Source organism: Prionailurus viverrinus, chromosome D2 (assembly GCF_022837055.1).
Source record: "Prionailurus viverrinus isolate Anna chromosome D2, UM_Priviv_1.0, whole genome shotgun sequence".
NCBI lineage: Eukaryota > Metazoa > Chordata > Mammalia > Carnivora > Felidae > Prionailurus > Prionailurus viverrinus.
The window spans coordinates 44,238,657-45,392,089 of record NC_062571.1 but is presented as its reverse complement, the minus strand read 5'-3'; the positions used below and the strand labels follow the sequence as shown (position 1 = coordinate 45,392,089).

The 1,153,433-nt window shown below is 43.4% G+C and overlaps 3 protein-coding genes, 1 long non-coding RNA gene and 1 pseudogene across 12 annotated transcripts; 4 read left to right on the top strand and 1 right to left on the bottom strand.

Moving 5' to 3' along the window:
• Positions 1-22,616: 22,616 nt before the first annotated feature.
• LOC125147598 (uncharacterized) lies at positions 22,617-29,049 on the bottom strand. The gene is made up of 5 exons (XM_047824675.1): positions 28,976-29,049; positions 26,675-26,916; positions 25,911-26,049; positions 23,717-23,817; positions 22,617-22,977 (listed from the first exon to the last, which is right to left on the bottom strand). Exons 1-5 carry the CDS (start codon positions 29,047-29,049, stop codon positions 22,778-22,780), a joined length of 756 nt encoding a protein of 251 aa, XP_047680631.1. The 3' UTR covers positions 22,617-22,777.
• On the top strand, positions 26,706-117,030 carry WAPL (WAPL cohesin release factor). Of its 2 annotated transcripts, none has more exons than XM_047824922.1 (19): positions 26,706-26,838; positions 29,578-30,098; positions 55,430-56,473; positions 58,818-58,918; positions 88,765-88,860; positions 90,144-90,296; positions 90,545-90,681; positions 91,384-91,495; positions 93,384-93,611; positions 97,121-97,232; positions 98,242-98,339; positions 99,277-99,353; positions 103,844-104,019; positions 104,541-104,656; positions 105,076-105,240; positions 108,127-108,334; positions 110,771-110,859; positions 115,019-115,114; positions 115,436-117,030. In XM_047824922.1, exons 2-19 carry the CDS (start codon positions 29,600-29,602, stop codon positions 115,499-115,501), a joined length of 3,573 nt encoding a protein of 1,190 aa, XP_047680878.1. In that variant the 5' UTR covers positions 26,706-26,838; positions 29,578-29,599; the 3' UTR covers positions 115,502-117,030. The 2 variants fall into 2 exon arrangements, with proteins under 2 accessions (XP_047680878.1, XP_047680877.1); XM_047824921.1 differs by having other exon boundaries at positions 58,800-58,918.
• An 83,807-nt stretch (positions 117,031-200,837) lies between these two features.
• Positions 200,838-891,958, top strand: GRID1 (glutamate ionotropic receptor delta type subunit 1). 2 transcript variants are annotated; one of them, XM_047826481.1, is made up of 17 exons: positions 200,838-201,038; positions 203,184-203,339; positions 353,008-353,292; positions 422,905-423,110; positions 633,341-633,394; positions 665,993-666,163; positions 679,445-679,606; positions 681,104-681,223; positions 773,202-773,303; positions 774,754-774,951; positions 778,457-778,781; positions 779,982-780,120; positions 851,333-851,528; positions 875,829-875,995; positions 881,204-881,444; positions 881,705-881,795; positions 891,474-891,605. In XM_047826481.1, exons 1-16 carry the CDS (start codon positions 200,960-200,962, stop codon positions 881,792-881,794), a joined length of 2,691 nt encoding a protein of 896 aa, XP_047682437.1. In that variant the 5' UTR covers positions 200,838-200,959; the 3' UTR covers position 881,795; positions 891,474-891,605. The 2 variants fall into 2 exon arrangements, with proteins under 2 accessions (XP_047682437.1, XP_047682436.1); XM_047826480.1 differs by lacking the exon at positions 881,705-881,795 and having other exon boundaries at positions 891,474-891,958.
• Positions 806,160-806,313, top strand: LOC125148477 (uncharacterized; annotated as a pseudogene).
• A 7,437-nt stretch (positions 891,959-899,395) lies between the features above and the next one.
• Positions 899,396-1,153,074, top strand: LOC125148363 (uncharacterized). 7 transcript variants are annotated; one of them, XR_007145513.1, is made up of 13 exons: positions 899,396-899,566; positions 965,453-965,506; positions 965,823-965,921; positions 1,061,105-1,061,202; positions 1,074,765-1,074,843; positions 1,116,539-1,116,676; positions 1,117,329-1,117,447; positions 1,117,663-1,117,740; positions 1,138,898-1,139,009; positions 1,147,568-1,147,669; positions 1,148,626-1,149,037; positions 1,150,951-1,151,455; positions 1,152,852-1,153,074. It is a non-coding gene; the product is annotated as an uncharacterized LOC125148363 (long non-coding RNA). The 7 variants fall into 7 exon arrangements; XR_007145516.1 differs by having other exon boundaries at positions 1,061,110-1,061,202; positions 1,150,951-1,153,074; XR_007145517.1 differs by having other exon boundaries at positions 1,117,341-1,117,447; positions 1,150,951-1,153,074.
• Positions 1,153,075-1,153,433: the final 359 nt, after the last annotated feature.

The following is a 1,153,433-nucleotide window of genomic DNA, read 5'->3' as shown; positions in this document are numbered from 1 at the left end:
TTCATCATTCTAAACAACCCACGGTGCACTAACCCCACATTCTTCCCTCCCTCCAAACCTGGTACCTCTGTTCTATTTTCTGTCTCTATAATTTTGCTTATTCTACAGCCCTCATATAAGTGGAGTCATATTTCGGTTTTTAAAATCTGGCTTATTTCACTTGACATAATGTTTTCAAAGCTTCATCCATGTTATAGCATGTATCAGAATCTCTTCTTTAAGGCTGAATAATATTTCATTGTACATCCATCACTACTGGTTAACCTGTTTGTCTGTTGACGGACACTTGGGTTGGTTCCACTTTTTGGCTGTTGTGAAGAATGCTGCTGTGAGTGTTGGGGTACAGATATCTGTTCGAGTTCCTGCTTTCAGTTCTTTTGGGTACACGCCCAGAAGTGGGATTGCCGGATCATATGGTAATTCTATATTTAACTTTTGGAGGAACCACGTACTGTTTTCCACAGCAACTGCATCTTTTTTTGTATTCCTACCAGTAACATACAAGTGTTCCACATTCTCCACATCCCCACCAGTACTTATCTTTCATTTTTTAATAATAGTCATCCCAAAGGGTATGAAGTGGTATCTCGTTGTGGTATAATGACTTTTCTTTCTTTTTTAAAAAGTTTATTTGTTTTGAGACAGAAAGAACCAGTGGGGGAGGGCGGAGATTGAGGGAGAGAGAGAATCCCATGCAGGCTTCACACTGTCAGGAGAGGGCCTGATGGGGGCTCAAACTCATGAACCGTGAGATCATGACCTGAGCCCAAATCAAGAGTCAGAAGCTTTGCTGACTGAGCTACCCAGGTGCCCTCGTTGTGGCCTAATTACTTTTAATGCATAACCTCACTAAACAAGGGATGCATAGCCAAGCCTGTCCAATCTGAGTTTTTTACTCCACATTCTGACCCTTCTGAGACCCAAGCACATTTGTTTTAACAAAGCAGAATATGTGGCTCCTGGGAGACTCAATTAAGCATCTGACTCTGGATTTCAGCTCAGGTCATGATCTCAGTTTATGACTTTGAGGCCCACGTCGGGCTCTGCACTGACAGTGCACAGACTGCTTGGGATTCTCTCTCTCCCTCTCTCTCTGCCCCTTCCCCGCTTGTGTGCACATGCACTCACCTCTCTCTCTTAGAAAATGTCTTTTAAATTAAAAAAAAATTTTTTTAAGAAAGGAGCTGAGGATGGAGAATGGGAGAGATATTGCTTACGGGTACATGCTTGCAATAGTAGGTAAGTGTTTCCTGGAGGTCTAAGACACAGTACAGTGATTACAGACAACGAAACTGTATCACATATTGTAAACATTAAACTTGCTAAGAGGTTAGATCCTAATTGTTCCCATCAGTAGAAGAAACGATAATTGTGTGGCATGACAGAGATACTAACACTACAGTGACAGTCATGTTGCAATATAAATGCATCAAATCAATATGTTGTACAGCTTAAACTTACACCACGTTACATGTCAACTATATCTCAATTAAAAAAATGAGAATTAGGCAAACCATAAGAGACTCTTAAGTACAGAGAACAAACTAAGGGTTGCTGGAGGGGAAATGGGTGGGGCAATGAGCTAAATGGAATTTAGTGCAGAACCCAACATGGGGCTCGATCCCACGACCCTGGGATGATGACCTGAGCCTAAACCAAGGGTCAACAGACTGAGCCACCCAGGTAACTCAGCCCCTGTCTTTTTGACTTTGTTTGTTTTAGATTCTACATATGAGAGATCTCATACAAGATTTGTCTTCCTCTGTCTGACTTATCTTACTTGGTATACTGTTGCCAAGTTTCATCCATATCGTCACAAATGGCAGGATTTCCTTCTTTCTTCTGCCAGAAAAATATTCCGTCATATGATCTACCATATCTTCTTTATCCATTCTCCCATTCAGCGATGCTTAGGTTTCCATAACTTGGCTGTTGTGCAATGAACATGGGAGTGGAGAGGTCTCTTCTCCATCAGTTTTTATTTATTTATTCTTTGTTTATTTTTAATGTTTATTTTTTGAGAGAGAGAGAGAGTGGGGGAGGGTCAGAGAGAGAGGGAGACACAGAATCTGAAGCAGGCTCCAGGCTCTGAGCTGTCAACACAGAGCCCAATGCAGGGCTCCAACTCATGAACCATGAGATCCTGACCTGAGCCAAACGGTCCTGAGTCAGACGCTTAACCAACTAAGCCACCCAGGAGCCCCCATCAGTTTTTATTTTTGTCAGGCAGCACATCTCACTATGATTATGAAATTTATTCTGAATCTTCTGCCAGTGCTTTTTGCCTGGTTACATCTTTAGATGGGTTCCAAGGAAGTTTTGATTTAAACTGTGGTGTCCAAATTCTGGGAAGCCTGAATAATTCATGAAATTTGGATGGAAACTATTATTGAGGTTTGTAATGGCTTGATAGGGATATCCTGAATCCTACATTTTTCCATGCATTAAACCACCACTAGATGCTGCTAAAGGCTGTGATATGCCTCAAGCAGGCTATGTTTGCCTTTCCTCCTTATGGGGAAACAACCAACATTCATTTATTTAAATGCTTTGTGTTAGGACACACTCATATGGATTTTTAATTTTTTTTTTAATTTGAGAGAGAGAGAGAGAGAGAGAGCGCGCGCGCTTGTGAGCTCAAGCAGGGAAGAGGCAGAGGGAGAATTCCAAGCAGGCTCGGTATGCAGAGCCTGATTAAGGGGCTTGAACTCACAAACCGTGAGATCACGACCTGAGCCTAAATCAAGAGTCAGACACTCAACCGACTGAGCCACCCAGGCACCCCAACACAAATGCATTTTAATGCAAGGTAGAACCCGGTGAATTGGAAACGCCACCTTTTCTACATCTTTTGAACAGAGTATTGGAACTTAGGGCTACAGAGTGTCTTCTCTGGGCCAGTTTTCATTCATTTTTCCATTTAATCTCTGTGACTGGCATCTTCTATTTGCCCCTCCAGATCAGCTTCCCACCCCTCTCCAACCATTGTGTGCCCCAGAGGCTGAGCTGTCAAGACAGAATTAGCCAGCGCACAACTCCTGGGGCTTCCCCTTGGGTTTGGCCAGTTGGGTGCACCTGCAGGAGGCACTACACAGGAGAGAGAGCACGTGACAAGTTTGTTCCCAGTTCCCACTGCAGAACTCCCACTGGCTGGCTTTGTCCTGCCACCCATGGTTCCACTGCCTGTAGGGTAGCCCTCCACACAGCCTCTCTGTCTCCAGGTTTTGTCCTTCAGGCCCAGGGGAGGTGACAGACAGCCCTATTGTTCCTAGTCCCTAGTCCCCAGTCAGAGAGTACTGCACAATCCCCCAGTGGTTACTCTACACCTTATTCACACCTTTGTAAACAGTCTTTTTATTAAACTCTCCTCAGATTACTCAGTTGAGTGTGTCATCTGTTTTCTGCTAGGACTCTGGCTGATATAACCCCTACAGATAGGGGGTAGCTTATCCAAGTTTGAGAGATAGTAGCAGCATAACTGGGCTGGGAAACAGGTCTGTCTGAGTCCTTTGCCAGGTCAGACTTCACTGCCCAGGAAGGGGCCTACTTGAGTAATGGGCAAATCAGGCACCCGGGATGAGGTCCAGTGCTGGGCACAGCAGATGGACTTCTTCTGCTCTGTGCCCTACACCACTGCATGTCCAGGGCCCATCACCACTTCTGTGTCTCCTGAAGTTGGTGTGTGCCCTCCCCATCATTCAGCTGCCATTGTGTTTGCCCAGGAAGCCTTTGCTTGCAGAGCCCAGAGCAGTCTCCTTTAATGACTCTTGTGGTGGTTTTTAAAATATGTCCACAAATTCTTGAAGATTCTCTCCATCAGGAATGGAGTCTAATTCCCCTTCCCATGAATACAGGCTGCCCCTAGTAATTTGCTTTCAACCAGTAGAATAGAGAAGTGATGTGCCATGAGTTTCAAGGCTGGGTCATAAAAGCAGATCAGCTTCTGTCTGCCTGTCTCCTCTTAGGACATTCATGAGACGAAATCCAGATGCCAGGCAACAGACAGGTGAGCCAGCTGAAACGCTCGCTGAGGTTCCAGCCATGAGAAAGACTCAGGCCCCAGCCATGGTTTGACTACAACTACACGAGAGATGCCATTGGGAATTGCCTGCTGAACCCCGTCAACAGGCACAGGGAGAGATAATAATAAAATTGTTGCCATCATTTTAAGTCACTAAGTTTTGAGATAATGTGCGACATAGCAGAGAAAACCAATAAAGTTCCTTCTGCATAGAAGGGGTAGAACCCTCAATACTGATTCTCTTTGGGCTGTCCAATGTGTTCTGGGATATTATTTAATTCTCTTTAAAAATTTTCCAAGTTTGGAGCACCTGGCTGGCTCAGTTGGTAAAGCATTCAACTCTTGATCTCAGGGTTATGAGTTTTTGAACTCATATAAAAAAACAAACAAACAAAAAACCCCAAAACTCCAAATTTGAAGTGCCTGGCTGGCTCAGTTGCTGGAGCACGATCTCAGGGTCATGATTCAAGCACCGTTGGGTGTGGAGTCTACTTTATTATTATTATTATTATTATTATTATCATTTTTTATTTTAGAGAGAGAGAGCAAGCACAAGCAAGGCAGAGGGGCAGAGGTCAAGAGGGAGAGAATCTTAAGCAGGCTCCATGCTCAGCGCTGAGCCCTGTGTGGGGCTCAATTCCATGACTCTGATCCTGGGATCATGACCTGAGCAGAAATCAAGGGTCAGTGGCTCGGTCAACTGAGCCACCCAGATGCCCCTGTGAAGCCTACTTTAAAAATAAAATAAAATAAAAATGTCCAAGTTTTATTTTTTCCCCATTATGGTGTTGTGCTGGATTTTGTTCCTGGATACTTGAAAAGTTGATAACTTCTTGGAATTAAATGTAACTGAATTTTTGTTCAGAACAGGTTCATGTTCTAGAATTTGCTTTTCTCACTTAGTAATGTATTGTTGACAATTTTCCAAATGAGCAAATATAGATATCCTGCTTTTCAAACAATGGCTTCATAGTATTAAGCTCCAGTTTTTAGGAGCACCTGGGTGGCTCAGTCAATTAAGTCCCACTTCGGCTCAGGTTATGATCTCACGGTTCGTGGATTGGAGCCCTGCATTGGGTTCTGTGCTGACAGCTCAGAGCCTGGAGCCTGCTTCAGATTCTGTGTTTCCCTCTCCCTCTGCCCCTCCCCTACTCACACTCTGCCTCTGTCTCTCAAAAATAAATAAACATAAATAAAAAACTTTAAGATTGTTCCCAAAGCTCCTCCCCTCCTGTATTTAAGCTAGTGTATGATCCAGATCTAGTGACTTGCTTCTAACAAATAGAATATGCAAAAGTGATGGGATGATTAAGTTACAAAAGACTGTGACTGTGACATCCATCTTGCCCCATGACCTTCTATTTTTGCATGCTTTAATGAAGCAAGCTGTCGTGTTAGAGAGGTCCAAATGGCAAGGAACTAATCAACAGTTCATAAGGAACTGAATCCTGTCTGCAACCAGGTAAGAGACCTTGAACATAGATCCTTCTTGAGTCAACTTTCAGATAATCCCACAGCCTTGACTGATACCTTGATTGCCACCTTGAGAGAGACACTGACATAGAAGATACAGATAAACTGTGCCCAGATGCTGACCCACAGACACTGTGAGATAATAAGTATGTGTTGTTTCGATACCTTAAATTGTAGAGTAATTTGTTATGCACCAATAGATAACTAACAGTAATTATTTAGGGATGGGAACTTGCAGGTTCTGTCATGCGGTGATGAAATCACTGACTTAACTATTGCATAGGGTCACCTGTAATGAAATATCCACTGAGGCAAGGCTCTGGGGCTCCTAGTGACTGACATCAGAAAACATCATAGAGGAAAGAAGGAATTCAAGGACTGCGGGTGATGCCATTGGTTTGGACTCTGCTGGACAGTTGAAGGAAGGTGATTGAGAAGCACAAGGTCATAACTTTTTATACCTCTTCTACTTCTATTTATTTTTACTCTTCTCTTCTCTTCTCTTCTCTTCTCATCTCATCTCTTCCCTTACATTGCTGGAAAATTCAATCCTAAAGGCATGAGGTAGGACAGAGGAAGGAAGACATTTGTACCTGGAGTGGAAGGAGTGTTGGTGGCACAGAGTGGGGTACTGGTGACTGAATGGATAAGGAGAGCATTTGTGGAGGAGGGTGGCCTGGCATAGGTGTCAGAGACTGAGAAGGGTGAGAAGGACAGCACTGCAGATGGGTAGCTCAGTGAGGATGTCACAACCTGAGCAGGGTAATGAAGCGTACTCTCTCCTGCTGCATTGGAAATTACCCTCAAACCTAGTAGGTTAGAACAATCATCATTTACTATCTCACAGGTTCTGTGAGTTGAGAATTCAGACTTGAATTCTCTGGCTTGTCTCTGTTCCGCAATGTCTAGGGCCTAGCCTGGCAGAATTGACAGCTGAGGGCTAAAATAATCTGAAGTCCTGGCTGAGGCTTGAGGATCTGCTTCTATGGTGGCTCACTTCATGCCTGAAAGTCAACGCTAACAAGCTGATTTCTTTCTATGTGGCCTATCCACACATGACTCCCTCCGCAGGACTATTGAGTAGCTTTACAAAATGGATGGCAACCGGCTTCCCTGAGAGCCAGTGATCCCAGAGAGTGAGCCAGGAAGAAGAGATCTTTTAAAAAATGAACTAGCTTAGACAGTCATATGGCATCAGTTAAGCATTTGACTCTTTAAAAAAATTTTTTTTAATGTATATTTATTTTTGAGAGTGGGGGAAAGGGCAAAGAGAGAGGGAGACAAAGAATCTGAAGCAGGTTCCAGGCTCTGAGCTATCAACACAGAGCCTGACACAGGGAACTTCAAGATAATGACTTGAACCAAAGTCGGATGCTCAACCAGTTGAACCACCCAGGTGCCCGAGCATCTGACTCTTGATTTGGCTCAGGTCATGATCTCACATCTCCTGGGTTCGAGCCCCACATTGGGCTCCATGCTGACAGTGGTGTGGAGCCTGCTTGGGATTCTCTCCCTCTCTATCTGCCCCTTCCCACATGTGCTGTCTTTCTCCCTCCTTCTCTCTATCAATAAATAAATTAACATTCAAAAAAAAAAAAAAGTGAGTTGCTAAATCCAACCCATAGTCAAGGAAGGGGTAAATAGGTTACACCTTCTGAAGGGAGAATATCAAAGAATTTGCAGATCTATTTTAAATTTACAAAAGATATGGAGGGACAGCTTGGTTGTGGTGTCCCAGACCCTGAGCAGAGTGAGGAGGGCATATACATACAAGGGAAGAGTGGCATGGGTTTTCAGAGCCTGAGCAGGATGAAGAAGGCATCCATGTGGGAAAGACAGACTGGCGTGGGGGAGTTGGAGTCCAAGTGTATTTGAGGAAGGCATCTGTGCTCATGTGGGGGTGGGAGTAGTGCTGGAAGATGGTTTGCATACAGGGGATTGATCACATAAGTAAATATATTAAGGATAATTGGAGCCAGGCTTCTCACTGTCAGAAGAGTGAGTTACAAATAGGGAAAGAAAAAAATAACATAAATCCTGTGACGTTGGATTGGGAACTGTAGGTATGAGTGTGAACTCACAGCTCTCAAGATGAAAAGATGGGGGTGCCTGGGTGACTCAGTTGGTTAACCGACCGGCTCTTGATTTAGGTTCAGGTCATTATCTCACGGTTCGTGGGTGTCTGCTTCCCACTGTAAAGCACTGTTTTCCCTTTGAAATTAATAAGTATTTGGTGGATATTTTGAAATTCTGTAAGTACCCCGTTCCTCATCAATTTACTCATTTATCAATGCATATCGTATAGACTTGTGCTTTCCTATTTTATTTCAATGGGATATATTTTCTTAATGTGATTTTTTATTTTGACTGGCTCAAATTGTCCCAGATTTGATCACTGGAGCCCCTTCATACTGGCTCATAGGTCTGTTTGACATGTTCCCAACATTCTTGATCAAGTCTTTGCTTTCTGGTTTACAAAGATGTTTTGGGAGGTTCCTGAGAGGCTGTTGGTTAAGTGTCCGACTTTGGCTCAGGTCATGATCTCACAGTTCGTGGGTTTAAGCCCCACATCAGGCTCTGTTCAGAGCCTGGAGCCCACTACAGATTCCGTGTCTCCCTCTCTTTGCCTTTCCCCCACTTTCTCTCTCTTTCTCTCAAAAATAAACATTAAAAAATTTTAAAAAATGTTTTGGGCTCATCTTGTATGTTTCCTGCTCTAAGCCTGGAATCTGCCATTTCTCTATAGAACACTGGATCCTTTTAGGGGAAGTGGTATTTCTGGGTGCTATGTGTGCTCATTGCTATTAGGACTCTGCTCTTCCAGGCTCCTTGGATAGCAGTAGGAAACACACACACACACACACACACACACACACACACACACACCCTGTCTCTCTGTATGTCTATCTATCTACCCATCTTTCCATCATTTTTTTTTCTTCCAAAGTTTATTTCGAGAGAGAGCGAGAGAGTGGGGGAGGGGCAGAGAGTGAATCTCAAGCAGGCTCTGTGGGTCAGCACAGAGCCCAATGTGGGGCTCGAACTCACGAACTGTGAGATTGGAGCCAAAAATCAAGAGTCACGCACTTAACTGAGTGAGCCATCCAAGCGCTCCCACATTTAATTTTCTATGAGAGAAGTAAGCCCTAGTATCTGAAGGCATTCCAAATATAATATGCATTAACTCTCTCCTTAGCATAATGCTGCTAATCGTATAACATCCGTGGGAGAACTGGAATAGTCACTCAAATCATTTTCTCCTCTTCTGTCATCCAGCTGAGGAACCCTGGTTGAGAGAGCCTGAATTCTAGTATTATAGGATGATCATGTCAGCAACTTATTCTCAAATGGTTCTGGAAAAGAAACAAACAAAAAAGAAGTCTGAGATTGTGTCAAGGTTAAAAAGAAAGAGAAAGAAGGAAAATGCTGTAAATTCTTAATCTAAGGAACAACCCAGGGACTTTCTATGATTGTGCTAAAATAATCGCTAACCTCTTGTAGTCACAGGATGAGGGAGACAAAAAGCAGACCCAATGTTTGAACAGTAATTTGATAAAATTACAGTATCAGTTGAATTCATAGGCTTACCATTTCTTGGGTGCAAGTTAAGGCAGTGATGAGAGAACAGGATTCTTACAAGTTCAGTAAGGTTTACAGTACTCCTAACCACACTCAGCCTGGTATGTCTGAGGAGTCACCTCATGCCTGAAGACCCCTTCAGAGACCCTGGAGCCAGTCACCTGCAAAAGGAGGCCAATCTCACTGGTACTGGCTCCAGGCCTACCCCTGGAACTGTGGCTGTCAACCTTGGTTGCACATTGGAACCACCTGGGGAATCTTAAAACCTACTGGATCTCTGGATTGCAGGCCCAGATCTTTTGTTAATTTTAATTTTAATTTTTTTTAATTTTTTTTAACGTTTATTTATTTTTGAGACAGAGAGAGACAGAGCATGAATGGGGGAGGGTCAGCGAGAGGGAGACACAGAATCTGAAACAGGCTCCAGGCTCCGAGCTGTCAGCACAGAGCCCGACGCGGGACTCGAACTCACGGACCGTGAGATCATGACCTGAGCTGAAGTCGGCCGCTTAACCGACTGAGCCACCCAGGCGCCCCTAATTTTAATTTTTTTAAATAACTTATTTATTTTTTAATTTACATCCAAGTTAGTTAGCATATAGTGCAACAATGATTTCAGGAGTAGATTCCTTAATGCCCCTTGCCCATTTAGCCCATACCCCCTCCTTCAACGCATCCAGCAACCCTCTGTTTGTTCTCCATATTTAAGAGTCTTTTCTGTTTTGTGCCCTTCCCTGTTTTTATATTATTTTTGCTTCCCTTCCCTTATGTTCATCTGTTTTGTATCTTAAATTTCTCATACGAATGAAGTCATATATTTGTCTTTCTCTGACTGGCTAATTCTGCTTAGTATGATACCCTCTAGTTCCATCCACGTAGTTGCAAATGGCAAGATTTCAATCTTTTTCATGGCCGAGTAATACTTCATTATATATATATATACGTATATACTTCATTATATACTGAATTGAATATAATATATTAGTATTAGTATTAGTATAATATATTAGTATTAGTATTAGTATAATATATATAATAGTATATAATTGAATTATATACTGAATACTTCATTATATATATATATACGTATATATATATATATATATATATATACGTATATATATATACGTATATATATATATACGTATGTGTGTATATATATATATATATATATATATATATATACCACATCTTCTTTATCCATTCATCCATCGATGGACATTTGGCCATGCCAAATATATATATATATATATATATATATATATATATATATATATACGTATATATATATACGTATATATATATATACGTATGTGTGTATATATATATATATATATATATATATACCACATCTTCTTTATCCATTCATCCATCGATGGACATTTGGCCATGCCCAGAATTTTTTACTTAATTGGTCTGTGGTGCAATTTAATTTGGGTCTTAGCAGCTCCCAAAGAGGTTCTAACTTGCAGCCAAGACTGAGAACTACACACCGAACTAGAGATAAAACCCAGCATGTCCAAAGGTCAGATTACAGCTGAAACCCAGGAGCAGCATTGCACAGAAAAATAATTGCAAGATTTATCCTACTCATACCAGCAACATACATTATTTGGAATTCTTCTGCATGGAAGATTTGTCTCTTCTTTTCCATGTATTTATTTTTTCAATTGTTTATATCAGCATGACTCATGGATATTTATTTTATATTTTGGGTTATATATAATCCAGCGCTATTCATATCACTCGGGTTCCTCCAGTTTTAGCCATCAGGAGCTCTTTCAGTTGGCGTCTGTGTCCCTCGGACACGTCCAGCATTGGTGGGGTTTTGTTCATTTTTCAGTACTTCCTTTCTGGCACTAGGGGATACTCCAGGCTTACTGTCACCAGCTAGACCCCAAGACCTGACCTGCACTGTCCACCTGCTTGTCCTCACTGACCTTTGTCCCACATTTTCCCTTAAACTCTTCTTTCTGGCTTTCCTCTTAACTCAGGCAAATGGAAAGCAAACTGCCCTCTGAGTCACAGCGACTGCCCTGACAAGACCTCCAGCCAGCCCAAACCACCCAGACCAATTTGAACTTAACCCTTGGCTCATACCTGTGTAGATGGACCGTAGAGTGACCTGCAGAATGACTGACAATTACCTTTATCTCATTATAGTGCTAAAATCTCTGCCCAAAGAGCAACATTTACATAACGTACAAGGTGTATAGGCAAGTTTCCTTAAGGCGCATGTGCAACCCCTATGCCTGCCTTTACCCTATGACAAGGCTTCCCTGTCTAAATATTCATCCTAACCCTAAATAAAAGGAACTTACCCACCCTTGCTCAAGCAGTGTCAGCTTTGGAAGCCATTCCCTGTGATCTTAATTGCTGCAAATAAAAGTTTTCTGGGGCACCAGCGTGCCTCAGTCAGTTGAGTGTCCAACTTCAGCTCAAGTCATGATCTTGCGGTTTGGGAGTTACAGCTACGTGTTGGGCCCTCTGGTGTCAGAGCGGAGCCTGTGTCGGATCTTCTGTTCCCCTCTTTCTCTGCCCCCCTCCTCAAAAATAAACATTAAAAAAAAGTTTTCTTTGTGCAACAACTCAACCTGGTGTGATTTCAGACTCACCCAGGAATGAACTCACATTGGTTCAGTTACACAGTCTTACACATTTCTTGCCCCAGTCCTGCAATCAGCCATTTCTCCAGGAGTCTCTGGTTCCTTTTATTGCAGAATGGTATTTGAAACCAAGGTCTGAGAGCTAGGTATAATTTTTATATCCTGCTACACCAAAAACAAACAAACAAACAAACAAACAAACAAAACCAAATTTAAAAACACATGTTAGAGTCCCCAGGGCCAACCACCCCAGATCGACCAGTGCCTAGCTTTGGAATCCTGTCTCTTTCCTTGATGTCTTTTGAGAGTCAGGGTGGGAGGCTATCCTGACCATCACCTGTTTGGTGGCCTTCCGTTAGGTGGGTACCAGTCTGGCTCTTGTGAGTCCTGATAAAACTAACAAATGATGGGAATGCAAGCTGGTGCAGCCACTCTGGAAAACAGTATGGAGGTTCCTCACAAAACTAAAAATAGAACTACCCTACAACCCAGCAATTGCACTACTGGGCATTTATCCAAGGGATACAGGGGTGCTGTTTCAAAGGGACACATGCACCCCCATGTTTATAGCAGCACTATCAACAACAGCCAAAGTATGGAAAGAGCCCAAACGTCCATCAATGGATGAATGCATAAAGAAGATGTGGTATATATATATATATATATATACACACACACACACACACACACACACACACACAATGGAGTATTACTCGGCAATCAAAAAGAATGAAATCTTGCCATTTGCAACTATGTGTATGAAACTGGAGGGTATTATGCGAAGTGAAACTAGTCAGAGAAAGACAAATATATGACTTCATTCATATGAGGACTTTAAGAGACAAAACAGATGAACGTAAGGGAAGGGAAACAAAAATCATATAAAAACAGGGAGGGAAAAAACAGAAGAGACTCATAAATATGGAGAACAAACTGAGGGTTACTGGAGGGGTTGTGGGAGGGGGGATGGGTTAAATGGGTAAGGGGCGTTAAGGAATCTACTCCTGAAATCATTGTTGCACTATATGCTAAATAATTTGGATGTAAATTTTAAAAAATTAAAATTAAAATTAAAAAAATTTTTTAAAGAAAAAAAAAGTGTGCTAGGGGCTAGGAATACCAAATTGAAGAACTCAGATCAATATCAACCAGAATAAAAAGAAACACACATAGAACATAAGAAAAAACAAAAAAACAAAAAAACTAACAGACGATAGTGGAGTAAGTGCCCCAAGGAGGAAAGTAAAGGTTCATAGAGGAAGGAGAAACTAATTCAGTGGGGAGAGAAGCTCAAGAACTGCTGCTTGAGAGCAGACAGTATGGCTGACATCTTCTAGACCACAGGCTCTTTATACCTCTATCACTCCACCTGTTGCCTGGCCCGCAGTAGTCCTCCATCAACACCTATTGGTGGTTTTACTCCACTGAGCTCAGAGCAGCCCACAGAATATTAGCAGAGACCTCAATTTGGGACACCCCAAATAGTTCTCCAACCCTGCTGCTTGTTGTAGGCAAAAGAATCCTGCAGAGTTTCTGGTGCTTAAGAATTTATTCTGGGTGGCTCAGGTCACGATGTCACTGCTTATGAATTTGAGCTCCACATCAGGCTCTGTGCTGACAGTGCAGTGACTGCTTGGTATTCTGTCTCCCTCTCTCTCTGCCCCCCTCCCCACCTTGTGTGTGTGTGTGTTTGTGTGTGTGTGTGTGTGCGCGCGCGCACACATGCACGTGAGCAAACGCTTCTCTCTCTCTCTCTCTCTCAAAATAAATAAAAATAAACTTAAAAGAATGGGGGTAGGTACCTGGGTGGTTCAGGTGGTTAAGTGTCTGACTTTTGATTTTGGCTCAGGTCATGATCTCATGGTTCTTGAGTTCGAGCCCCCCATCAGGCTCTGAGCTGACAGCGCAGAGCCTGCTTGGGATTCTCTCTCTCCCTCTCTCTCTGCCCCTCCCACCCTCTCTCTCCCTCCCTCGAATGAATAAACTTAAAAAAAAAGGGGGGATTTATTCTGTGTGCTTTCTGGAGATTTCTGAACCATCCTTGGTGGCACCAAAGCAGCATTAGGGAGATTATCTTGGAGGTGAAGTCATCAAATGGGTCCTAGACCCTTCAGATGTGTATCAGTGGGCCATATGCTTGGAGTATAATTGCCAACATACATCTTGCCAGATAGAGATAAAGGAAGCTTCCAAAGGAATTTTTATATGTTTAAAGTAGACTCATAGGATTCTGGGGGGTCAGGCTAAGATTGCCCTTTGCCCTTAGCAAAGTGTCAACATGGAGGCAGCTGATTTCTTGGAGGAAGGTCACTCTGCTTATTTCAAGGACTTGTCAATGGGCTGTAAGTAGTAAGGAAATTTATTTTCCTTTTGCCTTTGTTCCCCGTATCACAGATTACTAAAAAAAAAAAATAAACTTAAAAAAAAAAAGAACTTATTCTGTGTGTCTTCTGGCAAGTTCTGAACCATCCTTGGCACTTGGGAGATTATCTTGAAGGTCAAGTCATCAAATGGGTCCAAAAGTCACCAGTGCAACCTGATAAACTCTGAGAGTGGGCTGGACTAAAGGGGTGGAGAGGGGACACAGAAGAGGGAAGTCAAGGCCCTGTCCCAAGTGGTGTCAGTCATGGGGACTGAGACAAACCCAATGAAGACAAAGGCTAGGAGGCAGTAGGCTGCAGGTAGAAGGTTCAACCAGTCCTGTAGCAGTTGAGGGGTGATGACCCCTGGCTGCAGGGGAGAGTGTGGGGAAAGAACTTCAAGTGGGGGCATTCCTGTAGGCAGCTGACTGCTATACAAAAACATGGAAGCTGCATGGCCCAGACACCTGCTGGAGAATAACAGGTAAGCCAGCTTGGCAGGAGAAAGGAGGATTAATAAGTGGAGCCTGGGAAGGTTCTGGAACAGGATTCTTAAACCTGGACCTGGACAAATTTCATGGCCTGGAGCCTGAAGCCAGGTGCGAAATTGGGAGACCACGTGTATTTTTCAGGGCACCGAGTTAACAGAGCACATCCTTTCCTCAAAGTTTGAGACTACTGTGGAGTCTCTGCAATGTCAGGAGACCCACTGCAGTTTCTGGGCAGAGCGAAATAAAACTCAAAAGCCGGCTGGGATAGGACCTTGCAATTTATCAACAGAGCCTGAAGTCGGTGGCCACTAACTCAGAGCTTCCTCCTAAAACCCTTGGCGGGGGGTGAGGGGGGACTGGTATAAATTGCCCTCAATTTACCAAAACTGGCACCTCATTCCCTTTCCATAATCCCAGGGGTCCTCTGGGAAGTATCTCTGTGATTCTGGAGGAGAGGATGCACAGCCTGAGGTGAGTACGGGAGACCCCGCATGCAAACATTCATTCTCTGGAGGAGACCCCGGACCCTGTCGCGAGGGAAGCCAAGGCCTGGGGAGGCCAAGGGCGCACAGCTAATTATAAATGTAACCACAATTTCAAGGAGCTCTCTGTTAGGGGTCGCTAAGGGTTTTGAGGGCAGAGAAGACTCCGGGCCCCGAGGCATCCGGTTTGTTGTGTACATCAGCTTCAGCGGGACGGAGGAAGCAACGCAGAAGTGACCGCTGGAGACCTGAGTGCGGCAAAATGTTCAGGAATCATGTACCTGGATGTAAAGGCCCGGATGGCGCGAAGCGTAGCTGGATGGGCATGGCAGCTCGTGACGCGCCGCCAGGCGGCCTTGGGCGCCCAGGGCCAGCTCCCGACCGCGGGTTCGCACCCACGCTTCCTTCCTGGAGGGTCATAGGCCGCACCGCGATGGGACTCAGTGGGCAGGAGGAACGGCGGTGCCGGGTGACAGGAGCAGTTCTAGCTAAGCCAGAAACCTCGGGTGAAGAGATCAAAGCCCAGGTGGAGGTGGACGGGCCAATCCCGCCGCCGCTAGGTAGTCCCCCAACCGCTCCCAAGCACCGCGCGGGACAGCAAAGCCGGTGCGCTCGGGCGAAAGCGTCCCCGACGCGGTCTCCGGCCCCGTGCAGCTCCTGGATGGGCCTTTGCTCATCACACCACATCCGCTCCCCGGGCCGCGGCCGGACAGCCCGCTTAGCCCCCCCAGGCCATCGATCAGTCTTGGAAGTGCCCGCGAGGTCATCCGCACAACAAAGGCGGCCCCAAGCGGCGCCTTCTGTCTTGTAAATATAGGGTCCCGCCCCCAGGCAAAGTGGAGCCCCTGGTACCAGCAGCCGAGGCACCAGCCCCCACTCCGCACCCCTCCCCCACAACTCCGGAGCGCTTTCATTTGAAATGTTAATGTTTCGAAGCTTCCTTCTAGGCCCGGATCTGTGTCTTTGAAAACCGGCTGAAACCTCTGGGATTAATAAACAAACCGGCATTCGGCCTGGGTGGGAACAGGGTAAACATTTGTAGGTCTAAAAGAGAGAGGCAGGAGTGCGTAGACAAACGCGGTAAATTATTACACAGCCCTGGCCACTCGCTTTAAAAAGACTGCTTTGTGCACCGATACCAGGATTTGGAGTTTTCCCAATCAAGAGACCCTTATTTGCACGCTCCAGGATGAGGACCCCGGCGGCGCTGCCTTCCGCCCCCTCCTGGCACTGAGGAATCCAGGTCACAGGTGGAGCACCGGCTGGGCCGCGCTCGGGCGGAGCCAAGCCCAGGCCCCGCCCAGGTCCTCCTAGGCTGGAACCCGGCCCGCAGCTCCTTACCCAGGCGGCCGCTAGGGCTCAGGTGTCCTGGGGTAGCCCTGACCACCGCGAGGCTGGGTTTCTCTGGCCAGGCGGCCTTAGCGTAACTCGCTCGGCTACTGCGCCTGCGGAGGACACAAAAGGGTGTCACAGCGGGTGCTTTTCAAAAGCCTTGGCGTGAGTTTCCCTGTACACATTCGATAGTTGGTCAGGGTTAGTGCCAAAATCTTATCAAGTCGGGTTCCTTGCCCAGCCCAGCTGCTAACGATGATAATGGTGCCCGCGGTCACTTTGGGAGGAGGGCTGACATTCTGCCATGCACTGTTCGAAGCCCTGCGCATGGAGTAACCTGTGATGAGATGACACAAGCCATCAACTTGCTTCTTTCTAGAATGGGAACATCACGTACTCTCCACTCATCCTTGCAGGGAGAGAGCAAATTGGGGCATGTGCCCCCGCTGGATATGGGGTCCCAATTGTGCAGGTATGACTCCACGTGCCCGGGGAATCATGTGTGCTGGGGAGGGGCTGTGGAGGTGACCAGGGCACCACTGTGGTCCTGGAACGCAGCCAGGTCCCCACAATTCCCCAACTTCAGAATTCTTTAATCCACTAAATCCTCCCAGGCACAGCCTGGCCTTCCAAAAGCTTTTGCCTGGAGCTGGGAAAACCCAATAAAGGAATGATCATTTTTCAACCATGGGAGTCAGTAACACTCATATAATGAAGCAAGTCACACAAAGGAAAGAATTCTTTCCCATTCTCCTGGGAGAGGCCCCTCAGCCCAGGCAATCTTCAGAGCTGCCCAACTGCCCAGACTATGGGCTCGGGGGGTGGGGGAGTATACAGAGGGGTGAGGGTTCACTGAGGAGATCTCCTACCCACCCAAACGCTGGAGTTGTCACTTGAAGAAATGCCAGCCCAGGTTATTCATAAGCATTTCTTACAGATCCCAATTCCTGCGTTTTCTCTGCCCCAAGTGTCAGTTGTGGATTCCCTGGATCAGCTGAGTGACAGAGAGAAGGGAGGACAAACAGCTTATGGTAGAGGACCCCCCACCTCCATCCTAGTAATAACATCTGGATGTTGTCAGAGGACCTGATGGACGGGGTGGAAAGAGACTGTATATCACCTGGTTAAGACAAAGTGCTTTGGCCTCCTATTGGTAAATTAGCCTGGCCTTGTAGACACTCATCTGCCCCTCTACCCTCAGTGGTCACAGATACATTATCTCCCAGGTTTGTTAAACCTTCCCACAGGCACAAGACTATTCTGACTCCAACCTGGTCTCTTCCTCTAAACACCCCTGAGGTCTTAACCAGATCCTTACTCCTCCAGGGGGCATGGACCTCTGGCTGGAAAGGACAGCAAAAGAATAGGGTTCCTCTACCCGGTGTGATGTTAACAACCTAGGGTAGCATATGCTTTATGTCCATGACCTTTGGAGAAAAACAGACACCTGTCAAGTAGCTGAGTGATCTTGGGTAAGTCATTTATCTTTGCTCGGTATTCCTTAAGTTTCCCACTGGCAAAGTGGTCAGAAATTAGAACATTCCTGAAAAGGAGGAGAGGTGGGGAAATCTGCATTGTAAACAGCACCTGGAAGCCTGCTCACTTCCTGCACACTTCACGCACGTTCTCACGCGTTCTCCTGAGGCCCCACTATATGGTGGTAGAAAGGGAAATGCCACTGCCACACTGTCATTTGCTCTGGAAGTGAAATACCTGAAACTCAATCGCCCTGGTATCCTGGCATGGGTGAGCAGCAGTCAGAGACAGATTGGCTTTCAGAGCAGGTGACAGCCCAGTGGCTTGTCTCCTATCACGGGAGGCAGGCGGTCAGCTAACACCACCTCACTGTTGGGATGGATCTTGCTCCCAGCACAGTATCCCACTGACTCCTTCCTGGGAGATGAGCCCCAGCAGATCTTCACTGACATTAAATAGCCTTGTTCTGCTTCCACTGTTTCCATCTCAAGGATATTAATCCCTAGCCTGCCTGTGGCTATCAGACTTCTTTTTCAACATTTCCATATCCATTTTCCAAACTTACTTAGAAAGAGGCACAAAGCTCCAATATGACCAAACCTTCATATGCACATTTTTCTGTATCTACTTTTCATTTAGAATTTATAGAAACAAGGAATAGAGTATGTTCGATTTATATGGGTGGGTGTATGACTCATTGGGTTCCACAAGTAGAGAGGAAGAAGGACTTTCCAGGTCATGGGGGCTGCAAGGGTCAGGCAGTGGGTGAACTTATTCTAGTAGACAATGGGGAGTCACCAAACTTGTTCTAAAAGAGGGAAGTGGGGGGGCACCTGGGTGGCTCAGTCGGTTGAGCGTCCGACTTCAGCTCAGGTCACGATCTCACGGTCCATGAGTTCGAGCCCCGCGTCGGGCTCTGGGCTGATGGCTCAGAGCCTGGAGCTTGCTTCCGATTCTGTGTCTCCCTCTCTCTCTGACCCTCCCCTGTCCATGCTCCGTCTCTCTGTCTCAAAAATAAATAAATGTTAAAAATTTAAAAAAAAAATAAAAGAGGGAAGTGGTTAAATTTTTGTTTTATTTGGTAGCTGTGCAAGGGTGAATTTTTTTTTTTTTTTTTTTTTTTTTAGTTTATTTATTTGAGAGGGATCAAAAGCATGGGAGGGGCAGAGAGAGAGAGGGAGAGAGAGAGAGAATCCCAAGCAGGCAGAGCCTGATGTGGGGCCAGAACTCACAAACCGTGACATCATGACCTGTGCTGAAAACAAGTCTTGTACGGTTAACCAACTGAGCCACCCAGGTGCCCTGGGTGAATTCATTTTTTGAAAGCTTTAAAAAAATTTTTTACAGTTTTAGGTTCACAGAAAAATTGAGGGTATATTAGAGCTCCCACATACTTCCATCCCTGCCCTCATAGTTTATTTTTATTATCTTGAATTAGTGTGGTATATTTGCTACAATCAATGAACCAATATGATGCATTAACTAGAGTCCATAGTTTACATAAGGTTCAGTCTTTGTCTTGTACACTTCTATGGGTTTTGACAAATGCATAATAGCATGTACCCACCATTCCAGTATCATACAAAATCGTTTCATCGCGCTAAAAACTCCCCCACACGTCACCTATTCATTATTCCCAGCTTCCTCCTTGTAAACCCTTGGCAACCACCAACTGCTACAGTGTTGTCTTTTCCCAAACATCATATGCTACATGGACTTTTCAGACTGATTCCTGTCTGTTAGTAATATGTATTTAAGGTTTTTATGTCTTTTTGTGGCTTAATTTCTCATTTCTTTCAGTAAGCCTTTAACAAATATTTTTCTTCCATAAACATTTACTGAACTTCTGTATCAGTACAGTCCAATAGAAATATAATACAGGTCACAAATTTGTTTTTTCTAGTAGTCACCTTAACAAAGGTAAAAAGAGGGGCACCTGGGTGGTTCAGTTGGTTAAGTGCCCAACTTTGGCTTGGGTCATGATCTCGCCGCTCATGGGTTTGAGGCCGGTATAAGGCTCTCTGCTATGGGTGCAGAGCCTGCTTTGGATCCTCTGTCCCCCTCTCTCTTTGCCCCTCCCCCCTCTCAAAAATAAATATTTTTAAAAAAAGGTAAAAAGAAACAGATGAGAGTAATTTTTAGTAAGACATTCTACTTTATATATTTAAAATATTATCATTTAAACATTTAATCACTGTAGAAATTATTTGGATACTTTATATCCTTTTGTTTTGGGCCCTAAGCTTTTGGAATCCAGTGTGTATTTCAGATTTTCAGCACATCTTAACTTGGACTAGCCACATTTCCAGCGTCCAGTGGACACACGCAGCAGGACAGAGCAGTACCACGCAGGGTGCAGAGGACAGAGCAGGGAACAAAACGGACAAGGTCTCTGTCCTCACATAGGTGACTCTAGTATGGGAGACAGAGAAAAACGAAGTAAACAAATCATTTTGGAGAGTGAGGTGTTACTGAGAAAATAATACATGGTATTATAGACTGGGAGGCTGATTTAGTTTGTTTGGGTAGTCAGGAAAGCATTTCTGAGGCTGAGAACCAAATGAGGAGGCATTAACCATCAATTCTCTGTTGCCACGATAATGCTGTGTAACAAACCAGTCCAAAATGCAGACACTTAACATAGAACTATTTGTTATTGTTCATGAGCCTAAAGTCGGCTGGGCAGTTCACCTGGCCCCAGGTGGGCTCACACACACATCTGTGGGCAGCTGCAGGTCAGGTAGGTGGCCATGCTAATCCTGGCTTGGCTTGCGTGTTTGGGGTCTGCTGGCTGTTGACTGGCATGGATGACCTCAGCTTTTTTCCACGTGGCGTCTCAGCCTTCAGCAGGCTAGCCCAGGCCTGTTCTTATGGCAGAGGCGGAGGTCCACGAAAGAATGTGGGCGCGTTCAAGTTTCCTTAAGACTCAAGCTCAGAACTCTATCACTTCTGCCATGCTCTTTGGGCCAACCCAAGTTACAAGGCCAGCCCAGATTCTGGGAGGAGCTGCAAAGTCACTTTACAAAAGGTGTGCATACAGGGAAGGATGGAAAATTCAGGCGATTTTTGTGATTAATCTCCCAAAGCACTTAAAAGGCTTTCAATTCCACCAGGATGTTATAAAAAAAATTCTAAGTTTGCGTGTGCCCAATAAAATATCCTCAAAGTATAAAAACAAAAATAGAACCCCAGGGAGAAATTGACACAATTACTCTTATACTGGGAGGTTTCAGTGTACCTTTTACTCTTATTGATAGGTCAAGTACACACAAAAACTAGTGGAGATATAGAAAAGTTGAACACAATTTATGAGCTATTCAGTCAACATTTATAGCCTACTTTCTGTTTGTGAGGTCCTATTCTAAGTGTGCTAGGTGCATGGCAGTGAACAAGTCAACAATCCCTGTCCTCATAGAGTTTATACTCTAGCGGAAGGAAACAAATAATAAACAAGTTAATAAGTAAAGCAAACATGAAGTCTGCCACGAAGAAAAATGACAGGGAAAGAAGAGAGAGAGTGCTGGGCTGGCAGGGTGAGGGATTTAACTTAAATAGCACCTCAGGGTAGGCACTACTGAGGAGACACCTGAGCGGAGGCCTAAAAGAGGTGAGGGAGTGAGTCATGTGCTTATCTCCAGGACTAGTGGAGGGAACAGCAGCAGAGAGGCCTGAAGCAGGAGCAGGTTTGGCAGGTTCTAGTAGACAGAGGCAGGATTGGTAAGATGGAGAGGGATAAGGAGTAGTCAGGGGCCAGATCACCCATGGCTTTACAGGCCATAAGATGGGTTTTGGATTTTAGTCTTGGCGATGGGAAGCCCCAGGAGGGTTTTTGTTGGGGAGGAGGAATATCATAGAACATTAGGGGTGAGGACACTGGGGAGTAGATGGCTGTTTGGAGACAAGGGTCAGGTAGCCAGACAGACCTTTAGAGGTTGCTGGGTACCAATCCTTGTCAGGCAACATGTCCCCAGGGAATTTTCCTTGTTTTGCTTTTCAACTACCAAGACAGCAGTTTATTCCCCAAAGGATGTCACCATCTCAGGAGAACATATTCCAATTATACTGGAAAACAAGACAATTGTGATTATAGTAGTATTCATCTTCTCAATTCTCAGGATGAAAACCTATCCAAAGCAAGAACAGGTTAGTCCAGAAAGCACTCCTCTCTCCCTTGGGAAAACCCAGTCAACTACTACTGACAGTTTCAAGTCACTTTCCTTTCAAGACACAATCTAACATGAAAGGAAGCAAATGGGGGGCAGGCAATTAAATATTTATTGAGCACCTACTATTGCTACACACTCTTTCATGAGGTAGGGATATACAAGAGGAGACAAAGATCCCTTCCCTCATAGGGAAGATACGTATGTAACATAAACACACAAAAAAATTAGATATGTTAGATGAGATAAATGCCCTGAAGAAAAATAAAGTAGAAATAGCATTTGGGAGTGGGGTGTTACAATTTAAAATAGGTTCGGGCACCTGGGTGGCTCAGTTGGTCAAGTGTCTGACTCTTGATTTTGGCTTAGGTCATGATCTCATGGTTTGGGAGTCTGAGCCCCACCTTGGGCTCTGTGCCAACGGCACGGAGCCTGCTTGGGATTCTCTGTCAAAAATAAACAAACATTAAAAAATAAATAAATAAAACAGGCTGGTCCATGGGAGATTGATTGAAAAGTTCCTTTTCCATACTGGGCAGAACAGAAAGGTTTGGGGAGTGTCAGGGAGGTAAGGGCAGGGCCTGGCCCTCATTTTGTAGGGCACTGTAATACAATCACCACAACGTGCAAGTGTATGATTTATAATTTTTATTATAAATTCTGATTCCCCATCCTAAAACAAGGAAACATTTCCTGTAACCAGTGTGGACATTTCTGACTTCAAGCTCTCTGAAGTGAATTTTGAAAGTTGTGATACATTGTACTACACATTATCAGAAAAAGATTACACAGTTCTACTTAGCAATTCCAGTTCTGACAGTTCTCATGTCCTGGCTGCAACAGAGACCCAACAATGGCACAACAGATTCTTCTATTAGTTTTCCTGGCAGGATTTTCTTTCTTCCACTGAAGCAAAGGATGAGTCCACCTGAGTGGATGGAGCTCAAGGTAGTGGAGATTCTACCCTCCTCCAGGCAGCACGCAGGAGGGCAGCCTGTAGCATCAAAGGGTACAAGTGTGGTTCAGATCTATGATTTTAGTCTCTGCCATAAACATAATTTAATGGGGGAGAAAAATCAGACATCAGACACGGAGGCATTCTAGCAAACAAAAAAGCCCTTATTTGCTACCTAATAATATGTGCGTGAAGCAGATTTGAATGAAGTGAAGTGAACCAATGGGGGGGGGGGGGTGCAGGGAGAGAGGGTGGGGGATGGGGATAGGCAGGTGGCAGAGTATAAGTTGAGGGAACTAAGAAAACCAAAGGAAAACCACCAACAACATCCAAAAAGCTGCTTTCCCACGTGTTATTCATACTGGAGTCCACATTGCTCACTCTGGTGTGGGACTCAGGGCCACGACACTGGAATGGAGTGGGGCTTTCAGGGTATTCACTTGCCTCACTGGAATCAGGGAGGTAAAAGGTAAAGGGAGTGGTGTGGCCTGAAGGCCCAGAGACCGAACTGTCTCCAGAAGGGGCCCTGGCGTAGGCAGTCATTAGTGTGAGGCACAGGAGAGCAGAGAGTCGCAGCACAGCTCTCTTCAGTATTAATATACTAAGCTTCCACAGACTAAACACACACACACACACTTTCCTACTCTTCAAATCACGTACCATTTTCTACCAGATTCAACAATGTCTATAATAACGGATATCCAATGTTCAAGAAAAAGTTTGATTTCTTTATTAGTTACCATACGTTGAGCAAATGCCAACCTCTCAATTTCCTCACCTGTAAAACAGGGATAACAGGCAGGGATGCAAATGAAGAGGCTGGCATCGTAGCTGATGTATAATAGGTTCTTAATGTTTTCTCTTCCTCCTTTCCCCCATCTTAACAAAAAAGATTAGACTTCTGTCAAAGGCTATAGGTGTACTTCAAAAATCAGGGCCCGTTGACCTTTAACGTGTGGGCCAGTTACCCGGTGAATCATGTTAAAAATGCAGATTCTGATTCAGTGGAGTTGGGGACAGGGATTCCACATTTCCACTAAGCTTCCAGGGTATGCCATGCTGCTGACTAGGGATCACTCTTTGAGCAGCAAAAATTTAACTCCACTAAGCTCCAATAACACAACTACTGCACAAGAAGCCCCTAAATGGGCTCCACGGATTATCTCTTTCTATAAAAAATTAACTCTTCTATTTAAGCTTCATGTGGAGTCACTGACCCAGCAAAGTAACCAGGCTAGGTCATAAAAAATGCATCCTTTGGTCCAGGAGGGTTCACAGCACTCTTCCACAGGAAGATCTTGCAATGGTCTCATCTCTGCACCACTTTCGGCTTTTTGATCTTAGCCTTTGCCTCTGATGATAATGACCCCTTAATTAGCACCCAGTACTCTGTCATCTAAATAATTATAGTAAGTGCAGCTTGCACCTCTGCTTACAATCTCTGAAGAAACTGATAAAATAAGATCCTATGCTGATTTTTTTAAGAAGACAAAAGTGGGGGGCGCCTGGGAGGCTCAGTTGGTTAAGCGTCTGACTTTGGCTCTTGCTGTTCATGGGTTCAAGCGCCACATAGGGCTTCTGTGCTGACAGCTCAGAGACTGGAGCCTGCTTCAGATTGTCTCCCTCTTTCTCTCAAAAATAAACAAGCAAAAAAAAAAAAAAAAAGACAAAACTGAGATGCCTAGGTGGCTCAGCCGGTTAAGTGTCCACCTCTTGGTTTCCGCTCAGGTCATCATCTCATGGTTGGTGAGTTCCAACCCCCTAGTCAGGCTCTGAACAGATAGGTCAGAGCCTGCTTGGGATACTCTCTCTGTCCCTCTACCCCTCCCCCACTCACGCTTGCTGGCTCTCTCAACATAAATCCTTTAAAAAAATAAAAAAAATGAAAAGACAAAACTGACCCAAATACAAGCCATGCACATACTGCCCACAGTGGAATGCACAGACCTGTTATAACTTCCAGTCACATAAGCTATCAAAAGTTGATTTATCAAGAAAAAGTACTGTTACAATATTTGGGAAACTTTAAATGTCAGAATATACATTTTGTAAACAGTAGGGCAAAAGTAAAACAGTTCAGCCATGCTAAAATCCACCTTAAATTTCTAGTGCGAAGGGCTGCAGGATATCTTAACTATTTTTTCTTGACTCAGAGTTTCCTGAATATACTTGGAGGAACCCGGTTAACTTCTGGGTGCATTCAAGGCAAATCATCCATTTGCGGAAGAAGGGGAGGGTTTTTCACTAGAAGCAATTAGTTTCCTAATTTCCCAGGTGTATCTCCATTAACCACCCACCAAACAGCTGGGCCGTCCAAGCCAGATGAATCATGCACCTCTCAGCACGAAACGATTGTGCTACTTTTTAGAACGCTGTTTTCCCACGGCAGCCTTAAAAAAAAAAAAAAAAATCCCCCCCATCCAAATTTCCAACTTTGATAATCAATACATTGACCCGAAGAAAACAAAACCAAAACCCAAAGACCACAAAGGAGCGTAGTGTAAAATTAACTCTTTTCTCCCATCAATCTCCCACCTCCCTGTCCTCCCCAGAGGCAATCACTGGTTCAATTCTCGAAATTTTTCATTTATGGAAAATTTCAGAAACGTTAGTGAGACTGGAATAATCAGCCCTTGTGTACGCATCACACAACAATGGAAAAACACCCTACTGGCTTTATTCTCCCTCGGTCGGTTATTTTCAAGTAAATCCCAGAGTCATAATCCTTTTACCCGTCAAAACTTCAGACTTTTTAAAAAAATTCTTACATAACCACGTTAGCGTTATTACACACAACAAAGTTAACGATAATACTATCCAGTATTCTTGGGGTCTCTCTTAACGCGTGCAGGGCAGACCGGAGAACTATGAAAGTATGAGCGGAGGGGTCGCGGGAGCATTCAAGCGCCGAAGCCGACATCGCGGCGTTAGGTGCCCAGTGCCCCGGGCTTCCCAGTTCCCGCAGCCGTTACCTGCGTCGGGTCAGCACTCGCCAGGCCGGGTAGAGGGCGGTTTCCAGCCGCGAACTCCGCGCCTCCGCGCTCCCAGGCCGCGGCCCCAGCAGGCCTGGCGCAGCTGCACAACCCACCGTCCCTAGACACGGGCGAGTCCCTGGAGGGGAAACGATTGACACAGCTGCCTGCACTGCGCCCCCGGCCCTCCCTGGCGGCACCTGCGTCTCCCGGCGTGGTCAGGAGCTGCAACGGGCTCCCGAGCCCGGGCGGGGAAAGCCCGCCACAACCGCTCCTCCCGCCGCCGGCTCCCGCGCCTAGCCGCGAGTATAGCGCCCTCGCGGACCCGGACTACAACTCCCGTCGGGCGCTGCGGCCGGGCCAATGGCGGGCGCCGGAGCATGCGGGGAGCAGCGCCTGCGCGGCGGTTTGAGTAAGCGGCCGCGCGATTGGCTGCGGGGTCGGACGGCCGCGCGGGGCCTGTGGGAAGCGGAGTGACGGAGCGAGCGGCTGTTGGAGGAAGGAGGTGGGGGCCGGGAGCGCAAATGGCGTTGAGATGGTTCAGGGCCCTGTTCAAACTCCAGCGCTGACCATTCACCGGCGGAAGCGGCGGCGCAGGAGGCGGCGGCGGCCTAGCGGGGGCACGTAGCGGGCTCCGGTACCTGCTCTGGCGGCGGCGGCCAGGGAGGCCTAGGCCCGGGCCCGGCCGGCGGCGCTCAAGGCGGGGAGGGAAGTTGCGGTGCCGCCGCTCCCCCCCCCCTCCCTCCACCGGGTTTCCTATTTACCCAGAGCGGAGTCGCGGGTTCTGACGGTGGCGGAGCCCCTTGCCTCTCTTCGCACACAAGCCGGCCCTGTTCTCTCGCGCGGGGCTCCCGCGCCCGTCCGTGGGCCGTTGGGAGCAGGAGAGGCGGAGGCGGCCCGAGGCCAAAGCACCCGCCAGGCGCCGAGGGTAAGTGAGGTCTCGGGCGGCTGCCTAGGCCCGGAGGGAGCCAGGGAGGGTGGGGGAGGCAGGGGTCTGGAAGTCTCGCTATTTCACCCACACAGCCTCTGAGGAAGTTGGGCAGGGGAACGACCTGGAGAACTCTCTTTTCCCTCTTTTATTTTTCCTTTTTCTGAGTTCCTTTCGGGCGGCCACTAATTTGCCTCCCTCCCCAAGCGCGGTCAAGTGCGTTGGTTTCAGCCCTGAATCCTTTGCCGTCTTTCCTCCACCCCTGGCCGCCACTAAGGCCTTACACTGCCCTGGGGATTCAGTGGCAGAGGCTTCCGGGGCGTCGGAAGCTACATCCCGTTCCTGGCGGTGGGGGTGGGGAGGAGAAAAGTTGCGTGAGCTTCCAGCGGGAGGGGACCGCGTCTCCCGCCCCCCCCCGGTGCACCGACCGCCCCCAGGTGAGAATCTCTAGGTGGTTAGCTTCATCCTTTCCGGCTTTCACTCCTGGGTGGAAGCCCCTAAGCCCCTGGGGGTCCTAAAGAAGCTACACTTGGTTGAGGGTTAAGTGTGAGGACTTTTTAATCCCAGCGCACGTTCCTGAAAATTCGACCTGGTTTTGGGCAGAGAGACAAGGGCCCAACGACTGTAAAGACTTAGTTGTGAATCATTCTTTCCTTTTCAGTTAGGAAAGTCTTTGGAGTTTGAAGCCTGACTGAGCAAGATAGCTTGTGTACTTGAGATATACTTAAAGTGTGTCAACTGTGTCCGCACTCTTTCACTAATTTGTACGTGCTTTACATTCTAGGCATTAATAATGTTATCGCGATAGTATGTCTAGTGACTTTACAAAACAGACATGGAAAACTATAAAATAAATCAAAAGTAGGGGATATTACATAATGAATTCCCATGTATTTGCCGCTCAGATACAACAGTTCTTAATTCTTAACCGAGTTTTTCATCTACACACTTTCCATTCCACAGCTAGAGAATTGCTGACATTATTTCATCAGTATTTTAGTACATAATTGTAAAAGACATGGACACTTAAAAAACAAGCATGATTTTCTTATCGCTTAAAATAGTTAACACCTTCATATCAAGTGTTCATCTGCAGACTTTCAACTTGCAACAGTGAATGCTTTGTGGTTCCAAGACCATTTTACTGCAAGACCACCAGTTTTTCTCCTGCGGGCCCAAAGCTCAAGTCTAAATTTTTGGTGTGTCATTTAGTCAGCATTTTTAGGTGGTTACCTTGTGAGTGTATACAAAATGTTCCAGCTTTGTTGGTGTACATGTAAATGTAGGTCTGTAGATGAGGGCTTTAAATTCTTGAAGGAATGAAATGACTTTTTTCTTTTGTTCTTGCAGCTGCTAAATATACTTAGTTTTGTTTAGACTGGACCTAACAGGAAAGCCAAAGATTCTTTAGTGTCAATCTACAGTAGATCTCAGGAAAAAGTTTTGTGACATTTTAAAAGGTCTTCACACTATTTTTTCTTAATGCAGATCTGTATGATGACTAAGTTATTACTTTGTCAAATTAGAATTGGTTTCTAGCCAAACACGAGAGAGGAAAATCATTATTGAATATACATAAAACTAAGTTTATAGTGACATAAGTTGTAAGAGTTTAAGTTAGTAAAGGAAAAATATGTTTAAAGTATAGACCAAAACGTATTCAAGAGTAGAAGTCAAATATTATTCTACTTGTCATATTTTAAATTTCAAATTATGAAGCTTTTTTCCCCCAAATCTAGACAGTGATCTTTTTTGGGTATATTTAATAAATTGACATTTAAACTTTAGGAGGTCAAAGTGTAGGAAATGATAAGAATTGATAGTGTTTAAGAAGTACTATTACTTTAAAAAGTGTTTTATTCTTTTGATTTACTATTTTGAATTTTTTTTGTATAGTACTTGTTATTATTATGTAGATACAACAGATGAGTCCACTTATCCTTTATAAAGCAAAGAGGAAAATTTACAGGTTTCTGTTGCTTCATTTAATAATCAGCAGACTGGTGTAATATGCTGGAATTCACCAGCTTCAGAAAACGTAACTCTGCAGATGAAGACAAAGAAGATAGAATACGTTTTTTTGTGATTAGGGAGATGACCGACTAGAGAATATTTTTCAAGTCACAGTTTAAACTACATTAGACCAAGGATCAGGGTCTTTAAGATTGTATGAAAGGCTGCAGGTTCTAATACATAAGAAAGTAGCACCATTTTCCCGACTTTTTCCCCCCTCCTATGAATAAATGCTTTGACATTTCAAGATCTAATTGAGTCAATTATTTGATAATTCTGAGATACTGAAAAAAATTAACATTTTGTGCATAAGATTTTATAGGAGTAATGACCCTATTCAGATTATTTTCTTAAGGTGAAAGTGATATTTATGAGAATAGTACATAGATTCATTTGAAATTTCAAAAAAAAATGGATATTCCACTCGTAAGTTGGTTTTGTGGATAAGTTGATTAATCCTTATGCTTGCTTACTTTGTAAGTGTATGACTATGTACTCATTATAAAAAAAAAAATTAGATACGGAAGTATGTAGAATAAAAAAATGAGCCCCTCTCTTTATACACCTTCCCTGTATGTATTCAGCCATTTTTAAAGTTTGTATCTTGACTATTGAAAAGCCCCCATGGGGGACAATCCCTGGGTTATTTTTATATTCAGTGTTAACGCTTGTTAAGTGTTTGGTGATTGTATATTTTCTTTTCTTCCCCCCCCCCCCCCCCCCCAGAGAATATGAAACAGGTGTCAAAATGACATCCAGATTTGGGAAAACCTACAGTAGGAAAGGAGGAAATGGCAGTTCAAAATTTGATGAAGTCTTTTCCAACAAACGGACCACCCTTAGCACAAAATGGGGAGAGACAACATTTATGGCTAAATTAGGGCAGAAGAGGCCCAATTTCAAACCAGATATCCAAGAAATTCCGAAGAAACCTAAGGTGGAAGAAGAAAATACTGGAGATCCTTTTGGATTTGATAGTGATGATGAGTCTCTACCAGTTTCTTCAAAGAATTTAGCCCAGGGTAAGGGTTCCTCTCATTCAGAATCTAGTGAAGCTGCTCAGCTGGAAGATGTCACTTCTGTACTTGAAGCTAATAGCAAAATTAGTCATGCAGTTGGTGAAGACAGTGTTGGGTCTGATAAATGCTTACATTTGGAAGAAACTTTGGTTGGGAAAGAAAAGAGCACAAACCGAATCTTAGAAGATGATGCAAGCAAAAGTAGCTGTGCTAAATTAATGACTTCAGGTAAGTTTTTAATTCCTTCCTTTCTTTCTCTCTCTCTCTCTCTTCTCTTTTTTTTTTTTTTTTTTTTTTAGTTAAGTGATCTCTATACCCAACTTGACTCATGGGGCTTGAACTCATGACCCTGAGATCAAGAGTTGGATGCTCTTCTGACAGAGCCAGCCAGGCACCCCATGAATTTCTTTATTCTGAGCCAGGAGACCTTTGTGTATGCCATTTAGTTATTAAATGCTTTAAATTCTAAAATATCCTGCTGCTTGGGTTTTCTTCCTGCATTTGTGATTAATGGGGGCTTTAGATAATTTGTAGAAGAGACTTAAAAACTTTAAAGAAACCAATTGGGGGTTGAAATTTTACTTAAGCAGCTTGGATATTAATGTTTCCATACTGTTACTTGTGGTGCATTTTGGGAACAGTTTTTCCTTCCTCCCCAACTCCATTTCTAGTAAGAAACATGTCTTTTTGTTGTGTTAGGATGACACAGTATCTTACATTAGTGGGGAAGATTTGTATTGTTACTGATAATGAAAATGAGATGAGCATTTACAATGAGGATTAGGTTTAGGAGTGTTAGACTTTTTTTCAGAACTAGTTTAGAAAGATTAAGGAGGTATTGTGGAAACATTGAGGAATTGAACTTCATTGCAATTTGAGATTTGTGGAGTCTGGTGCCAGTAGCAACTTGTATTAATAGATTTTAATCCACAAAACCAGTTGTATTTTTAAAGTGTTAATTTGTAAATCTGGCATCTAGGGTTCATTCGAAAAATAACATTTTATCCGTTTTACCTCTACTCCCTTCGTAAAGGATTTGAGACTTCGGGTAAACGGTAAAAGTGCAATTAACTGAAACACTAAAGAACTAAGCTTGGAGGTAGCAGGAGAGACCGTGTGCTTGCTTTATTAGCAATAGGACAAGGATGGCACTGTAGTTAAAAACAGACCTTAGTTTCCGACTTCTTGGCAAAGTTTGGTGATATGAAAGGTTATATAGATCTCATATTTTGAAAGGAAGTAAAGACAAAACTTTCCTAGTACTGAATTCTCAAGAGGAGTTTGTCCTCGAGGCTTAATGTAAGTGCCTCAAACAATATAATAAAAGACTTTGCCTTGCATAGTTTTACTAAAAGTGCTGGACATTTTTCACTCTTTCTCACCCTTGGATGAGAGGATGAGCCAGCTGTTATTGTCATTCCCTTGATCCTCTTGGTTAATTCTGATTTGGCTGTCCTTATGCTTTGCCCACATTTCTCTTGACACATTGTTCAAAACTTAAGGTTAGGTTAATCTTTCACTAAAAAAAAAAAAAAAAAACCAGCTTAGGGGCTCCTGCGTGGCTCAGTCGGTTAAGTGTCTGACTTCAGCTCAGGTCATGATCTCTCAGTTTGTGAGTTCAAGCCCACATCAGGCTCTGTGCTGACAGCTTGGATCCTGTGGCCTGATTCAGATTCTGTGTCTCCCTCTGTCTCTGCCCCTCCCTTGCTTGCACTCACTCTCTCTGTCAAAAATAAATAAACATTAAAAAAAATAAAAAACAGCTTAAAAACTTTCCCAATTCAGCTTCTAAGCATGTATTACAAGTCACAGGACTGTTGAACCAAAATAAACTAACTCAGTTCTCCTTACTGTACAGATGAGGCTCAAAGAGGTCAAGTGACTGTCCAAGGTTGGCTAGTGGCAGATTTGGAATGATATTCATTTATTGATTTTCAACATATTGAGCACATACTACATTACCTCCACTGTGATAGGCTATGAGAGTGCTGTTCCACTTGTGTTATCCAGTATTCTTACTGCTGTCTTGTCCTCTGATAGTTAATCCACAGTGGGGGCAGATAGGCTGGAGGAAGGAACGTGAGGCTGAGGAAGTGGCGAAACTGGTTAAGAAGGCAGACACAGCTTCCCCAAGTGCTAACTTTTGGAGAACTGGGCATCACTAGCAGGCAAAGTGTTTAGGTAGAGGGACAATAGAAACTTGGAAATTAAATCTACATAGATAGAAGTTGCTTATATTGCATATACATCTGTGTATGTCCAAACTGCCATTTGAAGTTGTTTGGTGGGAATTGGAAACAGTTTTCTGTAGAAATGAGATATTAGCTTCCCAGTCTGATAAAGCTAAATTGTAGTTCTAATGCTGATACTGTGGACTTAAGGAATCCAAACTGCATGGTAATGGTTTTATGAGTAGAAAACGGGTACTAAAATACAGATAGATGTTCAGGAACATCTTATCCCTCTTCCTCCTTCACAGGTCATCCTTAGTGTAAAGGGAATGGGGTAGCACTATGAACATTTTTTTCTCCTTTCCCTTGGCCACCTAGAGCTGCAGCAACCCTAGCAGCCCCCTGTAGGATAAGAAGGGAACTTTGAAGGAGTGCTTTTAGTTCTCATGGTAGTTGTAGTTCTGAGGTCTTAAAAACCATTTATAGGTTTTTATAAGTTGGTTATAGTTTTGGAAATATTTTTACATGGTATGACCTTGCTTTTCATTCCCCCTCCCCTCTAACATTTGGGCATTTCCCTATATCTAGACTCTTGCATTACTGTCTTATTGTTACTGCCGTTACTCTCATTCAGAAAGAAGCCTTCTGGTTGTAATTGAAGTTTAGAAATAGAAGTTAGAAACTTAAATTTGTGAAAAAAAAATTGTGTTTAATGTTTATTTATTTGGTGGGGGGGGGGGGGGGGACAGAGAGAGAGAATCCCAAGCACATTCCACGTTGTGAGCACAGAGCCCAATGAGCACAGAGCCCAATGCAGTCCTCCATCACACAAGCCGTGAGATTGTGACCTGAGCCAAAAGGATACTTAAGCGACTTGAGCCACCCAGGCACCCTACTAAACTTAAATTTTTGATAAAGGGGGTCTTTTTGGATTAAAGGTTCTTCTAGAATGATAATGTTTTGGACTTAAGATGAAACTGCTTGTACATGTAATGTCTCAGAAAACCCTTGCAGGTCGTTTTTACACACTTTATTCAAGAAAGAGCCTTTGAGAAATTTTATTGTAGTTTGTTCATAGTGTAGTAGCTAAGTTCCATTGTATCCTTCCTGTGGGAAGTGCCTGCTCCTTCAGATCATTTTCACTGTAAAATTATATTATTTCGGTGAAAAGGGCTTATCCAAGCTCAAATTTACTGTAAAAATTTCTCCTGGCATCAAGTTTTAAAGTGCATCTCTTTCTCTACAGGGGAATATGTGGTTAATTTTTAGCTACTTTTAAAATTATAGGTAAAATATTTTATACCAGGTATTACTTTTAAAAACTGTGGCTCATTTGAAGAGGAAACACAGAATAAGGTTATGATAAAATGTATTATGGTTGCCATTTTCCAGATAGATTTTTGATGGGTATGAGAACCAGAATCTAGATTATAAACTGTGAATGAGAACTGCAGAGAAGGATTGAGTTGCTAAAATGTCCTAACTCTTGGGGCGCCTGGGTGGCTCAGTCATTTGGTTAAGCGTCTGACTTTGGCCCAGGTCATGATCTCACACACAGTTCGTTGAGTTTGAGCCCTGCATCAGGCTCTGTGCTGACAGCTTGGAGCCTGGAGCCTGCTTTGGATTCTGTGTCACCCTCTCTCTGTTCCTCCCTGCTTGACACTCTGTCTCTCCCCACCCCCCCGCAAAAATAGAGATTAAAAAAATTTTTTTAATGTCCTAACTCTTGATTTAAAAAATAAAAAACTTATATCAGCTTCAATAGTTGTCAATATATGGCAAACCTTATTTTATCTACTCTACACACTACTCTTTCCACTTCCTATTCTCTAATCCCTGGATTATTTTAATGCAGATTCTTATTTTATGTGCAAATACTTTAGTTGTAATTGCTTTTAAGTTGAGTTCTCAAACAGCTTTACCACTTAAAAATGACTGTTAGCAGTACCTAAAGTTTTGTCCTTTTAAGAGATCTTGGAATATTCTGTAAAGTGTGGTATCCAGGGCTGTGTGCATTAAGGATGAAAGGTTTCTCTTGCCTTTTATATGAGGCTACTTCCATTTTCTATCTTTGTGCTTTCTGCTACAGGTTTTTAATCTGGACTCTAGAATAAAGTATGCAAAGACTTATATTTCCACTTGGCACACTTTCCTTGCCAGCCAGCTGGGATTCAGTCTACACATCTTGCCAAATATTGAGATAACTACTGCATAGGCTCTTAATTTGCATGACTGGTTTTGTAGCCAGTGCATTTTTTCCATTTGCTTAAAGCTGTACTAAGTGTTTGTGTGTTAGGGATATTATTGTCAGGAATTTAAGAACTTTGATTTAGAACTGAAGATGATTATTATTTTTTGAATGTTTATTTTTGAGAGAGGGAGAGGGGGAGAGAGAACGAGTGGGGGAGGGGCAGGGAGAGGGAGACACAGAATCCGAAGTAGTCTCCAGGCTCTGAGCTGTCAGAGCCTGTCACAAGGCTCGAACTCAGAAATCGTGAGATCATGGCCTAGCCTAAGTCAGACCTTTAACTGACTGAGCCACCCCTGAAGATGATTTTAGGAAAGGGAAATAAATTGTTCTATTCCTGAAAACTTAAAGTAGCCCAGGAACTTGTGAGGTGAGATGAGATTTTCATCTGCGCATTGGATAAAGTACAGATGATTAATGAGGGTGTTTTGTTTTTTTTTTAATTTTTAATGTCTATTTATTTTTGAGAGAGAGATCGAGTGAGCGAGCAGGGAAAGGGCAGCGAGAGAGGGAGACACAGAATCTGAAGCAGGCTGCAGACTCTGAGCTGTCAGCACAAAGCCCGACACGGGGCTCAAACTCACTAACTGTGAGATCATGACCTGAACCAAAGTCAGACACTGAACCAACGGAGCCACTCAGGTACCACTAATGAGAATTAGTAAAGAATTCTGAAAGTGTAGCATCATCAAGAGCTCCTAACCCTCATTTAGGTATTGGACATATTTGTTGTTTAGAATGTATATGTCAGACCTAAAATTCTTTTAAGGGAAGTCATGAGACCGATTATTTATGTAGTTCCTACTTTTGTGTTGAGCTCTTATATCTTATATATCAATTGATTCTTAATCAGAACTATGTAAGTCAGGCTTTGTTTCCATTTTATAGAGGGTAAATCACAGTTCAGTGAATAACTTAGATTACTAGTAGAAGATTCAAGAAACAAAGTGTTCTCTTCTGTATTCTGATGTGAATGGACTTAATTTTATCATATTTAGAGGTTTACATTTAAAATAACAGTGTCACCTGTTGGTGGGAATGCAAACTGGTGCAGCCACTCTGGAAAACAGTGTGGAGGTTCCTCAAAAAATTAAAAATAGACCTACCCTATGACCCAGCAGTAGCACTGCTAGGAATTTACCCAAGGGATACAGGAGTACTGATGCATAGGGGCACTTGTACCCCAATGTTTATAGCAGCACTCTCAGCAATAGCCAAATTGTGGAAAGAGCCTAAATGTCCGTCAACTGATGAATGGATAAAGAAATTGTGGTTTATATACACAATGGAATACTACGTGGCAATGAGAAAGAATGAAATATGGCCCTTTGTAGCAACGTGGATGGAACTGGAGAGTGTGATGCTAAGTGAAATAAGCCATACAGAGAAAGACACATACCATATGCTTTCACTCTTATGTGGATCCTGAGAAACTTAACAGAAACCCATGGGGGAAGGGAAGGGAAAAAAAAAAAAAACAAAAACAAAGAGGTTAGAGTGGGAGAGAGCCAAAGCATAAGAGACTCTTAAAAACTGAGAACAAACTGAGGGCTGATAGGGGGTGGGAGGGAGGGAAGGGTAGGTGATGGGTATTGAAGAGGGCATCTTTTGGGATGAGCACTGGGTGTTGTATGGAAACCAATTTGACAATAAATTTCGTATATTAAAAAATAGTGTCACTGTACAGTTTTAGTTTTACCTTGGAGTTGGAGATAATTAATAGGAACACATTCGATTCCCTCTTGCCTCTATTTAAATAATTTTCTTTTTTAAAAAAATATTTATCTTGAGAGGAGAGCACACTTATGAGCAAGCAGGGGAGGGGAAAGAGAATCCCAAGCACCTTTTGACCTAAGCCGAAATCAAGAGTCAGTCGTTCAGCCAACTGAACCACCAGGTGACCCTGAATAATTTTCTTTTCAATAAAAATTGTGGCCTGGGGTGCCTGGGTGGCTCAGTCCTTTAAGTGTCTGACTCTTGATTTCGGCTCAAGTCATGATCTCATAGTTTATGAGATTGAGCCCTGTGTGGGGCTGTATGCTGACAGCTCAGATTCTGCTTGAGAGTCTCTCTCCCTCCCTCCCTTTCTGCCCCTCCCCTGCTTTTGCTCTTTCTAAATAAATAAATAAACAAACTTAAAAGAAATGTGGCCTAAGTAATTATAATACTTAGCAAATAAAACTGATCTTATTTTTACAAGTAATAAGTATTTACTTTTTTCATTTTTTGCGATATGTATTATAAAAATGGAAATTTAGTATGCAAATTCTGAAAGACACTAATTTTAAATTTTGTTTATGAGTGGAATTTTAATTTCTTTTAAAGTTTATTTTTTTTTTAGTAATCTCTACACCCATCATAGGACTTGAACTCACAACCCTGAGATTGAGGCACATGCTTTTCTGACTGAGCCAGCCATGTGCCCCAGAACTTTAATTTCTTGTAAAATATTTTCTTAGTAAAAGGATTATTTTCTTTTTAGGACAATTTTTTTTTTTTAACATTTACTTATTTTTGAGAGACAAAGTATGAGCAAGGGAGGGGCAGAGAGAGAGAGGGAGACACAGAATCGGAAGCAGACTTCAGGCTCCGAGCTGTCAGCACGGAGCCTGACGTGGGGCTCGAACTCATGAACCACGAGATCATGACCTGATCATGAACTGAGCCACCCAGGCGCCCAAAAGGAGGATTATTTTCAAGGTCTGAGCAATAACAAAAGTGCACGTGACCACTGACAAGTTTCTTCTCGGATCCAGGTTGAATACCAGCCATAGGAGGTAGTATGTAGAAACTGTAAGCATAGTCCATGCCCTCTGGGAATGGAGTTACTGATTTCTGCTGGTAATAACTGCTTTTAAAACAGTGACAACACATTTGTACAACACTTGATGCTTTTCAGAGATTTTCCATATGCATTCCATATTTTTAGAATTTAGAGCCAGGTGATTCACACATTTTTCTTGCCCAATCTTTGACTCCAGGAAACAGTCCTCAACTTTCCCAGAGCGCTGATGGTAGAGGAGGATGAATTTGTTCATAGGGAAGTCTGGGGGTTGCTTTCCTTCCAGCCATTCAGCTATTATTTTAGTGTCCTGTGTATGCTGAATGCTCATGTATGTCAATGAACGAGATTTTGCCTTATTCACATTCTAGTGGGCAAGACAGAGATTGAATAGAGAAGAAGTGTGCTGAAAATTACAGAAAAATATAGGATCTGGGGTGCCTGGCTGGTCCAGTCGGAAGAGCATGGGACTCTTGATCTCAGGGCTGTGAGTTTAAGCCCCAAATTGGGTGTAGAGATTACATAAATAAACTTTAAAAAAAAGAAAAGAAAAATGTGGGGTCCTTTAAGAGTGTATGGTCTGAGTGAGGGATAGGGGCAAAGCTGACTTCTTGAAAATTTTGTAACAGTGTTTCAACTTTTTTTTCAAGTTTACTCGTTTTTTTTGAGAGAGAGTGAGAGTGGGTGAGGAGCAGAGAGAGGGAAAGAGAATTTCAAGCAGGCTCTATGCTGTCGGCACAGAGCCTGACATGGGGCTCTATCTTATTAACCGTGAGACCTGACCCGAGCCAAGATCAAGAGTCAGATGCTTAACCAACGGAGCCCCCCAGGTCCCCCAAAGCTGACCCTTAAGTTGGGACCTACTGCTACACTGAGCAAGCATGAAAGTAGCAGAGCTTAGTGGCGTGGACAGTGAGGAAGAAGGAGACATTAAGAATGTCTCTCAGTTATCTAATGTGAACATGTGAGCAGATGGTGGTATTGAGATAAGGGGACTTACTTTTTTAATGTTTATTATTTTTGAGAGAGAGAGAGAGAGACAGAGTGCGAATGGGGGAGGGGCAGAGGGGGGGGTGGGAAACAGAATCTGAAGCAGGTTCCAGGCTCCGAGCTGTCAGCACAGAACCAGACACGGGGCTCAGACTCAGCAACTGTGAGATCATGACCGGAGCCGAAGTCAGACCTTAACTGACTGAGCCACCCAGGTGCCCCAAGATAAGGGGATGTTTTGAGGTCAGGTTCATCAGTGTAGGTTTGGGCACATTGGATTTGAGACATTTGTGAGGCATAGGGTATGCCGGTATGAACGTAGATAAGACTTGGTTGGAGATGATAAATTTGAGATTCAGCATGTAAATATTACTTGAAATTATAGGATTAGGTGAAGTCATTAAGGAGAATATAAGAGGAGAAAGCACTGAACTATGAAGAACTTGTTATACTTAATTGATGGAGAGAAGAAGAAAAAAAAACTAGATTAGAAAATTGAATAGAGGCAGCTAGAGCACCAGTAGGAAAATTGAGCCAGTGGTATTTTATAGAAGCCAGTAGAAAGGTGTTCATGAAGGATCAACTGAATTGGAATGCTACTTGCAAAATCAACAAGAATGAGGACTGCAGAATTGGCATTGGAGTGTGCAGCTTGGGTTGGAACAGTCTGAGTAGTGAGTACACAGGATATGGGAGTAGCAAGTGTACATAACTTATTAAAGATATTTGAAGGGGAGAAGAGAGGTTCTGAAAAGTTATGAGGTGATGAGGGTTTCTGGAAGGTTTGATTGCAAAGTAGAGCCTTAGAGCATAGGATTCAAAGCACAAGGTGGGGAGATTGGTCTTGGAAGAAGGGAACCATGTTTGCTGGGTAGGAGGAAAGATGGATGAGAATGTGAGCTTAGTGAAAGGATGGAAGATAGAGTGGTTTTATGGATGAAGACATTATTTTCCCCCATGAAATGATAGAAGAGATTATCCCTGAAAGGAAGATAAGGGCAAGGAAATGTGGGGGCTAGAGTGGAGGGATAAAGTGTTCAAACAGGTGTTGCAGAAAATGGAAGCAGGAGCTGTATAGAGAGAATTTCTGGACGTCAATGAAGCCTTAATGAAGTCTGTATCATTAAAAACTTACGGTCACTTACCTCACTGTGAGTGCAAACACACCCCCCCCCCCCCCCCCCCCCGCTGCTTTAGTAGGCCCTGTTAGCCAGAACCTGCACAGAATGTAGAATATTAGATAGGAAAATTAGAATTTTCCTGGATTGTCATTTTTGTCTGACAAGATGTGGTGTGAACAGGTAGAGAAGAAAGAATTTAGGGTATTGTCCAGAGTGAGTGAAATGATTGTGAAATTTAAAACGTTTAGGAGTTGGACAAGGCTGGTGGATAGGAGAAAGGAAAGAAGAGAGGTCAGTATACTGAGTCTTATTATTTTTTTTTTTTAATTCTTTCCAACATTTATTTATTTTTGAGAGAGACAGAGCACAAGCAGGGGAGGAGCAGAGAGACAGGGAGACACAGAATCCAAAGCAGGCTCCAGGCTCCCAGCTGCCAGCACAGAGCCCGACGCAGGGCTCGAACTCATGGACTGTGAGATCATGACCTGAGCTGAAGTTGGCCACTCAACCAACTGAGCCACCCAGGCGCCCCCTGAGAGTCTTGTTAAATAAAAGTCAGGAATGGGGTTACTGGAACAGGTTGGATAGTTGGTAGGTTGTGATTGAGAAGTGAGTTACTAGATTTTAATATTTAAGAGGTGAAGCCTTCTAGGACATGACAAGTTTCTGGGTGAAACAGAACTGGTGGCTGAGCTGGAATGTAGAAGACTGTCTTTGGGAGAAGCTTAAAGAACTGTGAGGTCAGGGGATTGGGATTTGATGGAATTCAGGATGCTAGCAAGACTGGCATGAGGGATAGGTTATAAATCCTATGTAAAACCCTTAAATGAAGAATAAGAGGTTGTTAAATGACGAGTTTGGGGAAGATTAGAGGGTAACTAGCTAAGTGACACAAGCCTCAAAAGGATGGGCTTTTATAAGAGGGTGGAGTAGGAATAGTTTTATAAAAAGTCTCTGGAGAGTCAGCATACTAGTGACCCCAAAGCATCCTACTCTCAGATACTGAAAGGGGCTGCAGGGTAAGAGGCATATGTATGTAGTCAGGGTTCAGCTAGGGCCCGGAAGTGGTAGAGGGAATGAACCCCCAGGTATATGTGAGTGTGCTGATCACTGAGTCCTGCGTGATTTAGACTTAAGGGTTTGGGTGGTGATGGCAGTTGGTTGTTGGATTTTGAGATTGGAAAGAAGTACAGATACGTTTTGAGTATTAAAGTGTTTGGGAGAAGGTAGATGACAAGATGAGTTTACATTTTGGATCATGACCCAGAGAAACAGATGAGAAGCATGGTGTCTTTAGAACCAAATTTTCTGATGGCAGTTTTCAAACCTTCTTTGTTCATTCACTCATTGTCTGAAAAGTGTTTGAAAACTGTCCCTGCTTCATATATCCCCTATATATTTTTTTAAGTTTGAGTCTTAGTCAAGATCCCAGCTGGAAATAGGCGGCATGCCCCAATTAGGCTAATACCAAGAAAGTGTATTTATAAAGGGACAATTTACAAAGTTGTGGGGAAAATGTTAAGGAAATCACAAGGTGCCCTAGCCTTGGTTAGCAAGCAGAGAAGCTATTAACAACCATTTTCACAGGGACAGGGGGATTATCTGAGCTGTATAGAGGAAGCCACCTTAAGGGAGCAGTATCCTTTTGTTGAGAGGCCTAATAAGGAAAGTGCTGGTGGGAGGGAGGGGGGATGGGGGTGGAGAGGTGGGGGGGTGGGGCGGGGTGGTATACCTGAACCTAAAGCTCCTCCATTCATCCTGCTGGGGCTCCTAATGGGTAAAACCCAGTGGAAGAAGGAAGGAAACTTTTTGATATAGATCAGCCTCCTGGGGCTGAGATTAGGATGGTGAGTGGATCTGGAAGGACAAGTGGAATATACCTGGTGTAGTATTTTAAAAACAAACCCATATAGTTCTATGAAAATGTGTGTAATTAATTACTATCAAGATATAGAATATTTCTGTTATCTCAAAAGTTCCTTCATGCTCCTTTTTGGTCAGTCTCTTGTCTCACCTCCAACCCCTGGCATCCACTGATCTCTTTTCTGTCCCTGTAGTTTTTATCTTTTCCAAAATGTCATACACCTGGGATCATGTAGTATGTAGTCTAATCAGTCTGGCTTCTTTCATTTAGCATAATGCTTTTAAGAGTATTCCATGTAACAGTAGTTCATTCCTTTTTAATTGCTGAGTAATATTCCATTCTATATATGCCCAAATTCTTTCTTTAGTTGAAGGACATTTGGTTTTCAGTTTTGGGCAATTATGAATGAAGCTGCCATAAACATTCACATTTAGATTTTTGTTAGACCTATTTCCTCATTTCTCTTGGGTAAGTACCTAGGTTATGAAAATATTGATCTCAAATTTAAATGCTTGCAAAAGATATAATTTCCTGTAAAAAAAAATTTCCTATGAATATTGATGTTTTAAAATAAAACATTTAAGTATCTGTGATTTTTTGACCGTTTTATTATAAAAACACAGATACAGAAAACCATACAATACAATGTATAGAAATACCTGTTTGGTTTAATAAATTATTTATAAGAGCAACATGCTTATAACCTCCACCCACATTAAGAAATAGAATTTTGGCAACCACTCTAGAATCTCTTCCATCTGTCCCTTCCTTCACCCCCAGAATGACTGCTCTCCTGTCTTTTATCATAATCGCCTTCTTACTTGGAAATGTTGTAATTATTCGCTGTTCACTTTCAAATATTAAAAAACAAGTTCTTTCACAGCCAGAAGATTTACAGTGTCCCTTTATCTTTTTGAAATTGTATTTTTTTTTTTTTAACTTTATTTACTTATTTTGAGAGAGCATCCACGTGGCAGGGGCTGGTGAGGGGAACAGAGGGAGAGAGAATCCTAAGTAGGCTCCATACTGTCAGCATAGAGCCTGACGCGGGGCTTGATCCCATGAACCCTGAGATCATGACCTGAGCTGAAATCAGGAGTCGGATGCTTGTATTTCTATTCCACTTGCCTTCAGAATTTTATCCTAATTCACGTATTTATGTTTATTTAATAATTCATCCTTTTCATAATTCTTTGTACAGGAATATGTATATATGTTTAAATTTAAAAATTCTTCTAGATTGTTATGAGCACAGTTATTAGTGCATGGTTGGTCAACTATGAATACTATACATTTTAAAGGCAAAATTTATTGAAATTTTGGAATTTATTGGAAATGTACATCTTGGTGGGCAGGACTTTTTCCAATTAGTGCATGTGTATGAATGCCATTGCTTAGATAATAAAAAGCTTTGGTATCAATCTATTCTTGTTTCTTAATACATGTAAATATTGAGAAAGCATAGTGACAAAAGTAAGGGGAAGAGTTGTTACAGCAGTTTCTATCTGAAAGCAATAATTGGAAACTGCCTGACATGCAAAGGATGTTACCCATACATTAGAGTTACTCACGTAGTAAGCACAGAAGCCGGTAATCTATCATATTATTTTTTTATAGGTTATGCCAGAATTGGAGCAATATATCACAGTAAGATTAGGAATGGGTGAGCAATATGCCATTATTTATAATGTGGGAGAATGATTAAATCCCAGGTGGGTTGGCACTTCAGATTTTGGACCAGAGTACATGTGGAATTGAGGATTTAGAAATGAATTTTCTTTCTTTCTTTTTTTTTTTTTAAACGTTTATTTTTGAGAGAGAGAGAGAGAGAGAGTGTGTGTGTGTGTGTGTGTGTGTGTGTGTGTGTGTGTGTGTATTTGTGTGTGTGTGCATGCACGGCAAGGGTGGGGAAGTGGCAGAGGGGAACAGAGGATCCAAAGCAGGATTATGCTGTCAGCAGAGAGCTGGATATGGGGCTTGAACCCATGAATATCAAGATCATGACCTGAGCTGAAGTTGGATGCTCAACCAACTGACCTACCCAGGCGCCCCTGAAATGAATATCTTTAAACCTCAATTGTGCCTATATATGTTTTGAAAGGTTTTAGCGTAGTTCTGGGTGTCTCTGTATTAATTTGAAGAGTTAATTGCCACTTGGAAGGTAGGTGCACTGGTCGAGGAGTGACTGGGGTATGTTTCCTGTCTCCTGGTAGGTAGGCAGAGATGGGCATCTTGAGCAGGAGCCATGGGAGCAGGGGCATCTGGTTGGCTCAGTCAGTTAAGCGTCAGACTTCAGCTCAGGTCATGATCTCACTGCTTGTGGGTTTGATTTCTGCAGTCAGACTCTGTGCTGACAGCGCAGAGCCTGGAGCCTGCTTCAGATTCCCTCTCCTCCTCCCTCTCCCCCTGTCTGTGTCTCTCTGTGTCTCTCTCTCTCTCTCTCTCTCTCTCTCTCTCTCTCTCTCTGTTGCTCCCCCGCTGGAGCTCTGTCTCTGTCTGTCTGAAAAATAAACAAACATTAAAAAAAAAAAAAAAAGCCACTGGAGTGAACAAGCTCCTTACTTGCTGGTAGGTTGTCATAGTTAAGGCTTTCCGTAGGTAATGTTGATGGGGCATGTGGGAAGGTTAAATTGACCAGTACTGCTCTGTGATTTGGACTATCTGTGTAGTGGGCCCAGCTGAGTAGCACTTTTGAAAGCTGTTTGATATTTACTGTTTTATCTTTTTTTTTTTTTTTTATGGCTTTATCTTTTAAATTACATGTAACTTTGGTTTTTTGGTATACTTTATAAAATATAAAGATGTCTTTTTCTTGTTTTTTTAAAAACTATTTTTATTATTTTTAAATTTATTTATTTTTTAATTTACATCCAAGTTAGCATATAGTGCTATAATGATTTCAGGAGTAGATTCCAGTGATTCATCCCCTATGTACAACACCCAGTGCTCATCCCAACAAGTGTCCTCCCCAGTGCCCCTTACCCATTTAGTCCATTCCCCACCCGTAACCCCTCCAGCAAGCCTCAGTTCTCTGTATTTAAGAGTCTCTTATGTTCTGCCCCCCTCCTTGTTTTAATATTACTTCTGCTTCCCTTCCCTTATGTTCATCTGTTTTGTATCCTAAATTCCTCATATGAGTGAAGTCATATGATACTTGTCTTTCTCTGACTGGCTAATTTCGCTTAGTATGATACCCTCTAGTTCCATCCACGTAGTTGCAAATGGCAAGATTTCATTCTTTTTGGTTGTTGAGTAATACTCCATTGTAGACATATACCATATCTTCTTTATCCGTTCATCCGTTGATGGATGTTTGGGCTCTTTCCATACTTTGGCTATTGTCAGCTGCTATGAACATTGGGGTGCATGTGCTCATTTGAAACAGCACACCTGTATTCCTTGGATAAATACCTAGTAGTGTAATTGCTGGGTCGTAGGGTAGTTCTATTTTTAATTTTTTGAGGGATCTCTATACTGTTTTCCAGAGTGGCTGCACCAGTTTGTGTTTCCACCAGCAGTGCAAAAGAGATCTTTCTCTGCATCCTCACCAACATCTGTTGTTGCCTGTGTTGTTTATTTTAGCCATTCTGACTGGTGTGAAGTGGTATCTCATTGTGGTTTTAATTTGTATTTCCCTGATGATGAGTGATGTTGAGCGTTTTTTCATGTGTTGGTTGGCCATGTCTTTGGAGAAGTGTCTATTCATGTCTTTTGCCCATGTCTTCACTGAAGTGTTTTTTGGATATTGAGTTTGATTTTTTCTATAGATTTTGTATACTAACCCTTTATCTGATATGTCATTTGCAAATACCTTATCCCATTCTGTTGGTTGCCTTTTAGTTTTGCTGATTGTTCCCTTTGTTGTGCAGAAGCTTTTTATTTTGATGAGGTGCCCCAGTAGTGCATTTTTGGTTTCCCTTCCCAAAATATAAAGATGTCTTAAATTACCAGTTAAAGCGCTTTTTTTTTTTTTAATGCCTTTTACCATTCAGATCTTTAAGTAAAATTGATCCACTGAAGATGTGCCATTTTTCCTTTGGCTTTTTAGATACCTCTGATAAATAGCCACATATTTTTATTGACTGATGGTGAAAAAAATACATTCCCTTCCACAGAAGCAAATGCTGTTGACAATTTCTTATATAGCGTTTCACAATCTTCAGTATGCTTAGCATATGAATCAGTGTTTCTTAAACATGCAGGCACACACAAATGGGAGCATGATACATATATATAAATACATGTATACATATTATACGTATATATACATATATATATGGAGAGAGAGTGTGTACGTGTATACACACTCTCTATATATAGTGTATCGTGCCTTGCAGAACACTTAAGGGAAAATCTCTCAGATGTACACTTATCAATACTTACAGATTTACTTGTTCTTTTGTAGCAGTTCCATGTTTCCCATTGTATGAGTGTACTATACTTTAAAATTAGCCTGTTAGGGACACTTTGACTATTTCTAGTTCTTCGCTATTACAAATAATTGCTATATTGAACATCTCCCTACTTGTGTGTTGTTTTTTTTTTTAATTTTTTTTTCAACGTTTTTATTTATTTTTGGGACAGAGAGAGACAGAGCATGAACGGGGGAGGGGCAGAGAGAGATGGAGACACAGAATCGGAAACAGGCTCCAGGCTCTGAGCCATCAGCCCAGAGCCCGACGCGGGGCTCAAACTCACAGACCGCGGGATCGTGACCTGGCTGAAGTCGGACGCTTAACCGACTGTGCCACCCAGGCGCCCCTCCCTACTTGTGTTTTTGAGCATAATGTCTCAGTATAGTGGTAGAAGATGTTGTATACATTAAAAGAAATTTTTTTAATGTTTATTTTTGAAAGAGACCATGAATTGGTGAGGGGCAGAGAGAGAGGGAGACAGAATCTGAAGCAGGCTCTGCACTGTCAGCACAAAGCCCAGCGTGGGGCTTGAACCCATGAACTGTGAGATCATGACCTGTGCTGAAGTCAGACATTCAACCGACTGAGCAACCCAGGTGCCCCAGGGTGTATACATTCAGATTTTCAGTTGATGTCAAATTTCCAAGTAGATGTGTGGCGCCTTTTTTTTTTTGCCTTATCCTTCTATAAAACTCTGGGCTTTTTGCCTAGCTGAACGAATGCCATTTATTTGGAGAGTTTAATTTTTTCATTTTAGAATTTGTACATCTTTTTAAAAATTTCAAATCAAAATTTATTTGTGCATGGTAATGGTTGAAAGGTTCCCAGCCCTTTTCCCCAGTCACCCCAGTTCTCCCTGGAGTGACCATTTATTTTTTGTTTCGATCCTTCTGACAAATACTGTGCACATAGAATCAGTAAAAGTAGTTATGGGTGTGTGTATTTAAATTCACAAATGTTAACATGCCATTTTGTACCTTGCTCTTTCTCTTAATATATTTTGGGGCTAATTCTGTGGCAGTATATAAAAATGTTCTTTCTGGCCTCCCTCCCTTTTTATTTTATTTTTTTAAGTTTATTTATTTTGCGAGAGAGAAAGCATGCACACATGCAGGGACTAGGTATTCAGAGAATGAGAGAGAGAGAATCCCAAGCAGGCTCCACACTTAGTGCAGACTGATGTGGGGCTTGAAAATGCAAACCACAGGACCATGACCTGAGCGGAAACCAAGTCGGATGCTTAACCAACTGAACCACCCAGGTGCCCCCCCTTTTTAATTTAAAATGCTGCTGCATGGTCATGTCCATTTCTGTATGTGCTATAAATTCCTTAAATGGTTTCTGTTGATGTGAGACTTTTGGGTTGCTTCCGGTATTTTTGTTTTCTTTTTAAGTTGCTTTATTTTTCAAATACCACTTAATAACTGTGTGACTGTTAGACAGTAACTTATGTCTGTTATCCTTTATCTGCAGAATGGGATGCAGGTTCACATTTCTTTATCTGAAACCTTTGGGACCAGATTTGTTTTGGAATTCAGGATTAATTTGGCAAACAGAAAGTGTGTATATTTTACATCAATACCCCATCAGAGTCTGAGGCAGCATTCTAATCAGTGTTGGTTCAGAAAAAGAAAATACATTTCTAAGTAGGATACTCTAAATAGCCTCACTTAGGTGAGGTCAGGTTTTGCTTCAGAATGTATTATGAAAAAATTTAGTTTTCAGAGCTTTCTGGGTGTTGAAATTGTGATAAAAGCATATGAACTGGTAGTAGTACCTACCTCAAAAGGTTACTGTGAAATCAAATGAATTAAGATGGCAGAAAGTATTTATAACAGTACCAGGCACATACTGAGGGCTAAGTAAGTATAGGTATAGTTCAGCCTGGTTTTATTTCGTTCCCCTCCCCCCCATCAGCTTTATTGAGAAATAATGAACATATAACATTGGGTACTTTTTTAGTTTTTGATTTTTAAAAATTTATTATTTTTTAAGTAATCCATACATCCAATGTGGGGTTCGAACTCACAACCCTGAGATTGAGTTGTATGCTCCACTGACTGAGCCAGCCAGGCACCCTGTACTTTGATTATTTGTGTGTGTGTGTGTGTGTGTGTGTGTGTGTGTGTGTGTGTGTATATGTATATATATTTTGGGGGGGAGTGCAGGCAGGGAAGGAGTGGGGCAGGGTGGGGGGCGGAGGGGACAGAGAATCCAGAGGTGGGCTCTGCACTGACAACCTGACAGAGAGCCCAGTGTGGGGCTGGAACTCATGAACTGGGAGATCATGACCTGAGCTGAAGTCAGATGGTCAACTGACTGAACCACCCATGTGCCCCTTTTTTGTACTTTGATTTTTAATTGTGTATGAAATAAAGTATCTTTTCATAAGTTATTAATTCCTTTCTGTTTCTTTTTCTATAAATTGTCTATGTCTCCAGCTTTTTTGTGTTTGTGTGAGATGTTGGACTTACTAATGTGTACGAATTTATTTTAATTAAAGAAAAATTTTTAAGTTTACTTTGAGAGAGAGTGCATGAGCGTGGTGGAGGCAGAGAGAGAGGGGAGAGAGAATCCCAAGCAGGGCCCAATGTGGGGCTTGGACTCATGAACTGAGGTCATGCATCATGACCTGGGCTGAAATCAAGAGTCAGGCACTTAACCAACTGAGCCACTCAGGCACCCAAGAATTTTTAATATATTAAGGAAATTATTAGCTTTTTGCATTTCCCTAATGACTAATGATGAGCATTTTTCATGTGCTTATTTGATGTCAGTATAGTTTCTTGGCAGATACCTGTTCACATTTTTTTGCTCATTTTTAATTGGATTGCTTATTTTCTCATTGAACTTTAAGAGCTCTTTATATATTTTATATAAAGGTCTTTTATCAAGTCTATTTATTGCAGACGTTTTCTCTTGAGTCTGTGGCTTGTCTTTGCATTGTTTTAACAGTGTTTTCTGCAGAGCAGAAGTTAACTGATTTTAATCAAGTCCCATTTTATCAAATACTTCTTTTATGGCAAGGGAGTACACTCTCTTCTTCCCTAGGTATTCCGTTGTTGGACAGTTCTAATTGATCTTTAGTATTTTTGCTCATTAGTCCTTATAGTTTCAGTGAATTGAATGATTTTTACGCACTGAATACGTTTGTTCCCTCTTCTCATGACAACCACTCTGATATTTAAAGGCAGCTTGCATATGATGGAGGTACCCCTTACTGCCCAAATTAACTTTTCTAGTTACCTCACCTGTATTTAAAAGTCAGTAATCGTCTCCAAAGCCTCTTTATCTGTACAGTCGTCTTTGTCAAAAGTCAAAGGTTTTGTTTAAATTTAACCTTCAGCAAATCATGTGATACACATTTGTCCAAAACATTAGATGTTTAACTTCTTTATCTGGATCTCTTCTATTAATGTGGATTATGATGGTTTATCTGCTTTAGTATTTCAATTTTTAGCTGCTACCAAAGATAATAAAATGTAATAGAACTCAGGGTGGATCTTTTTATGGGGTGTTTTGGCCATTTGTTTAATTGGTAACTGTTCATGTCATGAGCCTCGCTGGGCCTGTTTTTCCTCATCTGTGTTGATGGCTTTGGTGAAAGTGAAAGGAAATATATTCACTTTTTTACAAGGGTGAAAGAAGTATATATGTTGTTAGTACGTATATACATACTATACGTACTAGCATACAGTTACACAGATGTGTATATCTGTATGTACCTAGCTTCAGTAAACATTAATTCATGGTCAGTCTTGTTTTATTTTTATTCTTATATACTCTTTTTTTTTTTTAATGTTTATTTAATTTTGAGAGAGACAGAGTGCCAGGAGGGGAGGGCCAGAGAGAGAGGGAGACACAGAATCTGAAGCAGGCTCCAGCCTCTGAGTTGTCAGCAGAGCCTAATGAGGGACTCGAACTCATGAACCAAAGACCATGACTTGAGCCAAAGTTGGATGCTTAACTGCTGAGCCACTCGTGCGCTCCTATCTACTCTCCTTTTTAAAGTCTCCCTTATTTTGAAACAAATTCCAGACATTGTATTTCATACATAGATAGAATTCTTTAAAAGATAAGGATTCCAAAAAAGGTAACTGCAATACCATTGTTACTCTTTAAGGTACTTAATATGTATCTTTGGCAGTTTTTATTATGTTTTAAGCGTATGAACAGACTATTCTCAGACTGTAGGCAATTCAAGAGATAGGAAAGTCTTGTCCCTCATCCCATCCTTAACAATGACCTTATCTCTACATAACACAGATCTGCCTCATTCTTTCTAAATAGGTACATAGTATTTAGATATGTGGCTGTATGATACTTTAAGTTGTTCTTTATTGGTAGGTGTTCATATTGTGTATGAAAGCAAAAACCAGGAAACAAAGTTGTGAGTTTCCTTGTTACTTATGTTAATTTCATACTTATTTTAGAGTAAATGCATGTAAATAAAACTGCTTGCTTCAAGGGTAAGTCTATTTGACATGTACATTTTTGAAAATATTTATTTTGAGAGAGAGCTTGTGTGCACAAGCTGGGGAGAGAGAGAGAGAGAGAGAGAGAGAGAGAGAGAGAGAGAGAGAGAGAGAGAGAGAGAGAAAATATCCCGTGCAGGCTCTGTGTTGTCAGCACAGAGCCTGATGCAGGGCTCGATCTCACAAACCCTGAGATCATGACCTGAGCTGAAATCAAGAGTCAGAGGGTTAACTAACTGAGTCACCCTGTTGCCCTAGAAATGTAGTTTGGTTTTTACTACTCTGTAGAATTTCTTTGTATGAGCAGACCACTTTATTGACTGTCCTGTTAATGAATATTTAGATCTCATTGTTTTAGAATGATGTTGCTATGGGCATAGTTCTGTTATGCTGAACCATGTGGAATTGCTATTAGTTGATTATTTTTAAAACGGAGATTTCATATGGTTCAGCTGAATACATCTTTTGGTGTATGTTTGCACGAGTATCTATTTGGTAAGTACTTTGAAATGAAATTGTTGTGTCATAAGTGTTCTGTTTAGTTTTTATAGATAATGCCAAAGTTCAGTTTCCTCTACCACCAGTTGAAGCTGCTTTACCTTCCCCACAATACTTGATATTGTGAATTTTAGCTCTTTTGATGGTTGTGTTGTGGTATCTTATTATGGTTTTAATTTGCTAATGAATTAGGCATCTTTTAATGTATTTTATATGTTTATTGAATATCCTTTCTTTTTGAGTGAGTTGTCAAGTCTCTTGATCATGTTTTAATTAGGTATCTTTTTATTCGTTATATGCATTCTTTATATAGACTCAATACCTTCCACTCTAGTTTGGTAGTTCTTTTTAAAAAATTTTTTTTTTCAACGTTTATTTATTTTTGGGACAGAGAGAGACAGAGCATGAACGGGGGAGGGGCAGAGAGAGAGGGAGACACAGAATCCGAAACAGGTTCCAGGCTCTGAGCCATCAGCCCAGAGCCTGACGTGGGGCTCGAACTCACGGACTGCGAGATCGTGACCTGGCTGAAGTCGGATGCTTAACCGACTGCGCCACCCAGGCGCCCCTGTAGTTCTTAAATAGTATTGTTTTATGGACAGATTTAATTTTGGTGAAATTTCTTTCTTTTCCTTTATGGTTAGTGCTTTTTGTATCTGGTTTAAAAAAACTTAACCCACCTGAGGTCCTAAAGATTCACTTCTGTATTCTAAAAACTTTGCATTTACCCCCATATGTACGTCTCTAATGCATCTGGATAGGTAAGAACTCTTGTTAAGTGAAGGAAATTTACCTCTTTTTTGGTAATACTAGTTGCAGTTAGGTTTTTCACATTTTATTGTTTCTTTTAACTTTAACATGCTGAAATTTTAGATTTTGTGTAAATTAATATGGATTATAGGCTTTGTATCTGAGAATTTCCCCATTCCAGTGTAATGTATTTTTTAAAATTCTCTTTTATAATATATGTATAGTTCCATTTTCTGTATGTAAGTCTTTGATTAATCCAGGATATATTTTAATACTTGAGGTAAAAATCCAACTTTATTTCCCTCAGATATTCCAGTACCTTTATTGAATAATCCATCTTTCCCATAGAGATTTGAAATTCCACAATCAATATACACTGATGTCCTGCATATATTTTGCTCCTTCTCTCTTTTAAGCCAGTAAAAATATTTTTTAGTTTGAAAATTTGCTGAAACTATGCATACTCTCCCTGAGAAATGTGTGCACATTTTCATACAGTTTCACAAAATGTGAAGAAACTGTGAAACCCATTCATAAATCTCTGATCAAACTTATCAATTTTTTAAATACTTCAAGGAGTATCCTTCATTCACAGAAGACTTGTTACCCCACCTATTTATTTTTCTTTACAAAACTATGTATACTCCTAGTATTTTAAGGACTGATAATGTTTGTGTTTCTGTTGCTAAGGGAATCATCCATTTCCTTTCAAAATTAAGAATCCTCAAGGGAATAGTGGGTATTTAATCTTTTATGTGCCATTGCTTTCTGTGTTTTAGATAAGCAGTATGAGGCCTAGAGAGATAATACGGCTTGCCAAACTTTTGCACATCTAGTTACTGGCTTAGCTATGTTGTTTAACATCATGCTTGTCATGTGTTTCCTTCATTATGATAAATTCCCTCTTTTATATGTTAGCTAATGTACTAAAGATTGAGTAACTAGTGATGCTAGAATCTAGTGATGTTGGGGCACCTGGCTGGCTCAGTCAGAAGAGTGTACAACTTTTGATCTTGGGTTTGTGAGTTCGAGCCCCATGGTGGGTTAGAGATTACTTAAATAAGAAAATGTTAAAATCAAGTGATGTTAAGAGACATTTAATAAGTATCTGATAGCGGATAGTGCTGGGCTAAGTTTTAAATTAAGAACTTTCTATACATCCAGTCTTCACACTTAGCTTGAGGAACAGTAGGGCTTAGAATGTAGTTTTGGATTCCTTGCATGAAGCTGGTAGACACAGGGCGCATAAAGGAGAATTGATGAACTTACAGGTTAGAGCCCACTAAGAAAAATCTTGCTAAAAGATTATTAAAAATACGTCCTGTATTATGGCAGAGTGGTAATAGCTATGTTAATTTGCATCTATGTGATGTTGTATAACCTATAAAATATACTTATCTGTTCAACCTGCCCTTCAGAAATATTTTGTTAATTTTTTGCTGAAGAAATAGCCTGAACTTCTTAAGGCCTCGTTTTAGCCAGAAAGTGGCAGAATTGGCACACGTTCATTGAACTCCTAAACCTGTCTTAGCTAGGAACATGTTTCTGTTTATATAGTCAATTTAGATTAAAACAGTAATGCATAGCTTCTCTGGAAGAAAATAACTGATATTTATTTACTTTTTTTTTTTAACACTTGATGTGTTAAGATACCAAATGAGTTTATGTGACAGAGAAGCTGGGATATTTGAGGGAGGAAAGCAGTTGGAAGTAATTGTTCTGCATTTTAGGATAAGATAGCCTTGCTCTCTCTTCTAAAGATATAGTTGTAAATACTTGTTGCAGAGCTAAATGATGAAGGGAAGGTGTTTATTTTATATATTAGAATACTCTTGTGGAGAACTTGGACAGCATTTATTATGCAGAACTCTGTTGGTAATGTATGTTTAGAAATTTAAAAATAGGTAATGTATTTTAATAATTCATCTGTAGGGTTGTTTTTGCTATACAATTGAATAGATGAGTTGATTATACTTGCTAATGTAACTTTTAGTTACAACTTTTAATGAGAATATTTTCTGTAGGGCTCTTTATTACTTTGTACTTAAAGTAGATTTATATAATAAGCACACAACAAAGTTAGACATAGGAAAGATGGCTTATTTATAAGAATAGTAACACAACATGACAACATGTATTTTCTCTGATTTTAGGAGAAATGGGAGTAATAAAAGTGAAACTTGAAGTAGTTTCTTTTTTAATTTTTAATGTTTTGATTATTTTTGAGAGAGAGAGAGAGACAGAGCATGAGCAGAGGAGGGGCAGAGAGAGAGGGAGACACAGAAGCAGGCTCCAGGCTCTGAGCTGTCAGTACAGAGACCAACATAGGGCTCAAACTCGAGATCATGACCTGAGCCGAAGTTGGATGCTTAACCTTAACTGACTGAACCACCCAGGTGCCCTGAAGTAGTAGTTTTCTTTCTTTCTTTCTTTTTTAATTTGTTTTATTTTATTTGTTTTAATGTTTGTTTATTTTGGGGGAGGGAGGGGCAGAGAGAGAGAGGGAGACAGAGGCTCGGAAGCAGGTTCTGTGCTGTCAGTACAGAGCCTGATGTGGGACTTGAACTTAGAAACTATGAGATCATGACCTGAGCCAAAGTCGTATGCTTAACTGACTGAGCCACCCAGGTGCTTCCCGAGGTAGTAGTTTTTACAAATAGGGATACTGACATTTATTGCTCATGTAAATGCTGTTCTTTGTTTTTTAGTCAGAAAGATATTTATTACATAAAACAATTAGAAACAGCCTACATAAAATTTGGCATTAAGATGGTAGAATGCTATGCAGTGGCAAAAGTGATGTGATAATACATTTAATGACATCTCACAGACCTTTGTGAAGCTAAACATACTAAGCACTCCCATAATGTATTCATTAGGAAATAATTCCTTCGGTAAGGCTGTAAAGTAGCCTAGGTCAGTGACTTCCCTTCTGAACAGATGAGGAAATTGAAGCCCTCAGGAAAACTCCTGAAGTTAGGGATCTTGCCTGAGCTCTGAAGAGCTCGTTTAACCAGGGCAAGTAAGTCTCCAGACTCAGCTACCCCTACTCTTTCCACTTGTTAGTAAAAGCTGTGGTGGTATTTCTTCTGGCTTGATTTAGACTTGACTTTGCTTGACTCAGATGTCAGAGTCACCTTTTAATTTTCAACTTTTCAGTATCTTAGGCTTAGTGATTGGTACTTCTGAGATTATGAAAACTATAGTTCCTTGCTTTCTGCTGGAAAATATCTAAGAATAAAACAGGTATTAGGTCCCTTCTAAAGGTAAGTAAATATTAATCTAACAAGTTAAATTAGATTTAAAGCCATTGGGTAGTATTAAAAATTGTGCATTGAATTCATGTAATCATCCCTTTGCCTATATTTGATGGTTTGTTAATTGGGATCTGTAATTTGGCTTTTCTTAAATGTAAGTGCACTTTTTAAGTATAAACAATAAGTTTGGCATAAACATTTTGCCGTTGTTTTTCTACTGCTAAGTTCTGGGAGAATTAATCATAATACCAGTTTGAGTCATATTTTCATCTTGTTTTTAGAAAGGCTAACAAAAAATGTTTATGATGATAGAAATTAAAGATAGTAAAAATGAATTGCCCAAGTACAAAATGAATAGTAACTGTAAGATTTACTACTTGCGGATATGCATAGATAGCCACTGTAGTCACTTAGGCACCAGAGCAGCTGTTAAGAAAAAAAATCTTTGAAGTTATATGGCTTTTAGGGTTAGGAGAAAGAATGGAAACAGAATTAGAGAAAGAAACCTGACCCTGAGATGGGTTTCTAGACAGAGCTGGCATACCTTATGGGCAGCCCTACACCAGAGAAATAAACTGCTGGAATGTTTTCATTTATTGTGTTACACTGTTTAGATTCTACTAAATAAATTTTAGTTTAAGCATTTTTATTTGAAAAACCCATAATAATCTCCAAGAAGGTTTGCTGAGTCCTTTAATTCTGAATTGATCTAGTTGCTTAACGCTGTTGAAATCTCTTGAATTAAGGATAACAATTTTAAGGGACTTGAATGACTAGGGAGAGGTCACTAAAAGGCATAAGAGCTCTATACTAAAAGGTGGAAGGGGAAATGTCAAATATGTAAACATTCATTAATTTCTTTACAGTTTAACCTTATTGCAGTTATTTCAAGACTGATTCTGTGCTCTTAGCCAGATATCATTATTTGTTAAATTTTACATTGATGTCACTTAAATTTTTATCCTTGACTTATTTTTAATTTTTATAGATAAAGTGGAGAATTTTAGTGAAGAATATGAAAAGAATAGTCACCATATTTACAAAAATGCTGAAGACAGTACTAAGAAATCGAATGCAGAAACAACAGTAGCTTCTGGATACAAAGCTGATGAAATCAAGGAAACAAATGATACTTGGAACTCCCAACTTGGAAAAAGGTCAGAATCTCCATCAGAAATATCTTCCATCAAGGGATCTGTAAGAACTGGTTTGTATGAATGGGATAATGATTTTGAAGATATCAGATCAGAAGATTGTATTTTAGGTTTGGATAGTGATCCTCTTTTGGAGATGAAGGATGAAGATTTTAAAAACCGGTTGGAAAATCTAAATGAAGCCATTGAAGAAGACATTGTGCAAAGTGTTCTTAGGCCAAGCAACTGTAGGACGTACTGTAGGGCGAATAAAGCAAAATCCTCACAAGGAGCATCAAATTTTGATAAGCTAATGGACGGCACCAGTCAGGCCTTAGCCAAAGCAAACAGTGAATCAAGTAAAGATGGCCTGAATCAGGCAAAGAAAGGCAGTGTAAGTTCTGGGACCAGTTTTCGAGGGACGGTTGGACGGACTAGAGATTACACTGTTTTACATCCATCTTGCTTGTCAGTTTGTAATGTTACCATACAGGATACTATGGAACGTAGCATGGATGAGTTCACTGCATCAACCCCTGCAGATTTGGGAGAAGCTGGCCGTCTAAGAAAAAAGGCAGATATTGCGACTTCTAAGACCACTACTAGATTTCGACCTAGTAATACTAAATCCAAAAAGGATGTTAAACTTGAATTTTTTGGTTTTGAAGATCATGATGAGACAGGAGGTGATGAAGGAGGTTCTGGGAGTTCTAATTACAAAATTAAGTATTTTGGCTTTGATGACCTTAGTGAAAGTGAAGATGATGATGAAGATGACTGTCAAGTGGAAAGAAAGACAAGCAAAAAAAGAACTAAAACAGCTCCATCACCCTCCTTGCAGCCTCCTCCTGAAAACAGTGATAATTCCCAGGACAGTCAGTCTAGTACTAATAATGCAGGTAAGACTTAAAAAAATTATTACAAGTAAATGCATTTTAAGTTTAAGTCAACAGCTACTGAGTTTCTGCTTAGGTACTTAATTTTAATTTGTTATGTTTAATTTTAATAGAAGTATTATTTAGAACCACAGATTGTACCTTATCCAGAGGTACAGTGTTTTAAATGTTCATAATCAAGTTCCACATTGTAAGGATCAAATTATAGATTGGGTCTTTTAATTTTGTGTTTTAATTTTGCCTTTAGCACTTGAGAATTTTAAAGTGTGTGTGTGTACAGGGATATTAGACATCTTGATGTTTCAACTTTGAAAATCCAAATGCAGTTGGGGACTTGGTAGATTTTGGACATTTAGAACTACATAGATAATAGATGGTTTGTAATGAGGGAAATATTAGAAAATTAAAATTGATTAAAAGCATTTGTAGTTGGCTCAAAATTAAACTAATGTTTTAAAACATTGTCAAGAAATTTTAAGTTTAAAGTTAAAAGGTAAATGTTAATCTTAAAAATCATCCTCTTGAGTTGATTTAATAAAATTGAAAAGTGCTAGTTAAGTATTTATTCACTCTTACCAGTGAAAATTTAATTTGTCTCTTAAGATAGTAGAGCCAGTAATGACTGGAGGCTCTCAAGGAGTTGATAGTTTCTACTGTGAGAGACCAACACAAGTAGGTTAGCTTCACTATAATTAAGTCACTACCTGACAAGGGCTTAGTGAAGTGGATTGATTGTTGAGTGAGGAAGAGTAAGCAAAAGCCTCTGGGATCCAGGGGCTATATTTATATATATTTAACCAAATACATAGTTTCTCTGTGTCACTTTACTTGTTAAATAATGTTTTTGTCTGTTAAGTCATATAAGAAGTGTCATTATGGTGAATTAGAATTCTAATAGTATTCTTACATATAGATTCTTGTGTACATTATAAGTCATACTTGAGACTACCTAATGTTTTGCTTTATTTGGCCTAAAAATAGTTTTGTTAGATTAGAGTCACTCTTTAAAACTAGAGGCATATAAGAATAGTCCCTAAGGGCTCACTCCTTACTCCTCTAACTGTAAAAATTAATAAATAAATAAGGGGGTTATCAATTCAGCCAGTGTTGTCTTGAATCTCTTCTGGAGAATTGAAGTTTGCAGCATCCTTGCTAGTCACATGAGATGACTGGGCAGAGAGCTTAGGGTTGCTTTGTCAGGAGGATGATAGTAATCATGCACAAAACCTGAACTCCTTTCTTCCTGCAATTTACTTAGCTCTTTCTTCTAACTTTGGTAGCAAGTTATTTTGATCAGCAATTGAAAAATCTCTGGCTGAAATTTACATTTTGGGGTAGTGTAACTTTTTAAGCTTTGAAATGTGAGATCATCAGGCTCCCTTTCAAAAACTTCTTTCATATTGCTACCAAATAAAATTAAAAAATTAGAGACCATTTGCTACATCCAGGGTCTTCAACTGATGTATGAAATAGCAAACATTTTTTAAAAAATTTTTTAATGTTTGTTTATTTTTGGAAGAGAAAGAGCATGAGCAGGGAAGGGGCAGAGAGAGGGGTACACAGAATCTGAAGCAGACGCCAGGCTCTGAGCTGCCAGCACAGAACCCAATGCGGGGCTCGAACTTACAAACGGTTGAGAGCATATCCTGAGCCGAAGTCGGATACTTACCTGACTGAGCCACCCAGGTGCCCCATGAAATAGCGAACATTTTTAATGGTTGGGCTAGTGATAGTGAAAAGTCTTCCTATTTTACTTTTTTGTTTAGGCTAGAAGAAATTTAACGGCTTAGGAATTTATCTAATTATTTGGTTATTTTTGTATGAAGACCCACAAATCATTGAGCTACATTGTACTAGGTCATTTTATATCTTTTGCCAAAAATAGCTGTCTTTTTTTTTTTTTTAATGTGACTTTTGTACGTGCAAGCAGACATTCTTTGAAGGCCAGCATGATTCAGTATACTTAAGCTCTAGAAAAATGTTAAAGGTAGATAACTGTGTGTATATTTAAACTAGAATGCCCAATGTCAGTGTCCCTAGATACCCAGCAGTTATTTTAGAAAAGAATCGGTTTTGCCATTTACAGAAAATAAAACTGAAGCACATACATACTAACTTGGTTTCTGATTTTCTTCTAAAGTTGGGGTCGGCAAGCAAGAGGGTGAGAATGGCAAAATGAGACTTATCGTTAGGGATGTTTTGTCAACTGAATGGTGCTTTTATTCCTGTATTCTTTTACCCTGCAAATGCCACTCCCCAAATGCTCATAGGTTGTTTGGTAGATAATTTGAAATATTGGAAAGCTAGCTAGTTTTGATTACCATTTCAGAAAACTTGGATTTTACAGAGGATTTGCCTGGTGTGCCTGAAAGTGTGAAGAAGCCCCCAAATAAACAAGGAGATAAATCAAAAGAAAACACCAGAAAGATTTTTAGTGGTCCCAAACGGGTAAGTAAAGCATTATCAGTGATTTGTATTATTTATATATTATTGGAGGACTCAGTTCTGGATTTTTTAATCTGAAAATTACTAACAAATTTTGGGTTCAAGGGATGTAAGTCAATTTTTAAAAAAATTGTAAGCATTTTTTTGAAGTGTGGTAAAATATATACTTAGCATAATTTTTATTATATGTACAATTCAGTAACCTTAAATACATTCACAGTGTTTTGTAACCATCCCGTTATCTATATCCAAAACATTTCATCATAGCAAAAACTCTACCCATTAAACAATAACTCCCCCTTTGTCCTCCCAGCCTGTGGTAAACACTATTCTACTTTTTGTCTGTATGAATTTGCCTATTCTAGTTATCTCGTATGAGTGGAATCTTACAATTCTTACCTATCTGTGTCTGGCTTATTTCACTAAGCATAATGTTGTTAGGGTCCATCCATATTGTAGCACATATCAGAATTTCAGTCCTTTTTTATGGTGGAAGAACATTCCATTGTATGTATATACTACATTTGTTGTTGTTTTTCAAGGGTATTTTATTGAAGAGAAGACCAGACTCTGCCATCCACTGGTACAACTCCTCTATTATGTGATATAAATATATTGAAGGTTACTGTTTGTATTAGTTTTAAGCCATAAACTGGCTGGCTTAAAACATGTTTATTCTGTCACAGTTCTGCATGCTAGAAATCCAAAATTAAGATGTTGGGAGGGTCTTGCTTTCTAAAAGACACTAAGGGGGTTATTTGTCCTTGCCTCTTCCAGCTTCTGGTGGCTCCAGGTGTTTCTTGGCTTGTGCTGCATAACTCCATTGTCTGTCTCCGTCACATGGCCTTCTCCCTCTTTCCCTGTCTTCTTTCTCTTAGAGGAACATTTCGTATTTATCACATTGTGTTTATTCATCTGTTGGTGGACACTAGGGTTGTTTTCACCTTTTGGCCATTTTGAGTCCCTGCTTTCAATACTTTTGGATAAACAGGAGTAGAATTTTTGAGTGAGTAGGTGTGTGTTTAGCTCACTGTTTTATACCTTGACTAAACCACTTTACATTCCCACCAGCAGAGGGTTCCATTTCCTCCATGTCTTCACCAACACTTATTTTCTGGGTTGTGTTGTGTTGTTTCATTTTGTTTTGAAGTAGGCTTCACGCCCAGTGCAGAGCCCAATGCGGGGCTTGAACTCACACCCTGAGATCAAGACCTGAGCTGAAATCAAGAGTCAGATGCCCAACCACCTGAGCCACCCATGTGCTCCCCCCTTTTTTCTGATAATAGCTATTTTTTCTTTCTTTCTTTTTTTTTTTTTATAATAGCTATTCTAACGGTGAGAAATGGTATCTAATGGTTTGATTTGCATTTCCCTGACTAGTGATGTTGAGCATCTTTTTGTGGCACTGAGTGGTCATTTGTATATCTTTTTTGGAGAAATATCTTTTCAAGTCCTTTGTGCATGTTTGATTTTTTTTTTTTTAATCTTACAAAATTGTTCATTAACATTTTTTAATGTTTTTATTTATTTTTGAGACAGAGAGAGACAGAGCATGAGCAGGGGAGGAGCAGAGAGAGGGGGAGACACAGAATCTGAAGCAGGCTCCAGGCTCTGAGCTGTCTGCATAGAGCCTGACGTGGGGCTCCCAACTCACGGAGTGTGAGATAATGACCTGAGCTGAAGTCAGACGCTTAACCAACTGAGGCACCCAGGAGCCCCTAACATTTTTTAAAATTTAAATCCAAATTAGTTAACATACAGTGCAGTAATAATTTCAGGAATAGAATTTAGTGATTCGTCACTTACATATAATAATACCCAGTGCTCATCCCAAGTATCCTCCTTAATGCCTCTCACCCCTGATTTTTTTCCTTAAATTTTTTTTTTTTTAATTTTTTTTTTTTTCAACGTTTATTTATTTTTGGGACAGAGAGAGACAGAGCATGAACAGGGGAGGGGCAGAGAGAGAAGGAGACACAGAATCGGAAACAGGCTCCAGGCTCTGAGCCATCAGCCCAGAGCCCGACGCGGGGCTCAAACTCACGACCGCGAGATCGTGACCTGGCTGAAGTCGGACGCTTAACCAACTGCGCCACCCAGGCGCCCCTCCTTAAATTTTTTTTTAATTAAACAATTTTTTTAAGTTTATTTATTCTGAGAGAGAGAGAGAGAGAGAGAGAGAGAGAGAGAGAAAGAGAGAAAGAAAGGGAGCATGTAGGGTAGGGGCAGAGAGAGAGAGGGAGAGAGACTTCCAAGCAGGCTCTGCAGTGACACATCAGAACTCAGGAACCGTGAGATCATGACCTGAGCTGAAATCAAGAGTTGGGTGCTTAACTGACTGAGCCACCCAGATGCTCCTTTGTGCATGTTTGAAGTGAGTTTTTTGTTGTTGTTGTTGTTAATAGTTCTTTATGTAGTCTAGATATTAATCTCAGATAAATAATTTGCACATAGATCCTTCATTCTGTGACTTGTCCCTTCATTCTCTTGATAGTGTGCTTTGATGCACAAGTTTTTAATTTCAGTAAAGTCCCAATTTGCTTTTTCTTTTGCTGCCAGAATGTCATTGCCAAATCAGATGCATGACTTTTCCTTTATGTTTTCTCCTAAGAATTTTATAGTTTTAGGTCTTCGATCCATTGTGAGTTAATTTTTGTATATGGTGTAAGTTAAGGGTCCAACTTCATTCTTTGGGTGTGGGGGGGTGTCCAACTTCATTCTTGTGCATTATGTAAGTCATTTAATATGGTCCAGCATGGGTATTCAGAATAATTTGCTTGACTTTACCTGTTCAATAAAAAATTCCTTATATAACTTGTTCTTTTGTTGTTGAAAGTTGCAAGTTGTCAACATCTTTTGCAGATTGAACTGCTTTTGAGCAGCTCAAGAATGAGTAAAGCCAAGTCTTACGGCCTCATTTTATTTTTATTCTTTTACCTCTGTAAAGAGCTAATTGGGAATCTTTTCAAAGTAATTATGCTATACTTTTGTACCCCTTCATGTGACCAACCCCTCACCAGAAAAAAAAAAGTGCTTGATGCTAATTTTTTTTAATTTAATTTTTTTTGAACTTGAGTTATTTCTTTAATCTTTTTAAATGTTTATTTTTATTTTTGAGACATTAAGAGACAGAGCACGAGTCGGGGAGGGGCAGAGAGAGAGGGAGACACAGAATCGGAAACAGGCTCCAGGCTCTGAGCTCTTAGCACAGAGCCCGATGCAGGGCTCGAACTCACAGACTGTAAGATCATGACCTGAACCCAAGTCGGACACTTAACCGACTGAGCCACCCAGGCGCCCCGGTGCTAATATCAATAAACTTAAAACTTCAGAGCTTTGCTCTGGGGCGAGAACCCAGGGGCCAGGGCAGTGTGGAATATAGTCTGTATGGAATATATAGACTATAGTCATTAATGCTTAGGTGCCGCTTTTGGTTTGTATGAAATTGTGCATGGCATGTGTTAATTCCAGAGCAATAGTTATCAACTTCTTTGGTCTCAGGATTACTTTATAATCTTAAAAAATTTACTGAGAATCACAAAGAACTTTTTTTTTTTTTAATGTTTTTTTTTTTCAACGTTTATTTATTTTTGGGACAGAGAGAGACAGAGCATGAACGGGGGAAGGGCAGAGAGAGAGGGAGACACAGAATCGGAAACAGGCTCCAGGCTCTGAGCCATCAGCCCAGAGCCCGACGCGGGGCTCGAACTCACGGACCGCAAGATCGTGACCTGGCTGAAGTCGGACACTTAACCGACTGCGCCACCCAGGCGCCCCAGAACTTTTTTTTTTTAAAAGACCTTTTGATTATATGTGCAGATCAGTATCAAATTATAAGTGAAAACATTTCAAAAATACATATTAATAATTCACTTAAAATGACAACCCATTACATGTTAGTATAACATTTTATGAAAATTACTTTCTCAAAGTGAGAAAAATAACATTGTTTTACATTTTTTGCAAATCTTTTTTAAAGTTTGGCTTAATGAAAGACAGCTGGATTCTCATAGCCCCTGCATTCAATATATTTCATTAATGCTTATTTGGTTGAAATATATGAAGAAAATCCAGCCTCACACAGATAAGTATTTTTAATAGCCTTTTCAGGTAATTGTGAATGTTGTTCTTCCATAAGATACCAAGACTCAACAAATAGGAGTTTCTTAAAGATTAGTTGCAGTTTGGAATTTAAAAGCATACCAATGAACCTTTCATATTGTTACATTGAAATCTGTCGGTCTTTCACTTTTCTTTTTGTCTTCTCTTTGAATGGAATTTTTACACGTACATACTTTGTAACATCATCCATTGGTCATTTGGAAAATACTGGTTACACTGATTTATGTGCAGATCTTTCAAATGGTGACACATCTCGTTATATGGTATCAAAATCACAGTATCACTGCCAAAGTCATCAGAAGTCTTAAGTATTGGGAAGCTATCAGTTTCATAGTGGTAGGTAAAAGGTCTAAAATTTTAGTTGCTTAAAAGTTGAAATTTTTTCATTGGCAGAAAATACTTCAGGGTGAATGACTGACAGTGATAGGTCCACTTTGTTCATATTTGAGAAAATGTGTGCCTAATACCAAGTCTGTATTACAGACCTGTAAGCATAGTTTGTCAATTAGTTTTTCAGATAGAGAATGGTGATCCAGAGGTGCCTGGGTGGCTCAGTTGGTTAAGTGTCCAACTCTTGATTTTGGCTCTGGTCATGATCTCAGGATTGTGAGATTGAGCCCATTATCGGGCTCTGCACTGAGTGTGGAGCCTGCTTGGCATTCTCTCTCTCCCTCACTTTATGCCCCTCCCCAACTCTAAAAAAGAATCCTTCATCAGAAGCTTTTTCTTATATGAAACTGCATTTTATTTTTAAACTACGAAGTATCTGGCAGTAAAGAATATGATTGCTTACACAGTTTGGAGCCCCTATCTAGATTCATGCTAAGACTCCAACAGCTTTACCTGTTGTTTACTATTGTTTTCGCACTGTCCTTATGAATGACTAGACAGTGAAAAAGGCAAATAACATCTTATTATTGTTGTGAAAGTGGTTGAGTTTTGTGGATGCCTAGCACATGTTTTGAGAACTGCTGATTTATAGCATTCTACTTTATTTTCCTCCCTCTAGACTTTTTATTATGAAAAGTCTAAATTTTTAGAAAATGTGAAAGCAGTGTGATGAATACCCACATCCTCTATCTAGATTGATTCCCAGTTAATATCTTGACTCAGTTGCATATACATGATCTCCTCCCCTACCGTATATAAATGTATGTGTAACTTTTTTCTGTCTTATTTGAAAGTTGTGGAGTTATAGATGGCATACATTTTTAAAGAAAAAGGACAATCTCATATTCAACTGTGGTGATATGATTACAGTACTTGAAAAAATTAGCAATTCTTTGCATTGCCTGGGTGGCTCAGTCTTTTAAGCATCCAACTCTCGATTTCAGCTGAGATCCTGATACTGTGGTTTGTGAATTCAAGGCCTGCTCTGCACGCTGACTGTGCAGAGCCTGGTTGGGATTGTCTCTCCCTCTCTCTGCTTGCACTTGCGTGTTCTATCTCTAATGAACTTTTTAAAAATTAGAAATTCTTTGATATTATCTGATATCTAGCCTGTATTTCATTTTCTCCAGCTATCTCCTGATTGTCTTTTAGTTTTTCTTTTTCCCTCAAACCATGATCTTTTAGTTGTTAATATTTCTTGAGTCTTAAACAGTCCCATCATCTTTTAAAAATTCTTGTGGCACTGATTTTATTTTAACGAATTCATGTTATTTTTCTTACAGAATGTTCCACATTCAGAATTTATATGATTTTTCCTCTGGTGATGTCTTCTAAGTCATTACTCCACTATATTAAAGTAGCATAGTTGCATAGACCACTGGAATTCTGTAAGTTTGATTAGGTTTGGGTTAAACATTTTGACAAGAATAAGTCAAAGTGATAATTGTGTATGCTGCTTTACGTCAGAAGCTACATAACACCTGGTTATTCTACTCTTAATATTGTTTGACCACCAAATGAAGGTTGTGATCACCAGCTCTCCAATAAAGGCATATTTTTCCTTTTATAATTTAGTAATAATTTAGAAGTAAGCTTCTAGGTGCCACCTTGGCACCATGCGAATATCCTGTTCCCCATTATGTTTCAGTTCATCATTTTAGCATCCACTGTTGCTTGCATCATTTATTACACTGATAGTTGCAGAATGGTGAGATTTCTAATTGCCGTTTCTTCCGCATTTAAAAACTGGAATTCTGTAAAGAATGTTCTTCCTCCTCTCCCTACTCCTTTGCTCTCATTCTCTTCTACCCTATAGGCTCAATACTTTTTTTAAATGTTTGTTTATTTTTGAGAGAGAGCGTGTGTGCATGCATGGTGGGGGAGGGCAGAGAGAGAGGGAGACTGAGGATCCAAAGTCGACTCTTCACTGAAAGCAGAGAGCCTGATGCAGGGCTTGAACTCACATTGTGCGAGATCGTGACCTGAGCCGAAGTTGGACGCTTAACTGATTAAACTGCCCACATGCCTCAAGACTCAGTAATTTAAAAAAAAATTTTTTTTTAACATTTATTTATTATTGAGAGACAGACTGTGAGCAGGGGAGGGCCAGAGAGAGAGGGAGACACAGAATCTGAAGCAGGCTCTAGGCTCTCAGCTGTCAGCACAGAGCCCGAGGTGGGGCTTGAACTCATGAACCGCGAGATCATGGCCTGAGCCGAAGTCGCACTTAACTGACTGAGCCACTCAGGCGCCCCTCAATTTTTTAAAAGAATTTTATTTATTTTTTTAATTGTTTATTTGTTTTTGAGAGTGAGTGAGCAAGCAGGGGAGGGGCAGAGAGAGAGGGAGACAGGATCCAAAGTGGGCTCTGTGCTGACAGCAGAGAAGACTCAATAACTTTTACTTATTAAATGTATTTACAATAGATTTGGCCAGTGTGAACCATTTCAAGGTATCTCTTGTGTCCTTTTGCTATAACCCCATCATCTTTTTATTTTATTTTATTTTTAAAAGTAACCTCTACACCTAATGTGAGGCTCAGTCTCACAACCTCAGCATCAAGAGTCGCATGCTCCACTGACTGAGCCAGCCAGGAGTCCCAACCCCATCATCTTTGAGTACTTCCCTTGCTTCCTGCACAAGAGATGACTTGAGATTCATCTTGGTTTTTTTTTTTTTTTTAAGTTTATGTATTTATTTTGCGAGAGTGCCGGAGGGGCAGAGAGAGAGAATCCCAAGCATCTGCACTAGAGGCACAGAGCCCGACACAGGCCTCAAACTCCTGAATCATGAAATTATGACCTGAGCCAAAGCCATGAGTTGGACACTCAACTGACTAAGCCACCCAGGCACCCCTGAGACTCCTCTTATATTTTACCTGTTTTAGTCACAGAATCACCCATTTATGCAGGGATCCTTGGTTCTTTTTGTATGGGTATAGTATTTAGAAACCCAGATCTGAATGCTGGCTGTATTTGTTTCTTATAGTTTCTTTTGTTGAATGGAGCTATGAAACATGTAGAAAAAATAAACTATGAGTTCATGTTGATAGTTTTCATTTCAAATGTAAGATTATGAAAGTTTGTACTTAGTTTACGTGCTTTATTCTTACAGTATATGTTATTTTTAAAATGGCGATACTAGTATTATTATGAAAAATAAGTACATTGAGTGAAGTTTAAGATTTTTCCAGTTCTTGTGGTCTTTAGATTATTTCACTAAGGATGAAATCATAGTAATGTGTTCCCAAATTTTGAAGTAATTTTATCTTGTGTGCTTTTGTTAATTTGATATTCATTTGCAATCATTTTTACTCATTTGTGTTCAGGTTTTTAACTTAGTTTTAATTTTAATATTGGAGTCATTTCTTTGCTACTAATGTGGCTTAGAAGGCAGCAGTGTATATGTACTTGACCCGATTATGAAGGAATCTGTCTGGCCTAAAGTAAATCGGGTCATATAACCTAGTAGGCTGAAGACCTATTTACTGTTGATGGATAGTATCTGAGAAAAATTCAGAAAGTGTTTGTTAATTTATAAAACCAAAAGAACTTATGAAATTGAACTCGTTTGAAAAATGTAATATTGGTGAAGCACACCTAAAAACAATAGTCCTAAATAACATTTTATTCCCTGAAGAGGCTTAACTTCAGTAAGTGTTTTGATTTCCTTTTTTAACAGCCTACTGAAATATTTGCTGAAACCCTCTTTATTTTAATTGGGATTGTGTCAGAATTTCTTCACATATATTAGTACTATTTAGGTGGAGCAGCAGTTTTCAAAAAGAAACTTTGATCATTACTGTACCTTAATAAAAATAATAAAAATGTTTTAGATCCCATGGAAGTTACGTACTCTTATGAAAATATCTAGGTAAAGGATTTAGAAGCTTACTTCAGGAAGAGAGCAACAAGAAGTTAAATGGTATAAAATAGCTCATAAGAAATAGGTCATCCATTTACCTTCAGGACACTAAAAGACTACTTCAGAGTTGTTAAAAAGGAGAGAGCCATTGAGAAACAGAAATAAGGGATATTTTACCTATAGAGTTTTGATGAGTATAAAGGAATAGAGGAAATAAGTGGATCAAAATTTTAAGCATTTAGTTAAAACATGTGTAAATTAATACAGTGGAAATGATAGGTGTTTTATATATAAAAATTAGGATTCATGTTGTCTGTGCAAAAAAAAAATAGATAAGCTCAATTCTCAAAGGAATTTTTATGTAGGTTACCCCAAATCTCCAGAGGAGAAGGAAGGGGGGGGGGGGGTAAGTAGCTGGGTGTAGAAAATGTTCTCAGCCGTTGTTCCCGTTTTCCAGTTCTCCATTATAATAGAAACACCTTCATGTAGCTGATAGGTCACTGGGAGTATCTGGGTCTTTTCTAATCTGATTAGATTTAAAGACACTAATGACCTCATTTCCAAGTGAAGAGTTGGCTTGTGGTGGCAAGCCTTCCTACCTATTGGGCTTTTCTTAGGCTTGGTACTGTGGATGTTTTGGACTCAATAAATCTTACTTGTGGTGTTGGCCCTAGTAAATCGGAGGATATTTAGTAACTGGCCTCTATCCATTAGATGCTAGTAGAACCTGCTTCCCATTCCAATCCTTCTCCCCACTGCCCAACCCACCACCAGTTGTTTCAACCAAAAATGTCTGCAGATATTGCTAAATGTCTTGTGGGGATCAAAGTGGGCTTCCCTCCCATTGGAGTGTGTGTGTGTGTCTTGAGAATAAGTTGCAGACTTGATGCCCATTATTCCTAAATCCCTTAGTCTGTACTTTTAAAACACAAGAGCACTCTCCTCTGTAGCTACAGCATTCCCATCAAAACCAGGAAGTTGGTTTGACATTGATACTGTAATACAGTCTAAGTCACAGATCCCATTCAGATTTTACCAATTGCCTCAATAATGGCTTTATGGCAAAATAAATGCCCTGCATTTCTCCCAAAGAGCCCGTAATCCAGTCCAGAATCACATGTTGTGTTTTGTTGTGACAAGTCTCTAGTCTCCTTCAATCTGGAACATCTTTCTTTCTTGGTCTTTTTATGGCTTTGACATCTTTGAAGGGTTAAGATCAGTTATTTGTAGAATGACCCTCAATTTGTGTTGTGATTTAGGTTATATGTATTTGGTAGAAATACCACAGAAGAGATGTTCTGTTCTCATTGCATCATATCAGGTGGCACACAGTTGTGTTTGTACCATTACTATTGATATTAACTGATCCCTTGGTGTTGGTCAGGTTCCTCAGCTTTCCTCATTAAACTTTGATCCACTAGTTTTAGCACTCATTCTTGCCCAGATCAGTTTTTTTACTGTGATGGTTGTTGAGTGATTTTTCCTAATTACATCATTCCTTCTACAGTTATTAGCAGTTGGCCTTTTCCTATAAGGTAGATCTTTTCCTCACATCCATGTATTTAAGAATATGTGTATGTATGTATTTATATATTCATTTCTTTATGTCAGTATGAACATGGATTCCTGTTTTATTTAATCATTTGTTACTGTTATTAAAAAAAATTTTTTTTTAACGTTTTATTTATTTTTGAGACAGGGAGAGACAGAGCATGAACAGGGGAGGGTAAGAGAGAGGGAGACACAGAATCTGAAACCGGCTCCAGGCTCTGAGCTGTCAGCACAGAGCCCGACGCAGGGCTCGAACTCACGGACCACGAGATCATGACCTGAGCCGAAGTCGGCCGCTTAACCGACTGAGCCACCCAGGCGCCCCTGTTACTGTTATTTAAATGATACTATCATTATTTCAACACTCAGATTGTTGTGGATTTGGCAGGTGGATGTTTCTTCAAACTGACTTGTGATGTGTCCAACTATTTTGCATTTCTTACTGACCTGCTGAGATGTTCAAAACTCATCATATACATTCCTAGCCCTGACATCACCCATTTATCTAAAGGCCCCTGTTTTGTTTCAGTGGAAAAGTGGAAAATGGTATTTAGAAATAAAAATCTGGTCATTAGGTATGGTTGTTTCTTCTGTGTTGTCATTCTAGGCCTTCTTTGAGTTGACAGAGCTGGGAAGCATGTAAATATATGCATCTCTTTCTCTCTCTCTCTCTCCACATGTAAATATATGCATCTCTTCCTTCCTTTCTCTCTCTCTCTCTCTCTCTCTCTCTCTCTCTCTCTCTCACACACACACACACACACACACACACACACACACTTTGTATCTATATTTAGAACCATGAGTTCACACTGATAACTCACATTTGAGTGTAACACCATGTTTTATTCTAGCCTTTCCACATTTTACTTCACTTTGCTGACAGAAATCTGGTTTCCATTATTGTCAACATATTCATATATTTTCTCAATCTTCATGTAATAACCAGTTTCCTGACAACACAGGCCATCTCCTCAGCTTTAGTGCCACTAGTCAAGAGGAGGTCCCTCTTCCCTCTCCCCATCTGCTCATGTTAGAAAACATTAACTTTTTTTAATTTCAATGTTTGTTTATTTTTGAGAGAGAGCATGAGCAGGGGAGGGGCAGAGAGAGAGGGAGACACAGAATCCGAAGCAAGCTCCACGCCCTGAGCTGTCAGCATAGAGCTGGATGTGGGGCTCAAACTCACGAGCGGTGAGATCATGACCTGAGCCGAAGTCGGATGCTTAACTGACTGAGCCACCCAGGCACCCTGAAAACATTTATGTTTTAAGTATGCTGCTGTGATGATCTTTCCCAGCACCTAACCAGGGATACAGAGAAGGGTTGTTCACAGGATTGAGGGCTGGGTAGGGGAACACATGTGGCAGAATGAAGATGAGCAGGGTGAGGAAAACTTCTGGTAAGAGTATAGTTGAGGGGCAACCTGGGTGGCTCAGTTGGTTAAGCGTCTGACTCTCGATTTTGGCTCATGTCGTCATCTCACGGTTTGTGGTGCCCCGAGTAGGACTCTGTGCTGACAGTGTGGAGCCTGCTTGGGATTCTCCCTCCTTCTCTCTCTGTCTCTCAAAATAAATAAATAAAGGGCGCCTGGGTGGCTCCGTCAGTTAAGCATCCAACTTCGTCTCAGGTCATGATCTCACGTTCATGAGTTCAAGCCCCACGTCGGGCTCTGTGCTGACAGCTCAGAGCCTGGAACCTGCTTTGGATTCCATGTCTTTCTGTCTGTCCCTGCCCCACTCACGCTCTGTCTCTTTCTCAAAAATAAACATACATACATAAACAAACTTTACCAGAAAAAAAAAAGAATAGTTGAAATGATTACCCAGAAAAGTTGTCACTTGCTAGGGAGGGAAAAAATGAGAGTTTGAGGAATTAGGTTGGAATGTATCTGTATTTAAGTGCCTGTTGTTTCTATATATGGTTTTATTGGTCATTTGTCAATTTTGATGCCTTTTTGTTTTGTTTTGTTTTGTTTTTAAAGTGCCATCCTGGGGGACCTGGGTGGCTCAGTTGGTTAAGTGTCAGACTTAGGCTCAGGTCATGATATCATGGTTCGTGTGTTTAAGCTCGGCATTGGGCTCTCTGCTGCCAGCATAGAGGCCACTTCGTATTCTCTGTCTCCCTCTTTCTCTGCCCCTCCCCTGCTTGTACTCTTTCTCTCTGTCTCTCTCAGAAATAAACATTAAAAGAAAAGTGCCGGGGCGCCTGGGTGGCGCAGTCGGTTAAGCGTCCGACTTCAGCCAGGTCACGATCTCGCGGTCCGTGAGTTCGAGCCCCGCGTCAGGCTCTGGGCTGATGGCTCAGAGCCTGGAGCCTGTTTCCGATTCTGTGTCTCCCTCTCTCTCTGCCCCTCCCCCGCTCATGCTCTGTCTCTCTCTGTCCCAAAAATAAATAAACGTTGGAAAAAAAAAAAAAAAAGTGCCATCCTATTTCTGATTGTTGGATATCGTTTTCCTGCATTCTGTTATTTGCGGTTGTCATATATGTGCTAATATACTTAATTTCTTTTGCTTTCCCTGCTTTTTGTTTGATTTCTAGCTTTCCATTCAGCTGCTGCCTTTCTGCCCTCTTTTCTTTCTGCCCCATTATCTGTGTGATCATCCTAACTAATCTTCAGTGCTTGGAGGGTTATATTTTACCTGGGAGTTTGGCCATCTTATTTTGCTAGTAAAGACTGCTGCTGGGTCACTGATGAAACTAATTGTATTTGTCAGTCTCTGTTTCAGTTCCCAAATACCCAGTATCTTCATTTTTATCATTTTCCTATAGTTTAGTGTTGGGCCCATCTGGTAGCATCCTTTATCTGACTCTCAAAGGAACTCTGTGGACTTTATTTTTTTCTTCCGTTCTGTCATTCAGTATGATACTGAATAGTGGGCTTCTGAGTAATTGAATTAAAATTTGATTATCTGGGGCTCCTGGGTTGAGGCAGTTGAGCATCTGACTTTAGCTTAGGTCATGATCTCATGGTTCATGGGTTTGAGCCCCATGTTGGGCTCTCTGCTGTCAGTGAGGAGCCCACTTCAGATCCTCTTGCCTGCCCCCCCCTCCCTGCGCTTTCTCACTTTCTTTCAAAAATAAACATTTAAAAAAAATAAAATAAAATTTGATTATCAGTGTAAATTGTGGCTATATATTATACTTGTTAAGATTACATAAAGCTGCAGTTTTAAAGTTAAGTGTAACTTTATAATTTTATAAGCCCATTTTTTTGTTTCATAAAATGAATTTATATAGGTTGTCAACTCTTACAACAGAAGAGATTTTTAAAGGACAAGTAGTTCCACCTCCCACCCAAGAGCAGATGTTCCTTCACAGTATCCTCCTTCAGCAGTTAAAATTCACTCTCATGAAGTAGCTTATTTTTCTATCAAATTGTTTTACCCGTGATTACCTTTGTTCTGTGCCTGGGGATTCACTGATCATCCTGGGATCCAGTCATCAAGGTGGTAGTGTGAAATTTACTATATTCTCATGGACTAGAAACCTGAGATATAAATGGGTGTGGTGCCTGGAAGAAAAAAAAGAGACTAGCCATCAGCTTGCTAATGGGGGTACTGGCCAAAGTGTACAAGTAAAAAGCCACAACTACCCATTTATAGCTCCTAGGTGGCTGATCCAAAGAGTTGTTGAAGCTGAGCATGTTCTGGCTGATCCAGGGTGTGAAAGAAGGTCAGTTTTAGTTGGCTTTTCTTTGTGATTGTTTTTATTATTAAACATATAATACTTGCTTTCACGGTGTTAGGTGCTGAGGATACAAAAAAGAATAAGTCTGTAAAAGGCTGTCTGAGGTAGAATGTTTTTCTCTCTATGAGAACTTTTGGTTAGTCTTAATATTTCATCATTGTGTTTGTTTCAAAGCAGAAGCAACTGTCACCTTTTTATATAGGTAGAATTTAGCTTAAATAGTAAATCAGGTACTTAAATTGTTGATCTGATTTACATAAAGACTTAGGAAAATACAAATTATTTTCTTGATTAATTCTTGTGGGGTTTTTTTCTTGTAATATTTTAGTCTGGAAGGATTTTAATAAAGAATAAAAGTACTATTAATCTTTTCATTTTCTATAGTTCAAGTGCCTTTAAAGTTTGAAAGTTCAAAATATTTTTCTGTAACTTATTTCCCGGAAAATGAAGTTTGAAATGAAAAAATAATAGCTGTAGGTTATCAAGAACCTGATAGCTTTGACATACATTTGACACTTAGCCAAAGAGTGTGTACATGCGTATTAGGGTGCTTATTTTTTGGAATTTGTCTTTCCAGTTTGTAATATATTTTATTTAGAGTTCATCGGATTCAGACATCCAGAAAACTCTTAGCTAGACTTTATTTTCTTGATGCTCTGATGACTTCATGCTAATGATGATCACAAGTTAACAAAAGATGTGTAATTTTTTGAGGATGGTGACCATATTTTTTTACCTTCACATTCTCAGTGTCTGAGCTACAGAACGAGTTCATAAATGTTTATTGCTGGGATTCATGGAAGTATATATATATATATATACACACACACACACACATATATATATATATATTTATTATTTCAAGATTGGTAAGCCTATCAGATTTGGAAAAATTTCAGCCAATATCCTTCAAATACTTTTTTCTTTATCCCCCTTTCAGAACTTGAGTTACACTAGTCCTACCTCAGTCAGCCAAAAATCAGCTGCTAAAACCTGTAGTCTGACAGAATGTTATTGACTTATGTCAATAAAGCATACTGCACACCAGAAGAATGATGGAGCATCTTACCAAAGAATAGTTTTTGTAGAATTTTGGGGGAACTGGGGAGTTTGGGTGAAACTTAAATGAAATGGTGTCTGAGAGGCTCACAGCAAAGTGGTGCTGTTTGTGAAGAGATCAATTTGAGGTTTGGGCTGCAAAGTGGACCCAGGGGTCCAGTTTACTTGGAAATTATGAAGTTAAAGTAATTGTGGGATGTTGTGTCCAGAAACTCTTCATTTAAAGCTGTGCATCTCTTCAAAGTAACTTAGGTCCTCCAAGCTAGAATGGGATATTTTCACCTTTTTCTTTTTTTTTAATGAATCAAAAATCTGTATTACTGTATTTTTAATTACCTATATAGCTAACAATACAGTGTTCTGTTAGTTCCCAGTAGTATAGGGATTCAGCAGTTCTGAACATTACTCAGTGCTCATTGTGATAAGTGTATCATTAATCCCCATCACCTATTTCACACATCCCCACCCACCCACCTCCGCATTGGTAGCCATCAGTTCTCTGTAGTTAAGAGTCTGTTTGTTGTCTGTTGTATTTTTGATTGTTTCTGCTATTGCATTTTGATGTTCTGTAGTGTGTAGCAGGTATTAATCCCAACCATTACAATTTTCATCTCTGAAAGTTTAGATCTGTTTTGTATTTTTATTGTCTATTTCACATATTCAGTATTTTCTTTATCTTAAGTATCTGGAATACAGTTATAATTATTTTTTAATGTTCTTGTCTACTGATTCTATCATCTGTATTGTTTCTGTGGATTGATTTTTCGTATTATGGGTCGTATTTTCCTACTTCTTTGCATGCCTGATAATCTTTGATTGAATCCTACTCATTTAGGCTTTTACTTTGTTGGACATTGGATATTTCCTTATATGATTTGACTTATTCTGAGATACATTTAAGTTATGTTTGATCCTTACAAGGCATTTAAATTTTAGATGGGTGAGCAGCCTTTAGGGTTCACCCTCCCCCCCCCCCCCCCAAAAAAAATATATCACCTGATTCCCCTGAATTACAAGGCTTTTCACTGTGGCTAGTGGGGACATGAACTTGCCCCATCTCTGAGAAAGAACAGCCTAGGAATTGTTTCCTTGCTTTTCTGAGGGAAGTTCTTTCCCTTAAGTATTTTCTTCACATATTTGCTCATCATTACTCAGCTACATATTCGGTGGGGCCCCTTTGTATATCCAGAGTTCTTTGAACAGCTCTCTTCTCTGGTACTGTGCTGTACAAACTAGCCACCTTCATCTCCCCGGGCTCCTGGTTCCATCTCCATAAGAGAGACTGCTACTGGTTGGACTGTGAATTCTTCCTTCCTGTGTCACTCCCTGGGAACTCAGGCAATTATAGGGCTTACCTTATATATTTGCCTTCTTAGGGATCATTGTGCTATATGCTATTTGATGTCCGTTGTCTGAAAACTGTTTCATAGATTTTGTTCAGTTTGTTATTTTCATGTGGCAAAGTGAATTTGGTCCCTGTTACAACATTGTGTCCAGAAATGTAAACTCTAGATTCATGTATGTGTTATTATGATAGTCATTATGTTCTATATCCTTGAAGTCTAAAAAATAAGGTTTTTTTCTCTTCATGAGGACTTAATAAAAGAATTGGGGCACCTGGTGGCTCAGTCAGTTAAGCATTTCTCTCTCTCTCTCTCTCTTTTTAACTTTTTTTAAATGCTTATTTATTTTAGAGAGAGAGAGAGAGCCAGAGTGGGAGTGGGGGAGGGGCAGAGAGAGAGGCAGGCATAGAATCTGAAGCAGGCTCCAGGCTCTGAGCTGTCAGCACAGAGTCCAGTGTCGGGCTCGAACCCACAAACCATGAGATCGTGACCCGAGCTGAAGCCTGACACTTAACTGACTGAGCCACCGGGGTTCCCCAAGCATCTGACTCTTGGTTCAGCTCAGGTCAAGATTCCATGGTTCCTGGGATCGAGCCTTGCATCAGGCTCCAGGTTCCAGAGCCTGCTTGGGATTCTCTCTCGCTCTCTCAAAATAAATAAGCATCAAAAAAAAAAAAAAAAAAGCATATAAGGATTACCTCCAAAACTAATGGTCCATTCTTGTTTCTGTCTCTTGTTTTTTCTGTTTTAGCCTTTTAATTTGACTTGATTTGAAATTTTATATTAAATTGAAATACAGTTGTATCTATTTATGCTTAATTATGATTTATATGTTGCCTATATAAAAAAACATTGGAGAAAATATACAGATAGAAGTTTGGTAGGACCAGGTTAAAAATAAATGAGGAAATTCTGTTAAGAAACAGTAAGGAATAGAATGAGGTAAAGACAAAATTCAAGCCTTTTGTCTTGGTAGATTTCCTAGGGCCTACCACAAATACAACTTCAAGCTTAGAAGCCAGGGCAGAGATGGTTGTTAGTGGCCCCTTTACTTTTTAGGAAGGACTATTAAAAATAGAAAACCCTTACCACCCTTGGGCCAAGTATGGGTTATATTTTGATTTTTTTCTGTATCTCAACCAAGTAAGGTATTGCTATTAAACTTGTTGGGGCACTTGGCTGGCTCAGTCGGAAGAGCATGTGACTCTCGATCTTGGGGTCATGAATTTGAGCCCCACATTGGGTGTAGAAATTATTGGAAAAAAAATTAGCCTAAAAAAACTTTCATTTGTTATTGGTAGGTTACTTAATTAACAGTATTTAATTTCAGGTTATTAGTGAAGGATATCTTTATCCCTTCCCACTTGTAAGATTGCCTGTTCTAAGGTTGTATTCATTTTTTTTATTACTCTTTGACTTCCTACTTTCTTTAATTTATCTGCATTTGATATAATTGCTTCATGGAAATTAAAATATTAACTGATACAATGGTAAAAGATTTCTACCTTGTTTTATTTTTAAAGTTAAAAATTTCTTTTAATTTAGTAAGAGAGAGAGAGAGAGAGCATGGGCAGGAGAGGGGCAGAGAGGGAGAGAGAACCCCACACAGGCTGCATGCTGTCAGTGTGAGATCATGACCTGAGCTGAAAATGAAGAGTTGGGCGCTTAGCCAGCTTAACCAGGTGCCCTAATTTCTACTTTCTCTATTTTACAGGTTTTCTAAGTTTACTTATTTTGAGAGAGAGAGAGAGAGAGTGCATGTTAGTGGAGGCATGCGTGTGAGCAAGCAGGATCTGGGGAGGGGCAGAGAGAGAGGGAGAGAGAGAGAATCCCAGCATTCATATTGCAGTCGGTGCAGAGCCTGATGAAGGGCTCAAACTCAAGAAGCACGACATCATGACCTGAGCTGAAATCAAGAGTTGACAATCAACCAACTGAGCTACCCAGGTGTCCCTAAGAGAACTTACATTTTTTTCAATTTGGAAAATAATTTAAATTAAAATTTTTTATTTGGAAATACTTCCCCCCCCCCTTTTTTTTAATGTGTTTATTTTTGAGAGAAAGAGATAGAATGTGAGTGGAGAAGGGGCAGAGATAGAGGGAGACACAGAATCTAAAGCAGGTTTCAGTCTCTGAGCTGTTAGCACAGAGCCTGATGTGGGGCTCGAACCCACGAACTGCAAGATCATGCCCTGAGTGGAAGTCAGATGCTTAACAGACTGAGCCACCCACGTGCCCCAGAAATATTTTCAAAACTACAGAAGAGTTGGAAAAATAAAATAGTACAAAGAACACTCCTTATCCTGACTAACTTAACACGTATGTTTTTCATTTGTTCTTTGTCTATATTTGTCTGTATACATCCATATACTTGCATACTTTTTTTTTTTTTTTTTTTTGGATATTTAGGTCACATATATCCTGGCCTTTTACCCTTAAATACAGTGTGCATTTCCTACTCAGTGCTAGGTCCACATCATAGTACTCAAACCAGTAAATTTAACATTGTTCCAATATTTTTACCTAAACTGTTGTTTCAATTTAGTTAGTTGACACAATAATGTCCTTTGTAGCATTTTCTTCTCTTCTGGTACAGGATCCAGTCTAGGGTGAGGTATTTCATTTAGCTGTTAAATCTCTTTAGTCTCTTCTAAAACTGGAGTATTTCCATAATCTTTATCTTTTATGACTCTGACACACCTGATCCCTTAAAGAAAAGGCATCTCATTTTGGTTTAGTCTCAAGCTTTATCTTGATTGGATTCAGGTTATTCATTCTAGATCCAGATACTGCATAAGTGATGGTGTATTCTTTTCAGTGTATCACATCTGGAGGATGTTCATTATGATCACCCACACAAGGGGTTGTCTATGCCTCTACTGTATATAACTGTTTTTTTTTTTCCCCTTGAAACTAAAAAGCAGTCTTTGAGGAGATACTTTAAGACTATTCAAATACCCTATCTTTCATTAGACTATACTCTTAGATTTAGTATACATGATGATTCTTTGATGATCCAGTGTTTATTACTATGCTGGTTACAAAATAATCCCCATCTCTCACACTCCCTCCACATTCTTCACTCTGCATGAGCCCATCTCCCTTTTTTTTTCTTTTATCAGTATAGACTTATGAATCTCTCTCTCTCTCTTTTAATGGTTTATAATTCATTACTTATTTTGGAGCTAAATTTGTCCTCTTTTGGCCTCTTAAAGCTGACTCTTTTGTGCCTGTAACATACCATCTTCTGTATGAGCACTTCTGTACTTTTTTGGCAGAACACAATATTCCAGGTTCATCTTGTACCTCTGCTTTAGCCCTGGAATCAGTTTCATTCTCTAATGAGTCCCTCTTCCCTATGGGCAGTGGTATTAGAGACTAGGATCTGGGTACTAGATGTGCTCATTGCTTCTTGGCCCTTTTAGCAGATGACAGTAGAAAACATGCATGTATATGTTCACCTGCATACATGTTTCTGCATATGCATATATCTGTTCTAAAAATCATGAATGCATACTATCTCCAATATTAATCTATCCCCATAGGGTTCTTTCTTGCCTTCTCTCTTAACCTTGACTCCCAGCAACATAAACACATTGACTCAATGCACCTACAATACAATATCTACAATACACCTAAAATAGAGAATTGCTTTGTCCATGTATTACAATAAGTCTAATGTACTCAGGATTTTTATTTTATTTTAATTTTTGCAATCCTGTATTTACCCCACCCAATGCTGCTACCCACTGAGGGTATTAAGTGAAATAGTATGTTTGTAAGTTGCTTTGATTAGTTCTGTCTGCCTGCCTCTTAGTCTGTCGTTCTGTTTTTTCTTCAGTGTATTTGGTATTCATTTGAATTATGAATACTTTTTTTTTTTTCTGGCTTGCTTCCAGTTTTAGTTTTTTTTTCCCCCTTCCGTTCTTATTGATTTGTTTTTTGAATATTTACAGTGGTAACATGCTTCCAAAAGTCACAAATACACAAAAAGGTAAGTTCAGTTAAGAGTCACGTCGTTGAGATATGTTTCAGCCCATCAGCTACCTTGTGTAGAGAACCAACTTCATTATTTTCTACTTTATCCTTTCTGTGTTTCCTATCTTATTCATTATTTAAAAGAAGGCTTCATGCCCAATATGGGGCTTGAACTCACAACCCCGAGATCAAGAGTTGCATGCTCTACCTACTGAGCCAGCCAGGCACCCCTGTGTTTCCTTTTTAAAAAATAAGCACAAATTATCTCATTTTTCTTCCTTCTTATATAAAAGGTAGCATCTGTATGTGCTGTTTTGTGCTTTTTTAAATTTGATAACTCTTGGAAATCACTCTGGGTTTATCCTCAGAGTATATATAGTTCTAATTTTTTTTATGTTGGGTTTAGATTGCATTTTTTCCTGGTTTTTTTTTTTTGTTTGTTTGTACATTCTCTTACATGTTTTCATCTCTTATTTATTTATTTTTTAACGTTTGTTTATTTTTGAGATAGAGAGTGAATGTGTGAGCAGGGGAGGGGCAGGGAAAGAGGAAGACAGAATCCCAAGCAAGCTGTGCACTGTTAATGCAGAGCCTGATGTGGGGTTGAACCCATGAGCTGTGAGATCATTACCTGAGCTGAAATCAAGAGTCAGACAGTTAACCAACTGAGCCACCCAGGCAGCAGGCATCCCTGTTTACATCTTTTAAATTGTAGTTACACATGTGTAGGTAATGTAGATACACAAATACAGTGTTGGTAAAATTTTGTATATTCAGTACATCACTATAATTATTTGGTCCTAATTTCAGCTGAAGATTATTCAGGTGTTTTAGGATTTAGTTTTGCTTACTATAAAAGACACTCCAAATAAATTTTTAAGTAGGTAGCTTACTTTTCTCAGTCCTTGGCTGTTTACCTGTGGACTATTTTCCAGTTGCTGTATTGTCAGAGTCGAGTTTCCTCTGTGATAGTGTTCTGTCATCTCTATACTATTAAAGCATATAGAAGGAATGGGAAGGTGTGAGCAGTGATCCATTCCTAGACCAGGACCCACAAGGTGTACTGTACTTCTGTTCACTCATCATTGACTTGGACTTAGTCATGTGCCACACAAGCAGCAAGAGAGGTTGGAAAATCAGGACAAGCATGTGTGCATGTGATCTCTCTCTCTCTCTCTCTCTCTCTCTCTCTCTCTCTCTCTCACACACACACACACACACACACACACACACACACACACACAGTTGTGTGTTGCAGCACTTGATTCTTTCAGAACTCATTTCGTTGTACAGCCTGCTGATTGAATTACTGGTTAGAGTGTGATTCTGTTCTCATGATATCCTTGTGTGGGTAAGGCTAGATGAATTCTAATCAGCTTACTATTTTTGTCCTCATTTAGTACATAGTCTTCTTTAAAACTCAGAAATAAATTTGGTACTGTTAAAAAAATTCATATGGCTTAAAAGCAATTATCCAATTTTTTTCCCTTTTGGGAGCCATCTCAGTGAAGGATAGCATAGTATTGTCATTTCTTCTTAGCTTTTGGTGAAGGAATTCTTTCCTCTGCTTTGTAATTATGATTCAATAAGCCAATCTGTTAAGCATGGCCTTGGCATTAAAATTGTAAAGACCCAATTTTTATCCATTGTTCTCATAGAAACTGGATTCTCTCTCATGGATAAATGCTCCCATAGGTCTGTTACTGGAATGTTTCCCCTTAGCTCTAATAGAGTGTTGTACTTAGGGTTCTTGTTTGTCATGCCCCTGGAGAGTTGAATAAAATAGTATGTGTTTAAGATTACTAAGATTGAAATATGTTAAAATGATTCCAGATCTTTAAAATGTTAGAGTATTCTTGGTCATCTGGGTGGCTCAGTCGGTTAAGAGTCTGACTCTTGGTTTTGGCTCAGGTCATGATCTCACGGTTTGTGAGCTTGAGCCTGCATCAGACTCTGTGTGGAGCCTGCTTGGAATTCTCTCTTTCTCCCTTTCTCTGTCCACTTCTGTTCACATTCTCTCTCTCTTTCAAAATAAATAAATGTAAAGAAATATAAGGGGCGCCTTGGTGGCTCAGGTGGTTAAGCCTCCGACTTCAGATCAGGTCACAATCTCATGGTTTGTGAGTTTGAGCCCCACATCAGGCTCTGTGCTGACAGCTCAGAGCCTGGAGCCTGCTTTGGATTCTGTCTCCCTCTCTCTCTGCCCCTTCCCCACTCACGTTCTGTCCCTGTCTAAAATAAATGAACATTTTAACTTAAAAAAATGTTACAGTGCTCCTTTTTTGTTGTTTGTTTTGAGAGAGAGAAAGGGGGGGAGAGAGAGAGAGAGAGAGAGAGAGAGAGAGAGAGAGAGAGAGAGAATCCCAAGCAGGCTCTGAGCCACAAACTGTGAGATCATAACCTTAGCTGAAACCAAGAGTCGGACATTTAATCGATTGAGCCACCTAGGCACCCCAAATGTTTGAGTATTCTTAAGGAGCTTTCTTACTTATTTTGTAATATTCTCCTTATTAGATTACAGAACGAACAGAACCCACAAATATTTTAACACAGCGAAAAGTTAAGGAATTTGTTTAATGTGATATGTCTGGTTTTTAAGCGAGAATAAAATTAACGAGATTGAAGGTAAGCCTAGTGTAGTGGTGCAGTCAGAATGACCTAGTTTAAACTTAGCTAGGTTGCTGAATGATAAGGATGATTTCATCTTCCATGAAAAGTCGATTCTTAAGTGGTATTTTTGCAGGTACTATACACAGTCACTTTCACTGAGTGAACTTAGCATGTGACATAGTATTTTTGTGTAGTCTCCATAAACAATGCACTTCAGTGCATGTGCAGTTGTCATACATCATTTTGGAATGATGTAAAGAGCTCAGAGTCTGTCAGTGTTGTCCTTACCCCCCAAACCATTGCCCCTTGTGTGTCCATGTGCATGCCACCTGCAGATTTTTTTATTTTAATTTTTAGATAATAGTATGTATCTTCATCTCCTCCTCCCTTTATTAAACCTATATTAATCACATAAAACTTTGAAATAATAGTTGAGGATCTAATTAGATCCACTTTCATTTAGTTAAGTACTAAAATGGTAAAAAGTCAAAACCTTTTTTTAAAGTTTATTTATTTTGAGAGCATGAGCCATGAGTGGGGGGAAGGGCAGAGAGAGAGAGAGAGAGAGAGAGAGAGAGAGAGAGAGAGAAGAATTCCAAGCAGATGTGGGACTTGATCCCACAAACCCTGAGATCATGACCTGAGCTGAAATCAAGAGGTGAATGCTTAACCAATGGAACAACCCAATCACCCTACAAAAACTTTTAAAATAACTGTATTACTGGGGTGCCTGGGTGGCTCTGTCAGTTAAGTGTCCGACTTCGGCTCAGGTCATGATCTCGTGATCTCATCTTTTCATGAGTTTGAGCCGCACATAGGGTTCTGTCCTGGCAGCTGTGAGCCTGCTTTGGATTTTCTGTCTCCCTCTCTCTCTCTGCCCCTTCCCCATGTGTGCCTCCATACCTGCTCGCTCGCTCTCTCTCTCATAAATAAATAAATAAATACATACATACACACATACATACATACATACATACATACATACATCTAAAAAATAAAATAACAGTATTACTAAATCTCTTTGTTCAACAGAGTAAATAGAAAGTTCCTTGAATATGTCCCTTTAATATCAGTTATTTGGTTATTCTGTATCCTGTTAGGCTTTAGGGGCTTTTCAAAAAGAATTTATTTTGGTAAACACAACATGGAATTTACCTCTTAGGAAATTTCTAAGTGTACAATACAGTATTATTGTTAACTATAGGCACAATGTTATATAACAGAACACTAGAACTTTTTCATTTTATATTATTTTTTTGTATGCAATGAATAGCAGCAGCCCCTTATTTCCCACCTCCCTTAAGGTCCTGGCTACTACTCTGCTTTCTTTTTGTATGAGTTTGACTACTTTACATACCTTACATAAGTGGAATCATGCAGTATTAGTCCTGTTAGGCTTACTTCATTTAGCATAACATCCTAAAGGTTCATCAGTATTGTAGCATATGATAGGATTTTCCTGTTTTATGGCTGATAATAGTCTATTGTATGGATATATCACATTCTCTGTATCCGTGGTTTTTTTCTTTTTAAAAATTTTATTTTTAAGCAATTTCTACACCTAACATAGGGCTCGAACTCACAACCCTGAGATCAAGTTGCATGCTCTACCAACTGAGCCATCCAGGTGCCCCTATCCATTCATCTTTTGATAGGTTTTCACCTCTTGGCTATTGTGAATAATGCTACAGTGACCATGAGAGTGAAAAATTTTCAAGATCTTGATTTGAATTTTTTTGATAATTGGTTCTATTTTTTTTCCTTTTTTTTTTTTTTTTTTTAATTTAAATTTTTTAGTTAACATACAGTGCAGTATTGGTTTCAGGGATAGAATTCAGTGATTCATTACTTAGATACAACACCCAGTGCGCATCACCAGTTTCCTCCCTAATAGCCATCACCCATCTAGCCCATCTCCCACCCACCTTCCTCTGTCAACCCATAGTTTGATTTCATTAAGAGTCTCTTGTGGTTTGTTTCCCTCTCTTCTCTCCCCCTTCCCATATGTTCATCTGGTTTTTTTTTAATTAAAAAATTTTTAATGTGTATTTATTTTTGAGAGAGAGAGAGAGAGAGAGAGAGAGAGACAGTGTGAACAGGGGAGGGGCAGAGAGAGAGAGAGGGAGACACAGAATCTGAAGCAGGCTCCAGGTCCTGAGCTGTCAGCACAGAGCTCAATGCAGGGCTTGAACCCATGAACCACGAGATCATGACCTGAGCTGAAGTTGGATGCTCAACTGACTGAGCCACCCAGCTAGCTGCCCCATCATCTGTTTTGTTTCTTAAATTCCACATGAGTGAAATCATATAGTATCTGCCTTTCTCTGATTTATTTCATTTAGCATTATACTCTCTAGCTCCATCCATGTTATTGCCAGTGGCAAGATTTCATTCTTTTTCATTCTTTTTGATGGCTGAGTAATATTCCATCGTGTGTGTGTGTGTGTGTGTGTGTGTGTGTGTGTGTGTGTGTGTACACATACGTACGTACACACTACATCTTTATCCATTCATAAATCAATGGACATTTGGATTCTCTCCATAGTTTGGCTATTGAGGGAAGTTCTATTTTTTGTTTTTTTAATTTTTTTTTTTTTCAATGTTTATTTTTATTTTTGGGACAGAGAGAGACAGAGCATGAACGGGGGAGGGGCAGAGAGAGAGGGAGACACAGAATCGGAAACAGGCTCCAGGCTCTGAGCCATCAGCCCAGAGCCCGACGCGGGGCTCGAACTCACGGACCGCGAGATCGTGACCTGGCTGAAGTCGGACGCTTAACCGACAGCGCCACCCAGGCGCCCCGAGGGAAGTTCTATTTTAACGTGTTTGAGGAATCTCCTGTTCCTCAATTGTTTTCCATAGTGGCTGCACCATTTAAATTCCCACCAGCCAGTGCACGTTTATTCCAGTTTTTCTCTGCATCCTTGCAACACTTGTTATTTTCTGGGGTTTTTTTTTTTATAATGGCCATTCTAATGGGTGTAAGGTGATATTTATTACGATTTTTACTTACATTTCACATGTGATTTGTGATGATGAACTTTTCAGAAACCTGTTGTTTCTTTCTCTTCTTTGGAGCGATTTCTGTTCAAGTCCTTTGCCTATTTCTTAAATCAGTTTTGATTTGGTTTTTTGTGAGATTGAATTGTAGGTATTCCCTATATATTTTGGATAGTGACCCCTTATTAAATATATGGTTTGCAAATATTTCTTCCATTTATAGGTTGCCTTTTTATTCTTTTGATTCCTCTGCTGTGTAGAAACCTTTCAGTTTGACGTAGTCCTGAGCCACAGCCGGATGCTCAACCAACTGAGCCACCCAGGTGCCCTTATAATGTGTTTTGGTACCAGGAAGTGTGAGGCCTTCAGTTTTTTTGTTCTTTGTGAAGATCGTTTGGGCAATTCAAGGTCTTTTGTGATTCCATATGAATTTTAAGTTTGTGTTTTATCTTTTCTGTAAAGAATACATTGGGATTTTGATAGGAATTGCATTGAACCTATAGATCCCTTTGGGTAGTATGGCCATTTTAACAATATTAAGCCTTACAATCCATGAACACAAGATGTCTTTCCATTTATTTGTGTCTTCCTTAATTTATTTCAGTAATGTTTTGTACCTGTCAGTGTGTACAGTCTTTTGCTTCCTTAGTTTATTCCTCAGGTTTCTTATTCTTTTTTCTTTCTTTCTTTCTTTTTTTAATGCTTTTGTAAATGGGGTTTTCTTCATTTCCTTTTTGGATTTGGATTGTTCTTTTGTAATTGTATAGAAATGCAACAGATTTTTGTATGTTGAGTTTGTATCATACAACTTAAGTGAATATATTAGTTCTAACAGTTTGGGGTTTTTTGGTGGAATCTTTTGAGTTTTCTTACACACAAGATTGTGTCATCTATTAACAGATAAAATTGTACTTCTTTTCCACTTTGGATATTTTTAATTTTTTTAAATTTTTTTTTATTTTTTCAATGTTTATTTATTTTTGGGACAGAGAGAGACAGAGCATGAACGGGGTAGGGGCAGAGAGAGAGGGAGACACAGAATCCGAAACAGGCTCCAGGCTCTGAGCCATCAGCCCAGAGCCCGACGTGGGGCTCGAACTCATGGACCGCGAGATCGTGACCTGGCTGAAGTCGGACGCTTAACCGACTGCGCCACCCAGGCGCCCCTATTTTTTATTTTTTTTATCTTGCCTGATTACTTTTTGGTATGTCTATGTTAAATAGAATTGGTGAGAATGGCCATTCTTGCCTTAATACTGATCTTGAAGGAAAACCTTTCAGTTTTTTACTGTTGAGTGTGTTAGTTTGGGGCTTTTAATATGTGACCTTTATTATATTTAGGTAATTTCCTTGTATTCCTAGTTTGTTGAGTGTTTTTGTCATGAAAGGCTGTTCAGTTTTGTCAAGTGCTTTTTTTTTTTTTTTGCACCAAATTGTGATGATGGACAGAATTTTGTCCATTCTGTTAGTTTGATTTATCACATTGGTTGATTTTCATATTTTGAATTATTCTTGCATTCCATTGATAATTTTTCTTGCATTCCACTGATAAATCCCACTTGGTCATGGTATATGATCCTTCTAGTGTGCTGTTGAATTCAGTTTTCTAGTATTCTGTTGAGAGTTTTTCCATCTGTATTCATCAATGATATTGTTCAAAGACTTTTGAGATGAGTTAGAATAGTGTATCCCAGTCTGATTTTTATAACAGTAATACTTGGTAAGATGTGTTTTCATGTCAGTTATTTCATTTCTTCATTGCAATTCTCTGTTAGATGAATAGACCACATACTCCCAATTTTCTTTTGGAGATGCTAGTGTCAGAATTACACATCATCACTTAGCAACTATTACCATTAATATTATTAATAATAGGTAATACTTAGCACATATTCTTTTCGGCACTCTTCTAAATGTTTTATATATTTTCATTTAATCCTCAGATAAGTAAAATGTTTAGTAACTAATAGTAGAGCTTACTGTTCATCTGGATTTTAATACAGACCATCTGGTTCCTAAGTCTGCTTAGGTATATCACCACTCACAGTTAACTGGAAGGTGGTCTATTTGATTTAGATCTGCCCTGCTGTTTTGTTACCTGTGAAACCAAATACCTTATTATTATCCAGAAGATTATTATTGGAGATCAGTGCTTTTTAAAAAGAAGTATAGTGATTGGGCTTTGAGGCATCTGTTCTTTCCAAATGTCCTTTAACTTCCTGGGCTCACGACTATGCTTTGGGTGTCAGAAGTTGCTTAAATGAAGAATCTAACAACTAGCAGGCATATGGATTATATAGCTGATGTTTGAGAGAAGAACAGTAAGAAATAGAGAGCTAGATTTTAAAATTTATGCTGGATCTTTTCTATGTGGTAGTACCTCAAGAGGCCTGATTAAATCATTGTTGGAGTGCATAAATTGCTTTAGATTACTGATGCATCCTCACTTTATGTAAGCCGGTATGTAAGAATAATGGGTTTATATACGTAGTATAGGTGAGAGACTATGCAAGTTTCAAAGTAGGATTCCTTTTAGTATTACGATTTTTCTGACACATTTAATATGCAAATCAACTTAAACTTTATCTTTCAATAAACTAGTTATTGTAGAGCTTACACTGTTACCTTGATGTCACAACATGGTTGTTTTAAAGATAGTATTTGGAAAAATATAACTTTGATGCTTGGTTCCTGTTATGTTTGTTTACTGCAGCTAGTAAGGGAGGAAGGTTATTTGTTATGTAAATTTTTGGCCTGTCTTAAAAGTATGTTTCCCAACTTGTACTTTTTTTTTTTTTAAGTTTGTATATTTATTTAGAGTGAGCAAGTGCCAGCAGGGGAGGGACAGAGAGAGAGGGAGAGAGAGAGAGAGAATCCCAGGCAGGCTCTGAACTATCAACGCAGAGCCTGACATGGGACTTGAACCCACAGAACCATGAGATCATGACTTGAACGCTAAAATCAAGTCAGGTGCTTAACCAACTGAGCCACCCAGGCACCTCCCAACTTGTACTTCTATTTTTTGTCTGTAGTACTGAAAGTGTGAGTTATTATACTCTTATAAACAGAAAATCTCTTAAGGAGATCAAACATTTGACGATTAAAGAACAAACTTGAACATAACTTTTGTAAAGAATGGCAAAAGTGTTCTCAGCTTTTGTTTAATCAGTCACCTTTTTTTTTTTAATTTTTTTTTTAATGTTTATTTTTGAGACAGAGAGAGACAGAGCATGAATGGGGGAGGGTCAGAGAGAGGGAGACACAGAATCTGAAACAGGTTCCAGGCTCTGAGCTGTCAGCACAGAGCCTGACGTGTGACTCGAACTCACGGACTGTGAGATCATGACCTGAGCTGAAGTCGGTCGCTTAACTGACTGAGCCACCCAGGCGCCCCAATCAGTCACCTTTTAAAAGTGAAGATTTTTGTGCTTTTCATACAGATTTAATTCTATGGATTGATTATAGGGGTTCATAGTTCTTTATTCTCAATTCTGAAATTGAGAATGTTAAAATTAAAAATTATTTTAAGTTTATATTAAATTAACTTGCCAGCACACTAACCTGGACTGAGGTGGAGCATGTTCATTTATATCTTTATCCCACTTCATGTGAATATGCAGACATTTTGCTGCAGAAATCATATATGTATTACATAGTACTGCTTTAGATTCCACTGTATATAATATATGTTACGTAATATATGGTAACTACTTTTTAAAATATATATATGTAACTACTTTTTAAAAATTTGTAACTACTAATTTACACTAATAGTTACTACTAATATTTAACTATTTAAATATATGTACTTTTTAAAAATTTGAAAACTTCTCAGTAATGGTACTCATCTGGCCCCCCATAGTTTCACTTACATATGAATATACGGAACTTTATTACTTTTCATAAGCTGCCTTATTTCCACCACTGGAAGAATATGGAGCATGAATCAGTAGTAGGAGGAATACAATATATGTTGAGTAGACTGTGTTGATAAGTAAGTTAGTACAAGATTGGTAATAGTTGCCCACAGCACTAATTGTTGATTTTGTGGCAGAATACCACAGTGATTCCATAGGCATGAGAGCACGGTGGTAATACAAGCTAGGTATTGTCTGTCCTGCTTTGTCTAGGATATATGTTTATGTATTTAAGTTATTCTTAGTGAATTTTTATTTATTAAATGAGTTACTTTTATAATGATGCAAAATAAGGAAACAGGTGGCCTTTTTCTCATCTCTCTAGTCTCCTACAAAAGCTGTATATAATGCCAGACATTGGAACCATCCAGACTCGGAAGAGCTGCCTGGGCCACCAATAGTAAAACCTCAGAGTGCCACAGTAAGTGAACTGTACATTTTATTTCATTTTTTGTTTAATAGATTATAAATTAAGCCATTGCTATCTTTATTCACAGTTTGAAAATCTTTGATTTCAACAGTGTATTTTGGACTTCCTCATTAAAATTGAGTGGCTTCAGTTTAATCATTGGAAAAGTGAGGATTATGGACAGGATAATGGAAAATCTGGTGCTACTAGTTTATAGATAAGAGCCTTAAAAAATATTGGACCACTTTTTACCCTTGACCCACATTTTCTGGAATTACTGTATTTAGTGTTTTAAGGGTAAATTATTCCATATTTGAATTTTGTAAGTAGCTACTAGAGCTATATTATAAATTACATCCTGCATAGATCTTAGAGTAGCTTTGAGTGGTTCATTTACTTTTCAGAGGAGAGCTTTATCCTTCATTCCAGTAATACCTTTCCGTTCAAAACACATTTGAAAAGGTTATCAAATTATTTTCTTCAGAATAACTGAAAGGACCATAGATTAATATTTCTAGGTTAATGGTAATACCTCAGTCATCTGGAGCTATCAAGTGATGAATTCAAAAGAGTTAAGAATAGAGATCTCTATATATACAGTTCCCTGTCTCCTTAAGTTGAGTATATTCAACTGTGTTTACTAGTATAGAATCATCATTGTGTCTATTAGTAATTATATACCAGCCTTTCATTATGACTATTTATACCCTAAATTGAAGATTCTTGTACCTTTTCTTTTTTTTAGTGTTTGTTTATTTTTGAGACAGAGAGAGACATTGTATGATTGGGGGAGGGGCAGAGAAAGGGGGGATACAGAATCTGAAGCAGGCTCCAGACTCTGAGCTGTTAGCACAGAGCCTGATGCGGGGCTTGAACTCACAAACCGCAAGATCATGACCTGAGCCGAAGTCGAATGCTTAACCTACTGAGCCACCCAAGCGCCCCCAGATTCTTGTACTTTAAAAGTTCTTTTGTGTATCTGTTGTAGTTTGATTGTCCCTTTCCTAGCTTTTCTCAGTGTTATGTATGTAATTGTGGTTCTTTATTCCTTCTAATGGTCCTGGAGACAAATAATTGATTGTCTGTGAAATCTGAGGTTAAAAAAGACCAGAAAGAATTCCCGAGTGGTTCTTTTGTTGAGTCTTACCTAGTAGTGCATGGAATTTCAAAGTAGCCCTTTATGACCTTTCAGAGGCTTTTCCCACTTTTTTTTAAGCCAAATTTACTAGGTAGATGAGTTATTACTATTTTTTTTATATTTATTTAGAACAATAATTTAATACCTTTATTAATAGGTGAGGCTGTCTTCAAAGGAACCAAATCAAAAAGATGATGGAGTTTTTAAGGCTCCTGCACCACCACCCAAAGTGATAAAAACTGTGACAATACCTACTCAGCCCTACCAAGATATAGTTACTGCACTGAAATGCAGAAAAGAAGACAAAGAAGTAAGCAGCTATATACAGTTTTACTGCACGTGGATAGATTTTTGTATGTAACATTTAGCCTTTTAATGTCTTGAACATTTATCCACGAACTTATCTTTTCCTAGTACTACCAATGATTTTAAAAACATTTCTTTTAGTTGCCATATATTGAACTGTTTTATACACTTTTAAATGAAGTACAGCAAGCCCGTAGATTTAAGTATGCTAGTTCGTGGTTATAAAAGAGGAGGACTTATTTTTCTTGGCAGTTATATACAGTTGTTCAGCATGTGAAGCACTTCAATGATGTGGTGGAATTTGGTGAAAATCAAGAGTTCACTGATGACATTGAGTACCTGTTAAGTGGCTTAAAGAGCACTCAGCCTCTAAACACACGTTGCCTTAGGTAAGATCTTATTTTTATATTTGATAATTATGTGCATGCTATATCTTATTAACACTTTCCAGCCGAGTAGAGCCAAACATTTGTGAGTTTATTATCATGAATGTATTTTATAGTCAGTGATAAGTTAGAATGTGATTGATTTCTCATGAGGAACTTGATTCTACATGGACAATGGAAAGTTGGATGATCATAGCCATTTAGTATAGTATAGTCTACAGATGCTTAAAAGAAGTGTTACATTAAAAAAATCATTAAAATTATTTTTCATCCCTAAATTTTAGACAAGTAATAAATTTAAGCATGTTTTGATTTGGATCATCTTTTGCATACTATAATAGATTGAATATCTTAGTTTGAATTATCCAGTCAATTGGAATATATCCAATCAAACATTGTCTATAGTCCTGATACAACAAAAGTGTTAGTTACAAAAAGTAGCTGAGACCTTTCGCTTTTAATGGTAGTAGTAATACACTAAAGACTACTGTGTGTTAGTTACATTTTTTAATATAGCATACCTAATCACTATGCATCAACAGGTTTTTAATAATTCATTTTGCCCATGTGTTTTATATTGTGATCTCAATGGGTAGTGCTTTGACACCCCTCACCTCTCCCCATTTGCTTGTTTTGGTATTGCACAACAAACAACTAATGCACTAGCTATTTTCAGTCCCCTTAACCTAGTCTGTTTTCTCCTAGTGTTATTAGCTTGGCTACTAAATGTGCCATGCCCAGTTTTCGAATGCACCTGAGAGCACATGGAATGGTAGCAATGGTTTTTAAAACCTTGGATGATTCCCAGCACCATCAGGTATTTTTAAGTTTCTGGGATTAGGAAGCATTATTTTAAAATTTTAGTCTATTTAGCTATTGAAAAATATCTTCATTGGTTATTCATAAATGAGTATTTCCTAATTTTGGGTTCAGTTAGTTTTATTTGCTGAATATGTAGAGCTTAATGCTAGAAGTTTTTTGCTTAATACATTATTTAAGGATGTTTTCTCATGACCCTGTTTTCTCTTAATTTGTTAATTTATACTATTAAAACGTCATTCTGATTTCATACCTAACATACTATACCATACTATACTGAATATTTAATTCTGTATGCATTGATTTCCTTTAATCATAAGATGCTGAAAAAAAATCTTTAATTCTATTGAAAGCATGAGAAAAGGTTTGAAATTTAAAAAAAATATTTAGACATTTTGTTTGGATGTTGAATCTAGTTCTAGCCCATTGTGAAAAGAAATCTCATTTTCATTATGGCTTTGACACTATCTCTTAAAAATCAAGCATATGTAATAAAAGTTGGGTTTAACATTTTTCAAATTGGGAAAAAATCATTTATCATTATCAGTAGTGGTGTTTTCAGATCATTTTATTATATTTTTGCTCAAGGAAATTACGTTTTAAATGCAGATTAGGTGGCACAGTTTGATAGTGAATATTCTGAAACTGAAAACAGTGTACTTAACCCTGAGTTGGGAGAACTCCATTGCCAAGTTGTAGCAGATACAGAACAATGAGAGGAAGAGAAAAGAACTAAGAATTAATTTGCTTTGTTACACAGTTAGGAGAGGACCAAGGCATTAGTGTGTGCTCTTGGGGGCAGTGGATTTCCCAAGGCCTATACTGTGACATCCTAATTTCTAAAAATGATTTGCTCTGTAAGCATTTAGTCACCTAGTCAAAAATTTTTCTACTTTGGGAGATTTAGAGTTTAAATCTTTAGATAATTATGTTTCTGTACATATGAAATAAGTGTAAGTACAAAATACTCCAAATGTTAGACTATCCCAACATAGACCATTTTGTTAATATTAATGGTTACCTAAAATATATTACCTCAGTACTCTGGCTTTTAGTATCTATTATAAGCAGAGTATGCTAATAACTGCCTGATCTCAATGATTTTGAGAGCACATTATATTAATGTGAAAACATTTTTTTTTTAATGTTTATTCACTTTTGAGAGAGAGAGAGAGACAGAGTGTGAGTGGAGGAGGGTGAGAGAGAGAGGGAGACACAGAAACTGAAGCACACTCCAGACTTTGAGCTTTTAGCACAGAGCCCGATGTGGGGCTTGAACCCATAAACTGCAAGATCATGACCTAAGCCCAGCATCAGACACTTACTGACTGAGCCAGCCAGGCACCTCCTGCTTGATTTATTTTAAAGAAATGAGTCTAAATATGTTTATTTGAGCATCTTAACTTTATAGTATTGACACAAACTCAGCTGTGTTTATTTTATAGAAAAAAAAATACCTAGTGGTACAGATTTTAAAACATGCTCTTGATTTAAAATCGAAATTCAACTTTATCAACTATAATATCCTAAAGTGAACTATTGTATAAAAACAGGGGTGTGTGTGCGTGTAGCTGGAAAAAATGTTTTATAAACTCTTAGCACAGAATGGCTAAGAAAATATGTAATTCCACTTAACATTTTTCTAGTTTGGGAGCATGCATATAGGGAGCACTGATAGAAAGGAAAATTTTAAGTACTGATAGAAAGGAAAATTTTAAGTAACAGACCTTTATTCATTTAATTCATATTTTCCTAGAGTATGCCCCTTAAGAGGGCAGTTTGCACTGAATATAACATTTTTAAGGCTTCCAACAAATCTCAAAACAGTCTCATAAATGAAATTGTCACCAGTTGTGTACATTAACTTTTATTTTTGTCTGTTGAAGAATCTGTCCCTTTGTACAGCAGCCCTCATGTACATATTGAGTAGAGATCGTTTGAACATGGATCTTGATAGAGCTAGCCTAGATCTAATGATTCGACTTCTGGAACTGGAACAAGATGCTTCTTCAGCTAAGCTACTGAATGAAAAAGACATGAACAAAATCAAAGAAAAAATTCGAAGACTCTGTGAAACTGTACACAACAAGCATCTTGATCTAGAAAATATAACGGTAGGTTTCTTCCTTCCGTCCTTTATAAAATGAAAATTACTTTCAGAAAGTTTTAAATTAGTCACAGCAGGTGTGTGACTTTGGACAGATCATTTAATCTCCTGGTCAACAATTGGGCAAGTTCTTCTAAGGCTTAGCTCTGAGCATGATTCTGTTCCCTGCCTAAACTAGCCCATCTATATTTAGATTTTTTGCCAGTAAATTTTCTGTTGTGTTCTGTCTGTCCTTTTGTCTTGCTTGGTTTTTTTTGTTTGTTTGTTTTTTGTTTGTTTTGTTTATTTTGTTTATTTTTATAGTGTATTAACTATATTTAGACTGTTAGGAATTTGAATTCTTATTCTCTGTAGGTTTCAGGAATAAAGATCCAGAGGATTTTCAGGGGCCGTTTAAATGAGCATTCACATATTCCAGAGTATCTCAAGGTGTCTGGTTAACTCCTCAAGGGCCCAAGGCTCTGAAAGAAGTTTCCTGCCAACAGCAATTGGGGTCATGGCCAGTAACCCTTAGGCTCAACACAACTCCCGAAGTTTAAGATGACTGTGTTGCTTCTGGTTGATTCTAGTTCTCCTTTCCTTTGGTGCTTTACTTGTAGAATCAGTAGTATCCCCACAGGTTACTAGGTCAGTAGAAGATAATTGGCCTTGTCATTTTGAAAAAAGGTTGTTTGTTTATATATAATCTGACTTTGAGATATTTCCAGTATCAAAACTGTATTAGCATTGTTTTTTCTACTGACTACTAATAAACTGAAGACTGCAGCATTTGCCTCAAAAATTATAGAATGCTTTGTAGTAATTAAATATGATTTAGGGATAGTGCTCTGTTTAATTAAGGTAGAGTCGGTGATTTGTATAAAGTGGGGTTTGAGGGGAAAGTAGGTTAACATTAAAAGACAAGATATAGAATTGAATGTATTCAGTACTTAGTAAAGTTGGGAAAATAGCTGTTATGCTCAGCTGGTGGATAAAGATCCCTGTACGTCACCACATTGTTTGTATACTACATTAAAATATATATGTAATTTTTATTTTCCTTTAACCTTTTGCAATGCGTACAAATTTTTTAATGATATGAAAATTTGAGATTTTTATTTTCTGCATCATTGAATAAATGTATCTTTTTTGTGGGGGTTTCCCATATTCAACATTTAAATTCTTTCCAAGCATTTGCTGTTAAATAGCATGATGATAAACTTGTTCCTTGAAATTTCTCTATGGTTTTTTGAATTCATTAGGGTGGCAAATAGCGGTATAATAACTTTCTTATGTTGTATTAAATAATTTACTTACATGGTTAAAATGAGAACACAGTTGCTAATTTTAGGATGCCTCTTTTTCCTCCCAACTTCAGCTATACTTGAATGTTGTATTTGTTTTAAATTGTACAGTAGACATTGTTTTGTACAGTGACTGTTCCCCTACACATTAGTTTTGGTTTTTTATTAACTGCTTAACTTCTTAAAAATACATTCCTATTCCTAATGCACCTTGGGAAGATAATTTAAAATATATTATGTTTTCAGGTATAATTCACATAACTGAGAGCTAACAATTGCTGGTTAGTATTCTGATTAATGATTTGATTGTGCTTTAACTCTTTAAGGACTATTCCAGTTTGCATATAAAATGTTTGATTTATAGGCTGTTTTTAATGAATATAGCTTAACATATCAAACCATCCTTTTTATGTGGATAGAGACAAACCAAGGCCCCTTTTAGCATAAAAACTTAATGATTGTTTGCTGTATATTGGCATCAAATTACTATTCCCTTTCGTCCTTAACAAAGAAAGCCTCATTAGGCTTCAGCTTTATTACTACTGTGACTCTTGAGCTAATATACCTGAACTGATCTCATTAAATTACTCTTTCAGGGACTTAGAATGAGAATTGGGCAAAACGGAATCTGTTTTTATAGTGACAATTTCTCATTCTATATATGTCACCTTGGACATCAACCTTGTTTTTTTAATGAATAGACTAAAATATTCTAGATCTCCTCTAAATCTGTAATACTAGTAAGATTTTTGCTGGTAAGCTCTGTTTTTTCCATTTCTAAATATTTATATTCAGTTCCAAACCAGGAGGACTTAATGTAAACTTGTATCTTTGAAAGGAAAGAAGCTTTGGAAAGAAAACCAGGTCTTATCAGCTTTGCTAATTTTGTTATGCTGAAGTTCCATATTGTTACAGGAACCAGATTGTTCTTTCTTGGGGGGGTGGCTGTATGCTTTTAAAAAGAAACATAATAAGAAAGAAAATGAATAATTAAAGGCAAATGAAGAGAAAGAAAAACTCTGGTCCGGTTGTAAATACTACTGACTTTACTGTCGTGACTTTACTATTCTGGGCTTACTGTAGTGATGGTCTTCAATCATTATTTACATATAATTTTGTCACGATAGACATATCATGTGTATCCAGGCTGCTAACACTGCATGTCAAGTTCAAGACTAGTGAATCTGAAACCCTAAAAGTAACAGCATTTTTATTCAGAAGAGATAAGAAAATATACAGAATTTAAAAACAAAACAAGCAAAAAATCCCAAGCAGCTTTGCAAGGAAAATAAAGAATTACTGACAGGGACTCAGAGTAGAAGAAATACAGTTAGCTTATAAATATGTGGAAAAAATGTACAAGTTTACTATAGTTCGAAAAATTCAAACCAAAGCAATAAGATATCATTTTTTATCCTTTGGCAAAAATTTAAAGTGATAGCTAGTGCTTTTGAGGATTCAAAAGCAAGGTGTACTGATAACACCTACACTTTGTTCCTAGAGTTAAATGTTACAACCTTTGTGGTAAATTATTCCAATATAGTGTATTACAGTTAATACATAGGCACTTTGATTCAGCAGTCCTATTTTTCTATCTTTGTGCCTCTGTTCTATAGAAAGAACAGTATCAGCATTTATTTTATTGAATTGACAAATGATAGACTTTTTTTTTTTTTTAAGTGAGCTCCGTGCCTGATGTGGGGCTCTAACCCACAACCCTAAGATTGAGAGCCACATGTTCTATGCCCTGAGCCAGCCAGGGGTCGATAGACTTCTTTCTTTTAAGCTTATTTATTTGTTTTGAGAGAGAGAGAGATCTCGAGCAGGGGAGGGGAAGAAAGAGGGAGACAGAGAATCCCAAGCAGTCTCCATGCTGTCAGTGCGGAACCCGATTCAGGGCTGCTCAAACCCATGAACTGCAGAATTATGACCTGAGCTGAAACCACAAGTTGGATCCTTAATGGACTGAGCCACCCAGCTGCTCCTAGATAGACTACTTTTAATAAGGGGTTTTCTCTGTAAAAACAAGCCAGTGGTTTAAAGTGTTTCTTCAACTTAGACTAGCCTGATAAAAATTAGTTCAGTTTTACTTATGAAAGCACTTACTGTTACAAAAAATACTATGGGCTGGTAGCATGCAGTGAACTTTTCTAAAGTAAAACAATCTGTAGAAGTGTTGCCTCAGAAATCTCACCAAGATTCAATATTCATTAATGATGCCTCTGATTTTTAGACTGGGCATTTAGCTATGGAGACCTTGCTGTCCCTTACTTCTAAACGAGCAGGAGACTGGTTTAAAGAAGAACTCCGGCTTTTGGGTGGTCTGGATCATATTGTAGATAAAGGTATGACATACACATGTATATAACATTTAAAAAAAAATTTTTTTTTTTCAACGTTTATTTATTTTTGGGACAGAGAGAGACAGAGCATGAACAGGGGAGGGGCAGAGAGAGAGGGAGACACAGAATCGGAAACAGGCTCCAGGCTCTGAGCCATCAGCCCAGAGCCTGACTCGGGGCTCGAACTCACGGACCGTGAGATCGTGACCTGGCTGAAGTCGGACGCTTAACCGACTGCACCACCCAGGCGCCCCAACATTTTTAATGTTACTTAAAGCCTGAAGAAAATAATCTATTTACATACTTCAAAAAAATAATGGCATCAATTTAAACATATTTTACTTTTTTTTTTTTTTTTAAGATATATATATATTTAAATGTTTATTTTGAGAGAGAGAGGGAGGAGAGAGAATCCCAAGTAGGCTCCGACACGGGGCTCGATCCCACAAAGGGATAAACCGTGAGATCATGACCTAAGCCGAAATCAAGAGTTGGATGCTTAACCAACTGAGCTACCCAGGCATCCCTGTTATTTTTTTTTTTTTTTTAATGTTTATTTGAGAGAGGGAGGGAGGGAACACGTGAATGTAACCGGGAGGGGGGGAGGGGGGGAGCAGAGAGCAAGGATAGAGAGAATCCTAAGCAGACTCTGCTCGTGGGGCTTGATCTCACAAACTGAGATCCTGACCTGATCCAAAATCAAGAATTGGATGCTCAACTTACTGATTACCCAGGTGCCCCAAGATCTGTTCTTTTAGCAGCATCTTGCAAATCTCTGACTTTTAAAGGAAAAGCCATTAGCACTCTGATATTGGGGAGTTATGGAAATAAAAGAGCAACAATAAGAGTCTCCTATATTTCAACATTTCAGTGTTCTATAAAACTCAGAATAAATTATATTCAGAGAGGTTCTGGCATGTTCGTGGGTGCAGATGGCGTTTAATGTTAGTTAAGGAGATAAATACTGAGGTGATGAGACATACTAATTTTGTATCCATTTTGTTTCTCCTAGTGAAAGAATGTGTGGATCATTTAAGTAGTGATGAAGATGAAGAGAAACTAGTAGCCTCATTATGGGGAGCAGAGAGATGTTTACGAGTTTTAGAAAGTGTGAGTATAAGTATGGACAACTATGTTGAGAAAATTGTGACTGAGTGGGTGAGAGACCGTCAGATATTTTTTATGAAGTATCCCAAAAGTTTACTTTGCTAATCCAAACTGAAATTATAATGCATTCGTTGAGCAGCCAGTGTTAATGAACAAGCTAAATAACCAGTTTGGTTTAAGAATGCATATTGTCACTCTTTAGGAAACCTTGCAGGTTAAGTTTGTTTTTATTATAAAATGTCCTTGTTCTTTCCTTAATGTGGAATTCTGCTTAAATATATTGTTTGTGGAAAATGGTAATTAAGAGCTGTCAGGTTTTTGTTTTGTTTTTTTAATCAGTAAGGATTTTCTTGATTTAGCTATTTGAGCCAGATCGTAATCACAGCTCTTAATAATATTTGACTTTGAAGAATGCTACTGTTGAACTGTGTATGCCATAAGTATATTTGTTCTTTGGCTTTTATGAATGATTAAACCTAGTTCGGTGTAGGTTATAATTTATGCTGGCAGTGCATTTCAGGATAATATAGAATTAAAAGTTCTTGGTGTAGACAAAATTGAAATTTTTCCTGCTCTTTTAGAGTGTTTCAGGTGCATTACATTAAACAGGTAGCATTTTTTTATTCTAAATTAATCCATTTAGGGACTTTAATAGTTTATAAGTTAGAGACTGCTCTTTTCTGACATTGAGAGTGATTGGTAATTCATTACAGTGAATGTGTAGTTCAGAATGTTACTTATGAGCAAACAGTTGTAAAAATGCTTTAATTTTATAACAGAGGAATAGCTCTATTATTCTAAATATGGAACATGTTGGTTATTCCCTTAGATGACAAGGGCTGATTCTTCCCTATCTTTGTCTTTACAAGGGATCGTATGTTGTATGTAAATGAATAAAAGCTGTGTATTGCCACAATTATTTCATATTTTTCCCTTTTAGGTAACAGTACATAACCCAGAGAATCAAAGCTACTTGATAGCATATAAAGATTCACAGCTCATTGTTTCTTCAGCTAAGTAAGTTTTTTTGAAATATCATGCTGTTTATTCAAAGCATTTGAGTTGAGGGGCGCCTGGGTGGCTCAGTTGGTTAAGCTTCCGACTTCGGCTCAGATCATGATCTCACAGTTCGTGAGTTTGAGCCCCACATCGGGCTCTGCACTGTCATCTCAGAGCCTGGAAGCCTGCCTTGGATTCTGTGTCTCCCTCTCTCTGCCCCTCCCCCACTTGCACTCTGTCTCTGTCTCTCTTTCTCAAAAATAAGCAAACATTAAAAACATTTTAAAAAGGGGGTGCCTGGGTGGCTCAGTCAATTGAGCATCCAACTTCAGCTCAGGTCATAATCTCGCATTCATGGGTTTGAGCCCTCTGTTGGGCTCTGTGCTGATAGCTTGGAACCTTGAGCCTGCTTTGGATTCTGTCTCCCTCTCTGCCCCTCCCCTACTTGCACTCTGTCTCTTCTTTGTCTCTCAAAAAAATAAAGTGTATATATAAAAAAAAAAAAAAAAGGCATTTGAGTAGACCATAAAGGAAGTATGATTGTATCACCTTCCTTCATAAAACACTTTTGTCAAGTTCTGTGAACAAGAGGTAGTACAGTGTAGTACAAAAGTTAGGAGTGCAGATTATGGAGCCAGAAAGACTGAGTATGGATCCCAGCTTCATAACTTTAGCCCTGTGACCTTGGGCAAGTCATTTACTTGCTACAAGTGCTTTAGAAGGGGGTAATAATTGCATCTACCTACCTAAGGTTGTTGTTACTAAAGATAATTTGTATATATGCTAATATATGTTATATATAACATTTTCAAAAATGTTTTAAATGGTATATTTGTAAAATATTAAAATATTTTAAATGATTTTTAAATGTCTTTCTTGTCTTTGAATGTCTTATTGTATACAATGTATATATTACGATGTTAATATATATGTGTATGCATAAATTAATTCTTAGATATGGTAAAAACTAAGTATTAGTCCTTATTTTTATTGTAAATGACCTTTTCTAACCCTCTCCTGTCCTTTATATGTGTTTTTCCAGATCTATATGTAGCTCTCTCTATTGTACTCTCTTTGCCCAACTTGCATGACATTAGGTTAATGCTGTCACCTCAGTTCACATAAAATTTCCAGTTATGTTTCCAGCCTTGGTTCAAGTTTAGTACAACAGCCTCTTCCTAATCTCCATCCTAGTTCTTGATATCTCGCCTTCAGCCTGTCCAGCCCAATACCACAGGGGCTTAACTTTCCCAAATCTCTGCTTTGTAAATATAATCCCCAATGCCAAATCTCTGGTTCCTTTTTTTTTTAATGATTTATTTATTTTTTAATTTCCATCCAAGTTAGCATATAGTGCAACAATGATTTCAGGAGTAGATTCCTTAGTGCTCCTTACCCATTTAGCCCATCCCCCCTCCCACAACTCCTCCAGCAACCCTGTTTGTTCTCCATATTTAAGAGTCTCTTATGTTTTGTCCCCCTCCCTGTTTTTATATTATTTTTGCTTCCCTTCCCTTATGTTCATCTGTTTTGTATCTTAAAGTTCTCATATGAGTCAAGTCATAGGATATTTGTCTTTCTCTAATTTCACTTAGCGTAATACCCTCTAGTTCCATCCACATAGTTGCAAATGGCCCAAATCTCTGGTTCCTTATTGGCCTTGGATGTGTGTTCATAGTCCTTGGAATGAAATCAAAAGCCCACTGTAGCCTGACTCGAGTTCATGTGTTTTTAATCCTTATTTTACTGCATTTCAAACACAGACAAAAATAGACAAAGTAGTATGATAAATCCTTTTTTTTTTTTTTTTTAAGTTTATTTATTTATTTTGAGAGAGAGTGCGAGCCGGGGAGGGGCCGAGAAAGAGGGAGAATCTTAAGCAGGCTCTGCGCTGTCAGCACAGAGCCCAGGCAGGGCTCGAACTCACAAAAACTGAAATCATGACTTGAGCTGAGATCACGAATCGGACACTTAACAGACTGAACCATCCAGGCGCCCCAGTAGTATGATAAATCTTGATGTATGTACCATTAAGCTTGGATAATCATCAACCATGGCCCGTCTTGTTTCCATTTGTAACCCTGTTGATAACTCTTCTGTATTAATTATTTTGAAGCAAATTACAGATTTCATTAATCCATTAAATACCTGAGTATATAAAGTCTCTTAAAAGAGGACTCTTTAAAAGATGTAACCACAGGGGTGCCTGGCTGGGTCAATCAGTGGAGCTTGCGACTGTTGATCTCAGGGTTGTGAGTTTGAGCCCCACGTTGGGTGTAAATATTACTTAAAATTTTTTAAAGTTAATTTCTTAGTTAAAATCATCTGGCAGTCTGGGCTGATAACACAGAGCCCGATGCAGGGCTTAAACTCAGGAACTGCAAGATCACGACCTGAGCCAAAGTCAGACACTTACCCGACTAAGCCACCCAGGCACTGGCCCCAAAATTCTAAACGAATGAATGAATGAATGAATGAATGAATGAATGAGTGGTGTAACCCCAATACCGTTTTCATACCCTATAAATTATTGACTTAATGTTATCATACATCCAGTCAGTATTCAAATTTCTGGTAGTCTTTAGTTTCCAGTAGATCTGTAGGTTTCCCCTGGGTCTTATTTTTTGGCCTTACATTTGTAAATTTTGTATCACATTTAGTACCTTTAAGGCTTGTGTTCTAGTTGTTATTATGTTTTATTCTCCCTTACCAAACAGTATTCCTGCAGGTTAAATCAGTTTCTTCCTTTAAAAACGTCCTATATATTTCATGACCCCTGTACACATGGTGTCTTTCAGGAGGTATTTAATATGACAGTTTTCATCTCTTTCATTGTGATTAGGAATTTTCTGTCAAAAATCTTAGAAGTAGCCGTAGGGGTCAGAATTGGATGTTTGTGGGGCGCCTGGGTGGCACAGTTGGTTAAGCGTCCGACTTCAGCCAGGTCACAATCTCGCGGTCTGTGAGTTCGAGCCCCGCGTCAGGCTCTGGGCTGATGGCTCGGAGCCTGGAGCCTGTTTCAGATTCTGTGTCTCCCTCTCTCTCTGCCCCTCCCCCGTTCATGCTCTGTCTCTCTCTGTCCCAAAAATAAATTTAAAAAAACGTTGAAAAAAAAATTAAAAAAAAAAAAAAAGTAAGTAGAAACAGATAAAATTATTAAAAAAAAAAAAAAAGAATTGGATGTTTGTGAAGTAACACTCCTCTGACTTTTTAAACTTTTCAGTAGGACCCTGATAAATGCAGGGATAGCATATTGAAAGATAAAATGATATACCTCTGATGTTTTCCCCTCATTTACCAATCAAAACCAAAACCATGTTTTAGCTCAGTACTACTGAAGGCAGTTAACAATAATAGCACAGTTAGTTCTGGCTCACATCCTCAAACATCTAAACAACAAATTTATTTTATTTTATTTTATTTTATTTTATTTTATTTTATTTTATTTTATTATTTTTATTTTATTTTTTATTTCATTTCATTTTATTTCATTTTATTTTAACTTTATGTTACGTTTGTTCATTTTTGAGAGAGAGAGAGTGTGTGTGAGCAGGGGAGAGGCAGAGAGAGAAGGATACACAGGACCTGAAGCTATCAGCACAGAGTCTGACGTGAGGCTTGAACCCACAAATTGCGAGATCGTGACCTGAGCTGAAGTTGGATGCTTAACTGAGTGAGCCATCCACAAGCCCAAGCAACAAATTATTTTAGATTAGACATGAGGAACACCTTCCTAATAATATAATGTGTTTTAACAGGAGAGGCTAGAGAAGGATGAGTTACAGTACAGTTTTCTTTAGGAGTTTTGTGTGGTGTATATATAATCAACTGAGAGAGCATGTACTTTTTTGAACTAATGGACTTGGTGATTTAAAGACAGTCTTCAGAAATACTAGGCTCACTTAAAGATTATATTTCCTTGTTATTTTGGATAGCATCTTGAAAATCCTTGGGATGTAACTGATAACCCTTATGGCTGCCAGGAGACATGTCAGTTAAATGACCTCATGTTAAAAAAATATGATGTACTCTAATGTTTATAAAGTATTTAATATCATCTATACAAGGTTATTTATTATGCATTATTAACATAAATAATATTCTTTACCTTCTCAGAGTTTGCATCCTAAATGAAAATCATCTAAATGAAATTCAGAAGTGTAGTTCTTAAATTATCTTGTTTAGGGAGATTGTGGTAGGTCTGTTTTGGAGAGATTGGTAAAGTGGGGACAACTGTAAGTAGTACAGATGTAAGCTTCTCCACTGAGTTTATAGTTTTAACTTAGAAAAATTTAAATTATCGAGTTTTCTCAAAATAAAATTTAGCACTTAGTGTGATATTAGACCTACTTGGTATATGATTAAATAGTTAATACATTATACCTCTATAATAGAGATTAATTTGGCAGCATTTATGACATTTAAAACATTAAGGTCCAAGTAAATAGAAATTCTTAGTATAACTAATTTTGTTTAGCATAATAGTCTACATTTTGTTTTCTCTTAAGAGCATTACAACATTGTGAAGGATTGATTCAGCAGTATAACCGTGCTGAGAACAGTATATGCTTACCTGACAGTAAGCCTCTGCCTCACCAGAATGTAACCAACCATGTGGGCAAAGCAGTGGAAGACTGTATGAGGGCCATCATTGGGGTATTGCTCAATTTAACTAATGACAATGGTAAGTTATATTTTCTACATGTATTCTCATTGAAAGATTGTATATTACATGTAAAAACAAGTTATTCCCCTTATTTCTTTCCTCGATGTAGTGATTTTTTAATTGCCATCATGTAACTCACTCATGTATAGATTTAACTACTTGTAGGTTTTTTTATTTTTTATTTTTTTAAGTTTACTTTTGAGAATGAGCAGGGGAGGGGCAGAGAGAGAGGGAGAGAGCGAGAATCCCAAGCAGGCTGTACTCTATCATCATGGAACTTCAAACTGCCAAACTGTGAGATCATGACATGGGCTGAAATCAAGAGTTTGATGCTTTACTGAGCCATTCAGGCACCCCAGTATTTTTAGGGTCAGCCTGGTAGCTTGGTTTGGAAATAGTATGGTCAAAAATATATTTTAATAAAGAAATAGTTATGTATTTCTAACTTTTTATATCAGTGTTAATGAATATTGGTTGGTAGTGTCCTAGAGAAGAATCCATAACAATTTTCATATTCCTAACATTCCTAACTCTTTCAGAGTGGGGCAGCACCAAAACGGGAGAACAGGATGGCTTGATTGGCACAGCAATGAACTGTGTGCTTCAGGTTCCAAAGTACCTACCTCAGGAGCAGAGATTTGATATCCGAGTGCTGGTGAGTTGGAGTGACTATTTCAGAAATTAGTATTTAATCTATTAAAATGATAAAAACTTCATCTTAGTTTTGGGTTTAAGAACCAGCTGTTCAATATATTGAGGGTTTCAGTGGATTACTTGTGAACACACCTCATATTATACAAAAGAGAGCCAGGAAGGGCTCTGTGCAAAAATAAAAAAAGTATTAAGTATGAAAACAATCTAAAAGTTAAAAAAAAAAAAACAAAAAAAACCTAAAGGTTGTGATTTTTAAAAAGCAGTGAAATCATTGTGAAGATCATTATCTTTCACACTGGTTTTAAACCATTTAGTGGATGGCAGAACACAGGTTTCTAGCTGCCAATAAAAGTTACATATACTGTGTTGATTTGCTTTTAATTCTCACCTGTGGTAATATGCATGTTTTAATTTTTGTAGGGTTTAGGTCTACTGATAAATCTAGTGGAGTATAGTGCTCGGAATCGGCACTGTCTTGTCAACATGGAAACATCATGTTCTTTTGATTCTTCCCTCTGTAGTGGAGAAGGAGATGATAGTTTAAGGATAGCTGGACAAATTCATGCCGTTCAGGCTTTAGTGCAGGTAAGCAACAACTTCAAAACAAGCTAACACCTTCAGTTTGTTGCATTGTCCAACTTCTTCATCATTTGCACCTTTCCCACCTCTCTCCCTCCACTTTTCTGTTGTGGGTGTGTATGGGTGTCTCTATCTAGCTCATCTTCGCCAGTTCACTGAAAGGTACACTGGGTTAGAATGTATACCCTTCCTTACTGCACTCCACTGACAGTTTAACTATAATAATCACTCCTTAGGCATTGTTAGTGAAAAGCAGAAACAGGGCGTATTTGTTTTATCAAAAGATTGCAGGTCAAGAATCCGTTTCCATCCCCAATCCCATCCAGTTCAAGTCCTCTAGCATTTACTTCTTCGTGTGATCCGTGTCTCGGACTTTTGTGTTTCTAAATATTGGGCCATACCTTTCCTGTTTTTGGAAGCGGGGGTGGGGTGCACACTTTTCAGAGTATGTCTGTGGAGTAATTTCCTGGCTTAGGAATTGTGTTAAGAATAACTATATTTAAAAATTAATGTCCCTGTGGGGCATCTGGCTGGCTCAGTTGGAGGAGCATGATCGTGGGGTTGGGAGTTTGAACCCCACATTGTGTGAAGAGATTAAATAAGTGAACTTAAAAATAAATAAATAAATAAATAAAAATTGATGTCCTCAATTCAGTGAATCCCGGTCACCAAACACACTCCCTGTCCTCAATTTATGCTTCTCCCAAAAAACTGCATGGCTGTGTTTCTTGAACAATAGTGGGCACTGTAGTTTTTCTTTTCCAGTCTAACAGGATAGGTTCCTAACTACCTTTTTCTTTCCTTAAATGACAATTTGCATGTTCAGAATTGATAATGAACTATCCTTTTCATTGTTTCCAAAACTTTTACTATCCTGTTAATCCTTTTGGCCTTTTTGAAAATACCTTTTTTTTTCTTTTAATGTTTATTTTACTTTTGAAATACAGAGACAGAGTGCAGGCAGGGGAGGGGCAGAGAGAGGGAGACACAGGATCCAAAGCAGGCTTCAGGCTCTGAGCTGTCAGCACAGAACCCCAACATGGGGCTTGAACTCACGAAGTGTGAGATCATGACCTGAGCCAAAGTCAGTGCTTAACCAGCTGAGCCACCCAGGCACCCCTGAAACTACCTTTTTAAAGAAGGTAATCAGTCCACAACAATTTGATCTTTTCCTGAGTCATAACTATGACCCCATCATTCTCTTATCAAATATTTTGATCCCAGGGGTTCTTTTATACTCTTAAAAATTATTGGAGACTTAAAAAGAATTTTTGGTTTGGGGTGCCCCGGTGGCTTAGTTGGTTAAGGGTCCGACTTCAGCTCAGGTCATGATCTCACGGTTCATGGTCGAGCCTTGCATCAGGCTCTGTGCTGATAGCTTGGAGCCTGGAGCCTGCTTCAGATTCTGTGTCTCCCTCTCTTTCTGCCCTTTCCCTGCTCATGCTCTCGCTCTCTCTCGCTCACTCACTTGCTCTCTCAAAAATAAAAATAAGCGGGCGCCTGGGTGGCGCAGTCGGTTAAGCGTCCGACTTCAGCCAGGTCATGATCTCGCGGTCCGTGAGTTCGAGCCCCGCGTCAGGCTCTGGGCTGATGGCTCGGAGCCTGGAGCCTGTTTCCGATTCTGTGTCTCCCTCTCTCTCTGCCCCTCCCCCGTTCATGCTCTGTCTCTCTCTGTCCCAAAAATAAATAAACGTTGAAAAAAAAAATTTTTTTTTTTAAATAAAAATAAAAATAAGCATTAAAAAAAATTATAAAAAGAATTTTTTGTTTGTGTGTTTGATCTGTTGATATTTACTGAATTTGAAATCAAAGCAGAAAATTATAAAACAGAGGCCTTCGTTCCCTTAGCCATGAAAGCATTAACATAATCACATGGTATGTAGATTCTGGAAAACACTGTACATTCATGAGAGAAAGAAAGAAGTCAGTTGACCTCTTATTGTTATGAATGTGATTTTTGACCTCACAGATTTTCTAAAGGGATTTTGGGGACTCCTAGAGATTCTTGAACCAATTTTAAGAAATACGGCTTTTGTATAAAGCTCAAATTTTATTTTCTTAAGGGTATTAAAAGTTTCTATACCACTCTTCTGTATACTCAGCAACTTTTTGAGATTTACTTGGCATTTGATTTTCAGGCAGTTGTTTTTAGTAACTTGGAGTTTTCCCCAGATTCTATCAGTAAATACTTTCTGTACATTCAGCACTAGCCCAGCACAAGGAAAATAAAGTACATGAAGGCAAGGAATTCAGTACGTTCCCTTTTGACTTAAGAGTTTTCCCTGTGTACTTCCACTGACAATTACATTTTCATTGTTAATAATATTAGTTGAGATTGATCCAGTTCTGAGTGTTTTCTCTGAGACCTTTTGCTTTTTATTTTTACTGGTGCTTGTTTATCTCTTTAGATTTCTTTTAAAGAAGCCATGTTGCTTTTCCCTAATATTATATAGGTGTGTGCACGCGTGTGTGTGTGTGTGTGTGTGTTAATGTTATATAATTTTATTTAGTGTCCTTTCTTAATTTTATCCCGTCTGCTCAGGCTTAAAAAAAAATTTTTTTTTTTTTAAATCAAGTTTGTATTTTTGCTTGAAATATCCTGTCATTATTATCCAATTTAAGGGCACATGTTGAGATTTGCATTCTTACAAACAGAATGCCTATAACATTAGTAGATACATTTAATTTACTTGATTGAATCCCAATAGCATTTATACTTTCTTTTTTGCCTTCAGGTGGATGTAGAACAAAGCCTTTTATCGTAACTTACCCTTTTTAACCAGACAGCATGCTTCTTAGGGTTAGTGATTTTGAAAGCAAACAGATCTTACATTTGGGTACATACATGTTGGTTGGTGTTCTTTTAATGATCTTCAAAAAAAATTTTATCAGCTGTTCCTTGAGCGAGAACGAGCAGCTCAGTTGGCAGAAAGTAAAACAGATGAATTGATCAAAGATGCTCCCACCACTCAGCATGATAAGAGTGGAGAGTGGCAAGAAACAAGTGGAGAAATACAGTGGGTATCAACTGAAAAGACCGATGGTACAGAAGAGAAACAGAAGAAGGAGGAGGACGATGAAGAACTTGACCTCAATAAAGGTACATTTATTTTAAGTCGTGTATTCAAATTGAAAATGTTTCCCTCTTAACACCTTTTTAATTCGTGTGTTGTCATAATCTTGCTATGATTGTTTGGCCTCTCTAGTTCAGTGCAGACAAGCTTTCATATTTCAGTGCTCACAGGAATTCTTCTTTGCTGGTTTCCTAGTGGTGAGGAAGGCACGTGTGCAGTGTACGAAAGGTCTGCCTTTCCCAGGCTGGGCTTTACTCAGTGAAAAGAGAGTGGTTGAACATTGGGACTCCTAAAGGTTTTTACAGTTTTGAGATTTTTTTATGGGTCTCACTTTATAAAGTGAGATCTGTTATCAAAATTACAGTAACAGTTCTCAAATGGTATTAGCTTGCAAGCACTGTAAGGAATAAACTGATGGAGTCATTACATTTATTAGCCACTGTTGTTAGCAGCTGATACTGGGTTTACTTTTTATGCACGTACTGCAAAATAGCCATTTGTAACTTCATGTCACTCTGGTTATGAAAGTAAATAATATGGTTAGCTTTACCAAGCTAGGAGGCAAGCCCCAGCAAGTGTCTTTTTCTGAGCTTAGTCTTTCTCTTATGTCCATGGTTCCACTAATGCCATTAGTTCTAATATTGTAAAAAATTGCTGTCCCATTCTCTAAATTTTTTAAAATTTAATGTTTATTTTTGAGAGAGAGAGAGAGACAGAGCATGAGCAGGGGAGGGGCAGAGAGAGGGAGACACAGAATCTGAAGCAGGCTCCAGGCTCTGAGCCATCAGCACAGTGCCCACCACGGGGCTTGAACTCCTGAATTGCGAGATCATAACCTGAGCCGAAGTTGGTCGCTTAACTGAGCCACCCAGGCGCCCCAGCTGTTCCGTTTTCTCAGTGTTCATGTTTCCTTTGGGATAATATTTTTGGTTGTGTAGCATTCTTTTTAAATAATAGCTTTATTGGCATAAGTGTTAGCTTGTGAGGACCTGCTGTAACTGTAGATGAGCAGCTTAAACAACAGAAGTTGATTCTGTCCCACTTCTGGGGGCTGTAGGTCCAAGAATCAAGGTGTCAGGGTTGGTCTCAGAGCTGATCTCTCCTTGGATTGTAGATGGCCATCTTCTCCCTGTCTTTTTACATGGTCTTCACTCGATGTATCTTTGTTCTCATTTCCTCTTACGAGGATAACAGACAGATGAGGACCCACCCCAGTGACCTCATTTAAACTAACTTCCTGTTTAAACACCCTATCCACCTCCTACCCTGAGGCACTGGGGGTTAGGAGCTTAGCATATTCAGGGGGTGGGGTAATAGTTCAGCCCACAACAAGATAAAATTCAGCCTTTTAAAGGAAACTTTGGAGTAGTTTTCACTGTATTCACAAGGTGCAACCATTACCACAGCCTAATTTCAGAACATGTCATCATCCCCAAAAGAAACCCTATGCCCATTTAGCAGCCACCACTCTCTGTTCTCCCCTCCCCTGCCAGTGGCAACCACTAATTCTGTCTCTGGATTTGCCTATTCTGGACATTTCCTGTAAATGGAATAATAACAGTGGCCCTTTGTGACTGGCTTCTTTCACTTAGCCCAATGTTTTCAATGTTTTTCATGTTATAACATGTTACCAGTACATAAGTTCCTTTTTATGGCCAAATAATATTCCATTGTTGGTATGTACCACACTTTAGTCTTCAATTGATGGACATTCAGGTTGGGTCCACCTGTGGCTCTTATGAATAATGCCGCCATGACATAACATTCACATACAAGTTTTTGTGTGAACATATATTTTCAGTTCTCTTGGGTATATACCTAAGAGTGGAAGGTGCTGGATTATTTGTTAACTCAATGTTTAGCATTTTAGGGAACTATCAAACTGTTTTCCAAAGTGACTGCCTCATTTTACATCCCTGCCAGCCACATAACAAGGGTTCTAGTTTCTCCAAATCCTTACGAATAGTTATTTGTCTTTTTCATTTTAGCCATCCTAGTGGGTGTGAAGGTATATGTTACTTGATTTGCAGTTCCCTGTTGAATAAATGGTGTTGAGCATGTTTTCACCTGCTTATTGCTCATTTACCTATCTATGTTGTCTTTTCACTTTCTTGATGGTGTCTTTTGAAATGCAAAAGTTTTGAGTTTGACGAAGTTTGGTTTATCTAATTTTGTCACTTGTGGATTTGGTGTGGTGGCTAAGAAGCCATTTCCTAACCCAAGGTCATAAAGATTTAGTCCTGTATTTTTGTCTAAGAGTTTTATGGTTTTCATGCTTATATTAAGGTCCCTCTTCTATTTGAGTTATTTTTTGTTAATTTGTGTGGATATCCCATTTTTCTAGTGGCATTTATCGATGTTTAAGCAGTTCTGAAGAAAAGATAACAGAATTGGTGGTTTTGTGGGGTGGTTTCTTGTTTGTTTTGATATACTGTTACAGTTTTTTGTTTCAACATTCTTAGCCCTTCAGCATGCTGGCAAACACATGGAAGATTGCATTGTGGCCTCGTACACAGCGCTGCTTCTCGGGTGTCTCTGCCAGGAGAGTCCAGTAAGTAATGGTTCAGTATTATGTGTCTTGAAAAGATTCCATTGTGACAACTTCATACCATTACCTAATTTACTTATGTATTACTTTATTTTCATCTTCATGTTAAAGCTTTCAAATATTTGATGACTTTTTTTAAAAAGCTTATTTATTTTGAAAGAGAGTGGGAGAAGGAGAGAGAGGATGTAGGACTCAAAACTCATGAACCATGAGATCATGACCTGAGCCCAAGTCAAGAATTGGGCACTTAACCAACTGAGCCACCCAGGCACCCTTATTTGGTGAACTTTTAAAAGTATTAATTATTTCTTACTCCAAAATAAGAGTACATTGGATTTAATGAGAAAGGTTTTTTTTGTTTGTTTTTTTAATGTTTGTTTTTGAGAGACAGAGACAGCATGAGCGGGAGAGGGCAGAGAGAGAGAGGGAGACCCAGAATATGGAGCAGGCTCCAGGCTCTGAGCTGTCAGCACAGAGCCCAATGCGGGGCTTGAACTCACGAGCCATGAGATCATGACCTGAGCCGAAGTCGGATGCTCAATTGACTAAGCCACCCACGCGCCCCAATGAGAAAGTTTTTGATGGATGGATGAATTTATTGAAATGGCTTTGGTTGAAGTAAAAGCATAATATAAAACCTGTGCTGAGCTGGCTTTAGTCTCAGGGGGGCTGGGGGAGTGGGGGGAAGGAAAAAATCTAGTCTCAGTGATATTATTATTAAGGACTCAGATAATGTGTCTTTAAACCCAACTGTCCTCTGCATGTTGTTTTGTCTTGTGCTTGGTCTCCTCCTGGCCCCATACTGGCTCTAGCTACCAGTCTCCTCTAGTTAAATAAGGTCCAATAGAAGAAGGTAGCCTTCCTCCTGTATATTTCTTCTTAAGAGCAGAGTTCCGCTCCCCATCCCTCCACACCCACTGCACCAGGTAGACGTCCTCTTATCTTGGCCAACTTTGGCTCACATGGCTTTTGTTTAAACAACTTACTTATTGGCAGGGAAAATGGGATTACTATGTAAGATTTAGATTATGATGGTTTAACTAGAAGTATTAGTGTCCAGATGGTAGGGCTGAGTCAGCGTGAGGGCAGACAGTTCTGGCTAATGGGACAGTCATTGGGAGGACTTTTTAAGGGGAAGGTCTAGTGAAGAGCCAAATTTTAAAATGAAAGGGAAGTTCTTTTCCTTAGGAGCCAAGGGCATTCAGGAGGCAAGAATGGAAGTCTATTCTATAGTGAAATTTTGGGTTAGCTTCTTGCTCTCTTTTTTTAATGTTTGAGAGAGAGAGCATGTACAAGCAGGGGAAGGGGCAGAGAGAGAGGAGACAGAATCCCAAGTTAGGCTCCATGTGGATCTCACAAATCCTGAGATAATGACCTGAGCCAAAATCAAGAGGTGGACGCTTGACTGACTGAGCCACCCAGGTGCCCCAAGTTTGCTTCTCTTTTGTGTTAAATGTTTTTTCTGATCCTTTCTTGTCCATCTCTTCCATATTTATATTCTAGTCAAGCTCTGATCTAAATGCAGACTAGCGTGCTCCGTTGTGGCCCTTCCTGGCACATGGCTTTCAAGATCAAGACCAAAGTTCTCATCATGGCTCTAAAGGCCCTGCAAGATTTTTTCAGCTCAGCCCTTTTGTTTCCTTAAATTCAGAGATTTAAAAAAGTTTTGTTTTTTTTTATGTTTAATTTTTGAGAGAGAGAGAGAGAGGGCAAGCAACCACAAGCAGAGGCAGAGAGAGGCAGACAGAATCCAAAGCAGGCTCTAGGCTCTAAGATGTCAGCACAGAGCCCAGTATGGGACTGGAACCCACCAACCCTGAGATCATGACCTGAGCTGAAGTCAGACGCTTAACCTACTAAGCCACCCAGGCGCGCCCTTGAATTCAGAGATTTTAAGGGCAGATGAGAAATGCTTATCAAGCAGAGGGGAAAGAGGAAGAGGCAGTTGTCAAAAACAGTGGGCATACTATTTAACAATTTTTAGGTATTCTGTTTTGCACACACTCTAGTTTCATTTATATTCTTTCTTAAATAACAGGTCTAGAAATTAATTTGTGGTATTACCACATATGATTCACCTTTGGCCATTTTTCTCATGTATAAATTTCTATTTATCTGTATCTCTTATCTCTAAAGAGGTCATAAGGCCTTAAATTGTAGGCAGTGTTGTGAATTCATAGAACCCTGGATGTCTTTATTGCCTTGGGGCATTATTATGATTAACCCCAGAAAGCTAGCTGATACATAAAACGTAATGGAAATTGGTTTGCTGAATGTGTAAGTAAAAGAGACACAAGAAAGCAGGTGGTTATATTATAGTAAAAGCTGCCTGTAGGAAAGGGCTGCATGCTTCGGAAGCCCAGGAGCTTAGGTCATTTTCCATTGCATACCATGTATCTAGTGCATTGTAATAGTCTCCTCACTCGTTTTTGTCTTTCCTGCTCTCTTGACTCCATTCCTGAAATCTTGGACACTGCACCATAGCTAGCTTTCTTAAGACCACCTTTCTTGTCTCCCAGTCATTTAGGGAATCATAACTTTGTTTATGGCTTCATGTAAAACTTGTTAAAACTGCCTTCTCCATTTTCCAAATCTGTTCTTCCCCTTGGGTACTTTTCTAAATTTCCCAAATAGGCCATGCCATTTCTCATTTTTTTCTTTTTATTTAAGTAATCTCTACAACCCAACATGAGGCTTAAACTCACGACCCCGAGATTGAGTCGCATGTTCTTCTGACAGAGCCCCTCTCATTTTTTTCTTTTTGTACTTGCTGCTCTCTGTTTAAAAGTAAATGCTGTGACTGTCCTTCCCACGCCCCAGCCACTATATGTTGCATTCTGTTTTGATGGAAAGGGATTTGATTATTGAGGCTTTCACTCAAAACCTTGGATCTAATCATTTATTCTGTGTCATAGAAATCGCTTTTCTACTGAGCAGTCTTCATAGCACCATAGCTACTGCTTTTGCCACCACTATGCTAGCACGCTGCTCTCCTAGAAATTGCTTAAAGACATTCTTAAATTAGCTTTCATTTAGCTCTATAGTTTCCATCATGATTGCCCTTATAACATTCATCACTTCAGTATATTTTTTAAGCATTTTGTAAAATCTGTTTTAGGTGCAAGATTAACTCCGGAGTAAATATGCACAGCTGGGGGCTTACGGTGGCTTTCAGTGGCTTTCGGTGGGGAGGTGGTTCACTTAGATTATGGGCGATTGATAGCACATAACTTAGCGTAGTTATTTTAGTAACATTTATTAGATCTTTTCTAAAACTGTATCCATACATTATTTTGTTTCTTTATAATTTCAAAAGTACCCTGACAGGAATTTTTTTTACAAAGGGAGAGAGGAGACTGCTGGCAAATGTCTTAAAAGCATAGCATGTAATCTCATTCCCTGCCCCCATCACGAAAATCTGAAGTTCAGCCCCCACCTTCTGGCCCCAAACTCAGGACAACATATTTTCTTTTGTGCTTTTTATTATAGGTGAACCTTCTTAAAAGAGCCTTTCCTTTTATTATGAACCTTTAAAACAGTTCAAAAATATATTGAAATAGAACAGGTTTTTTAAGCAAGTTATATATTTTCCTTGTAACAGATTGGTTATATATATATATAGTTTGGCTGCTTCTTGCTAACAGTGAAGGGAAACACCTTAATGTCCTTTCTTGGCATTGCTGACATTCTCTCTCTCATGAAACTAGATTATCTTTGGAAAGATCTAGTTAATTCGTAGCCTACATAGGAACATGAGGATTTTTTTTTTTTTTTTTTTTTTTTATTTCATAAGCACTTCTGAGGACATTTTCAACTTCCCTCTTGTCTTCTTGACGTGCCTGCCCCCCACCCTCCCGCCCTCAACAGTGCATTTTGTTATCTCAGGCATTTTTCTCTGTACCTTTACAAAAGTAAATAAGGACACAGTGTTTCATTGTAGCCTTTCCCAGTTTTACCTTTCTGAGGATGGGATGGAGTAGGTAATGGACACATATACCGGCAGATTTAGGAGGGTAGAAAAGGAAATTGCACATTAACCAAGGAGTTCAAGGACCTTGTGGAAGTTTCGAACAGGGTGTGTGCCAAAACCAACAACCCAGTGCCGGGGGCAGACTCCTGTTTTCTGCTGCCTGACCCATGTTTCTTTGATCTGTTTCCTCAGATCAATGTGACCACGGTGCGGGAATATCTGCCAGAGGGGGACTTTTCAATAATGACAGAGATGCTCAAAAAATTCCTGAGCTTCATGAATCTTACTGTAAGTAGCTTCTGTTGCAGCTTGTGTGGTCTTAAATATGATACTGTCATTAAACGGTAGGAATTAAAATGCTGTATGGCCATAGTGACTAGAAGCGAAAAGGGATTCTCTTTTAATGTGTTCTTTTTAAGATAATTGTTCATTATTATGGCCATATATATTGGCATTATGTTATCAAAGCCACAATTTAATCTTCATATGTTCTGATTCATAGTGTTCAGTTTAGTAAAGCAAAGATTCTAAGCTTTGATTTGATGCTTGATAAAATTGGTTAAATATTAACTGTTACTTCCTTTCTGCCCCTCCCCACCTTCCCTTCAGTGTGCTGTTGGAACCACAGGCCAGAAATCTATCTCTAGAGTGATTGAATACTTGGAACATTGCTAGCTGCTTTACCTTTGCTTCAGGTGCTCGGTAATGCTGGAGCTATTCTTAGACAAAGAAAAGTCATGAAAGAAGTCCTTGAAGATATACCAAGAACATTCATCAGTATCATTCATGTTTGGATTTTTAAGGCCACCTGATTTCTTCGTCATGCATTCTGCATTTGCTAAATGACAGTTACTACATCAATCTGCAACTATCAAAAATGAGGGAAAAGGTTCAGGCTGTTAACAATTCCATGCAGTATTTAAATACACTTAACTTTGGCAGAGTTTATACTCTCCCCTCTTCTCTTGCTTCATTCTGGGCAAGTTTTAAGGGGAAAATTTGTGCTGCTGTTAGTGCAACTGCTGTGTATGTTGAGCCACTGTTGTCATGCCAGCCAGGTGCAAAGGCAGCTTAGCTACTGAGGTATCGAATGTTTTGAGGACATTCTAGACAACAGCTTAGTTCCTTTTTCAGGCTCATTTGCTTTTGCTTTTTTGTTGAATGATTCCAATCGTAAATAAAGCTTTTAATAATTTTGTGAATTTTTTTTTGTTGTTGTTCCCTGAACTACTGTCTATATTTAAAATTAGATGGAATCCAAAGACACAAGGGATTAATAGTATATTTTTTTATTTTTGATTTGGTTTGGGTTGTTGAGCTGTTTTTCACTTTTGAGACCATGACCATATTATCATACCATAATGAGTCATAGCTATAGACACAAGAAAACAAACAACAGTTTGAGGGAATATTATGTAAGATGATGTGCCCTGTTAAAGGATGAAGCAAAATAGACAAACAAACCCAGGGTAGTTTACGCTTAATGCTAGAGGAGGCTCTTGAAACACTGTTTTGAGGGAGGGCTCTCTAGATATATTTTCTAATGTTCAGTACAATAAATATAAGGAAGCTAAAACACCAATGTGGAATTCATGTTTCCAGATAATGTGTATATTCTTCTACAGAGTGACAGGATCAAATGCATAAACGCAAAGCCTTAAATTGCTGGTTCAGAGAAGATCCTTTTTTTCATTCAAATTCTTAGTTCATAGAACAGTGTGTTTGGAAAACAGTCATGGAACACACAAAACACATTTTATATATTTAATTTCACAACATTGCAACTCTTTCTTATGTTAATTGTTCAGACCACTGGTTAAACTTTTTTTGTTGATTGGGCCTGAATACAGGCTTTCCAGAGATTTCTTTCATTAATACTTTTAAATACCTTTCAGGTAGTTATATCATGTTTCTTCATTGGATTTGTAAAACTTGAAGCCATAAAAATATATTAGTTTGGTGTGTATTGAGGAAAATAGCTAAAAGTCTAATTGTTATCCATTTAGACTTTGTTATTTCCTTGTATAAAGTGACAAATCGGGGCTCTTGTATCAGTGCCAGCTGTAATGTTTTTTAATGCAGTGGCTGCCTTCTATTGTCTTCCTATTTTTGATAATGCAGATTGTTGGGAAATCTATAAGGAAGTAACTGATTCCAGGCAAATTGTTTTCTTCCTCCTACCCACCCAACCCCCACCCATCACCTCTTAACAGCATAGTTCTAGTTATGCCAGTGTAACTTGGGAAGGACCGAGGTTTTATTTGCCCTGAGTATAAATGCTAGCGTAGTGACCTATTTTAAAAGTATATCAGTAAATGATATCCATAAAATTGAATTAGTTAGATATATTTTGTTTAATAATTTTAAAATGCATTGATATTAATCATTGGCTTTAGGAATTGAACAGATTTTTGGTTAAAAAACCTGACTTGTGGCAGATGGTAAAGAATCTTCTAAAATGTTTGGATGAGAAAAGTCAGGGCGAACTACATTTTTCTGTTACACTGGTAATCATTTGAGAATTGATTTACCTCCGTGTTTAACAGTTTTTTTTTTTTATTTTGTTTTGTTTTTTAAATAATAACTAATTGTCAAGCACTGATAGAGATGCAGATTGTGGTGGGGGTGGTGGGGGAGAAATCACCTCACCAACTGCAGTGCATTTGTGTGTTTTTAACCCTCAGAGAACTCTGCATTTTAGGGTACTTGAGGCTGACTTGCAAATTAAAGTTTTAAAGTAACCTTTTTTCCATTGTAAATATTTCTGTAAATACTACCAATTGGAAATTAGAACAGTAGAGTACTTTTCTGAATCCAATCCTATTTTTATTTTATACAGTATTTCTCAGCTGTGATCTTTGGAGCAAAAGCCAACGGCAGGAAAAAAATAGTTTGTACCAGTTTCATGAAGTATGTCTTTGGGTTTTTGTAAATAATTTTAACTCAAATAAAATTGCTACTTTCAATACACATGTTGTCTTTAACATAAATCTATTGAACTGTTTTGGAGGAAGAAAGCTCATGAACTTGATATAGCTAAGGGGAGATATGATGTGTTATGTGAATTTCCCTTTCAACATACACATAAACATTTAACCAGTTTTTGTTAAACGTTACATAACTTCTCCCTTCCTCATACTCATCCGAATGTCAACTCTTAACTTGGATTCGTTTAGGGATGGTGATTTTCTGCTTGTATGTAGTTAGGCCCGTGATTCATTTGTTAAGTTGCCTTAGTCTTTTTGCCCCTCTGAATATGACCCAAGACTTTGTTGATTTGTTTTACAGCTGCTTTTAGTTTTTCAGTTTTCTTAGATGTCAGATTCTAAGTTTCCTGCACAAGTGGATTCGTCAACCTGTCCTCACTGCTTTCAAAACTAGATTCGAAGGGGCCTCTCCCGTGAGCTCGCATCCACTCTCCCCTTTTGCACACATACACAACATGTATAACCGTGTGGAAGCGGGCAGGCTATGCATATAGAAAGACCTAAATCACACACGTACATTTGGAAAATAAGTGCTGATGTATGAGCAGTTTCCCAAACGACTTGTATCTTGCTTACTCAGACACAAATGGGGCTCTCCCTGACCTCAGGACCGTGAAGACTAAACGGAACCGTGCGTATGAAGCATTAGCACCCTGTTTCAAACCTAGGTCTTGGTAAATGGTAGCTTTCGCCAAACAATTCTGTTTCCACGGTCAGGAAATGAAAATGTTCTAAACAGAGTAGACTACTGTGACTCTGTCCACACCTGAGATAAGAGCTTTCCTATTGCTGAGGTCCTTGGGTTTGGGTCCCTTTAACTGCAAGTCTCTCAAATTATTTCTAAAGTAGTTAATACCTTGTTAGTGACTAAAGCAGGGAGAAAATGGAACAAACCAGTGTGATTATTAAAGTGTTTCAAACGTACCACTGGTATTTTGTTACATTAGAAGGAAGAACTGGAAGAGTTTGCATAATTCAGTGTCCATTAATCTGATATTGGATGCACAGATTAAAATTTTTCTAGATGAAGTTATTTTTTTTTTAGTGGTCTTCACACCCAACATGGGGCTTGAACTCACAACCCTGAAAACAAGGGTACCATGTCTTCCAACTGAGCCAGCCAGGCTCCCCTAGAAAAATCTTTGAACAAAGAAGAATATCAAGTGTGCTGGTCAAACGTCTCTTCCCTTAGCTTCTGTGCAATTTGAATACCCCAAAGGCCCTGTACTGGTGTGAGCAAAAATAGAAAACAGTATCTGTGTATTACCTAGTTTTCAATGGTCTGAAATGAACTGTTAGCCACAGTTGTATTACAGAGGGTGCGGGTAGGTGGAACTATGCTGTTGGAAGGTTCATAAATCTTAGTGTAGTTTAATAGTAGATTGTAATAAAGATGCATGTTCTAACCCCTACAGCCTCTAGTAAAAAACAATGTGAAAGCATATAGCCAGAGCTGCTTACAAGAATGAAAATGGAACACTGAAAAGTGAGTATACCAAAGGAAGACAGGGAAGAGTAAAAAAAACAAAAACCTATGAGAACAATAGAAAATACCAAGAGCAAATAGATTTAAGTAAAAGCAAAGAAATCCTTTTATAAGACAGGAAGAAGTCAAGAATATCCACTAAATCTAACAGTACCAATAATTCTAATGAATGTAAGTAACCAAATACTCCCCAATGACAAGGCAGAGATTGTCAGACTGAAAAGGAGATGTACTCTAGGGGTGTCTGGGGGGCTCCGTCAGTCAAGCATCTGCCTTCGGCTCAGGTCATGATCTCGCAGTTCTTGAATTCAAGCCCTGCAATTGGTCTCTGCACTGACAGTGCAGAGCCTGCTTAAGATCCTCTGTCTTCTCTCAGCCCCTCCTTCCCTTGTCTGTCTCTCTCTTAAAAATAAACATTAAAAAAATTCTTTGAAAAAGAGATGCTAAATACAAATAGTTTTTGAAGGAAAAAGGATGGGAAAAGATAGACCATGCGAGCACTAAGTTGGAGTGACTGTTTTAAGACAAAAGACAAGTATTGGGACTAAAAACATTTCATAATGATTAGGGGAGAGGGAAAATGTATCAGTAAGGAATAATTATGCACCTAGCAGAACTTTTAAAATACAGCAAAAACCAAAAGGTAGAAGTAGACAAGGTCACAACCATAGTTTGACATTTTAACACCCCTCAGGAATCGATAGGATATATTTTTTAAAATCGGTAGGAGCAGGTGATCTGAGTGATCAACTACCTTAACTGAAATTTATGGGACGCTACTCAGCAGTTCTTCTGATGCATGTGAAACTTTCACCAAGACAGACTACATGATGGGTCATAAAACAAATCTCAATATTTCAGATGACTGGACCCTGTGCAAGGAATTCTATCAGTCAATACAGTACAATATCTAGAAAATAACACTAAAAAGTCATATATACTTCTAAATAACCTATGAGTCAATCACAAAGGACATTAGAAAATAGTTGGAATTGAATAACAAAATACAAATAAAATCTATGGGATGCAGGTAAAATAGTGCTTGGAAAATTAGCTTAAAATGTTTAGGAAGAAGGCTTAACATCTAAATTTCTACCTGAAGAAACTAAAGGGATAAAATGAGCAATTTAAGCCCAAGTAAGCTGAAAGAAAGAAAGCAAACTAAGAGCAGAAAGCAATAAGAGACAACTAAAGAGAAATTTTACCTAAGCCAAAATTTGGTTCTTTGAAAAATTAACAAAATTGGTAGACACTTAGCAGGACCAATCAAGAAGAAAGAGAAGTCACAAATTACCAATGTCAGGAATGAAAAGTGGACTATCAGTTATAGACGCTACAGATCTTTAAAAGGATATTAACATTATGATTAAGTCATTAAGTTTTATAATTGGACAAATTCCTTGAAAAAAATTTAAGACGGACTCAAATTTATTTGCCCTGTATCTTAAAAAAGCAATTTATATTTTAAAAACCTCCTACAAATAAAAGTACTATCCCAGAAGATTAGTGGCACCTTGTAAAACATTTAAGAAAATACCAATCTTAAATAGACTTCTCGAGAAAGAATAGAAGGAGGTACTTTTCAAGTCGTGGTATGAGGCTCACCCATAATGCCCTAATATTAGAGGCAAAAGGAAAGAAAAAAAAAAAACAAAACAAAACAGACCATTTCATGACCATAGATGCGAAGTCTTTAATAATAAAATATTAGAAAATAAAATCCACCCGTATATAAGAAGCATAATACATCACAACCAAGGAGTTGTCAAAGGAGTCCAAAGTTGGTTTTACATTTGTAATCAACATAATGAACTATAGGGGCGCCTGGGTGGCTCAGTCGGTTAAGCGTCCGACTTCAGCTCAGGTCACGGTCTTGCGGTTCGTGAGTTCGAGCCCCGCGTCGGGCTCTGGGCTGATGGCTCAGAGCCTGGAACCTGTTTCAGATTCTGTGTTTCCCTCCCTCTACCCCTCCCCCGTTCATGCTCTGTCTCTCTCTGTCTCAAAAATAAATAAACGTTAAAAAAAAAATTAAAAAAAAGAAAGAAAAAAGAAACATAATGAACTATATCAACAAAGGACTAAAATCATATGATCCCCTCTGCACAGAGAAAAAGTATTTGACGATGCAATAACCACTTATGATCTTAAAAGCTCAGCAAACTAGTATACTGGAATTAAAATGAAAATTTAAAAGCCTCAGCAAACTGGAAATAGATGAGAATTACCTTAACCAGATAAAGAGCATATATAAAAAGTGCTGTTGTATAATACTTCACTCCTAAGGTCAAGAACAAGGCAGAGATGTTCAAGCTCAACACTTCTATTTTTATTTTTTCTTAAACTAGAATTTAGAAACTGACCTAAAATTCACATGGAAATGCAAAGGAGCTAAAGTTGTCAAAATAATCTTTTAATAACAAAACTGGAGGATATACACTACCGAACTTTGTTTCACTATAAAACTACAGTAGTCAAAACCATGTGGTATTACCTACCGCAGGGAGAAAAAATCAGTACAAAAAGAGCCTAGATGAACACCTACATGTAATGGTCAATTGATTTTTGGCAGAGGCACCAAAACTCTTTAATGTAGAAAGTATTTTTAACATGGTTCTGAAACATCTGGATATCCATTAAAATGAAACCAAAAAACCTTGACCCCCTACAACCTCATGCCAAACACAAAAATTAATACCATGTAGATCATATAGACCTAAGTGTAAAAGCTAAATCCATGAGGGTTTTACAAGAAAGCATGAAAGAACATATTCATGATTTGGGGATTGGCAAAGATTTTTTAGGATAACCAATAAAGGAGAAAATGGATTAGACTTCATCCAAATCAAGAACTTTTATCAAAAGACACCATTAAGAAAATGAAAAGGCAAGGGGCGCCTGGGTGGCTCAGTGGGTTAAGCATCGATTGATTTCAGCTCAGGTGATGATCTCGCAGTTTCTGAGTCGGAGCCCCACATCAGGCTTGGTGCTGACAGTGTGAAGCCTGCTTGGGATTCTCTCTCTCTCTCTCTCTCTCTCTCTCTCAAAATAAATAAACTTCAAAAGAAAATGAAAAGCCAGGTCTCAGATTGGGAGAAAATATCCACAAATCGTATGCTTGACAAAGGACTTGTGTCCAGAATATGTAAAGAACCACAACTCAATAATAAAAAGCAAACAATCCAGTTTTAAAATGGGCAAAAATCCTGAATAGGTACTTCATAAAGGATGAAAACATGAAAAATAAATACATGTAAAAGTGCTCAACATCATTAGTCATCATGGAAGTGCCAATTTAAATCACAAGATGGTACTTGTATTCAGTAGAACAGACAGAATTCAAAAGATGTTAATGCTGGCACAAGATTAAAACTTTCTTAATGTAGTTGGTGGGAATGTAAATTACCACCACTTTAGAAAAATTTTCCAAATTATAAATTCCTTGTAAAATTAAAAATACAACTGGTCTTTCAATCCATTTCCATTTTGTCCAGGAGACATTAAAACATTCAACAGAAAAACTTGGGGAGGGGTGCCTGGGTGGCTCAGTTGGTTAAGCGTACAACTTTGGCTCAGGTCATGATCTCACAATTCATGGGTTTGTGGGTTCGAGCCCCATATCAGGCTCTGTGCTGACAGCTCAGAGCCTGGAGTCTGCTTCAGATTCTGTGTCTCCCTCTCTCTCTGCCTGTCTCCTGATTGAGCGCTTGCTTGCTGTCTCCTCCCCCCGCCTCTCTCTCTCTCAAATAAACAAACATTAAAAAAAAAAACTTGCAGAAAAAATGTTGAATGCTATTATTAATGTAATAACACTAGAGGGGTGCCCAGCTGGCTCAGTCAGTAGAGTGTGTGATTCTTGGTCTTAAGGTCATGAGTTTGAGCCCCAAGTTGGGCATAGAGATTACTTAATAAAAAAGGAAAAAGCTATTGGGGCGCCTGAGTGGTTCAGTCAGTTAAGCATCTAACTCTTGATTTCGGCTCAGGTCGTGATCTCACAGTGAGTTCGAGCCCCCCCCCCCCCCCCATCAGGCTCACTGCTGTCTGTGCAGAGCCCACTTCAGATCCTGTCCCTGCTCCCCACCCCCATCCCCACTCTGCCCCTCCCCTGCTCACACTCTCTCTCTCAAAAATAGACATTAAAAAAAAAAAAGTTTCTGTATCTAATTTGAGAAAGAGCGGGGTAAGGGCAGAGAGCAATGGAGAGAGAGAATCCCAAGTGGGCTCCATGCTCAGCACGGAGCCCAACGTGGGGCTCAATCTCACAACCATGAGATCACGACTGGAGCCAATATCAAGTCAGATGCTCAACTGACTGAGCACTCAGGCACCCCAGAAATCGATTGCATTCTATACACAGAATATATTTCAAGTAGCAGAAAGAGAAATTAAGAAAGCAATTCCATTTACATGTACAGCAAGAATATTCAAATGCCTAGGAATAAATTTAACCAAGGTGGTAAAAGACCTGTACTCTGTAAGCTAAAAGATATTGATGAAAGACATTAAAGAGGACACAAATGGAAATATATTTCATGCTCATGGATTAGAAGATTAATATTGATAAAAAGTCCATACTACTCAAAGCAATCTACAGATTCAATGCAACTACTATCAAAATAACAACAGCATTTTGCACTTAACTAGAACAAAAATACTAAAGTTTGTATGGGGGTGCCTGAGTGGCTCAGTCGGTTGAGTCTGACTCTTGATTTCAGCTCAGGTCATGATCCCAGGGTCATGGGATCAAGCCCTGCATTGGGCTTTGCACTGACAGTGCTGACCCTACTTGGGATTCTCTTTCCCTCTCTCTCTCTGCCCTTCCCCTGCTGGCATTCTCTCTCTCTCTCATATAAATAAAATGGAAAAAAAATTAAAATAAAATTTGTATGGAACCAGAAAAGACCCAAGATATCTAAAGCAATCTTGAGGAAAAAACAACACAGCTGGAGATATCACAATTCCAGATTTCGAGATATATTACAAAGCTGCAATAATCCAAACAGTATGGTACTGGCACACAGACACTTAGATCAATGGAACAGAATAGACAGCCCAGAAAGAAACACATGCTTACATGGCCACTTAATGTATAACAAAGAAGGCAAAAATATCCAACAGGGAAAAGACAGTGTCTTCAATAAATGGTGAAGGGAAAACTGGACAGCTACATGCAAAAGAACGAAACAGGACCACTTTTTTACACCAAACACAAAAATAAATTCAAAATGGATTAAACACATAAACTTGAGCCCTAAAACATAAAACTAGAAGACTGTAATTTCTCTGACAGTGGCTATAACAACATTTTTCTAGACATGTCTCCTTGGGCAATTGAAAAAAGAGTAAAAATAAACTATTGAGCCTACAGTAAAATAAAAAGCTTTTGCATTGCAAAGGAAACCATTAACAAAATGAAAAGGCAACCTACTGAAGGGGAAAAGATACTTGCAAATGATATGTCCAATAAGGGGTTAATATCCAAAATATACAAATCAACACCAAAGAAACAAAGAATCTGATTTAAAAATGGGCAAAGGACCTGAATCATCATTCTTCCAGAGAAGATGTACAGCTGGCCAACAGACACATGAAAATATTCTCAACACTACTGATCACCAGGGAAAAGCAAATCAAAATCACAATGAGTTATTACCTGACAAAATAGCTAGAATCAAAATGCGAATCAAAATCACAATGAGATATTACCTGTCAGAATAGCTAGCATCAAAAGGACAAGAAATAACAAGTGTCAGTGAGGATGCGGAGGGGACAAAACCCTTTGCACTGTCAGTGGGAATGTGAATTGGTGCAGCCACCCCAGAAAACAAGGTGAAGGTTCCTCAAAAAAAATTAAAAAAAGAAACACCATAGGAGCCAGCAATTCTACTACTATTTACCCCCAGGAAATGAAAACGCTAATTCAAAAAGATACATGTACTCCTATATTTATCGCGGCATTACTTCCAATAGCCAAGACATAGAAGCAGCCTAAGTGTCCACTGACAGATGAATGGATAAGTCTATTGAATTGTGGGAAATACATACAATAAAATATTACACGGCCATAAAAAAAGAATGTGATCTTGTCATTTGTGACAACACGGATGGACTAGAAGGTATTATGCTAAGTGAAATAAGTCAGAGAAAGTCAAATGCCATCTGACCTCACTTATATGTAGAATCTAAAAAACAAAACAAAACCAGACCCTTAAATACAAATAACAAACTGATGGTTGCCAGAGAGAAGGTGGGTGGGTAGGGGATGAATAAACTAGATGAAGGGGATTAAGAGGTATAAACTTCCAGTTATAAAATAAAGAAGTCACGGAGATGAAAAGTATGGCACAGGGAATACAGTGAGTAATATTGTAATGATGTTGCCTGCTGACATGTGGAGACTGCCCTTACTGTGGTAATAAGTAATATACAGAATTGTTGAATCATTATGTTGCACACCTGAAGTGAATATAATATTGTATGTTAATCATACTTAAGCTAAGCAAACAAATGAATAATATTAGTGAGTCATATTTGGATAGACTGTAAATAAAGGGGCAATGAAGAAATTATAGGAGTTCCAGCTTCTACTCCTAAGTTGTTTCCAACTTTCACTGGCAATACTGATTTTCTGGTAAGACTGTTTAAACTGCAATCATTTCTGTCAATTATTTTAATGTTTACTTATTTTTGAGAGAGAGTGTGAGCAGGGGAGGGACAGAGAGTGAGGGAGACGGAGGATCTGTAGCAGGCTCTGTGTTGTCAGCGACGAGCCCAATGTGGGGCTCAAACTCACCAACCCTGAATTCATGACCTGAGCCAAAGTCGGTTGCTCAACTGACTGAGCCACCCAGGTGCCTCAAATTTCTTTTAATTGTTAAAATAAAACCAATATTTACTTTGCAACAGCTGAGTTATATAAATGTTGTTACTGTTTGATAGAGAGAGCACCAGCATGGAGAGGGAGAGGGAGAGAGAGAATCCCGAGTGAACTCTGCAGTGTCAGTGCAGAGCCCCACACGCGGCTCCATTCCATAACTCTGAGATAGCTGATCTGTGCCGATATCAACGGTTGGTTGCTTAACCCACTGAGCCACCCACGTGCCCCTATGCAAATATTTTTGAAGCACTTTCTGGAGCTATTCATTGCTCAGATATTGGCCAGAAACTGTGGCGAAGGAATTTGGTAGCTTCCTACTGAAAAGTCTTACTGGGGGGGGGGAGACATTAACTGAAGACTCGACTAAATATATGCTAATGAACTCAGTAACTTAAATGAAATGAATAAGTATATAGAAAAATAAAGTGAAAAAATTGACACCAAAAGAAATGGAAACAAGAGTTTTAAAACTTAAAAAAAATTTTTTTAATGTTTATTTTTGAAAGAGTAAGAGAGTGTGAGAGGGGGAGGGGCAGAGAGAGAGGGCGACACAGGATCCAAAGCAGGTTCCAGGCTCTGAGCTGTCAGCACAGAGACCAACGTGGGGCTTGAACTCATGAACGGGGAGATCGTGACCTGAGCCGAAGTCGGATGCTTAACTGAGCCACCCAGATGCCCGAGTTTTATAACTTCTAAAGAAATTGAATTAGCGTTAAAAAAAATTCTGTAACACATATAACAAAGTTAATGGTTTTGAAAGCTGTTACCACTAAATTTTCAGGAAGTAAATAATCTGAATCTTATGCAAATTATTCTGGAGCACTGAAAAAGAGAGAAACACCCTAAAAACTCAGTGAACTGTATACAACAAAATAAGGACAACAGGGAAAAAATAAATTGTAAGGTTATCCCACCCATAACCATAGACACTAAATTCCTTTAAAATATGCTAGCAAATTGAGTATGGCAATTTTAGAAAATATAGAAAAGATACAACATGTCCAAGTTGGATTTATCACAGGAATGCAACAGTAAGTGAACATCAGAAAAAAACAACTCATCACATTAACAGAGTAAAGGAAGAAAACCATGGGTTCTTCTAAGTGGATGCACAAAAATTAAACTCAAGTACTATTCGAAGATATATATTCAAAATAAATCAAAAGAGTAGCTAAAAGAAATATTTTATTTGAAGATTTGATATTAATAAATCAAATGCAAAGATAGATATCTGTGCTCATCGCAACAAGTGCACTCCTTAATCCCCATCACCTATTTAACTTATCTCCTCCACACCCAAAAGTGAAGATATTGAAAGAAAAAAAATCTTTTAACAAAGTAGGAATGGGACTTCCTTGAAACAATTGAAAGTATCCAATAAAAACCTACAGAAATTCATCTTAAGTAAGATCCTAAAAACATTTGCTTTAAATTCAGGAACAAAGCAAGGATTTTCAATGTTAGTACTTCTATTTAATATTATATTAAAGGTCTTATCTAGTGTGATAAGACAAATAGTTATAGATGCAAAAGTTTGAAAGGAATACATAAAGCCTGAAAGTATTTACAGATGATCTATGTAGATGTTGTCTACATAGAAAATCCAAATGTTCATAGATGATTTTTAGAAATAAAAAGATAGCTTAGCAATGTGGTAGGTGGAAATTCAAAAGACAAGCAGCCAACAGAATTCAGACCAACCATTCTGCTGAAGACAGTTAAAACACTGGAAAAAAATCAAAAGAAAAATCTTTTTACAGAAGAATTGATGAGGTTAACAGACTAGTAAGACATTATTTGGCCTCAGAAAAGGTGAGGAGGAAGAACCCAGCATTCACAATCACTTTTGCCCTGAGGGATTTGCCAGTCCAGAAGAAATAACCGTGAAACTTTAAAGCAAAAAGTACTACAAGTCATAAGCATTAGATTGTCATTTCCTAACGATAAAATGGTCAATTCACAAGGAAGATACAAAAATTAAAAATTATTTTTTACCTAATAATATGACCTCAAAATATATGAAGCAATAATTTTCAGAATTCCTTAAAATTTTTTTTAATGTTTATTATTTATTTTTGAGAGAGAGAGAGAGAGAGACAGAGCATGAGTGGGCGGAGGGGCAGAGAGAGAGGGAGACACTGAATCCGAAGCAGGCTCCAGGCTCTGAGCTGTCATCACAGAGCCTGACGCGGGGCTCAAACCCACGAACTGTGAGATCATGACCTGAGCTGAAATCAGATGCTTAACTGACTGAGTCACCCAAGCGCTCCAATTTTCAGAATTCTAATGATAAATTGATAATTTGGACTTTATCAAAATTAAGAACTTCTGTTCTTAGAAGGCCACTGCTCAGAGAGCCAACACATAAGCCACAGACTAGGAGAAAATATCTGCAAATCTCCTATCAGATAAGACTTGTACCAGAATATATAAAGAACCCTCAAAACTCAATAATAAGAAAACAACTCAATAACAAATGGGCAAGAGATTTCAATAAAATCTTTTAGTAAATACAATACACACATCAACAGTTATGTGGATTTGTAAGGGAAAGGAAGAGTAGGAGGGAGGGATTCCCAAGGAGCATGAAAAAACTTCTGGGGGTGATAAGAATACTCATTATTTTGACTGTGGTCATGGTTTCATGGGTTATACCTATGTCAAAATTTATCAAATTGTATACCTTAAATAAATGTAGTTTTTTATATATCAATTATACCTCAATGAATCTCTTAAAAAATAATAAATCTTCCTATAAAGAAAACACTAGGCCCATTTACCTTTACTGGTGCCTTTTCACCAGTTTTTTTGAATCTTTACTTATTTATTTTGAGAGAGAGAGAGAGGCAGAGAGAGGAAAGAGAAAATCCTAAGTGGCTCCACACTGATAGTGTGGAGCCTGATGTGGGGCTCAAACCCACGAACCATGAGATCATGACCTGAGCTGAAGTCAAGAGTCGGATGCTTAACCAACTGAGCCTCCCAGGCACCCTGACTTTTCACCATTTTAAGAAAAAAATAACAGTCTACACAAATGCTTTAAGGGAATTGGGGAAAAAAAGAAATACTTCCCAACCAAACCACTGTTTGCCCATGATATCAAAACCTGACAAGGACATTATAAGAAAAATTATAATCCAGTCTTCCATGTTTAGATGTGAAACACTAAATAAAATATTAGTGAGTTGATTCTAGCAAAATATAAAAATGTTAATACCTCACAAACAAGTTGAATTTACGTTAGGACAAACACCAATCAGGGTGCAGGTATAGAAGCTTCTTGAGCGCCCGTGATCTCCATTCATGGCCCTTGATTCTCCCTCACTCTTTGGTGGTCTTATACAAATTCATAGCTTTGAGTATTGTCTCTGTGTTGATGACTCCCAAATTGAGACCTTCAATCCAAACCTTTCCCTGAATGTATATATCCAGGTACCTATTCGCCCTTCCCACTGGATATCTCATACCTAAGGTCTATAGTGAACACTGGGTCCCTCCTCACCCCCAACTGTACTTAACCCATTCAACTTTCGTGTCTCTTTGCTTCCATTGAGCTCCTATGCTCCCAACTTGGAATAATTTTGACCCTCCCACTGGCTTTACATTGAATTTATCCATTATCCTCTCATCTCTATCTTCAAATATACCTGGAATCCAACTATTTCTCACCACCTTTTCTCATTGCCAGATATATTTTTATTATTCATCTGTTTCTCATCTCTCTCCCCTACTAGCATGCAAACTTCATGAAGGTGGGGCCTTGTCTTTTTCATTACTTCTAAATTCTAGTGTCCAGATGGCGACTGACACATAGTAGGCATCCAATCAATATTTTTACAATTAATGACCTACAGTAACTTCTCACACATCACAAAAACTTAAAAGATTGATATTACCAATTCTGTAAGGATGTAGGGCCATAGATCCACATTCATACACTGTGGGTCTGAGTATAAAATTTTTAGAGGTTAATTTAATGGGGTCGGTTGAAATTTTACAGATGTCTATCTTTGACCTGGAAATTTGATTTCTAGCAATCCACCAGAGAAAACACTTGCATTGTACACAAAGAGTGAATATGAATATGTTCTCTACAACACCAGAATAGTGAAAGATCAAAACTACCCGAATGTTCCCTAGAAGGGGAATCTCTGAAATATCATGCACTGTCCTTATACTGACAAGGACTCAACCTCATACTTTTGGCAGGGGGGTGGGGGGGGGAGTGTGGGGGGGAATTAAGTTGCGTAGTAATATGTACAGTATACAATAATCAGTTAAAGTATAGATAATGTGCATGTATGCTTGTGAGTGCATAGATAGAAAAGTTCTCGATGGCCACATAGCCAAGCGATAACAGTGATTATTTCAGGGGGAAGATGAGATGAGGGAGATATCAAGGTGAACTTTGTCTAAACTTTATTGACTTGGGGCACCTGGGTGGCTGTCAGGTAAGCGTCTGACTCTTGATTTTGGTTCAGGTCACCATCTCACCATTCGTGAGTTTCAGCCTCCTGTCAGGCTCTGTGCTGACACCATGGAACCTGTTTGGGATTCTCTGTCTCCCTCTCTCTCTGCCCCTGTGCTCTTTGTGCTCTCTCTCTCTCTCTCTCTCTCAAAAATAAACATTAAAAAAATCTTTAATGCTTTGATTTCTTTTTACTGAAAATATATTTGTTCATATGTATTGAAAATTAAAATTAGAAGGACAGAAAATCAAATGAACAGACAAAAAGTTGGTATTGTTGGCATTGCTACTTAGTAGTTGTCCGCAAAGGGTGCTAAGTATCGTGTATCGATCATAAATGATTTGGTTACATTCAAGAGTGTCCCAGCAAACCACACTTAATTTAATTAAAACTGTCCTAATAGGTCAGTGGAAACTTGACTTTTGTGGGAACAAATCATCACTTATTGCCATTGGCAAGTGGTAAATATTAACATGGTATCTGCAACTAAGAATTCTTGAGGGGCTAACATGCAATGTATATTTCAATGAGCATAATATTAATAGATAAATGCAACCTTGGAAATAATTCTTGTTCTTTTTGTGAATGTCTTGATCCTTTTAAGCTACCCTGGAAAGGGGCACCTGGGTGGCTCAGTCAGTTAAGCATCCGACTTTGGCTCAAGTCATGATCTCACGGTTCATGGGTTCGAGCCTTGTGTCGGGCTCTGTGCTGACAGCTCAGAGCCTGGAGCCTACTTCGGATTTCGTTTCTCCCTCTCTCTCTGCCCCTCCCCCACTCACACTCTGTCTGTCTCTCTCTCTCTCTCTCTCTCTCTCAAAAAAAAAACATTAAAAATTAAAAAAAAAAACTATCCTGGAAAAGAGCAAATACTACTGAAAACAGAGTCCATTTCCAAATAATTGAAAGTATATAACGTGTTTGAAAAACACCAGGAGCAAGGATGTAATTCAAAGTAACTCTATGCAAGGATATGATGAGAATGTGACAACTATTTGCTGACAACCAACGAAGACGTTGGGAGGAAAAGCAGGAGCATGAACAGCAGGAGCCTGACCCTCTGATGGAGAGCCAAGCTGAGCGAGGTGCCATAGGATCATCACACTGTTTTTGTTTTTTTTTAATGTTTATTTATTTTTTGAGACAGAGAGAGACAGAGCATGAACGGGGGAGGGTCAGAGAGAGAGGGAGACACAGAATCGGAAGCAGGCTCCAGGCTCCGAGCTGTCAGCACAGAGCCCGACGCGGGGCTCGAACTCACGGACCGTGAGATCATGACCTGAGCCGAAGTCGGACGCTCAACCGACTGAGCCACCCAGGCGCCCCTCATCACACTGTTAAAACCATCCCTTTAATTTCAAGTAATACTAATGGACGGTTGATTGAAAACATATATACTTCTTGCGGCTCCTGTCTGGCTCAGTCAGTAGAGCATGTAATTCCAGATCTTGGGGTCATGGGTTCGAGCCCCCTAGTGTGTGTAAAGATTGCTTAAAAATAAAAAATCTTTAGGGGCGCCTGGGTGGCTCAGTCAGTTGAGTGGCCAACTTCAGCACAGATCGTGATCTTATGGTTTGTGGGGTCGAGCCCGGCATTGGCCTCTGTGCTGACAGCTCAGAGCCTGGAGCCTGCTTTGGATTCTCTGTCTCCCTCTCTCTCTCTGCCCCTCCCCCACTCGTGCTCTGTCTCTCTCAAAAACAAACATTTAAAAAAATTATTAAAAAAAATTTAAAAACTTAAAAAAATGTATACTTCTCTTAGAATATGAAACATGAGAATTTTTACTGGGGGGATTTTTCTCACAACCACTGCAAGGAATTTCTGACACACAAAACTTGAGTCAAGCTCTGAAGTGGGCGTAAACTGAAATGAAGTCATTGCCTTCCAGTAACATTTGGCTTTTCTTTCCTTTTCTTTTACAAAACTGTAAAAGTGCAAGAAAATTTTATGGTGATTTTGGGAGGATGATGGCAGCATTCAATTAATATTGACATAAATCATAAGGTATGTAACCCTTGGATTCTATTTGGAGAGTCTTTCTGAGACTGCTGAGGTTGAAGGGCCATTTCAAGGGTCAGTTTGGTACCACGTGCTTTCATGTGTCTTTTCTCTGACATCACCTCTGCAACATCCTGGGAGGAAGAGTGGTACCCATTTCACAGAGAAATAAATCCAGGCTCTGGCAGGTTAAGTGGTTAACTGAGGTCCCAGAAGAGGCAGAATCAAGATTTAAACCCAGATCTGCCTGATTCCAAAGGCAGGGGCCTCAGTACCCCATGCTGTCCTCTCTGGGGTAACCTCTCATCGTATTTCCCTTGTCTGTAAGTATCCCTGCATCTTTCTGTTTCACGGCTTTCCTGGTCCAGACTGAGCTCGTTGAGAGCAGGAAGCAGGATTTATTCATGTTTGAATGCACAGGGTCCCGATGGAACTAGCTTAAAATAACTTTTTATTTTTATCTCCACCAATTTCTAAAATAAATTCTGATTTCTTACAGCAAGGAAGAAACCATTTAAGGTTCCAGGGATGAGACTAATTAGAAGCAGGACTCCAGGAAGGACAGACACAGTTAAGAAAAAGAAAAAAAAAAAAATTCGGCTGATAGGATAGCTCATTGGTTTGAATGTTTTGAGAAGTGATTTACATGTCATTTGGCAGTGTGGGATGAATCAGAGATACTTAGAAAAGAAAGTAAATTATTAATTTAGAGGTCAGAAAAAAGTTGCACAAGGAAAGAAGAAGTGTAATTGTGGTATGTATATATGGTTCGTCTGGGAGTAATATATGTGTATATGGTTGCAGTAATGAATATTAACCACTGATTTCCCCCAAACCTGTGATCTAGCTATTTGGGGAGAATAAGTATGTGGAGGCAAGGGACATAGGAGAGAGAAATCCTAATCTTCTAGGTCAGCCAATCCGTGGAAAAATCAAGAAATAGTATAAGCATATTGTCTAGAAATACAGAGGTGACTGACATGAGCTGAAGAAATAGCCAGAAGGGCCAGTGCTAGATGCTTCTGGGGAACAAGCTCAGCATGTATTGGAGGAGAGCCCAGAGAACTATTATTTTTCATTGTAAGCTATTTCACTGTAAAACTTTTTTTTTTAATATTTTATTTTTAAGCAATCTCTACACCCAACGTGGTGCTTGAACTCATGACCTTGAGATCAAGAGTCGCTTGCTCTACCGACTGATCCAACTGGGTGTCCCTCATTGTAAAAGTTTTGACTTTTTAAGGTGCATACACATACGCACACGCTTTGGGAGAGAGAAAATCTAAATTGTGAAAGTCAAGTGAGTGGCAGCTGAGCCTGGCTTCGGGGTGGAAACCACATCCTGAGTTGAACCTTCAGACCATGGAACAATTTCTAAAGCACTTGAGCATGAATGCTCACATGATTGGCCACGGGAAACATCAAATCGTTTTTGGTGGCTAAACTGAAATTTCAAAAAAGGCTCAGGGCTTCAGTACTGTCATCATCAGTACTCTCACGATACAGCATATCACGGAAAATAAAATAATGCAAAGCGGACGCTACTTAAGCACATGTGCCTGCTCCAAGATTTTCCTGTTTTCCGTGGCTGTTCTCCGAGGGGAAAATGAAAGCCTATCTTCATAAAAACGGCCCACCTGTACTGAACGTTCCCTCTATACATGCCAGACCCCTGTCAACCACATCCTGCCTTTGACCTTTGGATCACTGAACAGTTTCTGAACTGGTAAGCATGAGTGACTGCACAATCTAGCGTGTCCGTCCCGAAATAGCTTCGGTGGCCTAATATTAAATATGACATTTATTTTTAGGGTTTTAGGAGTAAGTGACATAGCAAAATCACATACATGAGAGACCAGAGTAAAGGAAGCCCATCTATTTAAAGTACCTGTTGTTTTTCCAACTACTACCTCATTCATCTTCCTTTCCAAACCTAGGGTGAGTTTTGGAGGATAATTTTTAGGATAAACTGCTAATGTTTATTGAGCCTCTAGGGTGTGCCTGGCACAGGTTTCAATTTTTAGATACTTCCAGAAGAAGCTGTTGTTTCAGTTCTGGGACTCCAGGTCCGTGCTGGAAGGGTTCATGAAATGTGCACAAGCTATCTTTTAACTAATTTTCAAGGCAATGTGAAGTTAAGAGAAAAAAGGAGGCGAGGGGGCCTGGTTGGCTTAGAGTAGAGCATGAAACTCTTGATCTCGGGGTTGTGAGTTCAAGCTCCATGGTGGGCATAGAGCTTACATTAAAAAAAAAAGAAGAAGAAAAAAAGAAAAAAAAGGGTTTTTTTGCGCCTTGCCTAGATGTTAACAAGTCATTTATGATGTGGCATACACATCTCTTCTGCCCATCAAAGTAATGCAGTGTTGTTTTAATCAAATCTACCTGGTAAAGTGACTTGATGGTGATGTACGTATTGCAGGTGGAGACGGGGAGCCACAGGCATGTACAGCCTCGTGCTGTAGGAAAATGAACCACTCCTTTGCAAAAAGCAGTGCTGAGTGCGGACAGCCCACGGCCTGGTTCCACTTTATCCTGGTTTGGTAAAGTGGGCAGACGTGGGCAGCTGTCTGGAGGGTGGGGCTGCTCCAGGTGTCCCGGTAGAAGCCAACGTTTACTGAACACCTATGAGGTGCTATGTTCAGTGCCGCGGGCTGTATGTGCCCCCTCTCATTCACGGTCACGCCAATGGTGTGGGGACTCTGGCCTAGAGAAGGCCAGGCTCACAGTTAGAAGGGAAGGGCTAAACTCAGGGCTGTGACCCAGTTCTCCAAGCCTGTCCTGTGACAGCAGGTGCTCCCTGAGTCTGCCAGCCGTGCAGGGCACAGGAACTTCCTGTCTGAGCTCCGTGGGTGTCTCCTGAAATAATCTGCTGGATCAGAAGGCTGATGGATGTATTTTATCTGTGCAGCTTTGACATTTATTTCTGTTTTGCTCCACCTCCATTTGTACTGATGCCTTGATTTTATGAAGATCTTATCTGAAGAGAAATTGAGGAAGAAGCTGGGTAAAGTGGGGAATACTCCCTTCAAGAGAAGGGAGTGACTTAATCATTCAGTATGGGGTTTACCCAAGATAAAATTTCTTCTTCTCCTTTTTTTTAATTTTAAAAGTGTTTGTTTTTGAGAGAGAAACGGGCACAGGTGTAAGGGGGAGGGGCAGACAGAGAGGGAGATTGAGGATCCTAAGGGGGCTCTGTGCTGACAGTAGAGAGCCTGACACGGGGCTCAAACTTGAACTGCAAGATCATGACCTGAGCCGACATTGACTCTTAACCCACTGAGCCCCTTAGGATCCTTGTCTCCCTCTCTCTCTGCCCCTCTAGCACGTGTTCTCTCTCTCTCAAAAATAAACATTAAAAAATTTAAAAAACAAGAAGGAAAGAAAATATTTTTAGACCAGCCTTAGTCTCTTAATCATAGAATGGACACTATCTCTGTGTGTTTCCTTACATTTTTTTTAACTTTATTTATTTTGGGGAGACAGAGAGACAGAATGCAAGCAGGGGAGGGGCAGAGAGAGAGGGAGACACAGAATCTGAAGCAGGCTCCAGGCTCTGAGCTATCAGCACAGAGCCCCATGTGGGGTTCGAACCCACAAAATGCAAGATCATGACTTGGGCCGAAGTCAGGCGCCCAACCTACTGAGCCACCCAGGCGCCCCTCTGTGTGTTTCCTTATGCATGGTTGTTTAGAAACACAGAGGACATCTGACATTTGTTTATGTTTGGGTTAGGGATTATCTGCAGGCATTATCTGCAAGTTTTGTAAGAGCTCAGTGGGCAAGGAGCTGATGTGTTCAAGTAATTCCTAATGAGTCAGCCTTGTTAAGAAGGGGGAAGCCCCAGCTGAGCCACCCAGATGACACCATGTGCAGGAGAAGCCACACCCACTGAGTCCTGCTCAAATCCCTGACCCCCAGCACCAGGGCTGACAAAAATGACTATGGTTTGAAGCTACTAAATTCTGGTGTACTTTGTTACACAGCTATAGCTAAGACAGACACTAACTAGGAAGAGCCTGAGCTGGGAAGATGCATAGATTCATCGGCCAAGGCTGAATTCAAGTAAGCTAAACTCATGAGATATACAAGGTGCACACAGAAGGGGGTGAAAAGGCGAGGGAGTGGAGGCAGGCACAGAGGGAGCAGAGTCACCACGAAGGGGAAGGAAGGTCAAGCCAGCTCTGTTGCTGAGGGGTGAATAAGGTGGCCTGATTCTTAGCAGAGAACTGTACGATGTGTGCACGTGGCAAAAGTTGAAGTCTTTGTCGAATAAACAAGTGAATTCAGGAGGCAGTCAGCTCTCCTGTTCTACCTATCTCCATTTCATCAGTGAAATACATTCCTCTCAATGGTGTCCTCTGGTTTCTTATTTATTTTGCAAGCCATTTTGTGCCCCCAGTGATACTGGGTTTCTTTGCTGTGCTTGCTCACTGTGACTGCAGTTTTCCTCAGACAAAATGTCAAGGGTTCCAGGATTCTTACACAGAGCATGCCGAGAGGAGAAACCTGGTTGGAAGGCAGTACTAGAGGACTTTTTTTTAAAAAAGATATCACCTATACATAATACACAAATCTTAATTGCTTACCTATGTATACACCATGTAACTACCACTCAGATCAAATCTAGAGAACATTTCCATTGTCCCGGAAGGTTCCCTTGTGCACTTCCGTCGGCACCACGAGGTAACCGTTATTCTGACTTCCATCTTCACAGATTAATTCACTTGGTCTTGAACTTCATATGTATGGAATTACACAGCATGTATGTGTTTCACTTCTTTTGCTCAACATAACGTCAGAGATTCATCCATGTTGTTGTATCAGTAATTTCTTTTTTATTGTATGAACGTGCCGCAATTTATTTACCTTGTTAATGAACGTGTACTTTGTTTCCAGTCTGGGGCTATTATGAATAAAGCTGTAATGGATATTCTCATGCATGTCTTTTATGGACATAATGCATTCAGTTCTCTTGGGCAAATATCTAGGAGTGAAATTGTCAGATCATAAGGCTGGGCATTGGTTTAACTTCAGTAGATAATGTCCAACAGTTTTCTGAACTGGGTAAACCAATTTATGCTCCCTCTATTTAAAAAAACAATGTTTATTTTGAGAGAGAGAGAGAGAGAGAGAAGAGAGAACGAGTGTGGGAGGGGCAGAGAGAGGGAGAGAGAGAATCACAAGCAGACTCCACGCTGTGAGCACAGAGCCCTATGTGGGGCTCGATCCCACGAATCATGAGATCATGACCTGAGCTGAAGTCAAGAGTTGGATGCTTAACCAACTGAGCCTCCCAGGCATCCCTTCCTGCCTGGGAATAATAGTCTATTAAAGACTATTTCTAGGTGCTATACTATCCTTGTCAGAACTTAATACTGTCAGTCTTTAAATGTTAGCTGCCCAGTTGGGTAGGTAGTGGTAACTCACTGAGGTTTTAATTTGCATTTTCCCCATGAGTGATGAGGTTGAACACTTTTTCATGTGCTTATTAGCCATCTGGATACCCTCTTTATGAAGTGCCTCTGGTCCTTTACCCGTTTTCTAATTGAGTTGTTTGTCCTCTTCTTGGTGATCCGTCGGTGCTCTTGTGTCAGACAAATGCATGGTGAATCTATTCTCTCAGTTGCTGGCTTTCCTATCAGTGATGTCTTTAGCTTAACATAAGTACTTAATTTTAATGAACCAGGACTTTAAGAATATATAATGTATATGTACGTTATGATAATAAAATGAATACTTGTAAAGCTATCCCAAAGTAGAACATGAGCCCTGCTTTGGGGTAGCATGCTCCTTCTTAAGTGAACTGCTCCCTTAGAGAGAACTACTGTTACATTCTCATGCTTTAAAAAACTGTCACCTAGTATGAGTCCATCTCTAAACAACAGGTTGCTCAGTTTTGCTTGTCATGGAGGTTAATAAAAATAGTGTCTTACACGGGGCGCCTGGGTGGCGCAGTCGGTTAAGTGTCCGACTTCAGCCAGGTCACGATCTCGCGGTCCGTGGGTTCGAGCCCCGCGTCAGGCTCTGGGCTGATGGCTCAGAGCCTGGAGCCTGTTTCCGATTCTGTGTCTCCCTCTCTCTCTGCCCCTCCCCCGTTCATGCTCTGTCTCTCTCTGTCCCAAAAATAAATAAACGTTGAAAAAAAAAAAAGTGTCTTACAGTGTTTTTGTTGTCTTCTGAGGCTTTCTTTTTTTCACTCATTGTTTGCTTCTAGGATTCATCTTTATTGCTGCAGATAGGTGTAGGTCCATTCCCACAGCTGGATAATATTCTATTGCATGGAGTTTTCACACTTGTGCTTTCGCACATCCATGGAAATAAGGCTTGTTCTCAGTATTTTTTTTTTCTCAAAGAATGCTATTGTGGTCCATCTTGCAAATATCTCCTTGTTCACCTGTGCAAGAGTTTCTCTACAGTGCATCCCTAGGAGTGGACTCTCCTGATCATGGGATGTGCACATACTGGGTTTTACAAAATACCGAATTTTCCAGAGTGGTTTTCCAAATGCCTTTGAATGTTTTCCAACATGGTTTTACCAATTTATACTTCCACCTGCAGTTAAAGTTGCCCCCATTGTCCCATGTTTTCCCCAACACTTCGAATGATCTGATTTTAAATGTTTTTCTAATTTTGTGCATATAAAATGTCATTTCTTCATCTTTCTGAAAAAATCTCTGGTTTTATTTAAAATTTTTTTTCTTAAATAAGCTCTATGCCCTATATATATATATATATATATATATATATATATATATACACACACACACACACACACTCCCAGTTTGGGGCTGGACTTTCACTTTCTTTACAGTGTTTTCTAATAGAAGTTCTTAATTTTGATGTAGTTGCATTTATTATGATTAGAACTATTTTATATTGTTTAATACAGGCATACTTTGGAGATATTGAGAGTTCAGTTCTAGACCACCACAATAAAGTGGGTCAAATGAAGTTTTTGGGTTCCCAACGCATGTAAAATATATATTTATACTATACCATAGTCTCTTAAGTGTGCAATAGCATTAAATCTTAAAAATGTACACCCCTTAATTAATACTTTAGACTTGCTTTCAGCATATCATAATTTTTTTGCTGGTAGAGGGTCCTGTCTCCATGTTGATGGCTGCTGACTGACCAGGGTGCTGGTTGCTGAAGCCTGGGTGACTGTGGCAATTTCTTAAAATAAGACAACAGTAAAATTTGTTGCATTTATTGACTCTTCCTTTCACAATTTCTCTGTAGCAGGTGATGCCTGTTTGATAGCATTTTACCCGCAGTCTGACTCTTTTCAAAATTGGAGTCAGTTCTCCCAAAACTTGCTGCTGCTTTATCAACTAAGTTTATGGAATATTCTAAATCTTTTATCATCATTTCAACAATCCTCACAGCAACTTCCCCAGGAGGAGATTCCATCTCAAGAAACCACCTGCTCTGCTCATCCATGAGGAGCGACTCCATATTTGTTGGAGTTCCGTCATGAGGTTGCAACCATTCAGTCCCATCTTCAGGCTCCACTTCTGATTCCAGTTCTCTTGCTATTTCCACCACCTCTGCAGTTACTTCCTCCACAGAAGTCTTGACCATGAGGGCTGGAATACACGTCTTCCAAGTCCCGTGAATGTTGATATTTCGACAGTTTCCCATGAATCACGAATATTTTTAATGGCATCTGAAATGGTGACTCCTTTCCAGAAGGTTTTCAATTTACTCTGCCCAGATCTATTGGAGGAGTCACTATGGATGGCAGCTACAGCCTTACAAAATACATTTCTTAAATAATAAGACCTGAAAGTTGAAATTACTCCTTTGTCCATGGGCTGCAGAATGGATGCTGTATTAGCAGGCACAAAAACATTAATCTCAGCATACATCATCAGAGCCCTTGGGTGACCTGGTGCATTGTCACTGAGCAGTAATATTTTTTAAGGAATCCCTTTTTCTGAGCAATAGGTCTCAACAGTGGGCTTAAAACATTCAGGAAAGCCTCTTGTAAACAGATGTGCTGTCACCAGGCTTTGTTCTTTCATTTACAGAGCACAAACAGAGTAGATTTAACATACTTCTTAAGCGCCCTAGGGTTTTCAGAAAGGCAAATGAGCATTGGCTTCAACTCAAAGTCAGCAGATGCATTAATGTCTATGAAAAGAGTCAGCCTGTTCTTTGAAGATTTGAAGCCAGGCATTGACTTCTCCCTAGCTCTGAAAGTCCTAGAAGGCATCTTCTTCCAATATAAGGCTGTTTCCTCTACAGGAAAACCTGTTGTTGAGTGTAGCCGTCTTTATTATCTTACCGAGATCGTCTGGAGAACTTGCTCCAGCTCGTGCATCAGTACTGGCTGCTTCACTTTGCACTTTTATGCTATGCAGATGGCCTCTTTCCTTAAACATCATGAACCAACCTCTGCTGGCTTCCAACTTTCCTTCTGCAGCTTCTTCACCTTTCTCAGTCCTCACAGAATTGAGGTGAGTTGGGGCCTTGCTCTGGATTAGGCTTTGGCTTAGGGGAATGTTGTGACTGGTTTGATCTTCTACCTAGACCACTAAAACTTTCTCCATGGCAGAAATAAGCCTGTTTGGCTTTCTTATCATTTATGTATTCACTGCAGTAGCACTTTTAATTTCCTTCGCAAATTTTCCCTTTTTATTCACAACCTGGCTAACTATTTGGTGCAAGAGGCCTAGCTTTCAGCCTATCTCAGCTTTCGACATGCCTTCCTTGCTAAGCTGAATCATTTCTAGCTTTGGATTTAAAGTGAGAGACGGGGACTCTTCCTTTCACTTGGACACTTAGAGGCCATAGTAGAGTTATTAATTGGGATAATTTATTTTTGTTTTTCTCTTTTTTTTTTTTTTTTTGAGAGAGAGAGAGAGAGAGAAAATCTTAAGCAGGCCCCATGTGGAGCGTGATGCAGGGCTCGATCGAACAACTCTGGGATCATGACCTGAGCCAAAATCAAGAGTTGGATGCTCAAGCCACCCAGCTGCCCCTAATGGCCTAATTTCAATATTGCTGTGTCTCAAGGAATAGGAACCTGGGGCAGAGGGAGGGGGTGGAATAGCTAGTAGAGCAGTCAGAAAATACACATCTATGATTTAAACTTGCCCTTAGATGGACACAGTTGTGGCACCCCCAAATGATTATAATAACATCAAAGATCATTGATCACAGATCATCATAACATGATAATGAAAAAATGTGAAATATGGTGAGAATTACTAAAATGTGACACAGACACAAAGTAAGAAAATGCTGCTGGGAAAATGGTTCCAATAGACTTGCTGGATGCAGGGGTGCCACAACGTTTCAAGTTGCAAAAAAAAAACCTCAATTTCTGCGAAGTGCAATAAAACAAGGCACACCCTATGATGAGGTATGTCTGTAAATCCTTCTCTACCTAAGTTGATAAAGACATTCTTATGTATTTTAAAAATATTGAACTTTCCTTTTCACATGTAAGTGCATGATCTATTTGGAATTGATTTTATGTTAAAAATATCAATTTCATTTTTCCCATGTGAACAACCAATTATCCCAGCACCATTTCTGACCCTTCTCTGTCAGTCTTTGTGATAAGCTGAATAATGGTTCCTCAGAGATGTCCACTTCCTAGTCCTTGGAACTTGCAAATGTTCTTTTATATGGCAGAAGGAAATAGGCAGCTATGATTAAGGATCTTGAGAAGGGGAGGTGATCTTGGATTGTGTCTGTGAGCCTGATGTAGTCAGAAGGGTCCTCATAAGAGTGAGGCGTAGACTTAGTAGACATTGATGATGCACTTTGAAGAAAGAGGAAAGGAGCATGAGCCATGGGATTGCAATGTGGTAGCCTCTAGAAGCTAGAAAAGGCATAACAACACATTCTGCCCTAGAGCCTCCAAAAGGAACACAGCCTTGTGGACATATTTAGAATTCTGGCCTCCAGAAGTGACAATGAATTTGTGTTGCTTTAAGCCACTAAATGTGTGGCAAATGGTTGCAGCAGCAACAGGAAACTAATATAGTCTTCAACATCACCTTTGTCATATGTAAAGGTTTCATGCTCTTCTGAGGCTGTTTCTGGGCTATCTGTTCCATTATTCTTCTGCCCACACCACACTGTTTTAGTTATAGTAACTTTATAATAAATGTTGATACCTGGTAAAGCAGATCCTTCATTCACCTTCTACCTATGTCTTGGCTACTTGACTCTTCTTAGGCTTTTGCATTTCCAGATACATTTCAGAATCCACTTGTCAAGTTCCTCAAAAAAGACACTTTTGGAATTCTACTTAGAATTACATTGACTCTATAGTCAATTTGGGGAAAACGGACCTCATTCTTTTAATGTTTATTTATTTGAGAGAGTGAGAGAGAGCATGCAACTGGGGGAGGGGCAGAGAGAGAAGGAGACAGAGAATCCCAAGCAGGCTCCATGCTATCAGTGCAGAGCCCCACACGGGGCTGGATCGCACGATCCTTGGATCATGACCTGAGCCCAAATCAAGAGTCCGGTGCTTAACCAATTGAGCCACCTAGGTGCCCCTTAAGATTATGTTTTCTAACTGCTGTTGGTATATAGAAATGTAATTAAATTTTTTTTCATATAATCTCTTACTACAATAATTTGTCTATAGATTATTTTTGGTTTTCTATTAGACAATATCACCTGTGTAATGAAAGTTTGATTTCACTGTTTTTTTATACATTTTTTAAATACATTTTTTCTTCTCTTACTGCATTGGCTAGCATCACCAATATAACATTGATAGAAGTGGTAATTGTGACAATCCTTTCTATATTTCTAGTTTTAAAGGAATTTTAACGTTTTCCCATGACAATAATATCTGGTATAGATTCTTTTTAAATTATGATCTGGTGTTGAACTTCATCAAATGGTCCTCCTCATGCTTTCCTTCCAGTGAAATACAGCAACATTTTCTAGTAAGAATGGACTGTCCCTGCTGTTGTCTTTGATTGCTTCTCTCTGGCATCTCTATGAGACATGTCATTCAACTTCTGACCTAATGTGCTTTGCCAAAGCTCAGGAAGGGGAGCCCTGGGTGATCTCAGCTAAGAGTAGACACATGACCCAATGCACATGTGGCTCGATGCTGGCCAAGTATTCCAACGTCAAGACCCTAACCTGTGTTCAAAAGTGTGGAGCCTGGGAGCTTCCAAGCCACAGAGATGAGGGGTCAGAATTGGTCATGGCAATGCTGGATCACTGCAAGATGAAGTCACAGGGAGCAGAAACCTGGAACCATGGAGCATAGGGCAGAGTCACAGGAAGGAGATATGTAGACTCCCCCGCTCCCCCTGCCCCCCCCCCACACATGCAAAGAGTTGCCTCTTTTGATCCTAATGATTCTCAGATCCCAACCTTGTTCTCATGAAGCCTCGCTCTGCTTCATTTCTGCTCTTACAGAAAATTTCTTTTCCTCTTACTAGTTGTCTCAGTGGGCTTCTCCACACGATTAACCAAGCCTGACCCATATCTCCTGCCACATCAGTTCCTATGATGCTGACCTCCACAGCATCTGTCACACTAACCCTTGCTTTCCCATCCCCAGAACCTCATTCAGGTCTTTTTCATGTCTCTGTAGAACTCTCATGCTGGTGGCAAACAAGTCTCTAGGCTGGCCCTTAGGCAATCACCTTCCCTGGCTTCCAGATGCATTAATCTACAGCCTAGCTCTGAAACTGCCTCTGCCCTAACCTAACTAACAACTGGCCATGGCTGTCCAGCCTTTCCGAAATCTGAACACATCACCTTGGCATTCAAGGATCCGCGGAGTTTGCTCTCATTACCTCTCAAACATTTTTTACCTCTCAGCTACAAGTGACCCACACTGCGACAAAACCATTATTTGCTTTGGGCGTCAGTGCGCTCACACTCTGCTCCCCAGGAGCCCTTGCTTCACCTGCAGGCCGATTCTCTTTAGGTCCTCTCAGGCTGCAAAGAACCACCACCCTCTCAGGTTCCTTAGAGATGGAGACGCTGGAAGTCAGGACACATCTCAGCAATGGTGACCAGCCCTCAGGAGCACATGTACACTGGTCCCCTGCCTGCAGTCCTGCTATTCCCATGACTCCTATGTTCTGCTATGGCTCCCCTGCTCCATCAACAAGCCCCTCTGTCCCTACTTCAGAGGCATTACCAACACCTGACTCTCAACCGCTGAAGCTGCCACTCACTAGGAAGGTTCTGCCCACATCGTTTCTTCAGAAGCACCTGCGGGTCCTAAAGATGCCCACAGTCCTCCGGGATTCCTCTCCAGGATAACTGCCTTTCTTTTCTTCTTTAGGTTTCCCTACTGGATACATATGCTTACTGTATTTTGAAATTAAAAAAAATTTTTTTTAAGGTTTATTTATTTTTGAGAAAGAGAGAGCAAGCGCTGGCATGAGCAGGGGAAGGGCAGAAAAATAGGAAGACAGAGAATCTGAAGCAAACTCTGCTCTGTTATCTCAGAGCCTGATGCAGGGCTCAAATTCAAGAACACAGACCATGACCTGAGTCAAAGTCTGGCACTTAACCGACTGAGCCACCCAGGCGTCCCTAAACTTAATTTTTAAAGTGAAAAAACCAAAACAGTGATAAAGCTGGAGTCCCACTGACTCACTCTTCTAATCTGGTTTCTCTTCTCTGAGGTACCCATTTGGGATGTCTTCTGGCCTTTTTTTTTTTTCATAAATTATATCCTATTTTATGTACAGATGACCCCCACAGCCTTATTTATTGTTGCTTATTTTGAAATACTTTCTCTTTAAAGAAGAAGAGAAATTTGGAAGGTTAAGAGATGTACATAGGCCAACATTCACCAGGTAGAAAAGGATAAGCAATGAAAAATCTCGGGTATCCCTGTCCCTTAGCAGAGGCCTTCTCCACCTAAGACACCTCGTCCCATCCCTCGCCTGGTTAACTTGTTTTCAAGGTCCTTGTTGCTAGCTGACACAGAAGTATACGCGCCAGTTTCTGTTGTCCCCAGCACTGATTGGAGGCCACCACAGAGAAGGGACCGAGTCTGTCTCGCCCAGAGCCTCTCCCAGCTCTTAGAACAGCGCCCCACGCCCAGTAGAAAGCAGATTGAGGAGTGGAAGGCGGATCTGGCAGTCTCGGGCAGTGACGGGGCGGGGGGGGGGGGGGGGGGGGGGGGGGGGGGGGGGGCTCTGGAAGGTGCGGTCCTGGGAGTGAGTGATGTCCTTTGAGGAAGGGCACAGAAAAGAGTTGAGGACAGAGGTTCAAGCGGAAGAAGGAGGGAAGGATGCGGGGTTGAAGGATGACCGGGGTATGGTGGGGACAACCCTGGGCACCGGGTCTGGTTGGTTCTGTTTCTCGGGTACTTCCCTGCTCAGGGCTACTGGTGTGTCCTCCCCTCCCATCGGCCCATCCCGAGGTGCAACCTCCTTGGAGACCGGCCGAGCTGGGCCGCCTTCTGTCCCCAAACCCAGCTCAAACCTGTCAAGGAGCAGCGGCGGCGAGGGTGTGAGTTGCCGCTGGTGGGCTCCGAGTCTAGCGCCTGTCCCCGGGCGCGGCTCTACGCAGGCTGGCCGGTGGAGAGAGCGCGGCGGGACCAGAAGCCCCGCTTAGCTCGCGTCCCGTGGTGCCATCGGAGGCCCCGGAAGGGCCTCACCGCCCCTCCCCCTCCCCCGGGGGGCTGCCTGGAGAGGAAGCTGGCGGGGGCTGGAGGGTGCGGAGCAAGGCCTCAGGTCCCGCGCCTGTCCTCTGTCCTTTTCGGTCCTGTCCTGGAGTCTTGCCAGCACCCTGGGGCGGCGCTGGGCCCGAGGTGGCGGGTGTCCCCTGCTCGGGGGAGTTATCGGGAGGGCGTGCAGTCTGTGGGCGTCCGACAGGGGAAACCGGGCCCAGCCACCTCTCCCGCTTCTTCCCCCGGGGCGGGGGTCATCAGCCCCCATCCCGCCCCCATCCGTCCCCGCACCACCAGCCCCGGCCTCCATCCTCCCCGGTGGCCTCCGCCCTCCCCGCCTGGAAGGTGTGGGTGTGGGGCCCCCAAGCGCCATACTGGGGAAATCCCCAAAGGTTTCTGGGGAGAAAAAAGTTGGGCCACCAAAGGATCGGTGGCTCGGGCAGCTGCATGGGGTGGACCGCCTGCTGCCTGCCGGGCTGGTTCTCCCGGCCTGCGCGCCCGACCCCGGCTCCCCGCCGGCCTCCTGGCTGCGCTCCCCGCGAGCCGGCCCCTCTCTTCCTCCCTCGCTCCGCTTCTGAGTTTTCTGACCACACCGGAGACTGCAGTCCCGGCCCGGGTCCCAGGTGCCTGCAGCGCCCCCTGCAGTGAGTCCCGAGACATACCCCAACCCAGCCATGAGTGGAGGCCCCCAGAGCCTTCCTCTCTTCTCCGCCTCTGTGGGCGGGTGGGTATTAGTTCTTAGTTTGAATCCAATGTCCAATATACAGGAAACGACACAAAACAAATGTGAAGCTTAGGAAATTATGATGAAATGAACAACCTTGCCATCACCAAGAAATAGTACTTTTCCAGCCTCTCCATATTACCCGCCCTAAGTCCCATCCCAATCTCACCCACTTGCCTCCTTCCAAAAGTACCCACCCAGTGCCCTGACTTTATAGTTGTTACTCCCCTTGAGGTTCTTTACAGTTTTTTAAAAAAAATTTTTTAACGTTTATTTATTTTTGAGACAGAGAAAGACAGAGCATGAACAGGGGAGGGACAGAGAGAGAGGGAGACACAGAATCTGAAACAGGCTCCAGGCTCTGAGCTGTCAGTACAGAGCCCGACGCGGAGCTCGAACTCATGGACCGTGAGATCATGACCTGAGCCTAAGTCGGAGGCTTAACCAACTGAGCCACCCAGGCACCCCAGTTCTTTACAGTTTTTATCATTCAGGTGCCTCTCTAGATGCTAGAGGTTAGCCTTGCTCATGTCTTTTAAACGTTTTAATCTGCAGGTTCCTTCTGCATCTCTCTTTTCATTACAATGTATCTGGGGAAGCAAGTGAGCCATTTCCCCTGTAGGGTTTTCCAGCCCGGATGTTGCAAATGGCCTTCTCAGTACAGTTCAGCACATCCCCTGGTCCCTAGAGCTCCTACAAATTGACCACTAGATCCAGAGGCTTGATCAGACTCAGGATCGAGATTTTTGATGATACTCTAGGTGTTGATGTGCTGTTTCATAGGGGAGCACATAATGTCTGCTTGTCTCTTTTTCCAAGATGTTGGCAGAGAGGATATTCAACTTTTCAAGGCTTACATTCATTAATTCATTGCGAAAAATGGAGAAATTCTAATTCCATCATTTCTTTTTCATTTAGGAGCTGGGTTGATTTTATAAGGACACCTCCCTTCATTTACTATTTGGTCACCCAAACAGTTCATAGAGGAAAGGCAGGATAGCTGATTCTTTTCATTTATTTGCCCATATTCAAGATAATGAACTGCTACACTGTCATCCTCCAAAGATGATAAATTAGTTTTTATTTTTATTTTTCAAATGTTTATGTATTTATTTTGAGAGAGAGAGAGAGAGAGAGAGAGAGAGAGAGACACGATGTGTGCATGAATGGGGGGGGAGGAGGGGGTTGGGCAGAGAGAGAGGGGGAGAGAGAATCTTAAGCAGGCTGCATGTTCAGCATGAGCCTGATACAGGGCTCTAGCTCACAACTGTGAGATCATGACCTGAGCCAAAATTAAGAGTTGGACCAACTGAACCACCCAGGCACCTCGATAAATTAGTTTTTAAGAATACCACAAGGAAGTTAAGGATTTAAACATATTTGATGGATTTCAGTACATTGCAGTTATTATCATCACTGATGTTCAAACTGTCCCATCTTTGGCCAGCGGGAACTTCTTCAGGTTAACTCTTAAGTCCTTCCTACATGACCCCATTAGGATGAGTGTTTCCTTGCTATCTGGTTTCCTTGCTATCCAGATGTTTCCAGCTCATCTTGTATTATTTCCTGCCCAAGACTAGAATCAGCCATTTCTCCAAGAAGCCCTGGTTTCTTTTAATGGGAAATAATAGTGAAGACCACGGCTGGGATGTTAGGGATCCTCCTCACTGCTGGGTTGCTCATAGAAAGGTCTTTTTGGTGAGAAAACCTAAAAATAGCATATATGATAAAATACTCATGCTTCTCCATCCAATTCCAACTGAGGACTTCAGGGTTCTTACTTAACCTTTTCTGTTACATCTATATTTCCCCTTCCACACAGGGAAACCTGGTTCTCAAGGACACAGTGAATAATTAAATTAGAATATCCAATTAGTCACTTATTTTTTATCTCAATTTATGTACACATGGGTTCAAAATAACAATCACAATACTACCACAAAAGACACTGATGAAAGAAATTCAAGATAGATAAGTGAAAATTTATTCCATGCTTTTGGGTTGGAAGAATATTGTTAAAATGTTCTTTCTACCCAGAGAAATCTACAGATTCCACGGAATCGCTATCAAAACTCCAATGGCATTTTCCCACAGAACAAATAATCCTAACATTTGTCTGGAATCACAAAAGACCCTGAATAGCCAAAGCAATCTTGAGAAAGAGGAACGAAGCTGGAGGCATCGCCCTCCCTACACTCAAACTATATTACAAAGCTATATCAGTCAATGCCATACTCATATAGCAGTATGTATTAGCATTAAAAGAGACACATAGATCAGTGGAACAGAATAGAGGGCCCAGAAATAAACCCATGCATATCTGGCCAGCTAAGTTACAACAAAGGTACCAAGAATATACAATGGAATGAACAGTCTCTTTTTTAAAAAGCTTTTTAACATTTATTTATTATTGAGAGGCAGAGAGACACAGAACATGAGCAGGGGAGGGGTAGAGAGAGGGGGAGACACAGAATCTGAAGTAGGCTCCAGGCTCCGAGCTGTCAGCACAAAGCCTGACACAGGGCTCGAACTCACAAACTGTGAGATCATGACCACCGCCGAAGTTGGATGCTCAACTGACTGAGTTGGATGCTCAACCGACTGAGTCTCTTTAATAAATGATGTTGTGGGAGGGCGCCTGGGTGGCTCAGTCAGTTAAGCACCTGAATCTTGGTTTTGGCTCAGGTCGTGATCTCATGGTTTGTGAGACTGAGCTCTGTGCTGACAGTGTGGACCCTGCTTGGGATTCTCTCTCTGCCCATCCCCTACTCGCACTCTTTCTCTCTCAAAATAAACAAACAAACTTAAAAAAGTAAATGACGTTGTGAAAACTGAATAGCCACGCATAAAAAAATGAAACTGGATCCCTATCTTATACCACACACAAACATTAACTCAAATAGATTAAAGACTTGAATGTAAGACCTGAAACCATGAAACTCTGAGAAGGCAATATAGGCAGTAAGCGCCATGACATCAGTCTTGGTGCAGATTTTTTTGGATCTGACTCCAAAAGCAAAGGAAATAAAAGCAAAAGCAAAAGCAAACAAGTGAGACTACATGAAACTAAAAAACTTTGGCCCAGCAAAACCAATGACAAAATGAGAATGCAACCTGCTGAATAGGAAAAGATACTTGCAAATGATGTATCTGCTACGTGGTTAATATCCATAGTATATAAAGAATTCATACAACTCAATACCAAAAAAAATCAATTAATAGGAAGAAGATCTGAATAGACATTTTCCCAAAGAAGACATACAGATGGCCAACAGATGCATGAAAAGATGCTCAACATCACTCATCATCAGAGAAATGCAAATGAAAACCACAGTGAGATATCACTTCATACCTGTTAGAATAGCTAGCATCAAAAAGACAAGAAATAGCCAATGTTGGGATGTGGAGAAAAGGGAACCGATGTGTGCAGTTGCCGGGAATGTAAATTGGTGCAGCCAATTACATTCAGAAGACAGTATGGAGGGTCCTCAAAAACTTAAAAATAGTAGTGTCATATGATCCAACAATTCTACTTCTGGGCATTTATTCTGAAGAAAACAAAAACACTAACTCAAAATGATATCTGCACCCCCATGTTCATTGTAGCATTATTTAAAATAACCAAGATATAGAAACCAGAGTGTCCACAGATGAATGAGTGGATTACAAAAATGGTGTGTACACACACACACACACACACACACTGGAATATTATTCAGCCATAAAAAGGACTGAAATCTTGCCATTTGCTATAACATAGATGGATCTTGAGGGCATTATACTAAGTGAAATAAGTCAGACAGAGAAAGACAAATACCACATGATCTCATTTATACGTGGAATTAAACAACAAAACACTCAGCTCGCAGATACAGAGAACAGACTAATGGTGCCACGGGTGGGGGCAGGGAGGAAATGGGTGAAGGTGAGGTACAAACTCCCATTTATAAAATAAATAAGTCCTGGGCATAGAATGTACAGCATGGTGACTACAGACAGTATTAATACTGTCTTGCATATTTGAAAGATGTTGAGAGTAGATATTAAAAGTTCTTATCACAAGATAAAAACATTTTTGTAACTGTATGGTAATGGATGTTAACTAGACTTACTGTAGTGATCATTTTGCAGCATATACAAATATCAAATCATTATGCTGTACACCTGAAACTAATATTCTATGTCAATTGTACCTCAATTAAAAAAACAAAAACTACTATATCCTAGGAAAAAATAGCAGAACTAGACTTCTGAAAACAGTTAAAACTCTTTCTGCATAATATTTAAATTCCACTTTCCATTTTTTGTTTGTACCATACCTACATTCTCAGGACGTAAAGCTGTTACATAGTATCATCTCTTTTTGACTCTCATGTAATCTTAATTCTACAAGTAACTATATGGATTTACTGCTCTCCACCACCTCTTACCATAATGTCTCTTTAGTTATTCTGGTTTGGAAGCTGATTATTCAGTGCATTCCTCAGGGGGCCTGGTGGATCACTCTTCTATAACAGCATAATAAAGGCAGGGTCAGTATTACTGATTTTCCCCTTTGACTCAGGCTCCGATCTGGCTCAGCACAGAACTGTTAATGATTCTCTCTTCATTTAAAAGTTGAGATTTTGCTCATCAAGGATTTTTTGGCATTAAATTTGCTTTTTAAAAAAGTATTGCATTAAAATCTCATTTACCTTGATTACTGAGTTGTTTGAGGCTCCCTAAAATTTTGCGCCTGAGGACAGCACCTTTCTGGCCTCACTCTGGTTCTAGCCCTAAGTTGGAGCTTTTCCTTTGTCTTTCCTCTTCCCATCCCACTTAATTTTGATTCCACTCCTGTCAGCTGCCGTCTATTGTCGGGTCCACTGCCAAGAGAGCTCAGGCAGCTTAGTGTGAGAATTCACAGACCTTCAGACCTTATTGTACAGCCTTACCTCGCCCGCCAGTGGGGTGAGCCACGCCCTCCCAGTCTCAGCTGCACATCCTCGCTCTGCCCCCCTACTGTGCCCAGGAGAGGCTCTCCTGCCAGGAGTGAGTGGGGGCTCATTCTGCTCTTATACTGAGAGTGTGCAGGGCCCTCAGGCCTCTAGTTACCCTATTGATTCCTTCTGCTTTCCCTAATACTCATCGTGATGTACTACAGGTCTCATGGCTCTCGTCCACCCAGTTCCATTTTGTGGTGATGGGGGATACACCATATCACCCAGTCCTGTAAAGACTGTCCATGGGTTTTGGTTTTAATATCTTACTGCTCTGTTTGTATTTGTGTGGGAATTTTGGAAGGCACAAAACTATGTTTCCACTACCACCGCCATCTTCCCAGAATTCTTATATTTTTAACAGGATACTTTAAAAGAAAACAATGGAGAGCCAGAATTATTTTTTCATGTACACAAAGCATTAAAAGAAAAAATGACTGCATAAAAAACAGACTGTTGTCTACTCAAGGCCTGGGTCTGTTCTCATTGTTAACAAGGGACATTGCAACTGCTAGGAATGTAACAGGTCCTGGTCCAGGCAAGACAGTCCAAACCCCCTTGTGCTACAAACACTCAGACATGTGACGGCCTAGACAAGCTCAGAAGAAAGGCAAAGTCCCCTTAGTGAAGAGGAAAGGGAAAATCCTGGGTTGCAAGACTATGATTCAATATTTCAGCTGCCAGGGTGGGGGTCCTGCTATGGGTCTACATTGCCAAGGTGACTAAGTTTCATTGCTTTCTGATGGGAGGCAGGGATTAGGGATGGGGATACACATACAATAGGCCAGGTCCCTGGGTGGTTTGTGCCCCTAATAGGAGGTTGACTTGAAAACATTCTGCTTGGAGCCCCTGGGTGGCTCAGTCAGTTGAGTATATGACTTTGGCTCAGGTCACATCTCCCGCTTTGTGAGTTCGAGCCCCACATTGGGCTCTCTGCTGTCTGCGGAGCCTGCTATCAATCCTCTGCCCCCCCCCCCGCACTTCCCCCGTTTATGCTCTCTCTCAAAAATAAATAATAAAACATGTTTAAAAACAAAAAAGAAAACATTCTACTCATCAAGGAAGCTTTATTGTCTGGGCTCTGGGGAAGGAAAAGACTCCCCTGAGGGGGAAAAATTCCTAAGCCTCTGCTATGGACTGAATGTTTATATCCACCCCCCCCCCCCCAGTTCATATGTTGGAATCCTACCCCTATGGTAGTGATATTAGAATGAGGGGTCTTCAGGAGGGCTTTGGCCTCAGGAATGGGATAAGTGTCCTTAACAGAGGCCTGGGAAAAGCCACCTTGCCCCTTCACCATGTGAATGCACAGTGAAAAGATGGTTGTCTATGAACCAGAAAATGGGCCTTCACCAGACACCAAATCTGCAGGCATCTTGATCTTGGATTTCCAAGCCTCTAAAACTGTGAGAAATAAATTTCTGTTGTTTATATGCCAATTTGTGGCAGTTTGTTACAGCAGCCCCAAAGGAATAAGGCAGACTGTGATTTGGACAGCTAGTGTCTGATAAGTCTTATGGATATAAATAAAATAGAGGAAGGAGGTGGGAACATTTTATTTTAACATTTTATTTTAAGTAAAGTCTTTGTCCAGGAGGAACATAAAGGAAATGATATGTAAGAAGAGAACTATATGTTCATCTCCCTGGGGCCTAAAAATGCATTTGAGAAGATTCAATATTCTTTTCTGATTGAAACCCACTTAATAAAGTGGTAATAGGGGGGATTAGAACCTCCAGAATTTTGGGAAAATTCGGGAAATAGAATAATCTGATAAAACTATACAACATGATTAAGTTACAAAATATAAATATAAAATTGGGTTAAAGACCTAAAAGACTTCATTGAAACCATAAGTGAATTAGAGAATATGAAAAACCAATGAAAAATGGAAAAACAAAAAAAATACATAAAAAGAATTTCTACAACCCTCCTCTCAAAAAGCCAGGGAAATGACCATGCCATTGGATGAATAAGGTAATAGATCTGTGACCTAGAAGACAGAGTAATTGAAAGCAATCAAGCTGAACAGGAGAAAATAAAAATAATGAAAAGTGAGAATAGATTACGGGAATTCAGCAATACTATTGAACATAACAACATTTGCATTACAGGAATCCCTGAAGGAGAAGAAAGCAAAAAGGGGACAGAAATAATAGCTGAAAACTTCCTGAACTTGGGGAAGGAAACAAAAATCCAGATCCACAAGGTACAGAGAGTCTCCAACAAAATAAACCCAAGGAGGTCCACACCAAGACACATAGTAATTAAAATGGCAAAAAAGTAGTGACAAAGAGAGAATTTTAAAAGCAGCAAGAGGAAAGAAAATAGTTACATACAAGGGAAACCCCACAAAGCTATCAGCTGATTTTTCAGCAGAAACTTTGCAAGCCAGAAGGGAGTGGCAGGATATATTCAAAGTGCCGAAAGAAAAAAAGGTACAACCAAGAATACTCTAGCCAGCAGGCTGTCATTCAGAATAGAAGGAGAAATAGAGTTTCTCACACAAACAAAAGTTAAAGGAATTCATGACCACTAAACCAGCCCTATAACAAATGTTAAAGGGGGGGCACTTGGGTGGCTCAGTTGGTTGAGCGTCCAACTTAAGCTCAGGTCATGATCTGACAGTTTGTGGGTTTGAGACTTGCGTTGGGCTCTGTGCTGAGAGCTCAGAGCCTGGAGTCTACTTTGGATTCTATGTCTCCCTTTCTCTACCCCTCCTCTGCTTGCACTGTCTCTCTTTCTCAAAAATAAATAAAAACGTTTTTTTAAAAAAGATGTTAAAGGAGACTGAGTGGAAAAGGAAAGAGCATAAGTGGGAGTAAGAAAAGCAGAAAGCACAAAGCAGTAAAATCAAGTATATCTGTAAAAATCAGTCAAGGTTTTCACAAAATAAAAGGATGTAGAGTATGATACCATAGACCTAAAATGCGGAGGGAGAGAGGAGTAACAATTTAGTGCCTTCAGTAACAAATTTAAGCGACCATCAACTTAGTGTAGATTGCTATATGCAGAAGATGTTATATATAAATCTAATGATAACCACGAATCAAAAACTGGTAATAGATACGCAAAAAATAGAGAAAGGAATCCAAGTCTATCACTAAAGAAAGCCAGCAAACCATGAAAGAAGAAAAGAAAGGAACAGAGAAGAATTCCAAAAACAATCATAAAACAAGTAATGACAACAAGTACATACCTATAAATAATTACTTTGAATATAAATGGACTAAACACTCCAAACAAAAGACATAGGGTGATAGAACAGATAAAAAAGCAAGACCCATCTATATTCTGTCTACAAGAGACTCATTTCAACCTAAAGACACATGCAGACTGAAAGTGAAGAGATAAAAACCCACTTATTATTCAAATGGAAGTGAAACAAAAGCTGGGGTAGCATTACATACATTGGAGAAGATAAACGTTATTATTAAAAAAAATTTTTTTATATTTTATTTATTTTTGATAGAGAGAGACAGAGCACAAGTGGGGGAGGGGCAGAGAGAGAAGGAGACACAGAATCCAAAGCAGGCTCCAGGCTCCAAGCTGTCAGCAGAGCCCAACGCAGGGCCTGAACTCACAAACTGAGAGATCATGACCTGAGCTGAAGACGGACGCTCAACCAACTGAGCTACCCAGGAGCCCCAGATAAAATAAACTTTAAAACAAAGAGTGTAACAAGAGACAAAGAAGTATACTATATAATCATAAAGGAAACAATCCAACAAGAAGATAGAACATTTATAAATATTTATGCACCCAACATGAAAGCACAGAAATATATAGAGCAGCTAATAACAAACTTAAAGGAGGTAATTGGTAGTAATATAATAACTGTAGGGGACTTTACCACCCCACTTACATCAATGGATAGATCATCTGAACAGAAAATCAATAAGGAAACAGTGGCTTTGAATTACACATTGAACCAGAAGGATCAAACAGATGTATTCAGAACATTATCAAGTATATCCTAAAACAGAATACACATTCTTTTCAGGTGCACATGGAACATTCCCCAAAACACATCACATATTAGGCCACAAAACAAGCCTCAACAAAATCAAAAAATATCAAAGTCATACCATACATCTTTTCTGACCACAATGCTATGAAACTAGAAATCAACCACAAGAAAAAATGTGAAAGGACACAAATACATGGAGATTAAATAACATGCTACTAAATAATGAATGAGTCAACCAGGAAATCAAAGAGGAAACAAACAAACAAACAAAATACATGGAAACAAATAGAAATGAAGACACAACGGTCCAAAAATCTTTGGGAAGTAACAAAAGCTGTGCTAAGAGGGAAGTTTACAGCAATATAGGCCTAAGAAAAATCTTAAACATCCTAACCTTATATTTAAAGGAGCTAGAAAAAGAACACATAAAACAGTAGAAGGAAGGAAATAATAAAGATTAGAGCAGAAAGGGGTGTCTGGGCGGCTCAGTCGGTTAAGCATCCGACTCTTGATCTTGGCTCAGGTCATGATCTCATGGTTCATGGGTTCAAGCCCTGCATCAGGTTCTGTGTGACAGTATGGAGCCTGCTTGGGATTCTCTGTCTCCCCCTCTCTCTGCCCTCATCCACTGGCATGTGCTTGCTCTCTCAAAATAGACAAACTTAAATTTTTTTTAAAAAAAAGATTAGAGCAGAAATAAAATAGAAACTAAAAAACCAATAGATCAATATAACCAGGAACTGGTTCCTTAAAAAGACCAGCAAAATTGGTAAGCCTTTAGCCAGACTCATCCAAAAATAAATAAAAAAAGAGAACTCAAAATCACAAATCAAGGTGGAGAAATAACAACTGATACCACAGAAACATGATCTTGTGGTTCATGAGTTCATGCCCCTCATCAGGCTCTATGCTCCCAGAGCAGAGCCTGCTTGGGATTCTCTCTCTCCCTTGTTCTCTGCCTCTCCCCTGCTCACACTGTCTCAAAATAAAGAATGAAACTTAAACAATTTTGAAAAGGACTATAAGAATATGAAAAACTTAGGCCAATTGGACAACCTAGAAGAAATGGATAAATTCCTAGAAACATATAACCTCTCAAAACAATTAGGCAGAAATAGAAAATTTGAACAGACTGATTACCAGCAAAGAAATTGAAAAACTAATCTAAAAACTCCCAACCAGACCAGATGACTTCACAGGCAACTTCTACCAAACATTTATTTAAAAAAAAAAAATTTTTTTTTAACGTTTTATTTATTTTTGAGACAGAGAGGGACAGAGCATGAATGGAGGAGGGGCAGAGAGAGAGGGAGACACAGAATCGGAAGCAGGCTCCAGGCTCTGAGCCATCAGCCCAGAGCCTGATGCAGGGCTCGAACTCACGGACCGTGAGATTGTGACCTGAGCTGAAGTCAGATGCCCAACCGACTGAGCCACCCAGGTGCCCCAAATATTTAAAGAAGAGTTAACACCTATACTTGTCAATTTATCCCCCAAAATACAAGAGGAAGGTAAGCTTCCAAATTCATTTTATGATGCCTACATTACCTTGATTCTAAAATCAGATAAAGACACTAAAAAAAAGTTCACTATAGGCCAATATCTCTGGTGAACACAGATGCAAAAGTCCTCAATAAAATATTAGCAAACAGAACTCAAAACAATACATTAAAAAAATGAGTCATCACAATCAAGTAGAATTTATTCTTGGGATGCAAGGGTGGTTCAATATTCACAAGTCAAAGAACGTGACACATCACATCAACAAAAGAAAGGATATGGGATGCTGGGTAGTTCAGTTGATTAAGCATCCGACTTCGGCTCAGGTTATGATCTTACAGCTTGTGAGTTCAAGCCCCACATTGGGCTCTGTGCTGACAGCTCAGAGCCTGGAGTTTCAGATTCTGTGTCCCTCTCTCTCTCTCTGCCCCTCTCCTGCTTGCACTCTACACACTATCTCTCTCTCAAAACTAAATAAACATTAAAAAAAAAACAAAAACAAAAACAAAAGAAAGGATACAAACCATATGACCATTCAATAAATGCAGAAAAAGCATTTTAAAAAGTACAACATCCATTCATGATAAAAACTCTCAACAAAGTATATTTGGAGGGAACATACCTCAACGTAATAAAGGCCATATATGAAAAACCCATAGCTAACATCATACATGATGGTGAAAAACTGCGAGATCAGGAACACGACAAGGATGCCCACTCTCACCACTTTTATATAACATAATACTGGAGGTCCTCACCATAGCAATCAGACAAGAAAAACCAATAAAAGCACCCAAATTGGTAAGGAAGGAGTAAAACTTTCACTATTTGCAGATGACACGATACTCTCTGTAGAAAACCCTAAAGATTAGCAAAAAACTACTAGAACTGATAAATGATTTCAGTAAGGTCCCAGGATACAAAATAAATGTATAGAAATTCATTACATTTCTATACACCAATAATGTAGTAGCAGAAAGAGAAATTTGGAAAACAATCCCATTTGCAATTACAGCAAGAACAATAAAATACCTAGGAATAAACTTAATCAAGGGAGTGAAAGACCTGTACTCTTAAAACTATAAAACATTGATGAAAAACATTGAAGATGACACAAACAAATGGAAAGATATTCTATGCTCATGGTTGGAAGAACAGATGTTATTAAAATGTTTATATTACCCAAAGCAATCTATAGATTTAATGCAATCCTTATCAAAATAACAAGAGCATTTTTCACAGAACTAGAACAAATAATCCTAAAATTTGCATGGAACCACAAAAAAGACCCCAATAGCCAAAGCAACCTTGAAAAAGAAGAATAAGAGTACCTGGGTGGCTCAGTCAGTTGAATGTCTGACTCTTGATTTCAGCTCAGGTCACGATCCCAGGATCATGAGATTGAGGTCCACGCCGGGCATGGAGCCTGCTTGGGATTGATTCTCAACCTCTCTCTCTCTGCCCCCTCCCCAACTCATGTGCTCTCTCTCTCTAAAACAAAAACAAAAACAAAACAAAAAATTTAAAAAAAGAATAAAACTGGAGATATCAGAATACTAGATTTCAAGTTATACTACCAACCTGTAGTAATCAAAGCAATGGAACAAACAGCTCAGAAATAGACCCACGATTTTATGGTGAATTAATCTTTGACAAAGGAGGTAAGAATATGCAACAGGAAAAAGATGGTCTCCTCAAAAGAAAGAAAGAAAGAAAGAAAGAAAGAAAGAAAGAAAGTCTTTTCAATAAATGGTGCTGGGAAAACTGGATAGCTACATGCAAAAGAATGAAATTGGACCACTTTCTCACACCATACACAAAAATAAATTCAAAATGTATTAAAGACCTAAATGTGAGGCCTGAAACCATAAAAATCCTAGAAAAGAGCATAAGCAGTAAGGTCTCTGACATCAGCCATAGCAACATTTTTCTAGATATGCCTATTGAGGGGACAAGGGAAACAAAAGCAAAAATAATCTGTTGGCAATATATCAAAATAAAAATCTTCTGCGCAGCAACAGAAATGATTAACAAAATGAAAAGGCAACCGACTGAAAGGGAGAAGATATTTACAAATGACATATCTGATATACATCCAAAATATGCAAAGAACTTATACAACTGAACACTCAAAATATAAATGATCCAATTAAAAATGAGAATACATGAACAGACATTTCTCTAACACAGATATACAGATGGCCAATAGACACACGAAAAGATGTTCAATATCACTCATCATCATAGAAATGCAAATCAAAACTATAATGAGATATCACCTCACAACTACCAGAATGGCTAAAACCAAAAACACAAGAAACCATAAGTGTTGGCAAGGATGTGGAAGAAAAATACCCCTCCTGCAGTGTTGGTGGGAATGAAAACTGTTATAGCCACTGTGGAAAACAGAATGGAGGTTCCTCAGAAAATTAAAAATAGAATTATCCTGTAATTCCACCGCTGGATATTTACCTGTAGAATTTAAAAACACTAATTTGAAAACATACATGCATCTCTATGTTTTGCAGAATTATTTCCAATAGCTAAATTATTGAAGCAATGTAAGTGTCTATTGATAGATGAACAGATAAAGAAAATGTTGTGTATTGGATGGAATATTATTCAGCCATAAAAATAATGATATCTTGCCATTTGCAACAATATGGGTGGATCCAGAGGGTATAATGTGAAGTGAAATAAGTCAGATAAAAACAAATACCATATGATTTTCCTCCTAAGTGGATTTAAGAAATAAAACAGGGGCACCAGGGTGACTCAGTCGGTTGAGCGTCTGACTCTTGATTTCAGCTCAGGTCACAATTCCAGAGTTGTGGGATCAAGCCCCACATCAGGCTCTGTGCTAGGTGTGAAGCTTGCTTAAAATTCCCTCTCTCTCCCCCCCTACACTTCTCCCCTGTTTGCGTGCCCTCTCTAAAATAATAATAATAATTATTATAATAATAACAATAATAATGATAATAATTTTGAAAAGAAATACAGAAAAAAAGAGACAAACCAAAAACAGACTCTTAACTATAGAGAAGAAACTGATGGTTACTAGAGGGGAGGTAGGTGTGGGGATGGGTGAAATAGGTAAAATAAGAATATACCCCTATTGCGCTGAGCAGTGAGTAATGTATAGAATTGTTGAATCACTATATTGTACACCTGAAACAATATAACACTATGTTAATTATACTGGAATTAAGATTTAAAAAAATTAATGTTTAAAATTCACTAAAGGGAATCCATGACAAATTAGAGAATGCATAAGAATGGAACATCAATCTGGAAGACAGGGTGGTGGAAATCATCCAAGCTAAGCAGCAAGAAGAATTTTTTACGATGAGGATAGGTTAGGAAACTCCTGGAACAGCATCAAGCACACTAACATTCACATTATAGGCATCCCCAAAGAAGAGTAAAGGGGGCAGAAAACTTATTTAAAGAAATAATAGCTGAAAACTTCCCCACCCTGGAAAGGTAAATAGACATCCACTTCTAGGAATAACAGAGAGCCCCAAAGAAGATAAACACCAAGAGGTCCACACAGAATAATTAAAAAGTAAAAAAATTAAAGAGAATCTTAAAACAACAAGAAAATAGCAATTAGTTATGCACAAGGGAATGCTCATACAGCTATCAGCTGATTTTTCAGCAAAAATTTTGCAGGTGAGAAGGGAGTGGCATGATGTATTCAAAGTGTTGAAGGGAAAAACCTACAACCAAGAAATACTCTATCCAGCAAGGTTAGTGTTGAAAATTGAAGGAGAGATAAAAAGTTTCCCAAACAAAAGTGAAAGGAGTCCAGCACCACTAAACCAACCTTTCTAGAAATGTTAAAGGGACTTCTTTAAGAAAAAAAAGGTCATAACTTGAAGAAAATTATAAAAAGGAAAAAATTTCGCTGGTAAAAACAAAGATAGTAATCTTTGTAAAACAAAGAGGTAGTAATCACTTATAAACCTACTATGAAGGTTAAAAAACAAAAGCAGTCAAATCAACTATATCTACAAAAATTGGTTAAGGGAGGGTGAATCTGCAAGATAGCAACATAGGAAAACCCTGAACACACCTCCTGTGTGAACCCACCAAATCTACACCTATATATAGAGTAATTTCTCCTGAAGATGAAATGAGGGCAGACTGAACAGCTTTTGCACAACAAGGGATGGAGGGATCACACGGAGAGTGGCAGGAGAGATGGAGACACAGGGACTCCACACTGATGCCGTGAACCACAGTGAGGAGGACAGTATGAGAAACCTGGAGCAGATCCCTCTGCCGGGAGCTATAGGGAGAAAGCCATGGTACAAAAGGGCAACCAGAATATGAAAGAATTTACTTTCAGTGGGGGACCTGCGAGATGCTTTCCAGGGTTGGAGGGGCTGGTGAGTGCCACTGTTTACATTCCCCCTCCACCTTGACAGTGCAGACAAAACAAGGAATGAGTGCTCTAGCCAACCTGCTGCTTCAGGGGGTTCTGGCCGCTAGTGCACATGAGCTCTGGCAGTGCTGGGGCACAAAACAAGAAGCCATGAGTTAAAAGGAAACTAGAATATAAAGGAACTAGCCCTAGAACTTCTGCCAAAAGATGGGGGAGCTGCTGGAATGCTCTCTGGTGTTGTAGGTGCTGGTGAGCATCAGTGTTTTCATTTTTCTTCCACCTTGAAAGCACAGACAGAAGCAGGACCTGGGCTGTCTACTTGGCCTGCCATCTCAGTGAGTCCCAGGCTACTATCCAATGCCAGCTCCAGCTGCTCCTCCAAGATGGCTCCCAATACCTGTGCCCACCAGAGCTCGGCTCTCCCACCACTGTGGTGACAGTGTGGTATACACTGAGAAATCACCAGAAAGCACCCATGATATATCAAGCCATCCCATCAAGGCTACACAGGTACAAATCATCCTGGGACATCCCAACCCACACTAGCTTCAGCTCCAGATGAATCATCAGAGCACCTCCTGTGTGGAGTTCCCCAGGAACTCCCAGGCTGCACTTGTGTCAGCCTCAGTTGTTTTGCTAGGACACTTCTGGCATGGAGTACCGTGAGATTACCTGGATTGTGTCCACCTCAGGTCCAACCATCTCACCAAGGTGCCTCCAACATGGGGCACTCTGGGATTGCTGGTCCAAGCATGCACTGGACCAGACATCCCACCAGGGCACCCCCTACAGAGAGCACCCTAGGACTCTCCCCTCCATGGCCTGCACCCACTTCAGTTCCGGTGACCCACCAGGATGCCTTCTGTACGGAGGGCCCTAGAACCACCAACCACACAAATGCTTTAGCTACAGCTATCCTGCCAGCTATCCTGCATCTTTTTCACAGAGCACCCTGGACGCAGTGGCCAGTGCTTGCTTCAGCTCCAGCCACGTCAACAGGGTGACCCCAATGCAGAGTGCCCTGTGACCCCAGCCTGCACTTGCTACAGCTCCAGCCAGCCAAAGAAGGTAGGTACATATAGTATACACAAGGGAAGTTCCTACACAAGGCCATTCTTTCAAAAGTAGGAGACTAGCTATTCTAATTCATAGAAACACAACAAATCAACAACATGAGATAAAAGGAATATGCAAAAAATGAAAGAACAAGACAAAACCTCAAAAAAGAACTAAATGAAACAGAGATAAGAAGTCTACCAGAAGAAATGTTCAATGTAATTGTCATAAAAACTCACCATAATGGAGAGAAGAACTCAGTGAAATTTTCAAAAAGAGAGACGGGGCGCCTGGGTGGCACAGTCGGTTAAGGGTCCGACTTCAGCCAGGTCATGATCTCGCGGTCCGTGAGTTCGAGCCGCGCGTCAGGCTCTGGGCTGATGGCTCAGAGCCTGGAGCCTGTTTCCGATTCTGTGTCTCCCTCTCTCTCTGCCCCTCCCCCGTTCATGCTCTGTCTCTCTCTGTCTCAAAAATAAATAAAAAACGTTGAAAAAGAAAAAAAATTTAAAAAAAAAAAGAGAGAAACTATGAAGAATCAAGGCTGAAGAATATAATAACTGAAATGAAAAATACACTGGAGGAAATCAAAAGTAGCATAGAAGATGCAAGAAAAAACAAGCAGTCTGGAAGACAAGGTAATGGAAAGCACCTAAGCTAAAAAGAAATAAGGAAAAAGAATTTAAAAAGATGATAGGTTAAGAGCCTTCTAGTATAACATCAAGTGTAATGGCATTTGCTTAAGAGACAGGAAGAGAGAAAAAAAGAGGTAGAAAATATATCTGAAGAAATAATAGCTGAAGAATTTACTACCCTGGAAAAGGAATGAGACATCCAGGTCCAGAAAGCACAAAAGGCCCCAACAAGATGAACGCAAGAAGGTCCACACCAAGACAAGTAAAAATTCAAACATCAAAAATTAAAGAGAATATTAAAAGCAGCAAGTGAAAAACAACTAGTTATGTACAAAGGAACCATAAAGCTATCAGTTGATTTTTTTTTCAGCAGAAACTTTGCAGGTGAGAAAGGCTGAAAGAAAAAAACCTACAACGAAGATTATCTATACAGCAAGTTATCATTCAAAACTGAAGAAGAAAGAGTTTCCAAGACAAAAGTTAAATAAGTTAATCACCACTAAATTTACTAGAAATGTTAAAGGTCTTTAGGCAGAAAAGAAAAGGCCATAACTAGAAAAAAATTATGAAAAGAAAAAAATTTCATGAGTAAAGCAAACATAAAATAAAGGAAATAGAGTAATCACTTATAAATCTGGTATGAAGGTCAAAAGACAAAAGAAGTATAAGCAATTATGTCTAAAAATTAGATAAGAGGGGTGCCTGGGTGGCTCAGTCAGTTAAGTGTCTGATTCTTGATTTCAGCTCAAGCCATGATCTCACACTTCGTGAGATCTCTGACAGTGCATAGCCTGCTTGGGATTCTGTCTCTCTATCTCTGCCCCTCCTCTGCTTACTTGCTCACATGCACGCCCTCTCTCTCTCAAAATAAATAAACATTAAAAAATTAGTTAAGAGGCTCATGAAATAAAACATAGAACATGACATCGTGAAAATAAAATGTAAAAGAAGGGGTGAAATTAAGTGTTTTTAGAATGTGTTTGAACCTAAGTGACCATCAACTGAAAGCAGACTGCTATATACAGTGTTATACGTGAACTTCACAGTAACACAACCTAAAAACCTATAAGAGATAGACACACGCGTGCACACGCGCACACAAAAAATCCAAGCATAACACAAAGGAAGTAATTAAATCATAAAGGAAGAGAACAAGAGAAGGGAAAAAGAACAATGAAGAACTACAAAACAATCTGAAAAGGATGAACAAAATGGTACATACTTACCAATAATTACTTTAAATGTAAATGGACTAAATGCTTCAATCAGAAGACAAAGGGTGACTAAATGGATTAAAGAGAAAGACTCATCTACTTGCTGCCTACAAGAGTCTCATTTTAAACCTAAAGACATACAGACCAAAAGTGAAGGAATAGAAAAAGATACCCCATGTAAATGGAAATGAAACAAAACCTGGGGTAGCAAAACTTACATCAAACCAAATAGACTTCAAAACAAAGACTGTAACAAGAAACAAAGAGGATAAAGGGGAATAACTTCAACAGGAGGCTATAGCAATTGTAATTATCTATGCATCCAACACAGGAACACAAAAATGCATAAAAGCAAATGTTAACAGACATAAAGGAAGAAATTGACAATAACACAATAATACTAGGGGACTTTTAACACCCTAATTCCATCAATGGATAATATCATCCAGACATAAAATCAATAATAAAACAGTGGCTTTAAATGACACATTAGACCACAAGGACTTAACTGATATACACAGAACATTCAATCCAAAAATAGCAGAATATACTTTTTTTTTTTTGAAGTGCACATGAAATATTTTCCAGCATAGATCATATGGTGGGTCACAAAACAATTCTCCCAAACTTTGAGAAGAATGAAAACATATCAAGCATCTTTCCCAACCACAGCAGTATGAAACCAGAATTACAAAAAACAAGACAAAACAAAACAAAACGTGGAGACAAATGAAAATGGAAACACAATGTCTCAAATCCTTGGGACACACCAAAAGCAGTTTTAAGTTTATAGTGACACAGGCCTATCTCAAGAAACAAGAAAAATCTCAAATGAACAGTCTTACATATCAAGAAACTAGAAAAAAGATGAACAAACAGAGCCCAATGTTAGTAGCAGGAAAAAAAATACCAAAGATCAGAAAGGAAATAAATGAAGACTAGAAAACAATACAAAACAAAAAACTATTACGAAGGATCAATGATACCAAGAGCTGGTTCTTTGAAAACATAAAAAAAAAAAAAAATTGATAAAACCTTTGACCAAGCTCCAAGAAAAAAAAAAGGAGAGAAGACTCAAATCAGAAATTAAAGAGAAGTGACTGACACCACAGAAATTCAAAGCATTAAAGAAAAGTACTATGAAACATTACATGCCAAAAATTGGATAACAAAGAAGCAATGAATGAATTCCTAGAAACATAGAATCTTCTAAAGTAGAATCAGGAAGAAATAGGAAATATAAACATATCGATTTCTAGTAATGAAATTTAATTGATAATCAAAAGATTCCTAAAAGTCCAAGACCAGATGGCTTCACAGGTGAAGTCTATCAAGCATTGAGAAGTATAGGCATTAATTGTTCTTTAAAACTATTAAAAAAAAACAGAAAGAAGAAAAATTTCCAAATTAACTCTTTAAGGCCAGCATTATCTTGAGACCAGAACCAGAGAAAAACACTACAAGAAAACTACAGGCCAATATCCCTCATGAACATAGTTGCAAAAATCCTTAACAAAATATTAGCAAACTGAATATAATACATTACATTATATTGTAATGAATCAACAATACATTAAAAGGATCATTCACCGGGGCGCCTGGGTGGCTCAGTTGGTTAAGCATCCGACTTCGGCTCAGGTCATGATCTTGCGGTCCGTGAGTTTGAGCCCCGTGTCGGGCTCTATGCTGACAGCTCAGAGCCTGGAGCCTGTTTCAGATTCTGTGTCTCCCTCTCTCTCTGACCCTCCCCCATTCATGCTGTCTCTCCCTGTCTCAAAAATAAATAAATGTTAAAAAAAAAAATTAAAAAAAAAAAAAGGATCATTCACCAAGGTCAAGTGGGACTTATTCTGTGTATGCAAGGATGGTTTGATACCTGCAAATCAATCAGCATGATATATCACATTAACAAAACAAAGGATAAAAACAATATGATCTCAATAGATGCAAACATAGCATTTGATAAAATTCAACATCTATTTATGATAAAACTTCTCATAGCAGTGGGTTTAGATGGGACATGTCTCAACACAAAACAGGCCATGCATGATGAATCCATAGTAATATCATACTCATTAGGGAAAAAACAAGAGCTTTCCCCTAAGATCAGGAACAAGACAAAGATGTCCAAAAGGGCTAGTATCCAAAATCTATAAAGGGCTCACCAAACTCCACACCTGAAAAACAAATAATCCAGTGAAGAAATGGGCAGAAAACATGAATAGACTCTTCTCTAAAGAAGACATCCAGATGGCCAACAGGCACATGAAAAGATGCTCAACGTCGCTCCTCATCAGGGAAATACAAATCAAAACCACACTCAGCTATCACCTCACACCAGTCAGAGTGGCCAAGATGAACAAATCAGGAGACTATAGATGCTGGAGAGGATGTGGAGAAACTGGAACCCTCTTGCACTGTTGGTGGGAATGCAAATTGGTGCAGCCACTCTGGAAAACAGTGTGGAGGTTCCTCAAAAAATTAAAAATAGACCTACCCTATGACCCAGCAGTAGCACTGCTAGGAATTTACCCAAGGGATACAGGAGTGCTGATGCATAGGGGCACTTGTACCCCAATGTTTATAGCAGCACTCTCAACAATAGCCAAATTATGGAAAGAGCCTAAATGTCCATCAACTGATGAATGGATAAAGAAATTGTGGTTTATATACACAATGGAATACTATGTGGCAATGAGAAAGAATGAAATATGGCCCTTTGTAGCAATGAGGATGGAACTGGAGAGTGTTGTGAAATAAGCCATACAGAGAAAGACAGATACCATATGTTTTCACTCTTATATGGATCCTGAGAAACTTAACAGGAACCCATGGGGAGGGGAAGGAAAAAAAAAAAAAAAAAGAGAGAGAGGTTAGAGTGGGAGAGAGCCGAAGCATAAGAGACTCTTAAAAACTGAGAACAAACTGAGGGTTGATGGGGGGTGGGAGAGGGGAGGGTGGGTGATGGGTATTGAAGCGGGCATCTTTTGGGATGAGCACTGGGTGTTGTATGGAAACCAATTTGACAATAAATTTCATATATTAAAAAAAATTAAAAAAAATACAAAGATGTCCACTCTCACTATTTTTATTCAACATAGTACTGGAAGTCCTTTCCACAGCAGTCAGACAAGAAAAAGAAATAAAAGACATCCAAATTGGTAAGGAAGAAGTTAAACTGTCACTATTTGCAGATGACATTACATACAGAAAGTCCTAAGGACTCCACCAAAGGCAAAAAAAATCTTTTTTTTTTTTTTTAATGTTCATTTTTGAGAGAGAGGGAGACACAGAATCCAGGCTCTGAGCTGTCTCGAGCCCATGGACCACAAGATCATGACCTTAGCTGAAGTTGGACGCTTAACCAACTGAGTCACCCATGTGCCGCACCCCCCCCAAAACCTATTAAAGGTGAAAAATGAATTCAGTAAAGTTGCAGGACACAAAGTTAATATATGGAAAAATGAAGCATTTTTATGAACTTATAGCAAAGGAGTACAAAGAGAAATTAAGAAAACAATGCCATTTACAATTGTACAAAGAATAATAAAACACCTATGAACAAAGTTAACGAAGGAAGTGAAAGGCCTGTACTCTAAAAACTAGAAGATACTGGTGAAAGAGATTGAAGGCTACATAAATAGAATAGTATAGCATGCTCATGGACTGGAAGAACTAATAGTTAAAATGTCTGTATTATCCAAAGCAATCTACAGATTCAATGCAATCCCCAAAATACCGATGGCATTTTTCACAGACTAGAACATGTAATCCTAAAGCTTGCATGGAACTACCAAAGACTCCAGATAACCAAAGCAATCTTGAGAATGAAGAACAAAGCTGGAGGTATCTCAATGCCAGATCTCAAGATACACTACATAGTAATCAAAAACAGTATGGTACTGACACAAAAACAGATACATAGATCAATGGAACAGAATAGAAAACACATGCTTATATGGTCACTTAATGTATGACAAAGGAGGTGAGAACATACAAGGGGAAAAGACTCTCTCCAATAAAAGGTGCAGGTAAAACTGGAGAGCTAGATGCAAAATAACAAAAGCGGGCCATTTTTTTTTTAATTTTTTAATGTTTATTTATTTTTGAGAGAGAGACACACAGAGTATGAGCAGGAGAGGGTCAGAGAGAGAGGGAGACACAGAATTCGAAGAAGGCGCCAGGCACCGAACTGTCAGCACAGAGCCTGGTGTGGGGCTCGAACTCCCAAACAGTGAGATAAGACCTGAGCCCAAGTCAGAAGCTTAACCAACTGAGCCACCCAGGCGCCCCTGGACCACTTTCTTGCATCAGACACAAAAAACAACTAAAAGTAAAGACCTAAATGTGAGACCTGAAACCATAAAACTCCTAGAAGAAAGTAAAGGCAGCAAACTTTTGACATTGGCCCTAGCAACATTTTTCAGGATATGTCTCCTTGGGCAAAGGAAACAGAAGCAAAAATAAACAACCACACCAAAATAAAAGCTTTTGTAAAGCAATGGAAACCACTGACAAATGAAAAGTCTACCTACTGAATGGGAGAAGACATTTGCCAATAGTGAATCTGATAAGGGGTTAATATTCAAAATATATAAAGAACTTACACAACTCAACACCAACTCCCAACCCCCCATACACACATATACAAAACAGAATCTGATTAAAAATGGGCAGAGGACCCAAATAGACATTTTTCCAAAGACGACGTGTAGATGGCCAACAGATACATGAAAAGTTGCTCAACATCACTCATCATTAGGGAAAAGTACATCAAAACCACAATGAGGTATCACTTCACACCAGCAGACTGGCTAGGATCCAAAAGACAACAAAAAACACAAGATGGCAAGGATGCAGAGAAAAATAGCCCTTGTGAACTATTGGTGGTGAAACTACCGTGGAAAAGAGTATGGTGGCTCCTCAAAGAATCAGAAATATCATCGAATCCAGTAATTCCACCCCTGAGTGTTTATCCAAAGAAAATGAAAACGCTAATTTGAAAAGATATATGCAGCCTTATGTTTATTGCGACATTATTTACTATAGACAAGAAGTAAAAGGAAGTAACCTAACTGTCCCTTGATGGATGAATGGATAAAGAAGATGTGCTGTTTATACATACAATGGAAATATACATACAATGGAATGGTAGCCATAATAAAGGATGAGAGCCTGTCACTGGGAACAGCATGGATGTACCTGGAGGGTAATGCCAAGTGGAGTCAGACAGAGAAAAAGAAATACCACATGTTTTCACTTAGACGTGAAATCTAAAAAACAGAACAAATGAACAAGAAAACCAAAACTAAATAGCTCCTCTTCCCCCCTCCCCCACCCCCCAAAACCTCCCAAATAAACTCATAAATACAGAGTGAAACTGGTGGTTGCTGGAGGGGAGACAGGTGGGGGAGGGGGAGGGATGGTGAAATAGTTGAAGGAGATTAAGAGATACCAACTTCCATTTATAAATTAAATAACTTATGGGATGAAAAGGGCAGCATATCATCAATGATACTGCATGAATGCTGTGTGATGACAGATGGTGGCAACACTTATGGTGATGAGCACTGAGTAATGAACAGAATTGCTGACTCACTAGTTGTGCATTTGAAAGGAATAGAACATTGTATGCAAGTATACTTATATTTATTTTATTAAGTTTATTTATTTATTTTGAGGGGGGCAGGGAAGAGGCAGAGACAAAGGGAGAGAGAGAGAATCCAAGGAGGCTCCATTCTCAGTGCAGAGCCCGACACAGGGCTCAAACTCACAAACTGTGAGATCATGACCTGAGAGGTGATCAAGAGTGCAACACTTTGGGCACCTGGGTGGCTCAGTGGGTTGAGCATCCGACTTCAGCTCGGATCATGAACTCGCAGTTCCTAGGAGGCTTGTGAGTTCGAGCCCCCCATCAGTCTTGCTGTGAGTCTGTCAGCGCAGAGCTGGCTTCAGATCCTCTGCCTCCCTCTCCCTGTCATCCCCCTGCTTGTGCTCTCCCAAAAATAAATAAATATTTAAAAAAAAGAATCCTAATCTAGGGGTCAAAAAATAAATAATAATAGATATTAGAAAAACATTTAAAACTAAACTATACTGAAAACACTGCATATCAAAACTAGTGGCATTAGCTAGTGTTTCCAGAGAAATTTCCAGATGGATTAAAAAATCTAACCATGAAATTGTAAAATGTTTTATAAGAAAATGTAGAAATATTTCTTATGGCATCAGAGGTAAGGAAGAGCAGGCTATAAGAAGCAAAACCTAAAAAATAAAATGATAAATTTGATATTAAATTTATAAAGAAATAATAAAAAGGCAAAATACAGACTAGAAGAAGGTACTTCCAGTGCATATAATTGACAATTAGCCTACATATGACAAATTCCTAGAAAATAGTAAGAAAAAGATAGGCAACCCTATCAAAAATATGTGAAGGATAAGAACGGGCATTTCCCTAAGGAGAAAAATATGATTGGTTTGAAGAATCTCCACCTTACTAATAACAGGGAAATGCTAATTTAAAAAACGAGATATATATTTTTACATACCCATAAATTTTGCAAAAAATTAAGACGCCTGATAATACACTGAGGTGGTAAGACTGATGGAATCAGAAGACTTATACTTTGCTTGTTGGAATATAAATGAGTGGACTTGGAGAGGAACTTGGCAGTTCTACTTAGGTCTGCAAACAACGATGGAGACATTTGTAAGTGTTTGCTCTAGAGAAGCCCTTTCCCATCTTCATTAGGACACGTGCACCAAGATGTTTACTGGGTCACTAGTGGTCATCCTAGAAATGTGGATGGAAATGACTCAACTCTACCTTGGTTGGGGAATGGGTAAGTGAACTATGGATTGCTGTAAAGCAGCAAAGCCAGAGAGAAAGAACTCCACCGGCAACACATTTAAATATCAAAAAAAAAACCCCAAAACAACCAAACATGCAAGGAAAGAGCAAGTGGCAACACGCTATGCATTCCATTATAATAATTTATGTAAAAAACACACTGAAACTGAAATATACATCATTAACAGAAACAGACATCTATCAAAGTGTAGAAAAGTCAACCAGGGCTTAGAGCGCAGTACTTAACCCAGTAACCGATACTACATACCAAAGCTACGGGGCCTTCCCACAGCACCTGCCCTCCTCTTCCGAGAAGGGCCCACAGTGCTCAGCCTCGCCCTCTCCTCCCGCGGGGACCTGCTCCCACGCCCCCGCCTTCCTTTCTCTTTCTCCTGGAGGATTCTCCCTGCACCCCGACATGGCCAGGAGGCCCCACCCTAGAAAGAAAACAAGTCTAACTTCCCTTGACTCCACAGGTCCCTCCAGCTACCGTCTGCTGCCTCCCCTTCTTTTTACGCCTACAGGCTTCTAAGAGGAATTGTCTACACTCGCCCTGCTGCTCACACCCTCCTCTGCCTATCTCCCTCAGTGCCTCTGCTTTCCGGTTTTGGCTCCTATCTGCACCCAGCGTCTTGTCTGCCAAGGTCCCCCGTGACCTCTGGGGGCCACGTCCAAGCCCTGCTGCCCCTGACTTCCGCAGCTCGAGCGCCTGCCTCTTCCCCAGTCCCCGCGGTGCTGCACGCTCCTGGAGCATGCTGCAAGCTCCCACGCTAGGGCCGGAGTCGCAGTCGTTCCCTCGCTCCTCCTCCTGAGCCCGCCGCTCACACAGCATCCCGCCCTCCTCCACCACCGCTTCTCTCCCTTCTGGACCTCTCTCGGCCAGAGCTTCTCAGCCCTAGCGGTGCACTACAATCGCCTGGGAAGCTCGCTAAATGCGGGAGCCCAGGCCTTTTGCATCGGAGCCCGCAGGGGAGGGGCGGGGTCGCTGAAGTCTTTTATCCCAGGTCTTTCTGACGCCCACTTTCCCTCCCTACCTGATTCCTCTGCGGAGCTCGGGCTGCCAGTGTGAGAGCTCCACCTGGCGGCTCTCTCAGGACGTACGGTGGGATGCAAAGAAACTTAACTTGTAAAATCTGGTGAGCTTATTAAAGAAATCTGTGGTTGCAGTTAGAGTAGGTCCAAGGGACTCGCTCCCCTCCCTCCCGCCCCCGTCACGGTTCTTCCTAATCAAATAGCAAACCCTCCACAATATACGGGGCACTGTTTTAAGTGCCTCCCTACAATCATATGACATGGATATAATTCCCATTTTACAGACAAGGAAACTGAGACACAAAAACTTGCCGGAGGCCATGCAGGTAGCAGGAACTGACATCACAAACCCAGACAGTCTGGCTCGGCTGTCCACACATAAGCATAGTGCTGGGGGCAGGAGGCTGCTGCCTTCACTGGGCACTGAGGATGGCAAGGTCGGCTTCTTTGACCGGGCACATAGTGTGGCACAGGGATAGGCAGGCAGATGACAGCCTGCCATCACCAGAAACATCTGGTGTTACAGCCAGCCTCAGTTTTGGGGAGAGGCAGTTACAGACAGAAATATAAAGGGAGCAGTAAATGAGATTGTCAGGTGTATCTGGGATGCTTAAAAGACAAATCTGATCCTGTCATTCTGCTAGCAAACAGTAAAATTATTAGTGGCTCTCTGAGAAAAAGCCCAAATCCTCGGCCAGACCTCGAGTTTCTCCTCCGCCTGGCAGCCCTCCTTGCTTTGCTCCCCTCAGTTGAGCCACACTAGCCTTGGCTGTTCTCCCTTGAACAGTCCCGTACCCAGTTTCAAACGCCCCAGACTCGAACACTTTACCCGGATAACGACTCACCCGTCAGGTTTAAGCTCAAATGCCGGAGTCCCTCCGCTTGGGACCCGCAGTTCCTCCCCCATGTCTCGGTCCAGAGCAGTCAGATGCGCCTGCTCGGCCCCAGCGCTCAGATGAGGAGGGGGCGGGAGGCTGCGGCTCTAGGCAAACTCAGGCGAGGAGCCCTGTGGCTCCCTTCGCCCCCTGCGCCCAGGTGCGCCCGCGTGCGCCCAGGTGTGCCCAGCGGGCTCTGTCGCCCCCTGGCGGCAGCAGCGGATCTACACGCTGGTCCTGCCAACCGGCCCTGAGAGGCCTGGCGCCGACCGCCAACCCAGGAGAAGAGGCGCCCCCTTGTTCCTCTGGCCCTGCCACTTAGCTGGCTTCCACTAGGAATTTAGGGAATTCCTGGAAAAAGCAAGGTCGGAACTGGAGGCGGGGCTTCCCGATACGGATCCCGCCCATCTCAGGCCCCGCCCCTTCAGTTTCCTAGGTGGTTAACCAGGTAGGTCTTCATCAGATCGCTGATGGATGCAAGTCCTCACTCCTGCAGCTTTACAGTAAGGGTTATGCAAATCACCTTTTTTCTTTTGATACATGGCGGCTGATCGTTTCTATGTGCCAGGGACTGGGAATGCTGCAGGGAATAAAACTGACAAAAAGCCTGCCTCTTGGAGCTTACAGTCTAGTGTGGAGAGGCTGATAATAAAATGCATAGGCTTTAAAAAGCATGGTATATTAACAAGTCCTTGGGGGAAAATGAAACAGGAAAAGAGGATAGGGACTTTGGGAAAGAGGGCTGCAAATTTAAGTCGGGCGATTTGGGAAGGCTTCCCTGACAGGGAGCGAGTGATTAAAACTTGAAGAGGTAGATATCTGGGCACAGAGCCTTCTGGTGGAGCAAACAGCAAATGCATAGATGTGTTCAAGGGATTCAAACAGGCCAAGGTGCTAGAGGCAGGGGTGGGCAGAGCACCTGGGATGAGGCCAGGGAGGAAACCCTCATGAGGAGGGGGACTTTTTCTCTAAAAGGAAAGGAGAAAGAGGAGGGGGGAAGGGCTCTCTACCCCGGAGGAACAGGATTGATACACAATAACTGAATCTCCGTGGTTGTTGCTATGGAGAACACACTGGAGACGAGTGGTGGGGCCAGTACCGGTGGTAGTGGTGGAGGGGTGAGGAGTGGCTGGATTTCAGATCTAAGTTGAAGCTAGAGAGGATACGATTTGCTGCTGGATTGGATGCGGGGTTTGAGGGAAAGTCACAAGTTTCTGAACTTCCGGAAGGATGCAATTATCTAGGATGAGGAAGGGTGTAGGAGAAGCAGGTTTGGGGACAGGGAGATGAGGAGCTCCCCTTGGACATGTCCAGTTAGAGCTGAGTTTTGACCTATCAGTGGTGATGCTGGTTAGATGCCGATTGGTTAAAGAGACGGGAATGCATGGGAGGGCAAGGCTGGAAATCAAGATTTGGGAGTCATGATATAGAGATGGTATTTAAAGACTTGGAACTGGATAACATCATCCAGAGAGTCAGTGTGGAAAGAAAAGAGCAAAGGCATGTGTGTGGGGGTGGAGGGGGAGCAGAGGAGACTGGACAGGAATAGTTGGGGTGGTGACAGAAAAACCAGGAAGGGGGAGCCCAAGAGCCAAGTGGAGAGAGTGTTTCACAGAGGAGGAGATGGTCAGCTGTAGCAAATGCTGATGGCACAAAACGAAGACTGCAAACTGACCACTGGATGTAACAACGTGGATGCCACTAGTGACCTTGGCAGAGCAGTCTGGGTGAATGGTGGGGGTAAAGCCTAACTGGAGTGGGTTCTAGAGAGAGCCAGGAGAGAGGAGTTGGAGGTGAGTCTAAACAAACCTCCGACAGTGTTTGCTTTAACATTTTTTAAAATGTTTATTTGTTTTAATGTTTATTTATTTTTGAGAGAGAGACGGAGCACGAGTGGGGGAGGGGGAGAGAGGAGACACAGAATCGGAAGCAGGCTCAGGGCTCTGAGCTGTCAGCATGGAGCCCGACGCCGGAAGGCACAAACCCACAAACTGTGAGATCATGACCTGCACCAAAGTCAGACGCTTCACCCACTGAGCCACCCAGGCACTCCTGATGGTGTCCGCTTTAAAGGGAAGGAGAGAGATGGGGTCATGACTAAAGGGGATGGGAGGCACCCAATTACAAGAGAGAGAGAAACATTGATGCGAGAGAGGCGAGAGCTGCTGACACAATATCCTATGTTGGAGCGCTTGATTTTCCAGGAGCGAGTACACTTTATTCATAGCAACCAGAGAGAGAACAGATATGTGTGCCAAGATGCAACTTGTGGAAGTTCTCCCTGCCCCCCCCCCCGATTTTTTTTTTAACTTGTGAAATGTATTTATAGAAAGGCACACAAAACACATGTGTACCATTTTATGAATAAAGTAAGTACTTATGTAACATCACCCAGGGCAAAAAAAAAAAAAAAAAAAAAGGACATTGTTAACACCCTAAAAAATCTTTCCAGTGATCCTCTCCAATCAGAATCCTTTCCTAGATGTAACCACCATTTGGTCTCACTGATAACAGTTTAAATATTAATTTTACCACCTAAATGTATGCCTAAATCATTTTGGGCTGCCGTTTAACTTCATTTGATTTTTAAAAACTTAATCCCCCCCAGCTTTATTGAAGTATAACTGACAAATAAAATTGTAAGATGTTTATTAATTTATCTATTTATGTATTTACTGAAGTACTCTTGACATGCAATGTTATGTTAGTTTCAGGTGTACAGCCCAGTGATTTGCTCATTCTAGACATTACTCAGTGCTCGTCTTGTGAGACATGTAAAGTGTACAATATTATGATACGATACATGTATACGCTGTGAAAGGTATCCCTTTGAGTTAACACATCCATCACCACATTTATTTATTTATTTATTTATTTATTTATTTATTTATTTAAATAATATTTATTTATCCACCATATATAATTATTATTAATTATTAATATATATATTAAATAAATAATATCCACCTAGTGTGGAGCCCAGTGTGGGGCTTGAACTTAGCGCCCTGAAATCAAGACATGAGCTGAGATCAAGAGTCAGATGCTCAACTGACTGAACCATCCAAGCGTTTTGTATTCACTTTTTTGTGTGTGTGAGAACACTGCATTTCTCCTCTTTCATCAAGCTTTAGTTACACAAAGCAGTGTGATCAGGTACAGTCACCATGTTACACAACAGCCTCAGATCTTACTCATCTTATAATTGAAAGTTTGTACCCTTTTGTCACCTCTCTTTCCCCCAGGCCCAGTCCCTGCCTGGCGACCAATTTTCTACTCTTTGTTTCTAGGATTTCGACTTCTTTTTTGTTTTGTTTTTCATTCCACATAGAAGTGAACCCATGCGATATTTGTCTTTCTCTGGCTTATTTAACTTCATTTTTTAAAATGTTTATTTATTTTTGAGAGAGACAGAGCACAAGCAGGAGAGGAGAAGTGAGAGAGAGGGAGACACAGAATCCGAAGCAGGCTCTAGGCTCTGAGCTGTCAGCACAGAGCCCGATGCGGGGCTCAAACTCTTGAACTGTGAGATCATGACCTGAGCCCAAGTCAGCTGCTTAACTAACTGAGCCACTTAGGCACCCCTAACTTCATTTTTTTAAAGTTTATTTTTATTTATTTTTGAGAGAGATATAGAGAGCAAGTGGGGGAGGGGCAGAGAGAGAGGGAGACAGAATCCCAAGCAGCCTCCATGCTGTCAGCACAAAGCCTGATGCAGGGCTTGAACTCACAAACAGGGAGATCATGACCTGAGCTGAGATCAAGAGTTGGGTGCTTAACTGCCAGGTGTCCCTTATTTAACTTCATTTGAATGGAGCCCTACTACATATAGTCTTTCTGTTTTGTTTTGTTTCCATTTCTTTTGTTCAACATTGTTTCTGAACATCATATCTTCTTTTTTTTCATGATCTGTGATTTTGTTTTTAATTATCTTAAGCTTTATCGTATAATTTACAAATTTGTGCTGATGATATATCTCCTCTACTTTAATCCTTCTAATGAGCTGGCAAAAGCACCATTACCAATCGTGCGTATGTGGTAATTCTGCAGTTGTGTTCCTGAACAGCTGTTTAGAAGACAATCCTGAATTGTAACTTAGTCTGACTTAGTAAAGAATTCAGAAGCCAAGTTTGCTACTATAACTTGCCACACTGAATTTTAAAAGCATCTTAGCTTATAGAGTATCTGTAAAATGTGAGAAGTAGTAAATATTCTTTATGTAATATTATACATAAACCATACTAAAATGCCTTTCATTAAGCAAAAGGCAACATTTTAGATGCAGGGAATTTTAATTAAATTGGCACAGTTAAGATCAAAAAGATAAAGTGGACATTGCCAGCCTATCTTCAGCCCTTACCTTTAACAGGCTAATGAACACAACCTGAAATACAGCTAAATCTTGCTGTTCTATGAGACAGTGAAAGGTTTCCTCAGTATTTAAATATATTAATATGACCAGTTACATAAATCTAAATATAAAACCAATCTCTGATAGGTTTAGAGATGGCATTTACCATCTCTATGAAAGGACGAATATTACTGATCAATTCCAATCCTTTTATTTATTTTTTTAAAGATTTTATTTTTAAGTAATCTCTGCACCCAACGTGGGGCTCGAACTTACAACCTGAGTCAAGAGTCGCCCACCAAGTGAGCTGGCCAGGCTCCCCTCCAATCGTATCTCTAGAAGGGGAAACCAGTGACAGCACTTGCTGACTCAGAATTACTATCAACGTTCAAAAAACTGATCACATGCATTTAACCATAAGCCAATCTTATTTAAATCAGGACTGTCCAAAAGAAATATTTTGCCAGCCATTCATGATCTGGATTCTGGTGTGTGAGATCAACTTAAATACGGTACACATAAAAGGAATCATGAGACATTTTTGTTTTGTAATAAATAAGGCAGTGGCCAACTTTACTCCTTAGCAGCTCCTGAGATAAGCTGTCAAATCTGCCCTCTCTCCTCTCTTCTTAATGCCAGTGAAGATGCCATTTTTGTTCCAGGGATGTACTTCTTGGGATTCTCCAATATTCCATCAGTGTCTCTTCTCCCAAGTAATGCCTTTGTTCTTCATGGCATCCAGGTAAGAAAATCCAGGGGCTTGAGGTGCCTGGCTGGCTCAGTCGGTTGAGTGTCTGACTCTTGATTTTGGCTCAGGTCATGATCTCACAGTCGTGGGATGGAGTCCCACATAGAAAAAAGAAAACCTAGGGGCCTGGACTGCCTTTTGTCCAAAGAAACCATGGAGACTTGGCCCAGTCTTGGGCTTGCTTCCCTTTTCCACAGTATGGCATTGGGCACACTTCTGAACAAAAAATTTGCCCTTCTCAACATCACCTGTTTTTAAATTGCTCTTTCTTCACGCATGAAACAAAGGTGGACATCCTGCTCTCTAAGCATTCATATTTTCTGTAGTTTTAGCTTATCTATGTGTCTATCGTTTGTGTACATGTGTGGAAGTGTCTCTAGGGGATAGTGGAATGGCTGGGCAAGGGCCTAGTGTATCCTCAGCTTGGATAGATGGTAGCAAACTGTTTCCAGAGTGGATATACAAATTTACACTCTGGTAGTTTGGTGGATGTCTGATGGTTTCTTGTTCCAGTTTTAATTTGCATTTCCCTCATCATTGACGGATTTCCTTTTTTGAAAAGTGCCTATTCAAATTTTTTGCCCCCTTTTCTATTGGGTTGCTATTTCAGTTCTTTATTGCTGCATGAAAAACCACTCCAAAACTTAATGATTTAAATAGCAGCAATAATTTACTTGGCTCATGGATCTTTAATTTGAGCAGGGTGCAGCCTCAGCTGGGGTGTTTCAACGGCTGCTCTTTGGACCGGCTGGAGAATAGCTTCCTCACAGCATCAAAGACTCAGGGCAATCAGACTTCTTACATTGTAGCCAGTTTCCCCCACAGCAAACATTGCAAGAGGTGTAGGTGGAAAATGCAAGGCTTCTTTTGATCTAGTCTTGCACAACCGAGCAGCAGCGTTCTATTTGTCAAATGCCGGGTGCCTGACTGGCTCAGTTGGTAGAGTGTGTGGCTCTTGATCTTGGTGCTGTGAATTCAAGCCCCACTTTGGGTGTAGGGTTTACTTAATATTTGTCAAACGAGTCACTAAGGCCAATCTAGATTCAAGGGAATGGGGAATTAGATGCCACCTTTCAATGAGAGGAACAGGAAGAATTTATAATCATTTTCATTTCCTGCAGTTGTAGAGCTTTTCTTATTGAAAAACTCCTTCCTACTAAGGAGTTCTGTATATATTTTGTATTAGTCCAATGTCAGTTACATGTTTTGGGATGAGCTCTTCCATCATGGCTTTCTTTTCACTCTTTTTATCCCCGCCCTGCTTTGTGGCTAATGCTTTTTGAATCTTGTTTAGGAAGTTTTTCTCTCCCTCTGAGTCGTGAAAATATTCTCTTAAAAACTTTCTAACTTTCTGGGGCACCTGGGTGGCTCAGTAGGTTAAGTAACCAACTTTGGCTCAGGTCGTGATCTCGAGGTTCACAAGTTGGAGCCCTGCACTAGGCTCTGTGCTCACAGCTGAGAGCCTGGAGCCTGCTTCTGATTCTGTGACTCCTTCTCCCTCTGCCACTCCCCTGCTGCCACTCTCTCAAAAAAATAAATAAACATTAAAAAAAAACCTTTCTAAACTTCTAAAAGCTTTCTAATTTTGTCTTGCTTATTTAGGTATTTAATTCACCCAGAATTTACTTTAGTGTGTGGTGGTGAAGTAGTAGTTTTTTTTCCCCCATATGTTTATTTAGTTTAAGTACCATCTATGAGGAAAAATAAAGTTTCCCCACTGCTCTGTGGTCCACTTTGCCAGATATCAGCTGTTTGTTTCTGTAAGTGTTCTTTCTGGGCCCTCCATTCTGTTCCACTCTATTTGTCCTTAGCTCGTGAATACCAATGAACTTCTTTTGCATTGTAATAGGTCTTACTATCTGGTGGAGTAAGTTTTCCCATCTTGTTCTTTAAGGGTGACTTAGCTGTGTTGGGCCTTTACACGTCCCACAAATTAAAAAAAAATTTTTTTTCTCAACGTTTATTTATTTTTGGGACAGAGAGAGACAGAGCATGAACGGGGGAGGGGCAGAGAGAGAGGGAGACACAGAATCGGAAACAGGCTCCAGGCTCTGAGCCATCAGCCCAGAGCCCGACGCGGGGCTCGAACTCCCGGACCGCGAGATCGTGACCTGGCTGAAGTCGGAGGCTTAACCGACTGCGCCACCCAGGCGCCCCTTCGCTTCCCACAAATTTTAGAATCACTTGACAAGCTCCACCAAAATATCTGCTGGGATTTTTTTAAAAATTTAATTTAATTTTTAAATTTACATCCAAGTTAGTTTGCATATAGTGCAACAATGATTTCAGGAGTAGATGCCTTAATGCCCCTTACCCATTTAGCCCATCCCCCCTCCCACAACCCCTCCAGTAATCCTCTGTTCTCCATATTTGAGTGTCTCTTATGTTTTGTCCCCCTCCCTGTTTTTATATTATTTTTGCTTCCCTTCCCTTGTGTTCATCTGTTCTGTGTCTTAAAGTCCTCATATGAGTGAACTCATGATATTTGTCTTTCTCTGAGTGACTAACTTCGCTTAGCATAATATTCTCTAGTTCCATTCGTGTAGTTGCGAATGGCAATATTGCATTCTTTTTGATTGCCGAGTAATACTGAATTGTATATATACACCACATCTTCTTTATGAATTCGTCCATTGATGGACATTTGGGCTCTTTCCATACTTTGGCTATTGTTGATAGTGCTGCTATAAACATGGGGGTGCATGTGTCCCTTCGAAACAGCATACCTGTATCCCATGGATAAATGCCTAGTAGTGCAATTGCTGGGTCATAGGGTAGTTCTATTTTTAGTTTTTTGAGGAAACTCCATACTGTTTTCCAGAGTGGCTCTACCAGTTTGCATTCCCACCTCTGCTAGGATTTTGATTGGCATTGACCCCTACTCCATACTTAGTCTTTCAATATTTATTGATCATATGTTTTTGCCATTATTTAGGTACTCCTTTATCCTTATAAATAGATTTCTACTTGCCCACTTTTTGTCTTCCCCCCCCCCCCCCCGCTTTCTTAATATTTATTCACTTTTGAGAGACAGACAGAGAGTGTGAGCAGCGGAGGGGCTGAGAGAGATGGAGACACAGAATCTGAAGCAGGCTCCAGGCTCTGAGCTGTCAGCACAGAACCTGACACAGGGCTCAAACTCACAAACCACAAGATCATGACCTGAATCAAAGTCAGACGTTCAACTAACTGAGCCACCCAGGCACTCCATTTTTTGTCCCATTTAATCCATACGTTTTTCATAGTTTTTGATATGACTATAAATGTTATCTCTTTTTTCTCTTTCAATCCGTTACAATGTGGTGAATATCACTAATTGATTTTCTAATGTTAAACCAACCGTCATTCCTAGAATAGACCGAATTTAGTCATAATGAATTATCCTCTTTGTATATTGTTGGATTTTATTGGCTAATGTTTTGTTTAGAATTTTTGTGTTTACTTTCATGAAAGTAATTGACTTGTAATTTTTATTTCTCTCTCTTTGTGAAGTTTTAGTATTAAAGTTAGACTGCCTTCATAAATAAGCTGGGCTATGTTTTCTTTTTCTTTTTTTTTTATTCTCTGGAAAAGTTTTTGTAATATTGACATTATTTCTTTCTTAAATGTTTGGCAGAATTCACCAATGAAGCTATTTGGGCCTGGAAGATTTACATTTCTTTTTTTTTTCCTTTTTTTTTTTTAAGTTTATTTATTTGAGAGAGAGAGGGAGACAGAGAGAGAGAGAGAGAGAACACAAGCTGGGGAGGGGGAGAGAGAAGGAGAGAACAGAATTCCAAGCGGGCTCCACAGCATTAGCGCAGAGCCTGATATAGGGCTTGAACCCCAAACCACGAGATCAGATCTGAGCTGGGATCAAGAGTTGGACACTCAACCTACATTTCTTTAATAATTATAGGACTATTCAGACTTTCCATTTCTTTTGGTATAAGTTTTGGTAATTTGTATTTTTCAATGAAATTTATCCATTTCATCTGAATTTTCAAATATGTGTTCATAATATTTCCTCATTATTTTTATTGTCTATAGGATCTTAAGTTTCTCTTCTTAGTCTTGGGTTATGTGTGTGTGTGTGTGTGTGTGTGTGTGTGTGTGTTCTTTCTCTCTCTGTCTCTCTCTCTCTTTCTCTCCCTTTTTGATCAGTCTTACCAGGGGTTTTCAACTTTATTAATAATTTCAGAGAACCAACTTTTGGCTTTTTTAAAAAAACATCTCTATTGTTCTATTGTATGTATTGTATGCTTGCTTTATATATTATTAATTTATACTCTATATTATTTACTTTTTTGAGTTTTTTACTTTTCTTTTTCTAATATTTGAAATGGATGCTTTCTCATTAATTTTCTGCCTTTCTCCATTCAAGACTATATAAATCTTTTTCTAAGTACCCTAAGGACTATTTTTGACAGAAGCACAAATTTTGATATGTAGTATTTTTGTTGTTATTCTGTTCTAAGTATTTCTAATTTCCATTTGTCGTTCCCTTTTTGTCCACTGGGTTGTTTAGGAGTAGATTTCTTAATTTTCAAATACATGGAGGCTTTCTAATTATCTTTTTGTTATCAGTTACCACGTTAATTGCATCATTTTCAGAAATTATGTTTAATACTATTTCAGGTAAGCATGATCTTTTTGTAAACGTTTTATGTGTGTTTGAAAAGAATGTGTAGTCTGCTCTCATTGGTGCAGAGTTCTATATGTGTCCATTAGATCAAATGTGTTAATAATAATATTATTCAAATTGCCTACTTCTTCACTGAATTTTAATGATTTTGACTGCTTTTTCTATTACTGAGAGACGTATGTTAAATTCTTTCATTATGATTTTGGATTTGTCTATGTGTGTTAAAAATTCTTTCATTATGATTTTGGATTTGTCTATTTCTTTTTGTAGATCTATAATTTTAGGTTTTTTATATTTTGAGACTCTGTTATTCAGTACATATAAACTTAAAATTGTTACATCTCTAGGGTGACAGAATAGATAAAAAGCCAAGACCCATCTATATGCTGCCTATAAGAGACTCATTTCAGACCTAAACACATATGCAGATTGCAAGTGAAGGGGTCGAGAAACATTTGTTATGCAAATGGTTGTGAAAAGAAAGCTAGAGTAGCAAAACTTATATTGGACAAAATAGACTTTATTTTTAAAAAAAAAATTTTTTTCAGCGTTTTTATTTATTTTTGGGACAGAGAGAGACAGAGCATGAACGGGGGAGGGGCAGAGAGAGAGGGAGACACAGAATCGGAAACAGGCTCCCAGCCATCAGCCCAGAGCCTGATGCGGGGCTCGAACTCACGGACTGCAAGATCATGACCTGGCTGAAGTCGGACACTTAACCGACTGTGCCACCCAGGCGTCCCTGGACAAAATAGACTTTAAAAGAAAGACTGTACTAAGAGACAAAGAAGGATGCTATATAATGATTAAGGGGATAATCCAACAAGAAGATATAACAATTGTAAATATTTATGCAGCTGACATTGGAGCACCCAGATACTTTTTTTTATATTAAATATAATTTATTGTCAAATTGGTTTCCATACAACACCCAGTGCTCATCCTAACAGATGCCCTCCTCAATACCCATCACCCACTTTCCCCTGGGAGCACCCACATACTTCAAGCAGTTAATAACAAGCATAAAGGAAGTAATTGATAGTAATACAATAATAGTAGGGGACTCTAACACCCCACTTACAACAATGGACAGATCACCCACCCAGAAAGGAAATAGTGGCTTTGAATGACACATTGGACCAGATGGATTTAACAGATATATTCAAAACATTTCATCCTAAGACAGCAGAATACACATTATTTTCAAGTGCCCACGTACATTCTTTAGAATAGATTGTGTATTAGCCCACAAAACAAGTGTCAACAAATTTAAAACAGTGGAAGTCATACCATGAATCTTTTCTGACCACAATGCTATGGAAGTAGAAGTCCACCAGAAGAAAAAATCTGGAGAGAGCACAGGTTAGTGCTGGAGAGAGTCAAGGTTAAATAGCATGCTACTAAACAATGAGTAGGTCGATGGAGAAATCAAAGAAGAAATAAAAAATTATATGGAAACAAATGAAAATGAAAATTCAACAGTCCAAAACTTTGAGATGGAATAAAAGCTGGTCTAAGAGGGAAGTTTATAGCAATACAAGCTACCTAAAGAAGCAAGAAAAATCTCAATCTAACCTTATACCTAACAGATCTAGAAAAAGAACAAACAAAACCTAAAACCAGTAGAAGGAAGGAAATAATAAAGATCAGAGCAGAAAGAAATGAAATAAAAAGTAAAAAAACAGTAGAACAAATCAATTACATCAGGAGCAGGTTCTTTGAAAATATCAATAAAATTGACAAACCCTTAGCCAGACTCAGTTTAAAAAGAGAGACAGAGAGAGAGAGACAGAGAGAGAGAGGACTGAAGTAAATGGAATCAGAAATTAAAGAAGAGAAATGACAACTGACACCACAGAAATACAAAGTATTATAAGATAATTTATGAAAAATTATGTGCCAACAAATTGAACAGCGGAGAAGAAATGGATAAATTCCTAGAAACATATAACCTCCCAAAATTGAATCAGGAAGAAATAGAAAATTTGAACAGACCAATTACCAGCAATGAAATTGAATCAACAATCCAAAACTCCAAACACACAAAAGCCCAGGACCAGGTGAATTCTACCAAACATTTAAAGAAGAGTTAATATCTATTCTTCTCAAATTATTCCAAAAAAATAGAAGAGGAAGGAGAACTTCCAAATTCATTTTATGAGGTCTGCATTATTCTGATACCAAAATCAGAATAAGATGTTACCAAAAAAAAAAAAAAAAAGGCATTACAGGCAAATATCTCTGATGAACAGAGATGCAAAAATCCTCAACAAAATATTAGCCAACAGAACAGAACCCAACAATACATTAAAAATCATTTACCACAATCAAGTGGTATTTATTCCTGGGATGCAAGGATGGTTCAATATTCACAAATCAATCAATGTGATACATCATATCAGTAAGAAAAAGGCTAAGAACTATAGGATCGTTTCAATAAACAAAGAAAAAGTATATGACAAAGTACAGCATCCACTCATGATAAAAACCCTCCACAAAGTATGGTTAGAGGGAAAATACCTCAATATAATAAAGGCCACATATAAAAACCCCACAGCTAACATCATCCTTAATGGGGAAAAACAGAGCTTTTCCCTTAGATCAGGAACAAAACAAGGATGTCCACTGTCACTACTTTTATTCAATATAGTACTGGAAGTCCTAGTGACAGCAATCAGACAAGAAAAAGGAATAAAAGCACCCAAATTGGTAAGAAAGTAAAACTTTCAGTATTTGCAGATGGCCTGCTCCTCTCTATAGACAACCTTAAAGACTCCAACAAAAAACTATTAGAACTGATAAATGAATCCATTAAAGTCACAAGATACAAAATCAGTGTACCAAAATCTGTTGCATTTCTATACTCTAATAATGAATCCACAGGAAGAGAAATTAGGAAAAGAATCCCATTTACAACTGCACTAAAAATAATAAACTACCTAGGAATAAACATAACCAAGGAGGTGAAAGGAGGTGAAAATTATGAAACACTGATGAAAAAAATTGAAGATGACCCAAACAAATGGAAAGATATTCCATGCTCATGGGTTAGAGGAACAAACATTGTTAAAATGTCTATACTACCCAAAGCAATTACAGATTTAATGCAATTCCTATCAAAATACCAATAGCATTTTTCACAGAACTAGAAAAAATAAACTTAAAATCTGGATGGAGCCACAGAAGACCCCAAATAGGAAAAACAATCTTGCAAAAGAAAAACAAAGAAGGAGGTATCACAATTCCAGATTTCAAGTTATACTACAAAGCTGTAGTAATCAAAACAGTATGATACAGGCACAAAAATAGACACATAGATTGATAGAACAGGATAAAAAGCCTAGAAACAAAGCCACAATTATATGGTCAATTAATCTTCAATACAGGAGGCAAGAACATTCAATGGGAAAAAGACATTCTCTTTAACAAATGGTGTTGGGAAAATTGGACTGCTACTTGCAAAAGAATGAAACTGGACCACTTTTTTACACCATACACTAAAATGGATTCAAAATGGATTAAAGACCTAAATGTGAGACCTGAACCCATAAAAATCCTAGAAAAGCACACAGGGAGTAGTTGATTCTTTGACATCAACTGTAGCAGCATTTTTCTAGATATGTCTCCTGAAGCAAGGAAGCAAAAGCAAAAATAATCTGTTGACACTACATTAAAGTAAAAAGTTCTGCAGCAATGGAAGCCATTAACAAAATGAAAAGGCAGCCTAGTGAAGGAAGAGATATTTGCCAATGGCATATCTGATAAAGGGTTAGTATCCAGAATATATAAAGAACTTACAGAACTCAACACCCCAAAACCCAAATAATCCAGTTAGAAATTGGGCAGAAAACATGAACAGACTTTTCTCCAAAGAAGACACACAGATGGCCAACCAACACATGAAAAGATGCTCAACATCACTCATTTATCAGGGAAATGCAAATCAGAACTACAATGAGATATCACCTCATGCCTGTCGGAATGGCTAAAACAAAACAAAACAAAACAAAACAAAACACAAGAACAAGTGTTGGGGCGGATGTGGAGGAAAAGGAACCCTCTTGCACTGTTGGTGGGAATGCAAAGTGGTGCAGCCAAGTTGGTGGAAAACAGTAAGGAGTTTGCTCAAAAAGTTAAAAATAGAACTACTCTATGATCCAGTAATTGCACACCTGGTATTTACCCTCCCTCCCCCAAATACAAAAAAATAAATTCAAAGGGATACATGCACCCTTATGTTTACTGCAGCATTATTTCCAATAGCCAAATTATGGAAGCAGCCCAAGTGTCCATTGATAGATGAATGGATAAAGAAGAAGTGGTAAATATACACAATGGAGTATTCTTCAGCCATAAAACACAATGAAATTTTGCCATTTGCAACAACATGGATAGAGGTAGAGAGTATAATACTAAGTGAAATAAGTTAGAGAAAGACAAATACCATATGATTTCACTCATATGAGGAATATAAGAAACAAAACAAATGGAGCTTTTAAAAAATAGAGCTATTATGTTTATTAGTGGCAAGAAATATAACTCATTTTAGCATGCTTTATCATTCACAACATTCATGGTACCTAAATACACTGGATTGAAATATTATTTGGACAATTCAGTTATGTGTTTCATACTTCCATACATTAAACAGCATTTTGTATGATTAAATAGAAAAAATTTCAACAAAATTAATTTTCAAATCAATTTTGAGTAAAACAGCCATCACAGAAATGCAGAACTGAACATTTATCCAGAACTTCTTGATCTTCCCAAACGGAAAATCTGTACCCATTAGACAACTCCCCCTCCTCCCTCCCCCCAGCTCCTGGCAATGACCAGCCTGCTTTCTGTTGTTATGAATTTGACTGCTCTAGGAAGCTCATTTAAGTGGTATTATACAGTGTTTGCCTTTTTGTGATTGGCTTATTCACTTCACATAATGAACATCATCCACAATTCTGATAAACATCATCAGAATTTCCTTCCGTTTTAAGGCTGAATAACATTCCATTATTCAGTATATGTATTATATATATTCAATAAATATATATAACACCTTTTGTTTATCTACGTATCTACCAAATGGACATTTGGGTTGCTTCCTCCTTTTGGCTATTGTGAAACTTTTTTTTAAATTTTTATTTTTGAGAGAGAGAGAGAGGGAGAGAGAGCGAGTACTCACAAGCTGGGGAGGGGCAGAGAGAGAGACAGAGAGAGAGGGAGACACGAATCTGAAGCAGGCTCCTGGCTCTGAGCTGTCAGCACAGAGCCCGACATGGGGCTCAAACTCACAAACTGCGAGATCATGACCTGAGCTGAGGTTGGCTGCTTAACCCACTGAGTCACCCAGGCGCCCCTGTCCTTCTGGCTATTGTGAATGCTATGAACATTGGTATACAAATATCCCTTTGAGATCCTGCTTTCAATTCTTTTGAGTATATACCCAGAAGTGGAATTGCTGGACCACATGGTAATCCTTTTTTTTTTTTTAAGTCTGTATTTTGCGAGGATTTTTTAAATTGAGATATAATTGACATACTAGTTTCAGGTGTGCAACTTAATGATTCAAAATAATCACAATAAGTCTAGTTAACATCCATCACCACACATAATTACAAAGTTCTTTTTCTTGTGTGGTGATTCTATTTTTAATTTTTGAGGAACTGCCATACTATTTTCCAAAGCGTTTGCACTTTTTTTACATTCCCACCAATGGTGCATAAAGATTCCATTTACTTCACATTCTTGCCAACATGTGTTATTGATTGATTGATTGATATTTTTTTGATCCTATGGGTGTGATGTGCTATCTCACTGTGGTTTTGATTTGCATTTCCCTCATGACAAAGCTGTTGAGCATCTTTCACATGCTTATTAGCCATTTATATATCTTCTTTGGGGGAATGTCTGTTTAATTCCTTTTCCCATTTTTTAAAATAAAAATAATTTTTTAATGTTTATTTTTGAGAGAGAGAGAGAGAGGCAGAGTGTGAGCAGGGAAGGGGCAGAGAGAGAAGGAGACCCAGAATCCGAAGCAGGCTCCAGGCTCTGAGCTGTCAGCACAAAGCCCGATGCGGGGCTTGAACTCACAGACTATGAGATCATGACCTGATTTGAAGTCGGAAGCTTAACCAACTGAGCCAGCCAGGCATCCCCCTTTTCCCATTTTTTAATTGGGTTGTTTGTTTTTTGTTGTTGAATTGTAGGAAAGGGTTTTAGGCAGGATGTCATAATTTGATCTGTGGTTTGGAGAGAACTGAACTTTTGCAGTAACCAGGTTGAGAGACTATGAGAGCCAGAGCCGCCAGCTGTGGAGGAAGAACACTACACACAGTGCTCTTCACAAAGGCTCACCTGCACCCCCTTCCTGCTCTGGATCTTGGGTGGCCTCAGATGAGAGCGACCCAGGCCATTTCCTTGGATTCTGGGGCAAGCTTAGATCCTAGCCTTTGGAAGCTCCCAGGAGAGGCTCGGAGTAGTCCCAGGTCCATAGGAAATCAAGGGTTTCAGTCCTTCCACGTGGCCAAGCAGAGGAGGGGTTTATAATTGGTGCTATAGGACACCTGTCTGCTGTTCTGCAGAGGTCGCCTGGCCTTGGGAGGAAATCGCAGAAAGTGACACTATGTTGGGACATAGAAAAGCAAACTCTCCCAGTCCCCTTTCTGACTAGCAAATGGTTCAAAGGGCTGTAGAGCCAGACTGCCTGAGTTCAAATCCTACTCTGCCACTTACTAGCTGGGCAAGTTACATAACCTTCTAGTACCTCAGTTTCCCCCTCTGCAAAATGGGAATAACTAGCATGCCTTCCTAATTAAGGACTGGGTGAAGATTAAATGAGTTAATGTGTGTAAAGTATTACCACTGTGCCTGGATCATAGTAAATGTTGGCTATTACTGTTATTTTCATTGAGACCAGGGTTGTCTGGCTTCTGACCAACAGCCCAGTTGCTCTCAGCTCTCCCAGGTGCTGTTCCCCCCTCTCTCCAGTGACCTCTTGCGTTTCGCAGCCGGGCCTGCTTCCCCAGCCGCCAGCAGGGGGCAGCATTGCACCATGGCTGCCTCTGGGCGGCGCAGTAGGTCCAGCCTCGGAAGCTGGGAGCTCCCTGGCACTGTCCCCTCTGTCCCGGCGGCGCCGTGAGCAAGAGCGCTCGGTGAGCGCGGTCTCTGCTGGACGCCGGGCTCCTCTCCTGGCCTGGCGTCTCTCCTTCACCTGTGCGAGGCTCTTGGCCCCCGTGACTTCCTTATTTCTCTGCCTCTGTGCAGCCCGGAGGAGCCCTCGCGTGCTCTGCTTCCCATGCACCATCTCCCCATCTGTGAAATGGGAGGAATGGCACAGTGTCCTAGGGCCTGGTTCAGGCCGGCTGCAGAGTGACGGGCAGGAAATGTTTTAACCTCCGCCACGGCTTTCCGTAGAAAGTAGGCTAGACAGGGCTGGCGTCAGGCTGGGGGTTATCTGGGCAAGTGCGACCAACTGAGGGAAAGTGTGGCCATGAGGGTGTACACACTGGCTTCTGGTCCAGTCTGTGGCTGGTTGTGTGGTCCTGAAGAGAGCGCTGATCTGGGCGTGAGCACATGCCATTCTTGAACCTGCTCAGCGCCTTTGCTTGTCCTTCCTGGAATGCTCCCCTGTTTGCTCTTCTAACCTACTCTATGCTCCTCAGAAGTTTTTTAACAGCCTCCTAGGTCTCCCAGGGCCTGGCATCAGCTTCCCTTTGCTCCAACATCAGTCCTGGCCCTGCCTGTGCCAGGCTCTGGGCCTCGCACCAGGACTCCTATCTGTCTCACGTGGCTCTTAGTAGTGGACCACAGGAGTGGCCTGGCATGAGTTAAAGAAGGTCTCAGGTCAGTGATCCCTGTCCTGGGGTCTCAAGGACTCTAGGGGTCTAGCCCTTGGCTGCCCTCCCTCATAGGTCCTGGAGGGGCTTGAACACTGGCCAAGGGGACCCCACTGTCACCATCTGTGGTCACACACCTCTAGCAGATGATGACAGATGCAGTTCACCTTCTTTAGGAACCTGGGACAGGAAAAGACCTGTCAAAGAGCCATGAACTGACAGAGAGCACTCAGTGACCCCAGTGAGCGGGAAATGCACATTAAAACAACTTTGAGACCCAACTTTTCACTTACCAAAATAAGCAAAACACAAGAAATTAACAATGCCTAGTGTTGTGAAGGTACAGAGAAACATTTTCATAAATCGGTCATGGAAATGTAAATTGGTTTTAAAAAACAGCTTTTGAGGGCAATTTTAGAAATACATATTAAGAGATTTAAATTATGCATAACCTTTCTAGGCATTTATCCTAAAAAAAGTAATTGCATAAAAGCTGAACATGCCTGTATAAGTACTTTTACAGGGGCATTGTTTATAATGGTATAAGTGGGAAAAAGCCATCCCACAGCAAGTGACTGGTTAAATAAAGTATGATAGGTCTGTGGACTAGAATTGCAATCTGTCATTAAAAATCATGTTTTCAGAAAACAATTTCATGGCGGGGGAAGTGCTCATATTAGAATGTTCATTCAGTTATTAATTAATTCATTGATTTCACTAACATTTATTTAACATCTAGACATACCAGACATTGTTCTAGATACAGAGAATACAATTATAAACAAGGTAGATACTATTCTTCTTCTCATGAGGCTTATCTTCTAGAGGGAGGAGACAGACAATAAACAAGCAAAAATTAAATAATTTCAGATAGTGGTACTTCTGTCTGCTTCTATTTAAAAAAAAATATCTGAATAGAAAAAAGCACAGAGGAAACACTCATAATGTCAACAGTGGCTATGTCTGGCTGGTGATATCAGTTAGGATTTGTATTACAAATAACTGAAAATTTACTGCAATACCTTAAATAGTCAAAGGCTTAACTGTCTCATGTGTCCAAAGCTGAAAAAGCCTACCATTTTCATCCGGTGGTTCTGCCATCCTGGGATGAGGCTGTCAGTCCCACGCTTGGCTTCTCAAGGTCACCAGATGGCAGCCTCTCTTCTGGATCTCCCATCCACATTCCAGGTTGGAGAGAAGAAGGGGGAGGAGCCAACTTTTTCCCCTTCGAGGCACTGCCTTTTTATTACCCAGGAGCAGAGCTTCAGCCAATGTCTCATTGGTCAGAAAGAGTCACATGGCTGCTTTTAGCTGAAGGAGGTTGCAGAAGAACATGGAAGTGGTGTGATGAGTGATTATAATTTTCTTCTCCATGTCTTCTGGCATTTTCTAAATCAAGCCAGACCCTAAAACAAGCTTTTGCATAGAGGATAAAAGGGCTTTTTGGGGTTTAAAAAAGGGGGTAGGGGTAGATTACTACATGGGACACAAGAGCAGAGCAAAGGCCACAGCAGCTGGACTGCTGGAGGTCTCTCCTGATGATTCCAGTCCCTCTTGGTGTGTGGACCACCTCAGGCTAGTGCTGCTCTGAGAACACGCAGTGAAGTGCAAGTCCATGGCTGCCCCATGAAGGCTCTTCCCTATGCGGGCTGCCTTGCCGGCCTGCCCTAGCTCTCTCTACTTGCTGGTCTGCAAGAGGGGTGGATGTGTGCTAATGCAAAGCTGGACCCACTGGCCATTGGGCCTCTGTCTGCAAACAAGCTGGAGTTTGTCCCCCTGCACAGGCCCCCAGGGGCTCATGCCAGACCCAACTGGCTTCGCATCCTGGCTTCCTTTTTGTGTTCATGTCCTATGGCTGCTGTATCAAATGATCACAAACTGGGTGCCTTAGTACAACAGAAATTTATTCTTTCATAGTTTTGGAGGCCAGAGGTCTGAAATCTGGTGGGGCCACGTTCCTTCCAGAAGCTCTAGGGGAGAATGTGTCCTTGCCTCTTCCAGGTCCTGGTGGTTGCTGACGGTCCCTGGGCTTATGGTTGCATCTCTCCAATCCCTGCCTCTGTGATCACGTCACCTTCTGTCTGTGTGTCTACCTCTGTCTCTCTCTTATAAGAGACACTTGTGATGGCATTTCGTGTCAACCCAGGTAATCCAGGACAATCTCCTCATCTTAATTCCTTAATTACATTGGCAAAGACATTTTTTTTTTTCCTGAATAAGGTCACATTTACAGATTCTGAGGATTAGGATGTGGATATCTTTTGAGGGGCCACCTTTCAGTATATCGTACCCATTAACTGTCCAGTGACTTTACTGTTTTGAGCCTCAGTGATCGTGTCTATAGATTGGGGATGAGAAGCCCATTCTCACAGCACCTTGTGGTGACCACCAACCTTATGAGCAGGAGGTCTGGGCCTCTCTGTGGTGGAGCCCTGTCCCTCCCCTCTGTTCTCATCTCCTAGGGCAGCGTCCCCCTCCTTCCCTTTTGTCATTGACCTGTTCTGATCCCGGAGACGGTTGAAGAGGAGCTGGGAGGCGTAGACTGTGAGGGCCTCCAGTCTGCAGACCCTTGTCCCCATCTCCACTGTTTCTCCTTCTTGCATTGTGGGCGCCCCCTCTCAGTGAGGTGTGTGTGGTGCCCAGGCATGGAATGTGGCAAGGGTTAGACACAGACAGGCTCCCTTCCTCCCCTGAGGGCCTCCTGCTGGGGCTTCTGCCCCCTCCTACCACCCCTGTTTTCCCACCAACACCCTGGGACTCTCTTTTCCGGAGCAGTCTCTGGGAAGTTAGGGACCTTGCCCAAGGTTGCACAGCCTATTAGCAGTGGCTCCAGGGCCTGTGTTGTCTCCCCACCTCATCTGAAGTCGACTGGGCAGCTCCTGCTCCAAGCCGAGGCCCTAGGAACATCCCTGGGAGGTAGAACGTTCGTCCTTTGGGTTTACAGGGTGCTAAATGCGTCATGACAACCAGACTGGAAAAAAATCAATCACAATTTCATTTCATCTCCAGATAAAAGAAGAGGTTTACAGGCCAGAAAACCTCCTTATGGAAATTGGTGTGTCCATGAGCAGGGTGATCTGATCTGTTAGGGCTTGTTTCTAGCAGGAGGCCTGGGTTTGGGGAAGAGGTTATCTGCCAGATGACCCAGGGCTCCAGGCAGATACAGTTTCCCTAATCCCCACTCTGATGGGAAAATGGGAGGGGCTAGCTTTGAGAGACTGCAGGTCCGGGTTGGTGCGAGCTGCTGGGCTGCACCTGGCTTAGGATGGGATGAGGTGGGAGGCGGTGGGCCTCTCACATTCAGTCAACAAAGTGGCCTGGGTCTCCACTGTGTAGCTCCCAGTCGGTGTGCGGGTTGACACCTGAGTACCCCATTACAGTTGTGCAGCAGGCCAGGACTGGGGTCTAGTGAGCCTCACCTCACCTGTGAACACCTGCAGCCCCATCCCTGCAGGGGGCAGAGGACATATGATTGGCACAGAGTGTTCTTGGCAGAGCCAGGGTTGGAGTCTCCTGTGAGCTTCCTGGTGGCCGGGGACAAGGGCCTCACCCCTCTATCGTGACTCTCCATTGCACACCAGTGGCCTTCTGGCTCCCTCCCCTAGGACACCCACTGAAGACACACAGTTGACACATTTCTGGCTGTGGAGACACCCGGGGTGCTGCTCTGTGTATGGGGACCAGTGAATCTAGCCTCAGCATCTCTCACCTGGGCTATTCTGGCAACTTCTGCCCAGGGCTTTCCACCAACTCTTCCTTCACATTCTCTCCCCTGTGCATTTCTTCATGTGCTTCTCCCTCCACTCTTTCCTCTTGCTGTTCTCTCTGCTTGAAATGTGTACCTTTCTCCTTAGTTCACAGTCTCAGCTCAACCTGCATGGAGCCCACTGTGGTGAAGGGCAGGGGCAGGAAGAGCCCTGGGCGGTGGTGGGAGGGACGGGGGCATCCGCGAAGCTCTGTGTCCTGGATCTGGAGCCCTGGACAGTGGCTGTTGAGGGTGTGGAGCCCTGAGTTTGGCTGTACGGATGGACAGACAGGCCAGGGTTCAGTTCCCTGCTACTTGGTCCTTCCTGGGGAATTGGGAGCTCCTCCGAATGCAAAAAAGCTAAGGCTCAGGGGCTGGGGAAAGAGGGAAAAGCCTCCCCAGGCCGTGTAACTGGGAAGCAGGGACTCCAACAGGCAACACGGGAGGGGTTTTGTGCTTAGGGAGAGACTCACTGGGGCTGTGATTTTTACACTTCAGACTCTCATCTGTGGAACGCTTTCCTCACAAGCAATGGACCCAGAATACCCACGTGCAAGACATAGGAAGTGGGGTGGGTCTAGAGCCCCAAAGTCCCTGAGCCTCCTCTGAAGACCTTCCAGATCCAGGCTGGGGAACACACACCTGGAGGATCACTGCTTTGGAGGAGGTTGGGACTCAGACTGCCCCAGGAGGCCTGGGACTAAGAATGACAGGCCACAGGGATCCCTCCTGGGAGCCTTCCTTCCTTCTTTCCGCTCTCCCTTGGCATGCGGTAATGCTTTTGTGCTCTTTGGCCTGCCTTGTCTGATCTTCAGAGGAGCCTATAGAAAGGATGGACCTTGCTGGACTCTCAGGAGGCCAAGGGGAACCTGGAAGTCAGTATGAGAGCCCCAGATGGGCCTGAGCTGGTATTTGGTTCTACCACCCACCCTGCCTAGAGAGCATGGGTCCAGGGGCCAGACGTCTGTGGTCCAGCTTGTTTTTTCGAAGGAAGTAACTTTTTATGCAGGGAACTGTTTAGACTACCTTGGTTTTTTTTTTTTTTTTTAATTTTTTTTTTCAACGTTTATTTATTTTTGGGACAGAGAGAGACAGAGCATGAACGGGGGAGGGGCAGAGAGAGAGGGAGACACAGAATTGGAAACAGGCTCCAGGCTCCGAGCCATTAGCCCAGAGCCCGACGCGGGGCTCAAACTCACGGACCGCGAGATCGTGACCTGGCTGAAGTCGGACGCTTAACCGACTGCGCCACCCAGGCGCCCCTAGACTACCTTGGTTTTAAGCAGACTGAGAGCCCTGTCCTGGGCCCTAGTTTCCTGACCATATAATGAGGATAAAGAAGGGGTCTCTACCCTGCAAAAATAAGGTGCTCTATCTAGGGAGGACACACTACTGTACAGTTTTCTTCCTCCTCACTGGGAATGGTTCCAGCAAGCAGAAGTCCTCCTCTACCTGGGCTGCCAGCCATGGGTGCCATACTGTGCCACTGGCAGTGCGGTGGAGAGGGTACCTGGAGAAGGTGCAGCACCTGAGTGTGGGCAGAGAATGGGGCATACCAGTGGGTCCTGCCCTGGTGACTCCACTCCCCCATCCCCAACCTCAGGAAAACCAAACGAATAGAAGGCTCAAATAGTAGAACGAGCGATGCAAAAGATTGCTGGCTTGGGAAATTGAAAGTAAAAGCCCATGAGGCTAACCAAGAGTAAAAGAAAATAAAAAAATATGGTAATATAAAAGAAGATCAAATAAAATAAATATAAGCTGAGAAACCATGAAAGTGAGATGAAAGAGGTTGGCAAGAAAGGGTAAGGAAGACAAAGTGGAGGTGGGCCATTTACATAGAACTGGAGAGCCAAAGGGGGAATAAGCGATAAATACAGCTTTTTGTTTTTTTGTTTTGTTTTGTTTTGTTTTGTTTTTGTTTTTGTTTTAAAGAAAAACCCAGTGGATTAAAAGGGGCAAGTGGCAGTGAAGTTTTCTGAGCTCAGAATCCTGGCAGAGGGTGGGTTTTCTGGAGCCCACGGGCCCAGCCTGGAACTCAGGCTGCAGGGCTCCAAGCCTGGCTCTTTCTAAGTTGCTGGCGGACCCCACCTTAGGGAGATGACCTCAGGACTTGGGTTGGCCTCCTCCTAGTGTACTTGGGAGACCGTGTCTTCTCTGTCAGAGCCTGCAGAGAATCCCCCCAGGCTGGGCTTTGGTCTTTCTTGCCAGCAGCAACCTTCACGTAGGGCCTGGGCTGAATTGTCTTAGAAGTTCCGGGTGGGCTCTATGCTGGGGAGGGAAGAGGAAGGCAGTTTTTCAGGGTACAGTATCATATCTCATTTGGGGGGTCTCTGGGAGGAAACATGATTGGGGAGGGGCACCTCTGCAGGGGTTGGGCAGACAGGATTCCAACTGGCCTTTCCGTAGCACAGTTATTGGCTGGGTTGAGAAAGGAGAGGTGTGCATTTCTGGAATGACAAAGCTTTAAGTTACAATGATCATGGCTTCCTAGCCAACCACCATGGCCTCTCACTTTGCCTTGAGGTTTGTCTGTAACTTCAGCAGTAAACTACTGGCTTCTAGCAGCCTTCCACTTGAGATTCCTGAGGGGCAATCGATCTTTTTACGGCCTTCTTTATTTCTTTGAATGCAAAATGGGAGCGCTACCTCACAGGTAAGATGTAGTGTACTGGGCACAATGCCCACCTGTGGTATATGCTAAATAAATGTAGTTACAATCAGTATAACTGAATATCTCTTTAGTAAAAGTAATCACCTGTATTGGCTGAACTCTGTGCAAAAGAAGGATTTATTGACTCACTTTTAATTTCTGTGAATACATCTTTGTGTAGTTAGGAGCAAATCAAGAAGACTGAGTCCTGGGTCTGCCAGCAACTGACCTGATGCGTCGGGTAAGTCACTCCTTTATCTGAGCTTCGGTTTTCCCTTCTGTGCAATGGGTAGGTAATATATGACCCAGAGTTTGCTAATCTATCTTCTTCAGCCAAGTTATTACAGTGGGGGTGATCTTGCTCGTCAGGTAGAACCGCTTCACCAAGAGCCTGGCTTTGGGGAGGCAGCTTTGTGGTCTCAGGGGGTTATTAGGGCTTAAAGGGACTATACTGGCTGGGATCAATAAGTAATTAAGGGTTTGATGAGCCTGATAAAGCCCCCAATAATAGCCAATGTCCTTGAAAGCTGGCAGTCCCAACCTCAGGTGGCAGAGAGGATTAACAGTCTTGCCTAGAGGTGGGTGTGCATAGGGAGGAGTGACCCTTGGGCCTGCCTCCCAGCTCCAGGAGAAATGTGACCTGTGCAGACTTCCCCTTGTGGCCAGGCAAGTGGAACCCAGGCCATTCCAGCCTGGCAGGGAAAGTCAGCCCGGCTGGGGAGTGGTAGGAGTATGAGCACTAGGAGATGAGCATCTGGGGATGGTGGAGGACCCCACTCTGTGGAAGGTAGAGGAGGAGAGGCTACCTAGGACAGGAGGGGAGGTTGCCCCAGGCCAACAGCTTCCCAGGGGGTTCCAACCCGAGTCACAACCCTCATGGCCCCAAACAGAGGGACCTCATCATCCAAACTAGAAACTGACAGAAGTCTCCTCAAAACTGTGTGTATTGATAGGTTGCTTTCTTAATATTTAGAAGGGAGGTCTTGAGGATTGTCCTGCTACAATCATGCTACCTCTACTTAGTGCTACTACATACATCAAGGAAACTTCTAACTGTGTTGGAAGTATCACATACTTTACTAACACACTGCAGAGGCCCAAACAAGTTGAGTTTGGGGATTTCTGACCCTGTGACTCTTGACCTCAGGTTTGAGCACCTACCGGACGACCACACCCACTATCTTTTCAAGGTGGACAGTCTCATAGGAACCAAATTGTTATATAATAAAGTCCATCCTTTATTTCTCTACTTTCTATAACTTTTTGGCCAGCAAATGGTGGAATTTTGAGAGAATAAGAATGGAGGCATGGGTGAGTGGGGGTTTGGAGAGGCTGGGTGGGGCATACTTTATAACTTAAGGCCCCAAAGATAGGTTTCTTGAGGAAGTGCATTTGTGTGGGCACCACACCCAGCCCCCAAGCCCAACCGCCTTCAGGCCTGGTCATTCCTCTCTTCTTGCCCATTGGCCCCTCATCCTGGAAGCTGTTTGCCTGCTGGTGTGGTTCCTTGCTATTTCTCTAACCCAGCTTTTACTCTCCACCAGGCTGCCCCCACCAGGCTGAGTCAGCCCCAGCAGCCACTGCAAGGGCTGCCTCATTGCTCTCCAAGCTTGTACTTGGCCCTCTCTGCACAGCCACCTCCCCCACCTTTCCAAAGTAACATTTGTCAATGACTCCTCCGTGGTTGGCAGCTTGAGAGACACACACCCATGCGCGTGCGCGCTCGCGCACACACACACACACACACACACACACGCACTTCTTTATCTTCCTGCCTTGGCTGGATAACCAGTGTTCAATGCCTGGAGGCCTCTCTTCCTTCTCCCTTGGTAACCTCCACTCAGCTTTTAGAACTGTCACCTCTTCCAGGAAGCCATCCCTGGCTCTTCTTCGCATGCTTGGCCACGTGTATACATGGCTCATTCAAGGTCCTCGTGACATCTTTTAATGATCTGTTTAGGTGTCCGCCTCTCCCACTGCACGGGGAGTTCCAGGCAAGGTCTGTTGTTAAGCCTCTCCAGGTCCCTTGCTTCCAGCGCAAGGCATGGCAGGTACCTTCTGGCTGACCGACTACAGGGCCAAGGGGCGCTCCTGGGTTTTCTCCAGCGGCCTCTTACACTAGGCTCTGCCAGGCGCGCCCAGACCGAGCTTCCGCTGAATTGGGGTCCAGGAAGTCTCAGCTGTCTCCGCGAAATCTTGGGTGTGCCACGTGGAGCCCAGTCTGGGACTTGGGGGTGGGGGAGCTGCGCATCAGGCTTGCCACCTCCTCCCAGGCTTTTGAGCCCAGACTGGTTAACCCTGCATCTGGTGGTGGCCCGCGGGAGGCATTCACCAGGCGGCAGAGAGAGCTGGTTCGGCGCGGGCCGCCAGGAGCGGGCTCTCAGCCCGGGCTCGCGCGTGAAGGCTCCGTGCAGAGTGGGGAGTCTGAGTACGCCGGCCGCTTGGAAGGCTCCTCACGTCCAGGCGCCGCGGTCACGGCTGCGCCGGTTTCCGGCCATGAATTAGGCTTCAGAGTCCGAGCCTTCTGCCTGACTCGCGGCTGAGCGCCGGGCCCGCGGGGCGGGGGATGGGCGAGGTCTGCGCCGCTAGCTAGGGTGCGAGCCTCGGCTCTGGCTCTGCTCCGCGACGCTCGGCCGCGTCGGGTCCCCTTTGGCTCCCCTTGCATCCCGGAGCCTGCCTCAGAGACCCGCCCCGTCTCTCTCTCCGCTACCCCTGGTGCTGCTCCGCTAGGGCTCTCTGTCCGGGGCGGGGGGCATGGCCCGAGACGCTCGGAGGCTGAGGTCGCGGGCGCTCCGGGATCCCCCGAGGGCAGGCTGTGGCCGACCCTTCTCCATCCTCCTGCCCCCAGCGAACGGTGGGCATAAGACCCAGGGCCGCCAAGTGTCTGCGCGCCGCGGACTCGGCCGGTCCCTGCAGCCATGCCGGCCCCCGAGTGTCCCCCGGACGAGGAGCGCGGAGCACCGGGCGCCCCCTCCGAGCCGCGAGCGGGCGAGCGCCGCGCGGCGAGGCTGAGGCTCCGCAGTCACGTGGCCGAGAGGAGGGCGGAGGGGAGGGAGGCGGGCAGGGAGGGGAGGGGGAGCGGAGCCGAAGGGGAGGGGGAGGGGAGGGGGCGTCCTCCGCAGTTCGCTCCTCGCCGGGGCTCAGACACACAGCGAGCCCGGAGCCGCCGCGCCGGCCCGGCCGCCGCCTCCGCCGCCTCCGAAGCCGCCCGAGCCGCGGGAAGCGCCGCCGCCGCCGCCGCGGGCCGCCCCCGCCTCGCCGGCCTCGGCTCGGGCTGCCAGCGCCGCCGCAGCCGCCACCGGAGCGGGAGCGGGAGCCGGAGCCCGACCGCGCTGGGCTGGGCTGGGCTGGGCTGGGGCGGGCGCAGGGCGCAGGGGCGGGCGCGCGGGAGAAGACGCACGGGCGGGCTCGGCTCTCCCGGGGAGCGGCCCGGGACTGCACCCGGACCGGCGCCTCCCCGCTCCGCGCTGCCCTCGGCCTCGCCCCGGGCCCGGGCGGATGAGCCGCGCGCCCGGGGGACATGGAAGCGCTGACGCTGTGGCTTCTCCCCTGGATATGCCAGTGCGTGTCGGTGCGGGCCGACTCCATCATCCACATCGGTGAGCGCGGCGGGCAGCTGGGGCCGAGGCTGGGCGGGGGCCCCAGCGGCGTGGGGGGTGCGCGGCGTCCAAACTTGGCGGTTCCCCGGGCCGAGGGGCTCGGCGGGCGGTGCTCCCCCGAAGGGCCGCGCCGCGCCGCCCCGCGGAGGAGCTGTGTATGGGCCGCGCCGCGCTCCCGCGGGCTCTTCGCCGCTCCCCGGGGCTCCAATCCCTGCGGCCTCTGCCGACACTTAGGGCCGCGGCTGCGGGGAGCCCGGGGCTGGACGCGCGTCCGGACCCGCGCCCATGGCTGGGCCGTCGGCGGGCTCCGAGCAGCGGGGGGCAGGGGGCGGGCACGGCCCCGGGTCTCGCCAAGTTGGCAGGGCAGGATCAAAGAGGCCCCGACCGGAACCGTGTGTGAATGTGGGTGGGTGGGTGTTGTCAGCGTGTATCGCTGTGTGTGCGCCTGGCACCGTGTTGGTGTCACTGCGAGAGGGCGTTGGGATGTGTGGGTCCATCTGAGCCAGCGTTGGTGCGTGCACGACTGTCAGCCTGTTAGAGTGGACACAGTGTCTGCCTGTTTCCCCGGTGTGTGTCTGTGTATCTCGCAGTATATGTGTGGGTGTTTGTGTTTCTGGTTGTGGCGACTGCAGCCCAATCCTGGACAGTTCCAGAGTTTCCCGTGGTCCAAGTCTTGGGGGCCGGCAGACGGTCCAGGTGGTGGGAGCCGGGGGAAGAAGCGTGGGCGGCTGGGGGTGGGGAGGAGTGTGTGTGTGTGCTGAGCGGGAAGAGATGGATGGAGGGATAGAACCAGGAGAGATGAGCTAGAGGAGAAGAGGAGGGGGCGCGTGGAAGGGGAGTGTGTGGGAGTTGGTGGCGACAGGGGAGGAATCCCAGGAAGTTGGGCCAGGTTGGGGGGCTGAGAGCGGTTGCTTTGGGGGAGCCCCTCTGCAGTCGCCTTTCCGGAAGTTGGGAAAGACCAGCGAGCACAGAGAAACTGGGGGTTGGGAGGTGTGAGAAGGCAGGGATGATGGGACGGGCAGGGCGTGGGGTGGGGGGTGGGGAGGAGTGGTGAGGGAGTAGGCCTCGGCTGGGTGAGCTGCAACGCCCCCCGCAGGGGCCCGGCGCCAAACCTGCTTCCCGCCCGGGGGGAGGGGGGCCTCGGGTCTCGCGGTCAGCATTGCGGCTCTGGGTGTAACGTGGAACCCGGGCCTCCCTCCTCCCGCCCAGTCCCCAGCTCCCGGGATCATCGGGCCCAGTCCTGGGACCGTGGGGACCCTCGGGGCCTGGCGAGGCTGGGGAGACTCCAGAGTTGCCCAGGCTGCAGGGCCAAGCTCTGGCGAATCGGACCGATCTCCGCTGGAAGCGCAGAGTCCGCCAAGGCGGTGCTAAGCGCGCAAAGGGCCAGCCCGAGGCTGCCCTGGAGATGTTCGCGGTTCTAGAAGGCCCTTTCAAGAGCAGTACCTTATGAGGGCCTCAGCTCTACTGGGTCTGAAGGGAAGGGGTCTAGGGTACAGTCCCCTCTCCTTCCACATACACGCAGGAATAAGCAAGGAGGGGTGGAGCCCAGGGAGCCAGGCTGGGTAGCCTTAAGTGGAACCAGGATGGGACTGACCTGCTGATCATCCAGGCCCCTGCATAAAGAAGCCCCCAGGTGCAGCAAACTCAATGTTGACCTGCTTACTCAGCTTCACTCAAAGGGGGATCTCAGGGCAGAAGGAAGTCATTCCATTTTGGGACTGGAGTCTGGGACGTTGCCCTGCAGGGGAAATTCCTGGCTCCTGCGATGGGATTCAAGGGGCCATATCAAGGCATTTAGGTGCTGCCTGAGGCCACTCCAGCTTGCCTCAGTCCGTGGGGCATGGTTGGGACACGAGGTGGCTTGGTTGTGAGACACATGTGTGACCTGGTGGCAGCATATGCAATGTGTAACTCGTGTCAACTGTGTGCACATGTACTCAGTGTGTGGGGGACGTCTTCCCGTGCTGGTTGACGAGGAGAGCCTTAAACTGTCCTGTCTAGCTGAAACCCCAGTCCGAGAAACTCCTCACCAGGCAACCAGCTGACCTGCGAGCATCATGACCCGAGGGCCAAGGCTAGGGTGGGGGTGGGGTGGGGAGGGAGAGCTCCTCTCTAGGCCAGGTCTTGACCCCTCCTCTCCTCTAGGTGCCATCTTCGAGGAGAACGCGGCCAAGGACGACAGGGTGTTCCAGCTGGCCGTATCAGACCTCAGCCTCAACGATGACATCCTGCAGAGCGAGAAGATCACCTACTCCATCAAGGTCATCGAGGCCAACAACCCGTTCCAGGCCGTTCAGGAAGGTGAGTGGCCGCGGCGCCCAGGGCTAACTAAACAGGGCCGCGGCCTGCCAGGCGGCGCAGCAGCGGAGACCCGCGGGGTTGGGACGGGCTTGGCCGCCCAAAGCCCCCTGTGCACCTGGGCAGACGCGCGGTGCCAAGCACGTTGCGCGCGCCCTCGCCAGCCCACCAAACGGTGGCGCGAGGAGTGCTCTGCGCCGGCGAGCTGGAGCCGGGAGCTTGTGAGCACAGCGAGCTGGGCTCTTTGCCGGGCGTGTTGCGGGATTGTGCGGTTCTTTTACAGCTGGGTGCGCGCGCGTGTGTGCGCCGAGCGCTGGCGGCGCAGGCGTATGTAGCTCAGGGCCGTCTTTGTTTCTTGAGTGTTTGTGGGTGGGCGTGTCTGCGTGCCGGGTACCTGTGTCGGTGCACCGCCCCTGACCTCCATGGGCAGGGGTCTTCCGCGTCTGGAAGCAAGGAGCGCCTGGCGCCGGAGCCCGCCGACTCCCCTCTACGCAGCGCAATCTGTTACGTACGGCTTGTTGTGCCCTGCGCCCACTGAGTGCCTCGGCCGGCGTTGTCTGTGCCGTGCTTCTCCTCCGGGTTTGGAGGAGCCGGTTTCTCTCTCGCTGTCCCTGCCGCGGGCGGAGGCGCCGTCGCCTGGGCCGGAGGTGGGCGCTGTTTGACCAGAAACGAAGCAGAGTTGGGCCGGCGGGTTGCGGGGAGGGAATCCTAGCCCTTGCCTGTACGGCCGGCCGCTGTGGCCTGCAGCCACTGCTTCGGTTTGGACCCGCCAGCAGGGGGTTAACGGGTGCGTGGCGGGGGCGTTCTCAACGGCGGCACCCTCTGTTTCCCCCTCCTCTCTCTTTCCTTTCCTTCTCACCTGGTTCAGGGCTGGGCTCTGGAGCCCTGTTCCTCCTCCATGTCACTAGCCACCTTCCTGATCAGGGCCTAGGGCTCCTTCCACCTCTGGCATCTGCCTAGCCTAGGTACCTTTTTCTATGCTCTGGCTTGCTCTCCGTATCCATGGGTTGACTCTGAGGCCCTTGCCCTGGAGTGTGAGGATAGGGGACACAGCTGTGGCACAGGATGCAGGGATTCCTCCCAGGAGGGACTGACAGGACAGCTGGTATAGGTAAGAGGTGGGCTGGTTGAGTGTTCCAGGCCAGCTCCTGCACCCCCCCCCCCCCCCCCCCCCCCAGCCCATCCCTCCAGTGGCTGGGCCCAGAGCCCTTCTGCTGCCTTGGGTTATATGTTGGCTGCTGGGCTCCTGGGTACCTGCACAGGTAGGGTGATTCAGTGAAGCCTCTGATCCGTGTCCAGAAGGTCAGAGCTGGTGCTGGAGAGAACTTTGTGCTAGAAGGAGGTCTTTGGGAGTCTCCTATTCTTGGGTGCAGCAGAGAAGGGGAAGGCTCAACTGTGAGTCCTGAAGGCCCAAGGATGCCTTAAAGTGGGTGTATAGGCCTGGAGTTTTGAGTGTGTTTTTGGAGTGGTGGCGAGTGGGGTGAAGCTGGCGTTGCCTATCGTGGGGACTGCTGCTTCCAGCCTTGGCAGATGTCTATTGTCTGATGTCCACTGAGGTACAGAAGGGGGAATCCCCATCCTTTGGTGTCTGTGTGGCCTACCACAGCCCCTGCCCTCACATGGCCCACCCCTGGACTTCCTTTCTGTGTGATCTCCTTACACCTCCTTGCAAGTGTCTGGTGTGAGCTCCAGCCAGGGAGGGTGGGGCCTCCTTAGCCAGGAATGACCCTAACTGGGGTGGGGATCCGGGGTGACACGGACTTATCCAGTCACATGCCATGATTTGTACAGTGCTTCTTGCTCCCTTGACACTGTTTCTACACATTTGTCTCTGTGGACAGTCATTCTCTGTGCTTGGGAGCTGAGGACACAGGTGGACATATGCATTTCTTGCACCCAGGGGCTCACAGTGTGGTGGTGATCCTGCCTGTGTTCCACATGCTGCTTTGGCTGTTCCACATTCTCTGTTGACATATTTTGCTTCTTTTGACTTCCCCTCTGCTGTTTGGAGTATTCCATGTTCATTCATTTTGCTCCTGAATGATGCCCATCCCCCCTCCCTCCAACAGCAGGTCTCCAGGGAATGAAGATGATGCTCTTGCCTAGGGTTACAGTCTTAGGCAGGTGACACACATAGGTGAACTAGGCAGCTGGACCCTGCAGGGCCTGTAGCGTGCAGTCTGGAGAGGTCATCTCTGTTAAAAGGAGCAGCTGTTATACAGCCTTAGCCGATTTTGCCATTTGGGAATGAAAATCCTAGTATAGTAGATGTGCCAATTTTTTTTTGTAAGGGGAGCCCCAAATCTGGACTTTAATTATAAAATCTGATTTCTAACTGTTGTTAACGAATCAAACCATTTAAACAATAAGCCAAACAAAACATACCTGTGGGCCATTCAACCTTCAAGCCCCAGGGCACCTTTGTCCTGGAGACCCAGGGTCTTGCTTTTCTGGATCTCAGTTTCTGTATTTTTATGATTGGAAGAATGTCTCAGGCTCCAGGGATACAGGCTGACAGTCTCAGAGGGGGTGAGGGGGAGCGTGTGTACCTGTCCAGAAGGAGGGAGTTGGATCCTCGTGACTGAGGGATGTCTGATGACATCCGGGTAGAAGCATACTGACCAGGTGCTACTGGGATGCCTGCTGCCCAGAGAGTGTGTGCTGGTTAAAGCTGGTATGTGCTTTCAACTGATGAGCCGTGTGGGCAGAAGTCCACATTGTTATCCCATGACCTTGCACAGACCTTGGATGTTGACAAGGGATAGGAAGAGCCAGCCCCTCAAGGGCCTCAGGGAGTGCAGAGCAGTGCTCAGAGGCTCCTTGTCCCTAGCCTGGGGCTCAGCTGGGCAGGCACTCAACTCTCTGCATGTCCTTCCTTCTGTGCTCTGGGCTGCTGTCCATCCTGTGGTGTGGTCCTGCTTGGTGGATATCTTCTCTCTTTCCTGGGCCTGGATGATCATTGCAGCAGGCCGTGGGTGGTAGATATAATTTGGGTGGGAAAGGAAAGGACTTCTTGGTGGAGAGTGGCCATGGACCGAGGGCAGAGGCACACCGGGGTTCAGTTTCCATCATGGGCTGGACAAGATCCCAGTGGACCCCCAGTACATTTGGGATTGAGGTGATCCTGTCCCCACTTTGCCTTCGAGGCAGCGCCATGCAAGGATAAGAGAGCTTGGTTGCTACAGCCCAAGAAACCGGGTTCAAATTTGTCTTACCTCATGTGCAAGATGGAGATGTCCTAGCCTTGCTCCGAGCTTCTGTTCCCATATCCGTTAAAAGGAACCAACCATACTACCTGGCTCATGGGATTATCATGCAGATGAAATGAGACAAGACATGTATAAATTGTCTGCAGAAGGCCTGTGGTAGGCGTTCAGTAAATACGAATTCCCTCTCTGTCCCCTGACCCAGCTGTGAATCCATCTCACTTTCTCTTGAGGCTGTTGATATTTTCAGCCACATCGTTTCTCAAGCTGGTGAATTCCTTGAGAGCACACTCTCACTGACCTTTCCATTTTCAGCATTTTGCTAAACTTTTTCCCCCCTGATTATAAAAGAAATGCATCGCTACAGTGAGCATGAATCAATTAAAAAATGTAGAAAAGGAAAAGGCCATGCATGTTCATTATATAAAACATGAAAGGGACAGGAAAGCCTCATGAGGCAGAACAGAATCGTTCAGAATCCTACCAGTTCCTTCCAGTCTTTTTTCACTCACTGTATTTTGTTAAGTGCTGAGCGAGAGCTCCCATTCTGTTCTGTTCAGCTGGATACCCTGTTTTTTTTTCTTCTTCCATGTAACATCTTATTGGCTCTTCCTGAAATTGCTACAACATACATGTAAACACTGCTTAGCGGCTGCATATATTTTTCAATATTCAAGACAATCAATTTTTTAAAAAATGAAGTCGTTTATATGCTAAGGTATGCTTAAGTATCACTGAAGAGAACAAGAAACTCTGCTTTGATTTGTTGGTACTAAGATTTATACCTACGATTTCTTCAGGCTGGTTTTGTACAAGCTCCTGACAAACTACCTTTCAAGACACCTGGTCAGTTGATGTAAAAGAATGGGTCGCATTTAATAAAATATGCGTTTGATGAGGATTTAAAGTTAGCAAATGGTAACACCGAAATGACATTTAAATCTTTATAATGTTGTGCCTGAGATTCAGTTGGCAAAGCCCATCTTCATAGTAAGTGAAAATTTGTCTTCTGGATACTAGAAGAAACACTAATTTGTCAAGTAAAAAAATTTCATATTGTTTTAAAGTGCTTGCTCAAAGAGAATATCATCTAAATGAGTAAATGCATAAAAGAACTGGCTGAGCAGGAGTCTTCTCTGTTCACAGTATTATCTTTTACTGTAAGTAAAAGATTTGAGTTATTGGTTATACTGTGGACATATCTATCATACAGTGGAAAGATAACAATTTAGGGAAGAGGAAGGAAAGAGGAATGTGTATGGGAGGCAATATTCCTTTTAGTTCCAATAAGCACAAAAGTGTTTTAGGAAGACAAGGTAAAAATTACCCAAGTATAGCTTGGTGTTCATAATAAAACAATGAGACAATGAAATAAAGTGAAAGTAAAACAGTGAGCATGTTGGTGCCTATCTGATGGCCTTGGTCATCATTCATTTTATATTGGTCTCTCCTAGATGGTCACCCTGCCTCCCGTGTGCCATGCAGGGATGTAGACGTTCTGCTAGAAGGTCTCCCGCCCTGAGCTTTGATGCCTCTGGCATCTTCCATGGCTTCCTTTCAGAAGGATAAGGCCAGTGAGGGCAAATCCATCTAGACCCTCTGGCCGACCCACTTGTCTCTGGGAGGGGCTTTATGGGTCCCTGCCCAGGAGATACCAGCAGGGGCTTTCTGAGTGTGATGTTGGTGATATCATAAAGATGTGTGTAGGCCCGCGGCCGTCATTCCCAGCCACTTGGCCGGAGTAATTTTCCCCAGGTGCTGAAACAAATTTTGCCATAAATTTAGTTGGTCAAAAGCAGGAATTTATCATCTACGATTCTGTATGTCAGAAGCCTGATACAAGTCTCACTGGACTGAAGTCCAGATGCTGATTCCCTCTGGAGGCTCTAGGAGAGTATCTGTCTCTTTGCCTTTGCAGCTTCAAAAGGCTGCCTGTCTTCCTGAGCTCTTGGACCCCTTCCACTGTCTTCTGCCAGCAATGGTGGGTGGGGTCCTTCTCAGAGAGTGACTCTGATCTCGCCTCTGTCCTCCTATCTCCTGTTGGCCTCTGACTCTTCTGCCTTCCCCTCCCTAGGACCCTGTGATTTCACTGGGCCGGCCAGGATAATCCAGGACAACTTCCCTGTCTTATAGTTGGCTGATTAATTAACCCTCCGCAACCTTAATTCTCTGACGTGAAGCCTCACGTGGTCACAGTTGTGGGGATTACGGTGTGGGGGTCTTTGCGGGCCATCACCCTCCTGCCATGTTGGCACACCTGTCAGTGCCCATCATAGCCAGTGCACGTTGTCCCCTCTTTCCTTTCTTCTGCACGGTTGACTGCTCTCCTGCTTGCTGGGGGGCATCTTCTGGTCTTAGCCAGACCTGCTAGAGGCACGTGGGACCTATGGCCGTGTTTCCATGTCTACCAAGCTTGCTCTGGAGGTGGCAGTAAGCCTGCAGGCCTCTATAGACTCACCTGTGCTCTCCAGTGATGCACTGACTTCCTTCCTTGGGCCTGGAAGCTGCTTGTGCCTAAGGAAGGTTCCAGGAGAATCTTCTTTTTGAAGAGCCAGACTGTAAGGCCCATCTACCACACAGGCCCATACCTCCTTTTCTCTCTGGGCAGGTGCTTCAAACCCTCCTTCCTCCCCCATGTGATCTACCATGCCCACCTAGAGCCCAAGGTGGGGGGCCTTAACTGAGTCCGTCTTACTTGGCTGCTGCTTGGAGCTCTTCCTGGTCCCATAGGGCCTGCTGCCAGCAAGACTTTTGGGCTGGAAGATGGTTGTGGCCGTGGCTTCAGGCAGTGATGGCTCCACGCTGGAGGGGGCCTGGGGACAGGGAACCATCTAGTCCCCTCTCTGGATTGCTCACCAGCTTGTGGTTGTGTAAAGGAGTGGTCCCCATCCCTCCCTCAGCTGAGTAACAGGGCTCCAGAATTCTCCTTCATTCTAGGGTCACTCCTGTGTGTGCAAACAGGCAGGCACACACATGCACACACACTCTTTCAGTTTATGGACACCTGCCTCACTCACATCCTCATAGTTTGGGTTCTAGAGGCTTCCTTTTAGTATCCCTTTTGCCAGATCCTTATCCCCAGTTTGGGAGTTTGGACCTAACTGGCAATTTGTGAATAGATGGTTATTAGTGCCAGGCATGTAGGCCAGGGGTATGTGGGTCTAGTGAGACACTTGTCCTCAGGCTGCCTCTGAGCTGCTGCTAGTCCCTTTCTTGGTGACAGGAGGAGTTTAACAACCATCCTGTCTGGAGCAGCTTGATGGGGCCATTTCTCCAGATTTCTTGTGGAGGACAACTAAGACTGGCCCTTAGCACCTGGAGCTGTATCTTATAAGGGCAGATAGACTCCTTCCAAATTCTTGTAGTTTCCAGGTCAAAAATCCCCTAGCTTTGTCCCCTCTAGCAGCCATATTCCCTCTTTACTTTGCCTTTTCATTACCAGAAAATGCTAAAAACTTGAAACATTTAGTCTGTATTGCCTATTCCTGAACCATTGATAACCCAGTGCGATCCTTGGATATGAATTTTTTCAGACTTGGCTACTGAGGTCCCTGCCCCCTGGTTTTCTTCTATGGTTCCGTTGTATCAGCTAGGAAGACTTAAGTTAAGCTGTAGCAACAAACAATCAACATTTCAGTGGCTTTACATAACAAAAATTTATCTCCTCATTCTACATGTCTGGCATTGGTCAGCGTGGAGTTTGGCTCATGATGGTCACTCAGCTTGAATATTGCCAGTTGCTGTGCCACATGGAAAGAGAGCTCTGGGGGTCTCAGCCCAAAGTGGGGGGGGGGGAGGGGGAAGGACATGTGTCACTTCTGGTTATAGCTTATTGGCCAAAACTACTCACATGGTTCCAGCTAGTCATAAGGCATCCAAGAAGCACAGTCCTACTGTGGGCCTGGAAGGAGGGACAACTGGAAATATTTGGTGAATGACACGAATACTTATTCATGGGGCGCCTGGCTGGCTCAGTTGGTTAAGCATCCAACTCTTGATTTCGGCTCAGGTCATGATCTCTGGGTTCATGAGTTCGAGCCCTGCATCAGGCTCTGTGCAGCACAGAGCCTGCTTAGGATTTTCTCTCTCTCCCTCTCTAACCCCTTCCCTGCTCACATGCTCTCTCTCTCAAAATAAATAAACTTTAAAAAACAAACAAACAGGGGCGCCTGGGTGTCTCAGTCGGTTAAGTGTCTGACTTTGGCGCAGGTCATGATCTCATGGGTCATCAGGCTCTGTACTGACAGCTCAGAGCCTGGGTCTTGCTTCAGATTCTGTCTCCCTCTCTCTGCCCCTCCCTTGCTCGCACTCGGTCTTGCTCTCAAAAATAAATGCTAAAATTTTTTTTTTAAATTAAAAAATTTTAACAAACAAACACAAAAAACCAAATACTTATTCATATCAAAACAGTCCTTCCATTTCCTTGGTGACTTATTAAAACAACAGAGAAACAACCCAAAACAGGCTTAGGTATTGGATCCCATCTGGGCCAAATCCATTGCTCCCATCACTTCCCCTTTGTCCACTCATTTACACGTCCCTCTGCTCCGGAAAACTCTGGGCTTTGGTGTTGGGGGAAGTCAGGAAGCCTGGGTTCTCAGCCCCCACTGGACTTTCAAAAGAGAGATAATCTTGGGGCACCTGGGTGACTCAGTCAGTTGAGCATCCGACTTTGGCTCAGGTCATGATCTCACAGTTCGTGAGGTTGAGCCCCATGTCGGACTCTGTGCTGAGTTTGGAGCCTAGAGCCTGCTTTGGATTCTGTGTCTCCCTCTCTCTCTGCCCCTTCACTGCTCATGCTCTGTTTCTCTCAAAAATAAATAAAATTTAGAGAGAGAGAGAGAGAGAGAGAGAGAGAGAGAGAGAGAATCTTGTGTCTACCAGCCTTGTCCTCTGTGAACTAGGGACCAGACAGGCACAGCTTCAGAAGGCTTGGGTTAGCTGCTTCCTAAGTGTTGAGGTGAAGATGGGGGTTAAGGCCTGGCCATCACTGAACTCAGCATCCGTGAGCCCCCGCAGCCAGACTTCAGCTGCCTGTGGCCTTGGCAGGGTTTCCTGTGGTCCTGTTCCTTTCACAGAATTCCCCTGCCCCAGGCCATCTTCACCCCTGCCTTCCCCACACAGCAGCAGCTGGGTCTCACTATAGCTTTGGGCCAGGGCAGAGACTCATCACTGCCATGGGCTGGCCAGTGACAGCTTCTCTGTCTGGGGTCTAGCCTTTCTGACAGGCATGGGGCCCAGGAAGGCATCTGGGTCCGTGTCCAATATCTCATCAGTTGGGTTCTCTAAAGACCTTCCTTCCAACCTATAAACAGCCAGTTTTGTGGCCAATGGCCATGGGGTGGGAAGAGAAAGACCCATGATTGTCCCTTCTGGGCCTAGAGCACAGGCAGGGTAGCTGTGCAGTGATTAGATGGCTTCCATTTATTTGTTTCTGGGTCCAGGCTGTGGGTGAGGTAGGCTCCCAAGGGGTGAAGCCAGGGACTGCCAGTTGGGGCCCCAGAGTGGTCCTCAGCCCAGGCTGCACCGCCCCCCCTCCAGCCAGATCTGGCATATGTGGCCTTGGCCAGTCCCGTCTACCCTGTTTGCTTCCCTCACATCAGTCCTTCGCTGGTCCCAGGCAGGGGCAGCCGGACGTTGCCTCTCCACCTCTGTTCTTCAGCCCGGCCCTCCTACTCCTCCACACGGGAGGATGTGGTGCCCAGAAGCCAAGGTGGGGGCAGAAGGAGCCCTGTGCTCTCACTCATAGACTGGGGTTCTCGTCCCTGCTCTGCTGTTTGACTCTGGGCAGGTTACCTCAGTGTCCTCAACTGGAAGATGGGAGTGACAACAGAGAGGACAGATAGCTCAGAGGGTCAGTTGAGGAAATTTAATAAAATGCCTGGCTAAAGGCCAAGCAAAGAGGTAGAAGAGGTAGAAGAGTGGTCCCAAGGAACTCTTGGCCCCCTTCCCCTTTGTGACCTGGGCTGGGCAGGCTCCCCCAGCCCCTGTAGCATTTAGGGCAGCTTAGAGTTGAGTCTGGCCTTTCTGGGTGTCCCAGAAGGGCAGGGAAGCAGGTTGCTGTTGATGACATGGCTCATATGGAAGCTACCTGGAGCCATCTGTGTGGGCCAGAGCTCAGGGACCCTGGAGACTGTCATTGCACACTGTTGCAATCTTGCTGCAGCCTTGCTGTTCTGAGTGCACGGAACAGCCAGAATCCAGCTTGCCTGGCCCGGCCTACTTGCTCTGTATGGGTAGAAAGGGCTCAGACAGGTCTGGAATCAAATCCCAGCTCTGTGAGTGATTAGCTGTATGGTCTTGAAAGGTCACTTGGCCTCTTTGAGCCTCAGTTTCAACATCTGTGAAGTGGGGCTACCTTGGTGTCGGGTTGATAGATCTAGACAGGTGAGGTATGCCTGGCAGGAAGGAGGCTTTCGTCAAGCGGTCGTCCTCGGAATGCCCAGCAGAGGATTGCTCAGCCTAGTGCTGGGGTTAAGTGTGTGGGTGGTGGCACATAGGACACTCCGTAGGCATTTGTTTTCCCGGTGTCCTGGCCACCATTTGTCCTGTCCTCCTGGGCCCCTGATAAGGGTACATGATACTCCTTGGTCTCTGGGCCTGCCTGGGTGCCACCAACTGCCTGGTTAGGGTAGAGACATGGGCCCTGCTGGGTGGACATGATCCTCACCCCACTGTGGCCGGTGCTCCTGGCTTAGCCTATGCATCTGCTCGCCCCGCATGGCCTGAGCCCCTGTGGACCTGACCTTGGCCTGGCTTTGCAGGCTGTCTGCTTCCCATGAGCTCCTCCTGCTCAGTCTTGAGGTCTTGCCTTGGCTCTGTCCCTGGACTGGGGCTGGGGGCTGTCTTCTGTCCTTTTGTTTGGGTACCCAGAGGCACAGTGAAAGAGAGAGAGGGGTCACTTTCTAGGCCCTGGTCTGAACTCCCTGCGTTTGTCTGTCTGGTGTCCATTTTAGAGGGCTGGGGCCAGGAGCTGAGGTGATCCTGACTTAGCTCAGAGCTAGGTCCTGCTGCCTTCCATTCCTGTCATGGCTGTGGACATCAAATGTTACTTTTCCTCAGTCCTGGTTGGCTCCCAGGGCACCTGCTCTCACTCGCCTCTCCCTGGGGCTCTGTGGTCCAAACAACTCCCTGGGCTGCCCCTGAGGCCTGTATGTAGGCTGCCAGCCTGAGGGTACGTCTCTCCCTGTCACTGAGCCCCCAGCTGGAGCCTCAGCTCAGGGCTGGCTCAGGGCTTCTCCTGTGTATCTGATAAAGGCTCTCGAGGGCTGACACAGGAAACTGCATGGCTCACGGTGCTGAACGGAGGCTGCACAGGGCACCTATGGCCAGTGTTCTTCCAGGGACAGGCAAGTACGGTGGCCACACCCCTGGGCAGTGCTGAGGAGGTCCTTGGGCATCCCATGGAATCGAGGCAGAGCACCTCTGCCCTGTGTGTGCATGTGTGTGTACAAGTGTGTGTGTATGGGGGTGTATGTGAGTGTATACATGTGTGTGCATGTGCATGTGCATGTGCACAAGTATGTGTGCTTGTGAGTATGTGTGCACGAGCGTGTGTGTGTGTGTGTGTGTGTGTGTGTGTGTGTCTGTGTGTTGTAGATACCCATGCTGTCTGGGCAAGTTCTGCAGAAAGAGCCAGCAGTTCCAGCCGCTGCTTGGAGCCTCTCTAGTACTGTCCCTCTTTGCCCTCCTCAGGTCTCAGTTCAGATGTGGCATCCCTGGGGAGCCCCCCATGCCCAGAGGAGGCTGGCCCTGCCCCGTGCCCCGATCCTCCTGTGTTTGGTGATGTCTCCTGGAGGCTGTGGGCTGTGGGAAGGGAGGGACTTGCTCTCTTTTGTGCCCTATTATGTCCTCAGCTCTGAGGGACATTCATGAGGAACGATCAATAAATATCATTTCCCCGTTCCCCCTGGGGCAGGCACATCCTTGGACCCAGATATGTGCTCCTGCCCCTGGGCCCCTTGGAGATCACTCCAATGGATGGTCATTGTGGTTGTGGAACTTGACTTGACTAAGCTCAGGAAGAGGCTGAGGGCCACAGCCTGGGCCCTTCCCTATTGTTGGCATCCATGGTGGCACTTTGGCATCATGTCAGTGGGGTGAGGGTGGGAGCCAGCCTGCCTGCACACCCCAGGGAGTGGCCCTCTGGGGGTCCCAGCCACATGGGTCAGCAGCCAGCACAGGGTTCTGGTATCCAGAGCTGGAGGAGGGCCTGCAAGCCAAGGCCAGCGAAGGTTTGGAAGTGCTGTGGACTGCATGGGTCCCCCCCAAATTCATATGTTGAAGCCTCAACTCCCAACGTGATGGTATTTGGAAGTGGGGTTTTGGGGAGGTGATTAGGTTGAGATGGGGCCTTGAGGGTAGGGCCCTTCATGGTGGGGTCAGGCATAAGAAGAGAACAGAGAACTTGCTGTCTCTGTACAACGAGAGACGTAGCTGCTATCCCTGCCACACTGGCCTCCGAGGAAGCAGGAGCTGGAGCCCTCCCAGTGTTCGGGAGCTGGAGGGGCTTTGAAGCTCTGTTGTTAATGATCAAAACCTCATCAGGAGACGCCTGCCTGAGCGCAGCTCAGGGGGTCTGACTGTGTCAGGCTGCTTAGCTCCTGTCAAGAAAATTAACTTCATTAAAAGGAGGACGGCAGGTTTGTGATGAGTATCAGCACCCATTGATCAGTCCTGGTGAGTGCTCCAGGGCAGCTTCTAGATGGTGGGGTGGGTGCAGCTAGATGGGGGCCACATGCCTGCTGTGCCCTGCCCTCACCTCCGGGACACTGTGTTTGTGCACAGACATCCAGGCACCTGCCGCCAGCGGGGAGGCTCCTGCCCCGCCTTGCCCCTCAGAGCTCACCAGGGCCTCTTCCTGATGCTCGTGTCTGGCCAGGCCCCCCTGCTCCTGACCTGCAGGATGATGTCTATGCTCAGCATTTGGGTCCTTGGGGTCCAGCCTTGTCCCTGCTGTATGCCCTGGTGCTCTTGCTGTGCCAGCAGAGAGGGCCTGGTTCTCCCCTGACTCTGTCCACCCACTTGCCCCTGTGCCCCAGTCTCCCCATCACTTTGCAGTCTTAGCTGGGGAGGTTCTTCAGGAGGCCTCCCCTGGCTGCTCTTCTCCGTTAGCTGGGGCTTCCTGTTTGCTGCCACACCGTCCTGTGTGTCTCCCATCATGTCCTAGTCACTGCCTGTGAGGTGTGTGAGTGCAGGCACCATGAGCTCTGCATCTCAGGACTCCTGGGCACATGCAGTACTGGGGCAACTGTTTGTTGAATGGCTATCTGACTGTCCCTCTGGCACTTACACGTGTGGGCCTGCAAATGCACACAGGAGTGTATACTTAGTGTCCCGTTGAACTCACAGACACACACCTGCACACTGGCTGAGACCCCAGTGGTGGGTGGGTCCAGGGATCATCTCCCCAGAGAACCCCTCCCTGGGAGAGCATGTCAGGTTGCTTGCTGAGAGTATGTTCTGAGGACCCCGCTGGGACTGTGGCAAGGTGGCTGACCCACAGTGCCCTAGAGGCTGTGGAGAGTTTCTGCCTCTCGTGGCCTGGGAGGAAGTTGTTGCCCCCATGCATTTGTGGGAATTCTAAGCTGGACCATCTGAAAAACCACATCCTAACCTCACATCAGGGAAACCTGCTGAGGGTCTGAAATCACCGTCTCTATTAGCTGTATTAATCATGTGGGAGTTAGAAACCCTTAGGTACTGGCCTAAGCAAAACAGGGCTATTTATCAGGCCATGTAATGGCAAAGGCCAGAGGTTGTGTAACTTCAGACATGGCTGGATCCAGGGGCTCAAGTGGTATCCCCAGGACTCTGCTTCCATCTCCACATCCTTGTGGAGCTTCCTTCCCAGGCAGCCCCATCCACTCAGTGCCCCCAGCCCCATGGTCCCTGCCCATGGGAAGAGGGGGGTTGTTTAAAAGGAGTCTCATAAGGGTCCCAGGACTGCCACTCATCGGTCTGGCATGGGGACGGGCTCCTCCCGGAATCAGTCCTGTGCTAGAGGAGTGGGATGTCCTGATGGGTCAGGCTTGTGCTGCCTCAGCCCCCCCGCTAAGACTGAAAGGGGTAGAGCATATGTGGTCGTGTCACTGGGAGAGGAGAGAGGATGCTGGGCCCACAGTAGCATGCCCTCACATTTTCTCTTTGCTGCCCTGAGCAGCTTTCTGCCCATGGGCCGCTGGGATTGGGATTGGACTGAAAGCCCTAGAGCCATACCCAGTGGACGCCAAGAGATCCCAGAGCATGCTGACTAGAAACCTCTCTTTGGGGCAGGGTTGAGAGAGGGAGGAGCCAGGGTTTGAGCTCTGGGTGGGTGGGGAAGGAGAGGAGGCTGGCGGCTGAGCCCTTCTGGAAGGTTTCCTTGGGGGAGGGGCACTTGTGCTGGCCTGAGGGCCAGGGGGCTTTGAGAGAGGCAGGTGACACTTGTTTCAGGGTGGGTTTAGGACAGTGAGGGAAGAGTCGGGACTAGACTGGTGGGGCCAGCGCTGGGGAGTGGGAAGATAGGAGGGGACCTGAGACCTGAGTCCCTTTCTCCCCAGTGTCCTAAGGGTCTCTGTGGGTGTGGTGTGACCCAGGCCTCCCTTAGCACCCCCACGTCCTGATAGGAGGCAGGGCCTTATTCTCAGGAGGTGTCACTCACCGCTCCCTGGGCTCTTGCAGCTCCTGGGTGACCTCGGTCCTCTCCCTTCCTCTGAGCTTGATGTGAACACCCTGTCTGCAGGAGAGAGCAGGGCACTGGGTTGTGGCCTTACACACTCGGCCCCCAGTTTTTACGTAGCCACAGACCTCTCCCTTGGACCCAGGCTCAGCCTCGCCTACCCAGTAGGTCTTTTCTATCCCCACACCGATTGTGGGCTGGGGTCTTTCCTCCCTTTTCCAAGTGGCCCATTTGTGGCTGCTCCCGAGAACTCCCTCCAAAGGAGGGAAGGAGCCCTGGGCTGGTAGCCAGAGACCTGGCCTTGCCCCTTGTCCTGGACTGGTTCTGCTCATCCTTCTGCATAGTGGGGACATTGCCCCCGGAGGCTGGGCCACCACGACAAACTAGGAGTTGCTGGCCCTATCGTCAAGGGCTCCCGCAGCCTCCTGGGCCATGTCTGCCCTGCTCTGAATGACTAATTGAATAGAAACCCTCCACACACCGTGAGGCAGAGCTCCGGCCCTGCCTAATCTCGTTAAGAGGTCCCCTGACAGTCTCATTAGGCGGCTGGCTGCGTGGAGAGGTTTATCTCTGCCACAGGGTGGTCAGGTCCCTGGAGGCTGGACCTGGGATCAGGCCCCCACCCCACTGCCCTCCAAATATGGGCCCAGGCAGACGTGAGGCTGTGCAGCTCAGCCGGCCACTGCCAGTCTGTACTTAATCGGTTTCGGTTTGCTGGACTTAATTACTTTCAAATTATTAACTTCAGCTGGAGAAAGCAGGTGGTGGGGGTCGAGGAAGAAATATGAACATCCTTATGAGGTGTGAGGTGGGCCAGGACTGAGAGGATGGTCTCCAGCCCCACCAAGACTATTCTCTGGGAGAGCCCTGGCGGGCTGTGTCCAGCAGTGAGGGCCAGGCCCTCCGGACTGACCATCCTGCACGCTGCGGCCACAGAGCTGGGAGTGGCAGGGATAGTCGAGTGGACTTGGAACGTGATCTGTGCTACAAGAGAATGAAGCCAGCCCAAGGAGACAATGATGTGGTGCCTAACCTAGCCGGGGCTTGGGAACAATCATGGGAGGCTTTCTGGAAGAAGTGACTCCTGAGTCAAGTCCTAAGTGAGGAATGGGGGGGTGGGGTGGGGTTGGTCAGGCAAAGAAAGGGAGGTAGGCATTCCAGGTGATGGAAGAGCTTGAGCAAAGGCTCAGAGGTGTGAAATGGCCCAATCAGTTTGCTGACCAGGGTGACTGGGCTTAAGTGGAGGAGGAGGGTACTGACAGCGTAGTAAGTTCTATGGGGGTCTTAGAGCTTCTGCTCTGTGGTCCTGGCAGAAGTGGCCCAGGCTTTGGGGATTGAGCCCCTAGGGCAGGCGAGGGGTGTAGGCTGTAGGCTTCGGGGCCCAGAGATGTATACCTAGATCTAGGCCTTGAGTCATAAGAGGAGAGACCCATGATGATGGGGAACACAAGGGGACAGTCAGTTCCCTCCACTCTACTCCCTCCCTTGTAGACCTCCATGCTCTGCTCCCAGGGGCTGAGGATAGAGGCTTGTCCTTGAAGATCCCAGATATAGAGTGAGTCATTATTGGAGATTTCAGGATTTCTGCGTAGTGTGGCCCTTCCTATATGTCTGGCTTCTGTTTCTCATGCCCACAACTGCCTGGTCATCCGTGGATGGGTCAGGTGGAGGGGAGAGGAGGGGCAGGTTGGTAGGCTCTTCTGGGAATGCCACCTGGCCCCACCTAGGCTGGGGGAGCAGGGCCCAGAGCCCCAAATTCCTGCTGGCAGGTGAGGTAACCCCAGGCTTTTCTGTTCCTGTCAACCCAAGGTGGGCCTTTCTTGGAGTCACCTGATGACATCTACTGCTAATGACAAGAGTACCTGCCTTTCACAGATATCAAAGCCGGAGGCCCCCCGCCCAAGCCCAAAGCAGAGCCTGAGACAAAGGCAGATGTGTAGCAGTATACTTTGGAATGTGTTCTAAAGGGGTAGGAAGTATGAACCAGGGAAGGAGAGAAAGCTAGTTGGAGCTAGTCCCAGCAGTGGGGCCCATCCCCATCAGGACCATGCAGACCAGCTCTTGGATTGCCCCCCTAGCAAAGGGACAGGAGAGTATTTGTCCACCAGCCAACTCCCCAGTGGTCTGGGTGGTCCAAGGGCATTCCCTCCCTGGCTGTTCCAGGTTTGCACAGCAGCTTGGCTGGGTGGGCCCCTGTATGCAGCTCACGTGGTGCCAGCAGAGGCAGGGAGCCCTGGTGCAGGGGAGGTGAGGCGCTGCTGCATTATACCTGCTCACAGCCAGTCACCATGGCAACAGTCCAAAGGGGACACATCACTAAGGGGATGTGACCTGGGCCATAAAAGTTGACTGATACTCAGATTCTGCCAGACTTCCTAGAATGACTTGATGGTGAAATTTCAGGCATCAGGGCAGGGACTTTCCTGAAATCATATCCTGCAAGTGTGCTTTGGCCCCCAAAGGGACTGGCATAGGAGGATTTGGTGCCTGGATCTATCCCCAGTGTCATCTATCTGATGACATCACTAGAGTTGGACAGCCTAGCAACTGAGTCTTGTTTGTCCCTGTTCCTCCACCAGCCTCTGGCCTAGCGTGGGGGCACATGAAGCCCCCTGGCCATTTCTGATGGACTGAGATGGGGAGGGGAGAAGCGTAATGGGAAGTTCCTGAATGGCCTTTGGCCCTGGCCAGTAACCTGGTTGGGTTTGAATTCTTCCTGTGCTTCTTGTTGGCTTGTGATCCATGGCACTTTCTCTGTTTCCTAGCTTCTATTTCCTCTTACGTAAAGTAGAGATACTGACATTTAGCTTGAAGAATGGTTATGAAATCCGAAGGAGTGGTATATAAAGAGGACATGCACACAGTAGGTGCCCATTCATTTCTTGCTTACATGTCTACCAAGGGCTAACCCTGTGCCCGCCACTGTGCTAGGGCTGTGTAAGCATAGCAGACCCAGTCCCCACCCACAGGGATCTCAGACAAGTGCCTGTGCCCAGGGCTCACCCCTGAGATTCTGATTTTACAAGCCCAGGTAGGGCCCAGGCACCAATATTCTCTAGGAGCTTCCTGGCTGATGCTTATATGCAGACAGGACCAGCCAATCAACACCGCCCTTGGTGATGGAGAGGTGGGATGCTGAGGGCTGGGCATCGCCCTCAGCCAGGAAAGCTGGACTCTTTCCTGGCTCATGGTAGGTGAGCTCATGGGGGTGCTTCTCACTGCCAGTTTCATTCATCACAAACCCCTCGTCCCTTGCTTTTCCCTCCCCCAGACACTGGGCTCTGGAGTTCAGCGTAGGGAGGACAGTGACAGCCAGACATCACTAATGCTGAGACTGGGGTCTTCAGAAAGGACCCATCCTCACACTGGCTGCGTGGAGACCATCTCCCTTCCTGACTCAGGCGTCTCACCTGCCAGATACTACATACACCCCACAGAGCTCTGAGCTGAAGATAGCTTATGTTCTCTGTAAGGAATATTTCTCTGCAAGGAGTATTTCACCTCATCTTATCAGTAACGTGAAACAGTAAAGCAGTGGTCTGTGCATGTTCTAATTCATAATTTTACAGTAATTTAAAAAAAACTCAAGATATTGGTTTTCTTTCCATTTAGTGAGATGGTGGCAGACAGTAAAGCCCACTGTGTTTTTATAATCGGATTTAAATTGTTTTTAATTATACAGCCCATATTCTCCCAGTAACATACCATCTCTGTGAGTTAATGGGCTTTGAAATCTCCCTTTGTTCCATACACTGTAGATACAGGTTTTTGTTAAGAGATTTATTTTATATATGGAAATTGAGAGAATTAGCGATGAGGTAGCTCCAGAGGAGTGTTGGGAGGTTCTATCACCTTAGGAGAAGGCAAATAAATGTCTGCAGAAAACTCAGCCCAAACCGTGGATAGAATTCGGAGAGTCTCCCCATCCCTGGAATAAGGTTTTGAGAGCACAAGTGATGCTCTGACCGCAGGAGAGACAACATTCACATAAATTTCTCTGTTGATCCTTCAGTGAAGGTATTAGAAAGGAAATATACAGTAATTCACTCATTCATGTCCTGAGTGCCTACTGTGGGCCTGGTCCTGAACTTGAGGATATGCAACAAGGAAAGCCGTGATCTTTATCCTTGAATATCTGGCACTTTCCAGAGAAACAAACACTTGTGTGTATGCCTCTCAAGTGAGACGTCTCCAATGGTCAGTGCTTCCTTGGGTTGGACTGCCCGACAGGACTCGCAGCACACAGGGCTACCCAGGGCTCGCTCTTTGCGGATGGTACAGACTGACGGGGGCTTACCGAGGTCTGACCCAGGCTGGAGTCCCTAGGGCTTCCTGGAGGGTGGGCTGGACCAGGCCACATCTCCTGTTCTGCAGACCCAGAATGTCCCTTAGCCCTGCCTTCCCTACTCTGTCTTGGGGGCCTGGCCCTGTCTCAGGACCTCTGTGGGTATTTACCAGGGCCCAGCCTTGGTTCAGGCCACCTTGTAACTGGGTGGGGCTGCCCCAGTCAGGCTAATCAGGTTGGAAGAAAAGGCTCCAGGTCCTCTTGGCCATTGGCTGGGGACCCAGTGAGATGTTGTGTGTGGGCATGTGTGTGCATTGTGGGGAGTGGGTTCAACCTCCTTGGTTATCCTGCCTAGGGCTGAGGCATTGGTGGGATCAGTATCTGGGATTAGCTAGAAGTGCTGTGTGGCCTTTGTGTATTGCTGCCCTCTCTGTTCCAGATGCTGGCTGTGGCAACTTGCTCAGTGGTGCCTCTCCTGAAATCTCAGGGAAGGGGGGTGTGCCTTTCACCATGAGGGCAGTGAGAATCCCTCCTTCTTCAGACCTTGCTTCTTGTCCCACCTCTTGGAATACAAGGGCACTGTGTTTGGGGTCCCATTGGTTAATGGTCTTTTAGCAGTGGTGTGGGGAAAAGGCCAGAATCTCCCCCAAGGGTTTAGGAGTGAGCAGAGGTGGGCAAGACTTGGGAGGCCCATCTGCCCCTCACCCACATCAACCCCTCCATTGGAAAAGCCCAGAGCAACTCCTTTTTATAAGCCCCTTCCCCCCAGCATAGAACTTCAAGCTCAGAAGCCCCTCCTGACCCATGCTAGAACTTCTAGAATTGGCACCCTTAACTGGATCCCTTTGCTAGACTAAGAAACCCCAGAATAGCAAGCTAAAAATCACCATGGCAAAACCTTAGGGTCCAAACCTCTATATCAGCTCCTCAGAGTAAGAGATGTAGATGCAGAACCGTCTAGCCTGGAGATGCAGTTTGGAAGCCACGCAGCCCAGATGCTCCAAGCCAAGGCTACAGAGTCCCACGACCATGCTCTTGAAGCCAGCCCCAGCCCAGAGCCCCAGCACAGCCCCCCACTCTTCTGGGCGGGCAGGCCTGGGGAAGAGGGGCACCTGATCACTGCATACACAGATGTAAATGCAGAGCCTACAGCTAGAGACCACGTGTTGTGAAATGTAACTGAGGTTTCACGACACACACGTGGTCTGCCATTTACAGCTGGCGACAAGTGGAGTAGCTCTGGAAAGTATAAGAAAGGGGATGCTCAGGCCGAAGTGGGGCTGGGGGCTCTGCAGGGAAGGACTGTCCACTCTCACTGGCTGCAGAAATGCCACCTTCCAGCTCTTTCAGGTGAAGTATTACCCTGAGCAGGCCTTTCTGGAAATGTGCTGAGGGGAGTGCAGTGTGAGTGCCCAGAGCCTCTGGCTGCAGAGGGGGTGTGGCTGACATGGGGCATTAGCCCCATCTTCTCTGCTGTCCTTCTGGCTAGTTTTGTGGGGCATGGAGGCCCTGGGGACCTGCCAGCATGCCCTCAGGATCTCTGTGTCAGCAGTAGGATTTTCTCTCTGTTCCTAGAGCATTGTGCTCCCTTTATTCTTGTGTTTTAGGGCTTACCTTGAAACATGGACCTGGGTGGGCTCTGGGAGGCAGAGAGCTCTGGCCTTTTCCTTCCTTCATGGGCACCCTCCATGCATTCCTCAGGCCACTTCCTCCAGGGGGCCTCTCTGGCCTCCAGTCTTCACCCCAGCCGCTCTGCTCTTTCTCCCCTGCAGGCTTTTGGCTGCCCTGGGAGCCCCAAGGAGCAGGGAGTTCTTGTCCACTCTTTGTCTTCCTCTCTCACTCATTTTTTTTTTAAATCAAAATTATACATGCAGGTAGTTTAAAGAGTTGACAATTTCCACAAAGTTTAGAAAAACAGCAGCTCCCTTCCCTGCATTGTCCCCGCCAGTGGCAGCACCTGTCTGTGAGTGGATGTTAGGTGTTTACCTGCGTAGATCCCGGGAACGGGCTTGGATTGCACCTGTGATTTTCTGGCACGGGCTTCTTGCTTCAGGGGAGGGATTCAATTCTCGGGCTCTGCCTCCCCCTGTACCCTCACTTCCCATCTCCTCCCAGCTGTGTCGCACCTTCTGGGATGCCGCCTTAGGCCTGTGCCATCACAGCTCAGCCCCGGCCCAGCGGGGGAAGCCTTTGCCTTTCTTGTATACATTTCGTTTCCCCTGGAGTTAATGACTGACTTTGTGGCCGTCTGGGGCTTCTCTTTCCATGCATTTCTTGCTAATTCATTCCCACACTCTCAGCTGGTGGGTCATCCGAATTCCCTCGTGCTCCGCTCATTTGCATCAGGGGTGGTTTCCATGCCACCTCTTGACCCATGACCCCTGGAGCCTTCTGACTGCTGCGTGGGTGGGGGGGGCACTCTCCCTTAAAATATCTGTGGGGCTCATTCTCATCTCTCCCTGGTCTATGCTCAGAATGTCCCCACCTCTGAGAGTTCTTTCCCGACACCCTCTTTAGATTTTCACTCTGTACCTGTCCCACTCCCTGGCACTTCCCACGTTGCCCTGTTTTTCTCTGTAGTGTGTCACGAGTGTCCTTGTAACAGGCCATTCATCTAGATGATTGACCTTCTTTTTGTTGGTTCACCCCCATCACCAGTGGAAGCTATGGGAGGGCAGGGATTGCTGTCTTTGGGTCCTCGTCTCTGGACAGCACCTGGCACACAGCAGGTGCCCAGTCAGGACTGAATACCTCTGAGCTGGTTGCCAGACCCCGGTGCAGAATGCTGTCCTGTGATCTCTCAGAGCGGCCTCTCTCCCCACCTGCTGGCTCCTTGGCACCTCCTTCCTCATGTTACTTCCCTCTTTTTTTTTTTTTTTTAAATTTTTCCCTATGTTTATTTATTTTTGAGGGAGAGGGAGAGACAAACAGAGACACAGTGCAAGTCAGGGAGGGGCAGAGAGAGAGGGAGTCACAGAATCCAAGGCAGGCTCCAGGCTCTGGGCTGTCAGCACTGAGCCCTATTTGGGGCTCGAACTCACAAACCGTGAGATCATGACCTGATCTGAAGTGGCTGCTCAACCGACTGAGCCACTCTGGCGCCCCAGGTTACTTCCCTCTAAAGGTGCCCCAGGTTACTTCCCTCTTAAGGTCGCCTGGGGTCTGCTGCTGACTCCCAGCCTTCCTCCTCTCCTCTCTCCCTCTTTTGTTTTCTTGGGCTCTTTAGGTAGGTGTGGTCAGCCTAATCCCTGCTCTTCAGGGTGCTCAGTGTGACCATCCCTGAGGGCTCCAGGACCTTCTCCTCAGCAGGAGAACTTCCCCGCCCCCCTCCGTACAGCCCCTGGCTCAGCCTCAGAGTGCAGTGGGAACTACCCCACCTCTGGGAGCAGCAGGTTCATTCATGTGGCTACAGCTAGCACTGGGTAATCACTGAGTCCATCCCAAGGGCAGCGTGTGCCTGCCCCAGTTCTCACTCATCCCAGCTTGGCCCACCCCATCCTCCTGCATGGGGCTCTGAGGTGCTCTGGCCTGGCCCTTGCCAGCCTTGGAGGCTTCTCCTGTCTCATCCTTTGCCTTCTTTCCTGCCTTCCCTTGCAGCTCCTCCCAGGGGGCTTTTCTCTGGAGGGCAGGACCCCTGGGAGGCTGCTGGGAGATGCCCAGGTGCAGTCTTGCTGGGTGTGTGTGGGGGGGAGGGGGGCACCTTCAGTTCTGTAGGTGCTTCCTGGTGTCTGGTCTGGCCAGGCACTGTATTGGGTGTTGGGACGGGCAGTGGACATGGCAGGTGCATGGATGGACCTCATTGTCTAATGGAAAGAGTGGGTGAGAGATAGCACTTTGAAGGCGGGCCAGCTAGGTCTGAACCCCAGCTCTTCCAGCTTTTGACCTTGAGTAACTTATTTAAGCTCCCTGAGCTTCACTTTCCTTATCTATAAAATGGGGATAAACATAGCACCTGGCACTTGGGGTATTTGTGCTCACTGAAGGTGGCCCCATCCCCATCCCAACACATATTAGGGCAGCTAGCACAAGCCAGGCACCTGCTGTGTGCTAGGTGCTGTGAGGAATGCAGAGGTGACTGACCTGGCCTTACAGTTTTAGGAACTCGTGACAGAGGGAAGGAGTGTGTGTGTGTGTGTTTGGGGGGGGGGGGTGAGAGCTGTGCGAGGCAAAGTTACAGAGGAGTAGGACAGAGTTGAAAGTTCAACCCCCAGTGGTCATGGGGTCAGCCAGGATCTCCAGGGTCCCTGACAGGGAGGCCTGTGCTGCTGGACATTAAGGATTAGGCTGAACTTGGAATAGAACAGGGGAGGCACCGTGTAGGTGTTGGGTGGGCATCATAATGGGGTTCTGATGGCAGGTAGACTCCTGAGATGGGAAGGAGCAACAAGTTTCCTAAATGAATACTGATCAGAGCTCCTTCACTTACAGGAGACAAGAATCCAGCTCACCCTGGCATTTGCCAAAAGGGGCTCAGGCAAGACTGGATCTTGGGCTCTGGAGTGCACTGTGTGGGTCTGTCTGACTTCATTTTTTTGCCAGGCTTTCTCCTTATTTGAAGGTCATTTTTCCTCCTTAGCAAAAATGCCAGAGGAAAGAGACCTATTCTCTCTCCACCCCAAGGGAAGAGGACCTCAGAAGATTTTGACTGGCTTGGCTGGGGTCATGAGCCCATCCATGAACCAGTCAGGTCTACTAGGGATGGGAGCATCCTGATTGGCTCAGCCTGAGTCATATGCCCATCCAGGAACCAGTGAGTGCACCAGGGATGTGGGTATCCTTTTTGATTAGCAGTGTGCCTCACTCCTCTCTGAGACTGCATGGAATTGGAAGAAAAAGTACCCAAAGGGCAAGAGAAGGGCTGTTGGCAGAATAATGTGAATGAATAAATGTGCTGGTCATTCCGAACTGTAACTGGTACAGCCACTACCAGAGGCCATTCCATGAGGATCAGTACTCCTCATGGGACTCTGTTGTCCTCACCATGCTGTTTTGAGGGCTGGCCTGGGCTTTCCCTACTGCTAAGGAGTTCCCTTAGGTCAGGACAGCACCTGTTACCTTTACAGCTCCAAGGGGTGTCTCAAAGGTGGATCAGTGTCTCCCCCCTAGACAGGGGATTCTGTGGTGTTGTAGCTGGGGCTCAGCTGTGATTGGAATTGCCTGTCCTTTACAGGACAACATCCTTGGAGGGATGTCCTGGGCACAGGCTCCTGGGCACACAGTTCAAAGATCAGAGGCGCCCAGCTCCTGCCATACCCTAAGGCAGCTTCTGGTCCTGCCCACACTTAGGTTGGAGGGGTGGTGGACTTGCTGGGGGCCTCTCTAGCTAGTGCTGGGCTGCATTCTTGGTGGCTGGGCTTGTGGTCAGTCTGTTTGTTGATTGATCAGTCAGTGAGATAGAGTGGGCCAGGCAGTCAGCTGTGGTGTGGGACAGGGTCATTCTAGAATGTGTACAGATGAATGGGCAATGCTCACATGAAATAAAACAACTGTCAAAAATAATTTGTAGCCATGTTCCCATGGAGCCAGGCCTGGTTATGACTTTGCATGTTGCCTCCTGGCAAATGAGTTTTGTCATCTGATCATTGCACTTTAGTACCTATTATGAAAGCCAGCCCTGCGGCTGGGCTGGGCAGGGGCACCACTGGGCTCCAGCACCCAGGGGATGGCGGCAGGGAGCCCATCCATGTCTGGGAAGGTGTGGAGCTGGTAGGGGTGTCAAGGAGCCCTCGTTGTCACAGCGGGGAGGCCAGGTGGTGGAGAGACTCCGACTTCTTCTTCGGCTGCCTGCTTGGGCTCTTCAGAAGAGCACGTGAACCAGTAGGCTTCACATGCTGTGATCCTGGCACATTGATGGTCCCAGAAGCCCTCACTCCAGTCTGATCTCCACTGGTGATTTCTAATGTGTGCACATGTACGCTTTATTGCAAGCACAATGAAACAAATCTCCTTCTAAGACATGGCATTGGATTAAGAAGTCCAATGATCTGGGGCGCCTGGGTGGCTCAGTCAGTTAAGCGTCTGACTTCGGCTCAGGTCATGATCTCATGGTCTGTGCCACGTCGGGCTCTGTGCTGACAGCTCAGAGCCTGGAGCCTGCTTTGGAGTGTCTTCCTCTCTCTCTGTCCCTCCCCCACTCACACTCTGTCTCTCAAAATTGAATAAATGTTAAAAAAATTAAAAAAAAAACCCCAGAAGTCCAATGATCGAATTCCTAGGAAGGCAACTTGAAGTGGTCTGTGGCCAGCACAGGCCCTTCCACCTTCCTGACTCCATTAGGGGTGACATTTGTGATCAACAGGTGTGATGTTCACATGACCACTGGGCTCCTGTCCCTTCCCTGGCTCCTGAGGACTCACGGAAACCATGCTCAGCCAAACCTGGGGTCTCCCAGACCCTCAGTCCCTTTCCACATCGGTGGCTGCAGGGACATCTTTTCCAGAACACAGGCCTGTTAAATCCGCAGCCATCCAGGGGGCCAGCTAGTGGCCCTGACAGGTAAATCCGTCAAGTGGCATATTCTGCTAAGAAGAACAGGAGTGTGGCTTGGGAGAAGCCAGCTGCTATCTGATGGTGCTATGCGGAGATTTTCCCAGCCAGGAGCTGTGCCCATCACCCAGCTCATGCTGCTGCAGTCCTGTTTTGGCATAGCATGGGGGAAATCACTCCTTGCCTTTTCAAAATTAAACTTACTTTGACTTTCATTGCTAACACCACTAAAATCTGAGTGTGACAGCTACTGGCAGCTGCACCACACTGATTTGTGGGCAGCTGAGGCCCTGCTTTGTCCCTCTGCCTTCTTCAGGACACCAAGGCAGAGAGAGACTCACGGTTATTGAGTGCCTCCCAGGTACAGGGTACTCCGTGGGGTATTACATATGCTGTCTTGGCGTTTCCAAAATGGGTTTTGTGAAGCAGTAATTATACAAGATTAAATGCCCTGCCAAAGAAAGTTCCACATTCAACTGAGCCTGCAAGAGTTCACAACTGAGCTGACAAAAGTTAACAGGCTTCTTTACTGCAGGACTTCTCAGAGCCTTAAGTATGCCAATGCACATGGTGATGTCTCTAAGAGAAGCATCTAGCTGGGTCACAATGTATGCAACCACAGAGACTGTTTCTCCCACAGCAGTTTGTAGAATTAGTTGTGCAGAACTCAATTTGGGACATGCTGCTATGTCATTTTATTCCTCACCAGCCCTAGAAAGTAGCTATGATTGTCTGCATCTTAAAAATAACAACACAGGCTCGTGAGGTCTCTCCTATTGACTGCTGTATCCCCAGCACCCAGCACAGGGACCCCACACGGTAGGCCCTTGACACACGCGTGGGAGTTGTGTGAAGAGATGCTTTGTGAATGGCACATGGGGGAGAGCAGGGACAGCCCTCCCAACTCCTTGCACGACCCATGGTCACCTCTCCAAAGATGTTGGGAGGGCCTCTCCTCTCCCTGCCCTCCACTGGGGGCCTGTGGAGATCCCTCCAGCCATGGGGAAGGATCAGGAAGACTCATTTTACTTCTCTGGAGCACGGGGACCATCATGGACAACAATGTATGTTCCTCAAAGTAGATAACACATCTTTCCCTGTTGTGTTCTCATAATCCAGCATGGGTGAAAATCAAAATTGGGTTTTCAAGGGTAAATAGGAGTTTCTAATACACACAAATGGGAGGAGGGCATTCTAGGCAGATAGCACTCCATGTACAAAGTCATGGAGGCCTGGACAATCTGACATGTGATATGAGCCATATGTAATGAGGTACAGGGAGTGTGTAAAGGCTGAGAAAGTGACAGAAAACACTTCTCACTCAGGTTGATAAGGGCAGCCTTGGGAATCTGCTTCTCATATGAGAAGAGACACTAGGAAGGGAAGCATGGTGTGTTCAGAGACCAGAGTGATTCCTGCCCCCACCCCACTCTGAAGAACGGGTTCACTTCATCCTGACAGCCAGCAGCAGCAATAAATGAGGGAGATGGAACGTGTTATTTTAATTATATACTTTCACCACCTAATTATAATTTTAATTGATATGTGAGCAGGTGCTGTGTTCTTCAAAGCAGTTTAAGGCAGGCACATTCCCTGGAAAAGGAACACAGGTTGTTCTATTCATTAGTCAAGCAGATGGATGGGCTAGAAGGGCTGGGAGGGAGCCAAGGGGGCAGGGGGCAAAAGGGAGGGGAAGCAGCCTTTGCCCTGAGTGATGTAGGAGGTGAGGGTCCTGCCCTGGACAGGCTGAGCACAACATGAGGAAAGAGTGGAGGCGAGGGAGGAGAGGGGAGGGAGAGGAAGGGGGAGGGGACAAGGAGATGGCTGGCGTCCAGTGCTAGAGTGGATTTATTCATTTATTCATTCAGTTATACTCTCAACATTCATTCATTCATTCATTCATTCATTCAGCAAATGTTTATTGAGAGCTTGCTGTAAAGGAGGCTCTGTGCTAAATGCAGGGGATTCCAGAATGACTCTGGTACATTTCTTCCCCTCAACACGCTCCCAGTCTGGTGGGGAAGAGTGGATCTATGTGGGAAAGAAATAATTACAGTTCATGGAATAAATGGAAAATTATCATAGAAGTGGCTTAGACTAGGGGAGAAGTTTTGCTTTTTAGTGATGTCAGGGAGGGCTTCCTGGGGGACACTGGAGTTGGGGTTTTGAGGTGTGAATAGGAGTTGGCTAAATTGTCTGAAGTTAAGGATAGGAGATGGTGGTGGGGGGATGGCATCTAAGCAGAGTTGGGGAGTTGTATGGGATGTGTAAGGAGTGCCTAGTGGTTTTTTGGGTCATTGCCATGAGGGAAGGTCTGGAAGGAGATGTGGCTGGAGATTTGAGTGGTAAATGGGTGTCCCAAGGATAGGAGCTGGATCTCAAAGAGGAGCTGGGTGAGATTTGAAGCTGGAGTTATTTGATGAGATTTGTGTTTCTGGGAGATCACCCTGGTGGAAGGTAGGACAGAGAGGCTGATGATGCAGCCAGGAGAAGTGAGGAGGGGCTTGTGAAGGTCAGGGAAAGAGCATGGAGGTTGGATTCTGGCCATTGGGGTAAGGGAAGGGGGGGTCAGGCTGAAGGCTGAGTCTGGGCTCAGGCCTGTAGAGGTTGCCATCCTTGAGATGAGGAGTTGGGGAGGAGCTGGGGAAGTTGATGAGTTGGGGCTGCCTGTGAGAGCTCCTGGCTGAGATGTCCCGGAGGCAGCACTTTGGAAAGCATTATTGGAAGGTGGGGAAAGGAATCCCCCACGGAGATGAGGCAGGGAGTTTGGAAAACAAGTTAAAACATTTTTTAAATGACTTAAAAATTTTATTTTATTGTGGTAAGCATGCTTAACATGAGCTCCCATCTTAACAGATTAAGTGCATGATACAGTTTTGTTAACTATAGGTACATGATTGATGGCATAAACCTAGAACCTATTCATCTGGCACAACTGAAACTTTATAGCTCTTGAACAGTGTCCCTCACCTCTCCTTTCCTTCCAGCCCTGGACAATCACCATTCCGTTCTGTTTCTATGACTTTGTCATTTATGCTTTATATAAGTGGAATCATGCAGTATTTGTCCTTCTATGATTGGCTTATTTCACTTAGTATGACATCTTCAAGGTTCATCCTGCTGTCATATCTTGCAGGATTTCCTTCTTTTTAAAGGCTGAATAGGGGCGCCTGGGTGGCGCAGTCGGTTGAGCGTCCGACTTCAGCCAGGTCACGATCTCGCGGTCCGGGAGTTCGAGCCCCACGTCAGGCTCTGGGCTGATGGCTCAGAGCCTGGAACCTGTTTCTGATTCTGTGTCTCCCTCTCTCTCTGCCCCTCCCCCGTTCATGCTCTGTCTCTCTCTGTCCCAAAAATAAATAAACGTTGAAAAAAAATTTTTAAAGGCTGAATAATATTTTACAGACACACCACATTCTCTTTATCCATTTATCCATTGATGGACACGTAGTTTGTTTCCACATCTTGGCTATTGTGAATAAAGCTGCAATGAACACGGGAGTGCAGATATCCCTTTGATATCCTGTTTTCATTTCCTTTGGATATATATATCCAGAAGTGGGATTGCTGGATCATGTGGTAGTTCTTTGTAAAATTTTTTTTTGAAGAACCTCCATACTGTTTTCAAAAGTGGGCTGGACCCACTAACAGTGCACAGGGCTCCAATTTCTCCATACCCTTTACTTTGTTGTTCTTCTTTGCTTGTTTGTTTGTGGTTGTGGCCTTCCTAGTGGGTGTGAAGTGATATCTCATGTGTAGGTTTTTTTTTTTGAGGTTTATTTATCTAACTAATCTCTACACCCAGTGTGGGGCTCGAACTCACAACCCCGAGATCAAGAGTTGCACGCTTCTCCAACTGGGCCAGTCAGGTGCCCCTCATTTGTAGTTTTGGTTTGCATTTCTGTGATGATGGTGTGAGCATCTTTTCATGTACCTGTTGGGCATTTGTTTGTCTTCTTTGGAGAAATGTCTGTTCAAGTACTCTGCCCATTTTTCATTGGGTTATTAGTGTCTTTGTTGTTGTCCTTGTTTGTTTGCTATTGAGACACGTAGATCAATGGAACAGTGTAGAGAGCCCAGAAATAAACCACATTTGTTTGGTCAACTGATTTTTGACAAGGGTGCCAATAATACACACGATGGGGAAAGGGTAGTCTGTTCAACCAGTAGTGTTGGGTAAACCGAATGTCCACATACAAGAGAATGAAATCAGATCCTTATACCATACACAAAAATCACCAAATCAACTCAAAATGGATGAAAGATTTAACTGTAAGACCTAAAACTGTAAAACTCCTAGAAGACAACACAGGGGGAAGCTTCATGATAGGTGTCTTGTCAATGATTTCATAGATAAGACACCAAAAGCACATGCAACAAAACCAAAAACAGACAAATGGAACTACTTAGAAACTTACAAACTTGCCCAGGAAAGGAAACAGTCAACAGGGGGCAATGGGAGAAAATATTTGCAAATCATATGTCTAACAAGGGGTTAATTTCCAAAATATATGTGGAGCTTGGCTTTTAAGGTTCTATTAGCAGGCACTCTTGGGGTCCACACCTGGGGAAGGAACGAAAGGGACAGAGTCCTGGGCAAGAGGCAAGAGAGGGGGTGAAGCCATCCCAGGGGAGGACACCTGGGGGGCTCTGAAGACAAGATGCAGTGACCCTACAGAGGCCTCCTGACTCAGGGACAGAGGGCTGGGCCTTCATGCCCCCTGCCACTCAGCCCTGGGGCGGCTGCCTCAGGAATGGGATGTGGCTTGGGCACAGGATTTCTCATCAGCTGGGGCGGTCCCCTTTGGAGGCTGTCGGCAAAGAGCATCAGAAAGCAGTGTTCCAGGAATCCTTAATTCCAGAAGAGACATCTGGGGTACAGTGTCCACCACACGTGGTGTTGAAGGAGACAGAAGGGGATCCCCAGCCCCCCTTCCCAGGTCCCCACTACCCCTTGCTTCTCCCACTTGCTGGCTTCTGTCTGTCTTGTTTTTTCCTCCTGGAATGTCTCCCTGTTCTCTCCATGGACTGTCTTCCCCATCCTTCACCCGAGTAGCCTTCCCTCCTCAGGCAGGAAGTCCATCTTGATTCTAGAGAGTAGGAGAAGACTGTGAGAGAGCCAGTCCACCCGAGAGGGTGGGGAAGGCCACGGCCAGCCATCTTCACGCCCCACCCTCCTACTGGCTGGCTGTGTGACCTCAGGGAAGTCGTATCACCCCTGGGATCCAGTTTTTCCATCTGGATGGAAGCTCTGAAGTGAATGGTCTGGACTCAGCATGTTTTCACATATGTAGGTGGCTGTGATGTTTCAGCCCCGGCTTGTGTCTGGTCTGTCCCCTACAGTCAATTCCTGCTCACTGTGACGTCCCCATCCGACAAGATGACCAGTGTCCGGGGCAGTGGGTCTGTATCTGATTCAGCTCTGCCTACCCCGCCATGTCCAGTGAGATCTAACAGTGACGGTGGGCTGGCTACCCATCTCTCTGGAGAGGATGAAGCAGCCCTGTTTTATCCGCTCTGTGCCAGGTGTGTTACAGGCACTAGTGTGTTTTTGCTCAGGACAGCCTGTGTACGTGTGAGGAAACTGAGAGACTCAGTGCCTGCCCCGGGGAACAGAGCTGGGGTAGAAATGACAGCTGAGTTGGGGACTCTGGTCTGATCACCCCAAAGTCTGGGCTCTTATTCTACCTGCTCCTGGGGTCCTAGGGTAACCCTGCGGGGAGCCTGGCAGTCTTTGTCCGCCTCCACCCCTGCGTGGCTGGGGCACTGGTGGGAATGTTCAGCAGTGTTGACTCCGGCTGTGAAGTTTCAAATGGTGCTGTGGGTGCCTGGTGGCGGGGGGGGGGGGGGGGGGGAGGGGGCACCGCCATGGCAACTGATCTTCTGAGCCACCCTCCTCGCTGTTCTTGGAGCTTCTCAGGCTCAGTCGTGTAGTGGCCAGGGTGGGAGACCCTGTCAGGGCAGCTCTGGGTGTGCTTCCTGCCCCACTCAGAGGTGCCCAGCCTGACCAGAATGGCCAGGGGGAATTGGGGAGGTGCTTACAGAAGTTGCAGTGCTCTGACAGCTGGAGACGTGACGGGTGGGGAGAAGTGGAGTTTGTAGCACATCCCACAAGGAGAAGCCACGCCTGCATCTTTGCACTGGTGACCGTGGTTGTCTCCTGGCCCTTGCCTGAATGCACTGGCCTGGCCACAGCCTCCCCCACTTGTCTACCCCTGCAGTCCTTCTGTGATGGGACATCCTTTCAGGAGGCCTGGGTTTGAGCCCAGCCCAGGACACACAGCCTGCCTTCCCTTCCTGCCACCCTGCTTTTCTTCTCTTCTTCCTTTGTGCTCACCACAGCGAGCAGGGTTATAGGCTGACAGGCTGCCTCCTGGGCGTTGCAATCTGCCCCTTTGCTGCATGGCCTTGAGCTGGTCCTCCAGCCTCACTTCCCATGCTGGGACGTGCTCGATGTTTAGTGGGCCTGCCTGTCATGAGGGAGGCGCCCCGTACTTGTGGGTCAACTCCCAGCCAGGCTTTCCTGGCTTCTGTTTTCCAGGAAACCCTGCACCTGGCCTCACCTGGACTTTGCCGTGTGCCACACCAGGATTAGTTTCCAGCCTTGCTTTCCGGCTACGTGGCCTTGCACGAACTATGAGGACTGTCTAGGCCTTCCTGTTGCTCGGCACTGTGGGGACCCTAACGGCCACTGCCTCATTCAGCTCAGTCAGGGCTGGGGAGTGGGTATGGTCGACCATGCTGTTACTGTGCAGTCTCCAAGGCTCTGCTCCCGTGCCCTCTCTTGAGCTCCAGGCTGTGGGTGAACTTGTGTAGGGGGAGATCTGCTCAGCCCTGGTGGCACTGCCAGCCTGCTGACCGGGGACCAAGCTTGTGGGGCAGGGCAGTGCCGCCTGCTCTTTGCCAGGGGTGTCCTGTGCCTGCCTGAAGATCTCCACTGGGCAGGATGGAGAGCTAGAGGAGGAAGGGAAGGGCTCCGGGAGGGAAGGGGTATGCATACAACTCCCCAGGATGGGAATGGTGAGTCTGGGGTCAGAGGGAAGCCCTGGGTGTCTGGTTCATTCATTGATATTTATTAAGCCTCTCCCTGGGGCTGGGGACTCAGAGGAAACAGATGAGGGCTTGTCCTGAGGGAGCTCACAGCCACATCCATGATACAGGCCCTGATGCCTGACTGCTCCAGGGACAGGGTGGGGGACTTCAGGGACAGGTAATGGGAAGGGAGGGCAAGGCCTGTTGGCCAGCTCAGTGTGTCGGGAAGGGGCGTCATGGAGGCAGCAGCATGGGGTCTGGACAGGAGCCGGGGAGGAGGCTGCAATGCTCAGGCTGTTGAACTGAATCTAAGGACAGTGAGGAGCCCTTGATGATGTGGCTGCTAAGCCCTGTTGTGGCTGATTTGGATTGGAGGAGGTTCCCTCCAACTTCTCCAGGAAGATCAAGGCTCTGGGTCCCTGGGGTTAAATCTGGAGCTGTCCAAAGTATGGGTGAGGAGGCTGGAACGTGGGGTCGAACAGCAAGACCCCACCAGGGCCCCGTCCCCTGGGATTTTGCCCCTGGGACATGCACGTACTGCCAGCTGCTGGTGACAGGGTCAGTGGCCTAGCGCAGGAGATGGGCCCAGAAGGTAGCATATACATGCTGAAGGTCATTTGGGCCATTCTCTCAGTGCCAGATGGGGTGATCCTCCCTCCCCTCACCTTCCCTGGGCCTGCTCTCATCCTCTGGCTGAAAGGCAGGGCGTCCCTTGCCCCAAGCTCTACCCAGGGAAGGCAGCCCACAGGCTCTGATTATGGACATAACTGTCTTCCTTCCTTGGTTTCATGGTGACATGTTAGGGTTCTTGTCCTCCAACCACATGGGCCATAGACCCCTGGCTCGTTAGGGGTTGGTGGTGCTCTGTAACCACAGCATGTTTACTTGCCTCAGAGGGTCCTTGAAATCCTGACACGGTCCTTAGGGATGTGGCAGGGCCACAGCGGGGGGCAGAGGCAGCCTGGTGGAGCCTGCCACAGGCAGCGTGTATGTGTGAGGCTGGCAGGGCTGGGGAGGGCAGGTGAGCCAGGCAGCCAGCTCATTATTTCACTTCAGGGGGTGGGAAGAGATTGCCGCGTCTATCCCCACATGTGGAAGAAGATGCTGGCAGATATTTGCTGAGGACTCCATGCCCATGCTTCTTTCCTCACTTGGTGCTTCTTGGCTTTGTTTACCCATGCCAGGGTGGCAACCTTGGGGGTGTGCAGTTCATTATCTGAATCTCAAGCCCTATTCTCTTAAAAGCGCTTGGCAGCACAGGGAAGTTCTGGGCTTATTGACAGGTAGAGGGCTGGGGGTGACCTCGAGGAGAGCCAGGGCCCTCATGGAGAGGGCCATAAACAGAGCTAAAGGGCCTCACTCAGTGAGTCCCCGAGTCCAGTGTCTCTTGGCCCACTGACATGGCAAGTCTGAGGGTGCCAGGACAGGTGCTGAGTCCTGGGGCTCTTGACCCCGAGTTAATTCTCAAAATGTGAGAGACTCTATAGGGAATTTCTCCCAGTGGGAGCAATGGGGCACCAGCCATTTGCATATGAACATGTTTCCTGAAATTTTCCGGTTGTAAAAGCAATACCTAGACTTCATAGAAAAATTAGGACCTAATGAAAAGCACAAGAAAATAGATAAATGTTGCCAGGACCACAACCATACAGAGAACTGCTGTTTACATCTTCTAGCCTCTGGTCTTTGCAGACTTCCTTCTCATATGGTTGAGCTCATTCTCTTCACTTGGATTTGTCTTAAAGCTTAGTCCTTCTGTTTCTTTAAATGTCACAAATAACACACAGATAAGTGTCACTGTAAAAGAGTTAAGGATAATGAAAAGAAAGAGAAGTGCCATTTCCCTCCTCAGAGGGAAAACTGAAATCAGTTTGCTGTATATCCTTCCAGAACTTTCTCTTGGTATTTACATTTATGTACATACAAAATGGAATACAGATAAGAGCATTCCTTTGAAACTTTTCATGGGCCAAAATGGTATAAAGCAAAGAGTATCCCCTACTTCCCAAAAGTTCAAATGACACCATTTTGCTTTTTATGAAAGACCTACATTAGTATCTGTTTTGCTAACCGAAAGAAACCCAAAGAGGATTTGCACTTTTATGAAAAAAAGCTGTTACTGTATTAATGTAGGTCTTTGGTGAAATTGAAGTGGCATCTTGAGAACTTTTGGAAAGCAGGGATAACTGCACAGAGTTTTGCTTTGTATATATAAATAATACCTAATAATAAGCAATAATAATAATGCTTCTGAATATATAAATAATGCTGACTACCCATATTATACTCTACCTTGCTAATTTTTATTCACTAATATGTCTTGGTGAGCTCATTGTGTTATTTCATATAAATCTATCACTTTTTAAAAATGTTTATTTTTGAGAGAGAGAGGGAGAGAGAGAGACAGACAGACAGACACGGAGTGTGAATGGGGGAGAGGCAGAGAGAGAGAGGGAGACACTGAAGCAGGGTCCAGGCTCTGAGCTGTCAGCACACAGCCTGATGTGGGTCTTGAACTCATAAACTATGAGATCATGACCAGAGCCAAAGTCGGATGCTTAACTGACTGAGCCACCCAAGCACCCATAAATCTATCACTTTTTAAAAAATCCCATAACATGTTTCCATGTTAAGAAATATTTAAGTTATTTCTGATTTTTCATAATTACAAACCATATTGTGATGAAAATTCTTACACATGCTGATGAGTATTCATCAGGGTAGATTCCAAGATGTGGAGCTGGTTGGCTGAATGGCAGGCACAATTAAATTTTTCAGTAGCTTCTGCCAAATTGTGCTCTAGAAAGCTAAATGAATCAATATGCGCTCCCACTTGACATTGTAAGAAGAACACCAGCTTTCTTACATTCTTGCCAACACTTGATATTATCAGCCTTTTGAGTTTTTTGCCCATCTGATAGCTGACAGGCCGTACTTCATTGTTATTTCAATTTGCATTTCCCTAATTGATGTGAGTCTTTTTATATTACATACATCATGTATGCCATTCTAGTAGGTCTTAATTGTTAATCAAAATGTTATCACATATTTATTGATCCAAATAGTTCATTGCAAACACAGTTAACAGAGGCACTGGCCTCAGTGCTCCGTGATGAAACTTTTATTTTCTATTTTTATTTATTTTATTTTATTTTTTTTAAGTTTATTTATTTATTTTGAGGGGGGAGGGGCAGAGAGAAAGAGGGAGAGAGAGAATCCCAACCAGGCTGCACACTGTCAGCTCAGAGCCTGACACAGGGCTCGATCTCACAAACTGTGAGATCATGACCTGAGCTGAAATCAAGAGTCGGATACTCAACCAACTGAGTCACCCAGGCGCCCCTCAATGATGAAACTTTTAAAAGGGCAGTATATGCTGCCCCAAGACTCAATACTGACGATGATGGGTTGATGGGGGCCCACTGACGTGGTGGGGTTGTTCTCATGTGGATTTGATGCACTTTCTTGCTGCTTGTATAAATTCTTTAAGATGCTGGTGTTGAAGCGTGTGGTCTCCAGCAGTAGGCAGAGTAAGTGGGTAGAGATAACTAGTGCATATCCAGAGTTACAGTGAGACCTGTGGAATCTCTGAGCCCTGGGGTTTTAGGCTGCTCTACCTTCATATTTAATTGAGAATAAAAACAGCACCAAACTGTAACATATATGCAATGATGTCCAAGAAAAGTATTAGGTTTTTTCAGGATGACTGTGAAACCAAATTATTTTTATTTTTTAAATTAAATGAAAATTTTTAAATGTTTATTTATTTTTGAGAGACAGAGAGACAGAGCATGAGTGGGGGAGGAACAGAAAGAGAGGGAGACACAGAATCCAAAGCAGGCTGCAGGCTCTGAGCTGTCAGCACAGAGGGGCTCAAACTCATGAACTATGAGATCATGACCTGAGCGAAAGTTGGATGCTGAACTGACTGAGCCACCCAGATGTCCTGAAACCAAATTATTTTTAAAATATATTCTTGTTTTGGGGCTTCCCACTTTGCTGGTTGCCTGCTGGGTAGTCTGGCACATGCTTGACCCTTGCCTTCAGTTTAACCTGTGAGGTGCCTGTAGCCATGGGGTGTACCTCCTATGTTATGTGTGTCTGTGGGGCTTTACGTTCGCTTCTAACCGGAGCCTGGTACTACCATTTGCTCGGGCCAGTAGTGCTCCATTACTTTTCTTCCAGTGGCCAATCATTCTTCTCTTTTATGCCCTTTGGTGTCATTGTGGTCTATTTGAATGGCTTTTCACGATTTCATTAATGTTCTCTGATTTCTCAGTTTTTGTTCGTGTGGTTCAGACCATCTTGTCCTTCTTAGAACTTTCAAACATTTGATTAACTAAATAAATGCTCAGAAAATGAATGTAGTTCTCATAAACAATCATCTACTTGTCACCCACTGGTTATAAATGAAATGGTGTGTCTGTCACTGAATGCTTTAAATATATAGGTTAATAAAGCAAGAGCTGTCATCTTGATACACTGATAGTTACCATCCAGAGGCATTGTGAGTCTCTCTATTTAGTTGGAAGTCTTTTTAATGATTTTAGTAAAGTTTTATGTTTTTCTTCTTATGGGTCTTGCACATTTCTTATTAGGTTTATCCCCAGGGATTTTATAGATTTTTTTTTTTTTCTGATATGAATGAACTTTCTTTTGGATTGCATTTTCTAATTGGGAGTGCTGGCATACATGAAAGCTATTGATTTTTGCCTATGGATTTTTTTTTTTTTAATCAGTGAGTTGAACTTTCATGTGAATTCCTAACAGTTTATTAGTTGATTATTTTGAAGCTTATAGTAGATGCTCATATTTTCTACAACTCATGCCAATTTTGTTTCCTTTTTCACGTTTATTCGTATTTCTTTTTCAGGTGTTATCACATTGTCTAGGACTGATAGTGGTAGAATATTCTAAAGTTTCACAATTAAGTATGATGCTTGCTGTGGGTTTCTAGGAGATGGCCTTTATTTGGTTAGGGTAGTTCTTTTTGATCCCTTCTTCATTAAGAGTTACCAAGGGTTTTACTGAGAGTATTATTTTGATCAAATACCACAGGTGACCTGATTCAAATTAATTTCTAAATACTTTGGAATTGTGTGTGTGCGTGTGTGATGAGTTCATAAGCGAGCAGTTATATATGTATATATATATATATATATACACATACATACACACACATATATATACATATACACACATATACACATATATACACACATGTATATGTGTATATATACACACACATATACACACATATATATGTGTATATATACACACACGTATATACATATATATATATATACATATACACACACATAAACAAAAGGTTTAAATTTTCTAAGTAGGTAGATGGGGGCAGTTTCTTTTTGTTGTTAATTCCAATCTTATTGCATTGGACTCAGTTAATGTATGATGGATTTCTGAATAGTTTTTTCTCTAGGATTTCACTGAGATTTCCACTGTTGGAGAGCTGGGTGGCATGGGAGAGATTGTGCTGTCTCTGTTGGGTCTTGTGAGTAAGCCCTTGTGAGTAAGAGTTGAGTTGAGAGCAGATTAGGGCAGACTTGGGTCCTAGCCTGCCTCCCACTGGCTGCATGATGGTGGGCAGGTGGTTGGGCATTAGTTTGATCATGAGTAGAATGGATATCATGTAGTGCCTACTTTGTTGCATTGTGGAAGGATTAAATTAGTTAATACATACAAAACTATAAAACAAAAGCTGGAACATAGTTGAAGTATTTAATAAATATATATTATTAGATAAACTTATAGGTGAGATATGCAAATCTTCCATATTATTGTTTTTTGCCTACTGAATCAGAAATAAAAATATTGAAGTCACTGTTATGATTGTGGGTTTGTCAGAATCCTCTTTAATTATTGTTAGTTTGGCTTTATTTTGCAGATGTGTTGTAAAGTTCATAAAATGCCACAGCTGTTCCATTTTTTTGGTGTGGCTTTTATCTTTTATCAATATGAAATTTCCCTGGCTATTCCTTTGAGTGCTTTCTACCTTGAATTCCATTTTGTCTGATAAACATCTTCTTTTTCTGGCTTATCTTTTGCTTAATATTGCCTTTCTCAACCTATTATTTTAAACCTTTCTGGGTGTTTGTATCTTTTGTAAAAATAATTTAAAAAATCTGATTCGTTTATTGAGGTTTTAGGCGAAGGTACCCTATTTACATTTGATGAGATTACTGCCACATTTGGACTCTTTTCTTGCCATCTTATTTTGTGTTTCTCACTTACTATGCTTTCTTGGGAAGTTTTCCCCCTTTCTTGCCTTTTGTTGGGTTGATTGGGTTTTCCTTGTCCCGGTTTTTTGTTCCTTAAAGCAATGTTCTCAATAGGAGCACTGCTATCATTTTGGAAAGACTGTCCTTTGGGATGTGATACTTTTGCCTTCTTGGAGGACATTTAATATTCTTGGCTCTGGACACCGAATTACAGTAGACCCCTGCCTGTCACTGTGACAATCCCAAATGCCCCTTCCCTTTGTTCCCAGTGGAGAGCCATCTGCTAAGGGTTCAAATAATACGTTATATTTTTGTTGTATGATGACATGTATTTTAAAGATCTATTTAGGCTCCCATTTGTCTCTCACCACATAATCAGTGTTTCCATTATCTTCCTGAACAAATCAAGAACTTTAATATGCCTTGACGCTTCCACACTTGAATTTTATCACCACTTAAAAGTTGAGACCCAACTGGGATTTTGTTCCAAATTTTAATAATAGTCAGTAAATGGTTTTAACAGTAAATTAGAAAAATTTTTCTCACTGCTGCTCTTGTATTCCACATCCTGTTCTCAGATTCATTTTTTTGTCATTAGAGCAAGATTCACATAATGTAAATCATGATTTTAAGAATTTTCAGGTGTACAATTCAGTGATTTCCGGTACACTTGCAGTGGTTGTGCAACCATCACCACTACCTAATCCAGAACATTTTCGTCACCCCCACAAGAAACCCCTTCCCCGTTAGCAGTCATTCTCCATTCCTCTCTCCCCCAGCGCCTGCCAACCAGTTGTCTAGTCTCTGTCTGGATTCATTTTTGTAGTTGCTGGAGTGTACCATTTGGTAATTCTTTCCAAGAGGGTTTGTGGGCAATGAGGTTTCTCACATGTCAGAAAATTCCTGTTTTCTTTCCAAAGGCTGAGTATTCAAGTTTTATGCCATTTCTCCCCTAAGCACGTCTTTTGAGATACTACTGTTTGATTGGCCTGTGTGTGTTGGATCACATAAATAGTAAGAGTTAGGTCTTACTTAGCCGGCACTCTGTGTCTGGGGTTTATGCATGTCAACCCATGTAACTCTGACATCAACGATGTGAGACTGTTGTAGGGACTGTTCCCCACACATGGGATGGGGAAAGTGAGGCAGAGTGAGGAGGGGCCCCGCATCAAAGAAAGAGGGGTACAGTGCACACCCTGCCGCCTGGTTCGCAAGAAGTTGACACCAGTCAGTAACTTCTGTTCTGCTGTAGGCAATGCAATCTGTGTTGTTTCTTCTTTGGAAGAATTTGGCATTTTTCCTTTTTCCCTTGAGTCTGAAATTTCTCCACTTTGTGCCTAAATAATTGTCTTTGTACAGAATCTGGCTTTGCATGTGGTGAGTACTTTCAATCTGAGGATTGTGTCCTTCTGTGGTTATTTATTTTACTAATTTCCTGTATTCTTTCAGATATCTCCTAAGAATTCCTTTTAGGTGGTGGTGAGAGTTTATCCCCCCCCCCCCCCCAAACCCCCATTCCCTTTTGTTTCCTTTCATCCTTTCTGTCACTGAGCTTTTGTACCACCATCTGGGAGAATTCCTGTCTCAGTCTCCAGGTCAGGAATTTGATCTTCAGCTGCTCTGTGTTGCTATTCAGCCTGTTTTTATACTTTGATAACGAAGTGTTTGGTTCCCAGATCTAGTTCATTCTTCTTCCTTTAGTGGATGCGACACCTCTCCCATCACTAAGAGTTTCCTTGTTCTAAAGTGTTATTCTGTCTGTCCTAATACCTCTATATCCTCAGGTGTTAGTTCTGGTAGTTGATGGATTTGACTTGCTTCTTTCAATGTGTAGCTTTTCTTAAATATTGGTGGTTGATTCTGGGTTGTGTTCTTCTCTTTGGGTTTGAAGTCCTGTTGGACTATCTGTGAGGCTAAACATAGCCCCAGCAATGGGGGGCTGGGTTGGGTACCTGGGTTGCTGCATTGGTGGTATCAGATTCTCATGTTTGGGGTGTGAGGATTCCACCAGGATTCCTGGGTGTTGGTGCCACCGTCAAGCTGCCTGCCCCCTGGAAATCAAGTACCTCCCACTTCTTGCTCCTGTGGGCAGTCACTTTTGTAGTCCGCTGCTTTGCACTGTGGGGTGCACCTGAATGCCTTTCCCAAGACCCTACCATTTCTACTCTCCTTTATTTATTTATTTATTTATTTATTTATTTATTTATTTATTAAAAAAAATTTTTTTTTTCAACGTTTATTTTTGGGACAGAGAGAGACAGAGCATGAACGGGGGAGGGGCAGAGAGAGAGGGAGACACAGAATCGGAAACAGGCTCCAGGCTCTGAGCCATCAGCCCAGAGCCCGACGCGGGGCTCGAACTCACGGACCGCGAGATTGTGACCTGGCTGAAGTCGGACGCTTAACCGACTGCACCACCGAGGCGCCCCTCCATTTTTTGTTTTTTTAACCACTCTCAAATTTGTTCAGAGCTTTCCTTTGTGCCACCATACCCTCAGCTTCCCAACTCAGAACTGCCACCTCATGGCAGCTATCTCTTGGGTGTCTTTGGGCTTTGGTGCCATTTCCAATATGAACCCATGAGCCTTCATCCTTTCAGAGATTCCTCATGATTAATGCCCTCTTAAGAGACCCATTCTTGTTTCCTATCACTGGTGCAGGTTTTAAAAAATTTATTTACCTTTAATGTTGTCATTTTAAGGCATTTGTGTTGGGAAGGAGAGGTCGAACATGTCCTTGGGCTGCCATTTTGATCCAATCTCTGTTCGTTTTTTTATGGATGACCTTGTACTAGAAGGGCCTCATGATGTTGCATACAGTTCCTTCCATCTAATTACTGTGATATGGCAATCATTTCCCAGGTCACTAAAAGTAATCACTATTTCAATGACTGCATAATATTTCTTTTAGTGGCAATACCTTAATTGGCTCATCCAGTTCCCTTTACTTCCCAACATTTTACTAGAATAAAAAAATGTAGCAGTGAACATCTTATACCTGAAACTTTGTGTACATTTGGGACTACACACAGTCCCTGAGTAGTAACGGTCTGACTTAACGAATTTTCAGTTTTACGATGGTGCAAAAGCAATAAACAGTCAGTACCACACTTTGAATTTTGATTTTTACTTGGGCTAATGGCATGCAGTATGATCCTCTCTTGTGACACTGGACAGTGGCAGCGAGCTGCAGCTCCCAATGAGCCACACGGTCACACAGGTAAATGACTGATCCACTGAGAACCATTCTGTTTTTCATTGTCAGTACACATTCAGTAAATTACAGAAGATACTCGACTTTATCACAAAATAGGCTTTGTGTTAGACAACTTTGGCCAACTGTAGGCTACTGTGAGCATTCTGAGCATGTTTCAAGTAGGCTAGGCTAAGCTATGATGTTTGGTAGGTTAGGTATATTAAATGCATTTTTAACTTATGATATTTTCCACTTAAAATGGGTTTATTGAGGGGTGTCTGGGTGGCTCATTTGGTTAAGTGTGTGACTCTCGGTTTTGACTCAGGTCATGAGATGGAGCCCCACGTAGGGCTCTGTGCTGAGCATGGAGCCTGCTTGGGATTCTCTCTTTCCCTCTCTCTCTCTGCCCCTCCCCTGCTCGCTCTCTATCTCTCTCAAAAATAAATAAATAAGCTTAAAAAATGGGTTTATTGCGATGAGGCCCTATCATATAAGTCCAGGAAGATCGGTGTTTTCCTAAGAGAATCCTTAGGGGATCCTTGTCATTTTCACACCCAATGAACAACTTCCCATTCCCTCTTTCTGCAGCCCGTGGTAACCACCACTCTACTTTCCATCTCTGATTTGGACTACCTTAGGTGCCTCTTAGGAGTGGAATCATACAGTATTTGTCCTTTTGTGATTACCTTATTCACTTACCATGTTTTCAAGGTTCATCCGTATTGTCACTGTGTGTTTTAAAGTGTCCACTCTGCCCCCGTCTACACCGAGAGCCCCCCACCCCCACTCCCCACCCCCAGCCCATGTTCGGGAATCAACAGTGCTCTCCCGGGAGGTGGCCTGGGTATCACTCTTCATTCGTGTGCAGAGAGAGGGCTTTTCCCGGAGACTCTGCCAGCCTCATTCGTTTAGTGATTCATCTCAGAGCCAGAGCCAAATGAAATGGAATTTCATTCCCAGCAGGGCTGGTCTGAAAGTTTGTGCTTATAAACTTGCTTTACAGTAATCTATACATTGAGTTTTATCATGGTGACTGCTCTGTTTCTCCTGCTTCTGCTAGATGTATTGCCACGTGGTCACAGGGCCCAGGTGTGAGGGACGGCCCTGGAATGCCCGGTGCCCAGGGGGTGGGTGGGGATAGTGATCGCGAGGGGTGCGGTTTAAAGATGTAATTGCATTTTTATCGCTTGATTATTGCTGCTTCTGTCGCTGAGGAAATGAGGGGGCTCCTGGTACAGCTGTTTCTCACTGCAGTTTATGCTTTAAGATCTGACTCTGCGAGGGAATTTGATAGAGTCCGGGGAAGGGGAGGGGAGGGCAGCACCTGTAGCATCCTGGGTACCAGGACCAGCAAGTGCTCCTGAAAGCCATCAGCATCTTTGCCACAGTCACTGTCCTCATCAGCAACTCTGCAGGCCCCAAGACTTCCCACCTCCCAGATTGTCTCAAGAATCCTCAGAGGGGGCCATTACCATGACCGTTTTATAGATGGGTAAACGGAGGCTCCTTGCTCAGAGTCATGGCTCAAGTTAGTGCCTCTTGGAAGGTTGGATGCTTTATTCTTGGGATTCATGAGGGCAGTCAAAGGTCCACAGGGACTTGGTGGAGGCAGAACAAGTGGTGGAGAGAGGGAGAACCATACACTCCCACTCTGCACCCCCTGGGCTCACCCAGAGCAGGCCTGGAAGGGACTGCAGAACTCAGCTAGTTCAGTCACTGCGTTATTTCCTGCCCAGTTCAGGGGCTGTCCCCAGGAATGTGCAGGGCTGGGCCAGCCACGTGGTGGTAGGCAGAGCCTTTGCAGGGTCCTGGAGACAACAAGCTGGAGACCCAGAATGGATTCCTGGCCCTCTGATTCTGGCTGAGTGATCTGGGGTCAGCTACTTAACCTCTCTGAGACTCGGCCCTGTTGTACTCCTCCCTGGTCTGTGCTGAGTTTTGGTGAGGCTGATCTGTCTGCCTGGTCTCTGGGCTTTTCTTCTCAGACTAGTTGTCATAGAGATGCTTTGAAAACAAAGGCAGATACAGAAACAGAATCATAACTGCAAAGAACAAAGAGGTGGTTGCCAGAGGGAAGAAGGGGGGGATGGGTGAACTAGGTAAAGGGGATCAAGAGCTACAAACTTCCAGTTATAGAATAAATGAGTCATGGGATGAAAAGTACAGCAGAGGGGATATAGTGAATAATATTGTAATAACTTCGTATGGTGACAGATGGTGACTATACTTTGTGGTGGGCATTGCATAGTGCAGAGAGTTGTTGAATCTGCATGTGGTATACCAGAAAATAGTATAACGTATGTCAACTATATGTCAATAAAGAAAAAAAAGTCATCCTCAAAACATATTGAGAATGGGATTGACATCAAACTCCTAATCAGCAATATTGAATGTCCTTATATTCAAGGAGAAAATTAGTTTTAAACTCAAATTCTTCTTCCAGCCATTACATACTAGTATTCAAGAATGTTACTTAAATAAAAATAAGATCAAACAACAACAACAACAACAACCCCAGAACAAACAAAAAACCCAAAAGCAGGTCACATCATTCTTCTGCTTATAACCTGCTAAGGCTCCCTCCATTTCTCTTGGAGTTCAAGCCCATGAGGCCCTCAGTATTTGGCCCTCTGTTGCCTCTTTTCACTGTGTGCTTTTCTTGCCAGCCACACTAGCCTTCTCCTTGCTCCTCAAGCACCCAGGCATGGTCCGGCCTCAGGGCCTTTGTACTCTCTGCTCCTGGTGTCTGGAGTGCTTTATTCAAGATCCTCACATGGCTTCTTTTTCCATCTTCTTGGAGTATTCTCTCAAATGTCACCTTCTCAGGGAAAGCTACCCTAACCTTCTATTTTAATTTTTTTTTTTTTTTCAACGTTTATTTATTTTTGGGACAGAGAGAGACAGAGCATGAACGGGGGAGGGGCAGAGAGAGAGGGAGACACAGAATCGGAAACAGGCTCCAGGCTCTGAGCCATCAGCCCAGAGCCCGACGCGGGGCTCGAACTCACGGACCGCGAGATCGTGACCTGGCTGAAGTCGGACGCTTAACCGACTGCGCCACCCAGGCGCCCCTAACCTTCTATTTTAAATTAAAGCTCACTCACCAGTCCCTATTTTCTTTTCCCTGATTTTTTCATCAAATGCTTATCACATATAACACACTATTCTAGATGTAGGTATTTGCTTATTTATTTTTCACACCCTCTTTCTTTTTTTTTTTTTCAATATATGAAGTTTATTGTCAAATTGATTTCCATACAACACCCAGTGCTCATCCCAAAAGGTGTTCTCCTCAATACCCATCACCCACCCTCCCCTCCCTCCCACCCCCCATCAACCCTCAGTTTGTTCTCAGTTTTTAACAGTCTCTTATGCTTTGGCTCTCTTCCACTCTAACCTCTTTTTTTTTTTTCCTTCCCCTCCCCCATGGGTTTCTGTTAAGTTTCTCAGGATCCACATAAGATTGAAACTATATGGTATCTGTCTTTCTCTGCATGGCTTATTTCACTTAGCATCACACTCTCCACTTCCATCCATGTTGCTACAAAGGGCCATATTTCATTCTTTCTCATTGCCACGTAATACTCCATTGTGTATATAAACCACAATTTCTTTATCCATTCATCAGTTGATGGACATTTAGGCTCTTTCCATAATTTGGCTATTGTTGAGAGTGCTGCTATAAACACTGGGGTACAAGTGCCCCTATGCATCAGCACTCCTGTATCCCTTGGGTAAATTCCTAGCAGTGCTACTGCTGGGTCATAGGGTAGGTCTATTTTTAATTTTTTGAGGAACCTCCACACTGTTTTCCAGAGTGGCTGCACCAATTTGCATTCCCACCAACAGTGCAAGAGGGTTCCCATTTCTCCACATCCTCTCCAGCATCTATAGTCTCCTGATTTCATTTTGGCCACTCTGACTGGCGTGAGGTGATATCTGAGTGTGGTTTTGATTTGTATTTCCCCGATGAGGAGCGATGTTGAGCATCTTTTCATGATTTCACACCCTCTTTCTGATAGAATACACACTCCATGAGGATAGGGTTCTAAATCTATTTGGTTCTCAGATGAATCCCAAGTGCTTGGTACACAGTAGGTGTTCAGTTGAATGAATGAATGAATGAATGAATGAATGAATGAATGAAGTGACTAGCAAGTGGTCCTGCTCATGATAGGGTCTCAGGAAGCGTTAGTTCTTTTCTCTCCCACACTCTCTGCTTCTGCCCATGACCTCAGACCCAGCTCCATGGCTTGGATGTGTCTCAGCAGGGGGTGGATGGGGAGGACGCTAGGCCTTGCTGGTTGTGTTCTCTGGGGACAGTCCCCAGAACATCCCTAGGATATTGGCAGTGGGATTTTCACAGCAGGAGGGGGCAACGGTGTGAACTTTACCTGCAGCTCACCAGCTTGGTGGCCGTGGGTGTGGCTGGCCCTGGCAGGTAGAGGGCAGGAGCCTTGGGGTAGCCATGGGAGCAGAGCACAGCACTTTGCTGAGGACAGAGGAGGCATTTTCCAGCCCTGGCATGGCTTCTGTGTGGCAGCTGTGGCCTTGACCAAGTTCAAGGTAAGTGAAATGTGTAGAATGAAAGCCAGAGTGAGACATAGTTTCTGGGGTCAACCTTGTTCCATAATGGAGAGGGACTCTGGTAGACAGCTCAGGAGCTGGCTGCTTAGCTCCAGTGTGTCCCTTGGCCCCAAAGTCCTTGCCCCTTGCCTCTTTCACCCTGAGGGTCCTACTGATGCCTGACTGTGCTGACTCTTAACAGGGGGCATGGCACTTTGGGAGGCACCAGCCTCGTATGCTTGCTCAGGAACAATGGGGACAGCTGGAAAGAGGGGTCAGAATCTATCGACAGAATAGTGAAAGGCTCGGTCCCTCATGATCTAAGAGAGAGGCTGGGGTATCTTTGCTGTAGGATAAGCTGGAAGGAGGCTAAGACCACCAGAAGGGCCTGGGGGGTGTTGGTTAAAGACACCTCTGCCCTTGGGTTCTTCACCCTTGCAGAGTGGGCACTGGGGTCCATAGCAGTAGGGGCCAAACAGCCACATGGTACCAGTACTCAGGTACTGAGTCAGTGCTAGTACCTGCCTATATTGAGGTGGGCTACATCCTTTTTCATGCTTCTGAAGAGCTGGCTGACAGCGGGGTGAAGTACCCTAAGCACCTGGGCCTTTTATTTCCACTTGGGAAGCCATTTCAGACTGTATAAGCTAAATGGACACAACCCAGGAGGTATCCCTTGGCCGCTCACTAAAGCAGAGCTCAGGAAGGGGGCCTACATGCTCTCATGGCCCAGCCAGGAGCACTGGCTAGATCACCACATACAGGGGCTCCTCATGCACCTGGGCTGCTCACCTCTCCTTGCTATCCCAGCAGAGGCAGGGTGTGAGAATGCCAGATGGGTGCCTCAAGAAAAATGGCAGTGTGGACAAACCATTTTTAGAAGGTGAGATGTAATTGTGGGTAATTGAAAACACTGTCAAGCTATTTGTCATAATTTTTACAAGTGCTTTCTCCTTAGGTTATTCATAACACTTGGAGAAACTCCCAGGCCCACAGAGCACACACTCACTGCATTCCTGTACTCTGCAGAGTCTATCTTGTTCAGAGTAGGTGCAGGGGGAAGAGGGGCTATCCATGCAGGTGGGAGCATGTAGGCCTGGATGGAGAAGGTTCTGGATTCAGGGGTCTGACCCTGTAGGACAAGGCACAGCTTGGTCTTAGCAGTGAGCTGCAAGCCCAGTGTTCAGAATCAGGAAATGAGGAAGTCAGAACAAAGGGGCAGCTTTCCATACTTGGGCTGAGTCCTGAGGCCCTGACCAAGGGCCCAGGGTGGGCTGGTGCAGAGGGTGGGGGGCTGAGTTGTGGAGGGAATGAGTGGGGGTCTGCCTTTTGCATGGAGGTGAGGGATGGGAACCAGACAGTTCTCTTCCGAGGGGATTTAAATGTGTAGTTCTTTATTTTTTCATTTATTTATTTTAATTGTATTTTTAATTGTATTTTTTAAGTTTATCTATTTTGAGAGAGAGAAAGAGAGCTCAGGGGTGCATGCATGGCAGAGGGAGGGGCAGAGAGAAAGGGAGAGAGAGAGAATCCCAAGCAGGTTCTGTGCTCTCAGTGTGGAGCCCAGTGCAGGGCTTGAGCTCACGAACCATGAGATCATGACCTGAGCTGAAATCAAGAGTTGGACACTTAACCTGCTGAGCCACCCAGGCACCCCTAGATGTTTAGTTCTTTAGTGAGTGGCCCAGGGGCCACTGGTGTCATGGAATCACCAAGGCTGGACTTTTATACAGTTTCCTGTGCCCACCAATCCTATCAAGTCTCTTGCAGAAGGGCCTGGGATTTTAGCCAAGGTGGTTCTTGTGATTCTGTACACACTCTAGTGTGAGGAGCACTGGCTTGGAGTAGGCTGTTCTGAACTTCAGCCTGTCCTTGCCTCAGCAAAAACTACACAAGACCAAGACAAGCCCCTTATTTGGAGGATGAACAGGGTAGTAGTTTAGGGATTATATGTTTGTGAGCAATGCCCATAAAGATGACCTTGGAGCAACAGATGGCCGGGGTCCAGGAGCACTCAGGTTTTACGCACTTATTGTTGAGTCATTCTAGGCTGGGCTCTGTGTACCTGTCTTCTGTAGGGTCTAGCCCTACCAAGCCTGAAGATCTTGCTTGTGCTGTTCTAACTTGGCTGGGGGCAGTTTTGAGGGGCCTTGGGGTTCAGTGTTAGGGAAAGGTTCTTTCATCTGGTTTCAGGAATGTGTAGAGCCTCAAGGGCCAGGCTGGACCGCCATATGTGGTCACACAGCTCTGGAGACTCTGGAGGGGGCAGTGACATATGATTTGACTTACTTGCAAGTCAGGGCTGTGAAGTCCTTGACATGAAGCAGGTGGCAGCCCTGGCTTATGGGAGTGTGCAGATAGGGTGCAGAGTGAGCCCAGTGTGATCCTTATAGAACATGCTGGAGGCGCAGAATTTGCCTGGGGGATCAGAGAAGACTTCCAAGAGTGTTGTGCCTAATGGTTGTGAGGGGTGTTGACTGAGTAGAGGTTCCCAGTATCAACCAGAGTGGAATAGGGTAGCCATGGGCTGGGTCCATGGCCATGCTAACCACCGCCCACCAATGTTGCATTCTATGACAGGTTTTCTCGGTCTTAGGAGAAGAGCAGGGGGAATGGAGGTTGGTTGGATGGTACAGGTGGGTGGATAATGGTGAATGGCTGGATGTGTAGATGGATAGATGGGTAGATGGGGGCTAGACGGATGAGTGGATAGAGTTGACAGATGGTGTTTAGGAAGACGGTAGATGTATGTATGCATGCATGGGTGGATGAATGGTTAATTGAGTTGATGGCCAGCTGGCTGGGTGGGTGGGTAGATGGAGGACTGATGGAGGATTGATTAGAGTTGGATGGGTGGATGGATGGATGGATGGATGGGATGGAGGTTGGGGATGGCTGGGTGGATGAGTGGATTGATGGAGTATAGATGGGAGTAGATGAATGGCTGGATGATTGGAGGGAGATATATAAGAGTGACTGAAGGAGAAGATGGATAGGTGGAGATATATGTGTGGGTGGGTGGGAAGCTGGGTGGATGAAGAGTAGGGCGAATGGATGAATGGATCTACAGGTGGATGGTTAGTGGGTGTGGAAGGATGGATTGCTGGGTAGGAGGCAGATCGGGTGGGTGATGAGACTAAATAATATAAAATTAAGCTACAGCCAGATATGCAAAAATCCAGCCCCATTGTGGGACTCGGAGAGGCTGTAGAGGTTCTGGGAGGAGTTGCCCAGCCTGAGACCCATGAAAAGAAGCAGCCCTGCACTGCTCCCTGGGCCACCTAGATCAGGTTCCTGCCCTGAAAGTCTCTCTCTTCCCTGTGGCCTCTGCCATCCTTCCTTGGTGAGTGTGGCTACCTGGAGTCTGAGAGTCCTGCCTGGGATATGGCTGTGCCTGGCCTGCATGACAAGATGAGAGCCATGACATGGGTCTGGAGGACAAAGGCTGAGGGGAAGCCATGACCTTCATCCTCATGACATCTGGGGAGGTGTCAGCCCCACAGAGGAGGAGATGGAGCTGAGGGAGGGTGGGTGGCTGGTCCAAGGTCATGCTGTTTGACAGGGGCAGGGCCTGGAGATCTGGCAGAGACTGGCGGCTCTGAACTAGAGACATCACAGTGAGATCAGATCAGCAATGGGTCTAGGGCAGGAGGTCAGTCCTGGGAGGACAGATTGTGTGGGGATCCCTGACTGCAGGCTAAGACAGAGGGGTGGTTCTTCAGGAGTGCTCCCTGTGGAGTGAACAGACATAGTGACTTGTTGGCTGAGACATGAGGCCCTGGGCCCTCTGTCTGGGCTCCATGCCCATGTAGCCTTTCTGATGCTCCTGCAGCGGGTCTTAGGGGACTGGGCAGGGCGATGGAAAGGCGGCACCATATTCCCGCAAAGCACAGAGGGTTGGGCAGCTGGCTTACCTGTGAGAGGTGCTGGGAGGAGAGACTGTGGGCCTAAGAATCAAAGCGGCTTCATAAGAGTGCTGCCTTTAGAGAGCTACCTACTCAGGGGTCTTCTGGTGATTAGCAGATGCTTCCTGCAGCCCCCTTACCCTTTCATTCCAAGGGCACTCTGTCAGGATTTCCCAGGCCTGGCGGGAAACATCCCCGGGACTCCTAAAGCTTCCTTGCCCCTGTCTCTGGGCCAGCTCAGGGTTTCCTCTGATATCTTCCCAGGCTAGGCCCAGTGGGCACAGCTGATCCTATCTTGAGGGGTTGGGGGAACAGATGGCCACTGGACATAGGTGCACAGGGATGGGAGGAGCCCTGGTCTCGGAGCCACTTCCATGCCACCCATGTTTCAGGCAGGGAAGTCCTCATCACTTAGACCCTGGTGCCCAGGGCTCTTGGTGGAGGAGCCCAAGGGGTGAGGAATGGAGCCTCAACAGAGAAGAGCAGCAAGCCCCGTCTTTGGGAGGAAGGAGAGAGGAAGCTGGACCTGAGCTAGCCTTAGCAAAGAAAGATAAAGTAGGAAAAAACAGAAAAGTAATTTTAGTGCATTAGGCTACAGATGTGAGAGTGTTTACGGATCATTTAGTTTACGGATGGTGATAGGTTAGCGGTTAGATTAGCAGGAAGCCAGTCAGCTTGAAAGGAGGGAATTAATTTATGAGATTGCAAAGGGGAAAATTGTTTGCAAGAAATACAGGGGTTTTGTTGTAATAGCATCAAGTTTAGCAGAAACAACAAGCACTGGCAGGCCCGGCTGTCTATCAGGGAGCCAGCCACCAGGACAGCAAGTCTATGGGCTGAGGATGTGGGGGCAGCAGGGTGCCCCAGCTGGGGGACAGCCCAGCTCTCACCTCCTCCCCAGCCAGGAGGAGGCTGTTCCTGTCCTGTGAATTTCCTGGGTTTTGGCACTGAGGTTCTGGAGCCTGGAACCTAGACTGGGGGGTCAGGATTGGTGGGGGCAAAGCCTGGGCAATGGGTAGGGATGGTCAGGGATGAGTGAGACCCAGGGTACAGCTCAGTCCTGGGATATCATGGCATCCTGTGCTAGGTCATGCTGCACTGCCGTGGAGACCTGGAGAAGGAGGCCTCCCAGGTGGCTCTTACTGATCCTGTGCACATTGAAAGATTGGGGCACAGAGGACCTGAGCTGAGAAGCCCAGAGGCCTGGAGAGTCCTCCATTCATCACGTAAACATCTCTATGCTCAGCTGAGGCCAAGAGATGGGCAAGGCAGGAGGGCCTGGGTTCCAATTCCGGCCCCACCACCTGGTGGCTGAGTAACTTGGGGGCAGTTGTGGAGCATCTCAGAACCTCTGTATCTTTATCTGTCAGCATCTCAGAGCTGTCATGAGGATGGCCTGAGAAGGTGTGTGTAAAAAGCCTGGCACAGTGCCTGGCACATAGTTAGTGCCGGGTAATGGCAGCTGTCAGGATAATCAATGTGTTATTAATGGCAGGAGAGTAAAAGAGAGCCTGCTATGTCCCAGGTCCTGGTGCCCTCCCCACACTGCCCACCCTCAGCCTTATTCCGTGCACAAGATGTGCCTCCTGCCTGGGCTGCTTCTCTTCCTGGGTCTGCCCTGTCTCTCAGTCTCTCCCTCAGGCCTGGAGCCCAGGAGCCCAGCCTGTGGCTCATCCTGTGGTACCATTGCCACAGTGCCTTGTAGTACTGGGGAAGGAGCCCCTGGGTTTGGTATCCTCTGTCTTGGTTTCCTGTCCTGGGGCACCAGTGTGGGTGTGTCACTGCTCATGTTGTCACTGGGATTTGTTTGCCACGCCTCCACTGCAGGGGGCACAACCCTGGGCACTGGTCACTGTGGTCACTGATCATGGTGCTTCCAGGGTGTGGCAGGTGGTAGCCCTGACTACACTTAACCATTTACAAAGAGCTCAGTCTCCCTATTCACCTTGTGAGATGTGACCAACTGTGACTTCCAGCGTCAGAAAAGGGGAGCATCTTGTCCAAGTTGCAGAGCTGGTAAGTGATAAAGCCAGGATTCGAACCTGCCTCCTGCATCCCTTCCCTTGCTCCAGCTCTTCCCATCTCCCTGCCTCAGGACTGAGCCTGGCCTTTGGGGTCTGAGGTCTGAGGTGACCCCCCCTTGTATGGTCTGTGGAGAGGCAGGACTGGCGGAGCAGCTGGGAAGGAAAGGAAAGCAGTCACTTCCCCTTGGCTGACTAAGAGAGGGTGCATCTACTCGTTGGGAGGGGCTGGTGGATGCTCTCATCCTGAGCTCCTGCAGAGAAAGGGACAGCGAGCTGAGGGCAGGGAGAGTCCACAGAGAAAGGGACAGAACTGAGGGCAGGGGGGTCCACAGAGAAAGGGACAGCGAGGTGAGGGCAGGGGAGGTCCATAGAGAAAGGGACAGCGAGGTGAGAGCAGGGGGGGTCCACAGAGAAAGGGACAGCGAGGTGAGGGTGGGGGGGGTCCACAGAGAAAGGGACAGCGAGGTGAGAGCAGGGGGGGTCCACAGAGAAAGGGACAGCGAGGTGAGAGCAGGGGGGGTCCACAGAGAAAGGGACAGCGAGGTGAGGGTGGGGGGGGTCCACAGAGAAAGGGACAGAGAACTGAGGGCAGGGGGGTCCACAGAGAAAGGGACAGCGAGGTGAGGGCAGGGGAGGTCCATAGAGAAAGGGACAGCGAGGTGAGAGCAGGGGGGGTCCACAGAGAAAGGGACAGCGAGGTGAGGGTGGGGGGGGGGTCCACAGAGAAAGGGACAGCGAGGTGAGGGTGGGGGGGGTCCACAGAGAAAGGGACAGAGAGGTGAGAGCGGGGGGGGTCCACAGAGAAAGGGACAGCGAGGTGAGGGTGGGGGGGGTCCACAGAGAAAGGGACAGAGAACTGAGGGCAGGGGGGGGTCCACAGAGAAAGGGACAATGAGCTGAGGGCAGGGGGAGTCCACAGAGAAACGACAGAGCACTGAGGGCAGGGGGAGTCCACAGAGAAAGGGACGGAGATCTGAGGGCAGGGGGGTGGGGGTCCGCAGAGAAGGGAACAGCAAGCTGAGGGCAAGGGGAGGGGTCCACAGAGTGCATTTCTTGCTTTCCCTTTTCAGCACTGCCATGGAAAGTCATTTCCCCGGGTTGAGGGAATTTCTGTTTTGAAAGTGAAATGACTCTGATGTCATCTGGGCTTGACGGAGCTAAACCACCTGGAAACATTTGGAAATAGCTTTGCTTTGTTTTCGCCCACATTTAACTTAACAGTAGCCAAGGCTGTCTGAACTTTACAAAAGTGCCCCTGTCAGCAGAAAGAGCCTGCACGGTGGCACTCAGCCAGGAGGCACTTTGCACAAATTACAAGTGCTGGGAAGCGGAGGCCAGCCCCAAGGGAGTCTCTGGGCTCCCCACTTCATCCATGTGGGGCAGGTACCCTGGACTGAGTCATTTGGGACCCTCAGAAATGTAGACCCGTGGGTTTTAAAACCTGCTCATCAAAACAGATAGTTGTGCTGCTGGTGGGTTTTTGACTTAGCTTCTGAACTTGAGCTCAAGTTGGAGGGACGGAGGGATGGGGGGTGGGGGAGGATGGAGAAGAATCATGGTGCATTTCTTCCCTCTGGTGGTCCAGTGTTCTCAGGAACTGGGAAGCCCCTGACATCTGTCTAGGGTTGGGTCAGAAAGGTGTGGTCTAGGTATTTGTCCTGCCTGGCTGGAGTGGGGAGGTCTGTGTGGGAATCAGTAACACCCTTACGCTTTGATGGAGCATTTTTTTGTGGAGGGGGGATCACACCCCATGTGTGATACAATGGAACATTATGGGAAAAAGGATGTGGGTGGCCCCCATCTGCTGTGACCAGCTCTTCCGGCTGCCCCAGGGTTTTCTCCCACTGCCATTTGAAAACTTCAGGGAAACCTAACAGACTCTTGGGGGTTTGAACAAGATAGCAATACATGATGTCTTAGCTCCCTGGCTGGCACAGGGTGGCACCTGAGAGGACGTTCTCAGAAAATATTAGCCTGTCCCTCCTAACCTTTTTCCTCCTTCTCTGCTGTTTCTCCTCGTCCTCTTCCCCACCTCCTTCTCTTGCTTCTCCTCCTCCCTCTTGACCCACGAGGCTCTTTCAGGATGGATTGGCTGGAAATCTATCATGCTCACCTTCCTATAGCCTCTACTGTCTGGGACGGAGAGATCTGGGCTCAGAGATAACAGGCTGTTACTGTGCAGACCATTGCACGGTATTAGCAAAGCTGGCCAAGTTGTGAATTCCTCTGACTTTGGCTTTTTGGAAGCTTCAAAAATAAAAGTGGGAACATTTCAGGCTCTAGCTGACTGGAGTGCATGTGGAGTCTCTGGGACAAGATGACGGAAGGGCAGTAGGTGTGTCTAGCTGGGGCCTGAGTGTGATCAACGGCGTCTTCTGGAATTTCTAGCCTCTTTGCAGACACCATAAACTAGTCAGTGGGAAACTTGGAGTCTGGACCTGTATGTACCCTTCTGCACATCACTTAGATACTGGGGTTCCTTGCAAGAGCAGGGCTGGCTGATGCATCAAACTGTGATTGGTGTCCTGGGGACTCAAGGCTCCTTGTTGGGGTCATGCACAGGCTGCAAGCTGATTGAGCCCTATTCCCACTACTGTGCCCCACCTGGGGCTGGAAAACACCTACTGCAGATGCTGGCCCTGATGAGAGTGCTTTGCAGGAGATACCAAGTCCAAGTGTATGGAGAAACCCCATGACTCTGTCCTGGGAAGCACCTTGGGGTCTAGTCCATTGAGAAGGGCATGGAAAGATTTGAGGCATCGGGCTGTGTCTGTTCATAGTGAGAATTCATTAGTGGCTGTGGGCCTGGTTAGAAGGATCTTGGCTTGGGGAAGGGGAAAGGAGGGTGTGAGGGCTGTCACTAAATTGCTCTGAGTCAGGGTGGAGCCATCAGGAGAGGAGGATGGTGGGGCACTGCCCTGTGCATTGGGTTCTGGCTTGGGTGACAATAGAAGCAACCTGAAGCAGTCCTGATGGTGGACCTGAGGCTATTACTCTGGCAGGTGGCTTCAGGCAAGCCAGCTGGGACCTAAGGGGGTGGTGGTGGGGTTGAACAGATCTGGCTGTGAGTTCTGAGAAGGTGGGGGTGGGGAAATAGAGTGGAGTTGGCTCAGTCCTGGGTTCGTGCATATTGCAGGCGTGGAGGGGTGGGCAGGGTTTTAGAGGCTGATCTCATTGAGGATTGGCTTCAAAGACACATGGAGAAGATGGTATCTCAAAGCAAGGGGGGTTTGTAGGAGGAACTTTAGTGCAACCTTTGTGTGCAAATTGCACAGGTATGTTTCAGAAGGAATTCTGTTGAAGGATGTTGATCCCACTCCACTTATTGGACTTCCATTGGGTGGGTTCTTTGTTGGTGTTAATTATGGAAACCAGAGGCTACACTGCTGGTAATTTAAGTCCTTCCTAAGAGCCTTCATGGGAACAAATGCTGTCCTCTCCTGTCCAGGATTCCTTCCAGGTGGGGGTGCTGTGGATAGAACAGATGATGCAGTGTGGACATCTCTGATTCTTTACCCTGGTCGAAACTGTGTCTGTAGGAGACATGACAGACAGGTACCATGCCCAGAACCCTCTAGAACACAGGTTCACTTGATTCCTTTATGTATCACCATGGTTCTCACCCTTATGCCCTCTCTTTGTTACTCAACACCTCCAGACTCCATCCTAGTATCTCCTCCAGGGTAGTTTTTAGAGGACCAAGTGCTGTTGGTTACTTCATTTACTATGCTTTGTTAATTATCATTCATTAGGATGAGGAGGAAGCCCATTTTTGGGCTGCAGGTTTCAGAGTCAGCTGCTCCACTTTTTCACTCTTTCAAAACCAGCTGTGTTTAGTGCTCACCTTACTTTTGTAGTCTCAAGAAAATTAATGTTCTGCAGCTTCCCATCCCTTATCTCTCCTATGAGAGTTCTAAGTTCTAAGACCAGTTCTCCTAAATCCACTAATTTACTATATCATCATCCTATTAACATAAAATAGGGGCTATTTCCAAACATAAGTAATGAAATAATTATATGTTTAGAATCCCTCTAGCCAAGAATATTCTATATACTTGCTATTGAACCTAATACCTTTTCCTTTTCCAGCACAACAGATTTCTCTTTTGATCAACACCACCATGTAGGAGGATTTATGACTTGAGGCTGGGTGTTTTGTGTTCTTATTCCACTAGTACATTTGGGCATAGACTCCCCAACTCATCAGAATGTATAGAAGCAATATAGCCCACTTGAACCAAATATTCACAAATTCTGGAAGTGGCTCTAGGGCCACAGCCAAGTGTTAGGGTCTCACTCCAAAGTATGGTGGACACTAGTTCAGGTCTGGGAGTGGAAGAACCCAGCTGGCCACTCAGATGTGGACTCAGTTCATGGGTCCATGAAGCTAAAGATAAGCTGCTTCTGGAGCAGAGTCCAGATGGAAAGTTAAGTGCCCGGGGAGAGCAGGCAAGAAGGATAGGTTTTCAGGAGGTGAGGACAGACCTGGCACCTGAATTCTGGACAGTAGAATTCACACCAAAGTGGCAGCAAGGTGTGGGGATAAAGAATGTTTCTTCCAATCCCTGTGCTCATCAAAGCACACTTCAGGAATGCAGGTCAGCACCTCGGATAGCGCCAGGGTAGCACCATTATCTCCAGTACTTCTGAGGTCAAACTATCTGCCTCCAGAGTCCAGACTGCCGAGGATGCTCTGCCCTCTCTCTGGGACTTTTATTGTTAGAAGAACTTGGAGCTTTTTATGTTGCATATCTTTAGGAGTTTGGATCTCTGTGTCAGGGGAGGTCCTTGTCTTCTGGCCTGGGAAATGTACCTCCTTCCTCCCTGTCCCCCTCTCTCCCTCCAACAACATCTAGACTAGTGTTTGATCAAACAGCTGGTTACCATGGCTTAACCAAGTTGACACACAAAATTAACCACCACAACTGGGGACAGTGTCATCCAGTGGCTTAAAAATGATCCTCTAGTCCATGTTTACATCCAAGAGGCTCAAATCTGAGAACGCCCCACATCCTGTCCATGGAAAGAGTGTGGCTTTTTCTTTCTCTTTTTTTCCCATTGCTTTGACCATTGGCTTTAGGGATCCAGACTTATGGCAAGAGACAGAATGGGGGGAATTGAGCCCAGACATAATGGGGTCTTACCATCTAGGAGATCCTTTCTTTGTCTTCTGAGCCCAGGTTGCCACAGGTATATGTTTGGGAGTTTCCAAATATTGCCTCTATCTTTCCCTGGGATTTGGAAGTCTTCTAGAAGCAGATAAGGGAATGCCAAATGTGATTAGGAGCTATTTTAAATCAGAGGACAGTGAGTGGGGAAGGTTACCCAAACAAAGAGCCTTCTCCATTGACCTTGGCTCAAGAGAGCCCTAGATAAGCTACCAGGGTCCATTAATACTTCCAGGTCTTGTGGGCTTCAGGGTCAAAGCAGGGGTCAGCTGGGGCCTGGGGCTGTAGCAGGAGAGGCCCCAAACTGGGCCAACTGGGTTGGATGACTCTTCTTTCAAGTTTTGGAGTAAAGGCTGGGATCCCATGTTTGCCTAAAGATTCACTGAGAAGTCTAGGTGGGATGATCCCTGAAGGCATTTCCTCTTCTCTACATTCACCTGTCAGGTGGAGTTAGCATTTTTCTTGACTGGAAGACATCTGAGGAAGGATAATTTAAAAATGTGGTCAAGGTAAATGTTGGGGCACTGATCATCCCCAAGTGTTGGTAGAAGGCTTTGGGCTGGAACATAGGACCATGCATTTGGAAGTCAAAACACCCATTTGTAAACCTGGCTTCCTACCATCTTGTTACAAGGTCTTTGGAAAGAGGGCTTGTGACAATTCTTGCTGAGGCCTGTTCCTCAAATGTATATTCAGGTTGAGGCTTGTTCCTCAGCTGTAAATGGGGACTGTGTTGCTTACTTTATAGAGTCATTGTGTAGAGACAAATTATAGAAAGTGCTCAGTGGGAGTCTCAGCTCTACCTTCCCAGGGCATTGAAGACATTGTCTGATCCTCCTTTCTGAAGTCTCCAGAGCAGTCACAGTGGTCTGACCTTGGAGGAAGACCTCACTGGAATTCCCAGCTCCCATAGTTTCTGGGAGCTGATTCCAGGACTAATAACCTCTACCCTCTTCTCTCCGTCCAGAGAGGCTGAATGGAGGAGCTTCTCTGTGCAGAGATGTTCTCAGCTCTGGTGGCACCACCCCTTGTGCTTCCACTCCTACAGCCTTTGGAGATTCTGATATAGATGTTAGATATTCTGTTGCTTCCAAGGGAAGGAGGGAATGAGGGATGGGGAGTGAGGTCTGAAAACCACATGGTTATAAACTAACAGTTCTTTTGAGTTTTACACAATCATAAAGCCAAGATCAATCCTTAGCCATGTCACTTTCCAGTCACTTTAAGAGAAATAAAGAAAGGTTTATAGGGCACACATCAGGGCAGGCACAGACCCTGCTTCTCTGCTTGTCTTTCAGCACCCTCATACTTCTGACCAGTAGCAGGATCTTGAGGGAGGGCTTTTTCTAGGAGGTGGTGTATTAGTCAGGGTTCTCCAGAGAAACACAGCCAATGGGAATGCATATTTCTCTCTCTTTCTTGTCTCCATCCATTGAGAGAGAGAGAGAGAGAGAGAGAAAGAGAGAGAGAGAGAGAGAGAGAGAGAAAGAGAGAAACAGGGATGGAGACAGAGAGACAAACAGGGAGAGAGAGCAAGGGAGAGTGGGAAAGAGATTAATTTTAAGGAATTGGTTCATGTGATTGTGGGTGCTGGCAAATCCAAAATATGCAGAGCAAGCCAGCAAGCCAGAGTCCCAGGGGAGAGAGCTGAAGTTGCAGTCTTGGATCTGAAAGCAGACTCAAGTCTGAAGCTCTGGAAAGACCTCAATCTTTTCTCTTAAGGCCTTCAACTGCTTAGATTAGGCCCACCCATATTATGGAGGATAATATGCTTTGCTCAAAGTCTGCTGATTTAAATGTTAATTTTAATCACATCTAAAAAATACCTTTACAGCAAGCAACATGTGGACTAGTGTGTTTGACAAAATAACTGGCCACTATAGCCTAGCAAGTCGACACACAAAAGCAGTCATCAAAGATGGGGACAATGGCATCCAGTGGTTTAAAAATGCTCCCGTAGTCCATGTTTAAATCTGAGAGTTTTAGATCTGCGGACACTTTACACCCTGACCACGGAGAGCATGTGGCTCTTGAGTCTTGAGCAGTATGGGCTCTGATGTCTGCTTCCCCACTTTCTTGGAAATCACAAGACACCTCACCCTTCTTTATTTCTCCTGTCTGCTAAATGAAGACAATAGCCTGTGTTTTACAGGAACGCTGGAGATTGAGATCACAGATACGGCAGAGTAGGCACAGTGTTAGCTTCCTCTGAATTTCTCTTCCTGTCTTTGGGGGGAACCTCTGCTTGAAGCTCTGGCACTTGTCATGCCCTTTGGGCTGGGAGAAGTAGACAGAGCTCTGTGGGGCTCAGCATGTTCCTGTTGGGTCCATATCTGGGGTCCAGGAGCAGGTGAGGCCCTCTGTGGGACTCTGGCAGCAGACCTGGGGGGTATAGAAATGAGAAGCCAAATGTGGCAGCTGAAGATGGTATACATGAAGCATGAGTTCAAGGGTAGGAAGGGGGTGAGGAATTCTTTCTGCTGATGTCTTCCTCATTGCAATCAGGTCCCTGCTCATGCCCTCCCTTTGTCTTCGTGCATTTTCAATATGCAGCTCCTGGGCTCCCCAGCATAGATCATGTGGTGTGCCAAGGGGCAGAGTGCATTTTGAAGCAGGTTATGGAGAAGTCGGGGCAGATCAGCAGTATGGAAAAGTGCAGTGGAGTGAGCTGGGGATGTGCCTCCTCTGAGTGAGGTGGAGAGCAGGGAGGGTCGCCACCAGGGTCAGGGGCCCTAACAGCCTGCTAGGGAGGTGGTTGAGAACACTTAAGATTATATCTTCACGTGGCACAGCCAATGGATACCCTGTGCGAGCATCCAGCCAGAGGAAAGGTTGGAGATTGAAAAGGGCAGTGCAAGAGGAAGTAATGATCTGAGACTAAAAGGAGAAAATTTGTTGGGTCTTTAAAAGGTCAGCAGCCGTGAGGTCAATTAGCCAGGAGACATGGTGCAGAGGCGGGACTAGGAGGCAGTGTCTGGAAAGACACCAGTGTAGGTAGGAACAGCTCACGATGAGCCTTGTTGCACGTCCTGCCAGCACTGTGGTGGCCAGAAGGGAGTTTGGGTGAGGCCTTTGAAATAGCTCCCTGTGGAGCCAGGCGGGCTGCTGGTATGCTGGAGGGGACAGGGGCTATCACCAAAAATCCTACCCTAGTCTCTAATAGCTGTGTGACGTGGGGTGATATGGTGTCTGGTAGGCAGCTCAGTGTCTCTATCTGTAAAATGGAGCTAATTAATTAGACCAACCTTGGGGCACCTGAGTGGCCCAGTCTGTTGAGCATCTGACTCTTGGTGTTGGCTCAGGTCATGATCCCAGAGTTGTGGGATTGCCCTGTGTCAGGCTCTGCTCTGAGCGTGGGGCCTGCCTGGGATTCATTGTCTCTCTCTCTCTCTCTCTCTCTCTCTCTCTCTCTCTCTCTCTCTCCACTCCCTGCCTCTGTTTCCCTCCCTCTGCCCCTCACCCCTGCTCATGCTCTCTCTCTTTCTTGAAAAAAAAAAAAGACTGACCTTGTGGGGTGATGTGAAGATAAATGAGGAAAACAAATACTAACTACTCTTGTGCCTAGGAGGTAGTAGGGGCTCAAGAAACACGTGTTCACCTGTTGCCTACACCCTCCGCACTCACTGCCTACCTGCTGAACCTAATCCCTGCCAAGAGGGGGACTCACCGGAGCAGGCTCCTACCTGAGCACTACTCTCTCTCTCTCTCTCTTTTGTTTAGAAGGATCTCTTTAATGAAGTAAAAGAACCCTTTATTTCTGATTATTATACAAATTTTTCATGCATACAGAGAAGTAGTAGAATAATATAATGGACACCCACATCCATCACCTAGATTTAACAGGTGTTACTATTTTGCTATGTTATGCTTCATCTATTTTTTTTGTTGTTATTTAAGTATTAAAATTTTTTAATTTTTATTTTTTGAGAGAGCAAGAGAGTGAGAGAGCGAGAGAGCGAGTGAGAGGGAGGGAGGAAGGAAGGGAGAGGAGCAGAGAGAGGGAGACACAGAATCTGAAGTGGGCCCCAGGCTCTGAGCTGTCAGCACAGAGCCCGACGCAGGGCTTGAACTCACGGGCTGCAAGATCATGACCTGAGCCAAAGTCGGATGCTTAACTGACTGAGCCGCCCAGGTGCCCTGTTACTGAAATATTCTAAAGTAAATTGCAGACATGACACTTATCCCTAAATACTCAAGTACGTATCCCTAAAAATTTAAGGACATTTTCCTATATAATCATAACACCATTATCATGCCTAGCAGAATAATCATAATTTCTTACTATAATCTAACATTCCATATTCAAATTTCCCCAGTTGCCCCCAAAGTATCTCTTACAGCTGATTGGCTTAAGTCAGTATTCAATCAAGGACTGTATGTTGCCATTTGTTGTTATTTCTTCTAAGTCTCTTCTTATTTAGACTAGTGCTTGTCAGACTTTCGTATGTATGTACAGGCACCTGGAGTTCTTGCTGAAATGCAGATTCTGATTCAGGGGGCTGGGGAGGGGCCCAAGCGTTTGCATTTCTAACAGACTCTTAAGTGATGCTGCAGGTGGTCCATGGATATACACTTTGAGTAGCAAAGGTCTAGAACAATCCCCCCTATTACTTTCCTATGACATTGGCTTGTAGGATGTGGGCCAGAGGTAATGAACCATGCCCTGAGTCAGAAGCCCATTTTTGGGGATGTAGGGGTCGCCTTGATGTCTTAAGAGGCTCCTTCAGGTACAGAACAACTGAAGATTTTAGAATGTGTTCTCTCTATTGAATCAGATCAGCTGTTCTCTTTAATAGTACTGGGGTCTCAAGAAGGGTGAAGAGCCTGATTGTGGAAGAGGATCCTGGGGTCGGTTACTAGTGATGATTGCCAACCCCTGGAACCCCTGGTGCCAGTGGTTCAGGCAAACACAGCTCAGAGGCAAGTTAAAGCAAGGGGCTAGTGTGCTGGCTCTCTCCTGCCCAGGTTTCTGTGGTCCCTGCTGCTCCTTTCCCTGGAAAAGTTGGGATACAGGTTAGAATGGTACTCTGTGTCTGAGGGCCCATCTGTTGGACCAGCGGGCCCCTTGAGAAATGGGTCTAAATCTGGGTGAGATTTGTGTCCACTCCCTTCTTGAAAGAATCAGCAGAGCTGGAGAGAAAAGCACATGTGCTCAGGCTCGGGGGAAAGATAATGCTGTATAATTTTATATCTTCTTTTATACTGTGGCTTAGCCACACACCATTAGCACAACAGGAAGGAAAATGAATGGAAATGAAGGGTGTCAGTGGCAGATATAGATAGATGGGGCTGATTGATTTTGGGTTTTTCTTCAGTGCAACCTGAAGCAGAAAGTCAATGAGCTGCCCTGAGCCAGAGTCGGCTAGGGCCCCAGCAGCACGGCCAGGCTGGGGCGTCGTGGCCTCTAGGTTGTAGGCCAGTGTACCTCTGAGCTTACCTGTGACCTGTGGTTTGGCCCCCATGGTGAACTAGCTCAGCTGCCTCTTTTTGGCTCTTGTGGAGGGTTTATTTCACTTTTCAAATAAGGATTTATTCCTTTTGCCTTCCTTGGAAGGAGGGAGGGAGGACCCTCCAGGTCCTGCACACATATTTTAGCTCTATGGAATGGACCAGCAGTAGAGGGGAACAGGAATGCCAGGCTCCCTACTCTCACATGATCCTCCATTTTCAGTGATTTCTTTAAGACCACCCAGCTGGTAAATGGTAGAGGTGGAATTTGAACTCAGTCTGCCTGCTTCCAAAGCTTCTGCCCTTCCTGTGCCCCATGATGCTGCGGGCCTGTCTTCTACCTTTTCCTCCTGGCCCAGGCTTCCTGGGCTCCATGCTGTGCTCAGGTAGAGGCAGGGAGGTTGGGGTGGGGAATGGTTGGCTCCACTGGGGTGGAACCCAGGCAAATGCTTTGCTTGGAGTCCCTGGGCCTCAGAGGCTCTACTCCAAATTACTGCAGCTTCATTTGTAAGCGTTTGATGACTCTAGTGGGACCTTGATTTGCCTGGTGGGTGGGCCTCAGGGCAGGACCTGGCCAGGTCCTGGAGCTCCCTATGAAGAAAGGCTGTTTCCAGGTTGCCTGGGACACTATCCTGTTCCATCTTCCCGGGGCTGCCGTATTTAACTACCATAAACTGGGTGACTTAAAACAACAGAAATTTATTTATCTCCCAGTGTTAGGAGGCTGGGAAGTCTCAAATCAATGTGTCAGCAAGGCCATGCTCTCTCTGAAGGCTTGTGGGAAGAATCCTTCCTTGCCTCTCTCTTCCTAGCTTCTGGTGGCTTCCAGCAGCCCTTGGCGTTCTGTGGCTGGTTGATGCATCATTCTGGTCTCTATGACCATTGTCACAAGACCTTCCCTCTCTGTGTTTCTGGGTGTGCTCTCCTCTTCTCATAAGGACCCTGGGCCATATAAGGATTTAGGGTCTACTCCAATCCAATATGACTTCATCTTAACTAATTATATCTGCAAACATCCTATTTCCAAAAATAGGTTGCATTCTGAGGTTCCCTGTAAATGTGACTTTTTTGGGGGAGACTACTAAACGCACTACATATCCTCTCTGTTTGGGTCCAGGCAGAAGCTTGGCCAACCCAGGGAGAGGCGAGTTAGCGGTGCCAGCATTTCTTGCCCTCAAGACCGTCTCCAGCTCGCAGGTCTGTCCCATCATCCAGTTGGGATGGCCATTGATGCTGTGAGTGTCAGTGAGAAGCAGAGTGTCTCTGCTGATACACTTTCTGTGCCTGGTGGGAGCTCAGTGCTGGACTTCCAAAGGCAGACTGGACAGAATCGCTGTCCTTAAGGAGCCCCTGAGGCTAAACAGGAACACAACACAGACGTGCTGGCAGCTCTGTGTCCAGAACAGCTGTTTGTGCTATGAAGTGGAGTTTGTATATGGTAGAGGGAGGTTGCTGAGGAAGCTTCATGGAGCGTGTTTCAGGATGAATCCTGAGGATAGACTATTTTAATTTGTCTATTAACTATTAACAATAGTTATCTTGTTCCCTTTCTACAAAGCTTTTATGTTGTTGATTGTTCCAGGATTGTTCCCAGGATTGTTCCAGGGAGGTAGGAAGAGTGTTTTGAACATCCTAGGAGAAGCAGAGCAGAGGTCCGGAGCTCTCAGAGAGCCCAGGCTGGCCAGACCTAATGGGCCCCAGGTCCTGACAGAATGGCCAGGGGGTGACATGACCCCTCAGCCTCAGGACACAGTTTCTCGAGCTCAGAGAGGAGTGTCAGGTGAGGCTGACCAAACAGCCAAAGAGATTCCTGTGTTTAAGTTTTTATGTAACACACAAAAATGCTATTCCATTGGAAGAGGAAGAATAGAACCAAGCCCCATGATTCTATTTTCATTGTCTCTATTCCCTTCCAGCCCTTGGTCCATAGGCATATTTTCAATCATAGCACAACTGCAGATTTGGTTACAGCTTTCTTTATTATCCTGTAAACATTTTTCACTGTAGCTACCGAGTTTTCCTAATTATCATTTCAATGGCTGCATAAATTGGCCATTAAAGTTGATGTTCTTTAATTTATTTAAATATGCCCCTTTGTTAGAGGTTTAGATTGCTGAGACTGTTTCTGGTTTCTGGGTATTCTACTTCATGCCATGTTGAACATCTTGAAGTAGCCTTTTCCTTCTAACTGTTTTCTCAGAAAAAGGGAGATTCTTGGGTCAGATTGTTTGGCCATGTTCATGGTACTTGAACCATAGTGAAGCCAAGTTGTTTTCCGAAAGGATCATTTCCCCATCAGCTGCATGAGAAGACCAGTTTTACTATAACTCAACAAGCACTTGGCACTGCGTTGACAAACCTTTGTTGTTCTTTAGTGCTATTTTAATAGACGTGAAGTGACTTCCCATTTGATTACCAGAGAGATGGAGCCCTTCTCCTTGTGTGTGTTTGCCTCGGCTATCTCCTCGTGTGGATTTCTGTTCCTTCCGCCCATTCATCTGTTGGCATCTTGAAGTTTTCATGCCAGTTTGTGTGAACTCTTTATATTATGGTGCTATCAACACTCAGCCTGACACGTTGCCACAAATATTCTCTTAGACTATTTTAATTTTAGTTATCTTGTTCCCTTTCTACAAAGCTTTTATGTTGTTGAATCTGTTATTTATTTTTTTCGTACGCCCTTTTATCAGTTTGAAACTTGAAAAGTTATCACTCCCTCCAGAGAACAGATAAATATTTCCTGCTAAGTTGTTCTTTCGTTTGACTTCCCCATTTGACTCTTTAATCCCTCCAGAGTTTGTTTTTTGGCGTGTGAGGTAAAGTGCGTTTCTGAATTAACTACTTTTCCTTGAAACTGCCAGTTGCCACAGCACAGTTTATTAATCAAGAATTCCTGTCTCCATTGTTTGGTGATGTCTACCTTGTAATACATGAAATTATCATGGGCAATTAGGTCTATTTCTGGATTTTTAAATTCAGATCCATATCTCTGTATTTGTGCCAGTTATATAGTACTTTAATTATTATTGCTGTATAACCTATTTTTATATCTAGTTTCCTCTCATTTTTTTCCTTTATGGAATTTTATTTAATATTCTCATCTGTTTATTTTCAAAATGATTTTATAATGATTTTATTTAATTCCTTTAGGAAACCCTTTTAAGATTTTGATTGGGATTGAATTAAATTTATAAATTAACTTTTGGGGAAAATTGACGTTTTCATAACACAGTCTTCCCAGCTGGGAATGGTTATTTTCTCTATTTAGTCAAATCATCTTTTATAACTCCCAATAAAGTTTGCTAGTTTTCTTTTATTTATTTATTTATTTATTTATTTATTTATTTATTTATTTTCTAAATGTTTGTTTATTTTTGAGAGAGAGTGTGAGACAGAGTATGAGTGGGGGAGGGCCAGAGAGAGGGAGACACAGAATCAGAAGCAGGCTCCAGGCTGTCAGCACAGAGCCTGATGCGGTGCTCGAACCAGGAACCATGAGAACATGACCTGAACCAAAGCCGGACGCCCAACTGACTGAGCCACCCAGGCGCCCCTGCTAGTTTTCTTTAGTAGGTCACGCACATCTCTAGTTAAGTTTATTTTTGTTAAAAAAAATTTTTTTTAACGTTTATTTATTTTTGAGACAGATAGAGACAGAGTATGAATGGGAGAGGGTCAGAAAGAGAGGGAGACACAGAATCTGAAACAGGGTCCAGGCTCTGAGCTGTCAGTGCAGAGCCCGACGCGGGGCATGAGATAATGACCTGGGCCAAAGTCGGTCGCCTAACCGACGGGGCCACCCAGGTGCCCCAAGTTTATTTTTAAATAATTATATTTTTTGTTGCCTCTGTGAATGGGATCTCCTTTCACTTTATTTTATATTTATGCCTGTCTAGAATATAGTAGTAGAATAACTCATTTTTAAAATATTATACTTTTTGGGGTGCCTGGGTGGCTCAGTTGGTTGAGCATCTAACTCTTGATTTTAGCTCAGGTTGTGATCCCAGGGTCATGGGATCGAGTCCTGCGTAGGGCTATGTGCTGAGTGTGGGGCCTGCTTGGGATTTTCCCCCTCTCTGTCTCTGTCTCCCTCCCTCTCTCTGCCCCTCCCCTGCTCACATGTGCTCTCTCTAAAATAAAAAAAAAATAATAAAAATTATATTTTGTATTTATTGTATAACCAAGAAGGTAATAACATTTTCAGAATTAAAAAAACAAACAAGGTAGTAACCCACAATCTCATCATTTTAACAGGCAAATGATTTCACTTTTTTTGTGGCTCCTTCTAGAACTTATCTGCAAACAGATGTACACAGCTATAACCGCAGTGGTGATCCATTTTACACCCTGTGGCTTCTCTTATATTATCTCAGAAGCATTTTCCCCTCTTGCTGCAGAGTTTTGCTAACGATCCCATTTAATGGTGAACCATGGGGACTGAATGTAGGTTCTCAGCCATCCTGAGGAGTGTGTGGGGCATGGGAGACTGGCTGTAGCTGCTGGCCATGGTGTGGAAGGCTCAGTGAATAACAGGAGGCTGGCAGAGTGGGCACGGGGGCGGCTGCCTGCTTCTCAGTAAGGCTTGCTAGGGAAAGGCCGATCCTAGCTTCAGGTACCTCCCTGGTGAAGGAGCCAGGAATCAGAAGTACAGTCTGCAGGAGAAGTGGGAGAGGTGACTTTGGAATCAACTGATTGAAATGGCCCTCCACAGCCTGGATGAACACTGTGATTTCCACATCTCTTTGGCTGTGGTGCCAGGTGGTCACGGTATATGTCTCATTGGTATAGCTCCCTCTCTGATTGTTCCTTCTCTCAAACATTTGTTGAGTACCTGTACAATTTTGATAGGTGCGGGAAATACAGATGAACAGGACAAGCTCAGATGTGATACCATCACTGGCCAAGCCCTAACCTGCTACTCCTGGTGGAGAAACAGGGACATCCACGTCGACCAGTCTCACTGGTGCCAACTTCAGGGGACACTTGTGCATGCTGGCTGCATCACAGTGCATTTCTCTAGTCTATTCACTCTGCTGTTGCTTTTGACTTTCTTTGTCTTCCCTCCAACACCTTTCCCTGAGCACGGGATGGTTCTATTTCTATTCCTCGGGCTTCTCTTTTCTCAGTGAAACATGTAGGAAGCAGGTCTTCTGCTAGCAGGGGATGGGCAGCGCACAGGAGAGGGAAGGTGTTGGAGGCTTCCTGCCTCAGCCAGTGTCTTCCTTGGTCCTACTCTGCCTTTATTACTGCCCCATGTCCCACCCCTTTACTGCTGATCTGCCCTCAACCTCCAGTGCCTTCCCTCCTGCTCGTTCCTGAATCTCTCAGTCACCTGACTGCCTGAATCTCTCAGTCACCTGACTGCCACACAGTGCAGTGTCCCAGGTCCTTCTCATCTCCCCGATAGCCACACATTGTGGTGTCCCACACCTCAGACCTTGGATATCTCTCTTCTCCACTTACACTCCCTTCCCTGGTAGTCTGGACCTTCTGATACCTTTAAATACTGCATACACACCAATGACTCCTAAGTGTGCCACTCCGGGGGCCTCTGTCCTCAACTCCAGACTCTTTTGTCACTTGGACGGCCAGGTTGCCTCCTTGGGTGGCTAATAGGCTTCTAAGATATGCAAGTCCCCAGCCAAGCCCTTTCTTTGGCTCAAGCAGGCTCCTGAATCCTTTTCATCTGCCCATCGTTCCCAGTGCTCAGGCCCAACCTCTTGGGGTCCCCCTCACTCTCCTCTTTTTCTCATGCCCCACGCACCCATCCTTCCTGCTGGTGACACTTCCCACCCCACAGGCTGGGGCTGTACTCTGAGCCACCACTATCTCTCACCCAGATTATCAGAATGGCCTCTGTCCTCACGCCTTCCATCTGTTTACAACACAGCAGCCGGAGTGATGCTGATACAAACAACTTGTATCTCCCCACCCCTCTGATCAAAGCCCCCAGTGGTTCCCCATATTACAGGGCAAAAGCTGAGGTTGTGACAGGGGTGGGGGATAAGGGGTGGGGGGGCAGATGGTGAGGTGGTGGGGTGGTGGTGGGCAGGCCCTTTGCAGCCCTGCCTCTCCACCCCTGCCCAGCTCCCACAGGCTGGGGGAACTTTACTGGCCCCCACCTTCTAACAAACCCGCATCCAAATAAAGCTTGCAGAGTAAAGACACTGCCCTTCAGAGGAGTGTCACCACCAGCCATGCAGAAGGTAGGCGACACCTGGGTAGGCAATGCAAGGACGCATTGCTCACTGCCTTCAGCCACGCTGGTCCTTGCTGCCTTCGAGCACGAGATATGCCTTCCATAAGGAGTTTGCCCCAGCGGCTCTTCCCAGAGCTCAGAAGGCTCCTCCCTTGTCCACTGGGCTTTGCTTAAGCATTCCCTAGAGGAGGGTCCCCAGCCTCCTTTCAGCGCCCCTCCATCTCCCACCCTTGGCTTGCAAGATCCCCTTCTCTGATTTAGTTTTACTCTCACTGGGATCACCAATGAATATGCTCTATAATCTACTTGGTATTGTCTGGACTAGAGTGTGAGTCTGAGACATCAGAGAGGTGTGTCTGGTGTGAATCGACTGCAACCAGCACGGCGCCTGGGCCAGACTGAGTGCCTGTGGTGTTTGTGGAATGAATGAGTGGTGAATGAATGAATGAATGCCTCCCACTCTACCTGCGTCCTTGCATTGCCTACCCAGGTGTCGCCTACCTTCTGCATGGCTGGTGGTGACACTCCTCTGAAGGGCAGTGTCTTTACTCTGCAAGCTTTATTTGGATGCGGGTTTGTTAGAAGGTGGGGGCCAGTAAAGTTCCCCCAGACTGAGAAGGTACTTTGGGGCCAGAAAACAAAGCAGGCCACTCCGTGCAGTTTACACAGAGTTTTGTTCAGGGTAACGTATTGACAGGGGGCATCAGGCAGCGGATGAGCCACAGCAGCTGGATGGTTCTCTCTCCACAAAATCCGGACCTTAGTCTGCAGTTTATAGAGCGAGGGGACACACAGAAGGGCACTGTAGTGAGATCAGAGGGCTCACATACACCTCAAAGGGCTTGTGTGCACCTGACAGCTAACCTTTAATGAGATCTTGTGGCATTCCCTGTGCATCAGGAAGGGGAAGGACTGTGTTATTCCTAACAGATTCTGGGGAAGCTAAAGCAAGCCTCCCCCCATCCCAGCCTTGCTGGGCATTTCTAAGGTTTGTATGTTAGTCTCCAAGGGGCCCAGAACATGTAGCCCCAAGAGAGGCCATTGAGCAAACATGAGCAAGACGGAGGGCCAAAGATGGAGTCAGTGTTGCCAGCCCTCCTACAAGGTGAATACTTGCTGTTCCCACTCCCAATGGTGCCACACCCCTGAGTTTGAGGCCTAGGGCTACGAACAACAGCTTGCTTTGTGGAAAATGCAAAAGGCTTTTGCTCCAGTACTGGTTTGAGGGTTTTGTTTGAAATGTAATATACAGAATAATAAAATAAAAGAAAAAAGTCTTTAACATGTAAATGGCTCTGTTTGTCAGAGCCAAGTAATCAAATCAAATGGCTCTTCTTTTATGCCCACCCTGATTCCCAGGGCGTTTGCTGGCTCTGAAAAGTTCCTGTGGGGCTTTGTGAGCAAGCTGGTGGGGGCGGCTGTGGGGCCAGGGCTGTGGGGCCTCAAGGGTGCCCACCTGTGAGGGGCCGGTTGGGGCAGGACACAGGGAGGGCAGGGACTGCTCCTTCTCCCCGCCTGCTGGTGTGTGTGTGAGCCCCCAGGGATCCTGTGGCAGCCCTGAAGGGGGCCCCGAGAGAAGAGAAGTGACTGTTTGTCTGTACAAAAGGCTGGGTATCTGGGAGAACCCGGGCATCATGGGACCTTCCCACAGCAACTATTGGACTTTGTTCCGGGCTGAGCACTGTGCCGGGGACAGGAGCGAATTCGAGGCCTGCCTCTGTAGTGGGGTGTTTCGTGGCCAGGCCACTGGGGCACTAAGGCCTGTGGTTTTCTTAGAGCCCAGGCCCTGTGTACTATCTTTCAGTAAGTCCGTTTGTCTGTCCCCATTTGCCTCTTATACACACTCATACTCAAACACTCACACTCATGCCTACTCACACACACCCATGCTCACTCTACACTCACACAACCATCTGCACTCACATGCTCACATACACTCTCTCACACACGTAAACATGCACACTCACATACTCACAGAAACACCTTGTCCCCTGAGGAAAGGCAGGAGGGAGCTGGTGAAGAGATGGCCCTGGGCCCAGGTAGGCTTCCTCTCAGCCCTGGGGCAGTGGGTTTCTGTTTCTCTCCAGGCGGCGAGGCGCAGAGAATGATGAGCCTATGGCCGACAATTACCCCTGAGCCGTCAACATGAGCTTACCAACAAATTCAGTAGGCTCTGCTTTCCTGAGAACATAGCCTTTCTTCCCACTGATGCTTCCCTGGGGCATGTGGCTGCAGGGCGACAGAGGAATCCATTTTTCATATCACTCTGTCACCCTGTGCATCTTGGCTGCCATCAGTCCTGACAGATCTTGAAATGGAGCTTGCAGATGAGCAGACAAAGAGCTCCCTGCAGCTTGGAGCCTGTGGATGGGCCACCATCCCCCAAGCAAGGCTGGTGGGCAGAATGGTGGGTGTGTACCCCTGAGTGTGCTGGGGTCAGCCTCCTTCCCCGGACAGGCCTGCAGTCTCTGCTTCCCCCGTGCCTGCCAGGGGATGAGGGGTGTCTGTGGAGGGGAAGCCTCTGGCTTCTCCTATGGTGTGTGGGCCCTGCAGCCCCCCTCTTTGCCCTGGTTTCCAGGGTTGGCAGCCCAGACTCCAGGTGATGATGACAACCAAGGGAAGGAGGAAGCTCTGGCCTGGGTTTGAGTCCTAGTTTTGGGGACCTGGTGGGGTCACGGCCCTTGTTTTTCTCTGTCAAATGGGCATGCTGACCCCTCCATCAGGGCCTGTGTGTTGGATCTCTGCCACCCACCCTCACCCGAAGGACCTTGGTATGTGCTGTGTCTGTACATGGCGAGGTCAGGGTGTGCTGTTGACATTTATTGAACAGCACTTCGCTCTGGGCGTGGGGATGAGCTGGATGCCATCTTTCTTCCCAGGAACGCTGTCTGGAGGGGTGATGGACATGAAAACAGAAACTCAGCACTTTGTTGATCTTCACAGCAGATGAGATGAGCACCGGGGCTGAGGGGCAAAATGGCAGCCGAGAGCAGCCCAGGAAGGAGTGTCAGGAGGGCTTCCTGGAGGATTATGGCCTACACCAAGGTCCAAAGGGTGTGTGGGGTTATTGCCCTGTGTCCCTGGGCTGAGGCAGGGCTGGTGATGAGCAGGCTGCTGCCTGGTGCTGCCTGAGGAGATGTGGTCCCTAACTCAGCCTGTCCCTTTTCTGAGGGACCCCTGCTTGCCTTGGGCTCCTCAGCTCCCCTTTCTCCCGCCAGCCTCCGATGCTGTCTCTGGGGTAAACGTTGGGCCAGGCCAAGGGCTGTAGAGTGTATGGGGCCCGGGGGTGGGGGCCTGGGTTCCCGGCTCCTTCCATTCTGACTTGCTTGTGTGGGTTGTGGACTTGGAGACTCCTGTGCATTGCTTCCCACCTCCCCTGCACCTGTGGTTTATCACTGAGCCTCATGTACATGGCCTGAAGTGGCCACACTCCTGGTGGGCTCTGGGCTGCTGGGAGCAGGGTGCTAGGACTCCTATGATCTTTCTGAGCTCTCCTGGTCCCGTGAGACTCTTGGAGACTGGCACCTTTGCTGTTCTTTCCTCTGCCTTGCTGGATTGGGAACTGGACTGTCAGGATCTCACTGCCCTCCCTGGGAGGGCTTTCTTTTCAGGGCTGCTTTCTCTCTGGATTGGGCCTCAGGGATGTAGTGTGGTCTGATGGCAACTTTTCTCTCTGTTGTCTTTGCAGTAAGATATGTGTGCTTCCCACAGTGACCCCATGCCTTGCCCCATGGTACTATTTCCTGTTTCCCTGACACATTGTGGCCTTTCATGCTTTGTCTTTGCTGTTCCCTCACCTGGAATGTCCTTTAAGAGACAACTTGGATGACACCCCATAGCTCTCAGACAGAGTATATACTCCCTCTTCAGTGCTCCCAAGAGCATTTGCGGTTTCCCTTTGTTGTATTAGCCTTCTAGTTCAGGATGATTACTTATTTATCTGTCATTGAGTCCACTTCCTTTTGGAGTCATGGTCCAAGCTGTATTCCTCAGGACTATTTTAGTTACAAGTGACAGAAATCCAAGTTAAACTGGTTTGAGAAGAAAAGAGAAGTTTTTGAAGCTTAAAGACTGGTTGGTTCAAGGGCATGTGTAGCTTCAGGCATGGCTGGATCCAGTGGTTAAATATTATCCTTGAGACTCTTGCTTTCTCTTTCTCGCTCCTTCTGTGTGTCTTGCTTCTCCTCTCAATTGTCTTCACTCTCAGGAATGCCCTTCCTATCTGGTGACAAAGCTGATCACCAGATGCACCAGATCATCTGGGCTTTGGTGTCCACAATCTCAACACGAGTGAGGGCTTCTGTTCTAAAAGCTCCAGACAGGCTCTGGGGATATTGTGAGGCCAAGCTTGGGTCACCAACCCATCCCTGAACCAATCAGTGAGGGTTGGCACTCTGGTTGGGGTGGGCCACCACTCTGTAGGGGAGTGGGGCCAGCCCCCCAGAAGTCTTGGACTAGGTAGAGGTGTGTGGCTCTGCGAAGACAATTGGGGATAGGAGACTGGGAAGGGGATGGCCCTGCAAGAGCCATCAGAGGTTGGTAAGCAAGGAACTGAGGAGATCAGAGCTGTCTCTAGAAGATTAAGCCAGCAACAATTAGGAGAGTGGGTTGGTCTGAGTGGGCCTGGGTCCACAGAGGGTGGAAGAGGCTGAGTTAAGAGAGCTTGATTTTGGTCTGCACTGAATCACTAAGGACACAACAGGAGAGTGAGGGGGATTGTAAATTATGGATGGTTCAGCTTGTTAATGTTTTGTTTATCAGGGATTCATATGTAAATGTTAATAACCATGGCAATGGTCTCATGAGACCTTCCTGTCTTCCTTAAGCAGCTGCATGCTTCAGGAGTTCTGTTTCTCATGGGCTGGGGCTGACGTTCATGGATACTGACTGATCTTTGTCAGACACTTTTCCCAGTCAGCATGGTGGGGTCTACTGGTCTCTGTCTGCTGAACTTGAATGACAGGGACTTAGGAATTCACCTGTCACACTTGTAGTTCTAGTGAAGGTAGGCCCTTGGGGCCCAGTGAGAGCAAAGGGGTGGGGCAGAGCACATTTTTGTTCACATCTAAGCTGGGGCAGACAGAAGGGAGGCGAGTGGTGTATAGGGCCAGGTCCTGCGGCTGAACGGGGTGGCGGGCTGAATTGGCTGTCTTGCGTCTACACTGCCTACACTGCCTGTTGTTCATGAGGCTGGCGCAGCCATTAGCGATGCTTAGAGAAAGGCCCTGGCAACGTTGCCTGGCAATTTGTGTGCTGCCGTCTTGGGGCTTGGGGTAGTAGTGGTTGCAGTGGGGTTTGAGAGGGAACCTGAAGACCAAGGTGCCGTTTTGAGGCGGCTATGATACAACCAAGACACTTTTCTCCAAAGGTACCTGAAGGGTCAGCATGGGTGCTCAGCAGGACTTCTGGGTCCTCATGAGGTTCTACCTTGTTTCCATTTTCTGAGGCAAGTAAGAGCAAGTTTCTAAAGTGAATGGTGATCATGTACTAGAATGACAGTGCCCCATAAAAGCCTCCCTCATGGGCATATTACCCATGTCTTGAGCTGAATGTTGCTAGAGAGAACGTCCTCCCTCAGATATGTAAATGAACACACACTCTCCAAGCCAAAGGCACCATTGTTATCCTTGTAAAGTCCTAACTGGAGACAATGGGCTCTCTCAACCTCCTTGAGCACGTTCTTGGCAGGCTGTGCCTGGTCCTTCCAGCTGAGGGGGTGATTATTCAGGAGACATTGAGGTCTCGGTGTTTGCTGCAGAGCACAGCTCTAGCGTGGCAGGGAACTGCATCCCTGGTGAGATTCTGACCGGGGATGAATGCAACCCCGTGGTCACAGTGAGAGCCCCATCCTCCCTCTGTGTGCACAGACTCTGGTCTCGCTAGGCATGGCATCTTCAGGCTGCCACAGGCACAGCCACGGGTGCCTGTTCCCCAGGAGGCAATGGTATGACTCAGCAATCAGCACCTCTGGTGGAGGCAGAACACAGCAGGGATGGAGCAGCCATGGTAGGGGGCCCCGGGTCTGCATGGGGCCTATGTTAGAGCTGGAGGATGTGACCCTGAAAGTCCGGGCCCTGCCTCAGTGAGGTACTGAGGAGAAATTTCCTGGAGTCTCCGTGCCTCCTCTATTGATCTGGATTGCAGCTGCCTTCTGACTTGGGTGTCTAGGTAATCTCAGAAAATCCCAGGGCAATGGAGTTCTGAGCTAAAAGCACATGGCTCAGAGGTGAGTTTGATCACATGAGCTGTCACCCAAACCTAGAAACTTCTGAAAGGGAAAGGTGGTGCTATTAATAACTATTCCAGACAACAAGTGCAGCTGGCCGTGCCAGGCGAACCAGGATGGGCGGTCATCCTGCTGGGGCGGGCTCTGCAGAGGGGGTTGGCCAGCTCTGTCCTGTGGTTTCTCTGATGGCCCAGCTGCTCATGGTCAGAGGCGGGGGGGTGGGGGGCAAGCCCCTGATGTGTGGCAGGCCTGCCTGAGCATTGTGTCCTCAGGATGAGCCTACTGCTGAGGCTGCCACTGTGTGGTCCTGGCACAGTCCATATAGCTCATTTGAACCACTGTGCAGTCATTCATGTGCATTTTTTTCTTTTTTGCAAAAAGCACTTGATAAAACAATAGCAGTAGCTCCCTTTAATTGAGCGATACATTACTTGGGCCGGGCACAGTGCTCTGGACTTGTCCTTAATTATCTCTTGCCTTGAGGATGGGCACCGGCTTGTCAGTTGGGTGTGAATTAGTGAATGACCTGATCCAACTCTTTAGGAATACTTTGGAGAATTTGGTGACCTTTTATAGTTCAGGCTTCTCGTGTGGCATACCTGCTTTCCATCTGGCTTTGTGTCCCCTCCACCCTGCCTCCTGTGCCCCAGGCGTTCCAGCTACTTCCATGTCTCCAGGCCTGTCCTGTGCATCCTTCTGGGTCCAAGCTTCTCCTCCTTGAGGCTCCTGCTCTGTGGAGACTTCCAGTTCCTGGGGAGGGTGGTTACTCTGTCCTGTTCCCCAGATCCCCACTGCACCAGAAAGAGTCATGTGTCTTGTGTCCACTTCCCCCACTGGCCTGAGGGGTTCCCGGGAACAGGGAGCATGGCCTATAGGAACCCAGTTTGACTCTGCAAACACACATGACCATGTCTGTGACTCAGGGCCTGGGACCTTGTAGGTGCCCAGGCAATGGTGGCCCAATCCCAGGGGCTTCTTGATCGGGGGGGTTCCCACAGGGCCCTAATTTCTCCCCCTCTGGTTCTCCACATGCTGGGACACCGATTGCTTCTCAGTAACCAGGAAAGCAGGCAACGCTGACGGAGCATTTGTGGGGCACCAGACCCTGAGCAGAGCTGTGTCGAGTCCATCATGTGGTATAGGTACTGCTGTCATCCCCACCGTACAGATGAGGAAGCGAGGTTAGAAGTCAGGTAACTCTCGGTCACATAGCTGATGCCTGGCAGGGCTGTGATTTCATCCTGTGTCTTTTGATCTGATTCCAGGATCTTAACCATATGCTGAGCTACTGAGAAGCATTCCCTCTTTGCCCTTTGTGGAGGGCATTCCTGCTGCAAATTCCCTCTCGGCAGCTGTGGCCTCACTTGTGGGCTGAAGCTGGCGCCCTGTGGAGCCCATGGTGGTTTCTCTGAACCTGGTGAAAAGGCAGGAGAGGGCAGGATATCTGGCCCAGGAATCTTCCCTGATGACAGAGTGGTGGTAGTGACTGCCTCCATCTGTCCCTTGGCTGTCCAGAGGTGGGGTTACACAGGCTGGTCCCCGAGGTGTCTTTCCTAGGTCCTTGATGAGGGCCAAACTCCCACAGTCACTGCTGGGTAGTGGTCCAGGCTCACTCCCAGCCTTGTTTCCTTATCTGTAAAGTGGTACAGTTGAATATCAGTCCTGTTACGGGTTTGTGGTGAGGATTAAGATTGAGCCTATATGCCTGCCTCCCTCTATATGCTTATCACCTATCTCTATAGCTACGTCTAATCTACGCCTTTATCTACGCTTATCCATATATCTGATCTATATCTATACCTATACCTGCACTCATCTACACCTGCATCTACACCTGCATCTGTATCTACTTATCTCAGAGCAGGGCTGGCGTGTGGTGACACTGTGCACACGTTAGCGGACTTAGGATTATTATTAACGGAAGGCCAAGTTCAGGGGTGCGGTGTTGGGTCTCTTTGAGGCCCTGGAAGCATGCTCACCCTGTACTGCCCACCCCATGCTGCCCTCTGTCTCCTCCTCATCCCGCACTGCCCCCAGGCCTGACCTGCAGGTCACCTGGCACAGGTTCCCTTCTTGCTGATGCGCTAAGCAGGGGCTCTGGGCTTGGGCATTTGAGCAGCAGGTTTGCTGAAGCCGCTCCCTTTGTTTCTGTGTCCGAAGTCTCCCTGGCTGCATCTCCTTTGGGGGTCATTAAGAATGTCACATTTGGTTTAGGCAAGCATGTCACCACGGGGTTTCTCTGTGAGCATCATGCACAGGGAAACCCTCTAGACACCATCCAGGAACTCCCCCTCTGGCAGCCCGAGACTGTGGATGATGCCTACGTGTCACCCTGATGGCAGCAGTGCCCTGCCTTGGGGGACACAAGGCCTCACCAGGTACTGGGGGGGTGGTGTTTACAGGAGCATCCTGGATCCTTCCCATGGCCTGGGATGGGCAGGGGGAAAGGTCCCTGACCACCAGAAGGGCCAGGTCCTGTCCCGACCTCACCACGGAAGGAGGGCTGTCAGCCCATGGGGCTGGGTACAAGCCTAGGCATGGCTTCTCTGCACCCTCCAGCAACTCCACTGCTATTGTCCCTGTTGTGTAGGTGCTGGCACTAAGACTGTGAGTGATAAAGCTGTCCCATGCCACCCTGTGGGTCTGATGGAACCAGACCCGAGTGACCCCTGTACCACTGTGCCCACCTGGCATCTGAGCTCACTCCTCTGCTGTGATGCTGCCCTTTCCTCAGACTCTGGCCTGGGATGTTGGTGCCTGACAGCAGACAGTATCCACGTCTGGTCTCCCCCATAGCATCCGCTTCTTCTTGGGGAGCTTGCTTGACCTTTCTGCCTGCCCCACCTGCCCCACTTGTCACCTGTTGAGCTATGCTACAGCATGGTCAGCATCACTCAGGCCTGCTCTGCCCGAGTGGCCCTGGTGTGTGATGGTGCTTGGTGGCCTTTTTACTACCCTGCCTTTTCCACTACCACCCCAGGAGCTGGCAGAAGTATTGGTTTATTCCAGCAGTGGATCGGGTGGCCTCAGCTTAGCAGTGGTGGAAGTGGGTGCTCTTATGCCAGCTGGTGCTCTGGATTTGTTCAAAGAGGAGCATTTGGAGTCCCTGGCTTGGAGACTGAACCTTGCAATTCCTGTGTGCTTCCGTGAAGTAGAACCTGATTAGGAGGCGGCTGAGCTGCTGGGAGGGGTCTCCATCTGTAACTGAAATGTAGTAGTTGTAAGAGAGGCACAGGCTGTGTGTCTGTGCACATAATGTGCAAGGGCAGGTGTATGTGTGCAGGTGTGCTGGTGTGTGTGCAGGCGTGTGTGTGTAGGTGTATGTGCCAGGGTGTGTGTGTGTGCGTGTGTGTGTGTGTGTGTGTGTGTGTGTGTGTGAGAGAGAGAGAGAGAGAGAGACAGAGAGAGAGAGAGAGAGACAGAGAGAGAGGGAGAGGCATGCTATACAACTACAGCTTGTTCTAACCGAGTGCCTGAGCCCAGCTCTCATTGTCCAACTAGGCCGGTTCCGTTAAAATTGGCTCAACTCTTCTGAAGTCTTCCCACAGGCCAGGCAGTGGGCTAGACTCTGTGTGCACCTGCCACCTGTAGTGAACTGAATGGAGTGAAAGTCCTGGGCTTGGTCTTGAGAGGGTCTGAGTCCTCCCCAGCTTTCTGAGGGTCTGAGTTCTCTCTTACTTTTGTCAACAGTAGCACAACTGCAGTGACAGCATAGGAACTGCTGCTTTTATATATTTATCTTCTATCTAGCAGTGTTGCTAAACTCAGTTTTAGGTGTGTGTGTGTGTGTGTGTGTGTGTGTGTGTGTGTGTGTGTATGTGTATGTGTATTCCATCCAATTTTCTACATAAATAATCACATTGTGAATAAAGACAGTTTTATTTCTCTCCATTCTTGATGTTATTTATTTCATTTTCTTGCCTTATTGAAATGATGGAACTTCTGGTGAAGTGTTAAATAAAAGTGATGAGAGTGAATATCCCTGTCTTCTTCCTGATCCTAGAGGGAAACCATTCAGTTTTTTGCCATTAAGTATGGTGTTACCTATAGGTTTTTTGTAGATGTCCTTTATCAAGTCGTTTCCTTCTCTGTCTTGTTTTCTGAGAGTTTTTATTAGGATGAATGTTTGAGTGTGTGTGTGTGTGTGTGTGTGTGTGTGTGTACATACACATATATATGTATTATAAATTATTTATATATTTAATTGTTAATATGGTTAATTACATCAGTTGATTTTCAAGTATTAAATTACTCTTGCATTCCTGGGATTAAATTTCACTTAATCATGATTTATTACCATTTTTATATACTGTTGGACTTGATTTGCTGAATTAAAAAAACAATTTGTATTCATGAGGGATATTGATATAATTCATTATTTTTCTTATAATATCTTTGGGATTGTCGGGATAACTTGTTATCAGGGTAATTTTGGCTTAGTAAAATGAATTGGGGAGTATTCACTCCTTTAAAATTTTCTGGAAGAGTCTATGTAGAATTGGTATCATTTCTTTCTGAAATGTTTGATAGAATTCACCAGTGAAGCCACAGAGGTCTAGAGTTTTCTTTGTTGGAAGTTTTTAAACTACAAATTCCATTTCTTCAGTAGGTATTAAGTCTGTTCAAGTTACCTGTTTCTTCTTGAGTGAGCTTTAGTGGTTTATATATTTCAAATTGGTTGATTTCATCTATGTTGCTGAATTTATTGTTGTTCATAACATGCCCTTATTATCCATTTAATATCTGTGGCTTCTGTAGTTATGTCGCTTCTCTCATTCCAGATATATTTTTTAAACGTTTATTTATTTATTTTGAGAGAGAGAGAGAGAGAGAGAGAGAGACAGAGAGAGAAAGTGCACATATGAGTGGGGGAGGGTCGGAAGGAGAGGGAGAGAGAGGATCCCAAACAAGCTGAAGCAGGACTTGATCCCATGAACTGTGAGATCACGACCTGAGCCGAAATCAAGAGTTGGGTGCTTAATTGACTGAGCCACTCAGGTGCCGCTCTCATTCCTGGTATTAGTAATTTGTATCTTCTGGTTTTTATCCTGATCAGTGTGGCTAGAGGTTTATCCATATTATTAATCTAAAAAATTTAGTTTTTCATTTTGTTGATTCTCCTATTGTTTTTCTGTTTTATTAGTTTTTGATCTGAACTTTATTATTTCCTTTTTTCTACTTACTTTGGATGTAATTTGCTCTTTGTTTTTAAAGACACTTTTTTTTAAAGCAATTTTAGGTTTACAAAAGAGTTGAGAGGGAGGTACAGAGAATTCCCATACACTTCTGCCTTCACATATGCATAACCTCTCCCATTATCAACATTACTCACCAGAATGCCAGAAGCATAGTTGTTTTTTTTTTTTTTAACTGAGGCTGAACCTATGCTGACGTGTTGTAACTACCCAAAGTCTGTAGTTTAACTTAGGGTTGTACATTATGTGGGTGTGGACAAATGTGTAATGACATATACAATCATTATGATGTGATATCAATTATTATAGTATACAGAGTGTTTTCACTGCCCTAAAAATCCTCTGTATTCTTTCTATTCATCTCTTCTTTCCCACCTTTGGCAAACACTAGTCTTTTTATTGTCTCTATCATTTTGTCTTTTTCAAAATGTCATATAGTTGGAATCATACAGTATGTAGCTTTTTCAGATTGGCTTCTTTCACTTAGTACTGGCATACTTTTATCATGCCTTGCTTTATTGAGCTTCACAGATAATACATTTTTTAAAAAATTGAAGGTTTGTGGCAACCCCGTGTCAAGCAAGTCTATTGGTGTTATTTTCCCAACAGCATTTGCTCATTTTGTGTCTCTGTGTCACATTTTGGTAATGATGAAAATATTTCAAACCTTTTCATTATTATCATATTTGAATTGCTGCAGTCTCATGATAAAACTTTAACAGATGAGAATTTGCTTCTTATGGTAGAGAAAAGAAAGCGGTGTATTGAGATGCAATCTGCTCCTGGTTAAGATGTGGTTAAAGATCGTTGAATGACAGCAAGGAATTTGGAATAGTACGTAAACGTAGTTGATAAAGCAGTGGCAGGGTTTGAGAAAATTGACTCCAGTTTTGAAAGAAGTTCAACTGTGGGCAAAATGGTAGCAAACAGCATCGCATCCTACAGAAAAATTGTTTGTGAAAGGAAGAGTCAGTTGATGTGCAAACTTCATCATTCTCTTATTTAAAGAAATTGCCAAAACCACCTCAACCTTCAGCAACCACCGCCCTAGTCAGTCAGCAGCCATCTGCACTGAGGCAAGGGTCTCCACCAGAAAAAGATTATGACTTGCTGAAAGCTCAGATGATGGTTAGTATTTTTTAGCACTAAAGTATCTTTAAATTAAGGTATGCACATTATTCTTTTTTTAGATATAATGCTATTGCACACTTAATAGACTATAATGTGTGTAAACATAATTTTTATGTGCACTGGGAAACCAAAAAGTTCATTTGATTTTCTTTATAGTGATATTCGCTTTTTGTGGTGGTATGGAACCAAACCCATAGATGTATTTAAGTTTCCTTTATATCCTTTTATGGCTTGATAGCTCATTTATTTTTAGCACTAAATAATATTCCGTTGTCTGGATGTACCACAGCTTATTTATCCATTCACCTACTGAAGGACATCTTGGTTGCTTCTAAGCGTTAGAAATTATGAATTAAGCTGCTGTTATAAACATCTTTGTTCAGATTTTTATGTGGATACAGTTTTTAACTCTGAGTAAATACCAAGGAGTATGATTGCTGGACTGCATGATAAGAGCATTTTTAGTTTTGTAAGAAACTTCCAAACTGTCTTCCAAAGTGGCTGGACCATTTTGCATTGCCACAGGCAATGCATGAGAGTTCCTGTTGTTCCACATCCTTGTCAGCATTTGCTATTGTCAGTGTTTCAGATTTTGGCTGTTCTAATAGGTATATGGTGGTATCTCATTTTAATTTGCATTTCTCCGATGTTATATAATGTGGAGCATCTTTTCATATACCTATTTGCCATCCGTGTATCTTTTTAAGTGAGGGTTCACCTAAGGTCTTTGGCCCATTTTTTAAATTGGGTTGCTTGTTTTTTTATTATTGAGTTTTAAGAGTTCTTTGCATACTTTATATAAGTGTCCTTTGTTAGATGTGTCTTTTGCAAATATTTTCTCCTACTCTGTAGCTTTTGCCTCTAATTCTCTTGATATTGTCTTTCACAGAACAGAAGATAAGCTGATGAAGTCCAGCTTATCAATTATTTCTTTCATGGATCATGTCTTTAGTGTTGTATCTAAAAAGGCATCACCATACCCAAGGTCATCTAGATTTTCTCCTATTTTATCTTCTAGGAATTTTATAGTTTTGTGTTTTACATTTAAGTCTATGATACATTTTGAGTTGATTTTTGTGAAGGCTGTTGATTTTTGTCTGTGTCTAGATTCAGTTTTTTGCATGTGGATTTCTAATTGTTCCAGCACCATTTGTTGAAGAGACAATCTTTGCTCCATTGGATAGCCTTTGCTTCTTTGTGAAAGATCAGTTGACTATATTTATATGTGAGTGTTTCTGAGATCTCCGTTCTGTTGATCTATCTGTCTTTTCTTTGGCCAGTACCACCCTGTCTTGATTACTATAAAACTTGATAGTTTTATAGTAAGTGGCATCAGAGTTCCAACTTTGTTTTTTTCCTTCAATGCTATGTTGGCTACTCTGCATCTTTCGCCTCTCCATGTAAACTTTAGAATCATTTTGTCAATATCCATAAAATAACTTGTTGGGATTTTGATTGGGGTTGCACTGAATCTTATAGAACAACTTGGGAAGAACTGATGTCTTAACAATACTGAGGTTTCCTATCCATGAACATGGAAAATCTCTCCATGGATTTAGTTCTTTGTTTTGTTCAGTTTTCCTCATATAGATCTTATACATATTTTGTTGTATTTATACCTAAGCATTTCTTTGGGTGTGAATATGAATGGTATTAGGTTTTTAAGTTCAAATTCTGATGCTCATTACTGGTATATAGGGAAGCAATGGACTTTTGTATATTAACCTCATATCTTGCAAACTTATTGGAATCATTTATTAGTTCCAGGAGTTTTTTGTCAGTTCTTTTGGAATTTCTACATAGATGATTGTATCATCTGTGAATTAAGAGTTTTAGGTCTTCTTTCCCAGTCTGTATACCTTTTTATATCCTTTAATTGCATTACTGAATTTTAGTAAGGGTTTCCACTATGATATTGAAAAGGAGTGATGAGAGAAGACATTATTGCCTTGTACCTGATCTTAGTGGGAAAGCTTTGAGTTTAATGTTAGCTGTAGGTTTTTTGTAGACAGTCTTTATCAAGTTAAGGAAGCTCCCTTCTAAGTTTGCTGAGACTTTTTTTTTTATTACAAAGGGGTGTTGAATATTGTCAGATGCTTTTTCTGCATCTGATGGTATGATTATGTGATTTTCTTCTTTAGTCTGTTGAGTTAGTGGATTGTGTTAATTGATTTTTTGAAGGTTGAACCAGCCTTGCATACCTTGGATAAGTCCCAGTTCATCATGGGGTATGATTCTTTGGATTTGATGTTCTGTTGTTGGGAATTTTTGCATCTATGTTCAGGAGACATATTGGTCTGTAGTTTTCTTTCCTCCTAAGGTCTTTGTCTGGTTTTGGTATCAGGGTAATGCTGCCCTCATAGAATGAATTAGGAAGTATTCCCTCTGCTTCTGTCTTCTGAAAGAGATTGTTGAGAACTGGTATAATTTTTTCTTTATGTGTTTGGTAGAATTTACCAGTGAACCTATCTGGGCTTGGTGATCTCTATTTTGGAAGGTTATTAATTATTGATTCAGTTTCCTTAATAGATAATAGGTCTAGTGAGATCATCTATCTTTCTTCCTGTGTGGGATTTGTCTTTTAAACAATTGGTCCTTTTCATCAGGGTTATAAAATTTGTGGGCATAGAGTTGTTCATTTAGTATCCTTTTAACTTCCATGGGGTCTATGGTGATATTCACTCTTTAATTTTTGGTATTAGTAATTTGTGTCTTGTCTCTTTTTTTCTAAATTAGCCTAGCTAGAGACTTTATAGATTTTATTTTATTTCTTATTTTCAAAGAACCATTTTGGTTTTGTTGATTTTTTTTCCTATTGATTTCCTGTTTTAAATTTCATTGATTTCAGCTCTAATCTTATCAATTATGTTTTTCTGCTTGGTTTAGATTTAATTTGCCCTTCTAGTTTCCTAAGGTGAGGCTTAGATTATTGATTTTAGGTGTTTCTTCTTTTTTAATTTATGCATTCAATGCTATAAATTTCCCTCTAAGCACTGTTTTCCCTGCATCTAACAAATTTTGATAAATTGTGCTTTCATTTTTATTTAGTTCAAAATATTTTAAATATTCTTGGACTCATGTATTATTTAGATGGATGTTGTTTAATTTATAGGTACTTGGGATTTTCCAGCTATCTTTTATTGGTTTCTAGTTTAATTCCATTATGGTCTCAGTAAAGACATTGTGTGATTTCTTTCCTTTTAAATGTGTTGAAGTGTGTTCTGTGGCTGAAAATGTGGTCTATCTTGAACATTCTATGTGAGCTTGAGAAAAATGTGTATTCTGCTGTTGTTGGATGAAGTAGTCTATAGATGTCAATTAAATCCAGTTGATTGATGGTGTTGTTGAGTCCAACTATATCCTTATTGATTTTCTGCCTGCTGGATCTGTCCATATCTGAGTGAGGGGTGTTGAAGTCTCCAACTATGATAGCGGATTCATCTATCTCTCCATACAGTTCTATCAGTTTTTGTTCACATAGTTTGATGCTGTATCATTAGGTACATACACATTAAAAACTGTTATGTGTTCTTGGAGAATTGACCCCTGTATCATTATGTAATACCTTTTATTATCCCTGATAGTTTTCCTTAGTTTCATGTCTGCTCTGTCTGAAATTAATAGTTACTTCTGCTTTCTCTTGATTAGTATTAGCATGGTATATTTTTCTCTAACCATTTTCTTTTAGTCTATACATGTCTTTATATTTAAAGTGGATTTCTTATAGACAGCATACAGTTGGGTCATGTTTTTTGATCCATTCTGACAATCTCTATTAATTGGTGCATTTAGACCATTGAGATTCAAAGTGATTATTATTATTATTATTATTATTTTCACAGTAGATCTCTCCATTTATTTAGGTCTTTTACTTTTTCAGCAGTATTTAATGACAACAGTCCTCAGTGACAGAGTGGTTTTGTTAATTCTGTATTCCGTAACCAAGAGTCAGTCCATTCAATTAAAATATTCCTCTAAATCCTTAGCTTGAAATTTATTTTATTTTTTTATTATTTTTTATTTTTAAAAATTTACATCTAAATTAGTTAGCAAGTAGTGCAACAATGATTTCAGGAGTAGATTCCTTAGTGCCCCTTACCCAGTTAGCCCATCCCCCCTCCCATAACCCCTCCAGTAACTCTCAGTTTGTTCTCCATATTTATGAGTCTCTTCTGTTTTGTCCCCCTCCCTGGTTTTATATTATTTTTGTTTCTCTTCCCTTATGTTCATCTGTTTTGTCTCTTAAAGTCCTCATATAAGTGAAGTCATATGATTTTTGTCTTTCTCTGACTAATTTCACTTAGCATAATACCCTCCAGTTCCATCCATGTAGTTACAAATAGCAAGATTTCATTCTTTTTGATTGCTGAGTAATACTCCATTGTATATATATACCACTTCTTTATCCATTCATCCATCGATGGACATTTGAGCTCTTTCCATACTTTGGCTATTGTTGATAGTGCTGCTATAAACATGGGGGTGCATGTGTCCCTTCGAAACAGCACACCTGTATCCCTTGGATAAATGCCTAGTAGTGCAATTGCTGGGTTGTAGGGTAGTTTTATTTTTAGTTTTTTGAGGAACCTCCATACTGTTTTCCAGAGTGGCTGCACCAGTTTGCATTCCCATCAAAGTGATTATTGAGGGGTGCCTGGGTGGCTCAGTGGCTCTGGCTTCAGCTCATAATCTCATGGTTCATGAGCAAAATTAAAAAAATTCAGAATTAAAAAAGACAAAGTAGTTATTGATATAGTTGGAATAATGTCTATCAAATTTGTTACTGTTTTCCGTTTGTTGCCCTTGTTCTTTGTTCCTGTTCTATCTTTTGCCTTTTGTGGTTTTAATTGAACATTTATTTACATTGCCTTCTATTGTGTCAATCACACTTAAGTTTTGAAAATTTGTATTACTTATAAATAGAGTCCAATACATTCCTGGGAGAATATTTATATTTACATTTTAACGTTTATTTTTGAGAGACAGAGAGAGACAGAGCATGATCAGGGGAGAGGCAGAGAGCGAGGGAGACAGAATCTGAAACAGATTTCAGGCTCCAAGCTGTCAGCGCAGAGCCCCATGTGGGGCTCGAACTCACAGACCATGAATTTCGTGACCAGAGCCGAAGTCGGACACTTAACCGACTGAACCACTGAGGCGCCCCTATATTTACATTTATATTTATAATTTTATTTTATTTTTTCAAAAACAAAACCAAAGCAGAATACATTATTATGATAATTAGGTACTTTAATGAACATCTTGCTTCTTTGGTGTCTCTAATTACTTAATATTTATTTTTATTTATTTTTTAAAAAAAATTTTTAATGTTTATTTTTGAGAGAGACAGACAGAGTGTGAGCAGGGAGGGGCAGAGAGAGAGGGAGAAACAGAATCCCAAATAGGCTCCAGGCTCTGAGCTGTCAGCACAGAGCCCGAAGTGGGGCTCGAACCCACGAACCGTGAGATGATGACCTGGGCCGAAGTCGGACGCTTAACTGACTGAGCCACCCAGGTGCCCCCTCTAATTACTTAATATTTAAATGAAGACTTGTGCCTTCCTCTTGGTTTTCAGCTAGAGCTGAGAAATTAGATTCTCCCCCTTTCCCAAATTCTAATATTTTTTAAATTATTGAAGGCTGAATAGTCTATTATTTAGTGATTTTTTTAAAACAATTTTTATTTCTATTTATTTATTTAAAAAAATGTTTGTTTGTTTGTTTATTTAGAGAGTGTCCACACGCAGGGCAGGGGTAGAAAGAGAGGGAGGGATAGAATCCCAAGCAGTCCCACACTGTTAATGCAGAGCCCAACGCTGGCCCCATCCCACAAACCGCAAGATCACAACCTGAGCTGAAATCAAGAGCCAGACCCTCAACCGACTGAGCCACTCAGGTGCCCCATCCAAACTATTTTTTTTAAATTTATTTTTAACTTTATTTTTACTTTTTTGAGAGAGTGGTGGAGGGAGCAGCAGACAGAGAGAGAGAATCTTAAGCAGGTTCCATGCCCAGCATGGAGCCCGAGATGGGGCTTGATCTCATGATAATGAGATCGTGACCTGAGTGGAAATCAAGTGTTGGATGGTTAACTAACTGAGCCACCCAGATGCCCTTCAAACTATTTTTTTTAAATTTTAATGTTTATTTATTTTTGAGAGAGAGAGAGAGACAGAGCATGAGCAGGGGAGTGGCAGGCAGAGAGAGGGGAAACAGAATCGGAGGAGGCTCCAGGCTCTGAGCGGTCAGCCCAGAGCCCAACATGGGGCTTGAACTCTCAAACTGCGAGATCATGACCTGAGCAGAAGTCAGATACTTAACTGACGGAACCACCCAGGCGCCCTCAAACTTTTTTTGAAAAGACTTTATGTTGTGCTTTATGGGGCGCCTGGGTGATTCCGTCAGTTAAGTGTCTGATTTTGGTTCAGGTCATGAACCAATGTGGGTTCAAGCCCCGCATTGGGCTTTGTGCTGACAGCTCAGAGCCTGGAGCCTGGTTCAGATTCTGTGTCTCCCTCTCTCTCTGTCCCTCCCTTGCTCACTCTCTGTCTCTCTCAAATATAAATAAGCATAAAAAAAAAAAAACCCAGAAAAGACTTTATACTGATGTCTCTGTTCCTTTAGCTTGTGCTCAGCTAATGGTTTGAGAGAGATTTCCTTGAACGCCAGGAGTTAAAAACAAAACAAATCAAAGAAAAATAACAACAGCAACAACAAAACAAACACAAGTAAAAATGAAAAACAAACAAACCCCAAACCCCAAACATTTCTCCCAGTTTTTGCAGATTGCCTCTCTGCTAGAGAACTCCTTGAGCACTTAGCCAGCCTTGCTCCGAGTCCGTGGATCAGCCTGAGGTGAAATCTTAGTGTCTTCTCAGGTCTCTTGTGGGCATGTATCTTTCCTTGGGTATGGTGTGGCTTTCCAAATTCCCTCCTATCAATGGGTACTTTTGAATGTCTTAATTTCCCAAAGAATCTCTTTCAGCTTTTCCTCCTGAGTCTCAAGTAGTTTCCCAACTGTATCTTTTGCCCCAGGTGTCTATGTGTGGGTTATTAGTTCATCTTGCAGTGTTCCAACCAATGCCTGTGAGTTTTGGTTTACATTCTGATTTGCAAAATATAGATGAGTGCCTTGCGTCAGTCCTTCGGGTAGCTCCCAGACATCTTATAATAGACATGCAGAATAATTTGTGAACATGCTCTGTTCTGCTTTCTGTGGAATCGGGGATTAAGGTTTTTAACTGGGAACATGGGCTGTGACCACTTCAAGACTGCTGTCATGCTGGAGATTGAGTGGAACAAAGGCGAGTACAAATGTCACAATGCTTTCCTGTTGTTTTCACGTTCCTTTTTTTTTTTTTTTTTTTGACGAACTATTCTCTTTGTTGCTATAAACCTTTGACTGTTTTCCAGAGTTCTGACAAAGTTGGTTTTAGCCATTTCTTTCTTTCTTTTTTTTAATATTTTACTTTTAAATAACCTCTACAACCAGTGTGGGGCTCAAACTTACAACCCTGAGATCAAGAGTTGCACATTCTACCGACTGAGACAGTCAGGGGCCTCAGTTCTGGCCATTTCTGTGTGTGTGTGTGTGTGTGTGTGTGTGTGTGTGTGTGTGTGTGTTTTCATGTTTCTTCATGGATATAAGAACTTAGAGTTGCTTACTCTGCTATTTGCTCTGTCTTTATTTTTTGAAAGATATTTTTGTTGGATATAAAAATCTAGGTTGAGGGGTACCTGGGTGACTCAGTTGGTTGAGCCTCTGACTCTTGATTTTGGCTCAGGTCGTGGTCTCATGGTCATGGGATTGAGCCCCACATTGGGCTCCATGCTGGTGTGGAGACTGCTTGGGATTCTCTTTCTTCTCTTCCACTACCCCTTCCCCACTTGCTTGTGCCCCTGCATACGTGCACACACACATGCTTTCTCAAAAAAAACTCTAGGTTTATAGTTTTCCTCTTTCAGCACCTTAAACATGTTGCTCCATTGTCTTCTCCTTTGCACTGTTTCTGATAATAAATTTGTTGTCATCTTTATCCTTGCTCTTTGTAATGTTTTCTTGTTTTTCTGGCTGCTTTTATGATTTCTCTGTATCCCAATTTTGAGCGTTTGATTATGATATGCCTTGATGTGGTTTTCTTCTTCATGTTTTTTTGTGCTTGAGATTTCTTAAGACTCTTACATCTGTGGGTGTATAGTTTTAATAAAACTTGGAAATTTTTCATGAATTATTTCTATAAATATATTTTCTTTTCCCTCTCCCCGTCCTCTTCTATGGGACTTGAATCACACATATGTTAGACCATCTGAAGTTGCCCCACAGCCCATTAATCTGCTTTTCTTTTCACTCCTTTCCCTTCCTTCCTTCCTTCCTTCCTTCCTTCCTTCCTTCCTTCCTCTTTCTGTTTTTCGTTTCTTCTCTCCCTCCTTCACTTTCTTTTTCCTCTTTTCTGTATTTCATTTTGGATACTTTCTTTTGTCATCTTTTTAAGTTCTTTTTTCCTGCTATATCTCATTTGGCACTAATCCAATCCAGTTTATTTTTTAATCTCATACATTTTAGTTTTTATCTCTAGAAGTCTAATTTGCATCTTGTTTTCAATCTTTCATGCCTCTGTTTAACTTTTGAACATATGGCACGTAGTAATAATGACTGTTTTAATACCGTGGTTTGCTAATTCTGACATCTTTGCCAGCTCTGGTTTGGTTTGGATTGATTGATTTTCTCTTCATATGGGTAGTGTAGTTGACCTTGAACAACATGGGTTTGTACTGTGTGGATCCACTTACTTATAGATTTTTAAAAATAAATATCAAATAGTTCTGTCCATGTATTTTCTGTTCCTTATGATTTTTAATAACATTTTCTCTAGCTTGCTTTATTGTAAGAATACAGCATGTAATGCATATTGTGTACAAAATATGGTAAATCAATTACTTATGTTATTGGTGAGGCTTCCAGTTGACAGTAAGCTATTAGTAGTTAAGTTTTGGGGGAACCAAGAGTTATACATGAATTTTTGCATAGGTGATTGGCACCACTAACTCCCATGTTGTCCAAAGGTCAACTGTGTTTTCCTACTTCTGTACATACCTCGTGAGTTTTGATGTGGTTACAAATATTGTGATGGATATTTTTGTATTCCTAGAAATATTCCTGAGCTTTATTCTGGGATGCAGTTAAATTACTTAGAAACAGTTTGATCCTTTTGAGTCTTGTTTTTACCATTTGTTGGGCAGGACCACAGCTATTACTGCTGAGGCAGGAGCTTTCTATGCACTCTACCCAATGTGAATCATGGGATTCTTATTGGAAATAGCATTGTTCGTGGCCCTGTGTGAAGTACTAGTCCCTCAAATCTTTTTGGTGATTCTTTTTCTGACCTTGGAAAAGATCAGCTCTGCTGAATATTTCAGTGGGGTCTTTTGGAAAATCCCCAGAATTCTCTCCCTGTGTACATCTCTCTTTGGTACTCCGTCTTGTGCCTCTGGTTGCCTCAGTCTCCCTGGATACTCAGATTCAAATAATCAACTCACGGCATCTCCTGGAATCTGCCTGTGCCCTCCCCCTCCTGTGTTGTTCTGGAAACTTAAGGTAGTAAGCTGAGGCCATTGTAGGGCTCACCTTGTTTTTTTTAGTCTCTCAAGGATCACTGTCCGTTGTTGCCTCATCGACAGTATCTTGAAAACCATTGTTTCATATATTTTACCCATTTTGGGGGGTTGTTTCAAGAAGGAAGGTAAATCTGGTCCCTGTTAATACATCTTGGTTAGAAGCAGAAGTCCGAGTTTTTTTTCTTTACTATTGATAATTTGAGTTTATTTAATGATGGAGGGAATGGAGAGGGTGAAGATGTGAGGGATGGTGGAGAGGAGGTAGGTGTTGGAATGAGAGGAGAAGGAAAAATTTGGTTTTTTAATCTGCTCTTGATCGATACTCTCTGCCAGGCTCCTGTGGGTATTGGGTAGAATAATTCATAGCCCCTGCCTTCAAGGAGCCCATGATCTAAAGGAGTGGGAGAAATGGTTTATAGTTGTTTTAATCAAGAGGTACAGTGGCTGAGACAAAGCAGATGTTTCGTGTTTCCAAACTATGAAGAATTAGATTCATTTAAAACATTTTACACTGAACGCAATTATAAATGCTGTTCCAGGAAAGCCTACAAATCAGGATAGATTCGTTCAGCCATTAAGGGAGGAGGATGGTTAATTGTGTGAGGTGGTTGTAGGAAGGAGCTTGAGACCCACATGTGAGCCTCCTTGGCCCTTCCCCTGCAGGAAGCCTTGGTGCCCTCGTGCACAGTAAAACGTGATAATGGCAGGCATCATGCAGGATTTTCGTGGGGTGAACACGTCAAGCACCCCTCAGCGTGCCTAACAGCTAGGCAGCTAGCTAGGAGGTGATCAGCAAATGTGGTTTCTGTGTCTGCATATGAGTCCTTGGTTTGTGTCTTTGCACAGTGTGATGCTCTGATGGGCATTTCTCATGAGTCCCAAGTCCCTGTGCCTGCCAGAGTTGGAGCCTCCACAGGCAGGAGCTATGGTGGCTTTGGTTTCTGCACTGCATTCTGAGAGATGCCATTTCTGGCTCCTGTGGGGCCCCTTGTTCATTAGGAATCATTCTCTCTTGGGGCTCCTGGGTGGCTCAGTCAGTTAAGCATCCGACTTTGGCTCAGGTCGTGGTCTCACGGCTCGTGGGTTCAAGTCCTGCAGTGGGGCTCTGTGCTGACAGCTCAGATCCCACTTTGGACCCTCTGTCTCCCTCTCTCTCTGCCCCTACCCCACTCATGCTCTCTCTCTCTCTTAAAAAAATTGAATACACATTAAAAGAAAAAATTTTAAAGGAATCACTCCCTCTTGTTCCACTTAATTAGACAAGTCTGAAAGCTTAGAACAGCAGGAAGCAACAGGATGTGTTCCTATCTTCACAACATTGCTGCCAACCTGCCTCTAAAGTGTTTTTTGTTCAGGAATTGAGCCTGAGAAAAGGGCCAGCTGTGGTCAGGGAGGAGGAGAGGAAGGACTAAGGACCAGAGCAGGCATGGGGATGAGGACGGGAGGACTACTAATGAACAAAGGGTCCATGCAGGCCAGGGCTCAGGTGCCCCAGAGGAGGCAGAGATGGGGTCTTTCAGAATACCACCATTTGTCTGTGTGCATGGGTGTGGGGGTGGGGGATATAACTTGGAGCACTGGCTTGATGATCTCAGCGAGTTGAGCACAGCAGGAGCCTGGGCCTCTCTATGCCAGGTGTAGGTGACAGGTGGCATCATCTCAGATACAGTCTGTCCTAAGTTGACTGGATGGAGTTACCCTGCTCCCCACCCCTCAGCATCTTGGAGCTAATGGGAGGGACTGGCAAGTATGGGCAATGGAAGATTGCCCAATGTCCTAGGCACTTTACGTGCAGTGTTTGTACTCCTCACATCTTAAGAATGCCCTGGGGGGTAGGTATTGATTGTATGATAAGAAAGCTGAGGTTCACAGAGGTGAAGAGACTTGCTTAAAGTCATGGATATGTCCTAGCTTGGATTTGAACTCAGATCTGCCTGCCTCCAAACCTCAATCTTTCTAACATGCCCCATCGGTTCTCTTCCTTTTTTAGAAATTTGTCATGGGGTCATCATAGCGCACTAGGCCTGCTTAGAAAGGCAGCCAGGGGCGTGTTAGTGGCATCCTGCAAAGTCCTGACACCTACGTTGTCCTGGGCAGGTGCAGGAGGCACATGCTTTCTCATTCCTTGCATTGCCCGGCCTGGCTAGCCTATGTGGCAGTGACAGCAGCCTCCAATCTCGGTGACTTATTTCTCACACACGCTACATGTCCATCATGGGCTGGTGTGGGGGCACTGCTGGCCCATTGCCATCTTCCTCCCTTCAGGAGCCAGGCTGAGAAGCAACCACCATCCAAAGTGCCTTTCACGATACGGGCAGAGAAGCAAGAATCAGCTCTGAGACTCAAAACTTCTGCTTGGAATGAATGCATCTGTCACAACTGCTTACGTTTCACTGGCCGGAGTAGGTCAGTCACCGGGCTTGACTGAGTGGTATACGAGAGTATGTCGGACAGTAACAGTCTACAGTGGATGCTCTGTGCCGTCCCCTCAGCACTGGCTTTCAGAGCTCCTGTGGGTGTTCCCTCACTCCATGCTGGAGTTGGGACTGCTCGGTGGAGAGGGGCCCTGCTCTCTGCCTCCGGGAGCTCACCATCTAGTGGAGGGACGCCCCAGCCCTAAGAAAGGGATGCCTCTGGGAGAGCGCAGGACTGTGGGGTACACAAGAACAGTGAGACATTTTGCTTATGGAGAATAACTGGGGGTGGGGAAGCGATGTCTGAGCCCTTGGTTCAACCATGAGAAATCCCCAGCAAGGGAGAAGAAAGCAAGGGGCTTTGCAGCCTGAGGGACAGGTGTGCAAAGGCGTGGAGCCAAGGGCAGGGTGCTGGGTGAGGGCCAGTGGGCTGCTCGTTTAGAGCTCTGGAGGCCTGTGGGATTATGGTGGAGAGGAAGAGTCCGGAGGGGTAGGAGGGTTGGGAGTGAGGCTTTCTTGGCTTGCCGTGGCTCCCTGCTGAGCCCTGGTTGTGGGGTGCTGGCCAGTGGATATGGAGGGCACTGGGAACGCTTGGTTTGGAAACCCGGCTAGGGCCCCTCCCTGCGTGCATCAGCTCAGCCTGGGTTGCTCCTGGCTGTAGCAGGGGTCTAGACCCCTCTCTGCTGCTGGCAGCCCCTGCTGTTCACCCTGGGTGGGGGTGGGGGGAGATGAATCAGCTTCATTCTTCAAGAACAAAAGCTCCTAGGTTGCCAGGGAGATGCCAGGGGCTGCCGCCTGCACTTCCTGGAGTTGTGGTTTGGTGTCAGGAAGAAACGAGTACTCAGAGTGCCTGGAGCAGAGTTCTGTCCTGAGCAGGGCAGCGCTGTGTTGAGCCGCCTCTCGATGGCATCCCTGTTGAATGGGGCTCTCTGTGGGTCGGAGCTGGGCAGAGGCTCTGGACTAGGAGAGACTTGTGTTGGAATGTGGCTCTGCCAGTCGACGGCCGTGTGAGTTTAGGGCCCCAGTCTGCGCTCTGTTTCCTCAAATTGGGGTAATAATACCCAGCCTGCAGGGTGGCTGAGGTATTTCGTGAGAGCATAGGTGGAAAGCCCTCCATCTGTTCGTTTATTCAGTAAATGCTTATTGCTGTCTGATGTGTGCCAAGCACTGTCCCAGGGCTGGGATCCATGCAGTGACGTGAGGCTGACGTGGCCCCATGATGAATAGACAGCCCGGCTGGAGCTGTGCTATTACACACAGGAGCACTCACTGAATGGTAGTTAGTATTGTTCTTGAGGTCAGGGGCTCTGCGGATGGGGGTGGGTTGCTAGGGTAGGAGTTCCTCTAAGAGTTTGAGTATTTTGGGAAGTGGAGGGATAGAGGGTGGTCCAGTCCCTGATGCCATTGCCCTGCTGGCAAGGGCCTGGGGGTCATTGGAAGACGCTTCCGTGAACATAAGCTTCCTTATGGCTGTGGGTCCCAGGGTTCAGGGGAGCCTGAGAGGGTTTTTTGAGCCAGGGAAAGCGGCTGCATTTGGCTTTGGGGCCCACTAGGGAGTCACAGTCCAGCGTGGAGTGGGCCTTTCCCTCATCTCTCTTAGCAGGTGCAGAGCTGCTGTGGCAAACTGGGTCGGGAGGCCCTGAGCTGAGCTGACAGCCCATCAGAGATTGGGGGTCAGGTGAATGGGGCAGACAGCTTTCCCCCGGGAAAGGATCTGTCCCATCTGCCCCTGCCACCCCCACACACAGATAGGGGAAGACTTGGGCCAGATGCAGGGGCTCCTCAGATGTGTGGAAATGCCAGGAATCTGTGAAGTGCATTTGGGGGGTCAGATGTGGTGGTTTTGATGTTGTTGATGACACTTGGAGGTAGTCAGGGGTGCCATGTATGTGAATGCTCTGTGATGGGGCCTGGGGGAGGGAGAAGGATGTACTTGGGGAACTTCCTGATAGAGTCATTGGTGCTGTGCCTTGGGGGTTGATGGCAGGTCCCGGGGTCACAGCTGGGGCCAGAGGTATGTTGCGGAGTCTGATGATGGGGTATTTGGAGAAGATCATTGATAGTGTGGTGGTGGGAGGGATCAGTGAGGATGAGGGAGCTCTCAGTGCCTGTCCCAGCTCTGCAGCGTCTGTGTCTGGTCTCAGTGCCCTGGGAGGACAGCTTGGGCTTGAGCCTTTTTGAGGGGTTCCTGGGCAGAGAGGTGTGTCTGTGGGCTGGGTCTTGGGGGCCAGGGAAAGGGGCAGGAGTGGGCAGTGGGCACAGAAGGAGAGGGAGGGTCTGAGCCAGGGCAGCCAGGAGCCAGGGGTGTGGGAGGCTGGGCTGCTGCTCCACGACTTTGCAGATGCTCAGGGGTCATTACTTGCCGTTGTCACCAGGGAAAGTTGCAAAATGAAAATTAACTGTCAGAGAAGATTGATTCATTTGATGTCTAACCAGGAACAGCCTTTTATTGCTGCAAAATGCTGATTTCCGTTTGCTGCCAATGACAGGTGAGTCTTAGTGGCCCTGAAGGAAGACAGACCCCCAGTCAGAACCCACAGAACATGTGGCCCACAGTGCCCAGCTCTCCTCCATCCTCTGTGGCTGTGGGAGTGAGACTCCACGTCTGATTTCATTCATGAGGCAAGAACAGGTCTGTGGGCAGGCTGGCTGCTGGCAGGGCTGGTGGTGAGACTTGGGGTTCTGGATTCAGACACATCTGGGTTTAAATTCAGACTGGACCACTTAGAGGCTTTGTGCCCTGGGTAAACCTGTGTCCTCATCTGTAAAATGGCAGGGGGGGGGGTACCTCGCTAAGTCTTAGATTTCAGAGCACTTGGCATAGTGCCTGGCACAGGTTATCAGGGGATGGGGCTGGGTCCTGCTGGTGACAGAAGCTGATGGGATTCAGGACTCTGCTCACTTTCCCAGGAGCAGCTATTGATCAGGGGTGAGCTTGAGGGTGGACGTGAGTCAAAAGAGAGGGAATAGTCAGGTAAGTGAAGTAGGAGACTAGAGAGGACAGTTAAGATGAGACTGTGTCAGGAGCATGTGCCTACTGGGGTCCAGGCAGGCCAGCTGCCCAGGAGTGATGAGCAGCCCCAGTCTCCCTGCAACCCCCCGCCCCCCTGGGGGGGGGGTTTCTTCTTGCGTGGAACACTTTTACTTGCTTAAATGTGGCTAGAAAGAAAAGGGCTGGCCTAGTTCAGCTAGCCCTGGCTGGTCCCAGGCCTCAGGGGATTTTCTGGAGATTAGCGGGCAGCCATCCTCCCCTGGGAGCTTCTGGTTGGCAAAGGGTACAGCTGGCTGCAGGTTGGAGGGGCTTCCTTATCTGTGGGGTCGGGGAAGAGGGGGCAAGTAGTGGCACAGCGAGCGAGTGGGAGGTTCTGTGTTGGGCGTCTGTCTGCCCGCATGCCTGCCTCTTTGTTGCTCTGAAGGAGGCAGGGGCTGGGCCTGCAGCTGCCTGGGCAGAGCGGCTCCTGCGTGGGACACAGCTCCTCTCTCTGGTCCAGACTCACCGCTTCGCTGTCCATTCACCTCAACAGTCTGCGTGGGGCGTCGGGCCGGCCTCTCCTGAGCAAGAAGACTGTGGAAATGACCTTCTCCAGGTGGAGCTGCCAGCCCTCTGGGAGGTGTTCAGGGAATGGGCCTGGCTGGGGACAGCCCCTGGAGGAGTGTAGTGAGCTCTGGCTGGGTGTGAGCTGGGCAGTGCTGCACCCAAGGGGCCTACATCCAAAGCTGTGTGGTGAGGGTGGGGGTGGGGCAACCGGGCCCAGGTATCACTCAGTGCTGGTCTCCGGTCTGTCAGGCAGGGCACAGGCAGCCATGGGGCTGAGGGTATAGGGTGTTAAGGGGCAGACAAGATGTAGAGAGGAAAGGTAGGTAGTTCCAGCAAGTTTCTAGGCCAAGGAGATGCTGCAGAGAAGCAGAGGATGAAAGGAAATAAATGAAGGACAAACGGGCAGGGCGTTGCCAGGCTCCTGACTGTGGATGTTAAAGTCTGGGGGTTACAGGATTTCACCTGCCATTGGGCTATGCTCCAGCTCTGGTGGGGGGGTGGTGGTGGTGCTGCAGCTGATGGGAGGGGAGGCCCAGCTGGACCTCGTCCTGGGTCATTCTGACCCGGCCTTGGGTACCTGGTGAGATCCTTACTGAAATTGAGGTGAATGGGCAGGAGGTCTAATGCTGCAGAACAAACAAACAAAAAAACAAACAAAACAACCCAAAACAAAAACTTGACCTTGGTCATAGAAGGCCTGGATTCTGCTTCTAGTTCTGTTGTGGACTTGCTGGGGGCTCTGGACAAGTCCCTTCCCCTCTCTGGCTTTCCATTTGCTCCTCTGTAAAATGCAAGCCATAGAGGGGAAAAAGGATTTCAAACATTTTCAAGCAGCAGAACCCTTTGTTCAAATGAAATATTCCATGAACCCTCCTAACCATGACCACTCTTAATTAACCAAGTGAAATAGTGGTGTGTGCGGGGGGGGGGGGGGGGGGGGGGGGAGTCAGTGCTCTACTCACTTTTCTTCTTAATTCAGGACACATTTAGGACCTAGTAGTCTAGCTCATCTCTAAAACCCTGCTTACAAATGCTTGTCGTGGATTTTAAACATTATATATATTTTAAACCAACTTTTATTGAACACTTACTATGTGCCAGGCACTGTTCTAAGCACTTAAACAAATATTAGCTCTTATTTCTCACAATAGCCCTAGGAAGCAGGTGGCAAAACTGAGAGGCACAGAAAGGTGGTGACATCTCAAGGTCACACAGCTCCTGAGTGGCACAGCCAGAATTCCAGCCCAAGCTGGGGGTCTAGATTTGAGGTTTCCCCCCACTTCCCTGCTGTCTGTAGGTGACAGCAGAAGGAGGTGGCTTGTCTCCTGGTAGAAGGACCATCCAGCAGGTAACTCAGTTCTGCAGGTGCAGACCGAGACAGTCTCTGGAGAACTGCCCCTTGGGCTCTGGATCTGGCGGAGCTGGGAGAGGCCTATCTTCCGCTGCTGGGACCGCGGAGGCCCCCAAGATGGCAAAGGCGAGTTTATAACAGCAACGTTGCACGCGTTGGCGCGTAGGAAATTGAATGCGGGAGTTTCTCCGCCAGGCACACACTCTAACCACCAAATTTATTTAAGCAGATAAAATGCAGGGGGTGTAATGTCAGATTAATGGATAAATAACCGTTCTGGTTTTTGGCAGGATGGCGGGGAGCGGCAGTGAGAAGCCTCATTATGTGCGGCTCTGCCTCGAAGAACAAGCCTCGCGCTGCAACCCCAGCACCCGGGCCCGCGAACAGAGCATTAAATTGTTGGGAATGGCTCCCCTTCACTCGCAGAACAAAGATGTTTTCTCCAGAATAAATTGACTCCCTCTCAGCGCGCTGAGTCCCTGTTTCCCACAAATGCAGCCTATGCTCCAGGCTCCGCTCGCCGGGGGAGGGGGCCAGTGCGGGCCTGGGAACGCCGCGAGGGGCGCTTCCTGCCCGGGGCGAGGGTACCGGCCTCAGGGGCTCTGGCTCCCGGGCTCTCCGTCGCCAGCCTCTGTGCTTTGGGGGGAAGGAGCCTGCAGTTGTGTGCACAATGCAGGAGTCTCATGAGGCATGCGGTTGCAACTTGGGCGCGTTGAAAGGCAGTGAGCTGCGTTGTGGTTAGGGCTTTGCGTTTTCACGTCCCTGGGTTTGCACGTCGGCTCACCAGCTGTGCGATCTTGGCAAGTTATTTAACTTCTCTGAGCTCTTGTTATCCTTGAAATAGGGCTGACGGCGTTTTGAACCTGGGGTGAGGAGGAATAATGAGATAACGCAGACGGGGAGTGCGGGAACCCTGGACAGCGCAGGCAGCCACAGCCAACCTTTGGGGGCGGAGCTGTGGGCGCAGCTCCGCCAAGGCGCCGCCTCCTGCTTCTGCAAGCTTGGTGTCCTAGCAGAGGGGAGGGTTGGGGACTCTGGGGTGGTGCGTGCTTCTGGACTTTGACCCCGTGGCACGGACCAGGGGTCTGGGCTGAAAGACCCAAGCTCCTCAAGGTGGCTGGGCCAACAAGGCCTTCCTCCTGGCTCACCAAGGTCAGCCCGGAGCCTGGCAGGCTCCTGGTTGGGTGGGACTAGAATCTCAGGGGAGACTTGGCTTTGGCCTGGGCTAAATAAAAAAAAAAAAAGAAAAAAAAAATTTTACATTTATTTATTTTTGAGAGACAGAGCACAAGTAGGGAAGGGGCAGAGAGAGAAGGAGACACAGAATCTGAAGCAGGCTCCAGGCTCTGAGCTGTCAGCACAGAGCCTGGCAGGGCTCGAACTCATGGTGAGATCATGACCTGAGCCAAAGTCGGACGCTTAACTGACTGAGCCACTCAGGCGCCCCTGGCCTGGGCTAAATTTAAGGCAGATTTCGAGCTGCTGCCCTGGCTGCCCTGGGCACAGTAAGAGCATGGCTCAGAGAAGCTGGTCAGGGGAGCATAACTGCTTTCTGTTCCAGAACAGCCCTTTTCTCCCTTTTCCTTCTCCTCCTTCTAGAAGCCATGTGTGGCAGTTGATAGAGCATGAGTGGAGGTCAGACTCTTTGCTGTCACCTTCTAGCTGTGTTACTCTGGGCAAATTGCTTCCTCTCTGAGCCTCAGTTTCACCACCCGCTTTCACTTTGCAAGACTGATTATGAAGAGGGAAGCTCCTGGAGCAGTGCCAGGCACATAGTAGGCTCTGGGCAGTAATGTTCTGCAACAATGTTTATGAAATGCCTAGGGTTGGTCTCTGGACATGTGATGGTGAGCAGGGCAGCCATGTTGTGGTTTCTGGGAGTTGGACTGGGGAGCAGGGCTGACCTGTGTGCTGGTGGCTACCTGGATGCACACATGTCCCTGTGAGCCACTTATGTGCACCTGCCCAGAGCCCTCAAAGTTGGGCTGCATGTGGCAGAATCTGGCCTTTGGGGCAGTGGGCTGCCTGTGTCTTGCTCTGCCTTCTTCCTCCTCTGTTGTGCCTTCTCCCCGCTCCTCACCTGCTGCCCCAGAGTTTCTGACTGATCCAGCCCAGAGGTTGGGAAAGGAAAGTCCAGAAAATGTCCTGGGGTTGGGTTTGGTGATATGAAGCCTGCTGCAGATCCATGGGGCACAGATCCCTAGTCGTTTCCCAGCAGGATCATCAGGCACCCTTTGGGCACTAGGGTCCCAGGTGGGCAGAGCAGATGAGGTCCCTGCCCTCAAGGAGCTTTCAGTCTTCTGAGTGGTGGCAATTACTGACCAGTTTCCCAGTGCCAGGCTTGGTGCTAGTGCTTTTCACATCTAATCCTCGCCACAAAATGGACAGTCTGTGGCCGATATTGAACCCCACTCCTTTCCCATGCTGGCGTGCCTTGTCTGACCTGCCTCTTTCCTAGGGTCCCGCAAGCCCTACCAAGATAGAGCTCTGGACTCCAACAGGGTGGGTTGGAATGTGGCTCTGTCCTCCTCTGATGTTGCAAGTCACATAATCCATGTGAGCCCGTCTCCTCATCCACAAGATTGGGGTAATACTCATACTGCCTCCCAGGGGTATGAGAGGGAAGCCATCATGCACAGAACTTGGACGGTCCTGGGGCTTGCCAAAGTGGCTGAGTGTTTTGTTCCCCAGGTAGTGTTTTGCTTCCCAGGACTGCAGCCATGTCCCCTGCAGCCCCAGCCCCTACTATTCCTCTGGTTTTGGAACCATGTTTGGGAGGCATGAAGGGGGCTCCCTGGGCAGCACTCCATCTCCCACCCACCTGGTCTTTGTTTAGCTTAGAATTAAAGCCGAGGCAGAAAACACAAAACATTTCCTGCATCGCAAGTGAAGGAACTGTCTGTCTTGTCAGCTCCAGAGCTGCCGGTGAGCTGCTGGTAATTGTGGAGTCTGGCTGTGGGGGCCTCCCCTGGGAGGCTTGCTTTCCATCACTGTCCATGTCTGTTATCATGGTTATCACATTCCCAAGCAGACTCTGGGGAAGCGGGGCTGACCGGTGATTTTCCATTTTCTGGAGGTGCAGCTCCCACCTCCTCTCACTCCCTTATTCCACTGGCCCAGCTCCTTATGGCCCTCTCAGGCCTCACCTCGAGGCTCCTGTGATGTCACCTGGTATTGGTGTAGTTCATTTCAGTGTGTCTGTCTGTGTCCCCACTGAGATCATGAACTCCTGAAGACCTTGCTGGGGTCCAGGCTGACGTGTGCTGCAGGGATCACTGAAAAGCTCTGATGAGGAGCACTCAGCAGGACACCTGTGGGGATCTCAGGTTTCAGAGACATATCTGGGTTCTAAATCTAGCTTTGTTACTTGCTTCATGACCTGGAGAAAGGTGCCTAACTGCTCTGAGCCTTGTTTTCTTCATTTCTAAAATGAGGGTGATACGGGTACCTGCTGGCTGTTAAGAGTTGGTATAAAGGTTATCATGAAGTTATATCCACGGTGCGTAGCTTAGTGCCTGGCACAGGGGTCAGTGCTTAGAAACGCTGGGTCAAAAGTGGCAAGAAGCCATGTAGGCAGTGTTTGAATTTCCCTGTGGGAAGTAGAGCAGAGAACGGGGCATAGGAGAGGAGGGTGGTTGTTGCCCAGACCACTCCATAGGTGGGGAGAGGGCAGGGGCAGACTCTTGGCTGTCTTAGGACTGGGCGGGAATGACTCCCACTGAAAAGCTCATGAGAGACTGATTTTTTGTTGAATACATGTCAGCGTGTTAATTCCCAGGGAGAAACCACTGCCTGGGTTCTCACATGCTCCCCCCAAAAGGTATTGTGGTGGGAAGTCCTATCTTAGCTAGCTTCTCCAGGAGCCAGGTCCTTCCTGCGTGCTTCCCACATCCATCTCTCCTGCAGGGGGGACCCTACTGGGTGGTTCCAAGGACCTTCTTGATCACCATTGGGAGCCTGCTCTGGACAGAGGTCAGGACACGGCCTCTAACCAGCCTCCTTGGCTTGCTCCATTCGTACTGGATTCTTCCCATCCTTCTCCTTCCTCTTACCTCTGCCTCCTTCTCCCTCTTTCGTCTGTCCCTCTTCTCCTACACATGCCCTGACACAGACGTGAACTGTTGGGGGTGCAGTTTTCCAGCGGGGCTGTCGGTTTGATTAAATTGGAAGTAATTTCACTCTTGTTCTGATTTGACACTTTCAGGTGTTTCCCGCCATGTTGGTGGTACCTGCATTTCCCCTGTTTTTCTTTATAATTTATGTGTTAATATCTTTATGTAATTTTATATATGATTATATACATGTGTATGGTTTAATCATTTTAATGGTTCAGAGACATTTTGTTTTTGCACGCAGATAGTTTGCAGATAAAACTTAGGAAGGACGGGCACTAGACTGTCCTCAGTGAATGTGGGCAGATCCAGATTTCTGAGTGACAGGAGAGCTGCTGAGGTTTGAGAGCAACCAGTCTGGTCTTTATACTTTTTGGGGGGTGGCCTGGTTCATCTGCCCGTGGGCAGGGGCTGAGCTCATGAAAGGAAGCAAGTCCATGTTCTTATGGGTTCTCTCGAGCCTTTTTTTTTCTTTTAAAGTTTATTTATTTTGAGAGAGAGAGCACGCATGCATGAGAGTAAGAGCAAGTGGGGGAGGGGCAGAGGGAGAGAGAGGGAGACAGAGAACCTACAGTGTTCTATTAGTTTCAGGTGTACAGCATATTGGTTCGACACTTCTATACGCTATTCACTGCTCATCACTGTAAGCGTAGTCGCCATCTGTCACTGTACATTATTACGATGTCATTGATTATATTCCCTGTGCTATAGTTTTCATCTCCGTGACTTATTTATTTTATAACTGGAAGTTTGTACCTCTTAATCTCCTTTATCTCTGTATTCACCCATTCCCCCACCCACCTTCCCTTCTGGCAACCACCGATTTATATAGAGATATTAATTTGTTTTGAACTCTATTATTCAATTGATGTAATGTATTTTTTGTTCTCATTGAAAACAACTGGTAGCATTTTTCCAAAATCTTCTTATGTGGGTCTGTTTTAGGGTTGATGATTGCTCTGAAATTGTCCTGCTCTCTTTTCTTTTCTTTTCTTTTCTTTTCTTTTCTTTTCTTTTTTCTTTTCTTTTCTCTTTTCTTCTTTTTTCTCTTTTCTCTTCTCTTCTCTTCTCTTCTCTTCTCTTCTCTTCTCTTCTCTTCCCTCTTTTCTCTTCTTGGACTGTAGAGATTTTACTTCCTTTACCTATTTATTCCTCTTTGTGTTTTCTTGGTTGTTCCTCCCTGCTTTGCTGTGGGATTTGGTGGCCTCCTCGGGGTGGAAAGCTAGGGGTTGTAAGCCTGGAGCGGAACACCCACCCAGCACCCTGGCTGGTGGGAGGAAGTGTGTGGTTTGAGGCTGGGCACGTTTTCAGCTTGTCACTGTGGGTGCTGCCGGTGCTCTTTTTTTCAGTGATTGCAGACGGTTTTAATTGGATCAGAGGGAGAAAGTCCTTGGCACTGCTCCCCTGTTTTTTATCTTCCTGGAGATAATCCCTTTAGGTGTCTGGAGCTGGCTCTCATGTCACCTTCTCACTTGGCTGGCCTCTTCCCAGGCTTTCTCTGGTCTCTTCAGCCACACCTCGTGATGAGTCTCTGTGTCCTGTACACCCGGCCTGGCTGTCGCCTTCCAAGCCTTCCCCATAGTACCACTGTCCCTGCTGCATTAGAGCCCAGACCAGAGTGGAACTCAGCTCTCAGCTGACATCTGGCCTGTTAAACTGGCCATGGCTGGGTGGGGGTGGGGGGTGGAGGCTCTCTCTCCTTATCCTGGCTGTCATACCATTAATTCACCCAGAAGTGGCCACATCAGTCTGTTGGCTCACACTCAGCTTCAAGGTGGCTGAACCCAAGTCTGTCCCCAAAGCTTTTCACTGAGTCTTTTTCTGTGCTTATGTCTTTGGCCTTCTAAACTTTTAAGTCTCTATCTATCTCTGAGTTATATTTTGCTGAATATGGCCCATTGTTTCAGACGGCCAAGATCTTTTTGGATACCAACACTGCCATTCAGTAAATTAACTCTCTGTGTGGTGGGATCAGTAGCAATCAGTGTCCTTTGCCAAGTCACTCATAAAAGTCGAATGGACAGATCTGAGGACAGAGCCCTGAGGCATGTCTCTAGAGACACTTTGCCGGTTGTTATGAATCATCCTGTTTTGGATATGGTTAATCTCTGAATCCACCTAATTATACTAGCACCCAGCCCACCTCAGAGAAGACTCTGGACTACTTTGCCGGAACCCAGCTCTAAACCTTAATGTGCAGGTTCTTCAGGTAAATTAGTGTTGGGCAAGAAACTGATCACACATTCCCAAGGATCACTGAACAGAGTTGAATGAAGAGGAACCAACCAGAGACAGGGAAACACTGAGGGACCAGCAGTCACAGGGAGCTGCACCATCTGTGGGCCTGAAGGGGTAGGGGAAGGGGCAGTGTTACGGAGCCTGCGAGAAGGATAGAAGGATGCAGAAGGCAAGAGGAAGTTGCCCGATGGGAGCCTTGGCCTCAGATGGGGGAACACGGCCATTGCAAATCTGGACCCAGCTCAGCTCTCTGTCTGCTGATGCCTCTTAGTGGCTGAAGCCAAGGAGGAGCCAGGGGAGCTGGGGAGCCTGGGAGTAGAGTCCCTGGAGGCCAGCCTCATGGGGCACTTACCGGGGTGGATCGTGAGGTGCAGGCAGAATAAGCAGCTTCCCAGGTCAGGCTCTGACTGCACATGCTTCTACAAAAGTGCTACCGAACCTCCGTGTGGTGCTACATGCAGTTACTTATTAAGGTCCCCCCAGATTCTGTGAATTAAATATTTGTTTGGGAGCTGGTTCCCGGAAATGGAGAGAGGGCTTCTTTTTCTGTTGTCACCTGTGGATTCTCTTGCCAGCGGGGTGACTTTAATTATGGTTGTGGGGATATGATGATACTTGGTTTTTACAAGTCAATGCTGTGGGAGCTAGCTGGCCCATTCCTGTGGGAGGAGAGCCCCCAGGAGGGGGAGGGTTTGATGGGTGCCCATGGAATTGCCCCTCTGCCTGACGCTGTCCGGAGCAAGACACATGGATAGAATTCAAGCAGACATACCTGTGGGGCTGGGGGACTTGATTAACTTCTGAAGAGCTGAGCAGTTTCTGTTCCAGGCTTGCTTCTGAAGGGATGGTTGGGTTGTGATCTGAATGATCCTGTTTCTCCAGGAGCTCTGGTGACTGGCTATGGTGTCCATCCTGGGGCAGGTGGTGTGGTGCTCAGGGCTGTGTGGGTTGCGGAGAGCTGAGATGGAGTGTGTTCTGGGCTGGGCAGCTGAGACGAGGGCCCTGGAACTCCTCTTGAGTTGTCTATCCACCTGCCGGCCCTGCCCAGCACAGGTGAGTGCACATGGCTAGTCTCCATAGCTGCCATATGCAGGGCCTCTACCTGACATACAAGGCTGAGGATATCCCAGGATTCCTAGGGAGAGCGTGGGACTCTTCTGCCGCCCAAGGCTGAGCACTGGGCAAGAGAGCTGGTGATGGCAGCAGGAGGAGGGCCTCCCAAGCTGTGGGTGCTCAGAGCCTAGCCATGTGTGCACCCAGATGCCAAGGGATCCCAAGGGTGGAGAGGCCAGAGAAGGTATCCCTGAAGGGGCCGGTGTGTGCATGTGTCTGTGTGTGTGTGTGCGCGTGTATGACATTGACCTAGGCCACAAAGTATAGAGAAAATCTGTTTTTGTTATTAATTTTAAAGTATAAATGTACTATAATATTTGTATGACAGAGTCTTTGAAAATGAAAGAAAGAAAAAAAAAACCCACTGCGTTGCAACCCAATCAGGGTTGCATTTTGGCTTGTTTTCTTCTAGGCCTTTCTCAAATAATCGTGATTTCTCAGGAAGCAGAGGGCAGGGATCACAGTGGGGTGACATTCAAGTGGTAGAGGGTCTACGGGGCTGGAGATTTGGTGGGGAGCATGAGGGAGAGATGTTGGCTACTGAGGGCAGGCCTGGTCTTGGGCTTCGGGTACAGGCCCAAGCAGGACTTGTCACGGTGGGTTCCCTCATGCAGCCCGCCCTGGGGGCCGGTCCTTAATCTGGGTCCTAGAGGCTTTCCCTTGTCAGTGCAGGCAGCTGTCAGTGAGGTGATGAGCAGTGCCTTGGCAGGCACAGCCAGCAGGATCCTTCTGCAGCTCAGGGACACCTGACTGGGTGCATGTGACAGGCGTGGGTCCCGGCAGTTCTGCTGCCGGCAACTCTGGTCCCCTGGGCATTTCTGTGGCCTAGAGGCAGCTGTTGGATATTGGACAGATGATGGCCAGCAGCACAGCTAGGAGCTGCCGGGCCCTATCTGCCATTGTGGAGAAGCATGCCGGTCCAGAGCTTGGCCCTCAGCTCCAGCTGCACATGGAACCACCTGGGAACTTGTAAAATCAGTGACTCTGGGCCCTCTATATTCTGGGGGTGCAACCAGCGTGTCAGGGTGTTTGAAAGCTCCCCAGGTGATTTTTAAAGAGCAGCCACCGTGGTTCTCAAATTTCATATGCATGAGAATCACCTGGAAATCTTGCTAGAAAACACAAATTGCAGGGCCCCACCTCCAAAGTTTCTGATTCATTAGGTGTGGGTGGGGCCTGAGACTTTACAAGAAATTGAATGCTGACAAGTTCCCAGGAGATGCTAATGCTATTGGTCTGGGGAATCACACTTTGAGAACCCCTGACCCAGAGGAAGGTGATTGGGGAAAATCCCGGTACTTCCAGGTGATGAGGGCAGGCAGGTGTCAGCTGTTCCTGGTGGTGAGGCCAGGTGTTGACTGTCACACAGGTGGTGAGAGATGTTTGTCAAAGTGGTAAGGGACGAGGTTGGCTGTCACAGCTGGTGAGGGAAGGTGCTGCTTGCCACCCAGTTGCAAGGAAGGGTGTTTACTGTCACACCCACAGGTGTTGGCTCACACAGGTAGTGGTAGAAGGTGTTGGCTTATATCAGGTAATGAGGAAAGCTCTTGGCTGTAGATGTAAGAGGCAAAGGAGGGTGCTGGCTGTGACAGGGGGCGAAGGAAAGTGTTAGTGTTAGTAGGTGCTGAGGAGAGCTGGTGGCTTTATGTGTGGCTGGAGAGGGAAGGTATTGGGCTACCAGCTGGTGAGGAAAGCTGTTGGCCGTCACACACATGAAATGAGAGAAGGGGGTGTCTTGTCACAGATCTGAGGGAAGGTGCTGGCAGTTACAGGTGAAGAAGGAAGGTGCCGGTCCGTCTGTTTGGCTAATAGGGTCTTTCCATCAGTCCATTTGCCATGGAGGCAGAAGTGACCTCTGGCTCCAAGTTGTGTGTCATGTCCTCTGTGTCCTGAAGCCTTCAGGTCCTGCCTGCAGCTCAGATGGGTCTAAGAAGGCCAGTGGAGACCTGAGGCCTCCTTTAGGTTGGGCATGTTTCTTGGTCTTGGAGGGAGGGGTGTTAAGGTCAGGCTGGGAAATGGCAGTGTGGGGCATTGTGGGGGAAGTGCTTTGCACAATAGCAGGCCGGCCATGAATAATGCATCTGCCACAGAAGGAGGGCCCCAGGAAGCGTAACTTCCCCGCACACATTCAGGAGGCACATTTCAATGCAGAAGCCACAGGAAGGGCATCTTTCCTCATCTCTGTCTTTTATCATCAGTTTCCAATTGAGAATCACAGCAGCCCGTGTCCTGGGGCTCCGGCCTGGTGCCTGTGGGGAAAACAATCCTTCCAAGAGCAGGCTGCTGAGATGCATGATTTGGAGCCTAGTCTTTGGAGATGACAACACGCAGATGAGCCGTTCTTTTGGGGGAAAAGACAGAGCTGTCAGCCGGCTGAGTCTGATGTCCCTTGTTTCTATAGCTACAGTAAATGTAATTACCAAAGAGTAACCCTTTGCGGATTTCATTGTAACCTCAGATAGCTAATGACATTTACTGGGTTTCTAGCAATCTGGGACAAAATGCTCATTTTGAATTTAACATGAGTAATGCCATTTTCCATCTTAGTTAAGTACTTTGTGTCATAAAAGAGTTATCTGCACAGAGCCCCTGGTCCTGTCAGTAAACATATTACAAATATTATCACCACTTATTTTCTGGATGAAAGATGTGGTGAAGGCCCAGAGAAACGCTCCTGCTTTACATTTATGACTCTGCTTGGAGACTCAGCAAATTCAGCATGAAATCATCGTGGAGGTAATTCAGACTGTGCACCAGTATCACACGCAGCTGGAGGCCCCCGGAGATGTAATGTTATTTCAGGGAGCACAAACTATGTAAATACATCCTTCCGCCACTCGTCCACGGTAGGCGTCAGACGGTGTCACTCAGCTACCATCACAGATGATAGATGCTGAGCATCTTTGGCCTAGGAAAATGGAAGTCTTTGGCTGTAGCTTGTTAGGGGAAGACGCATTTCCTGTCTGTTCCTAGATTCGTGAAGGATTTGCACACCAACGCAGAGTTGGTGCCAAACCACATATTCGTTTGTTCATCCATTTATTCATGCACCTTCCAGATCCAGTCGCATAGCCCCATCAATAATTAGTATGGTGCGCTGTCCCGGGTGTTCTGATGGAGAGGACCAGGGGTGCTGGGACAGGAGGAAGCATGGGGAGGACAGGCATGTGAGCTGCCTGGGGGAGTCCGAGGAGGCTCACTGGGTAGGTGCCACTCACCAGGGGTCTAAGTGGATGTGAGGGAGCTGGGCAGCCTGAGGCTGAAGGCAGGTCCTCCAGGTTGGGCATGATGGCAGAACTCTTCTTGGACCAAGTCCAGCATCTGGACGGAGAGAGGACTGGCATCACCTTGCCTCCCCTTGAGCCCATCACTGCTTCAGAGGTCTGCAGGACTGAGGGAGAGCCCCAGTGGGCCTGGGGGTCAGCACGACTTGGGCTCTACGCCTATCTCTGCCACTTAGTAGCAGGACCACTTCAGGTAGGCTCCATGCGTGTGTTTCCCCACGTATCAAATGGGGACCCTCATCCCACCTCCTAGAGTGGCAGTGAAGATGACGTGAGACAATGCATCAGGATGCGTGTGCTGCGAGAAGTCTTGCTGAAGGCACCTCGTTGAGGAACTGAGAGCGCCCATCAGGATGTTCCTGTAGGAGATTTGGCTCACAGAGCTTTCCAGGACAGCCCTTGGCTTAGCTGGACCTAGAGAAGCCTCAGCAGGTGCCTGACCCTGAGCTGTCACCTGCACACGCAGGTGGGTGGGCGGTATCCGTGTCTGGGCCAGGTGTCTGTGCTCCCTGATTTCCGGTGATCCTATTGAGTGACCGTTGAGGCAGCTGGGTAATTGCGGGCCTGTTTCACTCTGGCTGCCACCTCTTCCTGGCTCTGAATCTTGTTGGCAGTGATCGGCAGACAAATTCCAAAGTGTGAGGCCGTTGGAGGAGGCACTCCTGTGCTGCCCTTCCTGGTAGTGGATTGAGTGAAGTCTGGTGGCAGTGCTGACTCCAGCCCTGCAGGCCTCTCCTTCTGGGGTCTGGCATTATAGGAGCTGAACAGAAGGTCACAAATCTAGGATTTTCCAGGAAGAGCTTGGAGGTGGCCCTTCAAGGCTTGAGGGCACCAGCTCCTGGCAGAGGGGAGGGGCCTGTAGAAATAGGCTGTAGCCCCAAGACTGCATCCTTTGTTGTCATGTCACATTGCATGTCAAATACACACCATTTTAAAATAGCCCTTGGACAAGCCTGCTGAGTGTCCCTTTGCGGAGATGAGATCTGTAGAAACAGTTGGAGGCTTGGCATCCTGCTGCTTATTGGAAGCGCTTCCCTTTGCCCACTCCAGTGCTGAGGCCTCCCCATCTATCCCAGTCTGTGCACTGAGAAAGTGACCATGGAAATGAAGGAGCTGCTGGAAGTCGGCAGACGGGGAAAGCTTAATGTTAAGCGATGTTGGGAAGGTCACCTCGTCCAGCCCTCTGCTTCTGCATAGGGCTGCCCCGAATGCTCTGAAAAGAGGGAAATGTGCCATATTCACACTTTGGTGGAGCCCAATCTGCATGGAGGGAATCTTTGACCCTGGAATCCATGTCCATATTGGCTCCTGCCTTTGCATCTTATTCAGGTGGCATTCTTGTTTGACAGATTCATCCATCTTATGAAATCATTCATTCATCTCTTTGTGTAATCATTCATTCATCCCTTTTTCCATCCATCCATCCATCCAGTTATCCATAGCTATATCCACTCATCAAACATTGATGAGGCCCTCTATGTAACTAGGGATTAGAAATACAGACATACAAGCAAACTTGTGTAAGGGGGCCTGGAAGTGCAGTAGTTGGGTGGAAATTGGAGGTTTTGTCAAGGAGGGGTTGCTGGGCTGAGTCTGAAATTAAAGAAGGCATTGGCTCTATGGAGCCAATGGTGGTTGAAGGAAAGGGGTCCCAGGCAGTCCCCTCTGTCTACAGAGGTGTAGAGGCCTGGAACAGCTCTCTGCTTGTGGGGGAGGGGAGAGGGTGGAGAAAGGGAGGTGAGTCGGGATCAGTGGAGGACAAATGGAGGTGGAGAGTGGGAGAAGAGCTTGGACGGTAGACAAGACCCTCAGTGAGGAAATGAACTGTTTGACCTTTGGTTTGAGGGTCGAACAGGGGCACAGTCAGGTCCGTGTTCAGAGACTGGAGAGGGTAAAGTGGAGACATGGATGGGGAGAATATCTGGCTCTGCTCTGCAAGGGAGGACTGGTGGTCTGTGGTGGCCAAATGCTGGGTCCTTTCCTGCCCCCGAGTCCTCACCCCAGAGCACAGGCCCTGCTGTCAGGAAGGGGCACTCTGGGAGCCCTTCCATCTCCAAAGGAATATGGGACCCTCTTCCCATCTGAAGGGGAAAGTATTTGGGGATAGGAGGGTTTTCTGGGGACCCGCGTGTGCTGCTCTGCACCAGGGTACAGGCCTCCGTCCCCTTCTGGTCTTGGTTCCTCCTGTAGAGGGGCAGGTGCTGGCACCCACAGCGGGCCAGGGCACTGTGGCCTGATGTGCTTGCTCCAGCCTCTTCGATCCTGGTGGTAACTGGAAGGTGGGGATTGTCACACCCAGTTTACAGATGGGGGCTGAGGCCTAGAGTGATTGACTTATCCCAGGTTATATGACCAGAGCGGAAAGTAGAGATTTCTTCCAAATCTGCCAATTCTGAAACTCATGGTTATTTTTGGTTGATCCATACAATATTGTTGTTTCGACCCATCCAGGCAGCACCCCTCCCCAGCCCTCCTCCTCCTAGTTTGGTGCTGCAGGTGTGTGGAATATGCTCCCTTGCCCTGAGTGAGTGAGGCCTCTGTGCTCAGGCGGCCCCCAGCCTGCTGAGGTGGGGAGTGTCGGTGGGTGGAGGTGATTGCTGGCTGGCGGAAGCCATCTCATTATTATTGCCTTTGCCTTGGAAGCCACTCTTTCTGGGCCATCTCCATGCTTTGCTTGTGGGTTCTTGGGAAGGAGTGTAACAAGCAAGGATGGAAATTCTATACATTCCAGTGGAGGTGGGAGGCAATGGGAGGCATGGGCAGCCCCCTCTATTAGTGGTCCCTGAGTCTAAGACTCATTCCCTGGGCTCCAGAGAAGGGATACAGATGCAGGCCCAAACCCCTTGGCCTCCTGTTCTGCTCAAAGGAGGAGCCCTAGCTCTGTCCAGGACGTACCACCCGCTCCTCCCTGCCAGCCTAGTGCTAACTTCACCTGGGCCCTGGGACATGTCCCTCCACTGCCCAGCCATGCTGGGGCCTCCAGGGCTGGGACTTTTTTTAGAAAATTTTTTAGTGTTTATTTTTGAGAGAGAGAGAGAGAGAGAGAGAGACAGAGAGAGAGAGAGACAGAGAGAGAAAGAGACAGAGCCTGAGTGGGAGAGGGGCAGACAGAGAGGGAGACACAGAATCTGAAACAGACTCCAGGTCCTGAGCTGTCAGCACAGAGCCTGATGTGGATCTTGAATCCACAAACCGTGAGATCATGACCTGAGCTGAAGTCAGACGCCTTAACCTACTGAGCCACCTGGGCATCCCCAGAGCAGGGACTTCTTGATCACTTGTCTCTACAGAGGTTGTGCTGGCATTTGGCCTTTACAGTGGTGAGAAACATTCCAGTCTGGCCTGGAGGGCCTGGAGACAGGTAAACACAGCTACCAACTCATGCTAGGTGCTCAGAGGGCCTGGCATCGGGCCTATGCTGGCCCTTTCAGACTTTGCCAGGCCTGCTTGAGGGTGGAGTTCTGACCCAGCCCATTTCTCCAGCTCATGGTGTGATGCTCCTTGGGGCCTCCTGGGGCCTGGTCTGATCTGGTCTCTGCTGTACTTAGTGCTGCTGTTTCCCACACTCCTCTCATTTCCCCTTCTTGACTTTGGACTCTAGCTCCTGCCTCTCGCATCTTGGATCCCCCACTTTGGAGCGATCCTTAGAGGGCATAGCTGCCAGTCATGGCCCTTTGTTGGAGCCCCAGGGCCTCTCTTCCTGGCCTGCTGTCCTTGGAGACAGTCTACAGCCAACCCTTTGGCTTTGGGAGAGTGGTTGGGGTCTCTTTTTAGTGATTAGTTTGAGAGTCTGTGTGTCTATCTGTCTCTCTGTCTGTCCATCCCTCTATTCTTACATTCTTCCACCCACCCATCTGTCCATCTGTCCATCCATCCATCCATTCATCTATACATCCACCCACCCACTTATCTGTCCGTCTGTCTGTCCATCTGTCTTGTCTCTTCATCCAGCCAGCGAGTATTTGTTGATACTTACAGTGTTCCAGGCACAGTGCCAGGTACTGGGGACTCTAAAGTAGATGGGTCCTGTCTGCAGTTGGAGAGGAGAGCCCTTTCCTCATCTGTGCAGAGGGGCCATCAGTCACCCTCATGGGGCTGTTGTGAGTTATTACTTAGTGACCGGAAGCTGTCACAGGCATGGCGAGCTGCCTAAGGGCTCTGCATAGGTGGACTCATCATAATGGTATCTAGGTGAATGTGATGTGAGCAGGGTGGGCTGGAGGAGCGGGCAGGAGCCTACCCTGGCTGGGGGAGGCCCTGGGTGGGGTGTGGCTATGAATAGGTAACTGTGGTGAGGACACGGAGGCCTGGAGTAAGCTTTTAGGTGGTGTCAGGAAGATGAGGGGGTCTCTTGTGCAGGGTGCATGGGGTTGAAAGGGGCTCTGGGCAGTGGTGACCTGGGGAGACCTGGGCAGTAGCACCCCTGGGACAAAGGACAGGTGTGGAGGAGACAAGGCCAGTAGGCTGGAACAGGGGCACTGGGTGGGCAATGGGGGTGTCAGTGAGGGGAACCTCTGGGCTTTGTAGTCCCATGTGGTTGGACTGACCCTCAGCTCCTTCCAGGGTTATACTCCACTGCTCTGGGAGCTGGCCTCTGGGTGCCTGGGTTTGGGGTACTGAGAGCTGATGGAATCCTTATCAGGAACTCCCTTGCCTGTTTCTTCTGGTGGTGGTTGGAGTCTAGCCCCTACCTGGGCTTCTCTCAGGGCCCAGACACATGTCCCGGGCACCAGAGAGGCTAGGGGAGAGTGAGGAGAGATGCCCACAGCAGGCCCTCAGGTAACACAGGTGGGCTATGTGGCTTCCCAGGGGCCTTTGGCTTTGCCTGAGTGGCTCTGGTCAGAAAAGGCAGGAAGTGGCAGGGCCAGTGGAGAGAGGTGAGGGCAGAGTGTCCTCTGCTTCCCTAGCTGGCCCTGAGCCCAAGGCAGAGAGGCCTGGAGTGGGATGGTTCTGGCCAGGCCTGGTCCCCAGATTATAGTGCCTTAAACATCTGATGCATGTTGGCTGTAAGTAATAGAGTAAAGCTAATCATAATAGGAGATAACGATAATAATGCTAATGAACCTTGGGAATAGTTGACCATCTGAGGGGAGGAGTGGGCACTAGGATGGCCCACTAGGATGGGTGCGCAGCATCCTTATCTCCCAGGACACTAGGCCACGTTACGGGCCCTCTTGCCCTGAGGATTTCTGTGCCAACCCAGGATGGCGGGTGGGTAGTATCTCCTGCCTCCTTTCCCTGGGTGGAGCCAGTCCCCCAGAGCCTGGGAGAGGAACTTCCAAGTGAGGAGAGCTGGACACAGGCCCATTGGTCTGCAAGGAGCCTCAGGCCCTGCATTGGGCCACATTCCTGGTGCCAAAGTTACCCGCCATTGCCCTCGGAAGAGAAAAGAAGAAATGAAAATGCTGAATCAATGAGACAGGGGTCTAATTACTCTGGATAGCATCAAACCTCCAATTTTGGGCCCGGGTGCTCTCTTTAATTTGGGGTGTTTAAATATTTACCTGAAATGGAGGGGAAAAAATCTTTTGGGCTGCAAGGCTATTCTGGCAGCAATGCGCTGAGAAATTCATTAAACCGCAGTTAATTAGGGGATGAAAGATACATATATAGCTCATTAGTTCAACCCACATAATTTACATCTCAGAGGATATTCGAGTACTAGCTCAGCTCAGGCTCTCAGAAATGGTGTCTTCCAACGCAGCCTCTCATTGTGGCTGCCTCTCTGGGCCTGTGGGACTAGAGAGGGGGCCCTGGCTGCCCTCCATCTGTTTGTCCGTCCAGGAGAGGGGGAAGGTGGCCTGGGCCTCGCTGCCCCTCCTGTTTCCCACTGGAGTGGTGGTGGCCCGGCTGGCTGTGCTTCTGCTGCCAGGGATGATGAACGAGGCAGGCAGTGCAGCCCCCTCACGGCCGAGCTGCTTAGCATAATGGTGCGGCATCTGAGCAGATTTTAAGCTGCATCGAATCCGGTTCCTAGATGGGGGACATTATCCCTGATTTAATCTGTAGCAGTCAGAGAAATCAGGGCTCTAGCGTCAAATCCCCATGTCACTCTACCAAATTCTAGTTCTTGTTCTGCCACGTGCCTGGGCCTCTCAGGGGGCTGGGGGCTGCCTTGGCCCTGCTGAGCCCTGAGCCTGGCCTTGGATGCCTCGAAGAAGAGCCTGCCCCTCCCGGAGACCCCTTTTGCCAATTGGGGACTTTGATGGGATTACTGACATTGCCAGGGGTTCCCGTGTAGCCACTGTCTCCTCTGGGGGTAGCTGGGGAAGGTGGTGCTGGTGGGGAGTGGGGTTGCTTTAAAAAAATTCCAGTGTCCTCCTAGTTATGCCTCTGGTTTGGGAACAGAGACACAGAGAGGAAGGGAGGAGGTGTGTGGTGTGTGTGCACCTGTTCGTGCGTGTCTGTGTGTGCGTGCGTGGAAGGGGTGGCAGTGAGGGCTGGGGAGACCACATCAGACATCCTCAAGGATCGGGTGGCCCCTTCTCCACCCTGGAGCCTGAGCTTGTGCTGGGGGCTGTGAGTGACAGAAGGGTGGCCACCAGCAAGCCTGCGGGTGGGGATCCCACACCTGCCTGTGAGTACCTGTGCCACTTTGGGTAAGTAACCCTCATTTCCAAGCCTCGACTTCCCCATCTGCAAACTGGCAGCAACCATCCCTAGCTCAGAGGCTGTTTCTGAGAATTAAGGGAAAGATTGCAATTGAAGCTCTTTCTCCGGGACCTAGCATCGAGCAATTGCTCAACAAGTGTGAGCTCTTTTCATTCTCCTTTTGTTACTTTACCTCAGGTTCCTCATCTGTTAAATGGGGTGATGTTGCCTTGCTCATAGGGTGATGTGAGGAGCTGAGCCCCCTTTGGATCTTGGCACGCAGAACCTAGTTGGCCGGGTGGCTTGGGGGCCATGGGGATGAACGTGGAAGGGTGGTTGGAGGCTGGCAGTGTGGTTCGCAGGCCTGTGGTGGGGCTCGAGAGTGACTGAGCCCTCAAAGGCTTCATCTGAGGACACCTGACTCCTGTTCTGGCCTCCCCCATTGGAGACCTGCCCCACTGAGATCTGGTTTGTCAAGCTAGACTTCCTCCTCTTCCTTAGGGTTGGTGCCCATTCCTGATGGCACTACACCTGTGCCAGGATCCTTGCTACCAACCACAACGTCCACCATAGCAACAATGGCACCAAGAATGACTGTCGACATGCACTGTGCTTGTGCCATGTGCCAGGCGCTGTCCCTGGAATGACATCCTCATCCTCACCCTGGCAAGTGGGTGCCCTTATGACCCTTATTTTACAGATGAGGCACAGGGAGCTTGGTTCAGGTCTCAGGCTGTGCCAGAGGGGTGGGGTGTATGGGCAGGGCTGTGGGAGGGACCCGGTGAGGGGCTGGTGGAGAGGCTGTGTCCATCTGTTCATCCACCATCAGGGTCAGATCCTCACCCAGCCACTTGTCACTGTGACTGGGCGCAAGTCACCTTGCTGTGCCTGAGTTCCTTGTCTGTGACCTGCAGTGTCATCACATGGAGGGGTGCGTTCACCCATGTAAAGCAATTAGCCCCGTATCAGGCACATGGAAGGCTCTGATTGCTGGGGGGTGAGGGGTGGGGAGCATGTGTTCCTGGGGGTCCTCTGGGAAGAGGGGGTCTGGTGCTGGCACCAAGCTCTTGGGGCTGGCATGGACCACTTCCCTTACTGGGGGCTTCCGAGCTTGGGCCCCACACTGTCAGCTGTCTTACCCATATGGACTTGTAGGAGCCATCCAAGTGGGGCTGAGCCAGGGCCCGTCAGGAGGAAGCTTCCCATGGGGCATCGCACCTGGAGCAGGCAGCTCTGGAGGCTCCCACCCCAACTCTTTCCCCCACACCCCCTTTCCCTCCTGGAAGTGCAAGTGTGTCGGGCCCCCTGCCTGGTTGACCTTTGGCCTGGCTCCCCAAGGCTCTCTGTGACCAGCGCGGGGATGGGGAAGAAGTCTTGTCCTTCTATACCCTTCTTGGCATTGTATGGGCCCCCAATACTCCCTCTGGGATCTAAAAACCGACTGCATTTCCCTGGACCACATGGTCCTTCCGTTTCCAGGTCCTCGTACATCCTGTTCCTTCTGCCTGGGATGCCTGACCCTGTTCTTTACTTGGTAAACCCACCTCAGTCTTCAAAGCGGAGTCATGCTTTTAGAAACCCCCAACCTCTGCCAAGTGGGGTCATTGCCTCCATCAGACACCGCTGTGTCACCAAAACCTGGCGCATCGTAGATACTCAACAAAGATTTGTGTAACTGAATTAGCACCCATTATTTCCAGCTGTCTGTGCCATATCTCTGTGATCTTTAACATGTGAGCCCCTGAGGCAGGGCTGTCCCTGAGTGTCAGCTTGGTCCCTCGCCCAGGGGCCCAGTGTGGGTGTCAGCATGCAGGAGATGCCTCCTGAAGATCTGGTGAACTCCCTGGGCTCTGGCAGTTCGGGTTGGGGTATCTCTTGTCACTTCTCCGGGCAGGCTGGGCCATGTGTCCTCAAGCTTCGGGCAGGACATCTGTCTGCTGGTGCCGGCCTCCTGGGGGCAGCAGCCAGGAGTTTGTACATGCAGGACTTTGAGTAGGACCTTGTGCTTGTGCACTCATAACTAATTAATTATATTGTGGAACTGAAACTTATTCCCATTACGCACTGATGAGAAAATTAAAGATCTATTGATATTGCAATAATTAATTGAACGAAAAAGTGGAAAAAACTATGTAAAGTCTGGGATGAAGTCAGTGCTATTAACTCCCTGATGGTCAGATAGTGGTGAAGGAGTCCTGCTTGAGGGAAGTGTGTACTGGCCAAGACTTGGGGACTCTGGTTGCCCATTGGGAAGGGGGACAGGCTGATGGTGGTGCTCTGTCTTATTGGGGTGCTGCCCAGAGTGACTGTTGGGGGGGAACATAAGGATGCCACCTTTCTTTTCTTTCCTTTTTTAAAAAATTTATTTATTCATTTATTTATTTTTTAATTTACATCCAAGTTAGTTAGCATATAGTGCAATAATGATTTCAGGAGTAGATTCCAGTGATTCATCCCCCAGGTGTAACACCCAGCGCTCATCCCAACAAGTGTCTTCCTTAATGCCCCTGGCCCATTTAGCCCATCCCCCCTCCCACACCCTCTCCAGTAACCCTCTGTTTGTTCTCCATATTTATGAGTCTTTTAGGTTTTGTCCCCCTTCTTGTTTTTATATTAGTTTTGCTCCCCTTCCCTTAGGTTCATCTGTTTTGTATCTTAAAGTCCTCATATGAGTGAAGTCATGTGGTATTTGTCTTTCTCTGACTAATTTTGCTTAGCATAATACCCTCTAGTTCCATCCACATAGTTGCAAGTGGCAAGATTTCATTCTCTTTGATTGCTGAGTAATACTCCATTGTAGATATGTACCCCATCTTCTTTATCCGTTCATCCGCCGATGGACATTTGGGCTCTTTCCATACTTTGGCTATTGTTGATGGTGCTGCTGTAAACATTGGGGTGCATGTACCCACTTTGAAACAGCACACCTGTAAGGGATGCCTCCTTTCTAAGCTGCCTGGGATGAAGGGGTCCCTGTGGCCAGGGTCAGCGAGGAGTCAGAGCCTTTCTGTGGAAGGGTTGGGGTGGGGGCTGGAGTTACCACGAAGAGCCAGAGTAACCGCACATGGCTCAGAGGCCTGGAGCAGGTCGGGGGAGCAGGAAGCAGCCAGCCCAGGGCAGGTGGCTGAGCAGGATGGGAATGGTCGGAGAGTGAATGACCCTCATCTGGTGGGCGATGGGGGCAGCTTGAAGCATGAGTTTCGGATCCCTTCCAGGAGCATGGGTCACAGCCGCCCACTCAGCAGGATGGTGACCTCTCCCCAAAGCTCCATTGCCTGGACTTCAGCATCAGACTGTCTCCTCATGTGCTTCTATAAAGAGAGAGTGTCCACTCAGGCTGCAGCTCCTCAGGAGCCTGAGGCCCTTCTCAGGGGCTCAGACTCCACCTGGCAGGTGGTGTTTAGGGGTGCTCAGGGGAAGGAAGGGTGTCTTCTGTGCCTTTCTGTGTGTGTGGGGGGGTATGGCTTCGCCTGTGGCCCTCCTGCTGTTCTGTGCCTTGGGCTTTCTGAGGCTAGTTTGGGGTTCCCATCCTGTTTCTTCTGGAGGATGAAGGCCTGGAGACAGGCATAGGTGAGCCACTGCTTGGCCCTGGGCTTGATGCCATGGCTGGAATGCTGGAACATTCTGGCTGCTGTTCTTCTGTGTGCTGGCAGCTAGGGGAGCCCAAGCTGGTATTGCCCCAGAGGTGGAGGGGTCTGGAAAGCATCCCCTCAGCTTCCAGGCCTGTGTGTGGCCCCTCTGGGTGCTGTGGCTGCCCTGGCTCTCTACCATGGAGCACATCTCATGGGTCGGCAGTTGGTTTTTCCTCATCTGGAGCTAAAATCCACTTTTTGTGGGTCCTGGATATGCCCCTGGGGCCCCAGGGCATGGCCGGCTGCTCCCTCTGTGAAGAGGGAGGGCCCCAGGGCATGTCCTCACATAGTCCCTAAGGTCTTGCTGGGAGCCTGCTTCCCATCTGCTCACTGACCTGCCTCCCTCTCCACTCTCTCCTCCATGTGCCCCACCCCTCATGGTGCCCTGAGCCCATCTGTGTGCCCAGCACGGTCCCAGGCAAGGTTCCGTGTTCTAGTGGGGTGTGTGCTGGGGTGGCGTCGGGGGGACGGGATGGAGACCTAGGGCCTGAAGCCAGATGGCCCAGGCCGGCCTCTTCCCAGCTGTGGGCCTCAGGCATCCTGCCACCTTTTGAGCCCCCATTTCCTTATCTGGAAATGTATCAGTCTGCTCAGGCTGCTGTAGCAAAGTACCACAGACTGGGGGATTAGGTGACAGACATTTATTGTCTCATGGTCCTGGAGACTGGAAGACAGAGACCCAGGCGTTAGTGGGACTGGTTTCTTCTGAGGCCTCTCTCCCGGGATTGTGAGGGACCATCTTCTCATTGGGTCCTGATACGGTCTTCCCTCTCTGTGTGAATCTATGTCCTAATCCCCTCTTCTTATGAGGACACCAGTCATAGTGGGCTAGGACCAACCCTGATGACCTCATGTTAGATCAATGATCTCTTTAAAGGCCCTCTTTTCAAATATAGTCACATTCTAAGATGCTGTGGGTTAGGGCTTCAACATATGGATTTTGGGGGCACAGCTCTGCTCGTGACATGGGATAATGTCACCTCCTCTCATGACTATAGTGAAGGGATGATACAGTGTCCAGACACAGACCCTCGCACCGGGGGTTACCTTCTGGCTCTCCCTGGGCTGTGGACACCTTCTAGGGAGAGGGAGTGTAGAAGCAGGAGCAGAGGACTAAAGAATTAAAGATTCTTCACGAATGCATCTTGACGTGTCACAATCTCAGCGGAGATGCCCCAGGGGCTCCAGGATGGCTGGCTCTCCAGAGCACCCCTCACGCCCCTGGTGAGCCTGACCGTTGGGTCTGCCACACTCCCTGTCAGGTGTGCACCTCTGCTCTGGGTATCTAGAATGTGCTGTGCACCTTGTCGCTCTCTATGCTCTCTCCTCTGCCAGGATATCTTACCCTTCTACCCCTGCTAATATCCCATCACCCCTGAGATTGGGCTCCCTTCTCAGTGCTCACATGAGGTCCTGTCTGCTGCCCTGCACTTAGCTCTGCAAGGACCAGACTGGTCCTTAGCGCTGCAAGGACCAGCACCAGGACTGGTGCTGCTGAGGGTAGACGGGGGATCCTGGAGAGAATGTGCAGGAGGATACCAGCATGGCTGGGGACCAGATCTGGCTGAGGTCCTCCTCTGCACCAGGCCTCACACTGGGCACTTCAAGTCAAAGGTAAAGACCACATCTCCAGTTATTGAAAGGCTACTGTGTGGCAGGCCTCATGCCAGGCACTTGACACCATCATCTCTGCGTGGCAGGTTGTTATGATGAGCTTCATTTTGCCGATGAAGAAATAGGAGGAAATACTGCCTAAGAGAAAATATTTACAAGGCACATATCTGATCATGAATTTGTATCCAGGATATATAAAGAGCTCTTATAACTCAAGAACACAAACCACCCAGGACCAAATAGACAAAAGATTTGAATGAATACTTCACCGAAGAAGATATACAGATTGCAAGTAAACACATGAAAAGATGCTCAACACCAATAGTCCTTAGGGAAATGCAAATCAAAACACAGAAATGCCATTTCACACCTGCTAGGATGGCTGTAATAAAGACAGACAGTAACAAGTGTTGTAAGGATGTGGAGCAACCAGAATCTTCATCCGCTGCCGTTAAATGTAAAACACTATGACAGTTTCTTAAACAGAAAAACATATACTTAACTATATTATTCGGCAATTCCACTCCTAGGAACTCATGCGAGAGAAGTGGAAACATCTGTCCATACAAGGACTTGTATCAGAATGTTCCTAGCAGCATTATTTATGATAGCTCCAAACTGGAAACAACTCAAATGTCCATCTGGTGAACTGGTGAACAGGTAAACAAAACTGGGTATATCTATTCAGTGGAATACTACTCAGCAGTAAAATGGAATGAAACACTGAGACATACCGCAGCATGGATAAAACCTCACAAGCTTCATTCTGAGTGAAAAAAGCCAGGCACAGAAGACTACATGTTGTATATTCCATTTATGTGAAATTTCTCGAAAAGGCAAAACTGTGGAAGCGGAAAGCAGATTACTGGTTGCCTGGGGCTGAGGCTGGAAGCGAGGATTGACTGCAGATGGGCATGAAGGAGCTTCCTGGGGGTGATGGAAGTGTCTGAGGACTGGATAATCATGATGGTTGCACAACTGTATACATTTCCTAAAACTCAAAGAACTTCACACTTAAAATGGGTGAATGTCTTGGTATATAAATTATACCTCTAGAAAGTTATTAAACGAAATCTTACTGAAGACCATACAGCTTGGCAAATGGCCAAGGCGGAATGCAAACCAAGGCTCACCTCCTGCAGAGCCCTGGCCTCTGGCCCCCCAGTGCCAGGTAGAGATGGAGAGATGAGCCTGGACAGGAGTCGAGAGATGTCTGGTCTCTGCAGTGGAGGGACAGGTGAAGTTACGATTACGTCTGGCGGCTGGTGAAGGGCTGGGAAGTTGGGAAGTGCCATCTGGAAGTCCCAGATCTTCAGGGATGTGTGTGCATGTGGCAGGGATGTGTGAGGGTCTGGATTTAGGGGTGGGGAGCCTGGGGGTGCTGGCTTGGCAGCTCTCGGTCCTCTCTGCGAAGTCTGTTTTGCACGTCCGTTCTCCTCTCCACGGCACCTCCCTCCCTTCAAGGTGTCTTTAGTGCTATTGATTGGGCTGGTGGTTTGGCCATCAGTGCACCTGCAGGTTCATTAAGGAAGCCTGTGGCTCCCTGGGCCTCCAGAACGTCTGTTGTATTTTGCTGATGGGCCCTGGACTCCAGAAGCCGCTCTCTCACGCGCCCTGTTTCCATCATTAGCATTCCAAAGTGGAAAACAAGCCTGGTGCTTGCTGCCTAAATATTTATGGAATACTGCGGGGGTCAGAGGACAGAGCAGCAAATGAAATTAAAGATTTACACTGAAATACCAGCCAGGGGAGGGCTTGGGCTACGGCTTGCTTTCTGTGTTGCTTGGAGAAGAGGGTTTTCTTTTTTCCTTCCAAGAAACTTAGTTTTTATAGATTTTTGAAGCAAAATGCATGAAATTTTAATCCATTGCTTCACATTGCATCCTTGATAAGTTGTTAGTTACTAAGGAGCGGGTAAGCTGAGGGTTCAGGCACTTGCGTGTGTTTGGATGCACTGGGGATTTGGGGAAAATCAATTCCTTTGCTTGGCTTTCATTCTTATGGCCCCGTTGGGGAGGAGAGCCCATTATATAGTGCAGAGAGCTGTGCTCCGTGTAAGGTAAATTAGCCGGGAGCAGAAGTGGGGGGTTGGGGGAGTCTCCATAACCCTGAGAGCTGCGTGCTTCTCTTCCTGGGGCTACTTATGACGAAACTACCCATTTTACATTGAGAAGGCAAGGGAGGGCTGGAGCTTTGGTTTCATACCAGTCAAGGGCTGGCAGGAAAGGGAGCGTGTGCTCAAAGGGTAATCGGAGCTAGGTTAATGAACTGAGTGAGTCTCCACAAAAGTGCGGGCAAGGTTAAGGAGACCAACAGATTTGTTAAAGCACCTGGGGTCATGCTACGGGGCAGCTGTTCCCTTCCCTACTCCTTTGGGAGTGGGGGGGTGGTGGTGGGGACAGTTTCTAGGCACAGAGGCAGCTATTGCAAGGAGGGAGAGGGGAGAACCCCACCTCTCTCCTCTCACCCTGTCATTTCCTGCCTGGGTCCTCTTGGCCAGATTCCAAAGGAAGGCAGAAGACAAGAAGTCCTGATGATACTACTGTCCTTAGTGGTTTGCCTTCCAGAGCACATGCATGGCTCTGGAGGGAGGTCACGTCATCTCCACTCAGTCTCCCTGGTTGCAGAGCCTGGGACAGTGGTTGGGGGGTATGGTTTATTGAAAGAAGTAGGTTAGAGAAGGGGAAAGTGCCAAGCAAGGACATGGTGTCATGTAAGGGCAGCCTGACCCTGTTTGGGGACTCTGGGACATAGGGTTGTCCCCTCTAGGGGTGAAGCGGAGGAGGCTTCTCTCCTACCATGACTGTTGGCCACTGGGTGTGAGTTACCCTCAGGTGGGAAGTGAGGCCATCAACTCTGGGCAAGGCGGCTCCCTCAGGCGAGGACAATTTGCTGGGGAAGGGGCAGCTATGACCATCAGAGCCCCAACACTTGGAGCAGGCAGGAACGGGAGGATGGCCCTCTCGAGAATGACCGCCACACCACACTATGATTTGGGGGATGTTAGTGTCAATTAGCAGATGCCTCCAGATTATAGAAACCCAGTGCCTTGCTTCCCAGCCATCTCACATAGGTATTTCTGTTTTGAAGTTTATTTATTTTGAGACAGAGAGTGTGCAAGCAGGGGAGGGGGAGAGAGAGAGAGAGAGAGAGAGAGAGAGAGAGAGAGAGAGAGAGGATCCCAAGCAGGCTCTGCACCATTCACACAGAGCCTGACGTGGGGCTTGAACTCATGAATTCGTGAAATCATGACCTTAATGGGCTGAGCCACCCAGGTACCCCTCACACGGGTATTTAATCTGTCCAATCTTTTCATTAGCTGTGCTGAGCCAGGGTGGATTTGTGACAGCAGAGCCAGAGCCCCATCTGAGGCTGACACAGCTACCACCCGAACAAGGCTGCCTCACACTTAGCTGGTCTTGCTTCCTGTCCCCCTGCCACCAACAGACACCATGGTCTCTGCAAAGGTCTGGCTGAAGTGCTCCCTCTGGTTATCCTAAGAAATTATACAGAAGGGTTCCGGCAAGTGAAGAATTTTAGATGAGGATATTTATCAGAGCCGGGCATTAATAATAAATGCTGCATGATTTTTTTATTAGAGGAGCCACATAAATGTGGCTGCTTCAACTTTTTAACTCTCTGAACGCTTGAAGTTGGAGGCCACTCGGCTGTGGGAAAGTGTGGGGCTAATCAGTTCCCATTCATATGCAAAGCACTCCCTTAGCTGAGTTCATCAAAATTCAGTCGTTTCTTAAAAAAAAAAAATACTTATAGACTTCCCCTCCCTGCAAAGGACTGTGAGGAAGATGGATAGTAAAAAATACAAATTGTTAATACCCTGAAAAGGAAGCCTCACTCTGAGCCCTGCTAAGCATTCTTTATTCTTTGAGAAAAACTTAAAAATGGGCATTTGTACCATAGTGTTCTTCCCTCCACTAAACCCTCCTCCTTGCATTCCAACTGCTTCTCACTGTTTCTGTCCTTCAGAGGCTGGCCTGATTTGTCCCACTGGTGGTGTAGTGGTGGGGAGGGCAGGACATAGAGTAGGCGAGGAGGCTAGGCTGTACCAAGTCCCGCCTTGCCTCACCTCACCTGGTACTGTGCAGACTCCGGGCTTATGAAACATCATTGAGTCTTTACGTCAACTCTGTCCCCATTATAGAGACTGGAAAACCAAGGCTCAGAGAGATGCCAAAAGAGTGCCAGCTGGAGAATCCACAGTGTATCAGTTCCCAAAGGAGCAATGTTCCTGTGTTTGGAGGATAAGAGCTGCTCAGCCTTGTGTTTCTCATGGCCCCCATAGGATGGCTGTTCTGTTACTCCAGGCCCCTTTCTGGCCTTCCATTGCTGCATTCTTACAGAGGAGGGGAGTTAGGATTCGGGGTTCCCACGACTTCTTATTCTATCTTTTCTTCCCCTCTCTGATCTCCAAGTGCAGTGAGAACAGTGAGAACAGGGCCCCCCAGTCCTCAGGAGGGAGAAGAGCTGTCCGTGCAGGTGCACATGAGGGTTTGCAGTACGGGTTCAGCCCTCACTCTGTCTCCCACTCCGCAAGCACTTATTGAGTGCCTTCTGTGTGCTGCTCATGGGGAGTTGTGGTAACAGAGGCTCTGAGTGCCTGCTTTCTTGGGGAGGCAGACTGACAAATGTGGATTACTGTGGAGGATTTTGCTGGTGAGTCAGTGAACCGCAGGGGATAGGTACTGGATCGGCATTGGGTGGCTAATGACCCCTGGGGGTGGTTTGTAATAGCTGCTAGCCCTCTGCTGCCTCCCATGGTAGCAAATATGCTTTTGAGACAGAGTTGGAAGAGTTGAAAGGGTATTCTTCCCATTTGTCAGCTGGGAAAACCAAGGCCCTGAGAGACACCAAGACCCAACTATGCCGTTCATGCAAAACATCAAGTGTGGTCCTGTTTGGACACCTACTGTGAGGTGGTCTCTTTGTGGGTGCTTGCGGTGTGAGAGAATGGTTGAACAGTAGGACCCCTGTGCCTGCTGAGGCTCGGTCTGCTCCCAGCTCGAGGCACAAGGGTTTGCAGGGTGGGGCTGGAACAGGGTTATGGGTGGCCTGCTGGTTCAGGGGTCATTAGAGCTGGACTCTCTGTCCTGGGTGCAGGAGGTTAAGAAGTTGTCTCTGACTTTGCAGGAACTGGCATCAGACCCTCTGCCACCCTCCCAGGAGACACTCTCCTCAGATTTTCAGGCAAATTAATAGGGACTTCAGCAAACCAACCATTTCCATTTAGAATTTTAAATCGATCGTGGACAATTTTCTGACATGCATGTCTCCTGCCATTTGCAAAATGTGCATCACAAGCCCCTTCTGGAAGCCTGGCTAGGCAGGTAGCGTTTCCTCTGTCCCCAGCCATCACTACAGGTTTCCAGGCTTGCTGGAGCCAGAGTTGTGTTTAGAGACCTTGGAAAGAGCCCAGTGTTGAGAGACTCGGTCCTCAGGAAAGTCTCAGGGAATCTGGGATGGCAGCTTGGAGGGATGCAGGGCCACTTGGTGCCCATCACTGTCTACACTGCAGGACAGTGGTGAGTGTGCATCGTTCATGTACCCATCCATGGAAGGAGCCCGTCTGCCGAAGCTCCTTCCTGCCAGTCCTGGGCAGAGGATGAATAGATAGCTGGGACATGGCCCTGTCTGGAGCAGCTCACAGACCAGAGTGGGAGGCAGCTCTGGGAACACAGAGAAGGACCTAGGAGAAATCAGAGAATACTTCCTGGAGGAGGTGATAATTGAGCAAGTTCTTGAGGTATGAGTAGGAGTTTATAGTGGCCAGGGGAGAATTCCGAGGGTTGAAGTAATAGGGCATGCAAAATGACAAATCTTGAATGGTGAGGTGGTTCAGGTGTGGAGACAGAGGGGAGTGCATACTTCCTTGCTCTGGGCTTGGTGTTGATGGTGGCTCATCCAGAATTGATCAGGAAAAACCATAAGAGATCTGTCTGCTGCTCTTGCATTGTGTATCATGTAACCTGATGGCTTCTGGGGGAGGTGAGGATTTGGGGAGAGGTGGCACAGGGATTCCTCTTGTTCTTTTCCCCACTCAGAGACTCATTTCCTCATCTGTGAAATGGAGATCATGATGAAAACTCCCACCGGTGGCCGTGAGTATGACCAGAGAATAGTGGGGGCCAGTGGTGGCTCTGTCCCCTGTCACTCTTTTGGTGAGGCGAGCAGAGGCTCTGGGATGGGGCGGGAACTGTAGGGCCAGGCCAGGTGGAGTCTGGAGCCAGGTTGAGGAAGCGGGGGCAGGTTGGGCTGTGTGAAGAGGTGGGTGTGCCAGACAGATAGGAGGGCTGAGGCAGGGAGGAGGAGTGTCTTCCATTAACTGGGTCCCAGGAGCTTGGGATGCCCTGGAGGGAGTTGCTCCATAACTTACTAGCAGTCATTTTTCAGTCAACAAACACCCGTAGGGCCTGCTGTGGTGATTGCAAGGTGAACCAGACAGGTGTGTCCAGGTGCCGAGAGAGTGCTCTGAGAACAGGGCAGGGTGTATGGTGGCTACATCCTTACAGAGGACATAGCCTCAACTGGGGGCTGGGGCAGGTCAGGGAAGGCCCCTGGAGAAGAGGTGTCCAGGCCAGACTTGGTGAGGGGGAGGCTGTGGAGGAGCCTACGGCAGGTGCCAAGGCCAGAGTGGGAGGACTGGCCTGGCTATTCAGCCCCCTGGACTTTGCCTTGGCCATGCTTTCAGGGCAGCATTGGGGGTACAGTGCCTGCCTCTGCTGTCCTTTCCAGGAAGCCCTCCTGGAGGGTACAGGGGTTGGGGAATGGGTGGGATGCCTGAGAACTGCAGTCACTCAGCAGAGCATGACTTGAGCCTCACTGGGGCCCCCACAGTAGAGCAGAATCCAGGAAAATCCCATGACTTCCAGCAGCAGTAGACAGAGGTGTGAGACAGTTGTATAGTTGTGTGTTCCAGGCAGCGCTGGGCATGACAGACCTCCTTAGGCATTAAGCTTCCATGGGATGGAATGATAGGAGTCCACTTGCTCCCAGAAACGCCTCCACTGCCCCCTCCAGATCATAACAAAGTACATGGAGGACACCCTGAGGGTTAGGCTCTGTTCCTAGCCCATCATACTACAAATCTTTGACTTGTGACAGGGTTATGTCTTCATAAACCCATCGTAAGTTGAAAATATCTTAAGTTGAAAATGCAGTTAATACACTTAACCCTCCGAGCATCAGAGCTTAGGCTCGCCTACCTTAAATGTGCTCAGAACACTGACATTAGCTTGTAGATGGTCAAACTCGTCTAACACAAAGCCAATTTTATAACAACATGCTGAGTATCTCCTGTAATTTATTGAATGCTGTACTGAAAGTGAAAAACAGAATGGTTGTAAATGTGTTGCTTTTTTACCCTCGTGATTATGTGGCTGACCGGGAGCTGAGGCTCCAGGCCACTGCCAGCGTCACAAGAGAGTATCATACTATACACCGTTAGCCTGGGAAAAGATCAAAATTCAAATACAAAGTACACTTTCTATTGAATGCTTATTGCTTTCACACCATTGTAAAATTTAAAAATTGTTAAGTCCGATCACTGTAAATCGGGGACTATCAATATTTACTCACTTAGCCCTGTGAATGTGGGTCTACTATTAACCCATTTTGTTGGTGTGGAAATTAGGCACAGAGAAGTTATGTGTCTTGCCCAAGGTCACACAGCTCACGAAGGGGCAGAGCTTGGCTTTGAACTTGGCAGCCTGACTCCCTGTCCTTACTCAGAACCCTACCCCCTCTTTGAGTGGTCCCTGGTGTTTTGGGGGCCTCCCTTCTGCCCAAGGAGGTGGGGCACTGTCCATGCTGGCCCTGTGCACTTGCTGGGGCTGAGTGGCTGGGGTTATTGTGGGAGGCATGGAAGGTATATGACTGGAGAGACTGAGGGGTTAGGGGACCGGGAGGCATGGTTACAAAGTAAAAGTCCTAGAGGAGGTCACAAGGGGCCCCTTTCCTGAGTTTCACATAGTCCCTATTTTGAAGGCACAGAAGCCCCTTCTGGACCAAGGTGGCCCCTCCCCACTGGGGGTGCCAGTTGCCTCCATGCTGCCCACCCTTGTTTGGGGCACCCTTGGGCAAGTAGAGGATCTGGAGGGGATTACCCCTCTCCTTCATTCCCTTGCATTGTCGTTTTTTGGTGTTGAAGACACTCCATATTCCAATACCTGAAGCCCTTAAAAATCCCACCTCGAGGTACCAACTCTTTAAGGGCATGAATTGTGTTGGGAATATGAGAGGAGAGCGGCCGGGGCAGAAGGGGAACACGTTTGTTTCCTGAAGCTGACCTAGTTTCCTTGGGGGTATACGATCTCCTGAGGTCTCTGAGCTCGGCTGTGGGCTGCAGCTCATGAATACTGTTGTCCCTATAGGACACTGGGGACCCAGGAGGGTGACTTTGCTCTGGCCTTGGCTGAGCATATCCAGCCCCTGCGATCCTTCATATGGGGCCGACACCTGGCGGCTTCGAGTTTCCCGGCCAGGGTGTCAGGTGGAATTAACTGGCAGCGGGGACAGGTGGGTGTTGATTGAGGCTGATTGCTGGGAGGCAGCGTCTGCAGGCTGCACAGAGCTATTTCCAGCCGCTCCAATTGTATCAAGGAGGCTTAATCCTTCTAAGTGCCTTTGTGCTCTGGCAGTGTGGAGTGAGGGTGGGGGGCCAAGGCCGGAGCAAGGTCAGACTTCCCCTGGTTGTCTGCATTTGCCCTCCCTTTTATCCACCCATTTACCTGTCCACCAGTCCATCCATCCATCTACCTCCCATCCGTCCACCAATCCATCCATCCATCCATCCATCCATCCTTCTATTGTCATTCATTCCTTGCCTCCTTCAGTGTTCACTGAACTATATGCCAGGCACTGTGCTGGGACCCCAAATCCTAGGCCCTGCAGTGGCTCATGGTCTAGTGGTGGGGATGATCCACTGAGGCCCCGTGATGGAAGGGAGCACTGGCTTAGCTTGGGAGGTGGTCCACAGCTTGAGCTGTGTCTTGGGGACCACGCAGGGGCTTCATGGGTGGGACTTGGGCTGACAGCCCTCCCTGCAAAGGGCCAGCATGGATGAGGGCTCAGAGGTGGGAAGAAGGGCAGCAGAGAGCAGGAAGTCGCCTGTGTGATGCAGCATGAGGGTGGGGCAGGTGTTGGGGACAGGAGTGGAGAGCTGGATGAGGCTCAGTTTATGAGGGTGTTGGGCCAGGCCTTGGAGTGGCAGGTCCCATAGGGATGGGGATCCTTGAGGGTTTTAGAAGATTGCCTGGGTGAGGAATGTGCCAGAGGGACAAGGCTGGAGGCAGGAAGATGAAAGGACCATGAGTTCTGCTTCAGAGCCCTTCTCCCTGCCTTGTGCTGGGACCCTCTCTCTCTTCTCAAAGAGTGTAGGTTGAGCCACTGTCCAGCTAGCTCTGCGGGAGTTCTTAATGCTGGGCCTGTGCATTTCCTGAGGTACCTCAGGCCCACCCTCTGCCCCAGAAGGAGGGCCTCTTCAAATAGGATACCGCTGTCCTGTGACTTCTTTTTCTTGACCACACCTCCCACCGCTAGGTCCCTGCTGTCATTCCTCTCCCCACCAGGAGGTGGACCCGCTGCCACCACACTCAGCCCCACGGGCAGCCAGGGGAGGCACATCTTGGAGATGACCGCATTCTCCTGGCAGTTCTGTGTGTGTCGTGGGCTGTTTCTATGAGCTGCATAAACACAGCTCAGGGTGGCTCCTGCCCCAGGTGTCTGGTTACGCCGAGAAGGGTGAACTGTGGGCACCGGAGCCTGTGGGGGCGGGGCACGCAGCATCAAACCAGGGAAAATGGCAAGGCCAGGCATGGCGTTTCTCCACACTCATCTGTCCTGGTGACCTCTGGCCCTCAGTTTCCTAATTAGCACTGCAGGCTGGCTGGACTCAGGGTGGGCTGTGGGAGAGATGCGGTTGGGTCATCTATCTGCTGAGACCGCTCCTCCGAGCTTCTTCTGAAAGCCAGGAGAGAGGAGGTTGGCTCGGACTCTGGGGTTCCTGCCCAGGGGGGCCTCTTGTTGCTGCAAAGACTCCCACTCCTCTGGGCAGCACAGAGGGTGGGAGGGTTGGGTGGGCTCTGCCTATGGTTCTTCCAATAGTTTCACATATGTGTCAGTTCTGTGTGTGTGTGTGGGGGGGTATGTGTGTGCTATGGGTGTGTATGGTGCAGGCGTGTGTGTGTGTGTGTGTGTGTGTGTGCGCACGTGCATGCGTTGTGTATGTGTGTTATGTGTGGTGGCCAGGGTTGAGTGGGAAGGAGCAGAGTGTTCCCCTCTTTCCAGGTGTACGACCCTGGGAGTCTTCTGGGATGTCTTTGATGTGATTCTTCTCTTTTATTCATACCTTCTCCTTGTTCCTTGCGTTTTGATCTGGGCCCCGTCAGCCCAGCTGCCCAGTTGCAGGTCCGTAGAAAGGGGGTATGAATCTGCGAGTGCTCCCAGCCTGACCCTGGCACACACATACTGAAGGCTTATCTGCTCATTAGCAATGTTCTCAATCAATGGAAACTTACAGTACAAGTACCTCAGGTCGGAGCCATTTTTGAACTTTAAGAGATGGTCCTGTCACTCAAAGAGGTGTGGATTTCCATGCCGTGAAGGTAGATTCTTAGCAGATCTTCCCGTGTCTCTCTCTGACAACCTAGGGCCCCTCGGCTTTCTTGTCCCTGCTTCAGGCTAGGCCTAGGGTGGGGCTGGGGGCTAGGACAGCAACACCTCTTAAGGCACCTCCAGACACTGCTGTCTCCCAGCCACTGCCAGGTGTCAGGCCTCCTTCCTTGCAAAAAACGTGCTTCAAAGGAGAGTGCAAATTGTGGTGAGCAACGAGATAGTCCTTGTCTGAGTACAGATCTGCCTAAACACTATAAATATATGTAATTCTCAGCCTAGCACGGTGCTTCCCTTGGTGTTATATCCTCGTAAAAACCATTGAAGAAGTCACCCACTTAAGGCAAAAAGGTGTTGCATTTGCTCTGGGCATCCACCTTTGCTGATGCCTCAGCTGCAGAAATGCAGGGAGTGAGTGGAGGCGGTGAGCGCCGCTTGGATCTCAGGTCTGTGGTTTACCTGGGGCCCTAGCCAAGTCTCTGCGCACGTCCAGCTCACTTGCTGGCCTGTGGGAAGGACTGGGAAATGGCATCCCTCCTTCTTCCTCCCCCTGCTTCACACCAGGGCCCTCAGCTGGACAGCTTGAGCCACAGTTCTGTAGGGTAAAATCAATACGTGGTATGTGCTAGTCCTCAGCACCTCCGCTTGATCTAACTCAACAGTTTCATTCATTCCTTCAATAAACATTCCCTGGTCACCTGCGCCTTGGGGATCCTGTAGTGGCCTTAACAGTTTGGTGGCAGAGACAGAGGGCGATCATTCAGAATGACAGGGGCCAGACTGAGCTGAACTCTGTGTATGTGTGTGTGTATGTGTGTGTGGGGGGGTGGTTGAGAAGGTCCCGGGAAGCTTCATGGAGGGCACACTTGAGGTGAGCTTTGAAGGAGGAGGAGGAGAGGGACAGGGATCTTGGGTGTTGGTGTGACAATGGCCAGTGCTCTGGAAGGCTATGTTGAGGGAGTGCATCTTGGGTGTATTATGGATGTCAGCTGATTGTCTCCCCAGGTGAGGTCAGGGTCCATGGAGCATGATGGAGGTGCAGGGCTCAGGTGCTATCTGGGAGGAATGGGCTGGGTCTGACCTATTTGTGTGTCCCCCCTAATCCCATCATTCCCAGCCTCCATATGGCCCTCCAGAAGCTGCCATACTGGGAAGGCCCAGGCAAGGCTGGTAGGGTAGGGTAACTGTGGATCTGACCATGGCCAGGATAGGCAGCAGCAACCCAGCACCCACGTCTTCTTGTATCTCCTTCTGCACATTTCTAGGCTCTGAGCTTTAGGGATCATCTTCCTATTAATTGTGTGGGAGTGTGGGCAGCCGGGGTGGGGAGTGATACTCTTCTCTGGTAAGCCTCTGCCCAGACAGGTGCTGATGCATAGGCTCACTCAGCTGGTCGGCAGCACTTTCCTTCAACCAATAGTTTAAATAGGTGTAGGAAGTAGTTTTGTGAGTCTGTGTATGTTAGGAGTGTGGAGGGGGCATGAGTGGGTGGGAGTTCTGGGGGTTCGGTAGGATGTGGAGGCCAGTTAGTGGGGATATGTGCTTGGGATGAGAACAGGAAGGTTTTCCTTCTTTCATTTTTCCGGGGGACTTTGCACATCGATCTATTGCCTGTTGGTCCTTGATCTTCACCTGCTGCTTCTCGGTCTTCACCTGTACCACTTGGGAGTGTGGGAATGGCAGGATCTGCAAAATCAGACTTACTTGAGTTTGGACTCAGGCTCCATTGCCTTTTGCTATGTGACCTTAAACGAGTGACTTGGCTCTCTAAGCCTCAGTGTCTTCGTCTGAAAAATGGTGACAATAATCCTTACCTCAGAATTGTCAGGCAAGGGGCGCTTGGGTGGCTCAGTTGGTTAAGCATCTGACTCTTGACGTTGGCTCAGGTCATGATCTCACAGGTTCGTGAGTTTGAGCCTCACATCGGGCTAGGCACTGTCAGTGCTGATTCTCTCTCTCTCTCCCTCTCTCTCTCTCTCTCTCTCTCTCTCTGTCCCTCCCCTGCTCACGCATGCTATCTCTCTCTCAGAATAATAATAATAAAAAAAAAACAACTTAAAAAGATTGTAAGGCAAACCAAACAAGAAAAGGAAGGGGAGCTGCTGTGAACAGAGCAGTTTGCTCAGGAAGGTAGGTCTTTCCCTTGGCCCGTTTTGCCCACAGCATCACTGTGTCTCTGTGATGAGACACAGCACATGGTTGTCACTTGCTGCCCGTGCCACCTCAGCCACATGTTGGAGAGCAGTCTCCGGACCGCCTGAGGGGTGCCCACTTTTGTGGGCCTATGGAAGGGCTTGTCCGAAGGGCTGAGCTGGACTGCCCTTCCTTGGGGTGGAGGTCCCTGCAGAGGAGAGACAATGCTGAGGAGGCCGCAGAGTTCAGATATCTCCAGATCTGCCCAGAACCATCCCTGCCAAATCCTGGCAGGGGTCAGTGGGCTGGAGCATGAAGCTGCCCGCACCGCATGGGGAGTCTCAGTGCCACGTGGGTGTGTGTGTGCTCGCTGGTGTGTGGGGCGTGTCCTGCTGTGTGTGCTGGTGGCCGTGTCCTCCCACCCCTTTGCCTCCTTGTCTCTCTCCAGGGAGGGTGTCTGCGCAGAGGAGAGAGGGGCGCTGACTTTCATGGCCAGGGCAGGGCTGGAGCTGGGCTTCACTTCAACCTCTGGAGCTTTCTAGGCCTAGCCATCCAAGTGGAGCCTGCTTCATAGCAAGAAAATGCCCCGAGGGAGTGCAAATCACAACGAGTGCATATCGTGTTGGGATTCTGGGGGCAGGAGGGTGGTTCTCGTCGGTTTTCAGAGCCTCCCTGTTCTGGTTCAATGTGCCACAGCGCCCTCCAGAAGCAGGCCTGCAGCACGGAACAGGAGTCCCCAGGCTCCTCTTCTGGCCAGCGGAGATTCACACAGGAGGCTGGCGTGCCCCCACTGGTGATGGTGCTGTTCTGTGCACGTGCCCCTGGCACTGCCAGCTCCTGCCTGGATGATGGTGAGGAAGGGGCGCCCGCTCCCTTCCAGCTGGGCTCCAGGGAAAGGCTCACGTACCGACTGTGCCCACTGTGGCTTGGAGAGTTTCATGACGTGGCTCTGCCCACACTATACCCTCTGTCCCTGTCAGCGGTCTTACACGTGATCAGTCCCGGTGACAGACCCCCTGCACTTAGGGTCTTCCTTCCACTCTCATGCCCTGCGTGGCAGGCCGGCTCTCGTGGAGTGCATCTTTTAGAGGCCTCTCTACGCCATTCAGGAGGCGAGCCTGCCTACTGGGTGCCAGGTGTGCCTGTGTGTCTGCGTCCCTCAGGCTCAGCCCTGGACGTGAATGGCCTCCATAGGGTTTCCTTTAGGGGCAGAGGTGGGTGAGGGGCCCGCTTTTCCTTTCCAACCTCATCCACTCTCCTCCACTGGCTCCTTTCCTGACATACAGTTCTCTCTCTTAGAGCTCTCTCAAGCCTCTGGGGACATCACAGACGCTGACTGCGGGCTGAAGGGCTGGCCTTACTCCCCACAGGGCCGGAAGGCACCAGCTCCTATACTGCCCTGCCCCTTGGGCCCTCAGCCCAGGCTTGGGGTGGGCAGCTTGTGCCTCTTGGGAGGCCTGAGTTCTTGGCCTCATACTCACTGGCGGGAGGGGGGAGGTGGGTGGTCCACACCTGACAAGAGACCTCACATTGCCAAACCTCAGCTGTCCCCACTGTAGAGGGGAGGGATGGTGATGCCCTCCTAGGGTTGTGGAGGATGCCAGGCAATGGCATGTAAGGGTAGCGTGTGCCACTAAGCGACAGGTGCCTCACCCCTAGTCCTGCTGGCTTTGTGGGGGAGCCTGGCTCCTAGGTCTGCCTGACTGCCCGCCCCCCATTCTGTGCATCTAGCTGACTTTGTCCTCTGACCTGCAGTGGCCCTGACTGTCTTCCTTGCCTTCTGCCTCCATACTTCCTGGCCCAGGTCCTGCCAGGACAGGGAGCAGGAGGAGTCAGCTTAGGCCTTTAGTCTTCTTGCTGTGTCCTCACTGGGGCCATTTTTCCATAGGTAAGCTCTGAGCAGGCCTCGCCTGTGCTCAGGAACCCTCCAAGCCTCCTTCATGGGATCAAAACAAAGCCCCTCAGCTGAGCGGGCAAGACCTCCACTCTGAACCCACCTTCCTTGTTTCCCTCTCACCCCAGCATGAGTGGCTCCCTCCTGGCAGATCCCCAGATGCCATTCATGTGCATGCCTCGGCTCATGGCATGCTGCTAGCCTAGTTGCTCTCTTTCTCTTGGTTCCCTTTTTGTCTGTGTTCTGTCCCGGCATCAGCTGCCCTGTCCCCCGTGAAGCCCCCTTGCCATCCCAGGCCTCATGACTACCTACCCACACTCCTCTTGCCTGACATCCCTCCATGGATACGGGACCACAATGTCCCGGCCCATGCCCCAGCTCCCTCTCCAGATGGCGTTTCTAGGACCTGGGGCCATATTTGCATCCTCTGTGTTCCTGGCATGGATCCTGGCTCGGCACATAGTAGGTGCTTGGAGAGATTTATGGTGGCCTCTGGGGCTCTGGGTGGGGGGCAATTGAATTACCTAGTAGGGAGGACCTGGTTCCCAGTCAGTCTTCTCATGCCTGGAAAGGTGCCAATGGGAAAACAGCCCCACTGATCACGTTTCTCTTAAGTTCCTCTCTGGTTTGTGAATTTTGTTGTATTTTTCAATTTTCTCCAAGCATCTGCTACTGTGAAATTTTTCATTATCACTGGCAAGGATCCCCTCTCATCCCTGCTGGCTGCAGGAGATTTCTGATTTCTCTCCCTGTCTGCTCCAAAGCACCTGGGAGCCAAGGAAGGTAATGTCCCCAGGCCAGCTGGGCACGTTTTTGCACATCTCAGGAGTGAGCCTCCTCAGAGCTGGGCTCAGCAGGCCTGGCCTGAATGGCCAGGGTGGCATGGGCCATTGTCTGTGTCCTGAGGGCTTTGCTTCCTTTCCCTGGTGATGCGGGGAAAGCTGCCTTCGGGGGCTGGGCCAGTACCCACACCAACCCCGTTACTTGGGAGACTGTCAGGTGGTGGCTGCTGGGAGCTGAGGCAGCTGCCCCCTCTAGACTCATTCTCCAAAAGTGGCACTGTCTCTTCAGTTTTGGAGGCTGTGTGCTGTCATGATGGCTGTTAGGATGATAATGAGATCGGAGGTAGACATCAAGGCCATGTGGAGCCTTGGGGTGAATGAGAAAAGCAGCTGCAGGCTTTGGGAGGTAGAGGCCAGGCTGGGTGTTGCCCCACTTGTCCCTGGCCAGCAGAACTGCCGCTGCTGGGGAAATGCACAGGAGGGCCGAGGGTGGCCTTGGGCACTCACAGGCAGCCTGATTTTGAACCTGGCTGGGCTGCTTTCTTCTCTGGTCTTACTTAGTTCACTCCTTGTGCAGATGATCAGTTAGTTGTACTTCCTGGTGGGGGCTAACTCGTTTGAGTATTGTTAGTATCCTAGGAGGTAGGTGCTGTGGGTCTTGTTTGTGTGTTTGCTTTTGCTTGGTTAAATGCATTTATCTGATTTGGAATCACTGTGGTTAGCCTGTGTTCGAGGTGGGGCATGTTCAAGGAGAGGGTGTGACTTACCCAGAGCCACACGCAGCCTGAGGCACAGAGCAGGGATTGGGGTGCCCGGACAGTTCAGCTCTGGCACCCGTCATCTTACCACTGGGCTGTTCCATCTCTCTAAGAGGGAAAGAGTGCTTCGTTTCTTTCTGTTTCAGCCCCAGTGGGCTGGACAGCAGCCCGCCACCCTCCCCTTTGTGTCATTGGCTGTCCTCTGCAGCCGTGTGTGCCTAGTTTAAAAGAAGCTAGGAGGGAGGGTACTAAGTACCTGATAAGTGAATGAATGATGGATGAGCGAATGGATCCTTCCCAAGGGGGAAGGAATTAGCATCGTAGAATTGATTCAAGATGTACTTTGTGCCAGAGGCTTTGTTTTCATGTCTTGTGTGTAATGTAGGTGCTGTGACCCATTCCTCCTTGTCCTCCTACTTAAATTTTTTTTTTTAACGTTCATTTATTTTTGAGACAGAGAGAGACAGAGCATGAACAGGGGAGGGGCAGAGAGAGGGAGACACAGAATCTGAAACAGGCCCCAGGCTCTGAGCTGTCAGCACAGAGCCCGACGCGGGGCTCGAACCCACGGACCGTGAGATCATGACCTGAGCCGAAGTCGGACGCCTAACCGACTGAGCCACCCAGGCGCCCCTTGTCCTCCTACTTTAAAAGATAACACGCCACCGATATTCTGAAAAGGGACTGGCCCAGGCTCCTGGATGCTAAATGACAGGATAGGGCTTGGGCTTTGTAATTGCTGCCTCCTGAGAAGAGTAATGGGCTGAATGGAAAGAAGTTCATTTGTAAGACATGTCAGGAATTTGTGAAGCCCCCCCACCCCACAATGTTCTGTTCACAATCAGCTGTGGGTTTGGACCAGTAAGTGTGGACACCAGCCTGCTTGGACCGCTCCATGTAAGAAGCATGACAAAGATATGATGAACACAGCAGGGCCTTGGGGTATAAGCAGCCCCATCTGTCACAGCCACCTCTCTGGCTTCGCCCCAGCTCCCCACTCCTGCCCTTACCATGTAGGGTGCTGTGTGGCAGAGAGGTCAGGGAGGCATGAGGGGCTGCCTCTTGCTGTCTATTTTCCTGGATTTGGCTGCAAGGCATGGGGGCTTGATGGCAGCCAAGGTGGGGGGCATCTAGGCTGGGCAGAATGAGAGAAGGGGCTGAGCTGTGGAGGGGTGGTGCCTAAGGAGGGAGTCCAAACACCCTGTTTGAGGGACATTGTGCAGGTGGCAGGTGTTGAGCTCAAGACTCCCATCTGGAGGTCAGGCGTGGCCCTCCCAGTGGGAGAGTAAGGGAATGTGTCAGGATGGACTAGTGGCTTATCTGGGTCAGTAAAGCCAGAGGCTGGGGGCTCAGTGCTGGCATCCTCCCCTTGAGAGTAGGCTGTCCCTGCCCATCGGGATGGCTTCGGGCCAGTGCTTCAGTGCTGGTCTTCACCAGGTGACAGGCCACAGAGTAGCACAGAGGACTGGATCCATTCGTATCTGACCTGCACAGGCTGTTGAGGTGTGTGTGGGCATCCCTGTGGGCACTCACCCTAGAGACGGACCCACAGAGTGGTGACGACCTATTGCCATTAGGTTTGCCTGGTGAGAGCAGCCATCTTGGGCTGCCCCTGTGATGGCGGGTGGACCAGTGTCAGCAGCATGCCCATCCCCCATTGTCCTATTGTCCCTGCTGCTCCCCTGAGGCATCTGAGTGTCCAGCCCCAGACTTGGTGCTAGGGACAGAGAGATCCTTAGGGGTCAGTCCAGTATGTGACAGAGATCTACGAACAAACAATGATACTGTTTGAACTGCACTTGTGTGTAAAGCAGGGGGACAGTAGAGGCAGGGCCTCTGTTGTCCTGACTGGGTGAAGAAGGCCCCTGAAGAGGAAGAGCCACTTGACCTGGGTCTGGAATGGTGAGTTGCGTGCAGGGGAATGCAGGTAACAGAGATATGAATGTGACACAGGCAGGATAGCCTCCGAGTCCCTGCTTTGCACCTCAGAGCCTGGAGGTTGCCTCTTGTCTGTCCGTGGGGAGGCCAAGTACAGGATTAGTGCAAGATTTTGGAGCTAGAACTTAGAGCTGGAGCTTGGCAGGATGGGGACATTTCTGTGCCCTCCCAGTTTTTTTGGAAGGGGCTCAGGCTGAGAGGTGACACTTGTTCCTATGACACTAATCCTCTGTGGGTGGAGAGACTGGAGTGCTGAGGGCCTAGTAGCTGGGCATCCACGGGTCAACTTCCAAACACAGCACGGGGATTGGGAGCTGAAGCGTAGACATGGGGGGGTTGTGTCCCTCCAGGGCAGTCGGTCCTACTGGGGAGAGAGGGCATAGGCTGGTGGGGGAGAGAGATGCACATGCACACACACACACACACACACACACACACACACACACACATACACACACACATCACGTGTGCACTCTGAGGGAGAACTGAGGCTCAGCATGTGAGAAACAACAGCAGGGAGAATGAGAGAGTAAGCCAGAGAGAGCTAGAAAAGTCAGACATAGGTTGAGATGGGAAGGGAGATCCAGAAGCCTCACTGAGCTTCAATTCCCCGTCTCAGAGGGCTGTTTTGGGCCTGGAAGGAGCACAGGCCAGGGGGTGCCTGGTGACTGGATGGCCTTCACTTTTGGAAGAAAAATGCAGGTGGAGGAAGGGGAGAGGCACACATGGAACTGGCCTTGGGCAGCCCAGGGCTGTGGGCGGGGCTGAGGTCAGGCTTCGTGATCCGGCCTGTTGGGTACATCCATCCTTGGCCTCTAGCTCATCTATTCCTTGTGGTGGCCCTAGAGATGGGGCTGTTATTAGCCTGTTTATAAGTGAAGGCTGAGGCTCAGCCAGCTTAAGTGACTTGCCTGAGAACACACAGCTGTAGCAGTGGGCCTGCCTGTCTCCTGGGCCCCTGTGTTTAACTTTGGGGTGAGAGGCAGCTCAGGGTTTGAACCCAGGCTCCCCTGTGACTTCGAGCAACACCCTAACTGTGGGTCTCTGCCCCTGTCTAGAGTGAGGTAGTGGTACCCACTTCCCAGGGAGGCTATGGGTTCAGTGATTAGATGGATGGCACCTGGTGGCAATCTGTGGCCACGCTCCCATCTTCCCGTTCCACAGTCCAGCCCAGACACTGCCACAGTCTTTTCCTTCTCACTCTTGCTCTAGAGCTGAAAACACCTTCTTGGGTACTCTGAGGTATGGCCATGCAGGGGTGCCCCATGTCCCTTAGTGCGTGTCCTGGGAACACCGAGTTCTCCAGAGACCTCTCTGTGCTGCTAGCTGTCCATTGCTGTTCTCTCGGAGCCAGGCTGCCACCCGGGCTCAGGCCCCGAACTGTCCCTCCTCCGGGGCCCGTGGAACCGGTGCTCCTCGGATCTGGCTGTGTCTCTCCCTTGCCTCGTCGGCTCCAGAACAGTGCTGTTGCTTCCTCCAAGGTTCCAACTCTCCTCTTCCTCTAAGCAGTCCCTCCGTCTTGGGCAGGATTAGATGAAGTGAGTATCCCATGGCGCCCTGGCTCAGCCATGCAAGGATTGTATTCTGAGCCAAGTCCAGGAGGCCCCAGAGCCCACTCACTGTGCTGCCCAGAGCTGGCCCTGCTCTTTGACAAGGCAGACTTTTCCATTGCATCATTCCTGACATGTTTCCCATCCCACGGATTCTCTGGGTGACTCCTTTACCTTATAGCACTGACATTTCCAGCTTTTCACTCATTCTCTATGCATCTGTGCTTTCACTTACTCATGCCTTCCGTGAACATCCCCTGACCATCTCTTTATCAGGCCCTGAGCCTGGAGATACAGAAAGCCATGAAACTCAGTTTCTTTTCTTGGACCCTAGCAATTAAGCATGAAGTTAAATAATACATGCTTGATAGAAGTATGCTAGGGTGCAGTACTTTCCTTCAGGGAAAGGGATGATTAATTTTCCTTAGCAAGGGGAAGTCAAGGAAAGTTCCATAGAGAAAGAGGCATTTGGGGTAGGTCTTGGAGGAGAAGTAGGAGTTTGAAGGTCATAGTGGTGGAGGAAGGGCATTTCAAGCAAAAGGAATCTGCATGTGCAAAGTTAGAGTTTAGGGTGGGTGTGGTGACCAGCGGAGAGCACAGGGCTTGTGAAGGTTGGTCAACAGATGGGTGCCATGCTGGTGTGTGGAGTTGAGGGGTACTGGGGGATCTCACAAACTGGACTTTGACTGCTAGGCAGTGGGGAGCATGGCAGGTACTTTGGGGCATGCTTGGTTGCTGAGCTTTGGTCTGCAGAGTGGGTTGGAGAAAGAAATGCTGTGAGGCAGGGAGACAAGTAGGCTGATAAGAGATGTGAGCAAGTGTAGGGAGTGGCATTTGGAGGCAGGGTGAGGGGCATCCGGGAAGGGAGGTCTGGGCTTGGGGTGCAGAGAGAGCCACAGGAGGTTCCTGGGTGCTCGGCTGCTTTCGAGGTTCTCTCAGTCTCCCAGGACTTGTCACTGTCCTGATTTAACTTCCACAGTGTAGGCTTTGTGCGAATCTGGCCTGGGAGCCTGGCGTTCCATTGGCGGAGCAGTAAAAATCATTAACGAGGAGCTGGAGAGCTATAAATAAGCCAGCACGATCCCACCCAGTGTTCCCTGTGTTTCCAATCTGCGGGAGCAGGGAATCAGTTTTGATTCATTAATTGGCATAAGGATGAGGCCCCAGAGATCGGCATGGTGTTGCCAGCTCTACCCCACCCTCCTGGTTGTCTCTGTGCATCTTGCCTGCCCCAGCTGCCCACCTGCCTCAGGCTACGGTCCAAAATCCAGTGGGACCATTTGGGCATGCTGCTGTTGGGCCCCTCGCCTGGGCTGACCGTGAGGCCAGAGGGGTGTGGGATCTCCTACCCTGGGGGTGCTCCGGGGCCTCAGGCCCAGCCAACTTTTCTCCCACTGTCGTCTTGGCACCTTCTGAGCTTTTGGTGAATTAAGAAACTCCCCTTCTCCAAATTTTGGAACATGGCTACCCTTTTGGGAGGACATGAGTATCTGGGGACCTTGGTAGGTTTGAAAACTCTGTGTCACCAATGAAATATGGACCCCCATAGTGCTTCTCTTGTGGAGTTGTTAGGAGTATTAAATAGTTTGTTGCTCTGCTGTGCTGTGCCGGGCGCTGGGCCAGGGGCTCGGAGGGTAAGCGGTATGCAGGCTCTTTTGCTCATGGGCTCATGGTTCAGAGAAAGATGACTGGCGGCGGCTACTCAAAATAGTCCACAACTGCAAATGTTGGTGGGTGGTGTGCAGGCCAAGTACAGCAAGGGAAAATAAGGGTTGTGGAAAGTTCTCTTTGGGGAGTGACGGTTACCCACAAAAGCACAGAATGAGAGAGCTAGCAGGAGGAGCACTGTAAGCAGAGGGAGTTTGTAGAGACCCAGAAGCGGGAGAAGCAGTGTCTGAGTTACAGCACGACAGCCGCCTGCCTGGGACACAGGGCACGGGTGTGGGTTATGCAGGGCCTTGCAGGGCCTGTTTGGGGATGTTGATTTTATTTTAAGGCCAGTGGGAAGCTAATGTGGGTATTAATCAGGGACAATACAGTCTGCTTGGTGTTTCATGAAGGCCATTCCACTGGCATAGATGGTGTGTAGATCCCAGGGGGAGGTTGGATGCATGTGGGTCCAGTAGGGATGTCATAGTGGTTTGGACCAAGGTGGTGGAAGAAAGTTGACAGACCCAAGCATATTTTGGGGATAAAACATCCAGGACTTGATGATGGCTTGGATGCAGAGGGTCAGGGAGAGAGAAGGGTCAAGAACAAGTGGTGGAGAGGGGTGCCTCTTTTGAAGAGATTGGTGACCAGGAGGGACAAGGTCACACCCCAGGGACCTCAGTGTTGATACACCAAGTTTGAGTTGCCAGTGAACTCAGCAAGGGAGCCTCCCCTGGCTGGGGGTTGGCAGCCCAGGAGAGGGCTGTGGGCTGGAGCCACAGCTATGGAACCATCCACGTGGCTGAGGTTTAACTTGTAAAGGGACAGATCAAATACAAGGAAGGTTGATGATTTCGTAGAGGAGCGCGTGACTGATGGGTGAGTGATGGGTCTGGTCTGGGAGAAGGCAAGAGGTGGGAGCACCCAGAGCTCCTGGGCAGGGCCCGGCCTCTGACGGGAGAGGCTGTCTTCTTCAGCTTCTAACACAAATGCAGACAGATGTGAAAATGTGGTGGCAAGAAGTGGAGTGAGTTCCTTTTGATTGCGGCTTCCATTTATCCATGAAGAATGAAGCAAGGTCATCAGCTGAACTTGGGGGAGAAGTTGGGGAGGTCTGAGAGTGGGCAGAGAAGGTGGTGGAGAGGGTGTAAGGTGAATGGCAGGGTGAGGTAGGTGACACAGCTTTGCAAGGGTCACCACGTTGTCGGGCACGTGGGTCTTTCTGACTCTCCACTGTTTGCTCACAGACATGGGGAAGGGGGCTGACCCCGGGTTGGGATTTCACCAGCTGTGCCACGTAAGGAGAGAGAGGGGAGTGAGGTTGTCTGCAATGGAGTGGCTGTAGTGACAGATGGACAGACCCTGAACTGAGCAAGGAGATGGGAGTGAAGGCAGGAGGAAGCCACTGGGAGTGTTATTTAAGCAGGTCTGTAGGACAGGATGCGCAAGAGGGAGGAGGGTAAAGACCCTGGTGACTCTCCTCTTTGGGGGGGTGCCCTTTGATGGTAAGTGGCTAGGGAGGGTCGATGTACTATAGGGACCAGAGCTCTAGCACCTGCCTTTGTCTGGTACTGTCACCCATTTCCCCCCACCATTTGATGGTATTGTTTACCTTTTAAGTGTCTTAATAAAACATGAAAAAAAAATTTATTCTTCATAGATCAATAATTTACTATGAGTTATGACAATACTAAATTTGGTCAATTATTCATTGACTATAAAGTATTTATAAATGCTACCTTAATTTAAAGCATTAGCCATTAGAATTCAAATATTAATAAAGCAGTGCCAGCTTAAAGGAGGAAAGGAAGGGCACCAATAATGAGGGTGGCTCAGGGGAGGGTGAGTGCTCATGGCTGTTAAGATGATTACGATAACGAGCTGTCACTGGGAGCCCCACTTACGGGGCAGGCAGAGGTGCTAGAGCTCCTGGGGCTGGCCTGCTGGACCCCCACCCGAGAGAGAGACCGTTCCTTCTGTAGGGTAGGGCGAAGCCCTGGGCTGCCCAGAGCCTGGCTCTCCCATCTGCTGCCTGCTGAGATGAGCAGAGCCTTGGCAGGCTTCCCCGGGCACCTCTGCTCCTACCCAGGTGGAGTGCCCTCTCTCTTGCCTTGTCCATCTGGAAGAGTCTCGTGATTCTTGAAGGGGCTAGCCAGAGGCCAGTTGGCACGTGAGGTTGAGAGGCCCACGTGGGTGGATCTCACTTACGCCGGGCCACATCTGGTCTTTCGGGAGGAGCAGTGTGGATATGCCAGGGGCACCTGGTGGAGGGGAGGCCTGGGACAGCTGTGGCCATCATTTCTGAGTGGTGGCACCACAAATTGTCTCTTCTAGCCCAAGGCTTCTGGGGTATTGCTTCTCCCAACCAATTTTAGCCTGAGAATTTTCCAGGAATCCTGATGGGGATGGAGAAGACTGGACATGAAACGGGGTAGTACCTGGAGTGACCTCAATATCTGGGGATACTTCTCTTCTCAACAGTGTCCACCTGCAGGCACCGAATGACTTGATACGGCACGGATTTGCTGTCAGCAGAGAGAGAGGCCTTGTGCCTGCCGGCCAGCTCCTCCCCTGGGGCCTGCCCTGAGTGTGGAGCTGTCCTAGGCATTTCTGTCCAGGGAAGTGCTGGCTAGCATTAGCCACAGAATCCTGGGCTCTGTCCCCTGCTGGCCACTGTCTCTTCTGGGACTGGGTCTAGAGGCTCCTGGTGGTCTGCTTCTGATGATCTCTTTGCTCTGTGCTCTCTGGCTAGGTGGCCCTGGCTGACCGGCCAGCCCTCTCTGTGCTGCAGTGTTCTCCCCAGGAGATCAGAAAGCTCACACGGGGTGAGAGTTCTAGAGATCCTGTCTGTCCTGTGATGTAGCTGGTGCTGTGCCTGCCACGACTTACCCTCAGAGTCCTATGTCTGGAGAAGCCTGGATCAGCAGGATGCTGGCATCTCAGGGGACACTGGCAGGAACTTGATTGTGAGGCTGTCCCAGAATGCTGGCAGAGCCCATGGGTCCTCTTCATTTGGGCCCAAGCTTGAGCTCTGAGCACCCTCTTTCTCCCGATTCCTGGGATGCTGTTGGGCAGTGCATAGATCTTTGTAGAGACCCTCTGCTCTCCTAGGCCACCAGGCTTGGGGAGGGGGCTCGAAGCTGATCATCACATTCAACTCTGCTTCTTGCTTTCCCAGCTGATGAGCCACTCTCAGGGTGTCCTTATCAAGCCATCAAGCATGCATTGTTGCAATCAAGAGAGAGATCAGCTTTATGACCACATGATATTGGAGGCAAAGAATTATAACAAAGGCTCTTATCTTGTAGTGAGCTGCAGAAACACGTCTAAGCAGGAGAGGTAATAACAGTGGTGACTTCTGCATCCCTACTGCGTGCCAGGCGGTGTGAATGGCTCTTCACATACCAAGACCTTTCACGGAATGAGCACAACACCCCTGTGAAGTGGGCGCGATCATTGTTACATGACAGAAAACACAGAGGCCCAGAGAGGGCCGGCACTTTGCCCAAGGTCCCACAGCATGTTTGTGGCAGGGCCCAGACTCAGACTCAGGCCAGGGGACCCTGTCACTGGGGTTCAGCATCTCTCTCTGCACTGGGGGTATGTCCTGTCCCGGAATGAGCACACAACCTTGATTAAGCTAATAGCTGATTTGGCTTTGATCTGATGTATTTTGATCATATTATTTTTATGTTAGGAGCCTCTAAATAACCATCATTTCAACAGTGCCCCAATTAGCAGGCCATTCACAACGGATTGGAAATTGACTTGCATCGGGCCTCTCCATTAGTGCCTGGGAGAAGCTTCCAGCCTTAATTATCCACCCAGTTTCCGAGGCTGGCGGCTTGAGGAGTTTGCATGATGCTGCAGGTGGCTGTACGAGAGGTGGGGCAGTGGTGCCCACCTCTACGGCGAGGGCTGTCAGCAGCAGGAGTGAGGGCGCTCTCTGTCTTAACTACTGTTTCTTGGGATCCTGGGCAAGACTTGGGTGGGGACGTTGATGGGGGAGATGGGGATGCCCAAGAAGAGTGGCAGGAAACTGACTTCTGTTTAACCTCTTTCCTGTACACAGCAAGGGTTGGCACTTGCTGTCCATGTCCTAAGTCCATGTTCCCCTAGCTCTGCTGGGTAGAGATTCTTATCCTCATTTAGAAAATGGAGGCTCACAAAGGACCCATGGGCTCCGTCAGCATTCTGGGACAGTCTCACAATCACAATCCTGACAGTGTTCCCTGAAATGCCAGCATCCTGCTGATCCAGGCTTCTCCAGACCTGGGACTCTCAGGGTAGGATGTGCCAGGCACAGCACCGGCCACGTCATAGGACAGACGGGATCACTGGAGCTCTCACCCCATGTGACCAGAGGAGCCCAAACCAGAACCTTGGTTAGTGAGATTCTAGGGCTTCGTCTGCTGCCCTGGTGAGCCCAGGCCCAGCCAAGAAGTTGGTGTCCCTGGCTACCAGCAGGACTGGGGCAAAGTGACCAGTCAGGCAATTGTTCCCTGAGCATGTTCTTGCTGCCTGGCCCCTGTGTCTTTGTCATGCTGCATCCCTCTGTCATGCTGCATCCCTCTGTCATGCTGTTTTCCTTCATCTCAGCTGGTTTAAATCCTCTTTCTCTGAGACCCTGAGGTCACCCTTCTCTGGGTCCCAAGGAGCTTCATCTCTCCTTCCCCACAGGCTGAATCATGGGGTCTGCCTTCTTGGTGGATCCAAGCTTCTCAGAATTGGGGCTGGTGCCCTTTGCTCCCCCAGTGCCCAGTGCAGGGGTTTGCACACAGTAGGGGGCGCTGAGTATATGTATGAAACACACAGAGGGGAAGGAAGCAGTCTGCAGTGATGGTGGGATGCCTGCCCAGATGGGGAAACTGAGGTTCAGAGAGGTTCAGTGACTTCAGAACCGGTGTATATGGAATGGGCACAGGGTTTGCCATCAGAAGTCAGGTGATGACCTGGGAGGGAGTTGGATGGGGTGGGCAGTGGAGGGCCGGGAGTGAGTGATGGCAGCCAGGAGCACTCTTGTGGGTGTCCTGGGCTGGGTGTCTGGACAGCTTTCCATCCTTGTGATGTCCGGTTTATTTTGTATGATTACTTCTTAGAGTTAGAAATTCAGTGTATTGGCATTGAAGAAAGTATGTACCAGAGAATAAAGAGAAGTCAATTCAGCATCACCACACCTTGTTCTTTTCTTGCCTTTTGGTGTTTTCTCCTGCCTTTTCCATAAGCAAGCTTTTTATCTAGTTACAGTTCTGGGGTGTGTATAATTTCGTGCCCTGCTGTTGTCACTTAGCTGCCTCTCAGAAGTGTTTTTTAGATTGGATGGCATTTCAGTTCAGCACTGTCTCTTATTGGTTGTGTGGCCTCACAACTTGTTATCTGGAAAATGGACACAATGACACATACACAAAGTACTCAACACACACACACACACACACACACACACACACACACACACTCAACAGTATTTGGCACAGGGAAAATTCTCAGAAAATAGTCCCTCCTCCTATATAGCTTCACAACTTACCCATTATTGGAAGATTATTTTTCTTTTCTAAAAGAATGATCTGTTCATGACTCGAAATTTTGGCAAAATATGGTAAAGAAGGAAAATCAGTTCAGGCCTCTTGTAAAATGCACTTTTAGCGTTTTGCAATATTTTCTTCTGGTCTTTCATGTGTGTTGAGTTTTATTTAATCAATGTAATAAAAGACATACAATTTTGTATTATTTTAACATAACTTTTTTATGACAAGCACTTTCCCATGTTACCTTAGTATCTTCATCAATAATTTTAAAGGCAACATATGCTTTCAACAAATGGAGTGTTTTTCATAACCACTCATCTATCTGCATCTTTTAGATTGTGAGCAATATTTCAACAGCATGGATAAGTATCCTATGAATGTTTTGGGATCCAGAGCCACTCCCATAATTTTGATAGGTGCCTAAAGGGGAATTATTGACCAGAGGGCATGAAAATGTCCAGGCTTACTGCATTCTTGCACCAGTCTTTGCCGACTGCCATGTGCTGGACACGGTGTGTGTCTAGGGAAGGATGATGAACAGAACAGGCACATCACATGGCTCCCTGGAGTGTGTGGTCCTAGGAGAGACAGAGAATTACACAAGCCATGCATCATGCCCTGATAGGGGAAGTGTGGGTGTAGGGGGAGCTCAAGACAGGGGGTTGCTGGCCAGTCTGGGGATATAGAGTCTGAGTCTTGAGTATTCACTCAAGTTGAAAGTTGCAAGAGGGAACAGAAAATGTGGAGGGTTCCAGGGGCTCAAACGGGGCTGGTTGGCCTGGGCATAGTGGGCAGGGGCATGTGAAGAGCAGGAAGCTACAGGCATTGGGAAGCCTACAAGACTCTGTCCCCAAAGCTCTTGGGAGCCACTGAAGGCCTTAAACAGGAGCATGATGCAATTGGGTTTTTGTTTGGGAGAGAACTGCCATGTGAAGCTTGCATGGGAGTTGGTCAGAGCATTTGGATGGCTGTGTGACTCCAAGAGACATCAGAGGGTCTCATTTCACCATCCCTGCACCTGCCCCTGCATTATGTATGGGGGTTGAGGGTCCAGCAGGGAGCACTGTGGGCATTTGAGTCACTGTCCTGCTGATGCTCGTGAATGTGCCCAGTGAGCGCCCTTGCGTGGGGAGCAGCCGGCCTTTGGGGTTTGGAGGTATGGAGGGCCTCCCTCCTCCCTCACCTTCCCAGGCCCCCACTGCCTTCTCCTTGGGGTTGTTTCCTCTGCTCCTGGTCTCCTCTCAGCCTTGTCTGAGACGTTTACATAAACCCAAAGGCTCTCAACCGAAAGAACCGCATTGTCAAAGTTGCTCAAAAGTCTGCTGTCTGCGGCAGATGGCCTGCTGACATTCCCAGGCTGTGTTTTGAAGCTGCATCTGCTCTCCCACATCCCTCCATCACATAAGCATTATTAATAAATGTTTGCTTCAAAACCAGAGCAGTGGGTTGCAGTGTTGGGTGGTGCATGTTTCTATTAATTGGTCTGATGTCCCCCAAAGACGTAAGTCTGTGGCTAAAAGGGCACCCCTCACGGATACTGGATGACTTCAAAAGATGGGCTGCGAGGGCCTCAGCCCAAGAACAGGCTGCTGGCGGCTCCCTCCCTCCCTCTCCTCCTCCACCTAGGTGCCGTGCATCTTCCTTTGTTATTATCAACTGGCTTTTGAATAATCTTGGGCTTCTGGAACTGACTGCTTCATCTGGGGTTTGACCCAGTATTTTATGATATAAATTAGGTGGACTTGGCCAGAAGACCTAGGAGTGCTGTCTTTTTTTTTTTTTTTTTTTTTTTTTTTGCCTGAAACCTGAGTCCTCTGGGGTAAGTGTCTCCCTGACTTTCTGATGTAATCTATTCCCTTCAGCCTCAATCAGTTGGGTCTAGCCAACAATCATAGCGCACACGGTATATTCATGGCTTGTGTCTTGGCCTTGGAGGCACACAGATCCACAAAATGAGTTCTTGGCTCTTAAAAGGCTCACATCCCAGGTGGGAAACAGGATGGCTAATTTAGCAACCCTGATGGGTGTCTCAAGCAGATGTGGGTTGGATTCTCGTCCTACCGTCCCTCTTTGAGTAACCTTTGAGCAAATGATTTTGCCTCACCCAGCCTCCATTTCCTCATCTGCTGAATGGGTGTAGGAATATCTGGGTGGCAGGATCCCTGAAAGCATCAGTGGGACTCTGCATTTGAGAGCTCCTGGCCTGGCTCCAGGTAGTTCTGTCTCTGGAGGCAGGCAGCATTTCTTGGGGCCCCGGGCATGAGCTGCTAGGCATGGGCCATGTAGATCGAAGCCAGTGCAGCATTGTCCCCATGCTGACCCCTCCCTCTCTCTTCCCTCTCTTTCTAGCCTGTGACCTCATGACCCAGGGGATTTTGGCCTTGGTCACGTCCACTGGCTGTGCGTCTGCCAACGCCCTGCAGTCACTCACAGATGCGATGCATATCCCACACCTCTTTGTCCAGCGCAACCCAGGGGGGTCTCCGCGCACTGCCTGCCACCTGAACCCCAGCCCTGACGGTGAGGCCTACACGCTGGCCTCCAGACCGCCCGTGCGCCTCAATGACGTCATGCTCAGGCTGGTGACAGAGCTGCGCTGGCAGAAGTTTGTCATGTTCTACGACAGCGAGTATGGTGAGTTGGGGGCAGGGGTTACTCTGTGGCTCCTGGGAGGCATGTTGGGCATTGGGAGACCCGTGAGCCAGGCCATTGGCTGGTGGCTGAGTGCTTCAGAGTGGGCTGGGTGCACATGGTGGTTGGGGGTCTGAGCCGTATGGGTCTCGGGGTGCTAGGGCCTAACCTTGAGCTTTGCCAGTGGGGGAAGAGCTGCAAAAACAGATCTGTAGACAAGCACGAATGTTGCCTAGCAACGACACCTTATCATGACAGCTGAAGTTTGAATCATCTTAGAGTTTTCAATAAAATATTAATAAACTGCTGGCAGGGATCCGAAGGGCTGCATGTAGGTAGAGGCAGAGGCCGGCCAGCACGGTCCTCCCAGAAGACTCCTCTTCAAAGACTGTCCTTCACGCTGGACGGTCACCTGGCCCTCCCAGCCCCTTGCCTCCCTCTACCATGGTCTGCCCTGAGTTTCAGAGTCTGCCCTGAGTTCAGAGTTTCAGAGTCACTGCCCTGTGACTCTGAAACCTATGCCATCACCTATGCCTCCCCTGGGCCTAGGTCAGGGGAGGGGCACCCTAAGGGTCATGGGGCCAGGTAAGGTCATGTGGATGTTGCTAAATGTGGCTTTTTTGAAGACCTCCCATATGAAAAAGAAATCATACTTTGTTAAAAATGCACAAAAATGGGCTTTGGAGAAATAGTTTTAGGTTTTCTTATGGCTGCTCTGTGAAAACAGGCCAGTCCTACTCCCAAGATGAAACAGTTTCCGCATTATGTGTTTTTTTTAAAAAAGACTTAATTTTGAGATAACTGAGATTCACATGCAATTATGAGAAATAATACGGAGAGATCCCATGCACCCTTCACCCAGGTTCCCCATGGGCAACACATTGCATAACTCATATCATATCATAAGCAGCATTTGACATTGATGCAATCCAGAGACCTTTTTCATCCTTCTCCAGTTTATAGGCACTTGGGTGTCTGTATTCACTTCTGTGCAATTTTATCACCACTAGGTGACCACTAGGGTCAGGACATAGAGTAGTTCCCTCACAGGGATCCCTGTGTCACCCTTTTATAGCTGCTGCCACTCACATTACATGTCTTTAAAGGGTCTGGAGACTGGTAAGGGTCAGCAGTCCCATCGCTGGGGCCAGGTTGGAATGAATGGGCCCTCGAAAGTCCTGATTTGTCTCTTGGTGAAATAATTCCTTTGCCAAGAATGTAACTAAGAAGAGAAACCAGCATATGTTTGCATTTGCCTAAATACTCTGCTTCTCTAAGACTGGAATGTTGTCCCCAGCTCTTGAGCAAATATGCTGTTTAGAGTCTTCCAGGAGGAATTAGAAGAGCAAACAGTCACTGTGCTGAAGTGAAATGAGGTGGTGATGGAGACAAGGGTGACTCAAGGCTTCAAGCACTTGAACTAGACTGTGTCCAAGGCCTGACCTCTCCCTCCCACCTGCAGTCAATCTCTGGCCCTGGGTGGTGGTGGTGGAGGGCATTGGAGGTCATGGCATAGCCCCCCGGAGCCCACAGGGTGTCTCTCAGAGGCTCAGCCTTCCCTGAGAATGCTTCATACTGATGTTTCAACCCAGGCATCCAGTTTGCTCTGAGGCTGGGCTGTTGGGAGGTGTGGACACCGCCAGGGCTGGAGGATGCTGTGGGGTAGGGTCTGCAAGCCCCCTAGCCCCCCTTATTCCAACATCTTTGTTCCCTTTGTGCTGTAGCCTACAGGAACTTTTCAAGCCTTGGTTTTCCCCAAGGCCTGGGAGGTGGGAACTTCCAAAGAAAGGGACCCTGATCCCTACCTGTCTGAAGGCTCCTCTCTTTCCTATGGAGCTGGCTCCTTGGTTACATGTGTGAGGTACACATCTCACTCTCTTGGCCTGCTATTAGCTTGTCCTGACAAACTATTGAGGGTTAATTGTTGATGGACACTGACTCTCACACCAGGCTGTAAGCTCCGGGGGAGCAGGCCAGGTGCTATTCACTACTGTGTCCCTGCTGCTTAGTACCATGCCTGGCACAGAGTTGGCCCCAAGAAATTATCAGTGTGTGAATGAAGCATCTAATTTATGAGGACATGGATATTTCAAGCAATTTTCACAGAAGACAAAGGAAAAAATGGGGAGAAAGACAAGGCGCCAGGTAGTCTGACCTCTGAAGTGGGGAGGTGGGCTAGGATGTTTCATTCTGCAAACACACTTCCCTGCCCCTCACCTCTCCCCTCCTACCCAACACCTCCAATCAAGCCTAAAGAGGTGCCTCTTTTCCTGACTTGGATACTTTTGCTACCTTTGGTGAGGTTTGAAGTTAGTTTTCAACCAGACTGGCCTTTGTCAGTGATTCCATGAAGACAGGGTAAACCAATAGCTTTCCTCTAATAGACCAGCAACTGGTTGAGCCTTGAATGCTGTATTGGGAAGGATTCAGAAGGATTCTGAGGCTGTACGTGGGCTCACCATAGAAAATGCCATGACTGCTCCATGAGGTTTGCATGGTGCAGGGGAGGGACTGGCGGCAACCTGCTATGTTTGCTGATTCTGATCTGGATGGTGGGGGTGAATGCGATGTCTCAGTGAGGCCATACATTTGATTGTCGCTGTCCTGGGTGCTGATCTGTTTGGCTTTAGGCTTTCTGGAGACCAAAGCTCTTTCACTGGATTCTGTGCAACACCTCCTACCTTTGTGGACCTTGGACGTTGGTCCGCTGATTTGACAGCCTCTTAGGCCAGGTTTCTGCTCCAAAATATTCTCTGTAAACTGTAACCACTTTGACTTCCACTGCTTGTCCTGGCTGTGCTGCTCATACAACAGTCTAGTCTCTGGCCTGTTTTCCAACCCATGTGCTGTTTGATGCGGTATCTCCAGCCCATGAGTGCGGGTTGTGAGTGCTTTCTCAGCATGGCTGGCATTGGCCTGTCTGAGAGTATTAGGTGGGCTTACACTGCTGATATGCCCAAGACAAATGGTGCCTCCAGAGCTCTTTAGGTCCCCTCCTCCACCCCACCACTGCAGCACTAGCTGCAGATGAGCCCAATTAAAAAGCACATTGAGTGTAAAGACTGTTTTATTCCTTCCAAAGTCAAACAGAAGTGGTTTGGGGATATGGCAACTTTTTTTTTTAAATGCTGATCTGCAAGTATCTTTATGTATATTAAATGTATATTACATATATATATTTATGCCATTCAATAACTCTCTGAGGTGGGATTATTGTTGTGTTTTACAGATAAAGAACATGACACCCAGAGAGGTTCTTTTTGACCTTAATGCCCACGCCCTTAGCCAAGGCACCATCCTATTTATGTAATCTGGGGTTTGCTAGGCTCCAGCTTCCTTTTCGTGTCCCCAGCCGGGCAAGTTGATGCCAAGAAGGAAGGAAGAGTGATTTGGAATGGACTTGGCATTCCTAGGCTGGTGTGCTCAGGGCTTTAGTGAATGTCACACAGAAGCTCCCCCTGTTGCTTAAGGAGGCCTGATGCTTCCTCATTTGCCCCCTGGCCTCCCTTTAAGCCCAGGAATAACCTGCTCTGGGTGGAACCTTAGGACTGGGCATTTGAGTCAGGAGATGAGGGTCAAAGAAGCAAAATCACTGGGCCCTGAGACAGAACTTGGCAGAGGGGCGAGAAGAGGAGTGTGCATGTATATAGTTTACAAAATGTAAGATGTGCCATTTGGTAAAATTCCATTGAAAATACTTGTATGCTTGTTGTGACAGCGAAAGGAAAAATAGAAGAGAAGCTGACATTTGGGAGAGAAAATCTGTAACATTAAAATACCAAAAGTTTGGATCGAACAGAACAGAGAACTTTCTGATGTGCCACTTCAGATTCTGGGATATTCATTTGTGTGTGTGGGGAGGTGGGTGCTAGAAGCTGTAGCCACAATTTCCCCCTCAGGAATACATTTGGATGAGGGTGGTAGTTACGATGGAATCTTGGATGTCTTGACTCATTCATTCAACAAATATTCACCATGTCCCCACCACGGACAATGATTTTGCTAAGAACTCTTCACAGATAAAGAAACAGAGGAAGTTGGCTAAAGCTACACAGGGCTGGGATGTGAAGTCGGGACACCAGAGCTCTTTTCTCTATAGTGTCTCCAGTGTGCAGCAGCTTGCTCTTGGCCCCTGGACCAGCCTGCAGGCTGCGGGTGGGTCAGGATCTGCCTGAGTGCCCACTGTCTATTTGTGCTCTTATGTATTTATGTATATATATACATACATAAAGGTTATTTATTTATTTTGAGAGAGAGAGAGAGAGCGAGCGAGTGAGCACGTGCAAGTATGATCCGGGAAGGGGCAGAGAAAGAGAGAGGAAAGAGATTCTCAAGCAGGTTCTGTGCTGTCAGCTCAGAGCCCAACACGGGGCTTGATCTCACAGACTACGATATCATGAACTGAGCCGAAATCAAGAGTCAGACACTCAACCGACTGAGCCGCCCAGGCACCCCTTGTGGTAGTTTTTAAATTATTAAAAACAACTAAAAGTCATACATGGTAACAATGTATATGCCAAGTAACAAGAATGATAATAAATAAACTCCCATGAATCCATACCAGTTTAAAAAATGTAAAGGAACCATGTGCGTCCCTTTCCTATCATGTCCTCCTTTACTGAGGGGACATAACCACTAACCTGATAGTGTGCTAGCCAGTTCCCTGCTTTTCTTGATAGTTTATCATACAGGTATGGATCCTGAAATACATATTGCTTAGGTTTGGCCTGTTTGTGAACTTTAAATATATGGAATAGCACTTCTATACACTTTTGTGACTGCCTTTTTCACTCAAAATTAGGTTTTTGAGAGCCATTCATCTGATTCAGGTGTATTCAGTCATTTTCTATGGTTGCATAGTATCATCTGATTTATTATCCATTTTATTGTTATGGGCATTTGAGTTATTTCCAGGTTTTTGCTATTACATATAATGCTAATTAGAACATTCTTGTACTTTTGATGTTTGTGCAAGAGGCTTTTTTTTTTACTTATTCACATTTTAATTTATTTCTTAAAGTTTAAAGTTTTAAATATTCTCAATATTTCTTTTTTTAAAGTTTTTATTTTAATCAGCCAGTGCTCATCACAACAAATGCACTGCTTAATCCCCATCACCTATTTAACCCATCTGTCTACCCACCTCCCCTCTGATAACCCATCAGTTCATTCTGTACAGTTAAGAGTCTATTTCTTGGTTTGTCTCTCTCTTTTTTCCTCCGTTTGCTCATTTGTTTTGTTTATCAAATTCCACATAAGAGTGAAATCGTGTGGTATTTGTCTTTCTCTGACTTACTTGTTTCACTTAGCATAATACTCTGTAACTCCTTCTATGTCATTGCAAATGGCAAGATTTCATTCTTTTTTATGGCTGAGTAGTATTCCATTGTATAATATAGCAGATTTTCTTTATCCATTTATCAGTCAGTGGACACTTGGGCTGCTTCCATATCTAGGCTATTGTAATTAATGCTGCTTTAACATTGGGGTTCTTGTATCCCTCTGAATTAGTGTTTTTGTATTCTTTGGGTAAATACTCAGTAGTGTGATTATAGCATCGTAGGGTAGTTTCATTTTTAACTTTTTGAGGAACCTCCATACTGTTTTCTAGAGTGGCTGCACTAGTTTGTGAAAGAGTTTTTTGAGAGTCCATCCTGAGGAGCAGAATTGCTGGAGTATTTTATCCAGGCATGTTTCAATTTATTAGGTTATTTCACATTGTTTTGCAAAGCATCTCCACCTGTTTACACTGCTGTCTGCAAAGTTCCAGAATTCTCAAAGCTCCCCAACCTCACCGACACCTGGTATTCTTTTTACTTTTAAGATTTTCATGTGACATGGTATCTTAGTATGCTTTAAATTTACATTTTCTTGATAACAGATGAAATTGAGCATTTTTTCCTATCTTTATGAACTATTTTTGTTTTCTATGAAATGCCTGTTTACCATTTAAAATTTTTGCCCATTTCAAAACATTGAGACTTTTCTTTTTTAAGTATGGGAGATAACTTCTGTCAGTTAGTTGTCTTAATGCACAGAAGTTCTATATTATATTGTTGTTAGATTTATTCACCTTTTATACAGTTAGCTCTTTTTCTTCTCATTTAAGGAGTCCTTCCCTGCCCAAATGTCATATTCTCCTTTCAAAAACTCACTCTCTGCACTGAGGACAGATGTTGCCCTCCTGGCTGGGTACCCACAGTTAGGTCCCAGCATAAGACACATGTGGCTCCTGATGCTAGACTGCCTCTTTCCCTGAAGCCATGGCTTGAAATTCCTCCATGACTCTGCCATGGCCCAGGGCCAATCTTGTTCTTGGTGGTGATTGCACAGCCTGTGGCAAGGTGGTTAAGGAGAGCTTCCTGCAGGAGGTGACATGTAAGCAATGACTTAAGGACTGTTAGGAGTTGGGTAAACAAAGGGCTTGGGAGCAAAAGGGAGGAGAGTAGGAAGAGTGTCCCAGGAAGAGGGAAGAGCACACTGGAAGGCCTGGAAGCAGTGAAGAAGAGACAGATCATATGCCTGGATTGTGGTTAGTGGCCAGGGGTGAGGCTGGACTATAGTCCAGGCAGGCCTTAGAGGCTCACAGTGAGCTTAGGACCCCCAGAAATCCCTGGGAGCTGTACCTTGCTACCTCGGGTGGTGCCGTTGGGCCTATTTTTCATGCCCATTCAGAGGCCTGAGGGCAGATAGAGGACATGGGGGTCTTCATCTCTGGATGGCCCCAGTCCTTCAGCTCTTGTGTCCAGACTCACTGGCTGCTCATGAAAGAGAAGGAAGTAACGCATAGAGAGGGACTGTGATTAGACTGAGGACAAGCCCCAGGCCTGGAGTCCAAGCTGCAGGCAGGACCTGAATGCCCCAGCTGACTTAGGTGTCAGTGAGTAACAGCTCCTGTCTCTCCAGCCCTCGCTCTGCGCCAAGCACGATGCAGGCACTTTAACAGCGCCAGCTTACATCATTTCATGGCAACACTTCCAGGTGGGTTCGCACCATTCCTGTTTTACAGGGAAACTGAGGCTCAGAGAAGTAAAGAGGCTCACTCTAGGTCATACAGCTGAGGAACAGGGGGCTGGCCACGTCTGATTCCCAAAGCTGGGTATCACGGCTGTGCTCGCCGCCTCTGGGTCCGCATGGCAAACACTGCAGGTAGACTCTCTTCTTAACACAAAGATTTATTGTAGCGTTGTTAGTAACAGCAGAAATTGCCAACAACCTAAATGCTCATCTTCAGCAAATTGGTTAATCTATTAGGAGATATATATATATATATATATATATATATATATATATATATATAGTTGAATACTCGTTCTTTATGTACTGTGAGGCAAGAGTTCGAACACGTGACGCTGTTAGCTGACAATAGCCAAGTGAGAACAAAGGTGTGGAGGCTTGCTCGGTGTAAAAGCAAGCTTGTGTATATGTATTTGAGTACACACACCATCCGTGTGGTGAAATGTTGTTTTAGAGAGAGAAACACAATGACTTGGGACAGGCACGGGAGATCTGCTTTTCACAGCACTTAAAAAAATACCTTTTGAGTTTTGTACCAAGTACAAAAAATGAGTAAACAGAAAAAAAATGTGGCTTGCCACCCCTCCCTCCTTCTTACTGCCCATGGAGACCTTCTTGGAGCTTCAGTTTCCTCACCTCTGGAATGGGATGGGAATTCATAGGCTATGAGAGCAAGCACTCAGCGGAGTTTGTGGCACAAAGCAGGTGGTCTGTGTGATAATAGCAAACTGTGTGTGGGAACCGGGAGTGGAGGTACTTGGCGCTCTTCCATCGGAGGACTGGGTGTGGCGACAGGGCCTCTGCAGAGGGTTGCCGTGAGAGGTCCAGCTGTTTGCCCCTCCACTCTGGCTCAGGATTACCTTGAGTGTAGTGGTTAGGGGCATGGGCTCAAGAACAGTCTGGCGGGGTTGAATCCCAGTTCTGCTTCTATAGCTGTGACACTGGGCATAGTCTCTTTGTTTATAAAGTGGGGATAAAATAACGATCCCTGTTTATAGGGTCAGGGTGGGGATTAATTTAGTTAATACATGCAAAGGGCTCAGACCAGCGCCTGGCACATGCTGAAGTGCTCGGTCAGACTTAGTTACTCAGGAATTGTGGCCAGTGCGGGGCCCCATTGCTGCTTCTTTTCTCTTGGCCTCTGAGCTGGTGAATCTCTGCTGTGGCTTGTTCTGAGGCCTGGACCACATCTTGGTTGTGTTCTTGGTACATAGGGAGACAGAGTTTGGGGGTCAGGTGTCTTGCCTGCAGGGGACATTCACTACATGGTCACAGGTGGCTCTGGTGAGCCATCACACCTCCTCAGCAAGACAGCCTGACTGGTTCTCATAGCAAACATCTGTCAGCCATTGGACCTTACCCCTGAGTCTTCTTGAAGTGAAACTCCCCAGAAGAAAGAATCATTTGGGCTAAATGCTATTTTTTAAAAAAAAGTTTATTTATTTATTTTGAGAGAGAGTTGGGAGGAGGGAGAGAGAGAATCCCAAGCAGGCTCTGCAGTGTCAGCACACAGCCCAGTGTGGGGCTGGATCTGAAAAACTGTGAGATCATGACCTGAGCGGAAATCAAGACTCCAATGCTTAACTGACTGAGCCACCCAGACGCCCCAGACCAAATGCTGTTTTAATGCTCTGCACCAACAGCGTCTTCTTTCTGGCCCCTGGCAAAGCAGGCCAGACAACTGAGGATCTCATTAATAACACACATTGTATCATTATGGCATTAGTTTAAATTGAAGTAATAAATGCTTTTTCTAGATGAAATGAGTAAGTGAGTTTAATTGCTAGGAAACCTACCAAGAAGTTCGACAATAACTTTAGCAGGACGAGTGTTTTGGGTTTTGTTCTTCCATCTAATTACAAAGCAACTATACTTCAGGGCATGTTAATTGTAGCATTCCCTAGAAGATTAAAGTTCATTAAGTCTGAAGTTCCCTCACCCCTCTGCCAGATTCCAGAGTGCATCTGGGGATGGGAGGAAAGGCCTGATACAGGCATGGATAAAGAACGGGAAGACAAGCCTGCACTGGCCCCCACATATGCCCCCTTGTGCAGCTGGAGGCCACAGTAGCCGCCACAGCAAGAACTTGGCCAGACCTTCTGTGCTTTCCTCTTCTACACCATGCCAGAAAGTCCCCTTGGAAGACAGATATGGCCCCATTGTCAACCCTCTCCTGCTGGTCCTGATTGCTTTGATCCCATTGACCCCAGCACACAAGAGGAAATAGGTTTTGTTGTTAAATGCCAGAATTCCAGGAAGAGTACCATGTGATGTGGCCCCAACGTCTGGGAAGACCATTGGTTCAGATTGGTCTGTCCCCCGCCCCTCGGTGAAATGAAATACCGTGTCCTCTTCAAGGCCTCAGTTAAATCACCTCCTACCGTTCTGTCAGGGAAAGCATGGCTGTTTCCTAACAGGACCCAGCAATGTCACAAGAGCGCCTTCATTTTTTGTAATGAACTATATTGAGGTGTAACTGACATGCAATAAAATATACTCCTTAGGTGTGTGATATTTGATGGGTGTGACAAATGTATGCACCAGAGTAACTACCAGCCCAATGAGGGGGTAGAATATTGCTAGATATAGCAACATATGTTTTGAAGAAAGAAAATTGTAGGTCACCTGTTCTTGGCCCCAGTCACTTCAGCACTGGTTGGGTGGCCACAGGCCCTGTGCCTGGGGCCCATGTGCAGCCTCCCTGTAGCTGCCTTTCTGTTCCTAAAGAGGGTTCTTAGGGACCTAGAGTGTCAGTGTGGCTGGCCAGGAGAGAGGGAGTGGGACTGGGAGGTGTGGATGGCAGGGGAGGGGCAAGGGGAGACAGGGAAGCCCTTTGGCAACCGTGGCTGGCACTCAGGCCAAAGCTGTCTCCAGCCAGGATGAGAGCTCTGACATCTGGTCACTGGACAGAGAAGCCTTCTCATTGGGGTGTTGTGAACACAGGCTGTAGTGTCAGAAAGAACTAGGTTCAAGTCCCTGCTGCACTGTTTACTGCATCCTGGGGGAGCCATGTACCCTTTGAAGCCTTGGTTTTCCTGGTCTGTAAGATGCGTATCACAGCACTTCCTTCCTAGGCTGGTGGTGGAACCTGGCCTTTAGCATGTGCTTGGCACACAGTAGTGGGGTTGGGACCTTATGCTTTAAAAGTTTTCCTTTGCCTTTTGCAAGGGGATCTCAGCTGAGGCCTGGGAAGTGGGTTTCTCTTGCCTGGTGCTCAGCGCTGACCTGGTTGGCTGGAGGCTACAGCAGGGTTCTGTGGGAGGGCGGCTGGTGGGACTGGCTTGGCTTGCATCCAGACAGGATCTCTGAAACAGTTTTCGGAACATCCTTCCCTTTGGGAGTCTCAGGAGGCAGGAAGGTGCTGGGGCACCCGAAGGTGTGAAGGTGTAAAGTGTCTTGTGGGAACCTCGGATGTTAACCCAAATGTCCACTGTGGCCACTGGAGCTTTCCATTTTGTATGGGAGTAACAGCCACTGCCCTGCCTTCATGTCCTGCCCACTGTCATGGCCCCTTTCCCCCCAAATCCTATCTATTCCCCTCTAGTCCTTGCTGCTATGTGAACATACCAGGTGCAGTTTGGCCTCAGAACCTTTGTGCTGGCTGTTTCCTCTGCTGGGACACTCTTCCCACCAAGAAGTTAGATATCTTCAGGCTGTTTCCTCACCTTCAGGGCCTGGCTTTAATCCCATCTGCCTTCCCTCACTAACTCTTTTGAAGATGAACTCTTTTTCCTCTTGGCACCCCTTTCCCCTTCCTGCCTTATTTGTTTTCATTAAATCCACTGCCATTTATTTATTTTTTGATGTGTGTCTTACCCCAACTAGAATGTGAGTTCCGTACAGGCAGGGATTTGGTCTGTTTTGCTGAATGATGCTGCATAGCCAGCATTTAGAACAGCAGCTGGAACATAGTAGGTGCTCATTAAATATTCGATGAGCGAGTGAATGAAGGAATCTGTATTTTGGGACATTTCATTGCCCATTTATTCTTCTAGGAAGCATTTGTGTATTTGAGATTTAAAAAAAATTTTTAATGTTTATTTATTACTGAGAGAGAAGAGAGAGGGGGGGGGTGGGGAGGGACAGAGAGAGAGGGAGACAGAATCTGAAGCAAGCTCCAGGCTCCGAGCTGTCAGCACAGAGCCCGACGTGGGGCTCGAACTCATGAACGGTGAGATCATGACCTGAGCTGAAGTCAGATGCCAACCGACTGAGCCACCCAGGCACCCCATTTGAGATTTTTTAAAAAGATTTTTTAAGGTTTATTTTATTTATTTATTTTTGAGAGAGAGAGAGTGAGCGAGCAGGGGAGGGGAAGACAGAGAGGCAGAGAGAGAATCCCAAGCAGGCTCCACACTGTCAGCCCAGAGCCCCATGTGGGGCTCGAACTCATAAACCGTGAGATTATAATCTGAGATGAAATCAAGAGTCAGACACTTAACCGACTGAGCCAGCCAGGTGTCCCTATTTGAGATTTTTTTAAATTGAAGTATAGTTGACTCACAATGTTACATTAGTTTCAGGTACACCATAGTGTGATTGGACAAGGCTGTATGTTATGCTGTGTTCGCCACAAATGTAGCAGCATTCTGTCAAGGTATAACGTTATTACAAATTATACTCCTTGTGCTGTACCTTTCATTTCCTGATTTACTCATTCCATAACTGGAAGTCTGTCTAAAATTTCCAGTTACAACAGTGATACATAATTTCTATGGAGTCCAAAGATGTACAAAGCCGAAGACTCGCCCTCCTCCAGTTCCAGCAGTGAACCAGTGTGTTCAGCCCACTGAATTTCTGCCTATATTTTCCTCCTTTGGCAGGTATGTAGGGAGATTCTGTGTATCTGGAGGCCAGGGCCCGACGAGAGTTCAAACAGGCTCAGTTCACCTGAAAGTTCTCTCCACAGTTTCCCAGAGGAACAAATGTTCATATCACAATGAAGGCTGTAGTGTCTGCCTTGGTTTTGTGGGGAGCCTGCTGGAGGACTTGGGTGTCATTCCTGCCTCAGCCTTCTTCAGACTTATTTCTGGGCACGTGGACAAATCTTTTTCATCTTTAGTTTTCTCCCTTCGGTAATGGGGATAATAAAGATGCCTACCTCAGGGGTTCTGGGGAAGTCGAAATGAAATGCTGGGTCTGAAGGATGGAGCTCCCGGTGACCCCAGGCCACTTTTCACTGTTCCTGTTCCTCTTCAGTACCCAGGACAGCACCAGCTTATTGGCCTCTGAGCCTAGTGCTGAACAAACTGCCCAGGGAGATGGTGGAGTTTGAATTATAGCTGGGAGCAAGGAGGGTTTCGGGCAGAGGAGGGGCAAGGAAATCCCAGGAACAATCAGGATGTGAAATGGCGTGTTCAACAGGAGGGAGGTTTGGGGGGGCCGGCAGTTTACATGACCGAGTGCTGGGAAGTGAGGCATCCGTGGGAAGGGTGGGCAGGGCTGGGACATGCAGACTCAGGTGGCCTGGCCAGGGGTGACTTGTGTCCGTGGTCGGCTTTCTCCTCTTCTGATGTGAGATGTGTGCTGTGACACGGAGGCCTGCCCTCCTGTGGGAACTCTCCTGCCCAGCGGCAGTGCTTGAGAACGGAAGCCTGACCTCCTTGGTTGCCTCATCCTGGAATGTCAAAAAGCTGAAATTGCACGAAATTGCACAAAATTGCATTGTATGGCCATTCTCCATTGTAAGAAGAAGACTGGGAGTTTTGATTTTGGTGGCAGCTGTCCACCTCACTGGAGGCTCTGGGAGTGGTGACGAGCCCACTCAGAACCAGAAGCTAGGGTCACACCTGACACACTGCTTTCCCTGTGGGTTTCTGTTTATCCAATTCCTTGCTGGAAGTCATCTTCCAAGTGGCCTGATGTCGTGCCCGTGAGGACTTGCCTGCTGTCCTTACCTACCTCCTCACGTCGGCCTGGCATGCTGTCTTTTAATTTTTTGGTTTAATTGTTTTGGGTTGCCTTGTCTGCCTGTTGGCTTGTTTGTTTGTTTCTTTCCTGTGCACATCCGGAGAGGGTTTGCAGAGGCTTCTAATGAGGCTCACAGATGCTGAGGTTAAGAAAGTGGCAGTTAGAAAATTAAGACAGGGCCACCGTGGTTGTGCTGGCTGGGAGGGTGGCAGGGACCCCCGCAACCACCTTCTCTTGGCAGCAAGGAAGGGAGGCTTGCAGAGCTCTGAGTCTTCCGGAAGAAAGAAGCCGGGTGGCTGGCTCCTCAGAGGGACCAGGCTTCTGCAGCACTTCAAAGGATTCCCCCAGAGCAACCGGATCTCTGCCATAGGGACCGAGGACAGATGGGTGGTAGCTCTGGCTCACTTTATTTATTTATTTTTTTAGTTTTTATTTACTTATTTTGGGAGAGAGACAGGGAGAGTGAGTGGGGGAGGGGCAGAGAGACAGGGTGAGAGAGAGAGTCCTAAGCAGGCTCCACGCTGTCAGCATGAAGCCTGATGCAGGGCTCAAACTCACAAATCATGAGATCATGACCTGCGCTGAAACCAAGAGTTGGAGGCTTAACTGACTGAGCCACCCTGGTGCCCTGGCTCACTTTAAAGCATGTGCAGAGGTGGGCTTTGTTTGGCTGTTTCTCAGTCGAGTCTAGTTCGCTGACTGTTCAGAGTATAGCCCTCTCATGGTTTGGTGGGTCCCTAGCACGTCCCATTTTTGCAGGACCAGGAGAGCCCCAGAGGGCAGGGGCGGGACTGCCCTATGGAAGCTTCCTGCAGGCTGGCTTTGAAAGAGGTCATGGAATCTGTGGATGCCTGTTCTGGCGTTCTTGGTTGTCCAGAGCGGGGCCTTCTGTACCCAGTCAGTCTGGCTCCATCGGACAGATGCCCATTGAACTCCAGGTGCTGTGTGAGGCCCAGGTGCTGTGTGGAGAGCTGGAGGTGAGTGAGGCGGGTGTGGCCTTTGCCTCCTTGGCCCCAAGGGTAACTGCCATGAGTGGGGACAAGGCTTGTGATGGAGGTCAAGCGATGAGGGCCATCTGAGCTGTAGGGGGTGAGCTCTGCCCGCTTGGCAGAGCCTGGGGAGGCCTGCTGGAGCTGAGTTGAGTCCTGGTGGAGTGAGGAGGCCTGGGCAGGGGGTGGAGGGCAAGTGTGGGGCCCAGACTGAGAGAAAACAGAGATGTTCTGGGCTGGCCTAGGTTTATGCCTGGCTGGAGTCTAGTCTCTGGGATCAAGGACTGACATGGAGTGCCCAACCAGGTGGCTGAGGGGCTGTGTATCCTAAGGGTGGTGAGGAAACATGGAAAGGTAGACCACTCTGCTTTCTTTTCCTTGAAGATACTTTTAATTCTGTAAGTAACACAGGGAATGAATCTGTTCTTGTTGAAAAAACGCAAACGACATGGGCATCAAGGAAAACTATACGCCCTCCACGCTCCCTCTTCTCCCTCTCCCACATACCTGCTCTCCTCTTGAGAGGTAATTAGAGGACTTTCCTGGTCACGTCACACATACATGCAGACGTTCGCATTCATGCACGTGGCTCTTTTCAAAAGCAGGCTTCATGTATTGTTTTGTGTCAAGCTTTCCGCTTGGGGTGCTTTGGAGCTTTTCACTCCGTGCCGGCCCACTTGGCTCTCACTTGCTCTCGTCACCTGCCGCCCAGCATTCCTCAGGGTGGACTGTGGGCTTTATTGATCCGTTTCCTCATTTAGGTGGTTTCTAGTTACTGTGCACTTGCAGGCGGCTCTGTGTGGAACGTACAGCTTCGTGCACGTGTCTGCGTATTTCTGTGGGATGTATTGCTAGAAAGCAGGGTTGCCGAGTTCCAGGGGACTCTGTTTTCTAATTAGGAATCTAGAAGGATGGTGGTGAGCTGCCAGGTACCAAAATAAGGCACACAGGGAGAGAAGTGTTTTGGAGGAGAACAGACCTTGTCCTGGTCCCCGGCTTTTTGATGGCTTGGAGGAAGATAAATTCTTGGCTGCGATGTTACTGAGGAGAAATGTGATTAGGCAGAAGTTCAGGGCCAAAATCCAAAACCAGAGAACCAGATGAAATGGAGCAGGGGCCCTCTGAGGTCAGCCGCAGCTCTCGTGAGAAACGATTTGGGAATTTGGGTCGCTTGGTGGGGGAGGGCAGTGGCAGGGGGTGGTCCCTGTGTCTTGCTTTGAAGGGATCAAGCCTGTCTGGTGCTGATGAGTTCAGGCTGACATGAGCGGGTAGAGGAGGGACCCCAAGCTCTCAGGAGGAGTAGTGGATGGGCCTGGGGGCAGGGCTGATGTGAGTCGAGGAGTCCAGTCCACTCTAAGTTGCCCCAGGAGCAGGGCCTCTGGTCAGGAAAGGTGGTTCAGGAATTAGGAGCTGTCCACCAGTCAGAGCTGGTCTGGACTAGAAGGGACTTCTCCCATCTCTCAGAGTCCCCCAGGGGCACTGTGGCAGGAAAGGTCCTTGTTCCTAGTTCATCTCCGATGGGGGCAAGAGTCTTTGGGTGACAAGTCATAATCAAAGGCTTCCCCCTCTCCCAAGATCTTTGCATCATCTCTCAACACTGGGAACTTCCCACTTTGCTTTTTTTGCTTTTTTTTTTATTGTGGTAAAGCATATACAATATAAAAATTACCATTGGAGTAATTTTCAAGTGTGTAGCTCAGTGGCATTTAGTACATTCCCAGCGTTGAGCAGCCATCACCACCATCTATCTCCAGAACTCTTCACCTTGTAAAACCAGAACTGTGTGTCCCCCCCCCCCCCCCCGTGAACACTAGTGCCCCCTAGTGCCTGGCAGCCACCCCCTTTCTGTCCCTGTGAATTTGACTGCTCTAGGTACCTCACAGGTGGGATCCCACAGCATTTGTCTACCTGTTATTGGCTTATTTTACAGCCCCATGTCTTCAAGGTTCCTTCATGTCATAGTATGTGTGGGAATTTCCTTCATTTTTAAGGCCGAATAATGTTCCATGGTGTGTACAGACCACATTTTGTTTGGCCATTCTTCTGTCAGTAGACATTTGGGTTGTTTCCACCTTTGTCCACTTTGCTTTCTGAGGGTATTGGAGAAGAGTGTGGTCTCTTGGGAGCCTGTGTGCGTGTGTGTGCGCACGCGCACGTGTGTGTGTGTGTGTGTGTGTGTGTGTGTGTGTGGTGTGTATTCACATGTTGTACCTTTCGGAAGACATCCATTCATTCTTCACCCTGCCACCAAAAGTCACCTTCCTGAGTTCAGCGCTCTGCTTAGAGCCTGACAGTGGCACCCCTCCTCCTCAAGAATCGAGTTCAGATCCCTTCAGGTGGTCCTATGACCTTCAAGGTCTGTCCCTCACCTCCTTTCTCCAGCCGGTTCTCATTATTCCTTGAGACTCCTCGTGTCCTGGCTACTAGGCGGTGTGCAGTCAGGGAGACCCAGCCCACTCTGCGTCCTTCAGAGGGGGGAGTTTAACATGGCGAGCCACTGACACGTTTTGGCAGGGGTGATGTGGAAGCATCCCAGACTAACAACTGTAGGAAGGTACCAGGACACCCAGAGCTAGGAGACAAATGGGAGAGATGGTCCTGGAGCCAGGACTGCCGAGTGGGAGCGGAGACTTCCCAGAGGGACCACCCTAAGGGAGCTGGGAGCATGGAGGAGGTACTGAGCGAATGCTTATTTTATGAAATGGGTTAGATGTAACAGAAGTAAAAGGACCAGAGATCTGGAGGCTCATACACACACACACGCACGCACACACACACACACATGAGCATGCATGCACACATACATGCATCTCAGATGCCTGTGGTAATTAGAGTCATAGGTGCAGATGAATGTATTCCACGGCTATGAATCTTGCTAACAGTCACTGAGGAAGATCAATAAATTTCCCTCCTTCCACGTCGGCACAAGGTTTCCCTGGAGGGCACAGGGCAGCTCAAGGTGAAATTCTTCTGTGAACTTCCAGTTATCCTGGCTTGTTGTGGTGGGGGAAGATCAAAGTGAGTATGGGGTACCAGGTGGACCTGCAGGACAGGGCTGGTGTGCCAGGGACAGCCAGTACTGGGACAGGGGCTGTGGGAGCTTTCCACCCAGGGGGTCCACTTTGGAGCTGCGGTGACCAGAGGCCCTGGCCATAAAGCCAGGCTGTGGCCATGACACAGTGAGGCTTGGACCCCCACCTGTGTTGGGACAGGGGCAGTGAGGGGTGGAGGTCTGCATGGTCCCTTGGAACCCTATGCATGGGCTTACAAGGACCACTGGGCTGCCTCTTCTCAGTGACAGCACTTTGGTAGCAGAAATCGGCCATGTGTGAGTATTCACACCATGGAGATCAGCAGGTGCTACACACATCAGGGCTTTTTATTTTGGGGAGTCAGTTTAGTGCCACACCGCATGTCCCACTCTCCAGTATTTATTGTCTGCTTCGAGGTGGGGACGAAATGGTGACGCAGAGGATTATTAAGGGTATAGTGGATCCAGCCTGGGGCTGGATCACGAGGAAACCCACGCTGGATCCTGATGCTCAGGGAGGATTTGGGTGGATGGAGACAAGGAGGGGTCTCCCTGGGAGGAGACGGGCCTGAGTAAAGCATCAAATGTCTGAGTCTGGGGGTTGTGGCAGATAAAGTCAGGGAAGTTTTCAGGCAAAAATGAAGGGCCTGGAAGGTGACATCAGCTGAAAGCTCCCCCCTCACCCAGAGCACCAAAGCAAGGGCTCTCAGTGGCTCCCCAAAGTAAATAGGTTTCTCTGGTAATGAGAATATGTGAAGGGGTAAACACTGACCTGTACAAACTAAAAATCAAATTCCCTTTTGCACACCCTCCCCTTTGTGCACACCTTCCTGCCCTGAGGGCACCACTGACATTTTCTTGAGGTATCTATTGGTGGGACAGCCACAGCTTCCTTTTGTGTGTGTGTGTGTGTGTGTGTGTGTGTGTGTGTGTGGCCACACATGCTCACTCTAATATTCACTTTGTCCCATGTGTCACTTTGAGCATGTATGTGTCACTCATCAGTGCTCTTTTTTTTTTTAAATTTTTTTTTCAACGTTTATTTATTTTTGGGACAGAGAGAGACAGAGCATGAATGGGGGAGGGGCAGAGAGAGAGGGAGACACAGAATCGGAAGCAGGCTCCAGGCTCTGAGCCATCAGCCCAGAGCCTGACGCGGGGCTCGAACTCACGAACCGCGAGATCGTGACCTGGCTGAAGTCGGACGCTTAACCGACTGCGCCACCCAGGCGCCCCTCATCAGTGCTCTTTGAGGATCTGTCTCCTGGGCCTGCAAAAGATGGGCAGGACAGGGCAGGGCAAAAGCCTGGAGACCCTCGTCTCCACCCAGATCCACCATCACCAATCAGTGGACTGTGGGCAGATCTCTTCTTCTTAGTTCCCTACCACTAGTAGGACTGCGGTGGTTCCTATGGCTCTGGCATCTCTACTTGCACGTCTTAGGTAGCAGGTGCAGAGTAGAAGCTCTTAGAAATGGGTGGTGGGCGCTTCTTGAATTAATTCTCCCATGAAGCTGCCATATGGAAATGAATCAATAATAGTCAATTCCAGGTGCAAATCAGCTCGAGGCTCAGCTCAGCCCGAGCAGATGTGGTGCCTCCTGCAGTGTAAATATCTCCACTGGAACAAGAGCAGCCCCAAGAGTGGCCCCAGTGCATCTCCCCACCTGTGCAGCTGCTGCGAATGTCACCTGTTCTGCCTGTGGCTCCCCGGTCCTCTGGTTCCTCCCGGGATCTCACATTTCCTGGCCTTGTTCAGTGTTGGGCCCCTTGGATATGTTCATTAAATCTCACGAAACCCTGGGAGGATAGTGTAATTAGCAGCAGTGGATGGTGGTTTAGCACTTGGGCTCTGGTGCAGACTGTCTGAGGCCACCCTTTGTAGCGAATGCAAACTTGGGTAAGGTACTCCATCTATGTCTCGGATTTTGCCGGTGATGAAGTTGAGCCTCAGGAAGATTAAGTAACTAGTCTGAGGTCACAGATCCAGACCATATTTTCCCTACTACAATCCATAAAGATCTGTGCTCTCTGAGGATTGTTTTTAAAGTTTATTTATTCATTTTGAGAAGGGGGGAGGGGCAGACAGAGAAGGAGAGAGAGAGAATCCAAGCAAGCTTTGCACTGTCAGTGCAGAGCCCGATGCAGGGCTCGAACCCACTAACTGAGATCATGACCCGTGTCAAACTTGGAGGCTTACCCGACTGAACCACCCAGCCGCCCCTCTCTGAGGATTTTTAATTGAAGGTTTAAATGCTAAGGTGAGTTGAAAGGGCCTAGGGATACCTTTTCTTGGTTATTCTTTGGGATGCCCACAAAGCCCATTGGTGTCATGGAACGTTGTCTTTGGGTTTCTGGTTGCACCTCTAAAGTTAATCCACAGGAACAGGTGGTTCTGTTTGGGAGTTGGTTTCTGCACTCTCTGAATGAATAGATCAGGTCTGCTGGACTTTTGTGACTGCATCAATTTCTGTATCTGTGGCTGTGGGGTACTTATATGCCCTTAGGTGTCACCCAAGGAGGTGATGGGGATGATTGCTTGTGATAGGAAGGTAAGAAGCACATATTGAAGAATTACTGTGCTAGTATTGGATTTAAAATTTGGTCCTGGGTTTGAAATTTGATCTCAACGAATTCTCATAACAGCTTTAAATGGTACGTACTTTCGGGGCATCTGGGTAGCGCAGTCAGTTGAGTGTCTGACTTTGGCTCAGGTCATGATATCACGGTGTGAGTTCAAGCCTCACACTGAACTCTTTCCTGACAGTGCAGAGCCTGCTTGGGATTCTCTCTCTCCTTCTCCCTCTGCCCCTCCTCCACTTGTGCACACACTCTCTCTCAAAATAAATAAATAAACTTTAAAAAAAGGTAGGTACTTTTGCTCCCATTTCCAGATGATAAAACTGAAGTTCAGACATGTTATTTTAACTAGACTCAGGTCACGTAGCCAAAAAGTTACAAAAACTGATGTCTATGTGGCTTCAAGTTCTTTTGCCTCTTAGAAAGGCAGAAAGGTCTCAAATCAATGATCTCACCTTCCACTTAAGAAACTAGAAATAGAATAGCAAATGAAATTTGAATAAGTAGAAGAAAAAAAAAGATCAGAGTGGAAAGCAAAGAAATAGAAAACAGAAAAACAATAGAGAAAATATATGAAACCAAATGCTGGTTCTTCTTGAAGATAAAATTGATAAACCTCTAGACAGACTGATCAGGAAAAAAGAGAAAGCACAAATTACCAACATCAGGAATGAGAGAAGTGGCATTACTACAGATTCTACAGGCATTAAAAGAATAATAAGGGATTATTGTGAAAAACTTTACACCAACAGATTTGACAGGCAAGCTGAAATGAACTAATTTCTTGAAAGACACGAACTACTAAAACACCCTCAAGAAGAAATGGGAAATTTGAACAGTCCTATATCTGATAAAGAAATTGAATATATAGTTAAAAAATCTGTGAGAAGGAAAACTCCAGACCAGGCTGGATTCACTCTTGAATTCTGCCATATAGTTGAGGAATAAATATTATCAATTTTATGGTCCTCCAGAAAACTGAAGAGAAGGGAATGCTATGAGATTGGTATTACTCTGATACTAAAACTGACATTACCAAAAAACCAAACCATTATCTTTTATAAACACAGACCCATAAAAACCTCAACAAAATGTTATCAACAGCATATAAAAGGGATAATGTATTATGACCAAGTGGGGCTTACTTAGTCCAGTGATGCAAGCTTGCTTTAGCACTAAAAATTCAATTGATGTGATTCCCCCATGAGTACAGATTTAAAAAGAAAAACCATATGATTGTGCTTCAGAAAAAAAACAGTTGACAAAATCCAACATCTGGTTCTATTAAAACCCTCAGCAAACTAGGGATATATGGGAACTTCTCTATTTTATAAAGGGCATGTATGAACAACCTCCAACTAACCTCCTACTTAATGATGAGGACAGTACTTTCTCCTTAAGATCAGGAACAAAACAGAAAGGTTCACTCTCACCGTATCGGTTCAACATTGTATCTGAGGTTTTAGCCAGTGCAATTAGGCCAAAAACAAAACAAAACAAAACATCTAGATTAGGAAGGAAAAATTAAAACTTTTTATTTACAGATGACATGATCATCTAGGTGAAAAATTCAATGCGATCTATAAAAAAGCTACTAGAATTAACAAGTTTAGCAACATTACAATGTAAAAAATATCAATAAACAAAAATCAATTATATCTATATGCTAGGAATCGGTGACTACAGTCAAAAACAATACTATTTAAATGCTATTTATAATGGCATAAAATGTGAAATCCTTAGGGATCAATCTGACAAAAATCAGCAAGACCCATACACTGAGAACTATATAACATTACTGAAAGAAATGAAGATGTATATCAATGGAGAGATACACCATGTTTACAGATTGGAAGGCTCATTAGTATTGAAATATCAATTCTTCTCAAATTACTCTATGGATTCAATGCATCCCAATAAAGATCCCAGTGTGCTTTTGTGTGGAGTAGAAATTGACACACTGATTTTAATATTCATAAGGAAATGCAAAGTACCCCAAATAGCCAAAACCACTTTGAAAAGGAAGAATAAATTTGCAGAACTAACTTCATGACTTCAGAATATTAAAAAGCTACATTAATGAAGACAGTGTGTTTTTGCTGTAAACATAGACAGGTGGACCACTGGAACAGAATAGAGAACCCCAAAATAGACTCCCACATATATGGATGATTGATTTTCAACAGAGGCACAAAGGTAATTCAGTAGAGAAAGTATATTTTTTTCAACAAATGGTGCTTGAACAAGCAAATATCTTTGTGCAAAGAAAGAAACTTCAATCCCTACCTTGTACTATATATAAAAAATAAGTGAAGAATGGATCACAGATGTGAAAAGTCTGAAACTATAAAGCTTCTATGAGAAAGCACAATAGAAAATTGTCGTGGCCTTAGGTTAGGCAAAGATTTCTTAGATAAAACACCAAAAGCACAATCCTTAAAAAAAAATTGATAGGCTGGATTTCATGAAAATTAAGACCTCTTTAAGAATTAAGCTCTTTGAAGGGCACTGTTAAGAGAATAAAAAGACAAACCGCAGCCTGGGAGAAAATATTTACAAATCACATATCTGATAAAGGATTCACATATAGAAGGTAGAAAACTCTTAACATTCAGTGGTAACAAACACCATAATGAAGGATGAGCAAAATATTTGAATACAACTTTACAAACAAAGATATATGGATGGCAAATAGGCGCATGGAAAGATGCTTCCTAGTGATTAGGGAAATGCAAATTAAAACTGCACCTAAAGTAGCTCCCAGGTGGCTCAGTCAGTTAAGCATCTGACTCTTGATTTCGGCTCAGGTCATCATCTCACAGATTCCTGGGTTCCAGCCCTGTGTCGGGTTCCACTCTGACAGTGTGGAGCCTGCTTGGGGTTCCCACCCCCCCACCTCTCTCCCCACCCCCCATCCCTGCTCACGTACATGCACTTTCTCTCTCTCAAAATAAATAAATAAACTAAAAAAATTTGCAACTAAAAGCTACCACGTACCTATTAGAGTGGCTGAGATTAAAGAAGGAGGATAATACCAGGCATTAGTGAGGTTCAGAGCAACTGTAATTCTTATACACTGCTGATAGGAATATAAAATAGCACTGCCTCTTTGGAGAAGGGGCTTGATGTTTTTTTTTCTTTTCTTTATTTTTTTTTTCTTTCTTTCTTTTTTTTTTTTTTGAGAGAGAGAGAGAGAGCGAGCGAGCACGTGTGTGTGCGCGAAAGTGTGCGTAAACTGCGGAGGGGTAGAGGGAGAGAGAGAGAGAATCTCAAGCAGGCTCCATGCTCAGCACAGAGCCTGACATGGGGCTCAATCCTTCAACCCTGGGATCGTGACCTGAGCCAAAATCAAGAGTTGGATGCTCAACCAACTGAGCCACCCAGGCATTTCACAGTTCCTTAAATAGTTACCTATTATACAAGCCACACACCTGTCATATTAGTCATTCTATTTGTAGGAATGAAAGCCTATGCCCACACAAAAACTTCTTTAAAAAAAATTTAAAAATGTTTATTTATTTTTGAGAGAGAAAGAGAGAGAGAGAGAGCATTAGAGAGAGAGAGAGAGAGAGAGAGAGAGAGAGAGAGAGAGCATGAGCAGGGGAGGGGCAGGGAGAGGAGGAGACACAGAATCTGAAGCAGGCTCCAGTCTCTGAGCTGTCAGCACAGAGCCTGAGGCAGGGCTTGAACTCATGAACCGCGAGATCATGACCTGAGTCAAAGTCAGATGCTTAACTGACTGAGCCACCCAGCTGCCCCTGTCCACACAAAAACTTATATAGCAGCTGAATTTGTAATAGCCCCCAATAGGAAACAACTGAAGTGTTCATCAACAAGTGAATGGATAAATTGTGGTGCATCTGTGCAGTGGAATACTACTCAGCAATAAAATGGAGACAATTATTGGTAAAAGCAACAGCATGGATGAATTTAAAAACAATTAGACTAAGTGAAAGAAGACCAAAAAGAATATATACTGAATGGTTCCATTTATATTGAACTCTAGAATTATAGTGATAATTATAGTGATAATTCTATAGTGACAGAAGCAGATCAGTGTTTGCTTGGGGACAGGGTGTGTGTAGGAAGGAACAGAGAGGGGCATAAGGACAACTTGGGGGGGTCATGAATATGTTCACCATCCTGACTGTGGTGATACGTATGTGAAAAATATTTTAAATTGTACACTGTGGTATTTGTAATTTTTAAAAAATGTTTTTTTTAACGTTTATTTATTTTTGAGACAGAGAGAGACAGAGCATGAACGGGGGAGGGTCAGAGAGAGGGAGACACAGAATCTGAAACAGGCTCCAGGCTCTCAGAGGTCAGCACAGAGCCTGACGCGGGGCTCGAACTCACGGACCGCGAGATCATGACCTGAGCCGAAGTCGGACGCTCAACTGACTGAGCCACCCAGGCGCCCCTGTGGTATTTGTAATTTATTGCATATCAATTATACTTCCATAAAGCTGTTAAACAAATTCCAATTGCTTTTTCCAGATACCCTGCTGCCCATCACAGGGGTTGTGTTTCCATGCTAAGAAAATGATCATGCCTGAATTCGTTCAAACAATTGCATACCCTTTATGCTTTCCAAAGGTGTGTTAAGTTTGATAATCCACCTGTATAACATCCACCACACAATTGTGTCATGCTGGCTTGCTGGAATTCTGTCACACATGGGAAAGAAAGAGTGGAACAGCCAGGATTATATCTGGGGACCTGAATGCAATGAGCGATTTCAGCTAATAGTCCTTGAAATGCACTACAAAGGAAGCTAAGTGAATCACGATCTTCTAGGAGCTGACATCACGGTGTTTAATCTCAGGGTTATAATTTTCTTCCTTTCTCAACTGTCCACATTAGGGTTGATTAGTAGGTCCCCGGCCTGCTTGGAAGCCATCAGGTGGGGACAGATTAGTGTGTCGGTTATGGAACAGTGGTGGGGGAGGCTGATCAGATGTACTCAGACAGCGCAGTAATTAGCATGCCCGAGACACCAGCCTGCACGCTGGGGCGGCCTTGGCCAGTCTCACTGTGGAGCAGTTTGTTCCTTTCCACAAAGAAATTCATTAATGGATATCAATGGTGAGCAGTGTGGAACCCCCACCACTGCCTTGCAATACCAAGGCCCAGAGGCAGAGGTACACATGCTAGGCTCCAGGGCCAGTGGGCAGTGTCCTCAGGGCAAGTCTTCCAGGCAGCACCTGCAGACCCTGGAATTCTGCATGCCCTACCGTCTCAGCCTAGACTCCCAACGGGAAGGGCTAGTGCTTGGGGCCAGGGCTGTCTGCTTCTGAGGAGGCTGATGTGGAATTGATGCCAGGGTCTAGTTCTGGTGCCAGGGAGTCTGAAGTTGCCGAGTCCAGCTCATAAAGAAGTTCACATCTTTTCTGTGGTTAGCCCCACACCACTTTGGTGATTAATGAGAGCAAGGCCATAGCGGCTTCTGAGTGCGCAAGCGGAAAGTTCTAGATCTGTTTATTCAACCAGCAAGTATTTATTATGTGCCTTCTGTATGGCAAGTTCTGTTTTAGGTACTGGGGATTCAGAGAATGACAGAGTCCAGGTTTCTGCTCTCATGGAACTTATAGTCTAGCCTAGGAGACAGAAAATCAATAAGTAAGGAAGCAAAAAGTGATTAATAATACTTGTTCTTATTAATGCACAAAATACATCTGACGTCCTCTCTTCAGGGGCTGTCTTCTTGGGTTCATAGGCTCCAGAAGCTCCATGAGGTTGTTGGAAAAGCGTGCCTGTGTATGTGTGCGCAAGTATGTGTGTGCCCATGTGTTTTCTACTTTTTCTCTGGGAAAAGTCCATAGTCTTCACCAAATGCTTGAAGTGGCCACATTCCAAGGAAGAGGAAGCTTGTGGCTCTAGTTCACCAGCCGCCCTCATATCCATGGGCACAGGTGTGTCTATTCCTCACTGTCTCCTGGGCCCACCATGACCATTTCCTCCCTGTCTCTCTATCTCAGCTCACTCCCAGAGAGACCTGTGTTCGCTTCTCCTCATGGGGCTTTGAGCTTTGAGCTGTTGCCACCCTCTCCCGGTTCACATCGGTGTATGTTTGGAAGCTGCTTCTTATCTGGCTTCCTGAGGGACCGTGCCCAGGGCTCCACAGGCAGCCTGGTTGCCTGGCTCTGTAGGGTGCAGCATGGGGCCTCGAGTGCTGGCCATATAGGCAGGTGCAGGTAACGAAGCACATCTTGGGGGTCTGGGTGAGGGCTTCAAAAGTAAGCCCACCTGGCGCTGAGACTTGGGGCATATTAGGGAATGTGTTCTGCTCCTGCACCTCTGTTGGGAGATGACATGGACACTACGGGAATCATTCTAGGTGTCTTGTGGGTCATTTGAGCCCCATTCTGGGTGTTGCACACCAGCCTCTGGGGCTCTCTGCAGTTGCACCACCAGTGCCAGCCTCTCTCTCTTCTCCCTACCCACCTGGGCAGCCCGGGCAGAGAACTGTGCCATATGCAGAGGGCCAGGCCCTCAATGCTGAACCTCTTGCCAATGCCTGGCACACATTTCCCAGAGCTGCAGGGCAGATGTCTGTGACCATTAGTTCGTCACTCTTTGGTGGTGTTGGTTGTGGATGACCTTGATGTACTAGGCTCCTGTCTGCCTCCCCTGGAAGCCTCCCCAAATCTTCAGGCCCCCAAGTCCAGGGCACTTTTCACCTGTGTGGGTCACAGTCAGAATGTCTTTTGGCTGGAGGGTCCCAGGAAGCCATGGAATGTCTACTGCCATCTGGTGCTGAGCATTTCGGGACATCTGCTGTTGAACAAAATGGTCAGAAGACCTGAGAGATGATGAAGAACATTTTACTTAATTTAAATAGAGCACTGGTACTGGTTGGAGCCAGGGTGTGTAGGCCTGCAGGTGTCAATGGTCACCTGGGAGGGGGCAGGAAATGGGTCATGCTCAGAAACCTTTGCATTCCTGGGCTGGTCCAGTTCAACAAAGGCTGGTCAGGAGCCCCCTGGGCACCAAGTTTGAAAGATTGTCCTGGTCATGGCCCATGTGCCTGAGGGGGCCTCAAGTTCTGGGCCTTGCTGCCTTCCACATGGCTAACGTCCAAACAAGGACTCCCACCCTGCCTGCCCTTGGTCCCAGCGCCATCTTGGATCCTCCAGATTAGCCTGCCCTGAGCTCAACCAGGTCTCTGCCAGGGCCCATGGCCTCTCTGGTCTGGCCCCAATTTCCCTAGGCCCTTCTCAGGAGGATGCTGCATGCACCCTTGGGAGCACCAATTGTGATTCTCATTCTCAGTCTCAGAGGACTTTCACTGCCCAGTTTCAGGGCCTGTCCTTAGGCATTAGAGAAGGCTCTGATAGCTGCCTTACTCCTGCCTCTAGCCCAGAAGGAGATGGGGCCTTTTCTGGAGTATTCAGGGGAACACTTAGGAGTAGGTGCACTTGGGTTTTCTCCTGCAAGGCTTCCTGCTGCCTGTGCCTTTGCCCCAGCCCAGCTTGGAGCAGGGAGCACACGGTGTTAACACCATTGGTCCCTCAAATGGTCCTTGCCCTTGACCCTAGGACCTGACCTATGTGCTCAGCAGACCAGAGGTTCTGACTGTTGTTGGTATGTGGTCAGTATGAGGCACTCTGAGGACAACCTTTGGGATCTCAGAGTCACTTTCCCTACAGAGAGTATAAGGCCAAGCATACCCTGGGCAGCCATTTGATCACTGGGAGGCTCCATGCCATTTGTCAGTAAAATGGGGATAGGGATACCTGCTCATGTGGTTGAGGAGAGAAGTAATTGAGGTGATCCCTGCAAGACCCCTCACATGGTGCTGGCCATGTGTTCCCTGGATCTCCTTCCTAGGTACCAGCTGGAGCCTCCCTTTCACAGGCTTGCTGGCGGGTGACCTCACCTTTGGCCACCATCTGAGGCACCCTTCCTTTGTCTAGCCCTGCTCTTGCTGTGCCTTGCCCTTAGTGGGCCCCACACTGCTCTGCCTGTTTTGGGTTGATGGCACTCCATTTTATTAGTGATGCCCTAGGTCTCGAAGAGTGATATAGACCCTGCTGGGAGTCTTCCTGGATTCAGAGCCTGGGACTCTCCCATGTGCAGCAGAGCGATCTGGGCAGGGGTGGCTGATGAATAATGTGAGTCCCCTTCTCCTCTCCCTTTGTGGGAAGCTGGCTTTTTTAGGGGGAAGATGGGCTTCCTCATGATCCCCTGGAGAATTATATGGGGATGGTCATGTGGTGACTTTTTACTGTCAAATCTGTCTTGGTTAAGGTGGCTGAAATCCTAGCCAACATTTATTAAGACATGATTCACTGGTTTGGGCCAGCAGGGTCATCTGGGGCTGTTGATGATGGATGGGCCTGGGACAGGGCAGAGTTTATGTGAGCTATGGCTCCATGCTTCATAAAGATGTTCCCATAGATGGAAGGACACTGTCCCACGGCCAGTTGGAGCAGTGACTGGGGGAGCCAAGGCGAAGAAGGGGCTTTGGGGCTCCACAAAATACCATCATCTGTCAGGGAAAGTGAAATCCAAAACTACATTGTGGCTCTGTACCTGCCAATTGTGTGACCTCCAGCAAGGGAGGGATACTTTTTGAGCTGGTTTCCTCCCTTGAAAACTAAGCAGGGAAGTGACCTCCTGCTTGCGCTGTGGTAAGAATTAGAGGATGTAGCCTTGGTGAAGGTGCCTGGCACATCATCAGGGACAGCCTGAGTGAGTTTGAATGGCTAAGTGTTCCACTGGGTCCCAGGAGAGTGAGAAGGATGGAGGGGAAGGGGTCAGAGCTGCTGGAGACTGGTAGGCGCCCATCTCGATCTGATGACCTGAACCCTTGTGCTTTCCATTACTTTCTCTGCTCTGGCCAGGCTAGGCCCCTGGACTGGCCTGAGGAGAATGGGGCTGGAGTAAGGCCCGAGGATGAACTAGACCCTACAGCCTCTGCAGTGCCTGCCTGCCCAAAGTCAAAGCCCTCAGCTCAAAGCTGAAGACCTCCCCATCAGAAAACTTTTTGAGGCCTTCCTTGTCATGGCCCAGATTTTAAGGGTCTCTGGGATAGAAGATTCCACTCAGAATTAAGCTGGGATGCTGGGGAGAAGGTATCTGCTGCAAGGAAGGTGGGTTAGGGAGGGGAGAGAAAATAGTCTCTCAAAGTCAGAGAGGCCTGGGAAATGCCTGGTTGTGGCTCCCAGGCTCCAAAGCTGGATCGAGGGGCTGCTTCATTTAAGTACCTCTGGTTCACCATGTGCAGAAGGTGGTTCTGAGGAAGAAGTTACATGTTGGTCACCTGGAGGACGTCACGTGGGAGCGAGGTCTCTAATGGGTCTGTCCTCCGTGGCAGTTGTCTGAAACCCTTCCTGGGGCCCACCAGCTGCAGCCACACGGCCCATGGATGTGGATGGGCACGCCCTGGATGTTCTCACCAGTGGCCCTGCACCCATTTGCCAAAAGTCAGGCAATGTTCCCTTAGAGCCAGTCACTGAATAACCAGTTTGCTGAGAGCTTGAAGGTGTTTTTCAAATTTCGCTTTCACCTCAGCCCTTGCCTCTGCCTTGGATGTCTTCTTCCACCTGCCCCTCCCTCTCATCCTGGCTTATATACAAATGATGGGTGGGAGGGGGGGCAAGATGAGGATAAAACTTCTGGAAAAACCCTCACTACTGCCATTTGGCATTTGAGAGACAGGGGATGTTTGGCTTCTGGTGAGTTGGCTACTAAAACTAGTCGTTTGATCTTGTCATGTGGGGAACTGACTTTGGAGATTTGGTTTTTGTTGCGTTCACCTGATTTCTGAAGTGAAACGTCAGGAAAATTTACAGGAAGTCAGAGGCCTCCTACCTGGAAAACATACTCACATGTTGTGCCCCTCAAGGCTGAGACTCAGTCTCTTCCTGGAGGCAGCATGTTCCGCCCTGTATGGACTGAGGTCCTCCCTCTCTCTGTCTGTCTCTGTCTCTGTCTCTCTTTCACGCACACACACTTCTGCCTGAAGCCACCAGAGGAATAAGTTGGAGGCTGGGCAGGATTTTCCCAGGGGTGGCTCAGAAAACAGCCATAGTTGGAGGGAGTAGGGAAAAGACAATGCACTATAATTGGTCTAAATAACCCTTCTCACTGAGTGTTAAAAACAAATAAGTTCTCCAGGAGCAGACACAGCATTTTCCTTCCTTGGATTTTCTTACTATTTTGGAAGTGCTTGTTCCTGGAGGACTTGCTCCTCTCTCCCTGCTCAGGGTGGGTGGGGGAGAGAGGAGCTGTTGGTATTTCCTGCTTGTACGATCAGATCACCAGACAGTGACATGATAGAGGCCGTCCAGTATGTGCCTGGGGCTGTCTCACAGACGCAGTGTCTGAACTCACCGTTTCTGCTCCAGATCTGATCCCCCCCCTGGCTTGGCTGGTGGCACCACTGTCACCCAGGTGATACTCCTTGCTTTCCCTCGTGGCACTCTGCCGATTGATCCCCAGCTCTTTCTGAGCATTCTTGAATCTACCTATTCTCCTTCCCCACCATTGCAGACCGTCATCGTTTCTTACCTAGATTAGTGTGACAGTGACCTCAACTGGTATCTTTTCTTCCCTCCTCTTCCTCTTCCTCCTCCTCCTCCTCCTCCTCCTCTTCCTCCTCCTCCTCCTTGTTCTTCTTCTTCTTCTTCTTCTTCTTCTTCTTCTTCTTCTTCTTTTTTCTCAACCATATTTTCTTTCTGATCCACTCCTTTGACCAAGAGAGGGGAGTTGGGAACATAAATCTGATTGGTCAGATCTGAGCCTGAAAATCTTTGGTGGCTCTCCCTTGACTCAGGATCCAGTTCAGGTTTGCAGCATGACACCTGGGACCCTTCCTAACCCAGTTTTCCCTTCCTCCTTGATATTGTCTCTCCATACTCCCTATTTTTGCTGGTATTCTCCAGCAGCCTGCAGTGCTTGAGTTCTCAGAATACTTGTACACTGCTCCCTACTCATGCCTCCACCTTTCTATGTCTCAGTGCCTTTGCACATGCTCATCTTCCTGCCTAGGAAAGCCTTCCTTTCACTTTATAATCCAGTGAATTTAACAGCCCTTCAAGACCCAGCTCAAGGAACATCTCTGTTCTTCTTTTCTTCTTCCAACTTTTTTTTTGATAACTCCTACATTGCTTCTAACACTGTGCTATATTTAATTTGTTTCCATATTCTATCCTCTTACTCCCATCCCCCAGAGAGTGATGTTTGAAGGCAGGAACCATGCTATGTCTACTTCTGTATCCCCAGCATCTGGCCCAGGACTGGACACATGCTAGTCCTCAAGAATGGTGGTCCAGTCTCCCCGAATGAGCTCATTTCACAGATGTTTATCAAACATACGCCAGGCACAGGTCTAGGCACTGTGAATATGGTAACGAACATGACCTCATGGAGACTCTATTCTAGTGCAGAAAGGTGGATAGTAGACAAATAAACAGATAAAAGTGTGAGATGATGCCCCCAAAAATCAGTGAAGGGGACTGAGAAGAAGCAGCCAAGAAAGTTGGGAGGATAAAATCCTATGATATTTGTCTTTCTCTCACTGACTTATTTCACTTAGCATAATACACTCTAGTTCCATCCATGTTGTTGCAAATGGCAAGATTTCATTCTTTTTGATTGCCAAATAATATTCCATTATATATATCTGTAAATATACATATATATCTGTAAATATACATATATTTACATATACATATATTTACAGATATACATGTATGTTTACAGATATATATATACATACAGATATATATATACACACACACACATATATATATATATATACATATATATATAGTTCATCCATTTGTTCAGATGAATGAACATCCATTCGTTCATCCATTCATCAGATAAACACTGAACATAGGGGAAGGGAAGGCAAAATAAAATAAGAAAAATGTAGGGGGGCACCTGAGTGGCTCAGTCGGTTAAGCGTCTGACTTCGGCTCAGGTCATGATCTCACGGTTCGTGAGTTCGAGCCCCACGTCGCGCTCTGGGCTGACAGAGCCTGGAGCCTGCTTCAGATGCTGTGTCTCCCTCTGTCTGCCCCTCTGCTGCTTGCACTCTGTCTCTCGCATTGTCTCAAAAATAAATAAACATTAATAAAATAAGAAAAATGTAGAGGGAGGCAAACCATAAGAGACTCTTAAATATAGAGAGCAAACTGAGGGCTGCTGGAGGGAATGTGGTTGGGGGGATGGGCTAAATGGGTGATGGGCATTAAGGAGGGCACTTGTTGGGATGGCATTGGGTGCTATATATAAGTGATGAATCACTAAATTCTACTGCTGCAACCATCGCTACACTCTGTTAACTAATATGAATTTAAATTAAAAACCAAAGAAAGTAGGGGGATAACCAGGAGGAGAGGTCAAGAGGCATTTGGGGGAGAGTGGAATGAGCATCACCCAGTGGTCCAGATGGGTTGTGGAGGAAGATGCGTGAGTGTTGACTGTTGGATTTACAACAGAGTTGTCCTTGAGGTCCTTGGCAAGAGCTGTTGCGGGGTGGTGGTGGGATCAAAGCTGACAGGAGTGGGTTCTAGAGGGAATTGGAAGACAGGGAGTGGGGCCAGCAGGTGTAGACAACCTTTTGTAGACATCTCATTGTAAAGGGAGGCAAAATCTTGGAGGGGTGGTGGTGTCGGGGAGGGATGATTTTATAAAGACAGGAGGAATGACAGTGTGCCTGTGTGGTCTGGTGGAAGGCCTCTGCAGAGAGCATGCTGCCTACAAGAGAGAAGGGACAATTGGCTGTATGATGCCCTTAAGTTGGCTGCAGGGGATGAGATCTGGTACTCAAGATGCATAAGTCATAAGTGAGATGAGCCTTGTCTGGCCTCTCCTGGCACCATTAACCAGCTGGCCGCCAGTGAGCTCCGCACTGGAGAAATCTGCAGGGCTGTCCTTTCCCCACTGTCTGAGTGTCATGGTCATGACCACCAGGACTCCCAGCATGAGCAGGGGTGGAGCAGTGCTGGCTCCAGGGATGTGGCAGCGTAGCTCTGGTAACAGGACAGTCAGAGCAGGCAAGAAGGTGGATGAGCGGCACTGGAGGCAGGTTTGGCTGTGGTTCGCTTGAGAAGAAATGGTTTGCGTGGTGTCTGAGAGGTGGTTGCATTTGGAATGGGGTGCACCCATGTCCAGGCTGGTGGGGACACTAGAAGAGAGCAGTCCATAGGCTGAGACCAAGGCTACATTCAGGCTACCAACGGCTGTTGAAGAAGGTTGAAAGTAACTAGGGACAAGTCAGAGCCAAGTTCAGGAGCTAGTCAGCAGTGCATGGGCCAAGGTGGGAGCTAGGCAGAGCAAGGCAGGGTGGATGTCCTGTCATGGGAGGTGGGGGCAGTGTGGGGATCAGGGCAGAGCCCACTTAGCAGGGTTTCACACAATATCTATGCCAGATCAGCTGGGAAAGGGAGCTCACAACTATTAGTTTAATGTGCTGTGCTCTTGGGTAGATTATTTACCCATCCACCCATTCATTCAACAAGGATTTCTCGCATCTAGTCTGTTTTTCATTTAGGAAGGAATTATTGTACCCATATTACAGATGAACGAGGCTTAGCAGAATTATATAATGTTCCCAAGGTCCCAGCTATTTAATGGCAAAACATTCAGGCTTCTGTTATAGTATGATGCTCCATGCCAAGAAGACCTGATCCGGGGGCCCAGGTGGCTTGAGGGTCCTTGAATCCCCACAGGGTGGGTTCTTAGTCCTGCAAAGGTGTGTGTGTGTGTGTGTGTGTGTGTGTGTGTGTGTGTGTGTGTGTGTATGTGTGTTGGGGCGTCACATGGCTTCAGCCAGGGCACAGGAGGGGTGCAAAGGCTGGCAGCTAGGGAGGGTGTGAGCTAGTATCCCTATCTTGTATCTGGTCTTTGGTCATGCAGGTTGCACCAGGACCTCACCTGGCAGCCTGCTGCCTTTGTTGCTGATGGTCAGAGCTCAGGGTGCGGGGGCGGGGGGCAGGTTTGGGCTCCTGATGGCTGAAGCTCTTTGCTATATCTGAGGTTGCTTCTTCCTGGCATGACAGCTGGGGACGTCCCTGATGTATTTGACACAGCGCTGCTCTTCAGGAAACATTTATTGATCACCTACTCCGTGGAAAATACTGTGCCGGAAACCTTTCATTCTTCATCTGGTTTCATGCTCATGGCAATATCATCACCTGATTTTACAGTTGAGAAAACTGTGGCACAGGAGGGATGAGCAACTCGTCCAAGACCACATAATTCGTGCATGAGAGGCAGCTCTGGTGCAGGAAGCAGGTCTGCCTGACAACCCCAAATTTCCAGAACCTTCATTGTTGACCATTAAGCCATTAGCTCCTATTAGGGTTGGGATCGATGTGTCTAAATTCATTGGTGTGTTCATTTATGGACAAAGTAAAGACTGTTCTTGACAGTTTCAGGCAGTGTAGTGGGATGACAGCTAGTTGAAGAGGGGGGGAGGGTTTAGAAGGGCCCCCTGGAGTCTGAGGTGGAGAGGACAGGAGGCATGGTGAGGGGTGTTTGTGGCAGAGTGAACAGCATGAATCAAAGCCCAGAGTCATGCGGGTGGGGGTGGGTGCCCTGGACAGGAAGTGGCTCTAGGCACTCCCCTCCCCCCGCCCCACTGGGCCCAGGGTACTCAGCATCTGTGCCTCTAGTTCTTTTTGTATCTAGCAGCTAGTTTGTGCACGTGCATACATACATGTACATGAGTGCGTGTGTGGGCAGCAATCTGGAAAGTGTGCATCCTTCCGTCCGTCTGTATCTGTTGGTGTATTGATTTGTCCATCTATATCCACCATTTGCTTATCTCTGTATCTCCAGTGTTTGGCAGAGAAGGGTAGGTGCTTAATCAGTGTTTGTTCAGATGATGCCTGTCTCCATCTCCATGTCAGTTCATGCTCTTATGTTCTGTGTAATGGGGGCAATATGGCCACCACTGCCCCTGCTAATAGCTCCTGTCTACCTTGGGCAGGGCCTATGGCCCTCCTGGTCCCCCATTCCCAGACCCTTATCCTCTGGGGGGGCGGTCTCTCAAGTGTGCAGGATGGGGGCACCTGGGTGGCTCAGTTGGTTAAGTGTCTGACTTCGGCTCAGGTTATGATCTCACAGTTCATGGGTTTGAGCCCGCGTTGGGCTCTGTGCCAACAATTCAGAGCCTGGAGCCTGCTTCAGATTCAGTGTCTGCCTCTCTTTGCTTCTCTCCCACTTGCACTCTGTCTCTCCCTCTCTTTCAAAAATAAACATTAAAAAAAAGCGTGCAGGATGGCTGAAGGATGGGTGGCCTGTGGGTGGTAAACCAGCGGGGAGAGGGAAGCCTGGCTTTGTGGGCCTCTCCGAATCTCTTTCTCTCTCCTGGTCCCTCTTACCAAAAGTTTTCTCTGATCCTCTATTCCCCTCTTTCCAGTTGGCTTTTTTTAGTTGCATTTGGCATTTGCTTACTCTCTCCCAAGCTGGATCCATCTAGAATTTCAGAAGTGAGAAATGAAACACTAGCCCTGAATCTTCTCAAATTTAAGGGCAGCAATTTCCTTGAGATTCCCTCCCCCCCCCCCCCCCACTTCAGTGGGGATAGGGAAATGGAGGAAATGCCCCCTGGGAGTAAGGAAGTAAGAACAGGGGGAGAGAAAAACAGAGGGCATAACCAGATCAATATGCTGAGGCACTGTATCTGTATCTATATTTACATCTTTATCTACATATGTGCATCCATACACACATCCACGTGCACGTCTTTATAGAACTTCTCATGATTCTCAAAGGCCCCGGGGAACATTGGTGTGCTGCTCTAGGGGACAAAAGCAGACAGAGGAGGCAAAGTAGAGACTGAAGTGACCCAAGATACACGAGATACATGCACCAATTGGCCATATGTCATGGACTTTATCAAGATCCTGATTTGAAAAAAAACATACAAATACTGCTTATGGAAAGTCTGAATACTGACTGCATATTGGAACATGTTGAGGGGATTCTTCACTTTTTCAGGTGTCCTCATGGTATGGTGTTTATGTATTTTAAAGAAATCCCTTGTCTTTTAGAGATACAATTGAAATGTTTGCAAATGAAGGATATGGTGTTGGAGATTTCTTTGAATGTATACGTGGTAGGACTTGACACTGAGAGGTACCTGGGGGTTCCTTACACATTTTCAATGTTTGAAATTTTCTATAATATACAGTAAAATAAAAGCGTATGATAGCAATCCTTCTGTAGTTATGCAAAGAATATTGTTTGTCTTTATTTTAGGTTTTATGTCTTAACTTTCCTGGAATCTTAGGTGGTGTTATCACTTGCCTGCTAGAGAGGAGCAGATGGCAGGCAGGATGAATGGATAAGTAACGAACAACTATTAACGAGAACAGGAAACTATCAATCGGGTTTCCTAGACAGCTTGCTTTTATCTCTGGATACTTCTGCAAAATTACATGCATATAATATAGTCATATTATGTTTTGCAGGAAAATGAGTCATACTGTGGGCTTAAATAGGCCAGCACTTTATGGTGGGGGAGGGTCATGGTGGCTTAAGGGTAGGCTCTGGAGGCAGACTCCTGGCTGTGCACGTACTCATCCTCTGCCCTTGGGTAGCTCTGCATCTGCAAAGTGAGGGTTATGCTAGCAACCACTATATACACATACAGTGGAGCATTATTCAGCCACAATAAGGAATAAAGTACTGGAAAATGCTACAATGTGGATGAACCTCAAACACATTAAGTGAAAGAAGACGGTCATGAAAGACCACCTATTGGGTGATTCCATTTATACCAAATGCCCAAAATAGCAAAATCTATAGAGACAGAGAATGCTAGGGGCTGTGTGGGGATGAGGAGTATAAGGGGTATCCCAGTCAATTCAGGCCGCTATAAAAAAAGGTCATAGACTGGGTGGCTTATTAACAACAAACATTTACTTCTCACAGTTCTGGAAGTTGGCGGACCCAGGATCCTGGTGCCAGCAAATTCGTTGTCTGAAGGCTCTCTTCTGTTGGAGACTACCAACTTCTGGCTTTGTCCTCACGTGGTAGACAGGGGTATGGGGCTGTGTGGGGTCTCACCTCATAAGAGAGTTCTAGCCTCATGACTGAGGGACCTCCCAATACTGATCTTACGGGAAGGCACCACCCTAATGACCTAAACACCTCCCAATACCATCACATTAGGATTGTGTGGGGGAGGGGAGCACAGACGTTTAGATTATAGCAGGGGGTGGCTGCTAATGGACTTGAGGTTTCTTTTTAAGATGATGGGATGTTCTAAAATTAGATTGTGGTAATAGCTGCCCAACTCTGAATGAAATTAAAAAAAAATATTGACTTGTACACATATAATGGATGAGTTTTGTGGCATGTAAATTATATATCAATAAAGCTGTTTGAAAAAAAAAATGCACCCACATCATGGAATTAAGGGTGAAATAATATACCATGTGCAACGTGTTTAGAAGAGGGCCCAGCACATCATGCAGGGTTAATAATTGTAGGTGCTTTACTGAAATCACTGGGGGGGCATTTTCCTCCAGCATTTACTTTCTGAAGTGTTTAATACGTATCATGCTATGATTACTCTGGAAGTCAGTGGTTTAGGCAGAATTACCATCTCAGGGTTTTAATGATCATACTCTGGTCTGGAATTAAAAGCCTTCTAAGCAGGGGTGAGTGGGTGGCTCTGTCGGTTAAGTGTCCGATTTCAGCACAGGTCATGATCTTACAGTTTGTGAGTTCAAGCCCCGCATTGAGCCTCGCATCAGGCTTCAAACTGACAGTGTGGAGCCTGCTTGGGAATCTGTCTCCTTCTCCGCCTCTCTCTCTCAAAATAAATAAATAAATAAACTTAAAAAAAAGCCTACTAAGTATCCCTAAAATATATTGTTCATTTCTCCACAGTTTTGGTCTTTAAAAAAATGTCTCTTAAAGAAGCTTGAGAATTTTTTGGGCAGTATTTGGGCAGTGTGGTATTTTTTCGTATTGTTCTCCTTCATACCTTTGTCCTTAGACTGTCCTGTATTTCCCAGCAGTGGTTTTTAGGTCATAGAACTTAGGGGAACATCTGAATCTCAGTACAGCTTCACCCTTTAGATTCTCGCCTCCATTAACGGGTATAGAGCCAATAGTAATTAATCTAATTGATTCACCATCTCCTAATTTATCTCTCTCCCTTCAATAATTCCTTACTTGATTAAACTGTGGTGAGAGACAGAGAGAGACCTGACCTGCAGAATTGGCTTTGATGTTGGGGTTTCAGGCTTGCTGACCAAAGCCCTGGGCTCAGGGTGGAAGGTCTAAGCAGCTTCTGCTGCCCCAGGTCCCTTAGGCAAAGGAGTACTGTCCCTTCAGTATAAACTTTGGCTGCCCTGGCAGGGCCAAAGCCTGCTTCCAGTAGTGGTTGCATGTCAGAATCACTTGGGGGTTTTAAAAGAACACCGGGGGTGCCTGGGTGGCTCAGTTGGTTAAGCGTCCAACTTCAGCTCAGGCCATGATCTCGCAGTTTGTGAGTTTGAGCCCCGTATTGGGCTCTGTGCTGACTGCTTAGAGCCTGGAGCCTGCTTCGGATTCTGTGTCTCCCCCTCTCTCTGCCCCTCCCCTGCTCGTGTGCTCTCTCTCTCTCAAAAATAAATAAGCATTAAAAAAAAATTAAAAGACGTCAATGCCTGAGCCCTGCCTCTGGGTGCTCTGATGTAATTGGTACAGGGTACGGAGACTAGTGAAAGTTTCTGGGTGATTCAGATATGCCGCAGAGTTTGAGAACCACTGCCTCAGAGAGAAGACACGCCAAATGGGAGGTCTGAAGGCAGGGAAATCAAGAGCACTTAATTAGTAGGGGGCGGAAGGATGGAGAGTAAACATTTCTCCTGACTTGTGTGAAGAGCAAAACCTGTGAGTAAACATGCTGTTTATAACTGGCTTTCCACTGAAAATAGAAGGAAGCTCAGGTCCAGTAATCCATTCAGCTTTTAGAACATGGACAAAAATAGCTTCCCTTCTGCTCTGACACATCCTCGGGCAGGACTCTTCCTTCTTTGTCAACCAAACATGTCAGTGGGGTTGTCCTCTGGTGCTCGGAGCGTGTGCGCACGGAGGACAGTGGGAAGGTTTTGCTCAGCCCTGGGCCCTTTGCTGATTGCTTCTCTGTGCCTCCCTGGCCCTGGGGGAGCAGAGGCGTGTATCCTTCTGGAGAAGAGCTGCCCGCCAGGGAGGAGAGTGGGCCCATTCATCAAAGGGCAGGATGTGGGAGTCTCTTGAGGTAGGGACCTCTGGAGGCAGGCAGTGTGCTGCGTCACTCACACTCTGGAGAGGAGGGCTGTCATTTCCACATTATAGGGGAGTAAACTGAAACTGGGCGATGTGTGCAAGGACTTCCAGATCGTGGGTGGTAGAGCCCAGGTCAGAACCACACTCTCTGCGGGCAGCAGTGAGGTGGGGTGAGTGCTTGCGGAGCAGATGCCCACCGCTGCTCTGGCTGAGTTGGTGCAGGAGCCCAGTCGCGGGCACTGGGTGCTGGCTTGCACGTCACTGCCTGCTGGCTTCCCGATTCCCTTGAGTCCTAGCCTTGCCTGGGGACTTCCTGGCAGAGCCTTGGGAAATTTACTTTTCATTAAGGATGGTGGGAAAGGGGTGCCCGCCCAGAGCCCCAGCACTGCTCTCAGCAGCAGAGGGCCAGGTGGCTGCTCCGTGCATGGGCCCCTCCTCGCCTCTCTCCTCCCCTGCCAGCTCTCACCAACAGTGCCCTGAGCAAACAGGACAAGTGAGGTGACTGTACCCTGAAGAAGATGTGTTCTCAGAGCCCCAGGCTGGGTTGCATGGGTGGCCACTGGGCTATTTCTTTTGGGATGTGGCATCTGCACGATGTGGTGGCACTTTGACTCTAGAATGGGAGCCTTTCCTCAGTGTGGGAGGGGCTAGTTTCTGAAACCGCAGCCTGGATCTCTGCTGGGAAACTTTAGGAGGAATTTGGCTTTTCTCTGACTTGCTTGACTCACCAGGCCTTGCCAGCTGCTCTTTAGCGTCCCCTGGGGTCTCTCTGGTTTCCACTCCTGTTTTCTCCTTGGTGGCTTCCGTTCCGCACCTCTGAAATAGAACCAGGCACAAGCGGATACACCCCCCGGACGCCCCCACCAGGCAGGAGTGTGCAGGAAGTGGCTCCCACCAGCTGGCTTCCTAACTCTGTGCTTGGCGATGTCACTTTGGTAGCTTGAAATTGATCATAATAGAAGCATTTACACCAAGGAAGTCTGCAAACACTGCGAATCAAGGACTTGTTATCTATCAATCGATCGATCTATCGATCTATCAATCTATCAGCTATCTATCTTTTTATTCACTTGCAGAGAGCCCATGGTTAAACCTTCACCAGTTTACCACTGCCCCTGCTGCTTTCCCTGGGTTTGCTTGGGCTGCCTCGGGGCTGGAGTATGTGAGGAGGATGCCGCCTCAGCAGCTGTGTGAACAGTAGGCTCTTTGGGTGCTGGCAATTATCTAGGGACCAGTGGTGGGGTATCTCACTCCCAGGCTCAGATGCACCCTAGGGGAACACAGACTTCCGCTGAGGCAGGGCCTGCCCATCTCTACGTGATGGACAAAGGCAGGAACAACTTGCTTTACCGAGACTGCATTGTCTCACTGGCTCTGCACACCAGCCTGGTGAGGTACGTGTCATTGTGCCCATTTCTCGGAAGTGGAAACCGAGGCTTGGCGTAGTTCAGTTTCTGTCCAAAGTCACACAGCCCATAAATGCCAGGGGAAAGATTTGTCTTGGACTCGAGGGCCCATGTTCTTTTTCTCTAGTCACCACACTGCCTGAGGCAGCGACACCAAGGCCCAGCCACGTGCAGGCTGATCTTGCCCTTTGGTGCCTGTTGTGGAGTCTGGACCTCTTGGGCTGCACTCAAGCCTGTGAGGAATTGCAAACCACTGATGCCTATGTCTGCCTCTTTCAGGCAGCCTGCCCTGACTGCTCTCTTCTTCTCTTGCCCTCACCATACTCAGACAGCTCGTGCCCCTGAACGGTGTGCTCAGAAGCTATGGGGTCCATGTGGCTTCTTTTGCTGCTTCCTTCCCTGAAAACCCATACTTCCCTTTGGTCCCAGTGGTTCAGTCCTGAATCTTTCCTCCCCTTGAAGGTAGCGTCTTCTGTCTCACAGATGCCCCAGCTGCTCAGGCAGGATGCCCAGATTGTAGTTGGCCCAAACCATTGTTCAGTCAGCCCTCTTTTGTGTCCCAAAACCTCAGGCTGAGGAATAGATTGAGGAGGATTGACCCCACAGTGACTGTGAGGAGGAGAAGTTAGGACATCCTTAGCTTCCTTATCTGGAAAACAGGTACAATGCTGTGGAGCCTGCCTGGCCTTGGTGAGGACTAAATGGGATGGTCCAGGCCCAGCCTGTTGGTCAGAACTGAGGATGCTCTGGAGAAGCCCTCCCTTCTGCCACCCCTGTGGCAGTTCCTCTCTCTCCACAGGACCTTGGGTCCATTTGCCTGGTTCTGGTGTCCTTGGGGAGAGCCAGGGACAGGGGTGTGTGTGACCTATGGGAGCTATTCTCTGCATCTTGGGGAGAGGCATGGTTCTCTTCCAGAGGGGACAAGTACTCTTTGTGGGGCTGCCTTAGAGATTCCGAAGATATGAAGGCATGTAGGCTGCCTATGTGGCCCCCTCTCCACTGCCCATCCCCAGGAAAACAGAGCAGGGAGGGGGGAATCTCTCCAGATTCCAACTGGCTAGCAATCTGCCTCCACCCGTAGCTGGATTCACTCCTGGGGCCAGGTCCTCTGTTCTTCCTCACTGGAAGACCCATGTTGGTTCTCTGACCAACCAGCACTCAGACGGTGGAATGACTGTGGGCTGCCTGACAATATGGCTCTGGGGGTTGTGGGTAAGATTGCAGTGCTGTAATGGGGGAGGGGTCTTCTCCTTCTGCCCCACTTGCCTGGGCCTTTTCTGGGCTGGCAGGGGGTACTCTTCATTCAGCCTGCCTCCTTGCCAGCAGAACCCCAGCATCCTTCCTGCAGTAGGCAGGTGGAGGCACCCATAGGTTCCCAACACAAAGGCAGGTTGGGAGCCTGAGAACATAGGACTTTGGGTTTGAGGCATGGCTCAGACTTACCTGGGAAGTGAGGAGGTGCTGGGGGTAGGATCCAAGCAGACCTACTACCACAGACAACGTGGAAATAGAGACTTCCCAGCAAAAACTTTGCTATGGCTGTGGGGACAGATAGAAACTGCATTCTGGTCACACTTAACCTTCAGGGTTGACAAAGCAGAGATAACGTATTTGTTCTTACCTAAACTTTAAATGTCGGTCAAGCCAACTTCTTGGGCCAGCCATTGGCCATCCTTGCTGCAGGGCCTGCTTTGACACTTCCCAGCTGTGGGACTACACAAAGTGAGATATGCTCTCCAAACCTCAGGGTGCTCATCTGCAGAATGGGACAGTCATGTGGACCTTCCAGAGCTCTCGTGAGAACTAAGTGAAAAACTGTATGTAAAGTGCCAGCGGAGTTGGCCTCGGGGCTCAGTGAATGGTGCTACATGATGAGAGTGACAAAAAAGCACAGTTGAGAACGATACATCTCCCGTTATGGAGGCCAGTCCGGGGGTTGGAGGTTACTCCGTGGTTGGCTTGGGCATAATGAGCTCTGAAATGTTTTCTTGTGTCTTCAGCATTCTGGTATTTCCCTGGGCTCTGATGTCCAACAGTGTGACTCAGTGCCACAGTTCTGCCTCTTGGTCCTGCACAGCCCATGAGCTCTGTTTTTCTTCCTCCTTGGTGCAGCCTGGGCCTCTGTTCTTCACAGAGAACTAGAGCTCCTCAGGCATTTCCTTAACGAAGCTTGAGCATGAGTGACACAGCACGAGCTGCCCATGTGACACGATCGCTTCTCTTTACCTTGTTCCAGGGTTCGCGGCCCATCTTGGGGCCCCTCACCCCCAGGACGTAATAAAGGAGAGCAGGAAATGTGCACTGAGAGCAAACCTCTAGGACCATGCACAGCCATGCTTTACCACTGCCTACGTGGCCTCCCTGTACTGCTGATGTGCAAGGAGGAAGGCCGCACACCCACCTTTATCCTCTACCCCTTGGGGCCCCGGGGGAGTGGCTGGATAATGTGGATCCCGGGGGTTGGAGGAAGGGGCTTTTCTCGGGTCCTCGAGGAGACTGAGCTCACAGCCTCTGTTCTTACTCTTCTATCTGCCTGAATGCTGTTCCCTTGCATATCCCTCCTCCAAGCGTCATCTTAAAGTCATTTCTCTGGAAGCCTTCCCTGACCCTTCTGACCAGCAGACTTTGCTCTCGTTTGATAGTAGTTGTGCAGTTATCAGTTTCATTACATATCTTGTCTCTTCCGCTGTGCTGGGTGAGGGCAGGGACTGCCCTCTGTGCCTGTGTTGAGCGGGCTGCCTGGAACGCAGGTGCCACTCAGTACGTATTTGTCCCAAGCTGAGGGTCCAGGGCCGGGTCTCAGCACTGACTTTTCTATTTTCTGCTACAGGGGGCTGGTGGAGGTGGGCCCACCCAGGTTCTGGCAGCTTGGGAGTTCCTTCTCCTCCCAGTTCTAAGACTTTTTCCTCCTGGTTCCTGGGCTGCTGTTCCAGGTCGCTGGGCTGGAGCCTCCCCCAGATTTTGTCCTTTAAAACTCATTGATTTTTGTGCTGACTTTTACAGTACAAATGTCATCGTTAGATAAAATAATTGAAGCAGGTAATCTATTCGCTGAGCTCACACGGCCCCTCCCTCTCTGCCTGGCCTGGTGCGTCCACAAAAGTGCTGCTGGGGTTTGTCTCCAAAAAGGCCCCCACGGGGCTGGTGTGGTGGTGTAGGGGCCTCAGGCCGGAGACCCTTCCCTGCCACACCAGCACCCTCTGAGATGGACAGTGTGGTGACACTGAAGGCAGTCACTCAGCAGCTGCTTATCCCCTCTGCTCTTCATCCCCTCATCCCATGCAGCTGAGTTGATCGTACTTCCGCAGAAAGAAGATTAAATAAGAGACCACAGACGGGTGACCCCCGCAGTCCCTGCCACTGAGCAGGGATTCAGTGGGTGTGGCACCCACTTCGCCCTCTCCTGCTGAGTCCTCCAGGTGTGGACAGGACCAGGTAACCAGCAGCCAGCAGACTGCGTATCACTTGAAAACAAAGGGTAGTTGGATGCCCCCAGAGAAAAGAGCTGTAGCACACAAACGTAACCCTGCCAACTTTTTTTTGTTTTCAGGAGCTTACTTTAGGTAAGGCCTATGGTGGTGCAACCCCAGTTTCCATTCCCAGCTCTGCAAATCCAGTCTTTGGAAACAGAGGGATTCTTGTGCATGAGAAGGGTCTTGGGGACCATTTTTTCAAAAGCGTAAAGCCGTCGAGTGTTTGGACATGGAGCTGGGCATGTGTTGGTGGGTGGGCGAGGGTGTGGGGGGCTGTGGAGAAGTGAAGCGCCCCTGGGTCCTGGAGAGGGCGAGGATGGGTCTGGGTGATGGGGAAGGAAGGGCCTTTGCTCGGACGCTGTATTTTATGGGAAGGACCGATGACAGAAGAAAGCTGGTTTGGAGCTCTGGGTCCATGGGGCAGCACCCGGTTCTGCCTGCATGTCAGCAGGGAAGCTCTAAGGCAGCACCTGCCTGCCTGGTGTGACTTCAAATTCTGTCACACTCCAGGCTGAGGGGCAGGGGGCACACCACTTTACTGTTCTGAAACCACCTCCCCGGTCTTTGAAAGGTTGCCCACCTGTGGAGCAGTGCAGATTAAGAAGTATGGAGTAGGAAGGCTTGGGGCAAGGCAGGTGCTGGCTTGGGGCCCCCACCCGCCTAGCAGAGCATATGGGTTTCCTCGGTGCTGGGCTTCCTGGCAGAGCAGGGGCATGGTGGCCTTGGAGCCTGGGGGTGGGGAGGAGCAGATGAGATAAGGTTGACCCCTGGCAGGGAGAGGCGGCTGAGCCCCAAAGGCAGACTGAGCAGGTATGCTGGGAGAAGCATGGAGACCCTGCAAGCCAGAGCAGAGTTGTGGCTGTGGCTGGAAGAGCAGAATAGGACGTCCAGGGCCCCAAAGGAAGCTGTCAGGCCTGTGGGCTGAGATACCATGAGTGTATTGGGAAAGTGGGAATCTCTCCCTTGAGATGCAGAATCCACATTCCTCCTGATCTCAGTCCCCACCCTCCATTCACCCTGGGCAGCCTGGGGGGCCTGGGGAGGGCAGGCCTCAGACTTGGGGCAGTGGAGAGTGACCCCTTCTGCACCCCTGCCCCGCACGGAACAGCCTGGGCCTGTGTGGGAGCTCTGTGAGGTTTAGTCAGCCCTGGCCGGCCTGGGGCTTTCTGGCTATCCCTGCTGATGACCCTGTAGGACAGTTGAGAAGGAACATTGAGGGGGGGTGTGCTCGACACTGCCATCCTATCTCGCCTTGTAGACACTCCTGGTTTCATGGCTTCTTGAAGGGGCCGTGGCTGGAAACTGGCAGACTGGGCTCTTAGTCAGTTACCGGTTGCAGGTACATCAGTGCCTCCTCCTGGGTCCAGGAAAGGTAAGCGTTCCCGGGCCCTCTGCAGGGACACAGTGAAGACGGCCTGTTCTCGTGTCTCTGTTCCTGGGTCAGTCCCTCCCTGTGGTGGCCACACTCTCTTCCCTTTTATCTCCTTGGGCCTTGCTGCCCAGGACCCTGGGAGCCATCTGCATCAATTGCTAATACCAGCACCCTTGCGTTTATTTAACACTTAATTTCAATTAGAAGTGCTAATTGCACCCTCAAAAAACTCATCCAGGCCCAGCCCAACTGCTCATTCTATGTCTTGCCATCCTCAGAACAGGTCTGGTTTCAGCCAGCTGCCCTGAGTGCTGCCTGTGTGGCTACCAGCATTTTCCTTCTGTAAACAGAGTGTGACAATTGGACATTCGTAGAAAATAAAACACACTTGTTTTTCTGCCTTCTCTATTGATTTGGTTTTAGCAGGAAGGGGCTGGATGTAATTTCTGTTTCATTTTCCTCTTGGTTTCTGAGTGGATAGAGATGTTGTTATCAATCCCTCCCACCCCCAGCCCTTTCCGCAATTCGGTTCCTTCGTGACCACCAGGACCCGTTCACGAGCCTCTCCACTGAGAGGTCTGCGGTACATTTGGGAAGGTGAATTCTGGCCGATGCAGAGACAAACCCTCCTCGAGACCCCCTCAAGCACTTGTGCCCTAGAACGACCCTCCCTCAAGGTCCCAGCCTCAGCTGTAGAGGTTGTTTCCTGGCTCAGTGTACTGTCTCAGCCTCAGTGTTCTTGTGTGTGTGGTGTGATGGGCTTTAGGGCATTTCTCATGGGAACCAGGAGTGCTCAGTGGGTAAACACATGTCAACTACTTGCCCCCACACCTGGCAGAGAGTAAGTTTCACAAATGCCGTCCCTTCCTATAAGCTGCCTGTCCTGGCTCAAATTCTCAGACCGAGTCACTTCTCCAAGTGTTCCTACTCCCCTCTTCCAAGGGGCACATGTACCCCAACATTTATAGCAGCACTATCAACAATAGCCAAATTATGGAAATAGCCCAAATGTCCATTGACTGACGAATGGATAAAGGAGATGTGATACACACACACACACACACACACACACACACACACGCTGGAATACTGCTTGGCGATGAAAAAGAATGAAATCCTGCCATTTGCAACAATGTGGATTACACTAGAGTGTATTATGCTAAGTGAAATAAGTCAGAGAAAGACAAATATATGATTTCACTTATATGTGGAATTTGAGAAACACAACAGATGCGCATAGGGGAAGGGAAGGAAAAATAAGATAAAAACAGAGAGGGAGGTAAACCATAAGAGACTTTTAAATACAGAGAACAAACTGAGGGTTGCTGGAGGGGGAGTGGGGGATGGGCTAAATGAGTGATGGGTATTAAAGAGGGCACTTGTTGGGATGAGCTCTGGGTGTTATATGTAAGTGATGAATCACTAAATTCTACTCCTGAAACCGTTATTACATGATATGTTAACTAACTTGGATTTAAATTTTTAAAAATCTGATGGAAAAAAAAGAAATCTGAGCATAAAAATCTTCACATTTCCAGAGCCACCTGAATGTGGTAGGATCTCAGACTGTGGCCCAGAATTTGTTTTTCTCTCCTGACACTCCCTGGCATTAGCTTATTTTCTCATGCCATCTCTTACTGCAGGGGGCATGGCTCACACCAGGTTCTCTGGGTTACTAGTTCAGGTGGCCAGGGGAAGAGGGCTTTGTGTGGTTGTAGCTTTTTTCAGGTTTCATGCAGTCAGACTGTCTGTCGTTGCTGGTAGTGATAGCTGAGAAGTGGCAGGCCGGTGATGGAGGCACAGCTTTCCTGAGAGCCAGCTGGGCAAACACTTCTTAACGAGAACTCCCTGGATCTTGAGCATTGGGAAGAACTTCCAAACAGATGCTGAGAAATCGCTGAAGGCTTTGGCCTCTAAGAATAAGAGGCTTTGATTCTCAGTGTGTGAGTGTGTACTTCGACAATAGACTACACGATTCTAAGAGAAAAGCTTATGAGCTGGACTCCTCTAAATTCCATTCCTTGCTTTCTCACTTATGCCCTGTGTGAGCCTGGGCGAGTTACTTCACCTCTCTGAGCCTCAGGCTACTGATCTAAAAAATGAGGGTGCTTATTCCCACCTGGAAGGATTTTGTTTTGAAGGCTAAGTGGGTAGGGCATGGCTCCTGGCACATAGCAGGCCCTTAATACATGCAGATGGCTTTTTTCTCCCTGTAATACTGGGGGCTGCTACTGATGAGCTTCTCACTGCTCAGGATGTCTGGAGCAGAGCTTTGGGCAGGCGCTCAGGCTTGAGAGTGGTGACCATTAGCAGGTTGCTAGCTTCTGGCCACTCTGTTTTCACACGTTTTGTTGACTATGCCTTATTCTTTCCTTCCCTCTGAATGGCAGAAGGTACACATCAAACTTCCTTCCTCGTGGCATGGTTGTGTAAGCCGTTGATGTCAGCTTTCCCAAAGGGTAGCTGCAGAGTGGTAGTGCTAGGGTTGGCCTGCAGAAGGCATGGCAGCCGGGAGAGCAGGGGCAGAGTAGGTGATCTGGACCAAGCTGGGAATTCCACATGGTTGAGACAGAATGTATGCTTTGGAGAAGTTTGCTTAACAGGGATAGAGGATAGGCACACAGTGGCATATGCAGGGTACCTTTGCCCTCACTTGGGGACTGCAGCAAGAACTGGGCTTAGTATATACCTATGAATGGGCCCTCAGGATGGAAATCAGACCCAACCTGACCAATACCCTAGTTTAGAGATTGAAGTCCATATGGGATGGACAGGTGTGCTTTGGCACACATGGTGTGGGTGCTGGTGATGGTGGTGATGGTGGTGGTGATGGTGGTGATGGTGGTGATGATGATGGTGATGGTGGTGGTGATGGTGATAGCAGTGGTGATGGTGGTGATGATGATGGCCGTGATTATAGTGATAATTACGGTGGTGATGGTGATGATGGTAGTGATGGTAGAGATGATGGTGATGGTGTTGATGGTGATGGTGGTGATGGTGATGATAGTGATGGTAGTGGTGATGGTGATGGTAGTGGTGATGATGGTGATGATGGTGGTGATGGTGATGATGGTGGTGATGATGATGGTGGTGATTATAGTGATGATTACGGTGGTGATGATGATGGTGGTGGTAATGGTGATTGTGGTGATGGTGGTGGCGGCAAGGGTGATGGTGATGATAGTGGTGATGGTGGTCCTGGCAGTGGTGATGGTGATGGTGATGGTGATGGTGATGGTGATGGTGAGGATGGTGGTGATGCTGGTGATGTTGATGATGGGGATTGTGGTAGTGTTAATAGAGCCAGTTCAGGACTTAGGACATGCTAGTTACTTATCTGCTTGCTTTACATGGGTATTAATTCATTGAGTTCTTTTAAGAATCCTATGAGCTTACTATTTTATTATTTTCACTTCATAGTTGAAGAACAGAGGCAGAGAGAGATTCAGCGAAGTGTCTAATGTCAAGGGGTGGAGTGCGATATTGAACCCTGGCTGACTTAATTACTGTACCAGCCTGCCTCTCTTCCAAGCATGCCGACCAGTGATGCTGAGCAAGATAGTGTCCTGTGGGGCAGACAAGGCTCTGGCCTAAGGATGTCTGACAGAAATATAATGTGAACCACATGTATAATTTAAAATTTAAGAAGTAAGAAGATCCCGGTGAAATTTATTTAAGATATTTCATTTAGCTCAATGTATTAATTTAGTTCATTAACATTGCTCCAACATGTAATCAACAGAAAAAAGTATTAATGAAATCATTTATATTCTTTGTTTTGTACTAAGCCTTTGTAATTTGACGTCTGTTTTACACTTACAGCCGTTCTCAGTTGGATTAGCCATGGTTTAAGTGCTCAGTGGCCACTTGTGGCTTGTGGCTATCTATGGAACACCCATTCCCTGTCCTCTTGTGGCTCACAGCCTGACTGGGAGACAGATCCCCCTGATTTTTGCTTTGCATTTGATCGAATAGCTTCCCACCTTTGTTGTGTCTCTGAGCACTTCACATGCTCCTTTGTATCATTTCAGGAGGGGATGGAACTGAGTCCTGCAGCTCAGAGAGAATTTGGAAAGGGCAGGACTGGGGGTGCCTTTGAAGGCCAAAGCAGGCAGGGGCAAATCATACGTGTTGCTTTCTGGGGGGTCAGGAGGTGGGTGAGTCTGGGGCGGGGAATTTCTGGTGATGGTCATTGTAGCTGCCATTTGTACAACATCTTGGCATTTTCCACTTAATTTTTACAATAACCCCAGAGAGTAATTCGCTCTTTTATTGTAATCAGTGGATTTACTGGCAGGAAAACTGAGTCTCAGAGAGGTTAGAGGCACCTCAGCCACTGGATGGGGAAGCCAAGATTGAGGCCCAGGGCCGTCGGACTTCCAAGGCTAGGTCTTTCTTTGGTCAGCACACTCAGGCTCAGTTCAGGTCAAGGATTGGGGATTATTCTCGAAAGGAACCAGGGGGCCCTTGGGGCTTGTGAACGTATTTGCCCAGGGGACAAATATGGCAGAGGGAGGACTGGTAAGGCAGCATTTTCTTTAGCTCACTGGATAAATTGGGGGTGGCATGACATGACACAGTAAAAGTCCCAGGAACGCTCTCAGCTTGGATGGGCCCCTTGAAATAACTGTTAACTATTAGACTCTTGGGGTCCATGCTCCAGGGCTACAGTATCCCTCTGGGGGAGACACTCAGCCATCTTGTGGGTACAGCTGGGAGTCAGACAGAGACAGGCTGCCCTGATGGTCAGGATGCACCACCCCTGTGAGCCTGTCCACAGCGGGCAGTCCCCCTGATATTCACCACTGATACTGATGGAGAGGATGATGGACACCTTCACTGACTGCCTGCTATCAACTAGCGTTTATAAATTGGGCAGATTCCAGCTTTTCCCAGGGTAACCTCACTTTCAGTCCCTGCTTTTTTTGCTTGCTTTCTTCCATGGGGACGGCAGAAGTGGCCCAAGGACTTAAGTCACTGGCAAGTGTCCCCACTCTGAGCTGCCTTTGGGAGGAAGTCATGCAGGAGGAAAGCCACCAGTTGTGCTTTGAGGAGAAAAAGGCTGGGCATGGCAGGCCTTGGTCATCTCCCTGCCCCATGGCCTCTACACTGGGATACTGGGTTTCTTGAAGGACCTACCATGTGTCTGTGTTGTCTGACAGAGGGACCCTGCAGAGCATGGAGTCCTGCTCAGATCTGTGCTGAGTGCTTCCTCTTTAGGAGAGATTTCAGAGGCTCCAGGGCCCTGGGCCTCAGGGCAAACTTCCTTTTATTCCAGCTCAACTGGAGAGAAGGCAGAGGGTCTTAGGGCTTCTGTGTAGGCTTCTAGGTGTCCCAACAAGAAGGATACAGTATTTAGAATCTGCCCCATCCCCTCCTCGTTCCTTCCTGTATCAAGGTCCACAGCCTTGCTTCCTAGAGATGGGACCCTGATTAAGTCACTCAATGTCTCTGGGCTTCCATTTCCTTATCTACAACATTGGGGTGACTGTATATTCTTACAGGGTATGGTGAGGATTTGGAGCAGATTTATTGTTCCAGCATGTATTTCCATGCTGGGCTGCTTGTGAAGATTTTGGCTGTCACCCTGATGCAGTGGATAATGAGAGACCCCCCCCCCTCGCCCCCCGCCCCGGGCTCATCCTCTCTGCTCTGTTCAGGGGCCTTGCCGTCAGATCAGTTTCTCTGTTTCTTGTAATTTCAGTCTTTCCTTGTTTCAGTTCCTTCCTGTTCATTTCCTCCATCCACACAGGGCAAGGAGAAACCTAGCTCCTTTCTCTGCCATCCATCTTGCCTCTTCTCCAAGCTCCCATAGCCCCTCAGAGCCAGGTATCTTGAAAGTGTCATCAGTATTTACTGCCCTGACTGCCTCCTCAAAGATATTCTTCCTAACGCCTGCCGTGGTTGGTTTTATGAGTTAACTCGCTGAGGCAATAATACTCAGTTTCTCCGTCGAACTAATCTAGGTGTCTCTGGGAAGGTGTTTTGCAGGTGGACTTAACATCTACCATCAGTTGCCCTTAAATAAAGGAGATGATCTTTGATAGTCTGGGTGGGCCTCGTCCAATCAACTGCAAAGCCCTAAGACCAGAACTTTCCCTGAGGAAGAAGAAATTCTGCTTCAGTACTGCAGCCTTGCTGCTACATGAGGGTTTTCAGCCTGCAGTCTGCCCTACAGATTTCAGACTTGCAGCCCCCATGGTTACATAAGCCAGTTTTTTTTTTTTTTTTTTTTTTAGGTATGGTCAGGACTTTCTCCCCACCTTTGTTTCTCCATCGGCACGCTGGCAACTTCCCTCAGGCTTGCTCTCTCCATCTGGCGAGAAACATGGCAGCTCTCACCCCCTGAGCTCACATGGCGAGTGAGCTTTGTCGTGAGAGTGCTTATCCCTCTTTTCTTCGTTCCACTTAGAGAAAGTCGGGGACAGCTCTTTTGGCTTGGCCTGGATCATGTGCCTGCCGCTGAACCAGCATGTGGGACACAGGGGGCTCTGGATGGCAGCTCCCGTAGAACTGCAGGATTGGGGGATAGTAGGGAGACATTCCCCAGAATAAGGGCAAGAAAATGTTTCCAGAAGAAGAGGGATCTGTGTGGCAGACCACAAGCTGTGCACCGATGCCTTTCCCTTGCGGCAGACCTTCCGTAGAGGGGGGCGTTCCCTGGTGCTCACGCGGCTGCCACGTGTGCCTCCGATGTGGCTATTAATTTGGCCACGTGACACAGAATTTCCACATCTGGCTTCTCCCCCGGCCCACCGGCTGCTTGAGGGCAGCGTGCATGCGTATGCATCTCCATGGTTCCCCCCGGGCCAGCAGAGTGGACGCTGGTAGACGTACATGCCTTTCCTTTTTCCCTGCTCACCTGTCAGTTTTCCAATTTCCACTTTCACTTAGGTGTTTTCACATCTGCTGTTATTGGTATGAATAAAAATAGTGACTGTTGGCAAAGTTCATTCCAAACGCCTTACAACTTGCTATCTCATTTAATCCTGGCATCAACTCCTCCAGGTATTGTTATTCTCATTTTATAGATGAGAAAATTGCTGCTTTGAAAGGTTTGAAGTGATGTGTCCAAGGCCATGTGGCCAGGAGGCGCCGAGCTGAGCGGATTTCAAACCCGGAGCAGTCTATTTCCAAACATGGGCTCTTCCAACTGCAGCATGCTGCCCCTAGGTTTTACCTGGGCCTTTAGTTAACGTCCCCAAAGTGCCTGCTCTGTGCCAGGCACTGCTGTGGGTCCTGGGGACACAGTGGAAGATGACACGAGGACTGATCGATGAAGATGATCATTTTAGGGGATGAGAGGTGTTATGAGGAAGAGGGGCAGGGGTATGGCAGAGTCACAGGTAGGGGTGAGAGGGGCCAGCTGGCAGCTCAAGGAAGGTCCCTTTGAGGAAGCGACATGTGAATCAATACCGCGGTGCTTGGAAGGAGGCAGTAAGATAAAAACTGGGCAAGATAAAACTGTTCCCAGCTGAAGGAACAGTAGGTGCGAAATCCCTGAGGTGGCAACAAGCTCTCAGTGTTCAGAAAGGAAAGGGGTGGGGTGGTGCTGTGTGGCCGCAGGGCAGGAAAGGGGGTAGAGAAAGGAGAAGGAAGCTGGGTTGGAGATGAGGTCAGGGGCTGTGCCACGTGGAGCCTCTCAGGTCCTGGGTGAGGAGGTGGGGTTTCATCCTGAGCACGCTATCGGGCCACTGACGGGTTTTTGAGCAGAGCAGAGACATGTCTGCTTCATGCTTAGAGAAACCACTGTCTGGGTGTAGAGGCAGGGAGGCCGGGGAGGAGGCTGTCAGAATCGTCTCTGGGAGAGGTGCTGGCATGGACCAGCGAGGCAAGGCGAGGTTGGGTTTCAACTATCTTGTGGACTACAGGTGAGGAGTGAGGAAAGGGGAGGTCTCCAGGAAGACTCCCAGGCTTTTGGCCTGAGCAGCTGGGTGGGTGGTGATATTTATTGGGGTGGAGATTGAAAGTCAGGAGTTCATTCTGGGCTGGATTACATTTGTAATGCCTGTTCCCAAGTGAAGAGGTGAGTTTGGAAATCCTGGCAGAGTCCAGGGTAATGATACAAGTCAGGTGTGGATGGTGTTGGAAGCCATGGGACTGAATGGTATCATCTAGGGCAGAGGAGGGCTGGTCAGGACCCTGGAGAGAAGGTGACTTATGAATTTCAGTAAAACGCAGGCCCCTTGGGCAGCTTCTGTCCCCACTGCTGCAGGTGTTGTGGTTATAACCACATCACCTTAGAGCCCCTCTTTACCTTCTGGGATCCCATGCTGGTCCTGTCCTCTGAAAGCCAGAGGGTCTCTGTAAAGGAGTTAGTAGGCCAGCATATGCATGACATTCTATAGGTTTTGACCTCCTGGCTTTCAGGAGGAGCATGAGATCCAGAGCATGTGTCTGGGGGACTTGGTCCTAGCTTGGTCCTACCCATCAGCAGCTGTGGAAGCACTTGAAGGCCTTGAACTATCCTCATTCGCTGATTATTTCCCCATCTTCCCATCCTCCCCAGGCCAGCATTCTGTGCAGCAGAACCTCAGACCTGCCTCCAGGGCACATAGCAGAGCCCCACAGGAGACAAACGGCTCTCCTCCCTCCCGCAGTCTGCAGCCCCCTCCCACAAGAGACTCCTGGGCACTGTTAACCTGTCCCTCGCTTGTGCTGATGTATGTAGTCAGAGGGAAAGGGCAAGGAGTGCAGATGAGAAGGGGGAGCTTTGCAGGAGCTCTGTCACCTCTGACGGCCCCAGGAACCCATGCCAACCAACAGACAATTGGATCTCTCTTTTCTCCTGGTGACAGGGCTTGTGATAAACTGCAAATATTTCATTCCTAACAGGGTTTTATTGCTATTCCAGAATGCTAGGATTAATTCTAAATGCTTTCTGGGGTGCTCATTTCCTTCTAAACTGAAAATCACTATGATCGCAATGAAAACTCTGACTCAGAATCGGAATGTGCATTTCCAGTTGCCCTTGCAAGGTTGGTGGAAAGGCAGCTGTGGGCTGTGAAAGAGCCCATTTGGTGGAGGCTGCCTGGCCCCTGCTGCAGAGAATAGCAGACTGGCCGCCGACCTGGCCCGCTAGAGCCTGATAATGTGGGTGCTGAACCTTCAGCTCAGTCTCGGGGGGGGCCAGGTCCTAGGGCCACTGTAGGGCTGTCCCCAGCCTTCAGTGCACTGTACAGCCTGTGGTGCCGGCCTGGGATGAAGACACTGGGCAGAGTGTGGGTTTATTTTTGATTATTGGTTTTCCTGGAAGGCAAAGGAGGCTATCAATAACGGGGGGCTTTTGCATGGCAGAAGTGTCCCCATAAAGCCGAGGCTAAGGGCAGGCACTCTTTGGAATCATGGCTCTAGAACTTACCTCTCTTGAGTCTCAGTTTTGCAATCTGGAAAATGGGGATAATGATAGAACTGCCCTTCTGGGGTTGCTGGGTGGTCGATGTGATGGGGAGATGTCAGGACATCCTCCGTGGTTGCTGCTCCTGGAGATGATGCCATAGACAGCCTACAATGGCAACCCTGCCAGTCCTTCTGCATCGGCTTCACAACCCAGCCCCTGCATGGCTTCTGCTGCAATCCAGGGGGATCTTCTTGGGTCTAGCTTCCACCTCTGGACAGAGAATTGCCTTTTATTAGTTAATTCACACATTTTCCCCATGTGGCTTTATTGGGCTGCTCTTAGATGCCAGCACTGTGTGTGGTGCTCAGCATATGCAGTGGTGGATGAGACACTCAGAATCCTGGACCACTGGCCAGAGACACCTTCTGCTGCTGGGATGGACCCCCTTGGGTACTGAGGCCAGTTCACAGTCAGATGGGAGCCACAGGTCTTCCTGGAGAATGGGACTGTGGTCCCTGGGGATCCACGTTCTATTGTGTTTGCTCTCCTGGAGGCAGCAGGGTAGGGTGGAGTCAGATCTGCCTGGATCAGCCTCTATTACTCAAGTGACGGAAGCTCTCTGGGCTCCAGATTTCTCATCTGTAAAGAATAGAGCCTTCACAGGCTGGCTGTGAGGAGAGCACATGGGGATGCACGCGGAAGGCGCTTCTTAACTGGGACTTTGCTCCCCTCCTCTCCATCCAGCACTCCCAGTGGGGAGATATTTACCCTTGGGAAGAGGAGCAGAGTTGGCGTTGACCCTGGCAGTCGTGTTCCTGTCTCTGTGGCCTGTCCCACTGGCATTGATCATACTATTAGTCTAGTCGTCCCCATCCTCTTTGGAGCTCTCGAGCTGCCGTGGCATTTCCAGAGCCTTCTGGCAGCTGGTGATGGACGGCCCCACAGTCCAGCCCTTGCTTGTGGCCCCAGCGGGTGTGGATGTGTGATGGACCAGCCTGAGGTTGGTATTTTAGAAGGAAAGTTCAAATTATATTTCAGGATAATACCCTGCTTCCCCTGGCCCCCACCCTGAGTCCCATTTGTAATCTGGCCTGAGAGGCTCTGGTGGGAGTTAATGAGCTGGTGATGGATGGACCGGCAGTCCTATCAGGCCTGCGGATCCTGGCTCTTAATTAATATAGATGTGGGTTTAATTTTGGGATTTAGCAGGCATGTTTTGAAAGTGGAGTTGTGTGGGCTTGTTCCCAGAATGGCCTGGCTGCCTGGGTTGGGGTATCCAGCCATGCTATCCCTCCTTGCAGGGCTCCCAGCCTCCACTGGCCACCGATTATACCATCGACTTATTTGCAATTGCCAAAGTGAGGCACCAGAGTGGGACGCTGAGCCTCTGCTTGCCAGGCAGCCCGGGGAGGGGAGTTGGGTGGAGCACGGACACCTTCTGGGGGAGTCAGCTCCCGGGCCCCGAGGAGGCTGGGGGAGACCAGGGCCAGCAGGATGTGCCGCTCCGATCCTTCATCCCCAGAGCAGCCTCTGGTCTTTCGGGGGTGTGGGTGTGGTTTCCGACCTTCCGCGTGACATTAGGGGAGATGAAATGCTGGTGTGTGTGTAAGAGGGGGGAGTGCGTTGTGTGTGTGAATGTGTGCGCGTGCATGCGTGTGTATATGTGTGCTGAGTGCTGCCGTGGGGGTATGTGTTGGTGTGGGCATGAGTGTATGTGTGGATGGGTGAGTGTGGGTGCAGGTATGTGAGCACGTGTGCCATTGAGTGGGCAGTGACAGTGTGTGAGCTTGGGGAGCAGTGCTGTGCTGGTAGATGCTTAACAAGCAGCTCTCCGAGAAAACAGGAAACCCTGATTTACAGTTTTTGCTGGTTCCTGGGGTGTAAATACTCCCACAGTGGCTGAGTTGGAGCACCATGATGTCACCGGGTGTTGAGTTGGGAAGACGTGACGTGCCATTACGTGGTATTTCAGGCACAATGGACATTGATAACATAGATAAGAGTAAAATGCAGCAGAGAATTAGGAAGTGGTGAGCTTGGCGTATTTATCAGTTTGTTTCGTAATATCATTTGTTCAGTTATAAACTTGTATAATGTAATCGACAGGGGCAGTATTTAATACCTGGCTCACAAAATTGAGAATTTAACAACAGGCTCTCATGAGGTGGCACGAGCTGGTTCCAGCACACCACTGTGTGAGTGAAGGTGTGTGTGAGTGCATGAGTGTGCAAGTGAGCCTACGTGTGTGAGCAAGGGTATATGTGAAGGTGTGAGTGCGAACATGAGTGTCTCTGCTTGTGAGTGTGCACATATGTGTGTGTGTGTGTGTGTGTGTGTGTGTGTGTGTGTGTGTGTGGTGCAGGGTGAAGGAGGGGAGGCCCAGCAGGGGCCTGGGCTGTGTGTGGCTCTTTTGCCAGGGCTGAGCCTCCTGCCCCCTCCTCCCGCCTCCCTCCTTTCTGTCCTTTGTTCCCCATCCATAGGCCCTGTAGGCATAACCAACATCTGTCATCCCTTATTCCTTCTTGCCTTCCTTCTCTGCAGCCAAAGGCCCTGTTCTCCATTCTAGTGCTCCCATCCAGGTTTGGGCTCCACTGGGTCCTGCCTGCACTGTGGCCTTGGCTTTCTGTAACCTTTGGGCCTTTGCCCTCCAGGTCATACCCCCTCTTACAGAACTGCCAAATGAAGTTTTCAAACTCAAACCTTTTCTTCCACCCCATGGTGTGTTCCCACTACCCTTTGTGGCCTACCCTGCCCTGGAGTCTGGCCTCATTTGCATGACACCCTAGGACCCCACTCTCTCTACACCAAAGAGGGCCCTGGCAGTGCCATCTGTATACCTGCTGCCCCCTGACTCCAGCACAGCCTGATGCCCAGCTCGGCCCCTTCCCCGGAGCTCCCTGAGCAAAGGACTCCTGCCCTCCTTCTGCCTGGCACTGTCCACACTTCCCTCTGGGGCTGGCATAGACTTGTTTCTGGGACAGGTGTTTATGTGTCTCTCCTGCTTGCTTTGGGGGCAGCGATCCACCCCAACCCGGCATCCTTCTGGCATAGGGAGTGTGAGGCTCTGCATGGTGCCCATGCTTGGGCAGAGCTGGGTACTTCTGCAGAGGTGGCATTTGGAGGCTCCTGGGGAGGGATGATGGCATCCCCGGACCCCTTGCTGCAATTCACTCCTGGCTCTGGTTGGCACTGCTTCTTCAAAGGCAAGTTCCAAATGAAACAAATGAAATCTGAGTAAATATCAGAGAGTCATTATGTAAATTAAATACATAAGTAAAAGAACATTTGTCATGAGGTCAACAGAGAGCTGTGAAGACAGAGGCTTCCTATGCCAGGACCGGTGGGGAGCAGGAAGGGTGGGGTGGCAGTGTAGGTGGCAGTGTCCCTGGGAAGGTGAGCTCATCGTGTGCAGCCCTTCCCACACTTGGACTTTGTCTCAGGTGCTTTGTGTGTGTCATCTGCTTTGCTCCTTACAATAGTACTGCATCAGAGGCATCACTCTGCCCATTTTATGGAGCTGGCAACTGAGGCTCAGAGAGCAGAGGAGACCAGTCAAGGCAAGAGATGGCAACATGGCCGAGTCCATCTCTTGGTGTCAGACTCCAAAGCCCAAATCCTTCTCCCGTGTGGGAGCCACAGCCCTGTTTTGAAAAGGCCCCCACGTGAGGGGGCCAGCAGCTGCTCAGGCCGTGTGGCTTTGGCCATGAAGGGCACTCAGGTACACACTGGGGCTCTAGACTGACTCCAGAACATGGACTTCGCTCTCCCTTGGTCCTTTTTGTGCCTCAGAGACTTGGTGTGGAGTGGACAGGAGGGGTGGAGTTGGCATAGCTGGGGCCACGGGCCTTGGCCTCAGCTAGCCTATAGGCCACCCTGCTCCTCCTACTGTCCTGCTGCTTTCTGGCCAGTCCCAAGAGTGCCACCCTGGCCATCCTCCTTGGGGGCACAGCAGGCCACATGACTGTCAGGGCCAAACAGAGTCATCAGCAGGTCTCCTAGGTGGGCCGTTGGGTTCTGTGAGGTCTTTGCCTCTGTTGTCCTCTCTTCCCTCTCTTGTTGACACAGAAAAGACTGCCCCACCCTACAGCCCGCAGCCTCTGCGCCGAGCTCTCTGAAGGTTTTCTGGAGGCCTTAGCTCCTGCAGACGCTGTCTGGGCAAAGAGGCTCCTTCCTGGGTACCTCCCATGGGTCCTAGCACGTCTTTGAGCATCGCTCCTCTATTTCCATTGGGCTGCTTGTCTGTTCCATTTCTCTAGTCCCCACAATTGGCATGGCAAGGTGTGGGCACTAGATTCGAGCTTGGAGAAAGCCTGAGTGAGTGAGGTGCTTGTGAGGCCAGCCCTATAGCCCTTTCACTGGGCGGTGGGAGGCTGCTGCTGGTCCTGGGGCGGGCCATGAGTAGGGTCAGCAGGCCTCGTCCCTGGGCATCCCCTGAGCAGGTCTGCAGATGCGGAACCCAGCCCAGGGTTGCTCCCAAGTCAGACCGGTTGAGGCTGCTGTTTCCAGGAGTGTGGGCTTTTCCTCAGAGTGATAATTTACAGAATTAATGAAGATGCTGCAGTTCACTGTGTAATGTCAGTTATTAATACTGATTGCAAATTAACAGCTGGTACGGCATGCCATCACATTTTCATTTCTTGCCCTTCATAAAAGCTAGACTCTGGCACTTGACCACATGCTGTGTGGTCTCCCTGGAGCTTTATGTGGAGCTATTCTGTAAGCCTGGGCTGCGGTCAGGGGGAGGCTCTGGCCTCTACCAGTTTAGTCCCATGCCTTGATGAGGCACAGAGAGCAGAGCCTCTGGCGGTGGGTGAGTCTGGAGTTGAATCTCAGCTATGTTCTGAGCCTGGGATTTATCTGTGAAATGGGCATAATCTGGTAATTCCCTGGGGTGCTCCAGGCTCAGACGAACTGTGTGTCAGGCACCTAGCTCAGCATCTGCATGAGGTTGGGGGCACTGACCTGCCTCCTTCTCATCCCTTTCCAGGTGTCTTTGACTGCTTGGTGAATGTGGGGGAAGAGGTCTGGATTTGAACCCTAACTGGCTGGATGACTTTGACCAGACATCAGGGGGTCGTGGGGATCAAAAGAGACAATATATGCAAAATGCGTAGCGTCCTGCCCTGCACAAAGTTAGACCGTAATCAGCAAGTGCCATTAAGTATTTCATCATCCTTATTGTGTGTGGTGTCCATTCTGCCATGCCATGGGGGGAGGCCGTCTGTCTGTGGCATTAACAAAAAGAAACGTCCTTGGATTTGGGGCCCCTTAGAAATTCAAATGGGGCTCTTCTGGGTAAATACTTGGAAGCTACTTTTCTGGATTTGCTTTGGGATCCTACTTAACTTAGAGAAAAGTCCAGGAAAACACCTAGAACTTTCTCAAAGCATGAACATGGGTTGTTCCTCTTGCTGGACATGTGGTGTTGCTGGAGGGTCCCAACTTCCCTGGCTTCTGTTTTCTCGTCTGTGAAATGGGATGGTTATGCCTGCTGCACAGGGTATGGAGGAGAAACGACGTGAAGCATCTAAGCGTCCAATAGCTCTGGGAGAGGGAGTCTAGCTCTGGGCCAGTCTCGTAGGTCCTAAGGACCTGAAGGTGTGCAGTGGCCTGATGGGGCTGGCAGCCAGTCTCCTGAGGACCTTGTGCTCAGTCCCCTGTGGACATGTCCAGTGGTGTTTTGTTCACTTCCCAACGTGCCTGTTGGCCCTGGAAAGAAGCCTGTTGAGAAATACCATCCTGATACCTTATCCTGAAAAGCTGCAGGGGTTTGCAAACCAGTTCTAAAAATCTTGGAGTAGAAGTGCTAAAATCAATACCAAATACCTTGTAAGTAAAAGGTGTCAGGAACATCAAAATTTATTTGTGAAAATTCTAAGAATGATTAGCATATTACAGATTCTTTACGAATATGATCTCACTCGGTTGATGGAAGAGAATTGCAAATCAAAGGCACTATTTATTACAGTGGGGATAAGGGACCTGCCAGATTGAAAAAAAAAATATTGAAGTAGCCAGAGAGTTGAAACATGAAAGACAGTAGCAGATCAGCACCACGGAGTTTTATCCAAATACTGGAACCCAACTTGGAGCAGAAGTTGGTGAAGAATTATTTTATAAACCCATTTTCATCATAACATGTGTAAAATGCAAATTTTGATCATTATGCAAATTAGTTACTTGGTGTAATTTACTTAATTCAAAGCACTTAATGCAGCGTGGTATGTTTTTTCCAAAGTGCCAGAGTAGATGTTTATTTTAAATTGTTTTTAATCTCGATCTTCCAGCCTGATTATTTAAAATGTTTTTCCCTTATATTTGTTTTTCAAATGGAAAGGAACAGAGAAATGGCGAGAAATGAGCATATTCTCATCAGGTGATGCCTTCCATTCCCAGGGCCCAGGCAGGGGCGGTGGGTAGGGCTCACTCATGGATCCCTGTGTCTGAAATACCATGTGTGTGCACACGCCCTGTGAATGCCCTCATGAGGATTTATCCAGAACACTTCTTCCCCTTTGTGGAATCTCCTCTCGTATGGCCTCCTGGCTGGCTCTGAAACCTGTTTGAGCGGAAGTCTTGTGAATATTATGGGCCCCTATTATAGGCAGATATTCGATCTCTTTCTCAGAGAGTTTCCAATGACAGACCGTTTCCTTCAGCCACTTTACAGCTTTGGAATTTCCATTATCGCAGAATGGAGAAGTGACACTTTCTGTCTTCCATTGTGCCATCCGATTGTCAGGATGACACCTCCCTTCTTGATGAGCCTCTAGAACAAGAGAGATGATTTGTTCCTTTGGGAACCCTTTTTGGAGCGTTCCTGGTGCTGATGAGGAGATTGGAAGGCAGCTGACGGCCACTGAATATCTATTTTGCACTGTGCCAGCAGTAATGTCTGCCCCTCTCGGAAGGACCGTAGTGCTTCTGTGAGGAGGGTGGGCTTTGCTCTGTTTTACAGATGAAGAGATGGGCTCAGACGGGTGGTTGCCCAAGCTCATCTGGCTAGTGCGTGGTGGGATTTGAACCCACACCTGTGCTTATTCTGTGTCCCCCCACTGGGGGGCCGATGGGGCTGCTTCTATGCGCCTCTCCCCAAGCTCTATCCCAGGTCTCCAGGGGGGAGGGTATTTTGTTATCATTCAGGTATGGTGAGACCAACACATAGCATGACAGCCATTGCAAAGATAGTTTGTTACGGTTCCCAGGAGGAGGGGGCACGCCACGCCATGGGGGGCCACCAGGGGAAGCACATGGGCTGGTCAGGAGGCAGAGGGAGAAGGGGAACTGTGGGCAAGAGCCCTTAATGTGACCTCTGTGGGAAAGGAAGGGTGAGGTAGAGTAAGTGGGTTTAAGATGACCTAGTTTGAATAATTTCAGGAGGCCCGGGAGCACAGGGGTGTCCCCGATCACCTGGTTCTGGGGTGATTAGAGCACCCCAAGTGTGAGAGCACCCCAAGGTGGTTGTGTGTGGGCTGTGGAGGGGCTGGTTTGCACATGAAAGGGGTGCTCTGGAGTAGTCAGTTTCCTACTTCTAGAGATTGGCTAATCCTGTGAGGGGTGGTCCCTCTCGGGTCAGCAAGACCCCGGATGTCACAGCATCAGAATATAGAAAATAAAGTCATGGTTAATGCGTTTTGGGGGGTTGGGAATGAGATGTCACCCTGGAGGACTCCCAGTGTCAGGTCGGCTGTGGCTGTTGTCTGGGCAGCTGAGACTGTGACCAGGACAGATGGTTCTCCCTCCCAGACGAGACCCTAGGCAAGAAGACAGAGCAGTGGCACTATGCCGTGAGGACTGTGGGACACCACCTGACAGTCTTCCTGTTTTACCGAAACTGGCTGGATGTGCCACATCTCTTCCTCCCTTTGCTGAACTCTTGAGAGCCTGCTTTGTGCCCGCCTGACTCCCATAGAGATTTTTTTTTTAAATCACACCTACATAAATTGACTGCAATGAATTAATTCATCCATGAAATGCAGGCTGCAAACGGAACACATTCTGGCGCATAGGAGATGCTCAATACAAGGGGGAGGGGAGCCACTCTGCTTCAGGCTCAGTCTTACCTGCAGGACTGAGTGCTCCTTGAGGATGGGGCTGCAAAGTCTTAAAATGCTGCTGCTCTGGTGCCCAGCCTGTGGCCTGGCCCAGGACAGTGCTCAGGAAGTATTTGAGGAAGGAAGAAAGACGGGATGGAAGGAAGGATGCAGACAGGGAGGTAGGGTGGGAAGGGGGAGGGAGGAAGGAAAGAAGGAAAGAAGGGAGGATGCAAGGAAGCAAGGAAAGAAGGAAGGAAGAAGTAAAGCAGGAAACGCATAGGTGGGAAACTGAGGTGAGGCACACAATGGATTCTTAGCAAAGGGAAGGTTATTACTTTGATTGGAGCCACAGCGGGTAGGCCTTTGTGATCCTTTCTTTTGGAAATGGTGGATGCTTCCTCACTTGCGGACCCAGATTCCATCCACACCCATTTCTCTAGCTCTTCTGTGCCTGTGACAAAGATGCTGGCATTTTGGGTTGGTGGCGGGGAGAGGGGAGGGCAATGAAGGAGGAGAGGAGCCCGGGCAGGGGTCTTTGGAGTGAGCTTGGATTAAGATAAACTACATCTGGGAAAAATTGTGAAACCTATATTTGGGGGCCAGATAAGAAAGAAGTTTTTTTTTTCTTTTAATGTTTATTTATTTTTGAGAGAGAGAGGCAGAGCATGAGCAGGCAGGGGAAGAGAGAGACGGAGACACAGAATCTGAAGCAAGCTCCAGGCTCTGAGCTGTCAGCACAGAGCCCGATGCAGGGCTTGAACACACGAACTGTGGAATCATGACCTGAGCTGAAGTCTGATGCTTAACTGACTGAGCCACCCAGACGTCCCAAGAAAAAAGTTTAAAAAAAATGTCCATACAATCAAAGTTGTGTCTCAGCTTCTGGAAAATTTGCCAATAATCCCTAAGCAGTTGTAACTGAACTTCTCCAGGGTGTGAGGTGGTGGCCTTTATACATATATCTGTATATCACAGATGGTAAAATATTCTTCATAAGTACTCTCAATGCTTGGACCTTTCTCGAAGCTGAAAATAGTAGGAGAAGCAATTTGAAATGTGTTCTTTTGTTTCAATTACTTTCCAGAATGAAAATATTTAAAGTACCCGTGATTATCTGATTTTTTTTTCCAGAAGGAGTGGTGGGATAATCACAGCTACAACCTTAGATTTTGAAAAAAAAACTTTTGCCCAATTTCAATTCCTTGCCAATGGCTGGGCTTCTACCAAGTACATGACATTGCGTGGTTGCGGAAGGCATGCGGGGCTTCAGGCTGGTTCTTGCTCTGGGTCAGTTTGATTCCACAAACTTACACTGTCCCTGAGCCTGTGCTAGGCACTGAGCCCGGGGATGGGAGAGAGAAATGGGAAAGCCCTAGTTTCTGCTTCCCATGTCCGTGAGTTTTGAAACTCTGAGGGGAGTATGACTTTCACTAGGTTTTGACGGAGGGGTGGGGCTATGTCAATGTGCAATTGGGAGCACCCCAATTGGGAGCAGAGCGTATGCACTCATGAGTGGGGGTATGAGTGTGTGTGTGTGTGTGTGTGTGTGTGTGTGTGTGTGTGTGTGTTTATGGGGAATGTCCAGGGAAGGGCAAAGAGCTTCTTCTCCTGGAGTTTAGGTGCATGGTTTCTGGTGGTGGTGTTGGAAGTAGGTGTTGGTGATACAAAAGCAACACAGACAAAGCTGTTAGGGCCACAGAGTCTTTTATGCACAGGCTAAGGTGTATGGGGTTTCTTTATGTACAATAATAGAGTCTCTAGAAGGCTTTTTGTTTGTTTGTAATTGATTGATGCTTTTGAGGATGTTAATTTCCTGGCAACTTTAAAATAAACTTGTGTTATTCATGGGAAGTTTTAGAGGAGGGCTCTTTTGTGAGCAGATGTGAACTTAGAAGCCATCCTGGCATAAGGTATTGGAGGGGAAGACCCCAGGGTTGGGGGAACCTCTTAGGAGGCTGTGGCAGAAGTCCCAGGGGAGGTATTGATGGTACCCGAAACTGGAAAGGGGTTGTGGGGATGGATTGTGTGTCTGGTGTTGATGTTCTCCCACCTAGACTGACCAGTGGGTGATGCCAGAGGGAAGCCGAGGAGTATCTGGGAATGGGGACAGGAGTGTGTGTTGGGGGATGGGACTGGGGAACAGTGGGAGCAGAAGGAGCACATGGTGTCGGGAAGCCCAGGGAGGAGAGGCCTTCACAGACCAGTGCTCCAGGCTGGGCACTGTGGAATATGAAGAGAGAGGAGGATCCCTGTTTGCTGATGACATGGGCATGAACTTTAGAGCAGCATGGTGTGGGTGGCACTGGACAGAGAGGTGAGTGGTGGGGAAGTGCCAGAGGGCACATGGGCCTTCAGTTAGGAAACTGGTCTGTTGAGGGAGGAGGTCCAGGACTTGGGCGCTTGGGACCTGTGTCTCTCCCTTCTCCACTTGTGGGAGGTGCTCCCCAGTGCCCATGGACCCCAGCTTCCTTCCCTTGCAGCTCCACGATTCGGGTTTCTTGGTCCTCCCTATTCCTGGCCCCCATCATGAAGTGAGCAAGGCCCTCTTCCTGTAGTGTCGCAGATGCCTCATTCTGGAACTTTCCATATGCTGTTTCTTCTGTCTGCAGCGTTCTTCTCTGAGAGATTTCCAGAGCTGTCTCCTTTCACTGATGCTCCTTGCAGAGGCTTTTCCCACCCCCACCTCCTGCAGTTTCCTCCAGCCCAACATCTATTTTCTTCAGAGCTCTTACCACTGTTGGAAATTATCTATTTAGCATGGTGTTTATTTGTTCCGGTCTGTTCTCCAGCCCCTGAAATGTAAGTTCTTTGACAGCAGGAACACCGTGGGCTCATTCATTCTTGTTTCTCGGCACCTAGGAGAGGGACCAACATGGAGAAAGCTCTTAGTTAATATAGGAGAAAATAAGGGATGAATAAATTTCCACTGGATGGCTTGTTCAGTTTCAGATATTAGAAAGACTTGAGAACCCATAGGGCGGGCCAAGGAAGCTGAGGCCTGTGGTGGGGCACCGTCGTATCACATTCCTCATAGGAGTGCACTTGCCTATGCTCCCTATACTGTTTCTTTTCTCTGGGGAGCTGGATGCCTCTCCTGGGAGCCTCTCCCCATCCCCATGGGTGACCGATGCCCTCTTTCGTGGTTTATACCTCTCCTTGTGGTCTTGGACAACTGTGGGCCATTTGCCTTTTCCTGCCTTTTCTGGGCTGGGGCTGGGGCTGGGGATATCCCATCAGCTCCCTGCCCAGTGGGGGTGGGTCTGGTTGGAGGAGGTGCACTAGGAGTGGTGCCTGGGCTGGCCATTATGCACAGGGACCTTGCAGGGGAGGAACTGGGCCAAGGTCCAGGGGGGCCAAGGGGCTTCTGGGGTGCACACTCTGCTGCCCATGGGAGTAGCCCCAGCTCTGTCTCTAGTCTACCTTCTTGGAGAATTTCCCTTCCTGGGGAGCAGCAGTGGAGAGCTGGATTTCTTGAGGGGATGGGGGTAGGGGGCATTGCAAACCCGGTCTGTTGTAGGGAGAAAAGGACTTGTGTTGAAGAAGTGGGCTTCCTTGGCCCTGTTCCTGGGGAATGTCAGGAGGGCTGCAAAGTTAGCATAAGCTCTCACATGTTTCTCTGCTCCCAGCCCTCGCCATGTGCAGTTGAATAAGAGCTTCAGAGGCTGAGAGCTGACCTTTTCAGCCAAGTGGGAGCAGGCGGTTATAGCCAGGGGCTGTGGTCCCTGGGGAGTGTGCCTTCAGCCCTCATCGCTTGTTCCAGGGGTGAGGAGCCAGCTGCTGACAGGGAACTTAAATTCTCTGTGATGGCTCAGTCCCAGCCGGGGCTGCCTGGAACAGTAGGCAGAAGCAGAGCAGGTGAAGGTGTGCAGGAGCTCTGACGACTTGTGTTTTCCATGTGTGCATGTCCTTGTGTCTACTTAGGGGTCCCAAGACAGTTGCCTGCACACAGTGGCACCTCCTGTTCCCTAAGAAAGTGGAACAGTCCTATAGGTTGAGATGGTTTTAGGCAGGGGGACCTCAGGGAAGGGACCTCAGGGGACTTTGCGCCCAGTTTGGGAGGACTAGCCATGCTGGCATGACGTATGAGGTCCCTAGAGCCCTATTGGACTCATGGACACAAGGACATGGACACAGAGCCATGCTGGAGCCCTCATTGTGCATGTGCTCATGTACAGGTGCAGAAAGCATGCCTCTGCAGACATGGTTAGTCTCTGCCACTTAAAATTTTTTTTAAATGTTTATTCAGTTTTTGAGAGAGAGAGAGAGAGAGAGAGAGAGAGAGAGAGAGAGAGAGAGAATAGGGAAGGGGCAGAGCGAGAGAGGGGGACACAGAATCTGAAGCAGGCTCCAGGCTCTGAGCTGTCAGCACACAGCCCTATGTGAGGCTTGAACCCATGAACTGTGAGATCATGTCCTGAGCCAAAGTTGGATGCCCAACTGACTGAGCCACCCAGGTGCCCCTCTGCCACTTTAAAGACTTGTGATGGCCTTGCAAGGTGCAGAAGAGGAGTGGGAACTGGTAGATATGGGTCTGAGGGTGCCACCTTCATGCCTGTCCCAGTCAGCCCTCAGTGTCTTGTCAGCTGTGCTCACATCTGGGTCAGATTAAGCCATGGGGGCAGTGAGGCTGTTGGTGTCCAGGTGAAGGAATAGGGCCACAGAGGCTGTGACCTTGCCTGATCTGGCTCACGCTCAGCTCCACGTGGGCAGTGCCGTGGGAAAGCTGTGTGTGGAGTTACTTTTAAGACATAAGCCCTGTTCTTTCATTGAAGTTCTCATATGCTATATGAGATAAAGATGTCTGATCAACTCGTTCTGTCAGTATGCATTGCTGAGAAACACACTATCCCAAGATTTAGTGGCTTAGAACAAGTCATTCATTATTTGTTGTGCGTCTGTAGATCAACTGGACAGTTCTGCTCTAGGCTCGCTTGAGTAGCTGGATGCGGTTGACTTGTGACTGAGGGTGGCTGCCTGGGGGCCCACCTGAGTCTCCACGTGTGTCCGCATCCCTTCAGCAGTCCAGCCCCGGGTGTTCTCATGGTGGTGGCAGGCTCCAAGAGCGGAAGCAGAATGCACAAACGCTTATTCAGACCTCTGCTTACACCAAGTCACAGCTGTCTTATAGGTCAGAGCAGGTCGTGTGTCCCAGAGTAGAGGCTTGAAGGGTCTTCAGAGTGACAGGGCATGAGGCACAGGAAGAGGGAGGCCATTACCAGGGGCCTAAATCTCCCATATTTGGGAACATCATTTACACCATGCTGGTTACGAGATAGTTTCTCAGGCAGTACCATGCAATAGAACTTCTGCAGTGATCCATCATAGATGATGGCTATCTGTGGTGCCCGCTATGGTAGCCACCAGCCAGATGTGGTGGGTAAGTACCTAAAATGTGGCTAGTGTGACCGAGGAACTGAGGTATAATGTTATTTAATTTTAATGAATCTAAGTTTAAATTTAAACAGCCCCATGTAGCTAGTGGTTGCTCTATTGAACAGCCCAGATCCAGGGGGAGACCATCCTGGGCACAGAGAGAAGGCCGTTGCCTGCCTAGCATGGGAGCGGCTGCTGGACCTGGGTTTCTGCTTGGGCCGAGGTGTTCAAGCTTATTATTGGCAGGTGTGAGTTGTGATGTGCTCAGGAGAGGGGGTGGCTGGGGTTGACTGAGTTTTTTATCTGGGGGTCCCCTCCACCTGTTGCACCTCCACACCCTGAGCCATCTCTGCACCTCTGCCCTGTCATTCCCTCTGTTCGGTTAAGAGGACTTCTTAAAAACCTCTTTTAGCTTCTCTTTCAAGAGGCTTTGGGACTCCAGGTCTCTAAGGACCCAAGCAGGCTGTGAGGACTGCGTGGTCTCCCTGGGAATCTGAGGGGTGTCGATAGCCAGGGGCCTGTGTGTCGGGAGCCTCTGGCGCTGTGGCAGGATCTCTGTTACCTTTTCATACTTCATAGCTTTGGGGGAGGGGGCAAGGGCTTGATGAAGAGAGCCTGACCTGCTGCCTGGTGCCATTTTCCTGTGTGACTCAGTGGGCAGAGCAGCACTGGGACCCCCGTGCATTGCAGGCAAGCAGCTCTGGGTAAGTGTCTGTGCTTCAGGGGCCTGGTTGCCGTTGGGCAAAGCTGGCTGAGGTCATGGCTGGACTTGAATACAGGTGCCACAGGATTGAATATTAGTCCCACATTTGCCATCCCTAGAAAGGCTCTCAGGGCTCTTATTGGGGCACTGCTGTGCCCTCCCCGCGAACCATTAGGAGGTTGGTTCTCTGTGCCTCCTAGGTGCCGGCCCCTGAGACACAAACAACTGGGACCCTGAAGAATTGTGGTTCCTCATAGTCCTGTGAAAATGGAAGTCAGAAATTTACATCCCCAGTTTATAGATGAACAAATTGAGGCACAAAGTGGATGGAAGATTTGCCCATGTGTTTAAGGAACTATCCAAAATTCTAAGTGTCAGAGTCCATGGCAAGTTCCTAGAGCCTATTCCAGGGCTTCCCCCGTGGTGGGAAATTGGGGCCCCCTGCACATTTCCCCCCAGCACCCCAGTCATGACTTCCATGGCGCCCTGGTCTCCTCCCTGACACTGTGTCTGGTTTTCCATAACCACTCTTGTTACGTCTCGCTGGGACTAGACTTACTGGTGAGTCTGTCATCCTGGAAAGGTGGGCAGCTGAGGGTTCACTATAGCAGCTTGCATGGTGCCTGGCAAGCTCAAGAAGTTTGTGGAATGGGCATGAAGGGAAAGTCTGGGAGAGTAATGGGTTGGGAAAGGCGCTCTGGTTGAATTAATACTGTTTACTGTGAATTTGATTCTCGGGGAGTGGATGGGGCAGGGTGTGCCCATGGTGGCCCATGGGCATCCCAGGCTCCGGGAGAGAGCACCTTGTGTGACATGGGCAGGCCCAGAGCGTCCTGTGGAGGGGGCAGCTCAGGTGTGGAGGACAGAACTGCTAGAACTTTCGCTCCCATTGGGTGGAAGCAATAGGGAGAGAAAGGGAGGTCATCACAAAGGGTTTTCTGGCCACAGGACCTTTTGGATGGTGGGGCATGCTCCTCACGGTGGGAGACACCCTGGGGCCAAACAGATGTGTGGGTGTTTTCCATCTCTGTTCAGTGGTCACTGTGGCAGACGTGAGCCGTGGCTTGTGGCAGCGGCCTGTACCTGGCATGGAGCATTGGGGTTAGACCCTTCCTGCTTAAAGCTCATTCTTTCCTCCCCCTTCTCCACTGCTTAGATATCCGTGGGCTCCAAAGCTTTCTGGATCAGGCCTCGCGGCTGGGCCTTGACGTCTCTTTGCAAAAGGTGGACAAGAACATTAGCCACGTGTTCACCAGTCTCTTCACCACGATGAAGACAGAGGAGCTGAACCGCTATCGGGACACACTACGCCGAGCCATCCTTCTGCTCAGCCCACAGGGGGCCCACTCCTTCATCAATGAGGTAGGTGGTGGGGCCTGGGGCCGCAGGAGCCTCTCCCCGGGGTGCTGTGGGGTGGCCCAGGTGGCTGCCAGGCACAGCCTACTCGTGCAGGAGCAAACTGGACGTGGGGACTCCTGGGTGCTGGGCCCACAGCACATTCCAGAAAGAGACCCCGAGCACAACCTGGCTCCCGACTGATCCCCAGGAGGTGACCCAAGGCCTTCATGGACACTGAGAGGCTGGGGGCAGCTGGCGGGAAGCCTGTTTACAAGTCTCTGCCAGGGATACCTGAGGCCAAACCCAGGATGTGGTTTGTTTGTGGTGGTGGTGTTTTAATTTTCCTCTCTTTGTTGACAGGTGTAAGCCTCTAGGGATAAAATAAATTTCCAGCTTTCTGCAGAGGTGGGCAGCTCTGCCTTGGTATTTGTTAGCACCTGGAGGAGGTGTTGGTTGCATAATCTCAAATGATACTTGGTGTGCGTGCTTGTATTTTTGGTGCCTGGGCTAATCAGTGCATTTTTTTTAAACACCTCTATCAGGGGTTAGGGCCTTCTAATGAAGACAGGGCCCAGCAGCTTAACAAAGAATTTGGTATCTTGAGAATAGGCAACGAGAAATACTCTCTGAGTTGGCTCATGGTGCCAGCCCTGGCGGTCTGATGGCAGAAAGGTGACGAGCTGGACACGGCAGGTGCTTCTCTGGCCTGGGTTGGTTTCTGGGGGTGGGGGCTGTGCTGGGGGTGTGGTGTGCCTGGGAGGAGGGGTGGACCAGAGGGGTCGCCCGGTGCCCAAATGCTCCCTGCGATTTCCTTTCCAACCCCAGTCACCTGTTTGGCTCTCTCTGATTGAAAGGAAAATGAAGAGAAAGAATTATACTAATTCCAGTTGATGTACTTTGGTTGCTTATTCCGCTTTCCCCTCTAATTAATTATTACTCAGAATGCTACCTTACGCATCAGGAACCGGCACGGAGCCCACCGCCAGAGAACTTAAAATTCGGAACGCTTAATTTGGTGCAGTTGGCTGCCAGCCCTGCCGCTCTTGGCCTAATCAGTGCCCAGATCACGCTGGTGGTCAGCCAGGCTGTGATGTCCTGTCGGCGCCCGGCATTTTCTCGGGAACACGTTTCCCTGTAGGAAGTGATTCAGGCCAGTAATGGGCAGCCCGGGATCGGCTCTAATGCATCCAGGCTTTCTCAGAATGTTCCCAGCAGCGCATGTGTCGGTGTCTGCTCACAGGAAAGCTTTTGTCCTTGCTAAATTCCCCCGGCCGGAGTCTGCTCTGGTGATGGTGTCCACTAATTCTGTTGCTGGGCTTCTTCCTCTCTCTTCTTGCCCACATCTTGCCTCCTCTGCTTGCTTCCTTTCTGCCTTGTCACTGCTCTGCTGTTAAGCTTGGGAGTGGGAAGAGTATTGGCTTCGGAGTTCAGCAGATTTGGGGTCAAGTCCCAACTCCTCCACTTAGTATCGTTGTGACCTTGGGTGATTTGCCTCACCGGTGAGACCTCAGTTTCTTCATCTGTAAAGTAGGGATGAAGGAGACTAGAGCGATGGTAAAGCATTTGGTACATAGCTTTTTAGGAAACATCATATTCACTGTTTCCCTTCCAGATGAATTCAGCCCTTGCTCTGTTTCTAGGCCCTGCAGGGATTTAAGATGCAAACAAGACTGGCCTAAAGATATTATTTCCAAGTGGATAATTATGCAAACTTCTGCAGTGTTGGAAATACTTGGCTTGGCTTTGGCCTGTTGCCTTCTTGATCTCCCCCCCTTGCCCCCCCACACCCCGTGTTTGCAAAGTCTTTGCTTTGCTGGGTGCTGCAGAGCTGGGGACGCCCCAGGAGGGGCTACTCTGAATGCAGGGCAAGAGTGACAAGCCCCTGGGAGTGCTGGCCGGAGACCGTGGGGAAGGAGGGCACCTGGGCTTTGTTGCCTTCAGCTCCAGCTGGTCAGGGTCTTGGTTTTCGATCTCATATGCCTGGGGTGGGGGTGGGGAGGCTTCATTTCCTGGGTACCCACCATGGTCCTGGCCCTTTGTGTGCTTTCCCTAATTGTCATGGTCTGCAAATGGGGCAAGTGAAGCTGAGGAAGTTAAATGATTGGCTTTAGGTCACACAAGTAGCCACCGGGTAATTGGGCAGGAGTCAAATCCAGATTTGACCCACTCCAGGGTCCCCATTTGCCATGTTGTTGGGATGAGAGAATATTATAGTGTCGGTGGTAGGTCAGTGTGGCCATGCTCCCTTCATGCTGGGGATATGGCTCAACTGCCTCTGTCCAAGGTCTGGCAGAGGATTTTAGGGTGCTTATGCTCAAAGAATTTTAGGGCATCTACTAAACACAGTAAGAGAAGGAAGGTGAATGTGACATGTATGGCTGGGATCCTCTGGGAGATCCTCTGGGAGAGACCTGGGGAGGCCATCACTGCACAAAACCTTCATTCACTGCCTGGAGGCCTTGCTTGGGCTTTCTGAGCAGACTGAGCCCACCTCTTGTTTGTTATAATGAGGATAGAGGGTGTTCGCAAGGCTGATCCACTGACGGGACAGGTCCTGAATTTTAAGAAACTCAGAACACTGTTATGGGGCAGTAAATGGCCTGAGAGCCCCACAGCTATTGAAGACACGTGGATATTATACCCAGTCAGGACTGGTGTGTGCGAGCCACAGTAGTGGTGGGGTATGTCGCTCTCCTGACTGTAATTTCTCCCTTCCCCACTCAAAAAGCCCGGCTGATGGGAGGAGGGAGAAACATGGTTCTGCCTGAATCTTCTACATTTTGCTACATGTGAATCTGTTTGGAAGGCTGGCACTTTCACTATCGCTAGTGACAAATTCTGTATGATGTGGACTTGGCCGCCTGGGACTTGCCAGGCTGTCCACATGCTGTGTTTGGAGCTCTGTCTCTGTCCAGTGTCCAGGATACATGCATTCAATGTGGGGGGCTCAGCCTGGGGGCCCACGCACCACCGGCATCTCTGTGATCCCACTTTATGAGAAGCCATCTGGCTGGGAGCCGTGCGGGAGTCTGGCCTTGGTAGTGGGTGGGTGTCAGCAGAACAAGCAGGCCGAGGCCATGGGGGGAGGCACGTGGGCTCATATAACAGGCCCCACCTCAAGATCCCCTCACCTTCCATCACTCAGTCTTGAATCCACATTCCCTCCTCTGGGATCTTTTTATCACAGTCTACACAACCACCACACTAGTGCGTTGTTTTTAAAAGGCCCCCCTTGGGGAAACTGGGCTCAGGGGTGACAGCACTCTGGTCCCTTGGTCCCAGACCTGGAGCCCACTGTGGGGTGCCCTTGGGGACTGCTGAGGGCACAGGCCATAGAGAATCCTTCTTCCTGAAAGGCTTGTTTTGCTCTGGGATTGCCATTGGATCTCTGAGTAAGGGTAGGCAGCACTTTTTAATCACCCTAACTGGGAAGTGAGTTAGACTCATTCTATCCTCAGCTGGGCCTTGATATGTCTGTAGACCACTGACTGCTAAGTGGGGCTTCATTATGCAGTGATACCCACTATGCCACTGTCCCCGTATAGCCTGTCAGCCTGAACCACCCACTAGGGGTTTGGGGATGTGAGTGTCCTCTCCTCACTCCAGGGCCATGGGAGTCCTGAGAGGGGCTGAGGGCAGAGGCTTTGCTTGGGAATCCTGTCTGTGGCTGTTGGAACCTTCTTCCTTCTGTCTGTGGGTTCCATCTTTCATTTCTCTAGAATTTAATGAGCCTGAGTGCCATGTCAAGTTTTGTGCTGGGCACTGAGGCTGTTGTCCCTGCTCACATGGAGCTCCCAGTTTGGTGGGGAGGAGAGAGGTGTGAACAGACTCCTTCACCTGTCAGAGCAGAGGTGTGGACCAGGTTCTGTGAGAGTGCCAAGGATGAAGCAATGCCCTCTGGCCAGGGAGAGAGATGGGAGTGGCCAGACGCTCAGGGATGCTTCCTGGAGTAGGTGACACTGGGGCTGGGTCTACAGGAATGAACCTTCATTAACTCCATGGCCAAAGGGGATGATGGGGGACAGAAATCTGGAGAGCCCCAGTGTTTTCAGGGACTTGTGCGTCATGTGGTTTCAGCAATGGATGTACAGGGTGGAGAGTGGCTGAGGCTGAGTCTGGGGTCCCTGATCCAAGGTGGGGAGTCTAAACTTCAGGACCAGTTTGTTCTTGGTGTCCTTTTCGGAGTCTTTGAGGCTAACAGCTTACAGTGCACTCCATAACCACGGCCCCAGTGCTGAGAAGGGTATGTATGTCTTATTGTCCCTTCTTCTTGGGCCAGGTTTGATGGGGAGACCTCCAGTGCACACTCAGTTTTGGTCCTGGGCTTCATCTCATCTTCCTGGAGGTGATTCCATCCATCTGTCCATCATCTGTCCATGTGTCCATCTGTCCATGCATGCATGCATGCATGCGTGTATCCATCCATCCATCCATCCATCCATCCATCCATCCATCCATCCTTCCATCCATCTATCCATTCTCCTACCTAAACACCCAACCATTTAGTATAGATTGGATGCCTACTATGGACCAGGAGCCATATCAAGTACTGGCTGGGGACACAGAGGTGGTGTCTCCTCCTGGAAACCTACATGATGTTAAATATTGTGGCTACACCACCATGACCACAGTCGTGTTAGACATTCGCAGTGGCTGGCCTAGGTGGCACACCCCAGAGCTCTCATCCACTGAGGATTCCTCCGGAGGTGGGAGTGGGGTACTCCAGGACTTTGTTCTTTCAGCTCTTTTTTGTCATTTGTGTGCCCCTGCCTCTAGATGGACTTAGGCCTCCCTCTTTCCTATTGTATCCTCCTTGTTTCCTCCTCTCCCTTCCCTCCCTGTCTCTTTCGTTTTTCTAGAAAGAGTAAGAAACAAAGTATTTGAAACATTTGTGCACTCTTGGAGAAGAGTTGTCTAGTTCCTGAGGCAGACAGCAGCCAGTAGTTCCCGGCAGCTTGCACACCATCCAGCTCGGTGCGGCCTGTAGATATTGGGCACCCTGTCCCTCCCACAAGAAAGTGAGCCCCTCATGGACAAGGCTGGGTGGTGTCCACCTTTGTGTCTTTCAAGAGCAGCACAAGGCTAGCCCACAATGGCTGCTGAGGGAATAAATGCATGGATATTTTATATTTCTTACCTCTAATAGAAAGAGCTCGAAGCTAGGTTTTCTTGTGTGTACCTTCGTTGCCTTTTCAGCTTGTCTTCAAGTCCTGGGCCAGCCTGTCAGTAAGGGACTTGGTCTTAAAACTTCTGCTATTGGGAAGGGTGAAGTTTGCTTAAGAACCCTGCCTTAGGCCTGGGTGGGTCGGCAAATGGCAGTGGCTGCCCCTGTGGGTAGGACATTCCCAGGCCCAGCTTTGGCACGGGGTAGGGGGAGCAGTGTGCAGAGAGGTGAGTGTGTTGGAAGAGGACTGACGATAAGCAGCCATGCAGGCCAGTGTGGGAGACTAGACATGTGTGACACAGGCACAAACACACACACGCACATGCACACGCACATGCACACACACACAGACACAGGCTGATGCAATGATACGGCTAACCAGCCTCATAGCTGGTACAAGCAGACCCTCAGACGAGCACAGCCTAACAGACAGCCACTCAGCCCCCACACCTATACATAAATAGGTGCACACACACACACACACACACACACACACACACACACCCCAGGGTAAAGGCATTGCTGGTGGCAGAGCAGTCTGGGGAAGGCATTGCAATGTTGGGAGAGAAATGGTAAGTGATGGTTACAGCAGGTGGCCGTTAGCTTTTGCAGTTAGATATCGGTGATCTCTTTCTGTAGCCAGAAGGATGGGAGAGAAAAACAGTGAGAGGAGCGGCCTATTGGTAGGACAGCTCCCCAGTGCTTGGGACTGGGGGGGTCCCCTTTCACCCAGATTGTGAGGCACAGGTGAATAGAAGGGACAGAGGTGGAAAAGGCCACTCCCCAAATTTCTCCTCAACTCTGCTCAGACTGGCTTCCCGGGCAAGGAGTGTGGCTGGAGGCCAATTTAATCCTTACTAGAAGCACAGGCTGGGTTAACTCCTGGCTTTGAATCAATTGCTTCTCAGAGTTTGCTGCAGCAAGTGAGTTTGCTCCCACAATTTGAATATAAAGACTGTGTTTTTTTAATACGTTTATAGCAAAGGAAAATTAAGTAATCTCAGAGTTCTGTTGTCCCACATGATATATGCAAATATTTCTTACTCCAACATGGTAAAGCTTCAGCAGGCGACTTTATCACTCAGAGCTAGGATAATTCTGTGCCATTTAAGTATCATTTACCAGAATATTTTAAATTACTAATTAATTATAGAAGATTAATTTTTAAATGTGGCCCTGCATTTGCATTTAATTATATCCTACTGTTTACGGATTTTAAAGCCTTAGTACTTCAGCAAAAGTGCTATGAGTCTGAGAAATGCTTCCTCCCCCCCCCCCCCCGAAATTCTTAGAAATAAGCTTATGAGGAAAAGATACTGTGTTGAGTTTGTTCTGGTAGGTTTGGAGCTCAGGGATGCTCAAGGCAGCCAGAACTAGCGGCCTGGGGCTGAGATGGGGAAGAGAACAGAGACTCCACATGGCCGCTGTCCCCTTCTTTCTCTGTCCTCACTGCCCTTGATCCTTGTGGACCCCCATGCGTACTGGGGAAGCCATTGTGGGCTCCCTCCCTGTGGGACCTTCCACATTCCTAGCACACCTCTATCGCCTTTTGTCACCCGGGGGCTTCTGTGGTACCCACCACTCTTGCTGTGACTACTTGTCATTTGTACTTCCCTCCCCATGGGGCCTTGGAACGTGTGAGGTCAGGAGGTGGGACATGTTCATCTTTGTGAATCACCTTTTCAGAGCCTGTGGATGATGATTGGCACACGGGTGGATGAAGGGTGAAATCAATCCCAGGAGCTCTGACCTCGGCTGCACGCAAACATTCTCTAGAAGCTGGATTGCCTAGTGGGCAGACAAAACACATTCTTAATACTGTAGCTAAGCAGGGGCACCTGAGTAAGATAGTGTTTTGAAAGCATTTAATGTTTGAGTTTTTAATATTTTAAACAGGCGTCCAAGCTCTCATCAAGGGACAATGCTTGAATGTTTCTGGGTCTTCTGGTGTTTGTTTTCTGCTCAAGTGCTGTTTCTATTTTGAGTTGCATCTTGAATCATGCCATCCCATTCCTGGTGCTCAGGAAGGTCTTACTTGGCTGTCTGGGAGAACTTTCTGCCTCTTCCTGGGGTCAAAGAGTGAGATCATGAACCTGAAGTGCAGGTCTGGAGACACCTGGTGTTCTTTCCTTCTTTCTTTGTGGGCCATTAAATAGCCAGCAAACTGTCACTTCCTCCCTGTGGGCATCTCTCAGCCCCTTCTGGCTGGGGAGGCAGCAAACATGAGAAATAGGTATTTACAAAGGGAAACAGCCTGTAGCAGTGGAATGACTCAATTACCCTTTCTGCTCCTGGATCCCCAAGGGTGTTCCGCCTGGGGGGCCTCCCCTGAGGTGGTGAGTCAGCCCATTTGTTGATTGAAGGGCCGGGTGGGGAGCCCAGAAGGGAAGCAGCAGAATTTCCCCAGCGTTGCAGGAAGCCAGAGGAAGGCTGAGCTGTGTTAAGAGAGGCAGAGGTGAGGCCAGGTTATTCCAATTGCCTGGATTCATCTCAGAAAAGCTCTCTGTGCCGTGCAGCCCACAGAGAAACCCACAGAGAAGCTTTCTGTTGCCGTCTTCTGCATTGCTCCCAATGGTGCCTTTGCTTGGTGCCACGAAGAACTTGGCCTCAGACACCCGCCATCTATGTCCAAGCTGCCAGTCAGCTTGGAGGAGAGAAAGCCTCTGCATCAGTTAGCTGGTGCGGTATAACAAACCACCCCAAACTCAGTGTCATGAAACAATAAGCTTTTGTTGTTATTCCTAAGTCTGGCAGTCAGCAGACCTAGGGCAGCCATGCCTGATCTTGTCTGGGCTTGCTGATGCATCTGTGGTCAGCTGGCCATTCAGCTGGGCTGGCCAGTTAGGAGTGCAGTTGTTAGGGTGATGAGGTGACGAGGCCGTAGGTCTCTCATGGTACATGCTCGTCCACATTTACTCATGTGACAGCAGCAGAGTTCCAAGAGAGCAAATGCAAGTGCTCCAGGCTACTTGAGGCCCAGGCTCAGACCTGGTGCCTTATTGCTTTTGTACAATCTCTTGGCCAAAGCAAGCCAAGAGATCAGCCCAGATTTAAGGGGCAGAGGAGGGAGCCTCCCAGGACACTCCTCTTGGGGGAAGTGCAAAGTCACAATGCAAAGAGGGTAGTACACTAAAGGGTAGTGACTTGGGGGCATTTTGTAATCTGTCTTCCATGTCCCAGTGTGCAGATGAGCTTCCTAGGAGCAAGCAGGTGTCCTGCAGGTGTGTGGATGATGAGGACCAGGCACCTCCTTTCTCCTACTTTGTTTCAACCTGGCTCAACTTTGGGGTGAAAGTGGTGAGGAGGGGGATGTGGAACAGAGGGAGAGATGGAACCGGGCTTTATTTATCAAGATTGCTTATGTAGGACCCACTGATTCACCCAATCTCAGCAATGCTAGGTAGGAAGGGCTATCACAGAGCATTAGAAATTGGTGGTTGTGGGACCTGCTCATGCCCCCAGATTATGTGACAGAGCTGGGATATGAGCTCAGAACTCCTTGACTCACAGCCTAGCTCTGTTCTACTACGTGCTGTTGGGAGGAGGAGGAAACTTGTTCTTGACAGATCAAGGGGAAGCCCATTTTCCTCCAAGAACATGACAAAGGGTGGACTTGATGAACATCGCCATTGAGGATCAGGTGGGAAGGGGGAATGTGGACTGGGCACCTTTCAGAGATCATCTGGGGAATGCGGGACACCCCCCTGGATCCCATGGTCCTGTCTCTGCTAACACACCTGCAGGGAGTGTGAGGGGCTGGGCAGACTGCCTGTGCCTCCCTGCTTGGTAATTGGAAGAGCAACGTCCATAGGACCCCAAGGTCCCCTTAACCCTTCTGTGGTGTGGTCAATGGGGCAGAGTTCCAGACAGACCTGGTTCAGGTCCTGTGTCCTCACCATGAGGCTTTCTGAGCTTTGCTTCCCTCTCTGTACAGTGGCTTTAAAATGACACTTGACCTACAAGGTTACTGTAATAATTAAGCATGGGGAATATTCTGGGTTGCAGTTCTCTCCTTTTCCTCCCTCATAGGGCTGGGCCCCAGAGGGGCTGTCTAGCAGAGGGCTGGGCACCAGAAGGTACCCAGTGACTGCTGCTTAGACAGGGAAACGGATGAGTCTTAGCCAATGTAAGGATATGGGCCACACAGAGCATTGAGAAAAGTGAAAAATCTGCTTGACTCCAGGCAAGGTCAACATTCTGAATTTTGAAGTGCACTCATCGTTGACATTAGGGGTTCTTATGGTGACCTGCTGCTGGGTCAATTGACCAAAGGAGAGAAGTGGGCATGGTCGATGGCCTGTTAACAGGCATGTCTAATGCTCATTTCTCGGCTGTTTGCTGTGGCATCTCCCTCCTCATAGTGTGTTAGGAATCTTCAGTGTCTGTGTTGGTGAGTGATGTCAGGGAGAAAGCCAGGGACAGGGGCTGTGGTCCGTGGTTGGAGCCATGGAGATTGGGGAGAAAGGAGTTGCTGGGACAGACCCGTGTGACAGTATGAGAGAAGAGAACCAGCTGGAAGTAGGATGTCGAGGAAAATGTGCACCGGGAGAAACATGCATGTATCCCCCCAGCCCCTTATAGAAAGCCCTGGTATGCTGGCAGGTGTGGAGGGGAGGGGTTCAGCTCCTCCCGAATGGGAGAGGCAGGACAGGAATGACTTTAATTTCAGCAACAGGGGACAGGGCAGACCCCTGAGTGTGTCCCTTTTCTCTGCCTCCTCCTTCCGACACCCCACCTTTTCCCTTCTTTGCAGAAGACATCTGAGAATCTTTGATGCTTAGCTGGGGGCACGATGGTGCTTCCCCAGGGGTGAGGGCTGCTGGCAACACAGAGAGGAAGGGGCATTGCCTTTGGAACACATAGATGCACAGTCAGGTCCCAGCTCACTCTCAGTGCCATCTTTTTGGGCCCATTTACTGGTCTGTCAATTGGAATAGTATTACTTTCCCTGAGGGTTGCTGTGGGATCTGAAATGAGATAAAGCCCATGAGAAGGCCCAGGGCAGGGCTGGTGCTCTGTGAATGGTAGTTTTGTTATTGTGTCTGTAGAAAGTGTTTGGCTGGGATTGTAGAACCAATTGGGCTGCTGGGGTCAAGGGCACATGTGTTAGTGGCTCAGAGGAGCAGGGCTATGGCCAGTCTGGCAGGATGCCTCCTCACGCATTCTATGTCAGAAAGCACAGCTCCCGGAACCAGGTGAGGAAAACCAGGTGGTAAGGGATGGGATTAGCAAAAAGTGACAGAATGCTCACAGCCCTCAGCCGGTGCAGCTGGGATTGCAGACTGGCCTCTCATCTCAGTGCTCACCTGGAGAGATGTTAGAGTCCATGGGGGGATGGGGGAGGAGAGGGCATCTCAGCGCCCCCTCAGGCCCCTTGTGCTGGCTGGGCACCTGCAGTTGGTGCCCAGGAGCAGGTGGGAGCATTCAGGGAATCTCCTCCTGTCTGGGCTCTCCCTTGCCCGGCCAAGCAGGCACAGCTACTAGTAGCTTCTCAGAGCTGCTGCTTGCTGGGCTGATAGAAGGAGAAAGAGCTGCTGGTACTTTCTGCCTGCAGAATTACTTTGGGGATGAGAAGCCCTCCTTTAACAGCCTGTTGGGTGGCCAACCACCATCAACACAACGGGCCCCTTTCCCTGGACCCCTTGCACTGGATTCTTTGGTGGAGAAAGACAGGGGCCCTGCCCCTGAAGAGCTAGCAAGCTTAGCTGCTCGGGAAGAACCACAAGCAAGAGAAGTGGGTGCCCAAACTGTGAGCACCCAGTTGGAGACAGCCCCATGGCTAGCACAGCAGAGCGGGCAAGGGAGCTGTGTGTATGCTGTCCTCTTGCTGCTCGGTGGCAGTCAGGTGGGTCCACCCAGCCCAGGTAACCACATGAAGCACTCTTGGGCGCTCTGTAACATGGGGCTTTTGAAGACAAACAAAGGATTAGATAAGAATAGCTGCAGCCTCCCTTTGGAACACGAGCCAGGGACAACCAAGTCACAAATGCGAATGCCTGTGACCTCTAGGCAGGAATACTGAAGTGTAGAGCCAGGTGGGCTGTAAGAAGGGCCGAGATTGTACCAACCATGGGTGCCTGGAGGGCACAGCCTTCCCTGAAGGGGACAGTCAGGCTGCCCTTGAGATTCCCACGTGAAGGCCTGGTATAGCCAGTGCTTTCTGTGTCTCAAAAGGAGCCAGAAATCTGGACTTTACTGTGAAATCTCTTAATTTTTAAATGTTGGCAACTAATTACAAAACTTTTAAGCTCTCTGTTGGCCAGCTCTGCCTGTGGCAGGGCTGATAAGGCTTGCAGACCGCTGAGTGGCAACGTCTGATTTATGGCTTATATGCCATCAACGTAAGCATATTAAATACGGGAATGGCGTGAAGTAAGCCCCGTTCTCCTTTCTCAGGCCTTTCTCACTAAGCACCGGCAGTCATCCTTAGTGCACTGTTCCTGAGAATTCCTGCTTCTCCCCTGGATCCTCTAGGTACCACCCTTGTTTTCTGTGCATCCCATACTCTTCTTATCCTTGCTGGCTGGTGCCTGGGTGTTACTAAACTGCCTTAGGATCCTTCTTTGTATTTGCAAGAAGGTCTTGGTCTTTAAGCATGTGGAGGTCAGCTCTTTAGACAGAGGGTTATCATTGGGTTTTGGTTTGTGCCCCTAATAGTGCTCGACAGTGCTGGTGGTAGTTCCTTGACCCTGGCAGGTAGCTCTGTTCATGGGCGTTGTTATAGCTTTCCAGGGCTCTGGGAAGGCTACTGAGTATGATAAAGGGAACTGGACAATTTTTTAAAGGCCTGGCTGATGCATTTGGGATTTGCTGAGAATCTACTCTGCCTAGCCATTTCTGAGGACTGGGGAGGTACCTGAAAGGTGGGGGTTAGTCTCTTCTTGCAAGTGAGATGTGATTTAGAGAACAGGAAGTGAGCCTACAGTCCCAGGCAATAAATGTCTGAGCCAGCCCAGCCCAGATTTACCTGGGATGCTGCACCCTACAGACTAGCGCCTCTCCGGGTCTCAGTTTGCTGGTCTTCAAATGGATCAAAAAGTTCACTGAGCAGCTAACATGGATCAGGCCCTATTGTAGGTCCTATGGATACAGAGTGACTGAGACAGACAAGGTCCCTGACTTCAAAGGATTGACATTCCAGTGGAGGCAGAGGGTGGTCACTAAATAAATAAGTAAATGAATAAAGCCACAGTAATTCAGGTAGTGATAACCTCTATGAAGAAAGACAAAGCAAGGTAAGAAGAGAGTGGTTCTGCAGTGACATCGTTTTAGATGTGGTGATCAGGGATGGTGCTACCAGGGAGGAGGTGTTTGTGGAGGGACCAGAAGGGCGTGATGGAACATGTAAAGCAAGATCTGACCGCAGAACAATTTCAGCAGATGGAATGGCACATGCAAAGGTCCTGAGGTTGGAATGAGCTTGGCATGATGGAGGATCCGGGAGGAGGAGGGTATGCCTGGTGCTGGGTGAGTCAGACAAAGAGTGATGGGATGGGTCCAAGCCCAGAAGACTTCTCAGGTCACTGGAGGACTTTGAACTTGGTTTCAATCTAATGGGGAGTCACAGGAGGGTTGTGAGCAGGTCAGCAGCACAATCTGGAAAGGGACCAGGGTGCAGGTGTCCTCTCTGCCATTGTTCGACTCTATAGGAAGTAACTCAGGGACATGGGAAGTCTAAGGAGATAGTAGATCATAGTTGTCAGGCCACAGGGAGCCGATGTTTATGGAGCTGATTAGGGCTACTCTGGGGGAGGTGTTCCCTCTGCCCCCTCAGCTTGCTGGGGCCATGGGGATGGCACAGGGCTCTGGGTAGGTAGCCTCATTTGGGACTCCCTGCATGGGCTCTTGCTGCAGGAAATCACGCAGTTTCCTGCTTCTTGTGACAACCCAGCGACTTCTCGGGGTGAGCACAGCCTCCTGGCAGCCACCCATGGTGGCTTCCTGCGAGGAGCAAGCAATCAGCCTAAAGAGCTTTGCATCTTATTAATGTATGTGAAAATGGGACTGCTTTGCTGCTCCAAGGACTCTTTTTCTGGAAGGGCTGAGAGGACACACCCTTTGCAGAACAGCCTTTCCCCATTCTTTGCCAGGGATTTCAGGCAAGCAGCAACAAGAGCTAACCCAACCCACAGCTAACTTTCCGCTACCACTTAATGGGAGTCGGGTAGGACAGCCCCTGAGCCCAGTGCAGGCCTCGCCCCCTGTGGGCTTCCGTTTGTTTGCACTTGTGCCAATAGGTAAACAAATCTGTGCTGCCATTGTATGTTTGTGTGCATATGTTTGTATGATGAGGGAGAGTTTGCTCACATCTGCCCTTGTTGACCTGCTTCCACACTGACACTTTGGGGCCTGTGTGACACTCCCCGCCCCCATAGTGGGCCCACCAGTGTAGTGGGAGATAGTACTGTGGGATTCCCTTGCCATCCATCCCACCCATTGCTGCTCCCAACTGCACCCCACCCCCCTGCCAGCTCTCAGCATCACCCATAGGTTCTAGGCTGTGCCTGTGTGGCCACAGCTGTGACCTCTGCTCCTTGGGCTTGGGCTGCAGCATTCCCCTTAGGACAGGATAGACTTACATAGTGCCCCTTCTCATGCTGTGGATTCCAATCCTATTCTTGCCTCTCATTCCACGTCCCAGGGGACCTGGGCTATAGTCATGGCAGAGTGGGAAACCTCAGACATAAATTTTTTTCTGTGTAATAGGGAATGCTATTTGCACATTTCATTTAGTGGGCACTTATAAAAAATCATGACTTTTTCTTTCTATGAAGGGAGGTATCCTTTCAAATCTGGCAAGTTTCAGCTTCCAAAAGAAGGGAAGTTGCATAATAAGCTAGTTGGGCACTCAGATTGGGTTCTGGAGCCAGGAAGAGGTTGAGCAAGGACAATCTAGTCCAGGGCTGTGCGTCTGTCTCTCTTCCACTTGTCTGGGGTATCTTTCAATGAGAAAAGAGCCATGCCCAAAATGGTCACCTGCCCAGGAAATGCAAAGCAAATATATCCCTGACTCATTAATTGCTCTAAGTCAATGTGCAGAGAAAAACTCTGCTTCTCTGACAGGGTCAGATAGGGGATTTGGCATGTGGCACATGGGACCCATCCTCAAGGTGGAAGGACATTTGGGGCAACAGGAGTAAAGGCTTAGAAGTTATGCAGCTGGGCTTACTCTCTTTATCTGAGCGCACTGACAACATAGGGAAGCTTATCCCTACTTACCCCCGGGATTGTGGTGAAGTTAAATGAGACAATGTGTGGGGTGAATGCCCAGTGTTGTCTGACCCAGAGTAGGTCTTTCATAAATGACTTCACCCTGTTCCCTCCCATGGTATGGTGCCCCTCACTCTGGTCTGACACTCTGTCCAGAGCCAGGCTGTTGTCACCACTCCAGATGATGAGACTGAGGCACTGCAAGGTTGTATTTGGGGGCCTGGGGTCTCCACTGGAGTATTTCTAAAGAAACTCTGGGTGAAGAACCATGGAGTGGGCTTGAGGAGAGAGGAGCCAAGGAAAGTAAGATTGCACATGGTGTTTGGAGTTAGTGCATTTGAAGTTAGAATCCCAGCACTGGTCTTAAGGCTGGTGGCTGTGAGCAAATTAAAAACTGCTCCAATCCTTTGTTTTCTCATCTCTAAGGTGGGGATAGTAGCATATAGGGAGGACCACATCATGAGGATGTGATGAGAATTTGACAAGCTAGTATACTTGAAGTGCCTAGGTCAGTTTCCGGTACATAATGAGTACTCAGTACATGTCCCTGTATTACATGGCAGTGGTGGTGATGTTGATGATACTGATGGTTGTGGTGATGGCTGATGATGACAGTGATGCTGATGCTGGTAATGATGACAATGAGTATGATGATGATAGTAATGGTGATGATGATGGATATGGTAGTGGTAATGATGATGATGTTGGCAGTGATGGTGATGATGGTTATTATGGTGATGGTTATGATGATGTTAGTGATGGTGATGATGATGATGAGGGTGGTGGTGGTGATGATGATGGTGATGCTGATGTTGGTGGTGATGGTGATGGTAATGATGGCTGTGATGACTGTGATGGTGAGGCGGTGATGATGATGGTGATGATTATGATGGTGATGCTGGTGATGATGACAATGGGTATGATGATGACTGATTGTGATAGTGATAATGATGATCATGATGACGATAGTTATAATGGCGATGCTGGTGGTGGTGGCAGTGATGATGATGATGATGATGATGATGATGATGCAGCTTTGCTTCCCATCAGAACCACTGCCCTTGGAGGTGCCTGAGTTGCTCAGTCAGTTAAGCATCCGACTTTGGTTCAGGTCATGATCTCACAGTTCATGGGTTTGAGCCCTATGTCGGGCTCTGTGCTGACAGCTCAGAGCCTGGAGCCTGCTTCGGATTCTGTGTCTCCCTCTCTCTCTGCCCCTCCCCAACTCATGTGCCCTCTCTCTCTCTCTCTCTCTCTCTCTCTCTCTCTCTCAAAAGTGAATAAATGTTAAAAAAAAAAAAGAACCTCTGCCTTTGGCATTATCTTGATCTTACTTGGAGACACGAGTAACCCAGAGGTCTCAGCTCGATCATAGCATACTCAAAGGAAATTTTTATTTTGTTTCTGGATTGATGACTGAGATTGAGGTAGGGACAAGGAGTCCTTGCTATGTGGGGTTAAAGGGGCCTGGGGATCCCAGGCCCTGTGGTTGTGGGGTCTGAATGACTATTTCAGGGAGATGTTTGTTCCAGGAGCATCAGCGCACTGGGGAAAGACAGAGCATCTTTCTCTGTTCACAACAGGACTGGGGCTGTGTAGGAAGCTGAAGTCAAGTTTGGCTCATGCAAGAAGGATCTAAGGGCTGTTTGTTCACTACCATGGCTCTGATGTTGGTTGGACCTTTGTTCTGGTTATCTGCTGCTGTGTGATAAACCACCCCAAAACTTAGTGGCTTAAAACAAAAATCATTTTGTTATCTCACCTGTTTCCTTTGGATCGAAATTTTGGTAAGGACTCAGCTTGGTGGTTTTGGCTCAGAGGCTGTCATGAAGTTTCAGTCAGTCGTACAACCCCTGGATCAGGAAGAGTGAGGGATGGGAGAAGCCGGAAGCTGGATGGGCATCTCTCCCTCTTCATGTGGTCTGTCCGAATTTGCTATTTGAGCTTCCTCAAAGCAGGGTGGCCTTAGGGTGGCAGGATTTCTTACATAGTTGCCCACAGCTCTGGTATAAGCTAAGTGGAAGCTTGGACATATCTGTTCCATAATTCTGGCTAGAACCAGGGTGAGAGAGGGTGTCAAGTGGGATATTGCATCCTGTATTTCGCTTTTGTGGACATTCATAGTCCTACTATGTGAGAGTGGCCTCAAGGTGACTCACAGGAGGCAATATTTTTGTAAGGCACAGAATGAAATCATAGTCACTGTAAATTTGGAGCCCCAGCCAGGTGTGTGAGGTTGCTAAGGGAGAGGGCGTGCTAGAAGGATGGAATACCAAGGTGGGGCCTTCCTTTTCCACAGCAAGCTTAGCACACCCGGGACTTGGCTGTGCTGTCTCTGCCTTATCACAGCCTCTGAGAGCCCCTTACTCCTTGTGGTTGCTGTTACTTCTTGTTTTGGAGGGAAAAGGAGGTCATGAAGGCATATGTGACTCAGGGACCTCCCAATGGGCCTGGATGATCCCTTGAGAAATTCCTCTGCCTAAGGTCCTCAGTTCCGCCAGAGCAAGGCAAGGTTTGGTGCTCTGCACTGGAGGGTGTGAGAGATGGAGCTCATCACAGGGTCAGGGATGCCGGGAGCCCAACTTCGAGCCAGGAAGGAGATATGCTGCCTCGGGTCCAGTAGCAGCCTGCAAAACAGGTGTTCTACTTGGCATTGCTTCCCTCATGACAAGGTACTTCTCATCAAAAACTGGTGTTTCTAAGCCCGGTAATCACAGTTAGAGAATAGTTACACTGAAGCCAATATTTAATATTTATGTCCAAACGGGCAATATCTTGACATTAATTATCCTGTTATAATTAAATCTAGTAATCCGTTACATTGCCATATAATGGAATGTAGTTATATAGGACTCTAGTGAGAATAATGGAGTTCTAAAGAGTAGAATTTGTAATTTAATACCTAGGAACAAAAGGTCTGGATTGCTGGTTGTGATTTTTCACTGCATCTTTTTCCTCCAGTGATGTACTCATTATTAAAGAAGCATTTGGTGAGGATTGCACCAGAGATGCATGGTGAGAGCACTGTACCTGTCCTCACGGAAAGAAGGCAACCGTCAACAGTGGGGGATAGATGTAAGTGTAGGCATGATTAGGGTATCCACCAAAGCCAACACATCCATCCTGGAGTGAAGGAAGGCTTTCTGTAGAAAGCAGTGTCTGATCTGAATCTTGAAGGACAGGCACAAGCCAATCAGGGAAAACAGTGGAGAGAAGCCATCCTAGGTGATGGACTAGCAAATGTGGGAGCATGGGAGGGAAGCACAGGTGAGCTAGAGGATTAGTTTTTTGGAGAAAAAGCAATAGATACTTTGATATGATACCATCAAGAGAGGCATGTAAAAGCATAGCAAAGGAAACCATCAACAAAACAAAAAAAGGCAGTCTATCAAATGGGAGAAAATATTTGCAAAGGATAGATCTCATAAGGGATTTATATCCAAAACAAAAGAACTTATACAACTTAATACCAAAATCTCCCACAAATAGCCCAATTTAAAAATGGGCAGAGGTCCTGAAGAGGCATTTCCAAAGAAGACATCTTCCAGAGAAGACATACAGATGGCCAACAGACACGTGAAAAGATGCTCCACATCACTCATCATCAGGGAAATGCAAATCAAAACTACAATGAAATATCACTTCACACCTGTCAGAATGGCTAGAATCAAAAAGCCCAGAAATAACAAATGTTGGTAAAGATGTGGAGAAAAAGGAACTCTTGTGCATTGTTGATGGGAATGTAAACTGGCGCAGCCACTGTGGAAAATCGTATGGAGGTGCTTCAAAAAAAAAATTAGAGATAGAAATAATTCTACTACTGGGTATCTACCCAAGGAAAAGAAAAATAATTCAAAGAGATATAGGCACCCCATGCTTGTTGCAGCATTATTTACAATAGCCAAAATATGAAGCAACCAAAGTGTCCATCGATAGATGAATGGATAAAGAAGATGTGGGGTGCGTGTGTGTGTGTGGGGGGGGGCGCACACACACGAGTGCACGATTGCGGGATGGAATATTATTCAGCCATAAAGAAGAATGAAGTCCTGCCATTTGTAACAACATGGATGGACTTAGAGGGTATTTTATTAAGTGAAATAAGTCAAACAGAGAAAGACAAATACCATATGATTTCACTTATATGTGGAATCTAAAAGAGAAACAAAGAGCGGAAAAAGACCCCTAAATACAACTGATGGTTACCAGAGGGGAGGGTGGGTTAGGAGGCTGGGCAAAATGGTGAAAGGGAGTGGGAGATGCAGGTTTTGAGTTATGAATATAATCATGGGGATAAAAGCTACAGCATAGGGAATATAATTAATGGTATAATAGCATGGTATGGTGACAGATGGTAGCTGCACTTGTGATGAGCACAGCATAACGTATGGAGTTGTTGAATCACTGTGTTGTACACCTGAAACTAATGTAGCATTGTGTGTCAGCTATACCTCAGTTAAAAGAAAAACAATGCTAATAAAAAAAAGAGAGGGATGTCAAGGAAGAGTAGGGGCAAGGCTGTGAAAGAGTAGGGGCCCCAGATTCCATGCTGGGGATCAGATGCAATCCTGAAGACGGAGGGAGCCATTGCAACACAGGTGTACCTCATCACATCTGAGTTGTCAAAGCTCTGAGTGGCCTCCGGGAACCTGAGAGATTGGATGGGGGGGGGGGGCCTGGGGCCAGGGAGGAAGTGTGTTGCCAATATTTGGGTGAATGTTGACATAGCACTGAGGAAGTCAGAGATAACTGGGGAGAAGGAACACTTTTGAGGACTGTCTTGGAAGCATATTCTACAGAACTCAGGACGAGACTCCAATTCTTAAAAATAAACTTTTAATTTTAGAATAGTTTTTGGTGGCGCCTGGGTGGCGCAGTCGGTTAAGCGTCCGACTTCAGCCAGGTCACTATCTCGCGGTCCGTGAGTTCGAGCCCCGCGTCAGGCTCTGGGCTGATGGCTCGGAGCCTGGAGCCTGTTTCCGATTCTGTGTCTCCCTCTCTCTCTGCCCCTCCCCCGTTCATGCTCTGTCTCTCTCTGTCCCAAAAATAAATAAACGTTGAAAAAAAAATTTAGAATAGTTTTTGATTTACAGATAAATTGCAGAGACGGTACACAGAGTTCTCACATACCCCACGCCCAGTTTCTCCTATTATGAACATCTTATGTTAGTACGGTGCATTTGTCACCTTTAATGACGTTATTGATATATATTTTTGTTAACTGAAGTTCATGCTTTCAGATTTCTTTAGTTTTTACCTGCTGTGCTTTTTTGTCTCCAGGATTCCACCCAGGGTGTCACAATACATTAGTCATCCTGTCACCTTAGGCCCCTCTTGGTTGTGACAATTTCTCTGAATTTCCTTGCTTTTGATGACCTTAGCAGTTTTGAAGAGTCCTGGTCAGGTATTTTGTAGAATACCCCTCAATTGGGATTTATCTGATATTTTCTCATGATTAGACTGGGATTATAGGTTTGGGGGAGAAAGACCACGGAGGTAAATTGCCATTCTTATCACGTCATACCAAGTGTGCGTGTTATCAACATGACTGATCACTATTGGTGTTGACCTTGACCACCCGGCTGAGGTAGCGTTTGTCATGTTTCTCCGCTCTAAAGTTTCTCTTCGTTTCCCCTTTTCTGTACTCCTTGGAAAGATGTCCCTATGTGCAGCCCACACTTAAGGAGTAGGGGGTTATGTTCTACCTCCTTGAGGGTGCAATATCTACATACATTATTTGGAATTCGTTGGCACAGGAGATTCTAATTCTCTTTCTGATGGGAAAATTAGCTAGGTGTGGCCTGTGGGGTTGGTGGTAGACAGGGTAGTGGCAGAAGACTCAAAGTTTCCTTGATGACTCATGCCTTGGGCCAACCGTGCCCCTCCGGGCCTGCCTCCAAGGGACAGTCTGATTGCTGGTGGATGGATGACTTGAGCCACAGCCTGGGTCTCCCAGGTGGGCAAGTCTCAGCCTCCGCTCTGTGAGCCGTAGCCCCTGGCCATGTGGCCTGTTTGTGCTCTTCTCCCCACAAAGTAGAGACTTCGTTCCATTTAAGTCAAACCCACAAGCACTTTTACGTGTGTTGAAGTGCTTCTCCCTAAATGCCCTTTTGGGGACAAGGAAAGAGAGCAGCATTGTTGCTTTTGGGCATTTACATGATGGGTTCTGGGGGTGGAGGCATGGCAGACGTGCCTCAGCCTCAACATTCGAAGCTCCGTCCTTTCCATACTCCTATTTGTCATGTTATTTCACTGTGTTTCTAGGAAATAACAGTTTGTAAGCACTTACTGGTTATAGCCAAGCAGGGGATGGCTGCATTTGGTTGATTTTTCTGCTATGTATCCTGAAGCTGATAGAAGATATACACATATTTTGGCCTCCCAGGGTAATACCCTGCAGCCTTCTTCTTCCAGGAGTGGCTGGGATGGGACTGACCTTGTGTGGTGGGGTAGCTGGCTCTGTAAGGCGTTTTTGGCAAGCAAGTTGGATCTCTGCGCAGGTTAGTAGAGTTGTCTAAGCAAAGGAGTCTGGAGCCATCTTCCTGAGTTGGAATTCTGGCTCTACCCTTCACTAATGGTGGGACCTAAGGTCAGTGTCTCACCTGCAAATGCAGGTAATGTTATTACCTACCTCATAGATGGTTGTCAAGATTAAACGAGTTAATATATGCAAAAAGTTGCCTCACCTAGGGCAAACCCTTACCTAGGAAGTGTTAGCTGTGATCATTTCAAACATAGGCAGGAAAGACTGAAAACTTTGTGAGCTAAACAATGGATTTCAGGTTCTCATTCATGTGTTCATTTATTCATCTCTTTTGAATTTTTTTAACATGACCAAAACATTTTATTAAATGTATTTGCATATATTTGCAGATTCTTTCATAGTTGAGTACTAAAATAGACATTTATAGTTTCAGAATTTTTGCTCAAAGGATTTGTTTTTTAGCAGAGGGTGGCGTGGAGGCAATAGGCTCTTCCATGAGATGAAAAAAGAGCTAAGCTTTTTTGCGTGACGAATTCTAAATACATCCAGCACAGTAAGTCATAGGTACTTTCCCAGGAGATGGTGTTTCATTCCTTTGTAATCCAAATGAAACTATGGTGTCTCACATCCCAGTGTCAGTAAAGTCATATTAGGAGGAAAACCAGCAAAAGTAATGCTGTACCTAGCAATTCTTTTCTGGTATCTTTTGAAGACAGTCGGAGGATTCAATTCATAACTCACAGCAACAATGCTTAGAATCTGTGTTCTCTGTCTCTCTCTTCCCCCTTATCTCTTACTAGACAGGGGCTCCCCAAATCTCCAGATATGTCACATGGTCCACATGTGCTCTTGCTTCTGGTCCCCTCCCCTCCTTTCTGCCTCCCCCCCCGCTTTTTACCCCCACAAAAGTTCAGGAACCAGCCTAGGAAGCCCAAGGAGGTGGAGAAGACACAGGGGCCATTGTTGTGTCCTGTTCGTGGGCTGGGAGGGAGGATATTCCGATGTGCCTTTGTTCTGCCATGGTTATTTGGCACATCTGAGCTGAGCACGTCTGTGAGCACCTGTGCCAGGTGATGGGAAGGAGACTGTGGCACGTGCAGGAAGCTCTGCCTGCACATGGCTGGGAGGAGGCATTGTGGGAACACGCTCATTCAACCAGCTTCCTCTGAATGGGTCTGGGGTTGGATGATTGAACAGGGAGCTGAGTGCAGTTCAGACGGGCTCAACCTGGGGGGGTATTTGAGGGACCTCAGCTTCCCAGAAGATGGGGAGAGGAAAAGACGGAATGACTTGAGAATGTTTCCGAGGTTGGAAGGTCCGAGATTGGAAGCGAAGTGACTGATCTGGTGGGGGCCAAGTGGCAGGAATGCAGGTTGTGGCATCTGTCAGACCTGAGCTCAACTCCCAGCTCCCTGGATGCACTGTAGGACTTGGACAAGCTGCTTGACCTTTCTGAGCCTTGGTTTCATTGTCTGTGGTATGGAAGTCATGTCACCCCCTCATGGCGGCTGGCAGGAGGACCGATTAAGATAAGCAGTTGGAGTCCAGGTGTTGGCATTCGGTGACTGCCACCTCTTACACCTCCTTCCCTGTTCATTCTCGAGGCTTGTGTCCCTGTAGGAAGGTGGAGGCTCCAAGCTCATTTCTGTCAGCATGGTGCCCACCCCCACCCAGGGCCCCATGGAGTTGGCTCTGCCTAGAACCTCCTGGTTTCACTTTCAGAGAGTCAGACACATCTATTCCACTCTGTGTCTGATGGACGTGTGTGTTCCATCCATTAACATGACCCTGCCTGGTGCAAGGTCCTGTGGGGCCATGCCAGAGAGCAAATCTCTGCCATGCTCAGGGGATTGTGATCTGGCAGTGAGAATAAAAGACCAAGATGAAAGAAACCACAGTGGGTGTTGAGGATGATTCGTGGACTCAGGAACTTAGCAGGATGCTTATCTTTCCAGTACGTGGACTCCAGCAGTGGCCTATGCTTACATACTTCCAGAGATGGGGAACTCACTATCTACAAAGGAAACCTGTTGTGTCATTGGGCAGCTCAACAGTGAGACAACTTCTACTTGATGTTAGGAAGAATCTGTCTCGTGGCTTCTCCCTGTTAGTCCTGGATCAGTGTTTTGGGGCTACAGGGTAATTTTACTGTTCTTTCCCCATGTCAGCCCCTCAGTCATCTGAACATAACATGCATGTACCTTGTGGTCCTTTTGAAAAGCCATATCCCATCAGCTCCCTCACTGGTCTTGAGTTCCTCAATCCATATTGAGCACGTCCTGTGTGTCAGATACTCTGCAACCCTGTAAGGTGCTGAGGTAGTGGGCGGAGAATAAGACAGGTGAGGTCTTATTCCTCTGGAACATACTTTGTAAGTGCAATAGGAAGAAACAACAGCAAGATAATATAAAGCTGAAGAGTTCCCTAAGAACAGGACGAGGTGATAGGGGGTGACTGGAGCCACTTTTGACTTTGTGTGGCCATCCTCTCTGCCTTTTGAGTTGAGAACCTGGCTGGTGGAGTCAGGCCTGTGAAGTCCTTTGCTTTCATAAGGGAGACCTTTGCCATTGCCAGGGTCCCGAGGTGGTAATAAAGGCTGGCTGGTTGGAAGAACAGCAGAAAGAGTATGCCTGTGTGGCTGGAGCTTCGCGTGAGGTGGGGAGAGAGAGCTCACGAGGTGAGAGAGGTGGGCGAGGGTATGCCACCTGTGGTCTGCAACCCAGGTGAGGAGGTGCATTTTTAAATTGGCATCAGCCTTATATTTTATTTATTTTTGATAGAGAGAGACAGAGCACAAGTGGGGGAGGGGCAGAGAGAGAGGGAGACACAGAATCCGAAGCAGGCTCCAGGCTCTGAGCTGTCAGCACAGAGCCCGACCTGGGGCTCGAACCCACGAACCGTGAGATCATGACCTGAGCCGAAGTTGGACGCTCAACCGACTGAGCCACCCAGGCGCCCCGGAGCTGCATTTAATTTTAAGGGCAATGGAGAGTCATTAGAGGGTTTTTATAAGGCAGTGACATGACCTGTGTCCCATTTTGTGATTCCTCTGGCTGTTTTGTGGGGACGGGCCTATAAGAATGGGAGGAAAATACATATCACTGCAGACATTCCAGGCATCAATTCCCCTTCAAGACTTGATTTGATAAGTACTGGACAAACCAGAGGCTAAAGGTCTAGTCTCCCACGAGTCCTGGGGTCAATGAGAGCCTCTGAGTTGTTGTACCTCGAGTACTGAACTCTAGGGGCATTTTCGACTTGTGTAAAAATGTGAGTGTATTTTCCCCCTCCAATTCTGAGTAACCTGAGCCAATGTGAAGCTCGCACACCTCCGCCAAGGGCCTCAAGCTCTGAGCATGGTGGGGACAGAGAAGAATTCTCATGATACCTTCACATCAGCAGTCCCCGGAGGCACTTCCTTCTGATGATGCATCATTAGAAAACATATCAGTGGAAATTGGTCTTTCATCTCCATCAGCATCACTTTTATGTTGTGGAAAAGGCCCATCCTCATTAGGAGGCAAGGAGGAGGTGAGATTTGAAGCAGGAGCTCTGTGGCAGATCCCACCATCGCGTCCCCCACTCCCGCCCCAACCCAGCCACGGTTGTCATCAATCTGTATTTCACTCCTGCTTTCATCCTTCATTTGCTGTTTGTCATTTTTGGAGAAGGATCCTCTCTGTTAGCACATTTGGAAACCTATTTCATTGCAGAGGAGAAGGGAACAATACAGGTTTTCATCTCAGACTAATTATGCCTCCAATACACTGATGCTAAATAAAACCAAGGGGAAGGTAATTGGAAATTCTTGACGTGACATTCACAGCTTTGAGAAAAACAGATGTTCACTTGAGGAGCTGGGAAGAGAATACATATCCTTGCAACTGGCCAATGAGATTGGTTCCAGGAAGTTGTGAGTGGGAGCCGGGCCACCCCTCGTCCTGAGGACGTGCTTGAGGATTCTCTGCAAGCCCATCTGTTCTTTGTTGGCCTCGCCTGTGCTCTGTCCTCACCTGGGCTGACACGGACGACTCCTGAGTTGAGTCATCTACGGCATTTAGTGACAACTCAGGTCTTGCAACAGAAGGAGTCGCCCTGCAGCCTTGCCCCTGCCATTCACCAGCTGTGAGACTATTGGCATGGACTCTAGTCTCTATGATTGGCCATTTCCTTATCCATCACATGGAGCTAGCACCTCAGGGCACCTCATAGGGCTCTTGGGAGAATTTGATGAGATGACATCTATAACCTGCCCAGAGCATGGAAGGCCCTTTAGAATTTCTGTTTTCTTTCCAAAAGATGGTGCTTTCCTGTGGGTTAAGGCTGTGCCATATCATAAGTGCTTCTTCCCATCAGTTTGAATTTTTTGACCTCCTTAAGTGGCATGACTGATTGGACTAGTCTGGCTTTAGTTTCTCTTAGCCTGGGAAGCTACACACACCAGATCCACTTCCTTTTTCAAATAAATATGTTCACCAAATGCAAATAATAGGGGAGAATTGAGCAGTTGAGTGTGTCTTGGGCAAGTCCCTTTATCCCTCCGCGTTGCCTATTCTCCACATGTCAAACGGGGTGAGAATTGCTCAGTCTAATTTACAGAATGGCTGCAAAGGGGGAATGAGAACAGGGGACAGGTGTCCTTCAGACTAGAAAGGACTCCAGGTCCCAAATGACCCCAGTGATTGACCGCGTTAAATTATTCTTGATACATTGCATTCTCTGTGCAGGCCAGTAGGAACTCTTGAACAGCAGAGGCTAGGTGTGGCCAATTGAATGGTCAACCTCAGTAGTTCATCATACTCTTGCTGTGACCTCATGGTGGGTAGAGTATACTTCCCTGTGCCTTAGCTTTGGGTTTGGCCACGTGACTTGCTTTGTGGCAACAGCATGTAGCAGAGGTGACAATGTGTCCATTCTGAGCCTGGACCTTAAGAGTTATTGGATGTTTCCACCTCTCCTGAGTTTCTACCACAAAGAGAAAGAATAAGCCCTGGATAACCCACTGGTCCCAGGAGCATGAGAAATGCAAGAGTCAGAGCAGAGCCACTGAACTGACTGACCCACAAACTGGCAGTGAGAAACAGATCTTCCCCAGCCAACCCACATATCTGAGAGAGTAATTGATGGTTGTTTTAGCTACTGAGTTTTGGGTGGTTTGTTACACAGCATTATTTTGGCAATAGCTAACTGATACACTGAGTCATATTCATTTCTGTGTTCCTTACTCCAGCACTATGCCTGACACAGAAGAGGCTCTTATAACTGCTTACTGAATGAACAAATGAATGCATGGGTGAAGAATTTTATCTGGTTGTTAAACCCGATTATTGCATTGATCCTTTCTTTAAGTTGCCACATATATGGACACTCTGAGCCTGAGGGTCTGTTGGCTGCTATTGAGGTACCCACCCCATCTGGCTGACTCTTTCAGAGTTTCATTCAGATGGAAGGTATGAGGCCAGTTCTTTTCTCAAAGTCAGTTGGGGAAAGTGAGCAAGAGGTATGGACCATGAGAACCAACATGGAGTTCCAAGCCTGGTTCAGTTATGGCTGTCCCTTTGGGCCCCCTTAGGAGCATTGCAGTGAAACGTGGGCTTCTGGGTGGTAGAGACTGGAGGTCTAGTAGAAGTCACGGCTATTATTAAGGCTAGTGCTTAGCCTACCGCTTATCATGTCTAGGCAGCCTACCATTTATCCCTCCTTCCCAGTAGGTGGTTGCTGTAGTGGGGTGTTTCGAGAGCCCTGTGGCAGGTACTGTGACCCAAACCAACTTTCTCATTACCTGGAGCAGTCAGCTCAACCCCATAGATGGGCCCTGGAGGCCTTTCCATTCCATCTGAAAAGCCCTTTGCAGAGGCTGCACTGAATGGAGAGAGAATTGGACTTGGATGGGATGACCCGGGGTAAATTAAGAATGGTAATATTAAATAGTTATTCAATGCTTACTTTGTGCTAGGCTCTTTGTATGTATTTTCTTCATTACCTACCAGAAGTGCTGTTTTGATTCTCCTTTGGATAGCTGAGGATGCTGCAGCCTAGTGAGGCTGGTAACTTCCTGGAGATTGTTTGCGGAAATAGGGTTTGGATCCCATCCATCTGGATCCATAGTTCCAGATTTTGGAAGCCCAGTGGTCCCAGCCTATTCCACACATTAGAGGCATCTAGAGAGCTTTCGACAACACTGAGTCCCAGGCCTGAACATCAACCAAGTAAGAGGGAGCCCTAGGTCTGAGGCCAGTCCTGCCATGTCCTGGCCTTACTGCCTGTAGTGGCTTTAGGGCCTGTCTGGCATTGGGACACAAAGTAGTGAGTGTGGTTGTCCTTCTGTGGAGTTGTGTGTGAGAAGGAGCTGGGATGGGTGTGGAGAGAGCCTTGAACCTGTGTGGTCACTGTGACCTTGAGGGCAGCCATTGTCCCTGGGCTTGATGACAGAGACTTCTGGAGCAGGTTAATGAGGCATGGCATGTTGGGAGCCCGAGCTCTTTGCTGAGAGCTTTCTAAGCCATGCTCATGCCTGGCAGGGAGGGGTGAGAGCATCATCCCTGAACATGGAGTTTCTCTTTTTTTCCGCCCATCAATTTGCTCCTTCCTCCCTTCGGTCACCAGGTCCTGATAACTGCCAGGCAGAGGCCCTCACTGGAGTTAAGGGAATGGTTGTTTTGACTTACCGAGGAAGGAAGCCACTTGGAAGCAGGATAAATAGGAAGGAAAATACTTCTTGTGAAAGATATTCAATCTATGACTACAGTTGGAGAAATGTTTGCTTAGAAAAGGGTCAGGAGGAAAGCAGAAGAAAAGGACGAAAAGAGAAAGTGGAATCACCTTTTGGTCTTGAATGTGGGAGGCCATCCAGACTGGGCAGAGGAGGGAACCAGACAGTAGCGTGGAAGGAGGGAAGGGGCTCCAAGAGGTAGGTGGGCCAGGGTGGGGACGGGGGAAGGTGGCAGCTGCACCAAAACAACTCAGGGAAACCAAGTCATCACACAAAACCATGGCCGGACTCCCAGGCGCCGTGGCCCTCTGATGCGTGCGCCTTTTCCCAACAGTGCCGACTGGATTTTGAAAATGATCAGAGACCTCCCCTGTCAAGCACAGGATGGAGAAATCAAAGAATGTGGGAAATCAGAAGAGACTCTAAGTAAGACAGATAAGAAAATGTAAACAACCCGCTGAGTGGAAAAAAAGAGAGGGGTCTGGTGGGAATGCTGGAGAGTGAGCCTGGTGCCACTCCACCTTTGCACGTCCCTCCTCGGTGGCGAGAGCTAGGTCCTGTGCATGTGTGCATATTATGTATGCACACGTGTGTATTTGCATGCATGCCTGCATGTGTGTGTGTGTATGCATATTATCTATAAACGTGTGTGTGTGTGTGTGTGTGTGTGTGTGTGTGTGTGTGTATGTGTGTACCTCTTTGCTCATGGAAGTTTCTGGTCCCAGAGAGATAACAGGGTAATTTGGTGGATGAAGCTCTATTCCAAGCAGGCAGTGATAACAGCTCCTTCTTGCTGAGGCTTACCACAGGCCAGCTGCTTTCTGAACAGTTATTGTGTCTTGTCTCATTCAAGCCACTCAATTCCAGGAGGTAGGTTTTAAAATTTCTACCCATTTTATTTGGGGAGACTGAGACACAGAGAAGTTATGTAACCCGGCCAGAGTTTGGGGTCTCCATAGGCAGGTTAGACCCCAGCCACCAGAGGTGTCTGGGTTCTTTTGACCTGGAAACCTTCTCTTCTAGGAACCCACCCCTCTCCTTACCTTGTTGCCACCATCAGTTCATTTTCTCCTTCACCTCTAGGTGCCTTTACCTTTTTATTCATATCTCATATGAGCTGCCAACTCCTATGACCTCATCCTGGAAGCTCGCCCAGCCCCAGACCTGCTCTACCTCCTGACTCTGCCATTCAAACCTCTGTCCTGCTCCATTATATCCCTAGACATGCCCTTTGACCTCACAGAGACACCCCTGTGCTCATCTATCAATGAGCAGGAATGAGAAGTAGAAGACTTGGCCCAAGTGTGCTGCCCAGGAACAGAACTTTAACTTGAACTCATGTCTCTCTCCTCCCAACCCCCACCTGAAGGCAGGACCCTCCTTTACCCTCACTCTCTCAGGCAGGGTCCCTCCTCCCATCCTCACACCTGCAGGTGAGTCCCTCCTCCCATCCTCATACTTGCAGGCTGGTCCCCCCAACCCTACTCCTGCAGGCAGGTCCCTCCTCATACCCTAACTCCTGTTTTGCTTATTTAAAACCACTATGACAACATGAGGAAGAATTTCATAACCTCACTGCCTAGCCCAGTTGCTGTTTTCATTTTCTGTATTCTCTGGCCATATGCGCACCTATTTTAGATAGAGATACTCATAATCTAGATGCAATTTTGTGTTCTGCTTTTTTGACCCAACATCCTGGCATAAACATTTCCTGTGTTGTTGCAAAGCCTTCCTAATGATCATTTTTAATGATTGCATTGAGATGAAGAATTGATGTTCCATAACCCACCTAATGTTTCCTGTTATTGGACATCATGCTTGTTTCCAACTCTTCAGTCAATTTTCTTTTTCGGACAGTGTTTCAGTGACAATCTTTGTGTGTCACATTGTATTTTTCTCCTTGGATTATTGCTGGTGGGAAATTTCCAGGAGTGGGTCAGAAGGGTCAGGGTGCTGGGCTCCTGAACGGGCATCATCTTTGTCTTGATACCACACCCAGTGGTGGGTATCATCACCCTCCTTTTACAAATGAGAAAACGGGCCTTTCCAGAATCTTCTCACACTGCCTTCCTCTTCCTGGAGCAGCCCCCATTGCTCTGTGCCCCCTTTGCACACTTCCGTAACCCCAGTCAGTCATCCTTTCTCTCCCAGTCTGGTTGGCTGCTCCTCAGGGCAGCCTTTCCTGGGCATCCTGAGGAACCCAGGCTTGTTAGACATGCTTACGTCTCCCTGTGCTTTTCCTTGATTCCCTCTGCGATGATATATCAGTCAGATAATTATTTGACTAATGTCAGTCTTGCCCACAGGATTCTCATCTGCACTGGAGAAGGGAACTGTGGCTGCCTTTCTCCCCACAGTGCCAGTCTGGTGCCTGGCATACAGAAGGGTCTTATTAAGTGCTTGCCAAACAAGGAAGGAAGGCTCCATGTGCCCAGGACACCCCTGGCAAGGGGCAGCTGGCCACTTGTGCTCTGCTTTCCTTGAAGAAAAATAATCTAGATGTGTGCCTCCAAGGTTATGTCTCAAGTGTAAGGACTGGGAGGCATGGAAGGCAAGAATAGTGAGTGAATCCACGATGCTCTTGGGAGACAGCAAAGTATGATGAGACAAACAAGCCCTTTGTAGCAGAGATGTTCCCTCTGACCAACTCTGACTGTGGGACTTCAAGTAGAGCATTTAGTGCCCCGGGCCTCAGTTTTCTCACCTGGGCAATGGGCATACATTGTGGCCCTCTGGGCTTGGGATTGGCCTTCCTTCCCTCAGGGTCTTCTTGGGCATATTGAAGCTACCCCAGTGCCCATGTCATTCGGTTTTCTTGCAAGGTATTTGGGGTAACACTTTTTGTGCAAATATAGCCCATTGAATTGGAAGCACTCCTTCAACTTCCTGGGAAGGTGGTGATACCCTCATCTAGAAGTTCAGAGATCCTGTAAATCATAATTTTTTCCCAAAAACTTGGGTGTAATTATGTGAATAAATCATGAAGTCAGAAGTGGGCAGGATTGATTCGTCAGGTAAATTAATCTGAGCAGCAGGTGGAGGCGCATGGGGGCACGGGACCTGTCACAGCCCTGTCACCTGCTGTGGGTCTTGTTCACTTTCCAGCTCCGGCTTGCTGCCTTCTGCCCTCCTAGCCTCCCCACCCCCCAGCCTTCCAGTGTGCTGCCCGATGGTTGGCCACACAGAAAGGCCTGGTGCACTGTCTCGGGCTCTGGAGGGTCATGGAAGTAAGGTACTGGGGCTGAATTTCAGCTGAACCTGGTGTGAGCCTGGGTGGAGGCATGTGTCTGAGAGTGAAGGACCAAGATAGAGACTGTGGTCTGGGGGATATGGGATGGGAGTGGGGGTCCCACCGAAGAAGGCACAGAGAGGCATAGATAGCTCCTGGCTTTCAGTCTGGCGAGGGTTGCCTCTGATGTATGACATGAGCTGTTTTCTGGGCACAAATGAGCTGACCCTACCTATCTTGCCTGCTTGATTCCAGCTAGGGCTGGGCCTTGGGACTTTGGGACACATTGAGTGTGGAGGGCATGCCCCTGTCTGGGCTGTCCTTGTAGCAGAGACCTGCACCCTAGGAGAGGATGCCAGGCTGCCACCAAGCAAGTGGGTGTGAGCTGTGCCCCCCGTAGGTTAAATGATACAGGTGTGGAACTGTTATTGGGACCTCTCAGAAGAATCCAGGAGGCCCTGCACTGGCTGAGGCCTCGCCTTCTGAGCCGAGGTGGTTTGCAGGTGGAGGATGGACACAGATGCAGGTGTGCCCTAGGTTCCGAACTGGGCTGGCCAGCAGTTTTGCAAGAAGAGCAAGATCTTTCTATCCGCAGGGCATGTTTATACATGAGCACATTTATTTCTCGCGGCCCAAGAGAGACATCTTACAGGTGAGGAAGCCGAGGCTTGGGGGTTAGGTAACCTGCACAAAGTTACACAGCCAGCGAGTGGCAGGTTTGGGATTTGAATCCAGTTCATGTGTCTCCAAGTCTGCTTTACTCAAGCGTGATATTGAAGAGTCCATCAGACAGTGGGATCCTGCTTTATCCAGTGGAATGAGCTTGATCTACCCCTCTACAGACTGGAGTGTGTGTTTGTGGCCAGAACAGACTCTGAAGGCCACACCATAAGGCAGTGCTTACAAGGGAAGTATGGCAGAGGGGACCATCCTTCTGAGGCTCGGGATAAACAATGTGTGATAAATGTGTAGAGATGGAGGTGGGAATGCTGAGGGATGTGTCCAGCATCCATCATTGGATGACTAATTTATTTCCCAGTGTGCGGGGATCAACCCAACAGTGCTTAGTAATGATTTTCTTCCTCCCAATGACATGGTTGGGGTGTGGGGAGGTGCACAGTGTATCAGGGTGACTGTGCCCTCTGCTTTGCTACCCTTGGGGTGTAGGGCATACTCTTTCTGAAGAACTTTGGCTGAGAAGAATGTGAGGTGCTGTGAAATGAGGGGGGCCTGTCCCTTCCTGAATGGTGTTGCACGCTCAGCAGCAGAGTCATGTCTCTGCTGCATGTGTCACAGTGCCATTGTTCACCCACAGGAACTCCCAGCCCCCATGGCTGATGCTTGCATCTGGGAGCCTGGGCACCTGAGCCAGGATGATGGTCCTGGTTGGGAGTGCGGTAGAGTCTTCATAGATGGCAAATTGTGAACCTTGTTCCGGGCACTGAGCTGAGGCCCGCGGGCAGGTAGGGCTATACCCTGCATCACGGGCTCACATGGAACTACTGAGGGGTCCAGAATTCCCAGCTGGGCCCCAGAGGGATTTCAGGGCTAGCTCCAGCTTCTGTCCTCAGAAGGAGCCAGGCTGCTGTGGATGGCCTTGGGGGCAGAGTGGAGACTGGCTCTAACACTGCCTCTTTTCCTGGCCTTCCTCCCCTGCGATGCACACTGGTTCAGTAGACTGATGAGCATGGAGTGTGACCAGGGTGGCTAGCCCCTTCTGTCTGCCTGTCCTCACTTTGTACTCCTGTTCCCCTGCCCATCCCTGGGCATTGTATTCTGATAGTGAACAGTTGAGGGATAGGCCCAGCTCCCTCCCTGGGGGGAGGGAGGTCAGTTCTCCCATGAATGGTTAGCCCTGGACTGAGGTAGTTTTTGTGTGGTTGGGTGCATGTTAGGATTCCTCCCTATGTGTGATTTCTCCTTAGGAGGCCAGTTGCTTCTCTCATTGACATAGGCCAATGGTGTGGTGATGCCAAGCAGCTTGCTACTGGAACATGAGTTCTGGCTCTACCCCTTTGATGGGTGGCTGTGAGCAAATGTCTTCTCCTTTCTAAGCCTGGGGTGGTGGCCTTTTCTGTAAAATGGGCCAATCACCCTTTTTGTCAGTTGCTCAGGTAAAAAATCTTAGTGTTGTCTTTGATGCTTCTTTTTCTCATACGTCATAATTAGTCCATCAACAATTCTGGTGGCTCTGTCTTCAAGGTATCTGGAAGTGGATTACTCCGGGCCACTGGGGAGTCCAGCTCCCTGGTCTAGGCCACCGGTTTTCCAGCAATAGCTTTGTAGTTGGTCTTCCTGCTTCTGCCTTTGCCTCCTATAGCCAGAATGAACCCGCTACAATGTCAGCTGACCACGTCATTCCTCTGCTCAGAATCTTTCCATAGCTTCCCATCTCGCAGGGGTGACAGCCAGAGTCCCTGCCTTGACCCTCGTCAGGTGAAGGCAGACCCTCCCTGATCTGCCTGGGCTGCTCCCCATTTACACCTCTTGCCCCAGAATAATTACTCACTCTCAGCCTTGTTCTGGTTTACTGCATACAAATGCTTATAGTGACTTTATTCATAAAAGTCCCAAACTGGAAATAACCTATATGTCCTTTAGCCGGCGAATGGGTAGCAAATTGTGGTATATCCATACAATGGAGTATCATTCAGCACTGAAAAGGAACAAACTGCTGATACACACAATAACATGGGATGATTCTCAAAAGCATATGCCAAGTGGGAGAAGCCAGATCCAAAAGGTTTTTGTACTCCATGAGTCCATTTAATGATGTTTGGAAACAGGTGAAACTATATGGGCAGACACCTGCTCAGTGTTTTCCGGGGCTAGGGGCATTGACTGAAAGAGGCACAGGGAATTTTTGTGTTATATGTCTTCATTATGGTGCTGGTTACATGACTGTCTAAGTTTATCAAACAAATAGAATTGGACAAAAAGAATCTATTTTACTACATGCAAATTATACTTCAATTTTAAAAATGTGTTTTGGTTTGGATGATAAATTACCTGCTCGTCCAAGCAGGTAAAGTCTCGCTTGATCTAGCCATTTATCATCTCTTTGGCCTCATTTCCTACTGCCCTTCTCCTTAGTCTCTCCATTGCAGTCACGCAGGCCTCTTTCCTATCTCTTGAATATGCCAGCTGGGTCTCTACTCTTGCTTTCCTCAATTCCTAGAACAGTCTTCCTCTGGATAGTCACATAGCTGCTTTTCTCACTTCCTTAAGGTCTTTACTCAAAATTCCTCTGTCAGCAATGACTGCATAACGCTATGTAACAAATAACCCCAGATCTCACTGAGATCCAGCATCTCGTGCATCCCTGCCAGCTGGCTGGGCTGACTGATCCCAGTTGGACTTGGTAGGTTCTCTTTATACCTGTGGGTCTGCTTCCTGGCATCTCATCTGGAGCTAAATATGGAGGAACAGTAGCTACCCAAGGAATGCTCTCTTTTGGCCATGGCAGAAGCACAAGACGGCAAGTGCCTGCACAAAAATATCTTAAGCTTTTGCTTGTCTCATGTCTGTTAACATTCCATTTGCCAAAGTGGAGTTATGTAGTATATACCACCCACGTGGTGGAGGAGTGAATTTATCACCGATAACCCAAACTGTCACTGTCAGCTTCCCAGTGAGGCCTTCCCTGGCCAACCTTCTCAGACTTTAACCCCCAACTTGACATTGGCTATTTCTCTCCTCGGCACTCATGGCAGTATAGCTTACCATACATTTTGCTTATTTATCTTGTTTATTTTCTGTCTTTCTTACTGGAATGTATATTTCATCAGAGCAGGGACATTTGTCTGTTTCACTCACTACTGTATCTCCAGCACCTAGAAACATGCTCAATAAATATTTGGCTAAATGATTGAATGGGGTTATGCTAAGACATTATTAACATGATATATGAGATATGCTTAAACTACATTCCTGCACACAGGAAGTGCTCAGTAATTGGTGGCTCTTATTACTCTACAGTTTGAATGCTGTTGGGACAGTTGAGGCCTCAGTTATGTCCATGATTGCGATAATTTGCATAGTAGACCTTTGAAGCAAGATCTGTTTTTAGTTCTGGTTTCAGAGGTAAGGCATTGAGGCACAGAGAGACTGTCATTCGTTCTGAGTCACCTGGCCAGCCAGGATCTCTTTGATGGAGAACTCACCTGTTTTTCTAATGCTTTGCCGCCTCCATATCTCCCTTCATGCTAGTTACAGGGCTCTGGCCTCTTCCTGTGCATCAGAATGCCCTGTGAAGTCAGAATAAATGACCGGATCAGAGCCTAGTCCCTCAGTCATGTTGAAGGTTAGCTCCCTCCTGGCTCCCCAGGAGCCAGGTGCAGTGTGGGACTGAGACCCCCAGAGGGACAGCTCTCTGCAGACTCTGAAGCAGTCAGACCCTGAGAATGGGTGGCTGGGTCTCTGGGCAGAGAGAATCAGAGACGCATATTATCAGGCAAAATGTAGGCTCCTTCGGCTGAGAGCAGAGTCATGGAGGGAGGGCTTGATGGATGGGGCATGTAAAAATTTATGAGAGTCATTCTGTTTGGTCTGATGACCCCTCATGGATGACAATGGGCTGGAGGAGCCAGACTGCTCAAATGTGAAGCTTCAGAAGGATGAATTTGACCTTGAGTGATGGAGTCTGCCCTGCTGAGGGGACAGGGGGTCTGGGTTGTGCCCGCTCAGTGCCTTGTTCGTGCTTTTGTGAGGGCCCTGCCACGTGGATTGGCAGTTAGGACTATGTCTGTTTGTTTTCCCTGCCAGACTTCGAACTCCTGCTCATCATTGCATTCCCAGGGCCAAGCAGAGTGGCCCCCATGACATCAGCAACGGTGTGTGAAATGAATGATTTATAGAGCAGTGATGGTCAGCCAGGAACCGTGCTTGGCTTCACACGCCCATGATCTCATTTGGCCCTTTCACTTGCCCCTGGAGGAAATTGCTGCTGTTTTCCTGGGGCTTGGAGAGGTCTGTACTTGTCCGGGGTGGTGCAAGTGGTTAGAGCAGAGCTGGTATATAGACCTGGACTCATTACCCTGTGCTACGTTTTCTCCTGAAATTGAAGGGCACTTTCTGGTCCCAGCCCTGCCAGTTAGTGGCCATGTGATCTGGAGAAGCCAATGTAATCACTTCAGGCCTCTGCTTTCTGCTCTGTAAAATGGGGATTACAAATCCCATTCGTCCTACAAATAGGGCTGTTGTGCAAATCAGGCCAGAGTGCTTGTGTTGAGTGCCCCATAGATCTAAAATTTCACTCCTATTATTATTTGAAGTGGGCACCAATAGGAGTCAGGAAATAGGGGAGTCTTAGCGGAAGTGTGAGAAAGCAGACTCAGAGAAACTAAGATATGATACTGATCATCCTCAGTAGATAACTGTGCAAAGAACAGGATCCAGCAAATCACAGGAGAAAATGCAGCTTGTTAACAAACATATGGAAAACCACTAAAACCTCAGTTGTAATCAAAGCAAAGCAAATTAAGACAGGATGCCATTTTTCACCACTCAATTACAGAACACCCCGTGCTGGTGAGACTTTGGTGACACTTGTCTCTTCCGCTGCATACTGGGGAAGACTTTCTGGAAGACAATTTAGTAATGAATATCTGGAACTGTAAAGATGTTTATATTGTTTTTGACCTGGAAATCTCAGTTCTAGGAATCTCTCCTAAGGGATTATCCTAATTACACAGAAAGCTTACTGGATGACGTAGTTCAAAACAGCTGAATGAAAAAACTGGTGATAATCTGAAGAGCCAGCATTAGGAGAGTGGTTCCGGAAAGTATGGCATAGCCACGTGATGGAGTATCGTGCCTGCAGCATTCCATGAACATTTGCCAAGATGCAGGAGATGAGCATATTAGACTGGGAGGGAAAAAGCAAGCCACAAGATTGTATCATCTTACTACATACATATCATTTATTACAAATATGTAAGATACCCTAGGGATCCTTGCAGAGAACCAAATCTGGAAGTAAGTAAAATGAAGTAGGTAATGATGGTTGCCTCAGAGTAGAATGAATATGGGGATTTTAATTTTGTTTTTAATAGTAAGCATGCACCCCTTTCATATAGACCAACAGCTTAGGAGCTATTCATTTAGCTGTGTAAATGGAGACTTGGATGCTGCTGGAATAGAAGTGCCATGGTCACTAAAGTTGGGTCAAGAAACTGCCTTCTTATGTAGTGTTTTCATCTGGAATTCGTTCTGTTGAAAACCCAGGGGTGGTTTCTGATGATGAGCTGTGCTGGAGAATAATCACTTGGTTTCATTTTCTTCACATCTGGAATTTTTTAGTTTTGTTTTACATTTAATACCTTATCACTTTCTCTCTCTCTCTCTCTCTCTCTCTCTCTCTCTCTCTCTCTCTAAGTAACTTGAATATTTTTCTTCTCCTTATAGACTTAATAAAACAGTTTCATAAACTTCAATCATGATCACTCCCCATGCAACTGAAAGTGAACAAGGCTTGTCTCCCACCTTCACAGATAATCACCATCAAAAGTTGAGTATACATCTGTTCATCTTTCCCAACATATACAGTGTCATATAATTATAGTTTTTTTAAAGGTTGGATCATAGCATGCATTTGCTTGTTTTTTTTCCTTTCATTTAGCAACATATCTTTGACATTTTTCTATCTCAGTTATAGAGAAGTTGCAGGCAAATGTTCCCTTTAATACACTCTTGGTGAGTGTAAATTGGTATAAATATTTTGGATGGCAATTTAGCAATATCTATTGTAACGAAAAATTCTTCTGTTGACTCTTCTCCTGAGACTGTGTCTTTTATTTTTTATTTTATTAAAAATTGTAAAAAATGTTTATTTTTTTTGAGAGTGAGAGACAGAGTGAAAGTGGGAGAGGGGCAGAGAGGGGGAGACATGGAATTCGAAGCAGGCTCCAGGCTCTGAGCTGTCAGCACAGAGCCCGATGCCGGGCTCAAACTCATGAACCACGAGTTTGTGATCTGAGCCTAAGTCGGACGCCTAACTGACTGAGCCACCCAGGCGCCCTGAGACCGTGTCCTTTAGCAACACCCTGCTATGGATGGAATGTTTGTATGTTGAAGCCTTAACCCAAGCGTTACGGTATTGGAGGTGGGGCCTTTGGGAGTAATTAGGTTGAGATGTGGTCATGAGGATGGAGCCTTGACCATGGGATTAGTGTTGTTAGAAGAAGAGACTGGAGAGCTCCTTCTCTATGCCACATGAAGGTGTAACAGGAAGGCAACCATCTACACACCAGGAAGAGAGCTCTCACCAGGAACTGAATCTGTTGACACCTTGATCTTGCACTTCCCAGCCTCTAGAACAGTTTGAAATGAATGCCTATTGTTTAAGCCACCCAACTAAGCTATTTTGGTATAGCAGCCCAAGATGATTAAGACCTACTTCCACAAAGAGATAACTACTGGCATGTTCATTTCGCACTAATTATTATATCCCCAGACGGGCCCTTAGGTTTCTGGCAAATCAAGACAATGCTTTTGTGAGCCCCACATTGTGGGACAAGGCTAGGGTAGGTCGTTCCTGGGGGCAGTCATGGGAGGTTGCACAGAAGCTCAGTGGGGCTGAGGCACCATTAGCTGATGAGAGCCCTGGTGTTGTTGGAGTGAGCAGGGCACATCTGGGTACAATGTTTAAGTCCAGGCACTGCATTCTTAACAGGGCTTTGGAAAGTGAGAAGTGACAGAATGTTTCCACTGAGTATCCACTGTATGCTGGGTGTTTTGCATTCACTCTGTTGCAGAGCACAAACATTGGTGTTGGATGGTCTGTGTTCAGATTTCAGTGCAGCGACTTACCAGTATTGACAGTAACCTCAGGGAGCTCTTTACCATCTCCAAGTCTTGGCTTCCTTCTCTGACCATGGGAATGGCTGCCCTTAAGGTGGTGGAAACCATCAAGCACACTACTGGCCCATAATAAGTGATCAATAATAGTCGGTATGATCACGATTACTATTAGTGAATCCTCATAGCCACCACGTGAAGCAGGCATTATTAGCTCCAGTTTACAGATGAGGGAATAGAGCACTTACACCATTTGTCCAAGGCCCCGTAGCTCCTTCTTGTACCATAGTCAAATTCAGGTACACGATTATTTTTCTTCAGAGCCTTTGTTTTTTTAAGCCATGTCCACTGTCCTGTTCACTGGTGGAAGGATCTGCTTAGTGAGATGGAGCTCCTTACTGCCACATGTGTCCAAGCAGAGGCCAGTGACCATTCTTTTGGGTCACTTGAATTCAGTGGAAGGTAGGAATAGATCATCATTTTTCAAAGTGTGTTTTTTGTAATTAAAAAGGAAGTTGCATGGCAATAGACTTCTCTGACCAATCAAATTGTGAAAGGCTGGCTTGAACATACTTAAACTGATTCTTTATGGTAGGATTTCTATACTAAAGGTAGTGCCTTTAATATGCTAATTTACAGTATGAGTTGTCAGAATGGCACACAAAATACAATGGTTCCCAAACTAATTTGACCATTGAAACCTTTCCCCCAGAATATCTTGTAAACCTAGGGTTCCCCAGAAGGTACCTTGGACAGGAGACTTGCTGGGCAGCTTTTCAGCTTGGCATGTTTAGAGTCTATGGCTCAGCTGGAAGGTCTTTCCAGAGTTGCCCACTTCATAGTCATTATCTTGCTAGTGTATTCATGAGCTAGAGCTGTGCCCTGGGAGCTGGGTGATTCTGCCATCATTTCCCTCACAATCCCAGCCTCATGCCTTCCTCCTGTCAAGGCAGAGTGCTGTGATGGGCAGCAGAGGACAGTGGCCATGATGGGATGCCATGGAGTATATCCTCTGCCATCTGGGCACCTTGGAGAAGTGGTCTTCTGGGAGGACAATCCTGCTTTCATCATTCTCCCTTCTTTCAGTGCCATGAGCCACTTTTCAGTGCCATGAGACTCAGGAACTGGGTTACTTGTTTCTGCAGTTTCTGGTGGCTCATACAGGTGACCTTTAGGGATGCTTGACATCCTGGATTCTGGACTTTACCCTCAACTTTTTTTTTTATTGTACTTTTTGTTTTAAGGTAATTGTAGAGTCACATGCAGGTGTAAGAAATAATACAGAAAGGTCCATTGTACCTTTATCTAGTTTCTCCCAATGGTAACAGCTTGTAAAACTATGGTAAAGTATCACAGCTGGGATATTGACATCGATACAGTCCAGATACACAATATTCCTATGACAAGGATGCTGTGTTTTGCCATTTATGGCCACACACACTCCCCTTCCTAGCTCCATCCCTCCTTAATCCCTGGCAACTGCAAATATGTTCTCTATTTCTATAATTTTGTCATTTCAAGAATGTTGTATAAATGGAATTATTCAGCATGTAGCCAATGGAGTTAACTTTCATAACTCAGCACAATGCCCTGGGGATTGTCGCACACATCCATAATGCACACAGTTGTTGCCTGTACCCATAGTTCATTCCTTTTCAGACCTGAGTAGTATTCCATGGCCTGACGTACAAAGAAGTGCTTATTAACAAGGCACTCATTTAAAGACATTTTTCTGTTTTACCTGGTTTTCGGCTGTTACGAATAATGCTGTAAACACTCATGTGTAGCTTTCTGTGTGAACATATCTTCACTTCTCTGAGATAAATGCTCAGGAGTGCAGCCGCTAGGTCATGTAGTAGTTGCTTTTTTTTTTTTTTTTAAGAAACTGCCAAACTGTTTTCCACAGTGGCTGTGGCAATTTTTATTCCCACCAGCAATGTGTGAATGATCTAGTTTATCCTCATCCTCATGAGCATTTGATGTTGTCACTATTTTTTAAACCATTCTAATAGGTACCTGATGATAGATCACGGTGGTTTTAATTTACATCTCCCCAGTGGCTAATGATATTGAATATCTTTTCATGTGCTTATTTGCCATCTGTATAGGCTCTTCAGCGAAATGTCTCTTCATGTCTTTGGCCCATTTTCTAATTGGATTGTTTGGTTTTTTACTGTTGAGTTTTGGGAGTTCTTCATATTCCTTGTCAGATATATGATTTGCAGATACTTTCTCCCAGTCTAGTTTTTTTTAAGTTTATTTATGTTTTTTTTTGAGACAGAGAGAGAGAGGCAGAGCGCCAGTGGGGGAGGGGCAGAGAGAGAGGCAGACACAGAATCTGAAGCAGTCTCCAGGTCCTAAGCTGTCAGCACAGAGCCCAAAGTGGGGCTTGAACTCACGAACCGTGAGATCATGACCTGAGCCGAAGTCAGATGCTTAATTGACTGAGCCACCCAGGCGCCCCTAGTTTTGTTTTGTTTTGTTTTCTTCATCCTTTTGCAGCTTGAAAAGTCCCTCGATCTTTCAGGGACAGGAAGTTTTTCAATTTGATGAAGTCCAATTTATTAATTTTTAATTTCATGGATCATGTTTTAGTGTCAAGTCTAAGAATACTTTGCCTTGGCGTCCCTCCATCCTGAAGATTTTCTCATATTGTTTTCCTAAAACAATTTTATTGTTTTAGGTTTTACATTTAAGTCTATGATCCATTCGGAGTTAGTTTTTGTATACAGTATAAGACTTAGTTTGAGGTTAGTTTTTTAATTGTTTAGTTTTTTTTTTTTTTTTTTTTTGCTTGTGGATGTCCAGTTACTCCAGCAGTATTTGTTAAAAAGGCTGTTGTGCTGGGGCACCTGGGTGGTTCAGTTGGTTAAGTGTCCTACTCTTGATTTTGGCTCAGGTCACGATCTCACAATTTGTGAGATTCAGACCCATGTTGATGGCTTTGTGCTGACAGCAAAGAGCCTGCTTGGGATTCTCTCTCTCTCTCTCTCTCTCTCTGCTTTTCCCCCTCAAAATAAATAAGTAAACTTAAAAAGAAGGCTGTTCTTCCTGTGTTGAATTCTTTTGCACTTCTGCTAAAGATCTGTTTGGCACAGCTGTGTGGGACTATTTCTGGGTTGTATATTCTGTTCCATTGATCTGTGTGTTTCTCCTTCCACCAATACCACACAATCTTGATCACTGTAGCTCTATGATAAGTCTTGAAATTGAGGTGGCTGATTCTTCCCTGTCTATTCTTTTTATTTTTTCTTCACAATTGTTTTAGCTATTCGAGTTCTTTTGCTTTTTAGATTAATATTGTCTGCATCTAGGGAAAATCTTGTTGAGATTTTGATAGGAATTACTTAAACCTGTATATCAATATGGGTAGAATTGATATCTTGTATATCAATATGGGTAGAATTGATGTTGAGTCTTACAATCCATAAACATTCTATGTCTCTCCATTTATTTAAATCTCTCTCCTTTTATTTCTTTCAATAGCATCTTGTAGTTTTCAGCATACAAGTCCTATACATGTGTTGTTTAGATTTACACTTAGGTATTTCTTTTATTTCTTGCAATTGTAAATGGTATTGTGTTTTTAATTTCAGTGTCCATATATTCATTGCTAGTATATAAAAAGTAGATGGTTTTTATATGTGTATCTTGTATGATATGGCCTTGCTAAACTCATTTATTATTTCTAAAAGTTCTTTTCTAGATACCTTGTGATTTTCTTTACAATCATGTCATCTGCAAACAGGAGCAGTTTTATTTCTTCCCTTCCCATCTGTAGGCTTTTTATTTCCATTTTTTGCTTTATTGCACTGGTTGAAACCTCCAGTACTAAGTTGCATAGGAGGAGTAAGAACAGATATTCTTGCTTTTTGCCATATCAAATAAGGAGCAAACGAAAGAGGAAAGCATTCAGTTTTTTTTCCCACCATTGAATATGATATTAGCAGTAGGTCTTTTGGTAGATGCTCTTTGCCAAGTTGAGGAAGTCCCCTCTATTCCTTTTTGTGTGAGTTTTTATCATGAATGGATATTGAAATTTGTGAAATGCCCTGTTTTGATGGATATGATCACGTGACTTTTCTTCTTTTTGCCTGTTAATATGGTGGATGATTACACTGATTGGTTTTCAAATTTTGAAACATCCTTGTATTCCTGGAATAAGCCCTACTTTGTCATGTTGTCTAGTCCTTTTTGTATATTACCGGATTCCATTTGCTAATAGTTTGCTAAGGATTTATCCATCTGCATGCATGGGTGATATTGGCCTAATGTTTTCTTCTTTCCTATGGTCTTTGTCTGGTTTGATATCAGGGTGATGCTAGCTTCATAAAATGAATTGGGAAACATTTCCCCGTCTTCTATTTTTTGGAAGAGATTGTGTAGAATTAGCATTCATTTTTAAACATGTGATATAATTCTTCAGTGAAACCATCTAGGTCTGGAGATTTCTTTTTGGGGGGCGTTTAAGATTATGGTTTCACTTTCTTAATGGTTAGAAGATTCTCTATTCCATATTGGGTAAGTTGTATATTTTGTTGTTGTTGTTGTTGTTGTTGTTGCTGTTGTTTGTTTGTGTGTTTAGGAATTGGGCTATTTCATCTAAGATGCCAAATCTTGATGTGTAGAGTTGTTCACAATATTCCCTTCTCCTATGGTTGTCTGTGGGTTTAGATATTCCCTGTATCATTGCTGATATTGGTAATTTGTGTCTCTCTTTTTTCTTTGTCAGTCTTGCTAGAGGTTTGTCAATTTTATTGATCTTTTCAAAGAACTAACTCTTTTTTTGTTTTTTATCCTTTCTACGTTTTTCTGTTTTTGGTCTCATTGATTTTGGTTTTATCTTTATTATTTTCTTCCTTCTGCTTGTTTTGGGTTTATTTTGCTCTTTTTTTTTTTTTGAGACTCTTGTTGTGGGAGCTTAGTTTATTGATTTGAGGCTTTTCTTCTTTCCTAATGTGGGCTTTTAGCATTATACATGTTCCTCTCGTTATTACTTTAACTGTGCACCACAAATTTAGATAGGTTGTGTTTTCATTTTCATTCAGTTGACTGTATTTTTGGTTTTCCTTGAGACTTCCTCTCTGACCCATAGGCTGCTTTGTAGTGTGCTGTTTGTTTTCCAAGTATTTGGAGATTTTACTGTTATTTTTTGTTATTAATTTCTAGTTTGATTCAGTTGTGGTCAGAGAATGTACTCTATAAAGTTTCCATTCTTTCAAATTAGTTGGCATTTGTTTTAGGGTTCAGGATATGGTTTCTCTTGGTCTATGTTCTCTGGGCACTTGAAAAAAATGTGTATTTTGCTGTTGAATGGAGTGTTCTATAAATAAGGATATATACATATATGGTTGATGATGCTGTTAGGTAATTATCTGTTTTTGCTAATTTTCTGTCTAGTTCTACCAAATGTTGAGAGAGATGGGATGAAGCCTCCAACTATAATTGTGATATGAATACTTGTCCTTTTAGTTCTATCCGGTTTTCTTTACATATTTTACAGTTCTGTTATTTGGTGTATACACATTAAGGATTGCTGTATTTTCTTGGTGGACTGACCCTTTGAAAAAAATTTTTTTCATGTTTATTCATTTTTGAAGGAGAGAGACAGAACATGAGTGGGGGAGGGGCAGAGAGAGGGAGACACAGAATCCAAAGCAGGCTCCAGGCTCCAAGCTTCAGCCCAGAGACCGTTGCAGGGCTTGAACTCATGATCTATGAGATCATGACCTGAGTGATTATGACCAACCAACTGAGCCACCCAGGCGCCCCATGGATTGACCCTTTTATTATCATGTAATGTCCCTTATGTCTCTGGTAATTTTCTTTGTTCTGAAGTCTACTTTATCTGATATTAATGTTATCACTCGTGCCTTCTTTTGATTGCATACTATGTTTTTCTTCATCCTTTTACTTTCAACCTCTATATTGTTATATTGGAATGATGTTCCTACAACAAATGTTATAGGTAGCATATAGTTGCTTATAATTTTTAAAAATTTAAGAAAAAAGTTCATTTTTGAGAGAGAGAGAGACAGATTACGAGCAGGGGAGAGATGAAGAGAGAGGGAGTCACAGGATCTGAAGCAGGCTCCAGGCTCTGAGATGTCAGCACAGAGCCTGATGTGGGGCTCAAATCCATGAACTGTGAGATCATGACCTGAGCCGAAGTTGAACGCTTAACTGACTGAGCAACCCAGGTGCCCCAGTTGCTTATAAATTTTAATCTGTCTGCCAGTCTCTGTCTTTTAGTTGTTGTATTTAGATCATTTGCATTTAATGTCATAATTGATATATTTGAGTGCAAGTCTGCCATTTTATTTATTGTTTTGTTGTTTGTTTTGTTTGCTTCTCTGTTTCCTTTTTCTGGCCTCCCCTGGATTACTTCAATGTTTTTCAGGATTCCATTTTGATTAATCTATAGAGGTTTTAGGTGTTTCTCTTCGCCTAGTTGTGAAAGTGGTTGCTCTAAGTATCACTTTTTCTCTTCTCTCTCTCTCTCTCTCTCTCGTTACAATCTGCTGTTGACATTTTACCAGTTCAGGTGAAGTGCAGAAACCTTACCTCTTATTTTTTTTTTTACCTTTCCCATTTATAATATGTAATTATCTTATATTACATATTTACTCTTTGTACATTTATTAAAAATTTTTTTTTCCAACGTTTTTTATTTATTTTTGGGACAGAGAGAGACAGAGCATGAACAGGGGAGGGGTAGAGAGAGAGGGAGACACAGAATCGGAAACAGGCTCCAGGCTCTGAGCCATCAGCCCAGAGCCTGACGCGGGGCTCGAACTCACGGACCGCGAGATCGTGACCTGAGCTGAAGTCGGACGCTTAACTGACTGCGCCACCCAGGCGCCCCTCTTTGTACATTTAGAATCACATTAGACAGTGCTATAATTTTTATTCAACCTTCAAACATAATTTAGAAAGCTAAAGAGGGGAAGGAAAGTATACTGTATATACTCATATTTTTGCTTACCTCATTCTTTTATTTTTTGTGATATTCCAAGGTGTTTTGTTTTGTCATTTCCTTTCTATTCAGAGAACTTCCTTTAGACATTAGGGTAGGTATGCTGGCAACAAGTTCTCAAGTTTTTCACGTGAGAATACCCTTATTTTCCCATCATTCCTGAAGGATATTTTTACAGGATATAGTTTTTTTTTCAGCACTTGAAAAATGTTGTGTCACTTCCTAATGGCCTCTGTGGTTCTGATGAGAAATCTACTGTCATTTGAATTGCTTTTCCTCTGTAGATAAGGTACTTTTTGTCTCTTGCTGCTTTAAAGAATTTTTCTTTGTCTTTAATTTTTAGAAGTTTGATACTGATGTGTCTTGCTATGGATTTCTTTGTGTTTTTCCTGCTTGGAGTTCACTCATATTTTTGAATCTGTGGATTTATATCTTTTGCCCAATGTGAGAAGTTTTCAACCATTATTTCTTCAAGCACTTTTACAGCCCCACCCTCTTTCTTTTCTCCTTTTAGGACTCTGATGACTCAAATGTTAGATTTTTTTTTTCTAACAGTCCCTCAAGTCCCTGAAGCTGTGTTCACTTTTTTTTTCCAGTTTATTTTATCTCTGTTGTTTACAGTGGGTGGTTTCTATTATTGTATCTTTCAGTTCACTGATTATTTCCTTTATTCCCTCCATTCTGCTGTTTATCCCCTCCATTGAGCTTTATTTTCAGTTATTGTATTTTTTGGCTCAAAATTTCCATTTGGTTCTTCTTAATATCTTTTATTTCTTAGCTGAGACTTTTAATTTTTTCATTTGTTTCTAGTATATTTGCAATTGTCCATTGAAGCATTTGTATGATGGATGCTTTAAAATCTCTGCCAGATTGTTATTAACATTTCCATCATCTTACTGTTGGAATCTGTTGCTTGATTTTTTCCATTCAGTTTGAGTTCTGCCTGGTTCTTGGTATGAATAGTGATTTTCATTTGAATCCTGGACATTTTTGGGTACTATGTTATGAAGCTCTGGGTTTTACTTAAACCTTCTGTTTTCATTGGTTCCTTATGACACCACTCTGGGGTGGTGCTGTCATCTCATTACTGGTAAGGGAAGATAAAGTCCAGGACAGGATGCTTTCCTAGCCTCTGCTGACAGCGGAGGTGTGGGTTTCTTGCTTCTCCTCGGCAGAAAACTTGGGAATCTCAACTCCATCTTCCTGAGGTCCCATCTGGCCTCCACAGGGGGAGAGGAGGGTGGCCTTTTTATCCTTGGGTGGTGGTGAACATCCTGACTCACTGCTAAATCTCCTATGACATCATCTTGGTTGAGGAAAGGAAACTTGTTACAGCCTGCAAAGGTGGAAGTCTAAGGGGTCCACTGTGCCTTCACTGGTATGGGTGAGTGCAGGGGCAACACTGTGCTTTGTGGTGTTTGGCTGGGGTAGAGTGCTTATTGTCTGTTTCTGTCTTGCTAGGCTGTCCATTTCCTGGACCTTTGGCTAGAAATAGCAGTTTTTTTGTTTGTTTGTTTGTTTGTTTTGCTTATGCCTTTTGGTGTTTCTGGGTTGCCAACTCTTCAGCTCTGGGTCTAGAATATATGAAGTGAAAAGAAAACCTGGAGATCTAGTTCCCATGTTCTTCAGGTCCCATGGTCCCTAGCTGGTCTACCTTTACTCCTCTCCTCAGATTCATCTTAAATTATTTCTGTATGATGTTTGGTTTTTTTGTTTTTTTTTTTTTACTTGCACTTACTGGGAAGAATAAGGAAATGTACATTAACTCCATTTCCCTGAAGCAGAGTTTTGCATTCTGGCCTGCCCTCAATTAGTAAAACATCTTTTTGTTGAGTCCAGGTTTCCCCCAGCCTCACAAATTTGTCCTGGAGAGTCAGAGCAGAGTCCCTCCTTCAGAGCTGGAATTCTAGTGTTCCTGGGACATTTCTGCTGTTCTTTAAATGGGGAGATAGAAATTTAGTCAAAGTATAGCTGCTCATTTTTCAGACATGTTTAATGCTGGACATTTGCATGCTAAACAAGTATATCTGAACTCTAGGAAGGTATTTAAGGAATCTCAAGTGGAAGGTATTTGTTTAGTTCTGAATTAATAGTTGCAATCTTTCTCTTTTTTTCCTTTTTATTTGCTTTTTATCCCATTGTTGTCTTTTAATTAAACAATTCCTTCGCAGGATGTTCTTTCATTGAGAATTATTAAAGATGTCAGCCTTCCTTTATCAAACTGTGAGCTGTGTAATTGTATACACTTTACATTTGGCTCTGGGGAAATTTAAGAATTGTGGGAGAGAAGGTGCTTCATTAATTGGTTGAGCAAGATTGTGCCTTTAATGGATACAAAGCCACGGAAGCGTTTGTGGGGCTGGAATAGTCCGCGGTTGTTGGTGAGGACAGAGGCAGCCAGTGTTGGGGACTCTGCAGACAGTTCCTCCTTCTGCACTGACCGCAGGACGTGCCCTGCATGAGTGGATGGAGGGTATAGGGGGCGGGGAGCACTGGCCTCGCTGGTGATTGCACCACCAGCCAGAGCAGACCCTTGAGAACTTTTCAGGGGGGAGTATCAGCGGTCCAAGGGGGATGGAGGGAGCTGGGCCAAATGGGTGTGGGGTGGAGGAGTGGGGGCTGTCTCACTGTGACTCTGGGAAGCAGTGTGGACAGGGATCCAGGGGAAAGGCGAGCCCTGTGCTCATCTGCTAATTAACAAATTAATCAGTTGCACTTATTGGATACCCAGGAAGTGGCCAGTGATAGAAAACAGAGAAAGATCCCACCTGGTATCTCTCTTGTCAGGACTTTACAGTCTGGAGGGGGAGGCAGAATACATACACACTCATACACACACACACACACACACACACACACACAGATCTACATGTAGATTCATAGCCATAAATGGACCCAGCAATACATCACATGCAGGTCCACACACACACATGCACAGACACTCCCAGATTCACACACAAGACTCCACTCACCCAGACACACACACTCACGCAGATATACATTTCATCTTCCAATTCAAAGGTGACATAGTAGGCTGGATGGAGAGGCCCAGACAGGTTGTGTGTAGAGGCCTTGAAGAAACATCAGAGGACTGTGTTGGTTCCATGCTTCATGCTCTCCGTGTAAGCACATTCATTTTTTAACCCTAAACTGTTGCTAAGCTGGTTCCTAGAGGCTCACTGACTCCCCCCTGACATACATGCTGAAAAACAAAGGGACTTCAAACAATGAGAGCTCACATGTACACAGCTCTTGAGTAATAGTTCAGCAAACTGTTACTGAAGCTCAATTGAAAGTCCCGTGGAATGTTCTGGACTTAGAAGTATGAAAATGATGAGGTCTCTCTCTTCCAAGAGCTCCTGGGCCTTTGGGATAGAGCCAGGTCCAGGCCTAGGGGCACAGGCACAAACACAAACACACACACGTACGCACACATACACACACACACACACACACACACACACATGCTCACATACACACTCTTTCATTTGCTTCTTGTGTCCCCCTGGGCTCTGCAGGACCCTCAGACAGATGTGACTTTGGATCCCAGCCGTGCCACTGCTTTGCTGTATGACTGGCACTCGGTTTCCTGGGGCTCACTTTCCTCATCTATAAAGTGGAGACAGTAATTCCTATCTCAAAATGATTTCCTGATAGATCAAATGAGATGACAGGCACAAAAGTGCTGGGCAGATAATATTCATTTATTCATTTATTCTACAAATATTTCTGACTTCTGTGTGCCCAGTACTGAATCTGAATGCTTGGCCAAAAATGGCAGCCAAGACCCCAGCCATCATGGAACTATATGCTGTTAGAGGAGACAGAAAGTAAATGAGTGAGTGAATCAAGGGAGATAATGTAAGTGGGACAGATAATTAAGGAGAAGGATGAGCTCTGTAGAGGGAAGGAGCGGGGGATGTCAGAGAAAATAGCTGGGTGGTCAGGGAGGGCCTCTCAGAGGTGGTGACATTTCATGTATGTATGTATGTATGTGTGTATAGTCGAGACACATGTTACATTGTTGTGAGTATGCATCACAGTGATTCAACAGCTTTATATGTCACTATGCTCACAAGTGTAGGTACCATTTTTCAGTATATGATGCTATTATAACATCATTGACTGTGTTTCCTATGCTGTACCTTTCATTCCGGTGACTTACTCATTTTATAACTGGAAGCCTGTATCTCCTGCTCCCCTTATCTCATTTTGCACCCCCCCCATCCCCTTTCCTCTGGCAACCGTCAGTTTATTCTCTATATTTACAGGTCTAATTCTGCTTTTTGTTTTTTTGTTTATTCACTTGTTTTGTGTTTTGGATTCCACATGTGAATGAAATCCTGTGGTATTTGTCTTTCTCTGTCTGACTTATTTCACTTAGCAAAATACCTTCTAGATCCACCCTTATTGTCACAAATATCAAGATTTCATTCTTTTTTATGGCTGAGTAGTATTTCATTGTGTATACTACATTTTCTTTATCAGTTTATCTGATGATGGACATGCATGTTGCTTCCATACAAATATAAGGTTGCATATATCTTTTCAAGTTAGTGTTTTTTATTTTCTTTGGATCGCTCCCCAGTAGTGGAATTACTGGATTATATGGTGTTTCTGAGTTTGTGAGGAACTTCCCTAATGTTTGACAGTGGTTTCATACTGTTTTTGCACCAGTTTACATTCCCACCAGCAGTGCATGATGGTTCCGAAGATTCTGAATAGCCAAACAATCTTGAAAAAGAACGAAGCTGGAGGTATAACAATTCCAGATTGCAAGATATGCTACAAAGCTGTTGTAATGAAAACAGTGTGGACAGGGGCATTAAGAAAGACACTTGTTGGGATGAACACTGGATGTTATTTGTAGGGGCTGAATCACTGGATTCTACTCCTGAAATCATTATTGTACTATATGCTAGCTAATTTGGATATAAATTAAAAAATAAAAATTATGTAAAAAAATAAAATGGAAAAATACAAAGATCTCTAAGCAAAAAAAAAAAAAAAAAAGGAAAAGAAAAGAAAAAAGAAAGAAAGAAAAAGAAAAGAAAACAGTCTGGACAGGCACAAAAATAGACACATTAATCATAGAACAGACTAGAGAGCCCAGAAATAAACCCACACTTATATGGCCAATTAATCTACAACATAGGAGGCAAGAATATACAGTGGGGAAAAGACAGTCTCTTCAATAAATGCTTCTGGGAAAATTGGACAGCTACATGCAAAAGAATAAAACTGGACCACTTACTTACACCATACACAAAAATAAACACAAAATAGGTTAAAGACCTAAATGTCAGACCTGTAACCATAAAAATCCTAGAAGAGAGCACAGGCAGTAATTTCTCTGAGATCAGCTGTAGCAACATTTTTCTAGATATGTCTCCTCAGGCAAAAGCAAAAATAAACTGTTGGGACTACATCAAAATAAAAAGTGTTTGCACAGTGAAGGAAACCATCAATAAAACAAAAAGATGACCTACTGAATGGGAGAAGATACTTACAATGATATATCTGTTGAAGGGTTAATACCCAAAATATATAAAGAGCTTATACAGTTCAACACCAAAAATTGCAAAGAATCCAATTTGAAAAAGTGAGCAGAGGACCTGAATAGATACTTTTCCAAAGAAGACCTACAGATGGCCAACAGACTCATGAAAAGATATTCAGTGTCACTCATCATCAGGGAAATGCAAATCAAACCCACAATGAAATATAACCTCACACCTGGCAGAAGGGCTCCAATCAAAAGACACGATGTAACAAGTGTTGGTGAGGATGTAGAGAGAAAGGCACCCTCAGAGGCAGTGACATTTGAGCCAAGGCCTGAAGGACGAACACCAGCCAGCCCTGGGATCAGGAAGCAGCATTCCTGGTGGGGGAGACTCCTAAGAACAGAGGCTGTGAGGTTCCAAAGGGCTTGGCAAATTTGAGGCACAGAAAAGGACTGCAGCACAGACAGCTGGAGAGTCCATGGGTTGAGGAGAGGTCTGGGCTCTGAGCAGTGCCTGACGTGGGTGCCCTGATGGTGGTGGGGGAGGCCTGGGTTCTGCTCCAGGGCACTGTGCTCCGAGACAATCGGAAGCCTTCCCAATCCCCAGCCTGCACCCAGCTTAGTGCCACGGAATGTGTGGTCAGCAGGGCATGTGGGGCAGATGTCTTGTGCCTGGATGCTCTGTGCACTGTTGGGACCCACAAGGACACGAGGACTGCTGGGTGCGGTGACAGTGCCATTGGCCTTCCTGGTGGCCAAGCAATGAAGGAGACGTCGGACATTCTCTGTGATTCTGTTTGTTTTACGGGAAGACTCGACTCTATTGGCTTTGTCTACTCAGGGGGGTGGGTACGGGGTTCCCTTTAACTTCCGTGCTGACCCCAGCAACCTTCCTCTCCTGACTTTGGCCTAGGTGCAATTCTACTTTTCCTCTTAATTTCAGTGTTTTCTCACACCTACTTGCCCCTCTAGTCCCATTGTAACTTCTTATCCTTTGGTGGCACTGTGTCCTCCTCGGACTGGTGTGGTCGGGCCCATGCAATGGGCAGAGAAGGGCAGCTCTGAGGGCAGGCATATGTGGGTGGTCAGAGCACACTGCAGTGCGGGATGAGCCCCCAAACCCCAGGAGAACAAACTGAGGACCCCGACGGCTCACAGACAGCTGTCCCTGCAGGCTGCTCCTGCTGTCTCCAAGGACAGGTGTTCCTACTCTCCCAACTCTGAGTTTCTTAGATGCAGTGGGAGTGAGTTATCGCGGTGCCTCTTCCAGAAACGCTATCCCCTGGAGACTCCTTTTTGTTTTTTTATTACTTTAGTTTTTAAATTGCGGTAAAGTACACATAACATAAAATTTGCCGTTTTAACCATTTTTAAGCGTACAGTTCGGTGACATTAAGTACATTCACATGGCTGTGCGACCGTTGTCACCACCATCCATCTCCAGAGATTTTTCATCTTCCCCACTGTAACTCCATCCCCATTAAACACTGACTCCCTGTTCCCCCTTCCCCAGCCCCTGGCAGCCACCTTCCTCTCTTTCTTTTGTTGAAAAATATAACTTATTGTCAAGTTAGTAACATACAAGTGTATACAGTGTGCTCTTAGCTTCAGGAGTAGATTCCCATGGTTCATCGCTTACATACAACACCCAGTGCTCATCCCAACAAGTGCCCTCCTCAATGCCCATCACCCATTTTCCCCTCCCCCCTGGCCCCTCTCCCCATCAACCCCCAGTCTGTTCTCTGTATTTAAAAGTCTCTTATGGTTTGCCTCCTTCCCTCTCTGTTTGAAACTATTTTTCCCCTTCCCTTCCCCCATGGTCTTCTGTTAAGTTTTTCAAGTTGCACATAAGAGTGAAAACATATAATATCTGTCTTTCTCTGACTTATTTCACTTAACATAATACCTTCCACTTCCATCAATGTTGCTGCAATGGCATGATTTCATTCTTTCTCATTGCCAAATAGCATCCCATTGTATATATAAACCACACCTTCTTTATCCATTCATCAGTTGAAGGACATTTAGGCTCTTTCCATGATTTGGCTATTGTTGAAATTGCCACTATAAACATTGGGGTACTCGTGCCCCTATGTATCAGTACTCCTGTATCCTTTGGGTAAATTCCTAGTAGTGCTCTTGCCGGGTCGTAGGGTAGTTCTATTTTTAATTTTTTGAGGAAACTCCATACTGTTTTCCAGAGTGGCCTGGCAACCATCTTTCTATTTCCTCTCTCTGTGACTACTCTAGGTAGTCATATTCCACTCATATCTGGGGAATCACAGGGTATTTGTCTCTTGGTTGACTACCTTATTTCTTATTGTGACTGTGGACTGAGCATCACATCCTCAATGTTCATCCATGTTGTAACCTATGTCAGAATTTTCTTCCTTTTTTTTAAGTTGAATCTTCTTTTTAATGTTTCTTTACTTTTGAGAAAGAGAGAGAGTGTGAGCGGACAAGGGGCAGAGAGAGAGGGAGACACAGAATCCAAAGCAGGCTCCAGGCTCTGAGCTGTCAGCACAGAACCTGATCCGGGGCTTGAACTCACGAACTGCAAGATTATGACCTGAGCTGAAGTCGGAGGCTTAAATGACTGAGCTACCCAGGCGCCCTTGAATCTTCCTCATTTTTTAAAGGCTGAATAATATTCCACTGTATGTATGTACCACATTGTGTTTATCCATTCAACCACTGAGAGAAATTTGGGTTGCTTCCACCTTTTGGCTATGCTGAGTAATGCTGCTATAACCATGGGTGGATAGATATCTCTTTGAGACCCCGCTTTCAATCCTTTTAGACAGTGCCCAGATGTGGAAGTGCTGTAGCATATGGTAGTTCTTTTTTTTTTTCTTGATCATAAATTTTATTCCCCTGAGATCCAGACTTCATCTGGTAGCACCTCAGCTCACAAAACTAAAAACTAGTCACTTTGGATAGCAAAATTGTTATAAAGTCTGTAGTTCAATTAATGATGCTGTGTCAATGTTCTGGTTTTGATAATAGTGCAATGAACAATGAGGACACATTGGGTGAAGGATTTATCATATGGTAGTTCTATTTTTAATTTTCTGAAGGACCGCCACACTGTTTTCCATAGTGGCGGTACCATTTGACATTCCCACCAACAGGAAGGATTCTAATTTCTCTGCATCCTCACCAACACTTGTTATTTTCTGTTTTGTTTTGTTTTGTTTTGATAGTAGCCAACCTAGTGGGTATGAGGCCTCTTTACTTTTTAAGACACAGGTCAGCCATGACCTCTTCCAGGAAGTCTTCCCTGATGCTCTCAGCCTGCTCAGGCTCCTGTCTTCCATACTCCCTCAGTCCACTGTGCTTCCCTTGGTTATGTTTGTTTGTGTGTGTATTTCCTGCCTTGCTAGTCTGTAAGCTTCTAGAGGGAACATGCTGTGGACATCCAGCACTATTCTCCCTGTCATGTCCAGGCTTGACCCACAGGATATGCTCAGGCATTTTTGTGGATTGAATGCATAACACCTAGACCCAAGAGGGTCCCCAGGGTCTGATAACAGAGACTCTAGACTCAGGGAGAAGAGCCTGGTCTCCTCCCCTGGGGCTGCTGGACCTAGGACACCAGAAGAGCTTTTCATGGGTGCTGGCACAATCCTCGGAAGCACCTAATGCTGCCGCAGGGCCTTGCAGCTGAGAACACAGAAGCACAACTTGTGTGAGCTGCACCGGAGTTTGGCCTGCACGGAGGTGGGGTATTCAGGCAGACAGCTGCATGTGAGGTATGTGCTGAGTGGAGGTCATTGGCGGTGTTGGCCAAGGTGGCCCAATTCCTGAAGCTAATGGCGGCAGATTTATCATTCTTCTTCCCAGTGATGAAGACAATGACATAACTTATATTACTTGTGATTTAGTGGCAGCCCCTTCATATCTCAGAATGGCCAAGAGATCTGGATCTGAAGTTAGGATGGCCTTTTACTGTATCATGTGAAAAAGCAGTCTAAGTTAGAGCTATCTTTTATCACCTAGGGGAATGACTGCTCCTGAAACAAGATTGAAAGAGAAGACTTCTTGACAAGAATTTTCCCATTGCCTCGATGAAGGGAGTTAAATGGCAGTAATTAGGCGCCTACTGTGTGTCAGCACTGGTGAAATCTTCGGGGCACTTTATCTGGCCGTGGCCTCACAGCAGTGCGCGAGGCAGTGACAGAAACAGAACTCTTCTGGGCGTGCCACAGTAGCAATGGCTGCCAGAGCTCGCGGGCTGTGGCTTGCTCAGGGCCAAGCCCCACGTAGCCCCTGTGCCCTTCTCAGAGCTGGCAGCTGCCAGCAAGTGATGCTTCAGAAATCACTCCGTACGAGAATATAATGTTCAAGAGAGGAAGTAAATGCTGCTTTCAATGTCAGGTTTGGGTGGGAGCTGGGCCAGGTGGTATTTCCATCCTTTACCTTCACTCGGTCATTCCGCAAACTTTCCTGAGCCCCCACAATGTGTCTGGCTTTATGTTAGGTGTGGTGACAAGATGAATAATGTGATGTCTTCCACCCCCAGAAGCTCCTGGATTAGTGGAGCAGAAAGGCAGACAAGCCCTTCCGTTGCACCATCAGAGCTGCGGGAATAGAAACAGAAGCCCAGACTACTGCTGCCACAAGCCACCTGTGTCACTCTGTGGAGTGACCATGTGAGCCGGGTGTTGAGGATAAAGGCAAAGAAAGAGGTCAGGACAGGGTGGACAGAGGAGACAGTGTGTGCAAAAGCAGAGTCATGTGAGAAACTCTGCATGGCAAGAGCAGAGGGTATGGGGGAGAATGGGCAGATGAGGCAGACAGTCAGCTTAGACCAGGGTGGCTGACAGTTTTCTTGTGTGTCATGGAGGAAGGAGCCTGGTGTCTATCCTGTAAGGCAGCCGGGCACCAGCAGAGATTGTGAAGAGTGGAAGTGACCCTCTTGGTTGCATTTTCTTTGAAACTCCCTCTGGTAGGCATGTTGGGGATGGGTTGGAGTCTCAATGGAGAGGAACCAGGGAGAGGGTATCACAGATTACAGTGATGTAGGTGAGCAATGACGAGGATGGGAGGTTGGGGGCAAAGCACATCTGAAGAAGCCTGCTTGTCTAGGACAACCTGGTCCTGGTTAAACCCAGCTCCCTCCCTGCTGTGTACCTGCCGTTGTACCTCGCTGGGAAAAACACACAACCAGGCTGGAGCTGGTGTCTCTATGATCTGGCTGCCCACGTCCTGTAGACCCTTAATGCCTCCTGGCCATCCCACCACCCTCCCCAGGCCGCTCATTCTCCCACTCTCCTAGATGAATATTTCACATGTTCCCTCTCCTCAACTCTCCAAAACTTATTCTGTACTTATTCTTTGCTGTTTTTTTTCCTTTAAAAAAAAATTAATAGATGTTACTTCTTTGGATAGTTTTAGGTTTAAAGAAAATTTAGCAGAAAGTACAAAGTTCCATACGCCCCCTCACTCTCCTTCCCAACTTCCCCTATTAACACTTGCATTAGTGGGGTATATTTGTTACAGCTGACGAGCCAATAATGAAACGTTGTCATTAACCGAAGTCCATAGCTGACATCCGGGTTCACTCTTGGTGTTGCACATGTTCTGGATTTGGACAAATGTATCATGACATGTACCCACCATTGTATCATACAGAGTGGTGTCACTGCCCTAAAAATCCCCTGTGTTCAATTTATTCATCCCTTTCTCTCCCTAACCTCTGATAACCACTAATGTTTTTACAGTCTCTGTAGTCTTGCCTTTTCTAGGGTATCTATAGTTAGAGCCTTGCATTTTATAGCTTTTCAGATTGGCTTCTTAGTAACAGTGGGCTTAGTAATATGCATATACAGTTTCTCCATGTCTTTTCATGGCTTGAGAGCTCATTCCTTTTAGGCTGCATAATATCCCACTGTATGGATGTACTACAGTTTATCCATTTACCTACTAGAGAGCATTTTGGTTGCTTCCAAGTTTTGGCAATCATGAATGAAGCTGCTATAGCCCGAATTACCATACGTTTTAAATCTCTGAGCAAACAGGACGGATGAGGACGGAGGCTGATCTGTGTACCCTCTGCCATGCCCTCCGGCTTCCCTTGGTGGTACCCATGAGCTCCTGACGCTGTGCATGAACTCTGTGGGCCCAATAAAGTCATCCCTTCTCCTTGGATGCTCGAAGCCATTCCCTGTCACCTGCTCAAGGGTAGAACTCCCTCTCTGTTAATGTCTCCTTTCCAGGTGGACCATATCTACCAGCTCTCGAGCACGCTACAATGCTTTTCACCTTTGCACAGCCCTCTCTGCACCCCACATTTTCTCTTGCCCTGTTTCTCTGTTCCCCTTGAAGCAAAACTCTTCAAAGATAGTTATCTGTGCTTGCTCTTTGCACCTCATCTCCTCTTGTTCTCCTATGGAGTTCCTGTGTAGCAGGCGCTGGCCATGACTGGTCCACACCCTCCAGATCCTCCCATTTCCTACGGCTCTGCCTACGTCTGCCCCTCTGTGCCCAAGGGTTTTTGTTTTTTTTTCTGGAACATCAAAGGCCATGCTCTGCTTGCCCTCATAGCAGGCAGGAAGTACCGGGGAAGTAACACACCTGGGAGTTGCCCTCACCTGAAGAGTGGTTGGGAGTGGTATATAGATACTCCATCCCCTGTCCCACAGTGGCATAATCCCAAGGCCCACACTGCTTCTTGGGGATTCCCTGCAAGAGGAAGTGCTGGTCTCTATGTGGAAGCCTCCTAATAATCCCCATTTTTGGCTGTCTTCCCTTCCCTGTATCGCTTCCCTACTCCCTGATGATGTTTGTTGAGCCTCCCAGATTAACCCCTTGCACTTGAATCTTTATGTCAGAGTTTGCTTCTGGAGACCCAAACTCAGACACTTTCCAGTCAGGTGACGCTCGCCATCCCAGGCATTGCTCCTGTGTGGCCAACAGTGACCTCTATGGGCCCAAGCCTTCATCTGACTCCACCTCTCCACGGTCTTTGGTTCTGCCGGTTACCTTCTTGCACAGAGAACACTTCATTCACTTGGACTTTGGGACACTTCCACCCTTGGTTTACTTTACTGACTACCCACTGCCAGGGAGCTCAGCCAAAATATACAGAAAGGAGATAACGCCACTTCAAACAGAATGGCTGTTAATTTTCTCTGTGCCTGTTAGGTCGAGGGGGGGCAGTGGCCCCATTTATCGAGGGCCTGATGTGTGCCAGGCACTTTGCATTGTTAACTCATTTGATCCTGACAACCAGCCCATGGCGGAGATACTATTTATCACCAAATACACGGGAGGCAACAGAGGGTCAGACAGGTGGAATAGCTTGGTCAAGGGCATTCACTGGTAGTACTGGGATTCGGGCCTCAGGCTGTCCAACTCCTTCCTCCTGGTGGAGGGAGCTGCATCCTGAGACAGCTCTGCTGTCTGGACCCTGACTTCTTTCCCTTCTTCTTTCTCCCTCATTTCCTGGTCTGATGGATGCCTTACTCCCCCCAGCCCAGTGCTCCAACCCTTGATTTGGCTGAGCCGTGGAATAAGCCCCAGAGAAAAATGGATGATTAAATCATCAATAGTGCATCGCCCTGGCCACTTGCAGGCAGGCCTCACCCCCATCCGCCCGAAGCATTCCACCTCCATCAGGGAGAATGAGGCTGACTTCTGAAATTCCCTTTCCGAACTGTGTTCAAAGGGTAATCAGCCCCTATAGTCCAGGCCACTGCCGAAACAGGGCTGAGTAATTCACCCTGAGTAAGCTCACCCCAGACAGCCCCAGCGATTTGGCCTGAGCTGTGGAGGCTGGTAATGGGGCTTCCTGGAAGTGACAGGCCCACCTCCCCACCCTCACTTCTCTGAAACACACTCTGTGGCCCCGTGAAGGAGCACGAGGCCCCAGGAAGGGAAACCCCTTCATGTCCGTGAAGGGAACTGTAGCTGCTGGTCTGTCACTTAGGTCCCGGGCTGTGGCACTGCTGAGCACCTCTGCTCTGGAAGCTGCCTCTGCTTGTGCCTGCTGAGCCCTTCCAGAGGTGGATGCGAGTCCGTACGGGTCCTGACACGGGGTCTGCTCCAGGCAGGCTGCACAAGGAAAGGCTTGCTGGCTTCCCTCCCTGCCACTGGTGCCGGGAGAGGTGGGGGAAGGTGAGCACAGTCCCCAGGGGGTTTGCTGCAGTGCCCAGGGGAGGGGCTGGCCTCCTGGACAAGGCTGGGCTTGGACGCCTGCCTGCCTCTCCTGTGCTCTCGCACATGTCTCCTGTTGCCCAGCCGGCCCTGGCCCTGAGTCGTGCCCAGAGCTCTGTGAACAGTGGAATGGGATGGCATTGCAGGCAGAGCGGCATGCTCCCATATCGATCCCGTGTCTGATCTCTTGTTCAGGGGAGACAGAGGACATGAGGCAAGGCTTTCCAGAACATCATGGCTTTTGAGAGAGAAGGTGTGAAGCCTGATTTACATGACAGGGCGAAGAGGAGGGACTGAGAGGGAAGCAGAGCAAGGAGAGGGTGGCAGGTGGAGAGGCTGCTGCAGGCTCAGGGAACACGTGCTCCATCTCCTGACTGTGCCCGGGGCGACCAGCTGCTGACCATGACACGGGGACATTTCTGATTTACAGGGTTTACACTTAGGGGTTTTTGCAGTGAACAAGGCAGGAAACTAAAAGGAGGCACAAAGCCCAGGCAGGAAAGGATTGGTTGTGTTGCCCGTTCAATTCGTTCCAGGGCTTTGCTAAGCATATCCTTGGAGGTGTCACTGTCTCCTGGCCTTTGGGAAAGATAAGCTGTGTGGTCGCAGCCCTTTTCTAGTGATGGCGTTGAAAATCAAGCCCCGTGCATTTCCTTGGAGACGCCTGCGGGTGCTCTTGGTCAGGCCCTGCCAAGGGAGAGGTGAGTGCCAGCCCCAGCACAGCCAGATCCCTCTTTAACCCATGTATTGGAGAGCCCTTGAGCGCTAAAGCCACCAGGCTGGCTGTGGGTCGGGATTTGGCTCCTGCAAGCCCTTGGGGCAGCCTCAGAGGAATCTTCCGGATGAGCTTTGGAACTGGAGCTACCTGGGCTTGCTTGTAGGCCAGGCCAAGTGAGCCACTCTACTTTTCACTTAATGTCCAGGCCCTGTCTGGGCTCTGAAGCCAAGGTTTCTTCCCATCCATGATTTGTCTGCCTTCCAGCCATTTGTTCACCAGCCTCCCATCCTGATGTTTGTTTCCCAATATATGTCCCCAGAAGGCCACAAGGAGCTCCCAATCTACAAGTGGAGATGGCTCAGCCAGTGGTCACATGAGGGTGGGGACAGACCCCTCTTTCTTCTTCGAATGTATAAAAATCACCAATCAGTCACACAACGTGTGTTTTAATGCAGGTCTGTGCATATGGAGATGTAGAAAATAAAGACATGATTCTGTCTGCGGGGATCAGGGAATGCTTCATGGAGCAGTAGTCCCAGATAATGAGGGGCAGATGAGATAGAGTGAGAAGGTGGGAGGGCACTCCAGGGGCAAGATGTAAGGTGTGCAAGGATGTGGTGGCTGGGGATTATAGGGGGCACTCAGGCAGAGTATCATGGTTTAGAATGATTGGATCAGGAGCCTTCACATGAAAAAGTTGGTGGCCATCAAGTCAGGAAGACTTTGGAGACTATGGTGGGGAGTGGAAACTTATGCTGCAGGTGATTTGGAGGGAGGAGGAAGGTGTCAAAGAAAGGGCCTTTGAGTTGTGAATGCTAAAATCTGATCTATGGATCAGTTTTGGAGCGGACTAGGCTGGAAGTCAGGAGAGCAATGAGGGGGGTTGGCCTGGGGTCCAGGAATGAAGGTCACCGTCACTCTTCTCCAGTGTTGTGTTGGCCACTGATTAGACTGAGGTTGGGGGAACTATTCTGTGTTGGCCTTCAGTCCTCTCCATCAGCTCCTGGAACTTCCGTTCCCTAGGTGTGGTGGTTAGTTTTATGTCAGTTCGGCTGGGCCATGGTGCTCAGATATGCAAGCAAATAGTATTCTAGAAGTTTCTTTGTGGGTGTTTATGGATGAGACTTGAATAGAACAAAAGACTGACTTCCCTTGAGCAACAGGGAATTCTGCACGAGATGGCTGGCTTTTGACTTGAACTGCCACATTGGGTCCTTTCTGGGTCTGCAACCTGACAGCTTTCGGACATGAACTGTAGCATCACCTGTTCTCTGGATTTCCAGCCTGACCACCCACCCTAAAGATTTTGACTTGCCAGCCTCCATAATCATGTGAGCCAATTCCTTCAAGTACATCTCTTTCTTGCTCTCTCTAAATACACTTGCTGTTGGTTTTGTTTCTTTCGGAGAACCCTGATGGATACACCAGGTTTGGCCAGGCTATTGGCTGATAGCAGCAGCAGGCTCAAGCCCCAGTGATTCATGACTGACTTTCACAGTTTGCCATATCTTGTTCATTATGTACCATTTTTCTTCAAACCCATTCACTTCTTCAATGTTGCCTCATCTTCAGAAATAATTTCTGTGAAATCATGGATTTGATATAGTAGCAGTGAATAGTTTCCCAATGAAAACCAATTAAATATGTAACTATTAAAAATGTCTGCCTATATACCACCTAATGTCATCTCTCACTCACTTGTAGTGGTGGAGAACAACTTGAGAAATGTAGTGGGGCCTCCTCTGGGCACCAGGAGCAATTTTGGTTTAGTTTCCATGAGCCTTAACTTCTTGCTTCTGTCTGTTCTTCAAAACTTTACTGAGCACCTACTAAGTGCCAGTCCTGGAGCAGGAATTGGGGGTATGCATAACAGTCTTGGCTTTGACTGGCTGGGCTCTATGGGGAGAGTGAAGACTTCAGCAGTTACAACAGTACAGGGAGGGCTGGGGCAGAGTGGGCAGCAGGCCTCTTTCCAGCTGCCTAATGGCACTCCTCACATTCCAGTTCCTCTGAACATATTCCAAATACCTGGCCATGCTCACAGTCTGCAGTGTCTTCCTCCTTTGTGTATGAGTAGAGGGATCTGCTGTGTTTTCCCTAAGGAGCTGCCATGTGCCTGCCTCTTCCCTTGGACATCTGCTCTGAAACAAGCTGTCCACACTGCTGGTGTCATGGTGGCCATTAGTGCTTCCTGGTCCTGAGGGGAATCTCATCATGGCTGTGTATTTGTTGGCCAGGGCTGCCGTAACAATGTACCACAAGTAAGATGGCTTACACGACAGAAATTTATCATCTTACTGTCCTGGTGGCTGGAAGTCCAAGGTCAAGGTGTTGGAAGGGTTGATTCCTTCTGAGGGCTGTGAGGTACAATCTGCCCCATGCCTCCCCTGGCTTCTGATGGTTTGCTGGCAGTCTCTGGCCTTCCTTGGCTCATGGAAGCATTTCCGATCTCTGCCTTCATTGCATGGTATTCTCCCTGGGTGCATGTCTGTCTCCAAATTTTACTTTTTTATAAGGACAGCAGTCATATTCCAATCTTATCTTCCTAATGACCTCATTTTAACTTGAATACTTCTGTAAAGACTCTATTTCCAAATAAGGTCATATTCTGAGTCATTGGGGTTAGGATTCCAACATATACATTATTAGGGGGCACAATTCAACCCATTATAGGCTGCAAGCACTGTCACTGAGTCAAAGTGGCACTGTGGGGTGGTGGTGAGTGAGGAGCCTTTGGTGAGCACCATGGCGAGTGAGCTGAGCCAGGGCCCCTGCTTCTCATACCTCTCACTGTGGAAAGTTATGCTCAGGTTGAGGCTCATTCATTCATGTTATATATTTCAGTCATTCATTCAACATGCACATAATGCTCAGTTATTTATCCATTCAATTAATCATTCCTACTCTGGTTCACTCAGTCACTCATTCATTCATTCATTCATTCATTTATTCATCAACCACAATGATATTCACTCTTTACTCCTTCCCTCCAACATCCATACATGAACACTCATTCCATCTTTCATTCATTCAGTCCCCCATCAGAGGCATTGGAGCCCTCTCCTGCCCCATCCTTGTGCTAGGAGCTGAAGTCAGATTGTAATAACACCCATGCCCTTACCTAAAGACATTCCCCAGGATTCAGAAGGTAGGGAGGGGCTTGTTTTCTCTACTGTGTTTTGACAATTGAACCATTCAGCTATCTTTGTCTTCAAAGTGGTGTTCTTTTTCCAAGACTGAAAGAAAATAATGGTTTGGTGAAGAATGGGTCTACAGACTGCATGTACACTTGATTTTTTGGCCACTTCTGCTCAGAATAATGGGGATGTCTCCCAGGCAGGGATGGCAAGCTGTGTTCTGCTTTCCCATCACAGATTGCTGGTATACACTCCTTTGAAACCTGGTGCCTGTCAGCTGCTGCCCTGACGGTCCATGCTTCTCTGAGCAAGAGGAGAGTCTGGGCACTGACACTGGTCAGCCACGCAGCATGTGTATGTTCTTTCCTCCTATCCTTGCTTTTGTCCAGATCCTGAGTTTTGCTCTTGAGAGGATTACGGCCCAGTGACATTGGTTCTTGCTGTCTGGCCCAGCCTCAAGCAGGCATTTGAGTGGTGTCTATGTTGTGACCTGGAGTTCATTGGAGGCCTGGGAGTGTCCTTGGTTGTCCCTGGAGGAAAGATATGCACTCCAACTTCCTACTAGCAGGGCAGGATACCTGGCCCTCCTTTTTCCTCTGGTTCAGGAGGCAAGAAAACAGCCTCATTAGCAAACTCTGTTTCTAGGCTATATAACCGCATCCTTATGAACTCCACCAGACAAAGTTCTGTTGTTGGGTGAACAATGGGGACCACAGATGACACTTGGCAGGAGGCAGCGGCTCCTATCTGAGTGGCATCCACTGTCCCAGGACACGGAAAATACCTCCATCCACCCCGTTCCGGTGTGTAAGGGAAGTAAGCACTGGGTTTCCTGCTGCAAAGATCTGAATGAACAGGTTCCATCCTAAGGGTCACTCTGATGGATAGAAAGATGACACTATGAACATGTGTATTAATCTGCATAGATGCTAATCATTTTATTTAGAATTTGTTTTACTTGCTGAAATACCTGGGGGTGTAATGTGTTGTGTCTCCTCCTCAATCCCTTCAACAAGCAAAGATTTTTCCTTTACTAATAAGTTACCAGTAGGAAATGTAAATGGAGCTGTTGCTCTCTGTTTATTCCTGATTCTTAAGACTCACAAAGCCACACATCTGGAGAAGAAGGGAAAATTCTATCAGCTAGCTCTGTGTTTCCAAATATTGTGGCTTTGGCATTGGGTGGATGAGAAAATAGAATAAAAAAATTTCATGTCACCTGCATGCTGTGTAGACACAGTGTGTGCTATACAGGGATCTGTACATGTCACAAGCAGCCGTAGTATGGCTGAAGTGAGGGCAAGTGGGTTAGTTGTTTTCTTACACTAGCAAAGGGGTTAACATGTCTCCTTGGTGTAGAATGAGGTCTGAGACCATGAAAGAGTGTAGGATAGATTGATGAAAACACATGAACAAAGGCACATTAGAAAGATAAATTCACCATGCTGATCAGGATGGAACTGCTTTGTTTTAAGCATGGCTACTAATGTTGGCATGTGTTTGGATTTTAGTTCTTGGCTCAGCTTGAGAACTTACTTGTATTTGTCTTCCTAAAAGATATATTTGGTCTTATTTCTGATATTTTTTTATATTTTTGTTTTCTTGCTGTTTTTCTGGTTTTATATTTTGATATGTGATTTGAGATTCCATAGGTGATTTCTTTAGTAATTTGGAATGAATATTTTATTTTACTCCTACAATATGGTCTTTAATTACCTATGCTATTTAAAAAAGCATATCTATGTTTCCTGAAATGTGCTTGTATTTCTTTACTCAATAGAATGAAGAGAGAGAGAGAGAGTAGGCATTGATTCCTCTGGATAAGATGAAGAAATACCTGGTACTGTCTGGGAAAAAAAAATCTACTGGCCTGAAAAATTGCCAAGCAATGTCTTGTCCATGAGTCTTCTTTTAGCAACTTAGGTGTTACAAATTGCAGAAGTTTCTCCTGGCATCTGGCCCTCGGTTAGTGATAAATCTTAGTTTACCATTTTCATCTTGGTCTGAGTCGTCATAGATTTTTTTTGGAGGGAAGTTGGCTGACTTATGGATTGTTGCCAGACACCATCTTAAACTTGAAAGTCTAAAATATGAAACTTACCTTGTCACGCCTCTGCGTAAAACCCTTCTGTGGTTCTCCACTGCCCCAGAATAATGTCATGTTCCTTTATCCCTGATGGGGTCCTCAAAGAGCTGTCAACCCTTCTTCTGTCACTCCCCCCCCCCCCCCATTGTTCTTACCTTCCTCTTCTCTGTCATCAACACCAAGTGACCCAAGTCCTGTCCTCATCACCCTCTCCTCTCCTGGCCTCTGCTCCTGTGGTCCTTCTTCCTCCACTCTCTCTGGCCACCAGCTTGTAGTAACATTATGGGTTGTTTAGGGATATCTCTCTCTCTGAGTAGACCATGAACTCCTCAAGGGCAGCATCCTTGCTGCATCTCCCTCACACATGTAGCACACAACTCAACATATAATCGTGCTCAGAAAATGTTTGTCATAACCTGTAAAAAGAAAGATATCAATCTTCATTTGATCCAAAGGAAGCTGTGTACCTTTAATGGAAAGGGAGTAAAACTCACCATGAGAGGTTGGGCCAAGTAAAGGGGGTAGCCCATAAAGCCCAACTCTGCTCCCATCAGGGGTTCATGCTTTGGTTTCCTCTGCTCCTGGGGATGCTGGCAATGACCACTCCCAACCACACAATGCTGTCTTCTAAGCCTGCATTGCATGCTTGGTATTCCTCTGGTTAGACCAGCCAAGAAAGAATTGAACTTCAACTTTTCTGAACTTTGAAGGGAAATAATGAGGTAATCACAAGGTATGCATGAAATATACATAAAAATGCTGGCATTACTAAGGCTGATAAACTGGTTTCCGTTCCACATACCTTCTGAGAGATAGTTTCTCTGGCTCCAAAACTGAGAGCTGGCATGGCCACAACAACTTCTTACCTGGGCTCCTTCCTTTCCTTCTACAAGCTTGTTACCCTTGGCAGGCACCATATCAAGACCCACAATGACCCAGGAGTTTCCTCTTGGGTATCCCTCTCTCTCCATGGTCGAGAACAAGTGGCCTCACTCCCTTCACACACCCACCAGCCGCTTGGGCTTTCTGGGTTTTCTGCACCAGGAACAACCTCATCCCTCCATGGGACCCCGACTAAGGCATAGAGGAATATTCTGGCCAATGGGAAATGAAGACAGTGCTGGACTAGCTTGCCTTTGACTTCCTGGACATTTTCTACACTAAAAATGGAATTTGGCATTGTCTTGTTGATGAAGCTTCTTGGCTATTTGGGGCCTCTGTGAGGGAGGGTAGTGCTCTCAAATGCAGTGTTCTCAGGGCCTGGCTCTGTGTTCTGGAGTTCCTCAACCCCTGAGCTGGGACCTACTTAGAATTCTGCTCACATCTGGGGCCAAGTGCACCCGGCAGCCATCTCTGTGTCTGCAGCAGCAGGCGTGGCTGCAAACCTGGCCTGGGTGAGTGGAGCCCCCTCCTGCCTGCAGCTCTCATTAGGGATACATGAACATGTTTTATGCCTGTCCTGGGTTCCCCATGGCCCAGCCTTCCCCAACTGTCTGCACACACTCCCCCTGCCCTTGGATTTCCTGGGAAATTTTCAGGTCAAATCAAGCCAGAGGCAAAGGGACCGCAGACCCGATGGGAATTTCTGATTGTGGCAATGGGAACCAGGACTTGCCAGACACTGGGGGCAAGGTGTGTGGTTGCAGTGGTGAGACTTTGAGAAAGGGGCTTCCCACCCACCTCTTGACTCGTGCTCACGGCATTCTGCCTGTCAGCTAGCAGGTCCCTGGGACAGTAATTAATACCTACACAGAGGTGGCACATTTCACTGTTGGTTTGTTTGGACTGCAGTTAGCCTACCTGCCTTCTTAGTAGGAAGGATGGTATCCTTGGGTGACACCATCTGAGCAGGTTGTCTCTCCCGAGATGTGCATCGTGGAGCACGTTTTAATTAAGCTAGAATGTGTGACAGCATCAGAAGGCACTGTCGCTGACAGAAGTCTTCTTTACCTTTACGGAAACTATTAGCTCCTTTAGGCAGGAGCCCAAAGTGGAAACATTTGCTTCAGTCTATGGCCAGTGAAATATGCATGCTAAATTAAAATGTAGGATATGCTGTACCACTGAGAATCAGAGAGGTGGCAAGTGATTAGGTTCTTGCCAGGCAATATCCTTAGGTTCCACTGGGGGTGACAGGGAGCATACAGAATGATGATCTGAGCGCCTGCTTCAACTCAGTGTGGGAGGTTTTCTTTCTTCCTGCTGGTCTGCCAGCTCTTACCCTTATGTACCTTTTCAGATCTGTATCCTTATTATAAACTCCATCCTCTCTTCTTCTGATGTCACACAGCTCATAGAAAACATGGGGAACAATGTGGTGTCATGGAAACAGACTTGCTTTGACTTCAACATCAATCTTGCCTTTGCCATTTATGTACCGTGTGACCTTGGCTGAGTCACTTTCCCACTCAGAGCCTCCATTTCCTTTTCTATGGTTGGTGATGTTCTCCCATACCTCACAAGTTTACTGAGGAAGGCTCGTGAAGTTATGTATGGGAAATGTCTAACACGGTGCCAGTGCGTAAGAGTGCTCACAAATTAGTAGTTCTCATCTCTCTCCCTTCCTCTGGCTAAGTCTGGTCTCCTGGAAGCAGAGCCTGGCACCCCACAAGTGATGTGTTTGGGACAGCCCTCAGGTGAGAGCCTTCGGGGTACGAAGGAAGCGGGATGGAGCAGGGGAAGAAACTCTGCAAAGCCGGGAGGTCCTGGAGTAGGAATTGTACCACAAAGTTATCCCAACTCGAGGATGAAGGTCTGCACTTCTGGGTCCTATTGCAGTCATTCATTGGCTGCAGGCCACTCCCAGAAGGAGGAGGTAACCTGCTGGTGTTTCTGGGCAAGGCAGAGCCCGCACAAACAGCAGCTGGAGATGGGCACACCAGCTGGTAGAAGGGATCTGGGCACGGAACCAGCAGCATCCACTACACACCCCCCCCCCCACCCCCCCCCCCCGCCTATTCTGAAACTTCTTATCCTGAGAGTTTTCCATCAGCTATAAATGTAAGTCCGTTTGAGGAAGTTTTAACTATATTCCTGAATACCCAGTACCTCATGGTTACCTGGGGCGCGAGGGATGTGTGTCGATTTCTCTGGCATTTTGGGGTGGGGTTTGTGAGGCTCTCCTTGCTGACACTATCTGTCCCTTGGTGCAGAGTTCAGACTCCATGCCTTGGACCAGTCACAGGACTGCCAGACCTGTGGGGGCAGCCCTGGGGCGCTGGAAATGCTTTCTGCTGCCAACCGGGGATTAGTTCCAAATTGAGAAGCTCCCCAGCTTTCATTGCCAACCCTCCAGCACCTCTGTGCTGCTGGAGCCCCCTCTAATCAGCATTTGCTGAGGTTTATTAACACCTTATCAGTGCTTGGGACAACTCAGTGTGCACTCCCTCTTGAGAGGCATTATCTCACTCCGGGAAATCTGAAAACATTAGACCAGGAGCCATCCTGCATGTCTCATTAGCTGTTCAAAGCACGCATGGTTTGAAGGCCGGTGGGGCGTGGTGGTAATCCATCAGGCCACGTGATATTAAAGGAGGGGTGATTGATAGGTTAGCGCTGTCCAGTGGCTCTGTAAGCACCGGGGGCATCCAGGTTGTGTGACGACAGCCCACGAAAAGCCCCAGGCCCTGCCAGCACCTATGGTGCCTGACAGGTTCTGGGCTGTGGCTCAGGGTATTTGCCACCCGAGCCCATCGCCACTCTGCAGTCACACCAAGTGCATTTCCTTAAGAGGTGGGAGGAGGTGGCCCAGTGACAGAGCACACAGAGCCTCTCAAGTTAGCAAACTTGGGTTTGACCTCAGCTCTGCCATTTACATGCTCTGTGAACTTGAATGCCTTCCTCAGTCTTCTTATCTGGAAAATGGGGAAAAATCTTTCCCTTTTAGGGATAAGTGTGGGCCCCCACCCCACAGCACACACCCTATTGGAAAGCTCCTGGCACATATTAGCTGCTCAACTATTAGTAACAGTTTTTATTATTGCTCTTGGATTTCAATTCTCAGCTTGGGTTTGAGCTTGTGGGTGGCATGTGGTCCCTCTGGGCACATCCTTGGTCTTTGGATTGGAGCCACCCATGGAAGAATATCTCTGAATTCTCTCCTGGAAGGGGCTGTGGGATTGAGGAGTATGATGAATAACTTTTCTTCCAAATCTTACATTTCAGTCAACTTAGCCTCCTGCTGTGTGTGGGAAATTGCACCATCTTAATACCTCTCTCCCCCCTCTTCAATCTGTCTTTTCAGAGTGTTCTGTCAATTAGAAAATGCTTGTCAGCTAAGTGACTATTCGGAAAACAACCTACATGACTTCTCTAGCACTTGAAGAATTTGAAATAATGGAAGGGGATTAACTTGCCGGGGAAGGCATTGTTAGGAAGGAGGGCTGCTATTCAGAACTGCCTCCTAGTCTGTATGGTTTCATTAATAACACCTTTCATTCTATAGCCCCTCGAATCTAGAAGGATCTTGAGTGATTAACAGATGCTGTGAATAGGAATTACTTCATCTTCTGCTGAAATATCACTTCTCCTGGAGCTGCAAGCATTTGGTTCTCGATATCCTTGTCATGTCAGAGGAGGGCTGAGGCTGCCTCACGGTCACTCTTGCTTCAGTAATTAAGGGAACATAAATATCACCAAATGAGTTGATTGTGTTCTGGAGAAGACCCTCAGCTCCCACTGGGGGCCTGGCTCTGTGCTCGGTGCTGGGGAGGGAGGGATCAGGATAGCCTTCATCCAAAAGGAGTTCACAGGGTAGGAAGATGGACAGGTAAATGGCCGGTGGCCACAGGGCAGGTGAGTGTATGTGACAGAGGTGCAATGCATGTGGTCATTAGCTGACACAGGACCGAGCTGTGCTGTGACTGAGGATGGAAGATTGGAAGTCAGGGGTGGAGAAGGCTGGTGGGAGACACAGCTGGCCTCTTGCTTGGGTGAGACCCTACAGTGCCAGAGCAGGGATTCTCAGATTGGGGTGGTCATCAGAGTCCCCTGGGTCACTCGGTACAACATGGATTGCTGGACCCTGCCCCTGGAGTTTCTGATTCCGTAGGTCAAGAATTTGCATTTCTAGTAAGTTTCCAGGTGGTGCTGCTACTGCTGGGCACAGAGAGTCCTTGTGCCAGAGCACTTAATGCAGGGATTGTAGTCGTAAATAGATGTGGGCATGGGTGGGGTCCATGGCCGACTGAGAAGCACGCACCCTATCAAAAGAACAGCTGCTACTCAGCCACAGCCTATGGTTGCCATGTGGGAATGTGGGATGAGTGTTACTAGGTCTTTCATTTGGTCTGGGAAGACTGGGATTCTCAATTTTTTTTTTTTTTTTTTTTTTACATAAAATGCCCTGATTTTTACAATGCCATGCGAGTCTGAGAAAGCACATCTGTAGCTGCCATGCATTTTTAGTTTGTGACCTGTCTTTGGAAGAAAGAGTGGGAATTTGCCAAGTGGCCAGGGAGGGAAAGCACTTGTCCTGCAAAGGGAACCTTGTGTGCAAACACCACGAGTGGGGAAGTGCAGAGCCTTCTAATTGGCTGGAGCAGTGAGTGGATGCCTGGGGAGGGCTGGTGGGGAGGTGGAGCTGGAGGAGAAGGTGGGAGGTGGGCAGGAAAGAGCCCTGGAGCTCTGGGGAGGTTTAGATGTGGTCTCTGACCTCAGCATGGCCAGCTTTTCCTGCTGACCTCAGGGCTTCCGTGCTTGGGATAGAGGGAGCAGTTTGGTATCCACTATGGTGGTCCTGCCAGGCTGAGGTAGGCACTGTACACTCAGTGAGCCACATGCAGTGTTCTGAAGCCTCGAGAGAGGCTTAGCGAGATGCTTCCTATCAAGGCCAGTTTCTGGGAGGAGGGGCTCTGGGCTTATGGTGGTGATGCTTCTCAGACAGATGCACTTTGTCCCTGTCTTCTCAGGAGGGGAGCCTGGGGCCTTTCTTCCATTGTGGTCCTGTGAAGGTCTTTGGGTCAGACAGACCCAGATTGGGGTCTCACGTGTACTGCTTGCTGTGTGACTTTGGGCAAATTGCTAGACATTTCTCAAATCTGGTTCCTCGACTGTAAAATGGAGGAAAATCACTGTGAGCATTAGTGAAGTTATTTTTAATGTAAATATGCCAAGAAATTATTTTTTTAAGTTATGTGCTTTTTAGAAGATTACACATTATTGTAGTAGAAAAATAGAAATATGTATATGTATATAAATATATATAAATAAAAATATATAACTAACCATAAAGGAAAAAGCCCAAGAAAACCAAAATTACCTATCTTTCCTCTATCTTGCGATACACATCATTAACATTTTGATATTAACATTTGCTATCTATTCTTCTAAACCAGAGCTAGCAAACTCTTTCTTAAAGAACCTAAATATCACTGGTTGGAATGCCCTAAGGTCTCTGTTGTATCTCTTCAACTCTACCTTGTAGCCTGAAAGTAGCCACAGAAAATTCATAAAGGAAGGGTATGCATGTGTTCTAATATAACTTTATTATAACAACAGGTCCACAGTTGTAGTTTATCAGTACTGGGCCATCCTGGTGCCTCCCTCCTTCCTCCATCTCCTGAAGGTGGATGGCCTGGTACCAAAGAGCATGAGGCCACTAGAAGGAAGGTGCAGGCAACAGGGGGTGGGCGGGGGGGCCTGCCGAGGGCACGGCTGCTCTACTCCTTCCCTTGGGGACTTTGGGAAGGGCTTGGGAAAAGCCCATTGATCTGCTGGTGGCTGAGAGGTGAGAGCTCAGTTCACTCATCTTCTGACTCAGTTAGGATCAGCTATACACAGGACAGTGACCTCTGTAAAGGAGAGAGCCACCAGTGGATGGAGGACAGGTTCAAAAGTTAGCCCAAGAAGATCCAAGGAACCCGAGGGGCTTGCCACACATGGGGCAGTTGCCTGTGGCCTGGAGGCTATGTTTCTTGAGCTTGGATTGGGTGTCATATTCTCAGGAGAGACAGAGAAAACAGCTAGGGGTTTAGTCTCGAGCTCTGGAGCACTCTTCATGTGCCGAAATAGGAAGGTGGGTCACCAAGGCCAGGTCCTGCTGCGGGAAAGCAGCTAGGTGAAAGATTTCAGAGTGGAGCAGATTGGGCTAAAGTCCTGCTTTGCCCTCTGTGCCTGTGCCCTTGAGCAGGTCAGCTTCCAGGGCCTCTCTGGACCCAGTTCCTCATCAGTAAATGGGGGTTTGCTCCCTGCAAAATTTGGGTGCGCATATAGGGTGCTCTGGCTGGCAGGGCCATTTCCATCTGGTGTGTAGAACTGGATGAGCTTCCATTCCGTCCCCTGTCGCCAGTTCCCATAAATGCTGGAATAGAGAGCAGCTCCTTTCCTAATAGAAAGTGCTTTTTGCATTTTCGCAGTGGGGAGATCCTGTAGTTAGGGGAAAGGGTCAACTTGAAGTTGAACATGTAAACTCTTAGGGAGGTAGATCAAAGAGTCACATGTCTATCTGTAGCATTAGATTTATTAATTTAGCTACCCATACATATTTAAACTCACATGTTATATAAAATAGTGCACTAAGAAATACTGCTTTCTTCCTCTTGCATTTCATGGAGTAATTTTATTCAAAGCTTTCCCAGTCCTCTTGGGCAACAGTGCTGTCATTGCCAGAGCCACTGTATGGAGCGACTAACCCAGTTCTCCAGGCCGCAGAAATCTCCACTTCTGTTATAGTTGTTTGAGATCTGGCACCCTGTGGATCTGTGTAAAATTCTGTCACTGGAGATTTTATCCCAAGCCACCTGCACTTACCTGCACAACATTAGGAGAGTGTTTCCTTTTTAACCACTTCCTTCCACATTATTCTGTAGGTATGTTCATGGTCATGATCTCCACAATAAAACTTGCTTTTGAAAGTGATTTGTACTAAGACTTGTTTAGAACAATATCCCCAGTTTACAATTCTAAGGTCATACTCAGGAAAAATTATTAAGTAGGGTTAAATATCTTTGCCTCTTTCTGTAACGATTCTATCAGACAACCTCTTATAGGCATCCAAAACTAGCATTGATTGAGGTCATTTCAGGCTAATGTCTTTTCCCCAAACAGTACTTTGTTGTGGAAAATAAACTAAATGAGAGAACTGGCCTTTAATAGGAGAGAGTTTGTCAGGAATTTGAATATAAGTTCTCTCACTCTTTTTCTGAATGATGATTTTGGAAAAAAATTACCCTTGCCTTCTTCTTGGCCATTGAGTAAAGCAGTGGCTCAGTAGCTCTGGGTTGAATTGGATGAATGAATGAATCTAAGAATTTCATAAATTCTTGCATGTGGCACAGTGCCTGCCACATAGGAGGTGCTCCGGAAAGGCCAATTCTTTACCCACTTGCCCGGGTCCCATTGCACCTGTCCTGCCTCACCTTTGCCTACCTTCTCTCACATCTGAGGTTGGCAGGCCCCCCAGAAGCAGGGTTCTTTGATATCCTCCTGCACAATGGGACTCAAGACCTGAACTGGCCACACCTGCTTCCCCTGTCTGCCTTGTCTCAGATCACACCTGTCTTCATTGTCCACTTTGTCATGATTCTCCCATCAAAGGGCTTCGTACATACCATTTCCTCTGCTGTGCATGCTTTCCCCTCTCCTTCATCTTCCCATTAACACTTACGTCGATCTGGTGATGATCCATCCTCAGGGAGGCCTCCCTGGCCTCTAGATGAGGCTCCTTCCCCCCCCCCCACCAAGTGCTCTGCCCCATGCTATGCTCTTGTAGGTCTGAATACTTTCCTTCGACATGCATTTTGGTGGTTACATGTCCTCTCCCCTGGGTTAGAACCTCTTCAAGGACAGGGATTTGTTCTACCTTCACAGCTGTGCTACCGGTGCTCCATGTAGTGCCAGACACAGAGTAGGCATCCCAGACATTTGCTGGACATTTGGCTGAGCACATGGTGCTTGTGGATTAAGAAGTTTGATGGAGGAGGAATGCTATTCGTAAAATCTTGACCTGCTTCCTGGGTCCTGAACGCCCTCTGGCAGATGTTGGTTTCTGTCATTTTGCATAAATATGATAGGTTCAGGAAATAAAGGCACATGGACACCTGGAGTCTCACCTGTGTGGGTCATGGTCTCCTTATAAAGTACCACTTCTTCCTCTGGAGGGAATGAGTTGGATCTTTCAGTGCAATCAGCCAATTTTGGTATTCTGTGGAGCCGGGAATTGAGAGTTCTCTAAAAAGATTCCTGTACTGGACCACCTGAAATTGTGTGCTCATGGGGAACCAGTAGTAGAAACAGAGAGGTTGGACCTGATAACCTTTGTGTCAGTAAGCCTGGGTCTTGGGGCTGGAGTCACCAGAAATCAAGTAGAAAACCAAGCAGAAATGGGCAGATTTCTTCCTTTCTCCCACCTGACCTGTCATACACACAGCGGCTCCACCAGCCTCTTTCTCTCTTCCTCCCTTTTGCCCTAGCCCTCTAGTCCAGGAGTCCCGTTTATGCACCCTGGATCCAATCCCTTCCCTTCTGTTCCCTTCCCTTCCCTTCCCTTCCCTTCCCTTCCCTTCCCTTCCCTTTCCTTCCCTTCCCTCCCATTCCCCTAGCACTTCTTGGTTTCACTGCCCAAATAAGTTGACTTATACTCAAGGTTTTGTCATAGGCTCTGCTTTTGGAGACGTCCAACCTAAGACACAATGGATTCTCCATTCCCTGGAGCAGAACTCCCAGTTAGAATTCTTGCAGTGCTCATCCATTCACCCATTAATTCATCAGGTATTTGTTGAGTGTATACCATGTCCCTGGCACTGTGTTAGATACTGAGCCTACAAACGTAAGCAAAAGCAGATGTAATTCCTACTTTCATGAGGTTTACTGACTAGTGGGAAAGACAGACATTAACTGAAAAACTATGAGAGGGATATAACTTCAAGATGTATTAAAATACAGTGAAAGAAAGGGACATGGTTCTATGAGGGATTAAATCTGAGAAAGCTGACCCAAACTGGAGGGTCAGGGGAGACTCCCCTGTTGAAGTGACCCTTGTGCCGAGACTGAAGGGCAAGGGACACGTGTCAAATCCTGCAGGTGAGGATTCGGCTTGAGGAACTGAGGGAACACCACTGTGCCGGGAAACCCGAGAAGCAGGGTGAGACTGGACATAGTGGAGTGGGCAAAGGCCACACCTGCAGGCCCTTGGGACCATACTGAAGACTGTAACCTCATTTCAGATAAAAAGGAAAGCCATGGTATGGTTTTAAGCAACGTAGTGGCAGTAAGTAGAGTGGGAATCCAAGCCATTTTGTGGGTCATGGAAGGAAGAGGTGAGCCCAGGTGCTGGAGAGCCTGGCACATATAGGAGGCCAGCATTTGGGGAACACCGGAGACAGAGTTCTCATGTACATCATGCCTGACCTCAATCTTAGCTCCTGCGCAATCTCCAGAGACATGATGGCGGGAAAGATCTTGGACTCCCAGCCCAAAGGTCATGTCCTCTTTTTTTTTTTTTTCAAATTAAGTAGGCTCCATGCCCAACATGGGGCTTGAAGTCACCACCCTGAGATCAAAAGTCACATGCTTTACTAACTGAGCCAGACGGGTGTCCCCCCAAAACCTTCTGGAATGCCCTTCCTGTCCTTGCTCTCTCCAGACCAGAATTAGTTGCCGTGTGTGCATGCCCACAATTTTATGAACCTCTGTAGGACTCTCACTATTTGACTGGGGGCTTTTGAGGGCCAGAGTCATACCTCATTCATCAGAATGTCCCCAGAGCCCCAGAGCCCCAGGACTTTGCCTGTATGCTGAGTGAACTTCATCTTCTCTAAGAGTTCCACCACAGCCTAAAGGCTGGGGCAGTGCTCCAGCTCAGAGGGAAGCATACAATGTCCTCTGATGCTTCGTGGCATCTGAAATGAAGCTCTATCTTTGCACAGCAGATGGGCCCCAGGCCCTAGGGGCTCCTGATTGCTATGTGGTTTGCAAGCTCTTGGAAGTAGCTGCCAGGCTACCATATGCATGCAACAGCCAAACTGCCTACATAAGCTGCAGTCTCTGCTACCAGATCTTCTGCATGGCCTTGGAGAAGTAACCGAAGGGCTCTGTCTTTTATGTGGGCACAGGGTGCTGCTGCCTTTATGACGCTGGTAGGCCAAAGCAGTTTCATTCCCCTGGATGTCCAATAGGGAGCCAGGCCCTACCATCTGCCCATGCTATGTTGACTGCATGATTCAGCAGGCTGATTTGTGGAGAAGAGTTTGGGGAAGGGACTAGATTTGTTTGAAATTTATAAGTAGCTCATAGGAGTTCTGGCTGCTGGAGCTCAAGACTGGAACTGGGAGCAAGATGAGAATTCTTGAAGAATGATCTTTCTCATTTAAATTACTCCTGGAGAGACAGATGAGCCCAGTGTGGACAAGTGAGCACTTCCCTGGGGGCTCAGAGACCTTTACTTTAACCTTTTCTTTGCTTTTATATACAGTCTGACCTTGAACCATTCATTTGAATCACCTGGTCTTCTGCATCATCTACGTAGCCAGGCAGTTGGAGTTAATGCCCTCAAAGTCTGTTTCCAGCATTGAAATTCCATGTGCCTAAGACATTTGGGATTCCAGGATAGCTCAAGGCAGAGAGTTGCCCCAAGGGTGTGGCAGAAAAATTTCCTGGAAGTGGAGTCTTCCTGCTCTGTTCACTGCCCCAGGGCTGGGCAGGAAGCCTTGGACTCTTCATTAGGAGTGCAGGCTTTGGATCCTCACTCTGTCACCTACTAGCTGTGAGATCTGCCTAGGCTCCAGTAACAAAATCCCACAGGCTGGGTTGGGGGGGCTTAGACATCGAAATTTATTTCTCACAGTTCTGGAGGTTGAAGTCCAAGATCAGGGTGCAATGTGGTTGGGTCCTGGCGAGGGCCCTCTTCTTGCCTTGCAGATGGCTGCCTTCTTGCTCTCTGTTCTCATGATAGATGGAGGGAGTTAGAGGTGGGGAGAGACTGAGAGAGCGAGCGAGCACTAATTCTTGTTGTTTCTTCTTATAACGGCAATAATCCCATCAGACGGGCCCCACATTCAGGACCTCACTTAATGCTAACTCCCAAAGGCCCCGTCTGCAAATACCAACACACTGAGAATGAGGGCTTCATATATATGAATTTGGGGGGGTGGACACTGACATTCATTCCATAGCAGGAAAATTTCTCTTTTCTCGAGTTTGGCAGCACTGATGGTACTCACCTGTATCTAGGTATCTACTATCACAATAATACAGTTAAACAAACTGTCCCTGAACAGACCAATTATATATATTATTCCTCATGAATCTATAGGTCCACTGAGTAGGTCTGCTGATCTGGGCCCAGCCTGGCTGGTCTTGGATGGGTTCACCCATGTCTGTGGTCAGCTGACTGAGTTAGGGTGGCCTCGGCTGGGTCAGTTCCTTTCTACATGGTCTGTCATCATCCAGCAAGCTAGCCCAGGCTTGTTCTCATGGGATGTCAGGATCCCAAGGGAAGGAAATAGAGGTGAATGGAAGGTTACAATGGCTCTTGAGGCCTGGGCTTAGAATTGGCACTTCAGGGGCGCCTGGGTGGCTCAGTCAGTTAAGCATCAGACTCTTGGTTTTGGCTCAGGTCGTGATCTCATGGTCTGTGGGTTTGAGCCCCATGTCAGGCTTGCTACCGTCGGCATGGAGTCTGCTTGGGATTTTCTGTCCCCCTCTCTCTCTGCCCCTCCCCAACTTGTGCTTTCTCTCTCAAAAATAAACCTGGGGAAAAAAAAAAAAAAGAATTGGCACTTCATCAGGGTGTTAGACTCTTGGTTTCTGCTCAGGTCATGATCTCACAGTTCATGGAATCAAGCCCCACATCAGACTCTGTGCTGTCAGCAGGGAGCCTCCTTGGGATTCTCTCTTCCATCTCTCTCTGTCTCTGCCCACCCCGCTTCTCACACACACACACACACACACACACACACACACACACACACTCTGTCTCTGTCTCTCTTTAAATACATAACGTTAAAAAAAAAATGGCACTTCATCATGTCTGTGGCCATGAAAGTCACAATATCTGTCCAGAGTCAAGAGATGAAATATAGACCCCACCTTGTAATGGGAGGAGCTGCAAAGTCACATGACAAAGAGTAGAGATACAGGAAGTCCCAGAGAAGTGGGATCATTTTCACAGTGAGTCTTTACGATACCTCTTACCCTTGCTATTAGGCTTAAATAAAATTGTTGATGATATCGCAGTGCCTGACCAGTAGTGAAAACATGTTAGGTGATAGCTGCTATTATATTATTATTAGCTGGATGACGTTTCAGAATTAATACAGGGTCAGTCACTTTATCCAGCCAGTGACCAAAGTGAGAAGCACATCTGACCTCAGGTTGGCAGGACACACTAATGCCTCCTTTACACTCAGGAGGACAGAAGCTGTGGATAAACGTGGGGCCCTCCCCTAGAAGGGGAGTCAGCAGGATGCTGACTTTGACCTTCTTTTAGAGTTCGGGAAGGTCAGCCCGAGTCTGACTTTCCAGCACCAAGGCATCTCGTATGGGAGATGTGGCCAGCATATTCTCCAAGACTGACCCACATTGTGCTCCGGCTGAGAGAAGGGACTAGGCCTCTGCTTCAGTACTTCTCTGCTTCTCAGATGCCCACTGTGCTTTTGCCTGCCCCCCATTCTGCTCTCTTGTAGCCAGACAAGCCCACCCTCTTCTCCCAGTGAGTCCTGTTGAATCCCACCTCCGGGCCTTCGCTCGTGCTTTCATCCGCCCAGGATAAAAGCCCTTCAGACTCATTACTTCAGTTCCGAGAAGCCTTTTTCAGGGGTAATGAGAGTTAAGTGTTTTCTTGGTGCTCAGACATGGCATCCGGACAAAGCTTCCTGGGATAGTATGTGTGTTTTTTCATCTGCAGTCTCTTTTATTAAAGTTAAATCTTAGGCAGAACACCTCTTTATAAGACTTGAGAAAGTGGAGCTGCTCTGACTGAGTGTATGTGTTACTGTGGGTGTGTCTGTGTGCACGGGGGTGGGAGGGCCTGGGTGTGGAGCAGAGCTTCCTGCCTCCTTCCCTCTTGCCCTCTGCAGCCCCTGCGGAAAGCTTTTGCATTTCACCATGGCACAATTTTAAAAATATTGAAGCAGAGAATCTAGACAAGTGGTGGCCATTAGAGCCACTCTCTTGGATATCAATCAACTAAGCTGGGCTTTTCCTTTTTTTCCGTCTTTTAAATAACTTTTATTGTTTTTTTATTACACAAGTAATACATACTCATTGTAGAAAAATTAGAAAATATTAATATGCAGAAAGAATAAAAGTCATCCGTAAAAGACTCACAGAGATAACTGCGGCGAATATTTTAGTGTATATCTTTGCCAGCAGAGAGTAAACATCTTTCAGAATCACTAAATATTCTCTGGCATAAATTCGGTGCCTGCTTGGCATTCCATTGTGCAGGAGGGCATGATTTATTTAACGAGTCATTTATTGTTGAGCATCTGAGTGTGAGATACAGCTTTGTACCTAAGTCTTTGAGCACCTTCCTAATGATTTCCTTAAAAAAAGATTTCGAGATGTACAGTTGCTGGGGGCAGAGGGCATTCATTGCTCATTAAAATGCTCTGAATTATGAAATATATACAGATGCAGACACACATGTGAGTCTTATACAAAGTGTATGACTAGTTCAGAAACACCCAGGGTGTGTATTTCAATCTTTTTGTCTATTCAGTCTTTTCAATCTATTCCTAAATGGTGCCGAATATTTGCATTTGGCACTTCTGACTTTTTTGTCCTGCAGAGTGGGCTCTTTTCTCTTTTCTAATCTCCCCTCTTGCATGTTCTCTGTCTCTGCAGTTCTGGAGTGTCACTTTATTTTTGGGGACTCTGTGATCTGTTCCATTAGCATTTATTTTTCATTTGAAAACATAACTTTAACATGTTTATTTACTTTTTGAATAGATAATGCATTCCCGTGGTTCAAAAATTAACAGTTTTTGTAAAAGTCAGTTTTGTAGAGTCAGAATTCTCCTAAGCTCCATTTTGCTCTACCCCTTCCCAGTCCCTCAGATAAACACATTATTAATTTTGGGAAGGGGTCCTTCCAGAGTTTCACTATGAATTAGAAGCAGACGTGAATATAAATTCATACCCCCACCCAACATCCTGTGCAAATGGGGGAATGCTGCCTATACGTGTTCCACACTTCACTTTTGTACTCAGTAACCCACCTTAAACATATTTCCATATTAGTATATAAAGGACTTTCCTACTCTCTTTCCCGGCTGCACCGTACTTTATTGTATGGATGTGCCGTAGCCTTTTTAACCAGCTTCCTAATGCTAACATCTAGGTTCTATCCAGTCTTTTGCTGTGAAAACCAGTGCTGCAAAGAATAATCTTGTAATCAGGTCAGTTTGTATTTTTGCAAGTATCGGATAAAATCCTAAAAATGGAATTGCAGAGTAAAAGGATTTTTGCATTTGTAATTTTGATAGATATTGCAAAATTCCCTTCCAGAAGGGTTATGCCAATTTACACTCTCACCAGCAATGAATAAGCGTGCCTCTTTTCCCCATAGTTTTGTCAACAGAATGCGTTCTCAAACTTTTGGATTTTTGCCAAGTTGGTGGATTAAAAATAGTATGAGAGCAGAGTTTTAATTTGCATTTCTATTTTGAGTGAGATTAAGCATCTTCTCACATGCTCAGGAGTTATTTGTATTTCATTTTCTGTGAATCATATACTTTGCTTATTTTTCTATTGGTTTTGGGAAGCTCTTTATATGAGGGATTTTCTCCCCTGATCTTTGGCATGAGTTGGAAGTATTCTACCCAAGTCTGCTGTTGTTTTCACTTTGCTTTTTTTTCATGACAAAGTTTTCTTATTCATATAGTCAAATTTTCAATCGTTTTGTTTACGGCTTCTGAATTTTAGTTCATAGGAAAATATACCCCAATACAAAGTGATAAAGGATTTTCTCTATTTTTCTTACAAGTACTTCTGTGCTTGCATTTAAAACTCTTAAATCTGAGATCCATTTAGAAAATGTAGACTCTTGATACCATTTACTGAAAATTTTATCTTTTCTCATTGATTTGCCATAGCACCTTTATGATATACTCAAATCCTGCATATATTGTGTCTATTTCTGGAAATCCTTTTCTGTTTGACCACTCTTTCCTGTGATCTTTTGCATGTCTGTGCCTCACTATTTTATTTAGTGATGTTTTCTAATGTGTATATTTTCCTACCTGGTAGGATTATGTCTCCCTGAACCCCCTCCTATTATTATTACTATTATATTATTATTATTAGTTTTTTTTCAAAGTTTTTTTCTCGTTTGTTTTTTCTTTTGAGCTTCAAAATCAGCTTGTCTAGTGCCAGAAAAACAGCCCATGGCCATCAAATTGAAATTGCTTTCAATATGTAAACTAACTTAGGGACAATCCAAATCTTTGTGATGTTGAGTCCTACTCTCAAAAAATGACATGTGTTTCCATGTTCTTCAAGCCTTCTTTTGCATCCTTTGGTACTGTTTAAACATTTTCTTCATTTAGATTTACGCATTTCTAGTTCAGTGTATCCTAGGTATTTTCTTTTTTTTTTTTTAAAGTTCATTTATTTATTTTGAGAGAGAATGAGAGACAGAGGGAGAGAGAGAGAGAGTGCCCATGAGAGAGCATGGGTGGGTGGGTGGGAGGGAGGGAGAGAGAGAGAGAGAGAGAGAGAGAGAGAGAGAGAGAGGATCCCAAGCATGCTCCGTACTGTAAGTACCTGGCAAGAGGCTTGATCTCACAAACTGATGAGGTCCTGACCTGAGCTGAAATCGAGATTTGGGATTTTTTAACCAACTGAGCCACCCAGGTGCCCCAGTATTTCATTTTCTACCCTTGTTTGTGAATCTTCTTTTTTTATTCCTAAATGTTTATAATTAGTCATGTTTTGTAAAGATAAGAATTACTGACCTTTTTGGGTTGGTTTCATTTCCTGATATATTACTAAATTGTCTCCTTTTTTGCTTACCAGAAGTAGCTCAGCATTTTTTCATTTGTTTTCAGAATTCTTCTACAGGGTCAGCCATTTACCCATTAAAAATAAAAAAAAGTTCCCACCCATTTTTAAATAAATAAATGTTCAAAATGTATGAAATCACTTAATGACAAACTTTCAAGCATTGCATGGTCCAAATCAATTTTGCCAGTTGAGATATTCTGTGCTTCATTTAAAAAAACTGAATAATTGGAAACAGATATTTCTTATAAAGTGTCATTATAAACCTGTCACATGGTCACCCTCATGCATTTATTGATTTAATTCTCCAGAGATTCCTGGATGTGCCCTGTGAAATCACACCTGGCTGAGTCTTGTGGGGCTGTATCCAGATTTTTGTGTGCATAGATCCTGTCATTTCCCAACTGCCTGCCAGGTTTTGACAGGATTGTATAAGCAGACCATTTGAGGTTGAGCCCTGGCAAGTGCTTAATATGCAAGCATGACTCTCTGGGAAAGGTGAGAGAACTTCTCACCTTTTAAAACCAGCCATGTAAGGGCCAACATGGACATTCTGTGTAATGGGGGGATGTGGACATTCTGTGTAACATGAGGGACAATGTGGACATTCTTTGTAATGTAAGGACCAAGTTGGACGTTCTATGTAATGGAAGGAGTGATGTGGACATTCTGTTAAAGAATACCTGACAACAGTGTGACAGACTTGAGTGGCAACAAGAAGAAGGGGAAGGGTGGAGCTGCAGGCAGGGCCTGAATGTGTTTCAAGAAGAGTTTGAATTTCTTAAGGACTTGGACAATTAAGACTCCTAGGGTGGAACCTGGTCGCAGTGGTAGTCAAAGCCAAGCAATGCAGCCAGACCCACCAACAGGTCTGGTATGTTGGAAAATGCATGACATCTGGGATCACCCTGATTCTGGTGGGGTCCCTATTGCTACCTAATGGTTGAATTCTCTCAATGGTGGTGAGAAGCAGCCTCTGCCTAACCCAGGCACTACATATGTCTGTCCTTGGTTTATTTATTTTTTTTTTTATTTTTTTTTTATGAAATTTATTGACAAATTGGTTTCCATACAACACCCAGTGCTCATCCCAAAAGGTGCCCTCCTCAATACCCATCACCCACCCTCCCCTCCCTCCCACCCCTCATCAACCCTCAGTTTGTTCTCAGTTTTTAACAGTCTCTTATGCTTTGGCTCTCTCCCACTCTAACCTCTTTTTTTTTTTTTTCCTTCCCCTCCCCCATGGGTTTCTGTTAAGTTTCTCAGGATCCACATAAGCGTGAAACCATATGGTATCTGTCTTTCTCTGTATGGCTTATTTCACTTAGCATCACACTCTCCAGTTCCATCCACGTTGCTATGAAAGGCCATATTTCATTTTTTCTCATTGCCACGTAATATTCCATTGTGTATATAAACCACAATTTCTTTATCCATTCATCAGTTGATGGACATTTAGGCTCTTTCCATAATTTGGCTATTGTTGAGAGTGCTGCTATGAACATTGGGGTACAAGTGCCCCTATGCATCAGTGCTCCTGTATCCCTTGGATAAATTCCTAGCAGTGCTATTGCTGGGTCATAGGGTAGGTCTATTTTTAATTTTCTGAGGAACCTCCACACTGCTTTCCAGAGCGGCTGCACCAATTTGCATTCCCACCAACAGTGCAAGAGGGTTCCCGTTTCTCCACATCCTCTCCAGCATCTATAGTCTCCTGATTTGTTCATTTTGGCCACTCTGACTGGCGTGAGGTGATACCTGAGTGTGGTTTTGATTTGTATTTCCCTGATAAGGAGCGACACTGAACATCTTTTCATGTGCCTGTTGGCCATGTCCTTGGTTTATAATACCAGACTTGTTTCCTGCCTTCTGGCTTAGTCCCCACAACCTCACTATCAGGCCAGGCTTTTCTGGGCCACAGAATAGCCCCCTCAGAATAATGTCTTTAAGAAGGAAATCCTATCGGTCAAAAATATGCATGTTGCTAGCATGTTGGGTCAGATGTAACAGGATAAAATTTGGTTTGGATCAATGCAGTATGTAAGAGAGAACCGCCCCACCACCGTCCTGATCATCTGATTAAGCTGTTGGTGGGGGTGGGGGACAGCGAGGTCATGATGCTACACGAGAAGCTGCTGCAGGCCTGGCATTCACTCATTCACTTAGCATCATGTGGTGGTGATACACCCTAGAGCTGCTGTCGACACACCAAGTTCCCATCTCAGCTCTGCTGTTTTCTGAGTAATGGACCAAATTGCTTAACTTCTCTGAACATCAACTTCCATGCCACACTCATGGAATGACCAGAGTGAGATGACATATATAAGGTGACTGGCAAGAGGCTTGACATATACAGGACTCTTTTTTTTTTTTTCTATTTTCAATTCTTGCACTAATTCTGTGAGAAAGGTGAGTCACTGCTTCTGTTTCATAGAGGAAGAGACTGAGTCTCAGAACAGAGAAGGAATAACAGATGAGTCCCCAGGCCTGTAGGGCTCTATAGCTGGTACACTTTCCACATGTCCCACGGTGTCCCATAGCCACAGCAGTAGTATTTCTTGACATTACAAACAAGGTGAGTCTTCAGCGTGATGTGTCACGAATAAACTGCCAATGTGGCCTTAGGCCACATTCACAGATCTTCTTCCTCCTCTCCCAAATGGGGTTTCTACGCACAAGCACTCACTCAGATTCCTGGCTTGGGAGGGGAGAGGCCTTCTGGCAGCAAGTTGGAAGTTCTGCCATGGACCCTGTGCTCGGGGTCTTGAGCCCAGGCCACTGACCTGGCCCCACTGTTCCTTGAAATGGTTTTATTTCCAAGTCTTGTTGTGTGCTCCTGCCTCTTGTCCTGGAGGAGCCACTCTGGCCTACCCTACCAGTCTCTCTGACTTAGAATATTCACTTGCAGCTGTTGGGGTTTTAGTGCTTTTTCTCTTGGAGGCCCCTGTGAGGCTTTTCAAACCTCCAAGGAAAGGATTGTGTTAATAGACTCATAATCTCAGGCAGTGGCTGCCTGTCTGCCCTACTTTTGCCTAAGACTGGCACTCAAACGATCCTTCAGAGGTCAAAGAAGTCAGTGTCTCTATTAAAAAAAAAATATGGCGCTCTGCTTCATATGCCAATGAACTTGAAATGAAATGAATAGCAGTTAGAGCCCTTAACTGGTGACCTTTGATCCTGGGGCCCCAAAATAGTTTATCTTCTTCACTAGGCATTCAGAGTTTGCTTTCCAAAGTGAAGAAAACCTATACATGTGTTTATTTGTCTGCCCGAGTGATAAGGTTAAGGTCTGGGGCCAGGAGAGCAAAAAGCAGGAGCCGACAAAGGGAATGCAGCCACCAGCCACCGCATCGCCACATGGGGTGTTTCCAATGAGGACAAAGCAGCCATTATTTTCCTCCTGGGAAGTTCCGGTCAGTCAGAGAACGCAAATCCAAATGCTTTCATCAGCATAGTTTATGCCTAAGTTCTCGCTGGCTGCAGAGAACGGAAGCGCAGTATTACAGCGCATTCCCTTGCTTGTGGTTTTTGTGGCTGTGTCTCTCTAATTACACATGTAATTCCATTTCCCAGGCTTGATTAAAAGTCATTTTTCTCCCTGGAAACCACGTCTCCAGTGCTTCTGCTGTACTACTACGGAGGGCACGGGGTGTGGCTCAGAGGCCACCAGGAGTTGGCCAGCCCACGGTGACGACGAAAATCATCTCCGGCAATCATTGCGGGGTTCTAATTAGCCCAGAGCGGCTTGGCTTTTCCCAACCCTTAAAGTTTACTTCATCACAATGTAAAGGCAAGGAGAGGGGCAGGGTTAGGAACTCTGTTTAGGATGGGTAATGTAGCAGGGCTCCCCTCCACAAGTCCTAATTAACCATGAAATCGTACACTCTGCCCTGGTAGTAACCAGTCCCTTAACATCTCCATTCGCTGGGAGTAATCTCATCATTTCTCAGGGCTGCTGCCATGTGCAAGGAAAGGACTTGGCACTATTAATCACCTAATTCAGAATAAGTGATTTTCAGCCTATGTTTTAATAATGTGCGTGCAGCTCGGGTCCATGTACTTGGGGCTTGGCTCTGCTCCATGCTTGTGGATTAGTGTTCAGCCCCTTGCCACTCTCCCTTCTCCCACCAGGGCCCAGGTGGCTCGGGAGGCCTAGTTATTTAGACAAGTAGGTTTCCTGCTGAGGAGTTGTCTTTGATGGCAAATTCAGGTTTAGTAGTTTCAGTCACTGAGGGTGAGATTTCAGTGAGCTTAACTAAGATTAATTGGTTTTGAATATGAGCAGCTAATTAGTTTTGAGGCAGTCCTTTGTTCTGATGCTTGAGCTGTGGAGAAGTCTGCCACCAGTGTTCCAGTGGCCCATCTAGAGAGAAGTGTGAGTGGGGACAGGACGTGGCCTTTGCTGTCGAACAGACGGACCTGGATGGTATCCCCACTTGACTGCCTGCTACCCATGGGGCCTCAGCAAGGATTTCACCTCGCTGAGTCTCCATGTCTTCTATGTGAAATGGGCCTAAGCATTTGCAGCCTTATTGCAGGGATTCTTTGCATACGTTTAAATGCATACAAGTGATCAATAATTGGGAGTTTTATGGGGGTAGTTGTTCAGGGATGAGCAAATGGTATTTCCTTCTTTGTCAGTGTCACTTGTCAGGATAATTGGCCCTCTTTCCTCCTTTGTTGGCATGGGCAGACCAATCCAGATAGATCAAGATGAGTTTAGGGTTTAACTATTTAAAAAAAAAATTAATGTTTATTTATTTTTGACAGAGAGAGAGAGACAGAGCATGAGCAGGGGAGGGGCAGAGAGAGAGGGAGGCACAGAATCTGAAGCAGGCTCCAGGCTCTGAACTGACAGCACAGAGCCCGATGCGAGGCTGGAACTCAGGGACTGTGAGATCGTGACCTGAGCTGAAGTCGGACGCTCAACTGACTAAGCCACCCAGGCGCCCCTAGGGTTTAACTATTATGTATGATCTTTATCATACAACTCTTTGGGGAAATAAACTTTAAGAAGAGAACGAAGACAGAAATTCTTGACTGTCTCATCTGACATGGTCATGCTGGCTATAACCAAGAACACAGTCATGGGCCACTTTGTGTCTTGAGACCAAGGTGTCCAAGTCCATGGCCAGTGGTAGTCCAAAGCTCATCATATCACCATATAATCTGCTGGCCTCGGGGCGCCTGGGTGGCGCAGTCGGTTAAGCGTCCGACTTCAGCCAGGTCACGATCTCGCGGTCCGGGAGTTCGAGCCCCGCGTCGGGCTCTGGGCTGATGGCTCAGAGCCTGGAGCCTGTTTCCGATTCTGTGTCTCCCTCTCTCTCTGCCCCTCCCCCATTCATGCTCTGTCTCTCTCTGTCCCAAAAATAAATAAACGTTGAAAAAAAAAATTAAAAAAAAAAAAAAAATCTGCTGGCCTCTTTTCTCTCTGAGCCAAGGTTTCAGCAAGTACAGCCTCTGCCTGGCACCGTGCCTCTCCATTGGGAACCTTAGCCCTCCTCTGGTTCCAACAACAGACAGAACAATCCTCACACTAATCAGCCATGAGATTGGTAGACTTGCCTCAAGATTTACGGGTGGGGCATCCTGAGGAGGTCAGCCTCGCCTTCTTGCCTTCATCTTGCTCTCTCTTTCCCTCCCTCCATGTCTGTTCCTTATCCTGTGTCCCCCAGACTGTCCCAGGAAGTCCAAATTCTTCTCTATTTTACAAGCTTCTCAGAAGTGTGGGGCCAGTCAACATGCAGGCCTTATGCAGCTTATCTGTTGCCCTAAACAAATGTTAAATGTTGTCCTCAGTAGACAGTTCTCTCCCTGAGAAAAATCCCAGTCTAACCTGTCAGGATAATTTTCCCCACCTCATTACCTATTGACCACCTGTTGATCCCCACATTATATGTTCATTTTGCTCTGCAGTAACTGTTGGAGAACATATGGATGTGGTAACTCAGAACATGCAGACCTCTGCCCCATTAAACTGCTGTATTGATTATAAGTGAGGACTCCAGAGGCAAAAAGTCAGGCTTCCAATCCCAGCTCTGCCCTTAACTGTTGTGTGGCCTTGGGCAAGTTGCTTAGCTTTTTTGTGCCTCAGTTTCCTCGTGTGAAAAATGGAGATAATCACAGAATCAACCATATTGGGTTACTTGTGGATTAAATGAGTTAATACAAATAAAGCTCCAAGAACAGTATCTGGTACATGATAAGCATTCAGTAAGTGTTATCTGTGCTGAAATAATTTCCAGTAGGCTACAGGATCCATGAAAGCAGGGATTTGTAAATCATTATGTCCCATTGTTGTGAGGAGGGCCTGGCATATGGCAGTTTCCAGGTAAACATCCAGGGAACGAATGTGTGATGAATTTGCATGATTCTGTCTGACATTGACACAGGGCCCAAGGATGTCGAGCACTGGGCCAGGGTTCCCTGCTGCAACATCCAGTTCAGCAGTGTCGATGGAATGTATTTTTGACCTGTATGAGACAACTTGTTAAAATGACCTCCAAGTTCTACCCGAGAACGAAGAGTTTGGACTTCTTTTGCAGAGGAATGTGTGATTTCCATGAGGCTCCCTGAAAGTCTTGAAATCACTCACATTCCTCTCCTCCCTGTCCCATGTTACTTCTGCACATCCCAGGCAGTCCCTGGGGGACCCTGTGATGGCACCTTTGTGCTGTGATTAGTAGGCTTTTTTCCCCCCTTTGTGTGAGGTCTTCGATGGGAGGTGAGGTGTCGGGATCCTTGGGAAAACTGGGTGGTCTGTAATAGCTCTTGGTAGATCTGTAGTAGAGACAAGCCCGATGCAAGGACAGAGTTGCCTTTACAAACACCTAGTTCTTCTTTTCTAAGCAAATTGTGTATCCTCTGTAGATTAACAGTGTTTCAGGCCTTCCTGGCTCTGCAGAAGGACTGGCAATTAAAATATAATCAAAGTTAGAGTCACTCGCTGGCACGTCAGAAATGGTTAGGCCAATGCAGGTTTACAAGTTTATGTGCTGTGATTACTGAGTAGGGAAAGAAGGCAGGTTGTGTGGGTGTTTGCCTGGGATTTGAAAATTAAACACTTGATGCATTGGAATGCCATTAATTTCTTCACTCCTTCATTCAGCAAACATTGGCACTTACGTACCTGGCACTTGTTAGGCACTGGGTGTATAGATTTAACACAGCATAGTTCAGTTCTTAACCTTCACAATCCTACTATGTTGAGCTGTGTTTCCATATTGGAACCTGGTAAAACAACTGATGTTTCTTTTGTGGACTGTCGAAACAGATGTGAATCTGGTATAACATGAGAAGATATTACTCGCTTCCTTAATATTGAATACATGTTGTAGATGGTGTTTAGTAAGTCCTCAATTATCATATTAAAATATTTTTTCATTTTCTATTGCCATGCATTAATTCCCACTGAAGTGTAAAATCCCATAGGTGCATATCACATGGGATAACTCACCTTGCAGGTAAAGCTCTGGTTATTTAAGTTTCCAGAAAGTACAACTTTTTGTAGATTGGTGAAATTCGGTATGACAGCTGGTGTTTGGGAAACAGAAATTGGAGATGTAAGAAGAAATTGTTTTTGTGAGACTGGTCAAAAATCTGGTAGTCGGGTTATTTATGATGCAGTGTTCAGTTCTGGAGGGGGGTTTATTAAATTCAGTTGAGCTGCGAATTTGCTAGAGGTTGAATTGAAGCTCCAGCTGGATGCTGAACTGAGGTAGGTCACCTATAGCCTGCAGCCTGCCCACCTTTGCCCTTTCCTGTGCCTCCAGGCCCCATCCAGCCAGTAATGAGGGCAGGGGTCAGTGGGCTGCGGGCAAGGCCTTGCAAGGGAGCCTCAGGCCACATTCCCAGGGGAGGCTGCCTTGGGCTTCCTGATACCTTCAGTGTGTGCTCCCAACCCACTGGCTGGTCAGGAGGATCTTCTTTATGCTGATCTAATTCCATCAGGATTGAGAGGGAGCGCTTTTCTTGTTCTTGGTCCTCAGATTCTTTGTAGTCATCTGACGGAGCCAGAGAGGTGGAAGATCCAGGGTGTAGAGAGAAGAAAGAGTCACCCCGGGCTGAGTGCCTGGAACAGAGGCCCGGAGCTGCCAGAAGCTGTGTGGGCCATGAGTATGGTGTTTGGGAGCCCCAAGGCCAGGCTGCCAGGCCAGGCTGACTTCCTCTGGCTGAGGAGAGACTCCAAACACAGAGACAACCCTCCTGTCTAACTCAGTGGGGGTGGTGACAGTCTTCTGGATGGAAGGCTTAGGACTAGATGAACCTCTGTGCTCCCCACAGCACTTTATAGGATTGACTGAAGCCCTTCTAAGCCCCTTATGGCACCTACACAGTTTCCGCATTGCATGTGGTCCAGCCTGAGGGGCTGGTGGACCTGTTCCTATTTCAGGGTGGAGACTGCTTGGAGAGGCCGCCACTGGACAAGATGGTTGGCTTTGCTTGGTCTCCTTGGAGAGGTGCCCAGGATGAGGCTAGAACCAGAGGGGAGGGCCTACCAGATAGGAGGGCCTGGCAGGCTGTCCCTCAGTGACAGTGACAGGCTGCGTGAGGTGTTAACATCCCAGCTGAAAAGTGGTGGAACAGAAGTGGGACTTCATCAGGGTTCCAGCAGACAGCACAGCTCTTATACTCCCTTAAGATATCAAAGTGGATAACCCTGGGGTTTAATGAAATTTACATGTGTGCTCCCTATTAGATCTCTCAATGACTGTGAGTGACAGAGTAGGTTTTATAGATTAGGAAACTGAGTTTTGATGTGGTCAAGGGACTGGCCTAGGTTACCTGGATAGGATGAAAGAGAGCTGGGATTTGAACCCAGGAAGTGTGAATGCAGAGCCCATGCTCTCCGAGAAAGCCAGGCTGTCTCAGGTGGATTCCCCAACTGGCTTTACGAGGAATAGAAAACCATCAGCTACCTCTTTCTACCCTGTTTTATGTTGCCACTTCATAAATAGCACCAGCCAGGGAAGTTTCTAAATAAGATCAGCCTCTTCCCTGTGGGTCATGGACAGGCTTTGGCTCATGGACTTACACCTGTCTCTGAGCCCTTGTTGATGGTGATGGTAGAAGCAGGTGGATGGTCTCTTCTATTGCTGTGGTGTTTGCAAGACTTCAGTCCTTGAAGGAGGCTGTACAGGGGCTTGAGGCCTTGCAGAACTACTGACATTCTGGGTTGGTTTGTAGGAGCAGATTTTAGCAGATCTGCCCTAAAAACTGGTCTGAGGTATTCTGAGTTGTCTCTGTGTGGTTGAGTCGGTAGAACATGACTCATCTGCCTCTGAGATCCAGGTGTGGTTGACACCTAGCACCAAGGGGCAGCCACATCACAGATGTGCAGTGAGTGAGAGAGAGGCAGGGTGAGAAGAGACCAAGCAACAGAGGAGGTGGCAGAACCATGGAGAAAGTGGGCTGGGAGCCGCATCTGGATCCCTCCATGGCTGGTGCATCCCTGCCTTGCACTGCAGGAGGCCTGGGTCCTGCAGCCCAGAGATCATCTTAGCCCTGCTCTTCCTAAGCATTCAGGTCCTAGAATTGTTGATGTCCCACCTGAAAAGGGATGGGCACTCTGTGCTTCTAGAGTGCATTCCATTCAAAAAAGACTCAGTCCCTATCCTCCTAGGGCTCACTGTCCACTGGGGGAAACTGACAAATTAGCAGATAATCACTACTCTGAACCCAGATCTCTTCCTGACACACAAGTTCTGTGTTCTCGGGGTTAATTGTTCATACTTGACTCTTCAGTGAATTCTGGATCATTGAGGAACATACAGAAGAGACAGATAGGGATAAAATACACTGTTTTATTGTTGAATAAAAGACCTGTTTTAGAGCTGAGGTCAAAATGGACTTGCTGCTCTTTTCCCCTAAATGCATTCATTGGGCCCTCCATGTGGGGACAGTCTGTCTGTAGATCCAGCCTCCACTCAAGCAACTGTGGAGGCAACTGGCCTGGGCCTCGGGCCTCACTCTTCTCCTCACTCACTAGAGATAAGTGAGCCAGTGGGTGTCAAGCTCTTGCCCCCTTACCAAGCAGGTTAAACTACCTCCTTCCTTAAAAAAAATTTTTTTTTAATGTTTATTTATTCTTGAGAGAGGGACAGAGCATGAAGAGCAGAGAGAGACAGAGAGGGAGGGAGACACAGAATCCAAAGCAGACTCCAGGCTCTTACCTGTCAGCACAGAACCCGATGCAGGGCTCGAACTCATGAACTGTGAGATCATGACCTGAGCCATAGTTGGATGCTTAACTGACTGAGCCACCCAGGGACCCCTAAACCTCCCCCTTCCTAAGGGAAGGAGCTGGGAAAGGTGAAAGGAAGAACAGCAGCTTTTTCCTTAATATATTTAAAGGGGTGAAAGTCCTTCTTTAGATTTGAGGACAAAACATGGGTAGAGAGAGCAAGCTGTTTCTCGTAATGATTTATTACAATCAGAAAGGGTTTTTCTTTTTCTTTTTTAAGTTTATTTATTTATTTTGAGAAGGAGAGAGAGAGAGAGAGAGAGAGAGAGAGAGAGAGAGAGAGAGAATCCCAAGCAGGCTCCATACTGTCGGCACAGAGCCCAAAGGGGGGCTCGAACTTGCAACTGTGAGATCACGACCTGAGCCGAAACCAACAGTCAGACACTTAACTGACTGAACCACCCAGGCATGCCCAGAAAGGGGTTTTGAAGGGTGAAGAGGAATTGTCCAGGTGGTCCGGTTGGGGTGGGGAAGGGAACTTCAAGTGGAAGAAACTACACATGCAAAGACACAGAGTTGTAAGCTGTCATGGGGTCCAGCATGTAGTCCAGAACTACCAAAGTTGAGGGTAGGAGTTGGGGGGGAACAGAGAAATTACCTTAGAGAGCTTATAAGTGGGGGGTGTGTAACAAGGTCAGATTTCCATTTTGAATTCTTTTTCTAGTTGAGTAGAGGAGGGAAGGATGAGAAGAAGTGAGATTAAAGAAAGGTGATTAGCCAGGGGACCATTGAGTAGTCTCGGCAGAAGATGATGAAGGTCTAAGGGAAGGGAGTGTCAGTAGAGACGGAGTGTACCACTTAGAAAGCCAAATGATGGGACTTGCTAATAGCTTGGTTTGTCACCACAAGGATAACATTGGCTTTGAGTAGGATTCGGAGTTACAAAGCTAGCCGGTTGAAGAGAAGAGTAAGGGCTGTTGCAAGTGACTCCCCTACACCAAGAACGAGGAAAGAGGAGCAACAACCATCTTCTGAGAGTTACCACTTTAGCCAACACAAAATAGAGCTGCATGGACATGTGTGAGAGAGAGCAATGGCTTTGGTGTCAGGACAAAATGGGACCTTCAGAAGGATTGAGAAGTGGAGGTTGCCTCCTAGAGACGAAGGCAAAGGAGAGTTGCAGGGGCCAGTATTAGCTGCGTCCATTTAAACACCCTACAAGTGGGAAAGGGGGCACCCCTGGGCTTGCAGGAGCATGGTGGTGTCATCACCACTGTGGGCGCAGCGCCTGAAGCCAGTGGACTTCCAGGCTCTTCTGCAAGACCATCAGCTCTACAGAGAATTGTGCATTTGGCTAACTCCACTTACCCCATGACTCACCGGCTACCTCTGAGCAGCCGGGGAGTTCTGCTCCCTGCCCCCCGCCCCTCCCAGAAATGTGGCTTGTCTCGTGGATACAAGATTGCAACCCCAGGCTCAGTTTTAGCTGGTGGTGTACTGGACCAGCTCGTACCTGCTTGTGCGTGTTGATTGTGTGTATCTGTTCCCAGTTCTGCTGTGTTCAGTGACATCACACTGACAGCTCGGAATCGGTCATGGTGGGAGGATTTCTAGCCTGGCACATTTTCCAACTCAGGGCTTCCCCCTCACCTCCACCCCCACCACCTGAGAGTTGTTGCACATTTACCAGCACACCACTGGTTATCGCTCTCACTGCCACTTACTCACTTTTTGGTGTGTACATCCATTCGAGTGACTTGGTGTTTCCCCATAGAGAAGCAGTTTTTAAGTTTCTGAATTAATAAGGCTAAGAACAGGCCCTTGACTGTCCCTGGAGGAAAGGATGAGGCATCTAGGCCACCAGCCCATAAGGCTTCCCCTAAGACAACATGCTTTCAGTCTTCCAACGGAAGTGCATCATCGTCTTCTTATGGACCAGGCCCTGGTCTAAACACTTGGCATGAAGTAACACATCAGTCCTGACGGTAAGCCTACAAGGCAGCTATTATTATTACCATATCAATTTCTGGATGAGAAGCCTGCCTAACACCACACAGCTGACAGATGGCTGAGTCAGAATTCCAGCCCCAAAGCCTGATGCCCTCGATCATTAGCCTGCTCCCGAGGCTCAGCATTTCTCACTTTACATTGCCTCAAGTAACTAATTGTTATTAACTCTTTTCCAGAGGCCAGGTCTCGGTCCTTGACAGCCTTTGTTCCCCTTCCAGGAAAAAAAGCAAATCTTTGCAAACACCGTTGTGGTTGGAAGCTTGGATGGCGGGTTTGATGATATTTCTAGCTGCCTTGAACCCCTTGTTCTGTCCCAGAAAGTGGCACCAAAAGGGCACCTTTAGAATTCACTCTGATTGCATAAGTTCTTTTAATAATACATCTGTAATTTGAGACATATATTCTCTAAGCAAAATATAGTAAGCCATGCTTCAGGGAACACACTGTGCTGCTGTATTAATTAATTTGTCAAGTTGTGGCTAATTATAAAATGCAATGTTGCTTATTTTGATTTGTAATGTATCTTGCATTGTTTGAACCACTAAATGGGAAGTGGCAGGGTGTGGGGGAGTAGAACATTCCCTCCAGGTTACAGAAGCCCTGGGCCTGGTGTCTGGGCTACCTGTGTCATGAATGCGTATTGCAGCTCATGGTCACTGTGCCCTGTAAGGCCATAAGTCTGCCTGGACTCTGTGCTTCCCCAGGCTGCTCCTCTCACACTCAGTGGGCGGGGCAGGGCCCCTGCTTGTTGGCTGCTGGATGCTTCCACGTGGCTTGTAAAGTTCTGAGCCGGGGCTCATGGGGTGCGTCCAAAGCCCTTGGTTTCCAAGCCCACTGAGAACTGGGAGGCTGCACGGGGTTATTTCCTTGGGCCTCTGCTGGCCACAGTGGAGTGTCCTGGCTCTCCAGAAGCACTAGCTCTATACCTGGGCCTCCCTGGGGCCAGAGATGACAGGATCAAGGTGAACAGGGGTGTGGTCAGAGTGCCAGAGACTAGCTTTCAAGACTTCTAGGGAATGGCATTTTGGGGAAGATTCACCAGGGTGCAGGCTTAGGTCTTCCTTTTTTTTTTTTTTTTTTTTTTTTTAATGTTTATTTTATTTTATTTTTGAGAGAGAGAGAGAGAGAGCGAGCGAGCATGAGTGGGAGGGGCAGAGAGAGGGAGACACAGAATCTGAAGTAGGCTTCAGGCTCCCAGCTGTCAGCACAGAGCCTGATGCGTGGCTCCAACCCATGAACCGTGAGATCATGACCTGATCTGAAGTCTGACGCTTAACCAACTGAGCCACCCAGGCGCCCCCAGGCTTAGGTCTTTGGATTGAATTCTTAGAAGCTTGATTTTGTCTGCACATTTAGAGGAACTCCCTTCCCAGGATAAATGCCCAGCAAGGAAACCTCCAGCCAAGGAAACCCGTGTGTGACCCCAGGCCAGAATTCCTGGGACTGCAAAACCTGTCCCTTCTGCCCTTACCGAGAGCCCGGCCAGGGAGCCCTGTCTCACAGTGGGAGTGTTTCCTGTCTGAACCATCACCCAGGACCTGTGTGCCCCACATCTGGGGTCCTAGGTACCCTTTGTCTGGTAGCCCCCGAATGGGTGCTGCCAGCTTTTGTCCCTTTGAGCTTCCCTCCCCGGTTCCAAGCTGATTGCCTTCCCCTCTTTTCCCCCTAAACTGATTATAATACATTTAGCAAGATGCCCCCACAGTCCTGCCTTCTCAGGTCACACTCAGGGCCACTTGGTGTGAATGGCGGGAGGCTCTCCAAAGCTGCAGTCTCAGGCTCCAAGTGTCTGATGATGTCAGTTTTTTGAGATTTCCCTATATTTTGTCCCCCCTCCCCCCCGCCATGTTATTCTACCAAAGCACCTGCTACTTTCTTTGGGAATGTGTATCTCAGCTTATAAATATCTATTTATTAATATTTATGTATTTATGCTATATATATTAAATTATGAGCATATTTATTTATTTACTTTATTCTCATGGTTTGTCTGCCTCCTGGACCATGTATGCTTTGTTCACCAGGGCATACCTGGTGCTTAGCCCAAGGCCTGGCATCTAATAGGTGCTCACTAAAATGAATGTTGGATGCCCAAAAAATTCAGTCCTGAGAGAAGGGACCCAAGGAATACCTCATAAACCCACTCTGCACTGCCAGCTCTTGACTCTGGACCCTGTTCACTGTGATCGCCAGGCTGGTGCTTCCTCTTCTGAGACCTGCAGGCCCCCAGCTGGCATTGGATCCTGCATAGCGCACTCCCATTCTCAGTGCTTTCATAGTCAAGAGGACACTTGATGAAATTAAAAGCCTGCCAATTTAAAATAGACACGCGGGAACCCCCTTTTTGGCAACATGCAATTAAATCAACCTTTGGAACTCAATCCTGCAGGATAACATTGAGGCAAATAATTCAGCATGACTAAGGAGAGGATTAGAAACCTCTATGAATAAGAATAGCATCTATTAGCAGAAAGCTTCTTTGACCAGAGAAATCCATCCCTGGGCTATTAGGTAAAATCTCATCATCAGTTGTGATGGAGGGATAACAGGCCTATTAGAACAGAGTAGGTAAAATAAAGGGGGCTGATAAAGGGTGGCTATGGTCACTGCCCTTTGGCCAGGTAGAGAGGCCCTTGTCCAAGGTGGCCTGGCTCCCAAAAGGCTTCTGAACAAATAACCATGATCCCCAAAAGCTAGAACCCAGACCCACTTAGCCCCAGTGATTCCATATATCCGTCCACCCATCCATCTACTCAGCCATCCAGCCACCCATCTGGAGCCTTTTGGCTCCCAAAAGGCTTCTGAACAAATAACCATGATCCCCAAAAGCTAGAACCCAGACCCACTTAGCCCCAGTGATTCCATATATCCGTCCACCCATCCATCTACTCAGCCATCCAGCCACCCATCTGCTTATCTGTCTGTCTGCCCATGCATCTGTCCATCCATTCATCCATCCATCCATCCATCCATCCATCCATCCATCCATCCATCCTTCCCCTTGCCTGTCTATTTGCCCATCCACACAGGCACAGTTGGGAATACAAAAGTGAAAAGATAGACAAGGCCCTTGTTCTCAGAAACGTATGGTCTGGTAAAGGAGACCAATGAGAAAACAGACAGTTTAAATAGTACATGATTACAGGGAGCCTTCCAGATGCTGTGGGGGCTCAGGGGAGGGCCCCTTAGCAGGAAGTGAAGTTTCAGCTGGTTCCTGGGAGACAGTGTGGTATTGCGGAAAGAATGTTTGCTTTGGAACTAGTCAGAAATGGGCTTGAGTGACTGTGGGCAAGTTATGGAACCTTTCTGAGCCTTCATTTTCCTCACCTCTGAAATGGAGACAACGCCATCCAGCAGGGCTCTGGGAGGATTCAGTGAAGTCATGTCTGTGAAAAGTCTCAGCAGAATGTCTGCCATTAGTAGCTTGGGTTAGGGGGGAGTATCCTTCCTTCCCTTTCCCTGTCCTATGCTAAGCCTCCCTTTGGTTCATTTGTTTATAAAATACAGATCCTGTTTAAAGATTTACATATCCCATATTTTACACATACACACTTATACACATCCATAGAACTTAAAATTCTCAGTTCAGCATTAAAGCCCTCCCTTTCCCAGGCAACTCAGAAGGACATCTGTTACCTCAATGCCATTAGCTGTGTTAGCACACATATAAGTACCTCGTTAAAAAAAATCAAATATTAACACACATAGCAGGAGCCTTGGGCTTTCTGTTTGATTACTCTGAAGGGTAAGTTTGCTTAATATAAGCTAACTTGTAATTCTGAAGTTATAAACTTGAATAAACCTGTCTCCTGAAAACTTTTCCTGACGAAGCCAAGTCTAGAATAGATTCTGCATTTTCTGCAGGGGTGGCACCAGGGAAGATGGGGATGAGGTGATACTGGGTGATGCCTCTCTTAGGAAGTGTAGTCAGCACATCTTAACATTGGAGCTGATATTTGTGGGGATTTGGCACCTGTTGCTGCGACAGGGAGTGGTTACCATTTTCATTTGGTGGGACCCTCAATGGGCCATGCGTTCTCTGGGTGCAGTGGGAGAGAGCTGTCATTCTTGCTGTCCTGGTAGTTGGTCAGGGCTGGAGCTCCAGCCCCTAACTGAGAAGGCTTGGGTGATTCATCAGCTTGGGGCTGTGGTGGGAAAGAAGCAGTCTGTCTGCCTGGGTGCTCCTTGGGGCTGTCTTCCAGTCCTTGCTTCTGTAGGACAAGGGTGCTGTTCTCTTATAAGGGCTTCAGGAGGTTTTCTTGCAGGCCTAGATTGTTTTTTTAAAAATTAGTCCAATTTCCATCTTGTCTACACTTAATTCCCAGCCTTCTTTGACTCTGCTTTCTTCCCCAGCCCATGGGCAGTACAGAGGCTGAAGCATCATTCATATTAATGGGCCTCCCATTGTCTGCTGTTCTAGTTTTCTCTATCCCTCTGAGGAGCCTGCCAAGCAGGGCACCATGTGCTCATGGGCCCTTAATAAATGTTTGATGATGATAATTAGATCATGGGCAATTTGTTACCATAACATTTATTTTTCACATTTTTCCTGGAAATGTTATCTGTCTCCAGCCCTGCTTGACTCGGGATAGTGATTTCAATTTCTACAAAGAATGTTGCCCAGAGATGCAATTCATTGTTGGAGAAAGAGCACAGGTTTTAGAGCATCACAATCTAGGCTCACACTCTGGATTCTCTACTTTCTAGCTGGATGATTTTGGGTGAGCTTGCATTTACGGGCTTGAATATCCATGATTGGTGAAGATACCAGTATCAAAAGACAATTCTCATCATCTCTAAAACATTCCAGGGCAGTCAACAGATATTTATTTTGTTGGTAGGAAGATTGGGACCTGTTCAGTGGACTCGCTCACCAGAAGTCACACAGTAAATCAGGGCTGGGCTTCTACTCCTTTGTTTAGGATTCTGATTTCATAACCTTGCTGAGTCTATAAAATCCTCCTCCATCCCGTCCCCCCCCCCCCCCCCGCTCGCTGCCTCCCTTGTTCTCCCCTCCTATAAATATTTAATGAGCACTTACTAGATGCCAGCCAGTGAAATACTGCAGTGAACCAGACTAAGCCCCCCTTTATCATAGAATTTATATTCTGGTGAAGTGAGACAGATAATAACCAGATAACCATAAAAATATATAAGAGACATATAGTGAAGGAAAAAAGGAGAAAAGAAAGGGTCTGGGGCACCTGGCTGGTTCAGTTGGTTAAGCATGCAACTCTGGATTTCAGCTCAGGTCACGATCTCATGGTTTCTGAGATCAAGCCCCACATCAGGCTCTGTGCTCACAGTGTGGAGACTGCTTGGGATTCTCTCTCTCCCTCTCTTTGTGCCCCTCCCCTGTTCATGCTTGTGCACTCTCTCTCGCTCTCAAAATAAATAAATAAACTTAAAAAAAAGAGAAGGGGTGAGAGTCCTATTTTAGAGAGAAGGATAGGGGAGGTCCCTGATGTTGGGGCATTTGAGCATGGGTCCAAAGGAAATGGCAAGTGTGGAGACTGAATAGGGGTGTCTTTAGTATGTTCAAGAAACTGGAAGCAATTGGGTGTGGAACTGTGGTCAGAGAAGTAGGCTGGCAGCAGGTTGGGCAGGGCCTTGTGGGATTGGTAAGAAAATTGGATTTTACTCCAGGATGGAAGCTATTCTAGGGTTTTGAGTAGGTACACTGGGAAGGACAGACCTTACTGGGAGAGGGAGAGAGGAAGGCCTCTTAGGACACTACTGAGATAATCCAGGCAGAGGTGTTAGGGGGTTTGACTTGGGAGTGGGGGCCAGAGGTGGAAAACCTGGAAAATGGTCTGACTCTGGATGCATTTTGAAGGCAGATTGACAGACCTGCCAACAATGTGGATGTGAGTCTTGAGAAAAGAAGAGCCAAGGATGGCACATTGCTTTTGGGCCCTAGTGGCGAGAAGAATGCTGTGGCCATTCCTGATGAGGAAGACTGTACAGGAGCAGGTCTTAGGGGGACATGAAAACCAGAAGTTTGTTTTGAACATGCTATATTTGAGATGCACCCTAGACATCCATTCGGAGGCTTGGAGGAGGCAGTTAGATATACTGTGTTGGGGATCAAGGGGAGGTCAGGGCTGCAGATTCAACTTTGACACTTATCATCACACAGATGAAAAAAGCCAGGATACTAGGTGAGACGGACCTTGAGGGAAGGAGTGAAGGTCAAGAAGAGAAGAGGTCTGGGGACTGGTAGCAGAAGGGCTATTTTAAGAACTGAAGATAGGAGCCCAAAGCAGCCCACTTTCCTGCCTGTCACCCCTGAGAATTCATGGGAACATGTTGACTTTTGAATATCCCAATTTGGAAGTCTCCAGCTAGAAAACCTGGGACATTTTCTAAAAAGTATGGGTATTTGCCTCATGATGGTACAAACATTATTTAGTTAGTTACAAGGCTGCCATTTGAGATGGATAATATACCCTTTTCCATGGCTCCTGAATTCCTTCTACCAGATGGCCTCTCAGAGACAATGGATGTCCCAGGGCTCTGGGTGCTGGCTGAAGGGTGGTCCTAAGGGGAGCCCTGCTGTTCTGATTAGCTTGTCTCTGGTAAGTAAACATCCCACACTCCCCTTCTCTGGATTTAAGCTCAGGTCTTCCATGTGAATATGCACACAACTAGCTAAAGATACCAATATCTAGAGACAATTCCCACAGTTCCTAGGGCGTTAAAAGGGCAGACGGAAGCCCATTTTGCTGACAGGAAGATGAGGACCAGTTTGGTGGACTGGCTCCCCTCACGTCAGATGGTAACTAAGGATGCTGCAGAGACCTGGTCTTATCTTTTGGCCCAGGGCCCCAATTCCACCTTGCCTAGTATATAAAATTCCATTACCTTCTCAGAAGGAAGTGGGTAGAATTGCCCCCAAACCCAACATACAAAGACAGGAGCTTTGTTTATTCACGGAGATGCAGTGGTACTCAGTTTGACAGGGCGGAAAGCAAACAGGCACAATCAGAGAAGCAGGCTAAGACGGCCCGTTGTTAATAATTATTCCATCACGGAAGTATTGCGCTGTATTTCAAGGGCAGCTCTGGGGCCAAACACACCTGTGGGGCTGAATGCTCCCCTAGCATTTCATTAGCTGTGTAATTTGAGACAAGTCCCTTCATCTCTTTGAGTCTGAGTTTTCTCACTCATGTGACAGGGGATGTTAACTCCTCCCCCTCAGATAAAGGAGCCAGCACAGCACCTGGCACCAACTCAGCGCTCACCCAATGTTCCTTCTCTTTCCCCATCTGTATGCAGCCAATAAGAAATTCACGATGGTGATGGTTACAGGTTGATGATGAGCGGTTTCTGTAATGACTGTTATAGTGACGCGAGGGTGGATTTTATGTCAATAAATCAATTAGGAAGCCGGAACCGAGGAAACACAAGGTGGTGGCTGATGTGTAGGCAAAACAAAGACCGTGTTCGAATAGAAAAGCCATCAGCTGCTGGCTTCACCTGAAGAAGTCTTGGCCTTATAGGGACATTGGGAGGAGCAGCTCCAGACCCCACAAGGATGATAGGATGATGTGAGTTAAGGAACACAGCACCTGAAATTGAAGCAGTATTGGTCCCGGCCACTAAAACCAGAGAGGGTTTTATAGCAGCATTGTTCACAATAGCCCCAAAGTGAAAACAACTCAAATGGTTGGATAAATAGAATGTGGTATATCCATGCAATGAAATATTTTTCAGTCATAAAAAAGAATGAGTGTCGATCATGCTACAACTTGGATGAAATTTGAAAACATTATGCTAAGTGAAAGAAGCCAGACATAAAAGGGCAGATACCGTATGACTCCATTTATATGAAGCATCCAGAATAGGCAGCTCCATAGAGAGAAAGCAGGTTGGTGGTTGGCAGGGCTGGGGGGAAGGAGAAAGAGAGAGTGACAGCTAGTGGTCATGGGGTTTCCTTTGGGGATGAAGCACATATTCTGGAACAAGACACATGGCGTAGTTGCACAGCACTGTAAATGTACTAAATGCCATGAAATTGTACACTTTAGAGTGGCTATAATGGTGAAGTTTTTATTATGTCTATTTTCCAGCAGTTAAAAACCTAATGCTAGGAGATTCTCTGATAGGGCTCTTTTTCCTGCCTCCCTTGGTTCCTCCATGGGCCAGACACAGGGCAGTGCACTTTAGACATGTCATTTCTTCGGGCACCTGGGTGGCTCAGTCAGTTAAATGTGTGACTTCGGCTCAGGTCATGATCTCGTGGTTCGTGGGTTCGAGACCCACATCAGGCTCTGTGCTGGCAGCTCAGAGCCTGGAGCCTGCTTCAGATTCTGCGTCTCCCTCTATCTCTGGCTCTCCCCACCTAAAAAAAAAAATATTAAAAAAATTTTGTAAAAAGACATGTCATTTCTTAATCTTCATGCATGTCTATGAGTTTGGAGGCATTGGTCCCACTTTACAGACCAGGAAACGGAGGCCGAGAAAGGGGCATTCATTTTCTCAGGTGGCAGAGGCCACATGCACTGAGCTCGCAGTTAAGCCCTGCCTGTGTCCATCTCCACTTTAGGGCCAAACTTGCCACTGTAGACACATCACAGTCATTGCCAATCATTGAGCACCTAGTGCACCAGGTTCTGTCCGAGGTTTGTGTTGCCTCTCACCTCTGGGCTCGCCCTGGGATCCCTATGCCTAGTGCAGTGTCTGACCTCAGGCAGAGGCCAGAAACTGCATGTGCGTTTAATCAATAAATGACAGGGTTTTTTGTCATTGAGCTTATCGACTTGGCAGTTGATTGTGACCCGGACTGGGGGAATGGCTTTCTCTTTGGCAACCATTAGCATGAGCCATTTTCACAAAAGTGAACTTGACTCCTAAGTTCTCTGAGGTGAAGCTTTGTGAAGCCGTCATCCTCTTTTTCCCTGATACTTGGCGGCTCCAGCTCATCAAGCTGTTAAAAATTATTTACGTGTTCAGAGATGGACAATTCAGCATTGTAATAATTAAAAAGGAAAAAAAAACTGTTAAAGGATCAGTGCACTTCAAGTCATGGTAGAAAGCAAGCAAATTTCAGCTCTTGAAAGAGCAATGTGTGTGTGTATTTCAGATATTACCTATCAGATACAAGCATATGTCTACAGCCCGCCATCTATATGCAAATAGCTTGTTCTGGGTGCATATATCCCCCACAAACAGTGTGAAATGTATATAAATTATGCAATAATATAGATGTTGCACATATGTTATTTTGAGCTAATTGTCATCAAAACTCTGGGCTTAGATGGGTTTGTGTTGCATGTGTTGGCAACATAGTTGCGGGCCTGGGAGAAGTGCTGTGGACGGTCTCACTGCACCAGGGACCTGCGTCTAAATTGGCATGGGAGAGGGGCTGGCTGCCTGCTCTGGGGTGCAGAGGGGCTAGATCCTGATGCAGGAGGCTACGAAACAGGTTCCCCAGGCCAGGGGTTGGCTTTCAGTCTTGAGGGCTTGAAATTCAATTTTACCGGGGCCCTGGGGAGTGGATGGACCACATACACTGTTGCAGGTTGACGGGAGTGCCCAGACTGGGTTACTCTTAGTGAGGAGTCCAGTGTGTGCTGGGCTCACCCTGGCTGAGGAGCCTGGGCTCCCCTTGCTGACACAGTGCAGAGAACAGACCCTGATGTCTGTGCCCTGGGTTTCCAGTCCGGCCCTGCCACTTCCTGGTTGTGTGCATGACACTCGAAGGAAACACTTGCCCTGTCTAATTAGGTAAAATGAAGAGAGTCTGGGTCCTCTCTTAGGGCTGTGGTGGGGACCAAAGTGATACCATTTGAAAAGAACTTGGCATGTATAATGATGCCCACCCGGTGGGTCCTGTGACTATGACTGTAGGAGGCCTACCAGGGAGAAGTCACTTCTGTCACCAAGCAGAAGACTGCTTGGTCTGCTTACTGGAGCCAGGTGATGTCAAGCACACCATTGCTGAGTAGTTAGCAGGATGCAAACTTCTCTCCTGCCATCACACAGTCCCCACACAGGGGAACTGCCTGAATACCTGTTTTCAAGGACCCACTACGTGCCAGGTGCTGAGTGCACTATATGCATTTTATTTTCCCATCCCCCCAAATCAGAGAGGTGATATTGTTTCTATTCCTGGCCCAGAGCTGAGGAAGCTGCAGCTCAGGGAGTGGAGTGGCAGCTGTGTCCCCCAGTCACTGACTGATCCAGGATTTGAGTCCAGTCCTGTCGGACTCCAGGGAGGCTGCTCTGTGGCTCTCTCCTTCCATTGGGACATCCTCTTCCCAAAGATTGCTGGCCACTTGGGGACACATTTCTGTATTTGGAGCCCCTCTCATCATATGCTGTGTGTTTAAAGCAATTTCAGAACCTTGGTGCTGTTTCAGGTTTCTGCTCACTGGGACTGACATTGCAAACCCCCACCCCCCACCCCCTGCTCCCCAGGCCTGCTTTCTGGATTTAGTCTGGTGTAAAGACCCCTGAGCCTCGGATGATGTGTTTGGGTGTTTTCCTTGTTTACATCTTGGCAGATGGGACCGAGCACCTCTCCACCCCCCACCCCCACTGTCTCCCTGTGCTGGGGAGCCAGCAGCCTCCCCTATCCCCTGGATGAGCAATGAGTGATAAGACTGGGCTACGTGCTCAGAGAGGAGGCCTCCAGGGGCAGAGAGGAGAGGGTCACTGCAAGGCCACTGGGAAGAAGTGTGGTGGCCAGAGGGCGATCTGACTGCAGCCAGCCAGAGGAGCAAGGCTCAGAATTCAGGGGTGCTGTTTGCTGGCAGGAACCCTGCACCTTGTTCAGAACTACTCACCTTGCAGAACCCCAGCTCCCACCATGTTGTGCTGAGGTTTCTCACGCCTTCTTATAGAACACTGTGTACCATTTAGAGAATCACACAAGCAAATTTAGCCAAGCATATTTTGGGCCAATTGAAGTTGTAGGCATGCTGCCTGGGGAAAAAATAGATCTTTTCTTACTTGATGTGTGACAGATGAGAGCGACGGAGAGGCCTGTGCACTCTGTTCTGCACACACAGTGATCGCTGCCTGGGGGCCTGGGGCTGGCTACCTCATTATCCTGTTTCTTGCCATTACTTCGGACATGTTTAAATGGGTTGTTTTCACCCGACAGCTGGGGGGCAGTGGAAGAGGGGTAGCACAGAGAGAGCAGAGAGGTTACTCGGCAGGATGCTAATCAGGTAGAGCTGTCTCTGGTCGCCAGTCTGGGAACTGGGGTGAGGAGTCTCATCCCAGACTGACCATTCCGGCTATTGCTCCACTGGTCCATGGCTAGTGGGTTGGCAGAGTGTGGACACCCATCTCCTCCTCACCATCCTCTGAGGGAAGGTGGCGGCCCTTGACTGGGAAATCTGACAGCTCTTAGACCATCCGCAACCCCTGGAGACATAACTGGCTGGCCTTGGTTCACAGAGCTGTAGAGGATGGAATGAAGAGGAAGGCATTAATTCAGCACAATCAATGAGCACTTGATCACTGTGTACTTGGTATTCAGATGTGGTTGTGATTATCATTTTGTGTGTAAGTGTGTGCAGTTTGTTGTTGTTGTTGTTGTTGTTGTCTGTAACCTAAGTGAGAGCTGGGGAGGCCCCTTCTAATATGCAGCTAGAGGTAGGAAGGGGAACTAACTTGAGTCATGTGCACGGGGCACATGTAATTGACTTTGGTAGGAGACAGATGAGACAGAAGTCAGAGGCTTGGATGAGGCCTGGGTGCTTACCTGTGTGGCTGTGTGAATTGTACATGATTCGTGGAGAACAAGTAGTGAGGAGGAGGAAGGTGTTTGGCCAGGGGAAAATGGTGAGTCCAGCCTTGGGCCTTTTGAGCCTTCAGTGTTTGTGTGGGATACACGCGCAGGTAATTTTAGTAGGCAGATGGTGGTAAAGAAATGGTATTCAAGAGAGGGGTCTCCACCGGAGACTTGGGTGGTAGGAGCAGTGGATGTGGAACAGGTTGATCAGAGAGATAGTCTAAAAGGAAAAGGACTCAGGGACAGAGACAGGGAAGATGGGCTGGGCAAAGGCAGTGGAGGTGAAGGTTGCTCTGCAAAATGGGACCGTAATAGTGCTCAGCTTGGAGTTGTGAATATTCATTGAGGTAGTGCTCACCCTCCCCCTGCCTCAACCCAGGTGCTTGTAGCAGAGCACAGACCACCGTGAGTCTGCAGGCCAGCTTCACTGCTCTTGTGGATGGCAATGATTGTCCTGAATTGATTAGTTTCTCAGCCTTTTCTGGAGCACACATTTCACCTTTGGAGCAAGTCAGACATTAGTGGGGAGGGGAGCTGGGACTCTTGTGCATATTCCTCAGCTGGGCAGGGCAGATCCTGAGGACAGAGTGGGAGGTGGCAGTGCAAGGTTGCGGGGGAACCTCTGAGTGCCCAGGGCTGGACAGGAGGCCAGGAGAGCTGGAGTCGGTCTGCCCAGGAGGCAGGGGTTTAAAATCTCCTGTGGGCCTTCCCAACATGTGACCATGGTTTGGGCCTGGTCTCTGCTCGTCTTGAAAATGTCATCTACAGTACCATCCAGGCGCCTGGTAGTCTCATAGCCTTGAACTTGCCCCTCAATGAGACCATCAGAAAAGAAGAACTTCAGATCTGCTGTCATTTTCACACCTTTAATCAGCTTTGGGACCATGGAATAATGGCCACTGTGGGTGAAAGCCAGCATCCGCTGACTTGTGGGCCTCCCTTGGCCTTGCCCTGTCCGACACAGGAGCCACCAGCCACATGTGGCTGCTGAGTGCTTGAAGTGTGGCTAGTGCAACTGAGGACCTGAGTTTTTAAATAATATTTAATTTTAATTAATTTAAATTAAAAAAAATCATGTTCAACTTAAGCATTAGAAAAATTGTAAGTATGTTTGGAACAACCTGATTATGTGACTCTACTTTTCCAGGGCAAATTCTATGAAATCTAAAATTAGATCAAGTATTTCTGATGAAAATTTAGCATTTAGATTAAAACATGCTATAAGCATAAAATACACATTGGTTTAGAAGATTCAGTACAAGTGTATGATATCTTGTTAATAATTTTTATATTTATTACATGTGGACATGTTAATATTTTGGATATATTGGGGTGAAGAAAATATGTTACTGAAATTAATCTCTCCCATTTCTTTATGTCTTTTTAAGGTGGCTACTAGAAAATTAGAAAATTGAGGAGGCCTGGCTCAGTTTCAGGTCTGAGAAGCCTATGGCTTCACCTAGAGAATATTCTTTTGGGGTAAATAAGACAAATTTGTAGGTTTAAAACAGACACCAACCATAATGTAAATTACTGACTTTGGTGATAGTGATGTGTCAGCATAGCTTATCAGCTCTAACAAATAGACCATTCTAGTGGGGGAATATTGATAATGGGGGAGGGTGTGGGGGGGTAGGGGGCATAGGGGAACTCTATGTACCTCCCTCTCAATTTTGCTGTGAACCTAAAACTTTTCTAAAAAAATGAAGTCTATTCAAAAAACTTCAAGCAGAAGAGTAAGAAGAACAAACAACAAACATGCAAACAAAAAATTAAAAAAAAAAAATAACAGACATCTCAGAGTACCATCCATGTGTTTTGGGGGGAAGGAAATTTGCTCATTGAATCTCTGCTCATCAGGGCAGGCACCTGCTCCATCAAAGCCTCTTATCATCAGAGCATTCCCGAGGCCGCCCGGCACGCAGCACAGGGCTGAGCTGTGGGCAGCAGCCGCCTGCCATCAAGGAGTCTCTCCTGAGAGTCTCACCAAGAAACCCAGAGGGGTCCAGAAAGGAAAAGAATGCCTTTTCTTAATTTGACTGGCCTCCATTTTGGAGATCAAGGCCTTAAATCAAACCCCTCGATTACAAGTGGATTCGTCTCCAGCTTTGATCACGGATGCCGTCTTTGCATTGGAGATCCGCTTTCCGGCACTTTGATCCTCCTCCCAGGCAGGCTGGCCCAGGCTTGAGAATCAGAAAGGGTGGTAACACTTTGCAAAGTGGTCCCCAAGAGTTCTCGGGGGGCTGCTAATATCCAATTTCCTTATCGCTGTGTGTTCTCTTATAAAAATGCATCAGTCTTAGGATTTTTGCACTTTTCTGTTTGCATATTCAGTGGACATAGTCTATTTAACAGAAGGCCCCAAAGTTAGCTGCCATGGTGGCCAAACCCATTAGAAGCCAGGAGGATGCTGCTCCCAGGGGGTGCTATCCTACCTCCCCAGGGAGGCCTGGTAGTACTTGCTGGCTTTGCGTGCTGGCCCTGTGGTGCTGGCTGAAATGACATAGTGCTTTAGGATTTTGCAAATTGCAGGGATGGAATTAATGATGGTGGGCTACAAAGCACTTTCTACTTTTTCTCCCTTTCTGTTACTTCCTCTGATGTGCAGTCACGTTCACACACTTGACTTCCTTTTTTTTTGAGTGGGGGCGGGGTGGAGAGGGAGAGAGTGAGTGAGAGAGAGAGAGAGCAGGGGAGGGGGAGAGGGAGAGGGAGAGAGAGAATCCTAAGCAGGTTCCATGTCCAGTATAGAGCCCAACTTGGGGCTCAATCCTGCGCCCCACGGATCATGACCTGAGCTGAAATCAAGAGTCAGACGTTTAATTGACTGAGCCACCCAGGCTGCCCTTGACTTCATTTTATTTTTTTTTTAATTTTTTTTCAACGTTTTTTATTTATTTTTGGGACAGAGAGAGACAGAGCATGAACGGGGGAGGGGCAGAGAGAGAGGGAGACACAGAATCGGAAACAGGTTCCAGGCTCCCAGCCATCAGCCCAGAGCCTGACGCAGGGCTCGAACTCACAGACCTCGAGATCGTGACCTGGCTGAAGTCGGACGCTTAACTGACTGCGCCACCCAGGCGCCCCATCTTGACTTCATTTTAATAGGCTGGAAGGGGAGCCTTAGAGAAGCCAAGAAATGGCAACAAGGTCCCTGGGCAAAGACTTGAATTTAGTTCAGCTTGAGTCCCCTGGACCCTACAGGCTGTGCCTAGTGCCATGTCCATGATCACCGAGGCACCCGCAGGCTGGAACTGAGTGGGTGGGCTGCTCACCCTGCTCAGGCTGATCTGTCCATCTGTCAGTGGCCTGGAGCCATCCTGCCAATCATGGGAGGTGGGAATGGCCAGTGCAGCTTATGTTCCTGTCCTGTGCCAGGCTCCATCCTCGCTCCTGTTGGGCACGTTACAGATGTGGGAGGGGTCTCCCCCCTGCCATCTAAAGTCAACTAATTTTTTCTCCCACGTTGGAACAAGTTTGCTCGTAAGTGATCTGTCCCATCTCGCCTGTGCCAGTGCATTGCCAGCTCTTGGAGGTGAGTTTGCAGAATGCTAAATGAGCTCCTTTGATGTTACACCTGAGACATGTTTGTGTTATAAATGGGTACAAATTGAGTTTGGCTTTAGATGATGTATGAGGTCTGTCACGTTTCTCCCTGTGGTAGGACAATTAGAGGAGAGCTAATTTATTCTGGGTTAGGGCATTGCCAAGGCTTGGGTGTGTTGGGGACTGCTGTTTCCCATCTGTAAGCGCTGGGATGGAGCCAGCAGGGCCCTGGGCTGCCAATGGGCAGGTGCTCAGCTAGGGCGCCCCTACTGTCGGCATACCTGCCCAGGGTGCCCACCAGGATGCCCTGTGGCCCTGAGTAGATGTGTCTGCCTTCTTTTGGCTGGTGAAGACCTGGCTTAGAGTCAGACCTATGTTTGAATCCTATGCTACTTATTAGCTACCACACTACAGTGTGGCTCAAAGCAGGTCACATACCTGTTCTGCACCTGAATGCTAACTTGCACTGAGAGGCTTTTGGGAGGATCAGGTGGATAGTCTGACAAGGGCCTGGCAAGGATGTTCCATGCATGGGAACTGCTTTTCCTCACTGTCAATTCAGAGCACAGAGGCTGCCTGCTTACCCAGCCTGGTTGGAATTGAGCAGATTGGAGTGGGGTTGGGGTCATGGGCAGGAAAAGGGGACACATCCTAGGTCTTAAAGCCCCCCCCACCCAACAAGTTGCACAGGAACTCAAGGTTGCTGCCTCTTTCCTGACAGATGCAGTGACTATCCCATGAGAGCCTATAGCTGAGGCACTGGGGGGCCTGCTGTTGTGGTGCCTGTGGGAGCACCGTCATGTCAAGGGGGTGTCATGCAGAGGGCAGCTCGGGTGGAAGGAGCAGCTGTGAGGCAGGGCTCGCCATTGTCAGCACGGAGAGCAGGAGGTGTGCTGAGGTGCCTAGGCGGCTTTGTAGTGCAGAAGCCAAGCCTGGTCCAGATGTGTTCCCAAGTGGGTTCCAGAGAGCTGCCAGGCCCCTGGCTCGGGCTGCTCATGTCCACCCCATGCACTGTCACTGGAGAGAGAAAGCTCCGCCTTCATGAGGCACCTTCCTGTCTGATAAGAGCCACAGTGTCCTGGATTGTCCTCACAGTCTGGCATCCAGTATTAGGTCTCCTGACTATGCATCCTAATTTGGGGTTGCAAGCTCCTCAGTCCTTTTGGAGGAGGTCCTTTGTGGACTAGATGTGCATGCTCTCTGGGGGTTTTCCAAGTGTGGAAAAATATCTGGTTGCATCATGAGGAAGGAGGGGACGTATTTTGTCGATGGTGTCAGAACCCAAGATTTGTGGCTGGTGGCCACCATTGAACCCATGGCAGTCTTCTGCCATTCAGCCTCTGACAGGGCTGGGAGACAGGCCAGAGCCCCCATACAGCAAGTTTTGGGGGTGTGTCTGTAGTCCCAGCATTCTGGCTATCTGTGCAGAGCTGGTGGGCCTGTGGATGCTCCCTGGAAATTTGGAAGATACAGCTTCTGCAGCTCCAGAAGGCTGAGTCTGGGCCCAGCAGAAGACATGGGCACCTGTAGTCATGTGGGCTGTAGCAAGCCAGCTGTTTGCTTTTGGCCTTGGAGGCTTACTAAAGAACCAATGGCTTGCTGGAATGAGAGGCCTGCTGTCATGTGGTGCTAAGAAGGCTGCATGTAACTAGATACAGATTCCCCAGACACTCTGGCATGGGTTGCTGTCTGTCTTGTGGCATCTGCTGACTGCTTCACACAGGCCTGTCTTGTCTCACTCCACAGAGTTGTGGGGGCCAGAGAGTGGGTCACCGATTCACTTGCATCCACCACAGGTGGTCACAGAATTGTGACCAAGCTGAGGCAGTTTTAGTGTATTACAGGAAGAGGTTTCTGATGCTGGGGTTTGGTTATGGCTCATGGTGGAAAGGAGCTCATGAGGAGTCTGTATCCGCATGGCCAAGAGGGTGGCCCAGAGCCAGATCACCCCTGAATTGCCACATTGGGATCATTCTGCCTGGATGTGACCATTGCCCTAGACTGTTCCTCCTTTCCCAGAGATGTGAGGCAAGCAAACCATCTTGCAACTGGGGGTGAGGTACCTGGAAGAGTCTGTTTGAGCAGCATGGGTGCAGCAGGTCTATGCTGACATGGTGTGGCATCTGGGCCAAACACTGGGGGGTGTGCCAGTATCCTCCCTGTCCTTCCTCCTCTCTTGGTGGCTTTCCAAAGCATGCAAAGGACCAGCATCCTCCCCACCTCTTCCTTGTCTTGGAAGGAATCCCCATGGTAGCTTTTCTTGCTGCAGCATGCATAGCTGTCAAATCATTCTCAATTGTCAAGACTGGCTATATCTATTCAAATGGTTCAAACTTAAAAGGATGTTTGAGTTGTCAGCTGGACAGTATGGTTCTCCAGATTGGATGTGGACCCTTCATACCCATCCCTTGTCCTGGGGATACCAGGACCAACACAGCCAAATGGGCTGTGATGTTGGGCAGTGACCCAGGAGTGCCTGTTCAAGGGTTCCAGAGAAAGTGGCTGGTGAATCCTAGCTTCTGCAAATAAGGTTGGGGCAATGGGAAACCTATTCCTGCCTTCACAGACTGGTAACTGAGTCTGCAGCAAAAGGTGAGTCAGTGGTCAGGGCTGAGCCAAGGCTCACCAAAATCTGAAATAGGACCCTTCAGCCCAGCCTTCTCCAGCAATTCATATTTTGAGCACTTGCTGTATGCCCAGCCCCAAAGCAGTCTTAACGAGACATGCAAAGAAAGGGACAGGAGAGCAAGGAGAGGTGAGAGATGTCTCTTGATACTTACCCACATGCCAGGACTTTTAGATTTAGGTATCCTCACAGATAAATGAGGGGACTGAGCCTCAGATAGGTTTGGACATTTGCTTAATGTCTCCCTATAGCAAATAAGTGTTGGGGTAGAATTTGTACCCAGAAATACCTGTCAGCAAGTCCAATCTTTTTCTGCACCCTTTGATCTCCATGGTTATGTGCGCATGACCTCCTCTTGGGGTTTTAGACCTTTTTTAGCTCAGGGCCTAGCAGCATATGGCCAGGTGGTAGCACTCAGTAAAGGTTTATTGAATGAATGAATGAGTCAGTGCCAGACTTAAGACTGATAATTGCCCCTCATCAGAGCACCCTTGTCCTGTGGATGCTGAGTGTGAGAAATGATGTCTTGGCTCTCAAGTCTGTGGTCTCTCTGCCCAATGGTTCTGGTTTTGTGGAGAGACAAAATAGTACATATAAAAGAGGGAGGTGAGTTCAGAAATGGAAGCCAATGCTCTGAGAGAGAGAAAGGGACCAAGGTATATGGCCAGCTATTCTTTAGAGCCGCAGAAATAAACTATTACAGAAACAGGAAAGATATGAAATGGATGGAAGAGAAATTTAAGTTCATTCATTTATTTTATATTCCATAAATATTTATGCAAGACCTGCTCTGTGCCAGGCACTGTTCTAGGCCCCTGGGTGATAGGAGTGAACAAGGCAATCCTAGGAGAGAACTTGGGCAGTAATGTCTCTGACATGGGCCAAAGCAACATTTTTCTGGATATATCTCCTCAGGCAAGGGAAATGAAAGCAAAAATAAACTCTTGGGATGACATCAAAATAAAAAGCTTCTGCACAGCAAAGAAAAACAAAACTACACACATCCGATAAAGGGTTAGTATCCAAAATACATAAAGAAATTATACAATTCAACACTGAAAAAATGAGCAATCTAATTAAAAAATGGGCAGGAGACATGAACAGACATTTCTCCAAAGAAGATATTCTAATGGCCAACAGACATATGAAAAGATGCTCAACACCACTCACCATCAGGGAAATGCAGATCAACACTACAATGAGCTACCACTCCACACCTGTTAGAATGGCTAAAATTAACAACACAGGAAACAACAGATGTTGGCAAGGATGTGAAGAAAAGGGAACTCTCTTGCACTGTTGGTGGGAATGCAAACTGGTGTAGCCACTGTGGAAAACAGTATGGAGTTTCCTCAAAAACTTAGATCTACTCCACAATCTAGGAATCATACTACTGGGTATTTCCCCCCCCCCAAAAAACAAAAACACTAGTTCAAAGGAGTGCATGCACCCCTATGTTTATAGCAGCATTATTTACAATAGCTAAACTATGGAAGCAGCCTAAGTGTCCATCCACAGATGAATGGATAAAGAAAATGCGGTAGCTATATACAATGGAATATTATTAGGCCATAAAAAAGAATAACATTTTTCCACTTGCAAACGTGGATGGAGCTAAGGAGTATAATGCTAAGAGAAATAAGTCAATCAGAGAAAGACAAATACCATATGCTGTCACTCATACGTGGAATTTAAGAAATAAAACAAAGAAAAAAAGTGACAAATCAAGAAACAAACTCTTTAAATTTTTTTTTAATGCTTATTTACTTTTAAGAGAGAGAGACAGAGAGCCAAAACATGGGGGGCGGGGGGCAGGGAGAGAGGGAGACACAGAATCCGAAACAGGCTCCAGGCTCCAAGTTGTCAACACAGAGCCTGATGAGGGGCTCAAATCCACGAACCGTGAGATCATGACCTGAGCTGAAGTTGGATGCTTAACCAATAGAGCCACCCAGAGCCCCAAAACAAACTCTTAACTATAGAGAACAAACTGATGGTTACCAGAGAGGAGGTGGGTGGGGGGATGGGGGAAATGGTTGAAGGGGATTAAAGAGTACACTTATCATGATGAGCATTGGGTGATGTATAGAATTGTTGAATCACTACATTGTGCACTGGGAACCAATATAATACTATATGTTAACTGCTCTGAAATTTAAAAAAACCTAATTAAAAGATAAAAAAAATAAATAAAAAAATAACTAAACCATAAAAGTAGGGTGAACGAGACAAAAATTTGTATGCTCACATACGTGTACTTTAAAGAGAAGTTCTAGAGATGAACTCTTATTTATAACTTTTACTCATGTGGTTAAACATGAAGAAGGCTGGCTTCCTGTGACTCTTCAGCACATATGTGTTGTGCTAGGTCTGAGAGATTCAGGAATGGAGATCTCTGATACCCTTGTAAGATATGCTGCCTTGGGGGTCAATGTGATGACTTAAGACACTCACTGTTTACTTCCTCTCTTTTGTGTAAGGTTTTTGGCCCTGGATAACTGGATAACTATCTTCCTTTGCCAGCTCCAGTCCAGACATAATGCTGGGTGACTTCACTGACCGTGTGGTGACTCTTCAACTCTATGACCTTTTATTTCCTTGGCCTTATTTCCGGTGACCCTCCCCTCCACTGCCCCTCAGCTTCCTACCTTCATGGCCACCTTGGCCTTTAGCATCCTCTGAAACTATTTCATCCCAGCCCCTACTTTCTGACCATATCCTTGATCCTTCCCTCTCCCTCGCTTCCTGTACCTTTGGGGTTTTGCTTGCAAACAGCGCAAGTCAGCTCCCATAACCTAAATTGTGAGAATAGTGAAATGTTAGGATGTTGGACAGCTCACAGAATCAATGGGAAGTCTAGAAAATCTGATCAGGGAGATGGGCACCAACCAAGGGAGTGTGAGCCACAGAGGACACAGTGAAGTCACAGATTCAGTGACACCTTGGTTGAAGTGTCAGGGCCATTGCTGAACTCTGGCTACCAGTTCTACTCCGCCTCATCACTTCCACCATGGTGGCACTCTTGATTGCACTATGATGGTACCAATCTCTCCTAAACTTCTTTGTGTACTTTCCTCAGAGTTGAAGAGTTTGGCAAGATTATCCAATCCCCACTTTTCACTGTAGCTGCAAGGGTGCTGGGAGAGAAAATATCTGGCCCCATTCAACATCCTTAGTAAGAGGAATGACCTTTTCTTCTAGAAATACTAAAGCTATGGTTGAATTGTCCCCAAATTAGAAGGGAGTTCAGATGCTACAGAGCCAAAACAAAGCCAAATGGTCACTACATTATCCTCGTGTGGCTGCCCAATACCCACATACATTATGAGCACCTGCTATGTGAATGGCTCGGCTTTAGAGGCTTGGGGCAGTGAACAACCCAGGAGAATTTCTGCTCAGGTGAAATTCTGGGGAGATGGGCAATAAACAGAATAAATAAGGATATAGTATGTCATGTGATGACAAGTTGTATGGGAAAAATACAGGAAAAGGAGATGTAAACCATTAAGAGAGATTCAGTTTCAAATATGGTGGTAAGAGGAGGGACTACTAGGAAGTTGGAATTTGAACAAAGACGTAAAAGATGAAGAAGTGAGCTATGTGAATAATTGGGGAAAGGATATTTCCCAGTTGTGGATAGCAAATGAGAAGACCTTATTGTGGGGATGTGGATGCATGTGGAGGCATGCTGTACTTATGCGGGCTGCATGTAGCATCCTGAGTTACTGTAGCCACTTTGAATCCTGAGCTAGGAGAGGTGTCAGAGCTGTTTGCACTGCAGCCAGGACAAGGCAGAGAGCCCGTTCTTTTTTGGGGGCCCCATTCAAAGTTGTCAGAATTTCAACTCATCCAGTGAGTGGATAGGAACAGCTCACCTAAACATGGTATCTATTGCTTCCAAAATCCAAGGAGACCCATGCAGCATTGTGATTCTTTATTTATAATGTAGGATACAGGAGCAACATCTTAATCTTTATTTTGCAGTGCATATTCTGAAAGACCCCAGAGTACTGGGAGTCCAAAAACCTTAACCAAGTTTTCAAGTTCCTACACTTTCACTGAAGTTATTTTTGACCTTAATATATATATATATACACACACACACACTTGGTATCTGCTAATATATGCTCTCTACTTATTATCAGCATGAAGTTACCCATGTCTTGGACTAGGATGGTGTTCTGTTAGATGGTTGGACAGTCAAATTTGTGTGGACTGTGTGGTTTAGAGCCAGCAAGTTGATATGGCCCTCTGGTAGGACAGTGAAGTTTTATTGCTATATCTTCCTGGAGAAAGCTAACTGCTTATAGCAGTTTCTGTTTGTTGGGGTAGTGGAAAAATATATTGACAGATCAATAAGTGTGTACCAGTTGCTAAGGTCTGCATTGATTTGATCCAATAAGGAGACTATATCAGAAACAGCAGATCTAAATTGGAGTTACCATTGATTAAGTTCATGATAATCCACTGTTACTCCATATGACTCATATTTTGCATCTGCCAGCCTATAAAGTTATGTAGGGATGCAATTGGGATCTCTGCTTTGCACATTTCAAATATTTAGTAACGATGCTACATTCCCTGATTTCCCTTGGGATGGAGTAGTGCTTTGTTTTCTGATCTTAGCACAGAGAGGGAAATAAATGGCTTCCATTTGCCCTTTCTGCGTTATTAGCCCTTAGTCAATTTCCAGGGAGTCAATTAGGAAGTTTATCAGATTGCTGAAGATGTCTTTTTCACACATTCACTCTAGAAATGGGGAAACAACCATTGAGAAGGTCTGGGGTCCCTTGGACGTTCTATGAGGCTGACTTAGGTCAAAACTCGATTTTTCTTTTGACCTCCAATAGCCCCCACTCTGACGGATGCACCAGTGATGAGCCAGGTTTCTAGGAATCAGGATGAGCCAAGATACAAGATTCAATAATACCCAGTAGGTCATGGTTTTTCCTGTCTGCCAGTGCAAATTGATCCTGATAAGTAGTTTCACGTCCCTTTGAGAAAGGCTAAGAAGAATATTCACAATATTTGTGATACTCGCGGGAGAGTTCAGGGCTTCCTTTCATTTAAAAGGTTCAGGGTTATTGAAGAGATTTAGGATTTGGAGATTGTATGAAAACAGTCTGTGGTTTCATTTTTTATGGCTTAAACAAGGCCTCTTTTTCCCCTCAGTTATACAAATTAAGTAAGATCTTAGTAGGTCGCCTGAATTTACTTTTGTTTTTGGGACCTCAGGGTCAATTAACCACTGTCAGCAATCCCTGTGGGTGAGAACAATGGACCCCTCTGGTCCTGTTGCTTCCTGTAGGCACCCAGCACACTTTACCCCTGGGGTTTGGGTGCTTTCACTTGGCCTCTGCCCATCTCTGTTGAAATCAGGGACCTCAACTACAGTTGAACAAGCACTTTTTAGCCTATAGAGACCAGGCACTGAAGTATTTTCCCAAAATGCTGGTGGCTCTCCCACCATTTTATATATAAACAGTTGGGGAAGGGTGTGGCTTTTGGGAGTGTGTGTAGTTAAGGGTGAGTAGGGGGAGACAGCACGTGGTAAATTGGTGTCAGTATTCTGTGGTCTTTGGACTACTTCATCTCCATTATGTCAAGGAAGTTCTGGCATCTCAACTTCATTTAGAGCACATCACTGTTGAGTTTAGATTTCCATTAAATAGCTGAGCAAATTATGAGAACCACTCCAACTGCTTGAAGTAGGACACTGCATTTAGAAGTCTGGCAAGCCTCCATATCAGTGATTTCAGTCTGGTCTGAGATTATATTCCCCTGTCTTTGTTCTGGTCCCCTCAGGGCCCATTATATATATATTTCTGGTGTAAATTAGCTAAGACCTGCTATATTTTTGTATGAGTGAGCCTTCTTCTCCCAGGCTTAACTTTGTAATTGATCTTCCAGGAGATGCTGGGGTAATAATCTCATTACAGATATAGAGACAATGAAGTGTGTGTGTGTGTGTGTGTGTGTGTGTGTGTGTGTTATAGTTGGGAGTGAGTGGTGTTAGGGATGATGAAAATGAGTTTCTTGTTTCAAAGTAGAAGCCAAAATGAAGGGATGTTTGGGTCTTTAAGCGAAAAAGGACTATGCAATAGGGAAGGGAGGAGAGGCTGTTTCAGCTCATAATGGGGACTTGCAGGGTTGGGGTAGTGAGGCCATTCTTAGTCATTTTACATTCTCCCATTAATATCCATTTTAATTCTCAGCTCCCTCCTGGTTCCCAACCAGTGCTCCAACTTCACCATAAAAGACTTGGTGAAGTTGTGAATGCAGCTATATTATAATTCAGCTTCTACAGAGATCTGAGTTGTTTTTTTTTCTCCCATTTACACAGTATAGTCAGAGACTGTCACTATAACTCACTCCATCATCATTTATCTCTTCAAGCCTCTCATATTGCTTTCGGGGAGTGGAGCCTTAGTTGACCAAAGGCTTACCTTCAATTAGGATCCATCCATCCATCCATCCATCCATCCATCCATCCATCCACCCAACAACTATTTAACAAGTATCTATTGTTTAGTAGGTGTTATTCTAAGTGTTAGGATACAGCAGAGGTTAAAAAAAAAAGTAGCTGAGGAAAATCCCTGACCTCATGGAGTTCCAAGTCTAGCAGGCATTTTATTTCACATGATTACAGGTGATAATTAAGGAGTTATTTCATCATGGCAAAGTATTCATTTTCTGCTTCTTGTTCCCGAATCCCACTAAGATTTTCGTTACCATAACCCCCAGTGGGGCCCGAATATCAGTCCCAGATATCATCCATTATTTCTTATTGCAATAGACTATTAACTTACTCTCACATATTAACTATGACCACCTCAATTCTATTCAGAGTGATTTTTTCCAAAAGGCAAAATGCAGAAGTCATTTCCTGCGCCTACTGTCTCCTACCCCAAATTCCTTTTAAGGTTTCCATTGAATTTGAGTAAAGACCAGAATCTTTTTTTTTCACTCAAGTATAGGTAACTTACAGTGTTTTATTAGTTTCAGGCATGCAGTATGTACAGTGATTGAACAATTATATACATTTCCTGGTGTTCACCACGATAAGTGACTCTTAATCCCCTTCATCTATTTCACGCCCCCCCCCCCACCATGCACCTCCTTTCTGGATAACACCAGTTTGTTTTCTGTATTTAAGAGTCTGATTTATGTTTGACTCTTTTTTCTTGTTTGTTAATTTGCTATTTTGTTTCTTAAATTGCACTTATAAGTGAGCTCATATGGTATTTGTCTTTGACTGACTTATTTCACTTAACATGATACCCTCTAGATCCATCCATGTTGTTGCAAATAGCAAGATTTCATTGTTTTTTTTTATGGCTGAGTAATATTCTATTATATATAAATATATATGTGTATGTGTGTGATATATATCTATATGTATATCTATATGTATATCTATATGTATATCTATATGTATATCTATATCTATAGATATAGATATAGATACACCCCACATTTTCTGTATCCATTCAGCTCTCAGTGGACACTTGGGAATCTTGAAAATGTGGCCTTTATGGTCCATCTACTACCTAAATTTGCACTTATTTCCTCTGCCTTACTTGTTCCTCCACTAAACACACACACACACACACACACACACACACACACACGTACATTGTGTAAATACACATGCACACACCCCTTCAACAGATTACTTCTTTTTCATCATTCAAAAACAATTTAGACAATACTTCCTAACCTCACTCCCACTCCTGCCAGCAAGATCTGGTCCCTCATTGTCCTGCCTGCCCTTCATTGCCCTTAGTTTGATTTGTAATCATGATAGTATTATGACTATCTGATGAAGGGCTTTTCCTTTGCCAGCAAGTGGCCCCCAGACAGCAGGGGTCCTGTTTGTGTTCATTTTCTGCTGTATTCCCAGTTCTCAGTGCACTGACTGGCACAGAGTAATATTTAATGGTATTTGTCTAATGAATTAATAACATCATGATACTCATTCTAATGATTGCTCATTGTCTAAGTATCAAAGTATGCACAGTACTGATACTGTAGTCAGCCATTGGACAAGGCCCTTCAAAGGTTTTAGGGGCAATCAGGGATAGCTTCCTGGGGGAAGGGGGAAGAGTTTGAGCCAAGAAGTGAACTGAATTTGCTTCTGAATGGATGTTTGACAGTAGTGTGGATCTTTTTGTTCTGGATCCTAGTCTGTGCCTGATCAAAACTGGGTGAGGTAATTGTTGGTTTGAAATCACTGTCTGGAGTGCAGGAAGTGGAAAGAGATGGCACTTTTGTGACAGCCATTGGAGACCATTGAGACATGGGTTTTCACCCCTGTAAACCTCTCTGCTTATTTATCTCCTAATGATAGTGACCGAACTTTTGGGTTTATCCCCATTTTTGTCCATTCTGGTGCCTGATAGAGATAATTTAGGCAGTTTACACACCTCAGCTTAGGTTGGGTTGGGTAATGTGTCCATGATCCTGGTTCTCTGAAGTTGTTTAGGAAAGTGAGAAAGACTTTGCAGAGGAGGAGCATAAATAGTGCTTGGAAAACTGGAATCTAACAACAGCTTTTACCATTATTCCAGCTCTATTTACCTTCCTTCTTGGCAACAAGGTTACCTCTTTTATCACTGTTGTTTCATTTGTCCAATAAAGTCTCGATTATCCATCTTCAACAGCATGGCCTGGCTTTATCTCAGGCAATTGGTTCCATCAGACAGACTGATTAGAAGCCATTTCCTTCCCAAATTCTTTAGCCTGGTGTTCCTGTTAACCTTTACCATCAGGGTTGTAGTATCCTCTCTTCGCTCTGCCTGAATGCATGCATAAATAAAAATGGCTGCAGCTAAGCCCCCATCCTCTGCCATTTAAATCCCAATTTATCTCACTCTGGGATGCTGGCATAGAAATTTCATTTATGGTATTGGTTTGAGGAATGTCAGAAGGGACTTGCTGTTAAAAAATTCCCCTTCAATAAACACTTATGTCCCTTGCAAGGATGAGATCACAGCATTTGTCTGACCAGGGAAAGATAGGTGTCCTTTCAAAAAAATTTTTTCCTACGCCTTTTCATTCATATTGGAGACCTCAGATTTGGGTTAATCATAATCTCTGGTTTATGACACACTCTCATTATTACTGTATGTAGCCAGAGTTCATTACATAATATTCGAGTAGTGTACATTACAATGGGATACTATTGTGAATGGTGTTTTCTTTTAATCCATTCTCCTGTTGATGGGCATTAGGCATGATGCCAAGATTTTGCTATTATGAACTGTGCTGCTATGAACATTTTTGTGCATGTTTCCTGCTATACATGTCCAAGTTTCTCTTGGAGTGGCATTGTTGGATTGTCGGGGACAGAATGTTCAATTTTACAAGAAAATTACAAATTATTTTCTAAATTGACTGTATCAGTTTATGCTCCTACCAGCAACATATAGGAGATGGTCTTGTTCCATATACTCTGCAACACACAGAGGCTTCTTAATCTGTGTCTACAGAATTTGTGTAAAATGGTATTTTATTATGGTCTTTATTAGCATTTCTCTGATCACCAAAGAGAATACAGATCTTATATAGCTTTATTATTCACAGGTGTTTCCTTTTCTGTGAACTGCCTATTTATGTCTTTTGATCCTTTTTCTATTGGTTCAAAGATCCTTACTGATTTTTAGTTCTTTATATATTACTGATATTAATCCCTTATCAGTTATAATGTTAAATATTATTTTCCTATTTGCCTTTTTATTATCTTGAAAGTTTTCATTGATATATAGGAATTCTTAATTTGGATGTAGTCAAAATTTATCAACCATTTATTTTATGTAGTTTTTTTCTTTTTTTCTAAGAAGTCTTTTTTCATCCCCAGATCAGAAAGATATTTAGCTACATAAAACAGTGAAAGTTGACTTTTATCATTTAAGTTCTTCATCCAACTATAGTTAATTTTTATGGTTGGAGTGAGTTAGGAATTTAAGTTCACTTTTTTTTCCCAAGTGGACACCCGTATTTTCTGGCTCCATTCATTGACTGGCTCCTTATGTGTCCCATGATCTGATCTGCCACTTCTGTCATCTAGAAAATTTTCGTATAACTTTAGCATCTGTTTCAGGGCTTTGTATTCTATTCTGTTGGTTATTTTGTCTATTATTGCATTAGTACCACAATGTCTTAATCCCTAAGACTTAATAATTCTTGAGACCTAGTAAAAAACTCTCTCCTCAGCAGTCTTCTTTCTTAGAGGTGTATTGGCTCTTCATTGTTCTTTATTCTTCCATGTAAATTTCAGAATCAGCTTGTTAGGGCCCATGAAAATACTGTTAGAATATTGACTAGAGTTGAATTAAATATACAGATAAATTTGGGAAGAATTTATTCTACATAATTGTACATATTTCTATCCATGAGTATGGTATGTATCTTCATTTATTTCAGGTTTTCATAGATCAGACAGGACCTTGCATTGCAATATTTCTTTTGTCTGCTGCTATGAGTCCTCATATATTTCTGCATAGTCATCACAGGAACTATGCCCCATAATTAGACATTCCTGTATATTGTCTTAATTCAGTGTCTGCTCAATTACTCAAGGTTACTAGGTGGTTGTTGTTTTCTGACACTGAGGAGTGTGTGTATTGGAGCCATCACTGTGTCCCCATCAGGATTTTGACCGTGCTGTGAGATTCCTTGTCTGAACTTGGCAGTTAATTTTTTAAAAATGTTTATTTATTTTTGAGAGGGAGAGACAGAGAGACAGAGAGACAGAGACAGAGCATGAGTGGGGGAGGGGCAGAGAGAGAGGAAGACACAGAATCCGAAGGGGCTGCAGCCTCTTAGCTGTCAGCACAGAGCCCAATGTGGGGCTCAAACTCACAAACTGTAAGATCATGACCTGAGCCGAAGTCGGATGCTCAAATGACTGAGCCACCCAGGCACCCTGTGAACTTGGCAGTTAATTTAATAATGATTTCTGTAGATGTTTGCTTTCACTTCTCCTTGTGCTATTTTCTTGTAGTCTGGGTATCTTGTTCTTTGTTGTTAGATATTTCAATGAAACCACACTTTCTTCCATCTGCTACGTAGTCTACATGATTAACCAGTACACTCCCCAGCAGGATTTACCCTTGTCCTTGATTTCTCTTCTTACTGTTTTAAAGGAAGCCCCATATGAGGGAGGGGGTATCTATATGTTTTGCTTTATTTAACAAGTACATGTCCATTTAAAATGTACTTATTGAGTAGATTGCTGGAAAACATACAAAAATATTTGTCCTGGGGGAAGAGGGTGACCAGACTGTGGGCTAAGCATAGGATCTCTGTAGTGAAAAGCAAATTCACATCAGTGGCCCTAGTACCCAAACTGATCAACTCTTAGGATTCCTGGCATTTGTCTGATTTGGGTTTGATTGTTGGCAGAGTCAAGGTGCACCCACAGATAGCCCTTGCTGTATGCTTTAGGGAAATGTGCTTTGTTCCTTGCCTGATGGGAGAACTTGACAAGCTGTTTATCTCCTCAGTTTTCCTCCCTATAAGATGGGATTAGCAATAGCTACCTTGGAGTGTGATGTTCTGATAATTAATGGCTTCTTTAGGATTCTTTCTCTCAAGACTCCACAGACAGGAGGGAGTAGGAGCAACCCAGCCAGGCCTCTTTCCATCTGTCCTTTGACAGCTGTACTACATTCTTCTAGGCAAGAGCTGGAGGGGGGTGTATTAGTCAGGGTTCACCACAGAAACAGTACCAGTAGGATGTGCACATGTGTGTGTGTGCATGTGTGTGTATATATGCACATACATGTGTGTATGTATATATATGTATATATAATGTGTATCTCTCTCTATAGTATGTATGTATGTATGTATGTATGTATGTATGTATGTATCTATCTATCTATCTGGAGAGAGTGAGAGAGCTTGAAAGAATTGGCTCATGCAGTTATGGAGGCTGGCAAATCCAAATTCTGCAGAGTGGGTCTGCATGCTGGAGCCCCAGGAAGAGCTAATATCACTGATCACTTCTGAAGTCCATCTGCTGGAGAATTTCCTCTTGCTTGGCGGAAGTCAGCCTTTTGTTCTACTCAGACCTTTAAGTGATTAGATGGCTCACTCAAATTATGGAAGGCAATTTACTTTACCCGAAGTCCACTGATTTAAATGTAAGTATCATCCAAAAACATCCTCACAGCAACATCCAGAATCATATTTGACTAAATATCTGGCCACTGTGGTCCAGCCAACTTGACACATGAAGTTAACTGGGGGCTTTGGGAAGATCTTTCTTGTAGCACTTCTACATCTTCTTTGATTTTAATTAGGGAAATTTTCAAACCTATGTAAATGTCAGGTAGAATTGCAATATACCTCCATGTCCATTCCACAGAGTCAGGATCCCAGAGTGGTTAAGAGCAAAGATTTGGGGCCAGATGGCCTGGGTTTAAATCCTGGATGTGTAACTTCGGGCAAGTTACTTAGCCTCTCAGTGTCTCAGTTGCCCCATTTGTGAAATGGGGGTAAATAATACCTTCCCTCACAGCATTGTAGTGAGAGTTAAATGTTGTAGTGTATGTAAAGCATAAGTTAGTGCCTGTGACACATGGGTGTTTCTATCACTCAGCTCCAAAGGTTGATAAGTCCTACCATTATGATATGATGTGTTTGCTTCCAATTTTTTAAATAAAAAGTAATTTATAGTTGAAGCCTCCATTGTTTCTATCCTCAAACTCCTATACCTTTCTCCTTGTTCAAATGCAGCATTGTCCTAAACTTGGCATCTACTTTGGCATTTGTTTTTTCTACATTTTAACTACATATTCACTAACAAGATATAGCAGTGTTTTCTATTTCAAATGATAGAATGTGGTAGCATATTGGACATAATATTCTATAACTTGCTTTTTTTTCACATAGCAATATGTTTGGGGGAATCTAACAAACCTGAATAGACAGAGATTTGTTTCATTTTAACTGCTGATTGGATTCCTCTGGATGCATAGTTTACCTTCCTGTTCTTCTGCTAGATGCTGGGGAGTTTCTAATGTTTTGTTGTAATAGGCAGCACTATGATGAACACATCCTATGGCTTCCCTTGTGCCCTGTGTGATGGGCTGCCCTGTAGCTCATTCATGCTGGCAGATTCCCTGGGTATGGACAAAAAGCTCTCCAAGTTAGTTGTACTCTGTTTTTTACATCCTGGCAACTCTTGGTTGATGTTGCTGGAGTTTAAAGCTTTTTTTTTTTTTAATTTTTATTTGTTTTTGAGAGAGATAGAGAGACAGACAGACAGCATGAGCAGGGGAGGGGCAGAGAGAGAGAGTGACACAGAATCCAAAGCAAGCTCCAGTCTCTGAACTGTCAGCACAGAGCCCGACGTGGGGCTCAAACTCACAAACCATGAGATCATGACCTGAGCCGAAGTTGGACGCTCAACCGACTGAGCCACTCAGGCGCACCTGTCTTGCTGGACTTAAAATCCTTGTCTGTCAGATGGGTATAAGTGGTGCTTTGTTATAATGTATATCTCCCTATTTGCAGATGTTTGGACATCTGTTTGGGTACTCATTGGCCATTGGGTTCCAAAGCTTTATAGAAAGAGAGTCACTCTCATATTTGGGGTCTGCTATGGCAGCCTTCTCCATGTACTTGGGCCTGGTGGAGATTGGCAAAGTAGATACCAATCCCTTGGGCCTGGTGGAATGATCAGGTCCACCTGGGGCTGCATGAGCCAGCTTCCCCGAGTCCTGCTGGCTGCTGGTAGCCTTTGTACCTTTGACAAGCTGCCTGAACTCTCAGGAGTCTGGAACGGTTGGGTTCCCCTGATTAGTAACTGAAGTAATAATTCTAAGTGGGGCATAGGTGCCAGAGAATTAAAAATATTTCTTGTTTTTGAATAAGGTGACATGTTCTCAGGACAGCAGGGCTATATCTGGATGAGCAGCTGTTGGCTGCCTCGTGGGCTCTCCCAGCCAGCTGATGTGCCAAGGCCTCCCCATTCTCCCAGCTCCCTGACTTCCTAGGAGCCAGTCTGCGGTAGACAATGGCTCAGGAAGGACAGCTGCCCTGCCGTTCTCTTCTATCTCCACTGCTTGACACCATGGTTGGCATATTGCAGTTGTACACTTCCATTTTTTTAAGTGATCTCTGTGCCCACGGTGGAGCTTAAACTCATGACCCCAAGATCAAGAGTCATATTCTCCAACTACTGCCCCAGCCAGGTGCCTCTGTATACTTCTATTTGTTAAATGAATGCGTCAGGTGCCTCTGGTTGCCCTAGAGGTCCTGAGCTGGTCTGATTCTGGGTTGCTTTGGTGGGGGAGATATAAGGAGAGGAAGAATTTCTTGTCCTTATGGGTTTGCCATTGAATTGGTGACAAGAATTGAACTAGTTGGAGGACAGTCACACTTTACTCTCAGGAGGAGTTAGGAGCAGCACCAAAATCCTAAGATACCTTATGCTAATCCCGTGAAAACACTCAAAATACTGAATTTTCATCAGTGTTATGGCTTGTCCTATTTGTACCCCTAGTATGATATAGGGTGCAGAGCATCCTATGTTCTCAGTGAATGTTTACCAGGTGAATATAGAAACCAATGGAGGAAGGTCCAAAGATCTTCGCCAACCATAGTTTTGAAAAGTTATTTTTGTTTCAGTATATTAAAGATTTTTAATTCCATGTTTTCAGGTATGCATAGTTTGACATAGTAGCATAGTACCTTTAAACAAAAGAACACAGTGACAAATATGGCTCCTTCTTCCTAGAATACGTGGCTGAGTCTGGGGGGTTGTAAGGGGAGAGAGATTTGTTTATATCCCTCCCAGGCCCAGTAAGTACCATGATAATTTTGTGAAAAGGCCAAGTGGTTAAATAAAGATTTTGCTGAGACTTCAGAAATCGAAACATAGCAGAAGCAAGTGTAAAAAATCATTAAATTTTACATCAGTGAGGGCTGGTTCGAAAACTTTAAAAAGAGGTGCAGCCTGCATTATATAAAAACATACAACTCAAGGGAGGGTTTGTTTTTCCCAACAAGTTGAAAAGGCGATTTAGGATAAGGAGAGCAGAGACTCAATGCTTGTCAACCTCTTTAGAATCAATTGCTATCAGTACATTCAACAAATGAATGCCAGTACTGTTGGTTTACCTTTCATTTCCTATTTTCTATGAAATTTTGATGGTATAGGTTGAATTGTATAAAGTTATGTGGAAGTTCTGATTCCTTGTACCCGTGAATGTGACCTTATGTAGAAACAGAGCCCTTGCAGCTGTGATCAAATTAAAATGAGATCTAATTGAGGTGGGCCTTAGTCCAATATGACTGGTGTCCTCATAAGAAAAGAGAAATTCAGACACACAGAGAGGAGAATGTCATATGATGACACAGACACAGAGGGAAGACAGTCATGTGAAGATGGAGGCAGAAATTGAGAGTCATATGGCCACAAGCCAAGGAATGCCCGAGGTTACCAGAAACTGGAAGAGGCAAGGCAGGATCTTACCCCAGAGGCTTTGGAGAGACCATGATGCTGCCGACACCTTGATTTTGGACTTCTGGTTTCCAGAACTGTGAGAGAATATATTTCTTTGTTTTAAATTTATGGTACCTTGTTACAAAAGCCCTAGCAAACTAACAGGGCTGCTCTACCTGTCATTTCAACAATCCAGCTAATTGTAAGACATACATCCCGCAGATGATAAGGGAACTTTCTGGATCACTGGAAGCTACATTCTGTGGCTGTATCTCAGACACTACTGAAGCCACATCTCTGCATTTATAATAGATGCCCTTCTGTTGCAAGGCCAGATTCCTTTAGTTCAGACTCTGTATACAAACAAACTTGAGGACCAGTGCTCATAGGACTCACTGTGTTCAGGGAAATGTGGCTGAGCAGTGTTCTAGGCTTGGGAGGAGTAAGCTTGGATGTGAAGTCAGGGGACATCCTCAAGGGTCCACATCTGTGTCTTCAATGCTCTGTCAATCTACTTCTGTGTCTTCTGTGTCTTCTGGTTCAAATGCGTTTTTTGTCTTGTTTGTAAGTTTTTAACCTGAGAAGCTCTCGCACAAAGACTTGGAGGTTGATTGAGGTTTGCTACAGTGCCCTGTCCTATTTGTGTCATGTTTTTGTTGTGATTTTATTTCATTATTATTTTTTTATGGTTCTCTGAATCTCAACACATGTGGAGATACATGGAGTCACCACCCCAGTCAAGATACACAACAATTTCATCAGAAAGCTCCTTCATGCTATTCCTTTATGGCCTCAGAATTTCCTAACCCCTGATCTGTTCTCCTTCATGATAGTTTCATAATTTCAAGACTGTCATATAAATGGAATCAGACAGAGTGTAGACTTTTGAAACTGGCTTCTTTCACTCCGAATAATGCCTTTGAGATTCATCCATGTATGTGTCAATAGTTCACTCATCTTTTTGTAGAATAGTATTTTATTGGATCAACCATAGTGTGTTTATCCATCCACCTGCTGAAGGATGTTTGGGTTTGTTTCCAATTTTTGGTGACTATGAATAGTGATTCTAAAAACTCTCATGTTCATGTTTTTGTCTGACAACTTCATTCCTCTTGGATAAACACCCAAGAGTGGGTGTCCTGGATCATATGGTAAGTATATATTTAACTTTATTAAAACAGCCAGACTTTTCCAGAATGGATGATCCATTTTGAGTTAACTTTTGTATAAGTTGTGAGGCTGAATTCAATGTTTTTTTTGTTTGTTTTTGGATGTGTAGTTGTTCTTACACTATTTGTAGAAAAGACTATCCTTTCTGCATGGAATTGCTTTTGCAATGTTAAAATCAATTGGCCATATTTATGTGGTTCTATTTCTAGGCTCTTTACTCTGTTTCACTCATCTACTTGTCTATCTGTTCACTAATATCATGTTGTCTTGATTACTATAGCTCTATAGTAAGTCTTAAAATTGGATAGTGATTTTTTCAACTTCTTTTTCAAAATTGTTTTAGCTATTTTAATTCCATTCCTTTCCATATACATTTTAGAAACAACTTGTCTATATTTAAAAAATCCTTCTGGGATTTTAATCAGAATTGCTTTAAATCTATAGGCCAATTTGGGGAAAATTAACATCACTGCTATGTTGAGTCTTCCCATCTGCGAACGCAGTTTATCTTTCCATTTATTTAGGTCTTTGATTTCCTGTATTAGTGTTTTGTACAGATCCTTCATAAGTTATATTAGCTTTATAATTTATTTCATTTTGGGGAGCTATTGTAAATAGCATTATTTTTAAATTTTGTTTTTCAGTTCTACATTGCTGGCATATAGAAATACTATTGATATTTTGTGTGTTGACCTTGTATTCTCCAACTTTGATAATTTTTGATTCTAGGAATTGTTTTGTAGGTTAATTGAGGCTTTCTACATAGAAAATCTTATTGGTTGTGAATAGGTCAGTTTTATTTCTTCCTTTTATTAAAAATTTTTTTAAATGTTTTTTTATTTTTGAGAGAGAGACAAAGACAGAGCATGATTAGGGGAGGGGTAGAGAGAGAAGGAGACCCAGAATCCAAAGCAGGATCCAGGCTCCGAGCTGTCAGCACAGAGCCTGATGCAGGGCTCAAACTCACAAATCACAAGATCATGACCTGAGCCAAAGTTGGACGCTTAATCAACTGAGCCACCCAGGCACTCCTCTTCCTTTTCAATTCATGTGCTTTAATTTTTTGTTGTTGCTATTGAGGTAAAATTGGTACATGGCATTATATTAGTTTCAGTTGTACAACATAATGATTTAATATTTTATACACTGCAAAGTAATGATCACAATTAGTTTAGTTGCCATCCATCACCATACAGTTGACCCTTTTTGTCCTTTGCCCTTTTGTCCAACCCCTAACCACCAATCTGTTCTTGGTATCTGGGAGTTTTGTTTTGTTCTTTGGATTCCACATGTAAGTGAAATAATACTGTATTTGTATTTCTCTTTCTGAGAGAATACATAGCATACATAGCATAATAACTTCAAGGTCTATACATGTTCTTGCAAATGGTAATGTTTCCTTTTTTATGGCTGAGTAGTATTCCATTGTACAAACATGCCACATCTTTATCCATTCATCCCTCAATAAGACACTTAGGTTGTTTTCCACATATTGGCTATTATAAATAATGCTGCAATGAATGGAAAGGTGTGTATATCTTCTTGAATTAGTGTTTTCATTGTCTTCAAAAAAATACCTGGAAAGCAAATAGCTGGATCATATAGTAGATCTGTTTTTGATTTTTTCAGGAACCTGCATACTGTTTTCAATAGTGGATATACCAATTTACATTCCTATCAACAGCATATGTGGGTTCCCTTTTCTCAACATTCTCTTCGATACTTGTTATCTTTTGACTTTTTGATAATAGCTATTCTTGCAAGTGTGAGGTGATATCTCATTGTGGGTTTGATTTGCATTTCCCTGATAGTGATTTTGAACATCTTTTGATATGCCTGTTGCCCACCTTTATGTCTTTTTTTTGAAAAGTATTTATTTAGGAGCACCTGGGTGGCTCAGTTGGTTGAGCGACTTTGGCTTAGGTCATGATCTCACGATTCGTGGTTCAAGCCCTGTGTTGGGCTCTGTGCTGACAGCTTGGAGCCTGGAGCCTGCTTCTGATTCTGTGTCTCCCTCTCTCTCTGCCCCTCCCCTGCTCATGCTGTCTCTCTCTGTCTCTAAAAAATAAATAGATGTAAATTTTTTAAAAAGAAAAGTATTTATTTATATCTTTTCCTCATTTTCAAATCAGATTGTTTTTTTGCTGTTGAGTTGAGTACTTTCTGCCTCCCTCCCTCTCTCTCTCCCTCCCTCCCTTCCTTTCATTGCTTCTTTTCTTTTAATTCCAATATAGTTAGCATACAGTATTATATTAGTTTCGGGTGTTTGAATTCTTTGTATATTTTGGTTATTAACCCCTTATTAGATACATGATTTGAAGATATATTCTCTCATTCAGTAAGTTGATGTTCATTTTGTTGATGATTTCCTTTGCTGTGAAGAAGCTCTTTAGTTTGTTGTAGTTCCACTTATTTTTGCTTTTGTTACCTTTGCTTTTAGAGTCAGATTAAAAAAAAAAAAAGACCAATGTCAAAGAGCTTACATCCTGTGTTTTTTTTCTAGGAGTTTTATGGTTTCATGCTTTACATTCAAATATTTTTTGAGTTTATTTCTGTGTATGATTTAAGACAGTGGTCTAGTTCCATTCTTTTGCATATGGCTGCCAAATTTTTCCAACATCATTTGTTGAAGAGACTATCCTTTCTCCATTGTGTATTCTTGGCTTCTTTGTCATAAGTTTATTGTCCATATACATATTGATTTATTTCCAGGCTCTCTATTCTGTATCAATGTGTCTGTTATGTCAATACCATACAGTTTTGATTACTATAGTGTTGTAGGGTAGTTTGGAATCAGGAAGCGTGATATCACCAGCTCTTTTCCTCTTTTTCAATATTGCTTTGGCTTTTCATGTTTTTTTTTGTGGTTTCATACAAATTTGAGAACTATTCGTTCTAGTTCTATGAAAAATGTCATTGGAATTTTGATAGGGCTTGCATTGAGTCTGTAGATTGCTTTGGGTAGTATGGACATTTTGGCAATAGTAATTCTTCCTATCCATGAGCACAGACTATATTTCCATTTATTTGTGTATCTTCCATGTCTTTCATCAATGTCTTATAGTTTTCAGTGTATAAATATTTTACCTCCTTGGTTAAATTTATTCCTAGCTATTTAATTCTCTTTGATGCACTTGTAAATGGTATTCTTTTCTTAGTTTCTCTTTCTGATAGTTTGTTATTAGTGTATAGGAACATAATGGATATCTATATATTGATTTTGTGTCCTGCAACTTGACTGAATTCATTTATTAGTTCTAACAGGTTTTTTTTGTGTGGAGTCTTTAGGGTTTTCTGTATATAGTATTATGTGATCTGCAAATAGTGACAGTTTTACCTTTTCCTTTCCAAATTGGATGCGTTTTTTTTTGTTTTTTTGTTTTTTTGTTTTTTTTGCCTAAATGTCATGATGAGGATTTCTAATACTATGTTGAATAAAAGTGATGAGAGTGGGCATCCTTTCTTGTTCCTGATCTTAGAAGAAAAGCTTTGATATTTTTACCATTAAGTAGGATGTTAGCTATGGGTTTCTCATATATAGCTCTTATTGGTTGAGGTACCCACTTTGTTGAGTATTTTTTTTATCATAAATGGATGTTGAATTTTGTCAAATATTTTTTCTGTATCTACTGAGATCATCATATGTTTGTATTCTCATTTTGTTAATGTGGTGTTTCATGATTGATTTGTGGATGTTTAACCAACCTTGCATCCTGTCCTAAATCCCCCTTGGTGTTGGGACATGGTCCTTTTAGTGTATTGTTGAATTTGGTTTGCTAACATTTTGGTGAGAATTTTTGCATCTATGCTCATCAGGTATATTGGCTTGTAATTTTCTTTTTTTGTGGTGTTTTTTTTTGGTTTTGATATCAGGCTAATATAGGCCTTGTAAGGTGGGTTAGGATGCATTCTCATCTACTCAATTTTGGGGGAAAGAGTTTGAGAAGGATAGGTATTAAATTTTTGAATATTTGGTAGAATGCACCAGTGACCCTGTCTGGTCCTGGACTTTAAATTGTTGTGAGGTTGTTGATTATTTTTTTTCAATCTCTTTACTAGTAGTCTGTCTATTCAGATTTTCTATTTTTTTCATGATCAGTCTTGGAAGATTGTATATTTCCAGGAATTTATCTATTTTTTTCTGTTTTTCAGTTTGTTGGCATATAATTGTGCATAGTGATCATGATACTTTGTAGTTCTGTGGTATTAGTTGTAACTTCTCTTTCACTGTGATTTTGAGTCCTCTCTATTGTGTCCTTGCACTGTGGAAGACCACATCTCTGCTTTTCCTGTCTCAGTATAGTTCTTTTATCTTTTATTTTGAAGAGAGTTATTCAGCTAGTTTTCAGTATTTTTTGGTGAGTATTTTTCAATATGTAGCTATAGATTCTGTGTTTCTGTCAGATGAGGTGAGTTCAGGGTCTTTCTATGCTGCTATCTTGGAATACATATTTTATTTTTTTTTCTTACCTTATTGCACTGGCTATAACTTCTAATAAGATGTATAATAGGAATGGTGAGAGTAGAGATATTTGCCTTTTTCTTATTTTAGGAGAAAATCTTTCAGTCTTTCAATATTAAGTATAATATTAGCCGTGTGTGTGTGTGTGTGTGTGTGTGTGTGTGTGTGTGTGTGGTTGGTACCCTTTATCAAGTTGAGGAAGTTATCTTTTATTCTTAGTTTGCTGAGAGTTTTTATCATGAATCATGCTGAATTTTGCAAAATGAGTTTTCTGCATCTTTTGATGTAGTTTTTGTTTCTTAGACTGTTAAAATAGTGTAACATATTGCTTTATTTTTAAGGATTGAATTAGTCTTGTATTTCTGAGTTATAGATTAGATGGTCATAATATTCTTTTTATATGTTGCTAGATTCAATTTGTTTATATTTAATATTTTCTTGAAGATCTTTTTGTGTATGTTTTTTTAAAAAAGTTTTTATTACAATTCCAGTTAGTTAACATACAGTTTTATATTAGTTTCAGGTGTATGATATAGTGATTCAACAGTTCCATACATCTCCCAGTGCTCATCATGCCAAGTGCACTCCTTAATCCCCCTCACATATTTAACCTATCCCCTCACCTGCTCCCTGGTAACTATCAGTTTGTTCCTTATAATTAAGAAGGTTGCCCCTCTCTCTCTTTCTCTCTTTTTCCCTTTGCTTGTTTGCTTTGTTTCTAAATATCACATATGAGTGAAATCATATGGTATTGGTCTTTCTCTATTTTTGTCTATGTTATTGAGGAATATTGATCTGCAGTTTTCTGTTTTCTACTGTCTTTGATTTTTATAGCAGGGAATTCTGGCTTTGTAAAATAAGTAGGAAGTGTATCCTTTCTGTATTTTGGAAGAGATTGTGTAACATTGGTTTTATTTCTTCTTTAAACATTTGGTAGAATTTTCCAATAAGATCATCTATGACTGAAGATTTTGGGGAGGGAAGGCTTTCAATTATGCATTAAATTTATTTAGTACTTACACTAATATTCAGGTTATTTATTTTATCTTGGTTGAATTTTGGTTTTTTTGTTTTTCTGCAAATTACTCTGCATCATCTAAGTTGCTGAATTTATGGGTGTAGAGTTGTTCATTTTATTCCCTTATTTTCCTTTTAACATCTGTGGAGTCTGTAGTGATGTCTCCTTACATGTCTGACATTGGTAATTTGTGCCCTCCTTTTTTGTTAGTCTTTCAAGAGGTTTATCAATTTTGTTGATATTTTGAAAAAATCTGGTTTGTTTCATTTATTTTATGTGTTGTTTTTATGTTTTCAATGTCTTTGATTTCTGATGTTATCTTTATTTCCAGCCTCGTTCTTGCTTTGGGTTTAATATGTTCTTCCTTTTCTAGTCTCTTAATATGGAAGCTTAGATTATTGTTTTGAGTTCTTTCTTCTTTTTGATATACGTATTTCAGTGCTACAAATTTCTCTCTAAGCACTACTTTATTTGCATTTCACAAATTGTAAAATGTCAAATTTTAATTTTTGTTCAAAATATTTTTGAATTTTCTTTAGACTTTCTCTTTGATCTGTGGATTATTTATAAGTGTATTCAAGTGTTTAGACATTTCCTTTTTTATTTTTCTGTTACTCAACAATTCTTTTTAAAAAATTTTTTTTTAAATTATTTTTTTAACGTTTATTTATTTTTGAGACAGAGAGAGACAGAGCATGAATGGGGGAGGGTCAGAGAGAGGGAGACACAGAATCCGAAACAGGATCCAGGCTCTGAGCTGTCAGCACAGAGCCCGACGTGGGGCTCGAACTCACGGACCACGAGATCATGACCTGAGCCGAAGGCAGCCGCTTAACTGACTGAGCCACCCAGGCGCCCCTGTTACTCAACAATTCTAGTTTAATTCCATTATGGCCAGAAAGCCTTTTTATGATTTAATTGTTTTAAATTTTTAAAGATTTCTTTATAATATGAGATGTGGTCTTTCTTGACGAATGTTCCATGTGTATTTGGTAATAAATTGTATTTTGTTGTTGTTTGAAGTGTTCTATAAATGCCAATAAGATCTAGTAGGTTGATGGGACTGTCTAGTTCTTCTATATCTTTTTTGATTATCTGTCTGCTGATGCTATTACTGAGAAATTTGTATTGAGCTGATCCAATGAGTTTTTTATTTTTTCTAAGTTACTGTATATTTTAGCTTAACTTTTCTACTTGTTTTTTTTTATATCTTCTATTTCTTTGCTGAGACTTTTTATTTTCCCATTTGTTTTTAGAGTATTCACAATTGCTTGTTAGAAGATATTTTAAATATCTTTTTTTTAATGGTTTTTTTATTTTTTTATTTTTTAAATGTTTATTTTAATTTTTTATTTTTTTATTTTTTCATTTTTTTATGTTTATTTATTTTTTTTAAATGTTTATTTTAATTTTTGAGAGAGAGTTGGGGAGAGGTAGAGAGAGGGAGACAGATGATCTAAAGTGGGCTCCGTGCTGACAGCAGAAAGCCTGATGTGGGGCTCTAACTCACAAATGTGAGATCATGACCTGAGCCAAAGTTGAATGCTTAACCTACTGAGCCAATCAGGTGCCCCTTAAATGTCATTTTAAAGTCTTTGCTAGAACATCTCAACATCTTCTCTTAAAAAAAATTTTTTTTAATGTTACTTAATTTTGAGAGAGAGGGACACAGAGTGCAAGTGGGGGAGGGGCAAAGAGAGAGGGAAACAAATAATCTGAAGCAGGCTCCAGGCTCTGAACTGTCAGCACAGAGCCAGACACAGGACTCAAATTCATGAACTGTGAGATCATAACCTGAGCCAACGTCAGATGATTAACCGACTGAGCCACCCAGGCACCCCAATATCTCCTCTTGATGTTAATGTCTTTTTTTTAAAATATGAGTTGAGATTTTCCTGGTTCTTATTCTGAGAATTTTTGGATTTTATCTTGGCCATTTTGAATATTATGCTATGAAACTCTTGATCTCTTTGGATACTAATATTTTTGTTTTAGAAGGTTAGGTTAAGGCCACAAGTTCTAGCATGTTGCCTATGGACTGTTTCTAAAATCAGTTCAGTTTTCAAAGCACTTGCAGTGCTCTTTTGATATGTCCCATTTGTGTATCACCCAGTGACCAGTCTAGAATCTGGATGGTAACTTGTCTTTAAATTTTGTTTTCATAGGTTTTTTTTTTTTTTCCATCCTGTTTAGTATCTTATCCTTTTATGAGAAGCTCAGGGGTGTGTCCCAGAAGTTTATAAACAACTTGATGGAACTGCTTTCCCAAGCTCCTCCCTCTGTGTGATATCCCCAGTACTTTCCTGTTCTTATGGATCTCCTGTGATGGTCCTTCAGTCAGATAGCTGTGGCTTTTGTGATCTTGCCCTGCTGTACACTTTTGTGGCTGTACCTATCTCCAAGGCTGAGGAGCAAGGGGAACAGAAAATGAAAACTTGTTAAACTTCAATCCAGTTTAGTGGAACTTAAAATTATTGTCCTCTTCCCTTACCTGACTGCCACTATTTATTTTTCAGATTCCTCTAATACTGATCCATGCATTCTGTCTAGGTTTTATGGCTACATCCAGGGGAAGAATCATGGTGGGGTGTGATTACTCCAACATGCCATATCAATGCTTCTTAACCAGATGTGCATTTCTCAATCAGCTGCGGGATGTTTTTTCCCTTGAGTAGTTTGAATGGAGCCCTCTAAGTGAGATTTATAACCTTTCCTTGCCTCTGAGGTGGAGACCCTTGAATAGTGTAGCCATAGTGGTGAAGTCCCTGGAACTAAGACAGAGCCAACAGATGGAATGCAGAGGATCTAGCTGCTCACTAGTTGGGGACTGCTCCACTAGCCAGATGCTCTTAGAACATTTGGTCTACCCAGAAACAAAATATAGGATAGCTGATAGAGGGCACATCAAAGAGTTGGCTCATGATACCAGAGAACTACTTTGTTTCTGGATGATGCCTCTACATTGAGTTGTGTATGTGAAGCCTCAATATTCTGTGGGTGCAAAATTCTACTTTTGGAAAACAACTTTATAAGATAAAACCCCGAGTCTAACATGAAAATAAACAAAAAGAATATAAAACACAAAAATGTGCTTTTGAAACATTTATAGTAAGTTTATGAAACCAAACAGGGGATATCAAAGTTGGTTTTACATTTGCATCTGCTTCAGCCAAGTGTGGGCTGGCAGAAATGTTAAAAAGTATAAGCCCAATGGCATCTGGACTGAAGATACTGTGTTCTTATTAACACTCCCAATGTTTGTTGCTTTTCATTGCTTTAAGAACCTTATATTGCATTTAGAAGTAGGGAATTCTTGTCTGTAGAAGGTTCTCTCATTAAAACCAGAGGCCACCACTCCTAATCTTGCCTGGGCACCTGGAGATAAGGTTTCAGCATTATTCCCAGACCATTGGGGTGAACCTAGCATTCAGTCCATTTGCAGATGCATACTTGTGCTGAGCATCTAATACCTCACCAATTGATGAAGTGCAGGCATGATGCTCTGGCCATGAGATACCTCTATTTCTTCATCCCAGGGTCCACCAGTATCTCACTGTTGGTCAGTTTTAGGGTTACACAGAAGTTAACAGCTGGGGCTCTTGTGGTCCTCAGCTTCTGATTCCAGGTACACGACTTAAGGGCAGGGATGTTGGGTGTAGAAATTGCAGTTATTGGCAGATATCAGCTGGATTTCAGGCAACCTCAATCCTGCAATTTTCTTCCCAGGGAACCGCCCTGTTTTGCCACTGCCCACTCACAGGCACCGTCACTATGCGATCCTCTCAGCTTCCCCTGAGGGGCCAGGCTGCCTGACTGAGGGTCACTGAACAACATCTGTAAGCCCAGATGGAGGGTCTGTTTCTTGACTGGAAGAGCTATTTGGGGGCATTGGGTCGAGCCTCTTTCTGGATCTGGTATGATCATTTTTCTTTCCTGTTGTTTGTTGTGTTTGAAAAATTGAAACAGCTTGTAGCCCCTGGCCCAGGACATGTGTCTGATTAGCTGACTCATCATGGAGGATGGCTCAGCAGGCCAGAGTCCAATGAGGTTAAAAGATGTGGCGTCCATCTCTGTGGCAAGGGCACCTGCTCTATATTTAAACTGGTCTCTTGATGGGGCATTTCTCTGCATGAGTGGGGCTTAGAGCATGACTTTTGTGGGTAAAAGACATCATGTCCAACAAAGGATATGGACTTTGGACAGATCTCATTACTCTCTAAGTCATAATTATGCCATCTATGAAATGGGTATATAATGCAATTTAGTTTATTAGTTTCATCATGAGAATTAAATAAGACAGTGTGGGTAAAAGCAATTAGCCATGGCAGGCCTATGGCAGGAAGTTCTAAATAAATCTAAATAATACCCTTTTCATCATTTCCTTCTTCTTCTTCTTCTGTTACTTGCTAGTCGGGGCCCCTGGATGAGGTACCTATTTTCTCTGAACCTTGTTCTCATGTGTGAAGTGGAACGGTAATAATTTCTCTGTGTACTTATCAGAGGATTAAACAGACATAAATATAAATGTCCTGGGACCAGTAGTTTTTCAATATTAATTCCCTCCCTAGCCTTCTTTGATTAACATACATATTTGTCCTTTGAAAACATTGGCTACAATACAAAGAAAGGTGGCCCTTGTACAGAGAATCACCCAATTGAGGTAGTGTCCTGGGATTAACCACACCGTCAACCAGAGCACTAGAGATGTCGGCTCTAAAACTGTCCCATCTCTGCTATGCATATTTTTTTTTAACAATTATTCATTTTTGAGAGTGAGAGAGACAGAGCATGAGCAGGAGAGGAACAGAGAGAGAGGGAGACACAGAATCAGAAGCAAGCTCCAGGCTCTGGGCTGTCAGCACAGAGCCTGACACAGGGCTCGAACTTAAGGACAGTGAGATCATGACCTGAGCTGAAGTCGGACACTTTACCAACTGCTCTGCATCTTTTAATTTCCATCCTACTGTTCTGACTTCAGTCACAGCTTTCCCTGAGCCTACACAAACCTCCACCTGCTATCTGCTTCCCCACCCATCTTCTCTCCCTCGGCAGCTGCCACCCTGGAGCTGACAGACACCCTGACCTCCACCTCTTCTCTTCCCCTACTTACCTTAACTGACACCTGGTTATCCTCTGTGGACAGCCTGTCAAGTTGAAGGTGTTATTCCCCCTCGGGCTTGCTCTCTCCCCATCCCAGATCTGCCTCATTCCTGATGACTTTCACATTTTGGCCTTTCATTTCCATAACCTCTTCATCTCCAGTTGCACCTCCTCACTTACCTGAGCCTTTCAGCCTCGTGGAGTTCATATTCTAGACAAGCCCACTGGCGACAGCTACCCCGTATCCAAAATCACAAGCACAACCTACCGTTCTCCAACTACCCTCAGTTCTTCTGCTGGAACAGTGAAATCTTTAACCCCACATTCTTCACAAAACCCTTGTCTCCTGAGTTAAACATTATGATTTTGTTTCATTAATAATCCTTCCCTTGCCTGCCCAATTTCCCTGTTCACTTTTCTTTGTGATATTTATCAGGCAAAACTCCTGATGAACCTGGAGGCCAACTTGCACAGGTGCATGGTGTTCCATGAAGAGGAGAGCTGGGTGTCAGGTTTGACTCTTCAGCACTCACCTCTACAGCATTCACATGTCCCCCCGAAACCCCTGTGTTGTACTCTGTTTTCTTCTCTCAATCCCCAATCCACTTCCCTTCCCATTTCCCAGCCATGTCTCATCTCCAGGCTCCCAAGTTATAACCCCACCTGCATCTGCATCCTGTGGCTCATGACCCCATCCTGTTGTCCTGGAGGAAGTAGGTCTCCCTCCCCTTGCAAAGGCCACTTCCTGCCCTGGGCTCTGGATCCAAGCTTTTACCCTCCCTGGGATTTTGCCTTTCCCCCTTTTATACCTCTCTCCTGCATTCCACCTCTCCCACTTTCCTGCATCGCTGCCTAGAAACTTGTCTTAGAATCTTCCATCAGAAAAGCAAAACTGCAAACCCCTTACCCGTTTTTCCATTCCCCTCCAGCTACTGCCCTGTTTCTTACCTCTCCATGTCCTCTCCTTCTGTCCACCTTTCAACCCACCACAGTGTGGCTACTGATGTCACCCTCCCTTCCCTGAAACTACCTTTGTCAAAGCCAGCCATCTTTATATTTCCGCCCCAAGCTCCTTTCCCTCTTCGGTGCCCTTGCTGTGACATTTGACAAGGTTGAGCATGACCTCCATGATAGCCTCTTCTCTGGTTTTCACCATGTTGTCATTAGCTGCCAACTTTCTGCTTCACAGGCTCCCCCCAATGTCCTGCCCAAACTTGAACTTTTGACAGTCCCCAAGGGGCAGAGCTGTGCTACTTCTCCTTCCTCTGTTCTCCTTTCTTGGTGACTTCATCTATCCCAGGGGCTTGTCATCTCTACACATCAAACTACTCCAAATGCTGGTCTCTAGCCCAGACGTTTCCTCTGAGCCTTGACATCTGCAGGCATGTTTCCCACATACCTTGGCCTTAAGAGACTCCAGAGGGATTTCTCCAGCCTCCTCCTTTCCCAACATCCCACCTCACAAAATGTCTCCAACAACCATCTAGATACTTGAGCCTGAAACAGAAATCTCCCTGATCCTTCTTTTCCTCACTTTCCACATATCATGCAGTGGACCCCCCAACATAATAAGGAACTAGATCCAACCAGATGGAAGCCAGGGGCACCTCACCTCATATACAGGTGATCGGACACCTCAGACAACACTGGCCATGTTTCTATCCTTGCCCCCTGTTCCTGCAGGCCCTAGGAAGGGAGGCCTGAGGAGTAGGGAGGGATATGAAAAGAATCTCTTAGAAATCATGCTTCCTCCCCAGGACAAAGATTAGCCATGGCATGAGAGACAGTGGAGGAAGGCATGAAAGGGGGTGAAATAAGCTTGGACCTCTTGATAACTAAAAGTGACTTAAATTTTTGGGTGTCATTCTGGAACCAAGGTGAATGACTAAAGGAAAAGAAACTTTTAATATTTTTATTCTCTTGGGTTTTGGTTATTCAATAAGTCACTGACAATAAGTGTGACCTCATCACCTCCTGTGTAAGAATTTTCAAAGGTTTTCTATTAAACTTAAAATAAAACTCAAACTCCTCACAAGGGCCTCTGTACAGTCTGTGTTAGGTGCAGGGGATTCATTGGTGAACAAACTCAGCTTTTTACCTTCCTTCATGGAGTTTTCAGTGGGTAGGAGATGTAGACATCAGGCAAATAATTGCTGTGTCCCCCAAAACAGTATAAATCACGATGTCTGTGAAGGAAAAGTGAAGTGTGTTAAGATGGGTTGTGAGGGGTCTGTTCTGGATGCACATCTGAGAAGGTTCCTGAAGAAGTGTCACTTACAGTTGGATCTGAAGGGCTAGCTTGACTCTGGCAGTGATGGGGGAAGAGCATCCTGGATCCAGGTAGAAGGAATGGAGGCCTAGAGAGAGAAAGAACTGGGTAAGGTGAGGCTAGGAGCCTGAGGTGAGGCTAAGAGGAGGCAGGGAGGAAGCAGGGAGATGAGGGAGAGGGAGGTGAGGCTGTGAAGAGGGAAGTAAGGCTGGGAGGAAGTTGGTGAGACTGGGAGGAGACAGGGAGGCTGAGGAGGTGAGGAGGGAGGGGAGGCTGAGAAGAGAGAGGTGAGGCTGACAAGAGGGAGGTGACGCTGGGAGGAGGGATGTGAGACTAAGAGGAGGTAAGGAGGCTGGGAGAAAGCAGGGAGGCTGAGAGGAGAGAGGGGGGACTGGAGGAGGGAGATGAGGCCTTGTGTGAGTGAGGAAGAGGAAGAGAGAGGGTCTGATTTTCAATGAGTGAGCTTTTAGAAGGTGGGTGTGCAACCCCATCCAGGGTAGGTTTATAGAGACCACTCGGGCTGCTGGGATGGAAGGCTGGCAAGCTGGGAGCAACAAGGACTGGGCATCGAGTGACTGCTCTGGTGTCTGTTGTGGTGCACCCCTTCCTCCAGTGACTGGCCCTAGATGGATGGGGTTTTTAGGGTGTGGTGGGGAGGGAAGTTCTGAGCCATCCTGGAGCTCAGGCTGGTGGTCTTCCTTTAGAATCAGCACTCATAGCTGGGAGATGCAGACATGCCAGAATGGGGCTGGCTGCTCTGGGGCAGGGTGTGGAACAGGGGAATGGGAAGAATCCTAGCTCCATGAAATGAACAAATGGGCATCGTTATTTTTTCCCCCATTCACATGAGAGAAGGAAGCTTTATCTGCATTGCCCTTTGCTGTATCTTCAGTACCTAGAACAGTTCTCTGGATTTAGTGCTCAGCAAATGCTTGAGCACATGAATGAATATTGTACATGTGTTACACTCACATGCAAAGGCAGGCTGAGCTGACCAAGGAGCTGGGGAAAGTTTCAGGAGACCCCAGCATCCTTGCCCACTTCCTCACTCAGTGTGCAGGGTCCTGATATGCTTTCACCCCATCAGACAGTTCCCTTCCACCAGTGTGGGTGGCGGGTGGGGCAGGTTGTAGGCAGGCTTTGGCGGAGATGCTAATCTTCTCCATGCTGCTGCCTCCCCCAAGCTCTCCCCAGTTGTGCCCCCTTTCCCCACCCCCCATCAGTGCTGCCTCTGTGACTAATGCTATTTCCCCAAACAGAATGCGCACACAAGTGCTTTAGACAACAACCTGCATTATTATTTTTTCTCTTGGACTGACTGCTTCGGTGCCCACCAAGGGTTCTCCCAGGGCATCTCATTTGGAAATATTCTGGGCTAGCCATCTGCAGGCAATTGCCTTTAAGACAAAGGCAGTCTGAGACAACTTCATTACCTTTTCAGGTTTTTCTCCATTAAGTTTGCGATGCTTCAAGTATGAGGTGCTGCAAGTAGGAGGTATTCTTTGTCTGGAATATGAGGGCTCCTGGGTTTGCTGCTGACTGCGGACACTTCCCGCCCCCTTTCCTGGGCCTCAATTTCACTACCTTAATGTGATGTGTCTGATGGCTTCTGTGGGGCTGTCTGGCTCTGATACTTCTTCCCAGGGTCTGGCACATGCTGGGCTCTGACCAGCACCCAGGTTTTTGAGAGCTTTTCACAGGGGTCCTGCCTGCTGCCTTTCAGCTCCAGGTTCTGGACCAGGCCCATCACCTGCCTGTACTGTTGAGGAGAAGTCTCAGCAGTTGGGGGAGGGCTCTCCTCCCCAGGACCCCTCAGCATCTGGGCTTCATTATTAATAGGCATCAACAGTTTGTGCCTTGGTCCCAAGTGTTCAGATGGTGGATGGATTAGACCTCACCAGGTTTGGGCATAGGCTGGGTATGCTGAGTCTATAAGAAGGAGGGGTAACTTGTATTTTTTCCTTGTTCGATGTTGTCTGGTCCCAGGTCTTTTCTGAGGCCACCAGGCTGGGCAGTCAGGGGTAAAGGGAATCTGTTAAGAGCCTATGAAAAAGTTGCTAGCAATAAGCATAAAGATTAGCAGGGTAGGGAGGAGGCCAGGGGTGCATGCTAGGGCCTCCCTGTGTGGCCAGGAAGAGTGGAGACTGAAAGGTCAGGGGGGTTGGTGGTGGAGAGGAAGGCTGAGTTCAGGCAACTTTCCTGAAATCCAGCAGCCATGAAGATTGGCAGGGGGTGGAGGGGAGAGGCTGAAGACCAGGTATCTAGAGGAGACAGGGGAATGTAGGAGAAGGGACAGTTTGGTTATGTTGAGGTTGAGGAGTCCAGGGGCCACAGGAGAAAACAATATTGTGCCATGAAGAACAAAGAGAAGGAGCCCTTTTCTCTGTGCAGTCCCCCAAGGCCATGGCCTAGTGACAAGCCTTGATTCTCTCTCGCTTGATAGAGTTGTGGCAAGGGAAGGTCTCTGAGCAATGGAGCATGGCCTTGAGGAGGAGCCAGGCTCCACCTGGGAGACTCCCTGGATCTCCCTTGGCCCATCCACGGAGCCCAGAGGCTCATTCAGTCTGACAGCCCTGGATGTGACACACTGGCTGAGGAGAGGTTGGCAGCTAGGACTCCCAAATGGTCTCAGAAGGAGGTCCATTCTGTGCAAGTCTCCACAACCCCTTTCTGAAAATCAGTTCTCTCCCCTTTAAAATGGGATAATCCTTTATGTCCTACCCGTCTTGGGTGAAAATTAGAGTCTGTGAAAATTAACTAGGCTCATTTCTGAGGGGATATGCCACTATGAACTTAGGAGTTACTGCAGCGCATGGGGCACACAGCTCAGTCTCACCTGGTGAATTAGCACATGTGCCCTGCTCTGTCTTCTCTTCCCTGTCTTGTGCACATGGCTTCCCCAGATTTCCTGGTTGAGCTGGGTCCTAGCCTGTACCCAGGGCTGACCAGCATGTGGGAGAGACTCCATTGTCTCACTTATCGACTCAGCAGAGGCATACTCACTTAGGCAAGGTGGTGGGTACAGGAGTAGGGTTGCCCACCTGCTACCCTGGAGCCCTGTATCCAGCTCATGGTCAGCATCCACTCCCACTCAGGCAGTTCCTCCTTCTCTGGGGGCCACCAGCCTCTGGAGATCTATGTTGTTCCTGGCCTTCAAGTTGGCTAATTGGTTCAACCAGAGAGGGCCTTGAGAGAAAAATACCACGTGTGTTTCTTTTTTTTTTTTTAATTTTTTTTAACGTTTTATTTATTTTTGAGACAGAGAGACAGAGCATGAACAGAGGAGGGGCAGAGAGAGAGGGAGACACAGAATCGGAAGCAGGCACCAGGCTCTGAGCCATCAGCCCAGAGCCCAACGCGGGGCTCGAACTCACGGACCGCGAGATTGTGACCTGAGCTGAAGTCGGACGTTTAACTGACTGAGCCACCCAGGCACCCCACCACGTGTGTTTCTAAAGGGTTTTTAGGGAGCCATAAAAGTGCCAGGATTTCTTTTTTGTGATGGTTTTTAGGTCCTGATGTAAGAGATTCTTGAGTTTTCCTATGTTTGCCCATGAGTTGCTCTCACTAAAAAACTTACAGCCTCCTCGGAGGGAGTATTTTCCAGCTGCAACAGCCATGATGGGAAGGGATTCTGCTGGAAAGGTAGAGACACTAGTGGAGGCAGAAACACAGTCCTGATAGGAGCCCGGCACTATGCAAAGCTGGTTGCATATGTTATCTTGTTGTGTTCCTATTAGAAACTGAGGTCATAATTGGATTGTCCGAGGCAGAGAGCGGCTCCGAGAAACCACTGACTTGTCTGGAATCACATAGCTGCTAAGGTTAGGCTCCCCTCCTCCTTGTCAGCAATACTGTCTGTGACACCCTCAGCTCTCACTGACTGACTATGCCCACAGGAGTCCTCAAGGGTAGCTGCACTTCACCATTGAACTCTATAGGCAGTTTCCATAGAGCACCTGAACTGACCCTCTTAAATATAACCCAGATCATTTTTGCTCAAAATGCTTCCAGTGATGTCCACTCATACTCAGAAAAAGATCCAGAGTCCTTTTCATCACCTCCAATGCCCTCACAAAATGGCCACTACTCCCCCTGGTCTTGTGTCTGTCTGACTTCTATCCCTCCATGCTCCTCTGGTACCTCCTTTTCGGTCCTCATATATGCTAAGCAAGCTCCCACCTCAGGACCTTTGCACTGGATGTTCCCTCTAATTGGATCACTCTTTTCCCAGATGGCCTCAGGTTGATTTCATTACCTTGTCGGAACCTCTGTGCAATACTGCTTCCTAGAGAGGCTTTCCCTGACTGCCCTTCTTGTCCCTGTTCTCCTCTGGCCCTCGCCATGCTTTATTCCATAGTGTTTGTCATGACCCAATATTATATCATATGTTAGTTGAAAGGTCACTTGATTGTCTCTCTCCTACCAGGCTGCAATAAAAGGAACTATATCTTTCTTGCTCCTGTTGTATCCTCTATGTTGGTGATAGTGCTGACACACAGTTGGCACTCAAGGCATTTGGTGAAGGAACGACTCATTGAACGAACACCAGGATCAAGAAGTGATGGGTGGGGGATGGAATACAGTGACAGTAAAGGAAAGAGAAGGATCCAGATATGGACATCTGGGCATTAGGACTCAGGCCTATGGGACCCCAGGGCAAGAAGGCAGAGCTTGGAGGAACTTTGGCACCATTTGAACGAGACCGGCATAAAGTCCTTTGCCAAGGTTCCTAGTGGCTGCTGAGCACTGATCTAAAGCTGGACAGCCAATGAAGCCCTTGTGAAGTCAGCGGCCTTGGTAGCCAGACTTCCAGATTCCCTTTCACAAAGGCTGATACTCCATGAGGGTTTTTCCCCGGAGTGACTGGGGCTCATATCCCTTGCCTGCACATTTCAAGGCATAAAATGGAGCAAAAGCAAGCAGACCTTACCTTGCAGCTGCATGTCTGACCAAAGGTGTTGCTTGCAGAAGTGTGGGTTATTCCTGTCCAGGTGTGGAGAGGTATGTATCTTGTGATTGGCTACTGGTGGTCATTTCTTCCAGGGATTGAACTGGAACATGCAGCCTGTGGGTTAATTCTTGATTCTCTGCAGCCATCGGCTGCTGTTAAATGGTGGTTTGCTGAGATTTATCCCTGTCATTACCCCCTGAGATTTACAGCTGTCATTTCCTGTGTGCCCACGGTGGCTGGCATGTGCTCCCTAAAAACCTTGTATGAGGACACTATTCACCCTATAGTGATCCCATATAGTCACCTAAAGGCCTCATCTTATGTTTTTATTTTATTTTTGAGAAAGAGACAGAGTGTGAGCAAGGGAGGGGCAGAGAGGGGAGACAGAATCTGAAGCAGGCTCCAGGCTCTGAGCTGTCAGTGCTGAGCCCGATGCGGGGCTTGAACTCACAGAGTGCGAGGTCATAATCTGAGCCAAAGTCAGACACCCAACCAACTGAGCCACCGAGGTGCCCGCCCTAATGACCTCATCTTAACTTGATTATCTACACAGACGCTATTTCCAAATAAGGTCACATGCTTAGGTACTGGGGTTAGGACTCCAACAGATCTTTTTTGAGGGGACACAACTCAACCATAACCAAGGGCTAGGTGTTCATGGTGTCCTGAGTTCTCACTGAAATATTCTGTCACATTTTACAGAGAAGGAAAGTGGGATTCAGGGAAGCCATGTAACTTTCCCAAGTTCCTGTTCCATAAGTAGCAGAAGTAATACCTGATGCCTCATTTGGGGATTCCAGATCCAGGGCTCAATTCATGATGATGCCTTTAGGAGGCAGGTCCCCTTTTCCGTCCCACTTGGGACGCATCCAGCACTGTTGGCTGTATTATTATTCTCTTATCAGCCTTTTGCCTCAAGACCTCTGGATGGGAACACATGGGTGTTTTTCCATGGAGAAGGAGCAGAGGTTTGCCTGCTGCCCAAGAAACACCCAGAGATGAGCTACAGAAGGAGGAATCAGAGCTGTCCTGGATAACTCCCAGCTTTGTGAGAGCCAGTAGAGCCTTGTGGTTGAGAACTCAGGGTCTGGAGTCAGACGTGTTAGCTGTGTGACCTTGCACAGTCACCTGGTTCAGAAATTCAGTTTCTTCATCTATTACATGGAACTAAAGTTTGTTTTGATATCTAAGGCTCCTAGTGTGATGCCTTAGGCATAGTAAGTACTTAAACATTCACAGAAGAAGAGAAAGTAATCCAGGATAATACACTTAAATGCATCACTGCCATACTTTGTTTTCACTTGATAAATACTGAACACTGTCATTCTGGGCTTGGTTGTAGGTGCTGGGGATCCAGTGGGGAGCAAAACACCTTGATACTGTCAGGCTGGGGGCTGTGGTGTGGTACCAGACCCTTGGGGAGAAGACCTCTGAGCTGGGATCTGATGGGTGAGGAACCTAATTGTGACCCGATCTAGGTGAGTCCCAGGTGGGAGGGGAAGGAAGGGGAGAGCATTTCAGGACCTAGTACAACGTTTGAAACATAACGAGGATGGAGTGGCTTTGGTCTCTCCTGAGACTAATAGGCAGTCATTGAAGGCTTTGAAGCCATGACTGCTATTATGATATTTGTGTTTGATTGAAAAGTTCATTCTGGCTGCTATGTAGAGCTTGGATGGAGGTGACAGTTGTGGACTATTGAAGACCAGGTAGGAGGCTATTGAGGTTGTTTTGGCAATAGACAAAAGTGGCTTGGTTTAGGCCAGTGGATAGACCTGGAACCTGGCAGGAAGCCTGGCCTCCTGGCCGCTTCCTGATCCCTGTGGACTATCATCTGTCGCTGAGGATATCCATGCTGTAGCCCTTGGTTATGGTTGAGTTGTGTCCCCTCAAAAAAGATCTGTTGGAGTCCTAACCCCAGTACCTAAGCATGTGACCTTATTTGGAAATAGCGTCTGTGTAATCAAGTTAAGATGAGGTCATTAGGGCAGGCACCTTGGTGGCTCAGTTGGTTGGGTATCTGACTTTGGCTCAGATTATGACCTCGCACTCTGTGAGTTCAAGCCCCGCATCGGGCTCAGCACTGACAGCTCAGAGCCTGGAGCCTGCTTCAGATTCTGTCTCCTCTCTCTGCCCCTCCCTTGCTCACACTCTGTCTCTTTCTCAAAAATAAAATAAAAACATAAGATGAGGCCTTTAGGTGACTATATGGGATCACTATAGGGTGAATAGTGTCCTTATACAAGGAGAAATTTGTACACAGAGACACAGAGACACACAGAGGGAAGACGATGTGAAGACACCATTCACAGCTAAGGAGAGAGGACTGGAACAGATCTTACCTTCTAAGCCCTTGGAGGAAACCAACCCTACAGAAACCTTGATCTTGAACTTCTAGAATTGGGAGAGATGAATTTCTGCTGTCTAAGCCACTCAGGTCTGTGGTACTTTGTTACAGTAATCCTAACAAATGAATACCTGTTTGTCTCTTTATAGAGAAACCTGGAGACCTACAAAACATCAGCACCTGGGTCCCACTCTCGGAGATGCAGATGTGGTTGTGGGTGGGGTCTCTCTGGGTGGTGCTGATGAGTATCGGGGATGGGGAGGGTGGGTTGCAGAGCACAGGTCTCATGCAACCCTTCTTCTGTGCTTTTGCACCCTTAGTCCTCAGATCTATCCATGGAGCCAGTCTACTAGAAAGCTCTGAACTTGGCATTCATTATGCCCCTAGGGCCTTCAGAGTCCCCTATACAGTGGTAGCTTTTGTCATGGGTCCCACAAGAAAACAAGGTATGGAATTTGCCATAGTCTCTGTGTCTGGCACTGTTATTTATTTAGGTGTAGTGGGAGGAGGTTGGACACGGGAGTCAGAGAATGCAGCTCTGCCACTCACTGACTTGAACTTGGCCAAGATGCTTACTTACTCTTTCTGAGTCTCTCTCCTTTTTTAAAACCTGTGGAGTGCAGCCATGTCCTTGCAGGGTCCCTATAAGGATGCAGGGAGGATGTGCATAAACAAGGCTTCCTATACAGCTGGGCAGGCTGTGTTCTGCACAGGATGGCCAGGGGCTGAGTCAGAGCTGGACTTGGCTGGCACACTGGTCACCACCCCTTCCACACTGGTCATGTTCTCATAAGCTCCTACAGGCTGGGATGTCCCTGTATGTCATGGGTGTCATGGCATTCCCAGTATGTAGTTGATATTCCATGAGTATTTGCTTTTTCCCTTGAAGAAACTCTTCGTTACACAACTTGGAGGTGTGTCTTTCAGAACTTAGTGAATATCTGCTTCCTCCTCCCTGGCATCATGATCCAAGCAACTGAATGTATTTCCCTTTTTTGTTCTTACTATCAGGAAGATCAAGGCCATTAATTCTTATGTTGGTACAATTGTAGTTCCCTTTTCTCTTGTTCTAATTGATTATGCTTTATTTATGTTGTATCAGTTGATTAGATAAATTCTTTGTGTAAGCTACTCCAGTTCCGGGGATGCTGGATGGTCTGGAAAAATGTCCATCTCTCCACCATTTATTGATGGCTTTATTTCGTATAGCAAGCAAGAATTATAAGGATAACCCTCAGAGATGAGTGGAGTAGCCCTGGCAGCTACATGGTGTTGAGCCCGAACCCCAAGGATGTGGCTTTCGGGATATTTCTTTGATCACAGGGTGAGTTGGGGTGGGGGATGCTGGATGGTCTGGAAAAATGTCCATCTCTCCACCATTTATTGATGGCTTTATTTCGTATAGCAAGCAAGAATTATAAGGATAACCCCAGGTATTTGGGGAGCTCCAGAAGGTTAGCAAAATGCTTTTAGAGAGTTGGATAAGTTCCAGGGCCGCTTTGGCCTTCTGGTCCAACTTGAGCTGGTTCTCATGAGGGCCCTGCCATGGCCATCGGTTATCATATCTGCCATCATGCCCATCCTCCAGTGCATTGGATACTGAGGTCAGCCTTGCCAGTCTGTTTAAATAGTAGTTAGTATTTCACCTTCAGTGGAGGGACTTTAGCAGGTAGTGGGTTTTTGCGATGTATAGATTGGCCTGGTGTTTCCACATGGGATTTGAGGATTTGTAATCTAATCCAGGGAAGCAAAGGAGATAATCTCACAGCACTGTGTCCTGAGGGGTCAGCCTTGAGGGTGCATGTGCAAAAGTGAGAGCTTCTAGGCTTAGCAGGTTTGCATGGGGATCTTGCTTCGGCCTGCTCCCTTTATGTTGCTAGAAATGTTCCACAACTATTTGCATTTTCCAGATCTTTCTCTCTTCTGGAATTGAAACCTCACTGCCTGTGTGCTGAACTCAGCTCAGAGATGTGTTTGTGTGGCCTACACAGTGTTTTTCACCGTGTCTACTGGAGCCCTTTTAGATGGGGTGTGTACCCTTGGGTCAGGCCTGGCTATTAGCCCTCCTTGTGGGCTCTTCCCTGAAGCCTGTTCCCTCTCTCCTCACCATCTGATCTGCCTGGGGCAGAGTATGTGTGGCCTCTACCATCTGCATTTTCACCACAAGAGGCTGTGGAGTGGAAGAAAAACCTTTTCTAAGCATCTACTACACGTCACTCACTTCTCCAACCATTTTTACATCTCGAGTCTTCTTCCAACTGTAGTAACGCTACAACGTAGACATTCGTTGACATTCACAGAGGAGGGGCTGTCCCCCAAATCAAGTGTGTTAAGAATCCTTGGCTCCTACATAGGCTTTATGGGCTTCACTTCTCCCCTGGGAGCTGGGCTTTGCCAGGGAGAAGACTGCACTGGAATTCATGGGCCAGTGCTTGCTGCTTAGAAATAAGTCCTCCCTAAGTGCCTTCCATATGCGGCAGGAGGAGGAGAATGGTTCCTTTGATGATTTCAGATCACTTACGGTCCCACTGCTCACAGATCAGTTCCCATTATGGTTGGAGCAAACTGTTCCAATGTGGTATATTTTCCCGGGTACTGGGAAACTCTGGATTTTTGTTTTTGCCTGTTATCTGGGGCTTTTGAAGACTGTCAGGACTGAAGGCACAAATTTGCAGAGCATACACAGAAAGAAGGAGATGTGGCTATGGCTGACAGAGCAGCTGCTGTAGGGACACTGGGAGACAGGAGGGCTCTGTCTCCTGGGAATCAGCTTGGAATGTGAGCACCCCTCTGTTGGTGTACACGCAGGGCAGGGCAAGGGGTGACAAGGGGCAGGGAGGCTAGCTGGCTGGGTTAGGTTTTCTAAGACAAGGAGGCAGTAGCTCACTCTTCCATCTCTGAAGAGGACCAGGCATAGGTCTGATGAGCAATAGCTCTCACTGCCTTCCCTTGGTCTAGAGGAATCCCTACTTCTTGGGGCAGTGATTCCAAATCGTTTCATTGCTGGCCACTCTAGTAATTGTGCTGTATTGATGGAGCATGGTCCTGAGGCATGATTAATGTGGATCAAAGTGCTCAGCAGAACACGGCCTTACAGACAGATTAATCTCTGCAGGAAATGATCACAGTTTGATCGTTGGTCATTTTGTTTTTACTTGAAAACAGAACAAAAACTCAATAATCAAATTAGAGAAAATAAAGGCTTTTATATTAATGAGAAGAAAGGAAGAGAATAGCACAATCTTGTCCAGGTTCTGAGGAGGATGAGACATACAGTGCAGAGGCATTCATGTCTATTAGACGATGCTCACCAACCCAGCGGTTAGCTGGCGAGGTGAACAGAGAGAGAGAGGGCCCTTGCACCTTCGGTGAGCTCTCTCAGGGCTCCCCATACTCTCACCAATGGCACATCATTCAAGTGATAGATTTTGGAAGAGTAATAAAGGAAAAAGGCTTAAATAGGTTAAACTGTTCTTATAGGTGAAATATATATTACAAGAAAAAATCACTATCATCTTTTTGGGGGAGCACAAATGAACCTAGTTTTTGGGCAGATGGCCTATGTAAGAGCTTGGCCTTGAGCATTGACTTTCTTTTTTTATTAACTCCTTATTTTTTATTTTAGAGAGACCATGAGTTGGGGAGGGGAGCAGAGAGAGACAGAGAATCTTAAGCAGGCTCCATGCTCAGTGCTGAGCCTGATGTAGGTCTCGATCCCACAACTCTGGGATCATGACCTGTGCCGAAATAAAGAGTCAGATGCTCAGCTGACTGAGCCACCCAGGTGCCCTGAGCATTGACTTTCTTGATCATCTTCTCCATGGTCTCTTGCCTTATGGGAACTTGTTGAAGTAGGGCTACTTGGAGACTCACTGACCACAAGTCTGGACCAAGAAAAGCCAGTCCTTGGAATTTGGGGTTCCAGCCTAGCCTACTATAAACTGGCCCCAGCTCAATGTCCACAGGGAGGCCGGTTGGCTTCCCCTGTTTGAAAATTGTAGGATGACCCCTAAGCTGATCCCAGTCACAAACTAGCCATCTGCTAGGTCTCATCAAGCATCTTATAGCTTTTTGGCAATTTTATTTCCTATATGACAGACGATTTGATGAAGACAATTGCTATCTTGGCCCTAAGTGTGGACATTGTGGAGGAACCATTTGGTGAAGTGGAAGTGAGGGGAGCCTTGTGACAGATTTCCCAGATGACCTTTCAGTTTCTGAAGCCAGGAAGGGAAGGCTGGGCAAAAGATGCTCTCACCCTACAACTTGGTAAGGGGAATTGCAAAAGTCCCAAAGAAATCCCAATATTTTTGTCAAAATAAGGAAAGATGACTCTTTGGGCTGTAGAGGCTCTGAAATGAATGTGGGCACATAATCGTGAATACCTCTAGTGGAGATAGGGAATGTCTGAATAAACCAACAGAGCCATACAAGGAGATTTTGGAGAAATTCATACTCAGGACAAGAATATATAATAGGACTGGGGATGCCTATTCAGATTTGTATGAGGCCCTTCTAGAGGAAACAGGGAAGCATAGAATTTTAAGCAGGTCAATTAGGTTGATGTATAACTTTAAGCATATATCCAGAGGTTATTGATCCACTGATTGATGTCAATCAAAAGAGGACTTCAATATTGGCTCTGTCTCCTTCAACATGTCCACTGTCTGTGAAGAGCTGTGGCACAAAGATCAAACATTACGTGATGACAAGTCAGGAAGGATGGCTCTGTAATCAGTGCCACACAAGCCCACCGTGTAATATATAGGAGCCTAGGTAATATGGTGCTCTCAGAATTTGTTTATTTACTTGAGAGATGATGATTCCAAATATCTCTAATGACTGGCACAATGTGTCAGAGAACACAAGATAAAATCTAAAACATGCAAAACCTGAAAGGTTCGAAAGGCCAATTGCAGTGTTTGGCCTAGAATTAGAAAGAATAATAATACCTGACATTTACTGAGTTCTGCTACTCATCAGGCATGATGCTGAGTGATTTTCAGACATTATTCTATTTAGCCCTCATGGCAGCCCATGAGTTGGCAGGGTGATAATCTCTATTTTATTAAAAAAGAAAACTGAACCTTGGGTTTTAGGTAAACTTCCCTAGGTCATATGGTATAGTAGATGAAATTATTGTCCAGCAAGTATTCATTCCTATCCCTAAATATCCTCCAATCAGTTACTTCCATGCACTATTGATACTGGACCTGGCCATGAACTTGCTTTGACTCATGTTACGTGGGCAAAAGTGAATGCGAAAGTTCTGAGTCTAAGCTTTTAGGGGTGGGGAATGTTTCCCCTTGTTCCTCCATTTCTGACCACAACAAGAAGAGCCTGCCCCAGGTACTCAGTGTCCTCTCACCTGAGCCACAGGAATGAGAATGTAGAGCGGGGCCGCTCAGCTGACCCAAAGACCTGCCAGTGGGAGAAATATGTCCTCAATGTTGTATGCCACCAGGATTTTCTGGTCGTCACCTGGCAGCACTAACTGATACATAGCTCCAGTTTGTAGATGAGCTGACATTCAAACCCAGATAATCTACTCCAGAGTCCATACTCTTTGGCATTTCACCATATCTCACTAAAAAAAATAAAGAAGAATAATTGAGATGACTTACAATAGTCCCAGGTAGAGTCTTTCGGGTAAATATAAAAAAGTCTATTCTCAATTTATAATTGTAGTTCAATCTCTATCAAAATCCCAATCATTTTTTTAATTGGACTTTTACAAATTGATTAGAAAATTACACTGGCAAGGGGCACTTGCGTGGCTCAGTCAGCTGAGTGTTTAACTCTTGATTTCGGCTCAGGTCCATGATCCCAGGGTCATGGGATGGAGCCCCTGCTTAAGACGCTCTTTCTCTGTCCCTCTCCCCCAATTGCATTCTCTCTCTCTTAAAAAAATAAATAAAAAGAAAATTACACTGGCAAGGGAAACCTGGTCAATATAAAAATACTTAAAAAACGAGAAATAATGAAGGGGACAACTATTAACAGATTCTAGAACATATATACCAATAATTAAATCAGAGAGATAAAGAGATACTGTGCAAAACAAATTTATAGCAACAACAAAGTCTGTAGGAGATCCTATTACATAAAATAACTTAATAGAAGATAAAGGAGGAATCAAACACCATGGAGAAAGGAAGGATTGTTGACCAAATGATTTTGGCAGAATTTATTGTTATTTGGGGGAAAAAAAGCTACATACCTCATCGTGTGCCAAAAATAACTAACAGTTCTATTAAGGAATTAAGTAGGAAAAAAAATCCTGGAAAATAAGGAAAAGATAGGTCACAAGATTTTTCAGATAATTTTCGAAAATGTAAAGTGATAAAAAATATTACAAAGGCAAATACAGTTGACGCTTGAACAGAGTGGGGGTTCGCATGTGCAGTCAAAAACCTGCATTTAACTTTCGATTCCCCTAAAACTTGACTACCTCGCCTAATGTTGACTGGAAGCCTTACTGATAGCATATACAGTTGATTAACACATATGTTATATGTTACAGGTGTTATATATAGACTATATTCTTAGCATAAAGTAAGCTAGAGAAAAGAAAATGTTAAGAGAACCATAAAGAAGAGAAAGTACAGTACTGTGCTGTATTTGTCCAAAAAATCCACATATAAAATATAAGTGGACCCACACAGTTCAAACCTATGTTGTTCGAGGGTCTACTGCAGACACAACTTTAAAAAAATTTAGAACTAATTTTATAGAAAAAAAAAGAAGAAAGATAGTGGAGGGTAGAGTAACAAATGTTATATATATGACAAGTTGGAAGTACTTTGCCTCTTTCAAATCAGTGAGGCATATATTAGAGCTTAGATTTAAAAAATGGGCAAAAGGCATGAATGAACAACTGACATCCCCAAAAATAAAGTTAGTTCACTTCAAAAGACGTTTATCAAACTCCTTCTCTGTACCTGGCCCTGTGTCAGATACCAGCATTTCAAAAACAAACATGGCAAGATGGAGAACTACTCGAGTAATCACAGAATTACAAAATAAAATGGAATTTATGAAATAATTTTATGTCTATTGCCTGTGATTAAAAGTTATAATAATGCTGTCAAGGGTGTGGTAAAACTGTTTATTCATTGTGAGGGGCCAAGTCAATTAGGAAACCATTTTGCAAAACATACCTAAAATCATACCTTTTGACCCAATAATCTTGCTTCTAAGAATTTAGCCTAATGGTATAATTTAAATGAGAAATGCACAAATACATAAGCATTTCATTGCAGTGCTATCTATCATACTGAAAAATTGGAAATGACCTCAGTGTTCAGTGCAGGGAATAGCCAAGAAAATTATGGGTGTAGTTACCCTATAGACTTATTCTGCAGCCAATAAAAATGATAATTATAAAGACTATGGGAAATATTTATGATGTAACAGTATGTACATTTAAAAAAGAATAGCAGACTTGTATCTATGGGGTGATTATAAGTACATAAAAATTAAATATGTAAGTGGACAGAGACTGGAGGTCTCTGGAACTTGACAATTTGTGAGATGGCTGGCCTGGGGGAGAATTTCCTTTTCCCTTTGCATTTGATTTCCATTAGGGTTGTTACATCTTGCAGTAACAAGTAACAATAATAATAATATTAAAAATGTTTTAAAGTTGTAAAAGGACAGAATGAGGACAATGGGTCCTAACTGTGCATAGGGGAAAACATACTTGGACATTTTAGTTGACTAAGAGTTCACTATGAGCCATCAATATTTTGGGTCAGTAAAAAATGCGTAGGAAATCCTTGGCTGCTTTTATTGAGACACAGCCTGAGGCCCATGGGACATGGTGGAATAGACATGTGTGCTAGGTGCTGGGGCAGACCTAGGCTAGAATCCTGGATGCAGTTTTTTAAATAATTCATTTTGTTTGATGTTATTTAATATATTTTAATTTCATCTTTGATAATGTCATTTAAAAAACTTTTTAAATCCCAGTTTTGTAAAGTGCATAAAAACATTGATTTTTATTTTATTTTATTTTTTTAATTTTTTTTTTCAACGTTTATTTATTTTTGGGACAGAGAGAGACAGAGCATGAACGGGGGAGGGGCAGAGAGAGAGGGAGACACAGAATCGGAAACAGGCTCCAGGCTCCGAGCCATCAGCCCAGAGCCTGACGCGGGGCTCGAACTCACGGACCGCGAGATCGTGACCTGGCTGAAGTCGGACGCTTAACCAACTGTGCCACCCAGGCGCCCCAAAACATTGATTTTTAAATGTACAGCTTGATTCCGTTTTTACATATGTACACTCCTATGTAACTGGCACCTGGATCAAGATGTAGAACACCATGTATTCCGGAAGGTTCCATCATGTTCAGTTAGTCCATCAATTAGTCCATCAATTAGTCCATCAGTAGTCCAATTCTCATCTATTTCTCACCTGGTGATAACCATTAACTTCTTTCACTGTCAGTTTGTTTTGCCTTAACTTCATATAAATGGAATCATGCAGGCTGTACTTTTTATGTTTGACTTCTCTCGTGCAACATAATGTTTTGAGACTGCTCTGTATTGTTATGTCTATCTGGTATTTGTTGCTTTGTAGAATTCCATTATGTGAGTATACCACAATTCATTTATCCATTTCCTGGTTGATGGTCATTTGAGTTATTTCTAATTTTGTGATATTATGAATAAGTCTGTTGCTAATGTGTTTGTCCATGTCTTTGGTGGACATATGTTTATTTCTCTCAGATGTATATATAGGAATGGGATTGCAGTGTTATAAAATAGGCGTATGTTCAGCTTTAGAAGATGCTGCCCAACTTTGTTCCAAAATGGTTTCAGGAGTTCTTACTCCCACAAACAATGTGTGAACGTTTCAGCTACTCTACATTCTCACCAACACTTAGTGTTGTCAGTCTTTTTAATTTTAGGTCTTTGGAAGGCAGTATAGTGGTGTCTCACTGTGGTTTTAATTTCTATTTCCCTGATAACTAAAAATCATTATTTTATTATATATATATTTTATAGTTTTTAGCTCTGTTTTTTTATGGGGGTCCCTTAGGAATGCCTATATACAAGTTTTTATCATCTGCAAATAGAGATAGTTTTACTTCTTCCTTCCTACTTCTAGATGCCTTTTAATTTCTTTGCTTGTCTAATTGGCATGATTAGAATCTCCAATACAATGCTGAGTAGAAGTGATATCCAATGGTGGACATCCATCCTTGTCATGTTCATTATCTTAGAGGGAAAGCATTTAGTCTTTCATCATTAAGTGTGTTAGCTGTGGATTTTTCATAGATGTCCTTACAAAGGTTGAGAAAGTTTGCTCCTATTTCTAATTTGTTTAATATTTTTATTATGAAAGGGTGTTGGAGTTTTTCAGACGCTTTTTCTGCATCATTGGAGATAATCATGCGGTTTTTGTCCTTTATCTGTTAATATAGTGAGTTGACTGATTTCAGTCGTTAAACAAATCTTTTCATTCTTGGAATAAATGTCCTTGATCATTGTGTATAGTCCTTCTTATATGCTGCTAGATTTAGTTAACTATTATTTTATTGAAAACTTTTGTGTCTATCATGGGAATCTACCCCCAAAACCAACAGCACACTGTACACACTGTATGTTAGCCAATTTGACAATAAATTATATTAAAAAAAAAACTTTTGGGTCTATAGTCATAAGGGATGTTGGCCTGCATTTTTCCTTTCTTGTGATCTTGTTGCCTGATTTTAGTGTCAGGGTAATAATAGCCTCATAGAATGAGTTGGGAAGTGTTCCTTCCTTTTTGGGGGGATAGGCGGATGGGTGGGTGGAGGAAGGTTTGTGGAAGCTTGATATTAATTCTTCTTTAAATAAAAATTTGTCAGTGAAGACATCTGGGCCTTGGCTTTTCTTTGTGGGAAGGTTTTAAATTACTAATTCAATTTACTTACTTACTGAATAAACTTACAAGTTTGTTCAGACATTCTAGTTCTTCTTGAGACAGTTTCAATAGTTTGTGTCTTTCTAGGAATTTGTCCTTTCACCAAAGTCATATAATTTGTTACCCATACAGTTATTCATACAATTCTTTTATAATTATTTTTATTTTTGTAAGGTTGGTAATGGTGTCCTCTCTTTCCCGATCCTACTAATTTGAGTCTTCTGTACTTTTTCCCTGGTCAGTCTAGCTAAAGGTTTGTTGATTTTGTTGATCTCATCAAATAACTGACTTTTTTGTTTACTTATTTTCTCTATTGTTTTTCTATTTTCTATTTCATATATTTTTACTCCAAGCTTTATTATTTCTTCCCTTTTGCTTGTTTTGCATTTAGTTTTGTCTTAATTTTTTTAAAACAGTTACTTAAAGGGAAGGCTAGATTGCTTACTTGAGATCTTTCTTTTTTAAAAAAAGAAATCTCCCTCTAATCACTGCTTTCACTGCATGCCATGTTTTTCTTTTTTTCATTTATCTCAAAGTATCTTTAAATTTCCTTTGAGATTTCTTCTTTGAAATATTGGTATTGAAGAGTGTGTTGTATAATTTCCATACATTCATGGATTTTTAACATTTCTTTCTCTTTTAGATTCCTAATTTAATTTCACTAAGGCCAGATAATACACTTTATGTGATTTTAACCCTTTTCATTTCATTGAGGCTTGTTTAATGGTATAGTATATGATCTGTCTTGGAAGAATGTTCCATGTGTGCATGAGAAGTATATGCATTCTTCTCTTTTCATGTGGAGGGTCCTCAGAAGTCTTTTAGGTCCAGTTGGTTTATAATGTTGGTCAGGTCTGTTTCATGTTGACTTTCTGCCTAGTTGTTCTATCAATTATTGAAAATGAGGTATTACAGTTTCCAATTGTTATTGTTCAGTGATCATTTTCTACTTTCAATTCCATCAGTTTCTTTTTCATGTGTTTTGGGGGATCTGTTGTTACATGTGTATATCTCATATATAACATATTACATCTAGTTATATGATATATGTGTAATAAAATTAGAATTAAATAGAATTATATATGTAATGCAATTGGATATAATTATTATATCTTCCTGATGGATTGACAGCTTTATCATTATAAAGTATCTGTCTTTATCTATTCTAACACTTCATCTTAAAGTCTATTTTCTCTGATATTAGTCTCTTTTGGTTAATGTTCCCATGGTACATCTTTTCCCATCTTTTCCTTTTTACCTATTGTATCTTTGAATCTAAAGTGTGTTTCTTATTGACTGCATCTGGTTGGATTTTTTAAAAAAAATTCATAAATCCCAGTCTTTTCCTTTTGGAGTATTTTATTCATTTATAATTAATGTAATTACTGATGGAGTATCATTTGCATCTTCCATTTTGCCATTTGCATTCTGTACACCTTATATCATTGTTTCTCTATTCCTACATTACTGCCTTACTTTACATTAAGTAGATATTTTCTAGTGTAGCCTTTTAATTCTGTTTTTGTTTTTTATTATACATTTTTTGAGTTATTTTCTTAGTGGTTGCCCTGAGGATTACATTAGCATTTTAACTAAAAACAGTCTAGTTCAGATTAATAGTGGCTTAATTTTAATATTATATAAAAACTTTAATATAGCTGTTTGTAGTATTATTGCCATACAAATTAAGTGGAAAAGTGATGACCAGAGAAGTGATGACTAAGGCAGTGGCAGTGAACTAGGGCAGGAAGGGTTGGAGTGGAGAGAGAAATTCAGTAGTGGAATCCCTAGGGCCTGGGACCTGGTTGCATGTGGAGGAAAAAGTCAGAAGAATCATTTTGTGTCTGAAAAATGTAGCTTGTTCCACATGAAGAATTCCATGGAATCTATGCTTCAGCTGCCTTTAGCAACATGTCTCAGAATCCACAATACAGTTGTAGCAGCAGTGAATAAAAGATAAACAATACTTGTCTCAGGCATCAACAACACAGATCATTCTTCCAGACTCCCCTGACTGGGTTGGGCATCTTTTCTTAGGCTCACAGAGAATTATCTACCATGGAGCACTTAGCATAATATTTTAAACTATCTGCCCATGTGCCTATATTTCTCTATAAACTGTGAGTGCCTTAAGCATAGGAACTCATCATTGTGTTGTTAGCTTGTCCCAGAGTAGGGGCTTCACAATTGTGAAGTGTAGGTATTGAACTAAGTGTAGGTATAGTAGGTTGGGAGGAAAAGGGAATCTAGCAGGCTAGTACTGATTGATTCCATCAGTTCCTAAATCCCTCTGCCAGTTCAGGACCTCCCAAACCTGAGCAGTATGCTTAGTGTCTTCACCCCAAAGAGCTGAGAGTCCACAGATTATGGCCCTGATATCCAGTGATCAATGTGCCCAGAATAGGCAGCATCATGATTACATATTGAATAAGAAGCTTTAGCCTTCTGACTCAGGATGTCCCATTCCAACTTGTCCAGTGCCTAATTTGCATCTGCAGCCCTTGTTCTGTTCATCTGCTGAAGTCATGTGAGACTTTGGCCCCTTTTCCAGCCTCTATAGACACTTTCCCTCCAGGAGCTTGTGAGGTCTGCACTAACTTGGGAGGAAAGGCTTACTGAACTAGGGCTCCCATATTTGCTTCTGCATGCTTAGCAGGACTGTGGTCACCTTCTGGGACTGGGCCCTTGCATACTAGTTAGGTACGAGATTGTCATGGCCCTCCTCAGAGCTTGAGGCACCTAACCTCATTGGAGCAAGGGTGGCCCTTAAGGTATAGTGGTTTCTCCAGCTCCCTCATCTTGCTTTTCAGGATCCCTGCTGAGAGCTCTGAGAGTGCCTGGATACACTGTGATGGTGTATTCTTCCCTCCATCCTCATTTGGGGAGCTAGTCTGGTTGTAAGCAATATAGCTTCCCTGGACATCATTTTTAAATGTAGCTTTTGAACAGTCATGGGGTTTGCCAGGTACTTAGTAATGCCACTTAGTTGAGCAAGGACTTTTTCTGATTTGAGAGATAGGCAGCTACAGGTTGACTTCTTTTTTTTTTCTTTAATTAAAAAATATTTATTTATTTTTGAGAGAGAGAGAGAGACCACAAGCATAGGAGGGACAGAGAGAGAGGGAGACACAGAATCTAAGCAGGCTTCAGGCTTGGAGCTGTCAGCACAGAGCCCAATGTGGGGCTTGAACTCACGAACTGCGAGATCATGAGCCAAAGTCGGACACTCAACCAACTGAGCCACCCAGACTTGAGCATTGAGCATCTTACTTTGGCTCAGGTCACGATCTTGTGGTTTGTGAGTTTGAGCCCCACATCTGGCTCTGTGCTGACAGTTCGGAACCTGGAGTCTGCTCATGCTCTTTCTATCTCTCTCTCAAAAATAAACAAACATTAAAAAAATATTTAAATGGAGAAGCAAAGTGGAAACTGGAAGAGAAGGCTGTAGGGAGGACCACCCAGGCCCAGCCACCAGATATTAAGTATTTTTGTCGCCAAAAATGCAAATCTGCGGATGTTGGGAAAGAACACTGAGGAGGGAAGGAGGGAGGGAAGGAAGGAAGGAAGGAAGGAAGGAAGGAAGGAAGGAAGGAAGGAGAAGGATAGTGTAACCCATAGGTCCTGAGGTCTGAAGCCTTGGAGCATATGCTTCCTTTGGCTTCAGAGCCCCAGTGGTGGGAAACCACCTTAACTGGTCTCGGCCTGACAGTGCTCCTCATACAAGGTCACTGGTGGGTGCTGACAGTGAGTCTGTTCATAGCTTCTAGACTGACAGATACATGAGGATGTGTTCAGCACAGCTAATGAGCCTGGTGATACTGGTGGGCAGGCTGTGTGAGGAGAACCAAGTCCTGCATGATAATAGGCCTTACGTTTGGGGAGTAATTTAGTGTTTTTAAAGCACTTTCATATACATGATTTCATTCTAATCTCAGAGAAGTGCTGTGAATGTGTTATTTCCACTCTGTTCTTTCTGGAGGAGAAAACCTGGGCTTAGAATGGTCTTGCCACTCAACCAAGGTGGGGACCTCTCCTGAGATTCTTGAGGCCCAGCTCTGGAGCTCTTTACTCCCATGACCAGGACAACCATACAGGAGACCTGTTTTCCAGTGTGGAAGCAAAGACTGTGTGTGTGGAAAGAAAGGCTCCACCAGGGAGGCCTCCCTCTGGCAGTCCTTGGGTGAAGGCAGGGGTTAGTAGGGAATGCAGCAGAAGCCCCTCTCCCTCCCCGAGTGGTCAAGTCCACATCAGGTTTAGTGTTCTCCTCAGAAGACTGAAAGGAAGGTTTTCCCCAAGAGAGGTCAGTGCTCAAATCACACACCCAATTGGAGAAAGCAATGGTCCAACTGAGTGAGGCGGGCATAGAGATAGAAGTTATTAAAACAGACTTCATTCATTCATTCATTCATTCATTCAGGTATTCATCACACATGTACCAGAAAGTGGTAATGCCAGGCATGGTGCAAGATTGTCAGGGGTTGGGGGTCAGGAGGAGAGATACCCAGGTAAATAAAAACAGAGCCCTGTCCTTGAGCCCTTGGCTGGTAGAAACATACAGTGCTCTCCCTCCCCAGCATGGCCATTGCCATGTGGGTACATGTGGGTCACTGTGCACATGGAGGTACAGAGGAGAGCACAAAACTGAGGGCCAGGGAAGCCTTCAGCAAGGAGGGGGCTCCAGACCTGGCTGGGAAGGCCCACCATGCTGTGATACAGGCATAATGTCTTCTGGCTTGCATGCCCTGTAGGCCCGGCACGAGCACCTCTCCACCTGTCTCAGGGTTGGGGTGGGGGGCAGAGTGATACGAAAACTTTGCTCCTGGGAATGGAAGATAGGGTAATCACTTTGGTAAACAGTCTGACCATTGCTTATTAAGTTAAGCATAAACTTACCTTATGAGCCTACTATTCTGCATCTAAATATTTACTCAGAAGCAATGAAAACATAGGTTCACATGAAGACTTGGACATGAATGTTGAGAGAAGCTTTAATCATAACAGAAAAAAACTGGAAATATCCAAATGCCCATCAACAGGTGAATAGCTGAAGAAATGGTTATACATTCGGGTAACAGAAAACTACACAGTAATGAAAGGAAATAGCTTCTTGATACATATGGTGATAAGGATGAATCTCAAGAACATTATGTTGAGCAAAGGAAGCCAGATGTACCTATGATTTCATGTATGTGAAGCTCTAGAAAAGATTCATCTGATCTATGGTGATATAAAGCTGGTCACTGGTTTCCTGGGCTGAAGTTGGGTGGAGCTGACTACGCAGGGCACAGAGAACTTTCCAGGGTGATGATTATGGTGGTGGGTACATAGGTGTATCCATTTGTCAACACTGTGACCTGCACACCTCAAAGCTGGTGCTGGCAGAGCACTGGGCAATGTCCTGGAGACCCCCTGCTGTACCACGTCTCCCCTGCTTTGTCTGCTGGGTTAGAGGGAGGCCCAACGTTTCCTAGGAGAGGGTCCATAGTCACCAAATCAGTGGAGAGGTGTTACTGAGGAATGCTATATTAGGGTTCTCCAGAAACACAAAATCAATAGGGGGTGTGTATATATATATATATATATATATATATATATATATATATATGTTTATTATGAGGAATTGGCTCACACAGTTATGGCAGCTGAGAAGTCCCAAGCTCTGCAGTTAGCAAGCTGGAGACCCAGGAGAGCCAGTGATGTAATGCCAGCCTGAGGCCAAAGGCCTGGAACTCAAGGAGAGCCAGGGTACAAATTCCAGTCTGAAAGCCTACAGGCTGGAGACCCATAAAGACCTGATGTTTCAGTTTGAGTCCAAAGACTGGAAAAGAGCAATATCCCAGCTCAAACAGCCAGGCAGGAGGAGTTCCTTCTTGCTCAGCCTTCTAGTTCTATTTAGTGTTCTATTGATTGCATCAGGCCCGCCCACATTAGTGAGGTCAACTGATTTTACTCAGTCTATTGATTCAGATGTTAATCTCATCCAGAAACACCCTCACAGACACACCCAGAATAATGTTTGACCAAATGTCTGGGTATTCCGTGGCCTAGTCAAACTGACACCTAAAATTAACCATCACAGGGATCATCAAGGACCTTGGAGCAGCAGATGGGTATGGTATTTCATGTTGTGTGCACTCACTTTCAGTGTACCGGGCTACCTGTGGGGGAGGGAAGGTAGTTTGTAACAACCCCCTTCTCCAATAGAATCCGATTTCCCTGCACAGGCTCACCTGCTTTCCATCCCACACTCTCCCTTCAATCCACGTTTAGAATCTCTGCTGCCACACTATTCAAGAAAATCAGTATTTTCTATAGAACCTTGGCCACGTTGAGGTAGGAGTGATACACGAATAATGCAGCTGTGGGAAAACAAGCGAGTCAGGCTCCATGTGTTCATTCATTTATTCATTCATTGCCTAACTCAACACATTTACTAAGCACCTACTTATGTGTATCAGACGCTAAATGCTGGTGACAGTTGTGGGAGCAAAGACCAGACAGGGTCCCTGCCATTGAGGAGATTGTGCTCCAGCGAGAGGCTATCATCCATAAATAGTCACCCAAGGAATTCTAATTCAAACTGCAGACCTGTCCATGAAGGAGCCATGTGGGATCCAGGAGTGGGCCTGGCTGACCTGACCAGCAGGGTGTCAGTGGGGGCTGTCCTGAGCACGATGGCCCCAGGTCTGGGAAGTTTGCTTTTGTTGCTCACTCGCTGGATTCTGCCATCACTAACATGACTAGCAAGCGCATTTCCTGACCTCACATGTTCCATTTTCATTTTAATCAAAAGTTGTAATCCTCCTTTTGGGGGAAGGTCCCTGTTTCCAGCTGGTCTCACCATGGCAGGTGATTGCTGACTTTGCAAAGCTGCCTCTGAGTGGCAGTTTCATCTGATCAGACAGACAAAACATCCTAACCCTTACTGCCTTCCCATTAACCCCTGGTCTCTCCACCTCTGGGGAAGCGTTTGTTGTTGGGGAGAGTGTGGCTGACCTCTGAGATGGGTGCAGGGAGAGAGCATGGTGCACAGCAAACAACGTGGAGGCTTGTGAAGCCAACCCTGGCTGGGAGGTGGGGTGTCTGAGGCAGGTGCGCCCTGGGTGTTTGGGACATTCTTATCTTCATTTTCTCTGTGGGGCATATTTATCCTTTCCTCCTTCCCGCGGCTCTCGGATTTCCTTTTGGAGAACTGCCATTTACCCCTATGTATATTCTGGGGAGGGGGGGGGTGGGGTGGATTTTCGCATCTACAGATGCCAGAAGAGCCTGGATTTCGTCTCACTGACTGGGACAACCAGAGGGAGCACCAAGGCCTAACCTGACTGATCACACACTTTTTGTGGGGCTTGGAAAATTGGAGGGCGAAAGAACCAGCTAGAGTTCGTTCATCTGGGGGCATGGGTCTGGGAGCAGACTGGTTACCCCGTTCCTGGTCCAAAGTCCACTTCTGTAGTTTGTTCTTTGATCCTCTGGAACTGCCTTATATCCCAGCTTCATTCACCAGCCTTTGGCAGTGATTCTGCGAGTTCCCAGATTCTTTCCAATAATTCCCCAACTTTAATTAGAATTAATTTCTGTTGCTTACACTAAAAAACCCAGTGGTGATGGTAGCTTTCTGGACCCTTTTCAAATTGATGCTTCCCATTCCCCGCTTGTTCTGCACTGACCTCATCAACATGAGCAAGGGCATCTTCAATTTAGCTTGGTGGACCTCTTTGAATTAGATTTTGTAGAGTACCGGCCCATGTAGGGACGGTTTCTCTGATACTAGTGAATGTTTGGTCGGCTTATGGTGATCAGACCACATGCATGAGCACAGACAAGGCTAGGATGGTCTCTTGGGGTCAAAACTGGACTTAATCCCCCTATGCTCACATTTTAAAAGAGAAATCCGGAACATCTATTTTAAATTCTTAATACATGACATTCATAGAACGTATGGAAGTTGCAAACCTCTTCCTGAACTTTGAAAAGAGTGAGGATTAGCGTCTCATGAGTGTCCAGGGAAGAAGAGTATTAGGGAGGTTTGGGCTAGAAGGAGCTTGCTGGAATAGGAATTGTTTGGGAAAGGAGTTGGCACAGCCAAATAAAGGCTCAGGTGGTCAGTGGTGCCCAGTTGTAAGGACCTTGCTCTGGACTTCTAGAGTCCAGTATTTGTCTGGCAGGGACAGACCATTTGAGGCAGTAGCTTACAGTCTGACTCAGGAAGTTATTTTGGTTAAAATTAAAATGAGAAAAAAATATGTGTATAATGGAACGTGAGCATAACAGGTGTTGAAGGGAGAAAGGATGATATGTCTGGCTGGTAGTGAGACTGTCCAGTATATCAAGCATCATACATCCTGAGTAACCATGTCTGGACTTTAGCCCTTACATAGAGGTCCAGAATTGAGACTCAATTCTGCCAGGGTGTCTGGAGGCCACTCAAGCTGGTCAAGCTCACAAGAAACTGTTGTGCTTGTCAGATCCCAGTTTTCTTGTCATACTGAGAATTAGGAAGGGCCTGGGGGCCCATGATGGCTGGTAGCTGGCCAGCTGGCCCTCTTGTGAGCTGAGCTGGAGGAGCTCTCTGGGAGTCCAGCAGCATATGGGTACTGGGGGTGGGTGAGAAGGAGAGGACTGAGGGGCGGGTTGGCTGTACTGTGTGTGCTATGCCTTTGGCAGATAGGGGCAAAGTATCTGGCATGTAGGATGCCCAGTAAAGCTATTAACTAATGGATGGGCTGAATGAAGGAATTGGAGGCACAAAGCCTCCACCTGTCTGTCTACAGAGACCTTTCTGCCTCACTGGACCCTTTTGGTAGCTGGCTAGAGCTTTCTTTCTTTCTTTTTTTTTTTTTTTTTATACCAGGCAAAACTGGAGGCCTGGAAACACTTTTCTTTCCTTTGCCCTGCCCATGTCTTTTAGCAGAACAATCCCCTTAATGAGTTCATGTTCCCAGACTGCAGAGACCTTTCTAGGCAGAGGGCCAGGTATGGGGCTAGACCCTCCTTTACTGATTTCACCAGTTTTATTCCTGAAGGAGGCCCTTGCATGCAGGTTCTTGGTACTTCCATGCAATCTAGATGCATGTTCTGAGGGGCCTCTTGATTTCTGCATATGTTGCTTATTCATGGCTAGGGGTTTGTCATCTTGATACTACCACTAGTCCCTATGAGCTGGGATTCTGGGCCAAGGTCCTGGAAGCTTCTGTTGTCCTAGTTATTGATGGGTGAGCAAGTTCTTTCTGCACTATCCAAGGGACAGGTGGATGGATTCTCTCCTTTGACCCCCAGCAGCTCATCATCTGAAGCCATAAGTCACTGAGGGGGGTCAGTGGTCCTCCCCTCCCCACTCCAGCACGTGCATGCTTTGCCCAGGGGAAGGGGCCAAGTTTCCATAGTTACGTGTAGGAGCATTTAGTATACTTGTATCTGTAAACTCCAATCTTTTACACCTGTTTCAGAGTATATGCTAGAAAGAGAGAAAAACCTAACGTTCAGAGAGTGTCTGCAATGGGTTTGACACTTGATATCCAGGACCTCATTTGAATTTCACAACAACACCTTGGGGAATTGTGGCTCAGAGGGATTAAATGACTTATTGTAGATTGCACAATTAGTAAGTGTCTGAGTTCACACGACTTCAACACTCATCCATGTAATTTACTCCCTTGATCTTCATTTTTGGGGTTTAACACAGTTCAGCAAGATTGTGAGGACCTGGAAGGCTGATGTAGGGATGAACATCACCAGGTTTTGTTATTTTCTGGTCATATTAGAGTGCAGAATTTATCAGAGGAGCCACGTGGCATAGTGATGTTGTTGGTTTAGGGACAACTTTCTCAACTCTAGCAAGGGCCAACTATCTGTATTTGGTGAGTTAATCTCTTCTATAATAAAAAGGTATAAAGATATTTTTTTTTGCCTGCCAGGAGTGCTGATTAAAGGGTCATTGTATTTTCTGTATTTGTGACTTAATATTTTCATGTAGCCTTAATTTCTGAAGATTTACCCATTACCATCAGTCACTCTCCGTTTGTTAAATAGTTAGGACATGGGAAAGAGACGATGTTGATAATCACTTGGCATACTTTGATACAATGATTGGCATTTACTGATTTGCAGTGGAAGTGCAGTCCTTTCTCTTAAAGTTTATATTTAATTGAACATCCTGAGAGTACCACCCAATTATTATCTTCATGAATGGCATTTCATGGTGTGATTTTCTGGGGCCAGAGCTTCTGGCTGGCTCTCCTTCTTGCCTCCATTTTGTATACTTGTTAATTCTGGGTCAGTTTCACCTGCTCTCCGAAATTTGTGGAGCAGTCCTAGCCTCCCTTCTATCTGACTTGGTTGTGAAGTGCCAAATCCCAAGTTTAGAAGAATTTATTTGGAAATTATTTTTCCCTCTTTTGTAAATTAATTTCCTTTCCTGCAAAGGCAGCCAAAGCACTACAATGATTTTCTACCACAGAGAGGTAATGAGGCTTAGGGGAAAATGTTTAATAGGAAAACATTGTCCCACACTGAGAATTAGAAATTCTGGGTGGAGAAGAAGCTGATGAATATTAAAACCGGAGAGTGTGATGTTTCTGTATGAACATTTATGTGAGGGTGTGCATGTATTATGCTGGGAAGGAGTTATGTCTGTGCCTTCTTGCATATTATGGATGTACCTAAGTTAGAGACACTGTGAAATGGTTAAACACTTAAAAGCCCACAGGGGCTGAAGCAAGGGAGAAAGATACATGCTAAAAGTTTAATGTTGGGAAGCCAAGAGTACTCCAGAGTCCAGGGATTCTGCCCAGGGGGAAGCCTTTTTTGTTTTTTGTAGTCTGGGAGTTTCTTCTTACCAAATATTCTATAAACTATATAATTCTCTTAAGATGACAGCTCAGATCAGTGGGGGGAAATGCATACCAGAGAGCCCACAGCACCAAACTGTAGTTCAATGTGGGAGACCCCTTTCTGTTAATTAAAGTGGCAGAAGAGTTTATTTGGAGAGGGAGACAAGTATTGGAGGAAATCAAACCTCCTTAAAAAACAGGTTTCACACAGATACTGAAGGCATTGCCTCCATGTCACGCTTGATACAAGAGTGCCCATCTCATTACAGATGAACTGGGGGAATTCGGATACATTGGGAATTTACTTAAACTGGGGGATTTAGGAAACACTGAAAAGGATCAGTAAAAGAAAAGAAGAATTTCTAAAACAGCACACTTGTCTAGCTTTCCCTCTGGATAGAGCTTTTTAAAAGGCCATTTTTGTTGTTCTCTGAGTTGATTTGAAATTTCCGCCCTGTTCTGGAAGCTGGCTTCCTTGTGCTGTGTTTACAGGTTTGCACCATGCCTATCATCTACTCCTCCTCATTTACTCCAGACTGTTAACTCTGCTGAGTGCTCCCTCGTTCCTCATTCACACAGCCCCTCATGCTTGTGTCTCACAGTTCCAAGAACGCACTGCGCCACAAGGGATGGAAGGGGGTCAACATACAGCTTGTTTTTAAGAGATTTGTTAGGGGAGATGGGACATTACCTTAGACCTTATTCCTTATTTGCACAGCATGGCCTGCATGCAGATCAGTGAGCACTTTACTTCCTGGGGAAGCGAAACACTCAGAAGGAGGGAGGGGCGTGGCACGGAGGAAGGGGTGGGCCTACTCTAGAATGTGGATTCCAGAGAGACCCAGCTTGATCCCCTGGAGCAGGAGTGGTGCTTGGAGCATGCCTTGAGGTGTGATGGCCAGCTTTGGTTCTTCAGCCAATGCTCGCTGGGTTGTGGCCCTACAGGTAACTGACTCCCAGGTACCTCTGGGGTTCAGTTGTCCCTGGGGAAGGTTGTAGGTCTGAGCCTTTAGCCCAGCACCAGTACCCTCTGGGGCAGGCTTGTAGCAGCTGGCCCAGTAAAGTGGATCCTGGGGGACATCTAGGTGGGACACCAATGGCATCTGTTGCAGCTGTGGCAATAAAGAGCTTTAGATCAAGGTAGAAAATAATAAATGTTTACAGGTTTAAATAACATGCGATTGGAGTTTAAAAAACATACAGGGTACCTGGATGTGGGAGCATATGGGAAGACTGCATAAGAGACCTAGCAAATGAAAAATATCTGGAGAGCTTTGAGCTTTTGAGCATGGGGCGAGTGTTGGGGCAAGTCTTTTGATTGTATGTGACAGAAACCCATCTCAATTAGTGTGCACAGAAATGCGGAAATGGGATATGTAAGTGAACTTAATTTGGAGGTCTGAAAGGCACACGTTCAGGAATCTGTCTGTCCTATTATTTGCCTGCTGATCAAACTCAATTCTGTCTCATTCATTCATCCATTCATTCGACAAATAAGGGTGCACTGTGTGCCACACAGAACTCCCCTGCTCTTATGGGGCTCAGGGACCAGTTTTCCCCATGGTGGGTAGGATGGTGGCTGGTAGCCCCAGCCCATATTTTAATGACTTCTCATCCCAAGGAACATGGAGGGTGAATCTGTCCCTACGTTCATCTAGCACCTCTCTTAGAAAGGCTGGGCTTGGGGCGCCTGGGTGGCGCAGTCGGTTAAGCGTCCGACTTCAGCCAGGTCACGATCTCGCGGTCCGTGAGTTCGAGCCCCGTGTCGGGCTCTGGGCTGATGGCTCAGAGCCTGGAGCCTGTTTCCGATTCTGTGTCTCCCTCTCTCTCTGCCCCTCCCCCGTTCATGCTCTGTCTCTCTCTGTCCCAAAAATAAATAAATGTTGAAAAAAAAAAAAAAAGAAAGGCTGGGCTTGGTCTGACTTGGGTTATGTTCCTATGCTGTGAGCTGGTTACTGAGAAGAGGAGGTTGGGATCCTCTAGTGGCCAACTCTGGAGTGGTATCTTGTGAGTGCTGTTTGATTAGAACCAGATGAGGTCCTATAGGGACCATTTCCAGATGGAATGGGGGAGCTAGACAGGCCCCAAACTCTAGGTGTCCACCGTGTATATACTCCAGGCCAAGGTACAAGTCAGGATGGGACCAGATTTAGGATTCTGAATTCTAGGCCAGGACTTCACACTTTATTCTGTAAATCACAGAGGAATATAGGGCCTGGCATCATTAACAGTGAGTTTAGGAAGATCACTTCTGCTGGAGGTTTATACCAGGCATAAGGTTTATGGGATTTGAGAACTGATTAGAGGATGAATCAAAGTTGGTTGCAAGGCTGTGCATATTTTGTTATCTCATAGGCCTTTTGAGATATTCTCCCCTTTTATTCCTTGCCAGGACTATTTATTATAGTCTGGTCAGGTTTGGATTCTGGGAGCCTCCCACATCTGAAGCTGTATCATTTTTAAGAGTCTTAGTCTTGCTTTTCTCTGGGTGTTTTACAATCCCTCTGGCCAAAGTCTGGAATACATTTGTGATTATATAAAGCTTCACCCTCCCTGGCTAGTGCATGCTATTAAAATGACAGGGCCACTTTTTCTCAATGTTCTGGCCATTCCTATTCCCTGAACCACTTCTTAGATCCAGAAGAGTACCATCTTCTCTATCCCTTCCTCTACCTTCTGAGGTGGGCAACTGTCACCTCCAGGTGTCTTAACCACTGTTCTTGGTTTAATAGCTCTTCAAGCAGATACCTTTAGAGAATTTAAATTCCCTATTGCTTCTGCTCCCTATTTCTGTAAGTGGAAAAGGAAGGAACTTAAGTTTATTGATCATTGAAATTCCCCCCATGTCCTGTTAGTGAGGAATAACTCTTGTTAGGTTTCCTTACTTAACAGGTATCCATCTGTTGGTTGATCTCTCCATCCATTCATTCATCCATGCATCCATGCATCCATGCATCCATGCATCCATGCATCCATCCATCCATGCATCCATCCATCCATCCATCCATCCATCCATCCATGTGTTGGTCCACCCATTTTTATCTCTATATCCTTCCATGTCTGTTTCCGTCTGTCTGTCTCTCTTTCCTCTCTCCATCTATAGACACACACACACACACACACACACACACACACACACACGTACTAGGTAAACTACCAGGCATTTTTTTTTTCATTCAGTTTCACTCATTAACATAAACTCATTTAATTCACACAACCTCCCTGTAGAGGTAGACATTATCTCCAATTGAAGTGAGGGCATTAAGTTTCAAGGAGGTTAAATAATCTGTCTAAAAACACAGAGTTAGTTTTGGAAGTGCAAGGATGCTAGTTCAGAGGGCTTGATGTAAAGATTGTGCTCATTAGAGCACAAACAATGTGGCAGCATCATCTATAATAGCAAGAAACTGGAAGCACCGTAAATGAAAATCAATAGGAGAGTGGATGAATAATTTAAGGTTTATCCATAAAACGGAATACAATGCAGCTTCTCAAAAGAATAACTTAGACCTACATACACAAAGGGTGGAAAATGTCCATGATCTATTGTTTCATGAAAAAAAAAGCAAATTATACAATAGTGTATGTGTATGATTCCATTTCTGTTAATATTATATCTTTGTATATGCATAAAAAGGGTCTGGAAGGATGCCCAAAAGTGCAGTTACCAGCAGTTACTTCTGGGGAATGAGATTAGGGGAGAGAAAGGAATTTTTAATGAAGACTTGTTTGGAATTTTTATAAATATTATTATTTTAATAATAAGTTATTTTTTATTATAAAAATTTAAAAGCCTATTTCATGACTTTCTCACTCTGATACCAAGGGAAGGCTGACCTCTCCCCTCCCCACCCCACCGCCTCCTTCCTGGGCATCTCTTCTGTTTTCACAGCAAGAACTCTTCCTTTGTCCTCTCTGCCCAGAGTCAGCATTGTGTCCTCATGGATCCACTTGTCTGCCATCCTATGTGGGCTTGAAACTTCTTTTTTTTTGTATACCATTCTTGATCATAAAAAGTAGTATTTAATAATAAAAAATGTAAATTCAGGCAACAAGGCCTTATCACATTACCTTTCAGAATGTTCAAGTGATTGAGGAGGGGAGGTTATTACATATAAAAATTTTTTCCATGAAACACATGTTTTGATTTAAAAAATAACTTATATGCTTAGGAGCATTCAGAATCTCGAGACAGTTGCAACTTTTTTTTTTGTCAATTATAAACTTGTGTTCATTTCACAGAGCAATGATTTAATATAAGTTGTATCAGAAGCAAAACTGCCATCCCATATGTAATTTGTGTTATACACGGCCTGCTTTAAATTTCCATGCCAATTTACAGCCCTCAAATTGTATCATAGGAGGTTAATGGCTATTGCAAATCTTCCTGAAAGACAGGGTTATCTTAATGCTAGATTTAGTACTCTGCAAACAAATGATCTTTTATATCTTTGTTATTTCAGTAATATTTTGTAAAAATCATGGGAGATGTGCACATGAGTTCATTCCTTTGGAGAAAAGGAAAACTTGCATTAGAAACAACTAATCCATCAATTTATCTTTGGCTACCTCATCTTCCTCTTCTTTCTCTTCCTTTTGTTCTTTCTCTTCTCTTTTTAAAATGTGTATTTATTTTTGAGAGAGAGAGAGAGAGAGAGCATTAGCAGGGGGAGGGGCAGAGAGAGAGGGAGACAGGGGATCCAAAGCAGGCTCTGTGCTGACAGTAATAAGCCTGATGTGGGGCTGGAACTCACGAACCATGAGATCATGACCTGAGCTGAAATCTGACGGTAAACCAACTGAGCCACCCAGGCGCCCCCAACTTCTCTCACTCTCTTTTTTAAAAATACACTCTATTTTGGAATAAGTTTTGGTTATTGAACATAGTACACAGGGTTCTCCATCTCCCTTCACCTAGTTCCCCCTAATGTTAATGATCTGATCTCATCAATCTTATGTTACCCCACACGGTACATTTGTCAAAACTAAGAAACTGACTTTGGTGCATTACCATTAATCAAACCCCAGACTTTACTTGGATTTCACTAGTGTTTCCACTGATTTCCTTTTTCTGGCCCAGGATCCCATCTGGGGTACCACACTGCAGTTAGGACAGCTTCCTTTCTTCCTAGGCCAGAATCTCTTTGAACGCTGCAAAGCAATACTGTTTTCAGAATTTTCTTTAGGATTGCAGACTTATGATGAAGTTGCTTACCATCTGCAGAGTTGTTCAACATTCCCCCAGTAATTTTGCAACATCTCCGAGATGCTCTCCCGTGACGTCTGGGTGACGTGAAGAACGAAACAAGAACAAGGTCACAGGAGGCTATTCTCGTATACTTTTGTCGTGCGTCCAAGTTTTCCTCTTTCTTTAGTAGACATGGTGGTTTTCTCCTTATTAAGCATTTTGGAGAAAAATTCTGTGAAGTTGACTGAAGCATCTGGGTGCCTCTTCTGGCCATCTTCCTGTGGAACGACGGCCTGTAGAAACATCAACAGGCATCCCATGTGCAGTGTTGCTTGGTGGAGGCCTGGGGGCAAACCACAACTCCTCAGGGCATCTGCTGGGTCTTCTGGGGCAATCTGTGAACACAGCTTCACTCAAAAAACCAGCCAGCCTGTAGGGAAACACTCACATATATGTTTTTAAATTATATTTTATCTGAATGGCAAAGTTATAAATGGCCATCAGAACAAGTCAAACAATGTAAAGAAGCATGAATCAGTGATTCCATCCCCACCACATGCCACCCTCCAATCCCAGCCTGCTGAACTAGCCCCTGTTCCCAGCCTGGAGGATATCCTTGCACATCTCCATGTAGGTACAAATTTATAACATGCATAGTGCATATTAATCTCAAGCCACAAGTTCAGAAATGAAGACCATGTCACTTTCTGTGTCTATAGATGGCCTTAATTTTTACCTTGAGGGAAATTGTTACCCCTTCCTCTGTTCCTTCTAGAATTTGCTTGCTCTCGTCTCTCCTGCTATATTTTCATTTCCATGTCTTTAGTTGTGGACACTTCTGCTGTGACCTTCTCATCTGCATCTGTGATTGTTTTCATCCACAACTCCCAGGTCACCAGGCAGCTTTGGGTGCTACACTGGCAAGTGTGTGTGGCTTCTGTGGGCTGCTGCACATCTGCCTTCCTGGATGCCTGGGAGCACTAGGCTTCTTCCTATCATAGTCTCCCAGTGAAATCAAAGGCCAGGTCCCCTTTCCTTACAGCCACCCAAGACCGGGAAGTTCCCTCAACACTCCTCCACAGGGATGGCTTTGGATTGGGTGTCAGGACCCAGTGAGCTGGCACAGCACACCTTTCAGAGACCACATTGGACTCTGTTGTTCAAGTGCTTCATGCTCTCTCTTCTTGCCTTAGCAAGGTGTTTTTATCTCCTTGTGCCATAGAAAGTATTTTTCCAAATGGGTTATTTAGAGCAGTGATCTCCAGAGTGGGTTGTATGGTTGATTGTCTCGGGTATGAGAGAAAAATGTTAAAACTTCTAGGGTTTTAATCAAAAAAGAAAGGAACTAAACTTTCCAGTGATTTAATATGAGTTGGTAGTTGGGCTAAATGGAGTGGGCAGTGAGGAGCATTTGGAGTGGTGACCACACTGGTCTGTGTCTTCAGGGTCCTGCAGCACATCTCATTTGACCTGCTGTGGGATACCACTGGTTGATTGTTTTGCTAACAACAACACCTTTAAAGGGTAGCATTCTTTACAATACTTTGTAATGAAATGGGGAGAGATTTTGAAATCTCTCCCACGACCCAGAGCTTCAGTGAAGACCTCACGGCATAGTGTTTAAAAGACTTGCTGAAATTGATGTTAAGATATTTTTGTTTCACAAAAAGACAGATACTCAAGTTTACTGACCTATGTTTGAGATGCCAGTATTAGTCAAATGCTACTGGGCAGCTATTTTTGAAAAAATTAAATATATTCAATCTGTCCCTTCAATGGGACATCCTGTTTTAACAATGCATGAGAAATAATTGCTTTTTGAAAGAAACTCTCGCTCTTGAGCATTTTGAAAATGAATGTTTGGAAATATTTCTATTATCTCGCTGCTGCTGAAAACAACATATTTCATCCACAAATAATAATTTAAGAAACCCCTCTCATATCTGCAATTGGAAAAAAAGACACCTGGGAAACAGTATTTTCTAACCCATATATAAAAATCTTCCAGAGTGGAAAGTTTCAGTGTTTTGAAATGATTTCCTAAAAACATGAAATTTCAGTGTGTTCTGAAGCCTTTGCAAGAAGGAATGATTAACGCCTGGGAAGATGAAAATGTTTTAGCCAACTTTGAGCATCTTTTTTTGTGGCTGAGATTGAGCAAAGCAATACCACCAAAGATGAACTTCTTCCATTTGGACTTATGAAACTCTGTAATTTCCCACTTTCAGTTACAGTAACGATTAAAATGAAGTATTGAATTCAATTGAAGCTGGTATCAGGGCTTTGATTCACAAAGAGTGAAACCAAGATATTTTTTAAAAAGGAAAGCGTTTTCAATTACACTGCTCTAACTAAAAATTATTTATGATTGAGGATGTGTTTTTAGCAATAGCAAAAGCAATTTGGTACTATTAATGCATTATATAATATATTTTATTTAAAATAGTTTCCCTTTTTGGCTCTTTTTGAATATTCATAGTTTTGCATATGTTTTATACTATGTGGTAATTGATGTACCTAAGTTTTAAGTACTTTATACACATGTAATGGGGCACCTGCTTCAAAGGTCTTACTGGTATGTGTACACAGGTAGGATGTTTAGCAGTCATAGTTTAGATGAGGACCTCAATTTGAAACTCAAAAGCCATGAATTAACCTTTGTTTCTATAATACACTATGGCACGCATTATTTCCATTATTATGTCTTTAGGGGGCCACTGCATAAAAGGAATTGGTGAAATGAAAGCCTGTCAATAGTATTCTGCTAAAACATGTACACATATGTCATCTTTTTTTATTTTAGAAAAATAGAATTATATCCATTACATTGTAAATGGATTTAAAAATTCAACAGTAAATCAAATTTATTCCTCCAAATTAGTAGATGTAGTTCTAATTCATTCCTTTAATATTTATATGATAATCCATAATGGACATGCCCTGCCTTCACTCTCTTCTTTCCTTCTCCATCCCTTCCTTTCTTCTGTTCTTTCTGTGTTGATTCCCACCACCCCCACCCCTGCCAAATGCCAGCAGTGCTCCAATAAACATTCTTATACATCTTTTCCCTGAAAGATAAACCCCCCAAAGTGGCCAAAGGGTACATGTATTTTCAGTTTTAATCGGTATTGTCACATTACTTCTCAAACAAGTTTGCAACAATTTACACTCTTGTCAGCGATGAATGAAAATATTTATTTCTTCACATCCTTGCCTGAACTGAAGTGATCATTCTTCTTCATTTTTGTCAATTTGATGGGTAAAAAAAAAATGATGTTCTGCTTAAATTTGCTGGTTGTGAATTTGAACATTCTATTTATTAGCTGCTTTTGTTAGCTTTTGCTGCATAATAAACCACCCCAAAACTTGGTAGCCTGAAGCAACAGCTGTTTCTTTAGCTTATGATTCTGTGGGTCAACAATTGAGGCTGGGTTCAGCTGGGCACTTATACTACTGGCCTTGGCTCAGCCCCCTCAGGGGTCTGTGGTTAGCTGTGAGTCAGTTAAGCAGCTTTGGTGGTTGGCAGTTGCTAGTTGTTGGCTGGAGTGGGGGTGGGGGGCGATGAGTGGGCCATATGTCTCTCATCAGCCACCAGGATAGCTAGGGCCACAGGGTGACTGTGGCAGGGTTCTTCAGAGGAGCAACACAGGGCAAGCCTCAGCACCAAGTGCTTTTCTTTGCTTGCATTATATTTGTTAATTTCCCATTGACCAAGCAAGTCATGTGGCCGGTTGACTGGCGGTGAGAAGAGGGTTGCAGAAATAGACTCCATCTCTTGATGGGTGGGTGGAATCCTGTGGTTCTTGTTGGCCATCTCCCACATTAGTCTTTTTAAATTTCTTCTTCTCTGCATTGCTTTTTGCAATCTTTGCCCTTTTGTTTTCTTATTAATTCTGAGGGAGCTCTTTGTTTATGTTTTTAACCAGTTGCCTGTCATATACCCTATAAATATATTCCCTGACTTTCATGTACCACTTGGCTTTGTTTATGGTATCTTACTGTATCTTATAGGTATCGTACTAAAAATAATCTGGGGTAAGAAGTTCTTCTTTATTTTAAGGTGAGGTTATACTCTTGTTTCTGGTATTTTTTTCTCTTCATAGTTTAGCCATTTTATTATTTCCAGTTTAAAAAAAAATTTAATGTTTGTTCATTTTTTTGAGAGAGACTGAGACAGAGCATGAATGGGGGAGGAGCAGAAAGAGGGAAGACGTAGAATCCGTAGCAGGCTCCAGGCTCTCAGAACCCAACGCAGGGCTCGAACTCACAGACCTCAAAATCATGACCTGAGTTGAAGTCAGATGCTTACTGACTGGCCACCAGGCACTTCTATTATTTCCATTTTAATCTATCTGGCACATGGTTTTATTTTTTAATATGATATATATATACATACATCTTTGGTTTATTCTGATTCGTTCAGTCATTCTTTATTACATTGATTTATTAAATAAAATATCATTTTTTACATGGACTTGAATTTTTTAAACCTATAATATTCCCATATATATATTGTTGATGGGGGCTATTGAGCAATAGATATCCTTTGACATAACAATTGCACATCTAGGAGTTTATCCTGCAGAGACAGATGATCAAGTGAACAAGAGATAATGAACAAGAATGTTCATTGAAGCATTATAATAGTGACAAATTGGGGACTACTCTATTTTTGGAAAAGAGGATTAGATAACCAAACAGGACAATAGAATATTACTCAGCTGTTACAAAGAATTTATTTGCCCAATAATTTCCAGACATATTGTTCAGTGAAGAAAAGAACTCTGGAAAGTATGTGTGGTATGACTCCAGTGTTATACTACTGTTAAACTCTCAGGGTATTTATATTCCCATATCCAAAGGCACAAATAAAGTGAGTATTCTAAAATATTCACAGATTTGTTTTTCTGTTCTTTCTGTGCCAAGCCCCTCCCCCCTTGTAGCCCCCTCAAATTTGATCATTTCTTGGTCCTGCTGCAAGGAAGGGGTATAATGCCAGTGCAGAATACAAGACCACAGGACCAAAGTTAATTTTCAGCTTTGGAATTTCGAAACAAATTTTATACTCTGTGAAGCAAAGTATAAAAGTCTTGGCCAGAAGCAAAGACTTGTGTCGTCTCCAGGCTGAGTCAAAGGGCTCTCGACATCAGGTTCATGTCATACACCTCAGATACCCAAATTGGCTGTCTGACCCAGAGAGAGAAGATGAAGATCGCAGATCATACCTGCCTCAGAGAGGGGAGGATCTGAGCGGAGAGTGATCTTGGAGTGTAGTGGGGTGTTGGGGAGGACTTGTTGTCTTTGAGCCTCTCCCAGAGTGAAGAAGGGAAGTCTGGGTCACAGGTCCTAGATCACTGGTGATGTGAGTCAAAGAGACCCCACCAGAACTCAGTGACCTGGCAGACCTTGCAAACGTCTCCTGAGCAGAGTGAGGTGGCTATAGCTTCAGAAGAGTAGAAATTTCTTTTGGAGTCTGAGAGAGCCCGAGAAAGCACCTTTCAGGGATATATGGGAGAGCATGCAGAAGTTTTCCGTGTGAAATGGAGGTCCAAAGCTGCTCGACCAGAAGGGGGCTTCCAGTCAAGAAAGGGGTGTTCCAGAATATTTGACATGATTGCTAAGTAGATTTGGGAAACTTGAGGTCTCCCAGACCTGTCAGTTGGCATAGATTCTGCAGACCAAGGCCAGGCAAAAGGTATACCTCTGCTCGCTTTAGCAAAATCGGATCATGAGTCAGCACGAGACATCCCCACAAACCTGGCTACCATGTCAGCCCCCTTGGATGAAGATGCAAGTCCAGGCAGAAGTGGGGGGATTAAGTTAAATACACAGAGAAAACCCTTATTTGCCTGAGTGTACTTTCTATTACTTAAAATAATATTCTGCCACTAGGTGGATTGGAGGCTTGAGACAGAAAGGAAATTCAGTTATAGAAAACTAAAGCTGCCCTCTTTTGCACACCTGAATTTTTGGCCTGTGAAACTCATGCCCTCTACATATATATTTAGATATGCAGAGAAAAACATCTGCAAGAATTCATAACAAGCTGTTCCCAGTGGTAACAAAGTTTAATTTCCTATACTGAACATGGATCACTTTTGCAATAAAAATGCAAATCTAGAAAAATATTTCAAAGTATGTCATGTTCATTGTAGGCAATTTGGAAAATATGAAAAGTACATTTAAAAATTAAATCATCTGAATTCCCACCATGAAAATAAATACCGTTAATATTTTTATTTTCTTTCATATGTATACGTGCATATGTATTCAAAATATATAGATGGGCATCTATTCAAAGTGTATATATTCTTTCTACGAAATAAGAATTATATTGGTATTTGCCATCTACTTTTTTTCCCTGTTAATTTTGTCAAAGAACATTTTCCCATGCTATTAAATGTTTTTTGAAAACACCCTTTAAAAGATACATGCTCTGTGAGGTATATATTATACTTGATATATAATAATTTCTAAATACAGAATGGTAGTTTTTAAAAAAAATTTAATATTTATTTTTGAGAGAGAGACAGAGACAGAGACAGAGACAGACAGAGCATAAGCTGGGGAGGTGCAGAGAGGGAGGGAGACACAGAACTGGAAGCAGGCTCCAGGCTCTGAGCTGTCAACACAGAGCCCGATGCAGGGCTCAAACTCACGAACCATGAGATCATGACCAGAGCCGAAGTCGGACGCTTAACTGACTGAGCCACCGAGATGCCCCAGAATAGTAGTTTTTAAATACAGATGAGAAGACGGGGGTCAGAAAGGCTAACTAACTTACCCAAGGACACCCAGCTAACGTAAGTTACAGCTGAGATTTGAACCTATTCCTTCCTAACTGTTAAGACCAATCCTCCCGAGGTTGGAAGAATAAATGAATGTCACAGGTAGACATAAAGTACCTGACATGTGTGGGTGCTTAATAACTAAAATTCCTCTCCCTCATCCTGCCTTGCCTTTCCCAGGCAGGGCATTTCTTAGGTCCTACCAGGTTCTTCCTTCTGTGTTTTGGTTTATGACCACTCTTGCACAGAAGCTCTTGTCACTTGAGCTGCTCCTTCCAGAGCCTTGGGCACCAGAGCCTCTGCCTTGCTCTGCTCTCAGAGATTCTGGCTTACACCCTTCTCCATCCCAGCTCTGCCTCTGTCTCTGCTGCACTTCCCACCCCACTGGCGCCATGTTGTTACCATGGAACTGTAGTGCTTTGTGTTCAGATCATCCAGAAGTATAACAGAACCTTCCACAGAGGACAAGATTTAAACAGTTCGGGCAGCCAGAGTTCTCCCAGTGCCCCTTTAAATTTAAAGCGATCAATCCAATGAGTTATTGTGGAAGCAGTAACTGGGTTTCAGCTGGGAAAAGTCTAGGATCTATAAAATTCAGATAAATCATCCTGGAGATATATGTTTAGAGCTGTAAGTCACCCAGACATCGATGGAAACAAATGCTTCTCCAGTTTCTTTTTTGGAAGTCACATCAGCGCATGTGTATCCCAGAATCTACATTCATTATTCACTCCAGTAGCATTGGAGAGCCCTGAGGATGGCATGGTGCCAGGAGCTCTTGGGGTCCATTCACAAGATCACGCCTGTGAGCTTGGCTTCTTAAGAAAAGAGCCCCAAGCTAAGCAAGACTGGTCCTCCCTCTTGACGATTCAACTAAACCTGGGTTGGAAAACCCAAATGCCTCCTTGGTCCAGACAAATAAGATAAATGAGGGCAGGAGGCTGGGGAATTAGAGAGTGGTAGGAACTGGGCAAACTGGATGGGGCATGTCCCCATAGCAAGGCTTTCAAATTCAATTAAATTCTTGTGGGGGCCAAAGTTCTCTGACAGTTTGCTACCCATCTAAGAGGTGGTGTGGTAGGTAGAATACTGCCTCCCTGTCACCTTTTCTCCAAAGTCATGTCTTAACCCTTAGGACAGGTGAATATATTAGATTACATGGCAAAGGGGAGGTTGCAGATGGAATTGAGATTGCTAATCTTCTAACCGTAAAGTAGGGAGAGTATCCTGGAGTATTCAGGTGGGCCCAGTGTAATCACAAGGGTCCTGAAAAGTTGGAGAGGGAGCCAGAAGAGTCAGAGGAGAGTGTGACTACTGAAGAAAGGCACAGGAAGATGCAATGCTGCTGATTTTGAGGCTCCATAAGCCAAGGAATGAGAGTGGCTTCTGAAAGTTGGAAAGAGCAAGGAAATGGGTTCTATCCTAGAGCGCCCAGGAAAGAATACAGCCCTGCCAATACCCTGATTTTTAGCCAGGGAGACCCATATTGGCTTTGCAATTTCTAGAACCCCAAGATAATAAATTTGCGTTGTTTGAGCTTCTAAATCTTGCATAATTTGTTGCACCATTAATGGACAACTAAGATAGGTGACTTTCCTTTAAACCAGTAAGAACACCTCAGTCTGCACTGCAAGGCTTTCTTGCTTAGATAGAGTGAGATGGGAAGGAAATGAGTGGACTTAGCTGTTGACTCAGGTGAGAGGGAACGCTCCCACCCCCCACTCCACGCCTCCACAGTTTGGGTGAGCTGGCAGAGAGGGGATCCTACTGACAAAGCACCAGGTGAAACATGACCTGAGCAATGACCCATCTATAGAGGGTTGACCTCAGGACACAGTCCTTTAGCAAGGTCCAGTTTTCTAAGGGGCTACACCTATCATTGCCCATTCTTAAAATAGCCAGCCCTTGGCAGTTCTGAACAGTTATGCTCAAGTTTATTTGATTAATTTTTGTTACTTTTAGGAAATTAATTTTAAAAAGTAATACTACATAATGCATTTCTGTGTGACTACTTTGGGTTCAATATGAGAGATTTTTTTTTTTTATTGCTGGCATTAGCATGTTTAGGTTTTTTTTTTTTAATTTTTTAATGTTTATTTTTGAGAGAGAGAGAGAGGCAGAGCATGAGCAGGGGAGGTACAGGGAGGGAGGGAGGCACAGAATCGGAAGTTTCAGGCTCAGAGCTGTCAGGCTCCAGGCTCAGAGCTGTCAGCGCAGAGCCCTACGTGGGGATTGAATCCACGAACCAGGAATTCATGACCTGTGTCGGAAGTCAGACACTTAGCTGACTGAGCCACACAAGCGTCCCAGTATGTTTTAATCTTTTAAAACTTTTTGAGTCAAAGGTTAAGTGACTATCTCTGATTGTCCCACTCCACTGTTGTTACGTTGCTATAGGTGATGTCCCATAGAGGACTGGGTTGTTGACAACCGCTCAAACCTTCTAAATACTGTGGGTTATAACTGGAAAGGCTTTTGTACATTTTTAATGTATTTAGTCACTATCCCTGGAGTGAAATCCTGGTTGTTTTGTATTATGGCATATTATCATGTTTCTGAGCCTCATTTTTCTCATTTGTATAATAGACATAACCATAGAGACCACCCCATAGGGTTGCTGTGAGCATTCAAGGAGCTAAGCCACATAAAACATCACTTAGCATGTAGTAAGTGCTCAAATAAAAATAACAGTTTCTCTCCTTTTTTTTTCTAAATTTAGAATCTATAATATGAAAAATTGGAGAATACTTGCTGTATGGAGGGTCAGGGCAAGTGTAGAGGATAGAGTTTCATCCCAGCTGAGCATTTAGATGCTGGTGATCCAATAGGGGGTCATGAGTGTGACCAAAATCCCTCCCTCAGTATTGGACCCTATTTTTAGGTAAATGTATTCTTATATTTCCCTCTTTAATTCAGGTGGATATTCCTGGGGAACTGGCCCTAGGGAGCCAGTCTTTCCCATTCACATTTCCTCTGTCAAGAGCTTTGGGAGCATCTTTGGAATGGAGGCATTCAGATCTCCTGAAGGAACTCCGTTGGTTATGTATTAAGTTCAAAATGTTGTCAAATTGAGACCAGATGGCCAACAAATCTGGCATGAGGATTCTAGATGTTTATAGATCATGCTGGCCTTATCTGGATGATGGGTATGTATGGGAAGAAAAAATTCCTAATGGGAATATCTTTCTGGTATTTAGTGTCAGCTCTGTCAAGTGTTAGACTAAACTAGGGTTTCTCAACCTAGGTACTATTGACATTTTGGGCCAGATAATTTTTTGTGGTGGGGGACTGCCCTGTACATTGTAAGATGTCTAGCTGTGTGTCTGACTTCTACCTGATAGATGCCAGTAACACCTCCTTCCCCAAGTTGTGGCAACCACAAAATCTCCTGATATTCCCAAATGTTCCCTGGGATTGGGGGCCCAAAACTGCTCCTGGTTGAGGACCACTGGACTAGACATGGGGTTACAGAAACTTATCAGACTCCACCTTTGCCATCGAAAATCTCACAGTTTGGAGGGGAGACCCTCCTCCCCCACCACGAGCATTGGGCCATGAGAGTAACAGTCAGACTAACCACTGGGCTGAAGCCATAGGGGAGATCCTTATCTTTCTTAAGATCGAGATGGGCCGGGGGTGGCCAGTGCCTTCACTACAGCTGCTTTGCTGGATACAAAGGCAGAAGACTCATTTGTTCTAATTATAGGTCAGTGTTTTGAATATCAGCTTTGGTTTCCTGAAACTCACAGGGGCCAATCAGAGGGTGCTGTTTTTTTGTGCCTATAGCCAATGACCCCAGACTGCTCTACATTTTGACTTTCTACAGCTGTTTTTAGTGTGTGAGTGTGGGAGATTTTCACTTCCGATTGCCCCATAGTACCTTTCTAGCTTTCTTGCTCTTCTCTCAAAGTGCTAGTGCTTGGTCACACCCCACCCAGATTAATTAAGCCAGAAGAGGTGGAGTCTGGATGCAGATATTTTTTAAAGCTTGCTAGGCAAATCTGATGTACTTTAAGAGACTGAGGGAGGTTTTGGGCGAAGCAGGTGGGGATGATGGCTTACTGCATCTCTCAAAATCTGCTCTCCAGGGCTGGGCCGGTTCCCACCAGTAAAGTTGGGAAGTGGCCACTTCTAGGCAACCAAAGCATTGTTTTAATTTATAAAATTAAACTCCTTTGATTCAAAAAACAAATATGAATTAAAATTAACTTATTAAAGTACTCTTAAATCTTAGTACCAGAAGAGATTTTATTCATATCATTTTATTTATTTATTTTTTAAATGTTTTTTTTAACGTTTATTTATTTTTGAGACAGAGAGAGACAGAGCAGGAACAGGGGAGGGGCAGAGAGAGAGGGAGACACAGAACCAGAAGCAGGCTCCAGGCTCCAGGCCATCAGCCCAGAGCCCGGCACAGGGCTCGAACTCACGGACCGCGAGATTGTGACCTGAGCTGAAGTCGGATGCTTAACCGACTGAGCCACCCAGGCGCCCCTATTCATATCATTTTAAAGCACACTCTCTTTTAACTGTTTTTTAATTGAACCCCAAAATAGCTCACTAAAAATACTGAATGTAAGGTTTTTCTCTCAGACTAGAGCCAAGTTTTTCTCCTGAAAAGAGTTTATAAGCTAGTATTCAAAAGGTCCAGTTTTCATTAATATGAACTCAGAAATAAGGAGTGAACTATATCCACTCCAAATCAGTTCAGTTGTATTTTAGTTCCAGACGGTTCACTTGAGTTTAACAGAACTCCGTGGTGCCCACTATGTGCCCGGCACAGTCCTAGAAGTTGGGAGGCAGATGGGTTAAGAACAGCCTTTTGAGACTGTGTAAGATGCAAGGAACATACACTATGCCTTAGGACTGTTTATCCATCCATGTGTCCAGTGCCAGACCAGGAGGTATGTAAAATATACAAGGGAGCTGAACATTCCCAAATGTCTTCTGGGGAGGGGGGAAAACCACTGGGTTCAGAACTGCCCCAGAGAAGGATGAAATGTCCTTTGTACTGGGGCAGGACTATGTTATCAGTGGTCAAAGGGAAGACATGGCAGAAACTTAAGAGAAGTCTGAATGTCATGGGAGCCAGGTTAGCGAGGCAAGACCACCAGGTCCTCACCCAACCAGGGAACTGACCACCAAACTTGCCAATTAGACCATCATATGGGGTGAAGGAACAGACAGACTAGATCAGATGAGCTGGATGTTCCATTCCGAAGCCCTCCCTACCACTAGGTCATGAAAACCCATCATGGGAAGAAGGAACAGGGCCAAGGGGAAGCTGTCTAGAAGACATCCACTAGAGACAGCTGAACGCGAAGTGCCTGAGACACACATATAGACATATCTGCTTCTCTGGTGCTCAAGGGTGGGGATGGAGAATTGTGAAGAATGTTCTGGAAAATGGAGGCTATGTTATCTTTGCACATTGAGTAAAGGAGTAAATTTGCAACTCAGCTATATATCATGTCATCTGTTTAGATCTGTTGTTTGTTGTCATTGATTCATTCCAGCAATATTTATCAAGTGAGTATTGTGTTCTTAGCATGAGTATCTGTCTGGTGGCTTCTAAAGGCCAGGATCTGCTTTAGGCACTGGGGACTAAAACAGTCAGTAACAGTCCTCATCCTCCTGGAGACTGCAGTCTAGCATGGAGAGAGCAAATAAAGAGGTAATCGTTATTAAGTGCCAGCTGATGGCAGGTGCTTCATATGTATCGTCCTTGTAATGCTTCATAGCCACCTCATTTTGTGAATGGGGATAAAAGAAGCCTTGGTCATGCTAAGATGGAACACAAGAGTTAGGGGGGATTTGGGGAGACACAGACACACGCATGCATGAGCACACACATTGTGAAGCTAGCTACACAACCCTCTTTGCCAGAGTTATCTCAAATGCCTCTCAGCAGCTGGTGCTGATGCTTGGAGTTCTTGAAAAACCTGTCCTCAGAATTTTCTTGAAGCCCTGAAGGGGGTCATGCCTGCAGGGTTGTGATGTACAACTCTTTCTTCTCTTCCGAGAGGAGACCCCGCATCACAGATCCCACAGGCAGCAGCTGGGGGCCATTTTGGCTCGTGGGCCTTTCATATTTAACTGTAGATCTGGACCCATCCCTTCTGGTTATGAAGGGACACTCAGGGTTTGAAGAAAATAAATAATGGGATATTGTAGGTATCAGTGAGCTGGGGAGCAGCGTGGCCTTGAGTGTTAAGCCAGCCTGCTCAACTGTTTTCTATATGCTGCACTGTGCCACAGTAATAGTAATAAGTAGAGGCCTAGTTACAAAAAGACCTAAAACCTTAAATCCATTAAAATAAAGTTATGATGTTAAGAGCCAGATAATCAAGGGCAAAAGGGATATTTGTGCCAAAACACATAAGCTAAAGGAAGCTCCTAATATTGACCTCGGTTCTGAGCTTCCTGGTAGGCAGGACAATGATAGACCGGAGAGAATGCATAACCCTCAGTGCTTACTACAAAGAAGAATACCAATCCATTGGGAGAGAGGTTTCTATTTCTTTTTCTTTTTTCTCTTTCTTTTTTTTAGTTTAGTGCTTTGGGAGACATTTATCACATCAGTTTGTAGATAAGGGACATAGAACAACATAATGGATAGTGTCTTTGCTAGCAGTTTTACAAACAATGCAAATGTGATTCATATGACTGCTTCTTATATCAGCCCTGGCTGAAAGCCAAAGGCATAAACAATGTGATATTCTAGTTCAGTGAAAATTTTTCTGTGGAAAGTTGAAATGATATCATTCAGACTTGGAGCTTCCTAGGTATTTGACTTGGCACAAGGTAGAGCTTAAAAGCTTTAGAAGAATTAAAATGTGTTTCTTAGGTTGTCTTGCTGGCTAGCTTCTATTTCATTTTTAAGATCTAGCTCTAGCATGGTCTGCTCCAAGAAACTTTCCCTGACTCTTTGAGGTCAAGTTAGGTACCTTGCTATGCACTTCCCTAATGCCCTGTGTACCCCTCCCCTCCAGAGAGCTCCTGTCTCATAATACCTGTTTCTCTGTCTGTGTTAAAGGCAGTAAGATCCTGAATGGTAGGCGTGGCCATTGTCATATTTGTATTCCCAGCTCACACAGTGGTTTTGGATATTATAGGCCTTTGTGTGTATCAGTTAGGCATGTCAGAACTCGTACGTTCTTGGTATAGGGAGAGGTAGTACAGAGAATGGTTAGAATCTGGGCTTTTGCACCAGATTGCTGGATTCAAATTTGGGCCTCTACCACTATCTAGCTCTGCTACCTTGGATGAGTTCAAGAATTACTTTGTGCCACAGTTTGTTGCTCTGTAATATGGAGCTAATAACAGTACTCACCTTATAAGACTGCTGAGAGAATTAAGGGAATCAGCGTATGGAACACACTTAGTACAGTGCCTGGTGTATAGATATTGCTGTGAGTGTAATTAGCTATGATGACTGGCATCTTTGAAGTCCTAGCAGCTCTTTTACCAGGGTTAGTAGATAGATGGGCTGAGCTGTGGCCTACGCTGGGCCTGGCACACAGGCTTACTTGTGGTCACTCAAGAACAGCTCCTGTTCCTTGGGAACCAGGCTGACAGTCTGTGCTCACTGGCTCTCCAGGCTGCCTCTGTTTAGAGATTGGGCAACCCCATGTGTCCTTCTCAGAGCTCCCTGTCCAGTCACACAGAGGAAGGATATTGTGATTCCTAGGCTGGAGCTCCATCTCTGAGGCTTTCCAGCCTTCTTCAGGTAGTGTCTTACCCTGCCTCGGTTTCCCTCAGGAAGCAATTGAGGAATCTTTGGCTACCAGTACACTTGGGATCTTCTTCTGGCTCTCAGTCTCTTATTTCCTGTGTGAACTAGGGTGAGTAATGTAACATCTGCGGCCTCAACTGTCTTTTCTTTAATGATAGGGATGATGGTACGCCCTGAGGAGGTGGCTGTTGTGTGGATTCATGAAGGTCATCTATGTACAACACTTGGCTGGGACATGGCTTGTGGTTAGTGGACATTCAGTGTAAGAACCTATTCCTCTAGACTTTGTGAAACTCACTTCTCTGAAGTCTTCCTCTGGCATTTTCTTCTTGACATGGATTCACTTTAGAATTCATCTTTGTCAAAATAGCCAGGAAAACTCAAGAAGCTTAAAGTTCCAAGGTGGGTTTATCCCAACCAAGGTCCTTGGGGCTCAATTGTGGGTAGGGGTTAGTGCCCACCAAATTGAGCCTAGAGGTATAGGACCTCCCCGCACGCCCCCTCCCACAAGAACTTCCTACAGTAGGTAGGCTATCTGGCACTTGGGCTTGGGCCTGGCTGGTGACCTCAGCTGACCTTGCTGGCATCCCATCTACCAGAGTACGTTCAGGTCAGGAGAAGCTTTTCACTGCTTTGTTCATACTAACTGCATCTTCTGTTCTAAAAGACACACAGGTATTTTACTTGAAAGGATTAGGAAAAATTAAATTCTCATCATACTTGTACAGGAAATGATACATGAAGTAGTTTTGTTGAGGAAAATGTGATTTTGTTACTGTAGTTGTAGTGTATCATGTACTAGAGTCAAAGAAGAAGCCATATATTTAGGTTTTGCAAAGAAATCTTAGCCTTGGAGGGACACACTCCTGAATATGCATGGTGCTGGGGGCCATACATGAGAATTGAGTCTCTCAGAGGAATGGCTGAGACTCTAGCTCTGACCTGTCATTTTGGTTGAGCATGTTCTCAGTGAGCGGCAATCTCTGCTGTGGGTTTTTTGGAGTTTCCCATCTCTGCCACTAGGGGCACTTACAGCCACTATTTGGAGGCATACTGTAGGCACTTCGGATGCAGAGCAATTTGTATGTATACTTGTTATATTTGAGAGCGGGGGATGTTTTGGTCTCTTGCCTTCACAGTTTTACTCATCATCACTCTTCCTACCCAGGATTTTATTGACCTCCTTCTTCCTTCAAGTCTCTCCAAGCCTCCTCACCCTTCCAACCCAGCCTATCCATGAAGCCTTTCCTACCCCTCCAGTCTTCTCTCACTTCCCTGTCAGATGCCCTCCAGAGAGCTCGCCTGTCCACAAATAACATGTATTCTCTGTCCGTCATCCCTCTCCTCCTAACAACTGGGGAAAGAGACATCATGTATGGCTTCCCTTGTTGCCCTCAGGCTCACCCTTACCAAGGGCAGTATGCTTAAGAAACCCTCAGCCTGGATTTCTGTTGATGGAGCCCAGATCCTTGTATTCTGTAGATTTGTAAATCATTCATCCTTCTAGAGGAATGTGTTGATCAAAGTGAACCAGTATGTTTGAACTATTTCTTTGAACAAGCTATTATAAATCCCCAGACCTCATGCACATCCATTGATATAATGTCAATCTGAGGATACCGATGGATTTTCCCCTCACCTTACCTTGGGTTGCCTGTTTATTTAAATGGGCTGTGGAATGAAGTTGTCAGATAAGAATCTGACATCCTTCCCCTCTAGGAGTGATAAACAGAGCCTAAGCCTAAAATGGGCCGTGGGCTTGATCAAGAATTCTCTGTGAAATTGTACCTGTTCAGCTGCATGTTCTCCCAAAGAAGATGCTGCCCCAACAGCCTCCAGAGGCTGGAGATTAGAGCAGAGAAGGCAGCTGTCCCTCCCTCACCCCAAAGTTTGGGCACGCTGCCTCACCACCCCAAAGCTTTTGAAAATGCATTCTTTTTTTTTTCAAGTTTATTTATTCCAAGAGAGACAGACATTTGATTCTCTGTCATGAGCAGTGAAGGGGCAGAGAGAGAGGGAGAGGGAGAATCCCAAGCAGGTTCTGTGCTGTCAATGCAGAGCCCCACAAGGGGCTCGAACCCACAAACCATGAGATCATGACCTGAGCTGAAATCAGGAGTCAGACACTTACTTGACTGAGCCACCCAGGCACCCCATTTAGCACATTTTAAAATACATATATATGTACATATTCCACATCTTCCTTATCTGTTCATCAGTTGATGCACATTTGGGCTCTTTCCATACTTTGGCTGTTGTTGATAGTGCTGCCATAAACATGGGGGTGCATGTGCCCCTTCAAATCAGCATTTTTGTATCCTTTGGATAAATACCTAGTAGTGCAATTGCTGGGTCATAGGGTAGTTCTATTTTTTAATTTTTTTGAGGAACCTCCATACTGTTTTCCAGAGTGGCTACACTCTGGAATGCCTCACTTTAAATATAAATGGACAGCTCAGGATCACAGTGCATTTGAGGAATGAAAAAATATAAAACAAACATAAAAAGGAATCCAGGGCAAAACTTAGTTCATGGAACAGAAGGTCAAGCACCCTATCACTGATAATCTTAAAGAGCTAAAATAAATGTGTATCCTTAAGACATGACCAGGATACTATGAAAAAGAACAGAGAACACCAAATAGCAACTGAATTAACAAAGTGTGACAATTGAAATTGTAAAAATCCAGTTAAAGTATAAGACAAAATCGAGAAAGGTAAAACCAAGGGTAAAGTAGTAGTATAAGTTGAGAGAGAAAAGTTGACGAAAATGAGTGGCTTAATTCAGGAAGTTCAATATTCTTCTAAGAAAAATTCTGGAGAGAGAACTGAAAATAATGGAGAAAAGGCCAGTATCAAAGAAACAAACAAGAAAATGTCTCAGAACTAAAGGACATATGTCTCCAGACTAAATGCCCTATGGACCATTTAGCTCTTAGCCAAAATAAGTGAAAAGAACACCCATCTCAAGGCACTGCAATGGCAAGTTTCAGAGCATGAGGGAGAGAGAGAGGGAGACAGAGGCAGAGAGAAGAAAAGGAGGAGAAGGAGGAGGATGAAGAACAGGTGATGTAAAAGGAACAGGAACAAGAGAAATCAGAATGGCATTAGGATGCTAAAGAGTAACACCGGATGCTAGAAGATACTGGAGAAACTTTCTGTGGAAGAATTCAGATTACCGTGTCTAAGGGTACTAAGTGAATCAATCAATCAATCAATCAATCAATATAGCAACAACATTAAAAAAATTCCATATAGGCAAAGCCTAAAAAGTTTATGCCTCATGTACCATTTCTTAGGAAGATACTGTAGGATAGACTTCAGAAAAATAAAATGAAAGCCCAAAAAGATGAAAGTAGACAATAACAGATACAGAAATTCCAAGCAGAAGAGCAGAAAGGAAGGGGTCAGGTGATCTAACCGAAGACCAGACATCTGCGTAGGAGCAGGGGAGAGAGGGCTCCGACAGGCCATTTCTGAGATGTAAGGAAACTGGAAGACTGTTTCATATGGTTGAGCATTTGGGCACGTTTAATACAGCACGTGTGTAAATAAATACAAATCAAAGCACTTGTTGATGCAAGAAAAGCTGAAGTTGTATAAGCAGCTTCATTTTGAGAGAGAGAGAGTAGGGGATAGTATTTCATAGTCCTAATGAAGTCACCACTTTTGATTTTATTTAAAAATTGTGATACAAGTAAGTGGAGAATAGTAGGACAGAAAATGAAAGGATGAGGGGTTGTGTAGAAAGTTAAGTCCTCATCACCGTATCAGGAGGGTAATGGATAATGCTAATGTCTAAAATCGAGCAACCAAGTGTAGCAGTGTGAACATAAGATTGAAAAACATGGAAGTAAATCTCAAAGAAATAGCTAAAAGAGTTACAAATGTTTGCCTCTGGAGGGCAGGGCGAGGGGTAGGGGCAGGGCCAGGGATTGCCATCTGCCAAAGGAAGGCTTTTAATACCACTTCATTTTAAACTATGATTTTGTAAAGGATAATATGTGTATAAACTATGGTTTATGATTGTCTCATTGTGCTTTGCAATTACTCCATTTATTCTCCCTTAAAAATATTGATTATGTTCTTGTTCGGCACATTGGTCTTACTAGTGTTTGATATCCAGATTCTATTTATTTTTTTTTATTTTTAAAATAAATGTTTATTGCCCATTTGTATGTCTTTTGATAACTGCCTTTTCATGTTCTTTCCCCATTTTTTTAATATATGAAATTTATTGTCAAATTGGTTTCCATACAACACCCAGTGCTCATCCCAAAAGGTGCCCTCCTCAATACCCATCACCCACCCTCCCGTCCCTCCCACCCCCCATCAACCCTCAGTTTGTTCTCAGTTTTTAAGAGTCTCTTATGCTTTGGCTCTCTCCCACTCTAACCTCTTTTTTTTTTTCCTTCCGCTCCCCCATGGGTTTCTGTTAAGTTTCTCAGGATCCACATAAGAGTGAAAACATATGGTATCTGTCTTTCTCTGTATGGCTTATTTCACTTAGCATCACACTCTCCAGTTCCATCCACGTTGCCACAAAGGGCCATATTTCATTCTTTCTCATTGCCATGTAGTACTCCATTGTGTATATAAACCACAATTTCTTTATCCATTCATCAGTTGATGGACATTTAGGCTCTGAATACCTTCCTTTCATTTCCTATTAACTCTGTTTTAAAACTTTTTACAGGCAATAGAGAAAATAATACTTATTTTTAAAATTTGCCCCTGATGCATAGGGGCAGATTTTAAAAATAAGTATTATTTTCCTTATTGCCTGTAAAAAGTTTTAAAACAGAGTTAATAGGAAATGAAAGGAAGGTATTCAGATGATATTGGGCAGCTCACAAAGGTGGGCAGAAGGATGGGGAATCAGGGTTGGAACTTATGGAAGGCCAGATGGTGGGGAGATGGTCAAGGTCAGTTCTGAGCCCAGTCTGGATAAGACACCATCATTGGACTCATAACACTGCCCTCATCACTGGGATTAACTTTTCAATTAGATCATGTGTCACTTTCTCACAATTCAGGGGAATCTATTGTGCTAAGCTTAGGTTCTGTGCTGGCCTGTGTATGCTGGGAAGAGGGTCCTTCTCCCGTTGAAGCCCCTTACCTCTGGCCCAGACACATACAATGGGCATCTCTACAAATCAAGAGTTTTCTGGTATTGGGTGGCCAAGACCCTACAACTGGTTCTCATTCCCATATGGGACACTCTTTTCTTTTCTCCAAAACCACTCAGCTCCCCAAACCATCAGGGACCTTCCCACAGAATCTTAGAATATACTGAGAATGAAGAATCACTCTTGCCTATTCTCAGACTTTTCAGATGAAAAATATGATGCCCAGAGAAGTCTGATGATGTTGCAAAGCAGGAAGATGTTCCAAAGTGGTCTCAACAGTTTAGATAGAGTGGCAGAGTGATTCCAAAAGCATGAAATCTACAAGGATACTGTGAAGTATTCCAGTTAGGTTTAGAACCCTCTGGATCAGTACAGGGTATAGAAGGGAGGTAGGGGAGTACGTGTGTGTGTGCATGTGTGTGTAAACGCCTCATTAAAAAAAATACATTCTTGGGGGTTGAAAGTGATACAACTGGGTGTGTGCTGTGCAGTCTCCAGGAAGGTGCTGGCTTGACCTGCACCAGTAGAAGCAACAGTGGTACAAAGGTTAAGGTAAAGAAGTTCCTGTCCTCCTGGCATGCTTGTCTGGCTCCCAGCCTCCGCAGGTCACTGGTCCTACAACTGGAGCCACTTGAATGTGTCTGTAGATCAAGCTAGACACTGCTGGTGCTCACACTAGAAGATGGGGACTCTAGGTTAGCTTGATGCTTTGTCATCTGCCTTGTCCTATGCACCTTCACCTTTTGCCTGAGGTAAGCCCTTGCCTGATCCCTCTTCACTCCCGTGATCACTGATCTCTTCCAAACTTTTAGGACTTACTTATCTGACTTCCTGCTGTCCAGGAGGTTATGCCTGAATTAATGTTCTTCACTGAGCCTGATCCACCTTCTGTTTTTATGTGATTGCATCTAGTGTCATTTCTGATTTCCTTTTGTCCTTCACACCTCGCTCAATTTCCAACTGATGACCATATCCTGTTAATGTTTTTCTTTTAAACATTTCACACCCCATCCCTTCTGCTCCAGCCTGGTGACCTCACTCTGTTCTGGCCCTCACCACCAGCTTTCTAGACCACTGGGACTGCTTCCCAACTGATTCCCTACACTTCTCATGCTTGTGAACTTCCATGTGGCCAGTCTGGCCCATCTGGAATTCACATCGACCATATACTTCCCATCCAAATGTCCTCTCCCAGACCCGCAAGGCCTGGAGTACCATTTATCCCACCCCATACTATTGCAACCTTAGTATCCTGTGAAATACTGTATGTTCCTTGAACAAAGAAACTTAGTATTCCAGGGAGATGGGTTTGATAAACATGGGGTTCAGCCAAGTTCGATGATTTTCTGTGATATGAGGACTTTTCTGTTAGTGTGCTTTGTGGTTCTTCAAACTTTCTGATCACAATTTTTTTTCAAGACAACTTTTAGCATCAGTTTGCTAGGACTGCCGTAACGAAGTACCAAGTCGGGGTTGCTTAAACCACAAAAATATATTGTCCTATAGTTCTGGGGGCCAGAAGTCCAAGATCAAGGTGCCTGGTGGGTTGGTTTCTTTCGAGGCCTCCTTTCCTGCTTTGTAGATGGCTGTCATCTCCCCATGTCCTCACATGGTCTTTTCTCTGTGAGCATGTAACCCTGGCGTCTCTTACTCTTCTTATAAGGGCACCAGTCATATTGGATTAAGCCCACCCTAATGGCCTCATTTTACCTTAATCACTACCTTAAATACCTTATCTCCAAATACAGTTATGTTCTGAGGGACTGAGGATTGGGACTTGAACATATGAATGTTCTGGAGGGCCCACAACGTAGCCCTTAAAGTTCTAAGGATGTTTCTGTTAGTGTCCTTTGCGTTTCTTCAGGGTGCAGTATATCCCACACTTTCTGAGCATAGATTTTTTTTTCTTTTTCAATAGGAGAATTCTTGGCAACTCCTAAGCCTCTTCTCTTCCATAGGACACAATCTGGGGCTCCCATTTAACAGAGTAAAAGCCAGGCTCCACTGCATAGGCCCTGCTGTGTGGGACCTGGCAGTATTTCAGGTCAGAGCTCATGCCTCATGCCACTGATCCTCCCTCCTTTGATTTTCAGCCACAGAATAACCACTTGTGGGGATGCTTCATGTGCAGATTTAACTCTAGACAATAGGTACTTAGGCCAGACAATTCTCAATTGACCTCATCAATAGACAATGGACACAGTAGAGCTGGATACAGTAAAAGAAAGTGGTAGAAAGAATGCATGCATAGTCTCCAGGGCTTCTCCACATGGCCCATCTGAATGCAGATCTCCCATCTTCACTTGTAGGGTAGGAAGAGGTTCCAAAGCTGTCTGGTCCAATTGACTGGACAGAACAGCAATCTGACAGGACAGGATTGGGAGCATGGCTTTCGAGGGCTGGACAAGGGTCGAGGGTGATAGTTTAGTCGATACACTCAGGGAAGAAAATGAAGCTCTAATTGAGGGTGAGAAAGAAACGTTGATTAATAAAGGTGAGGGGAACGGATCCAGGATTCTTTACACAAATTATATTTTCTGTACTACACTTTATCCATGAGCTAAGAAGTCTTCGTGGCTAATTTTGATTATAATTGATTTTTGGCTTCCCTAATAATTTCAGAATCAAATTTTTATTCACAAGATGTGACTCAGCCACCATTCCCTAACCTAATGGCCCCTCTCACCTCCAGGCTTACACATGCTGTCAATTTAGACTGGGATAGCCATCTGCCCCGCTACTGCCTAGCCCCAGCATGGGGACTTCTACTCTCTAGGAGGAAGTTGGTATCTTGATCCTCATTAACTGAACATTCCCCGATCACTGCAATCTCTCCTTTTATCTAGTAGAATTTTCTCTCTGGATGGGTCGTCTCTCTAAATGGGTTGGATTCACTCAAAGATAAGGCCCAAGACTCCCTTACTTCCTTTTCCAGATTGATTATAGCACCTGGCCCCTCCTAGGAGCCCAGGTACATGGTTGTTAAATGGGTGGGTGGACCCTGCTGTTGTCTCTCTCATACCTGCTCATGGATTTTCTCAAGGTTGACACCTGCTTCTTTGACTTTTTAATCCCATGATTCCCCAAAGTGGATGAATCCAAAAAGCCTCTTTTTCACCTCTGGGCCTCCCTGAAGCCTTACTCTTTCTCTAGATAAGGCAGATTCCTCAGGAAGCTTATAGGGACTGGGTTCCTTTCTAGCCTGAGGCCTCTTGGCTTGTGCCAGTTGTCCTCCCCCTCCCCATCCCCCCAAGCCCTGAACTGCCAGACCAGCACTGGTTGGCACTTGGCCCTTCCCTTGGGCTATAGCCAACCTGGTACTAGGAAGTACAGAGTCAAGAAGCATCAAGTCTACACTGAATGACTGGAGGGGAGGGGCTGAGACCTCATGCATCTCCCCATCCTTGGTGTCTGGTGGGACACACAGCTACTCCAGATGTGCTCACAGGCTATCTCATGCTATCATTATTTGAGCTGTGCTCCTGAGTTCTCTACTCTGGGCAGAGATGATGCTCTTCCTGTCTGTGAACCCAAAGTGCTGGCTATTTGGACATTTATTATTTTGTAAGCTTCACCTTCTTCTTCTTTCAAAGGGGATCATAAATGGTCACCTTTCAGGATTTGTTGCAAGAAATAGTGCCGATATAGATAGAAAACTTACATTTTGGAATAAGCACCTTGGAGGCCATGTGGAACATTTGGTCACGAAAGCAAGAAAGACCAGTGTGAATCTGACGTAGGAATTTGGTAGGGATGCAATAATGCCTATCCTTGGCATTTTGTGCCTGTTGTTTCATTGATCTTTTTACTTGTGCCCCATTTTCCCCTATAAGGTGTATGAAATGGAATTGTTTGTGTGTGTGTGTGTGTGTGTGTGTGTGTGTGTGTGTGTGTTTGTATATGTGTGTGCGCACATGGATGGGAGTATTCGGAGAGTTCAAGGTTTAGAGTTGCCCTGGGGGTCAGATAGGATTGCCTCCTACTCTTATGCTTGTCACCAAGATCATCAAATTAGATGAAACCAGTGTAGTGCTTCAGATCTGCAGCTCTAAGGCAAGTGTAGGACATGGTTACGGTAAGTTTTCTCACTGCTTTTTCTACTCGAGATACTGAGCCTGGAAGCCCTGTGCCCAGAGTTTTATCTCCAAGCAATGCCTCATTCCTGGGTAGGGCCTTTCTAAGTGCTTTGTGCTATCCAAGGGGGTTGAGGGTGGGGTAGGTGGGCCACACCCCTCTGAGGACAAAGTTTATGTGTATTTGGCTTCTGTGTCTACCCCTTCCTGCAGCTGAATGTAGAGTTACATGGCTTTATTAATTTTTTTAATGTTTGTTTATTTTTGAGGAGCAAGAGAGAGACAGTGTGTGAGTGGAGGAGGGGCAGAGAGAGGGGGAGACGTAGAATCCAAAGCCAGCTCCAGACTCTGAGCTGTCAGCACAGAGCCTGATGTGGGGCTCCAGCTCACTAACCATGAGATCATGACCTGAGCTGAAGTCGGATGCTCAACCGACTGAGCCACCCAGGTACCCCAAGAGTTATGTGTCTTTATTGTTGGGCCCAGAGGATTTGGGGCTAAAATTAGGTTCCTGGCCATGTCCAGGTCTGGGACCCAACTGCACAGAGGCTTTGTACTTGGAGAGAAACTGTCTCAAAGGTTGTAGAATAGTTTATATTGTGGATTCTAAAGGAAATAGATCCTCCCCTTTCTCTTTTCAGTGAATTTGCAATATCCTCTCCTCCTTACTCCCCAGGACCTCACAGCCCCGCCCATGGCCTCTTAGAACCATTTTCACTAGGGCCAGAATGCCTGGGTAAGCTTTATGCTCCCTCTCCAATGCAGGGCACCTCCCTGGCTTTCCCATGTCACAAATCAGGGACTTGTTTCCTGACAATTCCTGAGCCAGAGAACTCCTCCCCGGCACTCTGAGGAAGAAGCAGCTCTTGTCTCCAGAACTGAAAAGAAGATATTTTTCTTTCTATTCCATTCTCCAAAAAGTCAGGCTCATAAAAAAGAATACAAATTACACCCAGCAGCTCTTATCAGCTTGGTAAAGAATTGCTACTTTCAACTTTATTGCCTTAAAAAGAATTCAAACGCTTCCATCTTTTAAAAACAATTTAGGTTGAGAAAAGGAATTAGATCCGTGTGCAGAAGCCGCTTGCCTGGCAGGATTTGAAGGGGTCACGGTATTAACCTTGAACGCTGATGCTTTAATTGAGCAGCCCGGGCAGTGTAGATATTCTCCCTGTGGGTCTGGTCTCTGGGGCTGACAGCCACACAGTGGGGCAGGTCTGTGGGGCCTTATGTGACCCAGTGGCCCTAGGAGGGAGTTTTCTGCCCCAGATGGTCCCCACCCCTTCCTTTCCTTTCATAGCCCCTCATGCTGCAGGTCCCTAGAGCCAGTCTTTGGATGCAGGCGGCACCTTCTCAAGCTCCAGCATGAACGTGTAAATACTCCTGGGAGGGAGAAGAAAACATTTTTAATCAGGTTTGGACCTTGCTTTGCTTATATCTGAAAATCACTTAAGCTAGAGCTGAACAGCAGGGCGTATGAGAAATGGCTCAGCGGAGCCACCTGCCACCCAAGAGCTGCGTCCCCTGGCCTCTGGGGGACCGCGTCACGAGATTGTTCACAGCCCGCTGCAGAGGCTGGCGGCTGTTCTCGCCAAACCGGAGTGTAAATAAGCTCAGAAGTGATTTGTTCTCTTGTACCTCTCCGTCCTCAAAAGGAATTGTGCGGTCGTGGCCATGCGGCCAATGGCGGGAATGCCCTTCTTCTCCGTGAGACAAGATCCGATAGAAAAGCCGACTCCCGTTGCCCTCCCAGCAGGACAAAGCCTGGGTGTCTGTGAGAGTCGAACACGGGAGGGTCTTATTTGGCGTCTGTGCCCTCCAGATGGCGGGGAAATTATGGACCATTTATTAAAATCCGAGTATCCATCAGTTGCTACTTATCGGCAGCGCCTGGCTTTACTTTCTCCAAGTTGCTCTTATTAAGCAGGTCGTGCCTGTGAGCAGACTCCATTTCATTTTTCTGCTGATATTAACGTTTCCTCATAAATTGTCCACATGTAGCATATTCTCACTTTTTATTACAGTAAATTGCACTTCCAGCACAGCCCTGGAACCTGTCTCTATTTCATCTGAAGGATCCACAAATGATCTGTAATGAATCTTCATCCCTGGAGGCTGTGAGCTGGCACTTCTGCCCTCCACACAGAGTGGGAAGGCGGTTTGAAAGAGCTGTTTATCTCAAACTTGGTAAACAGTGAAGATGAAGGCCAGGGAGGTCTAATGATCGACGAGAAATTGTCCAGATCTATCAGATTTTTACACGTGTTTAGTCAATTATGTTTGCTTGCTTGCTTTTTTTTTTTCAATAGCAACATAATAGTTTTTCTGAGATCAAAGCCAGTGTAAAAAACAAACAACAACAACAACAACGATACAAAAAAACCCAAAAAACCTAACAATGAGTATCCTTTCTTCAGTGTTACAGTGCTGTCTTTTAAAATGCCAGCTGATTGACCAAACTACATTACAGGGCTGTCTTTTAAAATGCCATTTGATTGACCGGACTACTCCAGAACTTACTATGTTGTTAAGCAGGATATAAGGGAGCTTACATCAGGAGTTCCAGCACTCAGCCCAAATGAAGAAACAGTTATATCCCCATACAGAACTCTAAAATGTGATCATGTTTCCAAAGGTCACCATGTCTTGTATTTATCCACCTTTCAAGTTCACTTTGTTTCATTTCACCTTCTCTCAGATGTGTAGGAAAAGGGTGCTATTTTCAAATACAGGCGGTACTTTTTTCACAGAACAGTGTTAATCAAAACTCAAGTGCATATCCAAACGGTGCAAAATGAGGACACAGGTCCTGGATGCATGGGTTTCTGTTAACACAGTACCATGCAAAGGAAAAAATACCTGTATGTCAGTACCCTTTCTGAGTACTGGGGGCTTCCTATTGATGTCCCTGGCTTTTGTCGTACTCAGCACCAGGGAAGTATTGCGGGAGTGTGAATCCACCCATTCATTGATTCCATGGACATCTTTCAAAGTTCATTGTCTGCCAGGTGCCATATTGGGAAGGGGCTGCATGGTATCTAGACCAGGCCTTAGCCCTTAGTGAGGGACTGGAGGCTCCTCCCCATGCACGTCCAGAGGACCACGTGACCCAGGAGTTTGGAGGATCACGGCATTGGCGGTGGCAGGAAACTGTAGAATCCAGGACCCAACTTTGCAGAAGTCTCTGTGGCTTCCCAGATTTCCTATCCGGGCCTCATCACTATCTGCATTGCCTTCCATCTCGACTCTTGCTTTTGTATGAAACATCCCCAAGAAGTGGCCAGAGTGAGTTTGTCCTCAAGTTGGCATGACACACTAGAAGGGCTGGTTGTGTGCCTCTGTGATGCTGACTTGCAGGGAGGCTTTGGGCAAGTTTCCCCATCTCTCTGTTCAGATCAGAAACCACTTTCAGTGGGCAGTTGTGAGGACTCATTGAAGTATTGTGTGCAGAGGGCTTCATTCAGGGTCTGGGTAGAGGGGGGTGTTCACAAAGTGCCAACAATTGCACCCAGTCTGCAGCCAGCACCTTCCCCAAACTCCCAATAGCAGGCTCAGATTTCCCTCAGCAAATGCCCTCTTAGTGTCCCCCAGAGTCGGGTTGGGAAGCCACACAGGCTTAATTCTGTCACACTTTCCCCAGATGGCCTTGTGTAGCCTGGTGCAATTGCCTTGTCTTCACCATCCTCCAGCAACCAACCTTCCCAACAACTCACACAGGCTAAGCTGCCTGTCTGTGTGCTCAGGTGGCTGTGTTTCCTGCTTCCACCAAGGGTGAGGGCCCTCAGCTTCAAGAAAGCTCTAGTAGAGTGATGGGTGAGGTGGGAACAGGTAACTCCTGCTTGGTCAAGAGGAGCTGTTTCCTGGGAAGAGACTGGGAGAAGAAACTAGAAAAGAAACCCACATACGGTCCAGGATTCCCCAGTAGGACCTAGGAGTAAGGATGGAGCCAGCAGTAAGAGCCATCGACTTGGGGAGAACATTAAGGCAGTTTTCCAGTAAGAGCAAGGCCCCAGGAAGTTCTGGAAACAAGGCTAGGGTAAACAGGAGAAGTAGCTGGGCCAGCATCTCGGGCCCTTTTCTTGAGGAGGCAAGTCTCTGGAAAGCCCAGAGTGACCAGAAGTAGTTCAGCAGTGGCTGCCCTTTATGGGTTTGCTCATGGTTCTGGGCATAGCTTCTGAAGTTGGGCCACATGGTGGCTGCTTTGCTGATTTCCTTATAAAGGGGCTCCTTGAATCATCCGTAGTCTTGTAGCCAGCTACTCCCCTTCTTTGCCGATGGGGGGCACCGCACTCCCTCATGCTCCGGAGGGGTGACATCGCACACAGAGAATTGTTCCTAAATAGCATGTTGTTGCAAAGGCAGCAGTGGGTCTTTAAAGTTAGCGCGCTATCTGTCCTTGGGAAAATGCCAGGCTGTGCGCTCCATGGAGGGAATGTTCTGAAATGTTACAAGTTGGGGTTTTAAAAAGATGCTAATTGTTGACAAGTTTTCATTATCTCAGGCTCCCAGTGTTGGGGGGTGCCTAGAGAAGAGTGGCCAACAATTAACACATACATAAATAATCGGTGGCATTTGCACTTTGTGAAATAAATCCTCAGCTATGCTGCTGGAAGGCTTCCATGTGGAGGTTTTTTTCCACTCCATTTACTATTCCTTTAGGCCAAGATAAAGTGAAACAGGCTCATACTTAAGAAATGCAAGTAGAATAATGGTCTCAGGCTTATGAGAACAAGTTAACCTGGAGAAGGAAGGCACTGCCGCTCCTAATGGCGTTTTCTCGGTTATGAGAAAAAAGATCATTTTGTCCCCATTGTTAGGGGCCAGGCACAGGCCCAAAGGCTCACATTCTTGCTCTGATAGCTATGTGGGCCTGTTGAGGAGCAGCGTGACTGATGGAAAAGAACTCAGGATTTGGAGACTGAGAGACCCGAGTTCAAATCCAGTCTCTGCCAGGTACTAGCCGAGGGACCTGTGTGAGCTACGAGACCAGATCTAGGTCCCGGCTCCCCGCCGCACAGATGGGGATGAGAACGCTGCCTGGCTCATTAGGGCGTGTGAGTAAAGGAAAGTGTGTGTGTTGTGAAGTGGGGGAGATGTAGTATCGAAGAGTCTGGTGGGGTGCTTGATCGGAGGAAATGGCCCTGACTTGGTCCTGTGTGAAAGGCTGCAGGCAGAGGCAGGGGACTGGACTGGAGGTGCTTCCTCCAGCCCCTCAGAACTGGTGTCTTCTCTGCCTCCTTAGAGGGATTTGGATATTAGAACTGATCTCCACCTGTATGTGGCCAAGACGGGCCACCCTGTATATACTATTCCCATTAGCACTAGGGACTGCTTTCTGTCCAGAGCTTTGGGGAGCTGGGAGCGGGGGTTTTGGTCTGTATCTACTTCTCTATGGAAACTGTGGAACCAAGTGGCTGAATAGCTAGGACAGGATTCCAATGTCCCCTGGCCTCCAGGAGGCCTGCAGGATGGCCTGTTGGTGTCCTGCATCACCTATACCAGAGCTCTGGTGATGCGATTGGAGCAAGGTTCAGACAGAGGCTGCTGCTCATGGACGAGGGGACACTTTCTCTTCTCTAGGTGTGGAAGGGACAGATGCCTTCCACTTCCCTAAGAGGCGTGTAGCTATGACAGTGTGCTTTTCTCTCAAGAAGGTGGTGTGTGGGTGTCAGGACAAGTGTAGACACCTGGCTCTGTCTCTATAGGTGATGCTCCTCACCGCTGGCTACCTGTGTCCACCATCCCAGCCCTTTCTATGAGCTACCTGCCATGGTAAGCTCCTTGGGTCTTCTATTTAAAAGGGACTCAGGGCACCTGGATGGCTCAGTTGGTCTAGCGTCTGACTCTTGATTTCGTCTCAGGTCATGACCTTGTGGTTGTAGGATCAAACCTTGCATTGGGCTCCATGCTGATAGCATGAAGCCTGCTTGGGATTCTCTCTCTCTCTCTCTCTCTCTCTCTCAAAATAAATGAATAAACATTTTAAAAGAATAAAAGGGGCTCAAACAGGAGTCAGCATGAGCCTTGGAAGGTTCCACCTCCTCAGCTCTTCTTCTGAAGTTCTGTGTTGGCCAATCTACTGATGGACCACAAGAGCTGGGAAGTCGGCCACTGATGGTTTGGCCAGGCCTTGTGGGACTCACAGCAGCAACTTAACCAGGGCTGCTGGTGCTGTGTCAAGGCATTGTGACACTGCAGGGACTCCTTGGGGTTACTGCGACCTCGTTCCTGCCTCCCACAGGGTCTAGGTGGAGCTCCTACTGTTGCGCAGGACTCTATTGCCTACCATTGTGTTATTTTGGGGGTTGCCCCACAGTCCTGGTGCTCAGCTCCTGCAGAGAAGCCCAGCTGTAGGAACGTAGCCTCCCTACTTGCTGGAGACAAGTGACCAGAACCCACCCAGAGCAGATAGCCCGCTCCACTCCCTTCCCCACCCACAGAATGAAGGGCTGCCCTTTGTTTGTCTAGTCAGCACAACACTTCTCTGCCCATGCCAATGGTGTTTCATAGCAATGGACTCACAGCGTTGCCGAGGTGAAGGGAGGCCCCACATTGTGCTGCCTTAAAGGGTCTGTGGATTCCTGGAGGAGAGGGCACATCACACTCGCCACATTGGTTTATTGTCGGTTGTCTTGGTACTGTTGGCTCCATGATGGCACAGACGAGGCTCCTGGCTCATACCCATATTCAGGAGAGTTAGGACAATAGCTGGTGTGTGGCAGGCACAGTGTGTTGAGTGAAGGAGGGAATAGATGAGAGACTATACATGTCTACACATTCAAGAAACCATTGAACAAAGACCAGGCTGGGGCCTTGAGTGGAAGGAATGGAGAACACCTTCATGTTCACTCATTATCTGTAGTGAGCAACTCTCTGGGCTGGAAGCTTCACATAATTTCATTGAATTCCCATGATAACCCCAGGGTGGGAGGTGTGTGTCTGAGGTTGGGTTCCCAGAAGCAGACTCTGGAGTGAGGATTTGTGTGACAATGATTTATTAAGAAGTGTTCCCAGGGGAATTAAAAAAAAAAAAAAAGAAAGAAAGAAAGACAGCAGGGGAGTGGGAATGTGGCAGGGAAATGAAGGAAGCCAGAGCTGGTGCGCTAGCAATGAGGCAGTTTGGGCTCAGTCCATGGAGAAATTCTGTAACCAGCAGAGCTCACACTTGAAGCAGTCCCCATCTGGGAACAGGGCATCTGGGACTTGTATATGTGACACTCTCTGTCCTTGGTGAGGGGTGTAAATTCCCAGGCACAGTGAGTGCTGTGCAGGGTTCCGGCAGCCTGAGCCACGGTGTCTGCCGTTGGGCGTGAATGCACACAGGGAGCCAGTGTGCTCAAAAACCCTAATGGGATTCAGGGGGAATGTGGGCAGAGCATCGATAGCACTGTTGGCATTCGAACGCCTTAAAGGCGTGGAGCTGCCGCTCAGGGAGGTGGAGTAGCTCAGCCAGCAACCTGCAACCAAGCATGCCAGAACTGGGATTCGAACATGCTCTGCCTGCCTGCTTCCCCCTTACCCTGCTGGCCCTGCCACGGAAGGGAGGACTCAGCTGCACCTGCTGCAGACATGGCTGAGGAGGAAGAGGAAAGGATAGCACTTAGACGGGGAATTAGTGGTGCTGCGAGGGGCACTGCCCACTGGGCTGTGAGCATTTAGGGCTCTTCCCACAGAGCTGGCAGCTCACCAGTAACTAGGGGGTAGGGGGGGAGGTGTTCTTTCCAAATCTGCAGTAGCTTCTCCTTCTTACAGTCTAGCTCAGCTTCTGGGTGAGTTGCATCCTCTGGAAAAGGCTACAGCCAAATGCTATTTATCTCTGTGTGGGGAAAAGAGGCTTAACAAATTAGCTGAGCTTAATTGATGAGGAAAGTAGGACAGAAAAGTTGGCCAGTTGTCCTGTGGGGTTTTCTGATCAATTCTCTCCATCAGTATATTTCATGTATGAGTCTGAGACCAGGTGGAAAAACTCCTGAGGGTAGCCAGGGTCCCACCTGTTCCCTGGGATGTCCTAGCAGCTGTGGCAGGTCCTCTGCACTGCTGGCTCTGTGGGTACACAGAGGACTGTTCTCCTGCACAGGTGCACCTGTACCTTCAGATTCACAGAACCAAACATTCTGGAGCAGTGTTCCCAGCTGCAGAGGCCAAGAGTCAGGGTCAGAGCTCTGAAATAACACAGGACTCAGGCATATCACCATTCCCAGTGAATTAGGATCCCAAGGAATTGGGCCCCAAAGTCTACATTTGTTAAAAATACATCTTTTTAAAAATTTTTAAAGGTTTTTATTTGAGAGAGAGAGAGAGAGAGAGAGAGAGAGAGCAAGCGGGGGAGGGGGAGAGAGCGAGGGAGACAGATTACCAAGTAGGCTCCATGCTGTCAGCTCAGAGCCCCATGCTGGGCTCGAACTCACAAACTGTGAGATCATGACCTGAGCCAAAATCAAGAGTCAGATGCTTAACCAAATGAGCCACCCAGGTACCCCTCAAGGTCTTCACTTTTAAAAGCTCCCTAGGAGATTCCTACATGCAGCCAGACTTGAAAATCATTGCTTTGGAATGTCAGTGTGTGATTAAGTCTTGCCTTTTGCCCATGGTCAGCTTCTATGCTGATACTTAAATACCTTTCAGGGACACGCTGTTCACCTTCCACTCAGGCACTTCCCCTGATGAGACCTCACTGCTCCTGAGGCAGCCCCATTCCATCTTGAACTACTTGGAAAATCAGAAAATTCTGTCTTACATAGTGTTGATACCTGCCTCCCAGATTACTGGAGACCTTGGTCCTAAATAAACTCTGACAGGCTGCAAAGAGCAATTCTAGTCTCTCTTGCCCATGACAGTTCTTCATGTGCCTAAAGACACCTATACTTTCACTGGCCTACTCTGTGACCAAGTCTAATTTGTGGTGTCCTCCATTAAGTGGTGTAGCCCAGTAGTCAACTCCCGGCCCCAGCAGTGTTTCTTCTGTCTCCTCTCCCCAGTTGCTCTTCTGTTCCTGGAAACCCAGAGCAGGGCTTTGAGTGCAGCCTTGTTAATCTACATCTCTTTAGATTCAGTTCAGTGTTCCAGTGTTCTGGAACCTATAAGTTCCCTGATAGTTACCTCCTCTGAGGATCTGAGGCTCCTCAGAGGGCAACTGGCCCTTAAGTCCTCATAGCTTCTAGGGAGAGGGCCTGGTTTGTGGAGTTTGTAGAATGGGGAGAAAGTATCTTTGGGACATGGCCCCACAGGAGTTTGGTATCTCTGGAGATTCTTTCTTTCAGGGGCAGAACAGAGAAGACTTGGAGCCTCCTTCCTGAGGTGGGGGATGGAGCAGCCTAGGAGGGGAGAGTTTTGTGGGGGCACGGCTCATAAGGAGGAGGACTTGTGTGGCTCCAGAAGACTTCTAGGTTCCAAGAATGTGATGGATCAAGGAATAAGGGTGGAACCTACAAAAGGTGGGGGATGGCCACTTCCCTTCTCTGCTTTGTGAAAAAGGCTTGGGATTTGTATGGACGCCATTTTGTGTTTGCTGCTTCTTGAGATTGAGGACTGAAGATATTGGCAGACAAGAGGAAGCAAGCATTATATATGTCTTATAGATGGACAAACTGAGACCAAAGGGGTTAAATGACAGCTGGTGGAGGCAGTCCTTTCCAGCCCAGTCCAGACTCCCATCCTAATTTGTCTTCACAGGGGCTGGCACCCTCTCCCTTCTAGGCTGGAGAAGGGGAGTTTGTGTCTTTAACCCCCAGATGGCCCAGAAAGACCCCTGTGCCCACCATTGGTGTCCTGTGGGAGCTTTCTGTAAAGGACTGGGATGCTAGAGCTGGGACACTCACACAGGCTCTATTTCCACATGCTTGTGCTGGCCAACAAACGTGTCCATTCTTTGTGTGGATGAAGTTTTAACAGAAGCCCGTGCACAGACAGTGCAATGATGTACCTCCCACATATAGCTGGGTTGCTGGTGCAGGCAGGCTCTTTAGCCCTCTATGCCTCATGGTTAAGGAGAAAGAGTCAGAGCTCTGTGTACTGATGAGGAAATATATTCTTGATATATTGATAAATAAAAAAATGATAGTTGTAACCTGATGCATATTTCATGATCTCATTTAAATAAAAACATCTGTCTGATATGGGTACATAGGTATGTACTTGCAGATGTGACCACAACCTTCTAGAAGGGGACACCTTAAACAATCTCTGGAGGATAAATGCGGAGGGGTAAATGGGACATTTCACCATTTAGCATATTTTATTTTATCTTTTAAAGTTTATTTTTTAAAGTTTGAGAGAGAGAGAGAAAGCGTGCGCATGTGAGGCAGGGGAGGGGCAGACAGAGCAGGAGAGAGAGAATCCTAAGCAAGCTCTGTGCTGCCAGCCTGGAGCCTAACATGGAGCTCAAACCCACGAGCCCTGAGATCATGACCTGAGTTGAAATCAAGAGTCGGACACTTATCCGACTGAACTACCCAAGCACCCCATTTAGCACATTTTTAAAAAGGGGGCAAGGTTATGGGATGATTTTGAACATTTTTACTTCTCTGTGTTTTTTTCAAATAAATAAGAGTAATAAAAATTACATCACAAAAATACACGCAAAAAAGTAAAAATAAAAGAGGACTACAATCTGATAGTTCTCTCCCACGTTCATAGGTGGCCTGGCACAGTGCCTGGTACTCAGCAAGTACTTGACACATGCTAACTGTGAGAGCTCTCACAGGACATGCTTGACAATGATCAGTTCCTTCTCTCCTTTCAATCTGATGGCTTTCCAGTTAAAGGAGGATAAAAGCACCCAGAAAACATATGAGAAACGAAATAAGGAACCCTTATTTTCACCCTCTTCCACTTCCTTCACGTATTCAACAGCAATATTCACTCATATATTGAACACTATGTGCCAATTAAAGGGTAAGGTTCTGGGATACCATGCAAGATGTGGTCCCTGTCGTCATGGAGACCCCAACTTGGTGAAAGAGATAGATACTACGAAATAAATAAGCCGCTAATATTCAAGCACAGAAATAGCACGTGCTATAAAGAAATAGAACAAATTGCTATAAGAGAGAATGATGGGAGTAGAGTCATTGCCCAGAAGCAAGAAAGAGCCAGTTCTATGGGTCCTTTATGGGTTCTTTAGAACTGAAGGCAGCTTAGAACCCCAGCTGTGAGCTGCTGTTCTCCCAGGTGTCATTCATTGCAGCTGGACAAGCTGCCATAAATCCCTCATTCCAGATTTCGGATTTTTAGCCTCTGGCAGTCATGAGAATCATCCCCCTAAGCTCCCCTTCAGAAAAGCATTCGCAGGTACTTTTTCGAGAGGGGAGAGGGAAGCCCTCACCTTTGGTGGCCCTGTGATGCCTGTAGGAACCAGAGCTTCGACCTTGCTGAGGGCTAGTGCATAAGAGCTTGGAAAACAGCAGGAAATCAGATATCTGTGTTCAAATGATGCGTCTTGTAGCTAAGGCAGCGAAAGCTCAGGGGATGGCATGTTTTGTTAAGAAAAAAATCTCCAAGAACAATGTTTATCAAACCCCGTCTCGGCAATCATCTTGCGTGTCTACCAGCTTCTGGCTTGCTTCTATTCATGTTTGTTTTCTTTTTCTTTCTGCAGGCCGTAGAGACCAATCTGGCTTCCAAGGACAGCCACTGGGTCTTTGTGAATGAGGTAAGAGCCCCAGAGTGGGAAGGGGTGCAGCCTGCACTGAGCCCCCAGCCCCTTGAGAAAGCTCAGTGGGAAGCTGTTGGGGCCAATTCTGACTTGGGATGCTGGAGTGAATTCCAGGACCCCACTGTGCAGCACAGGGTCTCAGAGAGTTGGACCTGACCTGCCAAGATGCTCAGGGGAGCAGGTGAGAACCAGGGAAAGAGTCAAGATTGGAGTACATGAAGTCAGAAGAGAAGTGGTTTCAGGCATTAGATGTGCAGAGTGAGGAGAGACAGCCGGTCAGGGGATGGGGGCTGGAGAGATTGGGGCAGGTTAGAAGATGGGATGGAGAGGGAGTGGGGCAGAGGAGTGAGGGGGGATGGAGGAGGCTGCATTTCATGCAGGAGTTTGCAGTTCTGTGTGTTACATGACTGTGAATGTGTGTATGTATGAGTGCCTGCATGTGGGAGTGTATGTGAAAACACGTATGTCAGCATATGTGACAGTGTAGATGTATATGTGTGTGAGTGTGTACGTGTGTGCACACGCCCCTGGACCTAGCAGGGGCACGAATCAGTGTAGCCATTTAAAGCGGGTAGATGAGAAGTCTCTCCCATGACAGGCCATCCCACTGCTTTGGGTGCTGGGAAGAAGGGGAACACCAAGTTTTCACTGTGGCCCAGTCCTCTCTTCGGCTGTTTTACCTGCCTGGCTCTGACCGCCTCCACACTGCAGACATTCCAAGTGAGTGGTTTTTAACCACATGCCCATTCAGGAAACACCACCAGGGCAGCCTGTGTGACCCCAGCATGCTGTTAACAGAGCTGATTCCGGAAGACGGTTCCTGGTGCATGCTTTCATCAGGGCTTTGGCCTTCAGCTTCTCCTAAATTAACTGATCAATTTCTAATGGCCTCATTCTAGAAGATGCAAGGTTTATTATAGAGGTAATTTATTCTTTTATGATGTGTGTTTCTTCATTAGCTCAGTGCTCTATGGCTGGAAGAGTTTTGGGTGGCTTATTTTAATAATTTTGCAGGTAGTATCAGATAGTAACTTTTGCAAGGCCCACTTTTCATGGCTTTCCTCCATAAATTCACATCTTATTAGCTCTACCCGGGCCTGTTGGACAATGCAAATTAACTGTCCATTTACGTCAGGTTGTGGCTGGTTGTGCTGCTAATTAGAAGGGACATGTTGGCCACCTCCCCGTTCTTCAGAGCCTGCTGGAGTCCTCCTTGGTCCTGGGAAGTTTTGATCCTCTGGGCTTTGTCATCTTCTCTATGGGTTCTTCAAAGTCTGGTTTTCTTTGTTCCAGAGAAGGGATGCATTTCATGTGCCTCTTAAGGCAAATGTCTGGTGCTGGCTTGAATATTTTGGTGACTCCTCCAAACTGAATCGTCAGTGTTCCTTTGTTGTCAGTCTTCAAAAAGCACTCTGATTTTGCATCTTTAACCTGTATGCTTTTTTCTCCTCTGCATCCTGACTCACCTCCAGGGTCCTCTGTCCCTCCTGAGCCCCTCTTCATGGCTAGGAGTGACTTCAGAATGGTTAGTGCTGAAGTGCCCACAAGGGCATTGCTGGGGCAGCTGGACCCCAGGACTTACTTAGGGTCACCAGGAGTAGTCAGGCTGACAGATGTCAGCCACACTAGAACAGCCTCATCCAAGAGGATAGCTATGCCCCACGACAGTCAGCAGCACATTGTGGGCTGGGACACACATCATGTGAATATCCCCGGGCTAAGTGTATCCTTCTCCAGAAGTGATCTCCTTTCTTGGCTTCCTTTTCTATAGGAGGCTATTCTTCTTGAGAATGAAAGGATAACACCTACCATTTCTTATTTATTTATTTTTATTTTTTTATGTTTTTTTTTTTTACTTTTATATTTGAGAGAGAGAGAGAGAGACAGACAGACACAGCATGAGTGCAGGAGGGGCAGAGAGAGAGGAAGACACAGAATCCGAAGCAGGCTCCAGGCTCTGAGCTGTCAGCATAGAGCCTGGTGTGGGGCTCGAAGTCACAAACCTTGAGATCGTGACCTGATCATGAGCTGAAGTTGGATGCTTAACCGACTGAGCTAGCAGGCACCCCTTACTTATTTAATTTTTAAAGTTTATTTATTTATTTGGAAGGAGAGAGAGAAAGCACACATAGGGGAGGGGCAGAGGGAAGGCTAGAGAGAGTATCCAAAGCAGGCTCTGCACTGTCAGCTTGGAGCCCGATGCAGGGCTCAATCTCATGACCGTGGGATCATGACCTGAGCTAAAATCAAGAGTCCGAAGTTTAACCAACTGAGCCACCCAGGCGCTCCAACACCTACCATTTCTTGATCACCTATTATATGCCAGGCACTTGTCAGAGTGTTTTATATTTGGAACCATCCTTAGGCCTCATCAACAACCCTATATGACAGTTATTATCATCCCCATTTTACAGTTGGGAAAGGGCAGGCCCAAGAGGTTAAATCACTTGCCCAAGGTCATACAATGATTAAATGGTGCATTTGGGATTCTGTATGAAGACTGACTACAAAGCCATTTCTACCAAATGACACCATTATGCATATGGCCCTGACAAAGATCCTTAAACTATGGTCAAGGTCTGATTCAGTGAGGCCAGTAGGTAGGACTCAGGTATGCATACTTATGGAGACACTCTTGGCTTTGGTGTCAGCTCATGTACATTCTTGAAGTCTGTGATCTGGAGGTATGTCGTCCTATAAAGCTTTGACCCTTAGGTCCCAGTGTGGCCTTTGGTTAATGAGCAAGCTGTTCTCTCAACTGTATGTAGATTTACCCTTAGGATCCAGCCATATTCAGAACTGCTGTTTCCTGTTACATAATGGCCCCACTGGAAACAAAAGTCCATTATTCTTATGATAGTTGTATCATTCTAGACTCTATCTAAATACAGAGCCACAGACAATGTTTATCGGTTGCTTTTCTGTTTGTCGTATGTGATGGATAGGATAAAATAAAGTGGGAAGAAGAGAAGCAGGGGAAGACATTTGGTGGTTCCGACATGGTCTCCAGAATTCAGCAACAGTATTGGGGCCCCATCTTCTCATTTCCTGAGCTGCTTCCTACTTCTTTAGAAGCAAGTTCAGTTTGTTTGACAAACTCAGGTTGGTGCCTCTTCCCCTCATGTCTTTCCCCCAAGGAGGCCTGCACTGTGGTCCCTAGTTCTGCCCCTGCTCCCTCATTCCTCACAGGCTGTGTCTTCTAGTTTCTCCCTCTATATCTGACTTCCTTAATGTATTTTCCTGGATTCAAGATAAACACTCAAAGGCACGTGATTTTGTTTTGTTTTGTTTTTTCCTTAATCTGGTGGTTTTCTTAATACATATACTCCTTCACTGGTGAATATTGGTGTTGTATACATGAGGTCTATGTCATTTGGAGAAGGGGTAATTGGATGCAGAGAAAGGCTTGTGAGCATGTGAGCCTCACTGATAGTTTTTAGATTTTGCAGGTCTCTGGGCTTGACTGTGGGAACACTGGCAAGCAGATGTACTTTTGGGTATAAACTATATTTTCATTGATTATTTAAATTATATGTTAGTTTGGAGGAGGGTGGGGGATTCGAAAAAACATGTGGAAAGCAAATTGAACCAGTTGTCAAGGTGGCCACTAGGTCATGAGTCCCTAGAAGACATGGTCAGAATTTAGCTAATCACTGAATCCTAGTGCCCTATGCAAAGAGTAGGTTCTTTTCTTTTTTAAGTTTATTTAATTATTTTGAGTGAGAGAGAGAGAGAGAGAGAGAATGATAGCACATGTATAGCTTGAGGGGAGGTTGGGTGAGGCAGAGAGAGAGAGAGAGAGAGAGAGAGAGAGAGAGAGAATCCCAAGCAGTCTCCCTGGTGTCAGCACAGAGCCCTACATGGGGCTTGAATTCATGAACTGTGAGATCATGACCTGAGCCGAAATCACGACTAGGACACTTAACCGACTGAGCCACCCAAACATTCCCCAAAGAGTAGGTTCCTAATAAGGTTTGGTTGAAGGCAGGTTGATATACTTAGGATAGAGCAAGTTCCTTTGAAGAACATTTCTCAGTAGGCCTTCGAGGAAAGACAAAGGCAACAATTAAACTCGAGGCTTAGGGATGGAGGGGACTACTCTGGGTCATTCACCAGAAGTTGCCAGTTGAGGACCAGTCACACATGGCTCTGGATGAGCTAGGTAGCTTCCAGAACCTCTTCACTAGCTGGTCTGGAGTGTCTCTTCTCCATATGGCTTTCAGCAGATCCCAGGTGAGCCAGTGTGCAGGACAGGTGTCCTCAATGCCAGGTAGAGTCTGAATGCAGAAGAGAATGCCCTTTCCATGAGGATCTGTCTTTTGGGAACTTTTTGGAGGAAATCCTTTTATGGAATATATATATATAATTTTCAGCATCTTCCGGAACTAAGTGTGATGGGACTTGGAGTGCTCTGTTTGTTGCTGAACAGCTCAGACTGTTAGAGTAGTTCTTCCAGACATGCACCCAAAGCATGTTTTGATGGAAATGGTTTAAGATGTTTAGAAAGCAGTTCAGAAGCTCATATATAACCCTTGTTCTTAGGTTTCTCAGTGAGTGAGGCTCTGGGCTGTGTAGGTGGAAGAGACAGAATTGGCAGGCACCCCTGCCACATTTCCAGCAGACATCAATGACCATCACATCCCATGCCCATTTCAGAACTTCTGTCTGAGCTCCAGACCCAGAGGTCCAGATGCCTTCTAGACTCAGCTGTTTGGAAGCCTTGTGACCACTTCCAGCTCAGTGCATCTCTCCCCAATGCTCCCTCACTCAGCGTTCCATTCCCAGGGGCCCATGTCTCCACCCCTCTGGTTGGCTTCCTACTCAGTGAAGAAAAGCCAACATCATGGGCCCTGCCTCAGAACCTGTCTAGGATGACCCTGACTGCACCTGTACACCTTCATGTACTTCTTACCCTTCTACTCACTCTCCCATGACCCATCCCTGCAAGCAGAGGAGTGACTTGTTTTCTCTATTTATTTTCCTTTCCTGGCTCTGCCTTTGCCAGGATCTCCCTTTATACCTGGCATGCTCTTCCTGAATGTCTGATTGCCAAGGTCTTACATTCCAGCAGGGGTCTGCTAAACATCTCCTTTGCCAAAAAGTCTTCCTGGATTTCCCCATTAGAGTTATTCATTGTCTTACTGTCGTACACTCCTTGCCCCAACTATGATGCTCTGTGCCTGATTCCCTGTGCATGCAACTATGATGCATGTGCCTGATTCCCTGAACAGCCTGTAAGTGGACCTCCTTTCTGTCAGGCTGCCTAGAGTTCCCAGCACAAGGGAGTCACACACAGAGAATTTGTGTGCATTAAGGCTCCTGCTGCTGGCTGGCCTCCTGCTTCCTCACCTTGACTCTGCTTGTCTAATTGCCTACATGTGGAAGAAGAGCATTTATAACTGTCCCTATCTTTCATGGACTCAGAAAGCTGTCATTTTGCTCTATGAGCTACAGCTGTCAGCACCCCCTGCTCTTGGCATCCCCTTTCCCTGCACTTATGAGTCCCATGGGGCACAAGCTCTTCCTCTGAGGCACAGGCATGCTCCCTTCAGCCCCAGTCCAAGCCATTAGCCGATGGCAGAGCAGCCAGGGAGAAGGGCAGGGGAAGTGCTGGCTGGGCTTCCTACAGCAGTCTCCAAATTGCATTTGGGAGCATATGTTCTGCTAATTTGTAGGTGCTTTGTGGAAAAAGGATTCTGTGATCAAAGAGGGTGGCTAAGTTAGAGTTAAAGAGTGAGAAATGGGTGTCTCCTACAGGCATCTTTGGTCTCTGAAGCCGGCTGTGCTTTCCAAGGATGGGGCCGTGCACACTGTCACGTGCATTTGTTCCAATTGCACTCGTGCATTTTCTCTCAGTGTGCTCCCCTCTGCTCTTGAATAGGTTGTTGGCAGGTGGTGGAGTGTCAGGACCCGGAGGCTAGAGTGCACATTCTTCCACATGACTCATGAGGTTGCTCATGTGCTGACCTCAGAGCCCTCTCTGGTCTTAGTTTCAACCACCTCTTATCTTACAGGGCTGCTCTGAGTGTATCCTAAGCGATCACCACCCCAAGCACAGGGTCATCCTAGGGTCTGGACCTCTTCAGCGAGCCTCTGCCCAGAATGCTGTTGTGTTGTGGCCCCTCAGGCCTCAGCCCCCACCTTAATACTTTCACTGGTTTGCCACCAACACATACTCTATGAGGATCCCTGGGTGCAGACGTCGGCTTGCCCCAGAGGGCATTTCTGACAGCAGTCCAGAAAAACGTTAGTCCAGACTTCCAAATCTTCCCCACCCACAAACACATACTGAGTTAAAATAAATGAAAATGAGATGAGGCTATACATGAATAATGAGGGGGAAAGAAATGCTAATACACTAATTGAAGAAAACAAGAGAAAGACCATGATATGAACGTGGAATCAAATAGCTTTAAGAAATCTCTATTTGGGACACAGAGAAAGGTCTGGAGAAGATTTAATTTTTTTCTTCCTTTCATTTTGAAGATTCCAATTCTGCTTGGATATGAAGTCCCTGTACCATTTACTGCCTACAAATTTAATTTAGGAACACTCAAAACCAATTATGTTTGTTGTAATTGGGTCGCTTGTTTCTCTCCTCAGCCCCACCGAGGAGCCCTTGAGGACAGGGGCCACATCCTAGCCACCTCTGAAGCCCCAGCGGATCTATCAGACATTACAGATGCAGGCACTTTTTTTTTTTCATGTTTATTTATTTTTGAGAGAGGGCGAGAGAGCGTGCACAGGGGATGGGCAGAGAGAGCGGGGGCAGAAAATCTGAAGCAGGCTCCGTGCTGAGAGTAGAGAGCCCGGTTCAGGGCTTGAACTCATGAACCATGAGATCATGACCTGAGCCCAAGTCGGTCACTTAACCAACTGAGCCACCCAAACGCCCAGCACTGTTGTTTTGAGCATTCCTTTCTTCATCCATTTTTTCACTTAAATTTTACAACTTTATTGAGGTTTAACTCATGTACAGTAAATGCATATATTTAAGTGTACAATTTACATTTGACATATGAGTCACCCATGAACTCTTACCACAATGAAGATAGTGAACATGTCCATGACCCACAAAGTGCCCCTTGGTAATCCCACCTCCAGCCCCACCTTCTCCCACTCCCCAAGCAATTACTGATCTGTTCCTGGCACTTACAGATTATTCCTACTTTCCAGGGTTTTATACAAATGGAATCACACAGTATGTACTCTTTTTCCTATTTTGCTATGGCTATTTCCATCCAGATAATTATTTTGAGATTCACCCATATTGCAATGTATACCAATAGTTCTTTTTTTAATTGAGGAGTATTCAAATGTATGAATTCATCACAATTTGAGTATCTGTTTGTTCATTGATGGAGATTTGGGTTGTTCTAGATTTTTTAGTGATTACAAATAAGGCTGTTGTGGATGTTCATGTACAAGCCTTTGTATGGACATATGCTTTCATTTTTCTTGGGTACATATTTACAAGTGGAATTGCTGGGCCATATGGTAGATGTATGTTTAACTTTTTAAGAATCTTTCAAGTGGTATGAGAATGCCAATTGCTTCACATTATGTTAAGTAGCTGGTTTGATCAGGTTTTTGATATTAGCCATTATAGTGGTATGTAATGGTACCTCATTATGATTGTAATTTTAATTTCCCTACTAACTAATGATACTGAGCATATTTTCATGTGTCTATTTGCCATCTATATCTGTATCTCTCTTGGGGGGGGGGAGCTGAGATCATTGACTTGAGGACTTTTTCTTTAGTGCTATAAACTTCCCCTCAAGTGACTTAATGGCATCCCCCAAAGTTTGCTATGTTGTGTTTTCATTGTTATTCAGTTTAAAATACATTCTACATTACCCTTTGATTTCTTCTTTGACTCATGGGTTGTTTAGAAGTGTGTTATTTAGTTTCCAAATATTTGGGGATTTTTAAAGGATTTTTCTCTTATTGATTTTTAATTCAGTTCCACTGTGGTCAAAGAATATAGTTTCTCATACTTACACCTTTTAAAATTTATTGAGACTTATTTGATAGTCCAGTACATTTTCTGTCTTGATAAATGTTTTGTGTGCACTTGAAAAAGATGTGTAATCTATTGTTGTTGTGTGGAATGTTCTATAAATGTCAATTAGGTCAATTTAGTTGATAGGGTTGTTTATGTCTTCTGTATCCTTGATGACTTTTTGTCTATTTGTTCTATCATTTATTGAGAGGGGAGTATCAAAATATTCAACTTTAATTGTGAGTTTGTTCTCCTTGTAGTTTTATCCGTTGTTGTTTAATGTATTTTTAAGCTTCGTTACAAGAGGCATAAATGTTTAGGATTTTATGTCCTGTTGATTAATTGATCTGTTATCATTACAAAATGACCTTCTTTAGCCTTCTGCTCTGAAATGTTCTCCACTCTGAAATATAATTTGATATTACTGCAGCTATTACAGATCTATTTTGACTAGTGTTAGCCTAATATATCTTTTTCCATTCTTTTACTTTTAACCCACTTGTTTCCTTGTGCTTAAAATATAGCATGTTTCTTGAAAGCCACTCATACTTTGATATTGCTATTTTATCTGTTGTAACACTTGGCCTTTTAATTGCAGTGCTTAGATGATTTAAATTTAATGTGAATATTAATATGATTAGTAACTATGGTTTCTTTACCTGGAAGTCAAATGAAAAAACCATTTCTGAGGGGAGGGAGAGAACATTGATGCCAAGTACTATTGTTATGAGGATGTGATGACCTGTGGGGTCAATGGTTGGAAAGAGTTGGAGGACCAAGTCCCCATGTACCTCAACTTTTATTATTCTATTTTACAGATAAGAAAACAGAGGCTCAGAGAGATGGACTGATTTTCAATGTCACTTAGGAAGTGGCAGTCAGGATTTTAACTTAGGTGTAGGTGACTCCAAATTTAAGAAATAAATAGCTATGCCACACTGCCCCTCTCTTACCTTTCCTCCTCATACTCAGTACTAACTAAACACTAAGTACGTGACTGAACCCCAACAATATTAGAATGTTTTTACCATTTGGAAGTGGTAATACAGTTCTCATTTACGGAAATTTGTTCTTATAAAACCTTTATTAGAGTTCTTCCCTTTATGTTACTTTACATGGTACCACATTTTTTTGTTTGTTTGTTTTAGATTTCCTGTGGAAATAATGAAAGAGCCCTGCAAAAGCCCATACAATTAAGCTAATACCTGTCACATGAGTAGTATCTGAAGGGAACAAACCACATTTGCTAAAAATGTACTTCCAGTCATTACTCAGAATGTACCTATTATCCTTCCTCAGCCAAAAGGAATCTATGAAATTTAACACTTATGGTTGTAGATACATGAGGAAATTGTCATTGTGTATAGCGTTAACATCATTCTCCAGCCCTTTTCAGAGCCCCATGGGAAGAGTACTTGGAGCTGTACAGATGAGTTGGGGGATAGTACTAAGAGAGTAGTGAATGTACCCTTGTGTTTTAGATCAATCTTTGGGAACACGCAATGGACACTTCCTTCCTTAAGCCTTATTTTCTTCATCTGCTCAATGGGGTTCATGATACTACCTCCTAGGAAAGTTGTGAAGATTAGGTGAGATAACTCACCAGAAGTGACCCATCACAGGGTCTGGCACACAGCAAGCACTCTTGAAGGAGCGTTCCTCTTATTAACCAATCACTAATATCCTGCAGGGAAGTTCATCTTTGGAACTTAAGGAAATACCCAGATTTGAGGAATTGATAACAGGTCAGTGCATATCTTCATGAGGAGTGCCAGGGGAAGGAGCCATGGCTTAACTCATCGTCTGGGTGACCTCGGATTGGAACATTTCTAACTGTGCTTGGGGCTTCCTGGGGCCCTGGTTCTTCCTTTCAGACTCCTATACATCCTTTAAAACTCCATCCGATTACCCTCCCCTCACTTTGCAACACCTATGAATTTCTTCCATAACCTTTCTTTTTTCCAACTCCCCCAGAGAACTCAGGCAGTGATTCTTCATTGGTCTTTAACTTCTTCCTCCATGTCCTGTCTCCCTACCAGGATCTGCAACTCTTGACAATCTATAATTCGTTTGTCATACGTGTACTGACCACCCCTGAAGCATTGGGATGCTCATGCACATTTGAGAGATATCCTCCTCACTCTCAGAGAGCTTATGGCATCATGGGTGAGAAACATGTGCTCTTCACAAATCTACAGCTAGGCAATGCTTGTAGGGGCCACTCCAGATCCTCTGCCTTTTGCAACCAAGTTCAAGCTTCCTGCAGACAGAACAGCTCAGCTAGATTCCTGTCATTGATGTGGAATCAATGTTTTAGATGTGAATCAATGTTTTAGATGTGAATCAATTGTCCCCAACAAGTACGTTATCCTTTTGCAGAGTTTTGACAGAAGGATGCTTGGGAAAGGGAGTACTGACACTTAGGGAGTTTTAAAAATAGCTTTAATCCCCATGTGCAGCAAATGCATCCGAAAACTAAGGGTTAGCGTCTACCTTTGTGCATTCCCATCCATCGCTCTTCTCACAAATGGGTTCTGATGGATTCCGATGAACTCACTGCTTATGCCAGAAAGATCCTATTATCTGTGCCTTCTAGTCTGTTATTACACCTCCTGTGCCAGGCTGGTTAATCACCGTGTACCACATGGAGAGGCGAGCAGCAAGCACATGCGCGCATGCTCATGCGCCATGCAGCTACCGCCTTTACGCAGCGTGGGGCGGGGGAGGGATAGGAGGCCCCTGGTGGGGTTCCCAAAGAGTGTGCTTTCAAAACTGGAACATAGAAGCGGAGGTGGAGGCAGGAGACAATTCAGACTACCAAAACTTTTTGTGAAGTGTCTTAAATAACGTTCAAGGGCTCATAAAGACAGTAGGCTTTGCTTTGGTTATTTTTTCCACTGTCTCAAACCAGAAGATGTTCTGTGCACTGGGGAAGACTGTCTCTTAAGCTGGTTGAAGAATCCCATATGAATATTGTCCAATTTCAGCAAGAGGAGGGAGGAAGCCCTTTACTTGTAGTTGATCAGTACTAGGCCGCAGTTTCCTGCAGCCCTGAAGACTGGCTTGCTGGCTGCCAAGGTGATGAGGGGATGAGGAGCCAAGTGCTCCTCCTGGCCAGCTGCAGAGTGGGGCTTCTGGTCAAGAATTGCTAAAGAGCCCACCTTGTGAGGCCAGTGGGGTCTGAATGGCCTCCTTTCTTACCCTCAGATCTCTGCTTATTTGCTGTGGGGTATTGCAGGAACAGTGAGCCAAGTGGTTGCTCCCTGAAGCAGGAAACTTACATTTGAGTACCTACTGTGTGCCAGGCCCTGCTTTGGATGCTTTGTAGACATTATTTCAAAACAAATTAAATTTATCCGTGAAATCCCATTTAAAGGGATGGCAAGAAATTTGAACCCATTACAACAGGATAGCTTCCTCCTTGTCCTCTTGAAGGTTGTGCAAAGGTCCCTGGATTTTGCACTGTCAAGATCAATCATAGAGAATCTGTCTAGATACTCAGGAAGTTTCAACCCACTTTGGGTCTCAAGCTTGGGCATGGTGTTTTTTTTTTTTTTTTCTTCTGAGCCTGAAGGACCCCAGGCATTGGGCTCAGGCTTCCTACAGGGTTACCAGCCACTCCTGTCTGATACCCCATCCTGGATTATCACTATCAGGGAATGGGAAGACTCACAGAACCCTCTACTGTCCCCTTTCTATCTTAACTGGAAGCTTCCCAGCTGAAGCCACTTTGACTACTCCCATTCTCTAAGCCACAGAAACTTCCCAGCCAATATCATTGTCAGTTCACATCTTTGTTGAAAGAAAATATCTTGGGAGAAAGAAGAGCACAAACTTTCTAGAGTCTGTAGTATTGCTTACTTCCATGTATATATGTGGGCACATGCATGGTAGGGAGGGAAGGACACGGGTAGAAGGAAAGCAGGGGGAAATTGCTCTATTCTTTTCTGAATCTTCTACAATAGTAAAACAAAATACAAATTAAGATGCTAATGAATTATCCTTTCCAATAGCCTTATATATGTAGTTTATTTTGCCAAATTGAGGTTTCTCTGTTATGTTCAGCTTTGTATCTTATTGTTTTCAATTAAGAATGTATCATTCACAATTTATCATGTCAGTAATTAGCATTCAGAATAATATTTAATGGTCTTGTAGTAGTCTGTCATTTGGAGGAATCATAATTTTTGCAAGCCTTCTCCACTTTCGGAAACTTAGGTTGGTTAATGCTGTTGTAAATAATGCTGCAGTCAACATACTTCAACCTAGATCTGACATGTCTGATTCCTAGTGATGGTAAAAATATTGTTTCAAAGTATGGGAGCCCTCAATGAGCCTAAGCTTCTTTTATCAGAGTGCCTGTCTCATCCCACTCTTGTGTTTTATGAACACGACTATCATTGTTTTTCATCTTTATCAATATTATAGATAAAAAGGCTCACTGCATTGTGTTAATTTGTATTTCTTTGCTTATTGGCCAAGCCAAACACTTTGGACATTTAATTTTTGATCATGCATGTTTCTAATTTTGTGACTTTAGTTGCTCATGTCTTTTGTGCAGAGATATTAGTCTTTTGTTATATGACTGACGCTTGCATCCACCTTCTGAGAGAGATGTTACTAACACTGGCATAAAGATTATAAACTTGAGGGTCAGAAAAGGCCTAAGGTCTCACAACTGTATAAAGACAAGCTGGAATTTTAAGCTCAAGTTGGTCTTGTTCAATGTGGTGCTGCCTTTGAGCCAGTCCAGTCCTACCTTAAATGGAGATGCATGTTCATTTATCTTATAAGGGACAAAATTTCTGCACTGAAGAAATAAATCTTCCAATTGTTATCTTGGATTAGATCAATTCCTGAATCAAAAGTTGGTTTTACAACTTAAAGTGGCATAGAATTTTCTTTTTTTTAAAAAGTTTATTTTTGGGATGAGCACTGGGTGTTGTATGGAAACCAATTTGACAATAAATTACATATTTAAAAAAAAGTTTATTTATTTATTTTGAGAGAGAGAGAGAGAGGGAGAGAGAAAGTGAGCAGGGGAGGGGCAGAAAGAGAAGGAGAGAGAGATTCCCAAGCAGGCTTTGCACTGTCAGCTCTGAGCCCAAGGCAGGGCTTAATCTCCGGAACGGTGAGATCATGACTTGCCAAAATCAAGAGTCTTGAGCTAAATCAAGACACTTAACTGACTGAGCCACCCAAGTACCCAGACATAGAATTTTATGTTAACCTTGGGGCACCTGGGTGGCTCAGCTGGTTAAGTGTCCAACTCTTGATTTTGGTCCAGGTCATAGTTTCACAGTTCATGTGTTCGAGCCCCACATGGGGCTCCACTCTGACAGTGCACAGCCTACTTGGGATTCTCTTTCTCTCCCACTCTTTCTTCCCTTCCCCTGCTCACTCGCTCTCTCTCTCTCTCTCTCTCTCTCTCTCTCTCTCTCTCTCTCTCAAAATAAATAAACTTAAAAAAAAATTTTCTATTAACCATGGTTAATACACAGAAAAGTCATGAAAATTTCTCTAATTTTTATCCAATAGAAGGGAATGAGCAGCATCAGTGGGCTAATAGAAGACACATAAAGTAGCTTTTATGATTAAACTCACAGTATTGTGCTTAAGGCCCTGGCTCTGTTTTGTGAGAGTCTTCAATGGCTCCAGTGAAGCTCCCCCAAGCAGACTTGCAGTGAGGAAGCAGGCACCCTCCTTCCTTTCATGAGGAGTGGAATCACATCCCTGTTCCCCTTTCCCCCTCAAGGAAACGTTCCTCACTAAATTCTCTTTCCCTCGATTTTGATTCTTCTGGTTTTTTAGTCAAGAAATTAATTCTCATTTTCCTTGGCGAATCTGCATGTGTGCCAGGCTCTTCACTATGGAATTTCATATCATTAAAGCTTGGTGCCTCCAAGGGAAATTCCAATTTAGCATAATGGTTTCGTTTAATATGAAATGCTGTTTCCTCTTCCAGATATTGGTTTCAGGAAGAAGGGATCTATTATCCATTAAGTTTTTGTACCTCTGCTCACATAACACAGCCCAGGGAAGGATGTGCCCCTCAGGTGAAAAGTAGTCACAGCAATGAGCTGTAGGCCTGGGCAGTGTGGTGAGCTTGAGGGATGAAATTATGGGTAGACATCTAACTGGGCAGTGGTTTGGAGTGCAGGGTGCTAATATGTGAGGAGGGGCACGAGGAGATTCTGCTGAATCTGCTCCTATAAGGATTTGGGCTTTTAACCTGAGTGAGCTGAGGTGCCACTGGAGCATTTTGAGCTGAGGAGTGATGCCATCTGAGTTATGGTTTGGAAGGACCACCCTAAATTCTGTGTTGAAAATACACTGTAGGCATTAGGGTGGGAAAGGACAGAAAAAAGGGAAAAAGAAAGCTTAAAAATTAGTGCCTTTAATTAGCGATGATGATGGCTTGGACCAGGATGAGATAAGTGAGCAGAGGTAGTAAGATGCACTCAGATTCTGAAAGTTTGAAGACAGGGCTGACAGACACTGCTGACCAAACTGATATACACAGAGGGCAAATGACTAGCCAAAGGGCAAGCACGTAGCAAGTGTTAAAGCTGAGGAAGGGAAAAGGAGGCTTTAGGGTGTTTGTGGGGGGGAGTGGTATTTTATGTAGGGTGTTCTGGATTTTAACCAGGCAGTATGACTCTAGTGCATACACTCTTATTATTTCAAAAACTTTTTGAAGTGTAACTGACATTAAAGATACTGCACAGTTTGATGAGTTATGTCTTGGAGTTTTGACATATACATTTGTGAAACTATCACAATAATCATGAAAATGCACCTTTCTGTTACCCACAAAAGTTTTCTCCCGTTCCCACGTAACCAGTTTCTCTCTCTCTCCACCCAATCCCAGGTAACCTCTGATCCATTTTCTGTCAGTGTAGATTACTTTGCATTTTCTAGGATTTTAGATCAATGGAATCATACAGTACATACTCTTTTTTGTCTAGCTTATTTCGCTCAGAATAATTTTGAAATGCATTCATGTTGTTATGTATATTTGTTGGTTAATTTTTGTATATGGTGTGAAGGGCTGAGATTAATTTTTATTTTCTTCTGATTTATTTTCTGCATTAATATTTAATTTTTCCAGTACCATTTGTTGAAAATAGTACTCTTTCCCCTTTGGATCATTCATTGAGTATCAATTGGCCTTCAATGTTTGGATCTATTCCTAGGGTCTCTCTTCTATTTCATTGACCTATATGTCTATCTTCACACTGGTACCATGCTGTCTTTATGCTTGTAGCTTTATAGTTAGTATTGAAATCAAATAGAGTAAGTTTTTCACCTTTTTCTTCTTTAAAAATGTGCTTTTACCCATCTACATCCTTCACATTTTCACAGGCCTGGGACTAGGATGAGGCAAGTGAGGCACCTAATGAGGCAAAAAATTTAAGGGGGAACTCACCCTCAAGTTTGTGCAAGTACCTCACCTTAGTTCTTGCCTTGCACTTCCATATACATTTTCTTTTTAAAAACTGTTTGTTTATTTTGAGATACACACACATGTGCCCGCGTGCATGCACGTGCACACACACACACACACACACACACACACACACAGGGCAGGGAAGGGACAGAGAGAGAGAGAGAGCAGTGAGAAAATTCCAAGCAGGCTCCATGCTGGTGCTGGAAGCACAGAGCCCAATGTGGGGCTTGACTCATGAACCGTTAGATCAGGACCTGAGCCAAAATCAAGAGTTGAATACTAACTGACTGAGCCACCCAGGTGCCCGGACCATATAAATTTTAGAATTAACTTGTCAGTTTGTAGAAAAGGACTGCTAAGATTTTAATTTCAATTGTATTGAGTCTAGAGATCATTTGAGGGAGAATTGAGAGCTTCACAACATTGAGTCTTCTGATCTATGAACAAGGTATATATTTTCATTTATGTATATCCTCAATTATTTTTAGCAATGTTCTGCAATGTTAAATGCACAGGTCTTGTTAAATTCATCCCTATATTTCTAATATTTTTGATATAATTGTAAATGGTGTTGCTTTTTCAATTTAAGTTTACAGTTGTTTCTAGCATGTAGAAAATACAAATGGCTTTTGAATATTGACCTTGCATCTGTGTCACAACCTTGCTAAACTTATACATTAGTTCTAGTGGCTTTATTTTGTAGATTTACAGTTGTCTACATAGACAATCATGTCATATGTGAATAAAGACAGTTCTACTTCTTCCTTTCAAATCCAGATCTTTTTTATTTCTTTTCTTGCCCTACTGCATTGGCTAGAACCTCCAGCACAATGTTGAATAGAACTATTAAGACTGCACATATTTGGGGATGCCTGGGTGGCTCAGTTGGTTAAGAGTCCAACTTCAGCTCAGGTCATTATCTCACAGTTCATGAGTTTGAGCCCTGCATTGGGCTCTGTGCTGACAGCTCAGAGCCTGGAGCCTGCTTTGGACTCTTTGTCTCCCTCTCTTTCTGCCCCTCCCCCACTCACTCCCTGTCTCTGTCTCTCTCAAAAGTAAATAAACATTAGAAAATTAAACAAAAAAAGACTGCACATCTTTACTTCTTTACTGATTTTAGGGCTATACATTTAGCTTTATACCATTAATTATGATGTTAGGTATAGGTTGATCATACATATGCTTGATAAGGTTGAAGAAGTTCTCTTTTATTATTAGTTTCCTGAAGGTTTTTAACAGAATTAGAAACTGGATTGTGCCAATTTTTTTATGTATCTATTGATATATTCACATGGTTTTTCTTTTTTTATTCTGTTGATATGGAGTACTAAATTAATTCGTTTTCAAATGTGAAACCAACCTTACAGCCTGGAGATAAACCCCACTTGCCCTCATCATGTTTCTGGGTTTTATTTTGTTTTGTTTTGAGTTGTTGGGTTACACTTACCTAAAATATTAGCAAAGATACTTTAAGGAAGTTTTGTATCTATGTTCATGAGGGATGTTCATCTGTAGTTTTCTTATCTTGTAAACCCTTTGTCTAGTTTTGTTATCAGGGTAGTACTAGCCTCCTGAAACAAGAATCTGTTTCATCTCTTCAGTTTTCTGAAAGAATTTGTGTAGAATTGATATGTAGAATTCACCAGTGAAGATACCTGGGCCTGGAAATTTCCCCACCTACCCACCTACCTCCACCATGGAAAGATTTTTAACAACAAGTCCAGCTTTATTAGTAGATATATTTAGGTTATACATTTTTTTTCTAAGTGAGGTTTGGTAGTTGCACCTTTCAAGGAAGTTGTCCATTGTATCTAAGTTTCTCATAGTTCTGATCTGCTTCTGATAAATTCTTCACCTTCTGTTTTTCATTCCTTAAAGGTGTCATTTTACTGACTTATGGTTCACCTTGTTTCTGATGAGAAATCAGCTATCATTCTTATCTTCATTTTTCTGTGCATATTGGATCTTTTTCCTCTGGTTGTTTTAAGATTTTTCTTTTTCTCTGATTGTGTGCTTAGGTGTGGATGTCATCAAATTTAGAAACTGTTTAACCATTATTTCTCCCAATATTTTTTCTGTCTTTCCCTTTCTCTCTTTTATTTCCTGGACTTAAATGACATGTATATTAGGTTGCTTAAAATTGTTCCATTGCTCACTAATGCTCTGTTGATTTTTCCCAGTCTTTTTTTTTTTTTCCCTCTGTGATTCATTTTGGGAGTTTTTGTTTTGGTACTTTCAGGTTCATTTATTTTTCTTCTAATCTGCTGTTGATTTCATCTAGAGTAATTTTCATTGCAGACATTGCATATTTTATTTGTAGAAATTCAATTTGCGTCTTTTATTTTTCTCCCTGTCACGTACATACTTTCCTCTATGTTCTTGAACATATGGTGTGTGTTTATACTATTTATAATATCTGTTTTAATGTCCTGTTCTACTAATTCTGCCATCTGTATTATTTCTGGGTCTGTTTCCACTGATTGATTTTTCTTCTCATTATGGAGAGTATTTTCCTATTTCTTTGCATGCCTGGTAATTTTAGATTAGATGCCAGACATTGCGAATTTTACATGGTTGGGTGCTTGATTCCTTTTCTTCTTTAAGTATGCCCCACCCCACCTCTATTCTTCCCCCAGGACAGGGTTAAGTTATTTTGGAACATTTTGATTTTTTTGAGAATTGCTTTGAAGCTTTGTTAGGTCAAAAACAGTTTTAGTCTGTTGCTGTTGCTAATGTGACCCATTATTACGGATTGTTAAACCTGATCCTTCCAGGTGGTTCTTTCCTTAGACTCAGGTAGTTACCTCACTCACATGCACTAACCAATACTCAGCTGAAGATTCAAAGGGAACTTTCGGTAGATTTCTGGAGGGCAATTTCTGTGTAGCTCTCGCTTCTCTGGAATTCTGCCTTATGAATTGCAATTGTTTTGGCTTCCTCAAAACCCAGACTCTCTCTTCAACTCATGGAGGCCATCAGGCTCTGCCTAGGTTTCCCTTTCCTTTACTGCAACCTGGAAAGTCTCTGTTAGCATGAAGTTCAGGCTCACTTCATTTGTTTCTTTTTTGGGGGGGGGTAACGCTTTTTAGTTATGCCTGTTGTCTAATGTCTGAAAACTGTCATTTCATGTTTTGTTTTTTATTTAAAGTGAATGGTAAGTTCGGTCCCTATGAGTCCATCATGGTCAGTTAAGTACCATGCTACATACCTCCTATTCTTCCAAATTTATATTCTCAGATCTTTACATTTAAATCTACACAATGGGCTCCAGTTCAGATGTGAGGGCTTTGATATGGTAAACATGGGGCTGTAAACTCGAGAGCCATCCAGTCCAGGGCTCTGAGTCATGAAGTCTTATTTTAATTTATATTTGGAAATTTTTTAAATAATATTTCAGGATTTTAAATTATAATGCAATTAACAATTATAATTTTCTATCAGCTCCTTGGGGATTAAAAAACCATGAAGTGGTAATGTGAAACATTTTCCTGGTGGTAGGGAGAGTTGTGCACAAATAAAAGCAGATTTAAATATTCTCCTGAGACAAACAAATAGGTATTGCAAACAAAATAATTGAAGTGGTTTGTAGCAAGCAAGCAAATGAGTGCCATGAAGGATCAGCGGCTATTATATTTATTTTTCTGTTTGAATATTTGCCTGGGGAGTAAGCTGAAAATTGAAACCCCGATCAGCTTTTAAAAATTTAACAACAGACTGAAGAGTGTTGGCTTTATGTTAGAGAATTACTTAGGTCAGAGTTTCAAATACTAAAATTTTTGAGGGTCACTTTTGCTTCCTTTCTCTCTTCCTCCCTCCTCTCCTTCCCTCCCTCCCTTCTTCTCCCTTTTCCTCCTTCGTTCCTTCCTCCTTCTCTTCCCTTCTTTCTTCCTAAGTGTTTACCAGGCCTGGTGCTCAGTATCAGAAAGACAACAGAATATGAGAGACATACACCTTGGCCTCAAGGAGCTGGTTTTAGTTCTGAGCCCAGTGTAGATGGAGCAATGGATTAGCACCTGCAGCTTCCTTCTGGTTCTGTGGGGAACACAGAATTCACAGTGCCTCCACATCTGAATCAGGGTTGTGGGTATACAATAAAGGGCCAGAGGCTCATTATGGATTTTGGATCTAAGTTAATGGAGTTGCCTTATTCAGCTCTTGACACCCTTTTTTCCAGGTGACGTCTGTAGTGTTCTCCTGGGGGCATATGGTTGCGTGAAGGATCACTTTTCTGCCTGTGACTGCCTGCCGGGTTTGTTACCTGGAGAACTCTTACTCAGACTCTGACCTGAGTTGTTGAACTGTGTAGACACTAGATTTGCTCCTCCCTCCAAATGGCAGACTAACTATTTTTAGCTTGTCCCTACAATTATTAGTGCTTTTAATACACGGGCCTAGACCTGCAGAAGAATAGGTTTCAGGCCCAATATAGAGCATATTTCAAGTATATCCCATCTGAAGAAATGAGGGTAAGGTTAGCAGTCAGCGAACCACTTCTGGGAATTGCTTTGACCTACCTCAGATGTTCTGAGTCCCTTGGAATTAAGGGAAACTGCCTGAGCAGAGGTGAGTGATACCAGTTGTGGGAATTCAGAACTTGCAAGGTTGCTGGGAGCAGGAAGACCCGAGAAGATGGGGGCAGGGCACAACAGGGAAGAAGGAAGAGTGAGATCCAGGAGAGGGAGTTGAAATGGAAAAGAAGAAAGTGGAAGTAAGAGACATGAAAGAAAAAAAAGGAGAGAGAGCAGGGGTAAATCTCACAGACAGCCCAGTCCAGCCCAGCTGTCATCCATAAATAACTTGCAGCCAGAAGCTTTACTGACTGTCTCCAGTAAATGTTGGGGACATGTGTGGGTCCCCTGGCTCATTGGAGGACAGATGTCCACCTTGTGTTCATGGTCAAATATAATAGAATAAAATGTGATGAAATAAAAACTCAATTAAATGAAATAGAACAAAAGAGCCACTAAAAATGCAAGACCCCAGGGGACTTTTTTGGTCTTCTCTGGGTGAGATTGCAGATTCTCTTGATAAGCTGGTAGGCCTGGGGAGAACCTGAGGGGACATCTGTTTCACCCTAGGGCCAAGGTTAGGGGCAGGTCTTTAGGAAACAGGGCGAGCTGCTCACTACTGGCCGTTCTGACTGGACCACTCAGGAAAATGGACCGTGATGGAGGTGGTGGGATGGGGGGAGAGCTCTGCCGCCTGTCTGGGCAGCCCTGGGTAAAAAGGGCAGGCAGAGTAGGATGCTGGCTTTCCTGTGAGCAGAACCCATTTGTGTCATTTATGAAAATAAAAGAAGCCATATGAATTTTCAATTAATGGGCCATTATATTTAGTGATAGGATGGCTGAGTTCTGATTTGATGTCTTGGCAGGAAGTCAAGTGAACCCCAGGATCTCTTGGAGATGAGGGACAGGAAAGAGCTCCGTATGTGCAGATTGGGGTGTTCTGCTATGGGCTCCCTTAGGGGTGTGCATGAGGCTGCATGGGGCCATGGAGTGGAAAGAGGGGCAGAAAGAGGGCTGGTCTGTCTTCTTTGAAGCCAGGCTGTGGCAGATGTTTTGCCAGCCTTCAAAGGCTGTACAGAGAGCTTTAGCTTCTGAGGTAGAAGGATAAGAAGTACTCACCGCAAGACTCTGTGCTAGACATGTTGGGTCCCATTGGATGAAAGTCTTTGAATTAAGGCAGAGCCCCTGGGGAAGTAGTTACCCCATTTCCAGATGACACTCAAAAGAATTAAGTTCCTTGTCCAAGTTCTACAACCAGGGAGAGGAGAAGCTAGGACTGGAGCCCATACACACTTGATTCCAGATTCGACACTCTTTTCACTTCACTGTATAATATAGACCAGTGTTTCTTAAATTTGAACATGCCTATGAGTCACCTGAGAATCTTGTCAAAATGCAGATTCTGGGTAGATAGGTCCAGCCTGGGGCCTGAGATTCTGCCTTCTTTTTTTTTTTTTTTTTAACAAACTCCCAGTTGATACCGATGCTGTTGGCTCTTGGACCACACTCTGGGGAGCAAGGGCATCCTCTATGGCAACTTTCCATATCCTGTGTAAAATAGGGAGACTGCTGCATACCCCATGAGTTTTTAAGGGATGATGAATGAGACAGGATGTCTCTGGTCAGAACCACCATGCAGAAAGTGCCCTCCTCCCATCTTCTCTGTCTTGGAAATGTAACCAGCACCAAGCTTCGGCAGCTTCCTCCCACCCTCTCCACCTCACCAGGATGTCCTAGTCTCTATGGAACCTTAGCTTGCCTTGCCTGAAGCACTCTGTGGGGATCTGAAAACAGCAGACATTCTAAAAAGCCTGTTGACTTCAGTGGGAGGAAATCTTTAATCACGACTTTATTGAATCTTCCTTCTGTTTTTCTCAACTTCTCTCAAGCCAGCTTTGTCTGTGAAGTTTTCCTTACTATCATCAACTTTAGATTACTGGCACTATGGTTGTTAGGAGGGAAACAAACTTTATTATTTCTCCAGCAATGGAATAATGCTGGTATCACACAGATGTTTGATAGATCTAGGCCTTTCTAAAGAATAAAAGGAAATGACTAATAATGTGATTACACAGCCCTATATAAGTTTAGAGCTCTATATAAATGTTTAATAATATTTTCCCCTGGTATCAGAGGGCTCAGAAATTTTACTGAAGTCTTAAAGATCAGACAGAAACTTATTTGTGCATGAGTTTTGCATCAGGTTTGCCAAAGCATGTATTTAGAAAAAGGAGATCCTTACCATTTTAATTGCTATTTTGAAGATTTCTCCTCATTATGAAAATTTATCCTCTTTGCTACTCAAGCAGACATGGAGTGAGGCTTCTTCAGTGATTCTCTCTGTTTTAAATACAAATTTCCAAGAGGTACAGGGCATGATATCTAAACACCTTGTCCATCATTCAAATGTTGCCATATTTGAGATCTCAATTTTTAAGAAGCTGACCATTTCAGATATAATTGTCTTTACACACATACATTAAGTCCCATTAAATTCTGTGTCAGTCAGCTTGTTTTTTTTTTTACCACAAGTAAGAGAAAAGTATGAAGCTAGTTTCGTTAAATGGTCTGAAGCTTTATCGTTTCACCTTAGAGGAGGCTCATAGGTAAGTCATGAGGTTACAGGGCAGGGTGATTCAGAAGCTAACTAGTTTCCTCAGGGGTCTGTTGTGTTCAGTGTGCTTGGCCCACCATCAAATGGAATTTCCCCATGAGTCAACCTCCAGAGGCTGAAAGGTGCTGTCTTTTCTTGGTGGTCATTTTAGGATTGAACAAACCATCTCAGAATCCTTCCAGGAGAACCCCCTTCACATCTGAACAGAAATAGAGTTGTGTCCCCTCTCCAAGGACTGCCTAAAGTAGTAGGACCATCCAGGTTGGCTCATAGCAAGCAGGATGCACCTGTGGTTGTGGGTGCAGTGGTCATGATGTCCCACCACCCCAAATCCCATGGTGGAGGGAAGGGCAGCTGTTCACCCTAGGGTTATGGCAGCATAGGGGAGGAGGGGCAAGACTGCAAGTGAGGCAGCAAATCAGTTTGCTATTCCACTCTATTTCCCCAATGGCAACCATTCTCTTGAAGCTGCCATGTGTCCTTCACATTTGTTTTTACTGCATTACACATATCTCTATTATAAATGTACCGTATTTGATGTATCATTCTGTAACTTGCTCTTCCTTTTTTTCCTTTCTGGTCTGTCTTCCTTAACTCTATTATCTGCATGGTGCAGGTGATACTGTAGTATTATGGGTTTACTCAGTGATTTTTATAGCTGCATCATAGTTCATCATGTAAATCCCATTGCCTCTGGTTTTTGTTATTACCTCAGAGGCCTGTGTGGAAGTGAGGAGGAAGCAGAGGAATCTGAAAGACATGAAAACTCCCAATTTTTCTGTTGATGTTTCCTCATCGTTTTTGTTCTTCCCATAGTTAGCAACAAGGGGCACTTTCAAAACCATTATTGGCTTTGGTATTGCCTGTTCCTCAGCTTTTTGGGGTCAAGGCCTCTTTGAAAATTGAATACAGCTCATGGGCTTTCTCCACAGGAAAATTCACACATACTTGTATGCTTAACATTTTTTTGGAATGGCAGCCCCCCCACCTCCGCCACCCCCAGCCCCAAGCAGCCAGAGGCCCTGGCTAGAGACACAGGTTGTCTCTGAATGGAGGCAATCAGGTCTCATTTGGTTCCTTATTGTGCCCTCTATGAAGGACAATTTTGCTTTCAATCAGTGAATTAAGTAATGCCTTCTGAGAGGATGTGAGGATTGGTTTTTCTTTCGAATTTGTCAGACTTTTCTTTAGTCTTACCTCTGTACAAGGAGATGTGTGGAGGTTTCCTGATAATTTACTTGCCTCCAAATGAAGATAGTCTAGGTTTCAGTGTGCATGTTCAGGACAAAATTAGAGGCAGTGAGTATTTTTATTATTCGGTCTCACATTTTATTGTGTTCATAGAAATCTTCCTTTAAGTATGCTACAAGGCATAAGAGTCTTTCTTCCCCACTGATAACTTGAAGAATGGGGTGTTCACTGGCAATTCTATCCCCGTTTTCTTCCTCTGCTTGTTTTAGCTGTTACAATGTTTTTGTTATCAAACTACAAATATTTCTTACATTGAAAAAAGATTCAGCGATCTTTGCCATCGCTCTCTTCCAACCCCATAGTCAGCATGTGCTCTAGCTTCAGCATTTCAGCTCTATCTAAAGATGGTCCATTTGCAACAACCCTAGTCCAAGATGCCATCATCTTTCACAGAGATGATCTCTTGAGTGAGCAATATTGATGAGAGACGATTTATGGGGGGAAGCTATTAGGTTGCAGGAGGGCAAGGTAACAGTAATTTAGGGAAATGTTTCTGGAGCAAGAGACAAAATATTAATTTTGGACCTGCAGAATATTTACCTTTTTGCATGCACAATGGGAGATGATTGAAGAATACAATTGGGATTTGAGCAAATGGAGAAGATTGCACGTGCTTCTCTTGGGTCCCTCAGATATGGCTCTCCTTCCAATATTAATGACAAAGAACTTAGAGAAAGGCAGTCAAATGAAGTAAATAGAAATTGTAGCATGATAACTGAGGTTTAGTTAATCATACAGCCAAAACATATGAGGAGTTTGGGAGGTGGGTGTGTGTCCCAGGAAAAGGGTGGAGTCATTCTTCTAAGAAAAGAAAATTCTGTATAAAAGGATTAGTAGTATTTAGCCTGAATGATGCCCCCAAATGGAAAAGAACTAGAAAAGCAGGGTATAATATACTTTAAAAGTATTTTGAAATGGATCGCTTAGCAGTCAAAAGTAATGTCCACAGAGGACTAATATGAGGTGAAAATTGAAACTTTGGGAAATACATGAGCTTCAAATTTAGTTTTGGCCTTGAATCTATTGGTCAAACTGCAGAAACCTTGAACGTTTATTTTTCTGGCTGTTTGGGGGCACAAAACACATGAGATCAGTGTAAGAACCAATCAGATGTGGGGCTAATGAGAGATTTCCTCATAAAGCTAGAAACTTAGATCCTTGGTATACAGGCTAACTAGAAATGAACTCACTGCACAGAAGGGAATAGCAAGGAAATGTTCTCTCTTGACTTTGGAGTTGCATGATGGGAATGAATTTTCTTGACAATTGATGAGTCCCATGTGAGTTTGTGACCCAAGTCATACCACCTGTGGTGCCTAATGAAGCTCTGAGGAAGGTTTAATAATAGATTCAATGGCTGTAGATCAGTAGTGCTCTAACCTTAGTAGATTAGGTTGTAGAAGTGAATGCAAATAAAGTAATGTGAATTCCAGTCAGACTTCAAGGAATTCATAAGGAAATTCTAAGGAAACTAAGAGTACACACAAAAGAAGGAAAGAAAGAAAAAAAGAAAAAGAGAGAGAAAGAGAGAAGGAAGGAAAGAGGAATATAGAGACAAAGGAAAGAAAGAAGGAAACAAACCACCATGAGTGAGAGCCAGGGAGGAGAAAAGGACAGTTTAATCAGATCTCAAATAACTTTAGATATTATAACTATCTGACATAGACTATTAAGTAAGAATGCTGAAATATGTTTAAAAATAGATGCTGGAAACATAAGCAAGGAATAAAAGCTATTTAAAAATGAGGCAGAATTGAAAAATAAACAGTTTCAGTAAATTAAAAAAACTAATAGTTGATGTTAAAAAATGTGAAGGATGAATTAACTATCAAAGTGGACACATACATAGAGAGAATTGGTGAACTGGAAAATGTGAAGACATTATTTAGAAGACATACCAGAGATACAAAGAGATGGAAAATATGAAAGGGAGATATAGACACATGGAAGATAGAATGATAATATTGGATTTCTAGAAGGAAATAGGAAATGATGGGGAAGAAATAATATGAAAGGATATTATGGTCAAGAATTCTCAGGAATTATTGACAGAAACTAAACCCCAGATCTAGGAATCCTAAGGATAAAAATAAAAGTAAAACATCCATGCCTAGAGACGTCATTAGACAGAAAAAAATCTAGAAAGCATCCAGAGAGAAAACACAGGTCTTCTTCAAAGAAATGGCAGTTTAAATGGATTCCTAATGTCTGGAGTTAGTGGGCTGAATAATGGCTCCCAAAGATATCCAGGGCCTAAATCCCTGGAAATTGTGTGTTACCTTACATGGCAGAAGAGATTTTGCAGAAGTGTTTAAATTAATGATCTTGAGGTAGAGAGATTATCTTGGATTATCTGAGTGGGTCCTAAATGCAATTTCAAATGTCCTTATAAAAGGAGGCATGGGGAGATTTAAGAATACAGAAGAGAAGGCAATTGGTCACAGAGGAAGAGGCTGGAGTGAGGTGGCCACAGGCCAAGCACTGCTGGAAGCCATTAGAAGCTGTGGAAGGCAGGGAACCATCTCTTGTAGAGCCTCTGGAAGGAGCACATCCCTGCCAACATCTGATTCCGGCCCAGTGAAACGGATTTTGGACTTCTAGCCTTCAGAACTGTGTAGAATAAAATTCTGTTGTTCTGAGCTGCTAAGTCTATGATAATTTGGTATTACAACCATAGGAAACAGACATAGTGGACAAAAATGGAAGGCAGATGATAGTGTCATATGAAATTCAGAGTGCTAAGAGAAACTAGTAATCAACTGTGATTTTTATCTTTCAAGAGTGAGATCACAAAAGGTATTTTCCAGCAAATAAAAACTAAGTTTATCACTAACAAACCGACATTAAAGGAAATTCTAAAACTAATGGGAAATTAATAGGAATTATATGTAATAGGAAGGCATAAAGAAAGAATTAAAATGCTGGATATTATTATCACATTAGTCAGGATGATGGTGATTGGAAAGAAATGTTGAAGAGAAGAGAATAAAAATACTGTTTAGCCTCATGCTTTGTTCAGTATGCATTTAAAAATATCTAAGATAACCAAGAAAAAAATAATATAGAGAACAAAACTTCCAAAAGAGGGTAAAATAATGAAAATAGGGGAAAAATCATTCTAAGGGGAAGTAAAAAAACACACAAAAAAGAAACAATAAGATGTAATGTAAATAATATGGTACAAATCAATGTAAATGTATAGATAATCATAGTCCAATACAAATGGATTGAGATTTCTACTAAAAAGTAAAAGATGGATGTAAAAAACATGTAGTATATTTTGTTTATAATAGTCTCCAACTTAAGTGTGAGACAGAGAAAGATGGATGATGGCAAAGAGGCGGAAGACGTTAGAGCAGGCAGCTCGTAACCAAAATAAAACTGGTGTCACTGTATTAATATTGGACACAATACAGTAGGAGGCAAGATGAATTACTAGAAATAAAGAGGATATCTAAATAATGATAAAAGATTCAATTCAGCAAGGAGTTATAGTTCTCCACTTATGCATAACTAATAAAACACTGAGAATATGTTTTTTGAATTTTTGAAAATATAGGCTGAATACAGAAAGAAATAGACTAATTCCTAGTCTAATGGACCTAAAAGTAGACCACAGAAACCAACAACAGCAGGACAGTTAATGCACATGAAACTTTCATGCAGACTGACCACGTGATAAGCCACAGAGCAAAAGTTCAATACATTTTAAAAGATTAGCTTCAAACAGTCCATGTTCTCAGGGCACAATGCATTTAAATTAGAAATCAATAGGATGATAGGAAAAAGAATACCCTAATGTTTGGAAAATTTTGAAAAATCCCTAGTAAATTACTTATGGGCCAAAAATATATCAAAATGGGATTTTAAAATGAGTGATACAATTTGTATGTATAATTTATGGGACACAGCTAAAGCAATGTTTGGATGTAGATTTATTGTCTTAACCACTTTATTAGAAAAGAAAAAAACGTGTAAGATTCCACAGCCGAGCTGCATACCTTAACAGTTGGAGAAATAACACCTAATAAATCCAAAGAAACTAGAAAAATAATAGAGTGGAAATTAATGAAACAGAAGACTAACACATAAAAAAGTATCAGTTAAGTCAAAACTTACCTTTTAAAAAGTATTTATAAAATAAACTTCTGTCATCAGAGGAAGAGAGGGCACAAATAAGTATTGTTAGCAATGGATGGGAGCACATGGCTTTGGATACATTAGAGAGTGAAGAAGTAGAGAGACATTGTGAACAACATATGCCAATCAACTGGAAAGTTTGGACAACATAGCTGAATTTTTAGAAGAAAACATGACTAAGGACAGAAGGAAAAATGAGCAAAATCCCTATATACAAAAGGAAAGTTAATGAGTAATAAAGCATCTTCCTACAAAGAACATCAGGTTAGATGAGTTTATAGGCCAATTCTACTAAACGTTCTAGAAACTGGAGAAGATAATTATAACATGTGACAAAGAATTATCTGGAATTAAAAAAAAAAAGTTCCCATGAATCCATATGCAAGAGACCCAACCCAATGGAAATTGGACAAAAACACAAATACAAGAAAAGAAACACAAATAATTCATAAACATATGAAAGATATTTAATATTATTAAGAATTAGGGAAGTAGAAATCAAAATCCAATGATGCACCAATTCATACTCACCAGGATGACAAATATTAGGAAGTCCTACAATAATGTCAGGTACAGGGAAGGGTGCAGGAAATCTCTTTACCAGACATGATTATAAATTGGTACAATAACTTTGGAGATTTGATATTACTACGTAAATTTGAACATATTTATGTTCTCCTATTGAAGAATTCTAATTTTAGGTATATAACCTAGAGAAATTCTCATACAAGTCACCAACACACGTGCACAAGGAAAACGTGCACAGAAGCTTTGTAGTAGCAAACGGACACAAATGTTCCAATGGTAAGCAACGCTCGGGTGGATTAATGGTGACAGAGGCATACAGGGCAGTAGGGTACAGCTAAGAAAACGATGAAACTAAGCTGTACCCATTGCCATGAACAGATTAGGAAAATGTTAAACCAGTGGGTTTTAAATGTTTGTTGAGTATTGGAATTATCTGGAGAGCTCACGGAGAAAACAGAAAACTTTGCTGGGTGAAGAATGGGACCTGCATTTTATCAAGTTCCTGAGGTGATGCAGATACACAACAAAGTTTGAGAACCAATTGTGTCAAAACACAATCACAGGGGACCTGCAGGTGGTTTAGTTTGCACAAAGCTAAACAAAAATGTATAAGACAAAGTTATACATTATTTGGGCTATACACAGAACTCATCGCATGACAAAGTTAGCTGCTGGTAAGGAGGAAGAGGTAAGCATTTGGGGGGAGGGATCCAAACAAGATGCAGGGTATACTTCATTTCTTAGTTTGGCAGAAGGCACACTGATCATTTGATTATTCATACTTAATATATGTAATGTTTGTGCCTAAGATATATTTCGCAGTGTAAACTTACAAAGTCATAAAACAAAAGCAAGATTTATTTTGAGCCTGTGCACCCCAGTAGGCATCTGGGTATGACACATTATTGCTGCTACTGCAGACTTGCTGACTTTAGTGAGGGTAGTGGAGGTCACACAGTATATATATATACACATTGTCTTTCTTCTGCGGCTCATCACCAGCACTCTCTGGAAGGAATGTTTAACTGGGACAAAGAGAAAGTTTGTTCTCCAGGTGGGTTGTATAAAGTGACTGTGTGGATAGCCTTCTGCATCCATAGGAAGGCCCAGAGGTTGGATGTCTTCACATGGGTCCAGAGGCTGGCCCACTGTGGAGGCTGGGTGCAGGGAGTGAGTGAACCCCTGTCTGTACTCTGTTGGTACACAGTGGTACCAACAGCACAGGAGAGAGCCTGACACAGAGCTCCTGGAATTGACAGATGGTGTAGGGTTGGAATTCTCCGAGGGGAGGGACACATCCTTGGGAGAAGAGGTGACTCTTTTCATTGCCCTCAAGGGACCTGAGGGAGTTGCTTCTGTTCTTGTTCTTTTACCTGCACTTCTTACATTCTGATGGCAACTATCTCTGTGTTGGACACTAAGAATAGGCCCAGAAGGATGGGGAGGCAGGGAGGAGTACACTGGAAGATGGTGTGTGTGCTTTGACCCAGAGGGGGTGGATGAGAACTGGGCCATAGAAGATGGGGTCTGCAGAGATCCTCATTGATGCAGCTAATGGGTTGGGCTGAACTGTGCCAAGTTTGTAAGGATTTCTGGGCAGGAAGAATGGAGAAAGAACAGTATAGAGACCACAGCAGCTGGGAGCAGGAGCAAAGTCCCCCACCCCATTATGTTGGGGCTGCCCTTGGCTCACTTATCCACTCACCCCTGATTCTGCCGCAGGTTGCCAGGGAAGATGATGGGCGCGCTTTCCAGAAAGGTATTGTGTACCCTGTAAGTCAGACTCCCTACAGAGTTGCAGGGTCCCGCTTGGGGTGCAGTGTCACTGACCTACCAGGAAGTTGAGAGTGCAGGAGAGGTTCAATAAAAGAGCCTCTACAATGGCTCTGCAATCAATGAGTATGTGAGAAAAACAAAAGGTATGTGACTCCCCGTTTCCTCTCCAAGGTGTGCAGGCTCTGATTAACCCTCTTATGCATAGTTCAAATTATGTTCTTCCTGACCTCATGGTTTTTTTAGTTAAAAACAATTTCCTCCCTCAATCTTCTGTATTCCTTCTCCAAGTAGAGCTAACTGGCCCATCGTTGCCCTTTCATACGGTCCTACATACTGTTCGATCAGAATGTGATTTCCCTCACCCCACTGTTGGATGCTCAGGGCAGGGGACCTGTTAGCAAGGCAGCTATGAGCAGAGTGCAAACATCCTGCTCAACTATAGTCTGTGTTCTGTTTCCTGAAGCCTCGCTGGTTCTGGGCCCATCTCACCTTTGCACTTTCCCCCACCTCTGGGCTGTTGGTCCCAATCCAACAAGATTATCTTCCCTGAAATAGTCTTTGGTCTGAAATACAAAGTTTAGTAGTTTAAACCCAGATTTACTTGAATTCTTTTGAGATTACTGCATTTCCACATCCTTGGGAACTATATCTATCGATCATTCTAAAAGGATATGACTCTCAATGTCTTACTTTCTCCCAGATCCAGCATGTTGTTTCAACTGGCCAGTCTTCATGCTTATGTCAGGTTCCTAAGAGAGTTCCTGGAACAGAGACTTTACCCCAGTTCACCCATCAACATTCTTGTTTAAGTGATTTGAACCCTCCCCATCACTAATTTCTAACCTTATTACCTCCACTTATACCAGTTCATTGCCTCAAAGCTAGAATGTGTCATCTGTAAGGAGGAAGATTTAAGACCTATTTTAAAACATGGATATTCACAGTTCAAATTTTGACTTGCAACCAACCACTGATTTAGCCATCCCTTTTGAGAGACAATAAACAAGAACTTTTCTTAACCTGACTCCACCTCTAAAACCCTTTATTAGTGTTAGTTTGTATTTTTTGTCATTCCTGTGTTGCTCCTAGCCTTGAAGCAGTTCTAATTCCTTCTTGTCTTATATCATTGTATGGCAAGCAGCCACAGGGTTTTGAAATGGAAATCTGAGTGTAGCTGCTTTGTACCTAAACTTTGCCAGAGCTCCTCACTGCCCTTAGCTGGGTCTACTCTCCCTTCCCCCACATCTGGCCCTGAACAGGAGCTTGAGGGTTGCATCTGACCACTGCACCTTTCTGCCCGAGGCACTCACATGCCCTGCTGCCTCTCCAGGAACCCGGTGCCACAGGGTGTCACCCGCTGCCTCTGTCTTCAGCAGCACTGCCACCGACTCAGCTCTGAACTGCCCCTTCCCTCTACATATACTTCTGAGCACTTTGCCTAACAAGTTCATCTTTCAGGTTCAGCTTCAGTGCTAATTCCTCATCGAAGCCTCGTTCTGGAAGGAGCTCCCTGTGGCCAGCTGCCTTTACTATTTCCATGCTTGAAAGTGCTCAGTGAAAATGGGATAGTAATAGGATGTACCTCCTAGAATTCCTGAAATTGTTGTGAGCACCAAATGAGATAATGTGTGTAAAGAGCTTAGCAGACATCTAACATGGAAGCACAATGGGTTTCCTGTGCCCCTAGATTTCTTTATTGCAGCACTCAGCCTATTTCATGCTACGAAAACCTTGAGCTTTACTGGGTGGGATTAGGCCTGACTCATTCAAGGCTGTGTCCCCAGTACTTAGTACAGAACAAACCACACAGGAGATGTTGGGCAGATTTTGTGCAATGAATGAGTGAATGAATGAGTGGATATATTTTCAAAATTTGTATGTGGATCTTAAAAAGCAAAGCTAATCATTAAAGAATTAAGGGAAACTCATGGCATTTTGGTCAGTTTTGTCTGAGAAAACCAGTTTTGTTTCTCTCAGGGAGATGACCCCCAACAGGAAGTTTAGCTTTTACTTCCAACTGATGCCTACCATGACATTGACAGCATGGGTTCTTCAGAGATGGACCCTATAGAAGCTAACGCACTGGTGGCTTGGCCACAGACATCTTTTTCTGGTCTTCAGGACAGCTGTTGAGTAATTCTGTGTGTATTTGAGGGTTAGCAAGTACTATTTTAAAATAACCTATTAATGAACTATGTGACGTGGGCCCAGTCCCTTGACCCCTTTGTCTATTTAGGCTGTTGGCCATTGATACCTCCTGATGGGCCTTTTGCAGGCGCAGTTTGTGAGTCTATGGTAAGCATGGGTCTGATTATCTTCCCAGGAAATCAGCGACCCAGAGATCCTGGATCTGGTGCACAGCGCCCTTGGCAGGATGACTGTGGTCCGGCAGATCTTCCCATCTGCAAAGGACAACCAGAGATGCATGAGGAACAACCACCGCATCTCCTCCCTGCTCTGTGACCCCCAGGAAGGCTACCTCCAGATGCTGCAGGTCAGTGCTCACCTGTCAAGCTCCCTCCAGAAGGGAGTCTCACTCATGCCCTTGGCCTGCCGCAGGTAACGGGCAAAGATGTGCCACAGCTTCAGCTGAGCACTGTTGCCCACCAACTTTAATTACTGGAACCCTGTCATTTGCTGAAATTGAAACCAGTCAACTGGGCAGTGCCTCTGAGCCGCATTAGCAGGCAATTATGCCTGTTGTCAGCAGACGGGCCATATGAGCTCACTGGGTGCCTCTTGTATTTAAAAGTTACATGTTCAGGGAGTAAAGACATTACTGTCTCTCAGGCTTCTGCGCTGACTACTTTGTGGGTGATGGGTTCGTCTGGCAGGATTGGAGATGGAGCCTTCCTGTGGGGAGTCAGCATTTTGAACCTGTTTTAGGGTCTTCCCTGTAGAAAGTCAGTAATACAGACATAGCTCTTGTGAAACAACTAGGGAGTGTCCCAGCTCATCTGCTGAGTGCTAAGGTGTAGGCCATCCAGGACATTCCTGGAGTCCCAGCTGAGTGGGGGGAGGCCCGAGGGCAGGACCATGACATGCCTAGCTCTTGTACTCCATCCAACACAACAGGTACAGAGTGCTTCCGGTTAGTGCTTCTACCACACCTGATGCCATACATGCAATCAGTGTTAGCTTCTCCTGGGGCCAGGGAGTAGGATGGCGAGTTGTGTACCTATTGTGAGAGGTCGTTTTCCCTCTGGATGTTTGAGGATAGCAATGAAACACAGTGGAGACTGCCCATTGGCAGCTCAGAATCCACTTCTCCATTAAGACTTCCATGCATAAGGAAACTTTCGCTTGATGCTTGGTGGGAGACACATAACAGAAGGAAATTTCTCCCAGTTGGGTTTGCAGAAATTACCCAGAAGTTTGTGCATGTGATATGCTTGCCATTCAGCATTTGAAACTAGTTATACCTTCTTTACCCAGCCAGGCATGACGAGTGGAAATCAGGTTTCAGGACAGAGATATGCTGTATTTACCACCTGAGTATCTGTTGCATCCCAGGACATTTTGGTATTAACCTTATCAGGAGGCACACATTTTGGGGAGGGGGATTATTAGAATCTCTGGAGTGGTCTGGGTACATGTGTAATTTGCCAAAGCGTCAAATCCATTCTATAATCTTATGTTTGGGGAGGGGGAAGGGAAACATGCCCTAAAAGATGGTAAACACTAGAAATATGTTCTTGGTGGAGGAGGGAATGTAGCAGACACAGATTTTAGCTGGAGTAATTCCCACTACCCCCATGTCCACTGCCCCCAGGAGCCACCACAACGTCTGGGGTCTTTCTAACATGGTGAAGGATTGATTGGCCAAGAGAGCGGACCAAGGCCCCTGCAGGGCTCATGGACCCGAGAGTCCTGGGCATGTGGGTCAGGGGTGGAAGATGCTTAATGCAAGATTTTATATGTTTAGATTCTGCTGGTCTGCTCTCCATTCTTCCTTTTTTGGACCTTGGAAGAAGAGGTCAGGACCAAGTAAGTCCCCTTCACTGGGCCTCTGCATTTATCTCCACACTCTCGACATGGATGGAAGCAGAGTGAGATGATTGACTCCAGTCAGTGTGTGCCCATCCCTGTATCCTCGCCTGGGGCAGGAGGGTGCGGGGACCCCGACCCTAGGAGGGTCTTACTCCCAGGCGTGGTCTCCCCTTGATGGGCTTCATCCCTCTCCAGCCTTGTCCCTGCTCCACGCCACTGCCGCATCAATTTTTCCCAGTTCTTGCCTGGTCACTGCACTCTTTCTACTTGAGGAGAGCAGGAGGGGCCCCTTTCCACTGCACAAGTATGTGTTGTATAGGTTGTGGGTGGTGGGAGAATGGAAGTTCTTCTTATTAAGGCCTATGATTGCCTATTTTTTCACGGACTAAAATGTGGGCTCTTTGGTGGCATACTAGATACTCTAGATGCAAAGCATGTGTCCAGGAGGACAGGAGAGAAAAGAAGACCGGCAGGCTGGATGAGGAATCTGGCGGAGAGCATACTAACATGGCCCACAGCTGTGAAGAGGGTAAACAAAGGCACAGCTCCGAGGTGTGTGTGTGGCTGGTTATCATCAAATATGGTAAATGCAATATCACACCTGGAACCCTGGCCACCCTACCTCCCTCTGTCTGTTCCTGCTGATACCCAGGCACTCCATCAAGAGCAAGATGGAAGAGTGACATCAGAGACATCTTGTGGTGGTGGAAGCGACAGCAGTGGTAGTAGCAGGAGTGGTGTTAGTAGTAGCAACAGTAGTAATAACAGCAGGAGTAGTAATAGCGGTGCAGTAACAATACTGGTAGTAATAGCAGTAGCAGCAATAATAGTAAGAGTAGCAGCAGCACAGCAGCAGCAGCTCAAGAGCCATACTGTGTGGGTTCAAATCCCAGGAACTCTAGTAACTAACGAAATATTTATTATTTACTTGTCATTTGTGCCTCCATTTCCTGTCCCGTAAATTGGAATGTAAAGTGTCTACCCCCTAGGGACATAATAAAAATTAAGTGAGGGAATGTATAGAAAGCATTTAGAATAAGACTGACCTATTCATGTCATTACAGAGGAGGTGGTCAGGTATGTTCGGGGTTTCCAGCAAACATGGTCTCATTTAAAAAAAGAAAATTTTTAATCTTTATTTATTTTGAGAGAGAGAGACAGAGCACGAGCGGGGGAGGGGCAGAGAGAGAGGGAGACACAGAATCCGAAGCAGGCTCCAGGCCCTGAGCTGTCAGCACAGAGCCCGACGCGGGGCTCAAACTCACAAACTGTGAGATCATGACCTGAGCCGAAGTCGGACACTTAAACGACTGAGCCACCCAGGCACCCCTCATTTTTTTTTAATTTTGTAAGGTATAATCCACTTGTCTTCCTGAGCATGCTCTTTAAAATTTATTTATTTATTTTGTTTTTTTTTAAAAAAAATTTTTTTTTTTCAACGTTTATTTATTTTTGGGACAGAGAGAGACAGAGCATGAACGGGGGAGGGGCAGAGAGAGAGGGAGACACAGAATCGGAAACAGGCTCCAGGCTCTGAGCTATCAGCCCAGAGCCTGACGCGGGGCTCGAACTCACGGACCGCGAGATCGTGACCTGGCTGAAGTCGGACGCTTTAACCGACTGCGCCACCCAGGCGCCCCTTATTTATTTATTTTGTGAGAGAGAGGGAGAGAGAGAGAACCCCTGGAGGTAGGGCAGAGAGAGAAGGGGACAGAGGCTCCAAAGCACTGATAGCAGAGAGACCGATGCGGCACTTGAACTCGTGAACCGCGAGATCATGACTAGAGGCTAAGTCAGAGCTTAACTGACTGAGCCACCCAGGCACCACCCCCCCCCCCCCCCCCCCCCCCCCCCGAGCATGCTCTGTAAGAGCAACACAGCAGGTAGGAGAGTGTTTCCTTTGGGTCTAGACCCATATCGCAGGCCTTGTGTACTGCTTTCTGTCCACACCACTCCTGCAGGCACTCAGGCAGAGCTGCCTTTTGTGGGAGAGGAGAGGCCATGTCTGGGGAGACCCATTGAGCCCTTTTTACAAGACTCTGCTCATTGGAGACCCTCAGTAAGGACTGATGGGGTGGATCTGTTAATAATGCAGATCTTAACACAAGTTAAATTGTCTCTAGAAGTCTCTTTATATATATTTATATAAATGAAAAACTTTATGAAAGGAATCTCCATCTCCATTTGTTGCCTCGGCCTCGAGAAGGGGTGTGGTGAGAGGAAAATACATGGATTTACTTTACTCACCCCACCCAACAACCATTTGGGCAGCTCCTAGATTCATCTCATTTATAAGCCATTCTCTTCGAGTTTCCCAAGTAGCTATTACCACTTCTTTATTTCTTAATGACAGTATAGAAGACAAACTAATTTCTACTAGCCTCTAGCTGTGAGATTTATCGAGAAGACTCTAACATGTTTAGAACAACTAACTCAAGAAAAAATAAAACATTTGTGTCATGGATTATTAACTTTGTCTTGATGAAATTAATGAAGATCCTTTGGGAAGTGGAGCTCTCAAGTCCATCTTTTAGTTCTTCCCCCGGACAGCTGCTCTTGGGATGATAATTCTGGGTTAGATGTTTTCAGGAGAACCATCAAGAATGGGGAGTTTTTACAAGATCGTCCATCTCTTGGCTTCTCCACTGCACTGGTCTCAGAAACTCCATCTTCTTCTATTAGTCCTGTGGTCAGAGCTTTCTGTGCTCCAGAGCCAACCAAGCACTATTATAGCAAATCAATTTGATTCCTATTTAGTACAAAGTCCCTTGGAGGAAAAATACCAAAATAAGTGACTTGTAGTAGCTCCAAAAGCTTTGCATTTGCCGGTGTGCTGTTGTTTATTTTCCCCTACAAAGCACTGTCTCATTTGGGTATTTCTCATTCTTGTTCTCTTGACAAGTTGGTTTAGAGCTTGTCTGACTCAGCCAGTAATAAAAGTGATAACCAGTCTGGAAGAACCTTGAGACTTTGCTAAGATTTCACGGGCAGCCTTGCTGAGAGGAGAATCTGTAAAGCACTCGGTCTTCAGAACTGCCCTGTCCAGTGACTTCAGGGCTGCAACAGACATATTGTCACATTGTCATGTCATTTCTATTCAAATGGGCTTCCAAAGGGGGACAGACAACTGATAGAAGTTGTGTTGTCTGGTCACCATGGAGCCTGATCCTTGAATTAAGCTGTGGGGGCTAATGTGGTATTATTATAAAATGCTCCCTCGGGTTGGAATTTCCCTCTTTGTGAATTTCTAAATTGTTGAATGGCTTGATAGATGGAATAATTCTTCCCTTGCTCAGTCTACTAAAACATGTGGAAACCCCCCCTTCCCACATGCCCCTATTTCGTTAGGGCTTTCTGTATTCTTCTCTGGCTACAAGTTGTTTGTCAGCCTGCCAGTAGAATCCTTTTCTCTGGAGTAGCAGCGGGCCACCCGCTATCTTGGACTTTATGTCACTTTCACTGGTTTCCTTTTTTACCCTAAACACCCTGGTGGAATATGTAGCAACAGTCATGAAGCATAACGGGAGCATGGCGGGGCACGATCCTCAATGCCTTTGTCAGAGACAATTGCGCAGGTGGTCTCTCTGGCTGCAGTCGGTTGCTGTTCTGGCCACAGATGTCCACATGCACATTTGGAGGCCAGAGAGCCTCAGGTACGGACAAATGCCCTTCCCCACTCTGCCTTCCATCCCCTTGGATTCACCAATGAGCAGAGAGCCCCAGCTCCTTTGCCCTCTGCCACCATCTGCTCCCTCGCCAGGCCTGGCTGTGGTGCCCTGTCTCAGGATGGGCAGGCTGGCAGCAGTTTGGCAGAAAGACCTCGCCTGGGGATGGATTTCTCAAGCTGCGACATCTGGGCGTCAGCTTGTCCTCCCAGCTGGACCCTCTGCCGGCTGTTTGTCTGACTTTGCTGGTTGACCAGAGCCTGTCTGAGGATCTGGTCGGAGGTCAGTTCCTGCTGTTTGCCCCTGTGAGGTCTCCCTGAACAGTCCACTTGGCTTGATTAATGATGGAGGGAAGAGAAAACTGGGCTCTTTAGAAGCCTGGAGGAAATGCAGACTTCCTTAATGAAAACATTTCTTATGTTTCTATCTTTGGTGTGGGGTGGATAATGGTCTGGTGTTGAGATGCAGCTGGCTCGCGTGGCTGTGACCCTGGCCTGCCATTCGTCTTCCTTTGCCTTCAAGCATGATTCTTCCCCTGATAATGTGGCTGCACAGCAAATACCCTGGGCCCTGGAGTATAATGGAGACACGGCTGGAGCACCCTCACACTTACTACAGGGAAACATGCACGGAGCACTGGGAAGCAGGCAGCTGGCTCCACGACGGGGCCATTGTCCTTTGGGGGCCTGTCTCTTCCAGTCTGATGGAGGTGGACACAAGTCTTGGCCTGCAGGGTCCAGATAGGATCTGAAGAGTATAGGTCTCCTTAGCATATTTCATGAGTGGGGTGGGGGGGGGGGGCTTATCTTTTCATTACTCCTGGTCCTAATGCTGCTTCTGGGGACTCATGTAAGTAAACAGATCATCCAGCCTTCTCATGGGGCTGCCTGCAAATTAGGGTTGACTCAGATGTGAAACCAGCACCTTTCCTGGCTTTGCCTACAAATCTAAGTCTTGAATATGCTGTCACATATGGTAAGAGTCAGGGTAGGGTATTGGCATTGCAGTGGCACAGACAGCCTGTGATGTCCTCAGTCCTTTCCTGCTGAGGAATGTTCTCTGCTTGTCCCCTCCCCCCGGGACCTCACACTCTCTTTCCTGCTGACTTTTCTATCCATCCTCTATTTTCTTCCTCTGGGTCTTGACTCCAAAGTAAATTCTCCTTATTTTTTCATGAAGATAAACGTAACAATCTTTCTGGTAGCCTTTGCCCCTGCTAACACAGGAATATAAAATATAACTATATAAAATATAATTACTGATGTAGTGGGGATTCTGGTGCCAACTCTTAAAAGAATAAAATCTGTTTTTCCATATCCAAGGTCCTCAGTTGGCTTCATGGGATTGGTCTTTGATCATTGGGCAGCCAAGAGGTCTACCTGGGTCTCTCAAGGGCTGCAAGCCCCAATCAAGGCCTCCTGGCCAAATTCTCTCCTCTACCTCTGAGAAATGTGTCCTCACCTTTCCCATTTCCCTTCCAAAGACCCACTTCCTGCACAGATTATTGGCTTTGGAAATACAAGTTTGCTAGGATACTTCCATCTCCTGGAAATGCAGACCGCAGATTCTGATTGGAGATGGACACTTCCCCACGGAATATATTGGTCCAGAGCTCCTATACCCTTTTCTCAGCATGGCCTGTATCCTCCATCAATGATATTCTTTTTTTTTTTTAATGTTTATTATTTTTGAGAGAGAGACAGAGAGACAGAGTGTGAGCAGGGGAGGGGCAGAGAGAGGAGAAGACAGAGAATTTGAAGCAGGCTCCTGGTTCTGAGCTGTCAGCACGAAGCCTGACTCCAGGCTCGAACTCACGGACTGTGAGATCATGATCTGAGCCAAAGTCAGATGCTTAACCAATTGAGCCACCCAGGTGCCCCCTCCATCAGTTGTATTCTGAGAAGCATTCTTTTTGCAAATACCTTGGTATATCTTTACTTTGGTGTTCTTTTTCCTAAAAACAGATTTAAATCTATTCATTCAGCATTCATTAATTCCACAAACCCTCATTATGCACTGATTATGTGACAGTTCCTATGTTAGACATTCAAAAATGCTCTCTCTCTTAATTCCCACAAGCTCTGCATAAATGGGGAAGTTTCATCTCTATTCCGTAGCAGGTACCAGTTAGGAAGAATGGCATATACAAAAGCCCAGGGGCCCAGGAGAACAGGGACAGAGTTCAGTGTGTCTGAGGCTAGAGGTGGGAGGTGGGAAATGTTGGGAATTCAGTCAGAAAGGGGGATAGCCGCCAGGGTGCCGAGGACCAGGGTGTGGCCTTTGGAGATGTGACAGGCAGGATGTGCATCCAGGAAAGACAACTCTGTGCAGGGGTGGGGGAGGGCCCAAGGCTGGGAGACAAGGTAACCAGTAGTTACTATTTCCTCAGGGAGAAATGAGGGCACTTGAACCACACTGTGGTTGTAGGAGATGACCACAGAGACAGGACATAAGGAAGCTTCCTTGGGATTGAAGCCCCTAAGCCTGGGCAAGGGACAGGTGACAGGGCAGAGTACAGAGCATGGTGCTTCCCACAGGGCTGGGCTGGAGCTTCCCCTGTTCTAGCCCTGCCTGCCTGCCTCCCTCTTTTTCCTGCACACCTGGGTGGTCTCCTGTGGTTGAGCCAGCCCTGCAGGACACATGTCAGACTTTCAACTGCAATGGGCCAAGCCACCTCCCTTTCAGGAGCCTGAGTCAGGCATAGTGAGGCCCCCACTCTGGGCCTTCCGATATTGGAACCTTTTACAGAACACCCCAGAGGCAGAGGAGTGGCTTTTCCCATAAAGGGATGCTCTGCAGCGCCTCAGCCCTTGCAGACCCGAAAGGTCTGGCTCAGGCCAGGGGGCTATGGCAGCTGTGACGGGGCTGCTGGGGCCAGGAGGAGACCAGGGACATGTGTCCAGGTGAGCAGTGTGCAGGCAGAACTGGGGATATAATGCTCAGGGGGATCTTTGCTCAGTCTTCCCAGCCACAAGCTACAAATCCAGATACAACTCCTGCTCCTCCTTGAAAAGCATTCAGGCCAAGGGGCATTGGGGAAGAGGGTGAGTGGTGTTGGCAGATACAAGTTCTTTTCCCAGTGGTTCTGAGGCTTTTGTGTCCCAGACTCATGCTGGGCTCAGAGATGGGGCACCTTGGAGGAGCTCTCAGACCATCCACATTGAAGTCAGGAGCCTGTGTAGGTCTTGTATTCCCCCTTCCATTTCTTCCTGTTTCTTCTCCCTCCTAAAATAAAGCTGCACACAAAGAAGTTAGGACAGTACTTGGCACGCATGAGTACTACCATCCCGCAGTTCTCAGGGGAATTATTCAGGGCCACCCCTCCAGGGTGCACCTCTCCAGGGCTGCTGATCACATTGTATTTTCTTGTCATCAAGGTGAGTCTTAAGCATTAAATGACTTGTTCAACATCACTCTGCATGAATGCAAGTGGAGATTCAATTCACTAATTCAATAAGCATTTATTGAGCACCTGCTGTCTCCATGCACTGGAGGAGGAATAGCAGTGAGCAGAGCTGGCCCAGGCTGGGATGAATCCAAAACTCTTGCTCATCCTGCAAGGCCACCCGGCTAAGCTGCACACTCAGTACAGTAAGAGTTGTGCTGTACGGCAGTGAAAGAGGGATCAGGCATACACCTCTAAGGTGGCTAACTGAACCAGCTGGGTTCCATTCTAGCTCTGTCCCCACTCAGAATGGAGGCTCCAGCCTCAGACCCCTTGCCTGGCTGTGGCTTTTGTCTGCCTCTGACTTTATATTGTCTGACCTGGTCCCAGGTCATTTGCTTTGCATCCAGGTCTTTATTCTGCCATGCCCTTGGCCTCAAACCTTGGTCTGTCTTCTTTTCAGGTCTACTTTCACCTGAAATGTCTTTTTTTTTTTTTTTGGTTCCTTGTCACTTTTGTGCTGCAATGTCCCTAGGCCAGCCAGAGGGGATGAGGGTTTAAATAGTGACAGTATCAGCTCTGCTTGTCTGTCTGCTCTGAATGAACTGTGCTGTGTCTTACCTGAGAAGTGAGGGAAAAGAGGCAAGCATTCCCTCAAACCAGGCCCCTTTTCTCTGCCCCTGTGGCCTGGGGCTCCCAGCTTGGGCTGTTAGCCCCTTGAACCTGACATTGAGTGAGTGTTCATACAGTTGGGAGCCTCTCTCCTTCCAGACCACTCTTGGCTCAGGGGCTGGTCGTGACCATGCCCTGATGCTGGTCTCCACCCACCCACCCTGAGAAAAGGCTTGCCTTATATTTATCAGGACCCAGACAGAGCCCCAAGCAGAGGCTGCCTTTCTACTATCTGCTCTTGATCTTTTCCCCTAAAGGTTCCGTCTCCAGTCTCCAGACAACCAGACTGTGAGGGTAGTGCTCTCCCTTTGCATCCCCACACATGTCTTCTCAGTGTGAGGATGCTGAAGTTGAACAGCAGAGATAGGGCCACAGATCAACACAGGGTGTTAGTGTCTGCCCACAGCAGGGAGAAGTACTGACGTAGCATCTTATCAGGAGAAGGGACAGGAGTGAGAGAAGGTGGAGCTCCAAGTGGGGATCGAGAAGACATTTTGAGCAGGCTGTAAATGAGAAGCAAGATGCTGTTTGAACAAAGGAGGTTCTCTGCCAAGTCAAAGTGGAGGTGCCCAATCTCTTCTTCCTACTGTTTTCTCTTTTGGGGAACCGAGATCAGTGTGTATCCTCTTAGCAGGAGATCCATCCATCCATCCATCCATCCACCCATCCATCTCCCCCTCTATCCTTCCATCCATCCATCCATCCATCCATCCATCCATCCATCCACCCACCCATCCACCCATCCATCTCCCCCTCTATCCTTCCATCCATCCACTCCTCCTCCCTTTCACCTACCTATCCTCATTCATCTATTCATTTAGCCTTCCATCCATCCATCCATCCATCCATCAAACATATATTAAACACCACCTGTATGCTTTTGTTGGTGCTGGATGCTGTGTTTAGAGATAGTAAGAAAAAAGTTGTATACATACATACATTATGTACACACACACACACACACACACGTTTCATTTATAAAAGTTATATACAAGTTATATATGAATATATACATATTTATATAAAAGTTGCATATATGCATGTTTGAGATATATATATATATGTGTGTGTATATATGTATATATATATATATATATATATATATATATATATATATATATATTTCCAGATACATATATCTATCTGGAAAAGAACATTGCTAAAGACTTTGAACTGAAAGCTTGTTCCTTTGAACTAAAATGTGTTCATCCTTCCCAGCAGACATACTTGTGGGAAGGCTGAGGGCTTCCTTTGGCCTTTCTGAGTCACATCCTGTTTTTGCTTCTTCATTGCCAGCCTCTTTGCATTCATTCATTTGTTAAGTACCTTAATTCCTTGTGAATAGAAGTGCTGGAGGCAAAAAGGGATTCCTTTGGGTGCTGGTCTGGGTCACAACTGGGGCTGTGCTGTTCCAAGTGGCCTAAAACAACATCTCCATTATGAGTTTGTATTCCAGAGGGGAGGTGGACTTGTCAAAAATAATTTTGCAGTGGTAGGGGCTCCTGAGGGTTGAGGATTTGACAAGCACAGAGAGTGGGTTAGTCCTTCTCAGGAGGGAAATGCTTGCTCAGGGCTTGAGCAGCGAGAGGTACGGTTCTACCCTGGTGTTGCCTATAGGGCAGGAGGTCAATTCTTCGTGATGGCAGTGACTTCTCTCTGCTGTCAGGTAAGCACACGTGTATTTCAGGGCCCCGGAAAATGTCACCAGGCACCAAAATACTTGGAGGCCTTGGTTAAGTCAGCGGTGCTCAGGTGTCCCAGGCACACTCCTGCCACATCTGCAACATTGCTGTCCATCCTCCACCCATTTCTTATGAAGGCCTTAGTGGCATACATCCCTGTGTCCACTGTAAGGACATGGGTTGAAGGTGGATAAGGCAGGGCTCTGTAGGAATGGGCAGGACACAGGGACACCCACAGAAGAAGTAGTCAGCTCTGCTTGACATGGTGTAGCAGAAATGCCCCTGAGGGTTGGTTAGCATGAGTTACTGGACAGTTGTGATGGAGCAGATGGTTTTGATGTCCAGTACCAGCTCTCTTAGCCCATCTCTGATTTCACTTGTAGAAAACGGTCCATGCTACCCAAGCTCTTGCCTGGGGCTGTGCTTTGGGAGCACCCAGTCCAAGACAGGTGAGGAAAGAAACTGCAGGTGGAGAATAAGGCACGTAGATACTGGGGTGTGAGGGCCATACTGGGGAGTGGTGAGGGGTAAGGTTGGAAGGCAGCAGGGGTTCTTCCTGCAGACCAAGGATCTTATTTGATTCTCCCAGGAGTCCTAAGAGGTTGACACATTTTCCTATTTATATCCAGTGATTTTGTTTTTCTGAAATATTTTTAGCAGACACCTTGCTGCTTAGGTGTGCAGAGAATCATCCCCTTGACCCACTTTGGCTGATGGTTGTTTGTGCACCTGTTACCCAGGAGGGACCACACACCTGAACAAGAGTGGACATTACCTCCTACCCACTCCCTCCCCTGACTCTCCTACCTTTGTGCTTCATGACACCTCCCTTGGAGGAGAGGGATAGTGTGCAGGTAACATCTGAGAACAGGGCTGCCTTCCACCCTACAGAGGACTCTTGATGGGCCCCTGAGAAGGCAGGTGCTGGTGTTCAGGTTCATCTGGATCAGGGTCTTGAACTGTAGTCAGAAGGATGAGCTGGACCTGTCCCATCCCTGGATACCAGGGCTCTTGTACAGCTCTCCTCACCAGTGTACCAGCTTTTCCCTTGCAATCATGCTCTCAAGAGCTCTGAGATGGGCTTTGTTTCTTCTATGAGCCATCTCTACTTAGCAGTTAAGCAGAGGGATAGTTCTCATATGTGCACAGTTGAAATTCCCAAACGTATCCCCTGGCTGGCAGTGATGCCGCTACAGAGCAGGCTCTGTGTCCTCAGATATTCTATAACCACAAGCTGCCAGTGTCACTCAGGCCATCATTGACCCCAGGCCTATCTGGGGATCAGAGCAGTCTTTCCAAGGCACATATCTGATTTCTGGGCACAGATCCCACCAATGGCATCCTTCTCCCTAAAGTCACCTATGTTGTTACTCCTTAGCATGGCCCATGAGGCTCAACATGGCTAGATCCCTGATCCCTACCTCCCCCTTGATCCCACTTCATCTCTACTGTACCCATTAATACAGATATTTGGCACTGTTTTCAATCCCTCTACCCCAAGGCTTGGCCAACTGTAGTCTTCAGCTCAATCCAGCTTACTGCCTATTTTTTAAAATAAAGATTTATTGGCACATCCTTTGTTACATACTGTCTTTGGTTGCTTTTCTGCAGTAAGAGCAGAGCTGAGCATTGCAAAAGAGACTATAAGGTCCACAAAGTCTAAAATCTTTCATATCTGATCACTGCTGGTGGACCCTGCCCTATCTGACCCCACTCCTTTGTACCTTCATGCCTTTGCATAATTCTGCCTCCCTGTAATGCTCTCTACCCTTTATCCTACTAATCCTTCTAGACCAAGCTTTCTGTCTATCCTTCCCTCCATCCTGTGTTATGTGAGCAGGATGCCCCATTCCAGTCTTGCACAAAGCCTGGGTGCAAGTCTCAACCATGGTGATGACCATGCTGGTTCTCATGATGTACAGATCCACTTCCCACTCTAGTTCCTGAATCAGGGCTAGTTCTTATTCTGCTTAAGACTCCAGTGCCTGGCCAGGTTTTTGTTTTTTTTGTTTAAAAAAATTTTTTTAACGTTTATTTATTTTTGAGACAGAGACAGAGTGTGAATGGGAGAGGGACAGAGAGAGAGGGAGACACAGAATCAGAAGCAGGCTCCAGGCTCTGAGCTGTCAGCACAGAGCCCGATGTAGGGCTTGAACTCACAAACTGCGAGATCATGACCTGAACCAAAGTTGGTCGCTTAACCAACTGAGCCACCCAGGTGCCTCAAGGTTTTAGAATGAACAACTAAAAGCTAGAGGATTGTGGTATAGATACTGGCACCACTTGTTAGTGTTGGCATCCTGGATCACCCAAGGCCTCTGCTGCTCCCCTTCTCTGAAAATGCATCAGTGGAAAGGGTTTCACCGCCTTTGTGTTTGCAGATCTCCAACCTCTACCTGTATGACAGTGTCCTGATGCTGGCCAATGCCTTCCACCGGAAGCTGGAGGACCGGAAGTGGCATAGCATGGCGAGCCTGAACTGTATACGCAAGTCCACCAAGCCATGGAATGGAGGAAGGTCCATGCTGGACACGATCAAAAAGGTGAGTGTAAGGGGACACCCATTGGGCTAAGGCTGAAGACAGGTCCTTCCTTGCATGCACATGTGTGCAGACACACACAGACACACAGACACACACACACACACACACACACACACACACACCCTTGAGCAGGTGGTCTGAAACTGAGCTCTTTGTGTGGTTGTCCCTGCAGGCCCCCCACAGACCTCCCTCCTTGCCACTCTTCCTTTCCCAGCATTTAGGGCTGGTGAGTTGGGCTTCATAGATTTATTATTATTGTTTTCTCTGTTTTCTACAAAAAGATTGGACTTTAGAGTTGCTTAAGCAACCAATGGAGGCAACTGCCCAGCTCCGGTGAGCCAGATACCCTACCATGCAGGTGGCCACTATTCACGAGGGGCTGTCTCAGTATGCAGTACACGTGCTGATCGCTAAGGCTTTAGCTTGTGTGTGTTCGTGTGTGTGCACATGTGTTCTGCATTATGACCTGTCGCACACACTCAGGCACGACACCAAGTTGGAAGGCTGAATTTGAAGTGAATTGGGTAATCCATAGAAGACTTGTTAGAGTGAATTGGCTTTCAGAGGCTTCAAAAGAGCATTTAGGGAAATCTATAGTGCTAGGAATTGTAGTCACAATAAATTGTGTGCACTGTCAATAGCAGTGAACGTATTCCGGTGTTGGTTGAATCTATTGCAGCCTGAGCCAGAGCTGGGGCCCCTCTTTGGCCAGCTCAGGATCTGGGACTCTCCCAGCTCATGGTCTATGGGAGAACAAGGCTGGATGGAACCGCCACCCTAGGGAGGGGGTGGGTTGAAGGGAGAGGGGGTTTGCCATAGGCTCCCTCAGCCCCTCTGCCACCTGCTTCTACAGAACCCACTGAATGGCCTGAGAAGGGGGCAGGGCTTGCACACCCACCACAGACAGTCTGTGCCAGACACTGTGCTTTGTACACATTTTATCCTTCGGCCCTTGCAGGCCCTGTGATGTGGATCTAATTAACTTCAGGCTGGAGATGATGGGAGATGGCTTGCCCAAGGTGACACAGGTGGCAAAGCCAGGACTTGAGCTGGTGTTGGCCTTTAGTGCTCATGCTTTGCTGCCCAAAGGCTCTGTTGACCTTTGACTTTTCTTTTGGCTCAGGCTAAGGTGACCCATGGAGCAGGATGCACGGGAAGACTGTGAGCTCCAGGAGGGTGGAGACAGAACTGTCACTTTTTGACCTTATAGCAAGCACGATATGTGGCACAGAGCATGTGCTCTAATCATACTGACCACCTGAATATCACGTGCAAGCCTTAGGGATTTCCCCTGTGAGCAGCAGTCTAGGAAGTGTCAATCTTGCTCTGCGGCTATAGGACTGCTAGCAGCCCGGTCCTCATTTTATAGCCTGTCTGGTGCTTCCTCAAGATCTTGATTGTCCCCTTCTTGGTGACTACTTCCTTCCCTTCTTTGTCTTTGGGACTCTATCCCTTCCATCCATATTTTCCTCAATGGGTTTTCCTTCTCTCCTGCAGGGCCACATCACTGGCCTCACAGGGGTGATGGAGTTTCGGGAGGACAGCTCGAATCCCTACGTCCAGTTTGAAATCCTCGGCACAACCTATAGTGAGACCTTTGGCAAAGACATGCGGAAGGTAAGCATCAGGGCACCCTTCTCCCTCTCCTCCTGTGGCTGGGTCACTGGCTCTGTGTTCTGAGCAGGTGTTAACCAGCACAAAAATCCCCTCTTCCTGTCTCTCTCTGATGCTGCTGCCATTGATGCTGGTGTTTATGGGGCACAGTGTGGAGAAGGCTAAGAGTAGTTTTCAGCCAGGAAGTTCTGCTAATACAGTCTCTGAGTACAGCAGGGCCCCTGGCACCACCTGGTCTCACTGCTTGGCCCTGGATGGCCAACCATGCAGGCCTAGGCTGAGGCTGGAAGGGATAATGTATTTTCCCCAGAGTGGCCAAAATTAGCCCAACCGGAGGGACAGGTGTAACTGTGGCTGAGGCAGGAGTCTGCTGTTACGGCCAGCTCCCCCCCAGATCTAAGAACAGAAAAATGAGCCACGAGGAGTGTAGGAAGCAGGGAGCAGTGGAGCCCAGTGGAGGGAGATGGGAGAGGCAGATAAGCTACATAGCTCAGGGTGGGGTTAGGCTACTTTATTTGGTGCTAATGCAAGTGTCTGGCCTGGGGTCTCTTTCTGGTGATACTTTGCCTTTTTCTCTCTCCTCCTGTGGGAGATTTTCAGGGCTGAAGACTCGGGGGTGAGGAAGGTAGCCTTTCCTCAGAGTTGGAACCCCAAAGTTAAGGGGAGGCTTGTGAAGTCAAGAGTCTGGTAGGTATTAGGACCAAGAAGTCAATGTAGCAAGAAAGGTATTGGAACAGTTATCCAAGAACTTCAGATGTGGTCATTGTGAGCCAGTGTGGGGCTGATGATGGGGTTGCAGGTAAAGGCCTGTGGCTGGCTGCCCAGGGCCAGGTCACCCAGCTGGCTTAGATGCACTCCTAGGAATGGTCCTCATAGAAGGCCCAGTGTTTGTTGGGCCATTAACTAGTTGGCATACACTCGGGCACAGGCTCATATAGTCACACACACATATATTTCTATACACTTGAAAGGAGGACATCTCTACTAATTAGTGCCCAAAAGATGAATAGGGCATAGTGAGCTCTCTTCAGGGCAGGATAAACCCTTGGCAATGAGCCCTCTAGCCTGGCCTCCAGCATTAGCTGGGGGTGGTGGAGGGGCAGGAAAGGCTAACGTGCTGTTGGGATATTGAGAATCTGGGTGAGGGGATTCTTTGGCTGTGCTCTTTGAGGAGCAGGTAGAAGGATGCATGTATGGAATGGTGGTGGGTGTAAGGGCTAGAGGACATGCTGGGGATGGTCATCACCACCAAGAGACTGGGATGGCTGGGGGTCCATATGTGATGTGGGAGTTGGGGGGTTTCAGCCCATCTTACGACAGAAAGTGGAGTCATAGGTTGGTCATTTAAATAATAAGAGGTTCGGGGCGCCTGGGTGGCGCAGTCGGTTAAGCGTCCGACTTCAGCCAGGTCACGATCTTGCGGTCCGTGAGTTCTAGCCCCGCGTCGGGCTCTGGGCTGATGGCTCAGAGCCTGGAGCCTGCTTCCGATTCTGTGTCTCCCTCTCTCTCTGCCCCTCCCGCGTTCATGCTCTGTCTCTCTCTGTCCCAAAAATAAATAAAAAACGTTGAAAAAAAAAAATTAAAAAAAAAAATAATAAGAGGTTCAATAATTGGTCATGGTGCAACAGTGACAAACATGGTTTGATGATATTTTTGAGCTCAGAGGTTTGTTTGTGCCATCGTAAAGTGAGTTGGCTACTATGGTGTGATAACCCTGGAGGACCAAGGTGTGATGTGCAATGTCAAGGGCATCAGGGGTGGCTTGTGATGTCTACTAGGGATGCCCAAAGCTGTGAGGCTTGGCTGGGGCCAGGGATGGGTGGTCAGCATTGGTCTGGGTCATTCATGATGGCAACAGAAGTTGGCTTGTGTTAGGACTTCCACCTGGTGAGGAGAAACCAGCATCGGGGAGCCCTTTTAGTCACTCTGTTACAACACGGTCTTGAAGAGTGTAGCTACCTGCTGAAGCGACTATTCACATCTGCTACCATACGTGCCTTCATCCCCGTGGTCCTGAGAGGCTGGAGACACTCAGGCCCTGCCTGCTGGCTCCCTTGCTGCCCCCATCACCCTTCTTTTAGCTTAGCTTCAACAAGGTCCCACAGTAGGTAGGAACATTGGCTGTGGGGGCCCCTGCCTCATAGGGCCACACTGGCAGCTCCAGGTGCCTGAGAGACCCAGAGGCACCCGTGTCCTCCACTTCCTGTTTCAGGTGTCTGGGCCTTCCATGTTGCCATGGCAACTCTCCTCCAATACCCCCGAAGCCAATGGGAGCTGGAATCTCTCAGTCTAAGGAGCTTCAGAGAGCAGGAGGCCTGAATGTAATTGAGTTGGAAGGGAAGCTGATTTTCAAGTGGGCTTTATTTTAAAACGTATCCTTTTGTCATTTTAAAATCTGACCTTAATTCTGCATATCCCAGTTGTTATCTGTCTGCCTGGCAGCTTATCTCTGCTAAGGAGAAGTTATCTGGAAAGCGGGGAATGGGATTTACCATAGCAAATGTTTGTTATTCAGGCCCAGGGTGCATTCAAACAAGGTCTGGGAGGTTTCAGGATGAAGCAAGGCAAGGGGACTGGGGCAGAGTGCTTAGGCTTAGGGCAGCATTTGAAGGCAGCTCTGGGCTATGGTTCCTGGTAGAAGACAGAGCTGTGAAGGGTAGGGCTGGGAAATTGGTGTGACCTAAAAGTAAAGTTTAGGGTGGAGAGCAGATTTGAGGGTTAGGGTCCTGAAACACACAAAGGCAGCGATCATTCATTCTAAGGAAGCAGGGGCACCTCTGAGGAGCCCCCCTCAACCGCATCTCTTTGGCCACACCCAATTCAGAATGGTTACAGGAGCCAATTGGGCTGACTGCTAGATGCTGTCATGTTAGAGCAGGGGTTTTCTGCAAAAATGGTGCTTATCTCAATATATGTATATATTCTATTCTCTCTCTTTACTTATATTTATATAAATTCTATATCTTATATATTCTGTAAGCTGTTATTATAATAAATATATCTTAATTATATATGTATACCTATATGTATATATGTATATACAAGTATATAGGTATATACAAATACGCATATGTCTATATAACTTTAAAAATAACTGTAGCAAACAAACAAACACGGGCACAAAAACAAAAACCAAGTAGCTTCTTTAAGATTTAAACCAAGAGGAATTGTTTAAATTAGGGAACAAATGAATGTTTTCTTAAGGTAAATACTCTGGAGGGAAATCTCAGGGAGGGTGAGTCACCCAGACGTTTTAGATTAAATGGCATCAAGAGACTGTGGATTACTCAGCCCCTTCAGAGGATGGAAGGGGTAGGTGATTGCCTTTCGCTGCAGGGTGCTGGACAAATACTAATTAAATTATCTCATCCAGGAAGTGCGTTCTTGTTGAGGGAGTGCTGGATGGCAAAATCAAAGGTGTATGTCACGAGCCTGCTGTGTAACTCCCAGCAAAATATCAATCATCTCTGTGTTCGGCTTGGAGCTGTCTGGCATGGGTGATCACCAAGCAACCTCATGGGGAGCAGGCTTTGCTGGAAAGTCACATCAGGCTCCCATAGGACTTGGCCTGGCATTTTACCTGGAGGTGCATGCTTGTTACTATCAGAGCTCCACAGTTTCTACTTGGCTTTCTCTTTGTTCAGACAGAAATCTGCAAAGGAGAGTCCCACAGGCTTACTCAGGCAAATGTCCTTAGCTTATGACATGAACTGGGTGGGATTGTGGGAAACCACCTGTCAGGAAGTTACCAAAGGTTGGGGTATGGAAAGTTGTTTAGCATAGGACAGGAGGGAGCAGAGCAGGGACCATTGAACACCTACTGTGAACATAGGTGCCTTACACATATGTTGTCTCACTGACTTGGGGGCCTTTGTGTCACTCCTGGATCTGCTTCTCCTGAGTTTTTGCAGCCACTTCCCTTCTCTGAACCTTCATTTTCTCAGATGGGAGGTGCAGATAATACAGGTCTCCTGGTCGAATCAGGGGGTCAGTTGGTGTAATGACCCTGTTGCAGCGCTGGGCAGTGAGTACTCTCCTGTGTGGCGTGGGCCATCAGCTTCTGGCAGGTGGGGCCACACCCCATCTCCGAGCATTCTATCCCAGACCCCAAAAGAGCAGACACTTCTAGGCAGGCTTAGAACATGGCCTTCCATGGGGCGCCTGGGTGGCTCAGTTGGCTAAGCGTCCGACTCTTGGTCTCAGTTTGGGTCATACTCCCACAGTTCATGGGATCAAGCCCCATGTTGGACTCTGTGCAGACAGTGTGGAGCCTGCTTGGCATCTCTCTTTCCCTCGCTCTCTGTCCCTCCCCCACTCATGTTGTCTCTGTCTCTCTCAAAATAAATGAACTTAAAAAAAAAAAAAAAGAACGTGGCCTTCCACCTTGAAGCTCCCTGGACTATACCCAAAGCCTGAGGCCAGAGACAGGAGGAGGGCTCTGTGTGACCGGCACTGACCGTTCCCCCTTCCATGCCTGGGACTAGATATCCACTCCTTATAGAAAGACCATGAGGGAGAGTGTTCAGGGAACTTGGCCTCTGATGAAATTTTGTTTTTAGAACTGTTTTGGTGTGATTAAAGGAAGAAGGAAAACGTGGGTGTCTTTTTTTCCCACAAGTATGACACAAGCTACAGCCTTGCAGAAACATTTTTCTGTGACATGATTGCTGAGGATCTCCACCCTTTTCCATCCCAATGATACTGATGTGGGAGACACATTTCCTTCCACTAACACAAGAGTCCCTGCTGCAGTGACACCCTAGGGAAACTGCCAGCTGCCCGAAGGCCCTTTGAACTTCATTTCCCATGGGCGCTATCCACCTGATTCACTGGCTTCATGGAGGCTGGCCTGTCTCCTTGGCCAGGAGGGTGGAAAGGTGGGCAGAAAGCATCAGGAAAGCCTATGAGTTTGCTCTATGTGTTGGCATTCCAGGACAAAGAATACTCTGGTGTGATGAGAGAGAACGGGCTGTTTCTGTTCCTTGTGACAGAGAGCCAAGAGACTGAGAAAGAATTTAGTCCAGTGTTTTCAGGCTTTACTTTAGTCCTAGAAAATCTGTTCCAGCAGAATCTTCTTGGAACCCAAATACATTAACTAGTTGTAGAAGCAGACATGGAGTGGTTGCCATAGATAGGGAATTGGGGTAGGGGACCCTGAGCTCCCCTGCACCATGTTTCCCATCCCCAGTATCTCTGTGGTTTTTTGAGCAGCTCCTCTTGGGAAACTGAGGCCCAGAGACTGGAAAGACTCAGTTATGTAGCACCAGCAATCATGTGACTGTGCTGGGGCTGGAGGGCAGATTACCTGAGGGTGATTGTAGCAGAGGACCTGGGGCATTTTTTCTGAACTCGGGACAATGCGGTTCCATGACCCCCTAACTTACTTTCCACCCCATCCTCCTGTCATCCCACCCTACCCACCACCTCCAGAGCCAGCATTAGGGCCTCAGAGCCGTTTCTTGTTGGTCTAGAGCCTGCTGAAGTTCCACCAATGCCTTTGGCTCAGCCTCCTCATTCCAGTAATTACCCGAGGAACTAGGAGGCCTTCATTCTCCTTTAACCAGTTTAAGATGCTTCTTCCGTTTTCTCTGTCAATTTCCATTCTTCATGAAAGCTGGCTTTGGACAGGAATCAAATGCCCTCCTTGATATCATGTCCCTGGGAGGGTCCGTGACTGCTGATAATGCAGAGTCATAATTGCTCATCATGTAGTGATCGCCATGCCTTAGGACCCCAGCCCTCCAGGGGTTTGAACATGCATCATTAACATTCTTGCCCAGGTCTGCCACACTGTGTTAACAAATCGTCCCACATTCTCAGGGTTCAGAAGTTCTAAGCAGTGAGGCCAGGTGGAAGAGGCAGCAGCCAGTAGACAGGATAGCTCTAGTGATGAAGTAGAGACTGCCTCTTAGAGCACAGGTGGAATCCTTTACCTGGCGGCTCCAGCAGCTGGTACCAGGAGCTACGTCGTAGATTGAGCAGTGAGGAAAGAGAGATGGGCAGTGGTGGGGCTGGGAGAATCCAGCCAGAGTATTGTGCAGTGTGTCTATGAAGCTGCTCTGATAGAGGCTCCCAGCTGTGCACAGTGAGTCACAGAAGAGAAATAAACTTCAGTCTCGTCATGGATTAGCATTCTTGCAGCATATTTCCCGAGTAAAATGTCAACCGTTCCGAACCCTTGTGCAGAACCACTTTTGATAGAGCTGAGAACCAAAACAAACCCTGCAGCTTGATCCGAGTAAAGGGATAAGGAAAAGATACAATTAACTATTTCATTTTAAGTACATGTATCACTTCATTTTGAAGATAGCATCAATACATGCTCATTTAGGGTAGAATGATTAGAAAATACAGATAAATGAAAAGAAGAATATAAAAGTCAGCCATGATCTCTGAATCGAGGAATAAATACTGTTAGCATTTCTGGTGCTTTTGCCTTCTTTTTTCTTTTTTTTTCTTTTTTTCCCTTGCTCTATTCATAGCGATAGAAAAAGTGATATGTATATTGATCAAATTGCTGTTTATTGTACATACATTTTATATCCTGACTTTCCCACTTCATGCTATATTGGAAGCATTTTCTCATTGCTTTCACTCTTCTTTACTATGATTTTTAATGGAAACACATTTCTCAGCTTACAAGGAGCCATCACTTATTTTGTCTTCCTATACGGTGAATGTTTAGGCATTTATATCATAATACTATGGAATAATGTTGGAATGGACTTCCAAAATATATGCAATTTTATTGCATCTATATTTATGTCCTTCTACTTCTTAAGGAGGGGAATTACCAAACCAAGGACAATAATTTTTTAAAGTTCTTTATATAGTTGATACCTATTTTCAAATTGATTATAGAAAGATTTAATAATTTTCACATCCACTAGTAGTATATGGAAGTTTCTGTTGGATCCTATGCTTAAAACATTGAGTGATATATTAAACATTTTTGCCAATTTGATAGCAGCATGTAAAAATAATGTTGATAAATTTCCATTTCTTGTGGAATTGTGCACTTAAAAATATAGTCATTGGTCAGTTGTATTTCAAATTTTGTAAATTACACCTTAGATCCTTTGTTCTTTTATATTGGGGATGACGTTTTTCTTCTCATTTCCTATAACCAGTCTTTCCGAAGGGAATTGATAGTTATTTGTGTCAAATATTTTCTTCCCATTAACTGTTTGCCTCTGAAGAAAGTAATTTCACATAGAGACACTTAACAGTTTATGTATTTGTATTTTTTAGAAAGTCATACCCAATTCAGAGAGTAGATACTATTCACCCATACTTTCTTCTAGTATTTTTACGGTTTGATTTTATTTCCGTGTAATCTGCCATCTACTTGGGATTGATTTGGGATAAATTGTGATGTGATGACCTAACTTTTACGTTATTCAGTATTGGTTCCTACTATTCAGGAATCCTTCCTTTCCCTATTGACTTGAACATCACATTTATCATATGCTCTAAGTTTGCCATATCTCACCATTGACTTTTAAAACATTCTTATACTCTTTTCTCCCTTTTTTCCCCTCTCAGGTTCAATATAATTAATCTTTGTATACTTTTAGAATGCACTTGTCTGCAGGTAACAGAATGCTCATCTCCTGTGGATTAAACAATAAGGAAGACTTATTATCTCACATAAAAAGAGGCCTGGTGCTAGGGTAGCTCCAGAGTTGGCCAAGGCAGACGTTCTGTGCCCAGATCAAAGGCTTGGGTCTTTTTCATCTTTCTACTTGCCTGTCCCCAGGGTGTAGTCTGAGCTCTCTTCATAATTTCAGGATGGCTGTGGTAGTTCCAGCTGTCATACCCAGAGAGACAGTAGCAAGTGGAAGAAGAGGGTCATTTTTTTGTGTGTGTTGTTTCCTTTTTATAAATGAGGAAACCTCTCCCAGGAGTTGAGCCTGGCTACCCATTTTTATACAGTGATGGTTTTGCTTTTTTGTTATTGCTGTTGAGATTTTCCACCTACATGGATATGTGACATTGACCTATAGTTTCTCTCTCAAATGCTTGTGTTCAACTTGTGTTAGGCTTGTACTCCCTGCATAACATGGGTAGAGAATCGTTCACTCTTTTGCACTTAGAGGGACAGAGCTCTGTAAAGTTGGAAAACATTTAACTCCTAAAGTTACCTGGGCTGGTTGTTGGTCTTAGAGCTATTACTCTGATGTTTTGGAAATTCTCTTTCCTGATTTCTACATTTCTTTGAGTAATTTTTAGTAGTCTACTTTACAGAAAATCTTGTATAACACTGGTGTTTTCAAATTCATTACTAAAACTCTGTATAATATTTGCAATAATTTAGAAAGTATCTATATGTTGAAATGTTTCTGTTTTCATTGCTACTGTTGTGTATTTGTGTTGTCTCCCTTTATTTCTTGGTTAGACTAGACAGAATTTCTTTATTGATCTTTTTCAAAGAACTAGGTCTAATTTGTTTAATCAATTTTGTTGTATTTTATGTTTCTCTAATTAATTGATTTGTTTTTCTTCGCGTCTCCCTGCTGCCTAGTGTTTGTCTTATTGTTGATTTTTGAACTTATTCCATGAGGTATCAGATAATTTGTTCTTTCCTGTTTTGGAATGCATTCTATTTTATTCTGAATATAATTGTGGCTGAATCTTAGTCATTTTCCTAATGTAAACTGACATGTAACACTCATATAGCAAAATGCCTAAATCATGAGTAAATCACAGTGTGTTTTCAAAAAGTGAACATGCTCGTGCATGTCTACATCCCCATCAAGAAACAGAACATCGTCAGTGACTACAGCATAACCCTTGTGCCTCTTTCTTGTCACTACACCCGCCAGCGGAAATACTATTGACATCTAATGCACACACTCCATACTCTTTTGTAACTGCCTTCTTTTGCTCAATGTCACGTTTGTGAGTTTCATTATTATTATTGTATGTACTTTTAGTTTATTCATTCTTACTGTATTTTAAAATGTAGGTTTTGGGGCACCTGAGTGGCTCAGTCGGTTAAATATCTGACTTCAGCTCAGGTCATGATCTCGCAGTTCATGAGTTCGAGCCCCGCATCAGGCTCTGTGCTGACAGCTCGGAGCCTGGAGCCTGCTTCAGATTCTGTGTCTCCCTCTCTCTCTGCCCCTCTCCCGTTCACACTCTGTCTCTGTCTCTTGAAAATAAATAAACATTAAAAAAAAATTTTAATGTAGGTTTTATTGTTAATCAAGTATGGTGAGGACACCAGATCAGGAGATGCCTACCGTTGAAACAATAGTTTGTTAACAGTTCCCTGGAGGTGGCCAAATGTCACACCATACAGGGCTACAAAGGGAAGTGCCAGAGTCAGTCAGGAGGCAAAGGCTGTGGGGGAAAATGTGGACAAGAGCCTTTATGGTGGTTTTTGCAGGAATAGTGAGACAGGGTAAGCAGAGTCAGTATTGGGTTTGAAATGACATTAGTTTCAACAGGCTCTGGGATGTAGGGGCTGCTCTGAGTTGTCTGATATTTCATCCTAGGATGAGGGCAAAGGAATAGTAGCCCAGAGTGAAAATGCTCCATAAAGCGGGTGGTCTGGGGTGGTGAGACAGGCTCTGGATTTGTTAGTTTGCATATGAAAGGCACCCCTGCAAGAGAGTCATTTACTGTCACTGGGAATTGGCTAGTCCTAGAAGGGGTGGTCTCTCTAAGGATTAGCAGGACCCTGGATAGCAAAGCATCAGAAACACAGAAAATAAAAAGACATAATTAATATATATTGATGTATAATATACCTTTTGTGACTATTTCATACTTTATTCTGTAGTTGAAGGCACTTGAGCTGTTTCCAGATTTTTCTATTACCAACATTCCCACTTTAAATATTCTTAGATGCATGTTTTTGGGGAACATACATTCTTAGGTGCATGGTTTTGTCTTTAGATGCATTATATATGTCTTTCTGTTAGGTATATATACCTGAGCATGGAATTACTAGGTCAGAAAGTATGTGTGTGATTAACAAATACTGCTAAACACTTTTCTAAAATGCCTGTTACCGGCTTACATACCTATGGGTTTTTCCTAAGAGCGTCATCTGTCCTTCACTCACCCTCAGTGAACTAACTTGGATTGTTAGTCCTTCACATGTTAGCCATTCTGCTGGGTAGGTAATGGTTTCTCACTGGGGTTACTTCATTTCCATGATGATTAATGATGTTGAGCTTCTTTTCAAGTGTTTATTGGTCATTTGGAGATCTCCTTTGTGAGATGCCTGTTCAGGTCTTTCATGCATTTTTTTTTAAAACTTGGTTTTCAGCCTTTTTCTTAGTGATTTGTAGGTGAACTAGATATGTTGTCCTTTATATGTATTGGAATTGTTTTCTCACATGCTGTGCCTTGCCTCTTTAATGCTCTTAATGACATCTTTTAATGAACAGAAATTCTGAATTTTAATGTGTTTTCATTTATCTAGTTGACTATTTTTTCCCCTATTTGTTTACTACATTTGGTGTGCTGTTTAAAAGATGTATACCTATTTAAGAACATGAAGCTGTCATCCTATATTTTCTTCTAAATGTTTTGTTTTACACTTCTCCTTTGTATCTCCATTACATCTGGAATCAGTCTCTGTGTATGGTGTGTTTTGGAGGCAAGATATATTAAAAAAATAATGTCAGCCTGATGCAGGGCTCAGTCTCATAAACCATAAGATCATGACGTGGGCCAAAGTCAAGAGTTGGATGCTCAGTCAACTGAGCCACCCAGGCACCCCACAAAAATCTGGGATTTTCAGTGAGATTGCAGGGACTCTGGATCACCTTAGAGAGTTACCATCTTACAAATACTGAGTGAGTGATCCAGTTCGTGAACATACTATACCCCTCAATTTATTTAGATTTTTAATTTCCCTCAGGAAAGTTTTGTAGTTTTGTACTATAGAGATCTTGAATAATTTTTGTTTGATCCCCACCCCATATTAATATTTGTGATTGTATTGTAGATAGTATATAATCAAACTTATTTTTCTACTTGTTTGTTGTGTGTATATAGAAATATTGGTTTTGTATATTAAACTTGCTTCTAGTGAAGTATTCACTGATTTATTCCAATAGTTTACTTATAGATTCTTAAGATTTTGTGTATACATAGTCACATCATATATGAAAAATGAGAATTTTATTTTTTCTTTCCCATTTTTATAGCTTTATTCCTTCCTGTTACCTTATCACACTACTTAGGGTCTTTAATTCAAGTTGAATAAATGTAGGGATAGTGGGCATTCTTATCCTGTTCTTGGTCTCAGAGGACAGCTTTTTATAATGCACAATTTTACATTATATTTGCTGCACATTTTTAGTAGGTGTTTGTTTTAAGATTGAGAAAATTCCCCTGAGTTTCTGGTTTGCTAACAGTTTTATCAAGAAAGGAGTATTAAGGGGCACCTGGTTGGCTCAGTTGGTTGGGCGCCCGACTTCAGCTCAGGTCATGATCTCACGGTCCATGAGTTCGAGCCCCGCGTCATGCTCTGTGCTGTCAGTTCGGAGCCTGGAGCCTGTTTCAGATTCTGTGTCTCCCTCTCTCTCTGCACCTCCGCCACTCACCTTCTGTCTCTCTCTGTGAAAAAATGAATAAACGTTAAAAAATTTAAAAAAAAAAGAAAGGGATATTAATTCAGTCAAAGGCTCTTTTACATCTACTAAGATAATTATAAAATTTATATTTTTCCTTTTTCCTGTAAATATAGTAAATCATATAGATTTTTTTCCCTTTTGGATGCTGTTTATGATTTTTCTTTTTCTATATCAATCCTATACCTTGCTGTTTGGGTTATTATTATTTTATAATATGTTCATATTTTATAATATGTTCCAGTATTTGGAAAGTTTGGTACCTTCTGATTTCTCATTCTTCTCAGAATATTCTTCTTTAAATTAAACTTTTATTTTGAGATTAACATAATTAGCATTCAATTATAAGAAATAATATAGAGAAATATAGAGATCAAGTGTACCCTTTATTAAGTTTCTCCCAGTGGTAACATCTTGTAATACTCATGTACAGCAAAGCAACCATGATATTGACATTGATACAGTTCATGAATCTGATTCAGTTTCAGACTTCCTCAGTTTCATTTGTACGTGTGTGCACGCGCGCATGTGACAGTCTACTCATATCAGCATTTTGTCATTTCAAGTGATGTCTGGAAATCTTCCTTTCATTTACATCCCTTCTCCCTTCTTCACTTTCAAATATCATTGTCTTGAGTAGCAGAGGGTGTTATAATTTATGTTTTAATCATCAAATATGGTTTATAAAACTTAGGAAGAGGACGGTCTGTGGTATGTATATACTCATTTCTGCTCTTTTTGCTCTTCTTTTTTGTATTTCTGATGCTCCAAGAATTATTTTATCCTTTCCTTTTTGTTTAATAAATGTCCTTTGGCAATCTTAAGGGTCTGCTAGCCGCACATTCTTTTAGTTTCCTTCATATGATCATGTCTTTATTTCTTCTTCATCCCTGAAGGATAGTTTTGCCAGATACAGAATTTGTGGTTGAGAGTTCTTATTTTTCATCTGGAGAAGTGATACGTGGAGAAGTGTTGTACCATTTTCTACTAGTCTCCATGGTTTCAGAGGAGAATGCACTGTCATTGAAATTGGTTTTCTTCTAGATAGTTTCTCTCTAGATGTTTTAAAGATTTTTTTTTTCATCTTTGATTTTCAGAAGTCTTCTTATGAGGTGTCTTGATGTGGATTTCTTTGAATTTATCCTGTTTGCATTCCTATGTTCTTGAGGCTGTAGGTTTATATGTCTTTCATGAAATTCAGGAAGTTGCTAACAATACTCTTTCTTTCTCTTTTTGTTTTTCTCCTTCCAGGATTTCAGTGGAATGAAGGTTAGGTCTTTTGTCCCTCAAGTCCCTAGCTGAGGTCCTATTCATCTCTTTTTCAGTCTATTTTCTCTCTGCCACTCATGTTGGATAAATTTCGTTGCTCTGTTCTCCAGTTGCCAATTCTATATCCTGCCATTTAAATTCTATGATTGATTCCACCCAGTGAGTTTTTAAATTTTTGTTATTGTATTTTTTCAGTTGCATGACTTCCATTTTGTTCTGTTTTATACTCCCTTTACTGAGATTTTCTACTTTTTTTCCCATTTGTTTCAAAAGACTTTGTAATTGCATGTTGCAACATTTTTATGGTGACCTTTAAAATCCTTATCAGATAATTCAAACATCTGATCATCTTGGTCTTAGCATTGGTTGATTGTCTTTTCTCATCCAAATTGATATTTGGCTGGTTCTTGGTATGATGGGTAATTTTTTTTTTTTTACTATATTCCGAACATTGTGGTAATTTTCTTAGGAGGCTGTGTTCTATTTAAATCTTTTATTTTAGTAGGGAGTTACCCTCTTTAGTTTTAGCACATAAGTCTGTCCTACTTTTGTCTGCTGTGTTTCCAATGACTACTTAATTTTAAGAGCTGATGTTATTTTGGTTGGCTTAGTTTATCTGGTGCTTCGGGGGTTTCTGTTCTTCCCTCTTCAGGCTTCCTGAGAGAGTGAATGCGTTTTCTCTAGGATGGGTCACTTGCTACCTCTTGTTAAAGGAAGGGAGTCTCTGGCCTATGAAGGTGAAGACCACTTCCCAAGCCTGGGCATTTGTGGTCAGATCACCCTTCCTCTGGGGAATAGAGGGCACTTCCCTGGCTGAGCCCTGATTATGGCAGGATTCACCCTGTTAATGCTACCTGGTGACTGTCAGTGAGATGGGGATTCTCAGACCTATGGAGACAATGAGGCCTAGTGGATTGGGCACTTGTAGTGGTGGAATCACCCCTGTTGGTGACTGCCCAACTGCCCAGGTGTCTCATGATGGGTCACCAGAGACTCAGGCTGATGTGGAAGGGAAGCATTTCATAGGCTGGGCCATTTGTTGCTGGAGAATCTCCTGAGGGATTTCCCAGGCCAGTGCTTCTGGGCTGGGCTGACTGGGGAAGAATTAGCCTCCTCGGGCTAGATTGGAAGTTCCCAATTCTAGTCCTGAGATGTTTTCTTCTGGTGATTGGGGACCATAAGACACTCTGCCACTGTGTGCTTCCAGTCCTAAGGTCCCTGACCCATTTGCTGTGCTTCCTACCTCTCAAAGGTCTCCTTTGGTTGCCTCTTACATAATGTCCAGGGCTTTTAGTTGTGTTTATTTTACTATGATTTGTTATTCTTTTCAATGGCTTCTTGATATGTTTGGTTACATAACTTAATTTTGTTTTTCTTCTTTTCTTTTAAAGCTATTAATCCCCTTCTCAGTACAGTACAATTCTCGACTTTTGATTGATGCTATTTTGTCTGTTTACATTCCAAGTAATGGCTAATCTGTTTGGGTTTATGGTCATCATTTTCTTATTCATTTTCTGTTTGATCCACATACTTCATATTCTTTGTTTTCTCTTCCTTTTTTGCCTTGAGTGGTTTATTTTTAAAATATTATTTTCTCTCTCATAACTGTTGATCTACATGTATTTTAAAACCCTACAAGCTATTACTATTCAGTTTGTACAACGAATATTTTTGTGTCATACACCCACAAGTGCTCCCTCCATTTTCTGGAAAAGATTGTATAAAGTAGCCATTATTTCTTCCTGAAGTGTTGGGTAGATTTCATCAATGAAATCATCTATGCCTGAAATTTTCTTTTTTGAAAGGTTTTTAATTATAAATTTTATGCATTTAATATATATTTGGGATATCCTGGTTATCTATTTCTTCATGAGGGATTATGATAGTTTATGTCTTTTAAGGAACTGGTCCTTAATCATATAAGTTGTTTAATTTATGAGCATATAATTATTTATAATATTTCCTTATTACTTATTTTATTTTATTTTATTTTATTTTATTTTATTTTATTTTATGTAACAAATTTTTAAATGTTTTATTTATTTTTGAGACAGAGACAGAGTGAATGGAAGAGGGACAGAGAGAAAGAAGGAGACACAGAATCCAAAGCAGGCTCCAGGCTCTGAGCTGTTGGCACAGAGCCCGACATGGGGCTTGAACTCATGAGCCGTGAGATCATGACCTGAAACAAAGTCAAATGCTCAACTGACTGAGCCACCCAAGCACCCCATATTTCCTTATCATTTTAAAGTCTGTAATGATGTCTCATTTTCACTGGGGATATTGGTGATTATTTCTTGGTCAGTCTTACTAGTTTTATCAGTCTTATTGATTTTTTCAAAAGCCAGCTTTTGATTTCATTGATTTTTCTCTGTTGTTCTTCTGTTTTCAAATTCAATGATTGCTTCTCTTAACTTTATTATTCCCCTTCTTTTTTGTTTTTTTGGGTTTAAATTTGCTCTTTTTTTTTCTCTAATTAAGGATGGAAACAGGTTACTAATTTTGTATCTTTAGTCTTTCTCTAATGTAAGCTACACATTTCCCCATAAGCAGTGCTTTGGCTACATTCCATAAAACTTAATAAGTTTTGCCATTATCCACCTATTTACTTTCAATCTGTCTAGCATTTATGTTTAAATTATGACTTCTATAGGGAGCTCATAGTAAGGTGCTCCTTTTTGTCCACCCTGTCAATATCTGCTCAGACCATTACCATCTTAGCTAATTATCGATAGAGTTGCATTTATGTCTACAATTTTGTTATTTGTTTTATTTTCTTTTTATGTTGGTATTTTGTGCCCCCTTTCTTGCTTTCTTTTGGATTACATATTTGAATATTCTTAATGTTCCATTTTAGTTTATTTATTTCATTTTGGGTCTTATCTCTTTGTACCAATAGTTAAGGGCCTTATTTAGGGATCTATCATTATATATCTATATGTCTGTATCTATATTTATCTGTATTTCACAGTTTACTTAGAGTTAATATTACACTATGTTACATAAAATGTAGAAACCTTGTAACATGTAGGTTCCTATAATTCTCTCAGCTTATCTCTAATTTATTATGTGTTATAGGAGTTATATATATCTACATACATTGGAAACCCAAGGTATACAATATAATGATTTTTTTTAAATTTCAGCAGTCATACTTGTTTAAAAGTACTTCCGGGGGGGGGGGAATCTTTAAATATTTACCATTTATTTTTTATTCATCTTTTACCCTGGGAGATCCACGTTTCCCTTTGAAATTGTTTTCCTTTAGCCTATAACAATTCCTTTAGCATTATTTGTAGTGCAGGTCTTCTAGCAAAAAATTCTCCTAGTTTCTCTTTTTCTGAGAAGATCTTAATTCTTTATTCTTGGAAGATATTTTAACTTGGTATAGAATTCTAAGTTGACAGATTTTTATCCTGACCTCTGTATTCTCTGCAAGACACCCACGGTCATCCCAAACCTGGTTCCCCTGTATGTAACGTGTTGTTTTCCTCAGCTGCAAAATTTTTTGCCTTTGGTTTTCAGCAACTTGATTAAGATGTATTGTGTATATGCTTTTGGGAGTTCATTGAATGTCTTGAATTCATAAATGTATAGCTTTTACCAATACTGGGAAAATTTCTGTAATTATTACTTTAAATGTCGTGTGTGTGCGTGTGTGTGTGTATGTATGTGTCTGTGTGAAAACCTTTGTCTTTTCTTCTGGGGTTCTAATGGTACATATATCAATATTAATATTGTCCAATAGGTTCTCAGGCTCTCTCATTCTCAACCTTTTCTGCCCCTATTTGTTTCTTCAGATTGGATAATTTTCGTTTGTTCTATGTTCAGGCTCACTGAATGTAGAGCAATGACAGGTTTCCATGCTACCTTTAGGTACCATTGCTACCACCAACACCACCATGTTGATCATAATAAGAGCCCCCTAAAGGGTAAAATGGAGCAAGAATGGGGAGTGGGGTTTATATGTGTATATATATTAGATATATATACATATATATATTATATATACATGCATATGCATATATGTGCAATTAAGTAATACATATATCTCTATCTGTGTCTAGTCCATCTCTTTGTGTCGAGAGAGAGAGAGAGGAAGCTCGTCTGCATGCAGTTTGCTTCTCTAACTTTGGATGCCCTTCCACATCCTGCCTACATTTTTTGTCACCTGTTAGAGTCCTCAAGTGATTGTTTTTTGCATTTTGCCCAGAAATTAGAGGTCCATCAAGCAGGAGCTACGGGCTAGAGTAGATTTATGCCAACATGGACTAGCTAGAACTCCAGTCATAGGTCTTTTAAATAAATTAAGAGAAGAAAATAACTAATAAAAGTGCTCATAATTTGCTATCTACAAGAGGGTTTCTGCAACCATTTTATTTCATGGCCATTATCCATGGCCATATCTCCAGGTATCAAAATCAGGTTTCCTGTTATTTTAAAAAATACTTTACAAATATAATTTCATTAGTCTTTTATCTACATAAATTTTATTTTGAAAAGTCAGTCACCATTCTTATTGTTGCACCTTTCCATGGAGTGTGTGTGTGTGTGTGTGTGTGTACAATTTTTTAAGCTGCTTTTAAGATTCTCTCCATCTTTGATTTTCAGAAGTTTGAGTATAATGTGTCTAGGAAGATATAGTGTTTTCCCCTTTATCCCGCTATATTCAATGGTTTGATTTATTTCATTAGATTTGAGAACTTCTCAGCTATTATTTCTTTAAATGTTGCTTATGACAGTTTCTCTCTTTTTTTCAGACAATTAAACATTTATTAGATATGTTTAACAGGAACTTATGTCTTTTGTACTGTATTTCCCCCTTTTTTTCCACTCTCTGAGCTTTATTTGAATATCAGGTATAAACATGTCTTTGAGTTAACTAGCCCCATCTTCTCTTGGGACCAGTTTTTACACTGATTCAGTGAATATCTAATTTTACATTTTTATTTTACAGTTCTTGACTGTCTTTATAATTCTTTTTTTATGGATTCAGATTACCTGTATAAAAATTACAACTAGCCAGACTCTTTCTCATTTCTTCTGTTTATCTTAACATATAGACATGACTTAGATGTACTATTTATGTTCAAATCTTGGTATGTTAGCTCCAGTATTCATCTACTAAAGATTTGGTTTTTTTTGATTATTGGTTACTCTTTTTTAAACACTTATAGTAGTAATTTTTGTTTTATCTTTGACAGTATGGGATTTATGTTGTAGGATCTGGCTTATATTGTGTTTCTCTGATGGTTATGAAATGCTGTACTTGAAGACATCTGAGTAACCAACATACTATCGTAATACAATTGAGATTAGTTTTAGAATTTGTTATAATGATTCTATTGTAGTCTTTCCCTCACTCTTAGAACTGGATTCTTAGACTTAGGACATGGCCTCTTGTGGTCTCAGTTGAAAGTGATTGGTATTCATCAAGATATTTAAACTCAAGTTTTTAGCCTATGGTTTAACATGTCTCTACTCTTCTGTGTCCTCGGAGGTATCTGCTCATTTCTCCATTCTCCCAGTGCATCAATCACATCCTCGTAGATTCTTTGCAAGCTGGATTCATACCTTAGGAGTCATCTACAAATGTGCATAATTTATACAGAGGTATTTTGTACTTTGTCACTTCAGCTTCTTCCCTTTCTTAACATCCTTCAGAATTTTTTTTCACCTCAGCACTACAAACTGTTCTCTTCACCTAGTGAGATTGCCATCCCATGCCCTTGTTTGATTTCCATGCAAAATGGATGGAAAAAAGTTCTTCAGGTAAGAATATCTAGTGTGAATATCAGGGTCGTCTCATGTTTTTTTGTTGTTGTTGTTGTTTTTTTTTCATTATCTCAAACGCAGTCTTGTATTGGTTGGTATATAAAGGCCTGAAAATGGTTATTTTATGCATTTGAATAAGTTTCATGGTAGTTTACTTTACTTATTTTTATGATTTTTCACATATTTATTTGTGCCCCGCACCCTAGCTTGATGCATTGTTTAAATAGTTTTGAACTTTCAAATAAGGGTATGATGTTATAATATTCTCTTGGTACTTAACTTTTAAATTAACATTATGTTAATGAAGTTTGTTACATGTAGACAAGTTGTTTAATGTTTACAGATGTATAATGTTTTATTTTCGGAGTATATGATTTATTTAATCTATTTGCCTGGAGATAGACACTTGATTTATTTCTAGTTGTTTTTTTTTCATTGTTATAAACCTTCTTGTTCTGAACATTATTTGGCATACATGTGGTTATGTACAAGAGTTTCCCTTGACTGTGTACAGACATGGAATTGCTGGGTTGTGAATAATTAACTAAAAAATCAACTTATGATAGTGGTTTGTTTTCCAAAGTGGCTGTATTAATTTACACTGCCAGCAGTATGTATGATACCCCATTGCCCTGCATCTTCTGAACCCTGACTATATCTTGGACTTCTTATTTTTGCCGGTCAAGACAGTATACAGCTGTTATCATGTTTCCATCTTGATCTGCATATTCCTGATCACCGTGAAGATTGAGTGTCTCTTCACATGTTTATTTAGTGCACATTTTTCCTGTTAATGTTCACTTCTCATTTTTTTCTGTTTATTATTGATTATTGGATTATTTCTGATTTTCTCAGTGGTTACTGGGAGTTCTTCAGGGTTCATCTGTTCCTGGAACTTATGCCTTTTTGGCTTTAAGTCATGCAGCTATCATCTGTCTTTAGTATTATGGGTTTTTTTTTCTTCCATATCTTTATGGTGTCTTTAAAATAATACATTCTTGGGGTGCCTGGGTGGCTCAGTCGGTTGAGCCTCCAACTTCAGCTTAGGTCACGATCTCATGGCTCACGGGTTCAAGACCCGCGACGACTCTGTGCTGGAGCCTGCTTCGGATTCTGTGTCTCCCTCTCTCTCTGCCCTTCCCCCACTTCCACTCTGTGTCTCTCTCTCTCTTTCTCTCTCAAAAATAAACGTTAAAAAATTGTTTTAAATAATTCATTCTTAAAAATAAATAAAATAAATTCTTAATAAAGCAAGGCTGATTTCTCTTTACTTTTAAAATTAGTAGTTTTTGTCTAAATCTCAGGTAAAAAGATGTTTTCTTATATTTTCTAGTAAAAGTTTGAAAATTTAAAAAAAAATTTTCAATGTTTATTTGAGAGAGAGTGAAAGAGTATGAGCACATGCACGCACACCTACGCATGTGAGCGGGGGAGGGGCAGAGAGAGAATCCCAAGCAGGCTCCATTCTGTCAGCACACAGCCCTACATGGGGCTCCATCCCATGAACCTTGAGAACATGACCCAGCCAATTACCATTCTGATATTTAACTGACTGAGCCACCCAGGCACCCCTCTAGTAAAAGCTTTTAAAATAAATTTTGTTGAGATATAATTTGCAGACAATAAAAGGTATGCATTTTAACTGCACACTTAGATGAGTAATAGTAAATGTGTTCATCTGGAGAATCACCACTCTATTTAAGGTGTAGAACATTTCCATACTCCTTTGAATTCAGTGCCCACCTACATTATACACAAGTGATGATCTCATATCTGTCATTACAGATTAGTTTTATCTATTTTTGGAATATGTAAGTAAAGTGCATAATCCTCTTTCCTATCAACTTTCTTTACTTAGCCTGATGTTTGTGAGTTTTTCTGCGTTGTTTTGTATATGAGTAGTTTGTTCCTTTTTATTGATGAATTGTATTCCATTACATGAATAGAAGCACAATTTTATGGACATTTGGATTCTTTTCAATTCTGGATCATGAATAAAGCCACTAAGAACATTCACATACAATTTGTGATGCGGATGTGAACGTAACGCTTTTATTTCTCTTGGGTAAATATCTAGGGGTATGGCACTTGTGTGTGTCTAGCTTTCTGAGAAACTACCAAACTGTTTTCCAGATTGACTATACCATTTTGCAATGTCACCAGCAATGTGTGAAAGATCTAGTTGTTCCAGATTCTGCCAAAACTTGGTATGGCTACTAAATTTGTATCATTTTTTATCATATAGGAGTTTTACAGTGGCATCTCTGTTTTCCAATCCCTCCCCTGTAATGACTAATGATTTTGAACATCATTTTATTTGCAGTTCCTAATGTCTTCTTTTCTGAAGTGTCTGTTCAAATCTTTTGCCCATTTAAAACATTGGGTTCCTTGTCTTCTTTTATTGAGTTGTATGGTTTCTTTAACATTCTGGATACCAGTCATTTTTAGATATATGTAATATTAATATTTTTCCCAGCCTATAGTTTGCCTTTTTATTTCCTTAATGGTGTTCTTTAAAGGGGGTAAGTGTTTAATGGTGATGCAATCCAATTTATATATATATATATATTTGCCTACCGAAAGCTATAAATGTTGTCCCCTACATTTTCTTCTAGAAAATTTGTAGTTTTAGGTCTTACTTTTCTGTCTGTTAACTATTTTGAATCATTGTTTTGCATATGGTGTGAAGTAGGCATCAAGGTCTTTAGGTTATTATTTATTTACATATGCTATCTAACAGTTGAAAAAGCTGCTCTAATGAATTGCTTGGGTATCTTCACTGAAAATCAATTGAGCATGTACATGTGTTTTTTTTTTCCTAGACTCTATTCTGTTTCATTTTTTTATACATCTGTCCTTATGCTAATACCACACTTTATTACTGAAACTTTATGGTAAACCTTGAAATTAGGTAATAAAAATTTTGTACTTTTGTTCTCCTCAGTAAAAACTATTTTATCTATTTTAGGTCCTTTACATTTTTATAATAATAAAATTTTTTTAGAATTTTAATGTCGGTTTCTCAAAATACCTGCTGGGATATTTTGGAGGATTGTCAAATCTTTTGATCAATACAGGGTTTATTAGACATCTTAATATTAAGTATTTCATCCATGAACATAGCAAATCTTTCCATAATTTAGGTTTTATTTCATTTCTCTCAACAATATTGTGTAGTTTTAAAAATTTTTTTTAATGTTTATTTATTTTTGAGACAGAGACAGAGCATGAACGAGGGAAGGCCAGAGAGAGGGTGACACAGAATCCGAAGCAGGCTATAGGCTCCGAGCTGTCAGCACAGAGCCCGACATTGGGCTCGAACTCACAGACTGTGAGATCATGACCTGAGCCGAAGTCAGACACCAACTGACTGAGCCACCCAGGCGCCCCAATATTGTGAAGTTTTTAACATATGGGTCTTACATATACTTTATTTAACTTATCTTTATGTATTTTATGTTTTGTACAGTTTCAAATGTTATTTAAATTTCACTTTTTAATTGGTAACTGCTGTTATGTAAAATACACTAGATTTTTACATATTGACATTATATCCAAAGATCTTGTTAAAATTATATGTCAGTTCTAGTAGTTTTTTCCTAGATTTCTACATAGATGACCAAAAAAGGCAGCCAACTTCTTTCCACCTCCCTTATTTCCTCCCTCCTCTCTTCTTTTCCCCACCTTTCCTTTTATATCCCTAATAAGATGTCAAAAAGATATGGTGAGGGGCGCCTGGGTGGCTCAGTTGGTTGAGCGTCCAACTTCGGCTCAGGTCATGATCTCACGGTTTGTGGGTTCGAGCCCCGCGTCAGGCTCTGTGCTGGCGGCTCAGAGCCTGGAGCCTGCTTCAGATTCTGTGTCTCCCTCTCTCTCTGCCCCTCCCCCACTCACACTCTGTCTCTCTCTCCTTCAAAAGTAAATAAACATTAAATAAAAAAAATTAAATAAAAAAGATATGGTGAGAGTTGATATTCTTTCCTTATCCTGTTCTTAATGGGGAAGTATTCAGACTGTTACCATTAAGTATGACGTGAAATGAAAGTTTTTTGAACATGCTCTTATCCAGTTCTGACTTTGCTGAGACTTTTATCGTAAATAAACTTTGAATGTAATCAAGTTTTTTTCTGAACTTATTGTGATTATCATGTTAATTTGTGGCTTTATTCTGTTAATGTGGTGAATTATATTGATTGATTTTTGAATGGTAAGACAACTTTGGACTTGTAGGATAAATGCCCTCATTATCATGATGTATCCTTTTTTATACATAGGTGGATTTAATTTAGTTTTATGAGGGATATGGATCTGTCATTTTTATTTCTTGTAAAGTCTTTATTATTAGAATGGGGATACTGCTGGCCCTATCAAACGAGTTAGAAAGTATCCTTCTGTTGTCTAAAATTATTTATGTGAGGGGCACCTGGGTAGCTCAGTTGGTTGAGCACCTGATTTTTGATTTTAGCTCAAGTCATGATCCCAGGGTCATGGGATTGAGCTCTGTGTTGGGCTCTGTGCTGAGCATTGGAGCCTGTCTGGGATTCTCTCTCTCTCTCTCTCTCTCTGTCTCTCTCTCTCTCTGTCTCTCTCTCTCTCTCTCTCTCTCTCTCTCTCTCTCTCCCTTGCCCTGCTTGTGCTCTCTCTCTCTCTCTCAAAAAAAAGCAAAAGTAAAAATTAAAAAAATTGTGTGAAATTGATACTTTTCTTCCTCAAAAGGAGTTTTATGTTTTCTTTGTCAGAAACTTTCAAATTATGAATTTAATTTCTTTAATAGTTATGATCTATTCAGAATTCCTATTTCTTCTAATGTCAGTTTTGGTCATTTTAATCTCAAATTGTTTTTTTCCACTTCATTTAGGCTTTCAAACTTATCAGCATATTTTATTTTTAGCATTTCTTCATTATTTCTATCTCTGTAGAATCTGTAGTGCTGTCCCCTCTTTTATTCCCTATATTGGTAATTTATACTTTCTTTCATTTTATTTCTCCCCTTGATGGGTCCAAAAGGGTTTTATCATTTTTTAATTGACATTTTCAAGAACCAATTTATGACTATATTTTTTTCCATTTCTTCAATTTCATATATTTCCCATGTTAATATTTTCTGAATTCTACCTACTCTGTTTTAATTTGCTCTTCTTTTTATCTCCTTAAAGAAAAGTTTGGGCTAGTGATTTCATGCCTTCTTCTTTTTAGAGCTGCCTAAGTATTTAGAACTATGTTTTTTTGCTAAGTACTGATTTAGGTATGTCCCACAAACTTTGCTATATCGGTTGTGCATTTTGTTTTGGTTTAAAATATTTCCTAATTTTCATTGTGATTTTTTGACCCATTGTTTATTTATACATATATTTGAACATTTTCATTATTTAGAGCTTTTAAAAAATATTTTGTTACTAATTTTTTAACTGATTTTTGTTGGTCACAGGATATTATCTGTATGATTTCAGTCCTTTTAAATTTATTGAGACTTGTTTGGTGGAAGAACAATAGTTTATCTGGGTGAGTAGACTTCATCTCCACTGTAGTTGTTAGATGGGGTGTCCATACATGCCTGTTAGGTCAAGTTTGTACAGAGTATTGCTTCAGTTTTCTGTGTAACTACTGATATTTTTAAAAATACCAATTGCTGAGAAAAGGATATTAGAATTTTCTGTCATTTTTCGGTCCTGTATTTCAATAGTTTTTTATCAGGTGCATACATAGATGCATCATTACTTTTATTACTATAAAAAGGCCTTGAACTCAGAGCCACAACTGGTGCTCATTCTCTCACCTCTTTTCTTTTAATGTAATTTATTTATTTTTTATTTTTTTAAGTATCATTTATTATCAAATTGGCTAACATACAGTGTGTAAAGTGTGCTCTTGGTTTTTTGGGGTAAATTCCCGTGGTTCATTGCTTACATACAACCCCCAGTGCTCATCCCAACAAGTGCCCTCCTCAATGCCTATCATCCATTTTCCCCTCTCCCGCACCCCCTCATCCACCCTCAGTTTGTTTTCTGTATTTAAGAGTCTCTTATGGTTTGCTTCCCTCCCTCACTTCTTGATCCACTCTAATTCTCTTTGCCCTTGTATATCATCTCTGCTGGGCTCCACAGTTTATCTAGTGGTATGAACTAAACCCTAACCCTAAGAAGTCTGAGCTCCTAGGAATAATACTTCTCAGGCTGGGTAGCTGTACTTTGTAATTCACAGTCATAATTGGTCAAGGCAGCACCAAGAGGCACCCAAATGGATCACAGGTTTCCTCTCTGCCCCCACCATGTAAATAGTGTTATACCACCTCCCCATAAGTGTGGTGTCTTCTCTTTTTGCTTGCTGGTCCTTGGACACAGAGAGTTAAAGAGAAAGAAAGTAAGCAAGAAAGGAAGGAAAAGGAAGAGATAGGGAGGGGAAGGTAGAAAAGAGGAGAGGAGAGGAGAGGAGAGGAGAGGAGAGGAGAGGAGAGGAGAGGAGAGGAGAGAGGCAGGAGGAGAGAGAAAAGAAAAGAAAAATCCGTATTTCTTGCTCTCCAGGGTACTGGATCAGATATTAATATAGCCACTACCCCCCACCCCTTTTATGGTTAGGGTTCGCATGGTATATCTTTTTTAATCTTTGTATTTTTAATGTTTCTTTCTTTCTTTATTTTAATATGAAATTTATTGTCAAATTGGTTTACATACAACACCCAATGCTCATCCCAACAGGTGCTCTCCTCAATATGTAAACACTTCTTTATTAGACAACATATTTGGCTTAAATTTATTCTAACAACCTTTACCTTTTATTTGTGTGTTTATTTTATTTGCATTTGCTGTAAGTATTTATATGGGTAGATCTAGGTCTAAACTTACTAGGTTTAGTAAGTTTAACTTACTAAATCTAAACTAAGCTAAGTCCAAACTTACAAGTTTGCTGTTTGTCTATCTGTATCATCTGGATTTTTTTTTGTTGTTTCTCTTTTACTATCTTCTTTTGCATTATGTCTAGTATTTCATTTTATCTCCTCTATTGGTTTATTAGATATATGTCTTTAATTTTTACATTTATTTTTAATGCTTGTTATAGGATTTATAATAATCTTCATTTTATCACCTTCTACCCTCAAATAATATTACACCAATTCATGTACAATGTAAGAACACTTGATATACTTCCAGTTTCCACCGTCCCATACTTGATTGTCAATTTTGTTTTTACTTACTTTTTAAAGCCACAGTTTACTGTTATTAATTTTGTTTTACACACTCAAGTGTCTTTTAAAAATGAAAAAAAATTAAAAATCACATATATGTATATATCATTTCCTTCACTCCTTATTGATCAGATAAATCAAAGATAAAATCTATTTATAGATCCACATTTCAATGTGATATGACTTTCCAGCAGCCTGAAAATTTTCCTGTAAAAGTTTTTGTTGGGAGTTTCATTGTTTGTAAATATGCTTTACTTTTTCTTATTTTTGGAGGGATATTATTTTTGCACATAGAGAATTCTACTTTGATAATTAAAAAATAAATTCGCCACTAACAATTTTGCTTTATTATCTTCTGGCCTGTACTGGGATTGGTGAAACGTCTGCAGTAGCATTTTCTTTTTTCTTTTTTTTTTTTTTAATGTTTATTTATTTTTGAGACAGAGAGAGACAGAGCATGAATGGGGGAGGGGCAGAGAGAGAGGGAGACACAGAATCCGAAGCAGGCTCCAGGCTCTGAGCCATCAGCTCAGAGCCTGACGCGGGGCTCGAACTCACGAACCGTGAGATCGTGACCTGAGCTGAAGTCGGATGCTCAACCGACTGAGCCACCCAGGCGCCCCTGCAGTAGCATTTTCATACGTTTTCCTATTCTAAATAGTATTTCTTTTTTCTATGGCTGATTTTTAAGATTTTCTCTTTCTTTTAGCGGTTGGATTAAAATGTGCTTGGTGGGACGTGTGTGTCTGTGTGTGTACGTGTGTGTGTGTGTGTGTGTGTGTGTGTGTGTTTACCCTGCTTGATTCTGTAAGGCTCTCCTCATCTGTCTCTTTCCTCTCAAGGAAAATAGTCCTTCACTGCCTCTTGTCTGATATCTGAAATAGGTGTTGCATATTATTTAGTGCAACTTTTTAGTTATTTGTGTTGGAAGGGTTAATATGGTACTGATTACTCTGTTATGACTGGGATTAAGAGTACTTCTTATTAAAGTTTAAATGTTTTCCTTTGAAACTTAAGGTCTGAATCTATCAGAAAGTGATTTTTGTGCATAGTACATCATGCCTCCTCTTCCCTCGTGACAAATTTCCATATATATGTGGATCTTTTTCTGGGCCTTCTATGCTGTTATGTTGGCCAGTTGGTCTATCCCTGTACTAATACTGAACTATCATAGTTTCTATGGCCTGATAATAAATCATATGAATTATACTATATTTTAAGTTGGGTCCTCTCCTTGAGTTCTTCAGAAATATCCTAGGCATTCTTAGCTCTTTATTCTTCTGAATTCCTTGGAAAATATTGCTTTTCTGGTTAGAATTTCTTTACCTATGTAGATCAACTTAGGGATAATTGATATCTTCAGCATATTATGTCTGTCTTTCCTTCATCATGGGTTAAATATTCACTTTCTCAGTTCTTTAATGATGTTCAGTGATTTTTTATAACTTTCTCCATATAGATCTTGTACATATTTTCATAGAATTATCTTGTAAGTGCTGTCCTTTAAATATATTTTTTCTTTTTTTTTTTCTTTTTTTTTTTTCCAACGTTTATTTATTTTTGAGACAGAGAGAGACAGAGCATGAACGGGGGAGGGGCAGAGAGAGAGGGAGACACAGAATCGGAAACAGGCTCCAGGCTCTGAGCCATCAGCCCAGAGCCCGACGCGGGGCTCGAACTCACGGACCGCGAGATCGTGACCTGGCTGAAGTCAGACGCTTAACCGACTGCGCCACCCAGGCGCCCCTAAATATATTTTTTTCTAATGGTTTGGTGCATAGACATGCAATTGACTTCAGATGGAATAGATTTTATAATCATTCTCCTTGCTAAATTCATCTGTTACAGCTAGCAATTTTTCTCAAGATTATTTTGTTTTATATATAAATGAATGTGTAGTCTAAAAATAATGACTCATTTCCTCATCAATAATACTTAAGTCTTTTTTTCTCTGTCTCTTATTGTATATTCTGTAATCTCTAGTATAATCTGGTAATAGTGAGCATCCTCTCATCCTTCTGATTTTAAAGTGATTGCTTTTCTGTTTTCCCATTAAAATTGTGTTTATTAAAGGTATTTTGCAGATAGCTTTTATCAGATTGAAGAACTTTTCTTAATGTATCCTGATTGTCATCATGAATAAGTATTGAGTATCATGGAAAGCTTTTTCTGCCTCTGTGAGGTGATGACATGGCTTTTTCCATCAGCTGTTCAGAATTTTGTTTCAGATATTTTTGTTTAGGTATTTTGCATCTGTGTTTATAAATGAGAAATGGCTTGGTGAAATTTTCTTGCACTATTTTTGTGTCTTTCGGGATCAGAATTATCTTGGATCAGAAGATGGGCTAGGTCTGTTCCCTCTTAGATGTTTTATAGAACATGTGCTTTATACTCTCAACAATTAGCCAAATTATGGAAAGAGCCTAAATGTCCATCAACTGATGAACGGATAAAGAAATTGTGGTTTATATACACAATGGAGTACTACGTGGCAATGAGAAAGAATGAAATATGGCCCTTTGTAGCAACGTGGATGGAACTGGAGAGTGTGATGCTAAGTGAAATAAGCCATACAGAGAGAGACACATACCATATGCTTTCACTCTTATGTGGATCCTGAGAAACTTAACAGAAACCCATGGGGGAGGGGAAGGGAAAAAAAAACAAAAAACAAAGAGGTTAGAGTGGGAGAGAGCCAAAGCATAAGAGACTCTTAAAAACTGAGAACAAACTGAGAGTTGATGGGGGGTGGGAGGGAGGGGAGGGTGGGTGATGGGCATTGAGGAGGGCACCTTTTGGGATGAGCACTGGGTGTTGTATGGAAACCAACTTGACAATAAATTTCATATATTGAAAAAAAAAGAACATGTGCTTTATAAATTTACTGTTAGTTGCCTATAAAACCGTCAAGAACTTATGTATGGGAAAAATTTTACTGCTTTAAAATTTCTGAAAAGAAAATTTCTGCAAGAGTTATAGAAACTTTCATGTATTATTTCTTCTTGGCTTATTTATGTGTTAGTTTTAACAAATGTTTTTTCAAAATTTTTAAGTTATTACCATAAAAGAGTTAATATTCTCATCTTTTTAATCTCTGCTATATTGGTAATTAGGTTACCCTTTCATTCATATTTTTTTAAGTTTATATATTTATTTTGAGAGAGAGAGAGAGAGAGAGAGCATCAGAGAGGGAGAGAGCGAATCCCAAGCAGGCTCCACACTCAGTGCAGAGTCTGACGCGGGGCTTCATCTCATGACCCTGAGATCATGACCTGAGCTGAAATCCAGTCAGACACTCAACAAACTGAGCCACCCTGGCATCCCCATAATATTTTTTATGTGTACCTTTTCTCCCTCTCTTTTTCTTTAAAAATCAATAATACAAGAAGTGTATCTATTTTGTTATTCTTCTTTTAAAAAAATAACTTTCATCCTTGATTTGATTCTTTCTATTTTAACAAAACAAATAGCCCAGACTTTGTAGTCACATTCTGGCTATAGCAATTATTAGCTGTGTGGTCTTGTGTAAATTAATTAAGCTCTCTGTGCTTCAGTTTCCACCTTTTCCTAAAGAATATAGTTGTTATGAGGATTAGATGAGTTACTAAAATGTAAGACACTTAAAACAGTGTGTGGCAAATAGTTCTATAAAAATAATTTTTTAGTAAATAAATACACATATTTTGTTTTTTTCTGTTCTTACCTTTATCTCCTTTCTTGAATGTTTTTGGGATTATTGTCATCTTCTTTCTAAATGTTCAGGTCTTTCTCTCTTTTAATATAAGAATTGGAAGCTATACATTTCCCTCATATTATCACTTGCTACATCCTATAAATTGTGTTATATGGTAGTGCTGGTGGTGATTATTTAGTGCTATATGGTTTTGAATTATCCACTGTGAGTTTTTTTTATGATCTATGAGTTATTTAGATGTACTTAACACACACACACACACATGCACAGGAATATCTTATTTATGTTTTTATTATTAACTTATACTCTTGGTCAAAAATAATTTGTTCATGTTTAGTATGCACTGGTTTTTAAAAATATACCATCATGTATCTGAGCAGAATGTATATTTTTAAATTTTCCAGTGCGTAATTATATGTTTATTAAATTTTGCTCTTCACATCTACATTTTTGGTAATTATTTGGTCTTCTTGACCAGTGATTGAAGCAGCTTCTTGGAAATTAATCACTATGTTGCTAGATTTTTACATTTCTCTTTGCAATTCTGTATGTGTTCCCTTTATACATTTTGAGGCTAATTATTAGGTATATGTTTGTTTAGACATATCATATATCTTCTTGATTAAACTCTTCAACATTTTGTAGTGACTCTCTGTATTCTTTATACTTTTTGCCTTAATGTTGGTTTAATTTTTTTTCTTAATTAGGACTGCTTGGTATATATTTTTTTCTCATCCTTTTTCTTTTAAGTTCTCTGTGTCCTTTAAAACACAATTTGTAAACAACCCACAGCAGATCCCCCCCCATCATTGTCTTTGAACTGAAAATAATATTTATTATGATTACTAAGAAATATGGATTTTTCTATTATTTGAAGGTTTGATTTAAATTATTGACTTTTTCTGCCTTTTAGCGGTACCTGGGTGGCTCAGTTGGTTAAGTGTCCAACTTCGACTCAGGTCATGATCTCACAGTTTGTGAGTTTAAACCCTGCGTTGGGCTCTGTGCTGACAGCTCAAAGCCTGGAGCCTGCTTCAGATTCTGTGTCTCCCTCTCTCTCTCTGCCCCTTCCCTGCTCGCACTTTTTCCCTCTCTCTCTCTCAAAAAAATAAATAAACATTAAAAAAATTAAAATGTCTTTTGCCTTTTCCCGAATGATAAATATGTAGCTACTTTGTACTATTAGCTTTTCCCATTGCCCACATCATCTTGCTATTTTCTAGAATTTTCATTTTGGTTTCTTATGGATCTACTTTGTCCTTTTCTTTTGGGGGTGCTCTTATCCTTTTGAAATACAAAAGACAATTTTACAGGTATTTCTCTCCCCTACTTTATGAATCTCTTACAACATCTTCTAGATTTGTTCCTTTTCTTATTTGAGTACTTTCTCACAGAGTCTTTTTAAAATGTGCTTTTGTGCGACAAACCTAATGAAGCTTTGTATGTCTGACGGTTATTTTATGGTATTTGAAAGGCAATTTGGCTGGATATAAAATTCAAGATTTAATGTCCCTTTGCTTCAAAGCCTTAAGAAATATTACTCTGTTGTCTTGTGAACCCAGTGTTGCTGCTGAGAAGTCTGATGTCGAATGGTTCTGATAGGTTATTTGCTCTTTCTTAGAGGAAACAGTTCAAATATTTTCCTTTGTTTTGGGTATCCTTAAATTTCATTACAATACCGATTCGTACGTTTTCTTATTTCCCTGTATCTTAACCATGTTGTGCTTTCAATCCAGGGCATTCAGGGTCTTTATTTAAGTCTTGAAAAATTTATCTCCAGACTTTCCTCATTATTTTCTCCTCCACCATGCCTCACCCCCTCACCCCTAGACTGCTTTTTTTTTTCCCCCGTTTCTTCCTTTGCTCTTCTCCTCTCCTTTCCTGTGGTGACCAGCATGGCCCAGGAATGCCTCTACTACCATCCTACCCCTTGCATTCCGGCCTTCCAAATGAGGGCACTTAATATTGGTTTTGGTTTTTTGTTGTTGTTGTTGTTTGTTTTTTGATATTCTACTTGCATGGGAGAAGAAAGAGGCAGATCGGCATATAATTATCGGAAAGGCAGAGATTAAGACATATAAACTATTTGCTTCAGTTATTTCAGTATTCAGTGTCATCGTTTTTCTACCATGATTTGCAAATCTTGATTTCTGGACTCTTGTTATCTCTTTCAGGTGGCTGGGTTATATGCTTGGAATTTTTCCAAGTATGTCACCTTTTGTTCATTTCTGAGCCTTTTATATCTGACAGTGCCCTCCTTAACCTATAATGTACTTCTTGTGTTCTTACACAAGCTGGAGACATTTACTTTTTTTTTGTTTGTAATGTAAAAAAGGGAAAATCTGAAATCAGATGCATTTTAGTCAACAGTATTTTTTTTTCTGTGAGAATTTATCGCAGCATATACTCTTTGTTCAATTAAAGTATTTTTTTTTACCAGAATGTGTCTAGATTTAATTGAAATGATTTCGTTTTGAGCCTTATAATCCTTTTGATTTACCATCGATTCGTTTAAAATTCAAAAAGCATTTCTTTGTGTCTTCCTTGGTTTTGTTAACGTTTGTGCATATTTGCTGGTTTGTGCATATATTCCCAAGAGTCTTCTGTAATTCTGGTGTTGCTCCTCATTCTCTATCTTCCCCCTGCTTTTCACCCTAGCCCTTGTCACCTGTCTGTCACGTTGCCAGGGAAAGGAGGTGTCACTGCACCCATTCTATAGCTTCTTTGTCAATTCCAGTGTAGACTTGAACACGGGGATTAGAGGTTTGGTTTTATTTGCAAGCCTTCCCTCTTTTAATTCACCAACTCCCCTCTTGAGCTCAGCTTTTATATTTGTGTCTTTTCCTGTGACTTTTTCTCTTAGCTCATTTTCTTCTTTTGGTTCTTTGTAACAGTTTCATAAAAAAATAAATGTCCTCGGAATAATTTGGCAGACATTGTTTACTATATTATACGTTGTTCTATCTATGGTCATTCTCCCTGGCACTTGACACAGGTTACTTGGTAATCACCACGGTGCCTGCTGTAAGATGTTAAGATTCTTTCTGAAAGTGTCTTGGCCAAATGAGCTTTGCTGGTGGGGACTACGTTTCTTGGGATACAGTGTATCCTTGCCTGTTCCCTTTCTTCTCCACTTCTTGCCCTGTAGTTCTCTGGAAATTGTTTTCCCTGAATGAATTTAGAGCGTTTTCTGAAAATATGTTTCAGGGAACAGTAGTTCTTCCGAATGTGTGTAGATGTTAAGTGGAAAGTAAAAATGCCATGAATTCAAATGCATCTAATAAATATTGAACAAAATATAAAAACAAGCAGGGGGACAAAACATAAGAGACTCTTAAAATACAGAGAAAATACAGAGAATAAACTGAGAGTTACTGGAGAGGTTTGGGTCAGGGAGTGGGCTAAATGGGTAAGGGGCATTAAGGAAGACACTTGTTGGGATGAGCGCTGGGTGTTGCACATAGGGGATGAATCACTGGAATCTATACCTGAAACCATTATTGTACTATGTGCTAACTAACTTGGATGTGAATCAAAAGGAAAAAAAGAAATCGAATGAAATAAACTCTAAAAGACTTTTTGGTGAATGGCTTCTGAGAGCCTTTGATGCCTCATTGGAATGGGGGCTAGATGAAGCTCTTTGAGATGCCCCTTGTAAGACTGATGTTCTACAGGACACTTTCTGGTTACCTTTGCTGTCACATGTTTGGGGAAATCTAGAAAATCATCTGGCCACCTAGGAGCAGGAAGCACACATGAAGGGAATTGATGTACACTATTCAAGTTAGTGTAGACCCTGGCTCCAATCTCAAGAGCAAGCAAAGAAGGGGAGGGTGATGTTAGAATATCCATTGATGATGTTTCAGAAAAGCGAGCCTGTCATGTCTTTTGCAGAAAAGTATAGGCAGTCCACTGATTGTATTTCTCAATCCTTATCCATCAACCTTCTATTCAATGGAAATTTCCCCAGTATTTACAATAAGATGAACTGACAGCATTGTCTTCATTTTTTTCTTTGAAGAATATTTTAATGTTTATTTTTGAGAGAGAGAGACAGAGTGCAAGCAAGGGAGGGGCAGAGAAAGAGGGAGACACAGAATCTGAAACAGGCTCCAGGCTCTGAGCTCTCTGCACAGAGCCCGAAGTGGGAGCTCGAACTCGTGAACCACGATATCATGACCTGAGCAGAAGTCAGATGCTCAACCGATTTTTTTAAAAATCATTTCTGTGTCTTCATAAATACTTTAGTTAGATTTTGGGGGAGAATGTGCCATCTGCCATTTTAAACCCAGAGACCTAGCTAAATAGTGCAAAAGGTTGGTAAATAATCCACACTGAACTTGTTATCTCTTTGGGGGCTGGGAAAGTAATCACTTGGAAGTGTGCCAGCTTCTGCTTCTCCATGAGTGCTTGACCTCAAGGGCACAGCTATGTGGCCTCATGATTACAGGAGGCAAATGCATGGTCTTATCTCTGGCTCAGCTGCTTTCAGAGCACATGGCTCTATTGGCACCCAGTGGTAAGTACTGGCTGCACCCCAGGTACTTGTTTAGAAGTAAAACCATGAACTTGTCACTACATCTGCCTCGGGGGGGGGGCGGTGGGGTGGGGGGAAGAACCGATACGGTTAGTAGATTACCTGAAAGCTCTTCACTGTATCAATCCTTTAGACATTCTAATGTTTATAATCTGGGGAAACGGACATAGAGCATGCCTCCTTTGTTGAGAGTCGCTTTCTTTCATGGACACCTATTTCGTGAAATATTTTTGGTGTGATGTCATTGGCTGTTGCTGAGGGACAGGGTTAGAAACATGCTTAAGAACTAAGGAAGTCAGGATTGACTTCTTTGTGCACATGAGCTTGAAAACTCTGTCTGACACACGTTTTCTCCGTAAACACTGACACACTGAGATTCCGCCTCCGGGATAGAAATAGCTATGCTTGTCTTTGTCCTATGATATTATAAATTGTGTAAATGATTAGATTACTGATCATGTTAAGTGGTTAAAATGATGGGTGACAGAGTTGATATTCAAATCATTATGGCAGACTGGTGGAGGCTTAACCAAATAACCTCAGCAGGGGAGAATCTACAGCCTTCGTTTGGGTAAAAACAATCCACTGAAACACCTGTCCTGACAGAGAGATTAATACAGCATTTCCAAGAGTATGTTCTGAGCAACAGCACTTCAAGAAGATGCTTCCCAAAGGAAGGGGGCTCTGGGGGAAGCTAAGTATGAGGAACGCTGTGTGTTCAATCTATCTTATGATGATTCACAGCACACATTAGCATATTAAAAGTTTGTAGTAAAGAAATCTGTTTAATTTTCATCATGACCATTTTTTTTTCTTCCAAAGTTTATTTATCACAGGACTTTCCTTGCTGTTGCTGCCGTTACTATCCCCCACGTAGGATCCGGTACTGTTTGAGGGGTGCTCTGTAGAGTGCACTTTAGAAAATGCTGGGTTAAATCATTCAACCTAAGACCTGTGGGTTTTTCCTCATGCCAGGGGCTGTCTCCTAGGATAATAATGCTCTTATGTTTCAATATACTCTTCCTTATCTTCCTGGAACTTTGTTTTCTTTGCAATAGTTGTAGCGGTTACCATCTATGGGGTGTCTAGGACATGTTACGCTTTGGGCAAAGATAATATCGATTAACTTTGATATTAAAGCAAAACAAGAAGCCTGGAAGACGGGGCCCTGCAGAGACCACCTTGTGCTGAGGTTGGAGAACAGCATGTGACAGCCAGCAGTCTAGAAGCAGGACTGGTTTCCTTCATGCACATCTTCATTGACCTTCCAGGCCTGTACTAGATTCTCTGAATAACGTTATGAATAAAAGGTAGGGGTGGACTCCAAGGGCTTCACATCTGGAGTGGGGACAGATACATGAACACACAAGGGCCTGCCATAACAGGGGCTGGGGCAGAAGGCTCCAGAAGAGGAAGTGATTATTCGAGGTTCAGGAAAAACTTGATTGAGGAGACCACGCCTGAGTTGCTGGGTGGACGAGAGCTGCCGGGTGGTAGAAGGCTAAGGATTCCCTGCAGAAGAAGCAGGGGCCATGGGTGTGCAGCTTGAAGCACACAGGTGTGTGTCAGAAAGTGCCATAGCTGCTGCTGCTGGGGGCAGTGGGTTCGGGGTGGCCAGACACAGAACCCTTGAGGAAAGGAAGATGGAAGATGGAAAATGGGCCTAAAGAGGCTGCTAAGGGCCATCTTCAGGTGCTGACCTACAACAGGTGGGGGTGCACCCACTTTGTGCAAGGAACACTGGAGCTGGGAGCTAACATCTGGCACTTGCCAGATGGTTAATCTTGAGAAGCTACTTAGAGATGTGGTAAAGACCTTTTTCTTCACTTATTAAATGGGGACTTTTAAAATAAGATGGTGGGCTTAGCCCAGCGCCTGTCATACTCTCTGAGTTCCATGCAGGTTACCTGTTACATAATATCTAGATTTCACTGTAGAAAGATCACTTTGTGTGGTGAGGGGTTGGGAGAAGAGAGCCTGGAGGCATGAGGGAGGATGTGGAGGCCGAAATAGTCTAGGAGAGAGACGTTCATCCACCAAGGCTCTGGCAGAGATGCTGGAAAGCATTGAAGGGTTTGACGGAATCCAAGAAAGGAGATGGTTCTTGAGACTGCCTGGGAGGACTAGGTGACCTTTGATAATTGAGGCCTTACCTCCTAAAAGCACACATATCCCTAGAAGTAGTCCTAGGACAGTATGTCTTAGAAACGAGGGGGAGTGTGCTCTGTGTTTTTCCAGAAGGAAGATATTATAGGAAGACAGATTTCAACTAAAGGAAGTTTCTAACAGAGCTGTCAGAAGATAGGGGGCTGCCCTATCGTGAAGTAGTGAGTGTCCCATCACTGAGGGTATTCAAGTAGAGTCCAGATGCTATGAGGGGATTTCTGTTGCCAGTGGGATTTTTGGCTATTGGCCTCCAAAAGTCCGTCCAATTCTAAGTTTCTGTAATTGTGAGCCTCTCCCAGATTCTGAGGTAGTCAGTGGTTCCTAAAACTAGTCATAAAGATGGAGACAGATTTAAGACCACACCGGACAAATAACAAGCAACACAGCATTTTCTTATCTGTCATGATGGAGGGTTCTGCATATTTGGATCCAGGCTGGGCAATCTCATATCCTTGATATTGGAAGCCTATTGGGAACCTATTAATACCCGTATCGGGCCATGTGGGTGCTTGGTGGCAGGATGAGGTACCTGCTCGCCATTTGTGGGATCGCAACCTCAGTGCGTGTTAGAGACCAGAGCCAGGTACGATGGGCTTTGCATACCATCTCCTTGATGCCCACATGGATGTCCTCCTTTGTGGAGTCTGAGCATCAGGCACACCATCCATCAACAGTTGTCTTGTTTGAAGGTGGTAAAAAGAAAGCGGCCATATCAACAGCTTTCAGCAGGACTTGGTGGTGCCAGGGCTCCCAGAGACCTGGACATCTTGACCCACAGGGAGCACCACTCTCCACAGGCAGCTCTCCTTCCTTCCTGCCGGGTGCCTGCCTTGAGTGGGAATGGGGTGGGGTGAGCATGTGGTAGAGCCCCCGAGAAGCCATCTGATTAAATCTGAGCTGATCTGCAGCAGGGCCACTGTTGTGTTTTTGTTGGGCAAGGACCTGAATCGCCCTCTGCTCTGCTGGCCCGCTCTCTCAGGAGCCCTGCACTCTTGTGTGGTTTTCTTGGAAGGGCATCAGACCCAAGTCACTGGTGGCTCCCCCTGCAAAACTCTGGGGTGTTATTTCTGTCATGCCCCGGGGGTGTCATGCGGGAGAGGCTTCCGCCTTCCACTGAGAAGGCCTGGGGTGGCCCTGCCTCGGAACCTGCCCCACGGATCTAGGTGCCCAGACAGAGCTGCAGCTGTCGCTCTATTTAGCCCATGCCAGGAGGAGGGCAGGGGGAGACTGGGGCCCGAGGCCTTCGGCAACTCTCAGCTTGGATCGTGAGCTGTATTCCAGAGTAATAAACCCTGCCTCCTGCCAGAGAACAAATCATTTCAGCAAGAAAGAGGATTCTGGCTTTCAGTGTCTGATGACTTATTATGAAGTACAGCCAAGAGGAAAAATCATTTAAAAAATATTGAAAGGCACCTCGCCAGGGCTCCCTCCACTGGTGGAAATATCAATACAAGATTTATTTGAGGCCCCGGGTCCTGTGGCATCATCCGGAGACAGGGACAACACTGTCTGCATTTCAGAACTGACAGCTACAGCTTGTTTCTCCTGCGGCAGCCTTCAGGAACTTTGCATGTCAAGATGGCTCTCCAGTGGCACTGACAGTGGGGACATCATCGTCATGATCATCCAGCAGGCTGGGCCACAGTTCCAGTGGGGGCCGAGGTCCCAGGCCTGAGGAAGGAGGGTTTGGGGAAAGGTGTGCTCTGTGACTTGGCTGGAAGTAGACAGAGAGCTTTAGTTACAGCCTAGCCCATAAATGCACCTTTCTGCTCTCTGCCCCGTGGCTGGGACCTCGCAGCTGCCCTCCCTCTGCAGCCCCTGCACTGGGGCCCAGGGTCTCCCAGGCTTCTCTTTCCAGAGCCCCACCATTTCCTTTCATCGTCTCTGTGGTTTTATAATCTCTCTTCCCTCTACTCTAGACTTCCAGATTTCCTTTCCCTTTCAGAGACTGTGTTGTCTACAACGTCTTTTAGACTGGAGAGAATATTTGTCTAAACTCTTTATCCTTGTATTTGTTTTTCCTCTCCCTGAGGGATAATCCCTAGTGATGGATTTTACATTTTTATCGTCTGCTCTTTGAGATGTTCCTTTCTTCCCCACACCTGCCCCTGCCTCCTCTGCCCATTTTGGGGGAAAATTCTGCTCATTTTTGATTCCTTCCTGGTTGTTGCCCCCCTTTGAGGGGCACCTGCTCCCTGTTAAGTGAGGGGAGGGATCAGGGTTGGGGTTGGGGGAGTTGGGGCAATGCTTGGGCTCCGTGGGAACTGGTGATGCCCTCTCACAGAGTTTGAGCTCACTTGGTGCAAGGTGTGTTTGTCTCCATAATTTTAAGCATTCAAAATTTGAAGGACTTTCAGAATATTGCCTTCAGATCTACGTTCTCCTTGTTATGACTTGAGCTCTTTGTCCTCGACTCCTTTGCTCCACCACATCTTAAAGCATGTCTCCTGGCTGGGACTGGGAGAGGCCATGCTGCGGCCGCAGCATGGCCTCTCCCCTGCCCAGCCCCCTGTTGTGCTGGGGTGGGGTGGGGGGGCCTGACCTGGCCTCTTAGGTGACATTGCTCGCTTCTTCCATGGGCTCCCTGCAACACTCATGTGGGACACCTGTGTTCTACTCTAGCGTCTGTCATTTCACCCGAGTGCCACTGCCCAGCAGGTGTGCTCGTTACCTTGGGGTGAGCGTCCCTCGTCGTCTCTGGGAAAGGCAGAGTTCGAAGGAGAGCAGATTATGGAGGCAATAGAGTGTGTCCCACCCCCACCCTCCACCAGGCCCACAGAAAGACCAGAGCCATAGGCGATGAGCCTCTCATCCCTGCTTGGAAAGTGCCGGAATGTGGCTAGCTGGCCTCTCAGAGGGCTTCTCTAACAGTAGAGTGAGAGCTGAGGGGCAGAAAACTCTGTGCAGGCCGTGATGAGGGCTTGGTCAGGGCAGTAGGTGGGAGGGAGGGAGGAGGGGTTTGAGGAGGAGGAATGACAAGCCAGAGATCCCTAGGACAACAAGGTGCCTGACTCTGTAAAAGCCTCATGTCTTTCAGCAGCCACCTCCATTGTCAGCCTCTGGATGTCTACTCATCGAGTAGGGTGGTGTCTATCCCCTTGTGGCCTGATCAAGCCAGAAGGCAGGTTGGACTAAGCACCTGGCCACTTCCTCCAAGGCATCTTCTGGTCTGACCCAGTGTGTGGACCCACTTAAGCCAGTGACTCCAATGTGTCCCTGTCCTCTTCCTGATGGGGCTTTAACCGTCTCCACCTTATCTCACCTGCTGCCCTCCCCTCTGCCCCACTAGCCCCATTCTCTATGACTGCTAACTTTTGGCCAGCTCCTAATCTCCCCTGTAATTTCTCTGTCCTGCTGTCCCCCCACAGACCTAGACCTTGTTTGTTTCTTGCCAGTTTTCCTTTGTCAGGGCCTGAAATGGCCCCTGAGTGTTGAACTAGGTCCCTTGAGGACAATTGCCTGGTGACAAAGTGCTGCTGCTTGGCGGAGTGTCATCTCATTTAATCATTCTGCTGCTCAATCTGTATTTATTGAGTTCCTGATATCTGCCAGTCATGGGGTTAGGTGCTAGGGAAATGGCAGGGGACAAAAGGAGACGTGGCCTTGCCCTCCCACATTTAGAGGCTGGTCCTTACCCCATCCGGTAGATGTTTCCTGTGATGCTTTGAGTACTGTGGCTGGGGGGTGAGGGGGGGGACAGGGTGCTACAGAACATATAACAGTGGTCCCAGCCCAGCTGGGGGGGGGGGGCAGGCATCAAGAAGAGCTTTTGGACAAAGTAACATCTAAGCCAGGAGTCCTGGAGCTGATCCAGGCAAGGTTGTGGAAGAGGGAGAGGCCTCCCTGCAGGTGGTGGAGCAGGTGTGACTGCCTGAGAGGCACGAGAAGGAGGGTTGCTGCCATCATGGAACCTGAGGCTCCTCAGGGTGGTTGGAGCAGGAGAGCAGCAGGCCCAAACCGCTTGGCCGCTTGTAAACCACACTTGTGCGCTTGGACTGTATTCCCAGGGTAGAGGGAGGCTTTGCATGTGAAGAGCTCCCTCTGCCACAGTGTGGGGATGTTGAGGACTGGCTGAGGCTGGGGCCTGGGCTGCTGCTGCTCCTCTGCTGTGAACCCCTGCCAGCTGGCTTGAGAGGCACCGAAATCGCGTGGTGCCTCCGTGACTGTCACCCCGTGGGCAGGTCTGAAGTCAGCTCAAACCTCCCTCTCTGTTGTGAAACTTGAGGGTGCTTGCTGCTTTAACCTTGGCAATGGAATCCATAAGGCCGTGCTTAGAGGTCATCACCTGAAACCAACCTGTGCAACCAGGTGAGGTATTGGATACCAGGTGCCACACTTCATCCTGGCCACTGCACCAGGAGCTGTGAAACCTTCTCTTCACCCTCAGAGACCGTCTTTGTCCCCAAGCCCCATTTTCCAGGCCAGGGAGAGATGTGACCCCCAATTATTCCTCTGGATTTGCTGTGCTGCCAGTCCCTGTGGGCTGCCCATCACTCTGGGCTGCATTGGCATCTTCCCCAGACCCTTGGGGCTGGTCTCAGCCTGCACACTAGTGGCAGGGCCCTGCTGAGTGTCAGCTTTGGCAGGTGTCTTGGTCCCAGAGCCAGCTCTGTGGCTCCTGCTTACATAGCCAGAATCCTGAAATTCGAAAATAGATCATAGACATGTGGATGACCTAAATCTGAGTGGAGTGGGGCACCCTGGGGGGAAGACAGAGCTTATTTATTTATTTATATTTATTTATTTATATCCTGCCTCATGCCAAAAACGGATTAGTGGCAGCTTACAGAAATATTCATGTACAACTGGAAGTTGTTTTTTCCCCCCATAATCAAGAAATGGGGGAAATCAGGGCAAAGAGAAATGAGGGCAGGGATGCGAGATGAAGCCAGCTGAAAACTTAGAATACAAAACGCATGCGCCCACTCTGCCTGCCACCTCCCACATTCTCTAGCCCAGTTGTATTTCCCAGGCAAGTCCTGACTTGAGCTGAAGCCTTTAAAGCTGCCCAAACCCTCTCAGATGGTGCAGTTATTAGAGGTCAGCTGCAGATACTTCTTATGTACCTGGGAGCCTGCTACTAACCACACTGAAGGAAACAAGTTCCAGTCAGAGTACCAGGGTGTTCTATGGCAAAAACAAATCAGGTACCCCAGGAGGTGATGAGCCTTCCCAGATAGTCGGGACTGAAGACATCTTCAACTGATGATTTATATTTAGAAACATTTAGTGTTTGCCTTCCATCAGAGAATAAATTCACGTGACCAGCCAGCAAATTGTCACTGACCCTCCTCTGGTCCGGCCACTGTGTCAGGTGCTGCAGAGAGGACATCAGGGAGACAGACCATAGCAAGAACACCCTAAACATAAGAATTAAAGGTCGTGATAAATGCTAAGAAGGAAACAGGAGGAGTTCTGATGGAGACAGAACTGATGGGACAGTTCTGATGGGGCAGGCTGTGCTCCCACCGGTGCTCTGCTGGGTTGTTTCTGAGGATGTAGTATACAAATGGAAGCCTAAACATTGAGTGGATGAAATCCACATAAAGAGGCTTGGGAACTATGTTGCTGGCAGAGGAAAGGAAGAGACAAAGGCACCAAGGTGTGACAAATCTTGGAGAGTTCTAGGGATTGATGGAAGTTGGATAGCTTCTATGATATCTTTGGCTTCGCAACTTCTGTTTCTATCCAAGGGCTCCAGGGACTTCTGCCTGAGAGCCTGACTTTGAGACTAGTCCAGTTGAGAGTCTGGGTCCTCTTGGAGGCATGAGGGGCTCAGGAGGATTCGATGGTTCTGCCTCTTAAAGCAGGGGGAGCTCATCTGGCTGGGTGGATGCCGGGGTACGGCAGCTATGTTTCAACAGAGTGACTTCATCTTCTCTGGTCATGAATGCTGCCCCCCCCTCTCTGCCTCATGAGAAGAGGATAGTACTGGCATAGGAGCCTGCATTCCTGAGGGGGCTCTTAAGGATTTGGGGATAAGGATTTGAGTAGAGAACCAAGGCCACGGGGGTCAAACTCAGCAGTATATTTAGGACATGGAGGAAAGTGACTGACCTTGCCTCGTTCCCCCTACTAGTGAGATCTGATCATGGGCATTACATGGTACAGAAGGACCCACATCAGACTTACCTTATCAGATATTAGCTTTGAGAGAGGCCAACAGGGACATCAGGAGAATGTGGAGGGCAACCAGAGAGGCTACCTTGGGTGGGGTCTGTTCCATGGGAGGCAGGGTTCCAAGATTTTCCACTATGCAGTTATCCTTCTGAGGCTCTATATCGTTGCGGATGCTCCTGGGTCAAGGTTAGTTGAATGTGTTGGAAATGCTAGCCTAAAGATGTGTGACAGTGGGAAATAGGGATGGGAGCTTGGTTGGTGAGGTGACGTGGCAGCATTGCCAATGCTCTCACTTCATGGCTATATCAGTACTTTGTTTTTCTATTCAGAGGGCAGGGGCCAACAGGCAAAACACCGAGCCTGAAAAACTGGCCTGGTAGTCACTTGCAGATTCTCAGAAAAGCGTTTAAATTGGATTCAAGTTTTCTTGGTGCACATAAGGAGTGGAGATGAGGAGCAACACAAGCCAAGCTGTACAAGCCCCATGTCAAGCCTGGGGTTTCCACCCTTACCGGGTAAGAGGAGGCCATATAGAATCTCAGACCTCCTAGTTTACTTACATTGACAAAGACTGTGTCTCCAGGCCTTATGATAAGCCTGATATAGCCAAGAGTTTCCAGTGCTTTCAGACTCCGTTCAAATGCATTATTTCTGCAGAGCGAATGGGAGTCATCCTCCTTCCTTCCTGACTTGCTGGGCCCAGTGCACCATATAGCACTGTACTCATATCACTGTCTGTCAGTGCACCGTATAGTCCTGCACTGAGCACTTTCTGCCTCTGGCCAGACTCACTGAGCCTCCCTACCCCTGACAGCATTCCATAAGGAAAGTTTCCCCCAACAGAGAAGAAGTAAATGAAGAAAGTTAAAGGCTGGGAAGATTCTAGACATTAATACTTTCTTATTTTTTTTTTCATTCATTCATCAACTCTTAATTGGAGTCTACCATGTGTCAGACACTCTGCTAAGTGGTAATTAAAAGGCAAAATAACGTTTTTTTTTGCATGAAGTTTATAGCCTTCTGAGGGTGACCGATGAGTAAGCAGATACTTATGATGTGATGAGCATTTTGCAGGCGTAGTTGGAGATGAGGGCAGAGAGCGTAACCAGTAGCAAACTCTGGGCAGTGATTTTGGAATGGATTCTGTGAGCCATAGGTCCCCTTCTCAGATCCAGGGACATAAATATCATGCATGGGAAGGAATTTGGGGGGGCCCTCAGCTGATGCATGTCAGAAGACAGAGCATCAGAAAGTGTTGGGCCTTGGGGCACCTGGGTGGCTCAATGGGTTAAGGGTCCAACTTTGGCTCAGCTCAGGTCATGATCTCACGGTTCACGAGTTTGACCCCTGTGTCGGACTCTGTGCTGACAGCTCGGAGCCTGGAGCCCACTTCAGATTCTGTGTCTCCCTCTCTGTCTGCCACTCCCCTGCTCACACTCTGGTTCTCTTTCTCTCTCAAAAATAAAACATTAAAAAAAATAAAGTGTTGGGCCTTGGCAGTAGACACACCTACTGAGGCTGGCCAAAGGATGGTCTGACCTGGGAGATGGCGGGGGTCCAGCAGGTGGGGCAGTACGCTTGGCTGGGCATATGCCTGTTTCAGACAAATGGGTGGCCCTGAGTGTCCAAGTAGTGGTAAGTGTCACTGAAGCTAGGCAGGCTCTGGGAAGAGAAATAGGGTTGGTTGGGTAGGAGATACCCATGACATCAGCTCCCAGTTATCCTGACCCAGGACTCAAAATAGGGCTGTAATTCCTATAGGAGAGATGAATGAGAGGGAACACTGGAGGCCAGCACCAAGGTGGATACCCAATCCATGAATAAGCCAGGAGCTGCTCAGGTGGTAGCCTCACCCACAGGACCTTTTATGAATGGGGTACAGGTGGACAGCAGAGCCGTTACTCAGAGGACAATGCAGATTTCATGGCCAAGGCAACCATTGGCTGTGTTCTTCCACCCAAGGTCAGCATTGTTCAGGTCAGGAGGCCAGGCTGGCCCTGAGGATGACAGTCCCAGTAGATTCAATGGGGACAGGAGTGGCTGGGACAGGGGAAGGAGCAGTCACATTTACCAGACCCTTCTCCTTGCTAGGCATAGTCTGTCCTAGACATTGTATTTCTGTGATCTCACTACAACGTTGCATGAATGGGAATGGTCTCTGCATCCACCAAGAAAGACAGCAAGGCTCAGAGAGAGTCTAAGTCACTTGATAGTATCTCAGTCATCCTTGGTAGGTCTTGTTCTCTAGACAGACCTCTGTAGCCCTGATGGGAGATGGCAGACTGGAGCTGGGAGGACTCAGTCCCCGATTGCACTAGATCATGGTGTGAGGCCTAGCCATGACTCTGCCCCTCACATGGACTGCGGGGTTGGCTACGTGTGACCCCTAGGCAGGCTGGCAAGAGGACTCATTCTCTAATGGCTCATTTATTTCCAGGTTAAAAGCTTCTCCCTCCCACTGCCCCTCCTCAGCCTCCCTGCCCTTTGCAGCCTGGGCCCTGGGAGGCTGTAGTGACATCCAACGCTCACAGCAGGTTTATCGCCCTCTGCACAAATCTGCTTCATATCAGCCGGGTCCTGGTGGGGGGTGGGCGTGCTAATCTAATCAGCCCTTTCCCCCTCTGTAATTACTGTAATCTATAACAATAATTACAGTCCATTTTATTTTAGTGCCACTTATCTAAATGTGGATGTGCACCACTGAGATTGCCAATAGAAATAAGCCCCTGGGTGAGGTGGGAGAGTGGGGAGGGATGAAGGGGAGAAGCCTGCCTCACAGCTCGTGGAGACTACCTTTGCCTTTTTGAGCTCCTTGCTACCTTCCCAGGACGCCCCCACTTTCTCCTGGAGTCCAGCGTACCTGCAGATGGGTGGCCCGATGAGCCATTGGGAAAGAGGCAGGACTGTCACATCAACTCTAGGCGTGACTCCCCAGGCGCAGGGTCCTTTTGGACGTGAAAGCCAGAGTTACCACTGGCTCCAGTTCCCAGGAGGTGGCCACTGTAGTCTGGTTGCGAAGTCCTCCGAGGATGGGGATGCCCTCCTCTACTCCCAGTTTCTCAAATGCCTAACGTGATGTCTGGCACATGGTAGGTGCCTAACGAGCACTTGGCAAATGATGTAAAAGCAGTATTAAACAAATGTTATGCCACTTAGTCTGGCCATTGATCCGGGCAGCTTTCTATCTGTGAGTTGGGATTCACTGCCTGTGCATTTTTGGAAAGATGATTGCTTGGTGGAAAAACTTATGAAAAACATTTCATTTTATCTAGCATTATGTAGTTGGGCCAGAAATTGTGTGTGTGTGTGTGTGTGTGTGTGTGTGTGTGTGTGTGAGCATGTGAGTATGGTGTGTTGTATGTGTATATGTGCACTTGTTTGATGTACCTTGGTGGCTATTTTTCCTTTTCCTCCCATTGAAAGGGAGCTAATGTTCTGTCTTCAATCTTATCCTGAGCCAGACAAATTTCCCAGGGCAATTCCAGGGTTTGGAAGTCTGGGGGATGGTGCTGGTCATGGTGGTAGAGTCGAGTGCCAACCATTTATTACTGGAGACTTTGCCGTTAAGTCCAATGGAGCTGCTTCTCTGGATGCACAGGCCACCAGAAACAGGGGAAAAGGAAGTCACCAGCTTTGTCCTCAAGGACTGGTGGAGACAGATTTCTTTCCACCTGCAAGCCTCAGACTCTGGAGGTCATGCTTCCATCAATATGTAAAAATGGCTGAGTCCTCATCCAGGCTGTGGTGTCAACCCCATCCCTCCCCCTGTCCACACCGGGAGCTCTGGGCCTCTCAGGGAAGCTTGCTTTGCTCCCCGTCACTGTCTTTCTCCTCTCTTCCCCACATCCGTGGATTCATCTCATGCTCATTCGATGTCCTACTGTGCATTTCTTTCCTTGGGGTTTCTCTGAACCACTGTGGAACCAGACTCTTCTCCTTTGAGGTACAGAAGTGACCCGAACACAGGGCTGTTACATTAGCAGAGTTTCAGTAAAGGTTTGGGGGTGTGCTGAGACCAGCATAGGGCATTGCCTACCTGAATATTTAGCCTTAGCATTTAAAAGCTTCTCCACCCTTGGGGTGCCTGGGTGGCTCAGTTAGTTAAGTGTCTGACTTCAGCTCAGGTCATAATCTCACTGTTTATGAGTTCGGGCCCCACGTCAGGCTCTGTGCTGACAGCTCAGAGCCTGGAGCCTGCTTTGGCTTCTGTGTCTCCCTCTCTCTCTCTGCCCCTCCCCTGCTCATGCTTTTTGTCTCTCTCTCTCTCTCTCTCAAAAATAAATAAACATTTAAAAAACTTAAAAATAAAAAATAAAAGCTTTTCCACCCTTGTCAAGTTTCTCATTTGTATAAAATCCACAATGGGTGTTCCTGATCACTATCGTGTGTATGTGTATACACGTGTGCTCTTGCATGTGAGTGTAGGAGACAGAATGTGACTGGCCCCAGACTGAACAGCTTGTCCCAATGCAATGCTTGCAGGGCAAGAGTGTCCTGTCTGCAGATGGGGGTGAGCACAAGAATCTCCGTGGAGAATTGTTGTCAGGCTTGGAAGTATTACCTGTCATATCTCACTGAGCAGAACTCAGTCACATGGCCATGCTAAAATGGAAGTGAGGCTGGAATGCAGTCCAACTGTGTGTTCAGAGAGAAAAGAATTTGGTAGTCAGTTACAACAGTGCCACAGTCCGCCCTTCTGGTCACCATATAATATTTCATCTTTCTTCCCTCTTAGAGCACGTATGCACTCCGTCATCAAAAATGACACTCAGGTCCCATCCAGTCTCTGGATCAGGTCCAAAGGACAGGGATTCTGGATTCCATTAGTTTATGATGAGGATCCTTGTGGTGCTGCACCTTAGGCACTAAAACAAGCCAGCCCGTACCTCTGATTGTCTGCAGCCCTCTCCCCCAAACCCTCATCCCTAGTCCTGGAATTGGGACAAGATGAATGTGATAAACACTCCCACTTAGGAGGAGGAAGAAAAGGAGGCATATAGCAGTCATTTGGAGCTACGCTGAGTCCCCAGGGCAGCCCCGTGAGTTCTTTTGCCCTGGCAGTAGACAAAGCTCCTCACTCAGAGTCCAGTTCTGCTCTCTGGGGGAACTTCCTGATTCATGTCCTCTGCGGCTCCTGACTCTCTCTCTCTAGAGGTTTGTCCTTTACCCGTCAACCTCCACGGCCACATCCAAGGTGGGTGCTGAGGAGTATGCGTGTATGATTAGGGGCTTGAGGATCAGTTTATATAAACCAATGATCAGAGCTTGTATTTGATTTATATACATATATTACTAGATAAGCTTGAACCCCGTTATTGAGACGAGAGTCAAACGTTCTTTAACATGGAGCTGACATGCTTTTAACATCTTGAACTGGGAGATTCCTGGTCGAGCAATAAGCCGTCCAAAAGAGTTCTTCTAAGACAAGGTCCACATTTCTTCAACTTCCCTAAAATCTACGTTTACTTTCTTTGCGACATGTTCCCCAGCTCTTTTTCATCTGTAGCAGATTTTAGTGAACGTTTGATATGATGGAGGGCAGTTACATCACAGACCCTACGCAGGAAACCACCCAGAAGTTAAACATTGCATCCTCTTGTCCTTAACAGGCCCACATCTACCCTGCCATGTCAGGGGCACCCCAATCTGAACTAGCCAACCTCTTCCACATAACGTGGTCTCCTCATGTGTTCTGGTCTGGCTATCCTTTCTCAAAGGCTGCACTTCTCTGGGTGCTCTTGTGGGGGGTTATTTTGGCTCAAGCAAGTGTCTGGTGATGATGACTCTATTTTTTCAGAGTAAAAGAATTCTGGTCATGTTAGATGAAATCAGTCCCTGATTGCCCAAGTGCCTGTGCACGGAAGCTGACTCCCAGTAGTTTCCCGAGGTGATTCCTGGTCCCACCAGAGATAATCCTTGGCTTGCCTCAGGGCACAGGTGAGACTGTCAGTTAGCACCCATGGTTTCTACAGAAGGATGTCATCTCTACCTGGCTGTATTTCCTGCTAAGGCTTTGAGGTCACTACTTGACCAGCAAGCAGAGATCTACACTCCCAGGGTTTGTGGGCAGTGCCTGGACAGTCCAAGGTCACCCTCGCTCTTTCTGTCCACAAATCAGCTGCAAACCCACCCCCCCCCCCCACTCAGGATTACATGAATAGCAGAGGTCTCTCTCCTCAATATTATAAAATAAATTCTTTTTTTCTAAAAATTTTTAATGTTTATTTATATTTGAGAGAGAGAAACAGAGTGTGAATGGGGGAGGGGAAGAGAGAGAGAGGGAGACACAGAATCTGAAGCAGGCTCCAGACTCTGAGCTGTCAGTGCAGAGCTCGATGTGGGACTCGAACCCATGAACTGTGAGATCATGACCTGAGCCGAAGTCGGACACTTAACCGACTGAGTCACCCAGGCGCCACTAAAATAAATTCTTAAGTCAGTTTGTGCATCTGAAGATGGTGCCCTTAAATGCCAGTCCTCCCTGCACACTTGGCAGAACTGGTTAGGGTGCCTTCTACTTTGCCACCTAAGAAACAGGATCTGGAAAGCTTTTCATTGCATTTCATTGCAAGGAGGCTGCGACTGCTATTGGCCACTTTTTTCACAGTCTGGGATTATGATCCCCAGGAAAGTCTTTCTGATTATCATGCCGAAAATAGTGATAATCCCCAGAGCTATTTGTTTGCATGTATCTTCTGGATATGAGGAACGTGGTGACTAACAGCATGCCCCTGTTCGTGCTGACTCCTAGGAGGTTGGGAGCAAAAGTGGGGCTCACCTGTTGGAGATGTGGAGACCATCTTTGATTTCTAGTCAGGGGCTGGCCCCAGTGTATTTTCATCCTTACTTTCTTTCTTTTGATCCCATGTCAATGTATGCAGCGTTATTGCAGTTAGCATTGTAAGTTGGCCTAAATCTCTCCTGGAAGAGGGTTTATACCTACCCAGATACACAGACATACACACAGGCTTGTACATGAATCTTGTCTAGGATGGGTCCCGAGACCATGGTGACTTGTCACCTCTGACCTCTTTAACACCACTACAGCTGCCCTGGCCTCCTTGTTGATCCTTACATCTATGAGGCACATACCTCCTCGGAGTTTTTGCACCTGCTGTTCCTTTAGCCTGGAATGGCTCTTCTTCCTGATATTCATTTGGCCTATTTCCTCAAATCCTTCAGGGTTTCACTTAAATGTCTCCTTTTCAATGAGTGCTTTTTTTGTTCACTTCACTTAAAATGTCAACACCTGAACATTCACCATCCTTCCCCTACAAGCATTTGTATTAGTCTGCTAGGTCCTCCAGAGAAACAGAACCAACAGGAGAAATAAATAAACAAACAAATAAATATTCTGTATATGATATATATGTTATTATTAAATATATTAAATAGGAATATATTATTAAATATATATAATTATACACATATTAAACACATATAATGTATATTATTAAGGAGGCTGACAAGTCCCAAAATATACAGGCTGTGTTGGCAAGCTGGAGACTCAGGAGACCTGAAGGTATACTTCCAGTCTGAAGGCTGGTGGACTCAAGACCCGGGAGAAGCTGATGTTTTAGTTTGAGTTCAAAGGCAGGAAAAAGCTGATGACCCAGTCTCAAGGCAGTCAGGCAGGGGAGGGTCAGCCCTTTTCATTCTATGCAAGCCTTCAACTGATTGAATGAGGCCCACCCTCACTGGGGAGAGCAATCTGCTTTACTCAGTCTATAGATATAAATGTGAACTTCATCCAGAAACACCCCTACATAAACAGAATAATGTTTCACCAAATATTTGGCCACCCTGTGGCCCAATCAAATTGACACATAAAACTAACCATTATACTCTGTAACACACTCTTTATTTTGACTTTTTTTGCTTTGCTCTTTGCTTAACTCCCTCCACTAGCCTATAGCATGCAGGAAAGATGTGATTTTTGCTTGTTTTGTTTAGGTTTTGAACAATGTCTGGTATGCTCAATCAACATTTTCCAAATGAAGAGATTCTGTTTTCAGGCTGTCAACAGGCAATAATACTGTCCATCCCACAGAGATCTCATGAAAGACATTGGTTGCTGACAATTCAAGCATTTCTTTAGCATAATGTTATGATATAGATTCAGACTACTGTGTGCAGACACCTTTCTAATCTGAAGGTTAATTGTTAATTGTTGTAATTAGTATTGTTGCTCTCATTTTCATTTTATGCTCACTCTAGTGGTTCTCAGACCTGGTTGGCTTTTTAACATAGGAATGTCATGAAACACTTAAAAGAATATTAATTTGGATTTACTATAATTAAACTTTTAATTTATGCCCTGAGGAAGATTAATTTTGCGACAAAAGACTAACAAAAATAGGTCAAACCAATGCTATTGAGAATTCCTGGCCTCCTGAACGATTAGCAAGTTCTGTCAGACCCTGTCAGGGCTTGGTGATTAAGATCATGGCTTCTGAGACCAGACATTTCCGGGTTCAAATCTAGGTCCAATCAGTCACTGACTGTGTGAAAACCTAGTCTGCACTATTTTTTTTTAATGCACAATCAATCCCTGTTTCTTTGCCGGAAAATGGAGACAGTGGCATTTACTTCACAGACTTATTGAATATGATTCTTTGTGTACAATGCCTACCACAGGGCCAGGCATGTAGTAAGTGTTCATTAAGTACAAGTTTTACTCAAGACTATTAGAGGAACAAGCTAGCATTTCCAGAGCCAAGCACTCCTGTTAGAACGTGTGCCTCAGTAAGATGCCTATTAACATCATATGAGCATTTTCTTATCTGAACTGTGTGTTTATTCTGGTCAACCACCACTAGATTGTAGCTTCTGTCATCAATAGTGCCACATTAAAAAAAAGCAAAGATTATTCATTTGTCAGAGACACTATTAAAAAAAAACAACTGTGGATTTTAGAGGACAAAGAATTCATTTCTGGTGGTACCAGAAGTGCTTATATAGTGTAGCGGGAGCGTGTGGAGGTTTCTCAATATTTGAAGGGAAATGTTCTTCTTCAAATGATATTAGGACTCAGAAGTCTGGGGCAATTAGCTTTTGTTTCTTTCTAGAAGAGGAAAAATTATCCTTGATTTGATACTGACTTTTTAAAATTGAGCTCTGCTGCCTTCACACTCAATCTGAGAGCAGAGATTCAAATGCCAGCTCTTAATCTTGGGAGCACCTACCTTTCCGTCTCCGCTTCTGGTTGGGGTGTTAAGAAGAAGCTCCTGGCACTCAGCAGGGATGGGAGGAAACATTTCCTGTGATACAGAGAATTATTTGCTTCCCTTGCCGCCTGAGTTTCTAAGCACATGTGTACCCATATGGAACCACCCTCTGGGCCAAGCAGGGTATCCTGGTCTCTCTCAACAAGACCACATACCCTGGAAGTCGTAATACAGCAGATCTTTATTAAGCCCTTACTATGTGCCAGAAATTCTTCGAAGCACTTTATATCTAATGGCTGATTGAGTCCTCATAATCCTTCTGTGACTTAGGAACTGATGTGGGCCTGAGGCACAGGGAGGTGTAGCTTGGCCAGGATCACACAGCTCAGAAAGGGGTGGAGACAGGGCTGGACCCAGATGGTCTGCCTCCAGATGGGGTGTTAAGGAAGTTGGCGTATGAGTGTCACTGATCCATCTAATCTCTTTTCGGGCCTGCTATGTTCCCAGCACCTCATACATATCACCTCTCAGTCCTGGCAGCTACCCCCTAGGAGGGATTATCATCCACATTTTACTGCTAGGGGGACTCAGGCAGACTGAGTTTAAGTGGTGTGCCCAAGATCACGTGGGCAGTGGCTGGGAGAGACAGGGCCTATAGCCGAGTGGGGAAGGATGAGAACCAGCCTCTTACTCTCCCTGTGACACAGGTTCTCAGTGGTTCTCCTCCAAGCACACTTGATTTCTGGGACTGAGGTGATCTGTTGGAAGTTGAAGGTCAGCATGTTCCAGACTTCCAGCTGTTGGTAGCCTTGGCTTTGAGTCCATTTGATCTGTGGTGCCCATGGGAGGTCTAGCAGACCCTCTTTTCCACTTAGCAGATGTGCCCTGAGACCCTGGGCTGGGGTTGGGCCTGTGACACTCTTCCCACTCTGTGCAGTGCCATGAGGTAGAGCTGCTTTGCTTCCTTTATTTCACCTTGTCTTGACCTGGCCCCACCTGAGTTGTGACAGAGCACCCGGTTGGGGCTCGTGCCTGTGGAAGGTAGATAAAATCAGAATCTGCCTCAGGCTGCAGCCTGCCCTTCCCAGGCAGGCATCTTTCCATCACCCCGCCAGGCTCCCGTGTGCAAAGCCAAGCAGGTCCCAATGCTTTGTCAACATGGTGGCATCATGGGAACCACCCATCATTTCGGCATTTAACTTTCCTTTTCCCTTTCCACCCTTGTCTCTGCAGCTGTGAGATTAGCTGATGTTGCCAACTTCTCACTCAGGGGCACACTGAGAGGGGAACATGCCTGGAAGGGGCAGTTAGGACCTCTTTAGATGGTGTGATTAACCTCATCACATTTCTGCTTGTAGAGCAGATAACGCTGTCAAACGTTGTCCAATCTTCCTGGTATTCAACATGTTTTAATTAAAACAGAAAAGCTCTTGCTGGGCAGGGAGTGGAGTGGCTGAGCCTGTCCTTTGGGATTTGCTGAGCAGTTTATGGTCCTGTTGGTCTCTGTCCTTCTGGAACATGGGAGTAGTGTCTGCTGGGGGTGCTGGGAGCCTGGCCTTGAGTCGGTGCTTAGTAAGCATCTGAGCCCAGTGGCGGGGATGAGACCCTGGCAGGAGAACTGCAAAGCTCTTACTGGGTAAGACAGTTTACACTTTCCCAAGGCAAGCTTTGGAGTCTTCTGAAAGAGTGAGGCAGGGAAACAAAAATCGAGCCTTGTTTCCATTTGATGTGTTTTGTGTGTCTTCCCTGGGAGCCTTCGTGAAGTGAGAGACACCAGCAAATGATACAAGGACAGGGGCTCGCGAGCTATGACATCTCCCTCACATGAAAGGTGTCGGAGCACCCTCACCCAACTTTTTCTCCAGCAGCAACTCGGGTGCATGAACAGCAGGAAGAAAGAAAGGCATCCTGCTTCGCCGAAAATATTTTGAAGGATGACAGCTTAAAAACATTTCTGTTTAAATAGTCGGCTCCTTGTCAGACTTTGGTGCTTTCTTCCTCTTCACACCCTTCCAAATATTGTTATGTCCCGGGGATATTGTATTGTTCCACACTCTTCCCAGTTCATGTCTGTCACGCCCTAGCTTTCAGGAGTTTTCATGTTTGTCTTCCAGCTCAGGACTCTTTCCAAAGGTCATTGCTGAGAGAGGTCTTTCTTTCTGCTTGGAATTCTTGGTTTCCTGTTGACTATGAGTTAAACCCCCAAAATGTCAGCACAGCATGTGAGGCATGCTTGTCCCCATGCCGTGAAATTATGTCTTATGGGTTTCTCTCATCCACTGGAAAGTGAGCTTCCTGAGGTCAGGAACTGTATCTTTTTTGCCCATCATAATGTCTCAAGGACCTACAGTGACTAGCTGTGACTAGAACTACCTGCATATATGTGTATTATGTACGTGTACATGTGTGGATATGCATGCACGTATGTATTGACAACGTGGACCTGTAGTCTCATTGCCAGGTGTCATCCACTGCCACCTCATCTTGGCTTCCCTTGCTGCCTGTGTCTTACCTCATCGAGCCATTGGCTCATCACCCCATCACTCCATGTCCCTGCTCCCCTGCGTGTGAGCCCCGCTGGGTTTCTCTCCTGCCTCAGAGGATGAAATGGTGGATAGGATGTGCCCATCCCAAGAGCCTGAGCTCACAGCTAGTCTCATGTCTCTGGGGCCCCTTCTACTGGAGCTGGGGCTCCCCATGGTCCTCAGAACCTCTTCCCTCCTCCGTGATCACCCTTATCCCATTGTATCCTGCTTTCATCCTCTGTGTACTCATCTCAGGCATTCCACAGAGGGCATGGCCTCATCTGTAGATCCTGTGGACAACATGAACCTGGTACTTAGATGCCCAAGAATTTGGTTGAGTGAATGTGTCTCGAGGTGGCCATGGACAGAAATACATTTGGGGTGTGGATTTGTTCTTTCCTCTATGTTTCCCATGATTTCAGGTATAAACTTTGTGTGTAAGTATATCTAATGATATTAAACATCTGTCTACTACTGCTGACTGATATCCTATCCTGTGCTACGGTGACCAACTTCCCCAGTTTGCCTGAAAGATGGGATTTGAAAAGTGATCAAACTTGCAGAGTCCTGGGGTCGTTTTGTCCTTCTATCCTGAGCTGTGGCCAATGAAGAATTCTCTTTGGTAGAAGAAAGTCAGGGTATTTGCTGTTATAATAATCTTTCCTCGTCCAGTAGTTTATAATCTCCATGAAGACAGATAATGACACCTTCAACGAAATAAAATTAGATAGCAATAGGATATGGGTTTCTGAGAGCTCTTAAAAATTCCAGTGTCCAGGTCCCACTCCATACCACTTGAATCTTAAGTCTGGGGGTGGGAGCCAGCCATTCATCTACTTTAAAGAATCCCAGGAGGTTCTCATGTTGAGCAGAGTTGGGACCGCTGTGATGTGGAATTGTGAGGACACATTTGTGAATGGGTTTGATGAGTGGACTATAGGTGGAAGGTGGGTAAAGCACCGGTAACAAAGTTACTGGCTGCCTGTGAGAAAGGAGGGGCCCAGGGCAGAGTGGACCCCTGGCCTCAGGCACTCTGATCACCACTAGTGCTTGCTTGTTTGTATAGGAGGATCCAGGTATGACAGCGTGAGTTGGGGCTTAGTAGATGCCCTCCATCTAGGAATCTCCAGCTTCCCTTTGTCTCCTTGGTACTGTAAGTACCAAGTTTCACAGGCCACACCAGCTCATGCCCATGCTTTGCGTAGGTGACCATCAGCTCTGCCCCAACCAAGATCCTGGACCTGTCTTGTAAAAGCGTGTTTCTATTTTTTCTCATAAGTGGAGAGAGTGGAAGAGTATTATTTATTTATTTGTTAATCTTTTATATTTTGTCTTCTATCAATTGTCTCCCCTGTCCTTTGTTGAGGAAATCATGAAGTTGATCTAAGCTTCACTTTTGTTATTTTAAAACAGAATTGTTTTGAAGGTAAGCTTCTACTTCATACACACATGTCAAGTGCTCGTTCTTGGTTGGCACTATCAGGAGCTGCTTGCTAAATCTTTATAGCCATCCCTCAGAGCAGCAAAGTCCTTACTTACCCACTGTCTCCTCCAGCATGTAAGGCCCAGGGGTGTTGAGTGGGTTGGCCCGGAACGAGGAAGGGTTTGTGCCAAGGTCAGGAGGCACACCTAAGTCTCTCAGTCCACAGCTTCCATCTAGCCACCTCACTAACACCACCACTAACGTAAAGTATTTGCCTGTATTTCTGATGGTGTAGAATTCAGGCAAATATTACTCTAAAAGTTCATCAGGTTAGAAATTTTTTAACTTGTGAATAGTTGATTGTGTAATAGATTTACGTGGCTCGAAAAATCTCTTTTTGAAAAGCGTGTAAAAGTGTAGAGTGAAAATTTCCCTCATATTAGCTCAGAAAGAACTTCTCAATTTCTATTTTTACAGGTGCGTTACTGCAGATTTTTTTTTTCTGTTTACTGCTGCAGTACTTGCCTGTGAGTGAATGGGCCATGATTTATTTTACCAGTACTCAATAGAGGGACATTTGGGCTGTTTCCAATCTTTTGCTACTGGAAACATCATTGAATGAACAACATTGAACATATATTAATTCAAAAGAGTGTGAGAATCACTTTAAGAGAAATACCTAGAAATAGAATTGCTGGTTAAAAGGATTATTTTGTGTGCAATTTTGCTAAATATTGCCAACTTGCCTTCCATAGGGGTCAAGTCATTTTCTACATCTACCAACAATGTATGGAGGCAGCAATTTCCCCACAGCCTTGTTAACACAGTGCATTACCAACCTGATATGTTTGCCAATGTGACAGATGAAAATTTGTAACATAGAATAATTGGACTTTGTATTTTTTATTATTCTTCAACAAGGCTCTATGTATCTGTCCAAGATATTTTAGAACCATTTTCTGTTAACTACTATTCATATACATTTCCATGTTAAAAATTGGGCTTTTGATGTGTCTCACTCTTATTCATTTGTCGGTGTTTTTACACTTAAGAGAGATTACCCATGGTGTTGTGCTTTGCTAATATTTTCTTCAGAATATTGGTAGTTTATTTGTTATCATTATTATTGTTGTTATTATTACCTTCTTACCACATGGAAGGTTTTTATGTGGTCCAATTACCGTTCTTTTCTCTTTATGGACTCCAGATTTAAATAATTTTCCATGTTTTCTCCCAGTATTTTTGGAGTTTTAATTTACTCCATTTAAAGCTTTGATCCTTTTGGAATTCACTGTGGTGTGTTGTGTGCCTAGTGTAAAGAATGGATCCCACTTAATATTTTTCCAGATGGCCACCTGGTTGTCCCAATACTGTTTATTGAATAATTCATATTTCCTGTACTTTCTTAGGGTTTGGTTAAGGGCAAAACATTCTCAACTTTCATTCTGCCTTAATGGATTTTAGCCTGGGATTTCCTAGGTAGGTGATAAATCTTTTTGTCAGGGCTTCTGGTGTTTGCATTTCCTGTTCTGTCCGGGATTACTCTGCACTCCTCAACTCCATCACCTGCTGGATTTCCAAGCCTTTGTGGTTGCCTGCCTGGGCCACAATATTCTTTTCATACAAACAAATCAACTTAAATGCTCCATGTGTCTAATGTGCCTTCATGGTGGCTACAGCACCAGTACCAGCTACAGCCATTTGCTAGCAGAGAGCTCTCGGCAAACGCCCCATGGCTTGTTGATTTCTACCAAGTGATTCTGTCTCAGGATAGGATGGGTGCCGCCAGCCCAAAGAAATATCCACAGGTGGAATAGAGGCTCCATTTGGAAAGTGAGAGCATAAAGGTGGAGGAAAATGTCAGCTGTCAAGCATATGAAAAGATAACAGAAGGAATGCCCAGTCCCTTCCCTGAATGCCACCTCGCCCTTATCCATCCCCTGGTCTAAAACTCTTGCTGATGGAATGATTAACAATGAGCGGAAAACTCCAGCAAAATGCAGATGACTCAGGACTTCTGGGTCCTGTTTGTCTATTTATGCATCTCTGTATAAAGTTTATTGCCCCTTGTAAAGATAAGTTTGCTTCTTGTATATAGATATGCTTTTTAACTTATGTGCACTTTTCATGAATCTGATTCACTAAAGAAGAGGAAGCAGCTAAAGAAAGTTAAAAAAAAGATAAAAGTAGCTGGTGGAATTAGAGCCAAGATCATGAAGGACAAAAGATTAATAAAGCTGGGGTGGGGGATGGTGGCGTGTGAGGAGGGTAGAGTCACAGAAATGTGGATTATACAAGTTCATTCACCTGCTACCTTGCACACAGATTTGGCTCTGGCAGGCAAAGCTAAAATGGAAATACTAGTTACAATCTTTACAATAAGATAAAGAACTGTGGGTGAGGAGTCCAGCTTGCCTTGATACCAAGGCCTGGGACCTAGTTCTCTCTCAGGTCCAAAAGCTCATTATAAAGGAATTCTAGAGCTCGGGATTGACAATCACGTATGTGGATTTGCTTACAGGAAATAGGAGGAGTGTAGATGTACCCTTACCCCGTGGAGGAAAGATTCTTCACTTCTAGTTAGCTTTGCAGGCCAGGGAGGTCCCCGTTTTGTGAGACATGAAGCGTATGCAACATCAAAGGATTGTTTTTTAAGGAAAAGGACATGAAATTGTGAATATAAAATCAGGTGTGAAATTGAATATTTATACACCGAGAATATAAATCATAACACAAATCATAAAAAACATGAAAAAATTGACAAATACAAGAAAATCACACACACACACACACACACACACACACACACACACACACACACACTGCCTGGTGCACAGTTCTATAATACTTTTTCCCCTTTCTTTTTTTGGCTAATGTTTGATCTTACCTTCATATGGTGATCTTTTTAAATTCATTTGTCCATAGCAAGGATAGAAAGATAATTAAATCTTTTCTCCATTACAGTTGATTGAAAGTTTTTTATGTTAGTATTTATTTAGAAAAGTTTTATTTAGCTTCCCATCATTGTTGCAGTTCTATAAATTTAAGATTACTGTCAAATTTGGGGTTTTTATATGTGAGTTGTAAGATCTGGAACATTTTTCCATTTTTCTGATTTCAAACCTAGTTTCTCCACCACTGCCACATACTTCTGGTGGCCAGGGCTGGACATGACCTCACTTGTGCACCTTGGTGTTACAAGGCCAGATGAGTCAGCACACAGCATGGCTAAAAGTAATTCTGGATTGCCACCCTGAGTCAGGTGGCAATAAGTTAATTCTGCACCGAAGTGACATTAGACCACACAAATATGTCCCACTAAACTCAAACCAAATGTACTGAAACTTGGCTTCCCCAAATTTTTATCATCTGCTCCACCAGCAGCAGATGTAAGAGCAAGTGACTAAAGAGAGTTGGAGAGAACAGTGGTCTTAATTGATTTCAGTTAAACATATTAACTTTTGCACATTTTATAAAACCAAAAGGGCAGGGGGGAACATAGCTGGCCCCCCTCCCCCTGCCCTCAGCAGTTGGTCAGGCCAGAACAACAGAAGAGCCATGGGCCCAAGTAATTCCCTTTAGTTAAATCTCCCTCCTCATGCAGAACTCCATGGGGGGTAGCCACGATCGCTTCCTGTGCACTCTGAGGGGTTTAACATAAGGGATTTGGAGGCAGACACCAGATCCCAATATGTTGCCTTGTGACCGTGGGGTAGTTATTTCACTTCCCTGGGCCTCAGTTCATCAGCTTAAAAATTGAGATCATCATAATCATATGAATGTATGAGGTTGAGGATTAAATGAGACATATGTCAGTTGCTTTGTGTAGCACATCATAAGCTCTAAATAAATACCATGTATGAAGATACACCAGGCATTTCGAAAGAGACCATTTAACCGTTACTACTTTGGCCTCCATGGGACCAAGAAAAATGCCTGGTGCATCTGTGCTTTATAGTCAAACTACCCTTTAATATTCTAGAACCATAGAGGTCTTGCCTTCAGACAAGTACATCCTGATTTTTGTTTTCACCTTTCCTCTTCTCTTTTCCTTGAATTGTGCCCATACTCTGGCCAACATCCAACGTTAACCAGAAGTGTAAGTTAAAATCAGAGCAAACTCTGGCTGCTTTCTGTGATTGGGGTGAAGGTACTAACGTAGTGCAGATGGACGAAGGCTAACTCAAGGACACAGGTTTACTAACTTAGAGTAGATTCAGAAATAAAGTCTTAAGTATGTTTTCAAGGGTTTGGAGCAACCCCGTTAGCACAGGCTGGGCATCCATCTGCCTCTTTCTACCCACCATATCCTGGATTCTAGTTTGCTCTGGACCCTACGGCACCTGTGGACTCCTACAGCAGCCCAGTGGCTGGGTTTCTCCATGCCATGAAGGCTGGCTCTTCAGGGGACCAGGGAAGCCTTTTCCTCCTGGGTTTGCTTTCTCTGTCCTTGTAGTGTCTCACTGAGGGTTTGTGAATACTGCCAAAAAGTGCCATGAGTTTCCAGGCAAAGGCCCTGCATTTATTTCAGGCCTGTAATGGGTTGATTTGCCAGATGTACCCCTACTAAAAATGGTGCACCTCACAGGGACTCTGCGCTGTCCTTGAGAACAATCACTTTGCAGGATAGCACCCAGCAGTGCAGAGAGACACTGGATCTCTCTGATTATTAAATGTGGCTGCCCCTTGGCCTGGGAAGGATTTACTGAGCATCTCAGATCACCTCTTGTCACTCTTCATGGAAAGTGTCATCATTTGAGAGGCTCATCATCCTTTTCCTGAACAAACTGGATTTCTGTGGGCAGAAAACATATTTATTTAACTTTTATTACGAACTAATGTGGGAGCATCCTGCAGTCTCCAGAGGTCTTCTCTGTGCCCTCCTCTGTAATTTATGTATTATTTAATCTTTAAATGCAGTCTCATAGAGACTTTGCCGTGTTTTCCTCATCTACCTTCTCACACAGAGACAAAATTATTCCCCAAGCGTCTTATATCACAAAATGGTACCTTTTGGAAATGAAAAGATAATACTGTTTATGTATGAGTATGAGAGAATTACTTTACTTGTCTGTAGTAACACTGATTAAATTGAAATGTCAGAGCTAATGTTACAGTTAATAAATGTTATACATATTCAAATCTGTCTAAATACTGAAGATTCTAACTAATGCAGAGGATGCTATTTAAAATTGCAGGAATACCCAAATCTCCTTGTGAGTGCCATTTGTGCTATCCATTTTCAGTGAATAAGGTACAAACGTGTATTATAAATGAGACCCGTGTTGGCGATATCTGCCTCTGATGTTTTGTCACTTTGGAGTCTTCTTAGCCAGATAAATTGGTACTGTTATGAAAAATCTACCTAGCATTTGGGAAATGCTTTGTGAGATAGGTTGTGTTGTGGAAACCAGAAGGTGGGAGGATAGTGATGTGTTGTCAGGTGTGATGGGAAAATGGAGAGTCAGACAACCCAATGCCAGGGGCCTTCCATGATAGGGCAAATGGGCCTCCCCAGGTCCTCCCCTCTCATAGCCTTGAGAAGAAGATCTATGGTTGTGTCTTTTCTTCGTACGGTCAGATGTAGCTAGCTACCGTCCCAGGGGGCCTCCTTGGGCAGAGGGCCATAGCATCCTTTCTGTGGAGTAGAGCACAGAGAACGTGAGGAGGAGGAAACCAGAAAGAATGGGGATTAGGGCTGTGGCCTGGGCAGCTGGCCCCGGGGGGTCACTGGCGAATGGAGAACAAGAGTCCGGGGCACTCTGCCTGTCCTCTGAAAGTCAAATCTCAAGTTCTGAAGAAGAGTGGCACCTCTTGCTCTGGCCACACCCAGAGCAGGAGGGGCCCCACCCAGCCCCTCTCCCAGATGCTCTGTGTTCTGCTGTGGCTTCCCGGTTTCCAGAAAGAGCATGAGATTTCTAGCCCCAGAGATATAGTTGCAAATTCTAGTCTGCCCCGTGGTAGGGGTGGTAGGGGTGTGGCTTTAGGTTAGGTTTTGACAGCGAGGCTGCTCGGGGCCTCCTGTGTGGGGGGGGGAGGGTGGGGGGAGACATAGCTGTCTCCTGGGATCACACTGCTTCATCAGTGAGCTAATGTGTATAAGGCATCTTGCAAATCACCTGTCTCATAACTGGCACTCACTCTTTGCACATGTTCCAACCTTACTATCAGGCGTTTTTATACCCTCAAGAGTGAGGATTCTCTTCTTCTCCCCTCTGCCCTCCCTGCATCCTGGCAAGCCCCAGTTAGCTTTTTCTGTCAGCAGGAAGGGAGCAAGCAGCCTGTTCTATTTCTTCCTGGCACGTGGAGTAGGCAGGGCTTAGGTAGAAAGGAAGAAGTGGATTGAGGCATAGTCCCTCCAGCAGGGCCGATCTGGGAGTGAAATGTCTGTGACAGAGTAGCTGGCATCCGTGGACAGGTACCTCATCACCCTAGGAGAATTCTAATTCAGCAGGATTTTACCAGCAAATGACTGTAACAAAGAAAGGATATATCAAAGTGTGCATTAGGGATTGTGGTTATTATAAATTCTTTGAAATCTCATTTAGATCCAGGAAACAGACTGCATTTGGAAGGCTCTGAGGATTAATCCTTTTGGAACAATGGAGTGTCAGTGATCATTTGGAAAAGTAATTATGCCAAATTTAATTATCATGCACGTGCATTTCATCAGCATCACCGTGCGCACCCAGAGGACGGTGGGGGAAAGACTGCCCCAGCAAGGGCCCTTGATTGAGGAACATGGTGCAAAATTATACATGTTGTAATTGAGTGTCGTGTAATATGAGGCTTGATGGATACAGAGGTTGTGGGTGGAGCGAATGGGAAGGGGAGCGTTTGGCCCACTCGGCAGATGTTTGAGATATTTGTAAAGGCTTTTCAATGTTTTCAACATACTGGAGAGCAGCAAACTACATTTCAAGTAGGCTGATAAAAATGTTTCCCTGTCTTAAGCATTTCTTTTGTCCTGTGTTCTTGTGGTATCCTCACCTCTTCCGAATTGCCAAATTCAGCTAGAAATAGTCAAGTGAGCTGCTAAACTGGAGGACAGATAGACCAGAGCAATGTGAATTCCAAGGTTTTCAGAGTTTATGTTATGGGGGGCTGACCTGCTGGGGATTCATGTCAGATTTATCTGTCCCCTGGCCTCCATCCCAATTTCCTCCCTGTGGCTGGCTAACACTTAACCTTAAGGACCTATTGTCACTGTCTCTTCTTTTAGAAGGCTTCCTTAATGACCTTGGGTTGGGTTGGTTGCCGTGCACTGACTCGCACAGCACAACAATACCACTGCTACTTTATATGCCTGTCTCTTCTGTTCACCATGGGACGTCTGTCTGCCATGAGAGAAGTGGCCACACCCTTTGCTCAGCGCGCTGGCTCCTCAGCTCCCAGCACCACCCCAGCATAAAAAGGGCTCAATAAGTATCTGTTTGAATGGATGATCAAAAACTGGAAGGAACAGGAGTCCATTCTTCCCTCTGTACTACATCCTTGTCCATGCAGAAGCCTTAACAAGCTGTCATCAAAAGCTGTGGTCTTCAGTTTGGGGGTGTGATCTATAAAACTTGAGGCAAAAACATTAGTGTTTTGAAACCTGGATCTTCCACTTGACGTGTGACAGGAGCTAATGGGTTAGCTTCTCTGGGGCTCAGTGAGGATTGTAAAGCTGGCTGCAGGCATCCTTAAGAGGACAAACCAAAATAGCATGTAGCAGGTGCTCTGGCCTTCCTGGGATATGCACGAAAAGTTACTTTTTATTTGCTCAGCTGAGCTCAGACTCTCTTTATCTTTTAAAGAGTTTACCAAAAATTTATTAGGGATCCAAAAGCCAGAACCTTTAACTTTGGGTTAAAAGCGTTATTAGTGGATCATCAGTGCCGTGAGGCTGAAGCCACATCTTGTGGATGTGAGTGGTGAGTGGGAAAATGTGTGGATATTGTAGCAAGACCTTCTGCCTCTGCTTTTGGCTGAATACCTCGTTGCCATAGGTGGGGTTCAGTGACCCTGCTGGGGTTTGGCATCCATGTGATACAGCTTTCCTGGCAAGGGTGTTTTACAAAGGTCCACGATCCTCAAATCACTATGGCCAAGCAGAATGGCTACCATACTGGGAACTGAGGTGTAACCCCTCCCTCATGGAGTTCTTAAGAGAGAGAAAATGGGAAAATTACATAGGTGGTGCTTGAGAAACCATGGAGAACATTGCAAATACATATTTTTGTCAACCTCTGTCTCACTAGCTAATACAATGAGTGTGACCATTTGCAATTGCTTTTCCAAGACATGGGCAGCCTTACCGGTAGAGGGGTGCAAGGTCCCTATGACTTGTGTGTAGTTAATTCAGTTTTCTTGGCAGCAAACGAATGGAGCCAACCCAAAATTGGCAAAGCGGGGGGATGAAATTGTTGGGAAATAGGCTGGTGTGTCAGGCAGAGTGCTCAGTACATTGTCTCACGTAATTTCATCTGATTCTCCAAACAACCTGAGAAGTAGGTGCTACTGTCTCAATTCACAGGTAAGTGGCCGAAATCATGCAGTTCGTAAGAATGAGAGTAAGAATAACATCTGAAATCTACTGAGCATTTCCCATATGTAGGTGTTTAGTAAAGCTGAACCCTATAAAATTGCCATGTGTGGTCAAAAACAGTTGCAGGTCAGCATTTTCATATTTCTCACGTGTGGCTGAACTAAGGGGTCAGGGAGGGCTGGTTGTCTCCAAGTTTTCTGTTATGACACCATCTCCCGAGGAGGTGAGCTACAGACCTCCTGACAGAACAGGATGTCAGCATTGCCATTTTACGTATTCATACTAACCACCATCGGTATTCTCAAGGCCCCCCACTCCCCGCCCGAGAAGACATGGGCCTGGGGATGGTAGGAGATGGTGGGGACATGGGACATGAGAGCACATCCCCAGGCACCATGCTTTAGGGACTCTTCCTTTCTTGTGCTAATTTTTCACCTGGCGTGGCAGGGTGCCCACAGAGGTGGAAGATGGTTTGCTGTATTAAGTTTAAAATGTCATCACTAATTAGCTAGGATTACAGGCTGGAGTGATACAGCACCAGGCCTGGGGACTTAACTTTATAGACACAGAATTGAAGGGAAAAATACATTTTGCAAACTCATTTTAAAAATAGTTTCCCTTGGAAATTAAAACCATTAAATGTACATCATTATGCAGATCAGTATTCATGCTTTAAAGAAACATAATTTTGCCTTCACTTAATTTGTTTCTCCTAGACCTAATTATGGATTGGATAAAAAATGTTATTTTTCTATCACTGAGCAAATCGCCTTTTACCACCCAGGAGGACAGTTCTCTCTGGTTTTCCAGAGGTTGTTTCCATGCTGTGATTAGTGAAAGAAAAGTCAGGGAGATGTATTTCTAGAGGGAGCTGCTTGCTCACGAAGAGGAGAAAACATAGCAAGTGTGCTCCTACTCAGGAAGACAGAGTTGGGGGGACCGGCTTGGGTGGGGCTCCCAGTCTTTCCCCAAGAACAGGTGCATTTAGCCATTTGCTGGGGTTGCAAGGATATAGCAGGCCGAGGGCTGGCCCGGGAGCCAGGAGCAAGTCCCATCAAACGGAACTGCCTGGCAGGGAGCACCAGGATGGAAGAGGGCAGGAAAAGCATTCAGCGACCTTGACTGATCTTCAGGGATGAGGCAGAAGACAATATCTCTGTGGAAGTCACTTTGCTTGGTGGGAAGTGCTGATGCTAGTGACTTCATCAAGGGGAAGACTCTGAGACTAGACTTAGCTTTGATTAGGATTATAATAACAGCAAGCACTTCTGTCTCGTGTGCTATGTGGCAGGCACTTTGTTGTTGTTAAACACTAATGCTTGTTCATTTTAGTGTTAACGTATGTGTTTTTTTATTTTTATTTATTTTTTAAATGTTTATTTTTGAGAGAGAGAGAGAGAGAGCACGCGCAGGGGAGGGGCAGAGAGAGAGGGAGAGAGAATCCCATGCAGGCTCTGTGTTGTCGGGACAGAGCCCGAAGCCAGGCTCGATCACACAAACCATGAGATCATGACCTGAGCTGAAATTGAGTCAGAGGCTTAACCAACTGAGCCACCCAGGCACCCCCCTTTTTTTATTTTTAAAGAGAGAAAGAGAGAACACAAGTCAGGGTGGGGGGAGAGGGACAGAGAGGGAGAGACAGAGAATCTTAAGCAGGCTCCATGCTCAGAGCAGAGCCCGATGTGGGGCTCAGTCCCATGACCTGGGCATCGTGACCTGAGCCAAAAGCAAGAGTTGAATGCTCAACCAACTGAGCCACCCAGGTTAACACTTTGCAAACACCCATTTACCGAATCCTCATAAGCAATTCTAGAAGCAAGTGCTGTTATGACCTATATGTTATAGATAAGGACTCTGGGGGGCATAGGGGTAACTAGATGTCGTGGGTCACATCACTGGTAAGTGGTGGGACTCTGGCAGTTTGGCTACATTCTACGGCTTTGGCTACTCCACTGTCCCCCCTCTCAGTATGAGCAGATCACTCACGATTTGTCAAGAGCCATACATTTAATCCTCTTGGTGAGGGAGATGGGACGATGGTCAGTGTTTCTCTGGTGGTCTTTGATGACTCACACCTCCTGGTATTTGGACCCTTTTTTGTCCCTTCCCTTTTGAACCTGGGCTGACCTATGACCTGCTTTAATCAATAGAATGTAGCAAAATGGACACTGTGGCACTGTGACAGTTCTGGGCCTCAGCCTTATGACACTTGTCAGCCTTTACTCCGTGCTCTGGCAGAAACCAGTTGCCCCATCAGAAGTCTGACGACCCACGAGGCCACTGTGCTCAGCAGTGAGGAGAAACTGTGTGGAGGTAAACTGAGGCCCTGGCCAGTGGCTCCTGCTGAGCTGTCAGCTGTAGCCCACCACCTTGCAGCCTGTGGAAGTGAGTCCACTTTGGAAGTGAATCCTGCCACCCCAGTGACCATTCTTGGCTGATGCCACATGAAGCAGAGACGAGCTATTGCCAGACTCTGTCCAAATTGCAAAAGCATGAGCAAATAAAAAACTGAACACGATTTTTGTCTTAAGTCACTAAGTTTTGCAATTGTTAAACAATGCAGCAAAAGGTAATTGAAACACCTATTAACTTCACTTTACAGATGAAAAATCTGAGGTATAAAAAGGCTATGGAACTTGCCCAAAATGACGTAGCTAAGAAGTGGCGGGTACAGAAATTGAATCAAGGAATTTGGGTGCAGAGATACCCTCTGACCATGATTCTCTACTCCCTCTGTTGGTGCCTCTTCAAGGATTTCCTCAGTGCCAAGGACAGTTGGTCTGTGTGAGGCTGTGCAGGGAGTACTCAGATGTGTGACCCCGGCCCTGCCTACTGGGCCTTCTTGGTCTGGCTGGAGCTTCCACTCCCCCTTAGAATACTTCCTGGCATAGAGGCATGTGTGGGCCTTACTGAACTCCAAGGATGTACTAGATACCTTTTAGTGCCCTCATCTTGTAATCTAAGAACAGATGAGATGATTGCTCCCACCTTGCAGGGAGGGAAACTGGGGCTTGGAGAGTTAAGAATTTGTTCAGGTTAGGGGCACCTGGGTTAGGCGGTTAGGCGTCCGACTTTGGCTCAGGTCATGATCTTGTGGTTTGTGAGTTCGGGCCCCACGTCAGGCTCTGTGCTGACAGCTCAGAGCCTGGAGCCTGCTTTGGATTCTGTCTCCTTCTCTCTCTGCCCCTCCCCACTTGTGCTCCGTCTCTCTGTCTCTCAAAAATAAATAAATGTAAAAAAATAATAATAATTTGTTCAGGTTAACACGGCATGTTTGGAGTGCAGCTAGAATTAGAACCTGGTTCAGCTCAACCTCTGTACATAGTACGTGCCCCCCCTCACCTCCTGTACCCACTCTCCAGTGTCCCCAGACAGGCTGTCACGCCATTGAAGCTGTTCCTGAACTGTGTCAAAATTCAGCTTCCTCCCCACTTCCTCCAGGACCATGGGCAGCTACTACCGGGAGATGCTTTGCAAGTTTGTTAAGACCACCTGGACTTGGAAACCTCTCCTCAACTCCCTGATCAGAGACTGCGGTGTCTGTTTTTTCCGTGCCTGCCAGCTCCCACAGAGGATAGATGGAGGGATTTCCTGCCCCGACCCTGCCCGTGTGCATCAGCTCCACTCAGCATTAACAGAGCTCAGCTGGGCTTTGTCAGGATGGAGTCCTGGCTGGGCCTCGAAGTCTTTACTTCTTACCCCCAGATAATGAACAGTGAGGTGCTCCTAGAGGAAGGGCTGATTCTTCCTAGGGAGGGAGCAGCAGAGCCCCCACAGGCATTACAGGCCTTCAGGCAGGGAGGAGGCCAGTGAAGGAGCAGCTGCAGACGGGGGATCCTGAGTTCCCAGGCCTGTTTCTAATGTGTTAGAGCCTGCTCTTAGTTCGGGACACAACCCAACAGCTCAACCCCTGGAGGGTCTCTGTGCAGGTAGTTGGCAGACCATGAGCACATCTTGATAAAAAAAAAAAAAAAAATACATGGGATCACCCGCCCCCCTTATGCTTGAAAATGACCCCCTGCCTCCGTCTCCCTACTGTACCTGGAGTCGGGAATGGTACCTACCTCCTTACGTTGTCATGAGGATTCTAGGGGTTTATATTTGTGCAGGGCTCAGCAGCTCCTGGGATAACCTATATATTTGGTGATTCAATCAACAGAGAAGAGGTGGATAGGCCGGTGTACAGGACAGATGGACAAATGGCCAGATGCCTTTGCACACGTGTAGCTGGGGGATGAGATAGAGAGAGAGAGAGAGGGATGGAGTGGGTGGGAGGGAGATCACAGTGAGGGAAGTTTCAAAGGTACGTCTGGTAGTATCCAGTTCATTGGGTGGGGCTCAGTGTGTCCTCGAAGAGGCATGGAAGGGCTCTGAGAAGTCTGGATGCCACTCCCTTGTTTTAAGGTAAGGGGACTGAGGTGGGGGGCCAGGAGAGAGGCCTATGTCATTTGGAGTAAAGTCATGTCAGACCTTTCCTGTCCAGGTCACCAAGATGCAGATCTCTGGAGGGAACTGGGCATCAGAGCCACCCTATCATGTGTGTTTTGGGGTTTGCTGTGCCTTGGGCCCCCTGCACAGGTGCCCATGTGTGCCTGAACACAGTGCCAAGTTAGAGCCCAAGGGTGAGAATGCCACTGTCCCCTGCTGTGTTAGGCTCTCTAAGGGTGGCAGGTTCCTCAGTTTAGCATGTGCACCCTTGGCGCTTGCTTTTTGCCTTCCTTTCCTTCCAGACGGGGAGTCTCTTGCTCTACCCCAGGAGACTAGGCTGGCCAGTGATTTGCTTTGACACGTGGGAAGTGGCAGAAGGGACACTGCGGAAGTTTCAGAGTCTCAGGAGGCCACTCAGCTTCTGCGTCGTGCACTAGGATGCTACCCTGAGTGAGCCACACCCAGAGGAGCCCAAGTTGGAACCACAGGAGAGCAGGGCCCTGTGACCCCAGCCCCCTACTGGTCCGCCAGCTGAATGCAGTCCCCCAGCGAGCCCCATTAACCCACTGACTTGTTAGAAATCATAAATTGTAGCTGCTTTAGGCCAGTAGGCTTTGGGTGGTTTGTGTTGCTGCAGTAGGTAACAGAAACACCTGCTCAGGTCAGACCAGGCTTGGAGTCCAGGGCCTTTTCTAGGTGCTCGTCTACCAACGTATGAAGTAATATTGGATTGTGTTTGGAAAGGGTCACCCTGAAACATGCCTCATGAGGAACAGTTGGAGGAGCTGGTGGGAAGAAAAGCCTGAAACCTCCCAGGTGCATGAGCAGGCTGCTTTGAGTGTACCAGGAGGGCTGTCACGTGTGAGAAAAACTAGACTGATTCAGAAACAGCCCAAGTAGTTGCAGAAAAACCATAACAATGATAAAAATATGTTTAGTATTTTCAGTACACCAGTCATTTTATATACAACTGACCCTAATCCTGTAAGTAACTCTTTTAGCTATTACTTTATTTTGCAGGTGAAGAAACAGAAAGAGAGAGGCTATGTTACTTTCCCAAGATCACGCAGTGTGCAAGTGGGGCAGGGAACTAGCATTTGAACCTGAGTTTGACTCCCAAGAATAACCTCCTCCCTCTATTATGCCTTGCAGTCTCCTTCTTGGTCCACAGGATGGAACTCAAGGAAAGGGGGACTTTTTTTTGGATGGAAGGAGGTGCTCTCAGCATGACCTGCTCTCTTTGACCTCCATGATGTTGTGTATGGTCTTCTTTAACTAGCAAGGACCTTTCTGCTGTTCGTTGCTTGGGGAAATCCTATTCACTCTTTAATATCATATCTCACTCCTTGTCATAACTTTCCCTAGTATTCGAGGCTTAGAGGATCATTCTTTCCTCAGACTTTCCACAATGCAATGGACAAACCCTCCTCTTATATGTACCCCATGATTTTAATTACTCTGCATTATTGTATCTTTCTCCCTTCCAGATCATAAATTTCCCTGGGACAGGGACTGTGCTTCATTCATCTTTGTGACCTGTGTCTGTCAGGTTCTGGCATGTGGCTGGCTTTAATAAATGTTTGTTTAGTTAATGAATATATTGAAGATTCAATAGAAGAAATAACTCTGTGAACCATTGCCCAGATTTGGAAAATGACGCCTGTGATAGAAGTGAGCTCCCTCCACCTCCACTCGTTGAGTGTCTAAGTAGTCACTGAGGCTGCTGTCGTGTGGATTCTGGTGTCATGTGCGGATTTCACAAGATCATGATCTCAGGAGCGAAATGGACCGTTGGGTGATAGAGGATAAAATTAGAACATTTCTTTATAGGTTTTTTTAATTTCCTAAAACCTGAGAAGGAAATGAAGCTTTACAGTATTTGCTATGTGCATGTCAGGGAATAGCTCTCCCATGATGCTCTCACATCCCTGCACATATCCAGACAGGCCACACAGGCAGAGGCTGTAACTGCAGCTAACGTATGTGTCGGTGGACTACTTTGTGACCTTCCTGGAACAGGAGAAGAAGGGACACCTGGGAAGAGTTGCTATAATAATCTCCCACCGCCCTCCCTATTTCTCCTGGGGGCTGCCCTGAGATGCTTTCTCATTGCTTCTCAGGCGGTGATGAGTTACAGGGCTTTCTGTGTACTGAGTATAGCTGAGGGGTATGAAACCGCTTAATTGAAGTCTAGAATTGGCTCTTTAGCAGCAGGGCACCTGCATGGTTCCTGATACAATCATGCAAGCCCTTTTGTTTCAGGGCCATCATTTTTGGTGTGTGGCAAAAAGACCCAGGATCTAGCACATTTGGCTACTCTTCCTATCTCTATCCATATAAGTAATGAACTGTCTGAATCTAAAGGTGGCTTGTATCTTTAGCAGCCCCGCCAATCTCGGCCTTGGCTCTGGCCTTGCCTGTGTGCCTGACTCTGCCCTCTGTCCACATATCCGACTGTCCACGTGTCATATGGCAGTGCTTCTCAGTTATCTGTAATAAAGGACTAATTATTATTATTCTTGATCTGCCACCAACCAACATTTTTATGAATCATAATAAAATGAATTTCCTGAAAAGATAAAATGAAATAAAAGACATGCAGGGCACTTGGGTGGCTCAGTCAGTTGAGCGTCCTACTTCGGTTCAGGTCATGATCTTGTGGTTTTTGGGTTCGAGCCCTGCATTGGGCTCTGTGTTGACAGCTGAAAGCCTGGAGCCTGCTTCAGATTCTGTGTCTCCCTCTCTCTCTCTCTCTCTCTTTTGGCTGGTCCCCTGCTCATGCTCTGTCTCTCAAAAATAAGCATTAAAAAAAAAAAGACATGCAATACACAGGCCCCTCCTACCTCTCTTAGTTAATAAATTAGTTCTCACAGTGTAACCTGTCAAAGTGTTAGGTGCTTATACACACTTTCTTCTGATTTCTCTGCTTATCTCATTGAGGACTAGAAACAGTTTGAGGGCTGGCACTGCTCCACGGATGACACTCTAAGCAGCACTGATGTGTGGAATGTGGGATACCCCAAGGGGAAAGTAGGGATTTCAGAACACAGATGGTTTGCCAGAGTGCCCAAGTTTTTATCTGATTTCAGTAAATTATAATATATTGTAATTCATATTTGTCCGTTAAGAATTTATGGATAATACTGAATTTATAACTACAATAATCGTTAAGAATGAGGAAAAAATAGCTTAAAAGTTACCTGTTAATAATTTACAGCTTAAAGATAATACTAATAAGGCAAACACAGCTAACAGTATGAAAATGGCAGAGTGGACATTGCTTCAGATCTAAAGCTGAGCTCACTGTCAACCATATAAGGAAGCAAAAACAATGATAATTTGTCCGGATATTACAGGAAGTTGGTTTAAAAAATTCCAAGTTATCGGGGCACCTAGGTGGCTCAGTCAGTTAGGCGGCCGGCTCTTGGTTTCGGCTCAGGTCAGGATCTCACAGTTCCAGGGTTTGAGCCCTGCGTCTGGCTCTGTGCTGACGGTGTGGAGCCTGCTTGGGATTATCTCTGTCACTCCCCTGCTTGCTCTCTCTCTCTCTCTCTCAAAATAAATAAATAAACTTTAAGAGCAAATTCCAAGTCATCAATAGAACTATTTATGATGACAAATTAAATTTATAGTAGTTAATAATGAACCTTGCCTTAAGCGTATATTGACTCTTGAACTATTCTCCAATAATCATATGATCTATCAAGTCCAACAAGACATTTAACAATAACTTATTGTACCTGTATCTCCACTTGTGAAATTCTACATTATATATCTTTTATAATATATATAATATATTTGTATATATGTATCTTATATATGATATAGTTACATATGACAGATAAGCATTCATATATTGTTTTGAGGCTTAACATTCTTTCACTGAAGGAGTAATATACAGGAAGTGTGGAGACCCTGGCACGAGGTCACCTTCAAAACCTTCCCAACCTTGGAGAAGGTGGTCAGACACATCTCAACCCCAATCTTGCAGGCCAAGATTTCTGTTCTTTCTCCAGTTGGAGGGTGTCTCCAAGAGCAGAGCTCAGTGCTGGCCCAGGATTGTGCTCCCCAACAATCCTAGCTCATAAAGGGCCTGAGTGCTGGGATTGTGTGTGCTTTGGTCTTGTACCAATTACAAGGATCATAAAGATACACTCATGGGGCACATCGACTCTTTCTACAGTTTGTCTATTCCAAGCTTCATTAAGGAATGTGGATTAAAGAAAGGCCTTTGGGGAACCTGATGTGGCTCTTCCCTGGCCAGAGTGGGCTGGCTAGCACAAATGTGGGGATGATGACTTTCAGCTGGTCACTGGCATGGCCTTATCCCTGGGCTTCTCTGCCAATGAACATTGAGCTTTCTTGCATAAAAGCATGGCCTAATTTAAAATTACAGTTTATTTTTCTCATTATAAAAGCAAGTCAAGATCATTATAGAACATTTAAAAAATGCATTGAATTCTAAAGAAAAATATTAAGGAATAATTTCATTACTTAAAGGAATAATTACTAACTTTTGTATCTATCAATCTTGGAAATATATATCCCCATATCACATACCATACATATATTATTAAATATATATGGATGTAATAAGAGCCTGTACTTATCATTTATGTTTTCTTTTTCTTTTGAAATCATGTAGTTTTGATTCCCCACCTTTACCTACAATGACCCCCAAAACCACTGAGAACAGTGAGCTGTCCCATTCTTTGGAGCTGAGGTATCTTCTCCATGTAACAAAAGACACCAGACTGAACAGGTGAGGTGTGTGGGCCCAGGCTGTGATGGGACCACCTTGGTGGGAGTGACAGCAGATCTGGTGTTCTCCAGCTTCGGGGTAGCAACCCCTTCACGTTCTGAATGTGCCATCGTCTCTTCTTAATGCCACCTTCTGTCTCCTGCACAGACCCTTCCCAGACTTCCTCAGACCTGCCCCAAGGCACAGCTTCCTAGGGCCAACTCTCTCTCTTCCCTAGTATCTGCCTGCTTCATTTGCATGTGATTTGGCCCATTTATAATGTCATTATCCAGAGAAGGAGGCCAGTAACCGGGGCAACCAGAAGAGGTGGTTTTGCAATTCAGACTTAACCAGACTTTCTGCTCCATTTAGTTGGATTCTGATCCACTCTTGGCTCCCTTCTTTCCTGAGACTGTAAGAATGTAAACACCCAGAATCTTCCTTCAATCTCCTGTCCTTTTCTCCCAGAGCTTCCCCTCAACCCACTGACAGAGCACATTCTATTCCTACTGACTAAACATTTCTTCAACAGTGACAAGATTTCCTTTCTCATTACTACCACCCAACATTTAGGGACATATTTTCTAATGTTATCACAATCTCTAATAATCATTTTTGATGCTGTATAATATACCTGGGGGTGGACCATAACTACTTAACAGTTCTCATATAATTGGGCATTAAAGTTTCATTTTTATTTATTTTCACCATTATATTTATTTCTCTGAGGATCATTTTTGGGGGTATTTTTTTTTTTTGGTCATTCATATATAGAACTCCTTCCCTATGAAAATCCCCTAGAATTGAAACGGCTGGTCAAGAGGTATATTTGTTAGGCTCTTAAGTACCCTCCACAGAGGGTCAATTTAGCCTGTATTATAATTGTGCTCATTTTACTGTGTCAGCACCAGGGATTTTACAATTTAAAAAATATTTTCGTAAGCAAGAGATAGCACATTACTACAACTTATTTTTTTCATGATATTAAGTTGAACATATTCCCATCCTTGTTAGATAATTGCATATTCTCTTTTGTGGATATATTTGGGTTTTTTTTTTCCCATAAAATTACTGGCTTCCTTTCATTTCAGTTTTTAAAACTGTTTTATGTTGTGGGCCATTCTGTCTGTGAGACCAGGTCATACGCCCTGTTTTTGACATAAGAGTATCACACCTTTCAAACAATCATGACAGGTAATCAGATGCCCAAATTTGATAGTGGGTCAGAAGAGTCATGTGCCTCTGAGCAGGGCTGAATCCTCTCTGAATTTTAGGTGAGGGAAGGCTCCATATGATCTTAAATTAGGATTCATCCAGACCCACACTCCAGTCACCTGTCTGCACTGGGATAGATGTTCCTGTTGGAATTCAGCTAACTATAAAAACAGGCATGCCTTTCTGCATTGTTTGTTTTAATGATGGTAATAATCATTAGTTTTTATTGAGTGCCTGCTCTGTGCTCTGCATTTTAATAAGTGCTGAGGGTCCAGCTGAGCATGGTTCAAAAGTATTCTGTCCTCATGTAGCTTGTATTCCAGTGAGGGGAGATACACTATACATTTATATACATTTTAGCAATTAAGTAATAAGTTGGATAATTTCATGTAGTCATCCATACTATTCAGAAATGAAATAGGAAAACAGGATAGAGAGGGAGTCTGCTTGGATAGAATTGGCAAGGAATCCCTTTGGAGAAAATGAGGACCGAATGATGCACGGAAGCCAACTCAGAATAATTCAGGGTAAAAACACTTCCAGAAGAACATGTACAAAGGATCTAAACTAGAAATAGTTTTGGAATGTTTGAGAAACAGAAAGAAGGCCAGTGTAGCTGTTTTACATAACTAGGAAGAAGTGATAGAATACTATGAGAGGATGAAACAGGGACCAGATCTTGGAGAATAGGTCATGTTTAGGCGCTTGGATCTTATTTTAATTGGGAGCTCAGGGAGCCTTTTAAATGAAGGAGTGATATGAAATCATTGATGCTTCTGAAATGTCACTCTGCCTGCTGTGTGAAGGATGCACTATGGTCAGGATAAGCTAGAGTGTGTTATTGTGAGAGGCTTGATATAATAAGTTTATTTCTTGGTCACACAAAGTTGGTTGCTTAAGCAAACTTCAGTCATCCTTAGTTTTCACCTCCTGCAGAAATCCATCCACTCGTCATGAGGCCCTGTGCCTGAGGTCAAACAAATGAGAATGTTTGCCAAGAGGATTCTTACTTTTGGTCCAGCACGTGTAAGAGTTTGTGTGCTTATTCTTTCATCTCTCCACTGATGTCATGGAAGTCGTATGTCGATAAGGTATAATCACAGGATAGATGTAGCATGGATCCCTGAGTCACTGCATGGAGAAGATATTCCCTAGAGGTAGCCCTAACCTCATTGAGGCTGAGAAGTTTAGGGGAACATATTGATATTTGATCAACTATAACTGCCTGTGACCACATGAGCCTGGCCATGAACAGAAGTAATAGTAGGGATTATTTATAAAGCAGTTTCAGTGGTCTAAATGATAATGGTGGCTGAGATTTGCAAGGCAGCAGTAGAGATGGTTTGGGGATGTATTTCAGAAGCAGAGTAAGAAGCAGATGGCTTGTATATGGGAGATAGAATCAAAGATGATGCTGCCATCTTTGGCTTAAGCCACTGGGCGGATGATGGTGCTTTAAATGAGACAAGGAAGAAAGCAAAAGAACAGCGCATCATGTATATTTGGGGAATTTGAGGATGAAAAATTACATTTTGGAGATTTTTCACTCTGCGTTATCTGTGAGGTACTCAAATGGAGATGTCAGTTTGGAATCTGAACATTGGAGTCTGGAGTCCAGGAAGGAAAGGTGATCTAGGAATATAAATTTGGAAGTGATCAGAGAGCATTGGTGGATTGTAAACTCATAAAAACCTGCTATCAGTGCTCTTATATCCCCTGCTTTAAAGAAGCAAAGCTTGAGGCTAAGAAAGGTTAAGCAGCTTGCTCATTATCTTAATTAGCATATGATTGAGGTAGGATTCAAATTCAAGTCCAAACTCATTCTGCAAAAGATAAACATTGCTTTAATATTATTAGTACAATATCAACTTTTTTTCCATTTTATAGCTCTCTTAACCTGCTTTTTCATACTTGGTTTCACTAGTACAGATGGTAGATATAAAAAATTCCTACCCCAATTTTCAAGTGATGGCAATGAGACACAGCATATTCAAGTTTATTGACCAAGGTCATATAGTATTTTCCAGGCAATCATACCCTTGATTTGCAAGTTTTTCAACCATACCACATTATACTCTACCATACTGCCTTTCAATAAGGAGTCATGTGAACATTCTGTGCCATTCTATTCATTTCCGTTCACTTGTAAATGTCCTTTTATGAAATGCCCTTACTGAGTATTCGATGTGAGTCCAGAGTCTCTAGAGGCCACCAAGAGGCACTCTTCGGTTTCCAACCTTCAGGTGCACACAGCCAAGATGGCCAGATGTCTTTTATTCCTGTGACTCATTTCCCTGCACACAGTCTTGAAGCTCATCAAATGCAGAGCACCCTCCAAATTTTACAGAGTTGAGTACTGATCATTTTCTGTTTTCACTCTTGTAGAAGCAAAGATGCTTTATTTGGCTACCTTCAGATCTGAGTTACATGTGTAATACAAATAAGAATCACTGGTACAGAAGCAAACATCATTTTACCTTCTGATTATGGACTGTGAAAGGGAAAATTAGAAATGGGAAGAGCTGTCTTTCTCCTCCCACACTGTCTCTGCTCTAGGCTTCCACTGTTCCACATAACATGAAATGTTTTCAAAATCTCCATCTCTTGACACCCATTTCCTAATATCAACTCCAGGTTATCTATACAAACCACTTTCAGGGATGGGTTTAGCTCTCTTATCGCCACCCTTATATACATTTTCTGGGTAAGAATAATTGAGTCTGGTGCTAAGGGAATAAGAGTCTGTTTGCCTTCTGTGCAGTTGGAGAGATCTCTAAAGTATGGGGCTAAAAGCAAGGGGCAGGAAGAAGGAGGTCTGAGGCCTGTGAGGTTTCCAAGTTATACTGGTGCAATGATCTGGCTCCCAGAAATCAAATAAAATTTGGGGAAAATGGGACCTGGCAAAATGCTGACCTCAGGGAGGTGCCTTCTTTCAATGCCTCATTAGTAACTCCAGAGTGTAGAGGAGATTCCATTACCGTCAAAATTGACATCTTGGGCCCATTCATTCTTTCTATCTTTGTGAAACGAGTAAATGTTCATGCAGACCCTACTGTGTGCCGAGGAAGCATTTTACAAGAGAAGTCCAGTGGACTTGGGTTCAGAAGTCCAGAGTTTACAGCCTCCTAAAACTATTTAATGGACACACAGCAAGTCATGTAACTTCTCTGAGCCTCGGTTTCTCCACTGGCAAAACTGAGGATAATAATTCCTGTTCTACTTCACTCACAAAGTGTTGGTGGCACTCGAATGAGATGTTATGTGTGGCAGTGCTTTGTAGTGCTTTGTAGTCCTTTGTAGGTTAACCTGTTGAGTGCCATCAGTCCACCTGTTAGGTGCTGTGAGAACACAGAGAGGAACGACCCAGGCATGCCTGTAAGATGGGCATGAGGACAAATGCTTGGCAAACTGTTATTACTGATGCATAGCAAACTACCCCTGAATTTAGTGGCTTCAAGCAACAGTATCTCACAGATTCTGCAGGTTAAGACTTTGAGTAGAGCCTGGCTGGGTGATTTTTTGCTCCTGGTGGCATTGACTGAGATCATTTAGTTGCACAGCCTGCTGATGGACCAGTCTGGAAAGTTTAAGAGGGCTTCACTCACATATCTGGCACTGTGGCAGAGAGGTTGGAAGGCTGAGCTCATCTAGAACTATCTTCCAGGGCACCTACATGTGGCCTCTTCAGTGTATGGTTGGATTTCTTACATGGTAGCTGGCTTTCCCCGGAGCAAGTGTCACAATAGAACCAAATAGATGTTGCATGGCCATTTAGAATGTAGCCTTAGAAATCACACGGTGTTTCTTCCACCATAATTTATAAATTACACATGAAACCAGTCAAGATTCAAGGGAGAGGAGAGGGGTTAGGCTTCACGTGTTGATGAGGACATGGTAAAGCCACATTCTAGAAGAGCATATGAGATAGATGATTTTGTTGCTACTCTTGTGAACACACAATCTGGAAGATTCACTCCTTCGTCCGACCACAATGATCCACACATACCCCTTTACATGAAAAATAATCTCATTCCTTCCCTCAAGAAGCCCAGAGCCTTGTTCCCTTGTGGTATTGGCTCAAAGTCTAGGATCTTGTCATCTAGATTAGGTCAAAGTAAAAATGAAGTTCCTTGGTTCAGATTCTTGGATGTAGCTTTCCAAGTGTAGTTCCCCTCAATCTGAAGACCTCAGTCTAAAGAGACAAGTTGTCTGACCTCTCCACATTCAATATATGTAACGATAAGACCACAGTAGTATTACTGCAATAAACATCCCCATTCATAAGAGAGGGAGGAGATAGGAGGCACATAGTGGTCACTGGTCCATAGTAATTCTCATATGCACCTGTGCTCATGTCATTAGCTCCTTAATTAGGGCCTGTTACTGCTTCCCACAAATGATTCTCTGTCTGATCTCCTTTGAGCTCTTGATTCTGCCTCCTAAGTTATCCCTACTTTTCCACAAAGTGTGTACTCTGTTTGCAGCTGTGTCATTTTCACAGCTGCTTCCTGCCTGTAGGAGCTTGGAGATCTGAAGTCTCTCTTCCTTTTTCATTCTCTCTGTCCCATTTAGTCTGACCTGGATATGCTTCTGTCATTATAATTCTGTTAAAAATTGTGTGGGTTTTTATTACGTGTGTTGTTTGTTCTCTATACCAGATGAAGACCATACCCACAGTTTTCTTGGAGTCGGGCTCATCTCCATCTGGAGCTCCCCAACAGGCTGTGATGGGGCACAGTAGCTCTGTTGTCTAACAGAGATGGTCTGAGACACACACCTTTCAGATTGTAGAGATTGGTCTCCCTAAAAGGTCTATCAGATGCTTTCCTGAGTATTTTCTAAAACCTTAAGAAAGGATTTTACAGTCGTACCCTTGATTTCATGGGACCACATTTTCTGGGTAGTATGTGGGATTTGTTCTTTGCATTGAGAACCTCTATTATTTTAGAATTTTTGGCTAGAAGAGACTGGGGTTGAGAAAGTTTCATTTTTGAATCCTACAAATCCTGGCTTCTATATATTTTCTCTAAATTTTGCTTGAAAACAAAATTCCTTCTGTACTTCACCTAGGAACCATTTATGCATCTGTGCTTACAAGATGATACGCAGCTAAGAGGAAGCAGAATACTATAAAATTCTGATTGATACTTTCTTAGCCAGATCCGTCAGCTTATTAAGTAGATGTTCCTTATTATTGCAGGTGATGGTTTTGTTAAATTTTCTGTCACTATATCACAATGGTACTGTTTCCTGCAGCTTCCAGTATTATTTTCTCGCTTTGCTTTAAACTCTCATAATCTGTGCCCTCGGGGTTTATTTTGCTTCTACTAAAAGTCTCCTCAAGGTCCTTCTAGGTTTTTCTGCTACATCGTCTCAAAGCCAATTCTACATACTTCATATATTTTTTATAGTGACACCACATTTCCAGGTACCAAATTCTGTTCAAGTTATTACTACTGCATAACAAATGTACCCAAATTTATTACTGTAAACAACAATTTCATCATATCTTATGTATTCTGCATGTCAGACATTTGGTTAAGGCTTGGCTTGACAATCTTTTAACAGTATCTGAGATCATTTGGTGCTACTTGTCCAGCTGATGGGCTGGTATTAAGGGTTCAAAATGCTTCACTCACATGTCTAGCACTTTGGCAGAGGTAGCAGGAAGACTGAACTCATCTGGAACTGTTACCCAGACTACCTACATGTGATTTTTCCGGTGTTTTTCCCATGTGGTTTCAGGGTGTTGAACTTTTTACATGGCAGCTGGGTTCTCCTAGATAAATGATTCTAAATGGGGGTCTATTATGTCCCCCAGGGGATATTTGACAATGTCTGGAGATATTTCTGGTTGTTATTCTGGTGGAGGGGATGCTACTGGCATATAGTAGAGGACAGGGATGCTGCTGAACATCCTACAATGCTCAGTACAGCACCCCCCCCCCCCGACTCCTGCCCCTCCAGCAAAGAACTGTCTGGCCCCAGATGTCAATGATGTCAAAGTTGAGAAGTCTTGTCCTAGAGCAAGTATCTCAAGAGTCGGGCAGAATCTTTAATGGCCTTTTTTAAAAACCTAGCCTCAAAGACAAGTAGCATCAGATTCAGACCAGATTTTAAGAGAGAGGAATTAAACTTCACTTCTTGATAGGGCGTGGTGAAGTCACATTATAGAAGAGCAGGTGGCGTGGGAAATATTGTCACAACATTCTTTAGCAAATACAGTTTGCTATGGGAACTGTCAAGGAAACCTGAATGTAATCAGTGCCATGAAAAAGGAGCAAGGGTAAGGCTTTAAGGATGTAGGAGGATCTGTCACTTTTGATTGGAGAGATAAAATGAGGCTTCTTGAAAGGATAACAATTAAACAATTTTTTTAATGATAAATTAAATCTTGAAAGAAGGATAATGTTTTGAAAGGTTCAGCTAGAGGGGAGAGCTCTCTAGACAGAGGAACAAGAGAAATAAAGGTGTCAATTATTAGAGACTAGTAAACTATAGCCTTTGGGCCAAATCCAGCCTGCCATTTATTTTGTTTATTGGAACCCAACAACACTCATTGGGTGGTTGACCACAGAGGCCATATTTCCCAAGAAGACTAAAGTATTTGCTCTAACCCTTTATGGAAAAGTTTGCTGACCCTTAGACTAGGTTACTCATTTATTTGTTTATTCATCAAAAACTTGTTAAGAGTCTGCTATATGCCAGGAATTGTATCAGATATTTAATGCATGGTGCTGAGCAAACCCAAGCAAAACACCCTCCTATCGTGGAGGGTGATATTAGAAATGATAACATTTGAGAGCTATAAAGAAAATAACTAAGTCTTGCGCTTGAGAATTTGGAAGAGTGACCTGGGAGGCTTTATCAGGAGGATAACTCATTGGGTAAGATCTGCCAGATGGGAAAGAGCCAACCATAGGATGTGAAGGATAGAGATAAGAGTTATCAGGGAAGCGAAGGGCACACACAGAGTTCCCAAGGCAGGAAAGACATTGGTTTGGAAGAGTAACTGAAAAGTGGCCAGCATCGGTGGATGCAGGTGGGACGTGTGGCATGAGATGAGGTTGAAGGGCAGGCATGGACCAGGGCTTGGAGACTTTTACGGGCTATGAAAATTATATATGCTTTTAATCTGATTTCACAGGGAGCCACTTGAGAATTTTAAAAAGGAGAGTGAAATAAAATAATTTTCAGTAAAAGAAGAAAAAGAAAGAAAACTCTGGCTTCTGTGTGGGGTTTCGATAAAAGGCAGTTAAGGGAGGCAGTGAGGAATAGGTAAAGCAACTTATAAAAAGATTCCAGGTAAGAAATAAAGATGGCACAATTTAGACACTGTGCTTCTCAAACTTCACCGTGCCTATGTGTGACCTGAGATTCTTGTTAAAATGCAGACACTGACTCAATAGACACAGAGTACAGTCAAGATTCTTGGATTTAAACAAGTTCCCAGGTGACCTGGCATAGACCACACATTGGGTAACGAGGGTCTGGAGGTAAAGACATAAAAAGTGGGTTTTAAGAAATGTCTTCTGAATCGTTCATTTTACTAACATTTTTTCATGACTCAGAGTCTTAAAGTAAATTGGCAAAACAAAACCAGGAAAAAGAGAAAATCCAGCCTGGGCACTTACAACCATCATAAATATATCAGTGCTGAGAAAGCCTTTTTGCAGAACTTGAGACATGGGACGTACCTGGAGGCTTGAGTTTCAGAAAAGTGTGAAATTCTGACCAGTTAATGAGGAAGTATGCAGGGGATGGTCAATTTCATTAATTTTTCTAATAAAATTTTATTGAGTGAGTTGAAATGAAGAACAGATAATCCCTGCCATACAAGAGACATAGTAGATTTGTGAATAGATAGACATGGAATTGAATGTATCATGAAAAGCATTTCCACCAGCATCAAATGCTATGGGATGGGGTTGCCAAAGGGAGACACTTACTCTTGGTATAAGGTGCAAGGAGTGATCTTTAAATGGTGACTAGGAGTCAGAGAACAAAGAAAGAGAAGAGTGTTTCAGGGAGAGGAGAGAGCCAAGAGTTTATAGCGAGTATGGTGAGAGACACATGCTGCCTTAACAATGCAAAGACGCCTAGTGCTGGCTGTTGGGAGGTACCTTGTCAGACTTCAGACTGATGTATAGTGTAGAGAGTGTGGATGGTGCCAGTGATTCTAGTGTGTTCAAATTGGCAAGAATTCTGTAAGCTGCTGGTATGGACCTGGGCATAGTAGAGACCTAAAAGCAAAGAGAGTATTGTCAATAACAATAACTAATGTCTATTAATAACTGATAATAGGTGAGGATATTTGATGCCAGAGAAAGCATATGACCAATTCAAGTAACTTGCCATAGGTGTCCAGCTTGGCTTGGCTCACTGCAAACACTGCCTTTGCTAGAACATACCATTTATTTAGAGAGACAAAACCAACACATCTAAAACATTTAGAGAGAGATACAAAATCAACATTACAGTTACAAGCTAGATTGCAGTGCAGTTTCAAAATGAAAATAGCTTTATTGCTTTTCTTCTGCTTATAAGAGCGATGCTTCCTGTCCATAAAACAATCCATACATCATGGGATAGTATAGTACAAGAGATAAACATTCCCATTGTCCTACCCAAGGCCAGAAATAGCCACTTAAAACTACCTTTTTGTCTTAGGCATGCATGTGAACTATCACCCAAAAGGAAATAAACATTTAAAAGGTGGATCATTCTACATACAATGTTATGAAATATGTTCTCCCCCACACACTGAGGAACTATTTGAAGGTAAAGCTGCATTCATGTTCTTCCTAAACCTTTATAAAGATACATTCAGTTCTTCTAGATTGATAGGTAATTTCTTGGCCACTTGATACTTATTTAACTTCAGCTAGTCCAAGAATGATGAACAAGTGTACTGACATCAGTCAGAATTAGTATCATATCATTATCCTTGCTTTAAAAGTCATCATCCGGGGCGCCTGGGTGGCTCAGTCGGTTAAGCGTCCGACTTCAGCTCAGGTCACGATCTCACGGTCCCTGAGTTCGAGCCCCGCGTCGGGCTCTGGGCTGATGGCCCAGAGCCTGGAGCCTGGTTCCGATTCTGTGTCTCCCTCTCTCTCTGCTCCTCCCCTGTTCATGCTCTGTCTCTCTCTGTCTCAAAAATAAATAAACGTTAAAAAAAAAGTCATCATCCTTGCCAAAAGGTCATAGGTGGGTCACTTGAGAGGTTACTGCCACTACTTCATCTCTCCAGCACATGGCTTCATCCCTTTCCAAATTACTAGCAGTGTGTGTGTGTGTGTGTGTGTGTGTGTGTGTATTTGTGTTTGTGTGCAATAAACTCACTACTTTAGGTATACACTCCTCAATCATCTCTGACAACTCCACATAGCCCTTCTTCCTCTTTGCATTCAATACCTTCCTCCAACTCCCGACCCCAGACAACCACTGATCTATTTTCAGGACCAACAATTATTGCCTTTTCAAGGACATCATGTAAATAGAGTCATAAAGCCTTTTGTGGCTGGCTTCATTCACTTGGTGTGATGCTTTTAAGCTTCATCTGTGCTATTGCACATGTCAGTAGCCTATTGCTTTTTATTGCTGAGTAGTATTCCATTGTATAAGTATGCCACATTTTGTCTGTCCATTCACTGGTGAGCATGATCAACATTTGGAATGTTTCCAGTTTTTTGCTATTATGAATAAAGTTTCTATGAACATCCATATACCGACCCCTGTGTGGACATACTTAATATGAAGTGTTTAACTTTCTAGGAAATTGCCGAACTATCTACCAGTGTGGCTGTACCTTTGCTTTCCAGATCCCCACCAACACTTGATAATGTCAGTCTTTAATTTTGGCCACTCTAAGGAGGTTAGTGATATGTCCTTGTAGTCTTGTTTTGCACTTCCCTGATGAATTATGATATTGAGCATATATAGTTTCATGTTCATATTATCCTTCCACATATTTCTTGGAAAAATGAGTCAATTATTTTTAAAAATTGCAATTTCTTCTTATAATTGAGTTATAAGATTTATTCATATATAGCAGATACAAGTCCTATAATATTATAGATACACATATATCTGATATTGTCCTACAACTTTTGGATGTTCTGTTCTGTTTTTCCTTCTTCCACTCCATTCCCTAAAGGCTTGGAGGAAAGAGCTGATGAATGGGTGTGGCCTCTGTTGTGTCTAGGCTCCCAGGGAGCCTCACTCTCATGCTAGCCCACACTTGGCCTTTAAAATTTTGGTAAAATTTCAGTCCTTTTCCTTCTTACCCACTGTTACATCTCTTGTTCCATACTCTGCCAAAGATGAAACATTTCTTGTGTCCTGTGACTCTTTGGAGGGGCTTCTCATCTTTTGAAATTCATGATGGTTGTGTGACCACAGGTCGCTTAGAAGCTAAATTTTTTTAAATATAGTTTTGTTGATTATCTGAATTTTTGTTTGTTTCAATGAATGCAACGTTGGCTGATTTCTACATCTTAGGCAGAGTGGAACTGCCTCTGTCCTTACTGTTAATGTGACAGAAAGACTCCATCACTGGCACCACTGGAGTTGGGTAGTCCTTCTATCCCTTTGTGGGCACAGTGAGTCCTGTGTGTCTGTCCTTTTAGATAATGGAGGCTAGCACTGGGGCATGTTCATGGTCTCCATCACGAATGACCTAGTTTCCAATATTGATGGCACTTCTGCTAGTTTTCCTGGTTCTCCTCTCCAGTACCATTGTGGAGTGGGGGAGGGAATATCTTTCTCTCATCCTTGCTAATGGTTTTTCATTAAGCCCCCATTTGTGATAGCTCTCTGGCCTATTTTATTCTTCTTTTCATTTTCTCATGGCTCTGTCCTCTGGATCTTTAACACAAATTCTGTAGGGATTTTGTTTTAAGAGTGTGTAACTTTCACCACATGTTCAATTCCCTGCATACAGGGTCCTGGGCTGAGACTTTAAGTTCTCCACTGTAAGTCTTTCACTCTCATGTGAGTCTCCTCTTCTCATTATAGTACATCTGGCGCTTCAAGAGTGGTCTAATGGGTACATCTGACCTGATGGTCATCTTCTATGGTTCATACTCTCCAAGGCCCATACCTTAGTGGCCCTGATATACTGGAATTCCCAAATGAACTTTTAAATTAGACCATACTTGAGAAACCCTGGCTACAAATTATATTCTATGCTCAGATTCTTACATTCTGTTTCCAAGATGCTCTTTTGTGTCTAAACATGTCCCTGCATTTAGAAGCTTAAAATGTGCAGTTGACTCTCTGAAATCATTGCTGGCTGAATGCACCAACTCAAGTTGATTCAAGATGTGGGTTCCCCCTTTACGCCAATCCCACCCAGGGCCATGATCCTTTCAAACATATACTGAACTCATCTATTCTCTAATAAAAATGGATGATGGAACAAAAGCTAATAGAGGGGTTATGGTTTTAGAAAAGTCCATGCACTGCCATGATTATAAACCCACTGTGGCTATCACTACTGATGCCCATATCCCAGCCAGGGCTGTGTGCTCAGCTGAAAGCAGTCACTGGCCAATGAGGGTATAGCTCAAATTGGATTCCAGCAATGGCTGTGAGGTATGACCAACATGGTCGTAAAAACTTCACTTCCTTCCTTCAGTGCTCTCTTGAGATAAGCTTACCACCGAAGTGGTTGGTCACTAGTTGTAAAATGTGAAATATAGGTTATTGATCTACTGTCTTGTTGGATATAGTTAAATATGAGATTTGAGATGAAGCAAACCTACTTTCTTTCCTTCCCTCACTCTCTCCCCAGGAATTGGTGAGGCTCTGTATATGGAACTGGTCATATCCTGTGTCTGGGCTGTGAAGCAGTTAGACTGCTTCTCCTCTCCTTCCCTCCTCCCCATGAGAAGAGATGGCACTTCAAGAGACCTCTGTAACTAGATTATAGACCACAAAGCCCAGTCTTCCAAAGGAGGCCTGTCCCATTTATGGTTAATAGCCCTGCATTTATTAAATACAGGACCACAGAGTCCCAAATCCCCACATCTCACAACTCAAATGCTAACGTGAAGAACACCCCGATTAACTCAGGAAATATATTTTCCTGAGACCAGTGGGTTATGAAATTTATTCTCCAATTGGCTGATCTCTTGAACAGTTGTTTGTCATAATCAGATTTTGAGACCATATATCTCCTCTCAAGGGATGATTGTGCTCTAACCTCTGGCTCCATCCATGCTTCTGGTCTGGGTAGAGCAGACCTCCTGGATGAATGAGAACCAGAGCTGTCTTATCAAATAGTGGCAGTTCTTGTATTGTTTAACAGTGCTGGAAATTAGTTTTTCAGGCACTGATCTTGACAGGTCAGCTGTCAAAAGTGGGTGTCTGTGGCCATAAAATTCATCGATCCCATAAACAAAATTCTGTCTGCAAAATACAAGGGGAAGTCAGAGTAGATGCACTTATGTACAAATGAAATGGTCTGCAGCTGTATGAGTAAGTGTCAGGACTTCTACAGGGGAAAGCTTTTTCTGGCTTCCCATTTATCAAGCCTATCAGCCTCATTTGGTTTCATTGACTTAAACTTTTTCCTCGGCATTCTGAGCCAAGAGAACCAGGCAGCCTCAGGAAGGAGGCAGAATACAGTCTCCTAATTTTGATCGGTGGCAAGCTTGGAAATCTATTTAAAGGCTTTATTTTATTTTTAAAAAATCCCCCTAGAGTCTTCTGTTTGGACCATGGTTTTTCTGGTCTTATATATCAAGTGTTCAGAGGGATGGCTCAAAAATGATGAAGGTTTGGGACGCCTGGGTGGCTCAGTCGGTTAAGCGTCCGACTTCAGCTCAGCTCATGATCTCACTGTTCCTCAGTTTGAGCCCCGCGTTGGGCTCTGTGCTGACAGCATGGAGCCTGGAGCCTGCTTTGAGTTCTGTGTCTCCTCTCTCTGCCCCTCCCCTACTCCTTTCTCTCTGTCTCTGTCTGTCTGTCTGTCTCTCTCTCTCTCTCTCTCTGTCTCATTAGAAATGGTGAAGGTTTACTGCTCTCATCTTAAGCTTCGGGTAAGCACACAAGGCTTTGTAGAAATGGGGGGATTCACTCAGCCTGGGGCACTCGGCTTCAGGCTGATGTGAGGGAATAATAAACTTCCCTGCCCAACTGAAGGATCTTGGATCCTGGAACATGGTTGTACTTTGATGTGTTTGAAGGCAGAATTTTGGTTTCACTTTGAAGTATCTTTTCTTTCTCTGTCAGAGTACAGGATGCCCTGAAGGCCAGGGAGAGAGAGGTCTACATTAAAAAACAAAAACACACAAAAATAAAAACCTTTAAGTCCTAAATACTTTCAGACAAAAAATAGGGGTAATTACAGGCTTGGAGGATTTTTTTTCTCTCTCATGTAGTTGAGCTTTGATTTAAATGGCTTTGCCTTAGGATTGCTGTATTTCTTTCTTGGTGGAGAAGGATTGTCTTCATGGAGCTAGACCTCAGCAGTAGCCACTTCCCCATCTCCAAACCCAGTAGGCTCATGGGGTCCACACCATCTTGGAGAGGTCATAGAATGGGAGATGTCATGCTGGATGAACCCACAGTTGCCTCTTCTAGGCATTAGGCACCCCTTGGCCACAGCTCCTGGCAGCCAAGGGGACTGATTTATTGGATTCTGACCCTCAGACTGGCCTTGACAAACAAGCAAATTATTTGACTTTGATCACTCCCCTCCATTCAGTCCTTGGTCATACAAATACATGTGACAGGATTTTGTCACATATACTAGTTATTTCAATCAACAGCTTATTTTCCTTCCTGTGTAAGTAGGTGAAAAACCTGTTGAAAACATATAACACTGTCAAGAAGTCGTAATGATTATTCATAATTCTACCACCTGGATATATAACCATATTACATTTTAACAAAGCTCCTCCCATTTTTACCACCACCCTTTTAAAGAAACATAATTAAGGTTTTATTGCACAGTTTTTATATCCTGATTCTTTACTTTGTCATTATTATTTTATAACAGATTATTTCAAAGCAACTGTTTCTTTTGAATAGCCCCTGAACATTTGGTAGGCAGGGAAGTTACTTTTATTTTACTTTTTATACAAGAAAATGGAATCTCAATGGAGTCATATTTATTTTAAAAATATTTGTAGACTGCCTTCTGTGTTTTAAGCACCACAGTAAAACATGCTGTCTGAGGTCGTTCAGGTAAGTGGTAGAAACAACCAGAATATCAGTCAGCTGACTACTGAACATATGCTGCTTTCATATCTCCAAGTTCCTATCTTCTTCCCCAAATCTTTACCATACAGAGTAAGTTGACATTTGAGAGAAAAACATGGCATTCAAAGCAAGGTTGGAAACTCTAAGATGAGAATAAGCAAGGTAAGGTCTAGTCCAATGGCCCAAATTTCTAGACAGTTTATGAAGACAAGGTTTTAAACCCAGTGGACAGGATAACAAACCCAAATAGCACAGTAGGATCACGGACTGAGGTCCAATATGGAAGACACTGGAGATGCTTTCTACTGCAGCTGTGTATAATTGGAAATTGGGCCAAACATTGCATTAGCTGTGAGGAATGTATGACACTAATGTAACATCTTAAATAGGGGAAACTGGGTGTAGGGTATATGGGCAGTCTCTAAACTGCCTCTACAACTTTTCTGTTTATCTAAAACTATTCTAAAGTGGAAACTTATTTTTAAAAAATATGAATAAGAATGTACCAGACCCAACCAAAGAGGGATGATATTACAGGCAGAAGGAACTACATGTAGGGTCAGGAAGAAGCATGCTGTGTGAGGTGCATGAGGAAGGTGCAGGGTTTGGTGGGGTTGGCATAGACTGTGCCTACGTAAACTGAAGTAAGCTGATGGTCAGGCTTGGATCTCAATGAGGAAGGCCTTTCTTTTAGGCCAAGCTTCAGAGTGTTTGAATATATTCTGTAGGAAATGGGAAGTTGTTCTAAAATTTTCATTGACACAGATCGTGTCTCAGTTTGTTTATTACAAGGATACATATCAGCATGATGGAGGAGGTTATAAGAGAGAGAGATTGGGGGTAACGAGATCAGTGAGGAGGCTGTGGCAATACTCTGGGGCAGAGGTGCTGCTGCCTTGAGCCAGGCAGGGGGCTAGAAAAAGAAGGTTGTATGGACAGGCATTGAGAGGCAGAGCCCTTCTCACAGCTGAGCTAAAACTCTGGAAGGACAGGGCTTCATTCCAACTGCTTTTTCCTGTGCCTCCGTTCTCCATTCCTATGACTGATTACAATCCCACTAGACAGCCAGGTAAAATTTCTTTGATCAAGGCCAAACAGGGCCCCAGTCCAGGTGCTTGCTCATCTAAGCCAGGGTAGCACAGAGTTCAGATGCCCCTTCACCTGTGCCAAGGGGGTTTGGCAGCACGTTAGGAATTCATGTCTTGCTGCAAGGCAGAATATCTTGTACTTGGAACTCACATGTTATCATTAGGACAAGATTGCCTTCATTATGACTCTCTCAGTCATTGAGGTGGTCCAAGGGACCTTCTTAACACCACCCAACTCAGTCGGTGCAGGTTACCCATCAGGGCTAAGCAGCTCCAATGCCTGATAGTTATGCGAATAAGATGCAAGCAGCCCAAATACACATCATGAGTCCCCTCGTCCATGTCAGAAGGTCCAAAGAATGTAGGGAATCAACACCTTGACTCTTTTTGTCTGGGTTTGTCTCTTCCCTTTGACCAGAATTTTGACCCAGATGCAGGAAGTGATTCTGGGTCCCAGTGCTATTTCCTGAGACCCAGTGGAGAAATAGCCATGAGCTTTCATTCTGATGATACCAGTTACCAGAGCATGGCATCTTTGCTATCCTTGAACAGGACTTTGGGTAGATTTTAACTTTGCTCTTTACTGCAGTGCCTCTGAAATTAATTAGTGGTGGCTGTGAGGAGCTCCTCAGAGCACATGGCCATGCTCTTAACTAAATGATTCATTCATCACCACTAGGTATCCTATTACTTAGGATGGAGTGAGTCTTAGTTGGCATTGTGTGCAAAGTGACAGCTGGAGTTTCCACGTTCCTTTTAAACCAGGTTACAACCATGTATCTCATTCTGATGTTCCTGCTTTAGGTCTTGGGGTTCTAGTATCTTCCAGGTGGAATGGTCCTACAGATTTTGCAACTGTGGCCTCACAGTCAGAGCTCAGTGTGCAGACCCTGCTGTAGACATCAAGGCTACAGGACATGCTGGGAAAATAGAAGTGTCCTTAGGTGGTACTACTGGTGGCTTCTTTAGGACACCTGGTGACATTTCTCCACAGATGAATAGTTCTTCTGTTCAGCCTAACTAGGGTACTTGTGGACTTTTTCTGATGAAGAGTAGATGCTGCCTACAGTGGTTTGATTATTTGATTATTTAACCCCTTGCTACTTAAATGGTGGCCATAGATCAGCAGCAGCAGTGTCACCTGGGAGCTTGTTAGACAGGAATAATCACAGGCTCCAGAATCAGAAAGTGCATATTAAATCCCTGGATAATTTGTGTGCATATTATAGTTTGAGGATCACTGCTTTAATCTATAGCAGTGGTTTACAATCCTGGCTGTGCATTAGAATCACCTGGGAAGCTAAAATATTCATATCTAGCCCACTACAGACCAATTAAATTTGAATCTCTGGGGGTGAGGCCCAGCCTTCAATATGTTTAAAAGCCTTCTTAAGAGAATCTAATATGTAGTGACCTAGAAGAACAGGGTTTCTCGATGAGGATTGCTGGGGAAGTATTAAAATCCCTCAGTGCTGGGATCCTGATTAAGTTCCCTTGAGATGGGGGCTGGTATCTGTATTTTGTTTACATTTCACCAATTAATGATTGAGAATCATTGATCAGACAAAAAAGTTCATCATGGTTGCCCGGACGCTACAGGGATGCAGAGAGGGGAAGCAGGTCCCAAGAACTTCTGTGTCTCCTATTGTTTCTGAGCCAGGATAGGGTATCCTTGACCACCTCAGGGTGCCTGTCAGAGATGCATCAGCCTATTGGATAAACTCTGCAAGCTCAGGAAAATATGGTGGATCAGAGTATGTGTATTCTTAGCCTATACCTGCATATCAAGCAAAATTATGAAATATGCATTACAGTGAAGACAGGCAGTGAGCTCTTGACCTTTGCACTAGGCATCAGGGTGCAAAACAAGCTGTACATGTGGGTCTTTGTTACCTGGTTCACTGCTGATTGTCATCCTGCCCTGGTGGCAGCGATGGCTGAACTCAAGGGCCCTCTGGCCCAGGCAAGTAAAGTTGTAATTAAGAAAGAAGACACTTTGTGGGAGACACAGTGACATGACCTCAGTGAACAGGCAGAATAAAATTATACAGAAATATTCATTCTAGAAACAAGTTCTTACCGATTGGTTTTATTTTAAAGACGTGGCAGGTCCTTGAGTTCCAGATGAGCTGATGGAAGAAGTGGAACTTTCTATCACACCTGTATTCTTTCTAAGGTTTGAAGATGGCTCTGAGTGTCTGGGAAATGGATTGGACTGCTGTCCACCTCTGTGCCTGACTCAAGATCCCAGTTTAGGAGACGAGTTCCTAGGTGCACACAGGTGCCCATTCTGTCCCTCACACTCCCTTTTTCCTTCACAGTTGGCGACGTGGGACTCAGAGAAAGGTCTGAATGGCAGCCTGCAAGAGAGGCCCATGGGCAGCCGCCTCCAAGGACTGACTCTCAAAGTGGTGACTGTCTTGGTAGGATCATGGGCATATTGGGGAGGTTCACCATTCAGGATTTTGAGCTAGAGGCTTCTCTCCATTTGGTTTAATACTGGGTTTGGAGAGAAGGGGATCTTGAGTAGTGGCTTGAGTGTTCATAAGGCCTCTTTGGCAAATAATTTTGCAAATAATGACGTAAGAGTAAGATCGGAGATTCTGCCCCAGGGCCTTCTATGGGAGGTGACTGGGCTGCTCTACAGAAAGATCACAAATCTGGATCCACTGCTGGCCCATCTCTACCTGCTCCTGGATGTAAACAGTATGTTGACCTACTCATGGTCCTTAAGAGAACTTTGCTGGTAGCCAGAGTCCCCAGAAACATGCTCGGAGGAGGACATTCTTCCAACACCCAATCCCGCTGATGACCCCCATGTGGCGCAGACTTTATAATGAAAACCATTTGTTGCAATTTTTCTGTATGGATGTCCTGGAATCATAGACTTTTAGATCTTTAAGAGATCTTAGAATCATCTTCTTTTCAATTTCTTCCTTCACCTTTCCAGAGCTGTAGGAGACATTTTAGATTTACTTCTTATCAGCTGGCCAGACATGGTTCAAATGTCCCCTCTGTTGCATCAGGCACTGACATCTCCTTGGGTCTAGAAGCCTTTGGCAGCAGTGTTCCTGCATTCCCTGAATGCACATCACATAATAGGCATTATACCCACCCCCCCACACACACACACACACTCCCAGTTAAATTAATGAGGTATGTTCTCTGAGGCTATTTGCCAAAAGTCCACTGTTGGTCAGTTTCACAGGATTGTGGCGGGGAAGGCTGAGGTGTTTTCCAGAGGACTGCATGCCCTACAGGAGCACACATGACAAAGCACAGAATGTGTGAATGTGGCTTTGGGCTCGGACACTGTGGGGTTTAATTCTGTCCTGTCCTTTGACTTATGGTATGACATTCTCCCATGAATCAGAATCCATTTTCTAGTACAATCTGATAGATGTAATTCTGTCTTCTCTCAATCAAATATCATAGAGCTTTTATTGTAGTTCTTTATCCTGGATGAGAAGTAACCACAGTTCTTATGTGGGTCCTGAAGAATTATGGCATTTCCTAAGGACGGAGTCCTGAATGTCACAAATGAAGGAATAAAAACAAATCATGTCATTCTGGCAATGGGGTTCTGGGCAGAAGTTGGGATGGCATCACACAGGACAAGTAAATCTCCATTCCTCCATCAATATGCTGGTTGCAGGGATCTTCCTATGTACTATGCTCTGAGTTTCCATAAACTGCTTTAAAAAAGGGCAGAGATGTTCAGACTCCAGCCCTAAATTGCGCATATACATGCCCATGTTGGGAAACATTCTAAAGCTATGATTCATCAGGTTGATCTTTCCAATAATACCCTGGAAATATATGTGTTAATGAACCTGTTATTTAATTGAAGAACATCCATTCTGTTGTCCTCAGGAAGAGCCTTTCGTGATGGTGGCTGAGAACATCCTTGGACAGCCCAAGCGCTACAAAGGGTTCTCCATAGATGTCCTGGATGCATTGGCCAAAGCTCTGGGCTTCAAATATGAGATTTACCAAGCCCCCGATGGCAGGTATGGTCACCAGCTCCATAACACCTCCTGGAACGGAATGATCGGGGAGCTCATCAGCAAGGTAGGTCCCAAAAGCAGGACCATGGGGAGGGGCACCCTAGTCTGCCTCTGGGGTGATATCTAAATTTGATCCATTAGGCAGTTAGAACCTTGGAACTAACTAAACAAACTACAGCCTACCACTCACTCTTCACTCACTAAGACTCTCTTTTCTTCAACCCACCCATTTCTGCTCTTTTATTTTTCTCATTTCCTGGCACTCTGTGTTTTCCTTCAGTGCTCATTGCTGTCTTTCCTTTTGAGCCTATCTGCTGAGCCTGCTTTATAATACACCTTCTTGAAACCTACCCCCATATTTGGGCTGAAATAAGAACTTAGTTCTCATGGGAAGTTAATGAATGCTTATTTTCTCCCTCATGACCCACAGGTGGGGTGTGTATATGCAAGTGTGTGTATGTGTGTGTGTATGTGTGAATGGGTGTGTGCATGTGTCTGTATTGTTGTGTGTAAGTGATACAGCATTCCCTACCTCCTCAAATTAGTTTCAAATAATTACTCTTCCTGTCTCCTATAGAGCCTGGATCCTCATTGAGACTCATGGTATGAGGCCAGTTCACTGTGTTCCCATCCAAGCCTCCTGTCCTCCCATGACCTCTGGGTCATTTCCTTACAATCATTTATGATGGTGGTATCTGCTAAAGCCTTCCCTCTCTAGTGTTGATGTTGCCACCAACTTTGATGTTTCTGACATCCCTATGGACAACCCTGGGCTCCCAGCGTTTTGACCGCCTCACCTCCAGTGACCTTTGTTTGTGCTCCACATCAGCACTGTACAGATGCATCTTGTTAGCGTCCTACATTGTACTGTCACTGTCTCACTCCATGACGACTGCCTGTTAACCTTCTGACTCTTTTGAACCTTTGCTCCTAAAACATTGGTCATTCGCTTTATAAACTCATAAAGGCAGACCAAATGTCTCCAATTTCCCCTAAGATTTTTTTTAAAAAACTTTGTTGAGGTATTAATTTATATATGAAATTCACCCATTTAGGATATACAATTCAATGATTTTTAGTGAATCTAATGAGTTCTGCAACCATCATCATAATCTAGTTTTAAATTTTTTAATGTTTATTTATTTTTGAGGAAGAGAGAGAGACAGAACATGAGTAGGGGAGGGGCAGAGAGAGAGAGGAAGACACAGAATCCAAAGGAGGCTCCAGGCTCTGAGCTGTCAGCACAGAGGCTAATGTGGGGCTCACACTCACAAGCCATGAGATCACGACCTGAGCCAAAGTCAGACGCTTAACCAACTGAGCCACCCAGGTGCCCCTTGTTTTAGAATAATTCCATCAACCCAGTGATATCCCTCATACTTATTTACAGTTAATCCCATTCCCAACCCCAGCCCTAGGCAACCATTGATCTATTTTCTATCTCTATAGAAATACTTTTGTGAACATTTAACATAAATGAAGTCATATGATATATGGTCTTTTGTATCTGCCCTGTTCCACTGAGGTTCATTCTTCTGTAAGAATTTTGTGCCCTTGTGATACTGCATCCTTCCCTGCCTGGTGTGCCCTCAGTGGTTGATCAGATAATGCTGTTCCCTTCATCTTTTGTGATTCTTTTTGTTCTGGGTTTCTTATTGTACTGAAACCCTGACTTGATTATATTATCTACCCGCTGACTCTGACATCCAAGTTGCTGCATGGAATTAGAGGAGAAAATCACAAATTTGCTCAGATGGGTATGTGAACAATGTGTGGTCTCTAACCTCAGCTAGGTCTTCAGGACAGCCCAAGTTCCTTACCTTGTCCTTTGTTGGGCCCTTCAGCGATATCCCATAGAGATTGTTTTCCTCATGTTACAAGCCATCCCTCTACCTGTGTCATAAGTCGATCCCTTGTACTTCTTCTGGACCTGGTTTAATTAATTACTTTTCCCTATTCCTATGTTTGTAAACCTATCCTGCTCCACTAGATCTCTTCTTAATCCTTAATTATGGTCTGAACTCTCTAAATCCTTAAAAATAAATCCCTGGATCTTGAGTTTTTGAAAAAAGAGGCAAGAACCAGAGATGCAAATGTAACAACTCTAAGAGGAAAGCTTCAGCAATGTTACCTCCAACATTTTTTCTCCTTGCTCTAGATATGTTGTTGGATTTCAGTTTTGTTTTGTTTTGTTTTGTTTTGTTTTGTTTTGTTTTATTTATTTATTTTTTTATATTATTTTTTGGATTTCATAGTTTTCAATATCAGTATATCTGCTGCCCCTCTAGCCCATATATTAGACCTGATAATTTTTTTTCTGATAAAATCTTTATCATGTTTTCCCAATTTACATATACAGGTATATGTTTTCCCAATTTACATATACAGGTTGAATTAGTTGTTAGAGCTGGTTATTCTAAAACCTAGTTTTATTTTTATTTTTATTTTTTGAGGAGATATTTTCTTTTCTTCTCTTCTTCTTTTATTATTTTTTTGAGAGAGAGAGTGTGTGTGTGTGTCTGTGCATGAGCGGGGGAGGGGCAGAGGGAGAGAAAGAATCTCAAGCAGGTTCCATGCCTAGTGCAGATATAGGGGTCAATCTCACAACCCTGAGATCATGACTAAGCTGAAATCAAGAATCGGATGCTCAACCGACTGAGCCACCTAAATGCCCCTAAAATAAACCTAGTTCTGTTGATGCCTCCCACTTAGAGGTCCAAGAGTCAAGATCAGGATGGTCATTATATATTTTAGTGCTCCAGTGGTTTAAGTGGGGACTCCAGGCCCATTATTGGCTGCCACCATCCATCTAGGCATAAGTATCCTAACCTCCACCAGTCTTGGCAGCTTTAATCTCACATCTAACTCCATCTTAATGGAGTCTTTGTCCATTTTAAAATTAATCCCATCTTGGAAAGCAGAAATCTTGCAAGTTGTTTTAGAGGTCACAGTACAGAGTGCCCAGAGAGTCTCTTTACAACGTGGCTTTACTATATGAAAAATCAACCCATATGTCTGAGAGGCCATGAATTAAGGGCAGTGGACAATCAAGAGAAGTAGATAACCCCTTTTTGCTTGGAGGACATTACTCTCTGGCATAGAGTCTACATACAAAACAACCAGGGACTGAGACATCGATGAGATATAAAGTAGTTGTACAACTCACCGTATAATTTCTGAAGATCCTCGGAAAAGGGAGACATCATGTGGGCTAATGGAAGTTTGGAGAGGCTTAATGGAGGTATAAGAAGGATGCAGATAAGCCTAGAAGAAGAGAGAAGGGACTTCTTGGTGGGGGGCAGGGATGGAGTAGAGAGAAATACCAGCAAAAGAAAGAAGATAGTGATAGTTTGTGAGAAGAACAAGAAAGTAAAGACAAACTACAATTCAAGCAGACAATTTAGTGCTGGATTGTTTTTTTTACAGTATTCAAGGTCACGGCGTGTCACCTCTTGAATCCATTTCCTCTGGACCGAGTAACCCAAAGGGCAGAGGGCGAGCCTTGACACAGGGTGGGACCCAGCAGGAAGCTGAGGACTGCTTTCTGATCAGATGATTTTGCCTTTCAGAGAGCAGACTTGGCCATCTCTGCCATCACGATCACCCCGGAGAGGGAGAGCGTTGTGGACTTCAGCAAGCGGTACATGGACTATTCAGTGGGGATCCTAATCAAGAAGCCCGAGGAGAAAATCAGCATCTTCTCTCTTTTTGCTCCATTTGATTTTGCTGTCTGGGCCTGCATTGCAGCCGCCATCCCTGTGGTGGGTGTGCTCATCTTTGTGCTGAATCGGATACAGGCCGTGAGGGCTCAAAGTGCTGCCCAGCCCCGACCATCCGCTTCGGCCACCTTGCACAGTGCCATCTGGATAGTCTACGGCGCCTTCGTACAGCAAGGTACTTTCCTGGTTTCCTGATGTTGCTGTAGCTCCACGGGCCTGGAAGAACTTGCCCATTGACAGATTCCTTAGATGCGTTTTGCCGAAGTCCTTTTAAATGCAGTTTTATTTAATCTCTAGAACGATACTGATATCATGCTGCACTCAGTTTCTCTGAGTTATATCAGATAGAAATTAAATGAAGTGACAAGGAACTCAACTTCAAAGCCTAATTCTGCACTTTAGATAAAATTGACTTTGGAGTTCTGCTTTGCACTTTTCTCCCCTCCCACATCAGATTGATTGTTATGCACATGGGGTATGTCAGATGAAACTGAATCTCACTTAAATTTGAAGTCTTAATAGGAAAAAAAAATCACAATTGTTTTGTAATCATCTAAGCAGCACTCCATCCATTCTTGAGATACAAAGTCCCCTTTCTTTGTGAAGTCTGGAGAGCACTTGGTGAGTTACAGGATTATGCAGTTTGGACCAAAACAACAAATTGCAAAGTTCCCTAATGTGAGTGTTGGCCTTATTTGCACCATGGCAAAGCCTGTAGCACCTGTTTGCAAGGTTACATAAGAACAGTCAGTGAGAAGCTTTCTTCTGCTACCACCTAAGGGACCAGGGAGAAATAATTGGCCTCAACGGGGCAGCTTCTGACTGCAAGTCACAGGCAATGATTTCTGAAAATCCCAGGGAAAAAAAAAAGTCGTCTAGTGAGGGCTGAATATTAATAAAAGTGATATCTCATTTCTGAGGTTTGAAAGAAAGCTGGGGAACCCTCCAGGTAGGAGGTAATTCTATATTTACAAAATTCCTGAGACTACTCTCTATGAATCTGAAATTCGAAAAGGATCTTACATCAGGTTGCAGCCCTGGAAACAACACAGGGAGGTAGAGTCTTCTAACTGGAAGATTTGATATTCAGAACTCTATCCTTGGCATTTTGACAAACACCACATCACTAAAAGGCGAATCCTACGTTTTTTTCGTGTCTGGTGGGCCTTCATTCCTTTCTGAGATTGGCGGGCTTTGGGTTTTTTCCCAGAATTGTCATTGTGGTCCCCCATAACCAGTCAGCAAATCACTCCCCTGTTCCCCAGCCCATCCCCAGTGGTGGTTCCCTAAGCTAGGCTTCAGGCTGGAGTACTTCTGTGGGGATGGGAGTGAGAGTGGAAGCCCAGGACCAATCCACTGTGCTGGCCCCCTGCAGGTGGCGAATCCTCAGTGAACTCCATGGCCATGCGCATCGTGATGGGCAGCTGGTGGCTCTTCACCCTCATCGTGTGCTCCTCCTACACGGCGAATCTTGCTGCATTCCTCACCGTGTCCAGGATGGACAACCCCATAAGGTAAGATCCAGTCATCCTTCTAGATTAGGACCACTCAGCTCCGAGAGGCTGTAAAGAGAGCATGTAGTCTTGTCCAGGGCAGCCTGGTGTCATGGAGGCAGATGACTTAGATCCCAGATCTGCAAGTTGATTATTATGATCTTTAGCCCATAAGGAACTTCACTCCTGTTGTATTTTATTTCATACACAATTAAATAAATGTATAAATGAATTAAATAATACTTCTCTGAACATTGAAATGCTGCTTGTAAGACTAAGAAATCAAAACATTAAAAATTAACAAATTAAATTTCCTCAGGCATTTAAGTGTTGATTACAAACTTATTTAATCAAAATTTTCTAAACATTAAATTAAAATTAATTAAGACCACAAGTGTAAGATGTTTCTTTCAAATCCTCAAACGCCTTAAAATTATTTTTAAAAACCTGTCATTATCACAGTGATTGGAAAACTTATTTCACATATATTTATAAAATTATAAAATTACTGAAACCAGGGAATGAGAACGTTTCTTTGTTTTATCAAAGTGGTAAAAATATGGCATAAAAGAATTAGTTCAACATGGTGAAATAAATTGGAAATGCCTCTGTTTTAGGAGATTTCCACATATTATGTAAATTGCAAATGAACTTGGGCAAAGTGAAGGGGTATTGGAAATGTGGGTGTTGAGGTGACCAAAGGCACAGATCTAGTCTGCATTTCCTTGGGTACAATGTTGGCTTCACTGTCATCTCTCACTTGATCCCTGATTAAGGTTTTCTGTGTCCCTGCCTTCAGTGATTTCTCCTTGAATTCATCACACTATCATTATATGGATTCTTTTGATCCATAGCCCTACTGGTCATCCACATTTAACCAGCTAATACAACTCCCAACTGCCTATTTAAAACACTTTGCATGCTGGGCAGGATTCAAAATTTAGTATGAAATTATCCAGTTTTATTTTTTGGTTTACAATGTTACTGAGATAATTACATATTCACATGCAGTTATAAGGAATAATGCAGAGAGATCTCATGATATTCTCTAACTGGTTTCAACCTGGTGGTGACATTTTGCAAAAACTATTGTATCATATCACAACCAGGGTATTGACATTCATACAATTGACTGATTCTATTCTGATTTCTCCTCTTGTACTCATTACTCTGTGCATGTGTGTGCACATTTGGTTCTACACAATCTTTTCACATGCGTATATTTGTGTATTCACCACCATAGTAAGGGTGCTAAAGAATTTTATTCCTGTAAGGATCCCTTGTGTTTTCACTTTATAACCACACCCATCTGCGTCACACTTCTTCCCCTCTAGTCTTGTTCTTAACCACTGGTGACCACTAATGTGTTCTCCTCTTCTAAAATGTTGACATTTCAGATATGTTATATAAATGGAATCGAACCTTTTGGATTGCGTTTTTCATTCGGCTTAATTCTCTGGAGATTCATCCGGGTTGGTGTGTGTATTACTAGTTCATTGCTTTTTGCCACTTAGTGGTATCCAGTGTACCACAGCTTGTTCACCAGCTCACACTTTGAAAGACATCTGGGTTGTTTCCAGTTCTGTGCAATTATGAATAAAGTCACTATGGATATTTGTGTGAAGAAATTTTCATTTGTTTGTGCTACATATCCAAGAGTGCAATTGCTGGATCATGTGGTAACTGCATGTTTTATAAGAAAGTATCAAGATGTATTCCAGAGTGACTGTGGAATATTATGTTACTACTAGTGATGTGGGAATGATCCAGTTTCTTTGCATCTTTGCCAGCATTTGGTATTTTCACTATTTTTTATTTTATCATTTTCATAGGCATGGATTGATAACTCATTCTGGTTTTAATTTGCATTTCCCTGATGAGTAGTTGTGGTGAACACCTTTTCATGTGCTCATTGCTATCAATATAGTATTATTCTCTTTGGTGAAATATCCATTTATGTATTTTTCCCATTTTCTATTGGATTGTTTGACTATTACTGTTGTGTTTTGAAAGTTCTTTATATATTTTAGATACTAGTTCTTCGTCAAACATGTTGTTTGTAAATATTTTCTCCACTCTGTACTTTCTCTTTTCAACCCTTAACAAGGTCTTTCACAAAGAAAAGTTCTGTAAAGTCCAATTTATAAATTTATTCTTTTGTGGACCATACCTTTGGTGTCAAGTATAACTCTTGCCTAGCCATAGACCATGAAGATAATCTCCTGTTTTCTGTGTTTTTCCTAAAAGCTTTGTAATTTTACATTTTGTATTTCAGTCCACAGTCAATTTTGAGTTAATTTTTTATAAACTGTATATGTGTATATATATATATATGTGTGTGTGTGTGTGTGTGTGTGTGTGTGTGTGAGTTTCTGAGTTTTCCATTTTTCCATTCAGTTCCATTGATGATGTGCCTATCCCTTTGCCAATACTACACTATCTTGATTACTATTGCTACAGAGTAAACCTTAATATATGGACAGAGTGACTCATCCTATTTTATTTTTCTTTGTTAAGATTGTTTTAACTATTCTAGGGCCTTCACCTTTCCACATAAATTTTAGAGTAAGCTTGTCTGTGTTTATAAAGAATTTTTCCATGGCTTTGATAGGAATTGCATTAATTATAGTTGAAATTGCATTAAACTGATAGATCTTAGCTTGCTGAGACTATTTATCATGAATGGGTATTGGATTTCTCAAATGCTTTTTTTTTTTGCATTGCTTGACATGACCATATGATTTTTCTTCTTTAGCTTATTAATACGATAGAGTACATTGATTGTTTTTCAAATGTTACGTACCTTGAATGAATCTCACCTGGTTATTATCTATGACTCTTTTCATATATTTTTGGATTCTGTTTGCTGATATTCTGATTGAGGATTTTTGCATCTACCTTCATGAGAAATAGAGGTTTGCACTTTATTTACTGTACTGTTTTTGTCTAGTTTTGGTTTCAGGGTGACACTGGCTTCATAAATAAAATGATTTAGGAAGTCTTCCCTTATCGTCTATTTTCTGGGAGAGATTATATAAAGTTGGTGTTAATTCATCCTTAAATGTTTGGTATAATTCTCCAGGGAAACCATCTAGAAGATTTCATATTCTTAGAGCTTTTAAATTAATAATTAAAATTTTCATAGCTATAGGGCAATTCATATTGTCTATTTCATCTTCAAGTCTAGTTGGTTTATAGTGCTGTTCATATTTTCCATTTACTTGCTGCTCTTCTGTTGTTGTTGTTTATCAATTATTGAAAGTGGGATATTAAACTCTCTGACCATTTTTTTCAGAACTGCCTATTTCTCCCTTCAATTTTATCAATTTTGATTCATATATGTTGAGACTCTATTGTTAGGTGTAGATTTGTGTCTAATTGGAATTTTTTAATACTCTTATCGAATGGCCCTTTTATCATTATATAACGTCCTTCTTTGTCTCTTATAAAAACTTTTCCCTTAAAGTTTACTTTGTCTGATATTAGTGTAGCCACTCCAGTTCTCTTTTGGTTATTCTTTGCACAAAATATATTTTTATTCTTTCATTTTCAAACTGTCTTGGAATCTAAAGTGAGTCATTTCTATACAACATGTAGTTCAATTATGTTTTTTAATCCATTCTACCAGTCTCTGTTTTAATTGGAGACTTTAATCCATTTACATATAATGTAATTAGTGATAAGGAAGAACTCACTTCTGCCATGTTGCTATTTGTTCTCTATGTCTTACACCTCTTTTGTTCCTCATTTCCTCCATTACTGCTTTCTTTTGTGTTAAATAGATATATTTTATATACCATTTTAATTCTCATGCTGTTTCTTTTACTATATATTTTTGGGTTATATTTTTAGTGGTTGCCCCAGGCATTTCAAATAACATCTTAATTCATAACAATTTAATTTGGAGTAAAGCAAACTTTAGTTTAATAGTATAAAAAAATGTTTCTCCTATGTCACTCTGTTCCACTCCACCCCAGCCACAACATCTCCTTTTTGAAGCTGTCTGATCCCTTACTTTTTAGGAAGGAATTAAACATTTTTTCCCCAATTTATTCAATGGAAAGTCTCCTGTATTTTTAATTTTTAAATTAATTTATTTTATTTTATTAATGTTTATTTATGAAAGACAGAGAGAGTGCAGGTGGGGAGGGGCAGAGAGAGAGGGGGACAGAGGATCCAAAGCAGGCTCTGTGCTGACACAGCAAGCCTGATGCAGATCTCAAACTCGTGAACCGTGAGATCATGACCCGAGCCAAAGTTGGATGCTCCACCGACTGAGCCACCCAGGTGCATGCCCCTAAATTATTATTTTTTATTGTTTTTAACTTAGTGGATAAACTTCACAATTTGTCTTAAGACACCTTTAGATATTAGAATAATTATTAAAATACATGTTTATAGTTTTTAATTTTAATTTCTAAATTGTGGTGATATTTACATAACAGAAATTTTATCATTTTAATCACTTTTAAGTGTATAGCTTAATGTCATTAAGTATGTTCACATTGTTCTACAAACATCACCACCATCCATCTCTAGAATACTTCATACTGCAAAACTGAAAGTCTATACAATACTCCCCATTCCCCACTTCCCTGACCCTGGAAACCATCGTTCTGTTTTCTGTCTCTATAAATTTGACTATTCTAGGTGCCTCATATTAGTGAAGTAATACAGTTTTTGTCCTTTTATGACTGGCTTATTTCACTGAGCATATATTAAAGTTTCATCCATGTTGTAGCATGTGTCAGAATTTCCTTCCTTTTTAAAGCTAAGAAACATTCCATAGTATGCTAATACCACGTTTGGTTTATCCGTTCATCTGTTGATAGACACCTGAGTTGCTTCCATCCTTTGGCTATTTAATAATGCTGCTCTAAATGTGGGTGTACAGATATATGTTCAGTATATCTTTTCAGTACTTTCAGGTATACAGTCAGAAGTGGAATTACTGGATCATCTGATAATTCTATGTTTAATTTTCTTTCTTTCTTTCTTTATTTCTTTTTCTTTCTTTCTTTCTTTCTTTCTTTCTTTCTTTCTTTCTTTCTTTCTTTCTTTCTTTCTTAGGAACTACTTTATCATATTCAACAGCAGTTCCACCATTTCACATTCCCACCAACAACTCACAAAATTTCTAGTTTCTTCACATCCTCACCCTCACTTGTTTTTCTGTTTTGTTTTTGTTTTCATAATAGCTGTCCTAATGGGTGTGAAGTGGTATCTCATTTTGGTTTTGACTGGCCATTTTCCTAATAATTAGTGATGTTGAGCAGCTTTTCATGTGTTTATTGTCCCTCTGCATATTTTCTTTGGAGAAATGTCTATTTAAATCTATTGCCCATTTTTAATCGGGTTGTTTGTTTTTGTTACTGAGTTGTAGTTTTGTATGTATATGCCAGGTATTACTCTCTCATCAGATATTGATTTGTAACTATCTTCTCCCATTTTATGGGTTGCCTTTTAATTCGGTTGGTAGTGTCCTTGGGTGCAGAGAAATTTTTAATTTTGGCAAAGTCCATATTATCTGTTCTTTATTATTGTTGTTGTTGCCTTTGCCTTTTTGTTATTTCTGAGAAATCATTGCCAGATCCAATGTCATGAAATTTTTCATACGTTTCCTTCTAGGAGTTATACAGTTTTAGGTTTTATTTTTAGGTCTCTGATCCATTTTGTTAATTTTTTAACATGAACTAAGGTAAGGGTCCTACTTCTTCTTTTGCATGAGGATACCCAGCTTTCCCAGCACCATTTGTTAAAAAGACCGTCCTTTTCTCATTGAATGGTTTTTACACCTTTGTTTGAAATCATTTGGCCATATAATGTGATAATATTTCTGGAGCTTTTACTTTATTCCATTGGTCTGTGTTCTGTCTTCTGCCAGTACCACACTGTTTTGATTACTATAGCTTTGTAATATGTTTTGAATTCAAGAAATTTGAGGTCTCCAACTTTGTTCTTTTTCAAAATTGTTTTGGCTATTTGAGGTCCCCTGTAGGGGGAGGGAATTTTAGAATGAAATTTTCTCTTTCTCCCTGAAACATCATTGGAATTCTGATAAAGGTTACATTGAATTTGTAGATTGCTTTAGGTAGTATTGACATCTTAGCAATATGAAGTCTTCCAGTCCATGAACACAGATGTCTTTCCATTTATTTGTGTCTTTAATTTCTTTCAGAAAAATTTTCTAGTTTTCACTATATGTGTTTTTGTTCTTTTTTTTTTTTTGGTTTTAAGTGTATCACTAGGTATTTTATACTTTTTGATATTATTTTACCTGGAATTGCTTTTGGATTCCCTTTCAGATTGTTCATTGTTAACGTATAGAAATGCAACTGATTTTGGTGCATTGATTTTGTATCCTACAACTTTGCTGATTCATTTATTAATTCTAATAGTTGTGTGTTTGGGTGTATGTCTGATTTTAAGGTTTTCTACATATCAGGTCATGTTGTCTGACAACGGAGATACTTCTACTTCTTTCTTTCCAATTTGAAAATCTTTTCTTTTCTTTTCTTTTCTTGCCTAATTGTCTAAGACTTCTAGTACTATGGTGAATGGAAGTGTTGAAAATGGACATTCTTGTTTTGTTCCTGACCTTAGAGGACAAGCATTGAGTATGATGATAGCTTTGAGTTTCTCATACATGGCCATTATTATATTAAGGTAGTTTCCTTTTCTTCCTGGTCTGTTGAGTTTTTATCATGAAATGGTATTGCATTTTGTCAAATGCTTTTCCTCCCCTAAGATGATGTGTTTTTTTTCCTTCATTCAGGTAACGTACTATTTTATACTGATAGATCTTTGTATGTTGAACCATCCTTGTATTCCAAGAATATATTGGTTAGTTCTGGTGCATAATTTTTTTTATTATGCTATTGAATTCAATTTCCTAGTACAGTAAAACCTTGGATTATGAGTAACTTGTTCTGCAAGTGTTCTGCAAAATGAGAAAACATTTCTAATAAATTTTAACTTGATAAATGAGCCATGTCTTGCAATATGAGTAGTATGTGACACCAAATGTCACATGATCACAAATGAGCCAATGGTTCTTGAAATTCGCTTTGATATACAAGTGCTTTGGATTATAAGCATGTTTCCAGAACAAACTGTGCTTGCAAACCAAGTTTACTGTATTTTGTTGGGGATTTTTGCATCAATATTACTCAAGAATATTGGTCTGTAGCTTTCTTTTCCCTTTTTTGGGATTTTGTAGCAGGATAATTCTGGCCTCATAGGATAAGTTAGGAAGTGTTCCCTTCTCTTGAATTTTTTGGGTAAAAACTTGAGGATGATTAGTGTTTATTATTATTTATTTTTTTAAGTTTATTAATTTATTTTGAGGGGGGAGGGGCAGAGAGAGAGTGAGAGAGAGAGAATCCCAAGCAGGCCCCATGCTCAGCACAGATCCCGATATGGGGCTCAATCCCCACGACTGTGAGATCATGACCTGAGCCAATATCAAGAGTCAGATGTTTAACCGACTGAGCCACCCAGGCATCCTGGTGTTCATTATTCTTTAGTGTAGACTGTGTGTTGCTGGGAATTTGTTCATTTCATTTAGGTTTTCCAATTTATTGGCATACAATTGACAGGTAGTATAATATAAATGTATTTAATCTTCTATCATTTCTACTTATACATTCTAAATTGTTTTTATGATGTTTAGCATTCTATTACCATTATTATTACTGTGGTTTCCCCACCCTCCACCACCACAACTGGAAAGTAAGCATCATCTTTTACTCTTTAGTGGTTTCCTTTATGCTTAATCTACATGCATTGCTATTTCTCTTTCAGAATCAAATGTGAAACCGTATATTTGTATCTCTTCCTATGTAAGATGATACTGGCATACTCTTTTCCCCTCCTCTCCTTCCACCTACTCAATCATGTTTTGGTATTATAATCTGAGTTTTTAGGCCCAGTTTACTATTGTTATTTCTTGTCTCCTCCTTCTCCACTTCATCCTCCTTCTTCTAATATATAATAGTTTCTCTAATATATATGTTTGACATTTTCATTCTTTCGTTTTATCCCATCTGCATTTATGGTCATTATTTGGACTGAAGCCTATGTTCCGGGGGTTTCAGTGATTGTTGAATCTCTCTATTCTGCAATTTAGCCATTGTTCATTTCTTTATTGATGACTTTTTGTTCAGCTAGAGTAGTTATTTGAGCAATAGATCTAGCAAGAGTGGTATATTTTCTTAGATAATATATATGACAATCGTTTTCTGTTGCATTTATGCATGAATTAAAACCTAGCTGGGTATAATATTCTTGTGTTACAACTTTTCCCTTAATATTGTATACAATTTGCTCTATTGTATGGATTCTATAGAATTTGCTCCATTGTTTTTCCTGTATGTAATGCTATACAGAAGCCTGAGAATACTCCATTCACCATCTTCTCCCCTCCTTTTTCTTTTCCTATCTTTCCTTCTCACTCTTTCCTCTGTTGTCTCCTCTTTTTTTCCATCTTCTTTTTCTCCCTCCTCTTCTCCTTCCTCCTTCTCTTCTCTCCTTCATACCCTTCTTGCTGCCTTTCCTCTTCCTCCCTCTACTTTAATCCTTCCTTCTCCTTCTCCTCTTCCCTCTTATTCCTTTCTCCACCTATCCCTTCTATTCGTCACTTTCTTCTTCCTTTTCCCTTTATCCTCCTTCTCCTTCCCTTTATCCTTCTCCCCCTCCTCTTCCTAACTATTCCCCCTTCTTCCTTCTTCTCTGTCTTCTTTCCATTATTTCCCACTTTTTCCTTATCTCCCTGCTTATCTTCTTCCTTCTCTCTTCTCTCTGTTTCTAATCCCTTTTCATTTTTCTCCCCTCCTTCTTCTTTTCTTCCTCCTTTACTTCTCCTCCTTTTCTATCCTTTCTTCCTTGTAATTAACCTTAATAACATCATTGAATTTAAACACTTCCATCAATATTTAATGAGTTGGCCTATATGCTATTAATTATGATTAGAATTCTGAGTTATTTTTACATGCAAAAACAACCTGATAACTTTAGCTCAATAATTTTGTTATCTATTAAATATTTCCTTGTGTATTACATTCTTTTCATTTGTTTTCATTTTGTTTCCAGGAAATTCAACTTTTCATATGTTGATGTTATGAGTCCTCCATGTCTGTTGTATTCTCTTTGATAATTTTCAATTCATCATCCTGTTACTTTTTATTCTGAGAGTTCTCCAGTTTGTCTTCCAAATTTTTGATTAGATTTTCTCCAGTGTTCATTTCCTTTTCAACAACATTAATGAGTATATAAATTCTCCTTTTATGTTTGTATTTATCCTTCATTTTCTCTCCCTATCACTCTGTTAGTACCTCTTTTTATGTCTCTGCCACTCTTTATGGAATTTTTAATTTTCTGTTGTAAGAGTTTTTACTATAGTGAATTATGCCTACAGAAAACCAAATATTTTTAAAACTATATTTTCTTTAACATATACTTTTCAAACAATATGTTTTTAGTGTCTTCAATGCAATATAATATAAAATATTTACATATTTTTTTTATTTCATACTAAATCCTTTCCTTGTACCTCCATTTTGTTGTTTTGATGTCTAGTTTGTTCTTCCTTGATTCTGGATAACTCGTTCCATAAACTGATATGTAAAGACTCTGTGAGCCTCCTAATAGTTAACCTGGCTGCAGGTAGAATCATCCCCTCAGATCGTAACCTGGACTGGTGAGTTTAACTAGAAACTGTGACATAAATTCCCATTACCAGTCCTGTGCCTTAATGGAAAATTTTCCTTTTTAGTGCTTTTGCCCTGATAAAGTTTCTGTTTCTAGAATCCTGACTGATGCAGTCTCTACAACAGTAAGAAAAGCCACAGTGTTTCTTAACCTTCTTTCTGGAAATGTTCTTCTCTGTGTCAGAGATAAATGCCAGTGAACTGGGATTTCTGAACACTGTATTCTGCAGAAGTTAGAGGAATTCCAGGGCCTTCCATTATTGCTACTTTCAACTGTTTTGTCCACATATATACAAAGGGAAATCCACTGAGATGATGCACTTTCAAAGCAAGATGAATTTGAATCTTGCATTGCTATCTCCCACTAATTTGCTTTCCCAAAATATCTGATAAGTGGGTAGCATCCTTCCCTAGGTTCATGATACATTATTTCCTATAGTCTAAAAAATTACACAGTCATTTTAGTAGGTATCTGGAAGGCTTAATGATGGGTATATGTCCTCTCTTTACTGATGAATCTTTCTTATTAATCTAAATGATCTCAGCCTATACATTTTCAAACTAATATAAAACCATTCAATAATGATTGTAATACCCCTTATAAATGTTCATAGTCACTGTCCATGTAAATGTCCTGGTCTTTAAAACCTATAAATTCCTTTAAAGACATAGGGAAGGCTGGTATCCAAGAGAGATTGAAATTTTTTGGAGAACAGATATATATATATATATATATATATATATATATATATATATATATATGAAACAGTTACCTTAAGCAATTTTTAGCTTTTTCGTTTGGAGTGTGTATGAGGCCCATTCAGGGATGAGGGACTATCTTACTCTTAGTTCACTAAACATGCCTCAAAATGTAATTACTTTCCTCTCCATTGCAATTACAGATTGATCTTCACCCGTTATGATGAAAGCAGACTCATTTGAAAACGGTAGCATGGGCAGGTGGTTTGGCAGTGCAGGCATCAATGCCCTGTATTTAGGAAATGCTTTGGTTAAAGTTCTAGGTGAGTAGAATTCAGAAGGATCACATTCAGAGGGATCCCATTTGGCCTGGATGCTCATGTTGGCAAGCAGAAGCACAGTGGCATTAGTAAGAGATGTACAGAGTGTGGTTGTAATGACATAGACACTAAAGCTTGATTGCCGGGGTTCAAATCTTTTCTCCCACTTACTAACTGTGTGATCTTGGGTAATTTACCTAATCTCTCTGTACTTCACTTTTCCACCTATACATAGGAGTAAGAATAGCATCTATCTCATAGGACTATTGAGGGGAGATTAACAAATATATGTTATAGTTTAGAATATAACCTGGCACATAGAAAAGACCATATAAGTCTAGATACAATTGTTGTTGCTGACAAGGATATTGGCAGTCAGAGTAATAACCCTGAGGTTTGGATTCCTGGATTGAGGAAAAGCAGCATGACTGGGAGAAGTGAGTGAGAAGATGATAGTCTAGGAAATAAACAACTCTGTTTTGGTATTGTCACCAGCTGTGTAGATGACATTAGTCACTTGTCCCTTCTCATTCTTAGTTTCTGTATCTATAAAACGGAGAGGTTGCTGTAGATGGCCTAGTCATGGTGTTTAAAATGTTTCTTCATCTTTTCATCGAATTTGGAAACATCAAATTTGTAAACTAAAATAAGCATATACTTCCTTCAGATAAATTCTTGTGCTAAGCTAGGGAAAGATAGGCAATCCATGATAAGAGCTTTGTCTTATGCCCACACATTCATACAATTTCAGAAAGGAAAATAAAAAGATTGAACACACTGACAATCTAATTTATTCCGATTGGTTTTCCTTCCAATCTTCCTGATGTAAAAAATGATCTTTATACACACAAAACTTGCTGTAAGCTTTTTATTTTAAATGTTTTTATAATTATTTGCAGTCTTGTGATAAACTGAAATCTAGATGACCTTGGGTGTGGTGATGATTTCTTAGCTACAACACCAAAAGCACAATCAATAAAAGAAAAATTGGTAAGTTGGACTTGATTAAAATTTAAAACTGTGACTAAGGTACTGGTAAGAGAATGAGAAGACAAGTCACAGACTGGGAGATAATCTTTGCAAATATATGTATCAAATAAAGGATTAGTATCTAAAATATATTAAGAACTTGGGGTGCCTGGGTGGCTCAGTCGGTTGGGCATCCAACTTCAGCTCAGGTCATGATCTCAGAGTTTGTGAGTTCAAGCCCCACGTTGGGCTCTGTGCTGACAGCTTGGAGCCTGGAACCTGCTTCGGATTCTGTGTCTCATTCTCTCTCTGTCCCTCCCCAACTTGTGCTCTGTGTCTCTATGTCTCTCAAAAAATACATAAGTGTAAAAAAAATTTTTTTTAATTAAAATATATAAAGAACTCTTAAAATTGAGCAATAAGAAAACAAACAACCCATTTTAAAAATGGGAAAAAAGATCTGAACAGATATCTCACCAAGAAGATAGGCAAATGGCAAAGAGCCATATGAAAAGATGTGTAATATGTATCATTAGGGAACTGAAAAATAAAATAACAATGAGATATTGCTACACACCTATGAGAGTGGTCACAATGTAAAACACTGACACCACCAAATACTGGTGAGGATGTGGAACAACAGGAACTCTCATTTCTGGTGGGAATGGAAAATGGTACAGCAGCTTCAGAAGAAAGTTTGACAGTTTCTTACAAAACTAAACCTACTCTTACTGTGTGATCCAGCAGTCACACTCCTTGGCATTGTACCCAAATGAACTGAAGACACATATCTACACAAAAACTTGCACATGAATTTTTATGACAGCTTTACTTGTAATTACCTAAATGTGGAAGCAAGAGGTGAATGGATAAATAAACTCAGGTACATCCAGTCAATGGAATATTATTCAGTACTAAAATTAAATGATCTATCAATGTATGAAAGACATGGAAGAACTTTATGTATTAATAAGTAAAAGGGTTATGAGAGATGAATAATTAAACATTTATATATTATTTATAATTATTATTTTATATTATTTATATGTAACTGTAAATATATATTTATGTTTATTTATATATTAGTAAGTTATTATTTATATTTAAAAATATATACAGAGAAAGAAAGAGAGAAATATATATATATATATATATGGGCTTTCCTAAGACCTATCTCGTTTTAAGATATATTTGTGGATAAAATGGGGAATAATATTAAGGATAGGGCTAGTTATCAATTAGGCCAAAAGAAGTCTATTTATCAGTTTTTTTTTATTGATCATGCTATTGGCGTTGTATCTAAGAAGTCACGGTCAAACGCAAGGTAGATCAATTGCTCTTTGAAGAATGAACTTAAAGACTATTTACACATGGCTTATTATTAATTTGGACATCAAGTGTTTATTTTTACAATTAATATATGGGTAAAGACATTGAATAGGAATTATAAACAGTTGGATATGATGTGAATTTACCTCACAAGGTTTGTTTGTTTGTTTTTAATTTGTAGATCATAGTGTTTTAAATATTTAAATTTGAATGACTGGTGGTGCTAGCACTCTTCTGGTTACATCTGGTCCTGCTAATCCTCTGTTTTTGTTTGTGTGTTTGTTTTTCGGGTTTTTGTGTGTGTGTGTGTGTGTTTTTTTTTTTACATCCGTTGGTTTCACACTCTCACATACCTACCTTCTACCATCAAGTCATTTAGGTTGGTAACCTTGCTGAGAAGACCCGAATGACTCTTTGCAAGTTAGCAAATCCTATACATTATTGCTATTCAAACCATGTTTCACAGACCAGTATTGCTGACATAGATTAGAATCTCAGGCCTCATTTTTGATCTCCCGATTTAAAATTTGTGTCTTACTAAGTCTCCAAGTGATTTTTATTTATATTAAAGTTTGGAAAGCAATGCCTCTGATGAAAAAAAAAGAAAGATCTATATAATTTCAATAGACTGAAGTGACTGGCTGCATCTAACAAATGCATTTTAACAGAGCTACACATCAGCTCCTTCCTTCGGGGCACCACAAACTGGAAAAGGAAGGTGGTGCATATAAATAGTACTCATAAAAAAGAATGCGGGAATTCCTGTACCTGCCATGATGGAGTAGCGGGTATCTGACTAAAACTTCCATCATTAACAACTATAAACAGGAAAAACTTCACTGTCTACAAGCGTTTTAAACTTAAAGGCACAGGTAGATTGAAAGGGAAGGGAAAAGATATGCCATGCAAACAAAAAGCATAAGAAAGTTGGTTAGGCTATCTCAGTAGTAAAGTACTTCACAATTGACCCTTGACCAAGGCAAGGGTTGGTGGTGTTGACTTCTGCACAACCAAAAATTTACATATACCTTTTGATTCCCCCAAATTTAATTGCTAATAGCCTACTGTTGACCGGAAGCATTACTGATAACATAGTCAATTAACACACATTTTATGTTATATGTATTATGTACTGTATTGTTACAATAAAGTAAGCTGGAGAAGAGAAGATGTTATTAAGAAAATCATAAGGAAGAGAAAATACATTTACAGCACTATACTGTATCCAAAAAAATCCAAGTGGACCCATGCAATTCAAACCTATGTTGTTCAAGGGTCATCTGTATACCACACAGTATTACAAGGGATAAAATAGGATATTGTGTGACAATAAAAGGAGCAATTTCATCAGAAAAACAGTTCTAAATATGTATTCACTTAATAAGGAGGCATCAAAGTATGCAGTAAAATTTGACAAATCTAATGGGAGAAACAGAAAAATCTAAAATAGTCCAAATTTTAACTTCATCCCATTATAAACTGACCTAGCAAGTAAAAAAAAGACCAGTAAGGCTGTAGAAGACCTAAACAACACTATAAACCAACTTGACATGGTTGACATTTATAGAACACTACACCCAATGATTGCAAAATAGACATTTCTTTCAAGTATACATGGAACATCCACCAAGACAGATGATTTCTTGGGCCATTAAAGTTACATTTCACCCAGTTTCAAAAAAGTAAAATCTTACAGAGTCTGTTCTATCAGTATAATTGAGTTAAATTAGAAAGCAATAAAAATAAATAATCTAGAAAATCCCCAGGCAAATTTAGGTAACATAATTCTAAACCTGTGGGTCAAAGAAAAAAAAAACAAAAGAAATATTAAAGAAATATTTCTTACCACGTGATAATGAAAACACAACATATCAAAATTTGTGTAATTCTGCTAAAATAGTGCTTAAAGAAAAGTTTTATAGTTTTCAATGCCTATTAAGAAGAAAACAAGGGGCAATGGGTGATTCAGTTCATTGAGCATCTGACGTCAGCTCAGCTTATGATCTCATGTTAGTGGGTTCGAGCACCACATCAGGCTCTGTGCTGACAGCTCAGAGCCTGGAGCCTGCTTCCAGTTCTGTGTCTCCCTCCCTCTCTGCCCCTCCCCTTCTCTTGCTCTGTCTCTCTCTGTCTCTCAAAAAATAAAATAAAATGTTAAAAAAAATTTTTTTTAAAGAAGCAGAAGAATGTTTAAGTTCATGATTCTTAGTTCCCCCTTTAAAAGATAGAGAAATAAGAATATGCTAAACTCAAACTAATTTTAAAGAAAGAAATGGAATGTGTGTGATAATAGAAGAGTAGCAAAGACAAAAGTTGGTTTTTTGATAAGTTTAAACTCCAAGTGGTAAACTCCAAGCAAGACTCATCAAGAAAAGCAAATTAAAAAACAGTAAAATAAATGAAAGAAAACTGAATTGCCAATATCAGAAATGAAAGAGGGGATTTTGCTTTAGATCCTTCAGACATTAAAAGGATAATAAGACAGGGGCGCTTAGGTGACTCAGTTGGTTAAGCATCCAACTCTTGATTTCAGCTCAGGTCATGATGTCACGGTTCATGAGTTCAAGCCCTGCGCTGGGCTCTTTGTTGGCAGCCAGAGCCTGCTTGGTATTCTCTCTTTCCCTCTCTGTTTACTCCTCCCCTACTCATGCTCACTGTCTCTCTCTCTCAAATAAATAAAAATTTTAAAAAAATTAACAAGATAATAAGACAATATTTTAAAAGTTATTTGACAACTTTATGCCAATAAATTAAACTTAGATGAAATGGATACATCTTTTTTTAAAACACAGCTTACAAAAATTGATTTAAAAAGAGATAGAAATCTGAATATCTGTGTGTTAAAGATAATGGATTGTGAGCCTTACCACAAATGAAATCGAGGCCAAATGGCTTTACTGTTGAGATCTAACCAACATTCAAAGAACTAAGACAAGTCATAAGCTCTTTCAGAACATAAAGAGGAAAAAATGTTTTTAAATTCATTTAATGAAACTGGCCTAACTCTGATACCCAAAGCTGAAAAAGATATTACAGGAAAAGAAAATTACTGGCCAGTATCCCCTGTGAACCTAGATGCAAACATCCTCAACAAAATAGTAGTGGTTATTTGAATCCAGCAATGTATAAACAGGATAATATGTCCTATTCAAGTGGAGTTTTTTCCCTGGGATACAAGCTTCTTTCAGTATTTCAGAACCAATCAATGTTACTACACATTAATAAAATCAAGGACAAAAATTGCATCATCATCTCAAATGTACAGAAAATCATCTGACAAAATTCTACAGCCATTCATTATTAAAAAATAAGTGAATTAAAGGAAACTTCCATACTGATAACAAGCATAGGGAACTGACTACTAACAATATACTCAATGATGACATCTTCACTGCGTTTCCACCAACATTGTTTTGTGTGTTCCTGCCTAACCAACAAGCAATAAAAGAAATAAAAGACTTGAAAGTAAGAAGTAACCCTTTCTTTCTTTTCTTTTTTTAAACAAAAATTTAATGTTTATTGGAGGGGGGGCGGTAGAGAGAGAGGGAGACAGAATCTGAAGCAGGCTCCAGACTTTGACCTCTCAACACGGAGCCCGCCACAGTGCTCAAACCCACAAACCGTGAGGTGGTGACCTGAGCCAAAGTCGGATGCTTAACTGAGTCACCCAGTCACCCCACCTTGTCTTTGTTTTCTGATGGCATAATAGTCTTTGAAGAACATCCTAATGATCTTCTAATAAAATTAAATTTAATAAATAAATCTTCATAGTTTACAAGAAACAAAGTCTCCATACAAATGTCAATTGTATTTTTATATACTAACAACCAATAAGTAGCAACAAAATTTTTTTAACTTTATTTTTTATTTTTTAAAATTTATACCCAAATTAGTTAGCATATAATGAAGCAGTGATTTCAGGAGTAGATTCCTTAATGCCTCTTACTCATTTAGCACATCCCCCCTCCCACAACCCCTCCAGCAACCCTCAGTTTGTTCTCCATATTTATGAGTCTCTTCTGTTTTGTCCCCCTCCCTTTTTTATATTATTTTTGTCTCCCTTCCCTTATGTTCATCTGTTTTGTCTCTTAAAGTCCTCATGTGAGTAAAGTCATATGATTTTTGTCTTTCTCTGACTTACTAATTTCACTTAGTATAATAGCCTCCAGTTCCATCCATGTAGTTGCAAATGGCAAGATTTCATTCTTTTTGATTGCCAAGTAATACTCCATTATATATATATATATATATATATATATATATATATATATATACACACACACACACATATATATATACCACATCTTCTTTATCCATTCATCCATCGATGGACATTTGGGCTCTTTCCATACTTTGGCAATTGTTGATAGTGCTGCTATAAACATGGGGTGCATGTGTCCCTTTGAAACAGCACACCTGTATCCCTTGGATAAATGCCCAGTAGTGCAATTGCTGGGTCGTAGAGTAGTTCTATTTTTAGTTTTTTGAGGAACCTCCATACTGTTTTCCAGAGTGGCTGTACCAGCTTGCATTCCCACCAACAATGCAAAAGAGACCCTCTTTCTCCGCATCCTCACCAACATCTGTTGTTGCCTGAGTTGTTAATGTTAGCCATTCTGACAGGTGTGAGATGGTATCTCATTGTGATTTTGATTTGTATTTCCCTGATGATGAGTGATGTTGAGCATTTTTTCATGTGTCGGTTGGCCATCTGGATGTCTTCTTTGAAGAAGTGTCTATTCATGTCTTTTGCCCATTTCTTCGCTGGATTATTTGTTTTTTGGGTGTTGAGTTTGATAAGTTCTTTGTAGATTTTGGATACTAACCCTTTATTTGACATGTCATTTGCAAACATCTTCTCCCATTCTGTCAGTTGCCTTTTAGTTTTTCTGATTGTTTCCTTCACTGTGCAGAAGCTTTTTATTTTGATGAGGTCCCGGTAGTTCATTTTTGCTTTTGTTTCCCTTGCCTCTGGAGATGTGTTGAGTAAGAAGTTGCTGCCACCAAGATCAAAGAGGTTTTTGCCTGCTTTCTCCTCGAAGATTTTGATGGCTTCCTGTCTTATGTTTAGGACTTTCATCCATTTTGAGTTTATTTTTGTGTATGGTATAAGAAAGTGGTCCAGGTTCATTCTTCTGCATGTCGCTGTCAGGGTTTCCCAGCACCACTTGCTGAAGAGACTGTCTTTATCCATTGGATATTCTTTACTGCTTTGTCAAGGATTAGTTGGCCATATGTTTGTGGGCCCATTTCTGGGTTCTCTATTCTGTGCCATTGATCCGAGTGTCTGTTCTTGTGCCAGTGTCTGTCTTGATGATTGCAGCTTTGTAGTATAGCTTGAAGTCTAGGATTGTGATGCCTCCTGCTTTGCTTTTCTTTTTCAAGATTGCTTGGGCTATTTGGGGTCTTTACTGGTCCATACAAATTTTAGGATTATTTGTTCTAGCTCTGTGAAGAATGCTGGTGTTATTTTGATAGGGATTGCATCGAATATGTAGATTGCTTTGGGTAGTATTGACATTTTAACAATATTTCTTCTTCCTATCGAGGAGCATGGAATCTTTTTCCATTTTTTTGTGTCTTCTTCAATTTCTTTCATAAGCTTTCTAAGTTTTCAGCGTATAGATTTTTCACCTCTTTGGTTAGATTTATTCCTAGGTATTTTATGGTTTTTCATGCCACTGTAAATGGGATCAATTCCTTGATTTCTCTTTTGGTGACTTCATTGTTGGTATATAGGAATGCAACCAATTTCTGGGCATTGATTTTATATCCTACAACTTTGCTGAATTCATGAATCAATTCTAGCAGTTTTGGAGTGGAATCTTTTGGGTTTTCCATATAGAGTATTATGTCATCTGTGAAGAGTGAAAGTTTGACCTCCTCCTGGCCAATTTGGATGCCTTTTATTTCTTTGTGTTGCCTTGTTGTAGAGGCTAAGGCTTCCAATGGTATGTTGAATAACAGTGACATGAGTGGATATTGCTATCTTGTTCCTGACCTTAGGGGGAAAGCTCTCAGTTTTTCCCCATCGAGGGTGATGTTAGCATTGGGTCCTTCATGTATGGCTTTTATGATCTCGAGGTATGCTTCTTCTATCCCTACTTTCTTGAGGGTTTTTATCAAGAAAGGACGCTGTATTTTGTCAAATGCTTTCTCTGCATCTATTAAGAAGATCCTATGGTTCTTGTCTTTTCTTTTATTGATGTGATGAATCACGTTAATTGTTTTGCAGATATTGAACCAGCCCGCATCCCAGGTATAAATCCCACTTGGTCATGGTGAATAATTTTTTGAATGTGTTGTTGGATCCGGTTAGGCTAATATCTTGCTGAGGAATTTTGCATCCATGTTCATCAGGGAAATTGGTCTATAGTTCTCCTTTTTAGTGGGGTATCTGATTTTGGAATCAAGGTAATGCTGGCTTCATAGAAAGAGTTTGGAAGTTTTCCTTCCATTTCTATTTTTTGGAACACCTTCAGGAGAATAGCTGTTAACTCTTCCTTAAATGTTTGGTAGAATTCCCCTGGAAAGCCATCTGGCCCTGGACTCTTGTTTTGTGGCAGATGTTTGATTACTAATTTGGTTTCCTTACTGGTGCTGGTTCTGTTCAAATTTTCTCTTTCTTCCTGTTTCAGTTTTGGTAGTGTATATGTTTCTAGGAATTTGTCCATTTCTTCCAGATTGCCCATTTTATTGGCATACAATTGCTGATAATATTCTCTTATTATTGTTTTTATTTCTGCTGTGTTGGTTGTGATCTCTCCTCTTTCATTCTTAATTTTATTTATTTGGGTCCTTTCCTTTTTCTTTTTGATCCAACTGGCTAGTGGTTTATCAATTTTGTTAATTCTTTCAAAGAACCAGCTTCTGGTTTCATCTGTTCTACTGGTTTTTTGGTTTTGATAGCATTAATTTCTGCTCTAATCTTTGTTATTTCCTATCATCTGCTGGTTTGGGGTTTTATTTGCTGTTCTTTTTCCAGCTCCTTAAGGCGTAAGGTTAGGTTGTGTATCTGAGAACTTTCTTCCTTCTTTAGGAAGGCCTGGATTGCTATATACTTTCCTCTTATGACCACCTTTGCTGCGTCCCAGAGGTTTTGGGTTGTGGTGTTATCATTGAAAGTAAAAATGAAGTTTTTCTCTTTCTGCATTCAAGAAAAAGAAAAGAAATGAAAAAGAGAAAAAAAGAAAAATAAAGAAAAAGGAAATCGTTTGAAAATTTGAAAAGGTGAATACCCCAAAGTAGGCTAAAATAAAATGATGGCAGTAAAATAGAATTTGAAAAAAATTGCAGAAAAGTAAAAATATAGTAATAAAAATTGCAGAAAAATATTTTGAATAAAAATTGAAAAAAATGAGTTTTTTTTCTCTTTCTGTATTGAAGAAAAAGAAAAGAAGTGTTAAAGAGAAAACAAAAAAAAAGAAAGAAAATTGAAAACATGGACCTGCTAACAGATTGAAGTAGGACTGAAATTATTTCATTTTCCCCTAGAAATCAGTCTGTGTAGCACTTTATGGTCCATAAACTAAGCCAGCGGTGAGATTTGTGTTCCTGAGAGCAAAGTTAGCCCACTGGGCAGGGCTCAGTGTAACGGCTCCTTTCTCCACTAGATGGCGCTGGTAACCTACTGGGGTGTGTTGTTGCTGCGCTCATAGGTGTGTATACGCATGCGTGAGAGTGATGAAAATGGTGCCACCCAGCTACCCAGTCTGTTCTCCCAGATCAGCAATTGCGTACCCGTCTTCAACTTTCGTCCACTCCCCACCTTTTCACTCTCTGTGACCAGGCCCCAGGTAGTACCTCTCTACCGGGTTTTGTCTCAGATGCGGCTGTTTTCCCTGGCCCCTTACTTCTAAAGGTTTGAGGCTTTGACCCGTTTTGCCCTCTCTGTCAGAGGTTCTCACCGAGCAATGGCTGAATGAGCAATAGCCGAATGTCGGCTGCACCCAGGAACACTTGCTGGACCCTGCTGCTGCCAGTGTCCCGAGACTATGGTCATGTGCCAGCCCGCCCCAGAAAAGGTTTGTGAGATAGTGTAGCTGCAGCTTTTCAGGGATTATGGAAAATCACAACACACATCTGGCACCAGGCTTCACCCTTAATGACCTTGTTCCAGCACCAGCAAATGTGGCCGTTCTCTGGGGTCTGCTGGGACCAGGTGGCCTCAACCGTCTCTACCAAATGTCCTTCCAACAGTGGAACCACTTTTCCCTGTGTGGTCCGAGAACCTCCCGGACCCCACTCTATTCCTGGGGATTCGCCCTTCCCACCAGAGCACCTCCAAGTATCAAGCTGCGGACTTGCAGCCTTTACACTCCCCTTGTTTACAGTCTTAATGGAATTTAAACCCTCTTCTTTCTCCTTTCTCCCTTTTTAGTTTAGTCCCTGTGGCTCTGTCCAATTTTCCACTTTCTCTCCAGCTGCTTTTGGAGAGGGGTGCTTTTCCCGTATTCTCCCCCCCACCCCCTGTATCCGTGCTCTCTCCACTCACAAAAGCACCTCCCTTCCTGCACCTTCTCGCTCCCCAAGTTCACTTCTCCATGCCACATACCTGCTGAATTCTGTGGTCCAGGTTGTGCAGATTGTTGTGTTAATCTTCAGTTTTCTAGGTGTGCAGGATGGTTTAGTATTGGCCTGGGTGTATTTCATGGATGCAAGACACACAAAAACTTCCATTCTGTTCTGCCATCTTGGCTCCTCCCAGGAATATATTTTTAAAAGATGTGAAGATGTAAAAGATTTTTCCTCAGTGAAAAAATTAGTGAAATATGTTTCTAAGAGAATTGAAAGATCTAAATAAATGTAGAGATATCCAATATCCATGGATTGGATTGGAATATTCAATATTGTTGAGATAGGAGACCTTCCTAACTGAGCTATAGATTTAATGCAACCACTGTCAAAATTCCAAAGACTGTGTGTGTATGTGAGAGAGAGAGAGGAGAGAGAGAGAGAGTCTATTCTGTAGACTATACATGTATATATACATACAGATGCACATACAAAGTGTCTAGTATGGGGGAAAGAATTTTGATAAAGAAGAACTAAGTTGGAAGACCAATACTACTTTATTTCAAGAGTTTCTGCAAAGCTGTAGGGGCATTCTGAATGCCCTCTCTAACTTAACCTGCTATAATTTCTCAATATTTTTGCTTCCCTGGCTCCTGTATGCTCATCAAAGGTCACAGGTAATTTCCTACTCTGTGGCTTTTACTTAAGCTAATTTATATTTTTGGAATACTTGTCTCTGTTTTTTTTACCTAGTCAATTCTGACCATCCTTTAAGCCTCTGCTCAAATGTCATCTCCTCCAGAATGGCCTTCCTGGATACACCTCAGTTTAAATCACCGTTTTCTGTTTTTCTCTTTATAGACTCCAGTACTTGTCTTTCTTAGAAGTTATCACATTGTGTAACAGTGTGTTTATGTGCATATTGTATGTATGCAATGAAAAAGAGTTGACTTTGGCATTTTTGTTTCTATTTTTATCTTGAGGACAAATGCATATGTTGTGTATACATATTGGTCTCCTACTGGGCAAAGTGTTGACAGGACACCTTTTTCTAAAGGCCAAATTGGAGATTTTCCACATCTTTTGATTTTTTTCATCCTTCTTATTCTTTTTTGCTCCTATATTCGTGGATCCATTAGAATAGTGTGAAATGCAGTTTGCTGTGTGTGTAGTGTTTCACATTTCAACCCTGAGATTCATGAATTGAAAAGCTCCAGATTTGATAGCTGTGCTAAGTCATCCATATGCACAAACTGGCTGTAGAATCGGTATTCGTGCTCAGGCTTATGAGTGCAAAAATCATATGATTCAAGGGAGCTGGGTTCGTAAGGGGCAGATGTATTGTGCAGCTCCTGTGATGGGGTGCATTCCCCATTCTCTCCTGTCACATCTACAGCTGCAGCATCATGTTGTGAAAAAATTTCAGAAGCATGGAGTCTAGCCCTCTGAGGCAGATGGTGGGTTCTCAAGGAAGTGGAAAGACAGGGCTTTCCCATACTTACTCTATGGACTATGCTCAAGAGATGACCCTCCTCAATGCTAACATAAAGTGCCATGCCCAGTTGTGCTGGGAGATCTCAAGTTGGTGCTTCTCGCACTTTGTATTTTGTTTTTTAATAGTAAACTATTTTCTTGAACAGTTTCAGGCTTATAGGAAAATTAAATGGGAAGTATGGAGAGTTCCTTTATACTCTCTCCCACAAATCTCCCTAATTTTTTTTTAAGTTTTATTTCTGAAAGAGAGAGAGAGAGAGAGAGAGAGAGGGAGAGAGAGAGACCATCAGTGGGATAGGGGCAGAGAGAGACAGAGACACACAGAATCCAAAGCAGTCTCCAGGCTCTGAGTTGTCAGCACAGAGCTCAATACGGGGCTCAAACTACCAAATTGTGAGATCATGACCTGAGCCAAGTTGGACCTTAACCAACTAAGCCACACAGGTACCCCCAACTTCCCTTTCATTAGCATTTTATGGTAGTGTTGTACATTTGATGAGCCAGCACAGATACAATGCTAACTAAATGTCATGGCTACCTAAGGGTCGTTCACTGTGTTATACATTACATAGATTTTGATAAATGTATAATGACATGTATCCATTATTATAGTGGCATACAGGGTAGTTTCACTGTACTGAAACTGTCCTCTGCTCCACCTATTCATTCAACTTCCTTTCTTCTCGAATATCATTTTTTAAAGTTTATTTATTTATTTTGAGAGAGAAAGTAGGAGTAAGGGATGAAGAGAGAGAGAGAGAGAGAGAGAGAGAGAGAGAGAGAGAGAGAGAATCCCAAGTAGGTTCCATGCTCAGCACAGAGCCTGACAGGGCTCGAACTCATGAACCATGAGATCATGACCTGAATTGAGATCAAGAGTTGGACACTTAGGGGCGCCTGGGTGGCGCAGTCGGTTAAGCGTCCGACTTCAGCCAGGTCACGATCTCGCGGTCCGTGAGTTCGAGCCCCGCGTCAGGCTCTGGGCTGATGGCTCGGAGCCTGGAGCCTGTCTCCGATTCTGTCTCCCTCTCTCTCTGCCCCTCCCCCATTCATGCTCTGTCTCTCTCTGTCCCCAAAAAAATAAATAAACGTTGAAAAAAAATTAAAAAAAAAAAGAGTTGGACATTTAATCAATAGAGTCACCCAGGTTCCCTGAATCTTATTTTTATTAATTAAGCATAAACTGGGATCATTCTAATTTTTTTAAATATTTATTTATTTTTCAGAGAGAGAGAGCGAGAGAGAGAGAGAGAGAGAGAGAGAGCGGGGGAGGGACAGACAGAGAGGAGACACAGAATCCAAAGCAAGCTGCAGGCTCTAAGCTGTCAGTACAGAGCCAACACAGGGCCCAAACTCATGAACTGTGAGATCATGACCTGAGCTGAAGTCGGATGCTTAACTGACTGAGTCACCCAGACACCCCTCAAACTGGGATGATTCTAAATACCTACCTGCTCTGTACTCTCTGGGATTACTCTGTCAATAGGTAATATTCATTCTACCTCCTAAATGTTTCAAATAGTTGTCATTTCTATAGTCTCTCTACCATGTCCAGGTCTCAATGACCACTTAGTTTATTACAACAGCCTTCAGACTTTCCTTTATCTCTACTCTTTTCACTTCTTCAACCCTTTCTCCATATTGCCAGCAGAAACACTTTTATAAAATAAGTTCTGATCAAGTCAGTACATGGTGTTTAAACCTCCAAGGACTCCACATACATTTCCGGTTAAAATTCATCTTCCTTAGCACAGCATCTTTGCTTGGCCTTGGCCACCTTTCCAGTTTTACTTTTATTTAACTACATGCATGTTCTGTGCTGCCTCGAATGCTAAGCCTTAGTGGGTACCTCATTTTATGTCCTGTACTTAGCTCATTTAAGAATTGTATTTTTCATGATGCAGTTTTGTTTTTTAGTTTTTTTTATCTTCTTTGGTTTTCTTATTTTTTTCCTATGGCAGCTTCTATATAGATCTTCTTAAATTCAGTTTTAACTTTCACTTATTTTTTCTCTTTGTGTTTCTATCATTGAACTTATTAAGTTGAATTATTACTATTCATTTATAGGTTATTCCCTTCATTAGACCACAAGCTCTTTGGGGGTGGAAACTATGTCACGTTCATTTTAGAATTCTCCATGGTAGGCAAAGGGCTTGACACTTAGCTAGAATTTAGTAGGGGTCAGGTAAATGCATGAATGAATAAATGAGGGAACTTGACAGACTCAGGTAACCTAGAGTCAATGAGAAAATAAGTAATAACAAAAATGAGCATTGAAAGTTGGAGGAAGAAATGGATGGATTTAGAGAGAAAGTAGCATAAATGGGGCTGCCAGTGAAATTAGGGACAATATTTTCTGCTGAGAACAAACTCCTCATTGGGCTTGTCCTGTGTGATGGGGGGCATTTGGGTGCCAGAGAGGCTGTCTCAAGAACCACTGAGAGGGACAACTTGAAGTGAGACCACCCAGTGTGCAATGGGACCCCGACTGTAGCATCCCCTAAATTGGAAACAAGTAGTTTAAATGAAGTGGTCACTGCTGTTGGTGTTCAGTGACTGTGGGACCATTTAATCTTCCTGCCAACCCAGGTGTTTTTGGCGTTCAGTGACTGTCTTCTAACAAGATGAGGTCAAGTATCTTGGAAAACAACCAAGATATTTGTGGCACATTTAAAACCATGTGAAGGTGTTCTCATTTTAATTATTATGAAAAGAAAATGATTTGCTGACAATGCAAGTAATGGGAAATTTGAAAGGAAAAGAAACTGCCTTATTGAAATTTTTTTGTAACAGACATGAAAGAGAAGGAAGAGCTAGGCATACTTGACTGTTATCTCAGATTACAGGAAATTTAAAAAGAAAGGCCTTTAAAGAATGAAATGGTAGTGGTCTAATCACAAATTATCCTAGTGAGGAAGAGAGAGGAGGATGTCCTGGGGCTCTCCCATGGAGTCAGATGGCCACAAGAAAACAAGAAGTTGAAAGGTAGTGCACAAAACAGGGGCATCCTGTTAAAACACATGCAGGTATCGCTTCTCGGCCTTTTGGCTAAGATCAAGTGTAGTAAAACACATGCAGGTAGGGCCAAGCTACTGAATTCACTTTAGGGAAAACTGCTGAGAAAACAAATGTAAAGTTTTGGCAGAATTAATTTCTAAGCCCTAATTTTGATTAAAAATGCGTCTCAAGGAAAGAGAAGGTGAGTACTTAAGGAATACCGCGTGCTATTGATGGATGGTTAAGTAGAATCATTGCTGCAATATAAAAATCAATGGATCCAAATGTTGTGCTAAGCATCATGGCGTGCTTTATGCATGATTTTAGGTGGTCACTTTATGGATCAGAGTCTTTGCTTTCTCAACTCCAAAATATACACAACCCTGCCAGTTCAGTGGTGTGCTATATCAGTTAATTAAAGGAAACTTTGTGAGATTCACCGTGATGTCGGCACTCAGCTGGCCCTCAATGAATAGATTCATTGTTCCTTTGATGCCTTTTAAAATCTTGCTTCTAGATGCAATTGGATAATTATCCCAAGACATTGGAAACTTACGGAAATATATGCAAGTATATTGCTCATAATATTTGAAAATGGGAATGGTGTCAGATTATTGGTGATGGTTAAATATTTGAAAAGCAGTTGAAATTTTGAATTTTTTATTTGATATGCCAATTTCACATGCAACCGTGGAAAAACTTATAAATGATGTATTTGAAAGGAGATTTGTGAATACTTAGGAAAGATTCCTAGGAGTAGTATCAATTCCCCAAGAAAAAATCATGTTGGGGTAGGCTAACATCTTCCTCTTTGTTTTTGCTTGTTTTTGATAGGCTTATTAGACCAGCAAATTAGGATAACTCTATAGACATAGTATATCTTGATTTCAGCAGCGCAATTGATGGGCATATGCAGTAATCTTCTGAATAAGGTGGAAAATGTGGTTTATTGTTACACAGATTTGCAATTGGTTAAAAGTGGTCCCAGAACATTAATAAAATAATACTTGGCTTAACTTTTCAAATGATTGCCTAGGAGAGTGGCCCAAAGTCCTGGAACCATAGCATTTAACAATCATCAAAGACTTCAATTAAGATACCAGAGACATGCTAATCAATTTCACAGATAATATAAAATTTAAGGATATATAAATGTTTAATACAAAGCTTGTTATTTAAAAGTAAATAACTTATTAAAGACAAATACACATATCAAGGCACAAAAAATACAAGACTGTGTATTTCAATGTGTAATTATTTTATTTCAGATTCAATTCATGGCCAATTCTAATAGGTATGAATTATTAAAATATTTCTCCTTAAGATAATTTTGATAAGTTGGGTGTAGCTCCTGCCAATAAGTTTTTTTTTTAATTTAGATATCATTCTATATACAGCTTTTCTGTAATAGGTTCTTACTGTCAATTTAACTTTTGATTGGTTGAAGTATGTTTTCAGTAGGTGTTTCAACAACAGAATATAGGTATTTTCTCTTCTAAACTCCTTGATTCCTGCATGTGTGTTTCATTTCTGGTTCTTTATAATATGAAGGATAACTGGCTGGATTTAAGTTTGTATCTCTACCATGTAGGACTCCACAGGGTGTGAATGACCAACTTTATTTTTCTTCCTTTGGCTCCTTACTCTCCTACCAAGTTTAAGCTTGAATTCCTGTCGTTCCTTATTAGTACACATATAAGTAGTGTATGTTTCTTTTCATTGAATTTCCATCAAATGTTGTGAATCTCTCGGTTGTCATGCTTTTATATTTTGTTGGTTTGTTGTATTTGAGGATATTTTTTCCCTTTAATTATAAATACAGTTATTTACTATCTTTGTAACTAATATATTCTGAGGGTCGTGTTCTGGTCTCTAGTCTTTGTAACTATTAGCATTTTATTTTCACTTGCCTTCCATTTCTTTGTTCTTTTATTCTGGATTCAGAGGCAACTTTTGACATGTGTTCTTCACCTTCATACCACCTATTCTGTTTTCTCTACCATCAGTACGAATTTCATTTGAGTAACTACAAATTTTCCCCCGGTAATTCATTTTATTAACCATTTTCCTTGACATTTCATCCTATTGACTTTTCACTTCTGGCTTTTATCTTCTACCAGTTCCAAAAATGTTTGTAAAAGAAGTGGCACATTTGCTATTTTCAAAGTTGTAATTATTGAGTGATTATGTGACTGTTTATTCCTATTATAGTTATTTTATAAGGAGGTTGAGAGAGTAGTGTGTGATAGTGAGAAACCATTTTAAAATGGAAGGTCTGGGATGGCTCATGTGTTGACTGGTAGAATCGAGACTCTAAATGATGTCAACAAGATGGAACAAAGTGCTGAAACCAACAAAATGGATAAATGTAATCTGACAGGCTACCTAAAAATAATCAGCCACTTAAGTATAGGACAGGCTGGAGGATGCCTGACATGGTAAATTTCCAGACTTACACATTCAGCTCACTGCTTAGCTCACTCTTCTTGGGCAATCTAATCTACTCTGAAGGCTTCAATTACCAGCAAATACTGAAGATGTGACATCTGTGGCCCTGGTCCAGGCCAGGCACCTAAACTCAACATGTTCAACACTGAGCTCATTAGCTTGACCCCCGAACCACTCCACCAACATTATTCATTAGGTGAAGAGCATCACCGTCCAACTGGTCACAGAGTCATCCCTAACCCAGCCTGTCCTCATTTCCCACAGGAAATCATTTGCCACCTTTAGATTTTTCGTATTTCTCAAAATCTTCGCTTCTTCACTGTACCTTGGGAACATGTGTTCATACACCTGGATGATTTCCTTCTGCCTTTGGATGTGTTGAAACCCATCTTCTCTGCTTTTCTTTTATCCAGTACCTTCCAAGTACCTTTTTAAAAGACAAATTTGATCATGTTATTTTCCAGCACCCAAGAAAAAGTCTGTTAGTGTTGCGCTACTGGAAGTCAAAACTCTTTCAGAAAGCACAGGAGGGAATACCCTTACAATCCTTACTACCTTTGAGCCCCCACCTTTCCCCAGTCCTCCTCACACATATTATAACTTCAAAAAGTTGTCTCTCTTTCCTGTGCTTTCTCATTTTTTTCCCATCTCAGAATACTTTAATCCTCTTGTCTTCTTGGAAACCTCTTAATTTTCCATTCAAGAATCTATTCCAGTGTTCCATTCTCTGTGAATTTTCTGTGATCTGCCAGACTCGGTGAACAATCCTCACTTTCCTAGCACTTTTCACATGCTGTATTAATGGCTAGCTTCTGCTATTGAAACTGTGTTTTTAATATACTATTATCCCTACACTTTTAAATGCAGGCATTTCACTGTGGGCAAACCAGTCATTTTCAGATTGCTATCCTCCACTTCCCACCACACATTCAATCCTCTGTTCTTTGTGGTATTTGAGCATTCCTCCAGGTCGGAGTAAAGACTGCTCTTCCTCAAATTGTTCTTGAACTTTTCCAATTGAGCTGATATTCCCCTCCTTAAAATTCCTCGTCACATACTGTTTCTTGCAGATTGCTTCTCATTCTCATTGCCTTATGAGTTAAAATAATGGATGTTTTTAAAATAAATATATATTTTAAATTTTTATTTATTTTTAAAAAATTTTAATGTTTATTATTGAGAGACAGAGATAGAGCATGAGCATGGCGGGGGTGTGTGTGTGTGGGGGGGGCAGAATCCAAAACAGGCTCCAGGCTCTGAGCGGTCAGTACAGAGCCCGATGTGGGGCTCGAACCCACAAACCGAGAGATCGTGACCTGAGCTGAAGTCGGACGCTTAACTGACTGAGCCACCCAGGCGCCCCATATTTTTTATTTTTACCATAAAAATTCAAATACAAAAAAATAATTATAAAAAAATTTCCACTTTGCCTTAGATACTTAATATTTTTATTTGCAGAAAATCATTTTAGATATCTGGCTCTGCATATTTATAGATGGATAGAAAGAGGCAATCTAGAAAAAAATGGGATCATATGATCAAATCTGTTTTCAGTAAAATGATTATAATTTATTTTAACTTTGAGGAAAAAATGAATGTAAGTAAAACTAAATGTATTGCTGAAATTTGATAGCTTTTTTTTTTATCATAGGAAAACATTAGTTTCTAAATTATTCTTCTGTGGCTATACAATTAAATCTGAAAAACTGAAGAAATTTACATGCATTTTAACTACAGGCTTCCATTATTTGAATCTGTACCAGGAAATTACCATACATAGGTCGCCTCCCATTTCCTAAGCATTACTTTTCATTTTTGCTAGTTATTATATTTACATTGTAAAAAAATTATGACATTTGCATCCCTTTTCTGTAACCACAGTAACCCAGAATTGCCAAATATTAGTTCTGTAAGTAAATTAATTCAGGACCTGCTCAATATTTGTGTTTTTATCACAGTTCACATCTCATTAGTTGTCTTGGATTTCACACAAAACATTTAAGTTGGGAGAAATATTTAAAAATAATATAGCAAACCCTTATGCCCCACCACCCACATAGAAGCAATGTTACTTAATCAATTTGCTTCAAATTATGCTTTTGAAAGAAAATCTTACAGAGTTGAACACACATTGAAACTTGTCCTGTTTTATTTTTTTTTTTCTATTCTATCCAGAGGCATTTATGGACATGAATTCAGAGTCTGCCAAGTTCACATATAACTGTATACATAAAATGGTACCATATATAATATGCATCTGTAAAACATTTTACTATATTTTAGTATCTTAATATATTTAATATCTATATCTTTAATATATTCAGTATATTTGAAATATGTAAATATATGTAATATATAATACACAATTTTAATATGTAAGTATATAATATATTTATATTTATATTACCTGTCTCCCTATTGACATTTGGGTTGTTTCCAATATTTTGCCAGAATTGACAGCACTGTGGAATGCATTTTTGTATGTGTCCTGTGAATGAACACATGGATGTTATTTCTTGGGATACGTACCTTGAAATAGAATTGCTGGCTCATTGATGTAGGCCTGTTTAATTTTATTAGATATTGCCAAATTGCTCTGTAATGTGGTTTTGGAAATTTACATTCTTAATAGCTGTGTAACAGGGTACGCTTTGTTTATCAACCTTGTGAATATTTGATGATTTCACACTTTTCACTTTTGAAAATCTGATGGGTATGACAAGATATCTTATGACTATATTAATTTGCAGTTTCCTGGTTACAAGTGAGGCTAAGCATTTTTTCATAAGTTTATTTTTACTTAGGTTTATCCTTCTGCACATCTTTTATTTATATTTTTTGCTTTTGTTCAAACTGGATTATTTGTTTTAATCTTATCAGTCATACATATATCTGTCACATGTACACAAATATTTTCTTCCTGTCTGTGGCTTATATTTTATTTTACTTACAGTGTCTTGTATTGCGAAGAAGATTTATTATTAATACAGTCAACTTTATCAGTTATCCCCATTCAGGTTTCTTCTATTCGTGTGTTACTTAACAAATATCGTCTCTAACTCCAGGTCACATAATTTGTTTTAAAAATTGTGTACTATTGATTTTTCACATAAATGTTTTTATCCATGTTGAATTTATTTTGGAGACTATCATTGAAGTCATATGAATAAACAATTTTTATGCACTGTTTATTGAAGACTTCAAGTTTTCCCCTCTGATGCTTTTAAGTAAATCTTTTTTTTATAATAATTTATATTTATGTAAAAACTGTATAACTAGTACAGAGAATTTTTGTGTACTCTTTACCTAGTTTCCCCTGTTGTTAACATCTTACATTATGATGGTATTTTGTCACACCTAAAATCCAACATTAGTATATTACTATTAACTAAATGCAATGGTGTATTTGGATTTCACCAGTTTGCCCCAGTGTCTTTCTTCTGTTCCAGGATCTCATCCAGGATAACATATTACATTTAATTGTTATGTCTCCTTTGTCTTTTGGGTCTCTTACGGTTTTTCAGACTTTGTTTTTCATGACCTTGGCAGTTTTGAGAAGTGTTGGTCAGATATTTTGTTGAATGTTTCTCAGGATTTTCCTGATTTCTTTTTTCCATGGGTTTTTCCTTCTCATCACATCATGTCAGGTTTACATTATATAGATGCTACTTATTACTGGTTCCGTTAGTTTTGTTCACCTGGCCAAAGTAGGGTTCTCCAGGTTTCTTCAGTGTTGAGTTACTTTTCCTTCTTTTCCATATTCTACCTTTTAGAAGCAAGTCATTAAGCACAACCTGCACTCAGGTATGAAGGGATATTAATTTCCACTCCCTGAAGGAGGGAGTATCTACAGAAGTTATTTGGAATTCTTTAAGGGAGAAGTATTCCTCTTGTCCACATTTATTTATTTATTCAGTATTAATTTGTTATTATGGACTCATGAATATTTTATCCTTAAGTTATAATATTCAAGTACTACTATATCTATTTTGTTTCTCAAATTATTTCACCTTTGGCCATTGAGAGCTCTTTTGGATGGGCTCCTGTGTCCCTTTTGCACACTCCCATTCTTGTGATTTCTGAGAACTTTTTTGTTTTCTGACATTACAGAGGTGCTCCACAATCATCTTATATATTCCATGCCCCAGTCCCAGGATCAGACATTTCTCCAAGGATCTTTATTTAAGAATGGTATTAGAATCTAACATATGGGCTCTATGTGTGCTCATTGCTACTGGGCATCACCACTTCTACACCCTCTCAGAAGTTAGAGTTAGGAAGTATCTGTATGTGTATAACTCATGTATCTATAATCGTTTCTTTATTTATTCATATGGACCTTGACTAAGCTAAACATGAACTCATACTATTGTCCCTGACTCTTATCTGGTACCACGTGTTTTATTCTGGTTTCTTCCCTTTGCTTCTCTGTAATTTCTCCCTCCAACAGTCAGAAACATCCATCTAACTATCCACCATTCATTTATTTATTTGTTGAACTCCAGTATATATGCACACCGGTTTCAGAATTATTAGCCCATACTCTCATGAGAGACAAATTTACCAATCAGGACACCATGTTTTGGATACTTCCTTTGTCTTGACCCTTACACTTCACGTAAAACACCATTTTCCATAGTTACTTGTGTTAGCTTATTCTTCCCCCAGCCTTTTGGAGGTTATGTCACACATTTGTGTTACAGTTAGATTACAATGTTGCAATTTCTATTCCATTCTGGATTCCTGCCAATTTTTAAAATTTGTATGCATTATTGTTCACTTTTTGTGCTATAAAATTTAAAAAAAAAATTTTTTTTTTCCAACGTTTATTTATTTTTGGGACAGAGAGAGACAGAGCATGAACGGGGGAGGGGCAGAGAGAGAGGGAGACACAGAATCGGAAACAGGCTCCAGGCTCTGAGCCATCAGCCCAGAGCCCGACGCGGGGCTCGAACTCCCGGACCGCGAGATCGTGACCTGGCTGAAGTCGGACGCTTAACCGACTGCGCCACCCAGGCGCCCCTGTGCTATAAAATTTTAAGGATTTTGATCAGCCCCCCTAGTTTCCAGTGCCTGTTCTATCACATAAGAAGTCTTTGTATGTCCCAGAGACTGTCACTGGGCTTTCTTTTTTTTTCTTCCAGTGATCTATTTGTAATACCTGTGTAATTGCCACACTCATCTTGGTTTTTCTTTTCCAGAACTGCCTTCATCATTCTTTAATATACATTTTAAAATCAGCTTCTTAGATTTCACAAAAACAAAAGATACACATATTTGCAGATAATTTTTGAGATAATTGGTCTAATTATGACATGAGTCATTCTACTCATGAACATAGTATATCTGTCTTTCCATTTTTTATTTATTGTATTTTTCTTCAGTATTGAATGTTCCAACCCATGTAAGGGCAATCTCTCCATTTGTTTAGGTATTTTCTTCCTCAGTTTAATTTCTGTCAATAATGATTTTGCCATAAAGACAGACAACTTTTGTTACATTTTATTACTTGGTACCTGAAATTTTCATGGCATTTTAAATGGTATCTTATAATTTCTAAATTTATTTTGAATATTTATGTTGCTGGTATATAGAAAAGCAATTTATTTGCGTAATGATTTTAAATCTAGTTACTTTTCAGGACAGTCTTATTAATGCTAATTTAACTCTAGATTTTCTTGGAATTTCTATGTGCATAATCATATGACTTGTGAAAAATGAGGATTTTGTTTATTTTTTCCATTTCTTAGAGTTTTATTCCCTCTTCCCCTTTAATGAACAAAACACGACTTCCAGCATAATCTTGAATAAAAGCAATGTTAGTTGCTGCTATAGGCTAAATTGTGTCTCCCCAAGATTCACAGGCTGAAGATCCCTAAGCTCCAATGTGACTATAGCTGAAGATAGGCTCTCTAGGAGGTAATTAAGGTTCAATGAGGTCATAAAGATGGGGCTCTAATCTGATAGTGTTGTGGCCTTATAAGAAGAGGAAGAGAGATCTCTCTCTTTCTCTATCTCTGACATGTGAGGACACAGTGAGAAGGTGGCCATCTGCAAACCAGAAGAGAGCCTTCAGCAGAACCTGGCCATGGTGACACCTTGATCTTGGACTTCCAGCTTCTAGAACTGTGAGAAAATAAATTCCTGTTTTTCAAGCCATTCAGTCTGGTACTTTATTATGGTAGTCTGAGCTAATAAAGTTGTTGGCACTGAGGAGTGGGGTGCTACTATAGTAAATACCTAAACGTGTAAAAGCAGCTTTGGAACTAGATCATGGTTAGAGGATGGAAGAATTTTAGGTGTATGCTAGAAATAGGGATGTTAAGGACAACTCTGGTGAGGTGTCAGATGAAAATAAGGAACGTTATTGGAAGCTGGAGGAAAGGCAGTTATAAAATGACAAAGAATTTGACTGAACTGTGTTCTGGTGTTTTGTAGAAGCTAAAACTTGTGAGCAATTAAATGAGGTATTTAGTTGAGATTCCTAACCAAAGTGTTGAAGGATCATCTTACTGCTTCCTGACTGGTGATGGTAAGACATGAAAGGAGAGATGAATTGAAGAATAAATTGTTAAGCAAAGAGGAATAAGAACTCACAGATTTGGGAAATTATCAGCCTATCCATATTGCCAAATATGAGAAAGCTTATTCTAAATAGAACACTAAGGACGTGGATGAACAACCATTTAATAAAAAGATCAGGAGTGTGACTCATGGACTTAATCAGCCATCTCAGCAGAAGCCAGGAATAGAGTGGGAATATACCAGCAAAAACATTTCCAGTTTGAACCAAAGGGTTCAGAGAACATTAGCTGGAATGAAGGAAGTCATCTTGGACTTCTTGTATCCTACAAGATTGAACCATAGAGCTATTTGGCTGTGAATATGCACTGTCCTTCAAGGAAAGAGAAAAATGAACCTGAAGGTGATTCAGAAATCATCAGGACTGCCATTTCCATTCTAGGCCCAGGGGGAAAAGATGTTTCCTGACTGGTTTCAAAGAATGGGGCTCATCTCTCTGGTTTCACAGGGTTAAGATGACCCTGCCCAGTGCTTTGAGAAGAGGGGCGCTGCACCCAGAGAACCTCAGGGGCAGGGCACTCATAACCAAAGGAGAAGGTTGGCCCTGCAGAGCTGGTGACAGGCAAAGTAACCAAAGAGGATAGTTCTTCAGCCTTAAGATCTAATGGAATTTACCTTGCTAGGTGTAGAACTTGTTTGCAACCCATCATTCTTCCTTCCTTCCTTCCTGCCTTCCTGCCTTCCTGCCTTCCTGCCTTCCTGCCTTCCTGCCTTCCAATTTTTTCCTTTAGAATGGGTATGCCTATCCTATGCCTGGCAGACCATTGTGTTTTGGAAGCACATCACTTGTCTGATTTCATAGGTTCACAATAAGAGGAATTTGGCCTCGGGATGAATCATACTACAAGTCTCACCCATATCTGATTTAGACAATATTTGGATGAGACTTTGGACTTTATATTTTAGAATTAATTCTGATATGAGTTAAGACTTTGGGGACTGTGGTAATGGAATACTGTCTTTGGAATGTAAAAAGGACATTAATTTTGGCAGGCCAGGGATAGAATTGTGTCCCCTCAGAACCCCTACCATGATCTCAGACCTCTAATCTCCAGGACTGTGAGATAATATATCTCTGATGTTTAAATCAGCCAACCTATGGTATTTTGTCATGGAAGCCCAAGCTGACTAATAGAGTGGGCCTATTCATCTTGCTTCTTGTCTCAGAGGGAAACTTTTCAGTATTTTGCCATTTAGAATGATGTGTGTTATGTTTTATAGATAAACATTAAGAATTTCCTTCATTCCTATGAAGCGGAGTTTTTGTTTTGTTTTTCTTAAGATGAATAGATATTGCATTTTATTAAATCCTTTTTCTACCTCTGTGAGGATGATCATAGAGTTTTCTTTTTCTGCTTTATGTATTAATGTAGTAAATTACATTGATATAACTAATGCTGTACCAACTTTGTATTCCTGAAAGAAACCAAATTAAGTTATAATGTTTATCTTTAAAAATATATTATTGTGTTTATTATCCTAGTATTTTGTTTAGGATGTTTGCATCTATATTTATGTTTGAGTTTGACCTATAAGTTTTCATTCGTTTCCATCTTTGTCAGATTTTGTTATCAAAGTTATGATAGTTTCATAAATTGTGTTGGAATATGTGTGTCTGTCAGGTTAGTCTGGGCTATATTGTGGTAATAACCACATGCCAAAATGTCTTAATACAATTCGTTCTGGCTTTCATTAGAGTCCAGTATAGTTCAGGTGACTCCCCACTGGCATAGGGATGACTAAGAGATCCATAATATATATATATATATTGCAAGACTCTCATATGTGTGGTTTCCGAGAATTATATAACATTCTGCCCATATGCCATTAATTTGTATCTAATCAGATGACCCCAACCTAACTGCCAGGAAGGGTGCAGGATGTAACGTACCCTTGTGTCCATTAAGAAGAAATAGGTTTAGGGGCGCCTGGGTGGCGCAGTCGGTTAAGTGTCAGACTTCAGCCAGGTCACGATCTCGCGGTCCGGGAGTTCGAGCCCCGCGTCGGGCTCTGGGCTGATGGCTCAGAGCCGGGAGCCTGTTTCCGATTCTGTGTCTCCCTCTCTCTCTGCCCCTCCCCCGTTCATGCTCTGTCTCTCTCTGTCGCAAAAATAAATTAAAAAAATGTTGAAAAAAAAAAGAAGAAATAGGTTTAATAAGCATTGAGCCACTGTTTATCACAGGAGAAAACCTTCATCGGCTATTATGTGCAGGAGTTTGTTGAAGACTAGAACTATTTAGTTCTTAAATACTTGGTAGAACACTACAGTGAAGCTGTCTGGGCCAAGAGTTTTCAATGTAAGAAGATTTCAAAGTATGGAATTCGTTTTTTGTTTTTGTTTTTTTTTTTAACTCTTTAAAAAATTTTTTTAACGTTTATTTATTTTTGAGACAGAGAGAGACAGAGCTTGAATGGGAGAGGGTCAGAGAGAGAGGGAGACACAGAATCTGAAACAGGCTCCAGGCTCCGAGTTGTCAGCACAGAGCCTGACGCAGGGCTCGAACTCACGGACTGCGAGATCATGACCTGAGCCGAAGTCGGACACCCAACCGACTGAGCCACCCAGGCGCCCCTGGAATTCGTTTTTTTTAATGCTTGTAGGACTATTCAAGTTTTCTTTTCTGATGCCAGATTTTACTAGAGGCAGTTTCTAGATTTTACTCTGAAGCATTTTCAAACATTTGTTCATGTATAGTGGCCATGAAAAATCCCTGAGGATTGTATGGCAAGTTTCTTCTCCCTCTAATGAGGAAAGAAGGAAATAGGTATACCTTAGAGTTGATTTCATGACCTTTGTGTGGTCCATAGCACCTCATCTTAGCTATCCAGTCCTCAGGATTTAATACGCCCATGTCAAGTTGTTACTAAGGGCTCTAAAACAATATTGTGAAGATACATTCATATTCTTAGATCAGAACTTTTAAAAATTCCTCTCTTAAGGTTTAGAGATTCTCTCTCCAATGGGATTTGTATATTGCCACTGAAAGAGAGTTGGTTTTCACCCTGTCTTAACACTCACACATCCCTCAAAACATGTGGCAGGAGATCATGTTCACTTTTGTCCAGTGAAATTTTGTTTTTTCTATTTTTTTCTGCATATCTACAACAACCTCTAGAACTTTCTGTAAAGTGATGTCTCTCTTGTTGAGTAGATTTCAGTTAGAGATAGGAGAAATATCTGTTGGAATTGTTGTTTATCTGGGAGTGGTGATAAGTCGGGTGTGTGAGAGCTACTAGCCCAACTTGTTGCCATGGAAACTGAGTGCCACTTAGGTACTGGTTGTAGAAAGAAGTTGCTTTACAAAACTGGCTGAAGCAAACTGAGAAACAAAGTAGAAATGAATCATGAGGAAAATGAAGGATTCATATCCTTGGAAATTGGGAAATTTCTGAAGAGCTGTCTAGCCATGAGCCATCTTCCTTGGGGGATGCCAGAAGGAGGCTTTTTTTGTGCCTTTAAAGAGAATTCGCATAACAGGCAGGCTTGTTGTTCTTTCCAAGCACCTATATTCCATGAGCATGGCCACACCCAGACACAGAGACTAATCCAGTCTGGTCTCTGGATTGCTGAGGCCATGCAGGTTGTTTGGTAGGAGACCTCAACCTCTGTTGGCAAGGGTGTCTCAGGTCTCAGTCTCCTATTCACACTCCACTGGGTATCATAGTTATTGTTTCCTATTCCATCTGGCAAAGAAATCTGTCTGTGTTTGTAGGAAGTGGAGGGAGTGGCAAATGGAATTAACATTGTGTGTGTGCGCGCGCGCACGCGCGTGCGCGCGCGCGCGCACACCATAAGCAATGGTGTGTTGGAGCTGACCAGTGATAGTTCTGTGGCATCATGTTGCTCACTTAAAATTGGCCATCGTAGGAGCATCTATACCATAGAAATTGGTGAATGCTACAATTCAGGACTTCTTATTTATTAACTCAGTAACTAATTTACTTTGATTTTTACTAATTTACCTTTAAGTTTACTTTTACTAATGGATTTTTGAGAGTTCATTGTTGAATATTCACCCTATCAACCATAGGATGTAATTGCTGCACACCTACTATGCATTAGACCCTCTAATTATGTCTTATAAACATAATCTCATATTATCATCTTAACTCTATGGGAGGAGTGTATCATATTATCCCTACTTCACTCAAAAGGAAAACAGAGGATCTAGGAGATTGAGAGACTTACTCACTGTTACCTGACAACTCATGGAAGCGCTGGGCCTGGGATTCATCCTGAGCTCTTGTTTGGAATCCTTGTCTCTTGCTGCAGAGAAGGCTATTGGTTCTGAGAGGGCAAGTCTGTCTTTCTAGCCATCATCATCCAGTACCTGTTTCTCTCTGCTGCTTCCCCACCTAAAGTAAACTGCATCCCATGATGAGAAAGAGAATGAGATGCTCTCCCCGTGCTTGCTAGTACATGACTCATGCAGGGATTTCACTGAGAGCATGAATTGCCTGAGGTACCCCAATGTTCATTCAACTCTGGTTAAGCATCAGCTCTGTGTAAACACTGTGCTGAGCATGTGTGAGGAGAGTAGAGCAACTACTGTCACCCTTGGAAAGGACCCTCCATCAGAGAGATTCTTGTTTGACATGGGAAGTAGTAAAGAAGCAGAAATTCCAGCAGAACAACCCAGAATGATGTGTCAGATGCACAGGTCAAAGGCAGTATGGAGGAAATAATTATTCTTGGCTGAGGTAGTAGGAAGGGAGATGGGCCATAAAGGAGATGTAAGATCTAGAAAGTGATGGTGAGTGGCAGGGCATTCCAGGTAGAGGCAATGCATTTTGGGTAATAGCAGAGGTGAGAATCCACAATGTATTCTGGGGAAGCATCATGTTGTACTGAAAGGAGAAAAGATGTGGAAACTGTCAGACAAAGGTCTGAGTCCCTGCCCTAGGAATTAATAAACCCTGTGAAACTAAACTTTTCTTATCTTATTTTTCATTTTTCTTTTTCCAGAGATAAATGAAAATGCTGATATCTGATTTATGAGGGTTGTTTGGATTGGGAAAAAAAAGCGAATGCATTTAAAAGTGTTGGATATAGTGCTGGACCCCAAGGAAGTGCCCAGAGAATCCATTCAGTGCTCCTTTTCTCTCTCTCTGGGTTCAGATTAGGTGGAGAATAGGGCTCGTAAGGGAGCTGGGGAAATAAATTTGAAATGAGGTTGGGCCATGTCCCTGGACAAAGAGCCTTGCATACAAGATCAAGGATTTCTACACTTAATGAGTAAGTGAATGAGGGTTTCAATCAGGAGTCAACCATGATCATGGCGGCACATGGCACATCTGGGAGATGAGTTTGTGTGAATAGGCTGCAGCAAGAGGCTGTGGGCTGGTGTAACCCCTCTAGGCTTACTTATCTTCACATGTACCCTTTATTATTATTGAAAGATCCAAGACTTCCCTGGAATGACCGAAGGAAAAGTCTTGGGCATAGCAAGGAAGAACAAGTCAGTGGTGTAGGTTACCATATAGTCTATTGTGGTCAAGGCTGTGGTGGATGCAGTAGAGATCAATCTGCCCTCCCAGTGCCACGTGACACTTTCCTAACCACCCACATTGACCCACTCCACTTCCCTAGGCCTTCATCATTGTTACCTGCTCACCACTCTCAGGCTATTCTTACACAGGGTTGGAACTGCCTCAGTGGTGGGGACTGGAGTGAATTAACATCACTGCAGTGACTCTTGCAGGTCATTTGCCATTGTGTCCTAAAATTAGTTTAGAGACACTTTTTGCCTTTGTTATATCACTACTGTTTTTGTTACTTTTCAGTAGCTGGGTAGCATTTTCTCTAGAACCATTTTGATCTCATATACTTCCCTACCCCTACCAGTAATACAATTTTGCCTAGCAGACCAAGGGATCTCTCGCTCTGTATCCCATGCTCTTCGCCCTTCTCCCTCTCCCTGGAAGGCCCTGCTGTCTTGCTTCTCCAGGGCACTGATATCTGATACCAGTTCAGTTGTTACCTTCTTTTTTTTTTTATTTTTTTTTATTTTTTTTTTTTAAAAATTTTTTTTTTTCAACGTTTATTTTTGGGACAGAGAGAGACAGAGCATGAATGGGGGAGGGGCAGAGAGAGAGGGAGACACAGAATCGGAAACAGGCTCCAGGCTCTGAGCCATCAGCCCAGAGCCTGATGCGGGGCTCGAACTCACGGGCCGCGAGATCGTGACCTGGCTGAAGTCGGACGCTTAACCGACTGCGCCACCCAGGCGCCCCAAGTTGTTACCTTCTTAAGAGGCCTTCCTATATCCCTCGAGAATGAATTGAGGAACAGCTAGAAATGTGCACCTGTTCATCTGGGAGAAGTAAGAACTGCTAAACCCAGAGCTTTCAGAGTCTTTCGCTAAGACCTCCACACATCATTATGAAAGTTAATAAATTTCAGGTGGAGATACTGTAGACTGTAAAGCAGTAGGGTTTGGATAGGACCTTGGGCAGCAGTAACATGTAAGGTGTGACTGAGGAAGAGGGGAGAGGTCTGTGGTTAGGGAGGTGGAGAAGAGGCCCAGGGAGCTGGATTGCTATGGTGTTCTAGGGAGCAGGCTTTGTGGGGATGCAGTAGGGGTAGGGGAGGCATTTGGTCTGGTGTTGATATCAGTTTCCCTTTGGGGTTTGCAGCTATGCTCCTCACCACCATGGGAACCATTGCCATGATAGTCAGGCCTTGCTGCCAACAGGAGGATATTCTATCCCTGGATCTGATGGGGCATGAGAAACTACAAAGAACACTGGATTAAATGCCATATGAAGTCATCAGCATTCTTTGAGAGCCTGTTTTCTCTTATGGCAGGTGTAGATTACCTATAATGAGGCATGTTAAGCAGCAGCGTGGGACTTGGCTGAGTGTAGCTCATTCTCCTTTATCCATTGAGAGAGAAATTTAGTTTCATGCTAAGGGTGTAATTTAAATTTCAAGGAGTATAAACCAAAGTTGAAGAAGTGAGGATATATCATTATTGAGACCTTAAATGGTGAGAGGCAAGGGAAAGGAGGCAGTAGCTTGCAGAGGTGGTGGCGGTGGGGTCGGAGGTGGGGGGAGGAGCTATCCAGGGAGATTTGAATGTTGTAGTTATGGATTTTAAATGAGGCAGACCTGAACATGCTTTTACATTGAGAGGGACCAGAGGTAAGAGAAAGAGGGGCTGATCAAGGGCAAAGTCTCTTAAAATGAGATTAACGGTAAGATTCAGATTGAGAAGGGAACCAGAGAATAGAGGTACAAAGACCACCTGAAGAGATGAGTCTTCTCCACAGGCCACAAGCTGCAGAAGAAGCCAAGCTTTAAGCCTGTCTCTGGGTATTGATCCTTCTAGAAGTCCACATTTATTATTTGTGCTCCTAGAGCTGATAAAGGACAGAAGGGAAGCCTGAGGTCATAACTGCCTTTGAATATGTTTAAAGAAGGCTGGAAGAGAAGTCAAATGAGTGTGTTATGTCCATCCTTTTTATCTTTTCCTTTAGGGCATCAACAATGATTCTCTGCTAAATCATTCCAATGAAGGTTTCTTCTTAAGGTGTATTGGCCAGTGGGAAGGTGGTCATTCCTTTTGGCACTCAGCAGGGCCCTGAGTCTCCTGCCCCACTGAGACTTCAATTGAAAGCTCATTAAAAATGACTCCATTCTTGCCAGGAAGCCTACCCCAGGCCTTGCCTTAGCTCTGGCCAACTTTAAGGTTGGATGCAGGAGCAGGGTAAGGAGTAATGGAGAAATGGGATTCTTTGGCGTCTGAGTGCCTGGTCACTGAAGAATGAGAAACAGCATCGTGCCTTCACATGTCCTAGTTAAATCCCTTCCACAGATTCCAGGGATTTTGTTTTTTGTTTTTTGTTTTTTGTTTTTGTGCATGTCTTTTTGTTTTTTTTTGTTTTGTTTTGTTTTGTTTGTTTTGTTTTCATGTCTGAGCATTCCCTGGCACCATCACCCTCTGCAGCATCTTGGTTTTTGTGTCTCAAGATGCAGCTTTATCAACTCACTTATCTAAATCTCAACAGTCTAAAGTTCATTGGGCCCTTTATCCCATCACTGTTTATGTTGTTCCTATTTTCTGATATGTTCTTTGTAGCATATGTACACCTAATATTCTACTTTTCATTCACAGCTCAGCTCGTAAGCACTACTTCCTAGGGAAGATTCAGGGTCAGACCCAAGACTCCATTCTCTCCAGAGAAGATCCCATCCTAGAAGTTCTAGGATTTCAGAAAAGAATTGAGTGTAGAGCTATGGTTGGTGAAAATCACCTTGACTAATATAGGCTTATCTTTTTGGCTTTGTTTCCTTGGACTCTTAGATAGAAATATGAATCCTTTCTCTATAAGGATGAAAACGTTAATAAAGACAACTATGTGAATGCATCTAGCACATGGTATGTCCTCTGTTAGGACTACTACTTCTCTGTTCTTTGCCTTTTCTTCAGTTCCCAGTTCTTGACACATCAGGAACTCATTGACCTCTGACCTTACTCTTCCTCCAACTCCCAAATCACAAGGGTGACTCAGACTGTGCCCTCTTCCTCCTGCTCACTGGCTACTTGGTACTGGGTGTGCTGGCCAAAAAGGGACTTGGTCTACAGCCATCACGCCTGCCCTAGTCCTACTTTATCTCTTGTCCTATCAAATGTTTTGGCTCTTGAGATTTTGCTTTAGAAATAGATTCCAGGCTTAACACTGAAGTCACCCTGGCTGTTTTGGGGATTAGGAATCCCTGCTCTGAGATTACCAGAGGAGACCTGTCACCCAGTCCTAAATCATCAGGAAAGTTTAGCATGTGCTAACATAGGGGCTAAAGAATCTGTTTCTCAACTTGTCTGTAAATAGCATCTACTGTGGAGCCAGGTTTTATCGTAGGCCTTATTTATTTCATCTTTTCCCCAAACAGAAAAATTATGGTTCTGATAACTCTGCCTGCCATTAACTAATGGCAAATTCAGTGACTAATTGTGCTTGAATCTGGTGAGCAAGTGAAATTAATTGTCCTCATAGATCCTGGGTCATGAGGACTTGGGAGAGAACAGAGATGCCAGCATGCAAACAGCCAACCATATGAAAATATGGAGTTTTATCAATTAAGTCAGACCTGTAGGATTTAATGGGTGCCTATGACATTGCTCAGTTCTGTGCCTCATAACTTGGAAATGTATGTCTTTCTAACTTCCATCTGCCATCCTGGGGCTCAGAGAAGCTCATTGGAGTCTGCATCTCCATTATGGTGTGTTTGACCCCATTGCTCCAGGCCTCTTGCCTCTCACTGGAACCTGAGCAAGCAGAGCCTGAGCCCAGGATTCTTGCCCATGTGGTTTAGGAGGGTGTGTGTGTGTGTGTGTGTGTGTGTGTGTGTGTGTGTGAAAGTAGAGTCTCAAGAGAAGCAGAATTAGGGAAATAGGGTAAGGCAGGGAAACCTTGCTAAACAAGGATGTGATATCAACTGAAAACTGGCTCCAGATTGATCCTACATGAGAGCTCTGGTGTGAGGGTAGCCCCACAGAGCACAGAGTTGGTCCTATCATCAGGCAAATGGGGCTGGCCTTTTACAGTTCCAGATCATTCAGTTGTTGGCTATGGGCTGCCCCTTGCAGAGGAGATGGGAGAGGGGGTCATTTCTAGGGGAGGCAGCAACCTCTATGGAGGGCAGTGCTCCAGGAGGGATGGATCCATCCTTGCAAAAAGGGATCCAGGAAGGATACAAACAGTGTCCTCTGCACATATGACTGTTCTTCATTCTATGAGCAGGGACTCAGAATATACCCATGTTCTTTGCTGCCACAAAAATCCTCCCATTGCAGCTGTCCCCTATGTGCTGCACAGGCTTCTTCGTGAAAACCACCTGGCCACAGACAGGGCAGGAGGGAGAACTTGACAACTGCCCTTTGACCAAGCTCAGAATTCTGAACTCAGGGCCTGATCTTGGAACTTCAGTTCTCCATCATGGCTTCCCCTGCGGGTCCCAGCCCTCACAGGATGCCTGGAATGCTCACTGTGCCTTCCTGTGGCCCCCTGACATTGACTCCACCCCTGGCCTCTGACTTCACCCTCACAGGTCAAGAACCAAGCCTGCCCTGCTCTTGCACACACACCTTCAGCAGACACCCCCAATTTTGTCTATACTTGTTAATGTCATACTAAGCTTTGCAGCATTTTTATACAGGGGCCCTGCTGGATGGTGAAGGGACATCATTCCTCTAATCCCTGAAGTTTGAATGCTGACTTCATTGTGTTTATCATCTCCCTCTGTTTGGGAGAGATAAAGATGGAAGAGAGGTAGGTGTTCCTTCTTCACCACATAAACGCATTTTAATTAACTTGCTTTGTCCTTCTCTCAGACATCTCCCTTAAGGATCTTGAGCCACAATCTACAGGACTGGATCAGGCAACCCCTCAAGTGACACGCATACAATGTCATTCCTCAAAGCAGCCTTCTCTCCAACTGGAATGTCAATCTCCTCCTGGAGTAATTTGCCTCAGGTCGAGTTCTTTACTACCCCCTAAACTGGGAGAAACTGGGTGAAGAGGAGGGCACTTGCATGCTAGACTGTCCATGCAGGGTCAGTTGCTAACCCTGCTGTATCTCATCATTCCCTCCCAGCCACGTCTCTTATGTGTGAGCCGCCCCAGGGTAGACGCTAACAGTAGCCTCCTTCTGGACGCTCTAATAGTGTGAATAATTTCTGGAAACTTTCTCTGAGATAGGTTTCTCTTTTTTTCTGGGCAATTTTCCTGAGAGGAAATGACACAAACCAGCAGCACTGAGCCTGATGGACGGTCTCTTATCTCCTCCGAAACAGCTGTAAAGCCATTGATAGAACATTGAACGTGAACCCAGAAATGAGCTCTAAAAAATAATTTTCAATAAACTCCAATGGAATATATCAGCAGTTAAGGCAGAATGATTCTCTCCATTCCTCACTTCCATACCTAGGATTTGTCCTACATATATCTCCTCCTAGGGTAAAAGACCTGGTGTGCATTTGGTTATGATTTGCATTAATAATGAATGAGCATCATATTAACATACACTGGGTGTGTCACTGGCAGGAAATCCATTTGTCTCTGCTATGGATGGATTTATGTAGCACCTAAAAAAATCTACAGTGTCCGCTCTTAACTTTTCTTGTGTTATTGGTATGACTAAAAGGACAGGTGATAGGGTTCCACAAAACACTAGCTCTGTGGTCCAGAATAACCCTTCACCTCTCAGAACCTTCATTTCCTCACCTTTCAAATGGGAATAATTAACTGCAGCTGATCTCATAGGATACTCCTCTTGATCAATCAATGTAATCTATGTGCTGATTCCTGGAATACTATAAAATGTCATGTGAGATATAAGCCTTTATCATTTATCTGTCTTCAAAATAGCACTTTTATAATTTGTATTTCCAGAGCTTTGAGTTGTGCAGCAGGATATGTTCAAGATGTTCTCCAAGTAGAGAAAGATGTAGACTTTTTCCTCTAGGTCATATAAAAGGAGAACAAACCAGTGCACAGCTTTTTAACTAATGAGCAAGTCATGGCACATGGGCCAGAGAAATGGCCCAGAGAAAAGGGCAAGCTCACACATTCAGTCTAGAAAAGTGGATGGAAAGGAGCAGAAAGGAAGTCACTTGTGAACTGGAACAGGTATGGCAAGTAGTACACATAGAGACACAGGAAGGTGGAGTCAACAATTTTTAATGTAAGCCAGATTAGAAAATTGGATCTTTTCAATGGGTGCCATGATTGTGTAAAGAGATGATGTCTGTAAAGTGCTCTTCACAGTGTCTGGCACATGGGGAGTCCTCAATAAACAGGAGATCTCCCTATCATACTCTCCCTCTACCCACCCCCTGCCCCACCTGAGATGGACTTAGTGGAGCCAGAAGAGAAGACAATGTCCTGAATTTGGGTTATGGCCATGAAATAGCCACTGACCACGGAAGTTGAGTCAATCTTGGTTAGCGCCTCATGCTTGTTCAAGCCTGGACCTGGGAATCCAGTGATTAGTCCTGTGTTAATCCTATGGGAATCAAGAGGATTCCTAACTTCGATAATACTTTCCAAACACCTGACTTTGCCGGCTGAAATCCACAGTGGCTGCCAACCTGGGTCACTTCTTTTCCCTCTGGCCTCCTGAGATCTGGGCCCCTTAGACCAAGTCCATTGTCATGACTTGGTTTCTGGACTCACAGAAGGGTCATGAGCTGTTGAGAACACAGTGACCAATGTGACTCTTTGATGTGCCACGTTGAGTGTGAATACTGGTGGCCTTCTTTTAGGAGCCTTCTCTTACTGCATTGCTAAAGCGTGGGATAAAGTCTACTTTTTAGCTTTGGTGGGTTCTGTTGCAACCCCTCAGACATTATACAAAGTCTCCTGAATAGGGGCGGGGAGTGCTGGCATCCTTACCAGCTGTGTGTCCTTGGAAAGGTGACTGTCCTTTTACAAGATTCCTGAAGTGTCCTCCCATACTGTAACAGTTTGTGAGCTTAACAACAACTTAGCTCTGACTTGGGTCTTACAAAATAGTTTCTGTAGAACTTCTCAAAATTGGCTTCTCTCAACTCAGCATACTAAGAAAACCAGGCCTCAGTCTAGGGTCAAGAATGGACACATTTCCTTCCCTCTGCTGCAGAGTTCCACAGCAAGAGGACACACATTAGCCCACACACACCCACTCAGAGGTGGACACACACACACACACACACACACACACACAATGTCATAACCACACACTCTGTTGCTCACACACAGAAACAAATTTAATCTCTGTGTATAGCCTTCTTTTATTCCCCTCTCTGATTTTGGCTGCAAAGGGCCGGGCTGGAGCTGAATTTGTCTGTTTAGGATTTCCCTTGGAGCCTCTGCATCAGAGCATTTCCTGTGTCTGACAGGCTCTGGGATGCATGTGTGTACCTGATGCCCTCACATGGCTAGTGTGCCTTATATCATAATAATGATGGTCAAAATACACAGCAGGTTGTCACAGGCTTTTCCTCTGAGCCTGGGGAGAACTCAGCTGCCAAGGTATATGTGATCTCTGCAGGGCTGGGCTTTGCCTGGGCATGGTGGGTGCTCTCCCATTGCAGACACTGGCTCAGGCTGAGTTGATGGAAAGGTGAGGAGGGAGAAGGTTTCATGTCTTGCAGGGAAGGGAAGCCGAGTCATGCAGCAGAGCCAGAAGGAAAGTCTTCCTGAACCATTGCAGGGTTTGTGTAATGACGTGAATTGCATTGGGGTAGGCTGGACTCATCTACTCATCCACTGACAATTCTATTGATCACCTACTGTGTGCCAGGCGGTTTTGGGGATGCAGTGGAGAAGAAGCCAGACCTGTCAAATATTTTCATGGAGCTTAAAGCACAGAAGAATGACTACAAGTACAGGCTGGGGAGCCAGGTTGCCTGACTTTATATCCTGGACCCAATGTTTAATGGAGGCATGACTTTGGGCAACTTAACCTTCTGGGACCCAGATTACTCTTTTGTAAATTGGGAAGAATAATAGATTTTACCTAAAAAGCTATTCTGTAAATATTGAGAACAGTGCCCTGTACCTAGTAAGCACTTACTAATAATCTTCTCTGATTTACCTTTCTTTTTTTTTTTTTAAGATAACAGCTTATTAGGGGATCAATCAAGCAAGTATGAGCCATATACTGTATATAAGACTTGGTTAAAGAAGAGTGTGCTACATATAAGGTCATCTTCCCCAACCTGGGGTCATAGAAGGATACTGGAGGGGTGAGATCTTCTCTACTTGTCTGTGTTAATGAGACTTATCACTCCTCTATCTGTCTGCTCCTCTCTGCTTCTGCTGGGCTCTCTTCTTCTTACAGCCCAATGAACATTTTCTGTATTTTCCTGAACTAGGGCAGTGGCATTGTTTGAGGAAGAGAGATCTGAGAGAGATGGACTTGGTCATGACTTTTTGGATGTGGCAGGTGGGAGAAAGGCTGAAGTGAAGGGGCAGGGCAGCCCAGGACTGGGGGGCTGGTGATGCCCATGGCTGTGGTGAGTATTAGGAGAAGAGCAGGGTTGGATGGGCACCACGAGGTCCAGTTGGAACTAGATGTTTTAGATGCTTATGGATGCTCAACAAGTGATGATGGTAAGGGAGCTCAGGATAAGCTGAGGTCAGATCTCTTATAGTTTTGGAAATCAGGGCACAGAGCACAGGGGGCTGTGAAAACTGATTCACTGACCACAATGAAATTGACCTGAATAAAACAATGCAAACATGAGAGTCTCTAAAATCATCCATCATCTCCTCATGAATCTTACACTTCTCCACCCAAGGCAGCTGGTACCTGTCCTTCCCTGTGGGGAAGGGCCTCCCTGGCTGGGATGTGAGTGTCCCAGTGCTGATGGGAGGGACAATAGCAGGTGATAGTTTTGTAGAGGGAAATTCCAACCCTGTTCCAGGACTGCTCCCCTGGATAAAACCTGTTCATTCTACCCTGGCCTCTTCTGCCTCCTATTTTAGTCAAATATGGTGTTGATATTTGGCCAAGACATTGAGTAACCATACTGGGCCTCAGTTTCCTCATCTATAAAATGGTACCACTCTATCTTTGTCAGTATATTGTGAAAATTAATTGAGTATATAACAACTATCCATTAAATATTAGCTACTCCACAGGTCATATAAGGGGATATTTACAAAAGTGATGGTCTGGTTTCTTACAAAAGAGGGGGCGTCTGGTTTAGAGAAGCAGTCACTGGAATCAGAGCTGTGACCTCCAGGGGTAAATTGTGCACACTCCTCTCCACCTTCCCCGTGGTGAAATTATGCTGATCTTGCCTGGCCACGTGCCTCCCTTCCCGAGACAGCCTGGAGATGCATATTTATGTATTTCCAGTCATCACCCCAAGAGCTCAGATTTTCCTGTCCTTGGTGTCACTTTAATTAATACACTCCCGTGTTCTGGGTGACAAAATTAGGTTGCAGGGGTGGCAGGCATTTATATCACGAAAGGAGAGAAAAAGGTGTTTTGCACCATTTTCCTTCTTAAGCTCCATTATTAATCTTTGCAATCAATACTCCTTTATTTTTGGCTCCAGGAGGTGGTGGGGTGGAATCAGACTGTCAGGCAATTTAAGGCCATATCTGCATAAGTAATAGAGATGGTTTGTTACTTTCACTCTAGGTGAGAACGTGTGTCCCGGGCCAGATGTGGCAGGGCTAGCCTCTGTGATTCTCATGCCAACTTTATGATATGTTTGATTTAGGTAAAGTGCCTGGAACCTGCTGGGACTAAGTTGTTATTAAACACCATCTGCGGTTTTCACTTTAATTAATATCATAAGAATTAGGATCTCATACTTTAATTACCATGGTAACTCTTTACAGTCACGGGAAGAAGGAGAGAAAAGTGGCAATGTGGACCAGAGTGGTGCTTTAGAGGCCTTTGGATCTATGTGCTGATGCCCCTTATCGTGAGCTCAGCCCAGAGCTTTGAATGCATGCTGTGGGCTGGCTGCTGCCCCAGCGTGGCCCTGAGAGCTGCTGGGGTTTGCTTATGTGGAAAGGGAACTGGAGTATGTGGCCCCTGTGGAGGAGTCTACTGAAATATCAGTCACACCCATTTACCTCAATGGGTATCATTTATTGAAGAATTACTATTATTTTACTATATTATCTGATATAATATGTGTTCTCTATATAGGTATGTACGTCATATATACACTGTGTTATACAATACAGTTATGTGCTACAAGTTGTCTAAGTGTTCTACATACATTCTATTATTTAATTTGTACTACATTGAGCTATTATTGCAGATAAGGAAACCAAGGCAGAGAACCAGTTCATACAGTTGGTATGTAGCAGAGCCTGGATTCAAATGGCTGCTTGTTTGAATCAAAGCCAGTGCTTTCACTGACATATGCCACTTAATAAAATATTCATGTTGAAAGTTGAAAGGAAATTCTCCAAGTAGAGAGGGGACCTATTTGGCCCTTTCGAGTTTCATTTTCTTTGATTCTAGTATTGCTGCCTCCACGACCTCCAAGGTACCCACAGCTGTGGCTTCAAGCTCCACTCTTCAGCAAAGAGAATGAGCTCATTGCTTGTGTTCCCCGAACACAGCTAAGGTTGGCGGGGACTTTGAAAATACTTCATCAGTCCATGTGGAATGATAAAACATGAACACATTCAGTCATTACAAGGGATGAAAAACTGAAAACCTATACTGTGAAATTGGAGATGGAAGTCTAGCCTCAAAGTAATCCTTCAGTTTCAAAGGAAGAGCATTTTGGAGTCATACACCACTGTGAAATCTTTGCTCATGTCCCCTATCCCATTTGTCTTGGCTTCCTCATAGGAAATTGGAAATGTTTATGCCTAGCTCCCTTGGGTTTCATGAGGATTTGACACAGTGTCTGACACATAGTAGGTGTTTTTTATTTTTTTGATGCTTATTTTTTTTTGAGAGAGAGAGAGAGAGAGAGCACAAGCAGGGGAGGGGCACAGAGAAAGAGGGAGACACAGAATCCGAAGCAGGCTGCAGGCTCTGAGCTGTCAGCATAGAGCCCAACACGGGGCTTGAACCCACAAACCGTGAGATCATGACCTGAGCTGAAGTCAGATGCTTAACCGACTGGGCCACGTAGGCACCCCTAGTAAGTGTTCTTTAAACAGCATAATTCCACTTGCTGAAGGCTTATGCATGTGGACTCTCATACTAACTGTGCAAGGGGCCATGATTTTTGCCTCCCAGTTAGGAGCTCTCTACTGGGAATCTCAACATCTCCGTGTTTCTGCTCTGCTACACACCAAGATCGAGTGAATATTCCATGTGGCTGGGTTCATCTCTAGGAGTGTGATGCCAGGAATGAACTCATCCTAGAAGGGACACTGTGATTTCTACATTCCAGGAGAGAGCCCAGGCCTCTTCACACATTCATTGATACAGTTATTCATTTATTCATTCGTCACACATTTATTGAGCATCACACGGTTATTGGGCTGGGCAGGAGTGAGGTAACAGTGCTCAAGTAATATTACCATGTGATTGACACAATGACCATAATATAAGAGTGGCCCATAACCAGAGATTGTCCTTCCATTTGTTAATTCACTCTCTCACTCATTCATTCACACCTTCCTACAGCAAAGAGATCCTTTGTTCCTGTTGTGCACCTGGCATTGTGTTAGGCTCCAGAGATAAAAATGTGAAAGAGAAAAACATCATCTCCACCTTCGTAGAATGGCACTTGCCGATTCAGAGAACCAGGTAAACCAGTGACTCAATATAGTGCAGTGAGGAAAGAGTGTGATGGAGGAAGTGTTGGTGATTGTCAGAGCACAAAGGTGTATACATTTCCTGGGGCTGCCATAACAGAGGACAGACACACCTCAGAGATATGGGGGTTCAGTTCCAGACCATCACAATAAAGCAAAAATCCCAATAAAGTGAATCAAATGAATTTTGGGGAACTCCCAGTACATATAAAAGTTATGTTTACACTACAGTGTAATCTATTAAGTGTACAATAATAGCATTATGCCTAAAAAACAATGTATATACCTTAATTTTTAAAAACTTTATTGTTAGAAAATGCTAACTACCATCTGAGCTTTCAGAGAGTCATAATCTAATGGAGGGTTGTGCCTCTATGTTAATGGCTGCTGAGTGATCAGGGTGGTGTTTGCTGGAGCTGGAGGCAGCTTTGGCAATTTCTTAAAACAAAGACAACAGTCAACTTTGCTGCACCAGTTGACTGTTTCATGAACAATATCTCTGTAGCATGCTTATGTCTGATAGCATTTTTCCCACAGCAGAACATTTTAAAATTGGAGCCAATCCTCTCAAACCCTGCTGCTGCTGCTGCTGCTGCTGCTGCTGCTGCTGCTGCTGCTGTTGCTGCTGCTGTTTTATCAACTAAGTTTGTGGAATATTCTGAAACTTTTGTTGTCATTTCAACAGTCTTCATAGCATCTTCACCAGGAGTAGATTCCATCCTGAGAAATCACTTGCTTTGCTCAGCAGTAAGAAGCAACTCCTCATCCATTAATGTTCTATCATGAGATGGCAGTAATTCTGTCTCATCTTCAGGCTCCACTTCTAATTCTAGTTCTCTTGCTATTTTCACTATATCTTCCGTTAACATCTTCCATGGAAGTCTTGAACCCCCAAAGTCATTTTTGAGGGTTGGAATCAACTTCATTCAAATCCAGTTAACATTGATTACATTTTGACCTCTATCCATGAATCCTGAATGTTCTTAATGGCATCTAGAATGGTGAATCCTTTCCAGAAGGTTTTCAGTTCACTTTGCCCAGATCTGTCAGAGGAATTCCTATCTATGGCAGTGATATATTGCAAAATGTAAGTCTTAATAAGACCTGAGAAGTTGAAATATTCCTTCATCCACAGGCTGCAAAATTGATGTTGTGTTAGCAAGCATGAAAACATTAATCTCATTTTACATCTCCATTAGAGCTCTTGAGTGACCAGGTGCATTGTCAGTGAGCAGTAATATTATGAAAGGAATTTGTTTTTCTGAGCAATAGGTCTCAACACTTGGCTTAAAATATTCAGTGAACTAAGTTGTAAACAGATGTGCAGTCATTCAGGTTTTGTTGTTCCATTTATTGAGCACAAGCAGAGTAGATTTAGCATAATTCTTAAGAGCCCTAGGATTTTTGGGAATGGTAAGTGAGCACCGGCTTCAACTTAGTCACCAGCTGCATTGGCCCCTAACAAGAGAGTCAGCCTATCCTTGGAGGCTTTGAAACCGGGCATTGACTTCTCTCTAGCTCTGAAAGTCCTAAATGGCATCTTCACCAATAGAAGGCTGTTTGTCCACATTGAAAATCTGTTGTTGAGTGTAGCCACCTTCATGAATTACCTTAGGCGGATACTCAAGATAACTTCCTGCAGCTTCTACATCTGTACTTGCTGCTTCATCTTGCACTTTTGTTTTTAAATTTTGTTTAATATTTATTTCGTTTTTTTTTTTTGAGAGGCTGAGACAGAGCATCAGTGGGGGAGGGGCAGAGAGAAAGGGAGACACAGAATCAGAAACAGGCTCCAGGCTCTGAGCTGTCAGCTCAGAGCCCGACGTGGGGTTTGAACTCACGAACCGTGAGACCATGACCCAAGCTGAAGTCGGATGTCCAACCGACTGAGCCACCCAGGCACCCTCATCTTGTACTTTCATGTTATGCAGATGGCCTCTTTCCTTAAATCTCATGAACCAACCTCTGCTAGCTTCCAACTTTCTTCTGCAGAGTCCTCATCACTCCCAGCCTTCATGGAATTGGAGAGAGTCAGGGCCTTGCTCTGGATTGGGCTTTAGCTTAAGGGAATGTTGTGGCTGGTTTGATCTTTTATCCAGACCACTAGAACTTTCTCTATATGAGCCATAAGGCTGTTACACTTTCTTATCATTTGTGTGTTCACTGGAGTAGCGCTTTTAATTTCCTTCAAGAACTTTTCCTTTACATTCATAGCTTGGCTAGCTGTTTGGCACAAAAAGCCTCACTTTTGGCCTTATCCCAGCTTTGACCTGCTCTCTCACTAAGCTGAATCATTTCTAGCTTTTGACTTAAAGTGAGAAACATGTGACTCTTTCACTTGGACACATAGAGGCCACTATAGGGTTATTAAATGGCCTAATTTCAGTATTGTGTCTCAGGAAATAGGGAAGCCCGAGGAGGGGGGGAGAGAGAGAGAGAGAGAGAGAGAGAGAGAGAGATGAAGGATGGCTGGTTAGTGGAATAGTCAGAACACACACATTTATCGATTAAGTTTGCCATCATCTATGGGTTTTGTTGTGGCACCCCAAAACAATTACAATAGTAACAACAAAGATTACCACACAGAACACTAATGAAAAAGTTTGAAATATCATGAGGATTACCAAAATGTGGCAGACACGAAGCGAGCAAATGCTGCTGGGAAAAATGGTGCTGATGGCCTTGCCCGAAACAGGGCCACCCCAAGCCTTCCATTTCTAAAGCACACAACATCTGCAAGTACAGTAGAGTGAAGCACCATAAAATGTGTGCCTGCACTGCAAACTAGGTTACTTCACAGAAATCCATTGCCTCCCAGCTTGGGCAGTCCGAGAACAAGGTGTTGGTGGGGTTGTTCCTTCCAAAATTGGTGAGGGAGAATCTGTTCCTTGTGTCTCTACTGGCTTCTGTAGGTTTGCTAGAAATCTTTGGAATTTCTTGACTTGTGGATGCATTCATTACCTCGATCTCAGCTTCATTTTCACATGGCATTCTCCCTGGGTATGTGACTGTGTCCAAATTTGCCTTTTATAAAGACACCAGTAGTTGGATTAGGACCTATTCTAATGACCTCATCTAAATTGGTTACCTCTGTAAAAACTCTGTCTCCAAATAAGATCACACTCTGAAGTACTGGGAGGTTACAACTCTTGACACATCTATTTTGGGGGACATGATTCAATCCATAATAGAGAGAATGTCTTAAACCAAATCCTGGAGGTAGTGATATGTAACCCAAGACCTAGAATATGAGGAGATACCTGTGTGTTTAGGAAGGAGAAGTGGCCCACATGGCATATGAGAAGGACCAGAGGTGAGAGGAAGCCCCCAGTAGGCTTATGGAACAGTGTGGTCAGGACAGAAAGTGTAGGGGTGCTGGCTGGAGGACCAGGTGGACACAAGTTGTGCAAGGCCTAGGGAGTTGTATTTAGGAGGGGCCCCTTTCTTCTGAAAAAAATGTGAAGCCATGGAGGTTGTCTAGACAAACATCATGGTCAGAACTCATCATAACCTCCCACTCAAAACATTGTCAAACCATGCAGCGGGGAACCACACCTCCTAAAACTCAGCATGCATCTCTGTTCTGGTCAGCCAAGTTCCCCTGCTAGGCCTTCCACCAGGAAAATGCTGCACATGGCTCATTCAGGCATGGGGGGAGGGAGCGATGTGGCCTCTTCCCTAAAGACAAGTACTGTGGTCTACAAGGAGCCTAGAGCCTGTCTCTGCTTGGCATTGGATGCACTGGGAGGGATCCCTTTACTTTTAACGCTCCCTTTACTTTTGCTTTGTCAAGCCTGGCTGGTCAAACCCATGATGGGTATTTTAAAAAATTCCTTTCTATAGAGATTTAAGCATCCTCTGTTTATTTATCTGACCAGAACATCCAGAATAGAAGAGAAGATGAGGAAACATGCATGAGGCAGCAGATATGTGTGGTTTATGCATCATTCATCCACTCAAACAAACTGTGCTGTTCACTGAGTGAATCTTGTGATCTGGACATAAACATCCAGATAGAGTTTGGTCCTGGTGCTCCAGGCTCTAAATCCTAGAGAATGAGAGGCAGCTTCTGTCCTGCCTGGTCCAATTCCCTGTGAATGTGGCAAGAGGGAGACATTTCAGGGAGACACAGCTCTCTGAAGGGACAAAGAAAGCACACTGACTTTGAATAACACAGTCCTTTGAGGGATCCCATGATAGGCTCTTGTCTCTTGAAGATTGCAGACAGCTTCCTCCTAATATTCACTATCAACTCTTCCTGCTGCAAGACCCTCTTGTCCTACTGAGGAAGGGATGGGCTCTTCTTTGGGCTTGTGGCTGTTTTTCATGCATTATCTTTCATCCCAAGGCACTATGGGGACAATATTATGTTGCTAAGAGTCAGGGAGGCCCACAGCAACCTTTGAAGGTAGTTAATTTGCTTTGCCCTGTTGGGTGTGGTGTGACTGTGGCCTTGACGTGACTTGAAGACAAGCCTCAGCAGCCCCTGCGTCTGGGGAGATGGCTGTAAATGCTCCTTAGGAGCAAAGCTCCTGGCGTCCAGACAAACTGAATTTTAATTGCTAAAGGCCTGTTCTTTGTGAACTCTTCCCTACAATAGCTCTGAGTCCCGACAGACACTTCAAAATGAGATTCCAGCTTTCAGAGAAAACAGCTATGTTTCAGAGAAAACAGTTTATGGTGCTGCTTTGTCAGAAGAGAGAATCCTAAATAAGATAAGGATTTAGTGCCAACCCAGGCCATAGAGTCGTGAAATATGGTGGGAAGACCTGAGATCTCATCTTGGCCAGGGGTTCCAATCACAAATGTTTACAGGGCCAGGCAAGAATGTCAGTGCGGGTTTAAGACCAAGGAGAGTTCTGGGGTTTGTGGTGACCCAGAAATCACATGCTCATATTAAAGGGATTCAAATTCAAAACAAACAAACCCTATGCTAGGCAAACCAGCTGTTTCTGAATCTGTCATGAAGATTGGCATTTTATAACTATAATGTGCAAATCTCTCATTGCATAATTGGGATCATGGATGTGACTATATACTAAGTGTCTTTCATGGGCCAGCACTGTCCTCAGTGCTTCCTGAATTCACTCAATCCGTGAAGATCCCTGTTGTATAGAAAGGAATGATGCAAAGAGAGACTGAGCTTGTCCAGGGCCACAGAGCTAGCAAGTGGTAGCATGAAATTCGCAACCAGGTCTGACTCCAGTGTCAAGGTTTTGGACTCCTGTCCTGTATGGTTGCCCCATTATGGATGCCCCTCAGAGCAAGAAAGTACCATGTACCCTGGGCAGAGCCCAGAACCCAGGCACCAGACTTGCAGTGTGATATTACTAAACTGGACCATGTTGCTCTTGCTTCTCAAGAGTATAACAGGTCAAGTAGAGCCAGGCTTTGTAGCCATAACAGACTGGTTTATATGCCTAACTCTAGTGCTAGCTGGATGTAGGGTCCTGGGTAGGTTGGTATGAGTCTCTAACTCTTGAGGAAGTTAGTTCATCTCTCAGGGTCCTAGGAATGAGGACTGTGATAGCTTCCTTCAGAGTTGTTAGAAGGATACAATAAAGAGGGAATAACATAAGGCATGGATATGTTTGGATGCCCCATAAATGTTGGTGTCTTTCTCTTTGTCTTATGGTCTGTGGAAGCCACAGCGTGCTTTTCCAACAAGTACCCCTTGGTGGTTGATCTAGTGTTCTGCACCTGGGTGTGTTGCTCCCATCATAGAGTTTACTGTTGGATACTGGCAGAGTTGTCCTGAGTGTCCTTCCCAAACCCTGGGAAGTTCATGGGATGGGTAGTTATTTTAAACTAAAAGCAGGATTGTGCTCAGTTCTTCCAGCATCCAGGTGCTGCAGTGTATGCCATGTTCCTCTGATCAAGGCACCCGTAGCTCCCAGTGGTGCCTGCCAGAGAGAATGCCAGGCTGAGGCTCATGGGGCCCCTGACGTGGTGTGTCTGGCACCTGGCATTGCTAATGGCATTTGAAGAGCTTTCATCCAAGAGAAAGCTAGCTATAGTGAATGGTCCATGGTCCATGGCATGGACACCATCCTTAGTTGGAGCTGGTGTGGGAAGATCCCTCAAGCATCTTAGAGAAAAACTCAACATCAGGCAGACCAGCAAGTTCAACCTGGTCCTGGCACAAAGTAGCCCTAAAAACCTCATAATTTCCTCATCTATAAGGTAGGATGAATAATTTATCACAAAGGTACAGTCTGAAGATGAAATGAGCCCTCCCTTATTACAGCACTTGGCACGAGGTAGGGCCCCTGCCATCCCTGCCCCCAAACAAGACTCATCAATAATAGAACATACCCTTCTCCTCCCAACTCCCTTCCCTAACCTTTCCATCAGTCTGTATCTTGTTTGAGCAATTTTTCTGCACACTGATTCAGAACAGCTAGCATCTTGTAGCTTCACATTTAATTACAGTTGGTTTTGTTTTGTTCAGTAACAGGCTCACATGTGCTAGTGTTTTCTTTCCAGCTTCCCCACATGGGGAGGGCTTGAGTCCCTGCTTTCTTGCACTGTGAGTGCTGACTACCCAGGTTCATAAACAAGCTCAGGTGGGCAGATGTCTCCTGTGCTGTGATCCCTGCACTCGCTGCATTGGTTGGTTTCTCTGTCACACAAATCTTCCTCCTACGTGGTCACCATTCCATGACTGAAGAGCCCCTAGCTGCTCCTTTATTTAAAACTCTGTCACAGTGCATGACATCTCTTAGTCTGAGTCTCCCAGCCCTCCAGCAATCCCCCCTTCCCTCTTTCCTTTCTTCTTCCTGCTCTGGGGTCCTTCCATGCACATTCATACATGCTCATGCCCAGGCCCTAAACACATGTGCCCATGCATGCATGCACACACATATAAGCATGTGGGTTCACCAGTACTCTTCAGTTTTGCGTTCTAAAGCACATGTGAGAGGGGCGCCTGGGTGGCTCAGTCAGTTGAGCATCCGACTTCAGCTCAGGTCATGATCTCTCAGTTGAGCTCGAGCCCCACGTTGGGCTCTGTGCTGACAGCTCAGATCCTGCAGCCTGCTTCCGATTCTGTGTCTCCCTCTCTCTCTCTGCCTCTCCCCCGCTCATGCTCTATCTCTGTCTGTCTCAAAAATAAAGATAAACATTAAAAAAATTTAGGGGTGCCTGAGTGGCTCAGTCGGTTGAGCCTCCGACTTCGGCTCAGGTCATGATCTCACGGTCTGTGAGTTCCAGGCCTGCGTTGGGCTCTGTGCTGACAGCTCAGAGCCTGCAGCCTGCTTCAGATTCTGTGTCTCCCTCTCTCTCTGACCCTCCCCCGTTCATTCTCTGTCTCTCTCTGTCTCAAAAATAAATAAACATTAAAAAAATTTTTTTTAATAAAATCAAAAATAAAAAAAAATTAAAGCACATGTGACAGCTTTCTGTGGTAACTTCCCCATTGCCCTGTGCATAGAATGTGCCCTCCTGCCCATCTCACACATTCTCGGATCCTGTGATCCGTACTTCATTTCCCATCATTTTTGAACTTCTATCCCATCATACTGCCCTCTTAGTATTCTATAAGTAATTATGCCCTTGGTCCTATCCTTAGTGCTTCTTAGTTATGTTACCATGTCTGCTCCCTTCTAGTAACCTGCTATAGTTCCCAGAGCTTTCATTCTCTCCAAACATCAGTGGTTTGAAAATACAGTCACCTTTGCTCAGGACATCTTTTATTCCTCTCCTCCATGTGTCAGTTTCTGCTTTCTCCTTAAGCCAAAACTTAAGCCTCACCTTTACTGCTAACCCTTGCTCCTCGTCCCCACCCCAGTCTCTCATCTGCTGAGCTTCAGTCAGGTCCACATCTTGTCCCAATAACTCTGAGCTTACTTCTAACAGTGTGTTTTTCATGATATTTTTGATTGTCTGTTTGCTCATTTATCCTGCATACTTGGGTGTGGGCTGCTTGACATTGCTATAGGATGACAATCAAGTGCATGGGTTTTGGGGTCAAGCAGTGCAGAGTGGAAAGACAGCTCTTCCTTCGACTTGCTGCTTCTGTAGCCTTCCATAAGTTACTTAATCTCCTTGAGCCTTGATTTCTTCATCTCTAAAATGGGGGGATAATAATAACTTTATGTGAGAGTATGGCCAAAGTTAATGAAGCAATACAAATGATGTATTAGCACAGTGTCTGGAAGTTAGCATTATTATAGCTTTCTTCTAGCATATCAAGTGACTGACTGCCTGGGAAGCTGACATAATTGAGGGGCTCAGTCAGACATCTGGAAAGGAGAAGAGGGAGGGAAGGACAGTGAAAACAAAAGCCAGCAGGGAGAGAAGAGGCTCAGACTGTTTCTCTGGAGCAGAGGGGGATGCAGGCTGTGCCAGGAGGCAATGAAGGCACCTTCACATCTTCCCGAAGGGCTACTGCCCTGATTTGCATTTCGGTCACATTCATGACAGCCTCATAATGGATTAAGAGCCCCAGCACTGATATATTAAAGGTTAATGGTGCATCCTGCTTTTGTATTGATTTGTGGCAGCAAATATTTGCGGGTGTTGAGAGCTGGGAGTCCGCCATATTCCTGGCATGGAGGTACGGCCGGCTGGCAGGGCTGTTTGTGCAGGGCTCCCACTGAGCCCAAGGGGCATAGGAGCTGGGTAAGCAGACAGCTGCTGCTTGCAGGGTTCAGGCTCAAGAGGATTCTCTCAGCCAATGCTGATTTCCATTAAATCCACAAAGAAACTGGATCTTGAAGCTTCAGTACCCTGAGGAGGAAGGCTGGGGAGTACCCGGCCCCATCCCTGAGCTCCTTGGTGATTGGTTCCTGGGATAGCTCTGACCACATAGCTCTGTGCTGTGTTTCCTGGCCCAAGGCTACAGTTCTTCTGTTTAAGTTCTCAAGCCATCATTATGTCTGTTTCTCTGCAGATGACTAGCCCACACCTGTCCTGAAAGGAGACTGGTCAACTCAAGAAAAAGACCTTTCCAATACAATATACAACCTACACATTTGGAAAGTGATAAAAATGAATTCACTAATATATTATTCATGCACATAATAACCCGTGTTTATTAGAGTGTCTACTAAGTGCCAGGCAGTATTGTAGGTAGGGAGGCAAATTATCCCAATTTGGCTGGAACTTACCTAGTTTTAGCACTGAAAGTCCTATGTCCCAGGAAATCTCTCTGCCCTGTGCAAACCAGGATGATGTGGTCATGCAGTTGTAGGCACTGGTGATATAGCAATAAACCAAACAACCAAGTCCCATTCCAGGGGGAGAACTGACATTCAAAAGCCTGTGATATATTTCTTTGCTTTTATCATATAATTTAAGATGGGTGGTATTTTATATAGGGTTGTCAGCAAAGGCCTCACAGAGAGAGTGACATTTGATCAGAGACACAAGACACTGAGAAAGTGAGCCAATTAAAGATGTGAGGGAAGTGTATATCAGGCTGAGGGGAAAACAGCTACAGAAATCCCAAGGCAGGAAGGCAGGAAAGCCATTGTGGTGAGAGAAGAGGTGTTGGGTTCTGACCATGTGGGACTTTTCAGACCTTGTGAGGATTTGGATGCTTCTTTGAGAGATAGGAAGCAATCGGAGGGTTATGGACGAAGAGGTGACATGATTTGACTTAGATATTGAAACGATCATTCCACCTATTCCCTTGAGGAATATTGTAGAGTTAAAGGTGGAGACAGGGAGACCATTAGGGAGATGATCTCAGTATCCACATAAGACACAGAGTGGTGCATGGTGAAGGTGATAAGAAAGTGTCTGCTTCTGGATCTCTCTTGATGATAGAAGAGAGCAAATATGCTAAGTTAATATGTGAGATATGCAAGGAAGAGAGGAACAGCAATGATTCCAAAGCTTTCGTCCACAGCATCTCAGAAAATAGTGTTTGTCTGAGATGGACAAAGTAGAGGAAGAACAGTTTGCTGGTAGATTTTGGGGTTCACAATTCAAGAGCTTGGGTTTGAACGTGTTCTGTCTAGGGACCTATTAGCCATCCAGATGGAGCTGTCAGGTGTGAGCAGTTGCCTAGAGTCAATGGGGTGGGTCAGGGCTGGGGTGGTCCACTGGAGGCATCAATGTATAGATGTATTTACAGCCAACTGACTTGACCAAATCATGGTGAAAGGGATGTCACTAGAGAAGAGAGGGAATCTATTGGCTGCATGTGGGACACCCCAAGATTCAGAGTGTGGGAAGAGAAGAAGTAGAAAGGAGAGGAATAAGGAGGAACTTGCAAGGTGAGAGAACTAAGAGTGGTGTCCAGAAGCCAAATGAGGGAATGTCTTCAGGAAGGACAGAGTGATCAAGTTTGTCAAATTCTGCTGGTTGGGGTAGAGTGTGGAGTGGGAAACGGCCACCATATTTGGGAGATCATCAATGACTTTGACAAAAACAGCTTCAGTTCAGTGCTGAAATGAAAACTTAACCAAGGTAGGTTCATGAAAAATGGGAACAGAGAAATGGAGACTCTTAACATAGATGACTCTCCAGAAGAACTGGAGAGTGGTTGGAGAAGGGTATGATTTCAAAGAACGAGGTTTTGTTTTTTGGGTTTTGTTTTGTTTTTTTTGTTTTTAAAGATAGAAGATGTATGTGTTTTCATGCCGATGGAAATGATCTGTAGAGAGAGGCAATTTCATGATGTTGGAGACAGAGGTGACAACTGGAAGGGCAATGTATTTGAGAAGGCAAGGAAGTGTGGGCTCCAGGAGACAGACACAGTATGACAGAAATAGGAGCAAGGACTGACCACCATTTTAAAAGTTGGGCCAGCAGGTATTCAGTGGTTTTAGGAAAGAAAGTTCTTTATAAAGAAGCAAAGTTCTCTACTGATTGCATCTACTGTCTTAAGAAATGGGAAGTGGGGTCATGGTCTGAGAGTCATCTAAGAGAGTGAGAGGATGAATTGGGCAGGGGAGTCTGGAAGCACACCAGGCTGCATGAGGGTCTACTTGAGGTTAGCAGTTGTGCTTCTAAAGTTAGACCCATCACTGTGCTGGTATCCAGCCTGGATTTTTTTTCTCCATCATATTCAGCTATAAGCACAGAGTTGTTTTAAACCAGAATTGATTCTTTCAGGAAACACAAAGTCAGCACCTGTTGTCTGTCAGACCATATGTGGAGTGACAGGGATCTGGACATGGACAGAGTCCAGCCCCAAGGGAGCTCACTGTTGAGGTGGGGAGCAGACATGTTGATGGACACATGAAGTCCAAAGGGGTAGATGCAAAGATAGGCTACTCTGGGAACACAAAAATGGGGCCTGGATCCAGGAGGATCTATTCTTCCTACTGGAGATGTCAGCTGAAATGATTCCTGGAGGGCGGGTGGGTTTTAGTCCAATGAGGAAGGCAGGGCACAGCATGATGGACAGATAATGAGCCCAGGGGAAGGCTTGGAGGCCTGAGAAGAGGCTAGAGATGATGGATCTGGAATGCAGGAGGCTTCGAGACTGAGCATCTTTTGCCAATGGTATTGCCCTGGTTTTGACTTAGTGGAGGATATGGACGTTCAGCCTCTGACACATGTCAGGGCCTCAGTTTGCTACCCGGCTCAGCAGCATCTGACCCAGGCTGAGGTGACACTCACAGCCCATCCCTCAGGACCTGTCACTGAGCCCTGCTCACTTACAGGGTCCAGACTGAGTTTCGCAAATCTGAAACACATGACCGCATATGCCTTCCTTTCAGAAACTTTGGCTGCCAGGGTACCAGACCTGAGCTCAATCCAGAAGATGCACCCATGAGGGAAATTTCAGACTGCCTTGGTGAGGGAGCCTCAGTCCTAATGGGCTCTGGATGCTCAGGATGGCTCAGGCCTTTCTGGGTTAGGTTGGGCATTTTCATCTTGTTCTGGGGACTGAAGATACAACTATCAGAGCCCCTTGGAGCCTGCTTCTCATAGCCAGAAGGGCAGGTATTTGATGAGGTAGGAGAGGAGCCCCTCTCCTCGAAGTGGATCTGGACCATGCTGGGAAGTTGGCAGAGGGGGTGGACATGGAGGACAAGGACAGCACACAGTTAAGCTCCCAAGGCCCAGAGCTGTCACTTAGGTAGCAGAAGGATTTTTAATTTTTAAGGATTTGCGTTCTGTTTACAATGTAATTAAAAAACGCAAATTTTATAGAAACACATTTGTAAAAAGTGGAAATCTCACAACTGTTCAGGGCTTATTCCCCCTGTGTTTATTCCTATATTTATTTACATTTATTAATGGTTACTTTTTACCAGAATGCAGATCGGCTGTATACAAATACATTTTTTTCCTAGCAGTTTAGTTTGGGCATCTTTTTATTTCCATAGCATTCAAAAACATGGAATATGGAAAGAAAGCGATGTGGAGGGAAGGTTGGGGAGGGAGAGGAGTGTGGCTCTGCTGGGTACTCAGTACATGCCAGGCCCTCTGTGGCTGGCCCCAGGGCTCACGTTTGAAGAAGGGCTTTGTGGCCTCCTGTATCCTATAAGTGCATGTCTTCCTGTCATGAGCTACACCGCCCTCATCCTGATGGGTCATTAAGTGTCCTCAGAGGGTTCCCCAGCTGGGATTCAGAACTGCAGTCACTCTCATGACTGACTGGATACAAAAGAGTGTGTGTGATGCCCCCGCCTCACCTTCCCCCAAGCTTCCATGATGGGCCCTGGCAAATGTTGAGGGTGCTGTTCCTGAGGAGAAGACAGATTTCCAGCCTGCCAGCCTCTGCTCTTGGAAGGCACAGCTTCTCCAGGTCTTGTCCCACCCACAAGGGCACCCTCAAAGTGCTGGAGAAGTACATGCCCTCAGTGTGAACTCCAATGGCTAAAACACCCCCTACACCCTCGATCTAATCTCATCCTCCATTATTTTCCATAATTCTTACTCTGCTTTATTAATTTTCATAGTACTTTTTTGATCACTGGATACATGACATTGGAAGTCTGCTGACTACGCCCCACAGGCCACATCAGCAGCCTACAAACTAACACTGTTTTTCTTTTTTGAAACATTTTTAAAGTGTCCTAACACACACACACACACACACACACACACACACACACACACACACAAACCCAAGGGATATGTGACAGATTGGTATGTGGCCCTTATTGCCCACATATGTAAAATTTGTCCCTTTCCAGAAAGCATGCTGACCCTGGCATTCCATCTGTTTTTGTTGTTGTTCATATGTTTGTTTCTGTCTCCCTACCTCTACCATATAATGCCCCAGAAGCGAGAACTTGGTGTCGTTCATGCTGTATCCCTCACCTAGAGCAGTGCTTGACACAAGCAGATGCTTAGAAAAGGTGTTTTGGGATGAATCAATGGAAACATGAAGACACCTGTGAAGCCTTTCAGAGCCCAAGGTTGAGAGGCATCTCAGAGTATGTCAGCCTTCTTCCGAGGTCCTGTCCACCTTAACAGCCCCAGGTGTGGGGGAGGAGAGACCAGGAAAGGTGGCAAAGCCTCGGGTAGGAGAACACTGCATGAGAGAGGAACCAGAGAGACTGGAGGCACAGGGGAAAGCCCTGGTGAAGAGACTGAGGAGGGGCAGAGAAATGGTGGAGAGTTGAGAGCACTGGTCCTGCAAGCAGCCTGTGGAAACCCAGCCAGGCCATCCCAAATGACTCAGGTAGCGTCATCTCCTGTAGAGTCAGACAAAAGCAGTAGAAAAAGGAGGCTGCTGGGATGATCGTCAAGGCATCTGTGGGCTTTAGTTCATGCAGCTTCACATTAGGATGAGCGTCCCCACCCTCCCATGCCTTTTGGGTCACTCCACTACTTTCTTTGCTTTTTTAAGGAAGAATAATAGGGCTTTGGGATTTAGATTTACCAGGACTGTGATTATGGCAAGCCCACAGTTGTTAAAATCTGTTTTACATATACTGTATATTGATTCTGCTCCTGTTACAAGTGTATTTATCTCCATTGCTAACATAAATATTTCTGTAACATGCAAAGATGTATTTATAAATTCTGTATTATTGATTTTTTTCATGTGGCAAACACATTTATCTCTTTGTTAATGAAAACGTATCTAGGAAATAGTAAGATTGATTTATGGAGAAAGGTATGGGGAGGGAGGTGGTGCCGAGCTGGGTAGACTGTCCTTGGCCACAGCTGAAGGAGATGTTGTGGGACTTCCAGAAAGTGTGTGTGCATGTTTATTTGGAGGAAACTGCTCTCAGAGACAAAGGATGTTTGCAAAGGCTTTCTGCAAGGCAGTCTGGTGTGTTTGTAGGAGTCAGCTATGCTTTCAGCTAGGGGAGACTCCCAAAATTAGCATCCGGGCCAGGAGATATAGAGAAGCATCTCCCATTGGTCTCAAACTCAGTTTCCATAGGGCACAACTGAGTGAAAGATACAGGCTCAAAAGTAGGCTTGGAGGAAAGGCTAGGCCTTGCCATGGAAGGATTCCAACACTACAGGTTGTTAAAAGATGAAAAAGTAAGGAGATAGGCAGTAGACTACAGGAAGCCAGGGGCAGCTGCAGAATGTGCATGCTTGCAATGTGACACTTCATTAGTGAATGCAAACCCAGACAGGGCAGCCTGGGGAAGATTCTTTTAAAGACTTCCTTCCATAATACAGGCAATGGTGTTATAAAAGCATATGGTGTCACGTGGTAGCTACACTTGTGGTGAGCATAGCCTAATGCATAGGGTTTTTGAATCACTATGTCATACACCTGAAACTAATGTAACATTGTGCATCAACTATACTTCAATAAAAATAAATAAATAAAGACATCCCACCCCAGAAGCTTCCCTCACCCAGGCACTTACTAATTTCTCGGGAAAAACCTCTGCTAGGCAGTTCCCATCATGGTTCACAAAAAAAAGGGTCCATATGGCCTGCCAAAGGAGTTTTGGTGTCTCCATGCTTACTCTGGATTCAGAATTCCTCAGGTTGTCACTCTAGGCATCCTGGGTACCTAAAATGTGTACTGCTCACAAGGCAACCCATTGGATGCTGATAAAGAGGCATTTGCATGTACCTTGGCAATAACATGGAAGCAAGAAACTCGACCACAGGCCTCTTACTAGGAAGGCAAATGGGCAGATGCCAAGACAGGCTTCGATCTCATGAACCTAGAAAAGTCTAAAAAAGCTGCCTGTCCTCGGTTGTTTCCATCCAGGTGTGACCATCCCAGTCCCAACCCTGATTAGTCCTTTATACTGTTCTCTGTTTTGACCATTTGAACTGCTTATTGACAGCCTAACAGAAGGGCCACCATTTTTAAACATTGACCATGCACCAGACCTATGTCTGTGATCCTTAATCTTCACCAAATTTGTGAGAAAAGTATGAGTGAATAAAACTAGGGTCTCAGTAGGTGATTCTGAAACCTGCACATGCACCACACTCACCTGGAGGGCTGCAAAAGTATATAGATTGCTGAGTACCACCCCTAAGTTTCTGATTCAGTAGTACTGGGGTAGGCCCAAGAACTTGCATTTCTTCAAGGGCCCTGGGTGATGCTGATGCTGTGACTCTGAGGACCATTCTTCGAGAACTACTGGTCTACCTCAAACAGCTAAGGTATCCACAGGCAGGATTCACACCCATATCTGTATGATTCCAACACTGCATTGTGTTAGCTGATATGAATTGCCCCATGGTGTGTGTTCCAGATGGACCACCAGGGCCTTCTCCAGTCATATCTTGTCTTAATGGAACACCTTACCCCTTGATTCTCCATCTAGCTACCTCTACCCATCTTTCATGGCTCAGTTAACATTTTCTCTTCTACGAAGCCTTTCCTTAGCTCTGGCCATAGCCAGATGCACCTCCCCTTTGCTTCCAGGGTCCCCCATGCAGAGCTCTATGTCAGCCCTCTCATGTTGTTTAGTGACTACTGTTGTACTCCTCTGACCATTCTCCCATCCCTCACTGTGAACCCCATGAGGATGCCTGCCATTCATTCCTTGCTGTGTGTGCCATGGTGCCTTACCAAGTGGCTATTCAGCAGCTGTTGGTGGGACAACTGCTTGAATGACTCTAACCAGTTGTCAGCATGCATGACTGAGGTTTATAGAGATAGCACCAGTGATGGGCAGATCTTCATCTCTCTGTGTTGAGGGTGCAGGGACACTTTCTAGAAGTCATTGCTGAAGAGACTACTTTGAGAAACATGCTAAATTAAGTGTGTTAGTGATGCCTTCTCCAAGCTAAGCATCCCTTGCTTGTTCAGATGGGTGTGCTATCTGATGTGCACATCTGTCTTTCCCTGACTGCCAGTGTTGGCTCGGAGCCTGGTTGGCCCATTGCTCCTATACTCTTTCATTCCTCCCCCTTTCAAAACTGATGAGAGGATGAGTGCCCCAAGGAAATGACGGCTTTGGTGTATGAAGAGTGGAGTCCTCCTGCCTAAACCTCTGAATGTTTTGATAGTGTTATTTACACAGAAGTATGGTAGAAGTACCTACTGTGTGCTGGGCATGTTAGTGAGCTTGGAAACTTTCCTTGAAAGAGCGTGTGTGCATCTGAGATAGGAGAGATCCCTCTGCATGGACTCATGGCTATGAAAGATGATATACGGAGGCCATGGGGCTGAGCCATGAGGCTGGCACAGCAAAAGGAGGTGGTGTTTGGGGGCGGGAGCAGTGAGGTCTTCTGGGACAGAAGTGGACATGAAGCCATAAACATTTGGGCTGCCTACTTGTCATCCAGAGATGATCCCCGAGCCTCTGGCCAGGGGTACCGTCATGAATAAATACTAAGAGGCGAGAGGAAATCTCCATTTCAAATGTGGGGATGGAACAGTAGTGCTGAGCTCCTTGGCAGTTACGCATTCATTCCATACTCATGGAAACTGCAGTAATTTAGAGCAGTTCAGTATTTAGACTCAACTGTGTAATTCATCTTGATGTTTCCCATTCATCAAAGCCTTGTGTTTGTTTGTATTACCATGAGAAAAATAAAAAACGTGGGAAAAAAGATCCCCCCTTCCTTTCATTACAGGCAAATTACGACAGAGTTACAACCCTTGGGGCCCTTCAAGCAAAGGAACATCTTGCTTCAATTAGATATAAATAATGAACAATAATTAGAAAGATTTCTTCATCGAATTTGTTATTTTGTGTTTCCTTTCATCTGTAATGTATTGAAACAAACACTGAGCTCTGTTTCTGGGCCATGTAGCAGGGCCTAAAGGAACTCCATGGAGTGCATCTCCAAAGCAGGAAGAAGCACCCATTTTTGGCTCCTCTGTGTGCATGTTGTGAAGACTGGTGTCAGCCCTGGATCCAGTGCCATGGATGTAAAAAGGAGGCTGCCTCAGCTCTAGTCCTCCAGATTCCTATAGTCTGCCATGCAGAATAATTGCTACTAGTTACCGGCCACTCAGTTTGCGTCAGGAGCTGCTTTACAAGCTAAACACACATTATTTCACTTAGTCTTAACAGTAGCCCTCTGCCACAAGCTCTACTTCTAGCCCTGTTTTAAGTGTTTCGGAAACTGAGGCACAGAGAGTTTAGCTAACCTGCCAGTCCTGTGGTATCAGTACTGGTGGAGCCAGGAGGTAAGGCAAGTGGTTGGACTCCAGAGATGTTGCTTCCTCTCACTCTGGGATGCTGTTCTCTCAAATCACAGTGATATTATGCAGCCATAGAAACCGTACAAGGTATAGAGATGGCACAGGGAGGTGATGGCTTCACATGGGGAAGGGAGGCACCCAGATCTTCAGGGTGTCTGCAGAAGAATATCTGGTGGATGAGTGAGATAAACGGGTTCCAGACTGAGGAAGCACCATGGTCTGGTGCCATAGATGGGGACTGTGTGGGATTTCTCGTTTCAGCATTGGCTGTGGAGTTGCATGGAGGCAGGGGCAACAGCTGGAGATGAGACCAGAAGATGGAGGGTTGGGTAGATCAGGTCGAGAAGATGGGATCTCCTCGTGGAAACGGTGACTCATGGAGAAGTGGGGATGATGATCCTTGTTGTTACAAAGGAGAAACGGATTTCCAGAAGAGAAATAAAGAGTGATTTAGTTGGAGCCTGGAGAGAGAGGCTGCCTCACCACAAAGCATTTGGGGATTTTTTTTGCCAGTTTATTCTATATGTGGCATTCTCTCAACACACTGAACCAGGTGATGCTCACTTAAGGCAAGTGAGAGCTTCATGCCAATTGGTCCTTCCTGGTCTGACTATTTTCCTACCCCCAAGAAAGCCTCTCCTTGACCCCTAGCTCAGACATCTGCTGGTGGGCCTTCCCGATGCACTCCCCGCCTCCAACATGCACCTGACTTGAACTACCTGCTTCTCCTTCATGTACAATAAACCCAAGGCTCTTGGAAATGCTTTGATTTATCTCCACCATCTTTCAATAATACTTAGCACCTAAAAATCAAGAGAATTCATATAAAAATCCAGTTTTCTTTCTTTATTAGAAGGCAAACTGAGGGGTAATGCTCAAAGTGCAACAATGGGTGGAACTCTAGAAGAGCCACAAGTTTTGGAGGGGACATGCATATTCACTGGCACCACCTGAGTGTGTGCCTCTGCCCACACCAGTTCTAAGTGTCAGGGACTAGTCATCATCATCCATGTTGCCAACATGTATTTCCTTCCTGTGCCGTAGACATTGGAGTTGGAGACCTTTAGTATCCAGCCTCCCGTGTTGCCCTGTCTCCTCTATTGTGATTGTCTGTCTATATATTTCTCTGGCTAGACTAGACGCTCCTTGAGGGCAGGGATGATGTCTTATTCATCCTTTTGTCCCTTGATCTCAGCACAGGACCTGGTTTTAGGTATTCAATAACCTTACTGAATCAATCTACACTAAAGAAACATAACTGTGGTAGAATTAGGCCCTGATAAGTCATGCTCTGGGCTGAGGAACTCGAGCTATTTGAAGTTGGAAGTGATGAATGTGGATAGTGGGCCACAGCTGGTCTCGGTCTTCAGGAGGACTTTACAGCCCATTTATATCCCTGCAGTGTGCAACATGTACACATGCCTCACTACCTTTTTGCATTTCAGGACATTCCAGGACCTCTCCAAACAAGTTGATATGTCTTACGGTACAGTCCGGGATTCTGCTGTGTATGAGTACTTCCGAGCCAAGGGCACCAACCCCCTGGAACAAGACAGCACATTTGCTGAACTCTGGAGGACCATCAGCAAGAACGGAGGGGCTGACAACTGTGTGTCCAGTCCTTCGGAAGGCATCAGGAAGGTAGGTGAGAGCTGGCCACCTAGCCACATGTGTGCTATGACTGGCTGTGGGCACCATCGTCTCCAAGGTAGGAGACACCTTCTCAGAGCAACTCCTTTGAGTAGCCCTGTCATCTACAGGGTGATTCATCTTCAGCCAGTTTGATAGAAATTTCTCACAGGCATCTGAGTGTCCATAGGAGATGCACACATTCTTTAGGTAGATGCCCATTCTTGGCAACAGAAGCAGAGGGGCTGCTCATTAAGTATATTCTAAGTTTCCAAAGGGTCAGTGAAGAGCAGGCAGAGTAAGCCCCCACATATGGATCTCCTTCCTCATGGGCCCATAGGATGGTAGCCCTGAGGAGCCTGCCCATCCCAAGCGAGAACACTCAGCAAAAGCAGAAGCTGAGGACCAGTTAAGAGGTGGAGGGACTTAAGGGACAAGGTTGAGGAGAGGGTGAGCACACTGTGGGCAGCCGGGGGTTAGAAAGGGGAAGACCACACCTAAGGGGCAGAAGGCCCAGAGCAAGGGCTGGCCAGTTGGGCCTGTCTGTGGAACTGTGCTTTGGAAAAGAGGTGTTCTTAGGGGATGGTGGTGAGGACAGCAAACCTAGGATGGAGGCCATAGTGGGGGAAACTGACAGAGAGCAGGGAGCGAGGAAGCCAGGGCCAGAGAGAAGAAGGACATAGTAGCAACCATCATTCTTCGGCAGTGGGTTAGACTCTGCTCATTTATTTCATTTAATTGCCCACAATGGCCTGAATTAATCATTGTTATCCCATTGTACAGGTGAGGATCAGAGATGTGGGGTCACACTCGTAGTTAGGTCCTGATGCCTGGGGTTCCAGGCTGTGTTTGGCATTTACCCACTGTATGCTGCAAAGCCCCTAGGGGTCAGTGAGGAGGAAGATGGTAGGATGAAGGCAGGTGTCCTCTAAGGATGCTACTGGTGGTAGTGTCCTGCTATCCAGTGACCCTCACATGCAATGCCTACTGTCCCGGAGGTCCCTAGTGAATGGTGTAAGAAAGACATGCACCTGTGGCTAGGACTCCTGCCTCTGAGCAGACGGGCATTCCACCCTGCCTCAACATCTCCTCTTCTCCCTTCTGTTCTCAATGGCTTCTCCTTGTCATTGAGCCACGTGAAACAATAGAAAGCGTCTGGGCTCTGAAGCCTGACACACTTGGGTGTGAATGCCAGCTCTGTACTAACCAACTATGTGAAGTGGAGCACACTGCTCTTCCTGTCTGGAACCTCTCAGAGTTGAGAGAGGCCCTTTGGAGGTCTCCTTAGAAAGGTAAAATATTCAGGGGTGCCTGGGTGGCTCAGTTAGTTAAGCATCTGACTTCAGCTCAGGTCATGATCTCACGGTTTGTGAGTTCGAGCCCCACGTCGGGCTCTGTGCTGACAGCTCGGAGCTTGGAGCCTGCTTCGGATTCTGTGTCTCCCTCTCTCTCTGCTCCTCCTCCACTTATGCTCTGTCTCTCTCTCCTTCAAAAATAAATAAAAACATTAAAAAATTTTTTTTAAAGGTAAAATTTTCAAAATTATATGTTATGGTAAATTTTGAATGTTTATGTTGAACCAAGTGATACCTTAACAAAAATAATAGGCTGCAATGTAAATATGCTATCCCCATGCTAACGAGATTTATTAAAATCTCTTTGTTTTTAGTGATTTACAAAGGATGGCACTCTAACCTCGAGCTGCCAGGTCTTCCTTCATCCCTAATAAGTGACTCTTTGTGGTTGTAGGTGACCTCATTTGGAAGTAATGAATACAAAGTTGACTTAAGGCTTTTTATGAATGTAGGCCTGGGCCAAATGGCCTTTGAGTTTCCGCTCTCTGCTTTCTTTGTCTCTCATAGACAGCCAATACTCCCATTCATATAGCATTTTTATGAAGATTCATTGCAACAGTGCTACAAAAAGTGCTTCTTAGAAAAGATGGCTACTTTTGACTTTATTAAACTTCCATTTGTCGTAAGACACTTTAAAGAAAATAAAAAGACAAGTCGCACACTGGGAGAGGATATTTACAACGTGTTATCACCAATGTAGGATTAATATCAAGATGAGAGGAAGAACTTTTATAAAAGTAAGAAAAATTCAAACAGTTTAACAGAAAAATGGGTATAAGACTTGCACAGGCCTTTCACAGAAGAGGGAATGCATATGGCCAGTAATTATAGGAGGAGATATTCAAAATCATTAGTGGTCTAGGATATGCAAATCAAGAACATAAAGGTATATCATTTTACACCAATTAGACCTGTATAAAATGAGAGGTGGTGGAGAGGACTGGAGTAACAGGTGGTTAATTGCTGGTGGGAGTGTACCCAGTACAACCACTTTGGAAATGAGTTTGTTATTCTCTTATAAAAGAGAACATCCACATACCCTATGACCCAGTGATACCACGCCTGTGTATCTACCCAAAGGAAACTCCTGCATGCACTTCAGAAGTGAGAAAGGTCAGGGTAACATTGCTTATAGTCAGAACCCTGGAAACCATCCAAATGAGCTTTACCAAGATAAAAAAAAATATGACCTGCAATGAAATGAATGGACTACAGCTTCATGTAATAGCATGGATGAATCTTAGCAGAATAACATTGAGTCAGAAAAAGCGTTCAAGGCATTTTCATATGGATCAATGAATAGAAAACAACATACGACTTAATACCCATGTAAAATGTATAAAACACACGCACACACACATCGAAAGTAATGATAAAATACAGAATTCATGATAGTGGTTCATATAGATGGGAGAGGCAGAGCAACAGGGAGGAGAAAAGCAAATGGTTGAATCGCAAGTCAAGGTCAGCGTTAGCTTTAGATTCACGGGGTTTTTTAATTTTTTTTTTCATTTCTCATTATAATAAATAACTAATGAGTTAATTAAAAAAGGGGTCATTCCTGGACAAAAGGATGGGTGTCCTGACCCAAGGGTTCAGGTGATTAATCCTAGTTTGTGCACCTCCCTTCCCTTCCAAATGAGTGAGTCCTGACCAAGCCAGGGAGAGTTTGGCTCCCACAGATGTCAGGCCCTTTTGTCTCTGCAAGCCTCCAAACCTGCCTAGTATTGTTCCTGGTGTACCATAAGACAGCAAACACCACCATAGAGCCCTCTGGAGGGTGATAAATCTGGAGATGGGTCATCAGGGAAATAGTTACTTGTCATCCTACTTACCCCTAGCCCATTGCTGGCACTTTGGAAATCATTCACCCTCTGGTAATATTTAGGGTCTTATCTCATGAATAAAACAATGTAAAAAAATGTGAGTAGTGGAAGATGCAAATAAAGGATTCCTTATAAATGCCTATAGCTTCGTGGCACAGAATCTAATCTTTTTCCAGTACATAGGATGTGTTACTTTTATGACACCTTCATTTTATAAACCCCAAACCAGCTTTGGGGTCACAAATCTCTCTCTTGCATTTGGATCTTTAAGAAAAAACTGAACTGCCAGCACTAGACAAATGTTAAGGGTTTTATAACTAGTGTCATAAAAGTAAGTTTATGGTATTGTCAGAAAATGGAGTGTGCTGCATTTTTTACTGGAAGGAGAGCTCAGATTTGCTCTCAGGTCCTCTTCATGTGCCTGTTTGGGGGGCTCCTGCACCTAAATGCTTGTCTGAAACTCTTCCCATCTCTTGCCCCTATGGAGCTGCCCCTCAAGCCCCACCCCCCCAACCCCAGGCTACAGCTTTGGAAACCTTGTGAATCCCACCCACCTGCTGCAGACCAGGCTAGGGATGACCATGCCCCAAGTGAGGTTCATGTCCTGAATTCAGGAGCTATAAGGAGAAATCCAGCCAAAGAGAGCCTGCTTCTGTGCAGCACAGGCAGCCTGGTAAAGGTGAGGAGGGGATGCCCCGAAGGGACATTGCCAGAAACTTCTTAAGCAAAGGGAGGATGACCTCACTTGTAATTTCCAGTTACTCTTTGGTGGCTCTGGCTCCATTTCTGGAGAGTACTTGGTGTGGAGTGATGTCTAATTACTACTAAAGTCAAGGAGCTTGGTGTGGAGGGTAACCTCAGAGAGCTGCGATTATTTTTTCCTTGGGAATGCTGCAGATTTTAATGACTTGAAACCAATTTAGGTGGGAAATTGCTTAGCAAGAGGTGATTACTTTTCCACAGTATCAGAACCAGGGAAAGGGATTATGTCATGGTTGCCCCACCTCTGTGACCCTTTCCTTCATGCTGGTGGCCACTCAGACAAGGAGGGGGCAGCCCTTTCCAGGCCCTGGTGAAGAGAACAGGAAGGAATTTGTAAGGGGAAGGAAGTTTTATTTATTTACTAAGAACCCACAGCATACAGTTTTTATAACAGACCTGCCTGGCACCCAGTGAGTCTCAATAAATACTGGGTTGCCCCTAAATGAGTCATCTGTTTACTGTTTGACTGAGCAGAAACACATAAATCTGAAATGTAGTTGGTGCCATCAGTACCATCAGTTGGTTACCCTCCATGGACTTCTCGATGGGAGGGGTAACGAAAATAACTCCAGGGTCCCTTTCAGGCTTGTCCCTTAATAGCCTTCTCTTAGGAAAGCAACCCTGCTGGTCCTCAAGAGGAAAGAAGCTGCCTTCATTTTTCTCAGCCACCTGCTCCTGTCAGACCTGAGCAAAGAGTAGACCAGATGTCAGCAACATTACAGTCCATGGGCTAAATCTTGCCCACTGCCTATTTTTGTAAATGAAGTTTTATTGGGACACAGACACGTTCTTTCATTTACAAACTATCTGTGGTGTCTTTCCTACTACTTCAACAGAGTTGAGTAGTTGTAACAGAGACCATATCGTCTCCAAAGCCTAAAATAGATATGATGTGGTCCTTTACAGAACAGGTTTGAGGACCCCTGGTCTAGAGTAACAGGTGTGCCAGGGATACCACCCCTAGGTCTATGTCATCTAAAAGCACATACACATATCCAGGTACTCATTATCTGGCTCTATATCATCTGAGAGTGCATGAGCACAGCAAGTAAGGAGACCATCTGTTAGCTGTCCATCATCTAACAGCCCATAGGCACATGCGGTAACACATCACCTAGCTCTAGGCCACCCAGTTGCACGTAGGCATATCTAGTAATATATCCTCTTATCTCTATACCATCTAGTGGTGTGTCGTCTGCCTACACACTGTCCTTTCTTATCCTCTTCAGGTCTAACTCTGGTGGCCCAGGGACTTCTCCCTCACTCCACCAGGACCCAGCTCTGCTCTTGGCCTGGCCTAGTCTCCCCCGGAAATCTGTTGAGCAGTCTCTGTGTTTCAGGCACTGTGCCAGAGGATCTACGTATACTATTCTTCTCGTCATAAACAGAACTTGATTATCATTATCTACATCGTGTAGAAATGGGACCTGAGAGATCCCCCTCACAGAGGGATGAAGTGGCTTGCTCAAAGTCACATGGACCTGAGTAAGCCATGGCACAATCCAAGCCAAGACTCACTCCAACCTTGCCTCTTCCCATGGGGTGACATTCCCATTTCTGTATCTCAGTGTGTCTCTTCCCCTTGCATACTCTTTACTCATGCTTTTATTTCCCTTCCTCTTTTACACTAAAGTAACAAGACGTTTACCTGACATTCATTTTTAAAAGCCTTACTGTCCTTCCAAGCCCTAGCAAAATTTTTCTAAGTCTCTGGATTTATCTTTTGATTTCCAAACTACTAAGAATATCAATTAGAGAAATTTTGAGATGCAGAATTGGGCTAACAAGTGGTTCAAATTTATATGGTAATAACTTTGTCACAAGAAATCAGACTTAAATGTTGTTAGTGGATTTTTTTTTCCTTTAGTTTGATCAACACTATCAAGTAACATCCAGCATAACCCAATTTCGGTGCAGAGCCAGGGCTGACCTGGACTGTCAATTTATTAAGCCTTTCCATAAATCAGACCTAATATTTAATAACACTGTCAAATAGAATACAGTGTTTATGGTTCAAATGTCAATCTTCACTGCTCATCGAGCTCTTTGAATAGATAGACAAGTAGCTTGTTTCAGACCCTGTGGCTAGAGATAGTATTTTTCAGAGGGAAGTAGCTTTTGAGTCCAGCAGTTGTAACAGAAGGTGGTTTTTTCCACTCAGTAAATATCGTTGAGGTCATAAAGTGTGAATGCAAATTCAGAAAGAAAACAGGCCCACAAATCTTATTTGTTTCCATGCTTATCTGATGCTTACCCTGGACCAGATTGGGTATCACCCATCAGCACCTGAATCTTATCCCTTCCCCTTGCTCACTGCTCTATGACAAGGGCTGCTCCCATTGCACATACTCCCTGCTCAATGTCAGGGACAGTACCCCATGGAAGAAAAGGACAGGGTCTGAGACCATACCCTGTGACAGGAAAGTCCTTCTTGAGGTCTCCAGAAAGACTGCAGCATTCCAGGGGAGGTCAAGGAACTTTGGTGGCCCACAGTGCTCTTCATTTGGAGGGAGCAAAGTGAGGAAGCATCCTGGTTCCATGGCATGCTGGAAGTTCCTACTGAGGAGGGAAAAGAAGCTTCTAAGGAATGATACTCCTTTGTATTTGGGAGATGCTAGGTGCAGTGATCAGGAAGTTTTGGTCAAGTTGATGAAAGGAACTCTCGATGCAGGTGTGACTCCTGGTAAAGGGATTGGTACAAACTAGGTAGCCCTGTGTAATGAAAGGAACAACATACTCTCCGCAGCAGCCGTGGGTCTTATAGGCATACTCTAAGACACATATTTTGTTCTTTCTCTGCTTCCGAGTCAAGGTAGGCCAAGGATTCTTTATGCCTCTTCCTTCTGAGACACTCACACTGGATAACTATTCATCTCTATAGCTTTTATACTTGCTCAAAAGGCACTATATCCGTTTTTCAAGTTGGGTAGTCTCTTTATTCATTCATTTATTCACTTATTCATCCATTCAAGAAATGTAGTTTGAATAGCTTCTGCCTAGAAGTTTGGAGAGGTGAATTTAAGTTCCACTTTTGACTTAATTGAATCTGTGGCTTGCCTTTGGTCAAGTGAATTCACCTCTCGGAGCTGTCTGTGAGACTGAGAAAAGCCTGCCCAGATTAGCTGTGAGCTTACCAATTCATACAGCAGAAAGTGTCTGTCATGGAAGCATAAGGTTGACATTCAGTAGACCTCAGCAAACTGTATGTTAGGAAAAAATGATAATAAAAATACAAAGACAAATAGAATGTAGTCTTCTAACAAGACATACAGTAAAATGCAGACATGCTAAGTGTTTGTTTCATGAGTTTAGACAATTGTATACAAGTGTGTAATCACCACCCATCACCTGGGGAAGTTTCCTCGTGTCACTTTCTGGATACTTCTCCCTACCCCCAGAAGCAACAACTTTCTGGTAACACAGATTAGATTTACCTGTTCTTGTAATTTACATAAATAGAATAATGTACAATGTGTGTATTTGTGTTCAGTTTCTTTCCGCAGTGAAGCAGCAGTGAGGTTTAACTGTGCAATTCCGGATACTTCTTTTTCTTTCTTCATTTTGAATAGTATTCCATTGTATGAACAAACCTCACTGTATTTGTTCATCCTTCAGCTGACATACATTGCCAATTTGGGGCTAATAGGAATGAGACTGTATGATCGTTTTTATACAGAGATTTTTTGTAGAGAAATGTTTCCATCTTTCTTTACCAAATACAAAAGAGTAGAATTCCTGGATCATGGAGCAGATGTGTGTTTACCTCTGTAAGGAACTGCCTAACCACCTCCAACGTGGTTATTCTATTTTCTAATCCCACTAGTAATACCTGACTTATATACTTGTAAGCTCCAGTGGCTGTACATCCTAACCAGGATTTAGTGTTGTAGCCTTTTTGACTGTAGACAATTTAGTAGGTGTGAAGGATGGTCTGAGGTAGTTCTGCTGCAGGCATCTGGCTGCAAGAATTTTCACTGCTAACATTTTGGCTGAATAACTAATTGGCCATCAGGCAATTTTGCCATAAAAGATAAAATAACCAGTTGACAGTCCTCTTTCATTTCTCCATTGAAAATTTTTCCATTTTTATATTATATAAATCTTAGCTAGTCCTCATAATGATCTATATAAATCTCAGCTAGCCCTCAAAGTGGTCTATGCAGTAACACATAGAGATGGTGGTCTTAAAATAGAGGCTGATGACAACTCTGTATGTTGACTTGATAGAAAGTAAAGTGATAAAACTTACTGGTAGTGTGAAATAAGAGAGTGGTAAAGCCAGATTGCACACTAGACTACACTAGAAAATGATGACAGATCAGTTAAAACAATGACAAAATTTAGTTACAAATGCATTACAGCATTGGCCTATCACATTTTCCATAGAAGTTTGGAGCATCTATCAGTGGACATGTGTCAATATGCCAAGAACAAACAACAGTGCAAAAGGCTCTCACAATACAATGCAAAGCTCAGTTGCAAATATGCACCCTAGTTTTTGGAAAATTGGGATCTGTTTAATAATTTTATTTTTTTCATGTTTCATTGCGTGCTTTTTAATGCCCCTCTTTTCTTTTTCATTCTTTTATCTTTTATGGCAAAAGTGACTCATGACCAACTAGTTATGTGGCAGAAATGCTTGCAACAAATATATCTATAGCAAAGATGCTTATGGCAAAAATATGGACTTGGTGAAGGGTATCCCATCCTTTAATTGGCATTCTTATGGTGGCTAATGGTATCTGGCACTCTTTCACGTGCTTATTGGCCATCCACATAGCTTCTTTCAGGGAGTGTATGCTCAAGTCTTTGTCAATTTTTACTGGGCACTGCATCTTTTCATTATAGATTTAGATGAGTTTTCAATATATTCTAGATGTAAGTCCTTGATCAAATACTAAGGATCAAATATCAAGTTCCAGTCTGTAACTTACCCATTCATTTTTTTAATGGTGTATTTTAAGGAATAGGATTTTTAAAAAATGTTTATTTATTTATTTATTTTGAGGGGAGCAGAGAGAGAGAGGGAGAGAGAGAAAATCCCAAGCAGTCCCCATGCTCAGCAGGGAGCCTGATGCAGGGCTCTATCTTACAAACCATGAGATCATAACCTGAGCCAAAATCAAGAGTTGGATGCTTAACTGACTGAGCCACCCAGGCACCCCAAGGAATAGAATTTTAAAATTTTGATAAAACCCCATAGAGCAGGGCTTTTTGTTTCATGGTTTAATGCTTCTTGTTTCTAGTCTGAGAAAGTTTCCTACCTTAAAGTTGCATGTTTTCTTCTAGTTTTTACATTTATGTCATATATTTGTGTTTTACATTTATGTTGCATCTCAAGGTAGTTTTTTGTGTGTGGAATAAAGAAGTGGTCCAGGTCCACTTTTCCTCCCCATATATGCGTCCCATTGACCTAGCATTTATTTAAAAGACAAAAACAAAGTGTGTGTTTACTTAACAAATAGATGTGTTGACTGAAAACCAACTGGCCATATATTTGTTCGCCTATTTCTGGATTCTTTATTCTGTTCCATTGATCTATATATCTATTCTTATGCTGATACAAAAATGTCTTGATTACAGTAGCTTTATAATAGTTCTAATAACTCCTTAAATCAGGTAGTATAAGTCCTGCAACCTTTTCTCTTACAAGAGTATTCATAGGTCCTTTCCATTTCCACTTAAACTTTAGAATCATCTTGTCAAATTTCTTCAAAAATGCCTGAGATTTTGATAGCTATGGCACTGAATCTATAGATCATTTGGAGGAAAATTGATATCTTCACAATATTGGCTCCTCTAATCCACAAACATAGTTTTTCCTTTCAAAACACCAACTTTTGACTTTATTGAATTTTCTCTGTTGTTATGGTTTATTGACTTCAGATTTTTTTTTAAGTTTTTTTTTTCTTCTAATGGTGCCTGAGTGACTCAGTCGGTTGAACGTCTGACTCTTGATTTTGGCTCAGGTCATGATCCCAGGGTTATAGGATCAAGCCCCACATTGGGCTCTGTGCTGAGTGTGGAGCCTGCTTAAGATTCTCTCTCACTCCCCTTCGGCCCCTCCCCTGCTTGTGCTCTCTCCCTCTCTCTCTAAAATAAAATTTTTTTTAATTAAAAAAAATTTTTTTCCTCTATTCACTTTGGTTTTAATTTGCTCTTACTTCTTTTTGCTTCTTGACGTTGAGACTTAGACCATTGAATTTTGCTCATTTTCTTTCCTAATATAAACATTTAGAACTATAAATTTGCCTCTGCCCACTGTTTTAGCTGCATCCCATGGTATTTATGTATTGCATTTTCATTAAGCTCAAAATATGAAGTGTGAGACTTTCAGTCTTTTTCTTTAAGGTATCCCTATTGAGTTCTGGAGGACAGCAAATGGCTGTGATTTAATGTGGGAAAGGCTATGGGGACAGAAAGCAGGGATGTATTCTGTTTAGTGAAGTTGAGGAAAGCTTCTTAAGGTAGTCCTGTTGTGAACACACATTTTGCAATCCAAACGCCTCAATTCCTTTTCAGTTTTGACAATACAAGTGTGAGACCATGAGAGAAAATTGGTTAGCAGAAAATTAAATACACGGAAAAAGAAGGAAAACCAGAGAGACAAAAAACAGTTAAATGCCATGTAAACGAAGTGCATTTTTATTTCTACTGAATGTATAGTTTCCTTGTAAGAGAATGAAGGCAGTGGTGTTTTCCCTGCTGAACAGTGGCTGTCTAAAGAACCCCCTTCTGGGGTCTCAGCCTTAGTCCTAACTGTCTTGGCCATGCAATATACCTGAGCCTTCTTCATTCACCTGCTTTAACTCTGTGGCCCAACCCAACTCCAAGTGCACTAAAGTTAAGTATCCTCCAATCCATGCCAACATTTAAAGTAATGAGGCTTTAAGAGGACATCTTATGTATAAATATACATTTATAATTTAAATGTAATATGTCACCATTAAGAAAAGCTTAGAATGTTTTTAAAAATAAGCAGAAAAGAACCAACCAAACTTTTCTCATCACCTAAATAAGGCTCCAGGAATTCTTGTGTACATTTCTGTCTCGTCTTTTTTGAATCTGTACAAAAATTGTATATAATTATGATGTTTTAGAAAATATATTTTATCCTGTTTTTCTAATATTGTTATAAAACTTTATAAAAATTATTTTAGTGGTAAATTAATATTTCATCAAATAGATGTAAAATAACTTATTAAACATTTTCTTCTTGATTGTCATTTGGGCCATTTCTAATTTTTCACAAATATAAATAGCATTATAATGAACACCTTCATGTAAAATGTTTTTTCAGTTACTACATTTATCCCTTCAGGTAAAATTCTCAAAAGTAAAATTACATTATTAAAAAGGGATATAAACATTGAAAGCTCTTGAAAAAAATATTGCTGAGTATTGCCAAAAATAAAACTTTGAATTACATTCTTATATTTGGAATCAAAAGAATACTCAGGTTTCACATTTTTTTCCCCCATCAAATCCTTGTGGATTTGTCTTTGGTAGGAAGAATCTTTTTACAAATTGGTATTTTTCTATTTTTCTCATGTTCTCTATTGTGATTTTTTCCACTTTCTTTTTATATAGGTACATATGTATTTTTGCTTTATTTTGCTTTATTATCTCTGGGAAGTCAAATGAAGAAGAAATCATTTCCTTTTCAACTCATTCCCCACACACACACCCTTGGTCCACATGAGGTATTGCCATCAATGATCCATATATTTTGGTGGGTTTGAGAAAATTAAGATCCTGTTTAGACTTAAGATCATGCTTAGACATCTACCTTTATTTAATAATCAGATTGATACACATATAAACCCCTTCCAAGATGTGTTATTTCTGCAACAATTTATTATTTGAAGTATTTTGTTTCTTATTCATTCATGCATTCTTTCATTCATACATTAACTCATTTACTATTGCTGAGTTTGGTTAATATATAAAAGTGGGCTTGATACTTTCCTCCTAAAATTGAGTTAGAATTGATGTAAGGTCAAAATGAAGGCAAAGGCTTATTTTGCACATATGTTATTTATAAAATAAAAGAGTTTTGTTTCCTTTCTTACTTTATCTAGGCATTTCCTTCCTAACATTGGGTCTGGGGTCAATGTTAATCCAGAGATTAATATAACCATGATGGCTACCATTAGAGAGACTTAGGATGACTCAGGTGTGGTGTTAAGTTTCTGCCACGCTTTAGCTCACTTGTTCTTCAACACAACCTGTTTATTAATGAGAAAACTAAAGTTTGACGAGGGCAAGGCACTTCCTGAAAATCAGTCTTGAGTCAGTTTGGGGCCCAGGATTTGAGCTCAGTATTTTTCTCACTCCAGCACCTGTATCATTATCTGTGGCATCTTGCAGAAATGGAAGGAGAAGCATGATCAGAGTAAAACTAGCTCCTGCCTTCCACTCACCTGGAAACCCGAGCACTTCCTGTCTCTCTCCCTTCCCTGGTACACCACCATGATACTTGATGCTTGGAACATCATTCCCTTTCTTGGCTGGCCAGGCTGATTCCTAGTTATTCCTCCAGCCTTAGCAGAAGCATTCACTCTTCCTGAGTCCCTAGCTTTCTACCCCACCCCCAGCTCCTCCTTCCTCCAGGCAGGGCCAGGGGCTTCCTTATCACATTGTGCATACTAGAGCACAGCTTCATCAGATGCCACCCCATCCTTAGTGCCCTGCTTTGTCATATCCCCCGCTAGACTCAGAGGCTCCTTAGAGTCAGAGCTGTCTCTTATTCATTCGTCTGTTCCCGGGGCCTAGAGCAGAGGTAGGCATAGCAGCAAAGCACATGGACATCCATAGCCTTTTATCCTTTTTAAATCAAACAAATGTTCGATGAGTAACAAATGAGAGTGTGCAGAAATGTAGGCATGTGCATCTTTCTTCAACATAAATGAGGAGGATTGCTGGTACCCAGTTGCAGAGAGGGCAGGAAGGGGGTGAGGAGGGGCACAGAGGGCAGCGGGACTTAGCCAGTCTCCTGGAGCAGGTTCCTATACAATTGACTAAGTTGGTCCCTTCATAACACCCTGCTGCTTAATTCTGTTTGGTGATGATTGGTTTGGGATAATACAGTCCAAAGATCAAGGAAAGCCCCCAGTGTGCCTCCCTTATTAAATTACTTTGCTTTGGGTTTTGAGCATTGCCAAGCAAATCTCGTTATGAATTCTTCAATTACTTTCTTTTGCAGTTTTAATAATTTGGTAGGGTAAGCTCTGGAATCAAACCAATATCTGTGCCATCATGCTAACTTTGATTATTTTCAAGCTCCTCATTAGAGGGTGGGAGGATGTTCACTCCCCTTAAATCTGATTTTATTTTTCAGATTTGCTCTGCCCCATAATTTGCTTTGTACCCAGGTCTGATGCACTTCACCTTCGTGCTGGCTGTAAATGTGGGCTGATTCCATTCTGTTTGTTCCGCTGAGTATTATTGCTCTGGGTTTTATGATTTAAGTTTTTTTTTTACATTTTGAATTGTTTTGTTATTTGATTCCAAATCAAGAAGCGATTGCTAATGAAAACAATTTTGATTTATTGCATCAGCCAGATCATTGGCAATTTTTGTTTAGCTTATTTTTATTTCCGCTCTGTTGGTATAATGTTGTTTGTGCAGAAACAAAGGGAGGAAGGGAGGAAAGAAAATAACAGTTATAAAGAAACTATTCCATGTGGCATGGTGCTTATGTACTCTGTCTTCACCATTGATGGCGTTTTGTGATATTTTCATTTTGCAAATGAGGAATGCAAAACACAAAAAAGGTTAAACAGTTTGTCAAGAGATTATCAGACTCTTTCTACCATCCACAAGTTCATTTTTGTTACTACTGTTATTACCACATCATCCCTAGCATCATCAATAATATAAAACCTATTTGGGTAGAAGTAGTGGTTTCCCCTGGGATGGATAGCTCTAATGAGGCGTCTCTTTACCTTCCAATATAAAGGTATTAAGATTGGCTTTGAACCTGACATTTTAAAATTTTAGTGTGTGAAAGAGAGAGCATACACACACAAACACAGAGATGGACAGAGAGAGAGTGATGAGGGGTAGATGACCTTAAATCAGGGACAGTAATGAGAGCAGTAAAAGCCCTGAAGATCATGCCTCTCAAGAATCAGATAAAGGAACCAGAAATGGTGTGGAGCCTGGTAAAGAAAACCCTGAGCTGTGAAATTGGCTATCTCTAGTATTTGAAGAATCCTCATATGGAAGAGGTCTTGGATTCATTCTGTACAGCCCATATCTCAGACCTCAGCTTAGTTATGCGAGAAGCGATGAGAAGTGATCACAGTGCTTTCTAGTAAGGGCTGGTTGTCCCTGGGCCATGTGGCAGGCTCCTATTCACCCAGTGGCCCTGCCAGTCCCCTCTGGTGGTGAATCTTTCTGATTCTTTGACTTTACAAAGCTGTACATCCTGCCAGGTAGAGCTCAGAGTTTGTTCTGTGAGAGATAGGACTCCATTTCAATCTTTTTGGTCAGAATGTGACCTCTTTCGTAGCTCCTCAAAGTGCTTTCAGACTATTGTGTGAGGTTTTTCTCTCAAGGCTGACATTTCAGCAAAGGCCATAAAGGAATACTTAAGCCGCAAATGGGGTTAGCAAATGAGACTCTTCAACATTAAACCCACAGAGATGGCCTCCCAACAGTTTCAGGGGTAGTCTTTAATATTAATTGTGATCACACACAATTTTACTACTTTTCTCTCCTTCTGGTACAGTCTGAGTTGCTAGTTCCCAACAACCTTTTATGGCTAAAGAAACAGAGAGGGGGGAAGTGGCCGCAGATGTCAAAGTCACCTTGGCCTCAGGGTGTGGTTTCATGGGTCTCGTTTGAACTTTGTCTCCAAGAAGTCAAGTGCTCAGTTAAAGCAGCATGAATGAGGCAAGGAGAGTGAGGGGTTTGAGTTAACAAAAACCGGGTTTGGTTCTTACATCCCTTTTGTGCCAGAGGCGAGACCTTCGCAAGATAATTCCCGGACAAAGTTACCTCCTCTGAAATAACAGGATTAATACTCCTGGGTCTTCCCAGAGTTATCATAAAGATTAGAGATGATGTAAGGGTTTGGCGCAGTGCCTTGTAGGGTGTCTTTTAACACTGTCATTCTCCAAGTGTGGTCCTTGGACCAGCAATGTCAGCATCATCTGGGACATGTTAGAAATGAAATCTTTGAGTCCTCCTTATACCCAGTAAATCAGAAGTTGAGAGAGGGAAGCAGGGTGGAGACTAGTTGTGTGTATTCTAACATTCCCTCCAGATGATTCTCATGCCCTCTTAAGTTTGAGAACATGCACTTGAACAAGTGGTGCTTATTGTTATGATTGTTGCTTTATTAGTATTAATATTTGATTTAGACCTGGATCTTAGAAAGTGACTCTTAGCCAGAGGCCCAGGGATGCCTTTTGATAGGCATTCCTGCCTTTGTCCAGGAAGGTCAGCCTGTGGAGGAGAGAACGGGATGGATAAGGGTGAAGGAGAAATCTGGAGGGGCGTTCAGGACATATCCAGCCCAGCTTGCTTTGATTCAAGACCCCAGGCTTCCCCATATCATTGCATTCATGCCTTCAGTTCTTCATTAGTCACTTTACACATATTTATTCAGCACCAACTGTATACCAGACATCATGCTAGGGCAATGAACAGGACACGCATGGCCATGGGGCTTACATTCCTTTGTGTGGGTGTGTGTGCGTGTGAATACATGTACTCATGCATGCGCGGGGAGTAGCTGCATGGCCCTATCCCTATGCTTCTTCAGAGAATGTTTGACCACATGGATGCCTGTCCTCTATGCTGCCTGAATTCATATATTCTTAAGTTGTTTCCCTTCCTCAGGATAACATTTTTCATTCTGTATTTTCTCTTTGTAATCTATTTTGTATCTAAGCAAACCAATTTACTCTTTCTTTTAGATCATTCTTAATCTTTCTCATGGAAGAACTCAGATTAGATTGTTGTTTATCATGGTCTTTGGACAATTTAAAGTTTTGACAAATCATTGAAAATCAATGTGTCCCTTTGCCCTGCTGGGAAGGTTGTTTATGGCCCCTGGTTTTGCTGATGGTGTGCAGTTTTAGACTTTGAGGAAGAAGCCATTGATTCTTCCAAGTTAGGACTTTTATCTTTCCTTTGTACTGAACCAGCTCCATCTCCCTTGGAGATGTGAGAAACCTCCTTCCACTAAGACAATACTTGATTCACTAAATAAGACTGTCTGTCCCAAAGTGTTAGAGGTGCAAAAAGGGAATGCAACCATAAAGCTTCCATAGAGTCAGGTGCTGGAGGCTGAACATCATTAACAAAAGCTTGGCAAGAATTTGGTAGCAGAAGAGAAAAAAAAATCAGTATGATACCAGAGACAGCTCCTCAGGGGGCTCTGTGTGACTCTTTGGGGCTACTTAGATGTTGAACTTTTGATATGGGAGAGTGGAAGGCCATTTGCAGTCCAGGAGACCTGGAGAGACATTCAATCTCTGTCAATAGCTGATTCTGTGGTCTTGGGCATAGTCCTTTTTGAGCCTTGATCCTCTTGGGAAATTGACACAGTCTGTGCTGTAGAAGTTTATTCTGAACTTTCTAAGAAGAGAATGTATGAGAAAGACCCAAGTAGAGCATTTTGCAGGAAGAAGATGTAAAATGTAACTTTCCTTTAGTGTTTATTTTCAATAGTCTTGGTCTCTCAACTCCATGACTTCTGCTCCTCCATTTAGTGCCCCAACCCGAGACCCTAGAGCCATTAATACTCTCCCCCTTTCTAGACCTGCTCTCAAGAGAGGGTCAGAAATTAATGGACATAAAGGTCTGTATTGTTGGATCTCTCAACTTGAGCACACATCAGCACCACCTAGAGAGATTATTAGATGGTTGAGCTCCACTCCCAGAGTCTCTTATTCAGTGGATCTGACATGAAGCCTGAGAATTTACATTTCTTATTAAGTTCTCCAGTGATGCTGATACTGCTGGTCCAGGGAACATACTCTGAGACCCACTGGTCTACATCATACACTTTGAGGATGTTAAAGCAGGAGAAGACCTGAAGGACCATCTGGGCTCATCTTCCATATTTACAAATCAGTAGTGAGTCGGTAACCGGGCCAAGACTGTGACCCAGGCTAACAGTCTTTCTAATTTACCAGGCTGATGGGGGTCCAAGCTTTAAGCTATAAGGATGATGCTGATGATGATTATCATGATCATGAGGACAGTGTCTTATTGTTTGAGTTCCTTCTATGCATCAGACAATTTCCATGCTGTCTCCTCCTGTGATGAGCCTGTGTGGGCTTGCTATTTCTACCTTCTAGATGAGGTTATGTAGGCTCAGATTTCAGGTGACTGGCCAAGAACACTAGAGGAAGGCCTGATCTGCCCGTGTCCAGACCTTTGCTATCATTGACATACCAGGCCTTTCTCTTTATGAAATGGAACTAAAAATTCTATAAAGGAAGTTAAAGAATCAAAGAAAAGACAATATAAGAGTAAGGGCATTAGTGGCTTGAGGAATTACTTGCCATTTTCTCTACCCCTTGGTGAGCTCCTTGCCACTGACTTTGTTACTCTAGGATACAAGAATACTAGGATGGGACAGGCAATCATTGCAGAAATCTTGCAGGCCTAATGCCTGGCCATCAGGAGCCATTTTCTGCTGCTGTAGCCTTATGACATTCCCCTTATCCCAGTCTTGTCCCTCAGGTAATGGGCAGCCTCACTGCGACCACCATGACAAACCTGCGTGTTTGCCCTCACACCTGCACTCATGTCCACAGACACACACACACTCAGGACATCCCCGTACCAGATGGCCTTGCTGCCCCTTTGATTGTGTCATCTCATTGTCCAGCTCCATCCTGTTCACTCTGGTCTGAAGCCAGGAGCCAAATTGACTTTGTGCCCCGTGGACACTTCAGAAGAGCAGCCATTGCACTAACTGTGGGAGTGTTATATTGCCATTTCCCCCTCTCATGGAGCCTTCCCTGGTTTTCCTGCTTTTCCTGTTCTAGGGGCTGGTCTAGGTAAATGGTCATTATCTCTCACTTCATGGGTGGCAGGTTTCCTTACAGCCACCTGAGATTAGCTTGTGAACACCTCTGAGAGTCCTGTTGATTGTCTGCCCTACATGTGCATGTCATTTTGGACGATCTGTCCATTGTTCTGAGAGACCAGGAGAGGTAGGCTCCTTACCTGCTGCTAGTCTGTTTATCTTAAACTCTTTGTGGTTCTCCAGGCACTTGGTACCTGAGTTTACTTCTCTCTTGCTTCCCTGGGGTCTGTGGTACTTATGCACACACACATGCACGCACACACACACATATATATTTGCATACATTTATGTACTCATACTTACACACACCCATACACACACCACAGACTCCCACAGAGCATGTTGCTGACTTGCTCAAGGTGGAGGAATGGATGTGGGGGGTGTGTGGGAAGATAGATGTTCCCATAACAGCTGACAGATCGGTCTCCTGAATCAAGCTGGGGACTGCAAAAGGGAAGAGAGAGAGCTTGAATCAAGCCCTCACTATTGCCAGGCACAGTGCATTGTGTCTTGTAATTTCACAGTCAGCATAGCTCTCTAGGAAACAATTATTGGTCCCCAAGATTGTTGGTTCCTTGAAGAGCTGGGGGTGTAGCCCTGCACTTGTCTTTGTCTACAACTCTTCTCTTTTCACTACGCTGTGCTCAGGAGGGGGGGCCGAATCACTAAAATTCCCCTCTGGGACAGTGCGGTCACAGGAGAGATGCTTGCCAAGCTGCAGAAAACATGGGCAACACAGTAGATTAAAAGAAGCCAACAGAAGTCACCCATGGTGGCATCACCCCAAGATGACCATGTTGGTATTTGGCGCTTGGTTTCCTTTCTTCATAAACATAAAAACATTATTTTTACATGATGATTTAAAAAGGATATCACAGTGCAAATACTCCAGTGTAACAGATTCTTTTTCACTAAACAGCATAATACTGGTTCTCATGTATTTAGCATCTACTATATGCCAGGCAAGATTCTAAGCATGTCACATTTATCGAGGGATTTAATCCTCATCAGAACTCTGTGAGCAATGGACCATTTTGCGTCCATGAGAACTGAGGCCCAGAGATGTTAAGCAACTTGCCTGCACTCACACAGTCAGAAAGCAGTGGAGCTGGGATTCAAATCCATACCGTTGGAGCCAGATCCAGGCTAGCCCTTGTTTGCCACAGACAATTGTTTCCCTTAGTGATCATTGCTCTCTTTAAGACTCCATGGTAATGGTAATATAATATTCCATCATTTAATACTGTCATTTACCCAGTTGATTCTTAAGTTTTGAACATTTAGATTATTTCCAATTGTTTCTAGTTTAAACAGTGTTACTATGAAAATCTTTGTACAAACATCTTTTCAGAAACTGAATAATTCCTTAGGATAGATCCCTAAGGGTGGAATTGCTGTATATGCACATTTTAAGAGCGTTTGAGTCTCCCCACCAAATTGCCATTCCAGAAATATCGTGCCAGCCCACATTCCTACCGACAGACTGTAAAATTGTCCTTTTCTCCACAGATGGTCTGGGGTTTCACTGTGCATCTTGTAATTTGGTGCAGGTGTCACTGTATCCAGGGTTCAGGCTGTGCATGGCAATGCATTGCCAGTTCATGAACATGACCATGGGAGCTAACACTTGGGACACCTGAGAGGGCCAAGCTCTACTTTGGGTGAAAGTGGACTCTGGGAGAGGCACTAGGTGTGCCTCCAGATGGCGAATGCACATGAGGATGCATCAAGTGTCCAAGGAGTCCCTGATATCCTAACAACCCCGTCTAAAGACAGTGTGGCCCGTGACCTCCATTTCACAGGGGTTCAGCAGTTCCACAAGCCACCACGTTTCCAAAGCTGGAGAAAGACAGTCATTGCCATCTCAGTGTGTTCTGTCACCAGCAGCACTGCCCTGGGAAGTGCTCAGAGGGCAAGGACACCAGGACCAACTTCCCCAGCCCTTCCTTCATGGGTCCAAGCAGGGCAGAGGGGACAGCACAGCCTTCTTTGGAGCCAGAGTGCTAGCTTACCTTAACCTGGCTCTGCCTTTCATGATCTGGGTCTGTTTGGAACAACTCACTTTGTTTCTCCTTCGTCTGTCAAAGGGGATGGATGTTCTGCCCTTTAGAATTATACCAGGGATGGCAAAGGAATCAGGGCTCTGAAAGTCCCGGCACCCAGCAGGTGCTCTGCACCTTCCCTGTAGCTGGCACTGTAGACACCTGATTTCCTTCAGCACTTTCTTTCCAATAACATTTGTGTTCGCTGTTTGCAGTCCCAGCATTCTTGTTTGGGGGAACAATGTGGTTGCTTGCCCCTTTCCAAAAGCAGTTAGAATTGAATAGAAGAGCATAATGAAGTTCTTGCCTCGAAGGCTGTTGTCTCTGAAAGTTTGTGCTCCAAGTGAGTTCTGCGAAGGGCAGAATCAGCTGTGCAATGAAAGGCAATGCAATCTCATTTTATTATTGGTGTGGAGCAATGGAGAGGGAGTCCTCCAATATCCCAGCTCACTCGTGGCTTTGTTTATTGTGCCCAACCTTCCTCCAGCCATAGAGGCTGATCACATTCCCCCAAATGTTAGGGAGGATACTCTAAATGCTGGGGCCAGGCACCCTCCTATCTCCATCCCTTTCCATTCATTGTACTCCAGCGTACATGTGGACTGGGCACAGAGTGGACTTCAGGGAAGGGCTTGGATCCTGTTTGCTAAGGTACTTACAGGGAGATATGTCAGGGGTGGCCTGCTACCTGCTGCTATCCTGACTTCCTGGGGATGGATGCTCAGATGCCTTTGACTTTGTCTAATATCAAAGCTGTTCTTTTCCTTCTATCCCTGAATCTTCACATCTTTTCATTTTTTATGTTTAAACCAATTGCCTTTTCTTTCCCTTTTAGGGAAAGGGGAGAATGAAACAAAGCAAAATGTTTAGATGCAGCCCAGGGAAATAAGGGCTGTATTTGGGTAATAGCCGGGAAATTGGAGAGCTCTGCCAGGCCTCTGTGTTGTATTGATGGGCAAGGGCACACAGGGGAATGGAGATCGGACTTGGTGCCTGTATAGTGTGTGATAACATAGATTGTGTAACAAGATTAAAGAAAAACCTTTAACCAGCTTGTCCTAAGAATCACTAATACCACTCCGTTGTGTAATAATCCTATCCATCTTTTGGCATATTACATTTCACATGTGTACAGAACAATAATAATACTGTATCTATCCTATTGTTTTATACTACTTTAATTTTGTGTATATATATGCTTATGCATATACGTATATTTCTGTGTACACACACACACACACACACACACACACACACACACCAAGATTTGTGGATAAGCAGCACAGATTGTGGTTTTCCACAAATTGTGGTTTTCCACAAACCATGGAAAGCTGGTTTGGGCCCTATTAAGGAGAAACATGTCTTCAAATTTGGGGCAGGTGTGTGTGTGGAGCTCATTCTTCATGGAGACAGGAACGTCTATATAAAGGGGACATAACCATGATGGGTAGTGTGTTTGGGCTTCTTATAGTTGGCATCTGAATATTCCTGAGAGCATGGCCAGGCCTAAGAAGACTTCTGTGTTACACAGGGTCTGTGACACACCAGGAAGATGGGGAGATATCTACAAGGTCCAGAAAATTTCCCTGGAGCCTAACAGACTTGGGAGGCATAGGGAGGGATCTGATGCTACATTTTACTCAGCATGGGGCTAAGAGGAGAACGTAGGAAGCTCTGGGATGCTGAGGAATTGGGGCAGAGATGTTGGGGATGGAGAGTATTTTCGTAAGGCTAGAGCCCAATGCATCTGGAGCCTCTGATGTGGTCCACAAACAAGATAGGGCACATCAGTCTCTCCAGGCCCCCCGTTCAGGCATTGTCAAGTATATTAGGGACTGGCCACATGCTCCTTGAAGCAGACATAAACATAATAGTAACTTTAGTGTCTGTTTAAAAATGGGAAGACTCGCCACTTCAAGAAAGAACTACTCCCCCCTCTTTTCTCGACAGCCTTCCTGGTTAAGGGATTTGCAGCTGAGACATTGTCAGCATCCTATCCATGTGTTTCCTGGCTTCTCAGCTTAGGCCAGCAAGACAATAAATGCTTCCTTCTTGCAGCTGCGCTCACCTGTCACTGAGCCCAAACCGGAACCACAAACACTTGTGGCTTGAAGGAAGCTAAGTACCCCCATAGAATGGCTGCACCAGGTTTTTGTCAGTCGGTTTCCACTCAATCTGAGCCAGTCTATTTCCTTTTCCTTCTTGGAACATCACTTGAAAGGTGGAAACAAACCTGATCTTAATTCTTCCTTCAACATGACATGCCCTTTTGAAATCGTCCAAATAACAATGTCTGATTGTCATGTTGAATTGCGAGCATGGATGTGAAATGCTCCAAAGTGAGACCAAAGCCAAATATTAGGTCATAAGTCAACATTTTGCTGAGAAACTTGGATACTAAGAGGTTGAAAATTTATATCTTTTCAAGAGAAAACTTGTTTGCCAGCAGGAAAAAATTTCAAAGACTGTTATCTTCCCATGTGGAAGGAGAGAAATGAGTGTAATTTTGCAACCTGGGTCAAAGTCCTTTAGGGACTTCTGAAATTGGCTTGGCCATGGAATGCAGCTTTGATGTAATATTTGGATTGCTCCCGGAGGTACAAGTCCATGGGTGGCACAGGTGCATGTGTCATTTCTTACAAGGTCTTTGGGAAAAATTGTTGAATGGCTAGGAGCAGCCTCTTCGTGCCGGGGGGCGCCATGCTCTGCTCACAAATCCTTTTGATGGAAAACTTCTGAAGAAAAAATGAGCCATTTTGGCCTATGGGCACTTTGGGTCCTAAAAGAAGTAAAATCTTGACTACCTTCATCTAAGTAACAATAGCACTCTTTGGAAAGTCTCAGTGGACATGAAGACTCACCTGAAGCAAGAGATCAGCACAATGCCCATGATGATGCCCCAAAACTTGTAGCGTGCCAGCTTGATCTCTTGTCTGTGATCTTTCAGGCCTGCCACCAAGCCCAGACTGAGGTCTTACAGCACCCAGTGTGAGTTGTGGTAAGAGGGAAGAAGTGGCAAAGAGACAACTGTGCGCTCACTCTAGAATAAAAACCAGGCACTTGGCTACATTAAGAACATTATGCTCTATTTTAAGCTGGCCAAGTGACAATGTCTAGTTTGCATCTCCTTCCAAAAAGCAGAGCAGCTCACATTTCCCCTGAGTGTCCAGGTTCCAGGCAAAGTCAGAGTTAAGGCTCAGGATATAACTGAAGGTCTGCTGTGGATGGGTGTGATGGGGTGGGACTTCAGCGTGGCCATGGGCAAATTCCTTATGAAATAATCTGCAACCACTGCATTGATATAGAAACCTCCTGTGTGTGTGTGGCTGTGCGTGTGTGTGTGCACTCTTGCTTGTGTGCCTGTGTGTCTGTGCATGTATGTATGTGTTTGCACATGTTTGTATGTGTGGGGACACTCTTGTGTGGGCAGTAGAAGGCACGTGGCAGAAACGCAACCTGGCACCATAATAATCAGGACCCTGACTTTATGGGTTCTTCCCTATGCATAGCAAGTTCAAGTTCATGACTTATATATAGATATTTTTTTATGACTTAGATATTAAGTCATAGCCACTCAGGGCACTAAATCTAGGGCTATCTTCCGCATTCACCCTAAGCAGGGCTCAGCCAGGTTCTAAGTAGAAATACTAACTGGGTACTATTACACTCCCCCTAAATCTCTGAACAGAAAATCTCAATTCCCTGGGTCAGACTTCCTGCACTTTTGAAGGTGAGCCTGCTAATCTGAGAAATAGGTCCCTGACATTGTGAGCAAATAGCTAGCCTTAGAGCTCACCTACCACTCACCTTTTCTTTTTTTTTTTTTTTTAATTTTTTTTTTCAACGTTTATTTATTTTTGGGACAGAGAGAGACAGAGCATGAATGGGGGAGGGGCAGAGAGAGAGGGAGACACAGAATCGGAAACAGGCTCCAGGCTCTGAGCCATCAGCCCAGAGCCCGACGCGGGGCTCGAACTCCCGGACCGCGAGATCGTGACCTGGCTGAAGTCGGACGCTTAACCGACTGCGCCACCCAGGCGCCCCCCACTCACCTTTTCTACTTCTCTGTGTGACGTGTGCTTTCCTGGAGCATACTGGAGACAGCATCACAGCCTTTTGTGTCTAAATACAGCGAGTGGCAAGCCAGTGGCTTGCTGTGCTGGCTTGTGGTCAGGGGATTGCATTGGAGGGCCCTGCAAATTTCATCACTGAGCTACTCGGTGCTCAAAACTGATACAGGCCTACCTGACTCCATGGTGATTTTGGTCTTTCAGGCAAAGAAGGGGAACTACGCCTTTTTATGGGATGTGGCAGTGGTGGAGTACGCAGCCCTAACAGATGATGACTGCTCTGTGACTGTCATTGGCAACAGCGTCAGCAGCAAGGGCTACGGGATCGCCCTGCAGCACGGCAGCCCCTACAGGGACCTCTTCTCCCAGAGGTAGGCACCGTCAGCCAAGGGGGGCTTAGAGGATAAACTTCTCTTAGGAGGCAAGAGCCAACACAAGCTTGGTTCTTCCTCACGTGAACTCAGCCCTGATTGTACACCAGCACATGCTCCTCCATCCACCCAACTAGTCCCATGCCAGCCGGGGACGAAGAAGAGGAAGTATATGGTCCCGTCTCATGAAGGTGCATAGTCTCGGTGGGAACTGTGATGCAGGCAGGCAATGCCAGCACAGGGAAGTAAGTGCAATGGAGAGGCTATTCTAGAAGTGGAGGAGGGCAGAGGAAAACAGCTGATCAGAACCGGGAGGCCAGGAGGGCACCTAAGGCCTGAAGGGTGAGTAGGAGGTAGCCAGATAGGCCCAGTAATTTAAAATTAAGTGAATAATTAATTGGATCTAAGAAGGGCCCAATACTTACTTATTATTATAAGTTTTAGGAAGTTCTAAAATTGGCTTTCAGTGGGAAAAGTCAGTGTGGGAAGAGTCAATGTGGTCTTGAAAAAAAGTGTGGTCAGAGAAGCAGATTGACTGCATATTCATGTGCACATGGGCTGAGGGGGCAGACGCTATCTGCTGGGGCAGGCAAGGGACCTGCCTCCTCCCCATCCTCCCCAGATCAGCCTCCTGGTAATTAATACTAGCAAATGGTAGGGGAGGGCGGGGGTAAGAGGGAAGGAGGGCTTTATAGGCCTGGGTATTCTAGCCTAAGCAAAGGCACATGGATACCCTCCACCAGAAGTGAAACCTTGTGTCTAGTTTGTGTTGGCCTATTAAGCTTCCTATGTAATTTGCTGGTGGGAGTCCATCCCTTCTTGAGCCTGGTCTACTCTAGACCCTTGGGCATGATCAAGTTTCCAAGTGCTCAATCTGGACACCTGGCCAGCTTCCTTGAGAAAAAAAGTCTGTCATCAACACCCTGCTTTTACTGCCAGAAAACTTATCTTAGTCTTTGACTAGAGGTCTTGGCCTTACCAGACAAGGTGAAAGTGAGGAGCATTGGTGAGCTCAGTGGCCTGCTCACTGGGGCTCCTATTCCTAAGGACATCTGTGCCTTGGGCCCATCACCCACACATGTCTGTGAGGTGACATCCTGGTGAGTGAAGAGGGCAGGACTAAGGAGCTTAGAGAGGAATCCCAAAGGACAGGCTATCTTGGTCCACCAAAATCCAAAATAGCAGATGTGTCCAAATGAAAAAGCTGGCATGGTACCCAGGCTTAGGGGCAACACCAGTTGACTGGTAAACACAGGCATCCCAGCACTGAGGATAATCCATTTGGAGGGGCGAGAGTTGTTAGAGGTCATTCATTTAACATCCTGAAGTTCAGAGAGGGTCACTCATCCAGCTCCTGGCAGAGTTGGGAGGAGAGTGCATATTAAGTCTCTGTGTTGCAGCCTCTCTTGGGCTGAAAGCATCCCCCCTCCCCTACCTGGGCAGATGGGTATCTACTTAGAAGGAACACTCTGACCTCAGGTCGTCAATGTACTACTGCCAGTGGTTCTTTGAGAGGCTCTCTGTTGTATGATGCCTACAGAACCATGAGCTGCCTCTAGTTGGGGCATGCCTGAGAGGAGGAAGGGGGCAGATCCAGGAAGCAATGCACTATGCCATTTACAGGAAAAAGAAGGCCTCATAGAAATCACAGATCCCGGTCTTATCTGGAACTGCTGTAACTTTCTTTCCCTTCATCCTGGAAACTAAGTTGTTTCCTTGAATATGGGTACACGCCCTTGCTTTGGCAGAGGACAGGTTCTATAGGCCGTGCCTTCTAAGTGTGTATGGCAGGGTTGAGTGCTGTAGCCTGTTTGTGGACCATGGCATGCATGGCAGGCATTCAATAAATGTTTAACAACCTAATAGCCATTTATAGAGCACCTACTGTGTAGCAGGCTCCCCAACTATTGACCAGAGGAAAGCACCTGCAATTATATCTCTCTGGAAAATAGAACAACTGGCTTCAGGAAGTGGCTATTATCGCTCCGGCTTACTCATAAGCAGGAGTATAGATTATTATGGTGTGCATTAGTTTAGCTTTGTTCTAGGACTCATTTTGTGCCCGTGACTTGTTTTATCTTTCCTCTGTTGCTTACATGTTTAAATTTTCCTTTTGATTTGTTTATTTTTACTTTATTCTATGTTTCCCTATAAATTGCCTTACATTCTTCCTGGAATAATATTTGGCATAAAAATGCATACAATTAAAAGGAGCAGGAAGAAGAGAAGCATCGGTAGAACTAAGCAGCCTGCTTGATGTTGCAGTCAGTGAGCGGAGGAGTAAAAATCAGACCCTACAGCTATGCTCTGGCCAGAGTTTTGTGGTCCCATAGACCAGAACCTAACTCTCAGAGAGCCTGCTGACTGCACTTAGCAGCCTGATTATCTGGAAAGAGCATGGCCTCCTGGGTCAGCACGCCCCAGCTCTGAAGAGTAATCTTGCCACTTTCTAATTGCAACCATGAACAAGTCATCTAGATGCCAAGCCTCAGGTCTTCAAGATGTAAAACTGATTCACTAAGAACTACTTTTCAGGCTGCTAGGAGGATTACAACAATGGGAAATGATCAGTCCCTACTATGTTCTCAATAAAAGGCAGTGCATGTCAGTACTGGACTGGATAGGGCTGCTGGTCAACATGGCCATCAGACTGTGCAAATTTTACCAGCTTTTATGGAGCTCTTATTACTTGCCATATCTTGAGCTGAGTGGTGCCCATGTGTCCCTTTTCCATTTTGTCACAGTCATGCTGTGGTAGGAGTTGTTATGATCTCAGATTTTAGTAATAAGGGCACTGAAATTGAGAGGTTGCATACCATGGCTAGTGTGATGGCACGGTCTGTGTTTGCATCATGTCCATCAGAGCAGAATCTGTGCTAAATACAAAGCTCTGCTGTCTCTCCTCAGCGAGCCATTAGTCTACCCACGAGTCTTCTCAAAGCCCTGAGGTCCTGCATATCCAGCCCTGGGGTTCCTATAACTGCCAGGAGGCCCAGCTTATTCAGACCTGCCAGCATAGACTTAAATAGTGGCCTTTCAGCATGAACCAGTGGCCAGCTTCCGTAACATGTCCAGTGCCATACAGAGGTATGGGACACTGAAGCTGCCCAGGTGATCATGGGATGTGCCATGTGAGATATCTGTGATGCTCAATGGCATACCGAGCACAAGCCCAAGGCGCACAGGTGCACATGTCAATCATGCATTTATCTCAATGACCAAGTCCCTACAGGCACAGCGGCATATTAAGTCTTTTGTGCTGACTTGTGTCCTTGGCTCTTAACAGACATTATCTCATTATCTCACCATGGCCATTTTAGTTTAGATTAGTTTTCATGATTCAATTAATATATTCATACACATATTGATGCAGCCAACATCCATTGATGGCCCAAGTTGTGCCGCCACTCTGCTTGCTCAGGAGAAACCATGGAGAGTAACACACAGCCCATCCTGAAGGATCTACTCACCTATTGGGGTCGTGGATCTATCTTGCAAAGATGAGCCAGCCAAGGTTAAGCAGGAGCAAGTCACTTGTTCCGTGATACCCAGCTGAGATCTGGTGCCTCCATCCCCTGCTTCTTGTACTGAGCCAAGCTATTCACAGCCTATGAAAGGCCATGCTATGCTGGGTCCATGATGGTGAAAGGTCAGAGGACCCCCTCTGGGCTGTCACCTTCCTTCTCCAATAGCCACAGCCCATGCATGCATGCACAGCCCATAGACCTCAGCCTCAGCTTATGGTCACAGGTGGCCTGCAATGCAGGTCCAGGGCAGAGACTGCTCAACTGGACAGTTGGAAGTGAGCTTCTCCTGGCTGTACAGAACCACTTCTCCTGAACTGTGTACACCCAGAGAGCTGAGAATATGGGCTCAGAGAGGTCACGGCAGGTGTTATCACCTGGATATATCACCACGCACCAGGCTGAAAGAGTCTCCCTCCCCACATGGAAAAGCTTGGGTATGAGGAGGCTGGGGACTACCAGATACTACTAGCTCACTGTTCAGACCACTGGATTACAGAGGGAGTCCATAAAATGCCACAAGAAGGAAAACCACCATCCAAACACCTGCATGGGGACTACAGGAGCCCAGGGGTTTGCCCCACCTTGGTGATCAGGATGGAATCCAGACTCCCTCTCATACCCTCTCAGAACCGACATTCTCAGCTCTTCCTGCTTTAGCTTCTTCTCCCACCATCTTCCTCCTCACCCATCACTCTCCAGCCTCAGTGGCCATATTTTAGCATCTCAGACATGCTGAGCACTTAGCCCAGACAAGACTTTCAAGCATGGCTGTAGTTTTTCCTTCTTGTTGAATGCCATCCCTGCCAACCACAAAGTGAATTTGGCAAGATATTTCACCTCTCTGTGCCTCCATTTCCTTCTGTATAAAAATAGGAGAATGGAAGGAACCATCTCAAAGGGTTGACATGACAATTAAACACTATCTGTCAAGCACTTAGCATATATCCTGGCACATAGAATATGCCAGACAAGTGTGAGCTATTTGATGACTAACCTTCCTTCCAGTGGCAGCTTACCTGTCACTTCCTTGATGAGGTCCTCCCTGTAACCCCCCTGGTCTGGACACCCACCCAGTGCACCATTTCTTAGCACCTGTGCTTTCACGTCATGGTATTGATCACCGCTTCGGTGTCTACACTGATTGCTCTAATTGTTTCAAGGTCCATGTATGTGTCTCTGGACTGCACCCTCAGCAGTGTTGAACATCACACATAGCGCAAGGCAGATACTCCTCAAATCGAATGAATGAATGAGTGATTTGGGGAATCCTGGTGGGAGAAACTTACAATGGATTGAAGGTTTAAAGAAAGCATTTTTGTAAGTCCACAGTCCAAATATTGCCTCGTCCAGTTCTATATTTTCCTATTTTATCCCCAGAGCTTGCCCCCAGTCCCATATGAAGGGTCCTTATGTGCTTGGTATTGAACTTTATCCATGGGCAGTGGTAGGAGGGGGCATCGAGACTTTTAAGGAGAAAGACAAACCTGATGTGTATTTTGGGAAGAGCACTCTGTCTCACAGTGGGAGAATGGATTGGGGAGGGAAAAATTGGGACAGAATAAGAGCCACCACGGTTCAGCGTGGTCTGTGGAAGGGCCAGCATGGTGGGGAAAGGGCCAAAGCCCCCATGACCACACTGATGAGGCCGGTGGCTGTGGCTCATGTGGATTGTATCTTGCAGGATCCTGGAGTTGCAGGACACTGGGGACCTGGACGTGCTCAAGCAAAAGTGGTGGCCTCATATGGGCCGCTGTGATCTCACCAGCCACGCCAGTGCCCAGGCCGACGGCAAATCCCTCAAGCTGCACAGCTTCGCTGGGGTCTTCTGCATCCTGGCCATCGGCCTCCTCCTGGCCTGCCTGGTGGCCGCCCTGGAGTTGTGGTGGAACAGCAACCGGTGCCACCAGGAGACCCCCAAAGAGGTCCGTGCCCTGAGTCCTGCTTCTCCTTTCTGCATCCTAGAGGCAGGAGAGTCATACTGGGCCACTCGGCGGGCGGTTTTCTTCCAGTTAGTATTTACCGAAGTCACTTGTCTAGAGGCGGCAGTGTTTTATTTGGGGGGATGGTATCATTGTTTTACTTTGATTTTAAAGCAAGAGAACAAATGTAGGGGATGTTTTTATGCTTGAACAAAGTGCTAAGGCACCAGCCATGGCCACTAAAGTCCTGTATTTATCTATAGAGCGGGTACAGCATGAGCAGCGCCAGAGAGCCCTTCCCCACCCTGCCCCGCCCATGTGCCTCCACCCTGACCTGGAGAGACCAACTGTAGGGTAAGAGAGGAGATCTCATTCCTTCTTGGTTCTCTTTGCCTTCACATCAAGGGCCACAGGGCTCTGCTCTTCCAGCATGCAAGTAGGGCCTGGCCCCTGCTTCCCCTCCCATCGCCCCTTCTCCCCTTCCCTTCCCCCTCCGTATAGGGCCCGGCCTTGCCCATGTTCCTCCAGGAACACCCAGCACAGGGAACTTTGTGGCTCTGTCCAGACTTCAAGTTCTGGCACAAAATCCCTCCTTATGTGTGCCAACCACAAGCTGATTCTTTCCACAACACTTCCTTCTGTTGGGGTTTTGTTCTTCTTTGAGTCCATTTTTTTATATGAAGCCTCCACCAAGGGACCCTGGAGCCAGTTCCCCTAAGGGAGGGTGGCAAGGAGTGCCATTTGGGGATGATCTGTGCCAGCGGAAACCTACACACAGGCAGGGAGACATAAGCCGAGCCACTGGATTGCAGGGCTGTCCCTCTGTGCTGCCTATACCTCAGCTTCTTCTGAATTCTAATCAACAGATTATGTTGCTACAAACAGGTGTAAATTTCAAACAAGATGCAGCAAAGTAACCAGCGCCAAATCCAGAAAGGCAGTGTCGCCATGGCCACCATCTCTGCAGCGTGGAGAGACTGGTTGGCCATACCCCATATCAGTCTGTAATGGAGCGCCTGGCAAGGTGGGGGTGAGGACAGACTTTCCATTCATACCAGGCAGCAAGCTCTCTGTCATCACACTTAGTTTTTGCTGGAAGGATCTTGCCATTTGATTCAGCATGTTGGAAATGTTCTGGGGACATCCATCTTCCTCATCTGCCTTCTGTGTGCTTCCCTGCAAGGAAGTGCAAAGTGGAAAAGGCCTGGGTCTCCCATGGCCTCAGTGCTTCTCTGGTCACCCCTGGGCCACGGGTGAGAAGGAAGGAGGAGACTTAAGGGAAAGCCACTGAAAGGAACAGTTAATGGTTCTGCTTGAACTTCTTTTGCTCCTGGAAATTTTTTTGTGAAGAAGTCATTGGGAGGGACTGTGAATTATTCCGATGAGTAGTTTTTAGGAAAGTCTGCATATACATCCCCTTACCAGCCTCAAGTCTATATGTACAGAAGGCTCAGCATGTAACCAGGGTAGGGTGGTCCTGGAGCCATCCCCAGTGGGACAAGGGAAGACAAGATCCCATTGCATTCATTCTCCATATTGTTTGGTTTGGGTTTGTTTTTTTTCCAGACCCAATCAGCCACAGCCTGACTTCTCAGTGCACATGCCCTTGGGTCAGGGGAGCAGGAGAGGCTCTCTGGGTGGGTGAGCATCTCCCTGTCATGGAAGTGCTGACCTGGGATGGCATGGGCAGAGTGGGTGCCCAGGAGAAACAGGCTCTGCCCTCCAGAATGTCCCGTATGGACTAGGTGCAGAGAGAGGCCATTCTTCCTTTGGACAGGACAGTCTCATCTGCTTCTGAGCATCATGTCCCTTCACATCCCCTAGTTTAGTGTTTAGTGACAAGCCTAGCCTGGGCAGCCAAAGTGAATGATTAGTGTGTGTGTGTGTGTGTGTGTGTGTGTGTGTGTGTGTGAGAGAGAGAGAGAGAGAGAGAGAGAGAGAGAGAGAGAGAGAGAGAGAGAAAGAGAAAGGGAGAGGGGAGAGAGAGAGAAGGAGAGGGGAGGGGATTGATTTTTGGAGAGATATAGAAGGCAGACGTGAAAGAGAGAAATACAGAGAAAAGACCAGGAGACCAAGAAATGACCCAGCTGTGAGGAACAGCTCTCTTCTTGTCAGCAAAGCATTCTGTCTTCTCCTCTGGCTTCTGCATAAGCCCAGGATCTGAGGCATAAGAGAGAATGAAATACATTGGTCCTGCCTAGAAAATCTGGAAGTTTCTGCACCTGCTCCCAACTTGCTTCCAGATAGGAATGAGGACCAGTGAAAAGACAGGTTGCAAAAGCATGGTAGCTGCCTTTCCTCCAGCCCCTTCTGGTGTTGCTAAGGGTTGCATGATAGAAGAGGAAAATATTCCCCATCTTTTTTCTGTTTTTATGAGTTTCTGATTTTCAAATGAAATTTCTCCCCCTCTCTTCTTCCTTTCATAAATATATGCCTGTGGGGGAACAGTCCATGTCCCCAGGGGGCTTACCTCTGCAGGAGCAGATGTGGCAGAGAGGTTGACCAAAGCAGCCTCCATTGATCAAGGCTATTCTCAAGTGAGCAGAGGGTACCATGGATGTACTGAGGGGCACCCAGCCCAGCCTGGGGTCATAGGGGGGCAGGGGTATCAGTTAGTGAAGAGTTCCTCCCAGTTAGTGAAGTGTTGAAGGGTTGGTACAGATCCTAGAGCTGGAGGTGAGATTGGAAGTTGCCTTTCGTGCAGGGTGAACAACATGGAGGTAAACAGTCATCACACCTCCTGGAGCTGTGGGGGCTGGAGTGTCGCCATCAGCAAGGGGATGCGAGTGGAGGACGCTGGATCAGGGAGCAGGGACTTGCTCTAAGGGACTTGGATGTCAGGCCAAGTGGTTGAGCCCTCATCATGGAGGGAATAAGAACCAGGAGGGGGTTGAAACAACAGGATATTAGAAGCATATCTTTCAAACCTTCCACAAATATTAACGGTATTTAATCCAGAACCACTTTGTGTTACTGGTTGGCTGTGTTTTATGGAGCAGCATTCTCAATTAGGTGAGAGTGTCTGCTTTACCTTAGAATGCTTCATTTTGGGGCACTGGCTGTATTTCTTAAGAGCCAGAAACCTGTCTTTGGGTGTAGTTCTAGTTGTGTTTAATGGCTTGTGCTAAGATGTCTTCAGACTTTAGACACCTACTTGAGGAAGAGTAGTAATGTGCGTTCAACCCCTTAATATTCATGTGGATTTGAGCTCGTATTTTTTCTAAGGAATCAGACTATTATGTAGTTACTCAGTGCAGGTGAGTGCAGCAGACTCTGTGGTTGCAGTAAAGAGCCACCCTCTAGATTTATGGGGGAAGTGGAGCCATTGCTCTAAGAATAAAATATTCATGAAATAAAGATGAGAACCGCACAAATGGGAGATGACATGAAGAGTGAGGGATGAATCATCTGTCACTGGGCTGGGAGCTTGGAATGTTTGTGCTTCCTGCCTTGCCTGCCCTCCCCACCCCGTCCCTGCTTCCGTCACAGACAGGAGCTGACAGAGGCCAGGGTGGCCGGGCAGCAGCGACAGAGTAGCAGCCGGCGGGCCAGCTGCTGTCTGTGTGGCCGGGAAGCACACGCCTGCTCTCCGTGGAGGATTTGTGGCAGGGGACACCCCCTTTGGCTCTGCACCCTTCTCTGCCTTCACTCCTCTGATGCTTCTTCCAACTCCATGTAGAGATTTTTCTCTCCTGTATGTTTCCCCTCTTCCTTTATGCCAGCCTCACGGGGTTGCTCTGAGGTTCAATGAGGGAAGGTGTGGAAAGTGCCATAAGCGGCACCTGCCCATGGGACATGCTTGGCGAATGGAGGCCAAGGCCCTATTCCCTCCCAAGGACCTTGTGATGGGCAGTAAGGGGTGTGGGGAGGACAGTTCACATCTTAGGGCACCTTCTCTGTGCCAGAAAGATTACATGTTATCTTCTTAACTCTCCTGATTGCCTTCAAGAGCATTGGAGGAAGACATCTTTGGCCCTGGAGAAATGAACGGCAGAATGGGCAGGGACAGAACTGGGATATGATTGCTGTGTCTGCCACTGGGCCTTCCATGGGGTGTGTGCAGGAGCAGGGGTTCCTGCCTGACATTTGCCAGAGGATTTGGGGAATTAAAAGTGTAGCTTGGGCTTTTTTCCTTGAGCCAGGATGCCAGCTCCTAGCGAGGCATTGACATCCTCTGCACCCCAGTTTGTCTCTTCGGCCACAAACTGAGTCTGGCCCAGTGGCTACACTCCTGATATCAGACCTCTTAGCATGAGGGTAAGGATAGCAAGTGTGCATTTAAGCCCTTATCCCAAGACCTATTAGCAAGAAGAGAGTGAATGCTTATCTTACACCAATGTGTATCTCAAAAGCAGCTCAGACATCACTCCCCTCTGTAAAATATCCCCTGCTCACCTCTATGGGCTGCTTCCCTGGGTGTATGCACTCATGCTGGCTGATTCCAAATTGCTGCTAATGGTTTACTTGCCTATCCCTGCTTGGAGTCTGTTGGCACTTCTCCACCTCCGCATTGCCATCACTTTGCCCAGTGTCTGGAACAGTGGAGCCTCTCGTTAAGAAGTGATGAATATAGCCGAAGTATTGAGCACCTTCTACATGCCAGGGACCAAGATGGATGCTTTACCAAGAACATTAGCTCATCTGGTAGTAGGAGCTCAAAAGTGTTTATCGAATGAATGAACCAGCCTGGGCTCCTATAAAGAAAACGTTATTAATGTTAAATTGTTGTGTAATCATTTCAGCTGGATCAATGACTTTCAGTTCTGGCTGCACATCAGAGGTGATTAATCCTGGAGGTTTTTAGAAATACAGATGCTTGGGCTCCATTCCCCAAAGGGTCCTATTAGGTAGATCTGAACAACTGTAGTTTCTAAGAGTTCCACATGTGCTTCTGACATCCTGTCAAGGATGAAAACCACTGGTCTACACAATCCTCTCAAGGGGAAATTGGGAACACACAGCTTGGCATAGTTGGAAAGAGCCCAGGTTTTGGAGGCAGGTAGATATGGACTCTGATCCTGATGCTCCACTTAGCATGAAGTAGTGTGACTTTGAGCGAATCTCTTCACCCTTAGCCTCAGTTCACCCCATGTACACCTGCTGCTCCCACGTATGATGGGAGATGTCCATCAGCTCTCTCTTCTTTTTGCCCTCCCCTATGGAATCTGTGACAGAATCCATCAGAACTGTTTCCCAATGATGCTCTGAAAACTGTCCATCATCTCTTGAGACCACTTCATTAACTGCTCAATTTCTTTGCTCTTACCTAGCCACTACTTTCAGACCTCCAGACCAGTCCTTTAGGGCTGGGCAAGTCTTTAGAGCAACACTTAAGAAGTTCGTATTGATGGCGTTTTCCCCAGCCATTGGGTCTCATTTACAACCCGGTTGGTGTCAGTGGTAATGGGAGAACACCTCTACAACCATCCCAGTCAGGTGTGAAGTCCCCTGTCCCATTTTGTTCCTGCTCAACTTAAAGTAAAAGCCATTGGACACCAAACAAAGCCTGTTCTAACGAGTCCCATGTGTAACTGGCTGTTACATAGATGATAGTTTAGTTAATTACCATTTTCCAGTACACTGAATTATTTCCACGTTGGTGAACAGCGGCTTAATTACAGAACTTTATCTCTCTGCAAGACAATGCCTGGGAGAGGGTCCCCAGTAACCTCTTTTGGTGCATCTGTCATCATGTTTAATATGAGGTGAGAAACACAGAGCTGGAATTCAGCCGGATTTGTGGATAAATGCAGTCCGTGGATTTTATGTCATATTCAGGGATGTTTGACTAGGTCAGTTACCTACAGTAAATTAATGAAGACAGCAGCAAGTTTCCGTACGGTTGAACACCAAAAACTTGGGATAATGAGGATGTAAACTGATGTAGTTCACATAAAAAAGTCCATTATTTGAATTTGCATAACATAATAGAATTCCCATTTTGTCTAAAATATAGATAATTATTCAAATCACTCCTGCCTCTTTTCTTGAGCAGGTGGATTATTTCTGCCTCCTCGTTCCTTGGCCGGGGACTACTGGAAATGACTTAGTGTGTGCTAAATCTGTGGCCCCAGGTGATCCAAGACAATTCTTCCAGGCTTTACCATACAAGGTGGTTTTCTCCAGTTTTCTGCACTTCAGATCTGACCTCTAGACGGCGGAAGAAGCAGGCAGCTTAGAAATAGATTGGAGGCTCAAACAGACTACCTGTGTTGGGGGGTGGGGAGGCATTTCTCATGAGTTTTTCTCATTTTCTGTCCAGTTGAACAATCAAATATGGGCAGGTCACGATGCCACCTTGTTCTTCTGGGATTTGTTTTGTGTTGGAGCTAGCTACCAGCAGTAACAGAATTTGAATAGAATGAGGTCTCACTGGTGCAGAGAGGATTAATTACTTCACTGCCATTTGGGGTGGGAAGGTCTCCCAGGAAAGTCTGTTCAGTTGGTGTGGACGTTTTCTCTGTGTCCTGACGTGGAAAGGTTATAGGCTAATGACTAACCTCAATTGGAAGCTGACACTCACTGCACAGCTTTACAGTCCTTGGAACTGCTTCATTTGTCCTTAACTTGAGGCAAGAAGAAACATATATGGATTTAGGAAACTATATTCAAGCTCTTTCCTCCAAAAGTACTGATTTTCAGGTAATTGGGCTGTAGCCACACCTATGCTCTGGGCTCATTTTTATTCTAAATGCTTTGGTAGTACCAGATCAAGTCCTCACAGCTGTGATTTATTATGCTAGATTGGTGCCTAGTCTCAACCACTTTTATAATTCCATCCCCTGAACCTCTTCTGCCTTATACTTCCTGGGTGAAGGATTTCATCTCAGAGACCTCCTTTGTTCACATTTTTCTTCAGAGTATTTTGGGTTGTTGGTCTTCCCCCAAAGCTCTCCTTCTGTTTTGTGGCCCTGGCATTCGATAGAGAGGGCTCCTTTCACTTTGTCGCCACTCTCAACTCTCTGCCTTCCTGTGGTCTTCTTGGACAGGAAGTTCTCTTTTCTCTATCTCTAGACCCCTGCAAAATGGGGAGCATCTCCTGAACACTTTCTGAGAAAAAGGGTCATACCCTTTCTTTTAACTGCCAGAGTGAACAGGACTGGGACCAAGATACTTGCCTTCCCCTCCAAATTAGTCCACTTTTAAATGTGACTCCTTCGTGTCCCCAAAAGGATTATTAGAGCCCTGGAAAGAAAATCTAAAGGAGGAAATGGTGAGATCATGCAACTAACCCGTTCTTCCAATGATCCCAGGTCCATTGGTCATCGGTTTTTCTTCAGTGGAAGCTGAAGACTTTGCCAGCAGGGACAGCTGGCTATCAAGCCTTCTCCAAGCTTTGCTGTCTGCAAAGAGAAAGGAAGGTTCTATTATGAGACCCTAAAAGTTTCTGAAATTCTCTCTTAACTAATCCAGCTACCAGGATCTCTGATACTTGTCTTCTGCCCTTCCCATATTTTGAAATGAAAACAGCCTATAGATGCAGATATTTACCAACACAGCTGTGGCACTGAGTTTGGCCAGTGGAGATGACAGATTTATCTGTCCCAGAGTTTATCAGGGGCACACAGCAACCATGAGAAGGCTGGAGAAGCAGGATGGGTGGTGGGCAGGAGTCAGACTTGTCCAGAGAACCTGGGGGGGGGGGGGCAAGATCTAGGAGGACAGTCATGGAGCAGAAAGTTTGTTGAAGTACTATTGCATTATTGGATGGACAGTCAACTCTTTTCTGTCTCTTTATCTCTTTGTTCAGGATTCAGTTCATTCCTATTGTCCTTGTTTGCATAGTGGTCCTTCGTCGTAGCTACAGGTGGGCAGGGCACCTTCCAAACTGTTATCCAGTGAGAAGTAATTCCCTCAAAGCAAACAGACCATGGTCTTAGGAAGGGATAATTGATGCTTGGTGGTCTTAAAACAGCCAGAGACTACTATAGCAGTTTAAAAAACTATTTAAAATGGTTTCATGTGCAAGACTAACAACAAAGCAGATAAAACAGAAAGAAAAAGGCAAAGTTGTACAGAGCTGGGTCAGCATGTTGTAAGGTAATTAAGAGAACTTGAATTCAGTGTCTTGTAGTTTTTTACAGCCTTAAAAGAGTCAGTGAAAGACATTGCATGCATTACATTTAGTCAGGTTAAGTCAAGGTCTGGTAGTCTCCAGCCCCTTTCCCTGATTTTACCCAGGACACTCGCCACCCAGTGGTGTCCTCAACTTGGAGCTGGTTTCCCGGCATCAGTGAGCTGAACTCAGCTGTGTGGGGCTTCAGATCCCTGGAATGTCGGCTCTGCCCATGGAGCTATGCCAGTGAATTCTGATGTTGTTCCATCTATGATATGGAGCCATGCCCCATAGTACCTTCCATCCTCAAATCAGTTGGCTTTCTTATTCTCAGGTCTCCTCTTGGCCTGGGATGAGTTTCTTATTTTCTTGTGGGGGTTGTCAGTTTTCTTTGTCTGTGAAAGGTTCTGGAAAAGGCAGAAGCCAATGTCTGACTACCAGTCTTGAGCTCAGCAGAGGTGTGGAGAGAGCAGTGGCCCTGCCTTCTCCACACCAGGGGCCACTGAGAACAAGGAGTAAACTGCAGAGGCAACTTCCTTGCCTGAGGAAGGCTGGGTTGAGACTTCATGGGGGTTAGCAACCCATGGGAGAGGGGCATTCACACCAGCTACTCAGGGTGGCCTCTTCCTGGGGAAGATCCTCTCCCACCAGCCTCCTAGGAGCTCAGAACAGCCACTGGAATTGCCCCGTAGATTTGTGTGGTTCCTTCTTTTATCTTTTGAAAGCCCGTTGAGGGCCTTTACATCTGTGGTATTTCTAACTGCCCTATAAGATGGGCCTGGGTCAGGCTCCTCTCTCTACTCTACGGATGTCACCATTAGACAGCCTGTGGTGTTCCATCTCAGAGCAGAGCTTTGACATGGTATTTCTCTAGGAGTTTGACATCAGGGAAGCATGGGTGGTAGGCATGACCTTGCCTGTCACATTGGCACTCATGCTGCCGAAAAATAGGAGTGGAAATTTGAACCTCATTGGGGAGCTGGCATGGGTCCTTTGTGGACACCTGGTCTTATGCCCCACCTCAATGGGGGGAACTGAGCAAATAGAGTACCTCATCTTTGTCTTTTAGGAGCTTTCAAGCAGTTTGGCCCCCTTGATTTATTTTGATATTGTAGACAAAACATCAAGTTATTTAAAGTGAATTTTATTCTCTTTCTTAAGCTCACAAATAAACAAAACCATTTCCTTGCCACCATTTACATTATGGAGAAAGAGTCGAGTGTCAGGGTCACCCTCTTGGCTGTCTCTACATTCTTGATACTGGGAAAGTATCAAGACCTGCAAAGACCCATTCTTTACCATCTCCACCATCTTCCTCATCCAGGAACCAGCCCCATGGGCCTTGGAGACAAGGACATGCCTGCTTTCTGGCATCTCTGGAGATGGAGAGAACAAGGGTTTTAGGGTGAGCCAGGCCCCCACTTCCTGCTTCAGCGTTCCCTTGCTGCCTCTGCCATTCACAAGGGTGGTGATTCCAGGGAGGTCACTGACCTTCCTGAACCCAAGCCTCCTTTTGTGTCTGATGGGAATGATCACATCAGGCCCTTTGAGCATTATGAACTCTGTGGTAAATACACAGGACACCCTGGGGGCTCAAGGACCAGTTCCTTTTATTCCCACGGGAACTCCCTTCTCCTCCTTCTGTCTCTGCCAGTTCTTCAAGGCATCTTCTCGCAGGGGTTGCCTCTGAGTGTGACCGTGGTTCTAGGCCAAGTGAGGAGGGAAGGTACATGTTGCCAAGGCCTGCTTTCTGGGTGTTTGCTACCTTGGGGCAGTGTCCTAGGCCACCAGTTCCCAGATAACTGAAGTTCACCCAGATGTAGGTGAGGGGGTATGGGAGGAATGGGGGGGGCAGTGCTCACCTAGTGTCCACCAGGCTTAACATGCCTAGGGTCTCCAGGCCTCCCAGAGTTTGTAGAAAGCCAGCCTTGGCTCACGTGAGGGCTTGGCCTGACCTTCCTGTGCTTTCCCTCCAGGACAAAGAAGTGAATTTGGAGCAGGTTCACCGGCGCATGAACAGTCTAATGGATGAAGACATTGCTCACAAGCAGATTTCCCCAGCGTCCATTGAGCTTTCGGCCCTGGAGATGGGGGGCCTGGCTCCCAGCCAAGCCTTGGAGCCGACGCGAGAGTACCAGAACACACAGCTCTCGGTCAGCACTTTTCTGCCAGAGCAAAGCAGCCACGGCCCCAGCCGGACACTCTCGTCAGGGCCTAGCAGCAATCTGCCGCTGCCCCTCAGCAGCTCGGCCACCATGCCCTCCATGCAGTGCAAACACAGGTCGCCCAATGGGGGGCTATTCCGCCAGAGCCCGGTGAAGACCCCCATCCCCATGTCCTTCCAGTCTGTGCCGGGAGGCGTCCTTCCAGAGGCCTTGGACACCTCCCATGGCACCTCCATCTGACCGCGCCGCCTGCCCTCCCGCCCGCCCATCCACCCACCCGACCAGCAGAGCTTTTTAATACAAGAAAACAACAACACAAACCACACACACGTGCACACACACACACACACACACAAAGACTCTTTCATTTTTCTTGTACATATGTGTAAATAATGACAGAATGGAGTGGGGTAAAAGTGTATTTTGAATATTCCCAATTTTCGAAGTCAGTAAAAAAAAAACACAAAAACTGTATGAATGACTTTGTAAATTTTGTTCTATATGAATAAAAAGGCAAATTACTTGTGATCATTCTGAAGTGCCAAAGAAGCCCCCTGTTCCTGGGCCTTTCTGAAGGCAGGAGGGGTGATCAGATAAGGAGCCCCTTCCTGCCGGGGGAGAGGGGAAGATAAGCAGCCAGTCCCTTTAGAGGAGCCCCCAAATGCTGCTTGTTGCCATGTCCCATGGTTTCCTGCCAAGTTCCTCTGCTCCTGGCCCTTGGTTCCTCTTTAACCCTCTCGGGTAGATAAACAGTGAGCCAGCATTGGTCTGACCCCAGGCCACGGGGCTATACGGTGATCAGCTGTTCCTGTCAGCCTGGGACTTAGGAGACTTCCGGGACCTGGGGAGTCCTCTTGTTCACCCACTGCATGATGCAGTGTGCAGTGGGCCCAAGAGAAGCACCCACAATGAGGAGACCATCTCTGAGGGCTTTGATGCTGACATGCTCTAGGGTCATACTATTGGCCTTGTGGTTTTTTTGCTTTCTTTTCCTAATTAGAAGAATCAACAAGTGACAGAATGTGGGAGAAGGCAGGTAGGCTCCATCATTGCCTTGGGAGGCTTGGCTGTGGTGGGCTTGTCCTTGTCCATGGGGATAGAGAAATGCTAGCTGTAGTGTGTGGACCAGGTGAGGTGGTGAGACCAGGCAGAGGGAGAATAACCCCTGGGATTTGTGACCTGTGGTTTCGGGTCAAAGGGTTATGGTGGAGGAGTGGAGGGAGGTGCCCTAGGTGAGCAGACCAGTACTCTCGGCAGTGGGCAGTGCTGGGAATAGTTTGTTCAGATAGGAAGGAGCCTTGGCTCCTAGAGAAGGAGCAGCAGAACTTGGTGTGATGTAAACACAAGTAACTCTTCATCACCCAGGGAACTAACTCCAGAATTAAAGGATGTCTCCAGGTCCGAAACCCTGCAGGCAGTCTGCCAAATGGGGCCAGAACACAGTGTGAGGCCATACTCCCTGCTTTGCCTCCTTCTCCAGACAAGAAGCCTTCAAGCGGTGATCCAGCCAATAGGCAGGGGCCCCTCTCACTGAGATTCCCAGGATTATCCCCAAGCTAAGGAACCTACTGGTAGCTCTGTTCCTTAAGGCTAAAACAGCTAGATAGCCACGCCTCCCTCCCTTGTCTTTCTTGGGACAATTAAACCTTAGAACCAGACAAAGAACCAGTAGGAGCAGAGCAGTTTGAGTAATCTGAGCTGACGACAAAGGTGATTCTGCTCTCCTAACCTGCCAGGATGGTGCACACAGCCCACATTGGGCACCAAGAGGGCTGGGCTCCCCTCCCCATCCCTGGCTGGGCAGTCATCAGGGAGCTGAGAGCCCATCTGTGGTCATGGAACAATACAAAGACTATTGACTGCATCTCCTATAGCCTTGTAGAGTTGTTCCAGAGGTGTATTTATGAGGGTGATAACTAGCCCCGGATTGATTTCTTTCCTGAAGTCCTGACTGACATGATTGAGCAGAAAGGAACGGCTGCATCACATAGTCAGCTAAAAGCACCCTGGAGAGGAGAGTGTTTATAATTATGTTATTTATCTCTGGATGCTGAGAATGGCCTGATGTTAGCGCTACCCAGGCAATCCATTGACATTTCTCCAATCAGAGCGTGGAGAACCAGGAGCTGGGTGCATGCGCATAGTGAAGCCTAGGTGGGCGACAGTTACCCTGAGGAAGAGCAGGCTTCATTTTCTTTCCATCAGCACTTTGGGGGGCCCTGCCCTGGATGGTCAGTTTTTCATATATATCTATTTTTTTAATCAAATTCTGGTCTCACTGCCTTATCTCACTCCCAAGTCTGTTTTTTCCTGAGATGATCTGTCTTCTGGGGTACACCATGGATGTCTTCTTGGACAGCTTTGCTCAGAGTGGGTGTAAGGGAGAAGAGAGAGATGGCAGGTGTGTGTGTGTGTGTGTGCGTGTGGGTGTGGGTGTGGGTGTGGGTGCGTGCGTGTGTGTGTGTGTGTGAGAGAGAGAGAGAGAGAGAGAGAGAATACCTTTGAGGAAAAGGCATCCTGATTATTTAAAAAAAAAAAAACCTTAACACCTCATGGTGTTATTTATTCTTCACCATGTTTATGTTATCTTTTAAATTTCCTACCCTTGGCATGAGGGGAAATGATTGATATTCAAGTAAGTTCTCAAAAAAAAAAAATCCCAACTCAGATTTCTGTGTCAGCTCAGAATGTATCTTTTTTTCATGCTTTGCTCTTTGGATTTATAACTCTGTTTAGACTATTCCATACATTTTAGGTATATTTTGTGCCTTCAGACACTGCAAATAATAATCAGCATTTGGATTAAAGTTGTTTAATAATAAAACTTGACTTTGCTCCCTACCCTCTTCTTCTCTTCAGTGAAGAAATGCTATCTGCTTGTTCCCAGGGAATGCTGGGGTCATGAGCTGAGTTCTGTCCTATTGGCATGGGCAGTGGTGAGAGAGACTTCTCTGACCAAATGGGTCTCAGACATGCCTGGGGGTGGAGGCACACCCTCCTTACCCGGTATATGTCCAGAGTCCCCCCATATCAACCAGGGGGCAACGTGAGGGACAGGCTGAGAAACAATTCTAATTTTCGGTTAACCTAACAATTCCCTATAAAATGTGAGTTATTAGAAAACTCATGGGAGAGAATTTATCCATACTGCATGGAGAAGTGCTCCCATGGCCTCGTGGAGTGAACAACTTCTTGTCAGTTGACTTTGTTTCCTCTCTCATTCCTACACTTCCTCTGACCTCAGATAAGTTGTTTGTGCTTAGGCCTAAGGGCTAAGGGACTGTCATTGTTTGAGGGACCATGGCATGGCTTTTCAATAGCCAACCCTCAGAGGATGTGTCTGTAGGTACCATTCTCCGATAAATATTAATCTGCCCGGAATCATCAGCATGGGCCCTGGACCCCCCAGATTCATATACTCCCCACCCCAACTTTTTGTATCACAAGGTTCCCCTCTGACTTCTAGGCCTTCCAGGGAGAAGTGGCTCTTCTGTCAGGCTTATACCAAATAGGGCCAACCCAAGGAGTTTGATTTTCATTCTCAAGATCTCAACTTCCAGGAATTGAAAGGATATCGTCTAGTCCTTGTTCTTGTGCCCCTGCACCAATGAGAGGCATCTCCAAATGCACCAAACGGGTGCAAATTCCAAAGGCTGAGGGGCAGAGAGGCAGAGACCCAGCAGACACTCCCAGATTATCTGAATAGACAGATGGATCCGGACAGCTCTCCCAAAGGCTATGTTTCCTTAAGGAACTGCCCAGTTCCTAAATTCTAAATCTTCCCAAATCTTGCCAAGGTAGAACTAATTCCATATTTAATTTTGTCTTCTCCAGCACTGAAAGAAGACCAAAGACACACCAAGGAAGACAAGATCACTGGGCTTGATGGCCATGATGGTACAGAAGGGATATTTGGTTCCTCTGCTATTTTGGTTCTCATTTAATAATCATAGAGAGGGGCAAGGTCTGGTGGATAACGTGGGGCTTTGCATGACCTTATGCTTCTGAGATGAAGGGGTTACTCATGGGCATCTGCCTTCATTTTCAGTTCCCTTTCTTGGGGAGCTCACGTTTCACTCCCATAGACATGTGCTCATGAATTAGCACCTGTGTCTCAACAAAAGCCTTGTTTTGTGCTCTTAGCTTTGGCAACACGAGATAGACGAAAGTTCCAAGAATTTTTAAGTGACCTTTCCTTAAGGAAAATAAATAAATAATAGATAAAGAGACGCAATAAAAGAGAGCATTTCTGTTCGTAATGTAACATTCCTTATACTGAAAACATTATTTTATTTCACCCCATTAGTTGCTTTTAATAAATTAAATCATGTTAGGTTCTTATTATGCTGACCCTTCATACCTGGAAAGTCCAAATAGGCAACAATTTTCTATGCTAATAACTTTAATTATTATATTCTCCCCCCTCTCCATGGTATGTAGCCAGAGAGATCAGTTATGAAAAAAAAGTGCACAAATTCCAAATAAATCAGGCTAATGGTCCTACAAAAGAGGAAGGAACAATTATCAATGATATCAGTCAGACCTTCCCTCCAGCTTTCATTCTTTCATCTCTGAACCTGACCTTGGGTGCTGAGCCCCAGAGAGAGGAGAGGTTCTCTCCACAACAAGAAAAACTCCTGCTACGGAAATTTGCAATGACCAATGGTCAGGATCTAGAAGAGGGCATACCAGGGTGAGCAACCAAATGTGTCTCAAGGAGGGTTCAGTTGCTGGCAGATTCAAGCATACAGTCATCAGGGCAACCAGATGTCCAAGCTCAGAGGAAAACAAAATATTCACCAACAGCAAGTCTTATCAATACACAAAATAAGTATACACAGGCGCATGTACCCCTGTACACACAGACACTGAGGTCCATATGCGTTAGTTCAGTCACATGTATATAAATTTTGAAAGCACACAACAAGGCCCTTGGGCAATGCAAGCAGATGAAGTCATGCTCATCAGATGTGGCAAAATAGTCCAGTGGAGGAAAGAGGCTGCTTCAGGGCTGCCCTGCCCAGTGTATGATCTCAATGCAATCAGCCAAGTGGTTCTCTGCAATCAGCTGCTACGGAGGGGGACATGTCTCCTGCAAAGTGGCCTCTCTCTGGCCAGGTGTGTGCACAGCAAACCATCCTCTGCCACCAAACACTTGCTCTGAAATACTCCTGATTTCCAACCTGAATCCCAAAATATGCATTCTCCAAGGCATCATAATGGCTTCCAAATAAGAACACCCATTATCTTATTCATATCAGCAGCTTGTTTACTGATCAAGTATAGTGTTGCAGGGATTGTATCATACCCTTTACATACAAATGCTCTTTCATCCTCACACCAGTCCCACAAGGTAGAAAGTTCTATCTAAAAGTTATAGGAAGGGAAAATGAGACTCAAAAAGGCATGGGTCCAAATCTGGTAAGTGGCAGTGCTGGGATTCACACTTCTTCTGCTATCTGACTCTGTAGCGCGTGTTCCTATCAGAGCAGCTGGTCCTCCCTGAGTGGGGAGCACACTGGCTCTCAACCCCTAAACAGTTGCTGGCTTTCTCTGTCCCAAGGCTCAGTGGCACCAGCCCTGCCACTGCCCTTGGCCTCTACATCTGCTGCCTCTTCTCCAGTGGCCTCGGCGTGTTGGTGAGTATCTGCTTTTGCACCCCTGCAGTGGCTGTGGCTGGCCTGGGATAACAGGGTCACTCTCAACTGCTCCACTGATACAGCCTTCGGCCAGGCAGGGCATCAGGGTCCACCAGATTCACTTAAGATGGAAAAATGGCCTGCTTCTATCACAGTCCCTCTCCCCTCCCCTCCTGCACAGGGTAAACTGTGAGTCAGGTCCACGGAAGCTCTACAGCTGATGAGTACTCTAACGAGTTTTAGGATTCTCCCCAGATCAGGAATGCCTCCCCTGAAGTCCCTGGATAGATCACAGAGGTGTCTGAGAACCTTCTACAATTGCTTGTCATATTGCTAGTATGCGTACACATTTTTTTTCCAGGAACAGGGCCCATGTATTCCAATATATTCTTGACATTCTTTTGTAAGAGTTCTAAGTCACCGCCCCGAAGAGCCGGGAGTCAGGCAAGCCCCGGTGTCCCATTCTGTCAATACCAGTGGTTAGGTGTAATCCTGTTTCAGTGCCTGTCTCCAGGAGGGGTATAATAATTACAGAAGAGTGGACAGAGGAAGGGGTGTGGGAAATGCATTGCAAGTAAGGCGCCCTGAGGTTTAACCCAGAGGCGGGCAAGCCCCACTGGCAGAACACATGGCCAACTGCAAGATGCAGGGGCAAAGGGCTGATGCTGATGCTCTAATGCCTGGGAAGGTGGCCCAGACAAGGCACAGGGTATTGAAACTGGCCAATTCTGGGCTGGAATCCTACTTGTGTGTATTGGCTGTGACATCTTGAGCACATTGTTTTTGTTTTACTTTTTTGAATTTCATTGCTTCAATCATATATCAATGACAGTAATATCTATCTCTGTCTTCTGTGAGGATTTCATAGCTAGTAATCATAATGAGAGTCATAAGTTAGAGTGCTTACCACGTACCAGAGCTTCCCCTGTATCATCTCATCTGCTCCTACTACTATCGTTTGTGGTAGCTAATGAGGAAAATGAGGCTCCGAGCAGTTTAATGACGTGCTTACTGGTGGGGAAGGGATATGACGTCAAGGAAGTCTGTGTGCAGAGACTGAGCTTCTCCTCGTGACCCAGCATTAGTACTTCGCATTGCCAGTGTCAGCGTGGTGCCTGTGGAACATCTGCACCTGCTTTGTTCTCCTAGGCCAGGCCCCCAGAGTGGCAGACTCAGCAAGAAGGGATTTGTGTCTCTTAGACCCAACGCGAGACAAATGCGGAGGGTCAATAAAATAGGTGAAACTCAGTTTACGTTTTGGTTCTGGATTCTCTAGCTGTGTGATCTCAGAGTTGAAGTGATTAGAATGAATCTGTAGTGCTGTCTGTGATCCACAGAGTGAAGTTTGCCCAGTTTATAGGCTCCCCTCTTCCGACATCTGAGCCTCTAGAAACCTACACAGATCCCAAAGGCCAGCGCTGACTCCTGACAAGCAAGGCCATACTTACCTTTGCTTCATGGAGGTGAAATTACTTTCTTCTGCATTAAGGTAGAGCCAAATGTGTGGTCTAGTGCTCACATAACAGGTACAAACTGGGCATCAGACAGATCTGGCTTAAAATCTGGCTTTTGTCACTCACCACACAGGCATCCCCCAGTCCCATTGCTATCAAGGCCAGACCGTGCTATCACAAGGACACCTCCCTTGTGTCCCCCCACCCATAGAATGGTCCCTGAGTCCTGAGCTGTGGTGAGGATCAGTGATAATGCAGGTAAGGCGCCTGCGCAAACATACTCTTGCCCAAGGCAGTTCTTGGGGTGATCGGCATACCTACAGCATTACTCTTCTCGGTGGGAACTGCAAGGCTCTGTTAGCCAACCACGTCACCCAAAGTGTTCAGGTCCTGCCAGCTGGGGCAGGAGGTGGAATTACCTGCTGGGGCAGAGAGAAACAGCATTACCACTTCTACCCTTAGCACCAGGATGTTTGCTGAATGCCCCACTCCTGTCCTGTAGGGACCTGATGGTACCAGCAGGCCCCACCTCTGTTCCTGAGACCCACTCAGGGTGAGTGTTCCCAGAAAACAAATGAAAAGCAGCCCAGCATCCCGCAGAGGCATGATTTGGTTGTGAGCTGTTCAGTCAATGCGCTCGCTGCACCTGACTTCCAGGTGTGCTCCTAATGAAATGCAGACGAGAAGAAGCAGGCTCTGGGAGAGAGAAGCTCCAAAGCTAGTAGAGGCACTGATGAGTCCTTGGGATATATTTCATAAAACCTCAGACCTTCGGGGACTTCCTGGCATGACAGCTTCTTTTTTTCTTGAGGTAAGACCCAAATTCCTTACATTTTGTGGGGAAAAAATAATGCATCCATTTGGAGTGACAAAAAGTACATGTGCTGAGATAATTTTACATTCACTCTGTCTGTGCCTGTTTTTTAGTTTCTGCCATTTCCTTCGGTCTGAAGCTCACAATAGCCGAGTCTTCCTCAGTCAGCAGCTTGTGGTATGGACAAGCTAAGTTGCCTCATGGAGAATGGAGCTTTTCATATTTAGGAGGAAATGACAGAGCAGGCCACTAGGTCAACATGGATTCTGCCTGTCCAGTATGAAAGGACACAGTGAAACTGAGGAATCTGGGGAGAGGAACTATTTAGAAAGATGTATGCATGCCACACATCACGGAAAGCCACAGGATAGTGGAGACACGTGGGAACTGAAACAGCAGCATCTCTTATGCTCTCATGGCCAGAAAGGACAATGGGAGGGGGCATGTCTTCTCACTGTGAGAGATGAGGTTGGAAAGGGCTGTCTGAATCCATTTCCAGAGAATGAGCCATCGATGGTGATCCCACAGGAGCGAGTTGCAGGGACCCATCCTCTGAACTCACTGGCCCCCTGCCTCCAATCTCCTGCAAATTCCAGGAGCAGAGGACAGGGTGCCCACTGAGGCATTCACACCGACCAACCTGGGGCACACAGCAGGGTGGAGAAGGAGGGGGAATGGGCATGGAGGTATGGCAAGAGGGAGAGATGAAAGAGATTTATTTAATACAGCAGGATCCAGAAAGGAAAGAAAAGGGATTCACGTGGATCATATGCCTATCATGTCCTAGAAGAATTAAATCATTTCTTACATTGGAAAATTAAGAAATCTCTTCCTGACAAATGAGGACAATGAGACTCAGAATAATTAAGTGGTTTGCTCAAGGTGATCCAACTCACCTGTCAGTCTAAATAAAACCTGTGCTCTTTCCACCCTGAATTGCCCTGTATGTTCAGAAGATATAGATGTAAGACACCATCAGACAGAGAGTCACCTCCCAAGATCTGGGGCTCAGCCACAGACTGTAAATTTGTGGGGAAAGGTAGGCAGAGTAGGGTATGTGGCATTTGTGGAGAAAACATTCCTCTGCCTTTTCACAGTTGAGGCAGAGGGACTGTATCCTACAAAGCTAACTTGGTTGTTGGAGGCCATTCTTCTGAATGGATCCCCAAAGAATATAAAGGTAGTGTATTGGAATCAGAAAGATGTGTTTTGGAAGGTAGGTTCTACTATTTTCTAGCTATATATGACCACGAGTAAGTCACTTAACCACTCTGAACATCAGTTTCCACATCTTTGAAATCTATACAACAAGGGCAGCAATCCCATCTCAAAGGATGAAATAAGACTTGGAATAAAGCACCTTGTGCCAGCATCAGTGGCTGGCTCAGCCGAAGTGTTCAATTGGAGATGACCATGATGAACGTAGGAAACAGGATTGCAAAGTACCTGACTACAAGGCCACAGTTCTTAAATATACTTTTTAAAAAAAATCACAAAATACATGCCAAAAAAATGCACAAATCATAACTGTACAGTTCGATTCATTTTAACAAGGCGAGTGCTTCTCTGTAGCCACCAACCAAAACAAGAATAGAACACAATCATTTTCCTGATTGAAACCTCCAGAACTCCAAAGGTAGCCGTAATTATCAGTTCTTTAACCACTAATTAATTTCATATACATTTAAAATACGTACACATAGAATCAATTATCCTTTTTTGTTTTTTTTTTTTTTCATTCGACATTGGCTTTAGAGACTTATCTATGATTCTGCATGAGGTTCATTTTCATTGTTGTTGAGGACTTCACTGTGTGAATGTCACAATGTATCTATGTTATGGGTGACAGACTTTTGGTTTGTTTTCATTTTGAATTAGTACAAACAGTGTCCCTATCAACATTTTTTGTGCATGATTTTGGGTGAATTTATGTATGCCTTTCTGTTGGAATGCTGGGTCATAGGTATGCATCTGTTTGACCTTAAGTGCATACTGCTAAAAGGTTTTCAGAAATACCTGTAGTGATTTGGGTACTTGTGATGTTGTGATTTGGCTACTTGTGAATCACATGTGTTCCACATCTTCACTGTCACACAGTGTTGTCAGGTATTCTGATTTCAGCTATTCCAGGGGGGAATGTCGTATGCCTACTTGTGGTTTTAACTTGCATTTTCCTGATGAGCAGTGAGATTGAGCCTTTACGTGTGCTTTTGTGAAATGTCTCTTCTTCCACACCATGGCTTGCCTTCTCACTCCCTTTCTTTTGATGAACAAAAGTTCTTCATTTCAATGTAGGCTCACGTATCCACTTGTCCCTTATCCTCAATGCTTGGTATGTGCTGTTCTGAAAGCTTTACCTAACCCAGTTCAGGGAGCTATTCTCCTCTGTTTTCTTCTGATGTTATCCTTTGTTTTGCCTTTCATATTTACATCTATAACCCTTCTGGAGTTGGTTTTCAAGTACGATGTGAAATAGAGGTTAAATTCATTTTCAAAAATACAGATATTTGATTATTCCAGCACCATCCATAGGAAAAACATTTTTTCCTTTGCCATCAACATTGCAGCTTCACATTTTTCTTAAATACCTTGTACGTATTGGCCCACTTGCATATTTTGTTCTGTTGCCTTGTATGTCCATTTGGCACAAATACCACTCGGTCTTAGTTATGGTAGTTTTGTGGTCAGTCTTAATATCTGGTAGTATAAGTCCATCCTTTGCATTCACACGTAGATTTAGAATCACTATCCTATTTCCACAGAAATCCTCTTGAGATTTTAATTAAATCTGCATTGAACTATATGTTAACTAACTTGGATGTAAATTAAAAAAAATAAACAAGGTTAAAATAAAGTAAACTGCATTGAATCCAAAAACAAACTTGAAATAAAATTGACTCCTTTTCATCCCTTACTTTCAACTTTTCTGCATTCTTATACTTAAGATCTGGTATTTTTAAGCATATTAAAGTTCAACATAAGTGCGCGCATGTGTGTGTTTAATTTATTACAGGTTCTTAAATCCTTAATTGAAGTGATTAGTCCATTCACATTCAATATATTTGGGTTAGATCTATAATCATATTACTTTTCCACTTGTTCCTCTTGTTCTATGTTAATTATGTCCCTTTTGCCTTCCTTATGGTTCAAATAATGCTTTGTTATTCAATATCCTATCTCTGTTAACTTGTTGGTTATGCATTCTTATATGTTCCAAACTTTTAAGGAAACACCCTAAAAATAGAAATATGTACTTTTACTATTCTCAAGACAAGGCCAAGACCTTAAAATACCTTAAATTCATTTATCACTTTTTTCCCCACCTTTTGTTATTTTGATTCTACAATTATTTTCAGCAAGATGAGATATAATCATGGCTCTATGCAGTCTGGAATCATTTAGATTTATCAATATATGTATCTTTTCTATGTCTCTTCTTTCTGAAATTTTTCTTTTGCCTCAAGAATTCCCTTAAGAATTTCTTTAGCCGTTGATCTGTTGATGGCAAATATCACCACGTTTTTTGGGTGAAGTCTAGAAATCCATCTTTATTTTATTTTTCCTTTCAGAGGATATTTTCACTGGGTACAGAATTCTTGGTCATCCCTTATTTTCTCTCAACACCTTAAAAATATCGCTCCTTTGTCTTCTGGCTTCCAGAGTTTCTGCTGAAGTCATGTCTCATTACTATTGTTCTTCTTTGAACATAATATGTCTTTTTTTTTCTGGCTGCTTTTAGGATTTCACTTTGTGTTGGGCTTTTCAGCAATGTTACTATGATGTGCTTAGGTGTGTTCTTAAATTTCTTATGCTTGGTGCTTTAGAATTCTTTGTATCTATGAATTATTATCACTTACCAGTTTTGGTAAAATTTCAACCCCTCTTTCCCTTCTGTGGCTGTATGTGTATTCAAGCTTGTACTTTTTAATTTTTTTTTATTTTTTTTTCAACGTTTTTATTTATTTCTGGGACAGAGAGAGACAGAGCATGAACGGGGGAGGGGCAGAGAGAGAGGGAGACACAGAATCGGAAACAGGCTCCAGGCTCCGAGCCGTCAGCCCAGAGCCTGACGCAGGGCTCGAACTCACCAACCGTGAGATCGTGAACTGGCTGAAGTCGGACGCTTAACCAACTGCGCCACCCAGGTGCCCCAAGCTTGTACTTTTTTAAAAAAAATAGTGTTTATTATTTTGTTTTGAGAGAGAGAGAGAGACAGATAGCAGGGGTAGAGCAGAGAGAGAAGGAGACAGGATCTGAAGCAGGCTCCAGGCTCTGAGCTGTCAGCACAGAGCCCAATGCAGGGCTCAAGCTCACCAACTTTGAAATCATGACCTGAGCCGAAGTCAGATGCTTAACTGACTGAGCCACCCAGGAGCCCCTCAAGCTTGTACTTTTGAAAAATCGTGATCTATAATTCCTGTAGACTTTTTGCTGCATTTTCCATCATTTATTTTTTTTAACAACCTCCTTCACTCTAGATATTCTTAAAGACTGATCACAATTTTTTTGCTTTGTCCAAATTCTAGATCACCTAGGTGTCTGATTTTATATTTATATTTTTCTGTTGGCTATGTTTTTTATGTGCTTTTTTGTTCTATGTTTTTAAAAGCTTTGTGTACCTTTCACATATTACATATTCATCCTTATTATGGTATCACTATTTTTAATAGACTATATTTTTAGGGCACTTTTAGGTTCACAGCAAAATTGGATGGAAATTAGAATTCCCATGTATTCACTATTCACACATGCACAGGCTTCCCCACTATAAGCATTCCACACTGGAATGGTACATTTGTTATTATCAATGAATATGCATTGAGACATCATATCACCCAAAGTCCCTCTGTTTACAACAGAATTAATCACATTCCATGGTTTAACAAACCTATACTAACATGTGTCCATCACGAAAATATACATAACAGTTGCTCTGCCCTCCAAGTCTTCTGTGCTCCTGCTATTTACCTCCTATTCCCCCTAACCATAGACAACACTGATCATTTTATTGCCCTCATAATTTTGCCTTTTCTAGAATGTCATGTAGTTGGAATTATACAGCATGCACCTTCTCAGATTGGCTTCTTTCACTTCGTAATAGGTATTTAAGGTTCTTCAATGTCTTTTTATTATTTGACAGCTCATTTCTTTCTAGCACTGAATAATATTCCATTGCCTGGATATACCACAGGCTATTTACCCATTCACCCATTGAAGGACATCTTGATGCCAAGTTTGGATAATTATGAATAACATTGCTATGAACATCTGTGTGGTTTTTATGTGAACATAAATTTTCAATATTTTAGGTTGAAATATCAGTGATTATTAGCTCCTTATACCAAGATATACCAAGCATTTTGCATTTGGGCCATTCTGAAAGATATGTAGTTGTATCTTGTTATAAATTGCACTTCCCTGATGACATATGATGGGGAGTATCTTTTCATATGCTTATTTGCCATTATCCCCTTTGGTGAGATGTCTATTCAAGTTTTTTGCCCATTTTTAACTTGGATTCTTCAGATATTCTTAGTTGTGGGGAGGCCCCTTGCAAAAAACTGGAAGCTGGGGGAAGAGGACCTGGAACATTCTAAGGATTGAGCAAACCTAGCAGTAACACCAAAACAGGACAGAGGGATGCCAATTTAAAGGTCTGAGAGACTCAGGGCACCTGGATGGCTCAGTTGGTTGAGCATCTAACTTCAGCTCAGGTCATAATCTCGTGGTTCGTGAGTTTAAGCCCTGCATCAGGCTCACTTATGTCAGCGCAGAGCCTGCTTCAGATCCTCTGTCCCCCCTCTCTCTCTCTCTGCCCCTCCCCCACTCATGCACATGTGCGCGCTCTCTCTCACACTCTCAATAATGAATAAACATTAAAAAAAGAATAAAGGTCTGAGAGACTCAATGTAATACTCAGACCAGAAGAGTAGGGGCCTGAGTACAGTGGCCATCAGCCCAAAAGCAGTTATCCTTGAACCCGAGCAAGTGACCTGAGTATGCTTAGGTTAGGATAATTATGTCTTCTTTCCTTGTTTTTCAGTAATATTCCTTTGGAGGTGTTTCACATGTGTCTCAGCAGAGTTTAACAGAATTTGTTCTTTGTTATATGAGTCTGGGAGATCTCAGATGGATGGGGAGCATGTACCTGAATGGACTGCATGGTGAGGACCAACCATAGAGATAAATGAAAACCAGGATGGGCCAGGAGAAATGGTCAACGTTTGTCAAACACAACCACATGCAGGGTATCAGTGTCTTCTGGGGATGCAAAGATGCATAGAAACACCCATGGAGATATCAAAGTATACTGCAGTGAAGCTGTAATGAGAATGACCTTACATCCTAGTCTGCCAGAGATAGTCTTAGATTATGCCTATTGTTCCAGAAGTTATTAATAGCCTCAATTAGAAGGACAAATTACATGGCTCCTGTGGATGTGTTGGATAGTTTCATGTGTTGGCTGGGCCACAGCTCCCAGATATTTAGTCAAACACAGTCTAGATGTCATTGTGAAGGTATGTTTTAGAACAGATTAATATTTAAATCAATAGACTTTGAATAAAGCAGTTACCCTCCACAACGGGAATAGGCCTCATCTAATCCAATCAGTTGAGGTCCCCAGGAAAGAGGGAGTCTGCTTCCCTTCAGCCTTCATACTCAAGTTGCTGCATCAACTCTTCCTGGGTATCCAGCCTGCTAGTTTGTCCTATAGATTTCATACTTGCCAGCCTCCTCCATAACTGCTTGAGCCAATTCCTTAAAATAAATCTTTCTTTCCATGTCCCCCACACACACCCTATTTCTGATTCTTTGGAGAACTCCGACTTATACAATGGACTTACATATAAGGGATTATGGGGACATATTTACAGGAGGCTTTGTTTCTTCAGGACCCAAGCATCTGAAGAGCAAGCCATCTAAATAACAAGGCAGGTGAGGGAAGAGCTTGGGGATGCTGAGCATTGTGTGCCTGGTAACTGGTGGGCAGCATCTGGAAGAGGTAGTGAGCTATAAACTCTGAAGGGCCAAAGCCTGTTTGCACTTCTGAAAAAATGCTCCCCATGTAATGGCGTACCACCAGGGAGTTGTAAGCAAGGGAAAATATGTTTCAGTTTACTTTTTCCTAAGGCTCTCTCTAGCACTGGATCAAGTGGTGGGATGGGGGAAGGGGTGACAGCAGGGATTAAGTGGAGAGAAGCTGGCTGTAGCTCAGGCAGTGAGACCATGATTCTGAGCTGAGGCAGCAGCAGAGATCAATTTCAGAAAAGTTCTCCTTCGTTTTTTGTTGTTGCACCTGTTAGGTGACAACTATATTCTGAATAAACTCAACCACCAGCTTTCTTTATTCCTACACCCAGACAGTGGAACACCAGTGATGAAAGCTACACAGCTGAGCAGATTGCTGTCATTATAAATGCATGATCCCCAGTCTCAAAGAGACCTGGAAATTCTACCAGGACTTTCTGGCCAATTCAATCTTCACTTTCCCCAGAAACTTCATATTTTTAAAATGCATGAACATGCTTTTTCTCCCTCACTGAACATTTTTTAAACTAAACTTAAAAAAATTTTTTTAAGATAATTATAGATTCACATGTCGTTGTAAGAAAGAATACAGAAGGATCCAAGGTACTCTTTGGTCAGCTTTCTCTAGTGGTAACCTCTTACAAAACTATAGTACATTATTACCACAGGATATTGACATTTAAATCTAGCCAGGATAGAGAATGTCTTTACCATCATGAGACTCTTCATATTATTTTTTATAACCACACCCACTTCCTAGTGCTACTCCTGAACTCCTGGCAACAACTAATTTGTTCTTCCTTCCCATAAATAATTCTGTCATTTCAAGAATGTTACTTATGTGGAATCATGCAGTGTATAACTTTTGGGAATTGGCTTTTATCAGGATAATTCTCTGAAGATTCTTCCAGGTTGTTATGCATATTAATGCTTTGATCCTTTTTATTGTTGAGTAATATTTAAAGATATGCATATACCACTATTATTTTAACCATTCACCCATTGAAGGACATTTTGAGTGTTTCCAGTTTTTGCCTATTACAAATAAACCTGCTACAGACATACATGCACAGATTTTAATGTGAATATAAGTATTATTATTTTTTTATTTTTGTAATGTTTATTTTTGAGAGAGAGAGAGAGAGCAGGGGAGGGGCAGAGAGAGGGAGACAGAGGATTTGAAATGGCCTCTGTGCTGACAGCAGGGAGCCCAACACGGGGTTTGAACCCATGAACTGTGAGATCATGACCTGAGCTGAAGTTGGATGTTTAACTGACTGAGCAACCCAGCCACCCCTTTAGGTATTCATTTTTATGGGGTAAAAATCTAGGAGTGAAATTTCTGGGTTGCGATTGTTAATGATGGTTGCATGTTGGTTTTATAAGAAACTGCACATTTTTTTCCAGGGTGGCTGCACCATTTTACCTTCCCACCATCAGTATGGTGGTGATCCAGTTTCTCCACAATTTTTCTAGCATTTGGTGTTGTCATTATTTTTTATTTTAGTTATTGTGATAGGTTTGTAGTGATATCTCATTGTGATTTTCATTTTTATTTCCCTAATGGCCAATTATATCGAACATCTTTTCTTGCCATCTGAATATCCTGTTTGGTGAAATGTCTTTTTGTGTCTTTTGCTGTTTTCTAATTATATTATTTTACTGTTCAGTTTTGAGAGTTCTTTATACATTCTAGATACTAGTAATTTGTCAGCTATGTAGTTTTGTTGGGAGAGGTCATTGAAAAGACCTGATCACCAAGGGACCCATGTGCTGGACCTGGACACTTGGATGCCCCTCACCCTTCCCCTGTCCCCTGTCCTTAGGCTGTGGGTTCTGCTTGTCTTTCCCACTGCCAGAGACTGCTCTGAGAACATAGGCTTGAGATAGCGATGTATTGAAAACACCTGCAAGGTATACACGCCTGAATCCAATTAAGGCCTTTTTATAAACTCTGAGATTCTGGCAGGCAAGGTGGGTGGATGAGAGTATTCATTCCTCTTTCTGCAGCTCAAGATGATCCTCGTATGTAAGTTCCCTTTTTATTAAAACTGCCACGTACCGATCTGGAATTACCTGCCTCTTTCGGTCTCTCCCTGGCCTTCATATACCGGGTCCATTTACAGATTTCACCTAGAAATCCCCTGAGAGGGTTTTGAACCAACAGGTTTGCAAATATTTTCTTCCAGACTATTGCTTGTCTTTTCATCCTCTTTGAAGGATCTCTCATATGGCAAACATTTTAAATTTTGTTAGAGTCTAATTTATCAGTTTTTCCTTTTATGAATAGTGCTTTTGATGTCAAGTTTAAAAGCTCTTTGCCTGGCCTTACATCTCAAAGATTTTCTCTTTAAATAAGTTGTTTTATACTTTTATATTTTGCATTTAAGTTTGTTATTTATTTTTGCTTATTTTTTTTGTATACGCTATAAGACTTTGGTTGAGTTTCAATTTTTTTGATTAAGGATGTCCACTTGCTCGATCACCATTTGTTTGAAAGGCTCTCTTTCCTCTATTAACTTACTTTTACTCTTTTTTCATCTCTAGTTTGGCATATTTACATAAGTGATTTCCGGGTTCACTGTTCTGTTCCACTGATTTATATGCACATCCCTCTATCAATACCACACAATCTTGATTACTGTAGCTATATGATAGGTCTTGAAACCAGACATACAGATTTATTACCGTTTATTCTTTTTCAAAATTATATGGGTATTCTATTTCTTTGCCTTGCCATTGCATTTAGAACAGTTTTGTCCAGATCTTCAAAATGCTTGCTGTGACTGTTATAGTAATTACATTAAACTTGTATATAAATTTGGGGAGAATTGACAGCTTTACTATATTGTGTTCCAACCTATGAACATGGTATGTATCTTCCTTTATTTGGATCTTCTGTGATTTCATGAACAGTTTTTAGTTTTCTGGCATAAAGTCTTATACATATTTTATTATATTTACACTAAAGTGTCTCACATCTAAAATAAATGGTATTATATTTTTTAATTTTTTAATTTAATTTTTTATTTCTTTTAAATTTACATCCAAATTAATTAGCATATAGTGCAACAATGATTTCAGGAGTAGATTCCTTAGTGCCCCTTACCCATTTAGCCCATCCCCCCTCCCACACCCCCTCTAGTAACCCTCAGTTTGTTCTCCATATTTATGAGTCCTTATGTTTTGTCCCACTCCCTGTTTTTGCATTATTTTTGTTTCCCTTCCCTTATGTTCATCTGTTTTGTCTCTTAAAGTCCTCATGTGAGTGAAGTCATATGATTTTTGTCTTTCTCTGACTGACTAATTTCACGTAGCATAATACCCTCCAGTTCCATCCACATAGTTGCAAATGGCAAGATTTCATTCTTTTCGATTGCCGAGTAATACTCCATTATATATTATACCACATCTTCTTTATCCATTCATCCATCGATGGACATTTGGGCTCTTTCCATACTTTGGCGATTGTTGATAGTGCTGCTAGAAACATGGGGGTGCATGTGTCCCTTTGAAACAGCACACCTGTATCCCTTGGATAAATGCCCAGTAGTGCAATTGCTGGGTCGTAGGGTAGTTCTATTTTTAGTTTTTTGAGGAACCTCCATACTGTTTTCCAGAGTGGCTGCACCAGCTTGCATTGCCACCAACAATGCAAAAGAGACCCTCTTTCTCCGCATCCTCGCCAACATCTGTTGTTGCCTGAGTTGTTAATGTTAGCCATTCTGACAGGCGTGAGGTGGTATCTCATTGTGGTTTTGATTTGTATTTCCCTGATGATGAGTGATGTTGAGCATTTTTTCATGTGCCAGTTGGCCATCTGGATGTCTTCTTTGGAGAAGTGTCTATTCATGTGTTTTGCCCATTTCTTCGCTGGATTATTTGGTTTTTGGGTGTTGAGTTTGATAAGTTTTTTTTTTTTTTTTTTTTTTTTTTTTTTTTTAAATTTTTTTTTCAACGTTTATTTATTTTTGGGACAGAGAGAGACAGAGCATGAACGGGGGAGGGGCAGAGAGAGAGGGAGACACAGAATCGGAAACAGGCTCCAGGCTCCGAGCCATCAGCCCAGAGCCTGACGCGGGGCTCGAACTCACGGACCGTGAGATCGTGACCTGGCTGAAGTCGGACGCTTAACCGACTGCGCCACCCAGGCGCCCCATGATAAGTTTTTTATAGATTTTGGATACTAACCCTTTATCTGACATGTCACTTGCAAATATCTTCTCCCATTCTGTCGGTTGCCTTTTCGTTTTTCTGATTGTTTCCTTCACTGTGCAGAAGCTTTTTATTTTGATGAGGTCCCGGTAGTTCATTTTTGCTTTTGTTTCCCTTACCTCTGGAGATGTGTTGAGTAAGAAGTTGCTGCCACCAAGATCAAAGAGGTTTTTGCCTGCTTTCTCCTCGAAGATTTTGATGGCTTCCTGTCTTATGTTTAGGACTTTCATCCATTTTGAGTTTATTTTTGTGTATGGTATAAGAAAGTGGTCCAGGTTCTTCATTCTTCTGCATGTTGCTGTCAGGGTTTCCCAGCACCACTTGCTGAAGAGACTGTCCTTATTCCATTGGATATTCTTTCCTGCTTTGTCAAGGATTAGTTGGCCAGATGTTTGTGGGCCCATTTCTGGGTTCTCTATTCTGTGCCATTGATCTGAGTGTCTGTTCTTGTGCCAGTACCATACTGTCTTGATGATTACAGCTTTGTAGTATAGCTTATAGTCTGGGATTGTGATGCTTCCTGCTTTGGTTTTCTTTTTCCAGATTGCTTTGGTGATTCAGGGTCTTTTTTGGTGCCATACAAATTTTAGGATTATTTGTTCTAGCTCTGTGAAGAATGCTGGTGTTATTTTGATAGGGATTGCATCGAATATGTAGATTGCTTTGGGTAGTATCAACATTTTAACAATATTTGTTCTTCCTATCCAGGAGCATGGAATCTTTTTCCATTTTTTTTGTGTCTTCTTCAATTTCTTTCATAAGCTTTCTATAGTTTTCAGCGTATAGATTTTTCACTGCTTTGGTTAGATTTATTCCTAGGTATTTTACGTTTTTTTGTGCAACTGTAAATGGGATCAATTTCTTGATTTCTTTCTGTCGCTTCATTGTTGGTGTATAGGAATGCAACCGATTTCTGTGCATTGATTTTATACCCTGAAACTTTGCTGACTTCATGAATCAATTCTAACAGTTTTTTGGTGGAGTCTTTGGGTTTTCCATATAGAGTATAGTGTCATCTGCGAAGAGTGAAAGTTTGACCTCCTCCTGGCGAATTTGGATGCCTTTTATTTCTTTGTGTTGCCTGATTGCAGAGGCTAAGATTTCCAATACTTTGTTGAGTAACAGTGGCGAGAGTGGACATCCCTGTCTTGTTCCTGACCTTAGGGGGAAAGCTGTCCATTTTTCCCCATTGAGGGTGATATTAGCGGTGGGTCTTTCATATATGGCTTTTATGACCTCGAGGTATGCTCCTTCTATCCCTATTTTCTTGAGGTTTTTTATCAAGAAAATATGCTGTATTTTGTCAAATGCTTTCTCTGCATCTATTGAGAGGATCCTATGGTTCTTGTCCTTTCTTTTATTGATGTGTGAATCACGTTGTTTTATGGATATTGAACCAGCCCTGCATCCCAGGTATAAATCCCACTTGATCATGGTGAATAATTTTTTTAATGTATTGTTGGTTCCAGTTAGGCTAATATCTTGTTGAGGGTCTTTGCATCCACGTTCATCGGGGAAATTGGTCTATAGTTCTCCTTTTTAGTGGGGTCTCTGTCTGGTTTTAGAATCAAGGTAATGCTGGCTTCATAGAGTTTGGAAGTTTTCCTTCCATTTCTATTTTTTGGAACACCTTCAGGAGAATAGCTGTTAACTCTTCCTTAAATGTTTGGTAGAATTCCCCTGGAAAGCCATCTGGCCCTGGACTCTTGTTTTGTGGCAGATGTTTGATTACTAATTTGGTTTCCTTACTGGTGCTGGTTCTGTTAAAATTTTCTTTTTCTTCCTATTTCAGTTTTGGTAGTGTATATATTTCTAGGAATTTGTCCATTTCTTCCAGATTGCCCATTTTGTTGGCATACAATTGCTGATAATATTCTCTTATTATTGTTTTTATTTCTGCTGTGTTGGTTGTGATCTCTCCACTTTCATTCTTGATTTTACTTATTTGAGTCCTTTCCTTTTTCTTTTTGATCAAACTGCCTAGCGGTTTATCAATTTTGTTAATTCTTTCAAAGAACCAGCTTCTGGTTTCATTGATCTGTTCTACTGTTTTTTGGTTTCGGTAGCATTAATTTCTGCTCTAATCTTTATTATTTCCTGTCTTCTGCTGCTTTGGGGTTTTATTTGCTGTTCTTTTTCCAGCTCCTTAACACATAAGGTTAGATTGTGTATCTGAGATCTTTCTTCCTTCTTTAGGAAAGCCTGGACTGCTATATATTTTCCTCTTACGACCACCTTTGCTAAGTCTCAGAGGTTTTGGGTTGTGGTGTTATCATTTTCATTGACTTCCATATACTTTCTAATTTCCTCTTTAACTGCTTGGTTAGCCCATTCATTCTTTAGTAGGATGTTCTTCAGTCTCCAAGTATTTGTTACCTTTCCACATTTTTTCTTGTGTTTGATTTCGAGTTTCATAGTGTTGTGGTCTAAAAATATGCACGGTATGATCTTGATCTTTTTGTACTTACTTAGGGCTGATTTGTGTCCCAGTATATGGTCTATTCTGGAGAACATTCCATGTGCACTGCAGAAGAATGTATATTCTGCTGCTTTAGGATGAAATGTTCTGAATACATCTGTTAAGTCCATCTGGTCCAGTGTGTCATTCAAAGCCATTGTTTCCTTGTTGATTTTTTGATTAGATGATCTGTCCATTGCTGTGAGTAGGGTGTTGAAGTCTCCTACTATTATGGTATTACTATCGATGAGTTTATGTTTGTGATTAATTGATTTATATATTTGGGTGCTTGCACATTTGGCACATAAATGTTTACACTTGTTAGGTCTTCTTGGTGGATAGACCCCTGAATTATGATATAATGCCCTTCTGAATCTCTTGATACAGTCTTTATTTTAAAGTCTAGATTGTCTGATATAAGTATGGCTACTCTGGCTTTCTTTTCTTGACCATTAGCATGATAGATGGTTCTCCATCCCCTTATTTTCAATATATTTTCAATATAAATATATATATATATTCATATATATATACATATATATTCATATATTCCTATATATGTGTGTATATATATATATACATATATACGTGTGTATGTGTGTGTGTGTGTGTATATATATATATATATATATATATATATATATTTCATCTTTTCTCCCCTCAGAGAGTCCCCCTTAAAATTTCTTGCAAGGCTGGTTTAGTGGTCACAAACTCCTTTGATTTTTGTTTGTCTGGGAAACTTTTTATCTCTCTATTTTGAATGACAGTTTTTCTGGATAAAGAATTCTTGGCTGTGTATTTTTCTGATTCAGCACATTGAAAATATCCTGCCACTTCTTTCTGGCCTGCCAAGTTTCTGTGGATAGGTCTGCTGCAAACCTGATCTGTCTTCCCTTATAGTTTAGGGACTTTTTTTTCCCTTGCTGCTTTCACGATTCTCTCCTTGCCTGAGTATTTTGTGAATTTGACTATGATATGCCTTGTTGATGGTTAGTTTTTGTTGACTCTGATGGTGGTCCTCTGTGCTTCCTGGATTTTGATGTCTGTGTCTTTCCCCAGGTTAGGAAAGTTTCCGCTATGATTTACTCATATAACCCTTCTACCTCCATTTCTCTCTCTTCCTCTTCTGGGACCCCTATCATTCTGATGTTGTTCCTTTTTAATGAGCCACTGATTTCTCTAATTCTTAAATCGTGCTCTTTTGCCTTAATCTCCCTCTTTTTTTTCTGCTTCATTATTCTGTATGAGTTTGTCCTCTATATCGCTGATTCTCTGTTCTGCCTCATCCATCCTTGCCGTTGCAGCAACCATCATGATTGTAGCTCAGTTATAGCATTTTTTATTTCATCCTGACTAGTTTTTACTTCTTTTGTCTCTTCATAAAGGGATTCCAATTCCTTTTCAATGCCAGCTAGTATTCTTATTATTGTGATTCTAAATTGTGGTTCAGACATCTTGCTTGTATCTGTGTTGGTTAAATCCCTGGCTCTCATTTCTTTGTGCTCTTTCTTTTGGGTTGAATTCCTTCGTTTTGTTATTTTGAAAGGAGAAAAGGAATTAATGAGGTAGAGCAATTAAAATTTAAAAAATTAAAATTAAAAAATATGAAAATTAAAAAATTAACACACACACACACAAATCGAATAAATCATGCTAGATCCTAGGTGTGTTTTGGTCTGGGTGTTGCAAGTGGTTTGACAGATTAGAGAAAAAAGGGGAGGGGGTAGGAAATCGTTTGAGAATTTGAAAAAATGAATATACTGAGGTAGACTAAAATGAGATGATGGGAGTAAAATAGATTTTTAAAAAATTTACACAAAAGTAAAGAATATAGTAGAAAAAATTAAAGAAAAATATTTTTAATAAAAATTAAAAATAACAATTAATTTTTCTCTATTCAAGAAAAAGAAAAGAAATGAAAAAGAGAAAAAAGAAAAAAGGAAATCATTTGAAAATTTGAAAAAGTGAATACACTGTAGTAGACTAACATAAAATGATGGGAGTAAAATAGAATTTGAGAAAACTCACATAAAAGTAAAAAAATATAGTAAAAAATTAAAGAAAAATATTTTTAATAGAAATTGAAAGTAAAAATGAAGTTTTTCTCTTTCTGCATTCAAGAAAAAGAAAAGAAATGAAAAAGAGAAAAAAGAAAAAGAAAAAAAGGAAATCATTTGAAAATTTGAAAAAGTGAATACACTGAGGCAGACTAAAATATAACGATGGAAGTAAAATAGAATTTGAAAAAATTTACACAAAAGTAAAAAATATAGTAAAAAATAAAGAAAAATATTTTTAATAGAAATTGAAAATAAAAATGAAGTTTTTCTCTTTCTGTATTCAAGAAAAAGAAGTGAAAAAGAGAAAAAAAAGAAATAAAATTGAATAAATGGACTTGCTAACAGATTGAAATAGGACTGAAATTACTTCATTTTCCATTAGAAATCAGACTATGAAGTGCTTTATAGTCCATAAACTAAGCAGGCGGTGAGACTTGTGCTCTTGAAGAGCAAGGTTGGCCCAGTTGGGCGGGGCTCAGTGTAATGGCTCCATTCTCCACTAGATGGAGCTGCTAGCCTACTGGGGTGGATTGTTGCGGGGCTTGTAGGTGCGTATGCGCATGTGTGGGAGTGGTAAAAATGGTGTCACCCAGCTACCCGTCCGTTCTCCCAGATCAGCAATTGTGTACCCGTCCTCTGTCTTCAGCTTTCGTCCACTCCCCGCTTTTTCAGTCTCCATGACCATGCCCCAGGCAGATACCTCTCTCCCGACTTTTGTCTCAAATACGACTGTTTTCCCCGGCCCCTTACTTCCGGAGGACTGCGGCTTTGACCTGTTCCGCCTCTCTGCGGGAGGGTCTCACCGAGCAGTGGCCGAATGAGCAATGGACGAATGTCAGCTGCACCCAGGAATGCCCGCTGGACCCTGCTGCTGCCGGTGCCCCGAGACTATGGCCAGATGCCAGCCCACCCCAGAAAAAGTTTGCGAGATCGTGTAGCAGCAGCTTTTCAGGGATTATGGAAAATTACAACACACATCCGGTACCAGCCTTCACCCTTAACGACCTTGTTCCAGCACCAGCAAACGTGGCCGTTTTCTGGGGTCTGCTGGGACCAGGTGGCTTCAACAGTCTCTACCAAATGTCCTTCAAGCAGTGGAACCGCTTTTTCCCACGTGGCCTGAGAACCTCCTAGACCCTACTCTGCTCCTGGGGATTTGCCCTTCCCACCAGAGCACCGCCAGGTATTGAGCTGCGGAGTTGCAGCCTTTGCGCTCGCCTTGTTTACAGTCTTAATGGAATTTAAACCCTCTCCTTTCTCCTTTCTCCCTTTTTAGTTTAGTCCCTGCGGCTGTTTCCAATCCCTTTTCTCTCCAGCTGCTTTTGGGGAGGGGTGCTTTTCCCATATTCTCCCCCTCATATCCGTCCTCTCTCCCCCCACAAAAGCACCTCCCTGCCCACCGCGGCTTCTGGCTCCCTAAGTTCACCTCTCCACACCAGGTACCTGCTGAATTCTGGGGCTCAGGTTGTGCGGATTGTTGTGTTAATTCTCCAGTTTTCTAGGTGTGCAGGATGGTTTAGTGTTGGTCTGACTGTATTTCAAATTGTGGTATCCATGTGTTCACTGCTATTATATGCAAATATGATTTTTGTATGTTTATTTTGTATCCTGCAACTTTATTGAACCTCATGTATTAGTTCTAAGAAGTTGTACATTTCGTGAAATTATCTGTGTAGGCAATCAAGCCCTTTTCAAATAGAGATAATATGTTTTATTTTTTCCTTTCCAACATGTATGTCCTTTATTTCCTCTTCTTGTCATGCCTAGAACATCCAGAACTATGTTAAATTGGATGCTTTGTTCCTGGTTCATTATTTCATGATTAAATATAATGACAGATGTAGATTTTTTTATAGGTGTTTTTTTTATCAAGTTGTAGATTCCAATATGCCCCTCTCAACAACCAAAGACAACCTGACAAGGATAGAAGTATAGAATCCTCATATGACTTTTGTTGGTATGAGTTGAGGTAAAGGCATACCTTTTTTTCCTATTATGTTTTACTATAGTAGAGCAGTTATTGCCTATAGTTTTCTGTATTGCTAGGCTATCTATTTCCTGGTCCTTTGGCTAGAAAGAGCAGGCTTTTGTTGAAGGTTGGTTTTGTTTTGTTTTGTTTTGTTTTGTTTTGTCTGTGAATATTTCTGTTCCTAGGTTGTGGGCTTTTTAAGCAACATGTCTGGAATGTATAAGAAAAAAGTAAAACCCAGGGAACTCACTCACTGTGGTGTTGTTCCTTCTCATCCCGATGCCCAGTCAGTCCGCCATCTTCTCCTTATACTTCGGAGTCTTCTTCTATTTGCTTTATGTATAATGTGAGAATATATTTCATATACAATGTAGTTAGAGGACGGAACAGGGAAAGGTATGTCTACCCCATTTTCCTTGAAGCAGTTCTTGCTCAGTCTATTTTACTTCATGTCCACTTTACAGAAAAAAAAAAAAAACGAAACAAAATAGAGGCCACCAAAACAAGAATTCCCTTGTCTTCCCAATTACAAACCTATAAAATGACCTACATCTTCCCTCAGCAGCTCCCCCTTTACTTTTTCTTGTTATAACAGAGGAGACTTTCCACTTGGGAGCCAACACCAAACCTCCTACTGAATACTAGATCCCATCCACTCCTTTCCCCAGCATTTCCTTTCCCTTATACACAGATTCCTCCTATTAACTAGATTTTTCTATTAGATTTTAATTGTGCTCAAGCCCTTTGCATTAAATACAAGTCAAATCTTAGTTGCACATTTCCTCCAGCTATAGCTCTGGCTATAAGGTAAGTTTATAGTTTATAGTTTATGAGGCTAATGCAATTACCATAACAGTCACAGCAAAATTTTGTAGAAATGGATAAGATTGGTATAAATGCAATGGAAAGGCAAAGAACTAGAATAGCAAAATAATTCTGAAAAAGAATGAAGGGTAATAAATCAACAAAGGAAGGCTTTACTGAATTTCTCAAAAGAATGTGTTCTTATGTCCTTATCTCTTATTTACTCCTCAACCATTCCTATACGACTTTAGTTCACATAATTCCACCTCCAAGTAGCTCTACCGAATAGAAGTATTTTTGTATGCCATCTTTCTTGACCTGCACCTTTTGGCTCTGATGATCACTCCTTACTTCTTGAAACACTCTCAGCCCTTAGCTTCCATGAGACAGCACTCTTCTGGTTTTTCCTCGTACTTCCCTTGCCACTTCTCTCTTTTCTGAGCTCATTCTTTTACTCTACCAGTAAAGGTTGTTCTCAGAATTTGGTCCTGTGCTTTTTTCCTAGGTCACTCAAGTTTTTCTCCCTGAACATTTTCACCTATACCATAACCTCAGTTATCAGCTACACACGGATAGCTCATACACATATATGCAGCCTCATCTCCTCTCCCTTCTGAGTTTCACACTTGTATAATCTCCTCCGAAGGCTGAAATTCCCTGCAAACCAATATGCTCTAAATCAAGATCAACTTAACAGTCCCCTAGTACTCCCCCACATCACATAATCCTCTCCCCTTGTTGTCTGAGCCAGTGAATGGCACCAGCATTCATCCAATTATAAAAGCCAGGAAACTATGTAGGAATCAGATATTTTGTTCTCCTCTTTATCCCTCATATTCAACACATTACTGTGTCCTGTTGATTTTACCTCCCAAATAACTCACCAACCTATCTACTTGTCTCTAGTCTCACTGCCCTCACACTGATCCAAGAGACCATCACATCTCTTCTGCCATAGCTGCCTTAACATTCCCGACATCTACCCTTGCTCCTCACCAAGTTAGTTGCCACACTGAAGCAGAGAATTTTTTTTTCAAAATTCAAATGTGATTCTCTGTCTGGTTCTTTCCTTCTTTCCCTCTCTCTCTCTCACACACATGCTCACATGCTTAAAATCTGTAGATGTCTCCAGGTGTAAAATGATCTACATCTTCCCTCAGCAACTTGCCAGTACTCTGAGAGCAGAGACATAACTTGTTTATATAGTCTAATGTTCTGTGTGGTCAGATTCTCCTCTATTCTTTGGTCCCATTTTGTACAATTACCACCCCGCCCCATCAATTTATGCTTCAGCCACACTGGCCTTTCAGTAACAAGTATGCTTCATGGTGCTTCTGCCCCAAGACATTCGCCTGTATGACTTTCTGCATGAACCCTTTTATCCCACCCTGTTCAACTCTTTATCTTTCCCTCGTTCTTCGATTTCTGGCTCAATCATCATTTCCTGTTATATCTTTGCAGTGTTTCATTTACTTGATAGTTACCTTATTGATGTCTATGCTCCCCCATTAGATTTAAACAGCCATGAAGGCAGAGAATGTCAATTATTTCATGTCCTTATGTCCCCCATGTGTAGTACAATACCTCAAAATTATCGTGTTGCACAAAATGCATGATACCCCTGAAGTTGTGCATTGTTGCAGGTGTAATTATTTACTTCATACACAGAGGATTTCAAATACATACTTTGGAATGGACGAATGAGATTAAATCTGTGGGACTTAATATTGATTGGGCATGTGTGTGGGAGTACCTAATAAGAAAAGATAAAATGTCATTATTAAGTTTTGACCTTGAGCCATTTTACCCATTTGAATGCCATTAACTAACACAGAGATTACAGAAAACTATTTTAGAAGGAGGAGGTTGGGTTTAATTTCTGACATATAATTATTTGCTATATAAGTGCAGGTCTCTGTGTTTAATTGAGGTCTGGGTTTGGGAAATTGGTTTGGAATCATCAGCTTATATATGGTATTTTCAGTTATATATGTAAATAAAATCTAACCAGTGGAGGAGGGGAAGCAGGTAGAGTGAGACAACCCTGAGCAACCTGCCCTAAGATAAAAAAAAAAAAAAATGCACCGTCACAGGAGGAAGTTTCAAAAAGAGGGTATGCTAAGCACTATTAAAAGTTATACATTTCCATTAAGATGAGGAATGGAGTGGGGACTATGGACTTATTCTTTCTAGAGGGACCATGGGGAGATGGCAGGGGACTCGGGAGTGAATGGAATGATTGATGGTAAACATAAGTACTCAATGGACACTTAGTGGCACGGCAGGGTCCAGGGATCTCTTTGACAAAGTGAGGTCCTACTGAAGACCAGGATATTTGAAATCTGGGGGACTTGTGGGTACATAAATAGAGAAAGTAAAGGGATTTTAGAGGAAAGTTGAAGGAGTTCACGCTTAACGATCTCAATTTTCTCAGTGACACCGACCACTTATTCATCAGCTGAGAGAATGAGGGCAGGAGCCTGGTGGGGTGCCTGAAGATAAAGACAAGACTAAGAGTCATCACTGTGGTGAATAGGAAAGCGATCCAACATGAGCAGGATAAAGGATTTTTGAGTGAGCCTGAAAGCTTAACAATGACTGAATTCATGCATGTGTCATGGATTTTCTCCAGCAGCACTCTGTATCCCTGGGGCAGCAAAGGGAAAAACAGGTGGTTGTATTAATCGGGGTCTGGACATCATCAGAGTCTATGCTGAGAAAGATTAAGGGATCAGAGGAGTGGAGGGAATTGGTAAGCATGTAGTTGAAATGACTGACATCAGTAACCATGTTGACAGGGAAGGAAGTGAAGCTGGGCTGAGACTAGTGGATTGGGAAGATAAAGCAGGGGCACTGGAGTTCTCCAGGAGGATAAATTAGGGCAGTTTTATTGGGACAGGTGAAGAGAGAGACTTTAGACACGGGCTAAAATGTTAAATCAGAGATTGCAGAAAAGATACAGTGGGAAACTGATATAAGTATATACTTACACACACCTGTGTATATGTCTTGTCTCTTAGTTATTAGCTGTGTGAACTTGAAACTCAGTTGCTTAATCTGTAGAGATAATATTAGTTCCTATGTCCCAAGCTTGCAGTGAGACTCAAATGTGATAATGCATATGAAGCATTTGGCTCAATGTAGAATATGGTAAGCTTTGTAGGAGCAGGTGGATATTTCTACTCTTTTACGATGATCATGATGTGACCTCAGAGCATGGCTGTGACTGTGAGTAGCTGAAGATGTGCAGAGGTGCAGGATTTGGGAGTGGAGAAGACTTGAGACCAGGGGTACAGGAAGGGTAATGCACACGGGTAGATGACAATATCCTTGCTTTGTCTCCATTACTGACATGGGTGCCCCAGCTGTAGACTGGAGACGGTGCTCTTGCTTTCTCTGTGCCACAAAAGGAACTTAGCAAAGGTAGCCCAAGGCTTAACCTCATTGGGACCTGTTTGCAACTAGAGGTACATGTGCAGCCGAGTTCAGGTTTTTTGATCAAAGTCATCCCATGTATATCACAGTGCTTCATTTGCATAAAAGGATGCCCAGGTTTTAGTAATGAGACCTTTTTAATTGTCTGGTTTCTGTACATAAATTGGTTCCGAGTCAGCCAAATATGCTAGCAATTAGGAGACAAACAGCAGAGGCCAGTGAGTAGCATTTCCTTTTGCTTATTTAAATAGTCGTTTTACTTGGAGTCAAGCCATATTGATTCTGAGAAAGCTTTATTCAATTAGTGCCCACATGTGCCTTCAGCACTGTGTAGTCAGTGAGGACTCAGGAGGGCTTGGGAGTAACTCCAGGTACTTCCCAGGAGTGTTTGGTCACCATGTGTCCTACATAGAAGATGGAGAGAGTCTGGCCCCTGCAAGATGACACTTGTGTTACCTCTGCAGAAACTGACCAAATCAGTACCTGCAGGGCCCCTACAGTCCAGCTGGCAACTTATTAAAGCCCAGTGTCATCTTGCAGGGGCCAGACTCTCTCCATCTTCTATGCAGGGCACATAGCGACCAAATACGAAAAGACCTGGGGAAGAGAAGTCCTGGTACATAGCTTAAGAGAAGAAAGAAACTGAACAGTTAGTAAGTTCCCACTGTTTCCCAGGTACACTTATGAGTATATAACTGATAGTAAATCATTTAATCATTACCCTGTCCTACAGCAGCAAGGAGAACTAGACTCAAAGAAGTAAATGCCTTGCCCAAGATCACACAAAGCAGTGAAACTGGGCTGTGAATCCAGGTGTTACAGAGTCTAAGGTGCACAAGCTTAGTGGGCTGCTGGTGTGTTTTCCCCTTTATGTGTATATGTGTTTTTCTTGTTTTTGTTTTACAAGGATTACTAGGGAATCTGAACAAATTAAATAACAGATTATGTATTTATAGATCGAGAGCCTACCTATGTGGGGAACATCTGGGACCAAGGTGAGACTCTGGCATGTAAGAGCAGGGTACTAGTCGTCCAGAAGCCCAAAGCCTATTGGAAAGATGATGATGAGAATCCCTGGGACTGATAGTCACCTATACAGTCCATAAGAAATCTCCTGGCAAGTTTTAAGAAGATCAGAGATCAAGGTCTGTCCACCTTGAATCTCATAGGAGATTGCCACACTGGAGGGGTGGCAAGCATCTTTTTCTTTGGCTTGAACAACCTAAAAAAGTTGGATGACAGAGGAAGACCAGAATGACACTGGGATGGTATCAGGATGTAGTGTATGAGGTTTTGAGAGGTTCTGGCAGAAATATTGCATTTGGTTAACTAGGTAGAATTAATGAGATATCTCCTTAGTAGGAAAAAAAAAAAAGATAGAAATTGTAGTTCAGTCCTAGAGTAAGGGTTAAGAGTGTCCAGCCATCTAGTTTGCCTACAACTATCGTGGTTTTGCACTGAAAATTCTGCGTATGGGAAATCCCTCATTCTGGAATGAGTCAGGAATGAGTCATCAATGCAGATTTCATGAGAGGCTCCGGAAAAAGGTAAGGAGACATGATAGGGCAGCTAAATGCTTGTCACTATAATGGATTATCTCTCTCAGCTTCAGCATCCTTAAATATAAAGTAGGGAGAAGGATTCCTTCTTGTGGGTTACTGTGAGGCCAAGGGTGTAATGAGCATTGAAGAAAAAGGAAAAGAGCCTAAAATCATGGAGCGTTCTCTTTGAACCCATCCTGGCACTACACTGTCTCTTCCCACACTCACGTGTAATATTATTACTAATTTCCTTGTTTTATAGAAAAAAATTAATTAAATGAATTAAGGCCTAAATAACTTGTCAAGGACCCATGACTGGGAAGTAGTAGAGTTACATTTGAGAGTCAGCTAGTAGGGAAAAGGAGTTACACATAGCTGAAAGAATTTACTCGCCTGTAGGACTTGTGAAAAATCCAGAGTTAGTTATCCCACTACCCCAGTGAGGCCCTTCTACTGGGAAGAATGGCTGGGGATGACATTACTCTGGTGTGAAGTGTCTGAGCTATAGGGGACTGTATGGTTCTCAAAAGAGCTGACCTTTTTGACCTGAAAATTTATATTTCTTTTTAAAAAAGCACTTTTTTGAATTCCTGTTAAGGAGAAAGTTGGCTATTCCAAGCAAATAAGGCAGAGATAAAATGGAATAGGCTCTGCAACACTAATGCACAAGAGTGTCAGGGATTATTTCTTCTTAGCTTGAAAGAGGATAATCAGCTCAGAAAAGAGAAGATGCCTTTGGGTATGAAATCTGTTTTTACAGAAGCTGGTTGGCAAGCATTTAATCGGGTGCAGATACATACACCTTAATCTACTGCAACCCAGAAGCCGACTCCATTGGGAGTGTCCCCATTGGGATATTAATCATTTCTAACTGAGTTAACAAGGAAGGGACATTTCCAGAACCAACTCATGAGAACTTTAGAGCTCCATGGCATATCTCTGGGTAATGGATCTTGGAACTTCATGGAGGCCTGAAGATGCCATCCTGCTTTGAGGAAGGAAACTCCAGTCAGACTGGCCTTTATGTCCAGCACTCCAACATTATATAGAACATTTCAAAAAGAACACATGGCCTGCAAATGTTTACCTTTGAAATGATAATTTTATATTTTTTATTCATTAGCTTTTAATTACTGTAGAGATGTTTCTGAGGTGGGGGAAGTGACAGCTAATCAAGACAGAATTTGAAAATCGCCAATTTGCAACCCCAAATATAAAAACTTTTTGAAGCAAATGTTAGCAAATGGATACAAAATCCTTTGGGTAAAATGTTCCTGGGGATAAAGAAATTCATGTAGTGACAAATATCACTGCCCAGTTATTTACCAATTATATAGATGTAGCTATATAATACAGTATTATATTACATATATATGAGAATAAAAGTGCAAAGGACAATGAAAAATAAAACTATTGCTATGGCAAGCTTCTTCTATTCATGGCAAGGCAAAGTTATGTAATATTAACTTTTAAATTAAGATTCTTACAGTAATTTCTAGAACAACTACTAAATGTAATATAAAGATGTATAGCTGAAAATCTAACAGAGAAATCAAGTATTAAAAGAAAGTTAGACAAAAAAAGAGGAAAAGAATAATAGAAAAACAAAAAATATATGAGTTGAAAACAAATAAAATACACCTAAATCCAGCATATCAATAACTACATTAAATGAAAAGGATGAAATCCTTCAATTAAAGGACACAGGCTATCAGGTTAGATTTTTTAAATGACAACAGGGTTTAGCTATATACTGTCTATAAAAGATAAAATTTAAATATACCTAAATAGTTGAGTAAAAATTGATAAAAATAATGCCATGAAACCAATAGCTAAAAGAAAATTTCAGTGGTGATATTCATAGTAGACCAAATAGACTTCAAGTCATAGAGATTTACTAGAAAGAAAGAGGAATATTTCATAATAATGAAAGTATCAACTCATGGGAAATATTCAGCAATCATAAAATAATAGTAATAAATATTAAAATAATAACATAAATGATAATGAGAAGAAAGCAGTGAGAGTAAACAGACCAATGAAACAGAAAATTAACAAATGTAAAAATTTTCTTTAAAATTTTTTAATGAATATATAATCCCTGGGCAAGGTTGATCAAGAAGAGAAGAAAAACAAATAACTGTATCAAGACTATAAAAGGCACCATTGCTACAGATTTTATAGTTATTAAAAAAATGAAAGAGCCGTGCCTGGGTGGCTCCGTCGGTTAAGCGTCCAACTTCGGCTCAGGTCATGATCTCTCGGTCCATGAGTTCGAGTCCCGCGTGGGGCTCTGTGCTGACAGTTCAGAGCCTGTGTTTCGGATTCTGTGTCTCCCTCTCTTTCTGACCCTCCCCCGTTCATGCTCTGTCTCTCTGTCTCAAAAATAAATGTTAAAAATTTTTTTTAAAAAATGAAAGAAACTATAACTGATAGTTTTATACCAATAAATTTTACCACCTAAATGAACTAATTTCTTGAAAGCACATTTTTAAATATTTTATTTTATTTTATCTTATTTTATTTTATTTTATTTTATTTTATTTTATTTTATTTTATTTTATTTTATGTGTGTGTTAGAGAGAGAGAAAGGGAGAGAGAGAGAGTGCACGCACACACAAGCGGGGGAGGGGTAGAAAGACAGGGAAACACAGAATCTAAAGCAGTCTCCAGGCTCTGAGCTGTCAGTCAGCACAGAGCCCAATGCAGGGCTCAAACCCATGAACCATGAGATCACGGCCTGAGCTGAAGTTGAATACTTGACCAACTGAGCCACCCAGGCACCCCCTTGAAAGCACATCTTAAAACTGACACAAAAGGAATTAGAAGTTCTGAATGGTTGTCTATTTAGCCAAAGAACTTAAGAAAAAAAAAAAGAATTTCAGTCATGTTCAAATAAGATTTGCATTCACTTGTGAATTCTATCAAACCCTTGAGGAGGAAGTAATGCCAATCTTACACAAACTCTTTTAGGAAATAGGAGGGAAATTTTCTCAACTTATTTTACAAAGAAAACATAACACAGATAGCAAAATCTTACAAAGATATTACCCCCCCCCCCAAAAAAAAAAGATTTACAGGTCAATAGCATCATGGATATAGAAACACATCCTTAGCCTAATACATGCAAATTGAATCTGGAGTGTATGAAAAAAATATAGTAGATTATAATGAAATAGGGTTTATTCTAGGAATTAAATTTTTTTTTTACATTTGAAAATCAATGTAACTTACTAGATTTTCAGAACAAAGGTGAAAAATCATGACTGTCATTATTGATGCCTAAAAATAATTTGATAGAATTTAAAACCCATTCATGTTGAGAACACACAGAAAGCTATGAATAAAAGGAAAATTCTTCCATCTGAAAAAGGTCATATGAAAAACTACCCCTAGGGGCGCCTGGGTGGCTCAGTTGGTTGAGTGACTTTAGCCCAGGTCATGATCTCATGGTCCATGGATTCGAACCCCGTGTCAGGTTCTGTGCTGATAGCTCAGAGCCTGGAGCCTGCTTCAGATTCTGTGTCTCCCTCTCTCTCTGCCCCTCCCTCTCTCATGCTCTCTCTCTCTCTCTCTCTCTCTCTCAAAGACTAAATATATGTTAAAAAAAATTTTTTTTTAAAAACTACACCTACCAATATACTCAATGATAAAATACTAAACATTGTCAGCTGTGGTACAGATCAAGGCAAAGGTGTCTGATCTTCCCACTTCTATTTAGCATTGTATTAAAGGTCCCAACCAGTGCAATAAGGCAAGAAGTAAAAAAACAAAAGGCATAAAAAATTAGTAAAATAAAATAAAGAAGTAAAACTGTCTTTGTTCAAAGACAGCATGATATTTAAATAAATAATTCTGAGAAATCTATGAAAAGCTCAACTTGGATAGTAAGTAAATTTAGTAAGATTGCAGGATACCTGAGCAATATACAAAATACATATATTTCCATAGAGTAGCAGCAAATAATTAGAAAATGGAATATGTAATAAAGATAAAAGATAGTTTATTTAAAAATAGGATAAAGGTAAATAAAATATTTAGGTACAGGTATAACGAAAGGCATGCAATAAAAAATTTAATACATAGCTGAGAGAAATTAAAGAAGACCTAAATGGCAAGATATGCCATGTTTATGAATAGGAAGTGTCCATATTTTATCATCTCAGTTTTCCCAAATTGATCTGTAGGTTTATGGTAATTCTAATCAAAATCTCAATTAGTGTTTTGTAAACATTTACAAACGACCCTATAGCTACAACAGTCTTGAAAAGTAAAGACAAATATAAACAAATTAAAGTTTATGACTTCAAGACTTAATATAAAGCTACATTAATAAGATAGTGTTGTTTTTGGTATAAGGGTAAACAGATTAATGGAAAAGAGAGCCCAGAAATAGACCCGCACTATTAATTTCTTTAGAGGTGATGTTTTTATTTTTTAAATTATTTTTATTGATGTATAGTTGACAAAATTATAAGATATTTAAAGTGTACAAAGTGATGATTTGATACATGTATACATTGTGAAAGGTTTCCCTTCATCAACTTAATTAACACATCCATTACCTCACAAATTTACCATTTCTTAGAATATGTAAGTTCCACTCTCTTAGTAAATTTCAATTATATGATATAGTATTATCAATATGGTCACCATGTTATGTATTAGATCCTCAGACCTTATTCATCTTATAATTGAAAGTTTGTACCTTTTATCAACCTCTCCCTATATTCCTGCACCCATAACACCTGTCTGGCAACCACTTTTCTACGCACTGTTTCTATGAGTTCAATTTTTTGTTATAAGTGATCTCATGCAATATTGGCATGGAATCAATTGAATGTAGAAAGAAAAATCTTTTCAATAAATGTTATGAGAACACCACTGAGAGAATATCCATAAAGGAAAGGCAAATTAACATCAACTCCTACTTCATAAAACTTAATTCAAGGGGCATCTGGGGGGCTCAGTCGGTTGAGCATCAAGACTTTGGCTCAGGTCATGATCTCATGGTTCGTGGGTTGAAGCCCTGCATGGGGCTCTGTGCTCACAGCTCAGAATCTGGAGCTTGCTTTGGGTTCTGTGTCTCCCTCTCTCTCTGCCCCTCCCCTGCTTGTTCTCTGTCGCTCTCTGTCTTTCAAAAATAAATAAATGTTAAAAAAATTAAAAAAAAAACTTAATTCAAAAAGAATCAATGATCTACTTGTAAAAGTTAAATAAAACATTTAGTAGAAAACATAAGAGAATATCTTTGTGATGTGGATGTAGATAAAAATTTCTTAGAAAAAGCATAGATAGCAAAGTCCATAAAAGAAAACTATATGGATAAATCATATTTTATTGGTATTTTGATCAGAATTCTTAGTAAAATGTGTAGGCAAGCCAAAGATGGAAAATATATTTATAGCACATAGAACTGACAAAATACTTGCAACCAGCATACATAAAAAGCAGTAACAACTTAATTTTAAAAGTCATATAATTGAACAGAAACATCACAACACTGATAACAGAATTAGTACCATGCAAAAATATTGCACATCATTAGTCCCTCCCTCCCTCTCAGACTCCTCTCTTGCTTTGATGAGACAGACTACAGTGTTATGAGCCCCCCTTCTGAAAGGCTCATGTGGGAAGAAACTAGCTAACAAAGAACTGAGGTCCTCAGTCCAACAACCTGCCAAGAACTGAATCTTGTTCACAATGAAATGAGTGAGCTTGAATCCTATCCTTTTCCAGGAGCATTTGGAGATGACTAAGGCTCCAGCTATACCTTGATGGCAGTCCAGAAAGAGATTCTGAGCCACTAGACCCAGTTTAGCAGTACTGAAATTCTCAACCCACAAAAATTGTGAGATAATAAATGTTTGTTGCTTTGAGCTACTAAGTTTTGTGGTAATTTACAATACAACGGATACCTAATACAGTGACTTTGTAAAACATTAGTTGATTTATTGGCTCCATTTCTGGTGTCTCGGTTGACCTATTTGTCTTTAGCCTAAGAATACACTCCCCTGATTTTTTTAGTTTTCAAATTAAGTATTGAAAGTTCTCCAACTTTGTTATTCTTTGTCAAAGTTGATTTAGTTATTATAGGTCCTTTGTTTCTCATAGTGATTTTAGAATCATATTACCAATTTCTGAAGTAAGTAAATAATAAAAGCCTGACGTGATTTTAACTGAGATTGCGTTGAATCTAGATCATTTGCAAAGAATTGACATCTCAACCCTGTTGTGTTTTCTAAAATATGGATATAATAGATAACCTCTCTCTTTCTTTTAATTTTTGCCTTTAATTTCTTTCTGTAATATTTTATAGTCTTTAGGACAGGAAACTTGCATGTTGCATATTATTTAGTATGGGAAATTTGCATATTTTAATTTTTTTTTAAATATGTTTATGACACTGTTGGTGGCACTATTGTTTTGTAAATTTTATTTGTCCATTCTTACTTGCTAGAATTAGAATTATATTTGATTACTGTATATTGACGTTGACTTCTGTGACCATGCTAAATTTAATTTTTACTTCTGGTAGTTTTTTAGTAGAACCCATAGGGAATTGTGTAAATCATTTCTTTGCAAATAATAAGTCAACAAGTTTGTCTTTTCTTTTCCAATACTTATTTTCCTTTTCTCCTTCCTCCCAGCATCTCCCCCACCTTTATTTTCACTAGTTTAGACTTCCCATAAAATGTTAAATACAAATTAGGAGAGCAGATATTTTTGCCTTCTTCCTTATCTTAGTGGAAAATCATTCAATATTTCACAATTAAGCATGATGTTAACTACAGTGAGGAGTTTTTGTTTTTGTTTTTGTAGCATAAATGTACTTTATCAGAATGGGGAATTTCTCTTCTGTTCTTGGTTTCCTGAGAGTTATTATCATGAAGAGGCGGTAAATTCAATCAAATGCTTTTCTGCATTTACTGAAATCATTTTTTTCTCTCTCTTCATTGTGTTAATGTGGTGAATTGCATTGCTTGATTTTCAAATGTTAAAACAACCTTACATTCCTGAGATAAGTTGTACTTCATGATTTATTATCCTTTTTAAAGACTGCTGGGAAAGAGTTACTAATATTTTATTTATTAAGTATTTTGTGTCCCTGTCCATGAAGGATATTGATCTGTAATATTTTTCTTTGAATGTCTTTGTCTGTTATTGGTATCAGTATTATGACAGTTTTATAAAATGTGTAAAGAATTGCCCTTTGTATTTTGAGAAAGTTTACATAGAATTTGCATTTTCTCTCTTAATGTTTCATTGAATTGTTATGAAGACATCTGGGCCCAGATTGTTCTTTGTGGAAGATTTTTTTTATTATTAAAAAGTTATAAATTATTAAATTAAATTTTTGAATTTTGCAATCGATTTTGAGATTTCTAGATTTTTAGATTTTCTATTTCTACTTGTTTAAACCTTGGTAAGTTTTACTTTTCAAAGATTTGTTCATTTAAGCAATGGTAAAGAGTTTATTATCATAGTTTTTCACACCACTCCTTTATTATCCTTTTAATGTTTATAGACCTGTAAGGATATCCCCTCTTTTATCCGTGATTTTGGCAGTTTGAGTGTTGTCTCTTTGTCTTAATCATTCTGCAAGATTTTTGACTCATTTCATTACTACTTTTGAAGCACTGAGTTACCGATTTTTGTATTTATCATTTTTCTATTTTACTGACTTCCAGTATTTATTGTTTTTCCTTCTACTTACTTTTGGTACAACTTGCTTTTTTTCCCCCCTAGCTTCTTAAGGTGGAAGCTAAAGTAATTAGTTTCAACCCTTTTTTCTTGTCTACTATAGTCATTTAAAGCAATTTCATTTTCTCTAAGCACCTCTTTAGCTATAACCTACACATTTAGGAATGTCAAGTTTTCATTATCAGTTTGAAATACTTTTCAATTTTCTTTTGATAACTTTGACTCATGAGTTATTTAAAGTGGTGTTACTAAATTGCCACATATTTGGGGATTTTCTGGATCTCTTAATGCTGTTTATTTCTAATTTAAAGTGCTTTTGGCCAGAGAATACATTCAGCATGATTCCACTCATTTGTATTGATTGAAACTTGTTTTATGACCTAGAATATTGGTCTATATTGGTGACAGTTCCATATGTAACTGAAAATAATGAATATCTTCAGTTGTGAGGTGGGATGTTCTATAAATGCCATTTAGGTCAAATTGCATGATAGCATTTTTCACATCTTGTCTTTTACCAATTTTGGTATACTTATTCTATCAATTACTCAGAGAGGAGTGTAAAAATAACTATAGTTAAGCTCTCCTGCTCTGCCTTCAGCCTTTCATTTGAAAGTCTGGCTGGTCTTGAGTATTTGTCTTGATCATTTAATCTCTCTTTCTTCCTTTCCTGCCTTTGCTCTTGGATATTTGCCCTGTACTTGGGGAAGGGTCAGTGCACCTCACTGCGATCTCTCCCAACTCTTGTCCTGTATCCAACTTTTCACATGCCACCATTGAGCCTCCAGTGAAGATCCATGCCAGAGAGTGGGTGGGTGAGATGTGGCTAAGGTGGCTCAGAATTTCAAACTATCAGACAAGGCCATTCACGGCCATGGCAAGTACGTTGACAGTTTTCATATATTCTCCTAAACCTCATCCATGATAGAATATTTCCCCCTTCACAATTCTCCATGAGCCATAAGTTTCTCTTATCCTATAATGTGTTTAACCTTTTCTGGAATTTAGTACATTTGTGTTCTCAAGTTTCTGATTTTTTTTTAACTCTAATTTTCTTGCATAACCAGCTTGTTTTTGTTGATAGTGTAAAAACAATGGATTCTTGCAACTTTCTAAATACTAACAAGAGGAGAAGGTCTGTTTCAGTTGATTTTTCATTTTAGGTGTAACTTTTTAGTCTATTTTTGAATATGTAAAACATTCACTTGGTTCAAAACCAAAAGTGTATAAAAAGTGTAATGTGAGAATTTTTATTTCAATTTTTCTTTTTTCCTTTTAAAAATAACGACTGTGCTTTGCTTCTTGTTTGTTTCTTCAGTGTTTCTATTTTCAAATATAAGTGTGTGTGTAGATAGATAGTGCTGGTAGATAGATATTAATTTCCCATATTTTCTTACACAGAAGTACCAATCTTAAAATTGTTTTTTTTTTACTTTGTTGGATTGTAAACAACAAAAAAATTAAAGTTGACTATAATATAGAAAAGAAAAAAAAAAGGTAAGAATATAGCCTAGTGAATAATTATAAATGAATACATTCATGTGCCCTCTATATTTTCCAAGAAATAAAAGATTAATCAAAACCCATAACTATCCCTCATGCCCCCTCTCAGTTATTACACTCTTCTTTGCCTCAAATACACCAAATATCCAGGCTTTTTACCATCAATTAGTCCTGCCAGCTTTGAAATTTTATAGGTGAAAGCATACAGACATTTTTTTGTGTGTCTGACTTATTTATTCAACAATGTATTTATAAGAGCCAATAATGATTTCATGAAAAGCCTTAGTTCATTCATTTTTATAGCTGCATACTATTCCATTGTATGAATATCATGAAATTTTTTGTGCTGCTCTATTCAATGATGTTTGCTATTAGAAATTGCATTTGTAAATTACACATCATCTAAAAATCATTAACTCTTACTTTCTGATCCTTATACATTTGCTTTATTTTCCTTGCCTTACAATGTTGAATAGAAAGAATAAGAGCAAACCTGTTAGTTGCTAAATGTCATAAGTCATTTTTGAGTATTGAGGCAAATGTTTATATTCTGGGTTTGCTAGTAGTTTTTGTTTTTTATTTTTATTTTTTTAATTTTTAGAGAGAGAGCAAACAGGGGAGAGGGGTGGAGGGAGAGAGAGAATCTCAAGCAGGCTCCACACTTACCACAGAGCCTGATGCGGGGCTTAGTCCCAAGACCCTGGGATCATGAGCTGAGCCATAATCAAGAGACAGAATCGCAACCAACTGAGTTACCCAGGCAACCGGCTGAGAATTTGTAATTTGTGTCATCAATAGAGGTTGACTTTTATCTAATGATACCTACTCATCTTTTGAGATAATCTTTTTCACCTTTGTTTTGTTACTGAGTCATATTACATTTTGTTTTTTAATGTCAAATCAACCTTGTAGTCCTGGGATAAACTTAAATTAGACATAAAATGTTATCAGTTTTATATATTACTGCATATCTTTGCAAATATTAACTTTTAAATTATCATTTATAAGTAGGATTGGCCAGTACTTTTAGTTTATTAAAAAATTTTTTTAATGTTTATATTTATTTTTGAGACAGAGAGAGACAGAGCATGAGCAGGGTAGGGGCAGAGAGAGAGGGAGACACAGAATCTGAAGCAGGCTTCAGGCTCTGAGCTGTCAGCACAGAGACCAATGTAGGGCTCAAACTCTTCAACCGCAAGATCACGACCTGAGCCGAGGTCAGGTGCTCAACTGACTGAGCCACCCAGGCACCCCTATTTTTACTTTAATGTAATGCTTTCATTGTGTTTTAAAACCAAGTTGATTATGTTTTAATAAAATAAAATGATGAGTGCTCCCTCTTGTTCCATTCTCTGGAAAGATTTCTGTAAGCTTGGTGTTATTCTACCAATACAAGTTTAGCAACTTTGAAAAGTCCTATGGGACTACCCTTTTGTTTGTGAGGAGTCCATTTTTTAAAGGATAAATTTCCTTAACACAGAAATGACTATTTACATTTTCTCTTAGTTCTTATGTCAATTTTAGTAAATTATGATTTTTCTAAGAATATTTTCATCTACATTATGAATTTTATTGTCAAAAAATGGATCTTAATAACTTCCATTTTTAATTGTAATATCCTCCCCTTTCTGATTTGGGGAATTTTTCCTTTCTTTTTTTTTTTCATTAGTATTTTAAAAAAAAAAGCTTTTAAAAAGTAGGCTCCATGCTCAACATGGGGCTTGAATTCACAACCCAAAATCAAGAGTCAGATGCTCTACTGACTGAGCCAGTCAGGTGCCCCTACATTAAATTTTTTTTTCATAATTTTTTACTCTTTCTAAAGAACACAGTTTGTTTTTGTCAATCCTTTCTGTTATATTTTTGTTCTTTCAGTTCTTTCTTTCTTGTCATATTGACAGTCTTCATATATTTCTTTTGGGCTTTCTTTTTGGGTTTAATTTTCTTTTTTCTGTCTCTGATTCTCCCTCATTGTGGATCATTTTCTTATTTTTTGCAACCAGATCTTCAGCAGAGACTATTTTTGTCTGTAGACACCTTATGCACTCTAATTTGTGTAGCACTTAATGTGAATCTCTTTGCATTTGCTTCTGCCAAAGAGTTTCAATAGTTTGAAACTAGATTTTACTTTGTTTTTCTCATCTTTGAATTACCATGAGTTTAATTTCTATGGGATATAGAGAAGACATTTTTACCCACTCAAAATCCTAGGCAAGAGCATGCTCACTTCTCATTTCTCAGTGTCATAGAGAAGGGTACAGCTCTTTTCTTTCTCCTGTCATTCAGGATAACCCTTCCATGATTTTGGTTCTGAAATAGACCTCATTTGCCTGCCTTGACTCATGTGAGCCCAAAGCCAAGTATTCTGTTTCTAAGACAGCATTGAAATGCCAGATCTTCCTTCTGAGGCCTCAATCTGTCACACTATTACCGCAGGCTCCTGCAGTGACATCTAAAGGGCTTATTATTAATTCCACTTAATTTTGCTCATTGTTCCTGGGTTTTCTTTTCTTCTAAATTGCAGAATAGATAATTCATTGGGATAGAGGTTTCTGCTAATTCTTTCACCATATTGCTGGACTTCTGATTCTAGGCTACCTTTATACAAGTTAGACAAGTATGATTGTTTTGTATTTTCAAGTGAGGGGAGTGGCAATGTCAATAATGACATGATAGAAATGAAAGAATGCATTTGGATGATCAAGAATCAAGACATAATGGGTAAATTGGGTAACATACATTGTATTCTGTTGGCAAAACAGCCAACTTAGAAAAATACCACTCCCGGGGCGCCTGGGTGGCGCAGTCGGTTAAGCGTCCGACTTCAGCCAGGTCACGATCTCGCGGTCCGTGAGTTCAAGCCCTGCGTCAGGCTCTGGGCTGATGGCTCAGAGCCTGGAGCCTGTTTCCGATTCTGTGTCTCCCTCTCTCTCTGCCCCTCCCCCGTTCATGCTCTGTCTCTCTCTGTCCCAAAAATAAATAAACGTTGAAAAAAAAAATACCACTCCCAAGACATCTTGGACATCAAACAAGTCTTAGCAAACAATGCGTCTGTGGAGTTAAGCATAAATAAATCAGAACATAAGAATTACACTCTCCATAATGCAAATTTATGTGGGATTTGAGGTTTAATATAAGTCTACACCGGGGAAAAATTTAAGCCCATCAACATGTATTGGGTTTTAGTGAATTTGGCTTCACTCACCCCTAATTTAGAGTGTTCTAAAGTTTGCAATTAAAGGCTACAACTGAATGGTGGCTGAACACAGACTCCTTAGTACAGAGTTACGAAAGCTTAAGAAAAAATCACCTAAATTGTAGACAATGGCTGTTCACAAGATTTCCTCAGTTTTGGAAAATCTGTTTATAAAGTGTAACTGTGTGGTTGGGGAAGGGATTGTGTATTTATTGCTTACTGTGTATTTAGTTATATCAATCTTTTATTGTGTCTCAGAGATGTGCATCATTAGAACGCTACCATTCAATCACCCAGTATAAAATCCTCTTTTTTTTCTTAAAAATTTTGGGGAAGTTTTAGGTTCACAGCAAAATTGAGAGGAAGGCACAGAGATCTCCCCTATAGCCCCCTGCCTATAGCCTCCTTCATTATCAACATCCTCTGCCAGAGTGGTTCATTTGTTACAATTGATAAAACTACACGACATCATGATCACCCAAAGTCCATTGCTGATATTTGGGTTCACTCTTGGTGTTGTATATTCTATGGGTTTACACAAATTTATGACATGGGTCCACCATTATACTATCACAGAAAGTATTTTCACTGCTCTGCTTCCACAGTTTTGCCTTTTCCAAAATGTCCTGTAGTTGAAGTTACATTGTATGTAATTTTTTAGATTGGCTTAATTCACTTTGTAATATGCCCTCTGAGCTTTTATTTCACCCATCCCTAACTCAATTTCTTTTTCCCAGAACAGTTACCATAATGTATAAAATTTACATGACTGGGAGTATATATTCATGCTTAAAAATGAATAGATTTCAGTAGATAGTTTTGGTAGCCTGCTGCGTCCCCTAACTGCCACGAATGCTGACTGATAACACTCCCAGTTGCCCCTTGTCTGGTGAATTGCCCTTAGCTGCATGGGGGACCTGTCTCCTGCCCTATTTACTTCCTTCATTCTCTTCCTAAGAGAAACATTTCCACAAGAACATCTCTCTCCGGCTCTGCTTTTAGAAGATCTAAATGAAGATACAGATTTGTCACAGAAATTAACAATGTGGTTCACATATATGATTATAAATATTATATGATTTATATGTTTCATAAGTTTAAAATGTATTATATAATTTGAATATATTGTAATGTTATAAATATATTATAATAACTATAAATTATAAATATATTAATATACCAAATATATATATACATATAATAAAAGGCCCAAGAATAATTTGAAAAAGAGTAATAAGAGGAGGGAATCTTCTCTGATAGTTATTATGATTAAGTGAAATATTATAATCATTAAAAGAGATCTTTAAACTTTTGAGATTTTTAGGAAGAGAGATGTTAACTTAAATAAGGGAATAGAATAGAAACCCAGAATGCCACTCAGGCATAAGTATTTTATGTATATATATATATATATAATATATATATATAATATATATATATATGTGCGTGTATATATATTATATATATATAATAGTATATTATTAATATAATACATAGTATATATTTTTATATATAATATAAATTTTAATTTTAATATATAATAAATTTTAAATATAAAATATATATTTATATGTAATATATATTTATCATATGTATAATATTATAATATTTATAATATATACTAATTATGCCTGAGCGTCATATATACATATTTGAACATATTCAAATGCATGGTAGATAATAAAAACACGCTGAATGAATAGAAAATTGATATGCGATAGAATTAACATTGCAAATCCATTGGGAAAGATGGGATGAGTCAGTAAATGTTTTTGGAGTGAATAGTTGAAGTGAAAAAAATATTGTATCCCTTCTTCATACTATAAAAACAAATCAGTTCCAGTCAAAGATCTAAATTTGAAAAGTGAAGCTCAAAAAAATGTTTAGCAGAAAATATAGCAAAATATCTTTATGACCTTGGTATAGAAGAGTGTAGTGTTTTTTTTAATGTTTATTTATTTTTGAGAGAGAGACAGAGACAGAGCATGAGCAGAGAGGGGCAGAGAGAGGGAGATACAGAATCCAAAGCAGGCTCCAGGCTCTGAGCTGTCAGCACACAGCCTGATGTGGAGCTCAAACCCATGAACCATGAGATCATGACCTAGCCAAAGTTAGATGCTTAACCAACTAAGCCACTCAGAAGCCCCTGAATCCACCAAGAAAAATATTAACAGAGTAAAATGTGGATTAGTTTGACTATTAAAAACAGTTATTGTATCAAAAACATAAACAAATTGCAAAGATAAACCACAAAGGAAAAAGCTATTTATAATATATAAAAATGACAAAGGATTAATATTCATGATATATAAAAGTTACTATAAAGCAATAAGAAAACAGACAAAAATGGAAAAATAGACAAAAGATAGGAAAAGGCAAATCCCAATAAGTAAAAATAAGTTTTTCAACCTCAGATGACTTTTCATATTCATCAGATAAATAAAGTTTTAAAACTACATGTACTGCATGTAAAACTGATTGTACTGCTTGTTGACCAGACTGTAGAGGAGCAGGTACATTTGTGCAGTACTGATGAGAATGTAAGTTGGTATTACCACCTTGGATAATCATTAGCAATATCTAGGGAAATATGAACAGCAATGCCACAGGAATTCCAGTTGTGGTTTTATGCCATATGCCCAAAACTGCTCGTTTCAGCATTATTTGTAATGTCAAAAATATTGCAACAATCTGGCCATCAACAAGACAAGCAAAAATAATATATGTGCATTCATACACATCTATAGCCAAAATGAATATACTTGATGTACCAGTAACAACAGAAAAAAATTTAAATATAATGTTGGGACACCTGGGTGGCTCAGTTGGTTAAACCTCTGACTTTGGCTCAGGTCATGATCTCATGATTCATGGGTTCAAGCCCTGCATTGGGCTTTGTGCTGGCAGCATAGAGTCTGCTTAGGATTCTCTCTCTCTCTCTCTCTCTCTCTCTCTCTCTCTGCCCCTCCCCCACTCACCCTTTCTCTCTCTCTCTCAAATGATAAACTTTATACATATATATATATATATATATATATACACACACACATATATATATAGTGCATGTATGCACCATATATATATGCACTATATACATAAAGTTTTTCATATATATATATGCACTATATGTATGTGTGTATATATATATACATATACACATATATATCTATATATGTATATATCTATATATCTATCTATATATATATACATATATAGATATATATATGTATATATATATGGGTGCCTGCGTGGCTCAGTCAGTTTAGTGTCTGACTTTAGCTCAGGTCATGATCTCACCAATTGTGGATTTGAGCCCCACATCAGGCTCTGTGCTGACAGGTGGAGCCTCGAGTCTGTTTCAGATTCTGTGTCTCCTTCTCTCTCTCTGCCCCTCCCCTGCTAGTGCTCTGTCTCTGTCTCTGTGTCTCTCTCAAATAAATAAACATTAAAAATTTTTTTTAATTAAAAAATATGTTGAATAAATCAAGGTAGTTTCAAAGAGAAGGATATGTACAATATGATGTCTTTTTTTGTTTTGTAAAGCTTTAAATGTGGAAAGTAATAAAACAGGTTGCTTCTGCACAAATACACATTTAGTAAAAGTATAAGCACATGAATGGAAATGATCGGCAAGGTCAGACTAGCTTTAAACTCTGGTCAGGAGAGAGAGAAATATGTTCTTAGAGATTTACTTTCCAACTACATGTGGGGTGAGTTTTATCAGCAATGTTTTATTCCTTAAGCTGAGTGGCAGGTATATGGGCTTTTGTTACATTGTGCATACACTTGTTTGCCCAAAACTTCCTTGATAAAATATATATATATATATATATATATATATATATATATATATATAAAATATATAAAATATATATTTTTATGCTGTTTGCTATGTATTTAAATTTACATCAAACATACATATATATGTATGTGTTATATATACACATGCTGCTTTGTTTTATACTTTATTCCCTCGGGATTTGTTGTGTTTCATTTTTAGTATTACCTGTGTAGCTGTATGCAGAACTTCAATGTTTCCAAGGGCTGCTCTGCATCCTGTATGCATCCCTTGCATTTTACTTTTATTCTTCCTGTGAGGGACAGATAAATCCCTTCCACCTTTTCACCTGTAGACCTGTGCAGGAGTTTGCTTCGTGCATTGCTGGATCATAGAATGTACACATATGTAATGTCACTAGGTATTCCCAGAAAGCTCTACATCAGAGTTCCAAATGGAACTCATCTCATCTTATACTTCTACCACAAGTGGATGAGGGATTCTCTTTTGCCACAATCTTTTAGTCCATTGTCAATAAACAAAATCTACAGCATCCTTTGTCAAACAGGAATTCTTAAATGTTATGTAGCAAAATTAGTTCATCATTGGGTGCTTTTTTTTTTTTTTTTTTTTTGCATCTTATTTAGGAAGTTCATTGTCACCCATGGTTACAAAGATTTTTGGGGCTGAGGACTGGTTGCTCTAAAAGTTCTATCATTCGACCAGGCAAGTGCAGCTTCTTTTTGGTCAAAGAACTGTTCTCCTGTATCTAGGAAATTGATCCTCGTCAACCACAGACTCAATTTCAGGAGGAATGTCCTGGGGGTTTGAGGGGGAAGGATTGCACTTAGAACACCAGAGCACATGTGTTGTCCAGGGTACTCAGTGGAGTGTGAGTTGTCTCAGATAGGACATTTTCACCTGTGAGTGGGAGACTTGAAAGCAAGACTTAACCCAGTCACTCTGGACTCAGCCTTCCCCTTTTTTCACCTCACGTGTATTACGAAGAGGATGGACAGTAAGACCTCTATTATCAACTTTACCTCAGACTGTCCATGATAGAATTTTTTAACCAAGTTATAAATTTGGGGGCACCTGTGTAGCTCAGTTGGGTAAGTGACCCACTCCAGTCTCAATTTCGACTCAGGTCATGCGTGATCCCAGGGTCATGGGATGGAGTCCCATGTCAGGCTCCATACTGAGCATGGAGTCTGCTTGGGATTCTCTCTCCACCTCTGCCCCTCTCCCCTACTTGCATGCTCTCTCTCTAAAAATAAAAACAAAAATTTTTAAAAGAATTAAACAAAAAGAATAAACTCTTGGTATCTTTTTAAAAATTATAAATTTCATCATCCCAGAGCTGCAGGAATCATGTTTAGTGATAATTTCTCATGTGCCTCAGACCAAGCCATTTATGAAGTAAGGTGATCTCAGATTGTAGATGAGACCATATTAAATTGTTCACAAAGTGTTTTACTTTGGCTTAACTTCCATACATATAAATTCTCAAGCCTCAACCATTTGCTGTAATAGAAACCAATGTCTCACCCATTTAGAGTCCAATCAAGGATTTTAGTTGGGTAGATTTCCAAGCCATCATTCAAGGACCTGGGATTCTTCCATCCATGGTTCGTCTCTTTTAAGGTTCTTGAAGTTCTCTCTAGTCACCTTCCAGACAGAAAGAGAGAACAGAGCTCACTGTGGGAAACTATTTTTGGACTAAGCTTTGAAGTAGCACGTATCACTACTGTTCACATTCTCTTTGCCAGAACCTGATTGATGGCACACTAACAGAGAGAGGCAAGTGTGTGCCATGAAGAAAAGGTAACACCTTTTAAAGAACAGGGAGCAGTCTCTGCCAAACCAGGAGTACCTGTCAGGCATCTGCAGAACACAATTAGTTTGTTTTTTTTAATATTAGAAACAATGTAACAACATTAAAAGAACAGTGTTTCAAAGCAAGGGGGAATCACCCATAATCCCATGCCAGGAACAAAGTATCTGTTAGTATTTATGCAACTTTACATAGTTGTAAATTTAGAGGGCTTGTGGTTGAATAGTACTCCTCCCCCCACCCCTGCTCTCCTTCTGCCCTTCCTTGCCTCTCTCCCTCCCACCCTCCCTCTCTCCCTTCCCTTCTTCCTTCTTTCCCTCCCTCCTGATGTCCTAAATTATTTAAACATTTTTTATTATCTACTGGACTCACCAAGAACACAGAGATAAGTAAGACACAGCATTTTAAATTTGCCCTCAAGAACTTCCACTAGTGTAAGAGCAGGCAAATAACCATTATACCATCGTGTGACAAGGGCTGATAGAAATAAATACAGTGTATTGTTGCAGCACTTATACCAGAAAAAGAATTCTAGAGAAGGTAGTATCTGGACTGAGCAATAAAGGATACATAGACACTAGTGTGGTTAAAAAAAAAATGAGTTTAAGAGCCTTCTGGAGTGGGGGCACCATCCTCAAAGTCCTGGAGGCATGAGATGGAACAGTGAGCCCTGGATACTGTACATAGTTCGGATACACTGGACAACAGAGTGTTTCTGGGAAGTGGTGAGGGCTGAGTCATGACAGTTCTGATGGGTCAAACTGTGAAAGATTGTTAACTCTGGTAAGGAGATAACATTTTAGTTTAAACACAAGAGGGGTTATTGAAGTATTTTAATCAGAGAAGTGATATGATCAGAACCTTGCCTGAGAGAGATAACCCTGGTTGCTGTGTGGGGGAAAAAAAATACATCACAGGTGGAAAAGTTGAAGGTAAGAGACCAGTTAGGGGACTAGTTTCATAATTCACATGATATATGATTGTGGGGGGACTTGGGTTTGATTGGTGTTGGAGAGAAACACGTAGTATTCAAGAGATATTTAGGTGGTAGAACCAACAGGGCTTATGAATTCACTGGGGGTGAAGAGTTGGACAGAGGAATGTTAGGAATGATCCCCCAAGGATTACAGATTGCATCATTTGATTGACAATTAATACAGGAACTATTGGGGAATAAGAGTGAGCGATGAATTCAGATTTATATTTTAATTTTGAGGTACTTTTGGAAATATAAACAGAGGAGACTGGTAGAAGGTAGATTATAAAACTGAAATTCAGGAGAGAGACCTACACAGAAATTAATATTCTTAACTGAATGTACAGGAGTGAAAGAAGTTGTCTAGAGACCATGTGTGCAGTATGAATACCAATGTTTATGTAAAAATAAAACAATAATGGGGCACCTGGGTGGCTCAGTCGGTTAAGCATCTGACTCTCAATCTCGGCTTGGGTCATGATCTTGCAGCTCATGGGTTCGAGCCCCACATTGGGCTCTGCATTGACAGTGTGGGTCCTGCTTAGAATTCTCTCTCCTCTCTCTGCCCCTACCCCACCTGTACTCACTCGCACACACTCTCTCTCTCAAAATAAATAAACTTAAATTTTTAAAAATAATAAAACAATAAAAGCTGACAGTGGAGGCTGTGATGAAGCACAAACAAATACAAATGAACCATGGAATAAGAGTGTCATTAAGTCACAAAAACCAGGGGGTGAGGGTTTTAAAGGCTGAGAAGGAATCAAATAAAATAAAGGTGAAAAGGTGCCCATTAGATTTGGCATCAGACTGCTGTACCTTTGTGAGTACAATTTTTATGGCAAAGAATCAGATGAGTTGGATTGAGAGGTGAATGGAAAGTGAGGAATCAGAGGTAATGACTGTAGATAGCTATTAATAAGGAGAAGAGAGAATAGGATAAAAGCTCTAATGTTTATTTGAAGAGGGATTTTTTTTTTCCAAGTGGAAAAAAAATTGATAAAGTATAAAATGCTTTTGGAAGAAGTCTTGCAGAGAGAGATGCTTTGAGAATAATAGAATGATAACAGAATGAAGAGTAATTAATAGGATGATGTTTTGAGGAGAGGAATAAACCTTTCATTTTAATAGGCAGAAACAAGGAACAGTGATTCTGGATGAGGCTACCTTTGTCAGCTCAATAGTAGGAATTTGTGATAGATCTCATGTGATGACTTCTATTTCATTTGTGATAAAATGCCAACTGCTGAGGGAAAGCATGATGGTAGGGTCAGACAGTTAAGAAAAATGGAGAAGTTTTACAATCACCATTGTGGGAGAAGATCTCATGAGAATTATATAAAAGGGACAATGAGTCGTGCTGGGCACGTCCTAGAAATCAGAGATGCTGAAGTGACCACCACCCCAAGGATCTGCTTTTGGGGAATTTCTCCAGCCATGTTCTGTGTCCTCTGTGTGGAGGGAAAGAAGGAAGATAGTTGAATGGTTGCACAATTGCCAGGTGGGGTTGGCAAAAAGGAAAGAGAGGCAAGAGTAATGGCAAGAAAGTAAAGAAAATGATCAGCTAGAAAATCTAAACTGACCGTGGAAGAAGGAAAAATTCTCCACGGGACTGGTAAGTCTTCTAAGATGGAGATTAACTGACACCAATGAATGGAGTGAAAGAAGGGGAAGAATCAACGACTTTTATTTTTAACTTGTTGTTTAAAGGATCAATACAGTAACATGAATTTTATTTTATTGTATGATTCTATGACTTTTTAATTAATAGACTTTATTTTTAGAGCACTTTTAGCTTTGCAGGAAATTCATAGAGTACAGATTGCCCATATACTACCCCTCTACCCCATCCCCTCTACACAGTTATCAATATCTTGTATTAATCTGCTACATTTGTTATAATTGATGAAGCAATATCACTATTATTAATGAAACCACATAGTTTAAATTAGGGTTCACTTTTTGAGTTGTAAATTCTATGGGTTTTGACCAATGCAAATTTCAAGTATCCATTACACAGCATAGCTTTACTGTCCTAAAAATCTCCTGTGTTCCACTTATTCATCTCTCACTCCCTAGCAACCATTGATCTTTTTTCCCTACAGTCTTGCCTAATTAAGAATGTCATATGGTTTGAATCACACAATATGTGGTCCTTTCAGGCTAATTTTTTTTTTCACTTAGTAATAGGCATTTAAGGTTCCTACACATCTTTATGTGGCTGGCTTGATAGCTCATTCATTTCCAGTGCTGAATGATATTCCATTTTCTGGATGAGCCAAAGTTTATTTACCCATTTTCCTACTGAAAGACATCTTGGTAGCTTCCGAGATTTGGCAGTCATGTAATTCATGTGCAGGTTTTTGTGTGGACCTGCAAGGAGAGCTATTGTTGGATTTTATGATAAGACTATGTTTACCTTTGTAAGATACCGTAAGACTATCTTCCAAAGAGGCTGTACTATTTTTTATTTCCACAAGCAATGATTGAGAGTTCCTGTTGCTCCAAATCCTCACTAGTATTTAATGCCAGTGTTCTAGATGTAAGCTATGCTATAGGGTGTGAAGTGGTATATGCTTGTTATTTTAAATTGCCATTACTTAATGACATGCGATATTTAACATTTTTTCATGTTTGTTTGCCATCTGTTGATCTTTGTTAATTGTCAGTTCAGATCTTTTGCCCATTTTTTCTATAATTTATTTATTTTTTTATAATTTGCATCCAAGTTAGCACATGGTACAACAATGATTTCAGGAGTAGATTCCTTAAGCCTCTTACCTGTTTAGCCCATCCCCCCTCCCACAACCCCTCCATCAACCCTCTGTTTGCTCTCTATACTCCAGAGTCTCTTATGTTTTGTCCACCTCCCTGTTTTTATATCATTTTTGCTTCCCTTCCTTTATGTTCACCTTTTTCGTATCCTAAAGTCCTCATATGAGTGAAGTTACATGATATTTGTCTTTCTCTGACTAATTTTGCTTAGCATAATACCCTCTAGTTCCATCCATGTAGTTGCAAATGGCAAGAATTCATTCTTTTTGAATGCCGAGTAATACTCCATTGTGTGTGTATGTGTGTGTGTGTATACACACACACACACACACACACACACACACACATATATACCCCACATCTTCTTTATCCATTTATCCATTGATGGACATTTGGGCTCTTGCCATACTTTGGCGATTGTTAATAGTGCTGCTATAAACATTGGGGTGCATGTGTCCCTTTGAAACAGCATACCTGTATCCCTCGAATAAATACCTAGTACTATAATTGCTGGGTTGTAGGGTAGTTCTATTTTTAATTTTTTGACGAGCCTTCATGCTGCTTTCCAAAGTGGCTGCACCAGTTTGCATTCCCACCAGCAGTGCAAAAGAGATCCTCTTTCTCTGCATCTTCCCCAACATCTATTGCCTGAGTTTTTTATGTTAGCCATTCTGACAGGTGTGAGGTGGTATCTCAATGTGGCTTTGATTTCTATTTCCTGGATGATGAGTGATGTTGAGCATTTTTTCATGTGTCGGTTGGTCATCTGGATGTCTTCTTTGGAGAAGTGTCTATTCATGTCTTTTGCTCAATTCTTCCCTGGATTATTTGTTTTTTGGGTGTTGAGTTTGATAAGTTCTCTATAGATTTCGGATACTAACTTTTATCTTATATGTCATTTGCAAATACCTTCTCCCATTCCATCAGTTGCCTTTTAGTTTTTCTGATTGTTTCCTTCACTGTGCAGAAGCTTTTTATTTTGATGAACTCCTAACAGTTCATTTTTGCTTTGGTTTCCCTTCCCTCTGGAGACGTGTTGAGTAACAAGTTGCTGTGGCTGATGTGAAGGAGGTTTTTGCCTGCCTTCTCCTCTAGGATTTTGATGGATTCCTGTCTTACGTTTAGGACTTTCATCCATTTTGAGTTTATTTTTGTGTATGTTGTAAGAAAGTGGTCCAGCTTCATTATTCTGCATGTTGCTGTCTGGCTTTCCCAGCACCATTTGCTGAAGAGACTGTCTTTATTCCATTGGCTATTCTTTCTTGCTTTGTCAAAGATTAGTTGGCCATATGTTTGTGGGCCCATTTCTGGATTCCCTATTCTCTTTCAGTGATCTGAGTGTCTGTTTTTGTGCCAGTACCATACTGTCTTGATGATTGCAACTTTGTAATACAGCTTGAAGTCTGGGATTGTGATGCCTCCAGCTTTGGTTTTCTTTTTCAAGATTGCTTTGTCTATTCGGGGTCTTTTCTGGTTCCATACAAATTTTAGGATTGTTTGTTGTATCTCTGTGAAGAATGCTGGTGTTATTTTGATAGGGATTGCATCGAATATGTAAATTGCTTTGGGTAGTATTGACATTTTAACAATATTTCTTCTTCCTATCAAGGAGCATGGAATCTTTTTCCATTTTTTTGTGCCTTCTTCAATTTCTTTCATAAGTTTTCTATAGTTTTCAGTGTATAGATTTTTCACCTCTTTGGTTAGATTCATTCCTAGGTATTTTATGGTTTAGGGTGTAATTGTAAATGGGATCAATTCCTTGATTTCTTTCTGTTGCTTCATTGTTGGTGTATAGGAATGCAACCGATTTTTGTGCGTTGATTTTTATATTCTGCGACTTTGCTAAATTCATGGATAAGTTCTAGCAGTATTTTGGTAGAATCTTTTGGGTTTTCCATATAGAGTATCATGTCATCTGTGAAGAGTGAAAGTTTGACCTCCTCTTGGCTGATTTGGATGCCTTTTATTTCTTCGTGTTGTCTGATTGCTGAGGCTAAGACTTCCAATACTATGTTGAATAACAGTGGTGAGAGTAGACATCATTGTCTTGTTCCTGACCTTATGGGGAAAGCTCTCCGTTTTTCGCCATTGAGAATGATATTAGCAGTGGGTCTTTCATATCTGGCTTTTATGATCTTGAAGTATGCTCCTTCTATTCCTACTTTCTTGAGGGTTTTTATCAAGAAAGGATGCTGTATTTTGCGAAGTGCTTTCTCTGCATCTATTGAGAGGATCATGTGGTTCTTGTCCTTTCTTTTATTGATGTGATGTATCACATTGATTGTTTTGCAGATATTGAACCAGCCCTGCACCCAAGGTATAAATCCCACTTGGTCGTGGTGAATAATTTTTTTAATGTATTTTTGGATCTGGTTGGCTAGTATCTTGTTGAGGATTTTTGCATCCATGTTCATCAGGGAAATTGGTCTATAGTTCTCCTTTTTAGTGAGGTCTTTATCTGGGTTTGGAATTGAGGTAATTCTGGCTTCATAGAAAGAGTTAGGAAGTTTTCCTTCCATTTCTATTTTTTTGGAACAGCTCCAAGAGAATAGATGTTAACTTTTCTTTAAATGTTAGGTAGAATTCCCCTGGAAAGTCATCTGGCTTTGGACTCTTGTTTTTTTGGGAGATTTTTGATTATTAATTCAATTTCCTTACTGGTGATGGGTCTGTTCAAATTTTCTTTTTCTTCCTGTTTCAGTTTTGGTAGTGTGTATGTTTCTAGGAATTTTTCCATTTCTTCCAGATCACCCATTTTATTGGTGTATAATTGTTCATAATATTTTCTTATTATTGTTTGTATTTCTGCTGTGTTAGTTGTGACCTCTCCTTTTTCATTCTTGATTCTATTTATTTGGGTTCTTTCCTTTTTCTCTTTGAGAAAACTGGCTAGTGGTTTATCAATTTTGCTAATTCTTTCAAAGAACCAGCTTCTGGTTTCATTGATCTGTTCTACTGGTTTTTTTTTGTTGTTGTTGTTCTGTTTTTGTGTTTGTTTTTGTTTTGTTTTGATAGCATTGATTTCCGCTCTAATCTTTAGTATTTCTTGTCTTCTGCTGGTTTTGGGTTTTATTTGCTGTTCTTTTTCTAGCTCTTTAAGATGTAAGTTTAGGTTGTGTATCTGTGACCTTTCTTTCTTCTTTAGGAAAGCCTGGATTGCTATATACTTCCCTCTTATAATCACCTTTGCTGTGTCCCAGAGGTTTTGGGCTGTGGTGTTATCATTTTCATTGATTTCTATGTACTTTTTAATTACCTCTTTAACTTCTTGGTTAGCCCATTCATTCTTTAGTAGGATGGTTTCCAGCCTCCATGTATTTGTAATCTTTCCACATTTTTTCTTGTGGTTGATTTCAAGTTTCATAGAATTGTGGTCTGAAAATATGCGTGGTGTGATCTCGATCTTTTTGTACTTGTTGAGGGCTGATTTGTGTCCCAGTATGTGGTCTATTATGGAGACCATTCCATGTGCACTTGAGAAGAATGTGTATTCTGCTGCTTTAGGATGAAATGTTCTGAATATATCTGTTAAGTCCATCCGGTCCAGTGTGTCATTCTAATCCGTTGTTTCCTAGTTTTCTGTTTAGATGATCTGTACATTGCTGTAAGTGGGATGTTGAAGTCCCCTACTATTATTGTATTATTATCAATGAGTTTCTTTATGTTTGTGATGAATTGATTTATATATTTGGGTTCTTCCACATTTGACGCATAAATATTTACAATTGTCAGATTTTCTCGGTGGATAGACCCCTTAATTATGTCTTTCTTCATCTGTTGTGACAGCCTTTATTTTAAAGTCTAGATTGTCTGATATAAGTATGGCTACTGTGGCTTTCTTTTGGTGACCATTAGCATGATAGATGGTTCTCCATCCCCTTATCTTCAATCTGTAGGTGCCTTTAGGTCTAAAGTGGGTCTCTTGTAAACAGCATATAGATGGATCTTGTTTTCTTACCCATTCTGTTACCCTATGTCTTTTGATTGGTGCATTGGGTCCATTGATGTTTAGAGTGAGTACCGAAAGATATGAATTTATTGCCATTATGCTGCTTGTAGAGATGGAGTTTCTGGTGGTGTTCTCTGGTCCTTTCTAGTCTTTGTTCCTTTTGGTCTTTTTTTTTTTTAATTTTGTTTTTCTGTCCTTTCTCCCCTCAGAGAGTCTCCCTTAAAATTCTTTGCAGGGCTGGTTTAGTGGTCACAAACTCCTTTAATTTTTGTTTGTCTGGGAAACTTTTTATCTCTCCTTCTATTTTGAATGACAGCCTTGCTGGATAAAGAATTCTTGGCTGCATATTTTTCTGATTGAGCACATTGAATATATCCTGCCACTCCTTTCTGGCCTTCCAAGTTTTTTTGGATAGGTCTGCTGCAAACCTGATCTGTCTTCCATTGTAGGTTAGAGACTTTTTTTTTCCTTGCTGCTTTCATGATTCTTTCCTTGCCTGAGTATTTTGTGAATTTGACTATGATATGCCTTGTTGATGGTCTGTTTTTGTTGAATCTAATGGGAGTCCTCTGTGCTTCCTGGATTTTGATGTCTGTGTCTTTCCCCAGCTTAAGAAAGTTTTCTGCTATGATTTGCTCACATAATGCTTCTACCCCTATTTCTCTCTCTTCCTCTTCTGGGACCCCTATCATTCTGATGTTGTTCCTTTTTAATGAGTCACTGATTTCTCTAATTCTTAAATTGTGCTTTTTTGCCTTAATCTCCCTCTTTTTTCCTGCTTCATTGTTCTCCATAAGTTTGTCCTCTCTATTGCTGATTTGCTGCTCTGCCTCTGTGGTATCCATTTTAGATTGCAGCTCAGTTATAGCACTTTCTATTTCATCATAACTAGCTTTCCACAGAAAGGGATTCTAATCTCTTTTCAATGCCAGCTAGTATTCTTATTATCGTGATTCTAAATTCTGATTCAAATATCATGCTTTTGTCTGTGTTGGTTAAATCCCTGGTTGTCATTTCTTCCTGTTCTTTCTTTTGGGGTGAATTCCTTCGTTTCATCATTTTGAAGAAAGGAAAGGAATTAATAAGGTAAAAAAATAAATTAAAAAATGAAAAACAACACATACACACACACACAAACAAACAAATAAAGGATGCTAGATCCTAAGTGTGTTCTGGTCTGGTTGTTGAAAGGAGCTTGACAGATTAGAGAAAAAAAGGGAAAAATAAGAAAAGAAAAAAAAGGAAAATGTTTGAAAATTTGAAAAAATGAATACAATGAAATAGAATAAGATGAAATGATTGAAGTGAAAAAAATAGAATTTAAAAAATGTACCAAGAAAAGTAAAAAATATAGTAGAAAAAATTAAGGAAAAATATTTTTAATAGAAATGGAAAATAAAAATAATTTTTTTCTCTTTCTGTATTCAAGAATAAGAAAAGGAAAGAAAAAAAAATGAATAGATGGACCAGCAAACAGACTGAAGCATGATTGAAATTACATCAGTTTCCCATAGAACTTGAACTATGAGGCACTTTATAGTCTGTAAACTAAGCAGGCAGAGAGACTTGTGTTGTTCCTGAAGAGTTAGGTTGGCCCAGTTGGGTGGGGCTTAGTGTAATGGCTCCATTCTTCACTAGATGATGCTGCTTAGCTTACTGGGGTGGATTATTGTGGTGCCTATAGATATGTATTTGCATGCGTGGGAGCAGTGAAAATGGTGTCACCCAGCTACTCAGTCTCTAGTATCAGAACTCTGTTCTCCCTGACCATCATTTGTTCACCCCTCCTTTGTCTCCAGCTTCTGTCCACTCCCTTTTCACACTGTTTGTGACTAAGCCCTCACATTGCCAGTCAGCACCTCCATCCTGAGTTTTATCTCAGACGCAGCTGTGTTTCCAAACCTCTCACTTCTGAGAGACTGTGGCTTTGGCCCGTTCCGACCATCTAGGGGACGGTCTCACCGAGCAATGGCTGGGTGCTGGCCACACCCAGGAACATCTGGGAGACCATGCTGCTTCCGATGCCCAGAGACTGCAGCTGGGTGCCAGCCCGCCCCAGAAAAAGTTCATGCAATTGTGGAGCAGTAGCGTTTCAGGGATTATGGAAAATCACAAAGCACATCTGGTGCCAGGCTTCCCCCTTAATGTTCTTGTTCCAGCACCAGCAAATGTGGTTGTTCTCTGGGGTCTGCTGGCACCTTTGCCTGTGGGGAAGCCACACAGCCTCTACCAGATGTCTTCCCAGCAGGGAAACAGCTTTTCCCCGTGTGGCCTGAAGACCTCCAGACCTCACTCCGCTCCTGGGGTTTGCCCTTTTCACCAGAGCACTGCCAGGTATTGAGCTGCAGAGTTTCAGACTCTGCGCTCCCCCTGTTTATAGACTCTTAATGGAATTTAAACCCTCTCCTTTCTCCTTTCTCCTTTCTCCTTTTTTGTTCAGTCCCTTGTGTACTCTTTTCTCTCCAGCTGCTTTTGGGTGGTGGGATGCTTCCTGTACTCACCCCCACCGCCAAACACCCCCACCCTTGCCCGGTCTCCATCCTCTCTCTAATAGCAAAAACAGCTCCCTGCCCTCCATGGTTTTCTCCCCCAGTTCACCTCTCCATGCTGCATACCTGCCCGGTTCTGTGGTTCAGGTTGTGTAGATTGTTGTGTTAATCCTCAAATCAGTTTTCTAGGTGTGCAGGATGGTTTAGTGTTGATCTGGCTGTATTTCAGGGATGAGAGATGCAGAAAAAACTTCCATGCTGTTCTGCCATCTTGGCCCCTCTCCTCTTTTGCCCATTTTAATGGAGTTGTTTGCATTCTTGTTTTGGAGTTTTAAGAGTTCTTTATATATTTTAGGATTTCAGGTATTTTGGAAGTTCTTCACAGACTTTTAATGGATATGTGACTGGCAACTATTTGGTCCCAGTTTTGTGGCCTGGTTTTTCATTCTCTTACCCATGTCTTTCTTAGAGCAGAAGCTTTTAATTTCAGCGAAGTTCAATTTATCCAGTTCCCTTCTGTTCCTACATTTTTTCATGAATTAATACTGATTGTTTTCAAATTATTTTCCTTTATCAATTGTTCTGATAATGTATCTTTTGTTCTTTGCACTTTGAATATGGTGAATCACACTGATGGCTTTCAAAATACCTGCCTTATTCTCTTGGGGAAAATCCCACTTGATTTTGGTGTATTATGATTATGCTTACATTACTTCATGTAATGTGGCAATATTTTGTTGATAGTTTTGTATTTTTTAATAAAGGATATTGGTCTGTAGTTTTCCTTTTTTTATTGTCTTTGTCAGTTTTGGTACAAGGTGATGTGGACTTCATAATATGATTTAGGAGATGTTTCCTTTTGTACTATTATCTAAGAGACGTTGTGTACAATTGGTGTTATTTCTTTAAATATTTCATATAATTCACCAGTAAAACAATCTGGGCCTGAGGATTTCTTTTTCAGAACATTTTCAAATTATAAATTTAATTTCTGTAATATTTATTTCATTTCTCTAATATTTATTAGGTTATCTATTTCATCGTGTGTGATTTGGGTAGTTTACAGTTTTCAAGGAATTGAATGATTTCATGTTAATTCTTGACTAGAATGCAAAGAGTTGGACAGAATATTCACTTGTTATCCTTTTAAAAATCTATGGCATCTTTAGGAACATGTCTTCTTTCATTTCTACAATTGGTAGCTTGTGTCATCTTCCTTTTTTCTTTATCAGTTTTGATAGGCATTTATCAATTTTATTAATCTTTCAAAGAACCAACTTTTGCTTTCATTAATATTTATTTTTTTGTCCTCAATTTTATTGACTTTAATTCTAATCTTTATTATTTCCTTTTTTATGCTAATTTTTAGTTTATTTTACTCTTCGTTTTCTCAGCTATTAATTTAGAGGCACAAATTATTGATTTGAGAACTTTTTTCTTCTCTAATAAAAGCATTTGTTGCTATGAATTTCACCCTCAGCACTGTTTAAATATTCCTCAAACTCTTGATATCTTTGTATTTTAATTTTTATATAAATTCACTTTTTTTTTCTAATTTACCTTGGGACTTCCTCTTTGACCTACATGTTATTTTAAAGTGTTTTGTTTGATTCCCAGGTGTTGGGAGATTTTCCAGCTATCTGTTGATTTCTAGTTTGGTTTCATTAAGATCTGAAAACATACTTTGTAGGATTTAATTATTTTAAATGTACTGAGGTTTGTTTTATGACACGGAATATTGATTATCTTGGTGAATGTTCCATATGGATGTAAGAAGAATGTGTATTTTATTGTCGGGTAATGTTCTCTAACTGTCATTTTGATCAAGTTGGTTGGTGGTTTTGTTTAATTCTTCAAATCCTTGCTAATAGTCTGACTTCTAGTTCTATTATTCAGTGATGTGCATTGAATTCCCCAAATAATACTGTGAAAGTTCCCATTTCTCTTTTCATTTCTGTCAGTTTTTGCATATTGGCTCTGTTCTTGGGTATATATGCATATAGGATTTTTATTTCTTTTTCATGAATTGAATCTTTGATCAATATGCAATGACCATTATAATCCTTGGTAATTTTCTCTACCTTGAAATCTTCTTTGTCTGATATTAATATAGGTACTCCAGCTCTCTTTTGATTAATGATTTCATGAGACATAATTGTCTATCCTTTTACCTATTTTGTTATATTTGAAGTGAGTCGTTGTAGGCAGCATGAAGTGGGGTCATTAAAAAAAATCCATTCTGGGGGTGCCTGGGTGGTTTGGTTGGTTGGGCGTCTGACTTCAGCTTGTGTCATGATCTCACAGTCTGTGAGTTCGAGCCCCACATCAGGCTCTGTGCTGACAGCTCAGAGCCTGGAGCCTGTTTCAGATTCTGTCTCCCTCTCTCTCTGCCCCTCCCCTGCTCTCTCTCTCTCTCTCTCTCTCTCTCTCTCAAAAGCAAATAAACATTAAAAAAAACTTTTTTTAAATCAATTCTGAGGGGCACTTGGGTGGCTCAGTTGGTTAAGTATCCAACTTGGACTCAGGTCATGATCTCACTGGAACCTGCTTTGGATTCTGTGTCTCCCTCTCTCTCTGCCCCTCCCCCACTCACACTTTGTCTCTGTCTCAAAAATAAATAATAAAACATTTTTAAAAATTAAAAATTTCATTCTGAAAACTTCTTTCATTTAATTGAGACAAATGCATTTAGACCATTTGCATTTAACCTAATTATTGAGTTTAGATATAGTCCTAGTATTCTCTTGTCTGTTTTCTGACTATTTCCTTTATATTTCATTCCTCTGTTTTTCCTTTCTTGCTGTCATTGGGTGAATTTTATGTTTTAAAATTATATTTTAATTTATGTATTTTTATTTTGACCTTATCTATTTATATGCATTTTTAGTGGCTCTTCTCACAGTTACACTATGCATACTTTATTTTTTATTGACACCAAAATATTTTAGCACATCCAGTGGAATTTATAAAATTTATCATCATTTAGAACTTTTACTCTCCCTCCTTTACATTATAGTGGTCTTACATACTACAATTTATATTAAAAACCTAATTATGCAGTGTTAATTTTTTTCATTTTCAACCACTGAATATATTTTTAGAACTTGAGAAGAGGAGAATAATCTATCACATTGACCAAGATATTTACTTTATCTGTTGTTCTTCCTTCACGTCTGATGTTCCAAGTTTCTTTCTGATATCAGTTGTCTTCCGTCTGAAGAACTTTCACCAGCAATTGTTTTTAAGCAAATCTGCAAACAACAAATTGTTTCAATTTTCCTTCGTGTAGGAATGTCTTTATTTTATCTTAGTTATAGAAGATATTTTCACTGTAGGTAAAATTCTTGGTAAATAGGACCTTTCTTTTCATCATTTAACAAATGTGGTGCTTCTGATTGGTTTGAAGGTAGTGAGTTATCTCAACTGATGGTTCGCATTCACTTATAGACCAACCCCTTGTTTTACTCTTCTCCCCTCCCCTTCCCCCCCCCACCCCCACAGCTTCTCACTACTGTGCTTGACTCTAAAAGAAAGTGCTACTTTTTCTGGCCTTCATGATTTCTGATGAGAAATATGCAGTCATTTGAAATCACTGCTACTTTAAAGATAATGTATCGTTTTCTTCTAATATTTTCATAATGTTTTCCTTGCTTTAATTTTCAGCAGTTTGATTATTATGTGTTTGGGTATGGATTTCCTCAGGTTTATCCTGTTTAGGTTTTACTGGCTTTGGATTTATAGATTTATGTCTTTTGCCAACATTGGGATGTTTTCAGCCATTTCTTCTTCAAAAACTTTTCCAACACTGTGCTTTTTCTCCTCTACTTTTAGGATTCAAATGACATGAATGTGAACTCTTTTATTGTCACACAGTCTCTGGAACTCTGTTCATTTTTTTTTCCAATCTGTTTTCTCTCTGTTGTTGCGATTGAGCCCATCCAATGAGTTTTTAATTTTGGTTATTATATTTTCCAGTTCTAAAATTTCTATTTGGTTCTTCTTTATATATTCATATTCTATTTCTTTGCTGTCTTTCTGTTTTTCCCTTTTTTGAGTGTTTACTATTGCTTATTGGATCATTTGTATAACAGCTGTTTTTGTTAGTCTTTATCGGGTAATTCCAATATCACTGTTATATTGACATTTGTTAATTATCTTTCCCATGCAAGTTGAGCATTTCCTATTGTTTTGTTGTTTGTTTGTTTTGCTTTGTTTTGTAAGGCAAGTAATTTTGGACTGTTTCCTGGTATTTTGAATATTATGTATGTATTTCTGGGTCTTCTTAAATACTATGGAAAATGTTGGTATTATTCTTTTAGTAGTCAACTGCCCTGGATTGGAAGAGATTACAAGTTTCAACTTACCTTCTGTGGGCTGTGCATCCAATCTCACCTTAGTGTTCAAAGTCTTGCAGTGCTAGTCAGATTTGTCCCAGGTGTGTGCCACCCTGTACTCAGCTGGGAACCTGGACAATGATCTGCTTGTTAGCTCAGTTCTCTAAATCTCTCTGATACTCCAGTTGAATCAGATCTGTGTGTTTGTAACATGAAGCGAGCCCAGGGGTTCTGAGACTACTTTGTGGGGTGGGTTTCTTGATATCCTCCTTCTTCACAGTCTCCCGGGTCCAATATATCCATCAGTTTTTAACAGATTCCAAGGGGCCCCCAGAGCTCCTCCTTTTTATCTTCCAGACAAAGTGCTGTGGCTTGATTTTCACTCCTCTGTCCTGTACTTCTAAGACTGCACTGATATCTGGGGTCAAGTGGAAATAAGACAAGGAAAAAAGAGCAATGGTGGTTCACCCTCCACTCCTGAGAACCCAACTGCACTGACTGGAGAGGCCTCTGCCACTTCCACCATATTATTGCTTGGGAACTGGGCATGAAACATCAGAGAAGAGAAAATAAACAAACAAATGAAAATAACAACAGCAAAACTCCAGGAGATTTTCACATTCTCTTTGCAATTTCAGACTTCCCTTTCCATCACCTGGAGTGAGGACCAAAGGGTTCTTCCTAGAGGTGTCTCTCTCTCTCTCTCTCTCTTTTAAATTTATTATTTAAAAATTTTTTCTTTAATGTTTTATTTATTTTTGAAGGAGAGAGAGAGACGATGCATGAGCGGGGGAGGTGCAGAGAGAGAGGGAGACACAGAATCTGAAATGGGCTCTAGGCTCTGAGCTATCAGCACAGAGCCCAACGTAGGGCTCAAACTCATGAACCACAAGATCATGACCTGAGCTGAAGGCGGACACTTAGCTGACTGAGCCACCCAGGCACCCCTGGAGGTGTCTCTCTTCTGATGGCCACCTCTAGGTTTCAGTTTGAGTTACATACCGGCCAAGGGATCTTGGAGGGGGAAAAAAAAGGGGTAAACTCACCACTATTTTGATGGTATTTTGAATTCTGGTCTTCTTTCCCAATCCACCTGCTACTATTTACTTTCAGAGTCCCAAATCAGCTCCTCCAGGTACTGAAGTCACAGCAGTGAGAGAGACATGAGAGCATAGTTACTCCACTTAACAGACCTGAAAACTTGCCATCAGGTTTTGTAAAAAAAATTTTTTGCAGTTTTTTAACTTTTTATTTTAAAATAACTTGAGACTCACAGAAGTTGCAAAAACAATACAGTTTCTGACTATTCATCCACCTTTCCCCTGTGATAGCATTTCACGTACCACAGTGCGTCTTCAAAACCAGGAAGTTGGCGGTGGCAAAATACTACTGATTAAACTATAGACCTTATTTGGTTTTCCTCAGGTTTTGGCATTGCTGGTGGTGGCGGTGTATAGTACTGTGAAATTTCAGCATGGGTATAAATCTGTGCTAACACCACCACAGTCAAAATATAGAACTCTTCCATCGCTACAAAGAAACTCCTTCATGCTACCTCTGAACGGTCATACCCTCCCCCAACCCTAACCCCAGGAAACCACTGATCTGTTCTCCATCACTATAATTTTGTCATTTCCAGGTTATTCTGCCAACGGGATCTTACAGTATATCCACCAGTTTGAAAAAAAAATTTTTTAAGATTTATTTATTTTTGAGAGAGAGACAGAGACAGAACATGAGCGGGGAGAGGGGCAGGGAGAGAGGGAGATACAGAATCTGAAGCAGGCTGCAGGCTCTGATTTGTCAGCACAGAGTCCGATGCGGGGCTTGAACTCATGAATCGTGAGATCATGACCTGAGCTGAAGTCGGATGCTTAACTGATGGAGCCACCCAGGCGCCCTTCCATCAGTTTTTGAATAGAATCCAATCTTTGGCACTTTGTGCTGTGCTGCTATTAGGCATTCAGACATTCAGCAACATACCTTTACTGGGACAAAAACTGCAAAATACTGCCCCCCTTTTCCTCCAGTCCCTGTAACAAGTAGAAGAGATAAGAAAGAAGGAATTAGAGCCCATGATATATAAAGTGACGAGGGTCTGTTAAAGGACGAAACACTCATTACTAACCATTTCTGAGCACCCAACTGCTGGCCTTGAGTTAGAATGAAACCAGCTTTCCAGATCAAATACATCTGAGTCATTCCCTCAAGTCACAAACTATGACCAGGGAGGGATCCAAGCCTACCCTCTCCCTGGGCCTAAGTGGCCCCCTCTGCCTTCATGTGACTGTGAGGCCTGAAGAAAGGTATGTAAGCATGCCACAGTGAAGCTGTATAAAAAAAAAAGTACATTTAAACAGAACCATTATCCCTGTGGCTTTGTCAACAAAATATTTCAACCCCTGATGAATCTCTGTGTTGCTAGATTTATTTTTAGGTGCAGCACAACAGATTGTTTCTTTGTTTGCTCTTCTATTTGCTCATGGTTATGACTGCCTCCTGAATGGCTCATCATAGCAGCAGTCATGCAGTAATCATCTGGCAGTATATTATTATTTATTGTGTATCAAGTGCCATAAAGGTTCATAAAGCTTACCAGGCACCTATAATGATACTAACTATAGACTGAAGAACTTCCTGATAAACTTGGGCGCTTACTGGGGAGCAGGAACGGGAGGCCCAAAGATGGGGCAGGCAGTTCTGGGAGTGGCCTACCATGTCCTGCTTCCTCCTCACAGTGGGAATGATCACAGAGCTCAGGAAAACTCTGTGTGGCCAGGGTGCAGAGGAGGAAGTAGACAGCATGAAATCTTGACGTGGATTTCACAGGTGAAGGTGCTAGCTGTCCTAGCTGGGCAGCTTGACTCCTTCGGGTATGAAAACACGATTCTTATCCTCCTATCTTCTGAAATGACATTCTATACTTGTGAGAAAGGATGGGGAATGAGAAAATGAGGGCAAAGGTAACTCACATTTATAGATTATCTCTGTTTGCCAGAGCTGATCTAGACATTGGGGTATGGAGGATGAAACCTACAGAGTGTTACAGAAAACAGACAATAGATGAATAAATAAATGTATGGTGTCTAAGAAAGATATAAAAGTTGGGCAAGCAGATAAAGCATAAAGAGTTGGTTATTTTTGGTAGATTGGTCAGGGAAGAGTGTTCTGAAGCTTGACCTTTGAGCAGAGACTTTGATGAACTGAAGGTGAGCCATGTAAATATTTGAGGAAGAGTATTGTATAAGAGGGAACAGCATGTGTAAAGGCCCTGTGTTGGGGCATACTTAACAAGGAGAAGGGCAGGGATTCCATCAGTGGAGCTGTAGCCCAACAGTCAAAGGGGAATGGGAAAAAGATGGGTTTGGAACAGCAGCCATGGGCAGGCTGTGCAGACCAGGGGAGACTTGTGGATTTGCTCTCAGGGGGATGATGAGCCATGGAAGAGTTAAATGGGGGAGATGCATAGTCCTGTCCATGATTTTAAAAGTTCACTTTGAGTGTTGTATTGATGTATGGAAAATAAATTGGGGTGGACAAGGGTGGAAATGGGTGGAAAAGGGTGACAGTCACTTGCTAGATTAACATACCTATAACATTCAATTCTTATACCAACACAGGAGCTCAGTAACAATAGTCTCCCCATGTACAAGAGTCTGCAACACAAATAAGTCCAGCATCCTGGTCCCGGTCACTCATGTAATAAACAGTAGAGCTGGCATTTGAACCCAGGGATGCTTCACTTTGGATCCCTCCTTTAATCCCATAGATAGCCTGAGTGTGAGTACCTTGCTTTTGAGAGGGAAGGCCATGGACTCTGCATTTTCCTCACTACCCATGTTCCTTCCTTGGGCAATGGATACAAGATGAGTTTGTCTCATTCTCATGGTTACAGTTCCCAGCTTTGTGCCTTCATACCTACATGCCCCAGCTCCCTCCCAAGTGCCCACAGTGGTCATCAGAGAACACATGCTCTGGCCAGGTGAGGAATGGAGGAGGAGAGCTGCCTGAGGTTGGTCCTGCCTTGCAGAATTGCCCCTTGTCTCTCATGGTGACTGGGGAATGAAACTCCATCAGGGTTTTCTCATGTCCCTCATAGGGACACAACAGTCCCAGGAGGGCAGCTGTATGTTCCTTGAGGGTGTGATGGGTTTTTTTTCTCTTTTCCCTCCTTCCTACCTAAGTTCAAAATAGTAATTCCCAATTGCTCCCACATCTTTCACTTGGCATCTGCAAATCCTAATCAGCCAAGATTTTGTAAAATTTAATTTTTGAAGTTTGTTTATGAACCAATTCTCTCATTGACTGTGCTTTATCAGCCTACTCAATAACCCTTTTGAAAATTCAGGTTCACCTGTTTATTTTCCCCTGGATGAAAATAAGGTATAATTTAGAAAGCCCTGAAATTTATTTTTTTTAAAAATTTTTTAACGTTTATTCAGTTTTGAGAGACAGAGAGTGTGAGCAGGGGAGAGGCAGAGAGAGAGGGGAGACACAGAATATGAAGCAGACACTATCAGGGCTTGAAGTCACGAACCATGAGATTATGACTGGAGTCAAAGTTGGATGCTTAACTGACTGAAACACCCAGGTGCCCCATCTGAAATTTATTTTTTTACTTTTGATTACAACCCAAGTCTGATGAAAACCTTTCCTTATTTTTATTGTATATCAATTCTTCTAATAAAATTAATGGAAGTAGAGGCAGTTAGATCCCTGTGCACTATCTTACCCAAAGTCCTAGGCAAGACCAAATTTTGTTACATACTTTGAATGATGCGATGCTCATACATTTCCTAGATATGCCTGCTTAATACCACTAGGTTAACTCTTCCTGATGGATTCTATCACCTTCCCAGGCAGGGTCAGGTGAAATCTGGAGTTTCCAGGAGGCAATGGAGCACTCCTCGTGCATAACAGACACTGTGTCAGCTTTAACTATCAAACACTAAGCCTGTCTGTCACACGATCTCCAGCACTTGATACGTGTTTACTTTGGGCCCTACTCTGACAGCTGCCATTGTCCTGTAGGCCCCAACTTTGCACCTGTGTGGCTGCTTACTTCACACAGGTCTAGAATAGAAGTTCCATGAGGACTGGGACTAGTTTGGACAGACCCACCTTGGTGACTTTCCCAGACCCACATCTGTGACTTTCTCAAACCCACATCAATGTGTTTCCCAAACCTGTATGGTTGTCTAACACACTGTAAACCATGGACATTTGCTGAAAAATAAGTGAATATGACCAGGATTGTGGGCTAGATATTTTTCATACTGTATTTTGTCTAGATGAGGAGAGGCTTTGTCTGCCTAGAGCACGTGGAAGACTTTAACAAACTATTTCAGCCTTGGTGATGGCACACTGTGGCATATATTTAAATATAAATAAATACATAATTAAAATATTTTTATAAATCAATTCATAAATCAACATCTAGTTTTAATTAGGAATTTTCTTACCTATAAGTCTTCTCCATAACTGTTTACTCTGGTCTTGTTTTTACTAATCTAATAGTTGATAGACAAATGTTGACTACCTACTCCTATCACAGGGCATTGTCAGGCAGTATATACATAATCTAGCACCTCAGACAACCTAGCTAAAACATCAGGCTCCATAAGATGATTCTTCCCAACACAAAGACATTTGACTTTGTATATATTCCTCCTCAGTCTTAGCCAGGTAGTTAGGAAATTGAGTTTGACTCAGTCTCACAAGCTCTGATTTTTCGACGATGTTAACTCAAGAAAATTGTTGAACAATCTCTGTCTTTATTTGATTTCTCACTTTGCCACTGGTGCCCTGCTCACTTTCAATCAGTCTTTCTTGTCTATCAATGTGAGGTATCCTCCTCAAGAACATTTAAGAAAACGCTGAAAGGGGAAACAGAGAGGGAAACCATCCTTCTGTAGAGACGTATCTGTGGTAGACACAAGTTCTACAACAGCACTTAAGATTCTACATACTAATACCTGGAACCTGTGAATGTGCAGAGATATTATTCCCATGGTTGTGTTGTGTTATATGGCATACTTGACCAATGTAGAGAAGGAAAAAGTCTTCCTCTACCCTTCAAGGTCTTCTTTAACGAAGAATGAAATTGACATAAGATATTTTAAAGAGGAAAAAAACCAAAGTTTCATTGCTTGGCTGTAATGAATTTGAAACCCAAAGAAATGACCAAAGCAGGCATTTTTTTACACTTTTTAGACAAAGAGAAAACAAATCTATGAGGAATTGACAAGACAAAGAAAACATAGGGAGTTTCACACTCAAGTGAAATTCTAAATAGAATTGTTGCAGGATTGTTTACCTCAAAACCCAGGATTCGTTGTCTCACCACTTCGAAGAATGGAGAGGTGGACACAAAATCAGCAGCAGGCAAAAGTTTATTAGAGTATAAGATCAGAAAGTAAGAATAGTATGAAAGCTCTCTTCACAGAGAAAAGGCATTCAAAAGTGAATGCCCAGGACTACAGGTGAGAGTCCTTGTTTTATACGGTTCCTATCACCACTCCCTTTTCTTCCCCCTTCTTCCTTCTCAGGTTTTACCCTTCTTTATTGGCTTGACAACTCTAGGTGCTGAGTTGTCCATTCCTGATTGGCTTGTTTCTATTGCATGAGGGGTGGTCTATGGCCATACCATTCCTTGTGGGTCATAGTTTTATGGTCTATTACTTATTTTTAGTTAGGTCTTTGGTCAAATTCTTGAGGGGAACTTGAAGAGGGAATAGGTGGTTTCTATAACATTCTTAGGAACCTTACACCCGAGGGTGTTTGCTAAGGTCAGACACTCCCAGCATTGTTCCAAAACATGTTTTTCCTCACCCTGGGACCTCAGGTCCTATCCTTTCCCTCTCTGTCTATTTTATCCTATCTTTTCCCTATCAGAATTTGGGTGGAGGGAGTAAATTAGTAAAAAGTGACCAAAGTTGTTAATACAGACTTCTTGGCTCTAAACGTCCTATTTCTGGTCATAAGGGTGTGTCTTTACCTCCTGGTACAGATACCTTTTGCACAGAACATTTATTTCCTGCTTTCAGAAGGGGGTAGAGGAGGGTCTGAGTGTCCTTCTTGCACCAGCTGCCTCTTACGGAACTTTAATTTAAAATAATCAATATGCCAAAGTCGCACATTTTGAGGTGGCTTCCCCTTGGCCCCTACATGTAACAAAAGGGAGAATATTCAGGTAGACCTGATCTAATCATATGAGCCTTAAAGCACAACACTTTCTCTGGCAGAAAGAAAATTCAGAGAGTTGTGAAGAGTAAGAGGTAGGATACCATGTGAGAAGGAACCTAGGTGGCTTCCAGAAGCAGAGATCATCCCCTGCTGACAGCCAGGATGGAATTCTGCCAACAATCTATATGAGCTTGGGAGTGGATCCTTTCCCAGAATCTCCACGAAAGGCTCCAGTAAGGCCACTCTTGCTTTCCCTTCGTGAGACCCAGAGCCTAGAACCTAGTGGAGCCCTCTCAGACTTCTGACTTACAGAAGTACAAGCTAATAAACAAAATTTTGTTTTTTGATGTTGAATCTGAAGCATTTCCTTACAGTGGCAATGGAAAGTTAATACATACCTTTCATGTGTAATTAAGCTCTACACAGAAGAGGTAAATGGAACCCCTAAACATACTACTTGCAAAAACTAAATTAGTGGGTGTGGACTCATTTGCACAAGAAAAATAGTCTTTACATACAAAAGGATGAGGAAGTACTTTTAAATAGCACTTCTTCAAATGTTTGTTTACAGATCATTACTTGCTTAACAGAGGAAGAGATGGAAAGCTGAAGTGTTCCAAGCTATTGCTGATGAAGTAGCAATCAGAAATAAAGTATGATAACAAATGGACGTGTATGCATTCATTTCAAATGTTTTCACTTTGCATAATTGAAAGCAAAAATTCCAGAATCTCCAGTTCTTTCCGGGACACAGGTCAGTGTCATCCAAGTCATAGTGAGTGCTGTCAAAAAACTCTGCCACTCTGGAGACCTTAAAAGTACAAAGAGAAGATGAGAAATTCTTGCCTGGGGGTCCTTTGCTCCAAATTATTTTACCTCTTAATTCTTTCTAACACTGAACTTTTGAATAGAGGAGTAGGTAGGGAGCAAAAAAACCACAAAAAACCCCCAAAAAACCAAACATCAAGAATCTCAGAAGGCAAAGTGAAGAATCCCAACAGCAGGGATCTGGATTCTGGGGAAAGGAAAAGGGGAAACTTGTCAGTACCCCACTCCCAGGGACAGGTGGTAAGGAAAAAAAATAACCAGTGCCATTTGTCAAAGATTCTAAGACTGACTTTATTTAGGACCATTGCCATGGGCAAACCGTAATGGGATTTTACAGCAGGGGAATGGGGGAGATAGGTTGGGTTCAACTCTGAATACAAATGTGAAAGTGGAACATTATAGCCAAGGGGCAGGGTGAGGCCAGTGGATGGAAAATTTCTTAGAGGAAATGTTAGGAGTAAGGGGCTTCTGGCTAGACTTAACAGGATTCTTGCTGAAGCCAGGCCAGGTGGATCTGATATCTCCTTGGGGGGGACAGAGAGTGGGGGGATGGGGATATGGAGGAGAAGGCCGATGAGTTACAGAGGGGAAGGGATTCTTGCTAAACTGACTTAGCACGGTTCTTGCTAAAACTGGATTTTACAAGCAAGTGCACATAGATGAGACCAGGAGAAGGTTCAGCAGCCTGACTAAAATTTGGTCAACCAAAGAATCTGTGTCACCAGGCCAGGCCCACTTGACTTAACTCATTCAATTCTGCAAGAAAAATGATTTTGCCCCCTGTTTCAAGTAAATAAACCAAGGTTCCAAGAGGAAAACCAATTTGCTCAAGTTTACAAAGCATTTGAGTAAAAGGCAGACTCAGTTTGGTTCCCAAGCTCTTGCCATTTCTGTTTTAACAAACTGCCTCACCAGACATTTGCAGATGACGAAGAGAAGTTACAAAATCAACACCAGGGCAACATCAATTCTGCCTTTGTAACAGCAAGATCTTAGGACTCTGGCCGGGTAGCAACAAATTAAAATTTTTGACTGAAAGATTCCTAAGGACTTTGACACTTTCTCCTCCTATCTACATTTAACAAAATTGTAGTTAGTCCTGATAATTTTCACAATTATCCTTAATGGTTAGAGTCAGGGTTAAGCTGAAGCAGAGAAACATCAGGTTCCAGTGACCTGTTGTCAATCAAAACCTGCAGTGGAACTAGGATCTGTCATTGCCAGGATCTCCTATTGCCCTGAACTCAAATTTTACCTTCAAGATACTAAAAGTTTTAAGACGTATTCAAACCAAGTAAGCATTCTTTTATTCTCAAAGACATTACAGCTTGGTGAATACTGAGGTAGTTTATCATATAAGCTCTGTCTTACTAAACATTTCACCTGGCATGAATTAAGCATCCCATATGTATTTCTTAAATTAGTAATATTGCTCCCCCAGCTAATTCTGGCCCTTTCTTGTAACCCCATAGGTTCTATGAAGCAGTCAGTCATACACTCACCCACTCTCTGACTCATTAATTAAAATTCTTATGATCAGTTCTGTTACATTTATATTCACTTACCTCACTCTCTTGAGTGTTTTTGTTTTGTTTTGTTTTGTTTTTTTTAGCTCAAGAATTCAGCATTTATTGAAAGATTTCTCTGTGGCAAATACATTCTCACAAAGTATTTTGATACTGGTCGTATGCAAGATAGTGTATTTAACTGCAAAGCACTCATACATTCATTCAACAAATATTTACCAAGTACCAGCTGTTTGTCACACAAGAGGCATGCAAATACAGAGGTGACTGACACATCTTCTGTCCTTTACAGAGCTTGCAGTGTATGTGGGAAAAAAGAAGATCTTACTGATAACAGGAAAATCTGGTAAGTACTTCTGTGCTGGCAGGATCCAAAGAATGCAAACACAGAGAAGGAACCCAACAGAGGTGGGTAGGGGAATGATGAAAGGCTTTCTAGAAAAGTTACAAAATGAGTGGAATTGTGAAAAATGAGTAGGAATCAGCCAGGTGGATAAGGGAAGAAGAAGGACAAAGCATAGGCTTTTGAGAGCGTGATATTTTGAGGGATGCACTGAGCAGCTCAGACATGGCTGACTGATGTGTAGGAACAAAGAAAGCATGAGAAGGAGATGGAAAGGTTGGCCTAATTCCCTTGTACTTCTGGCTGTGCTTACACACAGGCTGAGCTGATAACCATGGTGTCCGGGACAAGGTCCTGGCCGAGAAGCAAAGCTGACAGATGCCTGGCTCCTACTGGAAGTGGAATGCTATCCCTCAAGGTGAGCCTGAGCTGATATGAAACCATCCGCTGCAGCTGGGGTGGAAAGGAGAGACAGTTTGGGAGCAATTGACGGGGACACTGAGGGCATCTGTGTGCATGCTTTGTGTACATGACTTTGGGACTGGATTCTCCTGGATCATCAGCTATTGCCAGGAAGTCCAGCTAAGATCGAGATAAAAGCAAGAAATCTTCAGGCCTGCAAATTGTTTTTAGGCCTGAAATAGTCCTGCCAAATATCCAAAAAGAGTGGTGAAGTTGGAGATACAATGGCTATACCCCAGCTCCTGCTGCACCTGCCGGGGCCCTCTGGCCCTCACTCTGCCTCATTAACATAACACATTCATTCCCCTTCCCCGACCCTCGAGGTGCTAGAGTTTAAAACCTCTGCTGGAAAACAGATAATGCAACTCTAGGAGACACCAGCTCAGCTTGGGAACCACCAAACCAAAAGGGGCAACGGGAGAGCAGAGAGAGTGCTATGAGGGAGGCGAGGAGAAAGCATCACCACTTAGCAGAGAGGGAGAGGGGAGAATCACAAGTTCAGTGTCAGAGGAACATCAGGGAAGATGCTTATCTGCAGCCTCCTTTGAGTGTGGCACTGAGCAAAACCAAATTGGTTTTGTCGGGTCCCTGTGGCATCGTCAGGAATTTTGAATTTTAAGAATCAGGTTTGTTAGAGTCCATTTGCTTCATTATTGACTTCACCAGAATTCTGATTAATAAAATTGAAATTTTATTTAAATTATTAGGAAGCAAGTCTAGAGGGAGAACACTGATTAGCCATATCCCCATGGGTTTCCCTCCCTGCTCCTCTCACACTCCTCTTCTCATCCACCCCCAGGGGAACTGGATTATCTTTGTCCACGATTCCCAGCTTGGGCCCATTCTGTTCTTTACCTTCAAACTCAGCCCCCCTTCCAAGAACGTCATCTGCTGCTTTTCTTCAACTCCTGCTGAGTTGATTTGAACCATTTCTGAAAGGTTTTCCCTTATCAATTCTCCGTCCAAGGCAGTTGGCCACTTTGCTTGACAGCTGACGAGGCCAGTGTAATGCCTAGACATTTTCTTCCTCCTTGTTCAAGGGCATCAAGGCAGAGCCTCCTCATGTTGGAAAATGGAAAACATTTGCTAAGATTACTCGCCAGCAGCCTTGGGGATGAGCGCATTGCCTGGCAGTGGTGCTGGGTGGGATATGAGAGGATAGTTGCACTGCAACTTTTCTTAACCCTCCTAGTAAGGAAATCCAAGAGGAAAAATCCTCCTCCCTGAGCGCGAATGAACAGAGTGAGAACAATGAGGGAAGGTCTGTGGAACCTTCATTCTGCTGGGCTCCTGCTTCCGCTGACTCTTGCCATGAAATTAGGCCCCAGGAATGCAAACTCTCCAATGAGCGTGTATTTTCCATTTTTCCCAGCTAGCGCTTCACAGCTGGCTTTCTGGATAAGAATGATTCCTAACATCTGTAAAGTAATTTCTCTTCACATCTGCGTACGAATCTCTTACATCTGTAGCAGCCTTGAATCTTCATTATCTTCTTTGATCCTTATAACTGTCATGTATAATCATAATAATGATGATAAAAATTATTTAATACTGCATCTATTCCAAGCAGTTTCCTAGAAGTTTTATGCTGCCTAATTCAGTTCTTTCAAACCCTATAATGGAGAGCTTTTATTATCCCCATTTTTCAGATGTGGAAACAAAAATCTAAGTGTGTTATATCCCTCAGTTAAAAGCATCCAGATTTTCAAGGTCATGCTGCCTTTTGATTACAGAGTCGGGAGGGGTAGAAGAATATACCACCCCTAAATGTGGCACTTTGGCATTTTGAACTGAAGGCAATTGAGAAGAAACAAATACAGGAAAAGCTCTATGCCTTCCCCCTGTGGCCTAAAAGTAGGACATACATTTGTACAGGTGTCTTTACCCCACCAGGAGGACAGAAGTTAATCATCAGAGATAACTCTAGACTCTTATCAGCCCAGAGACAGTACCATAGGACTCTATATAACAAACTTGGCTAAAACCAGTCCTTATCTATTGTTAGTTTCCCCACATATTTGCTTTTCCAGTTTTCCACCCCTAGAAGCTCAAAGTCCTTTTTCTTTTGTCATGTTGCCTCTCTAAAAATGTATTGTTCTTGTGTTAACATGCTACATAAGCCCATATCCTAACCACCCCCTCTGAGTTACTCATCACTGATACTCTCCTGTGTATGGGGGATGTACATGGTAATAAACTTCTGTTTGTTTTCTTGTTAAGGTATCTTTTTTCAGTCGAATTTATAGGGCCCCAGCCAATGAACCTAAGATGGGGCAGAGGAAGAAAATTGTTTTTCATCCCTATAGCTGGTACCAAAGATCAGATACCCCATCTCATCAGTTTGTGCTTATTATATTATACCAGGTTGCTGCAAACATACCTTATAGAGTAACACTTCTCAAACTGTTATGTGCCCAGAATTCCCCGGGGATCTTGTTAAAGTGAGGATTCCAGTTTAGTAGGTCTGGGATGAGGCCCATGAATTTGTACTTCTTTTTTTTATTTTTAAAAAAAAATTTTTTTCAACGTTTATTTATTTTTGGGACAGAGAGAGACAGAGCATGAATGGGGGAGGGGCAGAGAGAGAGGGAGACACAGAATCGGAAACAGGCTCCAAGCCATCAGCCCAGAGCCCGACGCGGGGCTCGAACTCACGGACCGCGAGATCGTGACCTGGCTGAAGTCGGACGCTTAACCGACTGCGCCACCCAGGCGCCCCAGGAATTTGTACTTCTAACAAGTCCCTGCGTGATGTTGATGATGCTGATCCAGGGACCACACTTTGAGTAGCAAGGCTTTAGAAAATCCAGAAAATGCTGGAAATGTGACTCCAGTCTTCAGTTCCCTTTTGAGATAAAAACCATTTCCAAAAGAGGATTTTTTTGTTGTTGCTGCCACCTGACCCTTATCTTGCTTGTTCTGACCCGCCCCCTCCCCTGCTAGCAACTGCTTTGAATGGGCACCTGAGCTGGCCATTTGAATGGCAAAGAGCAATTATTAGAGAACCTCAGAGAATCTACATTATGGGGCATCAGGGCCTCATTCTGGGAGCTAGGGAAGGGCATTGGTTATAGAGAAAAAAGACAGGGCCCTTTATCTCAAAGGCAGTCTTACTTGGTGTAGCAGAAGGTTGAGGCAAGGAAGTAGATACATTTTTTTATTCCAAATGATGTATTTCTCACTGAGATTGTCAAAGCATTGTATATCTTTTACAAAAAATTTGCAAGATACTTAAAAACAACAAAAGAACTACTTAGTTCACTTGGAACTCAAAATCACAATAACCACTATTTATAATTTTTATGTATTCACAATGAGTTTTTAAACCAGGTGTAGCCATCAACTGGTAGATAAAACACTTGAGATCACATGGCATTTTTAGATTTATGTGCAGCAATTGGTTTAAAATTCAGTTAGAAAGATCTCCTTATGTTATTAAGGATTCTTTGTAAACATCATTTTTGATGGTTGCATAATTTTCCATTGCTTGTTCCCACTGCAATCTCCTTAACTATTCCCATATTTCTATTCTTTTAAGTTATTCTCAAGTTTCCATGGTTACGATCAGTGTTGAAATCAACCTCAGTTCACATGTCTTTATGGTTTCCTTATAATAAACTAGGAGTGGAGTTAGTGGAGGTATAGTTTTAGACATTTTTAAGATTTCACCTGCATATTGTCAAGTTGCTTTCCAGAAAATGCTGTTTTCTGGAAAGGATGTTTTACAGGTGTCTTCTTCAAGATGTGAGCCTGCATCATGACACTGAGCCCACCCACAGAGGCTTCCTTCAGGGGCAAGTTCACACTGGCCTCCAGCTATTGCTTTGTGATTTTGTTCCTAGTCTTTCCTCCCTCTCATTTTCCAAAACGTGGCAGTGGAGGACCAATTTGATTCTTAATGCACTTTTACTGATTGTACCGTATGGTACACACTCAGGTCACAGTAGTTTTGGATTCTGTTTGTGTGTCTTCAGGGAAGGTGATGAAAATAAGCCAAGAGAGGAAGGCACCAGTGATGTGGGAAGCCTAGCTCTGGGCCTCCAGCTGCGTTCTCCATCCCAGTAGGCTGCAAGATGTGCCTAAGGGGACTGGGCACAAAGACCTAAACAAGATTGCCTTTTTGGTCATTTGGTCATTTGGTCATTGTCTGGCAATTTAACTATAGTTAAATTTAACTGCAGTTAAATTGCCTGTCATTTAATTGTGGGTTCTCCACAATTGTCGTGTTTTGTTATCTGAAGTCACGTGTCTTATGACACACTTCCCCATGGAAACGTGAGCCACATTTCCTTGTGGAAGGTGTGAGAATAGCATGGGCTGTACAGACACAGCATCCTGTATCAGCTGGCAGTGTCCTGTGTCATCCTGGCATTGCCATTTTGGGACAGAGCCTTGTCTGTATTGGGCATGAGGCAGGCCATCGTGCTGAGAACCCCAAGCATCCTCTCGGTGTGCAGTGGAGCTAGGACACATGTAGGAGAGGCAGTGGTCACATGATAATGACTGCCAACTCACATGGGGAGTTGAGGCATGGGGACAGAAATGATCTCCAAGCCTGCAGGAACTTCAACATATAAATCTGGGGGGACACAAACATTTAGTCCATAACATTTGTCCTTTGACATTGGGCAAAGCTCTGTATTGCCAACCTGGGGAAGAACATAGGTAGAAATTGCCACGTATTAGTGACTCCAAACGATCATTCCTGATTCATTTATAACTCTGCCAGTGGTGCTAGCGTTCTAATGAGAGCCTGTGACATTGTTAGCCTGGCTTCCTCCTTTAAAGGTAAATATCTAGGCATTCTAAACATTTCTGCTCTGCATGATATCTGCTATTCTGGCACATTTCCACCGGGCACCCATGCCCAGGGTACATGGCCACTGCCCAATAACTCAAAGGCGATTCTATATTCTGAATATGTCCTCAATCATCAGATCTCACTGGGATTGTGTCTGTAAGAACTATTCATCTCTCTCTTGGAGACTCGAGGGATGGCAGGCATGGGTGAATTCCCTTCCACTCTTCTACAGAGAACTGGGCCAGCAGAAACCACCAGAGTGGGGCTCCTTTTTTTGTTAGCAACAGACTGACCCAGATTCGTAAAGATGTGGGAGGAAGGGGTTGTAGTCTTATTATACAAAGCAATGAAAAGATCATAGCACTTGATCCTTCATACAGATTTTTAAGTCAGTACAATTATCCCCATTTGCTTGATTAAGAAACAGAAGCTTAGAGATGTTAAAGAAATTGCAAGCTCATACAGTTACCAACCCAAGTGATATTTGAAGGGCTAATTTTCTGCATTCAAATGACCATGCTCTTACATAGAAAAGACAACAAATCAGTTTTCTGGGACGCAAGAATGAACTTCAATTTTTGTATGTTTTTGTGATGCATTTTAACTAGGTCCTCTCCCCTTGTCCCTACCTGAGATACCTACAACTTTGGAGTAAGGTGAGGTCTCAAGGAGCCCTGAGGTCGACATCCATGCTTCATAAAATGGGAAACCAAGGTCAGGTTGCTTACGTGACTAACTGATTACCAGCAGGAGGGATTTCTAAATCAGGGGTGTTGTACTAGATGGGAAAAGAAAACCCACAAGTTTTGTAATAGACCATAGATAAATTTCTTAACATCTTTCAAACATCTCTGCTTCCTAATTTGTACAATGGGAATAATAATACCTGCTATCCAGTCCCATGGAAAGAATTAAATGTAAGTGCATTTCTGAACCATCTGTCACTGTGCCGTGATAGTTTAAGGGGGAAAAATGTTACAACTTGCAAAGTGATTCTAAAATCTAAGAAGTTGGGGATCCAGATCAAGTCCCCTCTATATTGTCTCCCCTTGTCTACCAGCCTTTATTTACCTGGTTCCTTCCTGCCACCCCCCTTCTGACCGGATTGGCTGTGCCCCACCTGCTGTCCTCTCCCCACCCAAAAGCACACATTATTTTTGTTCAATCTCCAGGTATCCTCTTTCTACTACTTTCTACTCACTTAGACTGTTTCCAGTGTCAGAAAACACCCGTTTGACCAGTTCAAAACTCATGATCTCTGCTTTCCTTTTTGTTTCTTGTATAGTTGGTGGCCATTAATGGCGCTAAACAGTGCTTGCTCTGTGCCAGTAGCTTTAGAGCTGTTTTATCTGAGGGATGACAAAGTCCTCAAGGGAAGAGCTTTAATTCTCAGCACAGCTGAGTGCAGTCTCAGGACCTGAGAGCAGCACTAGGCATGTCCTGTCCCTCCAGCTGTTCCCAGACCAGAATAATCTAGAACAGTGCACAGAATATGGAAGGGAAAGGGAGGGAGAGGTTAGCATCTTCTTCTATGATGTGCATTGCTCTCCCCCTTGCCTCACACTCACCCATAGCCTCACAATCAGCAAAACAGAGCACAGGGCTGGACCCATCTCACCACAGCAAAGTCTTGTGACTGGTTTCTGTGAAGTGTCTTCTTGGGAATCTCCACTGTTATGAACTCAGGCTTTGCCCATGACCTAATTTGTCTAAACAAGACAGGCTAATTTTGTCACTGAAGACTCAAAGACTTTGGCTAATTGTTTAGTGCTCTGATGGATGGAAAAATCTTTCCTCAGCCACATGAGGTACACATGATGAAGAGCGTGAATTAAAAAACTAACCCACTGGGTTATTTCTCCTGATGTTGAAGGATTGAGAGAAAATTTGAGCCTAAATACTTTCCAGAAAATTCCACAGGACTGGCTTGAAACACAAGCCTATCCCGAAGCCACACACATAAAATCTGACAGAGCACACTTAATTTCCCTCACTCGGAACAGTCTCTCAGTTGTTCCCAATTGCCTCAGAGACTATAGGAAAAGGGAGTCAGAGCAAAATCAGATTACTTCTGATTTGATTTCTTCCTCAGTTTCATGGATCATAGGTTTAGGTTATTTTAAGAACCACTGCCAAAGAAGAAAAGGCAAGGAATCCAATATAACACTAGTGACATGACGGAATGGGTCTGTGAAAATTTCTACTTGCCCTTCCTCCTTCCTTCTTCCCATGTATCCTCTCTTCCTTCCCTTCTCGAACACAATTAATCAAGCACTAGGCCACAAACTAGGTCCTGAGGACAAGAAGATAAGCAAGAACAATACCTTCTGTTATTCACAGGCGAGGTGGCAGAAGGTTCAGCCCAGGGACCCTGTTTCATTCAGAGCCTAGCTCTGGTAATAACTGCAGAGTAATGCTAAGCATACCCTTCTCCTTGCTCCACCCCAGTGTGTCCCCAGCCCCGCACCCCCCATGATTACTGCCCTCTTTCAGATTTAGTGCCATAAAAAGGGTGAGACCCTGATGACAAAGATGAAGTTCCAGCAAGAGAGAAAAGATTGCAGCAGCAGCAGCATTAGCATCAATTCTGAATTTCAGGATTCTTCTGTATTCCTTCCTTTTTTGCAATATTTGTTTTTAAGAGACCTTTCTTCTTACACACACAATGGAAGTTCATGTTAGAAACACTATTTAGGAAGATAATAGCTCACGTTGATGAAGTCCCTACTAGGTTTTGAGACCCTGAGCACAGTGCTCTATGTGAATTACAAATCTCATTGCTACTGAGACTGAAGTGTTGAGTTACCAAGGGGTAAAGCAAGTAAACGGCACACCGGGATTTCTAATCAAGGTGTTCTAATGTTAGAGTACAACATTTAACTACTAACCTATGCTATCAGTAAATCCCATTGTAAAGTTATTTTGGTTAGTGTATTTTCTACTTTCTAACATTTACAGCTCTTATTTTGACACCAATTATATTGGGTGCCACTTCCATATTGACCTCCAGTAACACTGGCAATAGCACATTACCTTACCTTGTCTCAGATTTCCAAGTTTTACCAAGCATAGATGCTTAATTGTATCAAAGTCTTTCTTAGGAACTATGAAGATTCTTCTGCAAATGTGGTTAATAATATCGATAAGCTTGTTGATATTGAGGCTTCTGTGCATTTGTGGTCAAGGTGATATGAGAGTGAATGGCTGCTATACTGTCCTCCCTTCATGGATCATACATTATAGTGAGGGAGGTATATATCTCCCCTGATAGCAGGAGAAATCAACAATGTGTAAGAAAATAAATGCAACATTTAGCACCATGGTTAGTAGCACCAAGAGAATAAACAATATCTGTGATAAAGAATAACAGGGGAGGAGTTTTGCTACATTTATAATGTGATCCGTGGGGGACTTCTGAGAAGGCGATATTTAAGCTAAATTGTAGAAAATGAGAAAGAGTGGGTCATGTGAAAACCCAAGACAGTTGAAATCCAGGAAGCTGGCAGGTACAAATATACTGATTCCAAATTTTAGAAATCATCATAAGATCCCTTAGCTAGAAAGGCAGACAGAGGTCTGACCATGACCTGGTAGGCAATGGCAAGTTTTTCATGCTACATACAACAGGTAACCTCTGAAGAGGTTTAAGCAATGGAAGGGTAGAGTATAATTAAGTCTTTAAAACATTTATTTGCCTACTGCATGAAATCAGGACTTCTGATGAGGGACTGGTAACTAGAATATATAAAGAACTCTTACTACTCAACCACTAAAAATAAGTTAAAAATGGACAAAGCACTCAAACAGACATTTCTCTAAATAAGATATACAAATGACCAACAAACACATAAAAAGATGCTTCATATTGCTAATGATTGGGTGAATCATTTGCATCATTTACAGTCATTTGATTTAAGTCAAATCCACAATAAGATACCACTTCAAACCAATTAGGATGGTTATTATCATAAAAACAGAAAACAGAAAGTGTTAGTGAGTATGTAGAGAAATTGAATGCTTGTTTGCTGCTAGTTGGGGTATAAAAATGGTATAACTGTTGTGGAAAAACAGGATGTTCGTTACTCAAAAATTAAAAGTAGGATTAATATATGATCCAGCAATTCCATTTCCGAGTATATATTCAAAGGAATTACAATAAGACACTTGAGATATTTGGGCACCCACGTTCATAATGGCATTATCCAAAATGTGGAAGCAAGTCAAGTCTCAAGCCACAGACATGTGGATAAGTAAAATGTTGTATGTACACACAATGGAATATTATTTAGCCTTAAAAAGGGAGAAATTTCTGACATGTGCTATAACATGGATGAGCCTTGAAGGCATTAGGCATTATGCTAAGGGCAATAAATCACTCGTACAAGGTAAAATACTGTATGATTCCATTTGTATGAGGTGCCTAGAATAGTCAAATTCATAGAGACATAAAGTAGAATAATTGTGGCTAGGGAGAGAGGAGAACTGAATATATTTAATGCCACCAATCTGTACACTTAAAAAAAGGTTACAGTGGTAAATTTTATATTACATATTTTTTACCACAGTAAAAGTAATGGGATTTCTGTTTCTGACAATGGTAGAGGAATTGGCACTAGACTATCTCTCTTGCCACAAACATAAAATTGGACAAATATATGAGGTAATCTCATATTAGTGCAACACCACATCGGGAAAAGAAGGAATATTCATGGGGAAAACCCCATCGTGGCTTCAAGTCTCTTCTGGGGGATAATTTCCTAATGGCAGTGAATGAGCTGGAGTCCAGGCAGGGAACAACAGTACCACTGATCAGAGAAGACGACATCAGGGTTTGAGGAAGTTAAAAGTGTTGGAATTTGAGAGGCAGCCTCTAAAGGGTAGAAGCTGAACAGGTTTCCTCCTGGGTTCCCATGAATCCTTGGTGAAGAGCTATGGTTTGTTTTTTTTTTTTAATTTTTTTAAATTTTTTTTAACGTTTATTTATTATTTTTGAGACAGAGAGAGACAGAGCATGAACGGGAGAGGGTCAGAGAGAGGGAGACACAGAATGTGAAACAGGCTCCAGGCTCTGAGCTGTCAGCACAGAGCCTGACGCCGGGCTCGAACCCACGGACAGCGAGATCATGACCTGAGCTGAAGTCGGCTGCCTAACCGACTGAGCCACCCAGGCGCCCCTGTTTTTTTTTGTTTGTTTGTTTTTTTAATTTTTTTAATGTTTATTTATTTTTGACAGAGAGAGACACAGAGCATGAGTGGGGGAGGGACAGAGAGAAAGGGAAACACAGAATCCAAAGCAGGCTCCAGGCTCCGAGCTGTCAGCACAGAGCCCGAAGCAGGGCTTGAACTCACAGACCACGAGATCATGTCCTGAGCTGAAGTCAGACGCTCAATCGACTGAGTCACCCAGGCGCCCCAAGAACTATGGTTTTATAAGGATTAAGTGAGACCTAGAAGATACAGTTGCTACAGAGTGGAGAATGGAACAGATACTAGCGTTTAAGCAGTGCTTAGGGATGTTGGAGGCATCTAGCTGAGACACCAGAAGTGCCTTGCTTCACAAGGAAGGATTGTACTGTAAAGCAAGACCTACTTTTGACCACTCTAACAAAGTCTGAAAGCAAACTCTAACGAGATTCAGAGTATGGAGGTTGAATCTTGCCAAGTTGGAGAGGCTGAGGAAACAGATTTGGCTTTCAACAGACCTTCCATATTAAAATGTAAACCAAACCTACTCAATTTGAAAGGTGAGCAGCCAGTAATCATACTGCCTCTTAAGACAAAAGCCAACATTCTTCAGAGGAAGATAACAGAATCCAAAGTTCATACAACTTAAAACAGCCACATCCAGTATAAAATTAAAAATTGGTGAATGCAGAAAAGAACCAAGAAAATGTGACACATAGCAGCAAAAGTCAGTAGAGGCTGACCACAAGTTGGCCGTTAATATGGATTTAACAAAAAACAACCAAAGCTTTAAAGCAGCTACTCTGGAAGGGTTAAAAAAAAAAAAACCTAAAACTATATTTTCAAAGAACTTAAAGCAATTAGTTATTGATTAAAGAGATCAGGAATCTCTACAGAAAAATGGAAACTATAGAAAGAAATTAACTACAAATTTGGGAATTGACTTAAGATGAAAAATTCATTGAACCAGCAGATTGAAGAAAGAAGGGGAAAACAGACAGTGAATTTGACTATAGATCCAAAGAAATCATCAAATCAGAAGAAGAGATACAATATAGTTAAAAAATTCAACAGAGCCTTAAGGATATGTGGGTCAGTATCATACAGTGTAACGCATACATAAGTAGGATTTACAGAAGGAGAAGAGATTAATATAATTCAGAAAAAAAAAACCACTTGAAATACAGTAATTGAAAAGTTACAAAATGTTATGAAAAACATTGATTTATAAAAAGCTCAGTGATCTGTAAGCAACATAAATGCAAGGAAAATCACTTGAATGCATATCATAGTTAAACCACTGAAAACCAAAAAGAAAGAGAAAAATCTCGAAAGCACTCAGTGCTAAAAAAGTCTAGTTCTGTTCCTGAGACTGTACTAACTTCTCATGAAAAAACAGAGGCAAGAATACAATGGAATGCCATCCTTAAAGCATGGGGTATTGGTGGAATCAGTCTGCCCTAATAATATGTAAACTAAAGTATCTTTCAAAAATGAGGGTTTAATAAAGAAAATTTCTGCTAAACAAAAGGTGGGAGAATTTGTCACCAGCAGACCTACAATAGAAGAAATATGAAATAATATCCTAAACCCAAAAGGAAATGATACCAGAGAGAAACCCAGATATCTAGGAAGTTGAAAAGGCAACAGTAATTGAAAATAAGCAGTTAAACATAAAAGAATATTCATTTTTTCTACTTATAATACCTATAAATATTAACTGTTTAAAATAAAAATAATGACATCATAAGTAGAATTTGTAGTGCATATAGAAATAAACAAGCACAATAGCTTTCTCCACTAAAGAAAGGATTGTGTACATAAAATTACACTTTAGTTATTCCATTTGAAAGGTGATAAGTAGGAGGTGTGAAAAGTAAAGGGAAAAGTTGTAACATCAGAAATGGAAAGCCTCAGGTGTGAAGTGGCACAGTATTAATCTAACTAGATATGGAAAGTGAAAAATACATCTTGTTAGCCCTTCAGCAACTATTAAAAAAATAACAAAAGACATACTGCTAAGCAGTTAAGAGAGAAAATAAAACAGATTATTATATTTGACTAATCCCCCCACTCCCGCCAAAAAGAAAGAAAGAGGCGAGAAAAGAGCAATAGAAGAACAAAAACAGAAGATACAAATGGCAAATAAATAACAAGACCGTGAGTTTGAACCAACCACGGGAGTCGTCACATAGAGTGTAATCGGACTAAACTCTCCAATTTAAAGTCACAGCTTCTTTTTTTCCCTCAGGGGGAAAAAAAAGAGGCAAGATCCAACTCTGTGCTTTACAAGCGACAAGAATTCCAGACCCAAATGGGTCTCACTCATAAATTCTATCAAACATTTCAGGAAGAAAGAATTCTAGTCTTACGCAACTCTTATAGGATGCCTACCTCATGTTATGAATTCAGTATTATCCTGATTCCCAAATGAGACACATCCATTATCGAGGACGAAAAGTATAGACTAACATCCCTCATGAACCTATATGCAAAATCCTTAAAATAGGAGCCAGTTGTATCTGTAGTCGGGCCCACTACCTTATTCCCGATGTTTTATCTTTCAGCCCTGAGTTAAATGTATCAGAATGTTGTTTGCTTTATTGATATTTACAAAGACTCGTAAAGGTGTTCATATTAATTAATTAACATTTTATTTTATTTTTCTTCAACTTTTTTTTTTTTTTTTTTTTTTTTTTTTGGGACAGAGAGAGACAGAGCATGAACGGGGGAGGGGCAGAGAGAGAGAGAGACACAGAATCGGAAACAGGCTCCAGGCTCTGAGTCATCAGCCCAGAGCCCGACGCGGGGCTCGAACTCACGGACCGCGAGATCATGACCTGGCTGAAGTCGGACGCTTAACCGACTGCGCCACCCAGGCGCCCCTAACATTTTATTTTAATGTAATGTCAGCTTTCATGCTGTATTTAGGGTCTGAGTATGTCTACAGTGTAATATTATGTTTTATTTTGTTTCCAATACCCTACAGTCATTTAAAAAGATTGTGGAGTACAAAATATACACATGTAGCAAATAAGTTTTATTTAGTGTATTATTCAGTTTCTCTAAAACCCATTGTTCTTGTCTATTTGATCTATTAAAGATTTAGAGGATTGGCTTGGTTTCCTAACTCGATTATGGTTCCATTAACTTCCCCTCATATTATAGCAGTTGTTACATTCACGGTAATGAAGTGTTATTCAGCATAATCACTTTGTGATATGTCTATTGAGAGCAATTATCATTATCAATAATGCTATTAATACTAAATATACTTCCCACTTATCTTTAAATATCCAATTTAGGAAGCACCGCTTCTAAGAAGCCTTGCTCAGTTCCCCTAGGCTCCATTTTTCTACATCCATCAGCCCTTGTATTTAATTATGTTTTTTTTTTTTTTATTGAAGTATAGTTGACACGTTACATTACTTTCAGGTGTACAACATAGTGATTTGGTAAGTCCAACTGTGCTTAATTTTTCTGTTGTACTTAAGGGCTCTTTATTCATATGATGCGTTGTGTGAGATGCTCTTCCTCATTAGATTGTGAGTTCCATGAGAATTGAGTTCATTTTCTTTTAAATTCCAATTCCTAGCCTCTTCTTGAAAATGCGGTGGAGCAGGGTGGGTCAACATTTATCGAACTGGACTGAAAGAAAAGTGGCCCCAAACAATAGCATTTAGAAATAGTCATCACAGGCCTTAGAGGACGTGCTGGGTATGATGTCAGACAACGTGAAGAATTTGAAAACAAACAGAAAAACAGAAGGAAAAATGCATCCAGCATAGAGAGCCGCCCTTACCGCCCTGTCCCACCTCACTTCCCCAATCCCTCTCCTTCTGGGACTTTCTTTTGGATGTCAGGCTCCTCCCTGCATGCTCTTCCCTCACCTTTTGCCCGGCAGCAACGTCAGGTGGCTTGCAGTTTGTTGGCAAGTATCCAGGATAAAAAAACAACAACACAAAACCAGCGCTTTGACAGCTCTATAGTGTGAAACCATTCCTTACAAGCCACCCCTTTGGGTGCTTCTGCCTCACATGGGAAGTGGCTAACAAGGCAGTCGCTGGGACGCTATGTGGAGACAGGGATGGGCAGCGGGAGGAGTGAGTGTTCTCGCTTCAGTGTTAGACACCACACACCAGCTCAGGGAGCACTCTGGGAGGAGGCCAGTGACAAGCCTGGGACTGGAGAGCAGCAACGTGGCACCTTCAGCCCAGGTGGCCCACCTGATCCTGACCTGTGTGTTCCTGAGGCCTCCTGAGCTGTAGCTTCTGCTGGGGTCAGCCGAAGGAGAACTGAGTCCCAAACCACTTCTCCCAGCCTAACCTATTCCTTCTCAAGTCTATCCCCGCCCAGTGGGGGAAGGGATCTGGCCAAGAGGACCACATTCAATTGGCGAAAGTAGGATTGTGTGCTTTTCTCTTTGGCCTCTGCTCTTCCCTGATCCTGGGATGTCACAGCTCTCATCTCTTGTACCTCCTGCAATTCCGTATATCATTCAGGAACCAGCTCCTTGGTGACGACTTTCTTTTTTTCTAAGCAGTGTTGATCATGTCCTTCTGTATGCTTCTAATGTAGCCTGGGCAGTGGGGAACATTTTTGTTAAGTTAGCTTTTTCCTCCGTCTGTGGGATTCTTAAAGAAAGGACAAGATTTCATTCATCTTTTGCATTCTCAGTACCTAATGGTTGGTACATACTAATATGTAATGAAAGCGGTGAATTTTATTTTATTTATTTATTATTTTTTTTTAAATTTTTTTTTCAACGTTTATTTATTTTTGGGACAGAGAGAGACAGAGCATGAATGGGGGAGGGGCAGAGAGAGAGGGAGACACAGAATCGGAAACAGGCTCCAGGCTCTGAGCCATCAGCCCAGAGCCCCACGCGGGGCTCGAACTCACGGACCGCAAGATCGTGACCTGGCTGAAGTCGGACGCCCAACCGACTGCGCCACCCAGGCGCCCCGAAAGCGGTGAATTTATTGAACTTGAGAGTATAGATGCACTAACTCACTGATAAATGTAGAGTAGAATGCTTTAGTATGGAGGACTGGCCTTTCTGGAAATGTATCTGGTATTTCTGATTTCCAAAACTTTGCCCATCTACGTTCCCTCTGTCTAAAAAGCCCCCACTCCTTACACATTTTTCAAGGTCTGATAAGGACCATGTGCACTTGACTGGAAGGAACTCCAGCTCCCTTTACCCATGACAGCAACACTGTCTACAGGCTCGGGATCCCAACAGATATGGAGTCATGTTTCTGTTTTAATATTAGTAGAGCCTTGGTCTTGATCAGGTCATAATTTTTTGAGCCCATCTGGTAAAATATAGATATTAACTCCTACCTCTTTTGATATAACCATCTGCCTGTCAACTTTTTTATTCTAATAATTTTTATTTTATTATTTTTTTTTCAACGTTTTTATTTATTTTTGGGACAGAGAGAGACAGAGCATGAACGGGGGAGGGGCAGAGAGAGAGAGGGAGACACAGAATCGGAAACAGGCTCCAGGCTCCGAGCCATCAGCCCAGAGCCTGATGCGGGCCTCGAACTCACGGACCGCGAGATCGTGACCTGGCTGAAGTCGGACGCTTAACCGACTGCGCCACCCAGGCGCCCCGTATTCTAATAATTTTTATATGAAATCTAGCCTATGACTTATGGCATTCCTGACCTCCCCAGAATATCATGGAGATTAAATGAGATGACAGAGAACACTGAGGAGTTCATACCATGAATCTCCCTTTGCTTTCAACACATCAGTGGCGGATGAGTTGTGCTCCCAAAGAGGAGACTCTTGGGGGCCCAGAGCATAACAGAAGCCCTCTGTGGTGAGCAGAACGGAAGTCACAGGCCTGCTGAGCTCTAAGTCTGGAAGCAGGCAGAAGCAGCTTGGAGAGAGGTGTGACATCTGTGGGGTAATGGGAACCAAACACACTCTGCATGGTGTGGGGGGCCCAAGCCAGCACACTGCATGAAACAAGGGTAATGGCGGGGTGATTGCACCTGGGAAGGAAGGTTGAAAAAGATACCGTGAACCCTGTCCTGGGCTGTGGCTTATATAAGCTATGAACGTCATAGCTGAAGAAAGACTTAAAGTTCACTTAGGATTTAACACAATCCCCTGCTAACACAGTTGCTTGATCTGCTGGGTGATATTTGCAATATCAGTCCCGCATGGAGCCCCAAGCCACCAATATAAGATCTGCTTAAGGACTGGATGATGCGGGGGACAGATACAATTGAGAAGCCTCTAGATTGCAAGGGGTGAGTATAGAGAGAAGACAAATAAATTGCCAAAGGAAAGAGCCTCTCAAGATAAGCCTGCAAAGGGCAGTACCAGACAGGCTGAAATGTACTAGGAGCTCACAAAATATTAGTACCATCTCTCCCTTCCTGCAGTGACTTTTCTGCATACATAATTAAGTGTGTGCTTTTAGACAGTGTGCTTCTTGAGGACAGTGGCTTTTTCTAAGTTCCCCCCTCCTCCCTGCAGGGTACAGGCCAGGGCAAACAGTAGGAACTCAAGAATTGTTTGCTTTGGCAGAACTCTGTATACCAGATGCTGTGACTTTGTAGCGGAATCACTGCAAAGAGCACAGCGGGTGTGATCAACGTCTTTGTGAAAGGGAGTTTCAGATACTTTCTTTTCCTTAGACCGTTTCTGAAGGTTGGGTAGTTGCTCTGGGGAGCTTTTCCTATTTCTTAGCCCTAATAACATTCTCTCCAACACAGCCTCAGTACACAGCAATCCTTCTGGCCACAGATGTAGCCTCCATCACAGAGCAGAAAAGTCCCAGGCCAACCGCCTCCTGTGTTCAAGGCTCATCAAGTGTATTTCATCTTTCTGGCTGGCCAGTGCTGTTTAGTGTTATTCTCCCTGCTGTCTTTTCAGATCTTTCTTTTCTCCTCCCATCTATTTTCGCTTGCATGGGCTGGCAGCTACAAGCTCTAAAGTTGAGGAAGCCAGTTGCCTTCAAAACAGTAGGATAGTTTCCTTTGTTCCCCCCCCCCCCTTCCCAAGTGCTTGATTTGATATTTTCTGTGAATTTGATATCATTTGGTAACATTCTATCAGTGCATACCCTGGGGCTACAGTTTATCTTTAAATGAAAGTAACTTTGCCTCTGAAATTCTCTCCATTAATTATTGTTGTTTTGATCCGGGTCTGTTAGCTCCTATCCATTCTTCAACTCTAGTCCTGTTCATCTCTAGCTCCCCATCACTTTCTCTTTGCTCTGAAGGGGGCCCAGTTTCCAGAGGAAGAGCCCAGTGTCTTGCTAAGGCAGTCCTCATCCCTTAAGTAGCCTCTTGCCTGTATTTAAATCTTGGCCAGAAGTCCCAAGCTACTCCTCTTTTCAGCTCATGACATTCTCCTCTGAATGTGAATAAATCAGAATCCAGGCGAGAAAGGCAAGCTACTACAGGGTGATGGTTTTCAGATTCCAGTCCAGACCTACCTGACTCCAAAGTTTGTCTTTTCTTCATCCTCCTGTGATGACCCCACTCTCTGACCACCACATGCTGTGGCCAGCCTCCTCTGCCTTACCATGTCATGCTCCATGCTTCTTTCTGGTGTTGCTTAGAGGAGCCATGGGTTTTGAAAGAGGGATCTAAAACTTCTGCCTGGGCTGAAATATTCACTCATGGCTCTGTTGTTGGCAATTTGCTGCTGCCCCCCCAAAATTTACTGGAATTACAATCCTGGATTTTTCTCCTTAGTCCTCACTAAGGACTTGTTGAAAACTTGACTTCCCTTTGTCCAGGGCTTTGCTTCTTCCTAATCCTGCTTCCATGCCTTCGCATGGCTTCCTTTCTGGACTCTGGTTTGAAAGCAAACAGATGTTAGACTAACACAGTCTGCTTTTCTGCTACTCAGAGTTCATTCTTCAGTTTTATTTAACTTGCACACAGCAGCAACCTCATGAGACAGAAGGGGAGGCAACATGTCCCATTATTCACTATACCCAGCTTGAAGTCTAACATCTCTAGGTGATATATCATCTTCGCTTTAACTTCTAGATGTGGCTTGATATGGTCTCTTGATGTATAAAGTGAAATGTAAATGTAAGCATCACTTAACACACCTCACTCAAAACAATAGGGGAAAGGAAAAAATAAAAGAAATGATTGATGGATACTTTTATACTTAAAACTAGGCATAGCTGCTACAGTCTTATTTCTGTACCTAGTCATGGGCTATGGTGTCTTTCCTACAATAATTTTCATATTCTCTTTGCTCTTAGGCAGCATCTTGGCTGGTTGGGCTTCTTGAACTGGTGGGATAATGCAGGACTTTATTCAAGAAAGATCTCAGTTCTTAGTAGCCCTGCCTCTGTTGACTTCTTTTTGTCTTCTATTAACTTTTGCTCTTGGATGCTGGTGCCTCAGTTAAACATAAGTCGTTCCTGCCTTCATGTGCGTAGGTGTGGAATTGATTTGATTTGTAATACATTTTAAAGGATTTTTGAATCTTTGTCTCTAAGAGATACATAATTTTATTTATTGTAATGTTCTTGTCAGTTTCTAGTTCAGGTGTATGATAGACTCATAGAAGTGATTAGGAAATTTTTCCTGGTTTTATATGTGCTGCAAGAATTTATGTAAAATTGGTATTATTTTTTTTCTTAAAAGTTTGAGAAATTTATGAGTAAAATCTTCTAGGTCAGGAGTTTTGTGGGAAGATTTTTAAATTAAACATTTATATATCATTATTCTTTCTTTCTGTGTCGAGTTTTGTAAATTGTGACTTTTCAACAACTTTGTTAATTTTATATAAATTAACAAATGTGTTGGCATAGGCCTGTTTATATCATGTTATAATCTAACATCTAGAGGATCAGTAATGAGTTCCTTTTGAAGATTCTGATGTTCCTAAGTTTCATTTTGTCTTTTTTCTTCATCATTAGTCTTGCTAGCATTTTACCATATTTGTTTTAATTTTTTCCCTCCAAACAATATTTGACTTTCATTATGGATTTTAGTATCAACTAAAATATTACCTAATGTGTGTTGGGATTTCCTCTAGGAAATATGGATTATTTCAAAATGTTTTGTTTAAATTTCAAATAGTTAGAGATTCTAAAATTATCCTCCTTCTTATCTCTCATTTCAAACGCCTGTGCTCAGAAAACATATTTGTTTTGCACGTTTTCATATTGACTTAGGAGAGGAGCACTACTTGTGTTCGATAAGGGAAAGCTGCTCTCCTGAATAAATGGTGCTAGAACAATTTGATATCTGTAGACAGAAAAAATCATAGACCTTAACTCTGACCTCATACAATGCATACAAAATTATTGAAGTAGGTCATAGACTTAAATGTGATAAATAAAACAATGAAGTCTCTAGAATAAATTATAAGGCAATGTCAATGATCGTGGAATGTACAAAGATTTCATAATCAAAACAAATAATTAAAGAAAAAAATCAATAAACTGGACTTTAATTCAACTAGTTTCTTTGTCCAAAACAGCAATAAGAAAATGAATAGGCATGCCTCATCTATCTATCTAACACCTATCAATCTATCAGATATTGTATAGAAATTTGACATAAGAATACATATGAATCAATAAGAAAAAACAATTTAACTTAATGTATAGAACTAAGAATTGGAAAATTACTTCAACAGGTGTTTTACAGAAGAGGCTATCTAAATGTCCAATGAATATATGATAATATATTCATCATCTTTAGGCATTAGAGAAATAAAAATTAAAACCAAAATGGAATATGTCTATATATTTCCAATATGGCTAAAATTAGTAATGCCCTTGATTTCAAGAGTTGATGAGGATTTGGAACAGTCAAAACATCTATACTTGGGATAACTGGCAGTTATCTATTAAAGCTTAAAATATTCCAGTCACCTAACCGCAATTCCATTGACAGGTATACAATTAAAAGGAGTGTATTTATATGTTCACCAAAACATGGGTGAACATACACACAAAGATGTAAATAAAAGCTTTATATAATAGTCCAAAACTGAAAAAAGAAAAATTCTATGGTAGATTATTTCCAAAGACAACCAAAGCAGTATTTCCTATTCTTTTTTTTTTTTTAATTCTTGTGTAGTTAACAAATATGCAATGTATGTTAGTTTCAGGTGTCCAACATAGCGATTCAACATTTCCATACATCATCCAGTGCTCATCATGACAAGGGCACTCCTTAATCCCCATCACCTATTTCACCCATCCCCCACCCATATCCCCTCTGGTAAACATCAGCGTGTTCTCTATAGTTAAGAGTCTCTTGGTTTCTCTCACATACACCCCTTTGTTTTGTTTCCTATTCTTTATGCCTTCTTTTTTTTTTTAATTTTTTTTTAACGTTTATTTATTTTTGGGACAGAGAGAGACAGAGCATGAACGGGGAAGGGGCAGAGAGAGAGGGAGACACAGAATCAGAACCAGGCTCTAGGCTCTGAGCCATCAGCCCAGAGCCTGACGCGGGGCTCGAACTCATGGACCGTGAGATCGTGACCTGAGCTGAAGTCGGGTGCTTAACCGACTGAGCCACCCAGGCGCCCCTCTTTATGCCTTCTTAAATGACACTTTGCCATCGCTATCAAGTGGTGGGTCCTATTTATTTTTTCTCTCCTGAATCTGCACTGGCCTTGTGATTTTCTCAAACCAATATCTTCTATTTTCTTCTTCTCGGAGCCCTAACAAAATTATGTGAAGAAATCCAGGCTAGTCTTGGTACAAGAGTACCAAAAACTTGAGTAAAGCCTTCTTAGACCTTCAAGTTCAGCCTAGCCACAGCCGAATACAAACAATGAGTGACCCCAGCCAAAGCCATTTGGATCAAGCGGAGCTGTGCAGTTCTACCTGGCTTGAATTTCTGAACTAGAGAACGGAAAGAAAGAATATAGGTCACTGTTGGAAGAACTAAAAAAGCTAACTGGAGGACAATGAGATGAACTAGAATTAAACAGTGCAAAATGGAAAGAAATAGGTAGTATTATCAGAGCACTAGAGGCCTGGGGCCCTTCAAGTCTCTGGAAATTGGTGCAGTGGCATGCCTGTTTTGTGGTTCTGAGACCACAACGGGAGGCTTGTGGAAATGGAAATCATGGGAAAGATGCAGCCAGAGTTTCTGCTTCTGATAGACTTAAGTTAAAACAAAGAAGGGAGGGCACCTGGATGGCTCAGTCTTTAAACATCTGACTTTGGCCAAGATCATGATCTCACAGTTTGTGAGTTCCAGTCCCACATCAGGTGAGCACAAGCACCACTTCCGGTGAGCGTGAACCCTGGGTGAGCCCTTCTTCTCTCTGTCTCTGCCTTTCTTTCTCTCTCTCTCTGTCCTTTGCTCACTTGTGCCCTCTCTCCCAATAAATAAATAAATAAATAAATAAATAAATAAATAAATAAATGAAACAAAGAAGGGAGAGAATACCCTGACTTCTTTCTTCTTCCTTTGTGTTTGTTTCCCTTTGCCTGAATCTAGCTGGAAACCAGTTCGGAAGGGAGTGTAGGAAAGGAAGTTTAAAGAGTTTGGTTGTTCTGTCCCTTGTGATGTAGAACAGCTAGTTAAGGTCACTAAAAGTATGTGAGAGCAAACAGGAAAAACCATAAAAGCATAGGCTCTTTTGACCTTCAGAAGAGAGAATTTATGGAGCATCTTTGCAAAAGGTGGCATGAGAATTTTTATTTAGGGAAGGAGAGCAAATCCTATTTGAAACACAATTTCGTACTAAAAATGGTGAAAGAGCTTCTTATTCTGCTGACTACTTTGAAGGTTGCTTTGAAGGTTGGTTTAAAGATAAGGGTGGGGAGAATTGAATGACTTAGTTTAATGGGGGAGAAAAATATGGAGTTTCGTGGAATAAACTAGAAAGAGGGGAAGAAACCTGAAAAAATAGTGTGAGGCCAAGAACTCTGTGAGGAAAATTGCCAGTGAAAAATCTGTGGTGGTGAGTCAAGTCAAGTGAAAAAATTTTACCACTTCAAGTGCAGTGTGGAATTTTTGTTTCAGTTGTCAAATGTGACTTAAAAAAATTTTTTTTTAATGTTTACTTATTTTTGAGAGAGACAGAGAGAGAATGCGAGTGGGTTGGGGCAGAGAGAGAGGGAGGCACAGAATCCAAAGCAGGCTCCAGGCTCTGAGCTGTCAGCACAGAGCCTGACCCAGGGCTTGAACTCACGAGCTGTGAGATCATGACCTGAGCTGAAGTCAGACACTCAACCGACTGAGCCACCCAGGCGCCCCTGTCAAATGTGACTTTAAGAACACATGAGAAGAAACATTGTCTGTTGTATGTACCCATATTTATGTTCATTCCACAGTGTTTGCATCCTTCAATAATGTGCCAAGTTTCCTTCTTTTGTCATTTCCTTCTTGTTTGAAGAACTTCCTGTAGTTATTCTTTAAAGACAGGAGAATAGTGAGACATTGTTTTAGTTTTCTTTCATCTAAGAGTGTATTTTATTTCCTCCTTATTTTTGAAGGAGAGTTTCACTGAATATAGAAATCCAGGTTGATAGTTCTTTTCTATAAGCACTTAAAAAATATCATGTCATTTCCTTCTGGTCTCCATGATGTCAGAAAAGAAAACAGTTCAGTCCAGACTGAACTGATTTCCCTCATAGGAAATGTGTTGTTTCTCTTTGAATGGTTTCAATACTTTGTCTTTAGTTTTCAGAGGTTTAATCATTATGTGTCTTGGTGTGGATTTTGTTAGGTCTATGCTATTTAGGCTTTGGTCACCTTCATGAATCCAAAGGTTTATGTCTTTCACTATATTTGGGAATTATTCAGCCCCATTATTTCTTCAAATACTCTTATAGGCCCCCTCTCTTTCTCCTTGTTTCTGGGACTCTGATCATATAAATACTGGATGTTTTGTTATTGCTTTACAAGTAGCAGAGACTATTTTTTTTAATCTGCTTTTTTATATATTTTTTTTCAAATTGGATACATTATATTGATCTCTTCTCAAATTCACTGACTCTATCCTTTGTCATATCCACTCTACTGTAGATTGAGTCCACCCCATGAATTTTTAAAATTTCTGTTATTACATTATTCAGGTCTATAATTCTCTTTTGTTTCTCTTTTATAATTTCTTTTTCTTTTTTTTTGCTGAGAATTTCTATCACTTATTTCAAAAGAATGGTTACTTACTTGTTGAGGCAGTTTTATCATGGCTCATTGAAAATCCTCATCAGATAATTCAAATATCCGATTCATCTCAATATTGTTATGAGTTGATTATCTTTTTTCTTTCAAGTTGTAATCTTCTTGATTCTTGGTACTAATTAATATTTTAAAAATTTTATCCTGACATTTTTACTATTATGTTAGGATTCTCAGGATTCTATGGAAATCTGTTTTTTTAGCAGGCAGTCACCTGTTCAGGTATAACATGAAGGTTTTGAACTACTTTGGTGGCTTTGGTTTCAAAGACAATTTAATTTGCAGAGTTATTTATCATGTTTTGTGGGACTTTCACTGATCTCTGCTGATACTTCTTGAAGAGCTAGAAGGGTTTCACAGGCAAGTCTGCCTGGTACCTCTTAGTGGGTCAAGGGGATCTACAGCCCATGGGAATGAAGAGTGCTCCCCAGACTTGGCCTCTTGTTATGGCAACGTACACTTTGGCAGTACTTTCAAACTTATGTGGTGTCGTCAGAGAGACTCTTACTCAGTCTGGCAGAGGAATGATCCTACCCGGACTGCTTTATGTTGCTAAGTTGGATGTTGGAAAATGCTGGGCCTGAACTGCTTTCCTTAGCTGGGTGGGGTGAGTACTACGCTTTGGCAGTACTTTCAAACTTATGTGGTGTCGTCAGAGAGACTCTTACTCAGTCTGGCAGAGGAATGATCCTACCTGGACTGCTTTATGTTGCTAAGTTGGATGTTGGAAAATGCTGGGCCTGAACTGCTTTCCTTAGCTGGGTGGGGTGAGGACACCTAAGACTACCTGCCCTTACCTTCTTCTCCAGTTCTGGATTCCCTAACCAGTTTGCCTTTCACTTTCCATCTTTCAGAGTTCCTGACAGCTCTTGCATTATTTCCATGAGTTATAGTTGTTCTTAGAAGAATTGGAGAGAAACTAGATTATGACATCTTATCTGGATAGGAAGTTCTCAAGAGAAGAAAATGTAAGAACAAAGGTGTCTATTGTTTCACATTGTTGCTAAGTTAAAACCTTTCTTAATCTTTCCATTCCCATTGACAACCAGTTTTCGTAAAGTCTATCATACATTCAAACACACACAATTTCCAGTAAAATCTACAGCTAAGAATGAAGGGGTGTGTGTGAGAGAGTGAGAACAAGACAATGAGGCAGAGAGAGAAGAAGAGAATGTTTTTCATAGAAATATGCTATAGAATCAGAAACAACATTTATAGAAGGAAGCAGTAATTTAGGAACTATAGAACTCCAGTACTAGCTGAAATCAGAGGAAAGGCCATCCTAAGAACCTCAGTCTATTTTGTATTATCTTTTTTTAACATTTATTTATTATTGAGAGACAGAGACAGAGCATGAGCATGAAGGGGCAGAGAGAGGGGGAGACACAGAATCTGAAGCAGGCTTCAGGCTCTGAGCTGTCAGCACAGAGCCCGACGTGGGACTCGAACTCACAAACCGCGAGATCATGACCTGAGCCAAAGTCGGACGCTTTACTGACCGAGCCACCCAGGCGTCCCTATTTTGTATTTAAAAACAATATCTGAGAAAGTGAAATTTTCACCAGATATGGGATGGGGATTCTAGATGATCTTAACAGGGTATCAAAAGGCCAGGAGGTGCCAGTTGATGTGTGAGTTAATGTGCTTTTCCTTACTATGGACTCAGGACTTGTGCTGTTTCTAATTGTAAAATTGCTAACATGTATGGAAATAAGTTGGACACATAGGTAAAGTTGCTCTAGATTCATTAAAATCACCTGTGTTTGTGATGTCTGCGTTTGGGTTGCAAAGTAGCCAGCTAATGTAAAATTGTCCCTTTGGTGTCATGAGCTGTCAAGAGAATAAAACCTATGCTCACTTGTCTATTCATGACCCAAGTACATGACAGTGAATTTTGAGTAGGAACAAACCTTTGTACCAGAGTGTTCAACATCTGGTTGGTGGCTGGTTCCATGGGCATGGTTGGAATTACTAGCAGGAACATGCAAAAGAGAGAAGAGAAGAGACATGAAAGTAGTCTCAGGAGACCAACATATCTAAGGGGCAGGCAAGGGCAAAGATCCGAGAACGGAGACTAAGACAGAACAGAAAAATAGTGACAAGAAAATGGTACTTCATTTGTCATAATTATTCAAGGGAGAGGCAAAAGGTCAAGGACTTGCTCTTGTAGCAGGCTGAGATGGCATTGGGGAGGTCAGTCTCAATGAGTGGTAGAAATGGAAGACAGATGGTAGTGGTGGAGCAGGGATCCTGACACAAAGAGACCTGATCCTTAAGGAAAAAATAGCATTTCTTACTGAATTTTGAATCCCCGGTAATCCCCTGTGGAGAATTGGCACATGACAGATGTTTAATAATATTCTCATTTGCCCTTCTGAGTCTGGGTTTCTCTGCCTCCTCTAGGGAACTGCTCTGAGCACTCCTCCTAGGACTGTCTAGGTTTCCTGCTGGGAGCCTTGTGATGGTACCTCCTAATGGTGCTTGACATGCACCATTGTGAGCTTTTGGTGTTCCACCATAAGCCCCAGCTCTGCCGTGGCTGACCTCAGCCTACTCACTAGTCAGGGCTTGATGCTTTTCATCCCACAGAGGCTAGAGAGGGCGTTGCAACACACACAAGGTTTGGCTTAGATAATTTCACAGAGTGATGACCAAGTCATCCATTATAAGTACAAATGTTAGAATCAGTGAAACACACTGTTTAACAGCTGTAGGTTTAAAAGACAGTGTTGTCAATCATGGTCTGTTACTGGGAAAAGACATTTTTAATTAGCCGGTTTGGGAAAATAATCAAACACAGGACATTGTTCTAAAACTGACGAACGAGACTTGGATGCTGTCCAATTTATACTTTTTTCCCTCTGTGATGCTGACCACCTGATCAGCACATTCTTTGCCGCACATTCTTCGTGTCAATGCTCTGTCTCTTCTGGAATGGAGATGCTTCCTCAGCCCTGACTGACTACCTACCACCTAGTCTCACCATTCAGTCTCTCCCATCAGCTGCAAACAGGTAGTGGTTTCGCTGGCTCTTCTCCTCTGGCTCCTCTTTCCTGTGTCCCTTTGAATCTTAGGAGTGTGCCTTGGAAAATGCAGAACTGCACTGGAGCAAAGCATTATGTTTTTTGTCTTTCCAAGGAAAAGAATCTAAAATGCATTGCCTCTACACTATAAGCTAAACACTTCCACAGATTTTATCTAATTTAATCTTCACCACAACTCAGTGGAGTACTTTTTTCCCACTTTAGAGATAAAAAAATGGAGTCTCAGATAAGTGACTTGCTTACCCTGACATATCCATTTTACAATAAAACCGCAATTTATAACCAAGACTGTCTTACCCAGTGCATTCCATACATATTAAATCCATGTGATAAGGCAGCACCCTGTACCACTTGTTATTCCCTGTACCTAGAATAGTCTTCTCCTGTGGCTGGATTCTTTTTTTCATTTGGGCATAAGCTTAAATATCATCTCCTCCTAGAGCCTCTTATGACCACTCTAGGCCTCCAGTACCTTCTATTATCAGTGCTTGGCAGTTGTTGTTTTTTTAATTTTGCGTCCTTTTTTTTTTCTATAGAGAGTGAGTGCAAACTGGGGAGACGTGCTGAGAGGGAGAGAGAGAGAGAGAGAAAATCTTAAGCAGGCTCCATGCTCAGTATGGAGCCTGACATGGGGCTCCATCCCACAAACCTGGAATCATGACCTGAGCCGAAATCAAGATCAGATGCTAAACATACTGAGCCACTCAGGTGCCTCAGTTTGGGGTCTTTATTATGTGTCCTCTCCTTTTACAATGAAAATTAACTAGTCAACAACATATCCAGTCTCTACAACAATGTCTGGCATATCCTAGCCATTCACTAATTTCTTGGGGAATGAATGAATAAGTAAATGGATTATGGAGTAAACAAATGACTGAATTAATGAATGAGTAGACATTTTTCTTTTCTATAAACTATACATTTTAACTATTAAGTTTTACCCTATAATATGAATTATAAATCAACAATTCTAGGAAGGAATGAAATATTCTTTTCAAAGAGAATGAAATTTAGTTGACTTAGAAAATATGCACAGGTTTGGTAAACAATGGCCAGTAGAAAAAAATGAGCACTGATGGTGATATAAGGGGACCTGGGTTCTATTGCTAATTTAGCAATGTCTGGCTATGTGATTCAAATAAGGAACCTCTGTGGGATCAAATTTTCCATTCTTTCTTGGTTTTAAAATCTAAAAGTATGTGTGATATTAGCCTAGTTTTCTAAGGCAAAGCCCCACTTGGCATTCGGGGACTTCGGCACTTGAAAAGTGTTTCTTGAAAAGAGTCACTGCTTATGACTGCAGAACATGAAAAAGTACATATCAATCTATATTCCTGTGTGTGGGGGCATATTAGTTTCTTATTGTTATTAATAAATTACCATAAACTTAGTGACTTAAAACAGCACATATTTTTTCCCTTACATTTGTGGAGGTCAGAATTCCCAAATAGGTAATTTTCTATGGAGGTAACATATTCATAGGTTTGGGAATTAGTATGAGGGCGTGTTTGAGAGTCCATTATTCTGGCTACCGAGAACTTTCAAGTCTTTTTACCATGGCCTGCCAAGCTGTACAGGACCTGGCCTTAATGTTTCCTACCTTATTTTGTATTGTTTTCCCTTTCATGCACTGTATTCTACTACATTACTTTTTTCAACTCCCATGTCATTTCCAACATGAGATATTTGCACACACTCTTCCTTATACTTTGACTTCTTTTTATGCTATTCTTCCCTGTCTGCTTATTCCCTTATATCTCATCTAATGTTTTTCCATTATTGTCATCATACCTTAAAATTACTTTATGTCTTTTTCTTTTTTTCTTTTTGTTTTTTTGTTTGTCTGTCTCCTCCAGTAGAAAAAAAGCCCCTCAAAAAGAACTGTGTTGGCTTTGCTCTTTTGCTCAAGGCACCTCCAGTACCTTGAATAATGTTAACTACAGAGCAAGTAGTCAACAGATACCTGTTTTTATAAATAAACCAACAAAAGGCTTGAAGTCCTTTTAAAGACTTTAGTCTTTATTTTAATAGTGAGGAAGATTTTAAAGGGAATAAGATTGAAATGGGTTTGACATGATCTTTTCACATTTGGAAAATATCATTTTGGCTGGTATGTGGAGAAGGGTCCCAAATAAAGCAAGAATGGGTGCATGGAGGCTAGTCCACATAAGGAACCAATGCTCACTTGACCTAGGTATATGAAAGTGAAGAGGGAGAGAAACCTTGATGTCAGAGAGAAACGGGTGTAATGAATGGCAATTAGGCTTCTTCTTTTTGTGCAACTGAATGTTTATGCCATTTCCTAAGGTTGGCAATACTGGAAGAGGTTGCTTACTGGCAAAGAAGACTGAGTTTAAATTTAAAGATATAGAGTCTGAGAGATCTCAGGGACATCCAAGCTGAGAAATCAGGGAGGAGATTGTTATACTCCAACAGGTCACATGTTCAGGTTTGCTTCAGATAGTCAGTTTTATGTCAGCTGTGCCTGTGTTATAATCTATAGTGCCTTCTTTCACTCACAAAAGTTAGTTCTTTGTGTTAGGTATACTGTAGCAGATCTTGGGTGGGATTGGAGAAAGTTTGGTAGTCTTCTGAATCTAGATTTAATTGAAGTACTAGGAAAAATGTTGCTTAAGGACAGAGCAGAGAGAGAGAAAAGAAAAAGATTAAGTATGCAGGCTATGAAAATTCCAGTGATGGCACTGAGAATATTGATCCTGCATAGGAGACAGAGAAGATATGATTAGTTCTACAAAAGATAAGGAAAGAGACAATAATTCTTATATTTCTTTTTTATATTCTTTTTTTAACAGATTTTTTTTTTAAATTAAGTAATCTCTATGCCAAATGTGGGGCTTAAACTCACAACCCTGAGATCAAGAGTCACATGCTCTGCCAACTGAGCCAGCTGGGCACCCCTCTTATATTTCTATGTAAAAAATACTAAATGCCTCCAAGTTGACAGTCTTATTAGGATTTAAAGTCTATATGCAATATTAGCACATTTGAATCTAAGACCCCTATCATCTTTTCCAAAGTAGTACTCTTGAGACAGCACTACCATATGATTAAAAAGAAGGAATCAGAGCATGGAAAAAAGGATAGAGAGGAGAGGGAGGGAACAATGTTGATCCAGGTCTGAGATAGGAAGGATAGATATCTGGTCATTCTGCTTGGTGAAGCAAATAGTGGGGAAATTTGGAGAGGTTTGAATTTCAGGCTATAAAGACTTCAAACCATATTCCAGAGTTTCTGGATATCCACACAATGGTGGTGCCATGGACACAATAGAACCTCTGTAAACGTTGCTTCATGGAAAAAGAAATTTGTTTGCTTGGCCTCTATTATTTAGCCTTAGTTTTCACACCAACTGTGGTAGGCCGAATAATGGACCCTCAAAGATGCCCAGGTACTAATTCCCAAACCTGTGAATATGTTACTTTACATGGAAAATGGAATATTGTATATGTGATTAAGTGAAGGATCTTGAGATGGGAAGATTACCTTGCACTATCTGAATGGACCCATTCTATTTTTGAGAGTCTCTATAAGAGGGGGAGGCATGAACATGAGAGTAGGACAGATATTTGAACATGGTAGCCTACTGGTTTTGAAGGTGCAAGGAAAGGCCACAAACCAAGGAATTCAAGCAACACCTAGAAGCTGGAAAAGACAAAGAAACCCATTATCTCCTAGAACCTCCAGAAGGAAAGTAACTTGTTCAACACTTTGGTATTAAGCCAATACATTGGCGGGAAAGGGAGAAATCATGAAGTATAACTATATTTCTGATCTGAGCAACTGGAGGAATGGCAGTGCTATTTATTGAAAGAGAAAAATCTAGAGGAAGAATGAGTTTAAGAGGGAAAACCAGGACTTCAGTTTCAGATATGTAATGCCTGTTAGACCATCAGGTAGACCTGTTGAGTGGACAGTTGGATGTAGAAGTCTGGAATTCAAGAAAGTGGTTAGCTCTGGAAATATTCAGTGAGGGAAAGACATTTTATAATGCTAACAGCTTTATTATCAATTCTAATATGCATGCTCCTACTAACAGAGCTTTGAATTTAATGCCAAAACTGACAAGTACAAAGGGAAAAAGACTAATCTAAATCATATCCAGAAATTTTAACATTTCTCTCAGTAACTGGTCAAAGAACCAGGAAAAATAATCAGTAAGGGTATGAAAGATTTGAGCAGAATAATTAGAGAATTTGACAGATTAGGCTATCTACACAATATTGCATGCAGCAAACACAGAATGAACCTTATTTCCAAGTATGCCTGGAAACTTTACCAATACTGACCACGTGCTGAGTGGTAAAAGGAAGCTGAACACATTTTGAAGAATTGAAATTCTATAGAGTAGGCTCATTGACCAGAGGCACACTAAACTATAACTCAGTAACAAAAATGATGAGGAAATTCCCATATGTCTAAAAATTGAGGAGCATGGTTCCAAATACCCATATATGAACATAAATATCAAATAAAATTAGAAAATCTTTGAAATGAATGATAATGAAAATTTGCATTAAAATTTTGGAGATGTCAGTACATACAATCTTAGAGTAAAACTTATGACTTTATTTTTTAAAGTTTTTTTTACATTTATTTATTTTTGAGAGACAGAGACAGAGCACAAGTGGGGGAGGGGCAGAGAGAGAATGAGACACAGAATCCTAAGCAGGCTCCAGGTTCTGAGCTGTCAGCACAGAGGGCTGTCACACTCAGGGCTCAAACTCACAAACTATGAGATCATGACCTGAGCCAAAGTTGGACGCTTAACCAACTGAGCCACCCAGGTGCCCCTAAAACTTATGGCTTTAAATATGAATATCACAAAAAAATAAAAGCTGAAAAGTTAGTGTCCTAAGCCTCTTTCTCAGGAAGTTAAGAAAGTAAAACAAATTAAACTCACATAAAACTTAGAGAAGGAAACCATAAAGATAAGAATAGAAGTGAGATTGGAAACATGGAGGGAGGAGATTAAAAGTAAAAGCTATTCCTTAAAAAGACTAATAAAATTGTTAAGGCCCCAAACGCACACACACACATATGCACACATGTGCATGCATACACACATATACACACACAAAAGAAGACTCAATTATTCATTGTGAGGAATAAAAAGGAAACATTAACATAGGTGCTAAAAACATAGGGTGGATAATGAGAGTGTATGATGAATGGCATTACAATATTAAGTTTGGAAATGTAGACTAAATAAAGAAATACCTAAAAAAAGAAAATGCTAAACTTGATAAAGGGAGAAAATTAGAAGAGTACCCTGAATGTTAAAGAAGGTTAATCTGGAATTTAAAAACTTCTAGCAAAGAAAAATTCATACCTAGATTGAATGTCCTTGGAAAATTCTATCAATATTTAGGGGGAAAAAATGGTGAAAGTTGAAAGCTTTCTTTCCTTCCCCCCTCCCATTAATTTTGTCTTTTTATTTTTAGAAATTTTCAAGCCCATAAAAAGGTTAAAAATCTGTACAGTGAACGTTTACCCTTTACCCAGATATTCTTAATGTCTTGCCACACTCATTCCATCTCTCTTTATATACATGCACACTCTTGTCAAACATTTGGACATTGACTACAGGCATCATAACACTTCACTCCTAAATATTTTAGTACGTTTTTCCCCTGAGAAAGGACATTTTACCATACAACCACATCACTATTACCATACCTCAAAAAAAAAAAATCACCATTAGTTTAATCTACACTCAAATTTCCCTAAAATATCCTTTATAGCTGTTTGCTTTAAAAAAATATGTTGAGGGGCACTGGGGTAGCTCAGTTGGGTGAGCATCTGACTTTGGATTTTGGCTCAGGTCACGTTCTCACCATTTGTGAGTTTGAGTCCTGTGTCGGGCTCTGCGCTGGCTGTGTGGAGTCTGCTTGGGATTCTCTATCTCCTTCTCTCTCTGCCCCTCCCCCACTCGCTCTTGCTCTCTCTCTCTCAAAAATAAATAAACACTACAATAAAATGCAATAAAATGAAAACTTTCTTGACATTTGGAATAAAATAAAAATTTTTCCTCCGAATAGGAACATACTGCTGTATTTGTTTTGTGTGTCCAGAATAACTTTAATATCACAATATGACAAGTACATTATATAAATGAAAAATAGAAGAAAATCTCACTTGTGAAGATAGATCAGAGAACCTAAGACATTTTTGCAAACAGAACCTGTTATAGATGTATAAAGTATCATGACCATGTTGGGTTAATTCCAGGTGAAATGATTAGTTTGATTATTTAAAAATTATGTGACTTATTACACTAACAGAATAAGAAAGAACCATTATATGATCATTGCAAAAGAGGCAGAGATAAAACTGAACATCCATTCATCTTTGATGTCTTAGCAACCTAGGAATGAAAGGGAATTGCCTTGATCTAATAAAGAATATCTTTAAAGAATGTTATCCCAAATACCATACATAATGCAGTATGATATTTTATAAATTATACAAGTAGACCAAAGGAATCACAAACAGCCCAGATTCATACCTACTCATACATAGTCACTTGGTTTAAACTAAGAAAGAATTACAGAGCAGTAGGAAAATAAACAGAATATAATAAATAGTAAATAGTAGTGGGTAAATTGTCCAAATGGACAAAAACAAAATTTGAACCCTATCTTGTACCTACCACAAAAATAAATCTCAAGAGGGCTGTAAATCTATATATGAATTACAACACAATAAAATTTTTCTAGAAGACAATGTATGAAAATATGTTCATGATTTTGGTGTAGGAAAAGCTTTTTAAAATAAGACATAAATATCTGTAAATATAAAGGAAAATATTGAAAATGGGACTATTTTGAGTGAATCCCTTTTGTTTAACAGAAGTCACTATTAAGAAATGAAAAAAAAAAAAATAAAACAAGCTACAGACTGGAAGAATGTATTTGCAGCCCATATAACCAATAAAGCACTTACATATAGAATCTATTTCACTGAGAAAATGTAATAGACTACTCAATAGAAAAATGGGCAAGGTACCTGAACATTTACCAAAGTTGTTTGTTCAATTGGCCATTAATATATTTCAAAAAGTGCTCAATTTTATGTCAGTAATCAGAATAGTACAAATTAAATCATAACTTAATCCAACATTCCGTTCACCAGAATGGCTAAGAGAAAAAGAAAAAATGACTACTATTTCTAAGTGCTGACAAACATGTACAACAAAAGAAACTCTGCTGGTGAGAGTGTAAGCTGGTGTGAGTTATTCTGGAAAACATTGGGCATTATATGTTAAAGTGGAAGGTATTTACAGCCCACCATCCCTCATTTCTGTACCGGTACATCCGAAAACGAACCTTTATAGATATATGCCAATAGGCAGGTGCAAGGATGCTCATAGCAAGATTGTCAAAGCCCCAAACTATGAAAAATCCAATGTCTATCAAAAATAAAATAAAGAGGGGTGCCTGGGTGGCTCAGTCGGTTAAGCGTCCAACTTCAGCTCAGGTCACAGTCTCATGGTTTACAAGTTCGAGCCTCACGTCAGGCTCTCCACTGACCGCGTGGAACCTGCTTTGGATCCTCTGTCTCACTGTCTCTCTGTCTCTCTCTCTGCCTCTCCCAAAAATAAATAAACATTAAAAAATGGTTAAAATAAAGAGCAACGTTCATATAATGGAAGATTTTTTTAATAACAATGTATAAATTACAGCTTTGTGTAACAATAATGAATCTCACAAGCATGGTGTGGATCGGAAGAAAGCAGATTCAAACAATTTCCTACCACATGGTTATGTTTATGTAAATACAAAACATCAGGCAAGCTAAACTATGGCAGGTAAGGATGCAAGTGTAGGTGGTAAAACTACAAAGCAAAGTAAGAAAGTGTTAAGTAAAATAAGAATAGTTAACTTTTGAGAGCAGAGAGAGAGAACAGGGAAGAGCAGGGGAGAGCCCTAAGGTGGTGACACTGTTCTATTACTCTGTTTTTGACCTGGATGGTAATTAATTGGTTGTTGGGGTTCTATAAATGTGTGCTATATTTTCCAATAAAAAAAATTGTCTCTCTGTGTGTGAGAGGAGGAGAAAGAGAGAAAAAGAGAATGAAAGGTGAGAAATTGCTCATGAAGAATTCTCTTTATAAAGAATTTTATTTATAGGGGTGCCTGGGTGGCTCAGCTAGTCAAGTGCCTGACTTTGGCTCAGGTCATGACCCACCGTTCATGGGTTCAAGCCCCATGTCAGGCTCTGCACTGATAATGCAGAGCCTGCTTGGGATTCTCTCTCTCCCTCTCTCTGCCACTTCCTGATTTGCATGCTCTCTCTCTCTCTTGAAATAAATAAATACGCTTGGAAAAAAAAATAATTTTATTTATAAAAAGAAAGCACCACAACAGATGTTAAGGGAATGTGTGGATCAGTTAATTCAGTTTTTGTTTAAGATAGGAGATAGTAGGGTGTGTTTGCATACTAGCAATAATCCTGCCCAAGAGAAAGGGACATCGAGGAGGTTGAACCCAGAGGAAATTACAAAATGTGAAGCCCTGGAAGATGGTGGGAGTGAGCTGCAGGGCGTGAATAGAGGGCCCTGCCTTGGAAAGAAGGAGCTCCCCAGAGTGAGGGTACCTGCGGAGGTTGAGATGAGTGTAAGCGTAGCAAAGTTCACAGTTACCAGTAGTAAGGCTGCCTCTGTCCTTAAAGAATGTGGACCTCATCTCCCTCACAGGCTCATCTCAGCCTCTGTAGCTTTCTTTCAGTTCCTTCCTCCTGAGGCACCTCTGCACATGCTGTCTGCTACACAGAGTCTGCTCTGGGCCCCCTCCACCTGGTTAATGTCTCCACATCCTGGTCATCTCAGCTGAACCAACACATCCGCGGGAAAGCCAGACCTGACTCCCCAGGACACACTCTTAACTCCCAGGGCAAATTTTCCTCCCAGCACATATCCCTGTTGTGAATTCATACTCATTTAATTTGGGCTGTCCTCCCACAAGACCGTGTGTGCTGTGTATTCAGGGAGCATTTCTTCTTTGGACCAACCCCTGGCACAGTGCCTACATCTTGTAGGTGCCATTTTTTAAATGCATGAATGCATGAATAAATGAAGGTCGCACAGAGTATTTTTAGAAATGTTATTTGAAGAAGGCAGAATTTGTTGGCAAAAAATGTTATTAGCAATAATGTTTCTGTTCACTGATCAAATGCTCCAATGCATTTAACCTAATAAATCATATATTCATTTAGACAGCCATTCATTAATAAACATGTATTTAGTAATGACAAAATGGGAATGGTCACAGAAGCAATTCAGTTTTCATGTAGGTAGAATAGCTCTGTGGAAACAGCCCCTGACTTTGGAATTTATAGTTTAAATTTTAATTCCAGCTCTTCTTACAAGTTTTTAGGCATCGGGTAAGTCCCCTAAATTCTTTGAACCTTTATCTCCTTATTAGGAAAATGGGACTCCTTGTTCATCCCTTACATTATGTTTTGTGAAGATGGCATATGGCAACCTATGTAAAGTCACGTAAGGTACAAAGTGTGTCCTGTGCTTGGTCAATATCTAAGTGGAGAAATGAAGCAGGAAGCATGTGCCCTAAGTATGTACAGATACTGCACATTCATGGGGATGGGAGACTGATGCTAGAGGAGGTCTTGAGCTGATCCTTAGATAAACACAGTGTCACAGCTAGAAGGAACTTCAGATTCATGCCATCAGAATACCTTCTTTACAGGTGAGGCCTCCGTGGCTCCAAGAGCGGAAGGGGCTACTGCAGATCTATGGTTTCATCTTGGAACAGAGGGCAGCCTGTATCTTAGAGACAGCACACTTCTTCCTGCTTTGCCTGTGGGGGCACTCGGCTGGGGCGCTAATAGGCAAGCTATTTTGAGCCAGGAGTTGTATAAAGAAAGGCTCACAGCAGTGCCCAGCCTTGGTCTTGCCATTGTGTTGGCCTCCTGTGATGCTTCCCTCCTTGCAAGGCACTTTGTGTCAGCAGGAACGGGAGGCAAGTTGTGAAATTCAATTAATTCTACATCCAGCCCACACACCTCCTTCCGGGCCTGGCCAGCCAGAGCCAGGCGGCACTACCCACTCTAAAACACTGGGTTTCCTAACACTCTCTTCCCTTTCCTTCCCTTCTACCAACTCTCTCTTAGGTCTTCCCTCACACTCTCTCTCTTCTATTCTTGGTAGAAGATGAAGCTGATCTATGGGGATGTGTCACAATATTCAAAAACTGTTGCATACCTAATTTTGATTTAGAATCTCTGAAAGCTTGAATTATAGAATTGCTTTTGTTGAAGTTGAGTTATAACAGAGTAAAAGCAAAAAACATGAATATCTACATGACTCATGTGTTTTTGGGACGCACCTGTAATCCTTCAATATAAGGGTTCCAGTTAGCTAAAGGCAAAAGAAGGCCACCAGTTTTCTCTCCTACAAGGGAGGGGGCAAGGAGCAAAGACTTGCCCAGGTTTTAGTGCATGAGGTGAGAAAGCAGAGTTCAATGCTCTTATCATAGACCCAGATGTCAGGAAGTAAGGGGGCTGGTGAGAGCATGGGGTGGTGTCTTATTACAGCTTTGGAGCAAAGTAAGTGCTCCCTCAAAGCTAGTGAGTGTCTTAGACTCTAATTAAGTACAGAAAGAGAAAATACAAGAGTTCAGAGAAAAGCTAAGTATTCACTCCAATATTTTCATCTTCTGGGGAGTTAAATAAAAGTCCCCCTTTTTATGGATAAAGTGAATACAGGGAAAGAAACACTGGATGCCCACTGACGTTCTCCACGATATTTTATCTTCATATATTGAATTTGTGAGTATACATTGAAACAGCACTGTAGTTGTTATTTTTGGGGCCGGAGCTCTATGACTTTTCAGAGCAGGCCTGTCTTTCCTTTCATGAGGTCACACTTGATTAGAGGTGGAAGCTCAGAGATGCTCTCCCACCCAGGAGAATGAGTCATTAATTAAATTAAATTTTAAGGTCGGCTTTTGCCCTTGGCAAATGGTTTACCCATGATTCTGTTTCCCATCCCACACTAAGCCCAGCACGAAGCCCAAGCAAGGTGGTATAATGAACAGTGCATATTACCAGCACCTCCAAAGCTGGCTTATTCATCCTCAAACCTCTTATTCTTACACATTTGTGAAAAGTATGCAGCAATGGTCATAGCAGCATTATTAATAATAGCCACAAAGTGGAAACAACTCGACTAATGGATAGATAACACATATGGCATGTCTATACAATGGAATATTATTGAGCAATAAAACTGGGTAAAATACTGATGCACAGTATAGCATGAATAAGCCTGAACATATTATGCTAAGTGGAACAAGCCAGATACCAAAGGACGTATGTTATACGGTTCCATTTATGTGAAATGTCCAGAATAGGCAAATCCATAGAGACAGAGATGGCTTCATTGTTTCCAGGGGCTGCAGGGAGGGGGATACGAGGAGTGGCTGCTATAGGGCTTCGGGTTTCTATTTTGGGGTGTGAAAAATTTATGAAATTATATAGTGATAATGGTTTCATAAATTTGTGAATATACTAAAACCCACTTTTATTCACTTTAAAACTTTAAAATGGTGAATTTTATGTTATGTGAATTATATCTCAACAAGATATATATCTACTGGCATTTTCTCACTTAACAGTAAAGAATGATGGTCCATATTGATTCTGTATTTTTTCTTCCTTCACCCTGGAACCAGACTGTTCTTCAAAAAGTCTTGGTTCTTTTTAGTCGAAAACTTAGTAGAACTAAGATTGCTACTTCAGGGTTTAGGTACGTTTAGGTTTAGGTTTAGGTACATTTATTACTTCAGTGGTGTCTTTGCCTCTAGGCAACCTTCCCACCTTCCTTCTCCCCTCCTTCCATCCATCTATTCATCTATCCATCCATCCATCCATCCATCCATCATCTATCATATATTTATCTATCTATCCTTCTATCAATCATATGTCATCAATTTATATAATCTTTTTATGTTTAAAAAACATGAGTTTATGATCATACTTCCAAATGAAAACCAAACCTAAACGTACTTTCTAGTTTCTTCCACTTTCTTATTTGTAATTTTCTTTCCTGAGGAAGAGAAACACGATGAGTCCCATTATCTGCAATATGGTTATTTATTTGATTAAACTTGAATACATAAATCTGTCAGGATTTGCTACTTAATTTTTTATTTTGAGAGTGTATTATTGGGTTTAAAAATTGAATTTTTATGTACTGTTAGACATATAGAATTGTTATATGACATTTTTATCATAATGGATTGTCATTTTTTTCATTAGTAAAAAATGGGTCTTTGTCAGGCTACACAAGAATATTGGTTAATTTACATGATACATAATTTTATTGCTTTTACTTAAACTCTCCAAGTCTTTATATTTAACCTGTGAAATCTTTTAATTAATTTTTAATTTTTATTAATTTAATTTAATTTAATTTAATTTAATTTATTTTTATTTTAGAGAGAAAGAGCATGCAAGTGGGGGAGAGGGACAAAGGGAGAAAGAGAGAGAATCCCAAGCAGGCTCCATGTTCAGGTGGAGCCTGATGTGGGGCTTCATCCCACGACCCTGGGATCATGACCTGAACCAAAATCAAGAGTCAGACACACAACTGACTGAGCCCCATGTGCCCCTAACCTGTGAAACCTTTTTTTTTTTTGGCGGGGGGGGGGGGAGGGTATCAATTTATTTTCTTTCTTTCTTTTTTTCTTTTTTTCCTTTTTTAATTTAAATTTCAGTTAGTTAATATACAGTGCAATATTAGTTAAAGAAGTAGAATTCAGTGATTTATCACTTACATACAACACCCAGTGCTCATCACAAGTGTCCTCCTTAATACCCATCACCCATTTAGTCCATCCCCCACCCACCTCCCTCTGTCAACCATCAGTTTGTTCTCTATAGTTAAGAGTCTCTTGCAGCACCTGGGTGGCTCAATCGGTTAGGCATCAGACTCTTGACTTTGGCTCAGGTTATGATCTCACAGTTTATGAGTTCAGGCCCTGTTTTCTATTATTAAGAGTCTCTTATGGTTTGTTTCCCTTTCTTCTATCCCCACCCCCCCCTTCCCATATGTTTATCTGTTTTGTTTCTTAAATTCCACATATGAGTGACATCATATTACATTTGTCATTCTTTGGTTGACTTATTTTGCTTAGCATAATACATTATAGCTCCATCCGTGTCATTGAAAATGACAAGATTTCATTCTTTTTGGTGGCTGAGTAATACACACACACACACACACACACACACACACACCCCACATCTTCTTTATCCATTCATCAATCGATGGGAATTTGGGCTCTCTCCATAGTTTGGCTATTGTTGATAAAGCTTCTATAAACATTGGGGTGCATTAAAACCTGTATTTTTGTATTCTTTGGGTAAATACCTAATAGTGCAATTGCTGGATTGCAGGGTAGTTTTATTTTTAGTTTTTTGAGTAACCTCCATACTGTTCTTCAGAGTGGATGCTCCAGTTTGCATTTCCACCAGCAGTGCCAGAGCATTCCCCTTTTCCTGCATCCTCACCAACACCTGTTGTTTCTTGTATTAGCCATTTTGACAAGTGTGAGGTAGTATCTTGTCATAGTTTTGATTTGTATTTCCCTAATGATGAGTGGTGTTGAGCATCTTTTCATGTGTCTGTTAGCCATCTGGATGTTTTCTTTGGAGAGTTGGCTATTCATGTCTTCTGCCCATTTCTTAACTGAGTGGTTTGTTTTTTGGGTGTTGAGTTTGATAAGTTCTTTATAGATTTTGGATACTAACCCTTTATTAGATATGTCATTTGCAAATATCTTCTCCCATTCCATAGGCTGCCTTTTGTTTTATTGATTGTTTCCTTTGATGTGCCAAAGCTTTTTATCTTGATAACATCCCAAGAGTTCATGTTTGCTTTCGTTTTCCTTGCCTCTGATGATGTTTCTAGAAAGAAGTTGCCCAGACCGAGATCAGAGGTTGCTGTTTATGTTCTTTTCTAGGATCTTGATGGTTTTCCATCTCACATTTTTAGGTCTTTCATCCACTTTGAATTTATTTTTGTGTATGGTGTAAGAAAGTGGTCCAGTTTTATTATTCTGCATGTTGCTGTCCAGTTTTCCCAAAACCACTTGTTGAAGAGACTGCTTTTTTTTCCATTGGATATTCTTTCCTGCTTTGTCGAAGATGAGTTGACCATATAGTTGTGGGTCCATTCTGGATCTTCTATTCTGTTCCATTGATCTATGTGTCTGTTTTTGTGTCAGTACCATTCTGTCTTGATGATTACAACTTTGTAATATAGCTTGAAATCTGGAATCATGATGCCTCCACTTTTGTTTTTCTTTTTAGGGATTGCTTTGGCTACTCAGGGTCTTTTGTGGTTCCATATAAATCTTAGGATTGTTTGATCTAACTCTGTGAAGAATGCTGGTGGCATTTTGATAGGGATTGCATTAAATGTATTTATTGCTTTGGGTAGTGTAGACATTTTAACAATGTTCTTACAATCCATGAGCATGGAATACTTTTCCATTTCTTTGTATCCTTTTCAATTACTTTTGTAAGTCTTCTATGTTTTCAGAGTAGAGATGTTTTACCTCTTTAGTTAGGTTACTTGTGAAATCTTAAAATGAGATAATCTATCCCGCTTCACATCCACACAAGTCTTTATCTATAATATGGTACAGGCCTTTTCTGAACCCCATGTTGTTTTACAGTTCTGTTTCCAAAAATCTACGTTTGCATTGTTGACCTTCCTTGAACACTGGAACCTTTAAGATCTTGTTATATGTGAAATAGGTACATGCCCATCATCAAAGTCCTCACTAAATTTTCTTTCTACCTGATGAAACTAAGATTCCACATCCCCTACTGACACTGATTTCTGGCCACTTCTTCAGAAAATGTTCATCTTCCCTTTACTCCTCAGTTCCCCTTTCAATCTATCACTCTGTATTCACATTCACCAGTCCTCTCTCATTTGTAGCAGTGGCTAAATGTGCCCAATTGGGAGCTAGCCTGGAAGAAAATCCTGCTGTACTGCTTACTGGAAGGTTATCTGACCAGTGCTCATTTGTAAATTGGGGAGAATAACAGTGGATCCCCCACAAGGACATTTTGAGGATTAAGTTAATAGACATATCACTGCCTGGCTCACAGAAAGTGCTTCATAAATGTTAGCAACTATGGTGGTTATTGTTTGAGGCTCATGACTTCTAAATTTAAAACTTTCTGCTGCTTTCTTTTTACCATCCATTTAGTTATTCATCACAATTTGAGCAATTTGGCCACCTGGTCTACAGTCTTTTTCACCTCTAAGACCTGCTTTCATTCCAGGTCGCATGCAAAAATATCCACCTGACCTCCCTGCACCTGGGATCTTCTCATTTCTGGATCTTTCTACTGTCTGAGCTCAACTTCTATGCCTTCTGCTACTTAGGGCCTTCATCAAATCCTTCACGTTATTAAGATGGCAGACCTTTGCTTTTCTATGCCATCCCATCTATCAATGTTCTCTCAAGTTCATTCATTTCCTATAGAGCATTCTGGCCAATGTCCTCACCCCCATTTTCTCTCTGTCCCTAACAATTCCATGAGCCTGGATAAATAAAATCATCTGCCTTCATTTTTCTTGTATTGGGATTTCTGGGTACACCTACATACAGAGTAATAGACAAACCTGAAAAGTGGTGCTACTTTAATTTTTTTTAAGTTTATTTATTTATTTTGAGAGAGGGTAAGGACAGAGAGAGAGGACAAGAAACCCAAGAAAGCTCTATGATATCAGTGTGCAGCCTGTGTTGGTGGGCTCTATCACACAAACTGTGAGATGATGGTCTGAGCTAAAATCAAGAGTCAGATGCTTAATCGACTAACTAAACCACTCAGGTGCCCTGGTGCTACTTAAAAAAATTTTTTTTTGACAATTTATTTATTCTTGAAAGAGAGAGACAGTGAGCAAGGAAGGGGGTGGGGGGAGAGAGAGAGAGAGAGAGAGAGAGAGAGAGAGAGAGGGAGAGGGAGGGTGACAAAGAATCCAAATCAGGCTCCAGGCTCTGAGTTGTCAGCACAGAGCCTGATGCAGGGCTCAAACCCATGAACCGTGAGATCATGACCTGAGCCAAAGTTGGACGCTTACCTGATTGAACCACCCAGGTGCCCTGCCCTGGTGCTACTTTAGATTCATGGTCACCAGTATCTATTGGGGCATTAGTATTTTCTGATAATCCTTCCAAATGGCCCTGCCTTAACTGATTTTTATTTATCTTTCCACTCTCATTTAAAAATGTAACTATTTAGAGAAGTTTTCTCTAATACCAAGCTAGGTGGGTGTTCTTCCTTCATGCTTTCATAGCATCCTAGCTTATTTCTCCCACAGCTCACATTAAAAGAGACGGCAATTTCTTCCTTAATTATCCCAATCTACCACTAGACTGTGAGCTCCCCAAGAGCTGTGCACTCACTTTGTGTTTTCCCCTAATTTATTTCCACCTAGAACCTCAGAATATGACTTACTTGGAAAGAAGATTTTTGCAGATCTAATTACTTAACTTAGGATGAGGTCATATTGGACTAAGGTAGACTCCAAATCCACAAAAGAAGGCCATGTGAAGAGAGAGGCAGAGATTGGAGTGATGCATTTGCAAGTCAGGGATGCCAAGGATTACCAGCAAGAATCAGAAACTAGGAGGAAGTAATGGAACAGATTTTTCTTCAGAGCCCTCCAGAAGAAACCAACTCTGCTGACACACTGATTCTGGATTTCTGGACTTCAGAACAGTGAGACAGTAAATTTCTGTTATTGAGGCCTCCCAGTTTGTGGTCCTTTGTTACAGTAGCCCAGGAAAATAATACAAATGGAAACAGTATCTTTCATACCCATACATTTAGCTTCTAACTCAGAGCCTGGTGAAAGGTGAATTCTCAGGAAATGACCATTGAATGAATGATCAGAGCAAAAAGGACGTTTGGCATGTAATCTTGGTACTAGTACTGGGGTTGATTAGTCTAGTTTGCTGAGTGTAATAAAGACTGAGCTCCAAAGATTAGATTTGAAAGAGCACATGGCAGCCTTGCTTGTTGTGGAACAAGAGCCCTCTGCTCCAGGGCACTCTGGGAAATAGGAGAGCCTTTCCCTACTCCATAGTCACGGAGAGAGTTGGGTGGATGCATAAATGTGGGAGCCAAAAGAGCTGGAACATCACAACAGAAAACTAGGAAATAATGTGACCAACGTCTGGGGTTGAGAGAAGACCAGACTGGGAGCAAACAAGCCAGGTATTAGGGGAGAGTAGAAGGGTCATCACCAATAGGGAAAAGGGATTCATCTTAAGGAGGAACAGAGAAGGGTGCCAGTTCTTAGCCATATGATGAATATATTTGAACACAGATAAAACAAACATGTCACCAACATGCCACGAGCATGCCTCAGGAAGAGAAGAGAAATTGTCACTGGAATTCCCAAGATTCTGAAACTGGAGGAAACACTCTATGCTTCTCTTATTAGGACTTTAGCTTTAGTAAAATTGGGTGGCACTTGTGATTCAATTACCTAGACCCAGACGCCCATACAACTTGTGGATAGAATGAGAATTCACTTCCTTGCACCCAGGAAGTCTTAACCTCTCTCAGGCAGATGAGGATTTGACTTAAAAACACTTGGCTTATCTTACCTGGAGAAGCAAGCACAGCCATCCCATTCAGTGTTTGTTTCACTAGTAAGTGTTATCAAGAGAAGCATTTGTTCAGAACTTCTGGCCAGTCAGTCTATTCCTTTTGTTTGCCTTGTGTTTTTGCAAACGCATCCCTGGGCTAGAAGCCATTCTTGCTTCCCTTTTGCTAGAATCCTAAATCCAGACAAATAAAGATGGTGTTTGGCATACTCACATGCGAATCCATCTTAGTAATTAGTTGAGCCCATGGATTGAAGCAAAACAAGAGGACTACTGGACTGGAGCCTGGGGACTTGTGAAGGATGACACCATCTATGAATCTGTTGTTTTCTAGCTTGGGGATCCATGGCAGGAGAAATCCATTGTAGTTTTCCTCTGAGCCTGTGAAAGTCCCATCAGCAAATTTTGATTCATACGTACAACCTCCCTATCTGTTGGTGGATTGGGTTCAGAAGTGTCCTTGCTACAGGTAGGCTATAGTTGAGGCACAGATTTGGCAAATCGAACAAAGAGAGTCAGAAATTGAGGTTCGCTTGCCTTAAGGCAGGCTGAAATATGGAAGGAATCAGACAGAGTAACTGAAAAAAAAAATGGCTGGGGATACAAGGAATAGAAGGAAGTTGAAGGAATTCAAGATGCTAGACAGTGGCAGTTCTCATGTTTATGGAAAGAAGGGACTTAGGGACATCAATATGAGTGGAAGGGAAATTGTGGATAGCAGAGAATTCTAATCAAGTTTGTAATAATGTAGTTATTTAGATTGTAAAACTCAGAGGGACACTTAGGTAGCTCAGTCAGTTAAGTGTCCAACTTCAGCTCAGGTCATGATCCCATGGTTCAGTTTGTGAGTTCATGAGTTCTCTGATATCAGTACAGAGCCCACTTTGGAGCTTCTGTCCTCCTCTCCCTTTGCTCCTCCCCTGCTCATGCATGTGTGTATTCATTCTTTCTCTCTCAAAAATAAACATTAAAAAACAAAAAAAATAAAAAAGATGAAAACTGAGATCAGCCCCTCTTATTGTGTTTTCACTATGTGCTATACACTGTGTAAATGCTTTATACCTATTGACTGATTTGACTGTCACATGGCTGAGACTATCATACAAATGAGGATATTGAAGCAAGGTCACACAACTAGAAAGTGGCAGTTCTGGGGCTTCAAACCCTAATGGCATGACACCAGGATCCATTGGCTTAATCCCTAAAGTTATATTCTATCTCATGCCATATGTTTATTTGTATGCATTTAGCTGTCAGAGATTGTGTTAGACATAAGCCTATTGACCCAGTCAAAGGAGGGACACAGAGACTCAGAGCACAGTGAAGTGAAGCTTTAATCAACATTCTTGAAAGAACAAGTGTCTGATGGACAGGCACACTCAGGACAGTTAGAGCAGACAATTTATCTCTTAGCATGCAAGTCCCCCCCCCCCCCCCCCCCGCCCCGTCCCTGCCCGTTCCTCACTGGCTGAATACTATAGAGGTTACAGCCTTACCTGGGTGTTGCCTGTGTCCATGTAAGGCAAAAAGTAGTCTGATTGGAAAAAATGTACATTACCTGAGGTAACACAGAGACTTTCAGTCCCTCCTCTCTTTGTTCTTTGGTGAATGCTCATTGCAAAGCCCGTGAAAATAGACCCGTAAAAGAGAGAGGGGCAGAAGAACCAGAAAATGAAGTGTCTAAGGGTTTGGGACTCCATTGTGTGTGTGGGGATGAGAGTTTGTACGTATTTCCAATAGGTTGTAAGCCTATTGTCAGTCAGACACCACAGCTTTTATTTGGTATTTATGAAAATGAATTATCTCCCTTACTTCTCACAGCTGGGCATGGAGAAAACATAATGACCCATCTTTGGCATCTGATAATTACTAGTTCAAGGTCAGGCATTGGGGAAGTTGATGGCTAGACTGACCATATAATTTACTGAATAAAATTTGTAATTTTCGATTAACAATTTGGATTTGTTATATTTTCAGACGTATAAAATGGTTCTTTTCAAAAGTATTTTTCATTATTTCTAAAACAAAATAAGGATGTCTTTCTGTGTATATTAAAACAAAACAAACTTTATGTTGAATATCTAAAATGAAAAAAAGTACCATTAAAGAAAATAATGTATTCTTGTATGTTCATGTATCTTAAGCAATTTTTTAGCCTATGTATCTCATTTGGATTTTTGAATATTTTTTTTTCATATGGTCTTAATTACATTATTAAAATAAAATGGAAAAGTTCTTCAAGGTTTCATTTTATGGTTAATAAACTTCAAATAGCAATATTTTGAATTAATCTTTTTATATTGACCATAATATTTTTAAATGAAAAGCTACTTTCTTTATGAGCATCGACATACTTGGCAATTTCAAAGATGATGTTTATATTTAGCAACATAAATGGAGGTTGTTCATAATTCTAATTTTTGCAATAAAATTTGTGTCTATTTTAGACTACATGTATTTTCACAGGACTGTTACTTTGCCTCAGTCAAATGTACCTTTCTTTGAAAAATATTTTTACAACTAAAATCTTGTCGAATAATTTTGAGAGTTTCACCAAATGTAGATGCTCCAAAACCAGAGGCCATCTCTATTTCGTTCTGCTCTGGTGTTGCATATCCATTTATTGAAATAAAAATAGAAATTCTATCAAAAGATACCTCCCACAGTTAAGATGTTTGCAAGAGTAATTACAGAATTTAAAACTTAAATCTTGAACACCATTTGAGTTCTCTTTGTTTAATTCGTTCAATTTCACTTTTGCTTTTCCAAGATTATAGTTAAATGTCTACCTGTTTGCAAGCTTTGCTTTCAAAAGTCTCAATTTACTGAAAACTCAAAGGCTGAATTTTTTTGTCCTCCTCTTGTTGAATATGCTTATTAAAGATTTACAGCTGATTTTTAATAAAAATGCATGCCAGTTAGAGAAGATTGATTTAAACAGTGTTTAATACCATTGTAGGACATTTAAGTTGATTTATAAAGTAGTTTTTCAGAAGCCCAAACATAACTAAAAACTGGCTAATGTTAAGAAACAGAGTGAGGGGCGCCTGGGTGGCTCAGTTGAACAGCGTCTGACTTCAGCCCAGGTCATGATCCTGTGCTGCGTGGGTTCGAGCCCCGCATCCGGCTCTGTGCTGAAGGCTCAGAACCTGGAGCTTGCTTCAGATTCTGTGTCTCCCTCTGTCTCTGCCCCTCCCCCGCTCTGTCTCTCTGTCTCCCAAAAATAAACATTAAAAAAAATTTTTAGAAAAAAAGAAACAAAGAGTGAAAATATGTGCTGCCACGCTGAATTTTTGTAGTCAACATCTTTGTCACACTAATTCTATAATTTATTTACTCTGTGTATATTTAAATATTTATGTATTTTTCTATAATTTTTACCTTCATCTTTAGAATATTGGTGCTTCTTTGAATGCTATTAGGAATTGTGTGTACTGCAAATAATTTTGAGTATACTTTTGTTCTTTGGTATGGTAACTTAGTAGAAATATTCTACTTGTCATGAGGCTGTGCTTCTTTAAATTTTTTACTTGTATTGTTACTGAAAAACAAAATAATTCTTCAAGTTGAATGTTTAGCTCAATTTAAAATTGCAATCATAGTAACATCAGATATTTTACCTTCAACAGAATTAACTTCTAACTAGTCTTTATTTAGCTTCTCTGAATGGACTAAAATTTGATCCATTATTGAAATTAACTTGACTGGTTTTATTTTTGAAGCATCTGATAATATTTACATAAGCCTTACATCATTTAACTATTTATAAAATCTACTTTTTGCCACTGAAGTCAAATTAATAGCAACTATTCTGCACCCCTTTTTAAATTCATAAGACAATTTGGAATCGGATATAAATGAAATTAATTTAGATCTAGTCATTTGATCTAAATGAAAAGTCATGTTCATTACATAAATATAACTTCTGCATGAATGATTTAAATCATCATCCACAGGCATCATTTAAAAAAAAAAAGCTAACTTTTGAAGTTGTTACTGAAGCCTTATCATATTTTTGTCTTCTTACTTTAAAATTTTTTTAATGTTTATTATTTGAGAGAGAGACAGAGAGCAAGCAGGGGAGGGACAGAAAGAGGGAGACACAGAATTGGAAGCAGACTCCAGGCTCCCAGCTGCCAGCAAAGAGCCCAATGCGGGGCTCAAACCCGAAGACCACAAGATCACGACCTGAGCTGAAGTCAGCCGCTTAACCGACTGAGCCACCCAGGTGCCCTTATCTTCTTACTTTAATGTGGTCAGTAATATCACTACCATCTCCATTGTGAAACATAAATAAACATGTGGAGGTGGCAGGTAAATATAATGAAATTACAGAGAACTGACACATGGGTGAAGTTTTCAGGGATCCTGTGGTCTATAGCATGTTGAGTTTTTTCTCCAAAATAAAGAACATGTTGTTCATGTCCACAGAAAGAGACACAAAACCATTTTGTGTGGGAAGTTTTGGATTATGGAGGCTAAATATAGATCTCATTTGAGTATGTGCTATGACCCATTTACTACGTAGTCTAAGAATCCACTGGTTTTGAGAGGGACACAGCAAAAGAGTTTCTGTAACAGGGCTGGACTCCTGTTTTGCCACTTGTGCCTTGCAGTGGAGAAGATCCAATAGGACTTGAAGCATCTGTGGTCTGTAGGATGCTGTATGAAGCTCTTGGCAAACTGTGATAGGAAAATAACAGCACAAAATCACTAGACTTTTGGAGCAAAGACATGCATTGTCCGACATGACTACCCTACTCTCCTTTCATAGTTTATTGAGGTGAAATTTACTTAACATAAAATTCATCATTTTAAAGTGAACAATTCGGTGGCATTTAGCACATTCACAGTGTCATGCAACGACCACATCAAGTTCAAACACATTTCTGTCATTCTACAATAAAATCCCTTACCATGTGGACTATTCCCATTCTCTTTCCTGTGATTTTCTGAAATCACTTACCTGCATTCTGTCTCTATGGATTTATCTACTAAAGAAATTTCATATAGATAGAATTATACAATATTCTAGATCTTTATGTCTTACCTCTTCACTTAGCATATTTTCAAAGTTAATCTATGTCACAGCATGTGTCAGTACTCTACTCCTTTTTATTGGTTGAATGATATTCCACTGTACAACAATTTGTTGATCCATTTTCATCAGTTAAGGGACACTTGAGTTGTTTCCACCTTTGACTGTTGCTATAAAAATGCATGTACACATACTTGTTTGAGTCCCCTTTTCAACTTTTTAGGGGTATGTATCCAGGAGGAGAATTGCAGGGTGATATGATTAATCTCTATTAAATTTTTTGACAAATTGCCAAACTATTTTCAATAGCAATTGAACCATTTTATATTCCCATCAGCAATGTATGAAGGTTCCAGTATCCCCACACCTTTGCCAACAATTGTTATTTTCCACTTCTGAAAGCATAGCCAGCCTAGTGGGTGTGAAGTGGTGCCTCTTTGTGGTTTTGATTTGCAGTTCCCTAATGAATAAATGATGTTGAACATATGTTCATATTGGGAATGCATACTGCAGTCTTTGAGACCACACTTGTGTTGGGAAGGGGATTGAAGCAAGGGTAAGTAAAAATGTCACAAGGTTTTCCTACTATTTTGGAATTGTACTTTTCTTGATTTAGTGTTTGCTTGGTTGTTGTAGGCATTGGTCTGTTTTTGAGTTCTAATGAAATTGATTCTTACTGTTTTTGCTTATTTCTTAGTATTTCTGGGGAGAGATGGGAGCCTATGTTTGCCAACTTTATACTTTTTCTAATGGCACTTATCAAGTGTTGTTGTTGTTGTTGTTGTTGTTGTTGTTGTTGTTTTGAGAAAGTTTCTGGCTTCTTACTGGAGCCTGGTAGTAATTGAATATATGACAATGACATCCTAAGTTGCTATCTAATCGATCACATTGTAATGTCAGCCATGTTCTTCAGCACTTTAATAGTGCCTGGAAGTGGTTTATATGAAAACAGGATTGAGCAGACACTGACAAAAACAAGTGAGTTGAATGAACAAGTGATTCAGATTCCCATGGCATTTACTCGTTTCACGTTAACATCTCTCATTCAACTCATATCTTCAACCTAAGAAGAGTTTCCTGTGGCCAATTTTTTTATTCCTGATTTATAATTCATTCTGACAATGTGCCCACACCAGCCACGTTTTATAGCCCAATTAGAAGTAGCCATAAATTACCATGGGGCAAGTATATTCTCTCATTGAGCAAAACTTGTCAGTGAATTTGTTTACTCACTTTGAAAAAGCAAAGAGTCAGAGGTGTAAATGTGCAGTGCTTCCTGGGCAATAGCTAATGGTCATGTCTAATGGTCAGGGACTTGGAATGATAAGATTTGAAGGTTAGTGACAAAGAATCTGAAAAAGTGGTATATGGAAAGATCTCTCAACATAGACACTGATGAGAGGATACTCATTTGCTTTGTGTGAATGCACATCAAAGGGAATCCACCGTAGAGGAGTCTTTTGATAATTAGGTTGACAAAAACGACAAAATTGGGGCTGTGGTTGACCTCTCTTCTCGGCCACTAAAGTACTTGTTCATAGAATTCAAGAATGAAGAGACCAAAGTAGCAGAGATGGAGGTTTACATATGGGCTCAACAACACAATTTTCCCCTAACGAAAACTGACCTGGCCATCTTTTCTTTTATGTGTTTACCTGACAACGACAAAGACCAATGTTGAGCCCCCAATACAATCACATTCTACAGAATAATCAGTCATCTACCTAGTGGCAGATAAATTACAATGACCTCTTCCATCACTAGTGGGCTTTCCATCATGGATGTATTTGTACTCAGTAGAGAACCTTTTGTTTTAGGTATGGACTTCTTTTAATATCCCAATACTTTTGCCAGGATCACCACTCAGAGATTTATGCAATGCCTTATTCATTCACTATCCTTTTATCCCAAACAATATTGCTTCTGAGCATGGGACTCATTTCTACACTGTTTTTAAAAATGGTTTTTATCAATATATGTTTCTGTTGGAAGTAGATGATAGTCTTCATTGCTACACATCACCAATAACACAGATTATCATCCAATTCAATTTATGGGTAAACAATTTGTCACTGAGTTTCTAGTGAAACTAAAATGAGAATAACTTTTGGCCTAGCAAATAATTTCGTTGGTATATACTCTAAAATACTCTTGAGAAAGTTCATGAGAACATGCATATACAAATGTTCATATTACATCATTCATGATACCATACAAATGGAAAAAAAATCTGTATTTACTTCAACAGTAGAACAAATAAATGTTGGTATATTTATATAATACTGGCAAGAAATGAAAATAAATAAGTTAGAGCTACGTGTTTCAGTGTGAATAAATTTCAGTGGCATAATATTGAACCAAAACAACAGCCATGAAAGAATTATATGCATTTTTCTGGGGCGCCTGGGTGGCGCAGTCGGTTAAGCGTCCGACTTCAGCCAGGTCACGATCTCGCGGTCCGGGAGTTCGAGCCCCGCGTCAGGCTCTGATGGCTCAGAGCCTGGAGCCTGTTTCCGATTCTGTGTCTCCCTCTCTCTCTGCCCCTCCCCCATTCATGCTCTGTCTCTCTGTCCCAAAAATAAATAAACGTTGAAAAAAAAATTTAAAAAAATTATATGCACTTAAAAAAAATTTTTTTTTCAACGTTTATTTATTTTTTTGGGACAGAGAGAGACAGAGCATGAACAGGGGAGGGGCAGAGAGAGAGGGAGACACAGAATCGGAAACAGGCTCCAGGCTCTGAGCCATCAGCCCAGAGCCCGACACCAGGGCTCGAACTCACGGACCGCGAGATCATGACCTGGCTGAAGTCGGACGCTTAACCGACTGCGCCACCCAGGCGCCCCAAGAATTATATGCATTTTGACTCTGTTTATATAAGGTTCAAGAGCAGAAAATCTCTCTATTTTTTATAAAATACAGACAAATGTTAGAGTCTATAAAGATGAGTAAGAAATTGATTGGAGGAACTTAACAGAAGACCATGGGGGAAGAACAGGGGAAAAAATAGTTACAAACAGAGAGGGAGGAAGGCAAACCACAAGAGACTCTTAAATACAGAGAACAAACTGAAGGTGGTTGGAGGGTGGGGGAGAGAGGAAAATGGTTGATGGGCATTGAGGAGGGCACCTGTTAGGATGAGCACTGGGTGTTGTATGTAAGCCAATTTAACAACAAATTATATTCATAAAAAATGAAAAAAATCATTAAACTAAACCTTTTCCTCTTCCTGATTACATAAAAGCAGATTTCCTAGCCTCCTTTCCATTAGGGAAAACCATGGCATCAGTTCTAGCTAAGGAATTGCGAGGGAAGCACCTCATATGTCTCTCTTCTCCTGTCACCTTGGTTTCATGTCGAGATGAGGGCAGCTTGGACCTCTGAGCTACTCAGAAGGGGTGTCCTGTGAAATCTCTGGACCTGAAGTGGACTTTGTGGGAGTGAGAACTATAGCTTACGTGTGAAGCTACTGAGATGTGTTTGTTATTGCAGGATAAACTGGTCATTCCTGTCTAATGCAATGCACTTATATGATTTATGTATTTACCCTTGTATGTAATAAATTTCTCAATATAAAAAGAAATCTGCTTTGGAGCCAGACATGGAAAGAGAAGCTGTTGGGGCAGTAGGATCGCTCACAGCTCCATTCCATAGCAGGCAGTCTCCTTTTCAAGTAACTTCACTCCTTGGAGCTTCAGTTGCTTCATTTAAATAAAAAATGAGTAATAATGCCTACCTTGCAGGGTTGTCTGGGTATTACATGGGATGATGTATGTCATTGGCTTGGTGAAATGCCAGCGTGTAGTGAATATCAAATGAATAAATATTAATTTGCTCCCTGCTTCTCAGAAAGGAAGTAAGAGATGGTATAGGAAAGGTAAAAGGCCTATGGTTTATTAGATGAAGATATGTGGTGACTTGCCTGAACTAAGACCATAGGACATGGAGGAAGATAGAACTGAAAAAGAAAGAAAGAAAGAAAGAAAGAAAGAAAGAAAGAAAGAAAGAAAGAAAACGAAAGAAAGAAAGAAAGAAGAAAGAAAATGAAAGAAAGAAAGAAAACAAAAGAAAGAAAGAAAACAAAAGAAAGAAAGAAAGAAAGAAAGAAAGAAAGAAAGAAAGAAAGAAAAAAGAAGGAATCAGTCAAAAGGAAAGCCCAAGTAAACGTCGGGGACGAATGGTTAGGATTTTCCATCTTCCCCTCCTATAATCTGGTACTGGGAAAGCCTGAGGGTCATCAAGAAGGTGATACTAGGTCATTATTCACAAATCCCCCAAATAGAACTAACCTGAATGCTAAGGAATTCATTGTGACTTAGAACAAGCCTCTCAGAGTTCTCTCTTTTCTGGGGTCTTTCTGCTTAGAGCTGTAACTACTGGGCTTCAGGGTAGGGTCAGCCAGTGGTATGTCCCAAGCCAGCCAGTGTTTCCAATCACCAGGTCTCAGTCTTCACTATGACTTCTCTCCTCAGCTTTCCCTTTCCTTCAGAGTCCTAGTGACTTTGCAAAGGGCTAGTATTTCTAGATCAGTGTTTTCAAACTTGAATGTGCATAAGAATCACCTAGAAGGCTTGTTAAAACACAGATGGTTTGGCTTTTCCCTCAGAACTTTGGATCCAGTAGGTTAGACTGGGTCCCGAGAATTTGCCTTTTGAATACATTCTCTAGTGATTCAGATGCTGCTGGTCTGGCAACCCCACTGTGAGAGCCACAGACCAAGACCTTCTCTTGATTTTCTCTGGTGCTCAGAAAGTTTGGGGAAAGCAGAAGCCCCAGCCATAGCAGAGGGTCAGATTCACCAGGAATATGCATTTCTACCTGGATATGCATTTCTCTGGGTTCTATGGTCTGGGGCTGGATGTCTGCCCTCTTAATTCAGAAGTAATCCCAGTATAACCCTCTTGCACTGCTGGTGGGAATGCAAACTGGTATAGCTGCTCTGGAAAACAGTGTGGAGTTTTCTCAAAAAATTAAAAATATAACTACCCTAATAGCAATAGCACTGACCCAGCAATAGCACTGCTAAGAATCTACCCAAAGGATACAGGAGTGCTGATACATAGGGGCACATGTACCCCAATGTTTATATCAGCACTTTCAACAATAGCCAAATTATGGAAAGAGCCTAAACGTCCATCAACTGACAAATGGATAAAGAAGATGTGGTTTGTATATACAATGGAATACTACTTGGCAATGAGAAAGAATGAAATCTGGCCATTTGCAGCAATGTGGATGGAATTGGAGGGTATTATGCTAAGTGAAGTAAGTCAGGCAAAGAAAGACAGATACTATATGTTTTCACACATATGTGGATCTTGAGAAACTTAACAGAAGACCATGGAGGAGGGGAAGGGGGGAAAAAGTTACAGAGAGGGAGGGTGGCAAACCATAAGAGACTCTTAAGGACTGAGAACAAACTAAGGGTAGATGGGGGGTGGGGGAGAGGGGAAAGTGGGTGATGGGCAGTGAGGAGGGCACTTGTTGGGATGAGCACTGCATGTTGCATGGAAACTAATTTGACAAGAAACTATATTTTTTAAAAAAAAGAAGTAATCCCAGTATCTACTTTGGCCTTTTTTTGTGTGACTAGGTTAAACAGCAGGAAGTGATGGAAGAAAGCAGGGAAGGGGATGAGAGTTGGGCTCCTTGAAATGGACTTGAAATGGTGAGAAAATCTGTTAGCCTTTTGTGTTTCTCAGAAGCCTTTGCTGTAGGCTGAACGTGGGAACAACCCTTTTCAGGAAAGGGAAGAAGGCAGTTCTGGGCACCCCATGAGACCCTCCCAGCTCTAATTTCTCTCATTGTAATGAAGACTGATGGGTAATGGGATCAGCTTCTTGCCCAAGGGCCTATAGGGTTCTGCAGGAACGCTCTCCCACTGCGGCACATTTAGTCTGTGGGGAGAGGATGGATGCTGGAGGCAGGCTTGCTGACAGGAAGCCAAATTCTGGCTGGCCTCACATCATCTGATTCCCTGTATACTTGGCTGGCCCAAGGGAACTACATGCCCTCCTTCATACTCAAGGTCGAGTGAGGAACAGCAAGGGCTGATGGCTGCCCCTAGTTACAGCCCTTCAGGGCAGGCTCCGTGGAGGAATGTGATTCCATTAAAACACAGCCATCCCCTTGGGGCAGCTGAAGGAGACAGTAATAATCTTTAGATCCAACCCTGAAGTTTAAAGAAATTACTGAGAATAAAAACATGTCAGCACACTTTGCAAAAAAAAACAAAAACAAAAAATCTAGACGGAGTCTAGGCCAGTTAGGAAAGTTGAAATAAAGGGGAAGAACTAAGATTTCTTGAGCATTTTCTAAGTACCTGATGATTTAAATACCTTCTCTAACCGCACATTTAGGAAAACCCTGGAAACTAGAATTTGTCATCTTAGTTATATGAGAAAGTAAACTGGGGTCAGAGAGGGTAATTGATTTGCCAAAGTTTGATAAGCGGCAGAGTATGGCTATGAAGTCCAAGCTGGCCTGGCTCCAGAGCATGTCCATGGCCACACAACTTGGCTTTACAAAATGTTAGATTTCATTTGGATCAGAATTAAGCTGGCCACCAGGGAACAAAGTGTCTATATGCATTGAGTACATGTCTTTAATATTCTATGGAGGGTTCACACATTTGACAAACTCCATACTTTGCTTCTGGTGCAAATGAAATATTCCATTTCTTTCTTTTTTTTTAAATTTTTTAAATGTTTATTTATTTTTGAGAGAGAGAGAGAGCACTAGTGAGGGAGGGGCAGAGAAAGAAGGAGATAGAGAATCCCAAGCAGACTCCACGCAGTCAGCTCAGAGCCTAACGCAGGGCTCAAACTCACCAACCGCAAGATCATGACCTGAGCCAAAGTTGGACACTTAAGTGACTGAGCCACACAGGTGCCCCTGAATATTCCATTTCTATTTTCCTAATCTTGCCTTAAGAATCAGCCTGAATGCTTAATGCCTAATAATTTCATCCTCAGCTTGTGCTTTTTGGAATCTTTCCCTCTCAACATTTCTGTGTCACGATGGTATTTTTCACCTCATTCATTCATTTATTGAATAGATATTTATTGAGAACCACCTACTGTATTCCAGACACCTGTTTTAGGTTTTAGGGAGGTAGGGATGCACCAGATAGATTAAGTCCCTGCCTCCCTGGACCTCTATCATCATAATAAAAATATATTATTTGATTTCAGCTGGTAAAAGTTCTGATGAAAAATACATTAGAGTAATGGGTTTGAGAGTATGTGGGGAAGGACCTGTTAGAAAATGGTCATTAAAGTCCTTGATGAAGAGAGGACATTTGAGCAGACAACCTAAAGCTATAGAACGAGGGATGTGACTGTAAGGAGGGAAGAATATTCGGGAGGATAGAACAACACATTGGAAGGGACTATGCTGGAAATGAGTGAATGTGTTTAATGAAACAGTGTGGAGTTTGGTATGGCTGGGGTGGAGTCCACTCAGGGGATAATGTTGATAATACAGTGATAAATCCAGGCAGGATGTGGACAGCTCAGAGCTTCCTAGCTCAACCTTGGACAAGACAATTGTCTTTTCTGAGCCCAGTCTGCTCATGTGTAAAATAGGGGTTATAATGTCCATAATGCTGGATTATTTGGAGGACGAACCAAGAAAATAAATTAAAGGCCTGTATAAGATAGACTCAACCATTTTCACTTTTCTTCTTATTTTTCTCTTATCTTACATTTTCCCCTCTTTTTCTCTTCCTTTTTCTTTTCCTAAAATCTACCCCTCCTGAAAACCAGGACCTGTGCTGGTCCTTGGGTGTACAGAAATGACTGAACCAAGTTACTTGCCCTCACTGTCAGAGGGGACGGTCACAGTGACAGTAAAACTTGCTTGGTGTCCTGAGAGCTGGATCTGATCCCATCATAGCAGGGAGAAGAAAGAGAGTAACTCTGCCTGGGGGTGTCACTGAACAAATGATAGAGGACATGCTATTTGAGCTGTATTTTAAAGCATGCATAGAATATTCTGGGTCATTCCAAGTAGGAAAATTGTATTCCTTATGGCAACAAGAACAACGGACTCCCAAAATGTCCACATCCTAATCCTCGGAACCTGTGAATAGGTTCCCTTCCATGGTAAATTGGATATGATTGAGGTCAGGACCTTAAGATGGGAAGTTTATCCTGGATCATCCAGGTAGGCTGAATGAATTTACAAGCATCCCTATAAGTGAGAGAGGGAAGGAGAGTCATAATCAGAGAGAGAACTGGTGATGTTAGTTTGTTGGCTTTGAAGATGGAGGAAAGGAGCCATGAGCCAAAGAATGCTGGCAATTCCTACAAGCTGAGAAAAGCAAGGAAATGGATTCTCCTCTGGAGTCTCCAGAAGGCATGTGACACTACTGAAACCTTGGTTTTGACCCTGGAGACACATTTCAGACTTCTGACCTCCAGAAGTTTAAGATAATAACTTTGTATAGTTTTAAACCACTAAATTTATGGGAATTTATTACATCAGCAATAGGAAGCTAATGCATTCTCATTCCTAAAGCAAGGAAACAGTCAGCTGGATCCAGAGAGATAAATGGACTTCAACCTGGGAAGAGCCTGGTCCTCCATACAACTTTATCCTGTAATCCTGGGACCCCTCTCCTCTGCTTTATCTCAGAGCATTTTAGCATCTAGAAAATGACACTTCTAAAATCCTGGTTACCGAGTTCTAAACCCTCTTCACTACTGGAGTCTTCTTCCCTACTTCCCCCTCAACATTCATCGTTGTATCTGTCAGATAATCTGTAGAACCATTCTCAAGCCAGAGCTGCGTTATGTCAAACATCTCAAACTCTTAACTGGTTCCAGACTACATCTTCCTTATCTTACTTTTTACTTCTCTGAAAAACCCATCACCATACTGCAGTTTCTCATATTAGATCCATATCTCCAGCTATCAAATTTAGCATCTCAGTTTGGATGTCCTGCAGCAAATTAATTTTATACCTGAGTTACACTTCCCTCCCAAATAACCCTGCTATGTTATAACAAAGGGCGTAAACATCTTCATGGAAAGATACTCAATTTTCAGAGGCAGGCTTGGTTTTCCCTTTCCACCTCACATTGGTGTGTAGGTGCTAATGTGCTTTGATGCCAACCTTATAATGTTTTTTTTTTTTTTTTGCAGCTGTCTTTCTCCCTCCTTTCACTGTCCATAGTCATTTTGCCTTTTCACTGTTTGCCTCTTGACTGACCTTCTGCATTCAGCCTCAGTGTCCTCCAATCTGTCCTACACCCAGGATACCTAGTGAGGTTGGTGCCACAGAACATCTCAGAATGAGCAAGTTACTCCCTGTGCAAGCACACCCTGTCGCATACATAATAAAGTCTCTTAGTCTTTGTCTGGCATTTCAAAATCTTCCCAACTTGGCACCAGTCTACTTTTTTCATATGAATCTCGCCACATTTCCCTCCCAGTATACTATGCATTGCAACGTTCCTGGCAATTCACCAACCCTTGAATACACCTTTATTCTTCTGATTCCTTTGTCCAAACTATACCCTACATGCTATGACCTTCTCCCTATTGAAGTGCTTCCTCTTCCTTCCAGGCCTGCAGGACATATTAACATTTTTTAGAACCTATATGAGATTTTTTAATTGATCTTAATTAGTGTCCCTGTCTCTTATTTCCCAGTATTGAATATGGAAGTGGAGCTCTTGTAATGAGAAATGAGTCATTTGGTAGAATTTTGTGTCTTACAATCCTTAAAGTTTGTAGCCACATTTTATTTCATTTGAAAGAGTACAAAGGATGCTGGGTTGAGTAGTTATTTATTGGCATGTATTGCTATTTCTCCCCATCTTTCTACCTGGGATTAAATGCCTGTCCTCAGGGTTCCTTTTTTCTTAGATATAGCTCCAGTCTTTGGGAAGTGTGCTGGGCATGTTCCATTTGCCTCTCTAATTCTGCTCCCCACCCTTCTTTGCTCTGCTCTGTGTCCCTGGAGGCCGAGCTATATGGAGTCCATTGATCATTTCCTTTGCCCAGTAGCTTTGGGTTGAGTCTGTCCAATGGGAGCTCCAGGAGGAGATTAAAGAGAAGAAGAAGAGAGACATTTATTCTGGCTGTTCTTTCTGGTGGCATCATTGCAGACTGCCTGCATCCTTGGGTAAAGTCCAGGGCCCCTTTCAGGCCTTCTGCTTTACACCTCACTGTCTTATGGGAGGTAAAAACTCATCCTGTTGTTGCAAACCACATAGGATACTGCACCACCATTTGTTTCACTTTTCCTAAACCCTACCTATATCTTTGAAGATATAGTGTGCAAATTTGAGTGTGTATCCCTTTTCTAACAGGATTCTAAGAGATAGTGTGATTGTCTGGTATTCATTGAGCTCCTGCTCCATCCTCACCATATCCACAGTGCACAGAGCAGGACCCAGCATATAGACTCCAGCAAAGCTTTGTGATGGGAAGGGTGTGTGGACTATACCTAAGCACTTGTGCTGCCACAGAGTCCTTCAGTAATGGTAGTGCAGGTGTCACTGCATTTGTTTACAAAAAAGTCAGCTTTCTTGCCTCAAATTCCATCCAAAATTCTTTCGTTGTACAGCCTGGCATGGCTGAGGGCTAGGGATTCCTCAACAAAGATGACTGAGTCAGTAATAATCTTGCAGGGACCTAAGCCCCACCTATTAAGAATGGACCCCTGGGCTCTGCCAGCACCTTGCTTAGGATTACACAAAGAGTTTTAGGTCATGCCACAAATCTGAGACTAAAGAACTAGATGAAGCTAGTACAGCTTTGTTCTCCAATGGATGCTAAACAAAACCAAACCAAGGGAGATGCCCAGGCAGAGACATCTCAGTGCATGATTCCCGACACTGGCATCAGGATGGGACACTCACACTCCAGAGGCTGTAAGCAAGGGAAAGTCAATTGAAGGCCAGAGACCCAAGGACATGCCATCAGCTGAATGCTTCTGGCTCATAGGCCTCATTAGGGGGATGTGGCTCTGTTTCTCTGCTGATATATGACATGGGACAGACAACAATCAATGCATGGATCCGTAAAAGCTCAGCTCTGCATCCTCACAATCCCCCAGCTTGGTTGGAGGTCCTTTTATTGGGGCTTTGGAATAGATGCAAAATGATAATCATGTTATAGCTGCTACTATGCTGGATGTCAGGGCTATTTGAAAATACTCAGCTGATATTTTTGTGATATTTGGGAAGAGGAATCAGCAACAATCAAATCAGCTGTAGATGCCACTGACAAGTCACCTCTTCCTGCGAGGTTCTCATGGGAAATATTTGTGCAGAGAATAAAGCTGGCAAAGCAGTACTTTCTTCCTAACACACTTTGGTTCCAGTCACTGGGAATAACTACAGAGTGCTTGCCTGCATGTTGGAGAATCCTTGACCTTGGGCAGGTAACCTGCTCTGACCTCCTCCTCTCGAAAACCTAAATGTGTCTCAGAGCTTCATTCCACCATCCAGGAAAGGTCACACATGCAGGAAGAAAGAGAGAGGAATGCCAGGGATGGAAGCATTTGTCCCAGGAGATAGATGCCAGGGAAAGCAGTTGGGAAAAAAGAGAGATAAACTCCCACAGAGCCACTGAGAGGTTAAACGAGAATCGAGGTCCAAGACACTCGTATTTCTTAGGCTCCTAATATGTTAAAAATGTGAAGAAATTGAAAAGAGGGTCCTAAAAATAATATATATTAATATACATATTATTGATATATATTAATAAAAATAATATATTATGTGTATTTATATATATTATCCATATATAATATATATAATGTTTCCTTGAAGCAAATTAATGTTGTAACAAAAATAAAGCAAAGATAAATTTGTGTGATATAATCCCAGAATTTTAAAAACCATATGCATGGAGAAGATGTCATAGGATGGTGGTGAGGGAAAGAACATGCATTTAGTGCTTTATGATGGGTGTCTCCTTCCTTCAGTTGGTCAAGTTAGCTTTATAACCGCATCTATAATGGTATTTGAATATAACATCCAAAGTGCACATAGTCCTCCTGTCTTGTCAGCCTCCTGATGGGCTCAGAGCTGTCCTAACCATGTCTCTCATTATAGGGTGGGAGAGAAGATGGCATTTGTATTGCTTTGCTTGGGCTGCCATGACTAAGTGCCACAGACTGAGTAGCGTAGACAACAGAAATTTCTTCTCTTTCAGTTCTGAAGGCCAGAAGTCCAACATCAAAGGCATTGGCAGGGTTGGTCTTTTCTGAGGTCTGTGCCCTTGGCTTGTAGATGTCAGTCTCTTCTCTGTACCTCCCATGGTTTTCCCTTTGTGCAAGCCTTTGTCCAAATTTCCTCTTCTGATAAGGACACCAGTCATATTGGATTAGAGCCTACCCTAATGACATCATTTTAACTTAATTACTTCTTTAAAGACTCTATCTCCAATACATTCTGAAGTGATGGGGGGTTAGGCTGAATTTGGGAAGGACACAATTCAGCCCATACCAGCAACAAAAAAGAAATACCATCCCCCTGTGTTTGCTAGCCCTGACCCAGCACTAAACTACATACATATCCATTGGTAATGCCTGTCCAACTGGAGGCTTTTCTGTGATTTCTCACTCCACCCACCTAAGGGTGAAGAATGACAAACAGAAAGAGTAGCCTCAGCTTCTGCTCCTAAAATCAGCAGAAGCCTTGTGATGATTGTCACCCTACCCCCACTTATACAGTACCTCCACAGGAAGCATGGAGACGTGGTTGGGGTCGAGGTCACAAAAGGAAAAGCACCATAGCTGAACCAGGACTCCCCTGGCTTGTGATTTCTCTGAGCAGGGATTGCATCATTGACATTGCTGGGACAGGCCACATTGTCACGAGTTTGAGCAACTTGAGTTTATGTGGTGTTCAATGCACAGGCAACACTTCTGTTGATTTGTTTCAACCACGATACACGATTCTGTCCTTGCCTCAGTTCCTTTTAGGCTTCCTCAACAATTCCACCTGCTGCGGGTCGTTACCTGAGAGTCACGGAGAAGCAGGGGATGACACGGACCTGGCTGTTCCCTCCTTTCCCGTCTGCTCAGTGCTCTGGGCACCTGCTGAAACGTTTGGCTGCTTCCCCAGGCAGCATAAGCCTTGCTGGCAGCCTCCTGGGAAGGTTCCACCAGGAGAGACGGGAAACAGGCAGGGTGAGCCATCCTTTCTTGCGCGCATTCAGCTCAGGCACCGGCTCGTTTATCTGCCGCAATGAAGCTCTGCTAATGCAAAAGGAATACATTCAGCACAGAGCGCCCTGGAGAGCAGTGGGGATAATAATGCCACTATTCATTATTTTAAAACAAACACAATTTGGAGTGTGGATCTATCTGGAAGTGTGAAATTGGTTCCTCTTAAAGAGCAACTGGCAAGGGAAGAGCATGTGACCAGCCCAAGGGCAAGGATTCCACCTGGGGCCAGCGGGGCAGTCTCTCTGAGTCCAGCCAGCTCTGCTGACTCAGATGCAGCCAAGAGAAATGTATGAATATAAGAAGAGGGTATCTATCATGTATCGAGCACCTACTGGGTGCTCTATATGCTTGATCTCATCGAATCTTCACAACCTCCTTGTGAGATGAATATTTCCCCCTGTTTTCTATAGAAAGAGACTGAGAAGAGGAAAAAAAAAAGGAAAAAGAAAGAAAGAAAGAGACTGAGGGTCTCAGAGGAGTTAAGACATTTTCCCTAAGTAACATAGGTCAGCCTTGGCAGAGAGAGAGATTGAATCCAGACTGATTTGACTTCAAAGCCATGCTCTGTCTGGAGTTCCTTGTTATAGAGGCAGGGATAACACCTAAACTGTGAAATAAGACCCCCTAGGTCTGACCCAGAGCCAACAAGTGGTGTGAGAAGGTAAGATAGGCCAAGAGGAAGAAGCCCTTCCTCCATTGTGCAGCTCAAGGCCACATCTCCCCTCCAGCCTGGCCATGTGCAGGCACCAAAACCAGGTATGACTTTGGATAAGTCTTTTGCAGGTTTTGCCCTAATCCCCTATCTGTAACATGGGGATTTGAGTGGGATGAAAACTCTGCTCTTTGGGTTTCCTGTCCTCTACTCTTACGCCAGTAGGACCTCTATTCACCGGTCCATCCAAGCACCTACAGGTTCCAGAAAGACCCACTGTGAGTGGGAGGGCAGACTCTTGTGTGGGCTGATTAGGGGTGCCCTGAACGGACCTGGTGGGTTAATGTGGTCATACCTTGAGATCCAACTTCCCAGCCCCTGTCATTTGAAAGAATCACTGTGACGAGGTAGGAAAAACACGGTTTGGAATCAGAGATCCTGGGTCCAAATTCTGTCATAGTGTGTGTCCACTCTGGGCAAGCTGATGAACTGCTTGGAGCCTTAGTTCCCTTATCTATAAATTAGGGAAAATAATGCAAACTTGCAGCTCATGGGAGATGTGATGTGATCCAGGTGTGAACTTGTGTGATCCAGGTGTGAAGCGGCTGGTACAGTTTTTGGCTGTTTGTCCTTCTTCACCTCCCAACCCTTCAGCAGAAAGATTCCTTCCCTGAGAAGTGATTCCCAGGCTCTGAATACCATCTGAAATAGTGACAATTCTAAGAGCCTCTTAAAGTTCCTTTAGATCATAGGCCCTTTTGAGACAACCTGAAATTGGTGAACCTTTTCCCCAGAAAAGAATCACATTGAGCTATAAATATTGGCTCTCACTTTCAGGAATCCCTTCCCGGGAACCTCAGCTGAGCATTCTAGGAGGCATCCCTTGCAGAGGGGAGGGGTTTGGAAGGCCCCATGTGACCTCCTTCATAGTTTTTCTAGAATTCATTTTGTTGCCTGTGACAGGGCTCATAGGAAACAGGAAAATCTTCCCCACGTCTTGGGAAGGCACCGGGAGAGGAGGCTGAAGGCCGGTGGTTGCCTGCTGGCCTTTCCTAATTGATTTTCTGGTGCTTGCATGTGGACGTGCACTTGTTAACCTGTGCTTCCCAAGCCCGTGGTCCTGGCACCTCCTCTCTGATCCGTGACACCAGCAGGAGCACAATTAGTGAGGAAGAACAAAGGCCTGGAGGTGCCCGGCCTGGGCTATGACCTCACCAGATGCTCTGGCTCGGCCGTTTTCATGTAGCTTCCCGGGAAACACCGGAGGCTGCCAGCTGCTCCTCTCTGCAACGCTGCCTGGTCCACGGAGATGGCTACTCGCCTCTGTTCTGTCATCCTGTGCGGTGACAATCATCTGTCCTCAGGCATTTCACTCACACCAAAGCCAGGGATGCCCATATTCTGAGATCAATACCCCCTTGCTTATGATCTGACTTGAGAACAAAACAGAGCAATGTGTTTAATGCAAAAAGGGTTCCTTGCCTCCTAGCCAGCCCCACACACCTGAAGCGCCGTGTGCAGGCAGCAGCAGTGGTGTCCTTGAACGCAGAGGACAGCCACCCCAAGCTTGCTTACAGTGCACCCCCTGTTCCCCCGAAAGGGTCATGATTTGCTCTTTTTGCCCCCAGGCCAGAAACTCTGCTCCTGGGCCACCCTTTGATGACCCCTCAATAGATTCTGACATAATAACACCTATACTTTGTTGAACTCCCCCTGAATGTCAGCACACATCAACTGTGCCCTCCCTCCACACTGCCCTGCTTTTGTGTGCCTTTGTCCCATGCACACAAGATTTTGGTGACAGTAGTTTGCGTCTTCCAAATGGCCACATGCTACTCCCTCCCCCCACCTTCTGGACAATCCCCTCTCCCTCTAGCCTTCTCCTCATCACCGTGTTATATTTCATCTGCAGACCTGACCATCTTCTGAAGTTCTATTATTTATTTATGTTTCACCTGTTTAGTAACTAGCTCTCTCGCTAAAGGGTAAGTCCACAGAGCAGGGCCCTCGTGTCTCTTGTTCACGTTGTATCCCCAGGGCAAGGAGTAAGCACACAAAGCCGGTTCTGTTGAAACGAGTGTTTGTGACAAATGTAGCACAGTGTTATATGAATTCAAAACTTTCCCCTGAGCTGTGTTTTACCAGGAATTTTATCCATCCGAGAGAGAAGGATTCAGGAAGCTTTACAGACTGACAGGCTGAGGTTAGTTGTATCTCTAAGATAACATGAGCTCCTGGATCTTGTTTCTGATACCTGCTTGCTTCTCCGGCTTTTCAAACTCAGCCTCACCCACGTGCATGTGATGTCTGTTTCCTGAGGAATGGCCTTCTATGTCATACAGTGAAATCCGATTCCCCACCATTGCTATGAAACTGTCATGGTGCTAAACCTGATGGCCACTGTCTCGGAGTCTGACACGCCAGTGTGGGGCCTGTGGGCAGGAGCTTGGAGCAAGATCATCTCCTTCCTAAACTTGTGGTACATGAAGTCGTGGAGGTTCACAATGCTCTGTGGCCAGTTACCAGGAGAAGCTGGGGTAACTGGTATTCTGGGCATGGGGTAGTGGTGATGATGATGGTGGTTAGATTATATGGAACACTTACACTTTGATGGGGCTCTGCTGACTGTTCTATACATTATTGCATTTACCAATCACAGAAACTTAACAGTAGGTCTTCTTATTAGCCAGATTTTTTTTTTCAGATGAGGAAACTGAAGCCCAAAGAAGTTAAATAACTAGGAGTTGAGTGTGTCTCTGGAGATTGTACTTTTAACCACTGTGTTCTCTGGCTTCCGGTCCAGTAAAGGTGGGGAGTTTGGATGTGAGGGAGCATGCCTGAGTGTGGAGAGGCTGGATGGGAGGGTCCTGCAGCCATTAAGGTGGGGTTGCTGAGCGCTGGGGCTGGGCAGGACTATGGTGTGGTTTCCCTGAAGTTCCACTTTTGACAGGATGAGCAGAAACAGGGAAGAAAATGTTTAGTGGGAGTGTGAAATGACCGTGCAGGGAAGAATATTGGGAAAATGCCCTAGGATGTGAAAAAGAGAATATGAAGGTGGCCAAGGCCAGGAAAGAACATCTGTGCCCCAGAGCAATAGTGGGGAGAGAACAAAGCTTTGGGTCTAGGAGGAGCTAGGAAGTTCCACAGAAGGCAGAACACAGTGTGCTGGGGGGTGTGGAGGGTAGAGAGGCAGGGCTTTGGGCCGAGGAGCTACCCTGGTACTCTGAAAGATGCCAGGCTGAGGTGCCTGTTGCATACTATGGAGAAGGTAAGATGCTTTTCAGATAGTTGGTCAGAGTTATGAAGTTGGGAAACCAGTTTTCCAGGATCTTACCAAGTTCACCTCAAAAAGTTTTTCAGAATAGGATTATTCTCATTTGTCCTATGCATTCTTACCCACAGGTGTCATTTTCTTAGATTCTATATTATCTTGACCTTCTGAAGGTCTGTGAACACCAAAAAAAAAATAAATAAATAAAACAAAACCAAAACAAACACAAAGAAAAACATTAGTTTTTCCTTTGTTTCTTATACAAATGCATATGATTTTTCCCTATTCAATTGTGAGGGCAAAATGATGTACAGAAACTAGAGATGAAAATGATCCCAAAGCTTCTGCTCAGTGCACACTGTACTGGTATGTTCCCAACACATGGCTTGTTCCAGTGAATCCAGCTCTTTACATTGTCCTAGACAATTGGAAGAGATAGCCAGTGTGCAAACAGATCTGGGTCTTCTCTCTTTCCTCAGTACTGTGAGAACACCACTTCCCATTTCCCTGGCAGTTAAGTGAGGTCTTGTGACTAGTTCTAGTCAATTAAATAGGAATGGGGATAATGCTTCAATTCTGGGTTGCGTTATTTAACAGCAAGTATTTCTCCTGAGTGACCTTAAAGGTCATTCATTGCCTATCCAGCTTATGTCCTTTTAGTGACTGTTTGGAGCAGCACCCATGTGCTCCCAACCCCATCCCAGACCCTCACTATATATGTAAAGTAAACTAGTGTAAATCCTTGTTTTCCCTAAACCCCTGATGTTTTAGGGATTATTGTTCCTAATACATACAGTCCCCACCTACATGTTCTTTTCTTTGCTTGGAATGTCTCCCTTTTTTCTTTTCTGCATGACAAACAGCTGTGTGTGTGTGTGTGTGTGTGTGTGTGTGTGTGTGTGTGTGTAAAATAAAATTAAATATATATATATATATATATATATATATATATATATATATATATATATTTAACACCCAGCTGTCATAGCACCATCATCTTATAGGGGGTTTTCACCAGTTTAAGGCACAATTACTTGTTCTCATCATCCCTTATACACTTTTACAGATACTTTATTATTACTTGGTGTTGCGCCTATCTGCCCCTCATTAGGCTGTGAGCTCTTTGGAGGTCAGGACCATGCACTGTTAACATTTCCATTCTTACCACCAGCACTTATGGGGTTCTCGGCAGGAAATCACACAACAACTTGGCTGATTGAGCTTGGACAGGGCACTGTTATATTTCTGATAAGACTAACTGAGATTTTTCTCCCGAGGATTCTTTCCATCCCATTCATTTACATTCTTGCTTTTGGAGTCTTAATGGTCAGTGAAGCCCCACACAGTTTTTCTTACAGCACCAGGTCCTCTGGATATGTCTCTGGATATTTAGGAAATCACTCCTGAGGATGGGTTCCTCCCTTCTTCTTCTTGGTTAGCATCCTACTTTTAATTACTAGGCTATTAACTCTTAGAACATGCATCACAGCCTGATTGTGGCTAAACCACACTGGAATATTAAAGCATAGGATTTGGGCATGGATTTGGTTCCTGATTCCTTCTAATATGGATGTTGCCTTGACCTAGTCACATTCTATCTCAGGCTCCCACATCATATCTGAAATAAAGAACAACATCCTCCCTCTCAGGTTTGTTGTGGGGTTTAAATAAGATAGAGCCACTTTGTATTTTCTCCTGTTAGCAAAAGAGAAAGTGTGGGAAATTCTCTGGACCTCCTTTCCCCATTTATCCCAGACATAATCTTCCATCTAGGCCTTGTTGGATGAGGATGGGTAGTCAGCTCTGCCAAGCCCAACATGGACATTACCACTCACACTGCAGGTGAGGCCCTGAAATTCAAATGTGGGGTGCTATTAGGGCAGATGCTGGCTGATGAACACATTGCTGCCATGGAAGCTTCCAATTTGATACAGAATATCAACCATAGAGGATGCAGGGGTAGACCTGCCTGTTGCCCACCACTCTCCAGGTCCAGGCCCTTAAATGAGGTCTGAGGACAGGCTTCACATTGGGTGCCTGTGGCACTCAAATTGCATGCACATAGTTATGAAAAGCTTTGCGTTCATCTTTTTCTGAGTTAAGGACCCAATGCACTCATGAGTTTGTCAAGGAGCTTTGTGATCCAGAAGAACTGAAGGAATGCCAAGTCCTAGATGGCAATCCACAGCACAGAGGGAGCAGCTTGGTACCCAGTCACACTGTGGGCTTGAATAAACATGGAAACTAAAAGGAGAGTGGGCAGGGAGGTGAGATGTGTGAGAGCCTCTTTACACTCTAATGTTTTCTCTTTTTGAAAACGTCTGGGTTAGAAGAGGCCCGTCAAAATAAATCTGGTGAGCAGGAGTGACTGAACAAGGTTGGCATGTATCTTTACTCTATCTTCTGGGTCAGGCCTCTGCCTCTGTAATCCCATTGGAGTCTCACGGGTAACCTTTAAGGGTACTGCTGTTGACTGCACTTTAAAGTGGGGAGAACAGGCCCAGAGAACAAGGCAACTTTTTAAAGGCAATCAGCTATTAAGTGTAAGATCAAGGATCTTAAACTCAAATATGCCCAACTCCCATGCAAGAACTTTTGAAAAGAGAAGAATACAGATGAATGGTTGTCATCGGTAGAGGCAGCCCCTCAAATCTTAGCAAATAGGAAAGCTATGATAAACTCAGAGACTAGCATCACCATCTTGGGTAATATAGAAAAAAATCTATCTTTTATTTTTTTTTATTTATTAAAAAAAATTTTTTTTTCAACGTTTATTTATTTTTGGGACAGAGAGAGACAGAGCATGAACGGGGGAGGGGCAGAGAGAGAGGGAGACACAGAATCGGAAACAGGCTCCAGGCTCTGAGCCATCAGCCCAGAGCCTGACGCGGGGCTCGAACTCACGGACCGCAAGATCGTGACCTGGCTGAAGTCGGACGCTTAACCGACTGTGCCACCCAGGCGCCCCAAAAATCTATCTTTTAAATAAAGGATTATGAACACATTTCTATTTTTCTTCCTTTTTATTCACATCCCCTTTCTTTTCCTGCCTCCCTTTTTCTCTCCCTTCCTTCCTTTCTTCCTTCCATCTCATTTCCTTTACTTTTTTCCCCAAAAATGTCTTTTGTACCACTTGTCGGTGAAATATAGAGTACAGGGCATTGAGGGTCATACAGGCCTGGAAAAATGCTCAATGCCTCCTGCTCTCAAGAAAATCTTAAACTATTAAGACATTTATATCTAACCCAATATACTAGCAGGAAAACTACCCAACAAACACAAATTATAGGTGAAATTTTGGGGAAAAACTTGCAGGATGGTTGGATGGAGTCCTATTTTAGGGAAGAAAACTCAGAGTGTATGACTGGAAAATTACCAAATATAGCAAAATAGGTAATATATTAGTTAGGCCTCTTTCACTTACATGTGAAAAAATACGAGTAAAACTAGTTTAAGTTAAAGAAAATTTAGAGGCATCTGTAGCTGAAAATCCAAACTGCACATTGGACTAAAGGTTAGTTTTCTAAATATATCAGAAATTCCTGCATCTTGATATGTAGGCTGGCTGGATAATATCTACCCGAGTTTAGGTATGGGGGAATATATGCATTGCTGATGGATCTGTAAATCCCTATAGCTTTTTAGGAAAGTAATATCAAGGTTTTAAGTGCAATTGAAAATATCTATATATTTTGACTTTCTGGAAGTTGATAGTACAAACATACATGTACAAGGATGCTTAACACAACAATGTTTGCAGTATCCAAAGAAAATGGGAAAATAAAACAAACAACAACAACAACAACAACAAAACCAAAGATAAAACAATCTAAGTATTCACTGGAAGGTTATAGCTGAATAAGCCACAGAACATTCTTACTATGAAATTTTATGCTATTGTCAAAAAGGAAGAATGAGTGTGTGGGTGAGAGGAGTTGCCATGAGGGGATAGTATGTGAAATCAAGGTGCAGAGGTATGTGTACAATATCCTCATATTTCATGTGTCTGTTTATATCTTCATGCAGAGACAAAGACAAGGCAGGATACACATTGACCCAACTGCTAATGCTCAATTCAATGGGCTTGAGGGGTGGAGAGAAGTTGTGATACTAGTATTTCTTTATTTTTTCCAACTGCATTTTTAAATGTGCCAGAACTAGCATGCCTTATTTTGTAATTGATACAAGCAGCCTCAAAAGAAGAAAATAGAAAATCAAACAGGGAGGTGAAATTCAGCCTATTCTTTTACATTAAGAGAGAGTAGGTGGGCAGCTGGGGCTCAGGAGTAGGAGGAATGGGCCTTTTGTGGAAGTCAGTGTGGTGTAGTTATTTTAGAGCCAGGGTGGCTGCAGTGACTCAGGACCCACTTTGCAGACAGAAAGAGGGACTGTCTCTCCAGAGATGTCAGGGGTAGGGGGACATGCGGAAGACCCCCACATTTCACAATCTCCTAACATTAAGAAGAAGTGAGAAAAATGGCAATATGCTGCCAGTAATGCAACCGAAAAGCTCCCAGTTTTAATTGTAACTGTTGTTGTAACTCAGCATAATTTCTTTGTTTTTCATTGCGGACCATTCCTTGTAAGCGATTTATATTCTTCAATTCCAGCAAGTCTCTCCCTTACCTTCAACAACTGCAACAAGTTGGATCACGATGGACATCAATTTAAAAAACCATGAGACACTTGCTGAAGTGAGAAGACTTGGGGAAATTTTTTCAAAGTGCAAATTAGATGGAAGACACAGGTCCTAGATGATTGTATTGGTGCCAAAGGACAAGTTAGTTTTCTCGGATGCTACTGAGCAGCATAATAAAGCCTGTTTCACAGGCTTCCAAATCATATGAGTGGTTTGATTTCAAACCCCACCTGTCTTATAAGCAACTGGATCATTAACCTTAAAAATGTCAACATGTTCATGTTAATGTGAAGTGAGTTCCAAGCCAAGGGACCCTGCAGAACCGGCAGGTATTATGGACATACGCGTAGTGTGCTCCCTTCACACTTACTCAGGTCAGAAGTCAGGAGAGGGGTGGAGAGCAGGGATAACCCACAGGGGTCTGTGTCTACCAGCTCTGCCATGTCCAGTGGGAGAGGAGAAGGAAGGCAGGCTTGGGAGGAGAGTGGCTGGTGCCACAGTGGTAGATCTTGGGCATGGGCTGAAGCCAAAGTTTGACCATGAGCACAGACCAGGGGAGGAGCCCGGAAACAGGGGTTTGGCTGGCAGGAAAAGGGGGGAGATTGCCTCAGAAGGACCTCTTAGGGTGAGAAGGATGGAAGTGTGCCTCCAGCTCAGCCTTTTCCCCCACAGTTCTGTGGGTCAGACCCTCACCCTTTTCTTCAAGGATCTATGGCACTCCTGACCTGGGAAAGTAGGCTGAAATTCTTTACTGGAAATTCTGTATAGAGGTAACGGCCAATTATTGACTGTGTTATTTTGCTCAGGCTGCCTTAACGTGGTACCACAGACTGAGTGGCTTAAACAACAGAAATTAATTTTCTTATAGTTCTGGATGTAAGAAGTCCAATATTGAGGTGTCAAAGGGTTGATTTCTTCTGAGCTGTCTATCCTGGGTTTATGGATCACATGGTCTTCACTCTGTGAGTGTCTGTGTCCTGATAGCCTCTCCTTATAAGGACATTGGCCATATTGGATTAGGGCCCACCCATGTGACCTCACTTTAATTTAACTACATCTTTAAAGGCCTGATCTCCAAGTACAGTCACATTCTGAGGTGCTGGGGTTAGGAATTCAACATCTGAATTTAGGGGGACACAATTCAACCCATAACATCAGCTTTTTCCATTTTCCCCTCAAATAACAGCAAGTATCCAGTTAGAAATGTGTGCATTTGTGTAGATGTGCGTGTATATATGCGTGAATATGAAATGGTTATTTTCTTGCTAATTATAGTCTGTTTCCCCTAGTTTTCAACAACTACACATAAGCAGCCCCCTGAGCTACATATCTCTAAAGAGCGTGACAATTATCTCCCTCAGAGGGACAACATACCTCCAAGCATATTCCCATAAATCAGCTTTGAAACCCCCGTCCATCACTGCCCCTCGGCTGGGCAGAAGTACTGACTCTTTACAGAGGGTCTGAGGTTAGGGTCTGATTTTGATTGTCAGCCCCCTCAGTCTTCTCAGACCCTAACGGCACAGTCATCATTTACCAGGTTCTCACTCTGTGCTCAGCCCTTCACCAGCTTCTGTATAGGGCTTAGTGCGTTGACTTTGTATGACCCTTTCTAACTCTGTGTCACCATAGGTACATACGTCTGCATGTTTGCATGTTGATTATTATATGACTCTTACCAGGTTTCTCAGCCCAGTTCCAATGTGAGGGGTCCTCCCTCCATAACAGCAAGCAATTCTTGGACACCAGTAGGTCGTCCTCAAATTCAACTCAATTCTGACACTATCTACTTGGAAATGGCATCAGATTCCACAGATTCTACAAGATTGCCCCGCATCCACCACTTTAGACACCAGTCAGAAGCCCCAGGCTGCTATCTGTGCTTCTGATTGGCTACAGATTGGAGGTTCCAATGACCTCTTCCTTAGGTACAATTAATTTGCTACAGCAGCTCACAGAAGTCAGGGTAATACTTACTTCTGTCTACCAGCTTACTAAACGATATGATAAAAGATATGAATCAACAGCCAGATGAAGAAATACACAGGGTGAGGTCCTGAATAAATGAGATTCTGTCCTCATGGTGCTTGGGGCCCAGCTCAGTGGCACATGCAAGCAAGCATTCTGGTTCCTCAAGTGTGGACGGTATCCAAGAAGGGCCAAACAGCTGTTCTCTTGGGTTTGCTAGAGGCTTCAATACATAGTCATGATTGACAAATTATTGGTCATTGGCTGATTCAGCCTCCAGCCCCTCTCCCATCCCGGGAGGTCAGTGCAACTGCAAGTTTCAACCTTCAGATCACATAGTTGGTCCTCCTGGCAATCAGCCCCCATCCTTGGGTGGGGTCCAAAAGTAATCTTTATTAATAACAAGACACCCACTTCACTTTTATGGCTCTGAAGCATTTTTAGGAACTGTGGATGAAAACCAAATATATATGAGAAATATATTTTGGTCATCTGAATGACCTAATATTTATTTCTTATAAATCATTATATTATAACACCATTTATTTGGTGCCAAGCATTCTAAGCACTCTGTACATGTTAATGCATTCAATCTTCATGCTAACCCTGGGAGACGAGGATCTTCACTATGCCCGTTCTATAGTTGAAGAAAATGAGGCACAGGGAACCGAAGCACCTTGCCTGAGGTTAAACACCTGGCCAGTGTTAGAGCCTGCACCTGAAACCAGGTGGTCCAGAGCATATTTATCCTTCATACAGCCTTGTGAGGGAGTACCTGCTATCACCGTCTTGAAGGTGAAGAAAGAGATTTATAGCTGTTTAGACCCAGGGGTGTCTAATTCTAAAATGATTTTCCTTTCCATTGTGCCAGCCTGTGTGCTTGGACACTACCTATTCCCAGAGCCTAGGCTAATCCTCCCCCTTGTCACACATCCCTCATGAACACCCAGCGCCAAGCATAGTTGCTCCTTCACATCAATATTTTAGAGCATAGAGGGCTGTCAGGTCCATTCGGTGAAATGCAAAAAGCATAGGCTTTAGAGTCCAGTAAATCTTGCTTTAAATTTCAGGTTTCTGAATCTCCAGCTCTGTAGTCTTGGCCAAGTTGCTTAGCTTCTCTGAGTCTCAGTTTCCTCATCTTAAAAGTAAGGATACTAAACACTAGGTAATAGTGGGTCTTCGGTGTTTTGCAAATGGTAGTTAACCTGCTCACCCTGTCACCACTGAGCAGTGTGTTACATTGATGGCAAAGTGACTCTGCAGTTCTCCCCATCAAGAAATGGCACTCATTTCCCTACCCTGAAATCTGGGCTGGCCTTGGGGCCTGTTCTGGCCAAAAGACAGTGGCAGAAGTGATGGTGTATCCGTTCCCAGTCTCAGGCGACCCTCTATACTTCCGCTTTTCTCTTAAACTCTTATGACTGCCATGAGAACAAGCCTGGACTAGCATGATGAAAACAAAAATGAAAACAAAACAAAACACAGAGCAGAACAGTCATTTCAGCTGAGACTATCCTAGACCAGTTAAGTCCCACCCGACCAGCCAGCTGACCACAGATGCATGAGCAAGCCCAGCCAAGAACAACCAACCACCCAGCCATCCTGTCTGACTCCTGAGAAATATGACATTTGTTATTTAAGTTATTAATTTTGGCGTGGTATCTTATGCAGCAACAGCTAACTGGTAACTGTCAGAAATTAATATTATCTGTACTATTTGGGAGAAGCTCAAAAACGGGCTCAAGTAGTGTCCCCTCTCTTGTGAGTAATATCATAAGCAAACTCACATTCTCCCCGTGTGTCCATAAGAGAGGATCCGCACTGGCTACTGGATGATGATTCTAACAACAAATGAGAGCAGTGAATGTTTATTTCTATGGGCTCAAATAAAATTTCTTTACACATGCTTCTCATTGTCCTTATGTCAATATTGGCTTATGGAACTGGAATGTTTTTATGAGGCCTTTAGAGTTTGATTTTAGCAAAGAGGCTAACATTTCCTTTGGCAAAGAGGACACAATTCAAATGGCATTAAAGCATTAGAAAGTGTCAGCTTCCTCCCAACCTGGCCAGTCCAACAGGGCCAGAGGCCCACAGTCAAGGTTCTGGGTCCCTGTTGGGCCTTTAGTTCCTTGGCACTAGCCAAGGTACTTGGGGTACTTGTTTGGATGGCCAAGGTGTACCCCAAGTCCTTATAACAGCTAGTGGTCTCACATGAGCCTATAAGGTTTGTAGCACCCACCAGCCTGATGAAACTATTGTGTGTGTACATGTGTGTGTGTATCTTTCTCCTACATTAGACTACATGGCAATGAGACTGAAAATGGCTGTCCTTTATGGAGCCCTGCGTATTTATGATAGATACTTCCTATTGCATTTGGAAGATGGGTCAGGAATTTCCACCAAAGCCGCTTGATTTTGGAGAGCCTAACAGTCTCTGCTCTAGAAGAACACAGTTGCCTTTGTGAGCTGTGATTCTAGCAGAGTGTCAACACAGTCCCCTCGTAAATATCTATTATGCGATTGAGTGAACCTGAAACTGTGGTCCATGAAGAACCCCTTCATCACTCCCCACCCCACTGCCAAACAAAATTTTCATTTCTCAGAGACCAGCATGATTATTAGGAGCCTAGGTTGCATTCAGATTTCTGTTCCAGCACTTTCTACCTGAGTCATCTTTTATAAGTGCGTTAACACTGATGAGCCTCAGGATGCTCACATGTAAAATACCCAATAATATTTATAGTGTTGTGGTGAGAAGGTGGTTTAACGAGTTAGTATATACAGGAAGCTTAGAATACTGCCTGGCATATAGTAAGCACTGTATACATATCATCTACTCTCCATTTATACATCCATTTAAATACCACTTTCAGAGCAGCAGTTATTTGCCAGCTGCAAAATATGCAGGGATACAGGGGTTAGAGACCTGGCTCTCATGAACAGCTCTCGTGGAAGTGACAGTAAACAGGTACATCATGATTTATGGGGCGATTGTTTCAGAGATGAAAATGAGGGAACTCAGGGGAAGAAGCATCTAATTCCTTCTCTGTCCCCAGTACTGGGGGAGAAATTGCAGAGGAGGTGGTATTGGAGCTCAGTTTAGAAGGATGAGGGGAATTTGACAGTTGAAAAGGTCAGGTATTCCAGGCAGAGGGAGAGGCCTGTGGGAAGAAGCCAGGCCGTGCAAGGCCTGTGCTTTGTTGTGGAGACTGTGGACTTCTGCTTCCAGGCAGATTGGTTATCTGAAGGGAAGTGCCTGGGATGGAGCTGCAAAGGAGGGTCAGGACAGAAGGAGGTCCGTGAGCTCTTCCATGGGGCCTTGTTTCCTTCAGTTGGTTGTGCCAGGGTGAGGAAAATAATGTTATTTTGGTTGTTGGGAGCAGAATTCCATTCAGGGAGAGAACTGTACTTGTTTAAAAGCTAGCCTTACTGGGCCTCTTTGAATATGACTGGCGGCCCTGGAGGGATTGTCAGAATGGGTTGAGGTGTATCAAGGGGAGGGACCTGTGTAATGGAAGGTTTATAGGAAGTGCGGGTGGAAGGGATGAACCGGAAGGAGGAGCAGAGATGCAGGTGGAGGAGAACCAGGAGAGAGGAGGAGGAGGAGGAGGGGAGCTCCAGGAGCAGTTGAGACACACTTTGCCAGCAGGGAGAGGGCAGGGGGACTTCAAGCCTCCCAAGAAGAGGATGAGCTATCTGTCATTGGCTTTTAGTCTGTTGGCTGTCCAGTGCTGTCATGCCTCTTCAAGGACAGCAGCCGCACAGCCAAAATGCATGGATGCTTTTTGTGGGAAATCAAGGGACAGGGGCTGAGTTCCATGTCAGGTCAGCTCAGGGCAGACATAAGTAAATCACTGGAAGCAGTAAGTTATCAAAAAGCCATAGATGAGAAATGAGGTGACATAAACACAGAAGCCCCTGGGAAGTCACAAAAATGTAGAAGTATTAAACTTCAGAACAGAAATAGCATAAAATTTTGAATCAATTTTATCTACATATTAAAGAACAGAGAGACATAAGCTGTCACTCTTGACTGCACATGTATGTCATGTGTCACCCATGGTATTTGCCTGCATGATGTCTTTTCAGAACATAACATGCAGCTGTCATATCTTCAGGAGAAATGAGGACAGCTGCTTTTGAGAATATTTAAAATTTGGGATCCTTAACTGTACATTAAATTTTCATGGCATTTTTCTTGCTCAGTGATGTTAGGATACCCTGACCTTTCAAGTTTTTCTACTAAAGCCCATAAACTACACAGCATCAGAACATAGCAGGGCCAGACTTGGTGTGTCTTCACCAACAGTACAAGAGAATGCTAGGAGTGTTCTAGAACTCATAGTCCCTCAGAAATGGCTGAGTGTTTTGTTCAATTCAGGGCTCACCGAATAGCAAGGAACAGAAACCCTCTTAGAATACAATGAACAAAGGGGAGGCTCTCTTGGAAGGATACTGTGGTTAGCTCAAGGTGTAGGGCCACATCGGGGAGCAAACCAACAGAACTAGAAAAATCAAGAATCAAAGTCACTGCCTGCTGTCTAGGGGCCACGTGGTCTCTTGATTCGGTTTCCTCCAGCTGCGTTTTTGCCTTCCTTTGCAGACAGCCTCTTCCATTCTCCATTCCAGCATCCATAAGATCCCCAGCCCTGCTCTAGACAGGCTCCAGATGAGGTTGGCAATCAGATGCCCTACAGAGCCTGGCACCTCTCCACCTCCCTTCCAGCTCTTGGGAGCCCCTATCCCCCAGGTTTGTCATTGTGGATCGGCTGCCAGGTTGGGAGTCTCCCTCCCTTTCCTATACCTGGACATGGAGGCAGGTCATATGGAAGTGGAATCTCACATACAAAATGAACTAGTTTTAAAGGAAGAAGAGGGATGGAAAACACCCTCCTAGCTGTTGGGCAGAACTGCTACAGTTGACAATGTCTCCTCAGCAAGCAGAGGACACTGGTTTTTAGAGCACCACATCTGTACCCCTCATGCCAGGTACTTCTGTCTTATTTCACTCTCTCCTGCCAGCCACTCTGGGCAGAGACATGGTAGCCCTTCTTTTTGTGATTAGTGACTCAGAGCGTTGTACCCTTACTCTAGTTGGCAGGGGGGGAAATCACAGTTCTAGCTAAAGGTGCCCCCGTTCTTCATGAATAGGAGCAAGCTGACAGGACTGCTCTGTTAACCAGAGCTCATTCCTTGAAACCTCCCTGCCCCCAGCCCTCCCAGCCCCTGGCTCTTCAGGCCCCTAGAATGCACTAGAGGTATAGTTGGGGCCTTGCCACCATCCGAGTCTGGCAGTTGCTTATACATTTGCAGCAGCAGCAGTTCCTAAAGGGCTCCAGGGCTCCAGATGGACAGTCATCCTGTGAAGAGACAGCTGAGGGAAGAAAGAGCTTTTAGAAAACTAAATGGATCAATGTGGGCAGGTGGCTTAGTCTACAGAGGTATGCAGGGGAATCCTGTTTGAACGCAATTGTCAAGGTCTATCTGTGCACACATACCCCCTGCAGGGGACCTCTTTCATACACACAAGTATGCACATCCCTACACAACATGCATGGAGATATACACATGTGTCTCATGGATGTCTCACACACACGTATTAGATGCACTGGGTCTACATTGTGTCAGACTGAGGATTTAATCTCAGCTTTGCCTCTTGTTACTTGTGTGGTCCTGGACAAACTTTTCTATCTCTCCAAAGCTCATTTTCTGAATTGATAAAATGAAAGTAATTATAGACTTTCAAAGGCAATATGAGAATAAACTGAGATAGTATCTGTAAAAAAAACTTAGTGCCAACCATATATTTAGCTACATCTACACTCACACTAAGTACAAACTCTTATTGAACTCTATGTACATAGACCCACATACATACACATTCATTCATGTGCACGCATACACATACTTCTGTACACATACATCCCTGTGTATATACAAGCATATATACAACCATAAATACCAATATATGTAATGATTTTATACACATCCATGTATTAACATTTATGACCATTCGTATACATATGTATGTATATATATACTTAACCATACACTTATATTAGCATACCTCCACTTACTGTCAGATGCACCACATTAGATATATATACACATACATAATACATGCATATCATACACATATATACCATATATGCGTGTGTGTATATACATATATAATATATATACACAGTAAGAATTTATCTCTACCATGAAGACAAATGGAGATAATTCGTAACTCTGAAAATAACTCTTTGATCTGTTGACCTTATTACCTCAAGCATGAAAAACTATTTCTGTTGCTTCTTTTGGGGAAAGACACCTAAACTCTGGACATGCACTCTGTGATCTTCATTAGCCTGTTGATGATGGAGAAGGTCATCACTTCAGTCAGGGAGGAGAGACACCTGCTTCCCAACCTGGGGAGAGGGGTTGGGTCCTTCCCCAGGCTGGCACGAATAGCCTGTCTGCATTTGGAGCAGCACCAGTCAACCGTGAGATGGGCCGTTCTCATAGAGAAGCTCTGTCTTCAGCACTGTCTCACGGAAGGCTGGGCTTTGTAGTACAAGGTGTTTTTCTTCTCTCGGTGATATGCCGTAAGGTGGGCTGCTGGGCATCTGCAGTTTGTCTTCCTGTTGCTTCGGGGGTGCAGCGTGCAAGGCACCAGAGTCCTCCTGCTATCTGTAGAGTCCCAGAGTCCTTGGGAAATTGAATTTATGTTCAGTGGCTCTGAGGCTGAAGCGCGAGGCTGTAATCAACACTGCCTACAGCCACCTGGACATCTGGGGGCCTCCCCATCTGTGCCCCTATGCTATGGCCCATGTCTGTGTGGGGTCTGTGGGTTTGTACAGCTCACTCTGGGGAAGATGCCCAAACACAAGGGACTGGAGCTATAGGCAGAGCTCCACGCAAAAGGACAGCAGGCCGCCTCATTCATATGATTTCGCTTCCACTTGTAAATTATGAAAGGGATGAAGAAGGAAGACTTTGATCCATCAAATTTATGGATTCAATAACTGTTGCCATTTCAGACAGCAGGGATCCCTGGGGATTATTTTTCCATGTATGCTTAGGTAGCAGAGAGAGAGAGACAAATGCTAAATATTCTGCCGTATTTATGAAATGTCAAATGTGCTTTCCGGGGTAATTACATGAATATTGAATAGCCTCGCTGAAATTTACAACCCTGCAACTGAGCGTTAGGGATGCTTCTTGCCAGCAGCCTCCCTGGAGACACGACCACAGCCCTGGCGCAAAAGACTCGAATGGAACAGAATACTGCCCAGCTTGTCATTGCCATTGCATCTGGGCGACTTGGCCTGACTTCATAAATATTGACTACCCAAGGAGACCACGTCAGGCCCAGTGGGCATCTGTAGCATAAAGAAGGGACTGAGTTGACATTAACTAGCCCATGGCAATCCAAAAAATATGATTTTATGGTAATTTTCCCAGAGCCGATGGAATGGCATATAGCATATTAAAACCCAAGACTATTTTATGGGAAGATGAATCATTCCTTTCCTAGTTTCTCTAAAATCTTGGCATCTTCTTTGACGAAGAAGAACATTCTAGATTTTGGCCAGCCAAACAGCCTCAGCATTATTTGAGGCAAAATCATGTGGACTTTCCTATGTGTAGGCCTAGAGTGGTATGAAAACATGGGGGTTCATTCCAGTCCTATTTTTTGTTAAGTTTTGGTGAAATCAGTTTAACAGTCTCAGGGGGCATTCTCAAGTCCTCTTTTGCTTTAACCACTGATAACTTTTCTATCACAGATGTGACTGCTCTCATCTCAGAAGCATCTCTCAAAGCTCTAGTTTGCTTTACAATCTGTCTTTTCTCAGGCCTTCTAGGATTATTTGAATAACATTCTATTTGTTTCTCTGCCTCCAGTTCATCCTTCGCATTTCTCCCAGAATGACTTTGTCTTTAGGATGTCAGTTATACTTGACATATACATCACCCGCTATTTCCCCTAAACCCTGTGCTATATAGCTCCTCCTTCCCACTCACTGCTTCATCAGGCCCCATTCGTTTCCCAGACCTCTGTGCCTTTTCACATGCTGCCTCCACTGCTCGGAGGACCTTCTTCCTTTTCTGCACCCAACACGTTCCTCCTGACCTGTTGAAGTCTAGTTCAAATGCTGAATGTGACTGATCTCAGAAAACTTGGCCACCAAATATAAAATCCTCTTTTTCCAGGCCCACCCAGATATGGACAAATGCAAAAATTGCAAGAGAATTTCAGTTATTATGCAAAGGTACTAAGGAATTTGGGGCAAAGGGAATAGAGGCGGGGGGGGGGGGCGGCGCAGTCTTAAGGAGGATGATTGAATAATATGTGGAAGAGAGGCTGATTGGCCCCAGAGTAAAGGATAAAGATGAATCCAATACTGCTCATACTGTAACAGGTGAGGCAGAGGTCTGGGAGGGAATGATGGTGTGGAGACACAGGTGGGGTGAACCTGAGGAATGTTAGAGAAAGGACAGCTCCGATATACCATATGGACTATTGGAGAACACTGGAGGTGAATCAGAAGAAAGAGGGTTAATAATACCAGGGAAACTGTCTATTGTCGTAATTTATAGGCCTAGGAAACTTGTCTTTGCTTATGTTGGGTAATGTGTTCTAGCAGTTAGTTACAGGGATCATAGCTCCTAGGTGTAATCATCCCCTCTTTTAGGATAATTATAGGATTCCTCAGTGGTTACATTCTTCCCTCTGATCCCATTGCACTTCATCCATGCTGAGAGGGCTCCAGATAGATGTAGGAAGCTCTTCTAATCTCTATGCTAAAGCTCTGAGCACCTGGCATACATCAGCCTTTGATAAGGCAGTGTCATAGCCCTGTGTCAGTCTTCATTCGTCTACCCGGTAAAGAATGCCACCCTGTGATCCTGGAAGCGTCTCATCTCAGGAGGTTTTGCCTACACCTCTGCTTGAAGTCTCAGGCCATGTTATGGACTTTCCTCCCTCTCATCTACTGTTCTTCAATTTGGAGGCATTTCTCTTTTCAACACCAAGAAAGTAGAGAGCCCTTGTTTAACTGAAAAACAAAAACAAAACCAAACTGAATTCTCTTAGCCATATGCTACATTTCACAAAAGTGCCTAAGGCCCTCAAGTTGGCAAATTAGATCCCGGTAAGTCTCTTGAGTACAGACATCTTGTCAAGGGCTGGGGTGAAGTTTGCGCTTGAGAGTCCCCTCTCTCTCCCTTCTCCCTGGATAATGCCCTAGCAACCCATAATGGGATGTGAGTATTAAAATAACACAAGAAACCTGAACCAGGAGGGGATTAAACCTGAACTACGAGGGGATTATGGAAGGGGATATATCAGGTTTCTTCCATTATTTTAATACCTGCATTCCATGATGGTTATGTACATACACACATATATGTATACACACATATATAAATATGTACATACACACATACACTTTGCTAAAATACAGTACTTTGAGCCATGATCCAGTCTGTTCCCAAGATGGCAATGAGCATCATGAGATTAAAACAAGTAAGAAACAAAGCGAATAAAACTTCCAAATGACTGCAAGACAGGTTGATCTTTATGTTCTCTGCATGACCAAAGACTCTCTAGGAAATTGGCCACCAGAAGATAAAAGATGAGGAAGGCAGGCTTCTTGTGCCAGTGACCTCTCTAGCACCTCAATTCCAGCACTTTTGATACATCGGAATGGAAATGCTAGTTCCCGTTTCTGTTTTCCTCAAGATACCACATCCCCTCAAGATAGGAGTGTGACTTTCTCACCTTTGCATTCCTAATGCTAACTACAGAACCGGGTACATAGGCACCCAATATATCTATATGCATATTTGACTGAAAGAATGGCGTTGGCTGACTGTCATATATTTTCATGCAACTTGATCTTGCTAAATTGTATATCCACAGATGGAACTGAGTATTACTAATAAAATTTTAAAATAACTTCTTCTTTCATGAACTTTGAGGAAAGGCAGTGAAGGGCCAGCTTAAATAAGCTATGGAAAATGGAGACATTATAGATTCTCTTAATGGCCTGTCAACTTGAAGGTCCAGCAGTTAATTTTAAAAGTCTTCTGTGGGGGTGCCTGGGTGGCGCAGTCGGTTAAGCGTCCGACTTCAGCCAGGTCACGATCTTGCGGTCCGTGAGTTCGAGCCCCGCGTCAGGCTCTGGGCTGATGGCTCGGAGCCTGGAGCCTGTTTCCGATTCTGTGTCTCCCTCTCTCTCTGCCCCTCCCCCGTTCATGCTCTGTCTCTCTCTGTCCCAAAAATAAATAAACGTTGAAAAAAAAAATTAAAAAAAGTCTTCTGTGTTATTGAGATTCTGTTATGTAATACAGGCATATAATGAGTATCTTTTTTTATATATTATATTTTTCTATATCTATCTATATATCTATTTATCTATCTTTCTATCTATTATCATCTATCATCATGATTCATTGTGCACATTGGCACCTATGTATAGGCACAGTATTATAAAGGATAGGCTTTTTACTATTTCCCTAACTGGTAAATGTCTGTGGGTGGAGACTTCCCATTTCTACATGGAACAGAAAGAGTGTGTGAGCTGATACCATTGGGTGATCATGGAGTAGGTTTGTTCTTCTCCCGTTCTGGAAAATACCTGTTCCATTTTTCCCAAAGTGAAAGCATGCTTGACCCAGAAGAGCATGTAAAACAATCTTGTCTGACAGGTTTAGGTAGTGAAATGTTTTCAAGGCCATGCAAGGTGAGTATTGTGACTGGGTTCTGCCCTGAGCTTCCCAAAGGGCACAAAACTTCATGCCCCTGATGTGCCTCCCCTCTTTCCCTGAGTCTCCCCACTTTCTCTTCTCTTCCTGTATTCCACTTGCTTGCAGCCCTCTCTCTCTATCAGATGATTGCTTCCCAGCGTCCTGAAGCACACTACCCCCTGCTCTGTGACAGTAACAAAAGTCTTCCCAGTGTCCTCTTATGTCTTATAAGTTCCAGAGCTTCACAGTTTATTCTGTTGATTACAAATGAGCTCTGGACAGGAAATTAGGGGTGGACAGGGAGCTTCCAACTGGGCCATGCCTGGAAATATTAATTTTATGAGAATGAATTGCATTCAGAAGACCATCTAGCCCAGTCTTTGTCCTTAGTGCTGTAGAAACGCTAACAATGGCCTTATGGTGTTAAGGACAGAGTCCCCCCTCCTTACCTAGGCTTTATTTCAAACCATCTAGCATTAATAGATAGTGAATGTACCATGCTCAAACAGTTTCTGCCAGATTACTGGTAGGAAAAAGGGAATAACTCTGAGTTCCAAACCCAAACCCAAACCCTACCAGTTCTTTCTGGCCCCCTCCTCCGCCCCAGAGCAGTGGATGGTGGACTTAGCCTTTCTCTTTATGAATCAGACAGTTATTAACCATAAGGTTATTGACTGGCCCTTATTGTGCATTTCAAGCAGATTAATAGACAGATTGAAAGTCAAGACCCCCTTCCCATAGATTCTTGAACTGCTGGTTCTGTGTGAATACAATGAGTCCAGATTGTGCTCTCAGAAATGTATGGACCATGAACAATGGGCTGAGACCAAAGAAAAGCAGAGAAGTATCTGCATCCAGCAGCTGAGGTTCATTCTGGGCATCATGGAGAGTAGCAGGGCTTCCAGATGGCAGCCCAGGCTGCTGAACACCCTGTGTCTCAAGTGCCCTGCACAGTAAACTTCCTTGGCAAAAATTAATAAATGAATGCATGGGTAAGCTGATTAAAGTTTAGTGCCCTACTTACCCTATCCCAAGGTGATTGCTTTTAGGAAAATATTGTAGTAACCAAGGATAGTTAAAACATTTATGATCCTTTGACAGAAAGGTTTCAGTCTTTGGTTGAAACAATATAATTTGATCTATGAGTAATCTGCTAAGAAACAATACTTTCAGAAACTGAATTTGTCCAGGAAAATCTGTTGGGAGCAAATGACCACAAGGTACCTCAAAACAACACTTTTCAAACTGTAATGTATACTGGGATCACCTTGCAGATCTTGTTAAAATGCACATTCTGATTCTGTAGGACCAAAGAGCGGCATGAAATTCTGCATTCTTGATAAGCTCTTAGATGATGCGGATGCTGAAACTGTTGGTCCCTGAACCACACTTTGAGTAGCAAGGCTTTAGAGGCAGCTTGCTGCAGGGTCTTAATATGGGGTAGGGGTGGGATAAGGGGGTTTGCCTACCCTTCTTGCAGATAGTTGGTGATGTCTGGGGATTTTTTGATTGTCATAACTAGAAGGATGCTACTGTCTTATGGTAGTAGAAGTGAAGGGTGCTGCTCAACATCCTACAAAGCACAGGACAGTGCCGACACAAACATATCATCTAGCCCAAAATGTCAATAGTGCTGAGGTTGAGAAATTCCTCTAGAGAGGAAAGAACACATATATGCAGTCTGGTTGACCTGAGATCAATCTGTGAGCATTTCACTGCATTGCTGTAACCCTTACAATACTCTCCAAAGATCAATTCTTCGGACAACTACATAACTAGGATCAGCAGAGTACCTGGATATGCAGCAAATGTTCAATAATACTTGATACCAATTAAAAGAAGGTCAAAAAACCATCTTCCTTAAAGACCTATAGAAAAGCAATTACCGTTATGGAGTACCTATTATTGTATGTCTAGATAAGTATTTTGGATATTTCAGAGATACTTCAGATTACACAGGCTGAGCCAAGGGCATAGATTGCCTCTTGACAGTCTCTTGAATCTGTAATATTAGATTTATATATAAAAAAAAACCCACTGTACTTTAATCCCCATTGTCAGGCAGATATTGACAGCACTGTTTTCACAAAGTAACCAATTGTAATGGCCAGTTGGCTGAGAGAATTTGGTACTGTGTCTTTGACCATCACAATGGTAACAGTGTTTTCTCATCTCAGGGACACCCAGCTTTGACTTGCAAAGGCATGGGTAGAACAGAGTCCCATTGTGGTAATTTCATGGCTTGGTACAGTCTCAGAACAAGAGCAAAGCCAGCCCGCTAGGGAGGTCCCAGCAAAGGTGGGAGGGTGGGAGGAGGCTGAGGCTGACCACTCCAGGTGCTGGTACATGTGCGCTCCAGGGACCTTCTGAAACCTCATCTTTTCTATGTGTCTGAGAATGTTTTCCACATGCTATTCCCTTTCCATACCCACCCTGCACAAACACACCTACGCTCCATCCCCCACTCTCCCACTGTCCCATCTATGTCTCAGCAGATGAGTCTTTCTGCTGAATGCCTGTTAAAAGGGGGGAAAAAAACAACCCAACAACTAGATGGCACAGCTGGAAAAAAAATGTCTGTGTTTTAGAGGGTCTATAAAGCTCTTTATCATCCCAGGAGGAATGGGCAAGGGCCTGGCAGGACAGGGGGGGTGCTCAAGAAGAATGTTGAGCATCTGTTTGACATGTTGGTGGAGCCTTCAAGAATCATCTCCAGGCTGCTCTCTTGCTAAAAATATCTCCATGATAATCCTGGGACCTGGAAGTTGCCTTTTCCTTCTTTCTCCATCTTTTATCATGCTACTCTCCAGCTCATCTGCTTGTGGAATTTTGTGCAGACAGTCACTCTAAAAGGTTCTTATATTTATTTGTCTAGATTGAGACAATTAGATCAGTTCATGTGGGGATACTGGTAGAGTAGAAAGGTCAGGTATTTGGGGCTGACTTTGCTAGGAATACTGGCAGGATCAGCAAATACTCATCCTTGTGGCTATGAGGTACTACAAGTAAAAGGATACTAAGTATAATCAGCAAAGGGAAGAAACACAGGAGCAAAGTCTGGGGGTGGCCAGCCTCTAGCATCCAGGGTTCTCTCCCACTAGAATCATATAGGACACCCTTAATCTCCCTAGAATGTGGGTGAAGTGTTGCCAACCAAGAAAACTCATGAGAGACTCAGTCCAGGTTTTGTTTTGTTTTGTTTTGTTTTGATTTTTACTGGGATCTGATCACATTGGTAGCCTCTACCTGGATGTGCCAAAATTCCAAACTCCCAGAAAGAAAACAGGTGTTCAGCATAAACGACATTGTTCACAAAAACAACATAGTGAGTGACACTCTTATCAGGTTGTGATGGGAACCCTCCTGACATATAAGTTCCCAGACACCAGCCAAGAGTTTACACTGCAAGCAGGGCTTTCCAAGGATCACAGTTGAGACCTAAGATACTGTTTTCTGCGCAATCGTGGATCCTATGCTTGTTCCTCTCGCTTTTCTCCCTGGGACAGGTGGCAGCTCAGTAGGAGCCCAGAGCTCCAGAGCTGTGACAAGGTGCCTTGGGACCCACATTCCTCCCACAAAGGCAGAGACAGCTGGTTCTCAGCCATGCTTCCTGGAGTCTTTGCAGATAAAGGTCCTGTGGGAAGTTCCACGATCCTCAGGAATAACAGGTTATGCCAAAACAAAGACAATCTCTTCCTAAAACCTCTGTCTGTAAGATGAGCTGCTCCATTTTCTCCTTTGTTGAATTAGGAACACTCAGGGTTTTATTCTTGTTAAGTCAAAGGACTTTTTGAAGGATGGCTTCTAAGTTTTTTCCCTTCCTATTTGGCCTGAAAGCTTCCAGGAGTCTTTCTTTATCTTTGAAATTGAAAGCTTTTCCCTCCTCCTCATAGGATATGCTTGGGCATATTTCCTTACTATTAACTCTGTCCAGCAGGTGATGATCCCTCTAAATTTCTCATCTCATATCTCTTAAAATATTTTCTTTTCAGTTCGGCAAAGTTTTCTTTTAATACATCTGTAATTATTGATGCTCATTCTTGGGAAATTGATCATTTGGGGAGCTGAATGTTTGTGTTCTGCTCTGTCATTCATTCCCTAACCCATTCACATATTTAAGTCTGAAATCTGTTCATTCATTCAATAAACAGTCCCCAAACATCTACACCCATTAGAAGTACTAACAGACACTGGAGATTCAAAGATGATTGCCTTAGTTCAGGCTGCTGTAACAAAACACTGCAGTCTGGGGCGGCTTACACAGCAAATATTATTTCTCAAGGTTCTTGAGGTTGCAGCATCCAAGATAAAGGTACCAGAAGATCCAGTGTTTGGTGAGGGCACAGAAGGCTGTCTTCTCCTTGTAACCTCATATGATGGAAAGTAGAGCTAGCTAGCTCTCTGATTTCTTCTTCTAAGGGCACTAATCCTATTCATGAGGACTCCATCCTCATGACCTAATTATCTTCCAAAGGCTCTACTTCCAAAAACCATCATATCTGGATTAGAATTTTAACATACAAAGGGAGAGGACACAAACATTCAGTGCATTGCAATAGCTAAGGTGTATTACTGGCCATTTAAGATCTCAATATATATGAAAACACATGTACACAAATCCCCAGAACAAGGAGGGCTTTAATGAAGGCTTGCCCAGTATGCTGGAAACACAAAGGATGGGGGGCTTTAGAGTGATGGGAGACTGTTTGTGGACCATTTTTCATAAATTTATCTTCTATGTCAACATTTGGTTCTCCATGGAACCACATTTTGCTTATTCCAACATCATTTTTATTTGGTTGGCTGTGCTGTCTATGTTTCACTTTTCATTCATAAATGCCAGGATTTTGTACTTACTATGATGTGTGTATCTCCATTCTTCCCTAATTGTCTTAAGGGGATGCTTTAAAGCATGTTCCCAGCCTGCCCTGCATGGGTCTAGTCCTAAAGGAGAGGCCACTTTTTAATCTTTCCCCTCCACCTTGGGGCTGACAATACCTTCACCTCGACCCAGATGCAGGAAATAAAACAAGTAGAGGCTTGAGTGCTTTCACTAACGTGCCCAGTGTGACCACAAGTGTAGAGTACTGCCCAGGACTGAGACTAGAGAGATGGCTCTGGAAGCCTTGGGGAGGACATCATGACTGTCTAGTTGCACTAGAGAACTCTGCCTGGATCACAGGTGGAATGGGAGGTGGGAGCTGCTCCTGAACCAGCCCTGGGGGCCAGGCACTTTTAGGTGGTTTCCTAGACTCTCAGTGGTAGCACAGACAAGGTACGGCAGCTGATTCCTACTATCACCAAGGAGGCATGGTTGAATAGAGAGACTGCTCTCCAGTGCTGTGGGAGTGGCATGGCTGAAAGGACAAATGTGATGTGCTTTCCATCCTGGAAGCCCCTGTGAATTCCTGTAATTGCTGCCGCCACTGCTGCAAACTCCTTGGATTGGATGATTTAATAGTAATAACCAAGAGCATTAGGGGAACAGATTCCTTGTTATTCATCTTTTTCTGCCATCTCTTCGGGATTCTTTCCACCAGTTTATCTTCAAATAGAGGTAATTGAAAATTAATTTTTGTCATAAAAAGTAAAAGCTCTCATAATATAATTGGAGCCACTGGAGAGGGTCTGTTTAGTCAAGAAAAGCAATCCCTCCCAGTCACAGCTTCCAAATGGTGTCTGGGGGGTTATTTCTGTATATCTAGCTAGTGAAAAAGGTGGACTATCCTCTATTCAGTACTTACCACCCATTAGGTGCTGGGAACAGATCTGTACCTGTGTTATTTCATGGGGTCCACAACACAAACTAACAAATGAAATCTGGCAGATGATGAAATAGGTAGAAATAGTTGAGGCCAAGAGATATATGCTTGAATAAGGTTTAGGAGTTTCAGTGTTTTCTGATCCACTGTACCGAGAAGCACACTCATCTCTCAAAGGTTAACCTACTTCTCACCTGTGCAGGTGGCAAATGTCCTTTCCAAGAGCTTCTCTATTTGCTTCACCTGGTTTTGGGTCAGCATCCTTCTCCTTAAGGCTTGCGGAGTCATTTAGGGGTTGGTAAGAGCCTTCCACACTACCCCTGTCCCCCAAACCAAAGCTCATCATTGGCTATTCCATCCTCCTTCTGGTACTGGACTGTCAGCAGGCTGGGTTTATGATGTACTTCTTTTTCATTAAGGCTCATCAGGAGTGACCATTTTCCATTAATTCTCATTTTGATTGCTTATCTGGAACTGTTTTTTACTAGATCATTTTCGGATGCGTTACCACTGCATTTCTTTTCCTAAAAAGATCTTTAACCCAGGCATCTCACTACTTTCATAGGTTATGAAGGCTGGAATGTGTACCCATTCCCTAGGTTGGGGGGTGGGGTGAGGGCTACCTCTAGGAAGCAGGAGACTGTATGTGTTTATAGCTCTTGGATTACACAGATGCCATGTGAATGGGGGAGCTATTTATTTGTTTCAAGGGTAAAAAAATATTTTTTTTGTTTTTGGTCTTATCAGGAAAAAAGGTAAAAAAAAAAAAAAAAGGTTGGAGAAAGAAACCTAAAGCAAGGCTCTGGGGTGCCAGGAGATGGTCAGCATGCTCTCCTCCTGCTGGAGGCTCCATCAGGGAGCGCTCTGGTTCCCCTAGAATAGAACACACAGCTCTGTCCAAAGCTGCTTCTTTCTCCACTAATAGTGCTGCCAGTGGCCTAACATGGGAAACCTTACTGTATACGTGCCTGCGACACTATCAACTCAAGACGTTGTTCAGTACTTGTGGGGAATTGGAAACATCTTTGCTGAGGTCAGCTCTGAAGACTGCACTGACAGTCTTTCATCCATGCTTTTGCCATGTGGACTTTCCCAGCCACCATGTACCCTGTGGACCAGAGTATTTTTGTCTTGAGCTGCCATGATTGTAGAAGGGCATCAATGATGTGCCAAAAACAAATACATGTCTCCAGTTTTCTTGTTTATGTGTCATTTGTTTTCCCTTTCTCTTTTCATTTGATGATGTACTTATCTCTGCCTGCCTGATAGGGATGAGGAGAGAGGAGATGGCATTAGATGGAATGTCTTTGGAAGAGCAGTCAAACCTTAATTAATCACGGTTTTAGTCATTCATTCATCCAAGAATTCATAAGCATGGACCACCTCTTTGCACTAGACACCATAATACAACATTAGTACTTCATCTGTTTATTTTTTTTTTAATATGAAATTTATTGTCAAATTGGTTTCCATACAACACCCAGGGCTCATCCCCAAAAGGTGCCCTCCTCAATACCCATCACCCACCCTCCCCTCCCTCCCACCCCACCCCCCCATCAACCCTCAGTTTGTTCTCAGTTTTTAAGAGTCTCTTATGCTTTGGCTCCCTCCCTCTTTCATCTGTTTATTTTTTTAGTGTAGCAGATCCATTGTAGTTCCTGACATCAACAGTAGGGTGCATTCTACTCTTCAAGGTGTTTGTGATTACCTTGACACAAATCCACGGACCCCAAATCAAGAAACTAGAGGTTAGAAAAACTCCAAAATCTCTTTCAGTTCTTAGTTCCTATGATTCATTTTTAATTTTAATGATGCAAATATAAATAATGAGATTTTGAGGCAGGGAATTAAAAACAAAGCCCTCTTCTCTATCCCTACTATCAACACTCAACTGTAAAAAACCCAACCCCTTCAATTTGATTCCAAAAGTGGCCAGCTTCAATGTAGGAAATTTAAAATGTGGATTTAATGTAGGGCAGGAACTGGTCAAAGTCTCCATGGGGAAAGGCTGAAGGGGAAGCAAGCATCACACCTGTGCAAAGCAGTGTGGGGGTGGGAGCCACTCTGCTGAAAGCCTCCCAGCAATCACAGTCCCTTCCACTCAGAGCCAAGTGCCCCTCATTATGTGCGTAGGCGTCAAAAAGCAATGAAACTCTAATTAAGGAGCTGCTACTGTTTTCAAGTACAGGCACACAGGCCTATCCTGCTGCCATTTCAGCGCTAATTCAGACCATTCATCTGGAAGGGAGCAAGTCCTGGGAGTTTTAATTCCCAGCCAAAATATGCCCTGATTGGACCCTCTCCTTTCCTCCCACTTGAGCTTATTGGGATGAACCTTCCAATTACTTGGGAAAGGACCAGGGTGGTTGGGGAGGGTGGGGGCTCGTAACTGAGCAGCCCACATACATGTTCACTCCAAGGGACAACTGAAGGAAAATGAACAGAAGGGAAAATTTCCCCTTCAAACCAATTGATTCTTCAACAACAACAGGAAACCTGAAGCTGAAATGTCAATGAAGCTTCAGTTCATGAAAGGCTTCAGTGAGGGCTCTGGGGGAGACAGGAGACACCTGCTAATGAGAAGAGTTTAAAACAATTGTAAGCCCGAGTTTTTGTTATTAAAAAAAAAAAAATCCCTAGAATGACAATTTCCAAAACTGGAGGGAAAGATAGAAATGGTTGAGATTTTTTAAAGATGGAAACTCTTGCTGAGACAAACTGTCAAATTTTTCATTATATCCATTTCAAGGCAGGCATTTATTACCTTTCCAGTGACTATATATCTCCTGTAATGTTCTTACTGTGGTTTGCCTCTTAATTACCTGCAGAATTTGCATTTAAACGGAGTTAAAGTGTGCCATCTACTCTTCCTCTTCCACAGTTGTTTCCATGGTAACAAAAGGGGTCTCCCAGTGCCTGGCTGGGCTGGAAAGTCTGCTTCTGCAGGCCTGGAAACATCTTGCCTTCACTGTAGATCCATCTCCTTCACTTCACCGAGGAAGTGAATGGAAAGCGTCAAAGGATCCACTGACCCCTGTCGGATTTTTCTGGAAACTACTATCAGCAGCAAGATTTTCCCTTTTTTAGGTGAACCTTTCAGAACTTGGGTGTGGGGTTCATTTCTCCCTGTCTTACCTGCCCAGATTGCTTCCCTCAGCTCCGGATACACGAGCTGACCAGACCTGATGTCCAGTCTTCTCTATCGACCCAGAGATACTAGCACAGGTCCTGAGCCCAGCCTCTCCTTGCCTGGAGAGTGTAAGCAGATCCTCTTCTAATGAGGAAGCAACATGACCCTACATAAGCATCATTATAAAAGACAGTCATAGCAGGACTTGGACAAAACTGGCTCACTCCTCCAAAGCTAAGCAGAAGTGAAAGGAAGGTGGATTCATGCTGTGTGATTTTTCTTGATCCCTTATACACTGAAAGCATGTGTTTCTGAGGCCACTTTTATGAAACAGGTTAAAAGCAAACAAACAAATAAACTTACAACATAACAATTTTGGGAAAAATAAAATCACTGCATGGTCCTGTGCATACCACGAGGGAAGAAACACAGACCCTTAACCCTAATCCATGGAATGGCCTGGGACTCATGAAGCAAGGAGGCAGGAAGGGAACCACACTGTTCTCTGTGTGATTCCTGTGTGATTTTCCCTCTCTGAAAAGACTAAGCAGAGATTATGCTCACACTTCCAAGAACATAGGCCAGTCCTTTAATATTTCCCCTGAATCCTCTCTGCTAACCAGCCACTGGGGTTGGGCTGACAAAAGGCACACATCTAAATCTGCCATGTGGTTTGTTACATACCATCTCACAATGGAAGAAGCAACCCATGTTGGTGTAGGGGTGGTAAAGAGACTCCCAAATCTCATGGATGGAAATTCCATGGGAATAAGTGGCCAAAGTCTGGGATTCGAACAATTCTACTTGATTATCCTGACAGCCAGCTTTCCAAGGCAACCAAACTTCAGAAGGTAAAGTGCATGGGGCATGTCAGTTATTGTATCTCCACATTTACTAACGTCCTCCAGAAAAATTGCTGTGTTGGATTAGAACACTCATTCTGGTTTGTCCTCATGATTAACTTTAACCAGACTTACAATTATACTTTTTACTCTACAGCTTTATTTTCTCCTCTCATTGTTGCTGCAATAAACTTATTTCAAGTATCTCCATTTCAAATTTATCAGTGATTTAGACTGAATGTCTGTGGCATGTGGGAGTTGTTGCCTGTATTTTCAGCATAATTCCCTAGTAATATCTAGGCTGAACTCCTGAGGGGGGATGAGCTCCCCTGTACTCATCTTGGCCTGTTTTCATTGGGCCCCAGAGTGGACCCCACAAATGGTGTGTATCTGTATGATGCCATATGTTCCTGTCAGGATGGTAATTATGAAGATAAAACTTTCATCAGCTTGGATTTAGAAAAAGTCCTGCCTGGCAATTTCTTCAGTAGTTGGCCGGGCAGGGGAAATTTGGGGAACCTCCAGGGCCTGTGGGCAAGGAGGCTGAGAGTCCTCTTATGAACTGAGGAATCACAGACTTGTATTCACCACTCTTAGTTCTTCTCTCTTTTATAAAACTTGAAAATGAAACTTTCACTAGGGTTTTCTGTCCCCTAAACTTTACGTGTCATTGTTCTTAGGCCTGACTTTAGTGGCTTCCATTTTGGTTTCTGCTCCAAGGGGATTCAAAACAAACATAATTCTTGTGAAGACTGGGAGACACAGATAGAAGTTAATGTCTTGTCTTTTTTTGGTCTCTCTCTCTCAAAGTTACTTAATACTCTAACCTTTGAAGGTACATAGCTTGAGTCCCAGGATACAAGTGAAATTGTATGGCTTGTATCTGCATGATGTGAGTGAACAACTTCCCATCCAGTAATGGAGGGGTTCCTGTGATCTTGTAATGAAACAGTCAATAGTATCTTAAAGGTAATCACTTTTAATAGCCCACCCCTGATTCTAATTACTTCATTAATTATTTCTCTTTCTGATGTAATTAAGACAGACTCAACCTAAAACAACTTTTAAAAAAAAAAGATGGGAAACCATTTATTGGTTCATGTAATGGAAAATACTAGAGAAGAGCTGACTTGGAATAGATAGATCCATGGACTCACATGAGGTTATTTGGAACATATGTCTCATCTCCTAGCTCTGTTTCCCTTTGATATGCTTCCACAGTTCAGGTCTGTTTTTCATTTCAGGTGGCAAGGTGGTAAACACAGTTCTAAGCTTATAGAGTATCTTCCTTCCATAAACAACAGAGAGAAGAAAGAGAGGGTCTTTTTCTCACTAAAAGTTTTAGATGTGCTATTCATTGTATCAAGTTAGATTATATATTCATATTTGATCCAATATTCACGGCCAAAGAGATGAAGAACAATTATTGGTTTAGGTTTGGTCCTTCTGATTATCTCTGGCAGGTAGACTGGGAAAAATCCCATGTAAACAATATGGAACAAAAAATTCAGAATACTACAATAAGAGGTATAACACTCCAATTTTATTTCTTTATTTAACCAGTGTGAAAAGAGTTATTTTCCTAGTGTAAATAAGCAACAGATGCCACATGTAGTAATATTATATAACTAATAGATTGTGATTGGAACACCTGTCTTTCTGACACCATAGGCCATGTTCCTGATACTCAGTTCTCATGCTGAGTATGCATGGCTTCATTGTGGAGATTAAACTCAGAAAACTTCCAGGTTTGATTCCTGATAGTATGCTAACTTTAATATATTCTGAATCTTACATGATGATGATAATGATTTCTTTAATTGGCATTATAGTATGCACTTCTAAATATGGCCTATCAATTATTTTCTCACTTGCTAGTGATTTAAGCAAGTATTTATATCCCCATTTTTGTTTTGAAGCTGAGTGAGAAGTAGACAATTTCCATGGTCACCCAGTTAGTGAGGGTGCAAGCCAGGATTATAAACTGGATCTCCTTTCTTTTATTTCAGAAACTCTTTCAATCCTTTGTTTTTATTTCTTTTCTTTTGCCAAGCATAGGCAATGCTGAGGAGGAGAGTGAAACCCTAAGTATCCATATAGAAGAATTCTTTACTGGTCCTGTTGGAAAAAGCCAAGTGAAATGGCCTGGAGGTAAGCAGATGAACGCCTGAAGGTTGAATATGACCATATGACATGAGAAAACACATTTGCTATGACATTAAGAATTCCAGGTCCCACGATACATCTCTGTTGTCCCTAGTTTGTATTTGCTTTTCTGAAGGATTTCCACAATAGCATGAGGAAGAGGAGCTCTTAGCTACCCCGCTCCCCTACCTTGGTCCCAAGACACCTCTGTTTCTGCAGTTCCCCCACTGCTCCACACCTTAGGAGGAAGGACATGCCAATCTGAGAAGACTTATCCCAAGAGGGGACTGGCTATGTTTTACTCATGAGCAAGGTCACTGATGTCCAGGTGGACAGCAGTGTCTCAAAGGCAAGGCAGTGGGGAAATTGGCCTTGGCTGGACACAATCAGGGCATGCACTGTCTACAGGGAATTGAAAAACAATTGACGACTGAAAGTTGGTCTGCTTTTTATTGCCACTATGCTCCTGCAATTCTAAACTCAAAGTCAGTGATAAAACCCTTCTCCTCATCGAGGCATCTGCTCCCACTGTCACCTCATCCTTTATATACCATTCCAGGTGGGTCAAAATAGGTGTAGAGGTCAGGGGGAGTAGGACAGAAACCTGCAATGCTTAGCATTTGCTGAAGCTAAACCCGCCCTCCTGCCCCGCCAGCCCCTCCCCCAGCTTGCCCACAGATGTTCTGGAGGACCACACTCCACGGGAGATTTCTACTGATCTATAATTGAAAACCGTCTGAGCTTCCTTTGGGGTGTTTGCTTCTCTCAAGCAACTCCCAGCCGAAAGAGCTCAACAGCAGGATTCCCAGGGGCAGCCTAATGACCCAGACTGTAAATGCAGTTATTGCCACCACAAAACTGGAGAAGGAGGAGGAGAGGGACAGGGGGAGAAAGAGGGGTACTCTGAGTTGAGTACAGGAGTGGGGAGCACAGGGTGTTGAATTGGTGAGACACAGCGAGTGGGTGAATGTGGATGCGGATGGCTATACCAGAGGGGTTGGGGAAGGAGAGAAAAGGAGAGAGAGAAGTAGAGAAAGAGAGGGCTATTAAGGGTGTGAGCCCACCCTGTCCCCTGACTGTCATCTCCTGGATAAACTGTGCCTTCACTTTCTATTCTTTGCCTTTCTCAGCAACCCATCCTCACCTGGGTCAGTACTTATGGTTCCTAATCCTACTCCGTTCTAGAGAAGTGCTGACTTGCTTAGGAAAGAAAGCAGGGACTGTGTTGAAAGCTGCAGAGAAAGCATCTGTGGCTTTTTCAACCTTGGTGTGTTTTTCTGGGCTTCCTCTGTCCTCTAAAAGCCATTATTCCTTATGAAATGGCCTCAGCACCATGCCCTGTGACAGTGGCTTTCCTTCTTCCTAAGTATGCCCACAGGCATGAGGACAGCATCCTAAAGTTCTGGAGGCTGTAAGTCCAAGATTAAGCAGGAGGGCATGCAGTTTCTGTATTAGTGTTGCCAGGGTTAGTTTGGTCTGTGACCTCTCTCCTTGACTTGCAGATGGCGTCTTTTCTCTGTGTCCTTACATGGTCTTTCCTGTTATGCACACATGCCTGGTGTCTGCTTTGTGTGTTCAAATTTCCTCTTTTTCTAAGGACACCAGTCAGATTGGATTAAGGTCCTGTTCTAAAAGCTTCATTTTAACTTAATTACCTCTTTAAAGGCCCTATCTCCAAAATGCAGTCACATTCTGAGGTGCCGGGGTTAGGACTTCAACATATGAATTTTGAAGGGACACAATTGAACCCCAAACAATATTATTCTCATGCTCCAGCGATTCTAAACAATTTCAGTAATAACATTTTCTTCCCCCCAAAATTCCTTTTGTGATCTAAGCTCTAAGCAATTTCTCTAGTTAGTGATGAATTTTTATTACTTAAGCTTTAATAAAAATATCTTTAACATTGAAATTAATTTAGAGAAACACCAGTTATACATTTGGCCCCTGGGACACATTGACTCAAGCTATACATGGTCAGTTTTAAGAATAAATTCTTAAAAGTTTAGAATCCTTTGAGCTGCTCTCTGGTATAGTTTATGTCTTCAACTCCTGTGTTTACTCCATACATCTGTGTTTAAATGATCAGTTAGAAATTAAGTGTAATTTTAAAGACCAACAAACAGAACTCAAGTTACTTCAGTTGAAATTTGTATTTAAATTTTAAAACAGTGAAACAAATGGTTATTTTATTTTTATCTCTAGAAATTTATAATTGAAATTCAATACAAGATTTCCCTTGTCTATATTTTTAACTTCTGGACATTCTTATTATCATGATTGATGCTGGAAGTAACTTTGACATATAAAAGGTGGGAATGTTAAAAAAAAAAAGTCAATGCATTAGGATCTTTTGTACCAGGAAAGCAGTTGGCATTGAAGGTTTATAGAGGGAAAAGATGAGGGGGAGCCCACACTGGGTATAGGTTAAACTGAAGGCAGCCAGTAAGTAGAGTCTAGGCAGGAAACTCAGGATTCAGTCCTCAAGCACCACCCTTCACACACGCACGCACACACGCATGCATGCACATGCACACACAGAGATGAATGGGGTCTGAGCACTGACACTAAGACGTAGGTCCACTTCCCTGAAACCAGCCATAGGGACCCTAAAGGGGCTCCATTTCCCATACGGTCACAGCGATGTAGCAGATGATCTGTTACTCCAGGGAAGGTGGAGCCCAAGGACCCATGGGGAGATTCATGGCCAGCCTCTGAGTTTCAGCAAGGACCACTAAGGACTGTCAACTCCCATTTGCTCCTTAATAAAGACAAATACCCCTAGCTTTCTGCTGCTAGCTGAAAGTGCTCTGCTAGGTACAGTTACCACAAACAATGGGGATAGGCCTTTGCCTTCAGGGAACCAGTATGCTTGAATAGTCATAAAGGTCAATGGACAGTGTTTCACCTGGTGGCAAGTTTCCTCCCTCTGGCCAAGAGAAAGGTGGGCAATGTGCATGGTTTGGGCAGAGACTTTCTGTCACCCAGGGTATGATTCCAAACTCTGGAGAGGGAGTGTGGCTGAATGTCTACCCAGCAGACGTGTCCCTTGAGTCCAAACATGCCCTCAGAACTGGTGGGCCAGAGCTGATGTTAGGAATGGGATACTCCAGATATTAGAAAGATGGCCGAATCAGGCAGTGGAGCTCTCGGTGACAGAGGAGCTGTGCGGTGCAGAGCCACCTTGTGCAAAACTGGGAGGGTGTGCCGTTTCTGTATTAGTTGGTATCTGATTTTTATGTGCAAGTGTTAGTGTGTCTGTGAGAAGGCCAGCTGTCTCCACTGGTACAGGACAAAAAGAGTTACTTCAGTTTGGCCATACTAAAAAGACAGGGAGAACACTGCAGAGGGTAACTAGGAAGCTTCTTGTGGGGTGCTTCTTGAGATGATCCTTAAGGATGAAAAGAATTTAATTTGGTCAAGAGCACGCAGAAGTTATGCATATTTGTGGGAAGAAGTGTTCAAAAAAGTAACCTAGTCACAGGAGGTAACCCGAACCGGCTTGCAGAGAACTTCAAATATTATTGGTGTAATTAATGTGGGGGTAAGTGCCCATGGATCAAACTGGAAATGCAAAGCCAGAGCTGGCTCCGTGCTCCAGGAGCATTCCATGCTTCCTGCTGAAAGAGAAGGAGCCAGGCCATTCGTGTTGGAACTCCGTGTTCTAGGTCAGTCCTCAGGGAGGGTGACTCAGTGCCCTGCCACCTGACTGCCCTGGGAATTAGGGCAGGACAGCTCCTGCAGGTGGAGAGATGAGAGGCTCAGCAGGAGTAGGCAAGGCAGGACTGGCTGGCTTCTGTAATCGCCTCAGTGGGGTGTATCCAGCTTGTTAAAATGCAGGTTGAATTAAGCCCGAGGCGTTATCTCCTTTCTGTCCTCTGATCCTGGGTTAACTTTCTTCAATTACTGCAAGAGATAAGAAAAAGCTCAAATGAGAGAGAGGTGGGTGGAGGCCAGCGCCTCTTCACCCCACTAAGAAGGAAATGGAGAGGGAAGAAGAAGGGCCTTGGGGAAGTGGATGCACTCCTGAGCAAATTAAAATCAACAAATTGGCCAAACTCTGGGATGTGCTCATTATGTCTGCTTGAGACAGGAATTTCCAGGTACCTGAGCATTCACCAATGACCTCCAGAGATCAGCTGGGTCATTCCTACCTACTGGAAACTTTTACTTAAAATTTATGTCTTAAAAAATAACCGTTTTTTCTTATTATTCAAGAAATATATGCATTGTAGAATCTTTGGGAAATAGAAAAAAAATTGAAATCATCCATAATACCTCACTTGGCAATAACCAGTGTTAAGATTTTGGTTTTAATCCTTCCAAAATTTTTACATACACACACCACCCTATACACACATACACATGCACACACACACACACTCACTCATTCAGCACTTCTTGTTTTACCAGTAGAGTGAGATGTTACTGTTTGGAAACCTGATTTTCAGCATTAATTCATTCTTAAAGCCCATACTCAAGCCTCTTTGTGCAGGCCCCCTCTTAGACTTGAGGATGCAGTGACATCAACAGCCCTCCTGGAACTGAATGGCTATAATAAAATACAGCATCCTATAAACCCAGACCAGAGCTCATAGTCAAGTATTCTGATGGAATGAGGTGCTGACTCTGAGTCTAGCAGGGCCGGAGCAGGGCTTCTGGAGCTAGGTGATACGACACCTGAGACCCGTTTGAGATGGGATATTCAGAAGTGGGTGCCAGGTAGAGGGAACAGTAACTCCAATCCTGCAGGCCTTAGTGTGGGAAAGAACTTGGTATATGTGACACACCAGAAGGAGGGTAGTTCAGGCAGAGCAGAGAGAATTAAGAAGTTAGAAGTCAAGCTGGATGGGGAAGCCAGGGTCTGGTGAGCCACAGAAGGACTGAATTTAAATAAAGCAGGAAGACATGAAAGATTTTAAGCAAGAGAGCTTGTTACACAATTTTAGAAATTATTTTTTAAAATATTTATTTGTTTGTTTTGAGAGAGCGCGCACATGAGTTGGGCAGAGAGAGAGGGGGAGAGAAAATCCCACATAGTCTGTGCACTGAAGGCACAGAGCCTGATGTGGGGTTCGATCTCACAAACCATGAGATCATGACCTGAATCAAAATTAAAGGTTGGATGCGTAACCAGCTGAGGCAGCCACGCACCCCAATCTTAGCCCAAATGTCTATGCTAATGGCTTGGATGTGAGTGATTGGTTATGTCTTCAAGGTTTCTAAAAGGGTATGATATATACTAACATGTATCAGGTTGGAGGAAGACTAACTTTGAGTAGGTTTCTTCCTAGAGGTATAGGAATGGGGAAATCAAAAGATCCATTTTGGACATTTGTCATTATTTGAGATACTTTGAAACATCTAAGTGGAGGTGTTAAAGAGGCAACTAGATCTCAAGGCACCTTGAGGCATCTCGAGTTTATAGGAGAGGTCCAGACTGGATATATGAAGGTGGGACACTGACCTGGGCACTAGTCTCAGCACTAGAGTTGGAGAACAGGGTATATTCAGGATCAATGGAGACCCTGGAGGGAGTTCTGCAGTTGGCAAGGGAAGGAAAAGTCAATGAAGAGGACAAAAAAAGGAGAGGCCAGTGGGTCAGGATGGAAGACAGAATGAGAACATGGCTTCATAGAAGTAGAAAGAGGAGAGTATCTCACCATTCATGTGACTAAATATCTCAACCTTAGATTTTAAAGCGTGTACGATACTTTATTGAATGGATGTACCACAAAGTATGGAAGTCCCTTTCACTCCCCCTACCTACACGCACTCATCTGGATTGGAGGATATTTTGATTATTTACAACTGTTTTGCTCTGGTAAATAAGAATGAGATTAAGTTTTAGCAGTAAACATTTGGGCACATACCCAATTCATTTTAAAGGTAGATATTTAGAAGCAGGACTATAGAGTAAAAAGTAATGTATGATGTCTTTTCAATATTGTTTATGAAAGTATTGAGGAAATTAAATGGCATAATTTCCATTGGTAAAATGCTTATAGTCTAACAAAGCCAATCCAGAAAGAACAAAAATAAAAATGATTAAATACCTATTGTGTCCTATACATTGTGAGATACATTAGAATTCCTACCTTCTAGGTACAGCACTGAGATTCAGGGAACTTCCTAACGCTCAAATTACCTATTTTGTTATACATTTGTAAGGATTGGAGGCAATGTGTGTCTGTGTCTGCATTATTTATTTAGTTAACCTAAATTTCTCCAATTATTTTTCCTTTATCCATTCCAAACTCTGCATCATCCCTTCCCATAGTGGGTACACTCACACTTCAGTACCTTCTTTTCAGTGTTGAATGGCTCCTTCTCTTTGTCCTAATCACAATCTCCTGTGCTCATCTTTTTTCTTCCTGTTTGTTTGTTTGTTTGTTTGTTTGTTTTTGAGAGAGAGAGAGAGACACACACAGAGAGAAACAGAGAGAGAATGAGTAGGGGAGAGACCGAGAGAGGGAGACAAAGGATCCGAAGCAGGTTCTGTGCTGTCAGCACAGAGCCCGATGCGGGGCTTGAACTCATGAGCTGTGAGCTCATGACCTGAACCAGAGTCTGAATGCACGCATGTTAGGGGCGCCTGGGGGCTCAGTCGGTTAAGGGTCCGACTTCAGCCCGGGTCACGATCTCGCGGTCTGTGAGTTCGAGCCCCGCGTCGTGCTCTGGGCTGATGGCTCAGAGCCTGGAGCCTGCTTCTGATTCTGTGTCTCCCTCTCTCTCTGCCCCTCCCCCATTCAGGCTCTGTCTCTCTCTGTCTCAAAAATAAATAAACGTTAAAAAAAATAAAAAAAAATGAATGCATACATGTTAATTCAGACTAATCGATATACAGCTTACAGATTGACAGATATAATGACTATCACATAATGATAATCATTTCTCCAGTGTGTCATACTATGTGCTAATCAGTTTACATAGAAAAGTACTAATCCTGAGGCCAACACTGCAATATAAGTGGGATCCTGATTTCAAAATAAGGGAAGCCAACCTTATTATAATTTAAAAAAAATTGTCTTCAGTTTAGAGGAGAAAAGTTAAGAGAGCTGAAATATGTTATCTGAGGAATCACTGGTTCTCTAGGGGCAGAATTTAACACAAATCTCCTGATTCTGAAGTCCATGCATTTTATTATCACACAACCTTGCTTGCATGCATACAGAAAGTGCCATTTACAGATTTACCATAAAATTGTTATAACTGAGAAAAATCTTGAAATTTTCAATTAACACAACCTTATTTCACATCTTGCAAAGACTGGAACATTTTTCCATGAATAAGTATTGCAAAATGCCTTATTGCCTTCTATGAAATCTGAGAGATAGGATTGCCTTCCATGAGACCTGAGAAACTCTGAATTAATGTTTTATAAATGAATGACTACAGCCACAACAATGGAGTTATTACCTCAAGGGAGACCTATCCATTTTTACCTAAAATAACCTTTTCTTTTCTCATTCTTGCCCCACTCTCTTTTCTAGGGTCTTAGAATTCTGGGGTACATTTGAAGAGAATGGAGTATCTTATAGGACTGATAAGCTTAACTCACGCATGAAAGTCAGTAGGCAACTTGCTATCTACTGTCCATAAGACGTCTTCATAGATGACAGTGGGGAAGAAATTAAAGCAGCACCTCCATATGGGTAATACACAGCACTTCTTCAAAAGGAAACTATATTAATTAGGGTTCTCTAGAGAAAAAGAATTCAACAGGAGATTTTACATATATAGATATAGATAGATATAGATCTATATAGATATAGACAGATATAGATCTATATAGATATAGATCTATATGTATATAGATAGATATAGATCTATATGTATATAGATATCTATCTATATCTGTAATTCCATGTAGCCAACTATATCTATAATTACATGAGCCAACTTCTGTAGTACATCTCTCTCTTTTGGATAAGAAGATATCTATCTATCTATCTATCTATCTATAAATATATCTATCTATATCTTCTTATCTGAAAGAAAGAGAGATATGTATTATAGAACTTGGCTAATGTAATTATAGAGGCTGAGAAGTCCCATAATCTGTCATCTGCAAATCAGAGAACCGGGAAAGCCATCAATATAATTCAGTCCAAGCCCAAAGGCCAAAGAACCAGAGGAATCAATGGTGTAAACCCCATCTAAGGCTGAAGGCCTGAGAAGCAGGGGAGCCACTGGTATAAATTCCACAGTCTAAAGGCTGGAGAACCAGGAGCTCAGATGTCTGAGGAGAGGAGAATATGGATATACCAACTAAGAAGAGAAAGAGATAATTTGTTCTTCCTTTTTGTTCTGTTCGGGTACTTAATGGATTCGATGATGTCCATCCACATTGGTGAGGGTGAATCTTCTTTACTCAGTCTAAAGATTCAAACACTAATCTCTTCCAGAAGCATCCTCACAGACACACCAGAAACACTGTTTTACCAGTAATCTGGGCAACCTTTAGTGAAATCAAATTGAAACATAAAATTAATTAAAATTATCACAGTAAATCTTGGCAGGTGGGCTCAAGATGCGCTTTCATGATTCTCTTTCAGATGAAGACTGGGGCTTTTCTTGATGCTAACATTAATGTTTCTCACAGATAGCCACTCGTCTCCTCTTTCTAGGCATGTGGAGAATAGCATCTCTGGACCATTGAGGTTGGGCAGGACTATATGACAAACTCTGGCCAGTGAGTTCTAAGTATGAATATGGAATATATAACATCCTGGCTGGAGCATTTAATTCTCAGTTTGAGAATTCAAAGGAAGATAATTCTGATTTCTCTTCCTCTGACACGGCAACTGGCCACATTTAAGATGGTAGCTGCTCAATCAGCTAGGTGTGAATAACTTGAATGACCCTTGATAGGCATATATGTACATATATGTTTATATTTTTGTTTATGTTTAGTAGTTTAGTGTCTGTTTGTTACTGCAGAATGTCCTAACCCATTCTGACTGATTCAATATTTCCTTTTCTGCCTCTTTGTTCCCTTGAGGTCTAGTCACCTCAAATGCAACTTCATCAAACTCTATTCCAGGCCATGTCCTTCTTAACCTTTTTCCTTTCCATGACCTGGGGAACCTTGGATAGCATGTGGCTGGAAGTGGAATCCATGTTCAGACCAAACATGCTTTTCTTTTCTTTTTCTTTTGATGCCCTGTACCCTCTTAGGATTAAGGTTTTGAAGCTTTATTAAGTTCTAATAACCTTTCTCTGAGGCTTAACTGGGGAAGGCCAGGGAATAAAAAATAGCATCAGGAAAAAAAAGAAAAAAGAGACACACTATTTAATATATTAAAATGCTGTTCCAACTCAGGTACATCATATTGAATCCCTATAAACCACTTTATTAAACTGTGCTTTTGTGTGGTACCATTTGATTAAATTTAAGGACACTATAAGGAATAACCCTGTGAAATTTATTATTGTGAGTGCTGTCAGAATGTTGCTGAGGACACTGTTTATTTTATTACATATGGTTCTCTGTGTGAAGATATTCATGAAAAATTCTGAACTCTGAATGGTCATAATTCTTAGCACTTTCAAAATATTATTGATACTGTGAACTATGTGAATAATTAGATGTGGACCCATTTATCCATCTATCTACCTATTGTTAATCAATAAGATAATCCTCAATAGATATTAGTAAAGCAAAACCTGGCAGTAGGATTGGACTTGGCTATTTCTGCTCCACAGTGCACTGGGACACTGGATTGTTCTCTGAGCCAGGGCCAGCTGGCCTTCAACTTTTCCAAGGGCTCTGTCAAACTTGACTTTGCACTTGAATGGATTAATAGAGGCTGTTACAGCTTAAGCCCAAGATTTAAGTGTTTCTTATAAAGAGTAAACGGATTGACCAAGGAATTATCCCAGGAAACCCAGTGTTGTTTTGATGCATCAGGTATCAAGCTACAATAGGAGTAATCAAACCTCAGAGCTTCCAGGATCCTTTTCTTTAACATCAACATTTCTGAGAGTGTGACTTTGTAAGAAGGTGTCAATGTGACTAGACTTCCCCAAATTCCCTTTCATCTGTGTTTGCCATTAGGATGGGCCTCAGGGAGGTTCCTGAAATATTGGGGTGTAGAAAGGAAGCAGCAGACATCTGGCAGCTCACACACATTGTTGCTGATCAAACGACTGCCCTTGACTTCAGCTAAGTCTGCCATTGCTCTACCTTCCCCTGGAGCCTCCTTCGCTTCTCTGGCTCTTGGGGCCAGGTGTGCATTTAGTTCCATAACAAGGTGCCCTGACTTCTGTAGGACATCCATACCCCTACAGTTCTGCTTCTCTGGCTGAGCCCTAACTGGTACATTGGAATCCATATGACACAGGATAAGGAATCTGCATGGAATGGCTGCAAGAAGAGCCTCTTCTAAGTCTTTCTCAGGCAGCTCCATTCCCCAGGATGTTCTATTTCTGCCAAATGCAATGTTTCATTTTTGATTCATAGCGTTGCCTGCTATTGCGTGGATTTGCATGTATCCATTAATTCTGCAAATAGGTATTGAGCATCTAATATCTAATGTACCTCAGTCACTTAGATTCTGGGAATACAAAGATGAATGATGTGAGTAGAGATAGTCTACAGATAACTTAAAAAATGGTAGGAGGTAACAAAGAGATACCAGTTTTCAAAATAGGAAATGGAAGAGAATGACTGCTGTTTCCTAGGAAAGATCTAAGATCAGAGAGGACTTCACAGGGAGAAAAGCAATGCCACATTTTACATGATCTATTCATTGGACATTACTATTCTTTGAAATGACAGAAAACTCTAGCAGTGCAAGGTGATCCTGTTAAGTGAAGGAGGGTGCATAGGAGGAGCAGTGGGGTGTAAAGTGATAGAAGATGCTAATTCTCTTTTGTGCAAGTAAATTATCAGATGCCAGGAGAGCAGCCAAATAAAGATGTCCCAGAGAATGTTGTCTATTTCAGTCCAGGTCTTCAGAGAGAGTTCCGGGCTAGAGATATAGATTTGAAAGCTTTCAGCACAAAGGTGGAAGATGGAGTCATGGACAAGGACTCAATCCAAAGACAAACAGCTTGCCTCAGCCAGTGTCTCTGCTCACTGCAGCAGGAACCACAGACCCCAGTTCCCTACTCGTTTTAATAGGATCCATGTTTGACTCCCCAGTTCCAGACTCTGTTGTCTTCTTGTCTTGGTTCATGCTTTTCATCATGTGCCTTCCTGATACAGTGCCCTAGTCTGCTTGTATACTTCATTTGGAGATCACATAGGATCCTTCATTTGGAATGTCCCCTAGCATTCCTGGGATCTGGCATTGTTGAGTCTTCTGTTCTCTGCTCCAATCTTAAAAAGATTTTTTTAGTGTTTATTTTTGAGAGAGAGAGAGAAGGAGGGAGAGAGAGAGGAGGAGAAGGAGAGGCAGAGAGGGAGACACAGAATCCAAAGCAGGCTCCAGGCTCTGAGCTGTCAGCACAGAGCCCGATGCAGGGTTCAAACCCACAAGCTGTGAGATCATGACCTGAGCCAAAGTTGGATGCTTAACTGGCGCCCCTCTTTGCTCCCATCCTGAATACATTCATCTGTTCTGCTGATACTACTTCTAAAACATACCTCTGCTTCTGTAAGTGCCATTGCTGCTGCCCTGGTCTAAACCATCTGTCATATTTCATTAGGGCATGTCTGTGGCCTACTCACCATCTCCCTTATTCCAAACATGGGCCCCTATAATTCACTCCTGATGCAGCAGCTAGAGTGATCCCTTTAAAAATAAATTTGTGGGGCGCCTGGGTGGCGCAGTCGGTTAAGCGTCCGACTTCAGCCAGGTCACGATCTCGCAGTCCGTGAGTTCGAGCCCCGCGTCGGGCTCTGGGCTGATGGCTCAGAGCCTGGAGCCTGTTTCCGATTCTGTGTCTCCCTCTCTCTCTGCCCCTCCCCCGCTCATGCTCTGTCTCTCTCTGTCCCAAAAATAAATAAACGTTGAAAAAAAAATAAAAAAATAATAAAATAAATTTGATCATTTCCTCCCCCACAGTGGTCTCCATTACACTTAATATAAATCCAATTCTTCACCACTGCAGGAAGGCCCTGCATGATCTGTCTCCTGGCCACTGGTCAAAGATCATCATATCTCTCTTCCATCCTGGAGTGGCACATGCTTTGGCCACAATGGCCCCTTTTCTGTTCCTGAAACATGCTAAGACCTTCGTGACCTCAGGCCTTCACATTGGTTGATGGTTGTACATACAACCTCTTCTCCTAGCCCTCTGAAAGGCGTCTTTCTATTCCTCAACTATCAGCCTAAATATCTTTTCCTCAGCTGAATTGTTTCCTTACCACCCAATCCAGAGGAACCCCAACGCATTCACCAGTTACACACTCCCCATTGCCACACTTATGGCTACCAAACTGATCACAACCAGCAAATATCTTGTTCATTCTCATGTTTTCTTGCTGGTCTGCTGTGTTCCACACTCCACTTGGTTTATGAAGATACCTATTTATCCTTTTCTTCTTTGTGTCTCCATCGGTAAGTTCAGTGTTTCACATATGATGAGGTTGCTCAGATTTTCTGCCATTATGTCAGTTGTTTGGAGATAGTAAGGGGTGTATGTATGTGTATGGGGGAGTAACCTTCCCCGTATCTGGGGAAGATGATTTGATTTTATAGTTTTTGAGCATACGAAGAGAGGCTGAGTTCTAGAGAATAATATGTTCTTACCATTTTGTGTTCTACCGTTTTCATTTCACTTTATTTTATATTTATTCCAAGCTGGACAGAGTCTTAATATATATTTTTTTCTTACTTGGAAAGGCAACAATGTTTCTTTATGTTGACTTATCATCCTCTCCACTTGCAGTAATTGGATTATTTACCAGGTTTTCCTTTTCTATTTCCAATTGTATTTCTTTGAATACCTAAATTTTTGTTTACTTTTATTCAGGAGGATTTCTTTGCAATATAATCACAGAAGTAGAATTTCCGGGTCAAAACTGTGAACAATTTTAAAGGTCTTATTACACAGCAGCAGATTTCTCCTCAGAAAGATTGAACCAATTTGCTATGCCAAAAGCAATGCACAACTGTGCCTGTTCCCCCACAGTCTTGTCAACATTGACTTGAAACATTTTTTATCACTTGTACCTTGTTTGCTAATTTAGGTATATTGAGAGGCACCCATGGACAATTTCACAAGGGAGAAGTCACAAAGCAGAGTCCCTGTGTTCTGTGGTGAGGCCATCATTCCCACAATTCTACAGACTTGATCTTGTCAGAGCCTATATCTGTTTTAATGTTTTAAGCCGCAGAGAACAGAAAAAACAATTCAGACTGGCTTATTTCATGAAGCAGATTCCTTGAGTCAGGTAACTGCTCTGTTCATCAGGGCTCTGGCTGCATATCTCTGGCATTCTCTTGGCTTTGCTTTCCTCTTGGTGTCCACTTGATGTGGAAGGGAAGCCCGTCGAAGCCACTCCAAGCCTCCCATCTCCGTATGACAATCCCCAGCTAATGAATGAGCTTGGATTTCCAGTGACTTTTTCTTAAGATTGAGGAGACTTTTCAAAAATAACTCCTCTCCCCTCTCAGATATATCCCTTGTGTCGCATTGAACTGAAGTGGATCTCTTGCTTATTCCCGAGGTAATGACTGCATGTCAGCAGTAAATGTGAGTATTATCTTAGGTCTCCTTTATGGTTCTTTCTCTTTAAACTGCTCATGACTCTGACTTTCTTTTGCAGGTTTCCGCACTCTGGTTTTAGTAGCTGTGGGTCATTCAAACTTTGTTCCCAGGTTTTCAGCCAGATAAACTACTTTATTTTTTGTTATTTTGCCCATTATTTATATTTATGATCTCCAGGATGTTTGGCTCAAGCAGGGAATTTACTTTGCCATGGTAGTATCAGTAAAATTACTTTTGCTGGTGTTTTTTTAAACATAGAATTGTCAAAATTTTCTTAATGATTTGTAAGAATTCTTTATTTTGGATACAAGTCTTTTTGTTGGATATATGTGTTGCAAAGAGTCTTATCTTTTCACTTTTTAAAGTGTGTCTTTGAGGTTAATCTGAAAACATCTTTACTTACTCCAAGACATGACAATAGTTTCCTATTTTTCCCAGTTTTGTAATATATATATAAGTTTTTTTGGAGTTTAATGATATATGATAAACTCCAAAATTTGATAACTTTTGACATAAGTTTATACCTGTGAAACCACTACCACAATAAAAAAAAATGAACATACCTATCCCTTTTAAAAGTTTCCTCCAACCCCTTGGTAATCCCTCTCCCTCAGATCCACTGTCCTCCTTAGGCTTTTTGTCACCATTTATTTCTGTTATTGACATGCTTTCCGTCATTGGTTGTCAGTTTATTTGTTCAATATTTATTATACAATATATAAATGTAGGGATTTTTTTGTCTCTCTTTTTTTTTAATTTTTGCTCCGTTCCTTCAGCATAATCATTGTGAAATTTATTCATGCTGCGGCTGTTTATTGCTGAATACTCACTCTTGCACTGACATACAACAATTTGTTTATTTATTAACCTGTTAATGGACATTTAGGTTGTTTCCATTTGGGGGCCATTACAAATGAACCTACCATAAACATTTGTGTAAAAAAATATGCTTTAATTTCTCTTGAGTAAATACATAGAATGCGTATTGTTGGATCATGTGGTAGGTATGTAATTAAATATTTTAAAAACTACAAAACTATCATGCTTATCTTGGGCTTTATTTCTTCTTCTTCTTCTTCTCCTTTTTTTCCTCTCCTCCTCCTCCTTCTCTTCCTCCTTCTTTTCCTTCTTCAATTTTCCTGAAGTGGAAGTTGAGGTCCTTGATTTAAGACCTTTGTCCTTTTAAAATATAAATGTTTAGGGACGCCTGGGTGGCTCAGTCGGTTAAGCGTCTGACTTCGGCTCAGGTCATGATCTCACAGCTCGTGAGTTCGAGCCCTGCATCGGGCTCTGTGCTGACAGCTCAGAGCCTGGAGCCTGCTTCAGACTCTGTGTCTCCCTTTCTCTCTGTCCCTCCCCTGCTCATGCTCTGTCTCTCTCTGTCTCAAAAATAAATAAAAACATTAAAAAATTTTAAAAATATATAAATGTTTACTGCTATAAATTTCTTTCTAAGCCCTGCTTTGGAAGTATCCCACAAATTCTATGTTGTATTTTAATTTTTGTTAATTTCAGAATGAGTCCTAACTTCCCTTCTGATTACCACTTCGACTCATTTACTATTTAGAAGTGTATTAGTTAATTCTTTGTTATTGATGTCACATGTAATTCCACTGTGGGCATAGAACATACTTTGTATAACTAAAGTCATTTAAAATTTATTGAGACTAACTTTGTGACCCAGAATATGGGCTATCTTGGTAATTGCTGCACATGTACTTGAAAAGCATGCATGCTTTTTTGTTGTGGGGTAAAGTGTTATATGTATTTCAATCAGGTCAAATTATTGCTAGGGTCACTCAATTCTTCTATGTCCTTCACAGAATTCCTGTCTAGTTGTCCTATCAATTATTGAAACAAGGACCTTGAAGTCTTTGACTGTAATTGTGGATTTATAGTTGCATCAATTTTTGCTTCATGTATGTTGGAGCACCTCTATTAGGTGCATAAACATTTAGAATTACACTTTCCCTTGATGAATTGACTGATTTATCATGAGGAAATGCATTTATTTATTACTGGTAATATTCTTTGCTCTGAAATCTGCTTTATCCAATATTAATATACCTACTCCAGCTTTCTTTTATTTAGTTTGACCATGGTATATTTATTCATCCCTTTACTTTTACCTGTTTGTTTAATGATTTTTTAAAGTGAGTTTTTGTATCTAGTATTTCTACATTGCTTTTTAAATCAATCTGATGATTGCTGCTTTGTATTTGGGAGAGATACTGGTTTAGACCTTTTTTTTAAGCTTATTTATTTATTTAAAAAATTTTTTTAATGTTTATTTATTTTTGAGAGAGACAGAGACAGAATGTGAGAGGGTTAGGGGCAGAGAGAGAGGGAGCACAGAATCCGAAGCAGGCTCCAGGCTCTGAGCTGTCAGCACAGAGCTCGATGCGGGGCTCGAACTCAGAGCTGTGAGATCATGACCTGAGCCGAAGTCAGATGCTTAACCGATGGAGCCAACCTGGCACCCCAGTTTATTTATTTATTTTGAGAGAGAGAGAGGGGAGTAAGCACAAGGAAAGGGCAGAGAGAGAGAGAGAGAGAGAGACAGAGAGAGAACCCCAAGTGGGCTCTGAGCTAACAGTGCAGAGCCTGATGTGGAGCTCGATCTCACAAACCATGAGATCATGACCTGAGCAGACATCAAGAGTCTGACGCTTAACTGACTGAGCAAACTCAGGAGTCCCCAAATTGAAAATATTTATTCATATGCTTAGGTTTAAACTTACCATCTTGTTACTTGTTTTCTATTCTTCCCATCTTTTTTTCCTCTATTCCTTTTCCTTTGTTCCCTCTTTTGGAGAAACTGAATATTATTTGTGATTCTATTTTGCTCCTTGCTGGCCTACTAGCTATAATTCTTTGATTTGTTATTTGCTATTTGATTTGTTATTCTCCAGCTGCTCTAGAGTTAGAAGTGTACATTTTTCCTTTAATACTGCCTACCTTCAAGTGACACACCATTTTCTGTGTGGAATGAAAGCCTAATAAAGTCGACTTCCATTCCTCCACTCTGATTTTTTTTACTTGTTGTCATTCATTTTACTTCTACGTATGTTATAACCTCTCACCTGCATGTTATTGTATTTGTTTAAATAGTCAATTATGCATTTAAAGTATTTAAATAATAAACATTTCTCCTATATTTTCCCTCAGAATAACCATTTTTTATTTTCTTCAGTCCTTTATGTAAATTATGATTTTTATCTGTCATTTTCCTTAGGCCCCCCAAGGACCTACCTACCTACCTACCTACCTACTTATGTTTGAACATCTTTGCTTAGCTCTTGTGTGTATCACTTTCTCTCTGATAATTTTTACTTCTTTATTTCATTTTTTTATTTTTGGAAATTTTCATTAATTTCTTCAATATCCTCTTTATTGTATAAATTCACTGTCCTTTGGGCATCATGTAATTTAGTCTTTGTTACTGAGATGATAGCTCTGCTTATTTAATTTTATTTCCTGAATTTAATCAGCTCCTTATTCACATCTTTTTTTTTTGAACGTTTCTAATTTGTTTGATAGCAACAAATTAATTTATATATTTGTGTTTATAATTTTCAATTATTTATTCTTATTAACCTCTTTCATTTAAAATAATGATTTTGAGGGGTGCCTGGGTAGCTCAGTCGGTTAAGCGTCTGACTTCAGCTCAGGTCATGATCTCACAGTTCATGAGTTCAAGCCCCATGTCGGGCTCTGTGCTGTTAGCACAGACACTCAGAGCCCACTTCGAGTTCTGTGTCTCTCTCTCTGCCCCTCCCCTGCCCCTGCTCACACTCTCTGTCTCTCTCAAAGATAAATAAACATTAAGAGAATAATAAAATACAATAAAATAATGTTTCTGAGAGTTATTCATACAGCTGCATGTATCATTCTTGTTTATTGTATGGATATGCTAAATTTACTCTCACCTGTCAGTTGTAGAGAAATTTGAGTTATTTCTGATTTGAGGTTATTTTTGATAAAGCTTCTACAAAATTTTGCATGCAAGATTTCATATGGACATACGTTTCATTTCTTTTGGAGCAGGATTCCTGGGTCTACTATTGAAAGCGTGTATTTAACTTTATAAGAAATTATCAAATTGCATTCTCACTAACAAAAAATTATTGTGCCCATTACTCCAAATCATTAGCAAAGCTGGTAGTGTGAGTCTTTTCTAGTTTAGCATTTCTAGTGACAGTGTCGTAGCAGTGACTCATTGTGGTCGTAATTTGAATTTCCCTAATATTTAATTTTATTGTTAATCTTTTCTCCTGCTTATTTGCTCATCATATATGTTCTTTGGTAAATTTCTATTTTAATCTTTCCCCTGATTTTTTGAACTTTTTTTTTTTTTGCTTGTTTTATACTGAAATGTCCTTTACATATTTTGGATAAAGATATTTGTGTTATAAATATATTCTCCTACTTTGTGTGACTTGTCTTTTCATTACTTGGCTAGTAGTGACTTGAAATGCAAAGGAAAATTGGGTCACAATATTTTCTCTTATATTTTCTTCCAGGAGGTTTATAGGTTTAAGTTTTACATTTAGATCTTAGCAAGTTGGATTAGGCAGATTTCTTAGATAAGACATAAATACATGAACCTTAAAAGAGAGAAAAAATACATTAGACTTCTTAGAAATAATATAAGGCAGAAGACAGTGGAGAAATATCTTTAAAGTACTGAAAGAAACAAAACAGAACTGTCAACCTAGAATTCAATGCCTAATAAGATATTCTGCAACGTTGAAGGTAAAATAAAGTTTTTTTTTCAGAGCATACAGAAGCTAAAGAATTTATGAGCAGCAGATCTACACTATAAGAAATATTAAAGGAAGTCCTTCTGACAGAAGGAAAAATGTGAGATGGAATTTAGATCTCCACGAAATAATGAATACCACTGAAATGGTCACATAGGTGGATAAATGCAAAAGATTTTCTAGTTTTATAAAAATCTCTTTATAAGATAATTGACTATTTAAAGCAAAGACCATGTATTATGTGGTTTATAACGTGTAGAAATAAAAGTGTGATAACAATAGCACAAAGTCCAGTAAAGGGAAAACGGAAGTGTACTGTTATAAGGCTGTTCCACAACGTGTCAAGTGTTATGATGTTACTTGAAGGCTGACTGTGTGAAGTTAAAGATGCATATTGTAAACCCCAAAGCAGCCATTAAAAACACAAAATAAACAAGTATAGCTACTAAGTGAATTAAAGAAATCAAGTAAAATTTTAAAATATTTTATGTTTGAACACAGGCACACACACACAAAGTGAACACAGCCATACACACACAAAACATAGAGCTCAATTTTTTACATGTTTAGGATTTTTCCAAATACAGAATTTCAATGGATGTTGAGCAAATTTATTAAAATATCAAAATGAAATACCTTCTCATTAGTGTGTAGGAATTACTGATTGACTTCAGGAATCGTGGAAATACACAAATCCAATTTCTACAAATACCGCTGCATAATTGGACTGAAAACTGATGCTGTGATCAACTATGCACAGCCAATGATGACCTTCTTCATTTAGATTCACGAATGTTTGTGAGCTCTCTTTCAGATACTACAAGCATTAAACCGAGGGTCAAAATAAACTGCACTTAGAACCAGACTTTGGAATTTCTACATCACCAGGAGTGAAACAAATATTATTTAAAAATGACACATAGCCACACACATTGCTTCTATTACAATTTTATTATTTATGGGAATATTTATTGTGAATAGGTTTTATATATATTTAATATGTAAAATACATTTTGAAATATAAACATTGGGTATTTCATCTTCATCTCATTGTTTTACTTTTAATTTTATGTGATTTATAATGGACAGAATATAATATTTACTTCCACACTTTACAACTACAATTTATCCTTTTATGTATTATTTAAGAATTGTTTTACATGCAATATATACATAGATGGCATCAAATATGAAATAAACCTATACTTTACAATGTCACATATTACTATGAGAATTAGCATTATATAATATTATTTGGAGAGTGAAACAAATACACATAGTAAGGTTTTAATGTATGGGAGGCTCAGTTCTTTTTTTTTATAGTAGTAATTTTTTTTTCCTTTTTTCTTTTTTTTCTTTTTTTCAATATGAAATTTATTGTCAAATTGGTTTCCATACAACACCCAGTGCTCACCCCAGCAGGTGCCCTCCTCAGTGCCCTTCTGCTGTGAGAGACACTGTAACTGGATGGCCAAGCATGAACTTCCAGGGAGAGACTTGCATGGATTCAGATCCCGTTTTAGCACTCTCCAGCTGTGAGAAAGTGCCTTTGCAGGTCTTTAATTCAGAAAGTATGTTTAATTAATGCATTTTAGCCTTATTTTCCCCTTCTTTTAGAAAGAGAATGCATTAATACCTACCTTAGTGAGTTATTGAAAGGATTAAATAACATAAGCAAGATAATTGACACGTGTAATTAATATGTGCAAATTAATTCGAACAGTGCATGACACATGTTGGTGCTTACAACTATGACTACTGTTACTATTAATGATGACTGCTAATATTTATATAGAAGTTAATAAGTGCTAGGCACTGTTTAATGGACTTTGCATATACTAACTCACTGAATTCTCATTAAAAAAAAACAAGGTGTATATGCATGAGATAATATTCCCACTTTAGTGATGAGAAAATTGGCATACAGGACTTAAATTTCATTATTATAGTGTGCTTGTGTTAAAGCAGCCTTCTATTTGTAGAATAAGTGATTTTGATCATGGTAGATAAATAAGGTTTTAAGTTGGTTAAGATAACCTTGAAAAATAGTTTTGCATTGTTTGTCATAAATTAGGTGAGAACATAATGTTCTTTTTTGTTGTTGTTGTTGTTCTTATCATATTTGACAATTGAAGTCAGATTTGCTTCATAACAAGGGAACAAATCAGCCTTAATCTTTCAAATATACTTTGAAATGGTTTGTGTAATATAGGAATTATTTCGTCTTTGATATTTAAAAAAAATCCAGAATAAATTAGATTAAGCCCGGCTCTGTATGAGAGAGTATGTGTATGTGTGTATATTAACATACAACTAATTATAACGTGTTGTGAGGCACATTTCTTTGAGCTCAAATGATGATGGAAAAATATTACTACTCCATATATATAAGCACTCAGCAACTGAAGACTTTTAAGGCACCTTTGGGTATACTATATGAGTGATCATTATGATTTCTATTAGCTCTTAATAAGTAGTGTTTCTCTAGCCAATGATTTATTGAGGTCATAGATCCATGGGATCAATGCCTGCAACCTTTATGTTTAGAAATAAAGCGGTAGATGTCTCATGTCCTCTTTTCAATTAGATTTATTGTGCTACTACTTTTATGCCTAGTACGGTAGCAAGTGTTGGGCAGCTAGCAATGGGAGGAATCAGAATTCTTGTCTGGAGAAATTCACAGTAAGTGAGACAGTATTGTAAGAAGATAATGACAATACACAGTTATAGGTGCTATAATAGGTGAATACAGTTATAGATTCAAGAAGATCAGCATAATGGAGATGATATTTCAGCTTCATCCTCAAGATGAAATTCTTTCCGCAACATGAACTAAACATTCACCAAAGCAAGTTTTAAATGATGTCAGATTTTGGAAGAACAGTGCAGGTATAAAATAGTTCAGAGTTACTAGATCTAGCTGTAGAAGGTGAAAATGGACAGGCAAGCTGGGATTCATTCATAAATGATGTAGTTTTTTTTCCTATAGAAAACAGAACAACAATTAAGGTAATTTACATAATCAGATGTGTTCCTTTGGTCAACAAAAGGATATGTTGAAGCCTACCCTGGGCCAAGCACTATGCAAAACCCTGGTGGCACAGTAGTGTATAACAAACAAAGCCTTTCTGCCCTCAGGATACTTATAAGGGTACTGAGCAGGTACTGAGCTGCTATTGTACTATGTCCCAACAATAGGTGTTGAGAACTGCTGAGATTTTTTGGGGGTAAACTCAAGAGTGTTTATCTGACAAATGTTACCAGTGAAAGAAGGGAGGAATGGGAGATTTCTGTTTGAGGTGAATTGGATAGTGACATTACTGTGACTCTAGGAAGAGAACCAGAGGTAGAGGGGAATATGCCAGCTCAGTCTTCGACAGGGTGTGCAACTCTTTCCTATGACTGAACACACAGTGGAGCTGATTAAAATAATACTTCCCACCGACAAGGTGTCAGTTCAAATGTCATCTCCTCAAAGAGAGCTTCTCTGACCACCTTAGACAAAAAAAATGCTCTCCTTAGTCATTTTCTACCCCATTACCCTAACTTATTTTCTGGACATTTTTCCCTATCTAGAATTACCTTATTTATCTATTTGTTCATCTCCTGTTTTCCCCAGCTGGAATGGGAACCGAATGAGGGCAGAGAAGTGGTCTGTTATGTTTTTGTTCACCACTTTATCCCAGGGATGGGAGCATAATAGGCTTTCAATACATTTTTGTTCTATGTTGAGTTGATGGACATAAGAGAGGGCTCAGGTTAAATTGGAGGTCATTGGTATTTAAGCTCCATGTGACTGTAGGTGTTGATGAGTATAAAGTCAGTCTTTTGAGACACATTTATGGTATTTTTTACCTTCCCCTCTTCTCCAAAGGGAAAGTTGATATACAGAGAAAGGAACATAGGAGGCATCATGGATGTAAGATGGAGGGATCTTGGTACCACATGTGCAGCTCATGTGTTATTCTAAGGTTTTCTTTTTTTTTCCTCTGTCCCCATATCTATACCCTTAGTCTCTGCAAGACACTTTGTGAAAACATGACCACTGGCAGGTTGGCATTGTTAACTTTATTCACCAGAAAAAGAACAGCCATACATACCACCAGTTATAAAATCCCTAGAAAAAGACTTCGATTGGCCTAGCTTACATCTGATACCAACCTTCGATCCAATCCAAAGAAGCATTATGCATAGTGTGACTGTGTATCATGGTTTGCCTAGGATGATTCTGTTTACACTTGTTATCCTGGTGTAATTATCAATAGCACACTTCCCTACTCTCAAAAATCCTCTATCTTGGGTAATGAATGATATGGTTCCTCCAGTCATAGTGAACAAAATGGCTTCCCCTGTGGTCACCAGGTGGTTGGTGCTCAATGTGTAGAAACATGGTTGGGATGGACAGAAGTATGAGGTAGCTGGAAACATGAGATGACCAACAGGTGGGTGAACCCTTCAGGAAGGCTGATTGCCTTCCTCTGTCCCTCTGGCCATCAACGCAACCCCCAGTGTGTCTCTTCCAGACATGGGGTCGGGAGTTAGAAGAACCCTGGCATACTTCATGCTATGCCCATAGGTGTGTTGGTTACTTAAAAGCCTCACTCTTCCCCTGATACCTCAAGGAGGGGGTGGGTGGTAAATCATACAAGAGTATCCACTTGAGGTCTACTGATAAATGTCTTCCCCACTTTAGGACTTCCCTGTCCTGGAAGAATCTGTACTTGTCTCTCATGAGTGAAATGTCTGATCAGGATTTCCTGTGTAAGGCTCCTCTCAGGCCTGAGGGTCTTGAGATTCCTGGAAAACAACTTGGAAGTAGTTTTAGAGCATTATCTAGGATATCATTTACACTCTCATCTAATCTTTTAACCCCAAATATGTGCCTGAAAGCAACTGAGAGTTCTGGGTAAGTTTCCATGTTCTCCCTGGAAATCACAAAAAGAGAACAATCAAGACAAAAAGCAGCCATAGGTACCACCCAGACAGATAGAGGGAACCAGGAATCCTGGGACATTTGCAACCTTCTCTAGTTGTTTGAATTTTGTTTCTTAAATACTTTTCAATCCTTGTCTTTATTTTATTTTTTTAAATGTTTATTTATTTTTGAGACAGAGAGAGACAGAGCATGAACGGGGGAGGGTCAGAGAGAGGGAGACACAGAATCCGAATCAGGCTCCAGGCTCTGAGCTGTCAGCACAGAGCCTGACGAGGGGCTCGAACCCACGGACCACGAGATCATGACCTGAGCCGAAGTTGGCCGCTCAACCGACTGAGCCACCCAGGCGCCCCCTTGTCTTTATTTTATACTCTTTTGTTTTATATTTTCCCCCCTCTCTTATTTCATTCTCATTGTTCTTTTTTTTTCTATCTCTTTGCTGTTACACCTTTATTCCCCATTCCCCTATTCCTTTGCTTCTTCTCTTCCTTCCTCCTCATTCTCTCTCTCCCCCTCTTTTCCTTGATGAATAGACACTCTTCATTTATCAAGTAGATTTCCCCCTGGACATAACTGCTGCTTATAAGGAGATGCACTCCCAAGTCTGAGGACACCATTCTGCTCCACTATTTAAGGGTCATGGAATCAGCAGTGGTGTAAGTTAAATAAGAGGTGGCCTTGGAGGAGCACCATCCCCAAAAGGTACTTTAGAAGGAACTCTGTGAATCACACAGTGCTAGGTCCTTTCTATACAGCTGTGCTTGGATTTCCAGAACTGATTGCCAGTGTTCCTTTGGGGGGGCGGGCATTTCCTGATGCCTGATCCTTTCCACAGAACCTGCCTCCTGAGCTGAACTCCAGCCCCCTGCTTTAAATTTGGGGTATGATTTGCCCATTGCCTAGATGCATATCAATTAGTACAAGGTCAGCACAGATCTGAAGTAGCCACTCCACAATTTCAGCAACGGACAAGGAAGCAAGCAGAGAAGGGAACACAGAAACTCACTAATAATTGTGAGGATCAGGAAAAGATTAATTTGGAAAATGCAGAAGAAACCAAAAAGAGACTTCTACCTTCTCCTGAGAAGAAAAAGCTATAGTCACAGACTTTATTGTCAAATTTGAAAAATAATTCATAATATATTTTCTCTCATGTTACAGTAAAAATTTTATATTCAAGGCTTCGGATGTGGCATGTGCTTTACTACTTGGCCATGGTGAATACCATTTATTCATTTGTTTGACAAACGTGCCTTGAGTGCTTACAACGTGTCAGCCACTGTAGCACACATAGGGTTTTAGAGGTAACCAGGACAGATAAGTTTTCTGCTTTTCAAAGAGCTTTTGTTCTGTTGATTGAAGATACAAACAAGTGAATCAATGTGAGATTTCAGATTACTGTGTTTTTGAAACAGAAAGCAAATATGGCTGAAGTGTTGTGACAAGAGTCTTTATATAGGATGAAGCTGGAAGAATAGACAGGAACAGGTTATGACGTGTCATAAAAACTATAGACTTTATTCTAGGTGTAGGTGATGCTTCAGAATCATGACTTCATCTTCAAGGCCAAAGCTAGAGATCAAGTCCCCTAAAATCCCTCCCTCTGGGACTCACTAACACCACCTTTAGTTGAATGTGACAAAGCCACTCACTTAAGAACACCTTTTAGCAGGATTAATTCCAATTGCTCCTTGATCTCCAACAACCTGTTTCACAAAACTCAGCTCCCTTCCTGAATGTCTGCTTTCAACTCTGGCTTGTGGGGTCTGATTATCTCCTCCAAATCTCCTGTTCACTCTGTCTCTGTGATTATGGTAAAATCTGTCATGTACATTTTTCTGGCTCTTGGTCCATCTAGTGCTTGAGATATAAAATATGAATTAAAGTATAAGCTATTTCAGTTACTTTCCTTTTAATCTTTGCAGACAGTTGGGGAATGTGCCATATTCTTGTTTAGAGTTCCCTCAGAGATATGAAATATCTCTAGTTCATCAAACCTAGAAAGTATGAAAAAGTAGACTGAACATTTTTCATGTCTCTTTCACTCAAATAGACCCCTTGACCCAAATATCAAAGTTATTTAAAATTTGTGTAATATTTCACACAAATGAAAGGTAAAACTTGGCTGCAGTTTCCCAGTAGTTAGCATCTAATTTAGCTTACCTTGGCTTATTGTTTACCCTGTTTAGCTCTTATAGAGTTTTCATATTTAATATATATTTTAATTAAAGGAAAGCTGCAGAATTTCCATCCACGTGTTCAGCTATTCTTCATGGAGTTGTGCCTTTTGGTAGAAATCTTCTCATTTTAAGAGCTCTACTCTGAGAAACTCCTTAATGGAAGAACAGTCTCCAGTAAGATCAAGAGTCAGTAGACGCCAGCACTCTGCAGCTGAATTGAGTCTTTCATGTGGCTGGGTTACTATGAGCCATCCATTGTTCCTATTGTTCTGTAGATCTTTGTTGGAATGTTGTTGATATTCATTGATTTCTCAAGGCAAGTACTGGAGCTCAGTGAAATTTCCTTCTAAAGAGAAAGTGTACAACAGGAGAATTCAGATGTCCTTACACTGCCTTCTTCATGCTTCTGACTTCCACCTCCCTCCAAGGAAGGAGAATTTTGTGGGAAACAGAAAATGTGGAGTGGTGGGTAAAAAACAGGATACAGGAAAGGGGAAGAGTCTAATGGACAGGTAGAGAATGGGGAAGAGAGATGTGAGAGGGAGAAGTTGGAGGAGGGCCACCTCCAAGGTAGGAGATGGAGGAAAGTGAGGGGGGAAAGCTGAGGGAGGTAAGAGCAGAGCAAAAAAGAGATTGGGGACTTAAAAATTAATGGGGAGAAAGAATGCAATTTTTTTGGACTGAAACTGACTCCACCCTTGCATTTGTATCCTATGGCTGCTGTAACAAATTATCACAAACGCAGTGGCTTAAACACTATAACTATATTGTCTTACATCTTTTGAGTTCAGATGTCTGAAATTGGTCTCAGTGGGCTACAGTTAAGGTGTTGGCAGAGCTGTGCTTCTTTTTGGAGGCTCTAAGAGAGAATCTGACTCCTAACCTTTCAGCTTTCTAAAGGATACCCACAATCCTAAATTGTCAAAGCCAGCAATGCTGGATTGTCTTTCTCAATCCAAATTTCTCTGACCTCTGCTTCACATCCCTGTCTCCGACTCTCTTCCCTTTGCCTCCCTCTCCTATTTATAAAGACACTGGTACTTACATTGGGCCCATCCAGATTATTCAGAATAATCTCTCCTATCTCATGGTCGGATGATTAGCCATCTTAAGTCCATCATCCACTTTAATTCTCCTTTGCCATGTAGCCTAACATATGCACAGATTCTGAGGATTAGTATGTGGACATCTTTAGTTGGGGGAACATTATTCTGCCTATAGCAATCCTGGTAGTATGACAGGGATCTGCCTTATCCTTGGATTTCTCCGGCCAACAACCCCCTCACCCCCGTTGATCCATTTGTTGTCACATTTTCATCTTGAGAATGAAGGCTGATATAAGGTTGATCTTTAAGGGCTTCCTTATGGAGGCCACAAGGAATCTTTCTCCCCATACTCCTTCTATCTGGAACACATTTTCTAATTTCTACTTCTGTTCACAACCTCCACCAACTGTGATAGAGTTTTTAAGTAAGAGGACTCAATTAGCAAACTTAAATCCTGGGGAGGTCAGGATAAGGTGAAGGATATGAGAATGCCTGTGGGTGTTTTGATCTCTCTGACTGGTCACCATGTTCTGTAGAGAGAAAGTCCCTGCATTCTATGTGAGCGACACCAACTAAAGGAAGAACTAGCCCATGAGGCTGAGGAAACTGGGCTGGGGTTAGAGGAGGTGCTTTAATTAAAACCCCAGGAAAATACCACAGAAAGTATTACATAACTGCTTTGCAGTTTGTTTTTTCTCCCTAGCTGGAAGGTTATAATTATTATTTAATAATTGATCTATTAATTGATAAAATTAGACAAGCTAATATGGTTATGGTTGAGAGAGTAATATGTTAGGTAATACAAAAATAGAGTAGAATTTCAAAATTAATGGGGATATTGAAGACAAAATGGTCTAAGCCAACAAAACTAAGGACACAAAAAGGAGCAAATGACAACATCAGTAAATAGTAGACAGTTTAATAAATAGAAAATACAAATTAGGATGAAAGAAACATAACCAAATATTTCAGCCAACCTGATAAATGCTAATGGATGAAATCTTTTTCTGAAGAGCGTTTTCAGAATATTATTCACAAATACACATACACATAAACAGTTTGCTAGATATTTTCAAGTAGTATGCTCAATGAAAACTATCAAAGAAAAATTTTAAGGAAATAGTCTAGCAAGGATAAGTCAAACAAATATAATACAACAAAAGTAGGATGAATGGCCAAGGCCAGAGCTAAACACAAAGCCGATGTAGCACACTGGAAGAAGAAAGATATGATGTGTAAAGAATTATGAATACATATTTCTTTATGAAAAAAACAAAATGGCAGCCAAATACATAACGCAAAAACTCCAGGAGATAAAGCTTGATAACATACAATTATAGAGGAAGTTATCAATAAAACTTTCAGAATGGAAAAATTAAGTAGACAATAAATAGGCACAGATAAAGAGGATGTAGATGATCAAATAAAAGAATTTCAGGGGCTCCTGAGTGGCTCAATCGGTTAAGCATGGGACTCTTGGTTCCCAGCTCAGGTCATGATCTCACAGTTTTGTGAGTTCGAGCCCTGTGTAAGGCTCTACTACCAGTGCAGAGCCTACTTGGGATCCTCTCTCTCCCCCTCCCTCTGTCACTCCTCTGCTTTCTCTGTCTCTCTCCCAAACTAAATAAATAAACTTAAAAAAAAAAGAATTCCATAGATGATTTTATTCCTTCCATTGATTATGTATTGCTTTGCATTTACAAAATTAAATAACATTTAAAATTCCAAAAAGTTGAGATCTTACTAGCCTCCTTAACTGCTTATAAATTTGTAAAATTGCCAATCTTTAAATGAAAAATTAATATGCCAGTTAAGACACTCCTGAAATAATCTCTGAAGCCAAAAGTCTATCATTAAAACCTAAAGTATCTGAAAAGGAGACATACTAAAATATATATGGCACAGAAAAATATACAACTAAAAGAAATTTAGAATGGCATTTTTAAAAAATTTTTTTTTTCAACGTTTTTTTTTTTATTTTATTTTTGGGACAGAGAGAGACAGAGCATGAACGGGGGAGGGGCAGAGAGAGAGGGAGACACAGAATCGGAAACAGGCTCCAGGCTCTGAGCCATCAGCCCAGAGCCTGACGCGGGGCTCGAACTCACAGACCGCGAGATCGTGACCTGGCTGAAGTCGGACGCTTAACCGACTGCGCCACCCAGGCGCCCCAGAATGGCATTTTTATTATTAAAAATGATTAAAAATACAATGAGCATTTGCGTACAAAATGTAAAAAAAATTAACAATACAAGAATAAAAGGGGGAATTATTCAAGACTAAGAACTAAAATTGAAGGAATAAAAAGCAACTAAATGGTGAGACAGGACAATTAATAAAATCCCTTCTCTTCTGGCAATAGTAAAATAAATAAAATTCCAACAGGCTTAATTTACAAGAAAAGAAGAGACTGTAAACATTAGGAATTATAAGGGAGGTATAAGCTCAAATACAAATAAAATATTATTTAAAAATTATTAAGTTTAGCACTATGAATGTTACAATCATGTAGAAATAGATAATTTCCTAGCAAAAAAGAAAATTTCCTATTTCACGATGGCAGGATGAACTTTATGACAATCACTTAACCCAGCACTGTCATGAATGGCTTCATATAGTAGGGGATATTAAAAGAAAAACCAACCAAACTAAACCAAACAACAGCCACCATCAACAACAAAGAGTTGGAAAAAAAATACAATTCATCCAAAAAGTCACTGAAATCATAAAAAGTTATTTTGGGGAGAAAGTCAACAAATACCAGAAACCCATAAGAGAGATAATTTTATTTATCTATTTTTAGTTTTTTGTTGTGGAGAGAGAGGACCTGCGTGAGAGGGACAGTGGGAGAAAGGGCAAGAGATCTTAAGCAGGCTTCGCTTCCAGCACAGAGCGGGGGGCGGGGCTCAATCTCAGGACCATGATATCATGACCTGAGCTGAAGTCAAGAGTCAGATGCTTAACTGACCAAGACACCCAAGTGTCCCAAGAGAGAGACTTTTAGATGAAAAAAAAAGAAAAGAAACCACAGCAAAAACAGGCACAGAAGAGGACTGCTAACATGGTAGAAGTGTTTTTAGAATCTCTCTGATCCTGGAAATGGAAGATTCTGAGACTAGAAGGCTCCCAGTGTCCCTGAGCAATATGATCAGTTGTGACACCCAACTAGGCCAGCTTTTTGACACCTATACAATTCATCTTTCCTGTGCAGCATGTGCAGTGACACAAAGCAGCCTAGCTCAGGGCAGAAGAAGTGAGTTTGGACATTGGTGTCAACATGGTGGGACTATCCCAGAAATTCATAGAAGGAGGTGGTACCTGTTGGAATGGTAAAGGTGTAATAAGGTAGATACACAAAATGTGCATCATGATAGTTTAAAAATTAGTATATTAAATTTATTCTTAAGATTTAAAGTAAAAGCAAACCTCTGATGCTCACAGATTTAGACTTCTATCTGCTATCTCCTCTCACATATCTTTCTAATTATTTTCTTTTTCTTCTCCATATTGCTTTCTTCTTCCTTTTCCCCTTTCTTCTTTGGACTTCTACTTTCCACATCGTCTCTTCACTTGGTCTCCCTGTCTCATTTGTATTACGCTCCCACTTAGTTCCCTCAATGGATCTTTCTTTCCCTTTTTCTTTTCTTCTGAGGCATCAACCGCCACATTTCCCACCACAAATGGATCCTCTTCATTTTCTTCTTTGCCTCAATCTCTCCCTTTATTTTGTTTTTTAATATAATTTATTGTCAAATTAGCTAACATACAGTGTGTAAAGTGTGCTCTTGGTTTTTGGGGTAGATTCCCGCAGTTCATTGCTTACATACAACAACCAGTGCCCATCCCAATCTCTATTTTAAATGCACATTCAGTGTATGTGTATATGCACAAATAATATATATTATTTGTTATATGTAATAAATAATAGTGATTTTGTTTAACTCACAAAGAGGCTGAATCGAATATCTTAGGTTCCTATCACAAAAATATAAAACATAAATATGTTCTTGGTCTAAAAAAAAAAAAAAAAAGAAGAAGGAGGTGGTACATAAAAACTCCCTTCAGGCACAATGTGTAGACTCACAGAGTATTCCCAATCGGTCCAAATAACTCTCTTATACAGAAATACACTCAGAATAACCAACTAAGAAAAATTTTTACCATGATAGAAACCACAATCAACCAATGCGAGAAACTTACATCCAGTAGAAAATAAAAGGGGTTATTTCTGTGTTGTCCTGGATAAGGATTTGAAAGGGTTCATGGGAGGAGGGTGATACAGATATGGATTAATGCTAGCCAGATTTTGTTTGACAAATATAACTTCAGGTTTATGTGTTAGCACCTTAGGGTAAACACTTGAAAAATGGAAATAGAATTAATGACTTGCAGATCATTAGAGGAACAAAAACAACAAACAATTTTTGAAGGAAGTGTGATAAAGACATATGTAAAAATCCAAAAAGTAGGGGGAAGGGGAAATCAGATATCAGGATAACCATTAATCAGTAAATAAGACAGAGAATATGTCCAAACATATTAATAATCATATTATTTTTTAGTGAATAAAATTCATGTATTAAAAACCGATTTTTAAATTGCAAAAAAAATAAATAAATAAAGCAAGCGGTATTAAGTAAAATTCAAGATGAAAATCTTTAAAAGCAAAAAACAAAATTTTTCATCTTGATGAAAGGAACAATCCAGCGTGAAAATATTACAGTCAATGATATTTATGTACCCAACAACATAGCTGAAATATATAAAGGAGAAATGATTAGCCATGGAGAACAAATTGACTAAGCTGCAAACCTAGTGAGAGAGTTTATTACACCTCTCAGAAATGACGGAACAGGTAAGTAGAACAAAATAAGTCTAGGTGTATTGAATAATAAAATGTTTGAACAAGCAGAATGTGGATTAAATAGAAATTACACATTGTTTTGTGAATTTGGATAATGAAAAATTTAAGCAAATACGTATGTATTACTTCAAATTTCACAAAACTTTACTTCTAAAAAATATGTACAAAACATTCACAGATATTATGAATTAGAACCCAAAGGAATCTCAATAAATTAAAAAGGCTGATTTCATGTAATCTATCACCATTACACAAAGCATAATACAATTTAGAATTAACAGCAAAAGAGGAACAAAAATGGCATTCACTAAAAAATAAAGCATATAAGTATAGACACACACCCTTTTACAGAAGTTTTATATCAAGTTAGAGAAAATATAAAAATGGAAATTATTACTTATAAAACTTTTGTCAAAGATAATACCTAGGTATAAAAAACAATAAACATTGAATAATTTATGCCCTTAAATAATATATCAGAAAAATATGAAAGTTTGGAAGTAATGAACTGACCTTTCAATTAAAAAAGCTAGGACAGTTCAGTGATTTAAAAAAAAACAGAGGGGCGCCTGGGTGGCGCAGTCGGTTAAGCGTCCGACTTCAGCCAGGTCACGATCTCGCGGTCCGTGAGTTCGAGCCCCGTGTCGGGCTCTGGGCTGATGGCTCAGAGCCTGGAGCTGTTTCCGATTCTGTGTCTCCCTCTCTCTCTGCCCCTCCCCCGTTCATGCTCTGTCTCTCTCTGTCCCAAAAATAAATAAACGTTGAAAAAAAAATTAAAAAAAAAAACAGAAATAAAAAATGGATAAGGATAAGAGATAAAAATATAACAACGTAAAAAGGTAAAACATAAAGTTAATCAAAAAAGATAGAGAAGTCTTAATAATTTATATTAATATGTATAACAATAAATAATAATACTTATAAAATTTATATCAATGTGTTTGAATTAGAAAATCAATTTGGGAATACTTCTTAATGTCCTGACTGACATTCAAGGAAGTGACTGGATTACATAATCCTTGGCAGAAATTGAGTGCTTTACAGCAAATAATCCCAACCATCTCATCAATCTTACTTTCCATAGGTCCAACACACTGAACTACCCTCATCCTTATACAGAAAAGCAGAGAAGGTGAAAAGCTCCATTCACCTGCTGAAAATGCCAGATGACCAGAAGCAAAGCAAGACTAGTTGGGGAGCACTGAGCAGAGTGATGAACTGCATTTCATCCAACCCAAAATAGTCTGTGCCCATTTACCATCTTGAAGGGCCCTTGTCAGGTTGAGGGAGTTCTGCCAGGAAGCAGGCACTAAAACAGTGACCTTGAATCTTGGCTGGTTGATAATGGGCCACAAAGAATTGACAAAATCCAACTGCTTGCTGGAAGATACATGGCTTCCTTCAGCAGACAGTGAAAGATGAAATAGATTGGCTTAAAAAAAAAACACCAAAGAGCTTTGGGCTTATTGATTTTTATAAACAAAACCCTTTGGGTGCCCTAAGAGTAGAAAGGTACTATGACAATTTGTCTTCTTAGAATAAAAATAGAGACATGTATAAACTAAATATGTTTTATCCCTGAAATATATGCTAAAGTAGAAGTAGAATTAACTACCACTGGACCTTTTCCTTTCATTTTTTGTTAAATCAGAAAGAAGCTTATTTATCTCTTTCTTTCTAATGAAGTAGGGAATGAGGCAGTGTCCTCAGATCTTTGATTTATTTATACAGGGACCAAGAGTTGGATTGAAGCTGGATCTTTCAGGAAAGAGTCCCACCCTCATCCACCCTCACTCTTCACTAGACAAACTCATATACATTCTATAAGTTTTAACTTAAATGGACATTTTCTTTGTAGTATCCTGGATACTTAAAATATTCTCCATTTTTGGGTTTATAAACTTTTTGTTCATTTCACCATTATATAATTTGCTATATGATATTGTCTGCTATATGATATGACAGACAGATATTGTCTGTCAACCCCCCCCCCCAACAACACCCAACCCCCTCCTTGATGAAGCAAACCAAAGTCACTGTGTGCACCCAAAGATGAAAAACCACATCTTATCTTTTCTAAGACTAGGGAGGAAGAGAACAAAGAAAGGAGAGAGCAGGGTCATGAAGCTAAATTTAATTGAGTGATTACTCCACACAAGATATTATCTAGATCATTTCACATTTTATTATGTTTAATCTGCACACCCACATTGCTATATTAATACTGATCTCTTCAGATCATATTTAAGCTTACAAAATTTAAGGACTTTAGCCCAGGTCACAGAGTTGGTTAACATTATACCCTTCATCTAATTCCAAAGTGTGTGCTCTCTTTGCTACTACATAATTATGTCAAATTTAAAAGCAAAATAAGTTCCCTTCATATTGTTGTTCCCTACAGGAGATGGGCCTCTAAAATGTACAGTGGACCTTTCAGTTGCCAATGACCATGAGAAAAATCAGAGCAGATGATATAGCACCTTTTGATGATGGTGTTTCTTTAAGCGGAACAAGTCTGAATTTAAAACATAGTTGAGAAAAAGGTGGAGAAAGCTTTGCTAGTGATGAATGGAGTTGTCAAAGAAATGCACAATTTAACTGTAACTCAATAGGAATTGGAATACACATCTATTTAAGGCATTTCTAGATCTGATTTGATGTCCAAAGTTATAGCAAGATCAATCTCTTTGGCAGGATATTAAATTAATAAAATAAATATATAAAATTAATATATAAAGTTAGTTTGCTAACTCTATAGCCTTCAAATAATGATAAAGCTGAATGCACATGTAAATTTTTTTCTGGCCACAAGAAGATTTTGATCACTTAATCTCAGTTCTGCATTTTTTGCCTTTTGTTAAATATATATCTATATTGTACATATACATATTTATATACACATATATATAGTAGTATACTATATATGGTGTATATGTGCGTATGTATATATATATGTATATACATGCCTATGTACATATAAAGATTATTTTATGTCAAATGACATGAAGCAGTTGTAACTAGCTTAAGTATAAATGGGAACTTTTGGAATCATACTCTGTTGTCTCATGGAATCAAAGAAAGTAGTGAATCAAACATTACATCAAACAGGAGCTTATCTAACCCAAGGTGTTTGATATCAGAAATATATCAAATTTCTGCCCAGTTGTTAAAATAAATAGATTCAGATCAAAATATGATAAACCCATCTTGATTGCAGTGCCTAATTCTGGACCAATCAAAACTGCCTGATGATGCAGTCATTTAATATGGACATGGCTGGTGGGGTGGTTCCCCGTTGTTTCAGGGGTAGTTACCAGAGAAGAAGGAATCATGAATCTGAATGACAAATCCGGCTATACGAATTTTGATACAAGTTTTCTCCAAACTTTACTTTTAGGTTTCCAGTATGTTACACATTCAAAATGATGCATTCAGTAAGCATTTTGACCAAACTAGAAATTTGATTCTATTTAGTTGGTCCCACCTGGTTTAGTGAATGTTTTAACGATGACTTGGTAGATGAAAAAAACAAGATGATGTATTCAGAATGACTAAGCCCATAATCTGTAATAACTTTCTAGATTGCAGTTCTTAATCTTTGCTCAATTTTCATTCATTTTTTTTTTCAAACCATGCCCACAGTGTCTGGCTTCTTTACCATGTGCACTGCAAACCTGCTGACTTCCTGCTTCTCTCATTAATGGCTGGATGAAACTGCGACTCTCTGTCTCCTTAAAGTGGGAGCACTGTCTCTGTGGGGTCTCTGGCATCATCAGCATTCTGCTGCAGCTTTGGAATAGCAGTAGTGCTTTATAGTAACGTTAGCAGGGAGAAGCTGATATGAAAACAGATATGATTGTGCAGAACACTGGTAACTTTTGCATTCTACCTTTTAAGAGAATGTTTATTATTATTTTTAAGAAAGAGTGCAGGTAGGGGCAGAGAGAGAGGACAGAGAGAATCCCAAGCAGGTTCTGTGCTGTCAGCATACAGCCCAATTTAGGGCTTGATTTCACAATCCTGAGATCATGACCTGAGCTGTAATCAAGAGTCAGACCTTTAACCAACTGAGTCACCCAGGTGTCTCATGCATCCTACCTTTAAATAACCCTCCAGAAGCCACAGCTCAAGGGCATCCTTGTTTGTTTTATACCCAATGTCATGGTAGGTTTTGTGTGCAATTAAAATCATTGCTTTAATCGAAGTGTTCATTCTATTTTTCACCCTTTTTTTCAGTTAAAATTAATATGTATCAATTTCCCACATGATTCTTGAAAACATAATTTTAACAATTGCATGTAGTATTTGATTTAGTGAATCAGCTGTAACTTGTTCAACCATTCCACTATTACTGAAACAGTAGATTGTGTCTTTTCACTACTATGAATCCTACATACATGGAAACCTATATAATAGGTCCTTCCCAAATAGTGGAAAATTTATTTCATCCTGTCAAAAACTAAAAAACTATTTATGCTTCCTAACACTTATTGTTATTTTTTATTCTTGACGTTTTCTGTTCTCATTTTCATGGTCACCTTCATTATATAAGAAAAAAAATTTTTCTTTCTAGGATCAGATATTTACTTTATTTATTTTGCCAGTTTCATAAATGAAAAAAAGTGCTGGTTGCCTTTTTTTGATGATTAGCAAAGGTAAACTTTTTCTCATGTCCTTGATTAAAATATTTACTAGTTCCTATTTCTCCTGTGATTTGTCTGATTTTTTTTGTCCATTTACCTTTGCCAAAAGTCATGAGAACAACTTCCCTGCAAAGTCCAGGTTTGAAGCCAGGATTGTCAGACCTTGGGCAAGTCATATCATCTCTTTTCTCATCTATATACCTCAGGGAGATATGGCATTTTAATGACACAATAGACATATAAGACTAAAACTTGATAGTAGTGGATATTCAAGAAACAATTCTTGATAATAATATCATTATTTTTGTTGCTATTACATAAGTAACTTAATTATCCAGAAAATACTAAAGAGCAGTGATGGCAGAATTGTCCTTGCTTGATTCCCCATGTTTATGGAAATGCCTTTATTGTTTCACATTGGTAATCATTATTGAATGATGAGAAAGAATTAGAATAATTCTTATTAGAAAGAATTGAATAATTTAGCAAGGGTTTTTGGTTTCTACTGAGGTGAATTTTGTTTGGTTGTGTTTTTCCAATTTGACCAACTGATTTGATGTTTTCTTAAAGTTCTTAATATTTAACCATTTTCATGTTTGAAAGATTGAACTTTATTTGGTCATGGTAGAATTGTTTTAGTGAGACACTAGCTTCTATTAAGAAAGAACTAAGGGTTTTCAAATCTATATTCATTGATCTGTTTTTGGCTTGTATTATCCTGATATTTTTTGATATCAGGATTATATTTCCTTTATAAATCAAATTGGTCTGCTTTATTTCTTCTGGGTTTTAGATCATTTTATGTTGTGTGAAAATTTTCTGCAGCTGGATATTTAGAAGGACTAGCTTTCGTAACCAACAAGACCTGAGGCTTCATGTGGGTCGCTGTTTAACAAATTTCTGAGCCACTTTTCGTGTTAGGTATTTATTCTGGTTTTTTTGCTTTGTTTGGTAATAACTTAGGTATTTTGAATTTTTAACATTCTATTAAAATTATCTGTTACATAAAATTTCAGATTCATCAATATATGCTGTTTTATTTTATTATAAATTAAACATCTCGTCTGAAGTAACTGTCACTCCTTTTTTCCTCTCACTTTATTTGCATATTTTCCCTATCTTAATTTATTTTGTTGGATATTTATTTTTTAAGATACAGAATATCAGGGCACCTAGGTGGTTCAGTCAGGTAAGCGTCCAATTCTTGATTTCAGCTCAGGCCATGATCTCATGGTTTGTGGGATCACACCCCATGTTGGTCTCAGCACTGACAGTGCACAGCCTGTTTGATGTTCTGTCTCACTTTCTCTCTCTCTGCCCCTCCCCTGCTCATGCTCTCTCTCTTTCTCTCTCTCTCTCAAAATAATAAAAATTTGTAAAACAACTGCAGAATATCTCTGCCTTCTAATTCACTTTAACCTTTCAATATTCATTTTTTATAAGCTTGAATGGCTTCTTTTTTAAATTTCCAGTGCATAACATTATTATTATTTAATCATTATCATTATTATTAAAAATGCTAATCTAGAAATTCACCTTTTCTTGCACTTTTGCTATGAGATATAACTCTCAATAAAGTGTGTTTATAAATTTCATTCATTTAAGCCATATTTATTTATTACCAACTCTGTACCAGACCATTACTACGAATTTATGGTATAATTAATGATGACTATGACGTTTATCTTACCACTTGGAGCTTACACAGGAGAAAAAGGCATCACTGAAAAAGGATGCTTAAACCACCATGATAAGTATTAAAATAATAAGCACATGGTCCCATGGAAACAACAGAAAAGGAAGCACAGGTGAGAAGTACCATCAAATGCTATGCAAATATTAAATACTGCACTTTTGCTTTGTTTTTTTTGCCCGTGTCATCTTTAAGGCATTACACAAAATACTTGATGCTGTGTCTTTCCTCTACCACCCCCCTCTCAGTCCTCATTTGGTAGGACACTAATGAAATATATCCAAGCAGTGGCTCTTATCTACCCATCTACTCTCCCTCTTTCTCCTCTCTCTACCTACGTACCCACCTATCATCTATTCGCATACCCAGTCTGTCTATCTATGCAGCTATAAGCTCAGAAAGCTTTCATGCAGGGACTGGCCACAGTGAGCTATAATCCAGAATAGAATAGCAGTATTCCAGTTTGTCCCTTATGAGATATTCTGTTTATTGGAGCACAGTATTTCCCCAACTGGCTTCCGCAACTGATAGGAATTATATGGAAAAATAAGCCAGGGATCTCTAGGTCAAATAATTATATTTCCCATTAGACTTTTAAGGACTTTAATGTGCTTTGAAACCTCCAAGAAAGGAATATAATATACAGAATTTTTCACGTTAATTTCATCATGGTTTTCTTTGATCTGGGACTTTCTTGAGAGAACAATGCTCTTTGCGACAGACTTTGTGAAGAGCTCTTTTATATTACCATGGATGTATTTGGTTTGGAATTCTGCCAGCCTCAGAAAAGGAGACATAGAAAGGCCACTGAATGTATCTACATGTATTGGGAAATGTTAATTGTAGGATAAATCACAAGTAAAACAAAAGGCATACACGCACAACAAAATATGTAATACAGTATGTAAATATGTATACTATTTAGAATACAAATCCTATAGTGCCTTGCAGTATCATACAACAAAACTGTTTTAATGAGACTTAGCACATGTGTGATACATTTCATAGGGAATGACTGACTGACTCCCATACAATTTGGGAGGAAAAAAAAGTTGCTTTTTTACAAGACAGTCAGCAAAATGGCCTGAACAATGTAAAAAATGATTGGAAGACTGATTTTTTTGTTTTTAAATTGGTGAGACTTATGATTCACATTTACAGGAACCAAACTACATCCAGCTGGGTAAAAGGCATAAAAAATTGAACCCACCCCTACTTGGATGACACCAAAGAGAAACTCACAGTGAGAAGAGAATTTCTATACTCTTAGGACGTAGAAACCACAGCGATTGGCTGAAGTTGGGTGATAATTCAAAACAGGACAACTAAACAGACCATCAACCCTGGGGATCTTTATTTACAAGGTAGAATATTATTAGACTCCATATCACTTTTTTTCTTTAATTTTTTTAAAAAATAGTTTCAGACTTAAGAGTAATTTCTGTATGCCCTGCACACAGCTTCTCCTAATGTTATCTTCCATAACCATGGTTCAATTATTAAAACTAAGAAATTAACTGAACAATACTAATTATGAAATTACAGACTTTATTTAGATTTCCACAGTTTTCCCCATTATGCCTTTTTTTTTTAATTCTAGTATCCAATCCTGCACTGTACATTGTACATTTAGTTGTTAGATATCCTTAGTCCAGTCTACGACAATTTCTCAACGATTCCTTGTCAGGTGACCTTAACACTTCTGAAATGGTCAGGCATTTTATAAGATGTTCCCTGATTTATGTCTGGATGTTTCTTATGATTCGATTGAGGTTATACATTTTGAGGAAGAACATCTGAGAGATGATAGTCCCTTGATATGGTATCGTTATCAGTCCCACGTGATACCGATATGACAGGTGATGTTAACGTTGATCACTTGGTTACGGTGTCTGCCAGGTTTCTCGATTGTAAAGCCATTATTCTTCCCTTTCCTCACTCTTTATTAGATGTGACTGACTAAATTTAACCCGTTCCTATGGGGTGAGGAATTAACCACCACTCCCTGGAAGGAGTATCGAACAATTGGTGGACCTATGTTAAAATCACTGCCTGGGTGGCTCAGTTGGTTAAACATCTGACTCTTGATCTCATCTCAGGCCCTGATATCAGGGTCATGAGCTCAAGTCCCCCCTCCATGCTGAGCGTGGAGCCTACTTGAAAAAATATACATATGTATGTTGCTTCCACTGAATCTAGCATTTATCGGTGGATTTTGTTTGCAGTGATTATTACTGTGGCATTTTAATGGTGATTTTATATTTCCCTCTTCTATGTTTATCACTTGGGGTTCTTCTGTAAGGGCACATGGCCCTTGATACCTCATTTATTTATCCAGTTATGTATTTACACAATTATTTTGGGGTTATAATCTAAAACTACCATTTTTTCATTTTGTTGCTCAAATGGATTCCAACTTTCGTCACTGGAGCCCTTTAAGATTGGTTCCTGTGATCTTTTGACGTGCCCCATGCTTCGTGTTTATTTTTTTAATCATTTCCTTAATTCTGGCATCAAAAGATGCTCCAGGTTTACCTTGTTACTCATCCTTTCCCAGCCCTGGAATGGTCCACTTCCCCAAGGAACCCAGATGGTAGTTAGAAACTAAGGTGTCTGTTCATTTCTCTCTCTCTCTTTTTCATTCTGTTCCAAGAAATAAATAAATTATATATATGTATATGTATCTCTGTATTTGTACATACATTGTCTTATCCTCTACCAACTGAGCTACACAGGACGCCTAAGTGCGTATGTTAAAATATAAGTATACACTGATATTTTCAACTCCAGTCCAGCATCATGGGTTCATTCTAACATTACCTCATTACTTATTTGTCCCATCTTTCTCTGACAGTGAAAAACCTGGCTTTCACTGTCTAAATACACACTATTTTGTCCAAACTTAGGGTATATGTAAGGTAGTTTCAGTATGACTAACTTGTACCCATGTGGGAAACAAATTTACCAATTAAAATACAGTATTTACTTACAGTTCGTTTTGTTTTCAGCCTCATGATATATCTGGCTGAACTTCTTGTTTCCAAAAGATAATTAGGGCAGATCCTTTCTTGCCTACATCCTTCAGTGTGGTTATGTTATACATTTGTAATACAGTTAGAGTCATTTGTCAAAGTCTAGATTGCATTTCGGATTGCTGGGATCTACTGATTTTCTGCCTGCTTGTACTATCAGGAAAGAAATGTTGAAGCCTCTGATTCCAGACATGGATTTATCTCTCTCTCTCTCTCTCTCTCTCTCTCTCTCTAAATTCAGTCGTACCAATTTCTCCTCATGTATTTTGAAGCTCTGTTGTTAGATTCACATACTTTTAGAATGAATATGTCTCCTTGGACAACGAAACTCTTCTATCATTAGCTAATGTCCATCTTTGTTCCTGAAAATGTTCCTTGTTTTGAAGTCTACTTTGTGTGAAATTAATACAGCTACTCCAACTTTCTTTCTGTTGGTTAGTCTTTGGGTGGTATATTCTTTTGTCCTTTTACTTTCAACTCATCTATTTTTTTTTTAATTTAATGTGATTTCTTATAGATAGCAATAGTCAGGCCTTGCTTTGTGTCCAGTTTGACAGTCTCAATCTTTTAAATAATTTGTTTGTACTGTTCATCTTCAATGTGATTATAGATAGGATTAGATTGATATCTACCACCCTCTTGGCCACTTTCTATTTGTTCCATTGTTCTTTTTGTCCTCTTTTTCTGACTTCTGTTGGGTAATTTGAGAGTTTTATTTCCTTTATTGATTTATTATTTATGCCCCATTGTAGGGGTGGCCCAAGGGTTTGAAATGTACATTTTTAATTAATCTTAGTCTACCTTGAAATAACAGTATACTGCTTCACATTAAATGTCAGGACTATATGAGAGTATATTCCCAACCCACATCCTTTGTGATATTGTTGTCATATATTTTACTTTTATACTTGTAATAAACATACAATACACTTATATTAAAATTACTTCAGGATGTCAATTATCATCTACAGTAATTAGAAATAAATTCAACATATGAATTTTACTTTACCACTATATATTTTATTGCCAATAAGATTTTCACGTCTTTTTCTAGATCCAGATTTCCAAACAATATTTCATTCCTTTTGCCTCAAGATCTTCCATTAATATTTCCTGTTGAAAAGGTCTGTTAGCAATGGATTATCTTGGGTTTTGTTTGTGAAAGACATTTTATTTCCTGTTCCTTAAAATGTTTTTTAGTTACTATACAGCAAAACTGACCCTTTTCTGGAGTGTATTTCAATGTATAGATTTATGTAACCACATACACAATAAGGAGACAGAATAATTTTTGTTTCTGAGCAGTCTTTCATCCCTTTATGGTGATTCCTTAGGTTTAGAGTATGGTCTGGTTTTCCACAGGTAATTTCTCAATGTCTGTTTCCTTCTTGGCTTTGTATTTTCCCTTTTGCTCTGTGCTTCAGGAGGAATTTGTCTCCTACAGTTCTACAGGTAGCTAGCATTAGACTGTTATTTTTTACTCTGTACTTATTAGCCTGTCGGGGAGCAGCACGTGAGGGGGGTAGTCTCTGATGTTCTGATTAAGCATCAATCTTGGATAGGCATTGTATCCCTACCTTCCTAGTATGTGGCCTTCCTTGTGATCTTGTACCTCCTCCAGCTTTTGTGCTGTGCCTAACACACATTCCTGCCCCTCACAGAGAGTTAGTTTCTTTTTTTGTTTTCATTTTGTTTTTTCTGTCTGCTTTACCCAACTGTCAGGGATGCCTATCAGTGCCTCCAGGCAACACTGTATGATCATCTCTCGCTGCAGACAGGGTTTGTAATCTGTATAGGCAGTAGGGGACATGCAAAACCTAGAACTTAAATAAACAATTGAGTTTAAAAACTTCTATTTAGGTCTATCAGCAAGTTGATCACAAGTGAAGAGAGAATTAGTCAATGAAACATCAGAAGAAGCTGTTTATACTGAAAAATGGGAAGGTAAAAGCAAAGAAAACACAAAAAATAGAGTAAAAGGCAGATGGAACATGGTGAAAAGCTGTAATATATGCATAATTCAACTCCCAGGAACAGAGGAGAAAGAGAAAATGTGGAAGATCAGTATTTTAGTACATAATGGCTTAAGATTCTCTATAAACTGGCAAGTAATATAAAGCCACATATAGCTGAATCTCAAACAGAAAAAGTTCTTTGGAAACCATACACAGGCACATAATAGTAAAACTATGATCCAAAGACAAAAAAAAAAAAAAAAAAAAAACTTAACATCAGCCTGGAGTTGGGGGTCAAGGGATATATTCATTTAAAGCAGCAATAAGGCCAGCAAATGGTTTTTCAACATAATTGATGGAAAAAAAGAAGACAATTGTATTATATGCTCAAAGTGCAGAAAGAAAATAAAAACCTGCCAGTTTAGAATTTAGACCCAATGCAAATTGCCTTCAGATATGAAACAAAAATAAAGATATTTTCAAATACAAATAGATATATAAAACTAGGAGGCTTTATCACCAGCAGGCACACCCTAAATCATATGTTAAAGCAGGTTTTTGAAGAGGAAGGGAAAAATAATCCCAGATAGAAGCTTAAGAGAGCATAAAGGAATAAAAAGCAACACAAAGGGGGAAAATGTAGATAAATGTGAATGCATGGGTTTTTTGTTGTTGTTGTTTTCTGGTTTTTTTTTTTTTTTTTTTTTTTTTTTGTAAAACAGTAATAATATATTACTGGACTTAAACATACATAGACTTTAAACAATTTTAAAAAGGGCATGTATGGGATGGCGCCTGGGTGGCTCAGCCAGTTAAGTGTGAGACTCCTGATTTTGTCTCAGATCATGATCATACAGTTCATGAGATAGAGCCCCGTGTCAGGCTCTGTGCTTATGGCACGGAGCCTGCCTGGGTATTTTCTCTCTCTCTCTCTCTCCCTCTCTCTCTCTCTCTCTCTCCAAATAAATAAATAAACATCTAAAAGAAGGAGCATGTATGATAGGAGATGATTAAATATAGATACAGTGTTATAATGTCCTTGCCTTGTCTAATAACTGCTAGAAGTACTGATTTATGTTGGACTTTCATTAGTCAAGCATGCATGCTAAATTTTTAGGGTAACAAGCTAATAAAAGTGAATGCAGGAAACGGTAAGTAATAATAATAATTCCTTAAAAAAGGAAGAAGAGCAAGAAAAAAAGCAGATGGGGGATGGTAGAGCAGAAAATAAGAAAATGCTACATTTAACCCCAAAATCTGATATGGGATGTAAGAAACTAAATAATTCAATAACAAAGATCATTTGACTCACACTCTTTTTAATCTGATGAGACAAATGAATGTACAAAATCTAAAAATGAAAAGATACAGGGGGCACCTGGATGGCTCAGTCGGTTAAGTGTCTGACTCTTGATATTGGCTCAGGCTATGATTTCACGTTTGTGAGATCGAGCCCCATGTCGGGCTCTGTGCTGACAGTGCGAACACTGCTTAGGATTCTCTCTCCCTCTCTCTCTGCCCCTCCCCTCCACTGCTCATGTGCTCACTCTCTCTCAAAATAGAGTAATAAACTTAAAAAAAAAAGACGCAAGAAGACACATCATGCAGAAATTAAATAGAAAGAAGGAGGAGTAATAATAATACCAGAGTTGACTTTAAGGTAAAAGCATTGCCATACAGGAGTATGTAATAATGATAGAAGTTTCAATTCACCGGGAAATTATACAAATCTTACATTTCTATGCATCTAGTAACATACCCTGTCCACTGTTTTCCAAGGGTTGCTGTTTAACGAAGCATTGACTTAAAACAAAAGAAATTTGTTCTCATGTGGTTCTGGAGGCTGGAAGTCTGAATCAAGGTGTCTGCAGGGTCATGCTCCCTCTGAGATTCGGGGTAGACCCCTTCCTTGCCTTCTCCTAACATTTGGTGCTGACTGCCAAGCCTTGGCTGGCAGCCACGTCAATACGGCCTCTGCCTCCACCATCACGTGACTTCTGTCTGTGCACCTCTTGGTCTGCACATGGCTCTCTCTGCCCTGTATCTGTCTTCTCTCCTTATAAGAATAATCATTTGAGGTTAGGGCTTATCCTAACCCAGTATGACTTCATCTTAACTTACATCTGCAAAGACCCTACTTCCAAGTAAGTTTATATTCACGGTTTCCAGGGGCTAGGACTTCAAGATATCTTTCAGGGGGGATTCAATTTTAACACACAATAGCTTCAAAATATGTAAAGCAAATATTGGTGGAATTAAAAAAAACCCACAAATATGAAACCAGGATTGATGTGGGGGATAATAACTTATCCTTCTATTGATGGCAAGAATAAGAATCCAACAAATCAGCAAGAATCTTGATTAAAATAATGATTAAAGGCATGCATCCAACAGCAGTAAAATATATATTCACTTTTAAGAGCACATGGGCTATTAAACCAAAATTGACCAATTGCTGGTATAAATTAAAATTCCAAATAACTGAACTTTTCAAAGCTCTTAGTGGAAAGAAGGGTTAGATACCAACATTCATTGAAATGCCTTTGGAAACAGATTTCAAAGATTCAGCAGAAAAATAGAAGACAGATACAAATCAGAAAATAGAAAGAGAATATAACATGTTTTCCCTTACTAGACAGGCGTTACAGTAGAAGTCAGTAGCAAAATGATTCTTGAAATTTCCTATATGTTTGGAAATTAAGCGGTATGCTTCTAAATAATCACTAGTTAAAAGAAGACATGATGGGCGCCTGGGTGGTTCAGTCAATTAAGCATCCATCTCTTGAGTTCGGCTTGGGTCATGATCTCATGGTTGGTGAGGTCGAGTCCCACATCAGTCTCTGTGCTGATAGCAGAGAGCCTGCTTGAGATTCTCTCTCTCCCTCTGCCTGCCCCTCTCCCACTCACACATGTACTTTCTTTCTCTCTCTCTCTCTCTCAAAATAAATAAATAAATAAACATTAAAAAAAAAAGAAGACATGAAAATAGAAATTGGAACAAAAACAGACCAAACATCATGAACTGAATAATAATAGAAATATGATGTATTTAAATTTGTGATACATGATGAGAGCTGTGATTATAGGCATATTTATACCCTTAGACATGTAGAATATAGGGTAAGGCCTTTATTTCAAGAAGTTCCAAAAAAATCATCAAATTAAACCCCAAAAAAGTAGAAGGAAGGACACAGGAGGCAATAGAACAAGCGTACTAGAATCAAAACGACATCCATCACACAGAGAATCAGCACAGGCAAAGCCATTTGAAAAGACATAATTGATAAACTGCTAGAGGCAATGAACACACAGAAAAGTACAGATGGCATGAATGACTCCATGGTTAGAAATGAAAACTGTCCCAACAGCATCCATGGTCACTCTTTAAAGGTAGGAAGAGGACAGTCTGAACAGTTGTCTGCCAATAATTTTGAAAATTTGAGGCGATAAGTTCCTAGAGAATACAACATAACCACATGTGGCACGAAGAACGTAAATAATCTGCCCAAAAGAAATGTAAGTAAAGAAATTCAATCTCTAGGAGATACAGTACCCACCAGACACCAACGCAACCACCACAGCTGCTGCCTGACAAACTTTGACTGGTGAAATCTACCAGGTATATACGAAAGCAATGACCCAGATGTTAAACAAAGTTGTCTAGGTAATAGAGTAAGAGGGATTCCTTCCCAACTCATTTTACACGATCAGTATAACTTGATATCTAAAGCTGACGAGGAGTTTACAAGGAAGGGCAACCTCTTGCACACAGGTGCAAAATTCTTAAATACTCTTTATTAAACTAACTCCAGAAAATTAACCCAGAGTTTCAGAAAAGCAAATGTATTCTTTTAACTGAATCGGGATTTTTATTCCAGGAACTAAAGTTTGGCTTAACGTTTGAAAATCAATCACTGTAATTTGTCACATTAATAAAGGAGAGAAACCACATGATAATACTTAAAAGATCAATTAAGGTAGGAAAAAGATTTAATCAGTAAATTCTAAAACGTGCATGCTCACGAGTGTGTGTGCATGTGTGTGCGTGTGCATAAGCACTCTACTCTTCAGTTCTTTATGTCTTTTGTGAATTTTCAAAGTCCTGGCAGAAAGAAAATTTAGATCTTGAAATTTGTTGGAATGCCTTCAGAAGCAATGATTTCAAAGATGCAGTAGAAAAGAGAATCCACTTGGCAGAACAAGAAGCAGGGTATTTAGTTAAACTTTTGGGTAAAATTGCTACTTTTGAGAGGATGAAAAAGAAAATTCCAAGTGAAATTATGCCTAGTCCCTCAGATGGAGCCCAGTGAAGGGATCAAATTCACAACAGAAAGAGTCTCAGAGTTTTTCTAGCACAGGAAGCTTCCAGTGAAGGAGAACATCCCTCCGCACCAGGAGACACATGGCCAGAGTAAAAGGCCAGTTTCTCAAAGCCAGGGTGATGTAGTTACAAGTATCATTTCTCCTGTACTACGAAAGGCACCATAGTCAGCTGAGAGAGAGCTGAACTGTGTGTGAGGACCCTGAGAAAAGGAGCCCAGTCATCTGTGCGGACTGACCACCAAAAACCAAATGCTCAAACCTAAGTCTGAGCATATGCTGTGGTTGGTTGCCATCCTACCCTAAAATCTTGACACGTGCAAAGCTTTGGAAACCTAGACAAAACTTTAAGCAAAGGTGGTGGGTATCATTGAGTTGACTATTATAATGGTCTTGAACTCTAAGGTACTGATAAATCATGTCTCGTTAGAGAAAAAAAAATGAAAAGAAAGCTACACGTTTCATACACCTAAGTTTGTGAACTGCTGAGTGAGCATTCTGAAACCAAAAATTTTGGTAGGATAAAGGGCCTGAGTTTTGGAGCAGTTGGGAATCCCTGTGGAACTGTAGTCTGCAGTCATAATTTGACCTCCTAGGTCACAAGTTAGCCAGGGTGAGGAATAGGAGCCTACAGCTTAGGCATAGAGAAGGGCTAGAGTCTGGTGTCCTTGGACAGACATGTTAGTAGCACCATGTGACATGTTCTGTGGGAACTAGTCCACTTTCATTCATGGGAAAGATGTAGAGGATTTGTTTCATTTGATTTCTCAAATGTATTTCCAACTAGCCTCCCAATAGGAATGGCCCAATGATCTGTGGAGTGCTGAGTTTGGCTCATACAGAGTGCTGTTCCCCCTACTGGGGCTCAGGTGCCAGGTCCCCATCACTAGCCTTCAGCAACATCTGTCCTTCAGCTCAGCCCCTTCAAGGGGTCTTCTCCCAACCCGGGATCTGGGAGGGTTTTGTCTTAGAGGTACACCGAGTTGTTAAAAGTTGATCCCAGAAAATGAGATTCATCAGAAGAAATTAGTACCCTGGCTCAGATTCTCATCTGTACTCTGCTTTCAAATAGCTGGGTGACCTTGGGCAGTACCACTCGATTTCTTCAAATCTAATCTGCAAAATGGGCACATGGCCTCCACTCTACTGATAACAGGATCGCCCACTGAGACCTTCAAATGTAGCTTAGCTCCTCTTTTTATATCATTAATTATCATAATATGGACGTCAGTATTTGTCATCCCAAAATAGAAATGGCCCATATGTTGGGATTTAAACATAGAATAAAGTTCGCATGTCTCGCTCCCCCTTCCCTCCAATTCCATCCCCTCTGGGCTGACATATTTTTTGTTTGCTCTGAACTTAGAAATAGAATGTTTGTGGCTCTGACACTCCTCTTGTCTCCTTCTTTTATGGGAACAGTGTAACACACATTTCTATTTTGGACAGAGGCCTTCTGTTTTGAAAGTTTTGGGGAGAGAAAGGCCTGCGGCCCTTTGTCAGTACAGCATATGTCCGTGCGAAGCAGAATTAGCCTTCTGAAAAAGAGAATGTGTTTGTCTTCAACCTCTTAGGGTGCTATAGCCGAGGACGGATGGCGGTTTCGGGACTCTCAGGGAAGCTGGCTCTGTGGATAAGTAATTAAGAGGTGTGGGCAGAATCCAGGGTGAAGTTTCTTTGAAGGGGGTCTGGGTGTGAAGTAGGAATTTCTAGAGGGTGCTGCAGCATGCGTGCTGGTGAAGGCAGCTGCAAAAGCTGATGGGAGCTGATGTCCAAGACAGATGGAATGCAGGAGACCAAAGATAGGCAGAGGGCTTCTATCTCTGAAAACAGTGCCACCTCCTTGACAGGTCCACAGTACCCAAAAATAGTTTCCCCAGAAATTACAAGAATGAATAGTGCTTCTGGTTTCTCTGATTATCCTCGGGCAGAGGGTGCAGTGCAAGTGCATTAGAATCCGGGCTTGGAATCAGACTGCGGGCTCTGGGTACACAAGCCACCTTAGCAGAGCTGCTTTTCCTGTTCTGTGTAATAGGAATGATCATTAATAAGAATAATTTGCTGTGCAGATTCAATACAGGAAACATATAGCATACACTTCGAAAGCAGAAGATACAGAATACGTGGAATATATGTTGGCTATTTTTATTATGAAAATAAGACAGGCATCCTCTGAGAAAACTTCGGGCTACCTGACTGAGAACATCACTGCTGATCGTCGTTTTTGGTGAATCTAAGTAGGATAACCATGCCCTTCTCCCTCACGGGTTTAATTAATCAACGGATCACAGGTCAGGAGATACAATGTATCTCTCCTTTCTCTGATAAATGGGGTAGCCTGCTGAATGCACTCGGGTAGTGTGGCTTTTGCACAAGGTAGACTTCAGTGTAAGTTTCATTTATGGTCTCACACACATACACATCTATGAAATGGGAAACGTGTTTAAGCTTGGGAAACAGCAACACTGAAAGTTCAAATAGAGGGTGGGCACTCTTCACAGTTGGAAATAACCTCCAGAGAAGCGGTTACTTGCTTTGCAAATTGCCTTTCTTCTACATCATCCTTGACAAGTCTGTTCCTTTCCTATGTTAATTCATCTCCAGAAACAGACTACTCTGGAGGTCAGCCCACTATTGGAGAGCTGGGATGGGCTACTAGTTTCCTGTCAGTGTCTAATAAAACCCGACCTTCCAAAGCTCTCAATCTCATCCCAGCCCTGGGTTCCCCGAGGGACTAGTGTGGCCCTTCCCCCACATTCTGGCGCCTCAGGGATTCCTTGGTGGCACTCTGCCCTACTGTGTCTTTCCTTTGCCAGAGGCTTTCTCTGTCACCTTCGCCATCTTGGCTGGTGCTCTGAACTGGCTCAGTGTGTGACAGACAGAGATAAGCTGTGGGGATTTGGCATCAGACAGAACCTACGAGCTCAGATTCCTGATTTGTGAAATGGAGTTAGGGGTCACCACCTCACCTATGGGCATATTGTGGGAAAATGCAGCAAACTCTTTGCCCCCTCCCTTTTCTGAACCTGTATGATTTAACCTGAAATGTGTCACTAACTGAACTATGGAGGAATGACTGGTGGAAATCCAGGAGTTAGCTCTTCTTCCATGGTTAAGGATTAAGCCCCAAATTAAGAAAATGAGAAAGAGAGAGAGAGATCCCCTGTGTTGTGTTCACTCTTTTTCAAAAACTGTTGCATAATTACATTGCCTCAAAGCTATATAATTAGAGCTTATAATTCTTATCCCATTATGGTAGCTTTGAGCTTTAGTGAATTTTAAATTTAAGCAATATTTATATGGCCTATTATGTGTATAAAAATAAGAAAAAAAATAAAAATACAATAAAGCTGCAGTTTAAGTAATGATTGTTTTCATTGATTCCCCCCCCTCTCCCCACCCCTGGCTACAAGACAAAAGCAAGATCTTATGATTGTAAATGCTCTCCATAGTTTGGCTATATGGTTCCTTTTTTTCTGAAAGTCACAAAAAATGAGGCCTTGGCAAATGATCTGAAATTTAAGTTTTTAAACAAACTTTACTGAAGGTCTATCAAGCACCGAAACATAGTGATGATTGTGTTGGATTCTTTCCCTTCCCTTCCCTTCCCTTCCCTTCCCTTCCCTTCTCTTCCCTCTGCAGCTGCTAGATAGTATCTAGTGTAAAGCGCAGGGAGGCAGGGTACATTTTTCCTTTGCCTGAGAACAGAGCCCTGGCCTGGGCCAAAGTCTCCTGCCCTAGCTGGCATGATCCAGGGTGCAGGCATGCTGGGAGCTTCCAGCCAGAAGCAGAGCAGGCTGAAGAAAGCCTGAGGAGTGGGCAGAATAATGTCCTTCCAAGAGGGCAAAAACCTCCTATTGCTCAGGAGGATAGAGTAGAAAACCCAGCTCCACTGGAGGCTAGAATTGTGTCTTCTCGTGGTGTCTAATCTAAGTCTCGGGGACTGTGAGGCCACAGGGTTTGGAGGCAAAGAGGTCCTAGTAGCCTGCAAAGGTGGAAAACATAGGTCTTATCAAGTTCTGAGTTGATATGAATGGTGCCAGGAACTGGATCCCACCACAGGTAGAAGGAAAAGTAGAGGTGAACAAATGAACATCAAGCCAAGAAGTGGGGAGACAACCCATTAGCAGATGGAAGGTGCCCCGTGGGGCTCATCCGGTGACTGCTCCTTGCTCCAAGATGGCACCTGGGGCAGGGGGGAGGTCCTCAGCTCAGGGCCATCATGGGCCTTATTCCCTGTGGGAGGAGGAGTTCCAGCTACACAGCCAGATGGGTGGCAGTTTGTAGGCTCTCTGGGAATTGAAGGTAGACTTCTCACTGCAGCTGGCAGGTCCTGTGCCAGCCCAAGGGGACAGATTATCCACTGGCTCCCAGGTCCTAAAGCCCAGGGACCAGACACAGGAAGCAGCTTCTGCTTTAATGATAAGGAGTGGCCTCAGCACCTCACCCTGATCCCCTGACCCCCTCCAACCTCATGGTACTTCTCTTGCTCAGATAAGATGCTCACACAGGGATGCCAAAGATTAATCATTTAGTGTCAGGAGAGGGTGGTGTTTCTGATGATGAAGAGTTTCATGTAACTGCTAAGTATTATTATAATTAGGGAACTAAGCAGATACATTTATCCTGCATCTAGTAATTAGGCAGGCAAGTAAATTAATTTTTCCCTATCCATGCTCATTTTGCTCGTTGGTTATTTTTACATCTAGTACAAGGAGAAAGCCTTATCTCCTTCAGTATGGATTATATACGCTGTGCTCCTCTGTCCAACCAATTTAGATAAAGCTGGATCCGCCCTAGAGAAATTTCATTTGGAGAGGAGGAGGAGGAGGAGGAGGAGGAGGAGGAGGAGATAAGACCTCCTTGTCTGAGTGAGTTATAAATAGCGGACAAATAAATAGAAAGTCCCAGCTGCTGCTGGGGGGAGAAAAAAGTGTATTTTTTTTTCTCCTGTTACTGTATAATTAGCCTGAGTCACTGTCCTCTCACTGGGAGTGTGTGAGGAAGAGAAGGAGGAGGTATGGAGGAAGACAGCCGGGCCTGGGCCTGCGGACAGGGCGGTTCTTCATTGAGTTTCCTGAGACAGGAGTCCAGAACTGATACTGCCCAGACAGCATTCCGGTCCCAGTAGGGCAAGCTAAGAGGAAAGGGACATTTTTCATTGCTCACTGCGTCCACAGACAAGACGCTGTGGGTGTACATACATGAGGCAGTACGTCTGCATGTCATTTTCTGCAGGGGGCCTCATTCCCCAGGAGGTTCAGTTAGTGCCAGTCTGCAGTCTGCCCATCCCTCTTCCATGTTGTAAGTACCTCCCAGACGGTTTTCATCTTGTCCTTGGTGCAGTCCCTGCTGGCAAGCTCTGAGACTACCTTGTTTCCACCTGGCCTGGGATCCCATTCCCAAACGGAAGCAAGGTGTCTCCAAGATTGGCTTTGTGTGAGTGAAACCCGCTCCAGTCTGGGGTGTAACTAGAGTGAGGTATTAGGCTTGTGATCACGGGGAATCATTCTGCTGTTTATATCTTCTTCCTTGTCTGTTACTCTATCCCCTACCCCCTACCCCCTGGCCCCCCACACGCAAATGCACCCCAGCTCCTGGAACCCGCAGGAACTCTACTGGACTGTCTCAGCCTTGCTGCCTAGACATACGCCCACCTAACTCTGCTCTAGCTCTGCTTTGCCATTGCTGAAGCACTGGACCAGTCCAAGACAGGACCTGGACTGCGGTGAGGTGAGCAAGGCAACAAGGGCCCAAAATTTAAGGGGCTGCTCATTTTCAGGAGCTGATTCCTCACTCAGGAGGACCCTGAGAGTGTGAGCCACCTTGGGTCATGTGCCCTGAGTGCCACACTCGCCTCACCCTAGTCCCCTCTGCCCCAGGGCTCTAGGGCCTTTATTCATTAAAGGAGCCCTGGTGGGCTGATAACTAGCTTTGAAGGATTTCCAGGTTCTTGTACCCAGAATTTGTGAGTATGTTACCTTAAATGGAAGCAACCTAAGTGCCCATTAATAGATGAATGAATACAGAAGAGTATGTATGTGTGTGTGTATATTTATATAAAGGTATATTACTCAGCCATAAACAAGAATAAAGTCTTGCCATCTATGATAACATGGATGGACCTAGAGGGTATTAAGCTAAGTGAAATAAGAAAAAGATACCATATGATTTTACTTATATGTGGAATCCAAAAAACAAAACAAGTAAACAAAAAATAGAAATGTACCCATAACTACAGAGAAAAAGAGAACAAACCGGTGGTTTCCAGAAAGGGGGGGCAGGGAGAAGGGAAAAATAGAAGATTAGGAGGCACAAAATTCCAGTTATTAAAAAAAAGAAGTCACAGGGAGGAAAGATACGGCGTAGGGAATGTAGCCCATAATATAGTAATAACTTTGTATGGTGACCGATGGTAAATACACTTACCGTGGTGACATTTGTAATTGTCAAATCCACTATGTTGTACACCTGAAATGAATATTATATTATATGTCAACTATACTTTAGTTAACAATTAAAAACAAACAAGGAAACAAACAATACACAAAATGTATTTGTAGATGTTGGTTAACATAAGGATCTTGAGATGGGGAAGATTGTCTGGACCCACCTGGGCCCTAAATGTGATCACGGTGTCCTTATAAGTGGGGAGCAGAGCGACATTTGAGGACTAGGCGGAAGGGAGGAGACAATGCCGTGACCTTGGCAGAGAGAGTGAGATTTGAAGATGCTATTCTGTGGGCTTTGAACGTGGACGAAGACACCGGCCAAGGAATGGGGACAGCCTCCAAAATGTGACAGGGAAACATTGTCCCATAGAGCCATCAGAGGGAGCATGGCTCCTTTGATTTTGACCCACAAAGAACTGTAAGAGAATAAACATGTGTTATTTTAAGCCACTGACTCTGTGGCAATTTATTATAGTAACCATAGGAAATGAATCAGGAGCCCAGACTCCCTCTACCCTTGACTTCCTCAAAACTATCTTGGAAGCTGATCATCATGCCCCCAGAAAGCAGGCAATAGGATAGAAGGACACACACACTAGAGATCTCAGCCACACATGCTAGAGCCTAAGGCTTGCCTCCTCTCATACACTGACTCCCAAATCTTCAGCCTATTGCTAAAGATGTCGTTTTTGCAACTCCCAAGCTCAGAATTGACACAGGTGGTGAAGGTGGAAAGCCGGGTAAGGGGGCAGCGATGAGGGAATCTTGGTAAATATCACAGTGTGCTTTATCTCCACGAAGACAGCGAGCAAGGCATTTTATACACTGAGATATTTACCTATCAAGGCAGCCCAGTTCACCCTCAATATGCAAATAAGTAAACAGTGTATGAGAGAGTTAATTTACTTGTTCTGGTCTCACAGTTAATAAATAGCAGAACAGGGATTCTGTTTTCTCCTCTTATTTCCTCCTTCAAACCAGGAATTTAGAGCCCCCTCCTGGAGCATGCAGGATCTGGAAGTCAACATCCACCACCCATAATGAGCTCTGGACCAGGGAAAATACAGCCCTGTGTTTACATTGCCACACCTGTGAGTGACCAGCAGAGTAAAGATAAGCTCTGACCACTGCTTAGGGGGCTCTCTATGGTGTGGCCCTGGTGTGTTACCTCACTAGGAATGGCCAGTCCCCCATGATCATTGTGCTGCTCCCCACACTCTCCTCATGGCTTCTGGCACCAGGCTCTGTCGTCAAAAGAATCATGCATTCCCATCTACCCTGGTTCTAGTAGACACACGTGCTTTTGTGCATGCCCTCTCCAATTTATTCTGCAAATACTAAGCCAAAAGTGCCCTCTCTGGCTAAATCTCTTCCAATACACTTTGGGCACAATGAGGGTGCCCTTCTAGGCACCCCCAAGTATCCACCTGAAGCCCTATCTCACCTCTCTATGACTGTGCACTTTCCTTCTTCCTACCACAGACAGAATCTCTGTCTTACAAAATTCAGTATCTTTTCCCTTCAGCGATTTGCAAAGTGCCCAGTACAGAAAGGTCACTCCATAAATGTTTGCTAAGTGAGTGAATGAATTAAGACACCGGTATAATAAAGTAGAATGTTTTATGGATAGAAAATTAATTCTGGCATCTCCAAACAGCACCCTCTAAGATGTGCCCCATGGTGAGATAAAGCCTAAAAGAATCCTTTGGAGGATAAATTCCAGTGTGACCCTTTGGAAATGGGGTGAGGGAGCACGGCAGTGATTTTTTCCTCTTGGTTTTTATATTTCATTTCAGTAACTTTATTCCATCGCACCCACAGTGGAGCCGTACGTCTTGGAGAGCACATCGACGTAGAATGAGTGTGCCTGGAGATTATGTGGGCAATTGGAGATGAACATCAATTTACTCGGGCTAGAAAATAAAAGTTTCAGGGTAAGAAAAATCAGTAATGTGAATCTTCCCTTGAACGTGGAGGGAGATGAATGGATGAGTCGAAGTAGTGATACTTTAAAAACATTCAGCGGAATCTGGAGGAGTGAAAGACTCATTTTGACCAGTCATGGTGGAGGTGGGGTGGGGAGGGGAAGCCTGAACGCAGAAACACAATCTTGAAGGCTCTTTCTTTTTTCCCCTTCTACTTTATTTCTCTTGTCTTCACCATGAGGCTTCCCTAAAAGCAGGTATGGTTTAGAAAACTCATATTTTAAGAGTCTTGTCCCTTCAGCCCTTTATCTTAGTGATTATATATCTTTGTCTCAAAATTCAGTAATTTCAAAAACTAGGAAGTCTGGCAGAGTGTGAGTTAGGGGAATAAGGACAAGATGAGTGAGGAATAGGTTTCAATCCTTGATCACAAGAAAACAAGCCCTACAAAATATGTTTGGCTTAAGGATAAGTCAAAAAAGACCCCGAGCACAGAAGCATTTTCTGCCTCCAGGTTTAGTGGAAATAGAAACATGTGTAAGTCAGATGGAAGAGGGGAAAGAGCATGGCGCCTGGGGTTCCCAGTGGCTCCAGGCTCATAGTCCAGCTCTATCACTTGCTAACACAGGGAATGCAGGCTAACCGGGTAACATTGCCTCAGTTTCCCTCACAGGTGGAAGTGTGCTCATTCCTACCATGAAGAACTCCTGTAGCCATAATCCATTGGGGACACACGCAGCAACCCTCACGCTTGCAGGGCATACTGAGGAATCATAACCTGTAAGTTCTTGTTTCCCTGTGATCACCTGTCTGCCAATTCTGGTGCAGAAATACTATTGTGTAGCATATTAATGGTTTATTATAGGTTTTATTGTTCTAATGCCATGACATCACCCTCCCTTACTTTCTCTCAGGAAGCTGATTTTAAAATTCTCTGTGTTAAGTTACAGATTTGCTACAAACATCGTCTGCGTTCTTTTATGATATTTCCCCAGGTGAGGTGATAGAATCGCTTCTCCTTACTCTCTCTGGGTTTCAGGACACTGGAGGATAGCATCAATGCATACCTGCAGGTAATGAACATGGGCCTTCAAATCTCTGTCGAGTCTTTCTATCAGAAAACTAGTCGTGAGTGTGTGTGTATATGTAGATATATACACACACATACATATATGTGTAGATGCATAAAACATACACATTTATATGTGTACATATATGTGTGTGTATGTTTGTACATAGAGACTGAATGAGTGGCTATTAAGTTGATGTGAGCCCTGAAGCAGTAATCTTATATCCATTACATTTGGCTTCTCTAGAAGCTCTTGAGAAATTGCAAACAGTTATATACAAAATGCTGTCCCTTTTTGGCACTGACATGTGCTTTGTCAGGGATTTTCTGTTGCAAGGAGCAGAAACACACTCACAGAAGCTTAAGGAAACAGGAGGTTGATTATAAGAAGAGGGGAAAGTGCAACCAGACCTCCTGGGGAGTGTAAACCCTTTAAGCTGAGGTGATTTTCTATCTCAGGCTCTCCCTGCTTCTGGGGCCGTGTGACCTCTTGCCTCAGTACCAACTGGCTTCTGCAAGTCTCCTCCTTTTCTCCTGTGGTTTCTGGGTCCTTGTCCCGTATGTCTTTGGCTTGCATGTGATGTGATTCCAGCCAATGATGACACCACCACATCCACTGCAGAGCAGAAGTCTACTGTGTTTTAGGTTTCTTAGAGCAACATATAACACAAAGAGAGAGAGAGAGAGAGAGAGAGAGAGAGGGCGATTTTTCTTAGGTTGCCTCAGGTGCTGTCTGCTGTGAACAGGGATAAGTTTAAAGTCAGGGTTGGTGAAATATGTTCGATGAAAGACTCAGGCTTGAGGAATTTATTTGCATTTCTATTATAGGAAGTAAAAGTACATGGTCCGACTCTTTTGAAAAAGGTATTGTGGGGCGCCTGGGTGGCTCAGTCAGTTAAGCATCTGACTCCTCATTTTGTCTTAGGTCATGATCTCATGGTTCGTGGGTTTGAGCCTGCATCGGGCCCTGTGCTGACAGTGCAGAGCCTGCTTGGGATTCTCTCCCTTTCCCTCTGCCTCTCTCTTACTCTCTCTCTCTGTCTCTCTCTCAAAAATAAGTAAACAAACTTAAAATTTTTTTTAAAGAAAAAAAATATTGAAAGTTTGATAAAGGAGTTTTACATTTGCTTTGAATTTTTGATCCAAACATTCTACTGATGGGACTGAAGAGTAAGAACATTATCCTGAATTCAGAAACAAAATGTCACAAAATGTCACAAAAATGTTTAATGAAGCATTAATAAAAGTGCAAAAGGAAACTAATTCTAAATTCTGAGCAATAAGGAAATGATCATTTAAATTATAATCTGCTCCTGATGCATGATTTTACCATTAAAATGTGGATTATCCCTTGAGTTAGCTTTTAAAAATTGCACAATTTGGGGTGCATGAGTGGCTCAGCCAGTTAAAAGTCTGACTTCAGCTCAGATGATCTTGTGGTTTGTGGGTTCGAGCCCCACATGGGGTTCTGCATTGACAGTGAGGAGCCTGCTTGGGACTCTCTCTCCCTCTCTCTGTCCCTCTCCCACTCACACTTTCTCTCTCTTTCAAAATAAATAAACTTAAAAAAACCCTGCAAATTGTACATATAGTAACATCTAAAATATGCTAAGAATAAGCATAAATGAAATATAAAACATAATACATCAAAATGTTTGCACGTGGTGGCTTTAGCATATGGACTTCTGTTTCTCCCCCCTTTTCCCTATACATTTTCATGTTCTACAAATTCTGTATTATGAAGATATACACTTCTTACTACAAACTTACCCTACGTTCTGTGACTATTTAAGAGAACCCTTCTAGCTCCCTCTTCCATTTTAGCTCCTTTGGGATTGAAAAGGGATTGGAAACATAAACCGAAATGTGTGAACAGAGGAGGTAATGAGCAAAGTCATGCTGATATGAGGTTCAAGAAGTAAATCTCTAATTTGTGGCAAGAAAAATATACTAAGCAAGGCTTTCATTTTTCCAAATATCAATTAACCTTAGGCCCTTTTTAGATATGTTAACACTCTTTTTGTCAGCTAAATGATGATTACTCAGTCTGCGTGTCTCCAAATCCTCATTAAGTCTTGTATTGAAGTCCTCACAAATTACAGCATTTGAGAGATACATTCTGCTACACAATTGCAAGAAGCCTTAGAAAATGTCATTGATCACTTGTTTCTCCCTGGGGAGGAAAAAACTTAATTATAGTTATTGGAGATCTATCAATATAGTCTAAGATAGCATCCAGTCTGGCAGGATTTTTAAGGTGATCTCTGAAAAAGGGCTGGTGATTATTTGCATTATAATAATGCCTTCCCTCCTTATCTGCCCCCATCTGCATTCCCCTGAAAAGTCAGGCTCTTTCATGAATGAATGCCTCTTACCTGCATACCCCATTTGGAAACTGATGGTCAGTAAGATACATTTTAACACCTCAGGAGGAAAGAAATGTCAACACAGAACTGTCATAGGCCAAATAGTACTTTTGTCTCTCTCTGAAGCTCACATAGTACCTACGCCAAATAATTTGCAAAGTTCTATTTTAATTTATGCATCCATGTATTCCCTCATTTACTCAACAAACATTTATAGAAACACCTAGAAGAGCCATGGCAAACACCCAGAAAACTATTAGAAGAACTAACTATTTGATGAACTATAAAGAACGTTTTGCATACTTGGGCCAAGCAGTCCTGGAGTTGGGGTGCAGGAGTTAACAAGGCAAGATCTCTGCCCTCATGGAACTTACATCCTATAGAGGAGATACAACAAAGAAGCAAACATATATAATACACGGAAGGTGTTATATATACACATATATATAGTTATTATATATTACATGTAGTAATATATACATATGTAATGGACATAATATCTGTAAGTGTGAACGTACTTATGTTGAGCCTCAACCTTGGAGACTGTGTGCTGCTAGAATGGGTTTGAGAGTCACATAGTCTTGTTTAAACTCTGGCTCAGTTAAGTACTAACTTCACAGACTTCAGGGTGGGTAATAATAAACTTGAGGCAGGAAAGGGACAGATGACACCCAGGGCAGCGTTCTCAGCCTCTGAGGCCAGGCAAGAGTCCAGTTGGTGGACCAGAGTTCTCACAAGGCCGAAATACAATCTTCACCTGAGCCCTTATGCTATTCCTGGGCCATACTAGGTATTCTTTTAACACTTCACTTCATCATCATCATCATCATCATCATCATCATCTGTTATGAAGGTACTGTGTATTCATTTAAGAAATGGAAGAGCTGAGACTCAGAATGTTGAGGCCAAAGAGTTGGCTGTAGTAACACATGCCTTTGCCCTCTTCAGATTCTATGTTCTATTTTCCCACATTGAAATATTAATTGCACTTCATTGATTAAAACAGATTACCGGACACTTGTCCAAGGCACAAAAGAACCAGAGACATTGTTTAAGGATGTTGGACATCAAGCTTCAAAATGAAATAAACAAGATACTTAAGCGTCTAGGCTGTGTTTGGTTTTCTGATACCCCACCTGTTGGCTTAGGTACCTTTGGGCACTTGGTGGGACAGAGCACCCAGGTTTTCAATGAGACCCCAAACACCCCCTCTCTCCACAGCCTGTGTTGTGCATTCTCTCAAGTGGGGAAATTAATTGTAATTATTATTTTCTAAGAATGTGCATCTTGGTAACTCTTTTTATTCATCATGGAAACCAGAGAGCCACTCTGAAAGATTGGCATGTCAATGAATGGGAAAAGGGAAGTGTTTCAGCTTTTAAGCTGTTCTTGAAAAACGTTTGCAAGCCATCCGCCAAGAGAGGCTTTAGTTTGGAAAACCAGGTGGTCAATATCACCATAAGAGATGTGACAAAGAAGAGGATTTAGTGAAAGGTTAAGGAGAGGCAAACCTCTTTGGTTTCCATGATAATAACTTCCAGGATATTTCACATCACTGAGGAGGACTCACAAGTGCTCTGTAGATTTTAACCTGTGTACAAGTCCTTGTAGGTGGGAAGGACTTTTCAAGAACACTTCCATCACTGGTACTCTTTGTTTCCATCTTTCAGTATTTATAGTACTGAGATTTCTGATACTCCCTATTTTTATAATCAGTATTTCTAGTACTCTATCTTTCCATTTGGGGGAATACTTCTACTCCACATTTTTAATAGTAAATGTTTCTCTTATTTGGGATTCCTAGTTCTGAGACTCTTTTTCTTAAAGGTCTCTGAATCTTAGTGTAACACTCGGGTAAAATGTACTTTAATTTTGGGGACCTCTAGGTCACTGACTTAGATCTACCACATTTGTGGGAATATTTCTTTCTTATAACTCCTAGAAATAGCTACAAACCGGAACAAATTGTATGTTTCACTAACAGTATTGGGTAAAAAAAATATCAACAGACAAAATATAACCTCAAAAATGTTGCAGATGTTACATATTAGGGGTAAAATTCTCACTAAATCTCTATTCTCCTTGTCTGACCACCATTACAAAAGATGAGGTCAAATGTCTTGGGCACTAGCACCTCTGAGCTTCATGGTGGAGTCTTCCTCTGTCCCCAGAATGACATATCTCCCTAAGGAGTCCCTTTATTAATACGGGTCACCAAAGACTAAGGATATTTCAGTAGGGTTACTAAGTTGAATTGCAGAGTTCAGTATTTTGAAGTTATCGTTTTTGTCATCTTTAATATTTGTATGGTGGTAGTGGTCTATGACATAGCACAGATCCTGATATTCTTGCTTGCTCTCTGATCTTGCCTCTAGATTAGTAGCTTGACTTGTGGCTTGTGACTTGTGCTTTGGCTTGTAGTTCACTTAGAAGAGCTTGAGACCTTCTTAAGCATCAGAATAAGTGGTTTCGTATGCAGCACAGACCTCACACCCATGCAGCAGAATCCATTTGATCCCCACTTTCCACTGTTTGGTCATTGTGCAATTAGGCTGGAGTGTGTCATATTTTCATTGTTTTAAATGGAAGTTCAGGACAATATTGTCCTTTGTATGGCCTCCATCTTTCTTGATTTTGCATTATTTTTGAAGATAATATATTTAGCATGTCATTTAGCCATTCTTTTTTTTGGGGGGGGGGTGAAAACTCCAGAGTTGTCTTGATTAAAAATTATTGATCTTGGGCTTCTCAGCCTCCAGAACTATGAAAACTAAATGTTTGTTCTTTAAGCTTTTTAAATGAACTAAGACACTAGGTATTCTCATTTCCTCGATAAAAATGTATTAGGTACTTTAGATATTTCTATTGAAGTCTTTTGGCACAAAGCCAATCAGAACTTTTTCTTTATGCATGATAGCAACTTTCATATTCTTTGGTGTGTTGACTCTCCTTTGTGGTATTTTGCTAGAAAGAAACTTAATTTTTGACTTTGACTTTGTACTCTTGGGAAAGTTCTTTTTTTTCTCATTTAAAAAATGTGGTTGCCAGAAATCTTCCTTGGTGTCCATTATTCCCTTAATGGGAAGGTCTCTAGTCAAACTTGTTGGCTGATGTTTAATATCTACTTCCCTGTGCATTATTACTGCATAAAAAACATACCCTAGTACTTTATATTTCAAGTTTATGCTTTTTTTTCTCTATAAGTCTAAGTCTGGGTTTAGGAACCTCATGATTTGTGATTTGCAAAACCGTATCTCATCCTCATATTGCAAGTTAGCTCCACATAACTTGTCTCATTATTATTGGTGATTATATTTCTGGTAATCAGAATTTTCATTAAGCCTGCTTTAAAAACTCTGTATGAACATCATAGTTAATAGAGAAACTTGAAGCTTTCCTATTAAGATCAGGTACAAGACAAGGATGTCCCTTCTTACCACTCCTTTTCAACATTGTACTGCAGGTTCTGGTTAATGCTATAAGTCAAGAAAAGAAAAGAAAATGTATACAGATCGAAAAAGAAATAAACTAGTTTTGCTCACAGATGACAAGATCATCTATAAAATCCAAAAGAATTGATTAAAAAATAACCCTCCTGAAACTAATAAATGATTATGGCATGGTTGTAGGATACAAAGTTAACATATAAAAGTCAATCGCCTTTATAGATATGAAGAAGTGGAATTTGGAGATAAAAATATAATAATATTGGGGTTCCTTGGTGTCTCAGTCAGTTGAGCATTTGACCCTTGATTTTGGTTCAGGTCATGATTTCAGGATCATGGGAACAAGCCCTGTGTTGGGATCAGTACTGAGCCTGGTACCTGTTTAAGACTCTCTCTCTCTCTCTCTCTCTGTCTCTCTCTCTCTCTTTCCCCCTGCCCCTCACCACCCCCCCACCAGTCACACACACACACACACACACACACACACACACACACACTGTCTCTCTCTCTTTCAAATAAAAAATAAATATAAAAATACAATAATATTTACATTTGCACTCCCCAAAATGAAATACTTAAGTATAAACCTAACTTAAGGTTTGAGGAAAACCACAAAACTCTGATGAATACAATAAAAGAACTAAATCAGTGGAGAGATATTTCATGTTCGTAATAAGAAGACTCAATATTGTCAATATGTCCGGTCTTTCCAACTTGATCTATAGAGTCAGTGTGATCCCAATCATAATCCCAGCAAGTTATTTTGTGGATGTTGACAAAATGCTTCTACAATTTATATGAAAGGGCAAATGACACAGAATAGCCAACACCATATTGAAAGAGAGTAGCAAAGTTGGGGGACTGATACTACCTAACTTGAGACTTACTCTACAACTATAATAATCTAGGCAGTGTAGTACTGGCAAAAGCATAGACAAATAAGCCGATAGAGCAGAATAGAGCACCCAGAAATAGTCCCACATAAATATAATCAACAGATCATTGACAAAAGAGCAGACAATAAAATGGAGCAAACATAGTCTTTTCAACAAGCAGTGTTGGAACAACTGAATATCCACATGCAAAAAAATGAGTCCAGACACAGACTTTATATCCTTCACTAAAAAAATAAAATAAAATAAAATAAAATAAAATAAAATAAAATAGGGTCACAGATCTAAATGTAAAACACAAAAGTGTAAAACTCACAGAAGACAACAAAGAGAAAACCTATATAACCTTGGGTATGGGGATGACTTTTTAGATACAACACCAAAGACATGATCTAGTAAATAAATAATCGATAAACCGGACTTCATTAAAATGAAAAACTCTGTTCTGTGAAAGACGATGTAAAGGGAATGAAAAGATAAGCCAAAGGTGGGGAAAAAATATTTTCAAATGACACATCTGATAAAGAACTGCTATCCAAAATAAATAACTAACACTTAAAGCTCCAGAATAAGAAATCAAACATCATAATTAAAAAATAGACCAGAGACCTCAACAAACACCTCAGCAACAGTGATGTACAGACAGTAAATAAGCATATTAGAGTAGGGTCCACATCATCTGTCATCAGGGAAATGCAAATTGAAACAACAAGACACTGCACACCTGTTAGAACGAGCAAACTCCAAAACACTGACATCAAATGCTGGTGAGCATGTGGAGCAAGTGTCAGCGAGGAAGTCCCATTCATTGCTAGAGTGAAATGCAAAATGGTGCAGCCAGTTTGGAGGACAGTTCGCTCGTTTCTTACAAAACTAAACACACTCTTTCTATATCATCCAGCCAGTGTGCTCTTTGGTATTTACCCTAAGGAGATGAAAATGTATGTCCACACAAAAACCTGCACGTGGTTGTGCATAGCTGCCTTATTCGTAGCTGCTGAAACTTAGAGGCAACCAAGGTGTCCTTCAGTACCTAAATGGATAAATAAGCTGGTACAACCAGACAATGGAATATTATTCAGTGTTAAAAGGAAATGAACTATGAAGCCAGGAAAAGTATGTAGGAATCTTAAATGCATATTTCTAAGTGAAATAAGCCAATCTGAAAGGGCATATACAATATGATTCCAAATACATGGCATCTTGGAAAAGGCACACTTTGGAGACAGTGAAAAGATCAGTGGTGACCAGAAGTTGGAGGGAGAAGGGAATGAATATACAGAGTACAGAGGATTTTTAGGGCAGTGAAACTCTCCTGTGTGAATCCACAATGATATAATCCATATCATTATACTTTTGTCCAAACCCATAAAATGTACACCAAGAATGAACTGTAGTGTAAAGTATGAACTTGGGGGCGGTAATAATGTGTCAACGTAGGCTTAACAATTGTAACAAATATATTACTCTGGTAGAAGATGTCACTATAGGGGAGGTTGTGCATATGTGCAGCAGAGGTTTGCAAGAAATCTCTATACCTCCCCCTCAATTTTGCTGTGAATCTAAAACTTCTTTAAAAAGTAGTCTTGAAAAAGCCCAGTGTATGCTGGTCCTTTGGTATTATTTTTGGAAGAGAGAATCGCCGTCCTCACTCCCCATATTCCTAAGCCTGTTTGCATTCAGTGGATGTAATCAAACCTTAGAGAGGCACATTCAATATAAGCTGTTTGTCCTCTTTCTCCCCTTTGGCCATACCTACGTCCTTATACCCGTATTTTGCTGCAGAAAACTCAATTTAGAAAACAGAATGAACTGCTATACCTCAAAGATAATATAGTTTGTCATTAATTCAGTCATCTGACCATCTTATATTGTATATATACTATGTGCCAGGCCCCTTGCTGTGTTTTTAGGGGGATCTTATATAGAACAAACCATCATCACTTTTATCAAAGAGGGTAAAAAAGGAGAACTATTAGAAGTGGAGAGTATTTGGAAATAAAATGCAAAAACAACAGAGAAGATTAAAAAAGACCAACATTTGTTTTTTGAAAAGATTAACAAAATAGACCTCAGGCAAGACTGAACAAGAAAAATTAGAAAATACAAATAAATAACAAATGAAATGGGGCAATCACTTAGAGACATTAGAAATTTAAATACATTAAAACCACAATTAGGGAGAGGAAACCAGATAGCATGTGCGTGACAAGCTGCTTCGACTCATTAGTAATATGAAAAATGCAAATTAAAACAACAGAGATATCTCTTTGAACTTCGAGGTATCTCTTTAAACCTTGTAGACTGGCAGACTTAGAAAGCTTAATGATGCTAAATGTTAGCAGGGATTAAGAACCCTGGGAGTAAACCCTGATTCACTGTGAATAGGAGACGACTAAGTATACCAATCAGGAGAGCAACAGACAGTATGTGATCAAAATAAGGTACACATACTTCCTGATTCAGCATTTACACTTCTGGTTTTAACATGCTGTGATAATTAATTCTATGTGTTAACTTGACCAGGTTATGGGATGCCTAGATATTTGGTCAAATGCTATTCTGAGTGTATTTGTGAGGGTGTTTTTGGATGAGATTAACATTTAAATTGATAGACTGAGTAAAGCAGATTACCCTCCATGTGTGGGTGGGCCTCGTCCAATCAGTTGAAGGCCTAAAGTCAGGGGGTGGGGGTGGAAATTGCTCTTTCCCTGAGTACGAGAGAATTTTTCCTGTCTGACAGCCTTGCAACTGGGATATCAGCTTTTTTTTGCCTTCAGACTAGAACTGAAACACATCACTTCTTCCTGGGTCTTGATCCTGATCCCTTCAAGTCTGGAACTACAGCATTAGGTCTCCTGAATCTCTAGTTTGTGACTCACCCTGCAGATCTTGGGACTTACCAGCCTCCATAATCATGTGAGCCAATTCCTTGTAATAAATTTCTACACACACACACACACACACACACACACACTATTGGTTCTGTTTTCAAGAGAACCTTGACTAATACACATGCCAAAGTCTTTATTTCCAAGTCCAAAAGAGGACATAGATAAGGCTGTGTTCATTTTATTTTTGGAGGTAGCGAGTGGGTTGGTCAAATATGGTGTAGTTCACACCATGGAGGGCTATACTGTAGTTGGAAGCAATGAACCAAATATAGCAAAATGGATGGATAGTGAAGAATGAGTGCTTAATAAAAAAGTTAGAAACAGAATGAGATTATATTACATAATATCATTAGTGTAAATTGAAAATGAGTGCATGTAAAACAACAGTATGCATTTTGCAAAATGAATAAGTATTTTACGAGGATACAGTTTTGCATATAAACAGGAAGATATATATTAAATATATTAGAATTTTGCCTAATGTGAGAGAAGACAACGGGAACAGGTTATGTAGAAATAAGAGGGAATAAATAAACCATTGAATTAATAAATAAGAGGACAGCTTGGCATAGACCAGAGGAAATGCTGTACCAAGAACTAGGTAGTATGAGTAACTCTACTGTCTGAACTTTAAAGGGGATCGATAAAGTCTGATTATCAACTAATATATAATTAGATTGCATTAGACAACACAACTAGAAAAAGTCAAGCCTCCCAGATTCTTGGGGTTGGGAGACTCACTGATTCTTGGAGTTGGAGAGGTCCCTTGTAGCCACAGCCCAATGTGCCATGTGACTCTAACTGGCCTTTCCAACCTCTCTGGGAACAGCTGTGCAGCCTGGGCTGACCATTGTGATGGTGAAGAGATCAGAGCCATCTGCAGCAGAGACAGTTTTATCTTTGGATAACTGTAGCTTCTAGAAAGATCTCCAAAATGTGATTGAAAATCTATCTCCTCAAGGTTCCTGGTTGGATCTAGGCTCTGGCTCTTAACTTCTTGGTTTCTTTTTCCCTGGTTTCTTTTACCTCATTATGGTCCCAACATAACACCATAGATGTGAAAAATTGCCTTTTACTTCACTGTCATGATACTAACTGTCTTAGGAATGCATGGATAAAGGATTCCCCCCCAATCGCTCAACCTCACTGTACACCATGAAAACATATTTCTAGAGCTCAGAAGAGACCTTTTGAGGCATAGAATTACTCTTACTTCTTTCCTAACTGGATTGGAAGTGTAGTCAAGAACCTCATAGATGAATAGAACTGGGAACCAACATAGAAATAATGCTTAAAATATAAAAGCCTAATCTCAAAATTTTATCTATAATTCATTAAATGATTTTTATTCTGATGGGTCATGGTATCTAGTCAGGACTGAAGCATCAACTAGAAATGCAGTTGGATAAGTATTTAGAACTGGATCAGCAAATATGAGATTTAATCAATCATAGAGGGAATCAATCATTCTCTATCATTGGTGTCCATTCACTTAGAATGACATAGATTTGCTCTTAAAAAGAGTCAATTAGATAAGTTAGCATGCAGTAACTAAAGTAAAATACCAGATAACTGAAACACCATTAAAGCATGGTTATGCCATGTCAGACTGGATGTTTCAAATTAATAGTTTCACTAGCAACAAATAAAAAAGGTAGAAAAATTCAGAAAGCTTTGTCTTAAGAGCATCAGGGAATAAACAAGATGCTGAAGATTACTGAACCAAGTCACAGGCTGAAAACAGGAGCACAAAATGTAGAGCAGGAAGGTCTGCCCACGGACATCTCCCCAGGAATCAAGAGGGAGACAACCACTGGGCGAAGCTCTAAGGGGACACAGGAGACAAGGGTAGTGTTGAGTCAGGGACACAACATGATAGGGATGAAAGAGAGTCCTCTGTGACACACACACACACACACACACACACACACACACACTGTGATCCTGTCTCCTCTCTGAGCATGCATGACAAACAGGTGAGAGATGAGTAGAGGTTTTGGTTGACACTTGGCATTGACAAGATACAAGGCAAAAGCCAAGAGTAGCACCCCATACTGGAGAGGTTCTTGACATTTTTTTTGTTTTTCTCACAAACCCCTTCAACAGTCTGATAAAGCTTATGGGTCTCTTCTCTGAATAATTTTTTAGATGCATGTAATGAAATAGTTAGAAATACAAAGAAACAAATTATACTGAAAAAGTTATTAAAATATTTTCCAGTAAAATTTATTCTTGCTAGTGTATAATTCTATTATTTTTGACAAATACATGTAGTTAAGAACCACCATGACAAACAAGATACAAAACAGTTCTATCATTTCAAAAAATTCCCCTTATCTCTTTTTTCTCAACCCCTCCTCCAAACCCCAGCCCTAGCAGCCACTGTCTGTTTTCTCCCCCTATAGTTTTGCCTTTTCCAAAACATCCTATGTTAGTGGATCATAGTAAATAGTCTTCTGGGTCAGTCATCCTTCATTCAGGACAATGCATTTGAGATCCATCTAAGTTAATTTCTTTGTAGTATGCCATTGTATTGATGTACCATAATTTATTTATCCATTCACCCCTTGAAGGGCATTTTGTGATTAGGAAAAGCAGATGATCATAATATTTGAGAACATAAGTTTTTGTTTCTCTTGGGTAAATAAGGACTACCGGGTCTATTTTTTGTTTGTTTGTTTTATTGAAAACCCTAAGTTTTAGAGTATTCTGGAAAAAAAATCCAGAGCTATTTCTTTCAAATCCTTAACAAGTCTTAAAAGGTAAAACTACTTCTTTCCTTGATTTTCTATGTTTTAATCATTAGATGGGGGTAGGGACTTGGAAATTAGCAAAGTCACTATTTGCTTATAATAGCTCTATTCATAATAATTTCGTTAGCACTTAAAGAAAGTTTCTTGGTCTCCATTATGAAAGATTAACATTTTCCTTATTTCCTTGTTAATTCACCTGGTAAACACTTTTCCGTTTGAACAGTGTAATTATCTTGCTGTGGATGAGGTCTTACTGGGCTCTGATTGGTCATCATGTCATGGCCAAATTGGGGCTCAAGGTCTTATCCAGGCTAAAGCACTGACCACTCTGTCTTGAGAGAATTTTCCTGAAGCAGTGCCAAGGGTGAAGGCAGCCTAATATAGGAGGGAAGATTCCAGATCTGCATTAGAGAATCTGTATTAGTTCGAGCTCTGTTGAATAACATGCAAATATGTCTCACTGATACTAGTCTTTTTTTCCCTCAGCATGTAATTTTCCCTTCTACTTTGAATATAGCATTTTTGGGTCAGTTTTTAATATAATCCAAGTTATCTATCTTTATTTCTATGTGTTGCTTCTGGAATTTGAATAATAGATTTAAAAGATTTCCCAGCTCACAGGTTATAGAAAGTTATCACTAACTCGAGTTCTGTCACATGAACTAACCAAACCCTTTGTATCCATAGGCACCAGTTTCACAGCTCAAACTAAGATGAGGTGCGTAAGGTGCTCAGGGCACAAAAACCTGGGGAGCAGTCACTTTTCGGGCAGGCCCTGTACCTACACTCTCCTCTAAACAAATGCCTCTCAAATTTTGCACCCTAGGTGCCTTACTTGCCCAATTCCAGTCCAGGCTATGCACATTTCACTCATCAGTACATTAAGCAGTGCTAACATTTCATGCCCCAACCTAAAGCTTAGGCCAACATAGAACTAGTCAGAGTAAGAATTATTCAATTGAATTTGGTCAATAGTCAAGCTCAATAATTCAGACCAAAATACTGTCTTTTCCTATAATAGGAGGGTGGATTTTCTTTGCTCTCCACTTCAGAAAGGTTGTATGAAGGTTGCTCAAATACCTTATGATTTAATTTTATCCATAGTTCTCAGCTAACTGGTGCCAGTAGTTTTCCTTGACATTTAGCCCAAGCCATGCCTTCTCTTACCCCATGATGATACATATTCACTTGGCAGTCAGTCTAAAAATTTTTCAAAATGTGTGTGTGTATATATTATGTGTGTTGAGGGAGGGAAGGATCTTATGAGGTTATGATAGCTGCATCCCTAAGAGCCATACTTATTTTGAATTTCGAATAACATTGAAAGAAGGGTATCAAAATATTTTCAAAAAACTAATTAGTGATATGATAGTATACTTGCTTTTTAATTTAAACATTCAATAACAAGATCAAATGGTGAGTCTTTAAAACTATGAACATTTCAAAGCAGTGATAAGATAAATGATATTTTGAGGAATTTGCAATCACTGTAATGTGCATTTTCGAGAGAGACTCTAGAGGATGAATTGCTGGGTCCAAGGGTAACTGTGAATATGTAATTTTCCTAGGCATTGCCAAATTCCTCTCCAAAGACATTGTACACTTTTGCATTTCCACCAGCAATATACAAGAGTACACAGTTTCAACATGCAGTATATTGGCAAACTTTGGGATTTTTGTGATTCTGATGGATGAGGAATAATATATCATTATAATTTTAATTTACATTTCTCTTATTGTATAAACAAATTTGAACATCTTTTCATTGGTTTACTAGTCCTTTTCATTTCTTTTCCTGTAAATTTTTTAGCCTCCTTTTCCATGAAGTTGTTGACTTCCTTCTTCCTTATGAAAGCTCTATGTTAAGAAAATCCAGAATTTAGGCACACCTGGGTAGCACAGTTAAGCATCTGACTCTTGATTTCAGCTCAGGTCATGGTCTCCTGGTCATGAGTTGGTGAGATTAAGCCCCATGCTGAGCGTGGAGCCTGCTTAAGATTCTCTCCCTCCCTTTCCCTCTGTTCCTCCCCTGCTTGTGCACATGTGCATGCTCTCTCTCTCTCTAAAAAAAATGAAAATTTTAAAAAAGGAAATCCAGAATTTGTTTGTCTCACTAATACTAGTCTTTTTTTCCCTCAGCATGTAATTTTCCCTTCTACTTTGAATATAGTATTTTTTGTCAGTTTTTAATATAATCCAAGTTATCTATCTTTATTTCTATTTGTTGATTCTGGAATTTGAAAAATAGATTTAAAAGATTTCCCAGCTCACAGGTTATAGAAAGATTTATACATATTTCCTTCTGATACTTTCATGATTTCATTAAAATGTGGAATTCCATTTGAAAACCTGCACATACAGGGTATCACCAAACTTTATCTTTTGCCAGCTACTCCAAAACCACTAATTTAAATTTTTTTTCAACGTTTATTTATTTTTGGGACAGAGAGAGACAGAGCATGAACGGGGGAGGGGCAGAGAGAGAGGGAGACACAGAATCAGAAACAGGCTCCAGGCTCTGAGCCATCAGCCCAGAGCCCGACGCGGGGCTCGAACTCACGGACCACGAGATCGTGACCTGGCTGAAGTCGGACGCCTAACTGACTGCGCCACCCAGGCGCCCCCAAAACCACTAATTTAAATGTCTGTCTTTTCTATTGATACGAGATTTTTTTTGGTATTGTGTCCTAAATTCAATATTCAGTAAGGTCTACTTACAGATTTTCTATTAAGTTCTAATAGTATGTCTGCTGATACATCACTATTTTAAGCATAGAACATTTCAGGTATGTGTAAATATCTGATAAGGCTGGAATCCACTCATTGCGCCTTTTGAAAAAGAATAAACTGGGAGGAATCGGCCCCCCTGATCTTAATCATTACTATATATCCACAATAATCAAGGCAGTGTGGTCTTGTCAGAGGGGTAGATACAGAGATGAACAAACAGAATAGAGATCTGAGAGATGGTCTCATACAAGTATGTCTGATTTTTGATGAAGGAGCAACAATTCCGTTGATGAAAGACATCCTCTCAACAAATGCTACTGGAAAAATTGGACATTCATGGACAAAGAAAACGAACCTCGTGTACTTTATATACTTTATATGTATAAATATATATATAAATATATATATATATATATATATATATATACACACACATATATATATTAACTCAAAATGGATCACATCCTTAAGTATAAAATGTACCCACACAAAATCCTTTAGAAGAAAACATAGGAGGAAATCATGGCCAGATGAAGGTGTCTTAGATGTGATACCCAAAGCATGGTCCTAAGAGAAAATACTGATAAAACAGTCTTCATCAAAATTAAAGCTTTTGCTCTGCAAAAGAGCCTGTTAAGGGAGTGAGAAGACAAGCTACAGACCAGAAGAAAATGTTTGCAAATTATACACATCACAAAGGACTCATATTTTTATGTAAACTATATATAAAGTTCTGTTTACAACTGAGCCAAAAATAACTCAATAATTAGAAAACACATGAAGAGATGTTTCACTAAGGAGGACATATGGATGGCAACTCAGCACATGAAGAGATGTTCAACTTAATGAAGGAAATGCGGATTAAAATCATGAGATATTACTATGTATCTATCACAACAATTGGGGAAAAAGAATGACAGTATCAAATGCTGATGAGGATGTATAGAAATTGCTATTGTGACTATAAAATGACAGAGCCACTCTGGAAAATAGTTTAACACTTTCTATGGAGGCAGAATAATAGTACCCAAAGATGCTCACTTCCTGATTCGTAAATCTGTGAATATGTACCATTACTTAGCGAAAGGGCTTTGTAATTAAGGTTAAGGACTTTGAGAAGGGAATTATCCTGGATAATCTGGATGGGCCCAATCTGATCACTGGAGCACTTAAAAGCAGAGAACTTTCCCAGCTTTCTTTTTTTAAATATTTATTCATTTTTGAGAGAGAGAGAGAGGGAGAGAGAGAGAGAGAGAGCACACACACACACACACACACACACATACACACACACACACACGTGTGAGTGGGGGAGGGGCAGAAACAGAGGGGGACAGAGGAGCCAAAGCAAGGTCCTCTTTGACAACAGAGAGCCTGACATGGGGCTCGAACTCACACACTGTGAGATCATGATCCGAGCCGAAATCAAGAGCCACCAGGCGCTCTTCCCAGCTTCATTCAGAGACAAAGATTGAGGGCAAAATAAGAGTTGGAGGGATGTGCATTTTTGCCTTTGAAGATTGAGAAATGAAGCCATGAGCTAAGGAATACAGGCAGACTCTAGAAGCCAGAAAAGGGGAGGAAATGGATTCCCTCCAGCGCCTTCAGAAAGAAACACAGTGCTGCCACTCGCTTGATATGAGTCCAGTGAGAAACATTTTGGACCTCTGGCCTCCAGAACAGTAAGACGTGAGATTTGAGGTGTTTGCCACTAAATTTGTGGTAATTTGCTAAAGCAGAATCAGAAAACTAGTAAAGTTTATTTTTAAAAAAGCCACTAAATATAAATTTACTGTACAACTCAGCAATCATATTTCTGTACATTTGTACCTTGGAGAAAATTTATGTCCACACAACCTTTACGTGAAACATCATAGCAGCTTTATTTATAATAGCCAAATATTGACAACAAGTCAGTTGTTCTCCAATGGGTGAACACTTTAACTACATTACATCCAAACTGTGGAATACTACTCAGCAATAAAGCAGGGACAAACTATTGATACAAGTAACAGCTTGGATGGATCTCAAGGGCAATATGCTGAATGAAAATGTCAATCTCAAAATGTCATATATGGTAGGACTTGGCTTGTATAGCATTCTTGAAATGACAGTATTGTAGAGATAAAAAATGGAACTGTGGTTATCAGCAGTTAGGGACAAAGTGTTGGGGGAAGGGGATGGGTGTGACTGAAGAAGAAGTTTCCATACAGTGTTTGAGGCGATGAAATAATTTGAGGCGGTATTTGAGGTGTTGGTGGTTTACAAATCTATACCTGTGATAAAATTGCATACAATTATATGCACACAAATGAATGCATATAAGCCTGATGAAATCTGAATAGGGTGTGGAATGTACTCAGGTTAATTTCATTACTTGGATATTGTACTATAATAAGTAAGATGCTGCCATTAGGGGAATCTAGGTGAAGGGCACATGGGACCTTTTTGATTAATCATGCAATCTTTTTGTGGATCTATGATTATTTCAAAAGTTTGAAAATAGAATAGAATAGTATTTGGGGGGAGTTTCTTTGTCATCTGGTACCGTGAACAACTTTTCTATTACTCAAAATCTAGAGGTCATAAGTGAAATGATAGATAAATGTAGTACCACAGGAATAAACACTGCATAGTTACAAAAAAGAAAGCCAAACAAAGTAAAAAGAAATTTGCCAAATTGGAAAAGTATTTGCAATCTGTATCATCAAAGCTCAATATTTCTAATATATAAAGGGCTTATAAAAATAGAGAAAAAAAATGAGAACATCTCTACGAATAGTGGATTAGCAATGTGAACATTAAGTTTATTGAAAGGAAAATGTATATAACAGAACCATTTGAAAATATGCTTATATCCACTCACAATAAGAGAGATGAAAGTTAACATTGTAATAAGGTACCATTTCTCACCTAGTAGATGGACAGCATAATACATGTTTGGCAACATGTTTCGCTGCCACAGCTGTGGGGCAAATTGGTCATTCTCATGTATACCTGGTGAAAATGCAGATTGATAAACACCTGTAGGCAAAGGCAATAATTTCTAGGAAATTTATGTATTCATTTACCCTTCGACCCCACATTTACACTTTTAGGAGTTGATGCCAAAAAATTCACAGGCAAAAATATGAAAATGTGCTCTAGCTTGGTGTTATACATACGGGATGAATCACTGGAAACTACTCCTGAAATCATTATTGCACTATATGGTAACTAACTTGGATATAAATAAATAAATAAATAAATAAATAAATAAATAAATAAAATGTGCTCTAGGCACTCTTTGTGGGAATATTTGAAATATCAGAGTTGAAACAATTCAGGTGGCCATCAGTCTCCAAATAGGAGATAGCATGATACTCCACAGTGGAGTACTAAATAGTCATGAAAAGTAGCCAGGAATATCTCTATATTTTAATTTGGAGAGTTCTTAAGAGTAACTTTTTTTTAAGATTTTATTTTTAACTAATCTCTACAACCAACGTGGGGCTTGAACTCACAACCCTGAGATCAGGAGTCACACACTGCACTGACTGAGCCAGCCAGGCACCCCCAAGAGTGTAAGAGTATCTTATTGTCTTAAAATAATAAGTAGAAAAGGGTATAGCTTGCTACCACTTTTCTAAAGAAAAGTGAGAAGTGTGTGGTGTATGTATGTGTGTGTACTTCACTTTAGTTGGGGGGTGAAATAGGAATATGATAGGAGGAACAAACATTGATTTTGGAATCAATCCTTGAAAACTTGAAAAGTGATATTGAACAAATGATTTTAAATGCCTGTCCTTTGGTGACTAATCACTCAGAGTGAAACTTATTCTAAAAACCTTAATCACTGGACTGTTGATGTCTTAGTGGGACAGCAATAAAAAAACATACCATATCAAGTAAGCATATTGTTGGTAATAGTGCTGTTATTTGTTATTTGTTTGCTTTTGAGACTTTTGGGTATGTATTCTTGGGGATTCATCTAATGAGTAAATATATGATATTCTATTATTCCTGTGCCTTGGAGTCCTGGGATCCAAACTAAAATGTCTGATAGAAAATAGCTAGCTAGGTAACTATAGATAGATCGATAGATAGCTCTAGACAGAGGTAGATTTACACACATACACACATGTATATACATACACACATACATATATAAATATACACATACGTATATGGACACCTACTTTCTAGCACTGCTCCCTGAAAATGCCTCAAAAACATATCATAGTACACCAGTAGCAAGGAACACATGGTTCACACACTGTAGTCTTGAAATGCCATTTCTCATCAAAGGAAGCAGAACTCCTTTCAGAATGACTGATTCCAAGTCAGGGGCAAGAAACATACAAGGTGATCTTGGAATATCTTGTTATACTGGATAATAAGAGCCCCATCAAGACGAGTAATGTTACATCTAAACAAATGTGAAGTCAACTCAAGTAAATCTTTATTGGCCTAAAATGTTGCAATTTGAGAATCACTAAAATTAATTTCTGCTATGAATTTAAGCACATGAAATATGTATAAAACTATAGAGTGCAATATGATACTGAACGAAAAAAATAACCTTGGTTACCATTGGAAACTTGAAAATAAAAGGAAAGAATTCAGCGTTTTATCATGTCTTCCCACACTACTAGGTCACAAAAAAAGTAGATGAAGCAAAGTTTCTCTTTATAGAAGTATTCTAGCAAATGAATAAAGAAGAAATGAAAGAATTCGAACATTATCGCTGTGTAACACATAATGAATTCTTGTACAAAGCAGTGGTCATTAGCTACTGCTAACATTACAAAAAGTTGCAAGTAAACTCCCCATATATCCTTATGGGGAAAACAAATCTATGTGGAAACTAGTCACCCAGATCAATCCCAAATCTGATCAAGCCTCCAGTTTCAATTTAGGAAAAAATACCAAAGAGAGGACAACATGTTGAACAGCATATTGTATGTTAAATGGCAGATGTTAAAAAACAACCACAGGGCTGTACTCGGCAACGTGTGGCCTCTGGGAAGCTCCATGGGACAAAATTATCCAGTCTCTTCAACAAATACATTGCAACGTGGATGGAGAAAGATGGAACAGAACTTGAGGTCTAACAAGAGTCTTCAGAGAACATACAACCAAATTTTAACATATGGAACTTATTCGAATGCCAATTCAAAGAAACTTTTTAAAGTGACATTTATGAGATGATTCGAAATTTAAACACTACCGATTATGACTTGTGGTGGTGGCTATCCGACTCTATATATTTATCAGTACTCATAGAACTATGCACCAACTAGAGTGAATTCACCTATTTGTAAATTTTTAGAAGTTCTTAACAAATGGGAGCAAAGCAGATCCAGAAATATGCAAGACGAATAATACATCAAAGCCTGAATTAAGTTTATCCCATGCACACAAGGGTTTTTTTTTACCATTAGAAAAGTCAAGCAATTTAATGTAGCCATTAATAAATTAATAGAGAAAAAACATAAACAGCTCAATAATGTTTCATGGAACCCAACATTTGTGTTAGGACTCTTACTAAAATATGAATAGGCCTTCCTTCATCCGACAAGTAAATCTAAAAAACTTATAACAAATATTACATTCAGTGGTGAGATGTTGAAAGCTCTTTGAGATCTAGAGCAAAACAAGAATACCTACTGTCACAGATTGGGTCTCCTGAAAGCAGACACTGGGATAAAATCCTAACCAGTATCTAAAACACGAAATAGAATGAAGTGGAATTAATAGGAATTTAGGTACTTAATGAGGTTAAAAAGTGTTTCATGAAACTTTTGTTTCAATTCTATGTATGTCTAGTAGATCCTGATGTAACACCTATTTCTTGTTGTGGTTCACATCACAGAAGTCTGAGGAAAACCACGGAGAACAGAGTCCAAATACCTGTGTAAGTTAGGGAAGCCTCCCCTTAACCCTCACTCAGCCTACCCCCACCTCCGCATTCCCCCCACCTCCCATTTCCATACCTCCTTTAGTTTTCTTTCTAGCATTATTTAACTACTTGCAATTTTTAAAAAAAGTTTTTATTTAAATTCCTGTTAGTTAACATGTAGTGTAATATTACTTTCAGGTGTAATATTTAGTGATTTGACACTTCCATACAACCCCTGGTGCTCATCACAGCAAGTGCCCTCCTGAGTCCCCACCACGTGTTCAACTGGCCCCAGCCCACCTCCTCTCTGGTAACCACCGTTTTGTTCTCTGTAGTTAAGAGTCTATTTCTTGGCTTGTCTCTCTCTTATTTTCCCCTATGGTCATTTGTTTTGATTCTTAAATTCCACACATGAATGAAATCATATGATATTTGTCTTTCTCTGACTGACTTATTTTGTTCAGCATTATACTCTCTAGTTCCATCTATGTTGTTGCAAATGGCAAGATTTCATTCTTTCTATGGCTAAGTAATATTCCATTGTGTGTGTGTTTGTGTTTGTGTCTGTGTGTGCGCGCACCACATCTTGTTTATTTAGCTATTGGACATTTGGGCTGTTTTCAGAAATTGGCTATTGTCGATAATGCTGCTATAAACATTGGGGTGCATGTACCACTTCGGATCAGCATTTTTTAATTCTTTGGGTAAATACCCAGTAGTGCAATTGCTGGATTATAGGATAGTCCTATTTTTAACTTTTTGAAGCACATCCATACTGTCTTCCACAGTGGCTATAGCAGTTTGCCTTCCCACTAACAGTGTAAGAGGGTTGCCCTTTCTCAGCATCCTCATCAACGCCCATTGTTTCTTGTGTTGTTAACTTTAGCCATACTGGCAAGTGTGAAGTAATATCTCATTGTAGTTTTGCAACTTTTAGAATTCACGGTATAACTTGAGGTCCTGCGTGTTTTTAAAGGAGAATCCTTTCCTAACTCACCCACCTAGTGCATTTCTACAGGTGGTTTAATGCCTGGCTCTGGTGCATTCCCTGCAAATCCGATTCACTTCCACCTCTCTGCCCCCTTGAATACACCTCCATTATAGTTGGCTCAGTGTGTTTCAATTCTTTGCTGCAAGCTTCTTTATCTCTGCACAGGGTGCTCTTTGAAGCATTGTGAAGTACCTCAACTATCTTCTTAATTGGGATAATAGATATTTGATGAATGCAGGGAAGGGAGAGAGGGAAGGAGGAAGGGACTGAGCCCAGAGTAGTAGAAGAACGTTTCCGGTAATGTCTTTATTTAGGCTTGAACAGAGTGTGTGGGGCTGAAGAGAGCCTTAGAACGGGGAATCCTCCCAACACCTCCTGTCACTCACTGCCTGCCAAGCCCAGCAGCAAACACGCTGAGCCGTGCTTTCCCACATAGACCCCTGTCACCCAGACACAGTGACATGCCCCCACAGGGCTACTTTCCATAATGAGAAATGAGCCACAGAAGTATTTTGGCAAACAGGCGGTGTTGAACTGTCAAATTATCCTCTGCTGTGGGGTGGCAGGGAAGCTCAGTTTCTGTAGTCATTTCCTTCTCATTACTCTGTCAGCTTCATTACCTTCGTGACGCTGTGTAGACCCTGCTGATGAAAATCCACAGAGACCTACCTGAACTTGAACTCTAGCATTTTCCTCACCAGAGTTCCAAAGGTGGTTCACTCGTGAATGGGAAAAAGAAGCTCTTCTTGGGGGAATGTAGAAACCACTGTTTCTCTAATAATTCTGAAAATATTTTCTGAGAAGAGATGAGCCCAAACCTTGTCCTTTGGAAAGGAGTTATGAACTATAATGATCCAAGTTCTAGTGACTTTATGAAATCGTATTTGTAATTATAAAGTGGAGGCAAAAGAATTCACAATTAGTTCTGTTAGGAAAATTGTCCATGAAATCCATTTGGGGAGGTGCAAAATAGTGCATCTAACCAAGATTGAGTAAATATGGGATTTACTCTCCTTGGGTGTCCTCGCTGAGTTGAGGACAGAGACCAGAGTTCATGGAAGCTCAGCCGGCTAGAATTCCAGAGCAGATACCAGAGAGGAAGAAGCCACAGAGAGAAAAAGCAACAAACATTTTTATAGGTTTCCCTTTGAATCCTTGTCTGTGTATACAGAGAACAATTCCCCACAAGGCCAGGCCAAGAATGACCAACGATTTGTAAACTGAGCCATTGTCAGAATTCACACAGGGATAAGAAACTTCTTACTCCCCCTCACCCAGCCAGAGTAGAGGGGCCTCACTGAATGTCTGAGACATACAGAAAGCAACCAAGGAGGGAATCTTACTAGTTGGGCTACAGTATTTGAAGACAAACCTGGAAGGAAAAAAATATTCAACATTTTAAGTTTTACTGAGATATAATTCCCCTATTTAGATTATGCAGTTTGGCAGTTCCTTGAAATGCTAAACATGAGGCTGTCATATTCCCAACAATTCCACTCCTAAGTATCTATCCCAGAGAAAACACGAGTCCACACAAAAACTTGAACACAAATATTCATAGCATTAGCCATAAATACCTATAAAGTAGAAACAACCCAGTGAATATCAGCTGATGAATGAATAAACAAAAGATGTTATATCCATACAGTGAGATACTATTTGACAATAGAAAGGAATGAGGTGCTGACTCATCCTCCAATGTGGGCAATCCTTGACAACATGATGCTAAATGACAGAAGTCAAACACAAAAGCCACATATTATACAGTTTCATTTTTTCAAATGTCAGAACAGGCAGATATATAGAGACAGAGAGCAGCTTAGGGCTGGGGAGGGCCAGGTGAGGAATTGGATATGACTGCTAATTTGGGGAGTGATAAAATATTCTAAAATTAGATTATAATGGCTGCACTATCCTAAGAATATACTGAAACACACTGAATTGTACACTATAAATAGGTGATTATATGCTATGTAAATTATGTCTCAATAAAGCTAGGTTTCTTCCCTGTGAGTTTTTAAGGCCATAAAAACTGGATATAATACCTGGTCCTATATTGGGTGCTTGCAGACAAATACTGAATTATTACAGATGGTTGGAGAAATTTGAATATAGAATGGGCATTATTGAAGCAAAAAATATTAAATATTGGCATGGCTACATGGAGAAGTAAAGTTAGCTCCTCCCAAATAATAACATAAATGCAGTAACAATAACAGAAAATTCCCAGATAATTTTTTTAATGTATACTTAAAAAGTGGTTAAATAAAGGACAAAACAGTAACAGTGTGTGTGTGTGTGTGTGTGTGTGTGTGTGTGTGTATGCATACATACAGGTTTGGAAGGACATACCAGATATACACTTGGTAAACTCTGGGTAGCAAGAATATAATGCTGATATTTTCTCATTATCTCTTTCCTTCTTCAATTCTTTACAGTGTACACACTACTCATTTTATATAATATTGTTTTTCATCTTCACACGTTTTGTATCTTTCAAACATATGCACTGTAGAGAACAGAGTGACCCATCATGCTGCTTCAACAATTATCAACACGGCCTATTCTGTTTTATCTGAACCCCACCAACCATCTCTTCTCATGACTCCTTGTGTTATGTGGAAGCAAATTAAAACATTATTTTTAATTCAAAGATTATTATCAACTTGATACTTTGTTAGCCTTACATAAATGCATAGAAGAAGGTCTATTAGGGTACATACATGTCAAACTGTGATTGAGAATGGAATAGGAGTACAGGGGAAGGAGTGGATCTTTTATGATGACAAAGTACATGCAGGATTTTCTAAATCATGAAGCATAGAAAGATAAAAAAAGAAGCATCCGTCCATATGTACAAGAGGCATAAAGTTTTTCTCAAATTAGTAAAGGTCTATGTAAAGTAATGGAAGGTGTCCTGAACTAGAACCCAAGAGATGAGAGTTTTACTTCTATTTCTGTCCCTATGACCATCATGTCTCTGAGTCATTGTTTGTAATTGCTCAGGAGGATCAAGTCTATTATTCACCCATTCCAATATTATCTTTGAGCATCTACTGTATGCCCTGCATTGTCCTCGTTGCCAGAGATCCAGCATGACTTCATTTCCATATTAGGCAGGAATCTTTTGGTTGCAAGTAAAAATAATTCAAACTCAAAGTAAGCTAAAGCAAAGAGAAGATGCAACGGTTTGCACAACCACAGAATCCAGGGATGACCTGACTTCAGGGGCACCTGGATTGAGACTAGCAGAGTTTCATCAGGATCTAGTCTCCTATCCCTTCATCCCTTCTAGGCTCTGCTTTTCTCTGTGTAGCCTTCTGTTTCATGCCAGCTCTCTTGATATAGTGACCCCTGGCAGCTCCAGGATTATATCCTCATTACACCAAGACCAAGTGCTCTGGGTAGTACCCATCTTCCAGTAGATCTATCGTGATCTGTCTCAATATTCTCTTATATAGAGTCCAATCAATGTGCACCAAACACAATGCACTTTAGCTGCTATATAGATGTTCCCTCCTTCCACCTTCTATCTACATGGCTGTATTCATCATGTTTTCCAAGCAAGTTGTTTCTTTGTTTTATTTTTTAATTATTTTTTTATATTTTTATTTTTATCTATGATCTTCTTTCTGAGGCCACCATTTGGGAAAGGTCTGTGGCCTATTTACTCATGAAGATATTGTGGGCTAATTTCCAGTTAGTTAATCATTGCGGGTTCATTTGAACCATCAGAGATCCTACATGAGGCTACTTTTCCAGAATGCCCCACATTATGCACACTCAGTACTGACTAAAGAAGCTATACTCCTGTTCTCACAGTTATCATTTCAGGAGATACATGCCCATGATTCCCACCCCTCTTCTGTAGAATTGCTTATAGTTTCCCTACTATCCAATGTAAAGCTAATTGCACAGTTCTTTTTTCCCCCTGAAGACCAATGTACAGATATTCCCTCTCTACTTTCTGTCTCCTGAGAGCCAAAGATGTTTTCCAGAAAGGGTAGAACTTAAAGGCAGGCAATGCAAAATCCCTCTCATCATCTGCCATTTGGGGCTTCTTGGAAAGTCAGCTGGTTCTTCTGAGCCTTGAGTTCTTGCAATTGAGTTGTCCACAAAATAAGGCTTGCAAGCTTCTAGCATAGTGCCTGGGGCAGAGTAGCCACTCAGCACACGGAGTCCCCTGTCCTCCTCCAATGGCAAAGCATGTTCAGATTTCTTTCTATAGATCTCACTTTACTTCTTGCTATTATTTTTCTTCTCTCTCCTGCTCATTCACAAATCTCCAGAGCTTCTGAATCATGCTTTGTTTCTTTTTATTGCCCATGGAGCTGAGCACCATGTCTTTTCATGAGAGGGGCCCTTACAAATGATTCATAGCTATATAAAATGGGAGAACTTTGATACTCCTATTCCCAGACTCCTATTCAGATGATACAGGCATCTAATAATCCTACTATTTGTAAGGCTGTGTTATGTGATGTTTATTTATTTACTCTAATGTTGTGAACATAGGTATGGTCCCCTTCTCATTTACAAATGAGGAAACTGAGGTTGGTGGATGCTAAGAACTTGCTGCAAAGTCATTCAGTGAGTGTGTGGTGGTGGGGGGGGCTTGACTTCAGGTGTGGTCATTCTGGACACTCAGCCCCTCTGACCCAATTGGACTGCTACACATCGCCCACCTTCCAGGCAGGCCGGTGCCTAGGACATTGGGATCTCAGCCTGGTGCAGTCTTGGCAGGATGAAAAGATCAGGCTAAGTCATGAGGAGACGTCAAGACCCATACTTCATGGTACAGGTGTATAGCAGTGTAGAAAGGGAAATGTGAGTACTCACAAAGGCAGTCTTGGGAGAAACCCCGTGTACAAGAATTCCTCTTCCGCCCTGGAGCCCAATCAATTATGCACAAAGATCCTCTTGTTCCAAGGCTCAGGCACAGTGCCCATTCCCTGCTCTGTTCCCTTCTCCAAGGATACTTTCCATGTTATGGCCACAGCCCTAGCCTGGATTCTCAGTGGATACTTCATTTTGAATTTCAGCTCTGTGCTCCACAAGGACACCATCCTTGCCTTCCTGTGTATCTCAGCTTCTTTCCAGTTTTTGACTTCCCAAGAGGTCCAGTTACATTCTAAATTGTTTTAGGAACCCGTTTTTCCCCACCTTTCTTCTGTAAAGTAGCATGATGCCTCCCTCCCGAGACCTAAAATTTAACAGCATGCGCATTCCTAACAGCAGGAAAACATTTTAACTCCCTTACCACTGGCTTTTTGCTACTTCAAACTTTCCATCTTTCTCTTCTCAATATCACATTGGGTCATTGTGAGCCCAGCCCATTTGCAGGTGAGTAAAGTACAATCTAGGGTTCCTAAGCAAGAGTGGGCCCCCAAGTTCTACATGAACTCTCAGGCATTTGATGCTTTAATCTGGATTCAGTAGGAGGCAGGGAAAATGAACCACCAGGAGGTGGGTGTGGGAAAAAATGAAGCAGGACCCTAATCCTGCTCATATGACTGGAGATCTAGGTAAGCATTTGACTCTGGGAGACAGCGAAGGAGAAACCTATAGATATAGGTAAGAGGGGTTAGACCAGGAAATTTCCAGCCTACCGTGTAGTATTAATGAAAATATTTGCTATCACCTTACAAATATGACTTCTTTTCATCTTCCAAACAGGTCTTCAATATACATTCTGGTGAAAAATTTGAGATTAAAGGAGGTTAATTAATTTGTCCAATTTTTCCTAGAGAAATGAGTGGAAAAAAAATTTAGTTTAGGGGTGCCTGGGTGGCTCAGTTGGTTGAGCATCTGACTCTTGATTTTGGCTCAGGTCATGATCTCACAGTTTGTGAGTTCCAGCCCCACATCAGGCTCTGCTCTAATAGTGTAGAGCCTGCTTGGGATTCTCTCTCTCCCCACTCTCTCTGCCCCTACCCCAATTGCTCTCTCTCTCAAAACAAATAAACTTAAAAAAATTTTAGTGTAGATCTGTCTGATTTCCTAACTCATGCTGATATTCCAGAGATCTTCTGAGGACTGCACTTCAGCCCCCTGGAGGCCAAGACGGTCTCCAAACCTAATGAACTGATGGGGCAGGAGTTTGCTGATATATTGCCCGGTCAGATGTGCCATGGTGCTACTCAGGTGACTGAGATCCTGTATGGTGAGAGGAGACAGGCCTGGATCCTGCAGGAGCTCAAACACATGGGTGAAGGGGTAGCACTAGAGGTCTTGACCTGGGCAGAGACATTCTACTTAAAGGCCCTGGTACCAGGCGAATAGCTCCACCTTTCTTATTCCCCTACTCTTTGACATTTCGCTCCCTTTCCGGCTTTCTCTCTCATGCCCCCATAACATGTCTGCAGTGATTTAAGAAGGTTCATGTGCTTTTCTATGTCCCTCCAAGCTTGTGATTCCACAGGGCATGTTCTAAAAATAAAATAAATCTATTCTGAAGTAGGAACATTCATTTGCTCAGAGCTCAGCTTCTGGGAAGCTCCAGGCAGTCACCAACATATTTGCAGAACCTTCCCCATCTCTTATCAGCACTGCATCTACCCCCCTAACCTAGAAACACCGAGGCCCGGCTCCATAGCCCTGTATGACTGGTGCGGTTTCTCTCTCCATGTTATGAAAGATAAAATACAGATTTCGTGAGGCTCCAAGCAGATAATGCTCTAAGCATCTCTAGAGCCGTGGTGGTAACTTGGAAGCCACCAGTGAATAATTTGGGGAGGGAGAGGTTGTAGGGAAGGGAAGTCAAATGGGTCTGCAGAGACGGCAATTGTGGGCAGATGTTACAGAGAAATAGATTGCGGTCGTATGGGGACATTCAAACAGCCGGGGCTGTTTGAACATGAAATGGAGCACTTTGGAAGGTAGTGAGTTTCTTGTGGCTGGGAGTGGGGCTGGAGCAACACTTACGTTTGTTGGGAAAGGGCTCACCCCGTGCAAACATGTTCCATAGGCAGGCTTAGGTTTCCATGCTGGGCTTGGGTCAGGGACTTGAGTAGCCAGGCACAATGCAGACAGGACTAGCTATTAGCCCAACCTTGTCATCTCTAGGGGGCCATTCCAATCTGGACTGCTGTAGGGAGAGGGCAGTAGTTCCCAGCAACAGGGATCTGCAGGGTGATATTAATGCACCTTAGTAGGAAGCAGGAAAATGAATGAAACAAAGCAGGACGTTCGCCAGATTCTGAAAGAGTAGGGCTGGCTTCTCATTCTGAGCAAAGTATTAGGTCAGGTCATAGACCCAGCCAAGGGAAACCAGAATGATGTGCCCTAGACATAAATGGTGTGGAGGAGGGTGGAAGAGGATGGGAGGGACTGTTGGGGTCATGGAGGTCTCCTTTGCTCAGTGCCCCTTGCCAGAGGGTATGAGGTTCTTACGGAAGGAGGCCAGCATGACGCCACACAGGGGAGAGCCTCTGTGTCTGAGCCAAGTGAGGCAGGAAAGTGGGATCTGACTGCCAGCAGCACTGGGTGATTGCACCCTACCCACCTTCAGCCCTGAGACCACAGCATCCCATGGCTTGCGGGATTTGGGATTCAGCCTGATTTGTGTTACATTTGCTTAGTGGTGTCAGTTCTGGGTCTAAAGCAGTCATTCTCGAAGTTTAGCATGTGTCAGGATCACCTGGAGGGCTTTTTAATCCGAGATGGCTGGCCTTGCCCCCAGCATTTCTAATTCAGTGGGTCTGGAAGGACTTGAAAATCTGCATTCCTAACAAGTCCTCAGGGATGCTTATGGTTCTGGTCCAGACTGCACCCTTCAAGTAGCTCTGACCTAAAGTAATGCTAAGCCAAAGAGTACTTTGTGATGTTTACTTTCCTCTAAACCTTATTCAACAGAGGTAGCACCTTTTCTATTTCAGTTACCATGCCAAGACTTGAGATATTCTAGGAAATGATATAGACTCCCTGATGTCAAGTGGCTTAGAGTCTACCGATACAGGAATGGGCAGTTACAAAGCAGGGTAAGTGCCAAGGTGGGTAATTACTGGGGCCAGTAAGCATGTGAATATTTGTGCATATGTGTACTGCAACATACAGTCTTGGATATGCTAGAGAAAATTTCTAGAACATGTGACCTCGAACCTGGAAGCTGTTTTTAGGGTCAGAAAGCCCTGCATCAACTTCTGGCTTTGCCCCTTAGTAGCTGGTTGACCTTGGGTGAGTTAGTTTTCTTTGAGTCTCAGACTCCTCATCAACCGAATGGTCCTGAGTCATTCATTGTCCATGACCATGGGCATGTTCTAAGCACAGAGCCACAGAGTGAACAAGCCTGATGTCCTGTCCTTGCTCCTGAGGAGCTCACACTCTGTTAGTGGCAGCAGGATTGGAGATAGGACATTACCTCCAGATGAATAAATAAGCTATGACAAAATGCAGACAGGGTGAGAAGAAAGGGTGAGAAGAGAGGGTGAGAAGAAAGAAGGTAGATGATTTTAGAGGAGATTGTCATGGAAAGCCTTCTAGAGGAGGGAACCCTTGAACTGAGACCTGGATGATGAGAATGAGGTTGTATTTGCCGTGTAAGCTGTGCTATGGGACTTTCGAGTACACACATGGGTTAAAGAACCCTGATGGTTATAACTATCAACAAAATATGCTTATCATCCTCACCATCGTTCTCTTCATTAGCATAACTGTTGTTATTATCATTATCACAATCATTACAGTTACTGCCAGGCTCTGAAGGCAAATGCACCAGCAAGGCCCAGGGATTCACAGACTTGCAGGTACATTTGGAAAGGTCAAAGTTCAGTAGCACTCAGGCAAAGAGCATTCATAGGGGGTTACATGGCAACACTTGAGAGCTCAGTAGCAGTTCTGTGGACCGGACCAGACCAGACCAGACCCTGGACACTGTCCTCAGAAGCCATTGGAGAAATCTAGGTAGCAAGGTGACATGTTCATATTTGTGTTTTAGGAAAAGCTTCCTGTCAGTTCGCTGTGTTCTGCCTGCAGCTGCGGAGTAGGGGGAGATGAACAAGACTGTGGGCAAGGGGGAGAAGCCAACAGTCTGCACCGGGATGCAGCGGTGGGGCAGATTGTGACAGAGGTATTTAGGAGAGGCCCTAAGCCGAGCGCAGCTGTCCATTGGATTGGAGGGTGAAGGGACATGGCCAATGGAGGAAGACCACCCGGTGGACAGGACCCGCCTCTGCCCCACCCCACTTCAACCTACAACTGGAGGAAGGCAGATCCTGGAGGCAGGACTTAGGAGAACCTGCTGCGGGATGTCGGGCAGGTGACTTTGCCATGCAGTGCTTCTTTCTGTCAAATAGGATATTCTCCTGCTTCCCGGAGAAGGGTATTGTGAGGACTGAGTCAGATGACAGGTATGAAAAGCACTTTGGCAATTGTAAAACACTTTTCAAATGCAAGGTGCTATTTTTATTACCCTCGGTTTCCCTGTATAGAATGTGACCCAATAACTGGATGACGGCGTCTGGCTGCTCTGGAGGGAGCGACAAAAGAGGAGATGGCAGGTCCCCAGCTACACCTGCCGGGGCCTCTGGACAAGGCCTGAGCTAACCCGCCAGGGACGCACCCTTTCCCACACTGCCCTTAATGTGTCTCTCGTTTAAAATGATTTGCTAGGCAAAGCTGTGTACATCATTAGAGAAAGGTGGCAGCCTCGGATGATTCAGTGGCTGCAAGGAAATTCTCCCCATCGTCCCTAATGGGCGCTAAGAAGGCAATGACATGATTACCATGCATCCTCCCATTATGAGGCTGTGCAGGGCAGCTGGCGCCCGATGCAGACAGGCGCTCTCAGCAGGGAGAGAGCAGAACATTAACAAGAACTTAAGATGAATTCTTCTTCCTTGGCCTTTGGAAATGGAAACCTATTTCGGGCTAGGCTGGGCACGCTGCGCTCTGGAAGTCATTTCGCTTGTAGCTGAGCTCCTCCTTCCCTCTCTTTCCTCTCCCCCCGCCTCCCACTTCTACTTCCCTTTCTGCCTCGATCCTCAGGTTTGTCCGCCTTCTGTTGTGACATCGCAAAGTAATCCCTGAGGCAGGAACCCTGATGCGTTTGGGCCCAGCGATTTAGCGACTGGGAGCTCCGCAGCGCCACCCTGCGGAGGTTCAAGACCTGGGTGCTGTGGGTGCGAAGCGTAGGAAGCCTGCGTTCACACACACTTGCTTCTGTCCCTCGGAACGTGATCGCACAGATGGTCACGTGGCTCCTCCTGTCCCTGTGTGTGTGTGCACATGTGTGCACTGTGGCTCAGCACGCCCCCCCCCCCGCGTTCTTTCACCTGAGCCCAGCGTTCTGAGGACTTGTTCCGAGCGCAGAATGCTTGCATTGTGAGTCCCCCGAGGTTCCAAAGGAATCTGCAAACATTGGCAAACTCATTTGCTGTGAAGGATTTTATATCAAGACTCCTCCAAGGGCCACGGCAAAATAGCTCAATCCCAAATTGCAGAAGTAGCCGTGGGTCTGCCCAGTGATCTCTCCTTCCCTCGCGTTACTGCTGAGCGGTCTTGCCTGGCCGCACCCAGCTCCTCAGAGCTCTGCTCCCACCTTCTCTCAAATTGAAAACGTGAACCCTCGAGGAAGTCCTGAATCTGTGCAAACAGTCCCTGGGCCGGCTCCCCGCTTCTCAGGGCTGCTTGGCATTCTCCTGGCGTCTTGGTTGGAATGGGTTATTGCCTTTTCCCCCAGAGCTCATCCCCTTTCTAGGCTAAGCCACTGTCCGTTTGAAGCTGAAACCGTTTCCTGCAATAGAGAACCTCTGTCCTTGTGTGAGCCTCCGTACTCAGCTGACATTTGCATTACTTCAATAAATATTTACTTCTTAGCAATTACTGGGGATACAAAGGAAAATAAGACATAGCTCCTGCTTGTAAGAAACCCATGATCTAGAGGAGAGAGAGATGTAAATAAGTAGGGTAGATTGTTTTCAGTGTCCTTTATAATTTGTAGATGTTTGCATTTACTGATATTTGTTCATCTCTGAAGAAGTCAAAATGAAATAGAGCATCCGATTCATAATTCCTGGGGATTTCCTGTTATTACTGAGAGTGGCAGTAATATCACAAACCTTACCACCATTTCACCATGTCCGTGGCACTAGCTCCATTATACAGCTGAGAAAACTGAGGCACAGAGCAGTTAAATGACCTGCCTGAGGCCAGACTTTGAGAAAGCAACAGAGCAATACATCAAATTATTGCTGATTTGACTCTATAAGTCTCCCTCTTGACCCTGCCCTAACCTGTCTCCCTCTGGCATTCTCCTTTTCAGATGGAGACTTGCCACCAGTCTGCCGAATGGTGGAGAGTGACCCTTTCCGGGTCAGCATCATGAAAGACTTTCAACTTCTGAAATCAGGCTAGCATCAGATATGTGACATGACAAGGGAACATTTTCCCCATTCAGAGGATCGTTAAAGGATATGAAAGCCAGCAGATCATTGTTATGCAAGAGGAAACAACATAAATGGAAAAATCTATGAACATCATATCCATAAGTCTCTGGGAAATTTGCAGTGGAAACAAATGGGCCAGAGTATGAATGGGTAATGCTTCACCAATGGGAACCTGGGAACCATGGGGCCAAGCTCATAGCAGAATGATCCATTCTGTTCAGCATGAAATGATTCTTCTGGTGAAACAGAGGAAAGGCAGTTTAACCACCTGCTCCTCTACCGTAAGATCTAGGCATCTGGGCTTTGACTTCTGGAAGATGAAAGAATGCTTAAGCATATTCCTCTGGGAATAGGGCAGGTGCATGGTGGATTCTTCTGCAGGTGAGTGGAACCCCTTTGGCCATGTCCCCACAAACTTGGCAGTGTTTGGAGATCGGGGTTTATTCCACACTCCTCAGGTTTTTTTCTGAAGATGGAATTAGGAGATAAGGCCACTTCAGGAAGTTGGACATGGTATCCAACACAATGCTTCTTAGAGCAAGTTCCAGTCCTCCCTGATAAAAGGATAGCTCCTGCTTGATTGGGGAGTATTTGGCAACCAGGCCAAAGTCTCCATTCTGTCCCTTCGTAAACATATTCTGGATTTTCTCCAAATCCCTACCTACTTGGGAATACAGTTCTGCGTCTCCTTAAATCATGTCTTCCTCATGCAGATTTGATTGATCCACTAGTGGAAGCCAACAGCTCCTCCCCCTAGGGTCCTTATGCATCCACTGGGAAGTATGCATCATATGCAAAGCACTTTGGAATCTGTTTGTTCCTGCCCAGCATCCATCCTCCCTTTGTGTAATAGCTCCAGGATTTCCCAACAGGAATCTTCTGGACAACTATTCATTTCCTTCTTAGGATTCAGTAATTTTACAGAAGAGAGGCTCAGGGCAACTTTCATCTCTTTTTGAATAATAAGAAATAATAATAATCATGAGTTAACCTTTATTGAATGTTTAAGTGCACATAACTGTAGTAAGTACTTATCATATATTATCTCATGTAATCCTCACACATACATTTATCAATAAAACACTACTATTCCTATTTTATAGAAGCAGAGACTGAAAGTCAAGAGGCCGATATTGCAGAACCACTCTGCCTCTGACTTCAAAGTCTATACTTTGGCCACTATGCTCTGGGCTGACTCACAACTCGTTTTTGTTTTTTTTTCCGGATTTACAATACAAATCAGAGGATTAAATGCTCTGAGATGCACTCAGTAAAGAACCCTATTTAATATTCCTTAACTTTAAACAACATTAAGAACTCTGTTTAGCTCTGCCAGGTACTATTGCTACAGTGGGCAGGTACATCCCTTCCTGACCTATGTGGTCAGAACAGGACAATTGTGTAGAAGTTGGAATAGTGCTATTGCTTTTGGTGGTGGTGGTGATGGTGGTGATGATGGTGGTAGAATTTACAGAAAGACTAGTTTGTTCTAGGCACTGTCCATGCTTTATCTCATCTAATCCTTATAATTACGATGAAGAGTGAGTACTGTTATTGTCCAATTCAGTAGATGGGAACACTGGAACATCAAGAGCTATCTTGCCCAAGGTCACACCACCAGGAAATGGTAGAACAGGGATTCAAACCCCTATCTACCTAAATTCTCAGCCACCCTGGTAGCTTGAGCTAACTCAAAGGACCTGATGATTTCTTTTCAAAGTCTTAAACGAACCAGAAAAGGCAGGTACCCTTGTCCATCTGTCCCTCTGTCTTCTAGAACTCAACACATTAGAGCCTGTGGAGGCTCTGCTGTCAGCAAGAGAGCTCTTCTGCAGGAGCCTGTGAGGGGAAGGGAGTCCCACAAGCCCCATTGCAGCAGCGTGGACATTGCTCTATGTGGAACCTTATAGACCGGGAGTAGATTAAAGCTCCAAGATACACGAATTTCAAAATTGAAGCAATAAAGCACATTTTTTTCTTGGCTTGCAATTGCCCCTTAATTGGACCATGAATAGCAATTACACTATAAAGCCTAACAGGAATGTGTGGGTAATTAGAGTATGTCTTGGGCGGTGGGTTTTAATGGAGGAACCCGGGTAATCATTGAGTGACTTTCACCCTCTACCAAGTGATAAAATCATCATGAAACACCTATCAATCACTCAGAAAAATTGCAAGTGTGATTTTAGTTCCTGCTAGAATAGGACTAAGAAGGCTGGAAAACCACTCTGCCCAGAAGGCTCTGTCTGTGTCCTTGAAGAAGTGGGAGAAACAGAAGCAAGGTGCTCCCATGTTCTGGAAACTTACAATATCCTGTCTGCAGCTGCTTTGCACACATCACTTATTTCAATCCTCAGCA

Bases quoted from the DNA above. Each gene is read 5' to 3' on its own strand.
- LOC125147598 (XM_047824675.1), bottom strand. From the start codon at position 29,049: ATGGTGCTACTTTCTTATGTATTAGAACCTGCAGCCTTTCATACAATC. The intron at 26,917-28,975 runs GTAGTTTAAACT...TGGGTGAAATAG, and splicing joins ACCCTGATCCTTGGTCTAAT to CGAGACTTCCAGACCCCTGC. The intron at 22,978-23,716 runs GTGAGGAAATTG...TTGATGCTACAG, and splicing joins CTGTTATCCCTGTTTTACAG to GCTGCCCTCCTGCGTGCTGC.
- WAPL (XM_047824921.1), top strand. From the start codon at position 29,600: ATGACATCCAGATTTGGGAAAACCTACAGTAGGAAAGGAGGAAATGGC. The intron at 99,354-103,843 runs GTAAGTTTTTTT...TTTTCTCTTAAG, and splicing joins CTCATTGTTTCTTCAGCTAA to AGCATTACAACATTGTGAAG. The intron at 105,241-108,126 runs GTAAGCAACAAC...AAATTTTATCAG, and splicing joins CCGTTCAGGCTTTAGTGCAG to CTGTTCCTTGAGCGAGAACG.
- GRID1 (XM_047826480.1), top strand. From the start codon at position 200,960: ATGGAAGCGCTGACGCTGTGGCTTCTCCCCTGGATATGCCAGTGCGTG. The intron at 423,111-633,340 runs GTAGGTGGTGGG...TTCTTTCTGCAG, and splicing joins CCCACTCCTTCATCAATGAG to GCCGTAGAGACCAATCTGGC. The intron at 666,164-679,444 runs GTCAGTGCTCAC...TTGTGTTTGCAG, and splicing joins GCTACCTCCAGATGCTGCAG to ATCTCCAACCTCTACCTGTA.